The 1,153,433-nt window shown below is 43.0% G+C and overlaps 1 protein-coding gene and 1 long non-coding RNA gene across 4 annotated transcripts; both read right to left on the reverse strand.

Annotated features, from left to right (window-relative positions):
- Positions 1–61,998: 61,998 nt before the first annotated feature.
- On the reverse strand, positions 61,999–757,950 carry LOC120994382 (limbic system associated membrane protein). 3 transcript variants are annotated; one of them, XM_040422902.1, is made up of 8 exons: positions 757,379–757,950; positions 417,666–417,898; positions 304,655–304,780; positions 122,459–122,593; positions 111,860–111,980; positions 111,206–111,354; positions 73,099–73,131; positions 61,999–65,569 (listed from the first exon to the last, which is right to left on the reverse strand). In XM_040422902.1, the coding sequence occupies exons 1-8, from the start codon at positions 757,531–757,533 to the stop codon at positions 65,472–65,474; spliced, it is 1,050 nt and encodes a 349-aa protein (XP_040278836.1). In that variant the 5' UTR covers positions 757,534–757,950; the 3' UTR covers positions 61,999–65,471. The 3 variants fall into 3 exon arrangements, with proteins under 3 accessions (XP_040278836.1, XP_040278834.1, XP_040278837.1); XM_040422900.1 differs by lacking the exon at positions 73,099–73,131 and adding an exon at positions 99,731–99,766; XM_040422903.1 differs by lacking the exon at positions 73,099–73,131.
- LOC120994383 lies at positions 247,915–248,369 on the reverse strand. Its single transcript, XR_005777405.1, has 5 exons — positions 248,329–248,369; positions 248,215–248,297; positions 248,143–248,183; positions 247,987–248,111; positions 247,915–247,955 (listed from the first exon to the last, which is right to left on the reverse strand). It is a non-coding gene; the product is annotated as an uncharacterized LOC120994383 (long non-coding RNA).
- Positions 757,951–1,153,433: the final 395,483 nt, after the last annotated feature.

A 1,153,433-nucleotide genomic window follows, 5' to 3' on the forward strand; every position in this document is an offset into this window, starting at 1 on the left:
AGGAAAACTGCCAGATGGGATATTCTCGCACACTCTGCACAGACCAAGCAGCAGCCAAGTTTGGATTAGCTCTGGCACTTTCTGGGCGTGCACCAACAGTATCATCGGCATCACCAGTTCCCAAAGCAGATCTGGCCCTGGCAGTTGTTTGGGAGGTTTTGGGATCGTACACCGCCTCTGCTCTTTGTTGCTGTTGCCACCAACCTCCTCTTTAGATGTTACCTTTTTTTCATCATTACCCCTAATCTGCTCCCAGGTCCTGTCCAACACACAATCATCATCAGAGTCCTCACCCTCTCCGAAGCTTTTCTCAGACTGTTATATCTCATGGTGGGCTCCTTGGCCACCCTCCCAATTCCATGTTCTGTATATGCCCTGAGTGCCACTGTTGCTGCCACTGTCCTACAGCTACCACCTTGGCTATGGCAGGACATAAAAGGAAACCCCGGCACTCCAATTTCTTCAATATTTTCATGCGTTTATTCCACCAAAATCACCACAACGTTTCGACCTTCTGGTCTTTATCAAACTCGATAAAGCTTGAAAGTCGAAACGTTGTGGTGATTTTGGTGGAATAAACGCAAGAAAATATTGAAGAAATTGGAGTGCCGCGGTTTCCTTTTATGTCCTGGTAATTAAGGGGTTCAAGGCCAGAGCTCATTACTGCGGGCACCGCCACGGAAATGGAATGACTATTACAAGTCAGTGAGTAGTGCTGTCTTATCTTTAATTTATGTACTTGGCTATGGCAGCCACTAGTACCACTAACATAGCAATGCATGGGCTCACTTTCCTTCCCCTGAACCTCCTCCTCATGCCAGTCCTAACGCTGACTGCTCTCACAAAAGTCATCAACAAGGAGACCCTCTTGACTGTGTGGTAGGGCATGGTGGGGTATTGTTACCTCTTAGGAAAAAGGAAGGTGCCCCACTAGCAGGGGCAGTAAAGACAGACAGGATGCCACAAAAAGGCCTCTCTGGGGCTTCAAGGAGGAGAAGCAGGAGGAATGCTGTGGCCCCTGGCTCCAAAGCATGGTGTTAGACTCAGAAGTGACCTCATTATCCTACTGTGACTGACAGGAGGAGCAAGCCACCCAGTCCACAATCTCATCCTTTTTTGTACTCAATAATAATGTTGCACATTTTGGGAGTCAGGGAGAACTGTGGCCTACTACTACCACCACCAGTAATGCTACTACTGGATGCATGGCTACACACGTTCTGATTGTGGGTGGATGAGGCCTGTGAAAGGACAAAGGTTTTCAGATTATTAAATGCGCATTCACTAAAACTTTCAGTGATGATGCAGGACACGTTTTTTCATTTAGACGCTATGATGCAGTATGCCTTCACTAACACATTTGTGAAATATTTTTTTTTCTAATGAATCTAGTTGCCAGAAGATGATAGTAGTCCAATACAGAAAATACACCTCTTGATAGTGACCAGTTCTCACTCCCTCCCCCTTAATATACCCCAAATTCCCTATAATCTTCTTATACTGCCCCTCCCTATTACCTATTCTCTCCTTATAATCTTCGTATACTGTCCCTATCACTAATTGTCTTCCTAAAATCTTCTTATACCGCCCCTATCACTTATTCTCTCCCTATAATCTTCTTTTATTGTCCCCATCACCTATTCTTTGCCTATAATCTTCCTATACTGTCCCTATCACTAATTGTCTTCCTATAATCTTCTTTTATTGTCCCTCCCTACCACATATTCTCTTCCTATAATCTTCTTACACTGTCCCTGTCACCTATTTTCTCCCAGCCAGTTCACAATCTCACTCTTTTTTGCCCTCAATAATAATGTTGCACATTTCGGGACCCAGGAAGAACTGTGGCCTACTACTACCACTAATGCTACTACTGGATGCATGGCTGGTGCACGCATTCTGATTGTGAGTGGACGAGGCCTGGGTCTTTTGTTTTGCATTCTTCCATTTTCCAGACATTTTATTATAAGGTCTATGAAAAGGTTTTCAGATTATTAATCCCTTCAGTACCAAGCTATTTTTCATCTTAAAGACCATGTGTCACTTTATGTAGTAATAACTTTGTAACTCTTACTTATTCATGCCATTCTGAGACAGTTTTCTTGTGACACATTGTACTTCATGATAGTGGTAAATTTGAGTCAATATAAATCACCTTTACTTTGCATTATGGATGTGAAATGCGGTGGAATTATTGAACTTTTTTTTCACAGAACAATGCACATTCACTTAAACTCGTACAATATTTTCTCACTATCATATATTCTCTTTCTATACTGTCTTTATCCCCTATTCTCTCCTTATAACCGTCTTATACTGCCCCTATAACTTATTCTCTCCCTATAACTTTCTTATAATGTCCCTCCCTATCTCCTATTCTCTCTCTATAACTTTCTTATACTGTCCCTCCCTATCTCCTATTCTCTCCCTATAATCTTCTTATACTGTCCCTATCTCCTATTCTCTCCCTATAATCTTCTTATACTGTCCCTATCACCTATTCTTTCCCTATAATCTTCTTATACTGTCCCTATCACCTATTCTTTCCATATAATCTTATACTGTCCCTATCACCTATTCTTTCCATATAATCTTCTTATACTGTCCCTATGACTTATTTTCTCCCTATAACTTTCTTATACTGTCCCTCCCTATCTCCTATTATCTCCCTATAATCTTCTTATACTGTCCCTCCCTATCTCCTATTCTCTCCCCATAATCTTCTTATACTGTCCCTCCCTATGACCTATCCTCTCCCTATAATCTTTTTATACTGTCCCAATCACCTATTCTTTCCATATAATCTTCTTATAATGTCCCTATGACTTATTTTCTCAGTATAACTTTCTTATACCGTCCCTCCCTATCTCCTATTCTCTCCCTATAACTTTCTTATACTGTCCCTATCACCTATCCTCTCCCTATAATCTTCTTATACTGTCCCTATCACCTATTCTTTCCATATAATCTTCTTATACTGTCCCTATGACATATTTTCTCCCTATAATCTTCTTATACTGTCCCTCCCTATCTCCTATTCTCTCCCTATAATCTTCTTATACTGTCCCTCCCTATCTCCTATTCTCTCCCTATAACTTTCTTATACTGTTCCTCCCTATCTCCTATTTTCTCCCTATAACTTTCTTATACTGTCCCTCCCTATCTTCCATTTTCTCCCTATAATTTTTTATACCGTCCCTCCCTATCTCCTATTATCTCCCTATACCTTTCTTATACTGTTCCTCCCTATCTCCTATTCTCTCCCTATAACTTTCTTATACTGTCCCTCCCTATCTCCTATTTTCTCCCTATAATTTTTTTTATACTGTCCCTCCCTATCTCCTATTCTCTCCCAATAACTTTCTTATACTGTCCCTCCCTATCGCCTATTTTCTCCCTATAACTTTCTTATACTGTCCCTCCCTATCTCCTATTCTCTCCCTATAATCTTCTTATACTGTCCCTATCTCCTATTTTCTCCCTATAATCTTCTTATACTGTCCCTATCACCTATTCTTTCCCTATAATCTTCTTATACTGTCCCTATCACCTATTCTTTCCATATAATCTTATACTGTCCCTATCACCTATTCTTTCCATATAATCTTCTTATACTGTCCCTATGACTTATTTTCTCCCTATAACTTTCTTATACTGTCCCTCCCTATCTCCTATTATCTCCCTATAATCTTCTTATACTGTCCCTCCCTATCTCCTATTCTCTCCCCATAATCTTCTTATACTGTCCCTCCCTATGACCTATCCTCTCCCTATAATCTTTTTATACTGTCCCAATCACCTATTCTTTCCATATAATCTTCTTATAATGTCCCTATGACTTATTTTCTCAGTATAACTTTCTTATACCGTCCCTCCCTATCTCCTATTCTCTCCCTATAACTTTCTTATACTGTCCCTATCACCTATCCTCTCCCTATAATCTTCTTATACTGTCCCTATCACCTATTCTTTCCATATAATCTTCTTATACTGTCCCTATGACATATTTTCTCCCTATAATCTTCTTATACTGTCCCTCCCTATCTCCTATTCTCTCCCTATAATCTTCTTATACTGTCCCTCCCTATCTCCTATTCTCTCCCTATAACTTTCTTATACTGTCCCTCCCTATCTCCTATTTTCTCCCTATAATTTTTTTATACTGTCCCTCCCTATCTCCTATTATCTTCCTATAACTTTCTTATACTGTTCCTCCCTATCTCCTATTCTCTCCCTATAACTTTCTTATACTGTCCCTCTCTATCTCCTATTTTCTCCCTATAATTTTTTTATACCGTCCCTCCCTATCTCCTATTCTCTCCCAATAACTTTCTTATACTGTCCCTCCCTATCGCCTATTTTCTCCCTATAACTTTCTTATACTGTCCCTTACCATCAATTATTCTCTCCTTATAATCTTCCTAAACTGTTCCTCCATATCACTTATTTGCTCCCCATAGTCTTGTTATACTGGTTCTCCCTCTTTATAATCTTCTTCTCACCTATTCTCTCCATATAATCTTGTACTGTCCCTAGCTAGGAGTTTCAGCCTTCAGAGGCAGAGCCACAGCACAGCTTCCTGCCATGTCACAAGTACACAGCAGAATGATGTTCAACCTGGGCACCACCCTGCCTGCGGTCCCCCTGATTGGCTGATGAGGCTGCCAGCCCTCCCTCCACTTCCTCCCAGTGTCATGTGAACATCCTTCTTCTCTTGTGGTATTTTCATGCCAATTCTCACAGTAAAATGAAGCTGTGCACTTTTTATGCAATTTGTCCAAAATGAATTTATTTGGGGGATTAATTTTTGGGAAATTTGTAAAGAATCTGGTTCGATACAAATAAAGATTCACTCATTCTTAGTTTGAAAATAAGAATAAAATTAAACATCACCCCCTGACTTTATAATTTATAGGAAGAGACAAAACTGAACAGAATTAGATGCACTTAAGATACCATAAATCTCTGTATATGAGACATGGGGCACCACTGCATGCAGCCAGACAAAATGGAGATAACCATGCCCAACAACCTGCTGCCAAACTACAACTCCTATCTTCTGCTGAGTTTGACTACTACAGGATTGAGACCTCTGCTCTAGCTGCCAGTACCTACACAATAGAGCAGGAATGAGCGACCTCCAGCGCTCCAGCTTTTCTGAAACTACAACTCCCACAATTCTCCGTTCCATTCTATGGGAGATGCAAGAGCAGCCGAGTAAGTGTGCCTGCTGCTGGGAGTTGTAGTTCCACAGGAGCTGGGGTGTCGAAGGTTGCTGATGCCTGTAACAGAGGCTGCTGACAAACTTCATCACTTGTCTCTGGCATCTGGACTCTTTCTACCTGGTTAAGACCTCAGTGATCATTATCTGAAGCTGCTGGGAAAATGTTTAGCACAAATCACATCAGAATCTGACAACGTGAAGACTTGTGTGATAAAAAATGACCAGGTGTCAGAAGGAGTCGAGTAGGTGTGAGAATTCCAGCTGCCATTGTCATTTCAAGCTCCGGAAACACAAACTGTTACATTCAGTTCTCTTATTGATACAAATGTGACAAACTTTACCTTGACTTTTCAATGCCCTGCTATTGCACACACAGGTAATATCTTCAGTAACGTCTCACAGATGGTTAATCATCTCTTAGACACTAGAGGTAAGTGATCAAAGTCACCTCCAAGTGGGGTCGTCTTCTGTTGGACCTATCATTATGTCAGAGCCTGGGGCCACAGGAGGATTCTCCGTTAGTGTGAACAGTCCAACCCATAATGACAATTAAAAGAAAACAGTGGAGCTATTTTGCATCTTTCCATCATCTCACGGTGGATGTGTAGAGTAGAAAGTGTGAATTAGTGCCAAGGTCAGTCCTAAATGGTCGCAGCGCTGCCGTTAGTCACACGACTTCCAGCAAAATCCCTAAATTGTTCATAGAGCAGATAACATTCTCCATCCCTGCAGCCAGCGCTCCGACGTGAAATACTTCACAGCCTGCAATTAATGTGAGTGAACCCGGGCTTAACATAGAGATCGGGATAATAGTCGCTCTATTCTCAGAGAAGATGTATGGATGAACTGTGAAGAGAATACTGGAAATACTGCTCACGTATATATAGTCAGGTCCATAAATATTGGGACATCGACACAATGCTACCATTTTTGGCTCTATACATCACCACAATGGATTTGAGATGAAACGAACAAGATGTGCTTTACCTGCAGACTGTCAGCTTTAGTTTGAGGGTATTTCCATCCAAATCAGGTGAACGGTGCAGGAATTACAACAGTTTGCATATGTGCCTCCCACTTGTTAAGGGACCAAAAGTAATGGGACAATTGGCTTCTCAGCTGTTCCATGGCCAGGTGTGTGTTATTCCCTCATTATCCCAATTACAATGAGCAGATAAAAGGTCAAGAGGTCATTTCCAGTCTGCTATCTGCATTTGGAATCTGTTGCTGTCAACTCTCAAGATGAGATCCAAAGAGCTGTCACTATCAGTGAAGCAAGCCATCATTAGGCTGAAAAAACACAACAAACCCATCAGAGAGATAGCAAAAACATTAGGCCTGGCCAAAACAACTGTTTGGAACATTCTTAAAAAGAAGGAACGCATCGGTGAGCTCAGCAACAGCAAAATACCTGGAAGACCACGGAAAACAACTGGGAGGGATGACCGAAGAATTCTTTCCCTGGTGAAGAAAACACCCTTCACAACAGTTGGCCAGATCAAGAACACTCTCCAGGAGGTAGGTGTATGTGTGTCAAAGTCAACAATCAAGAGAAGACATCACCAGAGTGAATACAGAGGGTTCACCACAAGATGTAAACCATTGGTGAGCCTCAAAAACAGGAAGGGCAGATTAGAGTTTGCCAAACGACATCTAAAAAAGCCTCACAGTTCTGGAACAACATCCTATGGACAGATGAGACCAAGATCAACTTGTACCAGAGTGATGGGGAGAGAAGAGTATGGAGAAGGAAAGGAGCTGCTCATGATCCTAAGCATACCACCTCATCAGTGAAGCATGGTGGTGGTAGTGTCATGGCGTGGGCATGTATGGCTGCCAATGGAACTGCTTCTCTTGTAGTTATTGATGATGTGACTGCTGACAAAAGCAGCAGGATGAATTCTGAAGTGTTTCGGGCAAAATTATCTGCTCATATTCAGCCAAATGCTTCAGAACTCATTGGACAGCGCTTCACAGTGCAGATGGACAATGACCCAAAGCATACTGCAAAAGCAACCAGTTTTTTAAGGGAAAGAAGAGGAATGGCCAAGTCAATCACCTGACCTGAATCCGATTGAGCATGCATTTCACTTGCTGAAGACAAAACTGAATTGAAAATGCCCCAAGAACAAGCAGGAACTGAAGACAGTTGCAGTAGAGGCCTGGCAGAGCATCACCAGGGATGAAACCCAGCGTCTGGTGATGTCTATGCGTTCCAGACTTCCGGCTGTAATTGACTGCAAAGGATTTGCAACCAAGTATCAAAAAGTGAAAGTTTGTTTTATGATTATTATTATGTCCCATTACTTTTGGTCCCTTAACAAGTGGGAGGCACATATGCAAACTGCTGTAATTCCTGCACCGTTCACCTGATTTGGATGTAAATACCCTCAAATTAAAGCTGAAAGTCTGCAGGTAAAGCACATCTTGATCGTTTCATTTCAAATCCATTGTGGTGGTGTATAGAGCCAAAAATGTTAGAGTTGTGTCCATGTCCCAATATTTATGGACCTGACTGTATATATATACTCCCCCAGAAAACCCCTATACTCAACCCTGGAAAAAATAAACTATTCCAAAAATATCTATGACTAATACATTAATCTAAATGGCGACAGTAGAAATATTCTTGTTCATGCAGAAGGAGCAGTATTATAGTAGTTATATTGTTGTACATAGGAGCAGTATTATAGTAGTTATATTCTTGTACATAAGAGGCAGTATTTTAGTAGTTATATTGTTGTACATAGGAGCAGTATTATAGTAGTTATATTCTTGTAAATAGGAGGCATTATTATAGTAGTTATATTCTTGTACATAGGGAGCAGTATTATAGTAGTTATATTCTTGTACATAGGAGCAGTATTATAGTAGTTATATTCTTGTACATAGGAGCAGTATTATAGCAGTTATATTCTTGTACATAGGAGCAGTATTATAGTAGTTATATTATTGTACATAGGAGCAGTATTATAGTAGTTATATTCCTGTACATAGGAGGCAGTATTATAGTAGTTATATTCTTGTACATAGGAGCAGTATTATAGTTGTTATATTCTTGTACATAGGAGCAGTATTATAGTAGTTATATTCTTGTACATAGGAGCAGTATTATAGTTGTTATATTCTTGTACATAGGAGGCAGTATTATAGTAGTTATATTCTTGTACATAGGAGCAGTATTATAGTAGTTATATTCTTGTATATAGGAGGCAGTATTATAGTAGTTATATTCTTGTACATAGGAGCAGTATTATAGTAGTTATATTATTGTACATAGGAGGCAGTATTATAGTAGTTATATTCTTGTACATAGGGAGCAGTATTATAGTAGTTATATTCTTGTACATAGGAGCAGTATTATAGTAGTTATATTCATGTACATAGGTGCAGTATTATAGTAGTTATATTCTTGTACATAGGAGCAGTATTATAGCAGTTATATTCTTGTACATAGGAGCAGTATTATAGTAGTTATATTATTGTACATAGGAGCAGTATTATAGTAGTTATATTCCTGTACATAGGAGGCAATTTTTATTGTGAAAACAAACAAAAAAAATACAATTAAAATACATTCTTACAAAAACAAAAAATAACAGGCATTGTACACACAATGACTACTCAACTAAAATGACTATAGAATCATATTAAACTTAGAAAGTCCACATTTGCTGGGGAGGAAAAAGAAGAGAAAAAAACACACAAATTAACATCATATTTTCTGTTTTAAACCAAAGACACATTTCTCCATAATTTCCTATTATTCGGGTTACTCTTTATCTCTAATGACTTAACCCACTGGAGCTCAGACATTATTTGGCTTACGGCTGTGGTGTGGTGGAATGGCTCATTGTGTATAGACACGCGGGTTCTCATGTGCCAATGGTAGTATTTTATGACAGATATGATCAGGTACATTGTCCCCCTGTCTACATTCCTATTTCTGGATGGAACAGCATAGATTATTTCAGGATAAGTCAGGGACTGCAGTAATGGGATGTTTAGCTTTTGTGACACTTCTTCCCATATTCTCCTCCCACCCCTGCAGTCAGATATTAAGTGCTCCATCGTCTCCTCCTGCTGACAACCGAGAGGACAGTTCCTATCTGAAACACTTAAAAATTTCAGGTTACCCCTAACAAATAGCTTTCCATGTAATGACAACCAAGCTATGTCAAATAATTTGGCGGGGAGTCGTTTCCCATTGAGGAGCTTCAGACTTTCTTGTAAAGTGCTAGTCACACAATCCCTCAAGACAAGTGGAGAACAAAAGAAAGCCCTACAGACCCTCACGTATAGATCTTTCCTTGGCTTACCCTCAATGTAGGACTTCTCTATCTTCCACCTTCTCACACACTTCAGCCCATAGTCCAGGTACTGGGGGAGGTAGTCACTCGTCCATCGACCCCTCTTGAGACTGCCGCCTCGCACCCAAGACTCTGCAAAAGGCATTATCCAGTCCCTGATACTATTCACCCACAGGAAGCTGTTCTCTGAGTCCAGGCAACCAAAATTAACTTTTAGAAACATGGAGTCAAAGAACACCCTTGGATTCAACATATCCAACCCACCCTCTCTTCTCTGTAGGTAGGTGATCCCTCTTTTTATCAGGTTCAACCTGTTCCCCCACAACAGTTGGAAGAACAGGCTAAAGAGCCTAGCGGAGAAAGATTCCGGCAAAGGAAAAACGACAGAGACATACAAGAAGACAGGGACCAGGTAAGTCTTCAACATTTTAACCCTTTCTCTATAGGTCAGCCTCCAGTTCTTCCATCGCTGAACCTTTGCATTTCCGGCTTCCAACTTCTCTTCCCAATTTAGTTTGGCGTTATCATTCCTCCCAAATTTGACCCCTAGGATTTTAATATAGGTGGAGGCTCTCACAAATTGTGGCAGATCAAAGTCTGGATCACTGTCTGATATCCAGAGAGCTTGACTCTTCTCAAGGTTGACCAGAGACCCTGAGGCCTCAGAGTAACTTCTGATGGCCGTAGACAACATCTCCACCTCACGAGGCTCAGATATCACCACAGTCACATCATCCGCATAGGCAACAACACTCAGGGGCAGGCAATGGGGGACTGGCACCCCCTGAAAACCACACTCCTGCAGTGACCTCAAGAATGGGTCTAAGGCAAATACATACAGCAGCGGACTCAGTGGGCAACCCTGTCTCACCCCTGCCTCAACCCTGAAGGTATCACCCTGCCAACCATTGACCAGAGGAAAGCTCTCAGCCTCGCAATACAGAGTCTTCAGCCAATCGATGAATTGCCCCGGAATACCGTACTTTGACAAAGTGGCCCATAGATACTCATGATCTACTCTGTCAAAGGCTTTAGCCTGGTCAAGACTCACAACATATCTCCCACACCTCAGGGATTTACATCTCTCAAACATCTCCCTTATCGAGAGGACTGCTCCAGAGATGTTCCGCCCTTTTACTGTGCCAAACTGACAGCCTGACAACAGTGCTGAGGACAGACAAACTAATCTAGAAAACAGAATTTTTGCCAGAATCTTTCTGTCGACATTCAAGAGGGCAATCGGCCTCCAGTTCTTGATGTCACTCGGCTCTTTACCTTTGGACAGCAGAATCAGCGAGGACACTCTCATGGATGGAGGCATCAGGTGACTTTCTAGACAATTTGTATATACATCCACGAGGATTGGGGCCAAGAGGTCTCTGAATGTCCTATAGAATTCTGCTGTTATCCCATCTGGACCTGGTGCCTTCTTCAGATGTAACTTATCAATTGCCTCTTTAACCTCCGCCACCGTCAAATCTGCTGTCAAAGGAGAAAAGTCCAAATCATTAGTATCAGGGAGCGGAGTTGCCTCCAAGAATTGGGTCATCTTGTCTCTATCCAAAACCTTCCTCTGAAACAAGTCAGCATAGTAAGATCTCACCACCCCCAGGATACCCTCCCGAGATTCTTGCAAAACACCCTGGGGGTCAGTGAGACCGGTGACAGATTTATTTGCCACTCGCTCCCGGCAATTCTCAAAGGGATCAGGAGACCCTAAAGTCCCATAATCCCGTTCAAGAACCAGGGAGGTATACCTGCTGTACTGATACTGCCTTATCTCAGATTTCAGCCGGTCTATCCTTTGTTGGTCATCCCCTCCCGCCGAATATAGTGACTCCAATTCTTTCCGCAGCTTGAGATACTGGCCATACTTACTCTTCCCCTTTATAACTGACAGTCTCTTTAAGAGGGATCTGATCTCATCCTTGACATCCTCCCACCAGTCGGCCATATTGTCATAAAAGTCCACTCTCTCTAGCTGACTCTGTATAAGAGAGTGAACATGACTCTGAACCGAAGGGTCTTCTAATAGACTGGAATTAAGTCTCCATAACCCTCTACCTGTCCCAGAACACTTTGTGACACCCAAACAGAAATATAAGGCCAGATGGTCTGAATAAGGGACGATCTTCTCATCTTTCTCACCAATGGTCTCTGTAGGACTCACCAGAGCTAAATCTATCCGACTTCTTCTTTCACCACAAAAATAAGTAAATTTTGGTTTCCGACCACCCTGCACAAACACATCTGACAACCCGGCCTGTTGAATAATTCCGTTTAAGACCTTGGAGTCTCTGGTAAGAGGCCTATTAGAGGTCCTGTCACAAGATGTCCTGGTGGCATTAAAATCTCCAGCCATGATGACAGGGATAGATGTGAAGAGATATGGCTTCACTTCATTATAAAGGTTAACCCTTTCAGTCACTGTCTGCGAACCATAGATATTTATAAGACGGAGCCTCCTACCCCGAATAGTAACTTCCAGAATTAGGCACCTTCCCATCAATACCTCTGTCAACCTATGTATATGTACATCATTGGTGTTAAAGAGGATAGAGACCCCGGCACTTGGTTCTACAGCCAGTGACCAAAAGGATGGACCAGACCGCCATTCACGCTCGGCTTCCCGTAAGAGTCCTAAAGTATTCAAACGTGTCTCTTGTAAGAAAAAGACATCAGCATCAAGAGACCTTAGATGTTCATAAACCGCATGCCTGGTCCTCCTTACTCTGACACTGTTCACATTACTGGAGAACACTTTAAGGGTAAAGTCAGCCATCAAAGCAAAGCAAAGCACAAGTAGCAGAGATATTCCCCCCATCATCATAGATCTGAGTCTGAGCCCACCTGCCGACCACCTGTCTCCATGTCTGATTCGGACAGACGTTTAGCTCGCGGGGGTTTCCTTTTTGTGGGGGGATCGCCCTCTTGGTCCTCATTAAATTCATCTACCACCCTCTTTAACTCTCTCTCCATCTCTTCCTCAGCGTCTGACTCTGATAGGACACCGTACCTATTTGTGATAGTCATGACACCTGACCCGGGGTCTACTTTCTTTTTGGAAGGTTTTTGGACAGTGGTCCATTCCCCCTCAGGCTTACGGCTGGTTTTGTCCTTCTTCCGTTTCTTCTGCGGATTTATTGATGCAGGGGCAGAAGACGACGTGCCCACAACCTGCTCAGTGACCTCCCCGTTCCCCTCAGTGGCTCCTGGCTGGGACTGGTCAGGCACTATGTCACCCATATTGTCATCCATGTTGTGCTGAGGCTCGGGCGGTGTCACTGCTGACCCTGACAACAGCGTCTCCTCCTCTAGGTCATCTGCCACTTCCAGCAAGTCCTCATCAGGGAAGTCCTTACAAACATTATGCCAGGCGTCTGGACAGTCCCTGTGCGAGTGACCGATCCTACCACAGAGGTTGCACCGGATGTTCTGGCAGGTGGCGCTGACATGGCCGATCTCCCCGCAAAAATTACATTTTACCAGGGTGCACACACTCGCAATATGACCGGCCTTTCCGCATTTAAAACATTTTCTAGGCTGACCCGCATAGAAGCATACCCCTTTCTCCCGGCCAATAAAGAATGAGTTGGGCAGGTGTTGGGTGATGTTGTTAACCTGCCGTAACTTTACCAGGACCTTCCACCCCCCAGTCCATATGCCATCCTCGTCCCTGGTCTTGGTCAGATCTGACATTAGGTCACAGTGTCTTTTTAGCCATACAACAATATCCTGGTGTGGTACTGACTCGTTCCAGAATATTATGGTGACATTTGCTGTGTCCGGTCTAGAGATGGGGATGAGGCTGAACTTATTCCAGCCATCAGCATCTCTCACCCGGGCGAAATGAGCCCAGAAGCGGTCCAGGTCAGACATGAGTTTAAAACTGACGTCATACCCCTGCCTGTCAGGAAGGTTTATCACTGCCAGGATGTTAGATGGCAGGAAACCCATTTGGTGGCACAGAAGTTCACGGACCACAAACCTCCTGTCAGGCAACTCCTCCTTGGCCCCTCTATGCCTGAACCGGACCACGTTCCTCCTCTTAAAAGCCTGACCTGTATAGTTTACATTAGACCTGAAGGATGGTGACCCACGGCTCCAGGCATTACCAGAGGAGACACCACCAGTTCCACCCTCCTGCTGTACTTGGGGGCGCTGTGGTGGCTGCTGACCGCCTGCACTATGAGGGTCTGACACTTCTGGTGTAACTAAAGGGGGGAAGTGCTGTGCATCAGACTGTACAGCCCCCTCCCCACCATCATCCTCAATACTCTGCGAGTCACAAGCCCCTGAAGGCTGATCTAATGGTGGACCCGGCTCTAGAGATGACCCCAAATCCCACACACACTGTAAAGCGCTCCCCTCTGCAGAAACATCATCAGAAATATCACATACATTCATATCAGTGCAGTCACTAGCAGTATGATCCTGCTCTACAGAGCCCCGACAGTCCTGCTGAGCCATGACCTGTGAGCTCTCTGCTGCACTGCTGCCTTCAGGCGAGAGTCCACAGTCCTGCTGCTCTCTACTGCCCCCCAGGGCTTGTGGTGACTGCACTGCTACTGCAGAGTCACCTTCAGGCGAGAGTCCACAGTCCTGCTGCTCTCTACTGCCCCCGAGGGCTTGTGGTGACTGCACTGCTACTGCAGAGTTACCTTCAGGCCAGAGTCCACAGTCCTGCTGCTCTCTACTCCCCCCCAGGGCTAGTGGTGACTGCACTGCTACTGCAGAGTTACCTTCAGGCGAGAGTCCACAGTCCTGCTGCTCTCTACTGCCCCCCAGGGCTTGTGGTGACTGCACTGCTACTGCAGAGTTACCTTCAGGCGAGAGCCCACAGTCCTGCTGCTCTCTACTGCCCCCCAGGGCTTGTGGTGACTGCACTGCTACTGCAGAGTTACCTTCAGGCCAGAGTCCACAGTCCTGCTGCTCTCTACTGCCCCCCAGGGCTTGTGGTGACTGCACTGCTACTGCAGAGTTACCTTCAGGCAAGAGTCCACAGTCCTGCTGCTCTCTACTGCCCCCCAGGGCTTGTGGTGACTGCTCTGCTACTGCAGAGTTACCTTCAGGCGAGAGTCCACAGTCCTGCTGCTCTCTACTGCCCCCCAGGGCTTGTGGTGACTGCACTGCTACTGCAGAGTTACCTTCAGGCGAGAGTCCACAGTCCTGCTGCTCTCTACTGCCCCCCAGGGCTTGTGGTGACTGCACTGCTACTGCAGAGTTACCTTCAGGCGAGAGTCCATAGTCCTGCTTCACATCACAAACTGCTGGGACTTGTGGTACCTTTTGAGGAGTCTCTGCAGGTCTTTGCTGTTGCTGGACACTTTCTCCCACTTCTTTGTACAAATTCCCTTTCTCAAAAGGGAAGCTGGCTGGTCTGAGGACTGGTCTTGCACAGGCCTGCTGGGTGTCATCTGGACAGGTTGGAGACTTGGGTATAGATGGAGATTGTTCTGGCGCAGGTCTTCCCCCATGTCCCTCAAGTCTTTGCTGGTTCCTGAAGGATTCAGCGACTGGTCCCATCTGCTCCAGTACAGCCTCCATGTCCTGCACAGTGTCAGCGAGCTGCACAGCGAGGGAGCTCAGCTTCTTGTCATGGACAACCTGATTGTTGGGGTTTGCTGCCTTTAGCTTATAGACACAATCTATATGTTTCTGCAGCTGTAGTTTTGTTCTTTTTAATGTCTCTAGTCTCTTGACCAGAGCTGGGATCCGCTCGGCCAGACATAGTTCTGGTGCACGCTGAGTATTGGGGGGTTGTGTACTCACAGAATGGCTCCTTACAGGCGTCCCTCTGCTTGGTCCTTGCACTGGACCTGGTGCAGCCGTGGTCACTGCTGCGAGGTCACTATCTCCAGATTGGGGACTGGGCCCCTGGTTCTTCCCAGTGACTGCACTTGTGGCCCCATGAAGCCTTCCTTCAGTATTCCCTCTGGTCTCATCTGTCGTGTTGGCGACTTTTGCGCTGTTCCCACTCCCGTAGCGTGTGCGGTCAGACCGTATCAGGACAGGCTGTTGCAGGTTCTCCTGCATGGTCTGCTTCTCCAGGGAAGTTCTCCTCTGTCTGCCTGCGGGTGGGGTGGATTGCACACCTGCAGCCATGGTCTTACTCAGCGATGTCTCCTTCTTTACTTCCAACATTTTCTTTTCATCTTTGCTTCCTGCTGCACTGGGACTGGCAACACTCGGAACATTCCTTCCTTCCAAAGAAACTTTTGGATAATTATCCATGGAGTGAGAAGTCTGGGAATTATCTCCCAGAATAGGCCTTGGAGCCTGGGCCTTGCTTAGGGAGCATCCCCACCCAGAGTGGCCCCGCCCTGGGCTTTCTCCAGACATCCAAAGCCTCAGGAGAGCTACTGACACACGTCCTCACAGCTAGGAGGCAGTATTATAGTAGTTATATTCTTGTACATAGGAGCAGTATTATAGTTGTTATATTCTTGTACATAGGAGCAGTATTATAGTAGTTATATTCTTGTACATAGGAGCAGTATTATAGTTGTTATATTCTTGTACATAGGAGGCAGTATTATAGTAGTTATATTCTTGTACATAGGAGCAGTATTATAGTAGTTATATTCTTGTATATAGGAGGCAGTATTATAGTAGTTATATTCTTGTACATAGGAGGCAGTATTATAGTAGTTATATTCTTGTACACAGGAGAAGTATTATAGTAGTTATATTCTTGTACATAGGAACAGTATTATAGTAGTTATATTCTTGTACATAGGAGCAGTATTATAGTAGTTATATTATTGTACATAGAAGCAGTATTATAGTAGTTATATTATTGTACATAGGAGGCAGTATTATAGTAGTTATATTCTTGTACATAGGAGCAGTATTATAGTAGTAATATTCTTGTACATAGGAGCAGTATTATAGTAGTTATATTCTTGTACATAGGAGGCAGTATTATAGTAGTTATATTCTAGTACATAGGAGCAGTATTATAGTAGTTATATTCTTGTACATAGGAGGCAGTATTATAGTAGTTATATTCTTGTACATAGGAGGCAGTATTATAGTAGTTATATTCTTGTACATAGGAGCAGTATTATAGTAGATATATTCTTGTACATAGGAGCAGTATTATAGTAGTTATATTATTGTACATAGGAGGCAGTATTATAGTAGTAATATTCTTGTACATAGGAGCAGTATTATAGTAGTTATATTCTTGTACATAGGAGGCAGTATTATAGTAGTTATATTCTTGTACATAGGATCCGTATTATAGTAGATATATTCTTGTACATAGGAGGCAGTATTATAGTAGTTATATTATTGTACATAGGAGCAGTATTATAGTAGTTATATTGTTGTACATAGGAGCAGTATTATAGTAGTTATATTCTTGTAAATAGGAGCAGTATTATGGTAGTTATATTCTTGTACATCGGAGGCAGTATTATAGTAGTTATATTCTTGTACATAGGGAGCAGTATTATAGTAGTTATATTCTTGTACATAGGAGCAGTATTATAGTAGTTATATTCTTGTACATAGGAGCAGTATTATAGCAGTTATATTCTTGTACATAGGAGCAGTATTATAGTAGTTATATTATTGTACATAGGGGCAGTATTATAGTAGTTATATTCTTGTACATAGGAGCAGTATTATAGTTGTTATATTCTTGTACATAGGAGCAGTATTATAGTAGTTATATTCTTGTACATAGGAGCAGTATTATAGTAGTTATATTCTTGTATATAGGAGGCAGTATTATAGTAGTTATATTCTTGTACATAGGAGCAGTATTATAGTAGTTATATTATTGTACATAGAAGCAGTATTATAGTAGTTATATTATTGTACATAGGAGGCAGTATTATAGTAGTAAAATTCTTAACCATATTTCTTTTTATTGAGGTAAGAAAACAAGGCCACATGCCTACATAGGACATCAGTATCATAACATTAAAAGTTACAGTGATTATCCAGCATACAAGTCATATGTAGACAATACTAGCGATTATCATCATCATCATCACCATAAAACAAACAACAAAAGGAGGAGAAAAGGGGGAGGAGGGTGAGATAATGGGTTAGGTGGGGGAGGGGGCAGAGAAGTGAGGGGATCCTGCTCTATCATGTGAAATTCCTGTGTGATTTCCATGGGGACCATAGCTTTAGGAAACAATGGCGAGAGTTTGTTTCCCAATGCGTCAGTTCCTCAAAGCGGTAGACATGATCTACCTTGTCCGTCCACATATCTAGATTTGGTGGGGAATCAGTTTTCCACAAAAGGGGAACCAGTAATCTAGCTGCTGTGATCAGCATTGTAGGGAGATTATTCTTAGCAGGGGTTATCGTGCTATTAGGGCACCACAGTAAGATAAGTTTGGCATCTAATAGGACTTTAGTTTTGCAAACGCTATTAATCATTGATTCTATCAATTTCCAAAACGGTTGAATCTTATGGCAGAACCACCAGATATGTGATAATGAACCGGTTTCTATGCCACATCTCCAGCACACCTCAGGTACCTCAGGATTAAGTTTGTGCAAGAATTCAGGAGTTTTGTACCATCTACTTAGTAGCTTAAAAGAATTCTCCTGAATTCTTACACAGCGACTGAAGCCATGAGAGTGAGCCAGAACAAAGGCCCTCTCTGGTTCCGTCAGGATCATAGAAAGCTCTCGCTCCCATGAGGTCACATAACCGAGCTCTGGAGGTAAAGAGGAAAGCAATTCCTTATACATCTGGGATAATGGCCTAAGAGGAGGCCTAGGGGCCAAGACTTTCTTTTCAAGCCAGGAAGGGGAGCTATTACTAGCAAAGTTCACTACGCATAACTTAGTATCTCTCTTAAAGTCTGCTAAGTGGAAGAAAGGAGCTGACTTGATTTCGGGGCGATCCATTATTAAATCCCATTGCAAACTACCATCTGGGAGAAGGACATCCCGCAGGGACAAACCAGCGAGCCTTGACCAAATCCCGGAGGGGTTTGACACAGAAGGATGAATATGGCTCTGTAACAATTTAAGAGGCATACAGGGGTTAGGAAAGTTAAACTGCTGGGATTTGACCATTTTAGACCATTCTACTAGCATTCCTTTCCAAACCTGGGAAGAGGCGTAGTGGTTGGCTGAAAAGGGCCTAACACCCCATAGAGTGAGCTGATCTTGGCTGGTGAGTAGTGCAGATTCGAGCCGTGAGCAAAGAGAGTTAGATTTGTGGGTCAGGGCAGATATACATCTACATAACTGAACAGCAGTGTAATATGACTTTACATCAGGCATCCCAAAGCCTCCAAACTTCTTGTCCCTTGTAAGGACAGAATAGGCAATGCGTGGAGACTTACCATTCCAGAGGAAGCGCGTGAACACTCGGCGGACTTCTGAGAAGTATGAGTTTGGCAGCCATATGGGAATGGCTTGCAGCAAATAAAGAAATTTGGGGAGAATGAAAGTTTTCAGATAGTTTTTCCTCCCTATCCACGAAACAAAAGGGAGTTTCAGATTCTGTAGGTGAGTGCGAACCTCCTGCAGGAGTGGAGCATAGTTAAGGGAGGCTAGGTCTTGAATATTGGCCGAAACCCGTGTTCCTAAAAATGTAATGTCTCTGGAGGCCCAGGTAAATGGGGTGGCTTGTTTTAGACTATTGACTACAGACTGGGGACATGAAATATTAAGTGCCATGGATTTCCCATAATTTATTTTAAAATTGGATACAAATCCAAAATCCTCAAAAGTATTCAACAACTTGGGCAAGGCCTCTGTAGGGTTGGAGGTCATGACTAAAAGGTCATCCGCGAATGCTGCAGTAACATGGGTTTGCGAGCCAATCTGAAGGCCTTTGATAGCTGGATCTGACCTAATTTTACACAAAAGGGTCTCTATGACCAGTACAAACAGTGCCGGGGAGAGGGGGCACCCTTGTCTTGTCCCGTTTGTGATGCGAAATGGTGGGGACAATGCTCCATTGACTTTGACCATGGCAGAGGGGGCCGAATAAAGGGTGTTAACAGCACTAATAAATTGGTCCGGGAGGCCAAACTTCGACAGGGTCTGCGACATAAAGAGCCAGCTGACCCTGTCGAAGGCTTTTTCCGCATCCGTGCTCACCAGGACTAAAGGTTTGGAGGATCTCTTGGCCCGATTCACAAGATGTAGAAGTCGCACCGTATTCTCCGACCCCTGTCTGCCATGGACAAAGCCTACTTGTTCCTCATGTACAATGTCAGGGAGGACATCCTGAAGCCTGGTAGCCAGAATCTTCGCCCACCACTTCACATCATTATTGAGTAAAGATATTGGCCTATAGTTACTGCAGCATGTTGGATCTTTGTTTTCCTTATGGAGGACAGTGATGTGCGCCAATAAGGAATGAGGAGCAAGAGACCCCCCTGTCAGAAGGTAGTTGCACAAGTTCCTGAAACGTGGGATTAACACATCCTGGAAGGATTTATAGTATGCAATGGAAAATCCATCCGGTCCGGGGCTTTTGCCCGATGGGATAGACATAAGGACCTTGCGCACCTCCGAATCTGAAATAGGCTTAGTCAGGAGGGAAGTTTTTAATGGGGATACAGAGGGAAGATCTAGAGACTGCAAGAATTTATCAGTGGCCTCGGATAAATCTCCTGGTGTAGTCCCATTAGGGGGCGGCAAATTATATAAGGCCTCGTAGAAGGCACAAAATGCTTTAGCAACATCTGGAGTGGACTTATGTATTTTGCCCTTGGAGTCTTTAATAGAGGAAACAAAGGAGTCAGAGAACTGCTTCTTGGCAATTGCCGACATCAGTCTGTTTCCTCTATCCCCATGTGCATAGGCCTTAAATCGGGAACGAAGTATCAACTTTGCTGAGGTGACATTCAATAGATTTTTTAGTTTTGTTCTGGCTTCAGTTAGTTCTGCTAGGATGCTTATAGCCCGAGATTCCTTATGGGAGGATTCTAAACGGGTTATGTTCGCCAATAAGGCGTCCAGGGCTAGTGTCCTTTGTTTTTTCAAAAAAGCTCCCAAAGCTATAAGCTCCCCCCTGAGGACCACCTTATGGGATTCCCATAATATAGAAGGAGGCGACTCTGGGGTATCATTAAGCGTGAAAAATTCAGATATTGAGGCCTTAATTTTGTCTGCATGTCTGGGGTCTAGAATCAGGGTATCATTGAGACGCCACAAGCGCTCCCTTCTCTGTGGTCCAAACAGGGAAAAATTAACAATGACAGGGGCATGGTCGGACAATGTTATATTACCTATCCGGGCTCCAGAGACATTACGCACGTGAGAACTCGACAGGAAAATGTAATCTAATCTGTGGAAAGACAGTTTAGCATGTGAATAAAAAGTATAATCTCGGCCATTGGGGTTTAGGGCCCGCCAGACATCTAGTACTTTAAGTTTCCTCAGGGAAATTTTTAATCTTCTCAGGAGCCTGTAAGATACTGAGGGTCTGCCCGCCGAGGTGTCCACCGCTGGCTCCAGGGCAACATTGAAGTCGCCCCCCAAAACTAGTAAGCCCTCAGAGAAGGAGGACAACGCATTAAGGGTCTGAACGAGCCATGGTACTTGGCCTTTATTGGGAGCGTATAAGTTAGCAAAGGTCACTGGAGATTCGCCCAGTAAACCTTTTACAAAGATGTACCTGCCCTCTGGGTCTGCTGAAATAGCTGAGTGCTTAAAGGGGAGGCATTTATGCACAGCTATACTAACCCCTCTACTGGCGGAATCATGAGTACTGTGAAACCACTGGACAAATTTCTTGGGGGGAAGTTTAGGAACTTTGCCTGTTCTAAAATGGGTCTCTTGCAAAAAGGCCACAGAGACCTTATCTTTCAGAAGGAGAGATAGAGTTTGAGACCTTTTACATGGCTCGTTCAGCCCGTGCGCGTTTAGTGAGGCGACTACTATAGAAGACATTTCTGCATACATTCAGGTGAGTAAATGCATAATACATCCATGGAAGTATGGAAGAGCACACAGATGATATGAGCAGGAGAAGGGAAGGAAGGTAAGGGAAGTACAAAAGAACAAAAAATGAGTAAGAGAACATTAAACATGTCAAGTTGACAAATGAGTGACTCAGACAAGTTACCCGTCTGAGGAGGGGTTGGTACTCTACCTATCACCAGCCAAGACAGGATTGGGCTGGCGAGGGGGCAAGTAAAGCACCTGTGGTCTGAACAAAAGAGACCAAAAACGAAAGATGTGTCCAGCATCTTAATCTATCCGGACATCGCCCTGCAATGAGGAACAGAATGCAATGTCCTAGAGGTAGCGTCCTGTAGCAGCAATGACACGGCACAAGGCCCTTTAAACATAACATTGAGCCCAGTAGGCCACAAAAATAAAACACTAAAAATGTAGAAAACATTGAAAATGTAGGAAGATCATGTCCGCCTTCAGTAACCTGTATAACACATAGGTGAGCATCAGTCATCTCCTATTCTGTGGAGGTAGAAATATCAGCAAGGTATGCTTACAAACACCTCTAATCAGGTGGGATCTCTTTCCATCCTGCTGCGTCCCGAACGGTCCGACTTGCCCGCAGATGCTGTTTGCCAAGCGTTGACACGAGGTGGTATGGGGAGGGCGCCATCTTGGTCAGCCGGTAACCATGAGGGGATTTCCATCGGAGGAACGTCCAGGGACCGCCAGACAGATTCCAGGTCAGCAGGTGAACGCACGGTCAGTAGCTTACCATTCCTGGAAATCGCCAACCCAAAGGGGTATAGCCAGCGGAATGGGGTCGAGGTTTTTCTCAGGATATCCAGGAGAGGCCTGAGAAGGCGCCGCTTAGCCAGGGTGGATGGCGCGATGTCCTGGAACATCTGGATCGGGGTATTTTCGTATTCCAGTACCTCTAATTCTCTTTGGCTTTTGAGGATGGCTGCGGTATCAACGTAACTTAACAAGCCACAGATTACATCACGTGGCGGTTCTTGCGGTTTAGGCCTGGGGCGCAGCGCCCTGTGTATGCGCTCCACCACGATTCCCGCCGCTCTGTCAGGGTCCAGCAGCTTAGAGAACAATTCACGTGCCACTGTCGGTAAGGCCTCCGCTGCAAACGACTCAGGTAGGCCGCGTATGCGGATATTGCGCCGGCGGCTACGGTTTTCTTGGTCTTCCAATTTTAGGAAGGCATCATTTAGCAAGGCCTTGTGAGACGCCAGCACCTCCGACGCTTTACTCTCATATGTCATGATGGCCTCCTGAGTGGCTTCTAACGCCACCACTCTCTGCCCCAGATGCTTCATGTCGTCCTTGATATCAGACAGGTCTTGTTTCAGGGGCGAGAGGGCAGATTCAAGGACCCGGCGCAGGGTTCGCTCTGAGAGAGGTGGGTCTCTGGGTCTCTTGTCCGAGACATCGGAGCCGCTGCCTGCGTCTGATAATTCCCCGGCGTCAGAGTCCTGTGCAGCAGACGTCGCCATATTGGGGCCTTTCTGCGCCGTGAACCTCGACGTTTTCCGGAGAAACTTCTCCATCTCTGGCTGTTTGGAGCGCAGTGGGGTGGACTCTGAGCTTCCTCTGTTCTTTTCTCTGCCAGGTTTCCCCATAATCAATCAAATTATAGGCTTATATAGGGCAAATGAGCCGGAATGCTGGAGGAGCTCAAGCTCGTGCGGCCATTCAGCAGCGTGGCTAGGCTCCGCCCCCCTATAGTAGTTATATTCTTGTACATAGGAGCAGTATTATAGTAGTTATATTCTTGTACATAGGAGGCAGTATTATAGTAGTTATATTCTTGTACATAGGAGCAGTATTATAGTAGTTATATTCTTGTACATAGGAGCAGTATTATAGTAGATATATTCTTGTACATAGGAGCAGTATTATAGTAGTTATATTCTTGTACATAGGAGGCAGTATTATAGTAGTTATATTATTGTACATAGGAGGCAGTATTATAGTAGTAATATTCTTGTACATAGGAGCAGTATTATAGTAGTTATATTCTTGTACATAGGATCCGTATTATAGTAGATATATTCTTGTACATAGGAGGCAGTATTATAGTAGTTATATTCTTGTACATAGGAGGCAGTATTATAGTAGTTATATTCTTGTACATAGGAGCAGTATTATAGTAGATATATTCTTGTACATAGGAGGCAGTATTATAGTAGTTATATTCTTGTACATAGGAGGCAGTATTATAGTAGTTATATTCTTGTACATAGGAGCAGTATTAAAGTAGTTATATTCTTGTACATAGGAGCAGTATTATAGTAGATATATTCTTGTACATAGGAGCAGTATTATAGTAGTTATATTCTCGTACATAGGAGGCAGTATTATAGTAGTTATATTCTTGTACATAGGAGCAGTATTATAGTAGATATATTCTTGTACATAGGAGCAGTATTATAGTAGTTATATTCTTGTACATAGGAGCAGTATTATAGTAGTTATATTCTTGTACATAGGAGCAGTATTATAGTAGTTATATTCTTGTACATAGGAGGCAGTATTATAGTAGTTATATTCTTGTACATAGGAGCAGTATTATAGTAGTTATATTCTTGTACATAGGAGCAGTATTATAGTAGTTATATTCTTGTACATAGGAGCAGTATTATAGTAGTTATATTCCTGTACATAGGAGCAGTATTATAGTAGTTATATTCTTGTACATAGGAGCAGTATTATAGTAGTTATATACTTGTACATAGGAGCAGTATTATAGTAGTTATATTCCTGTACATAGGAGGCAGTATTATAGTAGTTATATTCTTGTACATAGGAGCAGTATTATAGTAGTTATATTCTTGTACATAGGAGCAGTATTATAGTAGTTATATTCTTGTACATAGGAGGCAGTATTATAGTAGTTATATTCTTGTACATAGGAGGCAGTATTATAGTAGTTATATTCTTGTACATAGGAGCAGTATTATAGTAGTTATATTCTTATACATCGAACCAGTATTATAGTAGTTTTATTCTTGTACAGATGGGCACAATTATAGTAGGAAGAAGGAACATCTATAGTCGGAATATCTAGCCGTGAAGCAGTGACATTACTGAGTGTGGGCTGCAGTTGTCTTCTGGTTCTTTACTCTTCACTGTACAGGTCAGGATGGCACAGAATACTTTTATTAACCTGCTGCAGCCGTATTCTGCAGCTAAATAGACTCTCCTCCTAATGGACCCAGGAGGATAGGCGTTATAAAGTATTCATCCATGAAAACACCAGCTGCATGAAACATTTATCACTGACGTCGTCATATTAGAGGGGGAACACAGAAATGTGACGGGGTCTGGCCAGGCTGGTATTTCTCTCTCCAGAAAGCTTCATGGGAGTTATAAGAGGACACAGAAGCACATGGGCATCCGGGTGCCACAATCTGCTGCTGGGTGTTGCTTGCCTTTTAACGTCAAGAGCTGTGTTGAAAAGCAAAAATATAGCAGAGCCTTTTTTTCTTCTTACATATCTGCCAGACCATATGACTGCTGTCTCAACAAATGGCCAAGAACGCCATATGGAGTTTACTCCGAGAGTTGCAGCATAGCTCCGGGGGAGACGGATTTAAAGAAATTCTTTATTGGCGATGGATGGTTGTGCTTTCTCAGGGACTAGAATGTACAGTATCTAGGCCCCCAGAGGTTCCACAACGCATGTAGCCATGGAAAAAATAAGGAATACGGTGCAGATGTAGCAGACCTGAGTGTGTCAGGCTTAGCAGAGGTCATTTTTAATTTACATATGTAGGTTTATGCATTATTGATCAGCTAAACATGGCATTAGTAGGAAGAGTCAGTGCAGAGGTGGCGCTTGCACCCAGTAGGGGGCCCTAAATGGCACTATTGTATTATATTATAAATGGCACTATTGCATGTTTTAGTTTGGGGTCCTCCATGGGCCCCTGGAGGATGCTCTGGTACCCCGGTGGGCCAGTCCGACCCTTTCCAGAAGCTTTAGGTTACTCCTTATTTGGTCTTTCCTTTAGTTTCTTACTAAGTAGTCAACAAATCCTTACTTAGGGTACTTTCACACTAGCGTTGTTAGACGGATCCGGTGATATATCGGTTCCGTATCATGCGGTATCATCCGAAATAACGGATCTGGTATTGAAGTTTTTTCAAAGATCAAAAGCCTGGCGCATGCGCAGACGGGAAAACCGGATCCGGCGATGCTGCAATTTCCGGAACACTTGGTAACGGATCCGGCATTAATACATCTCTATGGAAATGAATGGCAGATTCGGAAAGTGCGGTAGTGTTCCGGGATTTGGGCTGGAAAAAATACCGGTATTTTGTCCGGTCAAATACCGTACAAGGGACGGAATGGAAGAAATCCTGATGCATACTGAACGGATTGCTTTCCATTCAGAATGCATTAGGACAAAACTGATGCGTTTTTTTTTTCCGTTTTTCCAGATTTCAATACCGGAAAAGAATAACGCTAGTGTGAAAGTACCCTTAACTGTTAGTTTGAATAGCGTGAACTGTGACGAGAACCGCACTCAGAGGACATGTAAGGTATGTCCATACGAGGTGTAAATGCTGCAGATTTTAAACAGTGATATTGCATGCAACAAATGCGCAGCGGGCCCGCCGTCGTGTCCGGAGCCAAAGGTGCAGAGAATATGCTGATAATAAGCCATTGTTGATGCTTCGTCTGTGGCACTCTTGTTATGTCCACTTTTCGTCAGGTCCAACACAGAGCCAGTTAGGTGAAATATGGCAAACAATTAGCAATGAACTGTGCCATGGCGAATGGATGGTCTGTTAGGGTGCTGAGCATTGAAACCCGCTCCCCAGAGATCAGCCCAATCTCTGTCCTCTCACGTGTAAATCTCGCAGCCATATCTGTCTGTAACAAAGAGAAAATATGTCAGGAATAAAGGTACATCACAGATTTGGATTCCTTATCAAATTCTCTATACGTATGTCGCATGCACCTCTTCCAAAATAGCGGCTTCCAAAATGGCCACCATGTTGAACACCGCTCCCAATCCCCATTTTCCATTTATTCAGTTGTCTCCATACTTTTGGCGGGGACCACAGCAGCGGTGGCACTGGTGAGGAGTCACTTTACCCCTCCTGCAGCATGTGTCTTTTCATCCTCTATTCTATACTGGGGTCAGTGGTCTGGAATATTTGTTTGGGCCGATGTCTGAGGTCGGAATTATTTAATATCTGCACATTGGCGAATAATCATGGGGTCTACTATGGGATTAGGTTTTTGGTGTGTATTGCCTAAAATGATATGGTTCATGTCTTTAAAATGGAGTTCTTGCTCAATGCTAGGGTCCATTCGCACGTCCGCATCCGTTCTGCAATTTTGAGGAACGGGTGCGGCCCCGCAAAAAACACGGACAAGAAAAGGCATTTGCATTATAGTGCCGGCCATGTGCTGTCCACAAAATGCGGAACTCACATGGCCGGTGTCCGTGTTTTGCGGATACGCAATTTGCGGACGTGTGAATGGACCCTGAATGTGATGTCTAGAGATGAGCAAAGTATTGGAAAATTCAATTTGACTGCTACGACGAATTTTACTAAAAAATTCTCTTTGCGACTAATTACTTCATCAGGAAGTGCATTTCTTTGTAAGTATTGGGTACAATGACAGAGAGCAGTGATTGCGCCGCAACCCCCCCCCCCGCCCCCACCCGTCATTGTACCCCTCATAGCTGATCATGGCATCTGACATTAATATTACAGTGTAAAAATTTAATAAAATCATACTTACCCTCGCGAAGATCCAGTCCGAAATCTCGCGCAGGTCGTGATGACGTCATCACGTCGGCTGGCACTGGATTTCGCGCTGAATCTTTAATCAAGATGGTGGCGGCAGGCTTTTTGTCCTAAAATGGATGAAGTAAGTTTTTTTTTTTTTTATGGCCATTCAGGGAAAATCGATTCGTTACCCCGAAATTCGGCTTTGCAGTGAATAATATTTTGCCTGAAATTCAGATCGAATTCCACTTTGTCAGGTTCGATTCGCTCAACACTAGTGATGTCCATAATGAAGACAAGTCACCTGACTGCGATGACATCACCTGCATTGGTGAGATCACCATATAGTAGATCACTTGCCTTCTGGTTCTGCGATGCGGTCTCTATCTTCTTTGCACTTCTTGGGATCCACTGGGTTACCCCTATAGAAAAATGTACTCCGACTGCAACAGATATCATGGAACTAATGAAAACCTAAACTGCAATAATATTATCTTCACTTTGTTAATCCAGAATACCAACCTAACGTCTGCAGGATTTGATTCATCAGTATTCCCTGTATTTCTAACCCAAGGGACCTAAAGGGAAATTTGCTCCAAAAATGCTCAATTGTGTAGCAACGTAGAGCTTCAGTTAAGACTTGTGCACAGATGAAGCAGATTGTTATCCTGCACTTCAGGCTTCGTAATATTTTATTATTCATTTATTAGAAGAACACACATCCGACAAACGACCCTGCGCTGGGAAGATACAAATTGGACACGATCAGAGCCGAGCTGCCGGATCTGTCAGAGGTTCTTTTCTTTACTCATTTTCCATGTCAAGTCTTTCAGTGTTATATATTTTTTTCTATGTCCGTTCAGCTCCATTACAGCTGCAGATTCTGTCTCTGGGCCAAGACTACAAAGCATCACTGCGGAGGAGCCAGGCATAGAAAGCTTCCAAGTGCTCCCCTCTGGGGGTAAAGGAACACAGGCATGTCTGTGCATCATTAAAATCTTCTTGTATCCTGCCTCATACAGAGGGGCTGAAATGTAGATTAGTTTTATTGTTTATTTATTTGTTGTTAAAGTTTACAAAAAGTAAAAGAGGAAAAGTTACAAACATTCATTTTAGATACAAAAATAAAGATAATGGAAAGGGAATGTGTGAAGTGCAGTATTTCAGTAAATATTGTTTTATAAACATTTTCGATATTTTTGCTCACCTGGCGGGTTGGATCTACTTTAGTCTCTTATCCTGGGTAGCAGGTCGTCAGCAGAACTGTTGCAGCAGAGTGGAGACAGATGTAGCAGGGCCGTAGAAATGCTGTAGCAGAATAAGACCTGGTGCAGCGGCAGGTGTAGCTAGGTGGATGCTGCGATGAGGTAAATTTGATGCTGCAGTGTTGCAGAGTTGATACTGTGATGATGCAGAGTTGATGCTGAGATGTTGCAGAGTTTAGCCTTCGATGTAGCAAGGTTGAGGCTGCAATAGAATATTGGCAGAACTGATGTAGGACTATTGTAATGGAGCTGGCATAGTGGCAGGACCGACGTAGTGAAGCTGGCACAGTGGCAGGACTGATGTAGCAGGGGTGGAACAGTGACATAAAGAATAGAAGAAACAGAGGAAAAAAAGTGGTGGTTATCAGCAGCAAACTTCCTGATTAGTCAGGTTGCATCCCGCCACTGTGCTGGACTTATTAAATGACATCACTGCGGTGCGCCTGATCTAGCAGCAGGACTGGGGTAGCAGGAATGTATGTAGTGGATGAGCTATTGAAGCAATCAAGCCAGAGTTTCATAAAGAAGACAGATGGATGGCATGGAGCTTCTTAAGAAGAACAGTGGAATTTATATCTTTTGGAACCCAACTACTCTTTTCTGGACCATAACACTAGCAGTCTATCAAATAAAACAATCTCTAATCCAGGAATTGATTCACTGTTGGAATCTTGGATTGAGCCAGGAGGTGTCTTGACTTTTATGGAGTATTTATTGAGAACCAAAGGACGAAGAAGAAAAATTAAGTGTCAGGAATCCTGAGAGTAGAAGGCAGCTTCAAATGGAAGATGGTGATGTTAATTTGCTTAAGCACTTTGGAGAGATCAATGAATCTTGCTTTGTCACCTGGAGAGATGTTGGGAGTGGGACGTCTATGTTTATCAGCAGTTTTTTTTTAGCCTTGGTTGTGGCTATTGACAGATTTGCTTGAACCTCAGCCCAGCTGTCTCAGATGTACAAACAAACTTTCTCTATGTCTGGAAGCTGACATTGAAAGGACGCAGATGAGTCTCTCATCCACAGACGGTTTAGAAGGAAGAAGAGAGAGTGTTATGGAGCAAATAGGGCACAGAAGTGGGTCAGATCAATTGTCTTGGTAGGCATTCAAAGAAAACTTGGAGATATTTCTCTATGAATTTTTTCATTCTCTGATATGTCGAAGAAAGGTCTAGGCCGGATATTTTCAGCACTTTACACATTACTCTCTAGAACTTGGGGACAAATTGAACTCATTGGTCCAAAACAGTATGGGAAGAAAAACCAGAAAAATAAATAAAATATCCAAAACTGCCTAGATAGTGTTGAATCCTTTTGGCTGTGGTTATTTCCTTAACAAAGTCCATAGAAGCTCTGACTAGGGTTCTTAACGAATGAGAAGAGGTTGTAGAGGTCCAAGAGGTGCCTGAAAGAAGTCTTGAACAGAAAGGATTGGGTCAACAAGGCAACAAACTTCTTCACATACTATCTCCACATGGGCCTCTTGGATTTTTTTCAAGATAGAAACCAAGCAGCGAGGAAAGAAAAGCACATCTGAAAAGGAGGTTGTAAGTGCTACAAGACAATAGTTTTAGGTTAATGGTAATGATTCTGGTGACAGATTCCCTTTAATGAATACAGAGAGACTTTTGGGACTTTGAATAAGAAACTGGTAAATTCCACAGCTGCCATAGAGTTTAAAGAAGATTATGTTTTGGAAGGAAAAGCCAGACTTGTTTACCACCAAACCTAGACAGTCTGACCTTTTAAAATGTCTGGTTTTAGCTCTGTTCTTATGTCTGGAAACTCATTTTTGTCTGGAAAAACTGCTGTGTCATTGCCATTGAGTATTACTGAAGCTCTAATGTAAGTCTATGACAGACGGAAGTGGTGACTTTGTAATTGTTTGTGCTGAGTTTCTCCACTCCACCCATCCCACTAGAAGGTTCCAGTCTAGCTAGAAATGGTATATAAGGAGAACAGTCAGAACCCTTAGTGTTCTGCAGTTAGTGACCAGTGCTTGGAGAGGGAGACTCTGCCAGAATACTGAATGACCAGAAGAAGACACTAAGATGGGGATACTCTGCCACAGACCCTGGATCACCAGCCTTTGACCAGAGTACCAGCCTTCTAAAGAGAGAGAGAGAGAGAGACAGCTAGCTCAGGCCTTTCCATAGCATCAAACCCTTCTTCTGCCAGGGAGGAGACTGGAGAAGCCAGCCCAATGCCTTGCCTGTATTGTTTTGCACCTGAATTCCTCCAGGAAAGAAGAACACTGGTTTACTGCAGACCCTGACTCTCTGGACTTATTTCTCATTGGGATGCACCACGCCTTACCATCCCTTCCGGAGAGCAGCAACACATGGTGACACCTCAACAGTGTCCGGGGACCCAGCATAGCGTTGACATGAAATTATTTCCCAGTCTCCAAGCATCATCGATCCCCTTCCCCTCACACCTCCCCTGGTTTACTCTCCACATTTTACCAAGTCACAGAAGATGTATCCAGGCTCATCTCTTCCTCTTGTCCTACCCATCTCGCATGCTTGGTCTATTCTCACCTCATTAAACTATCTCTCCGTCAACTCTCTCTTTGTTCCATTACACTCTGGTCTCGACACTCTACACTGTACAGAAACTGCCCTCACCAAAGTAACAAATAAACTCCTGACAGCTAAATGCAATGTTGACCACTCTCTACTCATTCTTCTGGACCTCTTTGCAGCATTTGGCACGGAAGACAACCATCTAATACCCTCAAGCTCCAATCTATTGGTCTTAAGGACACTCCTCTCTCCTGGTTCTCTTCCTATTTCTGTGGACACTCTTTCACTGTGTGATTTACTGGCTCTACTTCTCCTCTTCCTCTTGCTGTTGAAGTTCCTGAGGGATCAGTCCTAGGTTTTCTCCTCTTTTCTCTTTACACAACCCCTACATCTCCTCCTCATCTCTGTCTACCATCCTACCCATGCTTTACACAGTGCTGCATCCCCTTACTTCTACTTCCTCATCTACCATCCTACCCGTGCCCTATGCTCTTTAATTGATTTAAGACTAACAGTCACCATAATCTGAACATCTCACTTCCGTCTCCAAGTTTCTCCGGAGCTGTGTCCGTTCTCTGGAATGCCTTTATTCAAGCAAATTGTTTAATTCACAACATACAGTGTCCTAGGGTGGCCTATCACATCCCCTCATCTAACACTTTCTCCATTCACTCCCCTTCAACATCAGTCATCTGCACCTGATCCAACAGTGTCCACCACCCCATGCTCTCAGACGCACCACTGGTGACGGTTCATGTAGCTTTATATCTACTCACCTATTGTGTTAAGATGTTTGGACCATTGTACAAAACAAGTACTTTTAATATTTTGTGTCAACTCTTCCACCAATGCTCTGGATAGGAAATCAGTATCTGATCGGTGAGGGTCCTCCACCCGGGACCCCTGCCCATCAGCTGTTTGAGAAGACATCAGGGTTCCTCTGAGCACTGCAGTCTTCTCACAACGCACCAAGCATAGGGTTGCACATTGTATATCGGCTGTACTTGGTATCGTGCTCAGCCCCATTCAGAGGACAGGTCATCAGTGTAAAAGTTTTGAAAAACACCTTTAACTGTTGATTTGTTGTTGCTATATAATGTATCGTTTTGTTTGTAGGTAAACCCTCTGATTGTAAAGCACTGTAGAATATGTTGGTGCTATATAAATTGAGATTATTATTACTATTATCTTCTCCACTTTGCCCCAGACCTCCATAGCAGTTTTTTCCAGTTAAGTCTTGTCTTCGCCGAGTTTACCACTCTTAGATTACTCACTTTCTATCTTCTTCCCCATCTTTTCAACTCCAAGATCCCATACTGGTGCCCCATCCATGTCATCGTACTGCCATTCCCAATACTGTACTCATTGTGCTCTCCAATACCCCTAAATATAATGCTAGTGAAAAGATAGTGCCATACAAATACCCCCCCCCCCCCAAAAAAAATAAAAATAATAATAATTTATAAATACATACTAGCGCCAAACAAATATAATTTTGCCAAAGAGAGGGTCCTCAACAGGTATAGTGCCCCAGTAGTAATAATTCCACTCTATAGTGGTCCCAGTAAAATGCTCCCCCAAAGTGGCTCCAGTAATAAAAATAATGTCTCTTATAGTGCTCTTAGAAATATTGAATGCCCCCTTAGTGCCTTCAGCAATAAAAGTGTTCTACAGTAGAGATGGCCTTGCGGTTCACCCAGCGGTCGTTTCGCTGCGAACTTTGTGCGTTCACTGAACATGCGAACATATGGTGATATTCGCGCCCGCCATATTCTTTTACATTGTGAAGAACTTTGACCCATGACACATCCATCAGGTGGTACAGGACAGCCAATTGACATACCCCCTACCCTATAAATAAACCCGATCTGGCCACCATTTTACATTCAGTCTTTTGCCAGTGTAGGGAGGGGTTGCTGTGTGGAGCAGGAACAGGCTGTTAGGGACACCAAACACTGGCTAATAGGGCCACAAAAGTACTTTTAAGGACTAGTATAGGTGTGCTATCGATAGGTGTGATACACAGAGGGGTGTGATATACTTAAAATATAATTTCTAACATAGAAAGTATATTATAGCGCAATTGTATTGTGCAGCAGTTGTGTGCGGTTCTGCTCCGATACCGCAGATATATAGAGCGACAAACGTTATTGGAATAACTAATTGCAACTGGTGTGATTTACCTGTTGCCTCGCAAAAAAACTGATTGAAGCAGGAGTGTTATATACCAATTATATACTTTCTATATAGTGCATTTAGGTAGTGCAGCATTTGTCTGCGGTTTTGCTGCGTTACCGCATCTACACAGAGTGACAAACGCTTTTGGAACAAATAATTTCTACTGGTGTGATATACTAGTTGCCCCCCAAAATAATTGATTGATGCAGGGGTGTGATATACCTTCTTCCACAAATACTGCTCTTCTATAGGGACTTTGGTCACAGGGTCATTTTGAAAATGACAGGCAGAGGAGAGGCAGGCCATTCCGCAGGGGTGGTAGAGGTCGGGCAGGTGCACCAGGCCAGAGTCTAAGTGGGAAGTTGTAGAAGACTTGGTTGAGTGGCTCACTCAGCCTTCCGCTTCTGCACCCTCCTCATCCTCTCTATCTGCACCCTCTTCACTCTCTGCTGTGTGCACCCCCAAAGACACCACCACCATATCCCCTCCGCTCGAGTCAGAGGAATTATTTTCCCATCCATTACAAGACCTTACCGATCCGCAGCCATTCTTGGAATCGGATCAGGAAGAGGAGGTAGCAATGGCCGCCACCCAGCGGTCTGATGACAGTACCCAGATCAACCCAAGGAGGATGGTCCCTGCTGTTGCTGCCTACTCCGAGATCTCTAATGTCAGTGGTGGTGAAGGTGACGATGATGACGTGTCGATGGACGTCACGTGGGTGCCCACAAGAGAGGAAGAGGAGGGGAGTTCAGAGGGAGAGAAGGAGCAGCAGATAGGGAGGAGAAGGAGGAGAAGCAGGCAGAGCTCACAGTGCACAGGAGGCAAAAAGCACAGCGAGCCATCCACCGTGCACGGTCACATCTTGTGCTCCCAGGACGCCGGCACATGGCTCCGCAGTGTGGGCTTTTTTTAACGTGTCTGCTGCTGACAATAGTGTTGCCATCTGCAGCCTGTGCTGTCAACGCATAAGTAACGGTAAGCCCAACACTTAGTGATGACCGCCTTAAGAAGGCAACTGGCCTCCCATCACCGAGCCCAGTGGGAGCAACGCCATCAGAACCCACAAAGCCACACTCCCGGCGCTCCACATCCTGCCTCTTCTCCTTCTCCTCTCTCCTCCCATTTGTCCTCCACTCCACCTTCCACCGTGCCGTCATCACATTCATCTGGAAAAAGGCAGGCTTCCTTGCCCCAAATGTTCGAGCGAAAAAGATGACATAATCATCTTGCCCAACGGCTGACCGCTGGATTTTCAGAACTGCTAGCGCCAACTACTGCCATATAAACTGGTGGACTCGGAGGCCTTTTGAAAATTTGTGGCCATTGGCACACCGCAATGGAAGGTCCCCAGAAGGAAATATTTCTCCCAGAAGGGCATCCCGGAGCTATATGGCTACATTCAGCGGCAAGTGAATGTATCTCTGGCACACTGTGTCGGTGCCAAGATACACCTGACCACAGACACGTGGTCTAGCAAACACGGGCAGGGAAGGTACATAACTTTTACTGCCCACTGGGTGAACCTTCTGACGACTGTCAAGCATGCAACCCGTGGCACCCGTGTAGATTTGGTGTTACCGCCATGGATTGCATGCATGCCTGCCTCTTCTTCTCCTCCTCCTACTCCACCCTCCGTCTACTCCTCGGCTCACTCCTCCTTTTCCACTGCTACCGCCTCTTCCACTGCACCCCCCAAGCTCCCCAGAACCTATTTGACGTGCCAGGTGAGAGGTTGCCATGCTGTGCTGCGGCTGTTGTGCCTGGAAGCCAAGAGCTACACGCGGTCCTGCACTGCTTTCAGCTCTGCGGTCACAGGCCATTGACCCCTATAATTGTCCTTCCTACAGAGCCCCCAGTAAAAATAATACTCCCTATAGTGTTCAATGTAGTTATATTCCTATACCTAAAAGAAAGTTAAAAAGAAAAGGTCCCTACACTGCCACCAGTGTTAATAATGCACCCTATACTGGCCCCAGTAGAGTCCAATTAATGCCCCTATAATGCCCCCAGTATTGCCTTGTATTGTCCTCAAAGTACTGCAGTATCTACAGTATCTGTCTTTGCCTCTCTGCAGTAGAGAAAAGTTTCTTCAAAGACATACAAAGAAACAAGCTGCCGCCTCCGACCAGAGAATTAGAAACTTCCTTCTGTCTCTGGTTAATCCCCTGAGTGCCGCTCGCTGATTCATACAGTAATATTTCCTCCCCCGTGTGCCGGATAAAGCTTCTCTAGGAAAATCACTAAACCCTTCCTCTTATACTCTATTACTAAATACATATTACTATATTGATTATTGTAACGAAACGCCTAGCACCCCGACCGGGTACCTCCGTCGATAGATGCTCCTAGTGCTTCCAGAGGACTCCAAGCACTCCACTCGACACCGTCAGCACTGCAGACCCCACGAACCGCCGAAGCTTGGTGGAGGTCTCGCCGTCTCCTACCCACCCTGGACCTACGACAAGGCTCCAGGCTCCAGTGGGTGAACCTCTCCTAAATCCAGAGACAGGAACCAGGAGCAAGCTCTTACAGGAGCTTATACTCAGGAGAGTATTATGATATAGCAATCCCCAAGAGTGTAGTTATCCCATGAGCCAAACATGAGCCAAGACTTCATGAAGGTATAAAACAGGAACTCTCTTTATTTTAACACACAAGCATTTTATACACATCTTCCAACAAAGTTACCACCCCAGGGTTTTGTAAAAACAGCCAATAACCACGTACAATACACTCAGACACTCCCACACAAAATCCTCCCCTCTGTCCGTGATAGAATTACCTCACACTGGGTTGATGCAATCATCACAGGCAGACGAATACACAATATCCTCTGTCCTGGAGACAACCGAGAAGTAATTCAATTATCTCTCAGGACAAAGGACATCGCCAATACACACAGAGAGACAATGGAACAGACCTCCCTACTCAACGTAAAAAATGTCCCACCCTTTTCAATACACATAGACATTTAACATCCCAAAATAGCACGAATTAGACCAGGGTTCAAGTTAGTCCAAGTCCTTTGTGAACAAATGAGGCCTGGCTGATGAGAGGGCCCATAATCCTGGGGCAAGAGGCTAGTACCCAGGCCCCTCCAAAACCCAGTGGCGAGGTTGGTTTCGCCACACATCTCCCCCTCCCAGGGAAGACTAACCAGATACCTGACCTCACGGTCAGTACCTGACCTCACGGTCAGTACCTGAGTTAGTCTGGCAGTCCAACGACAACCCAATACTGGACCTGTTGAATTTTGTATGTCCCCAGCTGTTGAGTGGGCATCTGCGACTCCTTGCTCCCTTGTGGTTCTCTAGCTTGGAGCTGTAGGTACTTGGTGGGCAGAGGCCGACTGCGCTCTGCCCAGATGCCAGCTCTTCCGCTGGGGTAGCCTGTGGGAAGTCCGGCTCTGGAGAAGAGGATAGGGGAGGGCAGAGGCCGACTGCGCTCTGCCCAGATGCCAGCGCTTCCACTGGGGTAGCCTGTGGAAAGTCAGCCTCTGGAGAAGAGGATAGAGGAGGGCAGAGGCCGACTGCGCTATGCCCGGATGCCAGCTCTTCCGCTGGGATGTGGTCAGGGAATCCTATCCCCAGGACCTTGTTGCAGATCGGCTGTGGAGAGGAGGAATCGCTTACCTCCTTCTCTGGATACCCCATCTGCCGCTGGGGAGAGAGACCAACTGTCTCCTCTCCCTGTAGAGTATACTGCCGCTGGGTAGTGAGACCGGCTGTCTCCACTACCAGTGATTCTGGTTGTTGCAGAGATGAGGGACCGACAATCTCCTCTCCCTGTACTCCCAGTGGCAGTTGGGGATCTGGGCCGCTTGCCCAGCCACCCTATTGGGACGGTGGAGTGACTACGGTCCCATCTCCACCTGCCGACTGGGGTTCCTCCCAGTACCAGTCTATGAAGTCCCCTACTTCCACAGTTGGTGAGGAAGTAGGGGATACCTCAGCTGTGACTTGCCAGGGGTAGGGCTGCAGGTCTGGGCCTGGTATCCAACTGTCTTGTATCTTGCACTGGGCTTGAATGGAGCGAAACAACTGTTGATAATCTTGCTCCAGCTCCCACTCCCTTTGGACCAGAAAGGTCAGATCTGCCCTCACCCCACTAGTTGTAGGCCAATTGTGCAAGTCCCACCTGTAGTCAGTAATGTTCCAAAATCTAGACTCTTCTGTGATCCCAAAGTCAATTTCTTCAAAAGACTCCCACAATAACCCAGGGCAATTATATTCCTCACCTTCGGGCTCGGCGTACTCCTCCATCCATGGAGACTGTCATACTGTGTCCCACCATAGTGCTTGGTAAGCGTCATCCAGCCAGGTTTCCTGCCATACCAGTGTCTCAAGATCTGACAACCACTCCGTCAATGGTTGCTCTCCCAGTAGAGGTAGTCGCAGCGACAATCGCATTCGCAATCTCTGCTCCTCACTTGGAAGACTCTCACCCCTCCGACGCTGCACGTCCTCCAGGGCCTGGTGCCATACGCCTTTCCGCTCTGCATCCCTGTAATCCAGGTGTTCTTCCTCATGGAATGCTGTTCAGGAACCAACGGCATCCATATTGCTGTAGCCAGGGGCGCTGTACGGATACTAGCGTTGCCCTCAATATACTCCACGAACGGTGTCTCCGAGCTGCTTCTCTTCACACTAGGACGCCATCCCACTTCTTGCCACCAATGTAACGAAACGCCTAGCACCCCGACCGGGTACCTCCGTCGATATATGCTCCTAGTGCTTCCAGAGGACTCCAAGCACTCCACTCGACACCGTCATCACTGCAGACCCCACGAACCGCCGAAGCTTGGTGGAGGTCTCGCCGTCTCCTACCCACCCTGGACCTATGACAAGGCTCCAGGCTCCAGTGGGTGAACCTCTCCTAAATCCAGAGACAGGAACCGGGAGCAAGCTCTTACAAGAGCTTATACTCAGGAGAGTATTATGATATAGCAATCCCCAAGAGTGTAGTTATCCCATGAGCCAAACATGAGCCAAGACTTCATGAAGGTATAAAACAGGAACTCTCTTTATTTTAACACACAAGCATTTTATACACATCTTCCAACAAAGTTGCCACCCCAGGGTTTTGTAAAAACAGCCAATAACCACGTACAATACACTCAGACACTCCCACACAAAATCCTCCCCTCTGTCCGTGATAGAATTACCTCACACTGGGTTGATGCAATCATCACAGGCAGACGAATACACAATATCCTCTGTCCTGGAGACAACCGAGAAGTAATTCAATTATCTCTCAGGACAAAGGACATCGCCAATACACACAGAGAGACAATGGAACAGACCTCCCTACTCAACGTAAAAAATGTCCCACCCTTTTCAATACACATAGACATTTAACATCCCAAAATAGCACGAATTAGACCAGGGTTATAGTTAGTCCAAGTCCTTTGTGAACAAATGAGGCCTGGCTGATGAGAGGGCCCATAATCCTGGGGCAAGAGGCTAGTACCCAGGCCCCTCCAAAACCCAGTGGCGAGGTTGGTTTCGCCACACATGATTATAATATCCAAAATCTACCCAGAAGTCTTGTACATAGGAGCAGTATTATAGTAGTTATATTCTTGCACAGCGGAGGCAGTATTATAGTAGTTATATTCTTGCACATAGGAGCAGTATTATAGTAGTTATATTCTTGTACATAGGAGCAGTATTATAGTAGTTATATTCTTGTACATAGGATCAGTATTATAGTAGCTATATTCTTGTACATAGGAGCAGTATTATAGTAGTTATATTCTTGTACATAGGAGGCAGTATTATAGTAGTTATATTCTTGTACATAGGAGCAGTATTATAGTAGTTATATTCTTGTACATAGGAGCGGTATAATAGTAGTTATATTCTTGTACATATGAGCAGTATTATAGCAGTTATATTCTTGTACGTAGGTTCAGTATTATAGTAGTTATATTCTTGTACATAGGAGCAGTATTATAGTAGTTATATTCTTGTACATAGGAGCGGTATAATAGTAGTTATATTCTTGTACATATGAGCAGTATTATAGTAGTTATATTCTTGTACATTGGAGGCAGTATTATAGTAGTAATATTCTTGTACATAGGATCAGTATTATAGTAGTTATATTCTTGTACATAGGAGCAGAATTATTTTAGTTATATTATAGTACATAGGAGCAGTATTATAGTAGATATATTCTTGTACATAGGAGCAGTATTATTTTAGTTATATTCTAGTACATAGGAGGCAGTATTATAGTAGTTATATTCTTGTACATAGGAGCAGTATTATAGTAGTTATATTCTTGTATATAGGAGCAGTATTATAGTAGTTATAGCCTTGTACATAGGAGCAGTATTATAGTAGTTATATTCTTGTACATAGGAGCGGTATAATAGTAGTTATATTCTTAATCAAATTTCTTTTTATTGAAGAAAACGCAAATAGTCATGTGACAAATCAATCACTTAAATACCAGGCGCAGCTGGACAAATGCTTATTCACTAAGCGCATCAATTCAAGTGCAGTGGCGACATGACTCAATAACACATTAACATGTGCATAAAAGTAATTAATACGGAAAAGTAAAGACAAGACATGGGAAGAGGGGAGGGGGAAAAGGAGGTAAGGGGGGGGGGGGGGGTAATAGATGTCTATCATATGCTTCGTGTGAATCTAGAAGTTACGATAAAGCTTCCAAGGGGACCATGTTTTGATAAACTTTGCTCTAGAGAGTGAGTCTCCCAGTGTGCAAGCTCTTCAAACCGGTAAAGCTGATCCACCTTCTCGGTCCACATCAAGAGGGATGGAGGAGAATCATTTCTCCATAACAATGGAATCAATAGGCGAGCTGCTGTTATAAGCATAGTCGGTAGATTTGACCTTGAGGGGGTCAGCGTGTCATTAGGACACCATAACATTAGGAGTTTTGCGTCTATTCTAACCTGGTTTTTACAGATCTTATTTATAATAGTTTCGATCTCTATCCAGAAAGGCCGGATCTTTTCACAATTCCACCATATATGAGAAAGAGAACCAACATCTCCCCCGCACCTCCAGCAACGGTCAGGGATATCAGAATTGATCTTATGTAGATATTCTGGTGTTTTATACCATCTTGTGAGCAATTTGTAGGAGTTAGCTTGTATCTTAATGCAACGGTTGAATCCGTGCGAGTGTGTGAGGATAAAAGCTTTCTCAGGTTCTGACAAAGTTATGGATAACTCCTTCTCCCAAGCTGAGAGAAACCATAGATCTGGAGGGGCGGAGGAGAGCAGCTCCTTGTATAATGTGGAGAGAGGCTTCCGCGGGCGTTGGCCTACTGAAATCTTCCCCTCCATCCATGAGGGATCATTTGTGGGTCGTGGGACCTTTATAGTAGTTATATTCTTGTACATATGAGCAGTATTATAGTAGTTATATTCTTGTACATTGGAGGCAGTATTATAGTAGTAATATTCTTGTACATAGGATCAGTATTATAGTAGTTATATTCTTGTACATAGGAGCAGAATTATAGTAGTAATATTCTTGTACATAGGATCAGTATTATAGTAGTTATATTCTTGTACATAGGAGCAGAATTATTTTAGTTATATTATAGTACATAGGAGCAGTATTATAGTAGATATATTCTTGTACATAGGAGCAGTATTATTTTAGTTATATTCTAGTACATAGGAGGCAGTATTATAGTAGTTATATTCTTGTACATAGGAGCAGTATTATAGTAGTTATAGCCTTGTACATATGAGCAGTATTACAGTAGTTATATTCTTGTACATAGGAGCAGTATTATAGCAGTTATATTCTTGTATATAGGAGCAGTATTATAGTAGTTATATTCTTGTACATAGGAGCAGTATTATAGTAGTTATATTCTTGTACATGGAGCAGTATTATAGTAGTTATATTCTTGTACATAGGAGCAGTATTATAGCAGTTATATTCTTGTACATAGGAGCAGTATTATTTTAGTTATATTCTTGTACATAGGAGGCAGTATTATAGTAGTTATATTCTTGTACATAGGAGGCAGTATTATAGTAGTTATATTCTTGTACATAGGAGGCAGTATTATAGTAGTTATATTCCTATACATAGGAACAGTATTGTACACTAAACCTTTTCTCTTATACTCAATTACTAAATACATATTTTTATATTGATGATAATAACCCAAATCTAGCCAGAAGTCTTGTACACATAAGCAGTATTATAGTAGTTATATTCTTGTACATATGAGGCAGTATTATAGTAGTTATATTCCTCTACATAGGAGCAGTATTATAGTAGAATCAGAATAAGCTTTATTCGCCAAACACGACACAGTCGATCGTCCTCGGAATCGGGTTAGGCACAGGTACAGGCATAATACTAGGGGGAGGGGGGGAGGGTTATGCAATGGGCACATCAGGGGCGAGGGATTATGGGCGGGAGATGGGGCGTGGTGAGTTCAGCAGTCTGACGGCCGTTAGGAAGAAAGTGTTCAGCCTCCTCAATGTCATTGCAGGGATGGCCTGATACCTGCGGCCGGACTTTAGACGTCTGAAGAGATGATGACCCGGATGGGAGTGGTCGTTGGATATTTTCAGAGCCCTGGAGCGCAGTCTGTTGGAGAAGATAAAGACAAGGGGTGGTCGTGGCAGTCGAGTAGTTCTCTCCGCCGAGCTGATGACCCTTTGTAGTTTGCGCTTGTCACTGGCTGATGAGCCGGCATACCAAACCAGAAGAGACGAGCACAGTACCGACTCGATGGTACAGGAGTACAAGGACTTCAGTAGGTCGTGTGCCATGCCGAACTTCCTCAGTTGCCGAAGGAAGTAGAGCCGCTGGTGAGCCTTCTTTATGATGGACGAGATGTTGGGACGCCAGGATAGGTCCTCAGAGATTATCGTGCCTAGGAGACGGGCACTGGTTACCCTTGCGACTTCAGATCCGTCAATGTAGGTCGGGGGGGGGGAACTACCCTTCTCTTCCGGAAGTCGATGACCAGCTCGACCGTCTTTGTGGTGTTTAGGACCAGATTGTGCGCGCCACACCAGTTGCTGACCCTTTCGATTTCCTTACGGTAGGCCTGCTCATCGCTGTCGCTAATCAGGCCCACGAGTGTGGTTTCATCTGCGAACTTGATGACTTTAACTGAGGCCTCCTCTGATCTGCACTCGTTCGTGTACAGAGAGAACAGGAACGGCGATAGTACACATCCCTGAGGGGCGCCAGTGTTGGTGACCCTCGGTTTGGAGGTCAGATTGCCTAATCTGACGACCTGGGACCTGTTAGTGAGAAAGTCCATGATCCACTGTCGTAGTGTTGGGTGGACATCAAGCGCCGTGAGGTTCCTCAGCAGGATACTGGGGGAGATAGTATTAAAAGCCGAGCTGAAGTCTAGAAGGAGGATTCTCGCGTATGTGTTGGGTTTGTCGAGGTGTTCAGTGACGTATTCTAGATCGTCAGTGGATCTGTTTGCCCTGTAGACGAATTGCAGAGGGTCCAGCCGGTCCAGAGTGGCGGGCTTCAGGATGGAGAGGACCACCTTCTCTAGGGTTTTCATGACCACCGAAGTCAGAGCCACGGGCCAGAAGTTGTTTAGATCAGAAACGCCCTGTTTCTTCGGCACAGGGACGATAGTTGAGTTCTTAAAGCAGGCGGGGACATGTCCCTCCTTAAGGGATCTGTCAAAGATTGGGGTGATTGGGAAAGCCCCCGGGCCCGATGGGAGCAGTATTATAGTAGTTATATTCTTGTACATAGGAGCAGTATATATAGTAGTTATATTCTTGTACATGGGAGAAGTATTATAGTAGTTATATTCTTGTACATAGGAGCAGTATTATAGTAGTTATATTCTTGTACATAGGAGGCAGTATTATAGTAGTTATATTCTTGTACATAGGAGCAGTATTATAGTAGTTATATTCCTGTACATAGGAGCAGTATTATAGTAGTTATATTCTTGTACATAGGAGCAGTATTATAGTAGTTATATTCTTGTACATAGGAGCAGTATTATAGTAGTTATATTCTTGTACATAGGAGCAGTATTATAGTAGTTATATTCTTGTACATAGGAGCAGTATTATAGTAGTTATATTCTTGTACATAGGAGGCAGTATTATAGTAGTTATATTCATGTACATAGGAGCAATATTATAGTAGTTATATTCTTGATCATAGGAGCAGTATTTTAGTACTGATATTTTTGTACATAGGAGGCAGTATTATAGTAGTTATATTCATGTACATAGGAGCAGTATTATAGTAGTTATATTCTTGTACATAGGAGCAGTATTATAGTAGTTATATTCATGTACATAGGAGCAGTATTATGGTAGTTATATTTTTGTACATAGGAGCAGTATTATAGTAGTTATATTTTTGAACATAGGAGGCAGTATTATAGTAGTTATATTTTTGAACATACTAGATAAATGAATAGCAGAATAATTCCTATTGATGCTGATACCATACATTAATATTGTCTTCTTCAGTCAATGTTAGTGCTTTGATAAATATTTATGCTGGTAATGAAATTCTTTGAGTGGAGACTCTTTTAATAATCGACTGTTGGTCTCTTCCTTGACCTCAAATTGTTGTAAATTGATTGTCAAAATGTCACAAGTATTTATAGGGAGGCCTGCTGACAAGATTTCTTTATTTCTTCTCTTTGAAGATGTGTCAGGACAACACTGCAGGTAGTCTGTGGCTTAGCTGAAGTCTTAGCAGACGTTTGCTGGCTCTTTGGATTATCTGCTGTACATTTTTTGTAGCTCTGCACGAAAGGTTTAAATAACTATGTAAATGGAAGATTAAACTGTGCCTTGTGGATAGTTGTGATCTAGTTTTGCAGGACTTCAGAAAGCTCTGCAGTGGCTAAAAAAAAGTCCTCCAACTAACACTGTATGTCCCATTGTCCCAAGCATTCCCAGGGCAGCTTTAACCGGAGGTTAAACTGTTGTCTTGCAACAGACCCCCTGGCAGATGCACCACTTTCAACTGTACCTGTGTCCTCAGGACGTGGGTACAATTTAAAACTATGCTGGAGATATCATCCGTGTTTCCATTATTTTCCTTCAGGACCAGGGCGAATAGAAAAGGAACTTTTTATTTTTTTACTGAATATAGATCAGTGCTTGTCTCATAGGATTTGCCAATTTGTGACAAGTGTTTGCCGTAACCAATTACTTCAGGGCAGTGGAAGCGCCTGGGACCAGCACTTCCTCCTCTGCTCCCCAATCTCTGTTCCTGCAGATGACTTTCCACTAGAGATGACAGAATTGATTTTACTATTTTGAAATTTGTCCTGAATTCCCCCCCAAAAATTCATATTGTGACGAACCTGAATTTCTTGTGATTCGTTTAGAATGAATGAGAGAGAAGAGAGAGAGATGGTTTCCCTAATGAGAAAGAGCACCACCAAAAACCCAACAAAGGCCTCTCAGCTAACCAGGCCAATTTTCCATTTCTGTTTTCTTGTCCTTTTGGAAGGAAAAGTGACTTGAAAACCTCACTTGGAGAACCATTACATGTAGGTTTCTTTCTCCAGATTTATGGACCATGTGTATGAAGAGTATTTTGTTGTATAGCGTGTGTGTATGCAAATCATATGTATGGAGTACATATAGGTGTATATGTTGGAAATGTATGCAGGGGAGTGGATCTAGGGTATCTCAGTTGGCAGAGCTGTATGTTCTGTATCATGGAAGCGTGGAATGTATGTAGATGTGTGAAGCGTTTTGTGTAATATATGTAGGAGTTTGAAATGGTAGCGGTATTATTTAGGTTCTGTAGCAGTATTTGGTTAATACATGCATTCTCTGCTGACTTTTGCTAGGTGGTTTGGCATGGAAAGTGTCACATGAATGAGTATGTATTCCACATCTATCACACTGGCCTTTGTGGATCGGGGAAGTGCTTTTTGAAGTCTTTTTCCTTAGGTGCTAAGAAAACGTGCCCCAGCACTGTGTAGCTGCCATGCCATTCTTTGTAGTAGGTCTCGGGCGTCTGGTCCTGAAGCAGACATCACAATTCACTGACAGTATGGTGCTATCTGAGTTGAAGCACTGAAAGCATTCATTCTCTATGTGGGGGGTACAGAAGTGGGCATTACTGCTCTGTGTGTATTGTTAAGGGGGTAATTATACTGTGCGAGGCCAAAAAGAGGGCACTATTAGTGTGTGTTGGCCATCACTACTGTTAAGGTCACTACCTATCTGGCATGGCTATTTTTGGGGGGCGATATTAAGTTGTGGCTGGTAGGACTCATCATGGCGACCTGGGCCGGATAGAGAACAAAAAGCAGAGTTCATTTTCTCCAGTAAAAGAGGATGTTGCCCGTGAGTCCAAACTTTTCCCATTAATGTGTCTGAAATATCGTTCAGGAGTGCGGACCACTAACGAAACCCTTGCACTGGGTCCACCAGTCAGTCAAAACAACCCTGATGCATTCATTACTGTAATTAGATCAGGCCATAAATTTTGCATTATGGGTGACCCTTTAATGTATATAATTTATGGTCACAATAGTGATGACCTTCATCCAATGTTTAGACTTCTCTTTTTTTTATTTTTTTTGCTGGAAATACTCCTAGAAGGTTTCTGACGGGAAATTATGTGAGTAGTAGTACTGCTTCTCTTTTTGCAGATCACACTGATTTATGTAGTCCTGTGCAGTCTATGGAACATGTTCAGAAATTAAAAGCTGAATTCTATGGTTCTATGTGGATAAATGTAAGGTTATGGATCTGAGTGTACTTATCTGCCTATAACATATGGCCTGGGGGGGGGTGCCTTTAAGCATTTGATTATAGTTGTAGATCATAGACTAAGTAACAGCACAATGTCAATCAGCTGCTTCTAAGACATGCAGAATACTGTCTTAAAAGGTGCTTGAGCTACTGGGACATGGATGTACTATTGCCACTTTGTAAAACTTCTGAGCGGCCTCATCTGGACTATGCAGTTTAGTTCTTGGCATCAGTTAATATCAAAGATGCCCTGAAACTCAAAAATAGTGACCTCTGAAGGTGGTGTAAGAGCTGTGAATCTGTGGAATAGTTAACCCAGGAGCTGGTCCTTTACCGTAAAAGCTGGAAATCTGTGAAATAGTCATTTCAGAAGCTGGTTCTTTACTGTAAGAGCTGTGAACCTGTGAAATAGTCACGTCAGAGGCTGGTTCTTTACTGTAAGAGCTGTGAACCTGTGGAGGTCACCTCAGGAGCTGGTTGTTTACCAAAAGAGCTGTGAGTCTTTACCATGAGACCTGTGAATCTGTAATCACCTTAGGAGCTGGTTCTTTACTGTAAGAGAGGGGAATCTGTGGAATAGTCTCCTCATAAGCAGGTTCTTTACTGCAAGAGCTGTGAATCTATGGAGTAGTCACCTCAGGAGCTGGTTCTTTACTGTAAGAGAGGGGAATCTGTGGAATAGTCTCCTCATAAGCAGGTTCTTTACTGCAAGAGCTGTGAATCTATGGAGTAGTCACCTCAGGAGCTGGTTCTTTACTACAAGAATAGTGAATCTATGGAATAGTCCCCTCAGAAGCAGGTTCTTTACTGTAAGAGCTGTGAATCTGTGAAATAGCCACGTCAGAGGCTGGTTCTTTACTGTAAGAGCTGTAAAGCTGTGGAGGTCACCTCAGGAGCTGGTTGTTTTACCAAAAGAGCTGTGAGTCTTTACCATGAGACCTGTGAATCTGTAATCACCTTAGGAGCTGGTTCTTTACTGTAAGAGAGGGGAATCTGTGGAATAGTCTCCTCAGAAGAAGGTTCTTTACTGTAAGAGCTGTGAATCTATGGAGTAGTCACCTCAGGAGCTGGTTCTTTACTACAAGAATAGTGAATCTATGGAATAGTCCCCTCAGAAGCAGGTTCTCTACTGTAAGAGCTGTGAATCTGTGAAATAGTCACGTCAGAGGCTGGTTCTTTACTGTAAGAGCTGTGAAGCTGTGGAGGTCACCTCAGGAGCTGGTTGTTTTACCAAAAGAGCTGTGAGTCTTTACCATGAGACCTGTGAATCTGTAATCACCTTAGGAGCTGGTTCTTTACTGTAAGAGAGGGGAATCTGTGGAATAGTCTCCTCAGAAGCAGGTTCTTTACTGTAAGAGCTGTGAATCTATGGAGTAGTCACCTCAGGAGCTGGTTCTTTACTACAAGAATAGTGAATCTATGGAATAGTCCCCTCAGAAGCAGGTTCTCTACTGTAAGAGCTGTGAATCTGTGAAATAGTCACGTCAGAGGCTGGTTCTTTACTGTAAGAGCTGTGAACCTGTGGAAGTCACCTCAGGAGCTGGTTGTTTACCAAAAGAGCTGTGAATCTTTACCATGAGACCTGTGAATCTGTAATCACCTTAGGAGCTGGTTCTTTACTGTAAGAGAGGGGAATCTGTGGAATAGTCTCCTCATAAGCAGGTTCTTTACTGTAAGAGCTGTGAATCTATGGAGTAGTCACCTCAGGAGCTGGTTCTTTACTACAAGAATAGTGAATCTATGGAATAGTCACCTCAGTAGCTGGTTCTTTACTGTAAGAACTGTGAATCTATGGAATAATAACCTTAGGAGCTGGTTTCTTTACTGTGAGAGAGGTGTATGTGGAATAGTCACCTCGGAAGTTGGTTCTTTCTTGTCTGAACTGTGAATCTGTGGAGCAGTCACCTCGGAAACTGGTTATTAACTGGTTCTTCGCAATAAGGCAAAACTGTGACTTATGAATATTAACCTCAGGAGCTGTTTCTTTACTGTAAGAACTGAGAATCTGTGGAATGGTCACCTTTGAAGCTGGTTCTTGACTATAAGAATAGTGAATCTGTGAAAAGTCCCCTCTGGAGCTGGTTCTTTACTGTAAGAGCTGTGAATCTCTGGAATAATCTCTTCAAGTATCAACTACTAAATTAGCCTTCAAGGTGAGAGTTTTGAGGAGGAGATGACGGGGAGAGTTGATGGATTTTTGAATGTGAAACACTGAAAGGGATGGTCTTGCTCAGAGAATCCCAGCCCAAATGTGCTGTTAAAGCTAATCAATGGCATTAAGGTCTATCCTCTGCCTAGGACCACCCCTAAGAAAAGCAGCTCCACTTTTGACTAACCCAAGTCCATCTATTGATTTGAAGGGTCCAGATGTAAAAGCTTTCCCTTTTGGTAGCAGCTGATTAGGAGGAGGCTTCTGAAGCTGGATCCACAGAAGTTATCTAAGGTTTAGTGGGTGTCCCATACCTTTCATGAAATGGGGACCTATGTATATCTCTGTGTGTAGCCCCAACCTCAAAGTGCACCCATTAGGAGACAGATTACCATTAACCATCTACAAAATGCTAGTAACAGATTAATCTGATGGGTTCATATCACCGAATGCGCATGTGTCTCAACTGGAGTTTACTAGAAACTTGAACTTGATCCTGACTGGTTGAGAACCGCTGAGGAACGTGGATTCCATTAATAAGGACCTGGCATCTTTCATTTTTCGTCATTTCAGCAACTATTTATTTTAACCTAATGGTCATTTCACCCTTTCTTTGTCTAGAGCTGTAATTTCAAAGCCTATTACAAATATATTATTGCAGGATATTCTCCTTAGAAATAGCTTGTCCTGCCTGGCTTCTTCTCTAGTGCACTCCAGTCAGTACAGACAGTATAAAAAAGCAAGAAAGCCAAACTATTAATTAAGAGCCTTAAGGAGATGGGGGTTGGAACATACGTTATTCAGTATCCAGTATTAGAAACCAGACATAAAAAGACTGATCCACACTCAGCAACCTTATTATCAAGCTTGATAACATTAGATAGAATAAAAAAGTGCCCTATTTTACTGTGTATGTCATTTAGAGTCAACGTATGTTGCCAAACTTGATCTGAAATTAAAATGCTGCTATTTTATATGTCTTATGCACAAAATGATTATCAAAGCTGCAGTGTAATTCCACCTCATGGCCTGTAGATGCTGCTGTTGAGCCTATTCTCTATAGAAACAGTGTCAGATATACAAGAATTTATAGCCAGCTAATGATATAAATATCTAATACAATATAAAAAAAATGATTTCTGTAAATCCAATAAACTTCATTTCACTTCTCAAATATCACTGTGTGTGTCTCCTATATGATATATTTAATTTGACATTTTTTATCGTAACAATCAACGATTTATACAGGAAAATCATGACGATTAACAAGGTTGCCCAAACTTTCACATCCCACTGTATATATATATATATATATATATATATATATACACACACACACACTACTCACAAAAAGTTAGGGATATTTGGCTTTCGGGTGAAATATATGGAAAACAAAAAGTTTTGGCTCAAGTGATTTTATATCATGAAAGTTAGGCATTTAAAGGGGCTTTCTCACTTCATCAAGTGGAATTTATCATGTAGACAAGGTTAATACAAGGCACTTACTAATGTATTGTGATTATCCATATTGCTTCCTTCGCTGGATTAATTTTTCCATCACATTATAAACTGCTTGTTTCCATGGTTTTAGACCACCCTGCAATCCATCAGTGGTGGTCGTGCTTGCACAAAGCATCAACCTCCCTGGTGCCGGGGACCATGGGAGTACACATAGGCTAGTGCTTTTTCCTATATTGTGCAAGCACGAGCACCACTGATGGATTGCAGGGGGGTCTGTAACCAGGCTCGGACTGGCCCACAAAGGAACAGGTTAATCCCCCGGTGGGCCCCTAGTCCCTCAATCCCCGGCACACTAGACTGACATAAAGATTGGCAGCCTAAGATGCTATACAGTACATTGCTTATGTCCATATAATAGACTGTATAGTGTGGGCAGATATGCATGTAGCTTTACAATGGGCCCCAGAGTGAATATAACTGGTGGGCCCTGGCACCCCAATCCGACTCTGTCTGTAACCATGGAAACGAGCAGTGTTTAATGCGATGGAAAAATGAATCCAGCCAGTAAAGGAAGCAGTATGGAGAATCACAATACATTAGTAGGTGCCTTGTATTAACTTTCTCTACATGATAAATTCCACTTACTGAAGTGAGAGGACCCCTTTAAGTAGAAGCAGCTATGGGGATTTCCTCATCTCAAAAAATGTATTGAAACAAAAGCCCACACCGGTGGTGGGTATACCCCCACAAAATGTCAGTGTCTCAATAACTGGTCACGGGGCCTTGAGCATCAATTACAGCTTGACAACGACGTCTCCTGCTGTTGACACGTCGCCTTATTGTCTGCTGGGGCATGGAATCCCACTTTTCTTGAAGGGCGGCCCTCAGGTCATTGAGGTTCTGAGGTAGAGTTACGAGCCTCTACACTGCGACTCAGCTGATTCCATAGGTTTACAATGGGATTCAGATCTGGAGAAAGTGCAGGCCGCTCCATGTGAGGTCCCCCAGTCTCCAGCAGACATTTCCTAATGATGGACCTCAATGAACTGGTGCATTGTCCTCCATGAAGATGACATTAGGCCTGTGTTGTTCATGCAGAGGCACAATAACTGGATTACTGATGTTATCCAAGCACTATGGGCTTGTCACTGGACCATTCACACAGTGTAGGGCAGTTCTGTACTGACTAGACACACCGGCCCACACTGTAACACCACCACCACAAAAGGCTCATCTGGTGACCACAGTGGCTGATGCAGAGCGCTCTCCTTGACGTCTCCAACTTTGTTGGTGGCCATAATTTCTGCACAGCATGAATCGACTTTCATCAGTGAACAGCACTGAGGCCCACTGGTCCCTTGTCCAGCGTAGACGCCTATGGTCGGGTACCCTTGCAAATGGTGTAAACGGTTTTTAATGGTCTGACATGACACTTGGGTGCTTCTCACCTCTCTTAAATGTGCATGGAGTTGTGTGGCATTTATCATCTGGTTCCGCAGGGCATTGTTCACAATGAAGCGTTCATCAGTGTGGGATGTGGCCAAAGGACGTCCACTTCTCTGCCTTTCTGTGACTCTTCCAGTCTCTGTATCTCTGATACAACCTGCTGATGACACTCTGTGACACTCTAAGCTCAGTGGCCACTTCCATCTGAGAACATCCTGTTAAAGTCTCAATGGCGAGGTATTGCTGATCAATTGTTAGGTGTCATCTTGGTCTCATGATGTCAAAATGTGAGCAGCATGATGAGGAGGACTGTTTAATACCAATCCTAATTGAACCAGGAAATTTATTGGGTGATTCATGGATCAAACACCTGGTGTGAATTTTGCCATTAAGCTCCTTGTCAGAGAACAGCAAGTTGTGCAAAAAGTACTGAAACATTGAACAGTTGATCTTGGGCATTTATAAGTTTAGAGAAGGTCACATTAAGTTCATCTATAAAGGTTAGAGTGCATTTTAGGTTCATACCACAAGCCAAATATCCCTAACATTTTGTGAATAGTATATATATATATATATATATATATATATATATATATACAGTACAGACCAAAAGTTTGGACACACCTTCTCATTCAAAGAGTTTTCTTTATTTTCATGACTATGAAGGCATCAAAACTATGAATTAACACATGTGGAATTATATACATAACAAACAAGTGTGAAACAACTGAAAATATATCATATTCTAGGTTCTTCAAAGTAGCCACCTTTTGCTTTGATTACTGCTTTGCACACTCTTGGCAGTCTCTTGATGAGCTTCAAGAGGTAGTCCCCTGAAATGGTCTTCCAACAGTCTTGAAGGAGTTCCCAGAGATGCTTAGCACTTGTTGGCCCTTTTGCCTTCACTCTGCGGTCCAGCTCACCCAAAACCATCTCGATTGGGTTCAGGTCCGGTGACTGTGAAGGCCAGGTCATCTGGCGCAGCACCCCATCACTCTCCTTCATGGTCAAATAGCCCTTACTTTCAAAGTTTTCCCAATTTTTCGGCTGACTGACTGACCTTCATTTCTTAAAGTAATGATGGCCACTCATTTTTCTTTACTTAGCTGCTTTTTTCTTGCCATAATACAAATTCTAACAGTCTATTCAGTAGGACTATCAGCTGTGTATTCACCTGACTTCTCCTCAATGCAACTGATGGTCCCAACCCCATTTATAAGGCAAGAAATCCCACTTATTAAACCTGACAGGGCACACCTGTGAAGTGAAAACCATTTCAGGGGACTACCTCTTGAAGCTCATCAAGAGAATGCCAAGAGTGTGCAAAGCAGTAATCAAAGCAAAAGGTGGCTACTTTGAAGAACCTAGAATATGACATATTTCCAGTTGTTTCACACTTGTTTGTTATGTATATAATTCCACATGTGTTAATTCATAGTTTTGATGCCTTCAGTGTGAATCTACAATTTTCATAGTCATGAAAATAAATAAAACTCTTTGAATGAGAAGGTGTGTCCAAACTTTTGGTCTGTACTGTATATATATTTAATAGCATTAAGGCTGTAAATCAGCCTAGGAATGAAGCTGTACTGATACATGAGAGCTAGTTCAGGCAGCAGCATCCTGGACATACAGACCTCACATCCAACATCTATTACCTGGTGGTGCACATCCTCAAAGTCTGAAACTAGGAGCAGGTTGTAAACAAGGCGTCTGAAAATGAATGAAGGAATGAAGGCTACAGACTAAAACATAGTGCACAACACTTTTAGCTGAAGGAAACCACTTAACATATATAAAAGCCTTTCTCAGTGGAGTCCATAGCCTTTAAGTTCACAAAATAATCCAGGCATGACACAATCACTCGTAGGTTTTTGTAAAGACAGCCACAGGAGTCATTGTTGGGGGTAGAGTAGTGGAAGTTTTTATTATTTTTACATTAAATTATTTTTTATTTTTCTCAGTTAACAAAACACACTGATTAATCTGGTGCCCGCGGTCATTTTCTGAAGCTCTCTTAATAATTTTTTTATTTTTTTTTGCTTTTGTATTTTTTTTAAAGGTGGGTAAAGATACTAAAGAGAAGAAGCAGAGAGAGGTGCAGAATGAGATAACTTATACTTATCACCAAACAGTCAAATACCAGAATCATTCCATAATGGTACGCTGACCAACAGGAATCTCCTTAGACATTTGTTTTCTAGACGTAACAATATTTTCCATATTTTCTAGACCAGTGCAAAAATGCAAATCCTATCAATGCTGAGCAATTACAACTTTTTCAAATGTGCAACATGCGATCACAGGTGGAAGCAGTGTTATATATTTGCATGAAGAGAACAATAAAAAAATTACATAAAGATATTACACAAGACTAACCTTTAATGAATATTTAGCACCATAAATGTGTCAAGCCATTTCTGATAATTCTATTTGATTGGTGGTTATTTATGTAGAATGAGAGCTGCCTTTATCGTCCAACTACATGTGAGTACACTTACCAAATTTACCAGCCATGATAATGGCAAAATTATAATACATTTTTCAAAGCTGTGTCCAAAATAAAACTTGAGGCAACAGTTAGCCCTTCTCATTGTATCTCATCACTGAATACTGTGTAAGTGTTTTTTAATTTGGTACACAGGGTCACAACTTTTTGGAAATGTTCCCAATAGATAAATTATCCCAGTTGGCACAAAATTTGGCACATTTGTCAAAAGATTGCAGGAAACAATAGAAACTTGGGGAAACCATTGACCAGATCCATTTTATCTTTTGCAATTGAAGATACCATGAGTATAATACTAGTTTTTTATATAGTTGGCACCATTTTCTTAAATTATTATACCACTTTTTGAAAATGTGCCCAATAAAATTTACATGAAAAGTGTCTGTAAATATGAATTTTTCACTACGGTAAGTGACTTCAGCCTCTCGTTTTTTCTTTGTGCCTCCATAAGGAAAGTAAACCTATATTAATTTCTTTCTTGGCGTCTTTATTGTAATTATCCATTTATTGTAGTATTTTTGGTGGCTGATATACTTCAGCTTCAGTCTAACAGTCATCAATTTTTTTTCTTTGCAAAAACAGATTTAGTTACCGTTTCTCACTTGCAATATTTCACTTGGGGAACAAAAACATCCTACGAAGAAGAGACGGTAGAATTTTTTATTTTGGCTAATGTTGTCGGATTTAACTATTTACATTTTATTTTTTTCCATCGATAATAACAAAAGAAAAGCAAAAACACAATTTTTTTATTTTTTTTATTGAGAATCCACTAATACCTCATATTGGACCTTTGGGGTGATTTGGAGACACCTGACAATATGTTAGTATGTATGAGTACATAGTGTAGAGATCAGAAAATTTCCTAAAATCGATTTAGGTCAATTTGTCAGAATAAAAAAAAAAAATTGGATCTGGGTACGAATTGATTCTACCCGCATATAACGTACTTTGAATGTCTTTCTCTCTCATCTCCAGAATCAAATTTTTCCTGAAGAAATTCTGATTCTGATAAGTTTTTAGAAAAATTTGGGTTCAATTTTCTCTTTTCGGGTTAAATCTCTAATGTATGTTGTACCTACTATGAAAGGCAACTCTGTTCATCGCTTTTAAGATTGTTCATATGTTTCGTGTTTTTTTGGCCTAACAGACTATCTTTACTTACATTATCCAAAAACTTCATGAACCTTCCCAACCTAGAGGGACGACGGAAAGGATAAAGGGTTGCTTGGGTTTTAAAATGTAGGAAATTCTGAGTTAAAGGGGGGACGAGGTTCAAGACCAGCACCTGATGGGAATTATAATTTTACCACACTTTTATTTTTTATAATACATCTTCATATGGATAAAATTGAGAAAGTAATCCTAAACTACCTCGGGAAGCAATATAGATTCAGAAGCTTCAACATCAAAGTCTGGAGGAGAACGGAGACCAAGCGGCTCATCCTCATATTGCGGCAAACAATTATAAAGTTGTTTCAATAAAAGATAATGTTTCACAACCTCCATGAAATCCAATTACTCCTCTGCAGCCGCAGTTCTGGCTGTTGCCGTCCTACTTGTTATATTACCATTGATTAATTCAATTCATAAAGTGTGATACTCGCAGACTCATTGGAAAAATAAATTACAGCCGGGATGGGTTGGGAACAAATGATTTTCTATTTGCAGCGGACTATTTAGTAAGCAAAATTGGTTATTTTATGTCATGAAGTATTTAGAGCGAAAAATCTGCTGGTTGGTTTATTCCTATTCCAAGGCAATAAATCACTGGCATCAGAATATTATTAACTCTACTGTATATGGGGCACAGAGGTAGCACTGGTGCCTTAAGCAAAATCCCCTGTGCCTCACCAGTATTATAAGAGGCACATTATAATTGGGGATCCAGGTATCCTCTTAAGTGGCACAGAAATCAGTGGATCTGTTTAATAACCAAGATTCAGGTGCAAATACTACTTCTGTACCTTCTATTCCAACCCCCCCCCCCAGTTCCCAAATTTAAGGGTGTTGTATGAGCTTGTCCATTTATGTTATTGCATTTCAGTCCCAAACAATTCTACCGAACAGAGTTGCAAATGGTATATCCAAGAGGTATCACTCTAACATTGCAACATGTATCCAGCAAAACCTTGGACTCTTCTTGCATATAAGACAAAGTTGCGACACTAGGCAAAAACCAGCAGACCCTTTGGGCTGATTGTAACCCATTTAACCTAGTCAGAGGCCAACATTTGCTTTCTCTTATTTACCAGAATACCAGACACGGCTCCAGACGTTTGGCAGTGGTTGTGCCTGTGCAATGTAAGGACCAGCCATTACCAAAATAACAGAGCTGTGTTAACAATGAAGGGGACATGAAACCCACTGAAGCACCACGGCCATCTGAAGTCAGCTAAATAGAAGAGGTTCTGGGAGTCTGACCCCTATGGATTTGATATCGGTAACCTATCTAAGGCCATCAGTTATTCCCAGATCAACCCATTAACTCTAGAAAAGCGACCATTACCAGTCATTTTCTCTCTGCTTTCTATTCCCCCCCCCCTATAATAAGCACAACTCTTGCCCATAGCCTCTGTCTAGTATTCAAGTGAATGCAATACCATTCACAGCCTATAGATAAGAGTGGCATTGTTTCTTAGGGGAAAAAAGCAAAACCTTTTTCTAATCCTAGACAACCATTTTAAATCTACAATAGTCAATATAACTCATAAAGCGGGGAGGGGGATAAGTTAACTCCAGGTGCAAACCTTTTATTTTTTGCTTATGTCATTAATAGTTTGAATTTTAGTTATTTTGTTCTATATTTTTTAAAATTTAAAAATCTTTTATGACATTATTTACTTATTAGTTTTCTTTCCTAAAGTCATTAAAGTTTTGAGGGAAATTATGAATATCAGAACGTGAGTTTAAATCAATGTGGTATCTTTTTAATACTAATCTGAGGCTTTAATAATAAAAAAGTTATATTTGAAGCCTAATATTTCTTTGAGAATAGAAAGTTCAACCATGTATCACAAGACAATACAAAAATGAAGAATAAATCTTTAAGTAATTGGTAAAAATTAAGTCATTTATTTGATGTTTAATCAGTGGTTTCTGATTCTCAGTAGGAATGGCCATTGTAGCGTTTACTGGCTTGAAAAATGAGGTCAGAGTTGTGGTCTAGATAGACCTTAAAATACTGTAACTCTGAATCAGACTTTGTCCATATTTCAGCATCTGCTTTAGTCCTGGAGTATAATGTATTGCTTTCCTGTCTCTGCGGATGCACAGGTCCATCATTATATCTTTTCTTTAATCAATGCTTTATGCACCTTGACCAGATCAGGCTCTAAATTGCTGAGAAAGTCTAAGAACCGTGATTAATGTTTGACTATTAATCTTTGAAGGTAACAGATGTTAAAAGTCTGGTTATGCCAATCTAAATGGCAGATGGAACCATCAATAATGGACTTTTAAAGGTCTAAGAGAACACTCATTTTGACTATTTAGAGTGTGAGTTAATGGTAGGCCCACGATACCTAAATGCTCCTCTTGACCTTTTACCCTATTTGAGCACTTGAAGCTCATTTAACATTCTGGGCAAAATTGTTATATAATGCTATTCCTAGTGCAAGGTGGAGCATGACTCGGAGAGTCAAAGGTCAACGAAGTATTTCCAGGTCATGCTCCTCCCCCACAAGCACTTTGCAAGGCATAACACTACATATCAGTTGTGACCCAAGTGCTTCTTTAAAGAGGTTTTCCAGAATTGTTTAATTACTTATCCTCAGGAAAGGTCATCAATATCAGAGCAGTGAGGGTCCAACTCCCAGCAGTCTCACCACCAATCAGCTGTTTGAAGGAGTTGTGGTGCTTTAATTAGTGCTGCAGCATCCTCTTCACCTGTGACACCATGACCATCAGTCGCTTGGCCCTTCTGCAGCTGAGTCCTGTTCAAGTGAATGTGATTGAGCTACGCATCCACTATATAATGTGCGGCGCTAAGCTTGGTAAACTGTGAGGAGGCTGCAGTGCTTGTCCGAGACTCATGACCCCTGAAAACAGCTGAGCAGCAGGGATGCTGAGAGTTGGACCCTGACTGATCTCATATTGATGACCCAGTCAGACCGGTGGTGACTGCCACCTCTGCACCCCCTATAGCTACATCACTGTGATAACACATAAGGGCTAATAAATAATGTAATACAATCTAAATCAAACCAACTGTATCCCTATTCTATAAACTAAGTCAGATATTGGTTGTTTTTAACATCTACATTCGATGGAGTAGCATTTAAGGTCATTGAATTGTCAAAGTGTTGTGCAATTGTATCTACAAAATTTCACCTACTCAGTGAAAATTACAGCCTAGGATTGCTCCGATTTTTATAACTTTGGCCCGCCCCCTGTAGACCAAAGCTGTTATTATCCATTCGGTTTAGCACTTTGATTATAATGGTCTCAGGAAACAATGCTTCCTATTTTACTGTGCAAGTTTCTATTCTTTATTCTCCTCTGTAATTGTAAATGTATCTTTGATAAAACTGAAATATTCCTCTCTTTTTTTTTTTTAAGTCTAACTACTATAACTAGCACAGAATCCTCGACAAAGAGTCAAAAGACTTTTATGTATAATATTTTTTAAAGCAATTCTAAATCTGAGTAGCGTTCTCTTGGTTTATTCTGCAACATGAATGAGCACAGATTAGACTATTGTGTTCGAAAGTAAGATTCTGTGATGTATATGCTGCATAAACATTGGTAGATGCTCCCGTGTATGTCAAGATTAACACCTTAAATACAGCCTGTGCAATGCTGTCCTTGCTACCAGGTGGTAGCTATGGGGGGTGCCGAGTACCTAGTCATTCTAAGGCTCAAAGGTCGAATGGTGGCCATACACATTATATAGAAGTTTTTTTTACAGCAGTTGGACAAATAAACATCAGATGAATGATCTGTTCACAGACACAGCCATACCCACTTCAGTCCATATTGACCATCACGTTGGCCTAACTGCCCATACATGTTCAATTAATCTGGGCAATAGAAGGAAGATGAATAATCCTGGGAATGTTTTTTCAAAGAAAGATTTTTTGTTCATGAAAGATCTTTCATCAACATTAAACATGGCTGACTTCTTTTGAAACGATACCAGACTGTCATTGGTCAGCTAAAACGATAGTTCATTGTTTAATTTCAATCGGAAGAATGTTTGTTTCGGTTGAAATTGTCTATTTTGATCAACTTTAGACTGTGTATGGCTACCTTAAGGAGGGGCTGAAGTCCCTCTGCTCTATATGAGGAGACCAGTACTAGAAATGTTGTATGATACTTGGGGTGCTCTAATTTAAATTGGGGCCTAGGGACTATAATGTCATCTATGTTAATAGATAAACTTGGGCAAATCAATTTGCTGAGCATGTGGTTAGCGCGATGAACTACCCAAGTTGTTCTGTTGACTGGAAGATTGGATGAACCAGTAGTCAAAAAGAACAAGTAGAGTTTGGTGATCTCTTGACCTAACTCATTTATATGCAAACATTTTCAGGTAGATTTACTCTTTAAGACCCAAGATTCACATGAATATCTTTCAATCACTTGGCCAACAAGAATATAAAACTGACCAGACCTGACCCATAGGAAACTCGACTAATATGTAAGGTTCAGGACCATAAGTCAGTACACATTTACTTTTTTGTAGGCATTTTGGCTACTCTGTTCTTAGCTTCTAGTAAAAGTAACCAAACCACAACACCAAAAATCTCCAATCATTGCATGTTCCTTCCACCACTTTTTAGGTTTCATCCATAAATCAAAACCCAAAGCTAAAAACCCTGGACATTTCGACATATTATATTCTTCTGAACGTCACTTTCTATTTGACTTCAAATAATGTGTTTACCTACAAAAAATTAGGACCTAAAGGGGTTTCCAGGACCCAGGAGGCCCCTGCAAATCCACCTTAGGGGAACATTTGTAACACAATTACCATTCTGATGTTACGAGGATTGGTTGCTCAGGAACCCGGTCACATAGTGCACCTCTTCTGAAAATCTAGCTTCCACCAGCATCACTTTCTTTACCAAATTCCCAGCCTGGGTAATGGATGGGACAATAACTATTGCTCTCACTGGGGCATGTACAGACATCTGAATTCAGTTAATCTCTGCATGCGCCAGGTAGAGCAATAGACTCTGTTCACGGCGCCATAGCCCAGGCTGAGAAACCTGATAAACAAAGTAACATTTTCAGAAGCATGGTGTGACCGGGTTCCCATAAGGAGGATACAGGCAACTTTGGAACGATAAGTATTTTACAAATTTTCTCATAGCGTTGTGCACTGTGTAACTAAGGTGGTTTTGCGGGACATAGCCACTGGTGGTGTAGCCATAGGATAAGCATCTGCCCTCTGAAAACCAGCACAATGAGGGACTGTGGCATTCCTATGAGCATGCTGGCCTCTTCATTGTTTACACAGACACAGTGGCCTGATTGTGCCTGGTGCCATGAGTCAGCCTTTTAATCCCATTCAAGTGAATGAAATGAGCTCCAGCAGAAAGCACAGCTGCCCATATGGTGTCTATGTTCCTATGTAAACAATGGGTGGCCCTTTCAGTAGCATGGAGGTAACTTTATTCTACTTAGGCTACATGCAGACGACTGTGCCATGTTTTGCGGTTTGCAAATTGCAGATCCGCAAAACACTGATGCCTCCCATGAGCATTCCGCAATTTGTGGAACGGAACAGGCCGCCTATTATAGAAATGCCTATTCTTGTCCGTAAAACGGACAAGAATAGGACATGTTCTATTTTTTATTTGGGGCCACGGAATGGAGCAACGGATGTGGACAGAATACAGGGTGCCGTCCACATCATTTGCAGCCCCTTTTGAAGTGAATGGGTCTGCATTTTTTGCGGACCAAAGCAACGGTCGCGTGCATGAGGCCTTATCTTGACCCTCAAGTTGTACCTTCAAGGATCTAACATTAATGAGTTAAACTCCCGGAGAACTCCTTTCAAAAGGTCTAACCAAAATCTGACTGAGAAAACATTCCTGTACAGCTCTTCCTTACTGAAATCCTACTTTATGAACATTTGGGCCAATATTTCTTAGGATGTACAAAAAATTCAAATCTCTCCTCTTGAGGGGCCAATTTTCCGAAGAATACATTTTCCTATATTTGCATATATTCTAAAATTTGTAAAACATCCTACATCTTGAACTTGGATCGGTTCATAGAAGAGGATGTTGACTCCAGATGGATGCCCCAAAAATAAATGTTTAAACGATTGGTCTGATTACTGTATGTGTGAGCATGGCCTGCATTTCTCTTTAAAGTTTAATAATTACCCTCAAGATTTGTCCATTTACAAATAACGATTGTTGATTAAAAGTTGGAAAATTATCACAAATTGCTATTTTGTTTGTTAGAACTGAAACAATTAAATTTATTAAGCAAATTATGATATTTTAAGTCTTCCTTTCCTCCTGAATATTCAGTATTTTATGGTTAGTATGTTGTTTTGGATCCTCCTTTTTGGCTTTATGGCTTTTAAGCATATTTTATGTTTTGTCTGGACCTAAAAATATCAGAAATGAAATAATAAACCGTTCTCTTTCTTATAATTGTGCAATTTTTGTTTGTAATGTAATACGGGCGTAGTCGTGAGATTATGATGACTGAATGGGTATAATTAATTACATCACTCGTTACTCTTTGATTAAAACAATACAATTTACTGGAGATTATGGCAGCATAAGTATTACTCATCATGAATCAGATTATATAGAAAGAATATTCAGATTACATTATCGGGAATACTAGATAACATGTCTCTCAATGCGTCAATGAGTGATTCCATTCGCAAACAATACAGTTAATGGTATCCGGAGAATGTGCAAAAACAGAATTTTCCCCAAGTAGATCTCTATCTGTTTCACCAATCAAATCACTAGTGAAAGGAAGGGGGAGGGGAGTGTCCTATGGAAACAGTGTATAATTCACAATTGTTCTGTGAGTTGTATGACTAGTAACCATTTGCCATAGAGAGCTAAGGGTATAATGGAATGTATTATTGGGTTGGGTTCAAGGGCCATAATGCAGACACATCTTAGCTTCCATATGACGGTATTGCACCTGCCCATAGAGTTTTTGCCGAGCTAAGGGTGACCATTGAAAAAACCTGACCGAACATGTCGAATCGGGTGATGATCTTACATGGGGGCTTCCTGACCCTCCACAGTGACAGATGTCCAGGCAAAGAAGGCCCAGACATGTAGAATTTCAGAAGATATGCCTCTGCAAGAAAGTGGAATCATGGCAGAGTTGGGAGACATAGTTGACATCCGAATAAGCCTTTGAGCTTCAATTACTAATAGATGACAACCTTAATGGGGTATTCAAGCCTGAAATATTTCTCACCTATCCACTAAATGCTTGATCTGTTGGGGTCCAACTATTAAGACCTCCACCGATTGTCTCATTCCTCTCCAGCCATAGGAACACATCAAGGAAGAATCTGAATGGAGCGCTGGTTGGGCATGCACTCTGCCACTCCATTCTGCCTGGAATATTCCTTTAAGTTTTTCTTTCGGTGTAGAACCATGGGGGGGGGGGGGGGGGGGTTGAGGTGTTGAGATCGTAATACAGAAGCTAAGGTGCAGTCGTGTTATGATCATCTGAAAAACTGTCCACTACAAATATTGGGCATTAGTTGAAATTTTGGGTGGAGAATGGTGCAAGACATAAATTTACCAAGAAATGTCTTAGACAAAGCAGACAGTCATGGCGTCTACCTTATAAGACTCAACCCCAAGAGGACCATATGTACAATCATTTAAGTAATGCTTCATTATAATGTCACTTCAAAGGCACTACATACTGAATACAGAGCAAAACCATTTCCCATGGACCTCAAAACTAGTGGATAATAGAGATGACATAAACTTTATTCAATGACAGTTCTACAGCGCAGGAAATATGACGACTCTCGAAAGTAACCCCCTCTACAAATACATTTGTTCTTTCATGCACTGCAAAGAATAACACACGTTTCACAATAGTTACATATATTTAATGTGCATCTAATGTGTGATGTGAACAATTCAGACCTGGCAAGTAGATGCCAAAACGGGAATGGGGGAAGTTCATGGAGGAACAATTGCTGATTCTTATGGACTTGGCCGGCTCAATTCCTCTCTTGCCAAATGTGAAAATACCCACCACTGGGATAAGTTGGACAAATCCATTTGATGGTGAATAGAAGAAAACTTGCAAAGCGTCTCCTACGTTGTGGCCAACACACGAGTCAAAAGGGCAAAACTTAGAGCTGTGCTGGAGTCAAGGTGGAAACACCAATTTAATAGCCATAACTGTAAATTCTGATCCCTCTTGTAGCAGATACTGCCAAAAAATGATCTCTGCACCTTAGCTGATAGACGTGACCATGAGTAAAATAGTCCTTTTCAGGTAAAGTTGATATTTTTCTTCTAAGTAGATTTGGGACTATAACTAGCATTTTCCGTGCTCTGACCACTCATCAAGTAGAGCAGTGACTCAACGGGCCACCAGCTATATCCTACCTCCTCAAGTTACTTCTACTATAAGAAGGAGCCACATTGAATGTATAATAAAACTCTAACTCTATTTCCTATAGGAAGTATAGGGCACAGTCAATATAATAGATACTCTCTTAATCTTTATGAAATTGTTAAAATTGCTTCAAGAACAAATTGAGCATGGGAGATGATGGCTGTGAAATTAAGACCTTAAATCTGGGAACAAACTATTATTACAAGTCAATTTGGGATGTATAGTACTTTGACCATCCAATGAGTAGAGCTTCGACTCCATGAGCCACCAGCTAGGAAGATGTGTCCACCCTTACCCTTTCACAAAACTGGTTAACAACCTCGATTTCTCACAATACAAATTCAGAGCAAAAATTGCAGCATATTAGTCAAAACCTCGACAGGCTTTAGTACACATCACAACCACTGGGTGTTCATATATAGCATAAAAACTCCCAACAGAGTGTCTTGAAATCATGTTTTTTTCTCCTCATGTTAGTCATCTGGGTTACACATCTGAAGATATGCTGATCCAAGAGGCAAGGTAAGGTAGGACACATCTGTACCCCATGTTGTCTAAAACTCCTTACTTTTTCCAATGGTTTGTCTAGGTTTCAATAGGAAATAAGACAGTCAATATGGATTATTCAACTAATAAGTTAATTCAACCAACATCTGCCATGAATATTTATCTGATGGACATCAGAAGTTCAGTGTGGAGTCATCATTAACCACCACGGTCCATGTAAAGAGCTGACTCAAGGGGCCAATGATTTACCATTAAAAAAAATATATATTTTTTTCATCTTACTATATAAAGACAACATAGTTCAAAAACTCTTCCCTAAGCTTCAGGAATATCATCCAATGATCACTTCATGATTGTTGAACTGCTTCCAGGAAGATTTGCCCTCCACCTCTAACTTATATAAGAAGACTCCATCGTACTCTGATAGATATGCGTAAATCACGTCACAACCTCAATACCACACGTCAATGCTACTTATGAGACTATCAGTCTGAGGTATGAAAATGATTTTGTTTTTTAAGAAAAACCCTGTAAAACCAATTTGTTCTCAGCACCCCTTTAATCTGTGTGCCCGAGTCTGCGGCTGAAATAATGCTTGTCTAATGGCCAGGTCATTCCTTTCCCTAAATCTTGTGGTACATGAGTTAAGATGCTAGTTGGAAAAGCCATTGGTGATCTGCAAGGTTCTACGGAGATGGTTTATCGATAAAGCACTCCAGTTGGGTCAAGAGCAATCATTATACAAATTATACCCTATGGCTATTGGTTGGATGCTCTCCTGGTGCCTATAGGCTCCTTACCCTATCATGCAAAAAAAAGTATTTAATAGTGTGGCAACCGGCTCTCTATGAACAAAACCCTGTTTGTTTTTGATATGTGTTAGTGTCCCTACGGCAAGCTTTGCACACACTCACGCACACACACGAGAAGCAGGCAAGAAAAGCAGTCCCTGTAAGATTTGAGCCCAGAAGGGGTTTTAAACCCTTTGCCCCTTTAGTATGTTTTTGTTCAATTCTGGGTGTGCGCTGGTGTGTCTGGTGTACCATCCCGGTTGTCTCTAAAATAGAGAAAAGGAGATGGATTAAACTGTTGAGCATAGAACCCAACATGAGTCATCAGGACAGATATAAGAGTGTTGTGCCTTTTGTGGTGGACCTAGAGGCAAAGGGATTAAACATGGACGCTCAACTTGTGGAGAATGTAGATGTCACGTGGAGGACACCAAGTTCATTGCAGTCAAGTGGTGAAAGACCTCAGAAGGATCAAATTTTACAAAACTAATCTCTCTATCATCATATATATTATCATAGTCATGTGTCCTTAGTAGGGTCAGGCGTTGCCGCCCTAAGTCTCTACAAAAAACCAAGCTCAATGTGATAGCACGTCCTATAGGTAGTGAGGTCATCAAGGTAAAATGCGTGTCCTCCTAGCGTGCCATCTACTGACCACGCAGTCCAGGCGATGCTAGAACCTCTTTGTGGTAGGAGGAACTTGAAAAAGTTTCCTACTCCAAAAAGGCTGAGGGACACCAGAAAATCAGGGTAAATCTTATCGTTAATAAGAGTCCATCGGGAATGAGCGAGAGAGAGAGGCTGGAACACCAGAGATAGACAATTACATGAAAAGAATCTCAAACCGAGAAAAGAAAAAGACAGGAAAAAAATTGAAAACAAAATTTTTACAACATTTCAATGTTCTCAGCGGTAATTGGTTCTTGACACGGATTTCAGTCCCTTCGTCTTGCAGGTTGTTGGTTTTTTGTAGAATTTTCTGGTCTTTGTAATTTTTTTTTTTTAGATTTTTTTTCCCCAATGTATGTTTTTTTTCCATTGCTTCTCAGCACACTTTGTGAAAGAAACAGTCCCGTCTCTCTCTCCTCCTCTCCCGTATTACTTTTTTCTGTATTTTCTTTTTTTTTTTCTTGTATATATGTATTTTATTAACATTTGCAAATTAGGCAGAAGAGGGAAATAGCCATTAGCCAGATGGAAGCAGCCAGGCTGGTGGATCCATTGTCTGCTATCACCGTTCCAGGTCCTAGTAGAACATCAGAAAAAAGAGAGAAGGTCATTGGAAATATCTAGATAAAACGTATCAAATATCAGCAATGCAAAACTTATTTGATGCCTAATGGTTTATTCCTTAAAAAAATCTCAGCTTGCATGTGTGCTGCCACTTCGTTTTAAAGTCTATGGGACTGACCGATGTTCGGCCACGTCCGTCATTCCCATAGTAGGACACATGACCAATGCTCCATTTAAAGGGGACCCATTAAGACCTCCACCAATCGAACTGTAGATAGGGTTAGCTGTGAATGGATGGATAACAGACCCTGAGCGCGAGGTCTCGCGCTCAGGGTCTGTTATCCATCCATTCCCCATGTCTTCAGGTACGTCCTGCGTTTAGTACAGCCTGGCATCCCCATAGGGCACTCCCATATGTATCCATAGTGGGTCCTGTATTCTCAGGTTTATCTTGCCATTTTTTTGAGATCTAGATAGTTACTCTTACTGAGGGTTCACTGTCATATTGGTCAGTGTTGTTGCCTATGTATTTTGGGATGTGTGGGATAGCTCATGGTCAACCAGGTACGATCTTTTGTACCTATTGCACATAGCCCCATTGTGGCGATTATTTTTGTGCCATTTTGGCTGTCCCAGAGCTAAATCCCCAGTTCATTGGCTTTACGACCCTGTGGCTCATTTTGCACAGGTCGATAGGTGTATGGATTGGTGTTGCATCTCCCTTTGCTTTTCTGTATACTGTATACCATCCTGTTGTTTCCCCATACTTTATATTTTATAATAAATGATATTTTGGTACATTACTTCCACTTGCTTGTTTTAGTCTATTCTGGATACTGTACAAGTGGTAATTGTAGCTGTCTAGTTTGACAGAGAGGCCTTTGTGTAGGTTTAACAGGACAGGACAAACAGAGAGTGCGAGAGATGCTGAGAGAGAGAGTGCGCGAGAGGGCGATGCTGAAAGAGAGATGCTGAGAGTGCGAGAGATGCTGAGAGAGAGAGTGCGAGAGATGCTGAGAGAGAGATGCAGAGAGAGAGAGATGCTGAAAGAGAGATGCTGAGAGAGAGATGCAGAGAGAGAGAGAGATGCTGAGAGAGAGAGTGAGAGAGAGGGCGATGCTGAAAGAGAGATGCGGAGAGTGCGAGAGATGCTGAGAGAGAGAGTGCGAGAGATGCTGAGAGAGAGATGCAGAGAGAGAGAGATGCTGAAAGAGAGATGCTGAGAGTGTGAGAGATGCTGAGAGAGAGATGCAGAGAGAGAGAGAGATGCTGAGAGAGAGAGTGAGAGAGAGGGCGATGCTGAAAGAGAGAGAGATGCTGAGAGAGAGAGAGTGCGATGCTGAAAGAGAGATGCTGAGAGTGCGAGAGATGCTGAGAGAGAGAGATGCTGAGAGAGAGATGCAGAGAGAGAGAGAGAGAGATGCTGAGAGAGAGCGATGCTGAGAGAGAGAGATGCTGAGAGAGAGAGAGATGCTGAGAGAGAGAGATGCTGAGAGAGAGATGCTGAGAGAGATGCTGAGAGAGAGATGCAGAGAGAGAGAGAGATGCAGAGAGAGAGAGATGCTGAGAGAGAGATGCTGAGAGAGAGAGAGATGCTGAGAGAGAGATGCAGAGAGAGAGAGAGAGAGAGCGATGCTGAGAGAGAGTGATGCTGAGAGAGAGCAATGCTGAGAGAGAGCAATGCTGAGAGAGAGCAATGCTGAGAGAGATGCTGAGAGAGAGATGCAGAGAGAGAGAGATGCTGAGAGAGAGAGATGCTGAGAGAGAGATGCTGAGAGAGAGATATGCTGAGAGAGAGAAATGCTGAGAGAGATGCTGAGAGAGAGATGCAGAGAGAGAGAGAGCGATGCAGAGAGAGAGATGCAGAGAGAGAGAGAGAGATGCTGAGAGAGAGAGAGATGCTGAGAGAGAGCAATGCTGAGAGAGATACAGAGAGAGAGAGAGAGATGCCAAGAGAGAGAGTGCGAGAGATGCTGAGAGAGAGAGATTCTGAGAGAGAGATGCTGAGAGAGAGAGAGATCTATCATCTTTTCTGCTTGGTGGTCACTCCACTACTGTCAGTCCTCATTCAGATGTGGAGGTCTGATGATCAGCAGATGTTCTCCAGGGTCCTATTTATCCGCCTCATCCAATCAATGAGACCACTGACTGGAGATGTGATTACATGGATGCTGGAACGGGGGATGGATCTCAACCAGAGACTGTAATACATGTAATCTAGCAGATTATAGCACGGTCCTGGTGCCATGGAATAGAGAGGACAGGACAACCCAGTGAAGGGGGTGCACCAGATGAGACACGTCCTGCACCCCCCACCGGATCTCCACATCAGGCTCCATGTGTAGACGTAGGAGCTAAAACTGGGCCCGGAGGGCGCTGACCACCATCGATAAGATGTCTGATTTATTACAGTAAAACGCAGTTCAAATGAAATAACAGCAGATGCAACGCGTTTCAGAGGTGGCCTGCCTCCCTCTTCATATACCAGTGCCTCCCTCTTCATATACCACTGCCTCCCTCTTCATATACCACTGCCTCCCTCTTCATATACCAGTGCCTCCCTCATATACCAGTGCCTCCCTCTTCATATACCAGTGCCTCCCTCTTCATATACCAGTGCCTCCCTCTTCATATACCACTGCCTCCCTCATATACCACTGCCTCCCTCTTTATATACCAGTGCCTCCCTCTTCATATACCACTGCCTCCCTCTTCATATACCAGTGCCTCCCTCATATACCAGTGCCTCCCTCTTCATATACCAGTGCCTCCCTCTTCATATACCAGTGCCTCCCTCTTCATATACCACTGCCTCCCTCTTTATATACCAGTGCCTCCCTCTTCATATACCAGTGCCTCCTTCAGACACCAGTGCCTCCCTCTTCAGATACCAGTGCCTCCCTCTTCATATACCAGTGCCTCCCTCTTCATATACCAGTGCCTCCTTCTTCAGACACCAGTGCCTCCCTCTTCATATACCAGTGCCCCCATCTTCATATACCAGTGCCTCCCTCTTCAGATACCAGTGCCTCCCTCTTCATATACCAGTGCCTCCCTCTTCATATACCAGTGCCTCCCTCTTCATATACCAGTGCCTCCCTCTTCAGATAGCAGTGCCTCCCTCTTCATATACCAGTGCCTCCCTCTTCATATACCAGTTCCTCCCTCTTCATATACCAGTGCCTCCTTCTTCATATACTAGTGCCTCCATCTTCCAATACCAGTGCCTACTTCTTCATATACCAGTGCCTCCCTCTTCATATACCAGTGCCTCCCTCTTCATATACCAGTGCCTCCCTCTTCATATACCAGTGCCTCCCTCTTTATATACCAGTGCCTCCATCTTCCAATACCAGTGCCTACTTCTTCATATACCAGTTTCTCCCTCTTCATATACCAGTGCCTCCCTCTTCAGATACCAGTGCCTCTCTCTTCATATACCAGTGCCTCCCTCTTCATATACCAGTGCCTCCCTCTTCAGATACCAGTGCCTCCCTCTTCATATACCAGTGCCTCCCTCTTCAGATACCAGTGCCTCCCTCTTCAGATACCAGTGCCTCCCTCTTCATATACCAGTGCCTCCCTCTTCATATACCAGTGCCTCCCTCTTCATATACCAGTGCCTCCATCTTCCAATACCAGTGCCTACTTCTTCATATACCAGTTTCTCCCTCTTCATATACCAGTGCCTCCTTCTTCATATACCAGTGCCTCCACATTCCAATACCAGTGCCTACTTCTTCATATACCAGTGCCTCCTTCTTCAGTTACCAGTGCCTCCCTCTTCATATACCAGTGCCTCCTTCTTCAGTTACCAGTGCCTCCCTCTTCATATACCAGTGCCTCCTTCTTCAGTTACCAGTGCCTCCCTCTTCATATACCAGTGCCTCCTTCTTCAGTTACCAGCGCCTCCCTCTTCATATACCAGTGCCTCCCTCTTCATATACCAGTGCCTCCCTCTTCATATACCAGTGCCTCCCTCTTCAGATACCAGTGCCTCCCTCTTCATATACCAGTGCCTCCCTCTTCATATACCAGTGCCTCCCTCTTCATATACCAGTGCCTCCCTCTTTATATACCAGTGCCTCCCTCTTCAGATACCAGTGCCTCCCTCTTCAGATACCAGTGCCTCCCTCTTCAGATACCAGTGCCTCCCTCTTCAGATACCAGTGCCTCCTTCTTCAGATACCAGCGCCTCTTTCTTCACATACCAGGAGGAAGCAGGCCGCCTCTGAAACGCGTCCTGCCTGCTGCCATTTTAGTTATTTGTATTTGAAGGTAATATAAGTTACTTTACTCATGGTGGACTTCGCCCTTGTGACCCATTTTTCACATCTACGTCTCCACAGGTTGCGGTACAGCAGCTCGGACCCTTCCACTTTAATAGAGCTGCAATACCTCAACCAGCCTCTGCACAGGTGTGGCGCTATCTCTGGAAGAAAGTACTCATTATGGGGCCCATTTATGTACTGATATACGCCACTTTTGAGGCTTATATTAATAGCAGATTTTGTTGTAAGTCATTTTGCGACAAAATCGGTGACTTTTTCCGACAGGTCTACAAAAAGGGGACGTGGTGCGCGCAGGAAAGAGAGCGCGCGCCGGCAGCTCGGTCTCATTCAACGCTTTCTAGAAAATGGCTTAAGCATACAACCGCAAAGGAGCCGACATAGATTGTGGATTGTCGCACGGCCTTGTGTGGTACGTAGTGTGTGTGTCCTATGTGTATGTATGGGTATGTGTGCATCATGTGTCCTACGTGTACACGTGTCCGCGTGTCCTATGTGTATGTATGGGTATGTGTGCATCATGTGTCCTACGTGTACACGTGTCCGCGTGTCCTATGTGTATGTATGGGTATGTGTGCATCATGTGTCCTACGTGTACACGTGTCCGTGTGTCCTATGTGTATGTATGTGTGCGTCATGTGTCCTACGTGTACACGTGTCCGCGTGTCCTATGTGTATGTGTGCGTCATGTGTCCTACGTGTACATCATGTGTCCTATGTGTATGTATGGGTATGTGTGCGTCATGTGTCCTACGTGTACACGTGTCCGCGTGTCCTATGTGTATGTGTGCATCATGTGTCCTACGTGTACATCATGTGTCCTATGTGTATGTATGGGTATGTGTGCATCATGTGTCCTACGTGTACATCATGTGTCCTATGTGTATGTATGGGTATGTGTGCGTCATGTGTCCTACGTGTACACGTGTCCGCGTGTCCTATGTGTATGTGTGCGTCATGTGTCCTACGTGTACATCATGTGTCCTATGTGTATGTATGGGTATGTGTACATCATGTGTCCAGCGAGCAGCGACCAGACGCCCGTGACAGAGAACGCGCACTCCCTACAATCTCCCCCTCCTTGTTCCTCCGCGAGAGCGAGAGACCGTCATACGCTGCAGAATCAATAGCGGACAGCCCTGCGCTCCACAGAGCATCTGTATGATGTGAGGCATGAGGCACCACATACCTCACACTCATTGCTCCCCGGTAAAGCTACATTATGCAACAGAACATTGCTCGTAAGTTTCTTAGTAACTAATGAGTTTTTGAGGCATGAGGCGCCTCATGCCTCCATAACGTAATCCAAAGAGGAACACTATGGGGGTAAATATGTGGAAAGATGGGCTTGTATTGGGCCTTGGGCTATTCAGGGGGCTTCTGATGAGCAACGGTCTGCAAGACATCTGCGCTTAAGGGGCGCTTTTCAAAATCTGCCCGAAAAATACAAAAACAAAAAATCTGATAAAACAAAAGTGAACCCTGATTGCTGATTTGGAGGCTTAATCAGGTCCTGCTGGAAGTGGCGACTAAATCTCCATATCATCTAGAGGGTTCGTAGGTTACGGGCGGATTTATACCATTTAATAAGGCTCGGCGTATTCTATCAGCCCCTTATTAATATGCGTCTCCTAATTATACAGGAGCAGAGTATTCACAGGTGTCTGCTGCCACCCGCTGGACAGAGTGTGGAATTACACTGCTGCTGTAACCAGCTCTATAGGCTGTAACGGGGCGATACCGTATGATGGGGGGACGTAGAGCACTGGCTCCAGCATAACCCCACTGTACAGAGGCACCATACAGTGACACGTATGTTACAGCCGACACTGCCACGTGCATAACAACCCCACAGGTTTCATCGCTCCATTATAAGACAACTTGTACCGTAGAATAATACCACACGTCAGTGATTGACGCTTTCTGAACCATTTCTGAACCATTTCAGATCATATATGAGATGTATTAACAGGAAGAGCTTGTGATCTCCCATAAAAGCAGCTCATCCCACTCCTGAAACATTCTGTGCTGCTGTGAGGATTCAGCCCCTTCTACTATGTATAGTCTGAGACCTTACAAAAGATCCGCGCACGGTCCTCTCCAGAAATCCTCTGTGCTGCTGGAGACCCTGCCCCTTCCACTATGTGACTCTCAGTCTGTGACCTCCACAAGATCAACACACTCCTCTTCTGAAATCCTCTGTGCTGCTGGGGACCCTGCTCCTTCCACTATGTAACTCTCATCCTGTGACCTCTACAAGATCAGCACACTCCTCTCCTGAAATCCTCTGTGCTGCTGGGGACCCTGCTCCTTCCACTATGTAACTCTCAGCCTGTGACCTCCACAGGATCAGCACACTCCTCTCCTGAAATCCTCTGTGCTGCTGGAAGGTCTCTGCTCCTTCCACTATGTAACTCTCCTCCTGTGACCTCTACAAGATCAGCACACTCCTCTTCTGAAATCCTCTGTGCTGCTGGGGACCCTGCTCCTTCCACTATGTGACTCTCAGACTGTGATCCCCACAAGATCAGCACACTCCTCTCCTGAAATCCTCTGTGCTGCTGGGAGGACCCTGCTCCTTCCAGTATGTAACTCTCATCCTGTGACCTCCACAAGATCAGCACACTCCTCTCCTGAAATCCTCTGTGTTGCTGGGAGGACCCTGCTCCTTCCACTATGTAACTCTCAGCCTGTGACCTCCACAGGATCAGCACACTCCTCTCCTGAAATCCTCTGTGCTGCTGGACACCCTGCTCCTTCCACTATGTAACTCTCCATGTGACCTCCCATAAGATCAGCATTCTCCTCTCCTGAAATCCTCTGTGCTGCTGGGGACCCTGCTCCTTCGACTATGTGACTCTCAGACTGTGATCCCCACAAGATCAGCCCACTCCTCTCCTGAAATCCTCTGTGCTGCTGGGAGGACCCTGCTCCTTCCACTATGTAACTCTCACCCTGTGACCTCCACATGATCAGCACACTCCTTTCCTGAAATCCTCTGTGCTGCCGGGAGGACCCTGCTCCTTCCACTATGTAACTCTCCATGTGACCTCCCATAAGATCAGCATACTCCTCTCCTGAAATCCTCTGTGCTTCTGGGGACTTTGTTCCTATGTAACTCTCAGCCTGTCATCTCCCATAGAGACAGACAGTTCTGAATTAACCCCTCGCTAGGATGGTCACTTTGCCTCTTAAAGGCACCAGAAGGACAGGCATAGAGGAGCAGACAGGGGGCGCTCTCATCGTACAATACCTTTCTGCTTGAAGCGGCTGCTGCTGTCTCTTTCTAGAAGGGAAACAGGCATCAGATCGTTATTTTCCGTCAGTACTGCAGCGATGGGTTAATGGGTTAGTGATGGTTAGCCGTTACATGAAATGGTTAATTACTAAGCACCCAGATGTGGATGGAGGAGCCGGTCCTGGAGAAGCTTCGCACTATAAATGGTGGGGGGCCTCAGGTTTGTACCTATATTAATGTGCAGGGGGTGACAATAGAGGCTCCTGGGGGCCCAAGGACCTGGATGATGCAGAGTCCAGCAGGTGGCGCTGCCTCACTGCACCCTATGGCCACCGAGCAACAGGAAGCCATTAAATAACCTCCAAATCTTTCTCCCTCTCTCTGTGTATAGTAACACCAAAATATAGCGGTATATAATGTGCACACCACGTGCAGTACATACCGCCACGTGCCACTGCTACAGTCACCGGCTTATCAAAGGGTCGGCTCTGTATAGTGAAAAGTACTATTCACCGTTTTCAAGATCTCTGCTTGCTGCAAATGAATAGGAACATTCTTACTTAGAGTCAAAGCTAATTCTACTGTCAGCTGAGAGACTGTTACAATTGTATCCCTTCTCCTGGGACATTGCTACAATGCATCAGCCTGGAGCTAGAATACAAGTGTAACAAACCCTCAGCTGGGAGAAATAGAAGGTCTATGAGCCTCTGAATGTAAACAAAAATGTTCCCGTTCACTGACAGCAAGCATCTTTAGAAATGAAAAGACAAAAAGCTGCAGAATCTTGCATTATGGGATGATCACAGATGTAGGGTAATCCCTGCAGTATGCAGATGCTGCCATCAAGTGGCCATTTGTGGGTATTACAGACACCCTAGAAAAACAGCATATAAAAATGAAGACTGACATTGAATCTAATGCAAGGGTTTCTTTCACCAGTAACAAATACTCAGTTTGCAGCATATGAACTGCGACTGAATACCCCAACGAAAGTGGAGTGGCGTGTTGGCGCCCCCCTGGCACTCCTATTTTCTTAGGTTCAGCCATGAACATTAAAAGCGTCTGTAAAGTCCTCTGTTTGGATAGTAAAGGCCTCATGCACACGACCGTATGTGTTTTGCAGTGCGCAAAAACGGATCCACAAAAAATACAGATGATGCCCGTGTGCATTCTGTATTTTGCAGAACGGAACAGCTGGCCCCTAATAGAGGTGTCCTATCCTTGTCCGTAATGCAGACAATAATAGGACATGTTACACGAACATACACAAATAAAATGCACACGGAGTAATTCAGTTTTTTTTTTTTGCAGACCCATTGAAATGAATAGTTCCGCATACGGTCTGCAAAAAAAACAAAAAACGGAACGGACACGGGTGCATTGATTTATGCAAAACACATTTAGATAAATGGGAAAATCTCAAAAATGTCTGGAAAAAATCTGCCGCATGTGAATTCGCCCCAAGGTTTTTTCCTGCTACATCATTGAATTCTACAGTAAGTTCCATAGAGCTCTGTGCGCCATGATATCATTACCCCCCCCCCCCACCGCCCCTCCCCCAGTATGGATGGTACAGCAAATGGTAAATTATAATGAAAGTCTATTTGTCAGCCCCCGGCTGGCACATAGAAGAGACTGACGACAAGAGCGCCGGGAGCCTCAGCTCTGTCTAATGGGGCAGCGATAATGCAAATGGGATCTGTCGGTACTACACATCATTAAATGTCTTCAGGGGACGTGCGGCCGGTGGTCCTCCACCAGACAACGTCTCCTACTGATCCTCGAGGTGCTAACGATAAGGGAACACGGGGTCCCCGTCACCCCCGGGCGGCTGAGGAGCTGGAGCATGATGGTGCGGTGGCTGCAGGGACGAGGACTCCTCATATCTCCACCACGGTGGTCACAGAGCGAGACCGACCTCCGCTGGAAGGATGGGGGCAGTAGTAATCTGTGGCTCCTCCAAGAACTTCTAGTTGAGACAACTTCCAGTTCCGAGAACTTAAAGCTATGGACAACTTTGGAGTCAATTTTTTTTATTATTGAATTGTACTTATTTTGAGCTAAAATAATTTTTTTCAATTGGTCCTTATAAAAAAATATGGAATCCTTTTTTCTGTACAGAGCTGAGATGCTCTACTAGTGCCTGTGGAATTTTTGTCTTTTCCGTCATCTGAGGAGCTGACGGACTCCTTATCTCTGACATTATCAACATTTATTATAGCTCAGTCCTTATCCTACTGATAAGAATGTGGCTTACATAAGTGTTTATGAGCTCTCAGTAGTTTAGAGATGAGGGTAATTAGATGACCAGCACAAAGTGAAAGTACCAATCACGCAGCTAGAAAAACAGTTAGCCCTTTGTGACAGAACAGCTCAATATTTTTAATAAAGGCCAATTGAAAATATGATTTTTAACCAAAAATAAGTTAAAAGCAATCATAAAAAATGGATTCCAAAGGTGTCCATAGCCTTTAAAGGGGTTTTCCCATTTGTACATTCCATCATTTTCTAATTGATGGGGGTCTGGTTGCCAGGACCCCCATAATCCCCAGGGTGAAGGGTGTGAGTTTAGCACTGTGCCTCCTTCACTTGCAAGAGGGGTGAAACAAAGTGCACCCCAAGAAAAGTTTGCATAAAGCACCGATGCCATGAATTACCATTGACAAGGCTGAACTGTTGCTATACTGTGTGCCAGGGGCGTTGCTAGGTTAAAACATTCAGGGCCTGGGCACCTGATGTTCTGTCCCAGGGCCCGAATGTCCTGCCTGCCAGCTAGATAGAACTGTAAGTCCTCAGGACTACAATACAATTGAATCTAATGCACTGGAAGATCTAAAAGGACCTGTGGTGACATCACAGGTCATGTGACCAATAAAACAGGCAGTGGTTGAGAAGGACCTCCGATGATGTCACCATCATGTGACCAGTGCAGGAGAGGACGGCAGTGAAGAGGAGAAGAAGCTGTGGTGATGTCTGCTACCTGAGGAGAGGTAAATAAAGGGAGAGGCAGAGCAATGCTGGGAGTTGTGGTTATTTAACTGGGACTGTATGTTAGGGCTGAAGGGAGGGAAGTTATTTACATGGGACTGAAAGTTGAGGGGGTGATGTTATTTACATGGGACTGTATGTTGAAGGCAGCTGGGGAGGGGGTGATGTTCTTTACATGGAACTGTATGTTGGAGGTGGCAGGGGAGAGGGTCATGTTGATTACATGGGACTGTATGTTGATGGTGGCTGAAGGAGGGAGTGATGTTATTTACATGGGACTGTATGTTCGAGGCAGCTGTGGGAGGGAGTGATGGTATTTACATGGGACTGTATGTTGGAGGCGGGGCTGTGGGAGGGAGTGATGGTATTTACATGGGACTGTATGTTGGAGGCGGCTGTGGGAGGGAGTGATGTTATTTACATGGGACTGTATGTTGGAGGCGGCTGTGGGAGTGATGGTATTTACATAGGAATGTATTTTGGAGGGGGCTGTGGGAGGGAGTGATGTTATTTACATGGGACTGTATGTTGGAGGCGGCTGTGAGAGGGAGTGATGTTATTTACATGGGACTGTATGTTGGAGGCGGGGCTGTGGGAAGGAGTGATGGTATTTACATGGGACTGTATGTTGGAGGCGGCTGTGGGAGGGAGTGATGTTATTTACATGGGACTGTATGTTTGAGGCGGCTGTGGGAGGGAGTGATGTTATTTACATAGGAATGTATTTTGGAGGGGGCAGGAGAGATAGTGTGATGTTATTTACATGGGACTGTATGGTGGAGAGAGGAATATACTGTAACTACAGGGGGCCTTTACATGCTGTATTATATCTCCCAGCACTTAAAGAGCACCTCTCAGCAGGATCAACCCTATTTAAACAGGTACTCTGTCTGGTAGTGTTGATCACACTGATTAAAATGATAGCAGTCTTGTAAAAATTGGTTGTGGCTTTCCCAAGAGAAATAAAAAAGACTTTTATTCTTTATACAAATGCAGCGCACTGTGGGGGTGTGGTCAGCACTGGAAAGCTGTGTGGCTAGGCCCCGCCCCCTCGGTGCACTGAAGCCCTCGTCCCTCATTTGCACAATGAATAATAACTTTTTTTTTTTCAGGAAAGCTGCAACCAATTGTCAAAAGTCAGGTAACATTGTAAATCAGCAGGATTAACTCTACCAGGGTGTAATAGGGTTGATCCTGCTAATAGGTGCACTTGAAGTGCGCCATGTACTTGCATCAGTGTTGATGCACCATGTTTTATGTGTAATGTGATATGTAATGCGCGGTGTGCATTCCCGGACAGGGGTTCCTTGGGCCCATCAGAGTAAATTATTTTTGGGATCCAACCCCCATATCATGAGTGAAGTCGAATGGGCTTTGATTCAATTAAATAAGATGCCAGTGGCAAGTACTTGGCTCCAGAGGCAGCTCCAATCACTTCTTTTATGTTGGGCCCACTATAGTATCAGAGCCTGGGCCCACGGGAGGATCCTGTGGTACTCTGGTGGTCCAGGATCCTGTGGTACTCTGGTGGTCCAGGATCCTGTGGTACTCTGGTGGTCCAGAATCCTGTGGTACTCTGGTGGTCCAGAATCCTGTGGTACTCTGGTGGTCCAGAATCCTGTGGTACTCTGGTGGTCCAGAATCCTGTGGTACTCTGGTGGTCCAGAATCCTGTGGTACTCTGGTGGTCCAGAATCCTGTGGTACTCTGGTGGTCCAGATTCCTGTGGTACTCTGGTGATCCAGAATCCTGTGGTACTCTGGTGGTCCAGAATCCTGTGGTACTCTGGTGGTCCAGAATCCTGTGGTACTCTGGTGGTCCAGAATCCTGTGGTACTCTGGTGGTCCAGAATCCTGTGGTACTCTGGTGGTCCAGGATCCTGTGTTATTCTGGTGGGCCAGAATCCTGTGGTACTCTGGTGGGCCAGAATCCTGTGGTACTCTGGTGGTCCAGAATCCTGTGGTACTCTGGTGGGCCAGAATCCTGTGGTACTCTGATGGGTCAGAATCCTGTGGTACTTTGGTGGGCCAGAATCCTGTGGTACTCCGGTGGGCGAGGATCCTGTGATACTGCGGTGGGCCAGGATCCTGTGGTACTCCGGTGGACCAGGATTGTGTAGTACTCCGGTGGACCAGGACCCTGTGGTACTTTGGTGGACCAGGGTCCTGAGGTACTTTGGTGGGCCATGATCCTGTGCTATTACAGTGGGCCAGTATCCTGTAGTACTCCGATGGGCCAGGATCCTGTAGTACTCCGGTCGACCAGGATCCTATGGTACTCTGGTGGCCCTGGATCCTGTGGTATTCTAGTGGACCAGGATCCTGTGCTATTCCAGTGGACCAGGATCCTGTGCTATTCCAGTGGACCAGGATCCTGTGGTACTCTGGTGGGCCAGAATCCTGTGGTACTCTGGTGGACCAGAATCCTGTGGTACTCCGGTGGACCAGGATCCTGTGGTACTCCGGTGGACAAGGATCCTATGGTACTCCCAGGCCAGCTCCAGGTTCGTGTGGGCTCCTTTGCAACATTTTTTACATTTACATGTCCCCCTGTGGCTCCAACAATGACCCCCAGTGCCCCCCGGAAAATAAAGTGACCCCCAGTGGCCCCCATACAGTATAATGACCCCCTGTGCCCCCATAGAATATAATAACTTCCTTAGTTCCTACCATACAGTATAATGACCCTCAGTGGCCCCACACACAGTATGATGACCCCCCCAGTGGCCCCCTTCCACAGTATTATAACCCGGGCCCCTCACAGTATAATGACCCCCCCAGTGGCCCCCCTCACATACCTATCATTGCTGGAGCGCAGGGAGCCGGCGGTCCTTTCATTCACTTACCACAGCTCATCTCCCTGCGCTCCTTCTCTCCTCCGCCCAGCGCAGCAGTGATCCACACGTCATGACGTCACCGCTGGGCCGGGCCTGGAGGAGAGAAGGAGCTGGATTCTAACCCGATTTCGATACCATAAAAAAGTATTGCGATACTCAATACCAAACACCAAAAAAGCAGCGAGCATTCCGCATTTTATGGAATGTCCGGCCCATAATAGAACAGTCCGATCCTATTTTTTGGGGGGACACAAAAAAATTGCGAATTGCGTGTTGTTGTTTTTTTTTCTGTTACTGCGTTCAACACATAGGAGATATTTTTTTAATAGGCGACCATAAGTAATATGTTTCTTTTTTGTTGTTTATATATTTTATATGTAACATTGGGAAAGGGGGTGATTTATACCTAATATTTTGGTGTTTTCTTAAACTTTTTATTTTTTTCTTTTCTTTTGATTTAATAACTATTAGCCCCCCCTTAGGGTTTGGAACCCTTGTCCTATTCACCTGAGGGGTTTGGTGGATCACCCTTCCCTGTCATTGAGGCCGGGTCCCGGGTATGTGATATGGTCGGCACCCGCCGCCTACATTTGTATTTAGGGATAAATTATATTCATTGGTGGCGCAGTGCGCCTCCCTCCCCACCCCCCAGTATTATAATTATTGGTGGTAGTGGCGGCCGCATCACAGTGGGGATGGAGGGACTGCGCTGTGATATACTGCTCATGTATATACTGTATGATATGCTGTAAATATGTGTGATGGAAGCAATGCAGATACAGTATTATGCTACCACCTACTGGCCGATAGTATTACTGCTGGATAATACAGTAGGTGGAGTTGCACAGGAACTCTGGAACTTAAAGGGGATGTCTGAATAAAATAAATTCCACATAGATGTCTACAGAACCTGTTCTATTAAACCCTTATACAAGTAGAGCCCCCCGACAGAGTGAAGAGGGGGTCAGCAGTAAGTTTGTGCTGACATCACTGATTATTTGGCCCTTTCTCTGATCCGTCACAACAATAACCCCCAAAAATTGGATCCTGTCTGTAGAACATCCGCCTTCACTCGGTCAGCATTTGCTCAGTAATCCCTCAGTATTGCTAAAGCAAAATAAAAACAGGAGTGGATCCAAAACAGAGATGACACGTGAATGGAATATTTGCATGTCTTCTGTGTTTTGTACCCACTCCTGCTTTTGGCTACCAAATCACAAGCCAATTCTGATGGGACCATACAGGCCTTACAGCTGCTACACAGACAGGATCCGTTGTGCGTCTCATTTTTCCTTCCTTCTGACAGATCAGAATAAGGGTCAAATAAATGATGATGTCGGCCAGGCCGAAAGGCAAAATAGTGGCCCAGTCATGGAGTGGGGAGGGTGGGAACAGCATGAGAAGTCCACGGAGTGGACCAATGACATAGTGGTGAGGTGAAAGCAGCATGAGAAGTCCACAGAGTGGCCCGGTGACATAGTGTAGAGGTGGCAGCTGCATGAGGAAACCACAGAGTAGCCCGGTGACATAGTGTAGAGGTGGCAGCAGCATGAGGAGACCACAGAGTAGCCCGGTGACATAGTGTAGAGGTGGCAGCAGCATGAGGAGACCACAGAGTAGCCCGGTGACATAGTGTAGAGGTGGCAGCAGCATGAGGAGACCACAGAGTAGCCCGCTGACATAGTTTAGAGGTGGTAGCAGCATGAGGAGACCACAGAGTAGCCCGGTGACATAGTGTAGAGGTGGCAGCAGCATGAGGAGACCACAGAGTGGCCCGGTGACATAGTGTAGAGGTGGCAGCAGCATGAGGAGACCACAGAGTAGCCTGGTGACATAGTGTAGAGGTGGCAGCAGCATGAGGAGACCACAGAGTGGCCCGGTGACATAGTGTAGAGGTAGCAGCAGCATGAGGAGACCACAGAGTGGCCCGGTGACATCGTGTAGAGGTGGCAGCAGCATCAGGAGACCACAGAGTGTCCCGGTGACATAGTGTGGAGGTGGCAGCAGCATGAGGAGACCACAGAGTGGCCCGGTGACATAGTGTAGAGGTGGCAGCAGCATGAGGAGACCACAGAGCGGCCCGGTGACATAGTGTAGAGGTGGCAGCAGCATGAGGAGACCACAGAGTGGCCCGGTGACATAGTGTAGAGGTGGCAGCAGCATGAGGAGACCACAGAGTGGCCCGGTGACATAGTGTAGAGGTGGCAGCAGCATGAGGAGACCACAGAGTAGCTCGGTGACATAGTGTAGAGGTGGCAGAAGCATGAGGAGACCACAGAGTGGCCCGGTGACATCGTGTAGAGGTGGAAGCAGCATGAGGAGACTACAGAGTGGCAAGTAGTGATGAGCGGCAGGGGCTATATTCGAATTTGCGATAGTTCACGAATATTTTGTCGAATATTCATCATATATTCGCGAATTTTAAGAATTCGAGATTATTTTATTGAAAGCGATAGATCGGCAATGTAAAAATCGCATAATGCGAATTCGTAACGCGAAATACAGGCGTGGGTCACTGTTGCTACATTTTTCAAGCTGCTAGAAGTTTCCTGAGACTGGAGAAAATGGTTGGCACGGCAGAACATTAGAATAGCTTTATATGCAGATAGAGTCAAGTTCTCCAATATATTCGCGATTGCGCTAATCGGCAGTGATTAGAATATTTTTTTGCATTACGTGCAACTTCACATTTTAGCGGGTCTGACTACAGATTACTGATTGGTGCACTAAGTATTGTTGTGAACTTGACATTGCTTCCTTCTCATTGGCCCACAAGCAAGAAGCAGAGAGGAATCATGTGTTCGGATGGAAAAAAAAATCTGAATATTCTATATAACGAATACATAGCACTATATTTAAAATATTCGCGAATTCTCGAAGTGGCGATATTCGCGATAAAAATTCACTATTCGAATATTCGTGCTCAACACTAGTGGCAAGGTGACATAGTTTGAAGATGGCAGCAGCAGCTGCATCAGGAGACCTAAAATTGACCCGGTAACAGAGTGGGGAGGTGGATGGCAATACCAGTACCCGCTGACCAAGGTGGGTGAAATAAGGAGCTCTTGGCATCAGATGTGTGGCATCAGGTGGTTTGCAGCATCAAAGTAGTAGCTGAGGCAGGTAGTCAGAAGAAACCGGTCTCTTTTATCAAAGTGTTGGTGTGGCACCATGGATGATCTAGTCTGATGCATCAGGAATTGGTGCGTGGAAATCCTGGCTGATCCACGCCTGATTCATCTTCACAATGGTCAGTCTCTCCACATTTCTTCTTGGGGTAACTATGGCCCCCGCCGCACTAAACACCCGCTCTGATGCCACACTACTGGCCGGGCAGGACAGCTTTTCAAGGGCAAACTCTGCTAGTTGCAGCCACAAATCCAGTTTGGCTGCCCAGTAGACCAGCGGATCTTCAATGTGGGGTGGCAGGGTACTGTCCAACTATGCCACCACCTGCTGGGTTCAGGTCCTGCTCCAGGTCTAGCTGCTGTTACAGGTGAGTAGTTTATTCACTATGCGGGTGAAGAAAGCTACTCATCAGCGACTGTAGACTCAGGCTGATTTTGACGGAGCTGGAACTGCTCCTGCCATCCCACCCCTCGTCAGCAGCCATGGCAGTGGAACGTGAGCGCAGAGGGCCCCCCGGTCAGACCTGCAAGAGGATGGACGATGGGGCCAATAGGCAGCGGCCAACTGACTACATAGGATGTCTCTGTAGTAGTTGTTCAGTTTGTCCTCAATCTCTGTGGGCTCTGGATCGGTAGTGAGGGTCCAACAAGGTGGAGATCGAGAAGTCATCCCTCTGCCGAATGGTGACAATTCGGCTGTCACTACGCAAGTAAGTGAGCATGCATCGGGCCATTTGTGCAAGTGACTTGGAGGGACTCCCTGCCTCCATCTCCACTGCAGACTACCCCGATGTGTCCGGGTCCTCTGCCTTGTCTTCCTCATCGCCCTGTAGCTCCTCTGGCTGCTCCTGCTCCTCCTCTCCTGTCACCTGTGTAGAAAAACCACCCATTTCGCTACACATTGCTTGTGCTCCAATGTCCTCCTCCTCCTCCAGTTCAGCCCCCACAGGGCTCATGTGGTCGTGAGATGTAGGCACCACGTCTTAAGCCATTGTTACCACCATCTGTTCCAGGACATGAAGCAGTGGAATGATATTGTTCATCCCATAGTCCTGGCGACTGACAAATAACGTGGCCTCCTCAAAGGTCCTGAGCAAACGGCAGGTGTCACGCATGACATTGAAGTTACACAGAGGAGTACCTCTGTCCGCCTGTATCATCACTAAATCATTTATGGCCTTTCTCTGTTCGTACAGTCGGTCCAACCTATGGAGGGTGGAATTCCAACAGGTGGAAACGTCGCATATCAGCCTATGTTGGGGGATGCCATTCTGCCGCTGCAGCTCAAGGAGGATGTGCTTTGCGGTGTACGAGTGGCTGAAGTGCATGCAAAGTTTCCTGGCAATTTTTAGGATGTCTTACAGATGGGTGGAAGACTTCAAGAACCGCTGGACAACCAGATGGAACACGTGTGCCATAAATGGCGCATTGCTCAGCCCTCCTTGACCCAGCACCGACACCATGTTCTTCTTGTCGGTCACCATGGTTCTGATTTTGGGTTGTCGTGGAGAGAGCCAGGATTCTTTTTCTTGATGCATCACACGGAGCAGTTCCTCCCCTGTGTGACTCCGTTCGCCAAGGCAAGCCAGGTGCAGAACAGTGGGACACTGCCAAGCCCTGTACATGTGGTATGCTGAAGGGGCACTGTGAATTGTCCCTGCAGTGGAAGCTGAGGACACGGTGGAGGATGAGGAGGCAGAGGTGGACATTGTCACAGTACCAACGACGTGACAACGTGGAGGCGGAAGCGGCATCACCTGGCCAAGTTGCTGTGCAGGAACCACATTCACCCAGTGGGCCGTAAAGGACATGTATTGTCCCTGACCGCAGTCACAGCTCCACAGGTCAGCGCTGACGTGGCAGACACCGACAGGCTCAAGGACTGGCCAACCTTCTGTTCTACATATGTGATGTGTCTGCAGGGCTGGTACTGCCTTTTTGGCAAAGAAATGACGGCTTGGGACTCTCCACCTCGGCTCGGCACAAGCCATCAGTTCTCTGAAAGTTGCAGAGTCCACCATTTGGAAAGGGAGGGACTGCAGTACCAGCAACTTGGCCAGGAGCACGTTCAGCTTCTGCGCCGTTGGATGAGTGCACGCATACTGTTGTCTCTTGGCAATCACTTTGGTGATCGATTGCTGATGGAATGACTGATGAGGAGGAGAAAGAGCATCAGGACCAGCTGATGATGGGAAGGACAGACAGCTCCCTTCGGCTGAGGTGGTGGAGCCTTGACTGCCTGAAACTGGGTGCGTGCCACTAGGTGATGTAGTGGTTGCTGCGGCAGGCTGGACCACCACATCAGAGCCACGGTTCTCCCAGGCCACTGTATGGCCACGCTTCACCTTCTCCCCACAGATGCAGTTGTTCATCTCCTCTGGCACTTTGAAAAAATCTGCCACACCACTGAGTAGGTGATTTCCCCCCCAACAGTCCGCACAGACTGATTGCTACCGCCGCTGCCTCCGTGAACCCATGCATCACTACTTTCCGGACAGGTAGGCTGCTGCGAAGCAGGTGGTCTACCCCGGGCATGTTTGGCTCCCGACTTTCCACTGCTGCCACCCTGCTGACTCCCAGCCATGCTACCACCTTGCTGGCTCCGCCGCTGCCTCACAGGCAAGCTGCCACCCTCTTCTCCCAATGATGATGAAGCCCCAAATTCACCCGGCTCCCAAGTGCGATCAGCTACATCCCCATCATTGAGTACTGTCTGCACGTCACTGATGTCTTCCTCAACCATCTCTGGGTAAGGAGCCTGACCGCTCGCAACACCACCTCCCACGCCACTCTCCTCATCACTGCTTGCCCGACTAGCGGAGGAAGCGGCGGATGTCTCCTCCACATCTTGGCTGTCCAGTAGCTGCTGACTATCTTCTAATAGCTCGTCCTCGCTGCATAATGGAACAGTGCCCACAGCATATAATACTTCTCTGGATGAGGGAACAGAAAAGGACAGAGGCAGTTTGAGGACAGGTGAGGGCACAGGGCCTGCTCCCGGGTCATGCCAACTAAGGGTTGTGTCTGACGAACCCACCGACTGTTGGCTGGGGGTGTCTGATGTCACTTGGGACGAAGTGGATGACCGAATCAAGAACCGCTGGCTTGCTGGTCAAGACACGACCGCTAGATGACACCGGGAGCTCAGGCCTCTCGCTGCAACTCCTGCTGCCACCCCCCCTTACTCTGCTGCCACCTGTGCCTGCGCCAGAAACATTCATGCCTCTGCCCCTCCTCTGTGCAGGGCCTGGCACTTTTCTGTCTGACATACTCGTAGCTGAACTGCACAAATGAAATGGACATTAAAGGGCTTCTGTCACCCCCAAAACATTTTTTATTTTTTTTGGCCTTGTTAAAATCCTTATTTAACGACTATTCCCTATATAGGGCTCTTACCTTTGTCTGTGGCTCTCCTCCTCCGGCTGGCCCTGTCAACATTTCAAATCCCGCACCTGTCTTCATTCAGCACAGGCGCTCTGAGAGAAGGAGGCTCGCCTCCTCAGCACTCCCTCAGTGTGCCTGCGCCGATGACATCACAGAAAGAGAAGACGTCATCGGCGCAGACGCACTGAGGGAGTGCTGAGGAGGCGAGCCTCCTTCTCTCAGAGCGTCTGCGTCGAATGAAGACAGGCGCGGGATTTGAAATGTTGACAGGGCCAGCCGGAGGAGGAGAGCGCTCGCTGGCCCTGTCAATCAACTGGAGGAGGGGGCGTTTTTTTGCGGCGGCTACCAGCAAGTAGACGCCCTACTTGCTGGTAGTGAAGTGATTTGCATATGTTAAAAGATCGATTTTTAAGGAAAAGAAGCCACAGACAAAGGTAAGAGCCCTATGTAGGGAATAGTCGTTAAATAAGGATTTTACCAAGCCCAAAAAAAAAAAAAAGTGTTTTGGGGGTGACAGAAGCCCTTTAAAACACCCCTAAAAGCAACGAATATATATTTCTTGTATTGTACTGAAATAGGCCACTAAACGATTTCAGAGTAAATAACAGAAAAAGTGAACTGTGAATATTTTTCTCTTTTTCTAAAAGAAATTTGGAAATAAACGCTTTTAGCGCAAATAACACCAAATGCGAACTGCGTCTATTTTTCTCGTATTGTAGTGAAATACGTCAAGAAATGCTTTTAGCGCAAATAACATCAAATATGAACTTAGTCTATTTTTCTATTTTTCTCTAGAAATATGGCAATAAACGCTTTTAGAGCAAATAACAACAAAAGTGACCTGCGTAAATATTTCTCGTATTGTACTGAAATAGGCCACTAAATGATATCAGCGCACAGATAAAAGCCACTAAAGGGTCCCATGTAGCACTTGCACCCCAATAACTGATTGCTGGACTGACAGAGCTGTATTGTGAGACTATCCTAATAACTGATTGCTGGACTAACAGAGCTGTATTGTGAGACTATCCTAATAACTGATTGCTGGACTGACAGAGCTGTATTGTGAGACTATCCTAATAACTGATTGCTGGACTGACAGAGCTGTATTGTGAGACTATCCTAATAACTGATTGCTGGACTGACAGAGCTGTATTGTGAGACTATCCTAATAACTGATTGCTGGACTGACAGAGCTGTATTAGGAGACTATCCCAATAACTGATTGCTGGACTGACAGAGCTGTATTGTGAGACTATCCCAATAACTAATTGCTGGACTGACAGAGCTGTATTGTGAGACTATCCCAATAACTGATTGCTGGACTGACAGAGCTGTATTGTGAGACTATCCTAATAACTGATTGCTGGACTGACAGAGCTGTATTGTGAGACTATCCCAATAACTAATTGCTGGACTGACAGAGCTGTATTGTGAGACTATCCTAATAACTGATTGCTGGACTAACAGAGCTGTATTGTGAGACTATCCTAATAACTGATTGCTGGACTGACAGAGCTGTATTGTGAGACTATCCCAATAACTGATTGCTGGACTGACAGAGCTGTATTGTGAGACTATCCTAATAACTGATTGCTGGACTAACAGAGCTGTATTAGGAGACTATCCCAATAACTGATTGCTGGACTGACAGAGCTGTATTGTGAGACTATCCCAATAACTAATTGCTGGACTGACAGAGCTGTATTGTGAGACTATCCCAATAACTAATTGCTGGACTGACAGAGCTGTATTGTGAGACTATCCCAATAACTAATTGCTGGACTGACAGAGCTGTATTGTGAGACTATCCCAATAACTAATTGCTGGACTGACAGAGCTGTATTGTGAGACTATCCTAATAACTAATTGCTGGACTGACAGAGCTGTATTGTGAGACTATCCTAATAACTGATTGCTGGACTGAAAGAGCTGTATTGTGAGACTATCCCAATAACTGATTGCTGGACTGACAGAGCTGTATTGTGAGACTATCCCAATAACTGATTGCTGGACTGGCAGAGCTGTATTATGAGACTATCCTAATAACTAATTGCTGGACTGACAGAGCTGTATTGTGAGACTATCCCAATAACTGATTGCTGGACTGACAGAGCTGTATTGTGAGACTATCCCAATAACTGATTGCTGGACTGACAGAGCTGTATTATGAGACTATCCCAATAACTGATTGCTGGACTGACAGAGCTGTATTATGAGACTATCTGGATCCCCAAGTAATGTTTCCCTGCACTGCACTATGACTCTCCCTAGCGTCTGCACACGTCTCTCCCTGCCTGTGAAATGATTCCTCTCACTATCCTTTCCCCGCACTAGTAAATCACTTCTTTCCTTTTCTTTTTTAACAATTAGTTTTTCTTTCACTCTCCCTAGCGCCTGCATACACGTCTGTCCCTGTATGCGAACTGCGTCTATTTTTCTCGTATTGTAGTGAAATACGTCAAGAAATGCTTTTAGCGCAAATAACATCAAATATGAACTTAGTCTATTTTTCTATTTTTCTCTAGAAATATGGCAATAAACGCTTTTAGAGCAAATAACAACAAAAGTGACCTGCGTAAATATTTCTCGTATTGTACTGAAATAGGCCACTAAATGATATCAGCGCACAGATAAAAGCCACTAAAGGGTCCCATGTAGCACTTGCACCCCAATAACTGATTGCTGGACTGACAGAGCTGTATTGTGAGACTATCCTAATAACTGATTGCTGGACTAACAGAGCTGTATTGTGAGACTATCCTAATAACTGATTGCTGGACTGACAGAGCTGTATTGTGAGACTATCCTAATAACTGATTGCTGGACTGACAGAGCTGTATTGTGAGACTATCCTAATAACTGATTGCTGGACTGACAGAGCTGTATTGTGAGACTATCCTAATAACTGATTGCTGGACTGACAGAGCTGTATTAGGAGACTATCCCAATAACTGATTGCTGGACTGACAGAGCTGTATTGTGAGACTATCCCAATAACTAATTGCTGGACTGACAGAGCTGTATTGTGAGACTATCCCAATAACTAATTGCTGGACTGACAGAGCTGTATTGTGAGACTATCCTAATAACTAATTGCTGGACTGACAGAGCTGTATTGTGAGACTATCCTAATAACTGATTGCTGGACTGAAAGAGCTGTATTGTGAGACTATCCCAATAACTGATTGCTGGACTGACAGAGCTGTATTGTGAGACTATCCCAATAACTGATTGCTGGACTGGCAGAGCTGTATTATGAGACTATCCTAATAACTAATTGCTGGACTGACAGAGCTGTATTGTGAGACTATCCCAATAACTGATTGCTGGACTGACAGAGCTGTATTGTGAGACTATCCCAATAACTGATTGCTGGACTGACAGAGCTGTATTATGAGACTATCCCAATAACTGATTGCTGGACTGACAGAGCTGTATTATGAGACTATCTGGATCCCCAAGTAATGTTTCCCTGCACTGCACTATGACTCTCCCTAGCGTCTGCACACGTCTCTCCCTGCCTGTGAAATGATTCCTCTCACTATCCTTTCCCCGCACTAGTAAATCACTTCTTTCCTTTTCTTTTTTAACAATTAGTTTTTCTTTCACTCTCCCTAGCGCCTGCATACACGTCTGTCCCTGAGCAAAGTACGATGGTGACTCTAAGATGGCCGCCGTATTTATAGGCTGGCTGCTGATTGGCTGCATGCAGGGCATTTCGGGTCATCCCACCTTCCCAAAGTTCCTTGCCCCATGTCCTCACACGTGTAGCCGCCATTGTAGCCAGCTAGCCGCCATGTTAGGAGGAATTGCGATTCGTTACCATGAACGCATTCATTCAGAATCAAATTTTTCCTGAAATTCGGAACGAATTCGACTTCGTCAGCTTCGATTCACTCATCTCTACTTTTTAGCATTGGAGTCTATGGGGATTAAACTGCCATAGCCAGCTCTCCATAGGAACTAATGTGCGGCAGCCTCGTATCACTCAGGAGTACAGAGGCTGCTGCACACTAAATCCAGCTCTCTTTAACCTCCCAAATGTGACCACAGCATCTGAGGGGTTAAATGTATGCAATCGACGTTATCGTCTATTACATACATTCGTCCCAGGTGCCTGCACCCTGCGACTATGGTGCCCCCTCCACTCGTAAGTAGACGCCATTTTTAAATGCCCGACTGCCAACGTAAATTTCCATCTGGTGGTCAGAAAAGGATCAAAAGGGAAAAACGTACATTTTGTATTGACATAAATCTTCAGCCCCTTTACTAAGGACATAAGTCTTCAGCCCCTTTACTCAGGACATAAGTCTTCAGCCCCTTTACTTAGGACATAAGTCTTCAGCCTCTTTACTCGGGACATAAGTCTTCAGCCCCTTTACACAGGGTATAAGTATTCAGCCCCTTTACTCGGGACATAAGTCTTCAGCCCCTTTACTCGGGACATACAGTAAGTTTTCAGCCCCTTTACACAGGGCATAAGTATTCACACCTTTTACCTAAAGTGAGTTGAAGCCCCTCTGGCAGTGATTCCAGCCTCTAGTCTTCTTGGAGATGCCACAAGGTTTGCTAACCTGAATTTGGGGATTTTTGGCCATTCTTCGCTGCAGATCCTCTCCAGCTCTGTCAGGCTGGATGGGAGTTGTTGGTGGACAAGCATTTTCAGGTCCATCCAGAAATGTTCCATTTGGTTCAGGGTTCTGGCTGGGCCACTCAAGGACATATACAGAGTTGTCCCTCAGCCTCTCCTGTGGTGTCCTGGCCGTGTGCTTAGGGTCATTATCTTGTTGGAAGGTGTACCTTCGACACAGTCTGAGGTCCAGAGTTCTAGATCAGGTTCTCATTAAAAATATCTGTACCTTGCTCCATTCAGCTTTTCCACCACCCTGACCAGTCTCCCTGTCCCCCGAGCTTGATGCTGCTACCACCATGCTTCACTGTAGGGATGGTATTGGGCAGGTGATGAGCAGGGCCTGGTTTCCTCCAGACATGACACTTAGAATTGAGGCCAAAACGTTCCATCTTGGTTCCATCAGAGCAGAGAGTCTTGTTTCTCACAGCCCGGTAGTCCTTTAGGCGATTTTTTACAATCTCCAGGCAGCTTTCACGTGTCTTTTACTGAGGAGAGGCTTCTTAGCCGCTCTTCAATAAAGCCCAGAATGGTGGAGGTTGCAGTGATGGTTGACCTTCTAGAGGTTTCTCCCATCTGTACAAAGGATCTTTGGAGCTCAGCCAGAGTGATCATGGGGTTTTTGTTCACCTCTCTTACCAAGGGCCTTCTCCGCGATTACTGAGTTTGGTGGGGCAGCCAAACTGGTTGGTCCAAATGTCTTCCAGTGAAGAATTATGGAGCCTTCTGTTTTCTTGGGAACTTTCAGTGCAGCGGACATTTTTTGTCCCCTTGTCATGTTTTACCGAGGGTCCTACCGACCATTAGAATATCTCAGGCAAAGAAACAAAAGGCAAGCAATCAGACAAGGCAAAGACCAACACAAATTCTTTAATTACAGAGAATCTAGATTTGGCAGGAAACTGGATCAGCAGGTAAGGGTAAAATGGCAGGTCAAACTATTGGAACAAGTGCACTGGTTTGACTTGGGTTCAAACCCAGAGGTCAGAGACTCAGTGATCCCCGTTCTTCACAGAGCCTCTGATGGTGGGGATGAACTTAGCCGAGGGCTCACTGGTCCCACCTCCAGGATGGTCCCGGAGCACTTGGGCACGTACCTGCAGAGACTGACAGTGAAAGCACCAGCAGTCCACACTAACATAAGGACTTGAACCTAGGCACTGGAACTGAAACCCAAACAACTGCACAGGACACAGTATAGACAAGACAAATGGGAACCAGAACACAAGCAGATGCCTGGACCCCATGCGGAGCGGATGTATGGCGGTCACAGGCAGAGCAACCCAAACAGGGAGACAGGCAGATGCCTGGACCCCATGCGGAACGACACATGGTGGTCACAGGCAGAGCTGACCAAACAGGCAGATGTCTGGACCCCATGCGGAACGACACAGGGCAGTCACAGGCAGAGCAGCCCAAACAGGCAGACAAGCAGATGTCTGGACCCCATTAGGAACGACACATGGTGGTCACAGGCAGATCTGCACACATAGACTAGATGTCCTCCCTCCGGAGAACCCAGGGGCCCTTTGACAGAAGGCATAGACTCGGACTAGCAGATGCCTGTTCCCCATGCGGAGTTAGTCCATGGAGCAAACAGACAGCTGCAAACAAGACACAGAACCAAAGTGACCTTGATGTCTGACTTGGTGACCACATAGTAAGGGCAGATGGAATATTTCTAGGTCTGGCGCATAGCTGCTGCACCCAGCAAAGTTGGAGACAGACTGACCCCCAAACCCACAGCTCACAGGTATATAAAGAGCAGTATAATAAGGTCATCTGACACCTATAAGACACACCCAGACCAGACCATTAAGCGCACTAGAACCCAGACAACAAGAAGGGGAGCTTACACAGGGAGCAGTTCACACACAGACTGCCGTTACTACACATGCCCCCTGGCAACCAACCTACACGGAATCCACCGTAGCCAGTACACCAGTACACCAATGTCAGCAACACGGTAACCCGTGTGCCTCCACACAATCCTGTCTCTGAGCTCTACAGGCAGTTCTTTCCTCCCAACGACTTGGTTTCTGCTCTGATATGCATTGTCAGCTGTGAGATCTTATATAGGCAGGGCTGTGTCTTTCCAAAACTTGTCCAGTCAACTGAATTTAGGTGACTCCAATCAGGGTGTAGAACATCTCAGAGATGAGCAAGAGAAATAGAAGGCCCCAGAGGGAAATGTGAAGTGCCATAGCAAAGTGGCTGAATACTTATGTCCAGGAGAAATTTTAGTTTTTCATTTTTAACACCTTTGCAAAAATATCAAAAAAGTTGACATCAAATGATGAGGAAACTTGATTTTTTTTTATTTTAACACAAGAAGCAACATAACAAAGTTATAAAAAAAAGTGAAAGTGTCTGAAGACTTTCCGAATGCATGTTGATGTGAACTATGTAGTGCTTCATTTCTCCTGTGGGGGCGCTGCAGGGGAACGGAACACATGCACCCAGCTTGCCCCAGCTTTTTTTCTCCCTGCCTTACAAGAACCATAACTTTTTATTTCTTCCGTTAACACAGTTATAAGAGGAGATATTGTTTGCAGGGCAAGTTATTTTTAATTTTTTAACGGCACCATTTTTTGAAAATAGAAAAAAACTGTTCTATTGGAGCCAGTTCATCCATTCTGCAAAACGGAATGCACATGGACATCATGTGTATTTTTTGCAGATCCGTTTTTTGCGGAACGCTTAATACATACGGTCATGTGCAAGAGGCCTAACTATGCACAAATTTACAGCTTAAAAAAAAAATATCTAAAATGTATAAAAATTAATTTTTTATGCATCGCCATATTCTGACAGCTTTAACATTTATATCTTTTCTTTTATGGCTTGTTTGGCGCGTCAGGGCTTATTTTTTGTGGAATTTTGTGGAATGATCTGTAGTTTTTATTGGTACCGTTTTGGGGTATATTCCGTAAGACTTTTTGAGCATTTTTTGCTCAATTTATTTTTTGGGGGGATTTTGACCAAAAAACAGCAAAGTGGCTGTTTTTATTTTATTTTTTTCCTCTATTACCTTCACTGCTCATGACAAATATTTTATTAGTTTGGACATTTTCGGAAGTGGTGATATCAATGATGTTTACTTTTTTACAGTTTATTTATTTTTATGTTTAAAATTGGGAAAGAGGATGATTTGAATTTTTTATGTTTTTGTGGGGTTTTTATGTTTTTTTTTTAGCCCCCTAGGGAACTTGAACATGCGATCTTCAGATTGCCTGTTCCATAGACTGCAAAAAAATATTATTATAATCTATGGGATACTGACAGGCTCCCTCTGGCACAGCTTTTCGGGCAGCTTCATAAGGCCCCAGGCTTCCATAACAGCCGATCGGTGACCCGTAATTCCAACACGGGGGCTCTGATCGGAAGGCAAAGGATGCCCCCCTCTGTCTAACCCCACAGATGCTCCTCTGTCTAACCCCACAGATGCTGTGGTTGCTATTGACAGTGGCATCTGATGAGTTAAATGACCATGATCAGAGTCATCTCAGATCTTGGTCACTGCTGGCAGGTGTCTACTGTATTATACATCCAGCATCCGCCACATATGCGTCAACCCGCTCCATACAACAGCTTAATGTGTATAATGTACAGGTAGGTCATATGGGGTGAGAATATTTAAAGTGACGCCGTCACTAATTCCTAGCCTCCCATTTTGCTACCGGTGATGGGCGACACAGGGGCATCTCCTGCGGCAGCTAGAAATGTGTGGCAGTGTCACTTTAAGAAGCTGACACTTTGTAATTGATACAGTGGATACAATGTATGTCCTTCCATTCTGCATGTTGATATTTCTATATTCATGACGTTTTTTTTAATCTCACCCCTCCCCCCGCCGCCGTGCTTAGCGCTCGCACTTATGGAAACGGCTGTAATTTGCTCCTCATTTGTAAATAAATAAATCTAAATGGAAACAAGCGAGCGGAGGGACGCGGGGAGGCCGAGCGCCGAAGAGTGGCGTTCTCAGCGCTTTCCGTTTTTTCTTTTTCCGTGATGTTCCTTTAATAGCCGGCTCGCCCCCGTCAGTGTAAAGCTGACGATTACTGTCAGGAGGAAATTGAACGCCGTAATATCTTTCTCCGGCTGCTTTTTTCATGTCACAATTGTGAAGTCTTTAGAAGAGAGGAGACGCACTCGAGACCCTCGGCAGCCATTACGCTAATGATAGAGGTCTGAGGATGGCGGCTGGCATCGGATTAGCTTCCATTACAGCGTAAATGGCATTAGTTTACATTAATGTGAAGATCGAATTCCACTGATAGGACCTCATATCTCTGCATTAGCCCTCCCCCGTCCTCTAATCACCTCCACTTCTGCGCGGTTATTGAGTCGGGATGGACTGCACATCCTCCAGATTTCTTAAGTTACAGCAATTTCTGTTATTGCTCCCGTCTATCAGACGCAAGTCTTTTACGGACGCGATTTTGTATCTTGGATGGTGTTTGTCTGCAGGGAATTGATGCCGAAGACAACAAAACAAAGATTTTCGCTTTAGATTGCTTTAACACTGAAATCCCATCGGGTTAACACTACAACCCCCACAGTGCACTACAGCAGAGCTTGCTCTATACACCTGTTAGGCCAGCAGAGGGCGGCGTTGCCCTATTGAGGTTTACAGCATTATGTTTTATGCTCCAGTCACATCCAAAGCTGCATTCAAAAATTCTGCTTGCTACCACTTGTAATTCAATCACCTGGTAATGTGTGTGAGCGCTATGCCTCCGACCACGTGCAGCCAGACAAATAAACCACACCCCCTTGCTTAAGCCCCGCCCTTAACAAAATAGCAGGGCTATGTTCAAACTACCGTCGGAGACTTAGTCAGTGCTATCGAAATGGCACAAACCCCTATACAAAACTGTGTACTGATGTAGCAGGGCTGACAGTGCTAATATCATGTATCATGCTCTAGTCACAGCCAAAGCAGCATTGTGCATGCACGATTTTGCTAAAGACTTTACATGATCTGCCTGCTGTCCCACTCTGGTTCTGTGTACAGAGATGTAGCAGGACTCAGTGTGTCCGATGTAGCAGAGATCAGGTTGTCATCTACCGTACAATGGATCCCGCACAGGGTTTTGGTGCCTTTTATGAAGGCAAACCATGATACACGTGTGAACAGATCCTAAACTCGTTTCTGTAGGACCCTCCATTCCCCAGTGGAAGCTCAGGCCATAGAGACAACAGGGGGTCCAGACTAATGAAGGCACCTACGGCCAGAGATGGTCCATACTGATGGTATGGGGTAATGTAGGGGAACAGATGCATAAACCTGGGTATCTTCTGGGTTGGGCCCTCAATACAGTTTCCTCTAAGGGGCCAGCATTGTCACCCTCAGTCCACACCTCAGGGGCTCAGGACCATGGACAGTGGTTGTCGTCCTCCATGAGAGGTTTCTCCTCTAGTGAGATGAGAATGGTGAGGTGGGTAATTAGATGGTTTGTGATTCGTCCCATGTTAGTAAGATTGTCCACTGGATCTCCTTCTACAGAGAGGATCTACTGCAGAGAGCATCTACCACAGAGATGATCTTCTACAGATAGGATCTACTGCAGAGAGGATCTACTGTAGAGAGCATCTACCACAGAGATGATCTTCTACAGATAGGATCTACTGCAGAGAGGATCTACTGTAGAGAGGATCTACTAAGGGGGATCTACTACAGATAGGATCTATTGCAGAGCATCTACCACAGAGATGATCTTCTACAGATAGGATCTACTGCAGAGAGGATCTACTGTAGAGAGGATCTACTAAGAGGGATCTACTGCAGAGAGGATCTACTGTAGAGAGGATCTACTAAGGGGGATCTACTGCAGATAGGATCTACTGCAGAGCATCTACCACAGAGATAATCTTCAACAGATAAGATCTACTACAGACAGGATCTACTACATAGAGGATCGACTACATAGAAGATCTACCACAGAGAGGATCTACTGCAGAGAGGATCTACTACATAGAAGAGCTACTGCAGAGAGGATCTACTACAGACATGATCTACTGCAGAGAGGATCTACTACAGACATGCTCTACTACATAGAGGATCTACTACATAGAAGATCTACCGCAGAGAGGATCTACTGCAGAGAGGATCTACTACATAGAAGAGCTACTGCAGAGAGGATCTACTACAGACATGATCTACTGCAGAGAGGATCTACTACATAGAGAATTTACTGCAGAGAGAATCTACTAAAGAGAGAATCTACTGCAGAGAGGATCTACTACAGACATGATCTACTGCAGAGAGGATCTACTACATAGAGAATTTACTGCAGAGAGAATCTACTAAAGAGAGAATCTACTGCAGAGAGGATCTACTACAAACATGATCTACTGCAGAGAAGATCTACTGTAGAGAGGATCTACTACCAATAGGATCTACTGGAGAGAAGGACAAGCCTGGGTCACACTCCGAATCCTGAAACACCTGATGAAGACCTCTCATACCGCCCTGATCTATGGCGGCCTACACTACACCATTATGTGGGTGACATACGTGACTGGCTGCGGCTTTCTTCATTATACAGGAGGTGCAGAACTATTGACTGATGTAGCAAATATCAAGTATTATTCTCCAGTCACATCCAAAACTGTACTTAACCTTCTGCTATCGTCTGGTGCAAGACTTCACATGCCCCATTCTGGTTCTGTGTATGAGTGTGTGTGTAAGATGTAGCAGAGATGAGTGTGTGTAAGATGTAGCAGAGATGAGTGTGTGTAAGATGTAGCAGAGACCAAATTGTCCTCAAGTACAATTCATGGCGATATCAGTTAAATACTGATGACCTATCCTCAGGCTCAGTCATCGATATCTGTTTGGTGGGGGTCTGCCGATCTGCTGTTGGAGGTGGCCTGTGATATCGTGTCCATTGGTCATGTAGACTTTCTGCAGCTCAGTCCTGTTCAACTGAATGGGATCAAGCTGCGTTACCGAACGCGACCACTATTTAATGTACGGCGCTGTGCTGGGTAAACTATCAACAGTAACCATTCACACAGCAGATCGGGGGTGGGGGTGCTGGGAGTCGGACCCCCACTGATCAGATACTGTTTAACTCCCTGAAAGCTCCTGTAAATTACAAATTCAGCTCTGCTACATCTGTATACATGGGTGTAGGTACATATTCCTTCTCAGTAAGGTCTGAAAAACACAAAGGCAACTGGGGCCCGGTTTAATCTGTAGAACTTCATTGACTCCCAAAGAGATGCATGAGCAATACCTCTGGGTCATTGAAGTGAATGGAAGCTAGCTGTAAATAACCCTGCTTGCTGTCTGAGCATTCTCTCTGCTTCCTGTACCCTGCCTTAGGGATTCATCTAATGTGACTAATGTCCCCTGCCTGATGACCAGGAACAATATTGGCTTTGTCACCAGCCGACTAATTAACCATTATAATTAATGATCTGACAGCCCCCCCCCCCCTTTTAATTGCAGTGGTTGCAGGTCAGGGCACTTACCCGCTGCACGTCATTAGTCTCTCAGTGACGCTGCTGAATTATTCAGGATCTGTTCCTGTTATTCGCACATTTGCTCTGGATGACAGAGAAGGCTGATAAATGACTGCGGCGGCTCCACGTGGGCGCTGGTACTAGCGGCACGGACTTCCTTCATGGCTTCTATCTATGTGCGTGTCCCCTACACTGAGGCTCGGGGGCATCTCATGATTTTAAAATGTATGTCCACCACTGAATGCTATCTCAATAAATCCAGAATTCCCAACTGATTTATTGTATCCTTTATTTATATCAAGGTAAAGGTTTCCTTTTCCTGATACAGTGCTCCAAATCCTCTGCATAGACACAGATTTACATAAAATTCAGCCACCACTAGAGGGAGCTCACTAGTTACATACAGATTATACAACCACCACTAGAGGGAGCTCACTACATACAGATTATACAGCCACCACTAGAGGGAGCTCACTACATACAGATTATACAGCCACCACTAGAAAGAGCTCACTACATATAGATTATACAGTCACCACTAACTAGAAGGAGCTCACTACATACAGATTATACAGCCACCACTAGAGGGAGCTCACTACATACAGATTATACAGCCACCACTAGAAAGAGCTCACTACATATAGATTATACAGTCACCACTAACTAGAAGGAGCTCACTACATACAGATTATACAGCCACCACTAGAGGGAGCTCACTACATACAGATTATACAGCCACCACTAAAGGGAGCTCACAACATACAGATTATACAGCCATCACTAGAGGGAGCTCACTACATACAGATTATACAGCCACCACTAGAGGGAGCTCACTACATACAGATTGTACAGCAACCACTAAAGGGAGCTCACAACATACAGATTATACAGCCACAACTAGAGGGAGCTCACTACATACAGATTATACAGCCACCACTAGAGGGAGCTCACTGTATATAGATTATACAGCCACCACTAGAGGGAGCTCACTATATACAGATTATACAGCCACTACTAGAGGGAGCTCACTATATACAGATTATACAGCCACCACTAGAGGGAGCTCACTGTATACAGATTATACAGCCACCACTAGAGGGAGCTCACTACATACAGATTGTACAGCCACCACTAGGGGGAGCTCACTATATACAGATTATACAGCCACCACTAGAGGGAGCTCACTACATACAGATTATACAGCCACCACTAGAGGGAGCTCACTACATACAGATTATACAGCCACCACTGGAGGGAGCTCACTACATACAGATTATACATCCACCACTAGAGGGAGCTCACTACATGCAGATTATACAGCCACCACTAGAGGGAGCTCACTACATGCAGATTATAGAGCTACCACTAGAGGGAGCTCCATACATACAGATTATACAGCCACCACTAAAGGGAGCTCACTACATACAGATTATACAGCCACCACTAGAGGGAGCTCACTACATACAGATTATACAGTCACCACTAGAGGGAGCTCACTACATACAGATTGTACAGCCACCACTAGAGGGAGCTCCATACATACAGATTATACAGCCACCACTAGAGGGAGCTCCATACATACAGATTATACAGCCACCACTAGAGGGAGCTCACTACATACAGATTATACAGCCACCACTAACTAGAGAGAGCTCCATACATACAGATTATACAGTCACCACTAACTAGAGGGAGCTCACTGCATACAGATTATACAGCCACCACTAGAGGGAGCTCACTACATACAGATTATACAGCCACCACTAGAAGGAGCTCACTGTATACAGATTATACAGCCACCACTAGAGAGAGCTCATTGCATACAGATTGTACACCACGCACTCTAAATGAATCCTTATCCAAGGAGCTCCCCCTAGTGGTGACTAGAGGCAGAAATAATACTTTATTGTCTTTCATAAGTACCATATGCAGGAGGTTTGGAGCACTGTATCGGAAAATCCCAAGTCTACCGTCTATAAAGATATGAAATGAATCAGCACAACATTTTGTGCCCGTTCCCTGCAGGTTGCAGAGGCAGTGCGCTGCCTGTCACACTAGAGTTTCTATAATGTAGCAGCTAGTTCTTGCCCTGTTCCTGACACCTATTTTCCCACGCCAGCAGGTGTCAGGCTTCCCCCGAGGTAGGTCTCCCGTGCTCTGGAGTGTGACCCAGGCGCTGTCTCCAGTCTGCACACGACATACTGACCTGCGGCACGGATAGGTTTTGTGGGGATGACACGTTCTGGAGAAAAAAAAGAAATAATAAAGGCATAAAAAATAAAGACGAGGGGTCGGAATAAAGGAGCCAGCAGACCTCGGCGGCAGGAGACGTTACTTACCACGAGGGGTGGGAGCCGCCAGAGACGACACAGGCTGGCCCTTCATCAAACCCGTAAAGTAACCTTGGCAGGTAATATCCCATAGTTCTGCCCCCATGATAACACTTCCTGCTCCTGTGCTCTGGCCACCCAGCATTGTCATAGGGCCACTGGGCTTCAAAACAACCAATCGGATCTCTAGTTTACTGTCTGTGCTATACAAAGTGTTATCATGGGGACACTGACAAGGTCTTTTCACGGGGAACCTGTTACTTTAGTCTAATATTTGTATTTTTTTTTTTTACACAAGATCTCTGCTTGCTGTCAGTAAATGGAGACATTCTTGTTTACATCCAGCTGTGGATTTGTTACAGTGAATAATCCTCTTGTGGACTGCAGACTGATATATTTTACTTGCACTAATACATAGTAACAAACGATCAGAACTATTAAGAGATTTGTGCTTCTGAAAGGTGGAGGATTGTCTAGACTGATACATTGTAACAGACCTCCAGCTTGGAGAAGACTGTTTTAGATGTGTATGAGATTGTTCCTATTCGCTGAGAGCAAGCAGAGATCTGCAGTTTATCCATAAACTACAGAAGCAAAGTGCAGAACCAAAGAGAATCCCTAAAAAGATCCCATTAAGGCTACATGCACATGAACGTTGTTTGTTTCCATGTCCGTTCCTTTTTTTTTGCGGATAGGATGCGGACCCATTGATTTCAATGAGTCCGCAAAAATGCTTGTGCTGTCCGCATCAGTAAGTCCATTCCGTAGCCCCGCAAAAAAAAAAAATAGGACATGTCATATTCTTGTCCATTTTAGGCATTGTTACAATGGATCCGCAAAAAAAAACGGATGACATCCGTTTTTTGGAGGCGGATCCGCAATTTGCGGACGGCAAAACACATACGGTAGTGTGCATGTAGCCTAAGAAGGACATCCTCAAAGATAACCGAGAGGCGGTCACCGAGCACTGTGACATCACCACCGTCTCGTTATAGCTGCCGCCAACGGAAGTATAACTCTCACCATTTACCTGCCTCATACAGAATACTTAGCCTCAAAGAGCAGAAACATCCACGAACTGCACAGTGTTTCACTTGGTAGAGCAGCAGTCAGTGCTCCAGAGCTGCTCTTCCTCCTGTATCTAAGTACAGGAAGTTGAAGCCATAGGCAGCCATTCTGGAGCCCGGAGGTCTCTTGTCCCCCAGGCACCGCAGTCTTGTCCCCCTCCTTGTGTCCTCCACTCCCAATTACCTTGGTGCCCACTCCGGTGAGTAGACGTGGCAAAGGCACTCATACGACCACATGACAGCCGACATATTAGAGGCACCCTGAATGCTTGTCTATGGTAACTGAACATATTCATACGGTAATTGTGTAAAGTATAGCGCCAAAGGCGAAGGCTCCGTTGTGTCTTATTGCCCTCCTTTAGCTTTACGCGCAGCCTCTGGACATTGGGAATAACAGCTCTTTAGTTTCACGCTCAGGGAATACAGAGTCTGCGCTTTCTCTGCGTAGCCCCCTATACAGGTCACTGGTTACAGCCCATGGTCTCTAGGGAAGGCACAGATTGTGTCCCCCCTGCCCTCCGAACAGCCCTCTCTGCTGCAGGGACCACACCAGTAATCGGTAGGGCAGGTAGGAAGGGGTTAACTTCACTATGGCACAGCTCCGCGCTCGGCGCTCGACGTCAGTAACCCACAGGATAGAATTACAGCTCCTAATAGTTCAAAGATTTTCGAGATTAAAATCCATCTTCAGTGACTGGAGATTATAACATCAGCGCCGTCCATAATAGGCGGCGATATTATAGCCCTGGATATTATAATAATGTACAGCCCAGGTGGCACAGCTCATCCCCCCCACTCCACATAGCAGTATAATGGTATTAGCATTAGTCCTAAGAGCTAGCACTCACTATAATCTGCTCTAATACAGTTGCATGGCATTATATGGATTTCATTTTAAAACATGCAGCTGCAGTTTGAAAACTGACCACTAGATGGAGATGCAGTCCAACATGAGTGTCAGAAGTATAAACTGGGTGGTGTAGGTGTATGGTGTGTGTGTGTGTGCGGTGTGTATGTATGTGTGTATGTATGTGTGCGGTTTGTGTGTGTGGTGTGTATGTATGTGTGTGTGTGTGTGTGCAGTGTGTATGTGTGCGGTTTGTGTGTGCGGTGTGTATGTGTGCGGTGTATGGTGTGTATGTGTGCGGTTTGTGTGTGCGGTGTGTATGTATGTGTGTGTGTGTGTGCAGTGTGTATGTGTGCGGTGTATGGTGTGTATGTGTGCGGTTTGTGTGTGCGGTGTATGGTGTGTATGTGTGCGGTTTGTGTGTGCGGTGTATGGTGTGTATGTGCGGTGTATGGTATGTGTATGTGTGCGGTGTGTATGTATGGTGTGTATATGAGGTGTGCAGAGAGTTCGGTGCGTTCCTGTTTTCCCACCCTCCATCTATACACACCGGGGGGGCACTTACTTCTATAGCAATATAAGTCTTCCCCCGAGTCATAATGATCGGTGAAGGGTTTATCCGCCGTCAGACATTTCCAGTGAAAGCTGCTCCGCAGACCCCCCCCCCCCTCTATGATGCAGTAGAATGTGCTGTGGAAAGGTTTGCTGGTACATGTAGTGCCACATCCAATTGTAAAGGTCTACCGGGAGCGGTGTAGGATGCAGACCTGTAACATGGGGCCAGCTGTGCTTGTATATTTTATATATCATACCATGTAGGCTCTCTGTAAGACAGTGCTGACAGTGTACGGTAGTATTACCTATGTGGGCACTATATGGCACTGATACAGTCTGCCGGCAGGGTATGGCAGTATGATGTGGGCCTTGTATGGCACTATGTGTGTGTCATATGTGTTCTATGTGGCATGGTATTGTTCTGTAGGCACCAGTCAAGTAGATGCTGCACGGTACTGTATGATGCTCTTCCGTTTCCACTGTATGAGAGTATAGTGTGTTCACTACATGGCAGTATTATGTGGCCACTGATTTATACATTCCCGGGTGCTGTACAGTACTTTTATTTGAGCAGCATTATGGCGGTATTATTCTGCATATGACATTGGGAGTCTCCTTATATGATGTGTTCGGGACCTCCACAGATCTAAGGGGCCCATTATATGATGTATAGGGGCTTGGGGTATATGAGTCATATATGTTGTGAGTATTGAGATGAGGGGTTCATACCCCCCCCCCAGGATTCCTCTACACTTGACACATAAGTGGCTTCTAATAGTCGGTGATGATTCCCGGGGCCCGTCCGCCTCTTTAACCTAATGACACCCCGCACTTATTACACGCCGCCGAGCACTCAGCGCATTAAACCAAATTGCGCTTTTACTCATCGGACAAGTTTAAAAGCCTCTCAAACATTTAGGGCTTTCCAAAAATCCCATGTCAGGGAACGTCGGTGCAGCCGGCCGCGCCATGCATATTTAATGACCCCGCAGGATACATTATTCATGACCTCAGCAACAACTGTATCTTTAAATCTCCGGAGGACGGGATCCATTGTATTCATCACAATCGGCGCAACTTATTGTTCTACGGAAATTCCTTTCACCCAATGTATCGACCGAATGTGATTGATTTATAGGGAAATGGTTTGTATTGTGCAACATAGTGTCATCCGGCATCCAGTCATCCAGAAAGTCTGATAATCTAAGACAGGTTTGCCATGCAAATGATAGGAAAAAAAACGGACGCGCGGATGACAATCTTGTGTGCCTCCGTGTTTTTTAGCGGTCCCATTGACTTGAATGGCGGACCGCTAACCGTTTTCCGTGAAAATAATAGGACAGGTTATATTTTTTTGACGGACTGGAACCACGGATCACGGACGCGGATGACATACAGTGCATTAGCCGAGTTTTCAACGGACCCATTGAAAGTCAATGGGTCCGCAGAAAAATCACGAAAAACGGCACAACGGACACGGAATAAAACAACGGTCGTGTGCTTGAGGCCTCCTAAATGTGTATCAGTGGTCTGTGTAGGGGGGCACAAGCAGATTTGGTCAAGGCGTCTGTAATTGAGTTCCGATGTTCTTGTATGTAAGTATTATTTTATGGGCAAGCCTGAGTCCGCGATTCCGTGCTAGGTTTATAGGTGCACTAGATGTCTATCAGTTGGCGTTGCATCAGGGTTTATGGTCAACCATGTTTGTCTTTCTTAGGCCAATACGAGGTGGTGCTGTGGTGACCATCGTTTTAAAAAAATAAATTGCCATTAGAGTCTCTCACGCACGGCTTCTCCGTTTAAATTTTACACGCATAACTCCGCCATTCGAGGCCGGCTGTGCGGTCCCAGAACAAGGAGGTTCCATGTCTTTTCTGCCTTCAGACCCGCTCCCATGGCTCGGTCATCTGTGGCTCACAATACAATTTTCTCGTGGTGGCTGGCACGCGTGGCTTGCGCCATTAGCCTCACTCACGTTATTGTTTTCTCTGACTTTTATTTTCTAGTTTGTTGGGTCTTCAGTGTTTTCTTTATAAGCAGTCATCCCAAGCCTGCCTTGGCGGACATCATCTTCTCCCAGGCATGCTTACTTCATCTACAAACTTGGGCTGAGGGTGTTGGTTCCCGGCAAAGCAGGGCCGTCTTTAATATTGATTGGACCCTGGGCAAAAATTTACTTGGGCCCCCTGGATCCCGCCTTCCCACACCCTAGCATGCAATCACGCCCTCGACCACAACACACACACAACAAATCCACACCCCTGGTAGAGTCCAGTGAATGACTGTAAATACTTCCAGTTCTGAAGACTCCGGCGGTTCAGGATCAGTGCTCTGGGCAGCTGGGCTCAGGCTGGAAGTGGGCACCGCTCTGCAGGAAGGAGACCAGGGCTCGCCTCACCCTAGTGTTACAGTGCACCCCAGCACCCCACAGTATGCAGTATAGCACCCTATAGTATACAGCAACCCACAGTATGCAGTATAGCACCCTATAGTATACGGCACCACACAGTATGCAGTATAGCACCCCACACTATACAGTACCCCACAGTATATAGTAGAGCAGTATAGCAGCCCAAAGTATACAGCACCACACAGTATACAACACCTCACAGTATACAGTAGAGCAGTATAGCACCTCACCGTATACAGCACCCCAAACTATACACGATACAGCACCCCACACTATACAGCCCCCCATACTATACAGTACAGCAGTATAGCACTCCACACTATACAGCACCCACAGTATACAGTATACAGCCCCCACAGTATACAGTACAGCAGTATAGCACTCCACAATATACAGCACCCACAGTATACAGCCCCAACACTATACAGGCCCCCCACACTATACAGGCCCCCCACACTATACAGGCCACCCCACACTATACAGGCCCCCCACACTATACAGGCCCCCCCACACTATACAGGCCCCCCACACTATACAGGCCACCCCACAGTATACAGGCCCCCCCCACAGTATACAGCCTCCCTACAGTATACAGGCCCCCACAGTATACAGCCCCACACAGTATACAGGCCCCCCCACAGTATACAGCTCCCCTACAGTATACAGGCCCCCACAGTATACAGCCCCACACAGTATACAGGCCCCCACACAGTATACAGCCCCCCCACACAGTATACAGCCCCCCCACACAGTATACAGCCCCCCACAGTATACAGCCCCCCACAGTATACAGGCCCCCCACAGCATACAGGCCCCCCACAGTATACAGCCCCCCACAGTATACAGGCCCCCCACAGTATACAGCCCCCCCACAGTATACAGGCCCCCACAGAGTATACAGCCCCCCACAGTATACAGCCCCCCACAGTATACAGGCCCCCCACAGTATATAGGCCCCCCACAGTATACAGCCCCCCCCCACAGTATACAGGCCCCCCACAGTATACAGCTCCCCCACAGTATACAGCCCCCCCCCACAGTATACAGCCCCCCACAGTATACAGGCCCCCCACAGTATACAGCCCCCCACAGTATACAGCACCCCACTATACAGTAGTTTACAGTATATTAGCATAACAGCCCCTGTCACCTTTTTCTGATGTAATCTTCACAAAAAAAGCTCCACAGTTAAGGCAAACTTCTCATGCAACACTCCTGATTGGACCTGTGATGACCTCATAGCCATGTGACCAGTAATATTGCTAGGTTACTGGTCACATGGTGATGATGTCATCTAAGGTCCTAGATCATAGCTCTCACAGACACAGTACGCTGGCTGGAGTGCCGGCAGGCATGGCATGGCAGCACCCCCTGTGTAGCTGACAGCCTGACACCCGGGGCAGTGGCTAGCAGGGCTCAAGAGGCAGCTGCCTTGGGCCCCCCAGGAGCAACTGGGCCCAGGGCAGCTGCCCCTTTTGCCCCTTGGTAAAGACGGCCCTGGTCCTAAGTCCTGGATATCTGTCTGTCTTCCAGTAGGAGGTACAGTAATAAGGCGGACTTTACAAAGTCTGTCACGTCTACAGACACGACAAGTCCTATCACGACTACAGGCGCAGCATACATAGTTTATCACGACCTTAAGCTTATTTCCTGTCACAACTGCAGGTATTGTGTACGTTCCGTCCTTATTACAGGTAACATTAGCTCGTTAATCGAAATAGCCATGTATTCCTGTGCATGGTTCCCCAGGCAGACACCATGTTCTAACTTTTCGGTCCTTAATAAAAAAATAAAAGTGTGGCCTGGGGAATAAGTAGAGGTGAAGTATTTTGCCACCAGGAACAGTCGGTGCCCGATCAGGGCCCTTGGCGGATGGTTGGAGTTCATCTAGGCCCTTCCAACAGATTCACCATTGATTGTTCAGTCTGCTGCTCTCAGGATTCAGACCTTCTCGTTATATGGTCATATGTTGTTAGTCAACATAGGAGTAAATGGTTTCTGGTTACCGGCCGCTCTTTCAATCGCATCAGCATCAGCCACCTCCAAGAACGATGTGCCGGTGCACAAGACAAAGAGGTAAGGTAGATGGAAGTCACTGTGATATATACGGTATATTCCACACCTTCATCGTGAAAGGTCTTTTCCGTTCAAAATTGGGTGTCGTAACGGTATGTATATATTTACTCTAAACTAAGGTCTGCTCTTTTTAGCCCCTTTAGGCTGCCCTACCACGGCAGTTATGGCATAACTCTACTGCTTGTTGTAGATAGGGTTAGATAGGTCAGGTTCACCTTTCTGATAGCCGATCCGACCACAAGTATGTATTATATCACTATAGAGGTGTAGGCTGGTGTGTGTGTGTGTATATGTATGTGTTATATCAGTATAGAGGTATAGGCTGGTGTGTGTGTGTGTGTGTGTGTGTATATGTATGTGTTATATCAGTATAGAGGTATAGGCTAGTGTGTGTGTGTATGTATTGTATCAGTATAGAGGTGTAGGCTGGTGTGTGTGTGTGTATATGTATGTGTTATATCAGTATAGAGGTGTAGGCTGGTGTGTGTATATGTACTGTATGTATTATATCAGTATAGAGGTATAGGCTGGTCTGTGTGTGTGTTGTATACTCGCTATAGAGGTTTAGGGCGGTGTGTATATGTGTATGTTATATACTCACTATAGATGTATAGGCCGGTGTGTATATGTGTATGTTACATACTCACTATAGAGGTATAGGCCGGTATGTGTATGTATACCTTGTATACTCACTATAGAGGTATAGGCTGGTGTGTATATGTGTATGTATATGTTGTATACTCACTATAGAGGTATAGGCCGGTGTGTATATGTGTATGTATATGTTGTATACTCACTATAGAGGTATAGGCTGGTGTGTATATGTTGTATGCTCACTATAGAGGTATAGGCTGGTGTGTATATGTTGTATACTTACTATTGAGGTTTAGGCCGGTGTGTATATGTTATATACTCACTAAAGAGGTATAGGCTGGTGTGTATATGTTGTATACTCACTATAGAGGTACAGGCCGGTGTGTATATGTGTATGTTATATACTCACTATAGAGGTATAGGCCGGTGCGTATATGTATATGTTGTATACTCACTATAGATGTATAGGCCGGTGTGTATATGTGTATGTTACATACTCACTATAGAGGTATAGGCCGGTGTGTATATGTATATGTTGTATACTCACTATAGATGTATAGGCCGGTGTGTATATGTGTATGTTACATACTCACTATAGAGGTATAGGCCGGTGTGTATATGTATATGTTGTATACTTACTATTGATGTTTAGGCCTGTGTGTATATGTGTATGTATATGTTGTATACTCACTATAGAGGTATAGGCCGGTGTGTATATGTTATATACTCACTATAGAGGTATAGGCTGGTGTGTATATGTATATGTATATGTTGTATACTCACTATAGATGTATAGGCCGGTGTGTATATGTATATGTTGTATACTCACTATAGAGGTATAGGCTGGTGTGTATGTGTATATGTTGTATACTTACTATTGAGGTTTAGGCCGGTGTGTATATGTTATATACTCACTATAGAGGTATAGGCTGGTGTGTATGTGTATATGTTGTATACTCACTATAGAGGTATAGGCCGGTGTGTATATGTTGTATACTCACTATAGAGGTATAGGCTGGTGTGTATATGTACATGTTGTATACTCACTATAGAGGTATAGGCCGGTGTGTATATGTGTATGTTATATACTCACTATAGAGGTATAGGCCGGTGCGTATATGTATATGTTGTATACTCACTATAGATGTATAGGCCGGTGTGTATATGTGTATGTTACATACTCACTATAGAGGTATAGGCCGGTGTGTATATGTGTATGTATATGTTGTATACTCACTATAGAGGTATAGGCTGGTGTGTATGTGTATATGTTGTATACTTACTATTGAGGTTTAGGCCTGTGTGTATATGTTATATACTCACTATAGAGGTATAGGCCGGTGTGTATATGTTATATACTCACTATTGAGGTATAGGCTGGTGTGTATATGTTGTATGCTCACTATAGAGGTATAGGCCGGTGTGTATATGTATATGTATATGTTGTATACTCACTATAGATGTATAGGCCGGTGTGTATATGTGTATGTTACATACTCACTATAGAGGTATAGGCCGGTATGTATATGTATACGTTGTATACTCACTATAGAGGTATAGGCTGGTGTGTATATGTGTATGTTATATACTCACTATAGAGGTATAGGCTGGTGTGTATATGTTGTATACTCACTATAGAGGTATAGGCTGGTGTGTATATGTTATATACTCACTATAGAGGTATAGGCTGGTGTGTATGTGTATATGTTGTATACTTACTATTGAGGTTTAGGCCTGTGTGTATACGTGTATGTACAGGGAGTGCAGAATTATTAGGCAAGTTGTATTTTTGAGAATTAATTTTATTATTGAACAACAATCATGTTCTCAATGAACCCAAAAAACTCATTAATATCAAAGCTGAATATTTTTGGAAGTAGTTTTTAGTTTGTTTTTAGTTTTAGCTATTTTAGGGGGATATCTGTGTGTGCAGGTGACTATTACTGTGCATAATTATTAGGCAACTTAACAAAAAACAAATATATACCCATTTCAATTATTTATTTTTACCAGTGAAACCAATATAACATCTCAACATTCACAAATATACATTTCTGACATTCAAAAACAAAACAAAAACAAATCAGTGACCAATATAGCCACCTTTCTTTGCAAGGACACTCAAAAGCCTGCCATCCATGGATTCTGTCAGTGTTTTGATCTGTTCACCATCAACATTGCGTGCAGCAGCAACCACAGCCTCCCAGACACTGTTCAGAGAGGTGTACTGTTTTCCCTCCTTGTAAATCTCACATTTGATGATGGACCACAGGTTCTCAATGGGGTTCAGATCAGGTGAACAAGGAGGCCATGTCATTAGATTTTCTTCTTTTATACCCTTTCTTGCCAGCCACGCTGTGGAGTACTTGGACGCGTGTGATGGAGCATTGTCCTGCATGAAAATCATGTTTTTCTTGAAGGATGCAGACTTCTTCCTGTACCACTGCTTGAAGAAGGTGTCTTCCAGAAACTGGCAGTAGGACTGGGAGTTGAGCTTGACTCCATCCTCAACCCGAAAAGGCCCCACAAGCTCATCTTTGATGATACCAGCCCAAACCAGTACTCCACCTCCACCTTGCTGGCGTCTGAGTCGGACTGGAGCTCTCTGCCCTTTACCAATCCAGCCACGGGCCCATCCATCTGGCCCATCAAGACTCACTCTCATTTCATCAGTCCATAAAACCTTAGAAAAATCAGTCTTGAGATATTTCTTGGCCCAGTCTTGACGTTTTAGCTCGTGTGTCTTGTTCAGTGGTGGTCGTCTTTCAGCCTTTCTTACCTTGGCCATGTCTCTGAGTATTGCACACCTTGTGCTTTTGGGCACTCCAGTGATGTTGCAGCTCTGAAATATGGCCAAACGGGTGGCAAGTGGCATCTTGGCAGCTGCACGCTTGACTTTTCTCAGTTCATGGGCAGTTATTTTGCGCCTTGGTTTTTCCACACGCTTCTTGCGACCCTGTTGACTATTTTGAATGAAACGCTTGATTGTTCGATGATCACGCTTCAGAAGCTTTGCAATTTTAAGAGTGCTGCATCCCTCTGCAAGATATCTCACTATTTTAAAATTTTCTGAGCCTGTCAAGTCCTTCTTTTGACCCATTTTGCCAAAGGAAAGAAAGTTGCCTAATAATTATGCACACCTAATATAGGGTGTTGATGTCATTAGACCACACCCCTTCTCATTACAGAGATGCACATCACCTAATATGCTTAATTGGTAGTAGGCTTTCGAGCCTATACAGCTTGGAGTAAGACAACATGCATAAAGAGGATGATGTGGTCAAAATACTCATTTGCCTAATAATTCTGCACGCAGTGTATATGTTATATACTCACTATAGAGGTATAGGCTGGTGTGTATATGTTGTATGCTCACTATAGAGGTATAGGCCGGTATGTATATGTATATGTTGTATACTCACTATAGAGGTATAGGCTGGTGTGTATGTGTATATGTTGTATACTTACTATTGAGGTTTAGGCCTGTGTGTATACGTGTATGTATATGTTGTATACTCACTATAGAGGAATAGGCTGGTGTGTATGTGTATATGTTGTATACTTACTATTGAGGTTTAGGCCTGTGTGTATACGTGTATGTATATGTTGTATACTCACTATAGAGGTATAGGCTGGTGTGTATATGTTGTATACTCACTATAGAGGTATAGGCTGGTGTGTATATGTGTATGTATATGTTGTATACTCACTATAGAGGAATAGGCTGGTGTGTATATGTATATGTTGTATACTCACTATAGAGGAATAGGCTGGTGTGTATATGTATATGTTGTATACTCACTATAGAGGAATAGGCTGGTGTTGGTGACACCCAGCTTGTTAGCGGCCACGCAGGTGTAGTTTCCATAGTGCTCCTCAGTGACATTTGCAACCATCAGAGTGGATCGGTTCCCCATACTCTTGATCTCCAGACCCTGTGCGCTGTTTATCCTGCAAAAGAGATTACTTAAAGTGACACAGTCCTCGGGGTCAGTAAGTAAAGGTCACACATCTTGTCTCCTGTCTACCATGTTCCTTCTGGAGATGGCATTCATTTCATTTGATAGACTGAAGTCTTCCGCTTCTCTGGAGTACCTACAACACTTCCTGACCTTTGCCTTGGAATAGTTCAGTTCTATAATGTCAGGGGTTTGTGGGCCCTTAGCTTATATTATAGCGTCATCCAGGATGGGGGACAAGGCTGAATTTTCATACCAGGCACCATGTGCCTTTAGCTACACCCTTCCTGCACTGAGCTGATGAAAGAAGGGGCCGGGAGGGTTAACTGCAGTAAAACTGCTACTTTATATCTCTTTCTGCCTTATTAATCAGATTTTTCAGTGACAATGGTTTGTGCTGTTATTTCACACGTTTTATATTATTCTAATTTGTATACAATGTAACATTTACACCCTGTATCCTCCGATCCATGACTGATACAAAACCAAAGCCTTACCTTGTGTCATCCTTATACCACTCAAAGTCCGGCTTGGGCTCAGCTGAGGCCTCACAGCGGAGGTACGCCTGCTTGCCTGTGATGGCCTCGATGCTCTTGGACTCGGTTATCATAGGGGGATCTATGGAGAAAACAAATAGTCTGAGCATAAGATAAACAGATGAATACATACAGAGTATTGATATGTATCCTGAGTGACATCCTGTATCATACTCCAGAGCTGCACTCACTATTCTGCTGATGGAGCCACTGTGTACATACATTACTTATCCTGTACTGATCTTGAGTTATATCCTGTATTATACCCCAGAGCTGCACTCACTATTCTGCTGGTGCAGTCACTGTGTACATACATTACTTATCCTGTACTGATCCTGAGTTACATCCTGTATTATACCCCAGAGCTGCACTCACTATTCTGCTGGTGCAGTCACTGTGTACATACATTACTTATCCTGTACTGATCCTGAGTTACATCCTGTATTATACTCCAGAGCTGCACTCACTATTCTGCTGGTGGAGTCACTGTGTACATACATTACTTATCCTGTACTGATCCTGAGTTACATCCTGTATTACACTCCAGAGCTGCACTCACTATTCTGCTGGTGCAGTCACTGTGTACATACATTACTTATCCTGTACTGATCCTGAGTTACATCCTGTATTATACTCCAGAGCTGCACTCACTATTCTGCTGGTGCAGTCACTGTGTACATACATTACTTATCCTGTACTGATCCTGAGTTATATCCTGTATTATACTCCAGAGCTGCACTCACTATTCTGCTGGTGCAGTCACTGTGTACATACATTACTTATCCTGTACTGATCCTGAGTTACATCCTGTATTATACTCCAGAGCTGCACTCACTATTCTGCTGGTGGAGTCACTGTGTACATACATTACTTATCCTGTACTGATCCTGAGTTACATCCTGTATTACACTCCAGAGCTGCACTCACTATTCTGCTGGTGCAGTCACTGTGTACATACATTACTTATCCTGTACTGATCCTGAGTTACATCCTGTATTATACTCCAGAGCTGCACTCACTATTCTGCTGGTGCAGTCACTGTGTACATACATTACTTATCCTGTACTGATCCTGAGTTACATCCTGTATTATACTCCAGAGCTGCACTCACTATTCTGCTGGTGCAGTCACTGTGTACATACATTACTTATCCTGTACTGATCCTGAGTTACATCCTGTATTATACTCCAGAGCTGCACTCACTATTCTGCTGGTGCAGTCACTGTGTACATACATTACTTATCCTGTACTGATCCTGAGTTACATCCTGTATTATACTCCAGAGCTGCACTCACTATTCTGCTGGTGCAGTCACTGTGTACATACATTACTTATCCTGTACTGATCCTGAGTTACATCCTGTATTATACTCCAGAGCTGCACTCACTATTCTGCTGGTGCAGTCACTGTGTACATACATTACTTATCCTGTACTGATCCTGAGTTACATCCTGTATTATACTCCAGAGCTGCACTCACTATTCTGCTGGTGCAGTCACTGTGTACATACATTACTTATCCTGTACTGATCCTGAGTTACATCCTGTATTATACTCCACAGCTGCACTCACTATTCTGATGGTGCAGTCACTGTGTACATACATTACTTATCCTGTACTGATCTTGAGTTTTACAGCAAGACACGGAGGCTTCGTATTGCTTTCTCCTTCTTTACTGAACCACCAATAGCAGCAAAGAGAAAAAATTTACATACAAGGAACCATAGCAACCAAGGTCCCTCCCCACTGGCCCCTATAATAGGCCGCTCTTCCTCTGTACCTTCCTCTTTCTTTGCTGCTGCCAAGCTACTGTATTGTTGTCTCTTGTAGTTTTGAGCTGCGTACATAGGGTGACTAACCCTGTTTGCTGCTCAGCGCTCCGCTTGCGTTTGCGTCTTGCTTTGCAGGTGGGGGTTTGTGTATCGCTGCGCTTTTCCTCGCGCCTTGGGGATATTCATTTGGCCTCATTAGGGCTCTCCCTCTCCCACCGGGTTCTTTTTCATTCTGGGCTTGCACTTGTCCAGAAATCTGAATGCTCAGTTGGATGAGTTACAGACTAGGACTCAGGCGTCCCTAGGTTCAAGTTCCTGACAACCAGCCTTGTACTTCACTTGTGTCCAGAACTCCCCCTAGTCATTTCTCATATTGCTCTGCTGGACTTATTTTAATATGGCCGTGTGCGCTTCATTGGTTCCCCACCCCCCAGATGCATTCCTACCTTCGCTTGCGTCCGCACTACCAGGAGGTTTGGGGGGGGGGGGGGTCCTCCGTCCCTCTCTATTTCGGCGGCGCCATTCCCGGCGTTCCTCCCATCTTGATAGCCCTCTGTGATCGCCGGCCGCGAGATCTCGCGAGATCTCGGCGGCCATCTTGGAAGCCCTCTGCGATCGGCCGGCCGCGAGATCTCGGCGGCCATCTTGGTGAGGTCGATTGCATTTCGCGGGCTTCCGGGGGCGGTCCTTCCACAGTTCCGGCTTCCGGTCACTCGTTCCGGCTCCCTGCACGGTCGGCGGCTCCTGCGCTCCTGCTCCTCGGCTCCTTACGCTTCAGGTGACATCAGGCCTTGTCCCCTGGGTTAATCTTTGTCCCAGCGCTGCCCCAGTTAGGCATTCATTTCAGACATGTCTGCCCCTACTCCACCTCCTACTGCCAGTCGCCCCCCATCCTCCCCGGTGGGACTTCACCCCACTGAGACTGATGCGCAGGCACTTGCCCTGCAACGATCAGTTTCTGACGCGATTGTGGCAGCCATGGGCTCCATGTCGTCGGTGTTGTCACAGACTATTGCTCAGGCTATGTCCGCACGTCCTGATAGTGCTCCCTTGCTAGACCCCATTGCCGTACCGCAGCCTACCTCTATTGAACCCCCTGTATTACAGGGGACTTTGACTGGTGCGCACCTTGCCACCCCAGAAGCCGTGCTTAGCTCACGGAAAAGGGCCTTTTCCCGCCAGGCAGAACGGGCGCGGACATGGAAATGCGCTAGAGCGCAATCACCGGACCTGTCTGACTCGGAACGAGCTTCAGACGAGGAGGAGTTAGCGGATTTGGATTACGGCACAGAGGAGGATCTCACCCCCCCAGGTCAGGGCCCTTCGGCCTCCGCTGCGGCGACCTCCTCTGCCAAGGAAGTGGCGTCGACCTCCGCCGCTACCCGTTCTGAGGTTGTGTTGGATGATTTGGGCGAACCGATGTTTGACCCCGAGTCGCTTCATCACCCTCGTTCGGCGGAATGTCTCCCCTCCCCTCATGTGGGAGCGTATTTGGAGCATTGGGTGCGTCACTCGCTTAGCCGCGAGTCACGCAATAAACTTAGGTCCGAGTGTCCCCGGCCAGTGGTCCCCAATAAGGTGTGTGACACCCCGTTGGTGGACCCCAAGATGTCGCAGTTTCTAGCCAAAACGGTTTGGAACCCAAAAAAGGGCCTAGATTCAGCGCTCCGCAGCTGCCAGGACAAGATTTTAGACGTCTTTGGTCCATTGACCAGGATTTTGGAGATGGCTGAGGCGGCTAGGCTTGAGGGTACCCCGATTGACCCTATGGAATTGAGGGGCTGGGCCCAGAGGGCCATATGCCTTACTGGCAACGCTAATACGGCCGTTGCAATTGAGAGGCGCAAGGCTATCTTGTTCAAGATAGACCCCAAATTGGCCAATTTGGCGCTCACTGAGGCAGAGAGGGACGCCCAGGGCCTCCTCTTCGGCGAGTCCTTCATCAAGGACATGAGCCGGTTCGTGGGCACTTTTACAGCGCTAGACAAGGCCCAAGCATCCATGCGTAGGGTCTTCCAGGGAAGGGCCTCTCATCGGGCCGGCAGTGGTAGGGGCCGCATGTCCGGCCGTGCAAATTTCCAGGCCCGTGGAACATACAGAGGTCCAGGTGGACATCGTCCTCAATTTCAGGACCAAGGCAACGCAGCTCCGTTCTTCACCACAAGGGGACATCAATGGCGTTCTCGCTCCTTCCGGGGCAACCCGAACATTCGCAGACCATTGGGTAAGTGCTCCCCGGTTTGGGGATTTTATGCTAGCGCATAGCTAATAGTTCAGTGTTAAAGCAATTTACTCATATCCAGTGTTTCTGTGTTCTAAACCCCTTTTCAGCCTCTTACATTTCTATGTTACCTTGGGCAGGGAGCTGACTCCTGATTTTTTCCCACGCTTGAAGCCTTATTGCCATGGTCCCATGGGTACTTACCACGGAGGGGATTTCACATAGAGCTCAGGAGGTCCCCTTATCTAATTCCTTCCCCTCCGCTCGTTCACCTAGTAGCACGGTTCGTGCGTTGGTGGACGCGGAATTGCAGTCCATCAGACAGAAGTTGGCCCTAGAGCCGGCGCACCCGGCATTGGCGGGTGTGATCAGCATTATCTTCCTCGTGCAGAAGAAATATGGGCGGATGTGACAGGGCATCAACCTTCGCTTTTTGAAGGCGGTAATTTTTTACCGTCTCTTCAAAATGAAGGGATCCAGCGGGGTCGCTGAAACATCCAGGGCGGACCTATTGTCGGATCTCGGTTGCCCCCTCAACTGGGAGAGGTTCTGCCTTACTCCGACCCAGAGGTTGGAATCCTTAGGATTCACGGTGGATTCACTCTCAGGGTCCCTCAGTCTGCCGGCGGCGAAGTGGCGGACGTTTCCGCTAGGAGTTGCGACATGCGCTCCTCGCTCCCCATCTCCCGTTTCGTCACCTAGCCCGCATTTCGGTCCGGTTGGTCTCATCATTTCAGGCGGTTTCCCATGCCCCACTGCATTATCGGGCGCTCCTGCGACCAAAGATCGCCCATCTTCGGTACGGTGCTTCCTTGCGGACGCTGTGTTTCTGGGTTCGGGAGCCCGGGAGGAGTTGAGTTGGTGGATAGTCAGCCTAGAGGCGTGGAACGTGACTGCGATCTGTGGATCTCTACCGGAGTTGGCTATCTAATCGGATGCGAACCTCCAGGGCTGGGGTAGCCAGGGCTACGGGCTCTCCACTGGGGTCCCTGGTCGGCGGATGAATCCCTCCTACACATCAATGCGTTGGTACTCCTGGTGGGGTGTTCGCGACAATTTCAGGTTTATGGGTCCGATGTCCGTCGCTCTCTTCGCTTTTCGGCTCTACAGTCATCACACCCGGTTCTTCAGCGGACGTCCGGACCTGAAGGCTATGACGACGGATGCAGCCCTCTAGGACTGGTCTGTGTCCCGCCTATACAGGTTTCATCCATTCTCGTTGACCCAGAGGACACTTACACAGGTTCTCCGCCATCGGGTGGCCCAGGTTCTGGTGGTTCCGTTCTGGGGGTCCCAGGTCTGTTTCCCTTCATTTTTGTAAATTCGGAAGAAGACCCCTGTCCTTCTTCGAGCCGGTTAGATCTCCTACACAACCCTCTGGGTCTGCGCCATCCCCTTATCCTCGACGGATCCCTGCTGTGGCTCACTCACATTTAGGCAGTTGTCAGCTAATTTACTGGCGTTATTTTGCCTTTTTGCATGCATTGGGGTCTCGGAGGTGAGGACTCTTGATTACGACGTACGTTCTGTTACCCCGGAGGGGGTCACTTGCAACATCCCGCGTCACATCATGACTAGCATTGTCTTATGTCCTACCCAGTTTTAATTCCTCCCTGGTCTTTTGTTCCAGGGCGTTCCTTTGGGAATACGAGTCCAGGACCCTGGCACATCGGTATCCGGCCGGCTTTCATTTATTTATTCCTATTTGTCATCTTTTCGGATGGGTTTTGCCCTACGTTTGCACGCTGGCTTTTAGGGGTCAGGTCTTGACGGGTGTCGACACGTCTATCTTCAGGGCCCCTTCTGCGTATGGGACCCCTGTCACCGTCTGGGCGGTTTTGGGGGCCAGATTGGAGGATGTTATGCGTCTGGCTGATGGGTCCAAGGTTACCACGTTCAGGGAGTTCTATTTCCGCCCTCCATATAATTTATTTGCTTCGATCATAGACGGGCTTTGAACTTGCAATACGAAGCCTCCGTGTCTTGCTGTAAAACTTAATGATTTTCCTATTTCATGACGTAAAGTCATAGTTTTATTAAAGACACGGAGGCGAGTATTGCCCGCCCTATTCCCTCCCTTGGGGTTTTTTCTCGCGGTTTTTGTTACAGGGGTCATGTATCATTACCTCTATGTATTATTAACCTTTTTAAGTTATTTTGTTTTAGGTATTTATTGTCCTAATGTTTGTTTCATTGCCATTGTTTGCATGTTATTTAGCCATTTATATTGTCTTCTGTCATTTTACACTTGTTGAGTCAGTTGCGTAGATGGCTTCCGGACATGCTGTCCTGACATGTTTGTTTCACCTAGGCCTATGGTCTGTTTTATTTTCCAGGATGAAGCTATTTCCGTTATCAGATGCCGTGTTACCGGTTGAGGTCTTCTACAGTTTAGCCAGGTTGGCTTGTTGGTGGTGCTACATGGGCGTGGGACTTTCCGTTACAGTTTAAAGTTCGGAGTTATCGTGTGGATGTTCGGGATGTCAGCATCAGTTTTCAAAGAAAGAGGAAGGTACAGAGGAAGAGCGGCCTATTATAGGGGCCAGTGGGGAGGGACCTTGGTTGCTATGGTTCCTTGTATGTAAATTTTTTCTCTTTGCTGCTATTGGTGGTTCTGTAAAGAAGGAGAAAGCAATACGAAGCCTCCGTGTCTTTAATAAAACTATGACTTTACGTCATGAAATAGGAAAATCATTAAGTTACATCCTGTATTATACTCCAGAGCTACACTCACTATTCTGCTGGTGCAGTCACTGTGTACATACATTACTTATCCTGTACTGATCCTGAGTTACATCCTGTATTATACTCCAGAGCTGCACTCACTATTCTGCTGGTGCAGTCACTGTGTACATACATTACTTATCCTGTACTGGTCCTGAGTTACATACTGTATTATACTCCAGAGCTGCACTCACTATTCTGCTGGTGCAGTCACTGTGTACATACATTACATTACTTATCCTGTACTGATCTTGAGTTATATCCTGTATTATACTCCAGAGCTGCACTCACTATTCTGCAGGTGCAGTCACTGTGTACATACATTACTTATCCTGTACTGATCCTGAGTTACATCCTGTATTATACCCCAGAGCTGCACTCACTATTCTGCTGGTGTAGTCACTGTGTACATACATTACTTATCCTGTACTGATCCTGAGTTACATCCTGTATTATACTCCAGAGCTGCACTCACTATTCTGCTGGTGCAGTCACTGTGTACATGCATTACTTATCCTGTACTGATCCTGAGTTACATCCTGTATTATGCTCCGGAGCTACACTCACTATTCTGCTGGTGCAGTCACTGTGTACATACATTATTTATCCTGAGTTACATCCTGTATTATACTCCAGAGCTGCACTCACTATTCTGCTGGTGCAGTCACTGTGTGCATACATTACTTATCCTGTACTGTTCCTGAGTTTAATACTGTATTATACTCCAGAGCTGCACTCACTATTCTGCTGGTGCAGTCACTGTGTACATACATTACTTATCCTGTACTGATCCTGAGTTACATCCTGTATTATACTCCAGAGCTGCACTCACTATTCTGCTGGTGCAGTCACTGTGTACATACATTACTTATCCTGTACTGATCCTGAGTTACATCCTGTATTATACTCCAGAGCTGCACTCACTATTCTGCTGGTGCAGTCACTGTGTACATACATTACTTATCCTGTACTGATCCTGAGTTACATCCTGTATTATACTCCAGAGCTGCACTCACTATTCTGCTGGTGCAATCACTGTCTACATACATTACCTTACTTATCCTATATTGTTCCTGAGTTACATCATATATTATACCCTAGAGCTGCACTCACTATTCTGCTGGTGGAGTCACTGTGTACATACTCCTTATCCCATACTGATGCAGAGATACAGCCTGTATTATACTGCAGAGCTGCACTCACTATTCTACTGGTTGTTCTTGGAAACAGACCTTTTGTTTGCAGACCCTTTCCAGAAAGTATAGCTGAGCTCTGTTTGGCAGGCAGACAATTAGTTTTCATTCCTCAGGATAGTATACAGCGTTTGGTGTAACGATGACATTTTCCAGAATGTAAATCAACAGAATGGGCTCTTCAAAGATACTGAACAAGCAGGGAAACTATTGTGGCTGTCACTTCTAAGCCGTGGTAAAGCCAATACGTTTTCATTTGAGCTGACATCTCATTATGGTGTATTCCAAGACCATAATTATGTACACGTACTTTAATCTCTAACCTGTGCCTCTCCAGTTGACAGGGCATGCTGGGAGTTGTAGTTGCGCCACAGTTGGAGTCTACTGCTGTAATGTATACAGTGTTTTATTTAGGGTTTGAGGACATAAAAAAGCAGAGCTATTTCTGCTGCTATTAATTTCTGCATCTTCATGTAGACGATGTGCTGAGTCTTTAAATGCTGCAGATAGATATAATCAAATTTATCTTCCCCAGAGAAACCTTGTCGCTATCTTCTGGAGGCAATTAGGTATCTTGGCTCAGAGATTGTGCTACATAGTAGCTCAGAAAATAGAAACCTTCAGTGACCTCCACAAATAGGAGGCCTGTAGAGCAGCTCTCTGACCTCAGGTGCTGAATTGATTAGTAATGATCTTCCGTTTATTTAGTGTTGTCAAAGAAATATTCCTGATGAGCAGTAGTCGCGGAGCCTCAAATACCAGCGTCCACTAATAAGGAATTCACCGTTAGAGATCGAGGCTCCTTACGCATAATTCTTCATTTAAAGTGTAACTGTGATTCTTTTTTTTATTTTTGTAATTTGTAGGGGCAGCGATACTGACCATTTTTGTAATATAGTTTAATTATTGAAAATGAACATTTCCATTAGGAAAATAGCTCTGAAATGGCCCATTTTGAGCCTTAGCAACGCTCCTCTGTCTTCTGTTTACATAACACAGTCAGTGTTGAGCAAGTCTACCCTGTTATGTAAACAGAAGACAGAGGAGTGTTGCTAAGGCTCAAAATGGCCCATTTTAGAGTTATTTTTCTAAAGGAAATGTTCGTCTTCAGTAATTAAACTATATTACAAGAATGGTCAGTATCACTGCCCCTATACATTGCAAAAATAAAAAAAAGAATGACAGTTACTCTTTAAAACTATGCATTTCTATTAGTAGGGTCTCCAGACATTTAGAGTGTCCTGCTCCTGTTCTCCTTGTCCTGTCTCTACTTTTTAATGGTCCTGCCTTCATTTCTGGTCTCACCTCTGTTCTGTTCTCTTTTGGTTCTGAATTTGTTCTCTCCTGGTACTGCCTTTGTTCTTTACTGGTCCTACCTAGGTTCTTTAAAGGTCTTTCCTAAGTTTTTTTTTCTTCGTCCTGCCTCTGAACTTTACCGGTCCTGTCTCTGTTCTGTCTTGGGCTTGCCTCTGTTCTTTACTGGTCCTGTCTCTGTTCTCTCCTGGTATTACCTCTGTTGTCTTCTGGTCCAGCTGCTGTTCTCTACTGGTCCTGCCTATTTTCTCCTGGTCATGTTTCTGGTCTCTCCTGGCATTGCCTCCTGTTCTCTCCTGGAACTGCTTCTGGTCTCTTGCCCCAGTCCTGCCTCTGTTCCTTCTTCATCCTGCCTCTGATCGCTCTTGGGTCTTCCTTTCTTCTTTCCAGGCCCTGCCTTTGTTCTCTGCACCTCTTTTCCCTCATTCTGACCCTGTTTTCTTTCTTGTCCCTATTTCTGTTTTCTCCTAGTCCTGCCACTGTTCTATCTTGTTCCTAACTCTGTTCTATCTTGGTCCTGCCTATGTTCTTTCCTCATCCTGACTTAGTTATCTCTTGTTCCTACTTTTTCTTTTTTTCTCTCCTGGTCCTGCCTCTCTTCTGATTCTACCTCTGTTCATTCCTGGTCTCATCTATGTTCTCTCTGTTCTGTCCCGGTCCTGCCTCTGTTCTCTCTTATTCCTATCTCTGTTCTCTCCTGGTCCTGCCTCTGTTCTCTCCTGGTCCTGCCTCTGTTTTCTCCTGGTCCTGCCTCTGTTCTCTCCTGGTCCTGCCTCTGTTCTCTCCTGGTTTCACCTATGTTCTCTCCTGGTCCTGCCTCTGTTTTCTCCTGGTCCTGCCTCTGTTCTCTCCTGGTCCTGCCTCTATTCTCTCCTGGTCCTGCCTCTGTTCCCTCCTGGTCCTGCCTCTGTTCTCTCCTAGCCCTGCCTCTGTTCCCTCCTGGTCCTGCCTCTGTTCCCTCCTGGTCCTGCCTCTGTTCTCTCCTGGTCCTGCCTCTGTTCTCTTCTGGTCCTGCCTCTGTTCTCTCCTGGTTTCACCTATGTTCTCTCCAGGCCCTGCCTCTGCTCTCTCCTGGTCGAGCCTAACATTTACTACATTGTGTTATATATTCGTAAGAGTTTTGTTTGTTTAGAACACATCCCAGCCACATATTTACCATATCTACACCATAGTTCAATATATAGAAAATTGCATCCTCTGTTCGGTCACAATATTATAACATTAACCTACATTAATCTGAGTAAGGTCCCAATAATCCCCAGTGATTGTCTATGAAGTAGCTGTTCTGATATTAACTCCAAAGCCGCTCTACTCTCCAAATCCTTCACGAAACTTACAGTTCACAGTGACCCGGACTTGTTTTACATCAGCTGAAGCTACTTCATTGGCCGCCTTGCACTCATATTTTCCAGACTGCTCCCTAGTGATGCCTTGGATATCCAGATATTCCTCTTCTCCTTCAAAGTCTCTGGCTGCAACCAAGAAACAAACATCTGGATGTTAGCAACACATTAGCTTCAATGTGAAGTGTGTGATGTCATTCCAAAACACTGAATACATTATACTGAAAAAGAGCAAAAACTTTTGCAACATTTTTCACATTGGCCGTATTTTTTACACTCTGGGGTCATTACGGGCATTTCCGGGACTGAACAGGTCCTGCAATTCCACCTTAAAGTGTTTTTCAGAGATTTTTTAACTGAAGACCTATCCTATGATCCCAGCCGGTCAGCTGTTGGTGAAGGCACCGGTGCTCACAGTCCCGCCACGGCCTTCTCTCAGCTCACCAATCACATTGCCATACATTGGATGGTGCTTGGTATTGCAACTCAGCCCCATTCACTTCAATGGGGCTGAGCTGCACCCTGGCCATGTGACCAATGAATGTGACATCACATGACAAAGCTGCGAGAAGGATGTGACAATACTGTGAATGCCGGTGGGGGTCCTGGGTGTTGGACCACCACTGATGAGATAGTGTCAGAGTTGCCAACCTAAATTTTTTTTTTCTGAACAATTTAATCAAAAATCACGTCAACATTTTTTACTGACAAATTGGAAAAATATAATGAACTATAAAGATTAGAAGTAATAAATGTCTGTAGATCGGATACTAATACTGAACACATCAAAATGCTGAGAATTATAATAAAAGTGACCAGCTCAAGTACCACCAACCTCCAAAAAAATTACAGACACATCTAATTTTTTTCTCCTATTTGTACGGACTGTCCAGAAATTAAACCCTGGACAGTGGTAACCTATGGATAGGTCATCACCAGAAAAATCTCAGAGCATCCTTTTTATTACATATAATTCACCTATACAATACAGTTTCTAATATATTTACTGTTCCTAAGTTGCGTAGATTGGCCTCTAGGGAACTTCGTCAAATTAAGCACCTTTTCCAAATATTCAACTTCCTCCAATGTCACTTCCTTTACCAGATTTCCGGTCTGGGCTGTGGTGGGGACATCACTTCCCCTGTGGATGGGACCAGAACTATTCCTCTGCCTGGAGCATGCTCAAACTGAATCCACCTCATCATGCTCAAACTGAATCCACCTCATCATGCTCAAACTGAATCCACCTCATCATGCTCAAACTGAATCCACCTCATCATGCTCAAACTGAATCCACCTCATCATGCTCAAACTGAATCCACCTCATCATGCTCAAACTGAATCCACCTCATCATGCTCAAACTGAATCCACCTCATCTGCACATGCGCCAGTAGAGGAATAGTTCTGGGACCATTCAAACCCCTTTAAATAGGCAATATGGCTTCGCCGTCCACTCCACCAAATGAAAGTTTGTTAGCATATGGACCCTAGGTTGCATTTTTCTGGTGAACCCAAAAATCGTCATGCTTGGCCAGTAGCAGGAAGGTGGTATGATGATGGCGGCGATCGGTGCAGGGATCGTCGCTGTAGCCTTATTTTCTAGGATTTATTTTATACTTATTTATTACAAGTAATGTAACAAGAAGAACAATGACAAAGTGATCAGACATTCAGAGCGGCGGCTCCGGTACAGTCAGCGGCCTCCATCTTATTTACAATGCGTCTCATCCCACCGCAGGAAACCAGATTATCTGGAAAAATATAATAATCTTTTCTGGTATTTTCGCAGAATAAGGAGAGAAAACTAAAATCTATAATTCCCATTTGTATGCTAATGCGGCGAGACACTTGTCACACCGCAGGCTCGAGAGGGAGCTCTTCCCAAACACACGAGAGTTTTTATCTTCCTTGAGACGGACTCCTATGTGGAAGTGATAATGAATGAAGAGAAAATATCGCCAAGACAGAAAAATCCAGGAGCGATCACTGCACACAATCAATACTACAACACTGCCGCCGTCTGTGGGGAAGATCGTCCACGTGCTTCTCTTAAGCATGACTAAAGAAGACTCATACTAACGTATTCTATGAAGATAAATGACAAAATAGCCATTTCTCATCTCATTTTAGTACATTAGAAAATGTTGCTTGCAGTACCGCACCTCACCACATGGTGTGCTGTTAAGAAATACCATATTTTTGAGACACAATACTCTTGAGCTCCCTCTAGTGGTAAAATAACGTATTTCAGCAATTTTCTGAGACCAAAAGATCAAAAATACAAGAAATAAATGCTAACAAATTTCAGGTATGCCTTATTGGCACCTAGGCCTAAATATAACCACCTACCGCTAGTTCTTGCTGCCTGCACTTATGGATTTCTATGATATCTGCAACCTGGTCCAACCGATCCGTTACCTACCCAAGACCACAATGCCGACTGCAGCTGTCTGTCGACCGAACGCCTCTGGCAAACAGGATATCAATAAACTGGACGCATGATCGGGGGTGCAAAGCACAATTGGAAAACAGCCTGATTTGTCTACCCTGCTATTTAGTCCTCATGTGCGCAGACAGGTTGTCAGGCTAAGTGACGGCTTCACAAAATGCTCCATTTTCTATAAGTACCGCCGTACAATCAAGACACTGCCGCAGATGGAGGAGATAAATATTATATCCGTTTCCTGATTTTAATTCCTAGCATGCATTTCAGTGTTTTTTCTCTCCTTTTACTTAACCCTTTCCCTGTATTTACACTGAGAACGTCAGCGACATGAATTTAATTTTCCCCATCTTGTCCTTGACATTGCTGTAACAGATTACAAGTGACTGGAGCCAGTCTGGTAGTCAGAGAGGGTGTCTTACTCCGGACATGTCCATCCATACGTCATATGAACAGCACCGTCATACAGGCTCCATACACCGTCATACAGGCTCCATACACCGTCATACAGGCTCCATACACCGTCATACAAGCTCCATGTACCGTCATACAGGCTCCATACACCGTCATATAGGCTCCATACAGCGTCATATAGGCTCCATACAGCGTCATATAGGCTCCATACAGTGTCATACAAGCTTCATACACCGTCATATAGGCTCCATACAGTGTCATACAAGCTTCATACACCGTCATATAGGCTCCATACAGCGTCATATAGGCTCCATACAGTGTCATACAAGCTCCATACACCGTCATATAGGCTCCATACACCGTCATATAGGCTCCATACAGTGTCATACAAGCTCCATACACCGTCATACAAGCTCCATATGGCATACACCATGATAGAGAATTCTAGATAGATCATATTTCCCATATGGCCATTGGGTTTTCTCTTTTTTCCTATTTCTGCACTGACTGCGCCGCACTACCAGATGGCACCGCGTTACAGTAACACAGCGCCTCCTGCTGGGATTCAGATGATATACGTTGTATACGTTGCGATGGAGTTTACATGACGAGCAATCACCTTCAGGCTAATGTATAGCACAGCGGGTATTACCATAATCCAGCGCATTAACCCTTGCTGGTATAGAAGTTGATCAAATTCACAAATAACAGGCCAAAATGCAACAGGAGGTCAATGCTGTGGATGGTGAGTCACAGATGTGGCAGATGTTAACTTGACACTTAAATACATTGTTGCGATAAACTTCGAATTGATACTTTAAAAGCCATGAAAAGTCAAGGTAACATTTACTGCAATAGAGCATTTCATGGGATTATGCGTCGCGTTAATGTTTACTACGTCTGCATCCGGCTGTACGTCCGTGTGACGTGAGCTGCTAATGTGTTGCCATCTGCATATTCATAAGCATTCTGGGATGGGGGGACATATACTGATTAATAACCATCCATCTGATGGAAGATCCTCCATCCTCCGGCAGAGGATTTCACCTTCACTCTCGTCTTTCTTCCGGCGCTCGTTATAAGGCAATGATTTCCAGCAAAGTGATTAATATGCAGGAAATTAAGTGACGTTTGTTGTTTAATGGCATATCTGCAGGAGGTGAGTGACAGTGAGTGATGGCGCGTGTACACATGTGCAATTTACCTGCCAGTGACTATGGGATGAGCCTTATTACTGCTGTCAGGTCGCCCACCACTAATTAAGGAGGCATCATGGGAAGGGGTTATTATGGATTAAAAAGCAGATATCAGCATGTCATATAACATCGTCGCAGCAGAGAAGGTCATATGTTCTATAGCACAGTGGGAGAGTAGTCCTTTAAAGCAGCGGTTCCCAACCGCCAAGCCGCGGACCAGGACCGGGCCATGGAAGATGGTTTGCCGGGCCGCGGCGATCAGGGCCGTCTTTAGCGCGGTACTAATGAAGCGCTTCCACTATGGAATTACTTCATTAGTACCGGAGGACTGGGAAGCGGTGAACGATCTGTACTCACCGCTTCCTGGCCCTTGGCTATCGGCTGTGCACAGCGTGAGGGCACTCTGTGATGGTGACCAGGAGCAGGAGAGGTACGGGTTTTTTTTTTTTTTTTTATTTGCGCTGGGGGCTGACATAAGGGCTGATGGCTGACCTGGGGGCTGACATGGGGGGGCTTATGGCTGACATGGGGGGGCTTGTGGCTGACATGGGGGGGCTTATGGCTGGCATGGGGGGCTTATGGCTGACATGGGGGGCTGGGGGCTGACATAAGGGGCTGATGGCTGACATGGGGGGCTTATGGCTGACATGGGGGGCTGGGGGTTGACATAAGGGGCTGATGGCTGACATGGGGGCTGACACAAGGGCTAATGGCTGACATAAGGGCTGATGGCTGACATGGGGGCTTATGGCTGACATGGGGGGCTGGGGGCTGACATAAGGGGCTGATGGCTGACATGGGGGTCTGATGGCTGACATGGGGGTCTGATGGCTGACATGGGGGGCTGATGGCTGACATAAGGGCTGATGGCTGACATGAGGGCTGGGGCTGACATGGGGGGCTTATGGTTGACATGGGGGGCTTATGGCTAACATAAGTCCTGCGGGCTGACATAAGGGGCTGATGGCTGACATAAGGGCGGGGGGCTGACATGGGGGCTGATAGATGGCTAAAGGTTGGGGTGTTGATCTGAGGCATTGGGGTCTGATTTGAGGTCTGATTAACATTGGGGGTCTGATTTCTGGTCTGACCTGAGGTGTTCTACTTTACAATCTAGGTGCATCTTATAGGGCGAAAAATACGGTACAGTGCAGCAGAGACCAGTGCAGCAGTTTCATGCCCTGCTCTGACTATGTGCGGAGGTTGGCCAGATTGGCAGCACGTGTTTAGTTTTTTGTTTTGTTTTGGAGTCGTGCTGGATCCGCCTCCCTTCAGGTGCACTGGGTGGGGTCATTGGTTTAAATTACACTCACTCCCAGTGTTCCGTGCGGGTTATAGAGATCAGTCTGGCCTTTGAAGCAAGGAAGGAAGGATTGTCTGTTCCGGCTCAGATAAGATAAGTTTGGTTTCTGTTTTTTGTGGTTTACTGTCTAGGCTGTTTGTGTTACGTCTGTCCCCTCCTGGCTGCCCCTTTTCCCCTTTCACCATCTCAGGGATTCTAGGGTATTCTCAGCCCAGGCATGAGGACACATTATTCCTACCTTCAAGGTCTGAATGTGGGCAAAGCAGAATAGGGAGAGCAGTCAGATTTGCTAGGGGGTGACCTAATCCCCAGCTTCTCGCCTAGAAACTTGTTGGTTGGTTTATCTGTGTATCTGAGATCCTGTCCGCCGTGACAAGCAGAGACCCTAGTCAGTTTATATAGTCGTTATATAGTGTTATATATTTGAATATGCACCTTGTGTTTTGTTATGCGCGTGAATCACTCAGCGCCGACTAGCACCCCATAAGCCCCGCCCTAGAGCCCCGCCCGTTCCCTGGGAAAATTGTGTTGCATGAAACTGGTCCTTTGTGCAAAAAAGGTTGTGGACCACTGCTTTAAAGGGGCTCTCCGAATACAATTACCTCTGGAATTTGCTGTCCCCTTCCTGTTTTCGTCATCTGGTGCAGTGATGAGCGTCAGGGGCAGTATTCGAATTTGCAATATTTTGTGAATATTTGGGCAAATATTCGTCATCTATTCACGAATTCGAGAACTCATGATCTCCAGTCATTATTTTCTTGATTTTCGAAAATCGACAATAGGAAAATTCGCGATCACCACTATTCCTAAAGTTAAAGATATTGCAGCCTTTACATTGGCCCACAAGAAAGAAGCAGGGAGGGATCGTGTGTACTGATGAAATAAAAATCTAGAATATTTTCGATTACGAAGATATATATTCTATTATCTATATTCGGGAATTCTCGAAGTGCCAGTATTCGCGATAACAATTCGCAATACGAATATTCGCGCTCAACACTAACTCTGGTGGCTGACCATTGCCGACCCACAAGTAATCACTACGATTGGCTCGACACCAGTATGACCAGTGATTGGCTGCTGCGGTCACATGGTCCTGGACAGTGTCACATTGAGCCATACTTACAATAGGGGGGACCCGGTAAGTGGCAGTGCCAAATTTTGGTCAGTAAAATGTATCCAGAACCAGCGGTCTATGGACAAACTGCTGAAACCTGCTTAGTAAATGTGGGTAAGAGAGTCTATGGAGTGGGGACTGTAGAGACCCAGTAAAGGAGACGTAGCTACCAGTTACAGTGTAGCAGCTGGCACACATATAAGACTGGTACTGTGTGCTGTCCACTGGGGTAAAGTGTCAATGCTTCTAGAGCTTCTCCCCTACAGGGTACATGTCCTCACTGGCCGCCTTGCATTTTCATTATGGAGGTGAATTTGGAATTATTTTATCACTATTTTTATGATCCCTATTGTACTGTTATTTACACCCTGTAGGGTACTGATATGAGAACTGCATGGTACAGTCATCAGTGCATTGTGTGGGCATTGAACAGTACTTTTATTTTACCGCTGTGTGGCACTAATATAAGAGCACTGTATGGTACTGTTTATCAGAGGACTGTATGGCACTGTCATCTGAGCACTGTATGGCACTGTTATCAGAGGACTGTGTAGCACTGCTTATCAGAGCACTGTATGGCACCGTTATCAGAGCACTGTATGGCAGTGTTATCAGAGCACTGTATGGCACTGTTATCAGAGCACTGTATGGCACTGTTATCAGAGCACTGTATGGCAGTGTTATCAGAGCACTGTATGGCACTGTTATCAGAGCACTGTATGGCACCGTTATCAGAGCACTGTATGGCACTGTTATCAGAGCACTGTATGGCACTGTTATCAGAGCACTGTATGGCACTGTTATCAGAGCACTGTATGGCAGTGTTATCAGAGCACTGTATGGCACTGTTATCAGGGGACTGTATAGTACTGTTATCAGAGCAGTGTATGGCACTGTTATCAGAGCAGTGTATGGTACTGTTATCAGAGGACTGTATGGCACTGTTATCAGAGCAGTGTATGGCACTGTTATCAGAGCAGTGTATGGCACTGTTATCAGAGCAGTGTATGGCACTGTTATCAGAGCACTGTATGGCACTGTCATCTGAGCACTGTATGGCACTGTCATCAGAGGACTGTATGGCACTGTTATCAGAGCACTGTATGGCACTGTTTATCAGAGGACTGTATGGCACTGTTATCTGAGCACTGTATGGCACTGTTATCAGAGGACTGTATGGCACTGTTATCAGAGCACTGTATGGCACTGTTATCTGAGCACTGTATGGCACTGTTATCAGAGCAGTGTATGGCACTGTTATCAGAGCAGTGTATGGTACTGTTATCAGAGCAGTGTATGGCACTGTTATCAGAGCACTGTGTGGCACTGTTATCAGAGCACTGTATGGCACTGTTATCAGAGCACTGTATGGTACTGTTATCAGAGCACTGTATGGCACTGTTATCAGAGCACTGTGTGGCACTGTTATCAGAGCACTGTATGGCACTGTTATCAGAGCAGTGTATGGTACTGTTATCAGAGCACTGTGTGGCACTGTTATCAGAGCACTGTATGGCACTGTCATCTGAGCACTGTATGGCACTGTTATCAGAGCACTGTATGGCACTGTTATCAGAGGACTGTGTGGCACTGTTATCAGAGCACTGTATGGCACTGTTATCAGAGCACTGTATGGCAGTGTTATCAGAGCACTGTATGGTACTGTTATCAGAGCAGTGTATGGCACTGTTATCAGAGCACTGTATGGCACTGTTATCAGAGCACTGTATTGTACTGTTATCAGAGGACTGTATTGTACTGTTATCAGAGCAGTGTATGGCACTGTTATCAGAGGACTGTGTGGCACTGTCATCTGAGCACTGTATGGCACTGTTATCAGAGGACTGTATGGCACTGTTATCAGAGCACTGTATGGCACTGTCATCTGAGCACTGTATGGCACTGTTATCAGAGCACTGTATGGCACTGTTATCAGAGGACTGTGTGGCACTGTTATCAGAGCACTGTATGGCAGTGTTATCAGAGCACTGTATGGTACTGTTATCAGAGCACTGTGTGGCACTGTTATCAGAGCACTGTATGGTACTGTTATCAGAGCACTGTATTGTACTGTTATCAGAGCAGTGTATGGCACTATTATCAGAGCAGTGTATGGCACTGTTATCAGAGGACTGTGTGGCACTGCTATCTGAGCACTGTATGGCACTGTTATCAGAGGACTGTATGGCAGTGTTATCAGAGCACTGTATGGTACTGTTATCAGAGCACTGTATGGCACTGTTATCAGAGCAGTGTATGGCACTATTATCAGAGCAGTGTATGGCACTGTTATCAGAGGACTGTGTGGCACTGCTATCTGAGCACTGTATGGCACTGTTATCAGAGGACTGTATGGCAGTGTTATCAGAGCACTGTATGGTACTGTTATCAGAGCACTGTATGGCACTGTTATCAGAGCAGTGTATGGCAGTGTTATCAGAGCACTGTGTGGCACTGTTATCAGAGCAGTGTATGGTACTGTTATCAGAGCACTGTGTGGCACTGTTATCTGAGCACTGTATGGCACTGTTATCAGAGGACTGTATGGCACTGTTATCAGAGCACTGTATGGCACTGTCATCTGAGCACTGTATGGCACTGTTATCAGAGCACTGTATGGCACTGTTATCAGAGGACTGTGTGGCACTGTTATCAGAGCACTGTATGGCAGTGTTATCAGAGCACTGTATGGTACTGTTATCAGAGCACTGTATTGTACTGTTATCAGAGCAGTGTATGGCACTGTTATCAGAGCAGTGTATGGCACTGCTATCTGAGCACTGTATGGCACTGTTATCAGAGGACTGTATGGCAGTGTTATCAGAGCACTGTATGGTACTGTTATCAGAGCACTGTATGGCACTGTTATCAGAGCAGTGTATGGCAGTGTTATCAGAGCACTGTGTGGCACTGTTATCAGAGCACTGTATGGTACTGTTATCAGAGCACTGTGTGGTACTGTTATCAGAGCAGTGTATGGCACTGTTATCAGAGCACTGTATGGTACTGTTATCAGAGCACTGTATGGCACTGTTATCAGAGCAGTGTATGGCACTGTTATCAGAGCACTGTATGGTACTGTTATCAGAGCACTGTATGGTACTGTTATCAGAGGACTGTATGGCACTGTTATCAGAGCAGTGTATGGCACTGTTATCAGAGCACTGTATGGCACTGTTATCAGAGCACTGTGTGGTACTGTTATCAGAGCAGTGTATGGCACTGTTATCAGAGCACTGTATGGTACTGTTATCAGAGCACTGTATGGCACTGTTATCAGAGCAGTGTATGGCACTGTTATCAGAGCACTGTATGGTACTGTTATCAGAGCACTGTATGGTACTGTTATCAGAGGACTGTATGGCACTGTTATCAGAGCAGTGTATGGCACTGTTATCAGAGCAGTGTATGGCACTGTTATCAGAGCAGTGTATGGCACTGTTATCAGAGCAGTGTATGGCACTGTTATCAGAGGACTGTATGGCACTGTTATCAGAGCACTGTGTGGCACTGTTATCAGAGCAGTGTATGGTACTGTTATCAGAGCACTGTGTGGTACTGTTATCAGAGCAGTGTATGGCACTGTTATCAGAGCAGTGTATGGCACTGTTATCAGAGCACTGTATGGCACTGTTATCAGAGCACTGTATGGTACTGTTATCAGAGCACTGTATGGCACTGTTATCAGAGGACTGTATGGCACTGTTATCAGAGCACTGTGTGGCACTGTTATCAGAGCAGTGTATGGTACTGTTATCAGAGCACTGTGTGGTACTGTTATCAGAGCACTGTATGGCACTGTTATCAGAGCAGTGTATGGTACTGTTATCAGAGCACTGTATGGCACTGTTATCAGAGCAGTGTATGGCACTGTTATCAGAGCACTGTATGGTACTGTTATCAGAGCACTGTATGGCACTGTTATCAGAGCACTGTATGGCACTGTTATCAGAGCACTGTATGGCACTGTTATCAGAGCACTGTATGGTACTGTTATCAGAGCACTGTATGGCACTGTTATCAGAGCACTGTATAGTACTGTTATCAGAGCACTGTATGGTACTGTTATCAGAGCACTGTATGGCACTGTTATCAGAGCACTGTGTGGTACTGTTATCAGAGCAGTGTATGGCACTGTTATCAGAGCACTGTATGGTACTGTTATCAGAGCACTGTATGGCACTGTTATCAGAGCAGTGTATGGCACTGTTATCAGAGCAGTGTATGGCACTGTTATCAGAGCACTGTATGGCACTGTTATCAGAGGACTGTATGGCACTGTTATCAGAGCAGTGTATGGCACTGTTATCAGAGCAGTGTATGGCACTGTTATCAGAGCAGTGTATGGTACTGTTATCAGAGCACTGTATGGTACTGTTATCAGAGGACTGTATGGCACTGTTATCAGAGCACTGTATGGCACTGTTATCAGAGCAGTGTATGGCACTGTTATCAGAGCAGTGTATGGTACTGTTATCAGAGCACTGTATGGCACTGTTATCAGAGCAGTGTATGGCACTGTTATCAGAGCAGTGTATGGCACTGTTATCAGAGCAGTGTATGGTACTGTTATCAGAGCACTGTATGGCACTGTTATCAGAGCAGTGTATGGCACTGTTATCAGAGCAGTGTATGGCACTGTTATCAGAGCAGTGTATGGCACTGTTATCAGAGCAGTGTATGGCACTGTTATCAGAGCACTGTATGGCACTGTTATCAGAGCAGTGTATGGCACTGTCATCTGAGCACTGTATGGCACTGTTATCAGAGCAGTGTATGGCACTGTTATCAGAGCAGTGTATGGTACTGTTATCAGAGCACTGTATGGTACTGTTATCAGAGGACTGTATGGCACTGTTATCAGAGCAGTGTATGGCACTGTTATCAGAGCAGTGTATGGTACTGTTATCAGAGCACTGTATGGTACTGTTATCAGAGCACTGTATGGCACTGTTATCAGAGCAGTGTATGGTACTGTTATCAGAGGACTGTATTGTACTGTTATCAGAGCAGTGTATGGCACTGTTATCAGAGCACTGTATGGCACTGTTATCAGAGCACTGTATAGTACTGTTATCAGAGCACTGTATGGCACTGTTATCAGAGCACTGTATGGCACTGTTATCAGAGCAGTGTATGGTACTGTTATCAGAGCAGTGTATGGCACTGTTATCAGAGCAGTGTATGGTACTGTTATCAGAGCAGTGTATGGCACTGTTATCAGAGCACTGTATGGTACTGTTATCAGAGCACTGTATTGTACTGTTATCAGAGCAGTGTATTGTACTGTTATCAGAGCAGTGTATTGTACTGTTATCAGAGGACTGTATGGAACTGTTATCAGAGCAGTGTATGGCACTGTTATCAGAGCACTGTATTGTACTGTTATCAGAGCACTGTATGGCACTGTTATCAGAGCACTGTATGGCAGTGTTATCAGAGCACTGTATTGTACTGTTATCAGAGCACTGTATGGCACTGTTATCAGAGCACTGTATTGTACTGTTATCAGAGCAGTGTATTGTACTGTTATCAGAGCAGTGTATTGTACTGTTATCAGAGCAGTGTGTGGCACTGTTATCAGAGCAGTGTATGGTACTGTTATCAGAGCACTGTATGGCACTGTTATCAGAGGACTGTATGGAACTGTTATCAGAGCAGTGTATGGCACTGTTATCAGAGCAGTGTATGGCACTGTTATCGGAGGACTGTATGGAACTGTTATCAGAGCACTGTATGGCACTGTCATCTGAGCACTGTATGGCACTGTTATCAGAGCACTGTATGGCACTGTTATCAGAGCACTGTATGGCACTGTTATCAGAGCAGTGTATGGCACTGTTATCAGAGGACTGTATGGAACTGTTATCAGAGCAGTGTATGGCACTGTTATCAGAGCAGTGTATGGCACTGTTATCAGAGCACTGTATTGTACTGTTATCAGAGCACTGTATGGCACTGTTATCAGAGCACTGTATGTCACTGTCATCTGAGCACTGTATGGCACTGTTATCAGAGCACTGTATGGCAGTGTTATCAGAGCACTGTATTGTACTGTTATCAGAGCACTGTATGGCACTGTTATCAGAGCACTGTATTGTACTGTTATCAGAGCAGTGTATTGTACTGTTATCAGAGCAGTGTATTGTACTGTTATCAGAGCAGTGTGTGGCACTGTTATCAGAGCAGTGTATGGTACTGTTATCAGAGCACTGTATGGCACTGTTATCAGAGGACTGTATGGAACTGTTATCAGAGCAGTGTATGGCACTGTTATCGGAGGACTGTATGGAACTGTTATCAGAGCACTGTATGGCACTGTCATCTGAGCACTGTATGGCACTGTTATCAGAGCACTGTATGGCACTGTTATCAGAGCACTGTATGGCACTGTTATCAGAGCACTGTGTGGCACTGTTATCAGAGGACTGTATGGAACTGTTATCAGAGGACTGTGTGGCACTGCTATCAGAGCACTGTATTGTACTGCTATCTGAGCACTGTATGGCACTGTCATCTGAGCACTGTATGGCACTGTTATCAGAGCACTGTATGGCACTGTTATCAGAGCACTGTATGGCACTGTTATCAGAGCACTGTATGGCACTGTTATCAGAGCACTGTGTGGTACTGTTATCAGAGCACTGTATGGCAGTGTTATCAGAGCACTGTATGGTACTGTTATCAGAGCACTGTATGGCACTGTTATCAGAGCACTGTGTGGCACTGTTATCAGAGGACTGTGTGGCACTGTTATCAGATGACTGTATTGTACTGTTATCAGAGCACTGTGTGGCACTGTTATCAGAGCACTGTATGGCACTGTTATCAGAGCACTGTATGGCACTGTTATCAGAGGACTGTGTGGCACTGCTATCAGAGCACTGTATTGTACTGCTATCTGAGCACTGTGTAGTAGTGATATTTGGTTACTGTGTGGTACTATAATTTGATCACTGTGTTGTGGTATTATCCAGGCATTGTATGTTCTTTGAGTTTTGTATATGTGATATTTATTTTCCTCACTTATATAGCGCTGACACATTCCACAGCGCTGTACAACTATTATTGTCTAGTTGTTTATATAAGTGGCAGAGAAGTCACGTGTGGTCCATCGCTCTCCATCGACCTTCATCCGGTCCTGAAAATATAAACCTGATAAACCCGGGTGAAGAAACGAGAAGTTACCAGACAGAGGCCCACAGATCAATAGACTCCATGGGTCGGTAGATGAGCACGCACTGCCACTTTCCTTCCCTGTGGTCCACAGACCTGTCAGCTTTTATGGCTGGCTACACCTCCATCTTTTATCGCAGTGGTCTACAAACTATCAGCCCTAACAGATCATGCTGGGAGTTGTAGTCTCTGATCATCTGAGGATCCCTGGGTTCAACACCTAGGTTTTATGTAGTTTTCATATGTGATATAAAAATAATAATGACAAAGAAACAATGTAACATTTCACACTTGTGGAGCAATGACAATACATGGACTTGTGTATTGAGCCCAGCTCCAAGCATTCAGCACCCTGGGCGGTACGTGAGGCGTCGGTGTGTCCTCCAGGACTGTAAGATGAGTGATGGGGGAGTAGTCCCTTCGGAGGGGGGACGTGGGCTTCCAAAACACCAGGTTGATAAAGGTCAGCCTGACGTGGACCAAGTCGTCTTCCTTTGCATCATTTGCAGCTTGGTTCTCCTTGCTAATTGTTTCTGGCTGGTGAACAAGGCCTTGACGCAGAGCATTGTTCAGTTGTCAAGAGGTGGAAGGACGCCAGCCGCTGATGCAGCAAGGAGCAATGTCTTGGTGTCCCACTACATGGCTTCTTCAGCCAAGCACCTTGAACACAGGCAAATCTGTCTTCCATGTCAGAGCCTGCTTCCAGGAATTAGAATAGCGGTGGTTGCGACTCCTTTCTTTCTGAGATCCTGGAATGTTCTTTTATTTTAACGCCTCCTCCTCTGTATCCATGGGCCCCTGTCTATCTACCTGAGGTCAAACCTGTCCTTTTGCTCTATGTCAGACTGGCACTCTTCGGTTAAACCTTTTCCGCTGCACAGAATAGTGCTATTCCATACAGGAGCATCCCGTATAGAAGTATAGTGTTGGGCACGAAGATTTGAATAGCAATCCAGTGCAGGGTGTTAGGTAGTGTGATAGGGATTACTGTTTCTCTGCTGTCCATACATACATGCTAAAGACATAGCGCTGTGATGTCACAACAATCAGTAATATCTACTTAGAGAGGTATACATTAGAAGATCCTCCTGAATTCAATGCAAGCAGCTTTTTCAAATTTTGTTGAGGGGACGTTCAGGACAATACTGATAAACTGTGTTATGCCTAGTGCAAAGCCTGAACAGAGAGGCTTTCCTGTGTCATGTACCACGTCCCCCCCCCCCCCCATGCGTTAGATATAACACACCACACGCCATTTATTCGTGGTGGTCAAGGACTCCATCATGTGATTCATACTCAAGAGTTAACATAAGAAGAGTAGTGTCAACCATCTTAATCCAATTAGTCATCCTACTGGAGCTATACCACTAATTAACCTGAACATGGGACCAGTTATTGGCCAAACAATGGACACCATCCATTGCAACTCTACTTCAGGACTCATCTCCTCCTCTCATGAAAACAGCTCTTCTTTGGCTGCTCCTTCTTCCCATCCAAGCCCAAGAAAGATGAACCTTGTAGGACACCCTAAATGAGTTATTCACGTTGTTCTAAGGTCAAGGAAGTGAAGCAATCTAAGATCCCCCTGAGAAATAGAAGAACCTGGATGATATGTGGGGAATTAGTATAACTACCAGGGTAGCAGGCTGAGCATCAGCTCTGGGTCTCTGAGACGAGTCCATCTCCAATACATTTTGAGGTTTTGTCAATGACCCTTATAGATGATGGAAGGAGAGGACAAAATTGATGGCCTATCACTGGGAAATCAAGGACAAGACACACAATGCGGAATGGAGACCAAGTTAATCCTCAGTTGTTTATGTTTTGGATTGGATTTCTATTGAATGTCATGTTGGAGAAGAAGTCCTATTTCAAGTTTTGTTATGGGGCCTCATTGTTACTGGTTACATCCCTAGGGAGATGATGGAACACAGAACCAAGGGTGAAAGGAAGAGTCTCAGGAGACATAGTGAAGACTATAGTAATCCCATTCCAAGATATGATATGGCGCATTATAGTTGCATGGCAAATCTACTGTATCTGGAGAATTTACCTTCTAAGTTCATGATACTGAATGGATGGACTTCTGTTACCCCCAAAATGCAGGTCACCCCGATGCATGCAACAAGAAGGATGTGGATAAACAGTAATGTATTATACTTCCGTTATAATTTCAGGATCGGGTGGTGGAAGCCTAATGCATTCTGTAAAGTGAGAGCAGCGAAAAATCTGTGACTGCTGGAAAGCCTTGGAAATTTGCAAGCCAGTATTTTCTGGCACAGGTTCAGCGTTCTTTCATGTGCGCTCTTTAAACATTTCTTCTGAGAGAACGGGAAACACAAAAGGTGCCTTCTGACTATTTATTTTCTGCTTAATTATGTATGGAGCTAAGAATTGGGTCTTAAGCACCTAGTTATTAGAATTCATCGCTTCCCCGTGCCAACACAAATGTCTCCCCCGACTTTCACTGCACATTCATGATGCTTGTGTTGAGCAGTTTTTGTCCAAGCCTAAGCAAATAAGCGGTTCGAACGGAAATAGGGTGTTTTTCTTAGACATTTTCCAGTGTATGAAAGGGAGATTTAGGTGGCCATGCCGGCCGGGGTACTGCATGTCATATTGTTTGTATCCAGGGCCCAAAGACAAATAAAACGGGTGCTCTACAGGGAGAGCTACAGATGTGTGCACCCTTTACTTTCCTTGAATTTGGTTAAGGACTCCAAATTCTCACAATACTGTACATACAATTCCATACAATATTGCAACATGCTAGCAAAACCCTTCTGAAGCTGCAATTCACATCACAACCACTGGATGGCCACATATAGACACATATACCATAAACCTCTCCAAACAGAGTATCTTGAAATCATGATTTTCTGTCAAAACTGGTCGACTTATCTGGGGATACGTTGAGCCAAGTGAAAAGGTAAGGAAGGAAACGTTTGCTTGTTCCCAAATAGACATGAAGAGGAGACCCTTGTCCTAGATTGAGCATGCATTCAAAAACAAAAGGTTTTGACCCTGGTAGCAGCGCTCCTTTCCCCTGACCATGTTCTCCTAGCATCCCCCTTGGAAGGATTTGAATGTACCATGATAATCTGGCATTAGTGAAATTCAATGAGTAGTATGAAGACAAACATGGTCATATATCTTCATAATAGGTGAGCTGAGACATCTAAAAAAAAAAAAAAGGGCTGGTGTAAGACGCCTTGGGAAAAAATACACACTGGATATTCTATAGCCCATCATGTCTCTGCATTGACAATATACTGAAACAGCTAAATTGTCACTTTAACTAAGTGCATTTTGGACTTTGCTCTTTATTAGCACCACTTGCTTACATGACTACTATCTTAGGCTGGAGGTGGAGCAGGTCTTCTGAAGGACAGGAGGCTTCTCATGGTTTAGAAGGTGTGGACACATTGTAAAAGGCTCCTAGTGGGAGGGACAATTACATTTTGCTTTTGCCCCTCTTCCTCTAGAATCTACACCCCTGCTTCCAAAAATAGGCAAATAAGGGATGTAAAGTGGTGTAGGTAAGGGCTCGGTCATGAGTTTACTATTGGGAGGCCACCCCCTTCTGTAGGGCGCTGATTCCATTTCCCATTCCTCTTCATCATAGTTCCAAATATAACCAGTCAGATGGTTACATTTTCTAATTTTCTCTTCTCCCCTGGGCATTGTCCACCAGTCCTATGAGGGTGCTGCACACTGGCACCAGGACCGTAGGGACACCTTCATGCTGGAGCTGACTTATCCTAACCAGGATTCTTGGCTTTCTCACTGGAGGACTTACTGACACCCTACAGATGACTCAAACGCAAAAATGAAGTTGATTTTTTTTTCTCCAATGTTCATGGTACAATTCAAACATTTTTCAAGTTTATTGCAGACATTTCATTCTCTTCCAATTGAACAGTTTGTGAAAAATAGATAAAGACAAGGACAAATTGAAAGAAGAGATAAAACTGGGGAGGAACGTCTCAGAATGACAGCGAGGTCAAATAAGTGCGCCGCACGTCCGGCCACAAACTGAAGCTCCGCTCAGAAATGCTTCTCCTGATAAATCATAGAATTAGACCTTTTAGGATTTGGTTGAGAAACTAACAAAATATTTGAGTTAACAACAAATGTGACCCCTTCCAAGAAATGCAAAGTTTTCCATGTTTTCAGAAGTCCTACAAATACAGAATCCTGACATCTGCCCAACAGAGCTGCATCTACTATACTGCTGGCTAAGATGTAGGTCCCAGCAGCACTGAGCTACAAACCGTAGCACTGCACTGTGCAACTGCTTCCAAAGTAAAATTATAACATTCTATCTGAACGCTGACATTAGAGTTGTATCACTTTCTAAATACATTACATCACATATACTGAGATACATACTGTACAATGTTCTAGAGCTGCATTCACTATTCTGCTGGTGCAGTCACTGTGTACATACATTACTTATCCTGCACTGACCCTGAGTTACATGCTGTATTATACTCCAGAGCTGCACTCACTATTCTGCTGGTGCAGTCACTGTGTACATACATTACTTATCCTGCACTGATCCTGAGTTACATCCTGTATTATACTCCAGAGCTGCACTCACTATTCTGCTGGTGCAGTCACTGTGTACATACATTACTTATCCTGTACTGATCCTGAGTTACATCCTGTATTATACTCCAGAGCTGCACTCACTATTCTGCTGGTGGAGTCACTGTGTACATACATTACTTATCCTGTACTGATACTGAGTTACATCCTGTATTATACTCCAGAGCTGCACTCACTATTCTGCTGGTGCAGTCACTGTGTACATACATTACTTATCCTGTACTGATCCTGAGTTACATCCTGTATTATACTCTAGAGCTGCACTCACTATTCTGCTGGTGCAGTCACTGTGTACATACATTACTTATCCTGTACTGATCCTGAGTTACATCCTGTATTATACTCCAGAGCTGAGCTCACTATTCTGCTGGTGCAGTCACTGTGTACATACATGACTTATCCTGTACTGATCCTGAGTTACATCCTGTATTATACTCCAGAGCTGCACTCACTATTCTGCTGGTGAAGTCACTGTGTACATACATTACTTATCCTGTACTGATCCTGAGTTACATACTGTATTATGCTCCAGAGCTGCACTCACTATTCTGCTGGTGCAGTCACTGTGTACATACATTACATATCCTGTACTGATCCTGAGTTACATCCTGTATTATACTCCAGAGCTGCACTCACTATTCTGCTGGTGCAGTCACTGTGTACATACATGACTTATCCTGTACTGATCCTGAGTTACATCCTGTATTATGCTCCAGAGCTGCACTCACTATTCTGCTGGTGCAGTCACTGTGTACATACATGACTTATCCTGTACTGATCCTGAGTTACATCCTGTATTATGCTCCAGAGCTGCACTCACTATTCTGCTGGTGCAGTCACTGTGTACATACATTACTTATCCTGTACTGATCCTGAGTTACATCCTGTATTATACCCCAGAGCTGCACTCACTATTCTGCTGGTGCAGTCACTGTGTACATACATTACTTATCCTGTACTGATCCTGAGTTACATCCTGTATTATGCTTTAGAGCTGCACTCACTATTCTGCTGGTGCAGTCACTGTGTGCATACATTACTTAACCTGTACTGATACTGACTTACACCCTGTATTATGCTCCAGAGCTGCATTCGCTGTTCTGCTGGTTTTGATTAGAAACAATCAGCAAGCTTGTTCTCAGACAAACCTGTAACAATTCACTGCAGTTGAGCTAATTAAATGGCAGACAGAGGTAATTACAGACGTGTCCTCCCTCTTCAGCCAAATAGAAAGGTAAAGAAAGACACATCCTCAGTTTTCCTGATGTAACGGGAGAACTTTCCAGAATACAAATCACCAGATCATTTTCTGCGCAGTCACTCAACAAGCATGATGGGAGATTTTAGCTCTGATTTCTGAAGAATTCTAAATGCAGCTCTGGAGTTTAATACTGAAAGTATTTTCCAACTTAACAAACACAGATAGACTTTTACAAAACCGGAACTTAGCTAAGAAATGGCATAGGGTGGGGGGTGCCAAGCCGCTTCTGCCCCTGGGGCTCATAATCTTCTGTGTGAATCCTTGGGAGCCCCGGCTACATCTCTGCAACTGGCTGGTTTGGAGAAAGCAGCACGACAGCACAAATATGAGACGGCACGTGTCGGGCTTTGTGGGAAATATGTGTCGAATGTCTAAACCGTCTGATACCGCGCATAGTGAGAAGAGAGGAGGCGCCCCCCGAGATTGCACAGAGATGCATCCGCCGTGTTCAACTAGTATCTCTCGCTAAAAGCATAACATGCCCGAGGCTCTTTCTTTTAGGACAAGAAACCTGATTAACTCCAGAGCTTCATGCGAGACAAACGGCTGCCGTGGATTCATTAGAGGACGACACATCGTGGCCATATCTCACAGCAAAGGAACATTTCAAACTCAGACTGCCCTCAGTAAAGAAGCAAAAAAACAGTCCAGAAGACCTGCCCAAAACAGAAAGGAACCTAATCTACAGGCAGGGCCGGCTCCAGGGTCACGTGGGCCCTTGGGCGATAAAGTCTCAGTGGGCCCCTTGTGGCATTTTGCACGGCGCTTACAGCAATGAAACTGCATGTATTATAGATGAAATACCGTACACAGAGCGGATATTTGTCAATCAGTCCTTATGTGCCTGCTTTTATTCTCTACCCAGTGTTTCAGTCCCTCAGGTCTACTCACAAATATGTGCCCCCTCACAGTAGATATCCCAAAATATGTGCCCCCTCACAGTGGTTATGCTCACAGGAAGTGAAAAAAAATTAAATAAATCCTCCTGGCCTCAGTCCCCTGGCTCCTCCCATGATCCGCGCTCCCCATCAGCAGGATACTGTGACACGTGGCGCTGCTCTGTAGGAGGAGCAGAGGCCGATTCCCAGCCTGCCCCGCTCCTCTTCCTACACAGATCAGCAGGATACTGTGAAACATGGCGCTGCTCTGTAGGAGGAGCAGAGGCCGATTCCCAGCCTACCCCGCTCCTCCTCCTACACAGATCAGCAGGATACTGTGACACGTGGCACTGCTCTGTAGGAGGAGCAGAGGCCGATTCCCAGCCTTCCCCGCTCCTCCTCCTACACAGATCAGCAGGATAATGTGACACATGGCGCTGCTGTGTAGGAGGAGCAGAGGCCGATTCCCAGCCTGCCCCGCTCCTCCTCCTACACAGATCAGCAGGATACTGTGACACGTGGCGCTGCTGTGTAGGAGGAGCAGAGGCCGATTCTCAGCCTGCCCCGCTCCTCCTCCTACACAGATCAGCAGGATACTGTGACACGTGGCGCTGCTGTGTAGGAGGAGCAGAGGCCGATTCCCAGCCTGCCCCGCTCCTCCTCCTACACAGATCAGCAGGATACTGTGACACATGGCGCTGCTGTGTAGGAGGAGCAGAGGCCGATTCCCAGCCTGCCCCGCTCCTCCTCCTACACAGATCAGCAGGATACTGTGACACATGGTGCTGCTCTGTAGGAGGAGCAGAGGCCGATTCCCAGCCTGCCCCGCTCCTCTTCCTACACAGATCAGCAGGATACTGTGAAACGTGGCGCTGCTCTGTAGGAGGAGCAGAGGCCGATTCCCAGCCTGCCACGCTCCTCCTCCTACACAGATCAGCAGGATACTGTGACACGTGGCGCTGCTCTGTAGGAGGAGCAGAGGCCGATTCCCAGCCTGCCCCGCTCCTCCTCCTACACAGATCAGCAGGATACTGTGACACGTGGCGCTGCTCTGTAGGAGGAGCAGAGGCCGATTCCCAGCCTGCCCCGCTCCTCTTCCTACACAGATCAGCAGGATACTGTGAAACATGGCGCTGCTCTGTAGGAGGAGCAGAGGCCGATTCCCAGCCTGCCCTGCTCCTCCTCCTACACAGATCAGCAGGATACTGTGACACATGGCGCTGCTCTGTAGGAGGAGCAGAGGCCGATTCCCAGCCTGCCCCGCTCCTCCTCCTACACAGATCAGCAGGATACTGTGACACGTGGCGCTGCTGTGTAGGAGGAGCAGAGGCCGATTCCCAGCCTGCCTCGCTCCTCCTCCTATACAGATCAGCAGGATACTGTGACACATGGCGCTGCACTGTAGGAGGAGCAGAGGCCGATTCCCAGCCTGCCCCGCTCCTCCTCCTACACAGATCAGCAGGATACTGTGACACGTGGCGCTGCTCTGTAGGAGGAGCAGAGGCCGATTCCCAGCCTGCCCCGCTTCTCCTCCTACACAGATCAGCAGGATACTGTGACACATGGCGCTGCACTGTAGGAGGAGCAGAGGCCGATTCCCAGCCTGCCCCGCTCCTCCTCCTACACAGATCAGCAGGATACTGTGACACATGGCGCTGCTGTGTAGGAGGAGCAGAGGCCGATTCCCAGCCTGCCCCGCTCCTCCTCCTACACAGATCAGCAGGATACTCTGACACATGGCGCTGCTCTGTAGGAGGAGCAGAGGCCGATCCCCAGCCTGCCCCGCTCCTCCCATGATCCGCGCTCCCCATCAGCAGGATACTGTGACACGTGGCACTGCTCTGTAGGAGGAGCAGAGGCTGATTCCCAGCCTGCCCCGCTCCTCCTCCTACACAGATCAGCAGGACCATGTGTGAGGACATCGTGCTGCTGCTGTGGAGCGCTGGCGGCTCAATGGTGGAGCGTAAAGCAAATAGTTCCCTGCTTCAGTGGCGTGCCTACAGTGTTTGGGTCCTTTCTCTGGCACCCCACCCCCCTCCAATACTTAAAAAAAATGGTACCTCTATATAGTAGAAATCCCAATTGTGCCCCCTTCACAGTAATAATGCCCACTGTGCCCCCTTCATTGTAGTAATGTCCTCTGGCTCTGTGCCCCCTGTATAGTAGAAATGTCCTTTGTGCCCACTTCACATTAGTAATCCCCTTTGTGCCCCCTCAAGAGTAGAAATGCCCTCTGTGCCACATCCATAGTAATAATCCCTATTGTGCCCTCTTGATAGCAATAATGCCCACTGCGCCCTCTTCATTGTAGTAATGCACTCTGGCTCTGTGCCCCCTCCAAAGTAGAAATACTTTCTCTGCCCCCTCCATAGTAATAAAGCCCTCTGTGCCCCCTCCATAGTAATAAAGCCCTCTGTGCCCCCTCCATAGTAATAAAGCCCTCTGTGCCCCCTCCATAGTAATAAAGTCTTCTGTGCCCCCTCCATAGTAATAAAGCCCTCTGTGCCCCCTCCATAGTAATAAAGTCCTCTGTGCCCCCTCCATAGTAATAAAGTCCTCTGTGCCCCCTCCATAGTAATAAAGTCCTCTGTGCTCCCTCCATAGTAATAAAGCCCTCTGTGCCCCCTCCATATTAATAAAGTCCTCTGTTCCCCCTCCATAGTAATAAAGCCCTCTGTGCCCCCTCCATAGTAATAAAGTCCTCTGTGCCCCCTCCATAGTAATAAAGCCCTCTGTGCCCCCTCCATAGTAATAAAGTCCTCTGTGCCCCCTACATAGTAATAAAGCCCTCTGTGCCTCCTCTGTAAAAAAAAAAAAAACACAGTAACTACTCACCTTGTCCCATTCCTGAAGCTCACAGTCCTCTCTTCCCTGCAGGCACAGATCGCTCTGAAGCATGGTGTGGGCGGAGCTTATGCAGATTACTGGGCTGCAGGCTCCGCCCACACAGGCCGGCAGCGCGATCTGTTCCTGCAGGCTGAATGGTGGAGCGGGGAGAAGTCTTCCTTCTTCACCATTCAGAGCGCCGCCGGCCTAAAGGAGGGGAGGAGCGCAGGGAGTTGAGCGGGACCGCAGCTCCCAATGAGCGCTTCTATCTGCATTGATGGAAGTGCTCATTGCTTCTGGCACCCCCTAAGAGCCAGCACACGGGGCAGACCGTCCCCCCTTAGCGCGCCACTGCCCTGCTTGTAGTGCTTCACAATTATAATCAGCTGTGCAGTGGGCCCCCGCAGGAGCTCTGGGCCCCGGGCCCCGGCACTTGCCCGGGTATGCCGGGTGCTAATGCCGGCCTTGTCTACAGGTACACCGCTCCTCACCTGATACATAGCAACCTAATCAGAAGACTGTAGTCTTACATAGGGGCAGTAATATAGTAGTTACGGGTATATTCTTGTACATAGAAGGCAGTATTATAGTAGTTATATCCTTGTACATAGGAGCAATATTATAGTAGTTATATTCTTGTACATAGAAGCAGTATTATAGTAGTTATATTCTTATACATAGGAGCAGTATTATAGTAGTTATATTCTTGTACATAGGAGCAGTATTATAGTAGTTATATCCTTGTACATAGGAGCAGTATTATAGTAGTTATATTCTTGTACATAGAAGCAGTATTATAGTAGTTATATTCTTGTACATAGGAGCAGTATTATAGTAGTTATATTCTTGTACATAGGAGCAGTATTATAGTAGTTATAGTCTTGTACATAGGAGCAGTATTATAGTAGTTATATTCTTGTACATAGGAGCAGTATTATAGTAGTTATATTCTTGTACATAGGAGTAGTATTATAGTAGTTATATTCTTGTACATAGGAGGCAGTATTATTGTAGTTATTTTCTTGTACATAGGAACAGTATTATAGTAGTTATATTCTTGTGCATAGGAGCAGTATTATAGTAGTTATTTTCTTGTATATAGGAACAGTATTATAGTAGTTATATTCTTGTACATAGGAGGCAGTATTATAGTAGTTATATTCTTGTACATAGGAGCAGTATTATAGTAGTTATATTCTTGTGCATAGGAGCAGTATTATAGTAGTTATATTCTTGTACATAGGAGGCAGTATTATAGTAGTTGTATTCTTGTACATAGGAGCAGTATTATAGTAGTTATATTCTTGTACATAGGAGCAGTAATATAGCAGTTATATTATTGTACATAGAAGCAGTATTATAGTAGTTATATTCTTGTACATAGGAGGCAGTATTATAGTAGTTATATTCTTGTACATAGGAGGCAGTATTATAGTAGTTATATTCTTGTACATAGGAGGCAGTATTATAGTAGTTATATTCTTGTACATAGGAGCAGTATTATAGTAGTTATATTCTTGTACATAGGAACAGTATTATAGTAGTTATATTCTTGTACATAGGAGGCAGTATTATAGTAGTTATATTCTTGTACATAGGAGGCAGTATTATAGTAGTAATATTTTTGTACATAGGAGCAGTATTATAGTAATTATATTCTTGTACATAGGAGGCAGTATTATAGTAGTTATATTCTTGTACATAGGAGCAGTATTATAGTAGTTATATTCTTGTACATAGGAGCAGTATTATAGTAGTGTTATATTCTTGTACATAGGAGCAGTATTATAGTAGTTATATTCTTGTATATAGGAGCAGTATTATAGTAGTTATATTCTTGTACATAGGAGCAGTATTATAGTAGTTATATTCTTGTACATAGGAGGCAGTATTATAGTAGTTATATTCTTGTACATAGGAGCAGTATTATAGTAGTTATATTCTTGTACGTAGGAGGCAGTATTATTGTAGTTATATTCTTGTACATAGGAGGCAGTATTATAGTAGTTATATTCTTGTACATAGGAGCAGTATTATAGTAGTTATATTCTTGTACATAGGAGCAGTATTATAGTAGTTATATTCTTGTACATAGGGGCAGTATTATAGTAGTTATATTCTTGTACATAGGAGCAGTATTATAGTAGTTATATTCTTGTACATAGGAGCAGTATTATAGTAGTTATATTCTTGTACATAGGAGGCAGTATTATAGTAGTTATATTCTTGTACATAGGAGCAGTATTATAGTAGTTATATTCTTGTACATAGGAGCAGTATTATAGTAGTTATATTCTTGTACATAGGAGGCAGTATTATAGTAGTTATATTCTTGTACATAGGAGGCAGTATTATAGTAGTTATATTCTTGTACATAGGAGCAGTATTATAGTAGTTATGTTCTTGTACATGAGTTAATACTTTGTAAGACCACCTTTTGCTGAAATTACAGCTGTGAGTCTTTTGGGGCATGTTTCTACCAGCTTTGCACATCCGAAGGCTGAAATTTGTGCTCATTTTTCTTTGCAGAAGAGCTCGCGCTGAGATTGGATGGAGATCGTCTGTGAACAGCAGTTTTCAAGTCTTGCTACAGATTCTCAATGGGATTTAGGTCTGGACTGTGACTGGGCCATTCTAACACATGAATGGACTTTGATTGAAACCCATTGTAGCTCTGACTGGATGTTTAGGGTAGTTGTCCTGCTGGAAGGTGAACCTCCTCTCCAGTCTCAAGTGTTTTGCAGCCTCCACCAGGTTTTTCACCAGGATTGCCCTGTATATAGCTCCATCCATCTTCCCATCACCTCTGACCAGCTTCCCTGTTCCTGCTGTAGAAAAGCCTTCCCACGGCATGATACTGCCACCGCCATGTCTCACGGTGGGGATGATGTGTTCAGAGTGATGTGCAGTGTCAGTTTTCTGCCACACATAGCATTTTGCATTTACACTTTGCTCTCATCTGACCAGAGCATCTTCTTCCACATGGCTTGTGGCAACCTGCAAATTGGACTTCTTATGGCTTGCTTTTAAATGGGCTTTCTTCTTGCCATTCTTCGATAAAGGATGGATTTGTGAGGTACCCAAACATGACTTACTAGTTGCCCTGTGGACAGATTCTCCCACCTGAGCTGGGGATCTCTGCAGCTCCTCCAGAGCGACCATGGGCTTCTTGGCTGCTTCTCTAATTAGTGCTCTCCTTGCCTGGGCTGTCAGTTTAGGTGGACGGCAATGTCTTGGTAGTTTTGCAATTGTGCCATGTTCCTTTCTATTTTCGGATGATGGATTAAACAGTGTCCCCTGAGTTTTTCAGAGCTTGGGATATTTTTTATAACCTAACCCTGCTTTACACTTCTCAACAACTTTATCCCTGACCTGTCTGGTGTGTTCCTTGGTTATTATGAGGCTGTTTGATCACTAATGTTCTCTAACAAATCCCTGAGGCCTTCACAGAACAGCTGTAGTTATACTGAGAAGAAATGTCATAGATGTGGGCTCCGTTTAACATTTAGGTGACTTCTGAAGGCAATTGGTCACACTGGATTTTATTTAGGGGTATAAGAGTACAGGGGGCTGAATACAAATGAATGCCACACTTTCCAGATTTTTATTTATTAAAATTTTGAAAACCATTTCTCATTTTCTTTTTACTCTTTACTTTGTGTTCCTCTGTCACATAAGATCCCAGTAAAATACATTTGAGTTTGTGGGTGTAACGGGAGAAAAATTGTGGAAAAGGTGAAGGGGTATGAATACTTTTTCACGGCACTGTAAGCGGCAGAATTATAGCAGTTTATTCTTGAACTGTACATAAGGGGCAGTACTAAAATAACAAATATATTGCCAGCTCTCCTTGCCATCTCAGTCCTGTCTGGATTTGAATACGTTCCAATAAAGTCTACATCTGATTTTAGGGTATGGAGCTGGACATTCACCTTTCTTTTTACTATGCACCATTAAAATAGTTTGAGTCTTTTTTTGGGGCAATAGCGGGGCAGTATTATTGTTCACCATAGGTGATGGTATTCTCTTTGTCAGGACAGAATATAATGCACTTTAATAAAGGATATTTGTGATTCAGAAACGAGTCGAGTGGTCGTAACTTTCCTATAGATTGCTCAGCAGAGGGCGACACTGAGCACTTGAGGAATCTTTTTTGACAGTGAAGAGGACATAAAGGTTTCGCTTCTGCTATTGGGAATGACAGAAAATTAGAAGGTATCCCACTAAAGCCCATAGTAACACTGTCTTCACCACACGGCTTAGGGCCCGGTCCATATCGTTCTCATATAACAGAACGGTGACCAGGGCAGAAAAGCGCCGCTGGTCTGACATTCACTGTGATTTGGATGACAGCATTTTAATTACCTCATTATATAATAATTCATCTCATAGAGAAGGTCATATGACCATTCCTGACATTCTAGTGTCATGTGTAAAGGACACGTCACAGTCGGCGCCCCGTGAGCTGACGATTTTATATGGGATAATAATTTTCAAGAATAGGCACGAAAAATGAACTTAAAGTGAACCCGTCACTTTGAAAATGCAGCGTTACGTGCAGGCAGCATGTTATAGACCCGGAGGGGGTGAGCAGATTGCTAAATCATTTATTGGGGGAAAAAATAGGATAAATTTAAATTTTTTTGTAATTTTAATATTCTGAGCTGAGGAGTCCGGGGGGCGGTCATGGCAGCGACTGACAGCTTCTCAAAACAAGCCTATAGAGATAGCTGTTAATCACTTAGAGGGCGGTCCACTGGAAAAATTACAAAAAATACACATTTTACTAAATATTTTTTAGAGTACTATATATAATATGATGCCCGCAGATTTCACTGCATTAACAATGTGACAAGATAAGTCTAAGCTTTTCCAATAAGGCTTGAAAAGGTGACTGATTAGATAGATAGATATGAGATAGATAGATAGATAGATAGATAGATAGATAGATAGATAGATAGATAGATAATAGATAGATAGATATGAGATAGATAATAAATAGATAGATAGATAGATAGATAGATGATAGATAGATAGATAGATAGATAGATAGATAGATAGATAGATATGAGATGGATTGAAGATAGATAGATAGATAGATAGATAGATAGATAGATAGATAGATAGATATGAGATAGATAGATAGATAGATAGATAGATAGGAGATAGATAGATATGAGATAGATAGAGAGATAGATAGATAATAGATAGATAGATAGATAGATAGATAGATAGATATGAGATGGATTGAAGATAGATAGATAGATAGATAGATATGAGATAGATAGATAGATAGATAGATAGATAGGAGATAGATAGATATGAGATAGATAGAGAGATAGATAGATAATAGATATGAGATAGATTGAAGATAGATAGATACATGATGGATTGATGATAGATATGAGATAGACAGCCTGGCCGTCGAATCCAGACGGCATCGACAGCGCTACATGCCTAGAGGCGGTGAAGGATGAGGCCCAATTCCTGATATACTGTCCCAAATACTCAGCAGTGAGGGACATCCACTTTAGGAGACTGTCTGATCTCTGCCCAGACTTCAGCTCCATGGATGAGGAAGAGAAGCTGCCCATCCTGCTGGGAGAGGAAGAGAAGACTGTGGACATAGCAGCACAATATATCAGTGCCTGCCACAGACTGAGAGGAGCCTGATATGCCATGGACTCCTATACCCTGACCCGGAGTGTGTCCGCACCCCTCCCCCCCCCCCCTGTCATGATGTGCTACGGACTCCTATACACCAACCCCGGGTGTGTCCCCATTTCTCTACCCCCTATTTCCCACATGCTTTGGCAATACTAATGTATAAATAAGACCTGCCAATAAAGCTTTTTTTGATTGATTGATTGATTGATAGATAATAGCTAGATAGGTAGATAGATAGACAGATAGACTACTCATTGAATCCGGGCGTCACCGACAGAGGTACATGCCCAGGGAGAGCAGACTGTGCCAGCAGTGCGACCAGGAGGCCGGGGAGGATGAGGCTCATTTCCCGCTGCGGTGCCCCAAATACTCAGCAGTGAGGGAGACTGACTTCAGGAGACTGTCTGATCTCTGCCCAGACTTCACCTCCATGGAGGAGGAAGAGAGACTCTCCATACTGCTGGGAGAAGAGGAGAACACAGCGTTCACAGCAGCACAATATATTACTGCCTGCCATAGACTGAGAGGAGCCTGATATGCCATGGACTCCTATATCCCCATCCCCCAAACCTACCCTATACCCCCACCCTGGACATGTCCCCATCCCCCACCCCTACCCAATTGTTTCCTACTTGCTTTGCAATGGTAATGTGGGTTTAGCCGATAACGCTGATTTGAATTTGATAGACAGACAGACTGATGGACGGACAGATAGACCTGTTTATGGTGGCCACCTCACCAGTACACAGATCCTCTCTATAATCCTCTATAGTGCAGTGGATGAGACCCGCTGACATTTCTTCAGCAGGTGAGAACAGTTTACACGAGGCGAGAACATCGCAGCGGGGAGAAGAGGTTTCGTGGCTGAACACTGACCTCGGACTCTTCCATTTCGAGGCCAGCGCTTAGCAACAGTTATCACGAAGACGTGCCTTCCGTGAGAAATCCTGCGCGGCCCCATTACCAGGTGACCCGAGTTCACGGACAACACGCGTCGGGCTCCTCACGCTGTAAGGTTTGCCGCGGCTGCGTGGGCTCAGCTATTATCAGTCAGGGCAGCTCGATGACCCCCACAATACATGCAGCCCGGCGTCAGGGTGTAATGGAAGTCAGCGACGGAAGAAAAGCGCATCTGCGGACCTGACTCCGGGCCAGAAAGAGGAGTCGGGCCATGGTTCTGCAGAGGAGACTATAGAGCGGCCATTAATTGTCTGCGTGGTGTTTTCTATGGAGCGGTATATCTCGGCTCAGCACATTGCACATGTGGAGAGGTTACAGCGCCATTCATTCCCTCGGCAGATGATTCCACTGCGGTCTGCCAGCGCCTGGCACAGGAAGAAGCCCGCAGTCTGATCTCTTCAAGGCTTGGACTGAATGAACAGGCGATTTCCATAGCTCAGATTTTCCGCCTTGTATTATGTCCTGCACCCGGTTGGGGGGGGGGCACACTCCCTACTCTCCGGGGACGCCTGTATGACCACCGATGGGTAGTTTGGAGTAAAATCTGTTCTGACCAAATGTATAACCAACACCTACCCATCGGTGGTGTGCATGGGTCTCTGCAGCGGACATCAAACTACAACTCCCAACATGCAAGGAGTTGTAGTCTCAACAAAGCTGGAGAGTCGCACCGTAAATGAAATAGAAAATGCAAGCTTATCCGAAATGAAATGTAGCAGAGCTGCAATACCAGACCCCACCACGGGCAGGGGTGGCGTCGTTTTTGGAAGACAGCAGTAATGTTTTTTCTGATTTAGTCTTGCACGACCCCTTTAAAGGAAAAAGTACGACAGCTCTAGGTCAGGCATGCTCAACCTGCGGCCCTCCAGCTGTTGCAAAACTACAACTCCCAGCATGCCCGAACAGTCTACAGCAGGGCATTGTGGGAGTTGTAGTTTTACAACAGCTGGAGGGCCACAGTTTGAGCATGCCTGACCTAGACTGAGACAAAGAGCTACCTCCCCACCTCCATACTGACTGTTACCAGTGTTGATCTGGTGCTATAGGCAAAGGCAAGTGTAATGGAAAACAGGGGCCACACTGGGGCCCTCTCCTGCTGGTGTGCACCTTTCATAGGAAAACCTTCACCTGAGACTCTCTCTGCTCTACCCCCTGAGACAGAGCAATGCAATATTATATAGAAGGCAGGGAGGAGGGGGATGCAGCTGCAGGACATGTCTTTATCTGCTTCTGTGAGAGGGAAGGGGGAGCAGAAGTGGGAAACATCACAAGGAAGTCCCACTGAGCAGCCGAATATGAAAAAGACCCCAAAAACACAGGCCAGATGCACAATATCTTGCTTCAATCAAAGGCCCAAAGGCATATGTAGTCCTATGACAGCTCTGCTGTGCGAAGTGGTTGCTACATAAAACCTGTAGATGGCAGTGGAGAGATCCTGTAATCTGAGTTCTAGCAGAAGTATGAATGCAGCTCTGGATATCATTGGAGGATTAGACATAAAGCCACGTAATGTGTGTCTTGGAAAACCCCTTTAAAGTGGAGGAAATAACCGCGGATGATAGGTTTGGACTGGCCATTGGGGAATTAGGGCAGTGCCCGAGGGCTCATGGCAAAGAGGAGCCCATTGTTCCTAAATCAGATGCATTAAAACGGGAATTCCGATTTTTATTTTTTTGACATTGGGGGCATATCAATAGGATAGGTGCGGGTCCCACCTTTGTGCATGCGCAGCCGCTCTATTCGTTTCTATGGTGGACCTGGAAATAGCCGAGAGCGCTGCGGGGCTATTTTCGGCGCTCTTATAGAAATGAATAGAGGGCGGATGCACATGTGCGGTGCGCCAACTGCCACTTTGCGGGCTCCATTCTAAGGATAGGTGCGGGCCCCAGAGGTGGGACCTGCACCTATCAGACATTGGGGGGCATATCCTAGCAATATCACCCCAATGTCCTAGATTGGAATAACCCTTTATATTCCAAAGACTGCAGAGAACAAGAGCTATATGAGATGAATGCTGCTCAGAGGCAATGTCCAGAGTGGTTGGTCAGGGGCCCACAACCATTATTACCTCAGGGGCCAACAACACAGTCCCCTGATGGATACAGAAGGCAGGAAAACTCCTAGAGCGTGGAACTTGCCTTTTGTTTCAGTAGGAAAGGGGTTAACAATACAAAGTATCAGTTTGACTATAAAAACTACAAAGTAACTCAATAAGAAACTGAAAAACTAGTTCTTGGTGGGAGATGAACGTCTGGAGACGGAGGTCGTCCTGCGATATACAAGGTGATAATGTGGGAGGCTCCTCGCAGAATTATCAGAGCTGTCTGTCCAATATCTATCTTCTATCTATCTATTTATCTCATATCTATCTATCTATCTATCTATCTATCTATCTCATATCTATCTATTATCTATCTATCTATTATCTATCTATCTCTCTCTCTATCTATCTCTCTATCTATCTATCTATCTCATATCTATTATCTATCTATCTATCTATCTATCTATCTATCTCTCTATCTATCTCTCTATCTATTATCTATCTCATATCTATCTATCTATCTATCTATCTATCTATCTCTCTATCTATCTCTCTATCTATCTCTCTATCTATTATCTACCTATCTATCTATCTATTATCTATCTATCTATCTATCTATCTATCTATCTATCTATCTATCTATCTATCATCTATCTATCTATTATCTATCTATCATCTATCTATCTATCTATCTATCTATCTATCTATCATCTATCTATCTATCTATCTATCTATCTATCTATCTATCTATCTATCTATCTATCTCTCTATCTATCTATCTATCTATCTATCTATCAATCATCTCCTATCTATCTATCTATCTATCTATCTATCAGTCTATTATCTCTCTCTCTCTATTTCAGCTCTTGGATGATTTCGGATACATGTGGACCTCATCCCCTGGATCCAGGATTCCCTCTCAGACACATCTGAGGGTCTTGCCATCACCTTGAGACCAGTATATAAGTCGGTGTCCCTTCTGCGGCCTCTTCTGGATGCCGTCCAGGTGTAGAGCAGGCGGCTGCGGGGCGGCGGGGGGGAGGTTAGGCTCACACAGGCCTATTACAGGGATAAGTAGCATATTGCTCATTAAACATTAAAAAAACAACAGTTGCCGCTGCTTCTGCCAATATTCGGAGACTGTCAGTTTTCCCGCTCGGCTCCTGTCTGTAGCATGCGATGCTTTATTCATGATGTGAGATGCAACGCACCGGGCTCCACGCTGCGCCCGAACAGACAGGCCGACTCCTTCTCTTCCTCCTCCAGACGTTCACTCCTCTCTCACCAAACATGTTTGTTTTCTCCAGCTAATTAAAGCTGCAAAAACTGCACATTTTTCTGCTCGGCGTCAGACGATGCAGATCTTTGCGGAGGGAAAGCGTCTCGCCGCATTTCCACAAATGCATAAAAAGGTGAAAAACCTTACTCATCCGTTGTTTGACTTGATCTACTCTAGTCACATCTAGAGCTGCATACCACAAGAATTTTGAATACAGCTTTGGATGTAAATTAAGAAAAAAAGCAGACAAGTAAAACAGAGAAATAGATACAATGTATTTGCATAATGTATAGATTAACCCATGATGCAGCCGCACTGCGGCCCTGCAGATAAAGAGGCCCTGGACTTTAAAGGAATAACCACAGGGCCCCCTACAGTCTGCTACATTATGTGTAGGGGCAGGGCTTATCATGGCCCCATTTACAAATCTCATCCCAGAAACCAGCTTTACCCCCCCCCCCCCACCACCTCATATAAAGACCCCAGACCGGTCAGTTCCTTTATACAGACCACAGGCTAGACCACCCCATCTTCGTGTATACAGACCCCAGACCATCCACATACAGACCTCAGACCATAGCCTCTCTGTATACAGAGACCAGCCCAAAACCCTCTCCCCTCTTGTATAAAGACCCCAGACCGGTCAGTTCCTATATACAGACCACAGGCTAGACCTTTACGTCTCTGTGTATACAGACCCCAGACCATCCACATACAGACCTCAGACCATAGCCTCTCTGTATACACAGACCAGCCCAAAACCCTCTCCCTCCTTGTATAAAGGCCCCAGACCGGTCAGTTCCTATATACAGACCACAGGCTAGACCTCTCCGTCTCCGTGTATACAGACCCCAGACCATCCACTTACAGACCTCAGACCATAGCCTCTCTGTATACAGAGACCAGCCCAAAGCCCTCTCCCCCCTTGTATAAAGGCCCCAGACCGGTCAGTTCCTATATACAGACCACAGGCTAAACCTCTACGTCTCCGTGTATACAGACCCCAGACCATCCACATACAGACCTCAGACCATAGCCTCTCTGCATACAGAGACCAACCCCAAACCCTCTCCCCCCTTGTATAAAGGCCCCAGACCGTCCCATCCACTTACAGCCTTCAGATGATATCCTTCCTGTATACAGACACCAGCCCAGCTACCCTCCCCCTTATATACAGACTCCAGACGAGCCCCCTGAATCTATAACTCTCCATGTATACGGACACCAGACTTGCCCCTATATACAGTTCCCATCCCATGTCCTTCCTGAAACCAGCACTGCCCCCTCCATATAGAGACCCCAGACCAGTCTACCATATCTCTTTATGCAGACCCCAGCCTACAGCTGTATACAGACTCTAAGCTAGACCTCCCCCTATATACATAGACTCTATTTACAGACCTCAGAACAGACCATTCCTGAATACAGGCATCAGCCCAACCCCCCCCCCCCCCTTAAGTATAAAGACCCCAGACCAGCCACCCTTTTATATAGAAGCCAGGACAGAACCCTTCTGTATACAAACTCCAGGCTAGACCTCCTCCTGTAGACAGATCCCAAGCTAGACCCCCATTTAAAGACCTCAGACCAGACCTTTCCTGTATCTAGACCCGGCCCAGAACCCCCCTATATACAGACCCAAGACCAGCCCATCCATTTACAGACCCCAATCCCCTATTATACAGGATCCAGACTAGACCATTATATAGACACCCTTGTATACAGACCCCTCCCATCTTAACAGACCCCAAACCAAAGACCAGACCATGGAGGGTCAGTAGTAACTTTAGGACTTTCCACAACTTTCGCCGCACATATTTTTGTCCAAGGTACTGGGCAATGTGAAGTCACATGATTCGAGAGGTGTAAGAAACATAACAAAATAAAAAAAAACATATTGTTCCTTTTGTTTTATTTATTTACTGTTTTACTTTTTTTTTTTTTTTTTACTTTCTTTATTTACTTATTTAGATTATTTTACTATATCAGCAGACCTCCGAAGTGTCGCTCTTTTGAAGGGACAGTCCCAACTGTTGAACCAAGTCCCTCTCTGCTGCTTAAATGCCCTTCTTTTTAATCTGAAGTATAGATTTTCATTATTACAATTAGAATTTTGATCCAGAAAGTGATTGTCTGGTCTTATCTGTATATTAGAGCCCGTCTTTTATAGTATTGTATTATTTGATGCAATTTGGATTTTAGAAATTTCTATATTCAGATAATTTTTGCGCTATTGTGTAACGGAAAACTGTTGAAGTGTATACAGTTGCAAGAAAAAGTATGTGAACCCTTTGGAATGATATGGATTTCTGCACAAATTGGTCATAAAATGTGATCTGATCTTCATCTAACAATAGACAATCACAGTCGGCTTAAACTAATAACACACAAAGAATTAAATGTTAACATGTTTTTATTGAACACACCATGTAAACATTCACAGTGCAGGTGGAAAAAGTATGTGAACCCCTAGACTAATGACATCTCCAAGAGCTAATTGGAGTGAGGTGTCGGCCAACTGGAGTCCCATCAATGAGATGAGATTGGAGGTGTTGGTTACAGCTGCCCTATAAAAAACACACACCAGTTCTGGGTTTGCTTTTCACAAGAAGCATTGCCTGATGTGAATGATGCCTCGCACAAAAGAGCTCTCAGAAGACCTAAGATTAAGAATTGTTGACTTGCATAAAGCTGGAAAGGGTTATAAAAGTATCTCCAAAAGCCTTGCTGTTCATCAGTCCACGGTAAGACAAATTGTCTATAAATGGAGAAAGTTCAGCACTGCTGCTACTCTCCCTAGGAGTGGCCGTCCTGTAAAGATGACTGCAAGAGCACAGCGCAGACTGCTCAATGAGGTGAAGAAGAATCCTAGAGTGTCAGCTAAAGACTTACAGAAGTCTCTGGCATATGCTAACATCCCTGTTAGCGAATCTATGATACGTAAAACACTAAACAAGAATGGATTTCATGGGAGGATACCACAGAGGAAGCCACTGCTGTCCAAAAAAAACCATTGCTGCACGTTTACAGTTTGCACAAGAGCACCTGGATGTTCCACAGCAGTACTGGCAAAATATTCTGTGGACAGATGAAACCAAAGTGGAGTTGTTTGGAAGAAACACACAACACTATGTGTGGAGAAAAAGAGGCACAGCACACCAACCTCAAAACCTCATCCCAACTGTGAAATATGGTGGTGGGGGCATCATGGTTTGGGGCTGCTTTGCTGCGTCAGGGCCTGGACGGATTGCCATCATCGAAGGAAAAATGAATTCCCAAGTTTATCAAGACATTTTGCAGGAGAACTTAAGGCCACTTGTCCACCAGCTGAAGCTCAACAGAAGATGGGTGTTGCAACAGGACAACGACCCAAAGCATAGAAGTAAATCAACAACAGAATGGCTTAAACAGAAGAAAATACGCCTTCTGGAGTGGCCCAGTCAGAGTCCTGACCTCAACCCGATTGAGATGCTGTGGCATGACCTCAAGAAAGCGATTCACACCAGACATCCCAAGAATATTGCTGAACTGAAACAGTTCTGTAAAGAGGAATGGTCAAGAATTACTCCTGACCGTTGTGCACGTCTGATCTGCAACTACAGGAAACGTTTGGTGGAAGTTATTGCTGCCAAAGGAGGTTCAACCAGTTATTAAATCCAAGGGTTCACATACTTTTTCCACCTGCACTGTGAATGTTTACATGGTGTGTTCAATAAAAACATGGTAACATGTAATTCTTTGTGTTATTAGGTTAAGCAGACGGTGATTGTCTATTGTTGTGACTTAGATGAAGATCCGATCACATTTTATGACCAATTTGTGCAGAAATCCATATCATTCCAAAGGCTTCACATACTGTTTCTTGGAACTGTAGATATGCAGGAAAAAAGAACCATCAGCGTCAATCTTTGACCGTCCAGAAAGTTGGGAGGTATGTATCAAATGAATCAGTAGAAGCACCTCTGTGTGGATTTCTCCTCGTCTTCCCCTTGATATCCTTTATGGCGATGATTGTCCTTTTGTGATCAATACTTCTATCTGTTATCGATCTCACTGCTTTCTGTGAGGAGGAAAATCTCACTGTGTCCAAGATCTATTCTACAAATGGTTATTGATTCTGTTACGTAACCGCATCTCGTTACCGCGCTCCCTGCAATATTCAGATAAACTCCGATGAGGAATATTAGACTCCAGGGGCTGCTAAATGGTGTCTGTTATAAACAGTCTTACATCTGAGGTGCAATGTGAATTAAAGGGGCAAAAAAATAAACACTGGTGGAACATAGGACCGATATCAGACTACAGAACAGTGACTGGTGCAAACACTACATCTCCAGAAAAAACACCGCCAAACCCTATATGGATAATGGGCTTACACAGGCATACTGCATGGGTGCCTACGTCCTGAGAGCTAGATTAAATTCAGCATAATGATGAGTGCAGCACAAAGGAATCAAGTAAAAAGTTTGATCAATATAAAGTAAAAAAAATGCAACTGGAAAATGTTCCAACTGGGTTTTTACAGGACACATTTAAAGGGGTAGTTGCATCTTAAAAATCAAACAACAGTAATGATAGAAAAGATTGTTGTTTCTCAATCCATGAACTCCATGGAAATGTTGCAAGCAAAATTGCCACATGTAATACCGTATATTCCCTGTAGTGGCCGCTGCAGGTTAAAAAAGCAGCCAATAGCAGATAAACCTTTTAAAATCACACACAATGTGCAATATCAATCACTGCCTCCAGAGGGCGAAGTACTTGACTGGATACTAAGAGATGAATGGCATATTTGCTCAAATTTCCCTATCTTTACATGTTGTTCTGACACGGTTTCTGTATTCTCAAACAATCCCAAAAACTGCTCCATTATTTCCCCTTTTTTTTTCTGCAATTTCAAATGCAGGAAATCTTTGAAAAATTACTTAATAAAAGCTTCCGTTTCCAAATCAATAACAACAAATCGATAAGTTTAATGGAAAGAAAAGCTTGTGAAATATGAAGAAAGAAAAACATTAAAAACTCTAGAGATCCACAGAATATGAGAACGGCTGCTCACACGGCTACTTAAAAGTGGTGCCAACACCGGATCTTCTGCCGTTTGAGATGATTGAAGGGAGAAGGTCTCCGAATAGGGAAATGTGTTTTCCACAGATACAATTTTTATCAGTCGGCGCTGCGGAGCTGCATGCGGCTGAGATGGAGAACGTGTGCGGTGGCATTGCTTTTATAAATGACTCTGTTTTCCTTTTGCAAGCTGTTTTACATTAATGATTTATTTGGCAGAGGGGCTGCTGGTGGTTGAGAGCGTCTGTCTCCGCAGCTCACAGTGTTTGGGTTGGAGTTATGCTTCTCGACTGCAAACATTTAAAAACATTTCTGTTAACACAAAAAATAAAGCAAATGACTGCCAAGAAACCAGAATCATTCAAGGGCAGATTGAAAGATACACCCCAATAAGATTTATTCAAAGAAACAGATCACTTGCTAACATGGGACTTATTGAAAAAAATTATTTACTGTGACTCATCTTGTCATTTAGATAATCAGGAATACTGCCACCTAAGTGCAAGAATATAACTACTATAATACTGCCACCTAAGTGCAAGAATATAACTACTATAATACTTCCACCTAAGTGCAAGAATATAACTACTATAATACTGCTCCTATGTACAAGAATATAACTACCATAATACTACTCCTATGTACAAGAATATAACTACTATAATACTGCCTCCTATGTACAAGAATATAACTACTATAATACTGCTCCTATGTACAAGAATATAACTACTATAGGGCGGAGCCTGACTGCAGACCTAGCAGGACACATGTAGGAGAGCTCTCCTCCTTACCACTCTGCTAACTGGTAAATTCAGCGGTCTAATTTGCTCAAGAATGGGAAAAGTCGGTAGATATATACCCAGAGAGAAACCTGAAGTCAGCAAACCGGAGCGCGGTGCCTCCGACATGGATAAATATCTCAACAAGAAAACCACAGCTCCTGTGCCGGCCGGTCCTAAGATGGTGCTGCCGGAACTAGATGTCTGGGGCAGGGATTCGGAGGGAGAAGATGAAGCTGCTGCAGAGCACACAGCAGGCCCCACATCACAAAGTGCTGCCCCGATATCCAGGCAGTTCTTGCAGCAGGCTTTATCAGCAGCCCTGGCCCCAGTGATTCAGGATCTGCAGGAGATTAAAGCTGACCTGAAGCATATCGGCACGAGGGTGGAAACACTGGAAAGTAACCAGGCGTCCATCTCGAATTACATCAGAGCTGCAAGCAATCACACCATGGCTCTGGCAGCCTCACTGGACACTGCATACTCCCTCATAGAAGACCAGGAGAACAGGAATAGGAGGAAAAACCTCCGGATCCGCGGCCTGCCTGAAAGCACCCCACATGAAGGCTTACCAGAAGCTGCCGGCGCCATCTTCTCCCTGCTCCTGGGAAGCTCCAGAGCGGCCGAGATTCAAATAGAAAGAATCCATAGAGCGCTCAGGCCGAAGCCAAAAGAGAGAGAGAACCCCAGGGACGTGGTATGCGGTCTCCTGAGGTATGTGGACACCGCTGCCCTAATGCAGGCTGCCAGAAATATGAAGGAGATCATATATGAGGGGGCTAAAATCTCTATCTACCAGGACCTGGCATCCTCCACATTGAATAAAAGGAGGGCGCTGCGGCCCCTCACTGACCATCTGCGCCATCACAAGGTGCCATATAAATGGCTATTCCCCTTCGGCCTCACATTTGCTGTAGATGGGAAGCGCTGCACCATTCGCTTGCCACAAGATCTCCAGGCGGCCTGGGAGCTGCTGCAAACAGATCCACTAGATGTACCATCATGGCTGCCGTCTGCAGAGATGGGAACACAGCTGCCAGATCTCCCAGAGGCCTCAGGATGGCTTAAAGCTCCACAGAAGAAGAGGAACCAGCACAGATCTAGAGACACTTGAAGTCCTTGGGACTAAACAGATGTCCTTGCTGAGTCTCTGTTGTGTTTTTTCACAAATATCATAGAGGGACAGGTTCTCATGCGCTTTGTTCAATCATAAGTCCGCAAGTATACCTGTCTGTCATGTGCAATGTATAGCTCCTGTTCTTGTTGTAATCTGCGGGGCAGATATTCTGCTTTGCAATATAAATTTATTTGCATATTTTCTAGACCATAATATGTAAGGTGCTATCCCGCACCAGTTCAGCAGGTGGCGCAATGTGGACACCATTATGAATCTATGGTTCCACTTTGTACCCCCCCTACCTACCAGGGTTATCTTGGCACAGACCTGGTACATGTGCCTGATTAAATGGCTGCTCATGCCCGCTTCACTGCAGCTAAGTGACCTGCTGCGGTGTTGCTGGCATGGGAGTCATTGCACTGTTATACTTGTCATGTTGACAGAAACTTCAGTTATGATGTTACTAGTTCATTCCCTAGATGCGATGGAGGTGAATAATTTGAGCTTGCTGATTCCAAAGACACCAAGTTTTCTCAATGTTGTCGACAATTAAATGTACAACGTACAATGTAAGGGGCTTTAACACCCCACAAAAGCGCTCTCAGGTCATCCGTCTGCTAAAAAAGAATAACACAGATATTTGCTTCTTTCAGGAGCTGCATTTTAGAGAAACAAATGTACCTAAAATTCAGAACCCATACTTCCAACACTGGTATTTCAGTGCTTTTGAGAAAGCAAAAAGAGGAGTGGGTATTGCAATTTCTAGAAAAGTACCATTTACATTGATATCTACTCTGACGGACCCTGAGGGCCGCTTCATATTTGTGAAAGGCCTCATTGGTACACAAAAGGTCACACTCGCTAGCCTATACAGCCCTAACCGTGGCCAGAAACAATGGATCAAGATCACACTAAGTAAACTAGATCTGTTTGCAGAGGGGATTAGATTGATTGGGGGAGACCTCAATGTCACACTGAATCCTTTGATTGATGCTTCTGACGGCTCCTCCCAATTGACCCAATCAGCACTGGGGTGCATCAATAGGTACATATCAGACATGAATCTGCTGGACGTCTGGCGACTAGCCCACCCAGATACTAGGGACTTCACCTTCTTCTCGGCCCCACACAAATCACATAAAAGATTAGACTATATCCTACTGTCAAGCAATGCCGTGGATATGGTGGACTCGGCTGACATAGGTGTTGTGTCCGTCTCTGACCACGCCCCAGTCTCTGCTGCCCTCAGATTTTCCAGCTTACCTGCCTCAGTTAGACAGTGGCGCTTAAATGAGACGCTGCTAGATAGACAATCAGATATCTCAAACCTGAAACAAAAACTAAATGATTTCTTTAAGGATAACGCGACACCAGGTATGTCCCAGACGACAATTTGGGAGACACACAAAGTAGTTATCCGTGGGGAATTGATAGCCTTAGGCAGTAAGGTCAAAAAAGAGAAACAAAGGATCCTCCAAGATCTTTTGGTTCAGATAGCAGATAAAGAAGCGGTCCATAAAAGGTCCAGAGCAGTTAAAGTTCAGACTGAACTGACCCAACTAAGATCCAAACTAAAAGACCATTTAAACATCCAAAACGCAAAAGCCTATCAATATGCCCAATTTAAACACTACTCCCACGGGGATAAAGGATCTAAATTGACATCCTCCCTTATTAAACAAAGGAAGGAGTCCTTGTTCATACCCAATATCAAATCTAGCAATGGAAATATGCTACATAAAACAGCGGATATAGCAGAGGAATTTCAAAAATTTTACAAGCAACTTTATGGCCTGACAGACCCCAAACATCCAGATCCATCAATATCAGATGCAACAGACCTGTTTTTGAGAGGTCTCAATCTACCCCAGATATCTTCCCAAGAAAGTGACACCTTATTAGAGTCAGTTACTGAAAAAGAAGTGAAAAAGTTATTGTCCTCCATGCCAATGGGTAAAAGTCCTGGCCCAGATGGCTTCCCAGTGGGATACTACAAAAAATTCTCAGATATACTAATACCCCACCTGGTAACGTGGTGCAATGCACTCCTGAATGGTGAAACCCTTCATAAACAATCACTGGAGGCCACGGTAACCATCCTCCCCAAACCAGGGAAAGACCCTCTTCTTTGCGGTAGTTTTAGGCCAATCTCGTTACTTAACGTAGATATAAAAATATGGGCTAAACTTCTGGCGACACGTCTGGGTAAACTACTTCCTAAACTTATCCACCCTGACCAATCTGGTTTTGTTCCAGGGAGGGAAGGGAATCATAATTCCTGTAGATTGATTACGGCAATACAGTGGGCTAAAAAGAAAAACCTCCCCTTGGCGCTGCTCAGTGTGGATGCGGAGAAGGCCTTCGACCGGGTGAGCTGGGACTTTATGAAGAGGACTTTATTGAAGTTTGGAATCCCGACGAGATTTCAGGAGGCAGTCATGTCGTTGTACAAGGATCCGAGTGCTAGAATTAGGGTCAATGGCACATTGTCCCCATCCTTCCCTATTTGTAATGGGACGCGTCAGGGCTGCCCCCTATCTCCTGCCTTATACATATTGGTCATGGAGACCCTTCTTCAGGCCATTAGGGATCATGTAAATATACGTGGTGTGAAAACAGAAAATAACGCCATAGAATACATTAACGTGGCATATGCCGATGATCTACTGATCATGGTCTCTAACCCGGTCGAGGCCTTCCCGCATCTTTTGGCATTGTTCGAGGAGTATGGTAGGCTATCAAACTACAAAATGAATTATACCAAGTCAGAAGCTTTAAATATTAATGCGCCAGCGAGCTCCATTGCCATTTTGAAATTGAATACGCCATTTAAATGGCAGTCCTCCTGTGTCTCCTATTTAGGAGTTAAAATCCCTGCTTCCACGGAAGATTTATTCCGGCTTAATTACACTCCCCTATTGACAGAGGTACAAAACCTGCTCCAGTCGCTACGCCTCCCTTATTCTTCATGGATGGGAAGGAAGAACATCCTAAAAGCGTTCGTCCTCCCCAAAATCATGTATATACTACAGATGTTGCCAATATTTTTACCTAACTCATATTTCACCAAGATTCGCAGACTTTTTTCAACTTACCTATGGGGCGGTAAGAAGGCTAGGGCTTCACACCAGAGACTAATACTGGGGCGTGGTCACGGAGGTATAGCACTGCCGGACGTCCAGACATATTACAGGGCCATACACCTGAAAAGGTGGTTGCAGCTTCATTCCCCTGTCTATCGCACATTGGGAACAGATCTGGAACTAATGCAGCTCACCCAACCACAGAAAGCAGCCCTATGGGGTCAAGCAAATACGTCACTCCATTCACATGTCCTTCTAAAGGGTACTAGTCTAGTTATTAAGCAGCTCAACAAGGATTATGGGCTCCTACAGAACCCCCCTAGTTTAATGCCAGCAGACCTTCTGCCATACTCGATTCAATCTTCAGGATCTCATGTTTCTCAGATTTGGCACAGATTAAGAGGTTTTTCTACAGCTGAATTTATAAAAAAGATAAACAACACCTTGCCGGATCAACATCCCCTTAGCTTGGCCTGGGGTACGTTTAACTTCTTAGATCTAATATCCATAAAGTCTGCAGGGAAACAGCTAACCACTCAGAAGCCATGTGTAATGTCCGAGACATGGTTTGAAAAACTAGCAACCCCCCCTTCACCCCAACGCAAACTGATATCAACTATATATTTGGCCTTGATCACACCAATACGCCGTACGACCCCACAATATGTTCAAACCTGGGCTAATGACCTTAAAACCAACTTTTCGGAAACGGATATTCTCCGTATGCACGCAAACTCGCATGGCTTCTCACGATGTGTGAAGATCCAAGAACACTCCTATAAGGTCCTCACACAGTGGTACCTTACCCCTAAACAATTATTTCTCAGTGGTTTGAGCGATCATGATAAGTGTTGGAGGTGTGGAGAGGAGAGTGGCACTCTTCTGCACATCTTCTGGTCATGCTCCAGAATAAGAAGATATTGGGAGGACATCTCACAGGCCATTAACAAAATACTAAACACTAACCTGACATTAACCCCAATATTGGTTCTTTTATGGCTTCCAACAAAAGAATTGTCGCCAGCAAAGAACAAATTGGCCACACACTTGATTCAAGCTGCACGTCTACTTATTCCCCAAAAATGGCTGAGTAAGGATCCCCCCACCACCTCTCAGTGGTTATGCAAATTAGATCATGTGCACCGTATGGAAGAGCTTGCAGGTTGGGAACTCAGGGCACACGAGAAGCACAAGAAGTTATGGGCCCCCTGGATTGCATATAGACACGTGACCAATACACCAACACCTTAGTGATCTCTAATCGACAATCAAACTTGAAAATGTCCCTCAGATGGGACTGACCCATTAATGAGTATAGAAGGTGTTTAGCCTTATCTCTCCCTTTGGAGTCATCATAAGATATCCTAAATAACCTCCGATCGCATATGTCCAGTTCTAAGGACACATTCACCCCTCCCTCTCCTCACCCCACACCCCTTCCCCCCCCCTCCCTCCTTTTATGTTTGTTTGACCTAACTACCTCAGGTCTCATGTCAAAAGTTAAATCAACCAGTTCTAGATGACTGGGCCTTGAAGATCCGCACTATATATATGTCCTATGTAGCATATGCATTATAATGTCAATTATGCTCTGGACATGTCTGTACTCATTCATCCTGAATTGTGCATTATGTATGTCTACAATTTTTTTTTTTTTGACTTGCTGTTTAATAAAAAGAAATTTGACAAAGAATATAACTACTATAATACTGCTCCCATGTACAAGAATATAACTACTATAATACTGCTCCTATGTACAGGAATATAACTACTATAATACTGCTCCTATGTACAAGAATATAACTACTATAATACTGCCTCCTATGTACAAGAATATAACTACTATAATACTGCTCCTATGTACTAGAATATAACTACTATAATACTGCTCCTATGTACAAGAATATATCTACTATAATACTGCCTCCTATGTACAAGAATATAACTACTATAATACTGCTCCTCTATACAAGAATATAACTACTATAATACTGCCTCCTATGTACAAGAATATAACTACTATAATACTGCTCCTATGTACAAGAATATTACTACTATAATACTGCTCCTATGTACAAGGATATAACTACTATAATACTGCTCCTATGTACAAGAATATAACTACTATAATGCTGCTTCTATGTACAAGAATATAACTACTATAATACTGCTCCTATGTACAAGAATATAACTACTTTACACAACAATGCAATTGATGGACTTTGCAAGTTTCTTGTATTTATTTGTCTTTACTAAGTTTGATTATTTCCCTTTTATCTGTTTTTCTAACTTATAAATGATATGTTGTTTTACAGCAGACCAATTAACATCTTCTCGAACATCACATTCTCTAACGTCCTTCCTTGTCCATTGTCTTCCTCCTGAAGATACTTTGTTTACTCTTATGTCTTCTCACTCCTAGTTCCATGAGGCTACTTTCACACTGGGGTTTTTACTGGATCCAGCAGGGTTCAGCAAAAACACTTCTGTTACTGATAATAAAACCATCTTCATACGCTATGAACGGATCCGGTTGTATTATTTTTAACATAGCCAAGACGGATCCGTCCCCTTTGACTTGCATTGGGGGTCATGCTGGATCTGTCTTGCTCCGCATCCCAGGACGGAAACATGTTGCGGTTTGCAATCCGGTATGGGAACGCAACTAAACTGAAATGAATGCATTTTGGAGCGTTCCGTTCTGTTCAGTTCAGTTTTGTCCCCATTGACAATGAATGGCGACAAAACTGAAGCATTTTTTTTCCAGTATTCAGCCCCTATGACGGAACTCAATACCGGAAAACTTAAACGCTAGTGTGAAAGTAGCCCAAGTCTTAATACGTTCCAGTAGGTAGAAGACGTTCTTCTTGGTGAGTGATAATTTGTTACAATCAGTGGTTTCCTTGTGACTCCTTTGGTCCAGAGCTTCTATGGATTGAGATACTGGAGTAATTACACATCTGGGGGACAGTAATGGTTTTTGCTTTCACATCAGTTTTATTTTCCAGCCCTATCAAGGCAGAAGAATACAATTCAATCTCTATCTCATTGATGTGTGGGGGAGGGGAGATCCAAAATGAAACCTGATTAAAATGCTGATAGCCATTTGTTGAAGGTGAAACATCTTCTACAGTGATGAGAAATTACATTTAATCTGCAGATGAAGAGATTAATTTGCTCATAATGTGAGTGAGTGACAGGAGCGGCTTAAGCCGCCGTCTTGTGTTGCCAGATCGCCTTGCGCTGGATCCTATCTCTTCCACGATGAACATGATAATGAGTAAAATTCTTATCAGATCATCGGTCTCATGCTTTGTCGGGAAAAATGGCCCATTTTCTGAATGATCGATGTTTTCGCCTGAAGATTTTATTTAAAAAAATAAAAACACCATTTAAATGTCAGAAACAATAATTTTGAGCCTTGATATTTGGGCAGATTCAATGGTTTTAGATTCTTTAAATACAATTGCTAAGCCTAAGGGTGCGGACAAACATTCTGGGTTTTTTAAATGCAGTTTTTGAAGTCAAAACCAAGAGGAGTGTATTGAAAAAAGTGAAGTTGTATCTACCCTTAATACTTTCTCTCCTCTTAAGATTCTGGCTTCAAAAAGTGCATAAAAAATCCTGAATTTGTGTCAGCACCCTAAGGAATTCGCTCATAGGTGGAGGTGATAATATTATAGATTTTAGAAATAATTATATAATGAATGTTAATGCTCCCCAAGAAAACACCGTAACCCAAAGGAAAAAAACATACTTAGGTGTTGATGAAAGGAGTCAATGTTAGATTATAAATCCTGAATTCTTCTTTGATACAGATTAGATCCACAGCCAGGTTTACTATTTTGAATATGGACGGCCCATGAGGTTCTGGCCACACCCATGAGGACACTGTATACACTGATTGACGGTAGACTGCACCAAGCCCCTGAATTGGGTGGGAGTACAACTCAATGCAAAATTTTTATAAAAAACAAAAACCTGTAAATGCAAAGGCCATTTCCAAAGTACAAGGGTGTACCTACTATAGAGGTAGAACTGCTTAAGAGCCCCTTGGTTAGAGGGTGAACCAATACAAGTTGGTGCTATCTTATTTGCTACAAATTAGCAAGGACCTGTGCAGGAACTCCTTTGAAAATTACAATATTAGCCAAGTGTGTATGTGTGGCTTATGAAACCTAAGAGTCATGCAAAGGGGAATGGGGGGTGAAACCCCCCACTAATATCTTCTCTCTGGAAAACCTAGCAAAACAATAAGGGGACTATTCTGATCTTTGAGTCCCTTCTCCTCCAAGTACAGATCAAGGGACTATTAAGAAGTAACACAGCGGTTGTAAACCCAATGTGCAACTGAACAAATTTAACTTGGGGTTACTCCGTAGGATGTTGTCAAAGTGTCCCCTGGTATTAATCCTTTCACTGCAATAAAGGGATCTGGACTTTGCAGAAGGGGTTACTCACCAGGCCACTAACTCTTGGAGTCATCTCCATTTGGAGGCTTCTGACCAGAGTAAGTCACAAGACACCGAAGTGTAGCACCAAAGGGACAGGCAGAAGCAGGGCTGGTGCAAGGATTTTTGCCACCCTAGGCAAAAGCTAATTTTGCCGCCCCTTGACTCCGCCCATTGACAACACCCCTTTCCCCGCACCTTTTTCAGCCACCTATTGCATGCAACATTTAACTATGGTCGTGTACCCTGTGCCAGTCTATGGTCATGTACCCTGTGCCAGTCTGACTATGGTCGCGTACCCTGTGCCAGTCTGACTATGGTCATGTATATATAATATCCAGCCATTGTCTGCCACCTAGTACCATCCCAGTGATGCCAATCACTCTGCGCTGTTCAGCAGGTTGGCACACCAAACACGTGCAGTGCCACCTATTCACTGCCAGGCGCCATTCAGCCACTGTCTGAAATCCTGTGCCACCAGGGCAACATAAAACAGTATGCTGCCTTGTGCCCTCTGCCAGTCTGGCACTGTCCTGCACCCTGTACCATTCATAGCCCTTTAAACAGTCTGTGCCACCTATTAGGCTCCATGTGCCACTGCTGGGCACCCTGTGCCAGTCAGAATCTATGGCCCCTAGTCAAGCAGAAGGTGTGCCCTGACCCCTGTACACAAGTGTGTGCCACCCTGCTGCCAGTCACTGTCCTGCAGCCTCTGACACCCTAGTGCAGGTTGTCAGAGTGCGGTTGCCAGGGGTGCTCACCAGGTTCTGCTCCTCGCTGTGCTCCAGGTCCACATTGCCTTGGCTCTTGCCAAGATCATGTGTCTTTGGCGCGTGATCCCGCGAGACCCACCTCTGGAGGTCACTGGTCTCGCGGGATTCCACGCCCGAAGTCAGGGCCGGTGCAAGGATTTTTGCCAACAGAAGCAAATGTACATTTTGCCCCCCCCCCATCATTTCACATTTCTGCCCCTCATGATTCATGTCCATTTCTTGCCCCCCCCATCATTTCACATTTCTGCCCCTCATGATTCATGTCCATTTCTTGCCCCCCCCCATGTGCTAATATCATAGTGCCATCCTCTCCCCCTGCCCCCTAATGTGCCAGTATCAAATGCCTCTCTCCTCCCCCCTCCATGTGCCAGTATCATGGCGCCAATAGCACCCCCCCCCCCCCCCCCCCCCCCGTGGCAGTAAAGTAACAGTCCGGTATTTAAAAAAAAAAAAACTTTCAGAAAAGTTTCTCCTGGGAATTGAACTCACAATCTTTCACATCAGAGGCAAGGCATTTACCCACACAGCTATGAAAGCAGTGTAGCCAGTTAACTAAAAAAAAAAAGTTAAGTAGCAGTCCGGTATTTAAAAATAAAAAAAAATAAAAAACACTTTCAGAAAAGTTTCTCCTGGGATTCAAACTCACAACCTTTCACATCAGAGCCAAGGCATTTACCCTCACAGCTATGAGAGCTGTATAGACATTTACTTAAAAAAATATATATATATAAGACTTCTACTGTATATAACTTTGATACTTAGTGTACATCCATACACATGACAGCTGCCCCAGTACACTGTGTATGGATGTAGCAGAGCTGGGTGTGTTGGGGCAGCTGACAATGCCTTGCCTCTGATGTGAAGGGTCGTGAGTTCAAATACCAGGAGAAACTTTTCTGAAAAAAAGCCTAAATAAGATTTAAATACACCAGGGTCTCGTAGCTGTGTGTCAGCTGCGTGCCGCTCTCTCTGCCCAAAGTGAACAAACTCATGCTCGCACTCATCGCAGCGCATCCGGCTGGCAAGTACAGGAACAGAAGGAGATGATGTCAGATGGATGACAAGTAGGGGGTGGGGTGCAGGCGGCGGCTGGCGCCCCCAGGCAGAGTGCGCTCTACGTGGTTGCCTACTCTGCTTATGGGTGGCGCCGGCCCTGGGCAGAAGCATGGTCAGAGGGCAGACCAAGGTCAGGACAGGCAGAGTTCAGGCAATATGGGAAAACAGGCAATAGATCAGAGCAGTGATTCAGCTCTATATATATCACATGAGCTGGAGACCATCAGATAGATTACAAAGTCTTTTTCCCAACTCTACACAAATAGCAACACCCCTGTATATACATTTCATATTATGTCAACTATCAGTCAAATGATCCAACAGGAAGACCATTTTTACCACCGAAAGTCCACTCTTGGTCTGGTGGATGAAACAACTTGACTAATAAATAAAGGAAAACCTAATACTTCACAGCCAAGGTTGTTGTCACAGGTAATGGGGAGGGGATAACACCAAATAACACACAGAAGGAAAGGACCGGAGTCTAGGCCTCAAAGCTAAGGGAGAGGGATGGTGACCTCCTAGGAATCCCTACAACTCTCCCTGACTCCTGCCAGTATAAGTAGACCCTGAATGTGGAAATACTCATACACCGGAACCTAAGCCCTTGAGGCCCTGTAAGACCCTAGGAGTGGTGGCAGGGAATGAGACTACTGGTTCCTCCCCAGATGAAGGAACCAGCGTCTCCCTGAGGCGTAGACAACAACACAAACAAGCGAACAACTAAATGAAAAACAAAATGCACTTAGCTTAAAGAAGAATGGAGGAGCAGAAGATCTAAAGGAACAACACACCAGCTCAACCAACTCCAGCAGGAAATATTAACCGCATGGTGAGCAGTGTGAGTCAGAATTAAATAGAGCCTCAGTAATGACCACAAGCTGCACCTGACAAGAGGTGTGGTCATTACCAAACAACACTGCAAGGAGAAAACAGAGAGACTCAAATACCCTCACGTGCCGCCAGTCTCTCAGATCTTCTCACCTCTGTCATGGGAGGGACCGTGACAGTTCTGTATGCAAGGCTTGTGAAGCCACCACCTGCAAGCCTCATTGACAGGTCTTGCTAGATTTATTCTACCCTCACTCTCCACCATGAGACTTTTTCTTCCACTCGTTCTTAAAAAAACAAAAAATAAAAATTGCCAAAAGTAGCAAAATGCAGGAGAATAGAAATATCTACATGAATGTGGATGTATGGATGGACTTCTAATGACAGTATTTCTTTATCTCGCATCTTCATTACTGATTCCGATCTTGTAACCCGTCTTTTTGTTGTTTATTTCATTGTGTAACGGATCCGATATTGATGACAGTTTTCCCCTATTGATCAAAGCGTAGAGATGCCAAGAAGAAGGCATGTGAGTCTACTAAAAAAAAATGGACCTGTACAGGTGGAGCTATGAAGAAGAATTGTTTTTTACTTTTATCCTGACAGATCGCTATTTGATTTTTGGAGGAAATAATCACAGTTTTCTTATTATGGGGAAATAAACAGCAGCGGCATCGATGGGTGGGGGAGGGGGAGAAAAATTGTTTGTAAAATGTCCAATTTCGGCTCAATTATTCATGTGTAATCTTGGAGAGAGGGACACTTTATTAAGAGCGCTCTGACAGTTGCTGCTTTATTCTTCATACTTCTAAAGGCATTAATGTAATCGTTAGTAGTGCTGAACTTCTGTGACAACTCACTGCTAGGAAAAGGAACTTTTCTTTTTAAAGTCACGGTTCAGAAAACATTGAAAGATTACTAACTTTCCTCCAGTGACTGTGGTTCAGTGCATGTCCCAGAATCCTTCAGTCTTCTGGAATTTTTGACTTATGATTTCCAGAAAGGTTTATACTGTAAATCCTGTGTGTGTGGGGGGAGTCTTAGGAGTGGGTAGGGGCCAATCATTGATGGAGCTGACTGAGGACCTCATCTTCGTGAATTCACCACCATTAATAACTCTCCCCTGCCGAGAGACTAAAGATTAATGACCTGCAAGGATTGGGTTCTTGGGAGTGGGCAGAATCCAGTTCTTGGTTGAGCTGAAGTAGAGCCATCTCTTTGTGGGTCCCCATTCCTTAACTGTATGTCCTGCACAGACCCTAAAAAATAATTAAATGTGAGGTGGGGTCTAAGGAGTGGGTGGGAGCCTATCATTGGTGGAACTCATTGAGGACTTCCTCATTTTGGTATCCTCCCCCACTAGAGAATGATTACATGTGAGGAGGCCCAACCCCAATATCATCACTAATGTCTTATAGGTTCTGAATCAATGAAATATGATTACACGTGAGGAGGCCCAACCCCAATATCTTCAATAATGTCAAAATGTTTGAATCAACAAAATCGACCCTAGTGGAAAGTGATTATCTCCAAAGGAGTCCCAAATGGGTATTTTCCCCTGGACCTTTGGAGCACACTATTGCATCAAAGCCTGGTACCATCGGAGGATCTTCTCGCACTCTGGTAGAACAGTCCAACCCTGGATGCCTCTCATTGATGGAGTTCATGGAGGACCTCCTCATTTTATTACCCCCTCCTGTAGAGGGTGGGGTTTTAGGAGTGGCTAAGTGTCAATCATTGGTGGAGCTGATGCAGAACCTTCTCTTTATGGTTCCCCTTATTGTAATTGTACACCTCTGCGCAGAACCTACATATAGGAGTATATAGAACAGAAGGGACTCCAGAACGGGGAGATCTTTATTGTTGATGGTTCACGCCAAAGTTACACAGGGCTAGTCAAAAAAGTCACTGTGTCTGAAAGCAATTGTGAGAATACTTATGTATGTAAGTACTCTCTTGACTCTCTGCAGAGGCATCTACTTCTCAATCATCTTCACCAATGACTGACATCCAAACATCCTTAAAGCCTCAACTCTACCTTGGTTAATCCTTCGTGTAGTCCTTAGTAATACTGATCTTCTTTGACAAGTCTTTACTAGGAAAATGAACTTTTCTCGATTAGTACCCTCACTCCTGTACTTGTCTACATCCCAGAATTCTTTCATTTTGTGGAATTCTTTATGTACCCACTTGAAGTCATTGTGCCAGGGTGGCGCCATTTTTGTTTTGTCCCCCTTAAGTGAACGTTCCTACACAAAATCTATGGGTCAATTACATATGTCGGAGCTCCCACAAATTGAGGCTAATAAAGTCACAGCTGCAGCACCCCACACAGCGAACGCCACCTGCCCTCATAGGTGCAAATACAGTGCCAGCTGCATGAAACTCATATAGAGTACCAGCCGCATAGGCCCAGCAGGTGCCCCCCAAATGTTCCCCGTGCAGAGTGTGGTCACATATGCTCCCCATGTGCAGCCATATTCTCCAATATACAGTCCAGTAGAGTGTACGGTAGGTAGGCACCTATGGACTGCATGATGAATACTAGCCACCAGTTATTTTATTCCGTGGCGTTCAACTAAGTGGTTAGGACACCAAAGTACCAAGGTTCTCCATCAGTCCGCTCAAATGGACCCCATGTTGGTTTTGTGATCCAGTCATTATACAGGATTTTAAAATTGAAAATTTGCCTTTTGGACACCCAGATCATGGACCACAATGCAATGCAACCAGGGGCGTAGCTAAAGGCTCATTGACCCTGGTGCAAGAGTTCGCCTCGGGCCCCTATCCCTCAGTGCTTGGTGGCAAGTGGCAGGGGAGCACATAGACTTCCTTCTGCCTGAGGCAAAGATTTAAACGGCGGCCCTCCCCATGCCAAATTCTTGACCTACCACCTTGCCTCCAGCCAAAGGTGTAAGGGCCCATTCACACGTCCGTAGAATGGGTCCGCATCCGTTACGCAATTTTGTCGGCGAAATGCTGAGGGAAGGGGAAAGTGTCCCCCTCCTCCGCACCTCCATTCAGAATGGATCTGAACGGAGCAGGACCCTGAGCTGTGCGAACGCCGCTCTCCTGGAAGTGCAGGCCCCGCTCTGTGATATTATATAAATTCATAATGCCTACGTACGAGCCGCATTCTGATTCATGATGAAAGCCCCAGATGCTAAAATGTCGTCCTCCTTTGAGTCGCCATTAATTATTAATACAACTCTTTTCAAATCCTAAGATAAAGGGAACCGTCTGAACCGCGGCCGCCGTGGCCTTAATTAAGCCTGACTTCTTTCATAAGCCGGCACATGTAGGTTACCATGAACTGGACATGGGGGACAATGACAGGAAATCCGACCGCCCTGAATCCCAAAAAGCTCATCCAAAATGCCATGGTAATGAGACTCCTCTCGAGAGTTAAATAAGCTATTCCAGACTGCTGTCATGGACGAGGATCCCTATCAATTCTTACATTTATTAACATGAATGCATGGAATAAATAGGTATTGTTCTGGATTACAATTCTAAACCTAAAGTAAAGACTGACACAGGCAAAGTAGTTACCATTCTAAGACTTCCCTCTACGCCTCTAGTACTCAGAGGCTTGGTGGCTTCCTCAACGGGGTTAATCACTTGTAATCAGTGTACAATAAAAAGTTCTACAACTTTCTAATATATTCTTAGTTTCAGGATCTATGCTTGTTGTCAGTGAATGAGAACATTCTGGCTTACATTTACACGCAGTAAACCTTTACACAGCTATCAGTCTAGCCAGGAAGCTAGGAAGTCCCTGCAGGACACAAACTCTGTGATATGAACACATTGCTACAATGTATCAGTCTGGACAATGCTCTGTGATATTAATACATTATTACTACAATGTATCAGTCTGGACAATGCTCTGTGATATGAATACATTATTACTACAATGTATCAGTCTGGACAATGCTCTGTGATATAAATACATTATTACTACAATGTATCAGTCTGAACAATGCTCTGTGATATGAACACATTATTACTACAATGTATCTGTCTGGACAATGCTCTGTGATATAAATACATTATTACTACAATGTATCTGTCTGGACAATGCTCTGTGATATAAATACATTATTACTACAATGTATCAGTCTGGACAATGCTCTGTGATATAAATACATTATTACTACAATGTATCAGTCTGGACAATGCTCTGTGATATTAATACATTATTACTACAATGTATCAGTCTGGACAATGCTCTGTGATATGAATACATTATTACTACAATGTATCAGTCTGGACAATGCTCTGTGATATAAATACATTATTACTACAATGTATCAGTCTGAACAATGCTCTGTGATATGAACACATTATTACTACAATGTATCAGTCTGGACAATGCTCTGTGATATTAATACATTATTACTACAATGTATCAGTCTGGACAATGCTCTGTGATATGAATACATTATTACTACAATGTATCAGTCTGGACAATGCTCTGTGATATAAATACATTATTACTACAATGTATCAGTCTGAACAATGCTCTGTGATATGAACACATTATTACTACAATGTATCTGTCTGGACAATGCTCTGTGATATAAATACATTATTACTACAATGTATCTGTCTGGACAATGCTCTGTGATATAAATACATTATTACTACAATGTATCTGTCTGGACAATGCTCTGTGATATTAATACATTATTACTACAATGTATCAGTCTGGACAATGCTCTGTGATATGAATACATTATTACTACAATGTATCAGTCTGGACAATGCTCTGTGATATAAATACATTATTACTACAATGTATCAGTCTGGACAATGCTCTGTGATATAAACACATTATTACTACAATGCATCAGTCTGGACAATGCTCTGTGATATAAACACATTATTACTACAATGTATCAGTCTGGACAATGCTCTGTGATATAAACACATTATTACTACAATGTATCAGTCTGGACAATGCTCTGTGATATAAACACATTATTACTACAATGTATCAGTCTGGACAATGCTCTGTGATATTAATACATTATTACTACAATGTATCAGTCTGGACAATGCTCTGTGATATGAATACATTATTACTACAATGTATCAGTCTGGACAATGCTCTGTGATATAAATACATTATTACTACAATGTATCAGTCTGGACAATGCTCTGTGATATAAACACATTATTACTACAATGTATCAGTCTGGACAATGCTCTGTGATATAAACACATTATTACTACAATGTATCAGTCTGGACAATGCTCTGTGATATAAATACATTATTACTACAATGTATCAGTCTGGAAAATGCTCAGTGATATGAACACATTATTACTACAATGTATCAGTCCGGACAATGCTCTGTGATATGAATACATTATTACTACAATGTATCAGTCTGGACAATGCTCTGTGATATAAATACATTATTACTACAATGTATCAGTCTGGACAATGCTCTGTGATATAAATACATTATTACTACAATGTATCAGTCTGGACAATGCTCTGTGATATGAACATATTACTACAATGTATCAGTCTGGACAATGTTCTGTGATATGAACACATTACTACAATGTATCAGTCTGGAGTCCAGGTTGTTTGGCTGACATTGGTCTGTGGCTAACCCCAGGGTGGGGAACTCTTGTCTCCCCCCCCCCCACCAAAAAATAAAATAAAAAAATAAGCTTAGACTTTTTAGCAGCTTCCGGTAGAAGGCGACGCTGGGGATATTGAAGGACTGATCACTAGGGGGTAGGTGTTACTGGTGCAGACTATAAGTGGTGCTCTCTCAATCCTCTCTGGCACAACGCTGTGTCAGGGTTCTTAGTTCCGCTGTGCAGATTGACACCATCGCTTTCTGCTTGTGTCTGCAGCGTCAGCAAGAAGCCGCACAGCAAACAACAATGGGGGCTCTGACCACTTGTCTATTCGTCCAGCGAAGATAAAAGGCAGCTCTCTACACTGAGAAGGTGATAAAAAACAGATAATGGCGGTAATGATGAGGATGATGGTGATGAAGATGAAAGGATGATAGTGGTGGTGGTAAGAGTATAAATGATGGGACATAAACAAGACTGACGATGATGATGATGGATATAATGGTGGTGGCTGTGAGAATGGTAATGACAATGATGTGATGATTGTGGTGGTAATGATGATGAAGATAATGAAAATGAGGGCAGATGTGATGTTGGTGATGGTGGTCTCAGGGGGAGTTTTTGGTAGAAATCATGGGATATGGTCAATGATCAGTGAAGACTGGCAGTATAGTCCCAGGGAGGCTGGTGGTAGAAATGAGGAGGCGATGGGTAATGATGAGTAAAGGATAACAGTATAGTCCCAGGGAGGCTGGTGGTAGAAGTGAAAACGTGACAATAATTATTGCAGACTGGTACTATAAAACTATGAAGGAGGCTGGTAGCAATGAGTAGGTGATGGACAATGATGAGTGAAGGTTAGCAGTATAGTCCCAGGGAGGCTGGTGGTAGAAATGAGGAGGCGATGGATAATGATGGGTGACAGCTAGAAGTATAGTCCTAGGGAGGCTAGTGGTAGAAATGAGAAGTCAATAAGTAATGATGAGTAAAGGCTAGCAGTATAGTCCCAGGGAGGCTGGTGGTAGAATTGGCCGGGTGATAGGTAATGCAGCTTGGACACTGGCAGTATAGTCCCAGGGAGGCTGGTGGAAGAATTGGCCAGGTGATAGGTAATGCAGACTGGACACTGGCAGTATAGTCCCAGGGAGGCTGGTGGAAGAATTGGCCAGGTGATAGGTAATGCAGCTTGGACACTGGCAGTATAGTCCCAGGGAGGCTGGTGGAAGAATTGGCCAGGTGATAGGTAATGCAGACTGGACACTGGCAGTATAGTCCCAGGCAGGCTGGCGGTAGAATTGGCCAGGTGATAGGTAATGCAGCTTGGACACTGGCAGTATAGTCCCAGGGAGGCTGGTGGAAGAATTGGCCAGGTGATAGGTAATGCAGCTTGGACACTGGCAGTATAGTCCCAGGGAGGCTGGTGGAAGAATTGGCCAGGTGATAGGTAATGCAGCTTGGACACTGGCAGTATAGTCCCAGGGAGGCTGGTGGAAGAATTGGCCAGGTGATAGGTAATGCAGACTGGACACTGGCAGTATAGTCCCAGGCAGGCTGGCGGTAGAATTGGCCAGGTGATAGGTAATGCAGACTGGACACTGGCAGTATAGTCCCAGGCAGGCTGGCGGTAGAATTGGCCAGGTGATAGGTAATGCAGACTGGACACTGGCAGTATAGTCCCAGGGAGGCTGGTGGTAGAATTGGCCAGGTGATAGGTAATAAAGACTGGACACTGGCAGTATAGTCCCAGGGAGGCTGGTGGTAGAATTGGCCGGGTGATAGGTAATGCAGCTTGGACACTGGCAGTATAGTCCCAGGGAGGCTGGTGGAAGAATTGGCCAGGTGATAGGTAATGCAGACTGGACACTGGCAGTATAGTCCCAGGCAGGCTGGCGGTAGAATTGGCCAGGTGATAGGTAATGCAGACTGGACACTGGCAGTATAGTCCCAGGCAGGCTGGCGGTAGAATTGGCCAGGTGATAGGTAATGCAGACTGGACACTGGCAGTATAGTCCCAGGGAGGCTGGTGGTAGAATTGGCCAGGTGATAGGTAATGAAGACTGGACACTGGCAGTATAGTCCCAGGGAGGCTGGTGGTAGCTATGGGCAATGATGAGTGGAGACTGTCGTATAGTAATGTATGAGGCTGCAATTTGATTACATATTGGCACGGAGAAGGTGCCAGACTCTGGTGGTGAATGGGTGAAGACAGGTGACGAATGGTAGGCTGTGGCTGGCAGGGAAGGAGGTAGCCTGGGTGCTGAATTGGGCACTGCCATTGTTAATATGGAAATGATGTTTCTCCCTCCGCAGGCAACGAGAGGCAATCACTCGCTGAAGAGGGGAACAAGCTGCTGTCTTCAGGTTATATAATCGTGTGCCGGAGGGGAATCCATTTTCCTCTGCATGGGAATTAGGGAAAGTGGATGGTAATTGCTGAGACCCAAGAAAAGAGAAGAATGTAAAATTCAGCTCAACCAGAAGCCGTTCCGAGCACCGGGTGTCCGGCAGCTCCATGATGAAGACCAAGGAAGGCAGCAGCGTCTCCCAGAGGAAGCTCTTCCCTGCACTGACACATTGTAACGCTCTGCTCTGAGAAGCAGGGCTAGGTCTGGGTGAACACAAGAGAGTGTCCCCATTCACTGCAAGCAGAGATCTTGAAAATGGCATGGAATTCAAATGCAAAATATATTAAAAAGTTCCAAAACTTTGAATTACACAATAATGATCCTTTATTGAGGTGCAGTTGACTGTAGGAGGAGCGTCACTGGCAAACGCTGTGATACGGTACAAAGGGTCAGATTCATGGAGCAGATGCGCAGCAGCCGCCATATGCTGGGAATTTCTGGACTAAACATTGATGGACTGTCCTTTGGACCCCCAGGACCTCCACGGAACAGCCATCTGCATCTAACAGATTCAGTCCTACTAAATGCAAAAAAAAAATCTTTGCTACATTTCACAAACTCAGTGCTACTATACCTGACAAACACAGCTTTGTTAAATCTGTTTGTTGAAGTCAGACAAACCTGACAAACATAGCTCTGCTGCAGGTAAAGTGGCTAAATCTTCAAGCTGTACATCTATCAAGACAGCTCTGCTACATATGATCTGGGTACATCTATCAAGACAGCTCTGCTACATATGATCTGGGTACATCTATCAAGACAGCTCTGCTACATATGATCTGGGTACATCTGGCGCTCAGCTCTGCTACATATGATCTGGGTACATCTGGCGCTCAGCTCTGCTACATATGATCTGGGTACATCTGGCGCTCAGCTCTGCTACATATGATCTGGGTACATCTGGCGCTCAGCTCTGCTACATATGATCTGGGTACATCTGGCGCTCAGCACTGCTACATATGATCTGGGTACATCTGGCGCTCAGCACTGCTACATATGATCTGGGTACATCTGGCGCTCAGCTCTGCTACATATGATCTGGGTACATCTGGCGCTCAGCTCTGCTACATATGATCTGGGTACATCTGGCGCTCAGCTCTGCTACATATGATCTGGGTACATCTGGCGCTCAGCTCTGCTACATATGATCTGGGTACATCTGGCGCTCAGCTCTGCTACATATGATCTGGGTACATCTGGCGCTCAGCACTGCTACATATGATCTGGGTACATCTGGCGCTCAGCTCTGCTACATATGATCTGGGTACATCTGGCGCTCAGCACTGCTACATATGATCTGGGTACATCTGGCGCTCAGCTCTGCTACATATGATCTGGGTACATCTGGCGCTCAGCTCTGCTACATATGATCTGGGTACATCTGGCGCTCAGCTCTGCTACATATGATCTGGGTACATCTGGCGCTCAGCTCTGCTACATATGATCTGGGTACATCTGGCGCTCAGCTCTGCTACATATGATCTGGGTACATCTGGCGCTCAGCTCTGCTACATATGATCTGGGTACATCTGGCGCTCAGCTCTGCTACATATGATCTGGGTACATCTGGCGCTCAGCTCTGCTACATATGATCTGGGTACATCTGGCGCTCAGCTCTGCTACATATGATCTGGGTACATCTGGCGCTCAACTCTGCTACATATGATCTGGGTACATCTGGCGCTCAGCTCTGCTACATATGATCTGGGTACATCTGGCGCTCAGCTCTGCTACATATGATCTGGGTACATCTGGCGCTCAGCACTGCTACATAAGATCTGGGTACATCTGGCGCTCAGCTCTGCTACATATGATCTGGGTACATCTGGCGCTCAGCTCTGCTACATATGATCTGGGTACATCTGGCGCTCAGCTCTGCTACATATGATCTGGGTACATCTGGCGCTCAGCTCTGCTACATATGATCTGGGTACATCTGGCGCTCAGCACTGCTACATATGATCTGGGTACATCTGGCGCTCAGCTCTGCTACATATGATCTGGGTACATCTGGCGCTCAGCACTGCTACATATGATCTGGGTACATCTGGCGCTCAGCACTGCTACATATGATCTGGGTACATCTGGCGCTCAGCTCTGCTACATATGATCTGGGTACATCTGGCGCTCAGCTCTGCTACATATGATCTGGGTACATCTGGCGCTCAGCTCTGCTACATATGATCTGGGTACATCTGGCGCTCAGCTCTGCTACATATGATCTGGGTACATCTGGCGCTCAGCTCTGCTACATATGATCTGGGTACATCTGGCGCTCAGCTCTGCTACATATGATCTGGGTACATCTGGCGCTCAACTCTGCTACATATGATCTGGGTACATCTGGCGCTCAGCTCTGCTACATATGATCTGGGTACATCTGGCGCTCAGCTCTGCTACATATGATCTGGGTACATCTGGCGCTCAGCACTGCTACATATGATCTGGGTACATCTGGCGCTCAGCTCTGCTACATATGATCTGGGTACATCTGGCGCTCAGCTCTGCTACATATGATCTGGGTACATCTGGCGCTCAGCTCTGCTACATATGATCTGGGTACATCTGGCGCTCAGCTCTGCTACATATGATCTGGGTACATCTGGCGCTCAGCTCTGCTACATTTAGTAAACTTACTCCTGCTTTATCTGGCACTCAAAGATCTGATACAAATGACGACATCTACAAAACCTAATCCTAAATGCATCTGAACAACTCATCTCTGCTACAGGAGGCTCATTGTAAGGGCTCATTCACACGAATGGATCCGCAATACACGGGCACCATTCCGTGTGCATTCCTCATCACGGATGCGGACCCATTCACTTCAATGGGTCCGCAAATCCGGAGGAGCGGAACGGAAGCACGGAACAGAACACTACGGAAGCTCTACAGAGTGCTTTCTGGGGTTCCGTTCCGTGCCTCCGCACCGCAAAAAGATAGAGCATGTTCTATCTTTTTTGCAGAACAGAAGATTCGTGGACCCATTCAAGTGAATGGGTCTGCGATCCCCATGCCGCTGGGCCACGGTCGATGTCCGTGCATTGCGGTCCACAGCACGGGCACGGGCTTCATACGGTCGTGGGAACGAGCCCTAACCCGGCAGCCCCCTCTTCCTCTTCACAGACAATAGCAGCGAATGTCTGACGCGGGGTCAGGCTGCACCTACTTGGCTGAAGATACAGGTGCTCAGCTGGAAGGACATTGTATCTAGGGACCAGCAGATTGCAGTCAGATGTTATTCTGGCAGACAGCGCCCCCTCTGGTGTCAGCACCACATTACATTTTGCTGCACAGCGGAGGCCGAGTCGCTGTTGCTCTTTCATTTCTTGAGCTAAATAATAACCTGCTCCATGTTCACAGAGAAGCGGGACCCCTATCATTGCACAGACTACTTCCCCTATCTGATGCAGATCTCTCTTCTGAAGACCCCCTTCTGCAGGAGCAGCGCAGCCTCCCCTCTGCTGTCTGCATGGCCTTTGCATTCAACCTTTCTCCACTGAAGCTCCTACTTCCAGCCCTGATAAGAAGCCTCCATATTCCCCTTTCCCCAGCTCTGTCCTCATCAGTGGCGTGCCTAGGGTGTTTGGCGGGCGGGTCCTTTCTCTAGCACCCCCCCAATACTTTTAAAAAAATTGTACCCCCTTACAGTAGTAAACATTGTATAACCTGCACAGTAGTTTTGTCCAGATACAGTATGTGCCCCCTCACAGCATTTATGCCCTCATTGAACAACTTTTACAGTAGTTATGCCCACATTGTGCCCCCTTAAAGTACTTATCCCTTTATTGTGCCCCATTCACAGTAGTTATGCCCACATTGTGCCCCCATCACAGTAGTTCTGCCCTCTCTGTGCCCCTTTCACAGTTGTAATGCCCTCTCTGTGCCCCATCAGAGTAGTTATGCCCTCACTGTGTCCCCATAACAGTAATAATGCCCTCTGTGCTCCTTCACAGTATTAATGTCCATTGTGCCCCCTTTACAGTAATAATGCCCAATCAGTGCCCCATAACAGTTATGCCCACCCCCTTCACAGGAGTAATGCTCTCTGTGCCCCCGTTATAGTAGTAATGCCCATTGTGCCTCTTCATAGTAATGCCCATTGTGCCCCCTCCACAGTAGTAATGCCCATTGTGCCCCCTTCATAGTAGTAATGCCCTCTGTGCCCCTTTTGTAGTAGTAATCCCTCTGTTCTCCCTTTGTAGTAGTAAGCCCTATGTGCCCCTTATGTAGTAGTATTGCCCTCTGTGCAGCTTTGTACTAGTAATGGTCTGTGTCCCTTCTATGGTAGAAATGCCCTCTGTGTCCCCTCCATTGTAGAAATGCCCTCTGTTCCTCCTTCATAGTAGAAATTCCCTCTGTACCCCTTTGTAGTAGTAAAGCCCTCTGTGCCCCCTTTGTAGTAGTATTGCCCTCTGTGCCCCTTTGTAGTAGTAATGTTCTGTGTCCCTTCCATTGTAGAAATTCCCTCTGTGCCCCCTCCATTGTAGAAATGCCCTCACGGTAGAAATGCCCTCTGCACCCCTTTGTAGTAGTATTGCCCTCTGTGCGCCCTTTGTAGTAGTAATGCCCTCTGTGCCCCTTTGTAGTGATAATGCCCTCTGTGCCCCTTTGTAGTAGTAATGTCCTGTGTCCCTTCCATGGTAGAAATGCCCTCTGTGCCCCCTCCATTGTAGCGATGCCCTCTGTGCCCCCTCTGTTAAAAAAAAAAAAAAAAAACTGTAACTACTCACCTTGCTGATCCCCGGTTCTAAGACTGAAGACACTCATGGTTGGCCGGACAGTCATGTGGCATGCCCCATGAAGAGCAGGAGGGGGCACTTATCTCAGGGCAGGGGCAGCCAATTTGCCTAAGATTTTAGGAACCGGTTGTATATTTCCATAGACTGCGGCAAAGGTGTGGATGTATTGGCTACCTACCTGTGTTGTGGGATCTGTCCAGCCCTGTTTTTGGGGATATAGTAGGATTATATGTGGTAAAATCTGACCTGTCTTCTCTTGAGGGACTATCCAAATTGGCATAAGATGGAAGTCAGCTGAATCATCTGATTTCTGACCCAACGAGTATCCTAACCCTCCCCATGTGTCAAAGGAGAGAAATTTCCCAGTGGGGACCTACCAAGCCCAACTCACAGCTCCTGGCCTGGTACATAATGGTCTGATGCTCTCAGGATGGAGATACAGATAAATAGTGTGGCGAGGGCCGTGTGCAGTGCATTGTGGTATTTGGTTCTGCTGGGGCGGTGCTTTGTGCTGCCCTGTGGTATTGCAGGCCCTGCCTACTTCTTTTATCCCTGCCTACTTTTGTCAGTTTGGACCCACCTACAACATGGGGTCACTCTTATTATTTTTTTTTCCTGGGCGACTTTAAGTTCCTAGTCCTCCCCTATACACTTAACCTGTTATTCTAGGACCATCTGATTATCCAGAATGTGAGTGTTGGTGAGTTAAATCAAGACGAAATGGCTCCTCTTCCTCAACCTTTTGACCACATATTACATTGCTCCACAGGGCATGGCAGCGAACAAGCGAAACTCTGTCCAAGAGTAAACAGAATACGAAATATGTTCTCTGCTGTGAGGCAGAATTTCTAACCTGAATAGAAGATACTTGGCCAAACCGATCCCTAGGATTGACTTGTGCACCGATCGGCGATAACATCTAGTGCAAAGGGAACTGTCCTCGAAAGGTGAAACTTTTGCTCAACCCAACTTTTCCAGATACACGTAAAACTTTCAAAAAGTCAAAATTCCCTTTGAAGGTTCAAGTCTCAAAAACAGGAAGGACCCTATGATGGAAGATGAAGTGTTGGGGGTTGGAGTCTTGAAAGGAGATGGAATTTACCAGACTAGCGATTTACTGGAAAATAAGAAGACGTCAGGAGGAATTGTCAGCGCTCCCCGCTGGAATAATGGTGTCTGAGGATGGGGCAGGGACAACCTGGGTGATAATTCCGGCAGAGGATTGATATTATCTCAGGAGTGAGGGAGAGAAGCGGCGAGGACTGAATTATTATTTGGGGAGCTGAGGAACGTTTGCTGTGTACCTTCCACTCCAACTGCATCCTGATTTATGGCGGCACTTGCCTGCTTTTAGTGTATATTATTAAACCGTCTGAGAAAGCAATCTCTCTGGCAGAAGGCAAGGAGAAGAAGCCATTAGGTTCACAAGGGCTCTCTCACTGCTAATCATTATCCTTACCTGGCCCGGGGCTGCCGGCCGAGTGCACAGCTATGATTGCATCTGGGCTACACAATGTCTTACACCGCCGTTTACTTTCTTCTGTTCTCCTTCCATTTCACAAGAATAAAATAAATTGTCGTCTGAGAACAATTGTACGGAGAGATATTTTACACAACCTTATTTAACCCCGACTTAGGGGGTGAGGGTAAAAGTTCACTCCTTCCAAAGATTTGTGGGGCTCTTCTGGAGTCTAAGTGTGATTTTTGGTCTGTGCTTGTTCCATACTGGTTAATAGGGTCCTCCTTCACTGTACTGGTTCACACCCTAACATAATATCTCTATTTCAAAATAAGACCCAGTACTTTTACTCCCACCCAAAGATATAAAAGGTTAGTACATGCACAATATAGTGCACTCCTTCCTCATACCAGGACCTGAAGGCCCAGTACTTGTCCAACCTCCTCATACTATGATATGAAGGTCCAGTATTTGTCTTATATCCCCATCCTAGGATGTGAAGGTCCAGTACTTGTGTCAAATCCCTATTCTAGGACATGAAGGTCCAGTACTTGTGTCATATCCGCATCCTAGGACATGAAGGTCCAGTATTTGTCTCATATTCCCATCCTAGGACGTCAAGGTCCAGTACTTGTGTCAGATGCACATCCTAGGACATAAAGGTCCAGTATTTGTCTCATATCCCCATCCTAGGATGTAAAGGTGCAGTACTTGTGTCATATCCGCATCCTAGGACGTGAAGGTCCAGTACTTGTGTCATATCCCCATCCTAGGACATGAAGGTCCAGTACTTGTGTCATATCCGCATCCTAGGACGTGAAGGTCCAGTACTTGTGTCATATCCCCATCCTAGGACATGAAGGTCCAGTACTTGTGTCATATCCACATCCTAGGACATAAAGGTCCAGTACTTGTGTCATATCCCCATCCTAGGACATGAAGGTCCAGTACTTGTGTCATATCCCCATCCTAGGACATGAAGGTCCAGTACTTGTGTCATATCTACATCCTAGGACGTGAAGGTCCAGTACTTGTGTTATATCCGCATTCTAGGACGTGAAGGTCCAGTACTTGTGTCATATCCCCATCCTAGGACGTGAAGGTCCAGTACTTGTGTCATATCTACATCCTAGGACGTGAAGATCCAGTACTTGTGTCATATCTACATCCTAGGACGTGAAGGTCCAGTACTTGTGTTATATCCACATTCTAGGACGTAAAGGTCCAGTACTTGTGTCATATCCCCATCCTAGGACATGAAGGTCCAGTACTTGTGTCATATCTACATCCTAGGACGTGAAGGTCCAGTACTTGTGTCATACCCCCATCCTAGGACATGAAGGTCCAGTACTTGTGTCATATCTACATCTAAGGACGTGAAGGTCCAGTACTTGTGTTATATCCGCATTCTAGGACATAAAGGTCCAGTACTTGTGTCATATCCCCATCCTAGGACATGAAGGTCCAGTACTTGTGTCATATCTACATCCTAGGACGTGAAGGTCCAGTACTTGTGTCATATCCCCATCCTAGGACGTGAAGGTCCAGTACTTGTGTCATATCCCCATCCTAGGACGTGAAGGTCCAGTACTTGTGTCATATCCCCATCCTAGGACGTGAAGGTCCAGTACTAGTGTCATATCCGCATCCTAGAACATGAAGGTCCAGTATTTGTCTCATATCTACATCCTAGGACAGTCATGGGGAACCTTTTAGAGACCAAATGCCCAAACTGCAACCCAAAACCCACTTATTTATCGCAAAGTGCCAACACGGCAATTTACCCTGAATACTTCAGTCCAGGATAGTATATCTTCCATGTACTTTGTCATTTAGCTATAATATCCTGCCTACATTCAATGCGCTGCTTGTGCCGTCCATAGTGTGCTCTGCGCTGATGAATAGCAGGAAAAGTCTAAGGCATATTTGTATACCATAGACATTTTCCAGGGTGCGGGTGCCCACAGAGAGGGCTCTGAGTGCTGCCTCTGGCACCCGTGCCATAGGTCGCCACCATTGTCCTAGGACATGAAGGTCCAGTACTTGTCTCTACTCACTATTCCAGGAAATTAAGATCTAGCACTTGTCCCCATTCTAGAACATGAAGTCCTAGTACTTGTTCCAACTTTCCATCCAAAGACATCAAAGGTCATTGCTTGGCTTAAAGGGAGCCAGTTACCTGGATTTTGGGTATAGAGCTGATGACATGGGCTGCTAGATGGCCACTAGCATATCCGCAATACCCAGTCCCCATAGCTCTGTGTGCTTTTATTGTGTCCAAAAAACGATTTTATATATATATATATATATGTAAATTAGGCAAGTAAGAAGCCCAAGGAGCTGTTACGTTTCCGGAGCCCATCCATGCCCACTGTGGAGCCCAGTATTTGGAGGATGCGGGGCGGTGCTGGGCTCCTTCACAGTGGACGTGGCTGGGCTCAGAGTCAGAGAACGCTGGACTCGTCTCTGAAGCATGGAGGAGACAGGACTCATCTAAGGTTAATTTACATATATATAAAATTGTTTTTTTTACACAATAAAAGCACACAGAGCTATGGGGACTGGGTATTGCGGATGTGCTAACGGCCATCTAGCAGCCCATGTCCTCAGCTCTATACCCAAAATCCAGGTGACAGGTTCCCTTTAACTCCTAATCTCAGGACATAAAGACCTAGAGGGTCATTTATCAAACCAGATACATCAGGTTTTTGGTCTAAATATGTTGCACGATGTGCTAATTGTGACTTTTTTTTGCAACAATTTGGAGCCACTCACTTCTCAATGTGATCTATGTTTAAAGGGGTTGTCTGAGTTATGTAAATATATATATATATAGCATTGTAAATCTGATGGTCAGCAATATACACCTTATACCTAAGCTAAGCAAGTTATAGGCAAATACACTCTAGTTCTGTTCTGGCCCCTTTGCTTGCATGCATAGATACTCTAGAGAGAGTTCAGAGAAGAGCTACTAAACTAGTACATGGATTGCAGGATAAAACTTACCAGGAAAGGTTAAAGGACCTTAACATGTAGAGCTTGGAAGAAAGAAGAGACAGAGGGGATATGATAGAAACTTTTAAATACATAAAGGGAATCAACTCGGTAAAGGAAGAGAGAATATTTAAAAGAAGAAAAACTACCACAAGAGGACACAGTTTTAAATTAGAGGGGCAAAGGTTTAAAAGTAATATAAGGAAGTATTACTTTACTGAGAGAGTAGTGGATGCATGGAATAGCCTTCCTGCAGAAGTGGTAGCTGCAAATACAGTGAAGGAGTTTAAGCATGCATGGGATAGGCACAAGGCCATCCTTCATATAAGATAGGGCCGGGGGCTATCCATAGTATTCAGTATATTGGGCAGACTAGATGGGCCAAATGGTTCTTATCTGCCGACACATTCTATGTTTCTATGTTTCTATGCAGTTGCAGAACTGTGGGGGCGTGTAGCAAGAATTTCTGAGGTTTTCTTCATGAATATTTGTAGGTGTCAATGAAGACTGCCTTTCCCCTCCCCCTGCTCTGCAAATGGAGTGAAAAAATTGCTGCCCTGTCTGCTGTCTAACTGCTGGAAGACTCATGTTGTATGTGTGGGACTACAAATCCCAGCTGAACAGTACAATGACATTGCTGATACACATCTTCCCCCTACCAGCAGAAGAGGACAGAGGAGAGAACTCCTCCAGCCTTGTCAGCTCTGTGTCTGCAGGGTGAGGAGAGAGGATCCTGGAGAAGAGGAAACCCTGTATCTGCTCAATACCCGAGGCCGAGGCCGAGCCTCCAACCTGCTTCTGTGCTGCTGATTAACCGCCTCACGTCCGCCCATAGGATATAAACGTCCTATGGGTGGACGTCTATTTCTGACAGCACGTTTTAAAACGTCCTGTCAGAAATAGCAGCTGCACGCTAATCGTGCAGCTGCTGATCGGGTTGCCCGCTGTCAGTGACAGCAGGGCAACCCTAAGACAAGGCAGGGACAGTGCCCAGGTGTCCCTGCCTTCACGATCGCTGCAGACACAGCGCTCACCGAGCACTGTGTCTGCAGAGCAGGAAGCGCTGTGCGCTTCCTGTTCCGGCCCGGCGGTCATGTGACCGCCGTGACCGGAGTGTGCAGGAGCTGTGTGAGGTCTCTCAGAGACCTCGATCAGCCCTGCACTGAGGCTGTACAGCGCAGGATTGCTGCTGTACAGCCTCTCTAGGGGTGTATTTGTCCTGTAACTGGGGCTACTATCTCAGCCCCAGTTACAGGAGAAATCAACTGTGAAAAAAAAAAGAAAAAGTGAAGTAAATGTCCCCCAGAGGTCTTGTATGACCTTATGGGGGACGAAAAGTGTAAAAAAAAATAAAAAAAATAAAGGGTTGAAAAAATAAAATAAAATAAAGTTTCACATGTAAAAAAAAAAAAAGTTCCCAAGTTAGGAATAAAAAAAAAAAAATTAAAATAGAAAAAATAAAGTAAAATAGACATATTTAGTATTGCCGCGTCCGTAAAAACCAGCTCTATAAAAATATCACATGACCTAACCCCTCGGATGAACACCGTAAAAAATAAATAAAAAAAACTGTGTCAAAACAAGCAATTTTTGTCACCTTGCATCACAAAAGGTGCAACACCAAGTGATCAAAAACGCGTATGTCCCACAAAATGGTACCAATAAAACCGTCACCTCATCCCGCAAAAAATGAGCCCCTACATAAGAAAATCTCTCAAAAAATAAAAAAACTATAGCTCTTAGAACATGGAGACACTAAAACATAATTTTTTTGGTTTCAAAAATGCTATTATTGTGTTAAAGTGAAACAAATAAAAAAAAGTATACATATTAGGTATTGCCGCGTCCGTAAAAACCAGCTCTATAAAAATATCACATGACCTAACCCCTCGGGTGAACACCGTAAAAAAAAAAAAAAAAAAAACTGTGTCAAAACAAGCAATTTTTGTCACCTTGCATCACAAAAGGTGCAACACCAAGTGATCAAAAATGCGTATGTCCCACAAAATGGTACCAATAAAACCGTCACCTCATCCCGCAAAAAATGAGCCCCTACATAAGAAAATCTCTCAAAAAATAAAAAAACTATAGCTCTCAGAACATGGACACATTAAAACATAATTTTTTGGTTTCAAAAATGCTATTATTGTGTAAAACTTTAATAAATGAGAAAAAGTATACATATTAGGTATCGCTACGTCCGTAACAATCTGCTCTATAAAAATGTCACTTGACTGAACCCCTAAGGTGAACGCTGTAAAAATAAATAAATAGAAACTGTGCTAAAACAACCAATTTTTTGGTCACCTTGCCCCATAAAGTGTTATATTGAATGATCAAAAAATCATATGTACCCAAAAATAGTACTAATAAAACTGGCACCTTATCCCCTAGTTTCCAAAATGGGGTCACTTCTTGGGAGTTTCTACTGTAAGGGTGCATCAGGGGGCTTCAAATGGGACATGGCATCTAAAAACCATGTGGAGTTCCTTTCCTTCTGCGCCCTGCCGTGTGCCCATACAGCAGTTTACGACCACATGTGGGGTGTTTCTGTAAACCGCAGAATCTGGGTAATAAATATTGAGTTTTGTTTGGCTGTTAACCATCGATGTGTTAGAGAAAAAAATTGATTAAAATGGAAAATCTGCCAAAAAAGTGAAATTTAAAAATTTGATCTCCATTTTCCTTTAATTCTTGTGGAACGCCTAAAGGGTTAACAAAGTTTGTAAAATCGGTTTTGAATACCTTGAGGGGTGTAGTTTCTACAATGGGGTCATTTATGGGGGTATCCACTATGTAGGCCCCACAAAGTGACTTCAGACCTGAACTGGTCCTTATAAAGTGGGTTTTGGCAATTTTCTTAAAAATTTGAAGAATTGCTTCTAAACTTCTAAGCCTTCTAACGTCCTAAAAAAATAAAATGACATTTCCAAAATGATGCCAACATAAAGTAGACATATGGGGAATGTTAAATAATAAATATTTTATGAGGTATCACTTTCTGTTTTAAAAGCAGAGAAATTGAAATTTAGAAAATTGCGATTTTTTTTACATTTTTGGGTAAATTTGGGATTTTTTCATAAATAAAGGTGAAATATTTTGACTCAAATTTATGACTATCATGAAGTACAATGTGTCACGAGAAAACAATCTCTGAATGACTTGGATAAATAAAGGCGTTCCAAAGTTATTACCACATAAAGTGAGATATGTCCGTTTTGCAAAATTTGGCCTGGTCAGGAAGGGGGCAAAGGGCCCAGATGGCAAGTGGTTAACTATGCTGAAGAATCCAGTGGGAGGGAGACAGAGCAGACAGCTCAACCAGCAGATCGGGCAGTGCAGGGGGGCGTGGCCAGTAGACTGGGCAGTGCAGGGGGCATGGCCAGTAGACTGGGCAGTGTAGGAAGTGTAGTCAGTAGACTGGACAGTGCAGGGGGCATGGCCAGTAGACTGGGAAGTGCAGGGGGCGTGGCCAGTAGACTGGGCAGTGTAGGAAGTGTAGTCAGTAGACTGGGCAGTGCAGGAAGTGTAGTCAGTAGACTGGGCAGTGCAGGAAGTGTAGTCAGTAGATTGGGCAGTACAGGGGGTGTATCCAGTAGATTGGGTAGTGCAGGGGCGTAGCCAGTAGATTGGGCAGTGCAGGGGCGTAGCCAGTAGATTGGGCAGTGCAGGGGCATAGCCAGTAGATTGGGCAGTGCAGGGGGTGTAGCCAGTAGATTGGGCAGTGCAGGGGCGTATCCAGTAGATTGGGCAGTACAGGGGCGTAGCCAGTAGATTGGGCAGTGCAGGGGCGTAGCCAGTAGATTGGGCAGTGCAGGGGTTGTAGCCAGTAGATTGGGCAGTGCAGGGGCATAGCCAGTAGATCGGGCAGTACAGGGGGTGCAGCCAGAAGATCAGGCAGTACAAGGGGGTGCAGCCAGAAGATCAGGCAGTACAAGGGGGTGCAGCCAGAAGATCAGGCAGTACAGGGGGTGCAGCCAGAAGATCAGGCAGTACAGGGGGTGCAGCCAGTAGATAGGGCAGTGCAGGGGGTGCAGCCAGAAGATCAGGCAGTACAAGGGATGTAGCCAGTAGATTGGGCAGTACAGGGGGCGTAGCCAGTAGATTGGGCAGTGCAGGGGCATAGCCAGTAGATTGGGCAGTGCAGGGGTGTAGCCAGTAGATTGGGCAGTGCAGGGGTGTAGCCAGTAGATCGGGCAGTGCAGGGGGTGCAGCCAGAAGATCAGGCAATGCAGGGGGTGCAGCCAGAAGATCAGGCAATGCAGGGGGTGCAGCCAGAAGATCAGGCAGTACAGGGGGTGTAGCCAGTAGATTGGGCAGTACAGGGGCGTAGCCAGTAGATTGGGCAGTACAGGGGCGTAGCCAGAAGATCAGGCAATGCAGGGGGTGCAGCCAGAAGATCAGGCAGTACAGGGGGTGTAGCCAGTAGATTGGGCAGTACAGGGGTGTAGCCAGTAGATTGGGCAGTGCAGGGGGTGCAGCGAGAAGATCAGGCAATGCAGGGGGTGCAGCGAGAAGATCAGGCAGTACAAGGGGGTGCAGCGAGAAGATCAGGCAGTACAAGGGGGTGCAGCGAGAAGATCAGGCAGTACAAGGGGGTGCAGCGAGAAGATCAGGCAGTACAAGGGGGTGCAGCGAGAAGATCAGGCAGTACAAGGGGGTGTGGTTTGTTGCTCCAACCAGCACAACCTTCACAGTGACATTCCGTGCACAGAGGTCGACTTGCATCTCCTACTCCCTCAGGTTTGTGCACGGAACATCATCAGAGCAGGGAAAGAAGCTGACATCACACAACACGAGACCCTCAGCTAACTAGGAGAACATGGCCGCTGTAGATGAAGTAAGTGAATTGAAAACTCACTATATTTGCTTAGTTAGGCCTCATGCACACAGCCCTTGCCTGGCCATGGCCATATTGAGGCTGCAAACAACAGGTCCGCAATGTACAGGCACCGGCCTGGGTGTAGATATGGTCCTGCACTCACACCCAGAAAGTATTGGCTTAGCAAAGTGAGCCCAACACCAGTAAGGAGATAAAGGGGGCATCCAAGTGCGCCCCCTATAGTCCAGCATTACCAAGGCACCTAACAGATTTTTTAGTGGATTTAATGTCAAGGTTCCCTTTAAATAATTAGATAGAAGATAAATGTTGTATTCCTGAGATTTGGGGTCCACAGAACCCCCATGTTAGACTCAGATAAAGTATCGGTAACATCCCGGCGTCTCCGTCCTCTTTGTACACAACTCTCTTGTTTTCCATACTCGGCAACAATCCCCCCCAAAAAAGCCAATTATTAAGAATGTAAAAAAAATGCAAATGCTATTCCTTTCATACTTGTTGAAGCAGCAGAATTGATTCATTAGCATATTTGCAAGGTTAATGTAGTATATTTAATATGATAAATACGGCTTGTTGTGCTAAGTCACCAAGACACATCCTGCTCGCTCTGCGCTCACGTCGCGCCCCTCGCCCGGATACTTTTAATATTAGAAAATAAGATGCTGAGATGTTGGGATTACTGGGTTTTAAGAGGAGCTCTAATGAATGTTCCGAGTCTTCCGATACTCGGGGCGCCTGATCAGGGTTGTGGTGACATTACCAGCCGCTGCAGATGAATTCTACGTTGATAAAATGAATTACAGAATGTTCTGCTGGTATTAAAAAATATAGAAGAAATGTGAATATTTCTGATTAGGAGATGCCAAGCTCCTGCAGTCACATACTAATTAAAATGGTTGTCATTTAGCAGCCAGATGTAGCAGTGCTGAACCAAACATTTAAAGGGGGTATCATCCGGAATAACGGATCTGGTATTTAGGGTATTTATTTAGCGCATGCGCAGACCAGAAAACTGGATGCGGCAATTTCCGGAACACTTGGTACCGGATCCGGCATTAATACATTTCAATGGAAATGCGGTAGTGTCCCGGGATTTGTCCAGGAAAAAATACCGGGTATTTTGTCCGGTCAAATACCGCACAAGGGACGGAATGGAAGACATCCTGATGCATACTGAACGGATTGCTCTCCATTCAGAATGCATTAGGGCAAGCTGATTTTTTTCTGGTATTGAGACCCAATACCGGAAAAGAATAACGCTAGTGTGAAAGTTCCCTTTCTAACAGACTGTGTTTCAATTCTTCAACATTTATAAGAACTCTGCCGGCTGTTAGTGAATGGTGACATCCAGAGACTGAAAACCTGGACTACTTCTCTGAATACAATTGTTTCCAGCACAGGCCTTTCTCCTGGGATAGCAGATTGTTACAATGTATCAGCCTGGAGTCCAGTCTGTTTACCTCACAGATACAATTGTAACAAACCTCAGCTATAAACACCTCTAGGGCTGTAGGGGATTTAACCTCTTAAAGTAAACAGGGGAAACCTTTCATCATTTTAGGGCACTTTCACACTTGCGTTTTTCTTTTCCGGCACTGAGTTCCGTCCTAGGGGCTCAATACCGGAAAATAACTGATCAGGCATATCCCAATGCATTCTGAATGGAGAGCAGTCCGATCAGGATGCACCAGGATGTCTTCAATTCGGTCCCTTTTTACGTTTTTTGGATGGAGAAAATACCGCTGCAGTTTTATCTCCGGCCAAAAATAATGAACACTCGCCCGAATACCGGATCCGACATTAAAAATACTGCAATGCCGGACCAGTCCTTGCGCAGACCGGTAAAAATGTGAAAAAAATATATAACGGATCCGTTTCTCAGTTCACAGTTGCAGAGATACAGTAATTTTAAGTCGAGTATCTTTTTTCAAACACCCTTTATTTGAAAAAAATGTCACCTTAAGGGAAACGGGCGACTCAAGGAGTTATAGGCATTTGGGCCGAAGGCTTAGCGCTCCCCCATCAGTGCCCTTGACTAGAGATGAGCGAATTTCCTCAAAATTACGTCATCACACCGGCCGGCGTGATTTAATCTCGCGTCGCACCGGTTTTTGGCCGAGATCTTCAAGCAAGATGGCGGCATCTGGACCGTCACGAGCAAATGGAGGCGGTAAATTTTAATTGTTTTTTTTTTTATATACTATTTCAAGATAAATCGATTCGCTGACACGAAGCACGAGAAAATTCGGCTTCGAGGCGAATCGAATTTATCCTGAAATACGGATGGAATTCCACTTTGTAGGATTCGATTCGCTCATCTCTGCCCCTGACTATAGCCCCTGTACAACCGACTCCCTTCTCCGCTGATTAAACATTCTGTTACTTTGTTTCTTTGCAGAGAAACTTTGCTCCGAGTTGATTTGTAGAGAAGTTGACAGAGTAAATTGAATTCTCCGTTCCTCCCAGGAATGATAAATGGAGGCGTCGAGGAGTTTACACAGGACTACGTGTTACACTGTATCCGCGCTGAGGGCGTCCCACACATTCAGAGAAAAAGGTAACACTAATTATTAAAGGGCTCCGCACATCTTATATCAATAAGGTTTTAAGATCATTTCCTAATAGACTTTTAAATTCTCACTGTTTTCAAGATCTCTGCTTTCTGTCGGGTCCTGCTCACACAGCTGAGAGTTTGTTACAATGTATCAGTGTGCACACACCTTCAGAGCCGCACTCACTTCCTGCTACCCCCACACCATGCCCATGGCACAACCATCTGCCAATGTTAAAGGGGTTTTGCTGCCCCACTGTGCTCCATGTCAGTGGTCCTACCCTCTTGGTGACCCAGGCTGGACAGTATCTTGTAGGGGATTTTAAAACATTTTGGGATGGCATTTATTTATAATTATTCATAGGTTAACTCTTTGTAGGCTTCTGGAGTGAGTTCATGTAGGTTTCCAAGATTGGAAAAAAATGTAACTATTTGGCTTATTCTGAAACCAGCGCCACCCCCCTCCCCTGGTTGTATCTGGTATTACAGCTCAGGTCAATCCACATGAATAAGGCTGAGTGGCAATGCCACACACAACCTGCGGACGGGGGAAGTGCTGTTTTTGGAATAAAGCTGCCACATTTTGCTAAACCTGACAAACCCCTTTAATTGAGAACCAGATTTAGTCTTTTTTTTTACTTTTTCTTTTCCCCTTTTATTTAGAAGTCACATTCATCAGGGGGATGATTTACCCCTTTCGTGGCCCCCAATAAATCTCTGTGCGCAAACCCTTTGGCTTGTCACCGCCGTGTCTGTGCGGCTCCTTGTCCTGACATCAGCACATCCACCCTGTGTCTAATTGCTCCTCGCAGTGATTTGCTTCGTTGGCAGAGCCGCGCTGAGATTTGTTTGCAGTTGACATGTTTTTTTGTTGATTTTTCAGCAGATTATGCTGCACATAAATCTGAATAAATAATGCACCGAGCGCTCGCCGCTCGTCCTGCACTGGTTCCCATGCAGATTGTGCTGATCACACAGATGAAGTAGATGGTGCAGTAGAGGGCCACAGCTCAGGGCTGGCAGAGCATGGGGCCAACGGGGTCCAAGAGGTCCAGGCCAGGGGTTGCCCCAGGTAGATTAAACCCTTCCTAAAACTTCAGGATCCACAATCAGTAGTAGAGGTGGTTGGGGACACAACCTTCCCTTGTCACCCAGGCAATAAGTTGGGCAGCTGCTGAGGGTTCACTCTTTTCACCTGCCTGGTAGGGGCACATACATTACATTACCTCCATGATATGGAAGGGACCATCAGATGCCAAGGTCACGTTGGGCTTTTTGGTGCCTTCACAATGTGGTTTGGTTTTTACAGGTTTTGCAAAACTAATTTTCCAGCAGCAAAATCCAACTTTTCCCACATTAGTTTTTACTTTGTACAAGGTTACAAAGTAACTAAAGTAGGAAAAGTTGGATTTTGTTTCTGGAAAATGAGTTTTGCAAATTGTTGAGACTCTAATGAACCTGAAGAGGAACCATGAAAATAGGATAAAGGTTGTAGACCCTGGGAGCAGAGGAACCCAACAGCCCCTCCGATAAAAATACTACAAATGCTCCTCAAGTACAAAGTTATTGCACTTTGACAAAACACATAATAGAAAGCCTCAGAACGCCCTCCTGGCATTAACAGCACTGGGTCCCCACATCTTGTGCCCAATCTATTAGCTTGAATGCCCAAAACTATGGTGACAGCCCTCAGTGTATGTCAAAACCAGTCATCAGATCAGCAACCAGTAACTAAGGATCCAGAGAAGAGGAGAGTGCGGGATGTAGCAGTGGCATGGTGCCCGAGGCTGAGGATCCAGAGAAGAGGGACTGCGGGATGTAGCAGTGGCACGGTGCCCGAGGCTGAGGATCCAGAGAAGAGGAGAGTGCGGGATGTAGAAGTGGCATGGAGCGCAAGGCTAAGGATCCAGAGAAGAGGAGAGTGTGGGATGTAGCAGTGGCATGGAGCGCAAGGCTAAGGATCCAGAGAAGAGGAAAGTGTGGGATGTAGCAGTGGCGCTGTGCCCGAGGCTGAGGATCCAGAGAAGAGGAGAGTGCGGGATGTAGCAGTGGCATGGAGCGCAAGGCTAAGGATCCAGAGAAGAGGAAAGTGTGGGATGTAGCAGTGGCGCTGTGCCCGAGGCTAAGGATCCAGAGAAGAGGAGAGTGCGGGATGTAGCAGTGACACTGTGCCCGAGGCTGAGGATCCAGAGAAGAGGAGAGTGAGAGATGTAGCAGTGGCACGGTGCACAAGGCTGAGGTTCCAGAGAAGAGGAGAGTGAGAGATGTAGCAGTGGCACGGTGCACAAGGCTGAGGATCCAGAGAAGAGCAGAGTGCGGGATGTAGCAGTGGCACGGTGCACAAGGCTGAGGATCCAGAGAAGAGGAGAGTGCGGGATGTAGCAGTGGCACGGTGCCCGAGGCTAAGGATCAAGAGAAGAGGAGAGTGCGGGATGTAGCAGTGGCACGGTGCCCGAGGCTAAGGATCCAGAGAAGAGGACAGTACAGGATGTAGCAGTGGCACGGTGCCCGAGGCTAAGGATCCAGAGAAGAGGACAGTACGGGATGTAGCAGTGGCTTGGAGCGCAATGTTAAGGATCCAGAGAAGGGGAGAGTGAGAGTTGTAGCAGTGGCATGGTGCACAAGGCTGAGGATCCAGAGAAGAGGAGAGTGTGGGATGTAGCAGTGGCGCTGTGCCCGAGGCTAAGGATCCAGAGAAGAGGAGAGTGAGAGATGTAGCAGTGGCACGGTGCACAAGGCTGAGGATCCAGAGAAGAGGAGAGTGCAGGATGTAGCAGTGGCATGGTGCCCGAGGCTGAGGATCCAGAGAAGCGGAGAGTGAGAGATGTAGCAGTGGCACGGTGCACAAGGCTGAGGTTCCAGAGAAGAGGAGAGTGAGAGATGTAGCAGTGGCATGGAGCGCAATGCTAAGGATCCAGAGAAGAGGAGAGTGCGGGATGTAGCAGTGGCACGGTGCGCAAGGCTGAGGATCCAGAGAAGAGGAGAGTGCGGGATGTAGCAGTGGCATGGAGCGCAAGGCTGAGGATCCAGAGAAGAGGAGAGTGCGGGATGTAGCAGTGGCGCTGTGCCCGAGGCTAAGGATCCAGAGAAGAGGAAAGTGTGGGATGTAGCAGTGGCGCTGTGCCCGAGGCTAAGGATCCAGAGAAGAGGAGAGTGCGGGATGTAGCAGTGACACTGTGCCCGAGGCTGAGGATCCAGAGAAGAGGAGAGTGAGAGATGTAGCAGTGGCACGGTGCACAAGGCTGAGGATCCAGAGAAGAGGAGAGTGCGGGATGTAGCAGTGGCATGGTGCCCGAGGCTAAGGATCCAGAGAAGAGGACAGTGCGGGATGTTGCAGTGGCACGGTGCACAAGGCTGAGGATCCAGAGAAGAGGAGAGTGCGGGATGTAGCAGTGGCACGGTGCACAAGGCTGAGGATCCAGAGAAGAGGAGAGTGCGGGATGTAGCAGTGGCACGGTGACCGCGGCTAAGGATCCAGAGAAGAGGACAGTGCGGGATGTAGCAGTGGCATGGTGCACAAGGCTGAGGATCCAGAGAAGAGGAAAGTGTGGGATGTATCAGTGGCACGGTGCCCGAGGCTAAGTATCCAGAGAAGAGGAAAGTGCGGGATGTAGCAGTGGCACGGTGCCCGAGGCTAAGTATCCAGAGAAGAGGAGAGTGCGGGATGTAGCAGTGGCGCCGACAGTAAAGTCGAGGTAGGTTATATCTTTAGAATATTTCTTTAATGACACTTGTATTACAGGTGATGTGTTTCAGGGACCGGTAAAACAAACTTCAATAAAGACATATTCAAAAGATATAACCTTTCTCGACTTACCTTGCTGCGCTGCTGCTACATCCCGCACCCTCTTCCAGCCTCACGCACCGCGCCTGGAGGGAGAAGCCGGGCAGCACCAGCATCCACGTATATTCTACAGGCCGGCATTGGGTGTTTCGCTCCCGGTGAGAAGCTACACTTGGTGGTTAACGCGTTAAGTAAAGAATGGCAAGAAAAAGTGAACTAACTTTTCAATGGATTTCAATGGCTTTTGCCACAAGATAACCGAGATAGCAAACTAAGCTGCAGAAACCAGTGTCAGGCAGCTGCTGCCAAGGCCAATAAGATAAAGGGGCATAGATGCGGTGATGAGAACATAGTCCTACCACTTTACAGATCCCTAGTCAGACCACACATGGAGTACTGTGTACAGTTCTGGGCTCCTGTGAACAAGGCAGACATAGCAGAGCTGGAGAGGGTCCAGAGGAGGGCAACTAAAGTAATAACTGGAATGGGGCAACTACAGTTCCCTGAAAGATTATCAGCATTAGGGTTATTCAATTTAGAAAAAAGATGACTGAGGGGAGATCTAATCACTATGTATAAATATATCAGGGGTCAGTACAGAGATCTCTCCCATCATCTATTTATCCCCAGGACTGTGACTGTGACGAGGGGACATCCTCTGCGTCTGGAGGAAAGAAGGTTTGTACACAAACATAGAAGAGGATTCTTTACGGTAAGAGCAGTGAGACTTGCAGGATAACCGGCCGAACCGGATGGACAGAGGGCTTTTTTCAGCCTTATAAACTATGTTACTATAACACTGTCCCATGTGTTATGAGAGGCAAGTTTAGCTCTGCTACATCTGTAGCTTCTGATGAAACTCCGCTCTCCTCTTCTTAACTAGTAACTAAAGGCAGGATGGCCAGAGGACAGCCGGAGAAAGTGTTTGGATTGCATAAGTATTGGCACCCCCCCCCCCCTGCATTCCAAATAATGGAACGCTATAAGTTTTACAGACTTAAACCAGCAGGATAAGCATCTTCATCTGCCTTGTAAATCGCCGATATCGGCCCCAGCGTGAGTCATAACACCGGTTAACATCAGCGGCCGGGCGCACCGGGATTGTGAAATATAGAACGGAGATTGATCCAGACAGTAAGAAATGAATGATCTTATCCCCGGGGAGAGGGCCGTGGAGTTTTGCCGGCGCAGATCAGATTGCCTGGTTACAATAACACTTGGTTTTTATCTCTCCGGTTATTTTTTCCCATACATTAGGGATAATGGATCGCGGGAGATCAGATAAATCCCGCTCTCACTTTCAGTTTATCCACCGATCCGCCTGTATCATGGTGAGGTTCTATCTGACCGCCATAGGACTAATAATGGGAATTGATAGGAGGCGGACTATGGAATGTTCCCCCAGGATCTGCTGGTTTTCTGACCAGAGGAGTCTTACATTTAGGTCGGCCTGGTGAGACTCCAGATTGCATTACAAATGCCGAAGTCCTAGATTAAAGGGATTTCACTTAAACATAGTATTAAAAAAAATGGCTGCTTTCTTTCAAGAATGGCGCCACTGCTATCCGCAGGTTGTATGTGGTATTACCGCTCAGCCCCGGCAGCTGCGACACCAGACACAGCCAAAGGACAGGTGACCATGTCAGGCCGTCCCTGGACACCTTCAGAAGAAGCCCATACACTGTAACAAAAATGTAACCATTGACAATGCTGAAAGAGGTCAGGTTGTTGCTTAGCAACAAACTGTAGAAGCTGCAGGTCACAACTTGGATCTTCCTGCGTCAGTATCGATATCTATGGAAGTGTCCCTCACACTGACTTGTAGGGGCCGGTCACACTGCCCCCACGGCTTTTTTTACTGTCTGAATATTATATGAACGTCGGTTCAACCTGCCGATTACGGCATACATGGGCGGACCACCTAATGTGTATTGGGGGCCAAATGACTTTCCCCGGATTGTGAATATCAGGGAAGATGAGGATCCGGGTGTTGTATTTAAACATGCCCGATCTTATTATTCTAAGGGAGATAATTGACCAATAGAGAAGACTGGGAAGGACAGAGGGGTCCTGAATGGCGGTATTATTTAAGCAGTATTATAGCAGTTCCATCCTTAAAGGGGTTATCCCATCTTAGACCTACAAGGAGAACGGAGCCGGGTAGAGTTGTGGCAGGAGGACGCTGGGTTTCCCGGGGTCCGTCCACCACCAGGCGCAGCTCCCCGCCACTCCCATTGAAGTGAATGGGAGCGCACCCATCGCTCCCATTCATTTCTATGGGGCCAACGGAAATAGCCGAGCCAGCGTTCACCTATTTTCAGCGGCTCCATAGAAATGAATGGAAGGCGGCTGCGCATGCGCAGTGCGCCCTCCTCAACTTTCTCCGTTCCGTTCTCCCAGAGGTGGGACTCGCAACTATCAGACAATGGGGGCATATCCCAGCGATATGCCCCCATTGTCTAAGATGGGAATACCCCTTTACCAAATATGGATGGCGCCCTCACACATAATGTGCTCGGGAACCTCTGCACTCGGCAAAAAAAAAGAGACATCTAATTTTTAGGGTGGAGCAGACGGTGGGCAGGTTTGAGGTGATGTGACATGTTATAGTAACTGTGTGAGACAAGTCTCGTTCCCAATAGAGCCTATGGAACACGACACGATGGGAGCATGGTGGCCCATTGCCCCTGGGGCCCCTGAGATTGGAGGCTGTAGTGCTCCGGTTCCCAGTTCCTGATAGACAAAGATCCCAGTATTCTCAGTAACTGTCCGTGTTCCGGCACTGTGATCCAGAAAATTTATATGTCGGCATTTGCAGGAATCGTCCGCGTTTCCTCTGAGAATTCTCCGCAGAGACGAAATTCAGCATCTTAGTGTTTGGTGCCTGAAAATGCAAATCTCTCATCTGTAATTGCTTATTTTCTTGTATCCTCATGCATTACATCCTGCAAATATCTCATTTCATCTCCTGTTTACGAAGAGGATGCGTTATCTACGTCTGATAATTCTGCCACTCACTGCTAGAAGGGGGCGTCAGAGAGATGGCGAATATCAGTCACCGGAGAAATCCTGAGATTTAGGGAAAAAGATGGAAAACAGGATAAAAGACGAAAGCAAAAACTAAACAAGGGCTTTGTCTGCAGAAGATAAAAAACAGAGCGAGCAAGGATGGAGAGCAGTAGTATCTGCTACATAGGAGGCAGTATTATAGTAGTTATATTCTTGTACATAGGAGCAGTATTATAGTAGTTATATTCTTGTACATAGGAGCAGTATTATAGTAGTTATATTCTTGTACATAGGAGGCAGTATTATAGTAGATATATTCTTGTACATAGGAGGCAGTATTATAGTAGTTATATTCTTGTACATAGGAGGCAGTATTATAGTAGTTATATTCTTGTACATAGGAGCAGTATTATAGCAGTTATATTCTTGTACATAGGAGAAGTATTATAGTAGTTATATTCTTGTACATAGGAGGCAGTATTATAGTAGTTATATTCTTGTACATAGGAGCAGTATTATAGTAGTTATATTCTTGTACATAGGAGCAGTATTATAGTAGTTATATTCTTGTACATAGGAGCAGTATTATAGTAGTTATATTCTTGTACATAGGAGCAGCATTATAGTAGTTATATACTTGTACATAGGAGCAGTATTATAGTAGTTATATTCTTGTACATAGGAGCAGTATTATAGTAGTTATATTCCTGTACATAGGAGCAGTATTATAGTAGTTATATTCTTGTACATAGGAGCAGTATTATAGTAGTTATATTCTTGTACATAGGAGGCAGTATTATAGTAGTTATATTCTTGTACATAGGAGGCAGTATTATAGTAGTTATATTCTTGTACATAGGAGCAGTATTATAGTAGTTATATTCTTGTACATAGGAGCAGTATTATAGTAGTTATATTCTTGTAATAGGAGCAGTATTATAGTAGTTATATTCTTGTACATAGGAGCAGTATTATAGTAGTTATATTCTTGTATATAGGGGCAGTATTATAGTAGTTATATTCTTGTACATAGGAGCAGAATTATAGTAGTTATATTGTTGTACATAGGAGGCAGTATTATAGTAGTTATATTCTTGTACATAGGAGCAGAATTATAGTAGTTATATTGTTGTACATAGGTTCAGTATTATAGTAGTTATATTGTTGTACATAGGAGGCAGTATTATAGTAGTTATATTCTTGTATATAGGAGCAGTATTATAGTAGTTATATTGTTGTACATAGAAGCAGTATTATAGTAGTTATATTCTTGTACATAGGAGGCAGTATTATAGTAGTTATATTCTTATACATAGGAGGCAGTATTATAGTAGTTATATTCTTGTACATAAGAGCAGTATTATAGTAGTTATATTCTTGTACATAGGAGCAGTATTATAGTAGTTATATTCTTGTACATAGGAGCAGTATTATAGTAGTTATATTGTTGTACATAGGAGCAGTATTATAGTAGTTATATTGTTGTACATAGGAGGCAGTATTATAGTAGTTATATTCTTGTACATAGGAGCAGTATTATAGTAGTTATATTCCTGTACATAGGAGCAGTATTATAGTAGTTGTATTCTTGTACATAGGGAGCAGTATTATAGTAGTTATATTGTTGTACATAAGAGCAGAATTATAGTATATTGTTGTACATAGGAGGCAGTATTATAGTAATTATATTCTTGTACATAGGAGGCAGTATTATAGTAGTTATATTGTTGTACATAGGAGGCAGTATTATAGTAGTTATATTCTTGTACATAGGAGGCAGTATTATAGTAGTCATATTCTAGTACATAGGAGGCAGTATTATAGTAGTTATATTGTTGTACATAGGAGCAGTATTATAGTAGTTGTATTCTTGTACATAGGAGCAGTATTATAGTAGTTATATTCTTGTATGTAGGAGCAGTATTATAGTAGTTATATTCTTGTACATAGGAGCAGTATTATAGTAGTTATACTCTTGTACATAAGAGCAGTATTATAGTTGTTATATTCTTGTACATAAGAGCAGTATTATAGTAGTTATATTCTTGTACATAGGAGCAGTATTATAGTAGTTATACTCTTGCACATAGGAGGCAGTATTATAGTAGTTATTTTCTTATACATAGGAGACAGTATTATAGTAGTTATATTCTTGTACATAGAAAGCAGTATTATAGTAGTTATATTCTTGTACATAGGAGCAGTATTATAGTAGTTATATTATTGTATATAGGAGCAGTATTATAGCAGTTATATTCTTGCACATAGGAGGCAGTATTATAGTAGTTATATTATTGTATATAGGAGCAGTATTATAGTAGTTATATTCGTGTACATAGGAGGCAGTATTATAGTAGTTATATTCTTGTACATAAGAGCAGTATTATAGTAGTTATATTATTGTACATAGGAGGCAGTATTATAGTAGTTATATTCTTGTACATAGGAGCAGTATTATAGTAGTTATATTCTTGTACATAGGAGGCAGTATTATAGTAGTTATATTCTTGTACATAGGAGCAGTATTATAGTAGTTATATTGTTGAACATGAAAGGCAGCATTATAGTAGTTATATTTTTGCAACTTTGTGGGCGATATTATAGTAGTTACAATGCAGCAGAGTTTTATTCAGTGTATTATAGTTATTCAATAATAGAAGCAAATACAAAGACACTGAGAATTTGACAATTTCATGGTGAAGAGATTGGAAGCTGCAATTTAGCAAAGCATGTCTGTCAGAGTATTATTGAGGTTTCTCTCCTGGTCAATGCCCAATATGATGTTACATTTGAGTGTAGAGTAAGATAACGGTGCGGTCAAGGAGCTCTGTAATGTAGTCGGAGACGCCCTTTACCAGGGCAGGTGCATTTGATAAGGCAGCTGTGCATTCATGGGATTATTAAACCACACCAGGTGTGCAGAGAAATGCTAACAAAATCACTGGAAAATGTCTTCCATTATGGTGCTGTCTACAACCCCAGGCTCGGAGCACCCTGGAGAAAGGCTAAGCATTGTGGAGATGGCAGCTCTTTGATATAAACAAACTTTCAGTCATGTCCATCCTTCTGTCACCCAGCATGTTGTGTTCAGAGCCCGGAGCCACCGAAAACAGCTGCTGGCCTTTAAGAAACCACTGTGCCATCTAATATGCCGGGATGAACAGATGGACCCTTATTAGGGGACGTTTGGATTTCTCTACGTGGCTGGGGCGAAGATTAAAATCGCTGACACATTTGCTGGTGTTGGGAAGAAACGCTCATTACGGAAATACAGATATTTCTGGCAGTTTTAGTCTGTTCAGTATTTTCTGCAATGTCCTCAAATAATCTGTGAGCTGGAAGAGAAGACTCCGCAGGGAGAGCAGGGATTCTGGGCTGGAGAGCCACCAGGAGAGCCCTCTATTGTCTCTCACCCGGGAAGGAAGAGGAGCTCAACCAGATTTATTGATATTAATGCAAATTATTTTAGACGCTCGTTAGCATTAAGAATTTTTGAAAATAACAAGTCAAGATTTTGTCTTATGAACATCAAGAACGGGAATGAGCTGAAAATTAAAATTTCAGGGCACTTTTACTAAACAGATTACCTGCAGGGCTTGTTTTTTTGGAAAATAAGACCTGAAATAGCTAAGAAGATCATTACCTATAATACCGCCATATAGTGCCAAGATAACCTTAGAATGTTCAGCTCACATAATACCGCCATATAGTGCCAAGATAACCTTAGAATGGTCGGCTCACATAATACCGCCCTATAGTGCCAAGATAACTTTAGAATTTTCAGCTCATATAATACCGCCCTATACTGTCAAGATAACCTTAGATATTTCAGCTCACATAATACCGCCATATAGTGCCAAGATAACCTTAGAATTTTCAGCTCACATAAGACCGCCATATAGTGTGACAAGACAACCTTAGAATTTTTAGCTCACATAATACCGCCATATAGTTGTAAGATTCAAAACAGAATCCAAAGTACACTGCCTGGTGACTCCAGCCCCCCTCACTTCCCTATATTCTGCCGTTATCACTGAGGAAGCCATCTTAGTGGATGGTCTTGTTTTGAATGTAGCCACCTGCACAATGTACAGACAGTAATGAAAGACTGGGTGTAATGGTTCCTCCTAAAAATTTTGTGAAGAACTAAGTCAGTGTTCTAGAAGAAATAAGACACAATCACTGGATAGGCCACACCCCCCGGACTCTTCCCTTTCGTCCTAACAGCAGCACAAGTGGGGTATTTGCCCCTGTGAATCTGGTCAGGACAGGCAGAATTTTTATTGAACAAAAGTATCCTAATTAGTAATTAACTAATTAAGCTGCTACCCCATATAACCCGTCCCCTAACTGGACGGGGTTGCTTTTTTATTGTCCTGTGGACTCCAGGACAGGCTAGACTCCTTACTGGAGTCTCCCATTTGTTATACTTGTAGTATTATAATATTATAATTTTAATTCTGCCTTCTCTTATCTTCTAGGTATCCGGAGCGGTGTCCTGCCCTCTCCTGCCTCTGGTGGGGGGGGCGCTGAGCGTGCCTCCGGTGGATTACTTATCTGGGCCCATCTACTCTTCCAGGCATCGCTGGATTATATTTCAGTCCTAGTGCCACGCTTTCCTTACCTCCGCTGTGTATCTTCGCAGAAGCAGTTCGCTTCCGCGCTCCTCCGTCGTCTCGCGAGAACCGGAAGTGCGTTCAGCGCTTCTTTTGCATAAAGTTTCGTAGGTCAGTGCCCTCAGGTAGGGCAGGGGCACCTAACTGGGGAACATGAAAAAATTATATTATTTTAATTAAGGTTGCGATTAAAAGTCTGGAGATCCACCTCCAGGGAGGGGGAGTGGCTATAGCTCCTCCCCCTTGCTCTATTTATGGCACCTACGCCCACTTCAGGAGGAGGTCTTAGCAGCTTGGAGTCGCAAGCCCAAAGACCTAGACAGAATGCACTCCCTGTCAGTAGAAGTCCGTTCTTCGCTCAAGTGGTGGAAGAACCTATTAGATGGGAGGTCTCTGGTTCAACCTCGTTGGATCACGTTGACCACGGACGCTTCCCTGCTGGGCTGGGGAGCCCATCTGGAGGACAACCCAGTACGAGGTACTTGGAATCCCCAGGAGAAAATCCTCTCATCCAACTGGGAAGAACAGGGGCCTGAAGGCCTCCAAACCCACTCTGAGCAGGTGGATTATAGAAGCAATCCGTCTGGCTTTTCTGTCCCAAGACTTGACGCCTCCTTCCTTTGTCTCCGCCCATTCCACCAGGGCTGTATCCACCTCTTATGCTGAAAAGAAACTGATCCCTTTAGACCAGATTTGTGCAGCCGCTTCTTGGAGTTCCCAGATCACCTTCATCTCACATTATCGTCTAGAGGCCAGACGTGCGGAGGGAATGGCCTTTGGACAATCCGTTTTAAGTGCCGCCCTCTCCTAAGAGGGGAGTAGGGAGCCCTCCCAATTTGGGTGAGGTTTCTTGCTACTTCCCCACTTGTGCTGCTGTTAGGACGAAAGGGAAGGGTCAATTTTGACGTAAGTTTGTTTTCCCTTAGTCCTAACAGCAGCACACAAATTTCCCTCCCTTTGTGTGATGTATTATCAGTTACTTGTTACAAAGCAACCCCGTCCAGTTAGGGGACGGGTTATATGGGGTAGCGGCTTAATTAGTTAATTACTAATTAGGATACTTAGGCAGAAATTTTTTGGTTCAATAAAAATTCTGCCTGTCCTGACCAGCTTCACAGGGGCAAATACCCCACTTGTGCTGCTGTTAGGACTAAGGGAAAACAAATTTACGTCAAAATTGACGCTTCCTGTTGATAAGGAGTCATAAAAGCAAAGGATTATGTACATATCCAATTTATGGAGATTGACATTATGATTGGCCTTCCTGGATACGAGAGGGAAACAAGACTGATCAACTCCTTACAAAAACCTCTTCCGGGTCAGACCCCATTATATTCCGATCAGATGCCTCATTCTTCAGTGTTCCATGAGGAATCGGAGCTTCAAGGACTTTTTCAAATTAGCCTTTGTTATGAATTTTCTGCTCAACTCCTTCTGTGCTCAGCGATTGTAGAATGAAAATGTGACAAAGACGTCAGAAACACAACAAAAACCATGTACAACTAAACCTGACCAGAGAAGGATAGCAGTTATAATGTTCAACCTAGAGGACAGTATTATAGTAGTTATATTCCTGTACATAGGAGGCAGTATTATATTAGTTATATTCTTGTACATAGGAGGCAGTATTATAGTAGTTATATTCTTGTACATAGGAGGCAGTATTATAGTAGTTATATTCTTGTACATAGGAGACAGTATTATAGTAGTTATATTCTTGTACATAGGAGGCAGTATTATAGTAGTTATATTCTTGTACATAGGAGGCAGTATTATAGTAGTTATATTCTTGTACATAGGAGGCAGTATTATAGTAGTTATATTCTTGTACATAGGAGGCAGTATTATAGTAGTTATATTCTTGTACATAGGAGGCAGTATTATAGTAGTTATATTCTTGTGCATAGGAGCAGTATTATAGTAGCTATATTCTTGTACATAGGAGCAGTATTATAGTAGTTAAATTCTTGTACATAGGAGCAGTATTATAGTAGTTATATTCTTGTACATAGGAGCAGTATTATAGTAGTTATATTCTTGTACATAGGAGCAGTATTATAGTAGGTATATTACTGTACATAGAAGCAGTATTATAGTAGTTATATTCTTGTACATAGGAGGAGTATTATAGTAGTTATATTCTTGTACATAGAAGGCAGTAATATAGTAGTTATATTCTTGTACATAGGAGCAGTATTATAGTAGTTATATTCTTGTACATAGGAGCAGTATTATAGTAGTTATATTCTTGTACATAGGAGCAGTATTATAGTAGTTATATTCTTGTACATAGGAGACAGTATTATATTAGTTATATTCTTGTACATAGGAGCAGTATTATAGTAGTTATATTCTTGTACATAGGAGGCAGTATTATAGTAGTTATATTCTTGTACATAGGAGGCAGTATTATAGTAGTTATATTCTTGTACATAGGAGGCAGTATTATAGTAGTTATATTCTTGTACATAGGAGGCAGTATTATAGTAGTTATATTCTTGTGCATAGGAGCAGTATTATAGTAGCTATATTCTTGTACATAGGAGCAGTATTATAGTAGTTAAATTCTTGTACATAGGAGCAGTATTATAGTAGTTATATTCTTGTACATAGGAGCAGTATTATAGTAGTTATATTCTTGTACATAGGAGCAGTATTATAGTAGGTATATTACTGTACATAGAAGCAGTATTATAGTAGTTATATTCTTGTACATAGGAGGAGTATTATAGTAGTTATATTCTTGTACATAGAAGGCAGTAATATAGTAGTTATATTCTTGTACATAGGAGCAGTATTATAGTAGTTATATTCTTGTACATAGGAGCAGTATTATAGTAGTTATATTCTTGTACATAGGAGCAGTATTATAGTAGTTATATTCTTGTACATAGGAGGAGTATTATAGTAGTTATATTCTTGTTCATAGAAGGCAGTATTATAGTAGTTATATTCTTGTACATAGGAGCAGTATTATAGTAGTTATATTCTTGTACATAGGAGCAGTATTATAGTAGTTATATTCTTGTACATAGGAGCAGTATTATAGAAGTTATATTCTTGTACATAGGAGCAGTATTATAGTAGTTATATTCTTGTACATAGGAGCAGTATTATAGTAGTTATATTCTTGTACATAGGAGCAGTATTATAGTAGTTATATTCTTGTACATAGGAGCAGTATTATAGTAGTTATATTCTTGTACATAGGAGGCAGTATTATAGTAGTTATATTCTTATACATAGGAGGCAGTATTATAGTAGTTATATTCTTGTACATAGGGGCAGTATTATAGTAGTTATATTGTTGTACATAGGAGGCAGTATTATAGTAGTTATATTGTTGTACATAAGAGCAGTATTATAATAGTTATATTCTTGTACATAGGGACAGTATTATAATAGTTATATTCTTGTAGAAAGGAACAGTATTATAGTAGTTATATTTGTGTACATAGGATGCAGTATTATAGTAGTTATATTCTTGTTCATAGAAAGCAGTATTATAGTAGTTATATTATTGTACATAGGAGGAAGTAATATGGTAGTTATATTCTTGTACATAGGAGCAGTATTATAGTAGTTATATTCTTGTACACAGGAGCAGTATTATAGTAGTTATATTCCTGTACATAGTAGCAGTATTATAGTAGTTATATTCTTGTACATAGGAGCAGTATTATAGTAGTTATATTCTTGTACATAGGAGGCAGTATTATAGTAGTTATATTCTTGTACATAGGAGGCAGTATTATAGTAGTTATATTCTTGTACATAGGAGCAGTATTATAGTAGATATATTCTTGTACATAGGAGCAGTATTATAGTAGTTATATTCTTGTACATAGGAGGCAGTATTATAGTAGTTATATTCTTGTACATAGGAGGCAGTATTCTAGTAGTTATAATCTTATACATAGGAGCAGTATTATAGTAGTTATATTCTTGTACATAGGAGGCAGTATTATAGTAGTTATATTCTTGTACACATGGGGTAGTAATATTGCAGCTTTATTATTGCATATTGGAGCAATACTGTTCCCTTTACATTTTGGATGCCATTTATTTAGACCTTGCACATTCTCATGTGGACAGAATTTCTACAGTAGTAGCCAAGTAATACCGTTAGGCGCACACACAAATTATTAACAAGCTCAGCGATCTGGTAAATTAGACTTCATTTAAGTCTCTCGTCCCGTACATCACTTGAGGGTTTCAAGGGAGGAAAGAAATCATAAAGCAATACATCCCGCATAGAAACACAAGTGTTAAAGGACCCAAGAGCAACACAGAGGATGAATGAAATATTAATTCTGTCTATTCACAGAAGGTTCCTGGAGGGCTGCCTGACCTCTCCTGAACCTGTCCAACCTCAGTGTCCTTGTGATCATGCAGCAAAGTGACATCTATGTGTCAAAATGTATCTGTATCCAGAGACAATGTGATTATATTGTGGTTTTATTTAGGTGCTAAAAACCTTTTATAGTTGATCCAACTTTTCGGCACGAACAACTAGGGCAGATCCTATAATGCAGTCTTGACTATAGGGAGCAGCCGCCATATCCTGCAGGGTTGCCCTAGGCAAGGGCCTAATGGGAAGTCTGAGCTAGGAAACATATGATAATTGATTAGTTGCTGTGCAGAATTAAGCATCGCTACAGAGTGTTTGTAGGTGGTTTAATAGTAGTCTATGTTATAAACATGGATAGAATGAGGGTTTAGAAGGAGAAGGGAGGGGAGGCTATGGGAAACGCAGGGCAGGATATACAGGCATAGTGGATGGGATATGGATGGTCAAACTGGAATATGAAATACAATATGGGCAGAGGGTGGGATGAGATATATACATATGGAGAGGTGGGCTATGGAGCAAGGGAACAGCGGGGGAGAATGATATATGCAGATAGGGGGCTGAAATGAAATAAGAAAAAAGGATAGGATATGGCGTTAGGGAATCGGGGGAGTATGCTATATGGGAGAAGGAGAAGGATTGATTAAAACTAGATTATTACAATAATTCACTTTAATAATGGATCTTATGACCCAATGATAGTTCTTACTGCTCAGACAAATGACTGCAGAAGGACCATATAGACCAGGAATGCTCAACCTGCAGCCTTCCGGCTGTTGTAAAAATACAACTCCCACCATGCCCTGCTGCAGGCTGATAGCAGTAGGCTGTCCAGGAATGATGGGAGTTGTAGATTTGCAACAGCTGGAGGGCCGCAGGTTGTGCATCCCTGGTATAGACCAACACAGTAACAATATAGCCAGATGGTAGACAAACTGAGAAAAGTCCCAGAGCTTATGACCAGGACCTGTCATGGTGCTCCCCTTTCAGGAATATTTGAAGGGTATATTTAGTGCAGCTCTGGATGTAACTCAGGATCAGTACAGGATAAGTAATGTATGTACACAGTGACTGCACCAGCAGAATAGTGAGTGCAGCTCTGGAGTATAATACAGGATGTAACTCAGGATCAGTACAGGATAAGTAATGTATGTACACAGTGACTGCACCAGCAGAATAGTGAGTGCAGCTCTGGAGTATAATACAGGATGTAACTCAGGATCAGTACAGGATAAGTAATGTATGTGCACAGTGACTGCACCAGCAGAATAGTGAGTGCAGCTCTGGAGTATAATACAGGATGTAACTCAGGATCAGTACAGGATAAGTAATGTATGTACACAGTGACTGCACCAGCAGAATAGTGAGTGCAGCTCTGGAGTATAATACAGGATGTAACTCAGGATCAGTACAGGATAAGTAATGTAATGTATGTACACAGTGACTGCACCAGCAGAATAGTGAGTGCAGCTCTGGAGTATAATACAGGATGTAACTCAGGATCAGTACAGGATAAGTAATGTATGTACACAGTGACTGCACGAGCAGAATAGTGAGTGCAGCTCTGGAGTATAATACAGGATGTAACTCAGGATCAGTACAGGATAAGTAATGTATGTACACAGTGACTGCACCAGCAGAATAGTGAGTGCAGCTCTGGAGTATAATACAGGATGTAACTCAGGATCAGTACAGGATAAGTAATGTAATGTACACAGTGACTGCACCAGCAGAATAGTGAGTGCAGCTCTGGAGTATAATACAGGATGTAACTCAGGATCAGTACAGGATAAGTAATGTATGTGCACAGTGACTGCACCAGCAGAATAGTGAGTGCAGCTCTGGAGTATAATACAGGATGTAACTCAGGATCAGTACAAGATAAGTAATGTATGTACACAGTGACTGCACCAGCAGAATAGTGAGTGCAGCTCTGGAGTATAATACAGGATGTAACTAAGGATCAGTACAGGATAAGTAATGTATGTACACAGTGACTGCACCAGCAGAATAGTGAGTGCAGCTCTGGAGTATAATACAGGATGTAACTCAGGATCAGTACAGGATAAGTAATGTATGTACACTGTGACTGCACCAGCAGAATAGTGAGTGCAGCTCTGGAGTATAATTCAGGATGTAACTCAGGATCAGTACAGGATAAGTAATGTATGTACACAGTGACTGCACCAGCAGAATAGTGAGTGCAGCTCTGGAGTATAATACAGGGTGTAACTCAGGATCAGTACAGGATAAGTAATGTATGTACACAGTGACTGCACCAGCAGAATAGTGAGTGCAGCTCTGGAGTATAATACAGGATGTAACTCAGGATCAGTACAGGATAAGTCATGTATGTACACAGTGACTGCACCAGCAGAATAGTGAGTGCAGCTCTGGAGTATAATACAGGATGTAACTCAGGATCAGTACAGGATAAGTAATGTATGTACACAGTGACTGCACCAGCAGAATAGTGAGTGCAGCTCTGGAGTATAATACAGGATGTAACTCAGGATCAGTACAGGTTAAGTCATGTATGTACACAGTGACTGCACCAGCAGAATAGTGAGCACAGCTCTGGAGTATAATACAGGATGTAACTCAGGAGCAGTACAGGATAAGTAATGTATGTACACAGTGACGGCACCAGCAGAATAGTGAGTGCAGCTCTGGAGTAGAATACAAGATGTAACTCAGGATCAGTACAGGATAAGTAATGTATGTACACAGTGACTGCACCAGCAGAATAGTGAGTGCAGCTCTGGAGTATAATACAGGATGTAACCCAGGATCAGTACAGGATAAGTAATGTATGTACACAGTGACTGCACCAGCAGAATAGAGAGTGCAGCTCTGGAGCATAATACAGGATGTAACTCAGGATCAGTACAGGATAAGTAATGTATGTACAGTGACTGCACCAGCATAATAGTGAGTGCAGCTCTGGAGTATAATACAGGATGTAACTCAGGATCAGTACAGGATAAGTAATGTATGTACACAGTGACTGCACCAGCAGAATAGTGAGTGCAGCTCTGGAGTATAATACAGGATGTAACTCAGGATCAGTACAGGATAAGTAATGTATGTACACAGTGACTGCACCAGCAGAATAGTGAGTGCAGCTCTGGAGTATAATACAGGATGTAACTCAGGATGAACATAAGTAATGTAATATTAAGTTGGGGGGCACCAGGTGGACCCATATATCAGTACAATGTCATTGTACATCTATGAATCAGTGTTATACTTATTGATGGTCTGTTATATTCTGGTGGAATTCATTAGTGAAGATAGATTTCTTTTTTCACATTTTTTTTTTAAAGTTACAGTATTTGTTAAAAAAAGTGTCTAAAACCCATGGCCCTTCTGCCACATAAAAAAACGTATGCACATGACTGGTGTAAGTGAAGGGCGGGGGGGGGTTCGGATTTTTGAATTGGGTCCCTGGCGCTTTATTATGTATATACTCATTTCATAGATTCACAATTCTTGGAGAATGATACGATGCTTTCTACATCAGCTTGCCTGAGTCCCTGTGTGATGTACCCCTCCACATCCAGGACCACCTCCCAGCACAATCCATAGACCTTGCTTCAGTAAACAGACCCCTCAGTGTCACCCCCGGGCATTGGAGGTGAAGCAGCTGTCAATGTCAATGCACTTTCCTGTTGGCTGCTCTCGTGTAGCAGGACAACCCCAGGGGCTGTCGGTCATTGCCGCCCCTTCGGCACTGGAGAGACTCGCTTGGCTTCCCACTGTGTCGCTGAGAGCTCCCGTCGCTCCTGAAACCATCAGGCACCAGATATTCTTAGCCAATCCCTACGGGAAGAGCCACCTATAAATATCTGTCGTCCCATTATCTCTCAAATTGTCTCATCGCTACTTTAAAAGTAACCCTACGTTTTCGACAAGTCGGAAAATATATCAGCAAGCGCCTCTCTCCTCGATCATAAAGAGCTGACATGTCACCAGGACGGATGTGCATATTTTATTTAATACCAGGAATAGGCATTGATCTTTTATAGGCGGTAATAAAAAAAAAAATGTCACCTGTCGTAGGCACCGGCGCCGAGTGCCCGTATGCATAATGGATGGCAGTCAGTCAAGTAACTTTTTCCTAGGAAAAAGAGTTTTAATATTGAGGAGGCAGGAAATAAAATGTGTGGCAGACTTTACGCTGATTCTAACTACACCTGACATTGGACTACACATCTGGAGATTTAAAGGGTAACTCCGAGGCAGGAGCTGTAGATACATAGTATGACTAGTGAGATGTGACTGCGCAGAGTCCGTGATTTATTTTTGTTTGCCGCCACATGCAGAGCTCTGAGGTCTGTTTTAGACGGCGTGACTACCATGTGGAGGTCGTAGTGGTCGCTGAGCAGTAGACTGCCTCCACAGACTTGTTCTCAGCACCTCCCGCAGCATTGGCGTCTCTGTCCGTTATAAGTCAGTGGGGTCCATCGGGATTCAGCAAAGCAATGCGGTCACAGTGCGAACAGACAGAGATTCCAAAGCCCACTCACTTGGGGGCCCAATGGTGATATGCGTATAAATGTGCTATGTTTGTTGGAAGGGAGCCCATTCTGACTTCAAGGGCCCATATATTGTACACCCTAAACTGTCCAAAAAAAAAACGAATGTAGCTTCAGGGTGAAGACATGCAAGGGTTAAATGGTTGAGGAGCAACTATGTTACATAGTATTCTTCATTATGTGACAATGTGTCACAATTCATGGAAGGAAATCACACAAACACTATGGCTACTTTCACATCTGTGGCACGGAGATCCGGCAAAACAGCCAAGAATCGGCCGGACACCAACCACAGCAAGCAGTGGTCTGTATCCGTTCGGGCTTTTTTCTGGAGTTCGGCCGGATATCCACCGGAGCCCATTATATTTGGCCATTCCACTTGCATCCGGCAGTGCCAGATCCAGATGCAAACAGAAGGCAGATGTGAAAGTAGCCTAAGTTAGTGGGCTAAGTCCTTATAGGCAGTCAATTGGGAATTGTGTCTCAGGGGGCCGCTTGGATTTTTCTTTAGAGGGGTGTCATGGCCATGGGCTTTGTTATTGTGACCACAGAAGTATCTTTAGGCTAGAGCACATGAGGCCACACTCGAAACGCAATAAAATCTCTATTGCGACTCAATTTCGGTTGATTCCCAAAGCCCCTATTAGACTGCAAATTATAGAGAACGAGCAGAAGGACCCGACTTCGCCCGGGTATATTTCATCTATTTACTTTTATGTTTCCGTGTGTTGTAAAAAGATATCAACAGTATTCTCCATAACAGTCACCTCTACAGTACCCGCCCTTTTAACAGTGACCTCCACAGTGCCCGCCATTTTAACAGTGACCTCCACAGTGCCCGCCCTTTTAACAGTGACCTCCACAGTGCCCGCCATTTTAACAGTGACCTCCACAGTGCCCGCCCCCTTTAAGAGTGACCTCCACAGTGCCCTCCCCTTTAACAGTGACCTCCGCAGTGCCTGCCCCTTTAATAGTGACCTCCAGAGTGTTCACCCCTTTAACAGTGACCTCCACAGTGGCTGCCCCTTTAACAGTGACCTCCACATGGCCCTCCCCTTTAACAGTGACCTCAACAGTGCCTTCCCCTTTTACAGTGACCTCCACAGTACCTGTCCCTTTAACAGTGACCTCCATAGTGCCCGCCACTTTAACATTGTCCACCCCTTTAACAGTGACCTCCACAGTGCCCACCCCTTTAACATTGATCACCTCGTTAACAGTGACCTTCATAGTGGTCGCCCCTTTAACAGTGACCTCCACAGTGCCCGCCCCTTTAACATTGACCACCCTGTTAACAGTGAACTTTATAGTAGCCTCCCCTTTTAAAGGGACCTCCACAATGGCTGCCCCTTTTAACAGTGACCTCCGCAGTGCCTGCCCCTTTAACAGTGACCTCTACAGTGCCCGCCCCTTTAACAGTGACTTCCACAGTGCCCGCCCCTTTAACATTGACCACCCCTTTAACAGTGACCTTCATAGTGGCCGTCCCTTTAACAGTGACCTTCACAGTGGCCGCCCCTTTAACAGTGACCTCCACAGTACCCGCTTCTTTAACAGTAACCTCCACAGTGCCCGCCTTTTTTATAGGGACCTCCACAGTGTCCGCCCCTTTAACAGTGATCTCCACAATGCCTGCCCCTTTAACAGTGACCGCCCCTTTAACAGTGACCTCCATAGTGCCCGCCCCTTTAACAGTGACCTCCACATTGCCTGTCCCTTTAATAGTGCCTGCCCCTTTAACAGTGACCTGCACAGTGCCCGCCCCTTTAACAGTGACCTCCACATTGCCTGCCCCTTTAACAGTGACCTCCACAGTGGCTGCCCCTTTAATAGTGACCTCCACATGGCCCTCCCCTTTAACAGTGACCTCCACAGTGCCTGACCCTTTAACAGTTACCTCCACAGTACCTGCCCCTTTAACATTGACCACCCCTTTAACAGTGACCTCCACATTGCCTGTCCATTTAACATTGATCACCCCTTTAACAGTGACCTTTATAGTGGCTGCCCCTTTAACAGTGACCTCTACAATGCCCGCCCCTTTAACAGTGACCTCCACAGTGCCCGCCTCTTTAACAGTGACCGTCCCTTTAACAGTGACCTCCGCAGTGCCTGCCCCTTTAACAGTGACCTCTACAGTGCCCGCCCCTTTAACAGTGACCTCCATAGTGCCCATCCGTTTAATAGTGGCCCCTTCCCCCATGCATATAGCAGTGTAGTTGTGCCGTCATACGTCATATGACTGATTTAAGGACCTGCGAACTGCTAAAACCTGTGATCAGTTGTTATGGCAACCTGGAGTAGGAACTGCGAGCTTCTATTGGCTGATAAGGGACATGTGATCGTGTAAGTTCGGATTTAAGTGAAAGGCTTGCTGGCTTCGATTGGCTAATGCAGGTAATATTTTGGGACTATCTTAGGAACGGCAAGCCCTAGAGAGCTAAAACCCGGTCTAAAACCTTCCCGGACACCTGATGTACCTGTGTGCCAAATTTGGTAAAGATCAGTCCAGTCGTTTGGTCGTTCATAAAGAACGTCCAGACAGACAGACAGAAACTCATTTTTATATATATAAGAGAGAAGTGTTCATAGGAATGCTCATTTCTGATAACTTTCTCGTATAACTAAGTAGCCAATCAAACGCGCAATCATTGGCTGATGGGCATCTTTCATCAGAATGAATGAGTCCTCCTCACTTGTGGAGTCTCTGGCTGGAAACTGTAATCTGTCAGGTATGGTTGTAGTGTCCACTGCCAGATGCAGGTTTTTAGAGGCACAGCTGGCCAGGACGTGGTTAAGTGATGGGTGTCTTAAATGTAGTCCCTCACAAGCAGCATAGCTTGGTTAGCTGTAATCGTGGGTTACCTTGCTGACTCCTATGATTAACCATGTAGATTTTGAAATTTTGTCTTGTCTTCAGGCAGAAGCACAAGCAATAACGTTTACAGAGATTAGAACTCAGCCCTGGACCTCACATGGATCCACAGATCTCCTCATTCACTGCAGTTCAGGGGACGTGCATGTTCTAATCTGGTGCCATCATTGAGAAACTGCAACCACTAAGCCTGTTGCCTGTCCGACTGTTATAACCATAGCAAAGTCTCCTAGAGTGGGGGCCACACATACCGCTCAGGGCCAACAGATGCTTTTCTGTAAGTCCTGACCCCTTTCTAGGTGGTCAATGGTCCACACACTGTATTAGGACATACAAAAACGTTGTTAACAGGCCGACAAAGAAACACAAGAGTTCTACGTAAAATCAGCTCTGCTACATCTGAGGCGTAGTGGACCTGAAAATTGAGCCCTGTGACGATTAAACCAACATTTGTCTTTGTACACGGAGTCTGATGACAAGATACTGAATCACTCTGGGCCTGCAGTGACCGAAGCGCCAGCGAGCCGGACGTCATCTGTTCCCACGGTCTCTGTATGAGTAGAAGATACGACCCCGTGAACCGCGTTTCCAAGGGGACAGACACGGGCGGAGAATTAGAGAGATGATACCAAGCCACGGATATCACACCTTCAGGAATGTAATATTCTCTCTCTGTTATTTACCAGGCTACAAAGATACAACAAATATCTCCACCATGATGGATTCTGCCTCTGGAGAGGGGCCCGGGCCACAGACTACTGACCAGACAATGAACCCAACCACTCAGTGTCACAGTCCTGTACATAGGAGCAGTGTTATAGTAGTTATATTCTTGTACATAGGAGCAGTATTATAGTAGTTATATTCTTGTATATAGGAGCAGTATTATAGTAGTTATATTCTTGTATATAGGAGCAGTATTATAGTAGTTATATTCTTGTACATAGGAGCAGTATTATAGTAGTTATATTCTTGTACATAGGAGCAGTATTATAGTAGTTATATTCTTGCACATAGGAGCAGTATTATAGTAGTTATATTCTTGTACATAGGAGCAGTGTTATAGTAGTTATATTCTTGTACATAGGAGCAGTGTTATAGTAGTTATATTCTTGTACATAGGAGCAGTGTTATAGTAGTTATATTCTTGTACATAGGAGCAGTATTATAGTAGTTATATTCTTGTACATAGGAGGCAGTATTATAGTAATTATATTCTTGTACATAGGAGGCAGTATTATAGTAGTTATATTCTTGTACATAGGAGCAGTATTATAGTAGTTATATTCTTGTACATAGGAGCAGTATTATAGTAGTTATATCCTTGTACATACGAGCAGTATTATAGTAGTTATATTCTTGTACATAGGAGCAGTATTATAGTAGTTATATTCTTGTACATAGGAGCAGTGTTATAGTAGTTATATTATTGTATATAGGAGCAGTATTATAGTAGTTATATTCTTGTACATAGGAGGCAGTATTATAGTAGTTATATTCTTGTACATAGGAGCAGTATTATAGTAGTTATATTCTTGTACATAGTAGGCAGTATTATAGTAGTTATATTCTTGTATATAGGAGCAGTATTATAGTAGTTATATTCTTGTACATAGGAGCAGTATTATAGTAGTTATATTCTTGTACATAGGAGGCAGTATTATAGTAGTTATATTCTTGTACATAGGGGCAGTATTATAGTAGTTATATTCTTATACATAGGAGCAGTATTATAGTAGTTATATTCTTGTACATAGTAGTAGTATTATAGTAGTTATATTCTTGTACATAGGAGCAGTATTATAGTAGTTATATTCTTGTATATAGGAGCAGTATTATAGTAGTTATATTCTTGTACATAGGAGCAGTATTATAGTAGTTATATTCTTGTACATAGGGGCAGTATTATAGTAGTTATATTCTTGTACATAGGAACAGTATTATAGTAGATATATTCTTGTACATAGGAGCAGTATTATAGTAGTTATATTCTTGTATATAGGAGCAGTATTATAGTAGTTATATTCTTGTACATAGGAGGCAGTATTATAGTAGTTATATTCTTGTATATAGGGGCAGTATTATAGTAGTTATATTCTTGTACATAGGAGCAGTATTATACTAGTTATATTCTTGTACATAGGAGGCAGTATTATAGTAGTTATATTCTAGTACATAGGAGGCAGTATTATAGTAGTTATATTCTTGTACATAGGAGCAGTATTATAGTAGTTATATATTCTTGTACATAGGAGCAGTATTATAGTAGTTATATTCTTGTACATAGGAGCAGTATTATAGTAGTTATATCCTTGTACATAGGAGCAGTATTATAGTATTTATATTCTTGTACATAGGAGCAGTATTATAGTAGTTATATTCTTGTACATAGGAGGCAGTATTATAGTAGTTATATTCTTGTACATAGGAGGCAGTATTATAGTAGTTATATTCTTGTATATAGGGGCAGTATTATAGTAGTTATATTCTTGTACATAGGAGCAGTATTATACTAGTTATATTCTTGTACATAGGAGGCAGTATTATAGTAGTTATATTCTAGTACATAGGAGGCAGTATTATAGTAGTTATATTCTTGTACATAGGAGCAGTATTATAGTAGTTATATATTCTTGTACATAGGAGCAGTATTATAGTAGTTATATTCTTGTACATAGGAGCAGTATTATAGTAGTTATATCCTTGTACATAGGAGCAGTATTATAGTATTTATATTCTTGTACATAGGAGCAGTATTATAGTAGTTATATTCTTGTACATAGGAGGCAGTATTATAGTAGTTATATTCTTGTACATAGGAGGCAGTATTATAGTAGTTATATTCTTGTATATAGGAGGCAGTATTATAGTAGTTATATTCTTGTACATAGGAGCAGTATTATAGTAGTTATATTCTTGTATATAGGAGCAGTATTATAGTATTTATATTCTTGTACATAGGAGCAGTATTATAGTAGTTATATTCTTGTAAATAGGAGGCAGTATTATAGTAGTTATATTCTTGTACATAGGAGGCAGTATTATAGTAGTTATATTCTTGTATATAGGAGGCAGTATTATAGTAGTTATATTCTTGTACATAGGAGCAGAATTATAGTAGTTATATTCTTGTACATAGGAGCAGTATTATAGTAGTTATATTCTTGTACATAGGAGCAGTATTATAGTAGTTATATTCTTGTATATAGGAGCAGTATTATAGTAGTTATATTCTTGTATATAGGAGGCAGTATTATAGTAGTTATATTCTTGTATATAGGAGCAGTATTATAGTATTTATATTCTTGTACATAGGAGCAGTATTATAGTAGTTATATTCTTGTAAATAGGAGGCAGTATTATAGTAGTTATATTCTTGTACATAGGAGGCAGTATTATAGTAGTTATATTCTTGTATATAGGAGGCAGTATTATAGTAGTTATATTCTTGTACATAGGAGCAGTATTATAGTAGTTATATTCTTGTACATAGGAGCAGTATTATAGTAGTTATATTCTTGTACATAGGAGCAGTATTATAGTAGTTATATTCTTGTATATAGGAGCAGTATTATAGTAGTTATATTACTGTACATAGGAGCAGTATTATAGTAGTTATATTCTTGTACATAGGAGCAGTATTATAGTAGTTATATTCTTGTACATAGGAGCAGTATTATAGTAGTTATATTCTTGTATATAGAAGCAGTATTATAGTAGTTATATTCTTGTACATAGGAGGCAGTATTATAGTAGTTATATTCTTTATCAAATTTCTTTTTATTTAAGAAAAATATACAGTCATGTAGAGAGTCATACATTTTGTGTCCAGACGCAGCTGGACAAGTGCATAGATAGCCAACACAATATATTCAAGATAGTTGCATACACGACTTCAAATAATAAAGTGACAAATGTAAACAAATATCTAACGAGGGGGGGCTATGACAAGACAAAGGAAGGTGGGATAGGGGAGGGGGAGAGTTGGATGTCAATCACAATCTTAAATCAAGACATATCTAAGCCTAGAATTTGCGATATAGCTTCCAAGGAGACCATAGTTTTACAAAAACTGCTCTAGAGTGACTTTCTCAATGGGCTAATTCTTCAAACCGATATAGTTGGTCAATTTTTTCCGTCCACATCAAGAACGAGGGAGCTGATTCATTTTTCCACAATAGAGGGACCAGCAGTCTAGCTGCTGTAATAAGCATGGTTTGTAGATTGTACTTTGAGGGGGTTAGCGTGCCATTTGGACACCAGAGCAGCAGGAGTTTTGCGTCTAAGGTAATCTGGCTATTACATATCTTGTTGATAGTTGTTTGTACTTCAACCCAAAACGGTTTTATTTTCTCGCAGCTCCACCAAATATGAGATAAAGAACCAATATCTCCTCCACACCTCCAGCAACCGTTTGGGATAGCGGGATTGAGCTTGTGAAGGAACTCCGGTGTCTTATACCATCTTGTAAGTAATTTATAAGAGTTTGCCTGTATTCTAATACAACGGTTGAAACCATGTGAGTGTGTGAGGATGAACGCTTTTTCAGGTTCTGACAGGGACAGGGACAGCTCCTTCTCCCAGGCTGCAAGGAACCACAGATCTGGAGGTGCGGAGGAGAGTAGCTCCCTGTAGAATGTGGAGAGAGGTTTCTTGGGGCGAAGGGCGTTAGAGATTTTCCCCTCCAACCAAGAGGGATCTCCCGTAGGCCTGGGAAAAGATTTCAGAAGCGCCAGATCTTTCTTAAAAGCCATAAGCGCTAGGAAAGAGGCTTCCTGAACCCTAGGGATTTCATATATTTTACTCCAATTTAAGGCACCTGATACAGTTATGATGTCTTTCAGTTTAAAGTTAGATAGTAAAGCCCAAATTCCTGTTGCATCAGAGGTGGTAGGGTGAACATGTGCCTGCAGCAGCTCTAAGGGGAGACTCAAGCTTGGGAACCCAAGGGTCGAGGACCCATATAATTTGGTCCATTCCAGTAACAGACCCTTCCATAAGGGCGAGGTAAATTTATTATTAGCAGTACATTTGCGCACGCCCCATAGAACTAACTTGTCCCTATATGAAAGCAAATTACACTCCAGTCGGGAGACAAGGCCGAGAGGGCGCCAAGAGATGAGGCTCAGAGCTCTGTTCAGCATTGATGCTTTGTAATAAAGGTATATGTCGGGTAGGCCGAAGCCTCCCAACCTCTTCTCCCGAGTGAGAGTGGCATAAGCCAACCTAGGGGACTTGCCAGACCAAACAAAGGTTGAGATGACCCTGCGGACCTCCACAAAGAAGGAATGGGGTAGCCAGATAGGAAGTGTTTGGATGAGATAGAGCAGTCTGGGGACAATAAAAGCTTTAATGAAGTTTTTCCGCCCAATCCAAGAGATAAACGGGAGTTTTAGAGAGTGTAAGTGTGTTCTAATGGATTTCAGTAAAGGGACATAATTTAACTCGAAAAGATCTTCTAGTTTTGCTGAGATATGGGTACCTAGAAAAGGGATTGACTTAGTGGCCCACGAAAAAGCAGCGGAACCTTTAAGCGTGTCTACAGTAGCAGGTGGGCAAGAAATATTCAGGGCCTGTGACTTAGTATAGTTGATCTTAAAATTTGAGACCGCTCCATATTCTTCAAAAAGGGCTTGAAGTCTGGGGAAAGAGGTTAGAGGGTTGGACGTTATGACCAAAAGGTCATCTGCAAAAGCGGCCGTTAGATGGGTATGCGACCCCACGGTGATCCCCTTAATATCTGGGTCTTGCCTGATCCTGGCCAGCAGGGTCTCCATGACAATAACAAAGAGGGCAGGCGAGAGTGGGCATCCCTGCCTAGTCCCATTAGTAATGGGAAAAGCTGGAGAGAGTGTTCCATTAATCCGTATTCTGGCAGAGGGGAGCGAATAAAGTGAGAAAATGGATTGGATAAACTGGTCCGGAAGGCCAAACTTCGACAGTGCCCGAGACATGAATTGCCAGCTGATCCTGTCAAAGGCCTTTTCTGCATCTGTACTGAGAAGAGCTAAAGGTATTGAGTGCTGGCGAGCATGTGTGATCAATTGTATGACACGGACCGTATTTTCACTCCCCTGCCTGCCAGAGACGAACCCCACCTGCTCCTCGTTGATAATGCCAGGGAGAACCGACTGAATCCGTTGAGCCAAAATTTTGGCCCACCACTTCACATCAGTATTTAGAAGCGAGATAGGACGGTAACACCCGCAATTTAGGGGGTCCTTATTTTCCTTGTGGATTACCGTGATATGGGCTGAAAGCGATTGGGGAGGAAGGGAACCTCCTTGGAGTAAGTGGTTACATAAGGTATTAAAATGGGGAATTAGGGTCTGCTTAAAGGATTTGTAGTAAGAGATGGTAAAACCATCGGGGCCTGGACTTTTGCCCGAAGGTATGGAGGAGAGAACCTTACCAATTTCATCGTCTGTGACAGGAGATAAGAGCTGAGCTGACTGAGCGGGGGTAATGGTAGGTAACTGGAGGGAGGACAGAAACTTCTCAGTTGCCTCACCTAATTGAGCTGGTGACATATTATCTGGTGTTTTAAGGTTGTATAGGTCCCTATAGAAGGCACAAAAGGTCTTTGCTATATCTGGGGTACCTTTATGAAGGACTCCTCTGTCATCTTTAACTGCAGCAATAAAGGAGTCAGTTTTTTGTTTCTTCACTAAAGCGGACATTAGCCTATTCCCTTTGTCCCCGTGTGCATATGAGCGGAATTTGGCTCTAAGTAACAGCTTAGCTGACGTGACATTTAACAGGTTCTTGAGCTTAGTACGGGCTTCTGAGAGCTCCAAGGCACAGCTAAGGGCCTGGGAGGCTTTGTGCGTTAGCTCTAGAGTCTGAATCTGGGAGAGAAGTGTCGCCACAGCCTGATTCCGCTGTTTTTTAATATGTGCACCCAAGGCTATTAGTTCTCCCCTCAGGACAGCTTTGTGGGTTTCCCAAATAATGGAAGGGGAGGGAGCGTCAGGGCCTGAAGTATTAGTTGTGAAGAAATCAGTTATGATAGAAGATAATTTCGCAGCATGGGAGGGGTCTGAGATAATGGTCTCATTAATGCGCCAATTCCATTCCCTCTTTGGGAGGTCCAGCAGGGACACACTCAAAAATACTGGAGCGTGGTCAGACAGGGTGATGTTCCCTATGTGAGAATTTATAACTCTGTTAGCACAGGATTTGGATAAAAATAGATAATCTAATCTATGGTAAGATAGTTTAGCAGCTGAATAAAAGGAAAAATCCCTACCAGTAGGGTTTGTGGTGCGCCAGATATCTAGAACCCCTAACCTCTGTAGGGCCAATTTAAGGCGCCGCAACCGGGCATGTGTAATGGCAGACTTCCCATTTGAGGAATCTAATGTAGGATCAAGGGTAGCATTAAAATCACCTCCTAGAATAACCATTCCCTCCTTAAAGGAGGATAGTAGGCCTAGGGTCTGAACGAGCCAAGCAACCTGCCCTCTGTTGGGAGCATATACAGTTGCCAGGGTAACAGGAGTGTCAGCGATAGTGCCCTTAACAAACAGGTAACGACCCTCAGGATCTGCAGAAACGGCAGAGTGCTTGAAGGGGAGCTGCTTGCGGATCGCTATGCTGACACCCCTGCTAGCCGAACTATACGTGCTGTGGAACCACTGGGAAAATCTTTTGGGGGGCAATTTGGGGATCTTACCCTCTCGGAAGTGGGTTTCCTGGAAGAATGCTATAGACACTTTATCCCTCTGTAAAAGGGCCAGGATTTGGGACCGCTTGCAAGGCTCGTTCATTCCCCGGGCGTTAAATGAAGAAATCACAATAGACGACATTCTGAAATAAAAAATAGACAATCAGCATCTGAAAATGCAGTATATGACATCTGATGGAGGGGGGGGGGGGGGGGGGGGAAACACACGAGGAAAGGAGGGGAGACAAACAAATAAGCCACATAACAATGGTGCAAATACATTTTGCATAGGGAGCTCTACTGAGCACCTGACAGTACGACCCTTTCTCATCACGGCTACCAGCCGGGGTCTGTCAGGTGGGGGGTCCCGCAGAGCTATAGAGGGCCAAATACTGGCCATCTCACAAGGAAAAGGGGTGACCCAAAGGTGAAACCGGGTTAACCCCTGCAATTATCAAATGAGCAAGTAGCAGGCAAGGTCCAGAACTTTAAACAAACCAGTAAACAATCTGGAAACGGATCAGCCTCATTAGAACCCTGGAACAGCCTTCATCCACAACAGGCGGACAGGACAGGCCTGGAATAGGGCCCTGTGCCCTCAGAAAACGGTGAGGCACCAGGTAACTTCTCCAGGAGGCGCTCAGTCCCGGTCATTTCGGTCAGAGCTGGAAACAATGCAGAAATCTTCTGTAGAACTTCTTATATTCAGGTAGGAGGATAATCAGGCTTCTCAGCCCTAGCTTTGGGCGACTTTTTGTTGTAAACAGGGCGCCATTCAGCTGCTTGGGGTGGCGGGAGGGGAGGATCCTCCATGTCGGCCGGCATCCATGAGGGAATATCGATCGGGGGTAACCCCAACTGGGCCCAGCTGGCATGCAGATCCCTCGGCGAGCGGATGGTGATCTGGCGTCCGTTTTTGAGGACTGCGATTCCGAACGGGTAAAGCCACCGGAACGGGGTAGCTGCAGCTCTAAGGGCATCCAAGAGCGGCTTGAGGATGCGCCTTTTGGCTAAAGTGGACGGGGCCAGATCCTGGAAAAGCATGAGCGACGTACCTCCATACTGCAGCTGCTCCTTCTCTCTGCCGGCTCTCATGATTGCTGCTGTATCCACAAAACTTAGGAGGCCGCAGATGACATCGCGTGGGGGATCGGTATTCTTAGGCTTAGGCCTAAGCGCCCTGTGAATTCTTTCAATCACGATACGCTCTGCTCTCTCAGGCCCCAGCAGGTCAGTGAATATCTCGTGCGCCACCTTTTCCAGCGCTTCACTGGCGAACGATTCAGGGAGCCCGCGGATCCTCAGATTCCTCCTGCGGCTCCGATTCTCCTGGTCCTCGACCCTCAGGAGCGCTTCATTAAGCAGGTCAGTGTGGGAGCTGATCGCTTTGTACGTCTTCTCTTCCCTCCGGATTGCCGCCTCTTGCGCGCCTTCCAGGTCTGACACCCGGTGACCCATGTTCCGGAGGTCCTCTTTGATTTCCGAGAGGTCTCTTTTAATCGGTGCTAACGCTGAATTTAGCACCTCCAGGAGTGCCGCTTTAGTGAATGAGCCCCTCTGCCTCCTCGATTTGCAGGTGGAGGCATCCGAGACACTCCCGCCATCTGTGTCTTCCTCCATGTCGGATGCCTGGGCAGGAGCGGGCGCCATCTTGGGGGTCTGAGCCGACCGAAGCTTCGGTTGTTTATTAACAAATTGATCCATGTCAGGCTGTCTGGATCTAACATGGACTGGATCAGCCTGATCCTTGGGTCGATCCCTACCCGTTTTGCCCATCAGAGCTGTGCTGTTAGCTTAATATAGGGGTTAATTCGCCGGTATGGATGAGGAGCTCAGCAATCTGCAGCCATCAAGCTACACAGCCAGGCTCCGCCCCCATAGTAGTTATATTCTTGTACATAGGAGCAGTATTATAGTAGTTATATTCTTGTACATAGGAGGCAGTATTATAGTAGTTATATTCTTGTACATAGGAGCAGTATTATACTAGTTATATTCTTGTACATAGGAGGCAGTATTATAGTAGTTATATTCTAGTACATAGGAGGCAGTATTATAGTAGTTATATTCTTGTACATAGGAGCAGTATTATAGTAGTTATATATTCTTGTACATAGGAGCAGTATTATAGTAGTTATATTCTTGTACATAGGAGCAGTATTATAGTAGTTATATTCTTGTACATAGGAGGCAGTATTATAGTAGTTATATTCTTGTACATAGGAGCAGTATTATAGTATTTATATTCTTGTACATAGGAGCAGTATTATAGTAGTTATATTCTTGTACATAGGAGGCAGTATTATAGTAGTTATATTCTAGTACATAGGAGGCAGTATTATAGTAGTTATATTCTTGTACATAGGAGCAGTATTATAGTAGTTATATATTCTTGTACATAGGAGCAGTATTATAGTAGTTATATTCTTGTACATAGGAGCAGTATTATAGTAGTTATATTCTTGTACATAGGAGGCAGTATTATAGTAGTTATATTCTTGTACATAGGAGCAGTATTATAGTATTTATATTCTTGTACATAGGAGCAGTATTATAGTAGTTATATTCTTGTACATAGGAGGCAGTATTATAGTAGTTATATTCTTGTACATAGGAGCAGTATTATAGTAGTTATATTCTTGTATATAGGAGGCAGTATTATAGTAATTATATTCTTGTACATAGGAGCAGTATTATAGTAGTTATATTCTTGTACACAGGAGCAGTATTATAGTAGTTATATTCTTGTACATAGGAGCAGTATTATAGTAGTTATATTCTTGTACATAGGAGCAGTATTATAGTAGTTATAGTCTTGTATATAGGAGCAGTATTATAGCAGTTATATTCTTGTACATAGGAGCAGTATTATAGTAGTTATATTCTTGTACATAGGAGCAGTATTATAGTAGTTATATCCTTGTACATAGGAGCAGTATTATAGTAGTTATAATCTTGTACATAGGAGCAGTATTATAGTAGTTATATTCCTGTACATTGGAGCAGTATTAAAATAGTTATATTTTGAACACAGGGTGTAATATTTTAGTAACTATAGTATTTTACACTGTGATTTATTTCATTAGAGTTAATAGATATAAAATGTAAAAGCACATCAGTTTTATTGCCTACGTAGTGACTTCTTCATGGCAATGAAATATTTAACACCTTTTTGTGAAGTGATTAATTCTATCATCCACTGCTCTTTAATTAAGGTGTTTTGATGTAAACCTCCTCTGACCAGTCAATATTAAGAAAACAGTTTCTCTGAAAAAAGAAGAAATAAGAGATTCTCTGCCTCATTTAGTTACATGAGGAGTGATAAATTCTACTCTGAAATTACCAATTAAAACGGTTTCTGTGTAAGTCACTCTCTGCCTTCGTTTCTCAGATTGAGGAATCGTTTAATTACCTGCAAAATGAAAGGGACAAAAGATTCCCAATTTTGGTGTTTGCAGACGGAGAACATGAAAGTCGGATCTGTCTCCCCCACTGGTTTATGCCTTCACCTCAGCCTGGACCTACTGATGCCCTTTGAACCTATTCTGATGGTCTATTGCCATCTTTAGGTAAATAATGTGGAAAACTTTTCACCTTTGTTTTCATGTTTCACTTTTGATACAATGTTTCTTTTTACTTTTTTTCTCTTCTTTTTAGCATCTCCAGATAGTGGTATTGTCTTTATATATGTGTATTTTAATGCTTTTCATACAACTGGTTGAGATAGACCAACAATGCATGACCGGAGGAGGCCATGGCTGGATTTGGCGCATTTTGCTCCCCAACAGGATATCTATTTTGCAAAAGTGACGCGTGATTTTTCGAATCAGTTTAGAGAGTTCGGAGCAGGTTGCAGTTTAAAAAGCACAAGAGAAGACGGCAGGGAGAAATGGATGGAAAGTGAACTTCATTTCCGAGCTGTACACAATGAAACACCGCAGCAGATAAAACCTCTGATGCAAAAGATGAAACAGATACTTCTAGGACACAGAGCATCCCCTGCCTGGTCCTGATCTAGTCAGGATCACACAGATTGTGAAGGGGAGGAGGAGGAGGAGGTAATGACCTCTGTGCTTCATTAAAGCTGCACTCAGGTCCACTGTCCTGCGCAGTCGCTTAGACATTCACTTTGCAGGGAACCTGCTGTTTTACCTGTCCTGGCCTAATACATCGCATAGGTAAGGCTACTTTCACACCAGCCTTTTTGCTGGATCAGTCATGGATGAGCAAAAAAAAACCTGCTTCCGTTACTGATAATACAACCGTCTTCATCCGTTCTGAATGGATCCGGTTGGATTATCTCTAAAATAGCCAAGACGGTTCCGTCATGAACTCCATTGAAAGTCAATGGGGGACGGATCCGTTTTCTATTGAGAAAACGGATCCGTCCCCATTGACTTGCATTGTGGGGACGGATCCGCACCACATCGCGGACAGAAAAATGCTGCCCGCTGCGTTATTCTGTCTGCGATGGGGACGCAACCAAACGGAACGGAATGCATTCTGGTGCCCTCCGTTTCGTTGCGTTCAGCTTTGTCCCCATTGACAATGAATGGGGACAATACAGAAAGGGTTTTCTTTCGCTGTTGAGATCCTATGATGGAACTCAATAGCGCAAAGGGAAAGCGCAAGTGTGAAAGTAGCCTTAGAAGTGGATACAGTTGTATCCAATGCAGACAATACTCTGTGAGACAAAGCGCTTACACTGATACATTGTAACGACGTATCAGGACAGGATGGACTGGTCTGCTAGTTCTAGTTAGGAGAATTGTCTAAACTGGATACAGACTGCACTTGTATAACAATGGTGGAACTGACCCAGTCGGGGTCCAACCGTATAGGAGAGAGAAATCCACCACGGATTTCGCTGTAGATGTAATGAGAATCTGCAGCAGATTTCACCCTGCTACAATGAAATCCACGGGGAACATCTGCATCAGAAATGTACTTTCTGCGGGTCAGTGACTGAGACAGTGACTGAATTCCCTCATGAATGGTGTCAAGCCAAGTGTCCTCATGAATGGTACCTTGCATGGAGACCCTTTGATCAAAATTCCCCCATGAATAGTACTAAGCACAATGCCCCGATGAACTGCGCCAGCATGCCCTCACTAATTGTGCCTTGCAGGGAGCTCCTGCAGATGGTGACTAAATGCCCCCATGAATGATGCCAAGGAAGATGTCCTCATAAATGGTACCATGCAAGGTGATCCTTAGAACAGAACGTCCCTATGAACAGTGCCAGGATGCACAATTGATTATTGCCATGCGGGGAGCTCCTCTGGATAGTGACTGAATGCTCTTCTGAATGGTGCCAAGCAAAGTGACCTCATGAATGGTACCGTGCATGGAGATGCTCAGTGCCAAGTACAGTGCCCTTATGTACAGTGCCAGAATGCCCCAACAAATAGTGCCATGCAAGGAGCTCCTCTGGATAGTGAATGATACCAAGCAAGGTGCCCTCATGAATAGTGTCCTCCTGCTGGCAGGAGACTCCAGTAACATTTGGGTGGTTAAGAAGCTTGCTTTAGTGTTACCACCACGTCTGTACCAGCGATGCCAGCCTCTCATTGTCCTCCACATCACTGCAGTGCAACCCAGCTCCCTATTGTCACCTATAAGTGAATGCACGGCCTCCAGCTTCCCAGGCAGCCTTGTGGCTTTTCTGACCCTGAACGCACCCAGATTACTGCATTTCGCTCATTGTGTCCTACACAAGTAGAACAGAAAAGATGCGCAAAATCACACAAGGTCATGAAACCCAGAACAGACAAAGAAAAAGCAAAACTCAAAAAAAACAAAAAAAAAACGTATACACTGCCCATAGTCTTGCATTATGACGGAAGCCTTTAAAAGGCATTTTTGGTCTTAATAGAAGTCTACGGGAATCCTAACGGATTTGTCCCGTTTCCGTTATGCAGACGGAGGACTTTGTTTTCCGTCTTGCATAACGGGAACCAGACGGATCCGTTATGGTTCCCATAGACTTCCTATGAAGACGGATCAAAACGGAATGGCTCTTCAAGGCTTCCGTTTTGACTTCCGTCTTATGGTTTCCAATCCAGAACGCAGATGTGAACCCGCCCCAATAGAGAAGCCGCAGAGGTGAAATAATACAGATCTCAAGCAAATAGATGCGGAGAGTAAAAGGTTTTCGTTTTCTCCGCAGCCTCATTCTTTACCCTAAAATAAGAGTTTCATCTTTTCGCGATGAGCCAGTACAATGGGCGGGAGGCAGCAGCGGGTTAAAATGTAATTTCTCCGGCCAGCAAAGAAAAATGAAATAGATTTTTATTTTGCAGCCTGCGAGTCACTCTCTATCTATCGCTTTCTCGAGGTCTAATAGTTTTGTGGTAATTCTTCTGTGACCCCGCTGGAGCGCCGCTGACTGTATCGTCGCACATTATTATACTATTACAGCCGCTCGGCACACAGCATCACGGGAACAGCGGGAGCCTCGCGCCGTAATAATGTTGCAATGCGTGTTCCATTCAGCTTGACACAATGTATCCAAGTGGGATTCATCCACGGGTCTTTATTCTTTAATATCGTATTTTGCCGTAACAGTGTGGACATGGGCTTGGACACGGTTTGCATAACTGAGGCTCTGTGTTTGGTGCCGGCGACGTTGTGCAGAAGAACCTGGGTTTAGGAGGCTCACTGGATAGTGAAAATTAAACAATTTTGAAGCTATTTAAAGGCCCTATTTTTGGCTGGTTTCGTGGCCAGACAGACCCACTGAAATAAATTGGACCGTTTTTACCAGCTGTTTAGACTGGAGTGGACCTAGCTAACTGCTGTTAGAAACAGGTGCACCCAAAGCCATTCAGGGGTTAAAAAAAAATACTCACCTCATCCGCTTGCAGATGCGGGGGCCACTCGCTCCTCACTGCGGGCTTTAGGACCTGACGCTCCAAGTGTGGTAATGTCACATGATGTGATGTCATCATGCTGGGAACGCAGGTCCTACTCCCTCCAGTGAGGAGCACGTGTCCCTGCGTGTGCAAGTGGATGAGATATATTTATTTTTTAGTTTATTTTTTTATAATGGATCTGTCGACACTACCAGGGCTGGATGGGGAGTGGGGGCATTATATATACTGGGGGCACAATGGGGCATAAATATACAATGAGCAGCACTAAGGCCCAATACTGATACTGAGGGTGCTCTAAGTGGGCAATTATACAACCTGGCGGCACTAAGGGGACAATATTAATACTGGGGGGGGGGGACACTATTGGGGCTCTATCATTTCCAGGGGGGATGAAAAAAGGCAATGAACTACATTCGTTCAATAAAAACTGATGTGAAATGCATGTAAAACGGCCATTAGAAATGGATACGCAAACTGTTGCAAAATAGGCATGGTCCACCAGATGAAGGTTTTGCCGAAACGAGCGTTGGGGTGTGCGGTTCTCCCGAGGTGATCTTTTATCTATGTATTGTTTACCTTCGAGGGAGTAGCTGATAGATTAGATATAACTGGAATGTGCCCCAGCAATTGTTATTGACTTACAATATTAGGCAATGCAATGCTTATGATATATTGGGCGAATCAGTACCTACTCTGTATAGCCCCCCCCCCCCCCCCCATGGTGATTGTACTGTTATATCATCCCTCAGGTGAAACTGCTCCTTATATCGATGTTTTTCATCTATCCTTTTTATGTTATGTATATTTATTCAATAATGATTATTATATATACTTTTTGAGCTATGGAGACTCTGCTGTCTTTATGTAGGTTTTTCTATTTACTATAAGAGCAGTGAGACTATGGACTCTTTAATGTAAGAGCAGTGAGACTATGGACTCTTTACTGTAAGAGCAGTGAGACTATGGACTCTTTACTGTAAGAGCAGTGAGGCTATGGACTCTTTACTGTAAGATCAGTGAGACTATGGACTCTTTACTGTAAGAGCAGTGAGACTATGGACTCGTTACTGTAAGAGCAGTGAGACTATGGACTCTTTACTGTAAGAGCAGTGAGACTATGGACTCTATACTGTAAGAGCAGTGAGACTATGGACTCTATACTGTAAGAGCAGTGAGACTATGGACTCTACTGTGAGAGCAGTGAGACTATGGACTCTATACTGTAAGAGCAGTGAGACTATGGACTCTATACTGTAAGAGCAGTGAGACTATGGACTCTATACTGTAAGAGCAGTGAGACTATGGACTCTATACTGTAAGAGCAGTGAGACTATGGACTCTATACTGTAAGAGCAGTGAGACTATGGACTCTATACTGTAAGAGCAGTGAGACTATGGACTCTTTACTGTAAGAGCAGTGAGACTATGGACTCTTTACTGTAAGAGCAGTGAGACTATGGACTCTATACTGTAAGAGCAGTGAGACTATGGACTCTATACTGTAAGAGCAGTGGGACTATGGACTCTATACTGTAAGAGCAGTGAGACTATGGACTCTATACTGTAAGAGCAGTGAGACTATGTACTCTTTACTGTAAGAGCAGTGAGACTATGGACTCTTTACTGTAAGAGCAGTGAGACTATGGACTCTATACTGTAAGAGCAGTGAGACTATGGACTCTACTGTAAGAGCAGTGAGACTATGGACTCTATACTGTAAGAGCAGTGAGACTATGGACTCTATACTGTAAGAGCAGTGAGACTATGGACTCTATACTGTAAGAGCAGTGAGACTATGGACTCTTTACTGTAAGAGCAGTGAGACTATGGACTCTTTACTGTAGGAGCAGTGAGACTATGGACTCTACTGTAAGAGCAGTGACACTATGGACTCTTTACTGTAAGAGCAGTGAGACTATGGACTCTTTACTGTAAGAGCAGTGAGACTATGGACTCTTTACTGTAAGAGCAGTGAGACTATGGACTCTTTACTGTAAGAGCAGTGAGACTATGGACTCTATACTGTAAGAGCAGTGAGACTATGGACTCTTTACTGTAAGAGCAGTGAGACTATGGACTCTTTACTGTAAGAGCAGTGAGACTATGGACTCTTTACTGTAAGAGCAGTGAGACTATGGACTCTTTACTGTAAGAGCAGTGAGACTATGGACTCTTTACTGTAGGAGCAGCGAGACTATGGGCTCTTTACTGTAAGAGCAGTGAGACTATGGGCTCCTTACTGTAAGAGCAGTGAGACTATGGACTCTTTACTGTAGGAGCAGCGAGACTATGGACCCTTTACTGTAAGAGCAGTGAGACTATGGACTCTTTACTGTAAGAGCAGTGAGACTATGGACTCTTTACTGTAAGAGCAGTGAGACTATGGACTCTTTACTATAAGGTGCAGTGAGACTATGGACTCTTTAATGTAAGAGCAGTGAGACTATGGACTCTATACTGTAAGAGCAGTGAGACTATGGACTCTTTACTATAAGGTGCAGTGAGACTATGGACTCTTTAATGTAAGAGCAGTGAGACTATTGACTCTTTACTGTAAGAGCAGTGAGACTATGGACTCTTTACTGTAAGAGCAGTGAGACTATGGACTCTTTACGGTAAGAGCAGTGAGACTATGGACTGTTTACTGTAAGAGCAGTGAGACTATGGACTCTTTACTGTAGGAGCAGTGAGACTATGGACTATTTACTGTAAGAGCAGTGAGACTATGGACTCTTTACTGTAAGAGCAGTGAGACTATGGACTCTTTACTATAAGGTGCAGTGAGACTATGGACTCTTTACTGTAAGAGCAGTGAGACTATGGACTCTTTACTATAAGGTGCAGTGAGACTATGGACTCTTTAATGTAAGAGCAGTGAGACTATGGACTCTTTACTGTAAGAGCAGTGAGACTATGGACTCTTTACTGTAAGAGCAGTGAGACTATGGACTCTTTACGGTAAGAGCAGTGAGACTATGGACTGTTTACTGTAAGAGCAGTGAGACTATGGACTCTTTACTGTAGGAGCAGTGAGACTATGGACTGTTTACTGTAAGAGCAGTGAGACTATGGACTCTTTACTGTAAGAGCAGTGAGACTATGGACTCTTTACTATAAGGTGCAGTGAGACTATGGACTCTTTAATGTAAGAGCAGTGAGACTATGGACTCTATACTGTAAGAGCAGTGAGACTATGGACTCTTTACTATAAGGTGCAGTGAGACTATGGACTCTTTAATGTAAGAGCAGTGAGACTATTGACTCTTTACTGTAAGAGCAGTGAGACTATGGACTCTTTACTGTAAGAGCAGTGAGACTATGGACTCTTTACGGTAAGAGCAGTGAGACTATGGACTGTTTACTGTAAGAGCAGTGAGACTATGGACTCTTTACTGTAGGAGCAGTGAGACTATGGACTATTTACTGTAAGAGCAGTGAGACTATGGACTCTTTACTGTAAGAGCAGTGAGACTATGGACTCTTTACTATAAGGTGCAGTGAGACTATGGACTCTTTACTGTAAGAGCAGTGAGACTATGGACTCTTTACTATAAGGTGCAGTGAGACTATGGACTCTTTAATGTAAGAGCAGTGAGACTATGGACTCTTTACTGTAAGAGCAGTGAGACTATGGACTCTTTACGGTAAGAGCAGTGAGACTTTGGACTGTTTACTGTAAGAGCAGTGAGACTATGGACTCTTTACTGTAGGAGCAGTGAGACTATGGACTGTTTACTGTAAGAGCAGTGAGACTATGGACTCTTTACTGTAGGAGCAGTGAGACTATGGACTATTTACTGTAAGAGCAGTGAGACTATGGACTCTATACTGTAAGAGCAGTGAGACTATGGACTCTATACTGTAAGAGCAGTGAGACTATGGACTCTATACTGTAAGAGCAGTGAGACTATGGACTCTATACTGTAAGAGCAGTGAGACTATGGACTCTATACTGTAAGAGCAGTGAGACTATGGACTCTTTACTGTAAGAGCAGTGAGACTATGGACTCTTTACTGTAAGAGCAGTGAGACTATGGACTCTTTACAGTAGGAGCAGTGAGACTAAGGACTCTTTACTGTAAGAGCAGTGAGACTATGGACTCTTTACTGTAAGAGCAGTGAGACTATGGACTCTTTACTGTAAGAGCAGTGAGACTATGGACTCTTTACTGTAGGAGCAGTGAGACTATGGACTCTCTGCCTGAGGAGTGGTGTGATGGTGGACTCAATAAACGACCTGGACGTATTCCTGGAGTATAATAATATTACAGGTTATAGTTATTAGATTTGTAAAGGGTTGTTGATCCAGGGTTTTTTCTGATGCCTGATTGGAGTCGAGAAGGATTTTTTTCCCCAAGAATGAGGAAAATTAGCTTCTACCTCACAGTTTTTGCCTTCCTCTGGATCAACTTGCAGGATAACAGGCCGAACTGGATGGACAGATTTATTTTTCAGCCAAACTATGCTACTATGTTACCTAACACTTCTCACTGCTGAGGGTTTGATACATTTGCATCCAGTCTGCACAAGGCTCCATGACCTAAATAACGTGGACTCCAGTCCAGACTGATACCTTCTTCTGACTGAAAAAAGGTAATTTTGGTGTTTTACAGAAGCTATGATGCCAGTGTAAACAGTGCTACCTGCAGTGATACATTGAGACAAACTGCAAGGACAGGAGCGAGTATGTAGCTCACAGTGTATAGCTTAGGCTGGATACAATTGTAACAAACTCTCAGCAGTGACAAGCACGAGGTCTGCACAGGTTTTAAGATTATGGCTGTGAGCTCTTTGAGTTTGAAACATCAGCAATGCAAATCTCTGATTAATATACTTGACCATTAATATCTATGAATCCATCTTTCTGGATCTCAGATCGTATATATAGCGAGATGGTTGTGTTGATGTATGAAGCTAATTGGGAAATGGACAGTTGTAAAGGTCAGTGGTTCATTAACCCCCAAGAAGAAGGATCAATAACATTAGTCAAATCAGTAATCAATAGGTTATCAGTTGTACTACAATTAGTTCTGCCTATAGAGGTGTACTGCTAGGAGGGGGCTCATTAGGCGGTGCCTCATTCGGAGGGGGGGGGGGGGGGGGAAACAGGGGTGCCCAAGGTTGGACAAGTATGTTTTGGTTTCTCTTAATATCAGAATAACCTTGGTGCGTTGGTGAGAATATGTGATGCTCTTCATATCCATATAATATGAGTGGCTTCTTGTATGCAGAAACGAAGACCAGATGGGAGTCTTCTAAACCAACAAAGCTGCATCTTAGGTGGTTAAGACTGTGACCTGATGTTTTGGAGAGTGGCTCCATGGGATTCAATCTAACCTGCTGACCACGTACTTGAAGTGTATTTAAATTAAGTTTTCTTTGGCAAACTCCATTGCTACAGACATAGAGGAGACCCAACGGCATGATCAAAATGGGACCTCCAATTGGTGCTGGAGAGTTGATTCTTCATCAACATCTTTCCTATCCCATGTGAAACAGAAGATCCACATGACCCTTGGTTGCTTTCCCTGACCATTAGTTTTGTAATATTACAAAAGGTGATGTGGTTTGTCTTAAAATTAGTACAAACATAGAGGCCTAATGGTAGAGAAGGTCCTCTTTACCTCTAGTTGCTTTTCCCACATTAGGTCTGGTAATGAAATGCAGTTTCTTGCTGGTGCTGGTTCATGCTTCATCATCATCCTTCCTAACCCATGTGAAACAGAAGATCCTCATGACCCTTGGTTTGTTTCCCCAGCCATTAGTTTTGTAATATTACAAAGCTGATGTGGCTTGTCTCAAAGTACAGACATAGAGGGGAGGAGACCCTTCTGGCATGATCAAAATGGGGCCTCCAACTGGTGGTAGCTCTTGCCATTCCAGTAAAATCTTCCTTACTCCACATGGGAGAGAAGGTCCTTCTGACCTTTAGTTGCTTTCCCCACTTTAGGTCTTGCAATATAATGGGGCATTTTGTTGTTGCTGGTACTTGCCAGGAGAGCTCATGCTTAATCAACATCCTTCCAATCCCATGAGAAGGTCCTCACGACCCTTGGTTGCTTTCCCTGACCATTGATTTTGTAATATTACAAGGCCAATATTGACCCACTGTGTCACTTAAACAGATTTAACTTGGGGCTACTGCTAAGGGTGTTATCTACGTGACCCTCCTGGTCTTCAGTCTTCAACCTCTGTATAGGGACTTGGACTCTGCTGCAGGAGAACCATCAGGTCACTACCCTTTGGAGTAGTCTCTGAGTGCTGACTCTTGGGTGTCAAGAGAACCAAGGGATCAGGCAAAGCTGTAGTCTGAGAAAAGCCGACATCAGGACAGGCAATCCAATAAAAATTTGGAGGGGTCAGTATAGGTTTCAGATGGAGGTCACCTCAGGCAGCGAAGGGTCAAATCCGAATTTAGGTACACGGGAGAGCAAAACCAGATAATAGTTCACCTGTGCAGGACATTAGAGAACTAGAACCTATCTGATCATAGGGGAGGGTGCTTTAAGTACCACAGGATGGTCAGCCACAGACGGCCATCCTGAACCATTAAGAGGGCACACATGCATGCCCTATGGGCAGTGAGATGCAGAGCCGGCAAAAGCAGTCCTCAGCCTGTGAATGAACGACATGCATTGCTATCTCAGTGGTCCTGCCTGCCAAGAAGGAGCAGAGGAATGCCGGTGAACACTGGCCAGCAGGGAGCTAGGTTAGTGCTCCAGCGGTCATGCCCAAGACAGAAATGCCACCAGACATCGGTGGCAAGCTCCGCATATAACTAAATTATACCTCCTTTTAGTACTGGTTTATGCCCCACTTCAATAACATAAGGACCAAAGAAGAGGAAGAGAAGGTCCTTGTGACCCTTGGTTGCTTTCGTCCACCCCTGGTTTGGTCATACTGTGGGTCTTGAATTCTTTTGAAGGCTCACAGTACCCATGAGAAGAAACAAGCTGGACTGATCCTCCACAGGGCACATGATGGCCACATATCACTGTTTCCATAGGTATGTAATGCCCCTGGGTAAATAACTATACAAAGTAGAAAGCAATGACTCAGTCCGCCCACGATCTGTTCAACAGTAGACACATAGGGCGATTTGTTTCACCAAATAATGAGCTAATTAATTCACCCCTGGTATTCTATGGGCTGGTACACTGACACATTAGGCCAACTGCTTATCTGTAATGAGAGCTATAAGAATACTCTTCGATATTGTGCAGTAAAATAAAGAAAAACAACCACGTATTGTTGACCCAGAGGTTAGTGGAGCCTTTAAAAGCCCTGACCTCATGTGCTCCTACAGAAGCAACAGCAATTTATGAGATGGTTGCTAAATTCTCGTTACCAATCCTATTATATTTTGCTATTTACTGTCATCTGATATAATGATATCAATTGCAAAACCATAAAAAAAAAAAAAAAAGTTGTTATGTTCTGGAAAAGCAAGTACAAATACAAATATTCATAGTCCCTTAGGTAAGGTATGCACCATAATCAGCACTTGATGATCAGAAAAGTAATTTAAAAGTCCATGGTGGTGTAGGGTAGTGAAAGGGTAAACGGTGGAGTACCTGGTGGTCTAGGGTATTGAAAGGGTAAATTGTAAATTCCTAGTTGGTTTTACAGTAATGAAAGGGTAAACTGTAAATTCTTGGGTGTTCTAGGGAAGTGAAAGGATAAATTGTAAATTCTCTGATGGTGGCCTAGGGTAGTGAAAGGGTAAGTACATTCTCTGGTGATTTAGGCTTGTAAAGGGTAATTTATAAATTCTTTCGTCATCCAAGGTAATGAAAAACTACACTGTAAATCCCCTGGTGGTCTAGGGCAGTGAAGGGCAAATAATAAATAGAAAGGATAAATTGTAAATTCCCTGATGGTCTAGGGTATTCAAACGGTAAATTGTAAATTCCTAATTAGTTTCACAGTAATGAAAGGGTAAACTGTAAATTCTTTAGTGTTCTAGGGTAGTGAAATGATAAATTGTAAATTCCCTGATGGTGGCCTAGGGTAGTGAAAGGATAAGTACATTCTCTGGTGATTTAGACTTGTAAAGGGTAATTTATAAATTCTTTGGTCATCCAAGGTAATGAAAAAATACACTGTAAATCCCCTGGTGGTCTAGGGCAGTGAAGGGCAAATAGTAAATAGAAAGGATAAATTGTAAATTCCCTGATGGTCTAGGGCAGTGAAGGGCAAATAGTAAATAGAAAGGATAAATTGTAAATTCCCTGATGGTCTAGCATAGTGAAAGGGTAAATTGTAAAGTCCCTGGTGGTCTAGGGTATTCAAACGGTAAATTGTAAATTCCTAATTAGTTTCACAGTAATGAAAGGGTGAGGCTACTTTCACACTAGCGTTCAGAGCGGATCCGTCTGGGGTCTGCCCAGACAGATCCGCTCCTATAATGCAGACGTTGGATCCATTCAGAACGGACCCGTCTGCATTATAGTTTAGAAAAAATTAAGTGTGAAAGTAGTTCAGACGGATCCGTCCAGACTTTACATTGAAAGTCAATGGGGGACGGATCCGTTTGATAATTGAGCCATATTGTGTCATCTTCAAACGGATCCGTCCCCTTTGACTTACATTGTAAGTCTGGACGGATCCGTTTGCCTCCGCACGGCCAGACGGACACCAAAGCGCTGCAAGCAGCGTTCGGGTGTCCGCTTGCTGAGCGGAGCGGAGGCTAAACGCTGGCAGACTGATGCATTCTGAGCGGATCCGCATCCACTCAGAATGCATTAGGGCAGTACGGATGCGTTCGGGGCCGCTTGTGAGCCCCTTCAAACGGAGCTCACAAGCGGAGCCCCGAACGCTAGTGTGAAAGTAGCCTAAACTGTAAATTCTCTAGTGTTCTAGGGTAGTGAAATGATAAATTGTAAATTCCCTGATGGTGGCCTAGGGTAGTGAAAGGGTAAGTACATTCTCTGGTGATTTAGACTTGTAAAGGGTAATTTATAAATTCTTTGGTCATCCAAGGTAATGAAAAAATACACTGTAAATCCCCTGGTGGTCTAGGGCAGTGAAGGGCAAATAGTAAATAGAAAGGTTAAATTGTAAATTCCCTGGTGGTCTAGAATAGTGAAAGGGTAAATTGTAAAGTCCCTGGTGGTCTAGGGTAGTGAAAGGGAAAACTCTAGTGGGCTACGTTAGTAAAGGGCAAATGGCATATTCACTAGTGGTCTAGGGTACTAACAGAGTTCACTTTACAGGGTAGAGTTGAGTGGAGTTCAATGGAAAGTTTGGGCTGGTCCCCCTAAAACCTGCCCTGAAGTGCCCAAAAATCTCACAGACCCTTCAGCAAATTTGTTCTCTACATTTTGGGGCATTTTTTTTTAATTTTCTGGTAGCCTTCATTATTATTATACATATTTAAAGCTGCATCACTGCATCCACATGCCTGGCAGTCCTGGGTATATGGAGAGCGGTCTATCTCATGCCAGGACCACCTTAGGAGAAGGCTACTTGGAGACAAGGCTCATGGTGTCATCTCTCATCATCCTATACCCATCATGCTCGTACTGAGAGGGGGGGGGGGGGGGGTCTGTCTGCTGTCGGCAGGCTAACAGATGTTCTCCAAATTGCTTAGCAAGGGAATCTGATAGCTAATAAAGTATTGGTGTCAGAGCCTGGGTCTTAGTTACCGGTTCGTCAGGTAAAAGTACAGCCCTCATTACCGCAGCCTGATAAACATGCATTAACACCTCAAGGTTCATTTACATTTCTGTAACTTGCTCCAAACTATTTTTGCAAGGTCTCGACTTCCTCTGTAATAACACAGGGATTATGGAGTAAAGTTTCAGGCAAATGTTATTATTAATGCACTTGTGACTTCCCTGTCCGATGATTTATGCGCCATCATTTTTCTTCTATTTTGCTGCCTATTTATAAAATGAGTTAATCTGCATCTTTACAACGGGGACTGTTTAAAGGAACACAATGTAGAACATGCAAAAAAATGTAACGTGTTCCTCCTTTAACGCCTTCCTCAACTTTCATCCTCTTTGGGCTCAAATTGTAATGAAAACTGGAAGAAATATAGGAAGAACTCTTTAGGGATATCAGCCAACCTGCGTCTTATTTCATTCTTTAAAGGGGTTATCCGGTGTCAGGGGGGGAGCAGCTAAAAGCAGGACGCGACGTGATGCTAGGGAGGCTCGTCCCCGTCACCACCTGCTATTGGCTGCCCAATAGCATTAGATATAAACTGTACTTATCTGTAAGGCAACCGGCTGCAGCAGTAGCTCTCCCCCATTGGTCTGCCTACAGTAGGAGCGGATCACTTAACCACAACCTGACCTTGTGAAACTTCAAGCCAATTATAGTCTTTTCGTGAGCTCACCTCCAAAAGGGGAGTAGACTACCGACTGTGATGTTCTCCCACACTCAAAAGCACTGCACCCTCAGCCTAAAATTCAGAGTCTGGTTCCTCTGCCTTGTGATCACTGTCCTGGGTGAGCTCTACTGATCTATCTGTAAAGAATAAATCAAGGCAACTGGACTTACTGTAGATTTATTGAAAACGTTTTACTTGCTCTTCCAATGAGCTTTCTCAATTCTGAGTGACTGTACAGGAATTCTCTGGGAATAAATATGTAACTGAATCAACATAAAGGTGGGGGGGGGGGTTAGACATCTATTGTCTGCCACATACAATGCTGTCTTGACACTTTTTTCTGGGAAGTCTTTATCGCCTACTGACTCCAATTAGGATAATGGAATCAACACCTTTGACCCCATGCTGGGTATAATGACCTCTGACCCCATGCTGAGTATAATTACCAGATGTTGATTCAGTTACATATTTATTCCCAGAGAATCCTTGCACAGTCACTCAGAATTGAGAAAGCTCGTTGTAAGAACGAGTGAAATGTTTTCAAGAAATCTACAGTAAGTCCAGTTGCCTTGATTTATTCTTTACAGATATACCATGACCTGGATAAATGAGAACCTTCTCAAACACTCCACTGATCTACTCAAATAAGCTCTCGTGTGGAAAACAATGAAGCTTTGTAGAGGCGATTATCCAAAACTACATTGAAAAATGGTCTTCTTAGAGGGGTGGTCCAAGAAATTGGCAGTGTAACAAGGATCTGTTCAATGAAAGGACTAGGCGTGCGCGCACCCTCACCCACCTCCGCTCCTCCAGATCCTCGTATAGTCTCCCTGCTCTGTTTGAGAGTGAGAAGATCCTTCCACTTTTTTCTTAATGGGGGCAGAGATTCTGAGCATTTAAAGAATGTCATAGTGATGCTCCCTGCCCCCTGCCATCACACTATCCCGGGCGGGCACGGGTGCCACATCACTGACCTAGCTTATACCCGGGGCCAGCCACCAAACTCCCATGTCCCAATCTGTAGTTGTCTAGGTTTCTCTAACTTGCTAGTCACTGCAAATGAGCTATAATCCATTTGGCTGCCCATGTACAGACTTCTGCCTTATTCCTGGACCCTGACTCTCTCTGCTTCCTGACCTGACCATTGTCTGTTCACTGTACTGACCCTTTGCTTCCTGCCCTGACCTCTAGACTGTTTAATGGATTCACACATACTCTGTCTTCCCTGACCTCTGCCTGTTTCCTGACTATGTGTATTGCTTTACCACTCGATGCTTCACACCGGAATCTCTAACCTCTATTGGTCAGCTACCAATCACAGCAGTGCTATTCCAAGAGATAGTAGCCCGGTGGCTCCTCTGTAGGGGTTAAAGAGCTAAACCAGGGGACTGCCAGGATAACATGCTCATGACTAGCCCAAAGTCAAACCGGTTGGTTGGCACAGAACCGTAACACAAAATAGTCAGTTATAGAGGGAAGAACCTTTTGATCGTGTACACGGCGGGGCATGGAGCCTTCACTATTAAATAGCAATTAAGGCATAATGACGAGCACGGATTTCCAGCAGGGTGGCCCTTGTTTCCTGATACATTGTTATTTTTGCAGTTATATTAGAAGTAACATTAGTTATATTCCCAGAAGTGCAGAAAAAGGTGGAAGATGAATGAATCCTTCAATATCTCCAGTCTGGACACTAAGTTCTGAGTTTCCAGCAATTCCTATCACGTATGGGAGCAACTAAAACACGAAAAAACACTGCACAATCCCCCCCACCTTCTAATGATTCCCCCATACAAGATGGAAGACATTGTGATACAGCCGCACACTGACCCTGGAGGCTGTAATGACATCCAGGGAGGATACATGATGGGGGATGTGGTACTCTGGGGATGTCCTAGACTTTATAATGAAAAACTACCCCTCAGCAGAGTGTATGACACATGATAGGTTTAGATACACTGGCTTCCTAGGCAGTATCGCACATCAGCAGTTTAGATATATTGGATGAGCAGACAGTATCATGCAATTAAGGCTTAGATACACTAATACAACAGACAGTATCACACAGCAGTCAGACCCACTGGCTTAGCAAAAAACATCACACACCATAGGCTTAGATACTCTGTCTCAACAGACTGTATCGCACACCATAGGCTTAGATACTCCGCCTCATCAGACTGTATCACACACCATAGGCTTAGATACTGCAGCTCATCAGACTGTATTACATACCATAGGCTTAGATACTCCGCCTCATCAGACTGTATCGCACACCATAGGCTTAGATACTCCGCCTCATCAGACTGTATCACACACCATAGGCTTAGATACTGCAGCTCATCAGACCATAGGCTTAGATACTCCGCCTCATCAGACTGTATTACACACCATAGGCTTAGGTACTCCGCCTCATCAGACTGTATCACACACCATAGGCTTAGATACTGCAGCTCATCAGACCATAGGCTTAGATACTCCGCCTCATCAGACTGTATCACACACCATAGGCTTAGATACTGCAGCTCATCAGACCATAGGCTTAGATACTCCGCCTCATCAGACTGTATCACACACCATAGGCTTAGATACTCCGCCTCATCAGACTGTATCGCACACCATAGGCTTAGATACTCCGCCTCATCAGACTGTATCACACACCATAGGCTTAGATACTGCAGCTCATCAGACCATAGGCTTAGATACTCCGCCTCATCAGACTGTATCACACACCATAGGCTTAGATACTGCAGCTCATCAGACCATAGGCTTAGATACTCCGCCTCATCAGACTGTATCACACACCATAGGCTTAGATACTCCGCCTCATCAGACTGTATCACACACCATAGGCTTAGATACTGCAGCTCATCAGACCATAGGCTTAGATACTCCACCTCATCAGACTGTATCGCACACCATAGGCTTAGATACTCCGCCTCATCAGACTGTATGCTTTGGTTGATTTGTGTTTTAGGTTCAGGAGGCTGAAGTTGATGAATTCTGAGTTTTCCACAAGTTTCCCGGAGACGATCAGAAGAGTGACTTGACTTTCTTCGGCTGGCAGGTGCAGACATTGAAGTTGTCGGTTGTCACATCTCTCTTCTTCACCTCGCGGGCTGAATCGCGCACTCTCATTGGTCGCTCCCTGACACTTTTCAAGCAATCCGTTCTCCATCTCTGTAAATGCAGATTGCATTCAACCCGGAGTCACCCATCTGTCAGAAGCGCCTGAATCTTGTGCTGTTCCTCCAGTGTCTGGGGACTCGTCCGGCATCTTCTCCTAGATATTCAATTACTCCTCAACTTCTGCTCTGACACCAAGAAAATAAAAGTAAATGGGGACGGAGGCCGGTGGACACATCAAACCTCCCTCCCTGATCTGTAACGCCTGAAGAGACAGCACAAGTTTTACTTGTAAGAAAAGTCTCCACCGACACAGTGTGAGGCAAAACTACCTCGGCACAAAGCGCGTCAGCACCAATGGCTATGAATGTAGAAAGCTACACAATCAACGGCTGGTCATCTGTAGCTGGCACTCTGGGGGCATCTGTAGCTGGCACCAGGGGCGTAGGCTCATGGGTCCTGGTGCGAGAGTTCAGCTTGGGCCCCCCTTTCCCTCGGTGCTTTGCGGCCAGGGGCAGGGAAGAACACAGCCTTCGTGCTGCCTGATGCAAAAATTTAAATGGCACCCCCCATCCATGCTAAATTCTTGACCTAACCCCTTCCCTCCAGCCAGCATGCACCTTCTATAATACTGGTGTCTTCTTATGCGGAACAAGGGTCTTTGGGCCCCTCAGCCTCCTGGGCTCGGTAGCCACTGCTAACTTTGCATCTCCTATAGCTACGCCTCTGGCTGGCACTCTGGGGTCATCTGTTACTGGTACTATGGGGAGTATGTGCAGCTGGCACTTTGAGGACATCTATAGCTGGCACCCTGGGGGTATCTGTAGCTGGCACCCTGGTTTCATCTTTGGCTGGAACTCTGGGGGGCATCTACAGCCAACACTCCAGCACTTATGTCTAGTACTCTGGGAGACATCTGTGCCTGGCACTCGGGAGTAGCTATAGCTAGTATTCTGGTTTCATCTTGGCTTTTACTGAGGGCATGTGTAGCTGGCACTCTGGTGGGCATCCATAACTAGTATTCTGGTTTACTCTCTGGCTGGCACTCAAGCTCTCCGAGAGGCATCTATGACTGGCACTTTAGTGGCATCTCTTGTTGACACCCTGGTTTCATCTTTGGCTAGTATTCTAGGGCATCTATAACTAGCACTCTGGCTGACTCTGGGGACATCTGTAGCTGGCACTCTGTCAAGCACCTGTGGCTGTCACTCTCGGGGGCATGTGTGACTGATGCTTTGTTAGCATCCATTGTTGGCACTCTAATTTCATCTTTGGCTGGCACTCTAGGGACATGTGTAACTAGTACTTTTGCTTCCTTTTTGGCTGACACTCCGTGGCTCCCACTCTGGTGGCATCTATTGTTGGCATTCTGGGGTATCTGCAGCTTGCACCGACTGTAACTATGGCTGCAATTCTGGAAGTTATTGGCACTCCAGGTTGAACTTGTGGCTTGGAGTCAGATGGGCACCTGTGACTTGCATTGTGTGGACCAACTTTTGCTCATCCTCTGCAGACACCAAAAGCGGGCACTCTGAGGGGCATAGATGGCTGGCATTTTTTAACTACCTCTACAATAATAATGACTATTGCTTTGAGGATCCCCAATAGTGCAAGCTACAGAGTGCATGCAGCGGGAGCCCCCATAGTACCAGTCTCTCTGGCCAATACTTTGCAGGCACTCTGAGTGGCACCTGGTACTTATGGGAGCATCTGTGTCTTCAGAGAGATACATTGTATCTGCACTGATACAGTGTAACAAACTTCTCCAGGAGAGGAGAACAATTGGTGCTGTTGCTGTGTTTTGCTCACAGAGGATGGTCTTGTTTGGCTACAATTGTAGCAAAGCCTCAGTTGGGAGAATTATTAGGTCTATACAGACGTTTAGCCACTGGATATTACCAGAAATGTTTCCATTTGCTGACAGCAAGCAGGTGTATGTTAGAAAATTGTGAAAGGTGTCCTGGACAAGAAACATCCATTTAAATAGATGAACACCAGGATTTTCTCACTGAGATACCGTATAGAGATGAGAGAATCGAATCCAACGAAGTGGAATTCGATCCGAATTTCAGGATAAATTTGATTCGCCGCGAAGCCGAATTTCCCTTATGCTTCGTGGTAGCGAATTGATTTAACCTAAAATAGTGTAAAAAATAAATGAATATCATATTTACCTCCTCTATTTGCTCACAACAGGCCGGGCGCCACCATCTTGATTGAACATCTCAGCTGAAATCCCGTGACAACGGTCATCTTAGGCCGCACAAGATTTCGCACAAGATCTTCAACCAAGATGGCAGCGGCCGGCCCGTCGCGAGGCGGTAAGTTTGATTTAAATTCTTTTTTTACACTGTTTTTACTCTCAGATGCCGCAATCATGTATGAACACGACATCTGTGGGGTACAATAATGGGGGCAGCGCTATCACAGCTCCCTGTCATTGCACCCGCTAAAGTAATTCGTCACGAAGCAAATTTTTTTGTAAAATTCGTTGAAGAAGCCGAATCAAATTTTCTAAAACTTTGCTCATCACTAATACCATATATTGAGGACATCATCATGAGAATATTTGGAGTCCGATCTGTTCTGGGGATGGGGGGCTCATTGTAATATGTCTTCTACAGTAAACAAATGAAACCTTGCTTTCAGCCCGGGGCGAGGGCGGCCGCCCGCAAGGTCACATTATCATCCATCACTTTCCAGCAGGTGATTAGGTGATAACATTAAGGTTACTTGGTTAATTGGCCTCGTCCCCAGGTGACATTTCTGCTTCCCTCCTCCAATAAACACGCAGCGTTTACTAATTTACTTCAATGGTTTCTATGGGAGCCGATATTATAGCGAAAATGATTCACTGCAGCAAGAAAGAATGAGACGACCGAGGAACAACACTGCATCAACCACGAAGCCGGATCTGTATATACTCTGTATAGATGATACAATGGCTCGACGACTAAAATTACTGATTATCTAATACAGCACAGGTCCAGGAAAATCATAAAAAGTCTCACTGTAGTCAATCTCTATCCTTCCTCCTCCACTCAGGGCAAACTCCAGTCCAGGAAGCTGAGATTTGGCTGCTGTATGTAGGCAGAGAGCTTACATGAAGCTCCTGAGCCCCAAAATGAAACATATATCAACAACCCTGAAACATCAGGTGCCATTTCCAGCAATGGTGTCCTTCTACGGTCAATGTGGGACCTTAGGGGAGACTGCGACATCCGCACCTGCCATAGTGTGCACGCTGGATACCTGCCTGTGCAGAGGTGGGGTAGTCACTGGTCTTCACTGGGAATCTTTTTTCACTTTAGGCTTATGGGGTCTAGCTTGGAAACAAATCTGTATTAATTAACTGCAGGAATCCTGGTCCCCCCCCCCCCCCATTGTGCCATTCAGTTCAGGCTGCTAATACCAGAAGATGGGGCAGAGCCACCCCATGCAGCTACAGAAAACGATAATACCAAGGCCATCTCAGTTGTATCTGGATGTAGCAGAGCTGAGTCCACTGTGGATAACAAGTCATCTAGTTTTTATCAATATTGACAAAACTGCAACATTTTGTTTATTGTCTCCTAGAATGTGTTCCTGCTTGTAGAGTGGGTGGGCGGGGGGGCTTTTTCTATAAGTAGGTGATGGAAGCAGGACTTACATGCTTTCTTCAGGAGTGGGCAGGGAAAGTAGGACTCACAAGCTTTCTCTATGTGTAGGCAGGGGAGGCAGGACTCACACTATTTATCTGTGGGTAGGGGAAGAAGGACTCAGAGACTCTCTGGGTAGGCAGGGGAGGATGACTCATTGTCTTTCTTTAGGAGTGAGTAGGGAAAGTAGGACTCATAAGATTTCTCTATGTGTAGGCAGGGGAGGCAAGACTCACACTATCTGTGGGCAGGGGAAGAAGGACTCACAGGCTTTCTTTAGGACTGGGTAAGGGAAGCAGGACTCATAGGCTTTCTTTAGGAGTGGGCAGGGAAAGTAGGACTCACAAGCTTTCTCTATGTGTAGGCAGGGGAGGCAGGACTCACACTATTTATCTGTGGATAGGGGTAGAAGGACTCAGAGACTCTCTGGGTAGGCAGGGGAGGAGGACTCATAGGCTTTATTTAGGAATGAGCAGGGAAAGTAGGACTCATAAGATTTCTCTATGTGTAGGCAGGGGAGGCAAGACTCACACTATCTGTGGGCAGGGGAAGAAGTAATCAGAGACTCTCTCTGGGTAAGCAGAGGAGGAGGACTCATAGGCTTTATTTAGGAGTGGGCAGGGGAAGTAGGACTCACAGGCTTTATTTAGGAGAGGGCAGGGGAAGCAGGACTCACAGGCTTTCTTTAGGAAAGGGCAGGGGAAGCAGGACTCACAGGCTTTCTTTAGGAGAGGGCAGGGGAAGCAGGACTCACATGCTTTCTTTAGGAGTGAGCAGGGGAAGCAGGGCTCACAGGCTTTCTTTAGGAGTGAGCAAGGAAAGCAGGACTCACAGGCTATCTTTAGGAGTGAGCAGGGAAAGCAGGACTCACTGGCTTTCTTTAGAAGTGAGCAGGGGAAGCAGGACTCACGGGCTTTCTTTAAAAGTGAGTAGGGGAAGCAGGACTCACAGGCTTTCTATAGGAGTGGGCAGGGGAAGCAGGACTCACAGACTTTCTTTAGGAGTGGGCAGGGAAAGCAGTACTCACAGGCTTTCTTTAGGAGTGGGCAGGGAAAGCAGGACTCACAGGCTTTCTTTAGGAGTGGGCAGGGAATGCAGGACTCACAGGCTTTCTTTAGAAGTGGGCAGGGAAAGCAGGACTCACAGGCTTTCTTTAGGAGTGGGCAGGGTAAGCAGGACTCACAGGCTTTCTTTTGGAGTGGGCAAGGAAAGCAGGATTTACAGGCTTTCTTTAGGAGTGGGCAGGGTAAGCAGGACTCACAGGCTTTCTCTAGGAGTGGACAGGGGAAGCAGGACTCACAGGCTTTCTTTAGGAGTTGGCAGGGGAAGCAGGACTCACAGGCTTTCTTTAGGAGTGGGCAGGGGAAGCAGGACTCACAGGCTTTCTTTAGGAGTTGGCAGGGGAAGCAGGACTCACAGACTTTCTTTAGGAGTGGGCAGGGGAAGCAGGACTCACAGGCTTTCTTTAGGAGTGAGCAGGGGAAGCAGGACTAACAGGCTTTCTTTAGGAGTGAGCAGGGGAAGCAGGACTCACAGGCTTTCTTTAGGAGTGGGCAGGGGAAGCAGGACTCACAGACTTTCTTTAGGAGTGGGCAGGGGAAGCAGGACTCACAAACTTTCTTTAGGAGTGGGCAGGGGAAGCAGGACTCACAGGCTTTCTTTAGGAGTGGGCAGGGGAAGCAGGACTCAGACGCTTTCTTAAGGAGTGGGCGGAGACAAATGATTTCTCTATAGTATGTGTGTGTCCTTACATATAGAAGCATAGGAGGCCTGACAGAACAGCACACTAGTACTTGTAGTATCCTTATTAGCAGAAAAGCCACACTTTATCTACCTCTAACCAAACACCTCATACGTCCACGTTCTAAATCACTAGCCCCATAAATCCAGATGCGATTATGGTCTCGCACTTACAGTCAGGCTTTGTGGGCTCTGGCAGATGGATGAACGCTGATTTATGTTTATTTTTGTATAAATATATTGATATAAGCAGAACAAAGTACAATTTACTGCCGCTCCGGTAGCATCTATATAAATGTCAGCGCAGAGGGAGTGACGGATACGTTCCATCCCGGATAACATATGGCGAGCCGGGTGCACTGCTCGCTGCGCATTGTACCTTCCGAATCCTAACTGGTCACAGTTCTGGCTGAGCAGCTTTATGCCGTTATAAATCTCTTATTTACTTGGACGAGCTGTTAGTATTTGGGAGCCTGGCCGGTTATTCATGACGCATTCTGCGCCTATAGATCCTAGATCTGGACTGGAAGCAGAGATACTGCTGGTGGGTCCCGGAGATGGGGGCACATTTTAGGGTTTTTCTCACAGATCTACGACTGCAATATGCATAATATATAATAACCATAAGAATTATTGGGGGAGGGGCATAGTGAGTGAGAAGAGACACAGTGATTTACCCGATTGTGGGTGTCTAATAAATTCTTCAATTCTCTAGGGGGTGCAGTTGGACTCATTTAAAGGGCACGGAATTTATAACTGGAGGCTACAGTGCCCGGAGAAATGGGTGCTAATCTGAGCACCCCTCATGCTGATTGGATGAAAGGAATCACATGGTACGCTGCGCGCCATCTTTACTGATCTTACCCACCAAAATCGATGGAGAAGACTAATATCCTAATGTGCTGCACTCGCTGTTCTCCAGGCTTCAAAGTTAAAACCTCCCAGCATTTCCTGCTTGTTCAGGGTCTGTACAAAGCTTGGTCTGGTATTTAGCATTTTGGAAAGGTTGATTTCTAAACTGTGCTCTGTGCAGCCTGTATTATACTGGTATTAGGCCTTGTTCACACTTCAGTTATTTGATCAGTTATTTTCATCAGTTATTGGGAGCCAAAACCAGGTGCTCCAAGTATTCCCTGCTAGTTCAGTTTCTGCACAGAACCTATTAAGGTGATTTGCATTTTGGGCAGGTGAGAGTTTATAAAGCCTGTATTATACTATTATACCACAGCCACACTCACTATTTTGCAAGTTTCAGAACTTAGGTCTTCCGAGCATTGCCTGCTTGTTCAGTGTCTGTGCAGAGCTTGGTCTGGTTATTTCACTTCTGGAAAGATCAGTTTTAACCACTTTCTGTCTAGCCTGCATCATACTACAGTATTATATCAGGCTGCACTCAATATTATGCAAGCTTGAGAACTACAAATCTCCCAGCATTTCCTGCTTGTTCAGCATCTGTACAGATCTTGTTCTCATGTTATGGCATTTGGAAAGATTAGTTTTTAAACTATACTCTGTATAGTTATATGATGTAAGAAAAAAAAAACAATTGTTCATCCTCCATTAAAGAAGCTAAGCCCAATGACCTATGACACAAACTGCAACAGAGACTTTACAGAAGCTGTAAATTAACATCAGTACCAGATAAGCAATGCAATAAATCTGCAGGTAGATAATCAGCATTTCTGACCATTAGAAGCATTTCATATTTCTCTGCCTTTGTGTCAGTCTTCACTGTCTTTCTGGCATTCTACTCAAAAGCCCAGGATAAAGAAAGTAAACAACAAATTCAGTCTGTTCCATCTACATACACAGAACTTATCTTTCTATAGTTCAGGTTCTCTTTGTCACCTTTTTAGAATATGGGATATTACTCCGGGTCCTGTTTTACTCCATCCACATATTTATAGCATCTTCTAATTGCAAGGAGCTAAATGTAGAATTCCTATTAGAGCCCGCGGCACAGTGTAAGCTGCAGGGGACTGTCTGCGGCTCGAAGAGAATTCACACTGGCAGTTCACAAGTCTAAAAAGAGATAATTATAAAGCCCCTTGTACAACAGAAGCCGGAGAAGAATATGAAGTCCGAGACATCCTGTGGTTTAAAGGGGTCGCACATGTCCGCTACACCTGTCCGATTGAAAAGAATAGAGCTGAGCTGCAATACCACTCACAACCTGCGTACTGACGTGGTGCTGTTCAAACAGCAAAGCCATGAAAATATTGGGTAAATTCTAAGCATTATTATACTCCTATCAGCAACCTCAGGAACTCCAGCTGTTCTGAAACTACAACTCCCACAATCCTCTTTTCACTTCTATGGGAGGTACATAAACAGAGGAGTAAGTGTGCATGCTGGAAGTTGTAGTTTCACAGCAGCTGGAGCTGCTAATCCCTGTGATGGCTGATGGTGTAAGGGAGGGTGTGGATGCCCCTTAAGACACCAGTTTCTCTGAAGGTGCTGGTTCTCCTTGAAGAGAGGTAGGATGTTCTCTAGTCCTGGGAATAAGGATGTGCCGCTACCAGATATTAGTCCATGTGCAACACTTTCACAGATCTTGCAACATAATAAATGTATCTGTATCTGTATCTGATTGACCATAGTTTGCTATCCTGAAAGATTACAAAAATATATCTCCATAGTAATGATTGGACGCTGTGGAAAATGCTCTGAGACTACTTAGCTCTTTCCACCACTCCCAATCAGAAAGTCCAGTCCCTGGAGGACCCCGTCTAGTTCCTGGCTAAGTCCTATGGTGTTTGTTGGTGGCGTTAGAACATATCGGATCCAATCTAATGTATCCTAAGATAAGGTGCATCAGATCTGTATGAGGAACATGCCTGTTTCTGGAGGACCCACTAATCATAGCTATTGCCCAACCGTTCAGGAGGAAGTTGCAGAGAACAAAGTGTCCTTTTCATCACCTCCTTCTGTTTCCATGCACAATGGCATTGATTGCACAAAGATACTAGAAATCTCTAAAGATATACCATTCAATACCCCAAAAAGGCCAACGATCCCCACCCCAAATGTTCCACAGAATGCTCTCCCCCTGCAGGATCTGAGATGCTGAATCCAGAAGAAGCTCCGGGGACACCAACGTCTTTAGAATAGCCTCTTCTTGGCTGCAATGATATGCTGATCAGATGCAAATACATCTCATAAATAGGAGGAATCAAACACAATGAAGTCCTACGAGAGCTCGACGCGTTTCTTGAGTTACTCAGGGTGGACAAGATCCTGCAAATGGAATTCAGTCACAAGATGCGAAAAAAGAATAAACCCCAGTGGAGATGTCTGCAGGATGGTTTGTGGGGAGCAGAAGACTCCTGCGGAGCGTGCACTGAACGTGTCAGAATGGAGCACACAGTAATACTTCTTCTACAATGTAACCGAGTAATGAAAGGGCAGGAATGCGTCACCAGAAAATACATTTCTCAAAGATTCTGATTTCCTGCAAATTTCTAGTATAACTGTGTCCTAACAATGATACTGATGGAACCTAAATTGTGAATCCTCAAAGCTGAGAAGCTTCCAAGTACTCACTAATAGAACATACCTAATAATACCCAGGTTATATCTGACAACATCTCGTAAGCGTCATCTACTAAAAGTGTAGTTTAACTGAGGAAGAAAACATGTATATGTTCAGCTGGTATAAGTTATACATCTTCTTGTATATAGTGATATGGAGCATGCTGGTATAACCTGGGTATCACCTGTATATAATTATATATGTACAGCTGGTATAAGTTATACATCTTCTTGTATACAGTGATATGGACCATGCCTGTATAACCTGGGCATCTCCTGTATATAATTATATATGTACAGCTGGTATAAGTTATACATCTTCTTGTATATAGTGATATGGAGCATGCTGGTATAACCTGGGTATCTCCTGTATATAATTATATATGTACAGCTGGTATAACCTGTGTATCTCGTGTATATAATGATATATGTACAGCTGGTATAACCTGGGTATCTCCTGTATATAATTATATATGTACAGCTGGTATAAGTTATACATCTTCTTGTATGTAGTGATATGGACCATGCTGGTATAACCTGGGCATCTCCTGTATATAATTGTATATGTACAGCTGGTATTAGTTATACATCTTCTTGTATACAGTGATATGGAGCATGCTGGTATAACCTGGGTATCTCCTGTATATAATTATATATGTACAGCTGGTATTAGTTATACATCTTCTTGTATATAGTGATATGGACCATGCTGGTATAACCTGGGTATCTCCTGTATATAATTATATATGTACAGCTGGTATAAGTTATACATCCTCTTTATATAGTGATATGGATGATGCTGGTATAACCTGGGAATCTTCAGGTATAAGATAAGCTCTTGTAAGTGTACAATTACTTATGATTCTTGTCTGCCATACATTATACAACAGGTTTGGATTAATACTCTTCGATTCATTGTCCATGATTTAGAGACGGCCATGGATTTTCTCATTTATTTTCTGGTGTGGTCATTGCTATTTGGCATTTGTAGCTGATAAGTTACAAGTAATGATCCATACAGACACCTGTTCACACTATGTAGACATCATGTAACTTCTCTGATTTGTCTTCCTTTGATGACGCTGAAAACTCTGACTGTTCTCCACAGTTTACGGTCTAATTCTGAACTTGTGATACAAGAAATAAAACTACCCTTGAGAGATTTCCAGGCGCTCGGCTTCACGTAGAGCAATCCATCTTCCTAACCTACATTCACATTAGAAGAAATTTCTTAAAATTAATTGAGCTGCAATTTTTACCAATGACAATTAATCTTCAGATTATGGAGTAGTGATTATATGTAGTCTGCAAATGCCAATATGAATCCAGAGACTCAGGAAGCAGAGGAGCGCGGTGTATTCAGTGTACTGTGAAATCTAAAGAGTCATGAAATATTAATAATAATATTCATACGGCAAACACAAGGAAGTAAAGATCAAATGCCCAGATATCTAGTACTAGATGTTCTATGTACTGGATACTCAGGTCCATGAAAATCTCTATAGGAGGGAAGAGCAATAATAGAAATATTCTTTCATCTAAAATCAGTATTATAGTAGTTATATTCTTGTACATAAAAGCAGTATTATAGTAGTTATATTCTTGTACATAGGAGCAGTATTATAGTAGTTATATTCTTGTACATAGGAGCAGTATTATAGTAGTTATATTCTTGTACATAGGAGGCAGTATTATAGTAGTTATATTCTTGTACATAGGAGCAGTATTATAGTAGTAATATTCTTGTACATAGGGGGCAGTATTATAGTAGTTATATTCTTGTACATAGGAGCAGTATTATAGTAGTTATTTTCTTGTACATAGGAGGCAGTATTATAGTAGTTATATTCTTGTACATAGGAGCAGTATTATAGTAGTTATTTTCTTGTACATAGGAGGCAGTATTATAGTAGTTATATTCTTGTACATAGGAGCAGTATTATAGTAGTTATTTTCTTGTACATAGGAGGCAGTATTATAATAGTTATATTCTTGTACATAGGAGCAGTATTATAGTAGTTATTTTCTTGTACATAGGAGGCAGTATTATAATAGTTATATTCTTGTACATAGGAGCAGTATTATAGTAGTTATTTTCTTGTACATAGGAGGCAGTATTATAATAGTTATATTCTTTTACATAGGAGCAGTATTATAGTAGTTATATTCTTGTACATAGGAGCAGTATTATAGTAGTTATATTCTTGTACATAGGAGGCAGTATTATAGTAGTTATATTCTTGTACATAGGAGGCAGTATTATAGTAGTTATTTTCTTGTACATAGGAGGCAGTATTATAATAGTTATATTCTTGTACATAGGAGCAGTATTATAGTAGTTATATTCTTGTACATAGGAGGCAGTATTATAGTAGTTATATTCTTGTACATAGGAGCAGTATTATAGTAGTAATATTCTTGTACATAGGGGGCAGTATTATAGTAGTTATATTCTTGTACATAGGAGCAGTATTATAGTAGTTATTTTCTTGTACATAGGAGGCAGTATTATAGTAGTTATATTCTTGTACATAGGAGCAGTATTATAGTAGTTATTTTCTTGTACATAGGAGGCAGTATTATAGTAGTTATATTCTTGTACATAGGAGCAGTATTATAGTAGTTATTTTCTTGTACATAGGAGGCAGTATTATAATAGTTATATTCTTGTACATAGGAGCAGTATTATAGTAGTTATTTTCTTGTACATAGGAGGCAGTATTATAATAGTTATATTCTTGTACATAGGAGCAGTATTATAGTAGTTATTTTCTTGTACATAGGAGGCAGTATTATAATAGTTATATTCTTTTACATAGGAGCAGTATTATAGTAGTTATATTCTTGTACATAGGAGCAGTATTATAGTAGTTATATTCTTGTACATAGGAGGCAGTATTATAGTAGTTATATTCTTGTACATAGGAGGCAGTATTATAGTAGTTATATTCTTGTACATAGGAGCAGTATTATAGTAGATATATTCTTGTACATAGGAGCAGTATTATAGTAGTTATATTCTTGTACATAGGAGCAGTATTATAGTAGTTATATTCTTGTACATAGGAGCAGTATTATAGTAGTAATATTCTTGTACATAGGAGCAGTATTATAGTAGTTATATTCTTTTACATAGGAGCAGTATTATAGTAGTTATATTCTTGTACATAGGAGGCAGTATTATAATAGTTATATTCTTTTACATAGGCAGCAGTATTATATAAATTATATTCTTGTACATAGCAGTATTATAGCAGATATATTCTTGTAGATAGGAGCAGTATTAGTGTAGTAATATTGTTGTATATCGGGGCAGTATTATAATTGACATTTTCTAGTAGATAGGGAATGGTGTCATGTTTATTCTAATAGAAACTTGATAAATTGTATTGCTATTTATTTATTTTTTCATCCAGTGTTTCTTCGTTTTCAGTCCTCACTGTCTCTAATATTTTGCTTATTCCTTCGGGCACAGTCTTTTTTTGCTGCCGGCTTTCCTGGACCCTTGTTCCCCTTAAATCCTATAATGAGAATATTTTAGGACATTTATAGTAAAGCAGCTGTATTGTTTAAGGATCCTAAAGCTTTTATCATTTTCTGTCTTTGCCGAGGCGAGTGTGTTAATAAAACATAGTGACAGCACATAAAGATGCCAGTCATGCCGCCATGATATAACTGATGTCTCTGCATCCTCACTCCGCTAATTAGTAGCACTTATTTATGCCACTTTCATCAACTTAATACAGCTGTTCTGTAATCTGCCAGGAGAAGGGGCTCCAAGCGAGATTCATCTCAAAACTGTAAAACCAAATGACCGGAGAACCTTTTATTACACCCAGTCCCATTGTTACATGTTTCAGCAAAACTCTTAGAAAAGTTTTATTCAAGTCCATTTATTTTCAGTGACTTTGTAATATGCTCTCTGTCTACCAGTAGTATCACCTCTGCTTATTGTCAGGAATAGAAACACTCCTTTACATCCACAGGCCTTGTAGTTCTCACAGCTGATGGTTTGTTACAGCTGTTTCCAGTCCAATCAAGGTAATCGACAACAAGGGTGTATAATATATACTATTATTTTGTGAATGCTATGGGTTTGTCCTTTATGTATGCCACTGATCAGTGCAATATACTCTTCACTGCTGACTGTTGGCCCATTTGCTACAATGTATCAATGTATATAAATGTATCAGTCTAGAGTTGTTTGTTTATATTGCACATTTTGTAACAAAACCCTATGAGATTTATTAGGCCAGGGATGCCGAACCTGTGGCCCTCCAACTAGGATGCCTAATTCATTGACAGCAAACCTGATAATGAATAAACTCATAGAGAAAAGTTTACCATGAATGGATTTTTTTTGCATCTTTAACATACAGTAACACTCTCGCCTTGAGATGTTAAACCAGTATTTTACACCACCCCTTCCAGCAGTGAGATTGCACCTTTTTTAAAAAATTTTAAAAAGTCGCCATTGACAAATCTGGACTGCAGCTAATAAACGTAGCTGACCACCCTCATTATTCCATCCACTATTCAAAGGTGTTAAAAGCCATGTTATATCGCAAAGGGTCACAAATTTCGGTGCAAAAAGGATGCGTGACAAAATTAGCATTTATTTTTTTCCAGCAGAATTCTAGTACAAAGGGAGCGATAAATTGTGCCAACAATATATTAGAAATTGCATTTTTTCGCAGATGGGCATTAATAGAGTTAGCAGAGGTCACTGTCATAAATGGGCCCTAGAGCCCAAGTGGTCCCAAAGAACCCTGTAACTACCATCAATCAACAGAATGAAGGGTCCGTTCTCTGCCCCATCTTGTATTTGACTCTCCTATATGTGTAGTGCATATGGCTGCTCAAGAGTAATAATGGGCACATTGGCATGCATCCATAAGGGCTCATGCCCATGAACGTAAGGGGCAATTGGACCATTTTTTACACTGCTTCATTTGATATATGTTGTTCCTTTAGAGGGTAGAGTCTTGACCAAGTTTTCACCTCCAGTAGAAGTGGAGATGATCCCAACTAAGACTGGGCCCCCTATTGCCCTGGGCCCCATAGCACTTGCATAGACTTCCACTACGGTAGTTACACCGCTGGACATGTTCTATCTTTGGCCGGACCTTGCGGATCTCACATGGCCGGGCATGAAGCCCTGACGTTCATGGGCACGAGCGCGGTCATCTTGCTGAATATTATGGATTGCCCTTCTTCTCACAGAATACTGAGGTCCTGAATATGATTTTCTGGGAAGAAGATCAGTAGGGGGTGCACGGGCCGCTCTTCTATCATCCATGTGGACCCTTTTCCATATGAGCTTGGTGTCTTATTGATTTTTAATTCAGGACCAGTATGGATTTCCTACAGGTTATGGTGCATTCACATCACTGTGACGGACTGAACCGTCACTGGGGCTGCTGGAGAAGCCTGAGGGCCAGCCTCCTTCCTAGCGACTACAGACCTAGGATTTTGGAGATCCCCTTTGTTTGGTTGAACCAGGTGTCTGGGGCACATGGACGGCTGTTTCAGTGGAGCCTGTCCCTACAGCCGTTCACTTTCACAATCTAATACCGGCCTGGGAAACACAATGCGAATGCCGATGGTCTATCTCGCCAAACAGAACTGGAAGGGTGACTAACATGGACATCCCCAAGTGGACCCGTAGAGGGTCTCACTGGGTCTGCCATCCTTTAACTTGGGGGAGCTATGTGACGACATGGTCATCAGTTTGAGTTAAATGTGTATTGGTGGGGGGGCGGAGCTAACCAATGGCCGGGTAAGACGTGCTTTACCTCGGCTCCCGACCGACTCCAACTTTAAAGCCTGACAGGACACCATCCGCCTCGCTGACCACATGACAGGTCGCAGGAGAAGACCCTCATCGACGCCCGCTCCGACACGCCGCAAAACGGGAGCGATTTCCCGCTTCTTCGTCCCCTCCAGCCAGACAGACGCTGACCGAGGGGAAGACAACTCTCCCAAGATGGCGGCGAGACAGGTCAGAGCGGCGTCCCCCACGCGCCATGAAGATGCAGGCCCACAAGCCCCAGAGTCACCACAACAGCTGAGGGGTACACCTACCGGTTCGCCGGTATCCTATGCTGCGGCAGCAAGCTCCGGCTCGTCGGCGGCTTCATCCCCGCCATACACAGGGTCGTTCTCAGCAGCACCTCAGGGACATTCTTCTAGAGGCCGCTGCTCCCAGACCTCGATCTTGGAGTCAGGGGCATCCATAACCCCACAGAGAGAGGATGAGGACTGGGACTGGAAGGTTCACCTCAAATCCCTCCCCACCAGGCATGAAATAGATGCCTTATTTTCCAGGCTGGAAACTTCTCATAAAAGAGATATGGAGGCCTTGCAGCATGACTTAAAGCAGGTGGGTCAGAGGGTAGAGGAGGCAGAATCCATGCAGGAGCAAGTACTGGGGGTCCTGGAGTCACACCAACAAGTCATCCAGACACACTCTGCGCAGATCCAAGATATCATCACACATTTAGACGATATTGAAAATAGAAATAGGAGGAATAACCTACGCATTAGGGGCCTTCCTGAAGATATTTTACCACAAGATCTTGAGAAATGGGCCACTTCCTTCTTCAATACATTGATGTCCAGAGAACCAGGACAATCTCTTGAAATAGATCGTATCCACAGAGCCCTTGGTCCTAAACTAAGCGATCCTAATCGCCCCAGAGATGTCATATGCCGTATACATTTCTTTAAAGATAAAGAGGCCATCCTGAAAGCTGCCAGATCTGCAAGCAAAATCATGCATGCTGACAAAGAAGTCATCATTCTACAGGATCTAGCCAGGCGTACCCTGCAGCTACGCAAAGCACTGAAACCGTTACTGACAGCACTCAAAGCCAAGGACATTCCTTACAGATGGGGATATCCATTTCAATTGTCCGCTACTAAAGAAGGGAGGTCAGCTGTATTCAGATCCCTTGATGACCTCGCCAACCTCTGTGCAGCGTTTGATATCCCGCTGCTGGAGTTGCCGGATTGGCCTAGTCCGAAGCAACCCATTCCCATCCCACAGAGGGAAAGATGGCAGACGACCTCACCTAAGCAAAAGAGGACCTCTAGACGTGAGCCTAACCCTAACGACTGACTGTTGGGACATTCTCGCTCACCCACCTGAGGGGATCTACACCCTCCTGTTGCCTTTATTGTTCTATACTGTTATAGAAATTATGTGCATATCATTTTCTTATGTATAGGTCTCCTAGACCTATACACACACCTGTCCTGTTATATATTCAGCAAATGTTATTTCTGCGTTATTATAAGTTGGAGTCCAGTAAGGAGACGGTTGGTCCTTGCTTTCTCCCCACCCCACTTAGGGACCGCAGCACACACCGCTGCGAAAGACCTCAGTTGTCACCTAGCACCCTTGGAACCGACGATGTTGGTTCTTCCAAATAAGATTTATTTGCTTTATATGTGCACTGCTCTGTGTTTAATTGTTCCCCTTGTTGTCTTCCCTCCCTCATGTGTCCTTCCCCATACTCCTACTACATCTCAGATAGTACTGGCAGAATATGGGAGATTATGCTTCCCTCTCACTAATATTCCTCAAAATGGCACCCATATCGTTTTGCACTTTTAATGTCAGGGGTTTCAATAAACCCGAGAAACGGAGTCAGATCCTATACAACCTCCATAAGAAGAGAGTTATGATTGCTATGATACAGGAGACTCACTTTAAAGCAGGCGCCGTGCCCAAATATGCCAACCGTTATTATCAGAATTGGTTTCATGGTCCTAATCCCACTAGCAGATCAGGGGGAGTCTCTATAGGACTCCACAAATCATTCAGCTATACAGTTTTATCCTCTGAGATAGACCTAAAGGGCAGGTTTGTTTTCATTAAGCTCTCTGTGGATCAGTCTGTCATAACTATAGCTAATGTCTATTTTCCTAACCAGGGACAAACAACTTTTGGATCCAAGATCCTGAAAAAACTATCCAAATTTGCAGATGGATCCCCAATCATACTTGGAGGCGATTTCAACCTGGTGATGGACCCACTGCTGGATTCCTCATCTGGTAAGTCCTCGATCTCCCCGAGTTCTCTGCGCAGTTTTAAATCCGAGCTCATGGCACTTCGCCTGGTGGACCTATGGCGCATTTTGCATCCAGGTGTCAGGGATTATAGCTTCCACTCTCCAATCCATAATAGCTATGGTAGACTCGATCACATATTTATATCTCAACAGCTGCTGGACTCTGGGCCTAAATGCTCTATTGACACTCGCCTGTGGTCTGATCATGCACCGGTGTGTGGCATTATTTCCTCCCAACCTTCTTACACCCGGCCCTTCTCATGGAGACTGAATGATAACCTGCTATCAGATGTAGCCTGCCTAGCAGACATTAGGAAAGCTATTACCAACTTTACTAATGATCATCTAACGGATTTGACCGCCCCCCCTATTAAATGGGAGGCCCTCAAATGCGTGCTTAGAGGGGTGTTTATTTCACATGGATCCAGACTGAAGAAGGAACGGTCCCACAAATTGAAATCTCTTATATCTGACCTTGCCATAAAAGAAAACCTAAACAAAAATTCCCCTACTGACAACCTAAAATCAGACATTTCTCTAGTTCAACACCAAATATTGCAGATCCTAGACCAAAAATCATTATGTTTTAGAGATAAAATTAGACACGGGTTCTTTGAGTATGGTAATAAATGTGGAAGCTGGCTAGCTAGGGCCTTACATCCCCGAACTGCTCTGACTCACGTGCCATCAATTAATACAGGTACTGGAAGCTCTGTACACAACCCAGTAGATATCACAGCGGAATTTCAATCCTATTATGCATCCTTATATAATTTACCAGCATCCGCTCTCTCACGAGAACCCCTTAGTGATGAAACTCGTGAATACATAACCCAATTTGGCCCTACACCTATATCTGACGAGGATACAACCACGTTGGAAGATGATTTCACCCTCCCTGAGCTAGAGTCAGTGATCAAGAACCTGAAGAATGGGAAATCCCCAGGCCCTGATGGATTGACCTCACGGTTCTATAATATTCTCCGAGAAGACCTTACACCCCTATTGGTTGAAACCTTTAATTCCATCGCACCAGATTGTCCATTTACACGACAGGCACTCCAGGCACATATCACAGTCATCCCCAAACCAGGCAGGGACCCAGCGTCATGCTCTAATTACAGGCCTATCTCCTTGCTCAATGTGGATCTCAAAATGTATGCCAAGCTTTTGGCTCTGAGGCTCCATCCCCACATTCCAGGTTGCATACACAAAGAGCAAGTAGGATTTGTACCTAGACGAGAAGCCCGAGATAATACACTTAAAACGCTAGGGTTAATAGCGAGAGCACAACAAACCAAAATTCCACTATGCCTTCTCGCTGTAGACGCTGAGAAGGCGTTTGATAGGGTGAGCTGGCGGTTCTTAGAGGAGACCCTACGCCACGTTGGCCTAGGAGACAAAATGATCTATAGGATATTAGCTCTTTATTCCTCCCCTTCAGCCTGTGTTCGTGTTAATGGACTTCTTTCTGCCCCTTTTGAGATCCGGAATGGAACACGTCAAGGGTGCCCCTTGTCGCCCTTTTTATACACCCTTGTGATGGAATCCCTGGCTAATGCTCTTCGGGCAAATCCCTCCATCGCGGGTCTCAAGCTGGGCAATAAAGAGCACAAACTGTCCCTGTTCGCAGATGACCTGCTTATTTACTTAACCTCTCCCAGGATTAGCCTGCCCTCGATTCTTCGCGAATTTGATCTTTTTGGGCGCCTTAGTAACTTCAAAGTCAATGTGCAGAAATCAGAGATTTTGAACATAAACATGCCCCAACGGGAAGCAGATTCCTTAAGGGACTCTTTCTCCTTTAAGTGGACCTCCCAACATATTAAATATCTAGGAGTACATATCCCAGCCAACTTGACACATGTTTTTAAACTTAACTATCTACCTTTGCTTAGAGCTATTGAATCCAGTTTCCATAAATGGACTTCACTCCAGATTTCTTGGTTTGGGAGGATTAATGTGGTGAAAATGGACATTTTACCGCGTCTTCTATACTTGTTTCAGACGATCCCATGCAAAATCCCTTTAACCTATTTTGCTAAGATCAGGAGAATGGTATCGGTTTTTGTATGGAAAGCACCCAGAGCTAGACTAAGTTATAGCTTAATATCTCGTTCTAAAGCCCGGGGGGGTACGGGACTACCAAATTTTAGCTCATACTATAAAGCGACAATCATGAATTGTGTGCTTGATCTATGTCACAACCGCTCTACTAAACTATGGGTAGAAATTGAGCATGAAATGGCTCCACATTTAGCCACTGGAATCTTTTGGTTGTCCCCTACCTCCTTGAATTCATTATCTAATTCGCAATCCCCGATGCTTCTATATTCCTTGGCTAGGTCCTGGGCTAAATTTGCGGGTAAACTTGGCCTTATACATTCTCCTGGTCCTCTCACGACACTCACGGGTCATACAGATCTCCCCACAGGCTTGAGTCAACTCCCAGCTTTAGGAGACCATAATAGACATCCAATCAAATTAATAGACATATATAAACAGAATGGTCTACTCCCTTTGGAGGATCTTTCCCACATTATTCCTGCAAGCCCTGGGCGTTGGCTCCTCTACTTTCAGTTGCGAAGCTTCATTAAATCCCTGATACCTGGATCGCGGTCATGTCCCCCCTTAACTGAATTTGAAAAGATGTGCACAGCGAGGTCAGCTCCTGATCATGCTATATCTCATTTATATGCCATGTTGAACTCTGGGGAGAAAGAGGACTCTTCCACAGATACCCAGGGAACTAAACTCAAATTCATGTCTGATTGGGAATCGGAACTGGGAGCCACCTTCTCTGTAGACCAATGGTCCAGATCTCTCCTCTTCACTCACAAATTAACGGTGTCTTGTAATTTACAGGAACTCAACTATAAAATCCTTAGCAGATGGTATAGGACCCCAGTGCGATTACACCAATTTTATCCTCAGGTATCTGATGCATGTTGGAGATGTCTTAATGCAAGGGGATCCATGACTCATATTTGGTGGGACTGCCAGGGTGTAGCCCCACTGTGGCAGGAGATCTTTGACTTATATAATTTCTTATACAAAGCTACTATTACACCCTCACCTGCGTTAGCTCTTCTATCCATGTTCTCAGGGCGGATCTCACAGATTAAGAAGGGAGCCCTCCGATTATTTATCCTAGCTATGAGACAGATAATTCCCCGTCAATGGAGGTCTACAGAGAGTCTTTTGAGAGTGACCTGGTCTAACGCCCTGGACTCACTAGTTCATATGGAAGAATTAAGCGCTAGGGATTTAGGATCTGCTACAGCCTTTAGGGGGACTTGGGACCCATGGAATCAATTTCGTACCTCCACATCTTTCCATGATTGGTTGACAACAGGTATTGTACCCGGTAATAGCTCCTAAATACTAAACTAAGTAGAATCTCCTATCCTGTCCTATACACCTCTCCCCCTCCCCTTCCCTTGTGTATATGTCTTGGTTTTGGTCTGTCATGTCTTGTGATGTCTTCCCGGTCTTATGTGGTTATTAGTCTGGAAGTTAGAGAATAAATGCCGTGTATGCTCTTAGATTCATTTATGGAAGCCCCAACGGCACTAATACTTGAAATTTTGTTCCATAAGACTAATTATTGAATGTAATACTACCTCAGACTTATTGGTATGTTCAGTTTTTGACCTTGTACTTTACTGTTTTGTATACTCATTGGATGTATTTATACATTATTCAATTATACGATTTAATAAAATAATGATTGAACCGTAAATGTGTATTGGTGTTGGATATGTGTAATTATGTTATACTGTGTACCTTGTTATCAAAAGACTGTCAGAACCCCCCCCCTTCATTATCTCCCATTGTACTCTGAAAGAGCTCAGGACAATGACATTTTGGCCAGGCTCCTGCTAGGGCTGTCCGGAGCTATTTTAGCAGGTGGACCCCTGTGGTGTGGTGCAGACAGAATGTCTGGGGAGGAGAAGGGGGATGTGATGGGATTACAGTTTCATCTGATCACTTTCTGCATATAAGTTTGTGCAGTTGCTCAATAAAGCAGACCTAATTTCACCTACATGGAGTCTCGACCAGCGACTGGGGAAAACTGGGAGCTAAAGACCAGCGGTTTGCAATACCTCCTGGGTAAGGAAGAATACAGAGGCGGCATACTCTTCCTGAGTACTGGTGGTCCGTCACATTGGTGCCAAGCAGTGGGATGCTCTTTCTTGCCTAAGGAGACATTTAAACCACCACCGGGACCAAGTTTTCTGCTGACATAGGAGAAGAGCCACAGTTGCCTACAGCCATGAAAGCGCTGGCCCAGCTCCAGAATCCTGGTTCTGCCCAGGACATGCTAAGAAGGAGAGATGCTTTGCTCAGGGACATCTGGAGGGAGACTCTTTAATTGCAGCAGCACTATTGCGGCAAGGTCCTCCCTACATCTGAGGAATGATACTAGCAACAATGGGACTTTCCTGGAAGAGCATCCCCAGTAGGAATGGCTGTCGGAGATTGATGACCTGCTCCAGACGGAACTGATGCTGGATGATGGGTATCGGGCGCTGCAGTGTTATGTCACCCAATTGTATCCATGGCTGGAGAACAATGATCCCATAGAGGGCTATGACTTTGGCGGCCCAGGACTTATATTTGAGGTACTCCAAGAGGATCCACAATTTGGGAGTGCACAGGAGTGGAGAAAGGAGGACATAATTATGTTTAGGTAGTTGGAACTCACCAGTGAGCTCGGCTTGAGGACTGATTTGGACTTTTTAGTTATATAGGAATGAGAGCTGGAACAGACATACCAAAGACTGTTCAACATTGCTCAACAGCATGCCCCAGCAACCACAGATGTCATGGAACTAGTAGTCCCAGTTGAAGAGCTGGCATCAGGGCAGGGCACTGCTAACCTCTGCCCAGCACCAAATGCACCTCTGAAACTTCAGGGAGCCAGTGCAGGCAGCCCCTCTCCCCGACCTCAGGCAGCCCCTCTCCCGACCGCAGGCAGCCCCAGCTGAAGAGTTGTCATCAGGGCAAAGCTCCACAGGCCTCTGACTACAACAATCAGTGACCCTGGAGGCTCTCTGCGAGGCCACCAAACTGACAGTTTACTTTCCAGCAGAAGAGCTGGCACCCATAGACCCCTGAAGCTTCTGGGAAAGATGGCGGCCAACCCCATTCCCTTGTTACTAGCTACAGAGGTGGGGGACCTGTAGGGGACGGGTGCTGGGGGGGATCTCCATATGGCAGGAGGAGATGAGACCGAGGTCTCCCCACCGGCCCTACAGGGATGCTAGGCAGTCGGCCCAGATCCCCAACGGCAGCCGGAGGTTCAGGGAGAAGGGACAGTCGGTCCTGCTCCCCAGAGGCAGTATGTTTTGCAGGGAGAGGAGACAACCGGTCTCTATCCCCAGCCACAGGGGGCAGCACACCTAACTCCGATGGTGCGGATGGGACCGCGGTCTCTGCACCAGACCTATAGGCATGCTGGACGGCGGGTACAAATCCCCAACCAACCCCGCAGGAATGCCAGGAGGAGGAGGTAAGCGATCCTTCCTCTCCACAGCAGACCCGCAACCAGGTCCCGGGGGAAGGATTCCCTGACCACATCCCAGCGAAAGAGCTGGCATCTGGGCAGAGCACCACTGGCCTCTGCCCTACCTGCCCATTTGCTACAGGGCAGGACTGCTCACCAGTTTGCCCAGCTGAAGCGCTGGCACCAGGGCAGAGTACCGCTGATCTCTGCCCACAAAGCAACCTCCACTCCCAGCCAGAGAGCAACACGGAGACCCAGGGAGAAGAGGTAGCCGACCTCCATTCCCAGCGGAATATGGAGACCAAGGGAAAAGAGGTAGCCATCATCTCCCCCCAGTGGCAGAGGGTTTTCCCAGGAGAAGAGGTAGCCGACCTCTCCCCCCAGCGGCAGATGGAGACCAAGGGAGAAGAGGTAGCCGACATCTCAGTTATTTTTAATGCAAACTGATGCTAAATAACGACAACTGGTGCTCAAAATAACAGATCAGTTTTTGTTTTTTCTATTCTTCAGACGGATCACAAACGGTGATGTGTGGACTTGGATTGAAAATACGTGACCTATGGATCCATGTACCCCAAAATATGTGTGTCACAGGAAGGAAAGGGTTAAATAATGCCATCCCTTATCATGTGCATTGTAAAGTATTTCTGTCCAGTGCACTTAACACAGAGTCGCCGCTCGTCAATCTCTCCAGCAGATGTCTATTAACAGCATCGAACGTGTCTGATTGTAATAGGGCTTCATGGTCGTCCTACTAAGTGAGAGAAATCATTCATGATAAAGGGGATCTGTCCGGCCCCGCGACTCCTCTGCAAATCCACAATTATCCCCAGAGAGGCGCCAGTAATTGAAGGCATGTGTGATCAATGCTCCGGACATTTCCAGGCTGCTCTTATCTACAAGAAAACATGTGTTTGTTTCCAATGGATATTGGAGAAAGTCGATTGGGCCACGGTGTCTGGCCTCCGATGAATGGTCATCCCGCTAAGAGATAGGAAGAGGCTCTAACATAGGGAACAATGCAGATCAGAGAGGAGGCGACTCGTGTGGACCGGGAACAGCGGAATCTGAATTCTACTCATCGCTAATGTCATGTAGTATTAGAATAATGTGACAGAAAATCCATAATATATGTAGAGGAACGAGATGAGTGTGGTACTTGCTCAGGTCACATAAGAGGCAGTATTATAGTAGTTATATTCTAGTACATAGGAGCAGTATTATAGTAGTTATATTCTAGTACATAGGAGCAGTATTATAGTAGTTATATTCTTGTACATAAGAGGCAGTATTATAGTAGTTATATTCTTGTATATAGGAGCAGTATTATAGTAGATATATTCTTGTACATAGGAGCAGTATTATAGTAGTTATATTCTTGTACATAGGAGCAGTATTATAGTAGTTATATTCTTGTACATAGGAGCAGTATTATAGTAGTTATATTCTTGTACATAGGAGCAGTATTATAGTAGTTATATTCTTGTACATAGGAGGCAGTATTATAGTAGTTATATTCTTGTACATAGGAGCAGTATTATAGTAGTTATATTCTTGTACATAGGAGGCAGTATTATAGTAGTTATATTCTTGTATATAGGAGGCAGTATTATAGTAGTTATATTCTTGTACATAGGAGGCAGTATTATAGTAGTTATATTATTGTACATAGGAGCAGTATTATAGTAGTTATATTCTTGTACATAGGAGCAGTATTATTGTAGTTATATTCTTGTACATAGGAGCAGTATTATAGTAGTTACATTCATGTACATAGGAGCAGTATTATAGTAGTTATATTCTTGTACATAGGATCAGTATTATAGTAGTTATATTCTTGTATATAGGAGGCAGTATTATAGTAGTTATATTCTTGTACATAGGAGCAGTATTATAGTAGTTATATTCTTGTACATAGGAGCAGTATTATAGTAGTTATATTCTTGTACATAGGAGCAGTATTATAGTAATTATATTCTTGTACATAGAAGCAGTATTATAGTAGTTATATTCTTGTACATAGGAGCAGTATTATATTAGTTATATTCTTGTACATAGGAGCAGTATTATAGTAGCTATATTCTTGTACATAGGAGGCAGTATTATAGTAGTTATATTCTTGTACATAGGAGCAGTATTATAGCAGTTATATTCTTGTATATAGGAACAGTATTATAGTAGTTATATTCTTGTACATAGGAGGCAGTATTATAGTAGTTATATTCTTGTACATAGGAGCAGTATTATAGTAGTTATATTCTTGTACATAGGAGGCAGTATTATAGTAGTTATATTCTTGTACATAGGAGCAGTATTATAGTAGTTATATTCTTGTACATAGGAGGCAGTATTATAGTAGTTATATTCTTGTACATAGGGGGCAGTATTATAGTAGTTATATTCTTGTAAATAGGGGGCAGTATTATAGTAGTTATATTCTTGTACATAGGAGACAGTATTATAGTAGTTATATTCTTGTACATAGGAGCAGTATTATAGTAGTTATATTCTTGTACATAGGAGCAGTATTGAAGTAGTTATTTTCTTGTACATAGGAGCAGTATTATAGTAGTTATATTCTTGTACATAGGAGCAGTATTATAGTAGTTATATTCTTGTACATAGGAGCAGTATTATAGTAGTTATATTCTTGTGCATAGGAGCAGTATTATAGTAGTTATATTCTTGTACATAGGAGCAGTATTATAGTAGTTATATTCTTGTATATAGGAGCAGTATTATAGTAGTTATTTTCTTGTACATAGGAGCAGTATTATAGTAGTTATATTATTGTACATAGGAGCAGTATTATAGTAGTTATATTCTTGTACATAGGAGCAGTATTATTGTAGTTATATTCTTGTACATAGGAGCAGTATTATAGTAGTTACATTCATGTACATAGGAGCAGTATTATAGTAGTTATATTCTTGTACATAGGATCAGTATTATAGTAGTTATATTCTTGTATATAGGAGGCAGTATTATAGTAGTTATATTCTTGTACATAGGAGCAGTATTATAGTAGTTATATTCTTGTACATAGGAGCAGTATTATAGTAGTTATATTCTTGTACATAGGAGCAGTATTATAGTAATTATATTCTTGTACATAGAAGCAGTATTATAGTAGTTATATTCTTGTACATAGGAGCAGTATTATATTAGTTATATTCTTGTACATAGGAGCAGTATTATAGTAGCTATATTCTTGTACATAGGAGGCAGTATTATAGTAGTTATATTCTTGTACATAGGAGCAGTATTATAGCAGTTATATTCTTGTATATAGGAACAGTATTATAGTAGTTATATTCTTGTACATAGGAGGCAGTATTATAGTAGTTATATTCTTGTACATAGGAGCAGTATTATAGTAGTTATATTCTTGTACATAGGAGGCAGTATTATAGTAGTTATATTCTTGTACATAGGAGCAGTATTATAGTAGTTATATTCTTGTACATAGGAGGCAGTATTATAGTAGTTATATTCTTGTACATAGGGGGCAGTATTATAGTAGTTATATTCTTGTAAATAGGGGGCAGTATTATAGTAGTTATATTCTTGTACATAGGAGACAGTATTATAGTAGTTATATTCTTGTACATAGGAGCAGTATTATAGTAGTTATATTCTTGTACATAGGAGCAGTATTGAAGTAGTTATTTTCTTGTACATAGGAGCAGTATTATAGTAGTTATATTCTTGTACATAGGAGCAGTATTATAGTAGTTATATTCTTGTACATAGGAGCAGTATTATAGTAGTTATATTCTTGTGCATAGGAGCAGTATTATAGTAGTTATATTCTTGTACATAGGAGCAGTATTATAGTAGTTATATTCTTGTATATAGGAGCAGTATTATAGTAGTTATTTTCTTGTACATAGGAGCAGTATTATAGTAGTTATATTCTTGTACATAGGAAGCAGTATTATAGTAGTTATATTCTTGTACATAGGGGCAGTATTATAGCAGTAATACTCTTGTACATAGGAGGCAGTATTATAGCATTTATATTCTTGTACATAGGAAGCTGGATTATAATAGTTATATTCTTGTACATAGGAGCAGTATTATAGTAGTTATATACTTGTACATAGGAGGCAGTATTATAGTAGTTATATTTTTGTACATAGGAGCAGTATTATAGTAGTTATATTCTTGTACATAGGAGCAGTATTATAGTAGTTATTCTCTTGTACATAGGAGCAGTATTATAGTAGTTATATTATTGTACATAGGAGCAGTATTATAGTAGTTATATTATTGTACATAGGAGGCAGTATTATAGTAGTTATATTCTTGTACATAGGGGGCAGTATTATAGTAGTTATATTCTTGTACATAGGAAACAGTATTATAGTAGTTATATTCTTGTACATAGGAGCAGTATTATAGTAGTTATATTCTTGTACATAGGAGCAGTATTGAAGTAGTTATTTTCTTGTACATAGGAGCAGTATTATAGTAGTTATATTCTTGTACATAGGAGCAGTATTATAGTAGTTATATTCTTGTACATAGGAGCAGTATTATAGTAGTTATATTCTTGTGCATAGGAGCAGTATTATAGTAGTTATATTCTTGTACATAGGAGCAGTATTATAGTAGTTATATTCTTGTATATAGGAGCAGTATTATAGTAGTTATTTTCTTGTACATAGGAGCAGTATTATAGTAGTTATATTCTTGTACATAGGAAGCAGTATTATAGTAGTTATATTCTTGTACATAGGGGCAGTATTATAGCAGTAATATTCTTGTACATAGGAGGCAGTATTATAGCATTTATATTCTTGTACATAGGAAGCTGGATTATAATAGTTATATTCTTGTACATAGGAGCAGTATTATAGTAGTTCTTTACTTGTACATAGGAGGCAGTATTATAGTAGTTATATTTTTGTACATAGGAGCAGTATTATAGTAGTTATATTCTTGTACATAGGAGCAGTATTATAGTAGTTATTCTCTTGTACATAGGAGCAGTAATATAGTAGTTATATTATTGTACATAGGAGCAGTATTATAGTAGTTATATTATTGTACATAGAAGCAGTATTATAGTAGTTATATTCCTGTACATAGGAGCAGTATTATAGTAGTTATATTCCTGTACATAGGAGCAGTATTATAGTAGTTATATTATTGTACATAGGAGCAGTATTATAGTAGTTATATTCTTGTACATAGGAGCAGTATTATAGTAGTTATATTATTGTACATAGGGGCAGTATTATAGTAGATATATACTTGTACATAGGAGGCAGTATTATAGTAGTTATATTCTTGTACATAGGAGGCAGTATTATAGTAGTTATATTCTTGTACATAGGAGCAGTATTATAGTAGTTATATTCTTGTACATAGGAGCAGTATTATAGTAGTTATATTCTTGTACATAGGAGCAGTATTATAGTAGTTATATTCTTGTACATAGGAGCAGTATTATAGTAGTTATATTCTTGTACATAGGAGACAGTATTATAGTAGTTATATTATTGTACACAGGAGCAGTATTATAGTAGTTATATTCTTGTACATAGGAGCAGTATTATAGTAGTTATATTCTTGTACATAGGAGGCAGTATTATAGTAGTTATATTCTTGTACATAGGAGCAGTATTATAGTAGTTATATTCTTGTACATAGGAGACAGTATTATAGTAGTTATATTATTGTACACAGGAGCAGTATTATAGTAGTTATATTCATGTACATAGGAGCAGTATTATAGTAGTTATATTCTTGTACATAGGAGGCAGTATTATAGTAGTTATATTCTTGTACATTGGAGGCAGTATTATAGTAGTTATATTCTTGTACTAGGAGCAGTTTTATAGTAGTTATATTCTTGTACATAGGAGGCAGTATTCTAGTAGTTATATTTTTGTACATAGGAGGCAGTATTATAGTAGTTATATTCTTGTACATAGGAGCAGTATTATAGTAGTTATATTCCTGTACATAGGAGCAGTATTATAGTAGTTATATTCTTGTACATAGGAGCAGTATTATAGTACTTATATTCTTGTACATAGGAGACAGTATTATAGTAGTAATATTATTGTACACAGGAGCAGTATTATAGTAGTTATATTCTTGTACATAGAAGGCAGTATTATAGTAGTTATATTCTTGTACATAGGAGCAGTATTATAGTAGTTATATTCTTGTACATAGGAGCAGTATTATAGTAGTTATATTTGTATACATAGGAGGCAGTATTATAGTAGTTATAGTCTTGTACATAGGAGCAGTATTATAGTAGTTATATTCTTGTACATAGGAGCAGTATTATAGTAGTTATAGTCTTGTACATATGAGCAGTATTATAGTAGTTATATTTGTATACATAGGAGGCAGTATTATAGTAGTTATATTCTTGTACATAGGAGCAGTATTATAGTAGTTATATTCTTGTACATAGGAGGCAGTATTATAGTAGTTATATTCTTGTACATAGGAGCAGTATTATAGTAGTTATATTCTTGTACATAGGAGGCAGTATTATAGTAGTTATATTCTTGTACATAGGAGCAGTATTATAGTAGTTATATTCTTGTACATAGAAGGCAGTATTATAGTAGTTATATTTGTATACATAGGAGGCAGTATTATAGTAGTTATAGTCTTGTACATAGGAGCAGTATTATAGTAGTTATATTCTTGTACATAGGAGCAGTATTATAGTAGTTATAGTCTTGTACATATGAGCAGTATTATAGTAGTTATATTTGTATACATAGGAGGCAGTATTATAGTAGTTATATTCTTGTACATAGGAGCAGTATTATAGTAGTTATATTCTTGTACATAGGAGGCAGTATTATAGTAGTTATATTCTTGTACATAGGAGCAGTATTATAGTAGTTATATTCTTGTACATAGGAGGCAGTATTATAGTAGTTATATTCTTGTACATAGGAGCAGTATTATAGTAGTTATATTCTTGTACATAGGAGGCAGTATTATAGTAGTTATATTCTTGTACATAGGAGCAGTATTATATTAGTTATATTCTTGTACATAGGAGACAGTTTTATAGAAGTTATATTATTGTACATAGGAGCAGTATTATAGTAGTTATATTCTTGTACATAGGAGGCAGTTTTATAGTAGTTATATTCTTGTACATAGGAGCAGTATTATAGTAGTTATATTCTTGTACATAGAAGCAGTATTATAGCAGTTATATTCTTGTACATAGGAGGCAGTATTATAGTAGTTATATTCTTGTACATAGGAGCAGTATTATAGTAGTTATATTCTTGTACATAGGAGGCAGTATTATAGTAGTTATATTCTTGTACATAGGAGCAGTATTATAGTAGTTATATTCTTGTACATAGGAGGCAGTATTATAGTAGTTATATTCTTGTACATAGGAGCAGTATTATATTAGTTATATTCTTGTACATAGGAGACAGTTTTATAGAAGTTATATTATTGTACATAGGAGCAGTATTATAGTAGTTATGTACAAGAATATAACTAATATAATACTGCTCCTATGTACAAGAATATAACTACTATGATACTGCTCCTATGTACAAGAATATAACTACTATAATAGGAGCAGTATTATATTAGTTATATTCTTGTACATAGGAGGTAGTATTATAGTAATAATAGTATATTTGTATTAATGGAGACAATATCATACTTGTTATAATCTTATCCTTACAGCAGTTATCATTACACTTGGTTGGGTAAGCAGAATACAGCAGGAGTCATAAATAAGCAAATGGAGAAAGTTGTGAAAGAGGATTTGAGCTCTAAGGCCTAGGGGTTAACCCTTTTATCAGATATGGCTGTATGTGTCACCTTGCCTGATTGCATTATAATTTCAGACCTGATACTTTGCTTTAGTATCTTTAAATTGTATTAAATGTACATTGATATAATATTTACAGAGTTAAATCAGGAACATGTAGAAAACTGTGTCAGACTGCATTCATACACATCCCCTACGGTTCCTTTATCCTGTTATTACAGCATTACCTGCCTGCACCTCCCTTGTTATGGGCACCGCACAGCAGTCGTAATGAGAATAAAACAAATGATCGGTATAAAGCAGCGGGGCAGCAGTGGAATTTAATTTGGACCATATGATAACAAGTGAAGCTCCTACAGTGAAGGTAATTACACAGATAGGATACTTTATATATCGGCTTGATATTCTTGAGCTTTAATAAACCAGTTTTCCCTATTCTGCTGCATGAAGTGACGCCTTCTTTGTATGATAAGAGTGGGCAGCACCAGAGATCCATCCACATTGTACCATCCTCCCTGGTGCTCGCCTCATGTCCACCTCTTGGTCCCCGTTATCTTCTGCCTCCTCTCTGGTGCCTACAACCTGCCAAAAACATTTGTGTCTAATTTTGATTCTATGGAATGGAGTTATTCATCTCTAATAGATACATAAAATAGGAAGAATACTTAGATCATTCCGCAAGTGTTTACATTTCTTTTCATCCAGCCCCATTTAAACGGTATCAGTATTTCCCTCTGGTCATGGTGATTTGTTATGTTCTCGGGGTGTGAACTGATCTGCTATCTGTGTATTATTCTATCTCTTATTATATCTAATATAATATCTATTATTTGTATTATTGTATCAGTTATTATATTTATTATATCTATTATTTTATTTATTATTTTATCAATTATTATATCTATTTTTGTATCTATTTATTGTATTTATTATTGTATCTGTTATTTTATCCATTCGTTCTACTCCACTTTGTATCCAAAAATAACAAACACAAATTATTTTCTGTTCTGGAAGGAAAGCAGGGAAACGGTGCTGAATATGATGAATACGCAGCACAGGATTTATTGCAGGCGATATAATCACTTCCCTCCAGGCCTCCTGGAGAAATTAACACTTTGTCCAATCCTATTAGGCATAAATCACATTGAGGAGGAACAATTAAAGGGGCACTCCACCTTGAAGTAACATTTTACACGTTACTTAAAATAACCAGTGCATCTTCTTGTTGTTTTAATTCATTTTAGGTGTTTTTTTTTTTTTTTGCTTGTTTACATTGAAAACCATAAGATGCTGTTGACAGATCTGATTCTTAACCAGGTAGTTCTGTTAACTGGTTTCAGTGTCTAATGAGGCCTGCATTTTTTCTTTTATAACCCCTGGCTTTTTTTTTTTTTTTTAATCTTATTAACTCATTAACCCCCTGTTAGTCCAGATCATTAGTGCTTAGATACACGATGAGAGTATTAGTTATAGGTCAAATGTACTTTTTAGCTATTCTTGCTTTAATGAACTTCAGGAATTCATGTGTAAATGAATCAAATTTTCGAAGGCATTGACACAAATGACAGCGCCTCTAGAATGAACATGTAACCCTCATCAGATCCATCAGCACTAGATAACCTGCTTGTTGATGGTTTCCATGCAATTTCAACTTTTGTTTTTCACATTTAAAATAAGAATCAGTTACAAAAGGATTAAGATTATGCAGAGCTTAAAGAACTATTGAAGTTACAGTAATGTTCATCCTGAGCTTGCTGGTTCACGAATATAATGCCAGAACTGCAAAACTGTCAACTGTCAGTTAGAAGGAAAGGAAAGGGGAAGCTCCGGCAGGGAGGGTTATAACTTTCTGCACATGTAATATGTCAACCAGGCTCTGCAGAAAATAGAGCCACAAGTTGTACGTTAGGGGCCACCGGTGGTGGTTGATGAATAAAATGCCGGAGCAGTAGACCAACATAAATGTGTGACTACAGGGGTCTGCGGAAAGAGGAGTCAAACTCTATAGCGCAATAAAAAAGGTGCGAATACAATTCCAGAACTATGAAAAGACTGACACAAAGGTAAAGTGACTGGAGTGACGTTGCAGTAACAGAGTATGAATACCTATGTCTGCCATTTAGGGTCTGCAGAAATCCGAGTGACAACCGTACGTACGATATTTGACTGACATTAGTGGTTGTCTATCTCATCCCTGTTTATCTATCTGTGTATATATATACTAACACTAGAGCTGGAGTCTATGTATCCAGAATCTCCTGATCTATATGACGGCTCGCACTCTCTTACTGTAGGGCACTTGCCGAGTCTTGTATCCAGTACGGATAGTTCTTTGTGCTCCCTCACCAGCAGTGACTGGCAGGACGGGCCCTTATAGTCACTTCATGCCGCTGCACGATCTGTGCTTGTAATGAATGATATTCACGATACTCGAGAGCAATGAATGATGAGTTATCTGGTGGCTCTTGAAGCATCCGGCAGCAGAACATTTCTGAGTAAATGGAAGACATTTCCTCATATAATGCAGGGACTTGTTAATGAATCACCGTGTCAGTGGAACAGCGCACTGCATTACTCAATAAAGACAAATAGAATCATCCTGGAATGTAAATTTCATACTGCGCCATTACTGCAGGTAGTTACTATACAGCCCTCAGGTCACATACCTGTACAATGCTGAAGTGGTGGCTGTATATATCTGTATGTAGTAATCTCCTGAGCTCCCTCTAGTGGTGGCTGTATATATCTGTATGCAGTAATCTCCTGAGCTCCCTCTAGTGGTGGCTGTATATATCTGTATGTAGTAATCTCCTGAGCTCCCTCTAGTGGTGGCTGTATATATCTGTATGTAGTAATCTCCTGAGCTCCCTCTAGTGGTGGCTGTATATATCTGTATGTAGTAATCTCCTGAGCTCCCTCTAGTGGTGGCTGTATATATCTGTATGCAGTAATCTCCTGAGCTCCCTCTAGTGGTGGCTGTATATATCTGTATGTAGTAATCTCCTGAGCTCCCTCTAGTGGTGGCTGTATATATCTGTATGTAGTAATCTCCTGAGCTCCCTCTAGTGGTGGCTGTATATATCTGTATGTAGTAATCTCCTGAGCTCCCTCTAGTAGTGGCTGTATATATCTGTATGTAGTAATCTCCTGAGCTCCCTCTAGTGGTGGCTGTATATAGCTGTATGCAGTAATCTCCTGAGCTCCCTCTAGTGCTGGCTGCATATATCTGTATGCAGTAATCTCCTGACCTCCCTCTAGTGTTGATTGTATATATCTGTAAAATCTCCTGAGCTCCCTCTAGTGTTAGCTGTATATATCTGTATGTAGTAATCTCCTGAGCTCCCTCTAGTGGTGGCTGTATATATCTGTATGTAGTAATCTCCTGAGCTCCCTCTAGTGGTGGCTGTATATATCTGTATGTAGTAATATCCTGAGCTCCCTCTAGTGGTGACTGTATATCTCTGTATGTAGTAATCTCCTGAGCTCCCTCTAGTGGTGGCTGTATATATCTGTATGTAGTAATCTCCTGAGCTCCCTCTAGTGGTGGCTGTATATATCTGTATGTAGTAATCTACTGAGCTCCCTCTAGTGGTGGCTGTATATATCTGTATGTAGTAATCTCCTGAGCTGCCTCTAGTGGTGGCTGTATATATCTGTATGTAGTAATCTCCTGAGCTCCCTCTAGTGGTGGCTGTATATATCTGTATGTAGTAATCTCCTGAGCTCCCTCTAGTGGTGGCTGTATATATCTGTATGCAGTAATCTCCTGAGCTCCCTCTAGTGGTGGCTGTATATCTCTGTATGTAGTAATCTCCTGAGCTCCCTCTAGTGGTGGCTGTATATATCTGTATGTAGTAATCTCCTGAGCTCCACCTAGTGGTGGCTGTATATGTCTGTATGTAGTAATCTCCTGAGCTCCCTCTAGTGGTGGCTGTATATATCTGTATGTAGTAATCTTCTGAGCTCCCTCTAGTGGTGGCTGTATATATCTGTATGCAGTAATCTCCTGAGCTCCCTCTAGTGGTGGCTGTATATATCTGTATGCATTAATCTCCTGAGCTCCACCTAGTGGTGGCTGTATATATCTGCATGTAGTAATCTTCTGAGCTCCCTCTAGTGGTGGCTGTATATATCTGTATGTAGTAATCTCCTGAGCTCCACCTAGTGGTGGCTGTATATATCTGTATGTAGTAATCTCTTGAGGTCCCTCTAGTTTTGGCTGTATATATCTGTATGTAGTAATCTTCTGAGCTCCCTCTAGTGGTGGCTGTATATATCTGTATGTAGTAATCTCCTGAGCTCCCTCTAGTGGTAGCTCTATATATATGTATGCAGTAATCTCCTGAGCTCCATCTAATGGTGGCTGTATATATCTGTATATAGTAATCTCCTGAGCTCCCTCTAGTGGTGGCTGTATATATCAGCATGTAGTTATCTCCGGAGCTCCCTCTACTGGTGGCTGTATATATCTGTATGTAGTAATCCCCTGAGCTCCCTCTAGTGGGGGCTGTATATATCTGTACACAGTAATCTCCTGAGCTCCCTCTAGTGGTGGCTGTATATATCTGTATGCAGTAATCTCCTGAGCTCCCTCTAGTGGTGGCTGTATATATCTGTATGTAGTAATCTCCTGAGCTCCCTCTAGTGGTGGCTGTATATATCTGTATGCAGTAATCTCCTGAGCTCCCTCTAGTGGTGGCTGTATATATCTGTATATAGTAATCTCCTGAGCTCCCTCTAGTGGTGGCTGTATATATCAGCATGTAGTTATCTCCTGTGCTCCCTCTACTGGTGGCTGTATATATCTACAGTAAGCTCCTGATCTAGTGGTGTCTGAAGGAAGACATCTTTTTTATGCAACTTTAGCTTTGCAGGGTAAATGTAAAAGAAATAAAGAAATCAGTAACAAAATTAAAGGCCAAAATGTAGTTGAAGTATACACATTCTCGGGGGTGGGGTTTCCTTTCTTATCATGCTTACATAAAGGATAATGATTCCTAGGAGTGGAAGGGTTAACTGCCTGCTTTTCGAGGGAGCTGTAGCTTTAGTTTTAATGCATGTAAATTATTTACATAATGAATGAACTATTAATTTCTCAGCCTATTATTGAGCCGCCATGTACAATGCAATGTCACATCCGCTCACAGCCCGCTTCACTGCACACACGTGTGGAGCGTGCCCACCCAGCCCGCCTCATGTCCCCTGTGCCCCTCTGTCAGAGCTGCCAGCTCTATGAGAGCACGGGCAAAAAAACACTGGCAGTGCACTGATCATAGCTGGTTTCTAATGGATCAAGGCTGCAGTATAAAGCAAGGATAGAATAGCAGTTTGAGCTTTGGATGAGAAAGAAGTGGAATATTGCTACAGAAATAGCAGCTAAAATACAATCTCTGGAACATGCCCGCCCCATTTTCAAGATATCTGCTTACTGTCAGTGAATAAGAACATTCTGGTTGCCATTCAGAGGCAGGACAACCATCCACAGCTCGTCCTGCTCTCAGTTTAGAAGTGGATACAATTGTATCAGTGTAGACAATGAGCCTGGACTCCAGACTGATACATTGTAGCAGCTGCTGCTGATGGGCTCAGCTCATAGAGAATTGTCTGGACAGGATACAGTTGTTTCCACTGAGAACAGGACCTGCAACACCTCTGCTACTGCTTCTGAATAGAAACAGAAGTGTTCCCATTTACTAAAAGTAAGCAGATATCTTGAAAATGGGGAAGAAATAAAAAATACAGTCTAGAAAGTAGTAGAACCTTGTACATTGATTGACTTTCTGGAGTCTTCGGCCTCCTGGGGGGGTTAAACGGAAAATGTGGATGGAAATTTTCAAAGGGAACGCTGGCAAATGCGAATGAGTGGAGAAGACAGATAGTTTAGCTAATCTGGGGCCAGTACTGTACGCCATGGCACGGCGCCACCCTATCAGCGAGCAGCACTTGGTACAAAATAGCTACTTACTAACACATGATCACATTCCAAAAACAAACACAAAAATATCCACCCCCTCCCCGAGCCCCCTGTGCCCACCACCACCTCCGTCACAAACAAATCAAATGCCTTTCATTCGTGTCCAGAAGACTTGGAGCCGGCGGGCACTTGAAATGACACAAATCTGCCAGATACATATTTCCCAAGGATGGCAGAAAAATGGCCTTTTCAATAACGCGCGAGTGGCGGTCCAGGAGCGGGTGCCAGCAAAATGCAGCGCCTTCATCAAAAGCCCTCGAAATCAATTATAGCGGAAAGCAACGCTGATTGTTCTTGTCAAAAGGCCCCTCAGGACGGAGCGATAACCTCTCACAACGAGAGCTGCATCCACACCAAGTGCAATGATGCTGCAGAGAGGGTGCAGCTGCTCCGCAGAGCGCACAGGAGACGCCTCGCTGCAGCTTTGTGCGGTTCTAGTGACCATTTCTTCCGTCTGAGTGAGACCTATAGACAAGTAATGGCAGCTTTGGGATAATTCTATGTGATTCTATGGATAATATGTCAGCTGGTCGCAGTTTGCAGCACTGGAGGTGAATGGAGTATGAAAGAAGGACTGTAGAACATGCAGCATGCAGGGCATTATGGGGTCGAGTATTGCTGGGGTGTTTGTTAGCACTGTGCTGAGGAATTACATGGGCATGCCAGGGAAATTGAAAAGGCAGCTCTGGATGCGACTGGAGTATGATAAAAAATATGTATGAAAAGAAAAGTGCAGAGCATGGGTCAGCTAGAAGAATTGCAAATGCAGCTCTGGATGTGACTGGAGTGTGAGAAAAATATGTATGAAAAAGAATAGCGTGGCAAATGGGTCAGGTAAAAGAATTGTGAATGCAGCTCTGGATCTGACTAGAGTATGAGTAAAATATGTATGAAAAAGAAAAGCATGGCGAATGGGTCAGCTAGAAGAATTGAAAATGCAGCTCTGGATGTGAATGTAGTAAAAGAATTATAGGGATGAAATCCAAGGCTTCGTTTGTCTCAGCAATGTGCTAATGGGTTAAAACTTAGAAGTGGAAGCCAGGAGATTTGTAAGTGCAGCTCTGGATGTGACTGGTGTATAAAAACTAAAATTATTTTTATACAGTTTTGATGGCTTCACACATAGCAGCATTAGGCCTCACGCACACGGCCGTTGTTTTGGTCCGCATCCGAGCCGCATTTTTTGCGACTCGGGCACGGACCCATTCACTTCAATGTTCTGTCCGCATCCGTTGCTTGGCACAGCAAGAATAAAATATAACCTTTCCTATTCTTGTCAGTGCTTTGCGGACAAGAATAGACAGTTATATTAAAGGCTGTCCGCGCCGTTCCGCAAATTGCGTAACGCGCACTGACGCCACCCGTGTTTTGCGCATCCACGATTTGCGAAACACACAACGATCATGTGCATGTAGCCTTAGGCCTCTTTCACACGACCGCATGTCTTTTTCAGTGTTTTGCGGTACTTTTTTCCCAGATTCGTTGTTCCGTTTTTTGTTTCCGTTGTGTTTCCGTTTCCGGTGCGTTTTTCCGTTCCCTTTTTCAGTATGGCATATACAGTATACAGTAATTACATAGAAAAAATTGGGCTGGGCATAACATTTTCAATGGATGGCAGAAAATACATGTTAAAAATGTATTAATAAAAATCCAAAACTGTAAAATCTACTATTCCTAACTACAAATCTATCCGCCATAGGTTTCAATTTCTGGTGCCACTGTGGCGCATCTCACTCCAACATATGAAATGTCATAGTAAATATCTAACTTTGTGTTTCAATTCCTCACCATTTTCAAAATCTCTGTTTGCTGTCAGTGAATAACAGCAGGTTGATTTTCATTCAGAGGCAGTGATCTCATATACAGCTGGTGGATACAAATGTATCAGCCTGGAAAATACTCTGTGATATAAACATCCTGGACTCCAGACTGATACATTGTAGCAAACTGGTAGAGAGATGAGTGCAGCTGCTGCTGATAGGTTTGGTTCACAGAGCATTGTGTAGACTGGATACAGTTGTAACAACCCCTCAGCTGAGAGCAGGACTGTGTATGAGTTTGCAGCTTGTGAGTCTAAATAATGGTTCAGGGACAGCAAGCAGAGATCTTGACCACTGACACAGCTCAGTATTCCTGGTGTACAGGTATTTCTTCTGTCCGTTTCCATCTTGCATCAAATAGCAAGTCCAAGAGATAAAAAAAAAATCCAAAAAGTTTTTTCCCCCTAAAAATGTTTTGAAAATGTGTCATGTTATGGCTTCTTATGTGAGACAAATGATAATATGCCCTCAGCTATTACAGAGAGCTCTACACGATAGGCCTTGTGTACACTGCCATACTAGAGAGCGCTATGTGATGGACCTTGTGTACACTGCCATACAGGAGAGCGCTATGTGATGGACCTTGTGTACACTGCCATACAGGAGAGCGCTATGTGATGGGCCTTGTGTTCACTGCCATACAGGAGAGTGCTATGTGACGGGCCTTGTGTACACTGCCATACAGGAGAGCGCTATGTGATGGGCCTTGTGTACACTGCCATACAGGAGAGCGCTATGTGATGGGCCTTGTGTTCACTGCCATACAGGAGAGCGCTATGTGACGGGCCTTGTGTACACTGCCATACAGGAGAGCGCTATGTGATGGGCCTTGTGTACACTGCCATACAGGAGAGCGCTATGTGATGGGCCTTGTGTTCACTGCCATACAGGAGAGTGCTATGTGACGGGCCTTGTGTACACTGCCATACAGGAGAGCGCTATGTGATGGGCCTTGTGTTCACTGCCATACAGGAGAGCGCTATGTGATGGGCCTTGTGTTCACTGCCATACAGGAGAGTGCTATGTGACGGGCCTTGTGTACACTGCCATACAGGAGAGCGCTATGTGATGGGCCTTGTGTTCCCTGCCATATAGGAGAGCGCTATGTGACGGGCCTTGTGTACACTGCCATACAGGAGAGTGCTATGTGATGGTCCTTGTGTACACTGCCATGGTAGAGAGCGCTATGTGATGGGCCGTGTGTACACTGCCATACAGGAGAGCGCTATGTGATGGGCCTTGTGTTCACTGCCATACAGGAGAGTGCTATGTGATGGTCCTTGTGTACACTGCCATACAGGAGAGCGCTATGTGATGGTCCTTGTGTACACTGCCATACAGGAGAGCGCTATGTGATGGGCCTTGTGTTCACTGCCATACAGGAGAGCGCTATGTGATGGGCCTTGTGTTCACTGCCATACAGGAGAGCGCTATGTGACGGGCCTGGTGTACACTGCCATACAGGAGAGCGCTATGTGATGGGCCTTGTGTACACTGCCATACAGGAGAGCGCTATGTGATGGTCCTTGTGTTCACTGCCATACAGGAGAGCGCTATGTGACGGGCCTTGTGTACACTGCCATACAGGAGAGTGCTATGTGATGGGCCTTGTGTACACTGCAATGGTAGAGAGCGCTATGTGATGGGCCTTGTGTACACTGCCATACAGGAGAGCGCTATGTGACGGGCCTTGTGTACACTGCCATACAGGAGAGTGCTATGTGATGGTCCTTGTGTACACTGCCATACAGGAGAGCGCTATGTGATGGGCCTTGTGTTCACTGCCATACAGGAGAGCGCTATGTGATGGGCCTTGTGTTCACTGCCATACAGGAGAGCGCTATGTGACGGGCCTGGTGTACACTGCCATACAGGAGAGCGCTATGTGATGGGCCTTGTGTACACTGCCATACAGGAGAGCGCTATGTGATGGTCCTTGTGTTCACTGCCATACAGGAGAGCGCTATGTGACGGGCCTTGTGTACACTGCCATACAGGAGAGTGCTATGTGATGGGCCTTGTGTACACTGCAATGGTAGAGAGCGCTATGTGACGGGCCTTGTGTACACTGCCATACAGGAGAGCGCTATGTGACGGGCCTTGTGTACACTGCCATACAGGAGAGCACTATGTGATGGGCCTTGTGTACACTGCCATACAGGAGAGCGCTATGTGATGGGCCTTGTGTTCACTGCCATACAGGAGAGCGCTATGTGATGGACCTTGTGTACACTGCCATACAGGAGAGCGCTATGTGATGGGCCTTGTGTTCACTGCCATACAGGAGAGCGCTATGTGATGGGCCTTGTGTTCACTGCCATACAGGAGAGCGCTATGTGACGGGCCTTGTGTACACTGCCATACAGGAGAGTGCTATGTGATGGGCCTTGTGTACACTGCCATGGTAGAGAGCGCTATGTGATGGGCCTTGTGTACACTGCCATACTAGAGAGCGCTATGTGATGGGCCTTGTGTACACTGCCATGGTAGAGATCGCTATGTGATGGGCCTTGTGTACACTACCATGGAGTGCTATGTGATGGGCCTTGTGTACACTGCCATAGTATAGAGCTCTGTATGATGGGCCTTGTGTACACTGCCATGATAGAGAGCGCTATGTGATGGGCCTTGTGTACACTGCCATACTAGAGAGCTCTATTTGATGGGCCTTGTGTACACTGCCATAGTAGAGAGCGCTATGTGATGGGCCTTGTGTACACTACCTTGGTAGAGAGCGCTATGTGACGGGACTTGTGTACACTGCCATACTAGAGAGCGCTATGTGATGGGCCTTGTGTACACTGCCATGATAGAGAGCGCTATGTGATGGGCCTTGTGTACACTACCTTGGTAGAGAGCGCTATGTGACGGGACTTGTGTACACTGCCATACTAGAGAGCGCTATGTGATGGGCCTTGTGTACACTACCTTGGTAGAGAGCGCTATGTGACGGGACTTGTGTACACTGCCATACTAGAGAGCGCTATATGATGGGCCTTGTGTACACTGCCATGATAGAGAGCGCTATGTGATGGGCCTTGTGTACACTGCCATACAGGAGAGCGCTATGTGATAGGCCTTGTGTACACTGCCATGATAGAGAGCGCTATGTGATGGGCCTTGTGTACACTGCCATGGTAGAGAGCGCTATGTGATGGGCCTTGTGTACACTGCCATGGTAGAGAGCGCTATGTGATGGGCCTTGTGTACACTGCCATGATAGAGAGCGCTATGTGATGGGCCTTGTGTACACTGCCATGGTAGAGAGCGCTATGTGATGGGCCTTGTGTACACTGCCATGGTAGAGAGCGCTATGTGATGGGCCTTGTGTACACTGCCATGATAGAGAGCGCTATGTGATGGGCCTTGTGTACACTGCCATGGTAGAGAGCGCTATGTGATGGGCCTTGTGTACACTGCCATACATGAGAGTGCTATGTGATGGGCCTTGTGTACACTGCCATACAGGAGAGCGCTATGTGATAGGCCTTGTGTACACTGCCATGGTAGAGAGCGCTATGTGATGGGCCTTGTGTACACTGCCATACAGGAGATTGCTATGTGATGGGCCTTGTGTACACTGCCATACTAGAGAGCGCTATGTGATGGGCCTTGTGTACACTGCCATGGTAGAGAGCGCTATGTAATGGGCCTTGTGTACGCTGCCATACTAGAGAGCGCTATGTGATGGGCCTTGTGTACACTGCCATGATAGAGAGCGCTATGTGATGGTCCTTGTGTACACTGCCATACTAGAGAGCGCTATGTGATGGGCCTTGTGTACACTGCCATGGTAGAGAGCGCTATGTGATGGGCCTTGTGTACACTGCCATGATAGAGAGCGCTATGTGATGGTCCTTGTGTACACTGCCATACTAGAGAGCGCTATGTGATGGGCCTTGTGTACACTGCCATACTAGAGAGCGCTATGTGATGGGCCTTGTGTACACTGCCATGATAGAGAGCGCTATGTGATGGTCCTTGTGTACACTGCCATACTAGAGAGCGCTATGTGATGGGCCTTGTGTACACTGCCATACAGGAGAGCGCTATGTGATTGGCCTTGTGTACACTGCCATACAGGAGAGCGCTATGTGAAGGGCCTTGTGTACACTGCCATACAGGAGAGCGCTATGTGATGGGCCTTGTGTTCACTGCCATACAGGAGAGCGCTATGTGATGGGCCTTGTGTACACTGCCATACAGGAGAGCACTATGTGATGGGCCTTGTGTACACTGCCATGGTAGAGAGCGCTATGTGATGGGCCTTGTGTACACTGCCATGGTAGAGAGTGCTATGTGATGGGCCTTGTGTACACTGCCATGATAGAGAGCGCTATGTGATGGGCCTTGTGTACACTGCCATGGTAGAGAGCGCTATGTGATGGGCCTTGTGTACACTGCCATGGTAGAGAACACTATATGATGGGCCTTGTGTACACTGCCATAGTAGAGAGCTCTGTATGATGGGCCTTGTGTACACTGCCATGGTAGAGAGCGCTATGTGATGGGCCTTGTGTACACTGCCATGGTAGAGAGCGCCATATGGCACGTGTATATTAAGCATCTAGCAAAGGGCCTGACATTTCTGTGATAAATCGACTTAGCTTTTCCAGCCTTGCTGCACACCAAGCTGGAGGACAGAATGAGGTCCCCCCCTCTGTGGTTACCCAATCAGATTGGCCCCGCTAAGGTGCGAGGTGTCCTACTTTCAAAGTTCAGCGCCTCAGTCAGGGGCACGATAATTACGACTGACTCGGATGAGCAGCATCTGCCGCGAGACGCCCATAAATTATTCACGTCGGCCTCATAGATTTCTCACTTGTGATAACAGTCGTGGCCGCCACGATTGATACTGTTTTGCTCTATTTCACAGCTAGAAAAAAAATTACGTAAAAAAACAATATGTTTTTGTAGAACGTAAAGATGATTTTGGAGCTTGGTCAAAAAGAAGCGATTCTTCTCGCCCCAGGAAGCCTCCATTGCTAAGGAAACGCGATGTTCTCCTAATATCCAGCCATTTTCAGAAGTGTCAAAACTGTCAATCAATTATTGGGGAAAGAAAACATATTGATTTTTTTTATTTTTTTTATTTTCTTGATCTTTTTTTCTTGCCAGTTGTTTTCAGTTTGTCTGTGGAGAAGGAGGAAGAAACTTGAGAAAGTATGGAAAATCAATGGACAACACCTCCTTCCGGGCATACGGTCCTGATCAGCTTCCTGGGGTTTGATGTGGATTTTGGCGCGGATTCTGCATTAAGTCCATTGACGTGAATGGAGTATCTGCCACCCTGTTCACACCTTATGGAGAATGTTCACACCTTTTTTTTAGTTGGCATGGAAATAAGTAGCGTGTTTCACATATTGTGCGCAAAAAAGATGAGGATTAGGCCAAGCGCTTGTGGAGCTGTTTCAAACTGCACATCTGCGGCCGAAATAAGTCACAGTGTCCATGCAGAAAATGGGGAAAAAAACAGTATTTTCAGGTAACCGCCAGTAGGCAGAACTTGGGTGCAAAGAGATTTTCACAGCTTCCATTGCAGTTTATGGTAACTATAAATTCCTATACACTGAGCTCCCCCTAGTGTTGGCTTCAGGCAGACAGCAATATAATATACTGTGTAAGGGCCCATTCCGACAGCCGTACGAACGGGTCCGCATTTTGCAGAACGGGTGCGGACCCATTACTTTCAATGGAAACGCAAAAGATGCGGACAGCACATGCGGATTCATGCGGATTTCTTCGCAGACTTCATGCCGACACGTGACACATGTGAATGGATCCTTACTTTTTTTTTTAAATGTCAGACTATAAGACGTGATGTGGACATATCCTTGGAAGGAAGTTTTATACATTGGCGGGGCAGGAGGGGAATTTTTAACACCCTGCGTTCCAGAAGTCCAGCGTTAAAAATTCACACAAAAAATAAATAAATAAATAAAAAATGAAAATCTTTTTCTGCATTTTTACAGCACCCAGTCCAGCTTTGAAAAGGGGTCATGGTCTCCAGAGACGTGTCGGATCGTGCGTCATTTCATTCATTTGGCACAAATTACGGCCGCCCAGGCTCCTGCAAAACAGACTTTAAAAATCCCCCTCATGATGAATCTCCCCTACTGAGAAAGAAGATATAAACTGAATAGATGCTCATATTGTTACTATGTTCAGAAGGTTGCCTAGCAACGACTTGTCTTCATACCCTAGTGCACAACATGTGATACAAATGTAGCTACATGTATAGAAAGAGTCACATGAAATTCTGTCTTCAATACAATAGACTGGCCCTTCAATACAATAGACTGGCCCTTCAATACAATAGACTGGCCCTTCAATACAATAGACTGGCCCTTCAATACAATAGACTGGCCCTTCCATACAATAGACTGGCCCTTCAATACAATAGACTGGCCCTTCCATACAATAGACTGGCCCTTCCATACAATAGACTGGCCCTTCCATACAATAGACTGGCCCTTCAATACAATAGACTGGCCCTTCAATACAATAGACTGGCCCTTCCATACAATAGACTGGCCCTTCCATACAATAGACTGGCCCTTCAATACAATAGACTGGCCCTTCCATACAATAGACTGGCCCTTCCATACAATAGACTGGCCCTTCAATACAATAGACTGGCCCTTCCATACAATAGACTGGCCCTTCCATACAATAGACTGGCCCTTCCATACAATAGACTGGCCCTTCCATACAATAGACTGGCCCTTCCATACAATAGACTGGCCCTTCCATACAATAGACTGGCCGTTCAATACAATAGACTGGCCCTTCAATACAATAGACTGGCCCTTCAATACAATAGACTGGCCCTTCCATACAATAGACTGGCCCTTCCATACAATAGACTGGCCGTTCAATACAATAGACTGGCCCTTCAATACAATAGACTGGCCCTTCCATACATTAGACTGGCCCTTCAATACAATAGACTGGCCCTTCAATACAATAGACTGGCCCTTCAATACAATAGACTGGCCCTTCAATACAATAGACTGGCCCTTCCATACAATAGACTGGCCCTTCAATACAATAGACTGGCCCTTCAATACAATAGACTGGTCCTTCAATAAAATAGACTGGCCCTTCAATACAATAGACTGGCCCTTCCATACAATAGACTGGCCCTTCAATACAATAGACTGGCCCTTCCATACAATAGACTGGCCCTTCCATACAATAGACTGGCCCTTCCATACAATAGACTGGCCCTTCAATACAATAGACTGGCCATTCCATACAATAGACTGGCCCTTCCATACAATAGACTGGCCCTTCAATACAATAGACTGGCCCTTCCATACAATAGACTGGCCCTTCAATACAATAGACTGGCCCTTCCATACAATAGACTGGCCCTTCCATACAATAGACTGGCCCTTCAATACAATAGACTGGCCCTTTCATACAATAGACTGGCCCTTCAATACAATAGACTGGCCCTTCAATACAATAGACTGGCCCTTCAATACAATAGACTGGCCCTTCCATACAGAAGACTGGCCCTTCAATACAATAGACTGGCCCTTCAATACAATAGACTGGCCCTTCCATACAATAGACTGGCCCTTCCATACAATAGACTGGCCCTTCCAAACAATAGACTGGCCCTTCCATACAATAGACTGGCCCTTCCATACAATAGACTGGCCCTTCAATACAATAGACTGGCCATTCCATACAATAGACTGGCCCTTCCATACAATAGACTGGCCCTTCAATACAATAGACTGGCCCTTCCATACAATAGACTGGCCCTTCAATACAATAGACTGGCCCTTCCATACAATAGACTGGCCCTTCCATACAATAGACTGGCCCTTCAATACAATAGACTGGCCCTTTCATACAATAGACTGGCCCTTCAATACAATAGACTGGCCCTTCAATACAATAGACTGGCCCTTCAATACAATAGACTGGCCCTTCCATACAGAAGACTGGCCCTTCAATACAATAGACTGGCCCTTCAATACAATAGACTGGCCCTTCCATACAATAGACTGGCCCTTCCATACAATAGACTGGCCCTTCCAAACAATAGACTGGCCCTTCCATTCAATAGACTGGCCCTTCAATACAATAGACTGGCCCTTTCATACAATAGACTGGCCCTTCAATACAATAGACTGGCCCTTCAATACTTCAGACTGGCCCTTCCATACAATAGACTGGCCCTTCAATACAATAGACTGGCCCTTCAATACAATAGACTGGCCCTTCACCCTTCAGGTCTCTTCTGCTCGGGCAACAAGAGATAGGTGTGAATTGTATCAAGAAGCCTGAGCTCCTGGGCCCCCATGCAAATTCTGCAACAGGGCCCCCAATTACCTTGTGAAGATTAGAATACTGGTGATGGTGACGTGATATGTGCCAAAGGGGGCTTTGGACTCCTCGGGCTGTGCCCCTTTACTTGGGGTGAAGAAGACCCAATGCTCTTCCCAAACTACGTGAGTCAAATGATGGTGGTTCTTGGTTCTTCTTGGCAATCTCATTACTGGCTGCTGTCACATTCTCCTTTTGGTGGGGCATAGAAGAAGGGAAACATGAAGACGGCCCTCACTCCCCTCCTATTCTGGTCCCATCCCCCTGCCTATGGTGATACAAGGAAGGAAGAGCAAGAACAAGGGCCACACTCCCCTCCTCTTCTGGTGCCAGCTACCATAATGCAAGGAAGTTCGGAAGGTGGACTGATGGTCAAGCTCCAGTTCTCACCAGATGAAATGATTCTCTGCGACCATTCATTATATCATATAAAGTCTAATAAGTTTTGAATCAAAGAAATAGACCCTAGAGACAAGTGATTAGCTCCAAAAGTCCCATGTTCCTTTGGGGCCCACTACAGGGTCAGAGTCTGGGCCCAACAGTCTGACCATGACGGGGATGGTGGTGGGAACAAGAGGGGTGCAGATTGCTAAGGGCACCTCTCTCCTCTACATACGCCCCTCCATGCGGATTATGTCCCTTATGGATACATATGACATATACACCAAGTGGGGACCTCCTCCACCTCATGTATCAGCAGTGACAATACATACAGCACGGCGAGTGTACTCTGGAGACGAGCGGCGCCCTGCCACTAATGACGCTGTCCATTTACAGCTGTCACTCATCCTGCTCTGTAAAAAGCCGCCACATAATGACTCTATTCTCAGGTAATAAGAGGGAGGGATAGCGGAGGAAAGAGCACCTGCAGAATAGCAATTACACCCCAGTCACATTACATCCAGATGTAGCAGAGCTCAAATCGCTGTTTCATCTCTTCATTTTGTGCCAAGTGTTAACCGACTGAATACAGATAATCAGACAATTACCGGAGTCCAAGGAAGAAGCCGCATAAGCAGTGAAAATGACAAAGTCTTATCTGCGGCATCTGAAGAGGAGTCAAAAGTCAAAAATCGCCCTGATGTCTGTAAAATTATCTGTCTGTCTATCTATCTATCTATCTATCTATCTATCTATCTATCTATCTATCTATCTCATATCTATCTATCTATCTATCTATCTATCTATCTATCTATCTATCTCTCTATCTATCTATTATCTATCTATCTCATATCTATCTATCTATCTATCTATCTATCTCATATCTATCTATCTATTATCTATCTATTATCTATCTCATATCTATCTATTATCTATCTCATATCTATCTCATCTATCTATCTTATCTATCTATCTATCTATCTATTATCTATCTATCGATCTATCTATCTATCTATCTATCTATCTTCTATCTATCTATCTATCTATCTATCTATCTATCTATCTCATATCTATCTATCTATCTATCTATCTATCTATCTATCTCCTATCTATCTATCTATCTATCTATCTATCTCATATCTATCTATCTATCTATCTATCTATTATCTATCTATCGATCTATCTATCTATCTATCTATCTATCTTCTATCTATCTATCTATCTCCTATCTATCTATCTATCTATCTATCTATCTCATATCTATCTATCTATCTATCTTATATCTATCTATCTATCTATCTATCTCATATCTATCTATCTATCTATCTATCTATCTATCTATCTATCTCATATCTATCTATCTATCTATTATCTATCATCTATCTATCTATCTATCTATCTATCTATCTATCTATCTATTATCTATCTCATATCTATCTATCTATCTATCTATTATCTATCTATCTCATATCTATCTATCTATCTATCTATCTATCTATCTATCTATCTATCTATCTATCTATCTATCTATCTATTATCTATCTATCTATCTATCTATCTCATATCTATCTATCTATTATCTATCTCATATCTATCTATCTATCTATCATCTATCTTCTATCTATCTATCTATCTATCTATCTATCTATCTATCTATCTATCTATCTATCTATCTATCTATCTATCTCATATCTATCTATCTATCTCTCTATCTCATATCTATCTATCTATCTATCTATCTATCTATCTATCTATCTATCTCATATCTATCTATCTACCTATCTATCTACCTACCTCCTCTCATACATCACTGCAGGGGTCTCTCGCGGTCTCATTGTACAGACGTCCCCCCTGCTCCTCTATAATATTCCGTTCATAGCCGGCTGTCAGTTTATGATTCATTGCAGAATTACGGCTTCCATTAGTGTAATTCCCCCTCTGTTTACTGGGACATGTTGAGGACAAACACCTTGAACCATAAATTCCTCACTTCCATCCCACGAATTGATAACTATATAATACTCTCATTTCTATGACGGATAATAAATCAGGCTGATTCCTCGTCGTGGGCAGGGATTTACAAATTAAGAAATATTATATCCCAATTATCCAGAGATGTTTCATATTTGCCGGTATAGAACGCCTGATGCAGCGACTCTGTCCGTGCAGTCGGTGACGCATCCTTCTGTAGACTCAATGGATATTTCTACCCCCCCCCCAGCGTATCCTGTATGGAGGATGATTAGTTGTTGTGCTCTTTGGATGATGTCTACGTTTCCTGGAGAGATCACAGGAAGGTATAAGGTGCCATACAATAGACTGCCTCTCCATACCGCACAGACTTGTTTCACATCTGTCCCAATCAAATGACAGGAAGAGGTCGGACACCTTCAGGATGCAGAAATAAATGGGACGTCTCGGTGTAATTAGAGGACGGCACCAGGACATGTTTGACAGTGCAGGATCAACATTTACGAGTCAGAAGAAATGGAACAAACTGACCGGAATGGTGACCATGCTGCAGTTTTTGGGGGGTAATGGCAGACATGTCACCTCCGTGATAAGGGGAGACAATGTTTTGCACAAAAAAATTCTGTGAGCCCACAGGTTTCTTATTATACCAAATCTGAGATTCTGTGCTGATAAATATTACATTATCCATGTAACATATACAGTGGTCTATATCTCCTGCACAGATATAGTTCTTTCTGATAAAATATTTCCTACTTACAGCCACCATTAGGGGGAGCCCAGGAGCCTACTGCATATTGTTTATACATTCAACTATGCAGTAAGCTCCGGAGCTCCCCCTCCTAGTGGTGGCTGTATTTATATGTATATATTAAGCTCCTGAGCTCCTCTAGTGGTGGCTGTATATATCTGTATGCAGTAATCTCCTGAGCTCCCTCTAGTGGTGCTGTATATATTTGTATGTAGTAATCTCCTGAGCTCCTCTAGTAATGGCTGTATATATCTGTATGCAGTAATCTCCTGAGCTCCCTCTAGTGGTGGCTGTATATATCTGTATGCAGTAATCTCCTGAACTCCCTCTAGTGGTGGCTGTATATATTTGTATGTAGTAATCTCCTGAGTTCCCTCTAGTGATGGCTGTATATATCTGTATGTAGTAATCTCCTGAGCTCCCTCTAGTGGTGGCTGTATATATCTGTATGTAGTAATCTCCTGAGGTCCTCCTAGTGGTGACTGTATATATTCGTATGTAGTAATGTCCTGAGCTCCCTATAGTGGTGGCTGTATATAACTGCATGTAGTAATCTCCTCAGCTCCCGCTAGTGGTGGCTGTATATACTTGTATGTAGTAATCTCCTGAGCTCCCTCTAGTAATGGCTGTATATATCTGTATGTAGTAATCTCCTGAGTTCCCTCTAGTGGTGGCTGTATATATCTGTATTTAGTAACCTCCGGAGCTCCCTCTAGTGGTGGCTGTATATATCTGTATATAGTAATCTCCTGAGCTCCCTCTAGTGGTGGCTGTATATATTTGTATGTAGTAATCTCCTGAGCGCCCTCTAGTGGAAAATGTATATATCTGTATGTAGTAATCTCCTGAGGTTCTCCTAGTGGTGACTGTATATATCTGTATGCATTAATCTTCTGAGCTCCCTATAGTGTAGGCTGTATATATCTGTATATAATATTCTCCTAAACTCCCTCTAGTGGTGGCTGTATATATCTGTATGCAGTAATCTCCTGAGCTCCCTCTAGTGGTGGCTGTATATATCTGTATGCAGTAATCTCCTGAGCTCCCTCTAGTGGTGGCTGTATATATCTGTATGTAGTAATCTCCCGAGCTCCCTCTAGTGGTGGCTGTATATATCTGTATGTAGTAATCTCCTGAGCTCCCTCTAGTGGTGGCTGTATATACAGTGGGGGAAATAATTATTTGACCCCTCACTGATTTTGTAAGTTTGTCCAATGACAAAGAAATGAAAAGTCTCAGAACAGTATCATTTCAATGGTAGGTTTATTGTAACAGTGGCAGATAGCACATCAAAAGGAAAATCGAAAAAATAACTTTAAATAAAAGATAGCAACTGATTTGCATTTCATTGAGTGAAATAAGTATTTGAACCCTCTAACAAAAAAAGACTTAATACTTGGTGGAAAAACCCTTGTTTGCAAGCACAGAGGTCAAACGTTTCTTGTAATTGATGACCAAGTTTGCGCACATTTTAGGAGGAATGTTGGTCCACTCCTCTTTGCAGATCATCTCTAAATCCCTAAGGTTTCGAGGCTGTCTCTGTGCAACTCTGAGCTTGAGCTCCCTCCATAGGTTTTCGATTGGATTAAGGTCCGGAGACTGACTAGGCCACTCCATGACCTTAATGTGCTTCTTCTTGAGCCACTCCTTTGTTGCCTTTGCTGTATGTTTTGGGTCATTGTCGTGCTGGAACACCCATCCACGACCCATTTTCAGTTTCCTGGCAGAGGGAAGGAGGTTGTCGCTCAGGATTTCACGATACATGGCTCCGTCCATTTTCCCGTTTATGCGAATAAGTTGTCCTGTGCCCTTAGCAGAAAAACACCCCCAAAGCAAAATGTTTCCACCCCCATGCTTGACGGTGGGGACGGTGTTTTGGGGGTCATAGGCAGCATTTTTCTTCCTCCAAACACAGCGAGTTGAGTTAATGCCAAAGAGCTCTATTTTGGTCTCATCAGACCACAGCACCTTCTCCCAGTCACTCTCTGAATCATTCAGGTGTTCATTGGCAAACTTCAGACGGGCCTGCACATGTGCCTTCCTGAGCAGGGGGACCTTGCGAGCCCTGCAGGATTTTAATCCATTGCGGTGTAATGTGTCTCCAATGGTTTTCTTGGTGACTGTGGTCCCTGCTAATTTGAGGTCATTAACTAACTCCTCCCGTGTAGTTCTAGGATGCTTTTTCACCTTTCTCAGAACCATTGACACCCCACGAGGTGAGATCTTGCGTGGAGCCCCAGAGCGAGGTCGATTGATGGTCATTTTGTGCTCCTTCCATTTTCGAACAATCGCACCAACAGTTGTCACCTTCTCTCCCAGCTTCTTGCTAATGGTTTTGTAGCCCATTCCAGCCTTGTGCAGGTCTACAATTTTGTCTCTGACATCCTTGGACAGCTCTTTGGTCTTTCCCATGTTGGAGAGTTTGGAGTCTGCTTGATTGATTGATTCTGTGGACAGGTGTCTTTTATACAGGTGACTAGTTAAGACAGGTGTCCTTAATGAGGGTGACTAATTGAGTAGAAGTGTCTAACCACTCTGTGGGAGCCAGAACTCTTAATGGTTGGTAGGGGTTCAAATACTTATTTCACTCAATGAAATGCAAATCAGTTGCTATCTTTTATTTAAAGTTATTTTTTCGATTTTCCTTTTGATGTGCTATCTGCCACTGTTGCAATAAACCTACCATTGAAATGATACTGTTCTGAGACTTTTCATTTCTTTGTCATTGGACAAACTTACAAAATCAGTGAGGGGTCAAATAATTATTTCCCCCACTGTATCTGCATGTAGTAATTTCCTGAGCTCCCTCTAGTGGTGGCTGTATATATATATATAGAAGCGATGAAAAGAGGGCAGCACTCCGGTCTTGTGATGAAAATAAGGTGAAATTTATTACACCCAAAAGCAATGCAGCATTTCAGCTCTCTCAATGGACCTCTAGTGGTGGCTGTATATATCTGTATGTAGTAATCTCCTGAGCTACCTCTAGTGGTGGCTGTATATATTTGTATGTACCAATCTCCTGTATATATCTACAGTCAGGTCCATAAATTATGGGATATCGACACAATTCTAACATTCTTGGCTCTATACACCACCACAATGGATTTGAAATGAAACAAACAAGATTTGCTTTACCTGCAGACTGTCAGCTTTTATTTGAGGGTATTTACATCCAAATCAGGTGAACGATGTAGGAATTACAACAGTTTGCATATGTGCCTCCCACTTGTTAAGGGACCAAAAGTAATGGGACAGAATAATAATCATAAATCAAACTTTCACTTTTTAATGCTTGGTTGCAAATTACAGCCTGAAGTCTGGAACGCATAGACTTCACCAGACGCTGGGTTTCATCCCTGGTGATGCTCTGCCAGGCCTCTACTGCAACTGTCTTAAGTTCCTGCTTGTTCTTGGGGCATTTTCCCTTCAGTTTTGTCTTGAGCAGATGAGCAGATAATATTGTCCGAAACACTTCAGAATTCATCCTGCTGCTTTTGTCAGCAGTCACATCATCAATAAATACAAGAGAAGCAGTTCCATTGGCAGCCATACATGCCCACGCCATGACACTACCACCACCATGCTTCACTGATGAGGTGGTATGCTTAGGATCATGAGCAGTTCCTTTCCTACTCCATACTCTTCTCTTCCCATCACTCTGGTACAAGTTGATCTTGGTCTCATCTGTCCATAGGATGTTGTTCCAGAACTGTGAAGGCTTTTTTAGCTGTCGTTTGGCAAACTCTAATCTGGCCTTCCTGTTTTTGAGGCTCACCAATGGTTTACATCTTGTGGTGAACCCTCTGTATTCACTCTGGTGAAGTCTTCTCCTGATTGCTGACTTTGACACACATACACATACCTCCTGGAGAGTGTTCTTGATCTGGCCAACTGTTGTGAAGGGTGTTTTCTTCACCAGGGAAATAATTCTTTGGTCATCCACCACAGTTGTTTTCCGTGGTCTTCCGGGTCTTTTGGTGTTGCTGAGCTCACCGGTTCTTTCCAAGAATGTTCCAAACAGTTGTTTTGGCCGCGCCTAATGTTTTTTCTATCTCTCTGATGGGTTTGTTGTGTTTTTTCAGCCTAATGATGGCTTCACTGATAGTGACAGCTCTTTGGATCTCATCTTGAGAGTTGACAGCAACAGATTTCAAATGCAAATAGCAGACTGGAAATGACCTCTGGACCTTTTATCTGCTCATTGTAATTGGGATAATGAGGGAATAACACACACCTGACCATGGACCAGCGGAGAAGCCAATTGTCCCATTACTTTTGGTCTCTTAACAAGTGGGAGGCACATATGCAAACTGTTGTATTTCCTGCACCGTTCACCTGATTTGGATCTAAATACCCTCAAATTAAAGCTGACAGTCTGCAGGTAAAGCACATCTTGTTCGTTTTATTTCAAATCCATTGTGGTGGTGTATAGAGCCAAAAATGTTAGAACTGTGTCCATGTCCCAATATTTTGGACCTGACTGTATATGTAGTAATCTCCTGAGCTTCCTCTAGTGGTGGCTGTATATATCTGTATGCAGTAATCTCCTGAGCTCCCTCTAGTGGTGGCTGTATATATCTGTATGTAGTAATCTCCTGAGCTCCCTCTAGTGGTGGCTGTATATATCTCTATGCAGTAATCTCCTGAGCTCCCTCTAGTGGTGGCTGTATATATCTGCATGTAGTAATCTCCTGAGCTCCCTCTAGTGGTGGCTGTATATATCTGTATACAGTAATCTCCTGAGCTCCCTCTAGTGGTGGCTGTATATATCTGTATGTAGTAATCTCCTGAGCTCCCTCTAGTGGTGGCTGTATATATCTATATGCAGTAGTCTCCTGAGCTCCCTCTAGTGGTGGCTGTATATATCTATATGCAGTAATCTCCTGAGCTCCCTCTAGTGGTGGCTGTATATATCTGTATGTAGTAATCTCCTGAGCTCCCTCTAGTGGTGGCTGTATATATCAGTATGTAGTAATCTCCGGAGCTCCCTCTAGTGGTGGCTGTATATATCTATATGCTGTAATCTCCTGAGCTCCCTCTAGTGGTGGCTGTATATATCTGTATGTAGTAATCTCCTGAGCTCCCTCTAGTGGTGGCTGTATATTTCTGTATGTAGTAATCTCCTGAGCTCCCTCTAGTGGTGGCTGTATATATCTGTATGTAGTAATCTCCTGAGCTCCTTCTAGTGGTGGCTGCAGATAACCAAAATGTTATATATTGTCTATGCAGAGTATTTGGAACAATGTACCTGAAGACCAAAACTCTAACCCCTGTTAGAAGATATCATGCCATGAATCCACACAGATTTATTAATACTTTTAGAGTAAACATTGCTTTCAGTCATATAATAATTCAAATGAGCTGTAAAGCTGACCATTGATATTTGTCCACCAGAAATTCTGAGCACCAGAAATGTGTTCAGAGCTGATATTTTACAAGCGAGGACCAAAAAAATGAATGCTGATAATATCATGAAGTGCATTAGTGCTCATCACCGGTTTATGTCATTATCAATGGTAGAAATGACGTGCAGGAATAATAATGGTGAGGATCCCATGAAGTGCACTTGTCACTTACTGGGAGATTCACTTCAGTCATTTTCTTGGACGCTTTTAAGAATCTGCTTCAGAAACAGCGAGTGGTTCTTAATGGAACTCTTCAGGAAAAGTGAATACACTGAGGGGTGCCTTGTGGGGGCAGAGCAAGACACAAGAACACCAAAGACAGAATTCTTGTGTTATGCCCCGCCTCCTCAGGTCCAGGAAAAAACAGGTCAATTCTGATCTTTATACTGGACACAACTATTACTACAGAGCTTTTCCATGTCATGTGCAAGGGCAACAATGCAATACCAACATTTTGCAAAGTGATTCAGTTAAGTCATGCAATAGGTAACTCTTCCATGAAGAGTCCTTGAAGGGGTAGATAAACCTTGAATGAAAGGTTGTGGAATGAAAGGTCATGCAACATTCAGGCATATTGCTCACCATTTTCAAGATCTCTGCTTGATTTCAGTGGACAGAAATATTCTTGTTTATATGCTGAAAATCCTTTATGACCTGATGCTTCTCGAAGAGAGTTTGTCACAATTGCATCTATTGTGGACAATCCTCTGTGATGTGGGTGGCCCAGGCTACACTGATACATTGTAACAAATGAGAGATATTTATACTGCTGATGTTTATATCTCAAAAAGGATTGTTAGGACCATCGTTTTTCAACCTTAGTCTCGTGTACCCCATGCCATGTCTCCAGGGTTAAGGTATGGTCACAAGCTTGAGGGTATATAATCTGTTTTGAGTATGGGGTATATTGCTTAAAAAATTGAGAAACTTAGGTCTACACTGCATACAACTGTGCCTCTACAGGTTTCATCCTTTGCAAATAAGCATAGATGTTTCCATTCACTGACAGCCTACAGAGCTCTTGGAAATGGCGATGAATTGCAACATTGGAAAGTTGCAGGACATTTTTCTCTACATTGATTAAGCTTTATTTACCCCTACTCCTTGGCCTCTCCATGTTGGAGAGAAGTTTATACCCCCCTTCCCCAGTATTTTAGAATGTGTCCACCTGTTGGGTTCAGATGCCTCCAAGTGATGATTGGATCTGGGCGTCCATTAGCGATGCACACCAGAGTCACGTTGCTTCCTTCGTTCACAGTGATGTCCGCGGAGATGTTGGAGATCTTTGGTGGAACTGGCAAAGAAAAGAACAATATAAATATTTCAGTAAATCATACACATCACATTTGATACATTGTTTCAGACTTTACACTACTCTATAAAACAGGTGGAGGGAATCCTCCTGCTCAAGCTTTGTATGGAGTCATAATGCAACACCCATAGAAGTATAAGAGCAGTCATTGAATATCCATATGCCTCCAATTCCATATAACTTCTGTTGGACTCGCAAAACCGTTGGCATTGTATGTTCATTGCTTCTAATGGAGAACAATGCAGTTCGGTCTGGAAGCACCATGCAGCAGCTTCTGGAGCCTCTACGCTACCACAGTATGGAGCAGTTGGAACGTCCTGTGCTTGTTGCTCATCTCTCTGCCACATGAATGGAGTCTTACACTCTGTTCACACATCATTGGTTTAGGATGCACTTATCTTCAAAAACAAGAGTGAAGCCAGTAATCTGGAAAAGTGCCATCAAAATTAAACTCTTTGAGGTTTTGGATGAAGAAAAATGCTAAAAGGCTACTTGTGATGGAGACAATGACTTTAATTAGCTGGCGTCCTCTCCATTAACTGCCATTGGACTTCTGAAATCGGCTATTTTTGGAATTCCCATAACAGTGAATAGAAAGGACACCACATAAGCAAGGCCACTCACACTTCCATTCCCCACTATGGACCCTCAGAGCATAGCTGAGCCAGGGCATGGCTTGTTTCAGAAGGCCAATAGCATGAATGGAGAAAATGATGTGCAGCTTGACCTCTGTTCACACTGGGGCTCCGTTCTTGGGACAGGAGCAGGTCCCAAAGGTCGAAATGCCCCATCAGACATTTATGTCATATCCTAACAATTTACCATAAATGTCCAGATGGGGATACCCTGTTAATCCTCTCACTGAGGTTTCCCAAATGTAAGTTTCTGAGCCTGTCTGTATATTAAAAAGGTCAGGAGAAGTAGTCAAGATGATGCCACCTTCTCTGACATCACTTCCTGCTCTGCAGCTACTGCCTGACAGACTTCCTGTTCTGCCAGCCCCCTGTCTGCACTTTGGTCATACTGAGAGGTCTTCTGCTTCCTGCTGTATCTGCACCAGAAGGCAGAGTAAATCACCCAGTACTAGTGGTATTATGTATGTTATTTACAAGGAAGGGGGCAGGCAGAGCAGGAGGTCAGTGAGAAGCAGTCTCAGCCAATAGCTGCAGAGCAGGAGGTCAGTGAGGAGCAGTCTCAGCCAATAGCTGAAAAGCAGGAGGTCTGTGAGGAGCAGTCTCAGCCAATAGCTGCAGAGCAGGAGGTCTGTGAGAAGCAGTCTCAGCCAATAGCTGCAGAGCAGGAGGTCAGTGAGGAGCAGTCTCAGCCAATAGCTGCAGAGCAGGAGGTCAGTGAGGAGCAGTCTCAGACAATAGCTGCAGAGCAGAAGGTCTGTGAGGAGCAGTCTCTGCCAATAGCTGCAGAGCAGGAGGTCTGTGAGAAGCAGTCTCAGCCAATAGCTGCAGAGCAGGAGGTCTGTGAGAAGCAATCTCAGCCAATAGCTCCAGAGCAGGAGGTCTGTGAGGAGCAGTCTCAGCCAATAGCTGCAGAGCAGGAGGTCTGTGAGGAGCAGTCTCAGCCAATAGCTGCAGAGCAGGAGGTCTGTGAGGAGCAGTCTCAGCCAATAGCTGCAGAGCAGGAGGTCTGTGAGGAGCAGTCTCAGCCAATAGCTGCAGAGCAAGAGGTCTGTGAGGAGCAGTCTCAGCCACTAGCTGCAGAGCATGTGGTCTGTGAGGAGCGGTCTCAGCCAATAGCTGAAAAGCAGGAGGTCTGTGAGGAGCAGTCTCAGCCAATAGCTGAAAAGCAGGAGGTCTGTGAGGAGCAGTCTTAGCCAATAGCTGCAGAGCAGGAGGTCTGTGAGGAGCAGTCTCAGCCAATAGCTGCAGAGCAGGAGGTATGTGAGGAGCAGTCTCAGCCAATAGCTGCAGAGCAGGAGGTCTGTGAGGAGCAGTCTCAGCCAATAGCTGAAAAGCAGGAGGTCTGTGAGGAGCAGTCTCAGCCAATAGCTGCAGAGCAGGAGGTCCATGAGGATCACCCTCAGCCAATAGCTGCAGAGCAGGAAGTCCGTCAGGAGCAGCCTGAGCCAATAACTGCAGAGCAAGAAGTCTTTGAGGAGCAGATTCAGCCAATTGCTGCAGAGTAGGAGGTCCATGAGGATCACCCTCAGCCAATAGCTGCAGAGCAGTATCTCTGTGAGGAATAACCTCAGGCAATAGCTACAAAGCAAGGATTTTTTATGAGCCACCTCAGCCAATAGCTAAAGAGCAGAAAGTCTATGAAGAACATCCTCAGCCAATAGCTGCAGAGCAATGTCTCTGAGGAGCAGCTTTAGACAATACATTCCTACCAAGGGGGATTGGGGAGATTACAAAGAATAGAAAGTGCAGTGCTCCAAGACTTATGCCACACTCATTTATAAAGGACACTGCCCAAACCTACATCATTTGAATTAAAAGTAATAAATTTAACCCCCTTCTGTAGACCCTAGACCAGGCCCTTTGTATACAGACCCCAGACAAGACTTTTTCAAAGATCTGAATATGCACCACACCACTCCCGCTTCTGCACTCTTCACTCCGCGACGTTACCGCAGTCAACTACCTAACTGAGGTCAATCTCGGGATGTTATCTGTGGCATCACCCCGGAGGGAAAAGAAGTGCAGGAAAGGGGTGAGGAGAGTGTTATTTGGAGATTATGGGTCTTTTAGAAGTCCCCCTTTTCTGGGAGTCTCCGGGAGACGTGGCAAATAAGAGTCAATATCTGCAGAGCAGGAGCTAATTACAGAGAAGGGGGTGCGATTTTTCAAATTCCTTCTCCCACAAATGGGTATTCATCTGTCGGAAAGTATGCCTCCTCAACAGCGCCGCCCTAGAGTCCTGTTATGGTAATGCAGCCTTAATTCTATTTATTACTAGCCTATACACACCTAAGTCATTAAGATCCCAGCGGCAAATTCCTCCCAGCCGGCAGGTAAGCAGGCACAAGGATGAATACGAGTGATTGAGCAGCTCTGACAAGGTTATGTATTATATATGCTGGATATTAAAAGAAAACAGAGAAGATGTCGGCCAATAAATCACAGCTGGCAGGCTGCAGCACTCGCTTTCCAGGCATTAAGGAGGCAGCGTCTTCTGCTGCAAATGCAGGATATCAAGATTTGCAGGCAGGTGCAGACCTTTAAGCCACTGATAATATTTCACATAGACTTTATAGGCGACTGGAGAGATTTTCATTCCCGTCTGCTGCAGATTGTAGACATTTCAGTGCAGGAAAGTTCATCTTTTAACATTTTACAGTGTAAATCTGCATATAATGTTCAGAAATGGACAACAGGAAAGTATTATTTATCATTTACCAATCTGGAGTCAAATCCTCCAGAGCTGGAATCATAATACTGCTGGTTTTCTGTTACCAGAGAGCTGTGCGTTGTGGGATCTAAGTGTAGGTAATGTATGAGGATATATCTTTTTTTTTTTAAGTGACTGGAGTATATATCATAGTTTACAAGGTTTTCAATAATTCTTGTTAAAGGGAAGCGACTGTATTCTACAAATACTGTAATCAGTTGAGAAAATCCCCTATGTACAGTGTAGAGTATACAGCTCCTATGCAGATCTATGTCTCTCTGTGTGCAGTCTGATCCTCAGTAGTGCTGGAACATTCCACACTACTAGAGATGCTGGGGTCGCTGTCACTATTAGGGGTATTGGAAGCACCATCATTATAAGGGGTATTGGAAGCCCCATCATTATTAGGGGTAGTGAAAGCCCCATCATTATTAGGGGTATTGGAAGCCCCATCATTATTAGGGGTATTGTAAACCCCATCATTATTAGGGGTATTGGAAGCCCCATCATTATTAGGGGTGTTGGAAGCCCCATCATTATTAGGGGTATTGGAAGCCCATTCATTATTAGGGGTATTGGAAGCCCCATCATTATAAGGGGTTTTGAACACCCATCATTATTAGGGGTATTGGAAACCCCATCATTATTATTAGGGGTATTGGAAGCCCCATCATTATTAGGGGTATTGTAAACCCCATCATTATTAGGGGTATTGGAAGTCCCATCATTATTAGGGGTATTGGAAGCCCCATCATTATTGGGGATATTGGAAGCCCCATCATTATTAGGGGTATTGAACACCCTTCATTATTAGGTGTATTGGAAACCCCATTATTATTAGGTGTATTATAAACACCATCATTATTAGGGGTATTGTAAACCCCATCATTATTAGGGGTATTGGAAGCCCCATCATTATTAGGAGTATTGGAAGCCACATCATTATTAGGGGTATTGGAAGCCCCATCATTATTAGGGGCATTGGAAGCCCCATCATTATAAAGGGTTTTGAACACCCATCATTATTAGGGGTATTGGAAACCCCATCATTATTATTAGGGGTATTGGAAGCCCCATCATTATTGGGAGTATTGGAAGCCACATCATCATTAGGGGTATTGTAAACCCCATCATTATTAGGGGTATTGTAAACTCCATCATTATTAGGGGTATTGGAAGTCCCATCATTATTAGATGTATTGGAAGCCCCATCATTATTGGGGGTATTGGAAACCCCATTATTATTAGGTGTATTATAAACACCATCATTATTAGGGATATTGAAAGCCCCATTATTATTAGGGGTATTTTAAACCCCATCAATATTAGGGGTATAGGAAGTCCCATCATTATTGGGGGTACTTAAAGCCCCATCATTATTGGGGGTATTGGAAGCCCCATCATTATTGGGAGTATTGGAAGCCACATCATCATTAGGGGTATTGTAAACCCCATCATTATTAGGGGTATTGTAAACCCCATCATTATTAGGGGTATTGGAAGTCCCATCATTATTAGGAGTATTGGAAACCCCATCATTATAAGGGGTATTGGAAACCCCATCATTATTAGGTGTATTATAAACACCATCATTATTAGGGATATTGAAAGCCCCATTATTATTAGGGGTATTTTAAACCCCATCAATATTAGGGGTATAGGAAGTCCCATCATTATTGGGGGTACTTAAAGCCCCATCATTATTGGGGGTATTGGAAGCCCCATCATTATTAGGGGTATTGTAAAATCCATCATTATTAGGGGTATTGGAAGCTCCATCATTATTAGGGGTATTGGAAGCCCCATCATTATTAGGGGTATTGGAAGCCCCATCATTATTAGGGGTATTGGAAGCCCCATTACTATTAGGGGTATTGTAAACGCCATCATTATTAGGGGTATTGGAAGCCCCATCATTATTAGGGGTATTGAAAGCCCCATCATTATTAGGGGTATTGGAAGCCCCATCATTGTTAGGGGTATTGGAAGTCCCATCATTATTATGGGTATTGTAAACCCCATCATTATTAGGGGTATTGGAAGCCCCATCATTATTAGAGGCATTGAACACCCATCATTATTAGGGGTTTTGAACACCCATCATTATTAGGGGTATTGGAAGCCCCATCATTATTAGGGGTATTGGAAGCCCTATCATTATAAGGGGTTTTGAACACCCATCATTATTAGGGGTATTGGAAACCCCATCATTATTATTAGGGGTATTGGAAGCCCCATCATTATTGGGAGTATTGGAAGCCACATCATCATTAGGGGTATTGTAAACCCCATCATTATTAGGGGTATTGTAAACCCCATCATTATTAGGGGTATTGGAAGTCCCATCATTATTAGGGGTATTGGAAGCCCCATCATTATTGGGGGTATTGGAAGCCACATCATTATTACTGGTATTGGAAGCCCCATCATTATTAGGAGTATTGAACACCCATCATTATTAGGAGTATTGGAAACCCCATTATTATTAGGTGTATTTTAAACACCATCATTATTAGGGATATTGAAAGCCCCATTATTATTAGGGGTATTTTAAACCCCATCAATATTAGGGGTATAGGAAGTCCCATCATTATTAGGGGTATTGGAAGCCCCATCATTATTGGGGTTATTGGAAGCCCCATCATTATTAGGGGTATTGGAAGCCCCATCATTATTAGGGGTATTGGAAGCCCCATTATTATTAGGGGTATTTTAAACCCCATCAATATTAGGGGTATTGGAAGTCCCATCATTATTGGGGGTACTGAAAGCCCCATCATTATTGGGGGTATTGGAAGCCCCATCATTATTAGGTGTATTGTAAAGTCCATCATTATTAGGGGTATTGGAAGCTCCATCATTATTAGGGGTATTGGAAGCCCCATCATTATTAGGGGTATTTTAAACCCCATCATTATTAGGGGTATTGGAAGCCCCATCATTATTAGGGGTATTGGAAGCCCCATCATTATTAGGGGTATTGTAAAATCCATCATTATTAGGGGTATTGGAAGCTCCATCATTATTAGGGGTATTGGAAGCCCCATCATTATTAGTGGTATTGGAAGCCCCATCATTATTAGGGGTATTGGAAGCCCCATCATTATTAGGGGTATTGGAAGCCCCATTACTATTAGGGGTATTGTAAACGCCATCATTATTAGGGGTATTGGAAGCCCCATCATTATTAGGGGTATTGAAAGCCCCATCATTATTAGGGGTATTGGAAGCCCCATCATTGTTAGGGGTATTGGAAGTACCATAATTATTATGGGTATTGTAAACCCCATCATTATTAGGGATATTGGAAGCCCCATCATTATTAGGGGTATTGGAAGCTCCATCATTATTAGGGGTATTGGAAGCCCCATCCTTATTAGGGGTATTGGAAGTCGCATCATTATTAGGGGTATTGGAAGCCCCATCATTATTAGGTGTATTGTAACCCCCATCTTTATTAGGGGTATTGTAAACACCATCATTATTAGGGGTATTGTAAACCCCATCATTATTAGGGGTATTGTAAACTCCATCATTATTAGGGGTATTGGAAGTCCCATCATTATTAGATGTATTGGAAGCCCCATCATTATTGGGGGTATTGGAAACCCCATTATTATTAGGTGTATTATAAACACCATCATTATTAGGGATATTGAAAGCCCCATTATTATTAGGGGTATTTTAAACCCCATCAATATTAGGGGTATAGGAAGTCCCATCATTATTGGGGGTACTTAAAGCCCCATCATTATTGGGGGTATTGGAAGCCCCATCATTATTGGGAGTATTGGAAGCCACATCATCATTAGGGGTATTGTAAACCCCATCATTATTAGGGGTATTGTAAACCCCATCATTATTAGGGGTATTGGAAGTCCCATCATTATTAGGAGTATTGGAAACCCCATCATTATAAGGGGTATTGGAAACCCCATCATTATTAGGTGTATTATAAACACCATCATTATTAGGGATATTGAAAGCCCCATTATTATTAGGGGTATTTTAAACCCCATCAATATTAGGGGTATAGGAAGTCCCATCATTATTGGGGGTACTTAAAGCCCCATCATTATTGGGGGTATTGGAAGCCCCATCATTATTAGGGGTATTGTAAAATCCATCATTATTAGGGGTATTGGAAGCTCCATCATTATTAGGGGTATTGGAAGCCCCATCATTATTAGGGGTATTGGAAGCCCCATCATTATTAGGGGTATTGGAAGCCCCATTACTATTAGGGGTATTGTAAACGCCATCATTATTAGGGGTATTGGAAGCCCCATCATTATTAGGGGTATTGAAAGCCCCATCATTATTAGGGGTATTGGAAGCCCCATCATTGTTAGGGGTATTGGAAGTCCCATCATTATTATGGGTATTGTAAACCCCATCATTATTAGGGGTATTGGAAGCCCCATCATTATTAGAGGCATTGAACACCCATCATTATTAGGGGTTTTGAACACCCATCATTATTAGGGGTATTGGAAGCCCCATCATTATTAGGGGTATTGGAAGCCCTATCATTATAAGGGGTTTTGAACACCCATCATTATTAGGGGTATTGGAAACCCCATCATTATTATTAGGGGTATTGGAAGCCCCATCATTATTGGGAGTATTGGAAGCCACATCATCATTAGGGGTATTGTAAACCCCATCATTATTAGGGGTATTGTAAACCCCATCATTATTAGGGGTATTGGAAGTCCCATCATTATTAGGGGTATTGGAAGCCCCATCATTATTGGGGGTATTGGAAGCCACATCATTATTACTGGTATTGGAAGCCCCATCATTATTAGGAGTATTGAACACCCATCATTATTAGGAGTATTGGAAACCCCATTATTATTAGGTGTATTTTAAACACCATCATTATTAGGGATATTGAAAGCCCCATTATTATTAGGGGTATTTTAAACCCCATCAATATTAGGGGTATAGGAAGTCCCATCATTATTAGGGGTATTGGAAGCCCCATCATTATTGGGGTTATTGGAAGCCCCATCATTATTAGGGGTATTGGAAGCCCCATCATTATTAGGGGTATTGGAAGCCCCATTATTATTAGGGGTATTTTAAACCCCATCAATATTAGGGGTATTGGAAGTCCCATCATTATTGGGGGTACTGAAAGCCCCATCATTATTGGGGGTATTGGAAGCCCCATCATTATTAGGTGTATTGTAAAGTCCATCATTATTAGGGGTATTGGAAGCTCCATCATTATTAGGGGTATTGGAAGCCCCATCATTATTAGGGGTATTTTAAACCCCATCATTATTAGGGGTATTGGAAGCCCCATCATTATTAGGGGTATTGGAAGCCCCATCATTATTAGGGGTATTGTAAAATCCATCATTATTAGGGGTATTGGAAGCTCCATCATTATTAGGGGTATTGGAAGCCCCATCATTATTAGTGGTATTGGAAGCCCCATCATTATTAGGGGTATTGGAAGCCCCATCATTATTAGGGGTATTGGAAGCCCCATTACTATTAGGGGTATTGTAAACGCCATCATTATTAGGGGTATTGGAAGCCCCATCATTATTAGGGGTATTGAAAGCCCCATCATTATTAGGGGTATTGGAAGCCCCATCATTGTTAGGGGTATTGGAAGTACCATAATTATTATGGGTATTGTAAACCCCATCATTATTAGGGATATTGGAAGCCCCATCATTATTAGGGGTATTGGAAGCTCCATCATTATTAGGGGTATTGGAAGCCCCATCCTTATTAGGGGTATTGGAAGTCGCATCATTATTAGGGGTATTGGAAGCCCCATCATTATTAGGTGTATTGTAACCCCCATCTTTATTAGGGGTATTGTAAACACCATCATTATTAGGGGTATTGGAAGCCCCATAATTATTAGGGGTATTGGAAGTCTTGTCACTTCTAGGGGTATTGGAAGCCCCATCATTATTAGGGGTATTGTAAACATCATCATTATTAGGGGTATTGGAAGCCTCATTATTATTAGGAGTATTGGAAGCCCCATCATTATTACGGTTTTAGAAGCCCCATCATTATTTGGGGGTATTAGAAGCCCCACCATTATTAGGGGAATTGTAAACCCCATAATTATTAGGGGTATTGGAAGCACCATCATTATTAGGGGTATTGGAAGCCCCATCATTATTAGGGGTATTGTAATTCCCATCTTTATTAGGGGTATTGGAAGCCCCATCATTATTAGGGGTATTGGAAGCCCCTTTATTATTAGGGGTATTGGAAGCCCCATCATTATTAGGGGTATTGTAACCCCCATCATTATTAGGGGTATTGGAAGCCCCTTCATTATTAGGAGTATTGGAAGCCCCATCATTTTTAGGGGTATTGGAAGCCCCATCATTATTAGGGGTATTGGAAGCCCCATCATTATTAGGGGTATTGGAAGCCCTGTCACTTCTAGGGGTATTGGAAGCCCCATCATTATTAGGGGTATTGTAACTCCCATCTTTATTAGGGGTATTGTAACTCCCATCCTTATTAGGGGTATTGGAAGCCCCTTTATTATTAGGGGTATTGAAAGCCCCATCATTATTAGGGGTATTGTAACCCCCATCATTATTAGGGGTATTGGAAGCCCCTTCATTATTAGGAATATTTCTAAGCCCCATCATTTTTAGGGGTATTGGAAGCCCCATCATTATTAGGGGTATTGGAAGCCCCATCATTATTAGGGGTATTGGAAGCCCTGTCACTTCTAGGGGTATTGGAAGCCCCATCATTATTAGGGGTATTGGAAGCCCTGTCAATTCTAGGGGTATTGGAAGCCCCATCATTATTAGGGGTATTGTAACCCCCATCATTATTAGGGGTATTGGAAGCCCCTTCATTATTAGGAGTATTGGAAGCCCCATCATTTTTAGGGGTATTGGAAGCCCCATCATTATTAGGGGTATTGGAAGCCCCATCATTATTAGGGGTATTGGAAGCCCTGTCACTTCTAGGGGTATTGGAAGCCCCATCATTATTAGGGGTATTGGAAGCCCTGTCAATTCTAGGGGTATTGGAAGCCCCATCATTATTAGGGGTATTGGAAGCCCTGTCACTTCTAGGGGTATTGAGAGCTACATCACTATTATGGACGTTGGAGAATCATTACTATCAGGTTTATTAGGAGCACCGTAACTACTAGGGGTATTGGAAGCACTATCAATTCAACGAGTATTGGAGCACAATGGCTACTAAGGTATTGGAGTAGGGTTGGGCGATATCAAAAATATTCACACAATAACGATATTAAGAAATTTATTGCGATAAATGCCCATTTAGAATATTAAAAAAAGCTGCGTGCATTCTGCATTTTATGGAAGGTCCGGCCCATAATAGAACAGTCCTATCCTATTTTTGAGGGGAAAAGGTGACCAAATAAAATGGCGAACTGTGTTTTTTTTTTTACATTTTTGTTTTGTTACGGCGTTCCCTAATAGAAGATATTTTTCAATACTTTAGTAGTTTGTACTTTTTTAGACATGGCAATACATAATATTTTTTTTTTATTGTTTACATATTTTTATATGTCAAATTGGGAAAGGGGAAGACTTAAAATTGTAATACTTTTTTTTTTTTTTTTTTTTTTTTTTTTAGGGTGAATTGGACTTTACACTCTCCCTACTCCCTGGGCTTTGTGCACAAGGCAGCAGGGAGATTACCATGGAGGGCTTCATTAGCGTCCTGGCTGCCATGGTAATGGATCGGAGCTCGAGGATTACACTGCTGGGGCTCCGATCAGAACTGCCACTGCCACCAATGAGGAGGAGGAGAGGGGACCGTGTGGCCACTGCCACCAATGAATATAACAATTAGGCGGGGGGCGTCTGTGGCCACTGTGTCACCAATGATTCTAATACTGGGGGGTTGGGGGGCGCACTGCGCCACCAATGATTATAATTTATAATATTGGGGTGCGCACTGCGCTACCAATGAATTTAATGAACCCCTTATAACAAATATAGACTGCGGGTGCCGGCTGTATCACATACCCAGCACCCGGTCTCAATGACAGGACGCTTCCTATTATTGAGACTGGGTGCTGGGTATGTGATACGGCCGGCACCAGCAGTCTATATTTGTATTGAGGGTAATTCTCATTGGTGTTGCAGCGGTCACAGCCCTTCCACCTCCTTCTCACTATTATCTTCTCATTGGTGGTGCAGCGGTAGCCGGATCACGGTGGGGAGGGACTCTCTTCTTCTCCACTCTGCCGGCTGTAATGTGCCCCGAACGTTTTAGAGGCAGTCAGCACTGTGACGTGCGACTGCCCCTATAATGTCACTAAAATACCACGGTAATTAAGAAACATCGATATCGCCGGTTTTTAATACCGCGGTATAACGTGAACACCGGTTTATCGCCCAACCCTATATTGGAGCACAATCACAACTAGGGGTATTGGAAGCCCCGTCATTACCTTAGGGGTAATGGGAGCACTATCAATACAAGCAGTATTGGAGCACCATGACTACTGAGGTATTGAAAGCACAATCACTACTAGGGGTATTGGGAGCACTATTGCTACTATGGGTATTGGGAGTACTGTCTCCATGAAGACTGCTAGGAGCACTATCACTTCTAGGGGTATTGAAGGACCTTGACTGCTAGGTTATTTGGAGCACAATCACAACTGAGGTATTGGGGGGCTCTGTCACTACTAGGGTTATTGGGAGTTGTGTCACTACTCAGTGCCGTTTCTAGGGGCGGGCGGGACGGGCGGCCACCCGGGGCGCTGTCAGAAGAGGGGCGCCAGCAGGGGCGCCCTCTTGTCGTTTCTCTGCCGTGCGCCCTGCCTCCCTCCCTCTGACATCTCGCCTGCCCTGCGCCCGAGTGCCGGCCCGAGTCCTCTCACTCTTCAGACAGTGCGGGTGGCACTTACTGACGTCACGCGCCTGCTCCTCCCACTAGGCGGCGCAGACGCGTGACGTACAGTGAGTGAGTGAGCGCCGCACTGCCTGCCTGTTACCGCCCGCCCTGAGCCCCTGAGCAGTGCTGATGCCTGCTGTGAGGTGAGTGATGGTCTGGGGGGGGGGGGAGTGCATTAATTACAATGGGGGGGGCATTAACTACAATGGGGGGACATTAATTACAATGGGGGGGCATTAATTACAATGGGGGGGCCACTGTGGGAGACATGAAAATGGGGGCCACTGTCACTGTGGGGGACATTAAGTTTAATAAGGATCACTATGGACATTATTTAGAATGGAGGCTGCTGTTGGTGTCATTACTCATTATAACTATAATGTCTGAGAGGCCTAGTACTGAGCTGAGTTATATCACCCTGCCCATGCCCTGTATAATAATGTACCCATCCCTGATACCCCTTAGTTATATTACCCCGCTGGAGTAATATAACTAAGGGGTATCAGGGTACATTATTATACAGGGCAGGGTAATATAACTCAGGACTAGGCCTATAAGACATTATACAGTTATAATGACACCCACAGCAGCCTCCATTCTAAATAATGTCCATAGTGATCCTTATTAAAAATAATGTCCCCCCACAGGCAGGCAGTGCGGGCGGCGGCGCTCACTCACTGTACGTCAAGCGCCGCGTGACGTACAGTAGTGAGGTGAGCACCGCCGCCCGCAGAGCCTGCCTGTTACCGCCCGCCCGGAGCAGTGCTGAGAAAGAAGCCTGCTGTGAGTGAGAGCCTGAGTCTGTGGGACAGTGGGTCACTGGGTGCGTCACTGTGACCGTCCGTGCAATGTGGTTACACATTTTTTACTATGGGGAGACACTTATTTCATCGAGCAGTTTTGAGGGGGGGGAGTTTTTTTGACACTCGCCCTGAGAGAAATTTTACCTAGAAACTGCACTGTCACTACTAAACCTATTGAGAGCATTATTACTACTAGGGATATTAGGAGCACCATTACTACTTGTGTTATTGGGAACACCATTGCTATTAGGGGTATTGGGAGTACTGTCTGTGTTAGGGATGCTGGAGAGAGCTATCACTAATAGGGGTATTGGGTGCACCATCACTACTAAGGGTATTGGGAGCACCATCACTACTAGGGGTATTAAGAGCACCATAACTACTAGGGGTATTAGGAGCACCATCACTACTAGGGGTATTAAGAGCACCATCATTACTAGGTGTATTGGGAGCACCATCACTACTAGGGGTATTAAGAGGACCATCACTACTAGGGGTATTAAGAACACCATCACTACTTGGGGTATTGGGATTACCATCACTACTAGGGGTATTAAGAGGACCATCACTACTAGGGGTATTAAGAGCACCATCACTAGTGTTGATCGCGAATATTCTAATCGAGAATTTTTATCGCAAATTTTGCGAATATCTAGAATATAGTGCTAGAATATTCTAGATTTTTTTTTCATCAGTACCGTTGATCCCTCACTGCTTCTTGCTTGTAGGCCAATTAGAAGGCTGCAGTTTCTTTGACTTTAGGGTATCGCAAAATTTTCCAATTGCCGATTTTCGCAATCAAGAAAATAATGACTGGAGATCACGAATTCTCGAATTCGTGAATATGTGATGAATAATCGCCCAAATATTCGCAAAATATTGCGAATTTGAATATTGCCCCTGCCGCTCATCACTGACCATCACTACTAGGGGTATTGGGAGCACCATCACTATTTGGGGTATTGAGAGCACCATCACTACTGGGGGTATTGGGTGCACCATCACTACTAAGGGTATTGGTAGCACCATCACTACTAGGGGAATTAAGAGCACCATAACTACTAGGGGTATTAAGAGCACCATCACTACTAGGGGTATTGTAAGTACCATCACTACTTGGGTGGGGTATTGGGAACATCATCCTTACTAAGGGTATTGGGAACACCATCACTACTAAGGGTATTGGGTGCTCCATCAATACTAGGGGTGTTGGGTGCACCATCACTACTAGGGGTATTAAGAGCACCATCACTACTAAGGGTATTGGAAGCACCATCACTACTTGGGGTATTGGGGGCACCATCACTATTAGGGGTACAGTGATCCCACAAGATACATCAGCCTCAGGATACAATAATTTCAACATACAATGGTCTTTTCTGACCCATCGTAAGTTGAAACCAGACTCAACATACAATCTCTCAGACTCGGATCCAACCAATCAAGGCCACTTCTCTGGTAAGATAGCTGGATTAGTTACTAGTTAGCAGCTCTTCCTGACTGTTACATGTAAGGACTTGTTTTATCTGTCTTAGTTATCTGCTTAAAAATCTTCATTTTCTCTTATCTTGGATGACATTTTGGGGCTTTGGAACCGATTACTCAACTTACAATGGTTTCAAAATACAATGGTCGTCCTGGAACCAATTAATATTGTAACTTGAGGGACCACTGTTTTGTGAGAGCTGTCACTACTTGGGGTATTGGAAGCACCATCACTACTAAGGGCATTGTGAGCACAGTTACTACTAGAAATGAAGAAAAAAGCAGTCACTACCAAGATCACCGTTCCTACTAAGTGATGCTTAGGATATCACCATCGCTACAGAGAATATTGGGAGCGCTATCGCCATCTCTAATATCAATCCAACTCAAGCTTTTGACACCCATAAGCACGGTCATGTCCCTGCTCTTCTCATCATCTCTTTTCTAGATGGCTTGTGTTTGTACAGTCGTGGCTCGGTCTCCTCTCCTGGGTCTCAGACGAAATAATTTCTTTCATTTTGTGTCTCTCATTTTCAGTTTCTCGGTTCAGGATTCGTGTGTAGTCAGGAATGAAACAAAATCATTTTCTGCTTTACTTGCTGCAGAGTAAACAGAGAAGCTGCTACCTGCCTGGTGCTTTTTAATGACTCCGGTATGTTTTTTAAGAAGCTCCGCAGTATACATAAAATTATAGTAAAGACCCAGACGAAAAATATTCTTATATCACATCCAGGGAGAATTCGACTAAAACGGTGGAAGCAAAGAACTGAGGTTTATAGTCCTTAACATGAACAGTAGTTAACATGCTAATTCAAGTCAATTTCTGGCCTGGTGACAGACTTAAAGGATTGGTTGAAGGTCACTGGTACCATTGGGAAAAGGATGGAGTTATGTAGTTGTTGTGTGGCCATGTGTTGCCCGTTCATGGGCTCATGGTGCCTCCAATTCACATGAATCACATCTCTATTCTCAATGGATAAGGTGACCCTGCTTAGTGCTCCTGGTCTACAAAGAGGGTAGTGTAGAACAAGTCAGATGGGCCTGGAATGTAGAAGCTCCAGGGGGGTTCCCCAATATGATTTTTTATATTGTCCTCAAATTTTATATGTAGACATCCCGCTTTGCTACTCCATATACAAGAAATATCTAGTTGTTGTGAGAGCACTTCAATGAAATCCAGACTGCCAAGAGACACCAAGTCAAGTAGCCGATGGATGGCCTATCATTAATGGATCTCCACATTACTACTCTTCAGTCATGCTTCCAATTTTTTTGTTCTACCACAAGTCCCAGAACTGGTGAGAGGGAGATGCCAAATGAACTCCATGGTCTTCACAGGTGGTATTTTCTACCCTTACATAGCACAAGTCAGTGCCATTATACCGACTGGAATCCAAATCCCAACAATTGTTGCACTGATGCATGTTAGCTTGGCGTACAACCACGACAATATCTACAAGGAACATCTGTTCTGACACATTGTTGACTGGAGCAGAAAACTGAGACACAGCTCTGAGTGTTGACCTTGAGAAGAACGTGCAGACATTACAGTCACTCCACATGTAGACTGGGCTACCAGTTAATCAATATGCCCAATTAGATTCCTGCCACTGGGTTCCAGGGTTGAGTAGTCAGTGAGTGAGACCTCTCGAAAAGAAGGGCGCCAATCCTGGAAGAACTTGAGGTCATCTACTGGCTCCCGTATCTATGTACCCCTACAGAGTGGTTTGATTTCAATACAAGAGACATCTAACATCATAGGCTGCTGAGTTTTCAACGTGACCCTGAATGTGTCTCATCTCACAAGGACCCCAACACCACCCAAAAAAGATACCCAATAAATCTGCTTATAGTAAGATAAACTTTGCCAAACTCAACACAGAAAAAAAAAAGGAGCCTTACATTTCCATTATGCGCTCTGCAATGCCCTGCTGAGTTCTGCAATATAAAGGACACTTTTTCCCTTTCCCTAAGGAATTTCAATTATATACAGATACCAAGCATAATTACATTGTTCTCTATGCTCACCGCCCGGGGGTAAAACTGGTATAAAATGTTCTGAATTATTCAAAATATTAACATTACTTTATATTTCCATCTCACATCATTTTCTTATGTGCCTATTCCCACTTTCATAGCCATATTCGATTAGCAATTTTTTTTTGTTCCTGGCATGAAGCTAACAGGAATAATTACTGACAAGTCTAAAGGAAGCTGTGACTCAGCTCAGACAGAAGACCCGGTGGGGCGATGTGGGTCAGCCTAGGCTATGCACATGATGGAAATGCTGTATGATCTTTCATCTACCCAACATGGACATGGACAAATATCGCATTGCATTTCCAATAATATGTCTCCTGAATATCAGAGTGGTGGGAACCGTACTGGGGTTAGACCATTCCCCTGGCTTGGCAAGTCTAGGGTTCTACCTAAACCCTGATATCCTAGGAAAGAAAAACAGCATATTGACGTGTTGGACAGCACATTTCCTCTAACTGGGTTTCCCGAAAACTAGTTAAACATTTGAGAACACAAAATCGGGGGCAGCAGTATTACTCAATGTCACAAGGGTCCTCCACAGACAACCAATTCAAATCCAAAATAGACCATGTCCAATCATGAAATCAAAACATTCAGATCTGAAGGAAAATTGTATTCATGACTTGAAGACAAAGTGTTTTATGGTGACTCATGTTTTGGTAGGGTAATGGCTCTACTTAAAGAAACTGTCCCTGTATAGAGATTTACCGGAAGTGCTCCATGGTATGGAGATTTATTGGGTATGCCCTATGGGAAAACAATAAACAAAGCGGTATCTCGTTTCTTGGAAGATACCTTTTGGCATATGGTGACATATGGAAATAAATGGTTCATCAATTGATTTATATGGACCCAATAAGGCTGATTCAGGCCATCCATAAGACCCATGGCATGATTAGTGACCATGGGCACCATAGCAAAGGTTGAAAGAGGGCCCCACCCTACATTACTGTGGGGGTTGTCTCTTTAATGGGCTTTCAGTGCCCTGTTTCAATCTACAGTATACTACCTTCTCACTTACTTATAAGACTCATGCCCTACCTCAGCTACTCTCCCTGCTAATGTTATAGTTATACTCATGCCTTCAACTTCACATGTACTACAAAGACGACATACGGTTGTATAGCATCTGGTGTCTGTCATCTCACCAGAATCTAGCAATGACCCATACATGGTGGTGCTTAGACTGAATATGATATGCTTTTATTCTAAGCTTGACCATAAATCTGGATCCGGTAACTTTACAATATTTGTCACAATTGGAATTTACTGAATTTTTTGTAAATTTGTATTTTTGCTTTACTGATCTTAGGCCACATTTCTTCTGATGGCTCCATTCTACACAAGTTTGTTTTAAGGTGGCCATACACATTCTAGAACTGTTGGCTGGATGATCTTTTGACCAAAATGTCTCCCAGCCCCCCGAATTCCTCCATACACCTATGCATTTGGTTCAGCTGAAGGTGTAATCTATGTGGAAAGAGAGGAGAAGATTTCTGCCCAACACTTTTGGTGGCGGTTTACTTCCTGGGAGAACAAAAAGATTGGGCGAAAGGATTCTGTTCACCTGATCTTTCTCTTCCGAGACATCATCTGTTGGGCGAGAGTCAGGAGCTACACATACACATTAGGTTTTTGGCTGAACCCACTATTCTTGGTGGGTTGGGTTGACAATACAATAATGTGTATGGTGGCCTTAAAGCTCACCTGGTCCATACAAAAGAAAACAAGAATGCTGAAGAAAGCTGCAGTTTCAGGACAAAAATATGCAAGACAAGACAAAAGGGAGGACCAGGGCCAGTCTCATCTTTTTACATTGTGTAACAAAGAGCCATTAGATTATATTTAAGCATTCAATTAGAATTAAGCACATTCTTTAAAAAGAATGCAAGGGGTGTATCATGAGGGTGTCACAACCTATCGCTGACCCTGTTGTGCCTGGGGTCAAAAGGTCGCAGCGGGTGGCTACTCGTTTGGTTTCAAGGGATAGCTCCATGTCCTAGTGGTGGGAATGGATGGTGGAGTTGGAGTTGCCGTGATGCTGTTGGATCTCTGGTTCACTCCTGTTGTTGTCTCCCTTTGGGGATTGTTTGTTGTTTGTCCTTTCCCTGTTGTTCCGCTAGGTGTCAATGGTGAGGACTACTGCTCCCATCGCCCTACTCACTACCTAGGGCTTCTTTCAGGGTTAGCTAGGGACGAGGCACGTGATCAGCGTAAGGGTGAGCAGCCCATCTAGGGATGTCAGGGCAGCCAGGTGCCAGTCGTGATAGTGTGGGGGTTGGTGGGGGGGGGGGGGGGGGGTTGTTCAAGATCATTAATGAAATGGAGCAAAAAGTGGCTGCAAATGACAATTCTGACTCTGGAGGACATCTATAAATCCATTGATTTTCATAGTGTAATTCCTTTTTTCTCCTGTGGAGGCACTGCAGGGGGAATAAGCAGGTCCCACCCCCACCTTAACATGTGATTAAGTTATTTCTGTAGACCCTTTCAATAGAAAGGGAATGCAAAAAGTAGACAACCCTTTTGAAGGTGTTGTATGAGATTATAAAAAGGCAGATTTTTTAATTTTTTTATTTAGAAACTTTCCATTTTTGGCCATTTGTTTATGGAGTTCAAGACATCTATTAAATATCAAAGTGAATCTCTGGAGGACCCAGCACGTCCATGCATGGACATCCCACAGATATCAAAGGGAGCAATGTAATGCTTCTTCTCCCCTGTGGCGGCGCTGCAGGAAATTTGAACACTTGCTGCCAGTGCCCACCACATACTGCAGCTCTGGGGATTCTAGCAATGGGTCAACTTCTGATCAGCTTAGTTTGGGGGACCCTACAAAACCAAAAGTATTTGTAAGAAGCAGACACTGAAGAAAACATCATGAAAAGTCAATGAAACGCGTCAGTATTCAAGCTCCACTGAAAAAGCTTTTTGGAATAGTCCTTCCCTAAACTCTCTAAATGTGCTGATTTTTGCCAGACTTTGCAGCCGAAGTGAAGTGTGAATTGACGTCAGCGTCTCCATTAACACTTTACTCTCTACGGGAAAATCAAACTTGGTGGAAACTCGCATACTGCTGAGCGATACGCACCGGCTGACCACATCAATGGAGGAACATCTGGGGCTTCTCTTCTCATGAAATCCCAGCCGGTGGATCAAATCTGCTTAGTTTCTTAGCAGATCTAGAAAGGAAAATGTGTTCTAATCTTCGAAGGCCACCTGAGAAAACGTTGGTTTCGTTTCTCATTTTTAATGTATTTTTTTTTTAGTTATATAGTTATATTTCTCATATTGATTTTTTTATGGTAGGAGAACATTTTCCTTAACCTCTTGAGGACATCTGACATATATGTCTGGAGCAGAACGTTCAGCATGGCCTCCGGATGCCTGTGTCACACAGCAGACACTCAGGGCTAACATTTGCAATAATGCCAATAGCAGACATTTAACCCCTCAGATGCCGTGGTCAAATGGCAGAACGCCATAGAAAAAGACTGAATTCCTCATAATCTGTTGTGTAAAATCACAGCAGAATAGGAGCAATTCAATCTCAAAAATGTTCAAAATGTTTGGGGGGTGTTAAATTAAAAATAAAAACATTTTTAAGAAGTTCTCAAAAATATAAAAGACATACAAATTCTAATCATCCCTCTTTCCCCAAAATAAGAGAATACTGTATATAAACAATAAAAAAAATCATAATAGACATCACTGCATCCTAAAACACCGGTACTATTAAAATATAAAAATATTTATCCAATGCGGTGAACGGGGAAAAATCAAGATGGCGGATTCACCCTTTTCTCATTGCTTCACCGACCCCCAAAAAATTGATCAAAAAGTCATAAACACCCCAATAAGGTACAGATTGCCCCACAAAAAATGCACCCTCACACAGCTTAGTAAACGTAAAAATAAAAGTTATCAGGGTCAGAAAATGGCAGTTTTCATTGCATTAAGTATTAAAACACAAGAAAAACTGTATAAATGTGGTATCATTGTAATTGCACTGACCTGAAGAAATAAGAGCATGAAATAGATTTTTCGCATACGGAACATGTTTTTTTTTTTCACACTCAACTTGGATTTTTTTTTTACAGCTTCCTACTACATTGTATGCAACAGTAAACAGCGCCATCAGAAAGTACAACATGTTCCAGAAAAAAACAAGCCCCCAACAGCTATGTGAATGGAAAAATAAAAAAGTTATGGCGCCAGGAAGGCCAGGAGGGAAAAATGAAAAGGCAAGAACAGAATTTCCCATTGTCCTCAAGGGGTTAAAGGGGCTTCGCCATGGACAATTTCTTTACATATTCTAAGGGAACCTCTATTGCCCCTTACCAGAACCGAAAATCCAAAGTCATCTGAGGCACCGGCAGGAGACTTCTATGAGAGGTCTATTGATCAAATTCAGCCTGCCTGAACTGTGAAAAAATTTCTGAAAATGTAAGGCTACTTTCACATTAGCGGCAGCCTTCTCCAGCAGGCTATTCACCCGCCGGATCCGTTCTGCCGCTAGTGCACGTGTGCTGCCGGAAGTCCGCTCCGGCCCCATTCACTATAATGGGGGCGGGCCGGAGGCTACATGTCGTAGTTTTATTCCGGCCGCCTCTCGGCATGTTTGCCGTACTGCGGCTGGGCCTTCCATTACAGTGAATGGGGCCGGAGCAGACTTCCACGTGCACTAGCGGCAGCACGGATCCAGCAGGCTGTTCACCCACGGGACAGCCTGCCAGAAAAGGCTGCCGCTAATGTGAAAGTAGCCGTTTAGCTTTCCGTTCTTCTGATCCGTCAGAAGAGAGAGAGGAAAAAAAAACAGGATCCAGTAAAAAAACGGATCATGTTGCATCAGTTGTCATCCGTTTGAGCCATTTCCATCTGAGATCCGTTTTTGGAAACAAAAGTACTGCATGCAGGACTTTTTTTCCCTGTCTAAAAAAACGGGGGCGTTTCAGACACGCAGGCAGCAAGCGTCTGCTCACCATAAGCTGCAGCAAGCTGCGTACACAGTGTTTCCTGGTAGTATTGTAATTTGTCCTCCCTTTCTGCCAGAGGGTAAACATTCCCCCATTTTGCCTTGGCAGCGAGGGTCTAAAAGCATGGCTATCCAGTATCAACCGACTGCTTGAGGTCAATGATCCAACTGCCGGTGCACTGAAGACCTCAATGCATGAAGAATAAAAGTCATTTTTCTCAGAAACGACACAACTGATTTTAACAAGACAGGTATCATTTTAAGTAGCAGAACCAACCCCACAAGGCAGAATGCATGGTGCAATAGGGTTGATCCTTCGGACAAATGCTCTTTAAGGAAAGAATGATTGTTTATGCTTCCTTGTGTGTTCTAGATCACGTAGTGCAGTGCAACACTTTCTATTACCAAATGTTATAATAACATGTGACCTGTTTCTGTTCTAGATTATAAGAGAACAAGAGGGCATCCTATATGTCTAGAGGAAAACAGGTTTCACCATTAGGTAAGGAACCTGGCTCTGTTAATCAAGAAGAAGAGGTTGGGGCTGGCAGAGGAACAAGGAGGAGCGAGGGTGCACAGAGCGGCTTGGAACCTGCCCTTGGGGCACCTAACTGCTCTTTACATTTTCTCCAGAATGATGGATTACTCAATAAAAGGTATCATTACATTCAGTTGAGCTAGAACTAAATGACAAGGTGCCTGGCTGGGGTAACAGGGATTAGTTTTTTTTTTTAATATAGGGGAACTGGTATCTTACTCATAGGGTTTATTTTTGCTGTCTTCTGGATCAACACAGTAGGATCATAGGTTGGACTTGATGGACCTCAGATCTTTTCTACCTTTACCAACTATGTAACTATATGTAGCAAACAGAGAACTAGAATATGTTACATTGTAGAACATTATCACAAGGCTGTCATTATACCGCTCTGTGATGTGGCGGAATGTATCATTTACTGTTCTAGAAGAAGTCATCCAGAGTGGTATTGTACAGAACAAGAAATCATCTGATGGCGTCCTGGCCATAGTCATTGTTAGAATGCGCATTGCAGGAATGAAATGTGTGCATGCTATATTTCTGTAATACATGTACATGCAGTACCTTGCAAAAGTATTCAATCCCCTAGAAAGTAAATAAATACACCTGCGTTATCCCGATTATTGCAGCCAGTATTCAGGCAAATCGTTTGGCTTATGGAGGAGGGGGGACATTTGCAGGTACTGCATATAAAATGTATATCAGTTATTCATTATTCTAAGTCTAAATTGACCCCTATAACAGAGCAGCGGATATTAAGAGCCCTCTCTGCCTTGGAGTCTACGGGGCACATTTACCTCCTTTGCCTGCCAAGTACAATGCGGGCGGCTTGTAGTAAATAATTCAATTATAAGGCAAAACGCACTTTAATTTCGCATTGCCAGAATTTACTATCACGGAGGAGCTTTGTCAGCTTTAATTAAATAATCTCCCCTCCGCTCTGCCTGCAAACAATCCTATTTCCCGGCCTCTTTTCATCTCGCTGGCTCGGGAGGTACCTGGTGTTTTTGAGTATTTCACCCTCTGGGACTGCGATGTTAATGTGGTGCTGCACCCACAGCGCTGGAGATCAGGAGATTAGCATGTGGCACAAAGGGGACACTTCCCAGGAATGCTAATTAATACAATATTGGCCACATGGGTCGGGGATTAATGCCAGGAAATTAATTCCTCTTATGTCATTTTACACTTGAAATGTTCTGCATTTAGACAGATACAGTATGTCAAGCGGTAAGTGGCCTCATCTATGTGACCACATTGAACTGGAATTTGGCTCAATTTCTCAAGAAAACAATTCAATACAATATAACAACATGCAAGCAAAACCTTTGGCTGCAGTTCACATTACAACCATTGGGTGGCAGCACAGACACATATAGGATAGACATCTCATGACAGAGCATCGCAAAATTATGTTTATTGTTTTTGTTTGTTTTTTAAAGCTGCTCATCTCAGGATATGTTGAGCCAAGAGGTAAGGTAAAGAAGGTGGGGGGTGCTCATCCACTGCTATCTAGACTCATCCACTGCTATCTAGACTTAAGAACCATATTCAGTCCATTACCCAATAGAAAAGTGAACAAAACATGATCAACCATGTTTAGAAATCTATTGATGGGATGTAGTACTGGTTACAGGAGTAAATGAGATTGAAAATGAGATTGATCTCAGTCCATTGAGCTCTACGCGGTTCTCAACTAGACCACAGTAGATGTCATCTATTCAAAAAACTTGTAGGAGAACTCCAAAAAGGCTGCCATTCACTGGCATCTAGACCAATAGACCAGTGAAAAGAGCTTGTCAACCATTTCCAAAAATCTTTTGATGGAATGTAGTACTGGATACAGAAGTAAATGAGATTGATCTCAGTCCATGAAGTTCTACATCTCCTTAAAGTTCACGACCAGACCATGGTAGATGTCATCTATTCAGAAAACATGTAGGAGAACCCCAATGGGGCTGACCATCTTCTTGTATCTAGACCCAAGAACCAGATACAGTCCAATATCCAACAGACCAGTGAATACAGCTTGGTCGACCATGCCCAGAAAACTATTGATGGGATGCAGAACTAGATACAGGAGTAAATGAGATTGATCTCAGCCCATGAAGCTCTACATCACGGTAGATGTCATGACCAGCATGTGAATGGCGGAGTACAATGGAGTGGTTTCAAGCAGCTTTTTCCAATTCTTGGCTGGAGATACACTTTGAGAGTAAGGATATCTGAGAAACAAGGCATCTGACGTTGACAATGACGTTTTAGAAAGGGTCATATTAAAGGGGCTCTTCACTTTGGGCAATCCCTACTTCTTAGAACAATAAGACAATAAGCTGATCACAAAATATCCTTCTGCTGGGACCTTCATCGATCAGCTGTAAACTGTGAGGAAAAATTTGCACTAAGGGTTCAATTTCCCTGCAGCACAAATAATGACATAGTGTCCATTTACATAAGAAGAACTGGAGTCCACAAGCAAAATGTTGGTCTACACATCCTGAAATATAGGTGCACAGAAGCCTCTACATAAATATCATCCCTTTATGAAGACCGTCCTCTTATCTAGAGCAGATGCTCTTGGTTCCATGATATTCTATGGCCATCTTCTCTGAAAGAACATCTCCTGATTTCTGTGCTAAAACAAAACAATAGCTGATCTTAGGGAGACCAGCTACAGAAAACACTGTGGAGCCTCATTTAAGAGTCTCGACACAGCAATCCAAAGTGCAAAGCTCCCTGGGAAACAGTGATATGCAAAATAACCGTGGAGCCCCAGTTATGGGTCTTCAACACAGTGAAAGCCAGATATCCCTCAAAGGAAGGAAAACCGAGCAAAGGGGTGTCCCCATTACAGAGATCACCAAATCCACCATATTAAGTGGCCCCTATATCAAGATCCCGCTCTTTTACAAGCTTTAAGGATGTGACGGGGAAGACCTAAGCCAGTTATCCATCCACAGACAGCTGTTTCGGGGTGTTGCCCCTCATCAGTGTGGAGTAGGATTCTGGCTAACCGGGAGCAATGCCTTGGAGGGATATCTGGCTTTCACTTTGTTGAAGACCCATAACTGGGGCTCCACGGTTATTTTGCATATCACTGGTTTTTGTGCTAACTCACTTTAAGGGGGTGTCTAATGAAGATTGCTACCTTCTTGTATATACCTTTTAGGACACTTGGATGTCATATAGCAGTATCAGTCTGCTCAGGACTATTCCCCCTCCTTGAGCCAGAGCCTATATCCAAATTTTAGGATGCTGAAATATGAGGTGTTGGGTCTGTGTTGAGCTGGTGAAACAATTGACACCAATCATAATATACTGCAAGACTTGTAAGAGAAAATGTCTGAAGTGGGGATGTTAGGAAGCAAAACAGAGGATGATAAATGTCCCTCTAGATGTCTGCTTCTGAAGCAAGCAGTCTTGTAGAAATCTTACAGAGAATACAGTTGTTAATTGCATTTAGGTTGAAAGGGATTGACCACCATTTGGAGAGGTTTTGGCAAACCCCTCCCTCCGGCCCAGATCTGCAAAAGGGAAGCATACTTACCTGCTTCCCACCTCTGGGTCCAGGCTTTATTGCTCCCCATCTTCGAGTGCCTTGCTCAGGTTCCCCGCTGTCAATACCTGCTTTGACATCATTGCGGCCAATTACTGGACGCAGTGGTGACCTGCCCGCCTTAAGTCACATGACCAATAGACTTAATGCAAAGGGAGCAGGTCACCGCTGCAGCCAGAAATTGGTTTGTAGTGTTGACAGCGAGGGACCAGAGTGAGGCATCTGAGGACTAGGGGTGAAGAAGCCAAGACACAGCAGCAGGAAGTAGGCAAGTATGCTTTGCTTTTGCAGGTCTAGCCAGTTAGGGGGTTTGCCAAAACACCGTCCAAGAGGTGGCCAACCCCTTTAACCCATTCCTGTTTCCTTTTGTAGACAAAGCAGCGGAGAAGGGCTTCTTATGAAGGTGCCTTTCAGCCAGACACATTCCTTGTGTATTGAGGAACATGAACATGACTGATCTCTTGGGGTACATTTTTGATATTTTGCACAATTTACATAGAAAATAAAGACTCAGTGGGATTAAAGGAGAGGCAAAGATGGTGAGAAGGAATTCTGGAATTTTTTGTACTTTTTATGTATTTGCTACATTTAGCATTGCTACAGTATAAGTCAAACAAGTACCTAGTACCTGACGGCCCCCCAACAATTATTTTTCCCTGTAAGCACCATATCACATGACCATTAATTGGGTATAATTTCCAATTCCTCCAATATCCGATGGGCTTTTGTCTCGGTGGTTGTGGGTATCGGAACGATGGATTATAAATAGCAGACTGTTCATGTAATTGACAATATCCAACAATTGCTTTTGCAACCGAGGATTTGTCTTGCTAATGTTTCCTTCTCTAGACTTCTATAGAAGGAAGATATCACTATTATGTTTCTCAGGAGACTTGCTGACTAGAACAATCACAGTTTGGTCCCTGGAGAAGTTCAGGACCATGGATAGCGACACCTGTACTGCCACATCTGAACAAAGCAAGCAGAGTGCTAGCTGGAATCTCTCACATCTGGTATATTACTTGCAGTCTCTCTGGAGATTACAATAAAAATAAATTTCCCGTCACTTTGCACTTGAGTCTGGGACTTGCCAGGTCCGTATCTCTCTACTTTGGAGATGTTTGTGATGATGTGACAAGACGGACCCAGCCAAGCTTCCTTTGCTCTCAACGATCGCAGTTGGATAGGAATAGAGTGCCTTTGCTTGGATGTGACTGCTGCTAATGGCAAAGTTTAGCAAAGACCTAAAAGAGCGGTGAAGTGTAAAGAGAAGGAGGCTGATGCTTCAGGACTACAGCTCATAATGATATAAGCTTACTCTTTCTCCTTGTAAAGTTCTAGCTTGATCGGTCTGCAATGATCGGTCAAGAAAGAAGCCAATTGGGTTCTCTATATTTTTTCCAGGATATTCGGAAGACAAAATTCTGTATAACCCTTGAGCGTCAATCAAAGCAAGGTATCCATATCTCAAAGGCTTCCATAGCTCTAGAAGGGAAGTCCTACAGGTAACATAGAGTCTTCGACGTGAGATGTCTGAAGCTGTCAACGAATGCCTACTGAGGTGCTGTCCAAGATTACAAAAATGTGTCTGCTTCCTTCCAGAAACAGCACCATCTCTGTCCACAGGTTGTATTGTGGCGCCTTTTGACTTCAACGGAGCTGAGCAGCAATAGCAGACACCACCTGTGGCCAGGTGTCTTTCTGCTGCTGAAAGAACACAAACGTTTTTCTAATTCTGGAAGGCCCCTTTTATATAGGAAGTGCCATATATGTTATACAGAGTGGATACAAAGATGTCCACTGAGCCTGTCACTGAGGATACTTTATCAACTGACTGGAACAAGTCACATTTAGGACCCCCCTTTTAGCAAAGCTGCGATTTGGGTTGAGGGAATCAGTTGGCCCCAGGATTTTGGTGTTCTAAACTGGTCTAGAGTCTGATTCCCTGTATAATGGAGGCAGAACCAGAGTAAATGGCAATGGCCTGAAGATACATAAATGTCAGGAGATACTAGTGAAAGTAGAATGATGAGTGGGGGATATCAGTGGGTAGTCGAACAGGTCAAAGTTATAGTGGAGGTCAAGGAGAACCATGCTGAGGTTCTGCAGAACAGATATAAGTATAGCTGAATAAGTCAAGGGTCAGGTAAACGAGGTGAAACGGCACTAGAAGGTGGTACAGGTCAAAACCATGTTGGATCAATAGTATCAAACCAATTCAGAGTAGAGTAGAATTCTTGGAAATTGTGTTTAGTAACCCCCTACTACCTTTCTTTACAGTAGATCATGCAGTGTGCAGACACTGAACCAGCAGGGAGCCACAGAAAGATGTGATTCTTTCTTGTACGTTTGCACAAGACTTATTGTAAGAGTGATTTGTCAAATGAATGTTCCCAACTTGGATAACATGTAGTAGAAATGTTTCTCAGTCAACTGCAACGACACCCTACTTCAAAATGAAAATGCCATTAAACTAAGGAAGAGGAACTTGAAGTGGAAGGCAAATGAGAATGTGAAGAACATGGGCCAAAGAGTAGAGGAATGATAGGGGATAAAATAATGGTTAGAGATGAGCGAATTTCTAAAAAATTTGATTCGGCTGGTTCGCCAAATTTTTCGAAAACTATTCGGTTCAATCCGAATTTATTTCCAGCGAATCGTGTATATAAATGGCTATTTCCTGGCGTGTAGAACACTGTACCTTGCAGTAACACGCATAGGGAGTCTGCTGTGGTAGTAAAACAATACTGTGAGTCCGTATGACATGCAGATGACAGGCGTCGCTCCTAGAATCACTGCACACTTCACTTATTTGGGCAGTCACCGGGCCAAAACTGACCAAATAACTCAAGTGTGAACTCAGCCATACAGGTGGATGTTAGCGTCAAGAAGAAGCGCACTCCTTTTACACCGTCGTCAGCTGATTCCACATAGATGTCTACAGAACCTGTTCTATTAAAGGCTTATACAAGTAGAGCCCCCCGACAGAGTGGAGAGGGGGTCAGCAGTAAGTTTGTGTTGACGTCACTGATTATTTTGCCCTTCCTCTGATCCATCAGGACAATAACCCACAAAAAACGGATCCTGTCTGTGGAGCATCCGCCTTCACTCTGTCAGCATTTGGTCAGTAATCCATCAGTATTGCTAATGCAAAAAAAACAGGAGTGGATCCAAAACAGAGATGACAAGTGAATGGAATATTTGCATGTCTTCTGTGTTTTGTACCCCCTCCTGCTTTTGTGGGATCTGTTGTGCGTCTCATTTTTCCTTCCTTCTGACAGATCAGAAGAAGGGTCAAATAAATGATGATGTCAGCCAGGCCGAAAGGCAAAATAGTGGCCCAGTCATGAAGTGGGGAGGGTGGGAACAGCATGAGAAGTACACAGAGTGGACCTATGACATAGTGGTGAGGTGGAAGCAGAATGAGGAGACCATAGAATGGCCCAATGACAGAGTGTGGAGGTGACGGCAGCATCAGGAGTCCACAGAGTGGCACAATGACAGTGAGGAGGTGGCGGTAGCATCAGGAGGCCACAGAGCGGCACAATGACAGAGTGTGGAGGTGGCAGCAGCATCAGGAGGCCACAGAGTGGCACAATGACAGTGTGGAGGTGTCGGCAGCATCAGGAGGCCACAGAGCGGCACAATAACAGAGTGTGGAGGTGGCAACAGCATCAGGAGGCCACAGAGTGGCATAATGACAGTGTGGAGGTGGCAACAGCAGCATCAGGAGGCCACAGAGCAGCAATGTGACATAGTGTAGAGGTGACAGCAGCATCAGGAGACCACAGAGGTTCAAGGTGACATAGTGTGGAGGTGGCAGCAGCATCAGGAGACCACAGAGTGACCCAGTGACAGAGTGGGGAGGTGGGTGGCAATACGAGTACCAGCTGAAGATGGTGGGTGAAAGAAGGAGCACTTGGTATCAGATATGTGTCATTAGGTGGGTGGCAGCATCAGAAAAGTAGCTGAGGCAGGTAGCCAGAAGAAACCGGTCTCTTTTGTCAAAGTGTTGGTGTGGCACCAAGGATGATCTAGTCTGATGCAATTGGCATTGGTGGATGGAACTATGGCCCCCGCTGCACTAAACACCCACTCTGATGCCACACTACTGGCCGGGCAGGACAGCTTTTCCAGGGCAAACTCTGCTAGTTGCGGCAACAAATCAAGTTTTGCTGCCCAGTAGTCCAGCGGATCTTCAATGTGTGGTAGCAAGGTGCTGTCCAAGTATGCCACCACCTGCTGGTTCAGGTTCTGCTCCAGGTCGCACTGCTGCTGGTGAGTACTTTCTTTACTATGCGGGTGAAGAAATCTGCTCATCAGCGACTGTAGACTCAAGTTGCTGCTGATGGAGCTCAAAACTGCTCCTATTCCCCCCCCCACCCTGCCACAGCAGCCATGGAAGAGGAACGTGAGCGCAGAGGGCCCCCCGGTCAGACCCGCAAGAGGATGGACAATGGCGCAGATAGGCAGCGGCCAACTGACTACATAGGATGTCTCTATAGTAGTTCAGTTTGTCCTCCCTCTCAGAGGGTGTAAAAAAAATCCCCCATTTTGGACCGGTAGCGAGGGTCCAACAAGGTGGAAAGCCAGAAGTCATCCCTCTGCCGAATGGTGACAATTCGGCTGTCACTACGCAAGCAAGTGAGCATGCATCGGGCCATTTGTGCAAGTGACTCAGAGGTATTTCCTGCCTCCATCTCTACTGCATACTGCCACGGTGTGTCTGGGTCATCTGCCTCTTATTCTTCATCTCCCCCTTGATCAGCTAGATTTACCAACATCTGTTCCAAGACATGAAGCAGTGGAATGACATTGTTCATCCCGTAGTCCTGGCGACTGACAAATAACGTGGCCTCATCAAAGGGCCTAAGCAAACGGCAGGTGTCACACATGAGCTGCCACTGGCTGACATAGAAGTTACACAGGGGAGTACTGCTGTTCGCTTGGATCATCAAGAAATCATTGTTCGTATAGTCGATCCAACATATGGAGGGTGGAATTCCAACGGGTGGAAACGTCGCATATCAGCCTATGTTGGGGGATGCTGTTCTGCCGCTGCAGCTCAAGGAGGGTGTGCTTTGCTGTGTACGAGTGCCTGAAGTGCATGCAAAGTTTCCTGGCCATTTTTAGAATGTCTTGCAGATGGGTGGAAGACTTCAGTAACCGCTTGACATCCAGATTAAACACGTGTGCTATGCAGTGTACATGACTCAGCCCTCCTTGATGCAACACTGACACCACGGTCTTCCCGTTGTCAGTCACCTCGGATCCGATTTTGAGTTGTCGCAGAGAAAACCAGGATTCGATTTCTTGCTGAAGGACACGGAGCAGTTCCTCCCCTGTGTGACTTCGTTCGCCCAGGCAAACGATGTGCAGAACAGCGTGACACTGCCGAGCCCTGCACATCTGGTATGCTGGAGGGGCGCTGTAAATTGTCCCTGCAGTGGAGGTTGAGAACACGGTGGAGTATAAGGATGTAGAAGCGGACATTATCGCAGGACCAACGACGTGAGAACGTGGAGGCCAAAGCGGCGTCACCTGGCCAAGTTGCTGGTGTGGCTGTGCAGGAACCACATTCACCCAGGGGGCCGAAAAGGACATATTGTCCTTGACCATAGTTACAGCTACCGACCAATTTTCCCAAAAAAGCCTGTATCACAAACAAATTACACCACTGAATGGCTCATCGACGTAATTCGGTTCATACAGAAGAAAGTCTACAGTCACCCATCAATTTTCCCGTATTTTTTTTCCTATTAATACACCCCCCAAAAAAAAAATATAACAATCACAATTCACCACAGAACGGCTAATAGGACGTACGTATCTATCCTATTAATACACCCTGTAAATGGCGGTAGTACATTGGAACTTCACCGGTGAATGGCAATTATTTTTTTTTTGCCACTAATACATACCAAAAAGGGCTGTAATTTTCTCACTTCACCACACAACGGCTAATAAGCCCTTTTTTCTACTAATACAAGCCAAAAAATGCTTTAGAGCATATAACTGCACAAGGGCAAATAAGACATAGAAATATTTCCTTGTAATAATCCCTGTTAATGGCTGCATCACACAGCACTTGCATCCCAATAACAAGAAGGGTTGGCTGGAATTACAGAGCTGTATAATGGCAATTTGGATCCGCAGTCAGTTCAGCAAGGTGTAATAGGATTGTTCCTATTCCCCAGGCTGTAACCTTCCCGACTGAACCCTGTTCTACATAAATGCTGTGGAATGATTCCCCCCTTTCCTTTCCCTACACCCTGAATAATCTTTCCCTAAACTTGTACATCGTTTTTTCAGCACAATGAAGTCTTTCCTAGCACTGTCCCTAGCGCCTGCTGACGTCTCTCCCTGCACTAAGTACACTGGAAAATGGCAGAATCCAAGATGGCTGAGGGCTGGCTGACTGCTGATTGGCTGCATGCATGGCATTATGGGTGATCCCGCCTTCCCGGAGTTCCTTGCTCCATATCCTCACACGTGCAGCAGCCATTTTAGGAAAAAATGCGATTTGTTACCATGAAGCGTGAGGAAATTCGGATCTAATTCCACTTCGTCAACTTCGATTCACTCATCTCTAATAATGATGTAATGAAGAGGAAACTAAATGATGAGAAGATAAGGATCAATGAGAATGAAAAGGAAGAGGTAGAACGTAAATAAATAGAAGAATGAGAATGGAAAGAAGATGGAGGAAAAGATGCAGTAGAAGAATAGATAAGAGGAAGAAGATTGATGAGAAGATGAAAAGAAAGAAAAACATCCAGAATGTAAATAAGTAAAAAAAAGGAGAAAGAAAATGAGGAAAAGATGCAAAAGAATAGATAGGAGGAAAAAGAATGATAAGAATATGAAGCTCAAGGAGAATGAAAAGAGAAATATGAAGTAGAACATAAATAATTAGAAGAATGAGAAAGGAAAGAAGATAGGAAAAAAGATACAGAGGAAGAACAGATAGAAGGAAGAGGAATGATGAGAAGAAGGACAACGAGAATGAAAATGAAGAAAAACATCTAGATTGTAAATAAGTAAAAGAATGAGAAAGGAAACAAGATGGGAGAAAAGATGCAGAAGAAGTATTGATAATCAGAAGGATAATGATGAGTAGTAGAAGAAGAATGACTGGGGGTTCAGAAAGTGCAGAAGTGGAACAGGAAGTGAAAGGAAGTAATAAAAAGAAGAAGCAGAAACAAGAAGTGGAAGAAGGAGCTGAACTTGAAGGAGAAGAATACATTGTAAGAAATAAATCTAAGAGTAAAAAGAAGAGGGTCAAAAGAAGGAGAAAAGCAAAACAGATGAACAGGAGGCGGAAGGCAAATAATACGAGTAAGGAAGGAAAGAAACAAAAAGACTACAAGAAGGAGAAAGAAGTAGAAGGAAAAGGAGAAGAAAAAATAGGAAGATGAACAATGATAGGAAAGTTTATAATGAATAATAAGAAAAAGGTGGACGAGAAGAAAGAGGATTGTAATAAGCATAGAAAAGATAAAACATAGAATGACTGTAGGAAAAGAAAAAAAAAGAGGAAAGAAACTATACAAAGTAAAATAACTATAGGCAAGAAAAAGGAAGAACCAATAGGAAGATAGGAATAGGAAGAAAAACAGGAAGAAGGAGGAGGAAGAGGAGAAGGAAGAAGGGTGATGAAGAGAAAAAAGGAGAGAAGGCAGAAGAAGAAAAGAATAATGATGACAGAGAAGAAGAGAATAATAAGAAAGGAGCTGGACACTGGTTTCCCAGGTGGACTCTTTTCACAGGTGTCAGGACTACGTTTCTTATCTTGCTTCGCTTTTCTTGCTGCTGCCAGCTCTGAATATATTTCTCTTATTCCAGTGATTGCTGGAGAAAGAGTTAAGATACACTGAAAGTTGTGTTTGGTGAAGCATGAAGGAGAGACAGTGTGGGTGAGACTATTAAGAGAGTAGACACATGCTTTTTTTATGTCTGTTGTGAAAATTGAAGTGTGGTTAAGAGAAGGATGAAGACAATAACACACTGTGGTCCATTGTGTCTTCAAGTGCTTCATAAATCTGCAGTCCGCTCACCACCAGCATACCCTCCACCACAAACTGCTCTCTCTTCACTTCTTAAAATCCCACCTGGAACAAATGCAAATTCTGAAGCCGTTCCCTCTGTATGGTCAGTTAATCTTCTGTAATTATACTTCTCAAAGATGAAACAGGAGGCCCGTCCTCTCCCGCCTCCGGCCCATGACTGGCAGGTTGATTTCCTAAGAGCAACATTAGGCATAGAGATGGCCTTGCGATTTGCCGAATATGCAAACATATGGCGATGTCCGCTGGCGCCATATTCTTTTACATTGTGAAGAACTTTGACCCATGACACATCCATCAGGTGGTACAGGACAGCCAATTGAGACGTTTCAGCACATGGACACCCCCTACCCTATAACATAACCTGATCTGGCCGCCATTTTACATTCAGTCTTTTGCCAGTGTAGGGAGAGGTTGCCGTGTGGAGCAGGGACAGACTGTTAGGGACACCAAATTAATAGGGCCACAAAAGTACTTTTAAGGACTGGTATAGGTGTGCTATTGATAGGTGTGATACAGAGGGGTGTGATGTACTTTTTTTTTGCTGCATGCCTGGGTGGCAAAAATCCGCTACTCTGTTTCACAGAAAAGGAAGTTTTATTCCATATGCAATATAGAGCATAACAGCAACAATGGATGGGGCCTGGCCCCACAGTGCACCTCACTTCCTCTGCATTCACTGTACCTCCTCTGCGCCCCACAATGCACCTCAACACAGTCATGATGGCATGTTGTCATGACAACCATGATAAACAAAGATAAATAGAACATTCCATTTGTGGCTCCTTAAACAGGATCCAAGTGAATTCCTGGTTTTTCATCGTTTCTGAAAAAAGTAACAATATTTCAATGAGTTCCCTATGACATCTATAGAAACGACTCAATTCAAAGTCGAGGTTCAGATCAATAGGATCCAGGGTCTGGAGAATAAGGATCCAGAAAGCCTCTTGCTTCTTTAACAGTAAAATCTCCTCCTCTACTTGGCCGAGGAACATGTTTTCGAGCTAGAGCCGAAAGACGTCACGTGTTTGATGCAATGTGACAAGTTTTGGCAAAATAAAGTGAGTGGCGGTCTCCTCTTGCTGTTGCCGTCCCTACACGCGAGCACCAAGTGCCGACAGAATCGTTACACTTTTGGTGGATTATAGTGGAATTAAAGGATAGAAGTGTAAAAAAATACCATTTTAACTTTTTCCACGATGCATTCTGTTCAGTTGTCAAAATGTCCCCAATGTGTGGCCAGAGATGGGGAGCAAATATTATGGGGAGGGGCCACAAGCTGTTACAATGTATCAGCAAACTGTAACATTGACAATGCCTCGACGATCACACCGGCTCTTCAGAGCTTCTCATGGGCTGCTAATGATTTACTCCAAGTATATGTTTTATGATTAATCTCCTTGGCAGGCGTCAGCGTGCGGCAGGGCTGCCAGAGTATTCAGGACGCCTCCTGTCCCTATTTTGCTGTGACAACAAATGTATAAATGTGGAACCATCGACAATCTGTGCCAGTGACGACTGGACGGCCGTCAGGACTGTGTGCCTAGCTGTGCTTGGCTCCGGCTGTAACACATTGCCTACTGATCCAGAGAACAGTTTGCTATTGTTCCCTGGCACTGACACGTGGTCGCCGCTGCGCCTCCCGCTGAAACCATTCCACGTCTATCCTCCGCTCTCTCGCTACAGGAGACGGGGTCAAAAATAAAATCACTTTTATAAAGTTTTAGTAATTCTCCACAATTTGGATCTCGACTGTCCATGCAGAAAAAACACAAACTGTACGGAACCTCCAGACATACTGTATGTAGTGTCAGGAGGGTAAAGATACTAGACTAAATCTAGTGATATGGAGCATGCTGGTATAACCTGGGCATCTCCTGTATATAATTATATATGTACAGCTGGTATAAGTTATACATCTTCTGTATATAGTGATATGGACCATGCTGGTATAACCTGGGCATCTCCTGTATATAATTATATATGTACAGCTGGTATAAGTTATACATCTTCTTGTATATAGTGATATGGACCATGCTGGTATAACCTGGGCATCTCCTGTATATAATTATATATGAACAGCTGGTATAAGTTATACATCTTCTTGTATATAGTGATATGGACCATGCTGGTATAACCTGGGCATCTCCTGTATATAATTATATATGAACAGCTGGTATAAGTTATACATCTTCTTGTATATAGTGATATGGACCATGCTGGTATAACCTGGATATCTCCTGTATATTATTATATATGTACAGCTGGTATAACCTGGGCATCCCCTGTATATAATTATATATGTACAGCTGGTATAAGTTATACATCTTCTTGTATATAGTGATATGGAGCATGCTGGTATAACCTGGGTATCATCTGGTGTATAATCCCTGTATAATACCTGGTCTGGATATCCTCTACAACATAGTCTCGTTACTCTATTTTATTTCTGACTTTTTGCATTTATTCATAATTACTTTCATCGCTCTCTATAATGCATCTTAAATATGATCTTCGCCGTCCTCTTCCTTTTTTAACAGCAGGTATTTGTCTTTCTTTCTTTCATGGCACAGGTAGTCTTCTCTTGGAGAAGTCATTACCCTGTGATGAAAGAGCTGTGAAGATGTCAGATCTGCCGTCACGGGCAGATTTGTGCCACTATCCGGTAATTGGCCTGCCACACCAATTTAACAGCTTGGACAATATATGAGCCGGGGAAGGAAACATGGTCCAGAGCAAAGAAGAGTGATTTCCCTTTAGAGCATTTTCCTCGCCATCAGACGCTATAATGTTTTGACTCTGAATATCTTGTCATGCAGACAGGCCGCGAGTATCGGCATCAGTAAACGCACCTTATTTGTGAGTCATGTAGCAATTACTGGGAACACAGAACAATACGTCTTTTCTACAAAGCTACTCTATCTTTTTGTGGAAATGTTCAATGGTACAAACTTCGTGATCATGGACATTGCCATAATGAATGTTACATTCACCAAAGGCACAGGAACCTTATTAATGATAACTTTGTGTGTTTTGAGAGTCTAAATGTAGACGTTCACCTATTATGTACCTTTTATTTCTCGATGGTAGTAGTCACTACAGTCAAATGTATTAAAATAAGATATGAAAAAAGCCAATGCAATCACTGATGGCTGTATGAGCACTAACTACTATAATACTGCTCCTATGTACAAGAATATAACTACTATAATACTGCTCCTATGTACAAGAATATAACTACTATAATACTGTAACTTGGCTGAAAAGTTCTGCCAAAGGCAATTTCCCTTGTGGTTCATGCATTATATGCAAATTTATCACTAAGGGAGACTCGTTTATCAGTACCACTAGTGGAATACTAGTGCCCTCTATATACAAGAATATAACTACTATAATACTGCTCCTATGTACAAGAATATAACTACTATAATACTGCCTCCTATGTACAAGAATATAACTACTATAATACTGCTCCTATGTACAAGAATATAACTACTATAATACTGCTCCTATGTACAAGAATATAACTGCTATAAAACTGCCTCCTATGTACAAGAATATAACTGCTATAACACTGCCTCCTATGTACAAGAATATAACTACTATAATACTGCCTCCTATGTACAAGAATATAACTACTATAATACTGCTCCTATGTACAAGAATATAACTACTATAATACTGCTCCTATGTACAAGAATATAACTACTATAATACTGCTCCTATAGTAGTTATAACTACTATAATACTGCTCCTATATACAAGAATATAACTACTATAATACTGCTCCTATATACAAGAATATAACTACTATAATACTGCTCCTATGTACAAGAATATAACTACTATAATAATACTCCTATGTACAAGAATATAACTACTATAATACTGCCCTCTATATACAAGAATATAACTACTATAATACTGCTCCTATGTACAAGAATATAACTACTATAATACTGCTCCTATGTACAAGAATATAACTACTATAATACTGCTCCTATGTACAAGAATATAACTACTATAATACTGCTCCTATGTACAAGAATATAACTACTATAATACTGCCTCCTATGTACAAGAATATAACTACTATAATACTGCTCCTATGTACAAGAATATATCTACTATAATACTGCCTTCTATGTACAAGAAAATAACTACTATAATACTGCTCCTACGTACAAGAATATAACTACTATAATACTGCTCCTATGTACAAGAATATAACTACTATAATACTGCTCCTATGTACAAGAATATAACTACTATAATACTGCCTCCTATGTGCAAGAATATAACTACTATAATACTGCTCCTATGTACAAGAATATAACTACTATAATACTGCTCCTATGTACAAGAATATAACTACTATAATACTGTAACTTGGCTGAAAAGTTCTGCCAAAGGCAATTTCCCTTGTGGTTCAAGCATTATATGCAAATTTATCACTAAGGGAGACTCGTTTATCAGTACCACTAGTGGAATAAGATATGAGATTCGGTCTTTCATTAGATGTACCTCAGTGGGTCTAATATATCTTATTACCTGTAATTGTGGCCTGCAGTACGTGGGAAAGACAAAGCGTACTAGTACAAGAGTATAACTACTATAATACTGCTCCTATGTACAAGAATATAACTACTATAATACTGCTCCTATGTACAAGAATATAACTACTATAATACTGCCTCCTATGTGCAAGAATATAACTACTATAATACTGCTCCTATGTACAAGAATATAACTACTATAATACTGCCTCTTATGTACAAGAATATAACTACTATAATACTGCTCCTATGTACAAGAATATATCTACTATAATACTGCCTCCTATGTACAAGAATATAACTTCTATAATACTGCCTCCTATGTACAAGAATATAACTACTATAATACTGTTCCTATGTACAAGAATATAACTACTATAATACTGCCTCCTATGTACAAGAATATAACTACTATAATACTGCTCCTATGTACAAGAATATATCTACTATAATACTGCCTCCTATGTACAAGAATATAACTTCTATAATACTGCCTCCTATGTACAAGAATATAACTACTGTAATACTGCTTCTATGTACAAGAATATAACTACTATAATACTGCTCCTATGTACAAGAATATAACTACTATAATACTGCTCCTATGTACAAGAATATAACTACTATAATACTGCCTCCTATGTACAAGAATATAACTACTATAATACTGCTCCTATGTACAAGAATATAACTACTATAATACTGCCTCCTATGTACAAGAATATAACTACTATAATACTGCTCCTATGTACAAGAATATAACTACTATAATACTGCCTCCTATGTACAAGAATATTACTGCTATAATACTGCTCCTATGTACAAGAATATAACTACTATAATACTGCTCCTATGTACAAGAATATAACTACTATAATACTGCTCCTATGTACAAGAATATAACTACTATAATACTGCTCCTATGTACAAGAATATAACTACTATAATACTGCCTCCTATGTACAAGAATATAACTACTATAATACTGCTCCTATGTACAAGAATATAACTACTATAATACTGCCTCCTATGTACAAGAATATAACTACTATAATACTGCTCCTATGTACAAGAATATAACTACTATAATACTGCCTCCTATGTACAAGAATATTACTGCTATAATACTGCCCTTGTAGATGTCATCACTTTCATATGATGATTACTTACAGGATTGCTTTCATCTTGTGCTGAGCTCATTGTTGTTTATAACAATCTCCTTTTGTATTTGGGTGACAATGTACCAACATTCTGGGAGAAAGAGATAATTTATTTAAAAACTGTACAATTTTGACACATTTATGGATCTCAGGACAGGAACAATTTGTAAATATCTGAACTTGTAGACAAAGGACTCCTGAGTGATGGGTCTTAGACAAAGAAGGGTTCCATCTTCTGTGTAGGGATCTTCAAGGCTAATGCTGGAGCGTACAGGTCTGAATAGTCTCCACTTTAAGCCAACGTTCAGTTATTGTATCTGATTTACGGCGAGTTATGAGAGCGTGGGATTCTGAGAATGAGTAATGTTCCCTAACGCGCTAAACATGTTTAAGTAGAAGCGGAAAATCCTGACTCAGGGTGTTATATAGGCTGAAATAAAATTAATAGCCAATTTTCTGCTAAGCCACCACTGTGCTTCTCTAAAGCGTAAATATCAATTTATCCCCTCGAAAAGATGAAATGAGCCAGAATAATGCAGAAAATTAGCATCTGATCTGACCACATGCTTGGAGTCATAGTCTCTTGATATAGATGTAGAATGACCAGGTCTGTGGTCCTCACATACCACCATCCTCTGACAGGAGGACTCACCAGTCGTTGACTTCTCTCCCCTACTTCTCACCTTTGTGGGAGAGATCGATAACATAATCCTTCACCCCTTTATCACGTAGTGGGATACAGGCAAAAGCTGTAGCGGATTAGACCGCAGGTAGGACACTGAGTGATCACTTCTATGTACTTTTTTTCTTGCGTTCATATCATAAGCTACCATCTTCAATAGTATGGAATTGCAACACTCAGATTGTTCATTTGCACTTATTGGCACGTTTTGGCCCTCGCGGACCTTCTTCAGCGGTCAATTTGTCTGTCTTGGTGGTGAGGATTATAGAGGGACTGGATCCTGTTCAGGAGTTATAGTGCTGTTCAGGAGGCTGGTTTGCAAGTGATAAATGTTTAGTATAGATCACTCCCGGTACGTCCGAACGGTTAGGCTGGGAGGCAGTCCACTCTGCCGAAATAAGAAGTTGTACTGTGTTGTAGCTCTTGCTATTTCACTGCTTTTAGTACATTGCCATTAGAAGATATCCAAACGCGTTTCGGAGCTTAGTGCTCCTTCAGTGGCTAGCAGTGACTAGTTTGATGCGGCCTCTTAAAGGGTGTTTTTTTTACTAGGGGGAGGTGTCATTCCAAAATCCAAGTGGCAAAAAAAGAAGGACTGGACTTGTTTCTTATATTAATGGGCATCATCATAGTAATGCTCTTACGCATATTATATATGCAGCCAGTTACACCTATTCCCCACATTTACCACTTATATACCTTAAAGCATTTTTTTTTAAATAATACTGCCAATGAGGACTAAATCCCATTATTTTTTTTAGATATTCCCATTATAAATGTATTTGCGAACAATTGATAGAAGGGGACATACATAAATCGCATCCTAAGTTTGCTTTGTTTCTGTTATCTTATATCTATTGGATATTTATTACTCTTTTCTTCCTTCCTTCCAAATAATAGTAATCACGTAGCCAAAAAATAAATAAATCTATATATATATACAAATGTTATAATAGGAGATATATGTCGTAATAAAAAGACAATATAATAAAGAGACAATATATTATAGAAAATTATGAAAGAGAGGCACCACCCGCGTTTGTGGTGCATTTCTGTTGCGTTTTTTACTTAAAGTTCTAATCCTGACTTTATACCCAATGTATGTTCCCAGTGTTTCCTGTTTCTTTTGTTCTTTTTGTTCTTTATTTTAAATTTTTTAGTTTTTTTACTTTTTTGTTTTTCCATTTTTATTTTATTCTTGTTCTTCTTTTTGTATTTCTCTATTCCTTTTTCATTTTCTTTTTCAGGTTGGAATCGCATAATGTGTGAAGAAAGAAAGATGAGTGGAAAAAAGGGGATGGGGGCCTACCCAGGAGGGGAGATCGAGGTGCTGGTAAACAGCTGGACCTCGATGTCCCGTCCTGGATTGGCACCCAACCCATATCTAGAGGAAACCGAACAGTTCCATTTCTGCATTGAGGCCTGCCGGGATTAAGGTATTGAATTCAAAAATCCTTTTTGATTCTACTCTGGACATGTGGGCTATATGATTGCCACCTCTCCATGGCACATATACTGTCACACCGGTGACAGGTTTGAGAAGATCTGAAAGATTATCTGCTCATTAGTGATCTGACAGCATCTTTTTGGTTTCACTTTGTCTGTGTGTTGCTTGTATGTCCACACCTCCTGTTCAGGTGTGGATCATGTGACCTTTACCTTCCCCTATTTAGTTGGACTCCACCCATCACTCCTTGCTCTGGATAGCTTCATTTGGTGTTGGAAGAGCTGGAGTGTGGTTCTAGTTGAAGTCCTGATCATCCATCATCCTCAGAAGTTAAGTGTTCTGCTGTGAAAGAATGTTTTTCTTCGGCCCCTATTCTGGTGCAACCGGACATGTCTCAGCCATTTATTGTTGAGGTTGACACGTCAGAGGTTGGGGTAGGAGCAATCTTGTCGCAAGGTCCTTCACCTAGTTAATGGTGTGCATGTGCATTTTTCTCTAAAAACCTCTCTACTGCTGAAAGGAATTATGATGTGGGGAATAGGGAATTGCTGGCCATTAAGTTGGCGTTCGAGGAATGGCGGCATTGGTTGGAAGGAGCAATTCATCCTATTACAGTAAATACGGATCACAAGAATCTGGCCTACCTGGAGTCAGCTAAGCGACTGAACCCAAGGCAGGCCAGATGGTCATTGTTTTTCACCAGATTTAACTTCATCGTCACTTACCGCCCTGGGGTTAAGAACGTCAAGGCGGATGCTTTGTCACTTAGCTTTCCTGGGGGGGGGGGGGGGGGGTCTAATGACCCTAGTCCCATTTTATCTGAAGGGGTAGTTATTTCCGCCCTTTATCCTGATTTCGAGGCCAGGGTGTTGGAGGCACAGGAGGATGCTCCGGACTCTTGTCCTCAGGGGAAATTGCTTGTTCCCCTCAAATTACGTCACAAGGTGTTCGAGGAACATCACTGTACGGTGCTTGCTGGGCACCCTGGGAGCAGATCGACTGTCGATCTCATCTCTCGCAGATTCTGGTTGCCGGGGTTGCGTAAGTGTATTGAGGACTATGTGTCAGCCTGTGGTACCTGTGCACGTGCTAAGGTGACACATACTCGGCCTTCCGGATCTCTGCTTCCATTGCCCATCCCGTCCAGACCTTCGACCCATTTGTCCATGGATTTTATCACGGATTTACCGAATTCTTCAGGAAAGACCGTGATTCTAGTGGTTGTCGATCGTTTTAGTAAAATGGCACACTTTATTGCATTACCTAGTCTACCCAATGCTAAAACTCTTGCGCAGGGGTTTGTCGACAACATCGTGAAACTACATGGCATTCCCTCTGATGTGGTGTCCAATAGAGGGACTCAGTTTGTTTCCAGATTCTGGAGAGCGTTCTGTACTCGTCTGGGTGTACAATTGTCCTTCTCTTCGGCTTTTCATCCTCAGTCGAACGGCCAGACGGAGCGCACTAATCAGAATCTGGAGACTTACTTGAGATGTTTTGTTTCAGAGAATCAGGAAGAGTGGTCTTCATTTTTTTCGTTAGCTGAGTTTGCTATAAATAACCGTAGACAGGAATCCACTGATAAGTAGCCGTTTTTTGGGGCATATGGGTTCCATCCACAGTTTGGTACATTTTCTGGTGCTCATAATTCCGGCATTCCTGAGGAGGAACGATTTTCCTCTTCTTTGTCTTCTATTTGGCGGAATATCCAAAATAACCTGGAAAAGATGGGCAACAGGTATAAGCGTGCGGCTGACAGGAGACGTATGAGTGGTCCGGACCTGAGAGTGGGTGATTCTGTGTGGCTGTCTACAAGAAACATTAAACTTAAGGTACCTTCTTGGAAGTTGGGACCAAGATTTATTGGTCCATATAAGATCACTGCCATTGTTAATCCTGTAGCCTTCCGTCTTGAACAGCATTAAAAATCCATAACGTATTTCATAAATCATTGTTAAAGAAATGTGTTGAACCTGTTGAGTCGTCCTCCTTGCCTCCCGCTCCTGTCATGGTGGACGGCAATTTGGAATTTCAGATCAGAAGGATTATGGACTCCCGAGTTCTCCGGAGATCCCTCCAGTATCTCATTCATTGGAGAGGGTACGAACCAGAGGAGAGGATGTGGGTTACAGCGACCGATGTTAATGCTAGTCGTCTGGTGAGAGCATTCCACAGAGCTCATCCTGATAAGGTCGGTCCTGGGTGCCCGGAGGTCACCCGTAGAAGGGGGGATACTGTCACACCGGTGACAGGTTTGAGAAGATCTGAAAGATTATCTGCTCATTAGTGATCTGACACCATCTTTTGGTTTCACTTTGTCTGTGTGTTGCTTGTATGTCCACCCCTCCTGTTCAGGTGTGGATCATGTGACCTTTACCTCCCCCTATTTAGTTGGACTCCACCCATCACTCCTTGCTCCGGATAGCTTCATTTGGTGTTGGAAGAGCTGGAGTGTGGTTCTAGTTGAAGTCCTGATCATCCATCATCCTTAGAAGTTAAGTGTTCGGCTTGTTGTGTTTTGTATTCCCCCCCCCCCTCTGTTGTTTACTAGGCATCAGTAAGACGCTGGTTCCTTCACCAAGGAAGGAGCGGGTTGTCTCTGCCCTGTCATAAGTCTAGGGCATCTGAGGGCCACCAGGGTTTTCTAGGTCCCTGTGTATGAGCATCTCTACCATCGAGAGGTGCCCATACGGATAGGAGTTAGGGCCAGGAGCAGGGTTTCATAGGTGGTGACCCTTTTCCTTCCCTAGCGGTGAGGCCTAGTGTCTTTTCCCTTCCGTCTTGTTGTCTTATGGTGTTCTCCCCTACTACATCCGTGACATATATATATTAATCTCATCACATGCCACCATCCTCGAACAGGAGGACCTAACACTTTGACTTCTCTTACCTCTTCCCCATCCTTTGAAAAGGACAAAAAATAACATAACCCTGTACCCTTTTACCATTTAGTGGGACACAGGCCCGAGCTGTATCAAATTAGACCATAGGTAGGATGTTCAGTGACCATTGACCAACTCTTTGTACATGTGTGTTTCTACCTTTATATGCCACCATCTTGGAGCTGGAGGTTTCACCCGTTTTGGACTTCTCCTACCTGTTTCCCAATTCCCATCCTTTGCACAAGAGATTTATCTGCTGCCCATTTACCACCCAGTGGGGCACAGGCCAGAGTTGGCTTCAACAAGGCCACAGCTAGAATGTTGAGTGAACAGTTGTACATACATACCATGTTCATACTATCACATGCCACCATCTTGGAGCAGGAGCTCTCACAAATTTTTGACCTTTTTTACCTCTTTCACATCCCTTGCAGGAAAGAATAAGTACATCGTCGATTGTGCATTTTCTACACATTGGGACACAGGTTGGAGATAGACCGAATGAGGACACAGGTAGAGTAACCAGGTTTAGGTACATGCATTTTCCTGCCGTTACATGCCACCATCCTTGGGCAGGAAGACTCAAGACTTGTTGACCTCTCCAGCAAAATTCTCAAACTTTGCATGACAAAATAATGCATAGTCTTCTGCCCATTTTCTATCCACTTGGACACATGCCTGGGCTGGGTCAAGTAGGTCATTAGTAGGAGGTTAAGTTAACAGGTACTGTATGTGTACAGTACGTGCAGGTCCATTCCATCACATGCTTCCATCCTGGGGCAGCAAGGCTCACCACATTTTGACCTCTCCAATCCCTTGCATGAAAGAATGAGTGTATTGTCAGCTACCCATTTACTACCTACTGGGACAAAGGCCAGAGAAAGATCAAGTTAGGCCATAGGTTGGACAATGAGTGACCAGGTTCATGTGCATGTTGGTTCATGCCATCATGAGCCACCATTTCGAAGCACTCATCTCTTTTTGACCTCTTTCATCTCTCTTCTATCGCTTGCAAAAGAAAACAAGTCCATTTAGGACCCATTGGGACACTGGCCAAGGAAAGTCCTGAACAGGTAGTAGGAACTGTAGGGACAACTTAAGAGGATCCATATGCATCGCTCTTCTTTACCCACTTCACCTCTGCTACATCTACACTTTGCATTGGAGCAATACTGAAGTGATGTAAGGGTTTTCGCTCGCAATGCTGCCTTTCGCCTCAGACTCTCCTCCTTAAGCTTCCAGGTAAACAGCATAAGAGTGAAGAATGGTGGCATTGAAAAGTGACAACGTGTCTGAAGAGCAGCGGATCGATATACACAAAGCAGCAGTCTTCTTACACCTTCCCTTTCGAGCGCAGTGAAGCAGCAAGTCTGGCTCTGCATTAAGTCACCGTCGGACCCCCACACACACCCCTACAACTCAGCAGCAGAAAATTACATATTCTGCACAATTTCCAGATTTGTTTTTCCTTGTGATTTGCTTTAATGCATTATCACCAAGTAACACATAAGGAGAGAAATGCCTTGTCAAGCCTTCCTGTTACTCCTGCTGGCAGCGTTAGAAATAATTTCCGGCAGCTGCATTTAATGACACGTCCTTACTGTGTATCTGCTCATCCATAAGTGTTCACTAATACAGAAGGGCACTGTACATACAGCAATGCACTAATGCTGCCCTATTATAGGATATGTAGCCCTTACTGGTGGAGATATTCACATAATGCAGATGCAGGGGCCCCTGGCTGCTCAGAATCCCTACAAAATCTAAATCTGTTCGCAGTCTATGAATGGAGCTTTGTCCACCTAGGAGCTTTGTCCTAAAATGGCCTCTGTCATGAATCTTCTGGAACTGAAGTGGTTGAAGAAAATAGCTTGTACCAGCGCTTCCTCTTCAAACATTTTATATTCTGCCTCTGCAGCAGAGGAAGGGAACGCATTTGCTCCTTGATTCCCAAGACTCCTCAGAAGGATTCCAGGCTGTGCACAAGCCATTTTCTTCAACCACTCCTGTGAGATTATCCACCTCTGGACAGAACTTCCTGACCATTCGGACATGGCAGACTCAGCCCAGCTAGCAAGCCTCTCTGTCTATGCTGACGTATCACAGCTACCTAATGTGAGCACAACCTTAATCCAAAGCCGCTCTTTTGCCTACCAGGTGTTACCCTATGATTTTGCGCTCCTTGGGTCAGGGCACAAAGGCTACACCTAGAAATATCTAATTTCATGTGCTGCTGATGGTTACATTGCATCACGCTGGCAAAATGAAACTGCAATTCACGTCAAAGCCTCTGGGTGGCCGCACGTAGACACTTACAGCATAAACGACTCCTGACAGAGTATTGCACGATCATGGTCGTTTCAAAGCTGGTCATCTTGCACCACACATCTCAAGATATGTCAAGGCAAGAGGATAGGTAAGCCTAATGGTCAGTGAAAGGGGAACCATTGTGTCATCTGGTTTTACTTTGGGCAAAGCCTAAGGAAATTATCCTGGCATTCCCCTGCTATTCATCCTTTAACCCTTATACAGGGATCTGGACTTTACTGCAGGGGAGCCACCAGGCCACTACCTCTTGGAATAGTTCCAGTGTAGTTGATTGCTGATCCGTAGGGCTCGGAGACACCAATGCAAAGCACCAAGGGATCAGGCAATACAAAGTCAGTAACAGGCTGAGGTCAGAGCAGGCAGAATTTGTGCAAATCCATGAAACAAGGTCCGAGGTTAGCACTGGCAGAAGAGAGTCCATAAGGTAAACAGGCACAGGTCGGAGGGTCAAAAGGCGGGAAACAGGCAGAGGTCTGTACTCAGGAAGACAACAGAGAACAAATACATTAGCAAGAAATTAGCAAGCTAGGAACCTTATTGCTCAGGCAAGGAGTGAGACAGTCAGCACAGCATATATAGCAGCAGGTGATCAGCAACTGGAAACTGCCTTGCAGTTTCACCCAGAGCAAGAGGGGAGTTAACCCTTGCAGTAATGCAGAATGTGATAAGGTTCAATAGAGAATATTGCTAATTGAAGTAGCAGGACAGTGAGGTGCATGTGCCACCCATGTAACAGTAAGGAAGGACACATCTGTAGCTAAGATACCTGTTACCCCATGCATAAAACCATGTCAGTAAATGTATCCCTACCATTCTTACCTGCAGAAATAGTATCTAAATATTAGCAATTTAAGGGTAGATGTTGAGAAGACTACCTTCAGCTGATCACACAGAGATAATATTTCAAGATCACTGATGGTCAAGACATCCCATCACATGCCACCATCCTTCTTATCCTCTTCCATACCCAACTCCTTCAATGAGAGAACAGCAGAACCTCTTGGCTATTTACCAAGGACTTACATCCAACAGAGGTAAGCCATGCAGCCGGAGAGGGAAGCCCAGTTGAGGCTCAATCCCAGGTGAAGGGAATATGTACAAGGCAGGATCTCTTTAGAATCACTGAACAATAAGCAGACTAAAAAGGAAAAAACTAGGAGAGGTGTTCACCAACCATGATGAGTAGTTGGGTGAGTAGTCAACCACTGGGCACTCAAATGGAGGCTAAGTGATGTTTGAGCCAAGACATGAAATGGGCCACATTATAAATTATGCCGTAGGTCCCCACAATGTCTATGCTATTTAATGCTCAACAATTTGTCAATATTCCTGATCCCTGTTTAGGTTTGCACAGCCTGTAAGGAAGGAGGCTATATATGGCCCCAGGTGGGTAAGTTCTAGAGCACAGGCTTTCATATAGAGAGGTCTGTCCCTTTTATTATGTCCTCTCACTTGTGTTCCACATAACAGAAGACAAAATTAGCATCTGATCATGGTTCTTGAGTGTTTGACCCGCCAAGTTACTTTTCTACCTTTCTGATCATGTGTCATGATCAGTGTGTGTGTTTGGGGGGGGGGGGGGGGGCGACGACACACTGAAAACAGGAAGGAAGGGGAACAGTAACTGGGCCTAGGGAAGAAACAGGTCACCTCCTAGACAACCCTAATCCGGGCCCTGACTACCTATCAATATGAATAGACCTTTAAGGTAGGAATATTCATAAGCAGGATACCTAGGCCCTGATTTTCCTATAAGGCCCTGGAATAAGTATAGGACCAGAGACAACCCATTCCTCCCCAGATGGACGAATGTAATTCTCTGTGTCAGGCCCAGATACAACAACAGAGAATATAACAAATACAAACAAACGCGACACTTAACTTCTGTAGAGATGGAAGAACAGGAACACCAGAGAGGATCTCTCACCAGCTCAGCCAAACCCAAATGAAGCTATCAATCGCATAGTCAGAAGGGTGGGGTCAGACTATAAAGGGTAGAAGTGATGACCACTGAGCAACAGCTGAGAATAGGAAGGGGTCATTAACCCTATCAACACTGAATCAAGAGAAATCAAGGAGGCTGTTAGATTTCTCCACGCTCAGCCAATCTCCTTGATTTCCTGACATCAGTCACCTGAGGGACCGTGACATCATGTCATCTAGTGGTATGCAGAAGCTGTGAGGTCTTTCAAGTCTTAAGAAATTTAATTTTGTGCTCCTTGGATAGGAAGATGTGATAGAAGCAAATCAAGATAAGCGTCACGTATGAATTTACTGTATATTTTATAACCAGAATATCTTGTTCTTGGCTCATCAGGGCTTAATCTAAATTTTTTATTTAGCCTTCTTTACCTTATGAAGTCCCCAAGAACTTGATCATCTTCTCCCCTAGTCAACCAATTAATGCTCTCCACCATAGAACCCGATACTTCCAGCAATTCCCACAGTCATTTCAGAAATATAATCATGGAGGTGAGTGTGTCCTTGACTTGTGCTATTACTAGGACAGGAGATGCAGATGTAGACCTGCTCCCGTCTTCTTCTGATTACTACTATAACTCATAGAGACCCAGGAGGGCGATATAAAAAGAAAAGGAAATATAAGACGAGACGAGGCCGGGAGGCAACATTTGTTGCAATAGCAAACATATGACCTGGAAGACAAATCACTGGTGGCATTTTGACCCACTTTGTGCTACCAGCAGATGATGACTGTCCGATAACTGGTAGAGAAGGATTAAACGAGCCATGGTGTTCCAGGTGTTATCGAATGAAAAATGACCGCTAAGATCCAATGAAAATACTGCATGGAGTTTTTAGGTTAATAAGAGTCTACAATTCGATGGGTCACTTGTGGTTGCCCCTGCTGTCCTGTCCTGCTGCTGTATTGTACCCTCCTGGCCATGTCACAGCTCTGAGTCTCTTAAACGGCCAATAACTGCCTTTTACACCTGACTTTCCAATTCCCAAGTGCCCTAGGCTTCTCAAAGGGCTTGTCCAGCACTTTACTATTGATGGCCTATCCTGATTGGTGGAGGTCTAGCACCCTTTCCCCAGGTAGCTGTAAAACTACAAACTTCTGTCCATTGTGTAGTGGTGGACGTAAATAGGTCACTGCAGCATTCACTTCAACAGGAGCATCACTGCAGTAACCGCTACACAATAGACTTTACTGTGAAGTTCTGGTGCCAGCACCGCTACAGAACTGCAGGGTGTCGGAACCCTGACGATCAGATATTGATGGCCTTTCCTGAGGGTAGCCCATGCAATAGTAACATCCTGGAATACCCCTTTAAGAACTGTTCACCCCATTTCTTCTTGCCTGAGCCATTACCTTAACATTGATTGGCCAGCAGTCCTGTGGGGTGTGGAAGCAGAGGAAAAGTGGGCTCGGTGCTGGAACCAGAGCGCAGGTGACAGGTGAGTCTTTTCTATTTTTTTTCGATCCCTGCACCTTGCACGGTCATATAAAAAGGGATTCCCTGTCTCAGGGAAAAGTTTGGTTCAAAATATTGGTCTAAAGTAAAGGAAAAGTGTCTAAATTGTCTGACAAGATGTGCCAAAATTAATACACAGTGTGCACCACCATGAAGAATCTGGCACATCTGCAATAACAAATCTCACCCATTGGGTTCAGGATCCTTTAAATTTCTAATGGCGAGTAACAGACATCGTCGTAAACGCTCTCAAGCTTCCGCCATGTGCATGAATTTAATAAAAAGGAAAATGAAGTTCGCCTGGCTTCCCCTATCTCTAATGTGAAAGCTGCAATTTTTACAGCAAATCTCATTTGAGTTCATGATATTAAGCCGTCCAGAATGTGCCGGCGCTGCTGTCTGTAGCACGCGCGTCAGCAGCTGTTTCATTACCCGGGTACATCAGCCGCACAGGAGGAACTTATTGAGCTTGATAAATCCTTAATTACATATAATTTGCTTCTTATAAGCCACTGACCCCTGGTCCTAACCACTTTTCCTCTTAAGCTGATCTAAAAGGTTTAGGAAAAACAGTGCATGGAGCATCGTGCATTTACTACATCCATGAATGCTGCTCGGGATTGCTATGTGTCAACGGTTTGGCATCCACCTATGCCTCTTCATCGTATCTTATCCACAATACCTAAAAACCTTCTCTCCAGACCAATGTGGGGCTAATATAAAACGACCATAACTAATTCAGATCCACCCATGCAGAGTCAGGAACTCACCCAACCAAGAAAAGTAGGTGAAGTAGGCACATGCCTAGGGCGGCATTTGGAAAGAAGTTTAAATAATGGATTTAGAGAGAAAAAAAAACTCTTAGAAAGCACAGTCAGTTGGACCTGATGACAGATGCCCTTAAAACTGAGAATGTTGGGAACTAACCTGTTTGGTCTGGGGTAGAACATTCCAGAAAATTGGTGCAGCTTGATGGAAGTATTGGAGATGAGGGTGGGAGGTTCGGATTATGAAGGACGGTAGTCTTAAATCATTGGCAGAATGGAAAGTGCGAATGGTAGACGGAGATAGAGGGCGAGATATAGGGGAAGCAGCACAGGGGACAGCTTTGTGATAAGTGTAATTCTATAGTGGATGGGAATCCAGTGCAGTGACTGGTATGAGTGGAGGCATCAATGCAGTGACTGGCACAGAGTAGACGCATCAGTGCAGTGACTGGCACAGGGTGGAGGCATCAGTGCAGTGAGTGGCATAGAGTAGACGCATCAGTGCAGTGACTGGCATAGGGTGAAGGCATCAGTGCAGTGATTGGCACAGGGTGGAGGCATCAGTGCAGTGATTGGCTCAGGGTGGAGGCATCAGTGCAGTGATTGGCTCAGGGTGGAGGCATCAGTGCAGTGATTGGCTCAGGGTGGAGGCATCAGTGCAGTGACTGGCACAGGGTGAAGGCATTGGTGCAGTGAGTGGCTCAGGGTGGAGGCATCAGTGCAGTGAGTGACTCAGGGTGGAGGCATTGATGCAGTAACTGGCACAGGGTAGAGACATCAGTTAAGTGACTGGAACAGGGTGGAGGTATCAGAAAAATCAGATCCATCCATGCAGCACCACCAAGACCACTCCTAGGGACACACCAAGGTTATACTGCAATATATAAGTGAATGTGAGGAGCTGAAGGAGACAGTGCATGGTAGAAGGCAGAGCATGGAGGCAGGAGACAGATTTTTAGCGCGTTTCTTTTAACTAGACTCCTACATAGGTCTAATTTACCAGCTGTGTCTTCCTTAACCTTTCCTTTGGGCATAAGATGAGTGGCAGGAAGCAATAAATAAATAAAATAAAAAAATTGATTTTCTGATACTGTGTTGGGAGATGTTTATGCTATTTGGGTTCATATGTGGCCGCCCAGTGGTCACTATGTGAACTGCAATTTATTGATGTTTTTTCCAGCATATAGTAATTATGCATTGCATTTTTAACCTCCAAAAATTTGAGTCCTTAGCCAAATTCAAGGGAAGCAAAAGGTGGACACATCTGTATCACACCTGAATCATATGCCTAATATGAGATACGTAACCAGTACTCATTGCAAGACCTGTACCCAGAAAAAAATCTGTAAGCCGATCTAGAGTCTTGTAGAAAAACATCTATATGTGATGACCATACAAATCATTCAATAATGGGGATTGAATACTTTTTCGAACAGAACCCTTCCTCTGCCCTCAAGGACTTTTTTCTAGCACAACTTATAGAAATAGAAAGAAATACCTTTACATTTGTAGCAGAAATCTTCCCGGTTTTGTTATTCATTGAAAGGATAAATGATTACTTTTGCAATGCACACTTTTTTCCTTTTTGGTTAAGGATGAGGGTTCCTTACTGGCTTACTGCCACAGTTTACTGTGACGGCTCTATAGATTTCTGTTTCCTTCATGTTATTATTTTTGACAGTGAGAAGTTTCTATTTTCCATCGCCTTTTGTGATGGGAAGTGTCACAACCAGTACAGAGACATCACGGCAGAGCAGTCCGAGCCTCCTGTCATCTGTCACCAGCACTGATAGGGAGTCCAGCTCACTAACAAACCTGGAGGACGCCATTGATGTCTTGACTGTCTTTCAAGTCTTCTTCTAAGATGCTCAGACTTTCCTTACTTCAGAGCCGCATTCCGTGGATGCGGGGGGTGGGGACGTGTGACTTCATATTCGGGTAGATTTTCCATTTAGAGCCCTAAAAAATCTTTGTATGCCGCCATAGCAGATGTATTGCTTGTCACCCAGCTTTTCTGCTGTCCTCAATAGCAAATCTGTCTACATACATCTCTGTACTAGTGTTGATCGAGCATGCTCGGCACATGGCGGTGTTTGGCCGAATACCGCGTGTGCTCGAGCGCGATGCTCGAGTCTCCTCCCCGCACGTTTGTTGGCCAATCAACATGCAGGTAAGCACTTCCATTCACTGTAATGCCGTAGCCCTGTTGGTTACTGGCATTACAGTGATTGGCTGGCCGGAACATTGGAGGGGAAGGGAAAACTGGGTCTATTCCTCCTAGTAAACCCTCCTCTATTAAAATGAAATATAAGTGGCTCGCCTACCAAATCGGAGATGGAGAAGGTGCCCACCTCACTGGCTCACCCAACGCCTGTAAACAACCAACCTAAATATATATAAAAGTACGGGGGGCACTCAATATCATCTTTGATTAATAATATAAATATAGATATAAATAAATAGTAAATAATAAAATACAAATATACTAAAAACAACCATCTCAAATATAATCAATGTTCTACAATACCGCATACGCGAACAGCTATATTCCTATCTCAATAGTTCAATGGTTATGTCCATCGATGGTAGTGGGCATTTATTTATAGGTAAAATGTTCATCCCGATAATAATCTTGCATTATTCCACTTAATTAGAGTCCTCCTCCTTTAGTTTCCAAACTGTGTTCACAATCTCAAATATTCAGTTAATGCTGTGTCGGATCATGCATTCAATATTTGAATGTCAATATGTATCCAGTCATTTAGCTGATTGCAACAAATAGATTTCAGTGTGAGTGTTAGTACTTTACCACTCTATGTTCGTGTTCGGTCTTGTGTCGTCTCGAGAGTAGTTCTTTCTCTTTTGGCCTGCCAGGACCTACGTGGCGTCCCACGTGATCCTGCCGTCTCCTCGTGGCGTCCCACGTGACGGAGGCAGGTAGCAGAGCCTATCCTCTAGGTCCTAGCTTTTCGCCGCAATAGTAAATACAATCGGTGTGCTGAACTTCTTAATTTCCAAATTCCCACAAGCAACCCCTATATTGGGGCCACACTAGTGGGGTATAGGTTCTTTACTGTCTTTTACTAAACGCATTTCGGGGCTACAACATTTCCCTTCCTCAGTGGTGCTCCACCTGGGGATCAACAAGCTGACCCTAAACAGGGCGATCCTACTGCGTGTCTGCTTCCTCCTAGTATATCCCTAGGTGACCCTACGCCTCGCCATTTGACTGTCCAGCCTCGTTGAGGAAGGGAGCAAGCGAGGGAACTAACACCTGGCACAATAAAGGATGCACTGAGAAAAGCTACATAAAGCAATTAAGCAGTGATATATAGTCCTGCCCAAACATATAGATATGCACACGATAGCAAGCAGTAAATAGCTATATCCCAGTGCCACTCTGCCCAACACGTTTCATTGGCATGAGGCCAACTCATTAGAGGACTTGAATTAATAAAATACACCAATGAAATAACAAAAAAAAACAAAAAAAACAATAGATAAAGTGCAAAAAACAAGTGAAACTTAGCTTAGCAACAACGGCACAGGCTCCATCTGGTCGATCTAATGGAGTACTTTGTCCTCATGGCACAGCCCTCTACTTTCTCTGAAGCTGATAGTCATCCAGCCAGGCTTGTGGTGGCAGCGTATGGCAGCACCACCCTGTCTTCCACAAAGTCCAGTCTCAGTAGCCAAGAGTCTGGTCAACACAATCCTCACCCTGATCCTCCTTCCTCCCACCATGGAAAGTCTTGCCAAACAAGTGATCCCACACTTGGATATTCCGAGGAGCTCTTTTCATCGCCATTACTTGATTTGGCCCTCTCGCCAAGTCCGCTTGAAGAGGGACATGAGGAGATCTTGTGCACCAATGCCCAAACTCTTGAGCATCCACAGTCACAAGAAGATGACGGTGGGGAACAGCAAATAGTGTTTTACGAGGTGGATGATGATGATGAGACACAGTTAACAATAAGTCAGGTTGTTGTTAGGTCAACAAGTCAGGAGGATGAGCAGAGTGAGGAAGTGGAAGAGGAGGTGGTGGACGATGAAATCACTGACCCAACCTGGGAAGGTGGCAAGCTGAGCAAGGACAGCAGTATAGAGGGGGAGGGATCCGCAGCACCGCAACAGGCTGGAAGAGGCAGTGGGGTGGCAAAAGAGAAAAGGAGGGCCACACCAAACAGACCCGCAACTGTTCCCCGGAGCACCCCCTTGCAGCAATCTCCCTTGCCAAGGGGTAGGTGTTCCGCAGTCTGGCGCTTTTTTGAGCAAAGTGCGGACGATAAAAGAATTGTAATTTGCCACCTGTGTCGTACCAAAATGAGCATGGGCGTGAACACTAGCAACCTCTCCACCACCAGCATGATCCACCACATGTCATCAAAGCACCCTAATAGGTGGGCCGAACGCCTGGTTCCACAATCAATGTCTGCGGGTCACACCACTGCCTCCTCTTCCCCTGTGTTATGTGCTGGCCAATCCCCTGTCCAAGACGCAGGCCCAGATGCCTCCCGCCCTGCACCTGGACCTTCGCAAGCACCATCAGCTAGCACATCCACTTCAGTGTCCCAGCACAGCGTGCAGATGTCCATACCCCAGGCCTTAGAACGAAAGTGCAAATACCCAGCCACCCAACCACAGGCCATAGCACTAAATGCGCACCTTTCCAAATAGCTGGCCCTGGAAATGTTGCCATTTAGGCTTGTGGACACTGAGGCTTTCCGCAGCCTGATGGTGGCGGCCGTCCCTCGTTACTCAGTCCCCAGCCGACACTATTTTTCCTGGTGGGCCGTCCCCACCTTACACCAGCATGTGTCCCGTAACATTACCCGTGCCCTGACCAACGCAGTTGTTGGGATGGTCCACTTAACGACTGACACATGGACAAGTGCTTGTGGCAAGGGATACTATATTTCCCTGACGGCACACTGGATGAACGCTGTGGAGGACGGGAGCGAGTCGTACCCTGGGATGGCACAGGTGCTACCGACGCCAAGGACTGCGGACCCTACTTCCATCAGGATTTCCACCACCACCTACATTAGTGGCTGCAAACCCCCCTTCTCCTCCTCCGACTCCTTCTCCACTTCCATCTCTGAATTATCCTCTTGCAGCACCAGTCAGCCATCAGTCAGTAGCTGGAAGCAGTGTAGCACTGCAGTGGGGAAGAGGCAACAGGCCGTGCTTAAACTAATAGATGAGGCAGAGTATAAGAGACCAGACTGAGCTGTGGCTCTTGCCACTCAACCTACAACCAGGCATGGTTGTGTCTGATAATGGCCGTAACTTGTTGGCAGCTTTGGGGCTCGGCAAGCTCACACACATCCCATGCCAGCCCATGTGTTCAACTTAGTGGTTCAGCAGTTTCTCAAAAACTATCCCAATTTGCTTAAGCTACTGGTGAAGGTGCGCCGCGTGTGTGCCCATTTCCGAAAGTCATCTACAGATTCCGTTTTCTGACTGTTGTGCGATGTGAGCACGTGCTGGAACTCCATGTTCCACATGTTGGCCAGGCTTTGTGAGCAGCGGAGGGCAGTAGTGGAATACCAGCTGCAACATGGTCGTCGCCTTTCCAGTCAGCTTCCGCTCTTCACAAGCGACGAGTGGGCATGGATCTCTGACCTCTGTGAGGTTTTATGCAACTTTAAGGAATCAACACAGATGGTGAGCGGCGCTAACGCTATTAACAGCGTAACCATCCCACTTCTGTGTCTACTGAAACGCTCGCTGCTCACAATGAAGGTGAACACTTTGCATGTGGAAGAGGTGGAAATGGGGGAGACAGTACACAGAGTGACAGCCAGACCACCCTCAGTTCGTCTTCTCATCGCAAATTGGATCATGATGAAGAGGAGGAGGAGCAGGAGACAGTTGCCTCCGCTACAGAGAGTAGTACCCACAGCAGGTTTATTCCATCTGTTCAACGTGGATGGGTCGAAAAGGAGGAAGAGGATGAGGAGATTGAGAGTCATCCTCCTGATGAGCACAGCAAAGTCTTGTCTGTTGGGACTCTGGCACACATGGCTGACTATATGTTAGGCTGCCTTTCCCATGACTCTCGCGTTGTATGCATTTTGGCCAACACCGATTACTGGTTGTTCACCCTTCTCGACCACCGCTACAAAGAGAACTTCTTGTTTCTCATTCCTGTGGTGGAGAGGACTAGCAAAATGGTGCAATATCAGAAGGTCTTGTGGAAAAATTGCTCCAAAAATTTCCATCTGACAATGCTGGCAGCAGAGTCCGTAGTTCCTTGGCAACCCGAGGAAGGGAGACAAGGGGAACACACAGTAGTTCCAACAGAGACAGGGCAACACTCTCCAAGGCCTGGGACAGTTTCATGACACCCCGCCAGCACCCGCGCCCTAGTGTCACAAGGAGAGAAAAGTTTTGGAAGATGGTGAAGGAGTACATAGCAGACCGTGTCAGCGTCCTCAATGATCCCTCAGTGCCTTACAACTACTGGGTGTCCAAGTGGGACACGTGGCACGAACTGACGCTCTACACCTTGGAGGTGCTGGCCTGCCCTGCCGCCAGCGTTTTGTCAGAGCGGGTATTTAGTGCTGCTGGGGGCATAATAACTGATAAGCGCTTCCGACTGTGAACTGAAAACACTGTATTCCCATGCACCCCTTCCACCACAAACAAGGGTATATGGTTCAATCTTCCATTTCTCGTCCTCCTCCATCATATCAACATGCTTATTAGGCTGCCCTCGCTCCTAATGTTTTAGAGGGTCAGCTCAGCAGCGGGCCCTCACCCATAATTTTTCCGATAGTCAGCTCAGCAGCAGACCCTCACCCCTAATGTTTTAGATGGTGAGATCAGCAGCAGACCCTCGCCCCCAATGTTTTAGAGGGTCACCAGCAGGCCCTTGCTTCTAATGTTTTTGAGGGTCACCAGCAGGCCATCAATCATAATTTTTCAAGGGTGTATGATGCCCTCCTTTATGTGTAATAAAGGGTGTATTGGAGTACCGATTACTTGTAATTTTTGGCAGCCCTTTCCCTTAGTGCATAGGCTTTATCAGTGTAGGAGTCCCAGTACCTCAACAATTGTACCACAATGTGAATGAGACCCTCCTTTATGTGATATACAGGTTGTATCGGAGTGCCTCTTCCTTGTAATTTTTGGCAGCACTTGCACTTTATATACAAGTAAATATACAGGAAAGAATGTTTCCTAACAATTTTTCCTCTAAAATCTTCGGTTTTGTGCGTATTATTGTCAGTCTGTAAAAGTGGCGTACTACTCGGACAACATGGTTCCCAGCAGCGACCTGGGCGTCCAAGATGCATCCAGACATCCTCCCCATGCTGTTCCTGAACTATTTCAGTGGTGTTTCCATCAATTTCTGACCTTTTCCTATGACCCAGACACCCTCCCCTCTTCAGAGCAGGGGGTGCCTGGTTTAATGCTCGGGTTCTCACATTGACTTTCATTGTGCTCGGGTGCTCGGTAGAGAATACAAGCATCCCGAGGTGTTCGACCCGAGCATCCGAAACACCCGAGCACTTTGGTATTCGATGAACACTACTCTGTTCCTCACATATCAACAAAGTATCTGACAACCCATTGCCTCTACCAAAAAAACATTGAGTGGTTTCTCCCTCCTACAGATTGCTATGGTAGCGATGGACCTAACCATGGAACCCAGGTCTGCCATCCAACTACTCCTATTAGGATAGCGTGCGCCAGTGTTGTGCTGAAAGGCATGACACACAGTAAGGCATAGGTTATGAATTTCAGAGCACTGTATTAACGAGCAAGTCACTGAGTGGTAAAGTCTCCTAGCGGAATATATATATATACTCAGGGAAAAAAAATGCCTTCAGAAACAAAATAAAAAACAAACCTTCTCTTTTTTCTGTGCTGCTATAGAAATTTCAGTAAAGAAAGAGAATGCAATAGGAGCCTCCGTGTCATGTAATAAAATTGATATTGCAGCATCCATAACGGCATCTACTATAAAATGATCACCTGATGTAATTAACTGGTGAATAATGTAAAAATAAGTATAAATAACAATACCAGAAGTGTTGATATTATGTATACTGCCTTCCTTGCAGAATACAAAGTGATTAAAAAGTATAAATTCCAATGAAGATATGAATGGGTAAAAATCTGTATGCAGTAATCTCCTGAGCTCCCTCTAGTGGTGGCTGTATATATCTCTATGTAGTAATCTCCTGAGCTCCCTCTAGTGGTGGCTGTATATATCTGTATGTAGTAATCTCCTGAGCTCCCTCTAGTGGTGGCTGTATATATCTGTATGTAGTAATCTCCTGAGCTCCCTCTAGTGGTGGCTGTATATATCTCTATGTAGTAATCTCCTGAGCTCCCTCTAGTGGTGGCTGTATATATCTGTATGTAGTAATCTCCTCAGCTCCCTCTAGTGGTGGCTGTATATATCTGTATGTAGTAATCTCCTGAGCTCCTCTAGTGGTAGCTGTATATATCTGTATGTAGTAATCTCCTGAGCTCCCTCTAGTGGTGGCTGTATATATTTGTATACAGTAATCTCCTGAGCTCCCTCTAGTGGTGGCTGTATATATCTGTATACAGTAATCTCCTGAGCTCCCTCTAGTGGTGGCTGTATATATCTGTATGCAGTAATCTCCTGAGCTCCCTCTAGTGGTGGCTGTATATATCTGTATGTAGTAATCTCCTGAGCTCCCTCTAGTGGTGGCTGTATATATCAGTATGTAGTAATCTCCTGAGCTCCCTCTAGTGGTGGCTGTATATATCTGTATGTAGTAATCTCCTGAGCTCCCTCTAGTAATGGCTGTATATATCTGTATATGGTAATCTCCTGAGCTCCCTCTAGTGGTGGCTGTATATATCTGTATGTAGTAATCTCCTGAGCTCCCTCTAGTGGTGGCTGTATATATCTGTATATAGTAATCTCCAGAGCTCCCTCTAGTGGTGGCTGTATACATCTGTATGTAGTAATCTCCTGAGCTCCCCCTAGTGGTGGCTGTATATCTCTGTATGTAGTAATCTCCTGAGCTCCCTCTAGTGGTGGCTGTATATATCTGTATGTAGTAATCTCCTGAGCTCCCTCTAGTGGTGGCTGTATATATCTGTATGTAGTAATCTCCTGAGCTCCCTCTAGTGGTGGCTGTATATATTTGTATGTATTAATCTCCTCAGCATCCTCTAGTGGTGGCTGTATATACCTGTATTCAGTAATCTCCTGAGCTCCCTCTAGTGGTGTCTGTATATGTCTGTATGTAGTAATCTCCTGAGCTCCCTCTAGTGGTGGCTGTATATATCTGTATGTAATAATTTCCTGAGCTCCCTCTAGTGGTGGCTGTATATATCTGTATATAGTAATCTCCTGAGCTCCCTCTAGTGGTGGCTGTATATATCTGTATGTAGTAATCTCCTGAGCTCCCTCTAGTGGTGACTGTATATATCTGTATATAGTAATCTCCTGTGCTCTCTCTAGTGATGACTGCATCTATCTATAAGGAGTTAGCAGTAAGAATTGTTTTCATTTACCTCTATGCCTATGCAGAGAATTTGGAACTCTGTATCATAAAAGTAAACCTCTGACAACTATAAAAATATTTGAAGAAATAAATAAGAATAGAATACTGGACCTATAAATGACTTGGAAATAAAAGTGGAGATGCACTTTAAGACGCTATTGCTGAAGCAGTTCTTTTAGTCCCAGTTACCGATCACTGGGATTTCTTCTTAGGGCAAAATAAGAGGGAAAAAAATGTAAGAAAAACTGCAGAAGACGTATAAAGCAAGACAAATCTCTTTCACATCTGTTAGCTTGCCAGGGTAATTGTGATAAATGGCGGCATGAAGTCAGTGTGACAGATGTGGGAAGGGGTGCGGAGGAATAAGTGGTAAGTGCAGGAGACTAAACAAAGGGCAGTCAGGACTAACATGACAATCCAGGCTAGAAGCTCTGCTGCTCCTGATCATGAACAGTTAATTCACAGAACAGTTAGATTCTAGTTAAAATAAGGCAATTATTGTCAAGAATTGCACTAAAATATTTGAATTTTTTAAGCTTTTTTTTCTGTTTTCAGTACTGAGTCTCAATGTACCCACCTACATGACATGTCTGTCCTATACAGTGCCCGTTTCCTTTACTGGAGCAATACCATACATCTGTACACATATCCTTCCGTGGGTATATAAGGTGTGTGATAGGCTGTCTGCAGACATATCCCTGATTGGTTATATAAGGAGTGTGATAGGCTGTCTGTCCACGTATCCCTCGGTGGGTATATAAGGAGTGTGATAGGCTGTCTGCACACATATCCCTCGGTGGGTGTATAAGGTGTGTGATAGGCTGTCTGTACACATATGCCTCGGTGGGTATATAAGAGGTGTGATAGGCTGTCTGCACACATATCCCTCGGTGGGTGTATAAGGGGTGTGATAGGCTGTCTGCACACATATCCCTCGTGGGTGTATAAGGGGTGTGATAGGCTGTCTGCACACATATCCCTCGGTGGGTATATAAGGTGTGATATGCTGCGACAGATGACAATACTGGGTAAGCAACCAGTAGGCAGTTTACCTCTTTTCTACCAAAATAGGAAAAATAGCAAAATGATAAGAAGGCAATAAAATATATTTACATTTTAAGATTTATATTACAAAAGTTCATATGATTTTACTATTAACATGGTGGAAATAGTTTTGCCCTGAAGGGTCCAAACTTAAGGAGCAGTATTATAGTAGTTATATTCTTGTACAAAGGAGCAGTATTATAGTAGCTATATTCTTGTAAATAGGAGCAATATTATAGTAGCTATATTCTTGTACATAGGAGGCAGTATTATAGTAGTTATATTCTTGTACATAGGAACAGTATTATAGTAGTTATATTCTTGTACATAGGAGAAGTATTATAGTAGTTATATTCTTGTACATAGGAGTAGTATTATAGTAGTTATATTCTTGTACATAGGAGGCAGTATTATAGTAGTTATATTCTTGTACATAGGAGCAGTATTATAGTAGTTATATTCTTGTACATAGGAGCAGTATTATAGTAGCTATATTCTTGTACATAGGAGGCAGTATTATAGTAGTTATATTCTTGTACATAGGAGCAGTATTATAGTAGTTATATTCTTGTACATAGGAGCAGTATTATAGTAGATATATTCTTGTACATAGGAGCAGTATTATAGTAGTTATATTCTTGTACATAGGAGCAGTATTATAGTAGTTATATTCTTGTACATAGGAGCAGTATTAGAGTAGTTATATTCTTGTACATAGGAGCAGTATTATAGTAGTTATATTCTTGTACATAGGAGCAGTATTAGAGTAGTTATATTCTTGTACATAGGAGCAGTATTATAGTAGCTATATTCTTGTACATAGGAGGCAGTATTATAGTAGTTATATTCTTGTACATAGGAACAGTATTATAGCAGTTATATTCTTGTACATAAGAGCAGTATTATAGTGGTTATATTCTTGTACATAGGAGCAGTATTATAGTAGTTATATTCTTGTATATAGGAGCCGTATTATAGTAGTTACATTCTTGTACATAGGATCAGTATTATAGTAGTTATATTCTTGTACATAGGAGGCAGTTTTATAGTAGTTATATTCTTGTACATAGGAGCAGTATTATGGTAGTTATATTCTTGTACATAGGAGGCAGTATTATAGTAGTTATATTCTTGTATATAGGAGCAGTATTATAGTAGTTATATTCTTGTAAATAGGAGCAATATTATAGTAGTTATATTCTTGTACATAGGAGCAGTAGTATAGTAGTTATATTCTTGTACATAGGAGCAGTATTATAGTAGTTATATTCTTGTACATAGGAGCAGTATTATAGTTGCTATATTCTTGTACATAGGAGGCAGTATTATAGTAGTCACATTCTTGTACATAGGAGCAGTATTATAGTAGTTATATTCTTGTACATAGGAGCAGTATTATAGTAGTTATATTCTTGTACATAGGAGCAGTATTTTAGTAGTTATATTCTTGTATATAGGAGCAGTATTATAGTAGTTACATTCTTGTACATAGTAGCAGTATTATAATAGTTATATTCTTGTACATAGGAGCAGTATTATAGTAGTTATATTCTTGTACATAGGAGCAGTATTATAGTAGTTATATTCTTGTACATAGGAGCAGTATTATAGTAGTTATATTCTTGTACATAGGAGGCAGTATTATAGTAGATATATTCTTGTACATAGGAGCAGTATTTTAGTAGTTATATTCCTGTACATAAGAGCAGTATTATAGTAGTTATATTCTTGTACACATGAACAGTATTATTATAGTTATACTCTTGTACATAGGAGGCAGTATTATAGTAGTTATATTCTTGTACATAGGAGCAGTATTATAGTAGTTATATTCTTGTACATAGGAGCAGTATTATAGTAGTTATATTCTTGTATATAGGAGCAGTATTATAGTAGTTATATTCTTGTAAATAGGAGCAATATTATAGTAGTTATATTCTTGTACATAGGAGCAGTAGTATAGTAGTTATATTCTTGTACATAGGAGCAGTAATATAGTAGTTATATTCTTGTACATAGGATCTATATTATAGTAGTTATATTCTTGTACATTGGAGCAGTATTATAGTAGTTATATTCTTGTACATAGGAGCAGTATTATAGTAGTTATATTCTTGTACATAGGAGCAGTAGTATAGTAGTTATATTCTTGTACATAGGAGCAGTATTATAGTAGTTATATTCTTGTACATAGGAGCAGTATTATAGTAGTTATATTCTTGTACATAGGAGGCAGTATTATAGTAGATATATTCTTGTACATAGGAGCAGTATTTTAGTAGTTATATTCCTGTACATAAGAGCAGTATTATAGTAGTTATATTCTTGTACACATGAACAGTATTATTATAGTTATACTCTTGTACATAGGAGGCAGTATTATAGTAGTTATATTCTTGTACATAGGAGCAGTATTATAGTAGTTATATTCTTGTACATAGGAGCAGTATTATAGTAGTTATATTCTTGTATATAGGAGCAGTATTATAGTAGTTATATTCTTGTAAATAGGAGCAATATTATAGTAGTTATATTCTTGTACATAGGAGCAGTAGTATAGTAGTTATATTCTTGTACATAGGAGCAGTAATACAGTAGTTATATTCTTGTACATAGGATCTATATTATAGTAGTTATATTCTTGTACATTGGAGCAGTATTATAGTAGTTATATTCTTGTACATAGGAGCAGTATTATAGTAGTTATATTCTTGTACATAGGAGCAGTAGTATAGTAGTTATATTCTTGTACATAAGAGCAGTATTATAGTAGCTATATTCTTGTACATAGGAGGCAGTATTATAGTAGTCACATTCTTGTACATAGGAACAGTATTATAGCAGTTATATTCTTGTACATAAGAGCAGTATTATAGTGGTTATATTCTTGTACATAGGAGCAGTATTATAGTAGTTATATTCTTGTATATAGGTGCAGTATTATAGTAGTTACATTCTTGTACATAGGATCAGTATTATAGTAGTTATATTCTTGTACATAGGAGCAGTATTATAGTAGCTATATTCTTGTAAATAGGAGCAATATTATAGTAGTTATATTCTTGTACATAGGAGCAGTATTATAGTAGTTATATTCTTGTACATAGGAGGCAGTTTTATAGTAGTTATATTCTTGTACATAGGAGCAGTATTATGGTAGTTATATTCTTGTACATAGGAGGCAGTATTATAGTGGTTATATTCTTGTACATAGGAGCAGTATTATAGTAGTTATATTCTTGTATATAGGAGCAGTATTATAGTAGTTACATTCTTGTACATAGGATCAGTATTATAGTAGTTATATTCTTGTACATAGGAGGCAGTTTTATAGTAGTTATATTCTTGTACATAGGAGCAGTATTATGGTAGTTATATTTTTGTACATAGGAGGCAGTATTATAGTAGTTATATTCTTGTACATAGGAGCAGTATTATTGTAGTTATATTCTTGTAAATAGGAGCAATATTATAGTAGTTATATTCTTGTACATAGGAGGCAGTATTATAGTAGTTATATTCTTGTACATAGGAGCAGTAGTATAGTAGTTATATTCTTGTACATAGGAGCAGTATTATAGTAGTTATATTCTTGTACATAGGAGCAGTATTATAGTTGCTATATTCTTGTACATAGGAGCAGTATTATAGTAGTTATATCTTTGTACATAGGAGCAGTATTATAGTAGTTATATTCTTGTACATAGGAGGCAGTATTATAGTAGTTATATTCTTGTACATAGGAGCAGTATTATAGTAGTTATATTCTTGTACATAGGAGCAGTATTATAGTAGTTATATTCTTGTACATAGGAGGCAGTATTATAGTAGTAATATTCTTGTACATAGGAGGCAGTATTATAGTAGTAATATTCTTGTACATAGGAGCAGTATTATAGTAGTCACATTCTTGTACATAGGAGCAGTATTATAGTAGTTATATTCTTGTACATAGGAGCAGTATTATAGTAGTTATATTCTTGTACATAGGAGCAGTATTATAGTGGTTATATTCTTGTATATAGGAGCAGTATTATAGTAGTTACATTCTTGTACATAGGATCAGTATTATAGTAGTTATATTCTTGTACATAGGAGCAGTATTATAGTAGTTATTTTCTTGTACATAGGAGCAGTATTATAGTAGTTATATTCTTGTACATAGGAGCAGTATGATAGTAGTTATATTCTTGTACATAGGAGCAGTATTATAGTAGTTATATTCTTGTACATAGGAGCAGTATTATAGTAATTATATTCTTGTACATAGGAGGCATTATTGTAGTAGTTATATTCTTGTATATAGGAGGCAGTATTATAGTACAGGTAGTTATATTATTGTACATATGAGGTAGTATGTACAAGGAGGCAGTATTATAGTACTGTAGCTATACTCTTGTACATAAAAGTCAGTATTATACTGTAGTAGTTAGAATATATGAGAGATCACTCTGTATAATGAATCTACTGTATAGAATATATGAACTACTGAAATAAATGAACTTTTCGATAATTTTCTAATTTATTCAGACGCAGCTGTAGGTATATATAATTTTCTTCTTACGCCCCAGTCCTTGTGATAGACATTGTTCAGCTCCAGTAACATCTTTCTTGCTCAGCATCTTTCATTTGAAAATGTCTTGTTCCAAAGTTTCTCCTTTCTCACTGCATCTGACAATTGTAAGAAGAACATCACTCATCAAGGCGTTACATGTAATTTTCTTTCAATGGATAAAGAGTACTATCTTTAATTTCTGCACCTGTATCCATTTTCCCAATGTCTCCTCCACCGAAGACCAACAACAGAGCAAGCCGTTTGGATTCCTGATCCTTCGAGCACCGGTCCTTTCTTTTTTTATACTTAAAGGCAGTACAATTTACGTGATTTCAATTCTTGTGCTCGGCAGGACTCCAGCGCAAGGGGATGGAGGAGAATGAGTCTGAGAGAAGCTCTTCTTCACTCAGCATTTTCTTAAATTTGCTCCCGAGTTTCTTTCTCATCAAGTCGTTGGAACGGTATTGTTGTTTCTGATGTCTCATTGCTGGGAACAGGAGGGTTCGGCCTCGGTGGGTGGGAGATTGGTCTCTTTTGTTGATTTACTATTCTGGATACAATAGGCATAAGGTGTTTTTTACATATTTTTTCTTCCTCTGAATCAAGAATCTTTCATGTGGTCAATTAGCACCTACGACCCCTTCAGAAGGGAATACAGATCCCCTCCTGGGCTCTCCACTCCCTCCGCTCTAAGATTATGCTGGTGCTGAGATTGCTTTTGTCTTAAAGGGAACCTGTCACCAGGAATTTTGGGTATAGAGCTGAGGACATGGGTTTCTAGATGGCCGCTAGCACATCCGCAATATCCAGTCCCCATAGCTCTGTGTGCTTTTATTGTGTAAAAAAACTGATTTGATACATATGAAAATTAACCTGAGATGAGTCCTGTCCCTGAGATGAGTCAGTGTATCAAATCGTTTTTTTACACAATAAAAGCACACAGAGCTATGGGGACTGGATATTGCGGATGTGCTAACGGCCATCTAGCAACCCATGTCCTCAGCCCTATACCCAAAATCCCGGTGACAGATTCCCTTTAAGATTAAAAATTGTTGTCTTAAAGTAACATTTTATTTTGTATTGTGCCTACAACTGTTACTTTCCATCCCTATGTTGGAACTCCACTTTTAACTAAAACTTTAGATTATGTGTAGTATGATAATCGATACAAAATCTGGAAGTAAAAGTTGCATTATCATTTTTTATTTGTCTTCCGTAAGATCCATTGGTTAGTTAAATGGCCTATGGCCCAGAGTTTTCAGCTAGCAGATGGGGGGCACTTTAGATTTCAATGGTGTAGTGCCCTGGAGCAGGGGTATTGTGAAGTCTGGACATTTGCCCCTGTTTCCCCTATGCAAAGTTATAAACTTCTTACTTTATTTCACTTGAAAAGGTTAACTTAAAGGGGTATTCCCATCACATACAATGGGGGCATATAGTTAGGATTTGCCCCCATTGTCTGATAGATCCGGGTCCCACCTTTGGGACCCGCACCTACAAGGAGAATGGAGCAGGATGATCTGTGGCTGGAGGACCCTAGGTTTCCCAGGGTCTGTCCACCACCAAGCGCTGCTCCCCGCGGCTCCCATACAAATGAATGGGAGCGCACCGCACATGCGCTGCCCCTGCTCCCATTCATTTCTATGGGGCAGACGGAAATAGCCGAGCAAGCGCTCTGCTATTTTCGGCAGCCCCATTGAAATTAATGGAGGGCGACTGCGCATGCACAATGCGCCCTCCAGTCATTTGCCCGCTCCATTCTCATTGTAGTTGTGGGTCCCAGAGGTGGGACACGCACCTTTCAGACAATGGAGGCATATCCTAGCGATATGCCCCCATTGTATGTGATGGTAAAACCCCTTTAAATTGACTTACACTGTTTAATACCGTGTTACTGCATTTTATATGTATGTTGTGATATGTATTTCTGTTCATTTACACTGTATTTGCGAGGCTCTGTGAAAAGGGTTAATGAATACTGAGAGACTTTTGGGACTTTGAATTAGAAGCTGATAATTTTCCACAGCTACAATAAGGTTTACAGAAGAGCATGTTTTGGAGGGAAAAAGCCAGACTTGTTTACCACCAAACCCAAACAGACTGACCTTTTGAATGTCTGGTTTAGCTCTGTTGTTATGTCTGAAAAACTGCTGTGTCATTGCCATTGAGTATAACAGACGGGATTGGTAATTTTGTAACTGTTTGTGCTGAGCTTCTCCACTCCACCCCTCCCACTAGAAGGTTCCAGTCTATCTAGAAATGGTATATAAGGAGAGCAGTCAGAGCCCCTAGTGTTCTGCAGTTAGGGGCCAGTGCTTGGAAGAGGAGACTCTGCCAGACTACTGAGTGACCAGAAGAAGACCCTGAGATGGGGACGCTGAGCCACAGACCATGGGGTCACCAGCCCTGTGACCAAAGAGCCACCTGGACTACTGAGCTACAGACCGTGGGCCCTTGACTAGGATGCCAGCCTTCTGAGAGAGAGAGGGACAGCTAGCTCAGGCCTTTACTCAGCCTCAAACCCTTCTTCTGTCAGGGAGGAGACTGGAGAACCCAGCCCTATGCCTCGCCTGTATTCATAATACTGCCATACAGTGTCTAAGTAATACCTTCATATACAAAGCCAACACAATGCAACCATTCAGCATCCAATTAATACTGCCATACAATAATGAAATAATGCGTCCATAAATTGCTCATGCAATGCTCATTAGTATCCAAATAATATCTCCATGTAATGTCAACACAATATAATTATTCAGTGGCAAAATAATACTGCTATATAATGCCGAAATAATACCTCTCTTCAGTGCAAACACAATACAACCATTCCAAAACCAAATTATGCTGCTATATAATGCCTAAATAATACCTTCATATGCCCACACAATACAATGATTAACTGTCCAATTAATACTGGAAAACCATAACTAAATTATGACTAAATATGCTCACACAATACAGCCATTTAATATGCAATATTTTAAATCATACATCCATAGTATTCTCACAAAATACTACCATTCAGTGTCCAAATCATACTGCCATGTGTTATCTAAACAATACCATCATTTAATTTCCACACAATACAACCATTCAGAGGTCAATTAATACTGTCTAACAATAACTACATAATACTTACATAAAATGCTCACACAATGCAACCATTTTGTGTTAAAAAGTACTCCTATGTAATCCCTCTATACAATTCACAGCCAATGTTTGTTTAAATCATACTGCTATACAATGCCTAAATAGTAAATGAGTTAATGGTAGGGTCCCTGGATTGTGTAGGTTTACGTGTTCCCCTCTTAGGTTGAACTGGGGGAATCCAGTCTACCCCTCCAGGAAATGGGGCTCTAGACAACTGCCCAGTTTGCCATCCCATATGACTGACCCTTCTTTCTAGTAGAGACAGTGCTAGGCCTCATGAACAGAACTGTATGTACAAACCGGATTCCAAAAAAGTTGGGACACTAAACAAATTGTGAATAAAAACTGAATGCAATGATGTGGAGATGGCAAATGTCAATATTTTATTTGTAATAGAACGTAGATGACAGATCAAACGTTTAATCCGAGTAAATGTATTATTTTAAAGGAAAAATACGTTGATTCCAATTTTCACGGTGTCAACAAATCCCCAAAAAGTTGGGACAAGTAGCAATAAGAGGCTGGAAAAAGTAAATTTGAGCATAACGAAGAGCTGGAAGACCAATTAACACTAATTAGGTCAATTGGCAACATGATTGGGTATAACAAGAGCTTCTCAGAGTGGCAGTGTCTCTCAGAAGCCAAGATGGGTAGATGATCACCAATTCCCACAATGTTGCGCAGAAAGATAGTGGAGCAATATCAGAAAGGTGTTACCCAGCGAAAAATTGCAAAGACTTTGCATCTATCATCATCAACTGTGCATAACATCATCCGAAGATTCAGAGAATCTGGAACAATCTCTGTGCGTAAGGGTCAAGGCCGTAAAACCATACTGGATGCCCGTGATCTCCGGGCCCTTAAACGACACTGCACCACAAACAGGAATGCTACTGTAAAGGAAATCACAGAATGCGCTCAGGAATACTTCCAGAAACCATTGTCAGTGAACACAATCCACCGGGCCATCCGCCGTTGCCAGCTGAAACTCTACAGTGCAAAGAAGAAGCCATTTCTAAGCAAGATCCACAAGCTCAGGCGTATTCACTGGGCCAGGGATCATTTAAAATGGAGTGTGGCAAAATGGAAGACTGTTCTGTGGTCAGACGAGTCACGATTCGAAGTTCTTTTTGGAAATCTGGGACGCCATGTCATCCGGACCAAAGAGGACAAGGACAACCCAAGTTGTTATCAACGCTCAGTTCAGAAGCCTGCATCTCTGATGGTATGGGGTTGCATGAGTGCGTGTGGCATGGGCAGCTTGCATGTCTGGAAAGGCACCATCAATGCAGAAAAATATATTCAGGTTCTAGAACAACATCTGCTCCCATCCAGACGTCATCTCTTTCAGGGAAGACCCTGCATTTTTCAACAAGATAATGCCAGACCACACTCTGCATCAATCACAACATCATGGCTGCGTAGGAGAAGGATCCGGGTACTGAAATGGCCAGTCTGCAGTCCAGATCTTTCACCTATAGAGAACATTTGGCGCATCATAAAGAGGAAGGTGCAACAAAGAAGGCCCAAGACGATTGAACAGTTAGAGGCCTGTATTAGACAAGAATGGGAGAGCATTCCTATTTCTAAACTGGAGAAACTGGTCTCCTCGGTCCCCAGACGTCTGTTGAGTGTTGTAAGAAGAAGGGGAGATGCCACACAGCGGTGAAAATGGCCTTGTCCCAACTTTTTGGGGATTTGTTGACACCAGTTTAAACTTTTGTTCTGTGATTTATGTTCTATTCTGAATAAAATATTAGAAGTTGGCACCTCCACATCATTGCATTCAGTTTTTATTCACGATTTGTATAGTGTCCCAACTTTTTTGGAATCCGGTTTGTATTTTTCAGTCCACAAATCGCAAATCTGCAAAATACGGATACCGTCTATGTTGCATCAGCATTTTTTTGCAGACCCCCTGACTTCAATGGGTCTGTGGTCCGCATTTTGTGGCCAAGTATGGGACATGTTCTACATTTTTGCAGAACGGACACATGAAAAGCACATGGATCATCGGATCATCGGATCATCTGTGTGCTTTCTGTATCTGTATGTCCGTTCCACAAAAAGAATATGTCTGCAAATTCGGAACACGGGCTATTGAAGTCAATGGGTCTGCAAAAAAAAGGGACTGTACATGGACCACATCCATATTTTGCGGGTTAGCGGATTTTAAAATGGATATGGTCGTGTGCATGAGGCCTTAAGGCTAGGGCTGCAGGGCCTTATATTGAACCACTCAAGTCCTCAGCAGCGACCTTGAAATCACCACCGCCTAATAGAACCCCGTCCGCTGTCTCGGTTCTAGGATCTACAGATGTCATACTACAGTATATTGACATTGCAGTTAAATTGAATGACAGTGACCAGCACTAGAAGTGAAGGCTGTGATTAGGCGGTATATATATACCTCACTAGAAGAGCATATCACAGGGACTATCCTCAAGGTCAAATGACGCCGCCAGGTGTTGAGAAAAAATAGGTCAGTATGTTGAGCTGGTTGCAACTGGGAAGGACAGAGACTCCCAGCTGTGTAATGAGCATCGGCCCAGCGAGTACAGGGGATGATGAGCGGATGTTCTCTATACCTGGACAGGCCTGAGAAATAAGCCAGGCAGTCAATCATTCCCCCTATAAATATAAGGCTACAGATGCCCAGAGGACAGCGCGCAGCCGGCTCTGCAACCGCTCTCAGAGCAACTTTGTTTTAATTGATTTGGACATTACAGCTAATTTCCCTGAGACATCTGTTACAATACATCAACATATGTCATTAGCCGCTCGCTGTCCACTGCTCCGGCTCCACAGCTTGAGGTTTCGCTGCTTGCTTATTCAGAACAAGACTACAGTCTCTACATTGTAGCAATTGTGGCTCTTCTCTTACTGATGCATGTATCGAACTGCGCCCCCTTGTGTCATTACCTAAAGAGTTAGCGCTCATGTCACTTGGTAATGGGACAACCAAGGCTAGCTTCACGCCAGCGTTTACACATCCAACAGGTTGATCCGGATGCGTCACTGCAGGACGCTGCCGGAATGCCGTCCAGCCTCGTTACGTTAACTACAATGGATCCAGCCAATATCCGGCATTCTATGCTGGAACAGCCTGCCAGAAGGCTATGCCGGCAGTGTGAAACCAGCATTAGATCCACTTTGTATGACAAGGACTTGGAGACTGGAAATTGTTGGGACATAACAAGCAAAAAGCAAAGATTTTTAGTTTTCATATCTGTTTCATTGAATGCTTTTATTTCTTTTCTGGAGGATCATTTCTTAGAATAAGGTGCTGTGCCGTTCCGTTGTTATTCCTTCAGGAAACGCATGAAGACATTGGCAACTGGGTGTTACCACTGCCCTGTCAAGTACAGTACAGACCATTCAAAGAGTTTTCTTTATTTTCATGACTATGAAGGCATCAAAACTATGAATTAACACATGTGGAATTATATACATAACAAACAAGTGTGAAACAACTGAAAATCTGTAGTATTCTAGGTTCTTCAAAGTAGCCACCTTTTGCTTTGATTACTGCTTTGCACACTCTTGGCATTCTCTTGATGAGCTTCAAGAGGTAGTCCCCTGAAATGGTCTTCCAACAGTCTTGAAGGAGTTCCCAGAGATGCTTAGCACTTGTTGGCCCTTTTGCCTTCACTCTGCGGTCCAGCTCACCCCAAACCATCTCGATTGGGTTCAGGTCCGGTGACTGTGGAGGCCAGGTCATCTGGCGCAGCACCCCATCACTCTCCTTCATGGTCAAATAGCCCTTACTTTCAAAGTTTTCCCATTTTTTTGGCTGACTGACGGACCATTTCTTAAAGTAATGATGGCCACTCGTTTTTCTTTACTTAGCTGTTTTTTTCTTGCCATAATACAAATTCTAACAGTCTATTCAGTAGAACTATCAGCTGTGTATCCACCTGACTTCTCCTCAACGCAACTGATGGTCCCAACCCCATTTATAAGGCAAGAAATCCCACTTATTAAACCTGACAGGGCACACCTGTGAAGTGAAAACCATTTCAGGGGACTACCTCTTGAAGCTCATCAAGAGAATGCCAAGAGTGTGCAAAGCAGTAATCAAAGCAAAAGGTGGCTACTTTGAAGAACCTAGAATATGACATATTTTCAGTTGTTTCACACTTGTTTGTTATGTATACAATTCCACATGTGTTAATTCATAGTTTTGATGCCTTCAGTGTGAATCTACAATTTTCATAGTCATGAAAATAAAGAAAACTCTTTGAATGAGAAGGTGTGTCCAAACTTTTGGTCTGTACTGTAGATGTCTCCCTATGTACTCTGACACCATCAAATGAGTGTTCGTGCACCCCCCTTGGAGGTCCGACAGCCGCAAACTTCAAAGATTGTTAGAATAAAGTGGCAGCAGCCCTAGAAAGTGCTGTGCCCCGTAGTTTTCTCTTGGCTTTGGTCAATGGTTGGCCAAGCGTACACCTGGAAGAAGCCAAAAAGAGAAACCCACTGGCTACTAACTGCTGGTGGGGTAGTGGGGGCCAAATTAAATCATGAACACCAAATTAGATATCCCCTGAGGAAGCTGTGTAGCGAAACATACGCCGGGGTGGAGGCCTGCTGGTCTGTATTCACAATCATGTTGGGCTAGGCTTTGTGTTTGTAACATGTGATTCCACCATTGGTATTTATATATTGTTGCTCTCTTTTTCTACCGTCTTGGGACATATACAGTTTGTATTAGCCATTTGGCGTAGCACTATGCACGGATATTTATTTCTGTGTATCCATGAGATTTAGGCTACGTTCACACAATTTTAACACATACATTTCAATGGAAATTAATGCCGAATCCGACATTCCGGTAAGTGTTCAGGATTTTTGGACAGAGAGAAAAATGCGGCATGCTGCAGTATTTTCTCCGGCCATAAAACGTAAGAGGGACTGAACTGATGCATCCTGAGCGGATCGCTCTCCATTCAGAATGCATTAGGATAAAACTGATCAGTTCGTTTCCGCTATTGAGCCCCAAGGACGGAACTTTATGCCGGAAAAGAAAAACGCTAGTGTGAAAGGACCTTTAATGATGGATTTGAGAATTTTATTAAGATAAATTAAGCCCTCTTTACTTATTATAGGACTGCTGTATCCTCCTTTCTACATGTGTATGGCGCTGTTGTGATGGATTTTATATGTTCACAGTTTGATGTAAATTAATAAAGTTATAATTATTCAATACCTGTTAGTGATTTATTAGTGGGGGGGGGGGGTACTTTATTCTGATTTGGTGTGCTGGAAAAAGCCAAGAAGAACTCATAAATGTTCATATGGGACAGTCCTCTCCGTTACCATAGTTGGGGTCATAGTTGGCAGACCTCCATCGATCAGACATTGCTGGGTTATTATAGTCATATGCCACTAATGACTACCTTGAAAGAGTCTCTTTAAGGAAAAATGTTGTGAGAAAATCTTTATAAATGAGCAATAGCTGGCACTGATGAACTATCTACACAACCCAACTCTTTGGGTAGGACCTCACTGTGTGGCTGAATGCATGCAGTCAAGCTCAACCCACCCACGATGGCCAATAGCTGTGGAATATCACCTTCATTGGGTTCCGTGACACGGCTTGGTTTCACCCCTTCCATGGCCATCATGAGCAGCTGAGATGGAGTTGTTTCTCCTCTACTTACGAGTTAGAAACGTTGTTCTAATCTCCTGGGGATGGGTAAAGAAACGTCAGTGAGATGACTACTCTGTTGATTGTGTCGCTCCTTCTCAATTTCCTCTCCAATATATTTTTTCATGACCCTTGTGCCAATTCTTTATTCCTTTGTTTAGCATCCTACCAGACACCAATTATGTACTGGGCCTCTTTCTCCTAGAACCCCATGGAACCATGTACAGGCCTGTCTCTCCAAAAAACCCATGGAACCAAGCACAGGGCCTGTCTCTTCAAGAACCCTAAGGAATCATGTACTGAGCCTGTCTGTCCTAGAACCTTACAAAACATGTACTGGGCCTGTCTTTCCAAGAACCCCATGGACGCATCTACTGGGCCAATCTCTTGAAGGACCTCATGAAACCATGTACTGGGTTGGTTTGTCTCTTTAAGGACCTCATGGAACCAAATCAATTACAGATCATCTAAACAGGGCTGACTATTCAACTGGTGGAGTCATGGTGCACATACATTACATATCCTGTACTGCTCCTGAGTTACATCCTGTATTATACTCCAGAGCTGCACTCACTATTCTGCTGGTGCAGTCACTGTGAAACATACATTACTTATCCTGTACTGATCCTGAGTTACATCCTGTATTATACTCCAGAGCTGCACTCCCTACTCTGCTGGTGCAGTCACTGTGTACATACATTACTTATCCTGTACTGATCCTGAGTTACATCCTGTATTATACTCCAGAGCTGCACTCACTATTCTGCTGGTGCAGTCACTGTGTACATACATTACTTATCCTGTACTGATCCTGAGTTACATCCTGTATTATACTCCAGAGCTGCACTCACTATTCTGCTGGTGTAGTCACTGTGAAACATACATTACTTATCCTGTACTGATCCTGAGTTACATCCTGTATCATACTCCAAAGCTGCACTCACTATTCTGCTGGTGCAGTCACTGTGTACATACATTACTTATCCTGTACTGATCCTCAGTTACATCCTGTATTATACTCCAGAGCTGCACTCACTATTCTGCTGGTGCAGTCACTGTGTATATACATTACTTATCCTGTACTGATCCTGAGTTACATCCTGTATTATACTCCAGAGCTGCACTCACTATTCTGCTGGTGGAGTCACTGTGTACATACATTACTTATCCTGTACTGATCCTGAGTTACATCCTGTATTATACTCCAGAGCTGCACTCACTATTCTGCTGGTGCAGTCACTGTGTACATACATTACTCATCCTGTACTGATCCTGAGTTATATCCTGTATTATACTCCAGAGCTGCACTCACTATTCTGCTGGTGCAGTCACTGTGTACATACATTACTTATCCCGTACTGATCCTGAGTTACATCCTGTATTATACTCCAGAGCTGCACTCACTATTCTGCTGGTGCAATCACTGTGTCCATACATTACATTACTTATCCTGTACTGATCCTGAGTTACATCCTGTATTATACTCCAGAGCTGCACTCACTATTCTACTGGTGGAGTCACTGTGTACATACATTACTTATCCTGTACTGATCCTGAGTTACATCCTGTATTATACTCCAGAGCTGCACTCACTATTCTGCTGGTGCAGTCACTGTGTACATACATTACTTATCCTGTACTGATCCTGAGTTATATCCTGTATTATACTCCAGAGCTGCACTCACTATTCTGCTGGTGCAGTCACTGTGTACATACATTACTTATCCTGTACTGATCCTGAGTTACATCCTGTATTATACTCCAGAGCTGCACTCACTATTCTGCTGGTGCAATCACTGTGTCCATACATTACATTACTTATCCTGTACTGATCCTGAGTTACATCCTGTATTATACTCCAGAGCTGCACTCACTATTCTGGTGGTGCAGTCACTGTGTACATACATTACATTACTTATCCTATACTGATCCTGAGTTACATCCTGTATTATACTCCAGAGCTGCACTCACTATTCTGCCGGTGCAGTCACTGTGTACATACATTACTTATCCTGTACTGATCCTGAGTTACATCCTGTATTATACCCCAGAGCTGCACTCACTATTCTGGAGCCTGTTTTATAAACTATCCTCGTGCCTGTCATCAGTCTCCCCATTAACAGCTCCTGTATAATGCTAATGTAGGGAAAATGAATTTGGTGCAGGCACTGTTCAAGCAGAGATGCAGGGAGATTTCAGCTCTGAAGCTTGCTGAATTATGGAGCATAATACAAGCTGTAATTTAGAATCAGTCTGCTAGAATGTGTCGGTTTGGATGGGATTCCATGAACTGAATTGTACACACTGTGAATGGACATTCGGGGGGTCACACAGCAATTTAGGCCAATTTACAAAAAGCGTCTGACTGCAGACAGTGACCTTTAACTTTATCTCTTGGGTCATAAAACCCCGGTCCTAATGCTGCATAATGTGTAATAAACACAATGGCCGAGTTCTGCAACCGCCCGCTATCCTCTTAATATTCATAATCGCGCTCCGCGCCTAATGCATTTCGCTGCTTATTATAATTAATCTAAATATAATGAAAGGGGAGAAAATGAAGTAAAAATTAATTTCAGATATGCTTTTAGAGAATTAAACACAAATTTTTCATTTTTAAACGTGTAACGACGCTATAAATCACGCCTTGTTTAGCGGTATTATCGCAGTAAACACGAGGAGCCTGGCAAATATTTAAGGCTGTACTTAAACTGTTGCTAAGTGCTTTTCAGCTCAAAGAAAAATGAACGGTAATTGCTGTTATTAAAGGGTATTTTTGAAAATATTCCTTTAAAGGGGTCTTATGAGATTAGAAAAAAACATGACTGCCTCTCTTGCCTGTGAGCCATGTTTTCCTATCTCCTCCAGCCCCTTTAAAGTGACAGCAAATCTACCAAAAGAAAATTATCACTACTGGATCCTATAGGCAGGAGGTCAATCTTATGATCTGGGGCCTGTACAGATTAAAGGAATCTAGTCTTAGGCCTGTATTTATTTTGATCTGGTATGATGTTTCTATTTATTTCTGCATCTGATCTGAGGGGGTCTGTATTTATTTGGAAATTTTGGTCTGAAATTTGTTATTATTTAGGGGGTCTGGTCTGGGGTCTGTATTAGTTTAAGGGGTCTGGTCTGGGGTCTGTATTAGTTGACGCGGTCTGATCTAGGGCCTGTATTAGTTTAGGAGTTCCGGTCAGGGGTCTGTATTAGTTAAGATGGTCTTTTCCAGGTTTCTGTACTAATATAGGCGATCTGGTCTGATGTCTGTATTACTTTATGTGGTCTGGTCTGGTGTCTATATTAGTTGATGGGGTCTGGTCTGGGTCCTGTATTAGTTTAGGGGGTCTAGCCTGGAAAATGCGTTAGCTGAGGAGGTCTGGTCTGAGGCCTGGATTAGTACATGGGGTCTGGCCTGGGATCAACATTAGTTTAGGAGGTCTGGTCTGAGGTCTGTATTAGTTTAGGAGGTCTGGTGTCTATATTAGTTGAGGAGGTCTGGTCTGAGGTCTGTATTAGTTTAGGGGGTCTGGCCTGGAGTATGTGTTAGCTGAGGAGATCTGGTCTGGGGCTTGGATGGGGTCTGGCTTGATGTCAACATTAGTTTAGGAGGTCTGGTGTCTATATTAGTTGAGGAGGTCTGGTCTGAGGTCTGTATTAGTTTAGGGGGTCTGGCCTGGAGTATGCGTTAGCTGAGGAGGTCTGGTCTGGGGCCTGGATGGGGTTTGACCTGATGTCAACATTAGTTTAGGAGGTCTGGTCTGAGATCTGTATTAGTTTAGATGGTCTGGTCCGGGGTCTGTATTAGTTTTGGAGTTCTAGCCTATATTAGTTTAGGGGGTCTGTTGTGGAGTCTGCATTAGTTGAGGGGGTCTGGTGTTTGTTATTATAATAGCGGTTTAGTTTGGGAAATGTATCTATTCAGGGAGTTTTGTCTGGGGTCTCTTTTTATTTAGGGCTCTTTCACACTTGCGGCAGGACGGATCCGACATGCTGTTCACCATGTCGGATCCGTCCTGCCGCTACTTTTTAGTCCGGCGGCTTTCGCCGTGCACCGCCGTGCTGCCCCGTGCTGCTCCGGAGCTCCGCCCCTGTCCCTAATATAGTCAATGGGGACGGAGCGGCGGTCCGGCGGCACGGCGAAATAGCGGCAGGACGGATCCGACATGGTGAACAGCATGTCGGATCCGTCCTGCTGCAAGTGTGAAAGAGCCCATAGGTAAGTCTATGGTTTGTTATATTGTAAGGGTCTAGTCTGGGGTCATTTTTTTTTTTTGGTGGGAGCTCTCTATTTATTTATGGGTTTGATTTGGAATTTACATTTAGGGGGTCTGGTCTAGGGTCTGTCTTTAATTAGGGGATATAATCAGGTCTTAGGCGTGTATTTATTTTTTTCTGATCTGTGCTCTCTATTTATGGGAATGATCTGGGGTTTTTACTTATGGGGTCTAATCTGTTTTTATTTAGGGGATCTGGTCTGGGGTTTGTTATTATTTTGGGGTCTGGTCTGGGGTTTCATATTTAGGGGATCTGGTCTGGGGTCTGCATTGATTTAAGGATCTGGTCTGGGGTCTGTATTTATTTATACTATTTTGTCCTGGGGTCTCGATTCATTTAGTGTCTGGGCTTCTGAATATATTTAGGGGGTTGTTCTGTGAATTAGGGTCCATTCACACGTCTGTAGAATGGGTCCGCATCCGTTCCGCAATTCTGCGGAATGGGTGCGGACCCATTCATTCTCAATGGGGATGGAAAGGACGCATTTCCCGTCCGCGGCTCCGTACTTCCGGTCAGCGGCTCCCGAAAAAAATAGAACATGTCCTATTCTTGTCCGCAATAGCAGACAAGAAGAGGCATTTCTATAGGAGTGCCAGCCCGGTGTATTGCAGATCCACAATTTGGGTATCCGCAATACACTACGGATGTGTTGATGGACCCTTATTTAGAGGTTCTGGTCCATGAACTTAGAAGTGATGAGTAAAGTGAAGAAAAAAGATTTTCTCTAGGTCATCAAAAACCTTCCCATAGAATCAGCAGCCGGTAAGAAGTGAAGAACTAACAGTGGAACGATCTCATCACAGCGAGACGGGAGAGGGGGCTGTGATGCTGTGTTTAACCTCAGCTATTCTGGAATTGCTTTGTTCTTGAGTGCTGAGTGACTCAATTACACCAAGGGCCTTCACGGCAAAGGATGTGGCACTATATTACTACAGTCAACAAGTCAATGGAATCGGGCAGATTAGACACAGAGGAACCTATTTCACATCTCATTGGTTATCTGAATAAGATGTAATAGGATGTGGGCTTTTATTCATGGGCGGCGGTCTATAGGATGCTGGCACCAGACGCACTCCGGCTCCAGGAGCTCTTTAGAGGAGCAGTCGCCGAGATGGTGGTGGTGGCATCCATTGACCGTGTCATTACTTCGATTGAGTGTGATTATCTAGTCCATGACCAGTCAATGACAGCGTCATTTCATCCTCTTGTCCCATGCCCTCCAGCCTGTGGCTTTCTCAGAGTTAAGCACTAAAATGTGTTGCGTCATGTAGAAACTTATGAGCTGAAACATTGGAAGGGAGTGTCAATGTCAACTCTGGTGGGGAGGGCGAGTAGTCTGGTGGCCTCAGACTGGTTAGAAGAAAGACTAAGGGGCACATTTATTAATAAATCCCTAAGCTGGTCAGAGCCGTCTTTAATATTGATTGGACCCTGGGCAAGAATTTACTCCCGCCTTCCCACACCGTAGCATGCAATCACGCCCTCCACCACAACACATCCACACACCTCGTAGAGTAGTAAACTTTAATAATGATGAGCGGCCACTAGAGGTTCCTCGGCAGTAATGTAAATACTGAAAAGGCAGTGTTTACATTAATAAGCCTGCAGAGACATGCTATAGACACCAGAACTACGACGTTTAGCTGTTGTGGTTCTGGTGACTATAGTGTCCCTTAATATAGAGAAAAAAAAGAATCAGCACAAAAATATCATATAAAATGGATGTACCATTACTCTAAAAATTAGAAAAGCACAACTTCTGACACAAATATATAGTATTTTGCAGATTACTTTTTTTATTTCCCAATGTGCAGATAATACTGTACTACTAACCCCTCCATCCACCCCTACATACAGGGTAATACAGCGCCCCATGCCTCTTACATCCAGTGACATCTCTTTGATGTAGATGTTCTCTTTCCTCATCTTTTTGAGCCATTTCCCGCCTCTGCAGTTTGACAAACAAAATCTTAGTTTACTACTTTTCCATCATCCTCCCATCTTATGGACAGATCATCCTACCACCCCCAATACTGTGCCACTGTGCTCCCCAATACTATACTGCAGAAACAGATAAACCCCCTGATAATACTAGTACCATGCAGATAGTGCCCCCTTCAATAATTATTGGCACAGAGTGCCCTAAAATAACTGCGCCCAGCAAATAGTGCCCCTGACACTAATAGTGTAAACATAACGACCCCCAAAAATAATTGTGGTAAGCTGATACTGTGCCAAGGTGCCCCCACAGTAATAGTGCTCGCAAAAGTCCCACCAATAGGAATAATTCTCTGCTAGAGCACACATGGTAGTAATAGTGCTCCTACAGTGCCCCCAACATGTCTCCACTGTGCCCCAAAAGTAATCATGCTCCAATAGTGCCCACACTAGTAATCATGTTCCCCATAGACCCCCAGTAGTAATAAAGCCCACCATAATGCCCCCAGTAGTAATAATTCTCCTTATAATGCGCCAGTGCAAAAAATACCCCCTTTTAATGCCCCCAGTTGAGCTAATGTCCCCATAGTGCCCCCATAATGTGCCAGTATAAAATACCACCATATAGTGCCCCCAGTAAATGCCTCCATAGTGCTCCTCTCCCCCTTCTTCCTAGTGCCCCCCATAATGTATCAGTATAAAATGTCCCATACATAGTGCCCCAGTAGATGCCCTCAGTGTCCCCCATAATTTGCAAGTATAAAATACCCCTTCTTGGTGCCCCCCATAGATGAGCTCCTAGTACTCCTCTCTCTCCTTCCCCATAGTTCCCACCATAATGTGCCCCTATACAGAGCCCCCCATATAAAATACCCCTTCTTTGTGGCCTCAGTAGATGCCCCCATAGTTCCCCCAACAATGTGCCAGTAAAAAGTGCCCCCATAGATGCCCCCACAGTGCCACCCAATAATGTGCCAGTACGATGTGCCCCCATAGATGCCCCCCAATTATGTGCCAGTGACAAGTGCCCCCAATCATGTGCCAGTAACAAGTGCCCCATAGATGCCCCCAATCATGTGCCAGTAGCAAGTGCCTCCATAGATGCCCCCAATCATGTGCCAGTAACAAGTGCCCCCATAGATGCCCCCAATCATGTGCCAGTAACAGATGCCCCCAATCATGTGCCAGTAGCAAGTGCCCCCATAGATGCCCCCCAATCATGTGCCAGTAACAAGTGCCCCCAAAGATGCCCCCAATCAGGTGCAAGTAACAGGTGCCCTCATAGATGCCCCCACAGTGCCCCTTAATAATGTGCCAGTACGATGTGCCCCCATAGATGCCCCCCAATCATGTGCCAGTAACATGTGGCCCCATAGATGCCCCACAATCATGTGCCAGTAAAAGGTGCCCCCATAGATGCCCCACAATCATGTGCCAGTAACAGGTGCCCCCATAGATGTCCCCCAATCATGTGCCAGTAACAGGTGCCCACATAGATGCCCCACAATCATGTGCCAGTAGTAGTACCACATATAAAAAATAAACACTTATACTTACCTCCATCAGGCTGGCAGCGATGCGATGCAGACCTCTTTCGTCCTGTGTCCTGCGCTGTATGGCTCAGTCGGTATGATGATGTCATCGCACCACCTGCAACGGCCTCTGATAGGCTGCAGGCCTAGTGCCTGCAGCCAATCAGAGGAACAAGGAAGGGAGATGCCTCTCCCTCCCCTGCCCCGCCGCAGCACATCCATCTGTATCGCTGTCCTGAGGACAGCGATAAAGATGACTATGGAGATGAGCGCTTCCACAATGAAAGAGCTCATCTCCCTGTGCCCTGCCGCCTCCCCCCATGTCACCAGTGACCAGCGGGGCTCAAGAGGCAGCTGACTTGGGCTCCCCAGGAGCAACTGAGCCCGGGGCAGCTGCCCTTTTGCCCAGCATTAAAGACGGCCCTGAAGCTGGTGGTGGATCTGCCACAGTTATGAAGCAGCATCGGCCTCTCCATAACTTCTGCGGATCCTCCGCAAGTTCTAAATGTAAGACCGCTTCCTTGCTGTCTTACATTTAGACCATTTTGTAAGCCTAAAACAGGCGTAGAAAATGGTAAATGAGACAGGTCTACTGGCCCGTCCCCTTCCTCGCCCACAATTTTAGACCTGGCGTGAGCGGTGAAAAGTCGCAGATAGCAGCACAACGGTTAGTGGGCGTATTTTAGTATAATAAATGACCCCCTAAGTTCATTGTCACAGCCCTGAATTCCAAATATCCTAAAAAATGCAGAATGGCTTCTTAATCCGTGCCCTGCTAGCCCCCACAGATACACTCAACTTAGATGCAATCCTTTCAGCAGTACGGCCAAATCAGAATTCTCCTCCTCCCCTTTCAGAGCATGCAGACTCAGAGACAGAGAGATGAACTGCAGCTGCATCCCCCTCCCTCCCCTCTCTGCTGAAGCGGAGTAAGAAATTACAATTGTATCTCCTCAGCCTCAGAGGAGACAGGAAGTGGACTTGTGACTTCTTCAGACTCCAACAGGTAATGCATCTAAGCTGTGTCCTAATCGAGCAGAGCTAAAAAGCAAGCAAAAAAGCAGCACTGACAAGCTGGAAAAATTAGGCAAAGCACAAGTAGGGGTTTTCTTTAATTATATTATTCTAAGTATTGTCTTTTCAGGTCACTATTAACCCCATCAAGTCAGTCAAGACCTGGGAGACTGAAACTAAGTGATTCCTCATCCCTGTCCCCAAACCTGTTTCCAGTCGCACCAGTTATCTGCACGGATGGTTTTAGCCTGATAATTTGACAGATATAGCTGAATCCCCTTATGGAATTACATCTATAATTTGGACTTGCCTATCCCGCCATCCAATAAATCTGTGGTGGCGGCTCAAGACTCAAGATTTAATTAACAAACAGGCTCCTTCTGCCCAGGACGAGTTGATCATATCCACAGAACGGAGCCTTGGGACCCTCTCGACCTGGCATCAAATCCCTTTCACATTCTCAATTCTTGTAATGGGCAACAGACAAAATCAATTTAGAAGGTGTTTAACGGAGGGAATGAGAAGATGACGTGAGAATCTCCATAGCAGCAGGCATCTCCTGAGAGTTGGACTCGGCCAGTAAAACTTTCTAGTGTTTCCTTTTTTTGTACCCGTTGGAAAAAAAAAGTCTAAAATTTTATGATTAGTGTAATTTTAGGAAACGTTGGGGCCAGTGGGAAGGAAAGGGGGACAACTCAACCAACTCAAACACACGGAAAGAAAGATGGGTCTGAACTCCAATGCTTACCCTCTCCCCAAACAATTCTCATGCATTGTGGCTAAGAAGGACTCCATCACTCTTCCACATGGCATGGGAAGCAGATGCAACCGTTGAAATATAGTACCTTATTTTTTGGGTTTGTGATAAAAAAAAATCTACCAGCAATTGCAATGTATCTCATTGTGACTTTTGCTGTGGTTCTATAATATTAATAAATGGATACATACGTAGGATAGGTCTGGTTTCCCTCCTCATTATATGGACCCCATAGAATATTATATATTTCCAGCCCAACAAAGTAAGGTGGCAGATCACGTTCAGTTAATAATGTTATGCATTGATTTATGCCTCTTTCCATTTTAGGTGGGACTTGTCGAGGTTCTGGAGGGATCTGGAGTGGTGTCACCTTGGAAGAGAGGGGTGGGATACTGGATATAATACCTGTTAGCATGCTGCATAGGGTCCAGAGAACCAGACTTGTTGAGTAATGCAAGGAAATTACTTAAGTCCTGGAATCTTGTTTTTGGGTGGGTACCCCAACCAGAATAGGATCTCAGGGCATCTTGCAGCTGGACCTCATAATGATCTGTTATTTGAAAAGGATCTTTATGCCCATTGTGGGTGAAGGTTCTCTTCTCCAGTGCAAAAATCCAGAAGGAATGTGCCTTCAGCAAGGTAAAATAGGGGTAGTCCTCTCAACCCTGGTTCTATTCCAATTATGTATTACTTAAAATTTTGCAAATTGGCTTTCCTCCAGAAGGAAGAAAATGGTCTCTCTAGTGTCATCTGGTCAATATCCAGTAAATCCAAAAAAGAGGGGGGTCTACCACCCTGACTGCACCAACCCCACGTGGTCCCAAAGAAGAGAGAGAAGAACAAATAGACTGAATGATAAAAAAACGTCAATGGAAATATTAAAACCAAAAAAATTTGAAAGATGATAAGAGAAGCAAGATCTTGCTATATTAGATAAAAGTGATAAAATCAACCCTGGTCACAGGACGGCTCAACGCGTTTCGGGGGAATACAACCCCCTTCATCAGGAGCAGTGTAAGTAAGCTTAAAAACAGCTATAAGCAGGGAAACTGCTTATAGCTGTTTTTAAGCGTACTTACACTGCTCCTGATGAAGGGGGTTGTATTCCCCCGAAATGCGTTGATCCCTCCAGTGATCTATTGAAGAAAGAATAAAAAGGAAAAAAACACCAGAAGTGTGCGATGCGGCCGTGTATATTTCCGATAAAACTACAAGCGATCCTGGAGGGGGAGGTTTTGGTCATTGGGTTTCTTGAGCTTCATCCCATTGACCTCCTCCTCGGTGAAGTAAGTCTCTTTTATTTGACCAGGGTTGATTTTATCACTTTTATCTAATATAGCAGCTTCTCTTATCTTCTTTCAAATTTTTTGGTTTTAATATTTCCATTGACATTTTTTTTAGCATTTAGTCTATTTGTTCTTCCATCCCTTCTTTGGGACCACATGGCGTTGGCGACATCAGGGTGGTAGACCCCCCTCTTTTTTAGATATACTATTTGATGCAGTAGCTCTCTATGCACCTAACCACCCCTGGCAGCTCCCACGTCCACTTCTCACTATATCTCTTTTCTAGTAGTTTCCCCTGTGGTGCCCTGCGTGGTTGTTCCAAAGAATCCCCCTCCCCAGTCTTTGGGAGGGAAACTTCTATTGGACCAAAATTCTCTTTTTTTTTTACTTTTTTTCTTATTGTTTTCCAATATCCAGTAAGTCACTGGTTTGGTTGATGTGCCTAGTCATTTTTCAAGGTCTTTAATGGCTTGGCCATTGACTTACGTGGCAGCTACCCATAGGTTCCCCTCGATAGACAATTTTCTACCCTATTGTTTTTTTCCCCAGGAGCACTGAAGGTCAACACCAGATGGATTTCAACGAAGAAAACCGGTACCTCCTGAGATAAACTCACAATTTAAAAGCATAACAGAAGGGAACTACAATATCATCAAGTGGTTGGTCAGTGATCTAGCGTCCAGCTTCATCAACTCATCTGTCCATGAGGAAATGAGGAATGTCCTATGTAGGCTCATCCATATCCAAGAAATAAACAAAGGAACACTTTCATAAGATGGACTAACCTGAGGCAAGGTCATAGCGATAATGAGTGCAGAAGTATCACGTGCAATTGGGTCCTGGTCCAAATGGCCCCTCTGTCATATAGCAAGACACCAATATTATAAGTGGCACATGGTCGCTGAGTTGACCTATTGGAGATGTAGCACTGGGGACCAAGAGTAGATTTTTTTTAATGGCTCCCATTATAGCTCATGAGCAGGTTCTATGAACTTTTGAGTAACTTTCAGACTTGCGTTAAACTTTTCCGGTATTGAGTTCCGTCCTCGGGGCTCAATACCGGAAAAAAAATGATCAGTTTTATGCTAATGCATTCTGAATAGAGAGCAATCTGTTCAGTATGCATCAGGATGTCTTCACTTCAGTCACTGTACGGTTTTTGGATGGAGAAAATACCCCATGCTGCGGTATTTTCTCCATCCAAAATTCTGAAACACTTGCCGGAATGCCGGATCCGGCATTATTTTCCATTGAAATGCATTAATTGGAAAAACGAATCAGTTTTTGCAGTCTGCGCATGCGCAGACCTTTAAAAATGTGAAAAAAATAAATACCATATCCGTTTTTTCCGGATGACAACCGGAGAGACGGATCACGTCTACACATGGTATCCGTTTGCATACAGATTGCCGGATCCATTCAGGTGACGGAACTGCCTGCCGGAATTCAAAAATGCAAGTGTGAAAGTAGCCTAAGACTGATCGCTGTCCAAATTTCATCACGTATAAAATACGTGTGAAAATGTCAGATGCATCTGGCTCGGAGCAATGTAACTTGACGGATTGGTCCTGAAGCGATGTCACACACGTGGGCCAGCGTCATTTACTAACAAAACATTTCTTATTAGAAAACTGCCGAAAGGAAAAAAAAATGCTCTTAGATTACAGCTCACTGCCATCTACAATGTTGTAGTTAAAGAGTGCATCTTAAAACAAGAAGTCAAACTGTGAAATCTCATTAGCTCCTTAAACTTTAAACACCACCTGCGATTATAACGGCAAGACTGTAAAAAGATGCAATGCTTTCTGGGCAGCTGTGTCGATTATGTGACACTTTCTAGCTACAGGACAAGGTTCTCAAACCGAGCACTGGTATGCAAATTTGTGACAATCTGTAGACAATATTAAATTAAGAAGACAAGTCTAAACATAAGCCAAAGGCATGGACAATTGATTTTATACAAAAACACCCAGCATGCTTTTTACTTACCAAACAGAATGATGTATAAAGAATAAAATAATTATAATGCTGCCCAAGCACCCATACATACAAGAATACACCTACTATAATAATGCCTCCTATTTACAAGAATACACCTACTATAATACTGCCTCCTGCTTACAAGAATACACCTACTATAATACTGCCTCCTATGTACAAGAATATAACTACTATAATACTGCTCCTATGTACAAGAATATAACTACTATAATACTGCTCCTATGTACAAGAATATAACTACTATAATACTGCCTCCTATGTACAAGAATATAACTACTATAATACTGCCTCCTATGTACAAGAATATAACTACTATAATACTGCTCCTATGTACAAGACTATAACTACTATAATACTGCTCCTCTGTACAAGAATATAACTACTATAATACTGCTCCTATGTACAATAATATAACTACTATAATACTGTCTCCTATGTACAAGAATAAAACTACTATAATACTGCCTCCTATGTACAAGAATATAACTACTATAATACTGCCTCCTATGTACAAGAATATAACTACTATAATACTGCTCCTATGTACAAGAATATAACTACTATAATACTGCCTCCTATGTACAAGAATATAACTACTATAATACTGCTCCTATGTACAAGAATATAACTACTATAATACTGCTTCTATGTACAAGAATATAACTACTATAACAATGCCTCCTATGTACAAGAATATAACTACTATAATACTGCCTCCTATGTACAAGAATATAACTACTATAATACTGCTCCTATGTACAAGAATTTAACTACTATAATACTGCTCCTATGTACAAGAATATAACTACTATAATACTGCCTTCTATGTGCAAGAATATAACTACTATAATACTGCTCCTATGTACAAGAATATAACTACTATAATACTGCTCCTATGTACAGGAATATAACTACTATAATACTGCTCCTATGTACAAGAATATAACTACTGTAATACTGCTCCTATGTACAAGAATATAACTACTATAATACTGCCTCCTATGTACAAGAATATAACTACTATAATACTGCCTCCTATGTACAAGAATATAACTACTATAATACTGCTCCTATGTACAAGAATATAACTACTATAATACTGCTCCTGTGTACAAGAATATAACTACTATAATACTGCTCCTATGTACAAGAATATAACTACCATAATACTGCCTCCTATGTACAAGAATATAACTACTATAATACTGCCTCCTATGTACAAGAATATAACAACTATAATACTGCTCCTATGTATAAGAATATAACTACTATAATACTGCTCCTATGTACAAGAATATAACTACTATAATACTGCTCCTATGTACAAGAATATAACTACTATAATACTGCCTTCTATGTACAAGAATATAACTACTATAATACTGCCTCCTATGTACAAGAATATAACTACTATAATACTGCTCCTATGTACAAGAATATAACTACTATAATACTGTCTCCTATGTACAAGAATATAACTACTATAATACTGCTCCTATATACAATAATATAACTACTATAATACTGCTCCTATGTACAACAATATAACTACTATAATACTGCCTCCTATGTACAAGAATATAACTACTATAATACTGCTCCTATGTACAAGAATATAACTACTATAATACTGCTCCTATGTACAAGAATATTACTACTATAATACTGCCTCCTATGTACAAGAATATAACTACTATAATACTGCTCCTATGTACAAGAATATAACTACTATAATACTGCCTCCTATGTACAAGCATATAACTACTATAATACTGCTCCTATGTACAAGAATATAACTACTATAATACTGCTCCTATGGACAAGAATATAACTACAATAATACTGCCTCCTATGTACAAGAATATAACTATTATAATAATGCTCTTATAGTATGTTCTCTGGTTGGGCTGTGCTCTGCTGACTGGTGTGTGTAGCCCTTAGTTTGTTACATCCTCTTTCCATGTTACAGTCTCTAGAGATTCACCAACTATTTTCGTGTTTGCCTAAAACTTTTTGTTTACAGCTCTAGATCAATGAAAGATACTAATTTCACCAACATGTCATTATGCAGCGAGGTATTGTCTCCTCGCATGACAGCATATAGCGGGGCTTCCAGTCACCAAGATCAGACACCAGGGCTCTACATTGAGAAGTGTCCTCTCTCTTCCGTAGTCTGTGAGGGGGACTGACACAGCTGTTTTGTCTCCAACTGCATACAAATAACCAATTTATCTATAGGATTTCCTGATTTATGTCCTTTCCCCGTACTTAATGATGGCCGCAGGCCGGGGACATTCTGCCAGGATCAGAACTTCATGGGGGAATTTGGAACAGGGACAAAGAAATCTGTCTGGTTGTAGCTTCTTGCCAAACACTGAGAATATTCCCATAGATGAGGAGCTGCCCACCTCGGCATCTGCCAGCTCGCTCTCGGAGGAGATTTGCATGAACAAAACCCAATGTTAATAATAAAATGATTCTGTTCCTATTCCGAATAATATAGCCTACAAAAACCTTCATCTCTTACTTTTATGCAGCTAAGATTCTAGATGTAGAGTGCATGGAAAAGCACAATGTCTAGCTGGTTTTAAGAGAACACAGAAGTCAACATGATGTCTCCCATAAGGTCCCTCTCTCCCATTTGAGGAGGCCAGTAGTAGAAATACTAAATGTCATTTGGGGGACCCTGATGCACATTTAAAATTAGGACATGGGGTCTTCAAGGACCATAAGGAAAGCAAATTAGAACAACACTCAGCCACCTTTAATGCCAAACTTTTAAATGTAACCTAAAATGTGGAAAGAGGGTCATCTTACTGGACTCACCATAAGTCCTCCTGGCTAGATAAAGGCCCTACTGTCAACGGTAGAACATACATGACGTGTCGAACGTCAAGAACCACCCAATTATGGCACAAAGAAGACATTGGTCAGGTCTTAATTGTATTCATCTGGTCCTGCTGCAGACCCTATATATTTGTTGGCATAGCCAGTATTGGTAGGTTTTGCCAATATCGATGGCCCACTCTTGACATAAGGTGTTCATCAGATCCAGAAATTGGGTTGATCTGCCAAATATTATCCAATGTCCATGTCCATCTTTAGAACAGAAATCCACCATATTCAATGCAACCTAAAAACCTGAAACTGAGCTTATCTTCATGGTCTCACCATGTATATGAATTGACCAGTTAGTTTCCTGTTCTGTATCTAGCCACAGAGCATACAGGGTGAGTTGAAGGGGTTTTCCGTTGATGACCTACAATATCCTCAAAGTCATCAATATTTGATGGGATGAGGATCTGACACCCAGTACCTCCACTGATAAGCTCTTGGGAGATGAGCTGCAGTTCCTCGGCACAGCCACTACACAGCTGGATGAAGCTATATGCCTCCGACTGTCCACTGTATAGCTTCTGGTTCCAGTGGTTGCCTGATCGGTTGGTGTACTGGGTATTGGACCCTCAGAGATCTGACATTGATAACTTATCCCTATGACAGATCATTAATATCTCAATTTCAGAAAACCTCTTTAAAATTTGACAACCTAAATGTTTATTAGACATTTGTTCTTAGATTCATTTTAACATGAAGCATAAATCTTAAGTCAATCTGTCAATTTCTAAGGTCTATCGCTAACATTAGTATGCTGTCAGATCCTATCAGAACTGGTATGGTTCGGTCACATAATACTCAAAGTTCATGCTCTCATGATACAAATCCAATACAATAACACATCATGCTAGAAGAACCCAGGTCACGCTGCAATTCACATCACACCCACTAGGTGGATGGACATAGACCCCCTACAGCATAACCAACTCCTGACAGAATATTGCAAAATCATGGGTTTTTGTAGAAAGCTGGTGATCTTGCTCTACACATCTCAGAATATGTCAAGCCAAGAGGAAAGGTAAGGATGAAAAGATCTGTTTGGTATTCCCATGCTTAGTTATCTTAATAGCCACCATCTTAAATCAATTTCCATGGGGGTCATCTTCATGGACACACTATGAATCTATCTATGACCACTAGTGTTGCTGCTCTCCATCTGAGATGATGGAACAGTCTGGAACAATTCATAGCTGTCATGCAGTGCTTTGATTCAAGGTAACACAGACGCAGCCTACGAGTCAGTCATTGATGGTTGACAGTTCTTTTTGGCTTGTGCCTAGATTAATTTCATGTTCTGGAGGCCATATTGCTGCTTTTGATAACACGCAAATTTCCCTATTTTAAGAAAGGAGGGACGCGTGGAGTTTACAGAAACTCATTACAGTGCTGCCGAAGAAAAGTCGATATATTCGCAGCCGGATCCGTTATCTCTCCCGGGATCTGTGTGTGAGCTCTTTGAGGAAAGGCCCAGATTTCTCATCTACCAAATGAACACTGTCAAAAACTTTATTTACTGTCTGTCCTCTGACCCGCAGCGGAGTCTGGGCTTTCACCTGTCACCAGATAACAGAACCGGAATGACAGCGTCTGCTGAAAGGCAATTTCTGCATAATTACAAAACTACCCGTGTGATGTACTGATATTGGCCTGACCGAGCTGTTCTTCACTGATGCTGGAGACCAAAAACAAGACTAGAAATGGCCTAGATATAGATATTTGAGCTGGCCATAAAGGGGACGAACCACTGTATGTTTTCAATTGATGAATGACCAAATGCTAGCACAGTCCTTAGCACTCCTATAGAGCTGGATTTGAAGATCCATTTTTTAACCCGGTCAAAATGTTTTTATGAACAAGAGATTCCTATGTCGAAGAGTCTTCATAACCAGTCATACAATATATATATACACTCACCTAAAGAATTATTAGGAACACCATACTAATACGGTGTTGGACCCCCTTTTGCCTTCAGAACTGCCTTAATTCTACGTGGCATTGATTCCACAAGGTGCTGATAGCATTCTTTAGAAATGTTGGCCTATATTGATAGGATAGCATCTTGCAGTTGATGGAGATTTGAGGGATGCACATCCAGGGCACGAAGCTCCCGTTCCACAACATCCCAAAGATGCTCTATTGGGTTGAGATCTGGTGACTGTGGGGGCCATTTTAGTCCAGTGAACTCATTGTCATGTTCAAGAAACCAATTTGAAATGATTCAAGCTTTGTGACATGGTGCATTATCCTGCTGGAAGTAGCCATCAGAGGATGGATACATGTTCTCATTCTGTTTACGCCAAATTCGGACTCTACTATTTGAATGTCTCCACAGAAAGTCTTCAACAGTCCAATTTTGGTGAGCTTGTGCAAATTGTAGCCTCTTTTTCCTATTTGTAGTGGAGATGAGTGGTACCCGGTGGGGTCTTCTGCTGTTGTAGCCCATCCGCCTCAAGGTTGTGCGTGTTGTGGCTTCACAAATGCTTTGCTGCAGACCTCGGTTGTAACGAGTGGTTATTTCAGTCAACGTTGCTCTTCTATCAGCTTGAATCAGTCGGCCCATTCTCCTCTGACCTCTAGCATCCACAAGGCATTTTTGCCCACAGGAATGCCGCATACTGGATGTTTTTCCCTTTTCACACCATTCTTTGTAAACCCTAGAAATGGTTGTGCGTGAAAATCCCAGTAACTGAGCAGATTGTGAAATACTCAGACCGGCCCGTCTGGCACCAACAACCATGCCACGCTCAAAATTGCTTAAATAACCTTTCTTTCCCATTCTGACATTCAGTTTGGAGTTCAGGAGATTGTCTTGACCAGGAGCACCCCCCTAAATGCATTGAAGCAACTGCCATGTGATTGATTGACTAGATAATTGCATTAATGAGAAATAGAACAGGGGTTCCTAATAATTCTTTAGGTGAGTGTATGTTCATGCCATGGGAGGTGGAAGTATCATATATGTAAAGGGAAGTTGATTTAGGTCTGCATTGCTAATAAAGAAAAAGAACCACCATATTGATTGGATTGGTCCTTAACTTGTTCCACAGATAACATCATCAGTCAATTTTGGTTAAGAAGACTTCAAAAGTGTAAAACCAACTGGTTTATACTGTTTTATTTTGGTAAATCAAGAAGTTAACAGGAGTATGCATTACCAGTGAAGAAAATCAAAGCCTTCACGGAATGGTCATTGATTGACGACATCATCAGTCAATGTTGAGTTTATCAGCAATGGGTTAAAGGAATGTTTCAAGGTGTGAAAGCAACTGGCCAATTATACCATTTTATCATGGTATGTTGAGAATTTTACTGAGTTACTCATTACCAATGAAGCAAACCAACTGGTCATTGACTTCCTTCACAGATGACATCATCAGTCAATGTTCAGAAGATCAGCAATGAGTTGAGAAGACTTCAGTTGGGTCAAGCCAACTAGTCAATTATACCATTCAAAAACAAATTTGGTCTAACATTTTTAAGCAATATTAAATGTGTAGTTTCATCAAGACAACCTTTCTACATGGCGCACATAGAGTGAGGTCCTCCACTTAAGACCCCCTTATATTAACCAGTGCAAAGAGCTACTTCCGTTACAAAAAAGTATCAAGAAGAGCGCCAAAAACGAATAGGTTAAAGCAGACCAAACTTATAATAAGACCCCCACTGTGACTGCTTATGTAGTTAAGGCCCCTAATTGCACTATGCAATATGTGGTGAGCCAATTAGGGCTGATTAGAATCAGCAATGCTCAAACTAGTTGAAAAACTCCCAATCCCAAGTCAACCCATTACGTATACAATATACGGTGACCACTTCTTATACAGAAAGGAAGGCTCACAATCCCCCAGCAAAAGAGTAGCACAGTCCGTAGCCCTCCAGCCTTACAGAGCTGGATCTTCACATTCAATTTATAACCAGGCCATAAAGTTTTTGTGTACATAAGATCAATCTTAAAAATATTCTGTTGTGTTATTGAAGGAAAATCCCATATGAGATCAATATGGGAAAGCTGCCCTTCCACTTTATGGCTTATGTTGGATTTCAATGTTGAGTTTAGGGAGTAGGTAGTCTCGATTAATGGGGCAAATTTCCATACAGCTGTGTAACAACCCATGTGGGAGCTGAAACAGCAGCAAGAGCATACATAGCATAGAGGTAGACCATGGGGTGAGGCCCTTGGAGAGAGGGTGGTCCAGACCTGGTTGGTTCAATTTTCCTTTCTACTGGGTGGCAAGGTGATTCTTTTCTTAGCATTGTTAAAAACAAGGGGTTGTATTTTTGGTTCAAGGGATAAAATTTTGCCTTGCTATCTTGGGGGGAAAACATAAACCCATCAAGGAGGAGATATTTTTGTCTTAGGGTCTCTTATATTTTATGTATGCCCTTGAATGGCTTCCATATTGGTGTTCCCCTCCGCTATAAAAGTCATCCAGCCTAGTGGATTGACAGGCGGATTTCTTGCCCAGCCTCACCTTCTGTGTTTTGACTGCACAGAGGAACTGACTCGATAGAGGCGTGGTTGCCTCCAAATGTCTTGAATACACCGGACTCTTCCTATGCCTGGAATGCCCAATGGACTCCTAGATAGCATGGAAAAAATGTTATTGCAATTATCCAAGATGGGGCACACCTTTGTAATACTGCAAAAGGAGAAGAACAATGCTTTCTATCATTTATATGGCAGATGGTGCTTGGTGACAAAATGGATGTGACAGTTTCCCTTTAAGACCATTCCGTTTACTGATATGATAATGTATTGAACTTTTCTTCCAGCATTTTGACCAGTGGGATTGCGCTGTGATATTTCCAGTCCGCCATGCATAAAATCCCTTTTCTGAAACACTTTTCTGAGATGTTCCCGGCTTTAATGACAGCCCTATTAAGGATAAACTACTCCCTGTCCGCTGCACCCAGGGCAGATCAAAGGAACCGACTTTTTAACTACTGAAATAAACATTTCAGACAAGAGCTTTATAACTTTTATGTGGGTAGAAGGAGACGGCCCATAATTTGTCAGCCTCTTCCTGCGTTGTTGAGGTCAGAATTTTGTAAATCAAGTCTGCGTTGTCAGTTAACGTTACTGAGGAGTCCTGAGGACTGTCTTATTTTTGGGCTACAGCTGAAGAGCCGTCATAGCCAGTCATATAATATACATCATAGAATCGGAGGATGTGGAGAACATGCATATAAACAGAAGTCTGCAATACCAATGGAGAAAAAGCCACCATATTGGATTAGTCAATAACTTAGTCCACAGATGACATCATCAGTCAGTGTTGCGTATAAAGTGCATTTGGAAAGTCTTCAGAGCCTTTCACTTTTTTCACATTTTGTTATGTTGCTCCTTTTGCTAAAATAGAAAAAAATTAAATCATGTTTCCCCCCATTATTCTGCACTCAACCGTCTATAATGAAAAAATGAAAACAGAATTTTAGAGATGTTTGCAAATTTATTAAAACCTAATTTGACTCCTGAACATAAGTCTTCAGGCTCTGTGCTGTGACACTTGACATTTCACTTTGGGACCTCCCACTTTTCTTGATCATCTTTGAGATGTTTTTCTACCATGATCGGAGTAACCTGTGGTCCATTCAGTGGATTTGACATGATTTGGAAAGGCACAGCCGTGTCTATATAGGATCTCACAGCTGTCAATGCATATAAAAGCAAAAACTAAGCCATGAGAAGGAGAGAACTGCCTGTAGAGCTCAGAAACAGGATTTGTGGAGCAAATGATCTGGAGAAGGGGATAAAAACATTTCTGCTTCACTGAACATTCCCAAGAGCACAGTGGCCTCCAGAATTCTTAAATTTAAGACACTGAGAATAACACAGGCTTTTCCTAGATCTCGCTGCCCTATCAAACTAGGTAATCAGGGAGAAGAGCCTTGGTAAGAAAGGTGACCAAGAACCTAGTAGTCACTCAGGCTGAGCTCCAAAGATCTTGTGTGCAGATGGGTGAAACTTCCAGAAGGTCAGCCAGCACTGTAACACTTCACCAATCTGGGCTTCAGAGTGTCCAGAAAGAAGATTCTCCTTAGTAAAAGACGTATGAAAGTTTGCAAAAATAGCACCTAAAGGAGGCTCTCTCATCTGATAAAACAAGGATTGAACTTTTTGGCTTCAATTCTAAGCATCATGTCTGGAGGAAACCAGGCCCTGGCCATCACCTGCCCAATACCATCCCTACAGAGAAGCATGCTGGTGGCAGCATCATGCTGGGGGACAGGTGGACAGGTCAGGGTGGAGGGAAAGCTGAATGGAGCAAAGTACAGAGATATTCTTAATGAAAACCTGATCCAGAGCTCTGGGCCTCAGACTGGGCCAAAGGTTCACCTTCCAAAATGACAATGACCCTAAGCACACGGCCAAGACAACACAGCAGTGTCTTAGGGACAACTCTGTGAATGTCCTTGAGTGGCCCAGCCAGAGTCCTGAACCCAATGGAACATTTCTGGATGAACATTTCCACCTGCACTGTGAATGTTTACATGGTGTGTTCAATAAAAACATGGTAACATTTAATTATTTGTGCGTTATTAGTTTAAGCAGACTGTGATTGACTATTATTGTGACTTAGATGAATATCAGATCACATTTTATGACCAATTTGTGCAGAAATCCATATAATTCCAAAGGGTTCACATACTTTTTCTTGAAACTGTATAAGCATACAGGTATATAGCTATTAACTAGTGCTATAACCATGGCAAGTGGATTGGCTAAGCTGAAATTACCTGCCACCTCCACACTCCTATGGATGTCACTCTACAATGAAGGGGACAACACAATCCAGTGCATGCCTGACTCCATGTGAGGGATTTCGGGGTTGGACCCACCACTGATCATACATTGATTCCCAATCCTAAGGATAGTCCACAACAAATAATCCTAGAAAGCACCTTTAATGCAGTGAACTCTGGTCTCCTTCTCAGGATATCCCTGGTATAGAAGCCACCTTTGGTCTCAAGTCATCAATGAAGCAGCCATACCCACATAAATAAATAAAAATATCTACAGGGTCACCAGGAGAAAAATGGTTAAAACAGACTAAACCTATAATAAGATCTTGCTGCCAGTAGATATGGTAGATGCACACTAAAACTTTCATTTTCTCATGTAGTTTTATACCCTGTAGAGTTGAGATCTTACAAGCATTTCCCCACTGTGGCTGATCGTGTAGTAAAATCCAGAAGGCACAAGTGCATGGACAATATATTTATCTTAATTGCCCTGTGGAGATCAATGGAAGACATTGAACATCTGCTTCGAGTCCCACGGGAAGCTGAACTAGTCGATTTCACAAAAGTTCTCACTTTAAGAAAATACTGAAGCCTACAGAATCTAAGGCAACACAAAAGTTGACTTCAGAGAAAATCATGGAGTTTTCTATATACCAGAGAGATTGCCAACACCATGATGGTCATCAGATCCCATGGAAGAGGTTCTGCCCGTTATGCTACCCTTTTAGGGCTTTGAGTATTGGGTCTACTATTTGGGACCTTGCTGCTCTAGCCATTGCAGAGGACTTATTCAGAGAGCATCTATTGCTCTTGTTCTCAACCTAGAGGATTATACCCCAGATGGTACATGCCATAAGAAGAGAGTACTTATACTGTCCTTGTGCTCTCCTTTCAGTAGGCAGCATAATATATGATCATGGTCTTGGAAGTACTTTGATGTTATTTGTAGGGGCATGTGGCTTGGAACCTTGGATGTCCATACTTTAAACAGCAGGCAATGAATCACTGGGGCACCAGGTGCGACCCCAAATTGTTTACTATGATAGCTATTCCATGAACACTTGCAACTTATGATCAAGGACTTGTGATCGAGAACATCATTCTGCTGAAATGGGGTTGAGAAGGAGAAGTCATCAACTCCATTGGTTTTATAGCACAACTATACAGGGCCTACGGTTGTTGACCAAGATGAAAGGCATATCGTGAGACTATTATGGAGCACAGAAATGGAAGTTTCATCAGATTAATACAATATACCACTTGGAAGAACTATCATTACCACATATTATAAACAGATATAGAATACCTTGAGAGCTCTCTGAGGCATAGGAAGACATAGGCTCTCAGCTTCAATGCTAAATATCACACATAACTCATGAAGGAACCATGAGTGTAGATGAAAGGCATATATACCACCATTAGGTGTATACACTACAGGGACTCTACTGTTTTAATATGGTGCCACCAACCAGAAGCTATGAAGATGTCTAGAAAGATGGACTTTTTGGTCAGATACTAACCCTTCTCTACAGACCAGTGGAATCCTCACTGTGACTCCCCAGCCTTTGCAAAACTACAGCTCCCAGATGCATCTGCTGGAGTACCATAGGTTAGAGACCAATGCTAGAGACAGAGAACCTGAGCAGAACTATCCCTCTCTGAAGGTCTCAACAAGGTTAGCAACTAATGGAACCAAGTCAAGTCATTATTCTCTCTACTAAGAGTAATGGTCCTGGGTCTTCCTGTACTGGGATTTGGAATCTGAACTAAGACAGTTCAGCTCAGACACCATCCCTTACCTACAGACCTCAGACACCATCCCTTACCTACAGACCAGTGGTCTCCTACCTGTGGCTTTCCAGCTTCTGCAAAACTACAACTTCCAGTTACAACAGCTGGGGAGCCATAGGCTGGAGACCAATGCTATAGACCAGGGATGTCAAACTTGTGGCCCTACAGCTGTTGCAAAACTACAACTTCTTTCATGCCTGGATGGCCTACAGCTATGAGAGCATGCTAGGACTCGGAGATGTAGTTTTGAAACAGTTGGAGGTCTGCAAGTTTGACATCGCTGCTATAGACAGAGAATCTGAGCAGAACTATCCCACTCTGAAGGTGGCTACAAAGTTAGCAACAAATGTCCAAGTCAAGTAATTCTTCTTTCTAGTAAGGTTAAGGGACCTACGTCTTCATGCTCTGGGATTTGAAGTTGGATGGTTGGAATATGTGCTATGATTCATGTTATGGAGCCTCCTCTCCTTGTGACATGTGTGACATGTGCTTATATGAGAAGTTCTATGATACATAAATATAACATACCAAGGACGGACAATCCACTTAGCCTTTGCTATGACTTCAAAACTCTATTCTCCCACTGTCGAAAATACATTTGAGAAGGTCAATGTTTATTAGATCACGTAGGCTACCCTTAATATAAAGACTTCAGACCCTCCAGCACCCAGACCTCATTATTACATTACCAGGCAAACATTTCATTCCAGGAAACTTCCTTCGGGTCACCCGGGAGAAGAAGATTTTGTTTTCTCTTATATGTTATCTATTTGTTGGGGAACATTTCATTCTTGAAGGCTTTTATGGAATCTTTGGAGGAATTCATCTTGCATCCATTGAACATGTATTTATTCCGTGGAGAAGTGACGGCTTTATTGCTCGTTACAATGTATGAAATATGGAGATCAATCTTCTATTTCCAATATCTTCATTCAAAGCATTAGGAGGTGAGTGTTGTGCGTCTCCGTGATAGACGGGACGAGGTCTTCACTTTTTGTAATATATCATTACCTTTCGATTAGCCCTTCTATATGAGATGCCTATCAGATATAAATTTGGGGAAATCTATTTATTCTGTGTGATTCTAAATTATGGAGTCTGCACCGGCATAATCACTTATAGTCGGTGCGTTGCTGCGACGGCGCCAGCTTCAATACTAATGGCTGTTTTGCATGTGCTTAACGGGTTGGCAGAGAGGTTATTGATGGGTGTAGCATTCGTCGCAGTTCATTAAGGCGACTTAATTCTCTGGTCTGTAAACAGCTTCTTCGCTGTGAAAATTATAGTCGCGCTGTAAACCCCTCACAGCCGGACATCACGGCTGACACATTCCTCAGCGCCGGGAACTGAGTAAATGGATGGCAGAAATCAAAATCTACCCAATAGAGAGGAGCGAATCGATTCTGAACGAATCAGATTAGTTACGAATTGAACTAAAGTATTGATGCTAAATGAATCTGAGGTTTTTGCAAATCACTTCGGATGAATCACACAAAAAGGTGCCTATGTCAGCAGGAAATAGGGCAGGGAGGATGAAGATGTTGATCACATGACTGATTAGCTCAGAGGCGCGATTTTGGGAGATCCTTAAATCTCAGGACTTGCTCGGATACCATCCTGAGCTCAGCTTGCGATGTGAGAGGATGTGTGTTGGATGTGTCTGGCAGACACAAGCCAGCAATCTTGCCAGTATAAGGATATACTGCAATAGCCAAAATCCAGAAGTGTCTGCAGAAACATTTTTTCAGCAGCCAGCCTTTAAAAAAAAAAAAAAAAACCTGAAGCTTCCACAGTTCATCATTAGTGTTTTACATGCATATTCACAGGCAATCTCAGCACTGCAGCATACATTTTACTGGCTACGCTGCACACTTTCACCTTTTTCTTTCTATAAACCAGCTGCAATTTTGCTACTATTTAAGTTCAATGCATCATATTGCTGTGCTAACATACCAGTTAAATTGAATGCATTACAATGTTGCATTTATACGTATATCAATTAAACTCATTGGATTGCGTCAGTATACTATTGTAAATTGGCAATACCAGTGTGCAGTGTGTTTTTAGAAGAGGAGTTTATTTGCGTCTCTGTCTGTCAGTTATGGGAAAAAATCATTTACAGTTCTGCTACCGTTTAATCGTCAGTGTACCAAACCTGAGACATTGTTGAAATAATAAAATATCTATCAAATGGAAAATGAAAGACCCCTGCCTTGTCATCTATCATGTATCTATTTATCTATCTATTTATTATCTATCGATCTATGTATCTATCTATCTATCTATCTACAGTATGTCATCCCATTAATGACTGGGAATCATTAATCTGAAATATGTTTTACTAATTGCTTTATTTCTGACTGGTTTCCTTTTAGACTCGTTATCTGGTTGATTTAGTTGTAGGTCTCTGTGCCCTCACCTTATTCACAGAGGGTTAGGCGTGTGTGTATATATATATATATATATATATATATATACTCTGCTCGAGTGTATAACAATGATCTCAGCTTCTGGTTCACCGTATGTGGCCGATGTCAGGGACAGAGGCCAGTGACGGATTTTCCTGTGCACTTTTATACGGTAATTCCTATAAATGTTAAACTGAAGATCCAATAAAATATGACTTTTATCACAATGTCGTAAACTAGAGGAGACTGCATGGTCTGGACGCCTTGCACATGTCGGCTCCACTGTCTTCTGATTCCCGGTAAATTCTATTTACACCCTAAATTCTGTTCTGGGTCAAGTGACTGCTTGTGTACATGTGATGTAGCTTACATGGTCCCATCTGCATGGAGTAAAACTTTCTGTGCTCCATGGGGTTCATGATTTATTACAATTCATTATGGTCAAAGAAAAATGGGTTAATGGGTTTTATGGGTTTTGTTTTTACGGCATTCCCTATACGGTAAAAATGACTTATACCACATATGTATAGTTTTTCTTTCTTTTCTTTTTTTTTGTCGTCATATTCTGACCCCTATAATTTTTTTGTAGTTATGTGTACGGAGCTTTGTGAGGGCTAATTTTTTTTTCCAGGGCAATCTGTACTTTTCATTTATACCATATTGGGGTCTGTATGAGTTTTTGATCACTTTTTATAATTTTTTTTTATGAGAGGTGATGCAACCAAAGAACATCAAATTCCCCAATTGGACAATTTTTATCCAGTTTCGCCGTTTGCCATATGGGATAAATATTTCTAGATTTTAATAGTATGCGTGTTTTCACACGCGGCAATGACCATGATGTTAATTTTTAATTGTTTATCTATTTTGATTTTGGGGAAAGGGGGATGATTTGAATTTCTATATATATTTTTTTACATTTTTTATATTTTTAAAAACATTTATTTTTTTGTTTACACTTTTTTATAGTTCTCATAGGTAACTATAATAAGCAATCATGAGATTGCTTCACTCATAGACTCCCATGCATTAGCATTGGAGTCTATTAGGATTATACTGTGTGCCTATGCCCTGCCACAAGTTGGGAATGGGTTAATATATTTATAAATGATCTTTTAGAGCAATTACACCGTTAAATATCAACTTTGAAGACCAAAGGCCAATAAGATAATGGGTTGCATCAAAAGGGGCATAGATGCCTGTGATGAGAACATATTCCTACCACTTTACACATCACTAGTCAGACCACACATGGAGGACTGTGTACAGTTCTGGGCTCCTGTGAACAAGGCAGACATAGCAGAGCTGGAGAGGGTCCAGAGGAGGGCAACTAAAGTAATAACTGGAATGGGGCAACTACAGTACCCTGAAAGATTATCAACATTAGGGTTATTCACGTTAGAAAAAAGACAACTGAGGGGAGATCTAATTACTATGTATAAATATATCAGGGGTCAGTACAGCGATCACTCCCATCATCTATTTATCCGCGGGACTGTGACGAGGGGAAAGAAGGTTTGTACACAAACATAGAAGAGGATTCTTTACGATAAGAGCAGTGATACTATGGAGTTCTCTGCCTGAGGAGGTGGTGATGGTGGAGTCACTAAAAGAGTTCAGGAGGGGCCTGGATGTATTTCTGGAATGTATTAATATTACTGATTATAGTTACTAGATTTCTGGAGAAGGATTGTTAATCCAGGAAGTTCTTCTGCCAGATGTGGGGTCAAGAACCAACTCATCATAGTCAATGTCGAGCAGATCGAGGTTGTCTCACGGCCAGGCTCCTTCTTATGGAAGCCCCCACTGCAAGTATCTGATCACTGTAGTTCCAGCTCTCGACGCTACCCCAATTTTGCAAACCCTTTAAGAAGCCCCTATAAGTTCAACCGACTTCGGTAGATTTCAGGAACATGAAGTTTTGGAGGTATTGACTAAGGAAATATCCAGAAATTCCAATTGCTCATGGGTTGGCCAGCCAACACCTAATGTCTATACACTTTTGAGAACCCCCTTAAATACTAATTTATGTCCCCAATGCATGATGTGGAGAGATAATGAGGGAATAATGTACGACCCATTATGGCCAGCGTTGTCACATTTACATGGCTGAATGCGGACAGAAGCAAAGAGAAATATATTAAACAAAACCATTAATTCAACTGAGCCTCGTCAGCTTCAATGAATCAAGCTGCGGCCCGCTCCTCTGCCCGACTTACAGATCATCAAAAATATTTCCAGTTTCTAATCTCCTCATCCTTACAAACATGAAACGGAAGCAATGTAGGGTGTAATGTGAGCGAGCGTGTTCGGGAACATAAAGCGGGCCGTACACCAGACAGGTCGCGAGTTTAATTAGGCCAGCGGGTTCTACTTTTTTGTGAGAACTAATGAAAATGGGCTGATCTGAAGGTTTCTGGGGAAAATAATTACCAGTCTTTTTATTATTATTATTTCATGGGAGCTTAAGTAAAGTTCTCATATCTAGAAGAGTTTTTTTCTTAGTGTTAAATTAATTAAATGGCAGCAGATTTAATAATACGAGACGTGTCTGATCTTCTGCTGAGGGAATGAATCACACTGGTGGATAAATGACTGAATATTCGGATTCTGTATATGAATCCACTTCTCTCCTTCAGCTTGCTATCCAGTTAACGTAGGCTATGAAGAATGACACATACAGGTCTGGTGTTAGCACCCTGGCAAGGTATGGTAGATCTCGGGTATACTACATATGGTGGGACCCATTGCCCCTCTTGGAAAATATGCTCTTCAATCTTCTTGCCCAGATGCAGCAGTGTTGACTTAACACAATCTTCTGCACCTGCCCCTTGACTACACCAAATAGTGTACCAAGTGTGCCACATTTCCCTGGCACTGTTTATGGTTCAGCATATGGACCAAAGGCAATAATGAACACAGGGGGTCCACAGTGACTCCCATGGCCCCAAACTAAGTCAATAAAGAAGATGTGGTGCCCAAAGCGACTCCCATGGCCCCAAACTAAGTCAATAAAGAAGACGTGGTTCCCAGTGGCTCTCATGGTCCTGAACTAAGTCAGAGCTGACACTCAAGACATTCATGTCTTGGTGCCTACAGTGACTTTCATGGGCCTGAACTAAGTCAGAGTTCAGTCTCGAAACGGTCATGTCTTAGACACCAATCTTCACTCACTCCATCTTCTGTACATACCTTGTGTACATGTCACCCTTCGCCTTCCCATCCTCCTTCAATTGCTAGAACATGGGAACCAATGTATGTGAAAAGTAGAGGATTTTTCTACAGCAGGAACCTAGTGTACTTTCACTGCTCTCTCTGTAACGGAGGCCAAACAGGCTCTACCATATGCCCTTTAGCCAGTATTTATCTCTTTAGGTCACCCCCAGTTGAAGATGGAGACCATCAGGATTATATAGACAAAGGTCAGGTAAGGGCTTACTGTCCTTTATTCCAGCTTGGACCACTGACCTAACCACACTGATCACAAGAAGATCACTGACATTAGCATGCTGGCCACAAGTAGACCACTGACATCTCTATATGGCCACAAGTAGACAACTAACAACTCCATATGGCAACAAGTAGAACACTAACATCACCACACTGACTACAAGTAGACCACTGGCATCACCACTTTGGCCACAAGCAGACCTACGTCATTATAATGCTGGCACAAGTAGACTACTGATATCTCCACTTGGCCAGAGGTAGACCTCTGACATCCCCATATGGCCAAAAGAAGACCACTAGCATCACCACTCTGGACACAAGTAGGCCATTGGCATCACCACTCTGGACACTGGAAGACCACTGACATTTCTATGCTGGCCCCAAGTAGACCACTGACACCACTAGACTAGTAGCAGACCACTGCATCACCATTCTGGGAATAAGTAGTCTACTGTATCACCATCTGGACACATGTAGACCTCTCAATGGATTGCTTCCTGCACCACCATTGTCATAATGGGGTTCACAGCTGAATCACCTTGAACAGGGTCAAATGGGGCTGATGGCCTTTTCTAGGTGTACTTCAGCCCTATGAATTGGTTCAAATCCCTTCTTAAACCTGACTATGGCTGAATTTATCAAAATGTCCATGTCACATTCACCTTCCCTCCCTTCTCCATGAATGACTTTTCAATATACATTGTTCTTTCGTAATCACACGCGAGACTCAGTCATGGCTCTTATGAATCCATCTCAGGCCATGAAATATGACCGAGCGCCACTGAGTTACCTTGAAATAATAATGATAATAATTCATTCTCTTACAGAGGTGCCAGTGAACTCAATTTTGTGCTGGGGAACTTCAAGGCCCCGGTGAGAAGAAGTTCTCAGCCAAATTGTTCTATTCTTAAAAAAAATAAAATAAAATAAAAAATTACTGCTTGTTTTTTTTCTGTTGGTAAAATTGCAGTGAGACTGATGAAATTTGTACTAAAATAATGAGAGAGGCAAACATGGAAGCTACAATCACAACAATGTTATTATTCCAGGCTGTAGATTCATTGGTGTAGTACAGAAGTGTTCAGAAAATAGCAGTCCAACATCATTAAGCTGATATATCAGTTATATTTCTACATAGTAAATAATTTACTGGTAAGGGCAGTAGGGTAATAGAAAAAAAAAAAACAGCCCCAACAATCAGGAATGCATGCTGCTTACTCTGAGTAATTGAATCATTAATGGAAAGGGGCACAAAATAATAGTAGCGAGGAGATAAATTAAAGTCATTCATTCTGTGGAGTAACAGCTGTCAGTGCTGGCCTTTATTTAAAAAGAGTGTGTGTGTGTGGGGGGGGGGGGGACAAATGCTGCACATGTTAGTTATGGTGCATTTCCTTCTGAAATACTTTGGGGAAAATGGGTCGTTTCAGACACTTTAATTAAAAAAATGATCAGAGAAGGAAAAACATATAAAGAAGTCCAGCTAATTGCAGGCTTCTCAGACATAATTATCTCAAATGTCTTGAAATGCCAACCAAAACCTGAAAGTGAGGAACTACTGTTCAAATTAATGGAAAAATTGCTAAAATGGCATAGGCTCAGCCAATGATCACCTCCAGAAAGATCAAAGCAGATTTGATGTTACCACAATAAGAAGATAATGATTTGAAGCCAATGATCACTTCCAGAAAGATAAAAGAAGAACTGAAGTCACTGGTGAGTCCTGCTACAATCAGAAGATGATGAAGTGAAGTGAAGCCAAGTTACCTGCAAGACAACCTAGCAAAGTCCCGAAAAAAAGACATGTCCTGAATAGGTTAAAATTTGCCAAGGAACATATTGACTGGCCCAAAGAGAAATGGTGCAACATTGTGTGGACTGATGACAGCAAAATTGTTCTTTTGGGGTCTAGTAGCTGCAGACAGTATGTCAGAGGAGCCCCGAGCACTGAATTCAGGCCACAGTACCCTGAGAAGACAGTAAAGCATGGTGATATGGGGATGTTTCATACCATTGTTTTGGGCCAATTTATTGCATAGGAGGGATCGTGGATCAGTGTGAATAGATCAAAGTACTTGAGATCATGTTGCACTATGCTGAAAAAGAAATACCCTTTGAAAATGAGGTTTCAACGTGACAATGACCTAAAACACGACAGTAAACAAATAACATCCTGGTACCAAGATTGAGGTAATGGAGTGGCCGCTCAATCCCCCAACCTCAATTCCATAGAGAGACTTGTGGGGTGACATAAAAAATGTGGTTAATGAAGAAAATCGTAGAACTGCACAATGTCGTCCAATCATCCTGGACTGGGACACCTTTTCAGGTGGGCCAGAAGTTGGTCAATTCCATGCAACACTGGTATCAAGCAGTTCTCAGAAACAATGGTCATGCCACCAAATATTAATTCTGCCATTCAACGTTAAGTGAAATATCAAAAAAAAAATCAGTTTATACAGTTTATTACATTTTAAAATTAGTATTTTTTTTTTTACAGAAAAATGCTGGAGCTGCTATTTTTTAAACAGACTGATAATCTTTTTTGTTTACTTTCTGTAAAGAATGAACACAAACTGGATACGTTGTGTCAATGTTGTGATTTGGAGTTGAATATGTAGAATTTCTAGTGCATTTATTGAAAGAAAAGTTATTAGAAGGATTTTGCACTTTATTTGCTTTTTTTTTTTACTTACTACGTTAACACTACTGTAACTGTATTAATCAGAGGGTCATTGCATGTTAGATGTAGCAGAGCCCCAAATAAGATTTAGACTATAAAATGTGTTTTTGGCTACTTTATTTCATATATACATATATTATTATGTTTTCATTGGTGCTATTAGTTATCTATGAGATCTAAGGGAACAATAGAAGGTAAAGTCATGTCAAGATAATGGACTGAAGGGCTCATCCTGGCCCATTAGCTTCACCGGAAAAGTCTTCCTTTGTGTCCATCGAGTCAGGTCCAATTAAAAATCCAACCCAACACTGGGTGCTAATTTAAGGATTTATGTCACATCTGTGGGAGTTACATATTTCTTCCTTCATTCAGCTACTAATTGAATGGTACAATCCTGTATGTTATATATTACAGACATATGGATGTATCTATAGATAGCATTAACCTCCTATTTGTGGTGGAACTTCACATCAGTATTTTTTAGACACATGCTGTGGATGTTTGTCTACGAAACACATTGAATTTGGTTACAAATAAAGAAATTGTAAATGGTTTCACCCAGACTTTACACTTAAGAATATACATTTTGCTCCTGTTCCAGCCTTTATAGATTGGTTACATTTAAAGGCTATGTAAACCTTCGGAGGCAATGTTTTTAATGATTCCCTGACGAAGGACAACACATTGTCCGAAACACTTTGGAAGTTCGGCACTAGTAGCTCGTATAGTGACGTCACTAGGTCGCTTCACGTGAGCGCGAGCTTTCAATTCACTAGTACGGAGCAATGCCACCGGCCGGGGAGCGCTCGAGTAGAAAGATACCAAACCCGCTAAACCCTGAAATCAAGCCTGCAATAGAGGAAAAGCAGAGACCACGGAGGAAGGTTCAATAGCAAGGTAATTGTGGTTTACATGTTGGCACACACCTTTGGTCCTTTTCAAACAGGGGAACCAGGGAGAATAGCGGGGAAGGTAGTGTGCGGTATCCTGAATAGAGTTGGTTTACAGTGAGGCATTTTAAGCAGCAGGTATTGTGGTACTGTTGGGGTACTGCAGCACAAAATATAGGGAGCATCAGTGCCAGTGGACTATTGAAATTTTAAATATAACAACTGAGTTATCTCTAAATTACTAAAAGGTCATAAACACCTATTTAAGCCACATTCTTATCAGTAAGATAATTGAGCTATAATGAGTGTTTATAAGATCAGGGTTCAGAGATAAGGAGCCCGTCAGCTGAGCTGCCTGATGGAACAAAGTGAAAATTCCGAGCCTGCTACTAGAGAAACTCAATGCTACACAAAGACAGTGGTTCAAATTTTTTTATTAAAACCAATTGAAAAAATTATTTTTAGCTCAAAATCAGGGGCGTAACTAGAACTGACTGGGCCCCACAGCAAATTTTTGTACAATCGCCCCCTTCGCAACCCCTACTTCCGTCTCTATACTATATGCTTAACCTGTTACTATAGCATGCAGTACATGGCAGCCTCCCCTCTCTGCTCGCTATTCCGCCATGCCTTAGTGCTTATTATGGCACACATGTGCACGCACCCGATGTCAGCCCCGGAACATCCTGGCATCACATGTGTGCATATGTAAGAGTGCCATAATAAGCACTACTACATGGCAGAACAGTGGGCAGAGAGGGAAGGCTACCATGTACTGCATGCTATAGCACAGGAGGCTGGCAGAGAAAGGAGTGGACAGAGGTTGGGATGGCTGCCTGGCAGCTGCATGCTGAGGCCTTCAGCATGCAGCTGCCAGGTAGCTATCGCAGCCTCTGCCCACTCCTTCCTCTGCCAGCCTCCTGTACTATAGCAGATGCATGCTATAATAAAGTAGGCTGAGGTGGCTGTGGCAGCTGTATGCTGTAGCCTACCCTGGCTGCACACTCACCACTATGCCTGCCTGCTGTACGTGGCCTCATCTTTCTTCTCGTTTCCCAGTCTGTCTCTCCCACTTTGCCCTGCCCTACCTGTCATGTCCAGAACCTGCAGGCAAGAGCCAGGGGCCCAGGCACATACCTGAAAAAAACGCTGCTGTGACAGTGCCCTGCTGCTCCTTTCGTTTGCCCTGCTGCTCCTCTCACCTGCCGTGCTTCTCCTCTCGCCTGCTGCGCTGCTTCTACCACCTGCAGCGCCTTCCTTTTTTTGGTTAGGAGGCCGTACACTTCGTGTGTGGGGGGCAGTCTGCCAGGGTGGTGCGCTATGCAGGCAGAGGCAGACTTGAATTTATGCGGGCAGGCAGGGCGGTCAGATAGGATGGTGGGTTGGTCTGTTAATTGGGGGAGGGCCCTCTTTTAATGTATTGAATGGGCAGGGCGGGCCCTCAATGTAAGTGAATATGGAAGGGGTCCAGACTGGCCTGAAATAAAATGTAGGGAAGTTAAGTAAGTGAGGCACTCCTCTCAGGCCTCTTGTCAGCCTGGGCCTACTTCCCCTGCTACCATTGTAGTTACGCCACTGCTCAAAATGAATACAATGCAATAATTTAAAAAAAATTCCCCCAGAAGTATACAAAGCCTTTAAGACCAGTTAAAGGGGTTCTTCGGTTTCATAAGGAGTAAGGGCATTTCTATTATCTGCCCAGTACCCAAAACACTGCATATTCTTGCCCCATATACCTGTTTTTCATGCCAGCACTTTCTTTCCCCTATTCTCAGCCTCACTATATCCTAGCAGGATGTTAACATGCAGAACTTCCTGTCTTCATCAGCTTCCTGTTGGGTCTTCTAACCAGTCCCACCATGAGCTGTTATGAATGTTTGACAGCACATTCTTCACCTGCCACACTGTTCTCTCTGTGGTAGTCACACCCCTATATTTCTCCTCTCCATGTTTGCAAGGCAGAGCAAGCCCTGAGAAACATTACAGAGGAAGCATGCTGGAATTGGATAGAAAACCCAACAGGTAGCTGATGAGAACAGGAAGTTCTGCCTGTAAACATCTTAACAGGGTAAGGAAAATGCTAAAACATAAAAATAAAAAAAACAGGTATGTGGGATGAAAATAAGTAGTATTTGGGATACTCTGGGCAGATAAAAAACTATTTTTGAACCCCTTTAAAAAAAATTATGCACTCTATATTTCTAATTAACTTTCTAACAGCACACCATGTGGTCAGGAGTGGTATTGCAAGCAAAATCATAGATTTTATATGGCTTGTCTAATGCCAAACCTTTTCATAAACCGTTAAACGACCTGCTAGTATAACAGATGACAAGAGTAAATTATATTGAGATCTGATCTTTATGGCCCAGGAACAAGGGGTCCTAAATCCACATACACAGCTGAAGAGCTGGATGAGCATAGGCCTTTCCTCTCCAAAGAGATGAATGGGAGTGTACACTCACATGGCCGTTTCAGTCACTCTCAGTTACTGACCGCACATGAGACGATGAGCGTGTTTTTGGCACATGCTCGTCCTGCTTTTTAGCAAAGACGGGGTCACAGAGGTCAGACCACCGCCCAATCTACTTCCATGATCTTTCTGATTGATGGGTCATAAAAGTAAAAGATAAGAGAGATTGTCACCCATCAAGCCCGTTAATGCAAAACATTGGGATTTTGTGCTAAGACCTAACAACAGCGGTCCAGCCGGAAAATGTGACATTTAGATCTTTCTCCTGAGATACAATAAATGAGATTGCGGTATTCAGAGAGCTACATTCCATTAAGGTACATTTTAGAGTAAAACAGAATTTTTCTCTATGTGGTTAAACAATTATTCTAGACGTAACGATAGGACCGGGGCCGGCCAGAAACTTTCCACAGAAAGTCATTTTGTTCATTTCTTGCCCATTAATTATTAATCCAGAATCAGCAGATTACATTTTATATTAGATTAAGTTTCATTTCAATTTGATCTATGGCGGAGAAAGAATCACTGGGGATTTATTACAAAATCTGAAGGCGAAGAAAAAAAATCTAAAAAGTTAATGTTACAATTTATATTATCCAAACAAAGGACCTGCGGATAAATCTAGATGGAAATGTGACACTTTAAACCAAGGATACGCTCTGATGGGTTCCTAAAGGACAAATGTCCATGGAATGTCTCTTCAAAACTGTCCATTTCCCTCTTTCAAAATCATCATATTATAAATGTTTGTGTCTAAACGTAAGAGGAAATAATATTTTTGCTAGAAGACCATCTTAAAGGGGTTGTCTCAACATGGATAATGGGGGCATATTGCTAGGATATGCCTCCATTGCCTTATAGGTGCAGGTCCCACCACTGGGACCAGCACCTATATCGAGAATGGAGCCCCGCAAGGTGGTGGCTGGAGGACTCCGGTCCGGCCACCACCCCCGCTCCCATTCGTTTCTATGGGGCTGACGGAAATAGCTGGGCTATTTTTGCTGGCCCCATAGAAAATGAATGGAGGGCGGCTGCGCATGCGCAGTGCGCCCTCCTTCACTTGCGGGGCTCTGTTCTCTATAAAGGTGCGGGTCCAAGCAGTGGGACCCGCACCTATAAGAAAATGGGGGCATATCCTAGAGATATGCCCCCATTGACCATGATGAGACAACCCCTTTAATTTGACCAAGATGACAGGCATGGGAATGGGAGAATAAAGAGTAATAATTGCCAGTAGGGCTTCATCACAATCTGTGGAGGTTCTTGGCCAGTTCCAGGTGCATGTAGACCTTTGGACTCCCAGACTATACAGTTGCATAGCATGGTTATCCATGTCATCATGGTTTGGGTGGTGCTCAACCTAGCCCTGCAATTGGACAAAAAATATTTGAACGTCCCACCAATTTCTTTAGGAAAAATGAAAGTGGGGATGAATAGTGCCATAGAACCTAGCAAAACACAGTATGATACAAAGTCACAAAAAATAGTGCATAATATTATATAGTGTCCATGTAATACCTCAACCAGGGCTATGCTGGACATGCGGTCATAGAGCAACTGCATACTTGGGTGGTGGGCAGCTCTAAACAGCAGATGCCCCTGGGGCACCTACATTTTTTGTCCAACCCTTATGGCCAGCAACAACTTTCAACTGATATTGATTCTCCCCTGATGGTAGATATTGGGGGAAAGAAGCTTTGGACATATTGGATTCCAACATGCCGACCTTTTTTACATAAAGTCTTGGAGGTGTCTGGTAGCTTCTCTCTTTTCAGAACATAGGTTGGGAGGTACCCAAAGCGTATGGCCTGCTTTATATATCCTCATCACATACAAGATATTTGTGGAAAAGTAAAGAAGAAGAATTCCATAGGTCCTTACCTTGGACAATCAGATAGACCTGGGCTGTCTTGGTGTGATGCTGTGTCTGCACTGAACAAATATAAGGTCCCTCGTCATAGACGTCCACTTTCTGGATGCGGAGGCTGTACTCAAGAACGCTTCTCTTGTCCAGTTCTACCCGGGGATCAAGAGACCATTTGTCCTGTCCAGCAAAAATAATGGCTGAGCGGTTCAACCATGCCACCTTGGAGCTCTTGTCTTCTATGAAACATCTGGAGGAAACATAGAAACAGAATATATTAAAGGTGACCTCAAAAGTCAAATACTAAATTAGCAAAAACAAGTCTATCTAATCTATGATGTAGGTGACTACAGTGGTACAGGAATATTCAAAAAACGATATTCAAAAAACTAATGATGGGGCAGCACTCCAAAATAGGTGAAGGGTGTTAGACCGATTTATTCCCCAGTAACAACGTTTCAGACCAGCTCAATGAGGCTTTTGTCAAGCTGGGCTGAAATGTTGCCACTGGGGAATAAATGGGTCTAACACCCTTCACCTATTTTGGAGTGCTGCCTCATCATTTGTTTTTTGAATATCATATACAGATTATTTTCCTGGAATCTGGGAGGAATTGCACCGTCTTGCACCTGGACTGTGCTACTCTTTCTTTTTGCATATTGTATCTTTTAGATAGATAGATATAGAGCAAAAATCTGGCAGCACTACGTCGAACTTGAACAAAAAGGGTGCATGCCCAGGGACTAGACTATTGTCCAATACACAAAGTAGCAAAAAGCCAGCACTCCAAAATCAGTGAAAAATGAAGAAAATGCTTTTATTCACCCGTGTGGATACGCGACATTTTGGCTCAACACTAGAGCCTTTCTCAAGCTGTTATACATGTGAACAAATCATATATATACAGTACAGACCAAAAGTTTGGACACACCTTCTCATTCAAAGAGTTTTCTTTATTTTCATGACTATGAAGGCATCAAAACTATGAATTAACACATGTGGAATTATATACATAACAAACAAGTGTGAAACAACTGAAAATATGTCATATTCTAGGTTCTTCAAAGTAGCCACCTTTTGCTTTGATCACTGCTTTGCACACTCTTGGCATTCTCTTGATGAGCTTCTAGAGGTAGTCCCCTGAAATTGTCTTCCAACAGTCTTGAAGGAGTTCCCAGAGATGCTTAGCACTTGTTGGCCCTTTTGCCTTCACTCTGCGGTCCAGCTCACCCCAAACCATCTCGATTGGGTTCAGGTCCGGTGACTGTGGAGGCCAGGTCATCTGGCGCAGCACCCCATCACTCTCCTTCATGGTCAAATAGCCCTGACTTTCAAAGTTTTCCCAATTTTTCGGCTGACTGACTGACCTTCATTTCTTAGTAATGATGGCCACTCGTTTTTCTTTACTTAGCTGCTTTTTTCTTGCCATAATACAAATTCTAACAGTCTATTCAGTAGGACTATCAGCTGTGTATCCACCTGACTTCTCCTCAACGCCACTGATGGTCCCAACCCCATTTATAAGGCAAGAAATCCAACTTATTAAACCTGACAGGGCACACCTGTGAAGTGAAAACCATTTCAGGGGACTACCTCTTGAAGCTCATCAAGAGAATGCCAAGAGTGTGCAAAGCAGTAATCAAAGCAAAAGGTGGCTACTTTGAAGAACCTAGAATATGACATATTTTCAGTTGTTTCACACTTGTGTTAATTCATAGTTTTGATGCCTTCAGTGTGAATCTACAATTTTCATAGTCAAAAAAAATAAAGAAAACTCTTTGAATGAGAAGGTGTGTCCAAACTTTTGGTCTGTACTGTATATATATATATACAAAGTGCATGTGCAATGAATCATGAATCAATATACATAATTAAACATAAAAAACTAAAGTAAGGTGCTAAAAGTGCCACAAAAAGTGCATGGTGCCGTAGTACATCATCATAATGTATTCACACAATTGTGCACATAATAATCATCCCTATACATAATACAGTGAGTGCACCAAATCACATAATACCATGATTAATATGTATTACAAAACCTGATTACACCTGTATACTTCATATGCAAATCATTATTAAATGAATAGATCAAAAGATTAGGCTCACCAGGGGACAAACAACATGTGTGCACGCCGATAATGGCGTTCACCTGGCGCCAATGCGCATGTCGAGGAAAAATCGAGGAGGCAGAGGAAAGCCAAAAGTGCATTGAGCATGTCTGACATGCACTCTGCCACTCTGGACTGTGCGGCAGCCATTTTGGAGAAGGGAAAACAAGGTGGGCAAACGTCATAAATGGAATCGTGATCTTGACGAGTATAAAAACGACGGCACTATTTATAATCGGCGATCTGAGGATAAACAAATACCTATTTCTCGTGACAACAATAAATAAACGTAGGTCCCCACAGGACTCTATTAATAAAATTACTTCACAAGATTCTTTTTTAGGAGACAATTTTCCTTTCCAATTGACAAACGGAAGCACACCAGACGGGGTGGACGCGTCTCACATACAAAGCAGCACCGACCAAGAAGAAGTGGCGGTTGTTAATATTTCATCTGAATCTCTCTCTCCAGCTCAGGTGAGCGTATTGAGCAAAGGTCTCTCATTTTGTCCAAACAGCAAAATCAATTGGTTTGATCTGGAAATTGACTTATTCTTCGTTCTATCAAGCTCAAGATTGGTTCAAGGACCATAGTCGGATTGGTTTGCCCAAGGGGTCTGAAATGACGCTTCAATCTGAGTAACAAAAGTTGCTTTACGCCTGCTCTTAATGCTCCTGCCCTTGATGCCATTGTTATTGATGACCTTAGAAAGTCGATTGATGACAGGGCCTTTAAATATCCTAATTTGACTCGTGAGGAAATTGATGGCATTAATGTACTTAAGGCTGACCCTAGCTTAACGATGAAGCCTGCCGTTGTTACGGACACCTCTAAATACATTTCGCAAATACAAAGACAACTTGATGATTCTACTGCATACAGACGGGTCTCAGGTGACCCCAAGTTTGATATTGGCAGAAAAATCAGGACTGTGGTTACAGATGCATCAGTGGCTGGTCTTATAGATTCAGATCTTGAAAAAATTTCGATTGTTGAACATCCTATCACTCCGGCAATTTATATATTACCAAAAATACATAAAACTCTAATAGACCCTCCTGGGCGACCGATTGTCTCTGGTACGGGTTCTACTTTCTCACACATAGCCATCTTTTTAGAGACGATATCACGTTCTTTTGCCACTAATGCGCTGTCCTATATCCATGATACTACAGAATGTAGACTTGTCCGGTCAGAGGAAGGTCATTTTGGCTTCCTTTGACGTCACACACCTTTACACTTCAATTGATCATGACAGGGGCCTGCAGGTTGTACAGAATATGTTATGCCTTGCTATGTTTTTGAAAGATGCTCATTATTTTATTCTGTCACTTCTGGATATTGTGTTATGATGCAATTATTTTTTATTTCAAAAGGATTTCTATATTCAGCAAAAGGGCATGGCCATGGGGTCTAATGTGGCCCCGACATACGCCAATATGTACAGTATATGAGACATCTGGAGGAGGACGCCATCTGTGTTTCCCAACATTTCTCCCACGTTTTGAGATGGTGCCGCTACATTGACGACGTCTTCCTCATTTGGGTAGGATCTCTTGAATCCTTACATTCTTTCCATACTTTTCTTAATGATATCGATCCTGTGGTTAAGTTTACTGTTGTATATTCTTTCAGCCATATTGAATTTCTCGACACGACTGTAAATATACTGAATGGCAGATTACAAACTGAATTATTTACCAAACCTACTGATAAGAATTCTATGCTTGTCACTCTAGAAACATGATACTATATCTGTCACACAGTCAATTCTTACGTGTTAAACGAATTGTTTCTGATGACACAACCTTTTTTAATATGGTTCACAAATTTTGGAATAGGGGTTATCCCAATTCAATATTACAACCACAGAAAACCAAGGTACTCACTCTTGATAGACAAGGCGTTCCGTTATTCATTCCGTCATAATAGAAGTCTATGGGCTGCATAACAGATCCGTCCCGTTTCTGTTATAAGGAGAGGACTCCCCTGCATAACGGAAAAGGGACGGATCTGTTTTGCAGCCCATAGACTTCTATTATGACGGCATTCCGTTATAGAATTGCGTTATGGTCCGTTGTAATGGAATCCATAACACAATTCTGCTTTTACCAGTAAACGAATTGCAAACGAATTTCATAAGTGGAAGATAGATAGATAGATATGAGCTAGATAGATAAATATGAGATAGATAGATAGATAGATAGATAGATAGATAGATGTGAGATAGATAGATAGATAGATAGATAGATAGATGTGAGATAGATAGATAGATATTAGATAGATAGATAGATAGATAGATAGATAGATAGATATGAGATAATAGAGGGGCTAATGGCTCCAGCACTCTGGTCTATGTGATGTACTAAGTGATATAACAGTAACGATGTCACTTGTTTTGTTGATAATCGGAGTGCCATGGTATAATTAGAGGTGACACTTCATATAAGCGCTCTCTCTCTCTCTCGCTCTCTCTCTCTCTCTCTCTCGCTCTCTCTCTCTCTCGCTCTCCGCTGTGATAAACACTTTAGTTGCTGGAGATTCACATACAAAGGACACAAAGCATTTGATTCTGTCCCCACATAACACAGTGTAAATGATAGTCGACCACCAGCCGCATCTCCCAGACATTCTCCGCAGGACGCACTTATCCCGGTGTAGTGCAGACGCGCTCCCCGCATCCCTCCCATTACCCACCATTAATGAACAGCACATAATTATACGCTGGCTGCACTGAGTGGTCTGCACAGGACCCCACAACCATTGTGGTGGAGGCAGCCTAGCCCAGCAGTGCTGATATACAGAAGAGCAGGGAGGGGTTTGTCAGTCAGTTATCCCCTTCATGTACAATGACCTCTCTCTGGGTTTAGCTAAATGGGTTCCTTTGTTGTTTCTGTCAGATAATTATCAGCAACATCATAAATAGTCTACAGCCAAGTAAGATGTGATGACATCACAATTATCACTCAGGTGACATCACGATTCTCACTCAGGTGACATCACAAATAGGTGTCAGTCAGGTGAGCGGCTCTGACATCACAAGGGACTTTCACTGACGTATCGCAGAGATACATGTAGTTATGTGGGTGGGAAGTCAGTGGCTGCCATATAGGCGCTCGATCCCAAACCGCACCGGGGTCAATTTCGTAGGAAACTAACTTGCCTATTTGTATGTTTTTGGCGTGTGAGCAGAAACTGGAGTTTGCGGGAGAAACCTACACAAGCAAAAAAGAACATACAAACTTCATGCAGATGTTGTCCCTGGTCAGATTCAAACTCGGCACCAGTGCTAATCACTGAGCCCCCATGTTGCCCTCAGTAGCATTTGCTCTTTGATACATTGTATCCTGTCCTTTAAGAGGGTTCCAAGTCTTATCTGTAACTTTATCTGTAACTTTATTCTGCTCAAAAAAGGCTAAAAACAAGAACAAGTCTACTTTACAAGATAATTGGGCATCATTAGGATCTCAAGGACACAGACAAGGTCACGTCCTTCTCACCGATCCCCCACAAAAGTGTTGCACTTTGCATCTCGCAATGGGAAATAAATGAGTTAGAAGGCGACTTGTTCCTTGATATAAGAGAAGGATCCGGAGAAGCTTGTTACTTTAATTACTATGGTGGATTGTGAATGTCTGCCCTGGAACAGACAAGACACTGACAGATCGCCCATGAGGAAACCATAAATCACCGTCTCCCCACATCACAGGCGCGGGATTTATTATTATTTTTTTTGCTTTGCTGCTTGACTTGTTCCCTTTTTCTTCTGTTGTTCTTGTTGGATGGGGCCATTGTCTGGATTAATTTCTGGCTGTTTTGTGCTTGTAATATTTTATGTAGAGTCTATCTGATGTTCTCGCTCCCTTTCCATCACTTGCGCCCGTCTTGTTAATTCTGAAGAAAGTGGAGCCAGAGCTGAGCGCTTTCTATAGATAATATCCGCATCAATATTTCTGCTACTCAAGCAGAGCCGCGCACCGCCAGAAAAATAATTGTTATCTTTTCAGTAAGCTCAGCGGCGGAAAATGCAGACAAAAAGAAAAAAAAATAAAACACAAAAAACGAAAATGTGAAGTATTATAAAGTGAGAGGGGGGGGGGGGGCAGGTTAACTCCGGAGAAAGGGAAATTGATGAATTACACGTAAATTGCCACTGGGGTTGGCGGAGACCCCAGGAAACAAATCTGTTAGGGGCCGCCATCGCATCTCAGGGGATATGTGACCCCCTATTGTAGACATTTCCATGGTGCCATCTAGTGAGTTCAATGGAGATCTCTTCTTGACTGGATGGGACCAGATGGGACCCCCAAGCCCAGGAGAGGTGGGTTCTCCAAGGTGATTTTCTCATATAATATCAATTTTATTAGTAACTACCAGGAGAATAAGTGGAAAGGCTGTCGCTAGTTACGTCAATATCTATGCTAGCAATGGGGCATGGCATCAAGATTATTGGGGGATCCCTCACTCCAGACCCCCTACTCACTGTATACATATATACTGCAGCTCTATGGACAGGCTGAGCTCTCTACTCACTGTATACATATATACTGCAGCTCTATGGACAGGCCGAGCTCTCTACTCACTGTATACATATATACTGCAGCTCTATGGACAGGCCGAGCTCCCTACTCACTGTATACATATATACTGCAGCTCTATGGACAGTATGAACTCTCTACTCACTGTATACATATATACTGCAGCTCTATGGACAGGCCGAGCTCTCTACTCACTGTATACATATATACTGCAGCTCTATGGACAGGCCGAGCTCCCTACTCACTGTATACATATATACTGCAGCTCTATGGACAGTATGAACTCTCTACTCACTGTATACATATATACTGCAGCTCTATGGACAGGCCGAGCTCTCTACTCACTATATACATATATACTGCAGCTCTATGGACAGGCCGAGCTCTCTACTCACTGTATACATATATACTGCAGCTCTATGGACAGGCCGAGCTCTCTACTCACTGTATACATATATACTGCAGCTATATGGACAGGCCGAGCTCTCTACTCACTGTATACATATATACTGCAGCTCTATGGACAGGCCGAGCTCTCTACTCACTGTATACATATATACTGCAGCTCTATGGACAGTCTGAGCTCTCTACTCACTGTATACATATATACTGCAGCTCTATGGACAGGCTGAGCTCTCTACTCACTGTATACATATATACTGCAGCTCTATGGACAGGCCGAGCTCTCTACTCACTGTATACATATATACTGCAGCTCTATAGACAGGCCGAGCTCTCTACTCACTGTATACATATATACTGCAGCTCTATGGACAGGCCGAGCTCTCTACTCACTGTATACATATATACTGCAGCTCTATGGACAGGCCGAGCTCTCTACTCACTGTATACATATATACTGCAGCTCTATGGACAGGCCGAGCTCTCTACTCACTGTATACATATATACTGCAGCTCTATGGACAGGCCGAGCTCTCTACTCACTGTATACATATATACTGCAGCTCTATGGACAGGCTGAGCTCTCTACTCACTGTATACATATATACTGCAGCTCAATGGACAGTCTGAGCTCCCTACTCACTGTATACATATATACTGCAGCTCTGTGGACAGTCTGAGCTCTCTACTCACTGTATACATATATACTGCAGCTCAATGGACAGTCTGAGCTCTCTACTCACTGTATACATATATACTGCAGCTCTATGGACAGGTCGAGCTCTCTACTCACTGTATACATATATACTGCAGCTCTATGGACAGGCTGAGCTCTCTACTCACTGTATACATATATACTGCAGCTCTATAGACAGTCCGAGCTCTCTACTCACTGTATACATATATACTGCAGCTCTATGAACAGGCTGAGCTCTCTACTCACTGTATACATATATACTGCAGCTCTATGAACAGGCTGAGCTCTCTACTCACTGTATACATATATACTGCAGCTCTATGAACAGTTTGAGCTCTCTACTCACTGTATACATATATACTGCAGCTCTATGGACAGTCTGAGCTCTCTACTCACTGTATACATATATACTGCAGCTCTATGAACAGGCTGAGCTCTCTACTCACTGTATACATATATACTGCAGCTCTATAAACAGGCTGAGCTCTCTACTCACTGTATACATATATACTGCAGCTCTATAGACAGTCCGAGCTCTCTACTCACTGTATACATATATACTGCAGCTCTATAAACAGGCTGAGCTCTCTACTCACTGTATACATATAAACTGCAGCTCTATGAACAGGCTGAGCTCTCTACTCACTGTATACATATATACTGCAGCTCTATAGACAGTCCGAGCTCTCTACTCACTGTATACATATATACTGCAGCTCTATGAACAGGCTGAGCTCTCTACTCACTGTATACATATATACTGCAGCTCTATGGACAGGCCGAGCTCTCTACTCACTGTATACATATATACTGCAGCTCTATGGACAGGCCGAGCTCTCTACTCACTGTATACATATATACTGCAGCTCTATAAACAGGCTGAGCTCTCTACTCACTGTATACATATAAACTGCAGCTCTATGGACAGGCTGAACTCTCTACTCACTGTATACATATATACTGCAGCTCTATGGACAGGCTGAACTCTCTACTCACTGTATACATATATACTGCAGCTCTATGGACAGGCTGAACTCTCTACTCACTGTATACATATATACTGCAGCTCTATAGACAGGCCGAGCTCTCTACTCACTGTATACATATATACTGCAGCTCTATGGACAGGCCGAGCTCTCTACTCACTGTATACATATATACTGCAGCTCTATGGACAGGCTGAGCTCTCTACTCACTGTATACATATATACTGCAGCTCTATGGACAGGCCAAGCTCTCTACTCACTGTATACATATATACTGCAGCTCTATAGACAGGCCGAGCTCTCTACTCACTGTATACATATATACTGCAGCTCTATGGACAGGCCGAGCTCTCTACTCACTGTATACATATATACTGCAGCTCTATGGACAGGCTGAACTCTCTACTCACTGTATACATATATACTGCAGCTCTATGGACAGGCTGAACTCTCTACTCACTGTATACATATATACTGCAGCTCTATAGACAGGCCGAGCTCTCTACTCACTGTATACATATATACTGCAGCTCAATGGACAGTCTGAGCTCCCTACTCACTGTATACATATATACTGCAGCTCTATGGACAGGCTGAGCTCTCTACTCACTGTATACATATATACTGCAGCTCTATGGACAGGCCGAGCTCTCTACTCACTGTATACATATATACTGCAGCTCTATGGACAGGCTGAGCTCTCTACTCACTGTATACATATATACTGCAGCTCTATGGACAGGCCAAGCTCTCTACTCACTGTATACATATATACTGCAGCTCTATAGACAGGCCGAGCTTTCTACTCACTGTATACATATATACTGCAGCTCTGTGGACAGTCTGAGCTCTCTACTCACTGTATACATATATACTGCAGCTCTATGGACAGGCCGAACTCTCTACTCACTGTATACATATATACTGCAGCTCTATAGACAGTCTGAGCTCTCTACTCACTGTATACATATATACTGCAGCTCTATGGACAGGCCGAACTCTCTACTCACTGTATACATATATACTGCAGCTCTGTGGACAGTCTGAGCTCTCTACTCACTGTATACATATATACTGCAGCTCTGTGGACAGGCTGAACTCTCTACTCACTGTATACATATATACTGCAGCTCTGTGGACAGTCTGAGCTCTCTACTCACTGTATACATATATACTGCAGCTCTATGGACAGTCTGAGATCTCTACTCACTGTATACATATATACTGCAGCTCTATAGACAGTCTGAGCTCTCTACTCACTGTATACATATATACTGCAGCTCTGTGGACAGTCTGAGCTCTCTACTCACTGTATACATATATACTGCAGCTCTGTGGACAGTCTGAGCTCTCTACTCACTGTATACATATATACTGCAGCTCTATGGACAGTCTGAGCTCTCTACTCACTGTATACATATATACTGCAGCTCTATGGACAGTATGAGCTCTCTACTCACTGTATACATATATACTGCAGCTCTATAGACAGTCTGAGCTCTCTACTCACTGTATACATATATACTGCAGCTCTATGGACAGGTCGAGCTCTCTACTCACTGTATACATATATACTGCAGCTCTATAGACAGTCCGAGCTCTCTACTCACTGTATACATATATACTGCAGCTCTATGAACAGGCTGAGCTCTCTACTCACTGTATACATATATACTGCAGCTCTATAAACAGGCTGAGCTCTCTACTCACTGTATACATATATACTGCAGCTCTATAGACAGTCCGAGCTCTCTACTCACTGTATACATATATACTGCAGCTCTATGGACAGGCCGAGCTCTCTACTCACTGTATACATATATACTGCAGCTCTATAAACAGGCTGAGCTCTCTACTCACTGTATACATTTATACTGCAGCTCTATAGACAGGCCGAGCTCTCTACTCACTGTATACATATATACTGCAGCTCAATGGACAGTCTGAGCTCCCTACTCACTGTATACATATATACTGCAGCTCTATGGACAGGCTGAGCTCTCTACTCACTGTATACATATATACTGCAGCTCTATGGACAGGCCAAGCTCTGTACTCACTGTATACATATATACTGCAGCTCTATGGACAGGCTGAGCTCTCTACTCACTGTATACATATATACTGCAGCTCTATGGACAGGCCAAGCTCTGTACTCACTGTATACATATATACTGCAGCTCTATGGACAGGCTGAGCTCTCTACTCACTGTATACATATATACTGCAGCTCTATGGACAGGCCAAGCTCTCTACTCACTGTATACATATATACTGCAGCTCTATAGACAGGCCAAGCTTTCTACTCACTGTATACATATATACTGCAGCTCTATGAACAGGCTGAGCTCTCTACTCACTGTATACATATATACTGCAGCTCTATGGACAGGCCGAGCTCTCTACTAACTGTATACATATATACTGCAGCTCTATGGATAGGCTGAGCTCTCTACTCACTGTATACATATATACTGCAGCTCTATGGACAGGCCGAACTCTCTACTCACTGTATACATATATACTGCAGCTCTATGGACAGTCTGAGCTCTCTACTCACTGTATACATATATACTGCAGCTCTATGGACAGGCCGAACTCTCTACTCACTGTATACATATATACTGCAGCTCTGTGGACAGTCTGAGCTCTCTACTCACTGTATACATATATACTGCAGCTCTGTGGACAGGCTGAACTCTCTACTCACTGTATACATATATACTGCAGCTCTGTGGACAGTCTGAGCTCTCTACTCACTGTATACATATATACTGCAGCTCTATGGACAGTCTGAGATCTCTACTCACTGTATACATATATACTGCAGCTCTATAGACAGTCTGAGCTCTCTACTCACTGTATACATATATACTGCAGCTCTGTGGACAGTCTGAGCTCTCTACTCACTGTATACATATATACTGCAGCTCTGTGGACAGTCTGAGCTCTCTACTCACTGTATACATATATACTGCAGCTCTATGGACAGTCTGAGCTCTCTACTCACTGTATACATATATACTGCAGCTCTATGGACAGTCTGAGCTCTCTACTCACTGTATACATATATACTGCAGCTCTATAGACAGTCTGAGCTCTCTACTCACTGTATACATATATACTGCAGCTCTATAGACAGTCTGAGATCTCTACTCACTGTATACATATATACTGCAGCTCTATAGACAGTCTGAGCTCTCTACTCACTGTATACATATATACTGCAGCTCTGTGGACAGTCTGAGCTCCCTACTCACTGTATACATATATACTGCAGCTCTATGGACAGGTCGAGCTCTCTACTCACTGTATACATATATACTGCAGCTCTATAGACAGGCTGAGCTCTCTACTCACTGTATACATATATACTGCAGCTCTATGGACAGGCCGAGCTCTCTACTCACTGTATACATATATACTGCAGCTATATGGACAGGCTGAGCTCTCTACTCACTGTATACATATATACTGCAGCTCTATGGACAGTCTGAACTCTCTACTCACTGTATACATATATACTGCAGCTCTGTGGACAGTCTGAGCTCTCTACTCACTGTATACATATATACTGCAGCTCTATAGACAGTCTGAGCTCCCTACTCACTGTATACATATATACTGCAGCTCTGTGGACAGTCTGAGCTCTCTACTCACTGTATACATATATACTGCAGCTCTATGGACAGGCTAAGCTCTCTACTCACTTTATACATATATACTGCAGCTCTGTGGACAGTCTGAGCTCTCTACTCACTGTATACATATATACTGCAGCTCTATAGACAGTCTGAGCTCCCTACTCACTGTATACATATATACTGCAGCTCTGTGGACAGTCTGAGCTCTCTACTCACTGTATACATATATACTGCAGCTCTGTGGACAGGCTGAGCTCTCTACTCACTGTATACATATATACTGCAGCTCTATAGACAGTCTGAGATCTCTACTCACTGTATACATATATACTGCAGCTCTATAGACAGTCTGAACTCTCTACTCACTGTATACATATATACTGCAGCTCTGTGGACAGTCTGAGCTCTCTACTCACTGTATACATATATACTGCAGCTCTATAGACAGTCTGAGATCTCTACTCACTGTATACATATATACTGCAGCTCTATAGACAGGCCGAGCTCTCTACTCACTGTATACATATATACTGCAGCTCTATGGACAGGCTGAACTCTCTACTCACTGTATACATATATACTGCAGCTCTATAGACAGTCTGAGATCTCTACTCACTGTATACATATATACTGCAGCTCTATAGACAGGCCGAGCTCTCTACTCACTGTATACATATATACTGCAGCTCTGTGGACAGGCCGAGCTCTCTACTCACTGTATACATATATACTGCAGCTCAATGGACAGGCTGAGCTCTCTACTCACTGTATACATATATACTGCAGCTCTGTGGACAGATCGAGCTCTCTACTCACTGTATACATATATACTGCAGCTCTATGGACAGTCTGAGCTCCCTACTCACTATATACATATATACTGCAGCTCTATGGACAGGCTGAACTCTCTACTCACTGTATACATATATACTGCAGCTATGTGGACAGACTGAGCTCTCTACTCACTATATACATATATACTGCAGCTCTATAGACAGTCTGAGCTCTCTACTCACTGTATACATATATACTGCAGCTCTATGAACAGGCTGAGCTCTCTACTCGCTGTATACATATATACTGCAGCTCTGTGGACAGGCTGAGCTCTCTACTCACTGTATACATATATACTGTAGCTCTATAGACAGGCTGAGCTCTCTACTCACTGTATACATATATACTGCAGCTCTATAGACAGGCCGAGCTCTCTACTCACTGTATACATATATACTGCAGCTCTATGGACAGGCCGAGCTCTTTACTCACTGTATACATATATACTGCAGCTCTATGGACAGGCTGAGCTCTCTACTCACTGTATACATATATACTGCAGCTCTATGGATAGGCTGAGCTCTCTACTCACTGTATACATATATACTGTAGCTCTGTGGACAGTCTGAGCTCTCTACTCACTGTATACATATATACTGCAGCTCTATGGACAGGCTGAGCTCTCTACTCACTGTATACATATATACTGCAGCTCTATGGACAGTCTGAGCTCTCTACTCACTGTATACATATATACTGCAGCTCTGTGGACAGTCTGAGCTCTCTACTCACTGTATACATATATACTGCAGCTCTATGGACAGGCTGAGCTCTCTACTCACTGTATACATATATACTGCAGCTCTATGGACAGTCTGAGCTCTCTACTCACTGTATACATATATACTGCAGCTCTATGGACAGGCTGAGCTCTCTACTCACTGTATACATATATACTGAAGCTCTATGGACAGGCTGAGCTCTCTTCTCACTGTATACATATATACTGCAGCTCTATGGACAGGCTGAGCTCCCTACTCACTGTATACATATATACTGCAGCTCTATGGACAGGCTGAGCTCTCTACTCACTGTATACATATATACTGCAGCTCTATGGTCAGGCCGAGCTCTCTACTCACTGTATACATATATACTGCAGCTCTATGGACAGGCCGAGCTCTCTACTTACTGTATACATATATACTGCCGCTCTGTGGACAGGCTGAGCTCTCTACTCACTGTATACATATATACTGCAGCTCTATGGACAGGCTGAGCTCTCTACTCACTGTATACATATAAAACTGCAGCTCTATGGACAGGCTGAGCTCTCTACTCACTGTATACATATATACTACAGCTCTATGGACAGGCTATGCTCCCTACTCACTGTATACATATATACTGCAGCTCTGTGGACAGGCTGAGCTCTCTACTCACTGTATACATATATACTGCAGCTCTATGGACAGGCTGAGCTCTCTACTCGCTGTATACATATATACTGCAGCTCTATAGACAGTCTGAGCTCTCTACTCACTGTATACATATATACTGCAGCTCTATAGACAGGCCGAGCTCTCTACTCACTGTATACATATATACTGCAGCTCTGTGGACAGGCCGAGCTTTCTACTCACTGTATACATATATACTGCAGCTCTGTGGACAGGCTGAGATCTCTACTCACTGTATACATATATACTGCAGCTCTATGGACAGGCCGAGCTCTCTACTCACTGTATACATATATACTGCAGCTCTGTGGACAGGCCGAGCTTTCTACTCACTGTATACATATATACTGCAGCTCTATGGACAGTCTGAGATCTCTACTCACTGTATACATATATACTGCAGCTCTATGGACAGGCCGAGCTCTCTACTCACTATGTGCATACATATTTGTCATTATTTGTATGTAAAAACTGATTTTTGTTATTTTGGACTTTTTATGTTCAGTCTTTATTCAGGGGACGTGAGGATCTCTACCGAGTCACCAAAATAAGGAAGTTTGGAGCCAATGGGACGTACAGTTCTCAGAGTCTGCAGTTAGGATAAATTCAGCAACCAGACCAGCCAAATTTATGCTTCCTAATGGTTGCCATGGAAACTGGATCATAAAACCTTTTGAAACTTTGTAACATTGTGGATGAGGGCCCCCCCCCCCATGCCCCGGGCGAGGCGCCCCTTCGACACAATGATTGTTATAACGTTACCAATTCAGATGCCACCCGCCGAGCACATGGAAGGAGAGGAGTAAAGCGACTCGAGGAATATTTCAGGTTCTCGGTGGACCCTCCCTGAGCTTTCTACAAACCACAAAGCAGCACGTCCTATTTAAGTGGGCGAGCCGGGTCACCCCTGAATATGTATACAGCAAAATTATATTCCTGGTCTGTTACTGTGAAATGGTGGAACGGTTTAATGGTGAAAGATGAATATGGGGCAAGAGAAATCTGTAATTATAGCCAGACAGAGGGAGAAAGGCTGACAAGACGACCACCGCACAGAACACAACGCTCTACAGAGTCATCTACTAATCAACTGCAGAATCATCCAACATAAAGAAGGGAGGAGAAGAAATTATAATTAATGTACGAATAAGAAGTCTGCCATAGGACGATTCATATAGATACATTATATACAGGTCTTATATACAAATCATAAATACTGAGCAATAATACTATGTTATAGTAGTTATATTCTTGTACATAGGAGGCAGTATTATAGTAGTTATATTCTTGTACATAGAGGGCAGTATTATAGTAGTTATATTCTTGTACATAGGAGCAGTATTATAGTAGTTATATTCTTGTACATAGGAGCAGTATTATAGTAGTTATATTCTTGTACATAGGAGCAGTATTGTATTAGTTATATTCTTGTACATAGGAGGCAGTATTATAGTACTTATATTCTTGTACATAGGAGCAGTATTATAGTAGTTATATTCTTGTACATAGGAGGCAGTATTATAGTACTTATATTCTTGTACATAGGAGCAGTATTATAGTAGTTATATTTTTGTACATAGGAGCAGTATAATAGTAGTTATATTCTTGTACATAGGAACAGTATTACAGTCGTTATATTCTTGTACATAGGAGCAGTATTATAGTAGTTATATTCTTGTACATAGGAGCAGTATTATAGTAGTTATATTCTTGTACATAGGAGGCAGTATTATAGTAGTTATAATCTTGTACATAGGAGCAGTATTATAGAAGCTATATTCTTGTACATAGGAGCAGTATTATAGTAGTTATATTCTTATACATAGGAGGCAGTATTATAGTAGTTATATTCTTGTACTTAGGAGCAGTATTATAGTAGTTATAATCTTGTACAGAGGAGCAATATTATAGTAGTTATATTCTTGTACATAGCAGGCAGTATTATAGTAGTTATATTCTTGTACATAGGGGCAGTATTATAGTAGTTATATTCTTGTACATAGGAGCAGTATTATAGTAGTTATATTCTTGTACATAGCAGGCAGTATTATAGTAGTTATATCCTTGTACATAGGAGCAGTATTATAGTAGTTATATTCTTGTACATAGGAGCAGTATTATAGAAGTTATATTCTTGTACATAGGAGCAGTATTATAGTAGTTATATTCTTGCAGATAGGAGCAGTATTATAGTAGTTATATTCTTATACAGTACAGACTAAAAGTTTGGACACACCTTCTCATTCAAAGAGTTTTCTTTATTTTCATGACTATGAAAATTGTAGATTCACACTGAAGGCATCATAATTATGAATTAACACATGTGGAATTATATACATAACAACAAGTGTGAAACAACTGAAAATATGTCATATTCTAGGTTCTTCAAAGTAGCCACCTTTTGCTTTGATTACTGCTTTGCACACTCTTGGCATTCTCTTGATGAGCTTCAAGAGGTAGTCCCCTGAAATGGTTTTCACTTCACAGGTGTGCCCTGTCAGGTTTAATAAGTGGGATTTCTTGCCTTATAAATGGGGTTGGGACCATCAGTGGCGTTCAGGAGAAGTCAGGTGGATACACAGCTGATAGTCCTACTGAATAGACTGTTAGAATTTGTATTATGGCAAGAAAAAAGCAGCTAAGTAAAGAAAAACGAGTGGCCATCATTACTTTAAGAAATGAAGGTCAGTCAGTCAGCCGAAAAATTGGGAAAACTTTGAAAGTAAGGGCTATTTGACCATGAAGGAGAGTGATGGGGTGCTGTGCCAGATGACCTGGCCTCCACAGTCACCGGACCTGAACCCAATCGAGATGGTTTGGGGTGAGCTGGACCGCAGAGTGAAGGCAAAAGGGCCAACAAGTGCTAAGCATCTCTGGGAACTCCTTCAAGACTGTTGGAAGACCATTTCAGGAGACTACCTCTTGAAGCTCATCAAGAGAATGCCAAGAGTGCAAAGCAGTAATCAAAGCAAAAGGTGGCTACTTTGAAGAACCTAGAATATGACATATTTTCAGTTGTTTCACACTTGTTTGTTATGTATATATGTTTTGATGCCTTCATAGTCATGAAAATAAAGAAAACTCTTTGAATGAGAAGGTATGTCCAAACTTTTGGTCTGTACTGTACATAGGAGGCAGTGTTATAGTAGTTAAATTCTTGTACATAGGAGCAGTATTATAGTAGTTATATTCTTGTACATAGGGGCAGTATTATATTAGTTATATTCCTGTACATAGGAGCAGTATTATAGTGGTTATATTATTGCACATAGGAGGCATTATTATAGTAGTTATATTTTTGTACATAGGAGCGGTATTATAGTAGTTATATACTTGTACATAGGAGGCAGTATTATAGTAGTTATATCCTTGTACATAGGAGACAGTATTATAGTAGCTATATTCTTGTACATAGGAGGCAGTATTATAGTAGATATATTCCTGTACATAGGAGCAGTATTATAGTAGTTATATTCTTGTACATAGGAGCAGTATTATAGTAGTTATATTCTTGTACATAGGAGGCAGTATTATAGTAGTTATATTCTTGTACATAGGAGCAGTATTATAGTAGTTATAGTCTTGTACATAGGATGCAGTATTATAGTAGTTATATTCTTGTACATAGGAGTAGTATTATAGTAGTTATATTCTTGTACATAGGAGCAGTATTATAGTAGTTATATTCTTGTACATAGGAGCAGTATTATAGTAGTTATATTCTTGTACATAGGAGCAGTATTATAATAGTTATATTCTTGTACATAGGAGCAGTTTTATTTTAGTTATATTCTTGTACATAGAATTAGTATTATAGTAGTTATATTCTTGTACATAGGAGCAGTATTATAGTAGTTATATTCTTGTACATAGGAGCAGTATTATAGTAGTTATATTCTTGTACATACAGTTGTGTTCAAAATTATTCAACCCCCAATGCTTTAAAGGGTTTTAGGGAATTTAGTGTACATTTGTAATTGTGTTCAGAATGAAATCTTACAAGGACTTTTTAAAGAACCAAATGCAACTAAAATGATATCAATTGTTTTTGTAATACAGTATTAAATGTTTTTTTTTTGTGATTTCTTCATTGACACAATTATTCCACCCCTTAAAGACTACCACTCTTAAGAACAGAGGTTCATTCAAGTGTTTTCGATCAGGTATTGAAAACACCTGTGGATGTCAAGGAGCAGCAATCAAGCATAATAAGCACCAATTAGGCAGATTTAAAACTGACATTTACTGGTGTGTTTACAAACATGGTGAAGTCAAGAGAATGGTCCAGGAAGACAAGAGAAGAGGTGATTTCTCTTCACAGGAAGGGCAATGGCTATAAGAAGATTGCAAAGATGTTAAACATACCAAGAGATACCATCATTCACAAATTCAAGGCAAAGGGCACTGTTGAAACGCTACCTGGTCGTGGCAGAAAGAAGGCTATGAGCTGAGCGCTGCGATTGGCCAGCGCTACAGCATAGGAGAAGGAGACCGCGGCAGGTTCCACTGGGTGGAGCCTAACTATAACTATACCGGAGGCTATAACCGGAGAACGGAGCGGCGCCCGGGGATAAGAGTAAGTGCAGGGGGATCCCTGGGCGCCGCTCTACACGTCTGTATAGTCAATTTACATACTTTATTCTGGTGAAAGGTCCTCTTTAATTATGAAGTCCACATCCACCATATGTACATTCCTCCATAACATCCTGTTTCTTTCCTTTTTCCTACATTCTAAGTTCTTTATCCACCTCAGCTCTGGCAGGATCAGGTCCACCGCTTGCCTGTGATGGAACGGCTCGCTATGTACGGACACTTTTGTTCTGGTATGCCAGTGGTAATATTTAATGATGGTTATAATCAGGTAGATGGTCCCCCTGTCAATGTCATATATACTGGCTGGTACCCCATAGATGATATCTGGGTATGTAAGACACTGCAGTCTGGGGATCTTTAACCTAGAGGATACTTCCTGCCATATTTTCTGCCCTTCCTTGCACTCAGATATAAAATGTGCCATTGTCTTCTCCTGTTGACATCCTAATGGACACTTACGCTCTGACACACTCAGATATTTTAGATTCCCCTTAACATAAAGCTTCCCATGCAAGGACAGCTAGACTATGTCGGGGAGCATGACATAGTCTAGCTGTCTTTTAGGGTTACCGTTGTACAGTCTTTTAATGCTGGCTGTATATAAAAGAAAGTCCTACATATGGTCAGGTACAGCTCTTTCCTGGTCTTGCTCACAATAAACACTTTATCAATCCTCCAATTTCTCAAGCACCTAAGACCATATTCCAGGTACTGGGGGAGGTAGTCATTCGTCCATCTCCCCCTCTTGAGACTGCCGCCTCGCACCCAAGACTCTGCAAAAGGCAATATCCAGTCCCTGACACTGTGACCCACAGGGAGCTGTTCTCCGAGTCCAGGCAACCAAAATTAACTTTTAGGAACAAGGATTCAATGAACACCCTTGGATTTATCATATCCAGCCCTCCGTCTCTCCTCTGTAGGTAAATGATCCCTTTTTTTACTGGGTTCGACCTGTTCCCCCAAAGAAGCTGGAAGCAGTGGCGTACATACAGGGGTCGCAGTTGCGACCGGGCCCGGCACTCCAGGGGGCCCGGCCGCCTGTGGACCCCTGGCCCCTGCAGTAGTGCGTGTGCGATTCAGGTGGGCCCCCGGCAGCGGCAGGTGACAGGGAGATGAACGCTTCCATTGTGGAAGCGTTCATCTCCATAGTGATCTGTATCGCCGTCCTCAGGACAGCGATACAGATTGCTGTGCTGCGGCCGGGCAGGGGAGGCGTCTCCCTTCCCTGTTCCTCTGATAGGCTGCGGGCCTTGTGCCGGCAGCCTATCAGAGCGGTGCAGGCGGCGCGATGATGTCATCGCGCCGCTTGAGCAGTACAGAGCGGGACACAGGCCAGAAGAGGCCTGCATCGCATTGCTGCTAAGGAGGTAAGTGTAAGGGTTTATTTTTATTTTTTTAATACCGGACTTTACTTGGAACATGAGGAGACACTTGATACTGGAAAATGGGGGGGGGGGGGGGGGGGTTGGAACTTGATACTGGAAAAGGGGGGGGGGAAGGAAGGGTGGCACTACTGGAAAATGGGGGGAAGGAAGGTTGGCACTTGATACTGGAAAATGGGGGGGAGGGGAGGAAGGTTGGCACTTGATACTGGAAAATGGGGAGGGGGGATGGAAGGAAGGTAAGGAAGGTTGGCACTTGATACTGGAAAATGGGGAGGGGGAGGGAAGGAAGGTTGGCACTTGATACTGGAAAAAGATGGGGGGGGGGGAAGGTTGGCACTTGATACTGGAAAATGGGGGGGGAAGGTTGGCACTTGATACTGGAAAAGGGGGGGGGGAAGGTTGGCACTTGATACTGGAAAATGAGGGGGGGGGAGTTGGCACTTGATACTGGAAAATGGGGAGGGGGAGGGGAGGGAAGGTTGGCACTTGATACTGGAAAATGGGGGGGAAGGAAGGTTCGCACTTGATACTGGAAAAAGATGGGGGGGAAGGTTGGCACTTGATACTGGAAAATGGGGAGGAAAGGTTGGCACTTGATACTGGAAAATGGGGGGGAAAGGTTGGCACTTGATACTGGAAAATGAGGGGGGGGAGTTGGCACTTGATACTGGAAAATGGGGAGGGGGAGGGAAGGAAGGTTGGCACTTGAGACTGGAAAATGGGGGGGGGAGGAAGGTTGGTACTTGATACTGGAAAAAGATGGGGGGGGAAGGTTGGCACTTGATACTGGAAAATGAGGGGGAAAGGTTGGCACTTGGTACTGGAAAATGGTGGGGGAAAGGTTGGCACTTGATACTGGAAAATGAGGGGGGGGAGTTGGCACTTGATACTGGAAAATGGGGAGGGGGAGGGAAGGAAGGTTGGCACTTGATACTGGAAAATGGGGGGGGGAAGGTTGGCACTTGATACTGGAAAATGAGGGGTGGGGAGTTGGCACTCGATACTGGAAATGAGGGGGGGGTTGGCACTTGATACTGGCACACGGGGTGGTTGGCACTTGATACTGGCACAATATTGGGGGCACTATTGGGGACCACAGGGCACAGTATTGGGGTAGTAGGATGTTTTGTCCAGAAGATGGTAGGAGGATGATGGAAAAGTAGTAAACTAAGATTTTTTTCTTGTCAAAACTGCAGAGATTAAAAACGGCGTTAAAAATGGTGGTCTGGTCTGAAAGGAGAAGACGAGAGACAGAGAACATCTACATCGAAGGAGACGTTCACTGGATGTAAGAGGTACGGGCGCGATTTATGGGTGGGCTGTGTGTGTGTGTGGTTTACACAGGGGCCCCATAATCTCCTATTGCCCGGGAAATGCCCCTCCCGAGGACCGGGGGGGGGGGGGGCCATGGATCAGTTTCACACCGGGGGCCCCATGGATTGTGTGTACGCCACTGGCTGGAAGAACAGGCTAAAGAGCCTAGCCGAGAAAGATTCTGCAAAGGAAAAATGACAGACAGAGATGTACAAGAAGACAGGGACCAATTCTTTGTCCTAAAAGTTAATTTCAGAATTTTAACCCTTTCTCTATAGGTCAGCCTCCAGTTCTTTCAGCGCTGAACCTTTGCATTTCCTGCTTCCAACTTCTCCTCCCAATTTATCCTGGCGTTATTGTCCCTCCCAAATTTAACCCCTAAGATCTTAATAAAGTTGGATGCTTTTGTGAACTGTGGCAGATCAAAGTCTGGATCAGAATTCAGTGTCCAGAAAGCTTGACTCTTCTCAAGGTTGACCAGAGACCCTGAGGCCTCCGAGTAGCTTCTGATGGCTGCCGACAACATCTGCACCTCACGAGGCTCAGATATCACAACAGTCACATCATCTGCATAGGCAACAACACTCAGAGGCAAGCAGTGGGGGATCGGCACCCCCTGAAAATTACACTCCTGCAGCGACCTCAGGAACGGGTCTAAGGCAAACACATACAGCAGTGGACTCAACGGGCAACCCTGTCTCACCCCCGCCTCAACTCTGAGCGTGTCACCCTGCCAACCATTGACCAGAGGAAAGCTCTCTGCCTCTATATGGAAAGTTTTCAGCCTATTTACAAATTGTCCCAGAATACCGTACTTTGACAAAGTGGCCCATAGATACTAATGATCTACACTGTCGAAGGCTTTAGCCTTGTCAAGACCAACAACATATCTCCCATACCTCAGAGCTTTACACCTCTCAAACATCTCCTTTATCGAGATGACTGCTCTAGAGATGTTCCATCCTGTAACTGTGCCAAACTGACAGCCTGCCAACAGTGCCCGGGACAAACAGACTAATCTAGAGAACATAATCTTTGCCAGAATCTTCCTGTCAATATTCAAGCGGGCAATTGGTCTCTAGTTCTTGATGTCACTAGGCTCCTTACCTTTAGACAGCAGAAGTAACGAGGACACCCTCATGGATGGAGGCATCAAGTGATTTTCTGGACAATTTTTATACACGTCCACGAGGATTGGAGCTAAGTGGTCTCTGAACATCTTATAAAATTCTGCTGTTATACCATCTGGACCTGGTGCCTTCATCAGATGTAATTTATCAATGGCCACTTTAACCTCCTCCACTGTTAATTCTGCTGTTCAAGGAGAAAAGTCTAAATCGTTGGTATCAGGGCCTGGAGTTGCCTCCAACAACTGAGTCATCTTCTCTTTACCCAAAAACTTCCTATGAAATGAGTTAGCATAGTAAGATCTCACCACCCCAGGATACCCTCCCGAGATTCCTGCAAAACACCCTGGGAGTCAGTGAGACATGTGACCACTATGTTCGCCACATGCTCCCGGCAGTTTTCAAAGGGATCAGGTGACCCTAAGGATCCATAATCCCGTTTCAGAACCAGGGAGGTGTACCTGCTGTACTGATACTGCCTTATCTCAGATTTAAGTCGGTTTATCTTTTGTTGGTCCCCTCCCATCTGCCGAATACATTCTTTCTGCAGCTTGAGATACTGGCTGTACTTACTCTTCCCTTTCTTGAATGACAGTTTCCTCAAGAGGGATCTAATCTCCTCCTTGACGTCCTCCCACCAGTCAGCCATGTTGTCATAAAAGTCCAATCCTGGGCATAAGGATCCTCCAGGAGACTGGAGTTAAGTCTCCATAACCCTCTACCAACATCAGGACACCTAGTGGCTCCTAAGCTGAAAGGCCAAGTGATCAGAGAAAGGGACGATTTTCTCACATATCCCACTAACCACTTCTGTAGGGTTCTCAAAAGCCATATGAATGCGACTACTTCTGTCTGCACATGAGTATGTAAATTTTGGCTTTCTCCCACCCTGTGTGAACACATCGCTGAGGCCTGCTCGCTGGATCATGCTATTTAGGACCTTGTAGTCCCTGGTCACTGCTCGTCCAGAGGATCTGTCACCCGAAGTCCTAGTGACTTTGACATCTCCAGCCAACACCACTGAGACAGAGGTAAAAATATACTGCTTAACCTCATTAAATAACTGGACCCTTTCCGCCACTGACTGTGGGCCATAGATATTAATGAGCCTGATTCGTCTACCATGGATTGTGACCTCCAGGACCAGACACCGACCCATAATAACTTCTGTCAGTCTATGTACAGTCACATCACTGGTGGTGAACAATATAGCAACCCCGGCATAAGGCTCCACAGCCAGTGACTAAAAAGAAGGACCCGACCTCCATTCCCTCTCAGCCTCACGTAGAAGTCCTGATGTGGACAGACGTGTCTCCTGTAAGAAGATGACATCTGCATCTAGAGATCTCAGGTGGTCATACACTATGTGCCTTGTCTTTCTTACTTTAATACTGTTCACATTGCTGGAAAGCAATTTTAAAGAGAACCGGGTCATCATCACACAACACAAAAGGAAGAGCAGCAAGGTAATACCCATCATCATAGGTCGGAGTCACCCTGCTTACCACCTGTCTCCATGTCTTATTCTGACTCTATAGCACCAGGTCACGAGCAAGCTGCTCTAGCAAATTCTCAATAATAAAAAAGGCTTCTCTCACACGTGCAGAAGCTGAAGCAGCAGAAGTAAGGTCTTCCTTTGCCGCACAAGAGATGCAACTAAAGCTAAAGCAAGCAGATCAAGAAACAGAAAGAGCATGCGTGCAAGCATCAGTTGAAAAAGAGAGAGCGTTACTGGAAGAGAGAGTACGCCGTTAAGCGTCAATAGAAAAGGAGAGAGTAAACCTGCAAGAGTCACTGGTAAAACTCGCGCAGAGAAAGAAGCGGCAGCCGCAGTAGCCAAATCAGACTTCCTAGAAGCCTTGGTGTTCCCCGAATCCAAGAAACACAGCCAAGTACTTGGGCCAGAGCTAGATCAACAAGATGCAGCACAGCGCGTCTCAGAATATGTCCATCAGCATCCCAAGATAGATGACAACTATGATCCAGTATATCAACCAGCTTATACAGAGTGCCAAAGATCTTACTTTGAACCACAGTATCTCCAGCAGGACAGTATGCGACAATACCATGCTGACCATAACTACCGCCCTACAGAACAGAAGCTACAAACTTTGTGCCGAATTAAAGGGACACCCTTTGCATCAGAGCGGTATTATACAGACTTCCCTAAACCAGAATCCCCTAAATGGTGTGCTGATACACCACACACGCAGCATAACCCACACACCGGGTATGGACTTCACTAAGTTCTTTGCTAAACGGGAGCTGGTTAGAAGCTATAGAAAATGCTTTGTTTAAGAGAATTTATAATTTTCCCAGAATAGTGGGTAGGGGTCACCAGAAGCTCAGGAAACTCAGCGATTTGTTATTAGAGGGACAGGTTGCTCAGGCAGAAGAAGATCTGCCAGGGCTAGCATTCCTGGACACCGCCAGAGGTGTCAACCCGATTGTCCAAAAATTCTCTTATAACCTACAGGAGAAGTGGATCGCGCATGGTTTTTATTATAAGCAGGTTTAGTATGTAACAGTTCCCCCCTTTGTGGTGTTTGTAGACTTTGTTACTCAACAGGCGAGGATTAGAAGTGATCCCAGTTTTGACTTGACATTGTCATGTCCCACTACCCCTGGTGTCAAACCTCATAAAACACCAGTGGCAGTCCACAAGACTAATGTTGCCTCCACAGGTTCTCCTTACAGGCCGTTTAAGTCTTCTCAAGAAGAGAACATACCCAAAGATCTTACCAAAGAATGACCCCTGCACAAGAAACCACATCCTCTACTAAAGTGCAGAGCCTTCAGGGAGAAGTCTTTAGAGAACTGCAAAGAATTCCTCAAAGAAAACAACATCTGCTTCAGGTGCTGCACTACAATATCGCACTTTGCCAGGAACTGTAAGGTCAGTGTGACATGCACAGAATGCGGTAGCACAGAACACAACACGGCTTTACACTCTGGACCACCCTCTCAGGTACCACTTCTAGCAGAGGAGCATGACGGTAGCAGAAAGACACTGACATAGACACCGTAGTAGTCCCTTCTCACTGTACAGAGATCTGTAAAGGACTCGTAGGAGGGAAGTCCTGCTCAAAAATCTGCCTTGTCAGAGTTTATCCGGTCGACCACCGAGATAAGGCAATTAAGGTTTATGCAATCTTAGATGATCAAAGCAACAGGTCATTAGCTAATTCCACCTTCTTCGACACCATCAACATCATAGTGCCCGGTTCTCCCTTCTCCTTAAGGACATGTGCAGATACCGTTGAGACGGCGGGGAGGAAAGCAATTGGGTACAAGGTAGAGTCCATAGATGGTCTGATCTGCTTGTCCCTGCCAACCATACTGGAGTGCAATCACATTCCTGACACTGGTCGGAGATACCTACACCAGAGATAGGAGCATACCACCCCCACCTGAGGCGTATAGCTCACGATACCGGTACTGGACCCAGAAGCCCTGATAGTCTTACTCCTTGGAAGAGACATACTACAAGTTCACAAAGTTGGAGGACAGATTAACGGTTCCCAAAATGCTCCATACGCCCAAAGACTTGACCTAGGATGGGTCATCAGAGGAGACGTTTGTCTAAGAGGAGCACACAAGCCAACCTCAGTCAAAAGTATGCCCACCACTTGAAAATGGACGTCCTTCCTTATTCCAGCCATGTCAAAGCAGTTTCCTGATAAAAGAATTGTCACACAGTGCTCCTGTGCCTTGTCCTTTTGTGGATCCCTCCTGTGAAGACCACGCCTGCGATGGTGAGCAAGACCACTTAGGGTGCACAGTTTTCCACAGGACAAGAAAAGACAATAGGGTCGCAATGTACATAGAAGACAGGCTGTTCTTGGATATCATGGATCAATAAATAGTAAAATAGAAGTCAAAAAGCTGGGTCGCACCTTTACAGTTTAAACCCTGGAGACAGCGCTTACCTAACAACAAAGAACTTGTCTACAGTCGATTTATCTCCCTCAAACATAAACTTCAGAGGACACCTTCATGGAAAGAATATTACAGAACAACCATGCAGAAATGGCAACCATGCTCCATTACTCAGGAGTGTTGGTCAGAGGCGTATCTAGTGAAAATGGCGCCTATGGCAAGCACTGAAACTGCGCCCCTGTCAAAATATTTTAAACCCATCTTTCAGATAACCTTAACAAAAAAAAAAACACGATAGCTCTTTTGTAGAACCCCCATAAAAACTTACAGTTACTTGACTTGGCCCTTGGGGATCTCGGACGCCACTTCAACACTTTGGCCGGGGGCTCGGCGGAGCTGATGTTGTGCTTTAACCTAATGAGAAAGATTTCATAATAAGGATTTGGAGAAAGGGCAGAGGGATAGCAGAGCAGGGAGAGGCTGGTGCTGCTACTAGGGGGTCATACCATGGGGGAGTAATAAAGCCCACCATAATGCCCCCCCAGTAGTAATAATTCTCCTTATAATATGCAAAACATTTGTAATGCCCCCAGTTGAGCTAATGTTCCCATAATGTGCCAATATAAATACCCCTTCTCAGTGCCCCCGTAGATGACCCCCATAGTGCCCCCCCCTTCCCCATAGTACCCACCATAATGTGTCCCAGTATAAAATGCCCCTATACAGAGCCCCCATATAAAATATCTTCTTTTTTAGCCTCAGTAGATGCCCCTATAGTGCCCCCAATAATCTGCAGTAAGATGTGCCCCCATTGATGCCCCCAATCATGTGCCAGTAATAAGAGCCCCCCACCATCATGTGCCAGTAGCCAGAGCCCCCCCATATCATGTCAGTAGCCAGAGCCCCCCCATATCATGTGTCAGTAGCCAGAGCCCCCCATATCATGTGCCAGTAGCCAGAGTGCCCCCAATCATGTGCCAGAAATAAGAGCCCCCCCACCATCATGTGCCAGTAGCCAGAGCCCCCCATATCATATGCCAGTAGCCAGAGCCCCCCCATATCATGTGCCAGTAGCCCCCCTTATGTGCCAGTAGCCCCCCTATGTGCCAGTAGCCCTGCTTATCATGTGCCAGTAGCCCCCCTTATCATGTGCCAGTAGCCCCCTTATCATGTGCCAGTAGCCCCCCTTATCATGTGCCAGTAGCCCCCTTTATCATGTGCCAGTAGCCCCCCATATCATGTGCCAGTAGCCAGAGCCCCCCCCATATCATGTGCCAGTAGCCAGAGCCCCCCCCCCCACCATCATGTGCCAGTAGCCAGAGCCCCCCCATATCATGTGTCAGTAGCCAGAGCCCCCCCATATCATGTGTCAGTAGCCAGAGCCCCCCATATCATGTGTCAGTAGCCAGAGTGCCCCCATATCATGTGCCAGTAGCCAGAGTGCCCCCATATCATGTGCCAGAAGCCCCCATATCATGTGCCAGTAGCCCCCCTTATCATGTGCCAGCCCAGTAGTCCCCCCTTATCATGTGCCAGCCCAGTAGTCCCCCTTATCATGTGCCAGCCCAGTAGTCCCCCCTTATCATGTGCCAGCCCAGTAGCCCCCCTTATCATGTGCCAGCCCAGCCCAGTAGTCCCCCTTATGTGCCAGCCAGTAGCCCCCCTTATGTGCCAGCCCAGTAGCCCCCCTTATCATGTGCCAGCCCAGTATTGTACCTATATAAAAAAATTAAAAAAAATAATACACTTATACTTACCTCCAGCAATGCGATGCGATGCAGGCCACCTCTTCCGTCTGTGTGTCCCTCGCTATACGGCTCAGGCGACGCGATGACGTCATCGCGCCATCACCGGCCTCTGATAGGCTGCCAGCACTAAGCCGGCAGCCTATCAGAGGAACAGGAGGGGACACACCTCTCCCTCCTCTGCCGCAGCACAGACAGGCATCTGTATTGCCGTCCTGAGGACGGCAATACAGATGACTATGGAGATGAGCGCTTCCGCAATGGAGGCGCTCATCTCCTGCTCTGCCCTGCCGCCGGCCGCGGCCCGGCGGCCGCCCCCACTTGTCACCAGGGCCGCAGCGCTGGGGTGCGGGGCCCGGGCACCCACTGCACCCCGTGTAGGATCGGCCCTGGTCGCCCCCCCCGCTTGGCGCCTATGGCACTAGCCATGGCTGCCATAGCTTGGATACGCCACTGGTGTTGGTACTTACCAATATTCGGTGTGTATCATCCTAAAAAAACAGGGCAGATATGAGTAGTATTCGACTCAAGCGCCAGGTGTAAAGGCGTCTCGCTAAACTATGTCTTACTGTCTGGTCCAGACCTCAACAACAGACTTCTAGAGGTTCTTCTATACTTCTGCAGAAATTCCATAGCATTTATGGCCGACATACAACAGATGTGCCACTGCTTCCTCATCAAGGAAGAACACAGAAACGATTTCAGGTTCTTCTGGTACCACAACAACAAACCCAATGAAGACATTGTAGAGTACCAAATGAGAGTGTACATCTTCGGAAACAGTCCTTCCCCTGCAGTCGCTATCTACGGTCTCAGACATTCAGCCCGAGAGGGTGAAGCAAAGTATGGGTCAGATGTCAGATCCTTTGTGGAAAAAGATTTCTACGTGAACGACTGGAAATGCACAGCCATGAACGAGACCGCAATCAGTCTTCTGAAAAGGACTCAAGAAATGCTAGCTCTATCTAATTTGAGGTTGCACAAAATCACCTCCAACAGCCGTGAGTTAATGGAAGCCTTCTCAACCCAAAACCATTCAAGTGATCTGAAGGACTTGGATCTTAGCAGAGACTCGGTTTGCTCTAGGATTTAAAGGCGGACACATTCACCTTTCAAATTAGCAAGGAAGAAAAGCCCTTCACACGGAGAGGAGTTCTGTCCACCATAAACAGCTTATATGATCCTCTGGGATTCGTAGCGCCTGTTACCATCCAAGGTAAAATTATGCTAAGGGACTTTACCACAGAGATGTCTGATTGGGATAATCCGCTTCCTATGGAGAAAAAGGACCTGTGGACAGGTTGGAAAAAGTCTCTTGAAGCTTTGTCCAACCTTCATGTGGCACGACCATATGCTTCCGTGCCATCTACTGAAGTCAAGATGCAAAGACTATACACTCACCTAAAGAATTATTAGGAACACCTGTTCTATTTCTCATTAATGCAATTATCTACTCAACCAATCACATGGCAGTTGCTTCAATGCATTTAGGGGGGTGCTCCTGGTCAAGACAATCTCCTGAACTCCAAACTGAATGTCAGAATGGGAAAGAAAGGTGATTTAAGCAATTTTGAGCGTGGCATGGTTGTTGGTGCCAGACGGGCCGGTCTGAGTATTTCAAAATCTGCTCAGTTCACTGGGATTTTCACGCACAACCATTTCTAGGGTTTACAAAGAATGGTGTGAAAAGGGAAAAACATCCAGTATGCGGCAGTCCTGTGGGCGAAAATGCCTTGTGGATGCTAGAGGTCAGAGGAGAATGGGTCGACTGATTCAAGCTGATAGAAGAGCAACGTTGACTGAAATAACCACTCGTTACAACCGAGGTCTGCAGCAAAGCATTTGTGAAGCCACAACACGCACAACCTTGAGGCGGATGGGCTACAACAGCAGAAGACCCCACCGGGTACCACTCATCTCCACTACAAATAGGAAAAAGAGGCTACAATTTGCACGAGCTCACCAAAATTGGACTGTTGAAGACTGGAAAAATGTTGCCTGGTCTGATGAGTCTCGATTTCTGTTGAGACATTCAAATGGTAGAGTCCGAATTTGGCGTAAACAGAATGAGAACATGTATCCATCCTCTGATGGCTACTTCCAGCAGAATAATGCACCATGTCACAAAGCTCCAATCATTTCACATTTGTTTCTTGAACATGACAATGAGTTCACTGCACTAAAATGGCCCCACAGTCACCAGATCTCAACCCAATAGAGCATCTTTGGGATGTGGTGGAACGGGAGCTTCGTGCCCTGGATGTGCATCCCTCAAATCTCCATCAACTGCAAGATGCTATCCTATCAATATGGGCCAACATTTCTAAAGAATGCTATCAGCACCTTGTCGAATCAATGCCACGTAGAATTAAGGCAGTTCTGTAGGCAAAAGGGGGTCCAACACCGTATTAGTATGGTGTTCCTAATAATTCTTTAGGTGAGTGTATATCTTCTAAAAAATGCTTCAGTCAAGGCAATTGCTGCCGTAGCATAACTAAAGACCATTGACGTCATAGAACAATGCCATATAGGATTTGTCATGAGCCGGACCAAACTGGCGCAACCCTGCAAACACACGATACCCAGACTGGAACTCTGAGCTGCTGTGCTTGCAGTGGAGTTTTCTGAACTTATAACTTCAGGAATGAACCTAGAAATCGAAGAAGTCGAGTTTTATATGGACAGCAAGGTAGTCCTAGGATATATCTGCAACGAAACTAGACGCTTTTACGTCTAGGTCTGCAATCGGGTACTAAGGATCAGGAGAGCCACTTATCCTAAACAGTGGCACTACATGCCCACACAGCATAATCCTGCAGACCACGCGACTAGATCCGTCGCACCAAGCCACCTTAAGGACACAACATGGTTTACGGGTCCTGCATTCCTGTACCGTTCAACGTCTTGCAACATCGGATCTGACACATTCGAATTGGTAGACCCAGATGCTGATGAAGAAATCCGACCTGAAGTATCTGCTCTACGCACAGTGACTTTGAACCACCAACGCAAATACCATCATTTCAACAGGTTCTCCACCTGGATGTTGCTCTTATGTGCTATAGCCTGTGTAGCCCATACAGCTCAGATATTGCCTGTGAGCCAGAAGCCCTGCAAAGGTTGGCCTCACTGCAAACATGCCTTTACTGCTCCCAATCTGGAAAGGTCCAAGAACATAATAATTCACACTATATAATGGGTCGCTAAGAGAGAAGGACCCAGTGGTGGCGTCTGTTGACGCCAGACGGGGAGTGTTCTGCCAGCAAGGTTTGAATTTAATTTCATTTCAAGTCAGCAAGATTTTACGATTGCTGTAGTTATTAGTTTGGTAATAGCACCACCTAGCAGTTTTAAAAATGTACTACATTTTGTTTTTCTGTTAATAAAGATTATTGTATTGTGGGAGTGTAATGCATTCTGGGAAGGAGAAGCCCAGTCTCCATGTCATCAGGAAACAGTGCAGAGCTGTCCTCCTGCATATCTCCTTCTTAAACTCCACCATCCTGGCAAAATCATATCTGGTGAGACATCTACCTTTGTTTCAGGGACATTATGTTATGCAGAGCTGTTTAGTTAGTTGTAATTGTGTTACTCAGGGAAGCTGTTTTTTTCTGCTAGTTAAACATGTAGTCTTATGTACAGGCAGCCATTTTACTGTACATGCCATTCTATATGTTTTACTTATACAAGCTATATGTATTCTTGTAGTTTTACAAATCAAATACTCCTGTTTTACCAAGCAATCAAATAATCCTGTTCTGCCAATAAAACAACCCGCTGACCAATAAACAAGTTCTACAATGAACAGTCCTCTTATTTGGAAGACAGGAATGGTTTATGCTGAATTTCAGACTGCACACTGTGTGGACGTGTATGAAGACAGAACACAGTCAATCTCCATTTGCAGAATCTGTTTGTGTCCCTTCAGCTCCTCCATTTTCCTCACCAGGGCAGGGATCTCCTCTGCTAGCTGCAGCTCATGTGCACAGGTCTCTCTCATTTGGTGTCCAGTCTTGGGCAGCTTCTCAGGCTGTTTGAACTCAGCAGGATTGGAGACTCCATGAGATTTCTCTGCAGATCTCTCTTGCACCACAGCCACAGATTTTTCAGCATTTTTTGTGCTGCCATCCAGTGTCGGACTGGAGTGCCTAGGGCCCACCAGTAAAATACATTCTGGGGGCCCACCGTATATATACATGCAAATATTGTCAGCTCATATTGGGTCAGACAGCAGCAAGACACTACAAGATGATTATGGGGGTCCCGGCAGTGACTTTGAGAGGGCAGGTCCCTGATGAAAGTATTTTCCTCATGGTACAGAAGGGGTTAATTGTACACTATAATGATGGAGTAGTTACTAATATTTTATGGCTGTGGTTCTTGTTAATCCTTACTTCTCATATTTTGGAGGTACCAGTCCCTATATTTAAAGCTCTTACACATATTCCTTTTCCTGCTTCTTTGTCTGCAATCCTGTCCTATATAGCAGCCAGCAGAATTACGCTTTTGTCCAGCAGAACAAACATAACCTGACACCGATTTGGTACAGACAGCTGAATTTAGCATAATTTGCATATTCATGAGCTCATTAGGGGCATGTGTACTTTATGATAGAAGAGCAGAGTTGTGATGCATAATGACACTTGTCCAGCCAGCCCAGCATTAACTAATGGGAGCTGACTGAGCGCCATCACAGTGTAATGGGGCAGCATTAGATCCTTTAAAAAGTAAACATCATGATTGAATGAGTCAATTTGGGTTCAATGTTTACAGAAACAAACATGAAATGAAAATGTTCCAAATTGAGAAGCTTCACAGATCTCAAAAAGCTGGCAAAAATGAGAGCCAACCATCATCTCCGAGGAGGAGCAAGTAAAAGATGGAGAAATTAATGGTCTAAGAAGAAATGCTTCCAAATTCCCTCCCATCTTGACAAAGTCCTTCTCCAACTGGATTGTTACAACTAAACACATTAGCCCAGAAATGTATCCCCATTTCTGTTATCTAGGCTGCTAGCTCCTATCTACACTGACACATGGTCACAAATTGCAACTGTGTGAGCAGAACTAGTCTCACATTGAGTCACATTTCCTGCATGGAGCCAGGAGATTGACCAATGGCAATCTCAACTTCTGTAATTAAGGATTAAGGAGTCCCAAAGAAACGGTGCATTTTTTGCTGAATGTATAACATAGTGTGATGTTTAGAGATGGTCTGGACATTTTCTATAGTTTTGGTTCATGAGAAGAACCAGAAGGATCATCTTTATGGTTAACCAGGGGTGTCCTACCTGGTCGACACAATTTGTCGATCTTGGTGGACATCCTTGGTTCCTTGATTACAGATCTAAAAGCTACATTTTCTCCATTGATATCTTCTAAATTTCGATACATTTTTGCCATCCCATCAATTCCTAAGAGACAGTACATTCTACGGTTTTAAATACAAGGCGGCCAGTAAAATGGATATCACAAGTTGACTCTACTGTATCTCCCAATTTAAAAGGGGATAGGACCATTATCAGGCTTCTGGCAGCATGTCTAGAAGAAGGTTAAAAGACACAAAGAAGGAGATGAGAAGATGAGATGGTAGGAGGTATAAGTGCTCTATCATTATACCTGTGCCGTATCTGACCCGAATCTGTATACAGGACAACCTTGTAGCTACAGCAGGTGGTTCCAACCTCCAGTCGTCACAAACTGATTTTTAATCTGGTGCTTGCTGAGCTGACATTAGTGTAAACCAGAAGCTTCAGCAGAAAAAGACGAATTATGGACATAAATGTCTTGAAGTGTATGACCATCTTTAACTTAATATAGTTTCATTTTGCTGATACAAAAAACCAATTCCCCAGCACAGATTTATAATAATGTTCTGCTACCTACATTCACCACTAGAGGGAGCTCACTACATACAGATTATACAGTCACCACTAGAGGGAGCTCACTACATACAGATTATACAGCCACCACTAGAGGGAGCTCACTACATACAGATTATACAGTCACCACTAGAGGGAGCTCACTACATACAGATATATACAGCCACCACTAGAGGGAGCTCAGGAGATTACTACATACAGATTATACAGCCACCACTAGAGGGAGCTCACTAAAAACCGATTTTATTACAAGACCCGGAGGCTCGTATTGCTATTCTCCTTCTTTACTCTGACCAATAGCAGCAAAGACAAAATATTGAAACATTTGAACAGCCCCTCCCCATAGTCCTAGTATAACAGGCCACACTTCCTGTAAATCCCCCTCTTTCTTTGCTGCTGACCGCAGAGATAAGTACCTGTGATATATGTCTGATTGTTATTACTATTATCTTATGTAGTTTTTTCCCCCTTTTTGGGTTTATGTGATATACTGTTGTATTTGCAGGTTTTGATTTAGGGACTCTTCCCCCCTTTTTTGTCTTGTGCCGTTTATCTCCTTTGGCACAGCTCTAAGGACCCTGTTATTCTGGTTCACCCCTATGTACCGATTATCTCCTTATGGGGTTATTATTATTATCCCCTTCTGTCTGTCCCTTCCCCTAGTTGGGTATTGCTTTTTTTGCTTCTGACTGATTTTCCCTCAGTCCCCTTGCTCCCCCTCGGTCCCCCTCCCCCCTCGGCTGCTTTTCGCGCCGCGGCTCACCTCTGATCTTGCCGCCGGCTCTCCTGCTTGCAGCGCTTCGCTCCGCCCGAGATCTCGCGAGATCTCGGGCACTTCCGCTTCCGGTCTTTCAGTGCGGCACTCCGGAGTCTCGGCGCCCCTGCTCTGATCTGCTCCGGCTCCTGTGCATCGGCGGCCTCTCTACTGCCCGGCTCCTACCTCTTTCAGGTTTTTTCTATATCTCTATAGTTCTTTCTCCCTGGCTGGGGAAAATCCTCACCAGCGGAGTACATAGGGTAGGATCCGTTGGCATATTAACCCTATCATTACCGATTAGAGGCAGGCTGTGTTTATCATGCCTAATACAAGTCTCAGTGGGCAGGGCCCTATTGAAGAGGACATCCCTCAGGTTGATTTAACCCCTTCTGGGGATGATGTGATGGCCCCAGCGGATCATTCCCTGGTTTTTCAAAACACATTATCTAATGTGATTGCTGCGGCTATGGGATCAATGACTTCGGTCATATCCCAGTCCATTGCCCAGGCCCTTGCTACCCACCCAGCTGCCTCTCCCACCCCACAGCCCGCTACGGTTTCTAAACCAACCGGGCCAGGGCCTGCCTCCAGAAAACGCATGACTGGTGACGATGCTTCCACCAATGTTGGCGCGCAAGTTCCGCGCAAAAGAGCCTGTACGCGTCAGGCAGAACGTACGCGAAATTGGAAATGTGCTAGAGCACAGCAGGATACAGCTTCCGACTCTGATGTCGGTTCTGATGAGGAGGCAATAGATGACGCCTATGAGGAGGCTGAGGACGACCCTTCTGGGGTCATAGATTCTAACCCCTTACCCGGGTGTAGCTCCATGGTTTCGGCAGCAGATGTTTTCCCTGCTTCTTTGACAGATCCCTCAGGGGAACCTCTGTTTGACCCGGATTCCCTCCACCACCCTCGGTCGGCGGAGTGGTTGCCATTGGATCATGTATCCAAATATTTGGAGGCCCGCGTGCGTTGCCCCCTCTCCAAAGAGGCGCGCAACAAACTTAGGGCAGAATGCCCCAGGCCCATAGTTCCCAACAGGGTTTGCGAGACTCCAGCGGTAGACCCCAAAATGACCCAATTCCTCACCAAATCTGGGTGGAATCCGAGGAAGGGTTTGGAGTCGGCCCTGCGCGCTTGTCAGGACAAAGTCCTGGACATATTTGGCCCCCTGGCAAAGATCTTCGACTTGGCCGAAGCTGCCAAGGCTGAGGGTAGGCAAGTAGACCCTCTAGAGCTGCGCGAGTGGGTGCAGCGCGCAATTTGCGTAGCAGGAAACGTGAATACGTCCCTGGCTATTGAACGGCGCAAGGCCATCCTTTTTAAAATTGAGCCAAAGCTCTCCAACTTGGCGCTTACCGAAGCAGGTAAAGAGGCCCAGGGCCTGCTCTTTGGCGAGTCCTTTATCAAGGACTTAGGACGTTTCGTCGGTGCTTTTACTGCACTCGACAAAGCCCAAAGTTCAATGAAACGGGTGTTTCATGGTAGAGTCTCTACCAGGGCCGGCAGTTTCAGGGGCCGCCTGTCCGGCCGTGCCCATTTTCAAGCCCGTGGTTCGGGCCGAGGCTCCTTCGCCCAGAGACCTGCATTCCAGGACCAAAGGCGAGAGACAACATCCTTTTTCCCTTCCCGGGGAGGATCCTGGAGACCTAGAGGATACAGAGGACACCCTGGTTCCAGACGTCCCTACGGTAAGACCAATTCCTCATGTCAATTCTTTAACTGTTTGCGTAGGGGGCAGACTCCGGCTCTTTTCCCGAGCTTGGTCACGCATCACCTCGGACCAATGGATTCTATCCACGGTCAGGGGTTTCCATATAGAGCTGACGTCCTCTCATCTACCCATTCCGCCCCCACACCCTGCAGTGCTGTCGGTAGAAAGCCGCTTACTGGTGGACTCAGAGTTATCAGATCTCTTCCGCAAGGGGGCCATAGAGCCGGCACCGGCATCCCCGGGTGCGATAATCAACATCTTCTTGGTGGCGAAAAAAGGGGGCCAGCTGCGGCCCGTCATCAATTTACGCGCCCTCAACGCGTTCGTCAGGTACCGCCATTTCAAGATGGAAGGCATCCATCTCCTTCGGGACCTTCTTCAGGTGGGCGATTGGATGGTCAAGTTGGACCTGAAGGATGCTTACCTTACCGTCCCTGTCGAGGACGCGTCCAGGAACCTGCTATGCTTCTCTTGGAAGGACAGGATTTGGCGGTTTACTTGCCTCCCTTTCGGCCTCTCGTCAGCTCCATGGTGCTTCACCAAGCTGATGCGCCCGGCCATGGCCTGGCTGCGCAGTCGGGGAGTTCGCCTCATCGTCTATCTGGACGACATCCTGATCATGGCACAGGACCATTCGGTGTTACTGAATCACCTTCGCTGGACAATGGATCTCCTGTCGGATCTGGGTTTCCTCCTCAATCAGGAGAAGTCCTGTCTCACTCCGGCGCGCGAGATGGAGTTCCTGGGGTTTCTGGTGGATTCCACGGCAGGAACTCTCAGCCTACCACCGGCCAAGGTCCGGTCCATACGGAAGGAATTGTGCAGAGCCAAGTCATCTTCCCAGATCCCTTTGCGCCAACTAGCAAGGATCATAGGCCTTCTTGCTTCATCCATTCAGGCGGTCTTCCCGGCCCCACTACATTACCGGGCTCTCCAACGACTGAAGATCTCCCACCTGCGGACGGGGGCTTCCTATGCGGATTGGATTTCCCTGGATGAGGAAACCAAGGAGGAGCTATCCTGGTGGATCCTGAATTTGCAGGCTTGGAACGGCAAGGCCATTTTCGGTCATCGTCCGGACTTCGTGGTAGATTCGGATGCCAGCCTGTCGGGCTGGGGTGCTCATTGCGAGGGGATCTCAACCGGAGGCGGCTGGTCAGCGGACGAAGCGGGATTCCACATCAATGCGCTGGAACTGTTGGCAGGTTCGTTTGCAATCAAGAGTTTCACGAGAGACACGGCCAAAGCCTGCATTCAACTTCGCATGGACAACGTGTCGGCAGTGCGTTACATCAACGGCATGGGCGGAACCCGTTCCACCATTCTATCTCGGTTGTCGAAGGATTTCTGGGACTACTGCCTGGACAAAGAGTTGATTGTCTTGGCAGAATATCTTCCAGGCGTCCAGAACTTTCGGGCGGATTGGAGCTCTCGATATCTCTCCGACTCCAGCGACTGGCAGTTAGATCCAGCGGTGTTCCATTCCTTAACATCTCTGTGGGGAACTTGCTGTATCGACCTTTTTGCCTCACGCCTGAACACGCAGCTACCACGCTTCTACAGTTGGCGCCCGGACCCGGAGGCCGAGGCGGTGGACGCGTTCCTACAGGATTGGTCCAGGGGCCTGCTGTACGCATTTCCTCCTTTCCAGCTGATTCCCAGGACCCTGATTCAAGTACGCCGTCATGCAGCGGATCTGGTTCTTCTGGTCCCGTTTTGGAATTCCCAGTCGTGGTTTCCTCACCTTCTGGAGATGATGATAGAGACCCCGTGCCTGCTCCCGACATCTCAGACTCTCCTCCGAGGTCCGAATCACCAACCACACCCTCTTCTCCTGGACGGATCCCTGCGCCTGTTGGCATGTCGAATTTCAGGGGACCCTGGGAGGTCCCGGGAGTTTCGGGAACAGCTAGAGTCCTCTTGGAGAACGCTTGGGCCCCAGGAACCAGAAGATCTTACAGATCTGCCTGGGGATCTTGGGATCGCTGGTGCGTGGCTAGGGACTTGGATCCCGTTTCGGCTCCTGTGACGGAGATTTTGCATTTCCTGTCTTCTCTTTTCGACCAGGGTAAGGCCTATCGCACGATCAGCCTTTTCAGATCGGCCATTTCTGCGTCCCATCAGGGATTTGATGGTACGCCCGCGGGGCAACATCCTTTGGTATGCCGTCTCTTACGGGGCTCTCGGATGTCTCGTCCTCCTAGGCCTAGATTTTCTTCTACTTGGGACGTGTCTTGTGTCCTTTCCTTTTTGTCTTCTTGGCCTCAGAATACAGACCTTTCCTTAAGGCAACTGTCGGCGAAGCTTGTCACTCTTTTCTGTCTAATTTCCTGCAAGCGGGTGTCCGACGTCCGGGCTTTGGATTATGATGCCCGCTCGTTCACTCCGGAAGGGGTCTCTTTTGACATCTCTAGGAGGACCAAGACTCACATTCGTTCAGTCACTTATCCTGCTTTCCCGGCCTCGCCTTCTCTCTGTCCGGTGGAATGCCTTAAGGAATATGAAGCTCGCACGTCACTTCATCGTTCGCGAGAATTTTCTCATCTCTTCCTCTCTACCATTCGTCCTTTTGCCCCAGTGACCACTCCCACGCTGGCTAGGTGGATGAAGTGGATCATGGAATTGGCGGGCGTGGACACTTCTATTTTTTCGGCGCATTCCGCTAGGGGGGCATCTGCTACCTCTTTGGCGGTTTCTGGCGCCAGACTGGAGGACATTTTAAAATTGGCGGACTGGTCCAGAGTATCCACGTTCAGGGAATTTTATTTTCGGCCAGGTCCTCACGTTTTCTCATCAATCATTGAGAATTTATCTTAAACTTTGAACTTGCAATACGAGCCTCCGGGTCTTGTAATAAAATCAGGTGATTTTCCTATTTCATGACGTAAAGTCATGATTTTATTAAAGACACGGAGGCGAGTATTGCCCACCCTATGTTCCCTCCCTATATGTATGTTTATTATTATGAATGATGTTTATTCCGAAAGATATTATTGATTTGTTGTCATACGCATATTGATTTTAACTCTATGAGTTTTTCCTGAGTAGGTTTGTCGCAACCAGTTGATTTTGGATACCATGTCCCTATTGGTTTCTATCATTCTCTGTTTTCACCTTTTCAGGTTGAGACCGGCCTGGTGTGCTGCATCCATTTGTCTACGTCGTCTACAGTTCGGTTCCAGACGATCGTTTGATATGGACAGGACGAGGAGCATCCTGCGGTGTTGTTTACAGTTGTTCCCGTTTCGCTTCCGGACGGAAGGCGGTGGTTGTTCCATGATGTTTTGGGACTCTTGATTTTTCCGGTTCAGTTGGACTTTCGGTCTCGTGTTACAAAGAAAGAGGAGGATTTACAGGAAGTGTGGCCTGTTATACTAGGACTATGGGGAGGGGCTGTTCAAATGTTTCAATATTTTGTCTTTGCTGCTATTGGTCAGAGTAAAGAAGGAGAATAGCAATACTCGCCTCCGTGTCTTTAATAAAATCATGACTTTACGTCATGAAATAGGAAAATCACCTGATTATACAGCCAACACTAGAGGGAGCTCACTACATACAGATTATACAGCCACCACTAGAGGGAGCTCACTACATACAGATTATACAGCCACCACTAGAGGGAGCTCACTACATATAGATTAAACAGTCACCACTAGAGGGAGCTCACTACATACAGATTATACAGCCACCACTAGAGGGAACTCACTACATACAGATTATACAGCCACCACTAGAGGGAGCTCACTACATACAGATTATACAGCCACCACTAGAGGGAGCTCACTACATACAGATTATACAGCCACCACTAGAGGGAGCTCACTACATACAGATTATACAGCCACCACTAGAGGGAGCTCACTACATACAGATTATACAGCCACCACTAGAGGGAGCTCACTACATACAGGTTATACAGCCACCAATAGAGGGAGCTCACTACATACAGATTATACAGTCACCACTAGAGGGAGCTCACTACATGCAGATTATACAGCCACCACTAGAGGGAACTCACTACATACAGATTATACATCCACCACTAGAGGGAGCTCACTACATATCGATTATACAGCCACCACTAGAGGGAACTCACTACATACAGATTATACAGCCACCACTAGAGGGAGCTCACTACATATAGATTAAACAGTCACCACTAGAGGGAGCTCACTACATACAGATTATACAGCCACCACTAGAGGGAACTCACTACATACAGATTATACATCCACCACTAGAGGGAGCTCACTACATACAGATTATACAGCCACCACTAGAGGGAACTCACTGCATACAGATTATACAGCCACCACTAGAGGGAGCTCACTATATACAGATTATACAGCCACCACTAGAGGGAGCTCACTACATACAGATTATAAAGCCACCACTAGAGGGAGCTCACTACATACAGGTTATACAGCCACCACTAGAGAGAGCTCACTACATACAGATTATACAGTCACCACAAGGGGGAGTTCACTGAGCAATTACTAAGCAGGGATACAATTTTTTTAGGATACCCTTTACATACACCCCTGTTGTTAAATTCCTGTCCTCTGCTGGCGGTCTCACCTAGATTGTGGGACTCTTGGTCCTAGTATTGGTCTCCCAGTCTTCCTCCGGCTGCTCCCCCTCTTTCCTCTGGGCAGGGGGCAATGTGAACAGTCTCCGGTCTGACAGTCTGGGGTACATGGCTACCATGCGGGGAAAGCGGACTGGTGTGACAATACGCAGTCAGGCATGCTGCCCAGGTGTGACACGGCACAGTAGGGGCCATCCCTTGCGGCTCTTCAGCGTACGGGGCCCCAGTGAACGCTGAACAGACGCGTCCACTCTGGGGTTCACAGAGCCACCACTAGAGGGAGCTCACTACATACAGATTATACAGCCACCACTAGAGGGAGCTCACTACATACAGATTATACAGCCACCACTAGAGGGAGCTCACTACATACAGATTATACAGCCACCACTAGAGGGAGCTCACTACATACAGATTATACAGCCACCACTAGAGGGAGCTCACTACATACAGGTTATACAGCCACCAATAGAGGGAGCTCACTACATACAGATTATACAGTCACCACTAGAGGGAGCTCACTACATGCAGATTATACAGCCACCACTAGAGGGAACTCACTACATACAGATTATACATCCACCACTAGAGGGAGCTCACTACATACCGATTATACAGCCACCACTAGAGGGAACTCACTACATACAGATTATACAGCCACCACTAGAGGGAGCTCACTACATATAGATTAAACAGTCACCACTAGAGGGAGCTCACTACATACAGATTATACAGCCACCACTAGAGGGAACTCACTACATACAGATTATACATCCACCACTAGAGGGAACTCACTACATACAGATTATACAGCCACCACTAGAGGGAACTCACTGCATACAGATTATACAGCCACCACTAGAGGGAGCTCACTATATACAGATTATACAGCCACCACTAGAGGGAGCTCACTACATACAGATTATAAAGCCACCACTAGAGGGAGCTCACTACATACAGGTTATACAGCCACCACTAGAGAGAGCTCACTACATACAGATTATACAGTCACCACAAGGGGGAGTTCACTGAGCAATTACTAAGCAGGGATACAATTTTTTTTAGGATACCCTTTACATACACCCCTGTTGTTAAATTCCTGTCCTCTGCTGGCAGTCTCACCTAGATTGTGGGACTCTTGGTCCTAGTATTGGTCTCCCAGTCTTCCTCCGGCTGCTCCCCCTCTTTCCTCTGGGCAGGGGGCAATGTGAACAGTCTCCGGTCTGACAGTCTGGGGTACATGGCTACCATGCGGGGAAAGCGGACTGGTGTGACAATACGCAGTCAGGCATGCTGCCCAGGTGTGACACGGCACAGTAGGGGCCATCCCTTGCGGCTCTTCAGCGTACGGGGCCCCAGTGAACGCTGAACAGACGCGTCCACTCTGGGGTTCACCTGAACCCCTTCTTCTTTGGTGTAAGAGCGGCTCAGCCCCAGCTGGCTGAGCAAGGTCTACAGCTGAGCCCACCGGTAGTTATCCAGGCAGTCAAAGGGAAGGGCAGACTTCAGGGCCCTGGGGCCCCCTTGTAGAGAGGCTTCCAGTAGGGCCCCTTGGGTTTGTAGTAGGGGGGCTGCTGCCGGTAAGTGGGCCCATAGTTCAGGAAGGGCGGATAGGGAGGGTACATAACTCTTGCCATAGTGCATGATCAGAGCAGGTGGGCTGTGTGGCTGCCCCTAATATCATCCTGTTATAGCAGGCTCGTTACTTTAACGACCGCCAGCCCTGCGGCCTTAACCCCTTCACTGCCAGCCACACCTGAGCCTCCCCAGCATGGTGGCATTTCCGTACCGTAGACTGTACAAATGGCGGAGTGCTCCCTCATATCGCCACACGTGCGCCAACCGATGGAACTGGTCGCACTTCTATCGGGCTCACACCAGAAAAGCCCCCCTTCCCCCCAACACTTCAGCATAAAATTGGAGGCGCGCAGAGAGAGGTAGGTAGGCGCGGGGGAGGGGGGATACTGGGCAGCGGCAGCCATTAGCAAGTTAAGTGGCGAGGTGATCATCAGTCATCTCGCCACTTGCTAATAGCTAACCTGTTCTATGGAGCAGTCGGCACGGAGCGGCTCCCCGTTTTCATAACTGAAGAGGAAGCTGCTGCTGTGTTCAGCGCAAGAGAATGGGAGTGGTGTGAGAGGAGCAGCCAATGGCAGGGCAGCCCGCGGATACTATGACCAATCAGCAGCCTCCTCACTAATAACAGAGCTCTGTGATTGGATTGCTGTCTGTCTGCTGCATGAAATCCCGTTCTTCTTAAAGCGGCAGAGCAGCGGAGGGTCTAGGCGCAAACGGCGACAAGACTACAAAGTCTTGTCCCCATTTTGCAATTGTAAGTCACATTGGCGACCATTTTGGTCGCCATCTTGAGCCCTGAATACCAATATAAAAAACAGCAGCAAGGCTCTTTTGGCTCTTAATTTCTGGTAGATTCTGGTACATTAGATGAAGCATTGACTGACGAGGGTGGAGGAGAACAATTGATGAGGGACCTACATACTATTTTTACACAGGGACCATGTTCACCCCTCTCCGTGGAGATTATTATTTATATTTGTGAATGGTCTAACCCATTGTGGTCCGGACCTGGCATTTTATTTCCAAACTATAGTTTATTCATTTGCAAAGTTGCAATTGGTGCAAATAGTGGAAATGTGGAAAAGGAAGGAACCAATGAAAATCATTATAAGCAATGCAGCATTTATGAAGGTCTACTGGAAATGCAAATCAAGGAAAGACTATGATCTGTCTCAAGAATCCATACAATAATCTACCATTACAATCCCGTTTGATGCATCCCACACTAAGAGGCAACTTGTATCCAGCTGCTAATAGATCCACCAGAATAGCAGCTGCCTAGAGATCGCCACCTAGTGGTAGCAATAGACGTCTGAGATTTTGACAAGTTTCTCATTGTTGGTTCTTCTGGCTTGTAAAAAGTAAATTCTAACAGTAAGTGAACATTAAGCATATTTTTTATTCTACTCCTCCTGGCTTATGAATATAATTCTAGAACTTTAGTGGAGACTGACACTTGGACAGAGCATTAAGAACACACCCTTACAAGTTATTTATAGTCTATGGAAGTTGAGGGTGAGCACCTCTATGAACATTGTAGTGTTGACAGACTGGATGCAGGAATTACGCTCGCATTACCTGGACCTTCGTAACTTTCCAATGAGCAGCAGATAAAATGTAGCACAGACAGATGGTTAAAGGCAGGAACAAGACACGAGAGTGAGATCAGTGACGAGACGCCGCGCGCATCAAATGCCCAAAACATAAAGCGACAGATTAGAAATGCAAAGAGAAAATCTAAAAGCGACACTGAGAGTGACACGCGCACATGCTAACGGGAACTTCAAAGATGTCCTCCTTGATGCTACAAACGCAGGAGATCAATGGTGGGGAGTGACGCGCACAGGCTGCACAGAAAAGTAACACGATCACAGGAGAATGGGAGGAGTAGTCTGGACCTGAATCTGTTTACTGCAGCCAGGCTTAAAAGGAATGGAATGAACTAACCACAGGCTATCACCTAACACACACATTAGGATTTATATATGCCTTTTTGACTAAATCAAAGAATACACAAAGAAGAAATATTCAGAACTAGAAAAATTCTAAGGTCATTCTAAGGTCCACAACTCTGTGCTCATAAAATGTATAAGAGATATTTTTCTAATAAAACCTGCAAATTCTCTGGAAAAAAAAAAACATGGTTACAAAACACAACTATGGCTACATACAGTCACCACTAGAGGGAGCTAGGGAGAAAACAGTTTACAGAAAGCTCCTGAGCTCCCTCTAGTGGTGGCCGCAGACTTTACTTCTGTCTCAATATTGGAAGGACTAAGTCTACTTTCTTTAGGCAACATTTTAAGATATATATATATAGAGTCTTCGCATAACAGAAATTGATGGTCACCTCAGGGTCTCTCACAATTTAGGACAACAACGATAGCCCATTCCAAAAGTGATGGATATGGGGAGAGATTGGGGCCACTGATGAATTTATCACAATATTCATAAAATATTCAGGTTCAAAGAGCAGATTACAGTTTCTATACAAAACCAACGCTCTAAGAAAAAAATTAAACAAAGCACCAGGAGAATCCCAGGAGCCTGAATGGATGGATCATAAGGTATCTCACAAAGAGAGGGAATTTATGGTCTATTAAAGTTAGTGGCTGCCGCATGCTGCGTAGTTTAACCATAAAATGTTTGTCAATCTATTTGCAATACTGTAGCTGCTGCTTGGGATATGGTGCCAGGAGGAAAAAGGAATGAAGGTGTCAATTGAGAAATCTCAAAAAAAGAAGAAATAAAAATCAGTTTATAAATAACCACATTATGTACAAAAAGTAAAGACTATTATACTGTCTCCTATGCACATATAATGGTAACTACAATATTGTCTCGTATGTACAAGAATATAACTACTATAATACTGCTCCTATGTACAAGAATATAACTACTACAATACTGCTCCTATGTACAAGAATATAACTACTATAATACTTCTCATATGTACAAGAATATAACTACTATAATACTGCTCCTATGTACAAGAATATAACTACTATAATACTGCTCCTATGTACAGGAATGTATCTACTATAATACTGCTCCTATGTACAAGAATATAACTACTATAATACTGTTCCTATGTATAAGAATATAACTACTATAATACTGCTCCTATGTACAGGAATATAACTACTATAATGCGGCTCCTATGTACAAGAATATAACTACTATAATACTGCTCCTGTGTATAAGAATATAACTACTATAATGCGGCTCCTATGTACAAGAATATAACTACTATAATACTGCTCCTTTGTTCAAGAATATAACTACTATAATACTACCTCCTATGTACAAGAATATAACTACTATAATACTGCTCCTATGTACAAGAATATAACTACTATAATACTGCTCCTATGTACAAGAATATAACTACTATAATACTGCTCCTATGTACAAGAATATATCTACTATAATACTGTTCCTATGTACAAGAATATAACTACTATAATACTGCTCCTATGTACAAGAATATAACTACTATAATACTGCTCCTATGTTCAAGAATATAACTACTATAATACTGCTCCTATGTACAAGAATATAACTACTATAATACTGCTCCTATGTACAAGCATATAACTACTATAATACTGCCTGCTATGTACAAGAATATAACTACTATAATACTGCTCCTGTGTATAAGAATATAACTACTATAATGCGGCTCCTATGTACAAGAATATAACTACTATAATACTGCTCCTATGTTCAAGAATATAACTACTATAATACTACCTCCTATGTACAAGAATATAACTACTATAATACTGCTCCTATGTACAAGAATATAACTACTATAATACTGCTCCTATGTACAAGAATATAACTACTATAATACTGCTCCTATGTACAAGAATATATCTACTATAATACTGTTCCTATGTACAAGAATATAACTACTATAATACTGCTCCTATGTACTATAATACTGCTCCTATATACAAGAATATAACTACTATAATACTGCTCCTATGTACAAGAATATAACTACTATAATACTGCTCCTATGTACAAGTATATAACTACTATAATACTGCTCCTATGTTCAAGAATATAACTACTATAATACTGCTCCTATGTACAAGAATATAACTACTATAATACTGCTCCTATGTACAAGAATATAACTACTATAATACTGCCCCCATGTACAAGAATATAACTACTATAATACTGCTCCTATGTACAAGAATATAACTACTATAATACTGCTCCTATGTACAAGTATATAACTACTATAATACTGCTCCTATGTACAAGAATATAACTACTATAATACTGCTCCTATGTACAAGAATATAACTACTATAATACTTCTCTTATGTACAAGAATATAACTACTATAATACTGCTCCTATGTACAAGAATATAACTACTATAATACTGCTCCTATGTACAAGAATATAACTACTATAATACTGCTCCTATATACAAGAATATAACTACTATAATACTGCTCCTATGTACAAGTATATAACTACTATAATACTGCTCCTATGTACAGTAATATAACTACAATAATACTGCTCCTATGTACAAGAATATAACTACTATAATACTGCTCCTATGTACAAGAATATAACTACTATAATACTGCCTGCTATGTACAAGAATATAACTACTATAAAACTGCTCCTATGTACAAGAATATAACTACTATAATACTGCTCCTATGTACAAGAATATAACTACTATAATACTGCTCCTATGTACAAGAATATAACTACTATAATACTGCTCCTATGTACAAGAATATAACTACTATAATACTTCTCTTATGTACAAGAATATAACTACTATAATACTGCTCCTATGTACAAGAATATAACTACTATAATACTGCTCCTATGTACAAGAATATAACTACTATAATACTGCTCCTATATACAAGAATATAACTACTATAATACTGCTCCTATGTACAAGTATATAACTACTATAATACTGCTCCTATATACAAGAATATAACTACTATAATACTGCTCCTATGTACAAGTATATAACTACTATAATACTGCTCCTATGGACAAGAATATAACTACTATAATACTGCTCCTATATACAAGAATATAACTACTATAATACTGCCTCCTATGTACAAGAATATAACTACTATAATACTGCCTGCTATGTACAAGAATATAACTACTATAAAACTGCTCCTATGTACAAGAATATAACTACTATAATACTGCTCCTGTGTATAAGAATATAACTACTATAATACTGCTCCTATGTATAAGAATATAACTACTATAATACTTCTCCTGTGTACAAGAATATAACTACTATAATACGGCTCCTATGTACAAGAATATAACTACTATAATACTGCTCCTATGTTCAAGAATATAACTACTATAATACTGCTGCTATGTACAAGAATATAACTACTATAATACTGCTCCTATGTACAAGAATATAACTACTATAATACTGCTTCTATGTACAAGAATATATCTACTATAATACTGCTCCTATGTACAAGAATATAACTACTATAATACGGCTCCTATGTACAAGTATATAACTACTATAATACTGCCTCCTATGTACAAGAATATAACTGCTATAATACTGCTCCTATGTACAAGAATATAACTACTATAATACTGCTCCTATGTAAAAAAAATATATAACTTTGCGGTATTATAGGCAGGACTGACCCCTGGAGCACATGATGGAAGTAATAGAGTTGATCTTGTTGATTGGAGATAGACAGCCGATCCACCATTGGTCTGATTAACTTGTTCTCTGTGGCAGTTCTTTCCCGCCGAGACTCCTTATAGTAAAAGTGAGCATGAAATTGCCGATCAATCAGGGAGGGCGGCAGTGATAATGGGACTGGGTTCAGTGACAAGACGAGGACATCCGCTACGCTACACTAGTTCTGAATTTGCAGGCTTTGCCTCTCTAATAACCTGAACTCTCTGTGGGAATCTTTTTAAGAAAAGTCAACAGGAGTCAAATATTGTATTACTGTGCCCCTTGTTTCCAGAGCCTGCACCGAGGACCTGTTGCGTTACTCAAATAATCCATGGTTTTAAATGCAGGAAATCACCTCAGCTGTATGCCATTATCTTCTTGATGAGGTGGTATTGATCTGGGTAGCAGCGGGGTGACCTTTATTTCCCAACTTTATAGCATAAAAATTATAGATGCTTTTTGTTGCCACTAGGTGGCGATCTGTAGGATTTCTTATTTAGGTCAATGGGAGAGATACAGTATATCTATTCCCAGATGCCTCAGTGTCAAGGTCCTTGAGTTTGCTGGTTCCTGATACTCTCGTGTGCTCCTGATCTATACGTCCTTCCTGGACTCTGCTTTTCGTCTAATCCCTGCCTGCTTGCTTTGTCTCTCCTGTTGCCGACCCGGATTGCCTGACCTGTACCTGTGTTACCTGCCCTGACCTATTGCCTGTCTGACCACGTCTCTGCCTTATCCTTCGGTCCTGCACCGTTGCTCCTGGTAATGTCTCTGACCGCCTGGCTACCCTTGTACTTCTGCTACCTACTCTGGTACCTACTGGACCAGTTGCTACTGACTCGAGGATTGCTCAGGAGTAGCCCCTGGCAACTACCCTAACAGCTCAAGTCTATCCTCACCATCTGAGGCTCTAGTGAAAACCAGGTAGTTGCTTAGACATGCTCCTCCGGAGTATAGCCGGTCAGTGAAACCCGCTGATCCATGACACACCCCAGCCATGATAACCTTATCCCATATGAGGAGAGGTCTGGGCCTGATTTTCAAAAAGTTGTACCTATGTTTTCTTAATCTTTATCCTAATCCCTGGACCATAATCATTGTCACTGAGTCAAGAAACTCAAGCATCTTGTGTAGGGGCCTGTAGAGGGCTTCTTTTCATAGGTGGGGAAGTGACAGCCCCCTGGGGGCCAAATTATGACCTTCATAGTCACTGTTACAAGTTTAATGTCTGTGGTCTACATTATGCTGTAAACTGGTGTCCTATGTATAACTGACAGAAAGGTTGCACCATGTGACAAACCCATCTCTGCTACAAGGAGAAACATCTTTTTTAGTCATTTAGATACAGTGTATAACATAAGAGTCTCTGTACTGTCAGACTATGGGACATGCTTTAAAGCAAGGATTATAAGGCTGTAATGTGGTTACATTGTAATATTTATATCACGGCCTCAACACCCGGACCCCCCATTGTTCAACTGAGCCAAGCTTGGATTACCGTGTCTACAGTGATGGGAAGGGGTGTCAGAAACATAAAATAAAGGCTTAAAACCATGATGTGACTTTTCTCGAGCAGAAGGCTCAGTATGCACACTGTCATTTGAAAGGCAAAATTTTAATTCTACATTTGCTTTGAAGTTCTGCTTTCCGAAAAATAAGAATAATTCAAGATCAGATATTTAAGAATGTAAAAAAAATATATAAATGCAAATTAAATAAGTAGAATTAGAAATAATAATAATACTAATTGTTACAATTAATACTAATTATTATTATTTATTATTATTATTATTATTATTATTATTATTATTATTATTATTATTTTATTAATACACATTGACTGCCTTGGGCCAACTCCAGAAATCTGGGGTAAATTTCACCTATACATTTCAGGGCGGGTCAACTAAACATATTCTTTGTTGCCGATCTCGTTCATAGAGAGGGTTCCGCACAGGAGACTTCTTTAAGTGAGACTTCTATTAGGTGTTAATAGGGTATGTGGAAAGTGGTTGTAATGATATTTAATAATTTCCCTTAAAAAAATTGATAAAAAGATAGTAAAAAAAAAAATTTTGATTCAAAATAGATCATACTAAAAATTTAAATACCATAAAATAAAAAATACTAGCAAATAAAGAAAATAATCATAATGAATGATAATGAATGATAAATAGAACCAAATGCAAAAATATAATAAAAGTATTTTAAAAAGCTATTTAAACTGCAACATTGTAGTAAAAGTAAAATATCAAGTACAACAATGAAAACAAAAATAGAAAATTTGTAAAATGTTGTAATGCATCCAATAAAAACTATTCCAAACAGATAGTAAATGCAACTAAATATATAAAACAATAAGTATATAAAATAAATGAGAAAAAAATAAGAAAAAAGATACATACAGTGGATATAAAAAGTCTACACACCCCTGCTAAAATGTCAGGTTTCTGTGATATAAATAAATCATTTCAAAACATTTTCCACCTTTAATGTGTCCTATAAACTGTACAACTCAATTGAAAAACAAACTGAAATCTTTTAGGTGGAGGGAAGCAAAAATCTAAAAATAAAATAATATGGTTGCATAAGTTTTGTTAAAGCCCCTTTTGCTTTTATTCAAGCACTCAGTCTTTTTGGGTATGAGTCTATCAGCATGGCACATTTTGACTCTTCTTGGCAAAAACCCTCCAAATCTGTCAGATTGCGAGGGCATCTCCTGGGCACAGCCCTCTTCAGATCACCCCACAGATGGCGAGGGCATCTCCTGGGCACAGCCCTCTTCAGATCACCCCACAGATTGTCAATCGGATTCAGGTCTGGGCTCTGGCTGGGCCATTCCAAAACTGTCATCTTCTTCTTGTGAAGCCATTCCTTGGTTGATTTGGATGTATGCTTTGGGTCGTTGTCATGCTGAAAGATGAAGTTCCTCTTCATGTTCAGCTTTCTAGCAGAAGCCTGAAGGTTTTGGCCAATATTGACTGGTATTTGGAACAGCTCATAATTCCCTCTAGCTTAACTAAAGGCCCAGTTCCAGCTGAAGAAGAACAGCCCCTTGGCATGATGCTGCCCCCACCATGCTTCACTGTGGGGATGGGGTTTTTCTGGTGATGTGCAGTGTTGTTTTTGCACGAAACATATCTTTTGGAATTATGACCAAAAAGTTCAGCCTTGGTTTCATCAGACCAGAACACCTTTTCTCACATGCTTTTGGGAGACTTCAGATGTGTTTTTGCAAAATGTAGCCTGGCTTGGATGTTTTTCTTGGTAAGAAAAGGCTTTCGTCTTGCCCCTCTACCCCATAGCCCAAATATATGAAGAATACGGGAGATTGTTGTCACATGGACCACACAGCCAGGACTTGCCAGATATTCCTGCAGCTCCTGTAATGTTGCTGTAGGCCTCTTGGTCGCCTCCCAGACCAGTTTTCTTCTCGTCTTTTCATCAGTTTTGGAGGGACGTCCAGTTCTTGGTAATGTCACTGTTGGGCCATATTTCCTCCACTTGATGATGACGGTCTCCACTGTGCTCCATGGTATATCTAATGCCTTGGACATTCTTTAGTACCCTTCTCCTGACTGATACCTTCTAACAATGAGATCCCTCTGATGCTTTGGAAGCTCTCTGTGGACCACGGCTTCTGCTGTGGGATGCGACTAAGAAAACTTCAGGAAAGACCAACTAGAGCAGCTGAACTTTATTTGGGGTTAATCAGAGGCCCTTTACATGATGGCCGGTGTATGCTGACTCCGATGTAACAGGATTGTGAATGGGATTGCTTAATTCTGAACACAGCTACATCCCCAGTTATAGGAGGGTGTGCACACTTATGCAACCACGTTATTTTTATATTTTTTCTTCCCTCCACCTAAAAGATTTCAGTTTGTTTTTACATTGAGTTGTACAGTTTATAGGTCACAGTAAAGGTGGAAAAAGTTCTGAAATGATTTATCTTTGTCTCATTTTATCTCAGGGGTGTGTCGACTTTTTATATCCACTGTATATTGAAATTTCTGATAATTTCTGTCTGGCATTTGCTGATGCCGACTGTTAAGCATCGTGCGTGGATTTTTCCATTATTCCCACAGTGATATCTTATATTAGTGAAATCCGCCTGGATCTATGACACTTTTCTGCTGATCCTGGTGACAATATAGACTGAGTTCATATCCTTATAATTACACCAGGAGTCTAATTGCTGCCTACTGTCGTGGAACGGTTAACGTCACATTTAGTGTCACGGGCCATGGACGCTGATGTTTTTGACTCTAATGGTCTTATAATTGGTGGATCCATCTAAGCTTATGATTCACGGAGTCTGAGCATATCATTCGGTAGGTGAGAGTGATGTACAGAAGACAGCATACAAAGGCCAGAAATATTTTCGGCACATTTCGAGATTTTTTTTAAATTTTTTTTAATCAATATGATGTAACTGTTGCCATTCATTTCTGCACTCTCCCCACGTGGTCACCCTCCATTTACCAAAATCCCTTTGTGACCTCAGTTTCATTCATTTAAGTGGAAGGTTGAGGAGAACAGGACCCTCTTGTTCTGGAAATTGGTGGGGGTCATATTATCAGACTCCTAATATTATGCAGTTTACTTCCCTCCATATGGCATGACGTAAGACTCTATGTCAATGAAGTGGTGTGATGACCTTCTCTAATGTCAGGGGTCACGGCTAGGACGATAGGCATGAATATCAGTTCTCTTTTTGTAGTAATATGAAATATTTTGCTGGATGAGCGAGTGGTCAGTCCGTGATCCCTACTTTTCCGTCATCTTGTCTTGCACAAATGATTGATTAGGAGTTGTAGTACCTTCATCAGGTGTTGAGGTTCATAGGATAAGAACTGTCAGGCAAGACATTTTCCTCTTTGGCCTCCTGCACACGAACGTATCTGTTTTGCGGTCCGCAAATCACGGATTTGCAACATACGGTTGCAGTCCGTGCGCATCCAGCAATTTTCAACAGGACCCACTGTGAAAACCGCCTATTCTGGTCTGCAAAACGGACAGGAATAGGACAGGTTCTATCATTTGCAGCGTGCAGACAGCACACAAATGATATAAGGACTTGCAGAGCCATAGACATTAATGGGTCCATGTGCAATCTGCAAAAAATACGGTTGTGCGCATGAGGCCTTAGGCCCCTTTCACACGGGCGAGTATTCCGCGCGGATGCGATGCGTGAGTTGAACGCATTGCACCCGCACTGAATCCCGACCCATTCATTTCTATGGGGCTGTGCTCACGAGCGGTGATTTTCACGCATCACTTGTGCGTTGCGTGAAAATCGCAGCATGCTCCTCTTTGTGCGTTTTTCACGTAACGCAGGCCCCATAGAAATTAATAGGGTTGCGTGAAAATCGCAAGCATCCGCAAGCAAGTGCGGATGCGGTGCGATTTTCACGCACGGTTGCTAGGTGACGATCGGGATGGAGACCCGATCATTATTATTTTTACCATGTTATAAGGGAAAATAATAGCATTCTGAATACAGAATACATAGTACAATAGCACTGGAGGGGTTAAAAAAAAATAAAAAAAATTAAACTCACCTTAATCCACTTGCTCGCTCAGCCGGCATCTCTTCTGTCTTCTTTTTTGCTGTGTGCAGGAAAAGGACCTGTGGTGACGTCACTCCGGTCATCACATGGTCCGTCACATGATCCATCACCATGGTAAAAGATCATGTGATGACCGGAGTGATGTCACCACGGGTCCTTTTCCTGCACACAGCAAAAAAGAAGACAGAAGAGATGCCGGCTGCGCGAGCAAGTGGATTAAGGTGAGTTTAATTATTTTTAATTTTATTTAACCCCTCCAGTGCTATTTTACTATGCATTCTGTATTCAGAATGCTATTATTTTCCCTTATAACCATGTTATAAGGGAAAATAATACAATTTACAGAACACCGATCCCAAGCCCGAACTTCTGTGAAGAAGTTCGGGTTTGGGTACCAAACATGCGCGATTTTTCTCACGCGAGTGCAAAACGCATTACAATGTTTTGCACTCGCGTGGAAAAATCGTGCATGTTCCCGCAACGCACCCGCACATTTTCCCGCAACGCCCGTGTGAAAGAGGCCTTAGAGTTGACTTATTTGTAGGAAGACTTGTCAAGAAATGTGCAAATAATATTTAAAGGGGCTCTCAAATACCCTGTGATGATATAAGTGGTACCAGTTTTTCAAAACACAAAGTGGAGGACTCAGCTCACCCAGGAACTACAAAGACTGCCAATTGCTTTCAATGACAACTGTGTAATGCTGCACGTCCCCTGTGGGTGGCGCTCCAGGGAAAGGACACACTTACTGCAGGTATCCCCACAGGTTACAGCTGATTGCTGCAGATCAAGGAGTCATGAATAATTCTAAGAAAAAACATTGTCTAAAGTTGAAACTTTCCACTTTCTTCTGGCTCCCTATAAATTAAGCAAGGGTCGTTTGCAACCAAAAAGAATGCACTGGAACTAAACAATAAAGCCAAAATGTTTCAAAAATACTATGCATTGATAAGACTACCTAAGTTATACCTTCTCATCAGTTTTTGACAGCATAGTCTACACTGCAAGTAGTGCAAAGGTTCAACCTCAGGGGGCAATGGTCTCAGAGGGCTTAAAATTAGGATCCAAAGCCCATTAAAATCTTGACATACCAGAGATGTTAATAAGCAGAGAACAGAATGAAGCCCCACTCAAGACCTGATGAGTTGACCCATGGTTCTAGATTAGCAACTAGGAAAGTAAAAATATTTTTTTTTTCAGATTGCCACCCCCCCGCACACATGGCACACTTATGGGCACACAAACATAACCCAACTTCTGACCTGAGCAATGAGAGGACTGGTCTAAAAAATAAAAATTCCTTTTACCTGGTAACACTGTGTCGGCCGCATAACTTCAGGAAATTGCAGCATAGCTCGAAGGAGCAGAACTGTACTTCCTGCCTAAAAGGGACTATTATGGCTCTAATCACAGACATAATTGCATGTTATTATCATGCTCTCACTATATTTTGTTCCCTGCCTTTTACGTGACACCTCCAAGGTCATGGGCTGGTGACGTCAGCCTCTCTGTTTCTAAACTCAAATTTAGTTTTTTTAATTTTGAAGCCAAGATTGTTGAATATGTTGTAATGTGGAGGCGGAAATGTCTTTGATGATGGAGAAAGGTCAATGAGTCTGTGTTCTAGATTCCTCATTGAAAGCATGGGAACCATCTTATTTTTTAAAGTCAGATTACATGGGAGTCTCATACTGTAGAAAAGATGGCAAAAATGGCCTCTGTTATAAGATTCTGGGTTGTGTCATCCAAGGAAAAGAGTCTAGAGTTTAGTTCCCTTTCTTCTTCTTTATATGACCCTTTGGCAAACTTTTATTTCTATTCTATGACCCTTTGACTAACCTTCAGCTCCATTCTATGACCCTTTGGCCCACATTCGTCCCAATTCTATGACCCTTGGACCAACTTTTACATCCTTTATATGATCCTTGGGACAACCTTCATCCTGTTTCTATGTCCCTTGGGCTAACCTGCACTGTCATTCTATTACACTTTGGCCAACATTAACTGTCTTTCCATGACCCTTTGGCCAACATTAACCATCTTTCCATGATCCTTGGGCCAACCTTCACCTCCATTCTATGACCCTTTACTCAATCTTCATCCCCATTGTATGAACCTTTGACCAACCTTCATCTCCATTCTATGAACCTTTACTCAACCTTCATCCCCATTGTATGACCCTTTGGTCAATCTTCATCACCATTCTATGACCCTTGAAACAACCAGGCAACCTTCACCCTGTTTCTATGACGCATGGCCCAAACTGCAACTCCATTTTATGACCCTTTGGTCAACATTAACCCTCTTTCTATTATCTTTGGGCCACCCTTCAACTCAATTCTATGACCATTTGGCCAACACTCGTCCCCTTTCTATGACCCTTTAGCCTGCTTCCACCCTCTTTTTGGATTGAATGTAATTCATCTGAAAAATGGGATGGGGCCAACCATGGCTTAGACCCTTATACATTGCATCTGGGCTAGTGCACAAACTGTGCATGTGCTGTGGGGTCCCATCTCACTGTGCTCTGTTTGGCCAGTCCCCATAGTTACGGCGCGCTGTGCGGGGCCTGAGCGCTGCAGCGTTGGGTCCGGCTGCATCCTCACAGGTATGCGCCAGTGATAGTCTCAGGTGCAGTGGGTTTAGAAGCCTATACGTTAGCCCAATTGTTCCACGTCTATTGCCTCCAGACAAGGCCAATCTCGTTGCGAAACGCGCGTCGAGGTACAGGGTAGACTGGATGAATACTTTTACTATTTCTCATGTTTTTGTCTTTCGGCCCCTTTTTTTGCTCTTGCAGCTGCTCTGCATTTCTTATGAGTAGTATTTTTAGGAATGGCTGACATTTCAGCATAGTTTATTTGCTATCTATACTATTTGCATTCGTTTTGTGGATAATGGTTATTGATCCCCAACCTGCCCGAACTGTGTGTATATATGGTAATATAATTATATAGATCATAGTTTTTAGCAGCGGGATTCTGTTCAATATTTATTACGTTTATGGACTCTTTGGGGCCACCTATTTATCACATATAACTGGCAGCTGCTTGAGTAACAATTGGCCCATTACTTCATTACTTGATCTTTTTTAGTTTGGGATATTGATTGATATATTTGACAAGGTACAGTACAGACCAAAAGTTTGGACACACCTTCTCATTCAAAGAGTTTTCTTTATTTTCATGACTATTGTAGAATTGTAGATTCACACTGAAGGCATCAAAACTATGAATTAACACATGTGGAATTATATACATAACAAACAAGTGTGAAACAACTGAAAATATGTCATATTCTAGGTTCTTCAAAGTAGCCACCTTTTGCTTTGATTACTGCTTTGCACACTCTTGGCATTCTCTTGATGAGCTTCTAGAGGTAGTCCCCTGAAATGGTTTTCACTTCACAGGTGTGCCCTGTCAGGTTTAATAAGTGGGATTTCTTGCCTTATAAATGGGGTTGGGACCATCAGTTGCGTTGAGGAGAAGTCAGGTGGATACACAGCTGCTAGTCCTACTGAATAGACTGTTAGAATTTGTATTATGGCAAGAAAAAAGCAGCTAAGTAAAGAAAAACGAGTGGCCATCATTACTTTAAGAAATAAAGGTCAGTCAGTCAGCCGAAAAATTGAGAAAACTTTGAAAGTAAGGGCTATTTAACCATGAAGGAGAGTGATGGGGTGCTGCGCCAGATGACCCGGCCTCCACTGTCACCGGGCGCAATTCACAACCCAGTTGAGGATACGAAGTATTTTTTATTTTTTGATTTGCAAAGACGACGCGTTTCGGGGTACGCAGACCCCTTTATCAAGTCTGTATCCTTGTCACCGTAGGCTAATTGGAGGTCACTCTTGTTGGAGATCCCTTATTTGGGGGGTGTACGGCGGTCCGCACTGCTTGGTGAAGCGGCCGGTGAGTGTCCTCCAGTGGTAGCGCTTCTGCACGTGTAACCACTGGCTACACGTGCAGAAGCGCTACCACTGGAGGACACTCACCGGCCGCATCACCAAGCAGTGCGGACCGCCGTACACCCCCCAAATAAGGGATCTCCAACAAGAGTGACCTCCAATTAGCCTACGGTGACAAGGATACAGACTTGATAAAGGGGTCTGCGTACCCCGAAACGCGTCGTCTTTGCTAATCAAAAAATAAAAAATACTTTGTATCCTCAACTGGGTTGTGAATTGCGCCTTGTGTCCACCCGCTCACTGCATGAACCCAGTGCAGACGAGCCCCCTCCCCATACACCACAATTCGCACCAAAGTGGCGGCTTGGCTCCCGCCCATGGTCAACTTGGACGTTAATCGGCTGCACCAACCCACATCACCCCACGATTTTACCTCCACCAGAACTGCACTACCAAAAGCACAACCTAACCAAGGTGAGTAGCAACCACTCACTCTGGCTAGGAACAAATAACAACATATCTTGTCAACCACCACCTATGAGCGCCTTCTCCCCTTTTCTCTTTGGCCATTTAATCACTCCACAGTCACCGGACCTGAACCCAATCGAGATGGTTTGGGGTGAGCTGGACCGCAGAGTGAAGGCAAAAGGGCCAACAAGTGCTAAGCATCTCTGGGAACTCCTTCAAGACTGTTGGAAGACCATTTCAAGGGACTACCTCTTGAAGCTCATCAAGAGAATGCCAAGAGTGTGCAAAGCAGTAATCAAAGCAAAAGGTGGCTACTTTGAAGAACCTAGAATATGACATATTTTCAGTTGTTTCACACTTGTTTGTTATGTATATAATTCCACATGTGTTAATTCATAGTTTTGAGGCCTTCATTGTCATGAAAATAAAGAAAACTCTTTGAATGAGAAGGTGTGTCCAAACTTTTGGTCTGTACTGTATATTTATTTAAACATTTTGGCCTGGCTCGTGTGCCTTGTATGGGCTCTGAATCTGTAGCAGTTTTATGGGGCTTTGTTCCAACTGGCCTCAGTCATTGTGATGTGTTGTTAATGATATGTATTATTCAATAAATTATATACTTTTATATATTAAGTATTTCCTATATTATGGGGCTATTCGCATTGTTGATAAGTTGACATTCCGGTAAGGTTAGACCCCCTCTATGTAGAGTGTAATTCTGAGGTGTTATCGGTAATCTAATAGATGGGGTTCGGGCTGCTTTGCTGCTATATTGTTTATATGGTATCTTTGCTCATCTCTGTGTTTATTACTTGATACGTTTGTTTCTGTTTCCATTGATTTCTTAGTTACTTACTAGCTATCTGTGACGTCGGCACTCTCTAAATGTATTAGCTGTTATTTGATGTATACTTTTTATCTACTTCATCTGCAGACTCTGATTACAGTAAGGATTGATAAGTCATTATTATCTTACATAAAATGAAGGAATTTTGGAAACAAACTGTTATTTCTTCTTCTAGACTTCCTAGAGACATTCAGCCTGTGTGTCCGCCTGCAGTGTATGGACTGTACACGTCCCTATGGAAATCGCCTGAAGATGCTGCAAGGAAGAGTTGACTTTCCAGATGAGTTCAGCCTTCTGCAATCCTCCAGTTCCTGATCTGTCAGGTTTGAAGGAAGCCCACTTGATTTTTCTGACAGTCTTATCCAGTAGAGTAAGTGCACCAGGGGGTACAATAGCACATTTCAGCATCCAGGCACGTCCCGCTGACTGCAAGGCATCTGTCGGGAAATGGCTGCCTTGTTATGTTGGTCCAAAAGTAAATAAAAAAAATCACAAATAAGAAAGTCTATAGTATAAAGGGATACGGTATACCCAAATATCAGAGTATAAAGGTTTGTCTATCTGGCTATATATCCACTTATCTATCCAGTATTCACCTATCTTTCTATTAATTCAATTCAAATTAAGTTCAATTCAAATCAGCTTTATTGGCAGGAATATATATATATATATATATGCCAAAGCAAGTGTGAATTGGGTAGGGTTGGGTGATAGGGACACATCAATGATGGGGATATAGGAGTCCATGGTACATCAGGCTCCTCTCAGTCTATGGCAGGCAGTAATATATTGTGCTGCTGTGGCCGCTGTGTTCTCCTCTCCCCCCAGCAGTATGGAGAGTCTCTCTTCCTCCTCCATGGAGGTGAAGTCTGGGCAGAGATCAGACAGTCTCCTGAAGTCAGTCTCCCTCACTGCTGAGTATTTGGGGCACCGCAGCAGAAAGTGGGTCTCGGCACAGTCTGCCCTCCCTGGGCATGTACCTCTATCAGTGCTGCCCGGATTCGATGAGCAGGCTGTGGGCACTCAGTCTGTGTCTGTATCTTTATCTCATCTATCTACTTATCTCATATCTATCGATCTGTATGTGTATCTACCTACCTGTATATCTCTTTATCTATCTATCTCTCTCTCTCATATCTATCTATCTATCTCATATCTATCTATCTATCTATCTATCTATCTATCTATCTATCTCATATCTATCTATCTTCTATCTATCTATCTATCTATCTATCTATCTATCTATCTATCGATCATTATCTATCTATCTATCTATCTATCTATCTATCTATCTATCTATCTATCTTTCTATCTATTGTATCTTTCTATCTATCTCATATCTATCTATCTATCTATCTATCTATCTATCTATCTTTCTATCTATTGTATCTTTCTATCTATCTCATATCTATCTATCTATCTATCTATCTATCTATCTATCTATCATTATCTATCTATCTATTGTATCTATCTATCTATCTATCTATCTATCTATCTATCTATCTATCTATCTATTATCTATCATCTATCTATCTCATATCTATCTATCTCATATCTATCTATCTATCTATCTATCTATCTATCTATCTATCTATCTATCTATCATCTATCTATCTATCTATCTATCTATCTATCTCATATCTATTATCTATCTATCTCATATCTATCTATCTATCTATCTATCTATCTATCTATCTATCATCTATCTATCTATCTATCTATCTATCTATCTATCTATCTATCTATCTCATATCTATTATCTATCTATCTATCTATTATCTATCTATCTATCTATCTATCTATCTATCTATCTATCTATCTATCTATCTCATATCTATTATCTATCTATCTATCTATCTATTATCTATCTATCTCCTATCTATCTATCTATCTATCTCATATCTATCTATCTATCTATCTATCTATCTATTATCTATCTATCTATTGTATCTATCTCATATCTATGTGATGCCGCTGAATATTGTCATACACATTCATTCAAACGGACAATTACAATACAACCAAAATATTGATCATTGGGTGAAATTTAAAAACGAGTGATCAGCTTCTCCAATGGACAACACATTATCATCATATATCTAGAAGTCGGCCATGTTGAAAATTTTTATTTGATAGTTGCTAATCCACCAGAGATCTTTCTGTAAGAGAACCTTCTAGAAAGTTGACTCGTCCTTGGTGTCATAGAAGGTGTTTGACGGTGATAGCCGATATGTATGGCCGGGATGGTGGGTCGATCATTCCCAGACCATCCTGTCTTCGACCGTCCACCTACCTCTCTGCCTCACTTTAAGGATCTCTTATCTCCCGTTCTATGTGACCTATCATTAGCCATGTATGTCCTGATTGTCTGGGAACCTGTGGACCTGCGCCGGCCGCTTTCTTCATCACCTTCCTTCATTTCCCTCCCGTCTTGGCAGCGATGTTGAGCTGACCTCGTAGAATGATGGATGACGTATGAAATGTAATGTACCAGGCAGATGCTGCGCCAGTTCCCATTATGTTAAGCGCCGCCACAGTTCATAACCATGATTTAGAGCCTACCTGTCCTCTGAAGCTCCAGAGCTGCGGCCTGGACAGAGATAAGAAAGCAGAGTCACACAATCCCTGCCCTGTCATGGACTGCCTCTGGACATGAGAGCATGTTGAGAGTAGTAGTTTAACATGAGCTGAAGTGGCTCAGGGTGCAATTTAATAAACCATTCACCCTGCTAATTTGGAGATGACCACTAGGGGCGCAGTTTCATTGGCCTCTATTTCTCTCTGCTTCTTATATTCTAGGGGCCACTAACTCTTGTTAATTAATGTGAGTACAGTGAGCACAGTGTGACTTACCTGCACACGACTTATCAAACTGATAATACGCCATGTATGACACATTGTAATGACTCTGCTGACCGCAATCTCTAATGATAATGAGATAACTCTGAGGACCATACCTTTTAATGATAATCAGATGACTCTGCTGACCTCGTCCTCTAATAATAATGAGATGACTGTATTGACCCCCACGACTAATAATAATGAGATAATCTACTGACTCCACCCTCTAATAATAATGGGGTGACTCTACTCACTGTGGCCAGTAATGATAATGAGATGACTGTTGACACTGTCCTTTAATGATAATGACCCTGCCCTGTGATCATAATGAGATGAATGTTCTATAACCCCTCCCAATTAGTATTACTCTGCTGACCCTTCCCTCTTTTGATAGTGAGATGACTCTGCTTATCATGTCCTCTAAGGAAGAGATGACTCTGCTGACCCTTTCCTCAAATGATTATGAGATGACTCTGTCGACCTCACCCTCTAATAAGAATATGACTCAACTAGCCTCACCCTCTAATGATATTGAGATGACTGTTCTGACCCTATAACGATAATGAGATGACTCTGCTGACCATGTCCTCTATTACTAATGAAATGACTCTGCTGATCCTGTCCTCTATTGATAATGAGATGACTGCTGACCCTGTCTTCTATTGATAATGAGATGACTCTGCTGATCCTGTCCTCTGATAACAAAATTGCTTTTCTGACCTCGTCTTGTAATGATAATGGGATGACTATTCTGACCCTGCCCTGTAATAATAATGAGATGACTCTGCTGACCTCACCTTCTAATGATAATGAGATGATTCTGCTGACTCTGTCCTCTAATGATAATGCGATGACTCTGCTGACTCTGTCCTCTAATGATAATGCAATGACTCTGCTGACTCTGGCCTCTAATGATAATGAGATGACTCTGCTGAACCTCACCCTCTAATGATATTGAGTTGACTTTTCTGACCTTGCCCTGTGACAATAATCAGGCACTTCTTCTGTCCCTGCCCTAAATGAGATTACTCTGCAGACCTCACCTTCTAATGATAATGAGATTACTCTGCTGACCTCACCTTCTAATGATAATGAGATAACTCTGCTGACCTCACCTTCTAATGATAATGCAACGACTCTGCTGACCTTACCTTCTAATGATAATGAGATAACTCTGCTGACCTCACCTTCTAATGATAATGAGATGACTCTGCTGACTCTGCCCTCTAATGATAATGAGATGACTCTGCTGATCCTGTCCTGTAATGATAATGAGATGACTCTGCTGACTCTGAACTCTAATGATAATGAGATGACTCTGCTGACCTCACCTTCTAATGATAATGAGATGACTCTGCTGACTCTGCCCTCTAATGATAATGAGATGACTCTGCTGAACCTCATCTTCTAATGATATTGAGTTGACTTTTCTGACCTTGCCTTGTAACGATAATCAGATGCTTCTTCTGTCCCTGCCCTGTAATGAGATGACTCTGCTGACCTTGTCCATTAGTGATAAGAGAAGTGGATTATTTTTCTTTTCTTACCGTTTAGATAATTAATCACATAAATGAGTGTCACATAGAACCTATTATAGCGTGTCACTATCTGATATTTTCCCTTTAAAGTCACATACTTCTGCACCATTAAACATTGGACCACGCTGCGGCGCGCGCATCCTGAGTGATCAGTGGTATTTTCATCAATTAGAAGCTTCCCTTACAGTTTACAGAATCCAGATCCTGTGACAACCCGGTCTGTCTCTGGAGCCGACTTCACAGGTTTTCTACAACAAAGAGATCTTCCTGCTCATCAAAAGGGTCTTTATGTGTCATATTTAGCAAAAGAAATATTGTTCTTCATAGAGAACATTTTGTAAATTTTTTGTTATCTTCATTCACTCAGCGCTTATGAGGAAGATACAGGGTTTAATTTGAAGCTGATTATCTCCTGAAATACTCTGTGCTGGTTGTCTAATCTGCTCATTTATCTGTATGCTCGTTTCTATTTCCCTTATCACTCTGAAATACTCTGCTCTGCAGTGGACACTTCTCCTTCCACTATATTACTCTACTCACACAAGATCGCCACCTTCATTTCTGAAATACTCTGTGCTGCTGGCTGACCATTTCCATTTGTATGCATTAACCTCCTCCCATCGTGGCACTGACCCTGCCATATACCGCCCGGTCCTCACTAGCATCACTGTGTCCCCACAAGATCAGCACACTTCTTTCCTGAAATCCTCTGTGCTGCCGGGAGATCCTGCTCCTTCTACTATGTACGTAAGACTCGGCCTATGACCTCCCACAAGATCAGCAAACTCCTCCCCTGAAATCCTCTGTGCTGCTTTGGATCCTGCTCCTTCCACTATGTAAAAGTCTCAACCTGTGACCTCCCACAAGATCAGCACACTCCTGTACTGAAATCATCTGTGCTGCTTTAGATCCTGCTCCTTCCACTATGTAACTCTCAACCTGTGACCTCCATTAGATCAGAACACATCTGTCCTGAAATCATCTGTGCTGCTTTGGATCCTGCTCCTTCCACTATGTAACTCTCAGCCTGTGACCTCCATAAGATCAGCACGCTCCTGTCCTGAAATCCTCTGTGCTGCTTTGGATCCTGCTCCTTCCACTACGTAACTCTCAGCCTGTGACCTCCGCAAGATCAGCACACTCCTCTCCTGAAATCCTCTGTGCTTCTTTGGATCCTGCTCCTTCCACTATGTAACTCTTAACCTCCCACAAGATCAGCACACTCTTCTCTCCTGAAATCCTCTGTGCTGCTGAGGACATTGCTCCTTCCACTATGTAACTCTCAATCTCCCACAAGACCAGCACACTCTTCTCTCCTGAAATCCTCTGTGCTGCTGAGGACATTGCTCCTTCCACTATGTAACTCTCAGCCTGTGACCTCTACAAGATCAGCACAATCCTCTCCTGAAATCCTCTGTGCTGCTGGGAGATCCTGCTCCTTCCACTATGTACGTAAGTGTCAGTCTATGACCTCCTAGAGGATTAGCACACTCCCCTCCTGAAATACTATGTGCTGCTGGGAGACACTTTACACCTTACTCTATGAGCTCCCCATGAGTTCATGCATACCACAGAATATTCTGACATCTCCACTCCAGGTTCCTTCCTGTCACGATCCTCACGAGGCCTGAGTTGTCAACATTTCTCACTCCGTCGCTATTAAAACCTCCTAAGTAGCGTGACGGGTACATGACCTTTCATTAAAATGACGCCTTTCAACCGTGTTCATCGCTGCCACCTGTAACTTAAAATGCATCAGCGCCTTCCGAGAGCCATTTCGTCAGCTACATAATGACATCCTTCAGGTGCAGAACCCTGGAAAAGCCACCAGCGAGCGGCTCCTGTACAGGATTAGTGATAATGCCGCAGATTATCTTCATGCAAGTGGTGATTAGTACAGTGTCACTAATTAGAATGAATCCAGAGAATTGACGGGGGAGGGGACAATCCATGCCGGAGTCTGACATATAATTTCCTTGGAAACACCCAAGAAACACCAAACTGGATCCCAGAATTAAACTCCCACCCAAAAAAAATTAATAATCACAATATTTTTGATTTGTTGGGCAATGATGGACAACATTCTGAAATGTAAATGATACATAAATACTAAGTTACGGTCAACATTTGGTCGGCAATTATTGGCTCCTTGTGAACAATAACATAACCAGGTCATTATTCCAGAAAAATGACCAGTGGCCTCTTAGTAAATCACGGATGTGGTCTTCAAGGACGACACCACAGAAGCACACCCAATTTTTCTCCGTGATTAAGGATCACTCACATACATTATAGTCGATGGGTCCGTGAAAGCCACAGACGCAACATCCATGTTTGCTCCATGCTTTTCACTGGCCAATGGTCAGAGATGAGCTGGAAACTAATCTTCAGCCTAGCGGTGTCCATGGAATACGGATGACACGCGAAGGGCAAAAAAAAAACGGACCAAACATGGATCCTTCGCAATCATCTTCATGGATGAACCACTGACCATCTTGTCACGGATATTATCACGGACATGTGAAAGGCTTACATGTTACAAAGAAACAAGTTATGGTTAAAGAGGTTCCTGGGAATTTAGAAAATAAGGTTACTGAAATACTTAAATATTACTTTAGTATAAATCTATTCCCAAATACCTTTTATTAGCTATAATGGTTTATTTTGTCTGGGGAGCAATCAATAGGAGAAATAAAATGGCCGCCGTCCTATTAGTGCACACAAAACCTGTCCTAATCACACAGCAGGATGGGTTACCTCAGAGTACTGAGCTAAAGAGCTGCCTCATCCTCCTCTCTGCTCTGCTTGTCAGGGATTATGATCCTGAATACAGATGATAAAATCTTCAGCTGAATCTCTGTAGGAATGGAGTTCATGAGGAGACATGAAGTACAGAGACGAGATGGGGATGTGGCTGATGAGCAGCAGCTCTTGTATGCAGTCTCCATTACCACAGTCTGTCCTGTCCGTCCTCTCTGTACTTCATGTCTCCTCATGAACTCCATTCCTACAGAGATTCAGCTGAAGATCTTATCAGGTGTATTCAGGATCATAATCCCTGACAAGCAGAGCAGAGAGGAGGATGGAGTTCATGAGGAGACATGAAGTACAGAGAGGACGGACAGGACTGACTGTGGTAATGGAGACTGCATACAAGAGCTGCTGCTCATCAGCCACATCCCCACCTCCTCTCTGTACTTCATGTCTCCTCATGAACTCCATTCCTACAGAGATTCAGCTGAAGATTTTATCATCTGTATTCAGGATCATAATCCCTGACAAGCAGAACAGAGAGGAGGATGAGGCAGCTCTTTAGCTCAGTGTTCTGACGTAACCTCTCCTGCTTTGTGATTAGGACAGGATTTATGCCATTTTATTTCTCCTAATGATTGCTCCCCAGACAAAACAAGCCATTATAACTAATGAAAGATGTTTGGAAATATATTTATAATAAAGTAATATTTAAATGTTTTTATTTTTTTATTCCTTTAATGTAAAATGGTTACAAAATATAAGAATGTACATAAGTTATGAGGTGAGAATCCCCCCTCCAATCTATTGGTAAATATATTTAAAAAAAAAATCAAACATTTCATTTCTAAAGTATTAAATTGTTTCCATTCTATTTAACATTTATTATTGGATACATTAGGATTAGAGAAGACAGATCAACCAAACTGAGATCCCACAAATTATGAATCAGGACATCCTCCACCCCCCACCATTAGCCACCAGACTTGTCTTTTCAGCCGCTTTCGTGTCTCATTGGCCGGCAAATGGACCGCGCCACACATTACAGATAATGCTTGTCTTTGGAAGCCAACTCAACCATTCGAAAAGATAACGAGATGTAGAAATACTTTGTGAAGACATCAACTAGTTTAATGACCTCCACTGGTTCCAAGAAGGAAAGAGCCATGGTTACAGCCATGGAACTCGTCACACCAAACTTTGACCTGCTGTATGTAGCATCAAAATCTTAGGCCATCTAGAAGAAGATCAAGCTCCCAAGTTCCTTCTCAGAAGGTGGTCATTATTTTCCGAGAGTGGACCATCCTCTTTATTTCAAAAGTGGTGGGTTCCCCAGCTTCTGGCGCTTGGTTCACATCTAGGCCAGGCCAGCAAATAGGTAGAGGTGGAATTTCCCTTTAAAGATTCTTTCTGGGGTTCTCTCCTTCAGTACTATCAGTACTTTGCAGTTATCTGCTCATCAGGGGAGTAATTGTTATCATGTTCCTCCATCCTTACATTATACACATCTCCCATAGCATTCAATATCTGCTATTTTGGCAATCATATAGTTAAGGCCTAGATGATAAATCACATTGTCTCGCTTCCATTCCTTGGCTCCTGGAGAAGACGCTCTTATGATGGACACAATCTTACCCCATAAATCACAGGCAAATCTCAGCCCTGATCAGAGGACGTCATTGAGAAGTCTGTGAAGTCTGGAAAACATGTCCTCCTAGAAAATAAAGCTCTGCGGCATCAAGGGGAGTCAATATGGGTACCCCAAGTGTAAGTGAATGAATAACCTGTACCCCAAATGTCTGTGTATCATTATCCTGTACCCCAAGTGTCAGTGTCATTATCCTGTACCCGAGTGCCAGTGTCGTTATCCTGTACCCCAAGTGTCAGTGTCATTATCCTGTACCCCGAGTGTCAGTGTCATTATCCTGTACCCCAAGTGTCAGCGTCATTATCCTGTACCCCAAGTGTCAGTGTCATTCTCCTGTACCCCAAGTGTCAGTGTGTCATTATCCTGTACCCCGAGTGTCAGTGTCATTATCCTGTACCCCAAGTGTCAGTGTCATTATCCTGTACCCCAAGTGTCAGTGTCATTATCCTGTACCCCAAGTGTCAGTGTCATTATCCTGTACCCCAAGTGTCAGTGTCATTATCCTGTACCCCAAGTGTCAGTGTCATTATCCTGTACCCCGAGTGTCAGTGTCATTATCCTGTACCCCAAGTGTCAGTGTCATTATCCTGTACCCCAAGTGTCAGTGTCATTATCCTGTACCCCGAGTGTCAGTGTCATTATCCTGTACCCCAAGTGTCAGTGTCATTATCCTGTACCCCAAGTGTCAGTGTTATTATCCTGTACCCCAAGTGTCAGTGTGTCATTATCCAGTACCCCGAGTGTCATTGTCATTATCCTGTACCCCGAGTGTTGGTGTCATTATCCTGTACCCCGAGTGTCAGTGTCATTATCCTGTACCCTGAGTGTCAGCGTCATTATCCTGTACCCCAAGTGTCAGCGTCATTATCCTGTACCCCAAGTGTCAGTGTCATTATCCTGTACCCCAAGTGTCAGTGTGTCGTTATCCTGTACCCCAAGTGTCAGTGTCATTATCCTGTACCCCAAGTGTCAGTGTCATTATCCTGTACCCCAAGTGTCAGCGTCATTATCCTGTACCCCAAGTGTCAGCGTCATTATCCTGTACCCCGAGTGTCAGCGTCATTATCCTGTACCCCGAGTGTCAGCGTCATTATCCTGTACCCCAAGTGTCAGCGTCATTATCGTGTACCCCAAGTGTCAGTGTCATTATCCTGTACCCCGAGTGTCAGCGTCATTATCCTGTACCCCGAGTGTCAGCGTCATTATCCTGTACCCCGAGTGTCAGCGTCATTATCCTGTACCCCGAGTGTCAGTGTCATTATCCTGTACCCCAAGTGTCAGTGTCATTATCCTGTACCCCGAGTGTCAGCGTCATTATCCTGTACCCCGAGTGTCAGTGTCATTATCCTGTACCCCAAGTGTCAGTGTCATTATCCTGTACCCCGAGTGTCAGCGTCATTATCCTGTACCCCGAGTGTCAGCGTCATTATCCTGTACCCCGAGTGTCAGCGTCATTATCCTGTACCCCAAGTGTCGGCGTCATTATCCTGTACCCCAAGTGTCGGTGTCATTATCCTGTACCCCAAGTGTCAGTGTCATTATCCTGTATCCCATGTGTCGGTGTCACTATCCTGTACCCCAAGTGTCGGTGTCATTATCCTGTACCCCAAGTGTCAGTGTCACTATCCTGTACCCCAAGTGTCAGCGTCATTATCCTGTACCCCAAGTGTCAGTGTCATTATCCTGTACCCCAAGTGTCAGGGTCATTAACCTGTACCCCAAGTGTCAGTGTCATTATCCTGTACCCCAAGTGTCAGTGTGTCATTATCCTGTACCCCAAGTGTCAGTGTCATTATCCTGTACCCCAAGTGTCAGTGTCATTATCCTGTACCCCAAGTGTCAGTGTCATTATCCTGTACCCCAAGTGTCAGTGTGATTATCCTGTACCCCAAGTGTCATTGTCATTATCCTGTACCCCAAGTGTCAGTGTCATTATCCTGTACCCCGAGTGTCATTATCCTGTACCCCAAGTGTCATTGTCATTATCCTGTTCCCCAAGTGTCAGTGTCATTATCCTGTACCCCAAGTGTCAGTGTCATTATCCTGTACCCCGAGTGTCAGTGTCATTATCCTGTACCCCAAGTGTCAGCATCATTATCCTGTACCCCGAGTGTCAGCGTCATTATCCTGTACCCCGAGTGTCAGCGTCATTATCCTGTACCCCAAGTGTCAGCGTCATTATCCTGTACCCCAAGTGTCAGCGTCATTATCCTGTACCCCAAGTGTCAGCGTCATTATCCTGTACCCCAAGTGTCAGTGTCATTATCCTGTACTCCAAGTGTCAGTGTCATTATCCTGTACCCCAAGTGTCAGTGTCATTATCCTGTACCCCAAGTGTCAGTGTCATTATCCTGTACCCCAAGTGTCAGTGTCATTGTCCTGTACCCCATGTGTCGGTGTCACTATCCCTGCAGGAGAACAAGCTGAGCTGGATGGACGGATGTCTTACTCTGTACATACATAAGGTGTCAGTGAGCCGTTGGTCCCTGCAGACTGTCGCACCCTGCACTGTATATTGCTTCTATATACCAGTAATTAGTGCTCGGCATACAGTATACGAGCGGGTACACGGAGCTGGCGCCCGGTGTCTGTCATGTATGATTTGGGATGCAGCGGGTAGACTTGCCAGTACGAGTTTGGCACGCGCTGGTAATTGGTTAATCAGCTTGTCCACCTTCATTAGCGTTATCCACAGCGCGGAGCGCCGGGAGGTGAGAGAAAGTGAAAGCGTTAGCCTGGAGAATGGAAAGGCAGGAGCTGAAGGACCCTATAAGGTGCTCTTATTAAATACTGGAAGCGCGTGCCTCAGGCTCATGCGATCCGCAAAAATTACAGATGACATCCGTGTGCATTCCGTATTTTGCGGAACAGAACAGCCGGCCCTTCATAGAACAGTACTATCCTTGTCTGTGATGTGGACAATGTTAGAACAAGTTCTATTTTTTTGCGGAACGGAAATACGGAGATATGGAAACAGAATGCACACGAAGTAACCATTTTTTTTTTTGCAGACCCATTGAAGTGAATGGTTCTGCATACGGTTCGCAAAAAAAAACCGGAAGGGACATACGTTCGTGTGCATTTCTCCTGAACTGGCCAATGTAGCAGAGCTGAGCTTGCTAACTAGCACAACTCCTGGATTTGTCTATGGTTATCCACTCTGCAGAAAAAGCTTAGTTTGGCAAAAAACCTGCAATGCCAAGTTCAGCTCTGCTACATCAGTGTGTACGACAACTTCAGCTCTGAGATAGATGATGATGATCCCTTAGTTGGGACCCCAGCAATTCCTAAAACAAAGAGCCTCAGCGTTCTCTCTGTTCGAGAATGATGGGAGTTGTAGTTTTCACAACTACTCCTGCGCTATAGCTGCCCCTGACTGTAGATGAAGCAGTGCTAAATTGGTCACTGAAGCTATCTCTTTTAATTGCAGTCCCATATAAGACCATGAATAACAAGCCAGGACTTCACGCAGACTCGGCACTGCTACATCTATAAAAACAAAGTCACAGTGTGTGCACTTAGATCCCACTGCTACATCTTACACAAAGCTGGAATATTACTATGTGTGCGGGATGTCACCACCATGGGTCCTGAACACAAGACAAGGGGGGGGGGGGGGTGTACTGATGGCTGCGTCACCCCCCACCGCCGCCATCTATGCCCCCACTCCTTCTCCACGCCATGTCCGTCCCATCTTTTCCGTATATCTGGGATGACGGGACGACCCGGCGTACGACCCTGCTGCGACAGTTTTACATTCACAGCATGGATCAGTGAGGACAAATATTTGCTTCCTTTGTCTACAAGTCTCCCTGATCCATAGTAAACCTCGGCCGCGCCGCCGCCGCTTGTTGTTCTGACGAGGTTTCCAGCTGTCTGCTCAAAGAAACCGGAAAAACACCAGAGCGGCCGTGAGTCTTCAGGTGTGGAGCAATCAGCTAGTCAGAGTACTCACAGCAGCACAGAGTGTTTGCAGGACATACATCTGTTAGGCCTCCTGCACACACCGTTTGGTTTTGCAGTCCGTTTTCAACAGTTTTTTGTTTCAGTAGTGTTTTCTGTTCCGCTACGGTCCATTTTTTTCCGTTTGGGATCCGTTTTTTTGTGATCGCAAACGGAAACGGAAGCATACAATAATGTTAAACAGTAAGAAAATAAAAAAAATTGGTCTGGGCATAAAATTTTTAATAGATGGTTCTGCAAAAACGGAATGGATACAGAAGACATATGGATGCATTCCGTTTTTTTTTTTTGCGGAACCATTGACTTGAATGGAGCCACGGAACGTGATTTGCGGGCAATAATAGGACATGTTCTATCTTTGAACGGAACGGAAATACGGAAACGGAAAGCCATACGGAGTACCTTCAGTTTTTTGTTGGCGGATCCATTGAAATGAATGGTTCCATATACGGAACGCAAAAAACTGAAAAAAAAATAACGCTCGTGTGCAGGAGGCTTTAGGCCGGTCACATCACTGTTTAGCTTTCCGTTCCTCGTAATCATCAGAAGAGAGAGAGAAAACAAAACAGGATCCTTTAAAAAAAAAAACGGATCATATGCATAAGGGCTCGTTTCACACGAACGTATGCGTTCCGATTCCATATTGCAGACCGCATATGCGGATCTGCAATACACGACAACCGTTCCTTGTGCATTTCCGCATCACGGATGCGGGACCCCATTCTCTTCAATGGGTCCGCAATCCGGAGATGCGGATTGGGAAGCACGGAACGGAACACTACGGAACCTCTACGGAGTGCTTTCTCTGGGTTCCGTGCCTCCGCACCGCAAAAAGATAGAACTTGCTCTATCTTTTTGCGGAACTGAGGGATCGCGGACCCCATTCAAGTGAATGGGTCTGCGATCCCCATGCGTCTGCCCCACGGAAGGTGCAATTTGCGGTCACTAGCACGGGCTTCACACGTCGGCCTTAGACTCGTGCACATGAACGGATTTTCTTTCTGTGTCCATTCTTTTTGCGGACCATACGCAGAACCATTCAGTTCAATGGGTCTGCAAAAAATAAAAAAGAACAGAAGTTACTCCGTGTGCCTTACGTTTCTGTATGTCCGTTCTGCAAAAAAAAATTTTTTTTTTAAATAGAAGGATGCACCCGCAGCACAGAGTACTTCAGCTGCAGATGGGAATTGGAGATTTTTTATAGGGGAGGGACCAGTGTTTCCAGCAGCACAGAGTACTTCAGATGGAGATATTTCTGGACACCACAGTCTTAAAGGTGCACAGTGGATGGAGCAGCGTTCTCCAGCAGTGCAGAGTATTTCAGGAGAGGAGTGTGCTGATCCTATTTGAAGTCATAGACTACATAAAAATAGAGATAGGCTTCCCAGCAGCACTGAGTATTTCAGCTAATATTATGGTATGATTCCCCCAGCCATTAAAAGTCACAAACCCCCCCACTAGACCTAAATAGTGGCGAACGTAATTTGTGCAATCTGGTGCATTTTTATGCCATAAACTAGCCATGTGGTCCAAGAGGGGTGCAGAACCTCCATTGTCCACTAGGTGGGGCTCCACTTATCATTTCACGATAAATGTCTTCTGTTGGAATATGGTGTGAACCAGGCATGCTCAACCTTCGGCCCTCCAGCTGTTGCAAGACTACAACTCCCAGCATGCCCGAACAGCCTACAGCTATCAGCCCACAGCAGGGCATTGTGGGAGTTGTAGTTTTACAACAGCTGGAGAGCAGCAGGTTGAGCGTGCCTGGTGCTGGCCCTAATGCTTGATGGATCAGTCCCCCACCATCCCCTGTGAACGCAGTGTGCGCAGATCTCACCCTCCCCGCTGTCATCACAAGTAACCAAATATCAGGCTTCATATTAAATACCCTCGCCGTCAGCGCGAGAGCAGCAAATCAATACGCTCTGCCCGCCGCAGCACAGTCAACTCCCCACATAATATTTCATTGACTCAGCAGCATTAGCGGCTGTCTGCGGGGCGGCTCTAAGGTTAAGCATCCGCCAAACACTAGATCATTATGGATGTGGAAAAATCAAGGGAGCGCAGTCATTTACATCCCCCGCAGCCTCAGCTCCGTCATAATATGAGGAAACGCTCAACAATCCCATCAATAAAGCAATGGATGCAAATCTGCAGCAAGGTGAACCTGCCCCATGTATTGGTGACTTAAAGGGGAGCTCCACTATGGACATTCCCTACTTGTCGGAAAGCTTCCCCAGTCCTGCTGCTGGGTCCTTCAGAAATCAGCCGTAATCTGGAAAACAACCTGGCAAAAAGTGTTTCACCCCCCTACAGCGCCTCCGCAGGAGCAACGAAGTATTAGGCCCCTTTCACACGAGTGTGACGGATTGGCTCCGGATGCGTTCAGTGAAACTCTCACCAATCTGCGATTGCGTTAAGTTGTTCAGCTTTTTCCGCGCCGGTGCAATGCCGTTTTGATGCGTTTTTCACAGCGCTTGATAAAAAAAAACCTGAAGGTTTACAAACAACATCTCCAAGCAACCATCAGTGAAAAACGCATCGCACCCGCACTTGCTTCCGGATGCAATGCGTTTTCACTGAAGCCCCATTCACTTCTACGGGGCCAGGGGCTGCGTGAAAAACGCAGAATATAGAACATGCTGCGTTTTTTACGCACGCAGAACTGATACGTGAAAAAAAAGAAAAAAACGCTCATGTACACAGACCCATTGAAATGATGGGTCAGAATTCAGTGCGGGTGCTGTGCGTTCACGTCACGCATTGGACCCGCGCTGGAAAACTCGCTCGTGTGAAAGTACCCTAAGGCCCCTTTCACACGGGCGAGATTTCCGCGCGGGTGGCAATGCGTGAGGTGAACGCATAGCACCCGCACTGAATCCTGACCCACTCATTTCTATGGGGCTGTGTATATGAGCGGGTGATTTTCACGCATCACTTGTGCTTGCGTGAAAATCGCAGCATGCTCCTCGTTTGTGCGTTTTTCACGTAACGCAGCCCCATAGAAGTGAATGGGGTTTGCGTGAAAATCGCAAGCATCCGCAAGCAAGTGCGGATGCGGTGCGATTTTCACGCACGCTGCTAGGAGACGATCGGGATGGGGACCCGATCATTATTATTTTCCCTTATAACATGGTTATAATGGAAAATAATAGCATTCTGAATACAGAATGCATAGTACAATAGGGCTGGAGGGGTTAAAAAAATTAAATAAAAAATTGAACTGACCTTAAGCCACTTTGTGGATCTCTTCTGTCTTCATCTGTGAGGAAAAGGACCTTTGATGATGTCACTGCGCTCATCACATGGTCAGTCACACGATCTTTACCATGGTAATGATCATGTGACGGACCATGTGATGAGCGCAGTGACGTCATCAAAGGTCCTATTGCTCACAGATGAAGATAGAAGAGATGCCGGCTGCGCGATCAAGTGGATTAAGGTGAGTTAAATTATTTTTTTAAATTTTTTAACCCCTCCAGCCCTATTGTACAATGCATTCTGTATTCAGAATGCTATTATTTTCCCTTATAACCATGTTATAAGGGAAAATAATACAATCGACACAACACCGAACCCAAACCTGGGTACCACATTCAGTTTTTTATCACGAGCGTGCAAAACACATTGCACCCGCGTGATAAAAACTGAACAACGGAACGCAATTAAAATCAAAACTGACTGCAATCGCGTACCTACTCGCGCAGGTTTGCAGTAATGCACCCGGACGCATCCAGACCTAATCCGGACACGCTCGTCTGCAAGGGGCCTAACATGGTGCCCATGCAAGTCCAGGGTCTGTCCGTGTAGTGCATGGACATTTCTAGTAGATGGGGTCCCTGATAAGTCTATTGTTCTGAGCACTGACAACCCTTCCAGAGACTTATTTGATACATTGTGTCCTTCAGAGACTCAAAAAGATGTAGCAAAAAGAAAAAACAAACAAGCGATGGCTGACAGTGATACATTGCACCGAGCACGGACTGGGTAGAGCATGATATGGAGCACTGACCTTTTGATCATGTGGTAGTTGACAATATCATGTGATGGGATGACAACTCCCATTATTATCACATAGTGTCTGCCCCGTTGGGGATCATCCTATGAGCGCAACACATTTTGGGCTAAATCTTTATGTTGAACTCATTATACGACTAATAATTTCTTACAGACAACAGAAGAAACCCTTGAACAGAATGAGAATGTTTACCGCAGCTTTATGAAAAATGGCCGTAACTTCATGGTAAAGGACAAACTCAGCTCTGCTGTATCAATATACGGAATCATAGGTTTGTCACACTTTAAAGCTGTGCATGCGCTCCTGCTCAACTGTTCTCTGAACGCCCATAGAAATAAATGGAGCATGCTGGGAATTGTAGTTTCACAACAGCTGGAGTGCCGAAGGTTGCTGATCCCTGCTCCACAGATATAGCAGAGCTTAGCTTGTCAGTATAGACGAGCTGAGTATGTCCTGCTACATCTCTACTTCCAGTATGATAAGAATGATGTTTGTTTTTTGCATTTGCACCAGAAGTAACTTATTGAGTAGATATATAAGTGATGGATATGAGTAGGAAGAAGCAGACCGCCTCTCTCTCCGTTTTGATATTTAATGCAACCCCATGGGAGTCAGAGTGATTATGGCGAGTTATTACAGCGCCGCGTCCAGGTTTGGGCTCTCTTCGAATATTTCTTCTTCCATAAATAGGCCGAAATTGAGTTTGTAATGAAAATGTCATTTTCTTCAGCAGAATATTGCGCGTTTGTTACTGTAACTGAGCGAAATGTCACACTTTCAGAGGTTGCTGTAACCTAATTAAAACATGTTGCAAGCTAAGCCTTCCGCGCTCGCCACATGAGGAGTCGCAGCTGCTGGATCAGTGCTGGCAGCCGGCGACCAAATTAACGTCAGCTCAGCAAACACCAGGAGTCACAGACTGGCAGAAAAGTTCTGACGCCCCTGACGGCTGGAACAGAAGTCATCAGGACTTCAGAAACATGATATTGTGTAGACAGAGGTGCAAAACCTGTACCCGGGCCCTCATCTACCATCAAACCTGTACCCGGGCCCCCACCTACCATCAAACCTGTACCCGGGCCCCCACCTACCATCAAACCTGAACCCGGGCCCCCACCTACCATCAAACCTGTACCCAGGCCCCCAACTACCATCGAACCTGTACCCAGGCCCCCACCTACCATCAAATCTGTACCCGGGCCCCCACCTACCATCAAACCTGAACCCGGGCCCCCACCTACCATCAAACCTGTACCCGGGCCCCCACCTACCATCAAACCTGTACCTGGGCCCCCACCTACCATCGAACCTGTACCCGGGCCCCCACCTACCATCAAATCTGTACCAGGGCCCCCACCTACCATCAAATCTGTACCAGGGCCCCCACCTACAATCAAACCTGTACCCGGGCCCCCCACCTACCATCCAATCTGTACCGGCCGCCACCTACCACCGAACCTGTACCCGGGCCCCCACCTACCATCAAATCTGTACCCGGGCCCCCACCTACCATCAAATCTGTACCAGGGCCCCCACCTACCATCAAATCTGTACCAGGGCCCCCACCTACCATCAAACCTGTACCCGGGCCCCCACCTACCATCCAATCTGTACCCGGGCCGCCACCTACCATCGAACCTGTACCCAGGCCCCCACCTACCATCAAATTTGTACCCGGGCCCCCACATACCATCAAACCTGTACCCGGGCCCCCACCTACCATCGAACCTGTACCCAGGCCCCCACCTACCATCAAATCTGTACCCGGGCCCCCACATACCATCAAATCTGTACCCGGGCCCCCACCTACCATCGAACCTGTACCCGGGCCCCCACCTACCATCAAATCTGTACCCGGGCCGCCACCTACCATCGAACCTGTACCCGGGCCCCCACCTACCATCAAATCTGTACCCGGACCCACACCTACCATCAAATCTGTACCCGGGCCCCCACCTACCATCAAATCTGCACCCGGGCTCCCACCTACCATCAAATCTGTACCCGGGCTCCCACCTACCATCAAATCTGTACCCGGGCCCCCACCTACCATCAAATCTGTACCCGGGCTCCCACCTACCATCAAATCTGTACCCGGGCCCCCACCTACTATCAAATCTGTATCCGGGCCCCCACCTACCATCAAATCTGTACCCGGGCTCCCACCTACCATCGAACCTGTACCCGGACCCCCACCTACCATCAAATCTGTACCCGGGCCCCCACCTACCATCAAATCTGTACCCGGGCCCCCACCTACCATCAAATCTGTACCCGGACCACCACCTACCATCAAATCTGCACCCGGGCCCCCACCTACCATCAAATCTGTACCTGGACCCCCACCTACCATCAAATCTGTACCCGGGCCCCCACCTACCATCAAATCTGTACCCGGGCCCCCACCTACCATCAAATCTGTACCCGGACCACCACCTACCATCAAATCTGCACCCTGGACCCCCACCTACCATCAAATCTGTACCTGGACCCCCACCTACCATCAAATCTGTACCCAGATTACCACCTACAATCAAATCTGCACTCGGGCCCTTACCTCCCATTAAATCTGTACCCGGGCCCCTACCTACAATCAAATATGCACCAGGGCCCCTACCTACAATCAAATCTGCACCGGGCCCCCACCTATCATCAAAACTGCACCCGGGCCCCCACCTACTATCAAATCTGTATCCGGGCCCCCACCTACCATCAAATCTGTACCCGGACACCCACCTACCATCAAATCTGTACCCGGGCCCCTACCTACAATCAAATCTGCACCGGGGCCCCCACCTACAATCAAATCTGCACCCGGGCCCCCACCTACCATCAAATCTGCACCCGGGCCCACACCTACTATCAAATCTGTACCCGGGCCCCCACCTACTATCAAATCTGTACCCGGGCCCCCACCTTCCATGTGAAATTTTCATTACCGGTGGCTTCCTATGTGGCAGAGGTTCATTTGGGACCCATCAGCCATTAAAGCCCAGGGGTAACTGCTACTTCCACACCTTCTACAACTACAATATGGTCTTGGGTCTACATATCATAGAGGAGGTCTATATGCAGCTAGTTTTGGCTCAGCTTTTCCCTGACTCCTTTCTCATGAGGGGTATAAACCATGAAGCTAGCTCCCACAAAAGGCAGAGCCAGGTGGACGGCGCCATCCTAATGGGCAAGCCCCATTGATTCTATAGGAATGGGATAGGCATGAGTCGAGAATTTCCAGTCTCTGCTTTAAAGATGTGATGGTGCTGGTGGTAGGATCCAGTATGGCCTCATTGCACACATTAGCTACGAGCTCCATCTTTTCTATGTACACCCCAAAGTTACACCCCAAAATAGGAGTGTTCAACAATACTACAGAATCCTCTGGTGGGCCCATAATAATAAGGCCTGGCCACCGTTGGGTTCAGAAGATGATCCCATAAAATGACCCTTTAGTCCTTGATTATGTATGTCACCATGGGGAATATGAAGCAATGAAACTTTCTGCTTGCAAAAACCTACTTACTAATATACCTAATCAATTCTTCACCATTTGCAAGATCTCTACTGGCTTCCAACCCCGAGGCTGATCCAGACCTACAAATTCTCACAGCTAAGGGTTTGTTACAATTGTATCCAGTCTAGAGAATCCTCCTTGTGGTCTCCAGCCTCCTGCATTTTACCTTCAATTATATTTTGATACATTTTGCATCCACTGATACATTTTGATAATTTGTATACAATTTCCTCCACTGATACATATTATCTTCATAGATACATTTTGATACTTGTGTATACAGTTTACATGTACTGATACATTTTTATACTTTTGTATACAGTTTATATCTACAGATCCATTTTTGATACTTTTTACCTCCATTGATACACTGTAGAATTGTAGATTACTATCAGCACAAGAGAGATTTGCTCTCATGATGTGTTTGACTAAGAGAATTGCATAGTCTGGATACTTTGTAACAAACCCTCAGCTCTGAAAGCATATCAAGATTAAATGCAAGGACTAAATGCATCCCAGGACTATTGGCATAGCTTGCTCCTCACGCCATTGTATTTCCTATGACTGATACCCCCTCATTTACTATTTGGGGAGATGCCCTGTGCAATGGGCAGATTGCCGCGACCCCTGAGTAAGAAGCCCATTCCTTCCAATGACACAGTACAAGGTGGAAACGCCCTGAGAAGCCACTAATCATTTTCACAGTCCTATGAATGTATAATAGTATTGACATAAAATATCAATTATATAAATAATGCATTCATTAGACTGTAATGAATCTGCATAGTCAAAATGTGACATAAATAATGCATCCCCCGCTCTGCACCAATTGCGGCACAACCAAGTCCGGGCAAGAAAGTGCACGGTCAGAAGTATACTACAAGTCTATGGGTTACACGGAGGGGGGCTTAAGAAGCCTCTCCAACAGCCAAATACCCTGACAATATGGGGTCTTCAGTGATTGTTCCTGTCACCTATGCATTACTATAATCCACTGAAAAGCAGAGATGTGGAAGATATGATAACTGAGCATGCTCTCCAGGTTATTTTGAGATGACCAGACACAGACAACTCTATGGGTGGAAGAGTCAATTCCATTCCCAATGTTGCAAAAATGGTCCATATGGGCCCATCAGGGGTGCACCACCAATGAGGCCAGGTGAGGCGATTGCCTCAGGCGGCATCAGTGTAGGGGCAAGGGGGGGGCAGCGGAAGGGCCTTGGGCAATGAGTGCTTTCATTGTGGTAAACGGGTTAGGTTAGGAAATTGGCATGGTAGGGGGGGGCATTTCAGTTTTTGCCTCAGGCAGCAGAAAGGCTAGGTGCACCCCTGCGGCTCATCCCATATACGAGTTTTAGATCTGAGAAACTGAGCTCCGGAGGTGGCCCGGGACCCTGCAACGAATGGAGGAACTAGTATGTTAGACTTTTCACAAATGGCCTGTTTTTTGGCAAGATTTGGGTTGTACATGAGGTGGATCACTTCCAATGATTAGATTAGACTTATATTGAACACGTTTTCCCTTTATGTTCCCTTATGGACTCTACATGTTTATTTGGCACACTGGAGAATATCACAGACATTTCTCCATGATTGGCTTTATTGGTCAAGAAATTAGCGCTTAGGGTAAAGTTGGCTCCAGGCATGCACATAAAGCTACCTCGTGGTAGAATGACCATTATAGCACTTTGCAGACCAATGGAAATGGGTGCTGGCTCCATCTATATATGAGTGATATCTATGGTCACTGGCGGCAACCCCAAAAACAGTCAACAATGAAGAACAATTGTCTGATCCACCCTTGATGAAGACATTTGGTGGCTATCACACTTTACCAAACCGTGTAAAACCATCACTTTGTATACCATAAATAGTATGAGAACATCTGAAATGTTGACCCAAGACTTTACTGTGTTATCTATGGACCAGACTAAAGGGGAACAACATCAGAGCCTCTAATTCAGGGGTCTACAACCTGAGGCTCTTCAGTTTCAGAGCAGCCGGAGAATCAAAGTTTGGAGACTTCTGCTACAAAGAATGCACTTTAATAGTGAAGAACTTTAGGACTACCAACCTCCACTCTATAGAGGGGGGAGCAGACAGACAAGACCATTGAGGTCACTGTAGTCACCTTTAATGGTTGATAAGCAGATGCTCACCCACCAGAAATGTGGCCATTTTTTCTTCACATTTTTTCTTCTCATTAAAGAAATTCAATACAAACTTGGAAACTGCTCACAAAATCCCTGACAAACTGCAATTCACAACACAACCACTGGGGGAACACATACTCTAGACACGTATACCAAAGACATCTTGTGACAGAGTATCACAAAATCATGTTGTTATATTTTTAAAGATGGTCGTCTCTCGATACACATGGGTTGAGCCGAGAGTAAACTTAAGGGAGGACACATCTATTTAAAGTAGATGCTGATGGTGGAGCATTTTTAACCCCATGACCTTGCTGGGGATAGTGGGGATTGGTCTGCAGTGCTAGAGTGAAGAACATATAGACTGTAATAAGATTTGAGTTTTTGGATGAGGAAGGTAATTATTACTTGGACTTCAGATGTCTCCCTGGTTCCTCTTACATATAATCACCCATACATCACTGGTCCATATTTCATGTCTTTCTATAAAAAAATACTTAATATTTCCAGAAATATTCAAAAAAAGTTCTCCTCCTTGCTGCTCTATACACATATTCTTAGCACCCATAAGACACCAGGCACGTGGCATTGTAAGAAGGCTCGGTCTCACGTCTTGACATTGTGCCTCCAATCAACACCTATTCACTTCTTCCACCTTCTCCTCCAAAACCTAAACAAACAATGTTTGGTTCTGCAGAAAATGATATATTGTATCAGCCTGACGACAGGGGGGCGTTCAGTGCACTGCGTCAGCAGTGAGAGTTCATGCATATGCATATTTCTATTATAATAATCCCTGCAGTCAGCGCGACTACCTCTTGTCACGGTTAAATAGGCAAAACCAACCCCCAACCTTTTGTAGATGTTACTGAAAGATGAGGAATTATTCTGCATCTCAGATATTAAAGAGAAGGATATTATTCAGGAATCATATCCGCCCTCATTGTTCTCATATGTGTCAAAAAATGTACTAGAATTTCCTGAATTGTGCCTCATTTTCAGAGGTGTACTTAACCCTTAAGGCTTGGCTGGTGACTGCCTGGGACCTGGGCTGGCATAGAAATGTTTCCCACAGAGGCAGACCACCGAATACATATTTACATATCTACCATTAAAAGGTTAACATAGATCTAGGGCACAAATGTGCTCAGAAAAGTCAATGATATTAAAAACCAGGTCATTCTCATTTCTAGAATCAGTGTGGGAATGACCTGGGATTACAGAAGAACATTCTCACAAAGTGACATTTGGCTCAGACTCCGAGAAAGAGAAGATGGATATTACATAGCGTGGATTACGTTAGAGTATTAATAAACCGTAAGAATATGTATAATGCCGTGACCCTTGTCCCTGAACTGTGTTGCGCACGTGAAATGACAAGCAGCAGTGATTAAGGCTAAAATGTCATACAAAAGGATGAAAATCCGCTTCCTGAAGAATCATAATCTGGCAGAACATGATAATTAAAATTACCGTTGGCAGCCCTCAGGTCAAACTGATATTTAGCAAACCCACTGAACATAAAGGACAGTATTATAGAAGTTATATACTTGTATATAGGAGCAGTATTATAGCAGTTATATTCTTGTACATAGGAGCAGTATTATAGTAGTTATATTCTTGTACATAGGAGCAGTATTATAGTAGTTATATTCTAGTACATAGGAGCAGTATTATAGTAGTTATGTTCTTGTACATAGGAGCAGTATTATAGTAGTTATATTCTTGTACATAGGAGCAGTATTATAGTAGTTATATTCTTGTACATAGGAGGCAGTATTATAGTAGTTATATTCTTGTACATAGAAGTATTATAGTAGTTATATTCTTGTACATAGGAGGCAGTATTATAGTAGTTATATTCTTGTACATAGGAGCAGTAATATAGTAGTTATATTCTTGTACATAGGAGCAGTATTATAGTAGTTATATTCTTGTACATAGGAGCAGTATTATAGTAGTTATATTCTTGTACATAGGAGCAGTATTATAGCAGCTATATTCTTGTACATAGGAGCAGTATTATAGTAGTTATATTCTTGCACATAGGAGCAGTATTATAGTAGTTATATTCTTGTAAATAGGAACAGTATTATAGTAGTTATATTCCTGTACATAGGAGGCAGTATTATAGTAGTTATATTCTTGTACATAGGAGCAGTATTATAGCAGCTATATTCTTGTACATAGGAGGCAGTATTATAGAAGTTATATTCCTGTACATAGGAGCAGTATTATAGTAGTTATATTCTTGTACATAGGAGCAGTATTATAGTCGTTATATTCTTGTACATAGGAACAGTATTATAGTAGTTATATTCTTGTACATAGGAGGCAGTATTATGGTAGTTATATTCTTGCACATAGGAGCAGTATTATAGTAGTTATATTCTTGTACATAGGAGCAGTATTATAGTAGTTATATTCTTGTACATAAGAGCAGTATTATAGTAGTTATATTCTTGTACATAGCAGGCAGTATTATAGTAGTTATATTCTTGTACATAAGAGGCAGTATTATAGTAGTTATATTCTTGTACATAAGAGGCAGTATTATAGTAGTTATATTCTTGTACATAGGAGCAGTATTATAGTAGTTATATTCTTGTACATAGGAGCAGTATTATAGTAGTTATATTCTTGTACATAGGAGGCAGTATTATAGTAGTTATATTCTTGTACATAGGAGGCAGTATTATAGTAGTCATTTTCTTGTACATAGGAGCAGTATTATAGTAGTTATATTCTTGTACATAGGTGCAGAATTATAGTAGTTATATTCTAGTACATAGGAGCAGTATTATAGTAGTTATATTTTTATACATAGGAGCAGTATTATAGTAGTTATATTCTTGTACATAGGAGGCAGTATTATAGTAGTTATAGTCTTGTACATTGGAGGTAGTATTATAGTAGTTATATTCTTATACATAGGAGTAGTATTATAGTAGTGATATTCTTGTACATTAGAGCAGTATTATAGTAGTTATATTCTTGTACATAGGAGCAGTATTATAGTAGTTATATTCTTGTACATAGGAGAAGTATTATAGTAGTTATATTCTTGTACATAGGAGCAGTATTATAGTAGTTATTTTCTTGTACAAAGGAGGCAGTATTATAGTATTATATTCTTGTACATAGGAGGCAGTATTATAGTAGTTATATTCTTGTACATAGGAGGCAGTATTATAGTAGTTATATTCTTGTACAGAGGAGGCAGTATTATAGTAGTTATATTCTTGTACATAGGAGCAGTATTATAGTAGTTATATTCTTGTACATAGGAGGCAGTATTATAGCAGTTATATTTTTGTACATAGGAGGTAGTATTATAGCAGTTATATTCTTGTACATAGGAGCAGTATTATAGTAGTTATATTCTTGTACATAGGAGCAGTATTATAGTAGTTATTTTCTAGCACATAGGAGCAGTATTATAGTAGTTATATTCTTGTACATAGGAGGCAGTATTATAGCAGTTATATTTTTGTACATAGGAGGTAGTATTATAGCAGTTATATTCTTGTACATAGGAGCAGTATTATAGTAGTTATATTCTTGTACATAGGAGCAGTATTATAGTAGTTATATTCTTGTACATAAATGCAGTATTATATTAGTTATATTTTTGTACACAGGAGCAGTATTATAGTAGTTATATTCTTGTACATAGGAGCAGTATTATAGTAGTTATATTCTTGTACATAGGAGCAGTATTATAGTAGTTATATTCTTGTACATAGGAGCAGTATTATAGTAGTTATATTCTTGTACATAGTAGATGGGTAGTTGGTACTTATGGCATATGTAACTAGTAAATGATGGAAACATAAAGTAGAGCCTGGTGCAGTAATTAGCGAGGCTCTGATTCTTTTATGCAGCAGAAGCCGTAGCAGGTACAGAAGTAATAATGTTTGAGCTAAGATTTGGTATTTAATGAGCCTAAATGTAGTTAATTGCTATGTATTCCACACACTGAACAAGATTATCCTTTAATTAAATGTAATTTCTAGTTAGCAGCATTGCAGAGTGTTATTTTGCCTCTTCCTTATGCTTTTCGCTCTCCTCCGACACTATCCTTTAAATGTTGTCCTCCGAACAATGTTTCTCTCCACCGCTGTTTTAAGCAAATGAAATCCTGCGTGATCTACAGGCAATTAATGTGATATTTAATTAAACATTTCTGCTTTCTTCATAAACTGTAGGTTTTATGCCTTCAGAAACTTATTAAATGCAGCTCAGAGACAATTTCTGATTGGGAAGAGGCCCCTGCGACTGCACAGAGCTGAGGAAGAAAAAAGCAGAACAGATGCGGGGAGCACGGACATCTCAGGGCTTAATGTGCAAAGTTCTCAAAAATACTAGGCTTTGAGCTGCTTGGTCAGTGTATCTAAGCCAATTAAGGGCTCATGCAGAGGACTGTGGTTTTGTTTGCATCCGATCCGCATTTTTTTTTCGGATCAGATGCGGAGCCCATTCATTTCAATGGGACCGCAAAGTATGTGGACAGCACACAGATGTCTGTTTGGTAGCCCCACAAAAAATAAAATATGCCCTATTATCGTTGTTTTGCGGACAAGGATACGACCGTTCTAAAGATGGAAACACACATGGCCGGAATCCATGTTTTGCAGATCCGCTAATTGCAGACCGCAGAAACAGCCGTCGACCGTGTCCATGAGTCCTAAGTGTGATACAGACTGATGAGTCTCTATGGCAGGTATCAGCAACCTCCGACTCTCCAGCTGTTCTGAAAATACAACCTCCACCATCTTTTTTTCATTTCTATGTCTTTTACAAGAACAGCTGAGTGAGTGTGCATGCTGGGAGTTGTAGTTTCACAGCAGCCAGGTACTGGAGTGTAAATGTAAGTTAAACTGTCTGCTGAGCTGTGTATCTAATCCTATCCTGTGTGATACAGTCTGCTGAGCTGTGTATCTAATCCTATCCTGTGTGATACTGTCTGCTGAGCTGTGTATCTAATCCTACCCTGTGTGATACTGTCTGCTGAGCTGTGTATCTAATCCTATCCTGTGTGATACAGTCTGCTGAGCTGTGTATCTAATCTTATCCTGTGTGATACTGTCTGCTGAGCTGTGTATCTAATCCTACCCTGTGTGATACTGTCTGCTGAGCTGTGTATCTAATCCTACCCTGTGTGATACTGTCTGCTGAGCTGTGTATCTAATCCAATCCTGTGTGATACTGTCTGCTGAGCTGTGTATCTAATCCTATCCTGTGTGATACAGTCTGCTGAGCTGTGTATCTAATCCTATCCTGTGTGATACTGTCTGCTGAGCTGTGTATCTAATCCTACCCTGTGTGATACTGTCTGCTGAGCTGTGTATCTAATCCTACCCTGTGTGATACTGTCTGCTGAGCTGTGTATCTAATCCTATCCTGTGTGATACAGTCTGCTGAGCTGTGTATCTAATCCTATCCTGTGTGATACTGTCTGCTGAGCTGTGTATCTAATCCTACCCTGTGTGATACTGTCTGCTGAGCTGTGTATCTAATCCTATCCTGTGTGATACAGTCTTCTGAGCTGTGTATCTAATCCTATCCTGTGTGATACTGTCTGCTGAGCTGTGTATCTAATCCTACCCTGTGTGATACTGTCTGCTGAGCTGTGTATCTAATCCTACCCTGTGTGATACTGTCTGCTGAGCTGTGTATCTAATCCAATCCTGTGTGATACTGTCTGCTGAGCTGTGTATCTAATCCTATCCTGTGTGATACAGTCTGCTGAGCTGTGTATCTAATCCTATCCTGTGTGATACTGTCTGCTGAGCTGTGTATCTAATCCTATCCTGTGTGATACTGCCTGCTGAGCTGTGTATCTAATCCTACCCTGTGTGATACTGTCTGCTGAGCTGTGTATCTAACCCAATCCTGTGTGATACTGTCTACTGAGCAGTGTATCTAATCCTATCCTGTGTGATACTGTCTGCTGATCTGATGTATCTAATCCTATCCTGTGTGATACTGTCTGCTGAGCTGTGTATCTAATCCTATCCTGTGTGATACTGTCTGCTGAGCCGTGTATCTAATCTATCCTGTGTGATACTGTCCTGCTGAGCTGTGTATCTAATCCTACCCCTGTGTGATACTGTCTGCTGAGCTGTGTATCTAATCCTACCCTGTGTGATACTGTCTGCTGAGCTGTGTATCTAATCCAATCCTGTGTGATACTGTCTGCTGAGCTGTGTATCTAATCCTATCCTGTGTGATACAGTCTGCTGAGCTGTGTATCTAATCCTATCCTGTGTGATACTGTCTGCTGAGCTGTGTATCTAATCCTATCCTGTGTGATACAGTCTGCTGAGCTGTGTATCTAATCCTATCCTGTGTGATACTGTCTGCTGAGCTGTGTATCTAATCCTACCCTGTGTGATACTGTCTGCTGAGCTGTGTATCTAATCCTATCCTGTGTGATACAGTCTGCTGAGCTGTGTATCTAATCTTATCCTGTGTGATACTGTCTGCTGAGCTGTGTATCTAATCCTACCCTGTGTGATACTGTCTGCTGAGCTGTGTATCTAATCCTACCCTGTGTGATACTGTCTGCTGAGCTGTGTATCTAATCCAATCCTGTGTGATACTGTCTGCTGAGCTGTGTATCTAATCCTATCCTGTGTGATACAGTCTGCTGAGCTGTGTATCTAATCCTATCCTGTGTGATACTGTCTGCTGAGCTGTGTATCTAATCCTACCCTGTGTGATACTGTCTGCTGAGCTGTGTATCTAATCCTACCCTGTGTGATACTGTCTGCTGAGCTGTGTATCTAATCCTATCCTGTGTGATACAGTCTGCTGAGCTGTGTATCTAATCCTATCCTGTGTGATACTGTCTGCTGAGCTGTGTATCTAATCCTACCCTGTGTGATACTGTCTGCTGAGCTGTGTATCTAATCCTATCCTGTGTGATACAGTCTTCTGAGCTGTGTATCTAATCCTATCCTGTGTGATACTGTCTGCTGAGCTGTGTATCTAATCCTACCCTGTGTGATACTGTCTGCTGAGCTGTGTATCTAATCCTACCCTGTGTGATACTGTCTGCTGAGCTGTGTATCTAATCCAATCCTGTGTGATACTGTCTGCTGAGCTGTGTATCTAATCCTATCCTGTGTGATACAGTCTGCTGAGCTGTGTATCTAATCCTATCCTGTGTGATACTGTCTGCTGAGCTGTGTATCTAATCCTATCCTGTGTGATACTGCCTGCTGAGCTGTGTATCTAATCCTACCCTGTGTGATACTGTCTGCTGAGCTGTGTATCTAACCCAATCCTGTGTGATACTGTCTACTGAGCAGTGTATCTAATCCTATCCTGTGTGATACTGTCTGCTGAGCTGTGTATCTAATCCTATCCTGTGTGATACTGTCTGCTGATCTGATGTATCTAATCCTATCCTGTGTGATACTGTCTGCTGAGCTGTGTATCTAATCCTATCCTGTGTGATACTGTCTGCTGAGCCGTGTATCTAATCCTATCCTGTGTGATACTGTCTGCTGAGCTGTGTATCTAATCCTACCCTGTGTGATACTGTCTGCTGAGCTGTGTATCTAATCCTACCCTGTGTGATACTGTCTGCTGAGCTGTGTATCTAATCCAATCCTGTGTGATACTGTCTGCTGAGCTGTGTATCTAATCCTATCCTGTGTGATACAGTCTGCTGAGCTGTGTATCTAATCCTATCCTGTGTGATACTGTCTGCTGAGCTGTGTATCTAATCCTATCCTGTGTGATACTGCCTGCTGAGCTGTGTATCTAATCCTACCCTGTGTGATACTGTCTGCTGAGCTGTGTATCTAACCCAATCCTGTGTGATACTGTCTACTGAGCAGTGTATCTAATCCTATCCTGTGTGATACTGTCTGCTGATCTGATGTATCTAATCCTATCCTGTGTGATACTGTCTGCTGAGCTGTGTATCTAATCCTATCCTGTGTGATACTGTCTGCTGATCTGATGTATCTAATCCTATCCTGTGTGATACTGTCTGCTGAGCTGTGTATCTAATCCTATCCTGTGTGATACTGTCTTCTGAGCTGTGTATCTAATCCTACCCTGTGTGATACTGTCTGCTGAGCTGTGTATCTAATCCTATCCTGTGTGATACTGTCTGCTGAGCTGTGTATCTAATCCTATCCTGTGTGATACAGTCTTCTGAGCTGTGTATCTAATCCTATCCTGTGTGATACTGTCTGCTGAGCTGTGTATCTAAAAGCAAGTAGCCACAAGTAGAAGCACACTGCTTTATGCACAAAGACACAAGCTGACACTGAAAACATGAAAAAAGTTAGATTCCATTACTGCTTTACTTACTATGTGAAAATTATAAGTTCCTTGAATTGATCAAAATTGTGTTGGACCCATCTACCAGCTACAAGGTGGCTTCCAACCATTGGGACCTACATCATCAGACGTGGCTCTCCAGGGACTAAGACTAAAAAATTCAGGGCAACGTAGAATCCAGCTACACTATACTCTGATTAGAAGAAATGGGCAGATAGCTGGATACTACATTACCCTGAATTTTGTAGACTTAGGCCCAGGAGAGGTAAGTCTTTTAGTGTAGGCCCTGTCTGTTGAAAGCTACCTTGTTGCTGGTAGATGGGTCCAACACAATTTTGTTCATAAATATGCACAAAGAGCTTCTAATTTTCATATAGTAAGTATAGCAGTAATGCAATTGTCTTAGTCTTCTTTGGAATGTTACATTTCCTCTGATACCATCTGATACATTTATATCATCAGTTACATGTGGGACAAATCACGGAAAACAGCCTGACTTAACTCTGCTTCTCCGATCCACGGCGACGCTCGCCCCAACAAATTACACAACGAGAATTCAACAAGTAGAAGGGGAAAGCGAGAAAGCGAGGCGGCGGGATTTACTGTATCAGGCTATGTACATGTCTCCTTGATGGGATTTGTCCGCTCGTAGGAAATAATGGAGTCGGGGCCGAGGTGAGCGCTGTCTTGTCGAGCACTTGAAGAAACGCTGTCAACATAATTACTTCTCAAACATTTGCATAATAGGCCCGGCTCTGACAGCCATAAACCAAGGTTGCACAAGGAAGATTAACAAGTGGCGGCGGGTCTGTGGCCGGCCTGACAGCCATAGGGGCAGCCACTGGATCATCCTCGGCTTAATCTCATTCGAGAGGCTTAGCCTGAGTGAAGCTGGGGTCCAGCAATTAAAGCAATGAGTCCATAATATACTGTGATCACAGGGGTTAACCTAATCAGTGCTGCATTACTGTGCCGGGTGGGGGCCCTGGAGTATTGCATATCTAAGTTAGGGGATGCATCACAACAATGTTATCACCATTACAAGTGTTTTAATTAATTCATTATGTTAACCATTTATTTTTTCATTTACTATGTATTTTATTACATAGTTTATGAATTTATTATTTATTTTTATCTTTGTCTTTTTTTTACTTTTTTGTCTTCCTACCATATTCCATTTATAGTGCTGCTCATCCTCAGCCTCCTGTTTCATGAATAGAATCCCAAAACTACAGTAAAGACTGACACATTACCCCAGTCACATCCCAAGCTGCATTTTGTTGGCGGTTCACAGAACCAGCCATATAGAGCCCATTAGTAGGTTCCAGTAGCAACCAGCAGTATTTTCAATGCAGCTCTGGATGTGATTAGAGTGTGCTCCTGTTGAGAACCTACAACCTCCATCATGCTCTGCCATCCTCTGGATAGCAAAATATCAGACTGTGAAGTTCTTCAGACTATTTATTGTGCGTGAAAAAATAAATTTACAGGTGAGCAAGCTTTGTGAAATGTGAAATGGGGCATTTATTTTTTCCGCCTTCAGATCCTGTAAATTCAGATCTGGACGTGTTTGTGGTAATGGCGCTCGGCAGACATTGTGCTCCGTAAACACCTCTCATTATAATTATCTCGCCGTACCATACTCCGCACTGCGCCGGGCGCTGGAGACAGGAGGTGCAATAATTACGATAAACGATCATCCGGACGCGTCGATGAGACGGTTAATAATAACGGCTCCATTCAGAACCCGGCTGAAATGAAACTGACGACAAACGTCCCGACCGATCAGATTCACTTAGTGTGAGAATTACCCATTAAACATCCCATTAGTTTCATGTCCTGTTCTCTGTGATGCGGGTTTGACACCAGTAACACAGGAGAAGACATACAGTCGGAAATATCCAGATATGACTCTGGAAAGGTTACCGGTAGTGTTGATCGAGCACCATAGTGCTCAGGTGCTCGGGTCGAACACCTCGGGATGCTGGGGTGCTCTACCGAGCACCCGGGTATAATGGAAGTCAATAGGAGAACCCGAGCATTAAACCAGGCGCCCCCTGCTCTGAAGAGGGGAGGGTGTCTGGGTCATAGGAAAAGGTCAGAAATTGATGGAAACACCACTGAAATGGTTCGGGAACAGCATGGGGAGGATGTCTGGATGCATCTTGGACTCCCAGGTCGCTGCTGGGAACGATGTTGTCCGAGTAGTACGGCACTTTTACAGACTGACAATAATACGCACCAAACGGAAGATAAAATCGATTTTAGATGAAAATTTGTTAGTAAACATTCTTTCCTGTATATTTACTTGTATATAAAGTGCAAGTGCTGCCAAATATTACAAGGAAGAGGCGCTCCCATACAACCTGTATATCACATGAAGGAGGGCCTCATTCACATTGTTCAGGTAGTCAGACTCCTACACTCATAAAGCCTATGCACTAAGGGAAAGGGCTGCCTAAAAATTACAAGGAACCGGCACTGCAATACACCCTTTATTACACATAAAGGAGGGCATCATACACAGCCTCGAAAAATTATGATTGATGGCCTGCTGGTGATCCTCTAAAACATTAGGGGTGAGGCCCTGCTGCCGCTTTGGTGATTCGAGATAACCTGGGGCCAATCGCACGTCCCCCGTGACGGGGACGATTAGTTCGGATGTCTGGCCTATCAACTTTCGATGCTATTTTCAGCGCCAACCACGAGTAAGGGGGAATCAGGGTTTGATTCCGGAGAGGGAGTCTGAGAAACGGCTACAGCTACCACATCCAAGGAAGGCAGCATGCACGCAAATTACCTATTAGGTATAATTAGGTGAGGGCCTGCCGGTGATCTGACCCTGTAAATGATTTTAGGTGCGGGCCTGCAGGTGAGCTGACCCCGCAAAAGATTTTAGGTTCGGGCTGTAGGTGAGCTGACCCTGTAAAAGATTTTATGTGTGGGCCTGCTGGTGAGCGGACCCTGAAAAAGATTGTAGGTGAAGGCCTGCTGGTGAGCTGACCCTGTCAAACATTATATGCAAGGGCCTGCTGGTGAGCTGACCCTCAAAAATATTATATGCGAGAGCCTGCTGGTGAGCTGACCCTCCAAAAAATTATATGTGAGGGCCTGCTGGTGAGCTAAACCGAATAAGCATGTTGATATGATGGAAGAGGAGCAGGAGGATGAGAAAAGGAAGATTGAACCATATACCCTTGTTTGTGGTGGAAGGGGTGCAGGGAACACAGAGTATTCAGTACATTATAAACAACACATTTAGAGTGCCTTTATGTTCACCCGCTTTCCTCTGGTGGAGTTAAGAAGTCAGGGGCAATCCAGGCCTTGTTCATTTTTATAAGAGTCAACCTGTCAGCATTTTCAGTTGACAGGCGGATACGTTTATCTGTTATTATGCCACCAGCAGCACTAAATACCCGATCAGACAAAACGCTGGCGGCAGGGCAGGCCAGCACCTCCAAGGCGTAGAGCGCCAGTTCATGCCACGTGTCTATCAGTAGTTGTAAGGCACTGAGGGATCATTGAGGACGCTGACACGGTCTGCTACGTACTCCTTCGCCATCTTCTAAAAATTTTCCCTCCTTGTGACACTAGGCCGCACATCAGGGTGAGGGTGCTGGCGGAGTGTCATGAAACTGTCCCAGGCTTTGGAGAGTGTTGCCCTGCCTCTGTTGGAACTGCTGTGTGTTCCCCTTGTCTCCCCTCCTCGGTTGGCCAAGGAACTACAGACTCTGCCACCAGTGTTGTCAGCTGGAAATTTTGGGAGCAAATTTTCAACAAGGATCTTCTGGTATTGCACCGTTTTGCTTGTCCTCTCCACCAGAGGACTGAGAGATAAGTTCTCTCCTGCTCCTTTTCCTCTTCATTGTCCAATTTGTGCTAATAAGACGAACTGAGGGTGGTCGGGCTATCACCCTGTGTAAAGTCTTCCCCCATTTCCACCTCTTCCACATGCAAAGCGTCGTCCTTAATTGTGAGCAGCGAGCGTTTGAGTAGACACAGAAGTGGGATGGTGACGCTGATAATAGCGTTATTGTTAATTCCTCAAAGTTGTGTAAACCCTCACAGAGGTCAGACATCCATGCCCACTCCTCGCTTGTGAATAGCGGAAGCTGACTGGAAAGGCGACCACCATGTTGCAGCTGGTATTCCACTACTGCCCTCTGCTGCTCACAAAGCCTGGCCAACATGTGGAACGTGGAGTTCCAGCGCGTGCTCACGTCGCACAACTGTCGTGAGCTACTATTTCAAGCGCTTCTGCAGCGTTGATAGACCGGCTGAAGCTTGCGGAAATGTGCACACATGCCGCGCACCTTCACCAGTAGCTCAGGCAAATTGGGGTAGGTTTTGAGAAACCTCTGAACCACTAAGTTTAAGACGTGGGTTAGGCATGGGATGTGTGTGAGCTTGCCGAGCTCCAAAGCCTCCACCAAGTTATGGCCATTATCAGACACAAACATGCCTGGTTGTAGGTTTAGTAGCGAGAGCCACAGCTCAGTCTGGTCTCTTATACCCTGCCATAGCTCTGCGGCGGTGTGCTGTTTGTCCCCTAAGCATATCAGCTTCAGCACGGCCTGTTGCCGCTTCCCCACTGCAGTGCTACACTGCTTCCAGCTACCGACTGATGACTGACTGGTGCTACACGCAGATAATTCGGAGGTGGAAGTGGAGGAGGAGGTGGAGGAGCAGAAGTGGGGGTTGGAGCCACTAACGTAGGTGCTGGTGAAAACCCTGATCGGCATAGGGCCCGCAATCCTTGGTGTTGGTAGCACCTGTGCCATCCCAGGGTACGACTCGCTCCTGGCCTTCACAACATTCACCCAGTGTGCCGTCAGAGAAATGTAGCGTCCCTGGCCGAATGCACTTGTCCATGTGTCCATGGTTAAGTGGACCTTCCCAGTAACTGCGTTGGTCAGGGCACGGGTGATGTTTAAGGACACATGTTGGTGTAAGGCGGGCACGGCACACCTTGAAAAATAGTCTGGGGACTGCGTAATGCAGAACGGCCGCCGACATCAGGCTGCGGAAGGCCTCAGTATCCACAAGCCTAAATGGCAAAATTTTCAGGGCCAGTAATGCTATGGCCTGTGGGTGGCTGGGTGGCTGGGTATTTGCGCTTGTGTTCAAAAACCTGGGGTAAGGACATTTGGACGCTGCACTGGGATATGGAAGTTGATGTGGTCGCTGATGGTGCTTGCAAAGGTCCAGGTGCAGGGCGGGAGGCATCCAGGCCTGCGCCTTTAACAGGGGATTGGCCAGCACGTAACACAGGGGAAGAGGAGGCAGTGGTGTGACCCGCAGACACTGATTGTGGACCCAGGCGTTCGGCCCACCTATTATGGTGCTTTGATGCCATGTGGCGGATCATGCTGGTGGTGGTGAGGTTGCTAGTGTTCACGCCCCTGCTCAATTTTGTATGGCACAGGTTGAAAATTACAATTCTTTTGTCGTCCGCACTTTCCTCAAAAAGCACCAGACTGCGGAACACCTACCCATTGGCAAGGGATATTTCCGCAAGGGTGTGCTCCGGGGAACAGTTGCGGGCCTGTTTGGTGTGCCCCGCCTTCTCTATTTTGCCACCCCACTGCCTCTTCCAGCCTGTTGCAGTGCAGCAGATCCCTCCCCCTCTGTACTGCTGTCCTCGCTCTGCTTTCTACCTTCCCAGGTTGGGTCAGTGACTTCATTGTTCACCACCTCCTCTTCCACTTCCTCACTCTGGTCCTCCTCCTGACTTGTTGACCTAACCACAACCTCAGTGATTGACAACTGTGTCTCATCCTCATCATCAACCTCTTGAGACAGTAATTGCCATTGAGTTATTGGCAACTGTGTCTCATCATCATCCACCTCATTAAACAGTAATTGCCATTCCCCACCTTCATCTTCTTGTGATTGTGGATGCTCAAGATTTTAGAAATCAGGGCACAAGATCTGTCCCTCTTCAAGCGTGCAAAAGATCCTGTGTGCAGATGGGAGAAACTTCGAGAAGGTCAACCATCACTGCAACCTCCACCAATCTGGGCTTTATGGCACAGCGGCCAGAAAGAAGGCTCTCCTCAGTAACAGACACATAAAAGCCGGAGGTTTTAGAAAAAAACCTAAAGGACCTCAGACTGTGAGAAACAAGACTCTCTGCTCTGATGGGATCAAGATGGAATGTTTTGGCCTCTAAGTGTCATGTCTGGAGGAAACCAGGCCCTGCCCATCAACTGCCCAATACCATCCCTACACTGAAGCATGGTCCTGGCAGCATCATGCTGGGGGGACAGGAAGACTGATCAGGGCTAAGGGAAAGCTGAATGGAGCAAAGTACAGAGATATTCTTAATGAGAACCTGATCCAGAGCTCTGGACCTCAGACTGGGCCGAAGGTTCAACTTCCAACAAGACAATGACCCTAAGCACATGGCCAGGACAACACAGGAGCATCCTATTGAAATGTACATCCATGATTTATGGATTGGAGCCATGCTGAAGTTTGCAATGTCTTGTATAACCTCTTCCAGACATTCTACATTTACCAACTACCACTCTCAGTGGATCACAAAACCCATCAGCCTTTTCTCCATTAGTGTCCAGTCCTAAAAAATTGTTACAATGTATCAGGAAAATGTATCTTTATCTCAGCCTCCAGAGGGGATATACAGTTGCAAGAAAAAGTATGTGAACCCTTTGGAATGATATGGATTTCTGCACAAATTGGTCATAAAATGTGATCTGATCTTCATCTAAGTCACAACAATAGACAATCACAGTCTGCTTAAACTAATAACACACAAATAATGAAATGTTACCATGTTTTTATTGAACACACCATGTAAACATTCACAGTGCAGGTGGAAAAAGTATGTGAACCCCTAGACTAATGACATCTCCAAGAGCTAATTGGAGTGAGGTGTCAGCCAACTGGAGTCTAATCAATGAGATGAGATTGGAGGTGTTGGTTACAGCTGCCCTGCCCTATAAAAAACACACACCAGTTTTGGGTTTGCTTTTCACAAGAAGCATTGCCTGATGTGAATGATGCCTCGCACAAAAGAGCTCTCAGAAGACCTACAATTAAGAATTGTTGACTTGCATAAAGCTGGAAAGGGTTATAAAAGTATCTCCAAAAGCCTGGCTGTTCATCAGTCCACGGTAAGACAAATTGTCTATAAATAGAGAAAGTTCAGCACTGCTGCTACCCTCCCTAGGAGTGGCCATCCTGTAAAGATGACTGCAAGAGCACAGCGCAGACTGCTCAATGAGGTGAAGAAGAATCCTAGAGTGTCAGCTAAAGACTTACAAAAGTCTCTGGCATATGCTAACATCCCTGTTAGCGAATCTACGATACGTAAAACACTAAACAAGAATGGATTTCATGGGAAGACACCACAGAAGAAGCCACTGCTGTCCAAAAAAAACATTGCTGCACGTTTACAGTTTGCACAAGAGCACCTGGAGGTTCCACAGCAGTACTGGCAAAATATTCTGTGGACAGATGAAACCAAAGTTGAGTTGTTTGGAAGAAACACACAACACTATGTGTGGAGAAAAAGAGGCGCAGCACACCAACATCAAAACCTCATCCCAACTGTGAAGTGTGGTGGTGGGGGCATCATGGTTTGGGGCTGCTTTCCTGCGTCAAGGCCTGGACGGATTGCTATCATCAAAGGAAAAATGAATTCCCAAGTTTATCAAGACATTTTGCAGGAGAACTTAAGGCCATCTGTCCACCAGCTGAAGCTCAACAGAAGATGGGTGTTGCAACAGGACAACGACCCAAAGCATAGAAGTAAATCAACAACAGAATGGCTTAAACAGAAGAAAATACGCCTTCTGGAGAGGCCCAGTCAGAGTCCTGACCTCAACCCGATTAAGATGCTGTGGCATGACCTCAAGAAAGCGATTCACACCAGACATCCCAAGAATATTGCTGAACTGAAACAGTTCTGTAAAGAGGAATGGTGAAGAATTACTCCTGACCGTTGTGCACGTCTGATCTGCAACTACAGGAAACTTTGGTTGAAGTTATTGCTGCCAAAGGAGGTTCAACCAGTTATTAAATCCAAGGGTTCACATACTTTTTCCACCTGCACTGTGAATGTTTACATGGTGTGTTCAATAAAAACATGGTAACATTTAATTCTTTGTGTGTTATTAGTTTAAGCAGACGGTGATTGTCTATTGTTGTGACTTAGATGAAGATCAGATCACATTTTATGACCAATTTGTGCAGAAATCTATAACATTCCAAAGGGTTCACATACTTTTTCTTGCAACTGTAGATGAAGAAAACCCTCATTTGTAGGAAGTTCCAGCCCCATAGGGCTTATCAATCTTTGAAGTGATACAGCAAGCAGATATATTGAAGATGGCAAGATATTGAAACGGAAAAAAACCTGTTACAACGTTGTAGAACTTTTTCAGCACTGAAGGGTAAAGCTCTGTCCACATAACGCCCCTTTAAGAGATGCAACTTCCATGTTTAGCACATCTGTTGGAATGTTCTGCAGATCTTTACTGACACAGAAGCAATCCTCTGCAGAGCCCCAGAGATTCACCTGCAATGTTCTGCAAATTTCTCCAGAAGTACCTGTGAAGTTTAGCAGATCCTACAACTTCTCTGCAAACTTGCCAGACTGGTAAACACTTTACAGATCCCCGGAGATGTTCCTGTAAATGTTCCGGACATCTAGATGAGCATCAACATGTCAGATTCTTTTCCGTTCCTTCCAGGTGTGCTGCACCTTCGGCATGAGCTATCCCTCTGGGAAGGTAGCAGTCATGTTCAGACGATCTTCAGCACAGAACAGAAGATGCAAATGACTGGCGGATCTCTGGGGATGGACCAAGTTCTTCAGATTATTCTCTAAACATGGATGAATGTTTACTCAGGATCTCCAGCGGTGTCCTCTCCAGCTACATCTGCACGGCCGGGTTCACACGTGATTAAACAGCTGCGGATTTGCTGTTGTAGGTTTTTGTGAAGGATATCCACATTGTTTTAACTGATGATCTATCCTCTGGATAGATCATCAGCATCTGATCGGCGGGGGTCCGACACCGGGGACCCCTGCCGATCAGCTGTTCGAGAAGGCAGCGGCGCTCCAGCAGCAGCGCTCCAGCAGCGCCGCCGCCTTCTCACTGTTTACCGCTTGCCCAGTGACGTCACGACTAGTATCAACTGGCCTGGGCGGGGATAAGCTCCATTTAAGTGAACGGAGCTTAGCCGCGCCCAGGCAAGTTGATACAAGTTGTGACGTCACTGGGCAAGCGGTAAACAGTGAGAAGACTGCGGCGCTGCTGGAGCGCTGCTGCTGGAGCGCCGCCACTGCCTTCTCAAACAGCTGATCGGCAGGGGTCCCGGGTGTCAGACCCCCGCCGATAAGATGCTGATGATCTATCCAGAGGATTGATCATCAGTTAAAACTAACTGCAGAACCCCTTCAAGTCCATTTTAAGAAAATCTCATCCACACGCCGCGTCCAAAAACCGCGGCATAAATTGTCCTACAGTGCGGATTATATATCCATACCACATCCCTTTATGTTGCAGATCCTCACCGCGGATTTCACCCCCACCGCATGTAATACAACGCAGCAAAAACCGCAATGTCTTCAGTCACGCGTGGACGTATCCTTAACCAGTTTATGCGGCGAATTTCAGCCTCTGCGATACAACAAATCTACATCAGAATGCACAGGATTTTACTGCTGTTTATTGCAGGAGCTGCCATATGGTGCCTTAGTAATAATTCATATAGTGAACATGAAACAGTACTTTGCACTGATCACATAAAACGACCCTATACCGCCTTGTCCTGGCTGCATACAGATAAGAAGTAACACAACAGCACCATACAAAGCCCTCATAATACTGAAATCCTGTCTTATTAATAATGCTCTATAGTGACCATGTAACATGACCACATAAGACTTTCATATAATGCACTTTTCATAGTGAATTACAGTCAGCATGTAACAGTACCATACAGTATATAACCATATAATGCCATATAAACGACTACACTACAGTATACTACCGTACCTATAATACTATGTCAGCATGTAACAGTACCATACAGTATATAACCATATAGTGCCATATAAATGACTACACTACAGTATACTACCGTACCTATAATACTATGTCAGCATGTAACAGTACCATACAGTATATTACCATATAGTGCCATATAAACTATTACACTGCAGTATACTACCGTACCTATAATACTATGTCAGCATGTAACAGTACCATACAGTATATAACCATATAGTGCCATATAAATGACTACAATACAGTATACTACCGTACCTATAATAATATGTCAGCATGTAACAGTACTATACAGTATATTACCATATAGTGCCATATAAATGACTACAATACAGTATACTACCGTACCTATAATACTATGTCAGCATGTAACAGTACCATACAGTATATTAATATATAGTGCCATATAAACGACTACACTACAGTATTCTACCGTACCTATAATACTATGTCAGCATATTACAGTACCATACAGTATATTACCATATAGTGCCATATAAACGACTACACTACAGTATTCTACCGTACCTATAATACTATGTCAGCATGTAACAGTGCCATACAGTATATTACCATATAGTGCCATATAAACGACTACACTACAGTATACTACCGTACCTATAATACTATGTCAGCATGTAACAGTGCCATACAGTATATTACCATATAGTGCCATATAAACGACTACACTACAGTATACTACCGTACCTATAATACTATGTCAGCATGTAACAGTGCCATACAGTATTTTACCATATAATGCCATATAAACGACTACACTACAGTATACTACCGTACCTATAATAATATGTCAGCATGTAACAGTGCCATACAGTATATTACCATATAGTGCCATATAAATGACTACAATACAGTATACTACCGTACCTATAATACTATGTCAGCATGTAACAGTACCATACAGTATATTAATATATAGTGCCATATAAACGACTACACTACAGTATACTACCGTACCTATAATACTATGTCAGCATGTAACAGTACCATACAGTATATTACCATATAGTGCCATATAAACTATTACACTGCAGTATACTACCGTACCTATAATACTATGTCAGCATGTAACAGTACCATACAGTATATTAATATATAGTGCCATATAAACGACTACACTACAGTATACTACCGTACCTATAATACTATGTCAGCATGTAACAGTACCATACAGTATATTACCATATAGTGCCATATAAACGACTACACTACAGTATACTACCGTACCTATAATACTATGTCAGCATATAACAGTACCATACAGTATATTACCATATAGTGCCATATAAACGACTACACTACAGTATACTACCGTACCTATAATACTATGTCAGCATGTAACAGTACCATACAGTATATTACCATATAGTGCCATATAAATGACTACACTACAGTATACTACCGTACCTATAATACTATGTCAGCATGTAACAGTGCCATACAGTATTTTACCATATAATGCCATATAAACGACTACACTACAGTATACTACCGTACCTATAATACTATGTCAGCATGTAACAGTACCATACAGTATATAACCATATAGTGCCATATAAATGACTACACTACAGTATACTACCGTACCTATAATACTATGTCAGCATGTAACAGTGCCATACAGTATATTACCATATAGTGCCATATAAACGACTACACTACAGTATACTACCGTACCTATAATACTATGTCAGCATGTAACAGTGCCATACAGTATTTTACCATATAATGCCATATAAACGACTACACTACAGTATACTACCGTACCTATAATAATATGTCAGCATGTAACAGTGCCATACAGTATATTACCATATAGTGCCATATAAATGACTACAATACAGTATACTACCGTACCTATAATACTATGTCAGCATGTAACAGTGCCATACAGTATATTACCATATAGTGCCATATAAACTACTACACTACAGTATACTACCGTACCTATAATACTATGTCAGCATGTAACAGTACCATACAGTATATTAATATATAGTGCCATATAAACGACTACACTACAGTATACTACCGTACCTATAATACTATGTCAGCATGTAACAGTACCATACAGTATATTACCATATAGTGCCATATAAACTATTACACTGCAGTATACTACCGTACCTATAATACTATGTCAGCATGTAACAGTACCATACAGTATATAACCATATAGTGCCATATAAATGACTACACTACAGTATACTACCGTACCTATAATACTATGTCAGCATGTAACAGTGCCATACAGTATATTACCATATAGTGCCATATAAACGACTACACTACAGTATACTACCATACCTATAATACTATGTCAGCATGTAACAGTGCCATACAGTATTTTACCATATAATGCCATATAAACGACTACACTACAGTATACTACCGTACCTATAATACTATGTCAGCATGTAACAGTACCATACAGTATATAACCATATAATGCCATATAAATGACTACACTACAGTATACTACCGTACCTATAATACTATGTCAGCATGTAACAGTGCCATACAGTATATTACCATATAGTGCCATATAAACGACTACACTACAGTATACTACCGTACCTATAATACTATGTCAGCATGTAACAGTACCATACAGTATATAACCATATAGTGCCATATAAATGACTACACTACAGTATACTACCGTACCTATAATACTATGTCAGCATGTAACAGTACCATACAGTATATTACCATATAATGCCATATAAACGACTACACTACAGTATACTACCGTACCTATAATACTATGTCAGCATGTAACAGTACCATACAGTATATAACCATATAGTGCCATATAAATGACTACACTACAGTATACTACCGTACCTATAATACTATGTCAGCATGTAACAGTACCATACAGTATATTACCATATAGTGCCATATAAACTATTACACTGCAGTATACTACCGTACCTATAATACTATGTCAGCATGTAACAGTACCATACAGTATATAACCATATAGTGCCATATAAATGACTACAATACAGTATACTACCGTACCTATAATAATATGTCAGCATGTAACAGTACTATACAGTATATTACCATATAGTGCCATATAAATGACTACAATACAGTATACTACCGTACCTATAATACTATGTCAGCATGTAACAGTACCATACAGTATATTAATATATAGTGCCATATAAACGACTACACTACAGTATTCTACCGTACCTATAATACTATGTCAGCATATTACAGTACCATACAGTATATTACCATATAGTGCCATATAAACGACTACACTACAGTATTCTACCGTACCTATAATACTATGTCAGCATGTAACAGTGCCATACAGTATATTACCATATAGTGCCATATAAACGACTACACTACAGTATACTACCGTACCTATAATACTATGTCAGCATGTAACAGTGCCATACAGTATTTTACCATATAATGCCATATAAACGACTACACTACAGTATACTACCGTACCTATAATAATATGTCAGCATGTAACAGTGCCATACAGTATATTACCATATAGTGCCATATAAATGACTACAATACAGTATACTACCGTACCTATAATACTATGTCAGCATGTAACAGTACCATACAGTATATTAATATATAGTGCCATATAAACGACTACACTACAGTATACTACCGTACCTATAATACTATGTCAGCATGTAACAGTACCATACAGTATATTACCATATAGTGCCATATAAACTATTACACTGCAGTATACTACCGTACCTATAATACTATGTCAGCATGTAACAGTACCATACAGTATATTAATATATAGTGCCATATAAACGACTACACTACAGTATACTACCGTACCTATAATACTATGTCAGCATGTAACAGTACCATACAGTATATTACCATATAGTGCCATATAAACGACTACACTACAGTATACTACCGTACCTATAATACTATGTCAGCATATAACAGTACCATACAGTATATTACCATATAGTGCCATATAAACGACTACACTACAGTATACTACCGTACCTATAATACTATGTCAGCATGTAACAGTACCATACAGTATATTACCATATAGTGCCATATAAATGACTACACTACAGTATACTACCGTACCTATAATACTATGTCAGCATGTAACAGTACCATACAGTATATTACCATATAATGCCATATAAACGACTACACTACAGTATACTACCGTACCTATAATACTATGTCAGCATGTAACAGTGCCATACAGTATTTTACCATATAATGCCATATAAACGACTACACTACAGTATACTACCGTACCTATAATACTATGTCAGCATGTAACAGTGCCATACAGTATTTTACCATATAATGCCATATAAACGACTACACTACAGTATACTACCGTACCTATAATACTATGTCAGCATGTAACAGTACCATACAGTATATAACCATATAGTGCCATATAAATGACTACACTACAGTATACTACCGTACCTATAATACTATGTCAGCATGTAACAGTGCCATACAGTATATTACCATATAGTGCCATATAAACGACTACACTACAGTATACTACCGTACCTATAATACTATGTCAGCATGTAACAGTGCCATACAGTATTTTACCATATAATGCCATATAAACGACTACACTACAGTATACTACCGTACCTATAATACTATGTCAGCATGTAACAGTGCCATACAGTATATTACCATATAGTGCCATATAAATGACTACAATACAGTATACTACCGTACCTATAATACTATGTCAGCATGTAACAGTGCCATACAGTATATTACCATATAGTGCCATATAAACTACTACACTACAGTATACTACCGTACCTATAATACTATGTCAGCATGTAACAGTACCATACAGTATATTAATATATAGTGCCATATAAACGACTACACTACAGTATACTACCGTACCTATAATACTATGTCAGCATGTAACAGTACCATACAGTATATTACCATATAGTGCCATATAAACTATTACACTGCAGTATACTACCGTACCTATAATACTATGTCAGCATGTAACAGTACCATACAGTATATAACCATATAGTGCCATATAAACGACTACACTACAGTATACTACCAAACCTATAATACTATGTCAGCATATAACAGTACCATACAGTATATAACCATATAATGCCATATAAATGACTACACTACAGTATACTACCGTACCTATAATACTATGTCAGCATGTAACAGTGCCATACAGTATTTTACCATATAATGCCATATAAACGACTACACTACAGTATACTACCGTACCTATAATACTATGTCAGCATGTAACAGTACCATACAGTATATAACCATATAATGCCATATAAATGACTACACTACAGTATACTACCGTACCTATAATACTATGTCAGCATGTAACAGTGCCATACAGTATATTACCATATAGTGCCATATAAACGACTACACTACAGTATACTACCGTACCTATAATACTATGTCAGCATGTAACAGTGCCATACAGTATTTTACCATATAATGCCATATAAACGACTACACTACAGTATACTACCGTACCTATAATAATATGTCAGCATGTAACAGTGCCATACAGTATATTACCATATAGTGCCATATAAATGACTACAATACAGTATACTACCGTACCTATAATACTATGTCAGCATGTAACAGTACCATACAGTATATTAATATATAGTGCCATATAAACGACTACACTACAGTATACTACCGTACCTATAATACTATGTCAGCATGTAACAGTACCATACAGTATATTACCATATAGTGCCATATAAACTATTACACTGCAGTATACTACCGTACCTATAATACTATGTCAGCATGTAACAGTACCATACAGTATATTAATATATAGTGCCATATAAACGACTACACTACAGTATACTACAGTACCTATAATACTATGTCAGCATGTAACAGTACCATACAGTATATTACCATATAGTGCCATATAAACGACTACACTACAGTATACTACCGTACCTATAATACTATGTCAGCATATAACAGTACCATACAGTATATTACCATATAGTGCCATATAAACGACTACACTACAGTATACTACCGTACCTATAATACTATGTCAGCATGTAACAGTGCCATACAGTATATTACCATATAGTGCCATATAAACGACTACACTACAGTATACTACCGTACCTATAATACTATGTCAGCATGTAACAGTACCATACAGTATATTACCATATAGTGCCATATAAACTATTACACTGCAGTATACTACCGTACCTATAATACTATGTCAGCATGTAACAGTACCATACAGTATATTACCATATAGTGCCATATAAACGACTACACTACAGTATACTACCGTACCTATAATACTATGTCAGCATATAACAGTACCATACAGTACATTACCATATAGTGCCATATAAACGACTACACTACAGTATACTACCGTACCTATAATACTATGTCAGCATGTAACAGTACCATACAGTATATTAATATATAGTGCCATATAAACGACTACACTACAGTATACTACCGTACCTATAATACTATGTCAGCATGTAACAGTACCATACAGTATATTACCATATAGTGCCATATAAACTATTACACTGCAGTATACTACCGTACCTATAATACTATGTCAGCATGTAACAGTACCATACAGTATATTACCATATAGTGCCATATAAACGACTACACTACAGTATACTACCGTACCTATAATACTATGTCAGCATGTAACAGTACCATACAGTATATTAATATATAGTGCCATATAAACGACTACACTACAGTATACTACCGTACCTATAATACTATGTCAGCATGTAACAGTACCATACAGTATATTACCATATAGTGCCATATAAACGACTACACTACAGTATACTACCGTACCTATAATACTATGTCAGCATATAACAGTACCATACAGTATATTACCATATAGTGCCATATAAACGACTACACTACAGTATACTACCGTACCTATAATACTATGTCAGCATGTAACAGTGCCATACAGTATTTTACCATATAGTGCCATATAAACGACTACACTACAGTATACTACCGTACCTATAATACTATGTCAGCATGTAACAGTGCCATACAGTATATTACCATATAGTGCCATATAAACTACTACACTACAGTATACTACCGTACCTATAATACTATGTCAGCATGTAACAGTACCATACAGTATATTACCATATAGTGCCATATAAACTACTACACTACAGTATACTACCGTACCTATAATACTATGTCAGCATGTAACAGTACCATACAGTATATTACCATATAATGCCATATAAATGACTACACTACAGTATACTACCGTACCTATAATACTATGTCAGCATGTAACAGTACCATCCAGTATATTACCATATAATGCCATATAAATGACTACAATACAGTATACTACCGTACCTATAATACTATGTCAGCATGTAACAGTACCATACAGTATATTAATATATAGTGCCATATAAACGACTACACTACAGTATACTACCGTACCTATAATACTATGTCAGCATGTAACAGTACCATACAGTATATTACCATATAGTGCCATATAAACGACTACACTACAGTATACTACCGTACCTATAATACTATGTCAGCATGTAACAGTGCCATACAGTATATTACCATATAGTGCCATATAAACGACTACACTACAGTATACTACCGTACCTATAATACTATGTCAGCATGTAACAGTACCATACAGTATATTACCATATAGTGACATATAAACTACTACACTACAGTATACTACCGTACCTATAATACTATGTCAGCATGTAACAGTACCATACAGTATATTACCATATAGTGCCATATAAACGACTACACTACAGTATACTACCGTACCTATAATACTATGTCAGCATGTAACAGTACCATCCAGTATATTACCATATAATGCCATATAAATGATTACAATACAGTATACTACCGTACCTATAATACTATGTCAGCATGTAACAGTACCATACAGTATATTAATATATAGTGCCATATAAACGACTACACTACAGTATACTACCGTACCTATAATACTATGTCAGCATGTAACAGTACCATACAGTACATTACCATATAGTGCCATATAAACGACTACACTACAGTATACTACCGTACCTATAATACTATGTCAGCATGTAACAGTACCATACAGTATATTAATATATAGTGCCATATAAACGACTACACTACAGTATACTACCGTACCTATAATACTATGTCATCATGTAACAGTACCATACAGTATATTACCATATAGTGCCATATAAACTATTACACTGCAGTATACTACCGTACCTATAATACTATGTCAGCATGTAACAGTACCATACAGTATATTACCATATAGTGCCATATAAACGACTACACTACAGTATACTACCGTACCTATAATACTATGTCAGCATGTAACAGTACCATACAGTATATTACCATATAGTGCCATATAAACGACTACACTACAGTATACTACCGTACCTATAATACTATGTCAGCATATAACAGTACCATACAGTATATTACCATATAGTGCCATATAAACGACTACACTACAGTATACTACCGTACCTATAATACTATGTCAGCATGTAACAGTGCCATACAGTATTTTACCATATAGTGCCATATAAACGACTACACTACAGTATACTACCGTACCTATAATACTATGTCAGCATGTAACAGTGCCATACAGTATATTACCATATAGTGCCATATAAACTACTACACTACAGTATACTACCGTACCTATAATACTATGTCAGCATGTAACAGTACCATACAGTACATTACCATATAGTGCCATATAAACGACTACACTACAGTATACTACCGTACCTATAATACTATGTCAGCATGTAACAGTACCATACAGTATATTACCATATAGTGCCATATAAACGACTACACTACAGTATACTACCGTACCTATAATACTATGTCAGCATGTAACAGTGCCATACAGTATATTACCATATAGTGCCATATAAACTACTACACTACAGTATACTACCGTACCTATAATACTATGTCAGCATGTAACAGTACCATACAGTATATTAATATATAGTGCCATATAAACGACTACACTACAGTATACTACCGTACCTATAATACTATGTCATCATGTAACAGTACCATACAGTATATTACCATATAGTGCCATATAAACTATTACACTGCAGTATACTACCGTACCTATAATACTATGTCAGCATGTAACAGTACCATACAGTATATTACCATATAGTGCCATATAAACGACTACACTACAGTATACTACCGTACCTATAATACTATGTCAGCATGTAACAGTACCATACAGTATATTACCATATAGTGCCATATAAACGACTACACTACAGTATACTACCGTACCTATAATACTATGTCAGCATATAACAGTACCATACAGTATATTACCATATAGTGCCATATAAACGACTACACTACAGTATACTACCGTACCTATAATACTATGTCAGCATGTAACAGTGCCATACAGTATATTACCATATAGTGCCATATAAACGACTACACTACAGTATACTACCGTACCTATAATACTATGTCAGCATGTAACAGTACCATACAGTATATTACCATATAGTGCCATATAAACTACTACACTACAGTATACTACCGTACCTATAATACTATGTCAGCATGTAACAGTACCATACAGTATATTACCATATAGTGCCATATAAACGACTACACTACAGTATACTACCGTACCTATAATACTATGTCAGCATGTAACAGTACCATCCAGTATATTACCATATAATGCCATATAAATGATTACAATACAGTATACTACCGTACCTATAATACTATGTCAGCATGTAACAGTACCATACAGTATATTAATATATAGTGCCATATAAACGACTACACTACAGTATACTACCGTACCTATAATACTATGTCAGCATGTAACAGTACCATACAGTATATTACCATATAGTGCCATATAAACGACTACACTACAGTATACTACCGTACCTATAATACTATGTCAGCATATTACAGTACCATACAGTATATTACCATATAGTGCCATATAAACGACTACACTACAGTATACTACCGTACCTATAATACTATGTCAGCACGTAACAGTGCCATACAGTATATTACCATATAGTGCCATATAAACTATTACACTACAGTATACTACCGTACCTATAATACTATGTCAGCATGTAACAGTACCATACAGTATATTACCATATAGTGCCATATAAACGACTACACTACAGTATACTACCGTACCTATAATACTATGTCAGCATGTAACAGTACCATACAGTATATTATCATATAGTGCCATATAAACGACTACACTACAGTATACTACCGTACCTATAATACTATGTCAGCATGTAACAGTGCCATACAGTATATTACCATATAGTGCCATATAAACGACTACACTACAGTATACTACCGTACCTATAATACTATGTCAGCATGTAACAGTGCCATACAGTATATTACCATATAGTGCCATATAAACGACTACACTACAGTATACTACCGTACCTATAATACTATGTCAGCATGTAACAGTGCCATACAGTATATTACCATATAGTGCCATATAAACTACTACACTACAGTATACTACCGTACCTATAATACTATGTCAGCATGTAACAGTACCATACAGTATATTACCATATAGTGCCATATAAACGACTACACTACAGTATACTACCGTACCTATAATACTATGTCAGCATGTAACAGTACCATCCAGTATATTACCATATAATGCCATATAAATGATTACAATACAGTATACTACCGTACCTATAATACTATGTCAGCATGTAACAGTACCATACAGTATATTAATATATAGTGCCATATAAACGACTACACTACAGTATACTACCGTACCTATAATACTATGTCAGCATGTAACAGTACCATACAGTATATTACCATATAGTGCCATATAAACGACTACACTACAGTATACTACCGTACCTATAATACTATGTCAGCATATTACAGTACCATACAGTATATTACCATATAGTGCCATATAAACGACTACACTACAGTATACTACCGTACCTATAATACTATGTCAGCACGTAACAGTGCCATACAGTATATTACCATATAATGCCATATAAATGATTACAATACAGTATACTACCGTACCTATAATACTATGTCAGCATGTAACAGTACCATACAGTATATTAATATATAGTGCCATATAAACGACTACACTACAGTATACTACCGTACCTATAATACTATGTCAGCATGTAACAGTACCATACAGTATATTACCATATAGTGCCATATAAACGACTACACTACAGTATACTACCGTACCTATAATACTATGTCAGCATATTACAGTACCATACAGTATATTACCATATAGTGCCATATAAACGACTACACTACAGTATACTACCGTACCTATAATACTATGTCAGCACGTAACAGTGCCATACAGTATATTACCATATAGTGCCATATAAACGACTACACTACAGTATACTACCGTACCTATAATACTATGTCAGCACGTAACAGTGCCATACAGTATATTACCATATAGTGCCATATAAACGACTACACTACAGTATACTACCGTACCTATAATACTATGTCAGCATGTAACAGTGCCATACAGTATATTACCATATAGTGCCATATAAACGACTACACTACAGTATACTACCGTACCTATAATACTATGTCAGCATGTAACAGTGCCATACAGTATATTATCATATAGTGCCATATAAATGACTACACTACAGTATACTACCGTACCTATAATACTATGTCAGCATGTAACAGTACCATACAGTATATAACCATATAGTGCCATATAAACGACTACACTACAGTATACTACCGTACCTATAATACTATGTCAGCATGTAACAGTGCCATACAGTATATTACCATATAGTGCCATATAAATGACTACACTACAGTATACTACCGTACCTATAATACTATGTCAGCATGTAACAGTACCATACAGTATATAACCATATAATGCCATATAAACGACTACACTACAGTATACTACCGTACCTATAATACTATGTCAGCATGTAACAGTACCATACAGTATATTACCATATAGTGCCATATAAACGACTACACTACAGTATACTACCGTACCTATAATACTATGTCAGCATGTAACAGTACCATACAGTATTTTACCATATAGTGCCATATAAATGACTACAATACAGTATACTACCGTACCTATAATACTATGTCAGCATGTAACAGTGCCATACAGTATATTACCATATAGTGCCATATAAATGACTACACTACAGTATACTACCGTACCTATAATACTATGTCAGCATGTAACAGTACCATACAGTATATTACCATATAGTGCCATATAAACGACTACACTACAGTATACTACCGTACCTATAATACTATGTCAGCATGTAACAGTGCCATACAGTATATAACCATATAATGCCATATAAACGACTACACTACAGTATACTACCGTACCTATAATACTATGTCAGCATGTAACAGTACCATACAGTATATTACCATATAGTGCCATATAAACGACTACACTACAGTATACTACCGTACCTATAATACTATGTCAGCATGTAACAGTACCATACAGTATATTACCATATAGTGCCATATAAACGACTACACTACAGTATTCTACCGTACCTATAATACTATGTCAGCATGTAACAGTACCATACAGTATATTACCATATAGTGCCATATAAACGACTACACTACAGTATACTACCGTACCTATAATACTATGTCAGCATATTACAGTACCATACAGTATATTACCATATAGTGCCATATAAACGACTACACTACAGTATACTACCGTACCTATAATACTATGTCAGCATGTAACAGTACCATACAGTATATTACCATATAGTGCCATATAAACGACTACACTACAGTATACTACCGTACCTATAATACTATGTCAGCATGTAACAGTGCCATACAGTATATTACCATATAGTGCCATATAAACGACTACACTACAGTATACTACCGTACCTATAATACTATGTCAGCATGTAACAGTGCCATACAGTATATTACCATATAGTGCCATATAAACGACTACACTACAGTATACTACCAAACCTATAATACTATGTCAGCATATAACAGTACCATACAGTATATTACCATATAGTGCCATATAAACGACTACACTACAGTATACTACCGTACCTATAATACTATGTCAGCATGTAACAGTGCCATACAGTATATTACCATATAATGCCATATAAACGACTACACTACAGTATACTACCGTACCTATAATACTATGTCAGCATGTAACAGTACCATACAGTATATTACCATATAGTGCCATATAAACGACTACACTACAGTATACTACCGTACCTATAATACTATGTCAGCATGTAACAGTGCCATACAGTATATTACCATATAGTGCCATATAAACGACTACACTACAGTATACTACCGTATCTATAATACTATGTCAGCATGTAACAGTACCATACAGTATATTACCATATAGTGCCATATAAACGACTACACTACAGTATACTACCGTACCTATAATACTATGTCAGCATGTAACAGTGCCATACAGTATATTACCATATAGTGCCATATAAACGACTACACTACAGTATACTACTGTACCTATAATACTATGTCAGCATGTAACAGTGCCATACAGTATATTACCATATAGTGCCATATAAACGACTACACTACAGTATACTACCGTACCTATAATACTATGTCAGCACGTAACAGTGCCATACAGTATATTACCATATAGTGCCATATAAACGACTACACTACAGTATACTACCGTACCTATAATACTATGTCAGCATGTAACAGTGCCATACAGTATATTACCATATAGTGCCATATAAACGACTACACTACAGTATACTACCGTACCTATAATACTATGTCAGCATGTAACAGTGCCATACAGTATATTATCATATAGTGCCATATAAATGACTACACTACAGTATACTACCGTACCTATAATACTATGTCAGCATGTAACAGTACCATACAGTATATAACCATATAGTGCCATATAAACGACTACACTACAGTATACTACCGTACCTATAATACTATGTCAGCATGTAACAGTGCCATACAGTATATTACCATATAGTGCCATATAAATGACTACACTACAGTATACTACCGTACCTATAATACTATGTCAGCATGTAACAGTACCATACAGTATATAACCATATAATGCCATATAAACGACTACACTACAGTATACTACCGTACCTATAATACTATGTCAGCATGTAACAGTACCATACAGTATATTACCATATAGTGCCATATAAACGACTACACTACAGTATACTACCGTACCTATAATACTATGTCAGCATGTAACAGTACCATACAGTATATTACCATATAGTGCCATATAAATGACTACAATACAGTATACTACCGTACCTATAATACTATGTCAGCATGTAACAGTGCCATACAGTATATTACCATATAGTGCCATATAAATGACTACACTACAGTATACTACCGTACCTATAATACTATGTCAGCATGTAACAGTACCATACAGTATATTACCATATAGTGCCATATAAACGACTACACTACAGTATACTACCGTACCTATAATACTATGTCAGCATGTAACAGTGCCATACAGTATATAACCATATAATGCCATATAAACGACTACACTACAGTATACTACCGTACCTATAATACTATGTCAGCATGTAACAGTACCATACAGTATATTACCATATAGTGCCATATAAACGACTACACTACAGTATACTACCGTACCTATAATACTATGTCAGCATGTAACAGTACCATACAGTATATTACCATATAGTGCCATATAAACGACTACACTACAGTATTCTACCGTACCTATAATACTATGTCAGCATGTAACAGTGCCATACAGTATATTACCATATAGTGCCATATAAACGACTACACTACAGTATACTACCAAACCTATAATACTATGTCAGCATATAACAGTACCATACAGTATATTACCATATAGTGCCATATAAATGACTACACTACAGTATACTACCGTACCTATAATACTATGTCAGCATGTAACAGTGCCATACAGTATATTACCATATAATGCCATATAAACGACTACACTACAGTATACTACCGTACCTATAATACTATGTCAGCATGTAACAGTACCATACAGTATATTACCATATAGTGCCATATAAACGACTACACTACAGTATACTACCGTACCTATAATACTATGTCAGCATGTAACAGTGCCATACAGTATATTACCATATAGTGCCATATAAACGACTACACTACAGTATACTACCGTATCTATAATACTATGTCAGCATGTAACAGTACCATACAGTATATTATCATATAGTGCCATATAAACGACTACACTACAGTATACTACCGTACCTATAATACTATGTCAGCATGTAACAGTGCCATACAGTATATTACCATATAGTGCCATATAAACGACTACACTACAGTATACTACCGTACCTATAATACTATGTCAGCATGTAACAGTGCCATACAGTATATTACCATATAGTGCCATATAAACGACTACACTACAGTATACTACCGTACCTATAATACTATGTCAGCATGTAACAGTACCATACAGTATATTACCATATAATGCCATATAAACGACTACACTACAGTATACTACCGTACCTATAATACTATGTCAGCATGTAACAGTACCATACAGTATATTACCATATAGTGCCATATAAACGACTACACTACAGTATACTACCGTACCTATAATACTATGTCAGCATGTAACAGTGCCATACAGTATATTACCATATAGTGCCATATAAACGACTACACTACAGTATACTACCGTACCTATAATACTATGTCAGCATGTAACAGTACCATACAGTATATTACCATATAGTGCCATATAAACGACTACACTACAGTATACTACCGTACCTATAATACTATGTCAGCATGTAACAGTGCCATACAGTATATTACCATATAGTGCCATATAAACGACTACACTACAGTATACTACCGTACCTATAATACTATGTCAGCATGTAACAGTGCCATACAGTATATTACCATATAATGCCATATAAATGACTACAATACAGTATACTACCGTACCTATAATACTATGTCAGCACGTAACAGTGCCATACAGTATATTACCATATAGTGCCATATAAACGACTACACTACAGTATACTACCGTACCTATAATACTATGTCAGCATGTAACAGTGCCATACAGTATAATAATATATAGTGCCATAGAAATAATGACTTTATATTGACCAGATAGGACTATAATATAATACCGCAGCTATAATGCCATATTGTCAGCATGTAACTGTGGTGCGCAGTATATCACTGTATACCGTAGTCTCATTATTGCAGCTGGCGCCATTATATTTTCCAGTTACATTATTATTATGAGATTTCTATGTTTCTTTTCTTCCGAAATCTCCGCCCAAAAATGTTGCATAAAAAAGAATTTTTCAATTTTCCGGAGCAGACATCAGAACGCTTTCTGCGGCCACAATAATTACAAACTTTGGAGCCAGGCAGGAATATATTTCATAGAAATGAGGACAATGGAGTGACGGGTTATTTATGCCGCGCTGTAGAGGAAAATAAATCATGGTTAAGCGGAGCAGATCCGCCAGAAATAAATAAAAATACTGCAATCAGCTCTATAAAGAACGAGGGGAGCGCAGGATGAGACAATGGGGCGACCACGTGATGAAGCTGATTGTTTCTTAGATTGAGGCCGGACGTGGGGCTCCGTGGAAGCTCTGGGGTCGTGGGATCGGGGAGATTATATAATTTTTTTTTATTTTTAGTTTTTTAGTTTCTTGTAATAGTGATTATACATACGGTAATACAGTCAGAAACCAGTGTTTCTTTTGTGTGTTTTTTTTTTTTGTTTATGAAACCCTGTATCTTGATGTTATCTGAGCATTGTATGGCAGTATTTTTTACCTATATGCTGTTATTATTTGAGTACTGTGTATTATTATTATTATTGTTGTTAGAGCACTGTATGTTTGTATTATTTGAGCACTGCACACGGTCTTATGTCAGCACTGCATGTTGGTATTATTTGAGCACTGTACACGGTATTAGGTCAGCACTGCATGTTGGTATTATTTGAGCACTGTACACGGTATTAGGTCAACACTGTATGTTGGTATTTTTTGAGCACTGTACACGGTATTAGGTCAGCACTGTATGTTGGTATTATTTGAGCACTGTACACGGTATTAGGTCAGCACTGCATGTTGGTATTTTGTGAGCACTGTACACGGTATTAGGTCAGCACTGCATGTTGGTATTTTGTGAGCACTGTACACGGTATTAGGTCAGCACTGCATGTTGGTATTATTTGAGCACTGTACACGGTATTAGGTCAGCACTGCATGTTGGTATTATTTGAGCACTGTACACGGTATTAGGTCAGCACTGCATGTTGGTATTTTGTGAGCACTGTACACGGTATTAGGTCAGCACTGCATGTTGGTATTATTTGAGCACTGTACACGGTATTAGGTCAGCACTGCATGTTGGTATTATTTGAGCACTGTACACGGTATTAGGTCAACACTGTATGTTGGTATTTTTTGAGCACTGTACACGGTATTAGGTCAGCACTGTATGTTGGTATTATTTGAGCACTGTACACGGCATTAGGTCAGCACTGCATGTTGGTATTTTGTGAGCACTGTACACGGTATTAGGTCAGCACTGCATGTTGGTATTATTTGAGCACTGCACACGGTATTAGGTCAGCACTGTATGTTGGTATTTTGTGAGCACTGTACACGGTATTAGGTCAGCACTGCATGTTGGTATTTTGTGAGCACTGTACACGGTATTAGGTCAGCACTGTATGTTGGTATTTTTTGAGCACTGTACACGGTATTAGGTCAGCTCTGCATGTTGGTATTTTGTGAGCACTGTTTGGTGGTATTATTTGAACACTATATGGTGATATTGTTTCAGTACTGTATATTGGTACTATCCAAGTACCGTATGGTGGTATTAGTATTAGGTCTTCATAGCCAGGGCGACTGTTTAGAGGTAAGGTTGTCTTCATAGGGTGAAAACCTTTAAGAAATGGCAGCAGTAAATGATGCACCATGGGATTTTTGCTGCGGACCTTCTCGCCTACAATGTATCATTATGTGACGGCCGGAACGTGGAACAGACTCTCGTTTCATTCCGTTCTCGGAGCTTTCATCTGCTATTTCAATGCATCACGTTCGTTCTCCGTAACCTTATGCTAAACACATTCATTTTTATAACAATTAGATTTTTTTTTTCCCCCTTAAGCAGTGGAATGGAAAATAACATATTTTAATTACATTTATTAACATTTCACTATCAATTTGCATATTTATCTTTCTAATTTAAAATGAAAGGAGCATGGGATGTTGATCAGTGTTCCCCAACTGCTATGTGACCTAATTTCTAAAATCTGGAATTTGAGTTTTATTAAATCCAATGAAAAGGATGAGAAAATGGGGGCGGGGGTTTCATTTTTGGGGGGACTACAAGTCTTAGTCGGCTCTGAGGATTAAGATGGGTAAGAACGCTGACTGACAATGACTGATGGTCCTGAGTAACTGGAACACAGCAATGTCAGGCTACACCCTCTCCCTGGCTTCCTTTCTCCAGCTGCTCTGCATGTGTGTCAGTCTTCACTGTAGTTTTGGAATTCTATACATGGTCCAACTCCAAGAGTTTCATGATGAGCAGAATTAAAGGCGTTGGCAAGACTGGAGGAATGTGAAGCTTTGCTGCCGTCAAGAGTGGTCGAGGCTACCAGAAAAAAAAAGCTGTAGTGCAGAGGTTTTTGTCCGGCCAAATCCCGGTATATTTCCCAGGTAGCGGCAGGATCTCCACTGGATCCCAGTATAGTCAATGGGGCTGGTGGGATCGTGTCAACATCCGGCAATGGTCCAGCTGGCTGTTCTCTGCCGGAGCTCGTAACATTAGCGTGAAAGCGGCCTTAGGCCACGGCTAATTGTGGCAGTAATGTTGCATGACATTTTTTGCAATGATCTATGGCGTCGCAATGTGACATGCGGCAAGTTGGATTTTTGTGCGACTGTCGCGTTGCAGTTGCAGCATGTCACGTCATAGTGCGACACTATAGACCAGCTATTGCAAAACTACAATTCCCAGCATGCCTGGACAGCCTACAGCTATTAGGGCATGCTGGGAGTTGTAGTTTTCCCTTAAAGGGGATTTCCCATCACATACAATGGGGGGCATATCGCTAGGATATGCCCCCATTGTCTGATAGGTGCGGCTCACATAAAAGTGAATGGGAGCGCACCGCACACACGTGGCCCCTTCTTCCATTCATTTATATGGGGCACACGGAAATAGCCGCCCTATTGAAATGAATGGAGGGTGGCGGCGCATTCGCGGTGCGCCCTCCATTCATTTCCCCGCCCCAGAGGCGGGACCCGCACCTATCAGACAATGGGGGCATATCCTAGCGCTATGCCCACATTGTATGTGATGGGAAAACCCCTTTAAGCTAGGTGGCAACATCCTATGTGTAATATAAACAAGCAACATAAAAAGACATATTGATACATTGTCTATTAGAGCAGATATTGTGTGAAAAATAACACATCTTCTGCCCTTACACAAAATTAAGCCCAAATTTCACTATTGATAAGATACAGCGAAACAAAAAAATATAAGACTAATGCTCTTTAATAATCACGTAAGGCTTTTTTGAAAATAAGTACACCAATTTTTCTTTTTGTTTATTTTAAGGACAAAAATAGGCCAAAACAGAATTTTTATAGCTTTTGGGTATTGATTTATTAACGAGTTGTAGTTTTGCAACAGCTGGAGGGCCACAGGTTGAGCATCCCTGCCATAGACTATCATTGCAAAAAAATGTTACGCAACATTGTTGCAACACATGTCACAATGTGATTGTACCCTTTTGTCACATAAAAATGTCGTCGTGTGGCAGCACCCTAGTGGAGACCCACTACAGGCTCGAAAATTTGATTTCAGTGACTTCTTTCTAGCTTTATGGACCGGAATTTAGTGAATGTGGATTACGGGCGTGAAAAATCTGTAATAGATGGTTTGAAGGAAACTCATACAGACGACATGGTTACTTTAAAAACCCTGCACTACACTGATGAGGAGCTATCTCCCAGGTGAGGAAAAAAGTACAAAAAAATCAAAGATTATGCCCCCTGCAATGAGCAGCTGGGTTCCCGCAGAAGGAGTGTGATCCTGAGGGGTGTGGGATCGGGGTGCAGGGAACAGGGACACTTTGTTGCCATCAGCTCTTCACAAGCTGATTTGCATGTTCACACTGAGAGTCCTCAGCTCCTACTGTGCTCCTCACAATCCGGGTAACAAAGGATACCTTTCTTATATTTATCTCAGCCCTATATCCCAGTGAGCATTCATCTGCACTTGGAGCTTGAATGACAATTAGAGAATGATAGAAGGAGGCTCAGCTTGCCAAAATCTCCGCTCCTTCACTCTGTCACATTGTATGATTTATTATCAGGGCTTCTCCATTCTCCGGCAGAAGATTCTGTGCCGTCTCCGCCATGATTATAAATGATATTGTTAACTTTTATGCATACATTTATACATGTTCTCTAGTTATGAAGCCCGCTACATCATAATAACTGCACATTCGCCGAGGCTTCATTGGCTCTTTAGATGCCACAGGGGTCATTTATCAAACGCGGGAACGTGACGGCCAGGGACAAATGTTATTTTCTCCTCTTGCTTTGTGACATTTAGTAACTATCATTACATAGTTGTCTCTACTTTTACAAAGAGAAGTTATAAACTGTGAAAAAGGAGATCTTCCAAGGAGGGGGATGGAAGACACAGCAACACAGTGACAATATAGATCATGGATCACAGGATGGAAATGAAAATTACAGCGACCTTGTGTTGTCAGAAAGAATACAACATACAAGAATATAACTACTATAATACTGCTCCTATGTACAAGAATATAACTACTATAATACTGCCCCTATGTACAAGAATATAACTACTATAATACTGCTCCTATGTACAAGAATATAACTACTATAATACTGCCTCCTATGTACAAGAATATAACTACTATAATACTGCTCCTATGTACAAGAATATAACTACTATAATACTGCTGCTATGTACAAGAATATAACTACTATAATACTGCTCCTATGTACAAGAATATAACTACTATAATACTGCCTCCTATGTACAAGAATATAACTACTATAATACTGCTCCTATGTACAAGAATATAACTACTATAATACTGCTGCTATGTACAAGAATATAACTACTATAATACTGCTCCTATGTACAAGAATATAACTACTATAATACTGCCTCCTATGTACAAGAATATAACTACTGTAATACTGCTCCTATGTACAAGAATATAACTACTATAATACTGCTCCTATGTACAAGAATATAACTACTATAATACTGCTCCTATGTACAAGAATATAACTACTATAATACTACCTTCTATGTACAAGAATATAACTACTATAATACTGCCTCCTATGTACAAGAATATAACTACTATAATACTGCTCCTATGTACAAGAATATATCTACTATAATACTGCTCCTATGTACAAGAATATAACTACTATAATACTGCTCCTATGTACAAGAATATAACTACTATAATACTGCTCCTATGTACAAGAATATAACTACTATAATACTGCCTCCTATGTACAAGAATATAACTACTATAATACTGCTCCTCTGTACAAGAATATAACTACTATAATACTGCTCCTATGTACAAGAATATAACTACTATAATACTGCTCCTATGTAGAAGAATATAACTACTATAATACTGCTCCTATGTAGAAGAATATAACTACTATAAAACTGCTCCTATGTACAAGAATATAACTACTATAATACTGCTCCTATGTACAAGAATATAACTACTATAATACTGCTCCTATGTACAAGAATATAACTACTATAATACTGCTCCTATGTACTAGAATATAACTACTATAATACTGCTCCTATGTACAAGAATATAACTACTATAATACTGCTCCTATGTACAAGAATATAACTACTATAATACTGCTCCTATGTACAAGAATATAACTACTATAATACTGCTCCTATGTACTAGAATATAACTACTATAATACTGCTCCTATGTACAAGAATATAACTACTATAATACTGCTTCTATGTACAAGAATATAACTACTATAATACTGCCTCCTATGTACAAGAATATACCTACTATAATACTGCTCCTATGTACAAGAATATAACTACTATAATACTGCTGCTATGTACAAGAATATAACTACTATAATACTGCCTCCTATGTACAAGAATATAACTACTATAATACTGCTCCTATGTACAAGAATATAACTACTATAATACTGCTCCTATGTACAATAATATAACTACTATAATACTGCTCCTATGTACAAGAATATAACTACTATAATACTGCTCCTATGTACAAGAATATAACTACTATACTACTGCCTCCTATGTACAAGAATATAACTACTATAATACTGCTCCTATGTACAAGAATATAACTACTATAATACTGCTGCTATGTACAAGAATATAACTACTATAATACTGCCTCCTATGTACAAATATATAACTACTATAATACTGCTCCTATGTACAAGAATATAACTACTATAATACTGCTCCTATGTACAATAATATAACTACTATAATACTGCTCCTATGTACAAGGATATACCTACTATAATACTGCTCCTATGTACAAGAATATAACTACTATAATACTGCTCCCATGTACAAGAATATAACTACTATAATATGATATACTAGATGAGGGAGCCGGCTTCGCTCGGGTATATTTAATCTATTTCATTTAATGTTTGTGTGTGTAGTTAAAAGATATCAACACTATCCACTATAACAGTGACATCTACAGCACCCCGCCCCCAAAACAGTGACCTCCACAGCCCCCCACCCATTAACTCTGACCCCCCACAGTGCCCCGTCCCTTAAAATTGGACCTCCACAGCAGCCCACCCCCTTAACTTTGACCTTTACAGCAGCCCTACTCTTTAACAGTGACTTTCACAGCATACCACCCCCTTGACAGTGACCTCCATAGGGGTCTGCCCCCTTAACAGTGGCCTTTACTGGTTCGGGGTGTGTTCTTTTGAACAGCTCACTCTAAGACAGCAGCACTGTACTGTCTGAGTGTAAGCTGCAGGGAGAAAGTCACCGTCCCTGCCACCCCTGCAGCTGACAGAAGTTGATTTTTACCTTTATTTTTCCAATCCCCATCTTCTCAGGAGTGGGAGGGGGCGTAGTCTAGCCAGATCAAGGCGTGGCTTAGTGGGACCTAGAAGTTGATTTTTACCTTCATTTTTTCAATCCCCGTCGGCTCATGAGTGGGGGAGGTGTGGCTTAAACAGATCGGGGGTGTGGCCCGATGGGACCTGGGGGCGGGGTTTTAAGTCTTTTGAGGGTGGACACATTGTGGCAGGGGGCGTGTCTCGGCTCCTTTTTGCAAGAGTGACGCCCCTCTGGGCACCTTACTGGCTCATTTGCAGAGGATAAAAACATCTATTGCTGGAACAAAGGCACATCTGGAAATAAGGTACTAAGTGCTATTAGGCCATGGCTTTACTTCAATAGCGATTATCCTGGTGACAGATTTCCTTTAAAGCTCTCCTACAGCAGTGAAGATAAATGGCTGGGTTGTTATGGAAACGTGGAGTAAAACTGTGTGTGTGGAAACTGGAGGACCTGCGAGCTTCTATTGGCTGATAAGGGTCATGTGACCAAGCTTCTATTGGCTGATAAGGGTCATGTGACCAAGCTTCTATTGGCTGATAAGGGTCATGTGACCAAGCTTCTATTGGCTAATGCATTTTTTGGGAATATCTCAGGAACGGTACGTCCTAGAGAGCTGAGACCTGGTCTAAAACCTTCCCGGACACCCATGTGCCAAATTTTGTGATTGTTAATGTGACGGTGCAGATTCCTTTAGTGGGCATACATACACACATACACTCAGCTTTATATATTAGATATATTATAATATAATATGTATGAGAATATAAAGTGTACAATAGACAGCATTTACTGTACTACTGCCCCCTAGGTACAATAGTACTGTTTCATCATCAGATACAGGGTCGGACTGTCCCGTCAGTGTTCTAGAGGATCCTCTTTTGGCCTCTGACACAATAGTGGACATCTAGAGCCCAGCTGAGAATACTTTGACTTTGGAACCAATAACCACAAAACAAATGACTTAATGTGACCACGAACGTGTCCCGTACTCAGAGGGCGGCCCAAGGAAATTCAGTCCGGCGCTGATGATATCAGTATTTTTTCAGCACATTGAGCTAGGATATGGCAGAATAATAGAAGCATTGTATATTCCTGAGGATCTGGGCCTCTGGACCATTTATAATCCAGATATCAATTCTTGCTAAGTATAGAAAAATAATCAGTGTCAAAGAAATTATCGGTCAACAAAGCCCTTAGACCGCGCCAAACAAATCACCCTCCGCTCTCTCTCCTTACTGCTTTACCAGGACCAATAACCGTAAAGAGACCTCCGATAAATCCTGCTTCTATTAAAGTCCTGCCAACTGGAAATGTCCACGAGTCAAAATAATGTTATTCTGCTTTCTTCTGGGATGGGAAGACGGGATCAAATGATCCTTCACCTGTTCTCTTACTTCTAGAAGTCTTTCCACAGCTTTTTCCAGTCTCCAGTGAGCTGGGTTCATGGCTTTATAGATACATATAATAAGGACCACACACATGGTGCGGTGTATTCATGCCCTCTCCGGTCCATATGGGACCATATAGGCACAAAGTACATCACCATATAATCTCTCTGTAAGTGGGCGCAAATCTTTGAGACCCCCCAAAAATAATTGTGGGTCATATGTATTGTCCAGTCCAGGTATCATCCCATGGATTGTCCAAGGTGGACACTAAGCCTTATTCATAGGGACATTTCAAATAATGCAGGGGTTTACCATATGTAGCCACCAAGTCATGGCTGACAGTGATGAGCGGCAGGGGCAATATTCGAATTCGCGATATTTCGCAAATATTTGGGCAAATATTCATAATATATCGCGAATTAGAGAATTTGTGATCTCCAGTCATTATTTTGTTGAAAATCGGCAATCGGAAAACTTGCAATAAAAAATTTGCAATACCAAAATTTGCGATCAACACTAGTGCTAAAGTCAAAGATATTGCAGCCTTCTCATTGGCCCACAAGCAAGAAGCAGTGAGGGATCATGGGTACTGATGAAAAAAAATTCTAGAATATTCGCGATTACGAAGATATAGCACTACATTCTGAATATTCGTGAATTCTCGACGTGCCAATGCTGATATACATGTATAGCAGTGTTATTTATTATTATATAGCTCTGTTAATAGGTTACTCTCAGTACGCAGCTGTTATCTGGTCACTGGATGGTGGTATTTGGGCTGTGTATGGTGGTATTTCTTGAGCACTTTAAAGTGGTATTATTTGGGTATTGTAGAGTGGCATTATTGGGGCTCTGGATGGAGGTGGAATTTTAGCATAGCATGGCGGCATTATTTTGGCTTTATATGGTGGTATTATTTCAGCACTGTATAGTAGTATTATTTGAGTGTGGTATAGTAGTATTAGTTGAGTATTGTACAGTGGCATTATTTGGGCTCTTTATGGAGCTAGTTGAACCCTTCATGTTGTATTATTTGAGACCTTGTGTTGGTATTTTTGTCACTGAATGATGGTGGTATCATTTGAATACTGCATTTTGAGCTCTGTATATTGTTTGAGCACTTTATAGCGGTATTATTTGAACTTTGTATGATAGTATATTATGAGCACTGTATGGCAGTATGACTTGAGCAATAATGGTCATACTATTTGAGAACTGTACGGTAGTATTGGTAGAACACTGTATGGTGGTATTAGTTCAGCTTTTTGATTATTTAAGCAATTTATGGCAACATTATTCACCCCTATCTTCTACCTGCATCCTGACCCTGCTGATTGCATCCATGGCTCCTACAGTATATAAGGCAGTGACCTGACTGGTTCTCGTTACCGTCTTGCACCTACAAGAAATACGGCCCCGCACACGGTGAGTAGATCATCACTGAGCAGCAGATATGAGTGCCCGGAGATCTGTAAATCTCATACATTTTCTCTTATGTGACATTTACATCTTCATTTCTCCAGATCCCGACTAAAGCTAGAACAAGGATTAGTGTGAGCATAAATTCTGATGCTTCTCCGCATCTTAATGGCCGGAAATCAGGATCGAAAAAGGAAAACTGCAGGTAATTGTTTCATTTAAAGGGTACGCATTGCTGCCCAAGGAAAAACTACAGCTAGGTGACTTTAGAGCTGGAAGTGTCCACCCTACCTTTCTTTCAATACAGCTGCCACATGATTCTCCTCCACCTCCTCCCCTCTCACAGCATGCAGTCTCACACACACACTGCAGCTGCATCCCCCTCCTCCATATCTCCTGCTTGTTTGTTTGTTTCATTCCAAATGGACTTTTTGGTACTGGAGGGATGTTGAGAGGTATTTGAATTTTGCATTAATGTGCAATTTGCTAAATTTGGTTTTTGGGAGAAAATGGAGATGGGCAAAAAATAGTCAACACTTGTAGTCTTAGCTTTAGTTCTCAGGGTGATGGGCTGGTCCCGCCTCCTGGTTAGCTGAGCAAAGCTAGAGGTAAGATTTGCATATGTGAGCTCCTGCCTGGTGGACCCAAAGTGAAGCCTTGCCCAGGAAACACCACTCCTGAAACAACCTAAGTGAAAGGCTACCCCTGAGTGGAAGAGATCAGACATCTATAGAAGTTTTAGAACCATCACGGTCATGCTGGAGTCAGACAGTTAGGTGCCGCACATTTATGGCAATAAGACTTTACTGCTATGGAAAGGGTACATTGCTTCGGCACCTACCACACTTTGAGACCAACTGGATCTAAGATCTGCACCCTGCAGACTGGGAATTGCAGAAAGGGTTAATGAGAACGGCATTACCCGCCTGTGGTTATTTGGGAAGACTGCAAAAAAACAACCTTAGCGTGAGACTCAGGGAGGACTGCAACTACAATCATTGCTACCACCTTCTATTGGCAAGAAGCCTACTTTGTGGCATATTTCAGAACCATGTCTTTTGCTGTTGTATGAACTACTACACCCATTATCTATTAAGTAAAAAAGAGAGACCTTATTTATTGCAACCAAACTTGCCCGGTCATTGACTTCGTCATCATCCGTCAGACCCGCCATCGCCCTGCTTTCCTGCCTTGCACTCATCATAATTAACATCAAGGACACTCCACCAGAAAACCATGGTGTGTCCCGAGAGAAGAAAGGGTGTACCCACCATTCACGGCATGGCCCCAGGGAGCGCTGGAGTGACATCAGCTACTGTGAACCACTACCCTTCCTATCTGTACCACAACTACCACTGTCATCCTCTCCACCTCCAACATGGGGTCATCCTGACGAAGGGCTGTCTTCATAACTTATCAGTGAAGCAGAAGGTTACCGCTTAATTAACTGGGGCACAATGGAGGCGCTAAGGGGCCCCTCATTTCTGGGACCCTCAGATAGGGCAGCATTGCCTGATAGCTCAGTCCTTTGCTGCGTCCAGTGTTTTGCATGCTGTCCCCGTTTTTTACCGTTTTTTTGCTTGCTTTCTTCTCCCTTGGTCCTTTGTCTCCATTCCTCATATTCTTTCTCTCTATTCTGTTTTACTGAAGGCAATTCATCTGGTTTTAATGAATTCTTCCGGCTCCCACCAGTCTTAAAAGTATTATTTTTAATTACGAAGCTAAAGGCATTAATTACCGGCACAGTCGAGGAGACATGGCAAAACTTTTCAATGCAATGTATTTATAACTTGGTATTTTGACAGAAGTTCTGCTATCCGGTCTACAATGCAACCCAAGCTCCTTGAAGGGGGTGTCTACTGTGGACAATCCGTTTTTCTTGGACCGGCTCCGAGATAATTACACTGATCATAAAGATTTCCTGCATGTTCATCTCTGATCAATCACCCACCAGGAAGTGGTAAATTCCACTGCAGCGCCCCCGCAGGTGAAATGAGGAGGTACCGATTGCCCATTGGAATAAGTTGAGCAGGTTCTTCACAGACGCTCTTTGTAGATACCCTCCTCTCTCGCTCATAGGGGCTAATCAGGGTCTTGGACTGGGACTTACCTCTCTATTAGCTCAGAATTCCCTAATAGGTTATTCATAACCAGAAAACTTCTTTAAAAAGTTTGTGCCACGTTCTAATTGGATACTGGATAGGGGATGAGTGTTTTATTAGTCAGGGTGCTACCACTGGGGCCCCATGGGGAATAGCAGGTCAAGCAGGGGCACTGCACTCTGTTCATTCAGCTTTGTCTGGTAGTCCCATAGAGAAGGAATGGAGCGGCACCAGATATGCACCAACTGTGGTTCCATTCATATGGAGGTATGGGACCCCATTCTCATGATCGGTGGGGATCCCTGTGCTCAGACCTCCATCGATCCGGTCAGGGCCGGTGCAAGGATTTTTGCAGACACAAGAACTCCCCCTAACACCAGCATCCCATGGATATATATATACAGGGGGCAAAATGGAATATATACAGGGGGCAAAATGGAATATATACAGGGGGGAAAATGGAATATATACAGGGGGAAAAATGGAATATATACAGGGGGAAAAATGGAATATATACAGGGGGCAAAATGGAATATATACAGGGGGCAAAATGGAATATATACAGGGGGCAAAATGGAATATATACAGGGGGAAAAATGGAATATATATACAGGGGCCCTGTATATATCCATTTTGCCCCCTGTATATATTCCATAATCATTTGTCCCCTGTGTATAGATTTCATTTTTTTTTGTTTTTTGCTTATTGCCGGTGCCATATATTTTTGCCCCCGGGACAGGGCCCCTGTGAGGGATTTGCTAGTGCCTGTCATATAGTGCCATGCCAGGTGCGGTGCCCCCCTGTTGTGTGATTTATGAAGCCAGGCAGCGGTGTGCACATTTAAAAAAAAAATACTTACCTCGCTCTGAGAGTGAGAGTGAGACTGCTCCGCTCCCGCCATCTTGCTCTCGCTCGCAGCCTCCCACAATCCCGTCTTCCGGCAGATCCAGCGAGACCCTGCGCGAGATCACAGCAAGAAAACAGCGCCGGGCCCGGAAGGGTGAAGGCGGGGCGGCGTAACTGCTCACAGAGGTCGCGCAGCCGACGGCACAAGTGATTTATTAAAAAAAAATATATGTTATTTTTCCGCCCTCTGTCTCTGCGCCCTAAGGCAGCCGCTTGGTCTGCCTTATTATAACGCTGGGCCTGGATCCGGTACGTATCCCTTTTCCTGATATGTGCAGTATGAGTCCAATCTAAATTAGATTCACATTCTCCTTCTCCTACCAGTTGTAGAAGCTCCATTAATTGAGTCATTTTTGTGGTTTGAAAAACATCTTGTGATCATCTGTGATCGCCAGGGACGCTGTGGCTGGCCACACATCGCCCCCGCAGGGCAAATGTAGAATTACAAGCCACCTGTTCCATGCAATACATGGCTTGGATCTCCAAACTATGGACTGATCTAAAACTGACCACACACATGACCATATACTGTACATGACCACACACATGACCATATACTGTACATGACCACACACATGACCATATACTGTACATGACCACACACATGACCATATACTGTACATGACCACACACATGACCATATACTGTACATGACCACACACACGACCACATAGAAACTTTTAAATACATAAAGGGAATCAACTCGGTAAAGGAGGAGAGAAGATTTAAAAGAAGAAAAACTACCACAAGAGGACACAGTTTTAAATTAGAGGGGCAAAGGTTTAAAAGTAATATAAGGAAGTATTACTTTACTGAGAGAGTTGTGGATGCATGGAATAGCCTTCCTGCAGAAGTGGTAGCTGCAAATACAGTGAAGGGGTTTAAGCATGCATGGGATAGGCATAAGGCCATCCTTCATATAAGATAGGGCCGGGGGCTATCCATAGTATTCAGTATATTGGGCAGACTAGATGGGCCAAATGGTTCTTATCTGCCGACACATTCTATGTTTCTATGTTTCTATGTTTTCTACATACATAACCGCACACACGACCACACACAAGACCACACACACACACGACCACACAAACATGACCACATACATAACCGCACACACGACCACACACACGACCACACACAAGACCACACACACACGACCACACAAACACGACCACATACATGACCACACACACGACCACACACACAACCACACACACACGACCACACACACGACCACACACACGACCACACACACGACCACACACAAGACCACACACACACGACCACACACACACGACCACACACACGACCACACACAAGACCACACACACACGACCACACACACACGACCACACACACGACCACACACACGACCACACACACGACCACACACACGACCACACACAAGACCACACACACACGACCACACACACGACCACACACACGACCACATACATGACCACATACACGACCACACACACGACCACACACACGACCACACACACACGACCACATACATGACCACACACACACACAGCTCAGTGGTTAGCCCTGGTGCCTTGCAGTTCTGGGGTACTAGGTTCAAATCCAACCAAGGACAACATCTGCCTGGAGTTTGTATGTTCTCCTTGTGTTTTTTCATGGATCTAATGTGTGGCCAGTTTAAAGGGGTCAACCTATCATCCTAGTCTCCAAAGAGAATCCAACCACTGGGACCCCCAGCAATCCTGACCATGGGGGGTTCCCAATTCCTGTCTCTGAATGGAGAGGTCACTGATGTAGACAGCTCTCTGTCAGCCTCTAGTGATGAGCAGCATAGGCAATATTCGTATTCGCGAATCGCGATATATCCCAATTTTTTTTCATAATATCCAAGATCTTTGCAAATTCTCGAAGTGCCGATATTCGCGATAAAAATTCTCAATTAGAATATTCGCGATGAACACTACTGGGAAGTTTCCTATATAGTAAGGGGGAGGAAACTTTCCCATTAGTTGCTAGTGATGTTGCTAAGCTCATTGCAGCCTTCTCATTGGCCCACAAGCAAGAAGCAGGGAGGGATCATGATCTAGAATATTCCCGATTACGAAGATATAGCACTATATTCTAGATTTGCTAATTCTCGAAGTGCCGATATTCACGGTAAAAATTAGCGATTAGAATATTTGCGATCAACACTACCAGCCTCACAGAAGTGGATGGAGCGGTGAACCATGTGTACTACTGCTCCAATCAGAGAGGGGACCCAGGAACAGGGGATACGTCACTGTCATGGGATAACCCCTTTATCTGGAGCGGGGTGCCCCTTTATCCTAATAGAGCATATACACAGGGGCTGGATTGTGCAGAGCGATTGTTGTATGGGATCCACAAGCGCACCATATATAAGAGGAACCTCGATAGAAAGAGGAGAGTGAACCGCAGTGATGAGCGGCGCGTGAGGGAAACGGGCCTTTAATTAATAATATCACCGATGATTACGAGCGCCAACCATTAACCATCGATGCTGTACAGATTACACGCAGCGGACGGTGATGTAGCAATGAGATTCATCTGCTGTAATCTACCATCCTGAAATAAAGAGGCTTCTCCATATTAGAAATGAGGATGGCGAGGAGAAAAACGCCATTTGGACATAACGGGATATTAGAGATGAGCAATAATGAAGGTTCAGCTCATTTCACTCATGTTACATTGTAGACAATGAATGTAACGATCTGAAAGAGAGACCGGGAGTTTCTCTCTGTCTAGGACGTGTCGCACCTAGCGCTGGGCGAATCCAAGTCCAAGGAGTGGAATTCGATCTGAATTTCAGGAAAAATTTGATTCGCCGCAAATCCGAATTTCCTCGTGCTTCGTGGTAGAGAATACTCTGATAGCTGATACTGAGAGCGGTACCTGATAGCGGTACTGATAGTGGTACTGATAGCGGTACCTAAAAGCGGTACCTGATAGCGGTACTGATAGTGGTACTGATAGCGGTACTGATAGCGGTAAGGTGGCGCCCCATCAGGATGGGTGATGTGACCACACAGATCACGTATCCTGTATCTAATCATCAGCGTATACAGCACTTTCTTGATACATTTTATACCATTGATGTAGAATTTCAATATTTTGTATGTTTCTTTTTGTAGCAAAGAGACAATTTTTTGATACAAACAGGAAGCGAAGACGAAGTTTGTCCTGTTTGAAATCAGGACCAGAGGAAAGGTAATAGGAACATCAAGGCGCAGAGCCCCGGAGAGCCCAGCGCGGACCACGCCGGCTCTGTACCCCACTTTGAAAAAACTAAATCAAAACTTTGAAAAAAATCCCATGGTGCCCACTTCTCTTGCAGCGCCAACAATCACTTTTTCCTTCGGCAGAAGAAAAAAAAAAGCGTTTTCCCCTGGAGTTAATTAAGTCAGATTGCGGAATAGCTGCTTTATTTTAATCAGCACTCATCAGCTCCGACCAACTTTGTTTCCTTGCCTTGATCACATTGTAATTGTAGTCATGTCCTACTGGATTTCTTCGAGTTTTTTCGCCGTTGCAAGAGGAGAGAACGGGAATTTCATTACAAGACGGTTCTGATGTGAATGAATAATGTGCATTACCCTTTGTGAGGTCAGTGGCTGCAGCCTTCCGTCTTCTCCGCTCCAAACTTCCTACTCACCTACTAAAGGAACCTTACTTATTTTCTGTGCATTTTATTATTTTTATATTATTTTATTTTTTTGTTTTCTTGGATGTTATCGCTGTGACAATTCCACCACGTACCACAAAAAACGAATAGCATGGACCAGACGGGTGGAGGAAGCATCTGTACTAAACTTAATACTCAATATGGTCATGTTTTTGGAAATGTATAGCAGAATAAAAATAAATAAATAATAGATAATTATTATTATTATTATTATTATTATTGAATCGTCATCATATTTAGTAGCTAAAATTATTATTATGAATCAGTAAACACAAGTCCTCGAGTCGTCCTCTTCTGTCCAGATGTAAAGCAGTTTAAGGGCATCTGTCAGCAGTTTTGTACCTATGACGCTGTCTGACCTTTTACATGTGCGCTCGGCAGCTGAAGGCATCTGTGTTGGTCCCATGTTCATATGTTGCCCGCATTCTTGAAAAATTATGTTTTATTATAGGCAAATGAGCTTCTAAGAGCAACGGGGGCGTTGAAGATGTGTCACATTCTGAAGCCGAGCCTACGTGGATGATGGTCCCTTTGAGAGGTAGAAGCGTTGCCATTTTGGTTATATAGATCCCCATATTGCCGCAGGCAACCAAATGGCGAACTCAGCTCTGCTACATCTCGACCTTCAGGAGATCCCTCTGAACCCTATCTATCATTATTACAGCTTACACATCAGAATAGTAAAACCACCGATTTCATGCATATCCTAATTAGTGCACCTCGCTATTAAAGGGCCAGCACACGTATCTGCCGCAGGTATACCAGCTTCCTGACCTTCTGTGGAACAACTTGACTCATTTTCCTGCCCGTGTTTTCTCTGTCTTTGGGCTACAGGCGAGTCTCCCTGACATTTTGATAGGGAGGGTTCAGTGAGCATAGAGTTGCAGCAATCTATTTGATAGTTGTAATCAGCGGCCCTGACCTTTTTAATATTCCAACGCTATTTAAATAAGCCCTGAAGTAACGAACAGAGTAACACATCCATCCCAAGGACATAGCGCTGCCAGCTCTACCGTCATGAGCTGGCAGCTCTTAAGGAATTGGGTCATAAAAAACATTTCCAGGAGTACAGGGGCGCCCTCGCATGTGGCGGAAAACTCCACAACATAAAGACTTCCCCCGTGTTATCCTATTGGGAAAAAAAAGTGTCAGTCCCTGCGCTGCGCTCCGCTGTGGAGTGATAATTCTGTAGCGTCAAGAATTATTTGCTGCTGTTTTTCTGAAGCTGAGTCCAATGGGTCCAATAGGGCGAGAAATCCGCACAGAAATCTGCATCAAAATTCACAAATAAATCTGCATCCTTTTCCGTGCGTTAAAATCCGCACCTTTGTAACAATACGCCCTTGTGGATTTTTCTAGAGTAATTTTCTGCCACAAGTGGGTGCACCTAGGACTATGGAGAGTGACATACCCCGGGCCGGGCGTGACGCATCCGGTGCGCTGTGCAGTGATTTTGATCGATACTTCCCCCTTTTGGTGTAAAATACAGATCAAAATTGTACAGTCATATAGTGCCCAAATAATACAATCATACTGTGCCCAAACAATATAATCACACAGCGCACAAATAATATAACCAATGACAATATAATACAGTCATATGGTGTCGAAATAATACAATCATACTGTGCCCAAATAATATAATGTCAACTCATACGGAGCCCAAATAATATAATCACACAGCGCACAAATAATATAACCATATAATTACAATATACTACACTCATATAGTGCCCACATAATACAATCATACTGTGCCCAAACATTGTAATCACACAGCGTAATGTAATCATATAGTGGCTAAATACAGTTATACTGTGCCCAAATAATATAACCATACAATGTCAACTCATACGGAGCCCAAATAATACAGTCAACCAAGTTGCAAGTAATACAATCATACAGTGCTCATAATATATAATTATACATTGTCTAAGTAGTACAATCACACAGTGCTCAAATAATACATTCATATAATGATCAAATTATATATATATTATACTATATCGTCATACAGTGTCCAGGTAATAAAGTCATACAGGGCCCAAGAAATGCTATCAGTGTCCAAGTAATACAACCATAGAGTGCACAATAAACCAAGCATACAGTGCCTGAATAATACAACCACAGAGTGCCCAAATAATGCAGTCATGCAGTGTCCAGGTAACATAACTAGAGATGAGCGAATCAAAGTCAGCAAATTCACTTTGATCCGAATTTCAGGAAAAATTTGATTCACCTCAAAGCCGAATTTCCTCGCGCTTCGTGGTTGCAAATCTATTTTTCCTGAAATGCCGGTAAACCCCCCCAACATATTCATCTCATCCATTTGCTCGTGGAGAGACTGTTTTGGCCATCCTTAATGAAGAAACCATGCAAAATCTTGAGCACGGTGAAGTGTGACATCATCACGTCACCGCGCCTGGCCAGCGTGATAAGCCCCTGAAAGGCCTCAATTTTAATGTCAGATGCTGTGATCAGTGATGAACGCGGCATCTGAAGGGTTCAATGATGGGGGGGGGGGGGATGTTGAGCGATCGCCGTTCCGCAACATTGCGCCCGCTACATACAATGGAATGCAATTCGTAATGAAGTAATTTGTAACTAATCAAATTTATGTGAAATTTGCCGACATTCTGTAAAATTCGGCTGCTAATATCACCAAATTATACAGTTCACAAATAATTATATCGTATAATATATATATATATTGTCAGGACCTGCTCTTGTAGGTGGGGACAGTGAAGACAAACTTCACAAGATTCAGCAGTTCAATTGTCCGTTACTGTTTATTTTCCATCCATGTTATATAGTCACTTGAGTGAATCCACCAAATTAGAACATAAAGAACAAACAAAAGTCCTTGTCCGTCTGTGCGCTAAACACAACCGCCACCTCACCTGGGCACTTGGTCAGCGCACGAGCATACTCTCCTCAGCCGGCAGGTCATGCAGCACCAAGCTGTGACATGGAATGAGGGTCTCAGCCCTGTATTTATTCACCCAATAATGGTCCCACTAGCTACACCTGGGATTGCGTCAGGTTAGGGGAACATGTTGCACTGGAGTGGGGAGGGAATGGCAGATCCCACTACCAACCTACCCATCATTTAATAAAAATCCAGGCCTATAAAACACTTCAAAGAAAAGTGCCTCAGCAAACTACACTTTGCTGGATTCTTATACCTAACACATCTGAGCATTCTGTGTGAGATATAAACGCCCTCCCGTACTTTACCGGACACTGTTTATATATATACAGTACAGACCAAAAGTTTGGACACACCTTCTCATTCAAAGCGTTTTCTTTATTTTCATGACTATGAAGGCATCAAAACTATGAATTAACACGTGTGGAATTATATACATAACAAAAAAGTGTGAAACAACTGAAAATATGTCATATTCTAGGTTCTTTAAAGTAGCCACCTTTTGCTTTGATTACTGCTTTGCACACTCTTGGCATTCTCTTGATGATCTTCAAGAGGTAGTCCCCTGAAATGGTCTTCCAACAGTCTTGAAGGAGTTCCCAGAGATGCTTAGCACTTGTTGGCCGTTTTGCCTTCACTCTGCGGTCCAGCTCTCCCCAAACCATCTCGATTGGGTTCGGGTCCGGTGACTGTGGAGGCCAGGTCATCTGGCGCAGCACCCCATCACTCTCCTTCATGGTCAAATAGCCCTTACTTTCAAAGTTTTCCCAATTTTTCGGCTGACTGACTGACCTTCATTTCTTAAAGTAATGATGGCCACTCGTTTTTCTTTACTTAGCTGCTTTTTTCTTGCCATAATACAAATTCTAACAGTCTATTCAGTAGGACTATCAGCCGTGTATCCACCGGACTTCTCCTCAACACAACTGATGGTCCCAACCCCATTTATAAGGCAAGAAATCCCACTTATTAAACCTGACAGGGCACACCTGTGAAGTGAAAACCATTTCAGGGGACTACCTCTTGAAGCTCATCAAGAGAATGCCAAGAGTGTGCAAAGCAGTAATCAAAGCAAAAGGTGGCTACTTTGAAGAACCTAGAATATGACATATTTTCAGTTGTTTCACACTTGTTTGTTATGTATATAATTCCACATGTGTTAATTCATAGTTTTGATGCCTTCATAGTCATGAAAATAAAGAAAACACTTTGAATGAGAAGGTGTGTCCAAACTTTTGGTCTGTACTGTGTATATATATATATATATATATATATATATATATATTCCCTAAGGCCAGCATTGGACAGACACAACAGGCATTATGCCCCCGTCTGTGGCTGACATGAGACTGGTGGGGCACATCCATGATATTCAGAGCACAGGACAGGAAGTGTTGTCACAAGGACACAGGTGTAATGAGTGAAGTGATCTTCGGTCCACCTGACTATGATTAAACACTGCATGTTCTTGTACTGAAAGCCTCATGTGACTTCTTCTCTCATTTTGGGGCACAGTTGTCCTTACACACGACAGGCGGCTTCTGAGCCGTCACTGTTCTTATTTCTTTCCTTCCCACTGTTCCCTGAGCTTCTTTCTATGACATGAAGAAGACAAGACAATAACAGGGCTCCGCTCACATCTTCTGCTACACTGGATCCCAGCAAATCCGCTTAATTTACCAAAAAAGTGAAAAACTGAGGTTTTATCTGACGGGTAATTACATGTTTTAAAACTGTGAGGACTAAGTATAGAGTCACATATCAACTGCAGGTCAGTAAATCATCTGAACCTCATGGCCTGGAAGAATGTGATAAAGTGGTGAAATAGAGGGGTGTAGATAGATAGATAGATATAAGATAGATAGATAGATAGATAGATAGATAGGAGATGATAGATAGATAATAGATAGATGGATAGATAGATAGATAGATAGATAGATAGATAGATAGATAGATAGATAGATAGGAGATAGGTATAGAGGTAGATAGATAGATAGATATATATATAGATCGATAGACATAGATATGAGATAGATAAATGATAGATAGATAATAGATAGATAGATATGAGATAGATAGATAGATATGAGATAGATAGATAGATAGATAGATAGATAGATAGATATATAATAGATAGATAGATATGAGATAGATAGATAGATAGATAGATAGATAGATAGATAGATAGATAGATAGATAGATAGATAGAAGATAGATATGAGATAGATAGATCGATATAAAATAGATAAATGATAGATAGATAAATAGATAGATACTAGGTATCCAGGTTGCTGGTTTATTGATACATTTTGTGGGTTTTATCTTCATTATATCGCCCCAAGTTTTTTTTTTTATCCAAAATTAATTCCTCTGGGAAAACAGAAATGACATTTCCAAAAGAAAATTGAGAAGAAACTCCCTACCCTTAGGTTATGTGTCCACGACCATTATCCGGGGTCTGATGCTGTATTATTTAATATTCTGGATTATCAAGCAGTAAATAGAAAGTACACCTTTAAAGGCATTGTCCGAGTTACTTTTTTGTTCTTTGTATGTTTCTAACTAGGCAAATGTAAGGACTTTACAATTCACTTACTTTATCTTCAGTTGCTGCTTTCTCAGATTTCACTGAGGGTCACATGACCTGTGATGTCAGCTTCTCTCCCTGCTCTGAGGATGTTTTGTGCTCAAGCCTGAAAGAGCAAATATGTGTCTGTACACGAGAGGTAACTGTGCTGGCCACGCTACCTACACCGCCATCACTGTGTTGGCCACGCCCTTTGCACTGCTATCACTGTGCTTGCCACGCCCCATGCACTGCTATCACTGTGCTGGCCACGCCCCCTGCACTGCTATCACTGTGCTGGTCACGCCCCCTGCACTGCTTTCTGCTGCTGTCTGCTCTCTCCCTGGATTCTTGAGGAAAACTATTAACCCTTTCAGCTGCACAGACTCAGGGCTGAAGGCTTTACAGAGTAGCTGCAGGCAGTGAGGAGACAAATGCTGGGCACGGGAGCTGAGAGTGGAGTTCTGCAGAGCATTGCACAAAAACAGGTAGGGGGAAGATCCTGTGTGTATCAGCAGTGTCACTGTACAGTTGGGACTTGTAGTTCTACAAATACAACATGCTGCTGAGTCTCCGGGCAGGCAGCCATGTCACTCAGGGTGACACTCCTTAGCAGAGAGGGGGGGGGGGCACAAATATTCAAGAGGAAAACCTCAGAGATTGTTATTATTGCAGGTAAACAAAGGCCAGAACAGAACTAGGGAAATGAGAAAATAGATATATCTTTCCCTAAAACTTGCTTAGCTTAGTTATATATTGCCGCCCATCAGATTTACAGTGCTACCGTATACTTTATCTTCAACTCGGACAAGGGAAACTTCTGTCTTGTAGATCTCTGTATCCTTAGAACTTGTGGACTACCAGATGGCGGATTACAGGATTTGTCTTTTTTGCGCCTTTAGACAATTTTTCAATTATTTCTACATAATCATTAAACTTCTCTTCTTTTATGTTTTTTTTAAAAATAAACTTTTCAACGTCTGATGTCAAACTTAGTTCCAGATCCAAAGAAAGAAACAGTAGACGTAATAAACTAGATTATTATAATTTTTTTTTGAGGGAGAGAATCCTTAATTGAGTTTCTGTAAAGAAAGTTTGTGTCACACAGACGCACATGAAAGGCGTCGCACCAGAAGAAATCTCACACCTTTATTTATGTGGTGGGAGAAAAGACGCTCTGTGATCTCCATAAAGACTCCAGCAAAGATCTGGGAATGAAAAGCAAGAGAACGAGGAAGGAGGCGGCCGAGCACAGATGAATGATTTTAATTAGAGCAGACTGAACGGGACGGAGATTATGCTAATGAGCTTCTGCTTTTAAGGCGCTTATTAAAAAAAATAAAAATTATAAAAGTCCAAAAATGTTTAATTATTTGAAAGGAATTAGGAGGAACATTAAGAACTTAATAAGACAGGCCCGGCCACTGGCGTAAGAAGGTGACAGTGGTCACTGGGATTAGAGGATGACGGATCCGGGAGACGAGGAATTATTCCGAAGCAGCATTTGGCTTGAAATTGCGCACAGTATTTGTTAAATACTAATAATTTATGCACTTTTGATTGATATTTTAAACAATTTTTATTAATGTATTTCATATTTTTCCAGATACTTCCATGTCATTTTTTTAAATTTGAATTTGACATATTTGTTACTTTGTATGTTTTTCTGTTGTTGTTACTTTTTTAACAATAAGCATATATATTTTCAGGACTCAGGACAGAAGATTCTCTGATCGCACGTGGCATATTTTGCAGTCGAGTTTCATGTGGATTTTGCTGCCACTGATTTTACCTTGCAAAGGGCATCATCCAAGCGGGGCAGCAAGAGGATCCACAACATAAACAGATATGCTGCAAATTTAAAATTTGCCGCGGGTCAATCGGGTTGGCTGATTTGTTGCGGACATTTTCCGCTGCAGAAATGCGTTGTCGTCCAGGTATGGCCGTAACCTTAAGCACTGGAGATAGCAGGTCTGTCACCCCATTCAGTAGGGCAGGCTGATAGGAACAGTCCCTTAGGGCTCATGCACTCGACCGTCGGATGTTTTGCGGTCCGCATTTTGCAGAACGGAACATCCGGCCCATAATAGAACTGTCCTATCCTCGTACATAATGGGGACATGTTCTTTTTTTTTTGCGGAATGGCCATGCAGACATATGGACACAAAATGCACACAGAGCCATTTCCATTTTTTTGGGGCGCCATTGAAGTGAATGTTTCCGCATACGGACCGCAAAAAGACACTGGTGGCCGCGGTCTCACTCTCCCCAGTACATTGCATGGTCCTGACTAAGTCCGGATGGGTTACTGTCACCGAATAGCTTAAAACCTTCAGTTGGCGCTATGGAATTTTTTTTAACACTTTAATTTTTTGTGTTTTGCTTGCTGTCGGCGGCAGCCATGCTCTGTCAGGTTTTGAGCTTAAAACAAGGAAAAGAAAATGAGCCTGAAATTGCAGCACAGAATCCCAAATGAACGCAGGCAGGAGGCCTCTGCGCCAGCCGCCCCGATACACGTCGATTTTCTACAACCCTCCAGCTTTTGTTCTCTCCATTCACTGCATGTGTCACATCCGCGGGCCAAGCAAATACAATGCGCTCATTGGCAGTCGTTTAACTCATTAATTGCCTGGCCAGGCTTTGTAAATAGATTATGGTGCCAAAGAATGGTGACCACACAAAAAAAAACAAGACTGCCAAGGACTTTCACAGTGGAGCGGTCTACATGGCTTTCCCTGAATGTTCAAAAGACCTTCAGATAAAGGGAAGGTCTTCCATACTCCTAGATGAGGAGGTTAAATCTCCTGGGTGCTGAATACAGGACACTGACCTCTTCCTTTTCCTGTTCGTCTTTAAACTCTGTTGTATCAGGACATTGTTTGTGACATGCCCAGAAGATAGGAGTGCAGGAACGGGGAGAGGAGTGTGCACATCTGGTCTGGAATCCAGAAATCCAGAAATCCAGGAGTCTGGTGTATGCTCTATACTGATGGGGAATCAGGTCTAGGGTTTGTACTAAGGGAGAGTCTGGTCTGGAATCTGTACTGAGGGGGAGTCTGGTCTAGGGTCTATACTTAGGGGGAGTCTGGTCTATGGTCTGTGTAACGGATCACCTGGCACCCCTAGACTGAGTACCTCCGTTGACGGGTGCTCCTAGCGTTTCCTGAGGTTTCCAAGCACTCTGGCAGACACCACCATCACCGAACCGAAGAAGCATATAAATCCTCTCAAGCATATGAATGCTGTAGGCAGTTGAATGGGAAACCATACGAATAGGTTTACACTCCTAGCAGTCAAACTGGGACAGCATACAATAAATCCTCCCCCAAGAATGAGACGACGCTTCACCTTGAGGGTTAAAACAGGAACTCTTTATTTAGACACAGCACACCTACTTTAAACCCCCCAACAGCCTCATTTACATACAATAGGGCACCTATAGGACTCTGGTACAAGGAAGGGTGGGGCCAGACAATAGCAAGGGCTGATGGGAGATTGAGGAGGGACAGAGCAGCTGTTTTAAACTGGTCTCTCAGTGTCCCAGCGACAACACCCTGCCGGGGAAACAATGGAACAGGAAAAAGGGGGAGGAGAAGAGGCACAGAACAACAATGCCTGTAACATAGCAAACTTTACAGCCAGGGCAAGATATATACAGTCCACAACACACAGCAATACAAAATACCACATGCCCAAATTGCATTCAACGTACAAATTCACCAGGGGCCATAGTCAGCAGGTAGGAGGCGGGTAGCCAGGCCTCTCCAATGCCCAGTGGCGAGGCGGGTTCCACCACATTTGTCCCCTTTCCCATTGAGACTATCCAGACTCCAGACCTCCAGGTGGTCTGGGGCTCTGATAGTCAGCCGGCTTTTCTCAAAGGGTGTAGTTGTCCCTATGGCCCCCTGCCACTTGTGCCCAGTTGTAGATCCATGGCTTGGGGGGAAGGTAACCAGGGTGCCCTCTCCCCTGGTTGAACAAAGCTGTTGCTGGGGGGAAGGGGTAACAGGCTCCTCTCTCTGCGACACCCTCCCTTGTTGTAGGGGAAAACAGACTGCCTCTCCTTCCAATACATTGTCCTGTTGTTGTGGACCAGGACAGACTGTCCATATCTCCAGTGGTGCAGGTACAGAGACTACGGTCCCATCTGCACTGTTGTGGGGCTTACTGTCTCCCCTTGGTGTGCTAGGCTGCCACTGGGGAGAGGGGGTAACAAACTCCTCTCCCTTACACACTTTCAGCCGCTGGGGAGAGGGGGTAACAGGCTCCTCTCCCTGAACCGTAGACTGCCAGTGGGGAGAGGAGGTAACAGGCTCCTCTCCCTGCGACACCCTCTCTTGTTGTAGGGGAAAAACGACTGTCTCCCCTTCCAATACTTTGTCTTGCTGTTGGGGACCAGGACAGACTGTCCCTATCTCCAGTGGTGTAGGTGCAGAGACTACGGTCCCATCTGTACTGTTGTGGGGCTTACTGTCTCCCCTTGGTGGGCTAGGCTGCCGCTGGGGAAGGGAAACGAGACTCTCCCCTCCCGGTGGAATATTCTGCCGCTGGGGATCTGGGCCAACTGCCCAGCATCCCTGTAGGGCTGGTAGAGAGACCGCAGTCCCATCTCCACCTGCCATCTGTGGGTCTTCCCCGGACCAGTCAATAAGGTCCCTCATTTCTGAGGCTGGTTGGGGAGTAGGAGGTACCGAATGCAGGTCTCCTGAGGACGGGCTTAGTTGTTGGGGAGGGGGAACGAAACTCAACGCTCCCAATGGTGTACAGTCCATAAGCCCCATCAGGTTAGAGACAGGCGGTGTCACTTGATCATATAAGTCTGCATAATTCCGTTCGATCTCCCTCTGCGCTGGTGGTACTTGCAGGGTATAGGGTGACTGACTGGAGCTGACCAGGTGCTGGTAATCTTGCTCCAGTTCCCATTTCTGGACAGCCAGTTCAATCAGGTCTGGCCTTAGGTCTTCGGCCATAGGGAGATCCAGCACGGCCTCTCTGTAGTCAAATATGTCCCAAAGCCGTGACTCTGCCGCACTCCCAAATTCCGGTTCTGCAAAGGTCCCCCATAATAAGCCAGGGCCATTATAATCCTTGCCCTCGGGTTTGTCAAATTTGGCCATTCCGGGAACCTGCTGAACCGCGTACCAACGTAGCGCTTGGTATGCATCATCGAGACCCAGTTCCCTCCATGCCAGTGAATTAAGTTGCATCACCAATTCCTCCTGGGCCTGTTCTCCCAGCATAGGTATCCGTAGGGCCACTCTGGCTTGTAATCGCTGCTCCTTGCTGGGAAGACGCTCACCTCGCCAACGCTGGACACCTTCTAGGGTTTCTTCCCACATCTCTTGTCGGGCGCTCTCTCTGCAGTCCAACCTGGTTGCCTCTCCTATTGGCTTGACCAGTGGTGCCAAGAGGTTCTGTAACCTCCGGTTAAACTCATTTTCTACCTCGAGCGTTGTCCAGGGACTCGCTGGTTCTATGCCGCTCCATAATAATTCCTGTGTCTCCAGGGTGTTGTTCCTCTCACACGAGGACGCCATCCCACTGTTTGCCACCAATGTAACGGAACACCTAGCACCCCGACCGGGTACCTCCGTCGATAGGTGCTCCTAGTGCTTCCAGAGGACTCCAAGCACTCCACTTGACACCGTCAGCACTGCAGACCCCACGAACCGCCGAAGCTTGGTGGAGGTCTCGCCGTCTCCTACCCACCCTGGACCTACGACAAGGCTCCAGGCTCCAGTGGGTGAACCTCTCCTAAATCCAGAGACAGGAACCAGGAGCAAGCTCTTACAAGAGCTTATACTCAGGGGAGTATTGTGATATAGCAATCCCCAAGAGTGTAGTTATTCCATCCCCCAAACATGAGCCAAGACTTCATGAAGGTATAAAACAGGAACTCACTTTATTTAGACACAGCACACCTACTTTAAACCCCCCAACAGCCTCATGTACATACAATAGGGCACCTAGAGGACTCTGGTACAAGGAAGGGTGGGGCCAGACAATAGCAAGGGCTGATGGGAGATTGAGGAGGGACAGAGCAGCTGGTTTAAACTGGTCTCTCAGTGTCCCAGCGACAACACCCTGCCGGGGAAACAATGGGACAGGAAAAAGGGGGAGGAGAAGAGGCACAGAACAACAATGCCTGTAACATAGCAAACTTTACAGCCAGGGCAAGATATATACAGTCCACAACACACAGCAATACAAAATACCACATGCCCAAATTGCATTCAACGTACAAATTCACCAGGGGCCATAGTCAGCAGGTAGGAGGGGGGTAGCCAGGCCTCTCCAATGCCCAGTGGCGAGGCGGGTTCCGCCACAGTCTGTACTAAGGGGGAGTCTGGTCTATGGTCTGTACTAAGGGGGAGTCTGGTCTATGGTCTGTACTAAGGGAGAGTCTGGTCTAGGGTCTGTACTAAGAGGAAGTCTGGTCTAGGGTATGTACTAAGGGGAAGTCTGGTCTAGGATCTGTACTGAGGGGAAGTCTGGTCTAGGGTCTGTACTGAGGGGGAGTCTGGTCTAGGATCTGTACTGAGGGGAAGTCTGGTCTAGGGTCTGTACTGAGGGGGAGTCTGGTCTAGGGTCTGTACTGAGGGGGAGTCTGGTCTACGGTCTGTACTAAGGGGGAGTCTGGTCTAGGGTCTGTACTGAGGGGGAGTATGGTCTAGGGTCTGTACTAAGGGAAAGTCTGATCTAGGGTCTGTACTGATGAGGAGTCTGGTCTAGGGTCTATAATGAGGGGGAGTCTCGTCTAGGGTCTGTACTAAGGGAGAATCTGGTCTGGGATCTATAGTGAGGAGGAGTCTGGTCTAGGGTCTGTACTAAGGGAGAATCTGGTCTGGGATCTTTACTGAGGGGGAGTCTGGTCTAGGATCTGTACTGAGGGGGAGTCTGGTCTATGGTCTGTACTAAGGGGGAGTCTGGTCTAGGGTCTGTACTAAGGGGGAGTCTGGTCTAGGGTCTGTACTGAGGTGGAGTCTGGTCTAGGGTCTGTACTAAAGGAGAGTGGTCTAGGGTCTGTACTAAGGGGAAGTCTGGTCTAGGGTCTATAATGAGGGGGAGTCTGGTCTAGGGTCTGTACTAAGGGAGAATCTGGTCCGGGATCTATACTGAAGGGGAGTCTTGTCTAGGGTCTGTACTAAGGGGGAATCTGGTCTAGGGTCTGTATTTAGGGGTAGGCTGATGCAGGCTCTGTACTAAGGTGTTGTCTGGTCTGGGATCTATATTCATGGGGGGGGGGGTTGGTCTATGCTCTGTGTAGTCTGGTGTAGGTAAAGGGAAGTTTGATGTAGGGCCTGTAGTAAGGAGGAGCCTGGTCTGGGGTTTGTACTAAAGAGGAGTGTGGTCTATGGTCTGTACTAAGGGGAAGCCTGGTGTAGGGTCTGTATTAAGGGGGCTGGTATCTGTATTTCGCAGCAGTCTGGTGTAGGTTTTGTACTAAGGGGAGTCTGGTCTGGGGTTTGTATTTAGGGGGAATCTGATTTAGGGTCTATACTAAGGGAGAGCTTGGTTTGGAGTCTGTATTCAGGGGAGTGTGGTTTATAATCTGTATTTCAGAACACGCTCATCTGGGGTCTTTATTTAAGGAGAATTTGGGATCTTAATTTACTGAGCACCTGGTCTGCAGTCTTTTTAAATATTACAAATTGTTAAATATGGAACAAGGCTGAGAATGAGTTCCTCATATTCAAGTCATCTGAGAATGTGAGATACAAAAGGGCAGTATGGTGTGGTGCACTGATACCTGTTTACCTGTTTCTTTACCATGCCCTGACAGTATCCAGCCAGCAATATCTGTTATCTACATACTGTGCACTGTGCCCACCACACAATACAAACATAATGACAAAAAGTTCTAAATACTGTGCCCACATAGAGCTAAATAGTGCCATACTGTGGCCCCATACCACTAAATAGTGTCATACTACATCACCATATAACTGGATAATGCTATACTATGCCCGTATAGAGCTGAATAGTGCCATACTACATCACCATATAACTGGATAATGCTATACTATGCCCGTAAAGAACTGAATGGTGCCGTACTGTGGCCCCATACAGCTAAATAGTGCCATACTATGTCCCCATATAACGGTATAGTGCTATAATGTGCCCCCATAGAGATGAATAGTGCCCCCATAGAGCCAAAAAGTGACAAAGCAGACACAAGGCAACAAGTCCTAAAGTTCATTGTAAATTTTGAGATCTTCTGGACACATAGAGATGGCAGAGTAGACCTCCAGAATAGGGTTATCACACCCAAAATTCAGGACAGTCTCCGAGACACATGACACCATACCAGTCCTACAGCTACATTTACACATGGTAATAGACAGTCCAGCTCACCTGCTTTATTATCCTTAATTTCTTATTCCCGAGTGCATGGATAACAAAGGTAAGACCTCCATAAATGTAGCAAAGAAAAGATGGATCCAGCACCAAGAAGATGTTCGTGAGTTATTTGTTCCTTTATTCAGCGATAAAATTCATGCAGCGTCTACATCATAATCTTGTAATCAACCAGATCTACGCGTTTCGAACAAAACTGTTTTTACTCATGACCATGACATTTACACATTCTCGCTCCACGAAGCTATACCGATTCCTCCCCGACACAAAGTCATATATAAAGGTTCAATCAATGACCATGGGCTGATTAGAAATAGAGGAAAAAGTTAAAGACTTGCACAATATTAGAAAAATGTCTAATATTCAAAAATAGCCAAAATGTTGCGTGTAGCAGTGCAGTTCAGCCACTTCAATTGTTGGAATACCAGACCGGACCGATGGACAAGTGTGGCGCTCTTCTTGGAAGAAAGCAGCCATGCTTTTTTATTCCCGTACAACCAAGATAGTGGCCACTCTTCTCGAGTGGCTGGATGGTGACTCGCTACTGTCTCTGTGAACGATTATGTCATCCCCAAGACCTGATGTATAGCAACATTTATAGGTTTCTAAACTAAAAACGAAAGATTTGCCGAGCCGATCACTGCAGATTGGCTCCTGTCCCCCGGTAAGCAGAGCTAACAACAAGATTGTGCTCAGAGTTAATTTTGTAGCCATTTCTGATCCCCCACCTGTGAGTCATCTTATTATCCATCCATACCTCGTATTATCTCATCTTTCCCTCCGCTCTTAGCCATGGGGGTTCTAGAGCAATTTTCACCACATCAGTCTACCGAGACAATTTATATCTCTAAGTGGAGAGAGCTACTAGTCCTCGCTGGATATAGAGCTTACATAGAGCTAAAATACTAAACGACTTTATAGCTAGAGATATTTACACCTTCTGCAGGAGACCAGGACGTTAGACACAATCTCTCCCACAATATAAGAAGATTGCAGCGGAAAAAAATGTAGAAAATGAGAAAAATCTGCCGTATTCTGCATTTCTCTCCATATCGCTCAGCAGAAGGCGTCTTCCTAGGAGCTCTGCCAGCTTATGCCATGAAGAGAACTGAGTTTTTATGGCCACATTGAGAGATTAAAGGTTTCTATCCGCAATACCTGCCCTGCTTTAAAATCAGGATAATATGTTTTTTTTTTTATGTTGTTGCTTCAGATGAAATCCTTCGCAAATCTCCAGGAAGCTAAGCTGAAAAGAGTTATGAAGTGGTTGGAAAAATACCTTCAGAGTTTACAAAGTTAGTTCTGTAGGCTACGCAGAGTTTGCAAGACAACAACAAACCACTAAAGGGACGTGCTCAGTACCCCTGACCAAAAGCTGATGAAGCCATGTCCAGCATGGCCAAGGCACTAAATGGTGGCCATTCAGATCAATGACCATCCAAATAATACAAAAAATACTTGTGTCCTCCACAAGCGGAGTTGTTCATACAGAGCATCTATCCATTTTGGCTCATATAGTGAGGTCCCAAGCGAGAGATAGCCCCCATCCACAATATTTATAGGCCCTATTAGGGGTTGACTTATGAAACAACTTATTTAAGAAGATGACTAAAGTTGACCCTAGACATAAGACTTTGGTTGGAGCACTTGGCCTAAAACATGTTATTTGTGTGTAAAAGGTAGACATCATTGGCTAAACTATAGTGTAACGGGGAGCCGGCGATGCGCTTCCTACTTCCTGCGCCACCGGCATCCCACCTCTGTGCAGGAGCGAGGACGTGGCCGGCGTCCTCATCTCCATGAAAACCAGGGGGCAGGAAGGACCCGGCAGCGCACGCCTCCTAGCTGATGTGTGAACTGAGCGTCGATCGAGAGTAATCGGCACTCAGATGGTTTGGGCTGGATTTGGGTCATGTGATGCTGGCCATGTCATGTGACTCACTTGTTCCTGCTATCTAAACAGGCAGCCTGCTGGTCACAGGTTGCCTGTGATTGGTCGAGTTACCCTCACCAGCTTTCTTTATATATTGAGACCTTGCTTGTTTTGACCTCAGCTTTTTTTTTTACCTCGACTTCACTACCTCCATTTGTATTTGACGTGACCTCTTGGCTTTCGACCTCGGCTTTGTTTGTGACCTTGCTATTGTGTTTTTCCCTGTGTACTGCGTGACTTTTGCTTCCCTGATTCTGTTCACGGTTTTCCCTTTGCTTTTAGGCCCCTGCACACTAGGGACCGCCACCAAGTTGTACGCCATCAGATAGGACAGGTCGTGCAAGCAGGTAGGGACAGAGGTGCGGGTGAAGTCCAGGGCCGCACTCTTCCCTTCCTTCCGTGACATATAGCCTTCCAGTCAAAAATCTAGGTGTGTGCCCAGTACCCCTGACCAATAGCTGCTTTTTCCAGGTGAAGTTGCATCCAATCAGACATTTCCCCCAAATCAGCCAAGACAGGAAGATGCAGTATTACATGGTAGTCATCCAGATGAATGACCACCCATGTAATACAAGGACAGTTTGAGTATTCCAGAAGGGAAGCCACTTATAGAGAGTGTCTATCCACTATGGCACACCATCCCTACAATGTCCATATGTCCTATTAGGGGTTCAGTTAAGAAGATGTGACTAAAGTTGTCACGGCTGAGGATGGGGGAAATCCTCAGCCGTGTGGAGCCCGGTGATGTTATGGCTGCTTGACCAAGAAGACAGGATTAGGGAGCAGGTCACCTCCTAAACGCATCCCTAACCTGACCCTGGCTCCTAGCTACATGAGCCAACCTTGATGGTAGGAGGGCTCATGCTCCGGAACCTAGAAGTCCCTGCTAGCCCTCAAGATGGCCCTAAACTAGGAGCTGAGTAAGACAACCCACTCCTCCAAGACACGGAGGAGCAGGAGTCTCAATGGCCAAGCTGCTGAAAAAGGGGAGACATAAACAGCTCTATGGATATGGCAGGTGAACAAAGAGTTCCACCTACCTGCCACAGCCTTGCTGACTGGATCCCTGTGTAAGCAGGGCGCAGATCACAAACGCATCCCCACACAGAGACCCAGATCCATAGCTGCACAAAATCACATGTAAAACATCAAACGGACATCACACATCACTAGAAATAAACTTAATGAGACATAATGGTTATGACCACAGGGGTGGCTCTTACTGGCAGGTAGTAAAGACAGGAGGCTGCTTTCAGCTAAGCATGGCTGAAGCAACCTGCAGACCTGCAAAAGCAGTGAGGCTTTATAGGCCAAGAAGCCACACCCCACAGTCGGACACACCCAGTGCACACACACACTAGGAAGGAGATTAACCCTTCCAACACCAGGGAAGGGAAAACACCACTTAAAGGGGACGTGCACACAATAACATAAAAAGCAAGTGCACACATACACACATCACATAAAACCGCATGCACAACATAGCAAGCTGCAATGGCACAGCTCAGACTGCTACGCTGCCACATACATACTGTTGCCAGCGGCAACCACAGGTGAGGAAAATACCTCAGCCCTCACCTGTGATTGACAACCAAAGAAAACCGCTGACATCCGCATGCGGTTCAGGAGTCACGGTCATAGCCATGGCCGTGACAAAAGTTGACCATAGACCTTAGATAATGGTTGGAGCAAATGGGCGAACAGACTTGTTATTTCTGTGGACAAAAGTAGACATTGTTGGCTAAACCAATAACTTTCCAGACAAAAATCTAAAGTTCAGAACTGAGGCCTGTGAGAGATATAGGTATCTGATAAGGTTTTAATGCCATAAGATCTTTCCAAAAGACCACCCTATTCAAAAGAGTATGATTTTGAATGTATTGAGGGTATGCTGCCAAGGAACGGGATCAAAGACACTTTGGAGATCGGACAACTAAAAAAATCTGCATGCAATCCTTCTACAAGATTAGAACTTTCTTTGAAAGAAATCTGCCGAATACCGTCATAGGTATTGAGATTACTGTAGCTTTATTGTGCTCGATAAAATAGCTCTAAACACAATGAAGTCATATTCCTGATGACCATATTGGTCTAAGTTCTTGCATCAAAAGAGGGAACACATGCCATGTTTTCTCCTGCATCTTTTTTTTCCATCTCAATAGGAGACCATCTGTCTGGTTGACCCTCTCAAAAAGGTTTCATAGTAGCTCAATTAATGGCCCGATACCAGTTGTCCAGCATGACTAGGACTGGATACCAAGCCAGAAAGCTTATGTAACTTCAAATGACTGATAGAATATCAAAAGCTGTTCTGAGGATTTCCTGGTTTCCCTCTGTTCTCTGTTTACCTGGGTCCAGAAATGGCTAATTTTACATGAAAGTGACTTCTGCAGCCAATAATCGGTCACAGCAATGACATAATTGGTGTCAACACATCAGTGCTACAGCCAGTGATTGGCTGCAGTGGTCTCCTGTCAACATGCCACATCGTGACCAGATCCCGGTAAACAGAAACCAGCATTGGCATGGAAGCAGCAGGGCACTGGTATTGAAAATTGATTCTAAGTCTTTCCTGGACCCCAGTGCCATATCTGTAACAGTTCCCATATCTACCATGTCCCATTTATAATAATTGTGTTCCATTATGTGGCAGAAGGGTTTTGGTTGTTTGACTTGAAAATAATTCTGAGGGCCCATACACCATCTAACAAGGTCATTTGCACATCTACTTTTTGTTGCATCTTGTAATCCTTGCACTTAAGGATCAAGCTAGGCTTCCATTATGGTGGTGGATTTTTTCACCCAGGAAAGAAGGTCTGCTTTTTTTATAGCAACTGGGCCAATTCCCTAACATTTGTTCTTTAGTAGAGGGGAGGCCAGCATAAGTACCTGCTGCCCATTAGAAAATAAGATGGTACCTTCTAGGGTTGAGTTACCCTTCTCCAAAGGTCCCAAAGCCACATGGCCTAGGAATTAGCTCCAAAGGCATCTCCAAATGAGTTTGTCCTCTGCTGGACCTTTGGGATCCATTATCAATGTCATAGCCTGGTCTCCTCTGCTACTTCGATGGTCCCATCCAACTATGGCCAGGCTTATATTTGGTTCCTCATATTCCACGAATAGGAAGTATGAGAAAATTGCACAAAAAAATCACCCAATGGAAGAATAATAAAACAAGACCTTGGTGAAAAGTGCCAGAACAAATATTATGTTTATGTGTGGGGGGGAAGAGATGGGCTTTAAATAAGGAAATTATGAAAACATCTAATTCCTTCATTATTAGCTTTTTTTTGTGGCTGCTGATATTTGTTCAGCTCCAGCCAAGAAAGTGGATCATCGGCTTGAAGAATTTCTCACTTAAGTAAACCAGCGACACAGACTCTGCACATCTTGCTTCGAGCAACACCTAGAAAATGGTGATCAGCGAGCGTGGCCAATCAGCTTTCTACTCGGCTGGCTGTCCTTCCATGATCAGGAAGCCTAAAGCTAGAAAGGAAAAGATAATTCCCCAGAACACAAATTCATTTCCACTCCTATAACATGTTCTGTTACTGCAGAATATCTTATGTTATAGTAATTATGCTTTTAAGTAAAAACAGTCCTTGGGTTCTAGGAGTTGTACATAGAAGTGTTGACCACGGTGAATATGGAGCTTTGGTTTGAAGAGGCATCCTATATGCTGCCCTATCTGAAGGCATCTCATGGGTAGTTATAACAAGATTACAGAAAACTGAGCCCTGATCACCTTATATATTATCAATTGACACTTGTTCAGGGCCAAAATTGCCCTGTATAACATGAAGCTCAGCATCCCCACCTAGGTTTGGATTGACAACTTTGTTCCCTCCAGTGGGTAAAGTAAGCCGGTTTTCCTCTGCAGAATAGACCATTAATATCTGATCTGTGGGGGTCTAACACCTTGCACCTCAGGCTATCAGCTGTTCTACAGTAGATCCAGAAGAAGTCACCAGAGCTACACAGCTCTATCCATTATATAGTGGATGGACCGGGCTACTAAAGTATTCAATTTAATGGAAGCTACCAGCTTTGATTGAACCTGTGTAGTTTCGGTACTGACTTCTGGCGCTGAGGCTACTAAATAGCTGATCAGTGAGGGAGTAGGCTGATGGACCTAAGCTGATCAGATAGTGATGATCTATCCTAGGGATGGGCAAACTCGGCCCTCCAGCTGTTTTAAAACTACAAATCCCATCATGCCCCGCTGTAGGCTGATAACTGTAGGCAGACTGGGAATTATGGGATTTGTAGTTTTACAAAAGCAGGAGGGCCGAGTTTGCCCATCCCTGGTCTATCCTGAGGATAGGCCTTCAATATAAAAATCCTGGAAAAACCCATTAAATAGGACACCTGACAATTTAAACTTGAGAGCTTTGCATTATATGTCTACTAAACAGTCAAACATTAGATTTACAAAAAATTAAGTAAAAAGAACGACAAAAATAATATGGCTCAGGAGTAAACATAGAGGAAAGGGAGCCATCATCATGGTGCGAGCCATCATCACGCTAGTATCAACCATACTGAGACAAGGGTGGTCTGGGTTCCCATTGAACCCTCTAAAACTAGTTGCTCCCCTAGCATCATTTACTTTAAGGCCATTTTCACACAAGTATATTCAGTAAAGGTAACACGCTCCGTGTGGGAGCAGTATCTCCTAGACTAAAAACTGCTCCTCTGAAGTGAACTCACAACAGTATAAATCATCATGATGCTCAAGTTCACTTCAGTGGAGCAATGTTGAGTCCAGGAAATACTGCTCCCACATGAAGTGTGTTTCCCAGATAGAATACGCTCATGTGAAATTGGCCTAGATTGTCTAAAAAGAAGAAAGGCTTCATAGGGTGACTCAGAGGTAAAGCAAGAAGACAACTCAAGAGAAGATAAATTTAACTCCTTCAATTTTTGTTGGTTTTTGATGGATCAAATAAGAATTCTCAAATTCAATTTAATTTCTGGGACTTTATTTCACTATAGGTGAGGGAATCAAAGTAATGAACTTTGACCCAAATTTTATATAAATTCGAGCTGCATCCAATTAGAATTTTTGGGGTTTTAGATAATTATTTTTTGGGGGGTGGGACGCAAATTTTCAAGCTAATTGGAGCACTTCAGATTTGTGTAAAATCGGTTCAGACCCAAATCATATCCATTTACCGATTTGGCAGAATCAAACTTGAATCGAATTTTAAGCATTCAAAAAATATTTAAATTTTTTTTATTTTTATGTTTAGTTCCTGTGCCTACTAGGACAGTCCAGAAATTAGTGGAATTGGTGACTTATGAATATAACATTTTCAGCATTCCTACACAATTTGAGTGCTTAGGGCATAGTGCCAGTGCAAAATTTGGTGTGAAACCAAACTAATGCCTCCAGTTCAAAATATTTCATAAGTTGATAAATTTTCTTGTTTGCTTGCATCTGAAATGTAAAAACAACAGCTTGTCAAAGGGTAACATCCTCTGATACAGTCACAAGTGAGTCACGAGGGACTATTATTAGAGTCTTCAGAAGAGCATATGGCTCAGCTCATGGGAATCTTGACGTATCTCATGCTTAGCTAATATCTGACCTTCTGGTTTTAGCAGTTAATTTATTTCTTCAGCTCACTGAAAATACCTTGACGATGATAATGTGATGATGATTATCATGGTGAAGCCACATTAAAGAATGTTCTAAACAATATATTTACCTTTATAAATTTATATATGGCTTTTAAAAGAAAGCACAAAAAGGCCTTATAAAAATCTGCCCCCTATTAAGGTCCAACAAAATTTTTGACTTTCACCGTTTTATTGGGTTCACTGATCAAGATTTTGCAATCATCTGTGAGCCAATAGTCAATTTCTAGCAGAAAAATCTGATGTGTCAGCTAAATTCTCAAAAACTGCCCCCCCTCCCCTGAAATTTTTTGCACCTTTCAAACTTTTAACTAATATACATAAAACACACAGAAATATAATCTTAATGACCATGGAGGTGCAAATCTAGAATACCCCTTCTCATTTCTATGTTCTTTACTTTGATGTTCAGTCCTTATCTGATGATTTTGTGTTGGTTGTGGGAGTAGTAGAAGAACAGACCATCGACTTTCGAATTAGTGAAGTTTCAATATAATAACTAAAAACACCTTGTGTAGGGTTAATCAGAACATTGACCCAAGGATCTGTTTAATTGCCATTAGAAGTCACAATACAATTTTTTCTATTTTATGTCAAATTGGTCTATGTTACTCAAGCGTGGTTTTTGCCTTCCTCTGGATCTCCTGGAGTTTGTGAGTAGAAAAGACCTTGGACATACAGTAAGTCTTTTTCTAACCTAATAAAAGTGGTATAATGTAACCAAGGATTTGGTATCTGCACTATACAGACAATAAGTGGTTGACTTATTTTGTTGACCCCAACGATTGAGGTCCATGGACTTGCGATCCAACATTTTCTCATGAATTATTATTACCATTGAGAGGAACCATAGTTCTGGGGGTTACGCACTACTTCTGCCACATCACTAAATTGGTCAAGTAGCTAATAGATTCTGAAGCTTTTGGACAATCAACATCAATGCTGGCCAAAAGAATGATTCTATTCTTCAACACTCAGCAAAGCATGCACATGTTCTCAATGGGGAGAAGGGACTAAGCCTCTGGTGGTGGCTTATCTCACATGAGAACAAAAAGAATAAGGCAAGTTAAAATCCGAAATGCTGATGTTTATTTGCCTGACATCTGCCATTTAGTAAGAGCTGGTAGGTCCCCATACACATTAGGACCAATGCCTCTGATATTGCAGATTTGGCCAACATTCATGTAACGTGCATAGTTCATCTCTGGACAATTGTACGTCACAGTCAAAGGGGTTTTGATGGAGAAGTCTAATGTTCTGGGCTGCTGCTTTAAGGAGGCAAGGATGTAAAACATCATCTTAATGACTTTACATTAGCATACCTTCTCAGCCTCTAATTACTTGGTGTATTTCAACTTGCCCCAAGCACAAGATATTCTTCTGTTTATAAGTCAGTATTCACCTGAACAAAACCTGCATTTCAAGCCATCTTTGTAGGCTCGTCTTATCAGCCACTTTTGTCATTGTTCCAAGTCTAGAATGTTTCCATAATCCATATGTAGGCTCTTCTCAACTCTGTCCAGCTCCCATGTTTATCCTATCTAATGCCATAAAATGCGTAATTAATTTCTAAACGGTTTCTGTTGAGCCATGCAATTTGTCAAGTCGAGTTGTTAATAGAATTAAGCTTTTTATCAGTGATTAGCAAAAGGAGGTATAAAAAAATTAATTATGCAATTGTATGCCTTCTTGGTTCAAAGCCAGGTTTCGGATTCAACATTTGATAAAGGTTTCCTCTCTCCAAAACATATTAAACTGTTTAGGTGTTTACTGTTCCCTTATTAACTGCTTCCTGCAAATTACAAAGCACCAGATCTTGACAGGTTTCGAGCCATTAATATACTGAGTGATGTAGTAGGACGTGTTGGCATCATGGTTGACCTTGTGGAATGACCTTCTAGCTAGTTAACCTCTTTGACTGGAGGTTCATGGACTTGTGACATGGCATCTAGCCATTCTGTCTTACTACGTAACAACACATTGATTTTGAGGGTGACCATATGTTGTGTTCTTTCTAATGTCCTATTAACAATTTGACTTCTTCATGTGTTGATGTTTGACTTATTAATAATTTCCATTATTGTCTCTATCCATCTTCTCATAGTTTTTTCTTTCTCCTTTTTTGCATGATATGGCAATTTGTTAAGAAAGAGATAAAGTCTCAACATGCTCTTCTGTACTTCAAGTGGAAGAACCTGCTTCATTTGATCTACTTGTTGGCTATCATTGCCACCTAAAGTATTCATCAACCAACACCAAAGTTTGAAGATGTCAATACTTTGCCTAAAGTTGGGGGCTAATATTGAAAGACCTAGTGATGGACATAATGACGAGTGATACATAGAAATCTATAGATGACATTGGATGAATTATGTGGTACATGACTGTTAAGGCTGAGAATATCCTGGAAGAGTATTTTCTCGATCATACACTGAAGGACTGTGGTGAATGAATAATGATCGAACATGCATATGATCTACAGTAGAACAATACCCTATTGAACAACAGAAAGTCTTCTCTATGTGCAGGTAGAAGTCACTCATCGGGCCATATGATGTGGAATATAGTATGCATATTTTCATGGAAGGATGGACACAGCAAGAACAGTATGATTTCCATAGCTGATCATGTTCCACCCGTATATGTATGTCTAATTGTGAGCTATGAAAGGTAGATAGTATTGAACTCCAATGAACAATATACCCCTGTATTTTTTATAGAATAGAAAGGAAAGAAGCAGGGGAGGCTGACTTCTGTAGAAAAATCCACTGAAGGCACAATCTAGTGTGGTGCTCTGGAGTAGAGATAATCCACGTTGCCCACAATGTGCAGTGAAAACTCGTCTGTAAACAAATATAATAAAGAGTAATTGTTTTTAAGGACAATCACTGGACAATCCTCTGCCTACATTTTTTAGAGGGAGTATTTTTTAGACAAGAAAGGCATTCCCATTTTAGTGATTGGTTAAGATACTAACCGGCAAGAAAAGGAAACATGTAGATCAAGCAGAACCTTCAACTGTAGCTCAAATGACTAAACGCTGAAGTACTGGACATATTCAGTTCATTGGAGAAGACCATTAGGTTCAGATGGATTAGAAGATGATCAACCACTTCAATCAAAGGAATCATGACCTCTGGATTGAGAAGTCTGGAGAGGTTTCTTCTACTTTGCAATCTGCTTAAGTTGGTACTAACCAAAGGAGCACAATCATCAAGCATTTTTGTACAATTTAGGTTGGAAGTCAAGTCTTGAAGTCAAAGGGGAATCCTATCTACCAGTGTTTGGAAGGTTTGTATATAGTGGAAGAACTATTGGAGGTCTCCACTTAATAAAGTTATTGGAGAACATGAATACAAGAGGATCCTTGTGCAGGAAGAGTATGAGGGCCCTTGAGATGTTCAGCAGACTTCTCAAGAAAGAAGTCATCATCCTCTGTCAAATCTGGTGTGCTATTGTGCAGTTCATTATATGCAAGTTAGTAGACCAATGGAGTATGAACCATGACTTTTGCAAAACTACATCTTCCAGCTTGCCTTGGCAATCACAGCTTCTTAGGTTCTTATAGTATATTGGAAGTTGTAGTTTCACAACATCTGGTCAGCCACAGACAGTGGGATGAATGTAATTTTTTGGTATGCTATGTTGGACCCATTATTCATTGGGGACCTCTGTATGTACACCATTGTTTAGTAGAATGTTCAAAAACCGGGGTAGACGATATATATATATATATATATATATATATATTATATAATGACTGATCGTTCTAGTTCATCTGAAGGCAAAAAACTCCTGGTTGACATATAAACATATCAGCCGCTCCCCAGAGGAAAATAAAATGGTGAACAATTCTTCGGATCCCCACATCTTTTGCATTCTGAGCGCATTTCGTTCTTACGTGATGAAAGTTGTTGATAGAAAGTGATAATTTATTCCAGAATTTCTGACCTTATTTAATCCCGTTGGTTTCTCGGAGACAAAAGCACAGAGCGCTCCCCAGTTATTACTGTGGTAATGAGAAATACAAAAACACATACAACCCCCCCTCATTCCTTCACTTAATGTGGTGGGTGTCAGCATGTTAATAAGTGAATCGTTTGGCCTTTTAACATCTAAGAAACTTAAGACTTTCTAATCTTTGGAAGTCATCGGCTGCAAAATGTAATTAATTTAGATTTTTGCTAGCAATGAATCTTTAATGCTCCTGGGAAGCCACCTGCAGACACCATTCATTACCAGACTTTTTTAACTCTCTTCTCTTGGTATATATCTCCCCTCCCCCATCTGAGACGTGTTTTGTTCAGTTAAGTTTATAGCTTGTCTCTAACCACTTTACTTATAGGATAAGTGAACATGGATAACAAGACGGATCCAAGAACTTGGCCAATTAATGTGTTTACCAGGAGGCAGCAAAAACGTATGACAAATTGACTTTGGATACGACTAATCCATAGAGGTTAATGGGCTGTTACCTCCATATTCTGCTAAGGTTCTTTATTTATTTTTACATATTTTTGTTTTACTTAGGCATTGTAGATTTTTCTGCCAGATCTTCGGCAGTGATCCTCAACCCATGGTTTGTGGCGTGCTACATCCTCCTGCAGCAGTCTACTGCAGTGGGACAGGCTCCCTGCCTTTTACTCTCAAGGGCCTCAGGCCAAGAAGCCTTGAAATATCAAACAGTAGGGTGGCGCAGGCAGTTGTGATGATGACATCATCGCGACTGTCTGCACTGGGTCTAAGGCGGCTCGCATGCGCCTGAGTGGTGATGCCGCCAACTTAGACCACAGGCTTTGTGTTGTTGTCTTTTAAACTCACTTTGTGGGGAAAGTGATACTGGAGGACTATGGTAGGGGGCATTATAACTATGGGGTGATTTCTAAATCTACTAGGTGCACTTTAAGTACTGGGGGTGCATCAGGGGTGCATTCAACCTACTGGGGGAGCTTCAGAAGGCCATTAAACCTACTAGAAGCTCTTAAGGGGGCATTAAATCTACTGTACTTTGCGCACTTGAGAGAGGAATTAAACCTACTAGGCACACTTTAGAGGGGTATTAAAACTACTGGGAGCACTTTACAGGGGCATTATACCTACTGAGGGCACTATAGAGGGAATATACCTATAGAGGGCACTTCATAAGAGCACATTATGCTTACTGGGGGTACTTCAGGGGGCATTATACCTACTAGGGGCACTTAAGAGGGAATTCTACCTACTGAGGGCACTACAGGGCCTAATACCAGTTGAGGGCACTACAGGGAGCATTATAACTACTGAGAGCACTACAGAGGGCATTGCACCTACTTAGGGCACTACATAGGGCAATATACCTACCCGAGAAACTACAGGGTGCCATTATACCTACTGGGGCACTACATGGGGCCATTATAACTACTCGGGGCACTACGGGGGGATATGAAATATTGAAGTCCAAGTATAGAACCTACTTTCTTTACAGATGCCCACCTGGCTGATGGCATGCATATGACTGTTACTAACCATAATCAAGACTTTGAAAGATTAGTAGAAAGCATGCAATGCCCAGTGTCTCACTGAACTTATTAATTGTGATTTGGAACTGTTTTCAGTTGTTTTTATGGCTTCTGCAATCTCTTTGTGTCAAGTGTGGCTTGCGACCATTTCTCAGCACTGAATGTGGCTCTCAAGGTAAGAAAAGTTGGGGAACCACTGCCATGGGCCATACCCAGAAACTTTCTCTCGGGATGATACCCAGGAGGGCTACCTGAGCTGCCAACTTCCTCCTCACAGTTTCTAGGCAGGTATATACTGGCCTGATTCTCCCAGCATTAATGTTGGGAGCATCAGGTCCTTCTTAAGTACCAGGCCAGAAGTCAGAAAGGTCTGGGAGGTGGGGCACAGATCCCCCTCCTAAATTCAACTGTATCAACCTTACAGAGAATGGCGATAGAGTTTTACACTGTGGAGGGGCTCTGGAACCATTGTCATAGTGGGCACAGTATTGGGGGTAGCACCAGGGTGACACTGTTAGGAGTTTGTATTGAGAAGGTGAAGAGGATGATGGAAAAGTGAGGAATTAAGATATCTGTGTGGCTAACTCTACAGACATGAGACGTGGCTGGAATGGCGGTCTGGGCAGAATGGAGAAGATAAGGAAAGAGATTGACTACAGAGATAACATCTCAGTATATAATAGGCATGTAGTGCTGTATACGCCTGTATTTTTGATAGTGCTGAAAGACCAAGCAGCATGCCGAAGGTAGGGCTGGCTTGGTGCTGTGGTCTGTGTTACACCTGCTTATCCCCCTCTGACACATCTTAATTAGAGACAACTGCTGCAATATTTTTGGATGCACTGTGATATTTGGCTCTGCTAGGTGGGTACTTTGTGCTGAACTGTGATATTTGGCTCTGCTGGGGTGGTATAATGTGCTGCACTGTGATATTTGGCTCTGCTGGGGTGGTATATTGTGCTGTACTATGATATGTGGCTTTGCTGGGGTTGTATTTTTTGCTGCACTGTGGTATTTGCCTCTGCTGGGGTGGAATTTTTTGCTGCATTGTGATATATGGCGCTGCTGGGGTGGTACAGTATATTGTGCCGCACTGTGATATTTGGCTCTGCTGGGGTGGTATTTTTTGCTGCATTGTGATATATGGCTCTGCTGGGGTGGTATATTGTGCCGCACTGTGATATTTGGCTCTGCTGGGGTGGTATATTGTGCCGCACTGTGATATTTGGCTCTGCTGGGGTGGTATATTGTGCTGTACTGTGGTATTTGGCTCTGCTGGGGTGGTATATTGTGCTGCATTGTGGTATTTGGCTCTGCTGGGGTGGTATATTGTGCTTTACTGTGGTATTTGGCTCTGCTGGGGTGGTATATTGTGCTGCATTGTGGTATTTGGCTCTGCTGGGGTGGTATATTGTGCTGTACTGTGGTATTTGGCTCTGCTGAGGTGGTATATTGTGCTGCATTGTGGTATTTGGCTCTGCTGGGTGGTATTTTTTGCTGCATTGTGATATATGGCTCTGCTGGGGTGGTATATTGTGCTGCACTGTGATATTTGGCTTTGCTGGGGTGGTATACTGTACCGCACTGTGATATGTGGCTCTGCTGGGGTGGTATATTGTGCTGTACTGTGGTATTTGGCTATGCTGGGGTGGTATATTGTGCTGTACTGTGGTATTTGGCTCTGCTGGGGTGGTATATTGTGCTGCATTGTGATATATGGCTCTGCTGGGGTGGTATACTGTACCGCACTGTGATATTTGGCTCTGCTGGGGTGGTATATTGTGCTGTACTGTGGTATTTGGCTCTGCTGGGGTGGTATATTGTGCTGTACTGTGGTATTTGGCTCTGCTGGGGTGGTATACTGTACCGCACTGTGATATTTGGCTCGGCTGGGGTGGTATATTGTGCTGTACTGTGGTATTTGGCTCTGCTGGGGTGGTATACTGTACCGCACTGTGATATTTGGCTCGGCTGGGGTGGTATATTGTGCTGCACTGTTATATTTGGTGGAGTTGATCTTGTCACAGTGTATCACAAAACAAAAACTAAAGTTCACAGCCTTCTCTGTTATTGAGCCCTGAAGCAGGACTAGGTCAGGAGGAAAGTTACCTTCTGAATGTAAAGAAGAGACTGGCATTGTATAACAGCAAACAGAAATATTTAAAAAAAGGAATAAAAAATGCAACATATTTGATTTCTATCAAGTGGGGCAAAGATACACTTTGCTGCCCTAACCCTTTATCCAAACGTACTTGCCACATCAGAGTTGCTTCCTGGCTCCCCCCGTGGCACATAGCACATATGCTCCTTCAATTATACCCCTGTAATGTCACTTCATCAATGCAGGGAAAAAATGCATTCAGCTTCCGGCAATGACTAGCATTGTATGTTGGGCATTGAACCGGAGTCTTATTGATCTCAATGGAAATTTTATGTAAACTCTAATCATATGATTTATATCGTACATTAATTTCCCTCAAGAGGACACGGTTTTTATAATATTGCATTATGAATACTTGTATCCATGACAGGGTGATTAATAGCGCTACAGTATCAGAACTGAACTGAGCTGCGGACTCTTCGCGCTCTTTCACTGGTGGTTGTATTTTCTTACCTCTATGTCCTGCCAGCCGGTTCTGTCCTTGGCCTGTCATCATCTTATAGCTCCGTCCAGGAGATAACTAAGTGACAATGACCATTTCCGTTAGTTGTGGACCTATTAGTCACTGGGTCACCCAGGCTTCATGGAAATGCATGATCCCCGTTCTGTCCTCCCATCCACCCATAACCATTGCTTACTGCTTCTCCTGTTTTAAGCTGAATTCACTGCAGAGCAAATAGCTAGAAATATAAGGTAAGTGTGTTTCCTATAGAGAAGAAACTTTAATTAAGTAAGTATTCTACAATGTTTCCACAGTCACTTGTACTACGATCATATCCTCCCTTTGATCCCCCCAAAATTTGAGAATGTTTCTCTTTTTGATCTAAAAGTTAAGAAATATTTTACTTCTTTGAGTCGTGATATAATACTTCAATTAATCCAAAAAGTCAAGGAATGTTTCCCTTTCCCATTAACTTTTTCAGGACCCTGCCATATTTCACCTTAAGGACCAGGCCGTTTCTTTGGAAATCTGACATGTGGTAATAACTTTGGAACGCTTTTACTTATCCAAGCCATTCTGAGATTGTTTTCTCCTGACAAATTGTACTTCATGATAGTGCTAAATTTTAGACAATATTTTTCATTTAAAAATTTCATTTTTAAAAATCCCAAATTGACCAAACAATTGGAAAAATTTGCAACTTTCCAAATTTCAATTTCTCAGCTTTTAAAACAGATAGTGATACCTCATATAGTTATTACTTTACATTCCCCATATGTCTACTTTCTGTTTGGATCATTTTGTGAATGACATTTTATTTTTTAGGGACGTTAGAAGGCTTAGAAGTTTAAAAGCAAATTTAGAAATTTTTCAGAAAATATCCAAAACCCACTTTTTTAAGAACCAGTTCAGTTATGAAGTCACTTTGTGAGGCTTACATAAAAGAAATCACCCATCAATGATCCCATTTTAGAAACTACACCCCTCAAGGTATTCAAAACTGGTTTTACAAACTTTGTTAACCCTTTAGTTGTTCCACAGGAATTAAAAGGGAAATGTAGATAAAATCAGAATTTCACTTTTTTGGCAGATTTTCCATTTTAATCCATATTTTTTTCAGGTAACAAAGCAAGGGTTAACAGCCAAACAAAACTCAATATTTATTGCCCTTATTCTGTAGTTTACAGAAAAACACCATATGTGGCCGTAAACTGCTGTACGGGCACACGGCAGGGCGCAGAAGGAAAGGAACGCCATATGGTTTTTGGAAGGGCAGATTTCACTGGGATAATTTCAACTTGCCATGTCACATTTGAAGCCCCCCTGATGCTACCCCTAGAGTAGAAACTCCAAAAAAGTGACCCCATTTTGGAAATAACGGGATTAGGTGGTAGTTTTGTTGGTACTATTTTAGCTTACATATGATTTTTAGTTACTCTATATTACACTTTTTGTAAGGCAAAGTAACCAGAAAATAGCTGTTTTGACACCGTTTCTATTTTTTTCAATGTTCATATGACAGTTAGATCATGTGGTATTTATATAGAGCAGGTTGTTATGGACGCGACAATACCAAATATGTATAGTTAAATAGCCCTTAAAGGGTTATATAATTCCTGTTTCTGGTCATTTTTATTTAAAACATAACATGTATTGTTTATTTTAAGATTGGGCTGTTGTTGTTCTTAAAATAAACAATGTTTTAAATAAAAATGACAAGAAACAGGAATTAGATAACCCTTTTAGGGCTATTGAGCTACATATTATTAATTAATCCTGGGTCCATACAGGGTGTTTTGTTTCTATCTTTAATACCAAATATGATTTTTTGGTTGTTTGTTTCAGTTTTACATAATAAAGCAATTTTTAAAAAACATTTTTTTTGTGTCTCCATATTATGAAAGGCATATTTTTTTTTATTTTTATTTTTTTTGGGGGGGGGGCACTGTCTTATGTAGGGGCTCATTCTTTTCGGAATGAGATGACGGTTTGATTAGTACTATTTTAGGGTGCATATGACTTTTTGATCGCTTCGTATTACTCTTTTTGTGATGTAAGGTGACCAAAAATAGCTCTTTTGACACCGTTATTTTTTTAAATTTTTTTACAATGTTCGCCTGAGGGGTTAGGTCATGCGATATTTGTATACAGCAGGTCGTTATGGACGCAGCGATACCTAATATGCATACTTTTTTTTATTTAGTTAAGTTAAACAAAAGCAATCATGTTTTAGTGTCTCCATATTCTGAGAGCCATATTTTTTTATTTTTTGCGTCTTACGTAGGGGCTCATTTTTTGCAGTATGAGATGACGGTTTGATTGGTACTATTTTGTGGTGCATATGATTTTTTGATCGCTTGGTATTACACTTTTAGTGATGTAAGGTGACAAAAAATGGCTTTTTTGACACCCTTTTTATTAACTTTTTTTAACGTTGTTCACCTGAGGGGTTAGGTCATGTGATATTTTGATACAGCATGTTGTTATGGACGCGGAAATGCCTACTTTTTCTTTTATTTATTTAAGTTAAACAAAAGTATTTTTGAAACAAAAATAAATCATATATTAGTGTCTCCATATTCTGAGAGCAATAGTTTTTTTTATTTTTTGGGCGACTGTCTTATGTAGGGGCTGATTTTTTGAAGGATGAGATGACGGTTTGAATGGTACTATTTTGGGGTGCATAAGATATTTTGATCGCTTGGTAATACAGTTTTTGTTATGCAAGGTGACAAAAAATAGCTTTTTTAACAACATTTTTTTTTTTTTTTAATTACGCTGTTCATCTGAGGGGTTAGGTCATGTGATTTTTTAACCGATCTGGCTGTTATGGACACGGTGATACCTAGTATGTTTACTTTTTATTTTTTTCACTTTTAACACAATAAAAGCATTTTTGAAACAAATAAAAACATGTTTTATTGTCTCCATATTCTGAGAGCCATAGTTTTTTTTACTTTTTTGCCCGATTGTTTAATGTATGGGCTCATTTTTTGCGGCATGAGGTGAAAGTTTGATTGGTACTATTTTGGGGGGCATAAGCCTTTTTGATCGCTTGGTGTTGCACTTTTTGTGATGTAAGGTGACAAAAAAATTGTTGTTTCAGCACAGTTTTTATTTTATTTTTTCTACAATGTTTAGGGGGTGGATCAAGTGATATTTTTATAGAGCCGGTCGTTGCGGACGCGTCAAGACCCAATATGTTTGCTTTTCTTTTTCTTTTCAATTTTTTTTTTTTACAATTTTATCTGTTTTATTTTGGGAAAGGGTTTTTTTTTAACTTGAAACTTTATTTTTTTATTATGAAAAACACTTTTTTTTTGTCCCATTCTGAGGTATTTTCCTCTCTGCCTAAGCGCTGGATCTCACAGGCTTTGGTAGAAGGCAAGCCCCGATGCTTATGGAAGGCCTTCTCTGCCATCGGATCCCCGCCACTGCAGCGCGGGAACCTGATGGAGATGCAGAGGGCACCCGTACCCTCCGCAAACCTTCTGCATGCCGCGGTCAGCTTTGACCGTGGCATACAAGGCGTTAATACGCCGGCATCTGTGTTTTCACCGATGCCGGGTATGCAGCAGTGGCCCGGCTGTCAGTGTTGCTAACTGGGTGGGCGCAGCTCCTGCACCCACCCAATCAGCCCGCCGTACATGTACGGTGCTGGTCCTTAAGTCACGTCCACCAGTGCTGTACATGTAGGGGCGAGGGTCCACTACGGGTTAGATAAATCTCAATCTGAAAAGTCAGAAAATGTTTCACCTATTCCTTTAAATTCATAAAATCAGTGAATGTTTTGCCCATTCTTGTAACTCCAAAAAAAGGTAGATAGGTTTCCCTCCTTCCTTTTAATCCAAATGTTAAGGAATGTTTCCACTCACCATTATGCCATGATATGATCCTCTGCCTAATCCAAAGAAATCAGTGGATGTTTCCCCTTTTGTTTGTGCTGTGATCCTTTCCTTTTCTTGACCAAAAAGTTAGGGAATGTTTCCCTTCTCCTTTTAAATCCAAAATGTCAGAGAATATTTCCACGTGTTTAAATTCAAAATGTCAGAGACTGTTTCCCCTCTCCCTTTAACTCCAAAAAGTCAGAGACTGTTTCTTCTATCCCTTTAAATCCAAAAAGTTAAGGAATGTTTCTCCTCTTCCTTTTAATCCAAAAAAGAAGGAATTTAGTGGCCCATTTATTAAGATCGGAGTTTTAAATGCTGGTCTCAATAAAGCCCTAAAATGGCGGTGGATCCGCTGGAGTTATGAGGAGGGGCCGGCCTCTCCATAACTTCGGCGCATCCAGCACCAGTTCTAAATGTAAGACTGATTCCTAGATGTCTTACATTTAGACCATTTTCTATGCCTAAAACAAGCGTAAAAAATGGTGAATGAAACCGGCCTGTCGGCCCCCTTCCTTTCTGGCCTACGCCACAGCCACAATTTTAGACCTGGTGTGAGCGGGATGAAATTGCAGGTAGCAGCTGTGTCTAAAATACGCCTAATTTCGGCATATTTCAGCATAGTAAATGACCCCCTTTATCCCTTTCTGTCATGATCCTTCCTTTCAGCCAAAAAATTGCAAAGTATTCCCTCTTTCCTCTAAATACAAAAAGTTAAGGAATGTTTCCCTCCTCCTTGGGCCTCAATGAGATCTGCCTTTTGATTCAAAAGTTAGGGAATGTTTTCCAGCTTATTTCTGCTGCAATCCTTGCCTTCTCTTTATCCAAAATACTAGGGAATGTTTCTCCTCTTCCGTTTGATCCAAATAGCTATGGAAAGTTTTACCTCTCCCTTTTGATCTAAAACGTTATGGAAAGTTTTACCTCTCCCTTTTGATCAAAAAAATTACAAATGTTTTTCCTCCCTTTAAATCCAAAAAATTATGAAATATTTTCTCTCCCTTTTGATCCAAAAAGTTAAAGAATGTTTTCCTTCTCCCTTTTGATCCAAAAATGTACGGAATGATTTCCCCTACTGCCATATGATCATCTTTTTGATTAAGAAATTTAGAAATGTTTCCCCCTTCCCTGTGCTGTGATAGAATCCTCCTTCTATTCATCTATAAATACAGACAGAGGTCTTCTCAAAGCTAAAATTGAGATTTTTTGTCTTTCTCCATGGAAATTAAGGACTAAATTCCCTCTTATTCCGAGTACTTTACCAGGATCTGAGCTGAGTCCTCACACATTAAGTGTTTGATCTTTGTGTCAATCTGTTAACGGTTCTTTAGGAAACTTGGTATAAAATGTATTCAGCTCTAAGAATTAAAATTCCGCGGACTCTTTCTACGCGTTATGAGCTTGAGTGTTTTTCCATTCCTGATGAGAAGTGCTAAGTTTGACATTTTGCTAAGTGCAATTTTTTTGAAGAGGAAATGCATAAAAGATCCTTAATGTTACAATGCCGAATGTTCACAAAGGCAAAGGGATGGCCGAGAAAGATTTATAACCCGCCCCCCAAAAGAACATTGGCGCAGTGTCAATTGGGTCATACATTTTTAAAAAAATATTTACATAATTTTTTATTTTTATTCTTTTTATACTTTGAATATTACTTCAGGGGATTTTATTTGTGTTTTGAGTCATCTTTTGTCTATTGATATCTTACATCTATGCTTGGAGGGATACCCTTTTAGAGACACACAATGTTTTTCAGTATTTAGCTTGCAGTTTTTTTTTGCAAGCATGCAGCAGCTGGAAAATGCAAAATAAAAAATAGTCTACATGCACATCATTTTGCGTGTTTTTGTTGTTGCATTTTTGCAGTGTTTATAGGGTCAGTGTTGTTTTTATCACAATGCAGTGTTATGTAGATATGGTTTTTTCATGGGCTTCCCAATAGAATTTTTTATAAAAAGGTTGCATGAAATGACAATAAATATTTCACCAAAAATGCTTGTAGAAGCATAGTTTTTTTTTTTTTATGTAGTTCAGAAATAATCAAATAATTCAGAAATTATGCTTTGTAAGTAGTGATGAGCGGCATAGGCAATATTCGAATTCTCAATATTTTGTGAATTTTTGGCCGAATATTCGTGATCTCCAGTCATTATTTACTTGATTGCGAAAATCGGCAATGTAATATATTCGTGATAAAAATTTGCAATTATAATATTCGCGATCAACACTAAGGGGTAGTCAACTTTCCTATTGGTTGCTAGGGATGTTGCTCAGTGCCGATATTCACAAAAAATTCACGATAAAAATATATTCACGATAAATTCACAATAAAAATATATTTGCGATTCTCAAAGTGGCGATATTTGCGATTAAAATTTGCGATTAAAATATTCGCGCTCAACTCTATTTGTGAGGAAGGCCTTGAGTTAAAGGGATTCCCTAGTCTCCAGATATTGATGACCTATCTTAAGGATAGGTCATCAATGTCAGATTAATGGGGGTCCAACACCCAGTGCCCCCACCGAGGGTCTGTTCTGTGCATGGAGCTAGAGGCAGACAGCTCCATACACCGTGTAGTGGCCATGCCGGAGTACTGCAGCTCCACTCCATTTGAAAGAGCTGCAGTACACCGGTGCCATCTCACTCTGGAGGACCCAGGACATGTACACATTACAGAGACAGTCTATCAATTTCTAGGAATGCTGTGCAATTCTTCACTCCACCTGTGGTGGTGCTGTAGGACAATTGATCCCGTCCGCCAAGTAATGGTACATAATGATTATTCCCTAGACTAGACTACAAATAGTGCTGCAGAAAACACAGAGCCCCGCCTAGTGGCTAGAAGTAGTAATGCAGAAAATTTATGACCATATTACAATGAATGCTTTTTTTGTCAAAGACATAGAGCTTTAAATTTAAAAAATGTAGTTTCCTCGAAAATCTGTCTATTTATACAGTTGCAAAATTTAGGCTATAAAGAATTGGCTGTTATTGCTAAAACTTTAATTTTCCTTTGCACTTGTTTTGTACACGTCTCCAGTCATGAGTCATCCCATTGTTACTGGACCCCATGGGGTCTTCCATCAGTCTAATCACTTCTATTCGCATGTAGGTATTGACTGGAGCGTGTCGAAGACGCCGCGGTAGCAAGAAGTCATTAAAAATGAGCCAGACACCAGTAACGCCCCCGAAAATCAACGCCGCTCATGCGTTGAGTAATTGTGATGAGCCTGCTAGTCCCTACAAGACTCAATCATGGACACCGCAAGCCGCCACTTCCAATGGCCGGATCGATGCATTACCAAACCGGGCTGTTTATAAGACCAGACTATGAGTCCTGCTCTCATCACGGATGCAGACGCATAAGTATCTCCTGGTTATCTAGTACTTCTTCAGCCTCCTGACACATGGGGCCTTCTATGGGGAGGCGGAGGTCAATCAATGTTTCATGATCCTATTATAAAGCTATTTTTGCCGGGATTAAAGGATTTTATCGGAAAGCACAAACACATCCTGACTGAAGTATATCATACTGACTATAGCCTATTCCTAGAAGAACGATTACAAGGGATTAACCACCACTGTCCAGGTCTAAAATGTATTCACTGGATTAGGGAATATTATGAAAATCCACAGTTGAAGTTTTGTCCTCTAGAGGACAACCAAGGTGGTTTGCATTGGCAGTAGATACGGCTGTAGTTGAACAGGTCGTTACAGACTTTGCTCTCTGATTTCTGATTTCTCAGTGGGGCGTCCTCTTTCTTCTTACATTAACAGCAAACTAAAAAATGAATTAAAATATTGATTAATTTACAAAAAATTCCGTTCACCAGTTTCTTACTCTTTCATATTCTCATATTTCATATTCATAGTTTCCCCAAGAATGTAAAATCTGATGAAAATGTTACGTTTGGTGGCCGTATTGTTTGCCATCCAACTTTCCGAAATAAGAAAAATCTGAAAATCATTTGCAACTTGACAGTAGAAGGAATTTTGTATTTACATACTGTAGGTACTTATTCCTTATAGGACATACCAGTTTCTTTTTTAACTTATCTTTTAGACTACTATCGTTTCAGGTTCAGAAGTCAGTGAGTGTTCCCTGCTTGTGGAGCTGCAAGTATGGAGATCTGTGAGTGCGGTTATTGAGCTCCAGGTTCAAGTTCAGTGGATGCTCCTTGCTTGTGCACCTACAGGTTCAGAGCTACACGGGCTTTCCTGCTTGAGAAACTGTAGGTTCAGACCTCACTTGATGTTCCCTGATTGTTGAACTGCAGGTTCAGAGCTCAGTTTTTCTTCCCTGCTTGTGGATCTTCAGAGGTTCAGAGCTACAGATGTAGCCAAGTTAAAATTGACTCTGATAACACTACACAATGTTATATTGGTTATCTAGTAACAAAAGACATTGAAATCCATTGAAAAAGTCAGTTAACATTTTCTTGTCATTCTTTACTTAAAGCGAGTCAGTGGTTATTTCCTATTTGTGAAGCTGCAGGTTCAAAACTCAGTAAGTATTCCCTGCTTGTGGACCTGTAGATTCAGAGCTCAGCAGGTATTAACAGCTTGCATACCTGAAGATTCAGAGCTTAGTAGATTTTCCCTTCTTGCAGAGCGGAAGGTTTGTAGCTCAGTGGGTATCCCCTGCTTGTGGAACTGCAGGTTCAGAGCTCAGTGGATGTTTACTGCTTATGGAGCTGCATGTTCAGAGCTCAGTGGGTGTTCACTGTTTATGGAGGTGCATGTTCAGAGCTCAGTGGGTGTTCACTGCTTGCACAGCTGCAGGTTTGGAGCTCAGTGGGTGTCCCCTTCTTGCAGAACTGCATGTTCAGAGCTCAGTGGGTGTTCCCTGCTTATGGAGCTGAATGTTCGGAGCTCAGTGGATGTTCACTGCTTGCGGAGCTGCAGGTTTGGAGCTCAGTGGGTGTTCCCTGCTTATGGAGCTGCATGTTCAGAGTTCAGTAGGTTTTCATTGTTTATGGAGCTGCATGTTTAGAGGTAAGTGGGTGTTCATTGCTTGCAGAGCTGCAGGTTTGGAGCTCATTGGGTGCCCCCTGCTTGCGGAACTGCATGTTCAGAGCTCAGTGGGTGTTCCCTTCTTATGGAGCTGCATGTTCAGAGCTCAGTGGATGTTCACTGCTTGCGGATCTGCAGGTTTGGAGCTCAGTGAGTATTCCCTGCTTATAGAGCAGCATGTTCAGAGCTCAGTGTGTGTTCCCTGCTTATGGAGATGCATGTTCAGAGCTCAGTGAGTGTTCCCTGCTTATGGAGCTGCATGTTCAGAGTTCAGTGGGTGTTCCCTGATTATGGAGCTGCATGTCCAAAGCTCAGTGGGTGTTCCCTGCTTATGGAGCTGCAAGTTTAGAGCTCAGTGGGTGTTCCCTGCTTATGAAGCTGTATGTTCAGAGCTCAGTGGGTGTTCCCTGCTTATGGAGCTGCATGTTTAGAGCTCAGTGGGTGTTACCTGTGAATCTAATTTTTTGCCTACTTTCATATCTCAGTAGTCTAGCTCAGTGTGCTCAAACCCCTGTCTTTCAATCTGTTGCAAAGCTACAACTTCTGATGTACCTTGACAGCCCATGGTTCTAAGGAAATGATGAATGTGGTTGTCTTACAACAGTTGGAGAACACCATGGAGCAGTGGATAAATAAATCCTATGCATATAGGTCTTCATTGATGGTGTATGCAAAGAATGGTAGGAGAGTCTTGCAATATGGATTTTATATTTTAGATGCATTGGAGCATGAAAAAAAAGTTGTAAAACATTATCCTATATGGTTGATATAATGACAGACGTGTAATACAAACTATCAATTCAATTTTGTTTTACATGTTGTCAACTTGTCAAGGAAGAAAATTACTCTGTGATGACAGAAAATCATTGCGATCTGCTATAAATGTATCACTCGGGGGCATTTACAGATCAGGTATACAGGTGAGATCAGAGTTTCATGTATCGCTCAGATGTATCAGCAAGGGAGCAGATCAAGGAATGTATTAAATATTAAATGAAAAAAAAAAAAAAAAAAAAAGGAAAACAAATGTAATGAATCCAGTTCTGATGTTTAGGAAATGCATTGATATCAGGTCAGCTGCATGACATTATATGACAGGGGGCATCCCCCATCCGTTCTTCACTCCACCTCTGCTTCCAACACCTTGACAACAGTTTATTTTATATTATATTTCTCTTTATATATCAGATATCACTAAACTAAAATAAGAGAATAAAAGATTATTTTCCTTTAATATTTTAATTTATGCATAAATAATTGGTACAAGTGAAATTGCAAAGGTTCAGAAACCTCCTTGGTCACAAAAATTCCATCTAATATAAAACCACAGATACAAGGCTTGGAGGAGAGGAGGGAGATGCAGCTGCAGTTTCTTTCTTGCATTGTGTCAGTGAGACTGCATTCTGTGAAGGGGATTAGACATCTAACTGGCTCAGAGTGCACAGTACAGGATAGGTTCAGAAAACTGTTTTTGTTTGAAAGTTAAGAATTTTTGGAAATCACTGCCAGTAGAGATGCTGTAAATATTGAGGAATTGATACAAAGTGTTGCAGAGCTTTTACTTACAAAATAAATCCATTCTATTCAGATCAGACTGGACAAGCCCTTTAGTTGGTACTATAATCCTATATTTTTGACACCATTTTTTTCCCCTCAGCAATTACTGAAGTCTCCCATAAATCCTAACACAGCCTTAAACCTCTGTGCAGAACATCCACATCTAATAAAAAAATATATATATATTCCCATGAACTTACTGAGGATGAAATGGTGGGTGAATCTCCTATAAGAATCAGTTAATTATAACAACATATCTCTAATTAGCAGTTCGGATTCTGCACATAATGCGCTAATGAGTCTAGATAACAGGCAAGCAATTACACAGCCCCAACGCCACTGGAGGAGAGAAGAATCTGCGGGATGGATTTATCAAGATGTTAGAAACCTTGAAAAGTGCGCAACATGGAGAAGATCTGTCTAAATCACTCTTCACACATCTAGTACTGTACCAGACATCTACAGCAATGAGGCCATGGTGACTTCCCGATACATGTCATCATCTATATACTTGGAGCAGAACACTAGTCATTATATTCTTATTTATATTCTTGTACATAGGAGCAGTATTACAGTAGTTATATTCTTGTACATAGGAGCAGTATTATAGTAGTTATATGCTTGTACATAGGAGCAGTATTATAGTAGTTATATTCTTGTACATAGGAGCAGTATTATAGTAGTTATATTCTTGTACATAGGAGCAGTATTACAGTAGTTATATTCTTGTACATAGGAGCAGTATTATAGTAGTTATATTCTTGTACATAGGAGGCAGTATTACAGTAGTTATATTCTTGTACATAGGAGCAGTATTATAGTAGTTATATTCCTGTTCATAGGAGGCAGTATTATAGTAGTTATATTCTTGTACATAGGAGCAGTATTATAGTAGTTATATTCTTGTACATAGGAGGCAGTATTATAGTAGTTATATTCTTGTACATAGGAGCAGTATTATAGTAGTTATATTCTTGTACATAGAAGGCAGTATTATAGTAGTTATATTCTTGTACATAGGAGCAGTATTATAGTAGTTATATTCTTGTACATAGGAGCAGTATTATAGTAGTTATATTCTTATACATAGGAGCAGTATTATAGTAGTTATATTCTTGTACATAGGAGCAGTATTATAGTAGTTATATTCTTGTACATAGGAGACAGTATTATAGTAGTTATAGTCTTGTACATAGGAGGCCGTATTATAGTAGTTATATTCTTATACATAGGAGCAGTATTATAGTAGTTATATTCCTGTACATAGGAGGCCTTATTATAGTAGTTATATTCTTGTACATAGTAGCAGTATTATAGTAGTTATATTCTTGTATATAGGAGCAGTATTATAGTAGTTATATTCTTGTACATAGGAGTAGTATTATAGTAGTTATATTCTTGTACACAGGAGCAGTATTATAGTAGTTATAGTCTTGTACATAGGAGCAGTATTATAGTAGTTATATTCTTGTACATAGGAGCAGTATTATAGTAGTCATATTCTTGTACATAGGAGGCAGTATTATAGTAGTTATATTCTTCTACATAGTAGACAGTAGTATAGTAGTTATATTCTTGTACATAGGAGCAGTATTATAGTAGTTATATTCTTGTACATAGGAGCAGTATTATAGTAGTTATGTTCTTGTATATAGGAGCAGTATTATAGTAGTTATATTCCTGTACATAGGAGCAGTATTATAGTAGTTATATTCTTGTACATAGGAGCAGTATTATAGTAGTTATAGTCTTGTACATAGGAGCATTATTATAGTAGTTATATTCTTGTACACAGGAGCAGTATTATAGTAGTTGTATTCTTGTACATAGGAGCAGTATTATAGTAGTTATATTTTTGTACATAGGAGGCAGTATTATAGTAGTTATATTCTTGTACATAGGAGCAGTATTATAGTAGTTATATTCTTGTACATAGAAGCAGTATTATAGTAGTTATATTCTTGTACATAGGAGGCAGTATTATACTAGTTATATTCTTGTACATAGGAGCAGTATTATAGTAGTTATGTTCTTGTACATAGGGGTCAGTATTATAGTAGTTACTGTATATTCTTGTACATAGGAGGCAGTATTATAGTAGTTATGTTCTTGTACATAGGGGGCAGTATTATAGTAGTTATATTCTTGTACATACAGTAGGGGCAGTATATAGCAGTATATACTATATAATAATTAATAATAGACACCTCACCTGTATGTGACATCACTGGTTTCTATGTGTTCATTAATACCTTTTGGGCTTAGGACTTTGAATTGCTGCATTGTCTATAATCCATAGAACATACAGGGACTTTCAGATGTGCATAGTATTATAAGTATCTGGGAATGTTTGTTTGTGGTGTTCGGTCATGCGATGCCGGGGGGATTTCATGGTTAGTATACTGGTGACAGCTAATTAGACTCAAGTCTCTTTTCCAAACAAACATAGACGTCTTCTGAGGTGTCTTTTCACGCCACCTTTTTATAAATGCTCAGATTTATGTTTTCTTTCCCTCTTTACTTAATTAACTTGGTTAATTGCATCTATCATATCATGAGGCTGGTGAACATGCACAGGGCACACACTGAGAGTCTTCGAGAATGAAGGTCTTCCATTTATAATGGGTCGTCGTAGTGGAATCAATGGCCCAGAACAGACCCGTAAATAATTTTTCCTTGTGAAATCAAATATGGGGGCATCTGATTGTTAGTCACATAATCTTTACATTGGATGTAATATTTTAGACTTGGTGTCTTTACCAGATTTCTTAGCACAGACATAACAATGTCACTCCATTAGGAGGAAGGGAGGGAATAATACTTCAAGAAAAATGTAAAAAAAATAAATGTAAGGATGCAAAAAATGAAAAAACAACAAAAAACAACTTAAAAATGTTCAAGTTGTTTTTCATGATGGGGCCAATTGGTAGAGCTGCATTATGCTCATGCATATTGTAGACTATATGTAAATTTAAAGGGGTTCCACAGTAATTCTAGTTGATCTGATTAACTGATCTCTGCTATTAACAGTAACTTCTTGTGGTCTAAACTGGGTAGGCGGAGTAGGCAGCTGCCTAGGGCGTCATTGAGGGTGGGAGCAGGTGGCTCATTTTATGTATATGAATTACTCTGCCTTTAATATTCTATCTACAGCCAATCAGACACAGATGCTGTATGACAGCCATACGTACATTCTGTATACGGATGCTACATGTGACGTACATGTTCAGCTTTTCTACAATGATGTGGAAAGGGGGTGCAGTGTTTTAGTCGTAGAAAAAGGTCTACATGTAAGACAGCTAGGAAGCGGTTTTACATTTAGAATTGGAGGAGCCTTATCATAACTTCGGCAGAACCACCGCCGGCACGGGGGGCTTTATTAAGACCTGCGTCTAAAACGCCAGTCTACATTACTGTGCCCCTGTCTTTAAAGAAGACCTTTCACCTGGAAAAACAATGTGAACTAAGTAACCTGACATATACAGCGGCGCCCGGGGATCTCACTGCACTTACTATTATCCCTGGGCGCCGCTCCGTTCTCCCGTTATGTCCTCCGGTATCTTCGCTCAGTAAGTTATAGTAGGCGGAGACTTAGGACTCTTGGTTATAGTAGGCGGAGTCTGCCATTGTTCTGCTGGGCGTCTACTCCTCCTAGGCTGTAGCGCTGGCCAATCACAGCGCACACAGCTCACAGCCTGGGAGAAAAAGACCTCCCAGGCTGTGAGCTCTGCGCTGCGATTGGCCAGCGCTACAGCCTAGGAGGAGTAGACGCCCAGCAGAACAATGGCAGACTCCGCCTACTATAACCAAGATTCCTAAGTCTCCGCCTACTATAACTTACTGAGCGAAGATACCGGAGGACATAACGGGAGAACGGAGCGGCGCCCAGGGATAATAGTAAGTGCAGTGAGATCCCCGGGCGCCGCTGTATATGTCAGGATACTTAGTTCACAATGTTTTTCCAGGTGAAAGGTCCTCTTTAAGTTTAAAAATAAATTCTTGCACATACCCCCAGCCAGTCTGCCTCATGTTTTCCTCATCAATACCCTGCTCAGAAGTTTTTCTTGTATCTGCATAAATGGCAGATTTACACCTCCTGATAGTCGGGCAGATTATCAGGAACAAACGTTTCTGCGAACGCTTGTTCCCAATAGTCTGCCTGTTTAAAGGTGCAGCCGATCACCTGATGAACAAGCGAAACACTCGTTCATCAGGTGAAACTCTCGTTCGCGCAGGCAAGTAAATTAGTAGACATTCACTTTAATAACAGCAAGTGTTTTTAGACATCAGTAATCACAAGGCCACATAATTCATGGACTATAAGGCAATTTGTCGCACAGACGTCTCCACCATTATCTTTACTTGAATTGGAAACAAATTTAATGCAACATTGCAACATAGTAGCAAAGCTTTTGGTTGCAGTTCACAACATAACCACCGGGTGGCCACACGTAGACTATATGACATCTTGTAACAGAGTATCATGAATTCATGGTTATTTATTTTTTTATTTTTTTATTAAAGGGGGTCTTCACCCCACACATCTTATGTATTTCTGTGCAGAGTGGGCAGAACCTTATGAATGTATTGTTTGGACTCACATTGACCCAATTTTTCTGTCTATGATTGCTTCCTGACCATATATACACATATATATATATATATATATATAACAGAGACATTTTCAAGAAGATCCTATAAGATCAGTCCATAGATGTCTTCTCTTATATATCCTTTACTCTTATAAGATTGTCTCCCCTGGGATCCTTCCACTGGACCACAGTATAATCTAACCCTGTGACTACTCATGGCTTGAGAGCTCATACGCACAGCATGTCCGCAGGCTGCTCATCCATGTATTTCACCTTCAGTGCTAATAATGAGCATAATACCCCATGGTAATGTATGATTGCGCTACAGCGCCCCCAGCAGTGCTGTCATTGAAATGTACTATAGGGTCACACAAGAGTGACATTAGCAGAAATATAATTTATTTAGTCCCTCATTGCCTCCTGGCCTCGTTCCCATAAAATCACATTGAATAGTTAAACAGCTTTATGATCTATTCCTCTACAGCCTCAGGTAACAACTTCATGTATGATTCCATTTCCAGCTTCTTAAGAAATATGGCTCACCTCTGGCCCATGTCTGAAAGAAGAGCTCCGCCATCTCCCTGTATGGCCAATTAAGTGACGCTAGCAGTCCATTCAGTAATTGCTTAATTGTTAGACACTGTCAGATGGGGCTGTACCTTAGATAGAGCGATGCTTGCTATGGAAGGGATGCATTTATTAATGAGAGAATGAAAGATACAATGTACAGTAATTATCGGAGTGGATCCTCAAAGATGATCAATTCCAACGGAAATAACAAGAGAACAATCGGCCCATTGTGTAATGGCTCTTGTTAGCCTCAGTCCTGGGCTTCATATCTCATATGCTACTTAAAGTGGATACATCACCTTTCCTAACACGTATGTTTAAAGAAAAAAAATGCTTGCATTTCTCATGAAATAACAATTCTGGGTCTTGTTGGACTGTTCCTCTGTTATGCCTCAGAGAAAATTATGCGTACATTGACAACTTGAAACCTGTGAAAGAATACTATCGTTACCATCTAGAACCACAGCCAACAAACTCAGAAACTGCGACCAGTCTTCCTTAAACTTCAAGGCTACCCCTAGGTTCTTTCCTAAAAGGTCAGATGGACTTGGCTGCTAGACACCCAGGTTATATGTGTGGAGTAAGGCAGTGGAAAACTGATGCGAGCTCTCTAGAAGCAGATCTACCAAAGTGACTGGTTTTGCAAAAAGTAGTTAGGGTCAAAACTGGGAGAGATAGAAAATGTCTAAAACAGTGGACGAGTTGTTAATCCAGAAACAAGACACAGTCAGAAAACCAGGAAACTTAGTAGGAGACAAATCAGCAGACAAAGCGTTCCAGAAAACAAACCAGCCACATTACCAGCAGTTCAAATGCAATAGTAGTGAGTGTCAGAAAACACAAGAGCCAGGATACAACAAAATCACAGGCACTGAGTTTTAGTCAGAGATTCCTTGTTCCTGAGCCAGGAACCCGATTGGCTTGGCTTTCAGCCTTACTGATAGGTCGACCAGCTGGGGCTTGACCAGTGGACATAGCAACCCTCCCGACAGAGCCACAACAGAGCATGCTCTACAGCAGACACTGAACCAGCAGGGGGCAGCAGTGAGATATAAGGTTGTACAGCTTGAGAGAAACCAGTAGAATTAAAAGAAAACAATGTGACTAAAGTACATGATGCAACTGAACAGCAGTAATAGCGAGTTATAATAACATTTCTCAGAAGATAAAATCCTAGTTATGTCTAAAAGGGTATTTTTACCCTGACACTGTCATCCTAAAGTGGATGATTACACGTGAACACATTTTTTCAACCAGGCGCAAATTTCACTCTTACTACCTTGCATAGACATAGATTTAAAAGTTACCAGGCTGATTGCAGCCTAGGAGCTTACCAGCAGAAGACGTCACTAAGGGGGAACTTAGGAGCTAACTGCTTCCAGCCACCATTATGGGAGCCCAGGAGGTAACCCACTAAAGACACCACTATACAGAGCCTAGGTGCTAACTGCCAGAAGCCACTACTAGGGGGAGTCTGGTGTCTGATGACACCGCTAGGGGGAACCTAGGAGTCAAATGCCTGACAACATCACTAAGAGGAAACTAGGAACAAACTGCCAGAAGCCACTACTAGGGGGAGTCTGGTTTCTGATGACACCGCTAGGGTGAACCTAGGAGTCAAATGCCTGACAACATCACTAAGAGGAAACTAGGAACGAACTGCCAGAAGGCACTACTAGGGGAGTGTGGTTTCTGATGACACTGCTAGGGGGAACCTAGGAGTCAAATGCCTGACAACATCACTAAGAGGAAACTAGGAACGAACTGCCAGAAGGCACTACTAGGGGGAGTCTGGTTTCTGATGACACCGCTAGGGGGGAACCTATGAGTCAAATGCCTGACAACATCACTAAGGGAAAACTAGGAACGAACTGCCAGAAGCCACTACTAGGGGGATTCGAGGAACTAACTTCCTGAAGACCCCACTATGGGGATTCTAGGAACTAACTTCCTGAAGACCCCACTATGGGGATTCTAGGAACTAACTTCCTGAAGACCCCACTAAGGGGAGCCTAGTGGCTATCTGCATGAAGTCACCACTAGGAGGAGCCTAGCATCTAAATGAAGACACCACTAAGGAAACCTAGGAGCCAATTGCCTTAAGTCACCAATAGGAGGAGTCTGCAACTAACTGAAGACACCACTAAGTGGAGCTTAGGAGCTAGTTTCATGAATAATCAGTATGCAGTAGGCTCCTGAGCTCCCCCTAAAGGTGGCTTCAGGCAGTCAGCATCTTAACTTTTACATATGAAAAACAGATGGCTATAGAGATATATTATAAACATAACTAGCATGAGACAGACCTAAACACAGGATGGTCTTAGAGGGTGGCTGTCTATCCCATTACATAAACAGCTATAACCATAGTCTACCTCACCGCAAGGTCTGGTCTTAATATCTATATTTCTATTCTGACGGGGGCCCAGTAACACTCTTCAGGATGCAAATATCAGCATTCACTTTGACAACCAGCAATAATCTGAGTCATAAAAACTTCTAGTTATATTTGCAGGTATAATACTCGGCTTCGTAATAACATGCATATGTATACGGGTTTTATTTGTCTGGCACTCTGCGGATTCCGGCGCTACGTTTCTGAAGTCATCATCATAAGTAACTTAAATTGTAAAGAGAATTTAGAGCATCTGTCAGAGCTTTTCACAGCCATGTAAAGCCACCATGTAACATTTGCTGGAAATTAGCCTTTTCTTCCACGCCAGGAAATGTTGATGTTCTCAGCAGTTCTGGGGCTTAGCGTACAGACGGAGCATATAATGTATTCAGGGAAATCTCCAACCTCTTCTCATTGCTGTCAGGCTGTCAGCGCACCTCCAGCCACTGTCATGCAAAACCCCCCCCCCCCCCCACATGTTTAATACAGGGGTACTTTTATGTATTGATTATCTATGGAGGTGGAAGATATGAATGAGCATTAATCAGAAGCTACCCATGAGCTGCTAGCCATAGACATGTATTACATGTTGAGCATAGGGGCCGTATTAATAAGAATTGAGGGAAAAGAATAGAATATGCAAAATGATATAACATAAATAGGTACATTATATATAACAATATAATATAAAAATAATAAATACACTGTATGTAACAATATGATACGTAATAACAGTAATAGATACATTGTATAGAGCCATATAATACACAAAGGGCTTTCAAAATTCCTCTCCAAGCTGGATCTGTAAAAGTATACTTAACTGTTGCTCAGTTCCTACTCCTTGGTCCCATCCCAGGCTGTCTTCACTACATTTCCATTCCCCATATGTCCTGCATGGACAGAGTATCATGGGCCACAGTCGCCAATGACAGGGCTGGCCACGGCAGTGACATGTCCCCAAGCGGCACATGACCCAGCAGTGACATGCGTTGCCGCGGAGGTCAGCAAGTTTACATGCGTGGACTGAAAGTGCAGTCAAGACAGCCTAGGACCCACAGAGCTGGAATTGATTGGCAGGGAGCCGATTTGCCCACACATGACCATATCATCAGTAATGTCAAATACGTTTTTTGTGAATTATCCCATAAGAAACAGACCCTTACGGCAAATTACTGTACCAAAGTCAACTCCAAATGTGGTTTCTGGACCTCTAGAGACCATTGGGTCCAATTAAGTTCTGCATGGTCCCCGGACCATTTTTTTTTTTTTTAGAGTCTGGGCCTACCCAGAAGATCCTCTGGTTCTCCTAAAAGTTAAACCGTGGAGATAGGCAGCAACAGACATTAGCTCCACTCTCTACACCTTCAGAAACCTCCACAGTCACCAAAAAAGTCCTCATAATGCGGACGTAATGGACAGGTAGGAGGGAGGAGGAGGGAGATGTAGCTTCAGTTTTTAACTCTCACTGCAAGGGTAAGAGGGAGCCGTAGGAGAAGACATTTGATTAGTCCAGAGCATGCAGCACAGCTCTGACATCAATCCGGGAAGAACTCGCCCACTGAAGAAACATAAGGCTGAAACCTACAATCTGGAGGCAAGACTTTTCTGTCTTCTCTTCATCCAACAAGATCTACAGCTGCCTGAGTTGGTTCTCCTTGGTTCTCCGGAAATACTGGTTCTGGTTGCGGAGATTCAGCTGGTGTAGGGAGTTTTACGGGCAGTTAATTTTCCATTCAGAACAAAACTAATTTGCTGATTGGTTTTGCAACGATAGCCTCTTAAGCTGAAGGACTCTCATTTCCTTTCTTCTTGGGATTAGAGGCGCTGGGCCCAAGAGGTTGAGCCCCCACCAATTTTAATCTTATGGACTTTCTTAATGATATATCACAATATAATCCGATAGAAATATCCCTTTAAGCGAAGAGATGGTTAATCTCCAACATATGTCAAGATGTGTTGAGTTAAGAGAGCGGTGGGCTCAGAGCCAGCTGCATACTTGGCCTTCCAGCAACCGACAAGAACTAATTAAGAATTGAAATATTAGTTAAGTCGTTCTCAATTAAGGAGGAGATAACATTTCTCTGGCAGTCCCAGGTGCTCCAACCACTCGTCCCAAGATCACGGTGATCACATTAAAATGGAGAAAGTGCCTAAATGCTTGACATATGGAAGAGGATTACAGTAAGTAATTTTTCAAATGTGACATCTACGTGAACATTCTTCGTCCGCTTACCGCTTCTTTCAGGCGAAATATAGTAAAAAGTCCAGGTCTGGAGATAACAGGATGTCTTAAATAATATATTGCTTAAAGAGGAAAACCCATCAAGATGTTGAGGATCACATTATTGAAGTCCTTAACTATATGTCCCAAACCCGCAAGATCCTTTAATGGTTTATTTAATGTTTCTATCCCTTTAATTATTACCTTGCAATGTAGTAACCATATACAAAACCCCTATTGTTATATACCACAAGGCCGCATTCTTAAAGGGGTTCTCTGGGAATTAAGAAAATCAAAATACTTAAATATTACTTTATTATAAATATATTCTCAAATACCTTTCATTATTTATAATGGCTCATTTTGTCTGGGGAGTAATCATCAGGAGAAACAAAATGTCCGCTGTCCCATCAGTTCACAAAAAACCCGTCCTAAGTAATCACACTTGAGGACAAGTTACTTTACAACACTGAGGTAAAGAGCTGCCTCCTCCTCATCCTCCTCTCTGCTTGTCAGGGATTATGATCCTGAATACAGATGACAAGAACTTTAGCTGAATCTCTGGGGAATTTAGTTCATGAGGAGACATGAAGTACAGAGAGGACGCACAGGACAGACTGTGGTAATGGAGACTGTAAACAAGTGCTGCTGCTCATTAGCCTCACCTCACTCTTCTTTCTTGTCTCCTCCACTGGACTAGATATAAACTATAGCTACATTTCAGAAGAGTTTGAGCTCCATAAGAAGACATTTGTGTGAGAACTACCATGTGTAATCTCTTGTATTTCAACATTTATGGGCAATAGATGGCAGCAGAAGCTTGTCTACAATTGATTGTAGTTTAAGTGATTGTTTCTTTACTTTATAATGCCTTTTATCGCTGTTTATTCACTTAGTCCTTGTTTAAGCCTATTTATTCCTGTACCTTAGAATTCACCCGTATAACAACCCTGAAATAGAGAACAATATACTTATTGAAGGGTCATCAGTGTATCAATGCATTGATTTCCTGGAAAGTTTGTGCTTCTACATAGCAGCCAATCTGAACAAGTCGAGCTGCACCATAAAGCAAGATGGAAGGAGAATTTTACTGATGAGATTTCAGACTACTATTAACCCTACCTATACCCATGAACATCTGCCCCTTGGCCATTGGAGATAAAAGTTTATGTTCCATGTTCACAGGCCTGTTCTTATTTATAGAAAAGTGCAGATTGAGAGAACATACAGTATGTATATACACAAATGTCTCAACACACTTACAAGTAAACTTCTCAATGTTGCTGGAAATAGTGGAAATGATGTTGCAGTGCTCTCATAACAAAAAAACATATTTGGTATGATGACTGTAGCTAACACTTGTGGGCTGCATGAGGCCCCTGGACCATAGGTTGGGCAACATTGCATTATACAATACACAGTGTGCACATGTAGAAGTCACTGAAAGGTACCAGTATTCTAAATGACACATATTACAGTGGGGACCTATAATAGGTTAGTTTTGCGTGAGACTTTCGACCTTCACTTGGCATCCTCTCAAAGAAGGCACAGCGATTGAGGCAAACTATCCAGATCAAAATATCAGAACTTTACTTCTCTTGGGGAAACAGCTTGGTGGTTATAGTCACAATCAAGTAAACAGCTTGGTGGTTACATTGACAATCAGGCACAGAGCTTGGTGGACATGGGTATGGGTATCAGGGCAACAGCTTGGTCGTTACTATTGGGCACATAGCTTTGTGGTTGCAGTCTCTGATGGGCACACAGCTTGGCAGCTATAGTATTACTTGACACACAGCTTGGTAGTTACAATCTCTATTGGGTACATGGCTTAACAGCTTTGTGATTAGTCTGAACTGGGCACACTGGACTTTGATTGTTACAGTCCCTATTAGGCAATCTCTATTGGGCACAAAGCTTTGTGGTTACAGTATCTACTGAGTGTACAGCTTAGTGGTTGCAGTCTCTTTTGGGCACACAGCTTTGTGGTTGCAGTGTCTATTGGACACACAGCTTTGTAGTTACAATCTCTATTGGGCAAACAACTTGTGAGATACAAGCTCTAAAGGACACATGGTTTGATGGTTACAAGTAAATGGCATAGAGCGTGTCGTCACAGTCTCTATTAGGACAGTACAGTCTCTGTTACACTCACAGGGCAACTCACAGTACAAGTCCATATGACCCATAGCTATAAAGGAACATACTGGAAGTGATCCATAACCAAATGCACAATATACAAGGCCTTCTTTACTGGTTTTAGAGAGCTTTATTTGGTAGCATTCCAGTAGGATCAAAGTACTGGAAGAGGTCCACAGCCATTTAGTTTACTCTAAGGGCTCTGCTTTTGCAAAGAAAAATGCTAGCAGGGTTTAGCTTCTCCACAGAACTGCTCCATTTTACAGCTGCCATGTCAGTGCCCTGCACGTCTGACCGGCTCTGTACAACACTCTACACATACTAGTGACTCACTACACAGGACCATGATGCCAGCCAGACCTCCTATATACTCTGGCTCCACCTGGTCACAAAGATCATGCAAACAGGCTGCTATCCGGCATCTGCACATATGACCAGAGACCATTGACCCCCCCCCCCCCCCCCCCCACACACACACACACACACGCTTCCCGACCACCACCCCATCATTACAATGAAAAATTTGAGAGTTTAAAGGCAAAGTGCCTGTGAAATGAGGGCTGCTCTGGCTGAATTTTTTTTTTTTCTTTTTTAGTCTTGGTATCAAAGGTGACAAAAGAATAAAACAGGGGACCTTAACATAGATCAAGTTCTTCTGGCCACAGCAGAGCGAAAGATAAAGGAGGAGACGGTTTGGTTGGGTTACAGATCCTGCAAGCTTGATAAGGTCAGGATATCAGCACAATCTGTTCTCTGCCTGGCTGCCTCCAAAGCACAAAGCCAAGCGCAACAGGTCAAGATCTAAAGGCAATTTGTAATGTTTGATGTAGTGTCTGAGCAGGTGATGTTCAACACGGAAGAAAGAAAGAAGAAGTCAGGCGATGGGAACAGCGACAAGAAGACACCAAAACATCCCACGTCACTCACCTTAGGACATAAAGAGGCCGGAGAAGAAGAAACGGACTGAGCAAAACTAAATCAAATGATAAATAATTTAAAGAAAATAACATAATGAATGAAAATGTTCCGCTGGTGGCTTCTGTCTAAGATTTGTGGGTAAATTTATGGGAACTAACCAAGATCACGTGAACCGATAAGGTTAAGATTTCTCAGTGCAAATTTAATTGCTGAAGAACAATAGCAAAAATTTTAAAAATAAAATAAATTATGAGTGATGTTCTACCCTGTTGTAGAATGAAAATAACATGAAGCAGATGTCAGAGGATTGCCATAGGAGTGACATCCACATAATAGTGACAGCAAGAGGACCCCTCCGATACAGTGCCAGACATGAGAACCCCTATAACAGTGACAGCATGAGGACCTCCATAACAGTGACAGCATGAGGACCCTTCCGATACAGTGACAGACATGAGAACCCCTCCGATACAATGCCAGACATGATAACCTCCGATACAGTGACAGCATGAGAACCCCTCCGATACAGTACCAGACATGATAACCTCCTTAACAGTGGCAGCATGAGGACCCCTCCGATACAGTACCAGACATGATAACCTCCTTAACAGTGACAGCATGAGGACCCCTCCGATACAGTGACAGCATGAGGACCTCCATAACAGTGACAGCATGAGGACCCCTCCGATACAGTGACAGCATGAGGACCTCCATAACAGTGACAGCATGAGGACCCTTCCGATACAGTGACAGACATGAGAACCCCTCCGATACAATGCCAGACATGATAACCTCCGATACAGTGACAGCATGAGAACCCCTCCGATACAGTGACAGACATGAGAACCCCTCCGATACAGTACCAGACATGATAACCTCCTTAACAGTGGCAGCATGAGGACCCCTCCGATACAGTACCAGACATGATAACCTCCTTAACAGTGACAGCATGAGGACCCCTCCGATACAGTGACAGCATGAGGACCTCCATAACAGTGACAGCATGAGGACCCCTCCGATACAGTGACAGCATGAGGACCTCCATAACAGTGACAGCATGAGGACCCCTCCGATACAGTACCAGACATGATAACCTCCGATACAGTGCCAGACATGATAACCTCCATAACAGTGACAGCATGAGGACCCCTCCGATACAGTACCAGACATGATAACCTCCGATACAGTGACAGACATGAGAACCCCTTCGATACAGTACCAGACATGATAACCTCCTTAACAGTGACAGCATGAGGACCTCCATAACAGTGACAGCATGAGCACCCCTCCGATACAGTGCCAGACATGATAACCTCCATAACAATGACAGCATGAGGACCCCTCCGATACAGTGACAGACATGAGAACCCCTCCGATACAATGCCAGACATGATAACCTCCGATACAGTGACAGCATGAGAACCCCTCCGATACAGTGACAGACATGAGAACCCCTCCGATACAGTACCAGACATGATAACCTCCTTAACAGTGGCAGCATGAGGACCCCTCCGATACAGTACCAGACATGATAACCTCCTTAACAGTGACAGCATGAGGACCCCTCCGATACAGTGACAGCATGAGGACCTCCATAACAGTGACAGCATGAGGACCCCTCCGATACAGTGACAGCATGAGGACCTCCATAACAGTGACAGCATGAGGACCCTTCCGATACAGTGACAGACATGAGAACCCCTCCGATACAATGCCAGACATGATAACCTCCGATACAGTGACAGCATGAGAACCCCTCCGATACAGTGACAGACATGAGAACCCCTCCGATACAGTACCAGACATGATAACCTCCTTAACAGTGGCAGCATGAGGACCCCTCCGATACAGTACCAGACATGATAACCTCCTTAACAGTGACAGCATGAGGACCCCTCCGATACAGTGACAGCATGAGGACCTCCATAACAGTGACAGCATGAGGACCCCTCCGATACAGTGACAGCATGAGGACCTCCATAACAGTGACAGCATGAGGACCCCTCCGATACAGTACCAGACATGATAACCTCCGATACAGTGCCAGACATGATAACCTCCATAACAGTGACAGCATGAGGACCCCTCCGATACAGTACCAGACATGATAACCTCCGATACAGTGACAGACATGAGAACCCCTTCGATACAGTACCAGACATGATAACCTCCTTAACAGTGACAGCATGAGGACCTCCATAACAGTGACAGCATGAGCACCCCTCCGATACAGTGCCAGACATGATAACCTCCATAACAATGACAGCATGAGGACCCCTCCGATACAGTACCAGACATGAGAACCTCCATTACAGTGACAGCATGATGACCCCTCTGATACAGTACCAGACATGAGAACCTCCATTACAGTGACAGCATGAGGACCCCTCCGATACAGTACCAGACATGATAACCTCCATAACAGTGACAGCATGAGGACCTCCATAACAGTGACAGCATGAGGACCCCTCTGATACAGTGCCAGACATGAGAACCCCTATAACAGTGACAGCATGAGGACCCCTCCGATACAGTGACAGCATGAGGACCCCTCCGATACAGTGCCAGACATGAGAACCTCCATAACAGTGACAGCATGAGAACCCCTCCGATACAGTGCCAGACATGAGAACCTCCATAACAGTGACAGCATGAGGACCCCTCCGATACAGTGCCAGACATGAGAACCCTTTAAACACAATGCCAAGCACTGGACTCCCATAACAGTGACAGCAAGAGGACCCTCAAACACAATGCCAGACATGAGACCATAATAACGTTAACTGAAAGTATACCCCTCTGATGCATTGGCAGTCACGGGACCCTCATAAAAGTGACACTAAGAGGAGGCCAAAGAAAGATGCAAAAATAACAAGACAGTGAGTCTCTCAACCAGCTCTTCGACCTTGTGCTAGTTTTAATAACTCTCCCCTTGATACTTTGTTTCCTACTGTTGATACATCCACTTCATAAATAACTACCTCCCCATCATCCTCAACATATCTAAATCAGTCTTGTTCAGCAAAAATACCTGATGGCTGGGTTAATGACCTTGAAATGATCTACAGTGTTTGCAGATGTAAGCAAATAGTTATTACATTAAAGTTTCATTAAGGAGGCAAAAAACCGAAGAGAAGTAAAAATAAAAATCAGTAATGGAACCGTGAGGTGTTCAACTGTTCCTATTGCCAATTATTATGAAAATATATTTATGGCAATATCACAAAAAAAGCTCCAAAAATTCTAAAAGATCCAGAATAGAAGAGGAATCAACATGAAAGAAAAATTATGTGAAAATCAATTCCAATCATCTGTAATATTTTCCATAGGAGGCAGCATTATAGCAGTTATATTCTTGTACATAGGAACAGTACTATAGTAGTTATAGTCTTGTACATAGAAGCAGTATTATAGTAGTTATATTCTTGTACATAGGAGACAGTATTATAGTAGTTATATTCTTGTACATAGGAGCAGTATTATAGTAGTTATATTCTTGTACATAAGAGCAGTATTATAGTAGTTATATTCTTGTACATAGGAGCAGTATTATAGTAGTTATATTCCTGTACATAGAAGGCTGTATTATAGTAGTTATATTCCTGTACATAGGAGCAGTATTATAGCAGTTATATTCTTGTATATAGGAGCAGTATTATAGTAGTTATATTCTTGTACATAGGAGCAGTATTATAGTAGTTCTATTCTTGTACATAGGAGCAGTATTATAGTAGTTATATTCTTGTACATAGGAGCAGTATTATAGTAGTTATATTCCTGTACATAGAAGGCTGTATTATAGTAGTTATATTCCTGTACATAGGAGCAGTATTATAGCAGTTATATTCTTGTATATAGGAGCAGTATTATAGTAGTTATATTCTTGTACATAGGAGCAGTATTATAGTAGTTCTATTCTTGTACATAGGAGCAGTATTATAGTAGTTATATTCTTGTACATAGGAGCAGTATTATAGTAGTTATATTTTTGTACATAGGAGCAGTATTATAGTAGTTATATTCTTGTACATAGGAGCAGTATTATAGTAGTTATATTCTTGTACATAGGAGCAGTATTATAGTAGTTATATTCTTGTACATAGGAGCAGTATTATAGTAGTTATATTCTTGTACATAGGAGCAGTATTATAGTAGTTATATTTTTGTACATAGGAGCAGTATTATAGTAGTTATATTCTTGTACATAGGAGCAGTATTATAGTAGTTATATTCTTGTATATAGGAGCAGTATTATAGTAGTTATATTCTTGTACATAGGAGCAGTATTATAGTAGTTATATTCTTGTATATAGGAGCAGTATTATAGTAGTTATATTCTTGTACATAGAAACATAGAAACATAGAATGTGTCGGCAGATAAGAACCATTTGGCCCATCTAGTCTGCCCAATATATCTGAATCCTATGAATAGTCCCTGGCCCTATCTTATATGAAGGATAGCCTTATGCCTATCCCATGCATGCTTAAACCCCTTCACTGTATTTGCAGCTACCACTTCTGCATGAAGGCTATTCCATGCATCCACTACTCTCTCAGTAAAGTAATACTTCCTTATATTACTTTTAAACCTTTGCCCCTCTAATTTAAAACTGTGTCCTCTTGTGGTAGTTTTTCTTCTTTTAAATATACTCTCCTCCTTTACCGAGTTGATTCCCTTTATGTATTTAAAAGTTTCTATCATATCCCCTCTGTCTCTTCTTTCTTCCAAGCTATACATATTAAGGTCCTTTAACCTTTCCTGGTAAGTTTTATCCTGCAATCCATGTACTAGTTTAGTAGCTCTTCTCTGAACTCTCTCTAGAGTATCTATATCCTTCTGGAGATATGGCCTCCAGTACTGCGCACAATACTCCAAGTGAGGTCTCACCAGTGTTCTGTACAGCGGCATAAGCACTTTACTCTTTCTACTGCTTATACCTCTCCCTATACATCCAAGCATTCTGCTGGCATTTCGTGCTGCTCTATTATATTGTCTTCCCACCTTTAAGTCTTCTGAAATAATTACTCCTAAATCCCTTTCCTCAGATACTGAGGTCAGGACTGTGTCAAATATTCTATATTCTGCCCTTGGGTTTTTACGCCCCAGGTGCATTATCTTGCACTTATCCACATTAAATTTCAGTTGCCAGAGTTCTGACCATTCTTCTAGTTTTCCTAAATCCTTTTCCATTTGGCGTTTCCCTCCAGGAACATCAACCCTGTTACATATCTTTGTGTCATCAGCAAAAAGACAAACCTTACCATCGAGGCCTTTTGCAATATCACTTATGAAGATATTAAACAAAATTGGTCCCAGTACAGATCCCTGTGGAACCCCACTGGTAACATGACCTTGTTTTGAATGTTCTCCATTGACTACAACCCTCTGTTGTCTGTCACTCAGCCACTGCCTAATCCACTCAACAATATGGGAGTCCATGCTCAATGACTGCAGTTTATTGATAAGTCTTCTATGTGGGACAGTGTCAAAAGCCTTACTAAAATCTAGATATGCGATGTCTACTGCACCTCCACCGTCTATTATTTTAGTCACCCAGTCAAAAAAATCTATAAGATTTGTTTGACATGATCTCCCTGAAGTAAACCCATGTTGTTTTTCATCTTGCAATCCATGGGATTTTAGATGTTCCACAATCCTATCCTTTAATAGGGTTTCCATTAATTTGCCTACTATTGATGTCAGACTCACTGGTCTATAGTTGCTCGATTCCTCCCTACTACATTTCTTGTGAATGGGCACGACATTTGCCAATTTCCAATCTTCCGGGACGACTCCTGTTACTAATGATTGGTTAAATAAATCTGTTAACGGTTTTGCCAGCTCACCACTAAGCTCTTTTAATAATTTTGGGTGTATCTCATCAGGCCCCTGTGACTTATTTGTCTTCACCTTAGACAGCAAACTTAGAACATCTTCCTCTGTAAAGATACATGCATCAAATGATTTATTAGTCATCCTTTCTAGTGGAGGTCCTTCTCCTTTTTCTTTTGTAAAAACTGAACAGAAGTATTCATTAAGGCAGTCGGCTAGCCCTTTATTCTCTTCTACATACCTTCCGTCCTTTGTTTTTAATTTAGTTATTCCTTGTTTTAATTTCCTTTTTTCATTTATATATCTGAAGAATGTCTTATCCCCTTTTTTCATAGACTGAGCTAGTTTTTCTTCTGCCTGCGCTTTAGAAGTTCTTATAACTTGCTTGGCCTCTCTCTGCCTAATCTTGTAGATTTCCTTATCTTCATTGCTCTGTTTTTTTTTATAATTACAAAATGCTAGCTTTTTATTTTTAATGATTTGGGCCACTTCTGCTGAGTACCACAGTGGTCTCTTCCTTTTTTTGCTTTTACTGACAAGTCTAATGCAATTTTCTGTTGCCTTCAATAATGCACCTTTTAAGTAGTCCCATTTCTCCTGGACTCCATGTAATCCGTTCCAGTCTGATAAGGACTCATTTATGACTAATTTCATTTTTGAAAAGTCTGTTTTTCTAAAGTCTAAAACTTTTGTTTTTGTGTGGTGGGACTCTTTCACAGTTCTTATATTAAACCACACTGACTGGTGATCACTAGATCCCAAGGTTTCGCCTACAATGACATCATATACCGAATCCCCATTTGTGAATACCAAATCCAAAATGGCCTCCCTCCGGGTTGGCTCCTCAACCACTTGTTGTAGAGATAACCCCAGTAGGGAATTTAGAATATCTGTACTCCTGGTAGAACTTGCTATTTTGGTTTTCCAGTTTATATCTGGAAGATTGAAATCTCCCATAATGATAACTTCTCCTTTCATTGTCATTTTAGCTATTTCTTCAACTAGTAGATCATCTAGTTCTTTAACTTGACCAGGTGGTCTATATATCACACCTACACGAGTTACTGCATGGTTAGCAAACTGCAACGTAACCCAAACTGACTCTATGTTGGCCTCACCAACTTGTATTAGGTTAGATTTAATGCTATCTTTCACATACAGGGCCACTCCTCCTCCTTTCTTGCCTTCTCTGTCTCTTCTGTATAAAGAGTACCCTGGTATGGTTATGTCCCAGTCATTTCTTTCATTAAACCATGTCTCCGTAACAGCCACTAAATCTACATTCTCAGATGCCATTATTGACCCAAGTTCATTGATTTTTTTACCTAAACTGCGAGCATTTGTAGACAGGACTCTGAGCTTATCATTTCTTAACCTCTGTGCTTCTGACCTGTTCTGGCATTGTTTCGGGGGGCAATTGGACTCTTTTATTTTCACTCTTTTGCCCCCCCTTCCTAGTTTAAATACTCTTACTACATAGGAGCAGTATTATAGTAGTTATATTCTTTATCAAATTTCTTTTTATTTGAGAAAAATACATAGTCATGTAGAGAGACGTACATCGTGTGTCCAGACGCAGCTGGATAAGTGCATAGTCAGCAAACACAATATATTCAAGATGATTGCATACACGACTTCAGATAATGGAGTGAAATACGTAAACAAATAACTGATGAGGGGGGGGGGGGCTATAACAAGACAAAGGAAGGTGGGTTGGGGGAGAGAGGGGAGGGGGAGAGTTGGATGTCAATCAAAATCTTAAGTCAAGACATATCTAAGCCTAGAATTTGCGGTATAGCTTCCAAGGAGACCATACTTTTACAAAAACTGCTCTAGAGTGATTTTCTCAATGGGCTAATTCTTCAAACCGATATAGTTGGTCAATTTTTTCGGTCCACATCAAGAACGAGGGAGCTGATTCATTTTTCCACAATAGAGGGATCAGCAATCGAGCTGCTGTAATAAGCATGGTTTGTAGATTATACTTTGAGGGGGTAAGCGTGCCATTTGGACACCAGAGCAGCAGGAGTTTTGCATCTAAGGTAATCTGGCTATTACATATCCTGTTTATAGCTGCTTCTACTTCAACCCAAAACGGTTTTATTTTCTCGCAGCTCCACCAAATATGAGATAAAGAACCAATGTCTCCTCCACACCTCCAGCAACTGTTTGGGATAGCGGGATTGAGCTTGTGAAGGAATTCCGGTGTCTTGTACCATCTTGTAAGTAATTTATAAGAGTTTGCCTGTATTCTAATACAACGGTTGAAACCATGTGAGTGTGTGAGGATGAACGCTTTTTCAGGTTCTGTCAGGGACAGGGACAGCTCCTTCTCCCAGGCTGCAAGGAACCACAGATCTGGAGGTGCGGAGGAGAGTAGCTCCCTGTAAAATGTGGAGAGAGGTTTCTTGGGGCGTAGGGCAATAGAGATTTTCCCCTCCAACCAAGAGGGATCTACCGTAGGCCTGGGAAAAGATTCCAAAAGCGCCAAATCTTTCTTAAAAGCCATAAGCGCCAAGAAAGAGGCTCCTTGAACCCTCAGGATTTCATATATTTTACTCCAATTTAAGGCACCTGATACAGTTATGATGTCTTTCAGTTTAAAGTTAGATAGTAAAGCCCAAATTCCTGTTGCATCAGAGGTGGTAGGGTGAACATATGCCTGCAGCAGATCTAAGGGGAGACTCAAGCTTGGGAACCTAAGGGTCGAGGACCCATATAGTTTAGTCCATTCCAGTAACAGACCCTTCCATAAAGGCGAGGTAAACTTATTATTAGCAGTACATTTGCGTAAGCCCCATAGAACTAACTTGTCCCTATATGAAAGCAAATCACACTCCAGTCGGGAAACAAGGCCGAGAGGGCGCCAAGAGATGAGGCTCAAAGCTCTATTCAGCATCGATGCTTTATAATAAAGGTAGATGTCGGGTAGGCCAAAGCCTCCCAACCTCCTCTCCCGAGTGAGAGTGGCATAAGCTAATCTAGGGGACCCGCCAGACCAAACAAAGGTTGAGATGACCCTGCGGACCTCCACAAAGAAGGAATGGGGTAGCCAGATAGGGAGTGTTTGGATGAGGTACAGCAGTCTGGGGACAATAAAAGCTTTAATGAAGTTTTTCCACCCAATCCAAGAGATAAACGGAAGTTTTAGAGAGTGTAAGTGTGTTCTAATGGATTTCAGTAAAGGGACATAATTTAACTCGAAAAGATCTTCTGGTTTTGCTGAGATATGGGTACCTAGAAAAGGAATTGACTTAGTGGCCCACGAAAAAGCAGCGGAACCTTTAAGCGTGTCTACAGTAGCGGATGGGCAAGAAATATTCAGGGCCTGTGACTTAGTATAGTTGATCTTAAAATTTGAGACCGCTCCATATTCTTCAAAAAGGGCTTGAAGTCTGGGGAAAGAAGTTAGAGGGTTGGACGTTATGACCAAAAGGTCGTCTGCAAAAGCGGCCGTCAGATGGGTATGCGACCCCAAGGTGATCCCCTTAATGTCCGGATCTTGCCTGATCTTGGCCAGCAGGGTCTCCATGACAATAACAAAGAGGGCAGGTGAGAGTGGGCACCCCTGCCTCGTCCCATTAGTAATGGGAAAAGCTGGAGAAAGTGTTCCATTAATCCGTATTCTGGCAGAGGGGAGCGAATAAAGTGAGAAAATGGATTGGATGAACTGGTCCGGAAGGCCAAACTTCGACAGTGCCCGAGACATGAATTGCCAGCTGATCCTGTCAAAGGCCTTTTCTGCATCTGTACTGAGAAGAGCTAAAGGTATTGAGTGCTGACGAGCATGCGTGATCAATTGTATGACACGGACCGTATTCTCACTCCCCTGCCTGCCAGAGACGAATCCCACCTGCTCCTCGTTGATAATGCCAGGGAGAACCGACTGAATCCGTTGAGCCAAAATTTTGGCCCACCACTTCACATCAGTATTTAGAAGCGAGATAGGACGGTAACTCCCGCAATTTAGGGGGTCCTTATTTTCCTTGTGGATTACTGTGATATGGGCTGAAAGCGATTGGGGAGGGAGGGAGCCCCCTTGGAGTAAGTGGTTACATTAGTAGTAGTTATATTCTTGTACATAGGAGCAGTATTATAGTAGTTATATTCTTGTACATAGGAGCAGTATTATAGTAGTTATATTCTTGTACATAGGAGCAGTATTATAGTAGTTATATTCTTGTACATAGGAGCAGTATTATAGTAGTTATATTCTTGTACATAGGAGCAGTATTATAGTAGTTATATTCCTGTACATAGGAGCAGTATTATAGTAGTTATATTCTTGTACATAGGAGCAGTATTATAGTAGTTATATCCTTGTACATAGGAGGCAGTATTATAGTAGTTATATTCTTGTACATAGGAGCAGTATTATAGTAGTTATATTCTTGTACATAGGAGCAGTATTATAGTAGTTATATTCTTGTACATAGGAGCAGTATTATAGTAGTTATATTCTTGTATATAGGAGCAGTATTATAGCAGTTATATTCTTGTACATAGGAGCAGTATTATAGTAGTTATATTCTTGTACATAGCAGCAGTATTATAGTAGTTATATTCTTGTACATAGAAGCAGTATTATAGTAGTTATATTCTTATACATAGGAGGCAGTATTATAGTAGTTATATTCTTATACATAGGAGCAGTATTATAGTAGTTATATTCTTGTACATAGGAGCAGTATTATAGTAGTTATATTCTTGTATATAGGAGCAGTATTATAGTAGTTATATTCTTGTACATAGGAGCAGTATTATAGTAGTTATATTATTGTACATAGGAGCAGTATTATAGTAGTTATATTCTTATACATAGGAGCAGTATTATAGTAGTTATATTCTTCTACATAGGAGCAGTATTACAGTAGTTATATTCTTGTACATAGGAGAAGTATTATAGTAGTTATATTCTTGTACATAGGAGCAGTATTATAGTAGTTATATTCTTGTATATAGGAGCAGTATTATAGTAGTTATATTCTTGTACATAGGAGAAGTATTATAGTAGTTATATTCTTGTACATAGGAGCAGTATTATAGTAGTTATATTCTTGTATATAGGAGCAGTATTATAGTAGTTATATTCTTGTACATAGGAGCAGTATTATAGTAGTTATATTCTTGTATATAAGAGCAGTATTATAGTAGTTATATTCTTATACATAGTAGCAGTATTATAGCAGTTATATTCTTGTACATAGGAGCAGTATTATAGTAGTTATATTCTTGTATATAGGAGCAGTATTATAGCAGTTATATTCTTGTACATAGGAGCAGTATTATAGTAGTTATATTCTTGTACATAGCAGCAGTATTATAGTAGTTATATTCTTGTACATAGAAGCAGTATTATAGTAGTTATATTCTTATACATAGGAGGCAGTATTATAGTAGTTATATTCTTATACATAGGAGCAGTATTATAGTAGTTATATTCTTGTACATAGGAGCAGTATTATAGTAGTTATATTCTTGTATATAGGAGCAGTATTATAGTAGTTATATTCTTGTACATAGGAGCAGTATTATAGTAGTTATATTATTGTACATAGGAGCAGTATTATAGTAGTTATATTCTTATACATAGGAGCAGTATTATAGTAGTTATATTCTTCTACATAGGAGCAGTATTACAGTAGTTATATTCTTGTACATAGGAGAAGTATTATAGTAGTTATATTCTTGTACATAGGAGCAGTATTATAGTAGTTATATTCTTGTATATAGGAGCAGTATTATAGTAGTTATATTCTTGTACATAGGAGAAGTATTATAGTAGTTATATTCTTGTACATAGGAGCAGTATTATAGTAGTTATATTCTTGTATATAGGAGCAGTATTATAGTAGTTATATTCTTGTACATAGGAGCAGTATTATAGTAGTTATATTCTTGTATATAAGAGCAGTATTATAGTAGTTATATTCTTATACATAGTAGCAGTATTATAGCAGTTATATTCTTGTACATAGGAGCAGTATTATAGTAGTTATATTCTTGTACATAGGAGCAGTATTATAGTAGTTATATTCTTGTACATAGGAGGCAGTATTATAGTAGTTATATTCTTGTACATAGGGGCAGTATTACAGTAGTTATAGTATGTTCAGCTTTTGACTGTAGTTAGCCTATATCTTACATACACTTTCTGTGTCTTTCAATTGTATTTTCTCTTGTTAAAGTAATTTTTGTGAATTTTGAAATATGAAGAAACACAGTGAGTATTAATTGGTTTTTGAAATTAAGTATAAAAGAATGGCAGAATTACCTAATACTGTATTTCTACTGTTAGGAGATGATTATCTTAACATCCTCATGTTTAAAACACTGAAAGCTGCTAAAATTAATATCATATTTTTTCATCGTTAATAAAGAAGTGCGAAATCTAAGTGGGAGATTGAAAGAGAACAAGGTAAAAATTGGAAATGTCAGATGTGTCAGTATATATATAGACATGAATCGAGAAATGTGTCCTACAAACATTCTTTAAAATGACTGTCGATCCTTCCTTTCTTTACCACTCATCTTGTTTCATGGTTGTTACATTGTTGCACCAGTTCCTTATTATTTACACAGTATGTTATAATAAATTTTCTTCCTGGTTTTACAATCTCAGGTTTTGGATCTAAGTAGTTTGAACAATGTCTTTACATGTCTATATAAATTTCTAGTAATGGTATATATGTTCTGTACAACGTTAAATGTTATGTTAGATTCTAATAGAAGTTTACAACATTCAGGGGCATTTTGGATACTGGTCTTAATAATCCCCTGTGCTGGCGGTGGATCCGCCGGAGCTATGTTGAGGCATAGGGGCCGCTCACATCACCACCTCCTCAGGCAGAGAGCTCCATAGTCTCACTGCTCTTACAGTAAAGAATCCTCTTCTATGTTTGTGTACAAACCTTCTTTCCTCCAGACGCAGAGGATGTCCCCTCGTCACAGTCACAGTCCTTGGGATAAATAGATGATGGGAGAGATCTCTGTACTGACCCCTGATATATGTATACATAGTAATTAGATCTCCCTTTAGTCTTTTTTTTCTAAACTGAAAAACCCTAATGGGTTAGTGGAGGTCACAGACTAAGAGTTACATAGTAGAAGGAGCAGGGTCCCCAGCAGCACAGAGTATTTAAGGAGGGGAGTGTGCTGATTAGAGATGAGAGAATTTTTGAAAAGTTTGATTCGGCAGATTCACCGAATCTTACAACAAATTTTTGCTTCGTGACAAATTACTTTTTTTGTAAGTAGCGGATTTAATGACCGGGAGCGGTGATAGCGCCGCCCCCCGTGATGCCGCATTTATAGTTGATTGCGGCATCTGAGAGTAAAAACTGTGTAAAATGAACATAAAAAAATTTCTATCAAACTTACCACCTCCATTTGCTTGCGTCGGGGCCGGGCGCCGCCATCTTGCTAGAAGATCTGCCGTGAAATCTCATGCGGCTCGAGATTACGTCATCACGCCGGCACGGGATTTTGGCCGAGATCTTTAATCAAGATGGCGGCTGGTGGCCCGTCGCGAGCAAATGGTGGAGGTAAGTATGACATTTTTTTTTTACACTTTTTCAGGTTAAATCGATTCGCTAACACGAAGCACGAGGAAATTCAGCCTCATGGCGAATCTAATATATCCTGAAATTCGGACCGAATTCCACTTCATGGGATGCGATTCGCTCATCTCTAGTGCTGATCTTGTGGAGGTCACAGCCTGAGAGTTACATAGTGGAAGGAGCAGGGTCCCCAGCAGCACAGAGTATTTTAGGACAAGAGTGTGCTGATCTTGTAGGAGGTTGCAGACTATGAGTTACTGTACATAGTGTAGGTCTATGGATATTTTAGAGTTTATCATATGTCAACCCATGTAAATGTGTCTCGGAGTGATATCTGTGGTGCATACGGGATGGTGACAGATAAAATAAGGAAACCTAACAGCAAATTTATCATTTTTTTGTATTGTGCACTACTTTCTTATAGACCGCTCTTGTAGAAAATCCCATAATTCTTGTGCTTGTCCGATAGACCGAGTGCAGGAATAATTCAAAGAGTCACATTATTCCCAGGGACGTCTGGTGGTCTAGTCCACGGCCTCTGGTGTGTAGATCTGCCTACAGTAATACTGAAATAATCATTGCTAGGTGCATTAGATATGGCAAACACAAATAGGAAGGGAAGGATTTCAAAGCGCACATGAAAGATGAGCAGAGCGCGGTGCCGGGCATCGGTATGTCTAGCATGATACAATTAAAGATCCTTTATTCTTTATAACTCAACGAAACAGACAGCAGTCTTATAGAAAGTGATCACTGCTTGATGAGCCATGTATCTCCATCCAGGGCTGCTTACTGTAGGTGTCTTTGCAGCAGCAACATTGCATCACTAATGGGTCAAGGCATAAAATTAAAGAACCCCGTATTCCATATCCTAATAGAGCACTTCCTTCTTAAAAAGCTTTTCCAAGATTTAAATACTGATGACCTATCTTTTGAATAGGATATCAGTATCTGATCTGTCTGGGTCTGATCCACGGGATGTTTGAGACGGCACTGGTGCTCCTGTGAGCACCGCGGTCTTCTCTATGCCTTCTCAAACATTGGCGGGGGTCCCAGGTGTTGGAACCACACTGATCAGATACTGGTCATCTATCCAGAGGACAGATCATTAGAATTTAAGTCTCGGAACTTATAACATAGAAACATTCAGATGTGGTTGGCATTGACTGGGTTGCATCTTGATCTAGTCTTGGTTGCATCTAGATTTAGTCTTCGTTGTCTTTTGACCTGTTGTAAGTTTTGATATAGCCTTGGTCTATCTAGTCTTTCACTGAATTTTGGTCTAGTCTTAGAAGAAGATGCCATCAAGACTAGTTCGAGGTACAACTAAGACTAGACCAAGATGCAGTAAAAGACTAGATAGACTGAGGCTATATCAAAACTTACAATAGATCAAAACACAGCTAAGACTAAATCTAGATGCAAGCAAGACTGGATCAAGATGCAACCAAGACTAAATCAAGATACAACCAAGACTGGATCAAGATGCAACCAAAACTGGATGAAAATGCAAGCAAACTTAGAAGAAGATGCCATCAAGACTAGTTCAAGGTACAACTAAGTTTGCTTGCATTCTCATCGAGTTTTGGTTGCATCTTGATCTATTCTTGTTGCATCTTGATCTGCTTTTAGTTGCATCTTGATCTCACCTTGGGTATATCTTGATCTAGTCTTAGTTGTGTCTTAGCTCTGTCTTGATTTAGTCTTGGTTGCACCCTGATTTACATGTAGTTGCATCTTGATCTAGTATCATAACCACAATCTGAGTGGTTCTGGCTACACCAGATGTGAAGTCAAAGAGGTTTCCTGGTGTTACCCTTTACAGGTTCTAAATTTAATTGCACGGTCTCCTCGTTGCACAATGCCTGGAGTAGTTTCAGATTGGCAAATGTGCCTCTGAGACAGTAGTAATTTCAAGAGCTGGGCTGGGGTACTTAAACATAAAGGCATGTGGTATTAGACAAAGAGATAACATGGTGGCTAAGTGGTTAGCACTGCTACCTTGCAGTGTTGAGGTCCTAGGTTTGAATCCAGGTCACCATCTGCATAGAGTTTGTATGTTTTTTCTGTGTCTAGGTCAGAAAGAGGGCTGAGACCAAGAGACAATATCAGTACAGCATAATGCAACAGCAAAAGGAGCCAGGAAAGGATTGTACCTTGACCAATAGGCAATAAGTATTAGGCCCAACTAGGTTTAGATAGCAAGCTCTGATGACACCATAGATAGGACCAGCCAAGGGAAAATCAGTAAAACAGAATGGCAAGAGTTAACACAGCTCTGATAAGGCAGAAGGGTTGGATCAAGCAAGAGAGAGAGAGAGAGATAGGAACCTAGAGAGGAACATAAGAACATCCTAGCCAAGAGATCCCCGCAGTGTGAAGATTTGTTGGCTGACCGGCTGCCAACCATCAAGTACAGCACCTTGGAAAACTAATGGGAAGGTTCCATTGTAGTCTAATGGATGGTATTTAAGTGAACTGCTATGTTGGTGGCCTGATTTGCTCTTCACGAAGCTACGTTTCCCACCCGAGCTGAGCGACTCCTCTCATTACATATTCTGCTAGGGAGTTTAATACACCTTGATGGGTTATAGCTAGCAATGTCTGACTTTCAGACCCAATAATTCTGCTGGAGATGTCACTTGTAGCAGCTCATCATAGAGACAGATGTTGCCCCCGTTGCTTTCACATGAAGGATTTGCCCCTCCGTACTCCTTCATTGCTAAGAAGATGACAAAGACGCCTCTAATAATTTAAAATGAAAGGTTAGTAGGTTCTCGAATGGCATCTGTTCTGTCATCCAGCGCGGAGATTTCCCATTAGAGATAATGTGATTTGCCGAGGCTCCAATTTCACCGGCTTCCTTTACATGAACATAAAAATCACAAGTAAAAACAAAGACGAAAATGTCTAATCAAGATCCTTCCACAATTATCACCACGGGGGGATTGTCGCCGACTCCGTGTTCTCCAGCATAAGATGATTTCCCTCTTTCAGCGCCGCTACTTCTGACAAATCCCATTTATTTTATCTGTGTAAGTAGGACCACGGGCCATCATTTCAGGAAATGTAAGGAGGTTTTATGCTCTGGGAGAGAGGTAAATTTGTGGCCATGTCAATAATCCAGACAAATGAGAAGCAAACAATAAAAAATCTGTCTGCCGCCAAAACGGCACAGAGGAAGTTCATGGTGTCCTCAAATAAAGACAGCATTTCTTGAGTCGTATTCAGATTTCAATGGCTATTGAGCAGATACCTGTTAAGATTCCATCGTTATCTGCTGCAAATATAACGAAGAACTGATGATGATCTGGACACAAAGTTAAATGGTAAAATTCTGACTGCAGCCACCACTAGTGGGAGCTGTCTGCATATCATTTTATAGCGCTAGTATTGAATGCAGTGAGGGCTGTGAAAATCTGTATGCAGTAAGCATCCTCTAGTGGTAGTTATATGTATGATCTATGAATACTGTGAGCTCCCTCTAGTGGTAGCTGTATGCATGATCTATGCATGTAGGGAGCTCCCTCTAGTGCTAGTTATGCACAAAACCTAGCATGTAGTGAGCTCCATCTAGTGGTAGTTATATGTGGGATCTATGAATACTGTGAGCTCCCTCTAGTGGTGGTTGTATGCATGATCTGTGCATGCAGTAAGCTCCATCTAGTGGAGGTTATATCCATGATGTGTGCATGCAGTAAGCTCCCCCTAATGGTGGTTATATCCATGATCTGTGCATGCAGTAAGCTCCATCTAGTGGCATTTTTATGCATGATCTGTGCCTCTATAGTAGGTGTGCTGTTGGCAGGAGGTCTCCAATTGCGAGAGGATAAAGAAGGGTTTGTAACTCATCTTAAGCTCTGGAGTATAATACAGGATGAAACTCAGGATCAGTACAGGATAAGTAATGTAATGTATGTACACAGTGACTCCACCAGCAGAATAGGGAGTGCAGCTCTGGAGTTAATGCAGGATGTAACTCAGGATCAGTACAGGATAAGTAATGTAATGTATGTACACAGTGACTGCACCAGCAGAATAGTGAGTGCTGCTCTGGAGTATAATACAGGATGTAACTCAGGATCAGTACAGAATAAGTCATGTATGTATATAGTGACTTCACCAGCAGAATAGTGAGTGCATGTCACGGCGGGTGTGCACTCAGACTCACAGATAACCCACCAACCAGGCTCTGGGCGAGGGTCATCTCCTAGCTAATCCCTGACCTCTTTCCCTGCACTGCTCAGCCCACATGCAGACCTTGATGGTAGGTATGATGTGTCCCCGTGCCTGGGCTGAAACACCCTAAATTCCCTGAGATGGTGAAGAGGGGAAATAGGAGCAGCCTGCTCGCACAGAACCTGGATGGGAGAGATGACACAAAACAACCAAACTTGAAATCACACTTATCTTTCTGAGCTGGAACAGACAACCTTCCTTCCTAGCTTCCAAGACCACAATGATTCCTATAATCCGCTCAGAGCACTGGGATGGTGTGCTATTTAAACTAATGACCCCACCCAGTGCACCTGATGAGAGGCGGATCCAGCACGGCTCCAAAACAAACACTAAACTCGTGCTGCTATCCTGGCCGACCTCCGCACATCGTCAGAGCGGGACATGACAGTGCAGCTCTGGAGTATAATACAGGATGTAACTCAGGATCAGTACAGGATAAGTAATGTATGTACACAGTGACTCCACCAGCAGAATAGTGAGTACAGCTCTGGAGTATAATACAGGATGTAACTCAGGATCAGTACAGGATAAATAATCTATGTACACAGTGACTGCACCAGCAAAATAGTGAGTGCAGCTCTGGAGTATAATACAGGCTGTAACTCAGGATCAGTACAGGATAAGTAATGTATGTACACAGTGACTGCACCAGCTAAATAGTGAGTGCAGCTCTGGGGTATAATACATGATGTAACTCAGGATCAGTACAGGATAAGTAATGTAATGTATGTACACAGTGACTCCACCAGCAGAATAGTGAGTGCAGCTCTGGAGTATAATGCAGGATGTATCTCAGGATCAGTACAGGATAAGTAATGTATGTACACAGTGACTCCACCAGCAGAATAGTGAGTACAGCTCTGGAGTATAATACAAGATGTAACTCAGGATCAGTACAGGATAAGTAATGTATGTACACAGTGACTCCACCAGCAGAATAGTGAGTGCAGCTCTGGAGTATAATACAGGATGGAACTCAGGATCAGTACAAGATAAGTAATGTATGTACACAGTGACTCCACCAGCAGAATAGTGAGTGCAGCTCTGGAGTATAATACAGGATGGAACTCAGGATCAGTACAAGATAAGTAATGTATGTACACAGTAACTGCACCATCATCTCCCTAAGAGATTTCAATCAAACTATTGATCACAATATTCGAGCAGCGTCCCTCATGAAGAATTAATGTAGCTTATTCTACCTTCATCCATCAGTCAACGCTCCGGACGTATGTCAATCCCATCACTTTGTCGACAGCAGAATTCCCTCCTCTATGAAACCTCAGGTGATTTGCAAGGCAAGAACTCGGTAAAAACAATTCTTCCAAATATTCAGATTTTCAACTATGAGCTCAATTTACTAAGCTGTGAATAGATTCTGACTGTATATTTATTCCTCCCGCATGCCGGTACGTTTAGGGCAATCAATGTCTTGTATGTCACGAAATTGCATACAAATTAAATTACACAATCCCGGCGCTCAGATAGGTGCATAGGATACGGCAGGCAAAGTCATCCAGCTTCAGATTTGGTGATTTCATGCACAATTACCATCTATTCAATGTCTAATAGATGAGAGCAGTGATTCCACCTTTGCATAGTGAGCCTGGGGCTCGGTGTTAAATTTGAGCATCTGTAAAGGTTAAACTAAGTCCCCCCCCTCCCCCCATGACAAGAAAGACATCAATTTGCGAATTGGAAAACGTGGTTGATGAAGGATTATTTGTCAATGTCTTCTAGGCTCATGATCTACAGCTCTGGCCAAGCCTTTGTCCTATGAGGCTAAAGAAAATTGGCCTTTCAATACTTCCCAAAGGTCCAAACGTGGTGGCAGAGAAGATGTCACTAGTATCAGTGGTCTATATCCTTGATGGCTAATCTCCAACACTCGAGCTGTGGTGAAACTATGACTCCCAGCATGTTCCATTCATTTCTATGGAGTTCTGAGAACAGCCAAGCAAGTGTGCATCTTGGGAGTTGTAGTTTTACCACAGCTGAAGTGCCGGAAATTAGCCATCACAGGTCTATGTGATGGTTTGCAGTCAAGCTTGGTGAACCTCCAGTAAAATAGGTCTAGTTGGGGAACGTGATGTGTAGCCTTCAATGAGTGTTCTCCTGATGTCCTTACTTATAAGGGCCCCAAACATCTGCCTATGGAGTCCTTTCTACTCAATGTGAGTACTAGACCCTTTGATAGGTCTGTAGCAATGTACGTCATGGGATGTGCAGCTTGGTGCACTTAGAGGTTCATTGACTTTGACATGAGATATCTGTCTTCCAATTCCCACAACTATACTTGGCTCAGGTGGGCATCCATATGTTCTTAATGGGGAGAGGGGAGAAAGATGGCTGGCCAATCTCACTAATATCACCAGTTTCGACCAACATTTAGCTAATGTGTGCAACCAGCGTTAGATCTTTTGACCCATTACATCCATGTCTGGGACCTTTCCCATTGGGTCCCTGGTTAACTGTTTTTAAAGCGTTTGTTCGGGATTGGAAAAACATGGCTGCTTCCAAAAACAGCACCACATCTGCCCATGGATTGTGTCTGCTATTGCAAGTCAACTCCATTTAAGTACATTTGTGTCAAGCTGCAATAACACACACAACCTGTGGACAGGGATGGCAGTCTTTTTGATAGCAACCATGCTTTACTATTTCTGGACATCCATAAATGGAGCTGCCTCCCACTTCTGGTGACCATCACCAGATCTTTGGAGATGTCTTGCCCGAGTATCTTTAATGAGGGGAAACCCTGTACAGGTTCTCACCACCCAAGTGGAAAGTTGATGTCCCCACCACAGCCAGTCCTCTTCTTCAAGACCCCATAGGGATTGTTACTTGCTATTTCCATGCCTGTAAAGTTACCCATGATCCCTTTTCATTCGTAGCATCGTGTAGCGCTAGAAGGACTGACATCAATCCCGCATCGCTGACATCTTCACCAAGGCCAATTAAATGGTTTTACTGGAGTAATGTGCGCTGGGACCATTATAAACCAGTCACTTTTACGAGGCTGTTAATGGTCTGAGCGAGGAAGATGGAAGATTGCCGAGACCTAACATAATCAAATCCTTCACATAAATGTCACGTCCCGCACACGGGCAGCAACCAGCATCTTCTTGGGATAGTACACAAGCTCACTGAGGGTTAAACGTGTACGTCCTGGTCAATATGGGAGACCTCAACAGGATACGTTCATTATATTACTATTATAGGTCACCCCTAGGGCCCTTCCATGTGCATTTGGGTTTATTGTAGTCTAAAGCATGATGAACACAGCGTGGTGCATCAAAAATGTGTAGAAGCATGAGAAGTTTATGTATGATCAGATGTATTGTGTCCTGAGACATAACCCCTTTAAAAATGTATCTCCTGGCAGCCCCTCAAAAGAGTTGATTTTGTCAGGAGAAGCCTTGACCATCCAGCCACCTCTCCTGCAGTGGAAATTTAGCATTACATGGCGCCCTACCAGATAAATGGTCATCCATTTAATACAACGATGTCTTAGGTCTTTCAGAACAGGAGCCTCTCAAACCAAGCAATGGTCCCACCTTATTATGTTCATAGTAGGCCATATGGACAGGGGTTGACTACATGAAGCAGTGAATCCCAGACACCCACCTTAATTACACATAATACGGCTGTAGAAGTAAGTTTGTAATATATTTAGTCTCAAATTTGCGTGGATCATCCGCTCGGGATCCCAATCATGTGACGCTCCTCTGAAAATCCTGCTTCTGCTAAGGCCTCTTTCACACTTGCGTTGTCCGGATCCGGCGTGTACTCCACTTTCCGGAATTACACGCCGGATCCGGAAAAACGCAAGTGTACTGAAAGCATTTGAAGACGGATCCGTCTTCAAAATGCTTTCAGTGTTACTATGGCACCCAGGACGCTATTAAAGTCCTGGTTGCCATAGTAGGAGCGGGGAGCGGGGGAGCGGTATACTTACAGTCCGTGCGGCTCCCGGGGCACTCCAGAGTGACGTCAGAGCGCCCCATACGCATGGATGACGTGATCCATGCGATCACGTGATCCATGCGCTTGGGGCGCCCTGACGTCACTCTGGAGCGCCCGGGGAGCCGCACGGACGGTAAGTATACTGCTCCCCCGCTCCCCACTACACTTTACCATGGCTGCCAGGACTTTAGCGTCCTGGCAGCCATGGTAACTATTCAGAAAAAGCTAAACGTCGGGTCCGGCAATGTGCCAAAACGACGTTTAGCTTAAAGGGCTTCTGTCACCCCATTAAACCGTTTTTATTTTTTTCTTTACTAATAATCCCTACACTGCGATCTCATCATACATAAGCTAATTAATGATTTTCGTTCAGTAGAATTTGTTAAAAAATCGATTTTTATAATATGTAAATTACCTTGCTACCAGCAAGTAGGGCGGCTACTTGCTGGTAGCAGCCGCATCCTCCGATGGTAATGCCCCACCTCTGCTTGTTGATTGACAGGGCCAGCGGACGGGATCTTTCTGTGCTGGCCCTGCCTGTTTTGATTCAATATCTGGCGCCTGCGCCGCGGCCGTAGCTCTCTTCAATCTGCGCAGGCGCACTGAGAGGCGGCCACTCACTCGGCCGCTCGCTCCTCAATGCGCCTGCGCCGGGTGTAGATGTGACGTCATCGGCGCAGGCGCATTGAGGATGGAGCGCCGAGTGAGTGGCCGCCTCTCAGTGCGCCTGCGCAGATTGAAGAGAGCTACGGCCACGGCGAACTGAAGACATCCTGATGCATCCTGAACGGATTTCACTCCATTCAGAATGCATTAGAATAAAACTGATCAGGATTCTTCCGGCATAGAGCCCCGAAGACGGAACTCTATGCCGGAAGAAAAGAACGCAGGTGTGAAAGAGCCCTAATATCCCAGGTTTTTGCCCTTGTAGGGATGTCACGTTTGCCATGGATGGGGCCTGAGCTATTCCTTAGCCTGGTGCATGTGGAAACTCATCTATCTTATAGACATTGCTGCCTTCTCATTGACCCACAAGCAAGAAGGGAGGTTACTGATAATAAAAATAAAAAAACTTGAATATTCGTGATTACGAATATATAGCACTATATTCTAGATTTTCGCGAATTCTCGAAGTGCCGATATTCACGATAAAAATTCGCGATTAGAATATTTGCGCTCAACTCTATCACATAAGACTGCACACCAGACCAAATAGGTATTGGCATGAATGGTTAAAAAAAAAAGGCAACTCATTGTTTGTCAAGCGATGAGATAAGTGGGAAAGGCATCCAAGAAGACTGTCATGGACATCCCCGCGACAGGTGGCAGGAGATCTGTGAGACTGGCAACACGTGGTTTGAGCTGACAGGTTTTACTTGTGAATCAATAGGCGTCTGTGTGGTTTCTGGTAATGGCCGCACCACTTGCCTCAGGTGTTGCTAATGTGGTCATTTAACCTTCCTTATTTATAGTTGCTTCTCCCACTATTCTGCAAGGTTTATAGCTTCAGTTTCAGTTGTGGATAGCTGGTGTGTGGATCTCGGCGGAGTTCCTGGTGCTTCCATAGCCCCTATGAAGTTAAGTGTTTCCTTTCCCTTTTTGTATTTTGTTTGGGTTCTGTGTGTTACATTTCCCTATTGTTTGTATTAGGCCTGAAGGAGACTTGTCACGGGGTTCCGAAGGTGCACTCGGTCCCCTATTGCCCGCAGAACTGTTGCTTAGCTTTTGGAATGAGGTTCTGTGTTTGACCTCATTCCCAGGGCGGCTTTACTAGCTGGGTGGCTCCCTGCTCCTAGTCTGCCTTGAGCGCCGAGCTGATCACTCGGTGCTCGACTGGTTGGTCTGTCGGTCATGTGACGCTGGCCACGTTACATGACCCTCACTCCCCACTATAAATACAGGCAGCCTGCTGGCTACAGGTTGCCTGTTAATTTCTAGGTTCCTGGCTATTTGTTGGACTACTGAATATTTACCTGATCCTGTTCCCTGACGATCCTCTGCCTGCTCCTCCTGTACTGCGCATACATCCTGGTATTGTGACCTCGGCTCCCACCTGACTACTCTCTTAGGACTCCTCTTGTACTTCGCTACTCTCCTGGTATTTGACCCCGGCTTCTCCTGACCATTCTTTGCTTTATCCGTTGTACTGCGTAGCTCTCTTGGTTCTGACCCGGTCCGTTCATGTTCCGTATTTTGTCTTGTCTGTCTTCCCTGCACATATCCTAAGTTAGGGACTGCCGTCCAGTTGTCCCCTGTCATCAGGACTCGTGAGGCAAGTAGGCAGGGCCAGGGGTGAGGGTGGAGCGCAGTGGTCACTACCCTTCCCCCTGTGTGTGTGTGGACGTGACCGTTACAAGACTCCTGTTCGTCCTTCCTTTTGGAGGAACAGGAAGTCTCGTCCCTGCCATTAGTACCAGGGTCCTATAGGGCTAGATAGGACTCTAGGTGTTCCTGTGTATTAACACACCTACCTCTGGGGTCTGTTCATACTGGTAGTTCGTCAGGATTTTGGTTAGGGTTTTACTAGGAGGTATATCAAATGGAGAAAAACAGAACTGGATCGCACATTCACAAGCTATAGAATCTTTATTCCTGGTATCAGCACTCCCATTCGGCACAGGTGATTTTAATTAGCAGGAGTATATGAGTTTGAATAGACCTTCCAGCTCTCAGTTGGAGTTCCTGATAGCTTAGGACATGTTGTGTTAGACAGATGTTCAGATGGTGCAGTACTGCGTGGTGGCCTTTTTTCACATGGTGCGGTGCTGCACGGCTGCCATTGTTGCTGTGGTGCTGTGCTGGTGGGTAGGTGGGGCCCAGTGCCAGGGTGGCATTGCCAGGCAGCAGGGGTGCTGTTTGGCTGCTGGGTCCCGCCTTCTGCTGGTGCGGTGCTGTGGCGCTGGTGGTCGATGCACGGTGCAGCGCCAGATTTGGAGGTCGCCGCACAGTGCTGCGCCAAGTTTAGAGTAGGTCCCACTCAAAGAGGCAACCTTGACGCGGTGAGTGGGCTTATGCCTTTTGATAAAAATGTACACTAATGTAATGCCTCTTGTGCAGCATGCAGTATGGGGGGCAGTACACTGGATATTGCGCTGAGAAGCGAGGTTAATTAGATCAAAGCATAGCGTGTGGATGTGCGATCCAGTTCTATTTTTCTCCATTTGATATATTATACTAGGAGGTGTCCATCTTCCTTCCCTAGTTCTCAGGCCTGATTGCCTGTTCCCCCCTTCCCTCTTATGCTCGGTGTGGTGTTTCCTTCCCACACTGAAGCGTGACAGAGACATTGTTGTTTTCACGTCTTTTAAGAAGAAATTCTGTAAATGTTGCAAATTTTGGTGCAACTCTACATCTGTCTGTAGCACTGATTGATTTTCACACTGATAGGAATTTGCCAATGTATCCAAATTAGGCGCAACGTTTACTCAATCTACTGTGACTACAAATAATCGAATTGAACCGATAAACGAAGGCACAATATGGACCCATAGGTTTCAGGGGTTCCATGAGGATTTAATGTCACAGTTACAAAGTATCTGTTGCTTCTGTTATTTATCAGCCTCTGACCTCACTCATTTTTCTCATTTTTGGCTTCAGACAATGGCCTCAGTTGTCTGTGACCTCAGATGCTTTCTGTACACATGACCCTGAAATATTCCTCATTGCTAAAGGTTGGAGTCACGTCCCCTTTGAATTCTTTCTTCCAGAAGAATGTAATGGAAGATTTTTTGTACATTTCATGTGTGAGATTTCCAAAACTCTCTGGACTATTCACACGAGATCAGAGACCTGGGGATCTCTAGCTGTAATGACACTACAACTCCCAGCATGTTCTGAGAGCTGCTGCTTATCAGGGTATGGTGGGAGACCCCCTTCATGCAGTAAGTCTTATAGGTTCACTAGTTAACACTTTCATGACCAGGCCAGTTTTCGTTTTTACCTCCCCAGTAGTGTCGGTCGAGCACCAAAGTGCTCTACCGAGCACCCGAGCACAATGGAAGTCAACGGGAGAACCCGAGCATTAAACCAGGCACCCCCTGCTCTGAAGAGGGGAGGGTGTCGGGACTCTAGTCCGGCTTAGGGGTCCCTGCTCTGACTCCATATATAGCTATATCCATATATGAAGTCTGTGCTTGGCAACACCCAGTGTATTTAAATCTAATTTAGCCTCTATTTCTGCAAAGTTTCTGGCAGGATTTGAACTCACAGCCTTCTACATCACAGCCAAGAATCTTAGCCACTACACTATAGAACTGCATGGCCAGTTACTTAAAATAAATAAATAAATAAAAAATATGAGACTTCTGCTGCATAGGAATACTTACTAGTAGTAAGTATTCCTATACAGCAGAAGTCTCTTTTTTTTTTTTTTTTATTAACTGGCCATGCAGCTCTATAGTGTAGTGGTTAACATTTTAGGCTGTAATGTAGAAGGTTGTGAGTTCGAATACTTTCAGAAATAGAGGCTAAATTTTAATTTAAACATTAATATATATATATATTGCCTCTTACGTATTTTCCTTGGAGCATTGCCACTAAGTCTCGATACAAGGCTGGTCTACTTTTGGAGAGCCTCCTTCTGGATTAGCAATAATTTGCCTACTTTTACCAAGGGGCCATGCAGCTCTATAGTGTAGTAGTTTACATTCTGGGCTGTAATGTAGAAGGTTGTGAGTTCGAATCCTTTCAGAAATAAAGGCTAAATTTAATTTAAACATATATATATATTGCCTCTTACGTATTATCCTTGGAGCATTGCCACTAAGTCTCCATACAAGGCTGGTCTACTTTCGAAGAGCCTCCTTCTGTAGGAGCAATACTTTGCCTACTTTTACCAAGGGGCTGATGCCTTTAAGATCCCCTACAGTAGTGGGACCACCACAAGAAAAAATACAGTGGTCCCTCAAGATACAATATTAACTGGTTCCAGGATTAACATTGTACGTTGAAACCATTGTAACTTGAGAAATTGGTTCCAAAGCCCCATAATGTCATCCAAGATAGGATAAAATGAAGATTTAAGAAAAATAAGCAGATAACTAAGACCGATAAAACAAGTCCTTACATGTAAGAGTCAGGAATAGCTGCTAACTAGTAACTAATCTAGCTATTTTACCAGAGAAGTGGCCTTGATTGGTTGGATCTGAGTCTGAGGCATTGTATGTTGAGTCTAGTTTCAACTTATGATGAGTCAGAAAAGACCATTGTATGTTGAAAATATTGTATCTTGAGGCCAATATATCTTGAGGGATCACTTTACTACCATAAAAGTTGCACAAAGGCATCCCACCCATACAACCAGTATGCAAATCTGTACTGACAAAGCGCAACAACCCAAAAACAGCTATAAATAAGTGAGAGGTTCGGCTGATATCCTCAGTCAGAGTTAAAGGCTGAATGCTACAATATTTATCCTTCAACTACAGAAGTCATGCTTCAGGACTCTGCAATGGGTCAGCCCTTGATTTACAGGGTAGATACCTATAGGTGCAGTCTCACTAGATAAACCGTTGTCTTCTTTCTTCCTCCCCCTGGATGATAGGTCATTTACCCAAGGGCACTGCCAGTAAGACCATCACACCAACCATTATATAAAGAAGAGCTAGTAACCTCTCAGACCTTCCTTCTGTAAAATTCCCTACACCAGCTGGATCATACAAAGTAGGACCAGTAATTCCAAGAGCTCCCTTCTAGAGGAAACACAATTTGCATACTGTTTCCCAGGGAACATTGCCTGACTCCATACACCAGTTGGATCACCATGAGGAGAACCAGCATCTTCCAACAGTTTCCATCAGGAGGAGAGCTAATTTCCACATTTTTTCCATTTACTATTGCGCATATGACTCCCTATACCAGCTGGATCACCATGTGGAGAATCAGTAGCCTCCAAGAGGTTCCTTTGAGAGGAGACATTGCCTGTAAGACTGTCTATACCAGCTGCATCACCATAAAGAGAACCAGTAAACCCGAGAGTTATCCCAACTACAAAGCCTCTGGAGAGGCAATAAGATATTTTCAGTCATGTTGGAGAGCCGGAGCATCACCCAACGCTTTGGAATTGTTGCATTAGATCATCCCTTCATGTTCTAGGGTGTTGGAAGATTTCTTGGTCAACCATGATTCTTGACCACAGTCTCCTGGGTAGAAGAACTTCTACTATATGAAGACTATTGGGTGTTATCTAGTGTGTCTTGACATATTATTTATAAAGTTAAATCAATACTTCTGTATTGTAACGCTTTATCTTACCCCCGTTAATCACAGCAGAGTAGGGGCCCACCTGGATTCTCCATGCACATAGACTGAGCGCTACCACTAAACAGGCAATAAGTCTGGCGCTAACATTTCAGATTAATAGTTACTGAATGATGAAAGCAATGCTGAGGGACACATTATAAAGTCTCCAGGGTATTGTGAAAGCATCATAGCCATGCACACTTGGCCCCAGGGAACAAAGATTTAGAGAATAGGATACAGAGATTCAATCTCCTCCAGCAGCTGCCAAGGGTTCTTCTCGAATCTCAGATGAAAGGTATTATAATAACTTTCTTCTTGTAAGATGTTGGCCTTGGAATCTTCGCTTCATGAGCATGAAAACAAAGAACGGATGACGTATTTTTGCATTGTTGTCCAGGCTTTGTATCGAGATATATAAAGCCAGTGGTTTGTGGGAAGCCTTTGCAATAGTGGGACAATTGAGATAACAATGGCTTCTTGTACTTGAGGTTTGGAGATCATCATATTTAGATGGAAAATGTAGGAACCTCAAAGTCTTTGTTGACTGAATGCAGGATGGCAATACAAGCAGCCCACCATCACCATCTAGTGTGGATCTCACTTGGTATTGCTATTTGACTCTCTAGGCTGGGAACTAACACATCTTAACAATGACACTTCTCAAGATTGCACCTTGGAGTCCAGGGCTTATCAAACCTGCACATTCCAAGCCCATCAGAAAGTGACCCCTTACGCGTTTTGGGTACCATCTTATAGAGACGGACATAGACAGCCTAGAGTGCACCCTTTAAGTCTTTCAAACAGTCCACCATTTGCTGTGAGGCATGAAATGCAGTCTAGACAGTAGAAAGCTGATTTTAAGGTGACCGTGCCTCCCCTTAATTATGGGCACAGGTTGTTCTATGGGCTCCTGTCAACCGAAATGCATTCAAAGCAAATTTTAAAGGGCATCTGTCATCACTTACTGATTGATCAAACAAACAGTTGGCCGCTGTAGATCAATGGTTGTCTTCAGAGTCTGATGATATCTCTGGTATCCTCATATGTGCCAACAATTTGTACAAACAAGGCTTTATATAATATGCAAATGACCCTCTAGGTGCAACAAGGGGGTGACGACGTTGCACCTCGTTGCATCCAGCCGCTCCACTCCCTGTTTGCTATGCTGCTTTGATAGACAGGCCAGGCAGTGAAAACATATTCACACCTGGCCCTGAAGTCTTGCGGGAGCGCATTCGGCACATGCTAAATAAAGGATGCCAATTGTCCATCTGCCCTGTGGTCTCCATCCCTTTACTGAGCATGTGACAAATTTGTTCCCGCGAGACTTTAGGGACAGGTGTGAATATGTTTTCACTGTCTGGCCTGTCTGGCACAATAGCATAGCAGACAGGGAGTGCAATTAAGTGCAACAGTGCCAACCTCATTGCACCTCATTGCATATTATATATTTACCACAGATTTATGACACATATGGAGATACCAGAGGTGCCACCAGACTCTGCAGACATGCACCAATCTGCAGTGACCTACAGATGCTCTTCAAGTAATTGATTGTATAATATCTAGTATCTACCTTATCTGTCCAGATAACCTACCTATGATTATGATCACCTACACAATGTCACAACATCACGCAGCCAATATATCTAGTGAAGATCCCCAGAAGCTTAGGTTTTTGTTCTTACTTCGAGACATTTAAAAAAACATCCCACTGCTTTATGCATACAGCTCTTATACGGTCCTATGTGTCTCCATGGTTACAAAACTACAACCAAACCCTGTGTGTTGTGACCCCGCGGTCATGTGTTACACTCTCCCATCTACTGTCTGAGGGTTAGGAGACTGAGGGAGTGGAGTAAGACATGACTACAAGATCTGACTACAAAATGAGGGTTTGTAGTCTGTAACCATAGAGACACATAGGTTTGCCTACGAGCTGCATACACAAAATGGTAGGAGATTAGAAATCAAGACTTTTGAAGGCAGAGTTGTACAAGGATGTCTTTACTCCTCTTAATGGCATTTTTTTTATCTTGGTTCAAGAACGTTTCCAATTTTTCCTGATTTCCTACCTTAGAACCGTATTTCCGCTATATAACCTACATACAGTTTTTCAAGGATTGTCTTCTTATCGGGAAATAGTTCAAAGCAATTTAATATAACAGGGAAAGGGAAGGACTGGTCACAAGTAGACTAAGCAGTACTCAATGTCAAGCAGCAGCTGCAAAAGCAGGCAGAATTTTAGATTGTATGATAAGATATAATATTGCTTCTCTATAAAATACTTGTTTGGCTTCATCGTGGGGTTGAGTTTTGGGCTCCAAAACCCAAACCCAGGTACCTTCCTTTCCTTTGAGAAAATGGATGCCATCTAAGCTCCCTCATAACCCTTACTTCAATGGTAAAAGGTGATGGTAGAGCGAGAGAAGTGGGTGAGGTCTCTGTTACGGTGCAAGAGGAAAGCTTAGGATCCATGATGAGGCGCATTTCAGGCCAATGTGCTGAGAATTTTTTCCCTCCTCTAGCACAAAGTATGAAGGAACCTCTGTAATCTTTTATCAATTGTAAATCCATTAGCATAATGAGCATGTGGACCACATAGGATGCCTTACTGAAGTATAATTAGCAAAACCTATAATGATGGGATAATTTCCCTCTACATGTGGAGTCAACGCTTTCTCTTTGCTCGTAATATCTCATTCTGCATTGAAGGATCAGCATTTCTTATAAAAATGATTTTTACTAATGTTCTGGGGACAAATCCAGATGCATTATAACTGCAGATTCCTCCAAAACAGCGCCACCCTGTTTCACGGATTGCGTTTGGTACTACAGCTCAGCCCACCCAATTCTAGAGAGCTGAACGTCGGTTCCAACACACGACCCATAGACAGTGGTGGCACTGCCATGTTTTTCTAATCTTGAACAACCCCTTTAAGTCTATGTCCATTAATATCCCAATGTCTTCCCCTCTCAGCAGCGACTCCTTTGCCAGGTTTGTTTCAGTCAATATCCTGAATCTGGACAATTTCTTGAGACATTTTCTCATGATTCCTGGTGCATTGAGAGGCAGTCTACTAGACAACAGCTAGAACTTCCTGTGACTACTCCAGTGCCCATGTAGTCATGTGGTCACTCAGACAGGAAGTCATGTGGTTGCCAGACATCCTGATCATCAATCTCTGGAATAAACTAATGGTATTGTGCAAGAGATCAGAATAAATTACTCAGTGGTACAGCAGGGACTTCCTTCACCTTGTGCAAAAATTCAATTTGGTGCCCAATATACTCTGACCAAGGAGGGTGGCCTTTGGTGCTCTCCCTGGTACCCAGCTATGACAATTCTAGTATATTGATGGATTTTTATGTTTGTAAGGGTTAAAATGTCCTAATGGCGAGCTAGGACCTTCTCTGACTGCAAGTGGGCAGAATTTTGGCAGATGGTCATATCTGCTAAAATGCCACCCACTTGCACTTAGGAAACTGAGATGTCTTCTCTAAAAGCCCTAAGACATATCCCAAAAACATTAGCTGTACTCTCCTGCCACAAGGAACATCCTTCTCTGATCTCTGAAGGACCAGAAGAGGAAGCTATTTCTGCAATCTGATCTCACACTTAACTTCCTGTCTGCAAGTGGCACGGGAAACCGTCACCATAAAGCGTGCTGGAACTTGGGGTGCTACTATTAGTCTAGAATTGTGAAAAGCTCTATGAGGCTTTGCCATTGGGTTCTGTTGGGAGGACAGATTTATTGGTATTGCTATGGGGTGGGCTCTGGTATTAGTCTAGCACTGTGGGAGGCTAGTTCTTACTGAGAAGATCCAGTTGATGTATTGCAAGCAATGCAAATTGGCTCTTGTGCAGAAGGAAGAAGACTAGGGTGACACTGGAACGTTTTCTTCCTTCTAAAGGAGAGCTAATTTGCACAATTGCAATAACTGCAAGGATGGCCTAATAAGAATTACAATTATGGTGAGTAGAAGTCTGGCCGTATGGGTACCACTATGCAGTATACGTATGAGCATCATCTTGAGGATGTGACCAGAAGTTAGTGCAAAAGGTCCGTATCCAAGGAGAAGGGGCTTGAATTTGAAATTTGGGTGCAACATGTTGAAATTACACTTTCTGCAATTTGTTGAGGAGGGTTTTCAGAAGGTTAGACTCCCCTCTGCTTCTCAGTCTTTGGGTTTGGACGTTTTCTTACAACAGGAATGATTTGAGGAGTTGAATTTACTCTTCCTCTTCGCTGGTCAAGGCCACTGATGAACATCAAATTACCTCTTCATTAACCTTGACCACTAGGGATTTTGTAATTATGATGCCCTTCTCTGCATGAAGTCATTTAGTTCAAGGTAGGATGGCTAGTGAGAATATCTGTACCTGTTTTATTAGACTACTTGGCGTGAACACTCAAGATTTAGGAAGAGTTCGATCACTAGTGGCTCTTCTACTATCCATCCTACTCCAAACCTTACACACTGCCCAGCCTGTTCCCTTGGGAGCCAAATAGACAAACCTTTAAAAATCACCAATTTGTGGCCAGATCACAAAGGATCCCGTCACTCCTCTCCATCTGTATTTATCTGATTTCTTGTCAGGCCCGGCCGCTCTTCTTAAGAGAAAGAAGCTGCTTGTCCTTGACCAGCTTCTTGAAGAAAACCACTGCAAAGCGAGGCATCTCACAGGTAGTCCCAACCTATTACAGAGACTGATTACTCTGGGAGGCCCGGAGATTATTTTTTGGCAGGTTGGTTGTAAGTCTCTGGCCCTCCTCCCTTTGCTGTCAAGGACATGAAGCCTATACTCCCCCATGCCAAATCCTATGCTCATAAGTGTCACGCTGCCTCAGCCACAGGGGAGGTGGCAAGGAAGAAGATTGTGTCTCATGCAGCTCAAATAGCTACGAGGACAATTGAATTCCTAATAATATAATAAAATAATGCCAAAACCTAATCCAAAATACAAGGTGCTATGATCCTGTAGATTTATCACTGTGGACAACTGAGCTATGAGCATTGGGTGAATCTTGCATCCTCAGTTCAGCCTCAACCTCCGCTGAATATATATATAATTTTTAAAGAAAAGCCTTGTCATGGACTAGTGATGTCATCAGAGTGGTGACATCACAAGCTGTCCAGATAATTAGCCATCTATCAAATGATATTAGAGGGGCAAAAAATAAGTCAGTCTATTGACAGCACCAGGAATGGGGGCAGGTCGGCAGATGGCACTTGGTGGGACTTTGGGACTCTTAAGTTGCTGGGGTCCTTCAGGCATTACAACAGGTTTTTTCACTGGAAAGATCCACCATGGAATTGGTGGAACAAACCTAAGGCAGACCTGATTTGGCGTTTTGAATGTGGTAAACTATGCCTTTGGCTTTAGCGCCATTCAATGGGGATAATCTGCGAGCTGACTCCTACCGCAGATTCCGACAGTGTCTGCGTGAAAACTGCATCAAGACATGGCATATAGAATGAACCAGCAGCGGTATTGACAGCAGTGTAGACTCCCATTGACAACAGTGGTTTTCCGCGCACAAAATCTGAGTTTGCTATAGGATTTCTACAAGATTACCCCAAGATCTGTGACAAAAATTCCAAGGCTTCTGTGTCGATCTGCGCGTGGCTTAGCCCCGAAGTATCCGAAGTGGACTTTGATCTGAATTTCAGGAAAAATTTGATTAGTTATAAAGCCGAATTTCGTTGTGCTTCGTGGTAACAAATCAATTTTTCCTAACATGGTGACTGAAAATAAAGAAAATTATACTCACCTCATCCACATGATCTCGGAGAAGTCGTCCGCACCCATCTTGATTGATGAAAACCGGCCTGCACCGAGCGTGAAGACGTCACTACGTGATCACACGTCGCGCGGGGTGACGTCATCAGTGAAGAAGTGGACAGTGTGATCATGTGGTGATGTCATCACGCTTGCGGCAGATACTTTGGCAGGCTTTTCTTCAATCAAGACGGGAGCGGACAGACTGTCCGTGATCAAGTAGATGAGGTGAGTATAGTTCTTTTTTTTTCTTAAACATCGGATTCATCCCTGATGAGATAAATGTGAGTCTCAGATGCCGCGATCAGCATTGAACGTGGCATCTGAGGGGTTAAATGACGGGGGCGCCACGATCTCTGTTCCCCGTCCATAAAATACAAAGTCATTCGTGATTAATCAAATTTCCTGACGAAGTTTGGCGAAGCTGTCGAATCGAATTCTTCAAAATTTCGCTCATCTCTAGCCCCGATCCATGTAGGACTATTCTGCTGGCTTTCGGTGTGGAAGAAAGTAGCGGGCTGCCATCTACTCATTCTCACAGTTTTTCACTGCGCAGCGGACACAAATTTGTACTTTTTTTTCCTATTGCATGTGAAAAATACCACCTTCACATGCACTGAATGCGGATTGTCATCTAATTTGAATGTGCATCGAAATCCTGAATGTGCAGATGGATCCTTAGGATGAATAGATACACAGAAGCATTTTTGCAAAAAAAATTCAGCAATAGTCTTACTGTATTTTTCGCCCCATAAGACGCACTCCCCCCCCCCCAAAAAAAAAATTGGGGGGGAAATGCCCCTGCGTCTTAAGGGGCAAATGCTGAAATTTTTACATCGCAGGCTGCGATGTATGAGCGAGCGGGGAGGGACTGGGAGGAGGAGCTGGGGGCCGGCAATTGCAGCGGGGCCGGTGCAGTCACTGTACTCCGGCCCCGCCGCTCCAGTGCTGCACTATACAAATATAACATGTCTCATTCAATTAAAAGTGTTTAAACATGCCCCCCCCCACTCCTAATATTACCGTACACCCTAACAGCTTCTGTAGAATGCAGGCCGGGCGGGCAGCAGTTTAACTCCCTGATGTCACGTGCCTGCGCCGCCTACTTTATGAATGAAGCGTTGTACAGAAGCTGTTAGGATGTACGGTAATATTAGGAGTGAGGGGGCATGTTTAATCACTTTTAATTGAATGAGACATTTTATATTTGTATACTGCAGCACTGGAGCGGCGGGGGGGGGGGGGAATCTGTGGATGACAGCTTTATGGGAGACATCTGTGGATGGCACTGTTAAGGGGTGGGGGGTCTGTGGATGGCACTGTTATGGGCTGGGGGGTCTGTGGATGGCACTGTTATGGGGTGGGGGGTCTGTGGAAGGCACATATATAACAGTGCCATCCACAGATCCCCCATAGCAGTGCCATCCACAGATCCCCCATAACAGTGTCATCCACAGATCCCCCATAACAGTGCCATCCACAGATCCCCCATAACAGTGCCATCCACAGATCCCCCCCGTAACAGTATCCTTCACAGATCCCCCCCATAACAGTGTCCGTCACAGATCCCCCAAAACAGTGCGTCATCCATAGATCCCCCCATAACAGTGCGTCATCCACAGATCCCCCATAACAGTGCCATCCCCAGATCCCCCATAACAGTGCCATCCCCAGATCCCCCATAACAGTGTCCTTCACAGATCCCCCATAACAGTGTCCTTCACAGATCCCCCCATAACAGTGTCCTTCACAGATCCCTCATAATAGTGCCATCCACAGATCCCCAGTAATAGTGCCATCCACAGACCACCATTAGTTCCAAACCCACCAAAAGCACACCTTTTGGTAAAAAAATATTTTTTTGTTATTTTCCTCCCCAAAAACCTAGGTGCGTCTTATAGGGCGAAAAGTACGGTATATTTTAATCAGATTTGCTTCTGCTGCAGAATCAACCCATTCAAAATGAAGTTTCCGCATCAGATCTGCCACGTGTGAATTTATCCTTACAGTCTCTGGAGAGCAGCCACGTAGTGTACTGAAGCCCAAAGGGATAGGACTTTATGGTCGGCATCTTGTTTGCAGCTGTATAGGCACCCGGTGCAGTTAATACATTGCCCGCAGCTCTATTTTCCACGTTCCATACCTGTCTGATTGATGTATGAATCAGGTTATATGTTCTGCAATGGACTTGCTGACACCCGGGTCATGAGATGTTGCCTCAATTTTCCCTGTGAGAACCAGAGAGCATTAAACAAGGAGCTACAGTCACTGGCCACCGGCCAACACGTCCTCCACACCCTCCTCCAATGCAATAATATAAACTCCTCCTGGAGTCCGCAACCTAAATAATGGGCCCTGCTTCCTCCGAGGAGCTGGGCAATATTTACTGAGCCAGACGGCTTCATTATCCCCCTATACCTCCCGCACTAATGGCTGGCTGCAGGGAATTCAGTTCAGAGACACAGAACGTGAGCAATGGCTTAGTAGGACCCATGCGACAGGGGGAATGAATGGTCTTATTAAAGGCAGTTTCCAAAGGCCTAAACACCAGCCCTTTTTTCTCAGAGTCTGCAAGAAGTGGGTCATTTAACTGTGTGTCAGGAACAGCGGTGGTGGCGGCTCCTGGCTGATCTCCCGGCTGCTGGGGTGACTTGTGTACTGGAAGTAAAACAGGGAGATCTACAAAGATCACAAGTCTCCATAATCACCAGCATCCATTATGATGGCACGTAGCTTCCTCTCATGATCATGATATTTCCATCACCTATAATTTTAAAGTAAGGACACCTACCTCCGACCTATGACTCAAACCACAAATGCAGATACTGATGACCATTAACAACCTTCAATCAAAAACTTAGATTAAGTCTAGTAGGACACTGGAGATTCATCATTTCTCAATGAACTATTTGATGAATGAATATGAGGTTGAGCAATTTTGTGTAATTTTTTTGCTCCTCTTTTGTCATCTTGGGTTGGAATGTTAAAATGTATCAACGTTGAATACTAAGATAGGATTGTGATCTTAAGCCAAAAATTTTTGCCAGTTACATCATGCCGAGAAGTAAAAAACTCCATAGACCTCATTAGAAAACAAGACAAAAAGTTAGGAGAATTGACCATGTAATGATCTCATACCACTGATGCCCAGCAACCCCCTTTCCTCCTACTTTGGTTATGGATGAGATACTCATCTGTCCCCAGGTTCTACCTGTCTACTTCTTGGATTTGTCCTGTCCATTTATTACCATAAAAAAGATGGACCATTCCTTCACCAATCTCAATGACTGAAAGGGTACATCTTTCAAAAATGTTTCACATGACAGAGGTTCTGATCAGTGGGGTCTAGGTTCTGAGACCCCTGCCGACTGCTAAAACAAAGCAAACCCTTTGTTTCTTGTTGGCTCTGGTCTCTTTGGAGATTCATGGTTGGCTTTGCTCTCCTTGGAGATTTATGCCGCTCTCTCTCCTCTTCTGAAGAGAACTGAGCAGAGCAGATCAGAAATGACAAGGCATAGGGCTATAATATGTCAAAAGTTTTTGAAAATGATAGGTACCCTTTAAGTGACTGTAAATAATAAGCAGCCAAAAGTAAATGATGTTTTTCAAACTTTAAGCTTCAAGATGAGACATTTTTAACCTCCAAACATAGTTAAGATTCCACTGACTAAATAACCCTGTATGAAACCTCGAGCGGTTAAGGTGTTCACAAGTGGATATGAAAGAAAGGCAACATGAGCCTGAACAGCCTGGATAATTCAGGCACTTGGGAGTCCCTATGGTCACTTTATTTATATGTGTGCCACCATATAGTGCCTCCACAACATTTTCTTTTAGAAGCAGAGGCTTGGGTCATAATACAGTATTATGTGCACAGGACCCTTGGAACCTTTTGGGTGCCGGGGCTCATTTATGACCACAACATCTGCAACCTGACTTGCTGCGCTCTTGCCTAATACTTCTATGGGAAGAAAATTTGGTAAAATGAAATGCCAAAAAATGTTTCCATAAAACATTGGAGATACAGAACGGGCCCATCCAAGCATTTTGCTTGATCATTTCAAGGAAGAGCTACTACAACAATGGCCAAAACTATGAAACCAACGTGACACAGGACATTTAAAAAAATATTTTAATATCTTAGCTAATGTATTGAAAAAAATAAAACCAAAGAAGTGTAAACCTGACTGAAAACAGTGGGAACTTCTTAGCACGTGTCCACCTTGTGTAAGGAGAACATGGGATTACTAATTGAAGGTAGCTGGGTGATGTTAGGACGCTTAACTAATGACCATTGACATTTCCACCCCAATAGCATCCACAAGTAAAGAAAAATCTGACAAATTGCATAGACATAATGCAGCAGGAACTACAGGGCCATTGAGGAAAGCTTATCCGTCCTCTCCAGAGAAGAGTGTTGCTAACTGCTCTGAAGATTGTGCTGGAGCAGATGTGACCTGGAAATTATGCAATGGAAAAGTCCTCCATTCACAAAGTGACTTTGATCAGCAGAGATTCACAGTGCCTGGAAGTCTATGTGACTTTCAATCCTTCCTTTCTTTCCATAGAGATCTGATATTGGGCTCATTCTCCCCCTTCCCTGCTATAATTCTAGAACTAGTGGGGAGGAGTGTTACCTACAGCTGCCAATGCCTCTGTTTGCATCTTGTGAAATTTGCACAGCTATAGGGAATATTTACATTACACAAGATCTGGGAGGGAAAACGTTCCTGATGATTTCCTGCCACAAGGGTTTTCAGAGCCCAGGATAAGCCTTCATTTTTTCCCCTCTAAAATCAGTGATAAGGTGTGAGAAACAAAGAAATACTTGCATACACTGACTATGTGAAACATCTCATGGTGTCTGAAAGTGTTGCTGGGAATGTTGTGAGAATGACCTGAGGTTCTTTCTTACCCTATTCCCTCAACCTAGTGAGCAAATACCCTAATGTTATTTTTGAGTTATCTGATAATATGAGAATGGCCCAAGTCTTTATGAGAGGAATCAGCAATGTGAGAATTACCTAATTTTATATGAGAAGTGTCAAACAATGTGAGAATGACCTTATGTTATCTTAAAGCTATCTAAAAATGTGAGAATGTCATGATGCTACATGAGAGCTAACCAGCAAATTAAGAATGATCTAATGTTATATGAAAGATTTCCAATAATGTGAGAATGATCTGGTGTTATATGTGAGATATCCAACAATATGAGAATGACAATGTTAAATGAGAGGTATCAGACAATGACAGAATGACCATATATTGTATAAAAGGTACCAACAATTTCAGAATGAGCTTATGTTATATGAGAGATACTCAACAATGATAAGAATGATCCAATGGTTTATGACAGGCATCCAACAATGTGAGAATGACCTGATATTATATGAGACACCAAATAATGTAAGAATGACCCAATGTTCCTGAGAGATATACAACAGAATGAGAATGACCTGATATCATACGAGAGGAACCAAATAATGTGGGAATGACTCAGTGCTGTGTGTGAGGGATACTATAATGTAAGATTGACCTGATGTTATACTAGAGGTATCCAACAATGTGAGAGTGACCCAATAAATTATGAAAGGTATCCGGCTATGTGATAATGACCCAATGCTATATGAGAGGTATCCAACAATTTGAGAATGGCTTGATGTTACATGAGAGGTATCCAACTATGTAAGAATGGTCTGATATTTTATGGAGGTATGCAACAATGTGAGAATGGCCTGATCTTACATAAGAGGTATCCAATAATGTGAGAATGACCTGATATTGTATTAGAGGTACCAACAATGTGAGTGACCTAAAACTATATCAGATGTATTTAATAATGTGAGAATGACCTGATTTTATAGGAGAAGTATCCGACAAAGTGAGACTATCATAATACAGTATATATGACGTATCCAACAATGTGGGAATGACTCAATGTTCTATGACAGGTATCTAACAAGTGAGAATGACCTGATGTTATATGAGAGGTTTCTTTCTAACAATGTGAGCCTTCATATGAATGACCTTTGAATCTTCCTGTTATAATTCCCTAATTTCCAGATCATCACTACCAGTTGGTGGCTGAGTTAGGCCTGGGGGTATATTGCGTCTATCAGAAGCCCTATGCCAGTGTCCTTTTTAAAGTGCCAATTAACTTCTGGCAAGGCTTTAGATGCACTATAGACCCTAACACCAGAGCACACTGCGTCTATTCTAGTATAATCCTTTATAAAAATACATCTGTTCCAGTGTTCATATTACATGACCATAAACTATTCTACTTTACCTCTGTTTTTGTTATTTCATCTTGTTAAAATTTTTAGAGGCAAAAACATCTGTTGTTGCCTTTCATTAACAGGTTCTGTTGGGTGTGCACTGATTTTCAGGCTCGCTAGACCTGCTGGAAGGAGTGTAAATTATTGAGCAGGTGGAAGGTGTTAATACCCTGCATGCAATTACCTTCCCACCTCTGCAAACACAATGTATCTCACCAGCAGCTGGAATGGCTGGAATGCAATATGTGAAGGAACTTGAGAAGCTTGAGAGGAAATGTTCCTTGTTGACTTAGTATGCAATAAGAAATAAAGATGTGACTATGGAAGATTAAGAAATTGTGCTAAAAATATCCAAAAATATCAACAAACCTGTCCACAGGGTATCCTCCTAAAGGCAGTGTGTCACCCTATACCAGGCACCAGCTCAGCTGAATGCAATGATATATTTCACTTATCTATATGTAGCTTCATTCTGGAGAAAATAATTTTTTTTGTCCATTTTCAAATGACCAGTTCAGTGCACCTAGGGTCGGACCAAACCACTCTTTGTTCCTTGCTCCTCCCCTTCCTGTGCCAGCCGCTCCCTCTCCTTTTTGATTTACATGATGTCACGGCCATGGCTATGACCGTGACTCTTCAACTGCATGCGATTGTCAGCGGTTTGGTTTTGTTGTCAATCACAGGTGAGGGCAGTGGTATTTGCCTCACCTGTGGTTGCCGCTGACAACGCTTGCTTGTGGCAGCTTTCCTGCTGTGCATGCGGTTGCACCTAGCAACCCCTATGTTAGGTGTGTGTGTATTGTGTTCACTGTGTTGTTTGTCTGTGTGCACTCTGTGTAGTGTGTTGTGTGCACTGACACTTTTCCTGCACTGTGGTTGCCCGTGGCAACGTTTGGCTGTCTGTACATGTGGTGGCAGTGTCCCGGCCTCTGGGCTATTCCCCAGGACACGGTTGCCACCCATGTCGTGGCCAGCGGCAACAACCACAGTGGGTTGCTACTCTTGGACACTTTCCCTTTAATGTTGTGTTTTCCCTTCCCGGGTGTTGGAAGGGTTAACTTCCTTCCCAGTGTGTGTGTGTGTGTGTCACTGGGTGTGTCCGACTGTGGGGTGTGGCTTCCTGGCCTATATAGCCATACTGTTAGCATGGCTCTGTGGGTTGTTTCAGCCATGCTTGCTGGAGCAGCCTCCTGTGTTACTATCTGCCAGTGAGAGCCACCCCTGTGGTCATAAAGATATTGTCCTTATGTTTATGTCTGCTGTGTGTTGATGTTGTATGTTATGTACTGTTGGGACCTTTCTATGTGTTTGGTGCAGCTTACGGTTCTGGATTCTTGTTTGCGCAGGGATCCAGTCAGCAAGGCTGTGACAGGTTGGTGGAACTAATAGTTCGCCTGTCATTCCCGTAAGGCTGTATGAGTTCCCCTTTTCCCAACAGCTTGGCCATTGAGACTCCTGCTCCTCCATGCCTAGGAGGAGTAGGTCGTCTTACCCTGACTCCTAGCGCAGGGACCGGACGGAGGGTGAGTTAGGGATCCGAGGTTCCTGCGCATGGGTCCTCCTACCTTTAAGGTCGGCCCATGCAGTTAGGAGTTAGGGTCAGGGTAGGGACGCTGTAGGAGGTGACCTGCTCCCTATCCTGTTCTCCTGGCCGAGTAGGCCTACAGCACATGGTAGCGCACGGCTGAGGATTTCCCCCATCCTCAGCCGTGACACATGATCCAGCAAGATGACAATGCAAGAACGTGGCCTAGTCAGTCAAGAAGGAGAGGGAAGGGCTGGTAGAGGAAGCAGGAGGAGCAAGGGTGCACAGAGTGACTTGGGCCTCCCTCGGTACAGATAACTGCTCATTTACAAATGGATCAAAAATACTTTTTCTCCAGAATGGAGCAATGGATAGCAAAGGTATAAGACATTATGCCTGGTGTACCAGTGAACTAGTTACAACCTGGAGGAGGAGCCTGACAACAAGTACTCAACTTCCCTACCGCACCAATACAGGTGACATGGAGTATTACATGGCACCCATTGAAATACAGTATATGCACAATGCGTCAGGTCCTCCAGAGTGAGAGAAGTTCTTACTAGTACCATGTGGGAGACACCAAACTGGATGATGATAATGATTCTTGAAGAATGCTATGCCCTGCTAGAAGATACCTACTAGAACTGAATCCTAGGACAAGACAACTTCTCTCATGGGTTGTACTCATCACGATCACCATTATCTACTGAAGCCTGCAGACTACCAATGGCTTTCAGAAATGCTTGAAAATCAACATGTTTGACGCATGGGGTCAAAAAAATCTTTTTGGGAAAACTTTATTTTTTTAAGCAGAAATATCAAATCAAGAATAAAAGTCACATCAAGCAACGTATGTAACGTTTCGAGTAGGATCTCAAGTAGGTGACCCATTTGCATGAAGTCCGGATAACCAACCTGCAGCTAGAAACCCGTTAACTCCTAGTCTAGAATCCTATTCTTCAAGGAGACAATAGCAGTCTATGGAAATGTTCTTCCCGAGGACGACAAGGATACATTGGTGCAGATGAAACAATGTTCTGCATTGTTTTAAATTGTTCAGTGCTCTGCGAAAAGCTTTAGGGTTCAAAGGCTAAGAATCCCAAGCCATTAGTGCAATGGTAGACCTTGGTGTTGACATGCATAGCTTCTGGTGCGTGTCACCAGCTAAACCCAGCCTGAGTCTGGAAGAAGAAGATAATGAAAGCAGGAATACTGTGAAAAACGCAGCTCGGAGAGACAAACCTCATTTCATTATACATACCATAATAATGCAGTATGCAGCCGTGTCCCACAGGGCCCATTAGAGAGAACCTGCATGTCAGAAAGCTTCTTGGGGCGGTGACTGAATATATCTCTTATAGGATGTGACATGTGACAGAGATAGATAGAAATGTACATTATCTGCATCCTAAATATCACTGTACGGTATAATATTCCTGCTGTCTAGAAAATAGATTTTCTCAAAACCAAAACAACAACAACAACAACAACAACAACTTGGTATCAGCTATACAGAGAGAACTGACTTAACTCATTCAGTCCCATAGCCATTGAATGCAGAGGCAGTGCCCATCCTCAATCACATCTCCATTCACAGCGGGAGACGAGCCCCTTACTCTAATGATCAATGACTGAGATCAGACACAAATCATTTACCCTGTACATAAAGTACAAGATCTGTCTTCGTTCTGGGGGAAAAAACTCTTCAAATAACGTAATGTCCTCAAAAACAGAAAAATATAGGAAATATCTATTACTAGTTAAAATACATGGTTTTCGACATAGGGAGCAGTATTATAGTAGTTATATTCTTGTACATAGGAGCAGTATTATAGTAGTTATATTCTTGTACATAGGAGGCAGTATTATAGTAGTTATATTCTTGTACATAGGAGGCAGTATTATAGTAGTTATATTCTTGTACATAGGAGGCAGTATTATAGTAGTTATATTCTTGTACATAGGAGGCAGTATTATAGTAGTTATATTCTTGTACATAGGAGCAGTATTATAGTAGTTATATTCATGTACATAGGAGGCAGTATTATAGTAGTTATATTCTTGTACATATGAGGCAGTATTATAGTAGTTATATTCTTGTACATAGGAGCAGTATTATAGTAGTTATATTCTTGTACATAGGAGGCAGTATTATAGTAGTTATATTCTTGTACATAGGAGGCAGTATTATAGTAGTTATATTCTTGTACATAGGAGGCAGTATTATAGTAGTTATATTCTTGTACATAGGAGCAGTATTATAGTAGTTATATTCATGTACATAGGAGGCAGTATTATAGTAGTTATATTCTTGTACATAGGAGCAGTATTATAGTAGTTATATTCTTGTACATAGGAGCAGTATTATAGTAGTTATATTCTTGTATAAAGGAGCAGTATTATAGTAGTTATATTCTTGTACATAGGAGCAGTATTATAGTAGTTATATTCTTGTACATAGGAGCAGTATTATAGTAGTTATATTCTTGTACATAGGAGGCAGTATTATAGTAGTTATATTCTTGTACATAGGAGCAGTATTATAGTAGTTATATTCTTGTACATAGGAGCAGTATTATAGTAGTTATATTCCTGTACATAGGAGCCATATTATAGTAGTTATATTCTTGTACATAGGAGCAGTATTATAGTAGTTATATTGTTGTACATAGGAGCAGTATTATAGTAGTTATATCCTTGTACATAGGAGCAGTATTATAGTAGTTATATTCTTGTACATAGGAGCAGTATTATAGTAGTTATATTCTTGTACATAGGAGCAGTATTATAGTAGTTATATTCTTGTACATAGGAGCAGTATTATAGTAGTTATATTCTTGTACATAGGAGCAGTATTACAGTAGTTATATTCTTGTACATAGGAGCAGTATTATAGTAGTTATATTCTTGTACATAGGAGCAGTATTATAGTAGTTATATTCTTGTACATAGGAGCAGTATTATAGTAGTTATATTCTTGTACATAGGAGCAGTATTATAGTAGTTATATTCTTGTACATAGGAGCAGTATTACAGTAGTTATATTCTTGTACATAGGAGCAGTATTATAGTAGTTATATTCTTGTACATAGGAGCAGTATTATAGTAGTTATATTCTTGTACATAGGAGGCAGTATTATAGTAGTTATATTCTTGTACATGGGAGCAGTAATATAGTAGTTATATTCTTGTACATAGGAGCAGTAATATAGTAGTTATATTCTTGTACATAGGAGGCAGTATTATAATAGTTATATTGTTGTACATAGGAGCAGTATTATAGTAGTTATATTCTTGTACATAGGAGGCAGTATTATAGTAGGGTATTTGTGGGGGTGTTTTAGTCACAAATACCCTACTATACCCTACCGCTTTTCACTAATCTTCAAGCAAAGTGGTGAAGTTCCGATTACGCATATGCTTGATGCCTGATAAAAAATTGTGTATACAGTACATTTATTAGGTAAAAAATCTTACGATAGTTCCATGTTTCTTATTGTACTTTACATGAAATCATCAGGTAGAGGACAATCCATGTCTGCAGCTATAATGTGAACTTACTATAATTGATTCTATTCTATTCCAGAAATGTCAGTTATTGAATGGAAATACTTACGGATATATTTATATTTCAGATAACATGTAATATCCATTAAAGTACAATAAGCATTGAGTGTTCTATGTACAGCAATGTTTCTCATATAATCTATAGCCAATAAAAAGTGTTATTGATCATCTTTGATCCCATGGAAGTCAATAGACAAAGCATTAATACATCACTTTAAGCTGGAGGTAGTCATTAATGTTATTAAAGTATCTATGTTCATATATCAAGTGACATAACTCTAACCTTTACTGCATCCATCCAGGATACGATGTGTCCATTTCTATGCATGAGTTATGATTGTCTTTTTATGTTCAGGAAAATTGCAAACCTTGTTGGGCGTATGGGATTACAGTTACATCCCCAGCGTGATCAAGGACTCTAGAACATAAACTTTAATGTCCTTATTCCTCTATGGTACAAAGCCTTGTCCATTTTCTCTCAACCACCTGCTAAGAAACACAAAAGTGCTCTCCTCTCTTATCAACGTGTTAAAGACTTTCTGTTTACATACAGACGGAATTTACATATATGGACTATGGAACAATGTCTAGAGGGAAGATATAATGAGAGATGATGAATTCCATTCAAAAAGTTTATAGAATATTTTCTTCTTTATATTTACAACATACCCCCTTCCAAAAAAAAAACCTAAAACATAAAAAGCCTAATTGGTCCACAATGATGCTTTTTGGATGGATAAAACATATATTTTCCAAGAATGGAGAACTCCTTACTGTTTAAAACAAATGAGACCAAGTGCAGGTATGTAAATTGCCATGGAGTAAACCCCATAGCAGTTTCAAGGACAACTCTTACTACCCATGTGCATTGCTACTAGGGTAATAAACAAATACAGTAGCAGCTAAGGTAGTCCTTCTTCACTAAGAACTGAGTTGTAGTCATTGATTATTGTGGATGAGGATGGAAATGCAGCTAAATGGAAGTCATTGGAAGGAGGAGAAGGCACGTTGGATAAAGTGGAAATCAAAGTAACCTTAAAGGGGTTGGAAACCCCCCTAACACCCATTTGAATGGACCTTACTTGGGTTGGGCTCTCTTGATGTCAACATCCAGTTTGACATAGCTGAAGCCAATTACTGGCCGTGGTGGTGACCGGTTCTCCTTACGTCTTGACAAATGGTCACATGATGTAAGGGTTTCCGGCCTCCACCGTTATCCAAATTTTGTAAGACTTGCCCAAATTGGATTTCCTCTATTACAATCAACAGGAATTCTCTACAGTTTTGTCTTCTCCAGTCTATTAGTATACACCTGTCTCACAGCTAATCTTTTATCTGCTCCATTTCCTGACTCTCATCACCATCTTCCACCTTCTGCATTACCTGACTCTCTTCACCATCATCCACCTGCTGCATTACCTGTCTCATCACCATCATCCACCTGCTCCATTACCTGTCTCATCACCATCATCCACCTGCTCCATTACCTGACTCTTATCGCCATCATCCACATGCTCCATTACCTGACTCTCATCACCATCATCCACCTGCTCCATTACCTGTCTCATCACCATCATCCACCTGCTCCATTACCTGACTCTTATCGCCATCATCCACATGCTCCATTACCTGACTCTTATCGCCATCATTCATCTGCTCCATTACCTGACGCTTATCATCACCATCTTCCAACTTCTGCATTACCTGACTCTTATCGCTATCATCCACCTGCTCCATTTCCTGACTCTCCTTACCATCATCCACCTGCTCCATTACCTGACTCTCATCACCATCATCCACCTGCTCCATTACCTGACTCTCATCACCATCATCCACATGCTCCATTACCTGACTCTTATCACCATCATCCACCTACTCCATTACCTGACTCTCATCACCATCATCCACATGCTCCATTACCTGACTCTTATCACCATCATCCACCTGCTGCATTACCTGACTCTTATCACCATCATCCACCTGCTGCATTACCTGACTCTTATCACCATCATCCACATGCTCCATTACCTGACTCTCATCACCATCATCCACCTGCTCCATTACCTGACTCTCATCACCATCATCCACCTGCTCCATTACCTGACTCTTATCGCCATTATCCACCTGCTCCATTACCTGACTATTATCGCCATCATCCACCTGCTCCATTTCCTGACTCTCATCACCATCATCCACCTGCTCCATTACCTGACTCTCATCACCATCATCCACATGCTCCATTACCTGACTCTTATCACCATCATCCACCTGCTCCATGACCTGACTCTCATCACCATCATCCACCTGCTCCATTTCCTGACTCTCATCACCATCATCCACCTGCTCCATTTCCTGACTCTCATCACCATCATCCACCTGCTCCATTACCTAACTATTATCACCATCATCCACCTGCTCCATTACCTGACTCTCATCACCATCATCCACCTGCTCCATTACCTGACTATTATCGCCATCATCCACCTGCTCCATTTCCTGACTCTCATCACCATCATCCACCTGCTGCATTACCTGACTCTTATCGCCATCATTCATCTGCTCCATTTCATGACTCTCATCACCATCATCTACCTGCTCCATTTCCTGACTCTCATCACCATCATCCACCTGCTGTATTACCTGACTATTATCGCCATCATCCACCTGCTCCATTACCTGACTCTCATCACCATCATCCACCTTCTGCATTACCTGACTCTCATCACCATCATCCACCTGCTCCATTACCTGACTCTCATCACCATCATCCACCTGCTCCATTACCTGACTCTCATCACCATCATCCACCTGCTCCATTACCTGACTCTCATCACCATCATCCACCTACTCCATTACCTGACTCTCATCACCATCATCCACCTGCTCCATTACCTGACTCAAATCACCATCATCCACCTGCTGCATTACCTGACTCTCATTATTTGAACTTCTTGAATGATGGTAACCTCCTCAAATTCAAAAAGCACAGTGTTGGCTTGGCTTTCTTTCATCCAAGACAAAAATTCTATGTACTGCCTTATCACTGTATCTAAATACCCAAGTGGAGCAAAAGTACATACCCTGGTTGCATCTCTTCCTAAGGACCCTTTCCACGGGCCAAGAATTGCAAAGATAATCGTTAACAAGCGTTCATAGGAACATTTGCTAGCAATTATTTGGCGGTGTAAATGTACCGCCCATTACCCGATGAACGAGTGAAACGCTCGTTCATCACGTAATTCAATTGTTGGTGCTCACACAAAAATCGTCATTTGCCGCCGGCAGATTGCGCTGTGTAAACACGATCTGCTGCCAACTAACAAGAGCTCCTCCACCAGCGAGCAGGCGAACACTTCGTTCCTGACAATCTGCTTCTCCGTCGCCCCATGTTGAGGAATCTTTACATTCCTAGAAGAAACAAGGTTCAATATGTTCTAACTTAGTTTTCAGAGGACCTCGGATGAGATAGGGCTACAGAAGACATAAGTCACATAGGAACAAATCATTGGCAATTATTAGCGCCTCCCTTGACTGTAGCTCTCACATGGGGCTTCCAAACACTAATTGCGATTACTGTACAGAAAGACAGACACTGAATTGTTGTCAACCAAGTAAGCCACCTCAAGACTCCTATTATGTCCAGTCCTAGACCTTGTATTACTTCTATATCTGAAGTGGCAGCAGCTTCACCTCTGGAGCTTCTACTGCTATGGGCTCTTGGACAAAGTCCAATTGTAGAACCACTCAATGATAAATGTATGTAATGAGATACCATATGTTTTATAATGTTTGTCGGGGTAACAGGCCAGTTCTCTTAGCATCTGTATATACAATGTTCTCAACTTTCCTCTGGAGACTTCAGGAGGTGCATCCAAGGCTTCATGGTACAGATGCAGAACGTCAACCTCCGTGGCCCACTTTATGAAGATATTGTTTTGTTTTATTTCTAAGGAGTCTAATTAGAGTCTCTTGGGTAATTTATACATGTATTAATCTCAAACTATTACTTTGGTAACATATGGATCGTTCTCCTCCTGGATAATTAAAAAAATATATATACAAAAACAAAGGCGTCTCGGAGCTTCAAGGAAGACACCCACATCTTATCTCGAACACAAACACAGCTGTGACAGTAGTTTTGGTGCCAGGACCGTAGGAAGACGCGGCACTGAAACCATTAACTCTGAACTCGTAGTTGTCACTCTGCTGAAAGGATCATGTGTGTTCCACAAAGTAGGAGTATTGTGTCACCAACTGAGATGCCACCCAGTATGAAAGCAGCCCGACGTGTCAGAAAACTGGTGACATCATAAGATTAAGTAAGGAAAATCTGCTCATTCATTCTTTCACAGAGATGAGAACTTTGCTGACGGAAGAGCAGTGGAAAGTGTTGTCGGGCAGGGAAACATGGTGGCAGATACTTAGCAGCAATCTTGTGTGTAATAAAGGCAGTGGTGGGGGTGACCCGGTGCCCATTCCAAATGACAAAGACAGAAGTCGTGATATAGAAGCCGCATCCCAATTCTGCCTCTTGCAGCACCCAACCCCATGTGGCCTTGTGGTCATATGGGGTTGGGTCATGGTGACAATAAGAGGTATGCTGCTCTGTAATACCTAATGGTTTTTATTCAACTTTTTTGTTTTATTTTTTTGTTTAAATTCTGAAAACAACAAATATCTAGTAATCTAACATGAGTTCTTGCATTATGATCATTTCAAAAAGATTCACAATCTCTCCATAGGCAGCAGTAGGCGTGTATTAGATGTAGTTCAGCGGAGTCATTGGAGACCAGCCTGTATATTGTAGCTCTATTCTGTCCCTATGCCGGCTCCTATAAACGGATTACATTTCCTCACTTTTTCTGAGAGGTCTTGCTCGTCCCCTTAATTTGGTATAATTCCTCACTGCCTGCGTTAGCTATAGGGCAGAACAGAGTCATCTAAGCCTGTAAAAGGCCTCCTTACTCATTTTCCCCTCCCACAGCATGCTGTTTTACAGAAACAGAAAAGCTGCAGCTTCATACCCCTCCTCCCTCTCTTCAATTTTGATTTGTTGAAGATTTTTCGAAGACTGTAGAGGTTTGGAACATTTTTATTATACATTTTTACAAGATTATAGTTGTCCAATATCTAACCCAGCATGGGAGTATTCTGGGATTTCCTGAGGATAGGCCATCAATATGAGATTGGTGGGGGTCCGATTCAGGGGACGCCCAACAATCAGCTTTATGAAGAGGCAGAAGAGAAGAAACGCTGAACTTTACGTCGAGCGTGTGGACCTTAGAGGGCGCACTAACGCAACCGGTCATAAGCAATATTTAGGTTTCAGCAATTTTCCGTTTTATTCATAGACAACGCGTTTCGGGGTACTGGAAACCCCTTTATCAAGTCTAGGCCGGGTCAGCAAAGCGGATGCCGCGGCTGAATCCAAGTTGCACAAGTTGAAGAGGCAGCAGTGCTTCGTGAGGACTTAGGCCTCTTCCCAGGTGTCGATATCCCAAACCAGAAATCCAAAGCACTTGGGAAGTTCCTCCGCTCCACACGAGCACACAGACAATCACTGCAACCTGCCAGCATTGCTTCTCTCTCTCTCCTGGTTTCCTCCTCCTGTAATCCCTATCGGAGACAAACTCAGAGAAGATCCAAGATAGTGAAGCACTGCAACACTGGGTTCAGCCAAGGATACTTATTACACTCACAGAATATTATATAAAACACGCATGTAATAAAACCAGATGTCTTGGCAAGCCCAATCCAGGATTGACCATGCTTTTTCAAGGGTCTTGAAAATGCGTGGCGAAACTTGGTTGCGGCTATTGGCAGCGCAGATCTAAATATGTAAACTTGTTTGCGGTGAAGATCTATAGATCCTGCAGCATGAAAAAACTGTGGACTCTGCACAATGATATATTTTTATTCTTTGCTCTTCCTAGGCACATCTCAGTCTTATCCAGGTAATACAAAGCACCGCCGCTATGAAATGGATGGTGCTGTGCTTGGTTAGCTGTGAGCTTTAAGGATAGGTCATCAATATGAGATCGGTGAGGGCCCGACACTTGGCACCCCCACCGAGGAAGCTGTGGCGCTCAACAAAGCTCCAGGGAGCGCCGCAACTTCCTGAAACAACTGATTGTTGAGGGTGCCTGGTGTCGGACCCCCACCGATCTAAGATTGACGAACTATCCTGAGGACAGGTCATCAATATCAAATTCCCAGGAAACCCATTGAACTCTTAGTTACACCTTAAAGATAGCAATCCAAGATTCTAAGGTATGATATGCATTTTGCAAATCTGACACGTCTTATTGCAGGATCGGTAGCAAAAAATCCAAGGCCGACACTATAGATAGAAAGTTTTATGTGTTGCTGATCCGCATGAGCATAAACCCTAATCCAAGGGGCTAGTCCATATGGGGCTAAACCACCAACGTTTCCATGCAGCATCCAATGTGAATAAGTGACATGCAGATTAATTTTTTTTTCCATGTGGAAAGTTTCCACATGATGTGAATGGATGAAATCCCATTCACATGCATGATTTGCAGAATATTTGCAAATTTCAAGCAGGTTTTTGCGCAGAATCCACGCCAGAAAGTCTGAACGGACAGTCCATCATCAGTCAGCAGTCCCCTCCTGCTGGTTCCTACACATCCAGGTTATTTGCAGACTACCGAGCGCCAGACAGTTGCAATTCCCATGTAGAAAATCATTAACGTCCCTAAAAATGCGATACATTGAAATTCTCTTGTAGATCTGTCTGAAAGTTTTGCAATGTGACTTTGGAGCAGGGCAGGTATTTTGCAAGTTTCCTCGGCTCAGCGTCTTCCAGTAAAGGTTGAAAGTGATTTACATTCCTTGCACTTTCACCTCCCCAAAAAAGACGGACATTTAAAATGCATTTCTATAACATACATTGTCTCATTCCTTATTAAACATGAATATTAAAGCGCCGCGCTATTTAAGAGGAATATTAAATATTAAGGTTTTTTCAAATGAATATTAAAATATTTAAAGGTGTAAAATTAAACAGTGAAGTTAACTTTGGGTGAAAACTGAAAGCAGCGTACGAGGATCAGGAAGCCCTTGACGTCGCTTTGTCCAGGCCCTGCTTAAAGGAGAACTCTACTTTTTAACATTTTGAATTACTGTAAATTGTTGGGAAATGTAGCAAATAGTGTTGATCGAGCACCAAAGTGCTCGGGTGCACTGGCCGAACACATCGGGATGCTCGGGTGCTCTGGCCAAACACATTGGGATGCTTGGATGCTCGAGTAGAACACCCCGGGATGCTTGGATGGTCTACTGAGCACTCGAGCACAATGGAAGTCAATGGGAGAACCTGAGCCCCTGCTCTGAAGAGGGGAGGGTGTCTGGTTCATAGAAAACAAAACCGAAATGGTTCGGAAACAGCATGGGGAGGATGTCTGGATGCATCTTGGACTCCCAGGTCACTGCTGGGAACGATGTTGTCCGAGTAGTATGCCACTTTTACAATAATACGAAGAAAAAATTGATTTAAGAGGAAAAGTTGTTAGGAAACATTCTTTCCTGTATATTTACTTGTATATAAAGTGCAAGTGCTCCCAAAAATTACAAGGAAGAGGCGCTCCGATACAACCTGTATATCACATAAAGGAGGGTCTCATTCACATCGTGGTACAATTGTTAAGGTAGTGGGACTCCTACACTCATAAAGCCTATGAACTAAGTGAAAGGGGTGCCAAAAATTACAAGGAACCGGAACTCCAATACACCCTTTATTACACATAAAGAAGGGCATCATACACCCTTGAAAAATTATGATTGATGGCCTGCAGGTGAGCTGACCCAGTAAAAGATTGTAGGTGAAGGCCTCCAGGTGAACTAACCCTCTAAAAAATTATATGCGAGGGCCTGCAGATGAGCTGACCCTGTAAAAGATTTTAGGTGAGGGCCGGCTGGGGAGCTGACCCTCTAAAAAATTATATGCGAGGGCATTATATGCGACGAATAAGCATGTTGATATGATGGAAGAGGAGGAGGAGGATGAGAAAAGGAAGATTGAACCATATACCCTTGTTTGTGGTGGAAGGGGTGCAGGGAGTACAGTGTATTCTGTACATTATAAACAACACATGTAAAGTGCCTTTATGTTCAGCGGCTTTCTTCTGGTGGAGTCGGAAAGTCAGGGACAATCCAGGCCTTGTTCATTTTTATAAGAGTCAACCTGTCAGCATTTTCAGTTGACAGGCGGATACACTTCAGTTATAATGCCACCAGCAGCACAAAATACCCGATCAGACAAAACGCTGGCGGCAGGGCAGGCCAGCACCTCCAAGGCGTAGAGCGCCAGTTCATGTCACGTGTCCAGCTCGGACACCAAGTAGTTCTAAGGCACTTGTGACTCTAGGCCGCACATCAGGGTGAGGGTGCTGGCGGAGTGTCATGAAACTGTCCCAGGCTTTGGAGGGTGTTGTCCTGCCTTTGTTGAAACTGCTGTGTGTTACCTTGTCTCCCCTCCTTGGTTGCCCAAGGAACTACGGACTCTGCCGCCAACGTTGTCAGATGAAAATTTTGTGAGCAAATTTTCAACAAGGATCTTCTGGTATTGCACCGTTTTGCTCGTCCTCTACACCAGAGGAATGAGAGATGAGAAGTTCTCTTTGTAGCGGGGGTCGAGAAGGGTTAACAATCAGTAATCCGTGTTGGCCAAAATGTGTATAACGCGCGGGTCGCTGTAAAGGCAGCCAAACATGAAGTCAGCCATGTGTGCCAGAGTCCCAACAGGCAAAACTTTGCTGTCGTCATCAGGAGGATCACTCTCAATCTCCTCATCCTCGTCCTCCTCTTTCGCCCACCCATGCAGCACAGATGGAATTAAACTTCCATGGGTACTACCCTTTGTAGCTGAGGCAACCATCTCCTGCTCCTCTTCATCCAATTCGCGCTGAGAAGACAAACTGAGGGTGGTCTGGCTATCACCCTGTGTAATGTCCTCCCCCATTTCCACCTCTTCCACATGCAAAGCGTCGTCCTTAATTGTGAGCAGCGAGCGTTTGAGTAGACACAGAAGTGGGATGGTTACGCTGATAATAGCGTTATCGACGCTCACCATCTGTGTTGATTCCTCAAAGTTGTGTAAAACCTCACAGAGGTCAGACATTAATGCCCACTCCTCGCTTGTGAAGAGCGGAAGCTGATATTTCACTACTGCCCTCTACTGCTCACAAAGCCTGGCCAACATGTGGAACATGGAGTTCCAGCGCGTGCTCACGTCGCACAACAGCCGGTGAGCTGGCAATTTGCAGCATTGACAGACCGGCTGAAGCTGGCGATGACTTGCGGAAATGTGCACGCGGCGCACCTTTACCAGTAGTTCAGGCAAATTTGGGTAGGTTTTGAGAAACCACTGAACGACTAAGTTTAAGACGTGGGCTAGGCATTAGATGTGTGTGAGTTTGCCGAGCTCCAAAGCCGCCACAAAGTTACGGCCATTATCAGACACAACCATTCCAGGTTCTAGGTTGAGTGTCGAGAGCCATAGCTCAGTCTGGACTCTTATACCCTGCCACAGCTCTGCCGCGGTGTGCTGTTTGTCCCCTAAGCATATCAGTGCTACACTGCTTCCAGCTGATGGCTGACTGGTGCTGCACAGGGATAATTCGGAGGTGGATGTGGAGAAGGAGGCAAAGGAGGAGAATTTGGGGTTGGAGCCACTAACGTAGGTGCTGGCGGAAACCCTGATAGACGTAGGGCCCGCAATCCTTGGTGTCGGTAGCACCTGTGCCATCCCAGGATACGACTCGCTCCTGGCCTCCACAACGTTCACCCAGTGTGCCGTCAGGTAATGTAGCATCCCTGGCCGAATGCACTTGTCCATGTGTCCGTGGTTAAGTGGACCTTCCCAGTAACTGCGTTGGTCAGGGCATGTGTGATGTTACGGGACACATGTTGGTGTAAGGCGGGCACAGCACACCTTGAAAAATAGTGGCGGCTGGGTCTGCATAACGTGGGACATCAGGCTGCGGAAGGCCTCAGTGTCCACAAGCCTAAATGGCAACATTTCCAGGGGCAGTAATTTGGAAAGTTGCACATTTAGTGCTATGGCCTGTGGGTGGGTGGCTGGGTATTTGTGCTTGCAAATGCCTGGGGTAAGGACATTTGTACGCTGCGCTGGGACATGGAAGTGGATGTGGTCGCTGATAGTGCTTGTGAAGGTCCAGGTGCTGGGCGGGAGGCATCCGGGCCTGCGCCTTTGGCAGGGGGTTGGCCATCACGTAACAAAGGGAAAGAGGAGGCAGTGGTATGACCCCCAGACACAGATTGTGGACGCAGGCGTTCGTCCCACTTATTACGGTGCTTGGATGCCATGTGGTGGATCATGCTGGTGGTGGTGAGGTTGCTAGTGTTCACGCCCCTGCTCATTTTTGTATGGCACAGGTTGCAATCTACTATTCTTTTGTCGTCCGCACTTTCCTCCAAAAAGCGCCAGACTGCGGAACACCTACCCCTTGTCAAGGGAGATTTCCGCAAGAGTGTGCTCCGTGGAACAGTTGTGGGCCTGTTTGGTGTGGCCCACTTCTCCCTTTTGCCACCCCTCTGCCTCTTCCTGCCTGTTGCGGTGCTGTGGATCCATCCCCCTCGGTACTGCTGTCCTCGTTCGGCTTTCCATATTTCCAGGTTGGGTCAGTGACCTCATCGTCCACCACCTCCTCTTCCACTTCCTCACTCTGCTCATCCTCCTGACTTGTTGACCTAACCACAACCTCAGTGATTGACAACTGTGTCTCATCCTCTTCATCAACCTCTTAAGACAGTAATTGCGGTTGACTTATTGGCAACTGTGTCTCATCATCATCCACCTCATTAAACACTAATTGCCGAAGATGACTGTGGATGCTCAAGAGTTTGGGAATCAGGGCACAAGATCTCATGCCCCTCTTCACGCGTGCTTGGCAAGAGGGCCAAATCAAAGAATGGCACTGAAAATAGCTTCTCGGAATATTCGAGTGTGGGATCACTTGTTTGCCCAGACTCTCCATGGTGGGAGGAAGTAGGATCAGGGTGAGGATTGGGTTGAGCAGACTCTTGGCTACTGAGACTAGACTTGGTGGAAGACAGGGTGGTGCTTAACCAACTGGAAGCATTATCTGCTGCAATCCAACCGACCACCTGGGCTGACTTCAAGAGTGGTGTCCTGCACCGCCCTGCAAACTGGGACATGAAGCTAGGTATCGTGGATGAGTGTGTTTCTTGTGCTCTGGCAGCAGACATACTTTCACCGTGCCCAGGGCCACGGCCTCTGCATGCACCATCAGCATCACAGCCACTTCCCTGTCACTTACTGCTCGACTTCTTCATATTAAATGTTATATATGCTTGAAAGTATATCACACGTCCAGTAGCGTAGGATTTGGAAGTGTATGCGCATACAAATTTAGAAATGTATTTTGGATGTGGAAACGTCACACAGGAGATATCCCGCAGATAATGTCAATGCTGTCACCAGCAGCTAATGAAAAATTACAGGGAATGTCACAGGTGTTTGGGATGAGGTAACGTAATACAGGAGAAGTACCACCGGTAATGTCACTGTCCAAAGCGTCTACACAAAAAAATAACACTGGATGTCACAGATATTTTTGGGATGCGCACACGTTACACAGGAGATGTAGCGCATATAATGTCACTGTCTGTAGCGGCGTAACTATTGCACGCTATTTAGCGCAGGAGGCGCTAAAAACAGATATTGCTGCCACACACAACAATCCTTAAAAGGAGTTTTGGGTCTGTAAAGTTTTATCAATTTTGCGCAGGTTGCGCTAAAAATATATATTGCTGCTGCCACACACAACAAGAGTCCATAAAAGGACTTTTGGGTCTCTGAAAGGTTTTTCTACTAAAAATATTAGTATTTCACTCCCTACCCTGTCCGTCCCTTCTTCCCTGACTAAGACTGAGCCGAACCACGTGTCATCGGGTGCTTTATAGCACTCGATGACGCGTTCCGGTCAGCCAATCACTGTAATGCCAGTAACCAACATGGCTACTGGCATAACAGTGAGGGCAGTACTTACCTGCACGTTGATTGGCTGCGTAGCAGGGAGGAGACTCGAGCATTGCGCTCAAGCACATGCTGTATTTGGCCGAATACCGCCATGTGCCGAGCATACTCGATTATGACTAGTAGCAAACAGTCTGTTACTTATTTTGCAGTGATCATTAGTAACATCTTATTTTCTTCTCTAATCCCTTCCAAAGCTAAGATTCTACTGTTTATCTACTAGTATAAGCTGAGTTCAAATAGTATACCCATACTGCCTCTTCCTGCCTGTTGCGGTGCTGTGGATCCATCCCCCTCGGTACTGCTGTCCTCGTTCGGCTTTCCATATTTCCAGGTTGGGTCAGTGACCTCATCGTCCACCACCTCCTCTTCCACTTCCTCACTCTGCTCATCCTCCTGACTTGTTGACCTAACCACAACCTCAGTGATTGACAACTGTGTCTCATCCTCTTCATCAACCTCTTAAGACAGTAATTGCGGTTGACTTATTGGCAACTGTGTCTCATCATCATCCACCTCATTAAACACTAATTGCCGAAGATGACTGTGGATGCTCAAGAGTTTGGGAATCAGGGCACAAGATCTCATGCCCCTCTTCACGCGTGCTTGGCAAGAGGGCCAAATCAAAGAATGGCACTGAAAATAGCTTCTCGGAATATTCGAGTGTGGGATCACTTGTTTGCCCAGACTCTCCATGGTGGGAGGAAGTAGGATCAGGGTGAGGATTGGGTTGAGCAGACTCTTGGCTACTGAGACTAGACTTGGTGGAAGACAGGGTGGTGCTTAACCAACTGGAAGCATTATCTGCTGCAATCCAACCGACCACCTGGGCTGACTTCAAGAGTGGTGTCCTGCACCGCCCTGCAAACTGGGACATGAAGCTAGGTATCGTGGATGAGTGTGTTTCTTGTGCTCTGGCAGCAGACATACTTTCACCGTGCCCAGGGCCACGGCCTCTGCATGCACCATCAGCATCACAGCCACTTCCCTGTCACTTACTGCTCGACTTCTTCATATTAAATGTTATATATGCTTGAAAGTATATCACACGTCCAGTAGCGTAGGATTTGGAAGTGTATGCGCATACAAATTTAGAAATGTATTTTGGATGTGGAAACGTCACACAGGAGATATCCCGCAGATAATGTCAATGCTGTCACCAGCAGCTAATGAAAAATTACAGGGAATGTCACAGGTGTTTGGGATGAGGTAACGTAATACAGGAGAAGTACCACCGGTAATGTCACTGTCCAAAGCGTCTACACAAAAAAATAACACTGGATGTCACAGATATTTTTGGGATGCGCACACGTTACACAGGAGATGTAGCGCATATAATGTCACTGTCTGTAGCGGCGTAACTATTGCACGCTATTTAGCGCAGGAGGCGCTAAAAACAGATATTGCTGCCACACACAACAATCCTTAAAAGGAGTTTTGGGTCTGTAAAGTTTTAGCAATTTTGCGCAGGTTGCGGTAAAAATATATATTGCTGCTGCCACACACAACAAGAGTCCATAAAAGGACTTTTGGGTCTCTGAAAGGTTTTTCTACTAAAAATATTAGTATTTCACTCCCTACCCTGTCCGTCCCTTCTTCCCTGACTAAGACTGAGCCGAACCACGTGTCATCGGGTGCTTTATAGCACTCGATGACGCGTTCCGGTCAGCCAATCACTGTAATGCCAGTAACCAACATGGCTACTGGCATAACAGTGAGGGCAGTACTTACCTGCACGTTGATTGGCTGCGTAGCAGGGAGGAGACTCGAGCATTGCGCTCAAGCACATGCTGTATTTGGCCGAATACCGCCATGTGCCGAGCATACTCGATTATGACTAGTAGCAAACAGTCTGTTACTTATTTTGCAGTGATCATTAGTAACATCTTATTTTCTTCTCTAATCCCTTCCAAAGCTAAGATTCTACTGTTTATCTACTAGTATAAGCTGAGTTCAAATAGTATACCCATAATCTCAGCTCCCACAATGCACTGCAATCCGGTAAAAAGAAACTAGAATTCTGCCATTAGCTTATTAAGTGAACAGAGAAGAAAAAAATCTCATATTGCAAAATAAAAACAATGCATTTAGAGGGGTTTTCTGAGAGTTTAATACGGATGACCTACCCTGAGTGACGGTGCTGGGACCAGGAGCAGCGCATGGAGCGGGGACCCAGGTAAGTATATTCCCTGTGAGGGGCCCGATTGTATGGGAGTGGGGGGGGGGGGGGCAGTTATTGATATTGGATAACCCCTTTAAATTGCATTAGGTTAGATACAATTTTTTAAGGTGGATCTTCCACTTAAGGTGGCCCTGAGCATGTAATTTATATATGTTATACATACCCTTGAAAATGCTAGATGACTGGGTAACAATGTGTGTGATGGCATGGCGAGTGGGTCTCGGTAAGGTCCATGTCCTGAATATTTGTGTTTTAGAGTAAACATCTGGGCTCCATACAATATAAATGACTCTGGTGCTTTGGACAGACCGCCAGTTGCTCATTATCTAGTACCTAGTGCACGGTCTGCATTGTCTTTAGTGAGTTTAATTTATGACACAAGAAAATATGACACAATACCCAAGACAAAACAAGACCCTGAGACCCACTAGTTACCATTCCACCTGATTGACCTACCATGGAGGAGCTGCTTTCAGGTTCAGGAAGATTTATGATGTAATGAATCAGCACATCACAGACCAGGAGCAGATCAAAGTCATTTGTTTTTATTCCTGGCAAGAAAAGCTCTGTGTAGTTCAGCAGACAAATAACCTACTGAACCAACAAGATGTCTGCAAATCTAGGACAATAAAATATTACTATAATTTACTGGTAAAACAATACAATTATATAAAAAGTGACATCACTGAGAATACAGCCTTTCCATTAACTAAAGAGCAATGGCATAATCTACTGCAAGAAAACAATTATAATACTGCCCTCTATATATAATTTAACTACTATAATACTGCTCCTATGTACAAGAATATAACTACTATAATACTGCCTCCTATGTACAAGAATATATCTACTATAATACTGCTCCTATGTACAAGAATATAACTACTATAATACTGCTCCTATGTACAAGAATATAACTACTATAATACTGCTCCTATGTACAAGAATATAACTACTATAATACTGCCTCCTATGTACAAGAATATAACTACTATAATACTGCTCCTATGTACAAGAATATAACTACTATAATACTGCTCCTATGTACAGGAATATAACTAATATAATACTGCTCCTATGTATAAGAATATAACTACTATAATACTGCTCCTATGTACAAGAATATAACTGCTATAATACTGCCTCCTATGTACAAGAATATAACTACTATATTACTGCCTCCTATGTACAAGAATATAACTACTATATTACTGCCTCCTATGTACAAGAATATAACTACTATAATACTGCTCCTATGTACAAGAATATAACTACTATAATACTGCTCCTATGTACAAGAATATAACTACTATAATACTGCTCCTATGTACAAGAATATAACCACTATAATACAGCTCCTATGTACAAGAATATAACTAATATAATACTGCTTCTATGTACAAGAATATAACTACTATAATACTGCTCCTATGTAGAAGAATATAACTACTATAATACTGCTCCTATGTACAAGAATATAACTACTATAATACTGCCTCCTATGTACAAGAATATAATTACTATAATACTGCTCCTATGTACAAGAATATATCTACTATAATACTGCTCCTATGTACAAGAATATAACTACTATAATACTGCCTCCTATGTACAGGAATATAACTACTATAATACTGCTCCTATGTACAAGAATATAACTACTATAATACTGCTCCTATGTACAAGAATATAACTACTATAATACTGCTCCTATGTACAAGAATATAACTACTATAATACTGCCTCCTATGTACAAGAATATAACTACTATAATACTGCTCCTATGTACAGGAATATAACTACTATAATACTGCTCCTATGTACAGGAATATAACTACCATAATACTGCCTCCTATGTACAAGACTATAACTACTATAATACTGCCTCCTATGTACAAGACTATAACTACTATAATACTGCTCCCATGTACAAGAATATAACTACTATAATACTGCCTCCTATGTACAAGAATATAACTACTATAATACTGCTCCTATGTACAAGAATATAACTACTATAATACTGCCTCCTATGTACAAGAATATAACTACTATAATACTGCTCCTATGTACAAGAATATAACTACTATAATACTGCTCCTATGTACAAGAATATAACTACTATAATACTGCTCCTATGTACAAGAATATAACTACTATAATACTGCCTCCTATGTACAAGAATATAACTACTATAATACTGCTCCTATGTACAAGAATATAACTACTATAATACTGCCCCTATATATACCCTACCCATTATTGCTAACTGTCATGCGCTTTGTTTCTTCTCTGGGTAAGTTTATATATTACTTCCCTAATTTCCCCAACCCTCCTAATAACCTTTCCCCCCATCATCTTCTGCACTAACATTTTATGGGTCCTTATTTTATACCGTCATGTGTAAACTCTAAATCGCCCCTAACGTCTGTAAAGCCTTTAATAATTTATTCTAAACTACAGCCCATCCGAAAACTTGACAGCAACATTAAATGTGACTAATTGGATGCAAAAATCTGCCAGAGACAACAGATGGAGGAGAGAAGTAGCGTTTGAGAGGGAATTGTGGAATGAACAGGGAAGCTTTTTTTCCTTTCTTTTTCGTTTTCTCTTTATTTTGCACAGAGGGTCTTGAGTGGATAATGGTGATTATGTTCCAGAAGATGATAGCAGAACTCGGCAGGGAAGTGCAGAAGTGTGGTATTATTTCTTCGCAGAAGTGGCAAGCTATCTTGTGAAGAAGAGAGTAAAGACCACACACCTACGGTTTAAACCTCCCACTGCCGAGCGCTACCTCTGTCAATTAAGCAAGTCTGGCAAGGCATGTGGTTCACATAATGATTGTTTTTAATTGTTTTTCTCAGTCACCTGTTGCTACAGGCAGAACCTTGAATCTACTGCAGGTCTAATCTTACTGTACGACATGGCGTCTCAGGATCATAGATAATTCCCATAAATCCATCTTTAGTATAAACAAAGGTCTTAAAGGGGGTTTGGACAATCCCTACCTGTTGGTAAAATCCCTCCACCAGAAGCTAATCAGGTGATCGCTGATCCTGACCTGTAATCTTTGTGCTCAATTTCTGTACAGCACCACCGCAGGAGAAACTAGGCACTACATGGTGTTCATTTATATTAGTGGGTTCTCTGTGTAATGCAGGACAGGACAGGTCCTCCAGAGCCAGAGATGATCTTTGTAACTGCTCTCCACTCTAGACAAGAGGTTTGGACCCCCTCAGTGTTGATTCAGAATTATTAATATGTTCTATGAAAATTGGAAAACCTCGTTAAGCACGAATTTAATATTATAATTCGGTTGTGAAATGTCATAAACTTGGTCCAATGGAGGAGGCATCAACAAACTGCACAAGATTTGCAAATTCCAACTATTTCCATGTCCAGAAAGCAGTTTGTATCTCCTGGTAGTGCTTATGGGCCTATGTTGACCTCAACATTGCTAATCTTAGATGAAAGGAGGGTCTTTATACCAAAATGGCCAACTCAAGCCCAGATTTGGTACTGGAAATCAATAGTTGTGTAGAGTCTTTGAAAAAGAGTAGTCCAGTTCCAGACTTTCTCACCATACTGTGAACTCCATGATTATGCCATGGTGTATCCCTATTCCACAGTCCCAACTGCCCGGTCTCCTCTCAACACCCAAGAAATGCCCAATCAGTCAATCATAGGCCACAGGAGTGCCCTGCCTAATCCCATAGGAATAGGGATTGGGCAGCAGTGGAACAGAAGCAGCAGTGGATCAGTGAGTGAGCTTACTGCCACCAATATTTTTTTTTCTCACTGGAAAAGCACTTTAACATCAGTGGGTATGAACTGTAGTACCATACACAGCCCATGGTCAAGGGTGGTGCCATTTCTTAGAAAATTTAGATCCTTTTTCAATCTCAATCCGTTCAATGGTTGTGATTAAATTCAACTCAGCAGAGAGTAGCTAAAGCTTACTTTTGTCCACCTGGACCTATAGTGGATTGTCTTGTCATCATAGGTGGTCACTGCATCGTGGTCACTCCATGTCTAGAGATGCCATGTAGATCTCAACTTGAATTGCTCACTTGACTACCAGCAATTCTAAGATGTTGACATGTCAAATATGAGTAGACCTTGAGGCATCACATTTGAGGTGTACCTTCAAGGGAACCTGACGTGTGGAAAATTCAGTCCAATCTACGGGCAGCATGTTATAGAGCAGGAGGAGCTGAGCAGTTTGATATATAGTTTTGTGGGAATATTTTCAGAATGACTTGTAACTTATTCATTTAAACCTCTGTTCTTTCTGGGCTTAGGAGTCCAGTGGGTGATCCCGCCCACTGGACTCTTAATCCCCCGATGGCCAGGCATTTAAATGAATAGAATTCAAGTTATAATTACTCTTTTCCCATAAAGCTATATATCAAACTGCTCAGCTCCTCCTGCTCTATACCATTGGACTGCACGCTCAACATGACAGGATGAATCTATTAGGAAAATAAATGATAGCTTTGTATTCTTGAAGGTTAAGAACTCAAACAACGACCCAAGAAGAAGAAAAGACAGTCTGGAGAACCTCTTTCCCTTGGTTGTCACAGGGTTGTCAGCAGTCAAAGCTCCATGTTATGATTTGTATTTTATGTTGTCATTTTGTAGAGTATTGTACATTATTTGCTCATATTGTTGTCTTCCTATACACTGACTCGATGCTATTAGGTGTCAGGTGCATTTCTGAAGTTAGGACACACCACACCACACCTGACGGCACAGAAGGGATGAATACGCCAATGAACACGCTAGACACGTACAGCGGGAGAGGGAAGCAAACTTGATTTTCACTTCTTTTTCCTCCATGATAAGCTGGCAACCTGGCAGCCAAACCTCATCTGTGCTCATCATAATCCAAGAGAATATCTAGGTCAGTGATCCATCTGTCTTCTGCTCACCGGTGGAGTAGACGCGGTTTGTGCCCTAGAAAACCTACCGGCAAGGACTTGACAAGGAGCTCACTCTATCGTGGCGGCCGATGAGGAGTGGAAGGAGCTGATCATGAAGGATACATTGTATCTCCTCTGTTACCTGGGACTTTAATATTCCTCTGCTGGTCAGGAGGGAACGGAGATGCTATGGGGGTCATGTGGCCCTGGATGTCTTTGACAATATGGCGTTCCTCTAGCCATGCTTTCACATCTATCTGGCATTGGGTGTTTGGGAAATACATTGGTAAAAATGTTTTCACAAGCAAACCTAACCCTGTGAGGAGAAGCCTAGGATTATCCGGTGGAGACAGGAAGGGGTTAATCCTCTCTGCGCCCCCACCCCCGCTGCCTTCACTCTCTGTTGGGTCTTCAAAAGTGATGACATTGCTGAGCAAATATTAATCCTGCCTCCAGTAACCTTGCAGCACATATGTCTGAGGAATGAAGCTATGACACGGTGGCATGTGCTGGATACACGAGGGATCAGCGGCAGCCTGGAGACCAAGGACAGCTCATAATAAGCATTATAATAAGTTCCTTAACCCTTTCAGGACCAAGCCATTTTTCACCTTTCTGCCCAGGCCATTTTTAGCAAATCTGACATGTGTCACTTTATGTGGTAATAACTTTAAAATGCTTTTACTTATCCAAGCCATTCTGAGAATATTTTCTCGTCACATATTGTACTTCATGACAGTGGTAATATTTTGTCAAAAAAATTCATTTTTATTTATAAAATAAATACCAAATTTACCAAAAATTTGAAAAAAATAGCAAATTTTCAAATTTCAATTTCTCTACTTTTATAATAGATAGTAATAACTCCAAAATGAGTTACTACTTTACATTCCCCTTATGTCTACTCCATGTTTGTATCATTTTGTGAATGCCATTTTATTTTTTGGGGACCTTAGAAGTTTAGAAGCAGATCTTGAAATGTTCTTGAAAATTTCCAAAACCCACTTTTTGAGGACCAGTTCATGTCTGAAGTCACTTTGTGAGGCTTATATAATAGAAACCACCCAAAACTGTCCCCATTTTAGAAACTACACCCCTCAAGGTATTCAAAACTGATTTTACTAACTTTGTTAACTCTTTAGGTGTTCCACAAGCATTAATAGAAAATGGAGATGAAATTTTCAGAATTTCACTTTTTTGGCAGATTTTCAATTTTAATCAATTTTTTTATGTCCCATTTGAAGACCCCCTGATGCCCCCCTAGAGTAGAAACTCAATAAAAATGACCCAATTTTGGAAACTATGAGATAAGGTGGATGAGATTACAGTTTGATTGGTACTATTTTGGGGTGCATATGACTTTTTGATCGCTTGGTATTACACTTTTTGTGATGTAAGGTGACAAAAAAATGGCTTTTTTTTTTACACTTTTTTTTTTTTACTGTGTTCACTGGAGGGGTTAGGTCATGTGGTATTTTTATAGAACAGGTTGTTACGAATGCGGCGATACTTAATATGTCTACTTTTTTTTTTTTTACATTTAACACAATAAAAGCATTTTTTGCGGGATGAGGTGACAGTTACAGTCGTGGCCAAAAGTTTTGAGAATGACAAAAATATTCGTTTTCACAAAGTTTGCTGCTAAACTGCTTTTAGATCTTTGTTTCAGTTGTTTCTGTGATGTAGTGAAATATAATTACACGCACTTCATACATTTCAAAGGCTTTTATCGACAATTACATGACATTTATGCAAAGAGTCAGTATTTGCAGTGTTGGCCCTTCTTTTTCAGGACCTCTGCAATTCGACTGGGCATGCTCTCAATCAACTTCTGGGCCAATTCCTGACTGATACAACCCATTCTTTCATCATCACTTCTTGGAGTTTGTCAGAATTAGTGGGTTTTTGTTTGTCCACCCGCCTCTTGAGGATTGACCACAAGTTCTCAATGGGATTAAGATCTGGGGAGTTTCCAGGCCATGGACCCAAAATGTCAAAGTTTTGGTCCCCGAGCCACTTAGTTATCACTTTTGCCTTATGGCACGGTGCTCCATCATGCTGGAAAATGCATTGTTCTTCACCAAACTGTTGTTGGATTGTTGGAAGAAGTTGCTGTTGGAGGGTGTTTTGGTACCATTCTTTATTCATGGCTGTGTTTTTGGGCAAAATTGTGAGTGAGCCCACTCCCTTGGATGAGAAGCAACCCCACACATGAATGGTCTCAGGATGCTTTACTGTTGGCATGACACAGGACTGATGGTAGCGCTCACCTTTTCTTCTCCGGACAAGCCTTTTTCCAGATGCCCCAAACAATCGGAAAGAGGCTTCATCGGAGAATATGACTTCGCCCCAGTCCTCAGCAGTCCATTCACCATACTTTCTGCAGAAGATCAATCTGTCCCTGATGTTTTTTTTGGAGAGAAGTGGCTTCTTTGCTGCCCTTCTTGACACCAGGCCATCTTCCAAAAGTCTTCGCCTCACTGTGCGTGCAGATGCGCTCACACCTGCCTGCTGTCATTCCTGAGCAAGCTCTGCACTGGTGGCACTCAGATCCCGCAGCTGAATCCTCTTTAGGAGACGATCCTGGCGCTTGCTGGACTTTCTTGGACGCCCTGAAGCCTTCTTAACAAGAATTAAACCTCTTTCCTTGAAGTTCTTGATGATCCTATAAATTGTTGATTGAGGTGCAATCTTAGTAGCCACAATATCCTTGCCTGTGAAGCCATTTTTATGCAACGCAATGATGGCTGCACGCGTTTCTTTGCAGGTCACCATGGTTAACAATGGAAGAACAATAATTTCAAGCATCACCCTCCTTTTAACAGGTCAAGTCTGCCATTTTAACCCAATCAGCCTGACATAATGATCTCCAGCCTTGTGCTCGTCAACATTCTCACCTGAGTTAACAAGACGATTACTGAAATGATCTCAGCAGGTCCTTTAATGACAGCAATGAAATGCAGTGGAAAGGTTTTTTTTGGATTAAGTTAATTTTCATGGCAAAGAAGGACTATGCAATTCATCTGATCCCTCTTCATAACATTCTGGAGTATATGCAAATTGCTATTAGAAAAACTTAAGCAGCAACTTTTCCAATTTCCAATATTTATGTAATTCTCAAAACTTTTGGCCACGACTGTAGATTGGTACTATTTTGGAGGACATATGCCGTTTTGATCGCTTGGTGTTGCACTTTTAGTGATGTAAGGTGCAAACAAAAAATGTTTTTTTTTAGCAAAGTTTTTTCACTTAATTTTTTTGTCCCACTCTGGGACTTCAACTTTTGGGGGTCTGATCCCCTTTACAATGAATTACAATACTTATGTATTGTAATGCATTGGCTGTAAGTGTATTACCAGTTTAATAGAGGGGGCTGGATCTCACAGGCTCTCCCGGAAGGCAGCCACGATGCCTAAGGAAGGCATCGGGCTGCCTTCCCTGCCATCGGGTCCCGGTCACAGTAGCACGTGGACCCTGATGGCGGAATTTACACATATCTGGATATCCTGCACTGAAGTCAGTCAGAAACAAGACACGTGCAGGTCACACCAATCACTCATTGGACACATGTGGCACACAAGACACTTATACGTGGCTCACATGCCACTAATGCATATGTCACATACTGCACATACACCACTGATACATAGAACATATATAGCACACACCAATCACACATAGGAAACACGCAATGCACACACCAAGACATGTATGCCTAACCCTATTAAGTGTAGAAGACTTAAAGGGGTTAAAGGGGTCCTCTCCCTTCAGCAATTGGCATTTATCCTGAAGAGAAAGTTACTACAAGGCACTAACTAATGTATTGTGATTCTCCATATTGACTCTTTTCCATCACATTATACACAGCACTTATCCGTGGTTATTAACACTCTGTAATCCAGCAGCGGTGGCCGTGCTTACACACTATAGGTAAAGGTGTTGGCCTATGCGCACTTCCAGCCTTTCCCTATAGTGTGTAGGCACGGCCACCGCTGCTGGATTACACGGTGGTAATAACCACGGATAAGTATAAATGGCTGTCATGAAATTTACCAAATCGTAACCTCCTCAGATTGCACATAATCTACAGTATAATTAATAGGGTTGTCCTACCGTAATGACCTATCGCCTATCTACAGGATCGGTGATAAATATCAGATTGCTGGGGTCTGACTGCTGGAACACCCACTGATCAGGAAAAAGGGGTCCTGAGACATCCAATTACATGTCCGCCAATCTATATACACAAGGGTCTTAAGACCATGTTCTCTTGATCATGGTGGTCCCAGCAGTCAGACCCCCACCAATCAGACACTTATCACCTGTCGTGTCATCGCTGTTGGACCTTTTCACATTCCCTATCCTTAAAGGTTTTCTTTGGGTGGAAAATAAATAAAATTAGATAAAAATTACAAATCTGGCCCAAAATATGTGTCAAACTAAAATAGAAATGCTCGCCAGTTAAAGGGCCAGTGTCCACTTTTCTAGTTGTCCTCTATCCACAGGATCGGAGATACCTAAGTGATCCGTGGGGGTCTGAACGCTGGAGCCCCCACTGATCCCCCTTCTTGACTGAGGGGCAGGTGGAGCATATGCCTTGCCTCTCCATCTATTCTCTATGGGGTCGCCGGAGATGGCGGAGTACAGCGCTGGCTATTTCCAGTGGTCCCAAAGAGAATGAATGGAGCAGCAGGGCGTATGTGTAGCCTGTCACACCATCAAAAAGGGGGAACAGGACCCGTTCCTGGGATCAGTGGGGGTCGCAGAATCGGACCCCACTAATCATATAGTTATGCCTTATGGTGTGGAGAGGATAACTTGAAAACCTGGACAACCCCTTTAAATCCTCCACCACTCCACCACCAGTACGTCTTTACATGGCAGCAGTGATGCCTGTAAATACGGAATATCATCACTAACGCCATGTAAACCGTACGTGTCAGTACTGGAGAATGTGACGCACTGTGCATAAATTTTCAGGCATAAATCCAACCCCCTTTGCAGGTCATAACCTTTAACAAAGCCCAAGCAAAGGTTCTAGAGGAGCAACGTGAGCAAAGGGCACAGACGGAGGGTCGTAACTGATGCAGAGGCATTAGGGTCACCTGAGGTAATAGTGGGGATCCTGGAGCTGAGGCAATATTAGCGGTGCATTTAGAGTGGGGGCATCTGGAGCTGGGGCATTTATGGGGGTGCACCTAAAGCGGAGGCATTAGGGGGGACCTAGGGTAGAGTCCCCCCAATGCCACTCTGAACTCTGCAGAGAGCAGCACACATACACAGATCTGTGTCTGCTATAAACAAATCCCCTATTTCCCCCTTACAGTCTCCTACAGCTCACTACTGTCACACACCTGAGAAATCAGCCCAGCACCGCAGAGGAGTCCTTCTCTCCAGCAGCCACAGTTTTCTGACAGCAGGGAGGGCAGGAGGATGGCCAGACATGTTCTCTCCTCCTTCACTGCCAGCAGCCTGGGAAGTTTAGAAGATACTGTGGGGCCGTCAGTAGGAGGCTGCATCACTGTGCAATACTGCCACCTAGTGGCTACAAAAATTATCTCTCCTGAGAAACAAGAGAAATAATTACCGTATATACTCGAGTATAAGCCGACCCGAATATAAGCCGAGGCCCCTAATTTTACCCCAAAAAAATGGGAAAAATTATTGACTCGAGTATAAGGCTAGGGTGGGAAATGCAGCTATAATGCAGAGTGTATGTGTATATAATGCACACACTCTACATTATATACACACATCTGCAAGAGGGTGACTCAGATTGATGGGAGTCTGACTGACTCCCTGTATTTAATGCAGAGTGTGTGCATTATATACACACACACTCTGCATTAAATACAGGGAGCCATCCACAGATCTCCCCCCTAAACAGTGCCATCCACAGATCTCCCCCCTAAACAGTGCCATCCACAGATCTCCCCCCTAAACAGTGCCATCCACAGATCCCCCTCCCCGACGCTCACAGCAGTATATTTATAAACTAATCAGTAACTACTTTAACTTTAATCATTGCTCATTGCTGAGCTCTTTACTCGGATTATTTGGATATCTTACTTTGTCTTAGCTCCGGTAACAGCAGGCAGTGCGGGGGGCGGCGCTCACTCACTGACGTCATGTGCCTGCTTCTCCCACTAGGCGGCGTAGGCGCGTGACGTCAGTGAGTGAGCGCCGCCCCCCGCACTGCCTGCTATTACCGGAGCTAAGACAAAGTAAGATATCCAAATAAATAATCCAGGGCTTTACTCATTATCTCCTGGGGGGCCCGTGGGCCCCCCTGACTTAGGGGCCCGGTCGCAATTGCGACCGCTGCGACCCCTATAGCTACGCCACTGTTGGTCTGTATTATGGCAATGTAAGTTGTCATAATACAGACCTAGACTCGAGTATAAGACGAGGGGGCTTTTTGAGCACAAAAATATGTGCCAAAAAACTTGGCTTATACTCGAGTATATACGGTACTCCTCCGTCTTATCTCCCGGCGCAGGAGACTGGGGGCCCCACCGAGGAATCCCCTGCCTCCCCGGTGGGCCACTCCAAGCCTGTACAGAAATAATGGCGCTTTCAAATAAATAATAATTATAATACTACGGTATATGGCAGTATTGGTGGGGCACTATATTACACTGCTATGTGTACCGTGTATGAGGATAATGGTACTATATGGCATTGGTCGCGCACTCTATTATACTGTTTTACTGAATGTAACTCGTATTAAAATGAAGGCATTATATGGCAGTATTGTGTGGACACTTTATTACTCTGTTATGTGCACCTTGTATGAGTACAATGGTACTATATGGCAGTATTGTTAGGCGCTTTATTACATTGTTATACTGTATGTAATTTGTATTAATATATAAAGGGTATTATATGGCAGTATTGTGTGGGGACATTATTACTGTGTAATATACACCTTGTTTTAGTATAAAATTTTATGTTCCTTGTATAGGACTAGTATGAAGGCATTATATATGTATGGGGACATTATTACTGTGTAATATACACCTTGTTTTAGTATAAAATTTTATGTTCCTTGTATGGCACTAGTATATAGGCAAATAGAAGCAAATACACTAAAGTGTAATGTGTTTCTTGTATGAAAAGGCATTATATGGCAGTATTGTGTGAGCAATAAATTACACTTTTATATGTTCCTCATATGGCAGTAGAATAAGGCAATATATGGCAGTTGTTTGTGTTATTATCCTGTTATTACTCTGTTTTCGCATTGTATGAAAATAAAGGCATTAATGTGTGAGTGAGGAATTACACGGTTATATGTTCCTTATATGGCACTAGTATAGGCAGGATATGGAAGTTATTTGGATTGTTACTCTGTTATGTGTTAATTGTATAGTATGAATATAAAGGCACTATATGGCAGTGTTATGTGGGTATTGCACAGAATGATACATTGTACTGATACATGATACATTATATGGATACATTGAATTTTCTCTTATTGAAATGATTTAAAAGGTATCTGCTGCTCTCTATAAAATTCACATTTAGTGACTATTCTCTTTGCTGTTGCTTCCCCCACATCACAGGAGGCCCGACATTCTCAGATTATTGCCCCCTAGCACTCTATCGCCCCATTGTTCCTGAAAATAAGAAAATCACAAGGTACTTTTTCATAACAATGTGAATTTTCAAACAGGGAACACTCTGAGATCTCCTCCATGAACAACTCTTCGAAGGAGAATTTACAGCAGGAAGCATGAAAAAGCGTAGAGAGAGCTGGAGGCAAAGTCCGACCAAAGAGGAAAAGCAAACATAAAACGAGAAATTATACAAAAATGAGGAGCAATGAAGAGTCCGGGAGTTCAGGGGAGGAAACAGAAAAATGTATTAGAAAATTAATTAAGTTTTGAGACTTTGACATTTTATGATATTATTGTATATTATCTCTATTAATGAAAACTTTGTCAAACCAAGTACAAATGGTAATATTCTAGTAGTTATATTCTTGTATATAGGAGCAGTATTATAGTAGTTATATACTTGTACATAGGAGCAGTATTATAGTAGTTATATTCTTGTACATAGGGGGCAGTATTCTAGTAGTTATATTCTTGTATATAGGAGCAGTATTATAGTAGTTATATTCTTGTACATAGGAGCAGTATTATAGTAGTTATATTCTTGTACATAGGAGCAGTATTATAGTAGTTATATTCTTGTACATAGGAGGCAGTATTATAGTAGTTATATTCTTGTACATAGGAGGCAGTATTATAGTAGTTATATTCTTGTACATATGAGCAGTGTTATAGTAGTTATATTATTGTACATAGGAGCAGTATTATAGTAGTTATATTATTGTACATAGGAGCAGTATTATAGTAGTTATATTCTTGTATATAGGAGCAGTATTATAGTAGTTGTATTATTGTACATAGGAGCAGTATTATAGTAGTTATATTCTTGTACATAGGAGGCAGTATTATAGTAGTTATATTCTTGTATATAGGAGCAGTATTATAGTAGTTATATTCTTGTACATAGGAGCAGTATTATAGTAGTTATATTCTTGTACATAGGAGCAGTATTATAGTAGTTATATTCTTGTACATAGGAGCAGTATTATAGCAGTTATATTCTTGTACATAGGTGGCAGTATTATAGTAGTTATATTCTTGTACATAGGAGCAGTATTATAGTAGTTATATTCTTGTACATAGGAGCAGTATTATAGCAGTTATATTCTTGTATATAGGAGCAGTATTATAATAGTTATATTATTGTACATAGGAGCAGTATTACTCACTCATTGGAGCAGTTTTCCATTGCCTGATGAGTTAACCTGTCCTTTTAGTTAGTTGTAGACTAAGGCTACTTTCACACTAGCGTTTTTGCTGGACCCGGCAGGGTTCAGCAAAAATGCTTCCGTATTAGAACCATCTGCATCCATTTTCCGGTTGTATTATCTTTAACATAGCCAAGAAGGATCCGTCATGACCCACAATGCAAGTCAATGGAGGATGGATCTGTTTTTTATTTTGTTAGATTGTGTCAGAGAAAACAGATCTCTCCCCATTGACTTGCATTGTGGGTCATGACAGATCCGTCTTGCTCCACATCCCAGAACGGAAAGCAAGCTGCAGCACGCTGCTCTCTGGTATAATAACGGAACGGAATGCATTTTGGTGCGTTCCGTTCTGTTCAGTTACGTTTCGTCCCCATTGACAATGAATGGGGACAAAATGGAAGTCTTTTTTTCTGGTATTGAGACCCTAAGACGGATCTGAACACCGGAAAATAGAAACGCTAGTGTGTCAGTAGCCTAACCTGCCGATCTATATTTGACTACTCTGGATATAGCACTTATTTGTGTCATTCATTTGCGCTAACAACCAGGTGGCATTTGCTCCCTACCTCCAACTCTAACACCAGGAACCTAGAAGAACTATGACCTCATTATTTCTTCGCTACTTGTCTCATCAATTTGCGTTTCTGAGGAAAAATAAAGATGTTATTTTATCACTCTGAAGACTAACAATGACTTCCCGAGGAAATCTAAGGAGCTCAGCCCTAGTTATCACAGTGGATCCACCTACAATGGACGAAAGGAGCCCTTTTAGAGCCTTCCTCCCAGAGCTTCATGCAGACTCTGCTACATTATGGCAATTTAGGAAGATTTCTTTCTGCGCCATTGGTTGCTGCATTGCTCCGGGCTCCTCATAGGTGGTCGGGTAAGTGGTGGACCCCCTAGAAGATACAAGCTACCTGAACCATACAGTACAATGAAGGAGGATGGGTTTAGAAACAAAAAAATACGAAAATGTGAGACAAAGTACCAGGAGGGAGACGGATGACAATACGCATTTCGCATTCAACAACGTTGGCGACATCTTCACCGGAAGTATGCCAAATTTCCATGATGGTAATTAGCTGCAGCGCTCTGACAGATCATTATGAGAACATTAACAGGCATTAGTGAGAATTACCCATTCTTCACACATTGATTACGTGCCATCTTGTACTCGTTAGTGTATCGGCATCTAAAAGCACCACTTAGCCTCCCTCTCGCTGCCCGCATCAATTCGCTGCAACCTGCGGAGGGGCGACGCCACCTGAGCAGCGAACTGCTCATATACGGCGTCAGGTACGGGAATAAAACCAATAATTATGACGGTGGGAGAGAAACGATAATTAAATGAAGATTTCACGCCATTTAGACTCATTATGCTGTGTGTTAACCCTTCGCTCTCCAGAGAGGAGAGAGACGTCGGGCGCAGCGACGAGTCCTGGACGCCGTTTGTTTGCTTGAGAAAATGTCTGTGGAGTCATGACACTTAGGGCTCATGCCCACGGCCGTGTGCCGGCCGGGCCCGTGCTGCAGACACGCGGGGGAGCAGCCGCATGTGGATCGCGGACCCATGCTTTACACTGCACCTTGATTGCTTGCATTGTCTATTGGAGTCTCATGTAGTTTGAAATGTACCTCTTATTTCTTTGCACTCTCAGGCTACCACCCTGTCTTTTTCCCATGCTTTACACTGCAGTCCGGCTCCATTATGTGACTGTTGCTTAGCTGCACTGTCTATTGGAGTCTGCAGTAGTCTAAAGTCTCATTTGCTTACAGTCTCAGGCTATTGCTCTTTCCCTTGGCCATGCTTTACACTACAGTTCAGCTCCATTAGGGAACTGTTCTGACCTGTAAATCCTACTTAGCAGCATTTTCTATTGGGGTTTGAATCTACCCAGGGGCGGACTGGGAACTTAAAGTGGCCCTAGAAAAAATACTAAAAGTGGTCCAGGTTTGTAGTTGGGTCCAAATTGATTGAAGGCCGGGCCAGCAATACCATATCGTGGCACATGATACCACCCCATCAGAGCCAGATACCACAGTCCATCACAAAATACTGTCGCCAAAAACTTCCACTGGCCAGCTGTGAGGAGAGCTCAGGCGGCCCCCTGGGCATCGCCCCCCCGGGAGATTTCTCTGTAAGGTCTATGGCCAATCCACCCCTGAATCTATCTTCTATTTCTGTGGAGTCTCAAGCTACTGCTCCGTCCCATCTATGGGACCTGCACCTACACCGAGAACGGAGCCCTAATAGCGGAGGAGGGTGCACTGCGCATGTTCATTTTTATGGTCCGCCCATTGAAAGAAATGGCAGCAGTGGCCGCGCAAGTGCGGTGCGCTCCCATTTACTTCTATGAGGAAAGCACTTGGGGGTGGCCGTGGTCCTCTAGCCACCACCTTCTCCGCTCCGTTCTCGATATTGGTGCGGGCTCCAGTGGTGAATCCCGGACCTATTAGACGATGGGGACATATCCGAGCAATGTGCCCCCATAGTCTCAGAGAACCCCTTTAAGTCTCGTTAAGGGTTCAATATTTTAATACTTTTAGTTGCTACAAACCGGTTTAGTGGAATTAATCCATTTTAGACCTTCAGAACAATCTCTTGTTGTCTTCATCTCGATATTGTCTTGGTTATTGGTGGAGACCCTGGCTGGTCTGGATTTGTGTGATCCATGAGCTCAGCCTGGTGGAGGCAGCTTCCCCGTCTCAGTGATAATGTACTGACCTCAGGAATTGTATCTCGCCTCTTACTCATCAGACCTTTCACGGTTAGAAATATCGCCATTTCCTTCACCTTCGTGTGGAGCTCTATAAAACAAGGGATGCAGCCAGCAGGCCGTGTTCTGCACCTTCTGACAGCTCCCTCTGACCACTGCTGATGGATGAGCTGTTTGTCGAGGGAACACAGGAAAGGCCATTTCTCTAAAGTGAAATTTTCATCAGATCAGACTTTCTCCTTCCCACCTGTCCGCAGATTGTTTTTCCTGTTAAATTGTTGACTCCGTCATAGACAGATCCAACAGCCTGGGCTTTTCAAAGGTTCTTTACAGCTATTCAATTGCTATCACTGCGGGGAGGCTTCATGGGAATCCATCTCCAATTATATCTGCATTATATGGTATAAAGCTGTTTATGTTAATAAGTCCATGTCTTTTAAAATATATATTTATAGTGGTAAGAGTTTAATTTTCCGGACAAAGAAATCCAAATAACCTGCATAAAGGGAGATTTCAAAAATAATATTCCACCTGCAGCCATCAGTAGGGAAGCTCAGACACTTACTGTATACAGATATATACAGTCACCACTAGAGGGAGCTCAGGATATTACTGTATACAGATATATACAGCCACCACTAGAGGGAGCTCAGGAGATTACTACATACAGATATATACAGACACCACTAGAGGGAGCTCAGGAGATTACTACATACAGATATATACAGCCACCACTAGAGGGAGCTCAGGAGATTACTACATACAGATATATACAGCCACCACTAGAGGGAGCTCAGGAGATTACTACATACAGATATATACAGCCACCACTAGAGAGAGCTCAGGAGATTACTACATACAGATATATAGAGCCACTACTATAGGGAGTTCCGGAGATTACTGTATACAGATATATACAGCCACCACTAGAGGGAGCTCAGGAGATTACTACATACAGATATATACAGCCACCACTAGAGGAAGCTCAGGAGATTACTACATACAGATATATACAGCTACCACTAGAGGGAGCTCAGGAGATTACTACACACAGGTATATACAGCCACCACTAGAGGGAGCTCAGGAGATTACTGTATACAGATATATACAGCCACCACTAGGGGGAGCTCAGGAGATTACTACATACAGATATATACAGCCATCACTAGAGAGAGCTCAGTAAATTATAACATACAAATATATAAAGCCAACACTAGAGGGAGGTCAGGAGATTACTACATACAGATATATACAGCCTCAACTAGAGGGAGCTCAGGAGATTACTACATACAGATATATAAAGCCAACACTAGAGGGAGCTCAGGAGATTACTACATACAGATATATACAGCCACCACTAGAGGGAGCTCAGGAGATTACTACATACAGATATGTACAGCCACCACTAGAGGGAGCTCAGGAGTTTACTACATACAGATATATACAGCCACCACTAGAGGGAGCTCAGGAGATTACTACATACATATATATACAGCCACCACTAGAGGGAGCTCAGGAGATTACTACATACAGATATATACAGCCACCACTAGAGGGAGCTCAGGAGTTTACTACATACAGATATATACAGCTACCACTAGAGGGAGCTCAGGAGATTACTACATACAGATATATACAGCCACCACTAGAGGGAGCTCAGGAGATTACTACATACAGATATATACAGCCACCACTAGAGGGAGCTCAGGAGATTACTGCATACAGATATATATATAGCCACCACTAGGGGGAGCTCAGGAGATTACTACATACAGATATATACAGCTACCACTAGAGGGAGCTCAGGAGATTACTGCATACAGATATATACAGCCACCACTAGGGGGAGCTCAGGAGATTACTGTATACAGATATATACAGCCATCACTAGAGGAAGCTCAGGAGATTACTACATACAGATATATACAGGCACTACTAGGGGGAGCTCAGGAGATTACTACATACAGATATATACAGCCATCACTAGAGAGAGCTCAGTAAATTATAACATACAAATATATAAAGCCAACACTAGAGGGAGGTCAGGAGATTACTACATACAGATATATACAGCCTCAACTAGAGGGAGCTCAGGAGATTACTACATACAGATATATAAAGCCAACACTAGAGGGAGCTCAGGAGATTACTACATACAGATATATACAGCCACCACTAGAGGGAGCTCAGGAGATTACTACATACAGATATATACAGCCACCACTAGAGGGAGCTCAGGAGATTACTACATACAGATATATACAGCCACCACTAGAGGGAGCTCAGGAGATTACTACATACAGATATATACAGCCACCACTAGAGGGAGATCAGGAGATTACTACATACAGATATATACAGCCACCACTAGAGGGAGCTCAGGAGATTACTGCATACATATATATATATACAGCCACCACTAGAGGGAGCTCAGGAGATTACTGCATACAGATATATACAGCCACCACTAGAGGGAGCTCAGGAGATTACTACATACAGATATATAAAGCCACCACTAGAGGGAGCTCAGGAGATTACTACATACAGGTATATACAGCCACCACTAGAGGGAGCTCAGGAGATCACTGCATACAGATATATACAGCCACCACTAGAGGGAGCTCAGGAGATTACTGCATACAGATATATACAGCCACCAGTAGAGGGAGCTCCGGAGATAACTACATGCTGATATATACAGCCACCACTAGAGGGAGCTCAGGAGATTACTACATACAGATATATACAGCCACCACTAGAGGGAGCTCAGGAGATTACTGCATACAGATATATATAGTCACCACTAGGTGGAGCTCAGAAGATTACTACATACAGATATATACAGCCACCACTAGAGGGAGCTCAGGAGATTACTGCATACAGATATATACAGCCACCACTAGAGGGAGCTCAGGAGATTACTACATACAGATATATACAGACAGCACTAGAGGGAGCTCAGGAGATTACTACATACAGATATATACAGCCACCACTAGAGGGAGCTCAGGAGATTACCACATACCGATATATACAGCCACCACTAGAGGGAGCTCAGGAGATTACTACATACAGATATATACAGCCACCACTAGAGGGAGCTCAGGAGATTACTACATACAGATATATACAGCCACCACTAGAGGGAGCTCTGGAGATTGATCCTTATTTTGCTGCTGTACGAATGTACTGAGTGAAATAAGCTTCTAAACTTCCTAAAATCTAAAGAAACCTAAACAACATTCATGGTCTGGCCCTGGCCTGGGCACAAATATCACAAGTTGCATTTCAAAATCTCCAAGACAGTGAAAGAGTTAATTTAACCAAATATTTAAGATATTTGTCTACAGAATCTTCAGGGGGTTAAAGACTATGAAAATAATTTCATTCAGAATTAATCTTCTTCCCCCAAGACGTAGTAACATAATATAAGTGTGGGCATCGCAGGAGCAAAGCAATAACTGAGAATTTATAAAGTTACGCAGAGCGGCCATTGTGTCCGTGTCATGTGACCCGCGAGAAAACATTATTTTCTTTTCCTACAGCTACAAAAATGTCACCACATTCTGTTATACTTGATTGTAAATGGAATAGATAGATAGATAGATAGATAGATAGATAGATAGATAGATAGATATAAAGATAGATATGAGATAGATAGATAGATAGATAGATAGATAGATAGATAGATAGATAGATAGATATATGATTGATAGATATGAGATAGATAGATAGATAGATAGATAGATAGATAGATAGATAATAGATAGATAGATAGATAATAGATAGATAAATAGATAATAGATAGATAGATATAAAATAGATAAATGATAGATAGATATGAGATAGATAGATAGATAGATAGATAGATAGATAGATAGATAGATAGATAGATAGATAAAAAATAAATCCACGGCACTACCCAAAAATGTGGTTCATAAGTAGGGATGAGTGAATCGAATGAAACATCCGAAGTCGATTTGCATAAAACTTTGTTTAGCTCCGTACAGTATTAGAATGTATTGGCTCTGATGAGCCGAAGTTATTGCTTTGCGTAATAACTTAATAAATTAATTTGTACTGTAAAAAACTATTTCCCGAACTCGGGTTGGGTTCAGAGGTACCACTTCGGCAATAATTCCGCTCATCGGAGCCAATACATTCTAATACTGTAGGGATCTCCTGCTCCGTCCAGTATTAGAACAAAGTTTTATGCGAATCGACTTCGGATGCTTCATTCGATTCGCTCATCCCTATTCACAAGTCGTGTTCTTTAATCACCAATGCGACGTTTCAGTCCTGAATTCCCAGTAAGAGGCCTGAAACGTTGCATTAGTGACCGCGGAATTTATTTTCTTCTACTGATTTGTATTCTGGACGCTGGCACACCGCTATACGTTATTTTGCTGTGCCGCCCATGTTTTATACTTTCCAGATAGTATGAAGCTGTAGTAGAGGACACATGAATGACAATGTAAACTGAATATATCCGGATGAGACAAATCTGGTACAGACACTTCCCCAGGAGTAACAGGTAAGTCTAATCAGGTGGCGCCCCCTGGTGTCCGGAGGTTGTGATGTGCGCAGTACACGTGTTATTAGCCTCCATTGAACGGATTACGTGTAATTTTTCGCTTCTGTAATCAGCCCTAAGCCCTGACACTCAGTCTGAGGCCTGAAATCCGCCATCACCGCCTGCATTACATAAGACCGGGATGTGCTGTGCTCCAGACTTTCTGCTTCCTGGGGATAATTCCCTTTTGTTAGCGGCTCGCCACGGAGAGACCGGTCCACGGTTCTGCTCTCAGTAATTACTGGATGATGACTCAGATCTGTTTTCAAATCCGCAAAGGAAATTTTGGACGTCGTGGGGCGAAGAAAAGTCTGCGGTTTAGGAGTTACAGCACTTTGTAGCATCAGTCTTATTATCCATGATTATTATTATTACTGTTGTATGTCCCTTATTATTTAAGACGTAGCAGAGCTGAATTGGCTAAGTCTAGAGAAGTAAGACAATGAAGTAGTTTTTACAGCAGTCCCATTTAAATCTACAGACCACGCGCCATGAGTTGCTGAGCAATAGGACAAACTCAGCTATGCAGAAATTGAAACACATATAACCCTTAAAAATACATAGGGATGCAGCAAGGCTGAGTTTGCTACTTGTAAATACACATTGTGTTTGTAGCTTTCCATATCATATCATATAACCTACTTCATAATCTTATAACTTGGCAGAATAAAAAAAAATGACAAACTCAGGTCTACTACAGCAATTTCTTCTTTACCTTTTGAGCACAGATAACACTGTATCCTACAGATCTATATAAAATCTCAATTGATACATTGTTTCAAGTGACACGTTCAGCCTTCTACATCTCTATCTATCGTGGCTGTGGCAACAAATGGCATTTGAAGGAGCAAGCAGGGCCGGGCCGACACAGAGGCTGGGGAGGCTCCAGCCTCAGGGAGCAGGCTGGGGTGGGCGGAAAAACAAACCTCTTTTTTTTTTTTTATACTTAATCTCCGGGCCCCCCTCCCTCCCCTCTCCTCCCTCCCCTCTCCTCCCCTCTCTCCCCTCCCCTTCTCCCCTCCCCTCACCTCCCCTCTCTCCTCGCCTCCCCTCCCCTCCCCTCTCCCCCCCCCCTCCCCCCTCCCCCCCCTCCCCTCTCCTCCCTCTCCTCCCCCCCCCTCCTCCCTCTCCTCCCCCCCCTCCCCTTCCTTCCTCTCCTCCCCTCCCCTCCCAGCAGGTCACTCTAAGCGCGCTTGTAGATAGGAGCAGGAGGCTGCTGATTGGCCAGTATCAGCTAGCTGCCCTGCCATTGGTCCATCCTTTCACACCCCCTTCTCTCTGGAGCTGAACACAGCAGGAGGCAGGCGTTCTCACAGTGCATCATGTGACCATGAAGGAGCATGTGACCAGTGACGTCACAGACCTCCTTCTAACAAATCCATTCTAGCATCTACCCAGCATGTATGGCAGGACTCTGCTGAGCAAAGACCATGTGCCCAGGTGAGGTGACCACAGAAGTGCCCTGGCATCTGTCTGCTGCTGGAAGCTCAATGTGGAGCTTTATGAATGTAAAAACTAATAGTCAAGAGGCTAAAGAAACCCTGCTTGTCTGCTTCTGACCCTAATCATAACACATAACGTTCATTTGATTGCAGTGTACTCTAACACCTAAAGGGATTTGTTTAAAGCCTGCTGTTTCTCTAGATGACCTTATGCTGATAGTAGTGTTAATAGAGTCTCAAAGGTCTGTAAAAATAGGGTAACTGCTTCTATAGACCCTTGAGACTCTATTAACACTACTATAAACATAAGGTCACCTAGAGAAAGAGCAAGTTTTTTTAAATTATCTTTTTCCTTTAGGTGTTAAAACATAACTTATTTGATTGCTTGAACACCTAAAGGAAATCAAATTAAAAACCTGCTGTTTCTCAAGATGACGTTATGTTGATAGCAGTGGTAATAGAGTCTGAAAGGTCTATAGAAGCAGTTACCCTATTTTTACAAACCTTTGAGGCTCTATTAACACTACTGTCAACATAAGGTCATCTAGAGACACAGCAGGTTTTTAAAAAGATTTTTCCTTTAGGTGTTACAGCAATCAAATGAAAGTTATGTTATAACACCTAAAGGAAAAACATAATTAAAAAAACATGCTGTTTCTCTAAATGACGTGATGTTGATAGTAGTGTTAATAGAGCCTCAAAGGTTTGTAAAAATAGTGTACCTGCTTCTATAGACCTTTGAGACTCTATTACCATGACTTTTAGCATAAGATCATCTGGAGAAACATCAGGTTTTAAAAATAAATAAATTTTTCTTTAGGTGTTAGAGCAATCAAATGGAGGGGGAGAAATGTGACCTGGGTGAGGATGGGGTTACATGATGGGCCGGAGACAATGTCTGTAGTCTGTCTGTGCCATGGACGGGGAGAAATATGACATGGAGGGCTGATGGCTGACATGGGGGTCTGATCTGAGGCATTGGGGCTGTGCTTGTGAGCTGGGGTCTGATGGCTGGTCTGACCTGAGGTGGAATGAAAAATATTGTTTCCTATTATCCTCCTCTAAAACCTAGGTGCGTCTTATGGGACGAACCTACATTTTGGCGCATCCCCCCTTCCCCCAGGTGAGCTGAAGGGGAAGGGGGGTCGGGGACGCCAAATGTAAGTTCGCTTGTGTTGGTAAAAAACCTTGCACCGGCCCTGGGCGCAGGCAAGGGGGGGGGGGCGCACTTGGGCAGCTCAGCCTCTGTTGGTGGTGGACCTTGTCCCAGCCCTGAAGCAAGTAAAGATCTTCGACAAAAATGTGGACAAGAGAGAAGCAGGACCTTTAGTGTTGGCATAAACTTGACATATTTGTAGAAGTAGGTCCTGACCTTGACCAAATCAAGCTGGGCCTTCTCCTAGATGCTCAATAAACAAGATTGAAGCTTCATCTTATTCTTTCCTTGTCATAAGTAGATCCAGGCCACTGGGAAAGACAATTATGAGCCAAAGAATCAAAGCAGAAGAGTAGCAATAAGATGGATAAAGACATGAAGATGACAATGTGAACCTTGAAGACCCCTGGAGAAACATTAATCCTATGGAAGCCATGAGAAACATAAATATATATATATTGAACCAAAAGCTAGAGAGAATAGATTCAGGACAAGAAATGTATTGATGCCAGAGATCTCTGGTGACTTGACAAACTCATGGACTTCTACAAAAAGACTTCAAGATCCCTGACCAATCAATTGGACCTTCCCTTTGAAGCACCAATGACCAGACCGAAGCTTCTTCATATATTTTGAGAAGATCCTGCTCACTTGAGAAGTCAATATTAGAAGGGAAGGGAATCAGAGATGAAGAGTTGTTAACTAGATGGATGGAGACAATTACAGGTATCACAAAGACGACATTAGAAAGCATGAAAGTCCAAACACAAGGACAGAACATCTTGAAGAAACATTTACCCTATATGGGAGTCACAACAAGCAAAGAAATGAGGCTGGGCAAGAACAGCACTGACGCGTTTGAACTCTGGTGTTGGCCTATATGACAAAGTTATCACAAGACACAATTATTCAAGGATGTCTTTGACCAGATCATGTTGAGCACACATTACCGGACTGAACTACCACTGCATAACATTCAAAGACCAAGATGAAGGATAGAAACAAGAGGGACAGCCACAACAATCATGAAGACATGAGACCTGTAGACCAAAATTAAAGAGAGGACCAGGTGAAACTGAACCTTACACATGAAGTTCAAATAATCAAAATATGGCTTTATCTTCTGCTTGACATACAGTGCAATTTAAGATAATTGAAGAAGATAGTTATGGAGTAATCAAACATGATGAAGAGTAGTAACAAGATTGATGGGAGCAATCACAGGAATCATGACAACGAGACCTGAAAAGCCAAAGCCAAGATAGGACCAGGTGAAGCTTGATCTTTCACTTAAAGTTCAAGTAATCAGAATGTAGATCCATCTTCTACTTGAAATGCAATGTAAGCTTATTGGAGAAGATAGTTATGGAGTAATCAAACAAGATGAAGAGTACAATAGCAACAAGATGGCTGGAGACAACCTCAGCAATCACGAAGACAAAGTTGGAAGCCCTCAACCCCAAACAGTATTATATCGATTTGGTCCTTCCACTTCAAGCTCAAGTAGTCAGACCACAAGCTCAGTCATATTCTTGACATATCATTAAAGATTACCAATTATGGAGAAGGGAAACAAGATGAGCAATAGTAACGACATGGATAAAGACAATGGCAGAAATCACGAAGCCTGAAGAAGATCCCAACATAGAACAAGATTTTAAACCAAAAGAAGCTTAAGAAAAGTATTGACATACTGTAGTTGATGTTTGGTGTTGGCCTAGACTTGAAACATTTGTGGAACGCAAGGAAAACCCTTCAAGTAGACCCTTGACCAGATTAAGTTGGAGAAGGGAAACTAAAGGATGATGAGCAAAGAAGATGGATGGAGACAAAATAAGAATTAGAGACGAGCGAATAATTGAAAAGTTCGATTCGGCTGATTCGCCGAATTTTACCCCAAAATTTGCTTTGTGATGAATTACTTCGTCACAAAGCACACTTTTTTTTGTAAGTAGCGGGTGCAATGACAGGGAGCTGCGATAGGGCTTCCCCCATCACTGTACCCCTCAGATGCCGCGTTCATACGTGATCGCGGCATCTGATTTTAAAAAAAAGTGTAAAATTAACAATAAAAAAAGAAATTAAATCAAACTTACCGCCTCAATTTGCTTACGAAGGGCCGGCCGCCGCCATCATGCTTGAAGATCTGGAGCGAAATCTCGCACGGCACGAGATTACGTCATCACGCCGGCTGGCGTGGTGATATCATACGTCACCACGCACGGGATTTCGGCCAAGATCTTCAATCAAGATGGCAGCATGTTTTTTACATTATTTCAGGTTACATCGACTCGCTGACACGAAGCACATGGAAATTCAGCTTCGAGGCGAATTGAATTTGGCCTGAAATTCAGATCGAATTCCACTTTGTGGGATTTTTTTAGCTCATTTCTAATAAGAATCGTAAAGACATGAAGCTTGAAGACCTTAGTATAATCATACTAGTCATGACCAATTCAAGCTGAATCTTCTCCTTGAAGCCCGAGAAACTAGATTGACACTCAGTCTCACTCTTGACATACTGCTGAAGAGTTGGTTTATTGGAGAAAACAATTAGGACAATGAAAACAAATTAGTTGAGGAGTAGCAACAAGATAAATGGAAACAACCCTAGGAACCACAAATATGATGGAATAATTCTAGGATATGCCATCGCTTTATGATCGGAGGAAGTCCAACCTCAAGGGGACTCCTACCAATGCTGAGAATAAAGGTGGGCTTCTGACCTCCTGGCTGAATCAATGCTGCAGCCCTTTCATTCTCAAGATTGATGGAGATCCCAGAGATTGGAACCTCAGAAATCTCGATCTCCTAGCAACATGCCATTAACATGCCGGTTGAGAATCCTGAAGACCCCAACACCAGATAGGAAATTCTGGAGAAAAACTGGTTCTATGACAAAACTGGTCTACTCTACACCTCGTCTACTTGAAGAGATGATGTCCTGATGGGTGTTGTAGTTGGTGGTCTTCCACCAGTGCTATGGCTACCTGCAGTTTCAGAATGGCTCCTCCCCAGCAGTCATGGGGTTACGGTTGGATCCCTCTCGAAAGCAATCAAGGATGGTTTTAATAATTGATAGGCAATCTACGGCCGGTCGGCTTCCTGGACGCCATTAGCGCAGGGTCCTTACTTAAAGGAATTACGCGAGCTCCCAACGAGACGCAGCACAAGGCAGAGCAGCCACATGCAAGTAATTGGAAGAAAGGTTTTCGGGATGTAAATGGCCTGAAGACTCTGCATTTTTTATGCGGCAAATGAGTTTCGAGGGAGGCGAGATATGGCTGAACTCCTGAGCACTCCGCAAATCATGCCCAGCACCATATGCGGGCGAGGGATAAGAAGGCGGACGCTTCCTTCAAAGCGCGCTGGCACAAAACATATCTATAGACTGCAATCCGTAAGGAAAAGCATATATACACTGAGCCCATGTAGAGGAGCTGTGTTTGTCATAGGTCAGGCAGGCTCAACCTGCGGCCCTCCAGCTGTTGTAAAACTACAACTCCCACAATGCCCTGCTGTAGGCTGTTCAGGCATGCTGGGAGTTGTAGTTTTGCAACAGCTGAAGGGCCACAGGTTGAGCATGCCTGGCATAGGTGCTTAGCGCAGTTTATCAAATGGCACAGGCAAGCACACTTCATTACCTTCGCCACAAAGCATAACACATTCAGCTCTGCTATATCTTTTACTGCAACTACGTCTTCAGCACCATGTCCTGTATGGACAGCTCCTACACTGTATAATAATAGTAAGTACACAAAATTAACCAGCAGGGGGCGATAGAGAGGTATGAGGTCCTGCAGACTGAGACCTAACCATACATTAGCAGAACTGTGAATGCAGCTCCGGTTGTTACTGGAGACTATATAACTAACACAAACTAAAGGTTTGCGAAGCCATTATGTATTTAGTTTCTTCCAGAGCGATGCTGAAAACAGATCCACTCACATACACAGATATAGCAGTGCTGAATTTGTTATTTCCATATACATCTACTGGCTTAGTTCAGAAAACACAGAATAAAAGAACTTACTCAGCTCTGCTACATCGGTTGCTTTAAAAAACTGCCAAAAGGGACAGCTTTAAATGTGACTTCGGTGTGTCATGTTAGCCACGGTCAGACAATGTAGTAAGTAACTGACACGGCCGTTGTTTTGGTCCGTTTTTGCGGCTCCGATGCGGTCCCATTGACTTCAATGGGGCTGCAAAAGATGCGGACAGCACTTCGTGTGCTGTCCGCATACGTTGCTCCGTTCCGTGGTCCGCAAAAAAAATATAACCTGTCCTATTCTTGTCCGTTCTGCGGACAAGAATAGGCAGTTATATCAATGGATGTCCGTGGCGTTCGCACATGACGCCATCCGTGTTTTGCATGGTTGTGTGCATAAGGCCTAAGGAGAACCACGGATAAATCGTCCATAGAACGCCTCATTTCACGTACTATATTATGCCAGTCTATAAAGGCCATAAATAATGCAGCTATCGACAGCTCCGACTATTTACACGGATGATTGAAACACCGTATTCCCCCAAAGCGATAAAATATTAAGATGCACAGTAAAGCGGCGCGGAGGGCGGGTCACACCGGGGGGGGGGGGGGGGCGCCGGCGGTTATCACTTGGGTACAGATGAGATGACGACGCATTTAACACCTGGTCACCTGAGATGCGATGTGACAACCTCTTGGTCAGTGTGTCATGTGATCGATGGTTGGTTACATGGTTGCAGGCAGGGAAGGGATACAATGTAGCAAGCAGAACAGAACCTTAAAGGGGAACCGACCCGGAAATAAGCACACAGGGGGGGGGGGGGGGGTCATTTACCAACAGATATACACTGGGGTTGTCACCCATATTGCAGGTTTCTAGATACACCCGGCCCTTCTATATTGGTGCTTAAAGGAATTGTACCATCAGGACAACCCCTGTCTATGAACCCAAATGCTTAGATTAGGGGGGTCCCATGCTTATGAACCCCTCTTTGAGCTGGAGAAGGCTAGTAACTGGGGTGAGGACAACCGTGAACTAAGCGAATGTTTTCTACTTTACAGAGCTCGTATTAGCTAAAAGGGGGCGGAGCTGTGACAACCCCTATATTGTGGGCTTGCGTTGGAAAGTTATTGCGAGGAGACAGTGGATGTCTACAATTTCCTCATAAAGGGGTTGGTCCATCTGAGACATTAATGGCCTATTGATGGGATATGCCAACTATGTCAGATAGGTGCGGGTCCCGCGTCTAGGATCCGCTCCTATCCCCAAAAACGTAGCCCCTCTCTGGAGATAAGAGCGGGTCCCAGAGACCTGCACCTATCTGACATTCATGGCATATCCTAGCAATATCAATATCCTAGAATGATCTTCCCCTTTAAGAGGATCGGTCACTTCTCCTGACACGTAAAGATGTTAATCTCCATAAAATCACAATTCTGGAGCCCTTTATTACAAATACTCAGTGTTGTTCCTCTCTTATTCCTCCTGGAAATGTAATAACCAAGGCGTTACCATTCCATCCTATCAAAGCAGTGTGTGCCTACACAGTCCGGCAGGGTCAGCTATGACTGTATAGTGACAGGCTGCTTAGGGACACCCCCCCCCACCCCCCATTTCGAAATTTACAGGAGGAACAGCAGAGGAACGTTGCAACTCAGTTGTAAGAAAAGATTCTCCATAGTTGTTATTGTGCCTACTAGTACAGACATGTTGGACGGGCAGCGGGTCCCCTTTAAATGATGCACAAAAACAGAGGCTTGTACAAATATATATATATATGAAATACAAAATAAAAGGGAAAAAAATAAAACCAAACAAACATAAAATAATTCCATTGTGTGAAAGGTCCGCACTGGGGGCTGACGTCAGGGAGCAGTGGGCTCCGATATCTGCAGCGCCTGTGGTTGATTCTGTGAGAGTCTGATGTAGAAGAACATGAGCCTCGTCCCCCATGGAGTCCGGATCCAGGCGCTCAGACCCCCCCCCGCTGCTGCCAAAGGTAAAGATGAGGTAGGTCGGGTTTCATTACACAGTACTTGCATTATTTCCATGTTGGGCCCTTAACCCTTGCATTACCCACCCCTAAGCACTAAGTGGGCCCTTTCAAACAATACAAAGTGTAGCCTTGTCTCCCTGTGATAACGATTCTCCGGCTGCAGCGGTCACTGAGAAAAAACACACAAAGCTGAACAAAGGAGCATAAAACCCCAAAATATCAATGTTCAAAAGGTCCCGATCCTGGGAGAGAGAACCCCCATATTCCTGGTCATTATCACAGCGAGGTGACAACTGCTCTGAGCACAGAAAACGCTGCCAAGTTTTCATCTATTTCTCCGGTGCCTCTGAATGGCAGCATACAGTATTCACGAAAAAGCCACAAAAGCACAAAAGAATATTCAGCTGTATTATACTCCAGAGCTGCACTCACTATTCTGCTGGTGGAGTCACTATGTACATACATTACTTATCCTGTACTGATCCTGAATTACATCCTGTATTATACTCCAGAGCTGCATTCACTATTCTGCTGGTGCAGTCACTGTGTACATACATTACTTATCCTGTACTGATCCTGAGTTACATCCTGTATTATACTCCAGAGCTGCACTCACTATTCTGCTGGTGCAGTCACTGTGTACATACATTACTTATCCTGTACTGATCCTGAGTTACATCCTGTATTATACTCCAGAGCCGCACTCACTATTCTGCTGGTGCAGTCACTGTGTACATACATTACTTATCCTGTACTGATCCTGAGTTACATCCTGTATTATACTCCAGAGCTGCACTCACTATTCTGCTGGTGCAGTCACTGTGTACATACATTACTTATCCTGAGTTACATCCTGTATTATAATCCAGAGCTGCACTCACTATTCTGCTGGTGCACTCACTGTGTACATACATTACTTATCCTGTACTGATCCTGAGTTCCATCCTGTATTATACTCCAGAGCTGCACTCACTATTCTGCTGGTGCAGTCACTGTGTACATACATTACTTATCCTGTACTGATTCTGAGTTCCATCCTGTATTATACTCCAGAGCTGCACTCACTATTCTGCTGGTGCAGTCACTGTGTACATACATTACTTATCCTGTACTGATCCTGAGTTACATCCTGTATTATACTCCAGAGCTGCACTCACTATTCTGCTGGTGCAGTCAATGTGTACATACATTACTTATCCTGTACTGATCCTGAGTTATATCCTGTATTATACTCCAGAGCTGCACTTACTATTCTGCTGGTGCAGTCACTGTGTACATACATTACTTATCCTGTACTGATCCTGAGTTATATTCTGTATTATACTCCAGAGCTGCACTCACTATTCTGCTGGTGCAGTCACTGTGTACATACATTACTTATCCTGTACTGATCCTGAGTTCCATCCTGCATTATACTCCAGAGCTGCACTCACAATTCTGATGGTGCAGTCACTGTGCACATACATTACTTATCCTGTACTGATCCTGAGTTACATCCTGTATTATACTCCAGAGCTGCGCCCTCTTATCCAGTATAATACTGCAGTTCTCTGCCCTAGGGTATGGCTAGTTGCAGGGATCTGGCTGGCAGCTTTTGTGAAGTTAATTGTTCTCTGAAAGGGTTAACAAGTCAGCAAAATTGACAAAATCTTTCTGTTGACAAAATGGATCATTTCCAGATTGACAGAATGTTTCCAGGGATAGAACGCATCGTTGCCTTTTACAATCAGGACGATGCCAAGCTGCCCCAGGTAGAGTCACAGTGGGGGCATTACCGAGTGGGACTGATGCCAAGTCATCCGATCCATCATCCTGCCAGCTGAGGCGCACGTGCCACACCTCAGACTCCTGCAGGTGAAGTGTTTATGTGGAGCCCATAAATGTTATCACATCCTCATCCTCTCCGTGGGCACCGGAGTGCAGCTCGTAATAGATCATAATGTCCAGGCTGGCAGGCATCACGGCGGGGCGTCCGCCAGCGTCATACGGTTTAGGAACTGTTAGGAGATCACAAATGTTCTCCACTACTTCCCGATTACTCCCTGTAAGTGACATGCCGGGGTGCCAGGTCAGCCGGTTCAAGCGGGCACAAAGGAAATTGCCATGCCACGCAGCATCTGCACTGCAGTTAGTACAAAGTCACTAGATCGGAGGCAGAAGGAAACTTACCGAGAATATTCCAAACAGTACAGACAGGCGACCAAAACTTCACCACTACAACCAACCGTGAAGCTCGTGTGCCCCAATACAAAACCTGTACTTGGACCCTCAAAGCTTTACACTGGTGGCAGAGGAGGAGCCCCCTCATGCACTAAGGCCTGGGTGCAGCTGCTATCACCTCCTATAGTTGCACCCTTCCCGCTACTATCCCAGGGTGGTTCAGAGCAGGGTAGTGTCCGGCAGCTGCTGAAAGGGGCAGAATTTTTATCGTTGCTTTGGATCACCAGATTGGAGGAGCAGAAAAAGCAGGTTTGACCATGACTACTTAACTCCGTACCCCACTCTTGCCGTATGCCACCCAACACCAGGAATCTGATTGCCTCCCTGGAATCTGCTGCCTTAGGTCTTAGATATGGTCAACTCTGTTGCTTCCTTCAGGGAATGCCATGATTATAGAGACATGAAGATCTAGATATCTAGATCTAGACATGAAGACTTAGGGGCACTATTATTAAGACCGGCGTTTTAGACGCCGGTCTTAATAACTTCTATATCTGGCGGTGGATCCACTGAAGTTATGACGAGGCACCGGCCTCTCCATAACTTACACGCATCCAGCGCCAATTTATAAATGTAAGAAAACTTCCTTGCTGTCTTACATTTAGACCTTTTTGTACGCCTAAAACAGGCATCGTAACAGATGAATGAGATGAGCCTGCTAGTCCCTACCCTTCCCCGCTCATGCCATGCCGACATGGCATGAGCGGGGCGATGGTGGGACTAACCATTGCGCCGCCATCTGCACCTGAAATATGCCTAATTTAGGCATATTTCAGAATAGTGAATGACCCCCTTAGATATCTACTGTAGATCTAGACCTAAAGACTGAGATATCTAAATCCAGAGATAAAGACCTAGATATTAAGATCTAGACACAAAGACTTAGATATCTACTGTAGATCTAGACATGAAGACCTAGAAATCTAAATCTAGAGAAGATGACATAGATATCTAGATTTAGATGTGAAGACCTAGATATCTTAATCTAGACATGAAGATCTAGATATTAAGATCTATACACAAAGACTTAGATATCTACTGTAGATCTAGACATGAAGAGCTAGAAATCTAAATCTAGAGAAGATGACATAGATATCTAGATTTAGATGTGAAGACCTAGATATGTTAATCTAGACATGAAGACCTAGATATTAAGATCTAGACACAAAGACTTAGATATCTACTGTAGATCTAGACACGAGGACCTTCATATCTAGATATATACATGAAGACCTAGAAATCTAAATCTAGAGAAGATGACATAGATATCTAGATTTAGATGTGAAGACCTAGATATCTTAATCTAGACATGAAGACCTAGATATTAAGATCTAGACACAAAGACTTAGATATCTACTGTAGATCTAGACACGAGGACCTTCATATCTAGATATATACATGAAGACCTAGATATCTAAATCCAGAGATGAAGACATAGATATCTAGATTTAGACTTGAAGACCTAGATATCTAAATCTAGACATGAAGACCTAGATATTAAGATCTACAGTAGACACAAAGACTTAGATATCTACTGTAGATATATACATGAAGACCTAGATATCTAAATCCAGAGATGAAGACATAGATATCTTGATTTAGACTTGAAGACCTAGATATCTAAATCCAGAAATGAAGACCTAGATATTAAGATCTACAGTAGACACAAAGACTTAGATATCTACTGTAGATCTAGACATTAAGACCTAGATATCTAAACCCCGAGATAAAGATCTAGATATCTACATTCAAACATGAAGATAGATACTCTAATCACTTCCAGAGCTGTATTCAAAATTCTGCTGTTACGTGTGACAACTAACCACTACACTACTCATTACAAATGTGGAAGCTGGAAGTAATGACTACTTGAAGGACCTACATGGTGAAATTTTTCCGACACTGCATCCCCTTTGCCTTTTGTAAACACTACATATCTAGTAATGCAATGCTCAGTAAGACACAGGCTCAGCACTGAGGTCTCTGGACTTCCCATTCATTGTATTGGTCATAGCAGCCAGTCTCCCACACAGTTGATTGCCTGGGGTCCAGAAAGTGGTACTGATCCCTTCCATCTACCTCCATAATCATTATATAGGAAAGTAGATATTGAAAAGAGGTGTTTTCCAAGTAGTGCAACTGCTTTAAATTTCTAAGTGCAGCTTTGGATGTGACTAGACCATAAGACATATCAGTGAAATGTGGCATTAGGATTAATAACGTATCATCTGAAAAGTAGAAAATGTCATTTCCGATGGATAAAGAAGCCCCTTTCAAGCTCTTTTCCTCCTCACAATCCTCGTGGCCCACCAGACAGGCGGCGTAACCTTCCGTGGCTTTGCCCCCCTCACCCTCAGTAATCAGCAGCAGAGGCTCTTTTGCACATTGCAGAATAATATCTGGCGCCCTGCGCTGCTGCGGCGCTGATAAAGTGATATTCTTCGCTCAGTCTGATTTTTTATTCCTGACCCGGTAATCCAATCTTAACCTCTTAATCTCTTTTCCTTTGCTTCGCTCTGAGCCGATGTCCATTCAGTGACATGAAGAATGACAGGTGAAGAAGAGAGAAAAAGATTTTATTTCAATCTCCCTCCGATGCCCGTCTCGAGCTGTCGAGAGACGCACACAGATGAGCGCTGAAGTCATCATTGTATCCCGGTGTCCGCCTGCACCGCGGGGGGTTAAAACCAGATGATTATCATACAGATTAAAGGACCCCCCACCACTGTCGAATGGAGGGAGGGAGACATTCAGGCTCATGTCCTTTGTGACTTGTGACGAGAGAGAAGTGATTAAAATAAGTCCAAGAAGAGACCGTGATCGGCATTTCAGGTATTAAAGCCGGAGTTCTTAAAGGGACGGTGACCTAAGTTTATATTCATCGCCTAATGGGGACTGTAAAAAAAATCTTTCCCGAAAATGTAATTTAAAGAAAAAATATGACTGCTTTCTTTTACTAACAGCACCCCTCTTGCTCGTAGGATGCATCAGGTATTGCGGCTCTTGTATATTTTTTTGCACTGTTGTGGGGATTCGCTCTGGTAGGCAGGTTAGCGGACGCAGCATAGGGGCAAAGGACCAGGTTGTAAATCACGCTCCAGTGTTTATTCACACTTATAGCATAACACAACAGTCACTTTTCAGGCTTGGTGCTTGTTCACACACAGAAAAACAAAATAAAGTTCGTCTGGTATCCTGGGTGTCAGTTCACACCCGTCTGAAGGCTCAGCCTCAGAAAGTCCACTTGGGGGCTTTAAGGCGGCCTGCTCGCCTGACACACGGTCTTCAGACCTCAGCACAGAGATCTCCAGAGCTCCACTGACAGATGGAAGTAATCCACCCCACCTGACCGTGCTGGCTGTTTTTTATAAGCCTGCCAAGACCTGGCCTGGAACTTGGGGAGTAGTCACCCACCCAGCACTTTGACTACTCCCAGTAAGAGCCGTCCCGGATCAGCTATAGAGTTATACTAAATAGCTAGGTGTCAAACAGCAACTGCTGCAGACACATGAAAACTGGCTCTTACTCCACTGAAGTTCCTGACACATACCTTCTGTCAATGACGGACCCTTGCACCTTCCTACACTGTGTACCCGCTGTAGTCATGAGCCATGGGCATTTCCCAAATGATCGAAAAATCAGTCCAAACCCTTTTTGGGTAACATTACCCACAGTCCCGACATTTAAACCTGTATCAAAAGGTAAATGCTAGTGCCTGCCCATTTACCATCCATGATGGACAACTACAACTTCCTTAGACTAACATCTCTCCAATTTTTCTCACCTACCTCTCCCATAACACTGTATTTTTTACTGTAACCTACAAAACCCAATCTGATTATGACCCTTCGCAAATACCACCCCATACGCAACCTCTGCTCTGCCCACCTTTCTATATACAAAACTTCTAAGTGCAGCTTTGGATGTGACCAGAGCATAACATGGAGGATTTCCCCCCAGTAATACATGCTAGATCTGTGTGTCCAGAATGTTGCTGTCTTCCCCTTGCTCTCCTCCCTATCTACACTCTGGTCGCCTTTCTTGGACCCTCTCCACCCTCTGATCTGCCATGAATGACTCCCCTCCCCCACCCCCTTCCTCCTTCAATCATGCTGCCATCTCTAAATCTGAGAGAAGAGAACAAGGAGAGCCATCAGAAACAGGAGCAGAACTTATAGATTTGTTTCAGGTTCAGCAGCTAGATGAAGGATTGCACACACTCTGCAAAATGGGGAGAAAGGTTCATTTTTGTACTTAGGAAGCAAATGGACAATAGAAGAATTGTCTATTCATAAACGTAAAAAAAAAAAAAAATCCAAGGAACATGTCAGGTGATGACTAAAATGCAGCAGAAAGTATTCAATTCAGAAATAAAACCGTCCCTTAAATTAAAAAGCATTAGCGGTTTCCGTCCTGCAAAACTGTGATTAAAACGGCTGAAGAGAGAGCCGAATTCTGTTCAGCCGTTATTTGTTTCAAATTGTATTTCTCCCCCTTTTTTTAATCGAGTTTAATTAATCTATATCCTCCACGCTGCCAGACGCCATCAAAGCGCGCAGAAAACGATCTCATTAAAAAGCTCGCAGCGTCCGGGGACTTCTCAATAATCAAACATTTTCAGCTTTTTTTTTTTACCCTGAATCTAACGCTCGTGAATTACGGCATTCCGGACTCCTGTCCCGACTCCAGATCCCTGTGTGATTTCCAAAATGATATTTCCGTAGATTTTAATAAACAAGAATCTTCTTTGTAATTTTTCCGCTCCGTATTATGCGCCTGTCAATCTTTTTCAGCCCACAAGAAGTCATTTTGAGTTTCCAGTCTAAATCCCTTCTAACGCAGGGTCCAACTGTTAATTAAGACTCGGCCGAGCTATCTACTGTATCACCTCCTCGCAGATCAAGGCTAAATGGCTTGCCACTGAAATCCTCTGTGATTAATTATTAACTCCGTAGCACTTGCCTTCCTCTGACCCTGATGGAGCTCCCGCATTTAGTCTTTGCCTTTAAGTAATTACTTTGTACTGCTGGATGCTAATCCCCTGCATGGAGCTGGAGCATGGCGCCCCCCCCCTCCGTTATCTCTTATGAACTGGACCCCACCATTTTTGGGGCTCCTAATGAAAATGAGATGATAGGCCAAGAGTGGCAACATCAGACTCCTCTATTCAAAGGATTGTCCCATAAAGAGGACCTATATCTATGTCCTATAAGGGCATAAAGACATAAAGGAGGGATCAGAACAGAGAGGAAATATTGCAGTTTCTGGATGCAGCACCGGGCATGGTCAAATTGGTATGGTTATTGCTCTTCCAAATGATCAGACCACCAATGATCAACACTATCCTACATCAAATTTGGTAATAGAAGCCAATATCATACAAAACAAAATCAATACAATGTTGCATTTAACATTACAACCACTGGGTGGCCACATAGAGACACAGAGCATAGGCATCTCCTAACAAAGTATCCTGAAAACCATTGTGTTTCTTTTCTAAACTGATCATCTCATAGCACAAAAGGAAATTTAAAGGCTATGTACACCTTTGGGGGATGATTTTTATTATTATTATTATGACATTGTACTCATTTTGAGTTTTATTAAAAATGTGGAGCCCTTTACTCTGTGAAGCCTTGAGATTCTCTAAATTTTTACTTTGTTCTGTCAAGCAGCTCAGCTGATGGCTCCTTATCTCTGATTTATGACCTCCTAAACACTCATTATAGCTCAATTCTTGTGGCTTAAATAAGTGTTTATGACCTTTTATTAATTTAGTGGTAAGGGTTATTAGATGACCGGCAAAAAGTGAAAGTAACCATTCACAAAGCTAGACAAACAGATAACCTTTTCTTATAGAAAGGCTAAGTAATTTTTTAATAAAGACTAATTAAAGAAATACATTTTAGCCCAAAATGAATAAAATGCAATTCTAAAAAAAACATTGCCCTCAAAGGCGTGCATAGCCTTTAAGGAAGGACACATCTGTAAATTTGTAACTTATACTAAATTTAACCAAATCCTGTCTATAGATTGGATTTCCTTACATCCAACGGTCAATTTGTTGAGGATCTTTTTTGCAGGCAAAAACCTTTGTCATACCACAAACGAAGGCAGATGCCACAAACACCTATGAAAATAAAATTATACAGCATGGGCCAATAAATTTGCACAGGTGCCATATTATTACTCTGTAAAACTGGTATCTAATAAACAGCAGTAATATGGATGGCGCACATGGTGGAAGGTGTAAAGTATTTGAGGGAGGCGAGTGGAGGAATCAAGAAGTGTGCAATTTCATAAAAACAGGATAATAAAGTTTATAAGCAACACAAAGGTAAAACGATTAGAGGCCAAACTAGATATAAAGTTCTGTGTGATCGATGGAGAAAAAGGGGTTTATTTAGTATTTCTGTACACTTTATTCTCATCCAAACCTAGTGCTACTTGACCTATCATGACGATAAGATCAGTAAACCTCTCAGTTATTCTGGAACTTCACATGACAAACACACGTTTCATGACAACCTTTCCAACTGCTCCTATGTATAAGAATATAACTACTATAATACTGCTCTTATGTACAAGAATATAACTACTGTAATACTGCCTCCTATGTACAAGAATATAACTACTATAATACTGCCTCCTATGTACAAGAATAAAACTACTATAATACTGCTCCTATGTACAAGAATATAACTACTATAATACTGCCTCCTATGTACAAGAATATAACTACTATAATACTGCTCCTATGTACAAGAATATAACTACTATAATACTGCCTCCTATGTACAAGAATATAACTACTATAATACTGCTCCTATGTACAAGAATATAACTACTATAATACTGCCTCCTATGTACAAAAATATAACTACTATAATACTGCTCCTATGTACAAGAATATAACTACTATAATACTGCCTCCTATGTACAAGAATATAACTACTATAATACTGCTCCTATGTACAAGAATATAACTACTATAATACTGCTCCTATGTACAAGAATATAACTACTATAATACTGCTCCTATGTACAAGAATATAACTACTATAATACTGCTCCTATGTACAAGAATATAACTACTATAATACTGCTCCTATGTACAATAATATAACTACTATAATACTGCTCCTATGTACAAGAATATAACTACTATAAGACTACTCCTATGTACAAGAATATTACTACTATAATACTGCTCCTATGTACAAGAATATAACTACTATAATACTGCTCCTATGTACAAGAATATAACTACTATAATACTGCTCCTATGTACAAGAATATAACTACTATAATACTGCTCCTATGTACAAGAATATAACTACTATAATACTGCTCCTATATACAAGAATATAACTACTATAATACTGCTCCTATGTACAAGAATATAACTACTATAATACTGCTCTTATGTACAAGACTATAACTGCTATAATACTGCTTTTATGTATGTACAAGGATATAACTACTATAATACTGCTCCTATGTACAAGAATATAACTACTATAATACTGCTCCTATGTACAAGAATATAACTACTACAATACTGCTCCTATGTACAAGAATATTACTACTATAATACTGCTCCTATGTACAAGAATATAACTACTATAATACTGCTCCTATGTACAAGAATATAACTACTATAATACTGCCTCCTATGTACAGTAATATAACTACTATAATACTGCTTCTATGTACAAGAATATAACTACTATAATACTGCTTCTATGTACAAGAATATAACTACTATAATACTGGCTCCTATGTACAGTAATATAACTACTATAATACTGCTCCTATGTACAAGAATATAACTACTATAATACTGCTCCTATGTACAGGAATATAACTACTATAATACTGCTCCTATGTACAAGAATATAACTACTATAATACTGCCTCCTATATACAAGGATATAACTACTATAATACTGCTCCTATGTACAATAATATAACTACTATAATACTGTCCCTATGTACAAGAATATAACTACTATAATACTGCTCCTATGTACAAGAATATAACTACTATAACACTGCCTCCTATGTACAAGAATATAACTACTATAATACTGCTCCTATGTACAGGAATATAATTACTATAATACTGTTCCTATGTACAAGAATATAACTACTATAATACTGCCTCCTATGTACAAGAATATAACTACTATAATACTGCTCCTATGTACAAGGATATAACTACTATAATACTGCTCCTATGTACAATAATATAACTACTATAATACTGTCCCTATGTACAAGAATATAACTACTATAACACTGCTCCTATGTACAAGAATATAACTACTATAATACTGCTCCTATGTACAAGAATATAACTACTATAATACTGCTCCTATGTACAAGAATATAACTACTATAATACTGCTCCTATATACAAGAATATAACTACTATAATACTGCTCCTATGTACAAGAATATAACTACTATAATACTGCTCTTATGTACAAGACTATAACTGCTATAATACTGCTCTTATGTATGTACAAGGATATAACTACTATAATACTGCTCCTATGTACAAGAATATAACTACTATAATACTGCTCCTATGTACAAGAATATAACTACTACAATACTGCTCCTATGTACAAGAATATTACTACTATAATACTGCTCCTATGTACAAGAATATAACTACTATAATACTGCTCCTATGTACAAGAATATAACTACTATAATACTGCCTCCTATGTACAGTAATATAACTACTATAATACTGCTCCTATGTACAAGACTATAACTACTATAATACTGCTTCTATGTACAAGAATATAACTACTATAATACTGCCTCCTATGTACAGTAATATAACTACTATAATACTGCTCCTATGTACAAGAATATAACTACTATAATACTGCTCCTATGTACAAGAATATAACTACTATAATACTGCCTCCTATGTACAAGAATATAACGACTATAATACTGCTCCTATGTACAAGAATATAACTACTATAATACTGCCTCCTATGTACAAGAATATAACTACTATAATACTGTTCCTATGTACAAGAATATAACTACTATAATACTGCTCCTATGTACAAGAATATAACTACTATAATACTGCCCCTATGTACTAGAATATAACTACTATAATACAACCTCCTATGTACAAGAATATAACTACTATAATACTGCTCCTATGTACAGGAATATAACTACTATAATACTGCTCCTATGTACAAGAATATAACTACTATAATACTGCTCCTATGTACAAGAATATAACTACTATAATACTGCTCCTATGTACAAGAATATAACTACTATAACACTGCCTCCTATGTACAAGAATATAACTACTATAATACTGCTCCTATGTACAGGAATATAATTACTATAATACTGCTCCTATGTACAAGAATATAACTACTATAATACTGCCTCCTATGTACAAGAATATAACTACTATAATACTGCTCCTATGTACAAGAATATAACTACTATAATACTGCTTCTATGTACAAGAATATAACTACTATAATACTGCTCCTATGTACAAGAATATAACTACTATAATACTGCCTCCTATGTACTAGAATATAACTACTATAATACAACCTCCTATGTACAAGAATATAACTACTATAATACTGCTCCTATGTACAGGAATATAACTACTATAATACTGCTCCTATGTACAAGAATATAACTACTATAATACTGCTCCTATGTACAAGAATATAACTACTATAATACTGCTCCTATGTACAGGAATATAACTACTATAATACTGCTCCTATGTACAAGAATATAACTACTATAATACTGCCTCCTATGTACAAGAATATAACTACTATAATACTGCTCCTATGTACAAGAATATAACTACTATAACACTGCCTCCTATGTACAAGAATATAACTACTATAATACTGCTCCTATGTACAGGAATATAATTACTATAATACTGCTCCTATGTACAAGAATATAACTACTATAATACTGCCTCCTATGTACAAGAATATAACTACTATAATACTGCTCCTATGTACAAGAATATAACTACTATAATACTGCTCTTATGTACAAGAATATAACTACTATAATACTGCCTCCTATGTACAAGAATATAACTACTATAATACTGCTCCTATGTACAAGAATATAACTACTATAATACTGCTTCTATGTACAGTAATATAACTACTATAATACTGCCAATAACAGATCTAAAATTTTCATTGCTGTTCCTGATATGTTTTGCTCTCACATTGTGGTCGGTCTATGTGGTTTTGTGCTTGATTTTTGTGTTTTATGCAGTAATTGGAATAGCTAAAAAAAAATGATCGATGGAGAAGCAATTCTGTGCCAATGACGCAATATCTCAGGAGGCGTTCATGGACGATAGATCTATATATAGTCGGCCTAGTGATTCCCGGGCCCCTGAAAAAGTGTAATTGAAAATTCAAGTCAGTAACATCTCATCTTAACTTCATCAATCATCATGTCAGCTGGAGAAGTGTACATTAGGGAGATGTGTCCCACTACATCTGAGGTGCTCTGTGTCTCTGGATGACAACAGTTTGAGGCTTATTAACTACCGGCCTGACATTGTCGGAGAATCCTCTTGGAGAGTTTTCTCCAGCAATGAACAGGTCAAGCTGTAGACAGTCAACAGAAGCATCTGCCAGGAGACACAAGAGCGACACTCTCATGATATATCATAATTAGGAGTGATGGGGTGGACAGGGAACTTCTTAACTCAATTGTCTCGAACTGAGGACAAAGAGCTCTGTCACTAGCAGTCCTGACATCCTAACGAGGCAACTGTCTTCAGCCTGAGCGTCGTCTCCTACTTTCCAGCCTTTCAAGATTCAGCCATTGCTATCCATCTTATTTTTCCTCCTTCTCAAATCTCAGGATGAAGGCTGTCTCTTGCTTTTTGGTTCTTGACATCTACACTAGTTTCGAGGTCCGCCCAGTCTAACAGAATTATGCGTGGATGAGATTTTTTCAAGAGCCATAGTTGGATTTTCTTTACTTGGAGCAAAGCATCAATGTTCTGCCCTAGTCATGTATCTACTTACCCTGGCCAAGGAAAAGTGGCTTGTTGCACCCACCACCAGAGGCAAAGTCCTTTGCCAACTCTCCCACCAGAGCAGATGATGGGGTAGAGAAGGTTTAGATATGTTGGGTTTGACCATGATTGATTCGTTTGCTCTTGGGAAGATAAGCTGCCACAAAAGTTGTCTTGAGAGAACAGAGGCGTATGTTACATATGTGTATTGGGGGATTGGGAGAAAAGTGTTGGCCGATGGTTCTCATGTTTATGGTCCTGTTTTTGTTCTAACTATACACCATATTATCCTAGAAGATTTGGCCATCTTAAAAGATGAATTCCATCCTGATGGAGGGACCAGGTATAAGACAGAAGCCTCAAGCTAGATCTACATAGTAAAGCTTGCATCAGACACTGTGTCCTACAAGGTTTGTAAAAATAGTTATCTAAAATTGGTTCCCAGACAGATCTAACATCTTCGAAACAATGAGAAGCAGATCAATACAGAAAATGAAAGTTAACAGGATCTCTCCTGTACGTAAAAATAAACCCTCCATGACATCTCCACGTGTCCACATCTACACAAAGACTGTGTTCTCCATGTGTTCCCTGCCTTGACTGTAGTTAGAAGCAAGCAGAGGTGAGGATAAAGTGGGGCCTGGGGTTGGAGGGGACTCTGCCTCATCAGAAGACAGCTGTAAAAGGCACTTGGTGGGGGTAGGGCTGTTAAAGATTTTGGATATGGTGCTTGACATTACACCAAGCAAGAAATGTTCCATCTCCAGAAGGTGGAAAACAAAAATTCAAAAAGACAACTTGGCCAAGAATGGGAAGTTTAAATTGTTGTAGGGGGCACCTGGGGCTTACTGATTAAGCAAATCAGAAGTGTCCTCTTTCTTCATGTCATGAGGACAACTATAGAATGTGTTGGGAGATTTTTACTCGGTTCCTTCAAGATGTGTGTTCCTCAAGGATCATGTTTCAAGGCTCTTGAATGGGTCAGACATGGACTTACAGGGAAGTGACCTGCAGATGGCACTAGAGAGTTAGTCTCGTCTTCAGGGGGAGCTAATTTGCATAAATTTTTCCCAGCAAGCATTGCATGTAAAACTCCTCACATCAAATAGATCTCTGCAAGGAGAACATATAGGGGGACAGGAATACCAAGGAGTAGGAAACTATAATGGACTCTGCTGCATCATTACTTACACAGTCCAGGAAAATATCCCACAAACACCCGATTTGCGGTCAATTTGCATAAACCACGCCCTTGTAGGACCGTGTTGCTTGACAATGCCAAGGAAAATGGGATAGTTGGGTGGCATGAGATAGGACAACCTCTTAAAATTAGACAAGTCCCAAATGAGGGTCATCCACAAGGCACATTTCCATCAACTCAAGGGTCATATAGGTGAGAATGGCTGCCATCACTCTATGGAGTGGTGGAGGGGGGTTAGTCAGCATTATAAAAAAAAGCATGTGAAGTTTTTATTTTATTTTATATATTTATTTTTAATTTTTTTTTTGGGGGGCACTGGTGTAGATTGTGCATTGAGAAAAAAGAGCTTTAAGCTATGCCTGATATTCACGAGAATCGAGGTGAGCTGCAATACCAGACATCGCCACTACCCACAAGTGACACTGTAACAATGTAACATGTAACAAAGTAACATTTTTGCTACTTTTGTAAGACAGATCCTCCTTAAGCATCTAAAAAATAAAGCAGCAGAATTGCGCTAAAGATGCTCGAGTCTCCATAAAAGGCGGCAAAATCAGATTACAGAAAATACTATGATGAGCGGGATTTATAACAAAGCAATAAATCTAATTACAAGTATGTTTTTTTCCCTCCTATTGAAAAGTTAATTATAATTAATTTTACAAAGCATATTAAAACTGTAATGACTGCACCTTATAAAATGTGTGAGGAATGCAGAGAGCGGCCTCCTGCAATACGCCGATCCCGCATAATTATTCCGGAGAATTCTCTGCAGAGCAGCTCCGCAGCGTCCTCCCAGACAGCTCATTTTCTTCTGTTCCCAAATTAAAAGGATGCATTAAATAATATATTATGTTACATCCCATCCAAGGAGATTAAAACCGAGTGAGCGATGCGCCGCCATTTAACCGCCGTACCTGCTGCAGCTTAAAGGGCCGGTGCACCCAATACATAGATCGCAAGCTCGTAACTCAGGAAAGTCATCTGCAATGAACCTGACGTTTAAAGGGACGGGCTGATGAAAGGGTATAAGAGGACAGAACTACAACTCCCAGCATGACCAGATTGTTATAATAGGGCATCAGTACACAGTTTTGGTGGTAACTAGAGCATGAAACAGAAACTATTTTGAGTCATAATATAAGGACATTTAGCGAGAAACAGGCAGAACTGGATGGACAGATGTCTTTTTTTTCAGCCTTCTAAACTATGTTACACAGTATAGGGAGAGGGGCATAAGAGAACAACAACCCCCACCATGTCCAGGCTGTTATTATAGGCTATCAGAGGACATTACAGGGAGTCAGGATAAGGAAAGAACTACAACTCCTAGTATTTGACAACATATATAGGAATAGAAGCCGCTAACCTCTTCTTCACACCCTGCTCATGAGCTACACCCCCCACATAGTGACATCACTCAGGTCCTTCACTACTTCCCTTCTGCACCGCTGCTGAGCTCTGTCTCTCCCTGCACTGATCACATGATGATGACATCACTCAGGTCCTTCACTACTTCCCTTCTGCACCGCTGCTGAGCTCTATCTCTCCCTGCACTGATCACATGATGATGACATCACAGAGGTCCTTCTTCACAACCAATCTCTCGCCTTTGTCACAGGTGGTGGGCCCTGAAAGTAAATCATTTGCTGCTACAGAGGTAGTTACTCCCCTGGTTTCTACACTGCAGTACATGCAGCGTCCCACTCAGGACACGTGGGAACTGCAAAATTACTGTAAAACTGCATTTTCATATTGCATGTCATTTTGTATTATAACACCTGTTGTATCCCTGTTCATAGGCTGGTCTGGTGTAATTTATACATCCCACCAGTAGATGGGGATAGCACTTAGGTCATATAAATACTTAGGTCAGGCCTAGTGGAACAGTCTGGAAGATTAGGAGGTTAGTGAAGAGCAGAGTGAGTTGTTAAGCTGAGGCTACACACCACGGAGCAGTGGGTGAAACCAGCTGCAGAAATGAGGTAGAGCCGAGGTATGAGGCGCAGGAGAGCGTTTTCCTCCTGTGACCTTCTTAGATCCCAGATCCTACAACCAGAGGATAGCGTTTTCGTCCCTGGAAGAAGTTAACCAAGCTAAAGAGAGACATCGGTGATCACAGCCATTACTAAAGGCTTAATGGGCACCTTTGCACATAGTGGAGGACAATCTAGCTACAGGCAGCCTCACCATACATTGAAGAATACAGACTAGCTACCTGTACAAGGGCTTGGAAGATACAGAAACAATAGGACTAAGCATTACAGGCAACCTCACCAAATTACTCTGGTTTACAAGGGACCTGAAGCAAAGTCACCTACTAGAAGCACTGATACAGAACCTTCAAGCTAAGCTAAACCCAGCCAAACCTATTAACAGTGGATCAACAGAATTCCTCTAAATTGCAAAAGACTGTATTCTGTCTGGATGTAAATGCCGCAATTGGAACCAACATCAGTAAGAGTTGTGAGTTGTATCCTACCACTGTCTACTTCATTCTTACAACTGGTTGTACCACCATTAACGGTACTGGCGTCACGACAAATAACACCAAGGGACCCAGCCGCCACAAGCACCCTAAACACCACTGCAACCAAGGGCACCTCGACCTCCATCTAGGCTGGTGCTTCCTACCACAGAGCGTGCCCCGGAGGATTTCGTGCTGTCTTCCTCAACACTGCGCTGCCGGCCCAGGAGGCTTTCTGCTAACCGCAAGTAAACCGACGAACTTTGTTGTTGTTTGGCCCCTCATCGGCCCACCGTGCACCTCACGTGTCGCCCCTGCGGTTCTGGCTGACTGCATACATAGAGAGATAAAGACAGAGAGATAGAGAGAGATAGATAGATTGTTCTGTCTATCTCCTATCTATCTATCTATCTATCTATCTATTATCTATCTATCTATTTATTATCTATCTATCTATCTATCTATTATCTATCTATCTATCTATCTATTATCTATCATCTATCATCTATCTATTATCTATTATCTATTATCTATCTATCTATCTATCTATCTATCTATCTATCTATCTATTATCTATCTATCTATCTATCTCATATCTATCTATCTATCATCTATCTATCTATCTATTATCTATTATCTATCTATCTATCTATCTATCTATCTATCTATCTATCTATCTATCTATCTCTCTCATATCTATCTATCTATCTATCTATCTATCTATCTATCTATTATCTATCTATCTATTATCTATCTATCTATCTATCTATTATCTATCTATCTATCTCCTATCTATCTATTATCTATCTCATATCTATCTATCTATCTATCTATCTATCTATCTATCTATCTATCTATCTATCTATCTATCTCCTATCTATCTATTATCTATCTCATATCTATCTATCTATCTATCTATCTATCTATCTATCTATCTATCTATCTATCTATCTATCTACCTATCTATCTATCTATCTATCTATCTATCTATCTATCTATCTATCTATCTATCTATCTATCATATATCTATCTATCTATCTCATATCTATCCCTCTATATCTACACGTCTTCCTCTGCTCCACCCCGTCTTAGCTCACCCGACATAACTTGTAAGGATTCTACTGAAAAACACAATTTCTGGAAAGTCTGAGCACAAAACCGAGAGAAACTATAAACAACAAGCTCTTGGCTCCTTCTTCTTGGCCCATTAAGCGCCTTCTTAGTCTTGGCGATGCCTGGGATAACTGGCATCAGATCCGCCGCAGATTAGATCCCCTCTTGTTTGCAGAACATTTTTTGGCTTTCTCAGAAATGTTTTCCTTTTCTCCAGTGAGAGGAGAATCGGCAATGATCCAAGCGGAGGGTCCCCGGGATGAGGACATGGGGGGGGACCAGTGAGATTCTGACCATCAGATACCCCAGGGCAGAACCTATAGGGGCAGCAGCCACCTTTGGATCAGGTTATCATAGGGGGTGACATGAATAGCACCTGGTGAGGGGCGATCTGTTACAGCCTCATGTGATGCCTTTTCCTATAGAAATGACTCCAGTCCCTTCACTGCTCAACTGGGATTGTAACTGGGAGGCTGTTAATGGGCGGCAGCGTCCCCATCTGTGCTGGATCTGTCCCTGGATCTTACAGAACGGAATCTATAAAGTAGACAGAGGAAATCTATAGCTGCCTGTCTCTGGGAGGCACATGTGCATTCAATGTCACGCAGCCCCCTCCCCCCTTTAATAATCACAAAGCCCCCTATTGTCCTCATTCTGTACCATAGCGCATCTTGTCCTTCGAGGGGTTTATTAGATACATTGTCCAACGGCTTCCTTCAGATTCAAACTGCTTGACATCGTCTATTACCCGACTGAGACTATTAAAACAGTCACACTTTGAGAATGTTTCCCATTAAAAAAAAAATGAAATATATGTTGTGCTTGTCATACCTGGACTGGCCACCTGGTGTGCTGCTGCTGAGGATTATGGGAGACCAATCACTTTCTTACAAGGGTGTGTAATATGAAACCGAAGAGCGCCATCTAGTGGTGAAAAATACACTTTTCTTTCTACGTTTTGTGCTCTTTCATTACAACAGAGCGCAGAAAATTCGAGATGCTTTTAACGGATTGTTGGCAAATATGTTTAGAAGGTGCTGAGAAGATGTAAACCTGGAGCACTAGACGTACTACACATTATTTTTGCAGTAGTGTGTGAAAAGTGACCGATACAGAAAGGGTTACACTCGATGCCTCAAAGTGATCACCCAGAATCATCCCATAACTAGAGTTCTCCACCATCCCCCCCACTTCTAGACTTCTCTATGCAGATGAGGGATGCGGTATTCGGCACTGTTACTTGTGTACAGAGTGACAGTATACTGTACATATCATTTAGAAAGTAATTTTGATGCTAAAAGGCGGTATCATATAGTCAGGCACCAACTGGGAGTATTATGTATGCATACTCTCTGCACCGAATGACCGTATTATTACACCAGCTCCTTTGGCACTAAATTGGGCTATTTAAGCATACCTTACCCACTGAATGGTTCCATTATTAGAGTTACTATTTTTGCACTGTGTTGCAGTATTATTTAGGGTTTTCCTTTTTGGCAGTGAATGACACGATTATTTAGGCACTTCTTTTGTTACCAAATTGTGGTAATATTTAGGTTTTACTTTAGGTTTTAAAATATAACTTAGACATAACTTTTTGGCACTGAATGGCGGTATTATTTAGGCACAACTTTTGGAACTGAATAACATTATAACTTAGACCCTTCTTTTGGCACTGAATGGCGGTATTATTTAGCCATATCTTTTGGCACTGAATGGCGGTATTATTTAGGCACAACTTTTGGCACTGAATAACATTATAACTTAGTCCCTTCTTTTGGCACTGAATGGCGGTATTATTTAGCTATATCTTTTGGCACTGAATGGCAGTATTATTTAGGCATATCTTTTGGCACTGAATGGCAGTATTATTTAGGCACAACGTTTGGCACGGAATGGCGGTATTATTTAGCCATATCTTTTGGCACTGAATGGCGGTATTATTTAGGCACAACTTTTGGCACTGAATAACATTATAACTTAGTCCCTTCTTTTGGCACTGAATGGCGGTATTATTTAGGCACTCCTCTCGGCACTGTATTGCGGTATTATTTAGTAATTGTAAAACACATCATTACTTAGGTATTATTATAATAGTACAACTGGATACTTTTCATCATCTCCTCAGCCTCCCTCCATCTCGGTGGTCTCCCCCCTCCCCGGTCGCCTATGAGAACGCGGCTCCGGCGGACAGGGAGAGCATTTGAATTTCCCAAAGTCTGAGTGAAGTTCAAGGAGAGTTGGCAGGCGACACTCGATGGCTGCCAATTCCCTCTGCTGGTGGCGAGCTTAACATCCCTGCGCTTTGTGCGCCTGTGTGGAGAAAGGAAGATAATGAGGCAGAATATTACACAGACGCTTGCCTCAAGTGCAGGCAGCAGATAACGGCGGAGAGGAGCTCAATAGTCTGACAGATGTCGCCCCACATTGATTAATCTGCTTATGCTGCAGGGGAACGCGGCCCAGTGTTGCAGAACCGGCCATCCCAGCGGAGGAGATTGCATGGGCTGCATCAAAATAGATTTTTGTGCTGGGTTTTCGTTACAATGGGTCGGTGTTGTATTGCTGTTGGTAATCTCCATCTGCAGCTGGACCCGGCGTTCTGCAGTCGTTTCTTGGCTTTAAATAGATATTTAATAGGATCTATACAACCCTACTGTTTATGTGTCTGGAAATAATATTTAAAAAAAAATGTTCATCAGCTTCATCCTGATTAAAGAATAGAATGCTAGGACTACAGTGAGGACTGACACAAACACAGACAGAGTGGAAGGAGAGTAAGCTCTGCATGATAATGACCTAGGTCTGGACCGGGTGACGAGTGTAAAGCCGGTTGAGTTTATTTCAGGGGGCGTTCTCCCTTTAAGGTCCTCATTAGTTTTCCGCATGTAGGACATGCACTTGGACAGGACTGAGGCGTCCTCTGTGTCTGGGGGGAGGGGGGGGGCGGTAATAAATGAGGTGTTCTAGTAATCATTTCATTCAGCGGCTCGTGAAGATGTAAGGGGGGGAGTCTGCCAGAAAAAAAACGGCTCACATCTCATTCTGCACATGTCGGGGGCCCCCAGGGGGGGGGAAGGTGCTGCGGAAAGCCGAACATGATGGTTGGTCAGTTCTGTACAGAAAGGTCAGGACTTTGGGGACCCGTTACTGGAGGAAAATAAAATTCATTAAGTATCTCGTAAAATGGCTCCAGATCCATTAACAGCAATCACATCGTATAGAAGATGAAGCCACAGATCACTCCTGACACCGCGGCTCATATCACAGCGTCCGTAGGGCCTCACCGGACAAACAGACATTCATGAAGCTACAGATTCCCAAGTCACTGGGATCTTAAGACACCAATGAAGCATGAGGCCCATTATGCCTCATACCTCAATATTGTCCAAGTATCTAAGTACAGACTGGAAACTGTGCTGCAATAAAACCTACAACACAAATAATACAATACATGGATTTCTAAGGAAAACGGCATTAAACTTTTAAGCAAAGAATCCCATGATTTACAATACAAATCTATAATGATATTACTGATCCTGAGTTACATCCTGTATTATACTCCAGAGCTGCACTCACTATTCTGCTGGTGCAGTCACTGTGTACATACATTACTTATCCTGTACTGATCCTGAGTTACATCCTGTATTACACTCCAGAGCTGCACTCACTATTCTGCTGGTGCAGTCACTGTGTACATACATTACTTATTCTGTACTGATCCTGAGTTACATCCTGTATTATACTCCAGAGCTGCACTCACTATTCTGCTGGTGCAGTCACTGTGTACATACATTACTTATCCTGTACTGATCCTGAGTTACATCCTGTATTATACTCCAGAGCTGCACTCACTATTCTGCTGGTGCAGTCACTGTGTACATACATTACTTATCCTGTACTGATCCTGAGTTACATCCTGTATTATACTCCAGAGCTGCACTCACTATTCTGCTGGTGCAGTCACTGTTCATACATTACTTATCCTGGGGGGGGGGGGGGGGGGGGGGGGGGGGGGGGGGGGGGGGGGGGGGGGGGGGGGGGGGGGGGGGGGGGGGGGGGGGGGGGGGGGGGGGGGGGGGCATCCTGTACTATACTCCAGAGCTGCACTCACTATTCTGCTGGTGCAGTCACTGTGTACATACATTACTTATCCTGTACTGATCCTGAGTTACATCCTGTATTATACCCCAGAGCTGCACTCACTATTCTGCTGGTGCAGTCACTGTGTACATACATTACTTATCCTGTACTGATCCTGAGTTACATCCTGTATTATACCCCAGAGCTGCACTCACTATTCTGCTGGTGCAGTCACTGTGCACATACATTACTTATCCTGTACTGATCCTGAGTTACATCCTGTATTATACCCAGAGCTGCACTCACTATTCTGCTGGTGCAGTCACTGTGTACATACATTACTTATCCTGTACTGATCCTGAGTTACATCCTGTATTATACCCAGAGCTGCACCCACTATTCTGCTGGTGCAGTCACTGTGTACATACATTACTTATCCTGTACTGATCCTGAGTTACATCCTGTATTATACCCCAGAGCTGCACTCACTATTCTGCTGGTGCAGTCACTGTGTACATACATTACTTATCCTGTACTGATCCTGAGTTACATCCTGTATTATACCCAGAGCTGCACTCACTATTCTGCTGGTGCAGTCACTGTGTACATACATTACTTATCCTGTACTGATCCTGAGTTACATCCTGTATTATACCCAGAGCTGCACTCACTATTCTGCTGGTGCAGTCACTGTGTACATACATTACTTATCCTGTACTGATCCTGAGTTACATCCTGTATTATACCCCAGCTGCACTCACTATTCTGCTGGTGCAGTCACTGTGTACATACATTACTTATCCTGTACTGATCCTGAGTTACATCCTGTATTATACTCCAGCGCTGCACTCACTATTCTGCTGGTGCAGTCACTGTGTACATACATTACTTATCCTGTACTGATCCTGAGTTACATCCTGTATTATACTCCAGAGCTGCACTCACTATTCTGCTGGTGCAGTCACTGTGTACATACATTACTTATCCTGTACTGATCCTGAGTTACATCCTGTATTATACCCAGAGCTGCACTCACTATTCTGCTGGTGCAGTCACTGTGTACATACATTACTTATCCTGTACTGATCCTGAGTTACATCCTGTATTATACTCCAGAGCTGCACTACACTATTCTGCTGGTGCAGTCACTGTGTACATACATTACTTATCCTGTACTGATCCTGAGTTACATCCTGTATTATACTCCAGAGCTGCACTCACTATTCTGCTGGTGCAGTCACTGTGTACATACATTACTTATCCTGTACTGATCCTGAGTTATATCCTGTATTATACTCCAGAGCTGCACTCACTATCTGCTGGTGCAGTCACTGTGTACATACATTACATTACTTATCCTGTACTGATCCTGAGTTACATCCTGTATTATACTCCAGAGCTGCACTCACTATTCTGCTGGTGCAGTCACTGTGTACATACATTACTTATCCTACTGATCCTGAGTTACATCCTGTATTATACTCCAGAGCTGCACTCACTATCTGCTGGAGTCACTGTGTACATACATTACATTACTTATCCTGTACTGATCCTGAGTTACATCCTGTATTATACTCCAGAGCTGCACTCACTATTCTGCTGGTGCAGTCACTGTGTACATACATTACTTATCCTGTACTGATCCTGAGTTACATCCTGTATTATACCCAGAGCTGCACTCACTATTCTGCTGGTGCAGTCACTGTGTACATACATTACTTATCCTGTACTGATCCTGAGTTACATCCTGTATTATACCCAGAGCTGCACTCACTATTCTGCTGGTGCAGTCACTGTGTACATACATTACTTATCCTGTACTGATCCTGAGTTACATCCTGTATTATACTCCAGAGCTGCACTCACTATTCTGCTGGTGCAGTCACTGTGTACATACATTACTTATCCTGTACTGATCCTGAGTTACATCCTGTATTATACTCCAGAGCTGCACTCACTATTCTGCTGGTGCAGTCACTGTTTACATACATTACTTATCCTGTACTGATCCTGAGTTACATCCTGTATTATACTCCAGAGCTGCACTCACTATTCTGCTGGTGCAGTCACTGTTACATACATTACTTATCCTGTACTGATCCTGAGTTACATCCTGTATATACTCCAGAGCTGCACTCACTATTCTGCTGGTGCAGTCACTGTGTACATACCTTACTTATCCTGTACTGATCCTGAGTTACATCCTGTATTATACCCCAGAGCTGCACTCACTATTCTGCTGGTGCAGTCACTGTGTACATTACATTACTTATCCTGTACTGATCCTGAGTTACATCCTGTATTATACCCAGAGCTGCACTCACTATTCTGCTGGTGCAGTCACTGTGTACATACATTACTTATCCTGTACTGATCCTGAGTTACATCCTGTATTATACTGCAGAGCTGCACTCACTATTCTGCTGGTGCAGTCACTGTTACATACATTACTTATCCTGTACTGATCCTGAGTTACATCCTGTATTATACCCAGAGCTGCACTCACTATTCTGCTGGTGCAGTCACTGTGTACATACATTACTTATCCTGTACTGATCCTGAGTTACATCCTGTATTATACTCCAGAGCTGCACTCACTATTCTGCTGGTGCAGTCACTGTGTACATACATTACTTATCCTGTACTGATCCTGAGTTACATCCTGTATTATACTCCAGAGCTGCACTCACTCTGCTGGTGCAGTCACTGTGTACATACATTACATTACTTATCCTGTACTGATCCTGAGTTACATCCTGTATTATACTCCAGAGCTGCACTCACTATTCTGCTGGTGCAGTCACTGTGTACATACATTACTTATCCTGTACTGATCCTGAGTTACATCCTGTATTATACTCCAGAGCTGCACTCACTATTCTGCTGGTGCAGTCACTGTGTACATACATTACTTATCCTGTACTGATCCTGAGTTACATCCTGTATTATACTGCCAGAGCTGCACTCACTATTCTGCTGGTGCAGTCACTGTTTACATACATTACTTATCCTGTACTGATCCTGAGTTACATCCTGTATTATACTCCAGAGCTGCACTCACTATTCTGCTGGTGCAGTCACTGTTTACATACATTACTTATCCTGTACTGATCCTGAGTTACATCCTGTACTATACTCCAGAGCTGCACTCACTATTCTGCTGGTGCAGTCACTGTGTACATACCTTACTTATCCTGTACTGATCCTGAGTTACATCCTGTATTATACCCTAGAGCTGCACTCACTATTCTGCTGGTGCAGTCACTGTGTACATTACATTACTTATCCTGTACTGATCCTGAGTTACATCCTGTATTATACCCCAGAGCTGCACTCACTATTCTGCTGGTGCAGTCACTGTGTACATTACATTACTTATCCTGTACTGATCCTGAGTTACATCCTGTATTATACTGCAGAGCTGCACTCACTATTCTGCTGGTGCAGTCACTGTGTACATACATTACTTATCCTGTACTGATCCTGAGTTACATCCTGTATTATACACCAGAGCTGCACTCACTATTCTGCTGGTGCAGTCACTGTGTACATACATTACTTATCCTGTACTGATCCAGAGTTACATCCTGTATTATACTCCAGAGCTGCACTCACTATTCTGCTGGTGCAGTCACTGTGTACATACATTACTTATCCTGTACTGATCCTGAGTTACATCCTGTATTATACTCCAGAGCTGCACTCACTATTCTGCTGGTGCAGTCACTGTGTACATACATTACTTATCCTGTACTGATCCTGAGTTACATCCTGTATTATACTCCAGAGCTGCACTCACTATTCTGCTGGTGCAGTTACTGTTTACATACATTACTTATCCTGTACTGATCCTGAGTTACATCCTGTATTACACTCCAGAGCTGCACTCACTATTCTGCTGGTGCAGTCACTGTGTACATACATTACTTATCCTGTACCGATCCTGAGTTACATCCTGTATTATACTCCAGAGCTGCACTCACTATTCTGCTGGTGCAGTCACTGTGTATTCACATTTCTGATCCTGAGTTTCATTCTTTTTATACTTCACCATCACAAAGAAGGGGAAACAGTCAGCAGGGGAGGAGAGATGATAAGAACCATAAATAACAGGGGCCCCTATCTCACTTCACCCCACCTGTATACAAACTACAAACAATCTGCTTCTCCGGGGCCCTTTTATTTTGACCTCGAATGAATGAAAGCCAGTGATGAAGGAAATATTTACTTCTGGTGATGGACTTTTTTTTAACCCTGTGTGTGTGCTGTGGCCCCAGGAAGCAATGCATCTTATGCGGAGAATATTGCTTGGCCCCCAGCTGAGACCTCTATGCAGGAGACGCCCGGGGGCTGCTGATCCTTCAGCTCCACTTCGTCCTCCTACTTTGGTTTCTCCTCTCATTTCTCGTCTTCTCAAAGGCGTCTTGTATGAGGAACACAATGGAGGGCGCTGGGAAGACAAAGCTGGGATTGAGGCCGCCGAGCGCCCTGTGATGTGGCAGCTGAAAGGCGGCTTCTGTTAGTATTCCTCCGCGATCCGCACACACACACAAAATCCTCCTGCAAGGCCTATGGATTGGGCTCAACCCCTTGTGTTATAACAGGGCAACCAGTCATATCTCTCAGCCAGCCAATTTGTCATATCTGCTTCTGGGAAAGCTGGGTGAGAAGCACTATGGCTGCCCTTTCAGGTCCCACTGCTCTTGCCCCCAATGTTTTGGGTTTCTTCAATGCTAATCTGCCTAGTTGCGAGCAGGGGCTGGTTCACTATGGAGGCAAGAGTGCACCACCAATGAGGCCAGGTGAGGCGGTCACCAGGTAGGGGCAAGAGGGGGGCAGCGGAAAGGCCACGGGCAATGAGCGATTTCATTATGGCAAGGGGATTAGGTTAAGAAATTGGCAGCAGAAAGGCTCGGTGCACCCATGTATGGAGGCTTCAATTCAGGATATGAGGAACGCTGGTTAAACACCCCACTGGGAGGGCAAGGAATGGAGCCATGGAGTGAGCTAGCTTTAGTAGATGACTCCATCTCTTCTTCGAAGCCATTAAATACTTTATTCAATGGATGTATGTGCTACTGGGAAAGCTGAATAGTAAGCAATATGGCCGCATCACACCTCCTATACATTTGTCCACAAGTTTGCCCAAATCTGTATAGTTCCGTATTCATATGTTGAGTAGGAAATATACCAAATATATCATTACGGGGGGGGGGGGGGGGGGGCAATAAGGGGTTATCCAGCCTCTCCAAAATTCTGAACGTCTACAGGAACATTCACTTGGGAAGAAGAAGCGCAGGTGGATTTGGGTGAAAAACCCCTATCAGAGGAATAACTCAGATAGGGTAATATAGAGGCTGCTGACCTGCCTAATCCCCAACCACAACCCCATTAATAGTCAAATATTTACTAACAGATCAATCAGATACATTGTAACAAAGTACAGAAAAAAATCTGTTTCCACCGAGGTTGAACACTACACATACAGTATGTAGCAGATTTCGGCTGACGTAGAAAGGAGGAGTGACCCACAGAGGAAACTGCAATGATTAATGTGCCTGACAGAGTAATTGAAATGATGCTTATCTCTCCCTTGAAATCATGCCCCCTAATTAACGCTCTTATCTCTGGCACTGCCCCTGATAAGCCGCCCAGCATCCTGAACGATACGGAATAACTATTCTCAGGAAACTGATGTTCACGGACATTAAAATGTAAAGGAAAATCATTATATTTAAGTCACATTTCTGGTTTCTCATATGAACACTTATACCAGGAGTTCAAGCAACCCTATGGCTCATTCATGAAGAGAATGCAAGAACTACAGTGAAGTCTGACATGAGGAGAATAATACAAGCTGAGAAGAGCTGATATAAAAAACAAATATCCAATGTAGGTCATGTAGCCAAGCACAGAGCCAACCTCCTATGTACAGGAATATAACTACTATAATACTGCATTCTATGTACAAGAATATAACTACTATAATACTGCCTCTTATGTACTAGAATATAACTACTATAATACTGCCTTCTATGTACAAGAATATAACTACTATAATACTGCTCCTATGTACAAGAATATAACTACTATAATACTGCCTCCTATGTACAAGAATATAACTACTATAATACTGCTCCTATGTACAAGAATATAACTACTATAATATTCCCCTTATGTACAAGAATATAACTACTACAATACTGCCTTCTATGTACAAGAATATACCTACTATAATACTGCTCCTATGTACAAGAATATAACTACTATAATACTGCCTCCTATGTACAAGAATATAACTACTATAATACTGCTGCTATGTACAAGAATATAACTACTATAATACTACCTCCTATGTACAAGAATATAACTTCTATAATACTGCTCCTATGTACAAGAATATAACTACTATAATACTGCTCCTATGTACAAGAATATAACTACTATAATACTGCCTCCTATATACAAGAATATAACTACTATAATACTGCCTCCTATGTACAAGAATAGAATTACTATAATACTGCCTCCTATGTACAAGAATATAACTACCATAATACTACTCCTATGTAAAAGAATAGAACTACTATAATACTGCCTCCTATGTACAAGAATAGAACTACCATAATACTGCTCCTATGTACAAGAATATAACTACTATAATACTGCTCCTATGTACAAGAATAACTACTATAATACTGCCTCCTATGTACAAGAATATAACTACTATAATACTGCCTCCTATGTACAAGAATATAACTACTATAATACTGCTCCTATGTACAGAAATATAACTACTATAATACTGCCTCCTATGTACAAGAATATATCTACTATAATACTGCTCCTATGTACAAGAATATAACTATTATAATACTGCCTCCTATATACAAGAATATAACTACTATAATACTGCCTCCTATGTACCAGAATATAACTACCATAATACTGCTCCTATGTACAAGAATATAACTACTATAATACTGCTCCTATGTACAGGAATATAACTGTTATAATACTGCCTCCTATGTACAAGAATATAACTACTATAATACTGCTCCTATGTACAAGAATATAACTACTATAATACTGCCTCCTATGTACAGTAATATAACTACTATAATAATGCCTCCTATGTACAAGAATATAACTACTATAATACTGCCTCCTATGTACAAGAATATAACTACTATAATACTGCTCCTATGTACAAGAATATAACTACTATAATACTGCTCCTATGTACAAGAATATAACTACTATAATACTGCTCCTATGTACTGTGGAGAGGATTGTAGATGTGAGTACTTGTACTGGATCGGCTATCGATGTGCGGTTGGTGTGTATTTTCTTGCAGTTGATATTCACCGCTCCTGTCGTCTGTGGATTTTCTGGTTTCTCGCTCTCTTCTTCACCTGCTTTCTCCATTTAGAAATTAATCTTAACTTTTTAGCAGCTCCCGAAAAGTAATCGCTTGAGCAGATCTAATAGACGGCCACTCTTCTTCTACAAAGGACAGGCAAAATGTGAATATAATTCAGAGAGGGAGACATCCATTATGATGAGGGAGCGCTATCTCACAAGACGGCGCGGCTGGAGAGAGCCAATGGCGGCCAGGCTTTTATCATTGGTCGTCTGAAGCTCGCATCACTCACCTCAACCTTGAAAGCCGTTCACGACAGTTTAGTGGAATCTGGCTCAGCCTCCGCTTTTCCAGCATCCACCGAGGATGCAGACCTGCAATTTAACCATATGGTCCTCCCATACAGATTGCAAAGGATGATTCCTAGTGGTGGGGGCAGGGTTCAGTGAACTTAAAGGGGAATTCTAGCTAAACTCCATAAGCAACAAGGGTCTGTTACTGGTGTTTCATTTTGCATGTGCATAACTCTTCCTCGTTTGCCAATACGTTCTAGCCCTTTAAATGTATTTCCCCACTGACAACTGGTTGTCAAAGCCCCGCCTCTCAGATATTTTAAGCCATAGTAGGATATAATCTATAGTTGAGTAACTTTGCACATATTTAGTTTGCTCAAGTTATTAGCCTCCATAAGTGTCTGACTTCTCATTTCTACTCAGCCCCTGCTGGAGCAGTGTCTTCCGCTCCGCATTCAGGGCAGTGCAGTCCTAACAAAATATTGCAATTTAATATCCAAAAATAAAAATGAGAAACAAGATCTCCTCAAGTGACCCGCGCTGACACATTGTTGCAAATCTCCCAAAATGTATCAGAATGATATTTTTATGTCAACAACAGACTATTCTGTTTCATAACAGCAAGCAGATCTTTCTAATTCATTCAAAGTTTTTTATGCCTAAAACTTTTAAATCTTGTGTTAAGTTTTTTTTTTTTAAGACAAACTACTACACCTATCATTTTTGCATTGTATGCTCGGGAGCGGTATTGTGGGATAAGTTTTGCAGTGGGGTGACCTTATTGAAATGGAGTTCACTTTATTTCTTACTAAACATTTTTGAAGGCCTGTTTTATAATTCAGAAGTTCTTGCAGATCTAGAAGGGAATTGTTAGCGCAGAGGAAAAAAAAAAAAACTTGAAAATCTGGATGAATTAATAATGGATCTCCAGCTTTGTTAGCAGCTAGCTAGGGGCCATCGTCTGCCGCAGAAATCCACAGCGCAGCGCATTGCAGCTTCTAATCATCTGGATTTATAATGCTCTACTTTCCAGTGGAAATCTGCAAGTCAGAGGCAGAGCAGACACAGCAAAGTGGTCTTCTGACACGAAGAGTAGGACTTTAAAGGGGTTCTCCGCTTTAAACAATTAGAGGAAGGTTTGTTGATTGGAAGGTGTCCTGGGACCTCCAACAATCAGCAAGCTACGGCACTCCAACTACAACTCCCAGAATCCTCCTTTCACTTCTATGGGAGTTACAAGAACTGCCGAGTAAGTTTGCATGCTGGGAGTTGTAGTTTCACAGCAGCTGGAGTGCAGAAGGCTGCTGATCCCTGACTGAGCTCACTTTCCCTGCAGCACCACCACAGGAGAAAAAACGTATTACGTCATTCTTTTTAACTCAATGCACAGTCCATGGAATGTATGGACGTCTCGTGTCCTCCGGAGTGAGAGACACTCTTGCTATCTACTCTTTGCTTTAGCTAAAAGATCAAGAATCAGAATGGGAAACTCTAATGGGTTGTGTAAACCGGGTAACTTCTTTATGATAAGGTACATAGAAGCACAGGGCCCTTAGAAGGCTGTTTATTAGGGCCCAGGATCTGTAAACTATACTCAGGGGCTCTCTTCTAGCATCTTGATACCCAATAATGTTTCATTCTCTTACAGGTTGGAGTCGCTGGTAACAATTGCTGATCCTGCTCTCGGTCTTCGGGCGAAAAGGTAACTTTGATGGCCACATATTTTCCCTGCTGGAGAAATGTAGTATTACACAGTGATCAGATGAGTCCACCACAGCCGGAGCACCTGGTAGGAGTTCCCCCTTTAAATAGGGAAGCTGTTATAAACAGCCTGATATATTAGTAAATGTATATACACCGATGTAACACATTGGATGCAGAAGTGTCAGAAGCAAACGATGCAGAAAGTTACGCGGCACCGGGTGTTGCTATAGTAACCGGAAATTATTATACTCTTTAAATAATTAAGATAAAGCAAAACGTAATAGGTAAAAAAAAAGTATTTGGTGCAGCGCTAATTAGCGGATTATCAGATTACTCTGGCATTTCAGGATTTACATGTTAAATTTAGACACAAAGTTCTAAAACCTTTCTCTGAGTCATATAACGGTAATTAGCAAGAAAACTCGTTCTTCACTTAAAACATTTTATGTCATTTATATAACCAGCCATACAATGTTTCAATTTGGGGAGTTTCCTACTCACCTGGTCACCCCCCACTGTGAACGCTGTGAAAGCCAAGAGCCAAATTATATATATTTAATAAAAAATTAAAAAATTCCCAGCAGTCATCACTAGGGGGAGCTCACTGTATATAGATGTAGACAGCAAATATAGAGTTGAACTGTATGCGGTGACGCAGCTAGAATGTCATCATATGGCTGGGAGAAAGGAAGAATTTGGAGCTTCAACCATTATAATAAAAATAGATTAGGAAAATAACCAGCACAAAATTTACTAATGTAAAATTAAGTGGTGTTTATACTGAAATATTTTACAGATGATACCCCTTTATCCTAACCAACCCTAGAGCCAGGATTTGGTATTAACCTATTAACACCCCTAGACCATCAGGAACCCCTAAACTACCCTATGTAAACACACCTGATGAGGTACAAAAGGGGCTGCATTGAACCAGTTTTTCAACTAATACTCATTCCTGATGATTTTTTGTGCAGTTTCTAAAGACTTATTTACATGTAGCAATTATTGTTAAGAATGTTACCAAATGCCTGTAAAACAATGGATTCCGGTGTGTACTATACTGCCCCCTAATGGCAAGATAAGATGTGAGCGTTCCCTTCTCAGGGGTCCCCTGCCCGTGCCGCCATACACATCAGAGATAAGATTCCACCCTGCTCAGTTAGCAGCCGGGGGCCCATCGGCTCCATGACTCACAAATCACCAGCAGCTGGCCTTGCCTCTCCCAGACTAAACCACAATTTATTGCACAGTTTGTCTCATTCTTAAGAGAAAATCAATCCCTAACTGAAATATACATGGGATCATTTAACCAGAGGTAGAGACAGCAAAACCCAGCCCCGAAACCAAGGTCTGCATTTAAAGGACCGCATTGTCATCGCATGGAATTGACAGCAAGTGGAGAAAATACTGAAAGTAATCATAGAAAGCTCTGGAAATCTAAGGTTTGGGCAACACATACAGAGCAGGGCCTGAAGGGGAGGAGCATGACACAAGGATTCCAAAACCACCAAAGAAAGAATCATTGTACCGTGCTCCGCCCACTCAGGCTCCAGCACTAAGCAGGATACATTGTATCAGTTTTATTTCAAATGTTCATTTTAAAGGATCTATAAAGTCCCCAAATTCGTTACGGGATGAACGTCTTGTCTTGATCGATTCAGGATCAGACAATGCCAGAATAAATTCACTAATTTGCAAATCTCCAGAATTAAAACTTTTAATACTTGAGATTTGGAAATTAGTGAATTTATTCAGCATATACCCGAACCGAACTTGCTCATCCCTATCCATGATGTGGTCCTCACATAGACTCTGCAGCCACTGTTACAGGTTGGTTTTTACAATGTAGCAATTCCTGACGGTTGCAAAGATGTAACTAACTCCACCTCTTTATACTATTTTCAATGTCAGTTGGTAGATGTACCCAATCAGGAGGCTACTAAGCTTCAACCGAGATGGAAAAAATGTCTAAAATGGCAAAAATACCCCATTCTCTTCTTTCTCATTTTGTTGGATCTGATAAAATGTTGCTTTAGTTTCGGATTTTTTGTCATATATACATTTGGTCTTAATTCTGTCCTGTTTCCTGGGATTTTTTAACTGATGACCTATCTTCTGGGGGGAGGTGGGGGGTTGCCCCAGGCACAAAATTCCAGGGGGCGCTTGCAGGGCCACACTGCCAATTAGGCAAAGTGAGGCAATCGCCCCAGGCAGCGCAGCCCTGGTGACAAGTGGGGGGCAGCGGCAGGAGATGAGCGCTTCCATTGTGGGCACTTGTTACTGGCATCTATGGGGGCACTTGTTACTGGCACATGATTGGGGGGGCATCTATGGGGGCACTTGGATGTAAGAGGTATGGGGTGCTGTATTACCCTGGATGTAAGAGGTATGGGGCGCTGTATTACCCTGGATGTAAGAGGTATGGGGCGCTGTATTACCCTGGATGTAAGAGGTATGTGGCGCTGTATTACCCTGGATGTAAGAGGTATGGGGCGCTGTATTACCCTGGATGTAAGAGGTATGGGGCGCTGTATTACCCTGGATGTAAGAGGTATGGGGCGCTGTATTACCCTGGATGTAAGAGGTATGGGGCGCTGTATTACCCTGGATGTAAGAGGTATGGGGCGCTGTATTACCCTGGATGTAAGAGGTATGTGCGCTGTATTACCCTGGATGTAAGAGGTATGAGGCGCTGTATTACCCTGGATGTAAGAGGTATGTGCGCTGTATTACCCTGGATGTAAGAGGTATGAGGCGCTGTATTACCCTGGATGTAAGAGGTATGGGGCGCTGTATTACCCTGGATGTAAGAGGTATGAGGCGCTGTATTACCCTGGATGTAAGAGGTATGAGGCGCTGTATTACCCTGTATGTAAGAGGTATGAGGCGCTGTATTACCTTGGATGTAAGAGGTATGAGGCGCTGTATTACCTTGGATGTAAGAGGTATGAGGCGCTGTATTACCTTGGATGTAAGAGGTATGAGGCGCTGTATTACCCTGTATATAAGAGGTACGGGGCGCTGTATTACCCTGGATGTAAGAGGTATGAGGCGCTGTATAACCCTGGATGTAAGAGGTATGGGGCGCTGTATTACCCTGGATGTAAAAGGTATGAGGCGCCGTATTACCCTGTATGTAAGAGGTATGGGGCGCTGTATTACCCTGGATGTAAGAGGTATGGGGCGCTGTATTACCCTGAATGTAAGAGGTATGAGGCGCTGTATTACCCTGAATGTAAGAGGTATGAGGCGCTGTATTACCCTGAATGTAAGAGGTATGAGGCGCTGTATTACCCTGGATGTAAGAGGTATGGGGTTCTGTATTACCCTGGATGTAAGAGGTATGAGGCGCTGTATTACCCTGGATGTAAGAGGTATGGGGTGCTGTATTACCCTGGATGTAAGAGGTATGGGGTGCTGTATTACCCTGGATGTAAGAGGTATGTGCGCTGTATTACCCTGGATGTAAGAGGTATGAGGCGCTGTATTACCCTGGATGTAAGAGGTATGGGGTGCTGTATTACCCTGGATGTAAGAGGTATGTGCGCTGTATTACCCTGGATGTAAGAGGTATGAGGCGCTGTATTACCCTGGATGTAAGAGGTATGGGGTGCTGTATTACCCTGGATGTAAGAGGTATGGTGCGCTGTATTACCCTGTATGTAAGAGGTATGGGGTGCTGTATTACCCTGGATGTAAGAGGTATGGGGTGCTGTATTACCCTGGATGTAAGAGGTATGTGCGCTGTATTACCCTGTATGTAAGAGGTATGTGCGCTGTATTACCCTGGATGTAAGAGGTATGGGGCGCTGTATTACCCTGGATGTAAGAGGTATGAGGCGCTGTATTACCCTGGATGTAAGAGGTATGGGGTGCTGTATTACCCTGGATGTAAGAGGTATGTGCGCTGTATTACCCTGGATGTAAGAGGTATGGGGCGCTGTATTACCCTGGATGTAAGAGGTATGGTGCGCTGTATTACCCTGGATGTAAGAGGTATGTGCGCTGTATTACCCTGGATGTAAGAGGTATGGGGCGCTGTATTACCCTGGATGTAAGAGGTATGAGGCGCTGTATTACCCTGGATGTAAGAGGTATGAGGCGCTGTATTACTCTGGATGTAAGAGGTATGAGGCGCATTATTACCCTGGATGTAAGAGGTATGGGGCGCTGTATTACCCTGGATGTAAGAGGTATGGGGCGCATTATTACCCTGGATGTAAAAGGTATGAGGCGCTGTATTACCCTGGATGTAAGAGGTATGGGGCGCTGTATTACCCTGGATGTAAGGGGTATGAGGCGCTGTATTACCCTGGATGTAAGAGGTATGGGGCGCTGTATTACCCTGGATGTAAGAGGTATGGGGCGCTGTATTACCCTGGATGTAAGAGGTATGTGGCGCTGTATTACCCTGGATGTAAGAGGTATGGGGCGCTGTATTACCCTGGATGTAAGAGGTATGGGGCGCTGTATTACCCTGGATGTAAGAGGTATGGGGCGCTGTATTACCCTGGATGTAAGAGGTATGGTGCGCTGTATTACCCTGGATGTAAGAGGTATGGGGCGCTGTATTACCCTGGATGTAAGAGGTATGTGCGCTGTATTACCCTGGATGTAAGAGGTATGAGGCGCTGTATTACCCTGGATGTAAGAGGTATGTGCGCTGTATTACCCTGGATGTAAGAGGTATGAGGCGCTGTATTACCCTGGATGTAAGAGGTATGGGGCGCTGTATTACCCTGGATGTAAGAGGTATGAGGCGCTGTATTACCCTGGATGTAAGAGGTATGAGGCGCTGTATTACCCTGTATGTAAGAGGTATGAGGCGCTGTATTACCTTGGATGTAAGAGGTATGAGGCGCTGTATTACCTTGGATGTAAGAGGTATGAGGCGCTGTATTACCCTGGATGTAAGAGGTATGAGGCGCTGTATTACCCTGTATGTAAGAGGTATGAGGCGCTGTATTACCTTGGATGTAAGAGGTATGAGGCGCTGTATTACCTTGGATGTAAGAGGTATGAGGCGCTGTATTACCTTGGATGTAAGAGGTATGAGGCGCTGTATTACCCTGGATGTAAAAGGTATGAGGCGCCGTATTACCCTGTATGTAAGAGGTATGGGGCGCTGTATTACCCTGGATGTAAGAGGTATGGGGCGCTGTATTACCCTGAATGTAAGAGGTATGGGGCGCTGTATTACCCTGAATGTAAGAGGTATGAGGCGCTGTATTACCCTGAATGTAAGAGGTATGAGGCGCTGTATTACCCTGGATGTAAGAGGTATGGGGTTCTGTATTACCCTGGATGTAAGAGGTATGAGGCGCTGTATTACCCTGGATGTAAGAGGTATGGGGCGCTGTATTACCCTGGATGTAAGAGGTATGGGGTGCTGTATTACCCTGGATGTAAGAGGTATGTGCGCTGTATTACCCTGGATGTAAGAGGTATGAGGCGCTGTATTACCCTGGATGTAAGAGGTATGGGGTGCTGTATTACCCTGGATGTAAGAGGTATGTGCGCTGTATTACCCCGGATGTAAGAGGTATGAGGCGCTGTATTACCCTGGATGTAAGAGGTATGGGGTGCTGTATTACCCTGGATGTAAGAGGTATGGTGCGCTGTATTACCCTGTATGTAAGAGGTATGGGGTGCTGTATTACCCTGGATGTAAGAGGTATGGGGTGCTGTATTACCCTGGATGTAAGAGGTATGTGCGCTGTATTACCCTGGATGTAAGAGGTATGTGCGCTGTATTAACCTGGATGTAAGAGGTATGGGGCGCTGTATTACCCTGGATGTATAAGGTATGAGGCGCTGTATTACCCTGGATGTAAGAGGTATGGGGTGCTGTATTACCCTGGATGTAAGAGGTATGTGCGCTGTATTACCCTGTATGTAAGAGGTATGGGGTGCTGTATTACCCTGGATGTAAGAGGTATGTGTGCTGTATTACCCTGGATGTAAGAGGTATGTGCGCTGTATTACCCTGGATGTAAGAGGTATGGGGCGCTGTATTACCCTGGATGTAAGAGGTATGGGGCGCTGTATTACCCTGGATGTAAGAGGTATGAGGCGCTGTATTACTCTGGATGTAAGAGGTATGAGGCGCATTATTACCCTGGATGTAAGAGGTATGGGGCGCTGTATTACCCTGGATGTAAGAGGTATGGGGCGCAGTATTACCCTGGATGTAAAAGGTATGAGGCGCTGTATTACCCTGGATGTAAGAGGTATGAGGCGCTGTATTACCCTGGATGTAAGGGGTATGAGGCGCTGTATTACCCTGGATGTAAGAGGTATGGGGCGCTGTATTACCCTGGATGTAAGAGGTATGGGGCGCTGTATTACCCTGGATGTAAGAGGTATGAGGCGCTGTATTACCCTGGATGTAAGGGGTATGAGGCGCTGTATTACCCTGGATGTAAGAGGTATGAGGCGCTGTATTACCCTGGATGTAAGAGGTATGGGGCGCTGTATTACCCTGGATGTAAGAGGTATGGGGCGCTGTATTACCCTGGATGTAAGAGGTATGGGGCGCTGTATTACCCTGGATGTAAGAGGTATGAAGCGCTGTATTACCCTGGATGTAAGAGGTATGAGGCGCCGTATTACCCTGTATGTAAGAGGTATGGGGCACTGTATTACCCTGGATGTAAAAGGTATGAGGCGCCGTATTACCCTGTATGTAAGAGGTATGGGGCGCTGTATTACCCTGGATGTAAGAGGTATGAAGCGCTGTATTACCCTGGATGTAAGAGGTATGAGGCGCTGTATTACCCTGGATGTAAGGGGTATGAGGCGCTGTATTACCCTGGATGTAAGAGGTATGAGGCGCATTATTACCCTGGATGTAAGGGGTATGAGGCGCTGTATTACCCTGGATGTAAGGGGTATGAGGCGCTGTATTACCCTGGATGTAAGAGGTATGGGGCGCTGTATTACCCTGGATGTAAGAGGTATGAGGCGCTGTATTACCCTGGATGTTCTGTAGTGATGGGAGGGTGGATATAGGATTTGGCCCACCCTGCCGCATCCTGGCCCCAGACTTCAGGTCACACTGTGCGTGTTCTGAATTCTGGGGACCTCACACCCATCTACTACATTATCTGTACTAAGAGAGTTATCACTGTGTTATCTGTGGTGTTACATAGGACTGCAGGAAAACCCCTTTAGGGGGGCTGTTTTATGCAAACAACTGGAGTCCATATGCCCTATTAGAGACCACTCTTTATGTACATGAACAATGGGTAAGTCCCCGTTACCGGGAGGCTCCAGCTGTCCATGTAGCTGGCAGACCTACCACTAGAGGATCTTCTTGATTCCTCCTGTTCCCTGGTGGGCCAGTTCCACCCATCTTGTGGTGGGGTAATTTGGTGATTGATCCCTCCATTTCCTCTATCCTGGCCCCCAAAAGCTTCATTTTTTAGATCAGGAGTACCAGCACCGCCAGGAGAGGACCCAGACTGGATTTCTCCTGGTGCCTCCTGCTTTTTGCCTCCTGCTGCAAATCATCGCATGGGTCTGGATTGTCCAAAACTGAGCTCATAAAAATACACATTGCACAATGGGAAATGAAACACCTGGATACGGATCCCGGCTGCAACCCCGAGAAGCACTAACATTATCAGTAACAAGTTTGGATTTATTCTCCCGCATTGCCGCTCTAATTCAATCGCCGTCACATCATTTCCATATAAATGTATGTTTGTTATGAGTTGGAATGTGAAATGAGCACGAGAGACGGAAATGAGGAAATTGAACTCTCAGCGCAGACAGATGTAGGTTAGGAATATCGCAGGCTCAGCATTATTAATGGTAGCACCCCCTGTGCTGGAGAGTGCGGCGCGCGGCTCACAGTGCACAGAGAGCAGAGAGAGGGCAGCATGCTACCTGGGGTGATGTGTGGCTATATGCATATGTTATATACAGAATATGTGCCACATTGTGTACTGTATAGAGGTTAATGCTTTCCGTAAATGGTGGCGGTTTTCTATCGGTATTCATCTTGCCCTTTCTAATATGTTCAATTCCACGGCAGTGTAACTGGCAACGCTGATCTGACCTCTCGCCATGCTGCTTTACAGTAATGCTAGGGATGGCAGAGGCCCATCAGATATCTGCCCAGAACCAGACTGCAGTGGTGCCAGGTATCACAACATACAGTATAGCATCTAATATATATTTATATATACAGTACAGACCAAAAGTTTGGACACACCTTCTCATTCAAAGAGTTTTCTTTATTTTCATGACTATGAAAATTGTAGATTCACACTGAAGGCATCAAAACTATGAATTAACACATGTGGAATTATATACATAACAAACAAGTGTGAAACAACTGAAAATATGTCATATTCTAGGTTCTTCAAAGTAGCCACCTTTTGCTTTGATTACTGCTTTGCACACTCTTGGCATTCTCTTGATGAGCTTCAAGAGGTAGTCCCCTGAAATGGTCTTCACTTCACAGGTGTGCCCTGTCAGGTTTAATAAGTGGGATTTCTTGCCTTATAAATGGGGTTGGTACCATCAGTGGCGTTGAGGAGAAGTCAGGTGGATACACAGCTGATAGTCCTACTGAATAGACTGTTAGAATTTGTATTATGGCAAGAAAAAAGCAGCTAAGTAAAGAAAAACGAGTGGCCATCATTACTTTAAGAAATGAAGGTCAGTCAGTCAGCCGAAAAATTGGGAAAACTTTGAAAGTAAGGGCTATTTGACCATGAAGAGAGGAGAGTGATGGGGTGCTGCGCCAGATGACCTGGCCTCCACAGTCACCGGACCTGAACCCAATCGAGATGGTTTGGGGTGAGCTGGACCGCAGAGTGAAGGCAAAAGGGCCAACAAGTGCTAAGCATCTCTGGGAACTCCTTCAAGACTGTTGGAAGACCATTTCAGGGGACTACCTCTTGAAGCTCATCAAGAGAATGCCAAGAGTGTGCAAAGCAGTAATCAAAGCAAAAGGTGGCTACTTTGAAGAACCTAGAATATGACATATTTTCAGTTGTTTCACACTTGTTTGTTATGTATATAATTCCACATGTGTTAATTCATAGTTTTGATGCCTTCATAGTCATGAAAATAAAGAAAACTCTTTGAATGAGAAGGTGTGTCCAAACTTTTGGTCTGTACTGTATATATTACAGAGATGTACATAATGACCTAACATATACATTACAGGCGGAGAATACAGGAACTTATAGATGGGTCTAGAACATATAGCACATAACACAGAGATGTACATAATGACCTAACACATACATTACAGGCAGGGAATACATGACCACAGAACCCAGATCTAGACTAATCTAGAGCATATGGCAATAGATGCAGAATACAGAACAGATCTGTGATACATAATATAGTTTATAATATATATAGTTCTACTATATAGGACTAAACTATAAGGCACCCAGGTTCCTGGCACAGAATCAGCCAAGAATATCCCTCAAACTCTCACTTCAGATCTAGAATATGGAAAAGCTACAGACGGGATTATGGAGTACAAGACAAATCTAGAACCTAGAGCGCAGCTCTGGGGGGTGAGGTGCTAGCCTAAATACAGATTGATCAAAATGCAGATCTGCAATCCATCCCCTCCTCCACAGTCTAGTCTAGAGGGTGTAAAATGGAGTTGTCTGAGGTAGCGACGATGGGTTTGTCATTTGGAGTTATAGATTCCACCCTGCAGAAATCATTTCTATATATTGTATCTGGAACACAAATCTGCGCATATAGGAGTAGAATGGAGAGCGGGGCACAATACCTAATCAGCCGGCTATTATACAGAGGGTAAACCGCAGTTCACACGCAGACAATAGATACTAATCAGATACAATGTAACAAAATCACACCCAGTGATACACAATCCACAACTCCCAGCACAGTCACAAAACGCAGCACCCCAAATCAATGTGCAGGGCGGCGGGTGACACACCCCACAGTGCGGAGGAAGGGCTCTGCTGTGCAGTATATACACCAATGTATACAGGTGTAGCAGAGGCAGATTTCCCACTGAACTGTGTAGAAAAAGCCACAGATAACATATCAGGATGCAGCAGAGCTGACTCTGTCATCAATCCCAGTGAAAGAACTAAGGCTGCTGCACGTACAGCATGTTCATCACAAAGGAAAGAGACAATGACAAATTCACCTCTGCTACATCTAACTCTATGCAAAAGGAGCTGTAGATTTGACATATACAGGTGGTCATATTTCAGCATATATCTCTCCGTGACTGCAGCGGATGGCATAGGTTTTGTTTAGTCACTTACATATGTTAACAAAGGGCTAGGATATAGCAGAGCTGAGTTTGTCACTAGGCCGGATTGGTGCTGCTGAACAACATTTTCCACCGTGTATAAATAATATTCATGTTGAGTCTGGATTATTGAAGATTAAAAAAGAGAGTCAGATGAGGAATGGACAGACAGACGATAACTCTCCTTTGGACAACCAAAGCAACAGGAAGTACAGCGCCCCCTACTGCCAGTTTTTAACAGTGGTTGAGAGAGCTGACTGCCAAAATCCTGAGCACATGCCTCAAATCACCACGAAATCTCTGATGGCGGATTGAACTGCATTATATTCCCTAGTGAGCCTTACTGAGCCAAATGACAAATTCAGCTCTGCTGTACCACCATCAAGTTATATTATACACAAACATAGAAAAGGGTTCTTTACGGTAAGAGCAGTGAGACTATGGAACTCTCTGCCTGAGGAGGTGGTGATGGTGAGTACAATAATAGGAATTCAAGAGGGGCCTGGATGTATTTCTGGAGTGTAATAATATTACAGCTATAGCTACTAGAATGGGGTCGTTGATCCAGGGAGTTATTCTGATTGCCTGATTGGAGTCGGGAAGGAATTTTTTATTCCCCTAAAGTGAGGAAAATTGGCTTCTACCTCACAGGGTTTTTTTTTTGCCTTCCTCTGGATCAACTTGTAGGATGACAGCCGAACTGGATGGACAAATGTCTTTTTTCGGCCTTATGTACTATGTTACTATGTTACTATGTTACTATAGTAGAAAGATGCAGAATCATTTGATTTCCTATTTTCTTTTTCAAAAAATAACTCCGTAAAGTTTACCGCACCTTCGCCTTCCCTAGAAGCCACATGGAAAGTTCTCCCCACAGGGGGAGCACAATATATTTACGCCCCCCAAACCCTCGGGCAACAGGAGGATTCTGAACATGCTGCGCACAACTTGGCTCATCCAGGAGAACGGTCCTTGGGGCGTTTTTAGACACCCTGCTGCTCGGAAACGCTAGGATTGTTAAGCAAATCTGTTCCCATAATTCAGAGCTTTCAAGTGACAGAAGAATATTCTCTATACTCAGGAGCTGGAACATACTGCTGCGCGCCGGTCGGGTGGCTGGAAATGAGTCATTTAGATGCTTATTAGTTAAATTAGGGAGGCAAGCCTTCCAAAATCCAACCGGGAGAGAACAACACATCCTTCTTATGATGGATAAAGAGTACTTAAAGGGTACTCCGGTTATAAAATTGATCCCCTATCCACCGCGCTGCACCCTGCTGTGTCCAGGAAATCCTATAGACATGAAATGCAGTGTGTGCACAGAAGACTAACAGGACGCTCTGTTCCATTCGGAGGGTTCCACAGGGTAAAGGGCCTCCGGTTCTAGTGATCGGTAGTGGTCCCAGAGCACACCCTAAAGGATGCCTTAGGTTGTGGTTTGTGGTTCTATATTACTCTGGGGAAGGTCCTTCACTTTCTGATGCCTTAGGACGTTGCCAGCCGTTCCGTGCATCGGGGACAGCAATTTCCAGTCCCCAATACCTCGGGAACCATCCATGCCCCTGCTGCAGACAGATCAGAACCATTCAACGTCAATAGGTCCATGATCCGTCTGCACTGTGAAAATATAGAACACGTTCTTATAGGCACAGAGAGAAACCCCGTACAAGCACTCAGTAGTGCTACTGTTGGGTTCGTGTCTCCGTTACGCACACTTCCGAAATGTGAACCCATTTAAGTGAATGGGTCCGCATCTGTGATGCAGGTGCACAAATAGCCAGAACCCGTATACCTGTATGTGGACCCCCTGTTTGCGGGCTGCAATGTGGGCATGGCCGGGCACGACATGAAGCCTTAAGAAATTATGAATTAAAATGTGAGGAAATATCAGAGATGAGAAATACTATAAGTTATTCAGATTCATTTAATACTCACTTGAGACAGATTCCTTCCATGTTCAAAATTACCACATTAACTTACCATGGTACCATCAACTATTGTATACAAAGTAAAGATAAGAATATAACTACTATTAATACTGCCTCCTATGTACAAGAATATAACTACTATAATACTTCCTCCTATGTACAAGAATATAACTACTATAATACTGCTCTATGTACAGGAATATAACTACTATAATACTGCCTCCTATGTACAAGAATATAACTACTATAATACTGCTCCTATGTACAAGAATATAACTACTATATACTGCTCCTATGTACAGGAATATAACTACTATAATACTGCTCCAAGTACAAGAATATAACTACTATATACTGCTCCTATGTATAAGAATATAACTACTATAATACTGCCTCCATATGTACAAGAATATAACTACTATAATACTGCTCCTATGTACAAGAATATAACTACTATAATACTGCTCCTATGTACAACGAATATAACTGCTATAATACTGCCTCCTATGTACAAGAATATAACTGCTATAATACTGCTCCTATGTACAATAATATAACTACTATAATACTGCTCCTATGTACAAGTATATAACTACTATAATACTGCTCCTATGTACAAGAATATAGCTACTATAATACTACCTCCTATGTACAAGAATATAACTACTATAAATACTGCCTCCTATGTACAAGATTATAACTACTATAATACTGCTCCTATGTACAAGTATATAACTACTATAATACTGCTCCTATGTGGAAGAATATAACTACTATAATACTGCTCCTATGTACAAGAATATAACTACTATAATACTGCTACTATGTACAAGAATATATCTACTATAATACTGCTCCTATATACAAGAATATACCTACTATAATACTGCTCCTATGTACAAGAATATAACTACTATAATACTGCTACTATGTACAAGAATATATCTACTATAATACTGCTCCTATGTACAAGAATATAACTACTATAATACTGCCTCCTATATACAAGAATATACCTACTATGAATACTTGCTCCTATGTACAAGAATATAACTACTATAATACTGCTCCTATGTACAGGAATATAACTACTTTAATACTGCTCCTATGTACAAGAATTATAACTACTATAATACTGCTCCTATGTACAAGAATATATCTACTATAATACTGCTCCTATGTACAAGAATATAACTACCTATAATACTGCCTCCTATATACAAGAATATACCTACTATAATACTGCTCCTATGTACATGAATATAACTACTATAATACTGCTCCTATGTACAGGAATATAACTACTATAATACTGCTCCTATGTACAAGAAGATAACTACTATAATACTGCCTCCTATGTACAAGGATATAACTACTATAATACTGCTCCTATATACAAGATTATATCTACTATAATACTGCTCCTATGTACAAGAATATAACTACTATAATACTGCTCCTATGTACAAGAAGATAACTACTATAATACTGCTCCTATGTACAAGAATATAACTACTATAATACTGCTCCTTTATACAAGATTTTATCTACTAAATACTGCTCTATGTACAAGAATTATAACTACTATAATACTGCTCCTATGTACAAGAATATAACTACTATTATACTGCTCATATGTACAAGAATTATAACAGCTATAATACTGCCTCCTATGTACAGGAATATAACTACTATAATACTGCCTCCTATGTACAAGAATATATCTACTATTAATACTTCTCCTAAGTACAAGTATATAACTACTATAATACTGCTCCTATGTACAAGAATATAACTATTATAATACTGCCCCTATGTACAAGAATATAACTACAAAATACTGCTCCTATGTACAAGAATATAACTACTATAATACTGCTCCTATGTACAAGAATATAACTATTATAATACTGCTCCAATGTACAAGAATATAACTACTATAATACTGCTCCTATGTACAAGAATATAACTACTATAATACTGCTTCCTATGTACAAGAATATAACTACTATAATACTGCTCCTATGTACAAGAATATAACTACTATAATACTGCTCCTATGTACAAGAATATATCTACTATATACTGCTCCTATGTACAAGAATATAACTACTATAATACTGCTCCTATGAACAAGAATATAACTACTATAATACTGCTCCTATGTACAGGAATATAACTACTATAATACTGCTATATGTACAGGAATATAACTACTATAATACTGCTCCTATGTACAAGAATATAACTACTATAATACTGCTCCTATGTACAAGAATATAACTACTATAATACTGCTCCTATGTACAAAGAATATAACTACTATAATACTGCTCCTATGTACAAGAATATAACTACTATAATACTGCTCCTATGTACAAGAATATAACTACTATAATACTGCTCCTATGTACAAGAAATAAACTACTATAATACTGCCTCCTATGTACAAGAATATAACTACTATAATACTGCTCCTATGTACAAGAATATAACTACTATAAAACTGCCTCCTATGTACAAGGATATAACTAATATAATACTGCCTCCTATGTACAAGAATATAACTACTATAATACTGCCTCCTATTTACAAGATATAACTACTATAATACTGCTCCTAAGGTCTAATACAACAGAGTCACTCGCTCATTCATTTCTTTATCTTTAAATTGAATAAATAATCAGAAAATTATCTATTTTAAAATTAAGTTTTTTTTTGTTCTATATTCTATGTTTAAACTAAAACCATAATAATTGCCATTTATTCGCACTGGCCACTAAGCCAAATAATAGTCACCGCTTTTTGGTCGGCACAGATCACTTTCCAGCAGTTATCTGCTAATATGTCATCAGAATCCTGCCTGGAATGGTATCACCTCTGTGTATGGATAAGGCAGGATCCACCAGTCACTATAGGCTACTGTCAGAGCTTATCTATTATTTCCTTGTACAGTGACCTCTGCACAGGTCACAGAGCGTGCCTAGAAGACTCTCCCATAGGAGTCAATGAGGTCCCCTCCTGTCCATTGTGTTTATGGCCCATGTAGCTGCCTTAAATGCTGTTAAGAACAGCTCAGGCAAGATGGCCGCCCCATAATCATGTCAGAAAAGAGAATAAAGAAATCTGCAATCAGAAAATAATAACAGATTAGAAAAAAGGAGATGTGTTACTATCTGGTTGTAACTGGCAGATAACATTTTTGGTGACACATTCCCTTTAAATCTGAGGACACCAGGACTGACTTATTTTGTAATATCAGGTCTGAGTATGATCCAGATAAATCATATACAACCCAAAATAGAACACAGATAAGACGCAGGAGTCGGTGTCCTAAGATTATCACGTGTCGGTTTTCAGGGTCGGTAACATTTCCTCCTCGCTGGTGACAAATAACTTCTGATTCTGCTTCTTAAATGGATTTTCCTGTTTACTTAAACGTACATCAGACATTCCCAAAACAAACTCGTTATGATGAATATTTGATGGTCCCTCTCTGCCGCTCTCTAAATGATTCTGTAACAATGTGTCAGGGTCGATTGTTGAATTATAAGCATCAGAATAAAAGATTCCTACGTACAAGATGAAAGCGAAACACACATTTGTACAGAATGACTACACACATCAAGAGTAATCAATTTACATGGTTAACAAAGTTTTTCTTTCTTAATGTCCTTTAATAACACCTCAAGATGGAGCACAAAACTCATATTCCAAATACAGTTGGGGACCATTTCTTCTGGGCTCAGTCACCATTTCTGATGGAAGATGGGATGAGGAAAGTTTCAACTATCTCTGATAGCACCTCGGATAGTAAAAGTTTTCAACTCATTTCAGTTTAGGAATATAACTGCTATAATACTGTCTCCTATGTACAAGAATATAACTACTATAATACTGCTCCTATGTACAAGAATATAACTACGATAATACTGTCTCCTATGTACAAGAATATAACTACTATAATACTGCTCCTATGTAAAAGAATATAACTACTATAATACTGCTCCTATGTACAAGAATATAACTACTATAATACTGCTCCTATGTACAAGAATATAACTACTATAATACTGCTCCTAGTACAAGAATATAACTACTATAATACTGCCTCCTATGTACAAGAATATAACTACTATAATACTGCTCCTATGTACAAGAATATAATTACTATAATACTGCTCCTATGTACAAGAATATAACTACTATAATACTGCCTCCTATGTACAAGAATATAACTACTATAATACTGCTCCTATGTACAAGTATATAACTACTATAATACTACTCCTATGTACAAGAATATAACTACTATAATACTGCTCCTATGTACAAGAATATAACTACTATAATACTGCTTCCTATGTACAAGAATATAACTACTATAATACTGCCCCTATGTAGAAGAATATAACTACTATAATACTGCCCCTATGTAGAAGAATATAACTACTATAATACTGCTCCTATGTACAAGAATATAACTACTATAATACTGCCCCTATATAGAAGAATATAACTACTATAATACTGCTCCTATGTGCAAGAATATAACTACTATAATACTGCTCCTATGTACAAGAATATAACTACTATAATACTGCCTCCTATATATAAGAATATAACTACTATAATACTGCTCCTATATACAAGAATATAACTACTATAATACTGCCTTCTATGTACAAGAATATAACTACTATAATACTGCTCCTATGTACAAGAATATAACTACTATAATACTGCCTTCTATGTACAAGAATATAACTACTATAATACTGCTCCTATGTACAAGAATATAACTACTATAATACTGCCTCCTCTGTACAAGAATATAACTACTATAATACTGCTCCTATGTACAAGAATATAACTACTATAATACTGCTCCTATGTACAAGAATATAACTACTATAATACTGCTCCTATGTACAAGGATATAACTACTATAATACTGCCTCCTATGTATAAGAATATAACTACTATAATACTGCTCCTATGTACAAGAATATAACTACTATAATACTGCTCCTATGTACAAGAATATAACTGCTATATTACTGCTCCTATGAACAAGAATATAACTACTATAATACTGCTCCTATGTGCAAGAATATAACTACTATAATACTGCTCCTATGTACAAGAATATAACTACTATAATGCTGCTCCTATGTACAAGAATATAACTACTATAATACTGCTCCTATATACAAAAATATAACTACTATAATACTGCTCCTATGTACAAGAATATAACTACTATAATACTGCCTCCTATGTACAGGAATATAACTACTATAATACTGCTCTTATGTACAAGAATATAACTACTATAATACTGCTCCTATGTACAGGAATATAACTACTATAATACTGCCTTCTATGTACAAGAATATGACTGCTATAATACTGCTCCTATGTGCAAGAATATAACTACTATAATACTGCTTCTATATACAAGAATATAACTACTATAATACCGCCTCCTATGTACAAGAATATAACTACTATAATACTGCCCCCTATGTACAAGAATATAACTACTATAATACTGCCCTTATGTACAAGAATATAACTACTATAATACTGCCTCCTATGTACAAGAATATAACTACTATAATACTGCTCCTATGTACAAGAATATAACTACTATAATACTGCTCCTATCTACAAGAATATAACTACTATAATACTGCTCCTATGTACAAGAATATAACTACTATAATACTGCTCCTATCTACAAGAATATAACTACTATAATACTGCTTCTATATACAAGAATATAACTACTATAATACCGCCTCCTATGTACAAGAATATAACTACTATAATACTGCCCCCTATGTACAAGAATATAACTACTATAATACTGCCCTTATGTACAAGAATATAACTACTATAATACTGCTCCTATGTACAGGAATATAACTACTATAATACTGCTCCTATGTACAAGAATATAACTACTATAATACTGCTCCTATGTACAAGAATATAACTACTATAATACTGCTCCTATCTACAAGAATATAACTACTATAATACTGCTTCTATGTACAAGAATATAACTACTATAATACTGCTCCTATGTACAAGAATATAACTACTATAATACTGCTCCTGTGTACAAGAATATAACTACTATAATACTGCCTCCTATGTACAAGAATATAACTACTATAATACTGCTCCTATGTACAAGAATATAACTACTATAATACTGCTCCTATCTACAAGAATATAACTACTATAATACTGCTTCTATATACAAGAATAAAACTACTATAATTCCGCCTCCTATGTACAAGAATATAACTACTATAATACTGCCCCCTATGTACAAGAATATAACTACTATAATACTGCCCTTATGTACAAGAATATAACTACTATAATACTGCTCCTATGTACAGGAATATAACTACTATAATACTGCCTCCTATGTACAAGAATATAACTACTATAATACTGCTCCTATGTACAAGAATATAACTACTATAATACTGCTCCTATCTACAAGAATATAACTACTATAATACTGCTTCTATGTACAAGAATATAACTACTATAATACTGCTCCTATGTACAAGAATATAACTACTATAATACTGCTCCTGTGTACAAGAATATAACTACTATAATACTGCCTCCTATGTACAAGAATATAACTACTATAATACTGCTCCTATGTACAAGAATATAACTACTATAATACTGCTTCTATGTACAAGCATGTTCTGTAACAACATAGCATTTCTTCTACAGTGCATGGATTTTTCTTCTATACTCTGCCGTACTATGCGGTACTTTTATTATGATCGCTGATTTTAGACACAGGACTTAAGAAGCCCCTGCGCTGTCGGTGGATCCCCGAAGATTCTAAATGTCTTAGGCCTCTTGCACGCAAATGTTTTTTTTTCCGTTTATGTTCCGTTTTTTTTGCGTTCGGTATACGGACCGTATATGGAACCATACATTTCAACGGAAGGTACTCCGTATGCCTTCCGTTTTCATATTTCCGTTTTTCCTTTCAAAGATAGAACATGTCCTATTATTGTCCGCATAACGGACAAGGATAGGACTGTTCTATCAGGGGCCAGCTGTTCCGTTCCGCAAAAAAAAAGTAATGCACACGGACGTCATCCGTATTTTTTGCGGATCTGTTTTTTTGCGGACCGCAAAATACTGAAAAAGCCATACGGTTGTGTGCAAGAGGCCCTTCCTTTAGACGGTTTTCTACGCCTACACCAGCCGTTTAAAATGATGAATGAGACGGGCCTGCCAAGCCATCCCCTTCCCTGCCACCCACGCCACTTTTTTTTAGACCTGACGTGAGCAGGGAAGAAGTCGCAGATTCTGCCGCAATATGGCATGTGGCAGAATCTGTGCCAGATATACTCCACAAAAGTGGCGTATATCTGTTCGTAAATGATCCGCTATATAGTGAAGAGGACCTGGTAGTAGGTGTTGAGGACTACTACATTATTTTTAGTAGAAAAACTTTTATTTTCTTGGGGGTTTGAGGATGGCTAAATGTGTTTTTGAAAAATTTGAAATTTTTTGTACCTTTCTTGGGTTTCGCTCTTTTGCCTGATTTGTGGGTCATAAGATCTTTGGTAAATGGATTGTCATATTGTATTCTATGAGCTGGAGAATTGGCGGAACCGTTTACCTACTTGTGGCTAAGTGAAGGTATCTGGGATGAGAAGACGTCTTGTCACCTCTCTGTCTTCAGAGAAAAATTGTATCACTTTAATAATGAACCCCCCCATTGTTTTAATGAATATACAGAACATATGCACTTGTCATTAGTCGCCTCTTGCTCGCTTTATGTATTATGTAGATTGCTAATTTCCCCGTAGACCAGACAGATTCCACGCTGCGTCTGGTAAGTTATTCAAGATGCCAGGAAGGAAAGATGATTGAGCTGCAGCTTGAGGCTCCAACTCCATTCAACACATGTGAGTGGGAAGAAAATCTCCGATGATACATTATATAGATCGGCTGTAGGACGCCAAAATATCATGTGATGTATGTGGTGAGCAGTCATGTCACTCGGGACGCATGACTCAGTGTACAGGAATTCTGCGCTGTAATCCATACCGTTTCCTTTGACCTAAGGGTAAAATCTCCATCGACGTAAACAGCTCACGAGAGACCATATGTCCACCCTTCTACATGTAAACATGTCCAAATTGCTTTCATAACTTATTTTTGTATAAGCTAGAGCATTCTTTAGGTGATACAGAGCTCCAAATCCTCTGCACGCGTAGAGTTTAATGATAAAGTTCTGTCTCCCTGCATCCACCACTAGGGGGAGCTGATTGCATGCAATTTATACACTGTAAATTATGCAATAAATGCCCTCTAGTGGTGGCTGCATGCAGAAAAAATAAAGGGGTATTCTAAGAGTTCAATATTGAGGACCTATCCTCAGGTTAGGTCAGTGGGGGTCCGACTCCGGGCACCCAATCCAGTCAGCTATTTGAAGAGTCTGCACTGCTCCAGTGGGCACCGATGCGTCTTTCTAGACCAGTGATGTCCCATTCAGCAGTAACATAACCTATGTGGAACTTAATCTCATTCAAATGAATGGGCCTGGGTTGCAATACCAAGCACAGCCACTATACGTTGTACCGCACTGTGCTTGGTATGCTGTGAGGAGGCCGCAGTGCAATGTCCCCTTCAAACTGCTTATTGGTGGGGGTCCCATGAGTCAAAGTTCACCAATATGCCTCATAATAGGCTATAGCCTCCTTTTAATATAGAAATCAATTCACAACAGTTGTCTCATTATCATCAAAGGCAAGATTACAATGACACATATCACCTATATTTACCATTCACAGTAGATGATGAGCAAAGCTTATGTATTCCCCGTCACTGCACAATGACAAGTGGGCGTTATAATAGGCTTAAAACTCCTGTTATACAGAAATAATTTCACAGCAGTTGTCTCATTATCATCAAAGGCAAGATTACAATGACACATACCACCTATATTTACCATTCACAGTAGATGATGAGCAAAGCTTATCTATTCCTCCTCCCTGCACAATTACAACTGAGCCTCATAATAGGCTGGCACATCCAATTATATAGAGATCACTTCTCAGCAGTTGTCACATTATCGTCACAGGAAGGATTACAATGACAGATATCACCTATATATAAACAACACAGGATCCACCATTCCTAATAGATGACGATCAAAGCTTATCTACTCCCCGTCCCTGCACAATGACCAGTGAGCCTCATAACTGGTTGACACATCCTGTTTTGTAGAGATCGCTTCTCAGAAGTCTTCTGGATTACAATGACAGATAATACAGGACTCACAATTCACAATACACGATGGCCACTGCTCACCTCCTCCTCCCTGCACAAGGACCACTAGATCCACCATTCCTAATAGATGACAATCAAAGCTTATCTACTCCCCGTCGCTGCACAATGACCAGTGAGCCTCATAACTGGTTGACACATCCTGTTTTGTAGAGATCGCTTCTCAGAAGTCTTCTGGATTGCAATGACAGATAATACAGGACTCACCATTCACAATACACGATGGCCACTGCTCACCTCCTCCTCCCTGCACAAGGACCACTGCACCATCATGAGCATGCTCACAGCACTAGTCCATAGAAGTCAATGAGTTATCTAAAAACTGCAATGATTAGCATTCAACTATAGGTCCATAGGTGTGACAATGTCAGGGGAGACCTTGGTCCAATGGTATAACAACAATGACAATTTAGATCTGTCATCAAAAGTATCCCAAGATAATGTGTCAAGGGAATGAGCCATTATTATTATTATCTGCTCAGCCGCTGGTTCTTTATGGCAGCTGCCTGACACTGTGCTGAATGCAATTCCTCCTTCCACAGACACTAAATCCACTAGGTGCCTATTCCAGGCCTGTTTGGTCCCGTACCCGGGAATGACAGATTATCTCTACCTGTTGCATGACCTATTTTATGAGCTAAGCAAAACGACTTATTGTCAGTGGGAGCGTTATCTGCCGCAGCGCGCGGAGAGGATAAATTCACGGGATTATATTGCATTTGTTATTACTGGTATTATTTATTTACAATGCACTCATATATTCTGCCGTGTGCTGCAATATGTACAAATTTACATTATTTAGTGCCCTGCGCCTCCGGTCCCCCAGGGAAACATGCAAAAAAACACTGAAAATAATTAAGAATAATTAAATAACAAAAGTCACGCGACCCAACGTGAATTCAGATTGTCACATCTGAGCCTCGAACTTCTGTGTATAGAGGGAAATGTTCTCTACGTAGATGCGGGTCTGTGTGGGAAACCATGAGGACAGATTCATTCTAGAATAAATATCCATGGACTATGAGCTGCTGTATCTAAGCCTATCCTGTGTGATACTGTCTGCTGAGCTGTGTATATAATCCTATCCTGTGTGATACTGTCTGCTGAGCTGCTGTATCTAAGCCTATCCTGTGTGATTCTGTCTGCTGAGCTGCTGTATCTAAGCCTATCCTGTGTGATACTGTCTGCTGAGCTGTGTATCTAATCCTATCATGTGTGATACGGTCTGCTGAGCTGTGTATCTAAGCCTATCATGTGTGATACTGTCTGCTGAGCTGTGTATCTAATCCTATCATGTGTGATACGGTCTGCTGAGCTGTGTATCTAATCCTATCCTGTGTGATACTGTCTGCTGAGCTGTGTATCTAATCCTATCCTGTGTGATACTGTCTGCTGAGCTGTGTATCTAATCCTGTCCTGTGTGATACTGTCTGCTGAGCTGTGTATCTAAGCCTATCCTGTGTGATTCTGTCTGCTGAGCTGCTGTATCTAAGCCTATCCTGTGTGATACTGTCTGCTGAGATGCTGTATCTAAGCCTGTCATGTGTGATACTGTCTGCTGAGATGCTGTATCAAATCTTATAATATGTGATTCTGTCTGCTGAGCTGTGTATCTAATCCTATCCTGTGTGATACAGTCTGCTGAGCTGTGTATCTAATCCTGTCATGTGCAATACTGTCTGCTGAGCTGTGTATCTAAGCATATCATGTGTGATGCTGCATATTGAGCCCTTGTATCTAATCCTAATATGTGGGATACTGGCTGCTGAGTTGTATCTAATCTTATTATGTGTGATACTATCTGCTGAGCTGTGTATCTAATCCTATCCTGTGTGATACTGTCTGCTGAGCTGTGTATCTAATCCTATCCTGTGTGATACTGTATACAGAGTCCATGTGTTTAATCCTAATATTTGTGATACTGTATACTGAGCCCTTGTATCTAATCCAAATATGTGTGATACTGTCTGCTGAGCTGTGTATCTAAGCATATCATGTGTGATACTGTATACTATGCCCCTGTATATAATCGTAATCTGTGTGATACTGTCTGCCGAGTTGTATCTAATCTTATTATGTGTGATATTGTCTGCTGAGCTGTGTATCTAACCTTGTAATGTGTGATACTGTATACAGAGCGCATGTATCTAATCCCATCATTTGTGATACTGTAGACCAGTAATTGTACAGGTTGCCTCTGATCGGTGGGTGAGTGACAGCCGCGGGGTTTGAGCAATAAGTCCTCGCTGTTAATCACAGGTCTTCGAAACATGACAAATCCTTCCAGGAACTGCCAAGGAATCATCTCTACATCCTGACAGACACAAGTTCACCGCAATGTCAATAATCTAGTGCAAAGCCAAGAGAAGTTCACAAGTATCAGGTATCAGCACAGCGCTGCCCAGGAGCTGACATTCCGCTACCTCCACTGCTGTCTCCAGAACATGCATCTGCCCGCAGGCAGGCCAACCACAAGTGCTGGGGGTAGACAGCAATCAGCATAGGAGGCACTTGATCCTTACTGAAGGGACTCTCCTGAAAAATATCAGACTTGTGTGGACCTGAGGGAGAAAGGAAGGTGGTTGGAAGTATGAAAGGAAGGGAGGAAGGAAGGGGGTTGGAAGTATGAAAGGAAGGAAGGGAGGAAGGAAGGGGGTTGGAAGTATGGAAGGAAGGAAGGGGGGAAGGAAGGAAGGGGGTTGGAAGTATGAAAGGAAGGGAGGAAGGAAGGGGGTTGGAATTATGGAAGGAAGGAAGGAAGGAAGGGAGGAAGGAAGGAAGGAAGGGGGTTGGACGTATGGAAGGAAGAGAGGGAGGGAGGAAGGAAGGGGGTTGGAAGTATGGAAGGGAGGAAGGAAGGAGGTTGGAAGTATGAAAGGAAGGAAGGGAGGAAGGAAGGGGGTTGGAAGTATGGAAGGGAGGAAGGAAGGAAGGAAGGAAGGGGGTTGGACGTATGGAAGGAAGAGAGGGAGGGAGGAAGGAAGGGGGTTGGAAGTATGGAAGGGAGGAAGGAAGGGGGTTGGAAGTATGAAAGGAAGGAAGGGAGGAAGGAAGGGGGTTGGAAGTATGGAAGCGAGGAAGGAAGTATGGAAGGAAGGGAGGGAGGAAGGAAGAAGGTTGGAAGTATGAAAGGGAGGAAAGGAGGGAGGAAGGAAGGGGTTGGAAGGAAGGAAGAGGGTTGGAAGTATGAAAGGAAGGAAGGGGGTTGGAAGTATAAAAGGAAGGAAGGGAGGAAGGAAGTATGAAAGCAAGGAAGGGAAGAAGGAAGGGAGGAAGGAAGTAAGAAAGGGAGGACAAGGGTTGGAAGTATGAAATGAAGGAAGAGGGTTGGAAGTATGAAATGAAGGAAGGAGGGAAGAGTATTGGAAGTGTGGAAAGAAGAGAATTCAGAATATGAAAGGAAGGAAAGAAGAGAGTTGGAAGTATGACAGCAAGGAAGGAAGGAAGATGGATGGAAGTATGAAAGGAAGGAAGGAAAAGAGTTGGAAATACAGAAGGAAAGAAAAAAAGAAGGAGAGAAGTTAGAAGTGTGAAAGGAATGAGTGGTCAAAAGAAGGAAGAATAGGCCACCTTGATGAGGTGGTACATATAGCTGTGCCGCTCCTCCTCTCATTGGTTGCGGATGCACACAGAGGTGACTAGGAGCAGCACACTATATGTGCAGAGTCTCTAGGACCTGCCTGACTGACACCACCGTGGCGCTGGTAGGTGGGCACAGAAGTGTTTTGATCAAAATATATTGGCTAAGTCTCAGATTTCATCCTTAGCGTGAGGGCTTAGTCCATATGTTATGTTTGCATCTATTGTTTTAGTGCATTATTTTCCGCCTATGAAAAGAAGGAAGGAAATATTCCTGTATGTTTTTTAAATTTTAGTCATATAACTCTAGTGCAATGATGACCTTACCTCATTGTCTCTATTTTCCTACAGTGCAGAATTTTTCACATCTGTTATTGATAACAACAGTGATAGAGAATGCACATTCAGATGAGCCGAGTGCGTGTGCAAACTGTGTATGGGAAGGTCAAGGGGAATGGTTCTGACAACAACTATCTAAAGTCTAGGAGGGGCTTTAGTAGCAAAAAAATATAGTTTTTGAACTTAATTTGACTTTTTATTTTCTATAATATAAAAGTTGCAAAACCAACAATAAACCTTAAGTCTAATGGGCAAAACTGAGCAGAAATCACACAACAAGGAGGCACAATCTGACAGGAGTTTTCTGTATCTTTGTGAAATAAACTCGTCTGCTCTCTTGGAATGAAGCCGCCGAATCCCTTCACTAAGCCGGGATTAGGATCAGGCAGGGTGTTTGCATTCATCAAGTGTCTGATGCTCTTCACAGTTTCACTTCTAGAAATTTTTTACACTTGTTCAACTACTTTTTGGGAAAAAAAAAATCTGAATTGGATATAGAGTGGGATCTGTTCTGGAGGATCTGTTCTGGAGGATCTGTTCTGGAAGATCTGTTCTGGAAGATCTGTTCTGGAGGATCTGTTCTGGAGGATCTGTTCTGGAGGATCTGTTCTGGAAGATCTGTTTTGGAGGATCCTTTGCCAAGAGATGGTGAACACCGGGCAAAGCTTGGGTGTTGGGTTGAGATACTCTTTAGAAGTACACCTGTTGCTATAGCACATTAAATTTGATACATCAATGTTATATTAGTAACAACGGACTGTGACAACTTCTCTTTGAAAGAGGTTGTCACTAGAGATGAGCGAATTTCATATTTTGAATTTCGTTCACGCTTTGTTTACTGGTAAAAGGTGAATTGTGTTATGGATTCCGTTACCACGGACCATAACGCAATTCTATGACGGAATGCCTTTAGAGGCATTCCGTTATTCATTCCGTCATAATAGAAGTCTATGGGATGCAAATCGGATCTGCCCCGTTTCCGTTAGGCAGGGGAGGACTCAACGGAAATGGGACGGATCCGTTTTGCAGCCCATAGACTTCTATTACGACGGAATGAATAACGTTATGCGTTATGGTCCGTGATAACCTTTTACCAGTAAACAAAGCGTGAATGAATTTCATAACCTGAGATTCGCTCATCTCTAGTTGTCACCAATCGTTGTGGATTTGGCCAGTTGTGTGGGCCACCCATCAGGACTCATGGCTGGTATCATATGGCTGGTATACATTGACATCCTAGCTCCTTTTTTAACATGACAAATAAAGGCATTTCAGTTTTACATGTTTCTTAGTCCCCCCCCCCCCCCCAAAGATTTATTATTTCCTGAATCAAAACTATTTTGAGAAATCTACTAGAGATCTCCAGTCCATTTAAAGTGGTTCTCAACTTTGGTCAGTCCCTACTTGTTAGAAGGTCCCTTGACAAAAAGCTGGGAGCTGAAGAGACCTCACAATACTGAAAGTGATTTATTTCCCTGCAGCACCACCACAGGGGAAATGGAGTATTACAGTGTCCACTCAAATCAATGGGTAATACAGGACAGGACAGGTCCTCCAGCGCGAGTGCTGATATACAGTATGTAACCCCCTCTCTCAGAATTGCATAATAAAGTGCTGGGACATTCTCACTAAAGCCACCCCTTCCCCACCAAAGTCATACAACATCCATCTGATCTTCTCAGCACTGGTTCAATGCCCTTAGCAACCATCCTAAACAAAAAAAAAAAAACACAGAACTTTGGTAAACCTAAGCTCCAGAATTGAGTTTATGACTATTTTATGATCTATGATAGACCATGAGAGTTTCTCAAACATCTGCTGAGAAGTCAGGACATTCAATCTTTCTGTCAATGTGTTATGTAGAAAAATTCCAAAGTTAGTCACTAACTCATCCCAAGCAATGGCTCAACCTCAACCTTCCTTCCACTCAACCATAGAACTTTAAAAGTTAGATAAAAAGTTTTATGTATGTAAAGTAATGGCCAATATACAAGAAGTTGTTGGCTTAACAATGAAACCATGAAGAGTCCTCAGTCCCAGGAGCGGCCCTGATTTATCTAAACGTCTGAATCCTCATGGCGATGTTACCTTTGATGAAGAATCCATCATAAATCTATCACTTTGGTCCCTTACACTCTCAGATGTTTTTTTCCAGACATAACCAGCTATTATAAAAAATAAAAGGCCACAAATCCAGATGCGCTCTCCATCATGCTATCAGCGATGCAACTTTTTTGAGTCTACCTGGAGATGGATAGTCCCTGAAAATACCTGGCTACGAGATACAATGTTGCTTCTTGTAGCAGCTGGGTAAATGTTACATTGTATCCAAAGTTTACATTTTGGTAGAGATGAGCAGACAGTTGCCATGACATCAATTGTATTAAATATTTCACCTTTGTTATCTCTATGGATAAAGAATTCCCATATCCCTGAGAAGATCCTAAACCAATTCATTTATCCGCCTCACGGTTCAGCTCTCAAATGGTGGAATGGATTCACAGTATATCAGCCAGGCACTAAATATACAGCCGCTATCGATCTGTCATTTCTTTTTTCATGAAAGTGCTAAATTATCCATAAATTGAGATGGCGGGTCGGGAGGTTATATTACCAAGCAATAATGCATCTTGGATGGGGAAATCAAAAATACAGCACCTAAAATAAGCCTTCAGCTGGTGAATGTGTGATTGTCCTAAGAGAAAAAATAAATCATTCAGAAGCTGGAGGTAAAACTTTGGTAATAGGACAATGGGGAGATGGAGAGGAATGCAGATGGATAGAGACCAGGGAGAGATGCATTGTCAAGGGGGGGAAGGTTTGTAGTGCTATGGTGTTTAACCCTGAAATGTGAACACACTGAGGAGCCCTGGATCAGACAGGTCCATCAGATGATCTTCCAATGGGATCAGGACCTGGCACAACAATGGTCACCAAAGCTCCAGCAGAAGATTTAGAAACAGAGATAGAGATGGAGATAAAGAGAGACCAGAGAGCAATGAATTATCAAGAAGGGGAAGTTTTTCTGCTATGGTGGTTTACCTTCAAACCTGAACCTCTGGGGAGCCTTGGGTTCTATTGGCCCACCAGATCTTCTTTCAGTGGGATCAGTATCTGACACAAGGATGGCCTCGGCCTCCAAAAGGTCCAGCAGAAGACAGCCCCATTTGGAGATGGAGAGAGACCAGAGAGCAATGCATTATCAAGAAGGGGAAGTTTTTCTGCTATGGTGGTTTACTTTCAAACCTGAACCTCTGGGGAGCCTTGGGTTGGGTCCTATTGATCATCTTTCAGTGGGATCAGTATCTGACATAAGAATGGCCTCGGCCTCCAAAAGGTCCAGCAGAAGACAGCCCCATTTGGAGATAGAGATGGAGAGAGACCAGAGAGCAATGCATTATCAAGAAGGGGAAGTTTTTCTGCTATGGTGGTTTACTTTCAAACCTGAACCTCTGGGGAGCCTTGGGTTGGGTCCAATTGATCATCTTTCAGTGGGATCAGTATCTGACACAAGAATGGCCTCAGCCTCCAAAAGGTCCAGCAGAAGACAGCCCCATTTGGAGATAGAGATGGAGAGAGACCAGAGAGCAATGCATTTTCAAGTAGGGGAAGCTTTTGCTCAAATTTGAACCGCTTTGGGGAGCCCTCGGTCAGACTGGCCCACCAAATGCTTTTCCAGTAGGACCAGGATCTGATACAAGAACGGCCTCTAAAAGTCCAGCTGAAGACAACCCGATTTGGAGGTGGCTTTTTAGTTAAATGTAAGGAAGCTTATAATGAAAGTAAGAATTGGAATGCATAGGTTCTGTATAGAAGCATGTATAGCATGACCCGAAAATTACCTCTTGGTATGGCCCCAAGTGTCCATGGAATACAAAAAAAATACCTGCAGTTCCACTTGGCACACTGCGGTTTTTGTCCAGCAGCCTCTCGGCATGTTTGCCTTGCTATGGCCACATCTCCTGCCCGTCCCCATTATAGTGATTGGGGCTGGACTTCCGGCAGCACACATGTGCAAGCATTAGTACGGATCCAGCAGGCTGCTCCCCTGCCGAAAAAATCCTGCCGGACAAGCCTAATGTTAGTGTGAAAGAAGCCTAAACCGTACAATGTAATTTGTGGACTACACTGGGTTGGAATCCTATATACTGTCCACAGAAATCCAGATGGTCCTCCTGAAAACATCAATTAATTAGTTCTTTAAGGAACACGACCAGGATCTCAGTGGACAGTATATGGGATTCCTACCTGCTAGGACTGGTGCACATTTGTATAAAAGTCTACAGTTTTATAATTAAGATTTGGAGATAAGGATGTGAGTCTCAACTATAATCCTTTGGAAGCAGAAGACAAGGGGTTATACCGGCTAATTTATAAGTGCAATATCTACAGTAATCAAATTTGATTGCTTTCCCTTTTTTTTTCTTTATTTTTTTTTTTACTTTTTCAATGAAACCTGAAAATTATTTTGTTCTTTCTATTTTTTTAATTTTATTATTTTACTACAGAAAATATTCCAGGATTCTTCATTTTAGAGCAACAACACTAAACCTTAATTAAGAATATTCACTTTCATCCTTTGAAGTAATCCGTGAGATAAAAGTTTGTTTCTCTGTATATAATTGAGAATATCCTTGGTGAAGACTCGTTAGTGAGCCGAGAACCTCCGCTCTCGACTTTCAAGATTTCATACAGTTTGATCAAGCAGGTTTCTCTTTGAACGTTAGTGAAGAAATTGAAATTCATAGACTTTGGAAAACTTAAAGTATCACTTTCATTGTCCACGTGGCCTGAGATTATTCATATTTCAAGATAACTTCCACAAATATCACTGACTGTAAGTTGCTTTACCTACAGGATAAGGTGGCCACAATACTTAAGGTATGTTGTTAAAGTGAACCTGTGGTGAAAAATGGAAAATGGAGCTTCTGATCAGTCAGTCACATAGAGCTCAACATCTGTCCAAAAGTTCTCCCACTGTCCAATATTGACCACAACTGAAGATGGCCTTGGCCGATTGACAAGTACAGCTGGGAGTTGTAGCATTAAGGTAGCATTTCCTATGATATTGGCCATGTGGGTCATGCTAGGGATGTTTGCCAAAAGCCTGTAGCAATAATCAAAATTGGGATTTCCCTCTCGGTATCAATGAATGTCATCACACCCCTTCACCCAGTGCTTACTTCAGCCCATCATTCCTTCCCTCTTGTTGGACAGAAGAGCAGTGTTGGGCCTCACAACCCATTCTTGATAACATTTAGAGGGCAATGGAGAGGAGAAGCCCAGGTCCACAATGCCCATGGGGAAGGAGGTGGATGACCTGAGCTGGGTTCTTCTTTACACTTGACCCTATAGCATATGGCATAGTATACCCCCTTCAGAATACTCGACCAAGTATCCTAATTTTTAGACTTCTATCAGCCAAGAAAATGCAGAATCATTGAAGCATTTTAGGACCGCTAGGGTACTGGGTTGGGTTAGCCAAATTGCAGATAAAAACAAGAAGGTCCAAAAGGTCCTTGAAAATGTTGGTATCATTCATACCTGCATTGATCAAGAAAACGATGGGGGTTCAGAGGAGGGAACCTCATTGATCTTCTTCATAATCTAGTGGTCTCCACCCAGTGGCTCTCCAGCTATTGCAAAATTATGTATAACTCCCATCATGCCCTAAAATCCATGGGTCACTACAGTACAGGGTTGGGTTGGCCAGAAAAAAAAAACAGAAGGCCCAAAAGTTTCTTGGAAATTTAGGAATGACATCATATCTGCATTGATTAATAAAATAATGTAGGTCCAGAGGAAGTCCATGATGGTCCAGTGGTTTCCATCCAATGTCTCTCTATCCATTACAGAACCATTGCCTGACAATGCATGCTGGGAGTTGGAGTTTTGCAACAGCTGGAGAGCCACAGGTTGGGGAACACTCAATCACCTCAAAATATATTCATATAAGTTAAAGACCCTGAACAACCCATGAAAATCAAATGGTTCCTGATGACAACTTGTGTAGTCCAATGGAATGACACCATGATCATCTCAAATAGATCCAGCAGCATAGCAAAACACTTGTATGTTTTGCAATGCTCAATAAGTTCATCCTTCATATTAATTTTACAAAGGTTTCGGTAAAAAAAAAAAAAATTGACAATTCCTTTAGGACCTGAGGTGAGAGCTTCCGGCAGAAGTTCAGCAAATGCAATGAATTTAATGCGTTGACTATTACACATGACCTGTTGAGGGAACGTGACTGCTAGAATGCTAGACGGATATGGCTCAGAGCACAGCATTACCCTCCCAAAGTATAGCATCCCATGTCCTGCATATTACACCAGCATCAGATCTTAGAGTGTTGGGTTCAAGTAGATGAGAAACATCAGGCCATCAATGATATCCATCAGGCATGACCAACATACATTGAAATACTATACATTGGAGTGTAGGTGGATGTGAAACCATAGAGAGCACTTCACAGAACATGATGCATGAGATCAGCCATAGATGGCACTTGTGTCTTCAGTCATCCCATAGACACCAAGGTTGGCTCAGTAGACCCTGGCAACAATCACATGCAAGTTCTATACTGGTTAATATTCAATTTTACTCAGTGCATTGACCATGAGGTGACATCTTGGTATTTGCACCTTCTCATCAGGTTGTCATGCTCCACTTCCCTCACATCTACGTGTTAATAATGTGTGAGGTTGAAAAGCACAGAAGATCTCAAGCTCCACCAACAACGTGGCCCTTGAAGAGTTAACTCATGTTACACTATCCCAGTCCCCCCTGACTATTAACGGATCCTGGATTTGCACGCAGAACTTAACACCGAGCACTGATTAACCCATCTGTCTTAACATTATGCACTTAACAGCCTCTGAGGACCAGAACTGAGGACTGTGGTCAACCAGAAGAAGATGCTTACAGGCAGCAGCCATGGAGTTAATAAATTTGGCACACCGTGTACCTAAATGAGAAATGCTGCAGTGCTCCCTAGCATCGTCCAGTGTGTACAGTGGTGTCACTGCAGCCACCACGACATGAGCTCTCGTAGACAGGCAAGTCCATTATATATGGTCCTGCAGATAGTGCTGTGGAACCTTCCCTAGGGTGAAGAACTGTCTATAGGCTCCTGAACAGCAGATCCTAGCATCCCTATAGGATAACGCGTCTCTGCTCACTAAACCTCCTCCAGGCCATGCAATGTGGCACTAGATATATAGATACCGTGCCAGCTCCTCTGACCAAGCCAGTCCATGCCGCCTACTGTACATCTCAACGACATGGACCTACAAGAAGTCCTCCACACTTCTAGCTTAACCCTTGTGACAAGGGATGAACGTAGGCTCCAAAGAACTCGTGATGAACCCTTGATCATCCTCACATGATGAGATGAGTCAACTGAGCATCATTAAAGGCAAGGTAGACTTTGCAAAATACTGATACCAGGAGTGGAGGGGGGTGATGTGAGGAGAGCACAAGGACTGCAGGTCCTGAGGAGCCTGGAGACCCTTGGTGGTGGACTCCTCTATCTACCCCTCATCCACTCTCATGTTATCCAGCATCTTATAATACACAAGTAGCATCCAGCATGTCAAAATAAAGAGAAAAAAACAGGCAGAGCGCCCCCTACCTGATCACAGCTGTATCTCCTTGCCGGACAGTGATGTTATCTGTGCTTCGGTTAAAATCCACGCTGCGGACAGGCAGTCCTGTAGGGAGAAGGAAGAGGAGTCTTAGAAGCAGGCGAGGCAACTGGTTCCTATCTGCTTGCAACCTCCAAACCATGGTCACCACTTCACAATGCAAAAAAAAATAAAAAATAAAACCCAAATCTTATAGAAACACTTCCAAGAGATGAAGAACTTGCTCCCAAAAAATTCTAGCCAAAAAGGCGGACAAAAATAAAACCATTAAAAAACAAAAATCTGTCTCTTTCTTTTTTCTTTTTTTTTTAATCCCACAATTCCAAGGAGGCGAAGAGATCAAGATCTTCCTGCAGTTTCCCAAAGTAAGAATCTCATGAGTACGAGGAGGTGGAGAGGGGGGGGGGGGGCGGTTAGATGCTGCAGTTTTTGCTATTTTTGGAAATTTCTTTTTATTTTTTGCCTCGGCCAATGTCAAGGAGGATCCAGAGGAGGAATTCCAGAGCAAGGATCCCAGAGTTAGGAGGAGCGGAGCGCAGGGATGTGCGGCTGCTGCTAGGACTGAGATGTGTACACAAGGTTCCTTCACTAACCCACTTTCCCAAGCTGAGAGATGGATGGAGAGTGGAGGGAGGGAGGAGGCGGATCTCCCTGAGAAGAGCAGAGACCTGCCTGTATTGTAAGGAGAGCGCGCCGATCCCCCCTCCTGCCACCAATTCATCAGGAAACACTTGCAGCCACCAATAGGAGACACTTGTGCCTCGCACGTTTTCTAGGGTGTTGTTATGGTTGAGGTAGCAGAGCTGAGGTGTGTGCATTGGAATAACTCCCTGGGTTAAGATAATGCAGTAGCTTTACCTGCAGTCCTATGTAAAAAGCATAAATAACGTATCGCGACATGAAGGAGAATTGTGCCAAATGACAAACTTAGCTCTGCTGCCATTGAGTGCATTAGGATAACTCCCTGGGTTAATATAATGCAGTAGGTTCACCTGCAGTCCTATGTAAATACATAAATAACATATCATGATATAGAGGAGCATTGTGCCACATGACATACTCAGCTCTACTGCAATACAAATGCATTATGTCAACTCCTTGGGTTGAGGTAATGCAGTGGGTCCGCCTGCAGTCCCATGTAAACACATAAATAAAGTAGTATGAGATGGAGGAGCATTGTGCCTAATGACAAACTCTGCTGCACTGTATGTGCATTAGGCTTCTTGCACACGAACATTTTTTTTCTCCGTTTACGTTCCGTTTTTTGCATTCCGTATACGGAACCATTCATTTAAATGAACACACTCAGCTCTACTGCAATACAAATGCATTATGTTAACTCCCTGGGTTAAGATAATGCAGTGGGTTTACCTGCAGTCCTAATAAAACACATAAATATTGTATCATGATATGGAGGAGCATTATGCCACATGACAAACTCAGCTCTACTGCAGTACAGACGCATTATGTTAGCTCCTTGGTTTGAACTAATGTAGTAGGTTTAACTGCAGTCCCATGTAAACACATACATAAAGTAATATGATATGGAGGAGCATTGTACCAAATGACAAACTCAGCTTTGCTGCACTGTATGTGCATTAAGATGACCTGCAGATTACCTGCAGTCCCATGTAACAAAATAAATGGCATAATATGATATGGAGGAGCAATGTGCCAGATGACATTCATCTCTGTGCATTAGAATAGGTCCCAGTTTAGGATAATGCATTAGGTTCACCTGCAGTCCCATGCAAACACATAAATAATATAATATGTAATGACATGCAATAGCGTTGTGCCAAATGACAAATTCAGCCCTGCACATTGTAGGTGCATTGTGATAATTCTCGGGGTTAAAATAATGCAGTGGGTTCATCTGCAGTCCTATATTAAAACATACATGACAAATTACAAACTCAACTCTACTGCATCATCTGTTGTTTGTGATAAAAGTAAAAGGTCCTACAACATAAACATATCATGATAACCAGGAACATTATGCCAAATGACAAACTCAGCTTTGCTGTGTCATCTATGGACTGTTAAAGGCAGTAGGTTCCATGGCAGTCCTATGTATAAAATGCTGTATATGAAGAATATATTTTATGAAATGACAGATTCAAATCTGCTGCGTTGAGTGTGTATTATGAGAATTTTCCAAGTTAAATCACTACTCTACATTCACCTGCAGTCCTATGTAAAAAAAAAAAATCTAGTATAAAATAAAGTATGATATTGTTCCAGGTGACATACTCAGTACTGCATTACTATACTGTGTGCATTGTGATGAAATAAGGCAGAAACATAGATAACACATTGTGACAAATGTCAAACTCATCTCTTCTGCACTGCATGTGTAATGTGATAACTCCCTAATAAATTCACACGCAGTTCTATGTAACTACATAAAAGAATATTTGACCTAATAACAATAAATATTTAAAACATTGTGCAAAGAACAAACCCAGTGTTACTGCACTGATAATCTACATTAGATTCAAAAGGAAAACTTCACACATATGTTAATGCAGCAAACTAACTCAGCACTGCTACAACACACTTTGATTGGATAAATTACAATTTTGTAATGCTTCTTTAAATGTAGCATGAATAAAAAATAAAAGCTATGAAATTGTTTCCCTCAAACTGAGTCCTGCAACATCTGTAATTTCTGTATAATCTGTATGTAGTGAGCTCCCTGTAGTGGTGGCTGTATAATCTGTATGTAGTGAGCTCCCTCTAGTGGTGGCTGTATAATCTGTATGTAGTGAGCTCCCTGTAGTGGTGGCTGTATAATCTATATGCAGTGAGCGCCCTCTAGTGGTGACTGTATAATCTGTATGTAGTGAGCTCCCTCTAGTGGTGGCTGTATAATCTGTATGTAGTGAGCTCCCCCTAGTGGTGGCTGTATAATCTGTATGTAGTGAGCTCCCTCTAGTGGTGGCTGTATAATCTGCATGTAGTGAGCTCCCTCTAGTGGTGGCTGTATACTCTGTATGTAGTGAGCTCCCTCTAGTGGTGGCTGTATAATCTGTATGCAGTGAGCTCCCTCTAGTGGTGACTGTATAATCTGTATGCAGTGAGCTCCCTCTAGTGGTGACTGTATAATCTATATGCAGTGAGCTCCCTCTAGTGGTGACTGTATAATCTGTATGTAGTGAGCTCCCTGTAGTGGTGGCTGTATAATCTGTATGTAGTGAGCTCCCTCTAGTGGTGGCTGTATAATCTGTATGTAGTGAGCTCCCTCCAGTGGTGACTGTATAATCTGTATGTAGTGAGCTCCCTCTAGTGGTGGCTGTATAATCTGTATGCAGTGAGCTCCCTCTAGTGGTGACTGTATAATCTGTATGCAGTGAGCTCCCTCTAGTGGTGACTGTATAATCTATATGCAGTGAGCTCCCTCTAGTGGTGACTGTATAATCTGTATGTAGTGAGCTCCCTGTAGTGGTGGCTGTATAATCTGTATGTAGTGAGCTCCCTCTAGTGGTGGCTGTATAATCTGTATGTAGTGAGCTCCCTCCAGTGGTGACTGTATAATCTGTATGTAGTGAGCTCCCTCTAGTGGTGGCTGTATAACCTGTATGTAGTAAGCTCCCTCTAGTGATGACTGTATAATCTGTATGTAGTGAGCTCCCTCTAGTGATGACTGTATAATCTGTATGTAGTGAACTCCCCTAGTGGTGACTGTATAATCTGTATGTAGTGAGCTCCCTCTAGTGGTGGCTGTATAATCTGTATGTAGTGAGCTCCCTCTAGTGGTGACTGTATAATCTGCATGTTGTGAGCTCCCTCTAGTGATGGCTGAATAATCTGTATGTAGTGAGCTCCCCCTAGTGGTGGCTGTATAGTCTGTATGTAGTGAGCTCCCTCTAGTGGTGGCTGTATAATCTATATGTAGTGAGCTCCCTCTAGTGGTGGCTGTATAATCTGTATGTAGTGAGCTCCCTCTAGTGGTGGCTGTATAATCTGTATGTAGCGAGCTCCCTCTAGTGGTGGCTGTATAATCTGTATGTAGTGAGCTCCCTCTAGTGGTGGCTGTATAATCTGTATGTAGTGAGCTCCCTCTAGTGGTGGCTGTACAATCTGTATGTAGCGAGCTCCCTCTAGTGGTGGCTGTATAATCTGTATGTAGTGAGCTCCCTCTAGTGGTGGTTGTATAATCTGTATGTAGTGAGCTCCCCCTAGTGGTGACTGTATAATCTGTATGTAGTGAGCTCCCCCTAGTGGTGGCTGTATAATCTGTATGTAGTGAGCTCCCTCTATTGGTGGCTGTATAATCTGTATGTAGTGAGCTCCCTCTAGTGGTGGCTGTATAATCTGTATGTAGTGAGCTCCCTCTAGTGGTGGCTGTATAATCTGTATGTAGTGAGCTCCCTCTAGTGGTGACTGTATAATCTGTTTGTACTGAGCTCAATCTTGCAGCAGGTGGGTGCTTGTTCATCTGCAGGGACGGCCTCTCATAAATAAAGAAGTGTTATTGATGAGACAATTTGATTTGCTCTTCTCTAATCTGTATGTTGTGAGCGCCTCCTAATGGTTGCTATGTATCCCTATGCAGTGGGGTCCCCCTAATGGCGGCTGTATAAACCCCTATGCGCTGAGCTGCTGCAGGCAGAAAGAACATTATGCTATGTCTCTGTGGCTCTGTGAAGGAAGAAGATTTGGAGCTCCGTCACAGAAAATCAGAACTTAGACTTTTGGAAATTTTAGCTAGCTCTGCTGTGCGGTATAATTCTACATCCGAGTCACTATGGCATATGCTGCTGCTAGTCATGGAGATCAATGAAGAAACTGTCTGCCTGCAGCTACCACTAGAGGGGGCTCAGGAGCTTGTTGATGAATGTACCATTGATTTCTATGGAACTCTATAAACCTACATGTAGTGAGCTCTAAGTAGTGAGGTTACATCATGTTTTTATACTCCAGTCACATCCAGAGCTGCATTCTTTATACTGCTGCCTCAGTTTCTACACCGGGTTTGATCTGGCGACATTCAATAAGGACAGGTGATCTTTACATCAGGAATTGCACTTTGATCTTCCTGTTCCCATAAACTTCCTATAATGCAGAGCAGTAACGGTAAATGATAAAAGCGGACTGTCCACAGCAACCACAAGGGGGCGCTCTGTGATGGATTTATTATTGAGTTCTATGTGAGTCATATACATATAGCTGTGGTGATCGCCCTCTAGTGGTAGGTGTAAGAAATATGAATCTTATACTCCAGAGCAGCATTTCTAATTCTGCAGTTTGGGTGCTGCTCCATATTTTTTCCATTTAAAATGCCCCATAATGCCCTGCAGCAGACAGCAAGGAGCTCTAGTAAGTTGTTTGGGAGTTTCGACACAATGTTGATTCCGTTTAGTAGCAGCCAGAATATAATTTTGAATGCAGCTTTGGATGTGACTGGAGGAGAAGACATGATGTAATTTAGAAATGAGTACAAAGGAGAAAAGTTTTCAATAGCAGGGAGACGGATGACATTTACATATTTGGGGTCAAACAACCTGACCTCTCGACCTCTGCCGTGACAAATGGATGAACCCACTGACAACCGAACAATCCTTTTACCCTCCTTATATGTCACCCTGGCTGGAAGGATGGGTGTTCTTTAAGTTGCCATGGTAACAGCTACCCCTCTTCCCCCCCCCCCCCATTCCCCCCAAAGGTAACAGTTGCCGGGTTATTAATGTGCAAGAATGCAATAGAACAGCAGTGTAGTAACTGGCTACGAAGCAGATGTAGCAGAGCTGAGTTGGTTCTCTGGGCCAGATTATGATACCCAAGAATTTAAGAACACATTTGGCTCTGCTAAATAATAATAGTGTAGAGTCAAAATATTTTTATACCACATTATAGCTAATTATTCATTCAGAGGAGTATTGGTTTATTCATTCAAGATCTCTGCTTGCAGTCAATGAAAGGGAGCAATCTTTACTATCCAAAGATAATCTGCCCTGGTTATGTGATCACACAGGCCTACTGTACTGTAGCTCCCAACATCTGATTCCCAAAATCCCAACCCCACCCTAAGCCTCCATGAAGTCCTCCCAAATCCGTGAAGAAGCGCCATTTTTACACAAATCTATAAAATCTTCCCCATTTTCAGATCCCTCGGCATCAGTGTCAGAGCTCAGACTGCACCTGCGGGTGCATCAAACGACTAGGACGGGTTTTCATCCACTGGAAGTAAAGAAGGACGGTTGCCATTCGGTGCCAGCAAGCAGAGATATTAACATTCATTAACATAGATAATATATTAGAAAATTGCTGAACTTTCTTCCATAGAATCATTTTCGTTGCTGAGCTCTGAATAGTCTTTGAAGTGATCATTACATAGGGGGCGCTATGTTACAGAAGCAGATGGATGGATGAATCTAATAATACTGCTGCTGCTGCGCCCCCTAATGGTGCGACCGTGGTACTGCTCATGGCGTTCGGCCATTGCTGAAGGTAACCCTCTCCTTGCTGGTCCTGGATGTATTTCTGGAGCGTAATAATATTACAGGCTATAGCTACTAGAGAGCGGTCGTTGATCCAGGGAGTTATTCTGATGCCTGATTGGAGTCGGGAAGGAATTTTTTATCCCCCTAAAGTGAGGAAAATTGGCTTCTACCTCACAGGGAATTTTTTTGCCTTCCTCTGGATCAACTTGCAGGATGACAGGCCGAACTGGATGGACAAATGTCTTTTTTCGGGCCTATATACTACGTTACTATGTTACTAACATCAGGCTTTACTGTATGTATGACCCTATGGGTCAGCGCCATCTGCTGGTCCAGCCTCACACCGCACCCGGTCTGCTGTGTAAACAGACACTATGGAGTGAATTTACGTAGATTGCGCCTAGACCTGGCTGTAAAATTGGCCCAAATTTGTTGCATTTTTGGTACGTAATATCACATTAAGCGAATATGTCAAATGAATAATCCACTGCGCCTAGCTCCTCTAATAAGCATTTGTATTATAGGCAGCCCGTTCCGTTCCGCAAATTGCGGAACACACACGGGCAGCAGCCGTGTTTTGGAGATCCGCAATTTGCGGTCGCGTGCATGAGCCCTTAGACCGGTCTGCCTATAAGCATATTAAACAGGGTATTTAAACCTGCGCCATTACACCAGAGGCCTGCAAGTCATAGCTCTTCAATAATTGAAATCAACAGCTCTCAGTATGCCCTACAACCTGCTGGGAGTAGTAGTTCTGCAACAGCTAAAGAGTTGGAAGACTGCATTATGGATATCAGTCGAAATGGTTGCAGGCTTAACATTACTGCTGTGTTAAAGGGTTAAATGAACACCCATCCAGTCCTATGTAAATAGAACTTTCACCATCTTCTAGTTCTCTGCTTGCTGTCAGTGGATAGAAATGTTCACATTCAGGGAACAGAACCTGCAGAGATCTAACGGTATGGCCACACGGAGCAGCCATGTTGCGGCCGTGCTTCGTTCATCAACTGCGCAGGCAATTAGCCCGCAGCTTCCTTTCATTTACCTAATGAAGATCGCACTACAGTATGGTCTTCATTAGTTAAGTGGAAGGAAGCTGCGGGCTAATCGGCCACGCGGTTCTTGACCGCAGTATCCGACTGAATCACGGCAACTCTGCGAGGCCGTACCCTAATACGCCTCACAGCTGAGACTACATCCAGTGTAGACCGCCCTTGGTGAGACAATATCAGCAGAACAGTCAGATTGGATACAATGTATCAGTGCAGGTGAAATGTATCAGTCTGGACACAATTGTATCAAACATTCAGCTGCCAGGTCTGGACAGGTTTTCTACTGACAGCAAATAGAAAATGGCGAGGAACTGAAGAGCAAAGTCTTAGGGCTCATACACATGACCGTGCCGTTTTTTTTGCGGTCCGCAAATTGTGGATCCGCAAAAAACGGATGCCGCCTGTGTGCCTTCCGCAATTTGCGGAACGGAACAGGAGGCCCATTATAGAAATGCCTATTCTTGTCTGCCGTTTTTTTGCGGGGCCACGGAACGGAGCAACGGATGGGGACAGCACACAGAGTGCTGTCTGCATCTTTTGCGGGCCCATTGAAAATATGGTCCGTACAAGGAACGCAAAAAACGTTTGTGTGCATGAGCCCTTAGAAAGTCCAGAACTTTACAGAGACACAATCCACTACGTATCCCCCAGCAGCTTCTACCATGGGTTTTCTTTGTGCATGATGCAGATCCGCTCTGACCAGGCTCCCGCTGCAGCTTGGCGAGGCGTTCACGCGGTAACTGCACCAAGAAATTACCTATAGATTCTTGGCTCTGTTGGGAAACTCAAGCGGTAAAAATCTTCGGATGCATAAACTGCAGCATGGCCTCCCATTGAAACCAATAGGCACTAAATCAACTCTGAAACTCACAGCTATAAACTTAGGGCTCATTCACAGGGCCGTATATATTTTGCGGTCTGCAAAACACAGATCCACCAAAAATACGGATGATGTCCGTGTGCATTCCATATTTTGCAGAACGGAACAGCAGCTGGCCCCTAATAGAACTGTCCTATCCTTGTCCGTAATGCGGACAATAATAGGACATGTTCTACTCTTTGGCGGAACGGACATACGGAAAAGGAATACACATGGAGTAACTCCCGTTTTTTTTACGGACCCATTGAAATGAATGGTTCCGCATATGGTCCGCAAAAAAAAAAACCACTAACTGACACGGAGTCTGAACATAACCTTAGGCGAATTTCTGCTCACCTACCTGATATTTTCTAGTGTAAAGCATGTCCAAAGCTGTTATATACCTCTGCTGCTGCCAATCCAGGGAAACCAGTATGATCGGAGAGTTTGAGATTACCATATATATTCCCACATTTAATGTCAAGATCCCCAAGAAAAATCTGATGTACATGTCCAATTTAAAGGGGTGCGCCATTATAAGAAAAACATGCCTGCTTTCTTCCCAAAACAGTACCACACCTGTCCACAGGTTGTGTCTGGTATTGCAGCTTAACCGCATTCACTTTATGGGGCTGATCATCAGTATTAGGCCTCATGCACACGGCCGTGATCTGCGGCCGAGAGCGGACCGTGGTAACACGGCCTGGATTCCTGTTGAGAACAGGAGCGCACGGCATCATTGGTTGCTATGACGCCGTGCCCTTCATGCAGCCGCTGCACTACAGTAATACACTATACGAGTGTATTACTGTAGTGCAGCAGCGGCATGAAGGGCACGGCGTCATAGCAACCAATAACGCCGCGCGATCCTGCTCTCAACAGAGATCCAGGCCGTGTTACCACGGACAGCTCTCAGCCGCGGTACACAGACCTTAGTCACATTGGATCATGTAACTGTTTAGAGACACACCCCAAATGGTAACAGCCAGTTGCTAATTTATTCATGAATTTCTTAGAGGAATAACAAAGGCATGACACTGCTCCAGAATTATTATTCATGGGGAATATAAAACTTTTTTTTCTTTTTAATGGACATGCCAAAAAATCCTACAGCTCCTCCTCACACTCCCAACCGGCTTCTGGGAGTTATTACAATTTATTGCTTTTACAGTTTTCTTCTCACACAGAGCTCCTAATCTCCAGCACAGACACAGTTACATGATGAATCTCTGGTTGTCTGTAGCCAACACTAGGTGGAGCTTATCATATAGGGGGCTACCATTAGAGAGAGAGCTCAGGAGCTAACAGCATACAGATATATACAGCCACCACTAGAGGGAGCTCAGGAGATTACTACATACAGATATAAACAGCCACCACTAGAGGGAGCTCAGGAGATTACTACATGCAGATATATACAGCCACCACTAGAGGGAGCTCAGGAGATTACTACATACAGATATATACAGCCACCACTAGACAGAGCTTAGGAGATTACTACATACAGATACATACAGCCACCACTAGAGGGAGCTCAGGAGATTACTGCATACAGATATATACAGCCACCACTAGAGGGAGCTCAGGAGATTACTACATACAGATATATACAGCCACCACTAGAGGGAGCTCAGGAGATTACTACATGCAGATATATACAGCCACCACTAGAGGGAGCTCAGGAGATTACTACATACAGATATATACAGCCACCACTAGAGGGAGATCAGGAGATTACTACATACAGATATAAACAGCCACCACTAGAGGGAGCTCAGGAGATTACCACATACAGATATATACAGCCACCACTAGAGGGAGCTCAGGAGATTACTGCATACAGATATATACAGCCACCACTAGAGGGAGCACAGGAGATTACTACATACAGATATATACAGCCACCACTAGGAGATTACTACAAACAGATATATATATACAGCCACCAATAGGGGGAAACCAGGATCTTACTGCAAATTGTGTTTATATTGAGTTCAATGTACTGTATAAATTGTATGCAGTTGGCTCCTCTGCTCCCCCTAGTGGTGACTGCACATTATTATTCACTCTTATGTCTATGCATAGAGTTACCTGATTGCTGAACCTTGGTGTTATAGTCACAAGGTTTAAGAGGAGAGTAATTTCTATTATCCGTAGTTGTGAAGTGCCCATGTTTATATTTTATCTATTTTTTCCACTTTTCTTTTGGATAGATATTAGGCAGAGGATATCGCTGCAGAGGATCATGGGAAATGTCTCCTCTTCCTAGAATCATTAGGGCATGCATGCAGCCGTCCTGTCGCTTCCTTCTTCTCCCTTTGTTTTTACAAGGTGCAATCAATAAAGCAATAAACACTTTAGCTAATGGCCCTTGTATGGATAGCCCGGCTAATCGCAAGTGAGATAATTGTGCTAATTACTATTCACGCTGCCATGTTAACCTTCATGGTATCAAATCTGCTAAATATCAGCCACAACTGAGGCAGAAAGCAAGACTCTGCTCATGATGACCCTTCAGAAACAAGGTCCACCTTGTCTTCTGCTGCATTCCAGACAAGAAACTTTTCTGGGTCAGTACGAATCATAAAACTGCAATTAAACGGCTACATGGTATCCCAGAACTTTGATTCTGATGGTGGTTAGAAGTTAGCTACTCCCTCCCCCATTGGTGTCATTACTACACTACACTCCCGATTCCGTTTGGCCACACCGTAACGGATTATTATTTTTTTTTTACTTGTGCCATAAAGGTATAGTATGGCATGGGAGGGGTTAACCCCACTGCATGTGAGATTAGTGCAGGTACCTATCACTATAATAAATATCCAGAAATTGTGGCTTTCCGCACCCCTCCCCCCCTCTGCGCCCCTGAACCTGATGTTGTTTGGGTTCTTTTACAGAAACATTATCCCGGGGTCGTTTTCGAGAAAACTGCCAAAGAAAATGTTACTGATAGGTGAAGTTGTTTCTGAATCTGCTCAGAGCTATTTTATGTCATTTACAAGACTGCGCTACGAGAAAGGACCATGTGACCTTCACATACAAGTCAATGGGAAGCTGACAGACAAGGAACGGCTTCACAGTGAGCTGGAAACTTCTAGAATGTTCTCCGGGCACTGGGAGAAAGTCAAGGGACCGCCGCAAAACAGCTGAAAGCAGGACAAATACCATTTACCGTGGCCCCAGATTATTTCCATAAACCCCTTCTCTACCCTAGACTGATATGGATCAACATATAAACCCCTTTACTTTCCCAGACCACCAGGAATGCAAATATTAACCCCTCATTTGCTTTAGACCAGGGTTGCAAAACCCGCATGCGGCCCTTGATATCATTCTGTGAGGCCCTTGGGATTCCTTCAGTCTGACAATGTGGCCCCCCAACCAGAAAAGGTTGTGCTCCCCTGCTCTAGACCATTATGGATACTGACATTAACGTCTTCACTTGCCTAAGGGCTCTTTCACACCTGCGTTATTGTCTTCCGGCATAGAGTTCCGTCGTCGGGGCTCTATGCCGGAAGAATCCTGATCAGGATTATCCTAATGCATTCTGAATGGAGAGTAATCCGTTCAGGATGCATCAGGATGTCTTCAGTTCCGGTACGGAACGTTTGTTGGCCGGAGAAAATACCGCAGCATGCTGCGCTTTTTGCTCCGGCCAAAAATCCGGAACACTTGCCGCAAGGCCGGATCCGGAATTAATGCCCATTGGAAGGCATTGATCCGGATCCGGCCTTAAGCTAAACGTCGTTTCGGCGCATTGCCGGAGCCGACATTTAGCTTTTTCAGAGTGGTTACCATGGCTGCCGGGACGCTAAAGTCCTGACAGCCATGGTAAGTGTAGTGGGGAGCGGGGGAGCAGTGTACTTACCGTCCATGCGGCTCCCCGGGCGCTCCAGAGTGACGTCAGGGCGCCCCAAGCGCATGGATCACGTGATCGCATGGATCACGTCATCCATGCGCATGGGGCGCTCTGACGTCATTCTGGAGCGCCCCGGGAGCCGCACGGACTGTAAGTATACCGCTCCCCCGCTCCCCGCTACTACTATGGCAACCAGGACTTTAATAGCGTCCTGGGTGCCATAGTAACACTGAAAGCATTTGGAAGACGGTTCCGTCTTCAAATGCTTTCAGTACACTTGCGTTTTTCCGGATCCGGAGTGTAATTCCGGCAAGTGGAGTACACGCCGGATCCGGACAACGCAAGTGTGAAAGAGGCCTTAAAGACAAGCAATATTTTCAGAAACCCCTTCACTGCCCTAGACCACCAGGTACTGTATATTACAAATACATATGTTAACATTGTATAAAACTACTTATCCAGATACCATATGACATAACCCTCTGCCCTAGATGACCTGGGGTGCTGCTGACGTTACCCACTTTTCTGCCCTAGATCACTAAAGATATGGATATTAACCACTACACTGCCATAATAATGCAGTTCAGTTCTGGGCACCAGTCCATAGAAAGGATGCCCTGGAGCTGGAGAGAGTAAAGAGGAGAGCGACTAAACTGATAAGGGGCCTCGAGGGTCTTAGTTATGATATCAGCCACCTTACTGTCCTAGATCACTTGGGACACTGATATCAGCCACCTTACTGTCCTAGATCACTTGGGACACTGATATCAGCCACCTTACTGTCCTAGATCACTCGGGACACTGATATCAGCCACCTTACTGTCCTAGATCACTTGGGACACTGATATCAGCCACCTTACTGTCCTAGATCACTCGGGACACTGATATCAGCCACCTTACTGTCCTAGATCACTCGGGACACTGATATCAGCCACCTTACTGTCCTAGATCACTTGGGACACTGATATCAGCCACGTTACTGTCCTAGATCACTCTGGACACTGATATCAGCCACCTTACTGTCCTAGATAATCACTATTTTACTGCCCTAGATCCTACTATCCTAGAATTCCATTTACTGGACTGCTTGTGTATGCAGTTTTTGCATTCTGTTCATTAACCAGGAGGATCAGAAGCAGACCCCATCTACGTTTGCAGTCTACAGCCCCCTGCCCTTTCAGCAACCTGCTCTAAATATTTCCACCGCCTCTCCACCATAACCTAGAAACCTCTGTGCCACCTCCTATAAATCACTGCTTTTGCAGACATTGCAATTTTCCCTAAAAATCCTTAATTCAGCTGAAAATAATGAGACAGAGAGCAGGTCCTGCAGCGAGGAACCGTCGGCCAAACTCTTCATCCAGCCGGTAAAATTTCCGATGATTATGCTACAATGGACGCAGGAAACATTCTGACGCCGGAGCGGTCTGACACGGCTCTTTAAGATGCCAGCGCTGGGACCTTTTACTTTTGCTCCCTTTTGAAGTTGAATTTCTTATTTAACATGTCTGTGCCCGGCGGATGCGTGGTCTGTACTTACGGAGAAATCCGCGGCAAAGTCTTGTCCAATGCTCAGCAGCTGCGCCTCCCTCTAGAGCCAATTATCCGTATGTTCTGTGCTTCTCCTCACCTGCTCAGTGACCCTCACACTCAGGTAGGTCACTGAATCCATCCTGCAGGGTGCATGGACTGGCTGGGTCCTGTAATGCGAAGCTTAATGGTACTGTACGTGCAGCGGCAACCGGTCGGATTGTCGTCATTTTTATGTATGAGATTTCTTTTTTGCTTCTGGATTCATCGTTACTGAACATATAGAACATTGTGCGCTGATTCAGGTCTTTTTTGACACACAGCTCAAAACCCCCCGCATAGACATAGTTAGGGTAGCTGTCCCCAATGCAATGCCAGACGCAACTGATATAGGTCCATAGACAGATACCGCGCTATATGATATCCGGACGCGCTGCATGTATATGAACAATCCCATTGGAAACTGTAGAATCAGCTCTGCCATCAGCTTCCCTCTGCAGGGGTGCAGCAAACTGAGCCGCATCACCGGACATTCTGTGAAGGGAGCCTGACAGGCAAATACTTTTGCTGCCTGAAGCCGCCACTGGGAGGGGGGTCATTGCATATAGACTTATTCAAGATAGTTCAAGATACTTTACTTCATATCTATCTATCTATCCATCCATCCAGGGACGCACCGCCAATGAGGTAAGGTGAGGCAATTGCCTCAGGCGGCAAAACCTAGAGACAAAAGGGGGGGGGGGGGGCGGTGGCAGGGCCGTGGGAAATGATCGCTGCTATTGTGGAAGAGCTCATCTCTCTATATTCAACTGCATCACCATTTTCAGTGCCTGTGGCCTATTAGAGGCCAGGGAAGATGGCGCAATGATGTCATCATTAGACTGAACCAGGCAGCATACATGTCGGGACACGGGCCGGAAGAGGACTGCACCGCGTGACTGACAGCCATATCGAGCTGTTGGGGGGAAGCGCTATAGGGGCAGTGTATGGAAAAGTAGGAAACTAAGATGTATGTTTGTCAAATACTGCCAAGACAAGAGATGGATGAAAGAAATCATCATGGTGGTCTGGGCCGAATGGAGAAGATGAGGAACGAGAACATCTACATCTGAGGAGACATCACAAATCATATCTATCTATCTATCTATCTATCTATCTATCTATCTATCTATCTATTATCTATCTATCTATCTATCTATCTATCTATCTATCTATTATCTATCTATCTATTATCTATCTATCTATTATCTATCTATCTATCTAATATCTATCTATCTATCTATCTATCTATCTATTATCTATCTATCTATCAATCTCATATCTATCTATCTATCTATCTATCTATCTATTATCTATCTATCTATCTCATATCTATCTATCTATCTATCTATCTATCTATCTATCTATCTATCTATCTCATATCTATCTATCACATACAACCACCATAACATGTGCAGCTGCCCTTGGGCTCTGTAGTTGGGGGGCTCACAGCTCCGAACGGAGGCACAGATCGGAAGCCCGTGGTAGCACTACAGATTGCTTCCGTGGGTTTACTGTACGTGCCTCCGCACCGCAAAAAAGTAGTGCATGCACTACTTTTTTGCAGTGCGGACTGTCGGATGCGGACCCCATTCAAGTGAATGGGTCTGCGATCCGCATGCAGCTGCCCCACGGTCGGTGCCCGTGCATTTCGGCCAGCAGTTTACTGTCCGCAGCACGGGCTCGGCCGGCACACGGCCGTGTGCATGATCCCTAAGACCGCAAAGAACGTGTTTCCTTCTGTAGGGGATGAGATTTGATTTAGCACGATGTAAATCCTCACTTCATCCGGTGTCCTTGTCTTCCCATCTCCGTGTATTATTTCGCCGAGCTCCGGCCGTTCTTTCCATGTTGGCGGCAGCGTCATTTTTGTCCTCGCCATTAGTGAATGGCATAAGGCCACCGTCGTTCCCGGCGAGCTCATTACCTGAAGCACCGACAGAAATAAATAACAACGTTGAAGCGTTCGGATTAAAATAAATCTATATAGGTCAAGTAATGAGTGCGCAGAGCCGGCCGCGCGCCGCCCGCATGGGGCTCCGTTATTAATGAATGTAGCAAAATAACAGAGGACATCATGTTTATTTATAACGGATTGCTGAAGAAACATGACACATTGTAACGAGTCGACCTTTCTTGACATTCTGTCTCGGAATGGATTCTTTCTATTGGACAATAAGTTTCCACATTATTATTTTTTTTTTTTTTGGGGGGGGGGCGGTGTCTTTTTTTAAGCTCATTATGTTTTTACAATATCCACGGCTACAACTCTTCCAAGACTGAGGCGCAAACAGTCCAGAATGCGTCTCTTGGACTCATTTAAGTGATATGGTTGTCCACTTTGGTCAATCCTTTTTTGTTGGTAGAACCTCCTGATAATCAGATCTAATCTGTAAGTTTTTCTACAGCACCCCCAGAGGTGAAGTGAAGGATTACACAATCCCTATTGAAATCATCTTCCTGTCTGTCTATCTATCTATCTATCTATCTATCTATCTATCTATCTATCTATCATCTATCTATCATCTATCTATCATCTATCTATCTATCTATTATCTATCTATCTATCTATCTATCTATCTATCTATCTATCTCCTATCTATCTATCTATCTATCTATCTATCTATCTATTATCTATCTCTCTATCTATCTATCTATCTATCTATCTATCTCCTATCTATCTATCTATCTATCTATCTATCTATCTCCTATCTATCTATCTATTATCTATCTATCTATCTATCTATCTATCTATCTCCTATCTATCTATCTATTATCTATCTATCTATCTATCTATCTATCTATCTATCTATCTATCTATTATCTATCTCATATCTATCTATCTATCTATCTATCTATCTATCTATCTATCATCTATCTATCTATCTATCTATCTATCTCATATCTATCTTCTATCTATCTATCTATCTATCTATCTATCTATTATCTATCTATTATCTATCTATCTATTATCTATCTATCTATCTCATATCTATCTATCTATCTATCTATCTATCTATCTATCTATCTATCTATCTATCTCTATCTATCATCTATCTATCTCATATCTATCTATCTATCTATCTATCTATCTATCTATCTCATATCTATCTATCTATCTATCTATCTATCTATCATCTATCTATCTATCTATCTATCTATCTATTATCTATCTATCTATCTATCTATCTATCTATCTATCTATTATCTATCTATTATCTATCTATCTATTATCTATCTATCTATCTCATATCTATCTATCTATCTATCTATCTATCTATCTCTATCTATCATCTATCTATCTCATATCTATCTATCTATCTATCTATCTATCTCATATCTATCTATCTATCTATCTATCTATCTATCATCTATCTATCTATCTATCTATCTATCTATCTATCTATCTATCATCTATCTATCTCCTATCTATCTATCTCCTATCTATCTATCTATCTATCTATCTATCTATCTATCTATCTATCTATCTATCTATTATCTATCTATCTCCTATCTATCTATTATCTATCTATCATCTATCTATCTATCTATCTATCTATTATCTATCTATCTATCTATCTATCTATCATCTATCTATCTATCTATCTATCTATCTATTATCTATCTATTATCTATCTATCTATCTATCTATCATCTATCTATCTATCTATCTATCTATCTATCTATCAATCATCTATCTATCTATCTATCTATCTATCTATTATCTATCTATCTCCTATCTATCTATTATCTATCTATCTATCTATCTATCATCTATCTATCTATCTATCTATCTATCTATCTATCTATCTATCATCTATCTATCTATCTATCTATCTATCTATCTATCTATCTATCTATCTATTATCTATCTCATATCTATCTATTATCTATCTATCTATCTATCTATCTATCTATCTATCTATCTATCTATCTATTATCTATCTATCTATCTATCTATCTATCTATCTATCTCATATCTATCTATCTATCTATCTATCTATCTATCTATCTATCTATCTATCTCATATCTATCTATCTATCTATCTATCTATCTATCTATCTCATATCTATCTATCTATCTATCTATCTATCTCATATCTATCTATCTATCTATCTATCTATCTATCTATCTATCTATCTATCTCATATCTATCTATCTATCTATCTCCTATCTCATATCTATCTATCTATCTCATATCTATCTATCTATCTATCTATCTATCTATCTATCTATCTATCTCATATCTATCTATCTATCTCCTATCTCATATCTATCTATCTATCTCCTATCTCCTATCTATCTATCTATCTATCTATCTATTATCTATCTATCTATCTCTTATCTATCTATCTATTATCTATCTATCTATCTATCTATCTATCTATCTATCTATCTATCTATCTATCTATCTATTATCTATCTCCAGTATCTAACTATCTACAGTATCTATCTCAGGGGCGGACACAGGCAGCAGAGGGCCTCTGTGCAAAGAATGTGCCTGGGCCCCCCAACTGCACATATAGAAATAAACATAGGCCATAGGTAAAGATTAATACATTGAGGTGTGGCAGCAGAAGGGACCCCAATTTGTCACCTTCCCCCAATCCTACAGGCAGAGGAAGGGGTGATCAGGGGCATCAAAGATAGTGAAGACCCTTTAGATACTGTGGTGCGTATTAATGTCCCCTTAATGCTCCTACATAGTAATTTTTGCTCCTTTGTGCCAGCACACAGTAGTAATATCCACTTTGTGCCCCCTTCACAGTAGCTATGGACAGATATGTACCCCTTACAGTAATTATGCCCAGAGATATGTGCCCCTTCACAGTAGTTATGCCAGATTATTTGCCCCTCCCATTAGTTATGGCCAGATATATGTCCCCTCACAGTAGTTATGGCCAGATATATGACCCCTCACAGTAGTTATGGCCAGATATGTGCCCCCTCACAGTAGTTATGGCCAGATATGTGCCCCCTCACAGTAGTTATGCCAGATTATGTGCCCCTTAACAGTAGTTATGGCCAAATATATGCCCCCTCACAGTAGTTATGGCCAGATGTATGCCCCCTCACAGTAGTTATGCCAGATTATGTGCCCCCTAACAGTAGTTATGGCCAGATATATGCCCCCTCACAGTAGTTATGGCCAGATATGTGCCCCCTCACAGTAGTTATGGCCAGATATGTGCCCCCTCACAGTAGTTATGCCAGATTATGCCCCCTCACAGTAGTTATGCCAGATTATTTGCCCCTCCCATTAGTTATGGCCAGATATATGCCCCCTCACAGTAGTTATGGCCAGATATATGCCCCCTCACAGTAGTTATGGCCAGATATGTGCCCCCTCACAGTAGTTATGCCAGATTATGTGCCCCTTAACAGTAGTTATGGCCAGATATATGCCCCCTCACAGTAGTTATGCCCAGATATGTGCCCCCTCACAGTAGTTATGGCCAGATATGTGCCCCCTCACAGTAGTTATGCCAGATATGTGCCCCCTCACAGTAGTTATGGCCAGATATGTGCCCCTTCACAGTAGTTATGGCCAGATATGTGCCCCCTCACAGTAGTTATGCCCAGATAAGTGCCCTTTCACAGTAGTTCTGGCCAGATATGTGCCCCCTCACAGTAGTTATGCCCAGATAAGAGGCACTCACAGTAGTTATATCAGATATGCACCCCCTCACAGTAGTTATGGCCAGATATATGCCCCCTCACAGTAGTTATACCAGATATGTGCCCCTCACAGTAGTTATATCAGATATGTGCCCCTCACAGTAGTTATATCAGATATGTGCCCCTAACAGTAGTTATATCAGATATGTGCCCCTCACAGTAGTTATATCAGATATCTGCCCCCTCACAGTAGTTATATCAGATATGTGCCCCTAACAGTAGTTATATCAGATATGTGCCCCTCACAGTAGTTATATCAGATATGTGCCCCTCACAGTAGTTATATCAGATATGTGCCCCTAACAGTAGTTATATCAGATATGTGCCCCTCACAGTAGTTATATCAGATATGTGCCCCCTCACAGTAGTTATATCAGATATCTGCCCCCTCACAGTAGTTATATCAGATATGTGCCCCTAACAGTAGTTATATCAGATATGTGCCCCTCACAGTAGTTATATCAGATATGTGCCCCTCACAGTAGTTATATCAGATATCTGCCCCCTCACAGTAGTTATATCAGATATGTGCCCCTAACAGTAGTTATATCAGATATGTGCCCCTCACAGTAGTTATATCAGATATGTGCCCCTCACAGTAGTTATATCAGATATGTGCCCCTAACAGTAGTTATATCAGATATGTGCCCCTCACAGTAGTTATATCAGATATGTGCCCCTCACAGTAGTTATATCAGATATGTGCCCCTCACAGTAGTTATATCAGATATGTGCCCCTAACAGTAGTTATATCAGATATGTGCCCCTCACAGTAGTTATGGCCAGATATGTGCCCCTAACAGTAGTTATGGCCAGACATATGCCTCCTCACACAGACCTATTGAAATGAAGGGGTCAGGATTCAGTCTGGATGATATGCATTTACACTGGCGCTGGATGCGCTGACGGTACGGAGAGGCCGGCGCCTCTTCATAACATCAGCAGAACCACTTCCAGTTTAGGGGTTATTAAGATCAGTGTCTAAAACGCTGGTCTTAATAAATGACCCCCTGAGTGTCTGGGCAACACTTTTAACCCATTTACACGACACGGACCTGTGAGGGATAGGAGATCTTTTCTTGTCTCATGTCAGCCATCTTCAAAGGTTGAAGTGCTTGGGATTATTTAAAAATAATGGTTACATATTTCACATACTTCTCTTCTGTCTTTTTCATTTTTAAATGTCATGGCAGTTTTAGCTGTTTGCACCTGCTCGTCATTTCCTCTTATAATTTCCTGAGAAACTAGATTCCTAATTTGTGGTTAAAGGGATTCTGTCACCAGGATTGGGGCTATAGAGATACGGACATGCACGGCTAGATCGCCGCTAGCATGTCCGTAATATACCGGTCCTATACGGCTGTGTGGTTTTAATTTCTTAAAAAAAGGATTTTATAGATATGTAAATGAGTCTTGTATGCGTCCAAGGGGCTGCACTAACCTTACTTGTGCCCAGCCGTGCCCAGCACCGCCTATGTCTCCTCCTTTCATCAACTATAGATTGCCGTAATCTCACGATGCGCGAGCTCGCGCATGCGCAGTTCTTTCCCTGAGGCTGATGCCAGCACAGGGAAAGAACACTATACTGGCACTGCGCATGCGCGAGATTACAGCAATCTATAGTTGATGAAAGGAGGAGATTCGGAGGACATAGGCGGTGCTGGGCTCCTTCACAGGCGGGCACGGCTGGGCACAAGGAAGGTTAGTGCAGCCCCTTGGACACATACAAGACTCATTTACATATCTATAAAATCCTTTTTTTAAGAAATTAAAAGCACACAGCCGTATAGGACAGATATATTGCGGACATGCTAGCGGCGATCTAGCCGTGCATGTCCGTATCTCTATAGGCCAAAACCTGGTGACAGAATCCCTTTAAGCCGATTTCTGCAATTGTGGTTGCTTAATATTTTCTGCTGTGTAAGCAAATGTGATCATGACTTTCTTGAGATGTGTGTGGTTGGCTTTCCCACCCCCCTCTTTGCCAAGACAGTACAGTATAATACTATCTTTATTTTGCGGAACGGAATTGCGGACCCATTCATTTTTTATGAGGCAGCGCGATGTGCCGCCCGGATCCAGAATTGCGGATCCGCACTTCTGGGTCCACAATTCCATTCCCGAAAAAAATAGAACATGTCCTATTCTGCGGACAAGAATAGTCATTTTCTATTAAGTGCCGGCGATGTGCGGTCTGCAACCGCACATCGCCGATGTCCGTGTTTTATGGATCCGCGGATCCGCAAAACACACACAGATGTGTGAATGGACCCTAAGGTGGGCCCCTTCTACATGCTGGATCGTGTGATGATGAATGGGGAAGCGGGGAGCGTGCGGCTCTCACCATTACAATCAGCTGTCTGTGCGTCCTGTAGATGCCTAGACAGCTTAATCAGAGGGGCCCCTCCCGCGCTGGGCCCCTGTGCAGCTGAACCGGCTTCACAGGCGGCATGTCCGTCCCTGATCTATCTATCTCATATCTGTCTATCTATCTATCTATCTATCTATCTATCTATCTATCTATCTATCTATCTATCTATCTATTATCTATCATCTATCTATTATCTATCTATCTATCTATCTGTCTATTATCTATCTATCTATCTATCTATTATCTATCTATTATCTATCTATCTCTCTATCTATCTATCTATCTATCTATCTATCTATCTATCTATCTATCTATCTATCTATCTATCTCCTATCTATCTATCTATCTATCTATCTATCTATCTCATATCTATCTCATATCTATCTCATATCTATCTATCTATCTATCTATCTATCTATCTATCTATCTATCTATCTATCTATCTCTATATCTATCTATCTATCTATCTATTATCTATCTATCTATCTATCTATCTCTATATCTATCTATCTATTATCTATCTATCTATCTATCTATCTATCTATTATCTATCTATCTATCTCATATCTATCTATCTATCTATCTCCTATCTATCTATTATCTATCTATCTATCTATTATCTATTATCTATCTATCTATTATCTATCTATCTATCTATCTATTATCTATCTATCTATCTATCTATTATCTATCTATCTATCTATCTATCTATCTATCTATCTATCTATCAATCTATCTATTATCTATCTATCTCATATCTATCTATCTCATATCTATCTATCTATCTATCTATCTATCTATCTATCTATTATCTATCTATCTATCTATCTATCTATCTATCTATCTGTCTGTCTGTCTGTCGGTCTGTCTATCTGTCTGTCTGTCTGTCGGTCTGTCTATCTTTTATGGATAGTGTCCAAAATAAGATCATTCTCACTTGCAGGTGAAGGACCCGCTGGTAATCAGATATGATCTCTGGTTTTCCCTGCAGCACCCCCAGAGGTGAAGTGAAGGATTACACCATCACTGGCCGTGTCCACTGTCCTCTCTGTCTTACAGATCAGTTTTGAAAATGATTAATGTAAAACAGACATTTCCTTTAAGTGGAACCTGCAGAAGCCCCATCTATAGTGTCTGTATGTGGAGCCGTAGCTAGCCTTTCCTACCCCTCCATCTAAAAACCGTGGCTTGTCCCCCTCCCCCCAATAGTCATTGTTACAGTATCGTATCCATAATGTAACAATTTATGGTTCTATCTCCACCGCGCCCAATCGCTGTCATACTCCACCCCCCTATGTTACTCAGTCTGCAGGGATGCGGTAATCTATGCTCCGCCCAGTTGGAAATGGGGGATCATGGGAGGCAACAGACATGGGGTCCAATGCAAAACCTGTAACAGCCCCCACCTACCATGTGCCATATACAAAAGTGAAGACCAAGGTCTGGCTGCACTTCACCCCTATAGTTACCCACTGGCAGCTCTGATACGACTGTGAGGGGGTCTTCTGAAAGCTTGAACAGCCTGGGTAGAAGCCTAATTCCACCGTGACCATGGTCTTGAATCTTCTTGATTTCCTCCATGTTTTAAGGAGAACTCTGAGTCTCCCTATGATTTTAATACTTGCAGCTCACATCTACTTAGGGACCTCGTTTCTTTTGCACCCAAGAGATAGGCTGCCCCCTGGTGGTGTGCCAGGTGCCCCCCCTCCACCATACAGAACCCGGTACATATGCCGAATATCAGGAGGAAGCCTGAAAAGAGAGGCAGCCATTCTTTATCACAGCGCTTGCCAATCACTTCCCATGAAAACAGATTGGATTATGCTCCGCACCCCGAGCCTCCGCTCCCCCGCATTTGCGCCGCTGTCAATGCATTCCACTTTATCGCTGAATTAAAAGCTCCTTTTGTGGGATAAGGGGATGTAAGATTAGTCCCGTCCTATCGGGGGCTTCCGACCGCACTCGCTAAAACTTGCAGACTTGCAAAATGCCTGTGACTTCGGAATAATACACACAGGATAAAAAAAAAAAAAAAAAAGCAAACAATCTCACATTCACAAAAAGTTCAAATAAATCCTCGCCTTTTGTATTCCACCCGAATGTTTTATCGCTACGCCGCGGCCGGTAAAATAGCGCATTCTCCATCAGGCATTATTTCCTGAAAGCTGAAATAAACGGCGTTTCTCTGGAGCGGCCTTATGTCTGCGCGCGCTCCCCGGATGCCTCTTGTTGAAGAGTTTATGTAAAGAGAGCGCGGGATTACGGACGGCCGACGCTTGTTTATGCACCGGACTGAACTTTGCTGATTTTTCCGTCGGGAGCCATGACAGTAGGACGGCTCCTGCTGATGGGGAAGGGGGGGAGGGGGTGGCAATGAGAGTACATTGTCAAACCTAAAATTTTATAGCAGCAAAGAAAAGAGTCGGAGAGAGACGGATGTTGGAATTTTCCTCGCTGACCGCAGGCGCGGTGGTTATATCTTACACAGCATGTTCCGTCTCCGAGCGGCAGAACTTGTCAGAGAGAACAGAGCGACCCTGATGGATACAGGATTTATAGAAACGGGGATGACAGGTCCGGAGAGCGGAGCCCTGTCCACTGTATATGATATACAACATATGGCATATTTAAAGGGGGTTTCCAGCAGAGAAAAAAAATGGTGGCAGTGGGGTCAGAGTGGCTTAGAAAAATAAAAGGATGTGAAATTCACCTCCACCGACCCCCCCAATGGCGCCCAGATCCCCCCTTCCCTGCTCACTTCTTCTGGCTCCTGCATGCAGGATATGCCTCGAAATTCCCTCTCAGCCAATCACTGACCTCAAAGCTGACCCACCTCCAGCTGTGATTGGCTGAGCAGCATTTCCAGGCAGAGGTGCGTATTACTCCATTTATTATGTTTTTAAGCCCCCCTGACCTCTCTGCCACTGATTTTTAACAAAATAGGACTCTAGTTGGGTCATTTATACGCCGGTCTTAATACCCCTGCGCTGGCGGCGGATGCTCCTAAGTTAGGTAGAGGCGCAGCTCCCTTGCCGGCGTAGTTTAAGACCATTTTCCACTCCATAAAGTGGCATTGAAAATAGTAAATGAAAAGAGCCCACTCCCCTTTTTTCCGCAACCACAGAAAAGTGTCGTGATCGGGAAAAATGCAGAGATGACAAAATCTGCGACTAAAATGTGCCAAAAAGTGGCGTTTTTACCACATAGATTAGAATAAGACTCAAGTAGCTGATAGTAGGGTCTCCCCTGTCTAGGACCCCCTTCTATTAGCAGGGTCTCTCCTATCCACCACCACCTCCCATTATTGAAGCCTCCCCCACCCAGGACCAAAGATATTGGTGGGCTCATCCCTACCCAGGACCCCCTTCTATTTGTGGGTTCTCCCCTTCCCAGGACCACCTTCTATTTGTGGGTTCTCTCCTACCTAGGACCCCCTTCTATTTGTGTGTTCTCCCCACCGAGGACCCCCTTCTATTTGTGGGTTCTCCTCTACCCAGGACCCCCTTCTATTTGTGGGTTCTCTCCTACCTAGGACCCCCTTCTATTTGTGGGTTCTCCTCTACCCAGGGCCCCCTTCTATTTGTGGGTTCTCTCCTACCCAGGACTTTCTTCAATTTGTGGGTTCTCCCTCCCAGGACCCCCTTCTATTTATGGGTTCTCCCCTTCCCAGGACCCCCTTCTATTTGTGGGTTCTCTCCTACCCAGGACCTTCTTCAATTTGTGGGTTCTCTCCTACCCAGGACCTTCTTCTATTTATGGGTTCTCCCCTTCCCAGGAGCCCCTTTCTATTTATGGGTTCTCTCCTACCCAGGACCTTCTTCTATTTATGGGTTCTCCCCTTCCCAGGACCCCCTTTATATTTATGGGTTCTCCCCTTCCCAGGACCCCCTTCTATTTATGGGTTCTCTCCTACCCAGGACCTTATTCTATTTGTGCGTTCTCTCCCCCAGGACCCCCTTCTATCAGAAGTGGTCTCAATTCCAGGGGCCTTTCTATTAGTGAGGTCTCTGCAATCCAGAAGCCCCTTCTATTAATGGAGTCTTCCCTACCCAGGACCCCCTTCTAATCCACTGCACAATGGATTTATCACTAGGGGACAAACCCTTTAATGTATGACAGGGTTTAACACTGGCATCAGATCATAGCATTATATCGGCCAATCTGATAACAGCATTAAATCAGCCAATCAAATCCCAGCATTACACTGGCCAATCAGATTACAGCATCATCACCCTATGACATCACAGCAATGCATCAGCTTGCTGAAAATAAGACATCCTTTTTTAAGGGTAGAATTTTCACATGGCATGAATGCCTTCCTTGGATCCATTATGCCTTCCATGTTTTACTTTGTCAGACCTTGCTGTGTGGGCTTGGCTCTTGGTTTTTCCAACTGAGGGCAGTCACAAAAAAAGGAACCTCCATTTAAATTAAAATGGCAATTGAATACATAGACATCACCTTTAAAAGCAGAATTGTCACATTGTATTATTGCACTGACATCCTTACTTTACAATGGCAGACCATGGCCTACTTCAAAGGTTTTTGCCAACAGATGGGGGTGAAAAGGAAAATAATTAAATGGGCACATGCACTTGGTCTTGCCTGAAAGTAGACATCCCCTTTAAGAGCAGGACTGTAACATTGTATCAAAGTTCTCAGTGTTTGCATTAACCTCTGTTGATTTCCCATCTCGACGCTTGATGACATCAGCCTTGTATTTCACTTTCAAAGAAGTTCAGCAAGACCCTGCTCGCCTGCCCGGGGATCACCGAGCCCCATAATGCATCTGTCTTTACAGATTCAGAAAACCCAACGACCATATCTCAAAGGAACCACTTGCTTCAATCTGCCTTGCTTGCGACTCACATGCATACAAACAGGAAATGTTCATCGGCGATTGATGTATTTTCCTGTGTGGGATTTTTATTTTTGATATTTAGAAATCTTAAAAAAGCCCAAACGCTATAATTTCAAAGACGAATGTGCAAAGGACATGGAGGAGACGGAAATAAAAAAGAATAATTTGCATTCCCGTTGCCACATGGGCTGGGCCAATGTGTAATCACTGATCCATCGGAGGAATGAACCCAGCAGCAAAAACATAAAGCCATCTGCAGAAGTCGATAAAATAAAAATATCAGATCCAATAGGAGGAATGAAAGTGACAGGGTGTTTATACTAATGCAACGCCGTCAGGTGTTTACCAATCAACACCTGCATTGTTTAGATACTGGGTCTGCAGATTTACCAGTGAGTTATTCAGCCAAGAGCTGCATTCTGAATTCTGCCAGCTTTTTCTAAACTCTAACTTCACACCTCCATGGAGCTCTTGCTGGTTCAGTGTCTTATGCAGAACTGATTTCTATATGATCAGATATATCGAATTTCTCTGACAACTGCTTTGTTTGCTTTTCCTTTCTTGCTCAGGATCAGTGACTCCAGCTGCATTGTCTACTGGAGCTTAAGGTGGTCTGAAGTCCACCTCCTGACTCCTAAGAAAGTGTTGCTTTGTCCCTCCCCTTACATTATATTGCATTTCTGCTCCATTAGGCAACCACTAAGGTTAGTGACTGCAGCTTAGCTGCATTGTCTACTGGATCTTAAGGTGGTCTGAAGTCCACCTCCTGACTCCCAAGAAAGTGTTGCTTTGTCCCTCCCCTTACATTATATTGCATTTCTGCTCCATTAGGCAACCACTAAGGTTAGTGACTGCAGTTTAGCTGCATTGTCTACTGGAGCTTAAGGTGGTCTAAAGTCCACCTCCTGACTCCCAAGAAAGTGTTGGTTTGTACCTCCCCTTACATTACATTGCATGTCTGCTCCATTAGGCAACCACTTAGGTTAGTGACTTCAGCTTAGCTGCATTTTCTACTGGAGCTTAAGGTGGTCTAAAGTCCACCTCCTGACTCCTAAGAAAGTGTTGCTTTGTCCCTCCCCTTACGTTATATTGCATTTCTGCTCCATTAGGCAACCACTAAGGTTAGTGACTGCAGCTTAGCTGCATTGTCTACTGGAGCTTAAGGTGGTCTGAAGTCCACCTCCTGACTCCTAAGAAAGTGTTGCTTTGTCCCTCCCCTTACATTATATTGCATTTCTGCTCAATTAGGCAACCACTAAGGTTAGTGACTGCAGTTTAGCTGCATTGTCTATTAGAGTCTAAAGCAGTCAGAAAAATGTATCCTGTGTCATCAGAGACTTAGTCTGATGCTGTGTACATCCCCATACTTTACACTGCAGTTCTGTTTCTTTAGGTGTAACAAACCTTAACCCTAACCCTAACCTTAACCAAGAATAATTTGTAAGCTTTCATTGAGAAGAAAAAAATCAAAACACATTTCTTCAACTACTTGTTCTCTGTTGAAACAAGCTATATAAACCCAACTTTCCAAATATAAACTACCCCCTCCCCCTGACTAATACAAATATACCCCTTCTCAATACATAATACAAATATACCCCTTCTCAATACAAAAAAATCCTTATTCCCAATAAAATAAATAACCCCCTCTCAGTACAAAATCCCCCACATCTTTTAAAAAATGTAGGCCTGAAATGCCCCGCCCCTGCTTAAGCATGCAGGCCTGGAATACCCCACCTCTGCTTAAATATGCAGACCTAAATGCCCTGCCTCTGCTTAAATATGCAGGTGTGAAATGCCCCGCCTTTTAAAGATGCAAATATAGGACTGAAGCTGCTTTGCTAAACCTTATATAGGAGCAGTAATGGCAGCTATATTAGTTGTCACTAAGGGACGGAAATAAACAGGACAATGGAGATTTATTGATAATTGACTGATTTACTGGGGTATATCCCATAAATGGTTTGAGCCTATCCAAGTGGGAGTAGGAGTCATGTGACTCAAATCATGTGACAGTAACCTTACAGTTGCAAGAAAAAGTATGTGAACCCTTTGAAATGATATGGATTTCTGCACAAATTGGTCATAAAATGTGATCTGATCTTCATCTAAGTCACAACAATAGACAATCACAGTCTGCTTAAACTAATAACACACAAAGAATTAAGTGTTATCATGTTTTTATTGAACACACCATGTAAACATTCACAGTGCAGGTGGGAAAAGTATGTGAACCCTTGGATTTAATAACTGGTTGAACCTCCTTTGGCAGCAATAACTTCACCCAAACGTTTCCTGTAGTTGCAGATCAGACGTGCACAACGGTCAGGAGTAATTCTTGACCATTCCTCTTTACAGAACTGTTTCAGTTCAGCAATATTCTTGGGATGTCTGGTGTGAATCGCTTTCTTGAGGTCATGTCACAGCATCTCAATCGGGTTGAGGTCAGGACTCTGACTGGGCCACTCCAGAAGGCGGATTTTCTTCTGTTTAAGCCATTCTGTTGTTGATTTACTTCTATGCTTTGGGTCGTTGTCCTGTTGAAACACCAATCTTCTGTTGAGCTTCAGCTGGTGGACAGATGGCCTTAAGTTCTCCTGCAAAATGTCTTGATAAACTTGGGAATTCATTTTTCCTTCGATGATAGCAATCCGTCCAGGCCCTGACGCAGCAAAGCAGCCCCAAACCATGATGCCCCCACCACCATACCTCACAGTTGGGATGAGGTTTTGATGTTGGTGTGCTGTGCCTCTTTTTCTCCACACATAGTGTTGTGTGTTTCTTCCAAACAACTCAACTTTTGTTTCATCTGTCCATAGAATATTTTGCCAGTACTGCTGTGGAACATCCAGGTGCTCTTGTGCAAACTGTAAACGTGCAGCAATGTTTTTTTTGGACAGCAGTGGCTTCCTCTGTGGTATCCTCCCATGAAATCCATTCTTGTTTAGGGTTTTACGTATCGTAGATTCGGTAACAGGGATGTTTGCATATGCCAGAGACTTTTGTCAGTCTTTAGCTGACACTCTAGGATTCTTCTTCACCTCATTGAGCATTTTGCACTGTGCTCTTGCAGTCATCTTTACAGGACGGCCACTCCTAGGGAGAGTAGCAGCAGTGCTGAACTTTCTCCATTTATAGACAATTTGTCTTACCGTGGACTGATGAACAGCAAGGCTTTTGGAGATACTTTTATAACCCTTTCCAGCTTTATGCAAGTCAACAATTCTAAATCTTAGGTCTTCTGAGAGCTCTTTTGTGCGAGGCATCATTCACATCAGGCAATGCTTCTTGTGAAAAGCAAACCCAGAACTGGTGTGTGTTTTTTATAGGGCAGCTGTAACTAACACCTCCAATCTCATCTCATTGATTGGACTCCAGTTGGCTGACATCTCACTCCAATTAGCTCTTGGAGAGGTCATTAGTCTAGGGGTTCACATACTTTTTCCACCTGCACTGTGAATGTTTACATGGTGTGTTCAATAAAAACATGGTAACATCTAATTCTTTGTGTGTTATTAGTTTAAGCCGACTGTGATTGTCTATTATTGTGACTCAGATGAAGATCAGATCACATTTTATGACCAATTTGTGCAGAAATCCATATCATTCCAAAGGGTTCACATACTTTTTCTTGCAACTGTATATGGCTTTGACCATGTGACGAAGAGTACATGTAAAAGTCACATGACCAGGGCCTAAGGGATAGGCAGAGTAGGCAGCTGCCAAGGGCTCTATTTGGGTTGAGGACTCATCTATACATTCACATACTGCATTTGGGTCAAACACCAAGTGGGTGTGGAGGGGGATTGTATTCTGACACCCGGAATTGAGAACCATAAGATCTTGTCCCGCCCATGAGCAAAGCAAAATCTTTTATGCCAGTCACATTAAGTGGCGAATATTGCTACAATCAAACGTTTTCAGTCATAATTTCTATGTGCAGCAGAGTACAGGAAGAGATGGGGCCCCTTTGCAACGAGGGGGCCCCTGATTATATCACTGGGTTTTAATACCCCTGGGGTTTCTTCTGCTCTTCTTGCCCCTTTTTATGACCCCAGGGCCAAATTTCCATCCCTTTGTTTGATAACAAAGGTGGTAAAAAAAAAAAGGGGACTTGTCCACCTATGGCTGGGCCCCCTCTCTAGAAGGGCCCCATAGCTGCATCTCTGCTATATACGACCTTGGCTATGAGCCCTCCCAGCCTATATACATGCAGAGGATCTTCTCCATGGTCACCTCCCCTGATGTACTGCGGAGACTCACACAGTAAGAGTTAATCTCCCTATTCCCATCGTAAGAGTTGGAGAATACTAATGTTCCCTCACACACAGTACCACTGCCCTGTTTGATATATTGCCCTCAGTGATGCCCTCCAGTTTCTGCAGGAAGTGATGGATCAACAGACGAGATCTCTGCACAGATGTCCACATGATGCATTGCTCTATTTTAGACTTGCGATTGTATCAAATGTGCAGGATACAAGTTCCCTGAATATGATACAAATGGATAGTCTGAAATATTGATGGCCGCTCCCATCAGGCAGGTGCAATACGAGGACGAGACTGGGCATCAGGGCAGGGGGCGAGGGGGGATGTGCACATTATTCTAGTCATTATTATGAGACATATTGTTCTCACAATTATTATTGGATTTTTAATTATTTCATTTTTATTACAATTTTTATTGCTGTATGAGATATCTGACTGATGTGACATCATGAATAGGGAGGAAATGATGAATGCAGAGTGATACTGATAGAGCAGGGTGATGCCATGATGATAGAGCAGGGTGATGCCATGATGATGGAGCAGGGTGATGCCATGATGATAGAGCAGGGTAATACTATGATGATAGAGCAGGGTGATGCCATGATGATAGAGCAGTGTGACGCCATGATGATAGAGCAGTGTGACGCCATGATGATAGAGCAGTGTGACGCCATGATGATAGAGCAATGTGACACCATGATGATAGAGCAGTGTGACGCCATGATGATAGAGCAATGTGACACCATGATGATAGAGCAGTGTGACACCATGATGATAGAGCAGTGTGACGCCATGATGATAGAGCAAGGTGATGCCATGATGATGGAGCAGAGTGATGCCATGACGATAGAGCAGAGTGATGCCATGACGATAGAGCAGAGTGATGCCATGATGATGGAGCAGAGTGATGCCATGACGATAGAGCAGAGTGATGCCATGATGATAGAGCAGAGTGATACCATGATGATGGAGCAGGGTGATGCCATGACGATAGAGCAGTGTGACGCCATGATGATGGAGCAGAGTGATGTCATGATGATAGAGCAGAGTGATTCCATGATGATGGAGCAGGGTGATGACATGATGATAGAGCAGGGTGATGCCATGATGATAGAGCAGGGTGATGCCATGATGATGGAGCAGGGTGATGCCATGATGATGGAACAGAGTGATGCCATGACGATAGAGCAGAGTGATGCCATGACGATAGAGCAGAGTAATACTATGATGATGGAGCAGAGTGATTCCATGATGATAGAGCAGAGTGATTCCATGATGATAGAGCAGAGTAATACTATGATGATGGAGCAGAGTGATACCATGATCATGGAGCAGAGTGATGCCATGATAATAGAGCAGAGGGATACCATGATGATAGGGTGACAGCATTGTGAAACCATCATGACACAGCAAAATGACACGTAATGACTAGAGATGGCCTTGCGGTTTGCCCGACGGTCGTTTCGCGGTGAACTTTGCTTGTTCGCGATTTGCCGAACATGTGAACATATGGAGATATTCGCGACCGCCATATTATTTTACATTGTGAAGAACTTTGACCCATGACACATCCATCAGGTGGTACAGGACAGCCAATTGAGACGTTTTCAGCACATGGACACACCCCCTACCTTATAAATAAACCTCATCTGGCCGCCATTTTACATTCAGTCTTTTGCCAGTGTAGGGAGAGGTTGCTGTGTGGAGCAGGGACAGGCTGTTAGGAACACCAAACGCTGGCTAATAGGGCCACAAAAGTACTTTTAAGGACTGGTATAGGTGTGCTATCGATAGGTGTGATATACTGAGGGGTGCGATATACTTATAATATACTTTTATATTGAGTCAATAACACATAGATCTATATAGTGATCACCTGGAAGTCAGGGGCCTCGGGGCTGGGGGCTTACTAGGGCCATTTTTATATAGGGTAAGGTTCCGGACGGGGTCGCTCTTATCAGGGCGGGTGGTCTGTGGTTAGGCTATCAGGGCCAGAATAGCCCCCCCTGTAGGGCAATATCAGGGACAGTTCTTTGCCCACCCTGTCCTTCAATACCACATCATCATCTAGACCAGGGATGGATGGTTTTTTGCTTTCCCTCCGGGATTCATCGATGTGCACCGGAACATCCCGGATTGTGGTAGGACATATGGTTTCTGATTTGGTGCCGTCGATCACTTGTTATTGCCGACCACATCTATGCTTTTTGGTTAACTTTAATAATTTCATTTATTTTCATTTTGAGGGATATCTTTTCCATTCACACATCCGCAAAAGGGGTCCGCATCCGTTCCGCAATTTTGCGGAACGGGTGCAGACCCATTAATTTTCAATAGAACTTGTCCTATTCTAGCCATTTTCTATTATAGTGCCGGCGATGTACGGTCCACAAATTGCGGAATGCACATTGCCGGTGTCTGCGTTTTGCGGATCCACAAAACACTTACGGACAAATTTTATCTTCATGTATATTCTAATGGATTGCCTTCCTTGTACAATGTTATAATATACTTTCTATGTTAGACAGTATATTATAGAGCATTTGTATTGTGCGGCAGTTGTGTGCGGTTCTGCTGCGATACTGCAGGTATATAGAGGGACGAGCATTATTGGGAAAAATAATTTCTACTGGTGTGATATACCATATTGAAGCGGGGTGTTATATACCAATATACTTTCTTTATAGTGCATTTGCGCATGCGTATACGCGATAATTATATTATCGATATTTCGCATTAAAATGAATGGAGATCGCAAATTGGAATAATCCATCTGGTATGTCACTGTCCATGTTGTGGGACTATTTGTGCACTTCTAGTAATTATTTCTTGGCTGCAAATATGAGCTGAAGGTTTTTCAGGTTTGCCTGCCATTAAAATAAATGAGACCCGCCGCGAACCTATGGTTAACGAACATTTGATCGCGTTCGTGCGATCGCGTTCACAAACCGCCCCGGCAGATGTTCGTCTATCACTAGTAATGAGCACTTCAGATTACATGATGCACTTAAAGGGAACCCGTCATCAACGTTATTCTGCCCATACTAACGGCAGCATAAAGTAGAGACAGGTGAGATGATTTCAGCGGTCTGACATTTAAAAGTTTACAGTAAGTGTTTGCTGAAAACCAACATCACAATCATTGCAGACTGGGCCTGGAAAAGAGTCACAACCATCTGAGAAGAGTCCTGGTTATTAATAAATTCCTGCTCTACCCGCCCACCTGCTGATGACTGACAGTCTTCTACCGTTGTCTTCTCCCTTTCTCTCTAGGAGAGAACTGCCAATCATCAGCAGATGGTCGGGGAGAGCAGGAGATGATTAATAACAAAAAATTCAGACAGTACTCCGTGTGATGTCCACATTTACAAGTACATTCCCTGGCCCCGCAAAAACATAGAACACGTCCTATTCTTGTCCATTTTGCAGACAATGATATTTCTACAGGAATAAAAAAGAATTGTCGGCATCCACTTGGTAGGGATCCGTGTTCTGCTGATCAGTGATCTGCGGACCTCAAAACACTCCCTACAGCCAGGAGACAGAGATAGATAGATGATAGATAGATAAATAGATAGATAGATAGATAGATAGATAGATACAGGGGCGTAATGATGAGACACAGTTGCCAATAGGTCAACAGCAATTAGTGTTTAATGAGGTGGATGATGATGAGACACAGTTGCCAATGAGTCAACGGCAATTAGCGTCTCAAGAGGTTTATGATGAGGATGAGACACAGTTGTCAATAAGTGAGGTTGTTGTTAGGTCAACAGGTCAGGAGGATGAGCAGAGCGAGGAACTGGAAGAGGAGGTGGTGGACGATGAAGTCACTGACCCAACCTGGGAAGGTGGCAAGACGAGTGAGGGCAGCAGTACAGAGGGCGAGGGATCTGCTGCACCCCAACAGGCTGGAAGAGGCAGTGAGGTGGCAAAAGGGAGAAGGCAGGCCACACCAAACAGGCCCGCAACTGTTCCACGGAGCACCCCCTTGCGACAATCTCCCTTGACAAGGGGTAGGTGTTCCGCAGTCTGGTGCTTTTTTGAGGAAAGTGCGGACGATAAAAGAATTGTCATTTTCAACCTGTGCCGTACCAAAATGAGCAGGGGCGTGAACACTAGCAACCTCACCACCACCATCATGATCCGCCACATGGCATAAAAGCACCGTAATAAGTGGGAAGAACACCTGGGTCCACAATCTGTGTCTGCGGGTCACACCACTGCCTCCTCTTCCCCTGTGTTACGTGCTGGGCAATCCCCTGTCCAAGACGCAGACCCGGATGCCACCCGCCATTCACGTGGACCTTTGCAAGCACTAACGGCTAGCACATCCACTTCTGTGTCCCAGCGCAGCGTACAGAAGTCTATACCCCAGGTCTTTGAACACAAGCGCAAATACCCAGCCACCCACCCACAGGTCATAGCACTAAATGTGCACCTTTCTAAATTGCTGGCCCTGGAAATGTTGCCATTTACGCTTGTGGACACTGCGTTACTCTGTCCACAACCGCTAATATTTTTCACTGTGTGCCGTCCCAGCCTTACACCAGCATGTGTCCCGTAACATCAAATGTGCCCTGATCAGCGCAGTTATTGGGAAGGTCCACTTAACGATTGACACATGGACAAGTGCATTCAGCCAGGGACGCTACATTTCCCTGACGGCACACTGGGTGAACATTGTGGAGGCCGGGAGCGAGTCGCACCCTGGAATGGCACAGGTGCAACCGACGCCAAGGATTGCGGTCCCTACTTCCATCAGGGCTTCCGCCACCACCTACATTAGTGGCTGCAACCCCCCCCCCCCCATTCTCCTCCTCCACCTCCTCCTCCACTTCCATCTCTGAATTATCATCTTGCAGCACCAGTCAGTCATCAGTCGGTAGCTGGAAGCAGTGTAGCACTGCAGTGGGGAAGGGGCAACAGGCCATGATTAAGCTGATCTGCTTAGGTGAAAAACAGCACACTGTCGCAGAGCTGTGGCAGGGGATAAGGGACCAGACTGAGCTGTGGCTCTCGCCACTCAACCTACAACCAGGCATGGTTGTGTCTGATAATGGCCGTAACTTGGTGGCGGCTTTGGGGCTCGGCAAGCTCACACACATCCCATACCTAACCCACGTTTTCAACCTATTGGTTTAGCGGTTTATCAAAACCTAACCCAATTTACCTGAGCTACTGGTGAAAGTGCGCCGCGTGTGTGCCCATTTTCGCAAGTCATTGACAGCTTCAGCCGGTGTGTCAACACTGAATCAGCGCTTTAACTTGCCAGCTCACTGACTGTTGTGCGACGTGAGCAGGCGCTGTAACTCCACGTTCCACATGTTGGCCAGGCTTTGTGAGCAGCGGAGGGCAGTAGTGGAATACCAGCTGCAACATGGTCGTCGCCTTTCCAGTCAGCTTCCGCTCTTCACAAGCGAGGAGTGGGCATGGATGTCTGACCTCTGTGAGGTTTTACACAACTTTGAGGAATCAACACAGATGGTGAGCGGCGATAACGCTATTATCAGTGTAACCATCCCACTTCTGTGTCTACTCAAACGCTCGCTGCTCACAATTAAGGACAACGCTTTGCATGTGGAAGAGGTGGAAATGGTGGAAGACAGTACACAGGGTGATAGCCCGACCACCCTCAGTTCATCTTCACAGCGCGAATTGGACGATGAAGAGGAGGAGGAGCAGGAGACGGTTGCCTCTGCTACAGAGGGTAATACCCACGGAAGTTTAATTCCATCTGTTCAGCGTGGGTTTTCAGAAGATGAGGAAGAGGATGAGGATATTGAGAGTGATCCTCCTGATGACGACAGAGAACTCTTGCCTGTTGGGACTCTGGCACACATGGCTGACTTTTTGGTAGGCTGCCTTTCCCGTGACCCTCGCGTTGTACGCATTTTGGCCAGCACCGATTACTGATTGTTCACCCTTCTCGACCCCCGCCACAAAGAGAACTTCTCATCTCTCATTCCTCTGGTGGAGAGGACGAGCAAAACGGTGCAATACCAGAAGGTCCTTGTGGAAAGATTGCTACAAAAATTTCCAGCTGACAACACTGGCGGCAGAGTACGTAGTTTCTTGGCAACCGAGGAGGGGAGACGAGGGAACACACAGCAGTTCCAACAGAGGCAGCGCAATACCCTCCAAAGCCTGGGACAGTTTCATGACACCCCGCCAGCACCCTCAACCTAATGATTGGCCTAGTGTCACAAGGAGGGAAAAGTTTTGGAAGATGGTGAAGGAGTACATAGTAGACCATCTCAGCATCTTCAATGATCCCTCTGTCTCTTACAACTATTGTGTGTCCAAGCTGGACACATGGCACGAACTGGCGCTCTACACCTTGGAGGTGCTGGCCTGCCGCCAGAGTTTTGTCAGATCGGGTATTTAGTGCAGCTGAGGGCATAATAACTGATAAGTGTATCTGCCTGTCAACTGAAAATGCTGACCGGTTGACTCTTATAAAAATGAACAAGGCCTGTATTGCCCCTGACTTCTCGACTCCACCAGAGGAAAGCGGGTGAACATAAAGGCCCTTTACATGTGTTGTTTATAATGTACAGAATGCACTGTATTCCCTGCACCCCTTCCACCACAAACAGGGGTATATGGTTGACTCTTCCTTTTCTCCTCCTCCTCCATCATATCAACATGCTTATTAGGCTGCCCTCGCTCCTAATGTTTTTGAGGGTCACCAGCAGGCCATCAATCATCATTTTTCAAGGGTGTGTATGATGCCCTCCTTTATGTGTAATAAAGGGTGTATTGGAGGCCGGTTCCTTGTAATTTTTGGCAGCCCTTTCCCTTAGTGCATAGGCTTTATGAGTGTAGGAGTCCGACTACCTGAACTATTGTACCACAATGTGAATGAGGCCCTCCTTCATGTTATATACAGGTTGTATCGGAGTGCCTCTTCCTTGTAATTTTTCGCAGCAATTGCACTTTATATACAAGTAAATATACAGGAAAGAATGTTTTCTAACAAATTTTTCCTCTAAAATTTATTTTATCTTCGGTTTTATGCGTATTATTGTCAGTCTGTAAAAGTGGCGTACTACTCGGACAACATCGTTCCCAGCAGCGACCTGGGAGTCCAAGATGCATCCAGACGTCCTCCCCATGCTGTTCCTGAACCATTTCAGTGGTGTTTCCATCTATTTCTGACCTTTTCAGATGAACCAGACACCCTCCCCTCTTCAGAGCAGGGGGGCCTGGTTTAATCCTCGGGTTCTCCCATTGACTTCCATTATACCCGGGTGCTCGGTAGAGAATACAAGCATCCTGAGGTGTTCGACCCGAGCACCCGAGCAATATGGTGCTTGATCAACACTAATTACTACTACTACAATTATGACTGATATTTCTACTACTAACACTATTATAAAAAGATATGTTCTCCACCTCATTAGTGATGAGGATCTAATGCTGGGACCCCCAACAATAAGGACAATGGGGTCCTGCGTCCCTGAGGTACTCAGGGTATATGGGGCATCGCTCGGCCGTCTCCGGCCGTCTCAGACGGTGGATTTGTTCTCATGATTGAGGGGCTCCTGGCGGTCAGCTCTCAGCAGTCAGGCCCCGAACCCTTATGGACAGGGGGTCAGTCGTCCCTCTCACACGATCCCTGGTCATACAGTAAATGGCGCTCTACCTGAATGTTGTAGTGCACTGCGTCTGTCAGCGTTGCACTTGCTACACCTGTAAGATTTTTGTCATTTCTCTCATTTGTCACAATGGAATCAGTTACTACTTTGCTAATGAAAAGTAGTTGGCGGTGTGAGCATCGCTGAGTCCGCACAAGGGCGAGAAAGGACAAAACCCCCAAATCCAATCCCCCTTTTAGGAACCGGAGTAATCGGAGCCCCTCGTATCTGCTCTGTAAACTTCCACTGGCACAAAATGGCCAGAAAAAAATCCTTTCGACTTTCATGTGCAAATACTTTCTTTTAACTTGCAGCTTTCTGCCGATCTCCAGTGAAATGCAGAGGCCAATTCTATCGAACAAGCTTTCCGGCTTGGCAGAGGAAAAAGTGCATGGAGATCATGGATTTTCTCTCCTCTGCAGTTACTTTGAGTCTTTTTTGTGTTGAGCTGATGGACTTGTGAGCAGTAAATTGCATTCAATTAAAATCTCGGTTGATGCTACATGAGGATAACTAACAACAGGCAATTATGCTATTTAACAGCTGTTAAGTGTTGCTAATTGGATGCTACAGAATGGCGCAGCGGAGAGGAGATTGTGAACTCAAATGAACAAACCGAAGCAAACAAATACTAACAAATAGGAATTAGAAGCCATGTAATAAGGATTAGGAGGAGAGGGGCCCACCCTCTGCGCTCAACTACCACCAGGTAATGGCGGGGGGAGAAGGGCCGCTATTATGTGCTGCACAACCGTCAGGAGCCGCGCACCCGTCTCCAACCGTAAGAAGCACAATCTCTCATGAAACCAATTTAATGTAATATTGCAACATAAAAGGGCAAACCACCAGGGGCCGCACATAGCCACGGATAGACATCTCATGGCGGAGTATCACAGACATCAGGTCATCTCACATCCCGGGGTATGCTGAGCCGAGAGGAAAGGAACCGACGGACACATCTGTATATAGTATCGGGAAGGAACTACAACTCACAGTATACTAGATATCCCATGGGAATAATAGTGCTGCAGAGGAACACAAGGAACAGGAAATATAGCCTCTTTCTTTCTTTATCTCATATCTATCTATCTATCTATCTATTATCTATCTATTATCTATCTATCTATCTATCTATCTATCTAATATCTATCTATCTATCTATCTATCTATCTATCTATCTATCTAATATCTATCTATCTATTATCTATCTATCTGTCTGTCTATCTATCTCATATCTATCTATCTATCTATCTATCTATCTATCTATCTATCTATCTATCTATCTATCTCATATCTATCTATCTATCTATCTATCTATCTATCTATCTATCTATCTCATATCTATCTATCTACAGTATATTTATCTATCATCTCATTATGGAGCAGGTGAATTCCCCGGGGGGCCCTTAGCCAGGGTTTGTGGCTAGTCCCCCATCACGCTGCAGGGGACCCATCATCATCATCTTGCATGGTTTTGCTGCGGAGATGTACTTTAGGCAGTGGGTACCTACTGTAAATAACTGTGTTTGGTGCAGTTTTAGGGATGTTCGGTAACATTGGCATGCAGCTGTACAGTGGGCCCCCAGAGTGAATTTTACTGGCGGGCCCTAGGCACCGATGCAGTTTTCTCTGGGGTCATAATATCTCCAGATACTAAGATGATGTTCAAGATGTTTGTTTATTTATTAATTGTGTTTCTTTATTTCACAAGAAATTGGTAGAATTCATTATTTATCAATGTTTATTGTTGTCATAAATGTATCAGAATGTATTTATTCCTAATTTTTCTGGTTGTTCTATGGAAATTGGTAAAAATAAAACACAAAACCAGCTTAAGGCGTTCTCTCCGATAAAATAAAACTCTGACTTAACCTGGCGACGCGGGGTTCCCATTAGCGTTCTGCTTTTTCCTTTAAATACATGACTTTGTATTTTACATCCCTTTATAATTTTTGGGCCTGGGGTATGAGTACAGTAATACGCAGGCCTTTTATGTATTCCTGGGGCCACACGCAGGGCTGTGAATGCGGCTCGGTATAGGCTTTCTTTTCCTTGGTTCCATTGTCTGAGGATCTAAGGGTCTCGGCTGTAATTTCTTGTTGGGTATTTGATAAAAGGGCAGAGACGTGTGAGTGCAGAACCGCTGTGAATATCTGGCGTAGGGGATTATTTGCATCTTATATCAACCAGGAGAATGTTGATGATTGAAACACATTATGGATACTATTTTACCAAAATGCTCAGCCTCATTGTTCTTAAAGGGCTTGTGCCAAGTTTCAACCTTATCCCCTATCTACAGACTTGGGGATCAGGGTCTGATCATTGGGGGTCTGATCATTTGGTCACAAGAACCTTTGTCTCCCTATATAAATGGAGTGGTGGGCTAGCATGTGTGCCTATGGGACTGCTGAAGAGAGGCTGAATATTGCACTCTGCAAAGTCCCATAGAGATTAATGGAGTGGTGGACACAGGACCTCTCCTCTCATGAGCCAGTGGTCAAAACCCCACCAATTTGGACATAAAGCCTTATCCAAAAACCCAATATAGTCAAAATAAAAGGGTCAAAACCAGGCATAGAAAGCAACATATGCAATGCAAAGGAGTCTCACCATTTCGCACTGATAATACAGTTTAAGGTGGCATTTACCTTTAAATAGTGAGTGACAGGACAAAACATAATCTCTATACTAAAAAGCAAGATAATAGAGAGTGATCCAGACCATCAATGCAAATCCAACTTCTGGGACCCTGCCAATCAAAACCATGATGGTGGCTATGGTACTGGCTCATTCAAGTCATTGAAGGTCATGGCGGCTTCATTAGCAGGGCTTCCAGAGGTGGGATCCCCACTGATTAAACATTAATGACATGTCCTTGACACACCAACAATGTTTAAGTCTGTCTCGGAGAACGAGTTGTCCCATGAAAAATATTCTTCGTTCTTTAAAACCAGCACCTGAATCTGAATACTTTTGTAATAGGATGTAATACAAAATTTAGTATAGCCACTATTATTCAATAAAATGTATCTGTAGAGCGCCACCTGCTGTTTTTTTTAATTATTATTTCTCTGTCCACCTCATTAAGATAGTAGCCGCACATGCTCAGTTCTATCCTTAAATTGCCTTCTGAGCAGCGGAAAGGACACACAACCCTGAGCTGCCACCTTGATATAAATCTAGCAAAACAATTGGACCAATAAATGGGGAGATCTCTGGATCTATGTGAGGTACGGGGCTGGTTCTTTCTTTAGAAAGAGATTGCCATGTACTGTATGATGCCTGGTTGTGGGATAAACCCTTCAGGCTATGTCACCGCCACCTCTGTGAGAAGTTCTGGCAGACGTTCTTCTCTACCTGTTGTATGATGTTCTTTGTTTTGGTTTCACTTTCTCATCTCCTTTCCTTCTCCCAGCTGTCACCTATTTGCACTGATTGTCTCCCTTTATATTCCCTCCCATACTGCCTCACTTTGCGGTTTATACTTCTTCCTGGATTGTGTTCACTGCTGGAGGCTGCTTCTCCTGATTCCTCAGATAAGTCTGTTTCCTTTATTTGTGTTTCCTTGCTGGCTTGATTGTAGGTGACCCTTACTCCGTCCGTATTAAGTGCAGGGAGACGGTGGTCGTGTCCCCTCACTATTATAGGGTTTTCAGGTGTCACACAGTATAAGGTACGAGGGCATACAATCTTCTACCATAAAGACCTTTGCATGGGCATAGCAGTCAGGGAGAGCTCTAGGGGTTTTATAGGGCTCACCCATATGCTCCTTAGTTTAGGTTTAAGCCAGTCGGATGTTTATTTATAAGTTCCAGCTATCTGCAACACCATCCGTGACAGGCTACTTAGAAGATAACTTTGTGTAAATCCCCTTGATACTTATTAGCAGTTCCTGGGGAAGAAAACAAAGGGGTCCAATCATTTATCAAGCACTGTGGAACCTAAGGTACTGGCTGTGCCGGGCATTGCAGCTAAGTACCATTCACTTGAAAGGGAGCTGCCCAGAGCTGCAATATCAGGCTCAGCCACAACCAAAAGTATGGCGCTGTGCCTGGTAAACAATGAAGAGGAGTCAGGTTCACTGGAGAGTGACAGTCCCTTCAATGTGCTGGTCAGTGGGGGTGCTAGGAGTTGAACCCATATGGGTCTGATATTGATGGCCTATCTGAGACCAGCTTAGTACATGGTCATGGTGAAGGATGGGTGGGGGTGTAAAAAGTGACATGATTCCCTCTGGTTGGTACTGTAAACTGGATCAGATTATTACAAGTTGACCCACGATGAACAGAAAACCCTAATGTGGTTCCTTTGACGAATGTTGTGTTTTCCCATCAACATACAGTATGTCTACATGATGGAGGGTCCTCGGTTACATCACCTTTCATGGCTAAAAAAAAACCTGAATGGGTTAACCAAAAATGGAATTGACTTAAAATAAGTAACAAAAGAACAAAACCTTGTTTACAAATAGAACCCTGTTAGTGGGTGGATGGATACAATGTTTCAAGGCTTGCGACACACAGAGATTGTCTGAGGTCGCCGCATGTTGTGAATCATGAAGCCGCTCGGAGAGGGAACTTTCTACTTTGCTGCTGGCGGATTGTCCTTGACCATAATCTGCAGATATCTGTGGCGCCGGTACTATGCAGACACCTACCGCTGGAATCAGCATGTTTAAATACCTTGAAGGTCATGCAGGGAACTGTGAGTTGTAAAAAGGTAGAAGCAAAATGCAAAAAGAGATAAATTCATTGCATGGATGATGCTTTTAGTCTTAAACCCTTAGGATACAGGAGGTTTTTTCGTTTTTGCGTTTTCATTTTTCTTCCCTATATTCCTTGAGCCATAACTTTTTTATATTTCCGGTCACATAGCTGTATGAGGGCTTATTTTTTGCGGGACAAGTTTTACTTTCTAATGCCACCATTAATTATGGCATAAAATGTAGTGGGAAGCGGTAAAATAATTCCAAATGAGGTGGAAATGGAAAAAAAAACGCAATTCCTCCACCGTTTTTACGGGTTTTGTTCCCACGGGGTTTCGTTTTTGGCAAAACTGACCCATGCCCTTCATTCTCTCGGTCAGTACGATTACAACGACACCCCATATGTTTAGTTTTTTTTATGTCTAAATAGTGTAAAAATAAATGTAAACTTTGATAAAAAAAAATATATGATATCACCATATTCTGACCCCCATAACTTTTTTATACTATTGGTTACTGAGTTGTTTAAGGGCTCGTTTTTTGCGGGACAATCTGTATTTTTTTATACCATTTTGGAGTGTGAGTGACTTTTTGATCACATTTTATTACATTTTTTGGGGGAAGAGAAGCAATGAAAAAATGGCAAATCGGCCGTAAATTCCGTTACGCTATTCACCGTATTGGATTTTTAAAAAATATTTTAAAGTATGGCCATTTTTGGTCGCGATGATACCCATGATGTTTATATTTATTGTTAGTTTTTTGTTTTTTTTATACGGAAAGGGGGGTGATTTAAACTTTTTATATATTTTTTATATATTTTTAAAAAAAAAATTAGACATTTTTTGTAATGATTAATAATGTTTTTTAATTTTTGATTTTGTTCTATCAGTCATTTTTAAAATGAGATTTACACTAGAAATTGCTTATTTCTTATCCTGGCTTGGCTTGGTTTGAAACAGCAGAGATCTGCCGACCATGGTGCCCGCTGCACGTGCGAATGGGCGCCATGTTTACACATTGCTCCAATGCCGGCGCTAGTAGAGAACGGGTTAAAGGCTCAAAATGCTTACTGAAAGCCCCCACTTTGAGATAATTATATAAAGATCATGACTCCCATCATCCTATCTGCTTAGAGATTTGCATTTCTGTTAAGGGGTAGCATTATAATTGTTTTTGGTCTGTGTCATTCATTGAGATGAATGGAAAGTCTAAAAGGAGGCATATGCATAGTCAGCTTCTTGGATGAATGTAGGCTGTTATAAGTATGTTATAACTATTGCATGGTTGGAAGCTCAGATAACCTGTGTTATATAACACACAGACTGCCACAGAAGCTGCTTCTCCCCTCTCACAGCATTTGGCCTCATGCACACAGCCATTGCTTGGCCGTTTCATGCATTGGGGACTGCAATTTGCGGTCCCCAATGCACGGGCAACATCCGTGTGGATTCCCCAAATGGTTCCAGACCCATTCAACTTGAATGGGTCCGTCCACACCACAAAAAAATATTTTTTTTGCGGTGGGGAGGCACGGAGAGAAACCCCACAAAAGCACTCAGTAGTGCTACCGTGTGGTCTCGTGCCTCCCTTCCGCACCGCTCCTCCTGATGAGGTGTGCACGAGTTGTTTGCGGGCCACAATACAGGCACCCTGATCCACCCTCCTTCTTTCTCTGTATGACTTTCTATGCATAGTATTGCTGAACATATGATTTAGGCCCTATTCTTAGAGACCAGGAGTGCAAAGATATAATAGATGAGTCTATACAGCTGCAGAGTTTTAAAATTATCCTGACTCACATAAACTGTCTATAGTATATTTGCATGCTGTGTGCAAATGTATTGCTATGAGGTCCCTCGACTCACACTAGTTGTCTAGTATCTGGTTATGTTACATGATTATCCTACGAGGTACAGCTTTACACTGCTGTCCTCGACTAGCACTATCTGCCAGTACTAACTGGTTGTGCTGTGTGCAGAACCTTAAATGTATTCCAGTAGATACAGCTTCACTTTTCTCTCAGCCAACTATCAATCATTGCTAATACTATCTAGTTGTGCTGTGTGCTGAATCTTCAGTGTATCCTAGTAGATACAGCTTTATACTGCTCTATCCGACTAGCACTACTTGTCTATATTATCTGGTTGTGCTGCGTGCATACTCTCCAGTGTATCCTATGAAATATGGCTTTGCACTGCTCACCCCCGACTAGCACTAATTGCCTATACTATCTAGTTGTGCTGTGTGCACACACTTGGGGGTATCCTATGAGGTACAGCTATACAGTCCATAGTAAAATTCCAGCTCACCTTTAGTAGATTTGATCAGCCCCTGGTGCACGGAACAGGTAAGTAAGTCCTTTGGTAGCAAAACAATGATAAATGAAGTTCCAGCACTGCAAAGTAATTGTTGTGTCGCTTGTCTCTTTATTCGTGGTAGCAAAATTACAGCATGTGGATCAAACCTCACACTCCAACACCAGTTTACGCATTTCAGACACTAAGTGACCAGTTATAACTAAGGACTTAGTGTCTGAAACGCGTGAGCTGGTGTTTGAGTGTGAGTTTTGATCCACATGCTGTAATTTTGCTACCACGAATAAAGAGACAAGCGACACAACAATTACTTTGCAGTGCTGGAACTTTATTTATCATTGTACAGCTACACACTTTACTCTGTATCTTGCTTGAAAAAGCTGACCTGTCAAAAGCAGGAGGCATTAGAAACAGGCTAAAGCTGGATCATATAGGGATACACTGGAGATTTTGCACACAGCACTGCTGCATATCATAGGAAAACACTAATGGGGTTATTTATTAAAGGGGTTCTGAAGTTTTTTTTAAACTGATGATCTATCCTCTGGATAGATCATCAGCATTTGATAGGCGGGGGTCCGACACCCGGGACCACCACCGATCAGCTGTTTGAGAAGGCAGTGGCGCTCCAACAGTGCCGTGGCCTTCTCACTTTTTACCGCTGGCCCAGTGACGTCACAACTAGTATCAACTGGCTTGGGAGCGGCTAAACTCTGTTCGCTTGAATGGAGCTTAGCCCCGCCCAGGGCAGTTGATACTAGTCATGACGTCACTGGGCCAGCAGTAAACAGTGAGAAGGCCTCGGAGCTCCTGGAGCGCCGCTGCCTTCTCAAACAGCTGATTGCCGGGGGTCCCGGGTGTCGACGATCAGATGCTGATGATCTATCCAGAGGATAGATCATCAGTTAAAACAAACTGCAGAACACCTTTAAGACGCCATTTTAGACTCCAGTCTTAATACCCCTTGAAGTAGCGCTCAATGCGCCAGCCTCTACTTAACTTAGGTGCATCTACTGCCATCCTAAATTTATACCAGCTCCCTTGCTGGCATAGATTTAGATAATTTTCTATGCCTAAAACAGGCATAGGAAATGAAAAATCAGACGGGCCGGCCCGCCCCATCCTCACCCCTTTTTTTAGACCTGGCGTGAGTGGGGAAAAGTCTCAGATTCGGTCTTTGCAGATGAATCTGCAAAAAATTGGCATATATGTAATAATAAATGATCCCCTAAAACTTTGTAGTATCAGTTAGGGGAAACCAGCGCTGTGTTACTGATCTATCGCTACCTGTCATTTGTGTGATGAGATTCCATCCCCGCTGTCTCCGTAAAGCCAGGGCTATATAGAGAAATGTAGGATGCATTAGGGGAACCATATGTCAAGTTAAGAAGGAATCAAAATAACAGAAAACCCATAAATGTCACCATCAACTAAAACAGGTATACACAATAGCCTTTATTAGAGATGATCGAATCAGTTACAAATATATTGTATTCATTAAGAATATCCTAAAAATCCTTCCAAATAAAGCCAACGTTTTGGCAATTCAATATTGATGAATCATGCAAATCCATGCCCACCATTTTACATACTCAATATCAAACTGAGTACATATCAAATTGAGGATAACAAGGTACGGAAGATGAAGATGGAGGAACATATGACTCTGAGCAGGTCCTGCACAATGATACTTTGCAGTCAGCCTCAGGAGAGAGGATATTGACTTGTCTATTAGGCACTATGTAAAGTCCCAAGCAGGGACTCCATTCTGAGCTTAGCCACTGATGTGACGGGACACGTCTGTGACAAACACAGAGAATACTTTTTATGTGTAGGAGCCAGACGTTTTCCCCCCAAAAACCTGTTGCAAACTACAGTTAATTAATGTGAAAATAAGTGTATTTTCCATCATCACCGGCAGCGTATATTTTGTCACAAACATTGCACAATCGTTTCTTTTTATCCAAAAACCTTTTTTGGATAAATATATTTAAAGTCTGTTTTCCTTGAGTCTAACACTTTTACCTAGAAATTCTGCTCCAGTTTTCGGCACCACCCTCTACTGAAGTGGCTTCGGGACTTTTTAGTGATTTAAAGAAAAACAATAAAACAGTCATATATCTGTAGTAAAAATAATTAACATAGCTAATTAGGCCCCCTAGCCACCCACTTTTCAAAATTGGAGCGAGTGGTGTAAAAATGCAAAAAGTTACAAAAATTCTGTGCGTGACCTTAAAAAGTTGCAGATGCTCTATTTTGTGACTTTTTGAAGACAGAACTCTGGAGTACAGGACTTGATAAATTAATCCTAATAGGTGTCTAAATAATCGTACTTTATATTTTGCTACAGACATTGTGCAATTGTGCCTTTTTTTTTTATCTAAAAACCCGTTGCAAATTTTCCATAAGTGTACAAATAAGCATATTTTCCAGTGTCACTGGCTGTATATGATTCACAGATTTTCCATTTTCTACAGTTAATAACTGTGCAATAAATGTATTTTCCAACATCACTAGCAGGGTATATTCTGGAAGAAGAGGTTGCACAATTATGCTTTTTTTTTCCCCAATAGCCTGTTGCAAAGCATCTACAGTCGGTAAGTCTACAATAAGTGCATTTTGCTGAGAGAAAAAGAGAGAAGAAAATAAAAACAAAATTAAAAAAGGGAGAGAAAGACAAGACAGAAAAAATATGAGTCCTCAGAGATCTTAGATTGTCACATACCAATTTGCAGGCCAATTGGAGCACTTCCGATTTGGGTTGAATTTATTCATACCCAAATTGAATCTACATAGTCTTTTTTTTTTTTTTTTTACAGCAGTGCTTCTTTACATACTTTACTTGCATTCTTATGACTATAAAGAAAAAATGTGGGGGATTGAGTCAGCACAACCTGTATGTAGGTGCACATCACTATGGCGAAATACATATACAAACGGAAAATACAAATGTGATAGCACTCTGCATCCAGCATTCTGCCCTGCCTCCATGCTGGATGAGGCATTGGTGTACATTTTGGCCAAAGCGTAATAAGCCACTCACCACGTCAAGGTCGCCTCTATTGAGTGGTCCCTAACACTAGTTCCTACCTGTTTATGGGCCATGACAGCCACACAAAGTCCAGGGAACTAGTGTTAGGGACCACTCAATAGAGGCGACCTTGACGTGGTGAGTGGCTTATTACGCTTTGGCCAAAATGTACACCAATGCCTCATCCAGCATGGAGGCAGGGCAGAATGCTGGATGCAGAGTGCTATAACATTTGTATTTTCCATTCTTATGACTATGTTTAGCTACAGTTTTTAAATGCTTAAAGGGAGTCTGTCACCTAATCTGAGCGTTTTAGACCGCTCAGATCAGGTTATAGACTCTTTGACCCTCATTACAATGGTAACTTTCTTTTCTGTGTCCCTCGTCGAGATCATGAAAAAGACACTTTATAAACTTATGCAAATGAGCTTCGGCAAGTGCCAAGGGGCAGCGTTACTGCAACAAGTGCCCAGGCCCCTCCGCGATGTGCCCAGAAAACCACACCTCTTTCAGCCCTCTGAACGTCCTGTCTGATAAAAGAATAACTAATAAATTATAGCCGGGGTTTGTGCGTTGCAAATATATTCGAGATAACCCATTTACTTGCTTGTTGGGTGTCTCTACAGTACTTAGAGATTAGTGGAAGGTAAATGGGAGGTTTGTGCACGTCCCCTTCTGGGTGGTAACGACAGTCAGAGTAGTCATGGTCAAACTTAGTCATAGGCAGAACGTGTTTTGCTTGTACGAATCTGACCGGCAGTAGGAAAATGATATTTGCTTGATGCGCTTCGAAGGTTTTCTCAATCTCTGATCTTGCTTAGAGCATGCAAGTGGAGATGAGAGGTTAACTCTGCCTGAGACCACACAGACGTTACAGATGCATGACACAGTAAACACTGGAGACAAGAACACAAGCTCCATGGTCATTGTTCTCCGTCTATAGGCACTGGGCTTTGTGAGGAGAACAGACAAGTGAAGGTCAGAGGCTGCACACAAGACTGTATTGTTTGATCGTTTACGAACTGTAATGGCCAATGAACCATCATTGATGCTCCTAAAACAAAGAGAACTATGTGAAATACACAAAAGAACATGCCGTCCATTGTCCTCCTGGCCCCACATTTAACTGTGACCCTACTATAGGAAACTTCTTAAAGGAAGACCTATGTAAGGCTAGATCATCGATATAAAAATCCTGGAGAGCCCATTTAAGGTCCTTGTATCTTCTCATTACTTATTTTTTTCTTTCCACCGAGAACCCCCTATAACCATTTCACTATGTGAAATACACAAAAGAACATGCTGTCCATTGTCCTCCTGGCCCCACATTTAACTGTGACCCTACTATAGGAAACTTCTTAAAGGAAGACCTATGTAAGGCTAGATCATCGGTATAAACATCCTGGAGAGACCCCTTAAGGTCCTTGTATCATCTCATTACTTATTTTTTTCTTTCCATCGAGAACCCTCTATAACTATTCATCTTTAAACATGTGCATCTTGCTTCGCTGACGTGTGATGGTAGGGTCGCCACTCTCGTTCAGGACTCCCCGTAGAGATAAAGACAAGCTCCCCAATGTTACTTTCTCGTTTTTTCTATCTTCTCTCTAAATCTTCTTCTTTGACCCTTCCCGTCCTTGCCTTTGAACATTACCTTACTGAGCCTTAAAAAAAACTCCAAGGATTATATATAATACATCCCCTTCACGATACTGGATTTAACATTTTCTCAAATCCCCTGTTTAAGAGCTTTTTATCCTAGGCTGACATCTTCCCCCCCCCCAACTTGCGTCAAGCACACATTATTTCAAGCTTATCATCACCTCCTCCATGGCTGAAGTGTATTCTGTACTTCATTTATAAAAGACACCAGACCCCGGATTGCTGGAAAGTAGGAGGGGAATGAAATGTTCCATCTTGCTGCCTTCATGAAATGTGGTGGAGCCTAATGTTTCCTCTTTTTCAATGCAAGGTGTTGTCTACAATTTGCAAGAAGGATAATCTAATTTCGGTTGGCAGGTTGCAATGCTAGACACAATGTCATGCCACTGGGAAGTGACTTCGTTAAAAGGCATGTCCATCTAGAGATATTTTTCATCTTTCCAAGTAGACATGTCTAGAAACTACTTATGGGAATCCAGGATCTGAGAATCATACCAGTGGCCTCAGTGATGCCACAACTTGATCAATGAGCATTTAGCTCTCAATTGCACATCTGAATGGTCATGCATGAAGGTTCACTGTAAACCAATGGCCACCAATGCACTGTGCAGAACCTTATGATGAATTGATCACATACAGTACAGTGAAAGCACTTTAAGGCTACCACCCAAAATACCATTGACCATGGTGGTCTTCTAAAAAAAAAAAAGATCAGTTTGCATAATATATGATGAAACTGAAAATCTGTAACAGGAAATCTGGTCTGGATAAGATGGTGGTCTTCTCAAAGAGGCAGTCTTTTGGAGATGTTTCATTGTATCAAGTTTAGGCAACCCTTATGTATACCATTGATTGTGGTCCCAGCAGATGAATTCCCACCAAATGAATGCACATTTGTGTCACTGAGACATGGAAAGAGCTGCTAATAGTGTAGTCTGTGATTTAAGATGTCCATCTGTAGGTTAAGTGATGGGCTATGGATCTATGGGGGTTTGGGCCAGCTTCCATCAGCTTCTGCAATAGGACTCTATGAACAAATGATGCAAACTTGACCTGTTAAATTGCAATTGAAGGACCCAACTGGATGTAGAATCAAATGATCACCTAGGACTCATGACAACTGGTGTTGGTGGATAGAGTTCGATATCTCAAAGAAATCTTCAATTTTCCCCCCCTATAAAACTAGACATCTGCACCATTTTCAACCATAGGGGAGTTAAGTCTTTGGTTGCAAGTGGAGTACACCACGATGTGAAGTCAAGTGATCAGTGGTGACCAACGTTGGTGGACAGAGGTTGAGCTCTGTAGCAATGTCCCTGTGTTCTCCAAAAGCATTAGACCTCTATACCATTTCATTCATATGACATGGTTGGTTGCCACTGGAGGACACAATGATGTGAGGTCACACAGATGAAGCATTACAGAAGTCAACAAGAGCATTTGAGAGTGATGGAAATCTCCTTGTTGGACAGGAGGTCTATTAGAGAAAAAAAATCTTCTGGTGTTATCCAAAAGGACTAGACCTCTTTGTGCCATTTTCATGCTTAGGAATGTGATGTCTAATGGATGAAGCATCACATAATCTGAAGGGTTCATGAATTCAATAGAAACACATGGTTATTTATTTTATTTTATTTATTTCCAACTGGATAGTCTCTGAAAAGATGTAAATAAGCAGACAAGCCCTAGTAAGTTATTTTATCAAACTATTAAAAATCTCATTGGTTGACATAATTAACAAAAATGGGACCCCCAAAAGAGCAAACCTCGTAGAACCCTACTGGACAATACCTATTGTTTCCTTTAGTCTTGAATAGACTCGGATACAAAAGTTTAGTCCCCAGAAGTTAATATAATATTAGAATCCCTTGAAAATCCCTGCTGGAAATTAAAAAAAAAAGGAAAAAGAAAAATCCCCTGCACTTTGCAGACTCAACACAATATAGGAAATTGCAATATGCTTGTGCCAATACCTGGTGCTTCTGAAAAATGACATTTTGACTTTAGTTATTAATGTTACAACAAAACTTCTTGTTTTTCAATTATTTTCTTTGTTACATAGTTTCCATGAACAGGATCAACACCTCCTCTCCTCCTACCCTACCCATGCCCCACTAAAAAGGAGAGCATACATAATATGGTGCTACGGGCATTAACCAGTGTAGGCAAAGGACATCCGTGACTCGGTTCTTGTAAGACTTAGGCTACTTTCACATTAGTGTTTTTAATTCCGCTATTGAGATCAGTCATAGGATCTCAATAGCGGATGAAAATGCTTCCGTTTTGTCCCCAATCATTGTCAATGGGGACAAAGCTGAAGAAAACGGAATGCACCAAAATGCATTCTGTTCCGTTTGGTTGCGCTCTCTTCGCGGATAGAATAACGCTGCAAGCAGCGTATTTCTGTCCGCGATGTGGTGTGGAGCAAGACGGATCCGTCCTGACACACAATGTAAGTCAATGGGGATGGATCCTTTTTCTTTGACACAAAAGAAAACCGATGAGTCCCCCATTGACTTTCAATGGTGTTCATGACGGATCCGTCATGGATATAGAAGACATAATGTAACGCCCTGAGTAGCATTACCACACCTATGCCCTGTTTCTGTCTGTGTATGAAATCTCAATGTCATTTTATACATTTATTCCTGGTCCCATATATTGTGCATTTCCTGTTATGCATCTGTTTATGTTCAAATGTAATGTGCCTGGTTCACCAGCAGGTGGCAGCGAATATGGCAGAGCAGTAGATAGGATAGAGTGGAACCTTCCATTCCATTCTAATCCCCCCTATGGAGGAGTGGGTGTGAGCGAGTTCCAGTTAGTTGAGTGCTAGCAGACCCCTGCTAAGGTAGCAGGTCTGCAGTGCTGCGTCCCTCCTGGACGTGTGCTGCCCACACCAGCCAGAACACCTCCAGTTCTGCTGGAGCAGTGGGACCACTTCTAGAAGTCTCATTAGCCAGGAAGAATTTGCCCTGTGCCTTGCCATAGAGTCAGACAGAAAGAGAGAAGTTGCAGCAGAAAGTAAAAGGAAAATGTCCTATTTAATCCTGACAGATGTAGCATAGCTGAATGTGTTTGCCTGCCATTTTCATGCTAAAACTTGCTGGAAACCAAGACCAAGTCTGTAAACTGTTTGAAGAAACGTTTATGCAAAGTAAAGCTGCAGTTGAACTATATACAAACTCTGAACTCAATCTCTTTCATCATCCTCTCCACCACCTATTCACCCTATTTGCTCTGCTTCGTCCACCGACGCCTGGGGTTACAGATATCCAGGTAGGAGCACTATGACAAGTGCCAAGCCGGACCTAAAGGGGACACTATAGGCAACCCTTGCACCACCCTGGCATTCCTACACCTGGGTCCCACCATCACCTTCTACATAGGGGGATCTTGTCCCTCGTTGCTGAAATGCAACTGGCGTCACGAAGCATTACATTTACCCCATACTAAAAGGACCCTAGTCGCACGTACGGGTGTTGCAATAATACAATCGGATCCGTTCATGACGGATGCATGCGGTTGTATTATTGTAACAAAAGCGTTTTTGCAGATCCAGGACGGATCCGCAAAAAACACTAGTGTGAAAGTAGCCTTAGTTGGGTTTGATAAAGCTCGCTCCAGTAATGGCTAAATTAGGGGATAATCGTTTTTTATGTAACTGCTATACTGCAGCTCTCCGTGGCTGCTCTAGCTGAAGTATGTCGCCCAGTTGTTATAATATTGATCAGTATAATATTATAGTAATAATCATTTGCTTTATTGACATCACGATCAGAACGTTGGATTTTTTTGACGACCGACTTTGTCAAATGCTTTTGTTACGTATCTCATAATGAAGATTTCGTATAACAAAACTTAGCCCTATGGACAGGGGGTGCTGTCTGACATTGGGACGATGAGCCGATCTACTACTCTTAGCTGCCATGTTGTCAATGCATTTTAAGTTCCCCTGACTCCAGTCAATGTCTGTATTTCCTACCTTGTATAAGGTTTCTTTCCAAACCAGTCCGAACCTGAAACATAAGGGCCATATGGTTCCAGTCTGCTTTGGTGTTAGGCCACGCGGGTGCAATGCATGAGGTGATCGCATTGCACCTACACTAAATCCGGACCCATTCACTTCAATGATTTTCACGCATCACTTGTGCGTTGCGTGAAAATCGCAGCATGCTCTATATTGTGCATTTTTCACACAACGCAGGCCCCATAGAAGTGAATGGGGCTGCGTGAAAATCGCAAGCATCCGCAAGCAAGTGCGGTAGCGATGCGTTTTTCACGCATGGTTTCTAGGTGACGATCGAGATAGGAACCCGATCATTATTATTTTCCCTTATAACATGGTTATAAGGGAAAATAATAGCATTCTTAATACAGAATGCTTAGTAAAATAGGGATGGAGGGGTTAAAAAAAAAAAAAGAATTAAACTCGCCTCATCCACTTGTTCGCGCTGCTCGGCTCGTCTTCTTTCTTCTTCTTTGATGACCTGGGAGGAAAAGGACCTTTGGTGATGTCATTGCGCTCATCACATGGTCCATCACCATGGTGATGTATCATGTGATGGACCATGTGATGAGCGCAGTGAAGTCACCAAAGGTCCTTTTCCTCCCAGGTCATCAAAGAAGAAGAAAGAAGACAAGCCGGGCTGCGCGAACAAGTGGATAAGGTGAGTTTAATTATTTTTTATTTTTTTAACCCCTCCATCCTTAATTTACTATGCATTCTGTATTATGAATGCTATTATTTCCCATTATAACCATGTTATAATGGAAAATATTAAAATCTACAGAATACCTAACCCAAACCCGAACTTCAGTGAAGAAGTTCGGGTTTGGGTCTGGGTACCACATTCAGTTTTTTCTCGCTCGAGTGCAATGCATTTTGGAAAAAACTGAAGAACGCAACGCAATCGCATACAAAACTCACCCCACTCGCAGGCAAAATCGCACGATTTTCCCGCGACGCACCGGCATCCTATTCGGACATACACGCAACGCCCGTGTGAAAGAGGCCTTAGCTCCTTATCTGGACCTATGCTATCGCTGAGCTCTACTTGCCTTGACCCATATGACCACGATTCCTGCCTCTGTAACAATTTCTCCATATGGTTTTTCTGGTGCATTAAGACTTTTTCTGGTGCATTAAGACTTTTTCTGGTGCATTAAGACTTTTTCTAATTCTTGAGAGTGTGTACTGAGGTTCTCAGATACCAAATTCAGATGCTCCTCTTTACACCTTACACCAGTCATAGAAGGTCACTGTTGGGGCAGTGGATGTGGAACCACTGTGCCAACCAAAAGATTAGACTTTGTGCTACTCCTAAGGGCACTATCCTGGCAGTTTCTTGGTTTTCACCCTTTAAGCTCTGGACTTTACTGCAGAAGAACCACCAGGGATCTACCTGTTGGTGTATTCTCTGTATGATTGAATGCTGACCGATGGGGATCAGAAATACCAGTGCACCGAGGTATTAAGCAAAACTGTAGTCGAGGACAGGCTGAGGTCAAGGCAATCAGAGTACAAGCAGTCCAATAAACAGTCCAAGGTCAGGGCAGGCAGATCAGGGACAATATGGAGGCCAGGCACAGGTCAGATCGAGTAGTGGAGGGTCAATATACAGGAGACAGTAAGAAGTCATCAGACAAACAAATACAGCACACTCTTGCAGGACACTAACAAGCTAGGAAGCTATTGTTCAGGCAAATTCAGCCCAGGGAAGATGCCTTAAATACACCAAGGTAGTCATAGGCTGAAACAGATTGTGGTGTGTGCCATGGACTGACTCTTTAAGATCTGGAGGATGCGCATGCATGCGCACCCTATGGGCAGAGGAAGAGGAGCCTTGCTGGCATGCAGGCCGCAGCCTGCGTGGAGGGACAGAGCAACCTGTCAGGAAGGGAAGAGCAGGAGGTAGAAACCCGTAATCAGTGAGTAAAGCAGATGCCGCTGTGACATGCTGGTCACAGGGACCTCCATACCCACAACACCCCCTATAACAGTGGGACATTTTTTGCAACGATGGCCAGGTGGTCAAGCAGAGGAGGTGAAAAGAGATCCAGAGATCCATCGCTATAGTCAATAATATATATCCTTAGATAACCTTTTTTCTCTATACAGATAACTTCTGGATGTCCTTTGAGGGCACATGGATGTCATAAAGGGAGTTCCCCACTTAGGTGTCCTCTATGAACTTAAGCTGCCAAATTGCTAATGTATATTGCATAGTTGAGCATTTGGACCATGGTGGAGAATTTCTGGCTTCCCCTATAATATCAGCTACATGGTATAACAGCTGATTGTTGGGTTTCTGAAGTCGGACCCACCACAATCCACTGATATATTCATGACACAGTCCTTGCCTTGGCTTGAATACAATGCATTTGGAAAGTCTTATGACACTTTTTTTTTCACATTTAGTTATTTTGTAGCCTTGTACTTAAAAAAAGAAAAAAAAAAAAATGAAATCTCAGTCCCCCCACAATGAGAATTTACGAATTTACGATATTTACGAATTTGTTAAAAAGGAAAAACTAAATTACTGCATTGACCTGAGTATTCAGCCCTGTTACTTAATTGAAGCCCCTTTATAGCGATTACAGCCTCCAGTCTTCTTGGGGATGATCATGACCATACCTTTTAAAAATAAATAACAAATCACTGATCTCTAAAAGAAAGTAAACTGCATCTAGATCTTGATGTAATCAGTGATTTGTTTTCTTCTTGGGGATGATGCCACAGGGTTTGCAAACCTAGATTTGTGGATTTTCTGCCATTCTTCTCCGCAGATCCTCTCCAGCTCTGTCAGGTTGGATGGGGAGGTTGGTGGACAGCCATTTTCAGGTCTCTCCAGAGATGTCACATTGGGTTCAGGGCTCTGGCTGGGCCACTCAAGGACATTCACAAAGTTGTCCCTAAGCCGTTCATGTGTTGTCTTGGCTTTCTCCCTAGGATCATGGTCTTTCGGGAAGGTGAACCTTCAGCCCAGTCTGAGGTCCAGAGCTCTGGATCAGGTTTTCATTAAGAATATCTCTGTACTTGGCTCCATTCAGCTTTCCCTCAGCCCTGACCAGTTTCTCTTCCTCCCCACCATGATGCTGCCACCACCATGATTCACGGTAGGGATGGCATTCCGCCAGTGATGAGCGGTGTCTGGTCTCCTTCAGACATGATACTTACAGTTAAGGCCAATAAGCCCAATTTTGGTTTAATCAGAGCAGAGAATCTTGTTTCTCACAGTCTGAGAGTCCTTAGGTGCTTTTCTACAAACTTCAGGTGGCTTCATGTGTCTTTTACTGAGGAGAGGCTTCTTTCTGGTTACTCTTCCATAAAGCCCAGATTGGTGGAAGCTGCAGTGATAGTTGACCTTCTAGAAGTTTCTCCCATCTGCACAGGATCTTTGGAGCTTAGCTAGAGTGACTATTGGGTTCTTGGTCACCTCTCTTACCAAGGCCTTTCTCCCCCCTCCCTCCCCCGATTACTTAATTTGGTGGGGCAGCCAGCTCTAGGAGTAGTCCTGGTTGTTCCAAATTTCGTTCATGTAATTTCATTCATGTAAGAATTATGGAGGCCACTTTGCTCTTGGGAACTTTCAGTGCTGCAGAAATGTTTTGTCTCCTGCTGATCTGTGCCTCCTCAAAATCCTGTCTCTGAGCTCTACAGGCAGTTCTTACCTCCTCATGGCTTGTTTTTTGCTGTGATCTGCATTGTCAGCTGTGAGATATTATATAGACAGGGCTGTGTCTTTCCAAATCATGTCCAATCCACAGAATTTACATAACATAGGTGTCTCCAATCAAGGTGTACAATAACGATCTATAGAAACGGGACTCCCGAAATCTAAATGTCAAGTGTCATATCAAAAGGTATGAATACTTATGTCCAGGAGAAATTTTAGTTTCTCTAATATTCAGTTTTCACTTTCTGAGGAAATGAGTTCAGAAAGATGGGGGGAAACTTAAAAATTATAGGAATAATAATTCATAAATTATTAAAAAAAACAAGGAAAATAAACAATATAAAAATTAAGCAGTTTTTCAGCTTTCTTACTGACCCAACAAAACAAGCCTTAATCTTAATTAAATCTTGTGATACATGAGACTCTACATGAAATTAATAAGGATTTATCGATTGGCGTAGGACTATAGTTCAGGAGCTGAGCGCTGGTTAGTGCGGCGGTGGTGGCGGCAGGACGCTGATTACAACCAGATAAATATTTATTAAAATGTGGCTGTGATTTATGAAGTATTATTGGCCTGAACTCATGTCATTGGGATCCGGGGGGGGGAATCATCTTCTATGGAGCGAGCGTTCAGTAATTCTGAATCCGTCCTATCATTATTAATCGTATGTTTTTGGGGCCGGTTAATCTGTTCCGAATAAGCATTTGATCCTTAGCCTTCCTCAGCTTTAAGGCTTGAGCTGAAATAAATCTTCATCCGTGAACCAAATGAGAATAAATATATCTGGAGAATTTGAGGAGTAAGATGAGGGATGATGGTGTTAAGTCATGAACTTTACATCTCAGGCAGAAATCCATCATTAAAGGTGCTCTTCAGTAATGCAGCTTCCGGTTGTGCTACCACTGGGGTATACTCTATCTAGAAGCATTTGTACCCTCTCCAGGGCCCTATTCACAGTGGCATACTGGGACCAGTAATATAACCAAGGGTGTGCGGCCAGGCAGAGCAAGTATTCTGTATGTCAGGTCCACAGGGGCTTTGCTGCAGGGAGGGCGGGCTACCGGCCATGGACCCTATGGCGCTGGATACCAGTTCAGCCATCACCTTTGACTTAGGTCAACCAGGGGTGTAACTACCATAGCGGCAGACCATGCGACTGCTATGGGGCCCAGGGCAAGAGGGGGCCCAGTTGGGATCGTCTCCTCTTCTACTGGGGATAAAAACTTGGTCAGGACTTTACCCTCTAAAGGAACAACTTTTAGCAAATGAGGCAACGGGAAAATGGCCCATGGGTCATTAAAAGGGGTTTAGGAGGAAACCCTTCTGTCCTGTGTGTGGGGCCTGGTTAGATCCTTGCAATGGGGCCCTTATTTCTCTATGTACGCCACTGAGGTCATCTAATTATTTTTCACAGTATATTATCACCAGTGCTTCTTTGTGTACTGGTTACATTATATTATAACAATTTTCCATAAAGAAGACCACCAGTATATCATAAAAGCATCTCTATCCCAGTCCAGATCCTGCTTGTCTGAATCCTTGTCCAATTAATCCTCATCTGAACAACGACCTATGCTCTGAACCTCAGCCTATACACCTGTAACCTAAACACGTTTTTTTCATTGATGGCTATACAGATGTGTCCTCCTGTATCTGAGCTGGAATTTGGATCAGGACTAAAATTCTATACAATATTGCAACAATTCCAATATAAAATTCAATACAATATTGCAATAGGCTAGCAAAACCCTTAACTGGCTGCACTTCCTATCACAACCACTGGGTTGCAGCACATAGACACATACAGGATAGACATCTAGTGACAGAATATCCCCAAATCATAATATTTTTTCTCCTGATCCTTTGTTCTCACAGTAGAGAAGCCACCAACGAGAAAGCTATCTGGCAATAGTTGAACATGCTCAGTTGAACATGTATGTGTATGAGGGGAGGTCAGGAGGAATAGCTTTCAGCCGAATAGGCCTTTGGTTGAAAGCTATATAAAATATATGGCCAGCTACACCCTATTGACCTTACTCAACTAATCCTTGGTTCATACCCTGCTCATCTGAACTCTGGCCTAAACAATGCCTGTCTGAACTACTCCTTATTCTTGCACCTTGGCCACCATTCAACTGGTCTTGACTAATCGTAATCCTGGCCATGAGAAATCAGGAAGAAGTGTGTCCTTCCTTACCTTTCCTTTTGCTCATCCTGAGATGTGTTGCTTCAGATAAATATTTTTGGAAAAAAACAAGCAAACATGATTTTTCTATATTCTATCAGGTGATGTTTATGCTATATGTGTCTATGTGCAGCCACCCAGTGGTTGTGATAGGGATTGCAGTCTGTTTAGGGTTTTGCTACCATGTTACAATATTGTATCAAATTTGTTTTATGGAGTCTTTAAGTGGATCAAAAGGCCCCCTTAAACCATATGCAGTACCTTACGGCTGAAATCTGGTTTCTAATTGATCCGATGGGAAAGATCACAGGAAAACAACTTGGATTCCGCCGCTGGTTTTATGCAAATGAGGAGCCTGAAGTCAAACTTTCCTGCTCCCTGCCCGTATACATAAAATCAATGGACTTCTTTTCTTTCTTCATGCACCATTCACCAGGAGATCTTGCGCATGTGCCGTGGATCTCATTTTCTGCACCTGCGCTGTGAGCCCCGGTGTAGTGTGCTTCTGCGGCTCATTGTACAGGCGCCGACTCACAGGCGCGAGCACGGCAGGGAAAATTCCCAAGCATCAGTCACTGGCCCAGGACCCCATGAGCTGACCCCAAGCATCCACAGACTTGCCAGGTTCCACCAAAAACGAGATCCTACCGCAAATGCGAAAGGTCTCTTGGGGAATCACGCATGAAGGGAAAAAAAGCCATCGATCAAACAGGGATGGGTGATAAGGGGGCATGGCAATCCTGACCAAGCATCAAGACCTTCAACCTCTTTAGTTGCCTACAGCCAATGACAATAAAAGTTATTTTACTGTGATCTTGCCCATCAGACAAATTAGCCAAGGACATCATTAGAAACCAGAAGACTTTGGTTGGGGGCATCTTGGTTCTTACAGGTTCCCTTTATCCAAAGTTAAGAAACATTAAGGGTGGACACTTCTGTAGCTGAACGTGAGCAGAGAGCAACCAGTGTGACCAGTAGTATGTGCTGAGTCCATGCCGCATCAGATACTAGAAGTAGAGCACTGGGTGACGTCAGAGCGTGGAGTTCCTTGTCACGGCTGTATGTGAGCAACAAGAGTATACACAGTAAAAAGAGCTACTGACCGGACCCAAACTAGGGAGGATAAAGGGGAACCCCTGTCAGACCCTCAAAGCTCTCCCTATGCTGCTAAAGCACATGCCCGGATCCAAATGGCGGAACGAGGCATGCCCGCGTACCTAAGACTGATGACCACTGTAACCCCTACAATAGTGGAAGGGGCACGGCCACCGGTGCCCTGCTCAGTATATGGAGGGAACCGTGGCCACCTCAGATCCAGTCAGAAAATAACCAGGTACACAACAATGTCTGCACACTTAGCTGAAGGAGCTGCAGCCGCAGAGAAGATGGATCCAAGGACAGCTGGCAATATCCGGAGTGCTTGCTGCAGCAGAACACAGGTCCAGTCAACTGATAGCTACAAGTGAAGAAACTAAAGCAAGAGCTACAACTGAAATGAGAAATATAATCCACGCCCTACAATAGGAGGAGGGGTGATTTAAAGGCAGGGAAATCAACCGCAGGAGGAACAGCTGGGAGGAAGGAAACAGAAAGTAAAGACTTCATCACAGGGGCGGAGAAACAGAGCAGTGAGAACTCCTCCAAGCTCTAGTAGTGACATCATCACAGGGGTGGAGAAACAGAGCTGTGAGAACGTCCCAAAGCTCTGGTAGTGACATTCCTATTCCAAAGCCTAGTAACGGGACAGAGCAGCTTGGAAACAGTGAATCAGACCCAGGTAGGTTACAGGACCCTGGTAGACAGTCGGCATTAGGTGGAGGTAAAATATAACTTTGACTCCGAACTGTATTTCAGATTGCAATGTATTATACACTCTCTTTTGTATTCATTCCATTTGAAAATTTTATTTAAAAAAATCTACGTCTCACTAAAAAAAAGTAAAAAATAAATTAGTACACCTGTCCCATTTTCTGCCACCCGTACATTGGCCAAACCAGAAATGAAGCCAGGGCCCTCAATGGTCCTTCAGATGCACATGGAGCCCATTGTCTCCTTCAGGCTTCATGCACACGACCGTATGTATTTTTGTGGTCCGCAAAAAAACGGACCCGCAAAAAATACGGATGACGTCCGTGTGCATTCCGTATTTTTCAGAACGGAACGGCTGGCCCCTAATAGAACAGTCCTATTCTTGTCCGTAACGTGGACAATAATAGGACATATTAAATTTTTTGGCGGAATGGAAATACGGACATACAGAAACGGAATGCACAAGGAGTAACTTTCTTTTTTTTTGCGAACGCATTGAAATGAATGGTTCCGTATACGGTCCGCAAAAAAACAAAAAACGGAATGGATACGGGTAGAAAATAGGTTTGTGTACATGAGGCCTTACAAGACGTGGAACTAGTGGAATATTTCCAACCATTTTTTTAACAAAGCAAATGAGAATAAATGTATGAGCCTGGATGTAACTGGACGTGGGCTGAACACAGCGACGCGTATCCGGGACCTCCGAGAATGTTCTCCGGCTAACGAGCTGCAAAGATTCCGATTTTTTCTCAGACACAGAATTAAGTGTGAAGATTGGTTTCTGTGGTTTGTGTGGAAGTTGCTTCATCTACTTCTTATCACTTGTGCGCTACCCTGTAACTATGGGGAATACGGCCGGCGTCGTGAACGTCTCTGGAGGGGAAGACGCTTGGTGGAACCACAAACCCATCCACTAGCCAATTAAAGAATTCATAGATAATTAGCGCTTACCAACAATCCGTTCTATGACGACCCTTTGACACCATAATATCTCATGGCTAACACTGTACAGGGTTGTGATCACTCACAGCATTCCCTGTCCCCCAGAGCTCACAATCTAATCTCATGCTATTCAATGACTGCAAGTACAGAGAGTACATTGGAGAATTGTGTAGCTTTTCGTGATATAAAGGACTATCTGAGGGAGCCGACTTCACTCGGGTAGATTTAATCTATGTCATTTAATGTTTGTGTGTGTCGTTAAAAGATATCAACACTATCCACTATAACAGTGACATCTACAGCACCCCGCCCCCAAAACAGTAACCTTCAGAGCCCCCCACCCCTTAACACTGACTTACGGTGCCCCGTCTCCTTAAAATGGGACCTCCACAGAAACCCATCCCCTTAACTTTGACATTTAAAGCAGCCTGCCCCTTTAACAGTGACCTTCACAGCACTCCACCCCCTTAACAGTGACCTCCACAGCACCCGCCCCTTAACACTGACAATAAGTTACACTCCCCTTAACAGTGACCTCCACAGGGGTCCGCCCCCTTAACAGTGACCTCTACAGCACCCGCCCCTTAACACCGACCATAGGTTACAGTCCCCTTAACTGACCTTTTGAACAGCTCACTCTCAGACAGCAGCACTGTGCTGCAGGGAGAAAGTCACCGTCCCTCCCACCCCTGCAGCTGAAAGAAGTTGATTTTTACTTTCATTTTTTCAATCCCTGTCGATTGAGTAGTGTGAGGGGCGTGGTCTAAAATGATTGGGGGCGTGGCTTAGTTGGGCCTGGGGACGGGGTTTTTAAGACCTCCACAGCACTCCGCTCCCTTAACAGTGTCATCCACAGTGTCCTGCCCCTTTAAATCTCACCTGCAGCAGTGAAGAAAAATGATGTTTTGGAAATGATTGTTATGGAATCCTGGAGTAAAACTGTGTGTATGTGGAGACTAAGGGCCTTCGAGCTTCTATTGGCTGATAAGGGTCATGTGATGTGCCATATTTGCATTTTTTTTATTTTTATTTTTATATCTCAGGAACGGTATGTGCTAGAGAGCTGAGACCCGGTCTAAAACCTTCCCGGACACCTGATGTACCTGTGTGCCAAATTTCGCGATTGTATATGCGACGGTGCGGATTCCTTTAGCGGACATACACACACTCAGCTTTATATATTAGATAAACTTTATTTGCTGAACCAGAGTAACCCTTTAAGCATCAAAGTCTCTACATGGGACATTATGGAGGCAGATAAACCCCTTCTAAGCTGGAAGCAGCGTGCTCCTCATCTGTCTTCGCAGGCGCAGCAACATTATGAGGAGCCTCTGCTGTTCATGCAGTATTTTCTTTACTGCTGAAAGCTGCTGAGCTCGCCTAGATCTGACATAGTGATGAATGTGTTCAGTCTAGGCAATGGCAAACTGCCATCATTAAAGGGTTAAAATAATAATAATAATAATAATAATAATAATAATCATTTGTTGTAAAAGGAATAGTTATGAAATTTCGTAATATACTTTATACAGTATAGCAATGACTTGTGGCAATTGAGATTGTTCGAAAGGAAACCATTATTTACTAATGCTCATGCTATCCAGTACCCCCTTGAGCTATCCAGTGCCACTTTCTGCCATCCAGTGCCCCACTTGTGCCATCAATTAATCCCCTTGTGCCATCCAGTTCCCCTATTGTGCCATCCATTGCCACCTTGTGCAATACATTGACCCCCTTGTGCCATACAGTGCCCCTATTGTGCCATCCAGTGCCCCTATTGTGCCATCCATTGCCCCTATTGTGCCATCCATTGCCCCCTGTGACATGCACAGCATAGCGCTATGCTGTCACTCCTGCACAGCGCTTACATCGCGCTGTGCAGGAGTCAGTTTAGGCTTTACATAGAAGCCTGTACGATACAGAGAGCGGCCGGCGGTCCTGCACATGCACATTCAGCCTAGTGCACCGTGAAGACGGCCGCCAGGAGATTTCTCCAGCAGGAGGCGGTGACGTCACTCGTGACGATCCGTCTCCTGCTGGAGAAAGGAAGAGAAGACAGAAAGATAAGAAGACGGACTTCGGCCAGAAGCACAGAAAAGCCATCTGGAGGGACCACGTGACCGGGAGGCAGATCTCAAGAATGGATGCACTGTGGAAGGTAGGTATGTGAGCAATAATCTTTCCTCCACAGGTTAGCTTGTAATCGCCAAAAAAAGGTTAAGCCCGGAGAACCCCTTTAAGTCCCACGAAAAGTATTCTACATTTTTCAAACCACCATCTGGATCTGAATAGTTTTGTAATTGCATGTAATTAAAAATTTAGTACAGTCACTGTATAGCGCCACCTGCTGTTTATTCTATTTCTTATTTTTCTGTCCACCTCAGTAACATTGCTGCGGTGGTCACACATGCTTAGATCCATTCTCCAACTGTCCCCAGCCAATTCTACTAGAAGCCGTGACAGTTACAGGAGGAGAACTGCAGAAGAAAATACATGCCCCCCTGAGCTGTGATAGGGAGAGAGCTGCAGCAGAAGGGGCACATCCCCTGAGCTGTCAAAGGGAGAGAGCTGCATCAGAGAGAACACATCCCCTGAGCTGTGATAGGGAGAGAGCTGCAGCAGCAAGAACATCCACTTTCAGCTGTGAGAGGGAAATGACAAACCGCCTGAGCTGTGATAGGGAGAGAGCTGCAGCAGAAGGGGCACGTCCCCTGAGCTGTCAAAGGGAGAGAGCTGCATCAGAGAGAACACATCCCCTGAGCTGTGATAGGGAGAGAGCTGCAGCAGCAAGAACCTCCACTTTCGGCTGTGATAGGGAAATGACAAACCGCCTGAGCTGTGATAGGGAGAGAGCTGCAGCAGAAGGGGCACATCCCCTGAGCTGTCAAAGGGAGAGAGCTGCATCAGAGAGAACACATCTCCTGACCTGTGATATGGAGAGAGCTGCAGCAGAAAGGACATCCCCTTTCAGTTGTGGTAGGAAAAGAGCTGTCATGTACTATATGATTTCTGATTTTATTTTTCTTCCCCACCAATCATGGGATAACCCCTTTAAAGACGACTTCAGGGAGGTTAATCTTGTCATATGACTAGAACTGTAACAGAAATGTAATTAATAAATCGATGCATCATCCGCTAATGCTCCTCCATGTTACTGTATTGATCGGGGCTTATTTCTAATGCACTAAGTGATTTTTTAAATATATTTGGATAATATGGTACTCGGGCCCCGCAGCCATCCGTCTTCCGCCAATAAGAAAAATGTTAAGGATAAGATTTGTAGCAGCAGAGACATCATCCTCAACCTCATCCACCGCTACAAGGAACTTCTCTCTCCGGAGCACCCGCCACATCCATGCCGCACACACAGAAATCACTGGATTCTATAGGAATTGTGTAATGCTTCATTTTTCTACCACTGAATTCTGGGGCAATGATAAACCCTATAGCTACGTGTGCGTGTGTGTGGGGGGGTTCTCTATAGATAAAAATGGCCAAAGCAGACAATTCCTTTAAATTTAGACATGTTCACCCTTACCTTGGCTTGAATTTGGTTAAAGGAGTTATCTGGTAAATAATAATGATGACCTATCCTCAGGATATCACATCAGCGGGCGTCCAAGTCCCGGCTCCACCGCTGATCAGCTGTTTCAGTGGCCGCTGCGCTCACCAGAGCAATGCAGGCTCCCGGCAGCTATCCTAGGACAGCGCCATACATTGTATAGTGGCAATGCTTGGTATTGCAGATCAGCCCCATTGACTTGAATTGGGGTTGGTCTTCAACTAGGCCACGTGACCGGTGTACAGTAACGCCACTGGCCTAGAAAGAGGCTGCGGCATTCAAGGCCTCTTCTAACAGATGATCAATGGGGGTCCCGGGTGTCACAGCCTTGCAAGGTCTGATACTGATGACCTTACCTGAGGATAAGTCGTAAATATATTTTCCTCTAAGGAATTAACTCAATACAATGTTACAATATTTTAGCTAAATCTTTGAAAGGATGCAATTCACATTTTTTCCACCGGGTGGCCAAATATAAATTCCTACAGGATAGACATCTCCTGACAGAGTATTGTTAATTTTTATTTATTATTATTTTTTTAATCTGCTCAATTAACCCCGGCACATCTCAAGATATACTGAACCAAGAGGAAGGTAAGGAAGGACATGTCTGTAGGTGTTGGTGTTAATAAGCAGATCCATCCATTATCATGCTGAATACAGTGGATACTGCTGCCGCTACCACTTGCTCCATTAGCATGGAGGAGGCATGAGATGCTTGGCAGGACTCTGTTCTATAATGAAAGTCTTTCCATTTGAGGGGTAACTCATGCAGGACTATTATCGAGCCCATGTCAGGCTTTCCCATGAGTGATGATCTGTTACAGTAGCAGAAATCAAGCTTTCCATCTCATTCCCATGACATGCCCATTATTCACGCTCACCTTCAGTGAGGAGACGTTACCTTCTTTAGTTCTCTCACCGACGGCCATCGGAAAGTTAGACATTTTCTGTGTTTTACGGTATCTTATGGCAGATGATGAAACTCCATAAGATAGCTCTATTCCACATGCATTGGGATACTCCCTGCTCAGGACCCACTTCTATTAGCCGGAGGACGCAACTGGTAACCAGAAGCCATTCTTGCTTTGCCAAACCTGAACTTTTCAATGCATGCATTACATGAATGGTCTGAGGTCCACCCCCCCCCCCCCAAATGATGTTACCAGATCTCCAGCCCAGTATGGTATAGACCTTCTATAAAGAGTATTGCTTTATACCCTCTCCATCTCTATGAAGTATAGAGTCTATATACTACAGTGTATGTAGTATAGAAGATGACCATCCTACTGGAGACGGCACAAATACAGATGTGTCATCTCTTACCTTAGCTCAAATTTTGTTAAAGGTGTTCTCCAGGAATGATTTCAAATGACCACCAGCAACATGTCCTAAAATATGAGAAGGACTGGTTGTCAACACTTGCAGAACATATGGGGGTGAGGGGAAGGGCATCACTACACATGAGACTCAGGCACTTACATTTGCTACATATTGGTGAGTTTTCCTGTCAGGCTGCTCAGCCATGATGGCATATCGTAGGCAGGATCACGTCATTACCATCTATTGTAGAGTAGTATAGTGAGGCCCTTACCCCTCGCAGCTCTGCAAGTGGTGGCAACCAGTCCTGCTCACATTCTAGGACACGTTGCTGGTGGCCATGTTAAATTATTCCCAATGGACCCCTTAAAGGACTCCAATTTATCATGAAAACAGATTGCAGTCCTCAGATAGATCATCAGTATCTGATGAGTGGGGGTCTGACACCCGGGACCCCCGCCTATCAGCTGTTTGAGAAGGCACCGGTTCCCCTGTGAGCGCCGTGGTCTTCTCTGTGCGTATCAAGCACAGCGCCGTACATTGTATAGTGGCCATGCTTAGTATTGCAGCTCAGTCCCATTCACTTCTATTGGGCTGACCTGCGCTTAGGCCACATGACCAATGAACATGACATCACTGGCCTAGGGAAAGCTGAGAGAAGACAGTGGCGCTACTGCGAGCACCGATGCCTTCTCAAACAGCTGATCGGCGGGGGTCCTGGATGTCAGACCCCCCACGATCAGACATTGATGGCCTATTCTGAGGATAGATCATCAGCATTAAAATCTCAGAAAACCCCTTTAAAGGAGGGCGGAGAACAGTACAGATGTGTCCACCATTATCTTAGATCAAATTTGGTTAAGGCCTTTAGGTTCTCATTAAAGGGGTTATCCAACATCATACAACAGCCCCCCCCCCCCCATGTGCCGGGGCCCTCAGAGGGAATATACTTACCCTGCTCCCTGCGGCGCTCCTGGTCCCTGCACCGCCGCTGCTGCTTCTCCTCGTGCAAGGATGAAAACATCCGGTGTCAGGGGGGAGCAGCCAATGGCAGGGGGGGACGGGGACGAGCCTCCCTAGCATGACGGGTGATGCTAGGGAGGCCCCCCCCTCCCCCCGACACTGGATTTCGTCATCCGAGTACAGGGAGAAGCAACAGCAGCGGTGCGGGGACAAGGAGCGCCACAGGGAGCGGGGTAAGTATATTCCCTCTGAAGTGCCCGGCACATGGGGGGGCTGTTGTATGATGTTGGATAACCCCTTTAAATCAATGCGATACAATATTACTAGCAAAACCCGTTGACAGGCTGCAATCCCTATTACAACCACTAGGTGGCACCACATGAAGACCTACAGCATAGACTTCTTGTGACAAAGTACTGAGAATCCATCATCTTGTGCCACACATCTTGAGATATGTTGAGCTCAGAGCCAAGGTAAGGAAGGGCACGTCCCTACCTTACCCAGGAGAGGACCATATAATTCACAGATCCTTATCACATCATTCGAAGAGTCTATTCTATTCATAATAAGCACAATGTGATTTTTCATGGGAACTATGGTATGTCCATCAGGCCAGGCTGGTAAGGGAAGGGGGTCAGGGATTTGCATGCTTGCTAGGTCCATAGAATGGTAGAATGTGACACTATAGGGCAGTCTAATTATAGAGATACAATGAGCCATTAGTCAAATGAAGGTGTAATGAACCTGAACCCCCTTCCCATTGTTTTTGCCGATGAGTTGCTGTCACCATTAGTGAACATTTATGTAGATGTTCTCCAGAAAGTGAATGATGTTCTAATGGAGGACGTGTATGAAGCATTCATCACTGACTCATCTCATGTGGAGAAGATATAGAACTTAGTGACGTCTTCTTAAAGGAACCTCTTCAAGATAATTATGGAAAACCAAGCCTCACTGACGGGACAATGTATCCACAAACGTGCATCTCTCCAAGACTTCTTATGTCTTCCTTCCGTCAATCACATCTTCTTCAATCTCTCTTCTTCTTGGCTGATTGGAAAGCGTGCTGTATACAGAACCGGCATGTAAACTGTAAGGAATGCCTAATGACGACAAGGTTGGCTGCCTGCAATCGCTTCTGTCTTCCCAGCAATATGTTTCTCTAAATGCTGAAGACTGAGTGAAGATGATGACGATGCGCTTGGCACAGAGACTCTTATCTCTGAAATAGCTGCAATCATTAAGTGACATCAAACGCTAGAAGCTCCTCTTGCATTAGCTTCTACGATAAGATCCACACCGCAGTCTACATGTCCATCCTGAAGTTGGCCAACGTTCCCATTAGGACTGATGGTCGTTGACCTCCTGTTCTCGGATTATTTCTTCTATATTTCTGCCATCATAATTTTATTTTTTCTCTATAATCCACTGAATGCACTTTTTCATTTCCTTTCCATCTGGGGAACTGTGAGATTCTTGAGGTCAGCCTGAGCAAATATATTGCATCTTCCCGGGTTATTGCTTCAGGATCAGGAAGCTTTCTTTGGTACACAGAGTCTTGTTTGTTCTTTACATTCAGAAGGAGCCTTCTCCTATGTGACATTTGTAGAAACGTGTCACGGGCTCCTGGATTAGGTCACGCTAATCTCTATGGAGACCTGGTCTATTGTATACCCCAGTCCTGCCAGGTCCGTGGGACTACAGTACACCGCCCTTCTGTACTGAGCGCAGCTCTTGGGTTCAGCACCTTGGACACCGATGCTGAAGTAACACTAGTATAATGTGTGTCTGCTGAATCCAGCAACAGATGAGCATCAGGGGCAATATTCAAATTTGCGATATTTCGCAAATATTCGTCATATATTTGCAAATTTGAGAATTCGTGATCTCCAGTCATTATTTTCTTGGAAAATTCGCAATAAAAAATTCTCGATACGAAAATTCACGATCAACACTACTCCTAAAGTCAAAGTGACACGGATGGTGTTGCAGAAAGCTGGAACTTATAAATAAACATCCGACTGGCTTGATCACAAACTAAGGAGCATATGGGTGAGCCCTATAAAACCCCTAGAGCTCTCCCTGACTGCTATGCCCATGCAAAGGTCTTTATGGTAGACGATTGCATGCCCACGTACCAAATACTGTGTGGCACCTGAAAACCCTATAATAGTGAGGGGACACGACCACTGGCTCCCTGCACTTAATACGGACAGCGTCAGGGTCACCTAGAATCAAGCCAGCAAGGAAACACAAATAAAGGAAAAACACTTATCTGAGGAATCAGCAGTAGCATCCTCCAGCAGTGAACAACTCATCCAGGAAGAAGTATAAACCGCAAAGTGAGGCAGTATGGGAGGGAATATAAAGGGAGACAATTAGTGTAAATAGGTGACAGCTGGGAGAAGGAAAGGAGATGACAAAGTGAAACCAAAACAAAGAACGTCATGCAAGAGGTAGAGAAGAACGTCTAACAGACCTTCTCACAGAACTGGCGGTGACACAAAGATATTGCAGCCTTCTCATTGGCCAACAAGCAAGAAGAAGGGTGGGATCATGGGTACTGATGAAAAAAAATCTAGAATATTCACGATTCCGAAGATATAGCACTATATTCTAGATATTCGCGAATTCTTAAAGTGCCGATATTCGCGATAAAAGTTCACGATTAGAATATTCGCGATCAACACTAATAAATACCTCCACCTTTCTAGCACACCATGCGCAAAACCGTAGATTGGATCCGGACTCATTCATTTCAATGGGCCCAAAAAAGTCTGCATTTGGAGTTCCATTCCTTGGCCCCACAAAATAAATAGAACCTATCCTATCCTTGTCCGTGTTGTGGACGATATTAGGCATTTCTAACAGAGGGCAGGATGTACCGATACGCAAAATGCGGAAGGCACACGGGCGGTATCCGTGTTTTACAGATCTGTGTTTTACGGACCGCAAAGAGGGATATGGTCTTGTGAAGTCGGCCTAAAAGAAATGACACCACCAGTTCAGGCCCACGGACAGCACGGACATAGGAGGCTCTCTTGGGTTGTCCTGGTTTCCATCCCCAGAGACAGCACTGCTAGATCACTAGGATTAGACAGCACTGCTAGATCACCAGGATTAGAGAGCACTGCTAGATCACAAGGATTAGACAGCACTGCTAGATGATCAGGATTAGACAGCACTGCTAGATCACCAGGATTAGACAGCACTGCTAGATGACCAGGATTAGACAGCACTGCTAGATGACCAGGATTAGACAGCACTGCTAGATTACCAGGATTAGACAGCACTGCTAGATCACCAGGATTGGACAGCACTGCTAGATCACCAGGATTAGACAGCACTGCTAGATCACCAGGATTAGGCAGCACTGCTAGATCACCAGGATTAGACATCACTGCTAGATCACAAGGATTAGACAGCACTGCTAGATCACCAGGATTAGAGAGCACTGCTAGATCACCAGGATTAGACATCACTGCTAGATCACAAGGATTAGACAGCACTGCTAGATCACCAGGATTAGAGAGCACTGCTAGATCACCAGGATTAGACAGCACTGCTAGATCACCAGGATTAGACAGCACTGCTAGATCACAAGGATTAGACAGCACTGCTAGATCACCAGGATTAGAGAGCACTGCTAGATCACCAGGATTAGAGAGCACTTCTAGATCACAAGGATTAGACAGCACTGCTACATCACCAGGATTAGAGAGCACTGCTACATTACCAGGATTAGACAGCACTGCTAGATCACCAGGATTAGACAGCACTGCTAGATGACCAGGATTAGACAGCACTGCTAAATGACCAGGATTAGACAGCACTACTAGATCAACAGGATTAGACAGCACTGATAGATGACCAGGATTAGACAGCACTGCTAAATGACCAGGATTAGACAGCACTTCTAAATGACCAGATTAGACATCACTGCTAAATGACTTGATTAGACATCACTGCTAAATGACCAGATTAGACAGCACTGCTAGATGACTAGATTAGACAGCACTGATAGATCACCAGGATTAGACAGCACTGCTAGATGACCAGGATTAGACAGCACTGCTAGATGACCAGGATTAGACAGCACTGCTAAATGACCAGGATTAGACAGCCCTGCTAAATGACCAGGATTAGACAGCACTGCTAGATGACCAGGATTAGACAGCACTGCTAGATGACCAGGATTAGACAGCACTGCTAGATGACCAGGATTAGACAGCACTGCTAGATCACCAGGATTAGACAGCACTGCTAGATGACCAGGATTAGACAGCACTGCTAGATGACCAGGATTAGACAGCACTGCTAGTTCCCAGGGATTACAGGAGACTACTGTCAGTATAATGGGAATGACACAAACTTTAGCACCAGGTAAAGCACAATTAGATCCCTGGGAGTAAATAATGCTATCTCTAGTATGCAGGGCCTGACTTCAGAACCATGGACAGGGCTACATCAGTATAATACCAGTCTAATGCAAATCACTTCAGCACCACGGACAGTTCTGCTATAGCCTTGATATTTTAAAGGGCTTCTGTCAGCCCACTAAACCGTTTTTTTTTTTTTTACTTAATAATAACCCCTACACTGCGATTTATCCATACATAAGTAAAATAATAATTTTGGTTCAGTAGAATGTGCTAAAACCCTATTTTTATAATATGTAAATTACCTTGCTACCAGCAAGTAGGGCGGCTCCTTGCTGGTAGCAGCCGCATCCTCCGATGGTAATGACGCCCCCTCTGCTTGTTGATTGACAGGGCCAGGGAACAGAATAGTTCTCTGCTGGCCCTGCCTGTTTTCATTCAATATCTGGCGCCTGCGCCGCGGCCGTACCTATCTTCAATCGGCGCAGGCGCACTGAGAGGCGGCCACTCACTCGGCCGCTTCATCCTCAATGCGCCTGCGCCGATGACGTCACATCTACACCCGGAGCAGGCGCATTGAGGATGAAGCGGCTGAGTGAGTGGCCGCCTCTCAGCGCGCCTGCGCCGATTGAAGATAGGTACGGCCGCGGCGCAGGCGCCAGATATTGAATAAAAACAGGCAGGGTTAGCAGAGAACGATTCTGTTCCCTGGCCCTGTCAATCAACAAGCAGAGGGGGCGTCATTACCATCGGAGGATGCGGCTGCTACCAGCAAGGAGCCGCCCTACTTGCTGGTAGCAAGGTAATTTACATATTATAAAAATAGGGTTTTAGCAAATTCTACTGAACCAAAATTATTATTTTACTTATGTATGGATAAATCGCAGTGTAGGGGTTATTATTGAGTAAAAAAAAAAAAAAACGGTTTAGTGGGCTGACAGAAGCCCTTTAAACCAGTATAATGGCACTGACCTCCGCATCATATAAAGCACTGCTATATGCTGGATATTTTCCAGCAGTACAATACCGATATAATGGACCTGACTTCAGCAGCATGGCTAGCACTGCTATATGCTTGATAATATCTATCTATCTATCTATCTATCTATTGTGGGGATTCGCTCTGGTAGTTAGGACTAGCGGATGCAGTATAGAGGCAAAGTACACAGTTCTCGAATCAAACAGCGGTGTTTATTCACACATTGGTGTATAACAAAATGCAGATAAGGTGTATCACAAAACACAGGTTTCTTGGTGTTTGTTCACACACAAGGAAAGTCCATAAACAATAAAAGTCACCTTTTCTCCTGGGTGTTAATTCTGTTAGCAGTTCAGCCTCATCAAGTCCATAGGCGGCCTGTTCGCCTTTAGAGGGGCCTGAGTCCTCCAGCCCGGCTCAAACCTCAAATCCCAGCACAGCCCTCAGTCCACAGCACACAGACTCCTGAGCTCCACTGTCAGAGGGAGGTAAATCCACCACACCTGGCAGTGCTGGCTGGTTTTTATGCCTGTCAAAACACGGCCTGGAACGTGGGGAGTAGTCACCCACCCAGCACTTTGACTACTCCCAGTAAGAGCCGTCCCAGATAAACTATAACAGCCATGCTAAATCTTTAGGTATCAATTTATCTCTATCTATCTATCTATCTATCTCATATCTATCTATCTATCTATTATCTATCTATCTATTATCTATCTATCTATATCATATCTATCTATCTCCTTTCTAAAATAAATGAAATCCGCAGCACATCCAGGTAGTGAACAAGTAAAAGAAGCTTTAATCACCAAGCATGCGACGTTTCAATCCTTTCAATGGGATTTTTCTCAAGCAGTATCTCCTATCTATATATCTCATATTTATCTATCTTATATCTATCTATCTTTCTATCTTCTGCACTGTACCGACCACTCTCCATGTTGCTTTCCAATATTATGAATACACAATATGACATACAGCTGGAGGAAAAAAGATGCTATTTCAGTGCTGAAACCTCTCAGTTATCCCTGTGCATTGGTGCAATAGCCAGAGGCGTACGCAGTAGAGAGGCTGAATCTAAACTGTACAAAATTATGATAATGGATGCTGTCCGGGCCAAGAGTATATCTGTCAATCAGCCCTCCTTCCAAAATCCCCAACACAGAAAAGACAAGATCATTAAAATCATGCTCTGCTTCACTCCATTATTAGAAATAAAATATTCATACAGATTGTAGGCCTAACTTACCAAAAGAATGACAATGATAAGCATTCAGGAAAAATGTAGTGACTGAAATATAGACAGCAACAATGACCTGAGCCGAACGTCACATACTGTGCAGTGATTTCTGAGGTTACTGTGCGGTAATATAAAGGGAGCATATAGAGACCAGTAATGATGTATGGCTAATAGAAGATAATGATTGTTTTAACTAATATACCACTAAAAATACAGAATACTTCTCTTACGTACACTACAAGGATATAAAAATTATAATACTGCCTTCTATGTACAAGAATATAACTACTATAATACTGCTCCTATGTACAAGAATATAACTACTATAATACTGCCTCCTATGTACAAGAATATAACTACTATAATACTGCCTCCTATGTACAAGAATATAACTACTATAATACTGCTCCTATGTACAAGAATATAACTACTATAATACTGCCTCCTATGTACAAGAATATAACTACTATAATACTGCCTCCTATGTACAAGAATATAACTACTATAATACTGCTCCTATGTACAAGAATATAACTACTATCATACTGCCTCCTATGTACAAGAATATAACTACTATAATACTTCTCCTATGTACAAGAATATAACTACTATAATACTGCTCCTATGTACAAGAATATAACTACTATAATATTGCTCCTATGTACAAGAATATAACTACTATAATACTGCCTCCTATGTGCAAGAATATAACTACTATATTACTGCCTCCTATGTACAAGAATATAACTACTATAATACTGCTCCTATGTACAGGAATATAACTACTATAATACTGCCTCCTATGTACAAGAATATAACTACTATAATGCTGCTCCTATGTACAAGAATATAACTGCTATAATACTGCTCCTATGTACAAGAATATAACTACTATAATACTGCCCTATGTACAAGAATATAACTACTATAATACTGCTCCTATGTACAAGAATATAACTACTATAATACTGCCTCCTATGTGCAAGAATATAACTACTATATTACTGCCTCCTATGTACAAGAATATAACTACTATAATACTGCTCCTATGTACAAGAATATAACTACTATAGTACTGCTCCTATGTACAAGAATATAACTACTATAATACTGCCTCCTATGTACAAGAATATAACTACTATAATACTGCTCCTATGTACAAGAATATAACTACTATAATACTGCCTCCTATGTACAAGAATATAACTACTATAATACTGCCTCCTATGTACAAGAATATAACTACTATAATACTGCTCCTATGTACAAGAATATAACTGCTATAATACTGCTCCTATGTACAAGAATATAACTACTATAATACTGCCTCCTCTGTACAAGAATATAACTACTATAATACTGCTCCTATGTACAAGAATATAACTACTATAATACTGCTCCTATGTACAAGAATATAACTACTATAATACTGCTCCTATGTATAAGAATATAACTACTATAATACTGCCTCCTATGTACAAGAATATAACTACTATAATACTGTCTCCTATGTACAAGAATATAACTACTATAATACTGCTCCTATGTACAAGAATATAACTACTATAATACTGCCTCCTATGTATAAGAATATAACTACTATAATACTGCCTCCTATGTACAAGAATATAACTACTATAATACTGCCTCCTATGTGCAAGAATATAACTACTATAATACTGCCTCCTATGTGCAAGAATATAACTACTATAATACTGCCCCTATGTACAAGAATATAACTGCTATAATACTGCTCCTATGTACAAGAATATAACTACTATAATACTGCTCATATGTACAAGAATATAACTACTATAATACTGCTCCTATGTACAAGAATATACTGTAACTACTATAATTCTGCCTCCTATGTACAAGAATATAACTACTAAAATACTGCTCCTATGTACAAAAATATAACTACTATAATACTGCTCCTATGTACAAGAATATAACTACTATAATACTGCCTCCTATGTACAACAATATAACTACTATAATACTGCTCCCATGTACAAGAATATAACTACTATAATACTGCTCCTATATACAAGAATATAACTACTATAATACTGCTCCTATATACAAGAATATAACTACTATACTATGATACTAGTTTGTGTGTGTATATTCTTCAGTGTTGCTGGCAGTTCAGTCTCAGTTCCTATTTCTCTTCTCTTCCTTCTCGTTCTGTAGGATTGCTCCTGAACATTGCCGCTATGCTATTGTGATATGCTGCATTGTTTTAATTGCTGGATCGGTGTTTGTGGAGCAATTAAATCAGTTTCCTATTTCTGGCTGCAGTATCACGGGGCCGGACGTCCTTGTTTTATGCAGGTATTTTAGAGAAGATTTTGCTTCCAGCAAGGAATAGGGCAAAAGCTGCAATTTTGTCTTCAGGGAACATGATTCCCAGGATACTGCGATTTCTCTGATAGATACAAGACGCTACAATCATCATCGTAATGATAACGGCTTTAATGGGAGGTGAGTTGACGAGGCTGAGAATAGGGTTCCACCTGGAGTGCTTACTCCCAGCTGTAAAGGAAGCCATTACTGACAGTGGGTCCTTTATGTATATTTATCAGTCCCATCAGTTCCCAGATACATATTCTACTGGATACGGAACAACAGGAGCTCATTTCATCACTGTCTTTGTATCCAATGGAAATCAAATTGATACTTTGTTGTGGTAACTGAAAGAAATGACAGGAGAAGAATGAAGTACATGAATTTTACATGTCGACTATAAGCAATCCGGAGCTAAATAATGAGGAGTCTATGTAATAGAGGTCTGGTGCCACGTTCTGGTCAAACATTGTCCTATTTGATGTTCCTGGAGGACTATATTGCTGTGATACAGTAGATCTGCCCTAATATAATATCTCCTATGATATAAGTACTCAATTACCACCTCTCTACCCATTGACACGATCAGTTTATAGGCAGCCTGTCATACTTGCCAGGTACCGCTACTGGAACCAGTTAGAGGGGGAACGACTCTGGTCCTCAACGGCCAAATTTCTGATCTCAGGTTGGAGGGAGAAGGGTGGAGAGATCAAAGTTGGGATGGAACCAGGGAGGAGATGGCAATCACGCTATGGAGTGTGCTGAAGAAAGGAGTGCACTTTTAGGATATGGAGGATGCAGGCTTCAGGCAGTGATAAGAAAATTCACGAGGAAGGGAACTCAAAAGGCCTTAAATGTCTGCAGTTTTGGGAGGTTACTGTTGGGCGGAAGTCCACATGAGCTGTTGCCTACCAGCACAGCTGGCATGGTGGAAGAATTATCTTTCCTCTCTGCAGGAATTGTATCAAGGTTCAGTGGTGGGCAAAAGAAACCTGGCAATGATGGTTACATAGTGACATCATCTGTGAAGATAAAAAGATATGTCCATCTAGTTCAACCTATAATCCTCCAAAAATGTTACTAACCAACTCCAAACTCATCAACCTGAGTAACCCCTGGGATCATTGACCCTTCTCCAGGAATCTAGTCACTATAAGCTGCAATATTATTGCACCCCAGAGTCCATACCTTATCTGTTTTAGTGAGTTCTCCGTCATCACCTCCTCTGGCGGACAGGTCCATAGGTTCACTGCTCTTACAGTAAAGAATCCTCTTCTCTGTTGGAGTTAAGGAATTTCTGGCAGGGTGTAAGAAGCACCACAGTGAGAATTGCAGCATATGTCCCGGCAGGGGCGTTGCTAGAACTTTCTATCCGGGGCCAGGGCCCCGAATCCAAATACCTCTACCCCAAACTTCTACTGACTGCACTGCTATTAAGAAGGTCGGCTGGTCTTACTTTATTCACAGATAACATATATACATCCCACTGCCAGCGCCAGCACAATACTGCTGAGCTGGGCAGTGTGATGAGTGCGGTGTGTCTTCTAAGTTCTAACCTGATTGGCTGGTCTGGCTCCTCCTTACTAGTTCTCCTGTGGGTACACAGGAAGTCAGGCTGGCTGGGCTGCTCCTCGCTCCTCTCATTAGTACTGGCAGCAGGTACAGGAAGTGAGGTTCAGGTTACAATAGCCTGAGTGCAGATAGGATGGGAGCCACAAAAAGGGCAGCAGTAATATAGTGATGGTAGCATCAGTAACACAGCAGGCTGCTGGACAGGCAGTGTGACTAACTCCCAACAGCTCCCAGTCATACAAGGGCAGTGTCCCAGTGCCTCAGTGTGTCAGGAACCAACAGGCAGAAAGAAGTTGCCTGGGCTTAGTTGGTAGGTTATTTTTTTATTCTGTTCTGGATCCTTGCCCCTTAACTATTTAACAATCTTACTGTTCTGCCCCAGCTGGGATCCGTCAGAAAGTGGAGAGAGGAGGGCTGCTTTAGATGCTGCTATCTCCTGAATACTAGAAGCTAGAAACATGCAACTGGTCTTGTTTGAAAGCTGACATTCCAGGCTTTCATACAAGACCAGAATGACAGCGAAAAGAACAGAGGAGAAATCACTGTCAGATTTCGAATCGGGAATAATCGCCAGTAAAATCTGCTTTTACTTTCAGCTGCATTCACTTCATCCCGGTTTTTATCAGTGATATCTTCTCTTGTACTGAACAGATTGCTGTGATTCTGGTTTTGTCTGAAAGCTTGTCATCTTTCAAACAATATAAATACATATCTCTAGCTGGTACTAAAACAGAGATATCAGCGGCTAAAGCAGTCTCCCCTACCCGTGTCAGTTTGGAGGAGGAGGAAGAGCAGTTACAGAGCTGACAGGAGGAGAGAAAAAATTCTAAAATATATAGAAAAGTGACATCATCATCACTGTACAACCCACATAATAAAATTATATTATTGTTACTACACAGTGAACGTCGTACAAAAATTCCATAAAATAATGTAAAAAATTCTGTTTTATTTATCTTTCCCCTAAAAATTAAATAATAAAGGTTAATCACTACACTATAATCCAACAAAAGAAAAAAGAAAAAAGAAGAAAAAATGAAAAAGTTATGACTCCTGGAAGGGGGAAAATATTATTCCTTAAGGCTAAAATTAATGATCTCACTAACTGGTTAAAAATGCAATAGTGACTCCTGAGTTGTGCGCCAAAAAGATTTACTGCAGACATACAGTACAGACCAAAAGTTTGGACACACCTTCTCATTCAAAGAGTTTTCTTTATTTTCATGACTATGAAGGCATCAAAACTATGAATTAACACATGTGGAATTATATACATAACAAACAAGTGTGAAACAACTGAAAATATGTCATATTCTAGGTTCTTCAAAGTAGCCACCTTTTGCTTTGATTACTGCTTTGCACACTCTTGGCATTCTCTTGATGAGCTTCAAGAGGTAGTCCCCTGAAATGGTCTACCAACAGTCTTGAAGGAGTTCCCAGAGATGCTTAGCACTTGTTGGCCCTTTTGCCTTAACTCTGCGGTCCAGCTTACCCCAAACCATCTCGATTGGGTTCAGGTCCGATGACTGTGGAGGCCAGGTCATCTGGCGCAGCACCCCATCACTCTCCTTCATGGTCAAATAGCCCTTACTTTCAAAGTTTTCCCAATTTTTCGACTGACTGACTGACCTTCATTTCTTAAAGTAATGATGGCCACTCGTCTTTCTTTACTTAGCTGCTTTTTTCTTGCCATAATACAAATTCTAACAGTCTATTCAGTAGGACTATCAGCTGTGTATCCACCTGACTTCTCCTCAACGCCACTGATGGTCCCAACCCCATTTATAAGGCAAGAAATCCCCCTTATTAAACCTGACAGGGCACACCTGTGAAGTCAAGACCATTTCAGGGGACTACCTCTTGAAGCTCATCAAGAGAATGCCAAGAGTGTGCAAAGCAGTAATCAAAGCAAAAGGTGGCTACTTTGAAGAACCCAGAATATGACATATTTTCAGTTGTTTCACACTTGTTTGTTATGTATATAATTCCACATTTGTTAATTCATAGTTTTGATGCCTTCAGTGTGAATCTACAATTTTCATAGTCATAAAAATAAGGAAAACTCTTTGAATGAGAAGGTGTGTCCAAACTTTTGGTCTGTACTGTACATTAAAAATCTACAATAAAAAGTGACATTTTTGGGAGGGTTTTTCCAATTTTAATGGGACTGTTTGGAGGTTAAAGAGATGTTCTAGTTAGAGAAAGTGGAATTAGTGGGGGGATCAGGGCATTCTAGAAGAGCATTAATATTGTTGGGAGCACTATTACTATTGGGGGCACTGTTATTTCTTCAGGATAGTATTTGGGGGTATTGGGGGGTACAACGAGCAGCGGTATAACACTGTGGGGACTCCATGTTGGGGGATGATGATAGAAAAGTGAGGAAGCTAAGATGTCTGTGTGTCACACTCTGCAGAGATGAGGCGGCTGAGAGAAGATGTCCGGACCGAATGGAGAAGATGATGAGAGAGAAGATCTACATCAGAAGAGACATCACCTGGAGGCCCTGGATGTGAGAGTAATGTGCACCTGTATAGCAAATACAAAAACAATGCGGTGTGTGGGGGGAGGGTTGACATAGAGAATTGTCCCATATTCATTGGGGGCTTGTGCCCCGGATCTTTTGAGACCCTAGCAACGCCCCTGTGTCCCAGCTCGGAATAATGTTTGTGCAGCATGCATCCTATAGATAAGACTTGTGTACTGCGTGTGAGTGGCTTTTGTGTGGCATATGTCCAGTGTGTAAGCTAATATATAGATTTTGCTTTTGCATGTATCATTACTAAATGTGAAACCATCCTATCAGGGGAAAGTGTTACTGTCCACCCCTTCTGGTAATTTTTAGTTCTCAGTTTCCTGCAATCTTTCTCTATCAGCGTTCAGAAGCTTCATCGGTCACTAGCAAATCCATCTAGATCAATGCAAAATTTAACTTGCAGGGAGGAGGGGGATGCAGCTGCAGTTTTTTATCTCTCTCTCTCTGTGATTTGTGCTGTGAGAGGGGAAAGGGTGAGATCTGATTGACTCAGGGCATTGGCATCATCTCAGGAAGAGCCCATCCACTCTGCAAGCATGGAGAGATATACTAATATAAAATTTCTCTACCTAAGGAGACCTCGGGAGAAGGCAGACAGCCAAAAGATGTGTCTTTAATTGTTACTCTGACATTATATAGGGTTGTCATGTAGAAGAAGGGGCTGTTTGGAGATGTCTTTTTGGTGCAAATTATAGTTATACCCAATGCTTCCTGCAGCCCTTTAATCTAAAATTCAAACTCAGATTCTGTTTCTCCTGAAGATGCTGAGATGGTAACAGTGGCATCGACGGGATGGAAGCGTACCCTGCAGGTGGTCTTTTAGCTGGACCCCCTTGAGTGAGCAGAGCTGATAGCTTCTTCGTAGACACGGCACAAAAAGCTTTTCTGTCTCAGTCTTGGGAGCAGTAGAGGTGCAAAATCTGCAGTTTTAAGACAAAATATAGGAATCTCGATAAGATATGCATCTGCTTACTGTGTGACCGGTAAAGAAGGCTGGCGAGGATTTGAGCGGCCAAGTGCGCAACAAGGATACTCGTGAGGTGTAGCTATCATTTTTGATTCTGCACTTAGACAGAGAGCTCACTTCCTTTTCATATTCATTGACGATACAGGTAAAAGAGTTCTGCACCATGGACAGGGGACAATGGATGGGATTCATCTCCATCAGATAACGTACATTTTTCGGTTTTGTTTCCATTTTATGGCCGTTACGCTAGGATAATATAAAATAAAATAGGCAAGCTCTCTCTATGAGTTAAAATAAAAGTTTACTTTGAGTCCACAAACTGGACTTTGATCTCAATTTCAGGATAAATTAGATTCGATGCTAAGCTGAATTTCCTCGTGCCTCGTGGTAGAAAATCGTTTTATACAAACCAACAGAAAAATTTACATGGTGTTAAACAGGCAGGAAGTGCTCAAACCCATATGCAGTTGTGCATGTATATACAGGGGAGCAAATCCTGCATTTGTAGCCTGTTGCTAATAGAGATGGGGGATGCCTGCAGCGGACCACAAGTACCACAATAGACATCCTACACAAGATAGAAATTATGTGGATGTGATAATCAATATAACAATATAATAACATTTGCAAAGACAGGTGTACTCTGCGGTCGTACTAAACCCTCATTCTGATGTTAAAATTGAGAGATTAGCCAACATATCCTACTGTGGAGGACATGGCTCAGGCATGTCCTCCACAGTAGGATATGTTGGCTAATCTCTCAATTTTAACATCAGTATGAGGGTTAAGTAAGACTGCAGAGTACACCTGTCTTTGCAAATGTTATTATATAGCAAATCGTTTTAACCTGAAATAGTGCAAAAAAATATAAAAAAATAAAACTTATGTGATCTTTTTGCTTGCGATGGGCTGGCTGCCACCATCATGCTTGAAGATCTCGCACAAAATTCCGTGTGGTGATGTATGACATCACCAAACTGGCCAGCGTGATGGCGTCATCTCGGACCACATTATATTTCGTGCCAGATCTTCAAGCAAGAATCAAAGTAATTCGTTATGAAGCAAATTTTTTAGTAAAAATAGGCGAAGCAGCTGAATCGATTTTTCGAATACTTCACTCATCTCTAGTTAAAATCCATGCCAATTGATATTTATGGTGGTGGTGTGGGGGAGGGCGGGGGTCGTGTAACTGATCATGTGATTGTTTGGAATCTGGTACAAAGAGGCAGCTAAGGGATCTAGATAGAAATCCAGACCCTAACACTGACCTACTGTATAACACGGCTGAATTCAGTAAAAATGCCCTCTGACAATCTATTCTAACAAAAAAAATAAAAAAAAATATTTCTTTAAATAATAGACAGAAAAAAAATCTACCCTCACCACCAAAATTTTCCATACTATTAGTAGGAGCCTACACCTTCAATACCTGTCAGTCGATAGCTGTTCCTCCTGACTTCTCCATACATGTGCATGCTCAGCCTGGCTGATTGTGTGCAAATGGTCTAATAGGAGATTGCAGTAAACTGTTGTCAGGCACTTCTGGTGCCAACTTGTCTTCACAGAGAACAAAAGAATTGGCCATTGAAATTGAACATGTCGAGCAAAAAGGTTTTTTTTAGGGTAATGCTATGTGGTTACCACTGCAATGAATGGGAAATTTTTAACAAAAAGCCTTTTTTCCCACTATTTTTCAAACTAAAACCTTATAGTTAGAAATAAGAATAAATGATGCATTAAAAAAACACTGCATTGTCCAAGAAAAAAAAGAAAAAAAATCAAGACAGCCCCCAAAAAAGTTATGGTTGTAAAGCTAACATGTTTTTAATAATGTCTAAACTATTTGGTCCTAAATGGTCCAAATTCCCTGGAACTAAACCATTTAAATAATTTGGTCCTGGAGTTGAAGGGACAAGTATATATAGTCAATTCGAGGAGGAACCTAAAATGTTATATGTATTGTACAGTATATTATACTCCCCCTCTCACCGGGGCTCTTTAAGGAGGATCAATGAGTTATGGTAGACTTTGTTCACAACAACAGGACCTAAGGTCTTTTTGAAGAAAATTAATTTAGGGAAAAAGACTCTAATCTCCTATCAGTGTGGATTGAACATGTCTATGCATGGTCAGGGGAGAGACTAGAAAGGATTTCTAGAAGGCTTACTAACTAGAATGGGCAGTATTTCCAAAGCTATTCAAAGTACAATTAGCATAAAAGACAAAGAAATCTTCTAACTTACATTAATTAATGTAATAACAAAGAGCATAACTTTAGAGGGTTTCTCTAGTCCTTAATGAAATTGTTTCATCTGCCCAGAATACTTCAAACACTGCATATTTTATCCCATATATTAGTTTTTCATGTTAGCCCTTTCTTTCCCCTGATCTCAGCATCACTGCGTCCTGGCAGGATGTTTACATGCAGAACTTCCTGTTTTCATCAGCTTCTTGTCGGCTTTTCTACCTATCCCAGCATGCTTTGATCTCTAATGTTTCCCAGGGCTTGCTCCACTTAAATAACATAGAATGGGGAGGTGTAGGGACGTGACTACTGCAGAGGTAACAGTATGGCAGAATGAGCAATCCCTGTGAAACATTACAGAGTGAAGCATGCTGGGATTGGTTAGAAAACCCAACAGGAAACAGATAAAAACAGGAAGTTCTGCATGTAAACATCCTGCCAGGATGTAATGATGCTGAGAACAGGGGAAGGAAAGTGCTGACATGAAAACAGGTATATGGGGCAAGAATATGCAGTGTTTGAGGGCAGATAAAAAATAATCCCTATAGGACCAGAGTCCAGAGATTATCATAGCTATTGTAACTCTGAGAAAAAGAATGAATGGCGCCAAGGAGAGACTACACGTGATACATTAAAGTCTTTGAGTTGGATCTTCATGCTTCAACAAACAGATGAAAAATAGTCTGAAACATTCTGGAGAAAAATACCAGAAAGTAAATTTTAGTAATTTGCTAAAGTCTGAAAATCTATAATTATTACATTTCTTATTACGAGTGTAGTCCTGCATTATCAGAGCTGACAGGCAGATTATAACACACCGGGGTATTATTACAGGACTGTCATGTAAAGGGCAGGGAAATCTTTACATCAACCTCCTCATCATCTTTTTGTTCGTTTTCTCAGTTGTTAGATTTGTTAGTTTCTTAAGTCAACTTCCCTGGGTATGAAGAGCTCTAGACGTGTTCAGTGTCCACTCTCTATTCCTGTCTTCTGCTCTGTATCCATGCATGTATCCAGTGTCCATCCTCTATCCACGTTTTCTGCTATGCATCCATGATTGTTTCCAGTGTCCATCCTTTATCCCCATCTTCCTCTGCAGCCAAGGACATGTCTGGTCTCCATACTGTATCCCCGTCTTCTATGCATCCATGGATGTGTCCAGTATCGATGCTCTATCACCATCTTCTGCTATGCAGCCATGGATGTGTTTAGTGTCCATCCTCTGTCCTCTTCTTCTGCTAATCATCCATGGATGTGTCTGGTGTCCATCCTGTATCTCCATGTTCTGCTATGCAGCCGTGGATGTGTCTGGTGTCCATCCTCTATCCCTGTCTTCTGCTATGCAGCCATGGACACGTACAGTGTCCATCCTCTGTCCCTATCTTCTGCTAGGTAGTCATGCATATTTACCACCTATTACTTAAAGGGGTTCTCCCAAGCTTTCCATTAATCATCTATTCATGGGATAAGTTCACAGGGTGGTGTCCATCCTCTATCCCTGTCTTCAAGTGTGCATTCACTTGAATGGGACTGAGCTACTACTAGACCATATGGGGGATGAACGTGAAGAGGCCTCAGTGCACATTGGAGTACCGCAATCTCTTTAAGCAGCTATTAATGACGTAGCGGAGGACATGGGACCACCACTCTTGCGACCAGCGATCATACACTTATCACCTATTCTGTGGACAGAGGATACGTTTCAATCTTGGGACAACCCATTTAACCAATTACAATACAGTGCATATATCCAGGTCCATATTGGAGGTCCATGCATGGATCACCAAATATGATGTCTGTCCTGATCAATGTCTTGAGCAGAGCTCCCCAACCTGTCCCTCTCCAGCTGTTGCACAACTACAACCCCCTTTCTCTCCCCTGACATCTGCCATGATGCAAAGTTGTGAGGTCCCCATACACATTAGATGGTCGGTAAGTTTGGAAAATGTCCTTCTAATGTGTATGGCCACCTCTGGCTTCCAAGTGCTCAACAATTACTGTTCATAATCTCCTGTCAGAGCTTGCTCCTTTAAGCACTAAGCTCCCCCACCCCTCTTGACTTGAGAACATTGGCTATGAAAATGTTGTGTAAGATTATGACATTCTACAGTCAAAAAGAATATGGCAAATGAAAAAAGAAGCAAAGACGGGGGAAAGTTCCCGTAAAGTCGACGCCATCTGATCCGAGGCTCTGGGTGTTGAATAATGCATCTTCATAAATCTAGCTGTCTCCTTGCCGTACATTTAAGAGCACGAGACAAAGAAATAGCAACTGTCCAAACTTATCACAAGTAACAAATAGCAGGGCACAGCCAGGTGGCAGCCATTCATGGAAATTTCACCCTCCCCCTAACAGAAGGAATAGAGATTTTGACTTTCTCAAGGGTCATCTGAACTTTTTCTAAGCCCTATTCGAAGACATTACTGTGAAGCCAAGTGTCCACTACATATGTGTCCTCCTGTTATGTCTCACCTGAAGGGGTGGATCCACTAACCCAAAGAACCAGATGAGCAGATCTTGAGTGGCACAGACAGATGGTGTTTGTGCAGTAGGGCAGAAGTTCAGATCCAGCAGAGGTGGAGTGGTGGTACTGATGCTGAGCTATGGATGTGCAGCGATGAAGCAGAATTGAAGAACATCTGGTGCAGCATAGCCATAGCAGGGCTAAATGAAGGCTGAGCCGTGGACGTGCAGCAATAAAGCTGAGTATAAAACATTTGGTGTTGTAGAGTTAAAGGGGTTGCCCGGGTTCACCTCTGATATACCTCCATTTTCACCCAGTCAGCCCCCCTGACTTGAGCATCGGAGCAGTTCATGCTCCGATGCTCTCCTTTGCCCTGCACTTAATCTCGCAGGTCAAAGGCATTTTCAGGAGTTCCGGTGACGAACCGGGCTCTCTATGGGACTGCCATGAACCCCGGTGACGTCACCGGCACTGATGGGTGGGCTCTAGTGCTGCCTGAGCCAGTAAAACGGCTAGGGCAGCACTAAAGCATGTCCATCAGAGCCGATGACGTCACCGAACACAGTGACGGGCGGAAGCCTCTGCCCAGCAGTGTGTTATTGTAAACTAAAGAGCCCATGCCCTGCGCAATCTAGCGCAGGGAAAGGGAGCACATCGGAGCAGGAGATCAGGGGGGCTGCCTGGGAGAAATTATGGGTATGTCCGGGTTCAGCTCTGAACCCGGACAACCCCTTTAAATAAAGAAGAGCTGAGGTAATGTCAAGGCCAATATAGCAGGGCTGTATGCAGCAGAGTGGATGTAGTGGAAGACTAATGTACTATAGCAGAGCTAGTAGAGTGGCAGGGCCAATGTAGTAGAGCTGGATTCAGCAGATTTGATGAAGTGGCAGAGCCAAAGTAGCAGAAACAGATACAACAGAGCTGACGAAGTGGTGGATTAATGTAGGAGAAGGAGTGGCACGGCCAATGTAGTAGTGTTGGATGTAGTAGAGCAGATGTAGTGGAAGGCTAGTATACTGTAGCTGAGCTAGTAGATTGGCAGAGTCAATGTAGCAGAGCTGGAAGCAGCAGAATTGATGAAGTGGCAGAGCCAAAGTAGCAGATTCAGATACAACAAAGCTGATGTAGTGGTGGGCCAATGTAGCATAGGTGATGGAGGGGCAGGCCCAATGTAGCAGTGTTGGATGCAGTAGAGCAGATGTAGTGGAAGGCTAGTATACTGTAGCTGAGCTAGTAGAGTGGCAGAGCCAATGTAGCAGAGCTGGAAGCAGCAGAATTGATGAAGTGGCAGAGCCAAAGTAGCAGATACAACAGAACTGATGTAGTCTTGGGAAAATATAGGAGAAGGAATGGCAAGGTTAATGTAGCAGAGTTAGATGCAGCAGTGCTACGGTATTGGTTGGATAAATAAGGTAACAGGTAGACAGTGGTACAACAAGCTTTCTGAATTCTCAGGCTGTGTCCTGCAACCAGAGCCAGGTTTCTGTAGGGTCCTGATGCGTAGGAGAGAGGACAGGGCTGGCTGAAGGAGTGGGGTGCTGTAGTACTCAGCAATTGATACACGACAGCTGAGTAATACCTTCCTTATCTTTCCACTTGACTCAAAATATCCCAGGTCTATCTGCTGCCACCCAGTGGTTGTAATGTGCATTACATCCCATCAAAGATTTTGCTAGCATACTGCCATATGGTAATGAATTTCTGTCCTTGACCACAGAAGAGGATGGGTATTGGTGTACACATCGGCAAAACAGCACGTGGCTGAAACTGGACTCCATTCCAAAGCTGTAGACCCCCACCAGAGACAGTCAGTCACCGCCAGTCTAAGGCTGGTGCAAGCTCTCATAGGCAATGTCCTATGCCAGGAATGCTCAACCTCTGGTCCTACAGCTGTTGCAAAACTACAACTCCCAGGATGCCTGGACAGCTTACAGCTATCAGCCTACAGTAGGGCCGCAGGTTGAGCATCCCTGTCCTAGGCTATCTTTCATAGCTATCTTTCATTTCCACCTGAAGCAAGCAAGAGAACCAAGGTCATAATAGAAGTCTACGTGGCTTACACCGGGCTCCTGGATGGAAAATGACCCATTCTAGGTCGGTGAAAAGATAATGTGGCGTAATTTGCGAAAACAATGGGAGTCACGAAATAGCATGGAGGCACCATGTGCTAGAGTCAAGCAGCTCCTGAAAGGGCCAAGCATTTTTATCATTGCTCTCATGCTCTATGTACATCCCCGGCTGTAAGAGTTAATATCCCGTACTCCCTTGCATGCTCTTCTCTATACTTATCTTCAGACCTCTAAGTCCTTGAGTGCAAGTATGAAAAGATGACAGCGGTACGTTACTTCTCCTGACCCAATTCTCTAAGTGCTGATTTATTCCGGGGCATACAGCATCTTAAAATTACCTTTAGCATTGCTCTCTGTTTCAAGAGAATGATTCTAAATAATTGCCGGTTTCTTTGCATTGATTCCCATAGGAACTGAGCAGAGGCTGTCGGCTCAACCATCTGTAAAACGTGCGTGTGCCCCCGCGCCCCGTGTAGCCTAGTGTGGGCACTCAGCCCACCAGGGTCGCCTGATGCATTTTAAGATGAGAGGCCTATCAATGGCATGAGCTTACACCTTTATCTTGATGTAGTAGTGCCGGGTTTGTCATCTGTAGTTTCTATAAAATGGCCCAGTGTTAGTGAGTCAACACAATGCACAAATGGTGCAAACCCCTGAAGCATGACATAGTCAGCTCTGCTATCTCTATAAATAATCCGCACATGAATATTTCATAAGGATCAGAGCTACGTATGTAGAATATAAGGTATCACCGATTCTGCTTGTTTTCTGCTGAAATGCAGAGGGTGGAGATGCAATGGATTTCAGCACCACATATACGGAACAGCTCCCACTCTTCATTGTTACTGATGGCGCGAGACAATGGATCCCCTGGGAGTCACTGCACAGTAATCGAATCCGGCGGAATTGAAGACAAAAATCCATAGTTTGAAAAATAAAAAAAACTTGCCTTTTAAAGAAAACGCTCATGGAGGCACAGACCACCGAGGGCAGAGGATCAGGGCTCCGTTCACAGCACACGGAGAGGTGGAAACCCTGATCCAGTCATCTGCTGCGGGTCTGTGAACAACCCTGGAAAACTGCCGGAGTTACATTGTATCTGATTGTAGAGATTCTTTTCAGAAATACAATTGGGATATTTTAGTAATATAGTACATAAGGCTGAAATAAAACATCTGTCCATCCAGTTCGGCCTGTCATCCTGCAAGTTGATCCAGAGGAAGGCAAAAACTGTGAGGTAGAAGCCAATTTTCCCCAATTCCTTCCCGACTCCAATCAGGCATCAGAGTAACTCCCTGGATCAGCGACCCCTCTCTAGTAGCTATAGCCTGTAATATTATTACACTCCAGAAATACATCCAGGCCCCTCCTGAATTCCTTTATTGTACTCGCCATCACCACCTCCTCAGGCAGAGAGCTCCATAGTCTCACTGCTCTTACCGTAAAGAATCCTCTTCTATGTTTGTCTACAAGGATGGAAAGTATTTTAAGAGCATCTGTCAGCAGTTTTGTCCCCATGACACCGGCTGACCTGTTACACGGGCACCTGGCAGCTGAAGACATCTGCGCTGGTCCCATGTTCACATGTGCCCTAATTGCTGATAAAAATGATGTTTTAATATAAGTAAATGAGCCTCTAAGAGCAATGGGGGCGTTGCCGTTACACCTAGAGGCTCTGCTCTCTCTGCAGATGCTGCGCCCTCTGCACTTTGATTGACAGGACCAGGTGTGATGACATTTACACTGCCTGGTCCTGTCAATGAATGTGCAGAAGGTGGGGGCAGTTACAGAGAGAGCAGAGCCTCTAGGTGTAATGACAACGCCCCCATTGCTCTTAGAGGCTCATTTACTTATATTAAAACATCATTTTTATCAGCAATTAGGGCACATGTGAACATGGGACCAACGCAGATGTCTTCAGCTGCCAGGAACACATGTAACAGGTCAGCCAATGTCATAGGGACAAAACTGCTGACAGATGCCCTTTAAAATCAAAGTGCAACATGTGTATGAGATGTACATCTCCTAACGTAATGAAAATGACTAGATAGATAGATATGGGATAGATAGATAGATAGATAGATAGATAGATAGATAGATAGATAGATAGATAATAGATAATAGATAGATAGATAGATAGATAGATAGATAGATAGATAGATAGATATGAGATAGATAGATATGAGATAGATAAATAATAGATAATAAATAGATAATAGATAGATAGATAGATAGATAGATATAAGATAGATAGATAGATAGATAGGAGATTGATAGATAGATAGATAGATAGATACTGGAGATAGATAGATAGATAGATAGATAGATAGAAAGATAGATAGATATGAGATAGATAAATAATAGATAATAGATAGATAATAGATAGATAGATAGATATAAGATAGATAGATAATAGATAGATAGATAGATAGATAGATAGATAGATAGATATGAGATTGATAGATAGATAGATAGATAGATAGACAGACAGATATAGACAGGACGCTTGCATGTATAGACGCACACTGTAAAGCCCGAGGACAGGCTCATCCAGGAGATCAGTATACAGAACACAGCCCCTGATATCACCCTCTTATGTCTCCTGAGATCTGAGCTTCTCTTTAGATAAAATTAACAAATAAATGTATCTCCTGCTCCTCCCTTTAAGTGACTGCAGTGTAGATGGGTCTTTATATGCCCTAATCTCATGTGGCGCTCGGCACTAAGTATTTGGTGACACCTCCCGCTGTACGGGCGGCTTCTGCTTTTACAGAGAATATTTGCACATTAAAGTCGTCTAAGTGCTTTGAAGTGACAGGCTGGGGAGCAGGGGGCAGAAGACATGTCTCTGGGGACAAGTACCCCGCCACTTCTTCATCTTCCCGCTACTGTATATTCATCTTAAATATCGCTATAAACAGGATTGATTCAGTTACTTTGGAGACATATAGCATATTCTCAGCTCAAATGAGGGAGAGTGAACTATACCAGGTTGTGTTATATCCCCTGAATAACACTTTGCAATTACATTAAATTCCTTTTCAGGGAACATCGTGCATTATACTCCAGAGCCGCACTCACTATTCTGCTGGTGCAGTCACTGTGTACATACATTACTTATCCTGTACTGATCCTGAGTTACATCCTGTATTATACTCCAGAGCTGCACTCACTATTCTGCTGGTGCAGTCACTGTGTACATACATTACTTATCCTGTACTGATCCTGAGTTACATCCTGTATTATACTCCAGAGCTGCACTCACTATTCTGCTGGTGCAGTCACTGTGTACATACATTACTTATCCTGTACTGATCCTGAGTTACATCCTGTATTATACTCCAGAGCTGCACTCACTATTCTGCTGGTGCAGTCACTGTGTACATACATTACTTATCCTGTACTGATCCTGAGTTACATCCTGTATTATACTCCAGAGCTGCACTCACTATTCTGCTGGTGCAGTCACTGTGTACATACATTACTTATCCTGTACTGATCCTGAGTTACATCCTGTATTATACTCCAGAGCTGCACTCACTATTCTGCTGGTGCAGTCACTGTGTACATACATTACTTATCCTGTACTGATCCTGAGTTACATCCTGTATTATACTCCGGAGCTGCACTCACTATTCTGCTGGTGCAGTCACTGTCTACATACATTACTTATCCTGTACTGATCCTGAGTTACATCCTGTATTATACTCCAGAGCTGCACTCACTATTCTGCTGGTGCAGTCACTGTGTACATACATTACTTATCCTGTACTGATCCTGAGTTACATCCTGTATTATACTCCAGAGCTGCACTCACTATTCTGCTGGTGCAGTCACTGTGTACATACATTACTTATCCTGTACTGATCCTGGTTACATCCTGTATTATACTCCAGAGCTGCACCCACTATTCTGCTGGTGCAGTCACTGTCTACATACATTACTTATCCTGTACTGATCCTGAGTTACATCCTGTATTATACTCCAGAGCTGCACTCACTATTCTGCTGGTGCAGTCACTGTGTACATACATTACTTATCCTGTACTGACCCTGAGTTACATCCTGTATTATACTCCGGAGCTGCACTCACTATTCTGCTGGTGCAGTCACTGTGTACATACATTACTTATCCTGTACTGATCCTGAGTTACATCCTGTATTATACTCCAGAGCTGCACTCACTATTCTGCTGGTGCAGTCACTGTGTACATACATTACTTATCCTGTACTGATCCTGAGTTCCATCCTGTATTATACTCCAGAGCTGCACTCACTATTCTGCTGGTGCAGTCACTGTGTACATACGTTACTTATCCTGTACTGATCCTGAGTTACATTCTGTATTATATATATTGCTTATCCTGTGTTAGATCTTTTGTTATAATTAAGAGCTATAGTCACAATTCTGTAGACTTCAGAGCTGGAATCTCTCAGGTTTTCCAGAGTGTTTCACATTTGATCTCATACTGTATGGTGCTGCTCTTTTATCACAGTTTTCGATACCAACCAGCAGATGTTTGGATCTGAACTGCATCTCTTTCTGATGAGTTCACCCTTGTGCACTCGGGGTGCTAAACAGAGTTGCAACAATATACAATGAGAATGAAAGCAGCCGTAGCAGCTAGCCTTAATATTAACAGTTTCCAGATTAATATAATAGATTTATTTTTCCCCCTAATTATTAGCTAGCAGCCGCCTTTTCTAGAAAAACACACGATTAGTTCGAGAATGATTGAGTGAAGGGACGGGATGGTTTGTTTTGCAGCGTTTTTGCAGCACAACGTGATATGTGAACTTGGAAGCCGCCATTGGGTTACATACAACGCGAGAGAAATTAGGAGCCGCAATATGGTATGGATTTCAGTAATTAAACATTTCATGCTGTTTACTGTTCTAGCGATAAAGATTTTTGGCCTAATCTCAAACAGCAATTAGAGATAGCTCAACCAGATGAATGCCGTGCCCAACCAAATGCAATCCACCACACCAAACCACGATACACAGCATTTAATAAATCAAACAAATATTTTTATTTAATGCATATTAGAAAGACACATAGATAAAAAGTAGCAGCGGCATATATACTCAGGAAAGAAAAAGAACCATATAATAAGTCACATGTCAGATATCCAGATTGCATAGTCAGTGATAATCATATCAACATCTATCACGTATCATTATCGTATAACAGATAAGAGAAACTCCAAGTGGAGGTCAAGTGATTAATAGATGTGAGTATGACGTGCACCTTGTAAACCAGTCTAAAGTGCGGTTAAAATGAGCAATACTGACCAGGATGGTTCAAAACTCCCAATGCGCGTTTTGCGTGCAGCTTCCTACAAAAATATGACATGACCTATCCCCTCAGGTGAATGCCATAAAAAAAAAAAAAAAAATTTTTTTGGGACCCTTGCCCCAAAAAAGTGTAATACTGAACGATCAAAAAATCATATGCAGCCAAAAAAATGCAACAATAAATGTCAACTCTTCCTGCAAAAAAGAAGCCCCTACACAAGGTGGCAGAAAAATATAAATATATGGCTTTCAGTAATGGAAACATGATTTTTTTTAAATTCTTTATTATATAAAAAAAATAAAATAAAAAAATAGACATATTGTCGCAGTGTAGTTCACTGTGACACAGGTTAACGTGTAGCTCTTGGGCGTACTGGCTGCGGTGGATGCCGAGTAGGCTGATTACCTGATGAACGAACGAAACGCTTATTCATCGGGTACCGTAATTCGATCGTTTGTGCGCACATAAACATGATCATTTACTGGAAGTAGATTGTGCGGTGTGATCACGATCTGCTGCCGGCAAACAACTAGTCAGTATGGGGAGGAACAATGGCAGTAGTGATCACTGCTCCCCGTACAATGGAGATCACTGCATGGAAATACAGGGTTAAAGAGCAGGTAATTGTCGGGCAGGAACGCTTCCTTCCTAACAATCTCCTGCTCTGGCGCCCTGTGTAAAGGGACCTTAACAGGTTAGGTTATCAACCACAATGAGCTGCTTAATGAGAAACAATCTGATATAGAGCGGTGCACAATACCGTTCTGTTCTGCACACTGCATTGTCTGCTAAACTGCAAACATTCATGTGCCTGAGCCCGAAGAAGGAACAAGTAATATTTATTTTTGGTAGCTGTAGGGTGGTGGGCGCCTGGAATGATTTCCACTGGTGGGCCCACTGACACTGACCACTCCGGCATCCAGTCACATGACCATATCCGCTGCGCTTTCTGTTACTTCTTGTGAGGTCAGCTCCATTGTCTTGCATGATACCTTCTAGGTTTGACCTGGGGCTAGAGCATGAGCACCATCTAAATAAGCAGATTCTCTGAGAATCTCTCTAAATTAGGGCTTGTTCACACGACCGTTGCCCCTCCGTGCCCGTGCTGTGGACCGCAAATTGCAGGTCCGCAATGCACAGGCACCGGCCGTGGGGCTGCCGCATGCAGACTTGAATGGGGTCCGCGATACGTCTGTTCCGCAAAAAGATAGAGCAAGTTCTATCTTTTTGCAGTGCGGAGGCACGGAACGGAACCCACGGAAGCACTCTGTAGTGCTTCCGTAGGGTTCCGTGGTTCCGTTCCATTCCGCACCGCATCTCCGGATTTGCAGACCCATTCAAGTGAATGGGTCCGCATCCGTGAAATGGAATGCACATGGCCAGTGCCCCATGTATTGCGGACCTGCCGTATGCGGTCATGTGAACAAGCCCTTAGATGGACAATTTGCGGTCCACAGCACGGGCATCGGCCGTGGGGCTGCCGCATGCAGACTTGAATGTGGTCCGCGATACGTCCGTTCCTCAAAAAGATAGAGCAAGTTCTATCTTTTTGCAGTGCGGAGGCACAAAACGGAACCCACGGAAGCACTCTGTACTGCTTCCGTAGGGTTCCGTTCTATCTTTTTACAGTGTGGAGGCACAGAACGGAACCCACGGAAGCCCTCTGTAGTGCTTCCATAGGGTTCCGTGGTTCCGTTCCGTGGTTCCGTTCTATCTTTTTGCAGTGCGGAGGCACGGAATGGAACCCACGGAAGCCCTCTGTAGTGCTTCCATAGGGTTCTGTGGTTCCGTTCCGTGGTTCCGTTCTATCTTTTTGCAGTGCGGAGGCACGGAATGGAACCCACGGAAGCCCTCAGTAGTGCTTCCATAGGGTTCCGTGGTTCCGTTCCGTGGTTCCGTTCTATCTTTTTGCAGTGCGGAGGCACGGAATGGAACCCACGGAAGCCCTCTGTAGTGCTTCCATAGGGTTCTGTGGTTCCGTTCCGTGGTTCCGTTCTATCTTTTTGCAGTGCGGAGGCACGGAATGGAACCCACGGAAGCCCTCTGTAGTGCTTCCATAGGGTTCCGTGGTTCCGTTCCGTGGTTCCGTTCTATCTTTTTGCAGTGCGGAGGCACGGAATGGAACCCACGGAAGCCCTCTGTAGTGCTTCCATAGGGTTCTGTGGTTCCGTTCCGTGGTTCCGTTCTATCTTTTTGCAGTGCGGAGGCACGGAATGGAACCCACGGAAGCCCTCTGTAGTGCTTCCATAGGGTTCCGTGGTTCCGTTCCATTCCGCACTGCATCTCTGGATTTGCGGACCCATTCAAGCGAATGGGTCCGCATCCGTGATATGGAATGCACACGGCCGGTGCCCCATGTATTGCGGACCCGCCATATGCGGTCGTGTGAACAAGCCCTTAGATGGACAATTCACCAGGTCAAGACTTGATAGGAAGTGGAAAATCCCTTTAAATTCAGGCCTGAAAAAAATCTTTTTTCGACACTGAAAAATGTCTTAAAATTCTGCCTAAGAAACCAGAGTCACTCCTTTGACAGTGTTGATCATCTCGACCTCCTTACATTTTCCCCCGAATCTTCCAGGAAATATCAGATTGCCTTCATTTTAGAGACAAGATTTCAGTCTCCATTGAGTTTATTGTAATTGCCATCCCTGGGAGTTGGAAGGTAAGGGGACGATTGGCTCATTATGTCCTTGTGTTTACATAGCCTAAGGGACTGCTGCCTGCCTTAGGTCAGCAGAAAGTCAGATGGCGCCAGCGCCAGTGACCAGAGAACACCATTCTAATGCAGTCTGGATGCGGCTGTAGGTAATTTACCAGATAACCCTTCATTATTAGTGACATTATAGGATAAGTACAGTGACATTTTTTAAGCATGGAGGGTCCGGAGCCCCTCAGCAATGTGCATACATATTGCCACTAATAAGCTTCTCTTAGTCCATTCAGCCTTCAGGAAAGCTCTCTCCTGGCACCGGGTAATAGCAGAGACGTTTCCATCTCTTGATAATAGCTGACACGCAGCTAGCAATGCTCCGGCTAATTACAGCATTCGGGGAAGGAGAGGCAAGGCCGGCAATTAAATCCAAAAAAATGGGAAAACATCTCCGATGGTTATTTGCTTTGGATATCAAAAAAATAAAGTGTTCATTGGACGCCCGCTATGTACATAAATGGCTGCTGGAAATATTAGCAACAGCCCTGGAGTCACTGGATTTAACTCTTCCAATCTCCATTCTAGAGGGAAGGAAAATCGATGGTCGTCAAAGTGGTGAACAAGAGATGAATGGATGCAAGCAGGGGCAGATTGGCCATAGACCCTACAGTGAAATTTCCCGGTGGGCCGATGCCTAGGAGGGCCACCCAAGCCCTCCTCATGACCGCCAGCTGGGTTCAAAATGATCTGATTCTCTCTTACGCCGATGGCCTCCTGAACTCAACTGTATCAACGTCCTCAGGACAGCAATAGAGTTGAATATCGCGGTCCGGCATTATTTTTGGCTGCGGTATTTGGTTTAGCTGGGGCGGTATATTGCTCCGCACTATGGTATTGCCGGTCCTACCTACTTCTGTTTTTCCTGCCTAATTATGTTGCCCCACATCTGTTAATTTGGTCCCACCTGAAACACGGGACCACTTGTATCTTTTTTTTCCAGGGCAACTTTTTGTTCCCAGTTGACCCCTGGATGCAAGTATATGACACAAAGCCCCTGGTCCCCGATGCAAAATCTATAACAGGTTCCCCACCTACAATGTGCATTTATATTACTGGTGACCTAGGGGACCCTTAGGCATAATGGTGAAGCTAGAAATGACTGGGCCCCACAGCAAGATTTGGAAAGCCCTGCCCCAGCAACTTCTTTGCAACCTTATCTTCTGTGGCTAGTCAAGATCGCACTCTCAGACGAGGTCCTCCCGTTTCCTACAGTGTGTCTGTATATAATGTCATTTTATAATACTGTTCAGGGGCCCCAACAATAAAATCTTTTAGTCTTACTTCTGGGTGGGCATCTTCTAAGTTTAGGCCCCAAATCAGCCGTTTCCCGTATAGCTACACCCCTGCTTAGGCACCAGGACCTGGTACTTCGGCATCATCCCAGTCAGCCAATCACATAGCCTGAACAATTGTCTGAGCTACACTGTGATTGGGCGATGATTCAGTATGTGTGAGCAGTCTAAAATCCACCAGCGGTGTTAACATTAATCCCTTTACTGAACTAGACCACCAGGGATGCTATCATTGACTCCTTCACTGCCCTAGCCAACCAAGGATTTTATTATTAAACTCTTAACATTCCTAGTCCATAGTGGTATAGGACGGTATTATTGCCTAATTGAGTTCCCTAGACCACCAAATATGTTATCTCTGATCCCTTTGCTAACCTAGACCACTCCGGATGTTATCATTGACTCTTTCAATGCCATTGCCAACCAGGGATTTTATCATTACACTCTTCGCTTCCCTAGTCCAAAAGGGATGGTATCACTGCTTTGGACTACCAGGGATATTATAACGGGCTTCTTTACTGCCCTAGACCTCTAGAGATGTTTTCATTAAACTCTTCACATCCTGAGATCACAAGCAATGGTATTGTTACTGTGTTTACTGCCCTAGACCAACAGGGATGATATAATTGACTTCTTAATTACCCTAGACCAAAAGACATGTCACAATTGACTTCTTTATTGACCTAGAGTACGAGGGATGTTATCATTGACGCCTTCACAAAGCCCTAGACCACCAGGGATTTTATTATTAAAGTCTTCACTAGCCTAGTCTCTAATCCCCAACAGGTGAAATTATTATCCCCTTCACTGCCCTAGACCACTAGGCATATTATCCATATATTGATTCTATAACTGAACTAGACCACCAGGAATTGAATCATTCAACTTTTCACTTCCCTAGTCTACAAGGGATGTTGGTTCTTCCGCTTCCACACCCAGATTCCCAGGAATTTTACGAAATTCTGCAGATAATATAACGATTCATCTGACCAATAAGACATATTACAGTCATCACAGTAAATATTTGGTGCTCTTCAAGAACTGCCAGTGCATTCCAGACGTTGTAGCTTTGGAAAATATGGAAAGCCACAAAACCATTGTCCTAAAGTTTTCCTATACTTTTTTGTAGTGCATTAAGGAACAGTGGAGAAGAAAATAAACAGCATCGACCTGGGGAGGGGGCTTCCTGCAGATTGACATCACAGCCCCCACTAATGTCTGTGTTCTCCTTAACCTAACGTTTAATATCTGAAAAGATGGCAATCTCCTTTCATTTGGGAAATTTGTCCCCCCGGGCCACGCTCCTGCCAGTGCGCACATTCATTATGTATGCAGATTCCACTTTCATCTTCGCTGGCTGCTTCTAAATAAACATTGACAATAATAATAACTTCCAACGCTAAAATCTCAGCATCGCTGGTGGCGGATGAAAAGCCTTGCATGCTCCCCCATTGCTCCGGACCAGCTGGATCGCTGGCAGGAGCCCAAAGTATGGCGCAGCTTGGAGGAGAGATCCAGGAACATGGGGAGAGGGGCATCTCTTACTTCTAGTAAACACAGAACCATCTGTGGAGATGACAACAACCAGGAATGGCGCACAGTCTCCCGGGCAGTCACCCCTACTGTGACCGAGCTGTAGAACTCCAATGGGTCACCCACCACATCTATCTATCTATCTATCTATCTATCTATCTATCTATCTATCTATCTATCTATCTCCTATCTATCTCCTATCTATCTGTCTATCTATCTATCTATCTATCTATCTATCTATTATCTATCTATCTATCTATCTATCTATCTATCTATCTATCTCATATCTATCTATCTATTATCTATCTATCTATCTATCTATCTATCTATCTAATATCTCTCCCTGGGCACGTACCTCTGTCGGTGACGCCCGGATTCAATGAGCAGGCTGTGGGCGCTCAGTCTGTACCGGCTCAGGATCTGTCGGTCTTTTGGATTGGGGAGTTCCTCCAGATATGGGGCCAGTTTGTACTCCCTCTGCAGGGTCTGGTATACTGTCAGCTTTCGTGATGTTCTTATGTCGTTCCTCCAGACGCTGATATACTCTTCTTTGCTCTTGTGTATCGTCCTCTGGATTTCCCCCTTTGCCAGGCTGTATTGGTTGGTGGCTTGGGCAGGCTGGGTTTGGGTGACTTGTTGCAGGGTGCTTTGTTTTTCTGGGGCTTCTTGGTGTAGCAAGGCTTTGTGATGGTAGGAGCTGGGACTGCTGCTATGAAGATGGGCTCTGAATGATAGCGCCCGCTTCTGAACAGCAAAATAAAGTGGGAACCTGCCCAGTTCTGCTCGACAGGGGCTGTTTGAGGTGCTCCTGTGGACCTGGAGAAGGTGTTTGCAGAGTTGTAGGTTGAATAGTTCTGTTGGCCCAAAGTCCCACTTTGCCCGGTCTGGGTATATGACTGGGCCCCAGACTTCGCTGCCATACAGGAGGATCGGAGCGATGATGGTGTCAAGGATTTTAAGCCAGACGGTCACTGGTGCTTTAAGGTGATACAGACGCCTTCTGATGGCATAGAAGGTTTTGCTCGCCTTGTCTTTCAGTGTTTCCATGGCTTTCTTAAAACTCCCCGATTGGCTGATTTCTAGGCCCAGGTCGGTGTAGCTGTCGGTTTCTGAAAGTGGACAGTTGTTTAGCACGAAGGTTGGACGCCCGGCTGCTTTCCGGTTTCTTTTCTGGAATACCATGATGTTGGTTTTCTTTGGATTGATGGGCAGTGCCCACGTGTTACTGAACTTCTCCAGGATTTTCAGCTTATCTTGGAGACCTTTCTCAGTTGGCGATAGGAGAAACTTCACCTCTGTGTCATGGAGGGTGAGACCAGGTGCTGTGGAGGACTCCAGAGCCACCACCAGCTCATTGATGTAGATGTTAAACAGGGTTGGACTGAGGCTGCAGCCCTGTCTGACTCCTCGGCTCTGCCGGAAATAAGCCGTTCTCCTCCCATTTACCTTCACGCTGCATCGGTTCTCAGTGTAGGAACTTACTGATGACATCATATGTTTTTCCTCCTATTCCGCTTTCAAGAAGTTTCAGGAATAGGCCCGGATGCCACACTGAGTCAAAGGCCTTCTTAAAGTCCACAAAGCAGGCATAGATCTTTCCATGCTTTGTATTGTGGACATGTCTCTTGATGAGGCTCTGCAGGGTGTAGATGTGGTCTGTGGTGTGGTGGTTTGGCATGAAGCCTGCTTGGCTTCTGCTGAGGATCCTCTTATTCAGGATACTGCTGAGGAGTTTGCCCAGGTTGCTGCTGACACATATCCCTCTATAGTTGGCTGGGTTGTACCTGTCTCTGCCCTTGTGTATGGGGGTGATGATGCCCTGGTTCCAGCTCTGGGGGAAGTAGTCAGCACTCAGCACAACATTGAAGAGCTTTACTAATGCGGCCTGGATACCTGGTGGGCTGTATTTGATCATTTCTGGAAGGATCCCATCTGGGCCGCTGGCTTTTTTACTCTTTATCACTGAGATCCTCAGTAACCAAATCACCCACAAGGATGCCTATCCCTTACCAAGAATCGAGGAGTCCCTGACAGCATTAGGATTCTCAGATTACTTTTCTACCCTGGATTTAACAAGTGGGTACTGGCAGGTACCTATGGCCCCTGAAGACCGTGAAAAAAACTGCATTTACTACCCCTATGGGCCTATTTGAATTTAATGACATGCCTTTTGGACTTTGCAATGCCCCTTGAACTTTCCAAAGACTAATGGAGCGATGCTTAGGTCATAAAAACTTTGAAACTGTCCTGCTATACCTGGATGACGTAATCATCTATTCAAAATCCTATGAGGATCACTTAAAACATCTTGCAGAAGTTTTCCAAGTCCCCATCAAGCATGGACTCAAAATCAAACCATCTAAGTACTATCTACTAAAGTCGGAAGTCAAGTACCTGCGACATGTTGTCCGTTCTGAAGGTGTTAAGCCAGACCCAGACAAGATAGCGGCAGTCTGGAATTGGCGTACTCCTACCACAGTAAAAGAGGTGAGAAGCTTTCTTAGTTTTGCAGGATACTACAGATGTTTCATCCCTTACTTCGCTCATATTGCTGAACCGATACAAGAGCTGTTGAGGGGACATCCTAAAAAGTACCAGAAATCCCAGATATCGGTTGAATGGAATGAAGAAAGAGATATCGCTTTCCAACTACTGAAGAAGAAGGGGCCTGGGAGCTGTCCTGTCTCAAGTGCAAGAAGGTAAAGAGAGAGTAATTGCTTATGCTAGCACATCTCTTAGAGGTGCTGGGAAAAATGACCAGAATTACAGCTTCTTCAAGTTAGAATTCTTAGCACTCATGTGGGCTGTCACCGAAAAATTTTAAGACTACCTCGCAGCAACCCCATTTGTGACCTATACCGATAACAACCCACTGGCGCATCTCAACACAGCCAAGTTAGGAGCCTTAGAACAAAGATGGGCCTCATGTCTTGCCAACTACGACTTCACTATCAAGTACAGAACAGGCAAGTCAAATGAAAATGCGGATGCCTTATCTCACCTGCCTACCAAAGAAGATCCTGCTGAACAGATAGACGTATGGGAAGAAGTGGAGATGCCTGCTTTTTACCGACATTTTGCCCAACAAGACGTCATCACCGTCAAAAGTAAACAAGTTTTCCAATTCCAACAGGCAGATACAAAATCCCAAGTTGAAAAAGAAAGTTGGATCAAGTTGCAATCAGAAAGCAGAGTCTTAGGTGAACTTCAAGACTTCTTCGCTAGTGGAAGAACCCTGGAAGGAATCTGCAGGAGAAATGCAGACCCAGAGTTGCTCAAGCTTTAGAGACACCGAAAACAACTCTTCATGCAAAGGAGATTAATGTTAAGGAGAACCCTTGATCCAATCACCAATGATCGGCTGTATCAGATCCTAATACCACGCCGAGATGCCAGAATCATCCTGGAAATGTATCATGATAGATCAGGACATTTTGGTGTAAAAAATCTGAAGCTACTATCCACAGAAGCTTTTATTGGATTGGAATGAGAGGAGACATTGAAAAATGGTGTCAAGAATGCTCTACTTGTGCCTTTGGAAGAAGCGAAAGACTTGACCAAAGAGCACCATTGCATTCCATTGACAGTAAAACACCTCTAGAAATAGTGGCCATTGATCATGTAAAGTTAGAACCAAGTCGCAAAGGGTATACCTACGCCATGACAATAATTGATCACTACAACAAGTTTGTAGTAGCCGTACCTGTTAAAGACTTGACAGCCAAAACCACCGCAAATGTCTTCTGGAAAAACTTCCTTTTGCCCTATGGATGCCCTGAAAAGAATCTTACAGATCAAGGATCTGCCTTCGAGTCCCAACTGTTCCATGAACTGTGTTCACTTCACAATTGTCAGAAGATCAGAACAACAGCTTACCATCCTCAAGGTAAGGATCAAATGAATGAAACCTTAATTGAAATGTTGAGGGCTTTACTACCTGCTAAGAGAACTGAGTGGCCAACTTTACTACCTCAATTGATGTATAATTACAACAATACCATCCATTGTTCTACTGGATATACTCCATATTATATTATGTTTGGCCGTCAAGGAAGGTTGCCTGCAGATCACACCCTGGATGTGCAAGTTCCAGATTCAACTAATACTCTACCCCAAACTGATTAGGTGAGTGAACATCAAAAACGCCTAGCTGATGCCCAAGAGATTGTCCAAGTCCGTATTGCAAATGCACGCAACAAACAATTGTAGTTTCTATTGTGTTTCAATGCTAAAAAAAAAAAAAACTTTGGAAAAATTATTATTTTTTCTTTTCATTGCTATATTCTGACCCACATATCTTTTTTATAGTTACAAACTGCAAAACTGTGTGTGGGCTCATTTTTTGAGGGACAATCTTTTGATTTTAGTTATACTATTTTGGAGAGGGGTTCGTAATAATGGACAGGGTCTAAACTTTTCCGCGCCTTTTTTTCTACTCAGACCCTCCCTAGACAAAATTTCTGGGTGCTCCCCTGGGTGTGTATGTCTTTTTGATCACTTTTTATTATTTTTTGGGGAGGGAAAACAATGAAAAAACTGTAAATCTGCCATTTTTTCTTTTTTTTTGATATTATGAGCATTTTCAGATGCGACAATAACTATGATTTTTATTTTATTTTTTTGTCTATTTTCATATTAATTACATCTTTTTCAAAGTGTTTTTTTTTTTTACTTTTTCCCCCCGAAAGTAGCTGAGCAAGTACGCTTCGATATGTTTGTAATTTTGTAAGCGGTAGGACCTTCACCAATTGGACATTAGGGATATATGCTATCGAAATGCTAGATATGTCCACATGGAAATACCCCTTTAAGCTGCAACCATGTTGGAATAGGTCCAGAGACTGCAAACCTCCCTGACTTACTGTATTTAGGAAGCAACAGAAACATAAGACTGAACCTAATGAGCCTCCGAGATGATGAAGTTCTACCATTAAAGAGCAGAAGTGTGATTAGCTTATAACGTGTCGCTCCTGTGAATTGTGATGCTAAATGCATCTAATAAACCCATTAGTAATGATTAATCGTTTCCTACTCTCATTTATTAAGATCGATAGTCGCCTCCATTTTGGCACAGTATTGTCAATATATATCAGGAACCCATTTTGTTAATAATTAAAGTTCACCTATACAAAAGCTACATAACCTTCCACTGAAAGCATTCCGAGGCGCCATGACTTATGGGTTGCTTCATCTGTTGTCCAAATCAATTTGTAGTCTTATCAAATGAAAATATCAGCAAAATCCTACATAAGGCACCAGTGATCCAGAGCAAGGTACTAGAGGCAGAGCCATCAATCCCAATAAGACAAGAGCCCAATGACAGGTTAACAAGTAATTGACCACTGGCATGAAGTCAGTAGAAGCCAAGGTTTGAACTTTGAAGGAATCCAAACCAACTCAAAAATCATTTAGGGCATCCAAGTCAAAGAGAATAGTAACCCTGGTGTCTCATCTGAGTGACTTGTAGGTTTATGCATCGTTCACTGATTACAGGAGATGTGTGGCCATACATGAGAGACCATCTGTCTGGTGACTGTAAGAACCATGTATTCAGGACACGCTGAGGATTACAGAGACCTGCCACAATGTATTCTTCTAAAACTTCTGACTGTTACAGTATGCCATCACCGGAATTCCCAAGTCATACCAATAGCATCATCCTATCCAGAAGAGCTGTGCACCCTCTTACCTCTGATCACCTTCACCCTCCCCGATCTCAGGTTCAAGTCATAGCTCTGGATCCTAGATACCAAATCTTATGATATCTAAGGAAGGAGCCTGTTGGTCTCTGAAACGTGTTATCTTACATTTGAATAAAGAAATCCCATTGAATTCTCACTGACTACACGTACCTTCCATATAGACGAGCAGAACGCTGAACCTTTTTTTCCCTCTCATCCATCTCAGATACTCAAGAATGTGTCCTCTGGACATAGCTGATTGATGCATTGCCATTTGAACACCATTCATATGGTCCTTTCCAAAACCACAGTGGAATTTCTCATCATTTCCAATTTCCCTTTTCAGGTTATGATAATAGTTTTAATCATGGCCAACAATATCTCCTTATGACATTTCAGATTAGCATGTTATGATTTTATTGTCTCCTGGGTTATACCCAACTTATAAAGTGACGGTATATCAATAGTATGTGCCATCACTTTATGATCTGTACGGAGCTGACCTCTGGGGCTACCAAAATTTTGTGAATGAAGGGAACAAAAAATTTCCTGTTTTGTGCCACCTGTCTTGCATTCAAGTAAATGGGGTTGTAAAGCCATTTTTTGCACTACTGGGGCATCTGCTGATGAAACTTAAAGGACACATAGTTCTCCAGCATCTTCAGTCTCAAGATCATCATGGGGTCCTGGACATCAGACCTTTCATTGACGGAAAAGTAATGGAATATCCTAGAGAAGGTTATGCATTAGACTTTATTGGTGGGAAGTTGCTCCTTCCACTACAGGCCTCTCTGTGACCTTCATATTGCTTCCATTCCTTTTCTTACATTCTGAAACGTTCCTCTAGAAGGTCTCTCGTGTAGAGACATAACAAGAAGCTCAGGCCTCAATGCAAAATCTCTAAAAGAACAACCAACTATCACATACCATTTATAGTACTGCCCGCCATATGTTACCCTTATCCTTATGCTCCTGCTTGAATGTTTAGTGCAACCACTATATGATGATATCTGGAGTAGAGGTGAGCAAATCGTTTCATAAGAATAAAAATGCAACCCAAATTTTTTTGAAAAAGATTCTGATTCGGTAGGATCAATATTTTCTCCGATATTATTGGGATAGAAATTAGAGATTGAAAAATCCACATACTAATCCGTGTGTAAAATCCACAACAAAAAAAATTACTTTTGTAAAAATCCACACCTGTGCACTTTCTTTTCCATTTAGACGGAAAACTAATTTGCATATATTTTTCCCAAGAAAGTAGCATTGTCTGGCCTAAAAGACTCCTTATTCTCTCCAAAAAGAGAAATAGTACCACCTAGATCCTGACCAAGGCCTCTCACCTAGCATGCATCCAAGTTATACTACAAGGCCTGTTTAAAATGTATTTTCCCTTTGAAAGGAAGGTTAATTTGCATATCCTTTTTCCGAGAGGAGCATTTCCTGACTTATCAGACTCATCATACCTGGAGAAATGATAAAATCGATCTCTGACCTTAAAAGGAGTCTCGATTTGGGTAGAATCGATTTGTACCTCAATCTAATTTGGAGACTGGACGTATTGGAACAAAACTAATTTTAAAAAATTTGCTCACCCTTAATCTAGAGTTAACAAACTTCCTCCTTTACAACGAGGCTTTGACCCATATGAGGTATACCTTAAAAATACCTAGGACTAAATATCTCTCCAGTACTAACAATCTAACTTTGAGTCAAGTTTCTAGACCTTCATTGGATCCTTCAACCAAATGACAATTGTTCATCCTGTCTTCATTATTGTACTCTTCATCCAGCTGTAGTTAAGGTGGACATCTTCTGACAGGAGCAAACTCAGATCTGCATGAAAACCTGAAGTATCATTTGAGGATTTGGTATGACCATTGGCCTCTCTCTTTACATTTAGATTTTTTTCCATTCCTTATCTTATGTTTGAGTGACATCTACAGTGATTCAAGGTAATTATCCTTCTCCACAGTTTTATCTGTGGAAAGGTCTCGGAATGGCTGGTGGAGATTTATGACCTCGATGATCTTAACATCTTCAGACTTATCTGTTCATTGACTTGACTCAGTAGATAATATGTCAAGGACATGTATGACTGCCAAAGCTTAGGAGACCACATGAGATGCAAAAGTATGAACTCAGCAAAACCCCAGGTGATGGCTCTTTGACATCGTACTCTTTCCTTCCACTTCTGTTGTTTCCTCTTTGCAATTCTAGAGAACCTAGACATAGACTACAAATAAGTAAATTTCATTCTCCCCCAAAAAAGAATCCCAGCTTCTCTACCTTAGCTGTCAGATTCATCTTTTTGCTTTTTTTGGCCTTCACAGATTTTGACAGTTTAAAATAAAAGAAAAAGAAATTCCCATCTGTTGTATAGCAGCAAGAATGAAAAAGCACAAAAGCCCTGAAGGAAAATTCTGCATTACTTAGAAGCAATGTTATCATTTGCATTGATATAGACGTCTATGCTCAGTGTGTTACTGTGCATGTTTGGGATGAAGCGTAACAATGTAACATTACTTTTAAAGGGTAAACATATTGAGAAAACTTTGGAAACAACAACTAAAAGTCAGTAGCAGCACAAAAACCTTGACATTTTAGTCCATACATTAGAAATAAGATATAATAGAATAAAACACAAAATGTATCTGTATCAGTATCATGATTAGAGATGAGCAAATTTCTCAAAAATTCGATTCGGTCGGTTAGCAGAATTTTCTGAAAAGATTCAAATTGATCCGAATTTATTTGTGGCAAATTTCGTTAAAAAACAGGCGTCGCTCTTAGAATCACTGCACACTTCACTTATTTGGGCAGTTACGGGGCCAAAACTGACCAAATAACTCAAGTGCGAACTCAACCTTACAGGTCGATGTTAGCGCCAGGTATAAAGAACCGTGCAGAGGCCCAAGATCCTCCTATAGCGTGAAAGAGCGCACTCCTTTTACACCGTCGTCAGCTGATTCCACATAGATGTCTACAGAACCTGTTCTATTAAACCCTTATACAAGTAGAGCCCCCCACAGAGTGGAGAGGGTGTCAGCAGTAAGTGTGTGTTGACGTAACAGATTATTTTGCCTTTCCGTCAGAACAATAACCCACAAAAAACGGATCCTGTCTGTGGAGCATCCGCCTTCACTCTGTCAGCATTTGGTCAGTAATCCATCAGTATTGCTAATGCCAAAAAAACAGGAGTGGATCCAAAACAGAGATGAATGGAATATTTGCATGTCTTCTGTGGATGTCTGCTCCATATCTTGGCTGGGCAGTAGCTGCTGACTGTACTCTAGTAGCTCATCCTTGCTGAATAGTGGGGCTGAGCCCACAGCATATAATACTTCTCTGGTTGAAGGAACAGAAAACGGGCAAAGGGCCTGCTCCCGGGCCATGCCAACTAAGGGTTGTGTCTGACGAACCCACCGACTCTTGGCTGGGGGTGTCTGATGTCACTTGGGACGAAGTCGATGACCGAGTCAACCATTCAAGCACCGCTGGGTTGCTGGTCAAGACACAAGCGCTAGATGATACCGGGAGCTCAGGCCTCTCGCTGCGACTCCTGCTGCCACCCCACCTTCTTCTGCTGCCTGCGACAGAAACTTTTTGGCCACTGCCCATTCCCTTTGAAGGGCCTGTCACCTGTCTGTCTGACATACTGTAAAATGAATGAATTAAATTAAAATACTACCCCCCAAAAAAGACTGTAGTACAATGTTACTTCTCCGCTGAACAGCAATTAAGACATTTTTTTTTCCTGATTAATAAACTCCCCTCAAAAATAATAATAAATAATCACATTTCACCACAGAATGGCAATTAAGACGTATTCTTTTTTCTATTTCTACACCCCCAAAAAAGAAATATAACAATCACTATTCGCCGCAGAACGGCTAATGAGACATACATATATTTCCTTTTTATACACCATGTAAATGGCTGTAGTACAATGTAACTTCACCGCCGAACGGAACTTATGACATACAGTACAGACCAAAAGTTTGGACACACCATCTCATTCAAAGAGTTTTCTTTATTTTCATGACTATGAAAATTGTAGATTCACACTGAAGGCATCAAAACTATGAATTAACACATGTGGAATTATATACATAACATAACAAACAAGTGTGAAACAACTGAAAATATGTCATATTCTAGGTTCTTCAAAGTAGCCACCTTTTGCTTTGATTACTGCTTTGCACACTCTTGGCATTCTCTTGATGAGCTTCAAGAGGTAGTCCCCTGAAATGGTTTTCACTTCACAGGTGTGCCCTGTCAGGTTTAATAAGTGGGATTTCTTGCCTTATAAATGGGGTTGGGACCATCAGTTGCGTTGAGGAGAAGTCAGGTGGATACACAGCTGATAGTCCTACTGAATAGACTGTTAGAATTTGTATTATGGCAAGAAAAAAGCAGCTAAGTAAAGAAAAACGAGTGGCCATCATTACTTTAAGAAATGAAGGTCAGTCAGTCAGCCGAAAAATTGGGAAAACTTTGAAAGTAAGGGCTATTTGACCATGAAGGAGAGTGATGGGGTGCTGCGCCAGATGACCTGGCCTCCACAGTCACCGGACCTGAACCCAATCGAGATGGTTTGGGGTGAGATGGACCGCAGAGTGAAGGCAAAAGGGCCAACAAGTGCTAAGCATCTCTGGGAACTCCTTCAAGACTGTTGGAAGACCATTTCAGGGGACTACCTCTTGAAGCTCATCAAGAGAATGCCAAGAGTGTGCAAAGCAGTAATCAAAGCAAAAGGTGGCTACTTTGAAGAACCTAGAATATGACATATTTTCAGTTGTTTCACACTTGTTTGTTATGTATATAATTCCACATGTGTTAATTCATAGTTTTGATGCCTTCATAGTCATGAAAATAAAGAAAACTCTTTGAATGAGAAGGTGTGTCCAACTTTTGGTCTGTACTGTATATTCTTCCCTTTTTTTCCTATTAATACACCCCCACAAAAAAACACAAAAAAAACCACAAAGTAAAATCAACGCAGAACGGCTAATATGACGTATGTATCTTTCCTATTAATAAACCCTGTAAATGGCCGTATCACAGAACTTGCACCCCAATCACAAGCAAGGTTATCTGGAATTAGTGATGTATCATATAATGCAAACAACCTAAAAGCAGCAGCATAACTGAAATTTGGATCCCCAATTAGTGCAGCAAGGTGTAATAGAATCGCTCCTATTACCCAGGCTGTAACCTCCCTTATTGGTCCCTGTTCTCCTTTTATACTGTAGATGATGCCTCCCTATCCTTTCCCTACACCTGGAATAATCTTTCCCTGCACTTGTAAATAGCTTTTTCAGCACAATGAAGTCTTTTCTCGCAATATCCCTAGCGCCTACTGATGTCTATCCCTGCACTAAGTGCACTGGAAAATGGCAGAATCCAAGATGGCTGAGGCTATGTATAGGTCTGTGACATCACAGGGCTGGCTGGCTGCTGATTGGATGCATGCATGGCATTATTAGTGATCCCGCCTTCCCAGAGTTCTCACACATGCAGCAGCCATTTTAGGAAAAAATGTGATTCGTTACCACGAAGTGTGAGGAAACTCCGATTCAGTGCAAATCAAATTTTTCCTGAAATTCTGATCAAATTCCACTTCGTCAACTTCGATTTGCTCATCTCTAATCATAATGTATAAAACATTGGTAAATATAATGAACTGTAACAGAGTGACATGGCCTTCCTTAAATTAATACAAGCACAGCTAAAAAAAAAAAAAAAAAAAAAACCCATAAAGAACATGACATTGCAGCAGAAAAAATACGAACAAAATATTAATGGCTATAAAACTGCAAACTACATAAAGAAATATGACTACTAAAATACTGCTCCTATGTACAAGAATATAATTACTATAATACTGCTCCTATGTACAAGAATATAACTACTATAATACTGCCTCCTATGTACAGGAATATAATTACTATAATACTGCCTCCTATGTGCAAGAATATAACTACTATAATACTGCTCCTATGTACAAGAATATAACTACTATAATACTGCTCCTATGTACAAGAATATAACTACTATAATACTGCTCCTATGTACAAGAATATAACTACTATAATACTGCTCCTATGTACAAGAATATAACTACTATAATACTGCATCCTATGTACAAGAATATACAGTCAGATCCATAAATATTAGGACATCGACACAATTCTAAAATTTTTGGCTCTATACATCACCACAATGGATTTGAAATGAAACAAACAAGATGTGCTTTACCTGCAGACTGTCAGCTTTAATTTGAGGGTATTTACATTCAAATCAGGTGAACGGTGTAGGAATTACAACAGTTTGCATATGTGCCTCCCACTTGTTAAGGAACCAAAAGTAATGGGACAGAATAATAATCATAAATCAAACTTTCACTTTTTAATACTTGGTTGCAAATCCTTTGCAGTCAATTACAACCTGAAGTCTGGAACGCATAGACATCCCCAGACACTGGGTTTCATCCCTGGTGATGCTCTGCCAGGCCTCTACTGCAACTGTCTTCAGTTCCTGCTTGTTCTTGGGGCATTTTCCCTTCAGTTTTGTCTTCAGCAAGTGAAATGCATGCTCAATCGGATTCAGGTCCGGTGATTGACTTGGCCATTGCATAACATTCCACTTCTTTCCCTTAAAAAACTCTTTGGTTGCTTTTGCAGTATGCTTTGGGTCATTGTCCATCTGCACTGTGAAGCGCCGTCCGATGAGTTCTGAAGCATTTGGCTGAATATGAGCAGATAATATTGCCCGAAACACTTCAGAACTCATCTTGCTGCTTTTGTCAGCAGTCACATCATCAATAACTACAAGAGAACCAGTTCCATTGGCAGCCATACATGCGCACGCCATGACACTACCACCACCATGCTTCACTGATGAGGTGGTATGCTTAGGATCATTCATGAGCAGTTCCTTTCCTTCTCCATACTCTTCTCTTCCCATCACTCTGGTACAAGTTGATCTTGGTCTCATCTGTCCATAGGATGTTGTTCCAGAACTGTGAAGGCTTTTTTAGATGTCGTTTGGCAAACTCTAATCTGGCCTTCCTGTTTTTGAGGCTCACCAATGGTTTCCATCTTTTGGTGAACCCTCTGCATTCACTATGGTGAAGTCTTCTCTTGATTGTTGACTTTGACACACATACACCTACCTCCTGGAGAGTGTTCTTGATTTGGCCAACTGTTGTGAAGGGCGTTTTCTTCACCAGGGAAAGAATTCTTCGGTGATCCACCACAATTGTTTTCCATGGCCTTCCGGGTCTTTTGGTGTTGCTGAGCTCACAGTGCGTTCCTTCTTTTTAAGAATGTTCCAAACAGTTGTTTTGGCCGCGCCTAATGTTTTTGCTATCTCTCTGATGGGTTTGTTGTGTTTTTTCAGCCTAATGATGGCTTGCTTCACTGATAGTGACCGCTCTTTGGATCTCATCTTGAGAGTTGATAGCAACAGATTCCAAATGCAAATAGCAGACTGGAAATGACCTCTGGACCTTTTATCTGCTCATTGTAATTGGGATAATGAGGGGATAACACACACCTGGCCATGGAACAGCTGAGAAGCCAATTGTCCCATTACTTTTGGTCTCTTAACAAGTGGGAGGCACATATGCAAACTGTTGTAATTCCTGCACCGTTCACCTGATTTGGATGTAAATACTCTCAAATTAAAGCTGACAGTCTGCAGGTAAAGCACATCTTGTTTGTTTCATTTCAAATCCATTGTGGTGGTGTATAGAGCCAAAAATGTTAGAAATGTGTTGATGTCCCAATATTTATGGACCTGACTGTATCTACTATAATACTGCTCATTTCTCTTCTTCTTTATAATAGTAGAAGAAAGGGCGCCCATACACTGTCGCTGACCCTGTCATACATCAGGATGATGCCGTTTCCTGTGACACGTGACAGCATTGTTCCTCGTCCTGTATAAACCAGCTTTTATCATCTCTTTAGTGGTCGTCTGTCAGAAGCTGCTACATTTAGGGCAAACACATAAGAGCGTTTACACTTTGTGTCGTCTGGCCTGATGGAGGACGACAGATGCGAGTGATACATTCTGATAAATTGGCTTCAGACGGCAGCATGACAGACTGTGTGTGGCAGATGTCAAGGCAGCTAATGAAACATTAGTTTGTGCCGTTACACTGGCCACATGTGATGCTCCTTTCTTGTACGAAGACCTGATGGGACCACAACGAATGACTCAATCTATTCTAGTTCTGACTCCTAAATAATAACAGGAGCCTCTCACTGGTTTATTAAAGGCATAATTAAGTTTGGTGGGAATTTTTTTTCCTATGTTGACTCTTCTTCAGGACACAACCATATAGGATATATGATAAGCCATCAAGATCAGAAGTGGCTTCCTAAAATGCCCCCATCCTTTATAATATGGCTTAATGTATGACAAGTTGTTAGACTCAGCTCTAGCATCCATTGCTGTCTCCCCCGCCACGTATGAGAAACAAAACCCAGATTTGATTTGATACATTACTTAGAACAACATGAAATTTCATTTGTCTTCATAATACATTGCTTCATTTTTATTTATGGCCCGGCTCGGGAGATTATAAATTACTTTGTCATTTATGGATATTTTCAAAAACTTTTTGCATTAAATTTTCTTTGCTACAATAGTTTATGGGGAAGAACTTGTGAAGTTTAGAGTTAATGAATCAATCCAAAATGGACACTCTGGCGGTTACCTAGAATCAACCCAGTGACTACAGTAATTGGGGTTTACTTGGCATTGTTACGGATAGAGAAAAATTCCTAGACTTTGGCATTCTATGAAGTAGAAGTCTTTCAAATCTGGGAAGAACCTTTCCAATGCTAGATCGGCTGCACATCATGAGTGATGACAATGTTTTTGACAGCATAATCAGATTTTGGGGTATCTTTGTCCCCAGTATTTTATTGGCTGCCCTTTAGAGTGGCCATAGTGTGATATAACAACTATACTAATGCTGGCAACATCAGTAGCATTACTGGCACTGGCAGAATGGCATAAGAGCCTTCTTAACCATTTAAGAAAGTGGTAATAATCCAAGCAGGCAATGTGAAGCATCACCAGAGACATGGCGAATGGTTATCAAGCCTTGAAAATCCAGCACCTCCACAGTCTCAGCATACCAGGCATTGGGGTTTTTACTATATTCATGTCCTCCAGTATTTGAAAACAAAAAAACAGGCAGATTTTTGTGAAAATTCTTGAACAATAAGAGCTTCAACCAAAGGTCCGCTCCCTGTTACCTTCTGCAGGTTACCTACATAAATGCCTCACAGGTCCAGCCCCATGTGGTCCTTTAATGCCTACCATGTAAGTCTGTTACCGTGCCCAAGGTACCCTTTTTAGTGCCTAACCTTTGGTACCTTTGCTGCACTCCTACATGCCTTCCACAAACTAAGCTGTTTCTGCCAAGCTTTGCGGGTGATGGGACAACCAATGTTCCTTTTGGTTATGGTTTTGGTCAGAAAGCAGAGCTCATCCATCCTACAGTAGGTGGACATAATCTATTGTATACGGTCAGGACACTTATACCTTGTATGTTGAGGCCCCTCTTCATGGCTACTCCCTTTTTCCGTACTCCTGACTTAGGTGAATCCATGATCTACTCATCATTTAGAAGCATATCAGGGTCAAAAGTTCATGACGTGGTGAATAGCCTAGTCATGCTTTGATAGGACCAGCAAAGAAGTGAGAGTTGTGGTGCTATGAACTGCCACCAAAAATTAGGCCAAATTGTGATTTTCTCTTTGGATCCAAGTCAACTTTTTGTAGGTCATTGTTGGCAGGAATTGGCTTGGCTTTGTAACCAACAGTTTTTTTTTAAATGGATGGGGCCTCATCAAGGCTCATTATTGGTTAGTAGATGGGGAAACCATACATAAAAATGGCCATGGTTTCCAACCTCCACCCCAATCAAACAACTTTAGACTAAATTCCCAACTGCTACAACCTCCACCACTTAGTTTTCTGTTACTATATAGAACGCTACTTCCTAGCAGTATAATCTTTATTCGCTTGGCAATGTATCTGAGCGTCAATCTCAGCTGACCATCTCATTTTGTAATTGGTATAAAATCATAGGAAACCCTTTGAGACCTCAATAAAATGCTCCTTGAATATAATTGGTATCTGCACAAAGCAAAGATTTTTGGTGATTTTTATCCAGGTTGGAGAAAAAGAATTCTATTTATTGAATTGTTGCATTTTTTTAAACCAAAAGCTTGAAAAGTGGCGGCACTACGATGCACAAAGGAGACTAGAGCACTCGTCTGGCGGCACACAATACCCGTTATTTGACCTAAAGGGCTCTGATCTCAGCTTAGGTTTCTTTTCTCATAGAAAACAAAGTTCTGTGTGTTGATAGAAAACAGAAAACCAAACAGTAAAACACAAAAGAAAACTAATGTAATGATACCTAGAAATACAAAACCATGGAAGCCACAGATACTGAGATGAACATAGTCATAGAAATGGCTGAAAAATGAAAGGAGAAGATAAAAGAGAAAAAAAATGTTTATACCTGTTCTATGCTATCTATATCTATCTATCTATCTATCTATCTATCTATCTATCTATCTCATATCTATCTATCTCCTATCTATCTATCTATCTATCTATCTATCTATATGACCAACCTGTAATTTTTACTGATTATCTGGTAAAATTTTTAATTCAACCATTACTCCAATTTCCAACTATTTCCTTCCCTTTTCCTTTCTCTCCCTACCCATTCACTTCCCTCCTTTATTCACTATCCCTTCCTTCCTTCTTTTTATATTTTTATTTGTTTCCTTTCTTTATTCTTCTGTCCTCCTCCCTTCTTCTTACATTTGTTCCTTCCATTTCCCCTAATCTTTTCATACTTTTCTCATGGTACTCCTTCATCCCTTTGTCTTCATAGCACAGATTAATTTATTCTTTCTCCAACCCTCTGCTCCCCTCCTACTTACTTCTCATCCTCATTCTCTTCTTTTTTGTTTCTCTTTCTCTCAACCTTCATTTCCTTCATGATACTATACATTCTCACCGCTTTGCCATTATATCACACATGCAAATATTCCTCATCTTACCCCTCTCCTTCCTTCCTTCCTTCCTTCCTTCCTTCCTTCCTTCCTTCCTTTTGCTTTCCACCTTCTTTTCCCTTCCTACTTTATTTCTCTTTTTTATTTTTATTTTACCTTCCTTCCTACTTCCATTCCTTTCTTTTCCCCTAAACTTTTCACACTTTCCTCCCATTGTCCTTATACTACACATGCAATTTTTCTTCCTCTCACCCTCCTTCTTTCCTTATTTTCCCCGTTCAGTCTCCCTTCCTTTCTTCCCCCCTTTCTTTAGCACCCCTCTTTCCTTTCCTTCATTCCTTCTCTCTTACTTCCTCTTTTTATTTTTTCCTTCCTCTGTTCATTATTTCTAAACCTCTTCCTCCCTCCTAACCCTCTTCCTTGTTTTCCTCCTTCCTTTCCTTATCGTGTTCTTTACATTCTCTTATTCCCTCCTTCCTTCCTCTCTTTGTCTCTCTCTCTCCCTTCCTTTCTTCCTCCTTCCTTCCTTTCTTCCATATTTCGTTCCTTCCTCCCTCCCTCTCTCCCTTCCTTCATCCCTTCTTTACTTATAACCCTCTTTCTTCCTTTCTTCCTTCCTCCTTCTCTCTCTCTTTCTTCCTCCCTTCTTACCCTCTTCTTCCTCAATGTACTTACTCCTCCCTCAGTCTTTACATACATCATTATTCTTAATGTACAGTATTAGTGTCGTGCCCCTCGGCCCTTACACTTATGATTTTGGAGTTCTTCCAGCCTTTGAAGAGTAAACTCATTTCACTTCAAAGAGAATCTTAAACTTATTACAAGCTTAGTTAATTAATGTGAGGATGTAAGGAGCCGCTCTACATGTGCTCTCTGGTAGGACTTCCACTGTTAGAATGATACAGGGAAAACAATAGGCAGAAATAGACACAATTTATTCAAGTCAGTAACTCTTGTCTAAATGTCCAGGTTTTAGGCTTTGTTCACCCTCCCATTATGGAACATGCCCTCCCACTATAAGCCTTGTGATCCCCGATTGTCCATGTTCCCCACCTTACATTATGTCACTGCATTTGTCTCCTTCAGCATTTTCCTTACTAACTTAACCAGATGAGTTTATCAAAATCAACACACATCTTTCCTGAAATACTCTGTACTGTTGCATGCTCCTTCCACTATGCAACTATCTGTCCTTGATTGGCACATAAAGAAAGAAGAAAAGTTCTGCTGTCAGACTCCCCCATTAGACAACATTTTTCATAATTCTCCACCTTTAATGTGGGTATTAAGACGAGGAGAGGAGAGCGGAGGCCGGGTGTGAATACATTACATGGCTGCATATTCATACTCGTAATCTGTCCCTACACAGAACAAGGAGATAGCACATTGTTATTTTGCCTGTAAAGGAGAGGATTAGGCGGAAGCCGGACTGAATCTGAAATCCCTTCCTGCGAGTTTGTGCAGCTCTAATTAATAGCTTCGCTCACCTCATCCCCTAGCTTTCCCATGAAAAGTCAAAAGCTTGCATTTAATTGTGTGTGTTTTCTAAGCTTCGACTCTGGAGACAACAGCAAATTTGCTTAGTTTGGGGAAAACCAGGAGATAAATATGTTTCTGGCATTGAATCTCAATCAGACGACAGATGATGGGGGGGGAGAGAATCCAAGAGTCGAAAAAATATATCTCAACCTGTAGACAGGAAACGGCTAAAAATAAGGGAGCAGTTAAACAGTCACGTTCCTTGTCCTGTCAGGATAAAATACGGATGGCTACTCGGCTCAGATTTATGCCGCCATGATCTCCAAGTGTAGCACAGATCGAGCCTGCTAAATAGAAGAACTGTCCATCGACTTGCAGTTACTCAGCTACGATGCTCCCCCCCATATCTTCTCAGATGTGGAAAGGATCCTAAAAGGGCAGCTCCAATCAAAGTCACAGTTGGACCCACATGGAATGGGCCATACCATGGTGTTCAGTTATATCCTTGGGGCCAACTACTTGAATAAAGAGAGGCGGTGCACTGTTCTGAAACTCTTCATAATGCTTCAAACCCCCTTGCAGATGCAATGGTTGGAGTAGCATGAAATGGAAGGCTACAGTAGAAAGTGGTCTTGTTGGGACTAAGGTCAGCCATACATATTAGCCTTTGGTTGAACGCTCAATAGGCAAACAGCTTACTCTCGTAACCCTCTCTACACATGGAGGCTTGACAAGTGTGCATATGTTCTCAATAAGGTGGTGGGGAGTAAGTTGGTGTTGGACATCTCTGGTGGTGGCGGAGAACAGAACCATTGGATATGTTGAAGTCCAACATCTCTCTTTGCCCCAATATTTGTCATTACTGATAAGATGGGAGGACGCATATTCATTACATGGTCCCACCAAAATTGGGGAAGGTAAGAAAATATCCTCACGTTTCTTCCATTTGCTGTACAGTAATGGCGTGGCTAGCCTCTCTAATGGGCATGCCAGTTACATGGTAAGCTATGGATGAAGTTCTCAAATACGATCTTAAATACATACACCAAACATCCTCCTACTCTTTCCCTGAGGCGCCATATTTACAAGGTTCTTGAGAGGATAAAGATCAACCTCAGCCTTGGAAAAAGTTGCTAAAGTGGGGAGGTGATATTAGAATGAATCTACACAGACACTTGAGTGTCATGGTAGGACTTGGTTTACTCTATGAAGAAGGCAGGGCAACATCTGTCAAAAGTTTTGGATCCAATGAATCTAATGGAATACAATGCAAACATTGCATGATCCGTATAATCAAAATGTTAATGGTTGCATAAGGTTGAAGCATTAGGTCTATTGGTTCGATTATGACCAAGGTAATGTCTGTTTAGAGGTGGACTAGCCCATCACTGTACCAGAGAATCCTCCAGTGGATCCAGGTTCTAACACAATAATGATGCCCAATAGTCCAGCAAAGTCAACCCCATATGTAGAGTTGACTTCTTATAGTATGACTCACAAATTACCTATGGTATTAGATCTTATTGGTGATACAGATGTTTCCCCCCTTACCTTTCCACAAATTTCATTAAAGGGCCTGTGAACTAACGTCCAGACTGGCAGAACCCATGCTTGCGATGATATTTACCCGATCCTAGGCACTGGTCCCATCTCGTTCGCTCCCCAGCCTCTTCTGCTTGTCTTGTGTCCCTCCCTGTAAACTTCTGGTTTGACGCCACTGCAGCCATTCACTGGACATAGTTGTGACATAGCGGTGATCTACTTACCTTGCATCATGTTACTATTTGACATGATGCAAAGGAAGCAGTGGCCAGTGACTGGCTGAATCTTCGTTAAACAGAAAGTTTACATGGAGGTACCTGAGACAAGCAGTGTTGGCTGGGGGGTGAACGTGACAGGACCCAGCACCGGGGAACAGGTCACCAACGTAGGTCAGGCCAGTCTGATAGATCTGGAAATTAGTGCACAACCCCTTGAAAGACTCTAATTTCTCATGATACAAATTCAATGCAAAATTGAAACATGCTAGCAAAGTCCCGAACATGTTGCAATTGACATCTCAACCACTGGGTGGCCGCATATAGAAAGCTGGTCATTTCACGCCACACATCTTGGGATATGTGGAGCCAAGAGGAAAGGTTATGCTACTTTCACACTAGCGTTTTTGCTGGATCCGGCAGGGTTCGGCAAAAACGCTTCTGTTACTGATAATGTAACCATCTGCATATGTTATGAACGTATCCGGTTGTATTATCTCTAACTTAGCCAAGACGGATCCGTCATGAACTCCATTGAAATTCAATGGGAGACGGATCTGTTTTCTATTGTGGCAGATTGTGGCAGAGAAAACGGATCCGTCCCCGTTGATTTGCATTGGGGGTCATGCCTCATCCGTCTTGCTCCGCATCCCAGGATGGAAAGCAAACTACAAAATGTTGCAGTTTGCTCTCCGGTCTTGGAACGCAACTAAATGGGACGTAATACATTTTGGAGCGTTCCGTTCAGTTCAGTTTTGTCCGCATTGACAATGAATAAGGACAAAACTGAAGCATTTTTTTTCCAGTATTGAGCCCCTATGATGGATCTCAATACCGGAAAACTAAAACGTTAGTGTGAAAGTAGCCTTAGGAAGAACAAATCTGTGGGTCCTGTGTGTGCAATCAGCTTATGAATTATGATGTAGGGGGGCCCTCAGATTCATATACTCCGGTGGGTTTGATGTTGGAGTTGGCATACTTCTACCATATTGCTACCATGTAAGGTTATTTAGTTACTGAAGACCATTAAAGCAATCATGACCCCATTAGGGACAAAGACCATAGTAAACATATACTTTGCATTGCAATATACAAAGTCTTGTAAAGTTAGTAAATTTGTGTATAATGTTTGCTGACTTTTATCTTAGTTTGAGAACTGTGATGTTCTGAGCTAATTATTCAGGAAACAAGGTCATATCCCTGTGATGTGGCCCATTAATTGGGGCCGAGGTTGAGACTTTGGACGTTGTGGTCAGTTTGACCTCCACCCTGATTAGCTGAGATGCTGACTGACAGTCTTCAGAGACCAAATACATTTTGAAAAAGGAAACAAAAGGAGAGATGAATATGAGACTAATGGGAAAGATCAGTAGAAAAAAAAAAAACAAGCTCGAAAATGGAAGGCAACAATCAGCCGAGCACTCGAGAAAGTTCTGTCATGAAGCTGTTTCCTTTCTCAGGGGAATGTCATTCTCTTCCCTATAGTTAAGCAGTGAAAGAGAGTGGATGAGGATAATTGGGATGGCTGTCTCACCTAAGATATGTCAAAGAAGTATAGAGAACATGAAGCTTATATTCGGCCAAAGAAAAGAAACCAAAAATGGTTCATACAAATGCACTTCTTATTATGTGCATCCAATGGATCAAAGCAGAGCATTATACCCTACTATCTATAGCAAGAATGTGCATGTTCCTTCTTCAGATCCACCAAGACATCTACTGCACATCGTCAAAAATACCAGCCATAGATCCTTGATTAAATCCAACTCTTCCCCTATAGACTATTTCAAAAGGAGGCTTCTGAACCCAAAAAAAAACAATTTAGGGTGCCATCAGTTTGCATAAGTTTTGACGGATCCGGCAAGCAGTTCCGGCGATGGAACTGCCTGCCGGAATCCTCTGCCGCAAGTGTGAAAGTACCCTAAGGTGTATCTTCCATCATGTTTGTAGTTGCAAATAGAGATGAGCGAATTTCTCAAAAATTTAATTCGGCCAGTTCGCCGAATTTCCCGAAAAGATTGGATCCGAATTTACCCCAGGCGAATCGCGTAAAAAAACCCAGCTATTTCCGGGCTGTATAGAGCCTGTATAGGGGTGTAGAACACTGTGCCTGTATAGTGGTGTAGAACACTGTGCCTGTATAGTGGTGTAGAACACTGTGCCTTGCAGTAACACGCATAGGGAGTCTGCTGTGGTTGTGAAATAATACTGTGAGTCCGTATGGCATGCAGATGACAGGGGTCACTCTTAGAATCACTGCACACTTCACTTATTTGGGCAGTTAAAGGGCCAAAAAGAGCGCACTCTTTTTACACCATCGTCAGCGGATTCCACATAAATGTCTTACAGAACTTGTTCTATTAAATCCTTTTACAAGTAGAGCCCCCCCCCGACAGAGTGGAGAGGCGGTCAGCAGTAAGTGTGTGTTGACATCACTGATTATTTTGCCCTTTCTCTGATCCGTCAGAACAATAACCCACAAAAAACGGATCCTTTCTGTGGAGCATCCGCCTTCACTCGGTCAGCATTTAGTCAGTAATCCATCAGTATTGCTAAAGCCCAAAAAATGTGAATGGATCCAAAACAGAGATGACACGTGAATGGAATATTTGCATGTCTTCTGTGTTTTGTACCCACTCCTGCTTTTGGCTACCAAATCATAAGCCAATTCTGATGGGACCATACAGGCCTTACAGCTGCTACACAGACAGGATCATTTGTGTGTCTCATTTTTCATTCCTTCTGACAGATCAGAAGAAGAGTCAAATAAATGATTATGTCAACCAGGCCAAAAAGGCACAATAGTGGCCCAGTCATGGAGTGGGGAGGGTGAGATAACAGCTTGAGAAGTCCATAGAGTGGCCCAATGACATAGTGTTGCCCAATCCCCATTCCAAGCTTGATCACCATCCTACAGATAGATGTCCTACCTCAGCCCCATATTAAACTCTATCCACTATTCTAGCTTTGGCCATTACCCCAAAGTTGGATCCAAACATTTCCCTGATGGTGAGCGCATTGGGTTTCACTAATGTCCAAGCAGAAGTTGAGCTGTCCTTCCATTTTAAGGGTCACTATTCCTTTATTATTCCATATAGCAGAATTCTTTGGACTACTGGAGAAGGGAAAGTTAGCAGATTTCTCTGCCGGATCTCCACATTTGTAAAAGAAGTAAATACTATTACTTGATGGAATGTTGACTTGTCTGTTCAGAGACCAATTACAAGCTGGCTTTACATTTCCACATGGGAAACTAAAAGGATGAAGGTGAGTTAAGCCTTTAATTAGAGCTTAGTCTGGTTTGGGAAGTTGCCAGGAATCAGCTGTGTGCAGAGATTTGCAAAGTCAGAACACAGACAGTTATTAACAAAGTGACAGTATCCGGCACGTAATATTTCAAGGGCAGGAAGAGTGTAGATCACCTCGGGAGAGCAAGATTGCCCCTTCCGGAGGTGCCCCATATAATGCCTCATAGATACGGACTAATTCTAATTTGACAATATAATCAGAAGGACAACAAAGTAAACCATGTACTATCGAGATCATTGGAACTTTTTGGAAATATTTTTAGGACAAATGGTCAACCCATTAATGGTAAATTTGGTAAACCCATTAATGTTTTATAGAAGGTTATGGACATTTTGGGAGTTTGACCTATATTTTCCCACGACCAATGTAGAGTTGGCTGTACAGAGGTGAGTCTGTGATTTGGACCAACTCAACAGAACATCCATTGGTACTTGGTTGACCTATTCAAGTTATTTTAAGGGGGACTGCCCCTATTGTTACTGTCATGGCAATCACTGATGTAACACTATGGACAACTTTGTGTTATGACTAGTGCAAAGGCTGAGAGGATGGTGCATGGTAAAATAATTCTCTCTTTGGTCTCTTTAAATCCCTGTGTCATGCTCCACCCCTCACTGTGTCATGCTCCACCCATCACTGTGTCATGCTCCACCCATCACTGTGTCATGCTCCACCCCTCACTGTGTCATGCTCCACCCCCTCAGGTCCTGCACTTGGCATAACCATATAATAGGGCTGAAATGCCCACTATTGCACAATTCGTTGTGATATCACAATGAACAATCTGTGCATTGCCTAAGGATGCCAAGGAGGAGGTACAAAAGCAAATAAGATGTTAAGATGCATAAAAAGAGAGGTGAAAACTTGTCAATGTAATGTACATACCAAAATTACAGCTCAAAAAATCTGGGCATGTAATAATGCCCACCCTCCCCAGAATACCCCAAACCGGACAGGTCCTCCCATTTATGGACAGCTTTCATAAGCCCAACACATCTTGAATTTACTGAGACTGTCTCTGAAAATTGAAGATTTAGTTTTAGGATACATATGGAGAACCCCTTGAAATGTCTTTCTTGTCAATTGAACTACGTATTGATGATCTGTTCTCAGGATAGGCCATCAACTTCAGCTCTACTATATCAATGGATGAAAGATAGGAACATAATTACCAGATTGATCCAAGGGTGTAGCAAGGTGGGACTATCAAGTAATTTTGGCTTGTTTCTCTAGTCTAAATATCCAGTGGCTGGAGCAAAGTGGCTTATTGGCACCCAGCACCATGGCAAGATAGTCCCACCTAGGTATACGTCTGGGTTAGTCTGGTAATTATTTTCCTAGAATTTATCCTTTAATGCCATAGAGCTAAGGCTAACTTATGATGGGACTTTCCATCGGAGAGCAATGGAGCCAATGAGACATCTATGGGGTCCATTGGGTACCATTTGAAGCCAACACACAGCAGGTCTGACACAAAGCCTAATTCTCTGAGATAACAAAGTATTACGGTATAGTATATAGTGTGCAAAGTCACAGTTAAGTAATAAGTCCAACTCTGCTACATCTATACTTATTGGAAAATTACACTTTGCTCTACAGAATAACACAGTCAACCAAGAAGGAGGACAGTAAACCTGCATGGTGGCAGGTCGGGCCGGTCCACCTTGAGAAGACACAGCTGAGCAGAAGAGTTAAGTTTGTTGCAATCATTTACATTTTAACTGTCTCGAAATCACAGGACCTTCAAAGACCAGAGCGGGATCGACTGCTTTTGTTTAAACATTCAGGCTTGGCGCCGTGACCGCTTAATAAGTGGCGGTTCTGGCGTTCCCCCGCGAACCTTAGCATCGCACTCCTATCATAAGAATCTCTATTTACAATCCCATTTCACTCCTGACAGAATCCTGTTAACACTTTAACCTCTCCGAGCGACAAAAATGATGCATCTCTCCCAGAATATTACCGCATCGAGCGAGAAAAAGCAGCAAAAACACTGTTCAAAGCAATTGAGAAGCCGGGGACCGTGATACGAAGGAGTCCCGTGATTTAATGGGCTTTACACAGTCAATCAGTGAAGAAGTGTAGTGTTACAGTAAGTAGATAGGAAGAGACCTCCACCTTCAGACAACTTTGATGCAATCAGTGCAAGGATCTCCCAGGACAATGAACAGAAACCAGCCTGTCTGGGAGAGACACGTTGAGTTGAATGGAGTTAAAGGCGATGGACGCCTTCGAGGGTATCTTTTTATGATTGCATTTTACTAATTTTGGGCTAAAAATCTAATTTTCCATTGGTCTTTATTAAAAATGTTCAGCCATTTCTAAGATCCAAGTATTAAAAATCAGGCTATTTGCAAGCTGTCCTAATCTATTTTCTTTGAATCCTGTCATCTGACGGCTCGTGTAGCTTTATCTCTGATCTCCTGACCTCATAAACACTTATGTAAGCCTTAGGGTGCATTCACATCACTGTTTAGCTTTCCGTTCTTCTGATTCGTCAGAAGAAGAGAGAGAGAGGAAAAAAAATAACAGGATCCTGTAAAAACGGATCCTGTTGCATCAATTATGCATAGGATTGCATAGGATCCTTTTTTTTTATGGAATCCAGTAAAAAAAAAACGGATCCTGTTGCATCAGTTATCACCCGTTTGAGTCATTTCTGTCTGAGATCCGTTATTTAGATAGAAACAAAAGTCCTGGACTTTCTTCCCCGTCTAAAAAAACGGATCTCAGACGGAAATGGCTCAAATGGATGACAACTGATGCAACAGGATCCGTTTTTTTTTTACAGGATCCTGTTTTTTTCCCCCTTTCTTCTTCTGACGGATCAGAAGAACGGAAAGCTAAACGGTGATGTGAACTCAGCTTGATAAGAATTGAGCTATAATGAGTATTTATGAAGTCAGGAAATAAGACCTATACATGAGCCGTCAGATAACGGGATTCAAAGAAACCAGACTGTGACAGCTTGCAAATAGACTGATTTGTAACTCAGAAACGGCTTAACATTTTTTAATAAAGACCAACTGAAATATTTATTTGTAGCCCAAAATGAGTAAGATGCAGTCATATCCTGAACCTACACTCACCTCACTGATCTCCTCAACGCTCCTATGCTATCTACTTTCTGCTCCCGTTTGTGCACTCAGGAAATGCATGCTCAACCAATCACTGGCAGAGGCGGGTCACTGTAGGTGCCTGTGATTGGCTGAGAGGGCATTTCCAGTATGTCAAGTGGAGAGCAGGGGAGACCAGTGTCAAAAAGGAAGCAGTCTGTTTTTAAGCCACTCTGAACCTGCTGACATCATTTGTTCACACTGGGAAGACCCCAATAGGGTGCAGCAAAAAGGAACTGGTCCAAGCTAGACAATCCCTTTAAATGCTGTTTAATTATTTCCTTTTATTCAATAATTAATGCACATTAGGCATTAAAACATCTACGATACCATACACAGTAGTCAATCTGTTGATGATTATAGGCCGGCTGCTGACCATGGTGAAATAGCAGACCTCTCTATCTAATATGGCTGTTGCTCGGTGAATAATTGTGGGTACATTTTCTAATCTTGGACTTCCTTTAATTCTTCAAATTTTATTCCCAATTAACCTACATGTGGAATTGAACCCCTCTAAAGGATCCTTTATGTAGTCCAAAGATACAGCAACACAAGAATCTGCCAAGATTTTTAGCCCAGATACCACATCTCAAAGTGGTTGCCTTATTAAAAGGGGTTTTCTGGGACTTTTATTTTTGATGACCTAGCCGTAGGTAGGTCATCAGCATCAGATGGGCAGGGATTCAACTCCCAGCAGCCCTTCCAATCAGATGACTAGAGAGCATACAGGGCACCAGAACCAGGTGCAGCGCCACCCACTATATAGTGGCCATGCCTGGGTACTGCAGCTCTGTCTCCATTCATTCATAAGGGACTGGGCTGTAGTAACTGGACCCAGCCACCACACAGAGGACGGAGCTGTGCCTGGTACCAGTATGCAATCGGCTGCTAGGTGATGGTGTAGGGGGTTGGACCCCCTTCTGATCTAATAGTGATGACCTATCCTAAGGACAACCTCTCTCAATATGAAAGGAATGTAGGACCCCGTCAATAATGGCTGCCAGGTATCACCAAATTATTCACTCATTGTCCAATTCTGGGAAAACATATATGCAGCTCCTTGGATATTTGCCAGTCAGTGGGTCACCTTCAATCTAAGAAGGGATTGGTGTGATGAGATGACCCCTTTAATTACTAACTTCTTACATCGATCCTTGTTTCTCATTGAAGAGACACAATAGTGTATGGAAATTTTATTTTTCAGGCAATGCACCATGGGAAAAACATCGACAAGGACCCCGACACGGTGCAATCAATAGACCATAGTTTGGCTGATATGGGTTATTTTGCATATAAAAGTCCTCCAAAGCCTTGGTCTTTTGCTTCATAGCTCTGTAAATATTGTCTACGGGGGCAAGAACCTCCATCGTATGAGGCGGGCAGGGCGTAGGTTATTTTCAAGAACGCCACGGGTGATCTCAATATAAAGTGATTTTTTGCATTCACAGTTGATTGTCCTTACCTCTGCTGTATTATTCGGTGTCTGGCTATAAGTCCAGGTCAGTTCTTATCTCCAGGTAACGTCCTTGTCCCGCTTTTCTTCCGGCAGATCTATCACTAATTTATGTCTGTCTTTTATCCGTATTATGCTGCTAGCTGCTAATAAACATACTTTATTCCAGACAAGAAATACATTTCTGCAAGCAGAGTTTATCATCAACTTATAGCTCACTTAAAGAAATAGCTGTGAACATTTGACTTTCTGTAATCTCTGGAGTTGGGCAGCACATTGCCGGCATTACAAGTCATTGTCACATGTTAACAGTAATTAAATGGCTCAAAGCTGTTGTATCTGTTCTTGTAATTAAAGGCTCAGCTTTGTGCCCTACATACGGTATTGTACGTGCTTCATCTTTAACCCACAGTGTCAATCGCAATCGAAAGCCTGAAGCTCAGTTTCTTCACCCAAAATGTCAAACACATCGCAACCACCGCAGTGCTCCTTGTTCCAAGACCAGGGTAGAATCTGGTATAGTCGCCATGTTCCTAACCTTTTATTCTATCACTGAGAAGAACCAACCACCATGTCCGCCCATGAGACCAGGTTGTGTCAAAATGCTCCTCCTCAATGCTGGTTTTAGAATGAGGAGGTATGGTTTGTCTTCTACTCCTCTTGGTTATGGACAATTGGACAGTCATTGCTCATGCTTCATTGGCTGTGCCCAAGATACTTAACCTTCTATGCAAGGGGGTTAAATCTCTAGTATTATCTCTGAGGCTCTCTAGATCATCTTCCATTGGCTCGTGAGTCGTGTCTACTATTTGTGTAGGTATCGGGCCAAAGTTAAAGTCTTCCTTTAAACTAACCACCCTGGTGATCAGTGGACCAGCTTCTTCTTCCCTAAATCAACCACCCTGCTGATCAGTGGTTTATCTTCCCCTTATCTAAAAGTAACCACCCTGATGATCAGTGGACAATCTTCTTCCCTAAAATGAATTACCCTAGTGAACAGTGGACCATTTTCTTCTTCCCTATAACCAAGAACCCTGGTTATCAGTTGCTCGGCTTTCCCTTCCTTAACCGTCTTCTTCCCTGAAACCAACTACGTTGGTAACCAGAGGTCCAGCTTTCCTAAAATTAACCATTGGTGATTAGTTGCTCAGTTTCCCCTTCCTTAATATCAACCACCCTGGTTGATATTAAGGACCAGCTTCTTCTTACTTAGAACCAACCACCAAGGCAGTGTTGGACTGGGGTGCCTAGGGCCCACCAGTAAAATTTAGGGCCCACCGTACGGATACATTCAAATATAACCTTGCTCACACAGCAGCAAGATGCTACCAGATGATTGAATATGGGGGCCCCTAAAGCAACTTTGAGAAGGTAGGTCCTGGGGAGAAGAGGACACTGGCTAGCGTTCCTCTATACCTAGAAGTCATCTGATCGTGTCTATAATATTAAACTGGGGAGTTTCTTTAATAATCTATCAAGGCTGGTTGAGGTGCTGTACATTGAATACATGTATGTAGACCAGTAATTCTACTGTGTTATGTGTCACTTGTGCAAGGAGTGGGAGACTAGGGGCCCAACTTGCTCAGGGGCCCACCGTGGGTTTCACCTGTACCCCTGTGGGCCAGTCCGAGCCTGCACCCAGGTGATCAGTAGACAAGCCTCTTCTTCCCTAAAACCAAATCCACCTGGTGATCAAAGGACCAACTCCTTCTTCCCTAGAACCAATCTGGAGATCAGAGGTACAGTTTCTTCACATTAACCACCAGTAGATCAGTTGTTTGGCATCCCCTTACATTACATCAATCACATTGAGGATCAATCAGCCTCTTCCCTAAAATCAACCACCCTGATGATCAATAAACTGGCTTCCTCTTATCTAAAATTAACCACTCTGGAGATAAGTGGACTAGCTATTTCGTCCTTAAAAGTCACCCCCTGATGTTCAACGGTCCAGCTTCCTAAAATGAACTACCATGGGGATTAGTGGTCTGGCTTCCCTAAAATCAATAACCCTGATCAGTGGTCCAGGTTTGTACAGCGGAAGTGTAATTTGGCCTTACATTTCCCTTGCAGAGCCCACTTTAGAGTAGGGGGTTTGAAAAGAAGACATCTCGACAATGTCCACATGCTCTAATAAGTGGTGAAGAAAAGAGGTTCTGCGTCGGCGCGAAATCACTAGTTCAAGCGGTCTTATAGATGTAATCTTCTTTTAATCAGAAACAACGTGTTTCGGGGATCAAAGACTCCCCTTCATCAGGTTTCACAAACATATCAACATAATAACAATCATATGTTTGTGAAACCTGATGAAGGGGAGTCTTTGATCCCCGAAACACGTTGTTTCTGATTAAAAGAAGATTACATCTATAAGACCGCTTGAACTAGTGATTTCGCGCCGACGCAGAACCTCTTTTCTTCACCACTAATTTCTCTTGGGGGACTGGACATCCAATCCAAGAGACCACAAAACCTGCGGCTGCAGTCCTGGTCTAAAGGTCTTATTCTCATCAAAGTTTTCAGTAGAGTTGTGCCTGCCGGAGCACAACTCCATAAGGGGAGTTTGGACATTTCTCACCTTGATATTTTTACCCGTTTGAACATATTACACTATTGTGCGCTCTCTTTCTCTCTTTCTGTTTCCCTGTTCTCGAGGGGAAACTAGATCCGTCCGTGACCCACACATGCTCTAATAAGGCACTTAGATGAGTTGTTCTTAAAGGGGTTGTTCACTCTCCAGCAAATGAAAAATAAATGTTTCAATCATGTTTTATTTTTGAAGTTCATGATATTGATACTACATTTGCCATGGTGCAACAGTGCAGTGGATGTCAGGTCTGTAAACTCCTCCCCTGAGGAGCTCTGTCCCTTCACTCCTGCCATTCCACATCTTCTGCTATAGTACATCCAGTGGCTTATATAGAGAAGTAAGGGCCCCATAATATGTATCAAACCAGCCCCCCCACACAGGACAGAAGGGTTTCTGCCTAAACCATTTTCAATGACCCTTGGGCCATTTTTCCACTGCCTAAAAAGTTGTTCTTTAGAGAGTAGAGTCCTGATCAAGTTTTCACCTCCAGTAGAAGAGGAAATAATCCCAACTAAGACTGGGCCCCGTCTTGCCCTGGGCCCCGTAGCAGTCACATGGTCTGCCGCTATGGAAGTTACGCCCCTGGCATCCTACCCACTCTTCATGTTTCTATGTGTCAATTTAAAGTTTTCTGCAACATTGTATTCCATGTGTTAAACATAAAGTTACAGATTGCTACATCTGAAGGGTGCAGAATGTTCTACTACATGACCGTCTCCATCAACTCAACACTTTTCTACCAGTAAGTGCAAAGGATAAATCAGACAACCCTTTTAATGAGACACTTTCCCTTTAATGAGACATTTTCCCTTTTAATGTTCTGGATCTGTGGAAATATCAGGCGGCTTCTCCTTCTCATGTTCTCATTGTGCCCTTTACTTATGATGTGGTTATTAGTCAGATAAACATAATTAGCGGATAACGAGGAAACCTTCATTAGTCACCAGTAAGCGACGGTGTTAATTTGTGGAGTCTTGAAATTCTCGGTGAAAAAACAAAAAACCTAAAAGTGCTTCATGGTGTGTAGAACAGGTGGAAGTGAATGGTAATGGAAATAATGGGGCGTAAGGGGTCAGAATAAGAGAAACGGGGCTGCTTTAGTCCAAAAACAGCGCCACACAGGTCCACAGGTTGTGCATGGTATTGCAACTTATTTATTTCAATGGAGCTAAACTGCTTTATCAAACAGAATCCAAGGAGATAGGGGAGGCACTGTTTCTGGAAGAAAGTCATGTTTTTGATAACCTTTATACTTTACAGTACATTGGTTATACTTTGCAGGTGGATTATTAGCATTCCTCAAAGAGGGGGAGGGGTAATGCTAACGCTGTGCTCAGCCAATCTAATCTTTCCTCATTTCTGCTCCCCTTTCCTTCTAACAGCATATGATGAAAATGGTAGCAGTACCCCAAATCCATGTCGGCCCGGTGCACATCTCCTGGTGGGCTCAGTCCAATTGGACCCCACACTCAATGCAAAACTCCCTAATAGAACAAAGACTGCACTCAACTAAAGGGAACACCCCACAAGACCGTCCCTTTACCCATCACAATTTGGCCATTGTCAGACTCACTCAGGTCCTCGGATTTGCCCAATTTTCTTGCTTTTGTCACATCAAGTCCAAGTTGCCTGTTCACCTGCTGCCTCATATCTCCCACCCCTGCTTTGTTCTGGACCCTCCTGCATTAGCCAGAGAGGACAGCTGCTGCCAAAAAGGGCAGCAATACTAGTGGCAATCAAATCAACTTAACTGGGACAGCTGTATTTTTGGAAAAGAGGTCACGTGAGGAGGACAACCCCTTCAGGGTCAATTCGCATGTGGAGCAATTTGGTGCAATGGACAAATCTGCTGCAGAAACTGCATGACTTAGGTGACATTCAAACGACCATGAGTGTTTTGCTGTCCCCGCAAATTGCAAAATGCGGAAAGCACAGGGCCAGCCCTATATAGAAATGCCCATTCTTGTCCGCAATGGCAGGCAAGAATAGGACTCGCTCTATCATTTTTACAGGCCCGCGGAACGGAACTACAGATGCAGACTTTTGCGGCCCCTTTGAAATGAATGGACTGGATGCGGACCCAGAAATATGGGTCGTCTGAATGCACGCTTACATGCATATTTTGTGGTGGCTTTGTAGGCATTGCTGTGGATTTCTTCCTCTGCACTCGCAAAGAGCGAAATCCACAACGATTCTGCGTCAAATCAGGATCTAAATCTGCAAAAATAACTTTACATTCAAGACGTGCAGATGTTAAAGCAGATTTGTTTGTGGTGTTAAATGATGTCATATGAGAATACACCCTTAAATACTCTCTGTCAGCGGGGTCACCTCTATTAAACACAATGTACTGCCTGGTAGGGTTGATTCTGCTGAGTAAAATGACACAGTTCTTGTGAAAATCGGCTGTGCCATTCCCGAGAAAAAAAGACTTTTATTCTTTATACACATGAGGGATTCGGGTCATCAAGGGGTGGGGCCTGGCTGCTCAACTTTCTATTACTGGCCACACCCCTTGGTACACTGAAGCCTCAGTGAGGGCCACACCCATTGGTACACTGAAGCCTCAGTGCAGGCCACACCCATTGGTACACTGAAGCCTCAGTGAGGGCCACACCCATTGGTACACTGAAGCCTCAGTGCAGGCCACACCCATTGGTACACTGAAGCCTCAGTGCAGGCCACACCCATTGGTACATTGAAGCCTCAGTGCAGCCCACACCCATTGGTACACTGAAGCTTCAGTGTAGGCCACACCCATTGGTACACTGAAGCCTCAGTGCAGGCCACACCCATTGGTACACTGAAGCCTCAGTGAGGGCCACACCCATTGGTACACTGAAGCCTCAGTGCAGCCCACACCCATTGGTACACTGAAGCCTCAGTGCAGGCCACACCCATTGGTACACTGAAGCCTCAGTGCAGGCCACACTAATTGGTACACTGAAGCCTCAGTGCAGGCCACACCCATTGGTACACTGAAGCCTCAGTGCAGGCCACACCCATTGGTACACTGAAGCCTCAGTGAGGGCCACACCCATTGGTACACTGAAGCCTCAGTGCAGGCCACACCCATTGGTACACTGAAGCCTCAGTGCAGGCCACACCCATTGGTACATTGAAGCCTCAGTGCAGCCCACACCCATTGGTACACTGAAGCTTCAGTGTAGGCCACACCCATTGGTACACTGAAGCCTCAGTGCAGGCCACACCCATTGGTACACTGAAGCCTCAGTGAGGGCCACACCCATTGGTACACTGAAGCCTCAGTGCAGCCCACACCCATTGGTACACTGAAGCCTCAGTGCAGGCCACACCCATTGGTACACTGAAGCCTCAGTGCAGGCCACACTAATTGGTACACTGAAGCCTCAGTGCAGGCCACACCCATTGGTACACTGAAGCCTCAGTGAGGGCCACACCCATTGGTACACTGAAGCCTCAGTGCAGGCCACACCCATTGGTACACTGAAGCCTCAGTGAGGGCCACACCCATTGGTACACTGAAGCCTCAGTGCAGCCCACACCCATTGGTACACTGAAGCCTCAGTGCAGGCCACACCCATTGGTACACTGAAGCCTCAGTGTAGGCCACACCCATTGGTACACTGAAGCCTCAGTGAGGGCCACACCCATTGGTACACTGAAGCCTCAGTGCAGCCCACACCCATTGGTACACTGAAGCCTCAGTGCAGGCCACACCCATTGGTACACTGAAGCCTCAGTGCAGCCCACACCCATTGGTACACTGAAGCCTCAGTGCAGGCCACACCCATTGGTACACTGAAGCCTCAGTGCAGGCCACACCCATTGGTACACTGAAGCCTCAGTGAGGGCCACACCCATTGGTACACTGAAGCCTCAGTGCAGGCCACACCCATTGGTACACTGAAGCCTCAGTGAGGGCCACACCCATTGGTACACTGAAGCCTCAGTGCAGCCCACACCCATTGGTACACTGAAGCCTCAGTGCAGGCCACACCCATTGGTACACTGAAGCCTCAGTGTAGGCCACACCCATTGGTACACTGAAGCCTCAGTGCAGGCCACACCCATTGGTACACTGAAGCCTCAGTGCAGGCCACACCCATTGGTACACTGAAGCCTCAGTGCAGCCCACACCCCTTGGTACACTGAAGCCTCAGTGCAGGCCACACCCATTGGTACCCTGAAGCCTCAGTGCAGCCCACACCCATTGGTACACTGAAGCCTCAGTGCAGGCCACACCCATTGGTACACTGAAGCCTCAGTGCAGGCCACACCCATTGGTACACTGAAGCCTCAGTGCAGGCCACACCCATTGGTACACTGAAGCCTCAGTGCAGGCCACACCCATTGGTACACTGAAGCCTCAGTGCAGGCCACACCCATTGGTACACTGAAGCCTCAGTGCAGGCCACACCCATTGGTACACTGAAGCCTCAGTGCAGGCCACACCCATTGGTACACTGAAGCCTCAGTGCAGGCCACACCCATTGGTACACTGAAGCCTCACCTTCAGTGTACCTGCTGCTCAGGAGGGGGGAAGGGGAGGTTTCAGAAGCCGCCACCGGAGTGTTGTCCCTTGTTGTGCAGGCAGAGGAGGAGAAATGCAGGCTCCAGCACTATGAAGCCCATGTGGGAGAGTCCCGAAGGTAGCGGCACTGCAGACGGGTAGCTGGGAACCGCACGCACCCTCCACTCCAAGCTCCGTCGGCTCTCTGCCCTCGGGGAAAGTAACAGCAGGATTCCGTTCCCTCCCGCACTCACATCGGAGGATCTGAAGTCTGGGGTATCAGGAGGTAATATGGCTGCTCCTGCGGCAGTATGAGGGCCTTCGCACCGGCGAGCTGGCAAGGCCCCAGAATCGGGTAGGCAGGCAATATTTACTCTGGCAGGTCGCCGGGTGTCTCAGGGGGTCTCCAGATAAACCGCACAGGGTCAGGAGTCACCGATGGTCAGGATATTTCCAGGATGCTGCTGGAGCTGGAGTAACATGCGACCTCACGCCATGACAGTCAGGCCACGCCCCAGGGTTAATCCTAATGACGATGCTCTTTGAAGGCACTGGCATGTAAGAGTTGACTTACGGTATTTGCCAATGGTGTGAAAGCCCTGTTCAATTGTCTACTATCCATAGGGTTGAGGCACGAGGTCACATGAGCTAGTAGATCCTTTTTCCATAGGGACAGGTACTGCCCCTGTGTACAAAGTCCATTGGGTTTAGGGTACCTCCGTTCCTACTATGGACATCTGATAGGAGCAGAACCTTTATGCTACTATGACCCATAACCATGAGAACCAGCGAGAGCTAATATTTTATAATCACATGGATTGTGGCCTAAACTCTAGAAGACTCTTTAAAAATACTCATCAAACGCTGGCAGCCACCAAAAGAAGAATTCACTTCAAAGGTTGAGTCTTTTTTTTGCTTCAAGTTTAGATTTCTGATATGAATTCTGTTTGATTTAAGAAGAAAGAGCCTCGCTCCTCTCACAGGGGAAAGGTCGCCCTAGATTCCCCGAGAGCCACTGATGTGCCAACCTCCTCTCAGCTCTCCTTCCATTGTCTGTCCGACACAATTAGTAACCGCGTGGCACGGCGCGCGTGTCGTTTCCATCAGAGAGCAGCAGGCACGGTCTCTGGGAAGCCTTCTGGATGAGAAGAACGTCCAGTAATTAGGACAATGGATTTCCTGCTCGTTGAAGAACATATCAGATGCAAATGGAAGGGATTTATTATGTACTGTATCCATTGGCAGGATAAAGTAGTTCAAGACATGGAAGGTCTGTAGGGATGGTGGATTAGGAGATGCCACTTCTAGGATGAAGGAGCCAAAGCAATGATTCAGTTATGTGCCCCATTCAAAGTGCGCCCCAACTATGCAGGAGAAGTGTAGTTCCCTGAACTTTCAGGTGTCCAGGAGCAATAAACCGATAGTGATTATGAGATAGGAATACCTTTTTTAGTACATGAAAGGGTAAACAAAATGAAATCATACATAATTCAATTTCTCGACAACCTTTCTAACGAACTTAGAACCAGCTATGTACTTCACGTGGATCCAGAGATCTCGCAATTCATTACTCCAATGGTTCTGCTAGATTTATTTCAGGCTGGCATCTCAGGGAGCGTGCACTTTCTGCTGCAGCTCTCTCCCTATTCCAGCTCATGCAGTGTATCTTTTTTTCCTGCAGCTCTCTCCCTATTCCAGCTCATGCAGTGTATCTTTTTGCTGCAGCTCTCTCCCTATCCCAGCTCATGCAGTGTATCTTTTTTTGCTGCAGCTCTCTCCCTATCCCAGCTCATGCAGTGTATATTTTTTTGCTGCAGCTCTCTACCTATCCCAGCACATGCAGTGTATCTTTTTTTGCCGCAGCTCTCTCCCTATCCCAGCACATGTAGTGTATCTTTTTTGCTGCAGCTCTCTCCCTATCCCAGCTCATGCAGTGTATCTTTTTTGCTGCAGCTCTCTCCCTATCTCAGCTCATGCAGTGTATCTTTTTTGCTGCAGCTCTCTCCCTATCTCAGCTCATGCAGTGCATCTTTTTTTGCTGCAGCTCTCTCCCTATCCGAGGTCATGCAGTGTATCTTTTCCTGCAGCTCTCTCCCTATGACAGCTCAGGGAGCGTGTCTTTTACTGCAGCTCTCTCCCTATGACAGCTCAGGGAGCGTGTCTTTTCCGCTGCAGATCTCTCCCTATGACAGCTCAGGGAGCGTGTCCTTTCTGCAGCATTCCTCTCCCTATTGCAACTCAGAGTGTGTCCTTTCTGCAGCAAGAAGCATAGCAACATGCATATATAAATCTATGTCTAAGCATAATGACTTAAATTAAGATATACGATGCCAAGTAATTGGTACGTCTGGTAAGTAATTGGTCACCTCCAGGACGCATAAAGGGAACCTGTCACCTCAAAAATGCATCTACACCCGCCAGCAGTACCTCATAGTAGTTTCATCCTGTTGTCCGACGCTGCATCAGTTTAAAAAAACACGGTTTTATTCTCCATCAGCGCTATAGTGCCGGCCAGGTTTAAGTCAAGGTGGCAGCGTCCTCTGTGCTTCAAGTCAAGGTAACCATGCCCCCTAACCGTCCCCTCTTGCCTGAGAGTGACAGCCTGCAGTGCGGCAGCGATTCCCCAAGTCTCGCGCATGCACATTGCGCCGCTGAAACCCGGCTAACAGCGGCAGCAGGAGATGGGATAGCACATCACTACAGAGCGCACCGCGCATGCTCGAGACTTGGGGAATCGCGGCCGCACTGCAGGCTGTCACTCTCAGGCACGAGTGTGACTTCAGTTCTGCTACGTGACAGCACTCTAATGCTCGGTCGTAATGTGGTTTAGAAAACCAGCTGCTCGGGACCGGAGAGACAAGCCTGATCCACAATGTTCAATGCTTCATGGCTGCTTTATAAGCCTTCATTACCTTCCCTAGTAAATAATTTCTGCACCTCCCGGACGCATCCACCGAGCGCCATTTCTAAAAGTCAGAACAGCAGGGAAAGGTTAGAAGTGTTTGCAGTCTGACCTCACAGAAAGAAAAATACCGCTTACGGGTTTTCTCTGCATTTATTACCTGGCTTAATGCTATGGGCCAGCTCAGCAATTATTTCTGTACTGTCTGCCTGTGTATTTATGGGGCTTAAAGGTAAGGGACCATTGGGCTAGTTTTAGGATTTATTTTTGGTTATATTTTTACAGCAGTCTGTAATCATTTTTTCTTATAAAAAGCTCCAAAACTTCTGCACAGGTATAGACTTAAATAAAATGAAAAAAATATATATAAAAATCTCATTCTGAAGCCACCACTAGGGGGAGCCCAGGAGCTGATTGCTGCATTATTATTAAACAGGTTTTCTGGCCTAATTAAAAACGTATGACTGGCAGCCGTGTGTTGAATTTTTTTTCTTTTAAAGGCTTCATTCACCTTTTTGGACTCCCCTTGTTCGCGTGAGCAGATGGGAAGAGACAGTGACCCATTCTTGATTATGAGACTGCAAACAATCAATGGCCTCAAAGGTCACATATGCAAGAATGGCATGTGACAGCTCACGACTTAGCTTCTGCTGGACAACCCTTTTAAAGGGGGTTGACCACTAGCCTAGAAAACCAAAAATCCCCTCAAGACCTACCTGAGCACTGTGGTTCATGGATCTTGTCTGTAATCAGAGGATTCTTGTGGCTGCTGCATCCATGGCAGTCAAAATGGTGGCAGTCATATGATTTACTCATGTGCACCAAGTTCTGTGCCGGGTATGCGCAAAATGTTCTGTCTCCGAAATTGTGCTGCCGAGAGTAGTGAACACTAGGGTAAATCATGTGACCGCCACCACCTGATTTGCCACAAATGCTGTTGCCACCAATGTCCACTATTTACAAACCAGATCAATGGACTGAACCCGGGTGCTCAGGTAAGACATGAGGGGGTATAGGCTTTCCCAGGCCAGTGGACGGAATATAAGAGGGCTACAGTGATTCTTACTACAAAGTGGACAACCGCTTCAAGTTATATGTACAAAAAGCACTTAAAAATCTCATCAGCCCCCTCTACTGGTGACTGCAATAAGCAGTAATTTATACTTTATATCTGTGTAGGCAGAGAATGTAGAACTATGTTTCAGTAAAAATATATTTAGGCCGCTCAAAGCAAACCATGTTGAACATATACAGCAAAAAATACCTCAAAGGCAGATGGCTTATCAATATCGGGTGGGCAAAGGTCTGACTCCTGACAACCTTGCTGACTAACTACTATCATTACTTTCCCTTAAACGGGATAGAGATGCAATACGAGACACAGCAGCTACCAAAAGCACAACATAACGCCTGATCAGTGGGGAGTTATGTCTGATCATTGGGGAGTTATGTCTGATCAGTGGGGAGTTATGTCTGATCATTAGGGAGTTATGTCTAATCATTGAGAAGTTATGTCTGATCAGTGGGGAGTTATGTCCGATTATTGGGGAGTTAGGTCTGATCATTGGGGAGTTGGGGAGTTATGTCTGATCATTAGGGAGTTATGCCTGATTATTGGGGAGTTATGTCTGATCAGTGAGGAGTTATGTCTGATCATTAGGGAGTTATGTCTAATCATTGGGGAGTTATGTCTGATCATTGGGGAGTTATGTCTGATCATTAGGGAGTTATGTCCGATTATTGGGGAGTTAGGTCTGATCAGTGGGGAGTTATGCCTGATCAGTGGGGAGTTATGTCTGATCATTAGGGAGTTATGTCTAATCATTGAGAAGTTATGTCTGATCAGTGGGGAGTTATGTCCGATTATTGGGGAGTTAGGTCTGATCATTGGGGAGTTATGTCTAATCATTGGGCAGTTGGGGAGTTATGTCTAATCATTGAGAAGTTATGTCTGATCATTGGGGAGTTATGTCCGATTATTGGGGAGTTATGTCTAATCATTGGGGAGTTATGTCTGATCATTGGGGAGTTATGTCCGATTATTGGGGAGATATGTCTGATCAGTGGGGAGTTATGTCTGGTCATTGGGAAGTTATGTCTGATCAGTGAGGAGTTATGTCTGATCAGTGAGGAGTTATGTCTGATCAGTGAGGAGTTATGTCTGATCAGTGGGGAGTTATGTCTGATCAGTGAGGAGTTATGTCTGATCAGTGAGGAGTTATGTCTGATCATTGGGGAGTTATGTCTGAACAGTGGGGAGTTATGTCTGAACATTGGGGAGTTATGTCTAATCATTGGGGAGTTATGTCTGATCAGTGGGGAGGTATGTCTGATCAGTGAGGAGTTATGTCTGATCACCGGGGAGTTAGGTCTGATGATTAGGGAGTTATGTCTGATCAGTGGGGAGTTATGTCTGATTATTGGGGAGTTATGTCTGATTATTGGGGAGTTATGCCTGATCAGTGGGAAGTTATGTCTCATCATTGGGGAGTTATGTCTGATCATCAGGGAGGTATGTCTCATCATTGTGGAGTTCTGTCTGATCATTGGGGAGATATGTCCGATTATTGGGCAGTTATGTCTGATCATTGGGGAGCTATGCCTGATCGGTCGGACCCCACTGATCCAATTTTAATGGTATAACATAAACAGAGGGCTCCACTGATTTGCCTGTGTTTGCTAGGACCGGAATAAGGGGGTATAATAAAGAGTTAACGGTGATAACTTCCTGAAGCTCCAGTTTATTCTGCATGAAGTACAGCCTTCCCTTACACATAGCCTGGGGTCAGCTGTGTTTTTTCTGCCACTGTACCATTCCCATTTGCACTGTCCTATTATAAAGCAATGCAGAAGTCCAGCAAAGCCCATAAATGTAGTCATCAAGCCATTGTTACATGACTCGATTACAAATTTCAAAACTCAAATTAGTCATTTCACAATGTGCCGGGAAAGAAGAGGCTAATGTGCGCGCTTATGAATATCATGATTTGTTGAATGGAAACACTCAGCCAAGGAGGAGGAATGCTCATCCAGAACAAACACTGAATTAATCTTTTCATTTTTTATTCTACACCTTCTAGATTTGTTCAGAATTAAATGTATGGAAACAGTAACAGAATGCTTACCTGGAATGTGTGACGGTAATAATCCGAGAGGCATCAAATAGGAAATCATAAGGTCAGAGACTAGATACAGTATTTCAACAAACAAACTAGAAAACCAACCAATAAGCACACGAAATTTTTTTCAAATAATGCCTGCTCTCTAAAGGAATATAAATACTATATCTACAGTCGTGGTCAAAAGTTTTGAGAATTACATAAATATTGGAAATTGGAAAAGTTGCTGCTTAAGTTTTTATAATAGCAATTTGCATATACTCCAGAATGTTATGAAGAGGGATCAGATGAATTGCATAGTCCTTCTTTGCCATGAAAATTAACTTAATCCCAAAAAAACCTTTCCACTGCATTTCATTGCTGTCATTAAAGGACCTGCTGAGATCATTTCAGTAATCGTCTTGTTAACTCAGGTGAGAATGTTGACGAGCACAAGGCTGGAGATCATTATGTCAGGCTGATTGGGTTAAAATGGCAGACTTGACATGTTAAAAGAAGGGTGATGCTTGAAATCATTGTTCTTCCATTGTTAACCATGATGACCTGCAAAGAAACGCTTGCAGCCATCATTGCGTTGCATAAAAATGGCTTCACAGGCAAGGATATTGTGGCTACTAAGATTGCACCTCAATCAACAATTTATAGGATCATCAAGAACTTCAAGGAAAGAGGTTCAATTCTTGTTAAGAAGGCTTCAGGGCGTCCAAGAAAGTCCAGCAAGCGCCAGGATCGTCTCCTAAAGAGGATTCAGCTGCGGGATCGGAGTGCCACCAGTGCAGAGCTTGCTCAGGAATGGCAGCAGGCAGGTGTAAGCGCATCTGCACGCACAGTGAGGCGAAGACTTTTGGAAGATGGCCTGGTGTCAAGAAGGGCAGCAAAGAAGCCACTTCTCTCCAAAAAAAACATCAGGGACAGATTGATCTTCTGCAGAAAGTATGGTGAATGGACTGCTGAGGACTGGGGCAAAGTAATATTCTCCGATTGTTTGGGGCATCTGGAAAAAGGCTTGTCCGGAGAAGAAAAGGTGAGCGCTACCATCAGTCCTGTGTCATGCCAACAGTAAAGCATCCTGAGACCATTCATGTGTGGGGTTGCTTCTCATCCAAGGGAGTGGGCTCACTCACAATTTTGCCCAAAAACACAGCCATGAATAAAGAATGGTACCAAAACACCCTCCAACAGCAACTTCTTCCAACAATCCAACAACAGTTTGGTGAAGAACAATGCATTTCCCAGCACGATGGAGCACCGTGCCATAAGGCAAAAGTGATAACTAAGTTGCTCGGGGACCAAAACGTTGACATTTTGGGTCCATGGCCTGGAAACTCCCCAGATCTTAATCCCATTGAGAACTTGTGGTCAATCCTCAAGAGGCGGTTGGACAAACAAAAACCCACTAATTCTGACAAACTCCAAGAAGTGATGATGAAAGAATGGGTTGCTATCAGTCAGGAATTGGCCCAGAAGTTGATTGAGAGCATGCCCAGTCGAATTGCAGAGGTCCTGAAAAAGAAGGGCCAACACTGCAAATACTGACTCTTTGCATAAATGTCATGTAATTGTCGATAAAAGCCTTTGAAACGTATGAAGTGCGTGTAATTATATTTCATTACATCACAGAAACAACTGAAACAAAGATCTAAAAGCAGTTTAGCAGCAAACTTTGTGAAAACTAATATTTGTGTCATTCTCAAACTTTTGGCCACGACTGTACAAGAATATAACTACTTTAATACTGCTCCTATGTACAAGAATATAACTACTATAATACTGCCTACTATTGTCACGGATGGTGCTGCAGAAAGCTGGAACCTATAAATAAACATCCGACTGGCTTGATCACAAACTAAGGAGCATATGGGTGAGCCCTATAAAACCCCTAGAGCTCTCCCTGACTGCTATGCCCATGCAAAGGTCTTTATGGTAGATGATTGCATGCCAACGTACCTTATACTGTGTGACACCTGAATACCCTATAATAGTGAGGGGACACGACCACCGGCTCCCTGAACTTAATACGGACGGTGTCAGGGTCACCTAGAATCAAGCCAGCAAGGAAACACAAATAAAGGAAAAGGACTTATCTGAGGAATCAGCAGTAGCAGCCTCCAGCAGTGAACGACTCATCCAGGAAGAAGTATAAACCGCAAAGTGACGCAGTATGGCAGGGATTATAAAGGGAGAAAATTAGTGTAAATAGGTGATAGCTGGGAGAAGGAAAGGAGATGACAAAGTGAAACCAAAACAAAGAACCTCATGCAAGAGGTAGAGAAGAACGTCTAACAGACCTTCTCACAGAACTGGCGGTGACAGTACCCCTCCCTCTACAGGTGGACTCCGGACACTTAGAGCCCACCTTCTCAGGATGAGACCTATGGAAAGCCCTGATGAGACGAGTGGCCTTAATGTCCGCCACTGGGAACCACATCCTCTCCTCAGGACCATAACCCTCCCAATGAATGAGGTACTGGAGAGAACCGCGGATAATGCGAGAATCCACAATCCTAGAGACCTGAATTTCAAGATTACCATCAACAACAATCGGAGGAGGAGGCAAAGAGGAGGGTACAGTGGGTTGGACATAAGGTTTTAATAGGGACCTGTGAAAAACATTATGGATCTTCCAAGTCTGAGGAAGATCAAGAAGGAAGGCAACGGGATTGATGACGGACAAGATCTTGTAAGGCCCAATAAACTTAGGACCCAACTTCCAGGAGGGAACCTTCAGTTTGATATTCTTTGTAGAGAACCACACCAGATCACCCACATTCAGGTCTGGACCAGGCACACGTCTCTTATCCGCCACACGCTTATATCTCTCACTCATCCTCTTCAGATTACCCTGAATCTTTTGCCCAAAAAATGACAAAGACGAGGAAAATCTCTCCTCATCAGGTAAACCAGAAGAACCCTCTCCAGAGAATGTCCCAAACTGCAGATGAAACCCATATGCACCAAAAAATGGTGACTTATCAGAGGACTCCTGGCGACGGTTATTTAAAGCAAACTCAGCAAGGGACAAAAAAGAACACCAATCCTCCTGATTCTCCGCCACAAAACAGCGCAGATATGTCTCCAGATTCTGATTGACGCGTTCGGTCTGACCATTCGACTGCGGGTGAAAAGCAGAAGAGAACGACAAAGCAAGAACAGAAGGCCTTCCAGAATCTGGAAACAAATTGCGTGCCCCTATCAGAAACGATGTCTGAAGGAATGCCATGCAATTTAACAATGTGATCAACAAACGCTTGCGCCAGCGTTTTAGCATTGGGTAACCCAGGAAAGGGAATGAAATGCACCATTTTGCTAAAACGGTCCACTACCACCAGAATCACAGTCTTCCCCGAGGAACAAGGCAGGTCCGTAATGAAGTCCATGGACAGATGCGTCCAAGGACGGGAAGGAATGGGTAACGGGAGGAGAGAACCCAATGGCCGTGAATGAGGGACCTTGGCACGAGCGCAGGTCTCGCAGGCTGCCACAAAACCCTCAACCGTCTTACGAGGAGCCGGCCACCAGAATCTCCGAGCAATGAGATCCACTGTGGCTCTACTCCCCGGGTGCCCAGCAAGGACAGTATCGTGGTGCTCATTAAAAACCTTGTGTCGTAAAGCGAGAGGCACAAACAACCTCCCAGGGGGACAAAGATCAGGAGCCTCTGCCTGGGCTGCCTGAACCTCTGCCTCCAAATTTAGGATAAAGAGCAGAGACGACCACCCCTTTAGCCAAAATGGGACCCGGGTCTTCAAAGTTCCCCCCTCCTGGAAAACAACGTGACAGGGCATCCGCCTTCACATTTTTAACCCCAGGGCGGAACGTAACAACAAAATTAAACCTAAAAAAGAACAAAGACCATCTGGCCTGTCTCGGGTTCAGACGCTTGGCCGATTCCAAGTAGGCCAGATTCTTATGGTCTGTAAACACTGTAATAGGGTGTCTGGCTCCCTCTAACCAATGGCGCCATTCCTCAAAAGCTAATTTGATGGCCAACAACTCCCTATCTCCCACATCGTAATTTCTCTCTTCAGAGGAGAGTTTCCTTGAGAAAAAGGCACACGGTCGCCATTTGGCAGGAGAGGGACCCTGAGATAAGACCGCACCCACACCCACCTCAGAAGCGTCCACCTCAACAATAAACGGTAGAGAGACATCAGGTTGTACCAAAATGGGAGTGGAAGCAAAACTCTCTTTGATAGTAGAAAAGGCTTTAAGCGCGTCTACTGACCACAAAGAAAAATCTACCCCCTTTTTAGTCATATCAGTGAGTGGCTTAACAATAGAGGAATAATTCAAAATGAACTTTCTGTAATAATTGGCAAAACCCAAAAACCGCATCAGCGCCTTCTGATTCTCAGGAAGCTCCCAATCAAGCACAGCGCTGACCTTCTCAGGATCCATGCGAAAACCAGAAGAGGAGAGAAGAAAACCAAGAAATTAAATCTCCGGAACCGCAAACACACATTTTTCCAGTTTAGCGTACAATTTATTATCCCGCAGAATCAGCAAGACCTGACGTAGGTGGTCTCGATGAGTCTTGAAATCTGGAGAAAAAATCAAAATGTCATCTAGATACACCAGAACAAATTTCCCCATTAAATGATAAAAAATGCTGTTCACAAAATGTTGGAAGACGGCCGGAGCATTCATCAAACAAAAGGGCATAACCAAATTCTCGAAATGACCCTCAGGGGTATTGAAGGCCGTCTTCCATTCGTCCCCTTCCCTGACCCTGACCAGGTTGTATGCCCCTCTTAAATCCAACTTAGAAAAAACCTTAGCCCCAACAATCTGGTTAAACAGGTCCGGGATCAGAGGAAGCGGATATGGGTCATGAATTGTGATACAGTTCAGCTCCCTGAAATCCAGACAAGGTCTTAAAGAACCATCTTTTTTCTTAAAAAAAAAAAAACAGCGGTAACAGGTGACTTCGAGGGTCGGATGTGTCCCTTTCTCAGGCTCTCAGAGATATAAGTACGCATAGCGACTCTTTCAGGTTGGGAGAGATTGTATAAACGTGATTTTGGCAGTTTGGGGATTGGGATGAGATTAATAGGGCAGTCGTACTCCCGGTGCGGGGGCAACTCCTGGACACCACTCTCGGAAAACACATCCGAAAATTCAGAGAGAAAAGATGGCACAGTCTTGGTAGAAACCTCTAAAAGAGACACCGTGAGGCAATTCTCTCTGCAAAACTCACTCCAACCATTTATTTGCCTTGCTTGCCAATTAATGGTGGGGTTATGTTTAGTGAGCCAGGGTAGCCCCAACACTACAGGAGTAGGTAATCCGCTTAAGACGAAACATGACATATCCTCAACATAAGCGTCACCCACAGTCAAACGGATATTGTGAACTATGCCCTTTAACGATTTTTGAGAAAGTGGAGCGGAATCGATAGCAAAAACAGGTATATCCTTTCCCAAAGTGCATACCTGGAAACCATGTGTTATAGAAAATTGATTATCAATGATATTGACAGCTGCTCCACTATCTACAAAAATCTCACAATGTTCTTGCTGTCTAGCGCCACCCTGGCAGGTAGGAGAAAACGGGAACTACAAGTAAACGGCAAACCTTCAATTTCCGCATCAACCTTGCCAATAGTAACAGATGAAAAGTTTTTAGAGGGTTTTTTTCTTTTTGTTTCTTTATTACCCTCAGAAAACTCCCTGAATCTCCTAGAGGGGCAAACATTAGCAAAATGATTTATACCCCCACAACAGAAACAAACCCTCCTCTGAGAGCTGAATCCTCTACTATCAGAGGCAAGCAAACCCAGCTGCATGGCCTCCTCCTCAGAGGGGATTGAGAGGATATAACTACTTTAATACTGTCTCCTATGTACAAGAATATAACTACTATAATACTGCCTCCTATGTACAAGAATATAACTACTATAATACTGCTCCTATGTAGAAGAATATAACTACTATAATACTGCTCCTATGTACAAGAATATAACTACTATAATACTGCTCCTATGTATAAGAATATAACTACTATAATACTGCTCCTGTGTACAAGAGTATAACTACTATAATACTGCTCCTATGTACAGGATTATAACTACTATAATACTGCCTCCTATGTACAAGAATATAACTACTATAATACTGCCTCCTATGTACAAGAATATAACTACTATAATACTGCTCCTATGTACAAGAATATAACTACTATAATACTGTCTCCTATGTACAAGAATATAACTACTATAATACTGCTTCTATCTACAAGAATATAACTACTAAAATACTGCTCATATGTACAAGATTATAACTACTATAATACTGCCTCCTATGTACAAGAATATAACTACTATAATACTGCTCCTATGTACAAAAATATAACTACTATAATACTGCTCCTATGTACAAGAATATAACTACTTTAATACTGCTCCTATGTAGAAGAATATAACTACTATAATACTGCTCCTATGTACAAAAATATAACTACTATAATACTGCTCCTATGTACAAGAATATAACTACTATAATACTGCTCCTATATACAAGAATATAACTACTATAATACTGCTCCTATGTAGAAGAATATAACTACTATAATACTGCTCCTATGTACAAGAATATAACTACTATAATACTGCTCCTATGTACAAGAATATAACTACTTTAATACTGCTCCTATGTAGAAGAATATAACTACTATAATACTGCTCCTATGTACAAAAATATAACTACTATAATACTGCTCCTATGTACAAGAATATAACTACTATAATACTGCTCCTATATACAAGAATATAACTACTATAATACTGCTCCTATGTAGAAGAATATAACTACTATAATACTGCTCCTATGTACAAGAATATAACTACTATAATACTGCTCCTGTGTACAAGAATATACTTACTATAATACTGCCTCCTATGTACAAGAATATAACTACTATAATACTGCTCCTATGTACAAGAATATAACTACTATAATACTGCCTCCTATGTACAAGAATATAACTACTATAATACTGCTCCTATGTACAAGAATATAACTACTTTAATACTGCTCCTATGTACAAGAATATAACTACTATAATACTGCTCCTTTGTACAAGAATATAACTTTATAATACTGCTCCTATGTACAAGAATATAACTACTATAATACTGCCTCCTATGTACAAGAATATAACTACTATAATACTGCTCCTATGTACAGGAATATAACTACTGTAATACTGCCTCCTATGTACAAGAATATAACTACTATAATACTACCTCCTATGTACAAGAATATAACTACTATAATACTGCTCCTATCTACAAGAATATAACTACTATAATACTGCCCCTATATACAAGAATATAACTTCTATAATACTGCTCCTATGTACAAGAAAATAACTACTATAATACTGCTCCTATGTACAATAATATAACTACTATAATACTGCCTCCTATGTACAAGAATATAACTACTATAATACTGCTCCTATATACAAGAATATAACTACTATAATACTGCCCCTATATACAAGAATATAACTTCTATAATACTGCTCCTATGTACAAGAAAATAACTACTATAATACTGCTCCTATGTACAATAATATAACTACTATAATACTGCCTCCTATGTACAAGAATATAACTACTATAATACTGCTCCTATGTACAAGAATATAACTACTATAATACTGCTCCTATATACAAGAATATAACTACTATAATACTGCTCCTATGTACAAGAAAATAACTACTATAATACTGCTCCTATGTATAGAAATGTAACTCCTGAAATACTACCCCCCACAGTGAAGTATATATTCACTATAATATCTAATAATCTGGAACACATAGAAATTAATAAAATAATGGAATAATATTTGCAGCTGGTTTCCAGTAATCAGTTAAAAAAAAAAACTCTGAAAATTATTGAGAACTCAGCTTCTTAGATCCAGAAGAATATTGGAAATATATAAGTCATTGAGGTAATGGCAGCTTCAAATACCATCTTCTGCATATTTCCATTCTGCCAAGAGGAAAAAGGTCACTGTGTCCTTAGAAAGTCAGTTATGATGGTGACAAGACGCGTTTGATCTGCTGCAATCCATACAGGTACAGGTTATAATGGGGGTGGGTGTTGCTGCGTGTCCTTACTAACAATACAGCCGCTTGTGTTACTATCTACAGCTCTGTGTTACTGAGAGACAAGAAAGCAAGTACATGCAAAAAGAAAAAAAATAATGAGACACATGGGGCACAATGGAAGCAGCAGAAAACAAGAATGACACCTGATATTTAGTGCAATACTGGCTGAGAAAGACAAAAGTGCAACAATTGTCGATAACTGTAAAATATGAACACCTAAAAGATAATTACAATGCCAGTCCAATTACTATCAAGTCCTGCATATTCAAGCTGTATATTATTTTCTACTGCCATCTATAGAAAGAAAATATTAACTTCTATAACAATTCCATGTACCTGTAAAAGAATATAACTTTTATAATACTGTTTTCTATGAATAAAAATATACGTCATATAATACTGCTCCTATGTGCAAGAATATAACTACTATAATACTGATTTTATGACAAGACACGGAGGCTCCTATTGCTTTAACTCTCTTTACTGTTACCATAGCAGCAAAGAATGAACAGTCAATCACAAGAAGAAAACCATAGTAACCTAACTCCTCCCACCATCCCAGTATATAATGGCTCAGCCCCTGGGATCAACCTCTTTCTTTGCTGCTACCATAAGCAGATGAGTATCTCTTGTTATCTTATGTTGTTTTCCATTATGAATTTGTTTATTTCAGGGTTATCCCTTGTATTGTCACACTGTCCCGATTCTTTCATGGGTTAATTTCGGTTATATATTCGTTCGTATTGCATTGTCTAACCTATTTTCATCCCTTTAGCGGCCAGCATATCTGCGGATAACTTCCCACATCGTCTGGGCTATTTTTTTCTACTCACCGGACGCTCCGGTCCCCCTTAGGCCCCCTTCTCGTTTCCCTTGCTCTCCGTCTCTTGCCGGCCGAACTCCCGCTATCGCGGGACTTCGGCCGCCATCTTGGTACTCCCTCTCTCCCTCCCCGCGATCTCGCGGGATTTCGCGCTCTTTTGCCGCCGTTTCGCCGAGATCTCGCGATATCTCGGCACCTTCTCCTCAGCCGCACGGCGCGCTTTTGGAGTCTCCTGTCGCCATTTTGCTCGGTAAGTTCTCCCCTTATGCGCTTATACCTGCGCTTACTTACATCTTCAGGCCCTCATTGCCTTTTTTCTTTCTCCCTAGGTTGTTTGTCTGCTGCAGCTTCTTGTGGTCTGGGGTGAATTACTCCTGCCACTTCTCCCATTATGTCCCGCCGCAGTGCTAGTTCTACCCCTAGACAGGGTGACCCTTCTGCCCCTACTCCCCCTCCTGCGGTAGACAACCGTATGGATAATTCCTCACAGGATAGGCAAAATGCCGTTTTACAACAATCCATATCTAATGCGATTATGGCAGCCATGGGCTCTATGTCCTCTGCCCTGTCACAGTCTATATCACAGGCATTATGCTCGCAGTCTGCTCAGAATGCAGGGGTTGATACTAACATGCCCTCAGCCTCCAGAACCTCTATGACTGATGGTGAGCCATCATATGATCACGCGGTTGTCCCGCGTAAAAGAGCCTGCTCGCGACAGGCAGAACGCACTCGCGCTTGGAAGACGGCCAGGACCTTGCCTGAGCCAGTGTCTGATTCTGACAAAGAATCCATAGAGGAGGCTCATAACGAGTCCAATTATGACTCAAATGAGGAACTTGAGGATGTGATTCCTGATCCTCTTGACCTGTTGCCTAACCCAGTTCCCACCACGGCAACGGCGGCTATACCAGAAGGGCACCCCATTCAGGACAATCTTTTGGTTGATCCCCTGGGCAATCCATTATTTAACCCCGACGAGCTCCACCACCCCCGCTCTGCAGAATGGCTTCCAGCTACTCATGTAGCACAATACCTAGAATCTAAGATCCGTACCCCATTAAGTAAGGAGTCTCGCAACAAGTTGCGAGCGGAGTGCCCACGTCCTCTCATTCCCCACAAGGTGTGAGACACCGACAGTGGATCCTAAAATGGTCCAATTTCTGTCAAAAACGGGGTTTAACCCCAAAAAAGGGTTGGATTCGGCTCTGAGAGCCGTCCAGGATAAACTCCTGGATATTACGGGCCCCCTTGCCAGGATATTTGACATGGCGGAATCCGCCAAAGCAGAAGGTACATCCGTAGACCCCATTGAATTGGGGGGATGGATTCAGAGGGCCATTTGTATTACGGGTAACGTAAACACCTCGTTGGCCATAGAGAGGCGGAAGGCCATTCTGATTAAAGTGGAGCCAAAACTCTCCAACCTTGCCCTGTCTGAGGCGGGCAAAGATGCGCAGGGTCTCTTATTCGGAGATTCATTTATAAAAGAATTGGGCAGATATGTCGGGGCCTTCACGGCTCTTGACAAAGCTCAGTCCTCAATGAAAAGAGTATTTAATAATCGTTTTTCCAACAGGGCCGGCAGCTCTAGGGGCCGTCTGTCCGGCCGCTCCAACTTCCATCCCCGCGGCACGGGGAGAGGCTCCTTTAATTACAGGTCCTCCCTTCAGGACCCCAGACACCAACCTTCCTTCTTCCCCTCCCGGGGTACACCAGGACGTTCCAGAGGTTATCGAGGAACACCCTCCTTTCGCCGTCCAGTCGGTAAGTCCCCATCCCGCTCTCAGATTGTTTTCTTCAACAGATTGTGTCGGAGGCAGACTCCGTTTCTTTTTCCATGCTTGGTCCGCGATTACCTCAGACCGGTGGGTTCTGAACACCGTCAGAGGTTTCACAATAGACTTAGTAGGCCCCCCAGATCTCTTACCTACTCCCCACCCTATACACCTAACCGGTGCTCTCCAATTACACCTGCACAGGGAACTGATGGAATTATTCCACAAACAGGCAATAGAACGTGTCACGTCTCACACCACTGGTGTGATCAGCAATATGTTTCTAGTACAGAAAAAAGGAGGTCAGATGCGCCCAGTCGTCAATTTGAAACCCCTCAACGCGTTGGTTCAGTATCGCCACTTCAAGATGGAGGGCATCCATCTTTTAAGGGACATGCTCCTGGCCGGCGACTGGATGGTGAAACTAGACCTAAAAGACGCGTATCTCACAGTCCCAGTGGCCCCTACATCCAGGGATCTACTCCGCTTCCTTTGGAGAGATCAGGTCTGGCGGTTCACCTGCCTACCTTTTGGCCTGTCCTCCGCCCCTTGGTGCTTCACCAAGGTAATGAAACCGGTCGTTGCTTGGCTCCGCAGCAGGGGTGTACGCATGATAATTTATCTAGACGATATTCTTATCATGGCACAGAGCCCGTCCCTTCTCCTCAGACATCTTTCCATGTCCATCAACCTTCTTTCAGGGCTGGGTTTTATCATAAACCAGGAGAAATCGTGCCTCACACCAGCTACTTCGATGGAATTTCTGGGATTCAGGATAGACTCCTCTTCCCTGACCCTCCATCTTCCCCTATCCAAAGTCCGGTCGATTCGCAAGGAACTACGCCACGCTCTACTTCGACCGCAATTGTCTCTACGACATTTGGCACGGCTAATAGGTCTTCTGGCATCGTCCATACAAGCCATTTTTCCGGCCCCCTTGCATTACAGGGCCCTCCAGCGGCTCAAGATTGCCCACCTCCAGGCAGGAGCCACCTATTCCGACATGATCAGTCTGGACAAGGAGACGAAGGACGAGCTCCAGTGGTGGATCCAGAACCTATCGGTCTGGAATGGCAAAGCCCTATTCGGTCCTCTTCCGGATCTGGTGATAGAGTCGGACGCCAGCTTACACGGCTGGGGGGCGCACTGCAATGGGGTATCCACAGGAGGCCCCTGGTCCCCCGAGGAGGCTCGTCTCCATATCAATGGTCTGGAACTGCTGGCAGGGTCTCTGGCGATTCGCAGTTTCGCCAACGACACGGTCACTACCTGTATCAGACTACGGATGGACAATGTCTCCGCGGTCCGTTACGTCAACGGTATGGGAGGCACACGCTCATCAGTCCTGACCTACCTGGCGAAGGACTTTTGGGAGTTCTGTCTCGACAGGGGTATCGTGGTGATTGCAGAGCACCTCCCGGGTCTTCACAATGTGTTAGCGGACTGGAATTCACGATACATTTCGGATTCCAGCGATTGGAAGTTAGACGAGAGGATATTCCTAACTTTGTCATCTCGGTGGGGTTCCCCCTCTGTGGATTTATTCGCGAACCGTCTGAATACCCAGCTTCCCAGATTCTTCAGCTGGCGTCCAGATCCTCTGGCGGAAGCAGTGGACGCGTTCCTGCAACATTGGGGAGGAGCGTTAATGTACGCTTTTCCCCCATTTACTCTGATCCCTCGAGTTCTCCTACAGGTTCAATACCAAGCAGCGGAACTCATCTTGGTCCTACCTCTTTGGAGGTCACAGGCTTGGTTTCCGCTGGTTCTGGAGCTATTGGTGGATTTTCCGCTTCTCCTTCCGGACCAACTCTCCCTCCTGCGGAGTCCGACGGGGGAATCCCATCCCCTTCTACAAGCAGGTCTCCTCCGACTTCTAGCCTGCAGGATCTCGGGTGTCCCAACTCACTGTCTGGAGTTTCAAACACGACTATTTTCCTACTGGAGAGCGCATGGGCCCCCGGAACCAGACGAGCTTATCGTTCCGCCTGGGACGCTTGGGCTCGTTGGTGCGGAGGACACTCTCAGGATCCCTTTCGTGCCCCTGTAGCCTCTGTTTTGTCCTTTCTGTCTTCCCTTTATGATTCAGGTAAGGCCTATCGCACGATTAACCTTTACAGGTCAGCGATTTCCTCCAGACACGAAGGTGTTGAGGGATACCCGGTGGGCCAACATCCTTTGGTGTGCCGCTTGCTTAAAGGCTCTCGCCTATCTCGTCCTCCCAGACCTCGTTTTTCTACGACTTGGGATGTGGAATTGGTATTAGATTTCTTATCCTCTTGGTCTCCTAATGCTCAACTGTCTCTACGCCAATTATCGGCGAAATTAGTAACTTTATTATGTCTCATTTCTTGTAAGAGGGTTTCGGATGTCCGTGCCCTAGACTACGATGCACGATCATTTATCCCGGAAGGTGTCCAGTTTAACATCTCCAGACGTACCAAAACAGGCATCCGCTTGGTGTCCTATCCTTCCTTCCGGCAGTTCCCGCAACTTTGCCCAGTCGCTTGCTTACAGGAGTACGAGTCTCGTACTATGGCGCTGCGTTCTCAAGAATTTCCGCATTTATTCATATCTTTTCGGAGACCTTATGCTCCCGTCTCCAGTGTGACCTTGTCACGCTGGGTTAAGGAGATTCTGGGTCTAGCAGGCATTGATACTAATACCTTTACGGCCCATTCGGTTCGTAGCGCTTCCGCTACTTCCATGTCGGTTTCTGGAGCCCGTTTGGAAGATGTCATGCGCTTAGCGGATTGGTCCAGGGTGTCCACGTTTCGGGAATTTTATTTCCGTCCCATGTCACATGCATTTACTTCTGTTGTGTCTCAGCTTTAAACTTGCAATAGGAGCCTCCGTGTCTTGTCATAAAATTTCATGATTTTCCTATTCCATGACGTAAAGTCATGATTTTATTAAAGACACGGAGGCGAGTATTGCCCACCCTTCCCACCCTAACGTAGATTGTGTAGAATGTTCGGATTGTATTATGTATTGCCGTCTCTGCATCTTGGATATTTAATTGAACTATAGTTTAATTTTGCTTAGTGCATTACTTTGCCTTTTGATTCTATCACTGCCGTGTGTTTCAATTCCATAGGTTGAGACGACGATTTGCTTCCAGATGTGGTTCCAAGAACAGGTTCCGTGTTACTATGCCGTCAAGGTTCGTTTTCCTTGCTGTTGAAGGTGTTATCCTGTCGGCGTGGTCAAGAGTTTCGGTCCAAGATAGCCAGTTTCAGAAGATTTACAGTTCGGAGCAGCTGTACAAAGAAAGAGGATGATCCCAGGGGCTGAGCCATTATATACTGGGATGGTGGGAGGAGTTAGGTTACTATGGTTTTCTTCTTGTGATTGACTGTTCATTCTTTGCTGCTATGGTAACAGTAAAGAGAGTTAAAGCAATACTCGCCTCCGTGTCTTTAATAAAATCATGACTTTACGTCATGGAATAGGAAAATCATGAAATTCTATGTACAAGAATATAACTAATATAATACTGCTCCTATGTACAAGAATATAACTACTATAATACTGCTCCTATGTACAAGAATATAACTACTATAATACTGCTCCTATGTACAAGAATATAACTACTATAATACTGCTCCTATGTACAAGAATATAACTACTATAATACTGCCTCCTATGTACAAGAATATAACTACTATAATACTGCTCCTATGTACAAGAATATAACTACTATAATACTGCTCCTATGTACAAGAATATAACTATTATAATACTGCTCCTATGTACAAGAATATAACTACTATAATACTGCCTCCTATGTACAAGAATAAAACTACTATAATTCTGCTTCTATGTACAAGAATATAACTACTATAATACTGCCTCCTATGTACAAAAATATAACTACTATAATACTGCCTTCTATGTACAAAAATATATAACTACTATAATACTGCCTCCTATGTACAAGAATATAACTACTATAATACTGCTCCTATGTACAAGAATATAACTACTATAATACTGCTCCTATGTACAAAAATATAACTACTATAATACTGCTCCTATGTACAAGAATATAACTACTATAATACTGCTCCTATGTACATGAATATAACTACTATAATACTGCCTCCTATGTACAAGAATATAACTACTGTAATACTGCTCCTATGTACAAAAATATAACTACTATAATATTGCTCCTATGTACAAGAATATAACTACTATAATACTGCTCCTATGTACAAGAATATAACTACTATAATACTGCCTTCTATGTACAAAAATATATAACTACTATAATACTGCTCCTATGTACAAGAATATAACTACTATAATACTGCCTCCTATGTACAAGAATATAACTACTATAATACTGCTCCTATGTCCAAGAAAAAAACTGCTATAATACTGTCTCTACAGTTTGTTCAAGAATATAACTGATATAATGCTGCTCTTATGTAAAAGAATATAACTACTATAATACTGCCTCATATGTACAAGAATATAACTACTATAATACTGCCTCCTATGTACAAGAATATAACTACTATAATACTTCTCTTATGTACAAGAATATAACTACTATAATACTGCTCCTATGTACAAGAATATAACTATTATAATACTGCCTCCTATATAAAAACATATATCTACTATATTACTGCCTTTAACGTTTAGAAGTAGAACCGAAAAGCATCATCATCATATTTTCATGCAGTTACAATATTTATGATATAGTAGGTGGTGATGAGTCGTGTTCATCGGTCCTCATACATTTTGTGCTCTCTCCTGAGGCATGATGGGAAGTGCTGTCACAATAATAAGAAGGTGTGCTCAGCATGTGCTGTCACATGGTAGCGATGATAATATGGAGTGTGGTTGGCACTGCTGCTCGGTAACCTGTCGCCCGCTGTAAGCTGCAACAATTGTGATTTGTATCGATGCTGAGTGCAGAAATCCTCGCGGCTCTTTAGTAAATCTTGCTGTTGATAGAAGGTAATTGTAGAAATGGACTCTGTAGTCAGGTCAGAAATGGGTTGAGTTGTTCAATCACAAGGACAATCACAAGATGGCTGAGGGTTTCCTTTCAAAGAAACAGTCACAAACCAATCTGGTTTCAATAATAAAGAATTCCTTTTTCTTTTTTCACACGACAATGGCTCAAAAACACTTGATGGTTATAATATTATCTCACATAAGGCACAGCAACTTAGTGGTTTTAGTCTATTCTAGGTGGAACGATGACACATGATGGTTGGTAGTCTCTCTTAAAAGAGCAAAGCACTTGAACGTTGTAGAATATAAATTGAAGACTCTTTTAGGACTTGGGACTATACTGTCCTCTGGGACAATGTTGATTTTACACAGAGCTCCACAATAGTGCTGACTTCCCACAGACCTCTACAATAGTGCTGACTTCCCACAGACCTCTACAATAGTGCTGACGTCACACAGACCTCCATAGTAGTGCTGAGTTTACACTGACCTCTATAATAGTGCTGACTTCACAAAGACCTCCACAATAGTGCTGACTTCCCACAGACCTCTACAATAGTGCTGGCTTCACACAGACCTCCACAATAGTGATGACTTCACACAGACCTTCACAATAGTGCCGACTTCCTACAGACCTCTACAATAGTGCTGGCTTCCCACAGACCTCTACAATAGTGCTGACTTCCCACAGACCTCTACAATAGTGCTGACGTCACACAGACCTCCATAGTAGTGCTGAGTTTACACCGACCTCTATAATAGTGCTGACTTCACAAAGACCTCCACAATAGTGCTGACTTCCCACAGACCTCTACAATAGTGCTGACTTCCCACAGACCTCTACAATAGTGCTGACGTCACACAGACCTCCATAGTAGTGCTGAGTTTACACCGACCTCTATAATAGTGCTGACTTCACAAAGACCTCCACAATAGTGCTGACTTCACACAGACCTCCACAATAGTGCTGACTTCACACAGACCTCCACAATAGTGCTGACTTCCCACAGACCTCTACAATAGTGCTGACTTCACAAAGAGCTCCACAATAGTGCTGACTTCACACAGACCTCCATAGTAGTGCTGAGTTTACACAGACCTCCATAGTAGTGCTGACTTTACATGGACCTGTACAATAGTGCTGACTTCACACAGACCTCCATAGTAGTGCTGAGTTTCCACAGACCTCTATAATAGTGCTAACTTCACAAAGAGCTTGTAACGGGGTTTGAAGGTGCACTCGGTCCCCCATTGCCCGCAGAACTGTTGCTTAGCTTTGGGAATGAGGATCTGTGTTTGACCTCATTCCCAGGGCGGCTTTACTGCTGGGTGGCTCCCTGCTCCTAGTCTGCCTTGAGCGCCGAGCTGATTACTCGGTGCTCAACTGGTTGGTCTGTCGGTCATGTGACGCTGGCCACGTCACATGACCCTCACTCCCCACTATAAATACTGGCAGCCTGCTAGCTACAGGTTGCCTGTTAATTTCTAGGTTCCTGGCTATTTGTTGGACTACTGAAGACTCACCTGATTCCGTTCCCTGATTATCCTTTTGCCTGATCCTCCTGTACTGCGCATCCGTCCTGGTATTGTGACCTCGGCTCCCACCTGACTACTCTCTTAGGACTCCTCTTGTACTTCTCTACTCTCCTGGTATTTGACCCCGGCTTCTCCTGACCATTCTTTGCTTAACCCTTTGTACTGCGTAGCTCTCTTGGTTCTGACCCGGTCCGTTCATGTTCCGTATTTTGTCTTGTCTGTCTTCCCTGCACATATCCTAAGTTAGGGACTGCCGTCCAGTTGTCCCCTGTCATCAGGACTCGTGAGACAAGTAGGCAGGGCCAGGGGTGAGGGTGGAGCGCAGTGGTCACTACCCTTCCCCCTGTGTGTGTGGACGTGACCGTTACAGAGCTCCACAATAGTGCTGACTTTACACAGACCTTTACAATAGTGATGAATCCACAAAGAGCTCCACAATAGTGCTGACTTTACACAGACCTTCATAGTAGTGCTGACTTCACACAGACCTCCACAATAGTGCTGACTTCACACAGACCTTTACGATAGTGATGAATCCACACAGAGCTCCACAATAGTGCTGACTTCACACAGACCTCTACAATAGTGCTGACTTCACACAGACCTCTACAATAGTGCTGACTTCACACAGACCTCTACAATAGTGCTGACTTCACACAAACCTCCACAATAGTGCCAACTTTCCACAGACCTCCACAATAGTGCTGACTTTCCACAGACCTCCACAATAGTGCTGACTTCACACAGACCTCCATAGTAGTGCTGAGTTTCCACAGACCTCTACAATAGTGCTGACTTCACACAGACCTCCACAATAGTGCTGACTTCACACAGACCTTTACAATAGTGATGAATCCACACAGACCTCCACAATAGTGCTTACTTTCCACAGACCTCCACAATAGTGCTTACTTTCCACAGACCTCCACAATAGTGCTTACTTTCCAGAGACCTCCACAATAGTGCTTACTTTCCACAGACCTCCACAATAGTGCTGGCTTTACACAGACCTTTACAATAATGATGAATCCACACAGAGCTCCACAATAGTGCTGACTTTCCACAGACCTCCACAATAGTGCTGACTTTCCACAGACCTCCACAATAGTGCTGGCTTCCCACAGACCTCTACAATAGTGCTGACTACCCACTGACCTCTACACTGCCCCGTCCTCCAACCCGACACACCTGAACAGTTACACGGGCCAACCACAGATCTTTCAGGCACCATCCACTCCCAGCCTCTTGACACCAAACCATTATATTCACACATTCAAATCAACTTTGTGGCATTCCATTGTCACAATAGACATGCGTTTCAGGCTCTTCCTGGGTCGATGGTGATGCTGACACCTTCTTATATTATCTGACAGTGGAGAAATAACCATCCTTATTGCCAGTTATCATGACAGATAGAGATGAGCGAATCATAGTTGACGAAGTGGAATTTGATCCGAATTTCAGCAAAAATTTGATTTGCACCAAATCAGTATTTCCTCACGCTTCGTGGTAACGAATCACATTTTTTTCTAAAATGGCTGCTGCACGTGTTTGGACATGGAGCAAAGAACTCTTGGAACGAGGGATCACCCACAATGCCATGCATGCAGCCAGTCAGCAGCCAGCCCTGTGATGTCACAGCCCTATAAATAGCCTCAGCCATCTTGGATTCAGACATTTTCCAGTGTACTTAGTGCAGGGAGAGACGTCAGCAGGCGCTAGGGACAGTGCTAGGAAAGACTTTAACTCCTTCAAGCGACGGCAAATTTGGACCAAATGCCGGAGCCCCATTTTTCAAATCTGACATGTGTCAGTTTTTGTGGTAAATAACTTTGGAACACTTTTACTTATCCAAACCATTCTGAGATTGTTTTCTCGTGACACATCATACTTTATGTTAGTGGTGAATTAGAGTTGATACGTTTTACCTTTACCTTTATGCTTTAAAAAAAATCCCAAATTTTTTAATTTTTTTAAAAATTCACTATTTTCAAAATTAGAATTTCTCTGCTTTTAAGACGGATAGTGATACTTCATAAAATAGTTATTACTTTAGATTCCCCATATGTCTATTTTATGTTGGCATCATTTCGTAAATGTCATTTTATTTTTTTTAGGAAGTTTGAAGGCTTAGAAATTTAGAAGCAACTTTTCTAATTTTTAAGGAAATTTACAAAACCCACTTTTTTAATGACCAGTTCAGATATGGAGTCACTTTGTGTGAATTACATAATAGAAATCATCTATAAATGACCACATTTTAGAAATTACACCCCTCAAGTTATTCAAAACTAATTTTACAAACCTTATTAACCCTTTAGGTGTTCTACAAGAATAAAAGCTAATTGGAGGGGAAATTTTCAAATAAAAATTTTTTGTTCAGATTTTCCATTTAAATCCAATTTTCCTGTAACACAACAAGGGTTAACAGTAAAAGAAACTTCAATATTTATTAACCTGATTCTGAAGTTTACAGAAACATCCGATATGTTGACGTGACTGGCTGTATGGACACATGGCAGGGTGCAGAGGGAAAGGAGCGCCATATTGGAGGGCAGATTTTGCTGGTATGGCCATGTCACATTTGAAGAGACCCTGAGGTACCCATAGAAAGAAAACCCGAAAAAGTGACCCCATTTTGGAAACTACACTCCTGAAGGAATAAATCTAGTGGTGAAGTGAATGATTTGACCCTACAAGCGTTTCATAGAATTTAGAAACACATGGCTGTAAAAAAGAAAAATTAACTTTTATTTCCAATAGAAAGTTGCTTTAGCCCCAAATTTTTCATTTTCCCAAGGGGTAACAGGATAAAAAGCACCCCACAATTTGCTCTGCATTTTTCCTGAATACGTCAATGCACGGCAGCATTCAGAAGGGAAGGAGCAACATCAGGATCTTCTAACATGTAATTTGCTGAAATTAGTTTAGGGCCTATAACATTTATATTTTTTCACCAATGTAGCTATGTGAGGGCTTGTTTATTGCGGGATGGGCTGTAGTTTTTATTACTATCATTTTTGTTTACATATGTCTTTTTGATCACTTTTTATACCATTTTTTGTGGAGGTGAAGTGGGCAAAAATGTCTATTCTGTCATTGTTTTTTCTTTTTCTTTTTTATGGGGTTCCTCTTGCGGTAAATATTGTATGATTATTTTATTCTGTGGGTGGATATGGTTACGGCAATACCAAGTTTATATATTTTTTTTTATGTTTTACTACTTTTTTAGCATAAAATCCCTTGTGTGTTAAAAATAAATTATATTTTGCATCGCTATATACTAAAGTCCACAACATTTTTATTTTTTCACTAATGTAGCTGTATTGGGGCTTGCTTTTTGCGCGCGCGCTGTAGTTTCTATTGGTATCATTTTTGGGTACATAAAGTACAGACCAAAAGTTTGGACACACCTTCTCATTCAAAGAGTTTTCTTTATTTTCATGACTATGAAGGCATCAAAACTATGAATTAACACATGTGGAATTATATACATAACAAACAAGTGTGAAACAACTGAAAATATGTCATATTCTATGTTCTTCAAAGTAGCCACCTTTTGCTTTGATTACTGCTTTGCACACTCTTGGCATTCTCTTGATGTGCTTCAAGAGGTAGTCCCCTGAAATGGTCTTCCAACAGTCTTGAAGGAGTTCCCAGAGATGCTTAGCACTTGTTGGCCCTTTTGCCTTCACTCTGCGGTCCAGCTCACCCAAAGCCATCTCGATTGGGTTCAGGTCCGGTGACTGTGGAGGCCAGGTCATCTGGCGCAGCACCCCATCACTCTCCTTCATGGTCAAATAGCCCTTACTTTCAAAGTTTTCCCAATTTTTCGGCTGACTGACTGACCTTCATTTCTTAAAGTAATGATGGCCACTCGTTTTTCTTTACTTAGCTGCTTTTTTCTTGCCATAATACAAATTCTAACAGTCTATTCAGTAGGACTATCAGCTGTGTATCCACCTAACTTCTCCTTAACGCAACTGATGGTCCCAACCCCATTTATAAGGCAAGAAATCCCACTTATTAAACCTGACAGGGCACACCTGTGAAGTGAAAACCATTTTAGGGGACTACCTCTTGAAGCTCATCAACAGAATGCCAAGAGTGTGCAAAGCAGTAATCAAAGCAAAAGGTGGCTACTTTGAAGAACCTAGAATATGACATATTTTCAGTTGTTTCACACTTGTTTGTTATGTATATAATTCCACATGTGTTAATTCATAGTTTTGATGCCTTCAGTGTGAATCTACAATTTTCATAGTCATGAAAATAAAGAAAACTCTTTGGATGAGAAGGTGTGTCCAAACTTTTGGTCTGTACTGTATATCTTTTTGATCACTTGGTATTTTAATTTTTTGGGCGGTGAGGTGACAAAAACAGCAATTCCGTCATTGTTTTTTACAGTAATTTTTTACGGAGTTCACTGCATGGGATTAGTAACATGATACTTTCATAGATCAGGTTGTTACGGATGCAGCGATACCAATCATGTGTATTTTATTTACTTTTTTCATTTTTTTATGACTTATAAATGAAGGGATATGAGAAAGTGAAGTGTGCAGTGATTCTAAGAGCGACGCCTGTCATCTGCATGTCATACGGACTGACAGTATTATTTCACTACCACAGCAGACTCCCTATGCGTGTTACTGCAAGGCACAGTGTTCTACACCCCTATGCAGGCTCTCTGCAGCCAGGAAATAGCATTTTTTCTACGCGATTCGCCACAAATAAATTCGTATTGAATCAAATTTTTTTCGAAAAATTTGGCGTATCGGCCAAATCGAATTTTTGAGAAATTCGCTCATCTCTAGTGAGTCCAACAGCACCACAGAGTACCATGGCCCATTATCCAGAACTACCCAGGACCTAGAGGTGCACAGCCTAAAGCTGTATGGTTTACAAGCCATCATGTCACTACCCTATTATTTATTCCAGCCTCGCAGCTCTGAGAATGGCAGGAAGACTTGGTCATGAAAAACACCGGCTATCGTAGGGGATGCTCCAGGACAACCTGGCCATCCATATAATTAATAAGAGCCGCCCCTCCGGGATGCAATATACTCAGCTGGTTATTTAGGGTAAGCAAAAGCAAATCTTGTAATGGACAGTAGATCTTTCTGGATACACCTCCCATGACAGTCTTATTAAAACCATCATTTCTGCCTGACAGCAGCAGTGCATTTCTGATATTACTGTGGGATTAACTTTGTGTTGCCAGGAAGGCTCCTTATACGAGGAGATCGGAAGCAAACGCGAATGGCGGTCAATGCTATGTGTTTGACCTGGAGAATGTGAGGTTCCTCTGACTACAGTGACTGAGATACTATATGGATAATCTATATTCAGTTGTCAGATTATCAGAAACTCTGGACTTATCCACGAATCATACAAATCCCTCATAATATATGCTGTTATGGTGGGCAGCGGTAGATCCTGGCGGTGGAAGGTGAGAGGTTTTATCTTTCTGTTTCCTGCCTTATCTCTCCTCTTGGCTCAACGTATACCAAGATGTGAGATGACCAGCTTTGAAAAAAAAAAATATAATGGTTTTGAGATATTCTGTCACAGGATGCCTATCCTATATTTCTGTATATGTCGCCACCTAGTGGTTGTGATGGAAATTGTGGTCTGTCTAGGGTTTTACTAGCATGCTGTGATATTGTATAGCACTTGGAGTTGAAGCTATGTTAAAGTGGTATAGGGTATAACTACGAGATCAGTGGGGGTCCTACAGCTAGGACTTCCATCGATCACGAGAACCGGGGCCCATACTCTGAAGAGCCCCCATGGAAATGGACAGAGCACCGGAGATAGCAGAACGCTATACTAGGCCATATCCGTTGCTGACATACAAATGAATGGAGTAGCGGCACGTTTTTCTGACCAGCTGCTCCGTCCATTTCAGGGGGGCTCCACAGGGTAAGGGGCACCTATTCTCATGATCAGTGGGGGTCTCAGCGGTCGGACCCCCACTAATCTGACAGTTATCACCTATGCTGTGGATAGGGACAACTTGTTATAATCGGAATACTCCTTTAAGGATGGAAACATCTGAGTATGCCTGATTATAACGGGTCTATTGGCCTGTACCAAAAGCAATGGTCCCTGAGAGTGACAGAGGACAATGACTCCCAACCAGCTACCGCCCGATGGAAAGTATTACCTGTAAATTTTAGACCCATGGTAGATTACCAAATTTCAGGACCATTAGGTGCAGGATTAAAAAGATTGTAGTATAATGGAAGTTCTGCAAATTTCTCATAGTCTTGTTTCAATTCCTGCCCATTTCTAAGATCTCTGCTTGCTGTCAGTGATCAGGAACATTTACACAGGCCTAAATCTCCCCTCTGAGGGTTGTTACAATTGTATCCAGTCTGGACAGTCCTCTGTGAGTTCAACAGCAGGTCGATACATTGTAACAATCGGAGCGGGAGAATGAATTGTGCTGCTGGGTTTCACTCACAGAGGATTGTCCAGAGTCGATACAATTGTAACAAACCCTCCTCTTGGGTGACAACCTTCCTGGGCATTGCAATGGCTGCCATTCATGGTTGTCAACCAGCATCACACGTCAGGGATGGGTTAACGTTCTGCGGGGGGGTCTTCCGCAATAATCTCCGCTTTAAGAAGCCTCTTGCACACGAACGCTGTTCATCCGTTCCGTGAATTGGGGACCGCAATTTGCGATCCCCAATACACGGGCAACGTCCGTGCAGCGGCCGGGACGTATCGAGACCCATTCAACTTGAATGGGTCCGTGATCTGTCCGCACCGCAAAAAAATAGTTCTATTATTTTCGCGGTGCGGATGCACGGACAGAAACGCCAGTAGTGCTTCCACGGGGTTCCGATCTGTGCTTCCGTTCCGCATCCCCGTGATTGCGGACCTATTCAAGTGAATGGTGCCGGTGCAGGCAGTATGCCGGCTACAATACGGCCACGGGCACGCAACGTTCGTGTGCAAGAGGCCAAAATTTTGATTCAGCAGCGGTGCGGCTTTTATATTTATATATAATGGCAGTATCTTAGTTGCCTCAAGACTGTGAACAGTTATATACACACAAACGTATTTTTTTTCTGCGTCCGTTCCGTTTTTTTTTGTTTTGTTTTGCAGCCCATATGTGAAACTATTCACTTCAATGTCTACGTTACAGACAAGGATAGGACTGTTTTATTAGGGGTAGGCTGTTCTGCAACATACGGAATGCACATGGCCATTATCCGTGTTTTGCGGATCCGCAATTTGCAGACTGCAGAGGCCGGCTCCACATTAGCGCTCAGTAAGCAGTGGAGGCGATTCCTCCTGGTCACCTCCAGGTCAATTAATCTCAGCCTTCAAGACACCTACCTATGAAGTGCGTAACTGCAGCGCTCGACCCGCTCTGCCGTCATCAGTCACTTTGTCAAGTCGGATATATTGAACTAGTTAAGAAGCCGCCACCTCCTCTGCCGTCAGCACAGCAGTGAGAGCTGCGGGGGGCTCAGTGATGGGGGGGCCGCCCAATTACAGGGTCTGCTCCACCTAAATGATCTGTGGGATTGCCAGCGAGGGAAGACTGGTAACGTATATGGGAGCGTTACAGGATCGGTGTAGACCCCATTTTATTAAATATGGATTAGAAGCATCCCCCCCCCCCCAAATCTGCTGAATTAGCGGAATAAAGACTTGCTTGCTTGCAGACGGGCCGCGCCGCTTTCCAATTGCATTTGCTTCATTAAGCATGTGACATAATTAAGATGCATGCAGACTGTGCGGTAAGTAGGCGCGCGGAGCCTCAGTCCTGGCGGCATTATGTGCATCAATGTATGACACAGAACCAGAAAGGCTCAGCACAGGAAGGGTTAACATAATGGCAGACACCGTAAGTCGCCCTGAAAGGCTGCGATCAAATGGCCCCTGCTCGACCACTGTCACTGGTGTTTTTCTTGATTCCCAACTTTTGTGTGGTCCTCTCTCCATACGAACGTTTTTTGCTTTCCGTATACGCGCCGTATTTTGATTCCGTATACGGAACCATTCATTTTCGAAGGGTCCGCAAAAGATGCGGACAGCACTCTGTGTTCCGTGGCCCCGCAAAAATGATGAGTCCTGTCCTATTTCTTGTCCGTTTTGCGGACAAGAATAGGCATTTCTATAATGGGCCTCCTGTTCCGTTCTGCAAATTGCGGAAGGCACACGGGCGGCATCCGTTTTTTTTGCGGCATCTGGTCGTGTGCATGAGCCCTATCTCTGTCTTAAATTAAAGCAGAACCCCACCTTTAATAAGCATCAAGCATCCACCGCTTTAATAATTTACAATTATTATATTTGATGGTTGGAAACTATCAGCAAGTAGGATAGCTGCAGGGGACAAACTATGTCACAACCTGAAACTGTCAACAAGAGTTTAACGACTGTTGATACACCCTATACATAGCTAAAAATTTTAATGTAGCTAGAAAGTGTCACTAAATCAGGAGCGGAAGTGAAAGGTTAACCCTCAGATTTCTGCTGCAGTAAAACATTCCACATGTGGGTTTAGCTCCATTCAATGGGGCCAATCCACATGCAGCTACCTGCTTATGGTTTCCGTCCATTTTTATTTGAAAGAGGTTACATGTTCGCTCTGTTCATCCCATGTCATAGATTTCAAAACCATTTGTGGGAAATACAAGCCATAGGAACTATGGTGCGGGTTGTCAATGAGAAAGAGATTTTTTTTTTTCGTTTTTTGCGTTCCGTATACGGAACCCTTCGTTTCAATGGATCCGCAACAAAAAACACGGAAGGTACTCCATATGCCTTCCGTTTCCGTATTTCCGTTTTTCCATTCAAAGATAGAACATGTCCTATTAGGGCCCTTGCACATGACAGTATGGCTTTTCAGTATTTTGCAGTCCGCAAAAAATACGGATGACGTCCATGTGCATTCCATTTTTCACAGAACGGAACAGTTGGCCCCTGATAGAACAGAACTATCCTTGTCCATTATGCGGACAATAATAGGACATGTTCTATCTTTGAACGGAACGGAAAAACGGAAATACGGAAACTAAAGGCATACAAAGTACCTTCTGTTTTTTTTTTTTTGTGTGGATCCATTGAAATGAATGGTTCCGTATACGGACCTTTGAGTGTGCAGGATCTACAGGCCCAGCCATAACATCTGTGGGAAATGTGCTACAGCATACCAGGAACCTGTATGCCTCCATGGCCAATCTATCTCATCTTGTATCCAGGCTAAAGGCCGTATCTCATCTTGTATCCAGTGTAGAGGCTGTATCTCATCTTGTATCTAGGCTAGAGGCCGTATCTCATCTTGTATCCAGGCTAGAGGCTGTATCTTATCTTGTATCCAGTGTAGAGGCCTTATCTCATCTTGTATGCAGGCTAGAGGCCATATCTCATCTTGTATGCAGGCTAAAGGCTGTATCTCATCTTGTATCCAGGCTAAAGGCTGTATCTCATCTTGTATCCAGGCTAAAGGCTGTATCTCATCTTGTATCCAGTGTAGAGGCTGTATCTCATCTTGTATCCAGTGTAGAGGCCGTATCTCATCTTGTATCCAGGCTAGAGGCCATATCTCATCTTGTATCCAGGCTAAAGGCTGTATCTCATCTTGTATCCAGTGTAGAGGCTGTATCTCATGTTGTATCCAGTGTAGAGGCTGTATCTCATCTTGTATCCAGTGTAAAGGCTGTATCTCATCTTGTATCCAGTGTAGAGGCTGTATCTCATCTTGTATCCAGTGTAGAGGCTGTATCTCATCTTGTATCCAGTGTAGAGGCTGTATCTCATCTTGTATCCAGTGTAGAGGCCGTATCTCATCTTGTATCCAGGCTAAAGGCTGTATCTCATCTTGTATCCAGGCTAAAGGCTGTATCTCATCTTGTATCCAGGCTTAGGGCTCTTTCACACTTGCGTTGTCCGGATCCGGCGTGTACTCCATTTGCCGGAGGTGCCCGCCGGATCCGGAAAAACGCAAGTGAACTGAAAGCATTTGAAGACGGATCCGTCTTCAAAATGCGTTCAGTGTTACTATGGCGGCCAGGACGCTATTAAAGTCCTGGTTGCCATAGTAGGAGTGGGGAGTGGGGGAGCGGTATACTTACAGTCCGTGCGGCTCCCGGGGCGCTCCAGAATGACGTCAGAGCGCCCCATGCGCATGGATGACGTGTCCATGCGATCACGTGATCCATGCGCTTGGGGCGCCCTGACGTCACTCTGGAGCGCCCGGGGAGCCGCACGGACGGTAAGTATGCTGCTCCCCCGCTCCCCACTACACTTTACCATGGCTGTCAGGACTTTAGCGTCCCGGCAGCCATGGTAACCATTCAGAAAAAGCTAAACGTCGGATCCGGCAATGCGCCGAAACGACGTTTAGCTTAAGGCCGGATTAATGCCTTTCAATGGGCATTAATTCCTGATCCGGCCTTGCGGCAAGTCTTCAGGATTTTTGGCCGGAGCAAAAAGCGCAGCATGCTGCGGTATTTTCTCCGGCCAAAAAACGTTCCGGTCCGGAACTGAAGACATCCTGATGCATCCTGAACGGATTTCTCTCCATTCAGAATGCATTAGGATAATCCTGATCAGGATTCTTCCGACATAGAGCCCCGACGACGGAACTCTATGCCGGAACAAAACAACGCAAGTGTGAAAGAGCCCTAAAGGCTGTATCTCATCTTGTATCCAGTGTAGAGGCTGTATCTCATCTTGTATCTAGGCTAGAAGCCGTATCTCATCTTGTATCCAGGCTAAAGACTGTATCTCATCTTGTATCCAGGCTAGAAGCCGTATCTCATCTTGTATCCAGACTAGAAGCCGTATCTCATCTTGTATACAGGCTAGAAGCCGTATCTAATCTTGTATCCAGGCTAAAAGCCGTATCTCATCTTGTATCCAGGCTAGAGGCCGTATCTCATCTTGTATCCAGGCTAGAAGCTGTATCTCATCTTGTATCCGGCTAGAGGCCGTATCTCATCTTGTATCCAGGCTAGAAGCTGTATCTCATCTTGTGTCCAGGCTAGAGGCCGTATCTCATCTTATATCCAGGCTAGAGGCTGTATCTCATCTTGTGTGCAGGCTAGAGGCTGTATCTCATCTTATATCTAGGCTAGAGGCTGTATCTCCTCTTGTGTGCAGGCTAGAGGCTGTATCTCATCTTGTATCCAGGCTAGAGGTTGGATCTCATCTTGTGTCCAGGCGAGAAGCTGTATCTCACTTTGTATCCAGACTAGAGGCCGTATTTCATCTTGTTTCCAGGCTAGAGGCTGTATCTCATCTTGTTTCCGGCTAGAGCACATGTCTCATCTTGTGTTCAGGATAGAGGCCATATCTCACCTTGTATCCAGACTAGAGGCCGTATCTTATATTGTGTCCAGGCTAGAGGACATGTCTCATCTTGTGTTCAGGATAGAGGCCATATCTCACCTTGTATCCAGACTAGAGGCCGTATCTCACCTTGTATCCAGGCTAGAGGCCGTATCTCATCTTGTATCCAGACTAGAGGTCGTATCTCACTTTGTATCCAGGCTAGAGGCCGTATCTTATATTGTATCCAGGCTAGAGGACATGTCTCATCTTGTGTTCAGGATAGAGGCCATATCTCACCTTGTATCCAGACTAGAGGCCGTATCTTATATTGTATCCAGACTAGAGGACATGTCTCATCTTGTGTCCAGGATAGAGGCCGTATCTCATCTTGTATCCAGACTAGAGGTCGTATCTCACCTTGTATCCAGGCTAGAGGCCGAATCTCACCTTGTATCCAGACTAGAGGCCGTATCTTATCTTGTATCCAGACTAGAGGCCGTATCTCACCTTGTATCCAGGCTAGAGGTCGTATCTCATCTTGTATCCAGACTAGAGGTCGTATCTCACCTTGTATCCAGGCTAGAGGCCGTATCACATCTTGTATGCAGGCTAGAGGCTGTATCTCACCTTGTATCAAGGCTAGAGGCACCCAACAGGCTTCTAGGACCTCCTTTCACTTGTACAGTTTCCCTATAATCTTCTCCTTTCCATAATATTATAATCACTTCCATTTCTCATCATTACAGTCACACAGAGAAGGCTTCATCCCAACATCTCCTTTTTGGAGGGATTTTATGTCAGTGAGTGTAATATATAACGGGCCACGTATCTGACTGATAAGATCTTCTTATTGACCTTCATTCAATGATTCTTCTCTAAACATATTTATCACAATGAGTTCCAAGAACATTTTACATCAGGACCGTGTCCCTATAATTATACAAGAAGCCATTTTTTTTTTTTATGATAAAACATTTCTTTTTTTTAACCCAAATTTGCATTTTTTTCTGGCAGAAGTAGCACAACTCACCACATCTGCATCTAAGGCCAAGACGCGTTCTGAAGATGGTCCAGCATTGTGCCTGGAGACATTGCCGACTCTTCCTGAAACACCTGTTACTCGGCCTGGAATATTTGATCATAAGATGTCATCTCCAATTTAGTAGTGGAACAGATGGCAGTACCTCGCCACCAGCCAGAGCCCATTACAGCGTTCACCTGCCTGCCCCGGACTCTCCCCAGGTAGTCGGACCTGGATGGCCATGTTAATCATGATACATGTTGATTTGCTTTTTGGTATTTGTCCCAAAACCCTTATCTGACTAAAAATTATTATGCCATGTGCAGGTTAAGAGATGCAATGAAACCTCTGTAAATCTCAACCTGTTTGACAAGACCTCACTGATCTTAACCACATTTCTCAAGGACCTTATAACATATATATATATATATATATACAGTACAGACCAAAAGTTTGGACACACCTTCTCATTCAAAGAGTTTTCTTTATCTTCATGGCTATGAAGGCATCAAAACTATGAATTAACACATGTGGAATTATATACATAACAAACAAGTGTGAAACAACTGAAAATATGTCATATTCTAGGTTCTTCAAAGTAGCCACCTTTTGCTTTGATTACTGCTTTGCACACTCTTGGCATTCTCTTGATGAGCTTCAAGAGGTAGTCCCCTGAAATGGTCTTCCAACAGTCTTGAAGGAGTTCCCAGAGATGCTTAGCACTTGTTGGCCCTTTTGCCTTCACTCTGCGGTCCAGCTTACCCCAAACCATCTCGATTGGGTTCAGGTCCGGTGACTGTGGAGGCCAGGTCATCTGGCGCAGCACCCCATTACTCTCCTTTATGGTCAAATAGCCCTAACTTTCAAAGTTTTCCCAATTTTTCGGCTGACTGACTGACCTTCATTTCTTAAAGTAATGATGGCCACTTGTTTTTCTTTACTTAGCTGCTTTTTTCTTGCCATAATACAAATTCTAACAGTCTATTCAGTAGGACTATCAGCTGTGTATCCACCTGACTTCTCCTCAACGCCACTGATGGTCCCAACCCCATTTATAAGGCAAGAAATCCCACTTATTAAACCTGACAGGGCACACCTGTGAAGTGAAAACCATTTCAGGGGACTACCTCTTGAAGCTCATCAAGAGAATGCCAAGAGTTTGAAGAACCTAGAATATGACATATTTTCAGTTGTTTCACACTTGTTTGTTATGTATATAATTCCACATGTGTTAATTCATAGTTTTGATGCCTTCAGTGTGAATCTACAATTTTCATAGTCATGAAAATAAAGAAAACTCTTTGAATGAGAAGGTGTGTCCAAACTTTTGGTCTGTACTGTATATATATACATACTATCTTCTGTTTGAAGACCACCCCTGTAAGAGAACCATTTTTGGGTGTTCCTCTCGCAAAATGAATCACCTACTATTCTCTTGGGGGTATACTGGTTCTCCATGTGGAGATCCAGCTGGTGTAGGGGGTCTCACAGGCAATAGTCCCTGGAGAAAAGTATGCAAATTAGCTCTCCTCCATAAGGTACATGGAATGGTACAGTAGCTGGCACTGAAATTAGTTTGCATTGTTTTGCTGATATTTTGGGATTAGAAAGGGCAAACACTTGATTGGCACTGGAAGTTGATGGTGCCCAGGATTCTTTTTGCATGTTGGCACTGAAAGAGAAAGACTGAGGGCACTGGTAGACTGTGTGGCTGGATTGCTAGGGGAGCATTTTGGCTAGCAATGTCCATGGCACTTTAAGGGTTGTTATCTAAGAATATGATATAGACAAGGAACCTACTGTGACATTGGTGGCCAAGGCTTGACAAGAACCCTGGAGTTGACCCTACACACATCAACATTGGATATCGCCATAGGCTATTTCATGGTAAACCAAGGAGTGAATGGTCGTAGAAGAACATTGTATAACGATGACTTCTAAAATTCACAACATCTATAAATGATACTAATTATAGCTCCTTTGCATGCCTACTGGTTAGAGTCAACCTTTTAGGTTACGATGAGCTAGGACTCTTCCTCAGTTGGAATTCTAGAAGGAGATCATGCCCATTTTGAGACTAGACTTTCACATTTTGGCTTCTTATTCGACCAGTACTAATAACCGCCTTAAATTTTTCATTGACCTTGACTTGCACCCCATTTAGGTTGTGCTCTCAGGTGTCCACCATATCAGGCTCAAGTACTTTTTATCGTGGGCTCCATGTCTCGCACTTGGTTCGTTTCAGTGCATTTTGTGCTCCTGGGCTGATGAAAAACTCATTTTTACCTCGCCTTTGCAGTCTTTCCATCTGAGGCTGAAAATCTCCCAGGTTAATGAATGGAAATGAAACCCACACACTGGCCTGCCAAGTCAATGTCACTTTAATCAACTTTTTAGATGGAGTAAAAAAAAAATCTAACTTGTCCATTTCTTCCTGCTGCATTTCAGGCACTTAAATGATTTGATGAACTCGTAACGTCAAGGTTAGACTTGGCTTACAATCTGCTTTGCTTCCCCGGTTTGAGAGCAGAAGTTACATTTTAGGGATGGAGCCAACAGCGCACATAGATTTAATAAAACAGAGATTAGACAAGGTCTGTCGAGGCGCGAGTTACTTTTACTCCATCACCAGTACAAAAAGGCAGACTATTCAATCCATTATAGAACGCTTTGAGCCTGGGGTGCAGGGGATATTAAATGGTCAAGGAAAACTAATGTAAAATTGAATTAGATACAGCTTCTAATAGCATGGAAATGTTCAAAAGAAGGCCAATGGGGAACAAAATGTCGTGAAAAAGTGACAACTTAACACGGCAGAAAGAAACGTGTCAAGTTCACCAATTTTTTGCAAAAGTGATTGGTTTACATGTATAGTAGCCTCAAGGTCAGTTAAGGTAGGTAAATGTGTCCAGGTCACTAAGTGAATTGATCGATATTTATGATACCACATTGATACATTGTACCATCGGGGGAGTTCCTGCATCTTATGACAATATTAATAAATCTCCCTCAATACATTCCACGTTCTTCTAAAATATTTCCCTTGACTTGACTACATTGAGTTAAATTTTTATATCACTTGTCATGGTCATGGTTGCCATGTCTCACTTGTAACCACCTAACTTGGGAAGTCCGATTACTGAAACCCTGTAACAAGCAGTGGTGTAGACCCACTCTACCAACTAACCTGTTTGACCTTGGGCTAGTCGTAAGGGCGTTATCTTAGCATTCCCCTGATTTTTACTCTTTAACCCCTGTACGGGGATCTGGCCTTCACTTCAGGGAACCCACCAGGCCAGAATAGCCGTGGTGTAGTTGCCAGTTGACCCACAGGGTCAAAGACACCGGTAAAAGGCACCAAGGGGTCAGGCACAGGCAATACTCATAGTCAGTAAACATGCAGAGGTCAAGGCAGGCAGAGTTCCTGCAATTCCAGGAAACAATCCAAGGTCAGGTAGCAAAGGGTCAGTGCAACATTTGTAGCAGAAATTGATTAACAATTAGAAGCAGACGTGCAACTGCACACAGAGCAAGGAGAGGAAGGGAGTGTTGGTGATTGCAAAAAATGGGAATTTCAGTAGTTCAAAGAATATAGTTGCTAACAGAAGTAGCAGAGGCAGTGACATACAAAGGCCACCGATGTGAAACCCACCATACATTTTACACCTACTCCTCACCCTGACTGATGGGAAGTTTTCAAGCAAAGGTTATACTCTTTGATGTCGATAGGATCTCGTAAAGCTCTCAAGGTGAGAGACTTTACTAAATGGAGAGCCCCTTTAAAGCGGCATGGTGCCATGGTTACATTGTAACTCCTATTGTTCCCTTTAGGGTGGTTTCATGTTATATTTGGAAAAATGTAACAGTTTTTGTTGCAGTTTTTTAGCTATAGCCAGGAAAGGATCTGAAAGGAATGGGAAATATAAAGGAAAGACATCTTCTTCTTCGTCGTCCTACTGTTTCACTTCTGACTTAAGCTCAAAAGATTGCATCAAAATTTGCAGTAACGTTTTTTCAAAGAGTACAGTGTGAAACCATCATTAGGTTGAAAAGTTTCATGCTGACTACTGATGAGACATTTCCTTAAGATTGATAGAGTAAATTACACTTTAAAGGGGACATCTCAGTCAATACATTGATGTCACATTGTCGGAGTCTGCCTGGTTGGCGGTAGAGCCAATGCTGTAACCCCCTCTGTTGGTTAGTATGAAGTGGGGGCGGCATAAGGACCAGCACCAAAGGAGGCAACCACCTAAAGGATGTCCAATAAATTTATTCCATTAATTCATGGAAAAACTAAGACACAACACATGGGAGTGTGAAGAGTTACAGCTTTTACTAAGGCTGTGTTCACACTTCAGTAATCTGATCAGTTATTTCCATCAGTTTTTGTGAGCCAAAACCAGTAGTGAAGCCTCCACAGAGATCAGGTATAATGGAAAGATCTGCACCTGTTCTGTGTTTTTGACTCACAGCTACGTAGTTTTGGTTCACAATAACTGATGGAAATAACTGAAGTGTGAACAAAGCCAAAGACAGATGTAGCAATCATTCTCTCCACAATATCAGCCAACTTTAAGCATCAAAGTTAAGTTTCCTGCAACTGAGTTATGTGTCAAGTTAATGTTTGCTACATCCATATTTATTACTGGGGGTTGGAGAGCCAATGCCCCATCTGTGTGAATGCAGTGGTCAAGCAGCCATCATTATTACCATGGGGAAAATGGAAAAAAATCAAAAATGCCTCTGACTTCCAGTAGCCACCACTGACTTTGACCTGGACTTGGTAACAGACCTTCTGAAACACTAGCACCAGATTGTATGGGGATACATGTACAGTATGGCACAATCCATTTACTGATGGAAGAGACATCAACGTAGGACCTCACACCCAACCATCATCCTTGACTAAATAACCAGAAATTAATGAGTTGAGGGTTCACATCCTCTTTATAATGAGTGTTCAATTTTAGCTTGAGATCATACTAGTTTTTCTGGAAATTAGATGTTGTGGGGGTGTTGGGAGGTCAGGTGGTTTTAAATTGGTGAGGTTCATGCAGATACTGAGCAGACCTTTGGTCATGGTATACCTTATACTGTATGTATACTCCATATCGGCATGATGTGGAATCAAATAATCCACCAGCCAATCCAACTGGACTTGACCAATGATGCATAAAACATAAGCCCCATAACGGGTTGTCCTGTATAGATTTGAGACATTCCTCACTCTTCTTGTAAGCTATAAGAAGCAGATCCGGACCTCCTGTTCTCCAGACCCTACATGGACCACTTCCCCATAGTTGCCCAATAAAACACGGCAGTAGGGGTGTTGGAAAGCGGTCAATATGGTGGTTTGGAATTGGTGAGGTCCATGCAGATAAGTGTAATCTTACTGAGCAGGCTTTTGGGCACTGTCTACAATATACTGTATGTATACTTCATGACGCCATGCTCAATAGGTAACAAAATAATCCACCAGCCAAGCAAACTGGACTCAACTGATGATGTGTAAAACACGAGCCATAAGAAGATTTGTCCGGTCTAGATTTGGGTCTTTCTCCATTGTCCTGGCAGATATGGACTTCTATTTGGAGACTCTTTCTGGTTTGGAAGGAGAGCGACTCTTCTAGATAGACAGCAGCAATAGAAACCGAGCAGAACAGAGAAAGATCCGTCTTTATCTGCTGCTCAGAACACCCAGTTTCTGAAAAAGCCCATTAAAAATTGCTGAACAAGGGGTCTTCTGCGGGGGGAGGGTCGGTGGCTCTTACAAACGTGCCCAATTTCTGAAACGTGTATCTCCTTCTTATTTGTCTTTTATCATCAGAGACAAGTTGCAGGAATGTGCAGACCTAGGTGGTTTTTGCTCTGAGACTTAACGTCTGTTCCTATGCCGGGCTTTTATAATCAAAGCAGATAATAGATGGAGAAGAAACACGGGCCGATCCACAGTAAACGCGCCCCAGGCATCCAGAGATGATATTTTCTGTTGAACCAGCGTTTTATTCCACAGCTGTCGGCGTATTAGTGATACTGTCACCTAATTATTACAATCCCGTCAGCTATCTCTCAGAAAAAAAGTACAAGCCGCCAAGTATCATGGCCCCTTGGGTGTCTGGGAAAAGCTACCTGTGATAAAATATTTTTGTAATTTTTTTTTTCTTTTTAATATTTCTCATCTGTTGGTTTAGCTTGTTTAAAGTCGCGAACGCTTGTAAGGAATGTCAGCTACATATTATAACAAGAGATAGGTGAGGTTACGAGGCTCAGATACTGCAGCCCGGCTTCAAAGAACTCTGGGTAGTTTCTGCTCTGTCACTCATCGCCCTGAGAACGAAGCAAGAGATTGAGGATTTCTTTGCTAGTCAGGGCTGACGGCACAGTACCGCCCATTGTCAGGCATGGCTGCGGATATGCAACATTGCTGGAAGCAGAAAATAATGGGACTTTCGCCACATGGTATATGATACAAATGCCGTAGGTGACTCTGTTAGTTTTTGGGGTGACAGATGTATCCACCCTCCCTCTAGCTGGCATCTGGTTACTGACTACAAATACAAACAAAAATCCAATACAATAACGTTATATGTTTGCAAATCCTGAGCTGCAGCTCACATCACGACCACTGGGTGGACACACACAGAGACATCTCATGACAGAGTATCATAAAATTATATTTTTTGATATCTGGAGATATGTTGAGCCAAGAGAAAAAGTAAAAAAGGACAATTCAGTAAGTGTGTTCCATTTATTTTTGCATGTAGTGTATCATAATTGTGGAAGCCTCTCTAGGACCCTTCGTAAAATAACAGTTTATTAGTTTTTTTTGACAATCAGAAGCAATTCATACCAAGACTATGGAGCAGAGGTACTGTAGTAGCAAGGCTTGACCCAGAAGATTGCACCTGTGGTATAAGTACAAATCAGGTATTATCGTAGACTTGATTGGAAAGTTCTAGTACAGCGCTCGGCTGTCTCCAAGAATTCCCACAGAAATCAATGGAGCAGCCCGAATGGTCGAAGTATGCCCGAATGGTCACTCCGTTCTTTTCAAGGGGTTCATGATCAGCGGGGGATCCAGCAGTAGGACCTCAACCGATCTAATAGTTATCCCCCATCCTGTGGATAGTGGCTAACTTCAAACAAGCAGAATATGCCTTTAAGGAGCAAAGGGATCCAATACGAAAACCATCCCCATACAAAAGTAACTGCCCCTTTAAGCATAATAACGGATTGTATCACTGCACATTTCTAAAGCTTATTATATTTTGCACCTTTCCAGGGGAATATAATGGCCGCCCCAATATTTCTACAAAGAACACTATGCCAAGATCAAAAGAAATTCTAGAGAGGATTAATAAAAAATTGGAACAATCATAAATCGTGAATACAAGTGCACAGAGTCTGTACGGCTCATCAGTGTTAATTATAGCAACCTCCACAAGCTGCCGTATCGTCTCCATCGAACCCAGTATGTACAAAGATATTCCCACCTAGAAGCAATGCTCTCTTACATCTCTGCAAGCCGTGATTTTTCTTCTTCCAGGGCCCTACAAAACCCAACATAAAAAAAACCTCTATATGCTTCCGAATGAGATCAGAGGAATACTCAGGTACTGTTCTGTCTTCATACACGTTCACACAGTGTGCAGTCTGACATTCAGCATAAAGCATTCCTTTCTTCCAAATAAGAGGACTGAAGTCTAACTTGTTTATTGGTCAACAGGTCGTACATATGTGATTGATTGATTATATACGATTGATTGATTGATTGATTGATTGATTGATTGGTAAAACAGGATTGCTTGGTAAAACTACAAGAATACAAATAACATGTATAAGTATTAAGCATGGATAGCATGTACTATAACATTTACAATGACAGTGAAAGCACATTGTAAAATGGCTGCCTATACATAGGATTGCATGGCTAGCTAACAGTAATAACAACTCCCTGAGTAACAATTACAACTGACTGAACAGCTCTGTATCACACAATATCCCTGAAGCAAAGGTAGATCTCTCACCAGATATGCTTTTACAAGGATGGTGGAGTTTGAGAAGGAGACATGCATAGGACAGCTCTGTACTGTGTCCTGGGGACTTCTCTTTCCCAAAATGCTTTTCACTCCCTCAATGCAGTGCACCACCCACAATGCAGTAGTATTGTAACAGGAAAAAACAAAGTGTAATACAACTTAACACCACTAGATGGTGTTATAACCACACTAAACACTTCAGAAATAACAAGACTGAGGCAGATGTGATCTGTAATGATTCTCTAACCCTGCTGGTACAGTAGAAGCCCCTTGGACTTCTATGGAAGTCCTCAGTAGAAGAAAAAGAGTCATTAACAGTCCATGTGCATGAGGGGAAGATCAATGGTGCATCTTCTGTGGAGTGGTAGGCTGCCAGATTTGCAACATCAACTCATCTAGGAAGTCAAAAAACTGCCCAGAAGAACATCCTGAGGACATCAAGCCACAGATAAGGTCAGAATTCACACTTAGCACTTAATAAAAAAGGGATTGTGCAAGCCTGATGACCAATGAGGACACCACTGGAAGGCAAACCATGATGATCCCAAGACATTTGGTATAATGCTCCATGGACAGCACAGGTCCTATTATACAGGGATTAAATATCCCACAATTTGTTTTCAACTGTGCCACTAATATTACAATTTTCCCTTGCATTTCCAGGAGGAATTAAAGAGGAACAGCGCAACACAGAACTGTGAGAAAACATGCTCCTGAATTGCTATGTGTTTAATAAAAGAGATACGCCTCTCAGCACACCAACTCTATGAAATCACTCAGTAAGAGCTACTCCGAGGTACTCGAGGCGTCCATATATTTCATGGTCAACCATTCATTCTGTCAGAACGACAACCCCACTCGGCAGAAACTCTGGACGAATCCTGGACCAGTCACTCACATTGGGAACAAGTAGCAGGTCCTCACAGGGACTTTCCTTGCATTACAGGTGAAGAGGTCTCCAGACCAGATCCCTATTCAATGGAGGAATCCCCTCTGCAGACAGTACGAGATCAAGGTGTGATTGCTAGGAAGATGGGGGTGATAGTCATCAGGCAGTGAAATTACTTCTATCTAATGACATGCATTCTACCAAGTGAAAACAGCATCAATGAGTCAGAGATATTTCCACCACTAGAATAATCACAAAACCCAGTGACAGACCCGTGTGAAGGAGAAGCATCGCACCTATTGTTATTTCATTCTCAGCCCCTGAGGCTTTCTACACGACCTTGATATTTAAGGAGGTTGTATCATTCAGAAAACTCTCATACACCCTTTTAGGACATTTGGCCCATCTCAGATATTGACAGCATACCCCTGGATATGCCATCAATGTCAGATAGGTGTGGGACCTGCTCCTATCTCCAGAACAGTGAAGGATGCACCGGAGAAGTTCGGCCACCAACCATTCACCACCATGAAGCAGAGTGCTGGCTGGACCAGCAGTCCCATAGCAGTGAATGAAGTGGTGGCCATGCGTGCACAGCTGTGGGAGTTCTGTAAATAGCCAAGTGGGCATGCTTTCCAGGAATTCCATAGCGGTGAATAGAGAGCGTGCCAAGCATGCACGGCCACTACTCCATTCACCGCTATGTCAAGCATGCTCATTCGGCTCTTTACAGAACTCCCAAAGTGGTGAATAGAGGGTGTGCCCTCCTTCACTTTGGGGGGCCCATTCTGGAGATAGGAATGGGTCTCCACCTAGTTGATATTGACGGCATATCCTAGCGGTAGGCTATCCATGTCTGAGATAGAAATACCCCTTTTACATTGGGGAAGAAGAGGGAATTGTCTGTTCAGAATCCTCATCTCAGAAGGTTTACATCGAGTATTTCTTGCTCTGCAGAACCTGTCCTGTCCTGTCCTGCATTAGACACTGCAGCCCATGAGCTGAAATGGACATGGTGTAATACTTAATTTACCCTGTGATGGCGCAGTACGGAAATTGAACACCTACCGCCGGGTTCCTCCACAGATTAGAGCCGATTGCTGGAGGTACTAGATTGTCAAGACGCCTTGTAAGGAGAACCCCAAGGACCCAACCCTTAAAGCTCGGGTGAGTCTGATTTTATGACACACTGAGATACTTTCTGTTACATTTTTTAAGCGATACATTCATCCATTTTTAGTTTTATTGGAGGAAAACTGTAAAAAGTACATACATAATACATGCATCTCCACATACAGGACACATGCCGCACAAGCACAATTCACACGTCACTCACATGCCCCCCCCCCCCCAAGTCATTTGATACATGCACAACATTTATGCAACATTCACACATCGCTCACATGTTGGACACTCACCTCACATGCACCACTCTGAGACTTCACAATCAATGCACCTTCACAGTTCATGCAGCACTGACACACAGGACACCTACCACACAGAGGACACCTACCACACAGAGGACACCTACCACACAGAGGACACCTACCACACATACAGGACACCTACCACACATACAGGACACCTAGCACACATACAGGACACCTACTACAAAGAGGACACCTACCACACAGAGGACACCCACCACACATACAGGACACCTACTACAAAGAGGACACCTACCACACAGAGGACACCTACCACACACATAGGACACCTACTACAAAGAGGACACCTACAACACAGAGGACACCTACCACACAGAGTACACCTACCACACAGAGTACACCTACCACACAGAGGACACCTACCACACACAGGACACCTACCACACAGAGGACACCTACCACACACAGGACACCTACCACACTCACAGGACACCTACCACACACAGGACACCTACCACACACACAGGACACCTACCACACAGAGGACACCTACCACACACACAGGACACCTACCACACAGAGGACACCTACCCCACACAGGACACCTACCACACACAGAGGACACCTACCACACACAGGACACCTACCACACACAAAGGACACCTATCACACACAGAGGACACCTACTAGACACACAGGACACCTATCACACACAGAGGACACCTACCACACATACAGGACACCTACTACAAAGAGGACACCTACCACACAGAGGACACCTATCACACACAGGACACCTACAGGTGAAACTCGAAAAATTAGAATATCGTGCAAAGTTCATTTACTTCAGTAATGCAACGTAAAAGGTGGAACTAATATGAGACTGATTACATGCAAAGTGAGATATTTCAAGCCTTTATTTGGTATAATTTGGATGATTATGGCTTACAGCTTATGAAACCCCAAAGTCACAATTTTGAGGTCCCCTTTGCTCAGGGGGTATGGATTAATTAGCTGACTAGAGTGTGACACTTTGAGCCGAGAATACTGAAGAACCTTTGAACAAAATTCTAATTTTAATTTGCATTACTGAAATAAATAGACTTTTGCACAATATTCTAATTTTTTGAATTTCACCTGTACTACACACAGGACACTTACTACATAGAGGACACCTACCACACACAGGGTACCTATCACACACAGGGGACACCTACCACACATAGCACACCTACCACACACAGGACACCTACCACACACAGGACACCTACCACACTCACAGGACATCTACCACACTCACAGGACATCTACCACACTCACAGGACATCTACCACACTCACAGGACATCTACCACACTCACAGGACACCTACCACACTCACAGGACATCTACCACACTCACAGGACATCTACCACACTCACAGGACATCTACCACACTCACAGGACACCTACCACACTCACAGGACACCTACCACACTCACAGGACATCTACCACACTCACAGGACACCTACCACACTCACAGGACACCTACCACACTCACAGGACACCTACCACACTCACAGGACATCTACCACACTCACAGGACATCTACCACACTCACAGGACACCTACCACACTCACAGGACACCTACCACACTCACAGGACATCTACCACACTCACAGGACATCTACCACACTCACAGGACATCTACCACACTCACAGGACATCTACCACACTCACAGGACACCTACCACACTCACAGGACACCTACCACACTCACAGGACACCTACCACACTCACAGGACATCTACCACACTCACAGGACACCTACCACACTCACAGGACACCTACCACACTCACAGAACACCTACCACACTCAAAGGACACCTACCACACTCACAGGACACCTACCACACTCACAGGACACTTACCACACTCACAGGACAGCTACCACACTCACAGGACACCTACCACACACACAGGACACTTATCAAGCACAGGACACCTACCACACAATGCACACCTACCACACACAGGACACCTACCACACACAGGACACCTACCACACACAGGACACCTACCACACACACAGGACACTTACAACACAATGCACACCTACCACATACAGGACACCTACCACACAATGCACACCTACCACATACAGGACACCTACCACACAGAGGACACTTATCACACACCTATCAATCACACTTGCCAGATCTTATTTTTCCAAATGCTGTACCCTGATATAATCCCTGCAAGATTAAACTCCGCCCTCACAACTGCACAAGCACGCCCACTTTGACATTAAGCCACACCCATTTGGACATCAGGCAGTCCTCTAGATAATCCTGTCCTGACTCCAGTTTCTTGCAACCTACATTTGCAGAGAGGATCCGAACATCTCAAAAGTGGACGTACAGCACAACTACTACATATGTACTCCCGTGTCCTTTTCTAGAAACTTCCATTCGACCTCATCCATGTCCCAACACAGAAGAGATACAAATGTCGGGATATTGAAGAGATAAGAAGGAAGCAGCCGATTCCCTTCCTAGTGCTAAAAGTGAGTGGTTGATTTAGAATTTTCACCTACGAAATTTAACAGGATGATTTCCTCTGGACTTTCTCAGCATTTTTAGAGATAAGCAAAAGCCGAGTGGCCATGAAAAATTCAAGTCCTGTTATTCCTCAATGACTTATTTGTGAGAAACTTTTTTTTTCAGGTTTTCGCTGCTGTTTTCAAGAGAAAGACATTTTTCTCTTGTGTATTGGATCAACCTCAAGATACACAGGAAAAAAGAGAACATTGATCAGATACTTGTCCAAGCAGCAGGATCGGCTGAGGACACAGCAGAAGCCGAGGCAAAAAGACATTGGGGGGAAAAGTTTACAACCAATAATTAAAACTGGACTGGAAGAAAAAGTATCAGGTCCGAGGATAACAAGAAAAAAATAACCTCAGTACTCAGAATAATAGTAGTATCTATAAAGATAGCCAGAATGATGGCAGATGTATGTGTAATATAACAGTTATAGTCTTGTACATAGGAGCAGTATTATAGTAGTTATATTCTTGTACATAGGAGCAGTATTATAGTAGATATATTCTTGTACATAGGAGCAGTATTATAGTAGTTATATTCTTGTACATAGGAGCAGTATTATAGTAGTTATATTCTTGTACATAGGAGGCAGTATTATAGTAGTTATATTCTTGTACATAGGAGCAGTATTATAGTAGTTATATTCTTGTACATAGGAGCAGTATTATAGTAGTTATATTCTTGTACATAGGAGCAGTATTATAGTAGTTATATTCTTGTACATAGGAGGCAGTATTATAGTAGTTATATTCTTGTACATAGGAGCAGTATTATAGTAGTTATATTCCTGTACATAGGAGCAGTATTATAGTAGTTATATTCTTGCACATAGGAGCAGTATTATAGTAGTTATATTCTTGTACATAGGAGCAGTATTATAGTAGTTATATTCCTGTACATAGGAGGCAGTATTATAGTAGTTATATTCTTGTACATAGGAGCAGTATTATAGTAGTTATATTCTTGTACATAGAAGGCAGTATTATAGTAGTTATATTCCTGTACATAGGAGCAGTATTATAGTAGTTATATTCTTGTATATAGGAGCATTAGTATAGTAGTTATATTCTTGTATATAGAAGCAGTATTATAGTAGTTATATTCTTATACATAGGAGCAGTATTATAGTAGTTATATTCTTGTATATAGAAGCAGTATTATAGTAATTATATTCTTGTACATAGGAGCAGTATTATAGTAGTTATATTCTTATACATATGAGCGGTATTATAGTAGTTATATTCTTGTACATAGGAGCAGTATTATAGTAGTAATATTCTTGTACATAGGAGCAGTATTATAGTAGTTATATTCCTGTACATAGGAGCAGTATTATAGTAGTTATATTCTTGTACATAGGAGGCAGTATCATAGTAGTTATATTCTTGTACATAGGAGCAGTATTATAGTAGTTATAATCTTGTACATAGGAGGCAGTATTATAGTAGTTATATTCTTGTACATAGGAGCAGTATTATAGTAGTTATATTCTTGTACATAGGAGCAGTTTTATAGTAGTTATATTCTTGTACATAGGAGCAGTAATATAATAGTTATATTCTTGTACATAGCAGCAGTATTATAGTAGTTATATTCTTGTACAGAGGAGCAGTATTATAGTAGTTATATTCTTTTACATAGCAGCAGTATTATAGTAGGTATATTCTTGTACAGAGGAGCAGTATTATAGTAGTTATATTCTTGTACATAGGAGGCAGTATTATAGTAGTTATATTCTTGTTCATAGGAGGCAGTATTATAGTAGTTATATTCTTGTTCATAGGAGGCAGTATTATAGTAGTTATATTCTTGTATATAGGAGCAGTATTATAGTAGTTATATTCTTGTACATAGGAGCAGTATTATAGTAGTTATATTCTTGTACATAGGAGCAGTATTATAGTAGTTATATACTTGTACATAGGAGGCAGTATTATAGTAGGTATATTCTTGTATATAGGAGGCAGTATTATAGTAGTTATATTCTTGTACATAGGAGCAGTATTATAGTAGTTATATTCTTGTACATAGGAGGCAGTATTATAGTAGTTATATTCTTGTACATAGGAGGCAGTATTATAGTAGTTATATTCCTGTACATAGGAGCAGTATTATAGTAGTTATATTCTTGTACATAGGAGCAGTATTATAGTAATTGTATTCTCGTACATAGGAGCAGTATTATAGTAGTTATATTCCTGTACATAGGAGCAGTATTATAGTAGTTATATTCTTGTACATAGGAGCAGTATTATAGTAATTGTATTCTCGTACATAGGAGCAGTATTATAGTCGTTACAGTCTTGTAAGGTTAGAAATGGTTATATTTTTCCTTAAAATTCGGTTAATGAGATGCAATAGACCCCTTTTTAGTTCATTATTTGTAATGTGTAGATGTATATGAGGATTCTCATTCTCCCTCATGAACAGGAATATTCATTTCCATTCCTGTATACTCTCCAGCACCTCCGGTCTCCAGAGCTCTTTGGGGTCTTTCTAAAGATCTCATCCATCAATTGTCTGATGATTTCCTTTTCAGATTATCCCAATTATTTTTACATCATGTGTGAACCTTTGAGGTTTGTTTGGTGCTTTGAAGTTCTTGTATTAAATTTAACTAACCACACAGGAATACTATTGCTACAAATTCACCCAAGATTAGAGAAGTAGGAGACAATGCACTTTTTCCTTGCAGGTTTTTATTTTTTTATTAGAAAATGTAGGTTTTGGAAAGTGTTTCTGTGCTGTATAAATTGCTTATTTTTGACATGTCCCCTGACTATCAACTGCTTACAGAATGCATCTCGGTGATCAGTTGTACTCTGTGGAGGAAGCTGTTTGTAGTATGTAGTTTCCCTGCAGCGCCACCACAGGGGAAATGAAGTGTTACACAGTTTTTCATTCAAATCAATGGGCTTTCCATGTAATGGACGGATGTGCCAGGTCTTCCAGAGGAAAGCATTCTGCAGCTAACAGAGAACACTTGACTAGGGACACTTCTTTCCTATATTAATTTAGGATGACCTAACATGATGTTTGAAGATGGATTTCTAGTTCAGACAATCCCTTTAAGGGAGAAAGTTTAATACATGACCGAAACTGCTCTTAAAGGAAAATTTCTTGTTTTTCTAATATCTTTTATTTTTGTCACACATATTCGGTTCATATATTGGTCTTGTTACTTTCGAAGAAAAATCATTTTTTTTGCATTGGCCATTCAATTGAGAATGAGATGGCGGTGGGTATCATGGTGCTCCTCACCCAATGAGACCAACAACCAACTTATATTATTTTTAGGACAGCTGTCCATGGCCGCCGCTGCTCTTTTATGGGCACAGATACTGCATTATTCCCCATGCTGCTGCCTCCATACTTCAGCCCCTGACCCCTTAAGGTGCGCGCTGACCTTCGGCCTCTTAAAGGCTATGTACACCTATGGGGCAATGTTTTTGTTATAAAATTTTACTCATTTTGGGCCACAATCATTTTTTCAATTGGTTTTTATGTATATGTATGTATCATTGTTTCTTTGATTATGTAAAATTCTCTCAAAATAAAGAATTTACAAAAAAAAAAAAAAAAAAAAATACTGAGCCGTTCTGTCACAAAGGGTTAGCTAGTTGTGTTAATCATGCGTTTTACTTTGTGCTGACATATAATGACCATTATCTCTAAATTTCTAAAAGGCCATAAACATTTATTTAAGGCACATTCTTATCAGTAAGATGAGAACTCAGCTATAACTGGTCAGAGATTAGGATCCCATCAGCTGAGCCGCCTGATGGAACAGTGTGAGAATTCAGATCCTGATGCTAGAGAATCTAAAGGCTGTACAGAGACAGGGGATCAATATCTTTAATAAAGACCAATTATTTTCTATACATTGTAATATATTACCTTTTAAGGCCAGTACACTTCCAAATCTTCCTTCAGCCATTGACTAGGGGTCCCTCGATAATTAAGATGCCCTCTCTATGCAGAAGGTGCCTGAGCTTTAGATTCCGTGTAGACTAACAAAGATGTTTTCTAGTGTAGGGCTATTGTGCTTTACCTTTTTTTCCTGTGTGATTTCCTGCCTGTATTAATGCCTTACTCCAAAATCGGTTTCCATCCTGCCTTTGTGCTTCAGCCCTTTCCAGTCCAAGTTAGTCTGCCTTCTCTGTCTGTGGTCCTGTAAAGTTGCCAGTTGGTGTGTTCACTACCACCTAGTCTGCTGATTTGTCCTGTGTCTTCATTCATCTACACTACCACTGTGCAGTCCAGATTTAGTAACCTGCATCTAATCTTTAGTGACTGTTAAAACTACTTCTGTGGTTTACCTGCAGTTTTGGTGCGTTTTATGTATCCTGAGCTCCCAGTGCCCGCACCAGAGTCCCTGAACCCAGTGGGTCAGCTGCACTCTACACTGGGACTATCCCATAAGGTAGCGGTCCAAATGCTTCCCGGCAGTGAAGGCCAGATGGGGGCTGATGGGTAAATACCTGGGAGGTGCTGGGGTAAAGCCATTATGGTCAGCCCTACTCCAAATCGGTTAGTTGCCAAAGTGGGTGCACACTAACTGATCCGTAACAAGCGAAATACCAAAATCTATAGGTCTGTCAACAGCAGCAGCTTATAATATCATAACGTATCTTAAATGGGTTATCTTTGAATTTGATGTTGATGGCCTATCCTTAGGATAGATCATTAAGGGGGCTATCCAATACTGTAAACTGCCCCACCATATGCCAGGCCCCTTACCCGACTTTACTTCCCCTCACCGTTTCTGGTCCATGCACAGCCATTGGCTGCTCCCCCCCCCCCCCCAACACCGGATGTTTTCATCTGCGCACGGGGAGAAGCAGCAGCGGGGACTAGGAGCGGTGCAGGGAGCAGGGTAAGTATATTCCCTGTGAGGGGCCCGGCATATGGGGGGCAGTTTATAGTATTGGACAACCCCTTTAATATCACATCGGTGGGGGTCTGAATCAGTGCACCTCCGCCGCTCAGCTGTTTGAAGAGGAGGTGTGGCGCTCCATGAGCTCTTAGGCCACCTCCAAGGCCAGTGACATCACCATTCGTAGGTCATGTGACCTACTACATGGGGTTGAGCTGCAACACCAAGGACAGCCACTATGCAATGGACGGCGCTGTTCTTAGTAAGCTGTGAATAGACTGCAGCGTTCACCGGAGCTCCCAAAATCCCCGCCAATCTGATACTGATGACCTATCCTGAGGATAGGCCAACAATATCAAATTCCTGGAAAACCCCTTTAACTTTCCATGATGGGAACTTTTGTTTAATAATGTATTAAGAAATTAATCAGCGCAGAATTTTGGACTTTGAAATAAAACGAAGGGTTGGATGAGCCAAATCTGAGCCTCTCTGACCCCGGAGAGGTCTACCCCTTCTATCTGGAAGACACTGATTCATTTTGACTAATATTGATTTATTTTTAATTCAAATTCCATTTCGGCTTCTTCTTAGTTGGTTAAGTCATTTTTATTTCCGCCATTTTTCGTTTTCGTGTTCATTATTTCATTGCATGTAGCAGTCAGAGCTGATTGAGTGCGATCTTTCAAGTGCACATTATTAACTGCTGCGTCTTTGATCAACCCCAGATCCTGTTAACACCAAACAACCGTTCGCCGTCGTTCCCTTTGCTTGTCTTGAAAGTGACAAATGACACAAAAAAAGTCCCTCAAAAATAAACATGATCAGCGGCAAAAGACAATCATTAGCGGCAGAGGATGACCCGCCATGAGACTAATGAGGTATTTTCTACAGACGATTTGAGGGCCAATTGTAATATTTCTGGAAATCAAAACCTAGAGGCTCATTAATGCAACATGTGGCCCTCGCTCACATCGCACACAGACACAACTTTGAAGTCTGTTCAGCTTTGAAGTAGAGGGGGGAACATATGCTGTCTGTGCTGTGGTGATAATATTTCTGCGACTTGTATATTTGAAGCTTCAGTTTACTGTTGATTGCTGCATGTAATCAAATCTTACTCCTGACAAGAGCTGCAATCCGACTGCAAGGAATTATGGGAAAACAGCTGGCTGGCGGGATCTGCCTGTGCCTTATATGAGTCATTCCAGAGCTGGTAGCAAATGGCAGATTGACAGTCAGCCATTATTTTCATTACAGAGCTATTTAACCACCTCCGGACCGCTGTACGCAGATTCGCGTTCCGGAGGTGGCAGCGCTGCGCACAGTCACGCATATACGCGTCATCTCGCGAGACGCGAGATTTCGCTCCAAGCCGGCCCGCGCATGCGCATCGCGGGCCGGCAAAAGTTAAAGAACAAGTTAGTCACCAGCCTGCCAGCAACGATCATTGGCTGGCAGGCTGGCGATTTTTAAAAAATCCAATCACAAGCCATATAACAGATCATATTAGTAAATATGATCTGTTATATGGCTTCTCTGCTCCTCTGCTGGTCCTTTTCGTCGGTTGGATCCAGCACAGGAGCAGACTGAACTGTGAGTAGCACCAACACTACACCTTAGCCCCAGATCACCCCCCTGCACCCCAATTAACCCTTTGATCACCCCTTTGATCGCCCCTGTCAATCACCAGTGAAAGGAAAAAAAGTGATCAGTGTAAACTGTCACTTTTTTTTTTTCACTAGTATTGGCTGTTAGGTTTTAGGGATAGTTTAGGTCCCTTGGTTAGGTAGTTAGCGTCAGTTAGCGCCCACCCCACCGCACCGCAGTCACTTTTATTCGCTGAATAGCGTATCGCTAATCAGCATTTGTACTTTTATAGTATCTGTAAGTGATCAAAACTGATCACGGTCAGATCTATAATAGTATTAGTGTCACTTTAGTTCGCCCTCCACCCAAAACGCAGTGTTTGCCCGATCAGGCCTGATCGGTCGCCCACACGTGCGTTCACCCACGCCCGCCCCACCGCAGTGACAAAAAATATATATTTTTTGATCACTGCACATTCATTTTACACGCACTGCGGCGATAAAAAAATCAGTTTTGATATTTTTTATCAACCGCAGCGGCCTCCGGTACTTCGCTAGCCTCCCCTTTGTAAGACAGGCTTGCTTTTTTTCTTGGGTAGTCTCAGGGAATACCCCTAAATTTAGTAGTCCAAAATGTCAAACAGGGGGTATTCTTCTGAAGAGGCCTACAGGATTCTGACCCAGTCGGATGAGGAATGGGAACCCTCATCTGACAAATCTAGCGGGTCAGAATATAAACCTGTGGAAAGCAGTGGCTCTCTGACCCAAAGTTCGGACGAGGAGGTGGAGGTCCTTGGCAGCACCAGGCGTACCCGGCCCCGTGTCGCTAGACCACAGGTTATGCAGGATCCGCTTCAAGAGCAGCAGAGTGGGGCTGTCGCTGCCGGATCACGTGGTGAGGCATACACCAGCAGCGCAGCCCTCCCTGGACCTAGTACCAGCACTGCCGTACAACATGGTGACGTGGCGAGCACCAGAAGGGCAGTTGAAGCTGGTACGGTGGCACGTGCACTAGTTACCCCGTCGCAGCCACCGCGCAGACAGGCCCGTAGAGCCCATAGAATCCCTGAGGTGCTGGCAAACCCTGATTGGCAGTCACCAACTTCAGCCGCACCTGTAGTTCCCCCTTTCACCGCCCAGTCTGGAGTTCGGGTTGAGACGGCTCAAATCGGTTCGGCCCTGGGATTTTTTGAGCTGTTCTTGACTGCGGAGCTCTTGGACTTAGTCGTGGCAGAGACCAACCAGTATGCCACACAATTTATATCCGCCAACCCGGGAAGCTTTTATGCCCAGCCTTTCCGGTGGAAACCAGTCCAAGTTTCCGAAATTAAATTTTTTTTGGGCCTTCTCCTCAACATGGGTCTAACTAAAAAGCATGAATTGCGGTCATATTGGTCAACGCACCCGATTCATCACATGCCCATGTTCTCTGCTGCTATGTCCAGGGCACGATTTGAGGCCATCCTCCGTTTCCTGCATTTTAGCGACAACACCACCTCCCGTCCCAGAGGCCACCCAGCTTTTGACCGGCTCCACAAAATTCGGCCCCTCATAGACCATTTCAACCAGAAATTTGCAGATTTGTATACCCCCGAGCAAAACATCTGCGTAGACGAGTCCCTAATACATTTTACCGGGCGCCTTGGCTTCAAACAGTACATCCCAAGCAAGCGTGCCTGGTATGGGGTCAAATTGTATAAGCTCTGTGAAAGGGCCACAGGCTATACCCACAAATTTCGTGTCTATGAGGGAAAAGATCAGACCCTGGAGCCGGTCGGTTGCCCTGACTACCTGGGGAGCAGTGGGAAGACAGTCTGGGACTTGGTGTCACCCTTATTCGGCAAGGGGTACCATCTTTATGTGGACAATTTTTACACAAGTGTGGCCCTCTTTAGGCATTTGTTTCTAGAACGGATTTGCGCCTGTGGCACCGCGCGAACTAGTCGCGTGGGCTTCCCCCAACGGCTTGTAACCACCCGTCTTGCAAGGGGGGAGAGGGCTGCCTTGTGTAACGAAGAACTGCTCGCGGTGAAATGGAGAGACAAGCGTGACGTTTACATGCTCTCCTCCATTCACGCAGACACGACAATCCAAATTGAGCGAGCAACCCGTGTCATTGAAAAGCCCCTCTGTGTCCACGACTATAATGCGCTCATGGGAGGGGTGGACTTCAATGACCAGATGTTGTCTCCGTATTTAGTTTCCCGCAGAACCAGACGCTGGTATAAGAAGGTGTCTGTATATTTAATTCAATTGGCGCTGTACAATAGTTTTGTTCTCTACAGTAAGGCTGGGAGAACACGATCTTTCCTCAAATTCCAGGAAGAGATCATCGAGAACCTCCTTTACCCAGGAGGTTCCGTGGCCCCATCCCCCAGTGTAGTTAGCCGTCTACACGAGCGACATTTCCCCAGTGTCGTTCCTGGTACCTCAACCCAACCGTCACCCCGAAAAAGATGTCGTGTCTGTAGCAGGAGTGGAATAAGGCGTGACACCCGCTATTTCTGTCCTGACTGTCCGGACCACCCTGCCCTATGCTATGGAGAGTGTTTCTGGAAGTACCACACACAGGTACACCTAGCATAGGGATTGCATCTCACAGGACAGGCACACAGGGCTATTAGGGCCCTTTTACTCTCAGCTGCTGCAAACCTCTCCTTTCACCTGGGATAAAGTGCATAACGTACTTCGCCACATCTTTGGGCGATTTGCGCTTTGCACATTGTCCCATGGGGAAGGAGAGGTTTGTTCTATAAAGGTAAAAAAAACTAAACAAAAAAAAAAATTACCGGTAAGTAAAAAAGTTAAAAAAGTTTAAAAAAGTTAATATGTTCTGTTCTAAAGTTAATAAAGTTATTGCTTTGCGGCCTGGTTTTTTCTTTTTTGTTTTGTTTTTTTTACCTTCCAGGTGGACCAACCGATCGACCAGCTGCAGCACTGATGTGCATTCGGACAGAAGCATTGCGCTGCTGTCAGATTACACGCAAGTCGGTGTATGCGGCGCTGCAAGACGAGATTTCTCCTCTGCAGTAAAAGATACGTTTGCCGAGGCATATGAGCTGAGGAGGTGGCGGTGTTCATATACTTTGGCAAACACTTTGTAAATATAAAAAAAAAAATCCCGGCAATGATTTATTCATCCACATCGATTGATGTGAATGGAGAAATCTGGTTTGCCAGGGCATACGAGCTGAAGTGGGTATGGATGTTGGGCGGAGCTCCTATGTCCTGGCAGACGCCTTTCCCCTCCTTTTTCTTTTTTTGGCAGAGATTTTTTCATCCACATTGATCGATGCGAATGAAGAAATCTGTGCCGTTCATTTTTTTCTTTCAGCCCAGAGGCTGAACGGAAAAAAAAAATCTCATTACCCGTATGCTCAATATAAGGAGAATAGCAGAAACTCCTAATGCTGGGCATACATGTAATGATTGCGGAGACCCTCAAATGCCAGGGCAGTACAAACACCCCACAAATAACACCATTTTGGAAAGAAGACACCCCAAGGTATTCGCTGAGGGGCATATTGAGTCCATGAAAGATTGAAATTTTTGTCCCAAGTTAGCGGAAAGGGAGACTTTGTGAGAACTAAATCCAAAAAATCAATTTCCGCTAACTTGTGCCAAAAATTTTTTTTTTCAATGAACTCGCCATGCCCCTCATTGAATACCTTGGGGTGTCTTCTTTCCAAAATGGGGTCACATGTGGGGTATTTATACTGCCCTGGCATTTTAGGGGCCCCAAAGCGTGAGAAGAAGTCTGGTATCCAAATGTCTAAAAATGCCCTCCTAAAAGGAATTTGGGCCCCTTTGCCCACCTAGGCTGCAAAAAAGTGTCACACATGTGGTATCTCCGTATTCAGCAGAAGTTGGGGAATATGTTTTGGGGTGTCATTTTACATATACCCATGCTGGGTGAGATAAATATCTTGGTCAAATGCCAACTTTGTATAAAAAAAATGGGAAAAGTTGTCTTTTGCCAAGATATTTCTCTCACCCAGCATGGGTATATGTAAAATGACACCCCAAAACACATTCCCCAACTTCTCCTGAATACGGAGATACCAGATGTGTGACACTTTTTTGCAGCCTAGGTGGGCAAAGGGGCCCACATTCCAAAGAGCACCTTTCAGATTTCACAGGTCATTTACCTACTTACCAGACATTAGGGCCCCTGGAAAATGCCAGGGCAGTATAACTACCCCACAAGTGACCCCATTTTGGAAAGAAGACACCCCAAGGTATTCCGTGAGGGGCATGGAAAGTTCCTAGAATTTTTTATTTTTTGTCACAAGTTAGTGGAAAATGATTTTTTTTTTTTCATACAAAGTCTCCTATTCCACTAACTTGTGACAAAAAATTTTTTTTTCCATGAACTCACTATGCCCATCAGCGAATACCTTGGGGTCTCTTCTTTCTAAAATGGGGTCACTTGTGGGGTAGTTATACTGCCCTGGCATTCTAGGGGCCCAAATGTGTGGTAAGGAGTTTGAAATCAAATTCAGTAAAAAATGACCTGTGAAATCCGAAAGGTGCTCTTTGGAATATGGGCCCCTTTGCCCACCTAGGCTGCAAAAAAGTGTCACACATCGGGTATCTCCGTACTCAGGAGAAGGTGGGGAATGTGTTTTGGGGTGTCATTTTATATATACCCATGCTGGGTGAGAGAAATATCTTGGCAAAAGACAACTTTTCCCATTTTTTTATACAAAGTTGTCATTTGACCAAGATATTTATCTCACCCAGCATGGGTATATGTAAAAAGACACCCCAAAACACATTCCGCAACTTCTCCTGAGTACGGGGATACCAGATGTGTGACACTTTTTTGCAGCCTAGGTGGGCAAAGGGGCCCATATTCCAAAGAGCACCTTTCGGATTTCACAGGTCATTTTTTACTGAATTTGATTTCAAACTCCTTACCACACATTTGGGCCCCTAGAATGCCAGGGCAGTATAACTACCCCACAAGTGACCCCATTTTGGAAAGAAGAGACCCCAAGGTATTCGCTGATGGGCATAGTGAGTTCATGGAAGTTTTTATTTTTTGTCACAAGTTAGTGGAATATGAGACTTTGTATGAAAAAAAAAAAAAAAAAAAAATCATCATTTTCCACTAACTTGTGACAAAAAATAAAAAATTCTAGGAACTCGCCATGCCCCTCACGGAATACCTTGGGGTGTCTTCTTTCCAAAATGGGGTCACTTGTGGGGTAGTTATACTGCCCTGGTATTCTAGGGGCCCAAATGTGTGGTAAGGAGTTTGAAATCAAATTCAGTAAAAAATTACCAGTGAAATCCGAAAGGTGCTCTTTGGAATATGGGCCCCTTTGCCCACCTAGGCTGCAAAAAAGTGTCACACATCTGGTATCCCCGTACTCAGGAGAAGTTGAGGAATGTGTTTTGGGGTGTCTTTTTACATATACCCATGCTGGGTGAGATAAATATCTTGGTCAAATGACAACTTTGTATAAAAAAATGGGAAAAGTTGTCTTTTGCCAAGATATTTCTCTCACCCAGCATGGGTATATATAAAATGACACCCCAAAACACATTCCCCACCTTCTCCTGAGTACGGAGATACCAGATGTGTGACACTTTTTTGCAGCCTAGGTGGGCAAAGGGGCCCATATTCCAAAGAGCACCTTTCGGATTTCACAGGTCATTTTTTACTGAATTTGATTTCAAACTCCTTACCACACATTAGGGCCCCTAGAATGCCAGGGCAGTATAACTACCCCACAAGTGACCCCATTTTGGAAAGAAGAGACCCCAAGGTATTCGCTGATGGGCATAGTGAGTTCATAGAAGTTTTTATTTTTTGTCACAAGTTAGTGGAATATGAGACTTTGTAAGAAAAAAAAAAAAAAATCATCATTTTCCGCTAACTTGTGACAAAAAATAAAAAGTTCTATGAACTCACTATGCCCATCTGCGAATACCTTAGGGTGTGTACTTTCCGAAATGGGGTCATTTGTGGGGTGTTTGTACTGTCTGGGCATTGTAGAACCTCAGGAAACATGACAGGTGCTCAGAAAGTCAGAGCTGCTTCAAAAAGCGGAAATTCACATTTTTGTACCATAGTTTGTAAACGCTATAACTTTTACCCAAACCATTTTTTTTTTACCCAAACATTTTTTTTTTATCAAAGACATGTAGAACTATAAATTTAGAGCAAAATTTCTATATGGATGTCTTTTTTTTTTGCAAAATTTTACAACTGAAAGTGAAAAATGTCATTTTTTTGCAAAAAAATCGTTAAATTTCGATTAATAACAAAAAAAGTAAAAATGTCAGCAGCAATGAAATACCACCAAATGAAAGCTCTATTAGTGAGAAGAAAAGGAGGTAAAATTCATTTGGGTGGTAAGTTGCATGACCGAGCAATAAACGGTGAAAGTAGTGTAGGTCAGAAGTGTAAAAAGTGGCCTGGTCTTTCAGGGTGTTTAAGCACTGGGGGCTGAGGTGGTTAAATCACCGATCATGTTCATAGTAAGGAAAAGGGCATTTGTAAAGATACTATTTCTAAATATTTGTTGTTAAATTCTGAATATTTCTCACATAACACCCGTGGATGGAACGGAAAACAAAACTACTATAATATTGCCTCCTATGTACAAGAATATAACTACTATAATACTGCCTCCTATGTACAAGAATTTAACTACTATAATACTGCTCCTATGTACAAGAATATAACTACTATAATACTGCTCCTATGTACAAGAATATAACTACTATAATACTGCCTCCTATGTACAAGAATATAACTACTATAATACTGCCTCCTATGTACAAGAATTTAACTACTATAATACTGCCTCCTATGTACAAGAATATAACTACTATAATACTGCTCCTATGTACAAGAATATAATTACTATAATACTGCCTCATATGTACAAGAATATAACTACTATAATACTGCTCCTATGTACAGGAATATAATTACTATAATACTGCCTCCTACGTACAAGAATATAACTACTATAATACTGCTCCTATGTACAAGAATATAACTACTATGATACTGCTCCTATGTACAAGAATATAACTATAATACTGCTCCTATGTACAAGAATATAACTACTATAATACTGCTCCTATATACAAGAATATAACTACTATAATACTGCTCCAATGTACAAGAATATAACTACTATAATACTGTTCCTATGTACAAAAATATAACTACTATAATACTACCTCCTATGTACAAGAATATAACTACTATATTACTGCTCCTATGTACAAGAATATAACTACTATATTACTGCCTCCTGTGTACAAGAATATAACTACTATAATTCTGCTCATGTGTACAAGAATATAACTACTATAATACTGCTCCTATGTACAAGAATATATCTACTATAATACTGCTCCTATGTATAAGAACTTAACTACTATAATACTGCTCCAATTTACAAGAATACAACTACAATAATACTGCTCCTATGTACAAGAATATAACTACTATAATACTGCTCCTATGTACAGGAATATAACTACTATAATACTGCTCCTATGTACAAGAATATAACTACTATAATACTGCTCCTATGTACAAGAATATAACTACTATAATACTGCTCCTATGTACAAGAATATAACTACTATAATACTGCTCCTATGTACAAGAATATAACTACTATAATACTGCTCCTATGTACAAGAATATAACTACTATAATACTGCCTCCTATGTACAAGAATATAACTACTATAATACTGCCTCCTATGTACAAGAATATAACTACTATAATACTGCTCCTATGTACAAGAATATAACTACTATAATACTGCTCCTATGTACAAGAATATAACTACTATAATACTGCCTCCTATGTACAAGAATATAACTACTATAATACTGCTCCTATGTACAAGAATATAACTACTATAATACTGCTCCTATGTACAAGTCTATAACTACTATAATACTGCCTCCTATGTACAAGAATATAACTACTATAATACTGCTCCTATGTACATGAATATAACTGCTATAATACTGCTCCTATGTACATGAATATAACTACTATAATACTGCCTCCTATGTACAAGAATATAACTACTATAATACTGCCTCCTATGTACAAGAATATAACTACTATAATACTGCTCCTATATAGAACAATATAAGTATTCTAACATTGCCCTCCATGATTATTTTTAAAGGATTGGAGAGGCTGATGATATTGGCTTCACATACTATTGATATTGATATAAATCTCTTCCTTAAGGGCTCATTCGCATGACCTTACTGTATGTGTTGTGCGGATCTGCAAAACCAGCAACTTTCAATTCACATTTTGCAGACCGCACATGGCCAACCCTAAGATAGAAATTCCTATTCTTGTCCGCAATTTCAGGCAAGAATTGGATATTCGCCATCCTTTTGCGCGGACTTGTAATGTAAGTACGGATGCGGACAGCACACAGTGCATTGAAACTAATGGGTCCGCATTGAAACTAATGTGTCCACGTCCGTTCTACAAAATTGCGGAACGGATTATACGGTTGTGTGAATGAGCCCTGAAGGTGATTGTGATGTCTGGAATAAAATGCCATTGAGCAGCATAAGTCACGGAATCCCTTCCATTCTGTTTTTCTTTGCTCTTGAGCTCTGAGTCGCGGTAGAACTGTTAAGGGGTTGTGCAGTGCAGGTGTATTGATGACGTATTCTTACAACAGGTCATTATTATCAAATTGGCGGGGGGTCCGTCTCCGTGCAGCACCGCCTTTCAGCTGTTTGAAGAGTTGTCGCTGCTTGTGCTGATTATGCTTCAAAGTTACCTGCGCGTTCTCTCGCTTGTGCACGCGGTGCAGTATTGTACACACATGGTGCGGTATAATTACAACTGGGACGAGCAGTCGTAATTACATTGCGCCACCGCTACAAAGTGCACGGGTACTGTAATTCTGAAGCAGCGCTCGCACATGTGCAGTTACCTCTTCAAACAGGTGATCAGTGGGAGTGCCAGGGGTCGGACCCCCGCCAATCACCTGTATTGGGGTCATGAATATCTTTGTGCTGCACAAACACTTTTATGGTCATGTATTAAGACTGTAGACGCCGATCTTAATACCCCTGCTCTGGTGGTGAATGCGCCAAAGTTATGTAGAGGTGCAGGCCCATACATGACTTTGGCGCTTGGTGCCGCCAGTCTGGCATCGTTTAAGACCATTTTACATGCCGTAAACTGGCGTCGTAAATGGTAACTTTACTGCCACCATTTTGCGATTTTCACGCATGGTTGCTATGTGACGATCGGGATGGTGGACCCGATCTTTAATATTTTACCTTATAACATGGTTATAAGGGAAAATAATAGCATTCTTAATACAGAATGTAAAGTAAATTAGGGATGGAGGGGTTAAAAAAGAAATAAAAACATTAAACTCACCTGATCCACTTGTTCGCGCTGCCCGACTGGTCTTCATTCTTCTTCTTTGAGGACCTGGGAGAAAAAAGACCTTTGGTGACGTCACTGCGCTCAACACATGGTCCATCACCATGGTGATGGACCATGTGATGAGCGCAGTGACGTCACCAAAGGTCCTTTTCCTCCCAGGTCCTCAAAGAAGAAGAATGAAGACGAGCCGGGCTGCGCGAACAAGTGGATCAGGTGAGTTTAATTTTTATTTTATTTTTTAACCCCTCCATCCCTAATTTACTTTACATTCTGTATTAAGAATGCTATTATTTTTCCTTATAACCATGTTATAAGGGAAAATAATAAAATCTACACAACACCGATCCCAAGCCCGAACTTCTGTGAAGAAGTCCGGGTTCGGGTCTGGGTACCAAACATGCCGATTTTTCTCACGCGCGTGCAAAACGCATTAAAACGCTTTGCACTCACGTGGAAAAATCGTGCAATTTCCCACGACGCACCTGAAACTTATCCGGCCCTCACATGCGACGCTCATGTGAAAGAGGTCTAAGAGTTGTTACTCGTGTTACTATTTGTGAATAGTCGCATACACTGTAGCAGGATGTCTGGGTTTTGTCCGGGTCGCATTAGAGCATGTTCTAAATAGGATGAATTGTATGTGCCCACATTTTTCACGGAGAGTTCCCCGAGCTTTGGGTTTCCGCTCCTGCCGGCTTTCACAATACTTGATCCATCTTCTCTGATACAAGTAGACAAAGGTAAGTGCCCACACATCCCCCACGTACCCTTCTGAAGTAAATGTCGGTCAGAATGCAATTCTCATCCAAGTCTCTCCGCATTACTTTTGTTACTCGCCATAAATAAACAGCATCTTAAAGGCATAAAATATGAAGGATGCTGATAGTTAAGAACCTCAGTCCTCGCCTCACGCAGATGACGGTGGCTGGTTTATTATTCATAATTCAATATGCTCCAAACAATCCCAGAATTGTAGCTGAGCCCTTAGGAAAATGAGACCGAGCAGCCTCTTCCCGCGGGAGGGGAAATTGCGCACGTTGCGGGCGAACATCAATATTTTAAAATAAATATATAAATTGGAATATTGGAGGGCAGGAAAGCAAATCTATCGACTTGCACTGGTGAAAGAAGTCTGAATCATCTGTGAGGATCGACCATCGAACGTCAACCGATTTACAAAGCAACGCAGGATAATGGCGGCGCAGATTGAATTCCGAGAAAAATTACAGGGAAAGGATTGCAAATACTCGCTGAACATTACGGAGGCAATGTGCACTTGTCTAAAGAAGAAACGTGTGATCTGCGGTCATTTTTGCTAGCATTTCTAGCTCAGCCTGAGAGAGATGCCCATGCATACATAGGCACTGTGTTAATTCCTAGGCACTGAGCTCCCCCAAGTGGTGGCGGCAGGCAGACAGCTTTGTAATATGTGAAGTGAAGCTGGAGAATTTATCAATGTACCATATTTTAAAAACTATAAGACACACTTTTTTCTCCCAAAAGTGGAGGGAAAGTGGCAGTGCGTCTTATAGTCCGAATGCTAATGGCCATTCCATAATGGAAGTGGCCATCAGCAAGTGGGAGACATGGGGAGTGGTGAGGGAAGTGCTACGCTGGCTCTACTCACCCTTCCTGGTCTTCTTCCGGGTCCTGCTCGGCACTGCGTACAGCGTCAGGACATAGTGCAGCGCGGGTCAGAAGACCAGGGAGGATGAGAGGATCTGAGGCAGAGCCTTCCAGAGCAGGAGATCTAAGTTTATTTATTTTTTTAAATACTGATCTGAGGTCTGATGGCGGTCCAATCTGAGGCTGATTCATTAGTCTGATCTAAGGTTGATGGTGGGGTCTGATCTGAGGCTGATGTAGGGGTCCGATCTGAGGTGGATGGGGGCTGATCTGAGGCTGATGGGAGTCTGATCTGAGGCTGATCGGTATCTGAACTGATGCTGATGGGGGTCTGGGCTGAGGCTGATGGGGGTCTGAACTGAGGCTGATGAGGCTGATGGGAGTCTGAGCTGAGTCTGATGTAGGGGTCCTATCTGAGGTGGATGGGGGCTGATCTGAGGCTGATGGGAGTCTGATCTGAGGCTGATGGGTATCTGAACTGATGCTGATGGGGGTCTGGGCTAAGGTTGATCGGGGTCTGAACTGAGGCTAATGAGGCTGATGGGAGTCTGAGCTGAGTCTGATGGAGGTCTAAGCTGAGGCTCATGGGGGTCTGACCTGATGCTAATGGGGGTCTGAGATGAGGCTAATGGGGTCTGATCTGAGGCTGATGGGTGTCTGAACTGAGGCTGATGATGGTCTGGGCTGAGGCTGATGGGGGTCTGAACTGAGGCTAATGGAGGTCTGAGCTGATGCTGAAGGGTGCCTGACCTGAGGCTAATGGGGGTCTGAGCTGAGGCAAATGGAGGTCTGAGCTGAGGCTAATGGGGGTCTGATCTGAGGCTGATGGGAATCTGAACTGAGGCTGATGAGGGTTTGGGCTGAGGCTGATGGGGGTCTGAACTGAGGTTAATTAGGCTGAAGGGTGACTGAGCTGAGGCTAATGAGGGTCTGAACTGAGGCTGATGGATGCTGGGAGGGGTTTGATGGAAGTCTGATTTGAGGCTGATGGAGCTTCGGGGTCTGATCTAAGGTCTCATGAAAAATATATATTTTTTATTTTCCTCCTCTAAATCCTGGATGCGTTTGCTTTTCGACTATTTCTGACAAAGAAGCCAGAAAAAGTGGGTGAGGCCGAGGGCAACATGTTTTTTATCACAGTTTTTTTAAAATATAAATTAATCATAAATCTGAGGCATTGTGCTTTGCGTTACAAATTGCTTGTTTTTTTTGTTGTTGCACGTGTACTGAGAAATTGGTGATGCAGGGGGGCCCATGCTATGTTTGCTATGGGCCTCTATGAGATTTGTGTATGCCCCTGTTTTAATGCCAATATTTTATATTGGATATAATGTAATGTGAAGCTGGAAAAAAAATCAAAATAGGGTTAAATTGTAAAAAACATCTATTCTGCCACAGTTTTATAGGTTTCATTTTTATGGCATTCCCTGTGCAGTAAAACTGACCTGTTATCTTTATTCTCGTGTCAGTACAATTACAGCAATACCACATTTATAAAAAATAAATTGTTTTAATACTAAAAACTTTGGAATTTTTTTTTCCTGTGCATTGCCATATTCTAACCAACATAACTTTTTTTTATATTAACATCTTTGGGGCTGTGTAAGGGCTCATTTTTTATGGGTCGATTTGTACAGTAGTTTTAACTGATACCATTTTGCTGCGTGTATGACTTTTTGATCACTTTTTATTTTGTTTTTTTAGACAGGTGAAGTGAACAAAAAGTGAATTAGCCATTTAGGTTTTTTGTGTTCCCCCATTAATGGTTCTATATAAATACTTTTACATTTTAATAGTATGAGTATTTTTAAGATGCGGTCGCATTTTTATTGTTTATTTTAAAAACGGGGAAAGGGGAATTTGGATTTTTATATATATTTTTTTAATTTTGAAGATTTTTTTTTTTTTTGCTAATCATTTCTCCCTTAGACTATGATGATTTAACATTGCAGTCCATGGGAGATTCGCTGTGTTCCTATGGAGCCCTGCCACAGACAGGGTCTGATAGGAACTTTGCTATGGCAGGCCTCAGAGCCTTCAGAAGGCCCGAGGCTATCAAAGCAACCTAACGGCTCCCTTTATCTCTTAATAAGAAGTGTTGTACTCCCAGGGACTGAATGGCTCCCCTGCGCAGAGATTGAGGGAGCCAAGTGGGTGTCTGCTGTGAAAAAAACAGCAGGCATCCAGCGGATATGGCGCCCGCTCAGCTCCTGACATGATGCCTTCGAAAAGGGGTTAATGTGAGGTAAGGACAATGTCTAAGCTTTTTGTGTTTTTTTTTGGGGGGTGTGACACAGTGAGGGGTTGTGTCTGGCAAGGCAGGTATTTTCATCCCAGCATGTGCGGCTAGGCTGGTTTCCAGCCAGGTGAGGTCAAATATCGGACTGGAGTTTAAGTGCCAATCCGGGTTTCGGCAGCACCTGGCTGTCCTTAAATAGGCAGCTGGGCTCAGCAGAGATGTCTCTGTTTTTGGGATCTGAGGCTTTGTGCCATGCTGGAGGGCTGAGAGACGCGTGCTGGGGAAACAGGCCCCCTAAAGCCTGCTGTGGACTACTGGAGGTAGAACTGCCAGCAAGGTGACTTGTGTTATATGAACTATCCATTGTGTGTGAACTAACACCAAGACTGCAAAGTTAAATGCTGTTTTGTGCAATTGCCTCAAGTGTGAATAAACACTGACGTTTTGAGTTAAGAACTTGTATTTTGCCTCTGCACTGCGCCCGCTTACCCTATCTACCAGAGCGAAACCCCACAGGGTTTCTAAGTTTCTAATGCAACGCCACCTGGTAACCAAATTTGTTAGAATAACTAAAATAATTCATAACTATTGACTATTAAATGATTTAAGAAGCAGGAAGGAGTCCTCATGTAAGTCCTCATGGTCAGTAAGCGGCTTACATAACCTCACAGGGCACTAAAATCTTTTAACATTCGGGACTTCATTGCACCCACTGATTTACCATGAGCAGGAGACGTCCAAATACATAGAGAAATGATCCGTTTTAATGGGTGAGGTTGACTTTAAAATGGACTTTTCGCTATATTGTTTCTTTTTTGTATCATATCAAAGGAATGTGAAATCTTCTTAACCTATAGATCCCCTTCTCCTTTATGCAAGTTATTAAAGGGCTGGAATAAAACATATACTCACGATACAAGCAATACACATTTGATACGTGGGTCTGGCAATGCTCAGTAACTAGAATTTGGTTCTAGAGAAGATGAGGTTACCATTATTGTTTACAGGTGATACCACACTGGAGAGATGTACTCATAGGCATGGACACCTCACTCCTCTTCATCTCCACATGTTATATCATTATGTTGTCTCACGAGGGAATACCTCTTTAAAACTTGTGACTTGGTGGGATGTAAGATGGCAATTCAGGTTGTCTATGAACTCTAGACTTCAGGTTTTGCACCCCAGGCCTAAAGCAGTGAACAAAATATTGGACTGGAAAGAGAAAGAGCATCTGCAGTTTCTCTGTGTCTGTGAGAGGGGAGGAGGAGCAGGCAGGAGACTAAGGCCCCTTTCACACGGGCGAGTATTCCGCGCAGATGCGATGCGTCAGTTGAACGCATTGCACCCGCACTGAATACCAACCCATTAATTTCTATGGGGCTGTTCACATGAGCGGTGATTTTCACACATCACTTGTGCGTTGCGTGAAAATCGCAGCATGTTCTATATTCTGCGTTTTTCACGCAACGCAGGCCCCATAGAAGTGAATGGGGTTGCGTGAAAATCGCAAGCAAGTGCAATTTTCATGCACGGTTGCTAGGAGACAATCGGGATGGAGACCCAATCATTATTATTTTCCCTTATAACATGGTTATAAGGGAAAATAATAGCATTCTGAATACAGAATGCATAGTACAATAGGGCTGGAGGGGTTAAAAAAATAAAAAAATAATTTAACTCACCTTAATCCACTTGTTCGCGAAGCCGGCATCTCCTTCTGTCTCCTTGAACAGGACCTGTGGTGAGCATTAATTACAGGAAAAGGACCTGTGGTGACGTCACTCCGGTCATCACATGATCCATCACATGATCTTTTACCATGGTGATGGATCATGTGATGACCGGAGTGACGTCACCACAGGTCCTTTACCTGTAATTAATGCTCACCACAGGTCCTGTTAAACAAAGGAGACAGACGAGAAGCCGGGCTTCGCGATCAAGTGGATTAAGGTGAGTTAAATTATTTTTTATTTTTTTAACCCCTCCAGCGCTATTGTACTCTGATTCTGTATTCAGAATGCTATTATTTTCCCTTATAACCATGTTATAAGGGAAAATAATACAATCTACAGAACACCGATCCCAAGCCCGAACTTCTGTGAAGAAGTTCGGGTTTGGGTACCAAACATGCGCGATTTTTCTCACGCGAGTGCAAAATAAATTACAATCTTTTGCACTCGCGCAGAAAAATCGCGGGTGTTCCCGTAACGCACCCGCACCTTTTCCCGCAACGCCCGTCTGAAAGAGGCCTAATGGTTGGTTTAGTTAGTTTTTTTTGCCATGTACACAATCTTAATGTAAAATTATATCCCAGCAGATGTTAATGGATTAATTTCACTCTATGAATACCAATTATTGTATTAGATACATAACTATGATTCATGTTTTTTTTTCTTCACTTTTTCTAGTTTGTGAAAATATTTTTTTCCTATCATTTAATGAGTAAATATCAGAACTTGGACGATGAATGTAACATGCTCACATTACTGTGGTATTCATCTTCAGTGCTCCTGGAGATTAGAGAAAGTCCAATACCTGCATGTAGCATGAAATGCACATTTATAGCGGCCACCAATAATAATAAGCCGCACACAGATATAGAATTCTCCGCATTTCAATTTGTATCGTTTGTAAACCAATCAGTCTGATAAATAAAAGTGTTTACGTGAAAGCATCTGCCAATACAGTACGTCTTATCATACATCTTACGGGACTAATGAAGATTCTATGGACATTGGATATAAGAGACTGTAAGTAAGAAACATCAGAAAAATCATCATAGTAAGAACCAGAGCATAAGAACCAAAAACACCTCTGATTAATAATAAAGAATAATCTGTAATATTCAATACACAGTATATAATGAGAAAACTTATACCATCTACTAGACACATAACTATATACGGTCATGTGCAGGTCTAGTGATGGATGAACATTGGCCGGGAAGATTCGCGAACAAGCGTTTGCGATCCTCGCGTTCGCGCCGGGCCCCATTCACTTTAATGGCAGGTGAACCTGAAAAACCTTCAGGTCATATTTGCAGCCAGCAAACACTTACTAGAAGTACACAAATAGTCCCACAACATGGACAGTGACATACCAGAGGGAGATCATTAGCAAAAAAGTCCCACAAAAAATATGTACTTTAATCAGGGCCATTTTTATGCGTCTTAAAGGGAAACTCTCAAAAATGTGCACTGCTGGAGCCGAGAAAATTTTTATTCTAGGCCACGGGAGTACGGGCCCCAAAAATTAGGCATTCACCTGACAAAAAAGGCCTTTTATGCCACTGTATATATATAAGACAAGGACCATTCTTTGTTCTGGGTGGTGGCGGATATGTGTGGGCTGGCAATTACACGTGGTCGTCACAGGTGTTAAATTCCTCCAAGATCCATGCCTCAATTATTTTTAGAAATGTGAGGTAGTCCACACTATCGTGAGCTAGGAGAGTGCGCTTATCGGTTACAATCCCCCCCAGCTGCGCTGAGCATCCTTTCGGACAGGACACTCGCAAATTGTGCCAGCTCTGGCCACAGGTCAAGCCTGCACACCCAGTAGTCAAGGGTTTCCTCGCTTCTCACAGCGTCCACATCGGCCATTAACCCGATGTAGTCGGACACCTGTCGGTCTAGGCGTTTCCTGAGGCTGGATCTGGAGAGCGGCTGTTGTTGGGTTGGCTGTAAGAATGATCTCATATCCATAGTGACCATCACATCTTTAAACCGCCCTCTTCTTGCAGGCGCGGTAGGATTAGTACCCGCACCTGTTTCGCTGTGGGTGGAAATTCCTCTGCCAGCGCCCGCAACAGCAGAATGCAGCATCTCTCCCAGCAAGGCCTGGAAATGCTTCTTTCTGCCAGCCCTCTGTGATGCTGGTAACATGTCCGCCATTTTGTGTTTGTACCGGTGGTCTAAATACGTTGCCACCCAGTACTGGTCCTTGCCCTTTATGCTTTTTATACGCGGGTCCCTCTTCAAACACTGGAGCATGAAGGCCCCCATTTGTACTAAATTGGAAGCGGTAGAGCACCCTGGCTCCTGCTCATCGACCAGGAGAATGTTGTCCTCGGCCTCCTCCCCCATCCACGGACAACATCAGGGATCCCCGAAAAGTTTTAAGTCCCCCTCAAAGCCTGCTCTTCTTGCTCCTCCTCCTCCTTCCAGCCACCATTCTCCTCTGACTCCTCTTCAGACTCCTGCTGACTTGTCTCAGATGGAGTAGCCCCCACTAGGAATTCATTCAGCATTGTGACTTCCTCATCTTCCAGCTCCTGCTCCTTGTCAGCTTGATCAATGACACAACGCAATGCACGCTCCAGAAAGAAGTCGTAAGGTACGATGTCACTGATGGTGCCCTGGCTGCGATTGACCAGTTTGGTGATCTCATCAAATGGGCGCAGAAGTCTGCATGCGTCACACATGATCAGCCACTGGCGCGGTGAAAAAAAAACAAGCTCCCCAGAACCTGTCCTGCCGCAGAGTTCGTACAGGTAGTCGTTAACGGCACGTTGCTGCTGGAGCAGCCTATCAAGCATATACAAGGTGGAGTTCCATCGCGTCGGGCTGTCACAAATCAGACGTCTGAGGGGCAAGTGGTGTCACCGCTGAACATCAGCAAGGCGAGCCATGGCATTGTCAGATCTTCTAAAATGGCCAGAGATTTTCCTGGCCTGCCGCAAGACATCCTGGACCTCGGGGTATTTGGCAACGAATCGCTGCACGACTAAGTTCAGGACGTGTGCCATGCACGGCACGTGTGTCATTTTGCCGTTTCAGCGCGCTCAGCAGATTGGCACCGTTGTCGCACATCACTTTACCAACTGTCAATTTGAGCGGGGTTAGCCACTGATCGGCCTGTGACCGCAGAGCTGAAAGCAGTGCAGGACTGGTGTGGCTCTTGGCTTCCAGGCACAACAGCCGCAGCACAGCATGGAAACGTATCACCTGGCACGTCGAATAGGTTCTGGGGAGCTTGGGGGGTGCAGCGGAAGAGCCGGTGGAAAAGAAGGAGTCAGCCGAGGAAGAGACGGAGGATGGAGTAGGAGGAGGAGGAGAAGAGGCAGGCCTGCATGCAATCCATGGCGGTAACACCAAATCCACATGGGTGCCACGGGTTACATGCTTGATGGCCGTCAGAAGATTCACCCAGTGGGCAGTAATGTACCTTCCCTGCCCGTGTTTGCTAGACCATGTGTCTGTGGTCAGATGTATATTGGCACCGACACTGTGTGCCAGAGATACATTCACTTGCCGCTGAACATGGCCATATAGCTCCAGGATGCCCTTCTGGGAAAAATATTTCCTTCCAGGGACCTTCCATTGCCGTGTGTCAATGGCCACACATTTTCTAAAGGCCTCCGAGTCCAGCAATTTATATGGCAGTAGTTGGCAGGCTAGCAGTTCTGACAAGCCAGCGGTCAGCCGTTGGGCAAGAGAGTTATCTGGCGTCATCAACTTTTTTCGCTCGAACATTTGGGCCACGGAAGCCTGCCTTATGCCAGGTGAACACAACAACGGCACGGTGGAAGGTGGAGTGGAGGACAAATAGCAGAAGGAGAAGAGGCAGGACGTGGAGCGCCGGGAGTGTGGCTTTGTGGGTTCTGACGGCGTTGCTCCCACTGGGCTCGGTGATGGGAGGCCAGGTGCCTTCTTAAGGCGGTCGTCCCTAGGTGACTGTTGGGCTTACCGCGGAGCTGCACAGACACTATTGTCAGCAGCTGACACGTTAAAAAAAAGCCCACACTGCGGAGCCATGTGCCGGCGTCCTGGGAGCGCCAGATGTGACTGAGCATGGTGGATGGCTCACTCCAGATACATTAGCAGCAGGGCTTTTTTTCTCAGAGAAAAGGTGGTGGAACTCACCCCCCCTCCCCTGGCCATGCCCCTACCCACCCCTAGGACCGCCTTTCCCCTACCCACCACTAGGACCGCCCCCTAAAACCGCCCCTTTAGAGAACAGGGATGCAAGTAAAATTTGGGGGGGCTATAAAAGTCCAGCCCAGCAAAGAAACACCCCAGATGGGGATGGCACTGTTAATGGGGGATCTGGGGATGGCACTGTTAATGGGGGATCTGGGGATGGCACTGTTATGGGGTGGAGGAACTGGGGATGGCACTGTTATGGGGGATCTGGGGATGGCACTGTTAATGGGGGATCTGGGGATGGCACTGTTATGGGGTGGAGGAACTGGGGATGGCACTGTTATGGGGGATCTGTGGATGGCATCCACAGATCCCCCATCCTATAACAGTGCCATCCACAGACCCCCCCCATCCTATAACAGTGCCATCCACAGACCCCCCTCCACCCCATAACAGTGTTATCCACAGACCCCCCCATTGCCGCTCCAGTACAGTTATAAAATGTGTAATTAAATTAATAATGATTCATGCTGCCCCCTCTGTAGTATAACATTCAATTTATTGTACTCACAGGGCTACTGTTATCGTAATGCAGGCCGGCCGGGCAGACGAGCGGCAGCTTCACTGACTGACGTCACCTGCCTGCGCCGCCTAATTTATGAATAAAGTAGGCGGCGCAGGCAGGTGACGTCAGTCAGTGACGCTGCCGCTCGTCTGCCTGGCCGGCCTGCATTACGATATCAGTAGCCCTGTGAGTACAATATATTGAATGTTATACTACAGAGGGGGTAGCATGAATCATTATTAATTACACATTTTATAAGTCTCTACTGGAGCTGCGGGGCCGGAGCACAGTGAACGTACCGGCCCCCAGCTCCTCCTCCCAGTCCCTCCCGCTGATACATCGCAGGCTGCGATGTCAAAAGGTGGCGGAACGCCGTTCCGGTGCGTTCCGCCAGAAAAAAAGCCGTGATTAGCAGTCTGCTTTTTGCCTCCTGTGCCCTGCGAGCTCTGTGTGGCGAAACCGACCTCGCCACTGGGTTTTGGAGAGGACTGGCTGCTGGCCTCTTGCCCCAGGATTATGGGCCATATACTAACTTTTAAACCCCTGAACCGATTCAAGTGAATTTTGGATAGGTTTGTCCCCACGTTATACTGTTTGAATTAATGTAAGTTATATGTATGGCCAATGTAAACTCACAAAGTTGTAACAATCTATAATAATTGTAACTTGTCAGCTTGGGAGGAAAATGCTGGGTGTGTTTCTATTGTGCCATTGTCCCATTGTGTGTTTAAATGGTGATGTCTGTCCTGTTGTATCTACATGTGTATTGGCGATCTCCCTTTGTTCTGAGAGATAATTGGATTGCTCCTCAGGTTGTCTCCAGACAGAGGGGAGGAGACCATGATGCATTGTGGGGATATGTTGTCCTATGTCCCAGTCTTCATTCTGGTCCTCTGGGGGCGTGAACGATTGGTTGCTGTAGTTACATTGTATGTGTTGTTAATTACTGATTGGTTGTATTTCAAACCCCTGTGGGCAGTACTATGTTTTTGGTTTGTGTATAAAAGAGGCTGTACGTGAAGTACAGTCAGTTCCTGTTTCACCTTCAACATAGAGCCTCGTCTCATGTGTGTGGGGATTGCTATACGTGTATACTCCCCTGGCTATAACTACTAGCTCTTTTAAGGGCTGTTCCTGATCTCTGGTTTTAGGAGAGGTCCACCCACTGGAGCCTGGAGCCTTGTCGTAGGTCCAGGGTGGGTAGGAGACGGTGAGACCTCAACCAAGCTTCGGCAGTTCGTGGGGTCTGCAGTGCGTACGGTGTCAAGTGGAGTGCTTGGAGTCCTCGGAAAGCACTAGGAGCATTCATTCAACGGAGGTACCCGGTCGGGGTGCCAGGTGATCCGTTACATTGGTGGCAAGCAGTGGGATGGCGTCCTAGTGTGAGGAGCAGCAGCTCGGAGACACCGTTCGTGGATTTACTAAATTGAGGGTAACGCTAGTATCCGTACAGCAGGATGGAATCGGCTAGTCTTCAAACAGCGTTCCACTACGAGGATGAGGATGACCCGGACTGGAGGGATGCAGTCCGGAAAGGCGTCTGGTATGATGCCCTGGAAAATGCCCAGCGGCGGCGGGGCGAGTGTCTCCCCAGTGAGGAACAGCAGTTGCGGATGCGAGTGGCCCTGCGAATGCCCCTTCTGGGAGAGAAGCCCCTGAATGAGTGGGTGACAGAACTGGAGAGCCTGGTATGGAAGGAGCTTTGGCTAGATGACGCCTACCAGGCACTCTGGTGGTATGTGATTCGGCACTCCCCCTGGATGGCTGAGCACGACAGACCCGAGGGTGAGAATTCTGATGGCCCTGGCCTGTTGTTTGAGGCCTTCGCAGAACCGGAGTTCGGAGATGCTGGAGGGTCCCGGTTCTGGGATATCTACGACTACAGGGAGGCTATGCATGATTGGGCTACAGCGAGAGAGGTGAGACAAGACCTGGCATCTCTAGTGACAAAGGAGTGGGAGCTGGAGCAGGACTACCAATACTTCTTCAGCTCAATTCGGTCCCAATATACACTGCCAGAGAGCTGGGTGGCAGTCCCAGACCTACAACCCTACAGCTGGGAAGACCCGACTGAAGTATCCCCTGCTTCAGTACCAGCTACAGAGGTAGAAGTCCTCATAAACTGGTCCTGTGAGGAACCACAACAGGCAGGGGGAGACGGGACCGAGGTCTCTCCACCGGGATGCTGGGCAGCTGGCCCAGACCCTCAACAGCAGCCGGAGTTGCCAGGTGTGGACGCAGGTGGTCCTTACTCGCAAATGTTGAGGGACCTCACAGACTGGTCCTGGGAGGACCCACAGATGGCAGGTGGAGATGGGACCGAGGTCTCTCTACCAGTCCTACAGAGATGCTGGACGGTCGGTCCAGATCTCCAGCCATCTCCGCAGGGATACCAGGAGGAGGAGGGGGACAGCACCCCTAACTCCGATGGTGCAGATGGGACCGCGGTCTCTGCACCAGGCCTACCGGGATGCTGGAAGGCCGGTTCAGATCCCCCACCAACCCTGCAGGAATGCCAGGAGGAGGAGGTAAGCGATTCCTCCTCTCCACAGCCGATCTGCAACAAGGTCCTGGGGATAGGATTCCCTGACCACATCCCAGCGGAAGAGCTGGCATCTGGGCAGAGCGCAGTCGGCCTCTGCCCTCCCCTATCCTCTTCTCCAGAGGCTGACTTTCCACAGGCTACCCCAGTGGAAGCGCTGGCATCTGGGCAGAGCGCAGTCGGCCTCTGCCCTCCCCTATCCTCTTCTCCAGAGCCGGACTTCCCACAGGCTACCCCAGCGGAAGCGCTGGCATCTGGGCAGAGCGCAGTCGGCCTCTGCCCTCCCCTATCCTCTTCTCCAGAGCCGGACTTCCCACAGGCTACCCCAGCGGAAGAGCTGGCATCTGGGCAGAGCGCAGTCGGCCTCTGCCCACCAAGTACCTACAGTTCCAAGCTGGAGAACCACAAGGAAGCGAGGAGTAGCAGATGCCCACTCAACAGCTGGGGACATACAGAACAGAGCCAGGCCCCAAGATTCAACAGGTCCAGTATTGGGTTGTGGTTGGACTGCCAGACTAACTCAGGTACTGACCGTGAGGTCAGGTATCTGGTTAGTCTTCCCTGGGAGGGGGAGATGTGTGGCGAAACCGACCTCGCCACTGGGTTTTGGAGAGGACTGGCTGCTGGCTTTTTGCCCCAGGATTATGGGCCATATACTAACTTTTAAACCCCTGAACCGATTCAAGTGAATTTTGGATAGGTTTGTCCCCACGTTATACTGTTTGAATTAATGTAAGTTATATGTATGGCCAATGTAAACTCACAAAGTTGTAACAATCTATAATAATTGTAACTTGTCAGCTTGGGAGGAAAATGCTGGGTGTGTTTCTATTGTGCCATTGTCCCATTGTGTGTTTAAATGGTGATGTCTGTCCTGTTGTATCTACATGTGTATTGGCGATCTCCCTTTGTTCTGAGAGATAATTGGATTGCTCCTCAGGTTGTCTCCAGACAGAGGGGAGGAGACCATGATGCATTGTGGGGATATGTTGTCCTATGTCCCAGTCTTCATTCTGGTCCTCTGGGGGCGTGAACGATTGGTTGCTGTAGTTACATTGTATGTGTTGTTAATTACTGATTGGTTGTATTTCAAACCCCTGTGGGCAGTACTATGTTTTTGGTTTGTGTATAAAAGAGGCTGTACGTGAAGTACAGTCAGTTCCTGTTTCACCTTCAACATAGAGCCTCGTCTCATGTGTGTGGGGATTGCTATACGTGTATACTCCCCTGGCTATAACTACTAGCTCTTTTAAGGGCTGTTCCTGATCTCTGGTTTTAGGAGAGGTCCACCCACTGGAGCCTGGAGCCTTGTCGTAGGTCCAGGGTGGGTAGGAGACGGTGAGACCTCAACCAAGCTTCGGCAGTTCGTGGGGTCTGCAGTGCGTACGGTGTCAAGTGGAGTGCTTGGAGTCCTCGGAAAGCACTAGGAGCATTCATTCAACGGAGGTACCCGGTCGGGGTGCCAGGTGATCCGTTACACTCTGCCTGCTTCTCCTCCGTATCTGCTGCTCCGTCTCTCCCTCTGAACTCCCCTCCTCTTCCTCTCTTGTGGGCACCCACGTGACTTCCATCGAACCGTCATCATCGTCACCTTCACCACCACTGACATTAGAGATCTCGGAATAGGCAGCAACAGCGGGGACCTCCGTCCTTGGGTTGATCTCGGTACTGTCGTCAGACTGCTCGGTGGCGGCCGTTGCTACCTCCTCTTTCTGATCCGATGCCAAGAAAGGCTGCGCATCGGTAAGGTCTGGGAATGGATGGGAAAATAATTCCTCTGACTCGAGCGGAGGGGATATGGTGGTGGTGATGTCTTTGGGGGTGCGCACAGCGAAGAGTGAGGAGGGGGCAGATACGGAGGATGAGGAGGGTGCAGAAGCAGAAGGCGGAGTGAGCCACTCAACCAACTCTGGTGCGTCCTTTGACGTAATCGCACGCACCTTCTCCAACTTCCCACTTAGGCTCCGGCCTGGTGCACCTGCCCGACCTCTACCACCCCTGCGGAATGGCCTGCCTCTACCTCTGTCTGTCATTTTCAAAATGACCCTGTGACAAAGTCCCTATAGAAGAGCAGTATTTGCGGAAGTAGGTATATGGCAGGCCTCAAACAGTATTTTATGGAAGCAGGTATATCACACCCCTCAATCAGTATTTTTGGGGGCAACAGGTATATCACGCCAATTGCAATTAGTTATTCCAATAGCGCTTGTCCCTCTATATACCTGCAGTATCTCAGCAGAACCGCACACAACAGCTGCACAATACAAATGCACTATAATATAATTTCTATGTTAGAAAGTATATTATCAGTATATCACACCCCTCTGTGTATCACACCTATCGATAGCACACCTATACCAGTCCTTACAAGGACTTTTGTGGCCCTATTAGCCAGCGTTTGGTGTCCCTAACAGCCTGTCCCTGCTCCACACAGCAACCTCTCCCTACACTGGCAAAAGACTGAATGTAAAATGGCGGCCAGATCGGGTTTATTTATAGGGTGGGAGTGTGTCCATGTGCTGAAACGTCTCCATTGGCTGTCCTGTACCACCTGATGGATGTGTCATTAGTCAAAGTTCGGTGCAATGCATGTTGCATGTTTTGCAGATCGCGAACGCTCAAAGTTCGCTGCGAACCGACCGCCAGACGAAACACAAGGCTATCACTACCCAGGTTATACCAGCATGGTCCATATCACTATATACAAGAAGATGTATAACTTATACCAGCTGTACATATATAATTATATACAGGAGATACCCAGGTTATACCAGCATGGTCCATATCACTGTATACAAGAAGATGTATAACTTATACCAGCTGTACATATATAATTATATACAGGAGATACCCAGGTTATACCAGCATGCTCCATATCACTATATACAAGAAGATGTATAACTTATACCAGCTGTACATGTATAATTATATACAGGAGATGCCCAGGTTATACCAGCATGCTCCATATCACTATATACAAGAAGAGGTATAATGTATACCAGCTGTACATATATAATTATATACAGGAGATGCCCAGGTTATACCAGCATGGTCCATATCACTATATACAAGAAGATGTATAACTTATACCAGCTGTACATATATAATTATATACAGGAGATGCCCAGGTTATACCAGCATGCTCCATATCACTATATACAAGAAGATGTATAACTTATACCAGCTGTACATATATAATTATATACAGGAGATGCCCAGGTTATACCAGCATGGTCCATATCACTATATACAAGAAGATGTATAACTTATACCAGCTGTACATATATAATTATATACAGGAGATGCCCAGGTTATACCAGCATGGTCCATATCACTATATACAAGAAGATGTATAACTTATACCAGCTGTACATATATAATTATATACAGGAGATACCCAGGTTATATCAGCATGCTCCATATCACTATATACAAGAAGATGTATAACTTATACCAGCTGTACATATATAATTATATACAGGAGATACCCAGGTTATATCAGCATGCTCCATATTACTATATACAAGAAGATGTATAACTTATACCGGCTGTACATATATAATTATATACAGGAGATGCCCAGGTTATACCAGCATGCTCCATATCACTATATACAAGGAGATACCCAGGTTATATCAGCATGCTCCATATTACTATATACAAGAAGATGTATAACTTATACCGGCTGTACATATATAATTATATACAGGAGATACCCAGGTTATACCAGCATGGTCCATATCACTATATACAAGAAGATGTATAACTTATACCAGCTGTACATATATAATTATATACAAGAGATACCCAGGATATACCAGCATGGTCCATATCACTATATACAAGGAGATGTATAACTTATACCAGCTGTACATATATAATTATATACAGAAGATGCCCAGGTTATACCAGCATGCTCCATATCACTATATACAAGAAGATGTATAACTTATACCAGCTGTACATATATAATTATATACAGGAGATGCCCAGGTTATACCAGCATGCTCCATATCACTATATACAAGAAGATGTATAACTTATACCAGCTGTACATATATAATTATATACAGGAGATGCCCAGGTTATACCAGCTGTACATATATAATTATATACAGGAGACACCCAGGTTATACCAGCATGGTCCATATCACTATATACAAGAAGATGTATAACTTACACCAGCCGTACATGTATAATTATATACAGGAGATACCTAGGTTATACCAGCATGGTCCATATCACTATATACAAGAAGATGTATAACTTACACCAGCCGTACATGTATAATTATATACAGGAGATACCCAGGTTATACCAGCATGGTCCATATCGCTATATACAGAAGATGTATAACTTATACCAGCTGTACATATATAATTATATACAGGAGATACCCAGGTTATACCAGCATGCTCCATATCACTATATACAAGAAGATGTATAACTTATACCAGCTGTACATATATAATTATATACAGGAGATGCCCAGGTTATACCAGCATGCTCCATATCACTATATACAAGAAGATGTATAACTTATACCAGCTGTACATATATAATTATATACAGGAGATGCCCAGGTTATACCAGCATGCTCCATATCACTATATACAAGGAGATGTATAACTTATACCAGCTGTACATATATAATTATATACAGGAGATGCCCAGGTTATACCAGCATGGTCCATATCACTATTTACAAGAAGATGTATAACTTATACCAGCTGTACATATATAATTATATACAGGAGATGCCCAGGTTATACCAGCTGTACATATATAATTATATACAGGAGATGCCCAGGTTATACCAGCATGCTCCATATCACTATATACAAGAAGATGTATAACTTATACCAGCTGTACATATATAATTATATACAGGAGATGCCCAGGTTATACCAGCATGGTCCATATCACTATATAGAAGGAGATGTATAACTTATACCAGCTGTACATATATAATTATATACAGGATATGCCCAGGTTATACCAGCATGCTCCATATCACTATATACAAGAAGATGTATAACTTATACCAGCTGTACATATATAATTATATACAGGAGATACCCAGGTCATACCAGCATGGTCCATATCACTATATACAAGAAGATGTATAACTTATACCAGCTGTACATATATAATTATATACAGGAGATACCCAGGTTATACCAGCATGGTCCATATCACTATATACAAGAAGATTTATAACTTATACCGGCTGTACATATATAATTATATACAGGAGATACCCAGGTTATACCAGATGTACATATATAATTATATACAGGAGATGCCCAGGTTATACCAGCATGGTCCATATCACTATATACAAGAAGATGTATAACTTATACCAGCTGTAAATATATAATTATATACAGGAGATGCCCAGGTTATACCAGCATGGTCCATATCACTATATACAAGAAGATGTATAACTTATACCAGCTGTACATATATAATTATATACAGGAGATACCCGGGTTATACCAGCATGCTCCATATCACTATATACAAGAAGATGTATAACTTATACCAGCTGTACATATATAATTATATACAGGAGATGACCAGGTTATACCAGCATGGTCTGGGTGACTCCTCAGCTTCTCTCACATTTGTTAGGATAAGCGTTTTATATTTTGTGTACAGATTCGCCGTCGTCCGCTGGTCTGGTGACTAATGACCCTCTGTCAGTAATGGCTCTGACTAATGGCAGTAATATGATAATTACATTCACCTCATTTTCTTGATCTTTTTTTCCTTTTTTACAGAATTATAATGGTAATGGACTATAATGAGGGGAAACCGTGACTTCCACAGAAACTGAATAAGTCAGTCTAAAAATGTAGATTTACACGTTACACGGACTGTCGAGGATCAGGAGCCTGTCTATGGGCTGTATCTTGTCTTGCAGGTCATATCATTTAAAGGGGTTTTCTGAGTGTTTAATATGGATGGATAGACAATCAAGCGGCGGGGGAGGGGGGAGGGGGGTGGAGTCACGACACCTCCACCGATCAGCTGTTTGAAGTGGCAGCGACATTCCAGTGAGAGCTATGGCCTCCTCACACTATACCAAGCACAGCGCCACACATTGTATAGTGGCCACGCATGGTATTGCAGTCGAGATCCATTCACTCGAATGGGACTGAGCTGCGCATGGTCCACAAGATCAACAAATGCGATGTCACTTTAGAAAGAGGCCACAGCGATCTCCGGAGTGCCACTCCCTCTTCCAATAGCTGATCAGTGAGGTTGCCGGGAGTCGGACTCCCACCGATCAGATATTGATGTTATTCTACTTCTAGAAAACCTATGTAAATTGAAAGGGGCTGAGCTGATTTTGGAAGAAAGCAGCCATATTTTTCTGATCCTAGACAACCCCTTTAAGTTCATTTTTTTTAAAGCAATGCAGTAGCCACAATGCACCACTAGGTGTCACTCTGATATTTACATTGGCTTTGAATCTATATTTGTAGTAAGGGGGTAAATTGTTTCTTTTTGAACACCCCACACATTTTGCCATTTTCCATGAAGCTTTGGTTTCCCGGTCTCCTTCTCAGATGACAAGCCAACACATGTTCACGGACTTCACACACTTCTCCCTCTGTCAGTGTGGATTCTGTACTAGGGTCACCCATTTATATTTTCTATGGGGTGCAGCAGAAGATGCATTAAGCATGGCTTACATATGGATGACAGCGCCCCCAGAGGAGAAAAGTGTAGTTCTTTGGTGATTTTATTGAGAAGGAAAGTCCTGGTCTATTCATTTCAACCAAGAATGAGCAGGCATGCTTTAGGCCATCCTTGTACGGCCCTTGACAGGTTTATTTCTAAAATCTTCCCCCGTTTAAATAAAATTTATGCATACCGTTAATTGCATTATATTCAGTTTTGTGGAGTCCCTGTAAGGTTCCTGTGTTTGGCATGTGAATAGCAGAGAAAGCTGTCTGTCCTGATCCACAGGGCTGTGAAATGAAATAAGGGCAGGCGCCATCTAGTGGCCATCTGCAGCACTGCACAGAAAAGATACTGCCCTTCATTCTAGAAGGTCATCGGCTTTGACGAGTCATTAAAAACATCAAAGACGTGAACGTTAGCTGTAAATCGTCAATATTAACCCCTTCCCTATGAACCGTATTGTACAGTTACAACATCTTGGCTAAATGATTGTAAAATATGGATGCTTCAAGGCAAGTAAAAAAGAACAATGAGAACTGTAAGTGAATGGAGCTTTAGAAAATTACCATGTCAAATCTAATTTAAAGGGCTTCTGCCGTTTTTTTAAACTGATGATCTATCCTCTGAATAAAGCATCAGCATCTGATCGGCGGGGGGTCCGACACCCGGGACCCCCGCCGATCAGCTGTTTGAGAAGGCAGTAGCGCCGCGGCCTTCTCGCTGTTTACCGCAGTGACGTCACGACTAGTATCAACTAGCGTGGGCGGGGCTAAGCTCCATTCAAGTGAACAGAGCCCCGCCCAGGCCAGTGATACTATTATAGTCTATGGGCAGTGGCGTAGCTAGAAATGACTGGGCCCCACAGCAAATTTTTTAATGGGGCCCCCCTTCCCCAGTAATTTTTTCGCAACCCCTTCCTTTCATGCCGCCCCCATTCCTGTGGCTAGTAAAGATCGCTCTCTCAGACCAGGCCCGGCCGCTGTTCCATCCGTTTTCTACACTGTCTATACTGTCAGTGTATCTAATGTCATTGTGTAATACTGTTGAGGGGGCCCTGACAAAATCCTTTAGTCCTCCTCCTCCTGGATGGGCCCCTTCTGGGTCAGGGCCCCAAAGCAGCCGCTTCCCCTGCTTCCCCTATAGCTACGCCCCTGTCTATGGGGCCCGCAGGCTCTGCTCGGCTCAGTTATGTGCACAATCCGTACTTTCTGTTCTTCTGCTCCTAAAACGGCGCAGAAGGAAGAATGGCTGAACGCTGTGAACTCAACCTTACTACACTGCATCTATTATACCTCGTACCTCACATATCAGTACACCGCTGTACTTTTACCAAGTTATGGCCTGATAGACGTAACTTTACACGAAGAATAACTGTAGGACCCCTGACCTCCGAGCTCCTCAGAACCAAACTACATATACTGTATATAATAAGTCTATGGGTGCAAGAAACAAAAAACAGAGCTGACAAAACATGAGATATCTTGCCATTTTAAAGTTGTGGAAAATGTGTTGCATACACAAAAGACCTGACGACTCAAATGTGTTATGTTCATGGACTCATGGACTCCCATATTGTTGAGTGGATTAGGCAGTGGCTGAGTGACAGACAACAGAGGGTTGTAGTCAATGGAGAACATTCAAAACAAGGTAATGTTACCAGTGGGGTTCCACAGGGATCTGTACTGGGACCGATTTTGTTTAATATCTTCATAAGTGATATTGCAAAAGGCCTCGATGGTAAGGTTTGTCTTTTTGCTGATGACACAAAGATATGTAACAGGGTTGATGTTCCTGGAGGGAAACGCCAAATGGAAAAGGATTTAGGAAAACTAGAAGAATGGTCAGAACTCTGGCAACTGAAATTTAATGTGGATAAGTGCAAGATAATGCACCTGGGGCGTAAAAACCCAAGGGCAGAATATATAATATTTGACACAGTCCTGACCTCAGTATCTGAGGAAAGGGATTTAGGAGTAATTATTTCAGAAGACTTAAAGGTGGGAAGACAATGTAATAGAGCAGCAGGAAATGCCAGCAGAATGCTTGGATGTATAGGGAGAGGTATAAGCAGTAGAAAGAGTGAAGTGCTTATGCCGCTGTACAGAACACTGGTGAGACCTCACTTGGAGTATTGTGCGCAGTACTGGAGGCCATATCTCCAGAAGGATATAGATACTCTAGAGAGAGTTCAGAGAAGAGCTACTAAACTAGTACATGGATTGCAGGATAAAACTTACCAGGAAAGGTTAAAGGACCTTAATATGTATAGCTTGGAAGAAAGAAGAGACAGAGGGGATATGAGAGAAACTGCTAAATACATAAAGGGAATCAACTCGGTAAAGGAAGAGAGCATATTTAAAAGAAGAAAAACTACCACAAGAGGACACAGTTTTAAATTAGAGGGGCAAAGGTTTAAAAGTAATATAAGGAAGTATTACTTTACTGAGAGAGTACAGGGAGTGCAGAATTATTAGGCAAGTTGTATTTTTGAGGATTAATTTTATTATTGAACAACAACCATGTTCTCAATGAACCCAAAAAACTCATTAATATCAAAGCTGAATATTTTTGGAAGTAGTTTTTAGTTTGTTTTTAGTTTTAGCTATTTTAGGGGGATATCTGTGTGTGCAGGTGACTATTACTGTGCATAATTATTAGGCAACTTAACAAAAAACAAATATATACCCATTTCAATTATTTATTTTTACCAGTGAAACCAATATAACATCTCAACATTCACAAATATACATTTCTGACATTCAAAAACAAAACAAAAACAAATCAGTGACCAATATAGCCACCTTTCTTTGCAAGGACACTCAAAAGCCTGCCATCCATGGATTCTGTCAGTGTTTTGATCTGTTCACCATCAACATTGCGTGCAGCAGCAACCACAGCCTCCCAGACACTGTTCAGAGAGGTGTACTGTTTTCCCTCCTTGTAAATCTCACATTTGATGATGGACCACAGGTTCTCAATGGGGTTCAGATCAGGTGAACAAGGAGGCCATGTCATTAGATTTTCTTCTTTTATACCCTTTCTTGACAGCCACGCTGTGGAGTACTTGGACGCGTGTGATGGAGCATTGTCCTGCATGAAAATCATGTTTTTCTTGAAGGATGCAGACTTCTTCCTGTACCACTGCTTGAAGAAGGTGTCTTCCAGAAACTGGCAGTAGGACTGGGAGTTGAGCTTGACTCCATCCTCAACCCGAAAAGGCCCCACAAGCTCATCTTTGATGATACCAGCCCAAACCAGTACTCCACCTCCACCTTGCTGGTGTCTGAGTCGGACTGGAGCTCTCTGCCCTTAACCAATCCAGCCACGGGCCCATCCATCTGGCCCATCAAGACTCACTCTCATTTCATCAGTCCATAAAACCTTAGAAAAATCAGTCTTGAGATATTTCTTGGCCCAGTCTTGACGTTTCAGCTTGTGTGTCTTGTTCAGTGGTGGTCGTCTTTCAGCCTTTCTTACCTTGGCCATGTCTCTGAGTATTGCACACCTTGTGCTTTTGGGCACTCCAGTGATGTTGCAGCTCTGAAATATGGCCAAACTGGTGGCAAGTGGCATCTTGGCAGCTGCACGCTTGACTTTTCTCAGTTCATGGGCAGTTATTTTGCGCCTTGGTTTTTCCACACGCTTCTTGCGACCCTGTTGACTATTTTGAGTGAAACGCTTGATTGTTCGATGATCACGCTTCAGAAGCTTTGCAATTTTAAGAGTGCTGCATCCCTCTGCAAGATATCTCACTATTTTTGACTTTTCTGAGCCTGTCAAGTCCTTCTTTTGACCAATTTTACCAAAGGAATGGAAGTTGCCTAATAATTATGCACACCTAATATAGGGTGTTGATGTCATTAGACCACACCCCTTCTCATTACAGAGATGCACATCATCTAATATGCTTAATTGGTAGTAGGCTTTTGAGCCTATACAGCTTGAAGTAGGACAACATGCATAAAGAGGATGATGTGGTCAAAATACTCATTTGCCTAATAATTCTGCACGCAGTGTAGTGGATGCATGGAATAGCCTTCCTGCAGAAGTGGTAGCTGCAAATACAGTGAAGGGGTTTAAGCATGCATGGGATAGGCATAAGGCCATCCTTCATATAAGATAGGGCCGGGGGCTATCCATAGTACTCAGTATATTGGGCAGACTAGATGGGCCAAATGGTTCTTATCTGCCGACACATTCTATGTTTCTATGTTTCTATGTTTCACTGGCATATTCTTGCAAAAAAAAAAAAAAGTTAATATATACCGAATTTTGAGAAGCGCTAAACACCCACACACAAAATAATGAGGAGAAAAGATGCAAATCTGAAGTTAGATACAGGAAAATTACATTTTGTAATGCAGATCTGGTGAAAAATAGAGACATTTTGGGATACACCAAAGAGGTAAAGTAAGGACAAAGAGATGTGATTAACATAGACAACTGTTACTGAACAACAAAGCTCAGAGAAACATTAACTACTCTAATACTGCTGATATGTACAAGAATATAACTACTATAATACTGCTCCTATGTACAAGAATATAACTACTATAATACTGCTCCTATGTACACAAATATAACTACTATAATACTGCCTCCTATGTACAAGAATATAACTAGTATAATACTGCCTCCTATGTACAAGAATATAACTACTATAATACTGCTCCTATGTACAAGAATATAACTACTATAATACTGCTCCTATGTACAAGACTATAACTACTATAATACTGCTCCTATGTACAAGAATATAACTACTATAATACTGCTCCTATGTACAAGAATATAACTACTATAATACTGCCTCCTATGTACAAGAATATAACTGCTATAATACTTCTCCTATGTACAAGAATATAACTACTATAATACTGCCTCCAATTTACAAGAATATAACTACTATAATACTGCTCCTATGTACAAGAATATAACTACTATAATACTGCCTCATATGTACAGGAATATAACTACTATAATACTGCCTCCTATGTACGAGAATATAACTACTATAATACTGCCTCCTATGTACAAGAATATAACTACTATAATACTGCTCCTATGTACAAGAATATAACTACTGTAATACTGCTCCTATGTACAAGAATATAACTACTATAATACTGCTCCTATGTACAAGAATATAACTACTATAATACTGCTCCTATGTACAAGAATATAACTACTATAATACTGCTCCTATGTACGGAATATAACTACTATAATACTTCCTGCTATGTACAAGAATATAACTACTATAATACTGCATCCTATGTACAAGAATATAACTACTATAATACTGCCTCCTATGTACAAGAATATAACTACTATAATACTGCATCCTATGTACAAGAATATAACTACTATATTACTGCTCCTATGTACAAGAATATAACTACTATAATACTGCCTCCTATGTACAAGAATATAACTACTATAATACTGCTCCTATGTACAATAATATAACTACTATAATACTGCTCCCATGTACAAGAATATAACTACTATAATACTGCCTCCTATGTACAAGAATATAACTACTATATTACTGCTCCTGTCTACAAGAATATAACTACTATAATACTGCTCCAATGTACAAGAATATAACTACTATAATACTGCCTCCTATGTACAAAAATATAACTGCTATAATACTTCTCCTATGTACAAGAATATAACTACTATAATACTGCCTCCAATTTACAAGAATATAACTACTATAATACTGCTCCTATGTACAAGAATATAACTACTATAATACTGCCTCCTATGTACAGGAATATAACTACTATAATACTGCCTCCTATGTACAAGAATATAACTACTATAATACTGCTCCTATGTACAATAATATAACTACTATAATACTGCTCCCATGTACAAGAATATAAATAACATAATACTGCCTCCTATGTACAAGAATATAACTACTATATTACTGCTCCTGTCTACAAGAATATAACTACTATAATACTGCTCCAATGTACAAGAATATAACTACTATAATACTGCTCCTATGTACAAGAATATAACTACTATAATACTGCATCCTATGTACAAGAATATAACTACTATATTACTGCTCCTATGTACATGAATATAACTACTATAATACTGCTCCTATGTACAATAATATAACTACTATAATACTGCTCCAATGTACAAGAATATAACTACTATAATACTGCCTCCTATGTACAAGAATATAACTACTATATTACTGCTCCTATGTACAAGAATATAACTGCTATAATACTGCCTCCTATGTACAAGAATATAACTACTATAATACTGCTCCTATGTACAAGAATATAACTATTATAATACTGCTCCTATGTACAAGAATATACCTACTATAATACTGCCTCCTATGTACAAGAATATAACTACTATAATACTGCCTCCTATGTACAAGAATATAACTACTATAATACTGCTCCTATGTACAAGAATATAACTGCTATAATACTACTTCCTATGTACAAGAATATAACTACTATAATACTGCTCCAATGTACAAGAATATAACTACTATAATACTGCTCCTATGTACAAGAATATAACTACTATAATACTGCCTCATATGTACAAGAATATAACTACTATAATACTGGTCCTATGTACAAGAATATAACTACTATAATACTGCTCCTATATACAAGAATATAACTACTATAATACTGCTGCTATGTACAAGAATATAACTACTATAATTCTGCATCCTATGTACAGGAATATAACTACTATAATACTGCTCCTGTCTACAAGAATATAACTACTATAATACTGCTCCTATGTACAAGAATATAACTACTATAATACTGCTCCTATGTACAAGAATTTAACTACTATAATACTGCTCCTATGTACAAGAATATAACTACTATAATACTGCCTCCTATGTACAAGAATATAACTACTATAATACTGCCCCTATGTACAAGAATATAACTACTATAATACCGCCTCCTATGTACAAGAATATAACTACCATAATAATGCTCCTATGTACAAGAATATAACTACTATAATACTGCTCCTATGTACAAGAATATAACTACTATAATACTGCCTCGTATGTACAGGAATATAACTACTATAATACTGCCTCCTATATACAAGAATATAACTACTATAATACTGCTCCTATGTACAAGAATATAACTACTTGTTATGGAGAAACGATTCCCCTCCATCCCTCTTAATGTGGACCGAGAAGGTGGACCAGCTTTACCGGTTTGAAGAGCTTGCACACTGGGAGACTCACTCTAGAGCAGTGTATATCAAAACATGTTCCCCTTGGAAGCTTTATCGCAACTTCTAGATTCACATGAGGCATAAGATTGACATCTATTACCCCTCCCCTTACCTTCTCCCCCCTTCCCCCTTATCCAATGTTTTGTCTTTTCCTTTCCATATGAATTACTTTTATGCACAAGTTATTGTGTTTTTGAGTTATGTCGCCACTACGCTTGAGTTGATTCGATTAGTGAATATGCATTTGTCCAGCTGCACCTGGTACTTGAGTGATTTGAATTGTCACATGACTATTTGCTTTTTCTTCAATAAAAAGAAAATTTATTAAGAATATAACTACTATAATACTGCTCCAATGTACAAGAATATAACTGCTATAATACTGCTCCTATGTACAAAATATAACTACTATAATATTGCTCCTATGTACAAGAATATAACTACTATAATACTGCCTCCTATGTGCAAGAATATAACTACTATAATACTGCTCCTATGTACAAGAATATAACTACTATAATTCTCAGGGCCGTCTTTAACAAGGGGCAAAAGGGGCAGCTGCCCCGGGCCCAGTTGCTCCTGGGGGGCCCAAGGCAGCTGCCTCTTGAGCCCTGCTAGCCACTGCCCAGGGTGTCAGGCTGTCAGCTACACAGGGGGTGCTGCCATGCCATGGCTGCCGGCACTCCAGACAGCGTACTGTGAGAGCTGTGATTCTCTAGGACCTTAGATGACATCATCACCATGTGACCAGTAACCTAGCAATATTACTGCTCACATGGCTATTAGGTCATCAAGGTCCTACCAGGAGTGTTGCTGTAGAAGTTTGCCTTAACTGTGGAGCTTTTTTTGTGAAGATTACATCAGAAAAAGATGACAGGGGCTGTTATGCTAATATACTGTAAACTAATGTATAGTGGGGGACTGTATACTGTGGGGGGCTGTATACTGTGTAAGCCTATATACTGTGGGGGGGCTGTATACTGTATACTGTGGGTGCTGTATATTGTGGAGTGTTATACTGCTGTACTGTATAGTGGAGGGGGCTGTATACTGTGGGGGGGGGCTGTATACTGTGGGTGCTGTATATTGTGGAGTGCTATACTGCTGTACTGTATACTGTGGGGGGCTGTATACTGTATACTGTGGGTGCTGTATATTGTGGAGTGCTATACTGCTGTACTGTATAGTGTGGGGGGCTGTATAGTGTGGGGTGCTTTATCGTGTATAGGTTAGGGTGCTGTATACGGTGAGGTGCTATACTGCTCTACTGTATACTGTAAGGTGTTATATACTGTGGGGTGCTGTATACTGTGGGCTGCTATACTGCTCTACTATATACTGTGGGGTACTGTATAGTGTGGGGTGCTATACTGCATACTGTGTGGTGCTGTATACTATAGGGTGCTATACTGCATACTGTGGGTTGCTGTATACTATAGGGTGCTATACTGCATACTGTGGGTTGCTGTATACTATAGGGTGCTATACTTCATACTGTGGGGTGCTGGGGTGCACTGTAACACTAGGGTGAGCCGAGCCCTGGTCTCCTTCCTGCAGAGCGGTGCCCACTTCCAGCCTGAGCCCAGCTGCCCAGAGCACTGATCCTGAACCGCTGGAGTCTTCAGAACTGGAAGTATTTACAGTCATTCACTGTACTCTACCAGGGGTGTGGATTTTTTGTGTGTGTGTGTTGTGGTGGATGGTGTGATTGCCTGCTAATGTGTAGGAAGGTGGGATCCAGGGGACCCAAGTAAATTTTTGCCCAGGGTCAAATCAATATTAAAGACGGCCCTGATAATTCTGCTCATATGTACAAGAATATACCTACTATAATACTGCCTCCTATGTACAGGAATATAACTACTATAATACTGCTCCTATGTACAAGAATATAACTACTATAATACTGCCTCCTATGTACAAGAATATAACTACTATAATACTGCCTCCTATGTACAAGAATATAACTACTATAATACTGCTGCTATGTACAAGAATATAACTACTATAATACTGCCTGCTTTGTGCAAGAATATAACTACTATAATACTGCTCCTATGTACAAGAATATAACTACTATAATACTGCTCCTATGTACAAGAATATAACTACTATAATACTGCTCCTATGTACAAAATATAACTACTATAATACTGCTCCTATGTACAAGAATATAACTACTATAATACTGCCTCCTATGTACAAGAATATAACTACTATCATACTGCCTCCTTTGTGCAAGAATATAACTACTATAATACTGCTCCTATGTACAAGAATATAACTACTATAATACTGCTCCTATGTACAAGAATATAACTACTATAATACTGCCTTCTATGTACAATAATATAACTACTATAATACTGCCTCCTATGTACAAGAATATAACTACTATAATACTGCTCCTATGTACAAGAATATAACTACTATAATACTGCTCCTATGTACAATAATATAACTACTATAATACTGCTCCTATGTACAAGAATATAACTACTATAATACTGCTCCTATGTACAAGAATATAACTACTATAATACTGCTCCTATGTACAGGAATATAACTACTATAATACTGAACCTACGTACAAGAATATAACTACTATAATACTGCCTTCTATGTACAATAATATAACTACTATAATACTGCTCCTATGTACAAGAATATAACTACTATAATACTGTTTCTATGTACAAGAATATAACTACTATAATACTGCTCCTATGTACAAGAATATACCTACTATAATACTGCTCCTATGTACAAGAATATAACTACTATAATACTGCCTCCTATGTACAAGAATATAACTACTATAATACTGCTCCTATGTACAAGAATATAACTACTATAATACTGCTCCTATGTACAAGAATATAACTACTATAATACTGCTCCTATGTACAAGAATATAACTACTATAATACTGCCTTCTATGTACAATAATATAACTACTATAATACTGCTCCTATGTACAAGAATATAACTACTATAATACTGCTCCTATGTACAAGAATATAACTACTATAATACTGCTCCTATGTACAACAATATAACTACTATAATACTGCCTCCTATGTACAAGACTATAACTACTATAGTACTGTTCCTATGTACTAGAATATAACTACTATAATACTGCTCCTATGTACAAGAATATAACTACTGTAATACTGCTCCTATGTACAAGAATATAACTACTGTAATACTGCTCCTATGTACAAGAATATAACTACTATAATACTGGCTCCTATAATAGGATGTAATTTTACTGTATTGTAGTTATATTCCTGTACACAGGAGCAGTATTACTGTATAGTAGTTATATTCTTGTACATAGGGGGCAGTATTGTATTTATTTCTCTACTGGCTGGTCAATGTTCTCTCCATGAATACAGATGGGAAAAGTCAGGGTAGATAATGGTACGACACACCATGGCACCTGATGCTGATCCTTTGTGTCTCCACAGTATGTATGACAGCAGTAAGCACTTTTAACCCTCCTATAACGTCTAATGGGCTGAGAAGTGTCTACTGTCATCATGCATAGTGTAGAGATGCACTAGACCAACACCAGTTGTTATGATGTGGGTCGCTATTTGCCACCTTTACTGTTCCCATCTGGTATTCATGAAATGAACATTCACTGCTTCAATTTGTCCAGGACATTTGGAAACAGTTCAACTGCTTTTTGTGACTCAGTTAGATGTGGAGTTCCAACAAGATAATGCCTGCCTGCACAACATGTTCTTCGGGGTATTCAGCAGCTCTCCAGCTCCATCACCAGATCTTTCCTCCATCAAGAATGTCTTAGACTGGATGGGGAGACAGATCTCCCATGTACAGCAACCAATAACCACCTTGACTTGACTTGACAGGTTTAAGTAAAAAGAGCATGGAATAACCACAAGAGGATATCCAGCATTTGTATGACCGTTACCACAGGAGGATATCCAGCATTAGGGATGAGCGAACCCGGTGAAGTCAATGGGCACCCAAACTTCACTTTATTATTTTCCGTTATAACATGGAATCGAATGATCAAATTCTAAATATAATGGCCATTGAGGGGTTAAAAATAATAAAAAAATCTCACCTCATCCACTTGATCGCGCAGCCGGTATCCTCTTCTATCTTCATTCAGCAGGACCTGCGATGACGTCACCGAGCTCAACACGTGGTGAGCGCGGTGACGTCATCGCAGGTCCTTTTGCAGGTCCTGCAGAAAGAAGAAAGAAGAGGATACCGGCTACACGATCAAGTGGATGAGGTGAGGTTTTTTTAAAATTATTTTTAACCCCTCAATGGCCATTTCATTTAGCATTCTATCTTAAGAATGCTATTATTTTCCGTTATAACCATGTTATAATGGAAAATAATAAAATCACCCGAAACCGAACTTCAGTAAAGAAGTCTGGGTTTCGGGTCCTAGAACCCGAACTCGCAAAGTTCGGTATGAACCTGAACTTTGCAGTTCAGGTTCGCTCAACCCTATCCAGCATCTGTATTACCGCTACCACAGGAGGATATCCAGCATCTGTATGTATAGCACTAAGGGGAGATGCCACCCGGTATTAATGTGACCCTGCCTCAGCATATACTTCTCGACAGAACCCAAAATAAGGTAGCACCATCTTGGTGGTGACATCATTGACCAAGCACCACCAGCAGTTTATACTTTATCAATCTCAGCTCAATTGTATTACGTTTTCCAGTTGTTCCTTTTTCTATTTCTGCTGGTGTGATCTGGGAAGTCCACCCAAGAGGTGGTAATTCACAGCTGGGATATATTTGGTACATTGTCTTCCAGGTCTAAATTTAAGTCTGTAATAATAAATTCCCCCTTTTGTGTCCTTTACACTTTCATTCCTAATTTGACTCATGGTAATCTTGTGATTACAGAGTGCCCTTTAAGTGGACCCTACGTCCTGTAAGTACAGTCTACATAAGGATTACTTCAGACCAGCTGCTTATCTGTGGGGTTGTCAGCCAGCCGTGAAATATATGAGAGCTCTGTACATTTAGTTTTATTACAAAATAGAAACACGGAGATATTATAAAGATGCTGACCCACTTTACATTACTCGGTAAAATTTCCAGGCGCAATGACATGGCTGCCTGCACTCCAAGGCTAAGATCCAGCCTCGGTACGCACACGCGCTCTGTACAATTATCATCCCAGTGTAGAGAGGTGGACACAATAGGTTTTATTTTAGAATAAGGCAAGGGAACATGGTGTTCTGTTCCTACACAATGCAAGCATTGCATCCACATGTCAAGGTGATTATATTGTAACAAGCTTAAAAATGGCCATTCAATCGCTGAGATACATTGGGCATGAAGAGAAGCAAACAAGGCAAATCAAAGGTAAAAAAGAAAAAAAGAAAATAAATACTCATGCTACTAATGTTACTTTCAGGCCACGTTGTGGTTAATGCCTTGCTAGCCTGTGGTCAGAAGCATGGTCAGATCACATGATGATGCTCTACGTGAAGGACAATCACTGTCTTTGCTTGTGCCCATGAGCCATACAGATGTTACCTTTTATATCTTTCCTCTTGGATCCACATATCCTGAGGTTTGTGGCATGAGATGATCAGCTTTTTGAATTAAAAAAACATGATTTTGTTTTTGTGAAACTCTGTCATAATAATATGTCTATCTTATATGCAGCCATCTTGGGGTTGTGTTTTGTAATGTCTGTCAACAATTTTCTAGCTTCTCCCAAGACTGTATTGAATGGTTTCAATAAGAAATTGGAGTCCTTAACCCAATTTGAGGTAAGGTGAGGGTGGACACATCTGTAGCTATAGGTGCTGAACCAATCCTTGGTTCCTGAGGGAGCCCAAAGGCCACTTGGCTAGATGAGAAGCCACCAGTATAATGAATGTTGGAAGGTTTGGTGGGCTTTTAGCTTCTAGTTTCTTCTCTGGTGGTCCTTTACGCAGGGACCTGAGGAACCTGATAACGTTGGACTCTTCATAGTCCTGGTGCTCACACTGAAACCTTGAACAAACCGTGGTCAAGGTTTATTGGGTTGACAGCTTACACAACGTAGGTCATGTTGAGAAATCACCCAGCGGCCCATAAGAAAAAATAAAATAAAAATTTAGACCCATCTTATTTGGACCACTATATACTGCACCGATGGCCACCCATGACTTGTCAATTGTTGGTCAATCTTTCCAGGGGAAAATGGTGTCATGATATTAGGGTGAGTCCTAATGGATCCTAAACGAAGTCTATAAGGAACCCCTACTCTTCTTATGTTCACCCTCCACTCACCCACAGGCCCATCAGATAAATGTTACCCCCTGCCACCCTGCTGTGGCACATGGGGACTGGCAGATACACAGAGGAGCAGAAATGCTGCTTGCACAGATGGGAATCTCTGTGTAGGTCAATACCATACAGATTGGGAAGCCAAGGCTGCAATATCAGGTGGTAATGAACTGCATCTTGCCCAGTTGGATGTTTTAAGCTGTGCCCATTGCAGGGCTCAGTGGGTTGGCAATAGTCATGCAATGGCTTCTACTGAGCACAGCCGTGGCTTGTTCTTCTCTGTTACTTACCTGCTATCCTTTTTTTTTTTTATCCCCCCCCCCCCCCCCCCCAATATATCACATCCTATGTCTCCATAGGATCTGATAGGTTTTGGGATGGAGTACTAGAGATGCACAATTATGTCACCTTCACTGTCACTGCCGAGGACACCTTTGGGGGAAAAAAAATAAAAAATCTATTTGATCAAAGGTGACAACCCTTACAGGAGTTTTTTTATATTTTTTTCTAATCATTGATGGTCTACATATTCCTTGTCCTTGGGATCAGATATGTCTTTCTAGAGGGAGATCAGTGCTGTCAGTGAGACGACGCATTGTATTCGATGTATATTAAGAGGAGGATATGGATATGTTAATAAGCCCTGCAGGGAAAAGTCCCAGCACATCCAGGTTCCTCCTATAATCTCTACTCCTCCATGCGGCTGGTTTTCATGTGTGTGTCATGGAAGGTAAATGTGACACCTCTGCTTTGAAAAAAAGTTATATATCAGGATGAAGAAACCTCAAGATATTTCAAAGGGAAACCGAGATCAACAGTGCAGCAGCAGTCCTCCTCCCATTCCTGCCCCAAAAACTTTGTGGTAACTTAGTTTTCTGCTTTCCTCAACTTAAAAAGAAGTTTCTCTATGGTCTCTGTACAGCAGGAGGTGAGGATGCATGAGCTGACAGGGTTAATATCAGGGATACATTGTAGCATCTAATGGATGATCATAATCTGTATCTTCAGAGGAGAGATCAATCATCTGGTGCTGCCAAAATCCTGGCTTACCTCCTAAACATGCCCAACCTGTCTTCTTCCCAATGGGCCATTGGGGGAGAGTTGGGTATGGCCAACATTTGTTTAATGGGTATGGTCACCTTTAGGGTGGACACACAATCTGCTAAATTAACTACAAGTCCTAGGTTATAGCTTTCTTCTCAAGCAGTTATGCTCCAGGGTACAAATACACAGGTTTCTATTGAAATCCAGGAAGGAGGAGAAGTCCGCTACTTCCTCTATCACTTATGTTACCTTTACCGTGACTTTACTTCCCAGAATTCCCTATGTATCAGTTCCAAGCTATAAATGAGGCTGATGGTTGAAACCTGTCTGCTGCATCTCTGATGGACAAATCAAACATTTAGTCAACCAATCGCGTTTACTACATCTACAGATATACATTTAAAGGGATGTGACACCATAAAATGTTATTTCAATATAATTCAGCATGAAAAAATAGTTACTTTTGTGATTCACTTTCTGTTACAAAAAAGCTCCAGTTGTAAGATGTTCTGTGTACTTCATTATAAAGGCGCCCCCTAGTGATTAAACCTTATAGTAATATGCAGGTCCACCTACAAAGCTGGTCACACATGCTCAGTTTGCCACCGGTCATATCTACTGTTAGAAGCTGTAACAGTTACAGGGAGAGAGCTGCTGCAGAAAGGAAACACAGCAGAAAAGGAAGACCCCCTGAGCTGTGATAGGGAGAGAGCTGCAGCAGAAAGGACACACACCCTGTGCTGGGATAGAGAATGAGAAACACAGCAGAAAAGGAAGACCCCCTCAGCTGTGATAGGGAGAGAGCTGCAGCAGAAAGGACACACCTCTGGAGAAAGGACACGCTCCCTGAGCTGCCAACCTGAAGAGAATCTAGCAGAGCAGTGAATGGGGAGATATTTTGATCTACGTGAGGTAAAGGGCAGGTTCTAGTTTTGTCAGAAAGAGATTATGTTGTATGTAGAGGGAAGTGTCAGGTAGGCATATATATATATATATATATTGTGAGGCAGTGACAGGCCTCATAGCTGCTAGGGGAGATTTATGGCAGGAGTTTCCATGTCTTCCCCGTCAGTCATCAGGTCTAAGGCAGCACCAGGTACCACAATCAGTCTGGGATAAGAGCCCAGCCCAGACTGTCAGTCAGTCCTGCTGGAGGCTCTGTAAGAGTGGTCTCAGCCGGGCTGACTGAAGGGCCATGGGGCTAGGTGATAGCCTGAACTTTGGGGGACTCCGCGAGGTCTGGGAAAAGACAGTCGCAAGGTCAGAGTCGGCAGGACTGCTAGACCCCATACCACCAAAAGGTACTGGACTGACTTTGTTACAGCCTGGAAGTGAGCTGGACTATTGGCTGGAAAAGCTGCATGCTATTAACGTGTGTGAGTGGTGCTTTAAGTGAGATAGGGATATTTCATGTTTAGTTAGAGCCCAGACGGGCAAGGTGTTACTTTATGTTTTGTTGTTGTGAAAATAAACCTCACGCTTGGACCTGCAATCCGGCTGTTGTGAAGATAATTGTGAGAATAACCCCGAAAAGGGGCTAATCCCTCACAATATGTTTATGCCCTTTATTGATATATATATATATTGTAGGAAGGCGCAAGGGTCCGTCATTGGCGGTAGGTACGTGTCAGAAACCTCGGTGAGATAGGAATCTGTAATTTTGTGTGTCAGCGGCAGCTAGTGCTCGCTGATACTGTTTTATACTTAGTGTGGCTGAAAAGCCGATCCGGGCCGGTTCTTATTGGGAGCAGCCATAGAGCAGGGTGGGTGGCTGTTCCCCACGCTCCAGGCCGGGTTTTGGACTGGGATTTGAAAAGCCCAGCCAGCAGCTCATCTGGGTGTGGAGTGATCCTCCAGGTGATAGTGGAGCTCTGTGTTTGGGAGCTGAGGAGATCCACCATACTGCAAGGCTGAGAGCTGCATGAGAGCCGCCAGCTGGAAGTCAGGCGCCCTAAAGCCTGCTGTGGACCGCCAGGTGACGTGTTTTGTTCTGTGAACTCTTGCTGTGTGAATTAAGACCAGGACTCTTGTTTTTCTTTTCTGCCTTTTTGTGTGAATAAACACTGAACTTTTGCTTTTCAACCATGGTTTTGCCTCTGTATTGCGTCCGCTTACCCTGCCTACCAGAGCAAATCTCTATAATATATATATATCTGTATATATTGACCCCTTATATGGCCAATAGGGATATATATCCCCTGTATTGCCATATATATATATATATATATATATATATATACTGTATATGCCCCAATTATCTATATATATACTTATAAAATGTATCCAGTAATCAACCCCTATCACAGGTGCCCCCCTTCACCAGCCTAATCCTCCTGCATGCGCATTCCAGCGTGTCTGCAGGAGGGAAGGGACACCTAGGTGACTGGACAATCATGTCTAGTTTTGGGTCACTTAAAAGAACAGGGGATCAATACAGATGCTCTGCCCTTTTATAGCATCTCCGGCAAGGGAGGAGATGCTTTACCTTACAGAGACAGGGGAACAAAGAGCTCCCCTTGTAGGTCACATACCTCCGATGCTGTAATTACGGCATCAGAGGTATGCGGGCGCTTCACAGGTGGAAGATTCAAATCATCCCCTGCCTGGAAGCGCGCGCCAGTATGCGCAGGCTGGTGCGGTGACGTCATATCACTGTACCAGCTCACGTGGACTTGGCTGCAGGCATGCGTGCGCACGCCTGCAGTGCGGGAAGTCGGAAGTGAGCGCGGCCGGTGTAAATAATCCGGCAGCGCTGCGCTCAAGGAGGGAAGGGAACCCAAGCAGCCCCACAAGAGAGATGGCCTATTGAGCAGCTCAGCAAGAATCAGCAAGTCGAGGTTCTTCCCCTGGAGACGAGCAGCATTAACCCTGGATGGCTGAGTACCCTATATCACCAACGATTAACCCCTGCTGCCCAACCATATTCTGCATTAACCCCTGCAATACCCACTGCTCTACAGATCCATATACCTGCCCAACTAGCTAGGTGTATTGTAGTGTTGTCAATATATTACTGTGTGCGACTATAAGTATATATATTTACATGTCCATTGATATAAAAATATAAAGTTATGGCAATAATTAGACTGTAGACGTGTTATTGTGTTAATAAATATACTTTATTATTCATAATGCAGTGTATAGTATTTTTGGTAGGTGCTGTTGTATATAACACAGTGAACGCACGTAGTTTGGTTCAAAGTAAGGGCGACAAGGAAGTTAGGATAGTTGGCATTTATACCATAAATAGGCAGAGTTATTACTACATTACTGACGACTCGCACCAATTTATGAATATTAATTATTGATATTACCAAAATATTAATAATTAATATTTCCTTTTACATTCTATGAGAAGTCTGATTATCATTTTTTTCATCAGTCGTGGCCTAACCCCTTATTAAAGTATGACTCCAAACACTCAAAAGGATTTCAGCTTTTTTTTCACTGTTTTTGATTGACAGGGAGACCTGAAAAATTATTGAGGCCCCCCTGGGTAAATGTGATAAAAATCAGCTCCATTTGAGTTCGTATAGCTGACAATGGAGTAAGCTACTTCTCATCCTAGAAGCTGGAGAAGTAATAAGACCACACATACTGACTGCAGGGAAACAGTCAAGATCACAAATGTGTTTTTAGTTTTTCTTTTTTTCAGTGACAGGTTATTTTAAGGAAAAGCAACACATTCACATGCGTTATGTGTGTTTTCCAGAAAAACATGTTTTTAATTCTTGCATTTCATTTTTCTACCACTAGGTGGCATTATATGTAATGCTCTGCATGTTTGATTGAAACACTGTTGTGGCCTGTGTCCCTGATGAACAAGTTCCTGTATCACAGCATCCCCTGTGGTGAGACATGGTACTGCATGTAACATGTGTCACTGTGTTTACCAATACATAAGAAGCTCCTATGACGGAGGCTTTAGTTATAAAACATTTAGTAAAATGAATGAATATGTAATAAAAAGGCAAAAAATAAAAGAGAACATAATTTATATTCAATGTCATTAAAATGCAAAGAATCTGAATTAAATGCACCATTTGGGGGGATTTTTTTTGTTACAAAATCTGTATAAAAATATTTTATTTCTTCCATTTTGAAACTTTTCCGATTTTTCAGTTCACTTTTTGTTTAAGAAGATAGAAATATAAGTGCTCATGTGAATGGACCTGCCTGGCTGACCTGTCTTTAATTGGCTCCTTGCTTTTCACCGGCGACTGCTCAGCCCTGCAGGATCAACTCTGTAGATTATCCCCTGGGAAATCACTGCTCGGAGGACATGAAAAGTTTTGTCTGCCCAAAAAGGAGAAAAAAAAATGTATGTCCCCATGAGGTTTCCATTGGTGACTCATTTGACAACCAGGAATAACCCTCCTGGTCTGAGGCTGAAGTCTCAAGGGATTTGTTCTCTTACTTCAATAGTCAATATATACGGTATGTATCGGAACTTGTGTATAATCAGTTAATAGGGAGAAACCAGCAGGACAAATAAAGTACAGCATAAAACATCGGCAGCGTTAATAGGGCATAATGCCTTGTACATGAAATAAAATATATACATAACAATAAAGGACAGATGTCTACAAGAGGGATACTTATTTGCTTTATCACCTTTCCATACAGATTTATTTTTTTTCAAATACTGCCACTCACCAGTCCAACATTACCCTAATGGAAGGGTAAGAAAGAATTATACCCTATGTACACTGATTTAACTAATATAACACTGTCCTTATATAACATACAAGCATATAACTGCTATAATACTGCTTCTATGTACAAGAATATAACTACTATAATACTGCTCCTATGTACAAGAATATAACTACTATAATACTGCTCCTATGTACAAGAATATAACTACTATAATACTGCTCCTATGTACAAGAATATAACTACTATAATCCTACTCCTATGTACAAGAATATAACTACTATAATACTGCTCCTATGTACAAGAATATAACTACTATAATACTGCTCCTATGTACAAGAATATAACTACTATAATACTGCATCCTATGTACAGAAATATAACTACTATAATACTGCATCCTTTGTACAAGAATATAACTACTATAATACTTCATCCTATGTACAAGAATATAACTACTATAATACTGCTCCTATATACAAGAATATAACTACTATAATACTGCCCCTACGTACAAGAATATAACTACTATAATACTGCTCCTATGTATAAGAATATAACTACTATAATACTGCTCCTATGTACAAGAATATAACTACTATAATACTACTCCTCTGTGCAAGAATATAACTACTATAATACTGCCTCCTATGTACAAGAATATAACTACTATAATACTGCCTCCTGTATACAAGAATATAACTACTATAATACTGCTCCTATGTACAAGAATATAACTACTATAATACTGCCTCCTATGTACAAGAATATAACTACTATAATACTGCTCCTATGTACAGGAATATAACTACTATAATACTGCTCTTATGTACAAGAATATAACTACTATAGTACTGCCTCCTATGTACAAGAATATAACTACTTTAATACTGCTTCTATGTACAGGAATATAACTACTATAATACTGCTCCTATGTACAAGAATATAACTACTATAATACTGCCTCCAATGTACAAGAATATAACTACTATAATACTGCTCCTATGTGCAAGAATATTACTACTATAATACTACTCCTATGTACAATAATATAACTACTATAATACTGCTCCTATGTACAAGAATATAACTACTATAATACTGTTTCCTATGTACAAGAATATAACTACTATAATACTGCTCCTATGTACAGGAATATAACTACTATAATACTGCTCTTATGTACAAGAATATAACTACTATAGTACTGCCTCCTATGTACAAGAATATAACTACTTTAATACTGCTTCTATGTACAGGAATATAACTACTATAATACTGCTCCTATGTACAAGAATATAACTACTATAATACTGCCTCCTATGTACAAGAATATAACTACTATAATACTGCTCCTATGTGCAAGAATATTACTACTATAATACTACTCCTATGTACAATAATATAACTACTATAATACTGCTCCTATGTACAAGAATATAACTACTATAATACTGTTTCCTATGTACAATAATATAACTACTATAATACTGCTCCTATGTACAAGAATATAACTACTATAATACTGCTCCTATGTACAAGAATATAACTACTATAATACTGCTCCTATGTACAAGAATATAACTACTATAATACTGCCTCCTATGTACAAGTATATAACTACTATAATAATGCCTCCTATGTACAAGAATATAACTACTATAATACTGCTCCTATGTACAAGAATATAACTATTATAATACTGCTCCTATGTACAAGAATATAACTACTATAATACTGCCTCCTATGTACAAGAATATAACTACTATAATAATGCCTCCTATGTACAAGAATATAACTACTATAATACTGCTCCTATGTACAAGAATATAACTACTATAATACTGCCTCCTATGTACAAGAATATAACTACTATAATACTGCTCTTATGTACAAGAATATAACTACTATAATACTGCTCCTATGTACAGTAATATAACTACTATAATACTGCTCCTATGTACAAGAATATAACTACTATAATACTGTTTCCTATGTACAAGAATATAACTACTATAATACTGCTCCTATGTACAAGAATATAACTACTATAATACTGCTCCTATGTACAAGAATATAACTACTATAATACTGCTCCTATGTACAAGAATATAACTACTATAATACTGCCTCCTATGTACAAGAATATAACTACTATAATAATGCCTCCTATGTACAAGAATATAACTACTATAATACTGCTCCTATGTACAAGAATATAACTACTATAATACTGCTCCTATGTACAAGAATATAACTACTATAATACTGCCTCCTATGTACAAGAATATAACTACTATAATAATGCCTCCTATGTACAAGAATATAACTACTATAATACTGCTCCTATGTACAAGAATATAACTACTATAATACTGCCTCCTATGTACAAGAATATAACTACTATAATACTGCTCTTATGTACAAGAATATAACTACTATAATACTGCTCCTATGTACAAGAATATAACTACTATAATACTGCCCCCTAAGTGTTAGAATATTGCTGCTTTAATTCTTTCCCCTTATGGATAATGGTGTTGATTTGTTACCTCTTTGCTTTCTTTCTCATATAATTATGTTTTATTCTCTTCAGTTGGTATTTCTTCATGTGTTTACCAGTTCTTTCTTCTGGGGGTCTCCAGCGGTGCTCGTCGTCCTCACCGTTATCTCACGCGCACATGCTTAGGTTATTATTCTGCAGACAATGCATGGTGATACTTTTTGACCTGGTTTCAGATTGAAGCTTAAAACATTATACTTTGTTTACTTTTTCTTCCAGTTCATTAATTGATTTTTTCCGTCTGCATTTGTCCCGGTCTTTCATTGAGTCCCTGTCATGTGATGGCGGCAGCTGGCGGGCGCTGCGCACCCTGAAGTGGTTTCAGTGGAGGAAAAGAAAAGAAAGATTTTATCTTAAAATTAGCAGTCGGCGGTCATTTGCATTTTGCTCTCACATTTGGTGGAGAAATTAAAGTAAACGAAGTCTTTGGAGAGCAGATTCTTTTATTTATCTGCGGCATATTTTCTCGTAGGATAATGGCGGTTCTTTCCTGAGGCAAGAAATGAACAGCATCTTAACATCATTATTCTTCTGGCTTTTAAGGTACATTTTGGTAAAATACACCCAACCTTATCCATATTGTTTAAGGTGAGGAGCTACTATATGTATTTAGGATATTTTGAGCTTTATGTTGCAACCAATCGCCATTGGAACGTGTAGAGTAATCATTGGTTTTGGAAAGATACAGACTTTTTGTGCAGAGTCTCCGGTGTATCCCAAATGTCCTAAATTCATTAAAGTCATCAATGCATCCTTGAGGTTTCAACATGGCCACAACGTATGATCACAACTGAGGTTTGGGTAATTCTTAATAGAATGGGCAAACACTGTTAGGGGGCAAGTACAGGTAGGTCACAATGTAGAACCTAGCTGAGCCCATTGGTCCTCATGTCAATTGCTATTTGGGTAAGTGGCCCACACACTATAATAGAGCCCCATTTAGGAGTCATGTGATTAGACCTTTAGGGGTTACAGTTTTTACTTTTTAAGGGAAAACTTAAACAACACAATGTAACTCCAAGTCAATCACACTTCTGTGAAATCAAACTGTCCACTTAGGAAGCAACACTGAGTGACAATCAATTTCACATGCTGTTGTGCAAATGGGATAGACAACAGGTGGAAATTATAGGCAATTAGCAAGACACCCCCAATAAAGGAGTGGTTCTGCAGGTGGTGACTACAGACCACTTCTCAGTTCCTATGCTTCCTGGCTGATGTTTTGGTCACTTTTGAATGCTGGCGGTGCTTTCACTCTAGTGGTAGCATGAGACGGAGTCTACAACCCACACAAGTGGCTCAGGTAGTGCAGCTTATCCAGGATGGCACATCAATGCGAGCTGTGGCAAGAAGGTTTGCTGTGTCTGTCAGCGTAGTGTCCAGAGCATGGAGGCGCTACCAGGAGACAGGCCAGTACATCAGGAGACGTGGAGGAGGCCGTAGGAGGGCAACAACACAGCAGCAGGAACGCTACCTCCGCCTTTGTGCAAGGAGGAACAAGAGGAGCACTGCCAGAGCCCTGCAAAATGACCTCCAGCAGGCCAAAAATGTGCATGTGTCTGCTCAAACGGTCAGAAACAGACTCCATGAGGGTGATATGAGGGCCCGACGTCCATAGGTGGGGGTTGGGCTTACAGCCCAACACCGTGCTGGACATTTGGCATTTGCCAGAGAACACCAAGATTGGCAAATTCGCCACTGGCACCCTGTGCTCTTCACAGATGAAAGCAGGTTCACACTGAGCACATGTGACAGACGTGGCAGAGTCTGGAGACGCCGTGGAGAACGTTCTGCTGCCTGCAACATCCTCCAGCATGACCGGTTTGGTATTGGGTCAGTAATGATGTGGGGTGGCATTTCTTTGGAGGGCCTCACAGCCCTCCATGTGCTCGCCAGAGGTAGCCTGACTGCCATTAGGTACGGAGATGAGATCCTCAGACCCCTTGTGAGACCATATGCTGGTGCGGTTGGCCCTGGGTTCCTCCTAATGCAAGACAATGCTAGACCTCATGTGGCTGGAGTGTGTCAGCAGTTCCTGCAAGACGAAGGCATTGATGCTATGGACTGGCCCGCCAGTTCCCCAGACCTGAATCCAATTGAGCACATCTGGGACATCATGTCTCGCTCTATCCACCAACGTCACGTTGCACCACAGACTGTCCAAGAGTTGGCAGATGCTTTAGTCCAGGTCTGGGAGGAGATCCCTCAGGAGACCGTCCGCCACCTGATCAGGAGCATGCACAGGCGTTGTAGGGAGGTCATACAGGCACGTGGAGGTCACACACACTACTGAGCCTCATTTTGACTTGTTTTAAGGACATTACATCAAAGTTGGATCAGCCTGTAGTGTGTTTTTCCACTTTAATTTTGAGTGTGACTCCAAATCCAGACCTCCATGGGTTGAAAAATTTGATTTCCATTTTTTAATTTTTGTGTGATTTTGTTGTCAGCACATTCAACTATGTAAAGAACAAATTATTTCAGAAGAATATTTAATTAACTCAGATCTAGGATGTGTTATTTTGGTGTTCCCTTTATTTTTTTTTAGCAGTGTAGTTTCACATGAATGATACACATGGACCCAAATGTCCAACCCAAAGATTGCCCCCTTGACAAAACCCTAATTTTCATAGTAACAATAGGATTTATAAAGGTTATCTGCCCAAGGACATGTCAATAGAGGAACAGATATGCAAGTTGCGCATTGGTTTTTATTGCATGAAGGGACCGAGTCATGTGAAAATAGGGAATCCTATGTTTCTGCATTAGGATTTAGGTCCCCCACTCTTTTTGTACCTTCTTGCATTAGGATTTAGGTCCCCCACTCTTCTTCTACCTTCTTGCATTAGGATTTAGGTCCCCCGCTCTTCTTGTACCTTCTTGCATTAGGATTTAGGTCCCCCACTCTTCTTGTACCTACTTGACTTTACAACATCTTTTTTTCCATGAAATACCACTCTTCCACCTGCAGTATCATCTATGTATGATTGGCAGGTGGTGTGAACAAGGTCAGAACCAGTTATACAATGTCTTGGCATATCAGACTGGGACCACCGGTAGCCCCATGCAAGGTGGCATACAGCAGGTCTCAAGTGCAAACCTTAGAACAGATCAGAAACTTCTTAACCGTGTCATTTCAGATGTTACAGCAGCGGCCGTGCATCACTGTTGCTTTGAGCTCCTGTCCCACTCTGTGTCTCCTCAGCGAGTCCTGCCACTGTAAATGGTCTCTCACTCCACACGGGCTGCTGAAAAGTCTGTTCCCGTCTGCTGCATGTGTGTGCACTCCCCCAGTGGCAAAGTGACTGAGCAATAGGTTCCCAGCTTGATAGTATCCTGCTAAGGTGTGCTGTATTCATTGTCTGCCTGTGTACTGACTTCATCCCATTTTCCTGGATTGTGATCCTCCACTGACTGACCTAACCTGATCCTGATCTCTGTAATGACCTATTGCTACCTGCCCTGACCTTATACCGTTTACTGTATTTCACATTCTCTGCCTGTCCTGACCTCAGCCTGTCCGAGACAACATTTTTTGCCTGATCCTTCAGTGCTCTGCACTGGTGTCTGTTGACCCCCATGGGTCAGCTGTCACTCATACAGAGACTACTCCAGGAGAAAGCGACCTGGTGATGAGGTCCAGATCCCGCTACAGGGGATAAAGGGGAACACTAGGGGACTGCCAGGATAAGCCCTTAGGAGTAACCCAAAGTCAACTCGGTTGGTTTCACACCCTCTGCCATAACATCAGGTCCTGAGGGTTGCTGCACCAAATAACAGCTATGAATAAAACCCCTTGAAATCGAATGTTTTGGGACTTTCACTAACTGCAGTCGCCATGATACATTTGGTTTCAGTTGATATGTTTCATTTGGAGGATACTTGTCACTTTAAATCTTTTTGCAGGCTCTAACTGACAAAATTGCTGTGGACTCCTTCAGGCCATGGGACCTCAGGCACTGCCCTAATGTTTGATTGGTCCATCTTGACTATCTCCATAAACAAGCCCTTGGAATACGCCAAGCAGGAGCAGTATGTGCTCTGTAGGCACCCAAGGCCAGAAATTATTTTTCATTATGCGTATGGAACTCCGCATTTCCAACCTCCCAACACATGTATAACTCTTAACGAATGCCTAGTATTTGTAGTGGTGGACATTGCTTCATCCCTCATCAAAAGAGGTGTGAAAGTAGTTATTCATGTTAAACTTGAGAAACCAAGCATTAACAGAGATGAACATCTATGTCTTCTACTCACAATGCTGTTCTACCACCTCTCCCAAGACAGTTTAATCACGCCTAATAGCTTCAGTTAAGCAAAGGCAATCAACATATTAACTCAATGAGATCCTTGATCTCACTTTGATTATGATTAACAGATTATGTTGACTGAAGAAAGAGTCACCGGTGTTTAATGTCGGAGATTCCTTGTACAAGTCTTTTTAATTGAGAAAGCCAGTCAAATGATTAACAAAACATCTTCAAGGGGGGAGGGGGAAAAACAGTTGCTCTGACTTACTAGTATACCATGACCTCATCCCTCAGAATTTTGTTTAAAATTCAAACATTTTGCACCCATCTCCTTTTATATCGCCCTACAGCATGGCATAGAGATAAAATGGGTGGATTGTAGTTTTCAAGTGAACCCAATCAACCCTATGCTGCACCATAAGGGCATTTCCCAGTCACCCAATATTGGAGTGACTTGACTATTAGAAGTTCCATATTAGATGACGATATAGCCATATACAACTAGTACTTTCTACACCAACATACTTGGGGTATAATGAAATTGCTGAAATGCTAAGCCCTCATCTTCTTAACCCTACATTTACTTAGATTTACTGTTCAAAAACAGATTTGCAGAACAGTCAAGAGAAAGTGACATGGTGCAGAACCAAGGTGGTTCCTCGTATTCTAGAGCTGCATTAAAGCAGGACACAATCTTTGAAGATCACAACAGCAGTAATTGGTCTGACGTGATTCATGTATATTTTTCATACCCAGCACAAAAGAAAAATACTGAGCTGACCTACTTAAATTTTAAAGCTGAGCCCCATCATTTCCCTGATGATCGTGCAGACAGATGCTGTGAAGCAAGCAGAAAAAAAAATCTCCAATGCTTCAAAAATATTATTGTGTATGAGGGAAATAATGAGCAGTGGAGCGGGAGAGCGCCGAGAACTCAGGCAATGGAAAGCCAAAAAGTCAAGACCAAGACTCACTAACAACGTACCGCCTATCTGCTGAAATCTGGTTCAACTGCCCATGAAATGTCTTCACTTATAATAGACGTCCTTCATGTATCCAAGAACCAAATAATGACTGAACTAAACACATCAATGTTTAAGGTGAACATTTCAGACTGTAAATCAATAACAGAGATTGACCCACAGACCTGCCAGCAGATACAGAAACAGCAAGCAAGCGTAATGCAGATTAATTTCTATATGAAGTAACATTATAACAGTTATATTCTTGTACATAGGAGCAGTATTATAGTAGTTATATTCTTGTACATAGGGGGCAGTATTATAGTAGTTATATTCTTTTACATAGGAGCAGTATTATAGTAGTTATATTCTTGTACATAGGGGGCAGTATTATAGTAGTTATATTCTTGTACATAGGAGCAGTATTATAGTAGTTATATTCTTGTACAGAGGAGCAGTATTATAGTAGTTATATTCTTGTACATAGGAGCAGTATTATAGTAGTTATATTCTTGTACATAGGAGCAGTATTATAGTAGTTATATTCTTGTACATAGGAGGCAGTATTATAGTAGTTATATTCTTGTACATAGGAGCAGTATTATAGTAGTTATATTCTTGTACATAGGAGCAGTATTATAGTAGTTATATTCTTGTACATAGGAGGCAGTATTATAGTAGTTATATTCTTGTACATAAGAGGCAGTATTATAGTAGTTATATTCTTGTACATAGGAGCAGTATTATAGTAGTTATATTCTTGTACATAGGAGCAGTATTATAGTAGTTATACTCTTGTACATAGAAGCAGTATTATAGTAGTTATATTCTTGTACATTAGAGGCAGTATTATAGTAGTTATATTCTTGTAGATAGAAGCAGTATTATAGTAGTTATATTCTAGTACATAGGAGGCAGTATTATAGTAGGTATATTCTTGTACATAGGAGGCAGTATTATAGTAGTTATATTCTTGTACATAGGAGGCAGTATTATAGTAGTTATATTCTTGTACATAGGAGGCAGTATTATAGTAGTTATATTCTTGTACATAAGAGCAGTATTATAGTAGTTATATTCTTGTACATAGGAGGCAGTATTATAGTAGTTATATTCTTGAACATAAGAGCAGTATTATAGTAGTTATATTCTTGTACATAGGAGGCAGTATTATAGTAGTTATATTCTTGTACATAGGAGGCAGTATTATAGTAGTTATATTCTTGTACATAGAAGGCAGTATTATAGTAGTTATATTCTTGTACATAGGAGCAGTATTATAGTAGTTATATTCTTGTACATAGGAGGCAGTATTATAGTAGTTATATTCTTGTACATAGGAGCAGTATTATAGAAGTTATATTCTTGTACATAGGAGCAGTATTATAGCAGTTATATTCTTGTACATAGGAGGCAGTATTATAGTAGTTATATTCTTGTACATAGGAGCAGTATTATAGTAGTTATATTCTTGTACATAGGAGCAGTATTATAGTAGTTATATTCTTGTACATAGGAGCAGTATTATAGTAGTTATATTCTTGTACATAGGAGCAGTATTATAGTAGTTATATTCTTGTACATAGCGGCAGTATTATAGTAGTTATATTCTTGTACATAGGAGCAGTATTATAGTAGTTATATCCCTGTACATAGGAGGCAGTATTATAGTAGTTATATTCTTGTACATAGGAGCAGTATTATAGTAGTTATATTCTTGTACATAGGAGCAGTATTATAGTAGTTATATTCTTGTACATAGGAGCAGTATTATAGTAGTTATATTCTTGTACATAGGAGCAGTATTATAGCAGTTATATTCTTGTACATAGGAGCAGTATTATAGTAGTTACTGTATATTATTGTAAGTAGGAGCAGTATAATAGTAGTTATATTCTTGTACATAGGAGCAGCATTATAGTAGGTATATCAGTTATATTCTTGTACATATAGGGCAGTATTATAATAGAGCCTTAGGTATGATGCATATGGTGGTATTAATGAGATTTGCCTATGTACAGTTGGTTATCATTCTAGTTCAACCATTGCAAAAAAAAAAAAATAATATATAGGAAATTCCTTTCTGTATCTGATCCTCCACTTTTTTTAAGTTTTATGTCCTTTCCAAAAATCCATATTTTTCACAGGCATTATTAAGACTTGTTATCCTTTCGTATTTCCTGGTACCTTTTGGAGGTTCTAACTGTTGAATAAAACATTTCTGGAGAATTTTTAACAGCAACAAAAATGTCTATTTGTCACTTTTTTCTGCCCCAATTATAATATTACTGTTCCCCATAAGAACCCTGACTATGCACAGTAAGACAGACAGCTGTCCAGCTCTAATCTCTTACTGCAGGGATTTGAAAGAACTTATTTTCTTTAATTTTAATAAAAACACGGCTCACAATGGGAACAAAGCCGTATGTTTCAGGGGAAGTAATCACATTCACATCTCCCCAGCAATACAGCTGAGAACACAGCGCATCAAACTTGTTTTAATTATTTGCCCTGAATAGTATGCAGAGATTGTTTCCTGCCCCTGTATAAGCCGATTGGCCACACATAGGTCTTCCTTCCCTCCGGCCCATTCAGTCTGAACATACATTGCATGATATCTCCATTGATCACAATGGTACTCAACCTTGAAATTTGCTACGGTTGTTGCGGATTTCATTCCTGGGGTCTCCTGTTTTGTAAGAGAAGGTACAGTAGGTGTGTGGGATTTTTTATCTTTTTTGGACAACACATTTCCGGGAGGTGGTTATTGTTAACACTCGGTTCTTGTAATGTGTTGTCATAGTTACATAGTAACATATTATTACAGCATCATAGTTTATACGGCTGGAAAAAGACATCCATCCATTCTACAGGCGACATTTCATTAATTGAAGTGGGTTTTTGCGGGGACCCAATGGGCTACCCTAAAACCCCTTTAAGAAGCCCCAAAATTTTATCAAAAAAAAGTTATGTCCGATAAGTGATGTAAAGTTATGCAAAAGTGTCCAGCCTTGTAATTTATCATCTGGCCTGAGCCACTGGGATAAATTTGGCATCTGTCAGCAGCTGGTCCCATGTTCCTATGCGCCCGCATTGCTAAGAAATAGGATGTTTTAATATATGCAAATGAGCCTCTAGGAGCAACGGGGGCGTTACCATTACACCTAGAGGCTCTGCTCTCTCTGTGATTTGATTGACAGGTGTGATGACGTTTTCATGTCCTGGACCTGTCAAACAAAGTGCAGAGGGTGTGGCAGAGAGAGCAGAGCCACTAGGTGTAACGTTGCCCCTAGAGGCTCATTTGCATATATTAAAATATAATTTTTCTCAGCAATGCGGGCAGATATGAACATGGGGCCAACACAGATGTCTTCAGCTGCCAGGAGCACATGTAACAGGTCATAGGGAAAAAACTGCTGACAGATGCCCTTTAAATGATCTAGTCTAAGTTTGCACTGTCAAAAAGTTAGACAGGATTATTAATGCGCCCCAGTATCTCCACTGACATCAGGGCCTTGTCTATACTTTTGGTAGGGTGTAATTACTCAAAATTTCCCACAACAGAGAAGAGTGAACTGATTCTAAGCAAATCAGGTTTGTGACAAATTTCACAAGAATTCTTCCTCCAAATGAATCTGAAGTTGTGATGATTCGCTTAGGACAAATTGCGCAAAATGGCCCGCTATGTTCCTTTGTGACTTAGGGCACTTTCACCCTTGCGTTTTTCTTTTCCAGCATTGAGTTCGGTCCTAGGGGCTCAAAACCGGATCAGGGTGCATCAGGATGTCTTCAGTTCAGTCTTTTTTGACCGCATGCTGCGGTTTTATCTCCAGCAAAAAAAACGGAACACTTGTCTAAATGCCGGATCCTGCATTTTTTTTCCATAGGAATGTATTAGTGCCGGATCCGGCATTCAAAATACCGCAATGCCGGATCCGTAAAAATGTGAAAAAATAAATATAACGGATCTGTTTCTCCGGATGACAAACGGAGAGACGGATCCGTTCTTGCAATGCATTTGTAAGATGGATCCGCATCCGGATCCGTCTACAAATGCTTTCCGTTTGCATGCAGATTGCCGGATCCGGCAGGCAGTTCCGGCGACGGAACTGCTTGCTGGATCACTCTGCCGCAAGTGTGAAAGTAGCCTTACGCCTCCTGCACACACATGTGTGCGCCCTGTGGCCGCAATGCACGAACGCCGTCCGTGGGGCAGCCGCAGCAAATCGCGGACCCATTCACTTTAATTGGTCCGCGATCCAGCCGTTCCGCAAAAAGATAGGACATGTTTTATCTTTTTGCGGAAAGGAAGTACGGGACGAAACACCACGGAAGCACTCCGTAGCGCTTCCTTAGTGTTCTGTTCCGTGCTTCCGTTCCGCATCTCCGGATTTGCGGACCTATTGAAGCGAATGGGTCCGCATTCGTGATGCGGAATGCACACGGAACGGTGCCCGTGTATTGCGGATCCGCAAATGCGGTCCGCAATACGGCCACGGAGCCCACACGAAAGCCTTAGGCCTCATGCACTTGAACGTTTTTTTTTCCATTTATGTTCCGTTTTTTGCGTTCTGTTTTGCATTCATTTCAATGGATCCGCAAAAAAACGGAAGGTACTCCGTATGCCTTCCGTTTCCATATTTCCGTTTTTCAGTTCCATTCAAAGATAGAACATGTCCTATTATTGTCCGCATAAGGCCTCTTGCACATGACCGTATGTATTTTGCAGTCCGCAAAAAACAGATCCGCAAAAAATACGAATGACATCAATGTGCATTCCATGTTTCGCGGAACGGAACAGCTGGCCCCTAATAGAACAGTCCTCTCCTTGTCCATAATGTCGACAAAAATAGGACATGTTCTATTTTTTGGTGGAACGGAAATACGGAAATGGAATGCACACGGAGTAACTTCCGTTTTTTTTGGCAGACTCATTGAAATGAATGGTTCTGTATCCTGTCCGCAAAAAGAAACGGAACGGAAATGGAAAAAAAATACGTTTGTGTGCAAGAGGCCTAACGGACAAGGATAGGACTGTTCTATCAGGGGCCAGATGTTCCTTTCTGCAAAAAATGGAATGCACACGGACGTCATCCTTATTTTTTGCAGATGCGTTTTTTTTGCGGACCGCAAAATACTGAAAAAGCCATACGGTCGTGTGCATGGGGCCTTACAGTCAGGGCTGCTGGTGCTGTTAACCACTTCATGTGCTGCGCTGCACAAAGACCATTTAAAGAAACAGTACTCTTTTCTTTCTGTGCATGAGCCAGCCTTTTTGTCCAAAACCCTGTAGCAAAGCTTCTGCAGTTCATAAGTATCTTTTTAAAAGGGTTTTCCAGGATTTTTATACTGATGACTTATCATTTGGATAGGCCATCAGTATCTGATTGATGGGGGTCTGACACCCGGGACCCCCACTTGTCAGCTGTTTTGAGAAGGCACTGGTGGTCCCCTGAGCAGCACATTGTACAGCGGGCATTTTCAAGTTGGTTAAATAGCCGCGGCAGCGGACCAGACCCCCTCGCTAATGTGATCTAATCTTACTGTCCTGATGTGTCTGGGATTCAAACCATCAAACCTCCATGTACCATGTATCAGAGGCAAAGCATTTACCCACACAACCATAAGGGCTGCATTGCTACTGATTGAAAAAATATGAGACTTCTACTGTTATAGCTGGCTAAGTGTACATCTATACACATGACAGCTGCCCCAACAAATCCATCACTGCTATATCTCTATATGACAGCTTTTCCAGCACACTCAGCTCTGCTATATCTCTATATATGATAGCTGCCCCAGCACACCCAGCTCTGCTACATCTAATACACATGACAGCTGCACCAGCACACTCAGCTCTACTATATCTCTATATATGACAGCTGGCCCAGCAAACCCAGCTCTGCTACATCTATACACATGACAGCTGCCCAAACACACCCAGCACTTTTCTGAAATACAAGCACATGGGGGGAGCGGGAGGCACTTGGGAGGCACTTGATACTGGCACATGGGGGGAGGGGGGTTGGCACCTGATACTGGCACATGGGGGGGAGAGAGGCACTTCATTCTGGCACATGGGGGGGAGAGGGGTTGGCTGGCACCTGATACTGGCACATGGGGGGGGAGAGAGGCACTTGATACTGGCACTTTTTTTTTGGGGGGGGGGCGAGATGGCACTATGATATTGGGACATGGGGGGGAGGAGAGAGGCACTTGATACTGGCATGTGGGAGGGGGGGTTTGGCACTTGATACTGGCACATGGGTGGGTTTGGCACTATGATACTGGCACATGGGGGGGAGAGGCACTTGATACTGGCACTTTTTTGGGGGGGGGAGATGGCACTATGATACTGGGACATGGGGGGGGTTGGCACTTGATACTTGCACATGGGTGGGATTGGCACTATGATACTGGCACATGGGGGGGAGAGGCACTTGATACTGTCACTTTTTTTGGGGGGGAGATGGCACTATGATACTGGGACATGGGGGGGAAGAGAGAGGCACTTGATACTGGCACATGGGGGGTTTGGCACTATGATACTGGCACATGGGGGGTGGGAAGGAGAGAAGCACTTGATACTGGCACATTGGGGGGATGGGAGATGGCACTATGATACTGGGACTTGTGGGGGGGAGGAGAGAGGCACTTGATACTGGCACATTGGGGGGATGGGAGATGGCACTATGATACTGGGACATGTGGGGGGGAGGAGAGAGGCACTTGATACTGGCACATGATGGGGGGCATCTATGGGGACACTTACTGGCACATTATTGGGGGGCATTATGGGGGACACTAGGCCGGCAGCCTATCAGAGGCCGGACACTGAGGGGCATCTACTGGGGCACTATATATGGGGCATTTTATACTTGTACATTATGGGGGGCACTAGCAGTAAAGGGGGGAGAGGAGCACTATGGGGGAATTTACTGGGGGCACTATATAGGGGTATTTTATACTGGGACATTATGGGGGCACTATGGGGACATTAGCTCAACTGGGGGCATTACAAGGGGGTATTTTCTGCACTGTCACATTATAAGGAGAATTATTTCTACTGGGGGGGGGCATTATGGTGGGCTTTATTACTCCCCCATGGTATGACCCCCTAGTAGCAGCACCAGCCTCTCCCTGCTCTGCTATCCCTCTGCCCCTTCTCCAAATCCTTATTATGAAATCTTTCTCATTAGGATAAAACACAACATCAGCTCCACCGAGCCCCCGGCCAAGTGTTGAAGTGGTGTCCGAGATCCCCAAGGGCCAAGTCAAGTAACTGTAAGTTTTCATGTGAAATATGTTTATGTTATACACATATAGCCTACACTGTGCCACACAATATACAGTATACCGCTACACTGTGCCACACAATATACAGTATACCGCTACACTATGCCACACAATATACAGTATACCTCTACACTGTGCCCCACAATGTACAGTATACCGCTACACTGTGCCCCACAATATACAGTATACCGCTACACTGTGCCCCACAATATACAGTATACCGCTACACTGTGCCACACAATATACAGTATACCTCTACACTGTGCCACACAATATACAGTATACCTCTACACTGTGCCACACAATATACAGTATACCGCTACACTGTGCCACACAATATACAGTATACCTCTACACTGTGCCACACAATATACAGTATACCTCTACACTGTGCCCCACAATATACAGTATACCTCTACACTGTGCCCCACAATATACAGTATACCTCTACACTGTGCCCCACAATATACAGTATACCTCTACACTGTGCCCCACAATATACAGTATACCGCTACACTGTGCCCCACAATATACAGTATACCTCTACACTGTGCCCCACATTATACAGTATACCTCTACACTGTGCCGCACAATATACAGTATACCTCTACACTGTGCCCCACAATATACAGTATACCTCTACACTGTGCCACACAATATACAGTATACCTCTACACTGTGCCACACAATATACAGTATACCTCTACACTGTGCCACACAATATACAGTATACCTCTACACTGTGCCACACAATATACAGTATACCGCTACACTATGCCACACAATATACAGTATACCTCTACACTGTGCCACACAATATACAATATACCGCTACACTGTGCCAAAGGAGTGGGGTTTACACAGGAGGAAGGAGGTGCGAAGCGCGCTGGAGGGGCCCTTACAAATATTTTCTGTGGGGCCCAGTCACTTCTAGTTACGCCCCTGACAGCGGCTGTGCTCTTTCTAATTGAATAAACTCTGCCCCCTGATGAGACGGGCGAGGGGGCGCTCGCCATTTATTTGGTGGCGAGGAAACAATGAGCTATTCCTGGGCCACTTGGCTGATGAACGTGTTGTCACTCGGCCTAGGCCGCGGCGCTCACAGGAGAACCGGTGTCTTCTCAAACAGCTGATCGGCAGGGGTCACTGGTGTCGGACCTCCACTGATCAGATACTGATGACCTGTCCAGAGCATGTGTGATCAGTATTAAAAGCTCAGAGAACCCCTTTAAGCATATTTAAGCAACATCACTAGCAGCACACATTTTACTGAATACGCTGCACAACTGTGCCTTTTTCTTCCTAAAAACCTCCTGAAATCCTTCTACCTTTTATAAGTGAGCTCTGCAATAATCGTATTTTATTTCAGAACAAGCCACCGGTTTTTTCCAGTACCACCATGTGTGTATACAGGAATGTTCGTTAACGCTGCCAAACATGCGTTTACCCAGAGCTATATATGTCGATGTCGCTCAGACACGATTTACTATTGCATTCAAGAGCTTAAGGGTGGTGGTATGGGGAAGAGAGCAAAAATGTGGGTCTTAGGAGACCTCATAGTGTCAAATACCAATTTTCAGGTTAATTGGAGCAGTTTTGATTCAGGTCTGATGGATTTGGACCTAAATCAATTTATTTGACCTATTTGTTAGAATAAGACCTGAAACTAGTTTTAGGGAATTCACTTTCATCTCTAATTTCAACACTTTCTGATTGGTGGGAGTCTGACAACTAGGACACCTAATGGTCCTGGTAAATAAAGGAGTGTGTCGGGTGTGCCTGGCCGCTGGCCGGCGAATACTAATGAAGTGCTTTCATTTTGGAAGCGCTCATTGGTACCGGAGGACCAGGAAGCGGTGAACGCTCTGTACTCACCGCTTCCTGGTCCTCGGCTGTGCAGTGGCTGCGCACAACGTGAGGACGCTTTGTGACGTCACGCTGTGCGCGCCAGTTTAGAGCACAGCTGACGGCGGGCGGCGAGGAGCGGCGGCGTTCAGGAGCAGAGAGGTAAGTGTTTTATATTTTATAAGAAATGAGGCTGCTGGGGGCATATTGGAGGCTAATGAGAGGCATAATGGGGGATAATGAGGCATAATGGGGGCTAATGAGAGGCATAATGGGGGATAATCAGGCATATGGGGGCTAATGAGGCATAATGGGGGCTAATGAGAGGCATAATGGGGGATAATCAGGCATATGGGGGCTAATGAGAGGCATAATGGGGGATAATCAGGCATATGGGGGCTAATGAGAGGCATAAGGGCTAATAATGGGGGCTAATAGCATAAAGGCTATTTATATATATATATATATATACACATACACACGTGCGCGCGCGGTGTGTGTGTTTGTGCTTTAGGATGCACACCCTAATGCAATAGGCTGCGCAAGCCTATGGGAGAGACAGCGCAATATCCTGTTTAAAGGGGTTCTCCGGGCTATTATCCTCAGGATAGGTCATCACTTTTAGATCGGCGGGGGTCCGACACCCAGCACCCCCGCCGATCAGTTGTATGAGGAGACGACGTGCGCAGTGTACATGTGCCGTCTCCCTTCTCTCTTCCTGCCCACTGCTGCCATGTCTATGTTGATCAGGAAGAGAGGCGGGAGACGGCACGTGGACAGCTGATCGGCGGGGGTGCCGGGTGTCGGACCTGCGCTGATCTGATAATGATGACCTATCCTGAGGATGGGTCATCAATATTAAAAGGCCGGAGAACCCCTTTAAGCCTCACATCATGAAAATGGGGAACTGGTGAGCCCCTTTTGGGTCATTTCTGGCTGCATATTCTCTATGTGGTGTGGGGACTCGCTCTGGTAGACAGGCTAGCGGACGCAGCATAGAGGCAACAGCCAATTCAGTGCTTATTCACACTTGGCAGGTAAACAAAATATAAACAAAGTCACCTTAGTTTAAATCCTGGTGTTCCCCTCACACCTTGTTGCAGGTACCGCATAAAGAGTCCCAGTCCTGGATGTCGTTCCCTTGTCCTCCCGGACAGGTCGCAGGCATGCATCCAGCCACAGCCCTGGCTCTGAGCCCAGCTGCCTATTTAAACCTGGACCGGTATTTGAGCTCACCTGGCTGGAAACCATGTTGGGAGGAAAATACCTGCCTTCCCATACAAACCCCTCGCTGTGTCACAGTGGTTTGATGGACAGGTGCCCGAGCTTGTGTGTAACCTTCTCAATTTAAGTCTAAAGGAGTAAATGACAACTTGCATAATAATAATAATAATAATAATAATAATAAGAAGAAGACTAATAATAACAACAGTAATAATAATAACAATAACAAAAATAACACTAATAATAAAAGTAATGATCATCATTTTGCGCCAAGACGTTCTCTGTTGTCCGTCCAGTACACAATAGTAGCCGGTGATTTCTCTGGTTCTGCTCTTCAGATTTAATTAAGAATTTCTGTCTACATTTTAAAAGGCTGAAACCACATGCTATAAACAGCAGAGCGGGTCCTGAGCGGGTCACTGATCCCATCTCACCGAGTCACAGAGGGAAGCTTTTAAGTGTGACAGAGCTTTTAGATGGGATGTTGTGTGAGGAAGACAAAGTGATTATTAGGTAAGGAAGACCACAATTTCAGCTCAGGGTTCAGCGATGATTATGACGGAGTCAGCAGCACTTTGTCAGCACTTCTGGCTGAGCAGTGTCTGGCAAAGGATGGGCTGAACCATTTTTGGAATTAGGTAGACTTAGGGTACATTCAAACGTCCGCAGTGTGTTTTTTGCGGATCCGCGGATCCGCAAAAACGCGGACTCCGGCAATGTGCGTTCCGCATTTTGCTGACCGCACATTGCCGGCACTAATTAAATATGCCTCTTCTTGTCCACAATTGCGGACAAGAATAGGACATGTTCTATTTTTTTTTCAGGAACGGAATTGCGGACCCCGGAAGTGCGGATCCACATTTCCAGATCCGGGGGGCCGCAATTAGAAATGGATGGGTCTGCAATTCCTAAATTGTGGACGTGTGAATGGGGCCTTAATGGAGGGACACTGAACCAAACAGGTGCATCATGGGATATGTTTAAAAAGATGTACTTCACTGAAAAACATGAAAAATGAAAAAGAAAAAACAACAATAAAGAAAACTTTATTGTGAAATAAAAACAAAAAGAGATAGATAGATATTAGATAGATTATAGCAAAACGCGCTTTTTTACTACCTTGTATTTCCAAAAATCTATCTATTAAACTACAGATACAGAAGCAGCCGAGCTAAGCCTGACGGTTAACGTGTTAAGTAAATAATATTTAAGTTAATTGACTTATTCAGTGGATTTCAATTAGGGCTCATGCCGACCGCTGCACGTGTGAGCCGCGCCATGTTTACCTATCACTCCAGCGATGTACACATATGGCGCTGGTAGCAAAAGGGTTAAAAATGCTTATGTAGCAAAGCAAGAAAAACAGCTAAGTCAGCCTCACATCTACAAGTACGAGAAAGAAAGGAAAGGAAAGGAAAGGAAAGGAAAGAAAAGCAGATGAGAACAACATTCCTAGTAGTAAGGCCTTAGTGGGAACTTCTGGGTGGGTACTATTTCTATTATGGAGACTAGTTGATACATGCTAGACAATGCTCCTCTGGATTTATGGGAAAAATATATGCAAATTATTATGTCTATCATCTGCTGGCTTCAGATAGGTTTAGGAAAGCAAATTTTAATATCTTTCCCAGAAACCCAGAGGGGCAATGCCTGGCCTAGCACACGTACTCATCGTACCACACGCATCACCTGGACTTCAATACTGCGCACATGTTCTCGGCTACTACGCATAGTAGGGGCATTGCCTGGTCTACAATACTGCACATGCGAACTTGGCATACCATGGGCTCTCCATAATGAAAAAGCATACCCCTTTAGAGAAAGTTTTTTTTTTTTTTTTAAATGCACATTTCTGTACTAGGACTAGGTTTTTTCAGGACGAAGCAATTTGTGCCTGAACTGAATATTTCAAAAAGATTTGGCGAACTTCAAACGAAATGAATCTTGTCTGGTTCGCTCATCTCTAGTCCTTATTATGCCAAGATATAGTGTTCAAACATGCCATACAGTGTTCAAGCAATAAGACAATACACTGTCCAAATAATTGCAACATACAGAACTGAAATAATACTATCATACAGTACTCTAATAATACAGAGTACCATGTTCAAATAACACATTGCAAAGTACAAAGCTCAAATAGCGCCATGCAGTGTTCAACAAAACCACTATAGAGAGCTCAGATAATAACTTCACACAGACCCCAATTAACACTACTAAACGGAGCACAAATAATACCACCATACAGTGCTCATATACACTCACCTAAAGAATTATTAGGAACACCTGTTCTATTTCTCATTAATGCAATTATCTAGTCAACCAATCACATGGCAGTTGCTTCAATGCATTTAAGGGTGAGGTCCTGGTCAAGACAATCTCCTGAACTCCAAACTGAATGTCAGAATGGGAAAGAAAGGTGATTTAAGCAATTTTGAGCGTGGCATGGTTGTTGGTGCCAGACGGGCCGGTCTGACTATTTCACAATCTGCTCAGTTACTGGGATTTTCACGCACAACCATTTCTAGGGTTTACAAAGAATGGTGTGAAAAGGGAAAAACATCCAGTATGCGGCCGTCCTGTGGGCAAAAATGCCTTGTGGATGCTGGAGGTCAGAGGAGAATGGGCCGACTGATTCAAGCTGATAGAAGAGCAACGTTGACTGAAATAACCACTCGTTACAACCGAGGTCTGCAGCAAAGCATTTGTGAAGCCACAACACGCACAACCTTGAGGCGGATGGGCTACAACAGCAGAAGACCCCACCGGGTACCACTCATCTCCACTACAAATAGGAAAAAGAGGCTACAATCTGCACGAGCTCACCAAAATTGGACTGTTGAAGACTGGAAAAATGTTGCCTGGTCTGATGAGTCTCGATTTCTGTTGAGACATTCAAATGGTAGAGTCCGAATTTGGCGTAAACAGAATGAGAACATGTATCCATCATGCCTTGTTACCACTGTGCAGGCTGGTGGTGGTGGTGTAATGGTGTGGGGGATGTTTTCTGGGCACACATTAGGCCCCTTAGTGCCAATTGGGCATCGTTTAAATGCCACGGGCTACCTGAGCATAGTTTCTGACCATGTCCATCCCTTCATGACCACCATGTACCCATCCTCTGATGGCTACTTCCAGCAGGATAATGCACCATGTCACAAAGCTCCAATCATTTCACATTGGTTTCTTGAACAGGACAATGAGTTCACTGTACTAAAATGGCCCCACAGTCACCAGATCTCAACCCAATAGAGCGTCTTTGGGATGTGGTGGAACGGGAGCTTCGTGCCCTGGATGTGCCTCCCTCAAATCTCCATCAACTGCAAGATGCTATCCTATCAATATGGGCCAACATTTCTACAGAATGCTGTCAGCACCTTGTGGAATCAATGCCACGTAGAATTAAGGCAGCTCTGAAGGCAAAAGGGGGTCCAGCACCGTATTAGTATGGGGGCACTAATAATTCTTTAGGTGAGTGTAGAACCACCATACAGTGCTCAAATAAAAACACTAAATATAACACTAATAATACCACCATTTAATGCTCAAATAATAGCATCATACAGTGCTTAACTAAAATCCTCAAATTGAGTACAAATAATACCACCATATAGATCTCTAAGATAGTAAAACCTATATACTGTGGCCAAACAGTATTACAGATTTACATATAATGGTGCTCTTCGCTGTCTATATAACACTGCTATACAATTAGTATCACGATTTATGGTGGTCGTTCACAAGTATTATCACTGAGCAGTATAGAGCTGGAGAAAGGATGGCAAATATAAAGGTGTCGCTATATACTTGCTGTAATTGTAGCAGAGCTGAATTAGTCTTTTGACTCAGTCTGTTCATATTTATGGTTTTTACATAGGACTGCAGGTAATCCTATTTAAGCTCAGTGAGTTACTACAGAGCCTGTGAGAACTGGTAGGACACAATCAGCTCTGCTATATTTGCATATTTCCATAACTTTTTGGTTCCAGTGAATTTTTCATGATGGGAGCAGCTCCCTCTAGTGGTAAATATTCATAATGTCGCCTCATTTTTATTTTTGTGATCTGAGCTATCATGTTAGGATGTTTGATAACTAACGACCATAAAAACATTAAATAATTATCAAAAAGCCGGAGGATATCATTATAATATTATATTTTCCACTGGCGCTGACAGTAATCTGCGGGGGACACTTTAATCAACCACGTGATAACTCCTATCGGTCACAAGGGCCCACAGTTCATGACCCCCATTCACAACAAGATCTGGGGCCCCTTTCTGGGCTGTTATTGAGATAAATACCAGTGTGTCCTCTCCTAATATCTACATGAGACGGATAACTTGGAGAAATTGCTGCGTTAAAGTTTTAAGGACAAAACTAGAAAAGTTTTTTTTTTTTACTCCCACAAGTCGCCCTCTGCTGTTATTCTTTAAAACTGAAGGACATGATGTTCACAGTGTAGCGGTATACTGCGGACATACATGAAGTCATAAATGATCTTTATAAGCTAATAGTAATGTTCAGACCTTATATATTATTAGATTATGCTCATTTATTAACCTTCTAATTCTTATTTATTAGACTATCTATCTATTTATCTATCTATCTAATATCTATTTATCTATCTATCTATATATCTGATATCTATCTTCTATCTATCTATCTATCTATCAAGGAAAAACAAAATTTTTCTGGATGTTCTCTGAGATGTTTTACATCCTGATTGGAGTCACCTTTGGTACATCCATCGGATTGGACATGATTTGGAAAGATACAGCCCTGTCTATATAAGATCTCACAGCTGACAATGCATCAGAGCAGAAACAAAGCCATGAGGAGGAGAGAACTGACTGTAGAGCTCAGAGACAGGATTCTGTGGAGGCGCAGATCTGGAGAAGGGGACAAAAATGTCTGCTGCACCAAGAATTCCCAAGAGCACAGTGTTCTCCATAATTCTGACATGGAAGCCGCCCCTCCAAAATAAGTAAGAAGGACCTTGGTAAGAGAGGTGAACGATAACCCAATAGTCACTGGCTGAACTACAAAGATCCTGTGCAGATGGGAGAAACTTCCAGGAGGCCAGCCATCACTGCAGCCACTACCATTCTGGACTTTATGGCAGAGTGGCCAGAAAGAAGCCTCTTCTCGGTAAGAGACCCATGAAAGCTGCCTGGAGGTTGCAGAAAAGCCCCTAATAATAATAATAATAATAATAATGATAATAATAATCTTTATGTATATAGCACCACCATATTTTGCAGAACTTTACAAATCACATGGTTTATGTACAAATCAGAGGAAATCACACAATTACAGGGTAATAAACAACTAAAACACTAGAAGACAGGCCCTGCTCGCAAGAGCTTGCAATCTATAAGGGAATGGGGTTGACATAACAGGTAAAGTAGGCTGTGTTTCAAAGTGGTCCAGCCACCTATGTACTAAACTGAGTTGTGCAGGACAAGCTGCAAGAGGTGTAGAAGGTGCAGCACTGTGGAGAGCACAGATAGGATGGTAGACAGAGATGGCGGAGGAGATGTAGAAGGTGCAGCACTGTGGAGAGCAGTGGTAGGATGGTAGACAGAGATGAGGAGGATATGTAGGAGGTGCAGCACTGTGGAGAGCAGGGGTAGGATGGTAGACAGAGATGAGGAGGATATGTAGGAGGTGCAGCACTGTGGAGAGCATGGGTAGGATGGTAGACAGAGATGAGGAGGAGATGTAGGAGGTGCAGCACTGTGGAGAGCACAGGTAGGATGGTAGACAGAGATAAGGAGGAGATGTAGGAGGTGCAGCACTGTGGAGAGCACAGATAGGGTGGTAGACAGAGATGAGGGAGGAAATGTAGGGGGTGCAGCACTGTGGAGAGCACAGATAGGGTGGTAGACATTGAAACATAGAAACATAGAATGTGTCGGCAGATAAGAACCATTTGGCCCATCTAGTCTGCCCAATATACTGAATACTATGAATAGCCCTTGGCCCTATCTTACAGACAGATATGAGGAGGAGATGTAGGAGGTGCAGCACTGTGGATAGCACGGGAAGGGTGGTAGACAGAGATGAGGGAGGATATGTAGGGTGTGCAGCACTGTGGAGAGCACAGATAGGGTGGTAGACATAGAAACATAGAATGTGTCGGCAGATAAGAACCATTTGGCCCATCTAGTCTGCCCAATATACTGAATACTATGAATAGCCCTTGGCCCTATCTTACAGACAGAGATGAGAAAGAGATGTAGGAGGTGAAGCACTGTGGAAAGCACGGGTAGGATGGTAGACAGAGATGAGGAGGAGATGTAGGGGGTGCAGCACTGTGGAGAGCACGGGAAGGGTGGTAGACAGAGATGAGGAGGAGATGTAGGAGGTGCAGCACTGTGGAGAGCACGGGTAGGATGGTAGACAGAGATGAGGAGGAGATGTAGGAGGTGCAGCACTGTGGAGAGCACGGGTAGGATGGTAGACAGAGATGAGGAGGAGATGTAGGAGGTGCAGCACTGTGGAGAGCATGGGTAGGATGGTAGACAGAGATGAGGAGGATATGTAGGGGGGGGAAGCAGTGTGGAGAGCATGGATAGGATGGTAGACAGAGACGAGGAGAAGATGTAGGAGGTGCAGCACTGTGGAGAGCACGGGTAGGATGGTAGACAGAGATGAGGAGGAGATGTAGGAGGTGCAGCACTGTGGAGAGCATGGGTAGGATGGTAGACAGAGATGAGGAGGATATGTAGGGGGGGAAGCAGTGTGGAGATCATGGATAGGATGGTAGACAGAGACGAGGAGAAGATGTAGGAGGTGCAGCACTGTGGAGAGCACGGTTAGGATGGTAGACAGAGATGGCGGAGGAGATGTAGGAGGAGCAGAACTGTGGACAGCATGGTTAGGATGGCAGACAGAGATGAGGAGGAGATGTAGGGGGTGCAGCACTGTGGAGAGCATGGGTAGGATGGTAGACAGAGATGAGGAGGAGATGTAGGGGGTGCAGCACTGTGGAGAGCACGGTTAGGATGGTAGACAGAGATGGCGGAGGAGATGTAGGAGGAGCAGAACTGTGGAAAGCATGGTTAGGATGGCAGACAGAGATGAGGAGGAGATGTAGGGGGTGCAGCACTGTGGAGAGCATGGGTAGGATGGTAGACAGAGATGAGGAGGAGATGTAGGGGGTGCAGCACTGTGGAGAGCATGGGTAGGATGGTAGACAGAGATGAGGAGGAGATGTAGGGGGTGCAGAACTGTGGACAGCATGGTTAGGATGGCAGACAGAGATAAGGAGGAGATGTAGGGGGTGCAGAACTGTGGAGAGCATGGGTAGGATGGTAGACAGAGATGAGGAGGAGATGTAGGGGGTGCAGCACTGTGGAGAGCATGGGTAGGATGGTAGACAGAGATGAGGAGAAGATGTAGGGGGTGCAGCACTGTGGAGAGCACGGGTAGGATGGTAGACAGAGATGAGGGAAGAGATGTAGGCGGTGCAGCACTGTGGAGAGCACGGGTAGGATGTAGACAGAGATGAGGGAGGAGATGTATTGGGTGCAGCACTGTATTGGAGTAGTAACTGGCACAGGGTGGAGGCATCAGTACAGTGACTGGCACAGGACAGATTCATCAGAGTAGTGACTGGCATAGGCTGGAGGATTCGTTGTTGTGACGGGCAGGGTCGGCTCCAGGTTCCTGTGGGCCCTTGGGCCATAAAGTCTGAGTGGGCCCCCTTACACTGTGATAAATCTCTGAGTACAGATAATATAGTAGATGTCCCCAGCAGTCCTGTGTAACAGCACAGATAACACAGTGATGGCTATCTGAGTACAGAAAATGTAGTAGTGTTACCTGCAGTCCTATGTAAAACCACAGATAACATTAGTGTAGATCATGTGGTAGTGTTACTTACATCCTTAGTGTGAATCCCTATGCCTCTCTAATGGGACTCTATGCTGGTGGTGCTGCCTCCTCTTCCTTCTTCTTCTTCTAGAATTCAGAACAGGCAGTTTGATAAATTAAAGGACGCGGCTGCAGGAGTGAGTGAGCACAGTCAGCCCCCCCAGGAGCAGTGGGCTCCGGCACTTGCCCGGATATGCCGGGTACTGACACCGGCCCTGGTGATGGGCACAGGCTGGAGGCATCGGTGTAATGACTGGCACAGGGCGGAGGCATCAGTACAGTGACTGGCAAAGGCTTGAGACATTGGTGTACCAGGTGGATGGATAGATGAGCCAGGCTGCAGCATTTAGGACGGACTGAAGGGGGAGGGAGAGTTTAGTTAGAGGAAGACCAATTAGTGATGAATTACAGTAGTCAAAATGAGAATGAATCAAAGCAACAACAAGAGTTTTGGCCGTTTCCACTGAGAGAAGAATGTGGATTCTGGAGATGTTTTTGAGGTGCAGACGACAAGAGCGAGCAAGAAATTGGATATGGGGAATAAAGGAAAGATCTGTGTCACACATGACCCCAAGACAGCGGGCGTGCTGCCCGGGAGTTATGATAGTGCCGCAGACCGAAATTGAAGTATTAAGTTTAGGTGGGTTAGTAGATGGAGGAAAGACAAGAGGTTCAGTTTTGGAAAGGTTCAGTTTCAGACAGAAAGAGGACATGATGTTGGAGCTAGAGGACATACAGACACAAGTGTTCTGTAGTACAGCACAGGTGATGTCAGGGGAAGAAGTGTATATACTGGAAACCAAATCTACTGATAGTCTGTCCGATGGGGGCTGTGTAGAGAGAAGAGTAGAGGACCTAGAACTGAACCGTGAAGGACCTCAACAGCAAGAGGATTAGGAGAAGTAGTGCCAATGAGTGATACACTAAAGGAGCGGCCACAGAGATAGGAAGAAAACCAAGAGAGAACGGTGTCCTTAAGGGCAATTGAGAGGAGCATGGTAAAGAGGAGATGGTGGTCTACAGTGTCAAATGCGGCAGAGAGATCCAGAAGAATCGGTAGAGAACAGTTACCATTCCTTTTTTGCTGTCAGGAGATTGTTAGATACTTTGGTGAAGGTAGTTTCTGTAGAGTAGAGGGGGGTCCCAGATTGTGAGAAACAAGATTTACTGCTATGATAAAACGAAAATGTAACCTTTTGACCTCAATTTTAAGCATAATTTCGGGAGGAAACCAGGTTCTGCTCATCACCTGCCCAATACCATCCCTACAGTGAAGCATGGTGGTGGCAGCATCATACTGGGGGGACAGGGAGACTCGTCAGGGTGGAGGAAAAGCTGAATGGAGCAAAGTACAGAGATATTCTTCATGAAAAGCTGATCCAGAGCTCTGGACCTCAGACTGGGCCGAAGGTTCACCTTCCAACAAAATAATGACCCTAAGCAGAAAGCCAAGACAACACAGGAGCATCTTAGTGGCAACTCTGTGAATGTCCTTGAGTGGCCCAACCAGAGCCCTGAACCCAATGGAACATCTCTTGAGCTGTCCCCCATCCAACCTGACAGAGCTCGAGAGGATCTGCAGAGAAAAAGGGCAGAAAATCCCCAAATCCAGATGTGCAAACCTTGTGGCATCATCTCCAAAAAGACCGGAGGCTGGAATCACTGTCAAAGGGGCTTCAACTGAGTAAAGGGGCTGAAGACTTATGTCCTGAGTAAAGGGGCTAAAGACTTCTTTCCTATATAAAGGGCTGAATATTTATTTCCTGAGTAAAGTATTTAGATAGATAGATAGATAGATAGATATATTCTATCTATCTATCTATCTATCTATCTATCTCATATCTATCTATCTATCTATCTATCTATCTATCTATCTATCTATCTATCTATCTATCTATCATCTATTATCTATCTATCTATTATCTATCTCATATCTATCTATCTATCTATCTATCTATCTATCTATCTATCTACAGTGTCCTGAAACACACAAAATGTGCTTGTGCCTGAGTTCCCATAAAGTTGCACAGGGAGGGTGAGGTTCTAAGAAACCTCCCAGGGTCAGTGTACAGTGTAGTGTGTTGTCGGAGGTGGAAGCAACACATCTGCATCCATTGTGGAGAATTATCAAAACTCCAGAGTAACTTCCATGTAGCAGCCCATTTAAAGATTACAGAAGATCCAGGCAACCCAGAGAGGGAGTGAGAATATTGGCAAAGGAAAGTAATTGTCATTTATCAGGCTCTAGCCTCCTCTGCATCTGGTGGAGAGATTCTAAGCTACCAGCTGCCCACCATAACCAAGGACAGAAAGGCCACCTGTCAGGAGATAGTATTCCTAGAGAGGATACAGAAGTATATAACTATACAGTACAGCAGAGATAGTCCATCTCTCCAGCCCGGAGAAACAAGGGATTGATTGTTATAGAGGAAAACTACCCCTTATGCATCTTTTGGGAACTAGCCTGAGCCGTTGTATAAGCCGCCTTGCTGTAAATGACTGTTGCACACATTGATGACCTTTGGATCAGCTTCAGTAAAGTACTGGGAATTTGTTAAGAGAACTGGTCTCTTTATTGTGCGAAATTATCACTTATTTGCACCTAACGGTGCTGGCATCACAAACACCAGGGACCCTGCCTCCCCGGAACCTAAAAGACCACTCCATCAGGGGGCCCCAACAACCATCTGGTGGAATTCCCTGCACAACAGAGTGTGCCCCGAAGGAACTGGTGCTGTCCTTCTATTCACTGCACGGTGGCACAGGGAGGAGCGCTGCTAACCGTGAGTAAAACTACTACTACACCTATCGGCACATCATAACACTCAAATATTGCCTTTGCGGCCCGGTCGCTGCATATCTATCTATCTATCTATCTATCTATCTATCTATCTATCTATCTATCTATCTATCATCTATTATCTATCTATCTATCTATCTCATATATATCTATCTATCTATCTATCTATCTATCATCTATTATCTATCTATCTATCTATCTATCTATTATCTATCTATCTATCTATTATCTATCACATTTTCTTTCCGGGGTCTCGCTGTCACTTGCAGCATTTTCTCTGTATTTCCATTGTGCTACCACTAGGTGTCAGTATAAAGCATTTCCATATGGGGCTCATGCACACGACTGTATTTCTCTATCCATTTTTGATATTGACCCATCCAAGTCAATGGGGGTGTCTGCAAATCCGTTATTTCTGTACCTAATCTGAGATTCTCGCTGCAGGTTCTATTTTTGTCCGTTTTTACCATGAGACTCGCCAGTCCTTTCTATTGATGCCAGTGTGAAAAAAAAATGCACATGGATGTCATCTGTTTTTCAATATCCATTTTTGCTTACTGTGTGCATGAGGCCAAAATCTACAGTCACATCTCGCAGGACATTTTCCGATCATTAACTCTTCAATAACCAGACACCACCTAACAATGTTATGCACATTGTGCGCTATTTTTTCTGAAATGCATTATTTAATTTTATTTATTTTAAAGTCTGATCTGAGGTCTGATACTTGGGAGGTCTAATGGGGGTCTGATCTGAGGTCTGATACTTGGGAGGTCTAATAGGGGTCTGATCTGAGGTCTGATACTTGGGAGGTCTAATGGGGGTCTGATCTGAGGTCTGATACTTGGGAGGTCTAATGGGAGTCCGATCTGAGGTCTGATACTTAGAAGGTCTAATGGGGGTCCGATCTGAGGTCTTATACTTGGGAGGTCTAATGGGGGTCTGATCTGAGGTCTGATACTTGGGAGGTCTAATGGGGGTCTGATCTGAGGACTGATACTTGGGAGGTCTAATGGGGGTCTGATCTGAGGTCTGATACTTAGAAGGTCTAATGGGGGTCCGATCTGAGGTCTGATACTTAGGAGGTCTAATGGGGGTCTGATCTGAGGTCTGATACTTGGGAGGTCTAATGGGGGTCTGATCTGAGGTCTGATACTTGGGAGGTCTAATGGGGGTCTGATCTGAGGTCTGATACTTAGAAGGTCTAATGGGGGTCCAATCTGAGGTCTGATACTTGGGAGGTCTAATGGGGGTCTGATCTGAGGTCTGATACTTGGGAGGTCTGATGGGGGTCTGATCTGAGGTCTGATACTTGGGAGGTCTAATGGGGGTCTGATCTGAGGTCTGATACTTGGGAGGTCTAATGGGGGTCTTATCTGAGGTCTGATACTTAGAAGGTCTAATGGGGGTCTTATCTGAGGTCTGATACTTAGAAGGTCTAATGGGGGTCTGATCTGAGATCTGATACTTGGGAGGGCTAATGGGATCTGATCTGAGGTCTGATACTTGGGAGGTCTGATGGGGTCTGATCTGAGGTCTGATACTTGGGAGGTTTGACATGGAGGTCTAATGGGGGTCTGATCTGAGATCTGATACTTGGGAGGTCTAATGGGGGTCTGATTTGAGGTCTGATACTTGGGAGGTCAAATGGGGGTCTGATCTGAGGTCTAATACTTGGGAGGTCTGCCATAGAGGTCTAATGGGGGTCTGATCTGAGGTCAGATATAGGGGCCCCGTCTCATACAGAGTCCTGATATGAGGTTTCACATGGAGGTCTAAAGGGGGTCTGATATGGGGGTGGGTCTGACATGGAGTCCAGATCAGAGGTCTGATATGAGAGTCTCATATGAGGTTTGACTTGGGGGTCTGATCTGAGGATCTATTATGTACTGGTGCACATTATAGGGGTATTTTTTGTCTTGGCTGAAATTATAAGGGGGTCGTTTTTGTACTGGCTCACACTACAGTATAAAGGGGCAGTTTCTGTAATGGCACACATGCTCTCTCCATTGTATTTGCCAACAGTAGTACAGTACCTGCAGTTTCATTGCTGCATGCATCGTGCAAAATGCCAAGAGCCCACATGGACCTGGAGCCGGCCCTGCTCATACACCAGTAAATAGTTCTATGTGGTCATTTCGGAGTTGAATAGAACCCATCACCGTTACTGTCATGTCGGCTTCAGTAACTATTTACATCCCCCATATAATAACAATTCTGGAGCATCTATTCTTATGACTCTATCTTGTGTCATTCCTCTATTATTCCTGTCGTCTGCAGTAAAGGCTCTGCTAGGTCTTACCAGTAGTGGGTGTGTCTGCCTCTGTCCAATCAGTGATGCTGGTGTGTAACTGCAGGGACACACCCCCAACTGGTAAAACCCATCTGTACCGTTACTGCAAGCTGCTGGCAATTTATTCATAACTTCTAGCAGGAATAATATAGGAATTTCCCAACCCAGAGTCATAAGAATAGATGCTCCAGAATTGTTATTACATGGGAAACACAAGACACAGACATGTCAGGAATGGTGACTCGTGTGTGATATGTGTCACTCCATTTTCCCCCAACAGGTGGCAGTGTAATACCACAAATGGTGCCACCTGCTGGTAGATAATGAAAGGTAATTTGCTTTTGATGCTACGGTTCGGATGTTCAGCACACGATGCTAGTCATGAGCCAGAAGTGACAACTAGTCGCAGGCTACAATGTTATATACAAATGTAGCAGAGTCGAAACCATTTATTCATTTGCTACTCATTATAACTCACTGACTTAGGATAAATTGATAGTTTTATCTGCACCCTATGGAAAATCACACATATTACATTGGGATTTCATCATCAGTGATGTCAAATAGGAAAGGACAAACTCATCTCTTCTAGATCTTATCCTTTTTATGGTTGAATTTTCCTAATAGAAATCGACAGGTCATCTATTATATTGCAATATAGTAAGAGCTCAGCTAGAGGCATAGCACCATAGGGCAAATAATACATCGTACAACGGGCGGTGGACCCTTATGGGAACTCAGGTCTGTTATGTCCTATTCTAACTACCATAGGGCTTCATTAACACTCGAGTGAACATAAAATGGAATTATTAGAGATAGCTATATTTTTTTTTCAGAATTCTTTGCTAAATGTAATCTTAATGATTCAGTGGGAACTGATTGGCGTCAGGCATCATCACTGCAGTCATAATAGTCATGAGGAATCTCCCTTTAATTAACTTTACATCAGATGTTAAAGGAGAAGAAATCGGCTCAGAATCGGGAGTAAGACATCAGTCAAATGTAAAAATGTTCCTTCTAACTGAATTTTAAATTGAACTGCCATCTCCTCTGTGACCACCGGATGGCAGCATATGACCATCACATACAGCCGCTGGTGAAGTCACTGACAGCTTTCACAAACCTTTTATTTTAAGAAATATTTACTGTACATAATGTGCACTGGGAGCAGTAAATCAAGGACCCGTCTCATCTATACACATACAGAACTTTTATATTAGGTTGTACTATACTTTACAATAGACGACATCAGTAACCTACAGTATCGCCGTCTATAGCCATCCATTATTATTTAATCTATCACTTCTGAAAGTGAATTATACGTGTCCACTATGTATATAATATCTAATCTATATATTATCTATCTATCTATCTTTATACAGTTACTGTTGATTATATATTTGCAAAGGTCTATGTATGTGTTCTACAAATATTGTCACTTAATACATTACATTACGTATCCTGTACTGATCCTGAGTTACATCCTGTATTATACTCCAGAGCTGCACTCACTATTCTGCTGGTGCAGTCACTGTGTACATACATTACTTATCCTGTACTGATCCTGAGTTACATCCTGTATTATACTCCAGAGCTGCACTCACTATTCTGCTGGTGCAGTCACTGTGAACATACATTACTTATCCTGTACTGATCCTGAGTTACATCCTGTATTATACTCCAGAGCTGCACTCACTATTCTGCTGGTGCAGTCACTGTGTACATACATTACTTATCCTGAACTGATCCTGAGTTACATCCTGTATTATACTCCAGAGCTGCACTCACTGTTCTGCTGGTGCAGTCACTGTGTACATACATTACTTTTCCTGTATTGATCCTGAGTTACATCCTGTATTATACTCCAGAGCTGCACTCACTATTCTGCTGGTGCAGTCACTGTGTACATACATTACTTATCCTGAACTGATCCTGAGTTACATCCTGTATTATACTCCAGAGCTGCACTCACTGTTCTGCTGGTGCAGTCACTGTGTACATACATTACTTTTCCTGTATTGATCCTGAGTTACATCCTGTATTATACTCCAGAGCTGCACTCACTATTCTGCTGGTGCAGTCACTGTGTACATACATTACTTATCCTGTACTGATCCTGAGTTACATCCTGTATTATACTCCAGAGCTGCACTCACTATTCTGCTGGTGCAGTCACTGTGTACATACATTACTTATCCTGTACTGATCCTGAGTTACATCCTGTATTATACTCCAGAGCTGCACTCACTATTCTGTGGTCCAGTCACTGTGTACATACATTACTTATCCTGTACTGATCCTGAGTTATATACTGTATTATACTTCAGAGCTGCACTCACTATTCTGCTGGTGCAGTCACTGTGTACATACATTACTTATCCTGTACTGATCCTGAGTTACATCCTGTATTATACCCCAGAGCTGCACTCACTATTCTGCTGGTGCAGTCACCGTGTACATACATTACTTATCCTGTACTGATCCTGAGTTACATCCTGTATTATACTCCAGAGCTGTATTCACTATTCTGCTGGTGCAGTCACTGTGTACATACATTACTTATCCTGTACTGATCCTGAGTTACATCCTGTATTATACTCCAGAGCTGCACTCACTATTCTGCTGGTGCAGTCACTGTGTACATACATTACTTATCCTGTACTGATCCTGAGTTACATCCTGTATTGTACTCCAGAGCTGCACTCACTATTCTGCTGGTGCAGTCACTGTGTACATACATTACTTATCCTGTACTGATCCTGAGTTACATCCTGTATTGTACTCCAGAGCTGCACTCACTATTCTGCTGGTGCAGTCACTGTGTACATACATTACTTATCCTGTACTGATCCTGAGTTACATCCTGTATTATACTCCAGAGCTGCACTCACTATTCTGCTGGTTGTTGGAATAATTCCTTTAGGCTGATTGCCGCTCTCCCCTTCTTTCCTGGCTCTGATTATCAGACGCTCCCCCCTGTTTCCCCTGAGGCGGGGTCCTAGATCTGCGCTGTGTGAACACTACACATATAAATGGTGACCACCTGGAATGCAGTTATACATTTTCGGCTCCTGAATATTGCACCCGCCCTGATGATTATAACTGATTCTAGTCCCAGACTTGATATTTCCGGGCTTTTCCCCCATAGACAGTGACATCCTCATTAACCCTTTCCAGCCCCCTCTCTCTCAGCATTCTGGAGAACATTCTTCGGCTGTGTTCACATCATCAGTTACTTGGAATCTCTTCTCATCCTTAATCACTACAACTTCAATCAGCTGCCGGTAATTTCCCTGAATGCTCATCTATACGGCCCCAGCGCGCCTTGTATATCTGCGGCTTTACATCGCTCTGCCGCCTAATACCTATTAAATCACGGAAATAAGTTCAAGGACTGGAAAGAAGCTGTTAAATCGCTGAGCGCTTCTAGTTTATCGTCAGCTCAACGCGCCAAGGAATGAACCGTCCTCGTTTTCAATTATCTCCCGGCTATTAGCCGTACATCGCGGGAAGGACGTGCGTTCTCCGAAATCCTGCTGTCAGTGCATAGGGTCCTCCTGAAAAGCATAGGCGGCGCCCATACCAGGGCTCCACTATACATGTATGCTTTGTGTCCATTCTAAGAGATCTCTGGTGCCCATAGTGGTCCCAGTATGGAACTGGTGTGCAACGACTCCTGGAATGGTAGGCAGCACCTATCCTTTGGTCTGCATAGACTTCTATTGGGCGGCAGCTGCAGAGGGGACGTGGTAGTGTTAGTATAGGTCATCAATGTGCGACCACTGGGGTCTCCTACCTAAAAACATAGCGTCATGGACCCTTCATTATGTATCTGGGCTCAAATTCAATTTGTCCTTCCTTTCCTTTCCTTGTGGCTCAACAAGTCCTGAGATGTATGATGCAAGATGTAAAATTTAAAAACAAAACAAAAACATGATTTTGTGATATTCTGCCACGAGATGTCTATCCTATATAGATCTATATGTGATGGAAATTGCAGCCGACGGCTTTGTTACAAAGCTGTCATATTGTATTCAATTTGTATCATGAGAAATTGGAGACCTGAACCAAATTTGAGCTGAAGTAATGGAGGACACCTCTGAAGGTCTGTTACAATGTTTACTTCTCCGTTGCTTGGAGTTTTTGGCTGGAAACTCCAGAATATCCAAAATCCACCATAACCAGAACTTTTTTTTCAGTCTAGTTCAGTGTTTTTGAAGTGTCCTCAGGGGGACTGTACATTTGCACTACGGGGGTCACATATTTTACTCATGATGAGCTGTCTATCCCAGTGGTGGGCAACCTTTTTTTTCAACTGAGCCAAATCTCGCCAAAACCACGATTGAAATTTATTTTGAGAGCCACATTTTTAAAACCGAAAATACATAGGATGGTACACTGTTTTTAGTTTCAATAAGTTTTTATTGAGAATATTGTGCATGCAAGTATCCACATAGGTCGGGTACTGTGGGACTCTTTGCACCGGCCCTGTCACGTGGACGTGACCAGAGCCTGTGCAAGGATTTTTTGGCAACACAAGCGAAGCTACATCTCGGTGACCCCCTTCTCCCACCGCCCCGCCCGCAGCTCACCTGGTCCTGGTTCTGTCTGCAGCAGCTGGCTTCTCCTCTGTGTGGTCCTGATATCTTCGATCTGGTTTGAGGACTGTACTTTTCGCCCTATAAGATGCACATAGGTTTTAGAGGAGTATAATCAGAAACAATATTTTCCATTATACCTCAGGTCAGACCACCAATCAGACCCCCAATGTTAATCATACCTCAGATCAGCCCCCTATATCAGCAGTCAGCACCCCATCCATCATGCCCATGTCAGCCCCCATCCATCATGCCCCCATGTCAGCCGTCATGCCCCTATGTCAGCCGTCAGCCCCCCATGTCAGCACCCCATCTATCATGCCCATGTCAGCCGTCAGCACCCCATCCATCATGCCCATGTCAGCCGTCAGCACCCCATCCATCATGCCCATGTCAGCCGTCAGCACCCCATCCATCATGCCCATGTCAGCCGTCAGCACCCCATCATGCCCATGTCAGCCCCCATCCATCATTACCCCCCATGTCAGCCATCAGCCCCCCATGTCAGCCATCATGCCCCCCATGTCAGCCGTCAGCACCCCATCCATCATGCCCATGTCAGCTGTCAGCCCCCATCCATCATGCCCCCCATGTCAGCCGTCATGCCCCTATGTCAGCCGTCAGCACCCCATGTCAGCCGTCAGCCATCAGCCCCCCATGTCAGCACTCCATCCATCATGTCCATGTCAGCCGTCAGCCCCCATCCATCATGCCCCCCATGTCAGCCATCATGACCTTATGTCAGCCGTCAGCACCCAATGTCAGCACCCCATCCATCATGCCCATGTAAGCCGTCAGCACCCCATCTATCATGCCCATGTCAGCCATCAGCACCCCATCATGCCCATGTCAGCCCCCATCCATCATTACCCCCCATGTCAGCCATCAGCCCCCCATGTCAGCCATCATGCCCCCCATGTCAGCCGTCAGCACCCCATCCATCATGCCCATGTCAGCTGTCAGCCCCCATCCATCATGCCCCCCATGTCAGCCGTCATGCCCCTATGTCAGCCGTCAGCACCCCATGTCAGCCGTCAGCCATCAGCCCCCCATGTCAGCACTCCATCCATCATGTCCATGTCAGCCGTCAGCCCCCATCCATCATGCCCCCCATGTCAGCCATCATGACCTTATGTCAGCCGTCAGCCCCCCATGTCAGCACCCCATCCATCATGCCCATGTCAGCCGTCAGCACCCCATCCATCATGCCCATGTCAGCCGTCAGCACCCATCCATCATTACTCCCATGTCAGCCATCATGCCCCCCATGACAGCCGTCAGCCCCCATCCATTATGCTCCCTAATGGGGGACAATGTTGGAGTCTGCACCATCGGGGGGGTGACATGATGAGGGACAATGTTGAAGTCGGTACCTGATATATCACTGGGGTCTGGCTGGAGTGGGGTCGGTCTGGTCCTGGCTCCAATCTCAGCTGGCTCTGCCTTAAGGTGTCTTCTCCAGAGTCCAGACTAGAGTCCAGCAGGGTCGGCCAAGTTCCAACAAGTCGTGCCTCAGTGTTACTCTGTGACTGTGTTCTTCTGCTGCCAGCCTGGAGGGGCAGCTTTTACAGGTCATAGCAGACAGAGCAGCTCCGCCTCCTCGCCTCCCTCCGCCGCGGCCCCACTGACAGTCAGTGACGCCTCCTTTGGCCTGAGCGCCGCACGGCACACATGTAGGCAGGACAGCCGCAGGCTGCCGCCCCCGAGAGGAGGGAGGGGAGCGGGCGCCGGGCACACAGAACAGTGCTCCAGACTAAAAAAAAATTCCAAGTAGCCATTGGCTCCTGAACTGAAAAATTTAGGAGCCAAATCAAATTTTTAGTTGCCAAATCGAAACTGAATCAAAATTTTGGTATCGTGACAACGCTACGCCGATCAGATCGGCGTAGGGTTGTTTTGAAACCAAAATTTTGATTCGCTTTCGTCACCATAAAAAAGTATTGTGATACTCAATACCGTGCAAAAAAAAAAAAACAACAAAAAAAGCTGTGTGCATTTCGCATTTTATGAAACATTCGGCCCATAATAGAACAGTCCTATGCTATTTTTTGGGGTGACAAGGTGACTAAAAAGGCTATGTAATATGTTTATTTATTTATTGTTTATATATTTTATATGTAAAATTGGGAAAGGGGGGATTTAAACTTAATATTTTAAAGTACTTTCACATTAGCGTTTTTCATTTCCGGCACTGAGTTCCGTCACAGGGGCTCTATACCGGAAAATAACTGATCAGTTTTATCCCCATGCATTCTGAATGGAGAGTAATCCGTTCAGGATGCATCAGGATGTCTTCAGTTCAGTCATTTTGACTGATCAGGCAAAAGATAAAACCGTAGCATGCTACGGTTTTATCTCCGGCGAAAAAAAATGAAGATTTGCCTGAATGCCGGCTCCGGCATTTTTCCCCATAGGAATGTATTAGTGCTGGATCCGGCATTCAAAATACCGGAATGCACCCGCACTAAATCCGGACCCATTCACTTCTATGGGGCTGTGCACATGAGCGGTGATTTTCACACATCACTTGTGCGTTGCGTGAAAATCGCAGCATGCTCTGTTGTGCGTTTTTCGCGCAACGCAGGCCCCATAGAAGTTAATGGGGCTGTGTGAAAATCGCAAGCAAGTGCGATTTTCACGCATGGTTCCTAGGATGAAAGTCTATTCACTGTATTATTTTCCCTTATAACATGGTTATAAGGGAAAATAATAGCATTCTGAATACAGAATGCTTAGTACAAGGTCAATATAATAAACATTGGTGGCGCAGTGCGCCCCCCCATCACCCCAATATAATAAACATTGGTGGTGCAGTGCGCCCCCCTCAATATAATAAACATTGGTGGCGCAGTGCGCCCCCCCCCATCACCCCAATATAATAAACATTGGTGGCGCAGTGCGCCCCCCCTCAATATAATAAACATTGGTGGCGCAGTGCGCCCCCCCATCACCCCAATATAATAAACATTGGTGGCGCAGTGCGCCCCCCCTCAATATAATAAACATTGGTGGCGCAGTGCGCCCCCCCCATCACCCCAGTATAATAAACATTGGTGGCGCAGTGCGCCCCCCCCATCACCCCAATATAATAAACATTGGTGGCGCAGTGCGCCCCCCCAACACCCCAGTATAATAAACATTGGTGGCGCAGTGCGCCCCCCCCATCACCCCAATATAATAAACATTGGTGGCGCAGTGCGCCCCCCCTCAATATAATAAACATTGGTGGCGCAGTGGGCAGTGCCAATGAGGGTTAAAAAATAAAAAAATAATTAACTCACCTCCTCCAATTGATCGTCTCCTGTTCTTACTTCTTTCTAGTTTCTTCAGGACGCAGGACCTGTGGTGACATCACTGTGCTCATCACATGATCCATCACCATGGTAATGGGCCATGTGATGAGCTCAGTGACGTCACCACAGGTCCTGAAGAAACTAGAAAGAAGTAAGAACAGGAGACCGGCAGCTACCTGATCAACTGGAGGAGGTGAGTTAATTTTCTTTTATTATTTTTAACCCTCATTGGCACTTCCCACTGTGCCACCAACGTTTATTATACTGGGGGAGGGGGGGCGCACTGTGCCACCAACGTTTATTATACTGGGGGGGGGGGGCGCACTGTGCCACCAACGTTTATTATACTGGGGGGGGGGGGTGGCGCACTGTGCCACCAACGTTTATTATACTGGGGGGGGGGGGCACTGTGCCACCAACGTTTATTATACTGGGGGGGGGGGCACTGTGCCACCAACGTTTCTTATACAAATACAGGAGGCGGGTGCCGGAATCAAATAGCCGGCACCCGACCTTTGTGACAGGGAGCTGCGATCAGCGGCAGTTAACCCCTCAGGTACCGCACCTGAAGGGTTAACTCAACTGCAGCGGATCGCAGCTCCCTGTCACAGAGGTCGGGTGCCGGCTATTTGATTCCGGCACCCGCCTCCTGTATTTGTATTAACAGGTCAGTTTTCTTCATTGGTGGCGCAGTGGCCACAGCCCCTCCCCTCCTCCTCCTGCCTCTTCTTATTGGCAGCGGCGGGGACAGCAGCAGCACAGGGGGGAGGGAGAGACTCCTCCTGCGCTGCTGAGAACGATCATCTCCTGTGCCCGCCGCTGTATTGAGCAGAGCTGCGGCGGCGGGTCCAGTCGCAAATGGCATCTGGAGCCCTGCAGAAGAGCCGCATTAAAGTGTGTAAAGAGCCGCATGTGGCTCGCGAGCCGCGGCTTGCCGACCACTGGTCTATCCTATATAGGTCTATGTTTGGCCACCCGGTGGTTGTGATGGGGATTGCAGCCAAAGGGTTCTGCTAAAACACGTCTAAATATTGTATTGAATTTGTGTCGGGTCAAACTGAAGTCTAGATTCTAGGGGAGGTAATGGAGGACACATCTGAAGGTCTGTTACAATGTTTACTTCTCTATCGGTTGGAGGTAGTTTTTCGAAACGGTAGAATATGCAAAATCCACTATAATTGGAACTTTTGTTCGGCTCATACTTTTTCAGTCAAGGTCTGTGTTTTTATAGGGTCCCCATAGTTACTGTAAATTTACAATACGGGGGGTCACATACTTTACTCCTAACACTCTGTGACGAGATGTCTATCCTATATATCTCTGTGTTTGGCCACCCAGTGGTTGTGATGGGAATTGCAGCCGAATGGTTTTGCTAACATGTTGCAATATTGTACTCAATTTGTGTCAAGTCAAACTGAAATCCACCTTCAGTGGACACATCTGGATGTTAATATGTTCTAATAAAGTCTACATTTGATTTTCAGACGTGGAAGCTGGATGTTCACCCTTCTATCTACATCTGAAGGTCTGTTACATTGTTTACTTCTCTATATGTTGTATCCAAAATCCAGCATAACTGGAACTTTTTTGTTCACTTCATGCTTTTTTTCAGTCTAGTTCAGTGTTTTTGGAGTGACCTCGGAGTGACTGTAAATTTACAATACGGGGGTCACATATTTTACGGAGGTTAATAAGCCTCTAGCTGTCAGTTCTACACAACATAGTAAAACAATAACAATGCAGGAACATTAAAAGCCCCATTGACTTTCGGAAGGGGGGGGGGCTGATTTGCTCGCACTTGTCCAGGAATCGCAGAGTTGGAGAGCTGGGATTTTACGAGCGGCAGTAAAGAATGATCAGCACCGCGGACAGCTCCAGCCCCGGCTTTAATAGTGAAGCTTTGTTTGGTGGCCCCTGAGTACAAAGCCACCTTCAGATGTGGTTATCTGCCTAATGACTCCATCGCCGGCTTGTCACACATCCATAAGCAGCGGCCAGGCGCCTTTTTTTGGGGATTTGTGGGCCGAGGGACGGGAACCTGCTTCATTCAAGCGTGACATCTTCTAATTTGAATTCTAATAATTCTTTCTTGCTCACAACTTTCCAGCATAATGAATGGAAGGAGAAAAAAAAAGAAAAAAGTCGTTTTCTGGTGCCCGAAGCGTTCAGAGATGAAAAGGGCCCCAACCAAGGTCAAGGAGTTGGCGCCATTGTCTCCAACTTCAAAGCGATGGGATGGGAGTTCTTCGCTGTTTCTATTCTTCGGCTTGGGTGATTTCAGCCGGAACAAATTTCTACTTATGTGGGCAGAAAGAGACTTGAGAAACTTAGTGGAGACGAGAGGTCAGCTACTCAAGATGGGTGGGGGTTGGAAGGAGGAAGATGAATACTAAGGTGGACCTCCAGCGTCCAGAGCAATTTCCAATTAAAGGAGATGACTGGAAATTTCAGTGTTTCTACAGTGCATTAAATAAACGAATACGAGGCACATGGTGGACCTCTAGATGTAGCGGAGCTAAGCGAGTGATTTGGCAGTCATCGGCCAATGGGGATATTTTAGCTCTGCTCTGTACTCAGCTTCTCCAGATGTCCCACAGAGAAGAAATTAGAAGCAGTGCTCAACCTGACACTACCTTCACCATAGGAACCATATTCTGAGAACCAGAATAAATTTGGGGACAACCCGTTTAAAGAAAGTGTCTGCTCCTCCAGTCCTTAGAACTTGGGTGCTGGGTCTTTCAGATCCTTTGGAGATGTGGGCATTGGAAAAACACTTGGAGACATGGAAAGCTTTCCATCCCATATCAAAAAGTTATGTTACTTCTCCCACAGCGATACATATTGCAGGGCAACAGTGGTTATGTGGGGATGGAGGAAGTCATTGGAGGCCATTAAGTGTCCAATGGGTGCAGGATTTGGATAAAATTCCAATTTCAGACATTTAAAGAGCATAAACAAGCCATACTGCTTGGTAGGGTAGATCCTGCTGATTAAAATAAAAATTCTTTGTGGCATTCCCAAGAAAAAATACTTCGAAGCACCGAGGGGGTGGGGCCAGCTCCAGAAAGCTGAGGAACTGAGGTGCGCCAAGAGGCTGCCCCCCCCCCCCTACTTAGCTTCAATGAAGTATTAATAGTCTTTCTTCTCCTGAACCGTTTTTCACAAGACTGGTATCATTTTAATCACCAAGATCAACCCGAAGAGCTTCAATAGGGTTCACCCTGCTGATAAATGCTTTCAGACGTTTAGATGTTGGGCAGCTTCAAAAGGAAAAAGGAAAAAAAATATGTATACATTGATAACTTCCTAACGAAAAATATCTTTGAAACAGAATTTTGAATATTCAGAAAATGAAAAAACTACACAAATACATAAAAATTCAGCTTAATAATAAATGCAGAAAAAAATAATAATGTATTTAAAAAAAAAACATTCCTAGACACAACCTGAGTTCTATCCAGAAAACAGAGGGCGACGCGTGTCGTGGCTGTGCTCCCCAGGGTGGCGCAATATAGGTCGAGAGCCACGAACAGCTGTGCCAGGGAAAGGTCCATGCGGTGAGCTAAATAAGAAGCGCTCAGAGGAGGGAAGCACATGGCAGGTTACCAATTACCACCCTCCGCCTGATTACAGCTATCTGCTCCCAAGACAATAGGGGTTTACAGACGAGAGGCAGACTGTCACCGCCATGCAAAAGCCGAGCTATAAAGAGGCGAAAGATGTTCAACAGTATGTACAAAATAAATATAATTACTGCCATGTAAGAGAGAGACAAAGCTGAGGTCTCCCGATGCAGGAAGCATCATACGCAGTCACAAAAACACAAAAACAAGGCTGAGACTGCGCCAGAGGGCAACAACAGACAGGGTAATACTGAGAGAAACCATAAAACATACATATAACGAGGAAGAGAGAGCAACAGCACCAGATGACGTATACCGTATGTTGTGAAAGAAATAGCTACATTATTTTATATAGGAACAGTATTATAGTAGTTATATTCTAGTACATAGGAGCAGTATTATAGTAGTTATATTCTTGTACATAGGAGCAGTATTATAGTAGTTATATTCTTGTACATAGGAGCAGTATTATAGTAGTTATATTCTTGTACATAGGAGCAGTATTATACTAGTTATATTCTTGTACATAGGAGCAGTATTATAGTAGTTATATTCTTGTACATAGGAGGCAGTATTATAGTAGTTATATTCTTGTACATAGGAGCAGTATTATACTAGTTATATTCTTGTACATAGGAGCAGTATTATAGTAGTTATATTCCTGTACATAGGAGCAGTATTATAGTAGTTATATTCTTGTACATAGGAGCAGTATTATAGTAGTTATATTCTTGTACATAGGAGCAGTATTATAGTAGTTATATTCTTGTACATAGGAGCAGTATTATAGTAGTTATATTCTTGTACATAGGAGGCAGTATTATAGTAGTTATATTCTTGTACATAGGAGCAGTATTATAGTAGTTATATTCTTGTACATAGGAGCAGTATTATAGTAGTTATATTCTTGTACATAGGAGCAGTATTATAGTAGTTATATTCTTGTATATAGGAGGCAGTATTATAGTAGCTATATTCTTGTACATAGGAGCAGTATTATAGTAGTTATATTCTTGTACATAGGAGGCAGTATTATAGTAGTTATATTCTTGTATATAGGAGGCAGTATTATAGTAGCTATATTCTTGTACATAGGAGCAGTATTATAGTAGTTATATTCTTGTACATAGGAGGCAGTATTATAGTAGATATATTCTTGTACATAGGAGCAGTATTATAGTAGTTATATTCTTGTACATAGGAGGCAGTATTATAGTAGGTATATTCTTGTACATAGGAGGCAGTATTATAGTAGTTATATTCTTGTACATAGGAGCAGTATTTTAGTAGTTACATTCTTGTACATAGGAGCAGTATTATAGTAGTTATATTCCTGTACATAGGAGCAGTATTATAGTAGTTATATTCTTGTACATAGGATCAGTATTATAGTAGTTATATTCCTGTACATAGGAGGCAGTATTATAGTAGTTATATTCTTGTACATAGTAGCAGTATTATAGTAGTTATATTCTTGTACATAGGAGCAGTATTATAGTAGTTATATTCTTGTACATAGAAGCAGTATTATAGTAGTTATATTCTTGTACATAGGAGCAGTATTATGGTAGTTATATTCTTGTACATAGGAGCAGTATTATAGTAGTTATATTCTTGTACATAGGAGCAGTATTATAGTAGTTATATTCTTGTACATAGGAGCAGTATTATAGTAGTTATATTCTTGTACATAGGAGACAGTATTATAGTAGTTATATTCTTGTACATAGGAGGCAGTTTTATAGTAGTTATATTCTTGTACATAGGAGGCAGTATTATAGTAGTTATATTCTTGTACATAGGAGTTGTATTATAGTAGTTATATTCTTGTACATAGGAGCAGTATTATAGTAGTTATATTCTGGTACATAGGAAGCAGTATTATAGTAGTTATATTCTTGTACATAGGAGCAGTATTATAGTAGTTATATTCTTGTACATAGGAAGCAGTATTATAGTAGTTATATTCTTGTACATAGGAGGCAGTATTATAGTAGTTATATTCTTGTACATAGGAAGCAGTATTATAGTAGTTATATTCTTGTACATAGGAGCAGTAATATAGTAGTTATCTTCTTGTACATAGCAGGCAGTAATATAGTAGTTATATTCTTGTACATAGGTGCAGTATTATAGTAGTTATATTCTTGTACATAGGAGGCAGTATTATAGTAGTTATATTCTTGTACATAGGAGCAGTATTATAGTAGTTATATTCTTGTACATAGGAGCAGTATTATAGTAGTTATATTCTTGTACATAGGAGGCAGTATTATAGTAGTTATATTCTTGTACATAGGAAGCAGTATTATAATAGTTTTATTCTTTAACATAGGGCATAGTTAATATCATACATTATCTTGAAAGTGTAGCTGAAATGATGTCTGTTTTTCCAGTGGTATATACTTTCCTGTACAGTAGCTCTAGTATTACACAAATACATAGTGACTGTAGGACTACTGCTCTCAGCATTGCATATGATAATTGTTAGATTAAGGCTCTGATGACATCTAGCAGATGAAAATCTCTTCTGAAGCTTCTTACTCATGTTTACCTGGTTATACTTGAATTGTGACGACTGAACGGCTACAAATTGCTGTTGTTTACAAGGAATATAAAACTATATAGACCTACAGATGTTGCGCAGAGATCATTGCACCTGTCGGGTCTAAGGAGCGTTACAACTGCTGCTCTTTTTCTCAGTCAAATGGCCATTTTGTTAGAGAAGAAGCCTCCCAGTGGCACTCCGGGCAAATGATGCTGAAACATCAAATTCAATCTAAAAAATGAACGTGACCATGGATATGTGACAGAAGTATCAGGAGGACTGCTGAAATTACAAAAGAAAGCTGATACATTTGAGATAAAAAGGGGGGTTCCGGCCCAATTTTATCGATGGTTTATGCTTAGGACTGGACATCGATATCAAATCAATATCAGTATAAAATCCAATGGGCTTCAACTGCTTCTTTCTGCTTCTTTCTGCTGGTTGAAGGAGCCACAGAACTGGAGTTGATAATTGCAACTCCCTCCTATTCAAGAGCAATACCAGGTGCAACCACCACTTTTAATCATCTGGTGGTGGTAAAATATCCAACCACATCTGGAATTTCATCTATGGGTTGACCTAAAGCTTTCGACCATCTTTTCAAGTTTTTTTTTTTAACCTTGCCTGAAGGGTTGAGGAGATTGGAGTGAACAGAAAAGGCATTATTAGTATTTCAGAAGAAGGAACTTAGTGATGACCTTGGTTGCGTAGATATGTGTAAGAAAATGTGATGCTCTTCTTTCTTCTACACCCTTGGATCCCTAGAAGCTATGGACTGAAATGTTACTTCTATTTTACTTTATCCCAGCCCAGGTGTCTACAAATCTCAAGAGCTGTGGGTTGGAAACCTCTGGCCATATAATTGTCTTGTAAGGTTCTAGATATGTCTATAACCAAACGCCTTGACACTTAGACCTTCAATTACTAAACTAACACATCACCATTTAACATTGGACTCTACTTAAAGTCTGGACTAATTTTCAAAGCAAGCTAAGGAGCATCCAAATGCCTCTGGCTGTGCTTTGCAATTTCTTATGGTGGAATCTTTGATGAACATCTGATCATAAAACATGACTGATAACATGAGCACTGTGTTACGGAGTCCTGGGAATCCCAGAGGATGAAAATCCAGATCCTCAGACAAAACACTTGAGATGTAGCAAAGTTTATTTCAGCGTTGCTTATTCATTAGTAATGTATTGAAATCTCCAACTAAAATCATATGGACTTGAATTCTATACCAAATGTCTTCATCCCTAGTAGGGTCCTAGTCCGTTGTTCTCCATTGGGTTTATGGTTTTACATCAATGGTGAGCAACTGGCATCTCATCGACTACATGCAGCCCATAGGTGCCAATCTGTGGACCCCGGTGCCTTTTCCTGGTCAGTCCTAAACTCTGTAGTAGATGAGAGGAATCAGATGATAAGTAGAACACACTGGTCTTGAAGAACTCTTTGATGAGTTGTTTATGGGGTAGAAGGCATCTGTCTGTGCTGTGTTTGTGTTGGGGAGCATGTGACTGAGCTATTTTTAAGATAATAAATGGCTGAGCTATTTTTTTGGTAGTATTTGGTTGCGCCAATTCTTGAGGGACATGTATTTGAGATGTTTCTTTGGGGGGGCTGTGGCTGAGTTTTTTTGTGAGGGAATTATGTAGCTGAGTTAGTTCTTGGGGGGGTCTGTGGCAGAGATTTATCATGGAGGTCATGTGGCTGAGGTAGTTCTTGGGGGTCTATATGGTTGTGCCAATTCTTGGAGGACATGTATTTGAGATGTTTCTTGGGGGGCCTGTGGCTGAGCTTTTTCATGGGGGTCATGTGGCTGAGGTAGTTCTTGGGGGGCATGTGGCTGAGCTATTTCTTGGGGGCTATATGGTTGTGCCCTTTCTTGAGGGACATGTATTTTAGATGTTTCTTGGGGGGCCTGTGGCTGAGCTTTTTCATGGGGGTCATGTGGTTGAGGTAGTTCTAGGGGGCATGAGTCTGTGCTCTTTCTTGGTGGACAAACGGCTGAGCTGTTTTTGTGAACCATGTGGTTGATCTACCACATTATATGGCTGTACCAATTCTTGGAGGACGACTATTCGAGATGTTTTTGGGGACATGTGTCTGTGCTATTTCTCGGGGGCTTTGCTGTTTCTTGTGGGACACATAGCTGAAATGTTTTTTTTTGGGGGGAATTTTACTGAGCTATTTATTGGGGGCAAATGACTGCCCTTTCGTAGGGTACATGTAGTTGTGCTGTTTTTTGGGGGCATGTTCCTGAGCTATTTCATGGGGTGGAGGACATATGGCTGCGCCCTTTCTTGAGGACATATAGTTGTGTTGTTTTTGGGGCATGTGCCTGAGCTATTTCATGGGGTGGAGGACATATGGCTGCGCCCTTTCTTGAGGACATATAGTTGTGTTGTTTTTGGGGCATGTGCCTGAGCTATTTCATGGGGTGGAGGACATATGGCTGCGCCCTTTCTTGAGGACATATAGTTGTGTTGTTTTATGGAGCATGTGATGAGTTACAGTACTTCTTGGGGGGAGGGACGCGTGGCTGTGCGGTCTCTTGCGGCGTATTCTCTATGGCTATTTATGGGTGGCATGTAGCCATGATGTGTCAGCCCTCAGTGTATAAAATGTACAGGACTTGCCCTTTCTTAAGACAATTTATACATTATTCTCTCATCTTCATTAATACAGAAACTTTGAGTCCCGTGTAATGGGAGCCACACAGACCCGGCACTCTCACGAGGCACCAGACGCTTTTGTTTTTTGATGATTTCAGGAAAGTTAAATATAACCTGGCAGGGAGCATTTTAATTCTCTTGGTTTGGCCGCGTTTTTAATCTGACAGCCACGCGTTTCGTGGTCACAAAGGTTAAGTCTGGTTGCAGAGGTCCGATAAGCGGCTCTTTGCCTTTGTGACCTGAAACACAATACAGCATTTCTCAAGACTCAGGGTTAAGTTATATCTACTGGAGACAGTAAGAAAAGCAGAAACCCAGGCCAGACGTAATTCCATCCACAGTCCTCTCTCCGGCTCCCGCTGGCTCCGTTTCACAGATTTACTTATATACGTAACAGAAGATCGGAGTCGCCCGTGGACAATGGGTCTTCTGATCAAGGAGAACTTTCTAATTTGTACCTAAAAAAGTTGCAATATCATGGAGCATCGTGTCCAATGACAAACTCGGCTTTGCTGCATTTCTACTGTACAAGGAACAGAAAACTGAATAGAACAATATCCCGCGAATCTTGACACTTCTTTATATGCACTGTATGGCAGTATTATAATAGCTCTGCATGGCACGGTGCAATATGGTGACATTATTTAGGCACTATTAGGTACTAGTTGCATTTTTCCTCCAAAAATTGGGAAGCGGGTCTCTATACTTTTTGCTCAAATTTGAGTCTGTCTAAACAGATTTACGGGGAGGCCCCTTGATTTCCAGCCACAGATACAGCATTGCTTATACTGATGTAGCAGAGCTGAATTTGTCATATAGGCCCTAATTAACTTCTAGTGTCAGTGTCTGACCTCTGGCGCCCCTCTATTCCCAAAATCAAAGAGTCCTTGATTTTAGGCTTTTTTGTACACCAACTCAGCTATGTTACACCTGAACATGTTATTGTGTGCGACCCCATGTCTATAAGACTTATTCCTGTTCATCCTGTTCTTCCTGTTTCATGAATAAAATGACAATAACACAGTGAAGACTGACACAGTACAAGATAAGGTGAAGGTGAAGAAGGCTAGACGGATTCCTTAGGCCGTTCAGGGTCTGTGAAGAGCTGAGCCATTAGAAATAGAGTAACATAATGTACGCCATAGGACATTTTGTATATACATTGTATCCTTGGAAGGCGCCGCACACAATGTATCCCTGAGATAATGGAGCAGAGCCTTTCCACATTGCGGTAATGACTTCTGCAGCAAGCCCCGCGCACTAATGCTGCGAGAGTCTTGGAATCACAACAGCATATTTCAGTTTCATTAATGTGATTATAAAGGTCGTTCACGTCGCCCTGTAATGTGCTATAAGGGAGCATAAAAGATTAGAGTTATAGTCAGCAATGTCACAGGAGATGGAAGTCCCCCCTGTAAATTACAGCAGTGGAGCCGCCAGCCTGGAAACCATTAGAGGGATTCATCAGGGCAGGAGGGATGGCGCTGTGCGGGTAGGTGGCTCTGCCAACCGCATTGGTAACCACGGCTAATAGGCATTAGTGGTAACCCAGGTCATCTGCCCCTGGGGCCTCAACTGGTTTGGCTGATTTACTACCACTCCATCTCAAGCTGGGACATTATATCCTGTAATATACAGCATTATATTCATGATACAAACAGGATCAATACGTTTAACTAGAAAAAAAAATATGCACACACAGGTATAGCAGGGCTGAGAATGTCAACAGTAAGCCGAGTTTGTCCTTTCCCGTGGAAAAAAACACAATGGAGTTTTCCATAGGATTGCAAAGGCCTCTATTATATTACTCAATATCATGATGCAAAGTAAAATCCAGCTCTGCTACATGAGAGACAAGTGAATGGATTCATACAGTGTGAATGAATGTCCAGGTAATTTCTGACATTCAGTGCTGAAATAACACTGCCAGATCATTACCTAAATAACAATGCCAGATCATTACCTAAATAAAACTGCCAGATCATTACCTAAATAACACTGCCAGACCATTACCAAAATAACACTGCCAGACCATTACCTAAATAACACTGCCAGATCATTACCTAAATAACACTGCCAGACCATTACCTAAACACCACTGCTATACCACTACCTAAATAACACTGCTAGACCATTAACTAAATACCACTGCCAGATCATTACCAAAATAACACTGCCAGATCATTAACTAAATAACACTGCCAGACCATTACCTAAATAACACTGCCAGACCATTACCTAAATAACACTGCCAGATCATTAACTAAATAACACTGCCAGACCTTAACCTAAATGAAACTGCAAGATTAATACCGAAATAACACTGCTAAACCATTAACTAAATACTACTGCCAGATCATTACCTGAATACCACTGCCAGATCATTAACTAACACTGTCAGAGCATTACATAAACACTACTGCTAAACCATTATCTAAATAACACTGCCGGAGGTTAACCTAAATGAAATTGCAAGATCAATACCAAAATAACACTGCTAAACCGACACCCAAATAACACTGCCATACTATTATCTACAGTAACTAACACTGCCAGTCGGTTAACTAAATAACACTTCCAGACCATTACCTAAATAACACTGCCAGATCATTGACTAAATAACACTGCCAGACCATTACCTAAATAACACTGCCAGACCATTACCTAAATAACACTGCCAGATCATTACCTAAATTACACTGCCAGACCATTACCTAAACACCACTGCTAGACCATTACCTAAATAACACTGCTAGACCATTACCTAAATTACACTGCCAGATCATTACCGAAATAACACTGCCAGATCATTACCGAAATAACACTGCCAGACCATTACCTAAATAACACTGCCAGATCATTACCTAAATAACACTGCCAGACCATTACCTAAATAACACTGCCAGATCATTAACTAAATAACACTGTCAGACAATTACTTAAATAACACTGCTAGACCAATACCTAAATACCACTGCCAAATCATTACTTAACTAACATTGCCAGACCATTGCCGAAATAACACTGCCAGACCATTACTTAAATAACACTGCCAGACCATTACCTAAATAACACTGCCAGATCATTACCTAAATAACACTGCCAGACCATTACCTAAATAACACTGCTAGACCATTACCTAAATAACACTGCTAGACCATTACCTAAAATACACTGCCAGATTATTACCTAAATTACACTGCCAGTCCATTATCTAAATAACACTGCTAGATTATTAACTAAATAACACGGCCAGACCATTACCTAAACACCACTGCTAGACTATTACCTAAATAACACTGCTAGACCATTACCTAAATTACACTGCCAGATCATTACCTAATTTACACTGCCAGACCATTATCTAAATAACACTGCCAGATCATTACCTAAATAACACTGCCAGATCATTAACTAAATAACACTGCCAGACCATTACCTAAACACCACTGCTAGACCATTACCTAAATAACACTGCTAGACCATTACCTAAATACCACTGCCAGATCATTACCTAAATAACACTGCCAGATAATTAACTAAATAACACTGCTAGATCATTAACTAAATAACACTGCCAGACCATTACCTAAATAACACTGCCAGATCATTACCTAAATAACACTGCCAGACCTTAACCTAAATGAAACTGCAAGAATAATACCAAAATAACACTGCTAAACCATTAACTAAATACCACTGCCAGATCATTACCTAAATACCACTGCCAGACCTTAACCTAAATAAAATTGCAAGATTAATACCGAAATAACACTGTTAAACCATTAACTAAATACCACTGCCAGATCATTACCTGGATAACACTGCCAGATCATTAACTAAATAACACTGCCAGACCATTACATAAACACTACTGCTAAACCATTATCTAAATAACACTGCCGGAGGTTAACCTAAATGAAACTGCAAGATCAATACCAAAATAACACTGCTAAACCGACACCCAAATAACACTGCCAGATTATTATCTACAGTAACTAACACTGCCAGTCGGTTAACTAAATAACACTGCCAGACCATAACCTAAATGGCCCATGAACAGGTAGGAACAAGAGTTAGGGACCACTCAATTGAGACGACCTTGACGCGGTGAGTGGCTTACTATGCTTTGGCCAAAATATAAACCAATGTCTCATCCAGCATGGAGGGCAGAGTGCTGGATGCAGTGTGCGATCACATTTGCATTTTCCGTTTGTGTATGTATTTCGCCATAGTGATGTGCACCTGCAGGCAGGTGGTGCGGACTCAACCCCCTAAATTCATAACCTAAATAACACTGCCAGATCATTACCTAAATAACAGTGCCAGACCATTACCTAAATAACACTGCCAGATCATTAACTAAATAACACTGCCAGACCATTACTTAAATAACACTGCTAGACCATTACCTAAATACCATTGCCAAATCATTACTTAAATAACACTGCCAGACCATTGCCGAAATAACACTGCCAGACCATTACCTAAATAACACAGCCAGACCATTACCTAAACACCACTGCTAGACCATTACCTAAATAACAGAGCTAGACCATTACCGAAATAACACTGCCATATCATTATCTAAATAACACTGCCAGACAATTACCGAAATAACACTGCCAGATCATTAACTAAATAACACTGCCAGACCATTACCTAAACACCACTGCTAGACCATTACCTAAATAACAGAGCTTGACCATTACCGAAATAACACTGCCATATCATTACCGAAATAACACTGCCATATCATTACCGAAATAACACTGCCAGATCATTAACTAAATAACACTGCCAGATCATTAACTAAATAACACTGCCAGACCATTACCTAAACACCACTGCTAGACCACTACCTAAATAACACTGCTAGACCATTAACTAAATACCACTGCCAGATCATTACCAAAATAACACTGCCAGATCATTAACTAAATAACACTGCCAGACCATTACCTAAATAACACTGCCAGACCATTACCTAAATAACACTGCCAGACCATTACCTAAATAACACTGCCAGATCATTACCTAAATAACACTGCCAGACCTTAACCTAAATGAAACTGCAAGATTAATACCGAAATAACACTGCTAAACCATTAACTAAATACTACTGCCAGATCATTACCTGGATACCACTGCCAGATCATTAACTAACACTGCCAGACCATTACATAAACACTACTGCTAAACCATTATCTAAATAACACTGCCGGAGGTTAACCTAAATGAAATTGCAAGATCAATACCAAAATAACACTGCTAAACCGACACCCAAATAACACTGCCAGATTATTATCTACAGTAACTAACACTGCCAGTCTTTTAACTAAATAACACTGCCAGGCCAAAGGATCTTGAATTAGAGGGGTACAGGCAGGGAGGCACTTAAATTAGAGGGGTACAGGCAGGGAGGCACTTAAATTAGAGGGGTACAGGCAGGGAGGACTTGAATTAGAGGGGTACAGGCAGGGAGGACTTGAATTAGAGGAGGCCAGGTAGGGAATAGCTTGAATTAGAGGGGCCCACGCAGAGAGGCACTTGAATTAGAGGGGTACAGGCAGGGAGGCACTTGAATTAGAGGGGCCCACGCAGTGAGGCACTTGAATTAGAGGGGTCCACGCAGGGAGGGCTTGAATTAGAGGGGTCCACGCAGGGAGGGCTTGAATTAGGGGGCTCATTGAGAGGTTTCCTTTAAACAGAAATCTTTTCTACAGTGTGAGATGGTTCTTGGAGTCCATGCTAGATTCAGTCCATTCTACGAGCCTCCACCTTGTGTCTATAAGTCTCGACGATTTCCTTGGTGGGTTGTGTTCTTTATGGGAAGGATGACATTAAAACGCCGGGATGTAATGTGAGGACGTTTACTGTGCGCAGCAGACATTAGGTTTATGTCAGGCTGCAAAACTATAGATTCAAGAGACACAAGCGAGCAGTAAGACTCTCATCAGAGCCACCTCGCTGCCTGTTACATGCCATTAAGAACGTCAGCAATTAACGCCAATAACGAACAAGCCACAGAAAATTACAGCAGCGCGGCAGACTGCGCTCTCCCCCCAGTCATATTTCAAGGGAGATGTCATACATGCATGTCAAAGTGATGTTACCTGCACTTTCTTAAAGGAGAAGAAATCCATGATTTTTAAAGGGGTTCTCTACTTTAGACAATTCCTACTTGTTAAGAAGGATCCCTTGATAATACATTGTTTCCAAAGCCCCCCCCCCCCCCCCCCCCCCCAACAATGATCAGCTATAATCTGTGGGGAGATCTAGCAGTAAGTGCTTCCTTTCTCTACAGCGCCACCACAGGGGAAATGAAGCATTGCACAATGTCCATTTAACATCAATGGGTGCATTTGACCCTGAAATCCATGGTGGAGTCCACAGTGGTGCCTCAGCTTGTGTCAGTTTCCACCTAGAGCTCTAGATTTTGCAATCACATGACTGATACCTCTGTACCCCCTACAGATATTGGGCATCTACAGAAAGCTGCAAAAGGAATGAAACCAGTAACCATGTGTCCCCTTAGCAAAAGCTGGAACGGTGCCCCAGTCCACCACCTTCCTCATATAATCATCCTCTCTTTGTTGACCTCTTAGTCCTCTTTTTTCCAGCACAGTCCATCATTTCTGAGGATCCTTCAAGAATGGATGTGGGCCCCTCAGCTTCAGGGCCCCTATAGCAGGTGCTACAGATCCTTCCTTACCTTTCCTCTTGGCTTAAAGGGCATCTGTCAGCAGTTTTTTCCCTATGACGCTGGCTGACCTGTTATATGTGCGCTCGGCAGCTGAAGGCATCTGTGTTGGTCCCATGTTCATATGTGCCCGTGTTGCTGAGAAAAATGATGTTTTAATATATGCAAATGAGCCTCTAGGAGCAACGGGGGCGTTGCCATTACACTTAGAGGCTCTGATCTCTCTGCAACTGCCGCGCCCTCTCCACTTCGATTGACAGGACCAGGTGTGATGACGTTTGCACTGCCTGGTCCCGTCAATCAAAGTAAAGAGTACGCGTTATTTGAAGAGAGAGCTGAGCTTCTAGGGGTAATGGCAACTAATTAGGGCTCTAGCTGTCTTCTGATTGGATGCTAGGTTTGTCACTCAGAGCAGAGAGGAGGAGCTAGGAAGTGTCCAGTGCAGAGAGTCCAGGGCACTGTTCAAAGGGATCTTCTCCTGGACACTGATGATGGTGGCACCAAGGAAATTAAGACTGGGATATTTCATTCATGCAACCTGCCTGTTTACCCTGCTCCCCTGATCATCTATATCGAGCTGTCAGCAGTTTTAGGGAGTCATAACTGCTGACAGATTCCCTTTAAAAGGGCGTTCCTATCTGACAAGAGCTATGGCATATACAGCAGACCCTCGTGCATCCTGAGAATGAAGCTCTATGGCGCTGGTTCTCTGCATATTGGTGCCCTGGCTATCCACCATTCACTGTAATTGTTCTCTGGTGCAGTTCCCATGCACAGAGGATAGCCGGGTGCAGGGACAACCGAATCAGTGCTGCGGCCCCTTCATTCTCAGGATCGTTGAAGGTCCCAGAATTCATAAAGTGATCCTAGCGATATGCCATCACTTTATGAGACAGGACTATCCCTCTAAAATCTTCAATAATAACCTGTTTGCATTAAGCTCCCCCTACTGGTGGCCGAATGTAGACAGAATTTTATCATTTAACTCTAGGCGTATGCTGTGGATCTGGAGCTCCGTAATAGAAAAATGAACCTATCTGCATTAAATAAGGTAAAACCAATAGCTAGAATGTAGATCACACTGAACAAGGGAGGAGAACGCTCCTACAGCTCCTGTGCCGAGCAGCCACTTTCAAGTGGTCGTCTCGTCTCCGCTGCGTTGGCTGCTTAATAAAACTGGAACAGTGGTCTGTAATCACATTAGGGCTCATATTCAGATTTCTAATTGCATGAATCCCCGAAATACTATCTGCAGCCAATTGAAATTCATCTTTATTCAAATTGGATTGGAAGCCACTGGAAACAGAAACGAGAGCGTCTCCCAGGTAAAAGCTAAAAGCCAAAGCCCCCCCCCCACCCACCTCGTCGACTCAAGGTCGAATCCTCTGCCGGTGTTCTCTTCTCGTTTCCTGATGTATAAAATGTTTTTTTTATCTTTATAACTCCTTGAATGAAATCTCGTTTCATCAAAACACCTTGTATATTATCTGTCACATATTTTATCTGCACCTGAAGCTGAGACATCACCTCGGCAGAAGGGATCGGAAAAGGTTATTAAACCTCCATCAAATAATAGATGTGGGGAGATGAGCTTCCATGAGCACCTATGGCAAGCCCGGGATATCCGGTAGGAATAGTACAGACCTTACAGGGGCACAACATATAGAAAACGTAGAGGAAAGAATGTATCTCAGCTCTTCTTCTCTGGATCTCCTCCCTTCTTTTGACCTCTTTGTATCTCATATTACAATTAAAGCTGAGGAACATATTAAGAAATCATCTCTGTGTCTCAGGCCGCTGGTCAAATACGTTCCTTCTCGACAGTGGAGGAGACACATTTACATGCAGCGATCTCCTTTACTGTATGAGGACGAAGGATTGCTATCACCTCTCTGAGTGGTTATTTCCTAGGATGCCCTACAGATGCCTCTAGATCTCCACCAGAAGGACCTGTATGGTCCCAGATCAGGTGCTGTACAAATGGCATCCCACACAACCAAAGAGCATCAAAGAGCTCCATCTCCAATCTGTTTCTTTAAAGGGTCGGACATTAGTTTCCTGAGAAGCTACCAAGAGGTGGCACTAGAGAGGCAGCAGTGGTGCATTCTTATGGTTGCAAGGTCCATGCGATATCGCATTATTACGGGATAATATACCTCCTAGAAGTCACTGAGAAGCTGACGGCCATGGAAGGACACACAGTCACACCTCAGGCGGCTACAGAACCTCCTATATAAGGGGAAGGGGTCAACCACTACTCAATGAAATGAAGTGAGCAGGACCAGGGATGACCATGAACCAGGGTGGAGGAAAGGAAAGGTTTCAGTTGACAGAAGAATGACCCCGAAGGGTCTGCCACCAATATGGCGCATCTTCAGTAAAATGATTGATGCAGGGAAGGATCGGTTATGGATTAGTCTTTAGATAAAGCACAGCGGTAAGGCTCTTCTTCCTGAGCAGGCGCTACCTCCATCTGAGGCATCCAGGGACAGCGGCCGCCCCCCTCCCTTCGCCCCATTATCTTTTCTGCGAGTCACAGTCACCATGGTTTCAGCAGCAACAAGTGACATGATAAACTCCCACTTACATGATACCTCGTCTCAGCAGCTCCGGAATCAAAGGCACAATGGAGATCAGAGCAGCCACTTACCTGCAAGAGAGGAGAAAAGCCGAGATTAACGGCAGAGTTCACACTGTTCACATAATTATCCCACTGACTCTTCCCGCAGTCTCCCATATACAGGATCATCAGCCACGTCATCATCGACATGGATACTTTGTATTCAGGATGAGAAATAAAACCTGTGGTTCCAGAGCCAGAAGATGGCTGGTGGGGGCCCCTATACCACCTCTGGAACTTGGACCCCCCATCTGTGTGGGGGTAATGGAGGCAACCTCCGTAAGAGAGAGTCACAAGCGGGCGTCTCAGCCTTTTTGGGGCTGGCTAGGATTGCCGAATGGCCGCCAGGGAGTTGGGGTCCCATATACACTACACATAGCAAGCTTTTGAAATGGTCCACCAAAAACCCCCTATAAAAGGGAACCGTTCACTTGGAACATGACATCTGAGCTGAAGGCAGCCTGTTGTAGAGCAGGAGGAGCTGAGCAGATTGTTATATAGTTTCTTGGGAAAAAAATTCAATAAAATTAGTATTTCATTCATTTAAATTCCTGCTCATTCTGAGCTGTGAAGTCCAGGAGGCGGAGCTATCAGTGATTGACAGACTGTGTATACAGAGGTAGTTGTCAGTCACTGATAGCTCCGCCTCCTGGACTTCAGAGCTCAGAATGAGCAGGAATTTAAATGAATGAAATACGAGTTTTATTGAATCTTTCCCCATAAACTATATATTATTCTGCTCAGCTCCTCCTGCTCTATAACAGGCTGCCTGCAGATTATGTTGCATTCTCATAGTGACAGGTTCCCTTTAAATTTGGGGGCCCTTTTCAATTTTGCTATATTTCTGCTCATTGACTATAATAGATTCCTATGAAAGAGACAGACTGATACTTTGTATCTTTCCTGTATTCACAGTATGATGTATGATTTCAACAATGTAACAATTTGAAGTGATTATCTCTAGGACGCTTTCCCACACAAGCCTGTGCGTGTTAGACTGCCCCCCCCCCCTTACGTTATTCCGTCATCTAACACATAGGTATTGGAGCACAAAGACCTCGGAGCACCACCAAGCAGAGGAAACGGGAAGTGATGCATCATGGGAGCTACATCATGGCATTATGTCTACTAGGGGCATCATCCCATCAATGCAATCATCTAGATCATCTGGACTCATCCTTCATGACTGGCCACAGGCACCGCTTTATAAACATTAACCCCTGAATGTCGTAATATCAAAAAGAGCAGCATGTAGCAGAGCTGACCCTGCTGTAGAACAGTTCCTGTCAACACAGCCATAGCGGAGGTGCAGAAGGATAGGACGGTCACCAGCGGTCCTACATCGATCGAGCTACACACTCGGCTCTGCTACATCTTGCAAGCACAGCTTTTGCACATCTGAGCAATCCTACTAAGTAGTCAAGTCGAAAAAGAAATAAAAAGCAACTGCAAAGAGAACATTAGAGCGAGGTGACAAAGACACCCGGTTATTGCAGCTTGAAAACATCCTACAAAGCTTCTTTCTTAGCAGACGCCACGTGGCACGTGCTCACATTTTATTTTATTTTTTACAGGTTTGCCGAAGAGCGCATTTAAAATCTAAAAGAGTGCCTTTTATCTTTTGATGTTTCGCGTGCGAGGAGAGAAGGATATTGGGAAGAGGTTGATAAGAAAAGGCTGACTTGCAGAAATGTATAATGTATCAGTGCATTCAGGTGATAATTTATGGAGTAACGCCGCGCCACCTCGTCCCCGCTATTATACTTCCAGGTCTTTGATTACATGAATGCGTTACACTCAATCCCCGCTGCACACATTAGCTCACTACTGGATCAGACGCCTTTTGTGCAGAGACTTTTTAACCTTAGCATTTCCTCAACAGCAGCCATCTTTGATCTTCCTCGAGTCCTCGTGACACAACCATAGCTAGGTGTTTCTTCAACTGGAGCCTTGTCCTAGTTCTGGACAAGACTGAGTGGTCAGGACCCTCCTGGCACAGGCCCCTAGCTACTCCCATGCTTAAGGATACTCAACCCATGACTTGAGAAGAAGGGGGGGGGACATCTTTGAGGAATCTGTAGCTCAGGCGGTGGTCGAGGAAGACCAAAGATCAAGTCGTAACTTCAAAAACAAATCCTCAAAATGATGGTCGGAGTTATGGTTCCTCACATCGCATAATGTAAAAACTCCAAGGTCATGCCGACCATAAAGGCATAGCCCATGTGGCTGCTGTGGGGCCCTTGGAGAGAGGGGGCCATTTTTTTTATAGGTTAAATAGGTATCATCGTAAGTTGCCTGGACATGGTGTATGATTCTAAAGAAAAGAGCCTAATGTTAATTCTATATATTCTATGGGGGAGACGTTTCTGTTCAGTGATGGTCAGTTCGCAGTGTTCGCCAGCGAACACATGCGGGCTGCCATCTTGACTCACCCGTCCGGCGATGCACAGGTAAGCCCTTACCTGTGCCGGTGCCGGGAGCAGCAGGCAGTTCCGAGAACAGCCCGATGAAAGCCCCCGGCGGAACTGCCTGCTCCCGGTGACTGCATTTGATTTCAGACCGGCTCCCGGCACAGGCACAGGTAAGGGCTTACCTGTGCATCGCCGGACCGGTGAGTCAAGATGGCAGCCCGCTTGTGTTCGCTGGCGAACTGGCCATCACTGTTTCTGTTATCATATGTACAAAAAAAAAACTGTGACCTCATTTCCAAATTGTAGCTGGGGTAAAACGCTGCTCATTTCTTGCAAAGTGGCTTGTTGGTAGTGTTGAGCGCGAATATTCGAATTCACGAATATTTTGAATATTTTGAATATAGTGCTATATATTCGTATTTGCAAATAGTGCTGAATATTCTAATCGCGAATTTGTCGTGAATATATTACATTGCCGATATTCACAATCAAGTAAACAATGACTGGAGATCACGCATTCTCGAAAATGCTTCTTTATGGCGAATATTCCGCCAAAAATTTGCGAAATATGCCTATGCCGCTCATCACTACTTGTTGGCACGCCCTGATAATCCCCACCCGGGGCACACCCTACGGTATCTCCCCCCTTTAGCTACATCTTGGACAGATTGCCTATAAGGAGCTGTAGACACCCCCCAGCCCTCCACCATTGCTGTGAAAGGGAATGTCTCATCAGAAAATGACCTATTGTTTAAATAAAATTTTTATGGTTAACCAATTTTTTTAAGAATTTTTGATGTTGTTAATTTTTTTTTCATTTTCATTGTCACTGTCTTTATTGACGCAGCAAAAACTATAAAATCCTGACGTTTTCACACTGGCCACGAAGATCTCTTGGTCTATACAGATCACTTTACCGCAGTTATCTGCTTATCTGTCATTCTAATCCTGCCTGTAATGATATCACCTCATTGTATAGATAATACAGGATACTCCATTAGCACTAGGTGATATCACAGCTTATCTGCTTCCTCCTGACCTCTGCACAGGTCACAGAGCGTGCCAAGAAGACTCTCCCATAGAAGTCGATAGGGTCCCCTCCTGACCATTGCGTCTATGGTCCATGGGGCTGACGTAAAGCAATTTTCTAAATGCTGTTAAGAACATCTCAGGCAAGATGGCCGCCCCCATAATCATGTTCAGGAAATAGGATAAATTTGCAATCAGTATATAAAAACAGACTAGAAAAAACAAGGATGGACATTGCTATCTGGTTTTGCAGATAGACATTTCCTTTAAGGCCTCATGCACACGGCTGTTGCCCGTCCATGTCCGTATTGCACATCATATCGAAGGCGCGGACCCGTTCACTTGAATGGGTCCGCAATCCCGATCATACGGTGCGGTGCGGACGGGAAGCCCATGGAAGAACTATGCCCTTCCGTCAGACCGTCGGATCTGGATCGCAGCCACCATGAAGGGATCCGCCGGCACACCGGACCGCAATTTGTAGTCCGTAGCACGGGCCCAGCCAGACATGTTCGTGTGAATGAGCCCTTCGGCTGTGAATCGCCAGCTGCTGTGAAACTACAACTCTCAGCGTGCGCACTTGCGTGGCTGTTCTTGTAACTTCCATGGAAGGATTCCGGGAGTTGTATTTTCGGAACAGCTGCAGTGCTGGAGGTTGCAGATCAGTTTCCTTCCCTCCAAGTTGTTACTTTTGGTTGAAGTTATTTCTCTGGAAGGAACATTTCAGAAAAGTCAAGGGTCAACTGGAAGAAATGTGTTGACTTTGGTAACCAAGCAGATTTTTTCCCTGTTACTGTATTTTCTTTTTTTGTTTTTGCTAATGAAAATTAGAACATGAAAACCACTAATTGGTTGCTATGGACAAGCATCTGCTTCGCTTCCTGCACCGGTTATGTACACGACCTTATCTGTCCTCTTGGATTCTGTACAATTATCAATATTCGCAGTCCTTCACAGTATTCACCGTTTTTTGTTTCTTTTTTCAGGGTTACTACATTGCAGCCCAAATACAGTGGTGTACAGGGAGTGCAGAATTATTAGGCAAGTTGTATTTTTGAGGATTAATTTTATTATTGAACAACAACCATGTTCTCAATGAACCCAAAAAACTCATTAATATCAAAGCTGAATATTTTTGGAAGTAGTTTTTAGTTTGTTTTTAGTTTTAGCTATTTTAGGGGGATATCTGTGTGTGCAGGTGACTATTACTGTGCATAATTATTAGGCAACTTAACAAAAAACAAATATATACCCATTTCAATTATTTATTTTTACCAGTGAAACCAATATAACATCTCAACATTCACAAATATACATTTCTGACATTCAAAAACAAAACAAAAACAAATCAGTGACCAATATAGCCACCTTTCTTTGCAAGGACACTCAAAAGCCTGCCATCCATGGATTCTGTCAGTGTTTTGATCTGTTCACCATCAACATTGCGTGTAGCAGCAACCACAGCCTCCCAGACACTGTTCAGAGAGGTGTACTGTTTTCCCTCCTTGTAAATCTCACATTTGATGATGGACCACAGGTTCTCAATGGGGTTCAGATCAGGTGAACAAGGAGGCCATGCCATTAGATTTTCTTCTTTTATACTCTTTCTTGCCAGCCACGCTGTGGAGTACTTGGACGCGTGTGATGGAGCATTGTCCTGCATGAAAATCATGTTTTTCTTGAAGGATGCAGACTTCTTCCTGTACCACTGCTTGAAGAAGGTGTCTTCCAGAAACTGGCAGTAGGACTGGGAGTTGAGCTTGACTCCATCCTCAACCCGAAAAGGCCCCACAAGCTCATCTTTGATGATACCAGCCCAAACCAGTACTCCACCTCCACCTTGCTGGCGTCTGAGTCGGACTGGAGCTCTCTGCCCTTTACCAATCCAGCCACGGGCCCATCCATCTGGCCCATCAAGACTCACTCTCATTTCATCAGTCCATAAAACCTTAGAAAAATTCGTCTTGAGATATTTCTTGGCCCAGTCTTGACGTTTCAGCTTGTGTGTCTTGTTCAGTGGTGGTCGTCTTTCAGCCTTTCTTACCTTGGTCATGTCTCTGAGTATTGCACACCATGTGCTTTTGGGCACTCCAGTGATGTTGCAGCTCTGAAATATGGCCAAACTGGTGGCAAGTGGCATCTTGGCAGCTGCACGCTTGACTTTTCTCAGTTCATGGGCAGTTATTTTGCGCCTTGGTTTTTCCACACGCTTCTTGCGACCCTGTTGACTATTTTGAATGAAACGCTTGATTGTTCGATGATCACGCTTCAGAAGCTTTGCAATTTTAAGAGTGCTGCATCCCTCTGCAAGATATCTCACTATTTTTGACTTTTCTGAGCCTGTCAAGTCCTTCTTTTGACCCATTTTGCCAAAGGAAAGGAAGTTGCCTAATAATTATGCACACCTGATATAGGGTGTTGATGTCATTAGACCACACCCCTTCTCATTACAGAGATGCACATCACCTAATATGCTTAATTGGTAGTAGGCTTTCGAGCCTATACAGCTTGGAGTAAGACAACATGCATAAAGAGGATGATGTGGTCAAAATACTCATTTGCCTAATAATTCTGCACACAGTGTATGTACGGAGGGGAAGACCACCTTCTTCAGCTTCTTGCCAAGGGGTATAAAGGAACGTAAAAGGATATATTGAGTATACTGGAGACTGGATATTCGGGCCTAAAGGGGGAAATGCTGCCCTATAAGTAGAATGCTACAGAAAACTTCGAACTAAATTAAATCTAATATCGAATTGCTCACGCTTTATTTTTTACTCCACTTTGGTATCATGTATATTTAGGTAAATTTGTTGCAATGTCTGATCAAAACTCTTGGTCACGGAGGGGTGTTAATAAAGTGTTGCATAAAAGGAAAGATAAAATCTCTAGAGAATGTATTACCCGGGCTAGAAGTTTCTCCACTTGCTAGGTTTAGATATGCTCAAATTCAACATGCTTATACTTGCACTAAGGATAAACAGAGTTTTTTAGATTTTTGTTTTAATGGAAATGGGACTATGTTCACAATTTCACAAATTTATCACAGAATTCAACTAGAATTGGCGAAAGTGCTAAAATGTAATAGTGTGTGTAAACTTGAAAAGGAACTAGGTTGTAATAATCCACTTCAATGGGGAGAAATATATAATTTTTTTTTAAAAAAAGCGTCCATCTCTAGCAAACATAGATGAATGCAATTTAAGATAATACATCGATTTTATTATACCCCGTTATTGCTTTCCAGAATGTCTAAAGAAAAAGATCATAGATGCTTGAAGGGTCATGGGGAGGGAGCAGGCTGTACCCATTTACTTTGGAGCTGCCCTTATATTCAGAATTATTGGCAGCAGATATATGCGGAACTAGGTGGTAATGCGGAGCGTAGATTAACACTGCATATAGAACACGCTACATTCGGCTTACTTCCGAATAATATTAAATCCAAGCAAGAGAAGTGCTGGTGGCTAAAGGGTTTATTAACGGCAAGAGTTCTTATCGTATGTAGATGGGGATCGGAAAGAAATCCTGGGGTCATGGAATGAATAGAATATATGAATATGAGCGGATATATATTACGGAGAAGAACAAATAGCTGTTTGGTTTTTTCCTCCGGGGCCCATGGATTTCAGATTCTTGTATAAATTTTATAGCCTGGATTGACAATATTGGCTCCACCGCTGACGATGACGAGGGGGGGTTGGAATGGGTGGGAAAGGGGTTATTTAATTGAGAAATTGATATGTCTTTGACGTATTTCTTTTTGCTTGATACTATCTGGATTGGATTGGATTATGTATTTATGTTTATCAATAAATACATTTTCAAATAAATAAAAAAAATATTCACAGTCCAGATCCTGATTATCAAATATAGGGGGCCATTTATCAAACAAAAATATGCCTAAATTAGGCATATTCCGTGCATAGGGCAATCTGCTACTTAGTGGGCACGGGCGGAGAAGGAGATGGGTCAGTAGGCCTGCCTCAGTCACCATTTTCTACGCCTCTTTTGGGCATAGAAAACGGTCTAAATGTAAGACATCAAAGAAGCGGTCTTACATTTAGAAGTGGCCGACACCGCTTGATAACTCCGGCAGATCCACCGCCAGGTATAGGGCTTATTTAGACCAGCGCCCCAAAGTTTTTATGATCTACTAGCAGAAGACTCCACAAATCAATGACATTTGGATTAAGGTAATAACCTTGAAAGTTCTCATTGGCTAGTCCATTGAAGACGTAATCCCTAGAGCAGTGTTCCCTTGGAGCCCTCTTGAATTCTGTGATAAATTTGTGAAATTGTGAACATAGTCCCATTTCCATTAAAACAAAAATCTAAAAAAACTCTTGGAGCAACATGTGGTTCTTGGTCCACAGCTTTTGAGAACCCAGCTTTTGAGGCAAAATTAAGAGAGGAGTACTCTTTTCTCTGCATTCGCTTCATTCACTTGCAGGCTGCACACTCCATTCATGTCAATATTTGAAGACGCAGGTAGATTCTCGAATTACGGCATCCCTTTACTCCCCCCCTGCTGATTCCAGTTGTAGGAGCAGAAAGCTGGAAGATCGTTGTGTGTCTGTAGAGAGATCTTGCTAGTGAGTCATTTGATTACAGCAGCCTCAGCGCTGGTTAAATAGAGTAAAGTAATGTGGGGGTAGGTGACATTTTACAATGCCTTACGTGGGCACCAAGTCATCGCGACCCATGTCTTTCTCTTCGGTGCAAGGTTGGCCTAGGACACAGCACCTTTGGAGCAATACACTTCATCAGCTATTGCTCTCAGTTATCGCAATGATGTAGACTACACCAAGGAGTGAAAACAAATGTTGCTTTACTGCTTACTTTAACAGGAACTCGTCTAAGAATTGCCCCTATAGGACATACTTTCCAAAAAAAAAAAAAAAACTGGCAAGAGCAGACAATTTACAAGTACCAGGGTGCTAGGAGAATGAAATCTAGTCTAAAGGATCATGGGTACAGAATAGAACATTGCTGGCTGTATATTCACTCCCCTAATTGATAAGCCTGTTTCCATTAGGCATCTCTGCCAGTCGACAATTGAATTTGGATTTATTAGATCTCATGAGTGCAGTACATTGTAGTAGGCTACTCTTATACGGGAGAGTGTCTGAACAATGCACTAATGGACTGATACAGAAGTGGAGAAGAAGGAATTTAGGAGCCCTAAAACCCATAACTTTCATAGAAAGTCAGCACATTCTTGAAGCTATCGCTGTTTCCTCCAATATCTGGTTTGTCTGTATTCGTAAACAGAGTACTTGTCAAGATGCTTTCTAAAAAACGGGTTATTATTTATTATCTCAGTTCTGACACTTACAAGGAAGTATCACAGAGTCAACATTGCAAATGTCTACCAATAGGTGGAGCACTAGAGTAATACGATATACATGAGAATGTTTATATTTGCAGGAATCTCTATTTCTTCCCATAACTGGTTTGTCTGGATTCATAAACTGAATACTTGTCAAGATGCTTCATAAAAAACTGGAAATTATTCATTATTATCTCACTTCTGACATCTGCAGGGAATGTATCACAAAATCATCATCGCATATGTCTGCCACTAGGTGAAGAAACGTGAGAAGGTTTCTAGTGCACATAGCGCCAAGTATAAAACTGGTGCAGGAAACTAAGTGGATGTTCGTCCATAGAAACCAATTAGATTGTACACATACAGGGAGTGCAGAATTATTAGGCAAATGAGTATTTTGACCACATCATCCTCTTTATGCATGTTGTCTTACTCCAAGCTGTATAGGCTCGAAAGCCTACTACCAATTAAGCATATTAGGTGATGTGTATCTCTGTAATGAGAAGGGGTGTGGTCTAATGACATCAACACCTATATTAGGTGTGCATAATTATTAGGCAACTTCCTTTCCTTTGGCAAAATGGGTCAAAAGAAGGACTTGACAGGCTCAGAAAAGTCAAAAATAGTGAGATATCTTGCAGAGGGATGCAGCACTCTTAAAATTGCAAAGCTTCTGAAGCGTGATCATCGAACAATCAAGCATTTCATTCAAAATAGTCAACAGGGTCGCAAGAAGCGTGTGGAAAAACCAAGGCGCAAAATAACTGCCCATGAACTGAGAAAAGTCAAGCGTGCAGCTGTCAAGATGCCACTTGCCACCAGTTTGGCCATATTTCAGAGCTGCAACATCACTGGAGTGCCCAAAAGCACAAGGTGTGCAATACTCAGAGACATGGCCAAGGTAAGAAAGGCTGAAAGACGACCACCACTGAACAAGACACACAAGCTGAAACGTCAAGACTGGGCCAAGAAATATCTCAAGACTGATTTTTCTAAGGTTTTATGGACTGATGAAATGAGAGTGAGTCTTGATGGGCCAGATGGATGGGCCCGTGTCTGGATTGGTAAAGGGCAGAGAGCTCCAGTCCGACTCAGACGCCAGCAAGGTGGAGGTGAAGTACTGGTTTGGGCTGGTATCATCAAAGATGAGCTTGTGGGGCCTTTTCGGGTTGAGGATGGAGTCAAGCTCAACTACCAGTCCTACTGCCAGTTTCTGGAAGACACCTTCTTCAAGCAGTGGTACAGGAAGAAGTCTGCATCCTTCAAGAAAAACATGATTTTCATGCAGGACAATGCTCCATCACACGCGTCCAAGTACTCCACAGCGTGGCTGGCAAGAAAGGGTATAAAAGAAGAAAATCTAATGACATGGCCTCCTTGTTCACCTGATCTGAACCCCATTGAGAACCTGTGGTCCATCATCAAATGTGAGATTTACAAGGAGGGAAAACAGTACACCTCTCTGAACAGTGTCTGGGAGGCTGTGGTTGCTGCTGCACGCAATGTTGATGGTGAACAGATCAAAACACTGACAGAATCCATGGATGGCAGGCTTTTGAGTGTCCTTGCAAAGAAAGGTGGCTATATTGGTCACTGATTTGTTTTTGTTTTGTTTTTGAATGTCAGAAATGTATATTTGTGAATGTTGAGATGTTATATTGGTTTCACTGGTAAAAATAAATAATTGAAATGGGTATATATTTGTTTTTTGTTAAGTTGCCTAATAATTATGCACAGTAATAGTCACCTGCACACACAGATATCCCCCTAAAATAGCTAAAACTAAAAACAAACTAAAAACTACTTCCAAAAATATTCAGCTTTGATATTAATGAGTTTTTTGGGTTCATTGAGAACATGGTTGTTGTTCAATAATAAAATTAATCCTCAAAAATACAACTTGCCTAATAATTCTGCACTCCCTGTATGTTAACTTTTCCTGACTCATGAAATAAATTCAATACAATATTCTAGGCTGCAATACTCACCGCAACCACTAGGTGGCTACTGATAACCATATGAAGCATAAACAATTCTGGACAGAGTATCGTGAAATCATGTTTTTGTTTTTGTTTTTTTAAAGCTGCTCATCTCAAGACACAGTATGAGAACACAGAGGAGGAAAAGTGCACCCTGTGAACACTATGTGCTCAAAAATATCAGCTTTGTTGTAGATCTTAATGAAAAATCACATATATTTGGTAAAGACAAAAAAACACCACCTGACAAGACACCTACTAGTGTAAAAAATTACACAGTTGCACCAATGCAGAAACACCATAAAATGCAGGTAGCATAAGTAACAAGGCCACAATGGAGGAATACAGATATACAGACCCAGTAGGTGCCGTAAACACCAGCCCCAACTAATGTTTTATGTTGCTTCTTCAGGGGGACTCCTCTGTCCCCCTGAGAAAGCAATATGAAACACGTGTTGGGGCTGGTGTTTACGGCACCTACTGAATCTGTACACCTGTATTATTCAAGTGTGGAGGAATACAGCAGAATAGTGAGTGCAGCTCTGGAGTATAATACAGGATGTAATTTAGGATCAGTACAGGATAAGTAATGTAATGTATGTACACAGTGACTGCACCAGCAGAATAGTGAGTGCAGCTCTGGAGTATAATACAGGATGTAACTCAGGATCAGTACAGGATAAGGAATGTATGTACACAGTGACTGCACCAGCAGAATAGTGAGTGCAGCTCTGGAGTATAATACAGGATATAACTCAGGATCAGTACAGGATAAGTAATGTATGTACACAGTGACTGCACCAGCAAAATAGTGAGTGCAGCTCTGGAGTATAATACAGGATGTAACTCAGGATCAGTACAGGATAAGTAATGTATGTAGACAGTGACTGCACCAGCAGAATAGTGAGTGCAGCTCTGGAGTATAATACAGGATATAACTCAGGATCAGTACAGGATAAGTAATGTATGTACACAGTGACTGCACCAGCAGAATAGTGAATGCAGATCTGGAGTATAATACAGGATGTAACTCAGGATCAGTACAGGATAAGTAATGTATGTACACAGTGACTGCACCAGCAGAAGAGTGAGTGCAGCTCCGGAGTATAATACAGGATGTAACTCAGGATCAGTACAGGATAAGTATTGTATGTACACAGTGACTGCACCAGCAGAATAGTGAGTGCAGCTCTGGAGTATAATACAGGATGTAACTCCGGATCAGTACAGGATAAGTAATGTATGTAGACAGTGACTGCACCAGCAGAATAGTGAGTGCAGCTCTGGAGTATAATACAGGATGTAACTCAGGATCAGTACAGGATAAGTAATGTATGTACACAGTGACTAAACCAGCAGAATAGTGAGTGCAGCTCTGGAGTATAATACAGGATGTAACTCAGGATCAGTACAGGATAAGTAATGTATGTACACAGTGAGTGCACCAGCAAAATAGTGAGTGCAGCTCTGGAGTATAATACAGGATTTAACTCAGGATCAGTGCAGGATAAGTAATGTATGTACACAGTGACTGCACCAGCAGAATAGTGAGTGCAGCTCTGGAGTATAATACAGGATGTAACTCAGGATCAGTACAGGATAAGTAATGTATGTACACAGTGACTGCACCAGCAGAATAGTGAGTGCAGCTCTGGAGTATAATACAAAATGCAACTCAGGATCAGTACAGGATAAGTAATGTAATGTATGTACACAGTAACTTCACCAGCAGAATAGTGAGTGCAGCTCTGGAGTATATTACAGGATGTAACTCAGGATCAGTCCAGGATAAGTAATGTATGTACACAGTGACTCCACCAGCAGAATAGTGAGTGCAGCTCTGGAGTATAATACAGAATGTAACTCCGGATCAGTACAGGATAAGTAATGTATGTACACAGTGAGTGCACCAGCAGAATAGTGAGTGCAGCTCTGGAGTATAATGCAGGATGTAACTCAGGATCAGTACAGGATAAGTAATGTATGTACACAGTGACTGCACCAGCAGAATAGTGAGTGCAGCTCTGGAGTATAATACAGGATGTAACTCAGGATCAGTACAGGATAAGTAATGTATGTAGACAGTGACTGCACCAGCAGAATAGTGAGTACAGCTCTGGAGTATTATACAGAATTAGTGCAGGACTAGTAATGTAATGTATGTATATAGTGTCTTTTTATGTAATGTGTTTCTGTATATAAACCATGTGGAAATGCCCTTAAAAGCAATTTTTAACCAGGCAACAACAGTAAATCTCATGTCTTGTCTGTTTTGCAATACAGCAATTTTTTTCTGCTATTTTTTTGTAGCACTTGTTAATTATGTCCAGGGAAAAGACTAACAATACAGCAGATGACAGCCTGTCTCCTCGGGAGACTGGGAATCATTAGCCTGGTCTCAGCGGGGCAGTGATTAGATACGGCACAGGGGATGGGTGTTTAATGATGATACTGGCTTCTTAAGTCTTATGGATAAGGCAAGTGCTGGAGATTAGACATGAAGGAAGAGCAGCGATCGGCAGCACTCCTCACAGTCGCACTTTGCAGGGAGGTTTCACATGCCAAATTTTTGGGAAAAACATCTCTGCACCTTTTGAGGCCATTTTGTAACACAAGGTGGAAGTGGATACAAAAGGAATGGGAAAATTAAGCATATATGTCTATTTCTCCTTCCTGCTGGATCCACTTCTGGTGAATCGCTGTGTGTGAAACCTTTAAAGGGGTTGTCCAGTTGTTTAGAAAATCCCATTAGGAATTTCTAGATAATAGAGAGGGTCCTCTGTTCCTCATCTCTTGGTCAGAGTGCAGGATGCAGATCTCTCGCTCCGGAGGACCAGTCCTGACCTGCATTATGCACCCAACCCACTGATGAATGGATGCGGTGTAATGCTTCCTTTCGCCTGTGGTGGCGCTGCAGCGAGACTGAATACTTACTGCCAGGTTTCTCCACAGATTACCGTTGATCGCTGGGGGTCCCAGAAGGAAAAAACTTGTGTCAAGGGACCGTTTAACAGGTAGGGCTTGTGCAAAGTGGAGACCCTTTAAAAGAAGCTCTCCGTATCTACACCAACCTATAAAGGGCGGTAAGTTAGGTTAGTAACCATGCATTGTGCAATTAAGTGGGGGCTGCTAAGGGCATTGGCATAGAGAAAGTGAAGCCATATAGCAAAATTTACAATAGGGTCTCCCTCCATTCATTGGCTGGTAGCATCAGATGACCGTATGGGGGTCACGAGCGGCCACTGCTTGTTTACCCAGCGGACCGCGCCTTTTTGACCGGATCTTCCTATTTTCTGTAAATTTGACTTAACTGGACTGTGTTTGTGATTCAATTTCTCATTATTTCAAGATCTCTGCTTGCTGTCACTGAACTTGCTTCTTTACATCCAGGGGAATGCTCCCAATCATGTCCGGCAGACGCAGCCCAACAAAATGGACATCGTCAGGGTGGGTTTGCAGCTTCTGTTGTTTCCATTTTACTGACGCAAAGAATTGAAACATACAGTAATGCAAGTTAGAAAGTTGCAGAACTTTTCATTATACAAAGTTGCATAACACCGGATGGCGGCGGACGTATGGCGCCTCCCAAACAGCTTGAAGGACCCTCCAGTGGTAAGTTGCTCCTTTGTTATGACAAATGTGACCTGGAATAAGCCCCTGTCGGGTCTGCTGCCCAGATGGAGTCCTCTCCCCTAATAATAATCACCCTCATCATCCTTTAGCTTGTGTGAAATTGATAGGAGAACTCCCTTTTCCCTGTGCGGGTTAAACTCCAGATAAGAGGAGCAGAGATACGGAGGCTCATTGTAGAAATGTCTCTGTGAGGGGAATTAATTGGCGGCTCGTTATGAATCCCATTGAAAGGCCGAGCTCAGGGGAGATACGTGTGATGTGGAGGGCAGAGGCTTCTATAATCTGGTTACATTCATTCCTGGCGCACGACGCATAATAGAGACGGGGGCAGCGGAAGGGTCTAATAGAAATAATCCATGTATCTGAGGGAGGAGGCTGCGATTTACAGAGATGGACGGCGAGAAGGCTGCGGAGAGCCAGAGATAATCACACAAATGGCTCCTCTCACAGATTCACCTCGCAGATAGAGAGCGGCCGGGGGGGGGGGGGGGGGGGGGCGAGATAAATCTCCTCCGAATATTCAATGCAGAAATAATTCTATGATCAGAACAAAGCAAAGACCACATTACACGGAGTATTCTGTATATTCGGAATAGTAGCAGAGAGAATGTTATACCATACTGCAAATTATCTATCTTTCTACTATCTATCTATCTATCTATCTATCTATCTCATATCTATCTCATATCTATCTATCTATCTATCTATCTATCTATCTATCTCATATCTATCTATCTATCTATCTCATATCTATCTATCTATCTATCTATCTATCTCATATCTATCTATCTATCTATCTATCTATCTATATATCTATCTATCTCATATCTATCTAAAAACTAATAATAAGGCAGTACTCCAGTTCTAGTGATGGGTGTTAGAACCATTTATCTCCCCAGTCAAGACACCTTTTACTGGAACCGGAGTGCTGCCTCATTATTTGTCTTTGGATATTATCTATGGGCTTTTTGCCTGAATTCCAAGAGGGATTTCACCCAACTTCACCACTGACTGTGCTGCTACTTTTTGCTTTTATCTATCTATCTATCTATCTATCTATCTATCTATCTATCTATTATCTATCTATCTATCTATCTATCTACACTGCGTGCAGAATTATTAGGCAAATGAGTATTTTGACCACATCATCCTCTTTATGCATGTTGTCTTACTCCAAGCTGTATAGGCTCGAAAGCCTACTACCAATTAAGCATATTAGGTGATGTGCATCTCTGTAATGAGAAGGGGTGTGGTCTAATGACATCAACACCCTATATTAGGTGTGCATAATTATTAGGCAACTTCCTTTCCTTTGGCAAAATGGGTCAAAAGAAGGACTTGACAGGCTCAGAAAAGTCAAAAATAGTGAGATATCTTGCAGAGGGATGCAGCACTCTTAAAATTGCAAAGCTTCTGAAGCGTGATCATCGAACAATCAAGCGTTTCATTCAAAATAGTCAACAGGGTCGCAAGAAGCGTGTGGAAAAACCAAGGCGCAAAATAACTGCCCATGAACTGAGAAAAGTCAAGCGTGCAGCTGCCAAGATGCCACTTGCCACCAGTTTGGCCATATTTCAGAGCTGCAACATCACTGGAGTGCCCAAAAGCACAAGGTGTGCAATACTCAGAGACATGGCCATGGTAAGAAAGGCTGAAAGACGACCACCACTGAACAAGACACACAAGCTGAAACGTCAAGACTGGTCCAAGAAATATCTCAAGACTGATTTTTCTAAGGTTTTATGGACTGATGAAATGAGAGTGAGTCTTGATGGGCCAGATGGATGGGCCTGTGGCTGGATTGGTAACGGGCACAGAGCTCCAGTCCGACTCAGACGCCAGCAAGGTGGAGGTGGAGTACTGGTTTGGGCTGGTATCATCAAAGATGAGCTTGTGGGGCCTTTTCGGGTTGAGGATGGAGTCAAGCTCAACTCCCAGTCCTACTGCCAGTTTCTGGAAGACACCTTCTTCAAGCAGTGGTACAGGAAGAAGTCTGCATCCTTCAAGAAAAACATGATTTTCATGCAGGACAATGCTCCATCACACGCGTCCAAGTACTCCACAGCGTGGCTGGCAAGAAAGGGTATAAAAGAAGAAAATCTAATGACATGGCCTCCTTGTTCACCTGATCTGAACCCCATTGAGAACCTGTGGTCCATCATCAAATGTGAGATTTACAAGGAGGGAAAACAGTACACCTCTCTGAACAGTGTCTGGGAGGCTGTGGTTGCTGCTGCACGCAATGTTGATGGTGAACAGATCAAAACACTGACAGAATCCATGGATGGCAGGCTTTTGAGTGTCCTTGCAAAGAAAGGTGGCTATATTGGTCACTGATTTGTTTTTGTTTTGTTTTTGAATGTCAGAAATGTATATTTGTGAATGTTGAGATGTTATATTGGTTTCACTGGTAAAAATAAATAATTGAAATGGGTATATATTTGTTTTTTGTTAAGTTGCCTAATAATTATGCACAGTAATAGTCACCTGCACACACAGATATCCCCCTAAAATAGCTAAAACTAAAAACAAACTAAAAACTACTTCCAAAAATATTCAGCTTTGATATTAATGAGTTTTTTGGGTTCATTGAGAACATGGTTGTTGTTCAATAATAAAATTAATCCTCAAAAATACAACTTGCCTAATAATTCTGCACTCCCTGTATATCATATCTATCTATCTATCTATCTCATATCTATCTATCTATCTATCTATCTATCTATCTATCTATTATCAGGGAGATTGCAAATGAAGCAATAGATAGCGTCACAGTCAGAGAACTGCAGAACATTTTGGGATTTCTGTTCTGCCCATTTGTATAGGACATAACCTCAAGAGCTGACATTTGATTCTCCTATATTACATAAGCTCCTAAATTAATTTGAGCCACATCCCAGAACCCCTAAACACACATGTACATCCCACAGACCATATCTCCAATGGTCCTGCAGACCCCTAAATAAATACGGACACCAGAGTGACCTCTCCTTAAAAATACAGGCCCCACACCAGGCCCTCTAAATAAAATGAACCCCAAATCAAACTCCCTAAATAATACAGAGCCCAAACCTAAACCTCAAGTTTAGAGATGAGCAAATTGATTCTAAAATCTGGAAATTCAATTTTTTTTTCAAAAAAGAAGACAGAGAGAGAAGAGAGAAGAGAGTGAGAGGGAATAGAGAGATATGAATGAAGAGAGAGAGAAAGGAGAAAGATAAGTGAGCGAGAAAGAGGTAAGAGAAGAAAAAAAGATAGAAGAGAGAGAGAAAGAGAACAAAGGGGAGATACAGAGAGAAAAGAGAGAGGGAAGAGTGATGGAAGTGATAGAGAGGGAAGAGAGAGATGATAGAGAAAGAGAGACAGAAAGAAGAGAGAGACAGAGAAAGAAAGAAGACAGGGGAGAGAGAAAGGAGAGGGAGAAGAGAGAGAAAGAGAGGAGAGAGAAAAGTGAGATGAGGGAGTAAGAAGAGAGAGAGCGGGAAAGAGGAGTGATACAAATAAAGAGAAGAGAAAGATAAGTGAGAGATAAAAAAGTAAGAAGAGAGAGAACAGATGTAGAGAGAAGGAGAGAAGAGATAGAAAGAGAAGAGAAAGAGAGACCAGAAAGAGAAGAGAGGGAAGAAAAATTGAAGAGAGAGGAGAGAAAAAAGATGGGAGAGAGAAAGAGCAGACAAAGAGAAGATAGAGGAGAGAGAAGAGAGCAACTAGGGAGAAAGCAGAGACAGAGAGAGAATAGAGATATCAACAAGATAGAGAGAGTGCGGAGAGAGGAGAGAGAGACAATAGAGGAGAGAGTGAATGAGATAGATAGAGAAGAGAAATAGAGAGAGAAGGAGAGAAAACACAGAAAGAGAGAAGAGAGATAGAAGAGAAAGAGAGCAGACACATTTATGCAGACCAGAATCAAAGCTTAAAGGGAACCCGTCATCAACTTTTTGCAGCCCATACTAACGGCAGCATAACGTAGAGACAGGTGAGATGATGTCAGAGGTCTGTTATTGATAAGTTAAAAGTAAGTGGTTGCCAAGAACCAACATCACAATTATTGCAGACTGGGCCTGGAGAAGAGTCACGGCCACCTGAGAAGAGTCCTGGTTATTCATAACTTCCTGCTCTCCTGCCCACCTGCTGATGACTGACAGTCTTCTACCTAGTCTTCTCCCTTTCTCTCTAGGAGAGAACTGCCAATCATCAGCAGATGGGGGGAGAGCAGGAGGTTATAATAACCAGGACTCTTCTCAGGTAGATCTGACTCTTTTCAAGGCCTGGGCTGCAATGATTATGATGCTGGTCCTCGGCAACCACTTACTATTAGCTCATGAGTGACAAACCGCTGAGATCAGCATTTCTGTCACCATTTTATGCTGCCCTCAGTGAGGTCAGCATAAGATCTATGACAGGTTCCCTTTAAGACCTTTGCTGCTCTCTCTTTAATGACCTCAGAGTAGGCGTTCAGGTCGTCGATAGAAGAGGTCAATCAGCAGCAAGATGGACACAATCGTAGCATCCATGGACACAACACTGAGAATCCAGAAAAACAAACAGAGGGCACAATATTCTGCAGAATCCCTAGCCGCCAGATGAAGAGACTAAGTGGCCCCCAGCAGGGCTGTAGGGGCCACACATGAGCACAGCAGTATTATACATGGCAGATGACCCCATACATGGACCATCAGATCTCCTTCCAGATTTCTCCTCTGCTGCAGGTAACACGAGCCCTATGAATAATCCACTTACGACTCCGGAGCTGTGGGTGGATTTCTGATTTAAGCCCCCTGCGCCGCCCATCGTGGATGTGAAATATCAGGCCCGGCGTGTGCTGTATACATGACACACAGACCAGGTGTGCCCATAAAATATCCGACTCCCCCTGGAAACCAGAGATTTGCTTCTGGAATACAAGGAAATTATGCAAGTGAGTTAATCAACTGACACACACCTACTGTAGAGATCAAGAAAGCGAATGGGGCCAGTCTCAGTGTTAACCTTTTCCTATCCACACATGATAAGCTTGGATCACATAGTCCCACCAGTACAAAGTTGCTGAATGTTGCCTGTTGGTCCAGTCCAGATGTTACCAGGAGGCTCCAGCAATCAGTCATCAGTAATCAGAAGAGATGAAGAGTGATGGCGCTACGCTACATTAGCATGACGCCACCTAGTGGTTGCAACTGGAAACAACCCATCACAGGATCCATCAGCAACAGCTAACCTGCTGCTTGCTGACAGTTTCCAGGTAGCAATAGATTTGAATCGAATGAAATTTGAATTAGAGTTTGATTTGCTTTGCGTTTCTGTGGTGCCCAGAGTGAAAACAAGCCTAAAACAAAAGATTTATTACAAATATTCAGCGTTTTACTATCTGCTTTTTGATGTAGTGAGAGGCGCAGTCCCTCATTTGCTCTTTTATTTCCCTTTCAGAGCAGACATCTTGGGTGCACTCAGAGGCAGCCATAAAAATGCTCTCAGCCCGCCAGACGAGACGGCAGACTGTAACATTTAATAAAATTCCCTATTTAAACGGCTCTTTAGAAAGTTCTTTTCTTCTACGGCTCGTCAATAGACTTCGACTGCGTCGCAGGCATTGACGGGATGCGGCTCGGGAAGCAGTTAGTAATAATAGAAGCTGGTTAGATGTGAAATGCGTAAATCTGAAAGCGTCCGGAGCGTTATTTATCAAATATTCTGCAAACAAGGAGACAAGTGGAGCTAAGAAAGATGAAGAGATTCTGGAGGACGGACGGAATGATGGTGCTGCAGATCATTGCTGGGGAAATGTAGTATTACTGCAGCGGACTACTGGTGACATGGGGTCCAGGGGTCCCTTTAAGTAAAAGTTTTGTCGTGACGCCAGTTGCATTTCAGCAACGAGGGACTAAGTCTCCCTATGTAGAAGAAGGTGGTAGTGGATCCCAGGTGTAGGAATGCCAGAGTGGTGTAAGGGCTGCCTATAGTGTCCCTTTAGGTGTGGCTGCACGTGTCACAGTGCTCCTACCTGCATATCCGGGCGTTGTAGTCCGAAGCAGTGCAAATAGGGTGAACAGTTCAGGGATTTGCAGACTTGTATTGAAGTAGTTAACAGCTTTACTTGAGCAAACTTGCATCAGAAACAATCTTCCAACTTTATCTTGGTCATCAGCAGGTTTTGGCTTAACTTTTGGCAGGCAAACACATTCAGCTCTGCTACATCTGCTACTCTTTGACTCTGCTGTGCTGACAGGATTAAACTTTTCCTTTCTGCTGAACTTTACTTGCTGTGGTCTGACTCTGTCTCTATCTTTCTTTATCTTTGTCTTTATCTTCATCCAGGGAACTACACTTCCTGGCTTCTCTTGAGACTCTTAGCTCTTTTCTCTTGTTCCAGCAGAGCAGATGGTGCTCTGCTGGCCTAGGCAGGGATCCACCCAGAAGGGACAAGCAACCTCCCTTGTTGAAGGGTGGGCCAGACTGACTTTCACTAACCAAAACTCCTCCCTCTCTAGAGAGGGCTAGATTGGACAGAAGGCTCCATTCCAGATAACCTATCTCTGCCAATATTGCCGCCATCTGCTGGTGAACCAGGCACATTACATTAAACACAACAGTTGCATTGGAATGAATATAAATGTTTGCAGGATATGGAATAATATGTATAAGATGACACAGGATCAACCATTAAGGATAGTGGAGGGGCGCAAAAAGGTTGTAATGCCATTCTGGGGCATTATATTACATGACGGGCCTTCAGACGTGGTAATGCATGGTTGGCCCAAGTCAGCTAGAGCAGTAGTCACTTGGACAGAGCGTGAGGCCTCTTTGATGTCCTTAAATAACATGCAGACAGAAGTTTCCTTCAAGAGACAAGTGTTAAGGCTGGGAGGGGCCGGTACCTGTCTTAAGCAGTCCAGCTCTCCCAGGCAGCACGTCGGCATTCGGACGTCTGCTACTTCCGGGTGTGACGTCATCAGCAAGCGTCCTGCACGAGTCGGATCTCAGAGAAGCCGGGTGTACCTTTCCCTTCAGTCTGCAAGCTGTTCAGATCGTTTTCCAAGATAACTGGTTTGTTTGGGGAGCGTGGCAACGTGGAGGAGGGTAGGAGGGTGTGTAGAGAGGGGGAAGTGTGCCGGAGGATCGCTTCTCCTCACTGCATTCAGGCACATGCAATTCAAGTTTTGGCGCCAATGGGCAGCATTGTCACATAGTTGGAGCTCATTGCCTGTCTCAGCATAACCTGTATCTAAGTTCATACAGGGGCTGCGAGTCATCTGGGCTCAGCAGGTTAAACTCTGGCAGCTGGGTCCCGGTGCCATTACTGAGTTGATTACTTACAAGGTTGCTGCTTGTGCACATGTTTGACACTCATCACATACACTACATACATACCTTAGACACATAGTTCGCACATCAGGCAGTTTGACGAAAAAAAAAAAAAAAAAGGGTACAAGTGGATTGTTAAATAAAGAAAAAAAAAAAAAAAAAAAAAGAGTGGGTTGTTCAAATAAAGAGAAAAAAAAAAAAAATTTTTTTTGGGAACCTTTATCCACCAAGCTTCATCCATACACCTCTAGCATAGGTACATCCGCCAATACAGCTACACGCTCGCACGACATACACACCCCGTTTCATCTCGTAGACTAGTGTCATACGTCATACGGTCTGTTTTCCACAAACCCTATACTTACATACATCACCTACCACGTCTGTAGGTTCGTTAGCCCGCAGTATTCGTTTTTAATGAATCTGTCACGTCACAGATTCACACAAACTCGGGCTCGCTTCATACGTCAGTGGAAACGACTATCATACTCCCTGTCAGCCTCGAAGGCTTTTCGTTCAATCGTTTCACGATGCTGGGGGGGGGGGGGGGGGGGAGGGGAGGGGCTTAGATTCCGTCATCTTGTCTGTCAGCTTACGGGCAGCAGGTCGTAGTGAATGTGGAGGCACTAGACCAGCTGCTGCGGCTTCATCCGGTTCAGCCGTTCCGTACATTCCTGGTGGAAGGGTTTTCACGGGGGTTTCACACTGGGCTCATCACCTTGCCCCAGCAGACTCATGAATGCCCCAACTTGCAGTCGGCTTCTAAACATGCTGGTCTGGTGGATTCACTCTTGGCAGTTGAGCTGGACAAGGGTTTCATCATTGTCCTTTCCAGTCCCCTCCTTTCTGCACTTGGAGGGTGAGCCCGGTGGGGGTGGTGCAGGGAAAATATTCCAATAAATTTTGTTTGATTTATGATTTGTCTGCTCCACATTCTTCCCACGTTCCAAGTCTCAACTCGTTGATTCCGTCCGAGGAATTTTCCTTGAAGTATACTTCCGTAGACTAGGCTATCCAGGTCATTCTTCAGACAGGCATGGGGGCTTGGCTGTCCAAAGCAGATGTCTCTGATGCGTTCAAACTGCTGCCCATTAGCCCATCTCTCTGGCAGTGGCATGGCATCAAATGGAGAGATGCGTACTATTTCGCCACCAAGTTGACGTTTGGTTCCAAGAGCAGCCCCAGTCTGTTTGACAGGTTAGCGCAGGCACTGGAATGGATTTTGTTGGAACAGGGTTGCCAGAATGTCATTCACTACCTGGATGATTTTCTGTTGATCGAAGAACCCTCACAGGCACCTGTTGACTTGCAGGTTCTCTTGCAGGTCTTCAAGGAGTTAAACATTCCAGTGGCCGAACACAAAACAGAAGGGCCTGCGCAGGTTGTCACGTTCTTGGGGATCTCTCTGGATTCACGCGCCATGTCAGCCAGTCTGCCACAAGACAAACTCGACAGAATCAAATCAGGTGTCCGTTCCTTGCTCATGTCTCAGGTTTGCACCAAGAGAGAATTGCAGTCTCTGTTGGGCATGTTAAACTTTGCCATGAGGATCATTCCTCAGGGTAGATAATTTATTTCAAGATTGCTAGTCTTATTACAACAGACCAGTGATTTGGACGCATCAGTGCATCTTAATGCGAACGCCCGAGCAGATCTGTTCATGTGGGACAGATTTCTCAGTGGGTGGAACGGCATTTCCATGTTTATTCCGAGGGCCACTTCTGATTCTCCACACGTATTTTCAGACGCGGCTGCCTCGGTAGGTTTCGCGGCCATATTTGGCTCACATTGGTTCGCCGGCTCATGGCCCACACACGTGCTACAGTTGCCGGGGTTTTCTCAGACGTCGGCATTGTTCGGGATCTATCCTATCGTAGAAGCTGCTATAGTCTGGGGGCATAGGTGGTCGGGTCACACGGTGGTTTTCCACACTGACAACATGGCGACCGCAGAGATCATTTACAAGGGCAGATCTAAATCGTTACTCATCATGTCTTTCATGCGTAGATTGACCTGGATAGCTCTGGAACAGGGGTTTCATTTTCATGCCCTGTTTTTGGACGGGGTCAGCAATGTTGCAGCTGATGCTTTATCTCGTTTTGATTTTTCTCGCTTTTTCTTACAGAACCCAGAAGCAGACTCAGTGGGCACCCCGGTACCGGATTGGCGGCTGCTGGTCTTGGATTAGACCCTCTGATGGTGGTCGCCAGTTCACTCATTACCAAGTCTTTGTCGGCCAGTACGTTGCGGTCGTACCGCCGAGCGTGGGTGGTTTTTAGAACTTTCAGTTGGCATATCCTAGAGGTGACACAGGTCAGGTCAGGTATATGGTGGCTTTCGTGTCTTATTGTCATTCGGTATTGGCTTTATCCTACAACACCATTAGGCTATATTTGGCTGGGGTGCAGCATTTTTTGGCACTTCAAGAGCCAGACAGACCCTCTATATTTTCAGCTCATCCGATCAAGGCCATCCTCAGAGGCATTCAAAAAAGCCAGGTCACGGTCAAGTCAGTCCGTCGACCTATTACAGGGGACACGTTTCGTAGCCTGTCGGAAGTTCTCACATTGTCACCATTCGGAGTCCTTCCCAGCCTGGTGATCAGGGCGGCGATGTACTTGGCGTTTTACGGGTTTTTAAGACCAGGTGAAGTGACACAAGCCAGACAAGGGGCGGTGGCTCTCCGCAAGGGAGATTTAGTCAGGATGGGCAGTAACTTTCATTTGCAGTTGCCTCACAACAAAACAAGGCAGGTAGGTCCCGGCCATGTAGTTAAGTTCTTCCAGACCACAAACGCATGGTGTCCAGTGAAAGTCTTGGACAACCTCTTGCTGGCCCTTAGTCTTCACAGCCCCACCGACCCATTACTTCCATTCCCTGTTGGTCCACTGACGTCCAGCCAGTTCATCAAACATATTCGCATCCATTGACCAGTGTAGGATTGAATCCGGCTCGATTCTCGGGGCATTCTTTCCGCATCGGTGCGGCATCCGCAGCTTCCAAGCATGGAGTCCCTGTGCATATCATCAAACACTTGGGGCGCTGGCGCTCGGGGTGCTTTGTACGGTATATCCCGGAGCCACAAGCGGAGCTGGTCCAAGCATTCAGTACATTGGCAGAGTAGCACCTCAGGCCAATCCTTCCCTCACTGGTGGGTTTTGCCCCCTTTTTCAGGCATACCGACCTAGTGAGGCCAAGGCACACCTCAGGCCAATTAGGTAGGGGGGTGGTGGTTGGGCATCTTCCACTCGTTTAGGTCCTGACCACAAGTGTTAAGGCTGGCCGCAGGCTAGCCTGGATTTGTGGGAGGGGCCGGTACCTGTCTTAAGCAGTCCGGCTCTCCCAGGCAGCACGTCGGCATTCGGACGTCCCCTGCCCACCCATTCCCATTCTTCATTCAGTCATTCAACCATCACATTCAGGGTATGCCCCCTTTTTCAGGCATACCGACCTAGTGAGGCCAAGGCACACCTCAGGCCAATTAGGTAGGGAGGTGGTGGTTGGGCATCTTCCACTCGTTTAGGTCCTGACCACAAGTCCATTTAGATCTGTACTTAATGGGGCTGCATGAAGACGTTATTCTCATCTGCTTGTCAAAAGGGTTCACCGAGACCCAGCCGGTCCTGCCAAGCTTGTAATATACTTGCTGTTCCAAAGTTGAGTATATCGGCCACTCAGGAACCCAGTCGCGCAAAGCTCCTCTTCTGAAAATCCAGCTTCCACCGTTGTCATGTCCTTTACCAGGTTTCTGGCTTGGGCTATGGACAGAACATCACTTCCGCTGTGGACAGGGCTATTTGTCTCCTTGGCGCATTCTAAGATTTGGTGTCTTTAGGAGTCTGTGCATGCTCCAGGAAGAGGAATAGTTCTGGCTCCTCCACAGCTGAAGTGACTTCTCATCCATAACCCAAGCCAGAAAATTGATAAAGGAGATGATTTTAGCGGAAGCAGGATTTTCAGAAGAGGAGCATCGCAAGGAACGAGACAAAGGTTCTCAAGAGGCCGATCAACACAAGGTCAGAACGGTAAGTATATTGCAAACTTTCTCCGGCAAGTGTGTTCAGAGTCATTAAAGTGGGTCTGGGGTCTCGTTAGGTTCTTTTGAATGGTAATATCTCATCAGCCAACCTTGTGGCAGCAGAACAAGGCATAAAGGATGCAGGACATAGTCAAGAGGTCCACTCGTTGCTCAAACCTCAGTGACTTTGACCTCAGAAGGATTTTTGCTACCTTATTTCAGGGCCAAAGCTATAGGAGCAGTCGTACCCAGATCGGAGACCACATGGCACATGTAGGTGATGGCCCTTTTTATAAATTTTCAGGAGCTCCAATTTACGCCTCTGCCTCTTGTTAATAAAGAAGTAACCTAAGGAGAATGGACAAATTGGTCCAAGTGGTGACAGTAATGTGGAAAAACATGTGTCACACTAGTAGTCTGCAGAAGAACATCATCAGAAGGCCACAACTGATGAAGCACAGACGAACCAAGAATCTCCTCATTTTCCAGATCGTCCAGCAGGATCATTTCATATCACACAGCATACATCATCTCAAAATGGGTCCTCAGACAAGACAATTTGCAAAATGTATCAGAATGAGTGCAAGGGCAAATACAGTAGAGCAGTTGTCTATGGCACGTCATCATATTCCAGCTCTCATATTATAGAGACCCTTTCAAAGAAGGATGGTGGAGCTGTCAGCATCTCTAGAAAATCCCTACAGGACTCTTAGGCTGTGAAGAATCTTTCATGTTCTGAGGAGCAATGGTGATCTCACATACGTACAGGCACATTATGGTTCAAGCTGGTGCTCATACATGCCACCATGGTCTGTCATTCGAAGCATGGGGTTTGTGGTGGCATTGAGGTAGAACAGCATTACCCTTGTGGCAGTTTTTCCCTTTGTGCCCCAATGCCCCCCTAGAAGCTTACTCAATGTATTTCAGTTGTGAACAATGTGTATTTCTGTTTGATTAATACAATGTATTTTAACTTGATACTATTTACAATTGCAAACACATCAGAATTCTGGGTGACAGGCCTTGCTCCACATCTACTAAGTGGCTCAGACACTTCATTTTTTGCCTCGTTGGACAGGTTTATTGGGAATTGGGAAAGTCTTAGCTATGAAGGGGCATAACATAGAGGGCAGCAGATTTGTGTCTACGACACCGGTTGACCTGTTACATGTGCACTCGGCAGCTGAAGGCATCTGTGTTGGTCCCATGTTCATATGTGCCCGCATTGCTGAGAAAAATGAGCCTCTAGGAAACGGGGGCGTTAGTATTACACCTAGAGACTCTGCTCTCTCTGCAACTGCTGCACCCTCTGCACTTTGATTGACAGGTCCAGTCAGTAATAACTTCATCACACCTGGACCTGTCAATCAAAGTGAAGAGGACCCAGGTAGTTGCAGAAAAAGCTGATCCTCTAGGTGTAATGGTAACGCCCCCGTTGCTCCTAGAGGCTCATTTGCATATAGTAAAACGTCATGTTCCTCAGCTATGCGGGTACATATGAACAGGGGACCAACACAGATGTCTTCATCTGCCAAGTGCACATGTAACAGGTCGGCCAGTGTCACAGGTACAAAACTGCTGACAGATGCCCTTTAAGATGTACCAATGTCCACCAAAAAACTGCTCAATGTTCTGCACAAAGCAAGTCCCTCACCTAATAGGGGGAATTTACTGAGGCTTGCATTTCTTACTTAATAATTGGTACATCTTGGGAGGTTTGTGCACAAGAATCTGAAATCCATAGCACAGAATTCTGGTGTAAGTTCTACCTGTTAAATTTGTTGCGGCACATAGGCCCCTCTCGTGCATGCCCTGCCCCATCTCATGCCCCACCATTGGGCATCTTTAGGCCTTGTCCACACTTCAGTGAATCATGGAGGTGTGCTGCCCCTGTTCTCCACGGACAGCACACTTACCCATTGATTTTATGTGTTTGTTCAATCATCAGTGACTTTCCACTGACCATTGAAGTCTGTGGGTCCATGGATGGCATCACGGACCATCGGAAGGAGGGGCTCTGGAAATTTGTGGAATACAAATTACGTCAATCGGATGAAATGTGAACGAGGCTTTAGACTGTCTAGTCCAGGGATCAGCAACCTCTAGTACTCCTGCAACTCCCAGAATCCTCTTTTCACTACTACAGCCGAGTAAGTATGTATGCTGGGAGTTGTCGTTTCACAGCAGTTGGAGTGCCGGAGATTGTCGATCCCTAATCTAGTCTAAGGGGGAATGTCTCATTTTAAATCAAAATTTACCATTATTGTTTTTGTATTGACAAGTTGATCCGCTGTATGTAGGTTGATACATTGTATCTCAGGGGAGGACAATATTTACTTATCGTATTCCTCCTGGAAACGTGAATATAGAGGATTATGAAAAAATAAGCCGCTATAGGAACGAGTCACCCACACCTACCGCCTAAAAATAACCATTAATTGCTTCCACCGCGCTGCTAAAACCAACGCCTGCCTCTGCACCTCAAGTGCCTTAAGTACTGACGAACTTATAAAAACATCTTCAAGCACACGCCGCTGCCAGGCTTCTTTTCTTCCTTTCTGTTATTCTTCATCTCTTTCCACTGCCCTCGCGTTGATCCCGCAGGGATTTGTGGTCAAACACTACTACTCTATACTCCACCTGATTATTTCACAGTATGAATCGATATTACTTTATGCTGTTACTTCACTTCCGCTGATTTAAGTTGCTTTATGTTTCTCCTCTAAAGTCTATAGTGCGGAGCGAATCAAAGTCAAACGGGTAGACTTCAATCCGAATATCAGATGTCACAATTAGCGAAGACATTATTTATTGTAGAAGATACGGAAAAATGGAGACTGTCAAAAGAGAGCAAATGCAACACCTAAAATACTGTATACGAATAATAGCAATAGTAGTTAGATATGGAAATTCCCCAACCAATGATATTCATATAGTTGTTTATGGGACGACACGTGTGACGCGTGACTTTAAAAATCCAGGGAGAATCCAGCAGTTGACAAGTTTTACAATGACACAATCAGGGCGGGCGTTACTGGTGTGCAAGATGTGCGGCCACGTGGTGCACGTGGCAAAAGACCCAAGACTTGCAACCACCATCAATGTTAATATAAATGCCTCCCAAATGTCCCTCTGTTTGACCCAAGTCCCTCTGTCTCTCTTTGATCCTTAAATGTCCCTCTTTTTGACCTGGGGAATTAATGCTTAAATGTGCATTATTACATTTACTAAATTGCTCCTTACCTTAACTATCTGCATGGTTTCTATCTGTATATTAGGCCATAACTTTATTATTTGATGCAATTTGGACCTTGAAATATCTATAATCCGATGATTTATCTGCTAATATTTAAATAGATATTGAAGCGCGAGAAAGAAATTGTCCCGGGGGCTCCACATGCTGTAAAAAGATAAAGGAACTTACACTCCCCTCACCGATCCCCAGCTGCTAGAGCTGTTAGAGGCGTGGCCTAGTATGAAAAAAAAAACCTGCCGTGATGCGGGACGCACATATTGCCCCTTTTTGCTATTTTCAAAAGTTGGAAGGTATGTAAATGGTATATTATTATTATTATTATTATCTCATTGTAAAGCACTGATATCAAATTACTTTCTAACTGCAACTCTTCTTCAATATAGAACAGTATTATTTTAGCATTCTCTGGTGGTATTATTTAAGCATTGCCTGTAATATTATTTAAGCATTTCATGATAGGACTATTTGGGGTTTGGTGATAATATTTGAGCACTGCATGGTGGTATTTTTTAAACACTATATGGCAGTATTACTTGTGCACTGTATGGTGGCATTAGATGAGGACTTTACAATGCTTTTATTAAACACTGTATGCTGGTGTTATCTTTAACACTGTACGGTAGTATTATTTGAGCTCTCTATGGTGGTATTGTTTGAGAACTGTATGGCAGTATTAATTAAGCACTGTATGGTATAGTGATTATAAGTAATAATAATTTCAGCACCATTTGGAGATAGTTTTTCATCAGTGTATGGTGATATTATTTGAGCACTGTATAATGGGAGTATATGAGCACTGTATAATGGGATTATATGAGCACTGTATAATGGGATTATTTGAGCACTGTATAATGGGATTATATGAGCACTGTATAATGGGATTATATGAGCACTGTATAATGGGAGTATTTGAGCACTGTATAATGGGAGTATATGAGCACTGTATAATGGGATTATATGAGCACTGTATAATGGGATTATATGTGCACTGTATAATGGGAGTATTTGAGCACTGTATAATGGGAGTATTTGAGCATTGTATAATGGGATTATATGAGCACTGTATAATGGGATTATATGAGCACTGTATAATGGGAGTATTTGAGCACTGTATAATGGGAGTATTTGAGCATTGTATAATGGGATTATATGAGCACTGTATAATGGGATTATATGAGCACTGTATAATGGGAGTATTTGAGCACTGTATAATGGGATTATATGAGCACTGTATAATGGGATTATATGAGCACTGTATAATGGGAGTATTTGAGCACTGTATAATGGGATTATATGAGCACTGTATAATGGGATTATATGAGCACTGTATAATGGGAGTATTTGAGCACTGTATAATGGGAGTATTTGAGCACTGTATAATGGGATTATATGAGCACTGTATAATGGGATTATATGAGCACTGTATAATGGGATTATATGAGCACTGTATAATGGGAGTATTTGAGCACTGTATAATGGGAGTATTTGAGCATTGTATAATGGGATTATATGAGCACTGTATAATGGGATTATATGAGTACTGTATAATGGGAGTATTTGAGCACTGTATAATGGGAGTATTTGAGCACTGTATAATGGGATTATATGAGCACTGTATAATGGGATTATATGAGCACTGTATAATGGGATTATATGAGCACTGTATAATGGGAGTATTTGAGCACTGTATAATGGAATTATACACTCACCTAAAGAATTATTAGTGCCCCCATACTAATACGGTGCTGGACCCCCTTTTGCCTTCAGAGCTGCCTTAATTCTACGTGGCATTGATTCCACAAGGTGCTGATAGCATTAGAAATGTTGGCCCATATTGATAGGATAGCATCTTGCAGTTGATGGAGATTTGAGGGATGCACATCCAGGGCACGAAGCTCCCGTTCCACCACATCCCAAAGATGCTCTATTGGGTTGAGATCTGGTGACTGTGGGGCCATTTTAGTCCAGTGAACTCATTGTCATGTTCAAGAAACCAATGTGAAATGATTGGAGCTTTGTGACATGGTGCATTATCCTGCTGGAAGTAGCCATCAGAGGATGGAGACATGTTCTCATTCTGTTTACGCCAAATTCGGACTCTACCATTTAAATGTCTCAACAGAAATCGAGACTCATCAGACCAGGCAACATTTTTCCAGTCTTCAACAGTCCCATTTTGGTGAGCTCGTGCAGATTGTAGCCTCTTTTTCCTATTTGTAGTGGAGATGAGTGGTACCCGGTGGGGTCTTCTGCTGTTGTAGCCCATCCTCCTCAAGGTTGTGCGTGTTGTGGCTTCACAAATGCTTTGCTGCATACCTCGGTTGTAACGAGTGGTTATTTCAGTCAACGTTGCTCTTCTATCAGCTTGAATCAGTCGGCCCATTCTCCTCTGACCTCTAGCATCCACAAGGCATTTTCGCCCACAGGACGGCCGCATACTGGATGTTTTTCCCTTTTCACACCATTCTTTGTAAACCCTAGAAATGGTTGTGCGTGAAAATCCCAGTAACTGAGCAGATTGTGAAATACTCAGACCGGCCCGTCTGGCACCAACAACCATGCCACGCTCAAAATGGCTTAAATCACCTTTCTTTCCCAATCTGACATTCAGTTTGGAGTTCAGGAGATTGTCTTGACCAGGAGCACCCCCCTAAATGCATCGAAGCAACTGCCATGTGATTGGTTGACTAGATAATTGCATTAATGAGAAATAGAACAGGTGTTCCTAATAATTCTTTAGGTGAGTGTATAAGCACTGTATAATGGGATTATTTGAGCACTGTATAATAGAATTATTTGAGCACTGTATAATGGGATTATTTGAGCACTGTATAATGGGATTATTTGAGCACTGTATAATGGGAGTATTTGAGCACTGTATAAGGCCTCATGCACATGACCGTTGTGTGCATCCGTGGCCGTTGTTCCATTGTCCGTGATTTTCTGCGGATCCATTGACTTTCAATGGGTCCGTTGAAAACTCGGAAAATGCACCATTGTTCATCCGCGGCCGTGATCCTTGTTTCCTGTCCGTCAAAAAAATATGACCTGTCCTATTTTTTCGACGGACAACGGTTCACGGACCCATTCAAGTCAATGGGTCCGTGAAAAAACACGGATGCACACAAGATTGGCATCCGCGTCCGTGATCCGTGGCCGTAGGCTACTTTCACACAGACGGATCGCAGATCCGTCTCCATAAAAGCTTTTTCAGAGGTGAGTTTTCACTTTGTGAAAACTCAGATCCGACAGTATATTCTAACACAGAGGCGTTCCCATGGTGATGGGGACGCTTCAAGTTAGAATATACTAAGAACTGTGTACATGACTGCCCCCTGCTGCCTGGCAGCACCCGATCTCTTACAGGGGGCTGTGATCAGCACAATTAACCCCTAAGGTGCCGCACTGGCCACCAATGAATGTACAGTAATACAGGGGAGGGAGGGAGAGGGGGCCGCACTGGCCACCAATGAATTTAAAACTGGGGAGGGAAGGGGGTCTGCCCCCTCCTGCCTGGCAGCACCTGATCTCTTACAGGGGTCTATGATACGCACAATTAACCCCTCAGGTGCGGCACCTGAGGGGTTAATTGTGCGGATCACAGCCCCCTGTAAGAGATCGGGTGCTGCCAGGCAGCAGGGGGCAGTCATGTACACAGTTCTTAGTATATTCTAACTTGAAGCGTCCCCATCACTATGGGAACGCCTCTGTGTAAGAATATACTGTCGGATCTGAGTTCTCACGATCTAACTCAAATCCGATGGTATATTCTAACATAGAGGCGTTCCCATGGTGATGGGGACGCTTCAAGTTAAAATATACCATCGGATTGGAGAAAACTCCGATCCAATGGTATAATAGGGACTCTTGACTTTACATTGAAAGTCAATGGGGGACGGATCCGTTTGCAATTGCACCATATTGTGTCAATGTCAAACGGATCCGTCCCCATTGACTTGCATTGTAAGTCAGGACGGATCCGTTTGGCTCCGCACGGCCAGGCGGACACCAAAACGACTTTTTCCTTCATGTCCGTGGATCCTCCAAAAATCAAGGAAGACCCACGGAAGAAAAAACGGACACGGATCACGGAAATACGGAACCCTTGTTTGCGGACCGCAAATAAAAAAACGGTCGTGTGCATGAGGCCTAATGGAATTATATAAGCACTGTATAATGGGATTGTATGAGCACTGTATAATGGGAGTATTTGAGCACTGTATAATGGGAGTATTTGAGCACTGTATAATGGGAGTATATGAGCACTGTATAATGGGAGTATATGAGCACTGTATAATGGGATTATATGAGCACTGTATAATGGGAGTATTTGAGCACTGTATAATGGGAGTATTTGAGCACTGTATAATGGGAGTATATGAGCACTGCATAATGGGATTGAGCACTGTATAATGGGATTATATGAGCACTGTATAATGGGAGTATATGAGCACTGTATAATGGGAGTATATGAGCACTGTATAATGGGAGTATATGAGCACTGTATAATGGGAGTATATGAGCACTGTATAATGGGAGTATATGAGCACTGTATAATGGGAGTATTTGAGCACTGTATAATGGGAGTATTTGAGCACTGTATAATGGGAGTATATGAGCACTGTATAATGGGAGTATTTGAGCACTGTATAATGGGAGTATTTGAGCACTGTATAATGGGAGTATTTGATCACTGTATAATGGGAGTATATGAGCACTGTATAATGGGAGTATTTGAGCACTGTATAATGGGAGTATATGAGCACTGTATAATGGGAGTATTTGAGCACTGTATAATGGGAGTATTTGAGCACTGTATAATGGGAGTATTTGAGCACTGTATAATGGGATTATTTGAGCACTGTATAATGGGATTGTATGAGCACTGTATAATGGGAGTATTTGAGCACTGTATAATGGGAGTATTTGAGCACTGTATAATGGGAGTATATGAGCACTGTATAATGGGAGTATATGAGCACTGTATAATGGGATTATATGAGCACTGTATAATGGGAGTATTTGAGCACTGTATAATGGGAGTATTTGAGCACTGTATAATGGGAGTATATGAGCACTGCATAATGGGATTGAGCACTGTATAATGGGATTATATGAGCACTGTATAATGGGAGTATATGAGCACTGTATAATGGGAGTATATGAGCACTGTATAATGGGAGTATATGAGCACTGTATAATGGGAGTATATGAGCACTGTATAATGGGAGTATATGAGCACTGTATAATGGGAGTATATGAGCACTGTATAATGGGAGTATTTGAGCACTGTATAATGGGAGTATTTGAGCACTGTATAATGGGAGTATATGAGCACTGTATAATGGGAGTATATGAGCACTGTATAATGGGAGTATTTGAGCACTGTATAATGGGAGTATTTGAGCACTGTATAATGGGAGTATTTGATCACTGTATAATGGGAGTATATGAGCACTGTATAATGGGAGTATTTGAGCACTGTATAATGGGAGTATATGAGCACTGTATAATGGGAGTATTTGAGCACTGTATAATGGGAGTATTTGAGCACTGTATAATGGGAGTATTTGAGCACTGTATAATGGGAGTATTTGATCACTGTATAATGGGAGTATATGAGCACTGTATAATGGGAGTATATGAGCACTGTATAATGGGAGTATATGAGCACTGTATAATGGGATTGAGCACTGTATAATGGGAGTATTTGAGAACTGTATAATGGGAGTATTTGAGCACTGTATAATGGGAGTATTTGAGCACTGTATAATGGGAGTATTTGAGCACTGTATAATGGGAGTATTTGAGCACTGTATAATGGGATTATTTGAGCACTGTATAATGGGAGTATTTGAGCACTGTATAATGGGAGTATTTGAGCACTGTATAATGGGAGTATATGAGCACTGTATAATGGGAGTATATGAGCACTGTATAATGGGAGTATTTGAGCACTGTATAATGGGAGTATTTGAGCACTGTATAATGGGAGTATTTGATCACTGTATAATGGGAGTATATGAGCACTGTATAATGGGAGTATTTGAGCACTGTATAATGGGAGTATATGAGCACTGTATAATGGGAGTATATGAGCACTGTATAATGGGAGTATATGAGCACTGTATAATGGGAGTATTTGAGCATTGTATAATGGGATTGAGCACTGTATAATGGGAGTATTTGAGCACTGTATAATGGGAGTATTTGAGCACTGTATAATGGGAGTATTTGAGCACTGTATAATGGGAGTATTTGAGCACTGTATAATGGGAGTATTTGAGCACTGTATAATGGGATTATTTGAGCACTGTATAATGGGAGTATTTGAGCACTGTATAATGGGAGTATTTGAGCACTGTATAATGGGATTATTTGAGCACTGTATAATGGGATTATTTGAGCACTGTATAATGGGAGTATTTGAGCACTGTATAATGGGAGTATTTGAGCACTGTATAATGGGATTATTTGAGCACTGTATAATGGGATTATATGAGCACTGTATAATGGGAGTATTTGAGCACTGTATAATGGGAGTATTTGAGCACTGTATAATGGGAGTATTTGAGCACTGTATAATGGGAGTATTTGAGCACTGTATAATGGGATTATTTGAGCACTGTATAATGGGATTATTTGAGCACTGTATAATGGGAGTATTTGAGCACTGTATAATGGGAGTATTTGAGCACTGTATAATGGGAGTATTTGAGCACTGTATAATGGGATTATTTGAGCACTGTATAATGGGATTATTTGAGCACTGTATAATGGGAGTATTTGAGCACTGTATGGTTGCATTTAGTTACTTTGTATATTTTGTAACATTGCAGCGGTTTAGTCATCAAAGGACATTAGGAGCCAGAGACTGCACCATCTCTGTACCCTTCTGTACCAGTTATTAACCATTAGTCAATCAATAGGGACTATCATTGCTTACACCCAGGGGATAAACATCTGTCCGTGGTCATGGGACGGACACACAGGTGCACGGTCACTGCAACACATCGATTCAAAGACAAACTGTTCCTGTGCGACCCCACAGTGCGGCCGCCTGCGGCCAAGCCACGCAAATCTATGGCAACTAATGGCCGCACGTGATTGCAGCAATCTGGCACTGGGGTGGGTCGCACTATTTAACAACTTGCTGATTGTTTAACCTGCAGTATGTAACGACTGGCCGCCATCTTTCGACAGTGCAAGTCCCTGGTCGGCAGTAGAGATGAGCGAATCGAATCCCACAAAGTGGAAGATGAGCGGCATCGGCAATATTCGAATTCGCAATATTTCTCACATTTTGGGGCGAATATTCTCCATAAATTCACAAATTTGAGAATTTGTGATCTCCAGTCATTATTTACTTGATTGCGAAATCAGCAGTGTAATATATTCGCAATAAAACTTTGCGATTAGAATATTCGCGATCAACACTATTCGCGAATACGAATATATAGCACTATATTCTAAATATTCGCGAATTCTCGAAGTGGCGATATTCACGATTCGAATATTTGCGCTCAACACTAGACAGCAGGAGACGTTGTTGTCAAGCTGGAATTGATGCTCAAGGCCACAGGTAAAGTTCCTGAGACACTGACATTTCTGTGGCGGTGTACCCAGCACTGGTGTTGGCTTTTGTCTTAATAAATTGTTTGAGATGAGGAGATCACCATCGCTGCTTCTACTTAAATGCCCGACTTTCATCATATAATATCACTGGAGCAGGAACGTTTTACGTTTTCCATAAATTTCACCTGAATATCCTGAATATTGAGTAGTGTATAGGTAAAAACAGGAAGCACGGTACTGAATTACCTGCTTCTTCAGCCAATGTTAACCACCAGTGGAACTGCCCTTTAAATTTTACTTAAATAAATACTCCGGGCATAGTGTAAGTGACACACTGCTGGGCTCATTGCAAAGCCTGAGAGGGAAAGAGCTTGACTTGGGGTTTCAAAAATCCCCGTTCAGCTTCTCTACTAGGTATTTATGGACCAGTTGTCTCTTTTTGGATCTTTTTGAAGTTCCTTTTGATTGAAGCCAGCACTGGGCGACTGACAAATGCCAATGAGACCTTCTACAATGCAGCCGCAGTATCTCTGGCACGGGTTCAGTCTCGTGGCACCAGGAGACCGTAATCTCTCATTTACTGCAGCAGATTGCGAAACCTCTTAGTCTCCGATTTTTATGTTCTCGCCAAATGAACTCTCAAAACTTAATTGATCGCACACTGTGTATTGGGGAGCGCGCGGGAGACAGCATTTGTCAGATTGTGTCATGTTTCTGTTATAAATTAATCCCATTCCAATTCCTCTGGGGCGAAACACACAGAATGAGGTATGTGTTTGCTTGTTCCCTCGCCTACGTCTTTCCTGCACTTACTTGTCTCCGTTACATATTTTTTTTAATGAAATCTGTAATGTATCAACCAGAATTTAAAGAAAGCATTTTTTTTTTCAAAAATAAAAACAAAAATAGAAAATCTGGAGCCGTCCTTGGCTCTCAGCAGGCAGCATGCGTTCGGCTCGACGGGTTTGTCTCCGGCTACAAATCTCATTACATTGTATCATTTTGATATGTTAAATTGTATCGGAATAAATAATTTTATCAATCTTCATAGTTTTGGCTGCCGCGGTGATCCGGCCTCCACGTGACTGCGAGTTAATCATATTTTCCGTGCACTCGGTAGGTTGTAGCTCAGCGGTGTATGAGAGACACAGGGAGCAGTGCGGAGCACGAGGGGCTGCACTTATGGGAGAAAGACAATTCTAAAGATGATGGGATTTTTGTTATTATCTGAACTGTTGACTTTTTCTCAGATTATCCTCCTTGGCCTTTCACCGTTCTTTCTATGGAAAGTTCCAGTAGACTCGATCCAGGAGCTCTGATGTTTTGATTTAGAGGATAATTAATGGGTGTACTCACCTTTTATAGTATATTATATACTGTACATATTATATATTATACACACAGTGCAATCAGAAAGTCTTCAGACGCTTTCAACATTTTCACTTTTTTTATGTTTTTCCTTGTATTAAAATTAAAAAAAATTGAACTTCTCCCCCATCCTTCTCCACTCAATCCCCCAAATAATTTTTTTGCAAATTTATTAAAAATATTAAAATTTGGCCTGAAAATAAGTATTCAGACCCTTTGCTATGACACGTGACGTTTCGCTCTGGGGCCTCCCATTTCTCTGGATCATCTCTGAGATGTTTTACGCCCTGATTGGAGTCACCTGTAGTAAATTCAGGGGATTGGATATGATTTCGAAAGACACAGCCCTGTCTGTATAAGATCTCACAGCTGACAATACATCAGAGCAGAAAGCAAGCTACAAAGAGGAAAGAACTGCCTGTAGAGCTCAGAGACAGGATTGTGTGGAGGCACAGATCTGGAGGAGGTGGGGACAAAAACATGTCTGCTGCACCTATAGTTCCCAAGAGCGCAGTGGCCTCCATAATTCTTCCAGACCCAATATGTTAATCTACTATAGAGACAATTATTGAGGCTACCACTAGACCCATGGAGACTGACGTGCAATTCAGGCTCGCTTCCTCTTGCCATTTAGGGTGTTACCAAATTGGGTCCTCCGGTGTGGACATGAGAGGTTGTGTTGGCGGTATCCAGCACCAGGTAAGTGGTTCTATCTTGCTTTTTGCTCTGAGGCTTCTATATCCTCTCTATTACATGTTATCTGCATATCATCTAGAGCAGCTCCCATGTATAAATCTGTACAGGGCCACTGACGCCTGGCCACCCATCTACTGAAAATGGAACAATTCAGCATTTGTACTGACTACATTGGTGATTTTAGGAGGAATGGCCCTTTAATTTGCCTCCATTATGAACCTTTATTAATGCAGAGCCGCCCGATGAAGCAGAGCCGTGCGGAGCACGTATTTATTCCCATCACTCTCTGCTCCAGTGGAGCTCGCCTTCTAATTTCTCTTATCATGCACAGACATGGTGTGGAGCCCATTTCATGGGAAGCCAATTAAAGCTCCTGATATATTCCTGCAATGAGGCTCCATGGTGGATATTAAACATGCAGCAATTTGGGGGGTGTAGGTTTGATTCCCAACCTGAAAGACTTCAACCTGGAGTTTCCATATTTCCACTGGGTTTCAATGGATTTTTCAGTATTTTATAGTTGATGATCTGTCCTCTGGATAGGTCATCAATATCTGATCAGTGGGGGGGTCTGACACCCGGGGCCCCTGCCGATCAGCTGTTCGAGAAGGCACCGGCCTCCTGTGAGCGTGGAGGACTTCTCTCCGCTCACCAAGCACAGCGCCGTACATTGTATAGCAACTGTGCTTTGTATCGAGGCCTCGTGACCGGTGAACGTGACATCAAATGGCCTAGGAAAAGCAAGAGAGAAGGCCGCGGCGTTACTGAGAGCGCCGATGCCTTTAAAACAGCTGATCAGCGGGGGTCCTGGGTGTCTGACCCCAACCATTCAGACACTAATGACCTATCCAGAGGATAGTGCATTGGGGGCCACAAATTGTTGTCTCCAATGCATGGAACGGCCGTGTGCATGAGGCTTTAACGTCTTGGAAAAACAATTTAAAGAGGACCTCTCCCCGCTCCTGACATGCCTGTTTTTATAGCTTCATGCATCCCCCATGTAATAACAATTCTGGAGCATCTTGTCTTATGTCTCTATGTTGTGCCATTCCTCTATTATTTGCACTCCGGGCACCCAGGACCGACCTTATCAGGATGAGCTCTGTGGAATACTCTCACCAGACGACTAGCATTAACATCGGTCGCTGGAACCCGCATCCTCTCCTCTGGTCCGTACCCTATCCAATAAACGAGATACTGGAGGGCTCTCCGGAGAACTCGGGAGTCCACAATCCTGCTGATCTGAAATTCTAAATTGCCGTCCACCATGACAGGAGCGGGAGGCAAGGAGGACGGCTCAATAGGTTCAACACATTTCTTTAGCAACGATTTATGAAATGCGTTATGGATTTTCAATGCCTGAGTGTAACGGGGTTCCGAAGGTGCACTCGGTCCCCCATTAGCCGCAGACTTGCTGCTTAGCTTCAGGAGTGAGGATCTGTGTTTGACCTCGTTCCCAGGGCGGCTTTACTAGCTGGGGGGCTCCCTGCTCCTAAGTCTGCCTTGAGCGCCGAGCTGATTACTCGGTGCTCGACTGGTTGGTCTGTCGGTCATGTGACGCTGGCCACAACACATGACCCTCACTCCCCACTATAAATACAGGCAGCCTGCTGGCCACAGGTTGCCTGTTAATTTAGGTTCCACCTGTGATTTGGTCTTTCCTGGCGTACTTACCTCCTGCTGAATTCCTGACTATCCTCTGCCTGCTCCTTGTGTACTTTGCTGCTCTCCTGGTATTCTGACCCCGGCCTCCTCCTGACGATCCTCTGCTGACTCCTTTGGTACTTTGTAGCTTTCCTGGTATTGACTCAGTCCGTTCACGTCCTGTTGTTTGTCTGTCTGTCATCCCTGCACTTATTCCAAGTTAGGTAATTGCCGTCCAGCTGTCCCCTGTCATTAGGACTCGCGAGGCAAGTAGGCAGGGCCAGGGGTAAGGGTGGAGCGCAATGGTCACTTCCCTCCCCCCTGTGTGTGTGTGTATGCAACCGTTACACTGAGGAAGTTCAAGACGGAAGGCTACAGGGTTAACAATGGCAGTGATCTTATATGGACCAATAAATCTTGGGCCCAACTTCCAAGAAGGTACCTTAAGTTTAATGTTTCTTGTAGACAGCCACACAGAATCACCCACTCTCAGGTCCGGACCACTCATACGTCTCCTGTCAGCCGCATGCTTATACCTGTTGCCCATCTTTTTCAGGTTATTTTGGATTTTCCGCCAAATAGAAGACAAAGAAGAGGAAAATCAGTGGATTCCTGTCTACGGTTATTTATAGCAAACTCAGCTAACGACAAAAATGAAGACCACTCTTCCTGATTCTCTGAAACAAAACATCTCAAGTAAGTCTCCAGATTCTGATTAGTGCGCTCCGTCTGTCCGTTCGACTGAGGATGAAAAGCCGAAGAGAAGGACAATTGTACACCCAGACGAGTACAGAACGCTTTCCAGAATCTGGAAACAAACTGAGTCCCTCTATTGGACACCACATCAGAGGGAATGCCATGTAGTTTCACGATGCTGTCAACAAACACCTGTGCAAGAGTTTTAGCATTGGGTAGACTAGGTAATGCAATAAAGTGTGCCATTTTACTAAAACGATCGACAACCACCAGAATCACAGTCTTTCCCGAAGAATTTGGTAAATCCGTGATAAAATCCATGGACAAATGGGTCCAACATCTGGACGGGATGGGCAATGGAAGCAGAGATTCGGAAGGCCGAGTATGTGTCACCTTAGCACGTGCACAGGTACCACAGGCTGACACATAGTCCTCAATACACTTACGCAACCCCAGCCACCAAAATCTGCGAGAGATGAGATCGACAGTCGATCTGCTCCCAGGGTGCCCAGCAAGCACCATACAGTGATGTTCCTCGAACACCTTGTGACGTAATTCGGAAGGAACAAACAACTTCCCCGGAGGAAAAGAGTCCGGAGCATCCTCCTGCGCCTCCAACACCCTGGCCTCGAGATCAGGATAAAAAGCGGATATGACTACCCCTTCAGATAAAATGGGACTAGGGTCATTAGACCCCCCCCCCAGGAAAGCTAAGTGACAAAGCATCCGCCTTGACGTTCTTAACCCCAGGGTGGTAAGTGACGATGAAGTTAAATCTGGTGAAAAACAATGACCATCTGGCCTGCCTTGGGTTCAGTCGCTTAGCCGACTCCAGGTAGGCCAGATTCTTGTGATCCGTAATTACTGTAATAGGGTGAATTGCTCCTTCCAACCAATGCCGCCATTCCTCGAACGCCAACTTAATGGCCAGCAATTCCCTATTCCCCACATCATAATTCCTTTCAGCAGTAGAGAGGTTTTTAGAGAAAAATGCACATGGGCGCCATTTACTAGGTGAAGTACCTTGCGATAATATTGCTCCTATCCCAACCTCTGACGCGTCAACCTCAACAATATAAATGGCTGAGACACGTCCGGTTGCACCAGAATAGGGACCGATGCAAAACATTCTTTCACAGCAGAAAAGGCCTGTAATGCCGCATCAGACCAGATAGAAATATCAGCACCCTTCCTAGTCATGTCTGTTAAAGGTTTAACCACCGATGAATAGTTCAAGATAAATTTACGGTAGTAGTTGGTAAATCCTAAAAACCGCATAAGCGCTTTCAGATTTTCGGGTCGATCCCAGCCAACACGGCACGGACCTTCTCAGGATCCATACGAAAACCTGAGGATGAGAGCAGGTAACCCAGAAATTGCACTTCCTGTACAGCAAATACACACTTTTCCATCTTAGCATACAACTTATTCTCTCTTAGGATCTGTAACACCTGTATCACATGATCCTGACGAGTCTCTATATCAGGCGAATAAATTAGTATGTCATCAAGGTATACAACGACAAACCTCCCCACCAGATGATGAAAGATGTCATTGACAAAGTGTTGAAAAACCGCAGGAGCATTGGTTAACCCAAAGGGCATGACCAGATTCTCAAAATGACCCTCAGGGGTATTAAATGCGGTCTTCCACTCATCCCCCTCCTTGATCCTTACCAGATTATATGCCCCCCTCAGATCCAACTTAGAGAACACCTTGGGACCGACAATCTGACTAATCCGGAATCAAAGGAAGGTGGTAAGGATCACGGACGGTTATACGATTGAGCTCACGGAAGTCCAGACATGGTCTCAGGGTACCATCTTTGTTCTTTACAAAGAAAAACCCAGCAGCCACTGGGGACTTGGATGGTCTAATATGTCCCTTTGCCAAACTCTCGGTGATATACTCTTGCATGGCCTTTCTTTCGGGTTCCGAAAGATTATACAACCAAGATTTGGGCAATTTAGCTCCGGGAATAAGATTGACGGGACAGTCATACTCCCGCTGCGGAGGCAACTCCTGATTACCACTCTCAGAGAAAGCATCTGAAAATTCGGAAATGAACGAGGGTACAGTTTTAGTGGTCACCATAGTGAATGATGCATTAAGACAGTCCATGCAAAAATCACTCCAATCGAGAATCTGTCTCGCTTGCCAGTCGATGTTAGGGTTATGTTTGCTTAACCATGGTAAGCCCAACACCAACGGAGCAGGCAGACTCTCCAACACATAACAGGGGATAGATTCCTGATGCAAATCACCCACTCTTAAATGAATGTCATTCACTACCTGCGACAGGTATTTTTGGGCGAGAGGTGCTGAGTCAATTGCAAAGACAGAAATACTTTTCTCTAATGCATTAGTAGTCAACCTGTGAATGCGTACAAACTCTCCATCAATCAAGTTAACTCCTGCCCCACTGTCGATAAATGCTTCGATTTTCACAGTTTTGGACTCTAGCGCCACCTCGGCAGTCAGAAGAAAACGGGTACTACCAGTAAAAGACAAATGTAGGTTTTCTTGCTCCCCATCCACACCACCAATAGTAATTTGAGGATTAAAAGGTTTTTTCTTTTTGTTTACACCTTGATGCTGCAAGTACGGACAAATATTCACAAAATGTCCCTTCTTGCCACAATAAAAGCAGACTCCTTTCACATGACCCAAGCTTTTGCCAGGAGTAGCTCCTCCTAACTGCATAGGCTCATCACAAGGCACAACTACCAGTGTCTCTCCACCATAAGTGTCAAAGGAAGCAGTACCCTTATTAGACAGTACGTCCTGAAGGTGAGTACCCCTAGATCTCTCCCTCAGGCGTCTATCTAGACGTACAGCAAGGGACATAGCTGCCTCCAATGACACAGGATTTTCATGAAAGGCCAACGCGTCCTGCAGTCTCTCAGAGAGACCCTGGCAGAATTGGCTGCGGAGAGCAGGATCGTTCCACTCTGTATCCGTAGCCCATCTCCTAAATTCAGAGCAATAGGTCTCCGCGGAACGTTCTCTCTGCCGCAAACTCCGTAACTTGGTCTCGGCCTGAGAGATCCGATCCGGGTCATCGTAGATGAGACCCAAGGCTCTGAAGAATTCATCTACCGACCGGAGGGACAGTGATCCGGTCGACAGAGAAAAAGCCCAAGATTGGGCGTCCTCTTTAAGCAATGAAATAATCATACCCACACGTTGACACTCATCCCCAGAAGAGTATGGACGCAGCTTAAAGTATAATTTACATGACTCCCTGAATCGGATGAAATTGTCACTACCCCCGGAAAACCTGTGCGGGAGAGCCAACTTCGGTTCAGGACAGGCCTGGGACCCACCACCGGAACCAGCAGCCTGTGGACTTTGAATCTACAAGACCGTGGCGCGAAGGTCAGCTACCTCTAAAGTCAGATTCTGCAGCTGTTCGACCAGTGCAGACATAATATCCATAGCTGCACAGATCAGAACAAAAATGGCGGTATGGGCTTGGGATAATGTGACAGATGTAGTAGGGGAGTACACCAAAAGACAATCAAGAAGGAAGGGGAAAGACACTAGGCCCTAACTCCTATCCGTATGGGCACCTCTCGATGGTAGAGATACCCATACACGGGAACCTAGAAAACCCTGGTGACCCTCAGATGCCCTTAAGATAATGACAGGGCAGAGACCACCTGTTCCTTCCTTGGTGAAGGAACTAGCGTCTCACTGAGGCCTAGTAAACAACCTGTGGGGGGGGGAATACAAAATACGACAAGCGGAACACTTAACTTCAGAGGATGAAGGATGAACAGGACTTCAACATGAACCACACTCCAGCTCTTCCAAGACCAAATGAAGCTATCCCAAGCAAGGAGAGATGGGAAAAGTCAGACTAAATAGGGGGAGGTAAAGGTCACATGATCCACACCTGAACAGGAGGTGTGGACATACCAGCAACACACAGACAAAGTGAAACCAAAAGAGGCTGTCAGATCACTAATGAGCAGATAATCTTTCAGACCTTCTGGGACCTGTCCCTCTATTGTATTAATTTCATTGGTTCTCTTACAGGGGACTATGATACGCACAATTAACCCCCCTCAGGTGCGGCACCTAAGGGGTTAATTGTGCGGATCACAGCCCCCTGTAAGAGATCGGATGCTGCCAGGTAGCAGGGGGCAGTCATGTACACAGTTCTTAGTATATTCTAACTTGAAGCGTCCCCATCACCATGGGAACGCCTCTGTGTTAGAATATACTGTCGGATCTGAGTTGCACGATCGAACTCATATCCGACAGTATATTCTAACATAGAGGCGTTCCTATGGTGATGGGGACGCTTCAAGTTAAAATATACCATCGGATTGGAGAAAACTCCGATGGTATAATAGGGACTCCTGACTTTACATTGAAAGTCAATGGGGGACGGATCCGTTTGCAATTGCACCATATTGTGTCAACGTCAAACGGATCCGTCCCCATTGACTTGCATTGTAAGTCAGAACGGATCCGTTTGGGTCCGCACGGCCAGACGGACACCAAAACGACTTTTTTTTCATGTCCGTGGATCCTCCAAAAATCAAGGAAGACCCATGGACGAAAAAACGGTCACGGATCACAAACCTACGGACCCCGTTTTTGCGGACCTTAAAAAAACGGTCGTGTGCATGAGGCATTATAGTAGTTATATTCCTGTACATAGGAGCAGTATTATAGTAGTTATATTCTTGTACATAGGAGACAGTATTATAGTAGTTATATTCTTTTACATAGGAGGCAGTATTATAGTAGTTATATTCTTGTACATAGGAGCAGTATTATAGTAGTTATATTCTTGTACATAGGAGCAGTATTATAGTAGTAATATTCTTGTACATAGGAGGCAGTATTATAGTAGTTATATTCTTGTACATAGGAAGCAGTATTATAGTAGTTATATCCTTGTACATAGGAGCAGTATTATAGTAGTTATATTCTAGTACAGAGGAGCAGTATTATAGTAGTTATATTCTTGTACATAGGAGCAGTATTATAGTAGTTATATTCTTGTACATAGGAGCAGTATTATAGTAGTTATATTCTTGTACATAGGAGCAGTATTATAGTAGTTATATTCTTGTACATAGGAGCAGTATTATAGTAGTTATATTCTTGTACATAGAAGGCAGTATTATAGTAGTTATATTCTTGTACATAGGAGGCAGTATTATAGTAGTTATATTCTTGTACATAGGAGCAGTATTATAGTAGCTGTATTCTTGTACATAGGAGCAGTATTATAGTAGTTATATTCTTGTACATAGGAGCAGTATTATAGTAGTTATATTCTTGTACATAGGAGCAGTATTATAGTAGTTATATTCTTGTACATAGGAGCAGTATTATAGGAGTTATATCCTTGTACATAGGAGCAGTATTATACTCTGCGTGCAGAATTATTAGGCAAATGAGTATTTTGACCACATCATCCTCTTTATGCATGTTGTCTTACTCCAAGCTGTATAGGCTCGAAAGCCTACTACCAATTAAGCATATTTGGTGATGTGCATCTCTGTAATGAGAAGGGGTGTGGTCTAATGACATCAACACCCTATATTAGGTGTGCATAATTATTAGGCAACTTCCTTTCCTTTGGCAAAATGGGTCAAAAGAAGGACTTGACAGGCTCAGAAAAGTCAAAAATAGTGAGATATCTTGCAGAGGGATGCAGCACTCTTAAAATTGCAAAGCGTCTGAAGCGTGATCATCGAACAATCATGCGTTTCATTCAAAATAGTCAACAGGGTCGCAAGAAGCGTGTGGAAAAACCAAGGTGCAAAATAACTGCCCATGAACTGAGAAAAGTCAAGCGTGCAGCTGCCAAAATGCCACTTGCCACCAGTTTGGCCATATTTCAGAGCTGTAACATCACTGGAGTGCCCAAAAGCACAAGGTGTGCAATACTCAGAGACATGGCCAAGGTAAGAAAGGCTGAAAGACGACCACCACTGAACAAGACACACAAGCTGAAACGTCAAGACTGGGCCAAGAAATATCTCAAGACTGATTTTTCTAAGGTTTTATGGACTGATGAAATGAGAGTGAGTCTTGATGGGCCAGATGGATGGGCCCGTGGCTGGATTGGTAAAGGGCAGAGAGCTCCAGTCCGACTCAGACGCCAGCAAGGTGGAGGTGGAGTACTGGTTTGGGCTGGTATCATCAAAGATGAGCTTGTGGGGCCTTTTCGGGTTGAGGATGGAGTCAAGCTCAACTCCCAGTCCTACTGCCAGTCTCTGGAAGACACCTTCTTCAAGCAGTGGTACAGGAAGAAGTCTGCATCCGTCAAGAAAAACATGATTTTCATGCAGGACAATGCTCCATCACACGTGTCCAAGTACTCCACAGCGTGGCTGGCAAGAAAGGGTATAAAAGAAGAAAATCTAATGACATGGCCTCCTTGTTCACCTGATCTGAACCCCATTGAGAACCTGTGATCCATCATCAAATGTGAGATTTACAAGGAGGGAAAACAGTACACCTCTCTGAACAGTGTCTGGGAGGCTGTGGTTGCTGCTGCACGCAATGTTGATGGTGAACAGATCAAAACACTGACAGAATCCATGGATGGCAGGCTTTTGAGTGTCCTTGCAAAGAAAGGTGCCTATATTGGTCACTGATTTGTTTTTGTTTTGTTTTTGAATGTCAGAAATGTATATTTGTGAATGTTGAGATGTTATATTGGTTTCACTGGTAAAAATAAATAATTGAAATGGGTATATATTTGTTTTTTGTTAAGTTGCCTAATAATTATGCACAGTAATAGTCACCTGCACACACAGATATCCCCCTAAAATAGCTAAAACTAAAAACAAACTAAAAACTACTTCCAAAAATATTCAGCTTTGATATTAATGAGTTTTTTGGGTTCATTGAGAACATGGTTGTTGTTCAATAATAAAATTAATCCTCAACAATACAACTTGCCTAATAATTCTGCACTCCCTGTAGTAGTTATATTCTTGTACATAGGAGGCAGTATTATAGTAGTTATATTCTTATATATAGGAACAGTATTATAGTAGTTATATTCTTGTACATAGGAGGCAGTATTATAGTAGTTATATTCTTGTACATAGGAGCAGTATTATAGTAGTTATATTCTTGTACATAGAGGCAGTATTATAGTAGTTATATTCTTGTATATAGGAGGCAGTATTATAGTAGTTATATTCTTGTACATAGGAGCAGTATTATAGTAGTTATATTCTTGTATATAGGAGCAGTATTATAGTAGTTATATTCTTGTACATAGGAGCAGTATTATAGTAGTTATATTCTTGTACATAGGAGGCAGTATTATAGTAGTTATATTCTTATATATAGGAACAGTATTATAGTAGTTATATTCTTGTACATAGGAGGCAGTATTATAGTAGTTATATTCTTGTACATAGGAGCAGTATTATAGTAGTTATATTCTTGTACATAGAGGCAGTATTATAGTAGTTATATTCTTGTATATAGGAGGCAGTATTATAGTAGTTATATTCTTGTACATAGGAGCAGTATTATAGTAGTTATATTCTTGTATATAGGAGCAGTATTATAGTAGTTATATTCTTGTACATAGGAGGCAGTATTATAGTAGTTATATTCTTGTAACTAAGAGGCAGTATTATAGTCGTTATATTCTTGTACATAGGAGGCAGTATTTTAGTAGTTATATTCTTGTACATAGGAGGCAGTATTATAGTAGTTATATTCTTGTACATAGGAGCAGTATTATAGTAGTTATATTCTTGTACATAGGAGCAGTATTATAGTAGTTATATTATTTTACATAGGAGGCAGTATTATAGTAGTTATATTATTTTACATAGGATGCATGATTATAGTAGTTAACTAGCACAGAATGATACTGAGTATCTTTTATAATTGACCTTTGTCACTGAGTATTTTTCTCTATTGGTATGAACAACCAGATGCTGTATTGATATTATCAGTAATGATATACCTATTATATACTGTTGTCACTTGTTACATGTTAACTGCCCCTGCGGCACAGAAGGGCACTGGCTGTGTTAATTTACGTGAGTGAGATATATGTTATAGACTAGCAATCTGCGACAAGTGTTTTTAAATATTGTAAATGATGTGGAAGGAGGAGAGAGCACGTATTAATCTTATACTGGGAACACTGACTTTAAATTCCTGTGTTTAATGTAAGAAAATAAAAGTGCGGTTTTATCTCCGTACCCACTGGGTCTGTATAATAAGAGAGCTCTCTCGTGTCTTACTATATTTAACGGCTTAATTCTTTTATCCTGCCTGCAAAGTGCAAGCTAGAAGATACTATTAGAATGTTATTCAGAAAATAATTCAGAAAATATTGAAATAGTTACTATTGTAATTTTGTATCTTTTAATTTGTACATTGATTTGACCAGGGGCTATATAGTTGATTATTATTATTATAATAAATATTGCACCCTTCTAATTTGTATTTTGCTTTTTTCGGTAAATATCTTCCTTCTGATATTGTTATAAGGCTACATGCTCTATTTTCATGTTACAGAGCTCCACTGCCAATGCATTGACATATGAAGTAAAATTTTGACTGTGTGCAGCCACAGTTACGGGGAGCTTTAGTTGTTATATTATACGGTTTTATTACAAATTTCAATGCATCAGTATTCAGTGAGCTCCTGATCTCCCCCTAGTGGTGACTGCTAGCAGACAGCATTCTATGATGGAACTTTACATCTATACAGGGGATCTGAAACTCTGTCTCAAGTAAACGCAGCTCTGACTATTATGAAGCTATATGAAAAAAATTGGTACGTTTTCTCTGATTGTAATCTATTTGGCCAACTGTAAGGAACATTTTCCATTGTCAGCCTGAATTCACAATATAATTTAGATCTACACTCATTTCATGAGCTTATTCTTTGAGCTTCATCGTAGCATAGGATGAGTTACAGTAGAAGTAATCACTGACAACAAGCAGATTTTTGCTAATTTATATGGTTGTGTGTGCGCTGCATAGGTGGGGGCGCTGTTGCATGGATATCTATGTAATGTGTCAATGGCGAAAAGTGGTACTACAAGAGATGTGAACTGAAAATGGCTTTTTACTATAAAGCATGCCCCAAATGTGATATATCTCTCAATAACATTATATAATGAATATATTATTTTGCATACTGTTACCCCCACATCACATCCAGGTCTAATGTTTTTTTGCAACAAAAAAACAACAAAAAACATATTAAATTAGCTCTCCCCCAGAAGATAGAACCTGCCTCTCTAGCGCCACCTATAGGTGGCTATCCTGTAGCTGATCCCTAGTCATTCATTTTCAAGGTAGCTACCTATAGGTAGCACTAGACAGACAGTTTTCTTTATTCTGGAGGAGAACTAATTTGCATGCAGATTTGGATGTGACTAGAGTGTAAACTACAAGAAATTATGCAATCCAATAGGGTCATGATGCTAAAACTTTCGCATACTTCTGCGATCCATAGAAATACATAAAATTACTTCCACTCCCGTAATGATACAGCTTTATATTGATTTCTATGAGCATAAAAACATGCATTGCATAGTGTAAATTGCAGGGCGGCCCTCCACCTGTTGTAAAACTACAACTCCCATCATGCCCTGCTGTAGGCTGATATCTGTCGGCTCTCCGGGCAAGCTGGGAGTTGTGCAACAGCCGGAGGGCTGCATCCATGGTGTAATTGATGCTAATTGACTTGCATTCACCAGGAATTGCACAGGTTTAGGGTCCTGGGCATTTATGCAAAATCTGCACAATTTGCCATTTAAAATGTGGTGTCTTGTAATAGGGGGTCTTTGGGGTTCCCTCAAGCACCAGGGCTAGGTGTAATCACAACCCCTGCACTCCTTACACCTACAACCCTGGCCCTCAGCATAAATGACAAGCCTATGAATTTCAGGATCCTGACAGGGTGCAATACCGCCACACGCTGCCAGGGGGCACTGTCACTCCACACAAGGAGGATTTGCATGCATTAACTTGAAAACATGAATTCATCATGTCTGCAAGTCGCCTCCTGTGTGATTCAGTGCTTGTAAGTTCAGTGAAACAATATGGATGGAGGTGTTCCAGATTCAATATGCTTACTCTCCTCCACGCCATGCAAGAGTAATCAATAAAGGTGTTGATGCTTCTCGGTGCAACGCTTCTCCAGTCCCAAGACACATGACTGATGCTGCGGGGCCCGGGCCATTTAATGTGTGAGTTACAGACCTCCTTCATTATGTATATCACATCTGCTGCTTGTCCTTGACATAATCGCCATGGTGAGAGCGTTCCTGCGCTTTATACATTATATATGTGCTCCCCGGGCTCTGGACAGAAGAAGGATCGGAATGCAGGTCATCCCTTACAATTTAACTGGAAATTGGGGTAAAAATAAAAAATAAAAAATTAGACAAGGTCGTGACTCTCAAGTCGCCTTAAAATGAGTCAGATTTTAAAAATTTGATCCCCCGCTCAATGGTTCGCCAGAATGAGCCCCATTGTGTGTTTGTGCTATTCTGCAGCTAGTAAGGATGATAATGCGCAGGGCGCGCCGCCGCCCCTTCTAGAGCGGAATTGGGTCTCAATGCAAAATCTGTACATGGTCCCGAAACTATATGGGTGCGATTGTAACCCCCCCGGAAATGAGGCGCCCCTTATAGTCTCAGACCAGCTCATCAGACCATGCACCATGGCCCTAAGTGGAGTTGAGCGAAGTGGAATTCAATCCGAATTTCAGGATAAATTTGATTCGCCGCGAAGCAGAATTTCCTCGTGCTTCGTGTTAGCGAATCGATTTAACCTGAAAAAGTGTAAAAAAAAATCATACTTACCTCCTTTATTTGCCGCCATCTTGATTGAAGATCTCGGCCAAATTTACGCGGGTGGTGACGTATGATGTCACCACGCCAGAAAACGTGACGACGTCATCTCGGGCCCTGCGAGATTTTGCGCCCAGATCTTCAAGCAAGATGGCGGTGGCTGGCCCGTCGCGAGCAAATGGAGGTGGTATGCATGATTTACTATTTTTCGTTCTGTTAATTCTAGGCCTCATGCACACGATCGTTTTTTCGGGGTCCGCCTCCGAGCCCCAGTTTTTGCGGCTCGGGTGCGGACCCATTCACGTCAGTGGGGCCGCAAAAGATGCGGACAGCTCTTCGTGTGCGGTCCGCCTCCGTTGCTCCGTTCCGTGGTTCGCAAAAATAATATAACCTGTCCTATTCTTGTCCGTTTTGCGGACAAGAATAGGCAGTTATATCAATGGCTGTCTGTGCCGTTCCGCACAATTTTTCGGATCCGCGTTTTGCACTCGCGTGAGAAAAATCGCGCATGTTTGGTACCCAAACCCGAACTTCTTCGCAGAAGTTCGGGCTTGGGATCGGTGTTTTGTAGATTGTATTATTTCCCCTTATAACATGGTTATAAGGGAAAATAATAATGATCATCTCCTAGCAACCGTGCGTGAAAATCGCACCGCATCCGCACTTGCTTGCGGATGCTTGCGATTTTCACGCAACCCCATTCACTTCTATGGGGCCTGCGTTGCATGAAAAACGCACAATATAGAGCATGCTGCGATTTTCACGCAACGCACAAGTGATGCGTGAAAATCACCGCTCATGTGAACAGCCCCATAGAAATGAATGGGTCGGTATTCAGTGCGGGTGCAATGCGTTCAACTCACGCATCGCATCCGCGCGGAATACTCGCCCGTGTGAAAGGGGCCTTAGTCTCGTCGCTTTGGTTTTGTGATGCAGTCATACAATTGAAATACATTTCTGTTACATTTTTGAGATGGAAAAAATACATGGCAAAACCGCAGCGAGTCCGGGAAAACTGAGCGCGGTTTTGAACGCCCTTTTTTAATGCAATTTTGACTGTGCGGCTACAAGCATCTCATCTGGATAGACCCTCATGTCCAGCATGTCCAGCAATGGATGACACATTCTGTGATTGGAAACATCCCAGCATCCAGCTCTGATTGCCCCTCAAGATTCATTCACAGACAGGACGCGGACATCCCCTGTGAGTGGTCCATGGTCACAGATTGGAGCAGAAATCACTTATCTGAACGAGAACCCTTGCTAGCTGTATGGCCGCTTTTAGACCGTGTCCACTGCATTTGATTTTATACTGAGGAGCTTCACTACTATAGTGTCAGTGTGTGGATCATGGAATCGTCTGCTGTGCAGAGAAAGCCTCTCCGTTTGTTGGAAATCTACATACAAGCCACATACTGGCTTCATCTTACTCCTGATCTGACTGCTCTGATGTCTCCTTATCACTTACTTTTGTTTATTGCAGCTACAAGTCAGGGGATTTGACCCTTACATTGCCTTCCTGAAAAGATTACTGTTACGATAGCGATAGGTAAGCAGTGTGAGGACTAAACTTCTGACTTGTAGCCGGTGGTGTACCTTTAATGTAGGCATACCATATGACCGCTATGGGGCCCGTCAGGATGGGGAGGTCAGACGCTGAATTCTTTCCGCTTCTCTGGGCAAGAAAACAATATATATATATTTTTTTTTCATGTAGCGGCCACTAGGTGGTGCTCAATGGAAAGAGATCAATGATAAGAAAAAAGGTTTCCATGCACTGAGCTCCCCCTAGTGGTGGCTGCAGGAAAACAGTGTTGTGATAGAAGAGAAGCCTATGTATTGGTATAGTGAGAAACATGGTGCTCAGAATGAACGCCATAGTTGTGAAGCACCTGTTCCACTTTTACCATAGGAGTCGGATTAAGTGGGTGAGGGCAATGTTTTTTTATTATCATTATTTTTCTTTATTACATTTTTTTTCCACTTAAAAGAAAAAAGAAAAATTGTCAGACAACCGGGGTATTCCAGCTTCATTCTTCATTGCTTTGGAGTGATTGATGGAGGCATATGGGGAAAATGAGTGTGGGGGGGGGGCTATAGTAAGTTTTGCTGTGGGGCCCTAGAGATCTGTGGATGCCCCTGCTTGTACATATTAGTGATAAGGAGACTTAAGAAACAGCACTAAGAAGCAGGTGAAAAAACTCAACATAACTCCTTGGTTTTCTCTGGGAAGTGCCGCCCCTCCTTCCTGACGCCCTAGGCACGTGCCCTCATGTGCCTTGTTGTAAATACGGCCCTGCAGATACATTTGACATGGGGTAAGCAAACATGTCTGGGATTAATTAATACGTGGATTCGACTAGCGGGCTGGCAAATAAGCAGCTGGGTGTAATCAGTCCTCCCGTCACAATGCCTCTTGACCTTTGAGTTACTGTAGACCCAGGCCCAGTTTTGCATTTCAGAGGGTTGACATCACAGCTGTCAGACTGCTACTTTCCATACAGTTCTCAGGAGGACGCCGCTTGCCTGTCAGTTCCCCTCCGATAAGATCAAAGTCAGACGTGCGGAGCTTGGCTGTCGGCATCTTGGAGCATCTCCCCTGACACCTGCCTGGAATCGTGTAATATTAAATACACGGCTCGCACAACGGCTCCGGTCTAGTGCAGGGTTCACTTTAATATTCAGAGCTGCTGACCGTGCAAAATGGTTTCTACCTGATACAAAACTGCAAGAGAAAATCCAGTGCCTGCCACTAGGGGGAACCAAACTCAATGCAAAACTCATAATAGTGATGATAGGGGATTATAACAAAATAACACAAGTCTCTTATGAATTGATATGATCCCCAAATCCTTGGTTTCCCTGGATCCATTTTATCACTTTCTAGGGATTATTATTGTGCTTTGACCAGGATCATAATACAAGTGACGGATGTCAGTAATCTGACAACCAACATAATAAAGAAAGTGTTAGGGGACACTCACAGTTACAGCTATAAATGTGACATTGCTGTGATATGTGACACAACTTGATAACATTGCAAAACATCCAACATTCAGTCACTGAGATGGAGAAGAAGGGACCATTAGACTATTACTGTTAGAAGTGACCACAGTTTCCTCTGACCGGGTGGAATTAGTGGTTATTTCTGTGAATATAGCTACACTGAACAAAAATATAAACACAACACTTTTGGTTTTGCTCCCATTTTGCATGAGCTGAACTCAAAGATCTGAAACATTTTCTACAGACACAAAAGACCCATTACTCTCAAATATTGTTCACAAATCTGTCTAGATCTGTGTTAGTGAGCGCTTCTCCTCTGCCGAGATAATCCATCCCACCTCACAGGTGTGGCCTATCAAGGTGCTGATTAGACAGCATGAATATTGCACAGGTGTGCCTTAGACTGCCCACAATAAAAGGCCACTCTGAAATGTTCACAGTTTTGTCTTACTGGGGAGGGGGGCAGAAAACCAGTCAGTATCTGGTGTGGCCACTATTTGCCTCACGCAGTGCAACACATCTCCGTGGCATAGAGTTGATCAGGTTGGTGATTGTGGCCTGTGGATTGTTGGTCCACTCCTCTTCCTCTGTGCGAAGTTGCAGAATATTGGCAGGAACTGGAACGCGCTGTCGTATACGCCGATCCAGACCATCCCAAACCTGCTCAATGGGTGACATGTCCGGTGAGTATGCTGCCATGCGAGAACTGGGATGTTTTCAGCTTCCAGTAATTGTGTACAGATCCTTGTAATATGGGGCCGTGCATTATTATTCTGCAACAGAGAGGTGATGGTCGTGGATGAACGGCACAACAATGGCCCTCAGGATCTCCTCACGGTATCTCTGTGCATTCAACATGCCATCAATAAAATGCACCTGTGTTCGCTGTCCATAACATACACCTACCCATACCATAACCCCACCGCCACCATGGGCCACTCTATCCTCAACGCTGACGTCAGCAAACCGCTCACCCACACGACGCCACACGCTGTCTGCCATCTGCCCTGAACAGTGAAAACCAGGACTCATCCGTGAACAGAACGCCTCTCCAACGTGCCAGACGCCATCGAATGTGAGCATTTGCCCACTCAAGTCGGTTACGATGACGAACTGCAGTCAGGTCCAGACCCCGATGAGAACGACGAGCAGATGAGCTTCTCTGAGACGGTTTCTGACAGTTTGTGCAGAAATTCTTTGGTTATGCAAGCTGATTGTTGCTGCAGCTGTCCGGGTGGCTGGTCTTAGACGATCATGGAGGTGACCATGCTGGATGTGGAGGTCCTGGGCTGGTGTGGTTACACGTGGTCTGCGGTTGTGAGGCCGGTTGGATGTACTGCCAAATACTCTGAAACACCTTTGGAGACGGCTTATGGTAGAGAAATGAACCTTCATTGCACGGGCAACAGCTCTGGTAGACATTCCTGCAGTCAGCATGCCAACTGCACGCTCCCTCAAACGTTGCGACATCTGTGGCATTGTGCTGTGGGATGGATTATCTCGGCAAAGGAGAAGCGCTCACTAACACAGATCTAGACAGATTTGTGAACAATATTTGAGAGTAATGGGTCTTTTGTGTCTGTAGAAAATGTTTCAGATCTTTGAGTTCAGCAAAATGGGAGCAAAACCGAAAGTGTTGTGTTTATATTTGTTCAGTGTAGATATGTGCATGAAAATAATTTGCATTCTAGATGGAGTAGTTGTACTGGCTAAAATATTCATTTTTTATAGTTAACATATAGAATGAATCTACTAAAAAGTATAATCTCTACAAACTGTACAATATAGTACTGATCCTGAGTTACATCCTGTATTATACTCAAGAGCTGCACTCACTATTCTGCTGGTGCAGTCACTGTGTACATACATTACTTATCCTGTACTGATCCTGAGTTACATCCTGTATTATACTCAAGAGCTGCACTCACTATTCTGCTGGTGCAGTCACTGTGTACATACATTACTTATCCTGTACTGATCCTGAGTTACATCCTGTATTATACTCCAGAGCTGCACTCACTATTCTGCTGGAGCAGTCACTGTGTACATACATTACTTATCCTGTACTGATCCTGAGTTACATCCTGTATTATACTGCAGAGCTGCACTCACTATTCTGCTGGTGCAGTCACTGTGTACATACATTACTTATCCTGTACTGATCCTGAGTTACATCCTGTATTATACTCCAGAGCTGCACTAACTATTCTGCTGGTGGAGCCACTGTGTACATACAATACTTATCCTGTACTGATCCTAAGTTACATCCTGTATTTTACTCCAGAGCTGCACTCACTATTCTGCTGGAGCAGTCACTGTGTACATACATTACTTATCCTGTACTGATCCTGAGTTACATCCTGTATTATACTCCAGAGCTGCACTCACTATTCTGCTGGTGTAGTCACTGTGTACATACATTACTTATCCTGTACTGATCCTGAGTTACATCCTGTATTATACTCCAGAGCTGCACTCACTATTCTGCTGGTGCAGTCACTGTGTACATACATTACTTATCCTGTACAGATCCTAAGTTACATCCTGTATTATACTGCAGAGCTGTACTCACTATTCTGCTGGTGCAGTCACTGTGTACATACATTACTTATCCTGTACTGATCCTGAGTTACATCCTGTATTATACTGCAGAGCTGCACTCACTATTCTGCTGGTGCAGTCACTGTGTACATACATTACTTATCCTGTACTGATCCTGAGTTACATCCTGTATTATACTCCAGAGCTGCACTTACTATTCTGCTGGTGCAGTCACTGTGAGCATACATTACTTATCCTGTACTGATCCTGAGTTACATCGTGTATTATACTCCAGAGCTGCACTCACTATTCTGCTGGTGCAGTCACTGTGTACATACATTACTTTTCCTGTATTGATCCCGAGCTACATCCTTTATTTTACTTCAGAGCTGCACTCACTATTCTGCTGGTGCAGTCACCGTGTACATACATGACTTATCCTGTACTGATCCTGAGTTACATCCTGCATTATACTCCAGAGCTTCATTTACATTTCTGCATTCAACATTCCGTTGCGCAAAAACGGAATGGATACGGAAGACATACGGAGTACATTCCGTATGTGTTCTGTTTTTTTGCGGATCCATTGACTTGAATGGTGCCGCGGAACGTGATTTGCAGGCAATAATAGAACATGTCCTATCTTTCAACGGAAAAACGGAAATACGGAAACGGCATGCATACGGAGTACATTCCATTTTTTTTTTGCGGAACCATTGAAATGAATGGTTCTGTACACGGACCGTAGGCGGAAAGCAAAAAATGGCCCGTAAACTGAAAGAAAAAACGGTTGTGTGCAGGAGGCCTAATTGTGATCAGGGGTTCACAAACTTTTGCATGCCACTGTATGTTGAAAATTCCTGAAATACTCTGTGCAGAATTAACATTTCACTAACTTGATGAGACATGAACGGGAGGCAAAGTCAAATCCTTTGTGCACATCTTGTAACCACGACTGAATATCAGATACTATGGTTTTGAGAAACATTCAGAGAACAAAGAGAATATGTTGCTCTAAAAATCTTTAATTGTTCTCTTCACAGATAAAATCTCAAACCACTTGAGACATAAAGGAAAGAATCAAAGGAAAACAAATCAGTGACTGATAAATGTGCCCCCGACCGTTGTTGTACACAATGACAATATCCGCTTGTGTTTCCTGCACCTCTGCATTATCGCGGTGTCATGACTAGTGTCCTCACCGCAAAGCCTCATTCCCTCGCGCTTCGTGGTAACCAATCATTTTTCCTCATTCACTTGCTCGCGCAGAAGGCGTCTGCACCTCTCTGCGCTGAGCGCGATGACGTCACCATGTGACCACGCTGGGAGTGTGCGATGACATCATCATGCTCAGTGCAGGTCCTTCGATCAAGTGGAAGAGGTGAGGGATTTATTTATTTTTTATAACCAAAAAAGTTCATATTGCTCCAGCGTATTCCTGATATCACACCATGCATTATTCCTGTTGTGACGTCACTGTGTGCATTACTCTGTGCACTATTCCTAGAGATGAGCAAAGTTCTCGAAAATTAGATTCGGCTGCTTTGCCGAATTTTAATAAAAAATTTAGTTTGTGACGAATGACTTTGTCTTTGTAGGTAGTTGGTGCAATGACAGGGAGCGGCGATGGTGCCGCCCCCCCCCCCCCCGTCATTGTACCCCTCAAAAGCCGCTTCCGTCATACTCACCTCATCCAAAAGCCTGCGGTCAACATCGTGATTGAAGATCCAGCGCAAAAACCTTACGCGCCGCATGGTGACATCACGTCGGCCGGTGTGGTGACATCATATGTCAGCATGCGGGAGATTTTGCGCGTGATCTTAAAGCAAGATGGCAGCGGCAGGCTCTTCGTGTTAAAACAGAAGAGGTGAGTATAAATTTTTCTTTTAGCCCATTTCAGGGAAAATTTAGGAAATTTGACTTCGTTGTGAATCAAATTTTCCCTGAAAATCGGATCGGACAATTCGATTCGCTCAAAAGTAATCACTGTGTGCATTATTGTTCTACTGTGACATCACTCACTGCATTTTTTTGGTACTGTGACATCACTGTGTGCATCATTCATGTGGTATGATATCACATTATGGATTATTCCTGTTGTGACATCACTGTGTCATGCTAAGGGAATTATTGCTGTACTATCACTGTGAGCATTATTCCTGTACTGTGACGTCACTGTGTGCGCAAATCTTGTACTGTGACATCACTGTGTGCGCAAGTCTTGTACTGTGACATCACTAAATATTCTCCGTTTTGACAGGCCTATGTTAAATATGAAGCGTCTATAGCCTCAGCGGTACAATGGTTACATTGACATCTTCGGACGAAACATCCAAAGTCAATTCGCATAAAACCTTGTTAGAATACTGTACGGATCGAGCGCTCCCTACAGTGTTAGAATGTATTGGCTCAGATGAGCCGAAGTTATTACTTCGCGAAGACTTCGGGTGATAACTTTAGAAATTACTTTCTACTGTTAAAAAAAACTTTCACCGAACTTGGAACCAAAACCGAGTTCAGTAAAAGGTTTTCAACAGTAGAAAGTAATTTCTAAAGTTATTACCCAAAGTCTCGCGAGAACAAAGTCGATTCGCTTATCCCTAATTCTAAGCCTAAAATTTGCGTACGCTTGCCTCCTTATTGGAGCAGAGTGACCGGGACAGAAAACCCAGCATGGGTGTAGCGCTAAACGAGGTAATAATCACAATTAACCCAAAACAGAAGGAAAATAATGGCGAGCAGCTCCACCAGGAGGGTCTGCTTCTATCGGAGCTGTTTACTTACAAACCGAGCAAGAACCCGAAACTTGGAGGTGAAATGTAATTATAAATGGCTTAACTATGAAAAGTGCGCGAGCCATGCGAGGAGGCAGATAAAGGCGATAGGCTTTTGTAATTCCTTCCTTGTAGGACTCTTCTTCGTGTTTTCCTAAGCGCTGATCTGCTTAATGGCGGCGAAGACAGATTGCTCAATAATTCTGCCGCTCCTGAGCGAGGATCTCAGCCCCGGCTTACAACAAGCTTTGTAATTCCAGAAAGTTATCACGAGAGGCAGAGAGCAAAGCACAAAGGATGTAAATTGGGTGAAAATAGCCCCAAGTTTCACAAAAAGTACATCCTGTGTGACAAAAGTGAGGTTATGTAACACCAAAATAGCGTAAAAATGTAAGAAAATTCCTTTTTGTGTCACAAAATAATATTATGTATCCAGTGGGGGGTATTGAAGCCTATAGCAGAGGTACAAACTGGCCCTCGTTAGGTTCCTTGCTTACTAAAGGAGTGAGTTCTCTTGAAATTCATTTTGAAAATAAATAAATAAAAAGATTCTACACAAATGAGAGAGAATTGCCAATGCATAACATTCCCCTGGTTAAGTAACATACAAATCATTTTTTCCTACTGCCTTAGCTAGCTGAGAGGCCTGTGTTAGGGGTCAGGGGGTACTTTTTCTCATTATGGAGATCTTTGGATTTCTGGGGGAAAATTGTGTAAATTAGCATATCTCATATACAATGGCATCAGATTGGCTTAGCTTTCTTTTCTTTTTGGAAGGAAAAATAGTTTGCATACCTTTGGATTTCTAAAGACAAGACCAACCCAGAATGACCTCCCTCTTTCTTTGGAACGAAAATTAAAAAAATCAGTTTTGTTACAAAATATTCATGTATGCTATGAAAAAAAGCATTTTGCTCTACAAAAGTTAATCAAAATAGACAAGGTCTCCCAAAATTATATTTGGTGTCATTAAATGTAAGTCTACAGGGAGTGCAGAATTATTAGGCAAGTTGTATTTTTGAGGATTAATTTTATTATTGAACAACAACCATTTTCTCAATGAACCCAAAAAACTCATTAATATCAAAGCTGAATATTTTTGGAAGTAGTTTTTAGTTTGTTTTTAGTTTTAGCTATTTTAGGGGGATATATGTGTGTGCAGGTGACTATTACTGTACATAATTATTAGGCAACTTAACAAAAAACAAAAATATACCCATTTCAATTATTTATTTTTACCAGTGAAACCAATATAACATCTCAACATTCACAAATATACATTTCTGACATTCAAAAACAAAAGAAAAACAAATCAGTGACCAATATAGCCACCTTTCTTTGCAAGGACACTCAAGAGCCTGCCATCCATGGATTCTGTCAGTGTTTTGATCTGTTCACCATCAACATTGCGTGCAGCAGCAACCACAGCCTCCCAGACACTGTTCAGAGAGGTGTACTGTTTTCCCTCCTTGTAAATCTCACATTTGATGATGGACCACAGGTGCTCAATGGGGTTCAGATCAGGTGAACAAGGAGGCCATGTCATTAGATTTTCTTCTTTTATACCCTTTCTTGCCAGCCACGCTGTGGAGTACTTGGACGCGTGTGATGGAGCATTGTCCTGCATGAAAATCATGTTTTTCTTGAAGGATGCAGACTTCTTCCTGTACCACTGCTTGAAGAAGGTGTCTTCCAGAAACTGGCAGTAGGACTGGGAGTTGAGCTTGACTCCATCCTCAACCCGAAAAGGCCCCACAAGCTCATCTTTGATGATACCAGCCCAAACCAGTACTCCACCTCCACCTTGCTGGCGTCTGAGTCGGACTGGAGCTCTCTGCCCTTTACCAATCCAGCCACGGGCCCATCCATCTGGCCCATCAAGACTCACTCTCATTTCATCAGTCCATAAAACCTTAGAAAAATCAGTCTTGAGATATTTCTTGGCCCAGTCGACGTTTCAGCTTGTGTGTCTTGTTCAGTGGTGGTCGTCTTTCAGCCTTTCTTACCTTGGCCATGTCTCTGAGTATTGCACACCTTGTGCTTTTGGGCACTCCAGTGATGTTGCAGCTCTGAAATATGGCCAAACTGGTGGCAAGTGGCATCTTGGCAGCTGCACGCTTGACTTTTCTCAGTTCATGGGCAGTTATTTTGCGCCTTGGTTTTTCCACACGCTTCTTGCGACCCTGTCGACTATTTTGAATGAAACGCTTGATTGTTCGATGATCACGCTTCAGAAGCTTTGCAATTTTAAGAGTGCTGCATCCCTCTGCAAGATATCTCACTATTTTTGACTTTTCTGAGCCTGTCAAGTCCTTCTTTTGACTCATTTTGCCAAAGGAAAGGAAGCTGCCTAATAATTATGCACACCTAATATAGGGTGTTGATGTCATTAGACCACACTCCTTCTCATTACAGAGATGCACATCACCTAATATGCTTAATTGGTAGTAGGCTTTCGAGCCTATACAGCTTGGAGTAAGACAACATGCATAAAGAGGATGATGTGGTCAAAATACTCATTTGCCTAATAATTCTGCACGCAGTGTATACTCAAAGTTCTATTTAAGGGAAGAGGGCTCCATAGCAAAGATGCAAATTACCCCCTTTTTGGTTTCCTGCCCTAACGGCTGTTTCCATGGTCCCACCAATCAACCCAATATAGCTATCCTGATCTGTAGCATAACATGACACTTTGTTTACAAAAAAAAGCATTATGTGTCTCAAAATTGTCTGTTTTGTTACAAAATATGACTCCATGCCACAAAACACCATGAGCTCCACGAAAATCAAACGATTCATTATGTGTCACAAAATTTTATTCTGTTGTCAAAGGTCTAATTAAAGGGGTTTTCCCTCAAAAATATTCTACAGCTTTCAAACCAGCACCTGGATCTAAATACCTTTGTAATTGCATATAATTAAAAATTTTGTATATCCGCTGAGTTAATCAGTTATTTGTACGTTTTTCTTATTTCTTTGTCCTGCTCATGTTTCATCCTTAAACTGCCTCCTGAGCTGTGATAGGGAGAGAGCTGCAGCAGAAAGGACACGCCCCCTGAGCTGTGATAGGAAGAGAGCTGTAGCAGAAAGGACACGCCCCCTGAGCTGTGATAGGGAGAGAGCTGTAGCAGAAAGGACACGCCCCCTGAGCTGTGATAGGGAGAGATCTGTAGCAGAAAGGACACGCCCCCTGAGCTATGATAGGGAGAGAGCTGTAGCAGAAAGGACACGCCCCCTGAGCTGTGATAGGGAGAGAGCTGTAGTAGAAAGGACACACACCCTGAGCTGGAGGCCAAGACTCCCCTTGAGCTACCAGTTTGATATAAATCTAGCAGAGCAATGAATGGGGAGATCTCTGGACCCATGTGAGGTCCAGGGCTGGTTCTAGCTTTGTTAGAAAGAGATTGCCCTGTACTATATGATGGATGATTTTATGTTTTACATTAATCATGGGATGATAACACCCCCAATGCCTGGGCCCCTTCTATGGATTATACTTACCTGCCCCCCGGCACCCGCATTGCTCCGGATCTCTGCACGGCTACCACTGCATCTCCCCGTCACGTTGATCAAACCATCTGGCAATGGGTGGGGGATCTTGTAAGATGCAGCACAAACAGTAACTTATTTCACAAAATGACATTGTCTAAATTTCAACAGCAATATAATATAGTCTCATTATTACAGTTCAGCATGTGAACAGATTTATACTACAGCTCGCCGTGTTCTGACAGGCTCCTGTGTATTGGCACAAGCTCTGCAAGAAGTCAGTACATGGAGAGATGAGATCCATTAAAGGGGTTGTCCGGGTTCAGAGCTGAACCCGCTGGACATACCCATATTTTCATCCAGGCAGCTCCCCTGACATGCCATGCTCCGATGCTCTACTTTGCCCTGCGCTGAATTGCACTGGGCAAAGACATTTTCTGGAGTTCCGGTGACGTACTGGGCTCTCCTTAGCGCTGCCCCTTTAAAGGAAGGATGAAAGTATTGTAAACAACTAGTAAAAATTCTCAGAGTTAATGGCCTCCAGAAGAGAAAATTAAGGCTCCTTAGCCAAGCCTATAAATCTGGGAAGAGCTCCTGGGCTCCAATGCAAAATCTAAAACTTAGTACTTTCTCCCTCCGGTCCTGAGTTGAGGCTCGGAGCAAGTGTCGGTAATCATGTTGTCAGAGCTGGTGATCACATTTGCAAGACTGCAAGAAAAATTGCAAGGAAAAAGGTCAGACGCAAAAAAATCCTAAAGCCTTCAGTATTCAACATCACTGCCCTAGACCACCAACAGTGCCATCATTAGCTCCTTTAATGCCCTAAACCACCAGGGATGTTATCAGTAAATACTTTACTGCCCTAGACCACCAACAGTGCCATCATTAGCTCCTTTAATGCCCTAAACCACCAGGGATGTTATCAGTAAATACTTTACTGCCCTAGACCACCAACAGTGCCATCATTAGCTCCTTTAATGCCCTAAACCACCAGGGATGTTATCAGTAAATACTTTACTGCCCTAGACCACCAATTATGTTATCATTTGCTCCTTCACTGCCTTAGACCACCAGGGATGCTATCATTAGCTTCTTCACTGCCCTAGATCACCAGGGATGTTATCATTAGCTCTTTCACTGCCCTAGACCACCAGGGATGCTATCATTAGCTCCGTCACTGCCCTAGACCACCAGAAGCTGTATCATTCACTCCTTTGCTGTCCTTACCCACCAGGAATGATACTATTAATTGCTTCTACTAGGGATGCTACGTTTTGCCATTTTGTTTCCATACACCACCAGATATTTAATTATTAACTCCTTCACTGCACTAGCCCACCAGAGATTTTACTATAAACCACTTCATTACTCTAGACCTCCTTGATATAACTAATAGACATTTTATTACCCTAGATCATATACTGTATATGAACCATCACTGCAGGGGAAATTGAGACATCTGGTCAGTTTGCAGAGAGCCATTATTCATTTCTGCAGGAGGAATTAGACCCTCAGATACCCCCCTCCCACTGCATTGGCAGCCCCCAAAATGGGAGGAGTTTAAGCAAAAAGGCATAAAAGTGGGTAGTTTTGGGGATGTTTCTGTCCTGCGAATGAGGAATCAAATGTTGTGATCAAGACATTGGTAGATGATAATACAAACCCCCCTCCCCCCCCAAACAACAACTATACTCCAATGCAGAGACTCTATGTGGACAGACTGCAGAAGGAAACCCTATAAAAGTGCTAAATGAATGAAAGTTGGGGTTGGTGTATAGTGTCCAACTGTTGCTATGTCAATGGCTCACAATTATAGTAAAATGTAACAAACCCCTTCATCCTGCAATGAGCTATATACTGTAAAGGGTTGCTCTCTCAAACAGGGCGGCGGTGACAGATTTGTTTACAGACAACGGGATTAACGTCCAAACTGATGTTATGACAGTCCAGCAATTTACAGGCAACTCCAGTTTAATTCACTGGGTACGGTGTAAATCCAGCATCACAAACATAAATCAAAGCAAAATAAACTCCTGCCCGTCTGGGCTCTACCTAATACAAATCAGTTTCTAGCTCACCTATTGAGCGCAGGTCACACACAGAGACTCCGTCGTCTCTAGCCAGCAAGGCAGCCAGCTTCCTAGACTTCTTCCCGGCATCACACTGACAGCCTGGGATGTGTTTTTATTTACCCCTAATGATTCCAGCTGGCTACAGCTGAGGATCCCTCAGGATAAGGGAAAAATCTGCCCCGGAATAGGGGTGGACCGGGAAGGTCTCACTACCAAACCTACCTTCCCAGTCCAAATAAAATCCAGCCCTTTAACTTTTTCTGGATTTTACTTATCTCACCGAGTTGAGGAAAATGGGTGCGATATACAGTCGTGGCCAAAAGTTTTGAGAATGACAAAAATATTAGTTTTCACAAAGTTTGCTGCTAAACTGCTTTTAGATCTTTGTTTCAGTTGTTTCTGTGATGTAGTGAAATATAATTACACGCACTTCATACGTTTCAAAGGCTTTTCTCGACAATTACATGACATTTATGCAAAGAGTCAGTATTTGCAGTGTTGGCCCTTCTTTTTCAGGACCTCTGCAATCCGACTGGGCATGCTCTCAATCAACTTCTGAGCCAATTCCTGAGTGATAGCAACCCATTCTTTCATCATCACTTCTTGGAGTTTGTCAGAATTAGTGGGTTTTTGTTTGTCCACCCGCCTCTTGAGGATTGACCACAAGTTCTCAATGGGATTAAGATCTGGGGAGTTTCCAGGCCATGGACCCAAAATGTCAACGTTTTGGTCCCCGAGCCACTTAGTTATCACTTTTGCCTTATGGCACGGTGCTCCATCGTGCTGGAAAATGCATTGTTCTTCACCAAACTGTTGTTGGATTGTTGGAAGAAGTTGCTGTTGGAGGGTGTTTTGGTACCATTCTTTATTCATGGCTGTGTTTTTGGGCAAAATTGTGAGTGAGCCCACTCCCTTGGATGAGAAGCAACCACACACATGAATGGTCTCAGGATGCTTTACTGTTGGCCTGACACAGGACTGATGGTAGCGCTCACCTTTTCTTCTCTGGACAAGCCTTTTTCCAGATGCCCCAAACAATCGGAAAGAGGCTTCATCGGAAAATATGACTTTGCCCCAGTCCTCAGCAGTCCATTCACCATACTTTATTGCAAAAGATCAATCTGTCCCTGATGTTTTTTTTGGAGAAAAGTGGCTTCTTTGCTGCCCTTCTTGACACCAGGCCATCTTCCAAAAGTCTTGGCCTCACTGTGCGTGCAGATGCGCTCACACCTGCCTGCTGCCATTCCTGAGCAAGCGCTGCACTGGTGGCACTCCGATCCCGCAGCTGAATCCTCTTTAGGAGACAATCCTGGCGCTTGCTGGACTTTCTTGGACGCCCTGAAGCCTTCTTAACAAGAATTGAACCTCTTTCCTTGAAGTTCTTGATGATCCTATAAATTGTTGATTGAGGTGCAATCTTAGTAGCCACAATATCCTTGCCTGTGAAGCCATTTTTATGCAACGCAATGATGGCTGCACGCGTTTCTTTGCAGGTCACCATGGTTAACAATGGAAGAACAAGGATTTCAAGCATCACCCTCCTTTTAACATGTCAAGTCTGCCATTTTAACCCAATCAGCCTGACATAATGATCTCAAGCCTTGTGCTCATCAACATTCTCACCTGAGTTAACAAGACGATTACTGAAATGATCTCAGCAGGTCCTTAAATGACAGCAATGAAATGCAGTGGAAAGGTTTTTTTGGGATTAAGTTAATTTTCATGGCAAAGAAGGACTATGCAATTCATCTGATCACTCTTCATAACATTCTGGAGTATATGCAAATTGCTATTATAAAAACTTAAGCAGAAACTTTTCCAATTTCCAATATTTATGTAATTCTCAAAACTTTTGGCCACGACTGTACACGCCTTCCATGACCTTTCCATACACTTTATCACAATACGTATATATATATATATCCCCTGATTTGTCCTCGCTGCTTGCATGGCTAGCAGAGGCCCAGGCCTTGCTCTGCTGTTCTTTATCTGCTTCTCTATTGAGCTGCAAGCCTCCTCTGACAGCTCTTTAGAAAGCCGGTGCTTTGTATATGGCATTTTCAGAGCAAGTGATAGCTCTGTTTCCATGGCGATTCAATAATTATATAATAATGGATTTGTTACAGGAGAATGAGATCCCAAGGTAATACTTGGTGAACTTGAGAGCCCGTCGGAGAGCAGTACAGGACAGCCTGGTCCCAATAGCGGACAATGCAATTACCGGGGGACTGAATGGTCTTTGTAATGTACAGATCATTATAGGCTGTGCATAATACAGACTGCCGCAACACGTGACTGATGTAACAATCTGTGCAGCAAGTAAGAGATTTGTATGCTGGAAAAAGAATACCACGGTAATAAGACCCGTCTCAGATAGATGGTGGAGAAGATAAAATAATCTCACCTGATGGACATCACTGAAGGAGAAAACAGTCCTAAGATACTTTAGGATACAACTTTTACCAAAAACCTGAATATAATTTCATCACAGAACAGAAGAGACTTTCCCAGTATTCACACTGTATTACATACATTATATCTGCATTAGGAAACACCTTTTCCCTAATGTACAGTATATAGACACACTATATGGAGAAAAGTATCAGACCCCTCCACATTCCACCACCAGGAGCTTTTTTGACCTCCCATTCTACATTCATAGGCATTAGTACGGAGTTGTTCCCCCTTTGCTCCTCTGGGAAGGCTTTCTACAAGATTTGGGAGGGTCTCTGTGAGAACTGTTTTCCCCTTCATCTAGAAGAACATTTGTGAGGTCAGACCCTGATGTTGGAGGCGAGGACCTGGCTCACAGCCTCTGTTCCGGTGTTGGATGGGGTTGAGGTTGGGGCTCTGTGCGGACAGTCGAGTTCTTCAGACTCCACCAACCATGGCTTTATGGAGCTTGCATTGTGCACCGGGGCGCAGTCATGGAATAATAGAAAAGGGCTTTCCCCAAACTGTTCCCAGAAAGATGAAAGGAAACAATTGTCCACAATGTCTTGTCTGCTGAAACATTAAGATTTCACTGGAACTAAGAACTACCCCTGAAAACCCTCCATAGCATTGACCCTCCTCCACTAGAATTCACAGCTGGCACAATGCAGTCAGACAGGTAACGTTCTCCTGGCATTCTCCAGACTCGTCCATCAGATGTCCGATAGAGAAGTGTGATTGGTCACTGCACAGAAGATGTCTCCACTGCTCCAGAGTCCATGGTTGTGTGCTAAGCATTGTGCTTGGAAGGCTTGTATGCAGCGGCCATTGAGACCCATGCCATGGAGCTCCCGCCACAGCACAGGTTTGGTGCTGATGTTAATGGCAGAGGAGGTCTGGACTGCAGTTATGGAGTCAGCAGACCGTTGGCGACTTTTATGCTCCTCAGCACTCGGCGACCCTTCTCTGTAACTCTACGTGATCACCACTTCCTGGCTTAGCTGCCGTGGTTCCTTCCACATTACTATAAAACCACTCACAGGTGATGGTGGAAGATATAGAGGCTAGAGATTGGGTAGACATTGCAGGAAGTGACTTGTGGCAGCGGTGACATCATATTACAGGACCCACCTGGAATTTAGGGAGCTCTTTCTGTCACCAATGTCTATAAAGGTGACTGCATGGCCGGGGGCTGGATTTTATACACCTGTGGTAATTGCAAAGTGCATGGCTGGGGGCTGGATTTTATACACCTGTGGTAATTGCAAAGTGCATGGCCGGGGGCTGGATTTTATACACCTATGGTAATTGCAAAGTGCATGGCTGGGGGCTGGATTTTATACACCTGTGGTAATTGCAAAGTGCATGGCCGGGGGCTGGATTTTATACACCTGTGGTAATTGCAAACTGCATGGCTGGGGGCTGGATTTTATACACCTGTAATAATTGCAGACTGCATGATCGGGGGCTGGATTTTACACACCTGTGGTAATTGCAGACTGCATGGCTGGGGGCTGGATGTTATACACCTGTGGTAATTGCAGACTGCATGGGCAGGAGCTGGATTTTATACAGCTGTGGTCATTGCAGACTAAATGGCCGGGAGCTGGATTTTATACACCTGTGGTAATTGCAGACCGCATGAGCAGGGGCTGGATTTTGTAGACATGTGGTAATGCATATATAGTGTGTATTTAGTGAAATAAATATAGTGTGTGTAAAGGTGACTGCATGGTCAAAGCTGGATGTTATACACTGTTGTAGTGTATATATAGTGTGTATATAATGAAATGTATAGTGTGCACATAGTGTGTGTGTAAAGGTGACTGCATGGCCGGTAGCTGGATGTTATACACCTGTGGTAATGTATATATAGTGTGTATATAGTGTGTGTAAAGGTGACTGCATGGCCAAGGCTGGATGTTGTACACCTGTGGTAATGTATCTGCAGTGTGTGTATATAGTGTGTATGTATAGTGTGTATACAGTTGCAAGAAAAAGTATGTGAACCCTTTGGAATTATATGGATTTCTGCACAAATTGGTCATAAAATGTGATCTGATCTTCATCTGAGTCACAACAATAGACAATCACCGTCTGCTTAAAGTAATAACACACAAAGAATTAAATGTTACCATGTTTTTATTGAACACACCATGTAAACATTCACAGTGCAGGTGGAAAAAGTATGTGAACCCTTGGATTTAATAACTAGTTGAACCTCCTTTGGCTGCAATAACTTCAACCAAACGTTTCCTGTAGTTGCAGATCAGACGTGCACAACGGTCAGGAGTAATTCTTGACCATTCCTCTTTACAGAACTGTTTCAGTTCAGCAATATTCTTGGGATGTCTGGTGTGAATCGCTTTCTTGAGGTCATGGCCACAGCATCTCAATCGGGTTGAGGTCAGGACTCTGACTGGGCCACTCCAGAAGGCGTATTTTCTTCTGTTTAAGCCATTCTGTTGTTGATTTACTTCTATGCTTTGGGTCGTTGTCCTGTTGCAGCACCCATCTTGTGTTGAGCTTCAGCTGGTGGACAGATGGCCTTAAGTTCTCCTGCAAAATGTCTTCATAAACTTGGGAATTCATTTTTCCTTTGATGATAGCAATCCGTCCAGGCCCTGACGCAGCAAAGCAGCCCCAAACCATGATGCCCCCCCACCATACTTCACAGTTGGGATGAGGTTTTGATGTTGGTGTGCTGTGCCTCTTTTTCTCCACACATAGTGTTGTGTGTTTCTTCCAAACAACTCCACTTTGGTTTCATCTGTCCACAGAATATTTTGCCAGTACTGCTGTAGAACATCCAGGTGCTCTTGTGCAAACTGTAAACGTGCAGCAGTGTTTTTTTTGGACAGCAGTGGCTTCCTCTGTGGTATCCTCCCATGAAATCCATTCTTGTTTAGTATTTTACGTATCATAGATTCGCTAACAGGGATGTTAGCATATGCCAGAGACTTCTGTAAGTCTTTAGCTGACACTCTAGGATTCTTCTTCACCTCATTGAGCAGTCTGCGCTGTGCTCTTGCAGTCATCTTTACAGGACGGCCGCTCCTGGGGAGAGTAGCAGCAGTGCTGAACTTTCTCCATTTATAGACAATTTGTCTTACCGTGGACTGATGAACAGCAAGGCTTTTGAAGATACTTTTATAACCCTTTCCAGCTTTATGCAAGCCAACAATTCTTAATCGTAGGTCTTCTGAGAGCTCTTTTGTGCGAGGCATCATTCACATCAGGCAATGCTTCTTGTGAAAAGCAAACCCAGAACTGGTGTGTGTTTTTTATAGGGCAGCTGTAACCAACACCTCCAATCTCATCTCATTGATTGGACTCCAGTTGGCTGACACCTCACTCCAATTAGCTCTTGGAGATGTCATTAGTCTAGGGGTTCACATACTTTTTCCACCTGCACTGTGAATGTTTACATGGTGTGTTCAATAAAAACATGGTAACATTTAACTCTTTGTGTTATTAGTTTAAGCAGACTGTGATTGTCTATTGTTGTGACTTAGATGAAGATCAGATCACATTTTATGACCAATTTGTGCAGAAATCCATATCATTCCAAAGGGTTCACACACTTTTTCTTGCAACTGTATAGTGTATGTATAGTGAGTGTAAAGGAGCTGGATGTTATACACCTGTGGAAATGGCACTGAAAGAAACAACTGAAGTCAATGATTAAGATGTGGGGCTCAATACAATGTAGGACCCTGATGGGGTGGGGGGATTTCCTCACTCTGGACTATGAGGAGGTTTCGAGACTCATCTATAGATATAAAGTCAAAACAAAAATAAAACTGAAATTGATTTATTTTTTCTAAAACATATAAAATCCGTCCTGTCCCTTTAACCAGAAGGCGCACTGACGGTCATGATTTAAAAAAAATATCCCCTTTATGTCTCCCCTGAGCCGCATCAGATATTGCAGTATTTATCTTTTAACAGGAAAAAAAAATTCTGAATTTACGACTCCGGCATTCAATCTCCGATCTCCAATGAGCTGGTATCGGGTAGTAGCAGTTCACCCGCAGAAATGGATCAAGTCACATCCGAGTCCTCACATCACTTGAAATGCATTAGAAAAAGAAAACGGCTGGCTGGAAAATCAGATTTAAAAGCGACGCGCCATTGAGCCGCATATTGGATACATTATACAAATCTCAGTGACAACCTGAGAAATTGTCACATTAGGAGAGGGGGCGCTTTCTTCCTTTTCTTTCTTTTTTTTTTTTTTTCCGGATATCATTTCGGCCCTCTCCTATAATCCATGATGTGCTATGGGGCCTGAAGAGCATTAGTCAGCCTGTAAACGGAAACAGATAACATATAGCGCATCCCATCCCCCGCTACATCGACTGATACATTGTGTCAAAAGAAAACTGTGAAGAAAAAAAAAAATGTTTTCCGAGAAAATTCACCCTTTACGTTCAAAGGAGCCAGAGTGAAGGGTGACGCCGATGTGAAGCCGCTATCTGTCACCATATTTTAGCACACGGACGCCTGTCCATTAGAATTTGGTAAATCAGACTTAAAGGGATTGTGCATTTTTTTCAGAAAGGGCCATCAATAGTAATCTGTAATCTCCCTACAGCTCCCCCGCAGGTGAAATGAAGCATTACACAGTACAATCAATGGGCTCTCACTGTAATGGATGCACGTTTTCCCTTCTTCCATTTCAGGCGCTGCCTATAGGGGGCCCTAGGGGAAGAGAATCTGCCAAAGAGAAACATTTACAATGTTACTTTTTAGAACTGTGTCCCTTTAAGTCCTCTACTCTGGTCACATCCAAAGCTGCATTTGCAAATCTGGCAAATAACATTTTTGATCACTGTATTCGCATGCCCAAGCAGCACCCCTGAGCTTAATGCCCTCCCATAATGCATTGCACCAATTGGTAAAAAATGAGCACATTTGCCGCCACTCTAGGATGTCACATGACACTTTCATGTTGTCCGCTGGATCCGCGCTGAATTATGCTCTGCAGCAGGTCGCGCCCTCGGCATCACCTTCCTTTTACTCCTGCCATCCTGACCTTCCTTTTTTTTTTTTTCTCACACAGCTGATGGTTTGTTGCAATGTATTATTCTAGGCAATAGTTTGTGAACGGCACAAATCTCTTCTATCTACAGTATAATTGATAGGTAGAAGCATATTAGGGGCGAGGGGCTTCTAGGAGTTTAATAATGAATTTCCTATTGTTGCCACTAGGGGGAGCACACTGCATATAGAGTTCAATAGGGGCTGTATAAATCCCCATGCAGTGAGCTCCCTCTAGTGGTGGCTGCAGGCAAAAATAATTTTGTCATGTTACTCTATGGCGGGGGATTTAGAGCGTCCTATAGCAAAAGCAGAGCTCTGACCTCCTTCTGATCTATTTAGATAACGTCAATTTGATTTTTATTTAAATTTACATTAACCTTTGGACCATCGGGGATGGGGGCGGGACATTTTGATTTCTATTGCTGATACCCCCTTTCCAATTAAAAATGGTCTCATTGCCTCTGTGCACATAAGGGATGCGGAGGAGTGGGTGTTTTCTGTAATCATTCTTTGTGTCAGTCCCTACTGTACATTTGGCATTCTATTCAAAAATCTGAGGATGAATACAGCTTGAGGTCCTGCATGAATAAAGCATGACATTTTCGTAGATTAAAGGGATTATCCAGGAAAAGATATTTATGGCATCTTGAGGATAGGTCATCAGTTTCAGGTCTGCAGGGGTTGCGACACCCGGGACCGCAACCAATCAGCTGTTAGAAGAGACATTGAGCGCCGCAGCCTCTTCCTTGGCCAGTGACGTCACTGTACATCGGTCACACGGCCCAAGTCAATGAGGCTGAGCTGCAATACCAAGCACGGCCACTATCAAGTGGACGGCGCTGTCTTTGGAAAGCTGCTGGGAGCCTGCACCGCTCATCCGAGCTCCGCTAAGGACCCCCGCTGATGTGATAATGATGACCTATCCTGGGTATAAGTCATCATTAATGGTAAAATGGACCCAGTGCCGCAGCTCCGGCTGTGATCTATGGCGGCTCTGACTGCGGCTGATCTGAACTTATCCTCCTCCCATCAGATCATTGCTGAGGACATGCCATGATTGGCTTTTTTGGAAGCCGCGGTCGGGCTGCGGACATTTTTATTAAATGGCCTTTTGGGCTTTTTTTTTTTGTTCTTCGGCAGAACAAATAAATGACAAAAAAAAATCAAACTCTTCAGGAGCCCGAAAATCAATCAATGCCCCGTGATACAGGCGGGAGCGCGAACTGGAGAGACTCGCCGAGGCGATTTGTAAAGAATTGACTTCCCTGCGTCGCTCCAGCAGCACTCCTGAATAGTGGACCTCGGGGTGTCACTTAAAGGGGATCTCCGGTCCGAGGCAAATAAAGCAGAGGCGGCATTTAAAGCCCCTGGGAACCAATGCAAACTCTATACCCGCCAGGGGCCCCCGTGCTGCTGCTACTTCTGCACCCCCCACAGCTTCACTCCTGAATCAGAAACTACAACTTCCTAATATACTTTGGGGGTCATCTACTATCATATATGCGCCAGCATTCTGGCGTATATCTGGCGCAGATTGCACGCTGGTTTTAATAAATGACCCCCTTTGTGTTTAAATTACTCGCAAATTTCAAGATCACTGTTTACTCTCAGTGAATGGAAACATTCTTATTTACGCTCTAGTGCAGTTTGCTACAATGTTTCCGGTCTTGACAATCCTCTGTATCTTTCCTCAGGTGGCTGACACCATCACATAAGTATAGGGGGGGGGGAGCGCTGAGGCTGCACTTGGTGTCTGCAGGGGTCAGTGCATCACATGAAGCGTGCAACCTCTAGCATCACATGGGGGTGTGCAACCTCTAGCATCACATGGGGGTGTGCAACCTCTAGCATCACATGGGGTGTGCAACCTCTAGCATCACATGGGGTGTGCAACCTCTAGCATCACATGGGGGTGTGCAACCTCTAGCATCACATGGGGCGTGCAACCTCTAGCATCACATGGGGCGTGCAACCTCTAGCATCACATGGGGCGTGCAACCTCTAGCATCACATGGGGTGTGCAACCTCTAGCATCACATGGGGTCTGAAACCTCTAGCATCACATGGGGGTGTGCAACCTCTAGCATCACATGGGGGCGTGCAACCTCTAGCATCACATGGGGGCGTGCAACCTCTAGCATCACATGGGGTCTGCAACCTCTAGCATCACATGGGGGCGTGCAACCTCTAGCATCACATGGGGTCTGCAACCTCTAGCATCACATGGGGTCTGCAACCTCTAGCATCACATGGGGTCTGCAACCTCTAGCATCACATGGGGTGTGCAATCTCTAGCATCACATGGGGCGTGCAACCTCTAGCATCACATGGGGGCGTGCAACCTCTAGCATCACATGGGGCGTGCAACCTCTAGCATCACATGGGGTGTGCAACCTCTAGCATCACATGGGGGTGTGCAACCTCTAGCATCACATGGGGGCGTGCAACCTCTAGCATCACATGGGGCGTGCAACCTCTAGCATCACATGGGGTGTGCAACCTCTAGCATCACATGGGGTGTGCAACCTCTAGCATCACATGGGGGCGTGCAACCTCTAGCATCACATGGGGGCGTGCAACCTCTAGCATCACATGGGGTGTGCAACCTCTAGCATCACATGGGGTGTGCAACCTCTAGCATCACATGGGGGTGTTCAACCTCTAGCATCACATGGGGTGTGCAATCTCTAGCATCACATGGGGGTGTGCAACCTCTAGCATCACATGGGGGCGTGCAACCTCTAGCATCACATGGGGGCGTGCAACCTCTAGCATCACATGGGGTCTGCAACCTCTAGCATCACATGGGGTCTGCAACCTCTAGCATCACATGGGGTGTGCAACCTCTAGCATCACATGGGGTGTGCAACCTCTAGCATCACATGGGGGTGTTCAACCTCTAGCATCACATGGGGTGTGCAATCTCTAGCATCACATGGGGGTGTGCAACCTCTAGCATCACATGGGGGCGTGCAACCTCTAGCATCACATGGGGTGTGCAACCTCTAGCATCACATGGGGGTGTGCAACCTCTAGCATCAACATGGGGGTGTGCAACCTCTAGCATCACATGGGGGAGGGGTGGCGTCACCTAAAGGTGCCACGCAGGTGGTCACCAAGCCGCCACCGGCAGCACTTTCCTTGGGTATATTTGGGATGAACCCAGAGTAAGGATTTAAGGATTGAGAAGGGACCTGCCGGAGCCCTCGCGGCGCCCGACCGCTCGATATCACAACTCCGAGTCAGTAAATCTTCTACAATGTATACGATTTGTATCACTCGCCAAGAAATGTGATTCAAGGGCTCGGAATAATATTTGTGCAGCTGATCGATAAAAATTCAATGGAGGCCCCGAGAGCGCGAGGTATTGACGCTGCGAGTCTGTTACTGAGGCCTCTCATCGGCATCAGAGCGGCTCTTCACCAGCACGGATACTGCGCTCAGGGGGTAATGAACCGACAGCCTCGCGCCCGCCCCTCCCCCCCGCCGCAGACTTTAGAGAGATTTATTCCTTCAGATGAGAACAATATTAGGGCTTTATGAAGCTCAAATTAATTTTCAGAAAGACTGCACCATACGGGCCGCGGCCAAAAGTGGCGCCATGCCCAGCGGCATCAGTGCTAATTAGCCCCTAATTTGTACCCCTCAGGACAGATACAAATTTTGAAAATTCTTTCATCTCGCCTTTCCACATTACACATATATTGTACTTCTAGCACTTTCTATGGATGTTATTTTGGGGGGATAAAAAGACAATTTAGACAGTTTTGGTGCATATATATATATAGCATTATTATTTTTTTTTACCAGCACAATTCATTTCTGACCTAAAATATTAGTAAATATTCATAAAGTGACACCAAACACGGGGCGGCTACAGGGCGGGTTCACATCAACGTTATGAATTCATGGTTATACGGAAAATAACGGAATGCGTAAGACGGAATTCCAAACGGAAACCTTTAGGCCTCTTTCACACGAGCGTGTCCGAATAAGGTCCGGATGCATCGCGGCAAAACCCGCGCGAGTAGGTACGCAATGGCAGTCAGTTTTGAATACAGAATGCATAGTACAGGGTGGGCCATTTAATAAAATGGGAATGGTTGGCGATATTAACTTCCTGTTTGTGGCACATTAGTATATGTGAGGGGCGAAACTTTTCAAGATGGGTGGTGACCATGGCGGCCATTTTGAATCCAACTTTTGTTTTTTCAATAGGAAGAGGGTCATGTGATCAAACTTAGGGCTCTTTCACACTTGCGTTGTTCTGTTCCGTCATAGAGTTCCGTCGTCGGGGCTCTATGCCGGAAGAATCCTGATCAGTTTTATCCTAATGCATTCTGAATGGAGAGAAATCCGTTCAGGATGCATCAGGATGTCTTCAGTTCCGGAACGGAACGTTTGTTGGCCGGAGAAAATACCGCAGCATTCTGCACTTTTTGCTCCGGCCAAAAATCCGGAACACTTGCCGCAAGGCCGGATCCGGAATTAATGCCCATTGGAAGGCATTGATCCGGATCCGGCCTCAAGCTAAACGTCGTTTCGGCGCATTACCGGATCCGACATTTAGCTTTTTCAGAGTGGTTACCATGGCTGCCGGGACGCTAAAGTCCTGTTTGCCATGGTAAAGTGTAGTGGGGAGCGGGGGAGCAGTGTACTTACCATCCGTGCGGTTCCCCGGGCGCTCCAGAGTGACGTCAGGGCGCCCCAAGCGCATGGATCATGTGATCACATGGATCACGTCATCCATGCGCATGGGGCGCTCTGACGTCATTCTGGAGCGCCCCGGGGAGCCGCACGGACTGTAAGTATACCGCTCCCCCGCTCCCCGCTCCTACTATGGCAGCCAGGACTTTAATAGCGTCCTGGCTGCCATAGTAACACTGAACGCATTTTGAAGACGGTTCCGTCTTCAAATGCTTTCAGTACACTTGCGTTTTTCCGGATCCGGCGGGCACCTCCGGCAAGTGGAGTACACGCCGGATTCGGACAACGCAAGTGTGAAAGAGGCCTAATTGGGAATTTCACAAGAAAAACAATGGTGCTTTGTTTTAACGTAACTTTATTCTTTCATGAGTTATTTACAAGTTTCTCTTTGTTTACAGCCATTGACATGTCGCCGAGGTTAACACGTGAGGAGCGGATAGAAATTGTGTTGATGTCTGGTGAACGCAGTAACCGGGTCATTGCAGCAGATTTCAATGCAAGACACCCTACGAGACCACCCATCTCCCATGCTACAGTTAGCAAACTGCTTGCTAAGTTTTGTGAAACTGGTTCAGTGTTGGATTTGCCAAAATCCAAAAGTGTTGGATACAGGCTGTAATCGGGCGGCCTTCGCATAACGAGGCCGCTGCCAGGAGTGAACGATGAGCTGAGGTAGGCGGCTCTAATGGAAGGGAGATGGCTGCGGCCGGGCCCCCCGCATCGTGAGACGTCCCCTTGGACACATTTGTGACGTGAGTTTTATATGATTATAGAGCCACAGGCGCATTTGATAAGGTCACTTTAGGATTCTGTGTATTAGTAGGGACCTCGCCATATGTTTAGGTTATAGGCCTAAATTCTGATGACAGAATCCCTTTAAGCACTGTATGTTGGTATTATTGGAGTACCTTACATTAATATTATTTAAGCATTGCATAGTAGGAATAGTTGGGTTCTATATGTTGGTAATATTTGACCACTTTATGGTAGAATTATTTTAGCACAGCATGGTAGTGATATTCAAGCACAGCATGGTAGCATCATTTGAGCACTGTATAGTAGTATTATTTAAGCACCATAAGGTAGAAATTTTAAGCACTGCATGTTGGTATTATTTGAGCACTTTATGGTTAGTATTATTAGAGCGTTGCATTGTAGCAATATTTGAGTTCTGTATGTTGATAATATTTGAGCACTTTATGGTAGAAATATTGGAGCACAGCATGGTAGTATTATTCAAGCACAGGATGGTAGTATCATTTGAGCACTGTATATGAGCAATATTTGAGAACTATATAGTAGTATTACTTAATCACTATAAGGTAGAAATTTTAAGCACTGCATGTTGGTATTATTGGAGAGTTGCATAGTAGCAATATTTGAGTTCTGTATGTTGGTAATATTGGAGCACAGTATGTTGCCATTATTTGAGAACTGTACGGTGGTATAATTTAGCACTGTAAGGTACTGCATTATTTGAGCACGCTGTAGTGCAGGGTGGCATTCTTTGGGCATGTTAGGGTGGTATTACTTGAGCACTGTATGACGGCTTTACTTGAGCACAGTATGGTGTTTCTGTTTGAGCATTTATTTGGGCATTGTATGCACTTCCACCATACATTATGTTTGCAGTGAATGTTGTTGGTGACACTGTTGCGTTTTAAACTGACCAACATGCGGTACTGTTATAAGGACAGCATACTCTAGTATTCTTATATAGTATGTGGGCACTACATACAGTAGTTATTTGTGCACACCATATGGCGAAGGGGCAAGTTGTCAGCCTTCTTTACAGCATCATCCTTCTTGAGGCCGGTCCTGGCAGCCTAGGGGGGGGGGACAAAGATCACGGTGTTGCATAAGAAGTATTATAGCCACTATAAATGGCACTCATGTATGCGGGGGGCCCGACTGCAGATCTTATACTGTGGCCCTTGGGCAACAGGTTACTGCATTGCAGCCTGGATGACGGCGCGGCCCGGCACCGTCTGAGTTAACAATAAAAAGGCGAGCAGAGGACATTGTATCCGTCGTCCATGTGTTTGTTTGTGATTAAGTGGAACATGGATTCGTCGGCGTCAGTTAATTAGAATTACCTTCAATATAGAAGGATCTTTCTATATTCCTTGTCGCCGGGCCCCAGGGGGAGAGAAGGAGAAATCCACCGTCCTCTCATGGACCGACCTTTTAATTGAAGGGCCATGTTTGCTTTTAAATAGGCAATCTCATACTTGTAGACGTTTGATTTCCCCGCGGGCAGGAAAGTAGGTCGAGGGGCCGCGAAATCCGGGGCAGGTAAGTTTTAGGGGTGGTCGAGGGTAGGGGAGGGGGCGATCTCTCTATCTGCAGTATATCCTGGGTCCGGCTTCTCCGTTCTACTAAACTTCATGGAAACATTTATTACGTATTCTCCGGCAATAGATTACAATTCAATTAAGATTGGAGAATTTCATGCTGAGATATATAAGCAGGTAATTAAGGTGCAGCCGCGAGGAGGAATAAATAGCCGGGGCCGTCTCAAGAAAATATGATTTCGCTCAATTTAAAGCAGTTATTTAACAGGCGGCTGATATTACCGGGGCCCCTCAGTCCTCACGCTCGGATACATTGTAGCTTGTTTTTATATTTTTTGTTTACACTACTAGCAAATGTTACAAATGAATTCAATTAAAGGGCAAGCGTCGACATGTTTGAGACGATATAACTATAGGAGAAAAAAAAAAAAAAAAGTAAAATCCCTTAAATACACACAGTATATGGTAGACTAGACCAAGTCATGACTATAAGGGCTCATACACAAAAATACGGATGATGTCCGTGCGCCTTCCGTATTTTGCGGAACGGAACAGTTGGCCCCTAATAGAAGAGACCTATCCTTGTCCGTAATGCGGACAATAGGACGGGCAAATTGCGGATCCGCAAAACACCTACGGACGTGTGAATGGACCCTTAACCTAGCGCATTATCTCAGAGAACGCAGCCAAAAGTTAAATGACAAACTCAGCTCTGCTACATCTCTGTCTATATTGTTTTCCAGCACTGGGGCACTCAGCAGCCACTTTGGTTTAATGAGAATCTGATTGCTCGGGGCTCTCTATACCAAAAGCTTCACATCAAAATTTAAAAGGCACCTTATTCTGTTAAATACCTCAGTGAAAACAATAATGTGATATGAAATTAAGGGAGAATATATTTAAAAGACGCTTCCAGATTATAAATTTGATTGGAGACTCAGGAAGGGCTGCAGAGGCGCCTGACTGAATAACTCTGGTTAAGGATCATATTATAGAGCCGGGAGAGCGACGGAAACTGTAAGGAATGTATGTGGTGGCCGACTGAGCATTAAAGGGGAATCGATACAGCATTGCTGCGCTATTGTTCTCGACCAGATCAGACTGTGGACTGACGGACAACTGAGAACCACAATGACGTCACTGACAGAAAAACCTCTGTGTTATCCCTCATAGTGATGGAGCGGAGCTGATTTATTAAATAGATAACATAGCCTACAATGACAGGAGTAAAAGTAGATTCAATCTGAACAAGAGTTATACTGTATACTGTATTATCCTCCAGAGCTGCACTCACTATTCTGCTGGTGCAGTCACTGTGTACATACATTACTTATTCTGTACTGATCCTGAGTTACATCCTGTATTATACCCCAGAGCTGCACTCACTATTCTGCTGGTGCAGTCACTGTGTACAGACATTACTTATTCTGTACTGATCCTGAGTTACATCCTGTATTATACCCCAGAGCTGCACTCACTATTCTGCTGGTGGAGTCACTGTGTACATACATTACTTATCCTGTACTGATCCTGAGTTACATCCTGTATTATACCCCAGAGCTGCACTCACTATTCTGCTGGTGCAATCACTGTGTACATCCATTACTTATTCTGTACTGATCCTGAGTTCCATCCTGTATTATACTCCAGAGCTGCACTCACTATTCTGCTGGTGCAGTCACTGTGTACATACATTACTTATCCTGTACTGATCCTGAGTTACATCCTGTATTATACTCCAGAGCTGCACTCACTATTCTGCTGGTGGAGTCACTGTGTACATACATTACTTATCCTGTACTGATCCTGAGTTACATCCTGTATTATACTCCAGAGCTGCACTCACTATTCTGCTGGTGGAGTCACTGTGTACATACATTACTTATCCTGTACTGATCCTGAGTTACATCCTGTATTATACTCCAAAACTGCACTCACTATTCTGCTGGTGGAGTCACTGTGTACATACATTACTTATCCTGTACTGATCCTGAGTTACATCCTGTATTATACTCCAGAGCTGCACTCACTATTCTGCTGGTGCAGTCACTGTGTACATACATTACTTATCCTGTACTGATCCTGAGTTACATCCTGTATTATACTCCAGAGCTGCACTCACTATTCTGCTGGTGGAGTCAATGTGTACATACATTACATTACTTATCCTGTACTGATCCTGAGTTACATCCTGTATTATACTCCAGAGCTGCACTCACTATTCTGCTGGTGGAGTCAATGTGTAGATACATTACTTATCCTGTACTGATCCTGAGTTACATCCTGTATTATACTCCAGAGCTGCACTCACTATTCTGCTGGTGCAGTCACTGTGTACATACATTACTTATCCTGTACTGATCCTGAGTTACATCCTGTATTATACTCCAGAGCTGCACTCACTATTCTGCTGGTGCAGTCACTGTGTACATACATTAATTATCCTGTACTGATCCTGAGTTACATCCTGTATTATACTCCAGAGCTGCACTCACGATTCTGCTGGTGCAGTCACTGTGTACATACATTACTTATCCTGTACTGATCCTGAGTTACATCCTGTATTATACTCCAGAGCTGCACTCACTATTCTGCTGGTGGAGTCAATGTGTACATACATTACTTATCCTGTACTGATCCTGAGTTACATCTTGTATTATACTCCAGAGCTGCACTCACTATTCTGCTGGTGCAGTCACTGTGTACATACATTACTTATCCTGTACTGATCCTGAGTTACATCCTGTATTATACTCCAGAGCTGCACTCACTATTCTGCTGGTGCAGTCACTGTGTACATACATTACTTATCCTGTACTGATCCTGAGTTACATCCTGTATTATACTCCAGAGCTGCACTCACTATTCTGCTGGTGCAGTCACTGTGTACATACATTACTTATCCTGTACTGATCCTGAGTTACATCCTGTATTATACTCCAGAGCTGCACTCACTATTCTGCTGGTGCAGTCACTGTGTACATACATTACTTATCCTGTACTGATCCTGAGTTACATCCTGTATTATACTCCAGAGATGCACTCACTATTCTGCTGGTACACTCACTGTGTACATACATTACTTATCCTGTACTGATCCCGAGTTACATCCTGTATTATACTCCAGAGCTGCACTCACTATTCTGCTGGTGGAGTCAATGTGTACATACATTACATTACTTATCCTGTACTGATCCTGAGTTACATCCTGTATTATACTCCAGAGCTGCACTCACTATTCTGCTGGTACACTCACTGTGTACATACATTACTTATCCTGTACTGATCCTGAGTTACATCCTCTATTATACTCCAGAGCTGCACTCACTATTCTGCTGGTGCAGTCACTGTGTACATACATTACTTATCCTGTATTATACTCCAGAGCTGCACTCACTATTCTGCTGGTGCAGTCACTGTGTACATACATTACATTACTTATCCTGTACTGATCCTGAGTTACATCCTGTATTATACTCCAGAGCTGCACTCACTATTCTGCTGGTGCAGTCACTGTGTACATACATTACTTATCCTGTACTGATCCTGAGTTACATCCTGTATTATACCCCAGAGCTGCACTCACTATTCTGCTGGTGCAGTCACTGTGTACATACATTACTTATCCTGTACTGATCCTGAGTTACATCCTGTATTATACTCCAGAGCTGCGCTCACTATTCTGCTGGTACACTCACTGTGTACATACATTACTTATCCTGTACTGATCCCGAGTTACATCCTGTATTATACTCCAGAGCTGCACTCACTATTCTGCTGGTGCAGTCACTGTGTACATACATTACTTATCCTGTACTGATCCTGAGTTACATCCTGTATTATACTCCAGAGCTGCACTCACTATTCTGCTGGTGCAGTCACTGTGTACATACATTACTTATCCTGTACTGATCCTGAGTTACATCCTGTATTATACTCCAGAGCTGCACTCACTATTCTGCTGGTGCAGTCACTGTGTACATACATTACTTATCCTGTACTGATCCTGAGTTACATCCTGTATTATACTCCAGAGCTGCACTCACTATTCTGCTGGTGGAGTCAATGTGTACATACATTACATTACTTATCCTGTACTGATCCTGAGTTACATCCTGTATTATACTCCAGAGCTGCACTCACTATTCTGCTGGTGGAGTCAATGTGTAGATACATTACTTATCCTGTACTGATCCTGAGTTACATCCTGTATTATACTCCAGAGCTGCACTCACTATTCTGCTGGTGCAGTCACTGTGTACATACATTACTTATCCTGTACTGATCCTGAGTTACATCCTGTATTATACTCCAGAGCTGCACTCACTATTCTGCTGGTGCAGTCACTGTGTACATACATTACTTATCCTGTACTGATCCTGAGTTACATCCTGTATTATACTCCAGAGCTGCACTCACTATTCTGCTGGTACACTCACTGTGTACATACATTACTTATCCTGTACTGATCCTGAGTTACATCCTCTATTATACTCCAGAGCTGCACTCACTATTCTGCTGGTGCAGTCACTGTGTACATACATTACTTATCCTGTATTATACTCCAGAGCTGCACTCACTATTCTGCTGGTGCAGTCACTGTGTACATACATTACATTACTTATCCTGTACTGATCCTGAGTTACATCCTGTATTATACTCCAGAGCTGCACTCACTATTCTGCTGGTGCAGTCACTGTGTACATACATTACTTATCCTGTAATGATCCTGAGTTACATCCTGTATTATACCCCAGAGCTGCACTCACTATTCTGCTGGTGCAGTCACTGTGTACATACATTACTTATCCTGTACTGATCCTGAGTTACATCCTGTATTATACTCCAGAGCTGCACTCACTATTCTGCTGGTGCAGTCACTGTGTACATACCCTCCTCCACCACTCCACCACTTCCTAGTGGCAAAGACAGCGCAAAAACATTGCATGCAACTTTTTAAAGCCAAAACCTGCCATTAAGGGTCCTGATCAATTAGATGCAGAATCTACAATGCAAAGTATGAAAAAGATTATTAGGATTGTACAAAAGTCACCAGATTATTCTCACCTCATGTCCGTTACCATCAGATTTCCCTAGAATAATGAGAATGACCACTAATCAACCCTATTTCTCGCAGCATGTGTTGTGATCTTTCACATATGGACCATGGGCAACTACTAAGATGGTCCCAGAACCATCAGGCTATGCTCCCACAATGCTCAGAAGAAGATCGGGTGTGCAGAATCCTCCTCACACGCGGGACTTACTGAAAATATCACCGAAATGATCTGCAGTAGTGAGAATAATCTCAGCTCATTTACATTACATTTCAAATCATTTCTTCTTTTTCGTTGGTGGCATTGAAGGATTCCTTTGAGGATGGATGACCAGGAGCGTACGGCATCGGGATGATCGATCCTGACAAAATCTTCCCAGTTATGAATGTTAAAAATTCTGCTTTCCCACATCGGCCACTAGGGGGAGCTCCCCGCTTAGAAAATTCCCAATTGAGACCCATAGGATCTATATTCATTCATATGCTCTCTGTAGAAGAATTCTGCAAAGTCTGAAGCATACAGGATTGGCAGTTTTGACCCCCATGTTTCTTATTTTAACCCTTTGAGCCTCCATCTCCACATCTACCGGCATCCATGCATGAAAGTGTTAATACAGCAGCCAAAATTTAGGGAAATAAAGCTCCCAAATAATGTGCCTGGCTTCCCAGACCTCGCAAAGTTCAGGGTAGGTCTGCCAAGAACCGCGTCTGTTAATTACAAAGACGCCCTCGGGTTATTTAGAGCCCTCTGAGGTTTATCGGCCGTTCATAGAAAGATAACATTTCCATTATTTCACTTTTTTTCTTCTGTCTGTTGTATTTCAAGCATGTGGCGCACTCGATAGAGCAATGTAGACCTGCAAGGCTTATCTGTGTCTGTAGATGCCCCTTCGTCTGTCTCGGGAGGGGCTCGGCAGGCTCGGGCCCCCTCGTTGCCTTGGGGCCAGTGTTGCTTTGCCTACAGTTGTATGTTTTTTTCCTCCTTTCTTTTTGAATATACATGTAATTAAATGATTCACGCGGCGTGAGCACTTTATCAGCCTCAGCTGTTGATTATTCATTAGAGTGTCTTGATGCGAGGACGTAAAAGGCAGAACGGAGCCCGTGGTAGATGTCATACCAGAGCCGGAGGTGTCGTATGGATTAAAGGTTTCTTCTTGAAGGCTTCATACCCCTTCATAATACACAGAGGGATAACTTAAAGGGGTTGTCCAGGCCACCAGGTGGTCCAACACCCACCAATCGGCTAAGTCTGCAGTAGCTTTGGTGCTGTCCACCATGCTGCTCCCATCATAGACCATCACTTCTAAAGCCCTTGCAACCCCTTTAAGGTTTTTGCAACATTTGTATCAAGGGCTCCACCTACCTCTGCAGAACTATCCAAGATGTACACAATGGAGTAAAGGATACAGATCCACTCCTTTAAATTGACAACATGTGATTTTCAGAGCTCTCTGCCCTTCCTGCGGCCACCACTAGGGGGAGAGCTCACCGCCTACTGCTTTATTATTGCATTCAATGTATCTACAGTACACACTAAACTCGCAAACTCCCCCTAGTGGAGGCTTCAGGAAGTCACATATTTTTTTTTTTTTACATCTTTACCTGTGAGCCCCTATTAAAGATATATATTTTTTTAAAGATATTCACATCCAAGTGTAAATTTGCTGTATCAATGGTCCATGGGGCAGAAATGCAAGCTACGTACTAGAAATGGCGCCTTTATATTGCTGATACCACAGGATTAAGAGAACATTTTGAATGGAGCGACTTTAATAGAGACATAAAGCGATGACTAAAACCTTGGATTCATTTAAAGGGGAACGAACAACCAGGAAAACCCACAATCCGTATCCAACCCCATGCAGATGGTCCCTGATGCCGAATCTACAACAGGTGCCATTTATAACACTGGTGTATGGCAGAAGAGTTTTGAGCCCCCTCAGGCACCATCTCTGCGCGCCTACAGCTAAACCCCCCTATCTGTGCAGGAGGCTGTCAGCCCACACTGGGAGTAAAAGAGTTAAATCGGGATATTTTTTCTCTTACTTTCTACCATTGTCTCTCTTTTAGAAATAGCGCAGCTGCATCGCTTTGCATACAGAGAGGTGTGCGATATGCACTGAAGGCGCCATCTCCAGCAATCTGTTTTAGGGACACGCCACGCGGGAATAAATGGCTTTTTAATGTCGGTGATTTTGCGCGAGGAGAGGTTCCATATTGTTTTAACATTTCCAATTTGAAGCTGTGAATAGCAACAGCATAAAAAGTGTCGCCATGGAGAGGTGGATACAATGTATCCGGTCTAGGTGACGCCCGCTCCAGACTGATACGTTGGGGCAGTTGAAACATTTGTGCTGCTGATGGGTTTAAACTGGCAGAGGATTGTCTAGACTGGACGCAATTGTAACAAACCCTCCACTGAGAGAAGAATTATGGCCTTCTACAAGAATGTTTACATTCACTGACAGCACACAGAGATCTTGACAGGGGTGAAGAAATGAAACACAAAGTATATTATCCATTTAGGATGGACACGGAAAATACACAAGAAGATCACGCTCCTCTCCTGAAATACTATGTGCTGCTGTGGACCCCGCTCTCTCCTCGGGTATGTCCTAGAAGGAATTTATAGAGAGCAGCCCTAACCCAGGACTGTCCCTTAAAGGGCATCTGTCAGCAGTTCTGTCCCTATGACACTGGCTGACCTGTTACATGTGAAGGCATCTGTGTTGGTCTCATGTTCATATGTGTCCGCATTGCTGAGAAACATTATGTTTTACTATATGCAAATGAGCCTCTAAGAGCAACGGGGGCGTCGCCATTACACCTAGAGGCTCTGCTCTCTCTGTAACGCCTTTTGCAATTGACAGGGCCAGGCAGTGAAAACTTCACCACACCTGGCTCTGTCAGTCAAACTGCAGAGGGCGCGGAGGTTGCAGAGAGAGCTGAGCCTCTAGGTGTAATGGCGACGCCCCCGTTGCTCCTAGAGGCTCATTTGCATATATTAAAACATCATTTTTCTCAGCAATGTGGACACATATGAACACGGGACCAACGCGGATGTCTTCACATGTAACAGGTCAGCCGGTGTCATAGGGACAGAACTGCTGACAGATGCCCTTTAAAGCAGTCAGCATCACAAGCCATGTAGCTGCAGCGGCTGCGATTATGGCGCAGATGTCGTTACTGGTGCCATACATTTACAACATAAGGCAAGAAAGGGCCACCAGGGGGAGGGTCCTCAGCCCGGAAGCCACCGTGGAGGGGGGCTACAAGGAGCATCTGGAGGACCTCGAGTGACCATGCATTATATGGACACTCATGTCCTCATTTCAATGGGAACTGTGTAATTCTTCATTTTACCTCTGGAGGCGCTGCTGGGAAATTCAACACTTGCGAATGCAGACGCTCTTGGTAGCAAACCAAGTATGGGCTCAGGGGGCCCCCTGCTGGCTACAGGGGTGGACATGCGTCCTGTGCAGCCGGTTCATGTGTGGGGATGAGGGGGGCAGTAGTGGAAGTGCCCAGTGTGGAGTACAGCAGGCTGACGGGGGTGGAGCTTAGTAGTGAGATTGGGGTGGGGCGGAGCTTAGCATCCCATAATCTCATCCAGGGCGGAGAGCGCCTCCCATGGTGGTAGGACTGGGAATCGCCCTCCATGTGCGCGGGTGCATCATCAGCGGCGGCGGTGGTCGGTGTCTATATATCTATGGCGGCCTTATCGCCTCAGCTGCGCGGCGGAGAAATGAATTCTCTCTGCGGTGCCGCGATGCCGCCGCTGATAAACCAAACAGCCGGCTCTAATGCACGGAGGGAAATTGCTTTGCTCGTTGCGAATACCAATGGAATCTTTCACTAAGATTGACTTTCAAATGAAAGCCGACAATGTTCCTTTTTATGCGAGCCCCTTAATCCAATTTTGTGCTTGGCTTTGGCCGTCGTCTCATTCTTTATTTGATTTTTATGTTATGGTGGGGGGCGGATGGGGGGGGCACTGTCGCCCCCGAGGCATCATCCAGGCATCACAAAGGCAAAAATTGAGTATTCACAACAGGGTCGAAATCCAATCTTCCACGCATGGACTATTGTGGCGAGAAGGCTCCTAAGTGCTCTGAGAGCTCCACTTAACCCCCTCAGTGTCCGCGGAGTCACATCTGTATCGCCGACCTGACGCCTTCGCTGAGCCGCTGCGCTGTGACGGGATATGTCAGGTGGGGTCCGACTGAAATTACCTTGAGGAGATGTCTGCGTGTTCTGCTCCATATGTGGAAGGCCTTCTCTCATATTACGGACATAATCTTTGCAACAGTGAAAAAGTTCTCCAACTTCCTAATATACTTTGTGTATCAATTCCACACTGATTTCAAAACCTCTGCTTGCTGTCAGTGGCTGAGAGAGGATTCAGAGACTGAGGACCTGCACAGATCTAATAGCTTTTCCAGGTGACGGTTGGTTACAATTGTATCCGTTCTAGACAATCCTCAGCCTGATCATTCACACGACCGCGTGTAATCCTTTCCGTTTTGCGGTCTGCGCATAACGGAACCGTGTCCGCATTTTGCGGACGAATGACTTTCGTTTGTGTTCCGTATGTCTTCCGTTTACAGTACAGAGATAATACACACAGTGATGTCACAGTACAGGGATAATAAACACAGTGATGTCACAGTACAGAGATAATAAACACAGCGATGTCACAGTACAGAGATAATAAACACAGTGATGTCACAGTACAGGGATAATAAACACAGCGATGTCACAGTACAGGGATAATAAACACAGTGATGTCACAGTACATACATAATAAACACAGTGATGTCACAGTACAGAGATAATAAACACAGCGATGTCACAGTACAGGGATAATAAACACAGTGATGTCACAGTACATACATAATAAACACAGTGATGTCACAGTACAGAGATAATACACACAGTGATGTCACAGTACAGAGATAATATACACAGTGATGTCACAGTACAGGGATAATAAACACAGTGAGGTCACAGTACAGGGATAATACACACAGTGAGGTCACAGTACAGGGATAATACACACAGTGATGTCACAGTACAGAGATAATACACACAGTGATGTCACAGTACAGAGATAATACACACAGTGATGTCACAGTACAGAGATAATACACACAGTGATGTCACAGTACAGAGATAATAAACACAGTGATGTCACATGCAGGTATAATGCACTGAGTGATGTCACATGCAGGTATAATGCACGGAGTGATGTCACATGCAGGAATAATGCGCGGAGTGATGTCACATGCAGGTATAATGCACGGAGTGATGTCACATGCAGGTATAATGCGCGGAGTGATGTCACATGCAGGTATAATGCACGGAGTGATGTCACATGCAGGTATAATGCACTGAGTGATGTCACATGCAGGTATAATGCGCGGAGTGATGTCACATGCAGGTATAATGCGCGGAGTGATGTCACATGCAGGTATAATGCATGGAGTGATGTCACATGCAGGAATAATGCGTGGAGTGATGTCACATGCAGGAATAATGCGCGGAGTGATGTCACATGCAGGAATAATGCGCGGAGTGATGTCACATGCAGGTATAATGCACGGAGTGATGTCACATGCAGGTATAATGCGCGGAGTGATGTCACATGCAGGTATAATGCGCGGAGTGATGTCACATGCAGGTATAATGCGCGGAGTGATGTCACATGCAGGTATAATGCACTGAGTGATGTCACATGCAGATATAATGCACGGAGTGATGTCACATGCAGGTATAATGCGCGGAGTGATGTCACATGCAGGAATAATGCATGGAGTGATGTCACATGCAGGAATAATGCGCAGAGTGATGTCACATGCAGGTATAATGCGCGGAGTGATGTCACATGCAGGAAAAATGCGTGGAGTGATGTCACATGCAGGTATAATGCACGGAGTGATGTCACATGCAGGTATAATGCACGGAGTGATGTCACATGCAGGTATAATACACGGAGTGATGTCACATGCAGGTATAATGCACAGAGTGATGTCACATGCAGGAATAATGCGCGGAGTGATGTCACATGCAGGTATAATGCGCGGAGTGATGTCACATGCAGGTATAATGCACAGAGTGATGTCACATGCAGGTATAATGCGCAGAGTGATGTCACATGCAGGTATAATGCACGGAGTGATGTCACATGCAGGTATAATGCACGGAGTGATGTCACATGCAGGTATAATACACGGAGTGATGTCACATGCAGGTATAATGCACAGAGTGATGTCACATGCAGGAATAATGCGCGGAGTGATGTCACATGCAGGTATAATGCGCGGAGTGATGTCACATGCAGGTATAATGCATGGAGTGATGTCACATGCAGGAATAATGCGCAGAGTGATGTCACATGCAGGAAAAATGCGTGGAGTGATGTCACATGCAGGTATAATGCACGGAGTGATGTCACATGCAGGTATAATGCACGGAGTGATGTCACATGCAGGTATAATACACGGAGTGATGTCACATGCAGGTATAATGCACAGAGTGATGTCACATGCAGGAATAATGCGCGGAGTGATGTCACATGCAGGTATAATGCGCGGAGTGATGTCACATGCAGGTATAATGCACGGAGTGATGTCACATGCAGGTATAATGCGCAGAGTGATGTCACATGCAGGTATAATGCACGGAGTGATGTCACATGCAGGTATAATGCACGGAGTGATGTCACATGCAGGTATAATACACGGAGTGATGTCACATGCAGGTATAATGCACAGAGTGATGTCACATGCAGGAATAATGCGCGGAGTGATGTCACATGCAGGTATAATGCGCGGAGTGATGTCACATGCAGGTATAATGCGCGGAGTGATGTCACATGCAGGTATAATGCGCGGAGTGATGTCACATGCAGGTATAATGCGCGGAGTGATGTCACAGCACAGGGATAGTGTAAAAAGTAACACCGCAGGGCAGTCATACTGCACACAGCGGGGAGACTCCATGGGGCTGCCTTGTAAAGTTTAGAATGGGGTCGCATTCAGTTTTTCACATCCGCTTGTCATCAATAACTGCACCGGCGGTGCGCAGGCCTTCCACTGCAGTAAACCTTCTATAAGGACCCCCGATGCAGCTATCTGAGACCTACAGCAGCATGGAGACCTGGACCATCCTCAGGACCTACGGCCAGTTTGCTCTTTCATTAGGGAGTGAGAAAACACATGATGGAATACTCAGCTCTGCTACACTGACGCGTTCAGCACCGCACTCCTCCCTGCACATTGTTAGAAACCAAACTCAGAGAATTACATCATAAACCTCATTAAGAGCCCAGTTTATACAGAGGGCTGACTATGGAAGTGCAGCTCTGGGGGCTGCAGGTTTCAGCCAGCTTCTTCTCCTCGGGGATTGTGACTGGTAGACTGGCGGAGAAGGTCGGAGGAAACGCGTGAAGCGTTCTGTGGCTTCATCTCCACGTACCAGGCCGCACAGTCTGCGGGGCTTGTCACACAACGCCTGTCAGCTCAGATGGCTCTGGCATCGCTCCTTCCTCCTCCTGGGCCTGTTTTGCAGATGAGCAGCAGGTTTTGCAGGGGAGAGATTAATCGCTTGGGTGGTAAGAAAAAAATGTGCCTCAATTAATATTCATTTCGGATTAAGAGGGTTTTTCTGCATAACTAAAGGCAGCTGCAAGGATTCCTAATCGGTATAATGCCAGACAGCGGAGGGGGAGCAGAGCAGAGATAGGTCTATTATATAGGAGCCTTAAAGGGACCCTGCCCTCCAAATTCTGTGGCAGTGCTCCCCTTTAATAAAAAAATAAAATAAAAATATAAAGTTTTCCATTTATTCCAATTTTGCTTCTATGACAGACACCGGACAACCAATATGGCCACCATGACTACACACGTTATTACATTAAAGTTGCCCCGCAGGACTATGGAGAAGCACAGAGACCACCGCTGACCATGTCAGTGTCACATAGCTTCACCAGGAGAAAGGATCAGATTCTGGGTGAGCATGGACACAATGGACATGGCGGATTCAATGGACCACACTAAGTTGTCATCCATGTTTTCTAGATTTTAGGTTTTCATCATTGGTCCAATTCCCAATATTAGGTAAAAAGAAGCTGAAAGGAAACCCTTCTCTATACGCACCACAAATGGTCCTTGGTTTGATCCCTACTATATTCTCCGATTCATGTATGTACGGTACAGAAGCCCAGCTATGAAGGGAAAAAAATGTCAAAATTTGTACTCTGGAGCTGCACTCACTATTCTGCTGGTGCAGTCACTGTGTACATATATTACCTATCCTGTACTGATCCTGAGTTACATCCTGTATTATACTCCAGAGCTGCACTCACTATTCTGCTGGTGCAGTCACTGTGTACATATATTACTTATCCTGTACTGATCCTGAGTTACATCCTGTATCATACTCCAGAGCTGCACTCACTATTCTGCTGGTGCAGTCACTGTGTACATACATTACTTATCCTGTACTGATCCTGAGTTACATCCTGTATTATACTCCAGAGCTGCACTCACTATTCTGCTGGTGGAGTCACTGTGTACATACATTACTTATCCTGTACTGATCCTGAGTTACATCCTGTATTATACTCCAGAGCTGCACTCACTATTCTGCTGGTGCAGTCACTGTTTACATACATTACTTATCCTGTACTGATCCTGAGTTACATCCTGTATTATACCCCAGAGCTGCACTCACTATTCTGCTGGTGCAGTCACTGTGTACATACATTACTTATCCTGTACTGATCCTGAGTTACATCCTGTATTATACTCCAGAGCTGCACTCACTATTCTGCTGGTGCAGTCACTGTGTACATACATTACTTATCTTGTACTGATCCTGAGTTACATCCTGTATTATACTCCAGAGCTGCACTCACTATTCTGCTGGTGCAGTCACTGTGTACATACATTACTGTGTGCACAAAATAGACCAAAATAATCATAACATGTTCCATATCCTGAATTTGCAGCAGCTGAAGGTCTTCCTACCACTGTGAGCCCCCCTTTGCTCTAAGACCTCATGGTGTTTAGGCTTTTGTCCACACTGACAATTCTCATCTGATATCCCCAGGAATTAACCTTTTTTGACAACTTCCGCTGGTTTGCAGGACTCCACACATTGCAGGTACTGAGCCCCGACACTCCAGAGCAGTCATCATGTCTGAAGCACAAATCCAACAATTACAATCCAGTTACTGATTTTGCCGCCAGAGTTTTTATTCTGATACTGCTGAATTATGGAGAGCAGCATCTTTCTTCCTCCTCCTCACTAGGCCTTCAGCGGTCATGATCTCCTGAGATGTAGCGCTGCGCTGACTGGCATCCAGCTACAAGACAGACTGAGAGGCTGCAGCTCGTCAAGGCTGTACGGGCCCTAGTGAAGCAAGCTACGGCCGCTGGGCACCGGTAATGAGAAGCGCCGGCTGCAGACATAACTCAATAATTAATCAAAGCCGAGATCTTTCCTAATGACGAAGAAGGCAGAGGGGAAGAGAGCGAGAAGTACAGGGCAATGGGCCATAAACAGCATTGATAAGTTGTGTCCTTATAGACGGAGCACCGCAAAAGCTCCAGTGCCAAGGGACAATTTCATTACTGGAAGCCGCAGTAAGGAACGACGGCCATAGACCTAAGACCAATGTCAGTTAACGCCACCAATTTCAGTGGCTTTTGGCTGACAACCTAATTTGGAGGTGCCCTGACTTTCCCAAATAACATTTCTCAGGGTGTCTATGGGAATGTGTGACCATTAAGCCAAATGGGCATTTGTCCCCTAAGCAACTTTTCCATTTATCACAAAGGTGCAGGGTGGGGGTGAGGTCAGGGCCCTGTGCGGTCACTCATCACCCCAAGTATTTGCTGCAGTATATGCACTGGGTGGCCCCAATGCTACGCTGGGTACCCCGGACATGGTTGACGTGTCATCACGTGTTGCTACTATCCACAAGGGCTGGTGCACCTCAATGGGTGATAAGTCCAGAAAGTCAGTAAACCAGTGTGCTTCTTTACTGGAGAAACTCAAGCGAAAAACAATACGGACAATGCACTGAGTCGGCTTCGCCAGTTTCCACTCTGGTAAAAGAAGGTTTTGTGTTGAGGAACGGCTTGAGATGGCGGTCCCTCTCTCTTTCTCATAAGGCTGGTGTCCTGGCCAAAGGGGTGGTGGCCCAGCATCTGTGGCAGAGTATCCCTGCCTCAGCATCTTCTTCTGGTCACTTGTGCAGCATCTCTTCTACTAAACTCTGGTCCATATCTACACACAACTAAGGACTCTGACTGCTCAGTTATGTACAGTTTCTAGCTAAACTAGAACCTTCTAGTGGGAGGGGTGAAGTGGAGAAGCACAGCCTAAGCAGAAACACTGTTGCAGCTTCAGTCTGTAATAGGCTTTTATTGAGCCTAAATGCTGGAATTAGATGGATGTTTTGACTCTGCACATCACGATGCATCCGTTCTGTTAGGATGCAGTTATGTGAAATCGAAACGGGAAAAAAAAACAACGGATCCGTCACTAAATACATTGAAAGTCAATGGTGACAGATCCGGTTTTTAGGCTCCTAAAAAAGCACTTGAAAGGTGAACTTTCACTATGATCTATGTTGTTGTTTACTGTTTTATATTGTTGAAATGCATTTTATATGTTTATTGTAATATATAGTATTTATTTGTACTATTATTGCACTACACTGTGGAAAGGATTTATTTACAGCCAACTAATACTGAGAAACCTTGGGACTTTCCATCCTGTGCACTGAGAAGCTAATAAGTTTCCACAGTCACCATAAGGGACTATACAGAGCTACGTTTTGAAGGGGAAAAAACAGTAATCTTTTGACCGTCTGGCTTAGCTCTGTCTAGACAGTTGTTTACCTCTGGAAACTGCTTAGTCATTCCCACTGACTTGTACTGAGCTACATTACAAGTCTATGGCAGCTATGAATTGCAACATTGTTTCTGTTAGGCTCTGCTTCTCCAGACGGTTCTAGATCAGTTAGAAACTGTATACAAACAGAACAGTCAGGGCCCCTAAGGGTCTGCTGATAGGGACCAGTGTTTAGTAGAAGAGACTCTTCCAGACTGCATAAGTGACCAGAAAAAGATGCTGACACAGGGATACCCTGCCCGATGACTGAGCCAGAGATCCTGAGCGGGGCTATCAGCTGTCTGAGGGAGAGGGAGACAGTAAGCTCAGGCCTTTCCTCAGCACAGAACCTTCTTCTGCCATGGAGGAGACTGGAGAAACCAACTCTGTGCACTGCCTGTATTGTTTTGCACTTGAGCTCCTCTGGTAAAGAAGCAAACTGTTTTACTGCAAACCCTGACTCTCTTGTTTCCCCTTGCACCAAGCCTTATGATCCCCTCCACAAAGCAGCAACACATGGTGTTGTCATGTTTTTCTTCTGGGCAACCCCTTTTAGATTTAGTCTTTGTTTCTAAATTTATACAAAAATTGCAAAATAGAAATATTATTTAATATCTGCAATTTGGTTACATTGAAGTTGCACAAGACACCATGCTTAGCCCTCGAAATAGACCCTTCCTTGGTTATAATGGTGCCTTTCCAGGCCGGTCCCTCTGCCGTCTTTCATGGCTTCAGCAATAAAAGTATATAGGGACATCAGCACATATATATAAGCACATCAGCCTCATCTTTAGCATTGTCACTTTGGATAAGAGGCGAGCAGCAGCAGGAGGCCGCGCCAGCGCTTTCTAAAGTTGGGATTAGGTGTGATAACAGGCAGAATGTATAATTCAGCATAGCGGTTTTCATGTGCAAATTTGCTGCAGAGATGTCAAAGTCCGTGTCCCCACTAAAAATGACATTTAAAGGAATAATTTGGATTTCAATAGGGAGATGTCTTCTTCTTCTCATAGCAGGATGAGCATGCACACAGCATGGCTATCAACTAGGTATTCAGAAAGTCATCTGGAATATAGAACTTTTAATAGAAGTCGATAGATGTATGGGCTGAGGATCCTGCACCCTCATGCAACATTCACTAAGCTACAAGCGAGCAGGATACGAGATTGAAAGAACTGTATTAGAATTGATGAGTATGCAGACAGACAGCTAAACGTGCAAATATATATAACAAGAGGGACTAAAAGGGTAGATGGCAGCCATATCCACGTTAAGTAAATTAGGGATGGAGGGGTTAAAAAATAAAAAATAAATAATTTAACTCACCTCATCCACTTGTTCGCGCAGCCCGGCTCGTCTTCTTTCTTCTTCTTTGAGGACCTGGGAGGAAAAGGACCTTTAGTGACGTCACTGCGCTCATCACATGGTCCATCACCAGGGACTGAGTTCAGTAGGGTGACAGCTGTGGGGAAGAAGCTGTTCCTAAACCTGCTGGTTTTAGTCTGAAGGGTCCTGTAGCGCCTTCTGGAGTGGAGGAGCTGGAAGAGTTTATTGGCAGGATGAGAGGAGTCCCTAAGAATGATGCGTGCCCAGCGTAGACATCTCATCTTGTGAAGTGGAGTCCCTGTGATGCGTTGGGTGTTTTTCACCACCCGCTGCAGTGCCTTGCGGTCAACAACAGAGCAATTCCCATACCAGACTGTGACACAGTTGGTCAGGATGCTCTCTATCGCACAGCGATAGAAGTTACCCAGTATGTCAGCAGACAGGTTGTTTTTCTTCAGTGTCCTCAAGAAAAGGAGGCGCTGATGTGACTTCTTCACCAGGCTGAAGATGTTGGTTGACCAGGACAGATTTTCAGAGATGTAGGTCCCCAGGAACTTGAAGCTGGTTAGTGTGAATATGAAAGTTTATTCTGCTAGGTTCTGTTACTGCAAGTGTCTAAGAGGTGGAACTTCAATGTGAAGCACTGTGCCCTCTGCTCTTTACTTTGAGCTGCTGACAGCTGCATTCCTCCACTCTGAGTGATGGCTGTCATGATCTTCTGGTTGGACTCTACAGCTGTCACTGAGAACACAGGGGATGGGCTGTCAAGCAGCTCAATGCAGAAAGCAGAAATATGCCTCCTGTGCACTTAAAGCAGCATAACCTAAGAGACTAAATGTTCATATTTACATTTCTCATAAAGGGAAAAGATCCAAAATTGGTAAAATTGCACTGCTCTATCCAACTAGTGCTATTAGCAGTTTTGCATGGACAAAACTGCTGACAGACTTCCTTTACGATCAGTAATACAGTAAACAGTAATAAATGATAGAAAGATGCCCAGTTGAGTCCCATTAATATGGCAACTTCCTAATTTCTAGATCGACAGTTCATGAAAGTGCGTGTGCTGAGCTGTCTTGGTGGGTATATAAGGGGTGTGATAGGCTTTCTGCTCAAATATCCCTCGTGGGTATATAAGGTGTAATAGGCTGTCTGCACACATATCCCTTGGTGGGTATATAAGGTGTGTGATAGGCTGTCTGCACACATATCCCTCGGTGGGTATATAAGGGGTGATAGGCTGTCTGTACACATATCCCTTGGTGGGTATATGAGGGGTGTGATAGGCTGTCTGCACACATATCCCTCGGTAGGTATCTAAGGTGTGATAGGCTGTCTGCTCACATATCCCTTGGTGGGTATATAAGGTATGTGATAGGCTGTCCACACACATATCCCTCGGTAGGTATATAAGGTGTGTGATAGGCTGTCTGTATACATATCCCTTGGTGGGTATATAAGGTGTGATAGGCTGTCTGTACCCATATCCCTCGGTGGGTATATAAGGAGTGTGATAGGTTGTCTGCACACATATCCCTCGTTGGGTATATAAGGTGTGATAGGCTGTCTGCACACATATCCCTTGGTGGGTATATAAGGTGTGATAGGCTGTCTGTACCCATATCCCTCGGTGGGTATATAAGGAGTGTGATAGGTTGTCTGCACACATATCCCTCGGTGGGTATATAAGGTGTGATAGGCTGCCTGCACACATATCCCTCGGTGGGTATATAAGGGGTGATAGGCTGTCTGTACACATATCCCTTGGTGGGTGTATAAGGGGTGATAGGCTGTCTTTACACATATCCCTCGGTGGGTATATGAGGGGTGTGATAGGCTGTCTGCACACATATCCCTTGGTGGGTATATAAGGGGTGTTATAGGTTGTCTGCACACATATCCCTCGGTGGGTATATAAGGTATGTGATAGGCTGTCTGCACACATATCCCTTGGTGGGTATATAAGAGGTGTGATAGGCTTTCTGTACACATATCCCTCGGTGGGTATATAAGGGGTGTGATAGGCTGTCTGCTCACATATCCCTTGGTGGGTATAAAAGGTGTGTGATAGGCTGTCTGCACACATATTCCTCAGTGGGTATAAAAGGTATGTGATAGGCTGTCTGCACACATATTCCTCAGTGGGTATATAAGGTGTGTGATAGGCTGTCTGCACACATATCCCTCGGTGGGTATATAAGGTGTGATAGGCTGTCTGCTCACATATCCCTTGGTGGGTATATAAGGTGTGTGATAGGCTGTCTGCATACATATCCCTCGTGGGTATATAAGGTGTGTGATAGGCTGTCTGCACACATATTCCTCAGTGGGTATATAAGGTGCGTGATAGGCTGTCTGCACACATATCCCTTCTTGCTCTCATGGGTAAAAGGGGTTATTTATCGGAGTTGCAGGAAGGGATGATTATTGGCTTTCTGGTCCTGGGTATTTCTGAAACTGCGCAGTGTGAGCTGTTCTCGTACTGCTGTAGTGAAAGTGTATGGTGAGTGGAAAAATGGTGCCATTGTGAATAATCAATGTGGAAACTGCGAAACACTGTGTGTCATTGATTTGAGAGTTGAACGTCGGCTACAAGGTTGCGCTATGGTGGACCGAAACCCTACAATGGAGCAGCTCACTGCCAAAATGACCCAGAGGGCGGCCAGACGCGTGTCTAACACAATAGTTTAGCGAACCCTACTGTGTATGGGGCTCCGAATCAAAAAGATAGTCACTGCAGCTCTGCTAATGAAGCGGATCTTGATGATTTGTGTGCCCAAGTGCATTCATTGTGGCAGAACATTCCCTAGAAAATCAATAATAACCTCACTGATAGCATGGCGAGGCGGGTAAGTGTTTGGATTTCCACTCGTGGCGTTCATATTCAATACGGAGCAAATCACAATGTTTTGAATATTATGTTTCCCTTTGTTTTTTTATAATTTCCATATAATTAACATGTCTATCGATGCTGTGATTTCTC

Source organism: Bufo bufo, chromosome 3, assembly GCF_905171765.1.
Source record: "Bufo bufo chromosome 3, aBufBuf1.1, whole genome shotgun sequence".
Lineage (NCBI taxonomy): Eukaryota > Metazoa > Chordata > Amphibia > Anura > Bufonidae > Bufo > Bufo bufo.

Bases quoted from the DNA above. Each gene is read 5' to 3' on its own strand.
- LOC120994382 (XM_040422900.1), bottom strand. From the start codon at position 757,533: ATGGTTTGGAGGTTGCAAGCAGATAGGAACCAGTTGCCTCGCCTGCTT. The intron at 122,594-304,654 runs GTGGACACATTC...TCTTGGTTGCAG, and splicing joins GAGGCATCTGAACCCAACAG to CCAGAGACTTTGAAGGAGAA. The intron at 111,981-122,458 runs GTAAGTTTCGTG...TTTTCTCCATAG, and splicing joins AGTCCGGGTCACTGTGAACT to ATCCCCCTATGATAACCGAG.